Source organism: Ambystoma mexicanum, chromosome 8 (genome assembly GCF_040938575.1).
Source record: "Ambystoma mexicanum isolate Mex_15411 chromosome 8, UKY_AmexF1_1, whole genome shotgun sequence".
NCBI classification, from domain to species: domain Eukaryota; kingdom Metazoa; phylum Chordata; class Amphibia; order Caudata; family Ambystomatidae; genus Ambystoma; species Ambystoma mexicanum.
This window is the reverse complement of record NC_090929.1, coordinates 1256515257-1257492810: the sequence shown is the minus strand read 5'-3', so window position 1 is coordinate 1257492810 and position 977554 is coordinate 1256515257. Positions and strand designations below refer to the sequence as shown.

At 48.6% G+C, this 977554-nt stretch overlaps 1 protein-coding gene across 2 annotated transcripts; it reads left to right on the top strand.

Moving 5' to 3' along the window:
- Positions 1–154227: 154227 nt before the first annotated feature.
- Positions 154228–897830, top strand: MARCHF5 (membrane associated ring-CH-type finger 5). Of its 2 annotated transcripts, none has more exons than XM_069611372.1 (6): positions 154228–154610; positions 297549–297751; positions 557244–557374; positions 648719–648902; positions 718957–719123; positions 896582–897830. In XM_069611372.1, exons 1-6 carry the CDS (start codon positions 154564–154566, stop codon positions 896696–896698), a joined length of 849 nt encoding a protein of 282 aa, XP_069467473.1. In that variant the 5' UTR covers positions 154228–154563; the 3' UTR covers positions 896699–897830. The 2 variants fall into 2 exon arrangements, with proteins under 2 accessions (XP_069467473.1, XP_069467474.1); XM_069611373.1 differs by having other exon boundaries at positions 154298–154610; positions 718957–719128.
- The last annotated feature ends 79724 nt before the right edge of the window (positions 897831–977554 follow it).

Here is a 977554-nt window from a genome sequence, read left to right as displayed (position 1 = left end):
TCCTTTTTTATTAAACACATAAAAAAGGTATACATAATAAAAAAAAGTCAATCAGAGCATCATGAAAAATACATTGGATACAATACATAAAAACGCCCTCATATAATTCCGAGAGAGAACTTAAAATTCCAATTAATTAATCAATCAATAATGTCATAGCTAAATTCAGTGCAATACGCCAATGCTAAACCGTCCATTACAATGTATGAAATGAAAAGTTTGACAATAAGATCACAAATACTACAAATTAATTTTTGATATCAAAGTAAACCAATTTGCTCTAGCAGTCCATTTAAGGTGCTTCCTAATTTAACAATTTCGCAAACCCGGTTACTGCCAGGACCAAGGAAGTGATATAACACGCAAAACATCTTAAAGTGCTTTGACATTGGAAAGAGCATATTTACACAGTCAATTTAAGTGCTTCACAATTTAATGATTTGACAAACCCTGTTACTGCCAGGACCAGTGAAGTGGTACATCCAGCAAGACATGCTTGCCACACACCATCACTCTCATCCCAGTTTAAGGCCTCCCCAAATCGCTTGAAGTAGTGCAAACAGAGGCCATTGCGAGGCATGCTAAAATTACATGCAGAAAAAGGGGATAAGTAGGTGCACACCAAGTGTTTCAATTATAAAGTAAACTTTCTAAATGTATAACAATGTAGATATTCTTTCCAGGTGCGGGGGAGGAAAAGTGATCCTGGCACAGAATCACTATAACATGTAAGTGAGGAAAAAAACGAGGATCCAAAGGTAGGAGCCCTCCCGTCCCCTGCACTCTTTTCAAAATCCATCAATTGATGGTTCATCAATGTCAAATAAATTCAACTTAATCATTCCATTGTATTTAGAGTTACATAAATAATGAGAAAAATCACTTGTAAGTTGCCGTTGAATTGAATGTTAGCATTAATTCAGAGTTACCGCTAACTACAGAACACACTTGCTAGCTACTTATCTGACCCGGTATTTTTTATTCTGTTTTTTTACAGAAAACCTTATCTTTTTTCTAACTGTGCCGGACACTCCACGCGATTCGTTTAGGATATAGGATTTAGCACTTTCAGACCTCCAGATCTTCTGACCTGGGCGGTAAGCTATAATTTCTTGTAATTTTCGAGTCATCATTATTCTAAGTAAATTTTGACCTTGCGTCTGTACCTCTTGACGGTGTCATGGATACATTTTGACTAAAAACTCTATGCAGAATCTCATGATTAGCATTTAGATTTATAAAGTCACTTTTTATATGATGTCAATATGATGTCAATATATATCCTATTGCAGGTACTTTGATCATGCGGGTCATTGCCATACCTCTTATTTTGTATTATAGGTGCTCCACATTCAGGATAGGAGCCTCGATATAAATTGGTGTGTTAAGATTTGGAACACATCCTCCTCAACCATTGCCGGGGACGACATAGTTCTCACCTACTCCACACTTAAGGTATTTTTAGCAGGCAATATGGTTGTATTTTGGTTTGGAAGCACACTTTGAATTGTAATTTTCCACTTTTGGGACGTGTAATGAGCATGTTGATGCGCACTGGCCACTTTGGTGGCTCCTCTAATCAGGGTACACTGGACTAGCAGCTTTAAGTTCCTTTAGACTTGGCAATACAACTCTTGATTGACCTTTGCTTATTCTTCTATTTATGTTCTATTTATGTACGTGATTATAGTTGAAAGGACTGAAACGCTCTCTACTCATGTATTTTTTACAGTTTAAACCTGCTTGCCTCAAGAAGAAGGGATATTGTTCCCGAAACGCGTCAGCCACTACTCAATTGTATACATGGACTACCATTACTTATCACTTTGTTGACAGTTATCTTAGCTTTTTCGGTTCAGAATCTAAGTGTGAACTGATTGTTTATTGCAAATTAAAAACCTGTTTGGTTTCTTTTTACAAAAACTTACAAGTGATTTTTCTCATTATTTATGTAACTCTAAATACAATGGAATGATTAGGTTGAATTTATTTGACATTGATGAACCATCAATTTATGGATTTTGAAAAGAGTGCAGGGGACGGGAGGGCTCCTACCTTTGGATCCTCGTTTTTTTCCTCACTTACATGATAAATTACATGCCTTAAAGTCTCTGTCTGATGCCTTTCTTCATAAAACCTACAAAAGATTTGATCGGGTGATATCATACCATATTTACAGTGAATTTCTCTTGTAGGTATTAGGTGCATTTTAAATCTAGAGAGTGGTCTGCTGTGGTGCTGGTGTCATTTTGCAGTGTGTTTGCTGTTTCCACGACTGGAGGAGGAGTGTGCAACCTACTGTTTAAAAAAGGAATTACACGAGCGGAGAAGAGAATGGTCTGCTGTGGTCCGCAGTGGGATAAGGGCTACGGCCCGGATTGATGCCATCACAGGTTAATCTCCTCGGTGAGGTGGACATTTTGGTGAGTAGCAAAGAGTAAAAGGTGTAAACAATCCAATAGGATATCTGTGGGACCAACTGTCTTTTGCCATATTGAAATGCCACATTGAAATCCTTGAATCGTGTGTTGGGTGTCTTTGTAAATCTGCGTTGACGAGACAAAGCCAGAAGAATAATTTTTCTTGATAGCAGCCTCACGCAGGAACGTGGCACCTTAACGGTGTCCTCTTATTACGATCTCTAATTTCTCTGAGTTCAAATATGGCCCACATATATAACTTGCAAAGTGCGGTTTTAGGGGACGATTTAGTGAAGTAGATTGAAGAACCATCTGAAATCTAATTTCAAGTCTGCATTATGTCCGCAGTCGTGAGAATTAACATTGCAAGGAAAATGCATTTATGATAATCAGGCTCCCTCGTCTTCGGGCCTAAATGAACAGGGGGAATTTCAAACCATGGCTATTTCTACACCAAACCATCTCACCTTGACGGAAGCATAGGCAATACGTTCAGAATATACACTGACTGCGACAACTTAAAAAAAAACATATCCAACTTTTTTTCAATTCGGAAAAGTCAGCGCCTGAATGACATTGCCCAGATGGAAACAAGCAAATCAATAGATCTATTGGTGCAAAGTCGTGGATTCATTAAAGATCATCTATCTACCCCTAAGCTATGGAATACTTACGAAGGAGGGCAAGTTAACTCACAAACGTCTCAGAAAATGTCTTTTGAGCTGAATGCGATCTCAGTCTCAGAGACGGACTTGCCAGATATTGACCAACGTCCAAAAGAAGAGCGACAGAAGGTCTTTAAATCGATCCATGGCAGTCATGAGCCCGTGAAGGGGTGCTGTAACGTCGACAGTGCTCCCACTCTGTCCACACTCAATTTCGTACTAACCTCGCTAGTGAAAGTTTTTGAACTATTGAGAGGCAAAGTGTATCAGCACACCGGAATACTGATGCAACTGACGAGAGATATGGAAGAAAGTGAAAGCACCCTAGTGGGATTAAAAACTGTAATAAACTCACTAAGCGAAGATGCCTTGACAAATTTAAAATCGGACACAAAGAGACAATCAGAATTGCTGACTGCCATGCAAGTAAATTGGGCAGGTGCAAACATGGAATTGAGAATATTGAATCAGAATGTGAAAGATATGAGGCAAGTGATGCACTGTTATCATCAGGATAAATATGGATCCGGGGTGGATAACGCAGCCCAGAAGGGAATAGAGCCGGTTTTGGAAGACAATTCTCTCTCTCTGAGTCAATTATGGAGGAATTTGTGCGTTTGGCGCAGATATCAGAGGTTGCATACCTGCAAAATCAGAGAAAATAGCACTACACAGCTCGGAGAATAATCAGCTAATGCATGAATTTAAGGATACAAGCAGTAAATCTAGTGATAAAACAAAGAACAGACTGAAAAAAAGCAGGGAGTGCAAATAATAGAATCCATTGGGAAAAAAAAGCAGGTACAGAAAACAAAACATCAAAGAAGGAAAAAGACCCGTAAGTCTGAAACAACACAATTTGTTCGGAAGCTAAAGCTGCCACTCGTTAGTGGGAAATATTTTTCAACACAGACCAAGCACATGGAAGTAGAAAAGAATAGAGAAACTTTCAATGATGAGACCCGGGGGGGGCAAAAAGCAGGGACGTCATTTCACCAAAATGCCTGGGGTAGCAGAAGTAACATCACACGACCCATGACCTCTGATGACATCACAGGAAGTGATGTCATTTGACCCCACCCCAAAGTGACATCACGGGAAGCGATTGAACCCAACCTTTCACCCCTTCACATAACAGGATGTGGCATCACATAGCAATGTTCCTAAGTAAACCACAATAAATATGGTTACAATATCACTGTAATGTGATATATATTTCATACAAGAATGAATCTCCATATGTATCATTACTATCAGTGTGTATATGCCCATATTACCAAATTGCTGTGAATGCAAACAGGCGTCCAAGGCTAAATGATAATGATGTGTTATTTTTATTTTTATTGATTCTGCTGATTAATCAACTTTACAATTTTACATTTGAGATAATCTTTTAAGATTTTGCACAATTTCAAAGGATTACACAACACAATATATTACAATTATTAAAACCTTTCTAAAATTCACTTAATACGAAAGCTGAACTGTCCTTAGACCAAGAGTTAAAACAATGTTATTATCATACTTCTTTACATTTCAATTTCGTTAATCATTATTCACACTTTACATAAATATATTAGCTCAACTTCAATGCATGTACAAAATTCAGAGAAACAATTCGCAATATCAACTGTTGACCTGAAAATACATTTTCCCACAATTGATCTGTCGTCAATGTGCAATGTTTTTCAAACAACTTCTCAAAGTGCAAGGTGCGTAAATCATCTAACATTGGACAATTGATCAATAGATTCGTAACGTCTCTTTAGTTTGTGCATTCATACAAAACTGACACACGTTCGCACAATCCTGAATGATTCCACGTCTATTTGGGATGTCTCTTGTAGGCCATAGATTGAACCAAAGCCGCAAAAATTCACATCTGTGTGAGACAGAAGGTGATTTAAGCATGTATTGTTCAACAGTGCCCTGTTTTTTCTCATGAAATGGATTGTTCCTAAAATCTTTATATTTCATACATTTATCTCGAGTGAAAATCCAATCATGTTCAAATAGCTTAATTTTAGCTCTATAAGGATTTTCCAAAAGGGTTTGCACAGATATTTCTACTTCCGACAAGGTCTGAATGACAGTATCATTCCATTTCTGCACAAACCTATGGCTTGACGTAAACATATACTTAGATAAAATACTTAATAGCAGTTTGATTCTGGCGCTATCAGACAATTCCTAAATAGTGATATTAATTGCCATAAGTAACTGGTATACAAGGAAATCAACCCACATTCATATCGAACCCACACAACTGGTACACAGTTGGTAGGCTTAGAATGCGCCTCCAATATCGCCCGTCAAATTTCAGCAGCATCAGTTCACTAAAAATGGTCTTTGTTTCGGCCCCATACAGCAATATCGGAGTCATTTTTTGAGTGAAAAATGTGATAACAGGACTAAGAGAACATTTTCTTTATTTCGCCTGTATGATGACAGACTGGGCTATCGCTTTATCTAATTTTGCTTCTAAGTTCGCGTAATATTCTTTGTTAAATCTGGTATTACTAATCACCACGCCTAGATATGTATATTGCTGTACAATTTCCGGGGTCACGATCAGTAAAAAACAGTTCATTATGTGTTTTTTCCGTCCATTATTATTACATATCATCATTTTAGTTTTATTCAGATTAATTGTCAACAGATTTTGATTAGCATAATTTGAAAGTGCATCCAATAGGCGTTGTAGGCCTTCTGGGGTCTTTGACATCAAAACAAGGTCATCTGCATAAAAAAGGGCCGGAATTTGTTGACCATTTATCTTTGGTGCATCATTGTCAATATCTTCGAAGCCCTCTGTCATGTTTGAAATAAAAAAATGTAAAAGGGCTGAGGTGGATTAATAGGGGAGCCACCAGGGGGCATCGAGATGTTCAGAAGCATCTCAGCCTAGTTCCTCCGCAGGGCCCGTTTTATGGGGAATGAGCCCCCCCAGACCCCTAGAACTGAGCATCTGATCCCCCCTGGAGCATCTTAACACGGCGGAGCAGAGGAGGAGTGAAGTCCCGGAGTCTCTACGCCCCGTATTACTTGAACTCCGAGCCGGCAAACAGGAGGCGGAACTACCGCGCTTTGCTGCCCGGATCCCAGCTCCAGGACGAACGGCTGGGGGACGTCAGTTTGGCGAGAATACTGTGCTGCGGGGCCTCTAAGCGTCTCCTTCCCAGGCCTAGGAGTCTCTTCATCCTGCATTCCTGGCGGCCCGAAACGGCGGGAGGGAGGCGGACCTCCCGTGCTTTGCTGCTCGAGTCCTGTCCCTGGAGTGAGCGGCGGGGGGCCATGAACTTGATTGAGCCAGCCAGCTGAATACTGCGGGCCAGTTTGGGAGGACACCATAGGCGCCCCTGCTGCTTCACCTGGTGAGTCCCTGGAGGGGGGTGCTGCTTTGTTGCGATGTCGCCTTCCTAGACCTCCTCGGCGCGGGACCCGGGGAGGCGTGCTTGGCCCCGCGGAGCCCAGCTCTACAGCACCGAGGATCCTTCATGGTGTCTGGATCTTTGGGGTCGCTGCTGCTGCATCAGAGGAAGTCCTGCTGTTTCTCCCTGTGGGGCTGAGCTGCTACTGTTGACTCGAGTGCGCCTGCTCGAGGAGGAGGATCATTGCTGCGCTGTGGGGCGGCTGGCCCCCATTGCTTGGAGTCTTGGTGGTGTGACGGTCCCCATTTCCTCCTCCCCCCTCACCTGGAGAGTCTTACCCAGCCTTCCCCTCCCTTGTTGGCTGCAGGGTTGGGGGGGGTCTGGGATCAGGGAGCCTGGCGGTTGCGATGGTGGGGGAGCTCCCCCCACTTGCCTGAGTCGCAGTGGAGTTGGTTCTGGTGAACGTGTTGTGGCGAAATCAAGGTCTCCTTGCCCAGTATCCTGAAGGCAATCCCTGCATTCCTAGCCCATCTGCAGCAACTGGCCCTCTGATCACGGAGCCTGAGTCTTTGGCCTTCTTCCCCCTGCACTGCCTTTTTGCCCCCCTAACTGTGGCCGCAGGCTTAGTCCACCCTGTATCAGCCTTGTTTGCGGCGGAGCTGGGCACAATGTCCTTTTCCGGTCAGTGGGCTCGGAGGGAAGGCATCTATTGAGAACACAATTTGTTTGCAGTGGGGGCTCCTAGAGGTGTCTCTCCCCTCGCCTCTCTGGTTCTTTGTTTGCCACTGGCCTGGCCGTGCTCCTCGGCCCCTATCTCTCCCCACTACACTAGTCAGAGCCACCAACCTATTACTTCCCAGGCTCAGCCCTGCAGGTCCCTGCCTTTAGTCCCGGTGCTGTTGGAGCCCCCATGAACTGGGCAGACTCTCTCCAGAGGTTCTGTCGTGGTCCAGTTCCCCCTTCCATGTCCCTAGCCATGAAGCCACCTTCGCAGCCAGAGTCGACAGACGCCAATTCTATTGCTAAAAGCATGGCAGCCCTGCTTGAAGAAATCTGGGGCTTTAGAGCAGACATTGCGCTTAGATTAGAGACCCTGGATAAAAGAGTTGACACTATCGACGACTGGTTTCAAGCGCTGGAGGCCAATTCGTCATCCATCGATCTGCTGGAGACCCAGTTTGATGTGCGCTTGGCAGAACTGGAGAGGAGGGAGGAGAAATGCACATTAAAACTTGACAACTTACAAAATAGGGAACGCCGGTGTAACTTGCGATTCCTGGGCTTTCCGGAGTGGGAGGGCGAGACCCAGTCCGACATAATTAAATCTGTCAATGTGGTCATTAACTCCCTTTTTGATGGGGCCAATACCAATGAGCCAACTATTGACAGAGCCCACAGGGCTGGTGTCTCCACGAGGGGTCCCAGATCGGTCTTGGGGAGGTTCCACTACTTCTCTGAGAAAAGTAAAATCTCAGGGCCTCATTACACGGTACGCTGTAAAAAACGGCATTTACCGGCATGGCGCTATTAACGTGTCCGCCTTGGCAAGAGGCCGCTAATTGCATACCATTACGAGTACGCGGACACGAGCATAGCGCCACGCCGGTAATGACCCTACCGCCATGCCGTTAAAGACCCCAAAAAAACCCTTAGCGGCACCGACGAAAGCGCTGATAGCACTTCCGACTTCCTGCACCACGCAAATAGCGGTCACCGCTATTAGCGGTCACCGTTAAATAGCGGAACGGGAAATAGCGTCATCGCACAGGAATGGGAAAGAGCACGGCGGCCATCTTTAAAAACACAATCCATTGACATCCTCTGCACCCTGGACCTGTTTCGACAACTGTGCCATCCCAAAGCCACAAGGATCCCCTCACCATGCCAAAGGCCATAAAAAAAAACACTGACCGCCAGCATAAAGAGAAGTTTACGAACGAGGAACTCATAATGCTGACAGAGACCCTAGCAGAAAACTCTGATGTGGTATCTGCCAACGACATGTGGCGGGAGACCCTGATCCAGAAAAAGTGCAGGAAGCGGTGGGACGATCTCCGTCTCCGGGTCCGCAGCATACTGTCTGCGAACCGCCAACTGGCCATGGCCACAGGAGGTGGCGCTGATTCACCAATTAAATTGAAGGAGTGGGAGGAGACCTGCGCCACCACGATTGGCGTTGAATCAATTGAGGGAGTTGGGAGCATGGTGTGGCCACTACATCAGATGGAGGTGAGTGTACACATGAAACAATGCACTGTGAATGTTGAGGCACCCCCCAAATGTGAGCCCAGATTCACCTCATGGATGCGGCCACAATCATACATGCACACAGCCCTGCCCATGTGAGTGTCACACTCCAACACACACACATGCACGCATCACCACAGTCAAGTGCCACACAGACCCATGCATGGATGATCCACTCAACAGCCCCATCACCTGAATTCCCACCAATGAAGTCCCAATGCACAGAACAGCATGATGAACTGAATCTGCATGAAGCACGTTGAACCATCACCAATGCCATCCCCCTCTTTGTCCCCCATAGGCTCACATACAGACAGCGAAGAACCTGCCACTGCGACTCAGGCTCCCCCTGCCAAGAAAAAACCCAGGGCACAGGAGACAGGGGACACCCCCACCACATCAAGGGGCACAGGAAGGAGTGAGCCCCTGCAGAGGGTCAAACATCGCAAGAGCGCCACTGCACCAATACCGCAGTCTACGCCAGAAACAATTACCACACCCACTGATGTGAACCCCCCACCACAGGTTACACCCACGGAGGGCCCACCCACCGCTGCCACAAGTTCCACTGGTGAGGCAGCAGCCACAGCGCTGCTGTCAGATGTGGAGGACCCTATAGAGTTCACCATGCAAATGCGCACCCCCACGCCCCCAGGAAGCCCAGAAGAAACTCCACAGCCAACACCAGGATCCAGTGTCCATGGCCAGTCTGGCAAGGAGAACACGGGAGGGTGCTGGAGCCCACCGGTGGCCTCACCTGATGTCCGGGACGTAGAGGAAGGCGCAGCAGCCACACCACGAGCTGGCCACAGTGGCCATGACCTGGCCACCATCAGGCAGCACCAGGAGGACATTATAGTGCTGGTTTGGCAGCATGTGGAAGAGGCTGCCCGTCTCAGAGGGGAGATCACGGAGACTGCCAGGCACTCGAGGGAGGCGATGGAAGCCTGTACCAACAGGCTGTGCGTGGAGATTGGCCAACTGAGGCAGGTCCTCACGCGCATAGCGGACGCGATGGACCGCCAGTTCCCACCACCACCAAAGGGACAGACAGCCACCTCATCATCTGCGAGTTCAAGGTAGACAAGCCCCCTCCGCCGCTCCATGCGCACCACGAGGCGCACATCATCCCAACCTCCTAATGGTGATTGTGGCAATGGGAAATAGGGACAGCAGGGTCTAGCTGGCACGTGTGCAGCGGGACACCAACATTGTGCAAGCCACACATGGGGTTGTTGTCGGGGAGGGGGGAAAGGGTGTTTTGGGAGTGTTGTGGGGGGAGGGGGGAAAGGGTGTTTCGGGAGTTTTGTGGGGGAGGGGGAAAGGGTGTTTCGGGAGTGTTGTGGGGGAGGGGGGAAAGGGTGTTTCGGGAGTGTTGTGGGGGGAGGAGGGAAAGGGTGTTTCGGGAGTGTTGTGGGGGAGGGGGGAAAGGGTGTTTCAGGAGTGTTGTGGGGGGTGGGGTGGGTGAAAGGGTGGTGGGATAGTTGGGGACATGCACTTTTTCATCTCATTATACCTTAATACACTGGTGACTAGTTGAAACACAGGCTTGGACTTCGTCATTGTGTATGTGTTCTTTATTGGTGACAGGGTCCATTGTGCGCTTCACCACAGACACCAGTGCACTAATACCCATATCCATCCTACAGAGTTAAACCATGTGTCTCAGAATATTTGGTTGATCAGATGCTGTCGCACATGGCGTCCCTCCTGGGCATCGCCTCTTGCATGACCAGCATCCCCGTCGCCTCCGTCCTCATCACCATCATCATCCTCATCAGGTGGTTGCATTTCAACGTCAGTGGGCAGTGGCACATTCCGTCTGATACACATATTGTGCAGCATGACACATGCCATGGTGATCTTGGCCACCTTCTCATGGCCGTACAGGAGAGCCCCACCCGACCTGCTTATGCACCTGAACCGTGTCTTCAAAAGGCCAAATGTCTGCTCAATCATGACGCGGGTACGGGTATGTGCACGATTGTAGTCCTCTCCGTGCCTGTTCTGTGGGTTCCGTACAGGGGTAAGGAGCCACCTCTTCAGGGGATAGCCGGCATCACCTGTATGGGGGGAAGAATGGGGACCTGTTACTGTTCACCTCAAGAGCGGCCTGTACATATCACACAAATCGACTTTGCATTGTGATTGAAATCTACTATTACCAGCGTGCATGCAGATGTTCTGTGTGACTGCAATGTGCAAAGGTGAGCTCGACCCTGCAAGTGGACATGCCCCATTCATGCCTCCGACAGTAATTGACATGTCCTGGGTGAGGCCAGGTCTTAGGTGTCCCTGGGCCCAGGCAAATTTGGTACCACACTGCTAGTGTACTGCCATTCCGACATCGATGTTGCCATGCTGTGAAGCATCACTTCAGTGGTGGTATAGGTGTGTGGTTCAATGCTATGGCTAGGGGTGATCCCTTTGCATGCATTCAAGGGCACATTGCTGTATTGATGTTGTGCTGCGCTAATTCTGTATAACTATCTTGACGCCATGTTGCTGATTTGTGTATTATGTGGCGTGGCATGATGTGCAATGTGGATGTGGATGGATGTGTAATATTTGGAAACCTGGATTGTTCTCAATGTTGTGCAGCTTCAAATTGCATGTGGGTTCTTCTCAAGTACATTGTGGCCTTCCCTGATGGACATTGGCGTACATCTGTATGTCCATTTGTCCTACGGACGACAGTCAACACACAGTTGGAGTATGTATCTCTCCCCCCCAATCACACTGCCATGTGCTTGCCCTGCTACTCACCAAGTAGCCACGAACGTTGTCCGGCTTGTCGCTCCATGTAGCGTGGTATGGTTGAGTTCCGCAGGACCATAGAATCATGGGTTGATCCGGGAAATCGGGCACAACAATGTGTGATTATCTTGTTTGCGTCACATACCATTTGGACATTGATGGAGTGGAATTGCTTTCTGTTTCGGTAGACTACTTCATTGTGATGTGGGACCACCAATTCCACATGGGTACAGTCGATGGCCGCGGTGCAACTTTTGGATGCCTGCCAGTGAATAGAAGCCAACTTTGGTGTTTGCGATCTCCTGGGCAGTCCGTGGCAGGAATATGTGTTCACGTGCATGCTTCAGGAGGGCATCGAGTACCTGGTTCAGCGTGCGTGAGAATACTGGTTATGAGATGCCATGCATCTGCCCCACTGTATGCTGGTAGGTGCCTGTGGCCAGGAAGTGGAGCACAGTCACCACCTTCAGTAGAGGGGGGATGGCAGTTCTGATGTCTATGAGGCTCACAATGTCATCATGTATCATGTCCACAATGCTGGTGATGGTATCCCGGTCCAGACGGTACACGGTGTGCATCTGCTCAGGGGTTAGGTTAAATGGACTGGCTCGGATCCTGGGGATTGGTGGCTGCCTCTGTGGTATTACTAGGTGCCCTAGTGGTGCTTGCTGCGCCTGTTTTGCCCTCCTCCTCCTCCTGCGTCTCCTCTGTGCTGCCTGTTGTTGTTGCTGCTGCACTGCAATCATGTCCTCCAGCCCATGTAATGCTGCTAGTATTGGAACCATTTTGGTGTGGGAAGGGGTGTGTGAAGGGGTGTGGTGTGCTCCTTTTGTGCTGCCACAGTCTCCATTGCCTCCACCTGTGCTGATTGTGTCCACCTGTGGCAGGTTGGAACACTGCTCAGTTCTCTTAACGGGTGGTTCGCAATGCCGGTATTAGCGCCATGCCGGTAAGGGGTTTTTGGGGCTTTACCATGCCGCTATTAGCATGTCTGCATGGCTTGTGATGGTGTGCTATTAGCGCTATGCCGCTATTTATGGGATGAAGGGTCGCGCGCCCGCGAACTAGCCGCTATTAGTGGCACCGTACTTAGCGGTGCCGCTAATAGCGGTAATCCGGGTCGTAATTGGCATGGGTGTTTAATGATACCGGTATTCCCTTACCGGTAACGTTAATTCCTTACCGCACAACGTGTAATGAGGCCCTTAGACTTTGCCTGGAAAAGAGCCTCGATCATCTGGGAGAACACTCAGATCACGATCTACCAGGACTTGCCTGCCCTCACCCTGGCAAGGCGCCGGCTCTGCGCCCCCCTGACGAAGATGCTTCAATCCAAGGGGGTGTGGTACAGGTGGGGGTAGCCTTTTTCGCTTTCTTTTGAAATGGAAGGGTACAGGTATGCCTTGGTTACAGAGGACGATATACACAGAGTGTCTCGGGAACTCTTGGGTGATCTGGGATCGGGACGTACAGAGGCAGCATAGGAGATCGCAGTGTTAGCCCCTCGTAAATCTGATGTTTCCACAGAGAGACGCAAGGTGCGGGGTCATAGGAAATTCAGAAGGATCGCCCCGGCGTCTCCAAGATCTCCTAATGTCTGATGAGGTCCTGGCTGTGACTCGATCTACTTAGCCGGGTGGACTAATTCCAGCCTGTTCCTAAATTGCGGGATAATCCCTGTTTAACATAAGCTCTGGGGTTTCTAGATACTTCTGTTCGTGCAAAATCTTGTGGTAGCGGTGGCAATGCTTTTGGCCTATCACTGTTTGATCCTCCTGTTTTTTTCGTTTCTATTTTGGCCCTGCAGTATGCTGAGGCAGGACGCTGATCAGGGGATTCCCCCTGAGTGGCTGGGGGGCTCCCTGGTAGGCGGACCTCCATGGCGGAGGTATTGTTTATCCATGTTATGGATCTTACTGAGGTGGGGGATGGAGGAAGCAGCTGACGCTGGTTCATATATTGGGGGGGCTCAGAATGTTGTGGTTTCACATGTTGTTGAGTGCCCTGATGGAGGGGGCCTATGGTGGCCTGGTTGTGCGACTAGCTCTATGTCGCAGGTAATCCAGGCGCTTGGGAAAGAGGAGGGAGGGGGAAGGAAGGGGTGTCTTCTTTTGGGTAAAGGGTATGCTTGCGTGCACCAACCGTTTGGAGTCTCTGTTCTTTGGGGTGTGATACATGTTACGGGAGACTGTGGGGGAACCAGTCAGGAGGGCTATCTCAAGGGAGCATGGGCTCCCAGTGGATCAGAGCTTGGACTTTGTGCACCCGATAGCTGAATTTAGTTACTCGTTGACGTTGGGCTCTCTAAATATGCGTGGTCTCAACTCTCCTTATAAAAGTTCCCTAGTTGTGAAGGAGTTTAATAGGTTGAAGCTGGATTTTCTCTTTCTTCAAGAAACTCACTGGGTGAGGGGTGGTGAGCCATCTCTTAAGGCTAACTCAATACAAAAGATTTTTCATGCGTCATACCAAGCTAAGAAAAGAGGGGTGGTGGTAATTGTCTCCCCGAAAGCGCATTTTACCCCTAAAGCCCAGTGCAGGGATCCAGAGGGTCGTTATATAATGGTCAAATGGGAAATCAGAGGTTCCAAGGTAACCCTAGTCACTATATACGCTCCTAATGACGCCCAAGATAATTTTTCGTCGGAGGTGAAGCTTAAAATAAATGCCTTTACTGAGGGTGCACTCGTGGTGGGAGGGGATTTTAATATGGTCCTCGACCTGGCTCAAGATAGGAAGTCCGATCGGACCGGCGTGGATTCTCAGGTACAGAGGCACTTAGCAGCGTCGTTCCAGAGCACTTATGAAGAGCTGGGGCTCAGGGATTCTCACTCGGCCAGTGAGGGCCAGAACCCCCTATATACCTTTTTTTCTGGAGCCCATTCATCGTTCTCTAGAATTTATTATATTTTAGTCGACAGAGGGCTCTACGAGATGATATCCGAAGTGTAACTGGAGATGACCCGTTGGTCTGACCACGACCTGGTTAAGGTTCAATTGGGGATCCCCCTCAGAGCTATAGGGCCTGGGAGGTGGACTTGTAACAATCTCCTGCTAAAGGACAAGGAGCTGGCCCAATCCATCCTAGGGTCCATAAAAGAGTTCTTTGAAATCAATGACGATGGGCAGGTGGGAGTGGCAGTTGTCTGGGAGGCTTTTAAGGCCACAATCAGGGGTGTCCTCATAGGGCTGGGGGCAGCGAGAAAGCGGGAGAGGTGTAGGGAGGAGAGAATCCTAAGATATAAAATCGAGGCCATTCAACCAGGGGGCAATTAAAGTCTCAGATGTTTCCGGGCAAGTGGGCTGAGCTCCAACAACTTAAGGCGAAACTTGGTGCTCTCCTTGTTGGGCAAACTGAGAGGAAATTGTCCTTCCTTAAGCAAAAGTATATGGAGAAAGGGGTGAAAGCTGATAAAATTTTAGCCTAGATACTACGGGGCTCAGGAATAGTAGGAGGGTGGACTTGCTGATCCTTGCGGATGGGGCGAGCTGCAAAGACGACCCTGGGATAGCGGAGCAATTCCGATTATATTATGAGTGTCTGTACAGGACAGAATATTGAGAGGATGGAGCAGATATAGACAGTTTTCTAGAATCTTTGCCAATTCCCCCCCCGGCCCGAGAAATCTGATCCGCTGGAGAGGCTCATTACACCCCAGGAAGTCATTGATACTATTAGCTCGATGAAAGCAGGCACTACCCCGGGGGATGACGGGTTCACGTTTTTTTTTACAAATCTTTTCGCTCCGCCCTGGCCCTGTTTCTGTCTAAGCTCTTCAACGCTGTTCTGGACTCGGTTTGTCGCCCTCAGTCAATGCTTGCAGCCCGTATTATAGTCATCCCCAAGGGACGAAAAGACCTGAGAAAATGTCAGTCTTTCCGCCCTATCTCCCTGCTCAACACGGACATAAAGGTTCTGGCCAAACTGCTGGCGAATAGGCTGGCCCAACACCTCCCGTCGTTGGTGCATGGCGATTCGGTAGGCTTTATCTCAGGGATGCAGGGGGGAGACAACATCAAGAAGACGTTGGACCTTAAGCACGAAGTAGCCCTTACAGGAGAAGAGGCCTACCTCCTATAATTAGACTCGGAAAAGGCCTTTGACTGGGTTGAGTGGGTCTATTTGAGTAAGGTCTTGCAGAAGATGGTATTAGGGGTCAGATTTTGTAGGTGGATTGCAACTCTGTACAACGGCCCGACAGCCAGAGTGGGGGTAAATGGGTTAACATCGGCCCCGTTCTCCCTCTCCAGGGAGACTCGGCAGGGCTGTCCGATCTCACCCCTTCCCTATGCCCTTGCTACGGAGCCCATGGCCATAGCCATAAGACACCATCAGGGGATCACGGGGGTCCGCTGTGGAGACCTCGACTTTAGGCTTTCGCTTTTTGCAGATGACGTCCTGGCATATATAACCAATCTTCATCCCACGCTCCCAAACCTCCTAAGCCTGATCCATACTTTTGGAGCTTTTTCTGGGCTGAAAATGTATCTAGCAAAATCTTGTTTGATGCCTATGGGTAGGGTTGATACAGAGGTTGCAGGGAAGGAATTCTTGGGGAGTATTAGAATTGAGCGGAATGTTACACCTTACTTGGGAGTTCTTCTCCCAAGAGATCTGACCCTCCTCTTTGAAGCAAATTATCCCCCCATCCTTGCTTGGATAGATTCGGATCTGCGCCGATGGGCTCCCCTGACGCTCTCATGGTTTGGTCGCATGGTGTCAATCAAAATCAACGTTTTGCCTCGACTTCTCTACCTCTTCTCCTCTCTCCCGATCGCTATCCCAGACACATTTTTCAAATCCCTTCATTCAAGGATCCTGCAGTTCATTTGGAATGGGAAGAAACCAAGGATCAAATATGAAACCCTGACACTTCCGAGGTCTTATAGGGGTTTTGGCCTACCCGATTTCCGGCAGTACCACAAAGCAGCTCAGTTAAGAGTGATGTTGGAGCATTCGAGGGATAACTTGAGAACATACTGGTCATATATCGAAGACATCCATGCCCACCCCAGAAAAGTGAGGGATTTCTTATGGCCCCTAGTAAGTACCTCCCTAATGGGCTGAAAAAGTCATCCCACTTTGTCAGTGTTAATGACTTTATGGAGAGATGATAGGGGAAACTCATTGCTTTCTTCCTGGCTCTCCCCTTTGTCTTCGCTGTGGGGTCCCCCGATCGAGTTGGGCAAAAGAAATCTACATGGGACGCAGAGGTGGTCGGATGTGGGACTGGAACAGGCGGCTCAACTCTTTCGGCAGGGTGCGTTTATTGATGATGACAGCTTAGTGGAAGCCATGGGGGATTCACCAATGTCGATTTTCGATTATATCCAAGCGAAGGGGATCCTGACAGACGGCCATTGGGTTGAAGATCTGGCCCGCCCCCTTAAGCCTCTTGAAAAAGTGATAGTGGAATCCAAGTCCAAGAGTGGAGCCCTCTCTAAATTCTATAACACCTTAATCACGGCGGATGTTGAGAGTAGACAGGGCTTCAAGAAGCAGTGGGAGGGAAGGGTAGGGGGAGAGGTGGAGGAATCCACGTGGTCTGCTATTTTTAAATCCCTTTTCTCTGGTTCATTGTATACTTCAGCAATAGAACACAACTTTAAGATACTTCACGCATGGCACCTCACGCCAGAGAGACTTTCTAAAATGTACCCGGGGGTGTCCCCTCTTTGCCCAAGAAACTGTGGCCAGCGCGGTTCTTGGTTCCATCTTTGGTGGGATTGCCCGGCTATACAGGTATGGTCCGATCTTCGGACTTGGATTAAAGAGATTTCGGGTGCCAACGTGCCGCTGCGGCCCCTCGAACTTCTTTTTGGTATTCCGGCCCCAGAAGCGGTTGAACCTGCTTTGCCGAGGGTGGTCCAAGCCATGCTACGTGCCGGGAGACTTGTCCTGGCTCAAAGGTGGAAAAGCGGCTTGGTTCCCTTCAAATCGGACTGGCTTGCCAAGCTTTGGGCGATAGTTACGTATGAAAAGCTATATGCTCTAACCCATGACTATATGAAGACATACCTTCAAGATTGGATGGTAGTTCTACTTCATGAGGACTGTGAATTGATGAGGCTCTAAGATCTTTGAGTATTGAGTAACCTGCACTACGTATAAGTCCTCTAACAGCGGTTTATGGGTTGAGCCCACATTGTCAGCCGTGCTTTTTTGTTCGGTCCTTATTTCACTGGTAACTGAGGCTCCATCACTCTTTTGGGTCTGGTTGTGTATGAGCGGGGGGTGGGAGAGGGTGGGGGGAGTGGTTCCATCTGCTGTTCTTTGTTGAATTATTCAATGATTTATTGTTATGTTTCATTTTTGGAAAATGTTTAATACAAATTTAAGTGGGGAAAAAAAGGGCTGAGGCAAGGATGCATCCTTGCCTCAGTCCACGAAATGTTGGAATTTCTGTAGTCAAATCACCTTGCAAAGAGATTCTTGTTCTAATCTCAGTTTTTGTGTGTAAAGCTTCAATCAACTCACTGAGATTAGATGGGCAATTTGCTCTTTTCAATTTTTGAAATAGAATCTCTCTCGAGACAGAATCGAAAGCGGACTGGAAGCCCACAAAGGCCATAAAAAGAGGAAACCCAGAATTAAAGTGTTGGTGCTGTATGGCAGCAATGGTAAACAAATTAATAGACGTACCTAGTCCTGGGACAAATCCCATTTGAAAACAATTGCGTTGATGATGGTGGGCTGTCCATTGATTAAACTCTCTCAGAATAAATCTGGAGAAGATCTTCCCTGGAGCATCAAGAAGGGCGATCGGTCGATACTTGGTAGGACACGAACTATCGCCCTTCTTGAATATCGGTACAATTATTGATCGACGCAATAGTTTGAGAGGCAAGTATAGACAGAAATATGTTATAAAGAATTCTTGCCCAGGCCTGAGGGTTGTCTTTGAACATTCTACTATTGAGGCTGTCTGGACCGGGGCCCGAGAATTACTTGATTTGTTTATAAATCTTCTCACAGGATGCCATAGCTTGGATCCAATCCTTCTTGAGCAATCGGACCATGAGGGTCTTCTCGCCATTAGCGGCGGCAGACCCTGCCCCCATCACATGTGGTGTGCCACAGGGCTCCTGTGTCTCACCCACATTGTACAATATATTCACTAAGTCCCTATTTGATGATCTGGACCTTCTTGGTGTCACCTACACAAACTATGCAGATGACACTCAGATTCTCATATCGCTTACCAGAGATTATGATAAGGATATGGCCTTAGTGAATAAAATGCACCTCATCATCCAGGCATGGATGGATGCCCACAGTCTATGCCTGAATGATGACAAAACTGAGCTCCTCATTCTGGGAACTATGCCCATCCTCAATAAACTCAGTCAGAAATGTTCCTCCTTTAACATTGATGGTAACCTCATCAAAGTGGCTAAAGAGGTGAAAACACTAGGTTTCTACTTAGATTCTACCCTCACATTTGTCAAACAGGTTAACACCATGGCCTCAGCCTCTGCATACACATGCAAGCTGATCAGAGCCGGCAAGCCTTTCTTATCTAAGGATAGCTGTACTACATTGGCCCGCGCCTTACTTTTGTCCAAACTGGACTACTGTAACTCCCTGTACCTGGGTGCCAGTAAGCATGCTATTAATAGGATTAAAATCCTCCAGAACAATGCTCTGAGAACAGCACAAGGCATTAGCGGAAGAGAGCACATTTCAGTGGTCAGAAGACAGAACAAATGGCTGTCCACCAGTGACAAAATCCTGCTCAAAACCTGTTCACTAACCTATAAATGCCTGAACAATGTTGCACCTCGCTACCTTGTGGAGAGAATCAACAGAAAAACCTCTCACCGCCCCACTAGGACTGCAAATGCAAACTGTCTAATCGTACCTAGGTTTAAATTGACCAAAGCTGGTGGAAGTAGTTTTCCAGTCAAAGCAGCACCCCCCACCCCTCTCGAGGGTGGATCAAACCTTTCTAAACTTCATACACAATACCATTAAATGGCTCAGAGATAAAGATCACTAATTTATCCACTGGCCGACCCTCCTCTTATATGTTTCATGATTCCACCTACCTGACTTAACCGTACATAGATATTATGTAACTTAGTATATGCTTAATCTTCACTTGTAAACTACGTAATTATACACCTTACTCTATTCTGTATTCATCAGTATATATTTATCCTGCACAATATCTTTATTGTATTTTTATTTGTAAAATCTTGTACATTTCCTCTGTAACATGTGTAACGTCAAGCTGAAAGTATTAATGTTCATCCTGTTCTCTGGCGCCCTGATACCCTTGGGTCTGGTGCGCATTACAAATAAATAAACAAACAAACAAACAATAAAATCAAGAACATATTCTTCATCAATCTTCAGGTGATAGCAAGAGCCAAGATCCAGAGCTTAACCATTCGTACTACCGGATGGGCACACATAAAGGTTAGTGAAATGTTGAATCCACTTTCCATTACTGACTCCATTTATTTGAACAGGGAGCTGGGTGTTATGTGTCGCAAAATTTAGCAGTCCCTAAATCTGTGCCGAATTTTCCCCATGAATAGCTCTTAGCATTGCTTCACCATCTGATTGGTAAAGTTGTGTTTTTTTAGATCGGCGCCAATTATTATATTGTTACTTCAGCGCTCTTAAGAGACCAGGTCTTTCATGGATAGGTTTTAACAGAACTAGCTTTCTCTGTTTTCTCAATTGTCTTTTTCGATCTCGGATATCCGGGTCAAAGATGTGTTTGTTTTTATAGTTATGCCCCATCTTAGACATAGGGCCTCATCACGAGATGGGCAGTAACTCCGGCGCTATTAGCACCGGCGCTAATAGCCCTACCGTCAAACCCTCCGGCGCTATTAGCGCCGGATCACGGGTTTGGCGGAAGGGTTATTTCCCATTCCCCATTGGGCCCATTCGGGAATTCCTCATTCCCCATTGGGCCCAATGGGGAAAATCGGCAATTTTTCCGTGGATTTCCCCACAGCTCAGAGCTGGGGGGAAATCCGCCAAAGCCATGATCTGGCGGACCCTTAAATGCGGCGGTAATAGCGCTACTGCCGCATTTAAGGGTTACCGCCAGACTCTTGATGAGGCCCATAGAATGGATTTTAAATATCTGAAGGGCATTTATGTACTTATCACCCAATATCATAGAATGTCTAGAACATTGATGTTGGCCTTCGATGATATTCTCATTAAGATGATGCAATTTTTCCATATTCCATTTGAATCAAGTTCTTGTATTATTTACTTGTAAACTGCCATCATAATGCTTGCACTTACTGTGTGCATAATTCAAATTTTTATTTTTTTAAAATAAGTTTTATTGGTTTTACCACAAACAATCAACATACAACAAAACTTGCAGTACATGTCATTGTATTTCAGCATTTTTCATTTATCAGTCAATGTCTACTTGCCCACCCCCCAACTCGAGCCTACTCCATTTCACAGTCTGCAGCTGTTTCTTGTCTTGGATTTTCCTTTACTGTATCTTCCACTGAGTCCTGGTCTGTCGACCAGTCCTGGGTGGGCCCATGCAGTGTAGCTACTAAATGTTTCCAAGCCATTTGGGTTTCTGCTTCTTCTTCCCCTCCCATATCACCCGCTTCCTGCCATACTACTGTTTCCACTTCAGTCCATTTCTGACGGTCTCTCCACCAGACTTCTACCCTTGGTCTGTTACATGCTTTCCATCCCATGGCAATTCTGCGCTTGGCAAGTATATATGTCAAGTCCTTTAACTTGCTTACATGTCTCATTTGGCGAGGTCTAGGGAACCCTCCAATCATGCATGTCCACACTGATTCCACATTTATTTTGACCCCTTTCTCGTCTAGCCGGTGAGCTATTTCTGTCCAGAACTTCCCAATTTCTGGGCATGCCCAAAACATATGTATCATTCCAGCGTTTTCCTCTCCGCATTTGGGGCATGTTTGTCGTTCTGTATTCTTAAATTTAGCTATTCTCTGGGGGTCATAAATGCCCTATGGGTCACGTATAGTTGTATTTTCTGCAACCTTGCATTTCTAGACACTTTCATATTGTAGCCCTTCGCCCGATCCCACATCCCATCACTCATAGTTGCTCCAACTTCTTCTTCCCAGTCTTGTCTCAATTGGGCCACTTCCTTCCCCACTCTGGCCATCAGTAGCTCATATAGTCTGGAAATCTCGTGGCCTCCTTCTGCTATATCATATATTGTTTCGATGGCCATGTCGGGTTGCTCTTCTAATATTATTTCAGACCATGTCTCTTTGATCCGTCGTACCATTCTATTGTATGTGATATATTGCCCGGCGTGTAACCCTGTTTCCTCCACCAACATCCCAAATTCCTTTATTATCCCCTCTTGCCATATGTCTCCCACTGTTACTATCCCTACTGGTTCCCAATACCTTCGAATCGTTTTCATTACTTACCCATCTCCTCTTGTCAGTGCCACTAACGGCACCAGCGGGGAACACAGGGTTGGGTTTTCCATGACCTGACAAGCCTCCTGCCATAATTTCGATCTCAGCATCATCATCTCTGAGCACTCTTTAAACTGTGATTTGGGCAGCCATATTATTTATTTCACAAAAAACCGGAACAAACTCCTGCCTCAGCAATCTCGATTCTGAGGTCGGGTCTTCTGATAGCCACTTGGCCATATATTGTTGTTGGCTGGCTAAGTAATAGATTTAATAATTAGGCAACCTTATAACCCCTTTATCGTGCGTATTCTGCAGCTTCCAAAGGGTGATCCTGTTCCTAGTCCCGTGCCATAGAAATCCCCTGCATAAGCTCTGTAGTTTAGTAAAGATACATTTCGGTATCAAGTATGGTATGTTCCCGAAGAAGTGTAATAGTCTCGGCAATACTACCATTTTCGACAGCGCCCCTCTTCCCATCATTGCCAAGGGAAGCTTCGTCCAGAACCTCATGCTGTTGTCAATATTCTTTACCACCTTCCCTGTATTGTGCTAGTGTTTTGCCTTCACCGTGTGATAAATGTCTATCCCTAGTTATCTGAACGTTTGCATCTCCCATGGTATTGGCAAGACTGGCAGTTGCTCACTTGGGATTCCTACGTACCTACTCAAAGGAAATACACATGAAAAAAAAAAAAAGGACGCTGGAGGGAACAGGAGGACTTGAGGGAGATGCTGAATGATGAAAAATGATGTATGTTATATGCTGTTGGTTGATGTGTTTGTAGAAGATGTTAAAGGTTTGTATAAACCAAATAAAAAAATAAAAAATAAAAAAATACACATGATTTTTTAGGATTCACTGCAATGCCTGATAGCTCCACAAAGCATTCCATCACTTCCAGGATATATTGGAGGTTTTCCTCAGGGTATCTTAAGTACGGCAGCATATCATCTGCGTATAGCGAAACTAAGTACGGTTCTCCTTTTATACTGATCCCTATTTCCTCATACTGCTGTCTCAGGTATATCGCTAGAGGTTCAAGTGCTAAAAGGTACAACATTGGAGACCATGGGCATCCTTGTCTGGTGCCCCTGCTCAGTGCCATCTTTCCGAGATAATCGCTCCCGTCTTAACTCTAGCTAGCGGTGCACTATACAATAGTTTGACTCATTTGAGGTACCCAGGTCCCATCCCATAGTTTTTTAAGGCTGCGCTCAGCCAAGGCCATTTGACAGAGTCAAAGGCTTTTATTGCATCAAGCGATACAATTGCATTCTCGCTCAAGTCTCCTTTTGTGTGTTCTATAACCCGGTGAAGTCGCCTAAGGTTATCAGAGATGTTCCTGCACGGGACATATCCAGTCTGGGTGTATTAGTTTGCCTATGACCCGTTTCATTCTATCTGCCAACACTGCCGTAAGCATTTTGCTGTCTTGGTTCAACATCGATAGCGGTCTGTACGATCCACAATCTTTTCCCGGCTTAGTAGGTCTGGGGAGTGGGATAATGATCGCTTCTCTCAGGGATTCTGGTAGCCTCCCTGTTTCAAATGCCTCATTTAACATTGCTAGCAGCGGGGGGAGCACCTCCTTTCTATACATCTTATAGAACTCACTAGGGAGTCCATCAGCCCCGGGGATCTTACTGGTGGGTAGTTGGACTACCACCCCTTCCAGCTCTTCCAGCGTTATTTGGGCATCTAAGTCTTCTCGCTCCTCCGCGCTTATTTGTGGCATTCCTATGTCCTCCAGTGTATCCATGATCTCCCTGTTGTCACACCCTCCTTTATCTCCATATAATTGCTTATAATATTCTAGGAACTCTCGATTTACTCCCTCTTGGGTTTCTATTATTTGCCCATTCTCCCCCTTGATTGTTCTGATCGGTGGTCTGGGGGTCTCGCTTTTGTACAGCCATGCCAGCATCTTCCCTGGTTTATCACCACCCGCATGCTGCCTCTCTACATATTTTTTCTAGTTTAGATTGCATAATCTTTCCCAGTGTGTTACGCATTCCTGTTGCAGTTGGCTTATGGTTTCTGCTTCCTCCTTAGTTCTAACCCCCTTACTCATTGCTATCTCTAGCTCGGTCTCTGCCTTTTGCAGTTCCCTGATTATTCCTCCCTGCAGCCCTTTGGATTTGGCTATAGCTATTCCTCTCACCACCACTTTGAATGCTTCCCATAGTGTTCCGGCCGAATCAACACTCCCAGTATTATCTTGAAAGTAGCGTATAATCTCTTCTCTCAGGTCCTCCCTGAACATTATATCTTTTAGTGTATCAGCTCTAAACCGCCACATTGGAATCCTAGCCCTTGGGGGCGTGTATTGCCATGTTAGAACCAGTGGCAAGTATTCCAATAGGACCCTTGCTTTATATTCTGTTTGTGCAAATTCCGCCATAATATTCTGTGTAGCAAATATGTAGTCTATCCTCGTGTACAAATTCTGAGGGGCAGAGTAATGCGAATACTGTCTATCTTGTGGGTGTTGTACCCTCCATGTGTCCACTAGCCGGAAGTCTGTCAACAAAGTCTTCAAAGCCCTGGCTGCAGGCGCAGGCCTGTCTACCTTTTTGTCTGATCTATCTATACTCGGGTCTAATGCACAGTTAAAGTCGCCTCCCCAGATCACCGCCCCACCCCCCAAGGTGCAGGCTCATTTTGTTATATAGGGTCTTGAAATATGTTACTGTGTCCTGATTCGGGGCGTATGTATTTATAACACATATTTCTTTATTTTCCACCAACCCCCGTATTGCCACCATCCTCCCATCCGCTTCCACCAGGGATTTTAGTAATTGGAATGGGACATGCAGCGCTACCCAAGTGATCATCACCCCTTTGGCGTAAGCTGAGTATGCTGCGCCATAGACGGTCCCTTTCCATTTCTTTTGGATTACCTCCAGTTTTTCTTTTGTAAGGTGAGTTTTCTGTATTAGGGCTATGTCTGTTTTCTGGCGTCTTAGGTAGATCATGACCTTGTTTCTTTTTAGGTAGCTTTTGAACCCTCTGACATTCCAAGAAATTACCTTAAGGTCTCCCATCTTCCAGCCATTTCCCCCCCCCCTTTATGTCTCTTGTTATGCTGCCTGAGGCGCCAGCACTCATGTACGTAAGCTCGTTCCCAAACCCAAACTACTCCTAACCCCCAACACTGCAACTCCCCCAACTTTCCTCCCTCCCCCCTTCCTTCCAAGCCCCAACTTCCCATCCCCAACAATTGCCCAGCTCCATCCCTGGATCTCAGGCTAACCCGCATTTAGTCCTACCCCGGCTAGCCTGGTGCAAGGACACAGCAGGGGGTTGCCACTCTAATGGCAATCTACCTAATCTATCTACTGGAGTACGAGTTGGATCCCCTGCATCTCCTGCATTAATGCTTGTGTATGCTTGCCCGCCTTCTACATTGCCCTCGTGCTGGCCGCCATAAACAGGTCTATATTCCAGTCCCAGTGTCATTGCGAATACAGCACCTCAATCTTGTTGCTCGCCACCTCGCTTGTCCTTTCCGCCTTCATGGTGGTCGTTCGTCTCTGGCGGGCCGTTCTGTGCATCCAACCATTCCATAGCTTCTTCCGGGGTTTCAGAAAATAGGTCCTTGTTTTTGTGAAATATTCTCAGTCTCGCCGGATACATCAACATATATTTGTAGTTTGCCTCACACAGTCTTCTCTTAACCACTCCAAAGTTCAGCCGCCGTCTTTGTACCTGAAGTGTGTAGTCTGGGTATGCCGTTATTGTTGCTGATGCTGTATTGCTCTGCCAGAGTGCACGGACAGTCATAAATCACCAGTGCAATTACGGAGCCAATACTTTGAACGCAGGAAGACGCAATAACTTGCAACCACACACTCTTAGAAAATAATGAGCACTTATACGGCTATTTATTCAAAGCTTAGAAGCAACCAGTGATAACATAGAAATAAATCACAGAAGAAACAGAGAACTCAGAAGAAAATACATCACTGTGAGCGTAACTGGATTCCTCATCTCGCCAGAAGCGGCTGGAAGACCCTGATAACAGCCAGGCCGAGAGCACAACAGCCCACAGGTATGCCGGACGGAAGCGTCCCCCCTCCGGCTAAAGTCTCACCTGACCGCTCAGGTGTTCCGCATATATGCACCCTTCAAAAAGGGGTGGCGATTTCTCGAACCTTCTGGCAACGCACTTGCGCATTGATGAGCAGCCGTTGGTTGCCAGCTGGGTCAACCGACAGTAACCTCAAGGAGCAAAGTGCCTCCCTCCTCTAAAAACAAGTACCACGGAAAACAGTCCCATAGCTCAAACAAGACCTAACAAAGTTAGCTTTCCCAGCAGAAATGTCCTTGACTGCATACCAGGTTTGGAAAGCATGTTTTCTTCAGCATCATGAATCTAGCTCTCAGCAAAATGAGTGCAGCTTTTCACTGCGGCATGAAGTAAATATCCATCATGGCTCCGAGCGCTCCCAGAATGTACTGCGCATCAGCGCCATGTTTTAGCTCAAGCATAACAATTCCACCCTTGGATATTTATCTTCCATAGCCCAGTGGCAGAGGAGCCGGTCTCTGAAACCGATGAAATATTAAAACTAAATTAGGAATGGGGGGGCGCTGTTGCGCCGAAACAAGATGGCCACCTGCTAGTGGAGTTCCGGACGGGGAGAGCACTATAAACTTGTTAAATTCCAGCTAACGGCATCTACTCTGCTCCATACCAGTGGTGCCCATCCATAAGCCTCTCCGCTGCAACCCTGAGAAGTTCTACCTCCTACCGCCCTCCGTGGACTGCGCGGCGGCCCTGCGGCCGAGACGGGGCTGCTGAGGCTAGCCTCAGCCCGTGTCGCGGCTCCGGCACCTGCGGCCATCCCTCCACCTGAGTGTGCGGCGCTGTGGCCTGCTGTGGGGGAGGGGCGCTGCAGCCCTCCTCGGCGACCCAGCTCTCCCGGCCTGGGGGCCGCCCTACGTCACTTCGGCAGGCGTCTGTGCATGCGGATCCTGCTGCACCCTGCGTGTGCCCCTTTCCACAAGCTTCGGCGGCGTTGAGCCCAGATCCCTCCCGCTGCCTGTCCCGCACCACGGAGGGCGGAGACGCTCTCGGGGACCTGGCCGACGCCACACCACATCCTGCCGCCCTCCGCTGCCCCCCTCCTATGGACCACTGATCATAGCCCCCAACAAGGTAGGGGGACACATGGGGGTGGAGGGCCGCCTGACTTGCCTGGCTCCTGGGGCTCCACGCACTCACCGGCAGCTGCCCTTCGCATCCCCGCACCCTGATCTGGCATCCGACCTGGACTGTCGGTCCCGCGCCGCCGGCGCCACTCGCTGAATTGGGGCCTCCCCACGGCAGGCCTGGGAGCGGCCCGTGGCCCTTCTCCGCGCTACCGAATCCCTGCGCATTGGGTCTGCCTCCCCGCGTCCTCTGTCACCTACCACTGATTGGACCCTCGGCCGCAAGCGCCTGCCTCGCATTTGGCAGTGCACCACGGATGGTGGACTAAATGCTGCCTCCCATCCTTCATATCTACAGTCAACAGGCCTGCTCGCCTACTCTGAGTTCCATCAACCCCCCCCCCGACGGCACCATCTGTGAACTAAGGTACTGCATACCAACCTCTCTCCCGCCACTGCCGCGGTCATTCTACTGCTTGGAGGTGCATGGGCCGGCGTGGCTGTGGAGCTTGCGCCGGTGCTGCTCCCCCACCAGAGGCCCTTGGCGCGTCTCTCTGGATCCTCTTACCCACACAGTGCCATTGTTCCCTCCTGCAGGCGCCCGTTTCTCCTGGATCCCTGGCTGCGGGTCCCTAACTTCAACAACTGCTGAACCCTAATCCCTGCTGGGCAACCCACCGCAGGACACCCTGTCCCCGGCTCCACTCCTTTGCCGTGGACAATTGGCTCTCCCCACCCCTCTTGTCTATGCTGCGACGCGCCTGGACTGGTGTGGGGGGCCTCACCGAACACAGTGACATCCGCCGCCTCGGTGCGCCTCCCGGTGCACTCGGACCCGCACCTGCTGCCTACCAGTAATCACTGCTGAACACCTTCCCGCCTGCCACAGGAACATTGGCTTCTCGCCTTCACGCAGCGAAACAGCTACACTAAGCCTCCTACGGCTGTGCCCCTATTGTTGCCAAATATAGGACACCTTGACTTTCAGCTCTGCTCCCATGGGCCTCCTGCCACCTCAACTATACTGGCCTATACCCGTGAGCCCACTCGCCACCCCACTCCTGCGCTAACCGCACATACACTCCACGCCCCATGACCTAGGGGTGGGTACCCACGTTGGCACCTGGTTTACCTTCCTCAGCCTCCCCGCAGAGACTGGAGTGCCTCATCTTGGGCCCCGCTGTACCTTTGTACGGCCCACCCCTGTGCCAGCAACCTGGGCCAGGTCCTCTTCCCTCACATCACCGATCCACGATCCAGTGGCAACATCACGTCTGGTCTACCCCTCCGGTCCCTGTGGCCTCGCCATCTGGCTCTGTGTGCTCTGGTGGGGACCCCTGGTGTTCCCCCCAGCCTCATCAACTGCTCTCCACACCTTGCTTCGTCCCCCCTGGGCACTCGGTGGGGGCGGCGATCGGAGGGCCCCCCGCTATATCTATACTGGGCCCTGGGCGCCAGACGCGGCCTATCACCATGACTAAGGGAGCCGGGTCTAGCAAGAAGCAAAGTTCGCTAAATATGTTTGCTAAGACCCCCTCCAAGCCGCTAATTGACCCTCCGGAGGAGTCACCGACCACCGCAGCACCCTCAACCTCTGATGACTCGCAGAAAATGCTGGAGTATATGCGAGAGGGCTTCATCACGCTCCACACTAAGTTAGACGATATGAATGGGACCATCTCGTCCATAAAGGCCCATATCGAAAGAACAGACGGTAGGGTTGGCGAGATCGAGACAAGAGTTGGCACCACGGAGGACGACCTGGTTTCCTCACGCGCCGCTGTGACCACCTTGACCAGCCGGGTCTCTATGGTCGAAAAGAAAAATGACGACCTCGAATCCCGCTCCAGGCGGAATAACCTCCGCATTGTTAGCATACCGGAGGACAACATCAGGGAGCCCATGGAGGATTACGTGGAATGTACCCTTTTAACACTCCTGGATAACCCCAAGCTTTCGGCACAATTTGCAGTAGAGAGAGCTCACCGCTCCTTGAACGCGAGGCCCAGGCCGGGTGCCCCACCCCGCCCCATCATAGCCAGAATCCTCAATTTCCGTGACCGTGATGCCCTGCTCCGGGCGGCCAGGGCCAAAGGGGAGCTGCATCTTGGGGCGGCGAGGATACACTTGTACCCGGATTACTCCGTGGCTGTGCAACAGGAGCGTAAAACCTTCCTTGCGGTGAAAAAGAGACTTCGAGACTTAGGAGTCAAGTACTCCATGCTCTTCCCCGCCAAACTGAGGATCGAACACTCCAACCAAACATACTTCTTCACCATCCCGGAAGAGGCTTCGGAATTTATAGACGAACACATTCCTGGTTGATCTAAACAGTGTTAATATAAGTTTCATGTTTTTCAATATTTGTTATCATACCTGGGCCACGGGTCGGGACCGCCACGGCGTTTCCTCCCCCACGATGGCCACTATTCATCGTAGTTTATTGCTGTCCATGTTGCCAGTGTTGCTCCATTACCTCTCTGTGTAGGTATGCTTTGCGCCATGCTGTTGCATTGTAGACTGTAATGACCGTTTCTTGCTGGGTCCCTGTCTCTGAGCTACCCGGCACTTCAACCCAGCCACTTCTGTGATTATGCCCCGGGACCCTGGCCCCCCTGGACTAGGACCACGCCCAACTCTTTTGATGCCGTGTCAGGGCACATGGCCGCACCCCATTCTCCCATGGGTCCTTTGCTTATAGATCTGGTCCCGATGTAACCCGCACCCACTCTAAACGCCCTGCTTTATCCTACTATGTAGCATAACTCTCCTTACGCTCTTCCCAGTCCGGCGCACCATCGCCCGGCTGCTCACAGACCCCCAGGCGTTGATGCCTAAAAGTTTATGGTTGTTTTGGTTTTGTTCGGGTTTCGTCCCTCTGATTGGGGGAGGGATGTGGGTGGGAGGTTGGAAGGGAACATTATGGTTTAAAAAAGTCTTGACAGCCTCCAGAGGTGCAGCAGGCACCGCGCCCAATCAATTCATATATGTAGTCAGGCGACCGCATACACCTAAGGTACACGCCTTTCATTTCACTGGAATCCACTTTTACTTATTCCACCATCACCCCTTCAAATATGGCTGACACTACTCTGCCCTTTATGAGCTGGAACATCAGGGGATTAGGCAACCATAAAAAGATGCGACAGATTCAGCTCCACGCTGAACCCCACGGAGTAAAGATCCTATGTTTACAGGAAACCCACGCTCGCTCGGAGCAATGTGAACGATTCGCCAAGCAATGGGGCCCCCAGAGGTATTACACTAATTATTCCACTCAGAGCCGAGGCACCCTCACCCTAATACATAAAAACATGAAGTTTACATGTCAGCACTTCCACATAGATCCGCTTGGAAGGTTTGTGATCATCACTGGTATATTACAGCATCAGGAGATAGTCATCCTGAACATATATGGTCCCAACGTCGACGACCCTGACTTCTACCTTCACCTGGCCACTCTACTTGAGAGCTACCCCCTGATTCCTATTTTATGGGGTGGGGACTTCAATACGATACTAGATGTCACCCTGGATAGATCGGGTTCTCGTCCTCGCCAACTGTCTAGGGCAGCATATTCTATCATGACCTTGCTCCCCCGCCTGGCACTGGTGGACGCTTGGCGCCTGATGTATCCTGAGGACCGTGCATACTTCTTTTACTCCTCAGTGCATGATTCCCACTCTAGAATAGATAGATGGCTTGTCACAGACATACTGATTAGATGCGTAACTCACTTAGCCATTCTCCCCAGGACACTATCAGACCACTCACCGGTACTTATCTCTTTAAACTGGGGATTAGATGCCAACAAAACAAGACAGTGGAGGATGAGTCCTCACACGCCTCTTGACCAGGTTTTTGCCTCCGAGCTCGAATCCTCCATCGAGGAATATTTTGAGATTAATATAAATTCTGTCTCAACACAAGCTGTGCTCTGGGAAGCCTTCAAAGCACACATGAGAGGGGTCGCCATTTCCAAGAGCAGTGGCATCCTGAAGGGCATCCGTGCCGACATTGCTACCAGCGAATCAGCCCTAGCCATCTATGAATCCCAATACGCTGTGGATCACTCCCCGGATACTCTAGCGATGCTGGGTTCTGAGCTGGACAGGTTCCGTGGCCTTGCAGAGCGCGAGGTTAAGCTCCTGGACTCCCCTCGATCGGCAAGGAAATACGGCGAGGGTGAGCGGCCCGGCAGAATGCTAGCTAGACTGCTACGCCGCAAATTCAGTGCCCCCAACATACCGGCCATTTCTAGACCGGATGGCACACTCGCCACCTCCCCCCAAGACATCAATTCTGAGTTCCTTGCGTTCTACACCTCCCTATACTCAGAGGTTGACAGATCCCAGATTTCTGAAATCGATTCCTATTTAGAGAACCTCCCTTTATCAGTCCTGTCAACCGACGCTAGCGCCTCCCTCAAGAGGCCCTTCACCCTAGAGGAAATTGTGGAGGCCATCGAGTCACTGGCATCCGGGAAGGCTCCCGGCCCAGATGGGCTCCCGATGGACTTCTACAAACTATACAAGGTCCAACTAGCGCCGCACCTACTGACCCTGTGGGAGGAGTCGTGCGACAGGGGCATACTTCCACCGTCCCTCCGGGAGGCGTTGATTACAGTGCTCCTTAAACCAGGTAAAACCCCTACGCAGTGCAGCTCATACCGTCCCCTCTCACTGATTAATAGTGATATTAAAATATTTGCCAAACTACTTGCCAACCGCTTAGCTCCGTACATGTTGCACATTATTCACCCAGACCAGGCCGGCTTTGTCCCCGGTAGGTCCACTTCCCTAAATTTAAGGAGACTCTTCAATGTAATCAGCAGAATCGACCCGGCCACACAGGCAGTGGCAGCTACATTGGACATGCAAAAGGCATTTGATTCAGTCTCATGGAAATACCTGTGGTGTGTTCTTGAGAAATGCTAATTCGGCCCTAACTTCCGCACCTGGATAAAGCTCCTTTACACCGCCCCGTCAGCCAAGGTCCGCACGGAAGACAGGTGCTCTTCCCCCTTCCAGATATTTAGAAGGACACGCCAAGGGCGCCCCTTCTCCCCACTCATTTTTGCTTTAGCCATGGAGCCCTTCGCTGACATGATTCGGCAATCACACTCACACAGGGGGTTGCGCTCATCTGGCCAGACCGACATAGTCTCCCTCTACGCTGACGATACCCTGCTGTATGTTCGATCCCCTGAAATCAATCTTTTGCCTATACTGACAGATGTGGCTCGATTTGGGGACATATCCGATTTGAAGGTTAACTGCTCCAAATCTACATAATTTCCACTCACAGACTCAACACAGCCCCCTGATCTACATGGGTTCAAATGGTCTCCTACCAGTTTCACCTACTTGGGGGTGGTGGTCTCCCTGCACACGTCACAGTTGCGTGACGACAACTACCAAACTTACCTAACTAACCTGGAGGCTAAAACCTCCGGCTGGACTAAACTTCCCCTCTCGCTAGCAGGCAGAATTGGAATACTCAAAATGATTGTATTACCTCAATTACTGTACCGATTTACCAATCTGCCTCTGTGGCCCGGGGATACTTTTTTCCAAACACTCCGCAGCATATGTAACACCTTCCTCTGGCACTCTGGGGCCGTCCGCCTCAAATTATCCCTACTAACCGCCCCTAAGGCGTTGGGCGGTTTCAGCGCACCCGATTTCATCAGATACTGGGTGGTGGCCCAATCACAGTTTGCTGCATACTGGTTCAATACCATTGATCCCCCCCACATGTTCGCCGCGAGAAGCTAACTGTCTGTGACCGAGTGATCGGTTCCCTGGTCCTCCAACCAATCCCCCCTGACTCAAACTCTGCGAATCCTGTAGCCAGCACATCCTTGGCTCTGACCAAATTCTGGTCCATGGTCGACACACCCCACCCGTTCCACGGGGATTTGCCACTGTGGAACGTCCTACCCGATGTTCCACACATTCCCCTTTCAGTGGTCACTCGATGGGCCGCTGCTGGCTTCCTGACGCTGCGTGATGCCTTTGAACAGGGAAACTTTATAGAATGGTCTGACCTTCCTCCTTCACTCAGGCGCCGACCCTCGGTGTGGCTACAGTACTCTTCCCTTCCGCGGACATCTCAAGTCCAGATATTCAGACTTCCCCGCCTTGCCCCCTGATGAACCTATAGATAGTGGAGGAGCTCTGCTCCTATCTCTCCTTCAGAGGCAAGGTGTCGAGGCTCTACTCCTTTTTACAGTCTAGAGCGGCCCCCCACTTCACGGAGCTGAGACACAGATGGGACGAGGACCTTGGCTCTGAGATCACTGACGAGAGGTGGTCTTGGATGTGTGCTTGTTACCATGAGGTCTCCTACAACACTAAATTTAAACTCATCCAGTTCAAAATCTTACACAGGTATCATCATACACCTATGAGACTCCATCGTATGTTTAACACCAACCCCCCCTCCTGTCCCAGGTGTGGCGCAGATCAAGCCTCCTATATACACATGTTGTGGCTCTGTCCCCGACTGTCCCAATTTTGGCTGGACATTTGCTCTACCCTGTCTGACATTCTGGAACACCTGATCACCCCTACCCCACTGCACTGCTTATTCCATGACTTCCCTCAGTTACCCCGTGACTCTAAGAAACTGGCAGGTCTCTGCATGCTACTGGCAGTTCGCTGTATATTACTTTGTTGGCTCCGCCCTAGAGCGCCTACCTATACACAATGGCTCAGTTCGGTCACATGGGCTCACGGCACTGAGCAGTCCTGGAATGCGATGCAGTATCCACACTCCAGGCCGAGGGATATCTGGCCGGGATTCCGAGACTATATCTCTGCCATGGCCTCACCATCTACTTCTCCCTCTACTTCCCCAGGTGGTTCCCCTTAGATGGTGACCTGTTATGGTGTATGTATCAATACTTGTATATTGCCTTTTATCAATATGCCACATTTTACTCAATATGTATTGTTCATCATTCTCATTGCTTGCTCTTAGCGCTGGTGCCATGTGGCTCCCTCTGTTTCTTTGTTGTGCTGTCAAGTCAATAAAAAAGAATTAAAAAAAAAACTAAATTAGAAATGCATTGAATACAACAACAACAAGCTATTATGATAGCTAATATAATGCAAATACAAGCAAAAGCGTAACGTAGTGTACCCCCAACATCAGGAATCCATGAAAATAACCAATCCCACCAATTCCCAGTATGATCTTGGGACACTTGAGAAATGAGATCCCTCAAACCTCGAAAATGACTTTCAATGGATCGTGAATGGTCACTTAGATTGAAACAACACATACCTTCAACTGCGTTACAACCTAAATTATGCTTTAGCAATAGATAATCAACAGCAGCTCTGTTTTGCAAAATTGCTTTTCTAATAACTTGACTATCAAGGAGTAATTCTTCTAATGCCTGAGAAGTATGATTGAGTCCTTTGCCTACTAAACATGCTAATTTGATCAAAGATTTGTAACCCCCAGCAGCTAAACCCCAAACTCCCACTAATGAAAGGGTTAATGCTAGAACCTCAGCTTTTGATAACAAATGCACATGTGAATCACAATCGGGGGATAGACCCACAGACTCAAAGGTTGACCTTTTGCCTCGAGTTATCGCTGGGTGTAAAGGAAACATAATTCGTCCTAATCGAGTTAAGGTACATGGACCTCTGGAAATGTTAGCTGGAATATAAGTGTATGTGATGTTGCCACATGAAAAGAGCCATCCTGTTGGAAGTTTCACATGATTCAAATGACTGGTAGCTATCACTGTATGATTACAAGACATGGTGTTATTCATGCTGGTACATGTGCGTGGCACTCGCGAACATAATCGTTGCTCAAACACCGTGTGATTTTGCTGTTTGGTTAAATCGAGCTGTTGGCATTTGCCAATTTCTTGTGCATTGCATGTCATAAGGTAGCACACATCGCCTTGGGTTATATTATAGGTTATAACACATGTCAAATTTCTCCATTTGCGATCTGTTTCCTGGCAAAATCTGCAGTACTCATAGACGGAAAAAGATTGCCTATTATCGGAATCTTGAACCAAAGATTCATTGTGTGTGATGCCGAAAATATGCTTTAAAACCAGAACTGGCGTCGGCACTGCTACTAAGCACGTAGTCAATAAGGCTTCAGCATTAGGCACATCAGTAAGGCAAAAGTGCTTAATGTTGAGCACCTGTTGTGCCAGATATATCCACATATTCTCCGTTTGGGTAATCATGGGAGAATGTTTTCGCCATCCTGAAGATGCCTCTCGCATGACTGGCATCAATGTTGTTTTCACTTGCTCCTGACGTGTTTGCCGCATTTCACGAATCCATGTCTTCGGTCTGGCTGGCTTTTCGGCATCGGCATAAGGCTGCTTTTGGACAGCATTACTCATCATTATCAGTATCCCCCTGATCACTGGCACAGATGTGAAATTTTTCATTGGTAGCAGCATTTCGTTTAACTCTCCCAAATGGAGTCCATTTAGTACCACAATTACACCAGCCAGACACAGGACCTACAAGGCAAACCCAGAAAAGAGATATCAGTGTTGTACATCACTCTCTCAGGTAACATTTGTCTGCGGGCACATATTGCCATTTCTTTCTACCGGGCTCCATTACTAAAACTACTTGGTCTTTGCCTGATGCAATGACATCTGCGGGCACTGGTGGGCCACTAGGCTTTTCCACCCACACCTTCGCACCCGGTACCATACTGTCTGAAGAGCCAAAACCACGATCCCCAAGGGTAGTTAACACTTTAGGAGGCTCCCCCTTCTTAATCATGGACAACTTAACGGGAATGATAATCAATTGAGCCACCCGATCACCCTTGTGGATCGATAACAATTGGTCCCCACTATTCATCAGGATGACTTTGATCTCGCCTTGGTAATCGGCATCAATTACCCCTCCCAACACTTGAACTCCCTTCAATGCTAGGCCAGATCTAGGGGCAATCCATCCCATATGCTCTGGGGGAATTTGTACTCCAATCCCTGTTTCAATTACAACAATCCCTCTTGGGTCTAATCTGATTTGTTCATGGGAATGCAAGTCTACCCCTGCTGACTCTGGAGTCGCCCGATAGGGAGCTAAAGAACCCGGGGTTATTTCCCAGTACAATAGGGTTTCTCTGACTGAATTGGGTTGAATCTCTAAAGTAGGAGTCATTAGCCGCATCAAAGGAGTGTCATGCTCATTCACAGGCCTATTGTTTAGTACTTGCACAGCATCAAACACACGATCACGCCAGCCTGCTAAATTGCCATCTCCAGATTTGGGCAGCTGTTCTTTCAACAACCCATTCATTCGTTCAATCAGCCCTGAAGCGGCAGGCTAATAAGGTACATGGTACAGCCACTCAACGCTCTCTGCCTGACAATACTCCTGTATTAGTGTTAGGGAGAATTCTCTGTTTAGGCTGAATTTCCTAACCTAGTGAGTCCCCCAGCAGCTTTGCTGGATTTTTTGGGGTTTATTTTTTTCTCCTGCTAAGAGCGAGACTCTTTTACACTCACTCTTGGGCATGATTTGAGTGTGTTTCTTTGAATCTAGATGTGCTTAATGGGCTATGGGGTCTTTTACCCCATAGGGCTTCATGTGTTTTTGTGATGTGTGTTACACAGCACCCTCAGTGCAGTAACACAGGGGTGGCATAGTGACCCCACAGTATGGACTCCATACCCTGGGACTGACTACTGTCTCCCAGGGCATGTAAAGTCACCATTGACTTTACTAGTCTTAAATTCTGAACAGAACCAGTACAAACCATCATATTGTGGACGTACTGGCTGGGGCAATTCAATTGCCCCAGGGTCTGTTAGCTGAAGGGGCACGTCTCCGTCCCCCCTGATCGAGTTTTGGCTGGTGGCAGTGGATACTACTTTTTATATTCAACCGCGAATATTTTCCTATGGGATTTCCCATTGTTTTAGGCTACCATCTTTATTTAATTATTTACGGTAGCCTCGAACATACCGCCGGTTTATTTAATCAATATTAATTCTCCGGTTGGTATTTTTTGCCAAAACTTGATTCTAAAATGGCGTTTGTGTTCTCTTCTGTGACTCCAGCCCAAGTCGAGCCCTTTGTTCCACTTTTTGGCGGGCTTCTCCACAGAAGCCCTCCAAAGTGGTGCCACTCTGTCTGGGGTACTTAGGAGGGGTGCAGGGGGATTTAGGCACCCTGGACTGAGTTGCCTAGGCAACTCAAGTCGCACTCCGTCCTGATTGGCCCAAGTGGTGAGCCGGCCGGCTCACCACTTAGCATGTTTGAGTGACAGCTAGGCTGAGTGAATGGGAGTTTTCTGCATAAAAGCAGGGCTTTGGGGACTGGAACTTCAGAAGTCGCCACAGGACCTAAGAATCCAACCAGGGAGAAGTTGAGCCGATCTGCCGCGACAACACCACCGGTGGAGCCCTGCTGGACTGTCTCACCACTTTTCCCAACGACAGAGGAGATCTCCCGCCGGAGAGTCTTCTTCCTTTGACTGGTCGGGATAACCAGTTTCACCGTCTTTTCGCCTTCCGGACGTATCTCGTGGCCGCCTTGCCTGTGCCAAGCACCCCGGCAACCGGGATACCACGTTTTACCATTTAACCGGAAAACTCTGCGGCTGGTTTCTTCCCTGGCAATGCAACGACCTCCATCTTTCCTCCAAGTCGAGATCTTCTCTTCCCCTGGACGACGACGTGACTTGCACCCACTGCCAGGAACAACTGCCACCGCTGGAGGATCCTTCCCACTTAAGGTACCGTGTCCCGCCTGGTTTCCCTTGCCACCGACTGTACGGGGTAGATTTAGTCCCCGGCTTTCGAACCTGGGTTAGCCTGGGACACCCTGGCTAAACTTTTCTGAGCCTCTCTAAACTCCTTTTTGAACTCTCTGCAAGACTTTCTAAGCCTAGTGTAACTGTGTGATCTTGGGCGCATTTGTGCTCTGCTCTCTCTAAGAGTGGGCCCAGCCTTTGGACTTTGGCTCACCAGTGACTTTTGCTCTTCTGCCTTGCTAACAGTGTTCCTGAATCTTAGAGTGGTGTACCTTTCCATATTCTGTCTTTTTCCCTCCCTTTTTCACAAACTTATTGGAGTGCTATCTAGTCAAGCGCTCACCTCTGTATGAAAATAAGTGGTGTTTTACTAAGACTCATCTGATAAGGAATAAGGGGTGTATATAATATAATAGTAACTAGTAAACTGTGTTTAGAGTGTTTTACAATAAGAGTGCTGGAGTGTTTCAAACAGTGTGTTTTTAAATAAATAATTATATACTTTGATACCAAAGCTCTGTTCAGTGTTTGCTTGTATTATTGTGTCTGAGTGCCTATTGTGTATACTTTGCATACTGCCTAACTCTTCTTGAGAGAAGTCTGACTGCTCAGCCACAGCTACCAGGTAAATCTGGGTGGTACAGACTGCTACCAAGTGGGTTTACTGCTAACACCTGTAGTCCTAAATATTTTGCAGTGTTCCCTAGGGGAACTGCACAGGTTTCTGCCTAACAATTAGTTTGCCTTTGAAATGTGACCCATTGTCACTTTGAATCTGCAAAGGCACTCCGTAATGTAATATGATCTGATCTAACAACCTGATGGTGTTCAGTTGTGTTGCACGCTTGCACGGCAAAACCATCAGATATCCTGAGTATGTATCCACAATAGTGCATGCATACTGGCAGCCTTTACTGATTGGCAGGGGACCGATATAATCAATCTGCCAAATTTGACCTGGTAGTTTTCCTCTTCGCAATGTACCCCGAACAATCTGAGGGATAGGTCTATGCTGTTGGTGTTGGCACACTGGACATTGCAAAATGATCGTTTTCCCTACCTCTAAAGGAATACTGATTCCTCAAGCTTGTGCCCACCTGATAGTAGCCTTTTCTCCAAGGTGCCCACATTTCTGGTGAGCCCACTTGGCCAAACCCTCCAAATCGTCTTCCTGAGCCTCCGCATCCACAGATGAAATCTTGATGTGTTCGTCTGCAACAGAATTAAACCAACGTTCTAATGAGTCTGTGGCACAATGCGCGTCCACATGGTACACAGTGACTTCACTTTGTGATAACATTTCTGCAATATCTTGCCACAGTTCTTTTCCCCACAACTCTTTTGAATGAATCTTCCACCAATTCTTTTGCCAGGTTGGCAACCACACCGCCAATCCATTCGCCACTGACCATGAATCTGTGTACACATTACATCGACCAGGGGTCTCTTGTTTCAATGCCTGGTAAACTGCGTAAAGCTCTGCAAACTGACTGCTCTTTCCTTTCCCTGACGTTGTCAAAATCTTTTTTGTCTTGGGATTGTGCGACACTGCTTTCCAGTATCGCTCAGTTCCCACATATCGGGCTGAGCCATCCGTGATCCAGTCATGCTCTGTTTGCTCCACGGTCAAATCGCTGTAAGGTACTCCCCATTTCACGGGAGACTCGCGTTTTTCAGGCACTTCCGGTGGTATGTAATCGGAGGGCGGTATGTTGGCTACTTGCTCATGTAATTTCGCAACTCCACCCTTCCCTGATTTGGCTCTGTCTTGAATGTACCATTTCCATTTAATTATGCTGGCTTCTTGAGCATGTCCTATTCTATGGGCCTCATTATAACACAGGCGCTAAGTGTTTAACGGCACCGTAAAAGGCTGCGGTGCTGTTAAACACCTAGCGCCTAATTACGAGGTCCCTTTTCCCTTTGCGGGACCCGACCTTAACGGCTGATTTTACCAGCCGTTAAAGTAGGGACCCGCAAAGGGACCTTGGTGCTAATTACTGTACCGCAATTTGCGGTACCGTAATTAGCACCTTCCCTATTCCCATTGAGTCCTAAAGGGGCAAAAATGGGAATGGGGAAGGGCCATGGCATGGGGAATTACAGCCCCACCAACCTCCTAATGAGGCCCTATGTGTTTTAGGAGAGCTCAGTACCCATTGCATGATTGGTATTTCTGGCCTCATCAATACATCATGGCCCACCGTCATTTGCTCGGTATCAACAAGGGCCCAATAACATGCCAGCAACTGCTTCTCAAACGGAGTGTATGAGTTACCAGCATCGGGCAACTTACGACTCCAAAACCCCAATGGCACACGTTTCCTGTCCTGTTTCTGCCACACACTCCAGTTAGCACAATTGTCTTGTACAGACACATTCAATTCCACTTCGCCTTCCTTCAATGGCCATAAATCAAGCACCTGCTGCACGGTGTCATATACGCCAAATCAAATGCTTTCTGCTGCTCTTGCCCCCACTGAAACTCATATTTCTTGCGTGTCACTTTGTAGAGGGGGGCCAATATCTGCCCTAAATGGCGAATGTGCTGTCTCAAAACCCAAACAGCCCTATAAACTGCTGAGCTTGCTTTTTGTTCATTGGAGTGGTGAATTCAAGTATTTTCTGTCGGGCTTTTGGCACCATTCCTCGATGCCCATGATGCCACTGAATCCCTAGGAATATCACTGTTTCAGCTGGGCCTTGAATTTTATTCGGGTTAATCTCCCACCCTTCCTTCTTCAATCCTTCCATTATGACATTTAACTGGCTTTGCACACTGTGCTCATCCTTGCCCTGAATCAAAATATCATCAATGTAGTGAGAGATTTGTATGTCAGGTTTACACAGTATCTTGTCTAAGTGCTCTGCCACCAGCCGGTGACAGATAGTCGGGCTATGTATGTACCCCATAGGTAACCTTGTAAAGGTGTACTGACGCCCGCTCCAAGAAAATGCAAACTGCTCTTGACACTCTTCAGCAATTGGCACAGAGAAAAATGCATTGGCTAAATCTACCACTGCATACCAAGTCCCCTCAAACTTTTGGACATTCACAGTCAAGGTAATGCCACCTGGGACCGCAGGCACTAAGGGAGGAGTGTGTTTATTCAACTCACGGTAATCCACCGTCATCCTCCACGACCCATCCCCCTTTTTAATAGGCCAGAGAGGATTGTTCCATGCGGTGGTGATAGGGCGTAACACACCCGCCTCCACATACTCTTTAATGGTGTCTGAAATTTCCTTGTGCCCCCCAGGAATGCGGTATTGCTTCATTGCTACCCGCTTGGTTGCCACAGGCACTTGCACTGGGGGCATCTTCAATTTGCCTACGGTAATGGGTGTACAGGTCAATGCACTCACCCCAAACTGGTACGTTTTACCTCCAAGTCCCAAAGTCAACCCTTCCAGAATGTCAAAGCCAATTATATATTCAGGTATCGGGACAATCAACACTTGGTATTTCTGCCTATTCAAATTGCCTATTTTCATCTCCACTTTCGTTTGTACTGCGGGGGTCTCCTTTCCCCCCAGACCTGTAATAGTAAATTGTCTGCCTTTGAATCGTGCTGGATTGCCATGAATCAGAGAAGCCTCCGCCCCGGTGTCTATCAATGCTCGCAACCCTTGCGTATTTCCTGGCCCCCAAAAAATCTTAACATCAACATGGAGCCGCCTATCAACTTTTATGCGAGCAGACGCTGCCGGAGCTTGGCCGTAGCCCTAGTCAAATTTCGAATGAGTGTGACTTGACTCCGCCTCTAGCATTGCACTCACCACCTTCCTCAAATCAGCATATGTTGGCTGGTACGGGGAAGGTGTCCCCATAGACCCTCCTTCTTGTTCTTCCTCTGGAGGAGCGGAAGGTGAGGTGTCCCCCTGTGGCTTGGTTACTACCTGTTTCTTAACCTGTTTATAGCGCTCTTTGGCTGCAAGTCCTCTTTTTTGTATAATTCATACATTACCCTAGTTTCAATGCCATCAATTGCTTCTTGTGGCACACCATCTTTTAACAAAGCCAGAAACATGTCCTTTCGGGACATTCGGGAGTCTCTACTATCTTGCCTCCTGCATTCGGTTCTTCTCTCACTACGCCCCTCTCTCTCCCGTGGCTTGTCATCACTCTTGTCCCACTCCCCTAAATCTGCTAGTTGCCGAATGGCATCCACTACCTCATCAGTGGGTTTGCCCATCATACCTACGAGCAAAGTCATAATGACACTTTTGTATGCGGGTGGCGCAGTTCTAATCACCATGTTTCGAGTTGAAACTGAGAGCGGCGCGGCCCCCATGTGTCCTGGAGCATCTACGTGAATTGCCTCTTTCATAGCATGCTCTCTGACTTTTTGAATTGCCTCTTTCAAAGTATACCACTTTGTTTCCTCATTAGGCCAATCTGTGGTATTGGGGTATTTACGGTTACATGATTGGGCTGCTAGGTGCAACAAAGACACCTGTGCATCATGACCATTGTCATCAGGGGGCGGCCCTCCCCTTAAGACCTCCTGTACATTGATGTCAGTTGACAAGGGTAGAAAACGCGGTGAGTCTGTGGAATCTACCAACAACCCTGCAGCGCCCCCATCTAGCAACGTCACCATCCATGTCAATAAAGGTTCCCCTGATTTTTGCCTCAAACGGGTAATAATTTCCCCAACCTCCTGCTGGGTGTAATCCTCCAGCGTGGTTAAATCCACCACTCCGCCTGCAGGATTCTGCGGGTGGGGTCCGGCTCGTTGTCTTCTAACGGGCTTAGCCGCCACTGTTTTCTGCTTAATTTCCATCTTGGGGTCGGACTCATTTGCGGAACTACTCTTTGGACTGGTGGAGTAAAAAAAATCACCATCCCACTTATCCGGGTCCCAGTCCACACCGGCGGTAGTGATTACAGCTGCCACCTTTCTTTTGTTGACCCCTCCCCGTCTTTTCCTATACTTATACCGGGCTACTCTGACTGCTGCCCTCTCGGCCACAGCCTGATATGTGTCAGCCTTATCTTTAAAAAGTTTCATTTGAATCTGCTGCATTAACGCAGTCTGCCTTTCTGCAGCCAGCTCTCTTTCTAATCGCAAAACCTAATTTTTCATTTCCAAATTCTTTTGATGTATTTTCCTAAAAGCATGCAAAAGAACCCAACCTCGCCTACCTAATGCAGCGCATTCTCTGCCACGTTCCACTGGAACTTGTTGCAAGCACACCATTACATCAGACGGATCAGCATCTCCCAATCCCTGATCCCATGTTTCACTTAGCCCTGCACCGCATGCCCACGTCTGGGCCAATTTATCATATGGACTCTTGGTCCAGCCTGGAATGATAACATCAGAACATTCACCACCAGCGGTAACACTCTTTTTCCAGAACAAACTACTCATTATTGCAAACAAAACAAAACCTCTTTATATCTCTATTTTTTTTTCTTTCCACACTGCAATCACTCCCACAAACACGCACACACCGCACCGGCAAAAGGAGAGAAGAAAAAAAAAACAGCTTAAACAGTTCAACACTCACTGCCAAATTACTTATGCTTGCAAGGTAACCGAAGCCTATCTACGTTCAAACAGATTCTTGAATATTTGGCACAATTCATCACAAACATCATGTTTGTTTCGGGAAAATGCATTGCTTTCCCAGAGTGCACGGACAGTCATAAATCACCAGTGCAATTACGGAGCCAATACTTTGAACGCAGGAAGATGCAATAACTTGCAACCACACACTCTTAGAAAATAATGAGCACTTATACGGCTATTTATTCAAAGCTTAGAAGAAACCAGTGATAACATAGAAATAAATCACAGAAGAAACAGAGAATTCAGAAGAAAATACATCACCGTGAGCGTAACTGGATTCCTCATCTCGCCAGAAGCGGCTGGAAGACCCCGATAACAGCCAGGCCGAGAGCACAACAGCCCACAGGTATGCCGGACGGAAGCGTCCCCCCTCCGGCTGAAGTCTCACCTGACCGCTCAGGGGTTCCGCATATATGCACCCTTCAAAAAGGGGTGGCGATTTCTCAAACCTTCTGGCAACGCACTTGCGGATTGATGAGCAGCCGTTGGTTGCCAGCTGGGTCGACCGACAGTAACCTCAAGGAGCAAAGTGCCTCCCTCCTCTAAAAACAAGTACCACGGAAAACAGTCCCATAGCTCATAACAAGACATAACAAAGTTAGCTTTCCCAGCAGAAATGTCCTTGACTGCATACCAGGTTTGGAAAGCATGTTTTCTTCAGCATCGTGAATCTAGCTCTCAGCAAAATGAGTGCAGCTTTTCACTGCGGCATGAAGTAAATATCCATCATGGCTCCGAGCGCTCCCAGAATGCACTGCGCATCAGCGCCATGTTTTAGCTCAAGCCTAACAGATGCCCTCCGGATCGTGCCTCCTTTCTGAAAGTGTTCTAGGATCTTCTCTCGGTCCCGATAATTTAGTATTTTGCCGATGATCGGCCTGGAGGGGGGGGGCTCCCAGTGCAGGTTTCCGCTTCAGTGCCCGATGGGCTCTTTCAACCGTGAACCCTTTGGTCAGGGCCCCTCCATCTATTTCTTGCAACAGCATGGTTTCGATGTAGTCTGTGGGGTTAGAGCCTTCCTCGCCTTCCGGGAACCCTATCATGCGTATATTATTTCTTCGGGCTCGTCCTTCGGCTTCCTCTGCTATGTTCTCCAGGTTACCCACTTGCTGGCGCAGTATCTGGATCTCGGAAGCATTAGTCTTGCTGGCACTAGTATTTGCTTGTACCTCTTTCTCCAGGGCGCCTGTGCGTTCTGCTATCGCTCTCACATCTTGTCGCAGGAGGGTCATATCTACTTGCACTGCGTTGATCTTGTGTTCCAGCAAAGGTTGTAGGCTTGCCATCTGCTTCCAGCTTAGTTTCCCAAGTGGCCTTCAAGTCTGCTACTGCCTTCAAGATCTGTTGTTCGCTGTTCAGTGGTGTCGATTCTGCTTGTGAGCAGCTCTCTTTGCTCTTGGCTTTATCCGTCTGTGGCGGTGTTTTGGTATATTCTTCTATGGTAGGTTGTTTTCCTTTCTGTTTGGGTGCTTTGGCTGCCATCTCCTCGTTACTTGGTGTGCCTGCCCGCTACCTCAGGGATTCTGGCGTCTGTGTCTTGGGCTTGTGGCGACTCGGTGGCTCTTGGATTTTGCCTGGAGCACTGGACTGCTTCACTGCGGGCTAAGGTGCCACACCAAGCGCCGGCGGTTTAGCAGAGTGTGTCAGCACAGTGTACTCCAGTGTCTTATTCGCCTTTCCTCCCTCTCGTTCTTCAGTTATGGCGGTGGGCTATGTATCACAGCTGTATCTGACTTGGCCTTGTCTCATCTCCCCTTCTCGGAGTGTCAGTTGCCTGTTTTATGCCCCTGGGTGCAAGGGCTCCTCCGGCGCTTCTGCTCCTCACATATAGGCACTGTAATATGTATCTTGAGGGGGGAACCTCGTATTGTATGCCAGCCTCTTCCTCCCTTCTTTGAGTGCCTGGTGAGTCACTGCACTCTGCCGTCTTCCGCTCTCCTTTCAGGCAGCCCAATGCGGCATGCAGCAGGCTGATTTGTGAATATTTGCTGAATAAACGTTCCAGGGGGGGCTCTTATATGAGCCGACGCTCTTTATTGCAGTGTAAGGGCCCTGGTATGATTACATGCGCCTCCACTGGTGTGCATATTCAGGGCGGATGCCTTTACAGGCAGGTGCGCGTTCCATGTCACACGGGTCCGGATCTTCCGCTGTTCACAGTGCGGGTTCTGTGTGCGATGTGCGTATCTCCGTTCTCTGTTCACTCTGCCCAGCGGGCAGACATTCTGTGGAGTCTGCGCTGTCCGCCAATATTTTCGTTATGCGTCTTGCTTCCCTGCCTCGCTTTACCTCAGGCTTGCTTGTCCGGCCAGACACAGGATCTACAAGGCAAACCCAGAAAAGAGATATCAGTGTTGTACATCATTCTCTCAGGTAACATTTGTCTGCGGGCACATATTGCCATTTCTTTCTACCGGGCTCCATTACTAAAACTACTTGGTCTTTGCCTGATGCAATGACATCTGCGGGCACTGGTGGGCCACTTGGCCTTTCCACCCACACCTTCGCACCCGGTACCATACTGTCTGAAGAGCCAAAACCACGATCCCCAAGGGTAGTTAACACTTTAGGAGGCTCCCCCTTCTTAATCATGGACAACTTAACGGGAATGATAATCAATCGAGCCACCCGATCACCCTTGTGGATCGATAACAATTGGTCCCCACTATTCATCAGGATGACTTTGATCTCGCCTTGGTAATCGGCATCAATTACCCCTCCCAACACTTGAACTCATTTCAATGCTAGGCCAGATCTAGGGGCAATCCATCCCATATGCTCTGGGGGAATTTGTACTCCAATCCCTGTTTCAATTACAACAATCCCTCTTGGGTCTAATCTGATTTGTTCATGGGAATGCAAGTCTACCCCTGCTGACTCTGGAGTCGCCCGATAGGGAGCTAAAGAACCCGGGGTTATTTCCCAGTACAATAGGGTTTCTCTGACTGAATTGGGTTGAATCTCTAAAGTAGGAGTCATTAGCCGCATCAAAGGAGTTTCATGCTCATTCACAGGCCTATTGTTTAGTACTTGCACAGCATCAAACACACGATCACGCCAGCCTGCTAAATTGCCATCTCCAGATTTGCGCAGCTGTTCTTTCAACAACCCATTCATTCGTTCAATCAGCCCTGAAGCGGCAGGCTAATAAGGCACATGGTACAGCCACTCAATGCTCTCTGCCTGACAATACTCCTGTATTCGTGTTAGGGAGAATTCTCTGTTTAGGCTGAATTTCCTAACCTAGTGAGTCCCCCAGCAGCTTTGCTGGATTTTTTGGGGTTTATTTTTTTCTCCTGCTAAGAGTGAGACTCTTTTACCCTCACTCTTGGGCATGATTTGAGTGTGTTTCTTTGAATCTAGATGTGTTTAATGGGCTATGGGGTCTTTTACCCCATAGGGCTTCATGTGTTTTTGTGATGTGTGTTACACAGCACCCTCAGTGCAGTAACACAGGGGTGGCATAGTGACCCCCCAGTATGGACTCCATACCCTGGGACTGACTACTGTCTCCCAGGGCATGTAAAGTCACCATTGACTTTACTAGTCTTAAATTCTGAACAGAAGCAGTACAAACCATCATATTGTGGACGTACTGGCTGGGGCAATTCAATTGCCCCAGGGTCTGTTAGCCGAGGGGGCACGTCTCCGTCCCCCCTGATCGAGTTTTGGCTGGTGGCAGTGGATACTACTTTTTATATTCAACCGCGAATATTTTCCTATGGGATTTCCCATTGTTTTAGGCTACTATCTTTATTTAATTATTTACGGTAGCCTCGAACATACCGCCGGTTTATTTAATTAATATTAATTCTCTGGTTGGTATTTTTTGCCAAAACTTGATTCTAAAATGGCGTTTGTGTTCTCTTCTGTGACTCCAGCCCAAGTCGAGCCCTTTGTTCCGCTTTTTGGCGGGCTTCTCCACAGAAGCCCTCCAAAGTGGTGCCACTCTGTCTGGGGTACTTAGGAGGGGTGGAGGGGGATTTAGGCACCCTGGACTGAGTTGCCTAGGCAACTCAAGTCGCACTCCGTCCTGATTGGCCCAAGTGGTGAGCCGGCCGGCTCACCACTTAGCATGTTTGAGTAACAGCTAGGCTGAGTGAATGGGAGTTTTCTGCATAAAAGCAGGGCTTTGGGGACTGGAACTTCAGAAGTCGCCACAGGACCTAAGAATCCGACGAGGGAGAAGTTGAGCCGACCTGCCGCGACGACACCACCGGTGGAACCCTGCTGGACTGTCTCACCACTTTTCCCAACGACAGAGGAGATCACCGTCTTTTCGCCTTCCCGACGTATCTCGTGGCCGCCTTGCCTGTGCCAAGCACCCCGGCAACCGGGATACCACGTTTTACCATGACCGCGAATTAAAGGGTACTACCTTTAACCGGAAAACTCTGCAGCTGGTTTCTTCCCTGGCAGTGCAACGACCTCCATCTTTCCTCCAAGTCGAGATCTTCTCTTCCCCTGGACGACGACGTGACTTGCACCCACTGCCAGGAACAACTGCCACCGCTGGAGGATCCTTCCCACTTAAGGTACCGTGTCCCGCCTGGCTTCCCTTGCCACCGACTGTACGGGGTAGATTTAGTCCCCGGCTTTCGAACCTGGGTTAGCCTGGGACACCCTGGCTAAACTTTTCTGAGCCTCTCTAAACTCCTTTTTGAACTCTCTGCAAGACTTTCTAAGCCTAGTGTAACTGTGTGATCTTGGGCGCATTTGTGCTCTGCTCTCTCTAAGAGTGGGCCCAGCCTTTGGACTTTGGCTCACCAGTGACTTTTGCTCTTCTGCCTTGCTAACAGTGTTCCTGAATCTTAGAGTGGTGTACCTTTCCATATTCTGTCTTTTTCCCTCCCTTTTTCACAAACTTATTGGAGTGCTATCTAGTCAAGCGCTCACCTCTGTATGAAAATAAGTGGTGTTTTACTAAGACTCATCTGATAAGGAATAAGGGGTGTATATAATATAATAGTAACTGTGTTTAGAGTGTTTTACAATAAGAGTGCTGGAGTGTTTCAAACAGTGTGTTTTTAAATAAATAATTATATACTTTGATACCAAAACTCTGTTCAGTGTTTGCTTGTATTATTGTGTCTGAGTGCCTATTGTGTATACTTTGCATACTGCCTAACTCTTCTTGAGAGAAGTCTGACTGCTCAGCCACAGCTACCAGGTAAATCTGGGTGGTACAGACTGCTACCAAGTGGGTTTACTGCTAACACCTGTAGTCCTAAATATTTTGCAGTGTTCCCTAGGGGAACTGCACAGGTTTCTGCCTAACAATTAGTTTGCCTTTGAAATGTGATCCATTGTCACTTTGAATCTGCAAAGGCACTCCGTAATGTAATATGATCTGATCTAACAACCTGATGGTGTTCAGTTGTGTTGCACGCTTGCACGGCAAAACCATCAGATATCCTGAGTATGTATCCACAATAGTGCATGCATACTGGCAGCCTTTACTGATTGGCAGGGGACCGATATAATCAATCTGCCAAATTTGACCTGGTAGTTTTCCTCTTCGCAATGTACCCCGAACAATCTGAGGGATAGGTCTATGCTGTTGGTGTTGGCACACTGGACATTGCAAAATGATCGTTTTCCCTACCTCTAAAGGAATACTGATTCCTCAAGCTTGTGCCCACCTGATAGTAGCCTTTTCTCCAAGGTGCCCACATTTCTGGTGAGCCCACTTGGCCAAACCCTCCAAATCGTCTTCCTGAGCCTCCGCATCCACAGATGAAATCTTGATGTGTTCGTCTGCAACAGAATTAAACCAACGTTCTAATGAGTCTGTGGCACAATGCGCGTCCACATGGTACACAGTGACTTCACTTTGTGATAACATTTCTGCAATATCTTGCCACAGTTCTTTTCCCCACAACTCTTTTGAATGAATCTTCCACCAATTCTTTTGCCAGGTTGGCAACCACACCGCCAATCCATTTGCCACTGACCATGAATCTGTGTACACATTACATCGACAAGGGGTCTCTTGTTTCAATGCCTGGTAAACTGCGTAAAGCTCTGCAAACTGACTGCTCTTCCCTTTCCCTGATGTTGTCAAAATCTTTTTTGTCTTGGGATTGTGCAACACTGCTTTCCAGTATCGCTCAGTTCCCACATATCGGGCTGAGCCATCCGTGATCCAGGCATGCTCTGTTTGCTCCACGGTCAAATCGCTGTAAGGTACTCCCCATTTCACGGGAGACTCGCGTTTTTCAGGCACTTCCGGTGGTATGTAATCAGAGGGCGGTATGTTGGCTACTTGCTGATGTAATTTCGCAACTCCACCCTTCCCTGATTTGGCTCTGTCTTGAATGTACCATTTCCATTTAATTATGCTGGCTTCTTGAGCATGTCCTATTCTATGGGCCTCATTATAACACAGGCGCTAAGTGTTTAACGGCGCCGTAAAAGGCTGCGGTGCTGTTAAACACCTAGCGCCTAATTACGAGGTGCCTTTTCCCTTTGCGGGACCCGACCTTAACAGCTGGTTTTACCAGCCGTTAAAGTAGGGACCCGCAAAGGGACCTTGGTGCTAATTACGGTACCGCAATTTGCGGTACCGTAATTAGCGCCTTCCCCATTCCCATTGAGTCCTAAAGGGGCAAAAATGGGAATGGGGAAGGGCCATGGCATGGGGAATTACAGCCCCACCAACCTCCTAATGAGGCCCTATGTGTTTTAGGAGAGCTCAGTACCCATTGCATGATTGGTATTTCTGGCCTCATCAATACATCATGGCCCACCGTCATTTGCTCGGTATCAACAAGGGACCAATAACATGCCAGCAACTGCTTCTCAAACGGAGTGTATGAGTTACCAGCATCGGGCAACTTACAACTCCAAAACCCCAATGGCACACGTTTCCTGTCCTGTTTCTGCCACACACTCCAGTTAGCACAATTGTCTTGTACAGACACATTCAATTCCACTTCGCCTTCCTTCAATGGCCATAAATCAAGCACCTGCTGCACGGTGTCATATACGCCAAATCAAATGCTTTCTGCTGCTCTTGCCCCCACTGAAACTCATATTTCTTGCGTGTCACTTTGTAGAGGGGGGCCAATATCTGCCCTAAATGGGGAATGTGCTGTCTCAAAACCCAAACAGCCCTATAAACTGCTGAGCTTGCTTTTTGTTCATTGGAGTGGTGAATTCAAGTATTTTCTGTCGGGCTTTTGGCACCATTCCTCGATGCCCATGATGCCACTGAATCCCTAGGAATATCACTGTTTCAGCTGGGCCTTGAATTTTATTCGGGTTAATCTCCCACCCTTCCTTCTTCAATCCTTCCATTATGACATTTAACTGGCTTTGCACACTGTGCTCATCCTTGCCCTGAATCAAAATATCATCAATGTAGTGAGAAATTTGTATGTCAGGTTTACACAGTATCTTGTCTAAGTGCTCTGCCACCAGCCGGTGACAGATAGTCGGGCTATGTATGTACCCCATAGGTAACCTTGTAAAGGTGTACTGACGCCCGCTCCAAGAAAATGCAAACTGCTCTTGACACTCTTCAGCAATTGGCACAGAGAAAAATGCATTGGCTAAATCTACCACTGCATAGCAAGTCCCCTCAAACTTTTGGACATTCTCAGTCAAGGTAATGGCACCTGGGACCGCAGGCACTAAGGGAGGAGTGTGTTTATTCAACTCACGGTAATCCACCGCATCCTCCACGACCCATCCCCCTTTTTAATAGGCCAGAGAGGATTGTTCCATGCGGTGGTGATAGGGCGTAACACACCCGCCTCCACATACTCTTTGATGGTGTCTGAAATTTCCTTGTGCCCCCCAGGAATGCGGTATTGCTTCATTGCTACCCGCTTGGTTGCCACAGGCACTTGCACTGGGGGCATCTTCAATTTGCCTACGGTAATGGGTGTACAGGTCAGTGCACTCACCCCAAACTGGTACGTTTTACCTCCAAGTCCCAAAGTCAACCCTTCCAGAATGTCAAAGCCAATTATATATTCAGGTATCGGGACAATCAACACTTGGTATTTCTGCCTATTCAAATTGCCTATTTTCATCTCCACTTTCGTTTGTACTGCGGGGGTCTCCTTTCCCCCCAGACCTGTAATAGTAAATTGTCTGCCTTTGAATCATGCTGGATTGCCATGAATCAGAGAGGCCTCCGCCCCGGTGTCTATCAATGCTCGCAACCCTTGCGTATTTCCTGGCCCCCAAAAAATCTTAACATCAACATGGAGCCGCCTATCAACTTTTATGCGAGCAGGCGCTGCCGGAGCTTGGCCGTAGCCATAGTCAAATTTCGAATGAGTGTGACTTGACTCCGCCTCTAGCATTGCACTCACCACCTTCCTCAAATCAGCATATGTTGGCTGGTACGGGGAAGGTGTCCCCATAGACCCTCCTTCTTGTTCTTCCTCTGGAGGAGCGGAAGGTGAGGTGTCCCCCTGTGGCTTGGTTACTACCTGTTTCTTAACCTGTTTATAGCGCTCTTTGGCTGCAAGTCCTCTTTTTTTGTATAATTCATACATTACCCTAGTTTCAATGCCATCAATTTCTTCTTGTGGCACACCATCTTTTAACAAAGCCAGAAACATGTCCTTTCGGGACACTCGGGAGTCTCTACTATCTTGCCTCCTGCATTCGGTTCTTCTCTCACTACGCCCCTCTCTCTCCCGTGGCTTGTCATCACTCTTGTCCCACTCCCCTAAATCTGCTAGTTGCCGAATGGCATCCACTACCTCATCAGTGGGTTTGCCCGTCATACCTACAAGCAAAGTCATAATGACACTTTTGTATGCGGGTGGCGCAGTTCTAATCACCATGTTTCGAGTTGAAACTGAGAGCGACGCGGCCCCCATGTGTCCTGGAGCATCTACATGAATTGCCTCTTTCATAGCATGCTCTCTGACTTTTTGAATTGCCTCTTTCAAAGTATACCACTTTGTTTCCTCACTAGGCCAATCTGTGGTATTGGGGTATTTACGGTTACATGATTGGGCTGCTAGGTGCAACAAAGACACCTGTGCATCATGACCATTGTCATCAGGGGGCGGCCCTGCCCTTAAGACCTCCTGTACATTGATGTCAGTTGACAAGGGTAGAAAACGCGGTGAGTCTGTGGAATCTACCAACAACCCTGCAGCGCCCCCATCTAGCAACCTCACCATCCATGTCAATAAAGGTTCCCCTGATTTTTGCCTCAAACGGGTAATAATTTCCCCAACCTCCTGCTGGGTGTAATCCTCCAGCGTGGTTAAATCCACCACTCCGCCTGCAGGATTCTGCGGGTGGGGTCCGGCTTGTCGTCTTCTAACGGGCTTAGCCGCCACTGTTTTCTGCTTAATTTCCATCTTGGGGTCGGACTCATTTGCGGAACTACTCTCTGGACTGGTGGAGTCAAAAAAATCACCATCCTACTTATCCGGGTCCCAGTCCACACCGGCGGTAGTGATTACAGCTGCCACCTTTCTTTTGTTGACCCCTCCCCGTCTTTTCCTATACTTATACAGGGCTACTCTGACTGCTGCCCTCTTGGCCACAGCCTGATATGTGTCAGCCTTATCTTTAAAAAGTTTCATTTGAATCTGCTGCATTAACGCAGTCTGCCTTTCTGCAGCCAGCTCTCTTTCTAATCGCAAAACCTAATTTTTCATTTCCAAATTCTTTTGATGTATTTTCCTATAAGCATGCAAAAGAACCCAACCTCGCCTACCTAATGCAGCGCATTCTCTGCCACGTTCCACTGGAACTTGTTGCAAGCACACCATTACATCAGACGGATCAGCATCTCCCAATCCCTGATCCCATGTTTCACTTAGCCCTGCGCCGCATGCCCACGTCTGGGCCAATTTATCATATGGACTCTTGGTCCAGCCTGGAATGATAACATCAGAACATTCACCGCCAGCGGTAACACTCTTTTTCCAGAACAAACTACTCATTATTGCAAACAAAACAAAACCTCTTTATATCTCTATTTTTTTTTCTTTCCACACTGCAATCACTCCCACAAACACGCACACACCGGCAAAAGGAGAGAAGAAAAAAAAAACAGCTTAAAACAGTTCAACACTCACTGCCAAATTACTTATGCTTGCAAGGTAACCAAAGCCTATCTACGTTCAAACAGATTCTTGAATATTTGGCACAAATCATCACAAACATCCTGTTTGTTTCGGCAAAATGTATTGCTTTCCCAGAGTGCACAGACAGTCATAAATCACCAGTGCAATTACGGAGCCAATACTTTGAACGCAGGAAGATGCAATAACTTGCAACCACACACTCTTAGAAAATAATGAGCACTTATACAGCTATTTATTCAAAGCTTAGAAGAAACCAGTGATAACATAGAAATAAATCACAGAAGAAACAGAGAATTCAGAAGAAAATACGTCACCGTGCGCGTAACTGGATTCCTCATCTCGCCAGAAGCGGCTGGAAGACCCCGATAACAGCCAGGCCGAGAGCACAACAGCCCACAGGTATGCCGGACGGAAGCGTCCCCCCTCCGGCTGAAGTCTCACCTGACCGCTCAGGGGTTCCGCATATATGCACCCTTCAAAAAGGGGTGGCGATTTCTCGAGTCTTCTGGCAACGCACTTGCGGATTGATGAGCAGCCGTTGGTTGCCAGCTGGGTCGACCGACAGTAACCTCAACGAGCAAAGTGCCTCCCTCCTATAAAAACAAGTACCACGGAAAACAGTCCCATAGCTCATAACAAGATATAACAAAGTTAGCTTTCCCAGCAGAAATGTCCTTGACTGCATACCAGGTTTGGAAAGCATGTTTTCTTCAGCATCGTGAATCTAGCTCTCAGCAAAATGAGTGCAGCTTTTCACTGCGGCATGAAGTAAATATCCATCATGGCTCCGAGCGCTCCCAGAATGCACTGCGCATCAGCGCCATGTTTTAGCTCAAGCATAACAGATGCCCTCCGGATCGTGCCTCCTTTCTGAAAGTGTTCTAGGATCTTCTCTCGGTCCCGATAATTTAGTATTTTGCCGATGATCGGCCTGGAGGGGGGGGGGCTCCCAGTGCAGGTTTCCGCATCAGTGCCCGATGGGCTCTTTCAACCGTGAACCCTTTGGTCAGGGCCCCTCCATCTATTTCTTGCAACAGCATGGTTTCGATGTAGTCTGTGGGGTTAGAGCCTTCCTCGCCTTCCGGGAACCCTATCATGCGTATATTATTTCTTCGGGCTCGTCCTTCGGCTTCCTCTGCTATGTTCTCCAGGTTACCCACTTGCTGGCGCAGTATCTGGATCTCGGAAGCATTAGTCTTGCTGGCACTAGTATTTGCTTGTACCTCTTTCTCCAGGGCGCCTGTGCGTTCTGCTATCGCTCTCACATCTTGTCGCAGGAGGGTCATATCTACTTGCACTGCGTTGATCTTGTGTTCCAGCAAAGGTTTTAGGCTTGCCATCTGCTTCCAGCTTAGTTTCCCAAGTGGCCTTCAAGTCTGCTACTGCCTTCAAGATCTGTTGTTCGCTGTTCAGTGGTGTCGATTCTGCTTGTGAGCAGCTCTCTTTGCTCTTGGCTTTATCCGTCTGTGGCGGTGTTTTGGTATATTCTTCTATGGTAGGTTGTTTTCCTTTCTGTTTGGGTGCTTTGGCTGCCATCTCCTCGTTACTTGGTGTGCCTGCCCGCTACCTCAGGGATTCTGGGGTCTGTGTCTTGGGCTTGTGGCGACTCGGTGGCTCTTGGATTTTGCCTGGAGCACTGGACTGCTTCACTGCGGGCTAAGGTGCCACACCAAGCGCCGGCGGTTTAGCAGAGTGTGTCAGCACAGTGTACTCCAGTGTCTTATTCGCCTTTCCTCCCTCTCGTCCTTCAGTTATGGCGGTGGGCTATGTATCACAGCTGTATCTGACTTGGCCTTGTCTCATCTCCCCTTCTCGGAGTGTGGCGTTTTGTCAGTTGCCTGTTTTATGCCCCTGGGTGCAAGGGCTCCTCCGGCGCTTCTGCTCCTCACATATAGGCACTGTAATATGTATCTTGAGGGGGGGACCTCGTATTGTATGCCAGCCTCTTCCTCCCTTCTTTGAGTGCCTGGTGAGTCACTGCACTCTGCCGTCTTCCGCTCTCCTTTCAGGCAGCCCAATGCGGCATGCAGCAGGCTGATTTGTGAATATTTGCTGAATAAACGTTCCAGGGGGGGCTCTTATATGAGCCGACGCTCTTAATTGCAGTGTAAGGCCCCTGGTATAATTACATGCGCCTCCACTGGTGTGCATATTCAGGGCGGATGCCTTCACAGGCAGGTGCGCGTTCCAATGTCACACGGGTCCAGGTCTTCCGCTGTTCACAGTGCGGGTTCTGTGTGCGATGTGCGTATCTCCGTTCTCTGTTCACTCCGCCCAGCGGGCAGACATTCTGTGGAGTCTGCGCTGTCCGCCAATATTTTCGTTATGCGTCTTGCTTCCCTGCCTCGCTTTACCTCAGGCTTGCTTGTCCGGCAGCGCTCTGTTGTTTAGTTTATCTTAGGGGGCCTTATGGGTGTAGCTTATTCTGCCCCATGTTACGTTGCCATCTGTGTCAGCCTCTGTCATGAAGGCGCAGCGACCGCTGCGCTTCGTGGCATAGTCCCATCCAAAGCAGGGAGAGGGGGTACAGTTGCGGGTCCGTTCGATCCTCTTTTCTTCTGTGGTGCCGACTGCCGGTTCACGGACATGCGAGGCGCGCTTCCTCCAAGTAACCCAGCTGCATCTACATGGGCGCCCCTATTCGTTAGATGTAAGAAGCCTGCTCGAGTTCCTAAGCTTTATTTTTCCCTTGGCTGGGGGCGCTGTTCTTTCAATCCATCTCTTCTGATGCAGCGTACTGCACTGTACAGGCTACATTGTATCTTGGTCCTTTGTTCTCATGAGCAGCCATTTTGATTAGGAAGCCGCGAGCATTTCGGCGATCTTGAAATGCAAATATGTTGTTCCCAGGTGATCAGTTGCAAATCTGGCCCGGCGCGTTGTGTGCCCCACGATCTTATGCAGCTGTGCCTTCTTTCTGGGGATAATTTCATGCAATCTGCCGGCGGGCAGTCTCAGGATTCTATCGGATCTGCAGGAGCTCCAGGTCTTTCCAGCCTCCTACATGGCTCCTTGGCCAGGCCCCCGTGCATAATTCAATTCTAATGAACATTGAAACGAGAGTAGATCATGGTCACTGTTAGACTGTTTATATACCTCGAATTTCTAAAACCTGGTGAATGTACCTGAATCAATATATACATAATCTATGATGGAACTACTTATCCCTTGACACCATGTGGAGGCTGCAGGCACGTCACGTCTAATTGAACCATTGAGCATATGTAATTGGTGAACGTCCTATCCAGTGCTGCACAACTCTTATTTTGAGTACTATTCAAACATTGTAGGTTCAAGTCACCTGCTATGATGATAATTCTTTTTGAAAACACTTATATGGAGTGCGCTTCTGGCACGAACAGTATTATCACACCAACAAAATAACTTTTTCAGTAGTATTTATTTTTTGCATTGAGATCATGCGGTTTCCTTCTTTATACATTGATACACATCCTTATAATTATTCCTCTCAGTACACATTCTTATAATTCTTTCCTCTCATTTCCTCTCAGTACACATCCTTATAATTCTTTCCTCTCAACACGTGTTTCCCCACGTGAAATACACGTGGTTCATCAGGAGAGATTCTAATTAAGAGAAGAAAATTATACAAAAAGTAAGACAAGATTAACTCTTTTCTAAAACAAACAATAGTGGTGGTAAATGTTATAAGCAACTATAATAGTATTGCCTTTCAGTTATACTCACCAAAATTCTGTGTTTTGTGAAATTATTTCTGATATATTATTCCTTTGTTCATAATTATCTCTCTCATTTATGAAAATCTTTCTTTATTAAAGTAAGATATAGGCAGGTTTCTGTAAAATAGTAAGAAAGGGTATCATGAGTTAAACCCAAGCTTTCCTGTTCCTCCATGGCCTAAAGCTGTATAGTCCCTAAGATGTTCCATTAAAGTCCAGATTATATTCCTCTCATAAGAAAGTAACCTTTTGTTGCCCTTGGTACGATTGCCTCCGGTCTTCCTCGATCCGCACTGCTTAACTACACGGTTTTCACTTTCTTTTATACAAACCGCGATCTCACGATGTGTGACGTCATCGCATTACACTGCGCGATGACGTCACATGTCACGCCGCGCGGTGACATCATACGCCACACAGAGACGTCTGGCGGCCATTTTAATTCCATATTTTTACCGTGAGACCTTGATAATTTTTAAGCTTTCCTAATTTTAATTAGTCTTACTTATGAGACCTATATTTTAATGGTACCCAGCCTGCGAGGATATATAAAGAGTAAGAATAAACGAAAGACTACAGAAAACGAACGAAATCGTTAAAGAATAGAGAATCACCTCTAAACAAACAGCTTGACTTTTCTTTGCTACTCCTTGATACATTCCATATTTTAACCCTGAAACAATACTTAACTTTAGCAAACAACTTGTACAGTCTATGATACTTCTTCATACATTCCATAATTTAACCATAAAACAATACATGTCTAGACCTAACAAAAAAACAAAAACAACAAGAATTGAGTGAATATGCTTTAAACTTGGTGCTTTTCCAAAGTCTTATACTTTTCTTTCCAGAATTTGAGTGTAATAATGCATTATAACCAATAAGCCATCTCATTTTCTGAGTTCAAACCAGAAAAGCAGGTGTCCAAAGTACATATCCATTTAGCTTCTCTTTTCCTTAATTGTAATTCTCTATTACCTCCTCTTTCCATTGTGTCAACTCTTTCAATACCTAGAAACTTAATTTCCTTAATGTCAGTTATTTTATGTTCTTGATTGAAGTGTACTGCCATTGGGTATCTCATGTCCTTATTTTTGATTGCTCTTGTATGTTCTTGTAATCTAACCTTTAGTGTTCTGATTGTGCTTCCCACATATCTTTTTTGCATATGCATGTTATTACGTAAATCACATATTTTGTATTGCAATTAATAAATTGTTTACCTTTTGGCATCTTCCATTTGGTAGTCTTATTTCTTTGATTCCATTCTCCATTTGATCACAAATACCACAATTCCCACAGCTGTGGGTTACTATTGGTGTCGGCACTTTTAGGAATTGACTGAGAACCTCAGGTTTATCTTCTTTGAGATGACTTGGACTAATTTTTTGCTTTAATGTTGGAGCTCTTCGGTAGATTATCCTTGGTTTGAGTTCTATATTCTGTTTGATCGTATCATCACTTTGTAGAATATTCCAATGTTTAGTCAAAAATGTCTTTAGAATATATGCTTCGCTGTTGTAAGTGGTGATAAAATCTACCTTTGTTTCTTTATTCTTCAACTTTGGTTTATCTTTCAGTAGTTCAGTTCTGGGCATTTTTTCAGCTCTTTTTATCGCTTTTTCTACTTCTTGAGGTTTATAGCCTCTCTGTATACATGTTTCTTTGAGAAGTAGGACATGATTTTCATATTTTTCTTGTGAGCTACAATTCCGTTTTGTTCTTAGAATTTCACCATACGGTACATTTTTGATTATATGCTTCACATGGTTACTTTCTGCATGTAACACTTTGTTTACTGATGTTGGTTTTATGTATAGATCAGTCAGGATTTTCTCTCCATCTGTATACATTTGCAGATCCAAGAATTCTATACTTTCTGGGCTTGTTTTGTCTGTGAATTTGATATTATAATCATTTGTCTTTAAATAACCAATGTATTCATGTAGTTGCCTCGTATCTCCATTCCGTATCATTAGAATATCATCGATATACCTTCCCCAGTATACGATACGTCCTTCTGTAAATACTGGATGTTGCCATGCATGATTGATCTCAAATTGACCCATGAACAGGTTTGCGTATGAGGGTGCAAACTTAGCCCCCATCGCTGTACCCTGCTCTTGTCTATAGATCATTTTATTGAATATGAAAATGTTGTTGGTTAAAGCAAAATGCAACATTTCTAAAATCATTTTGTTTTGTTGAAAAAATGAGATTGATCTTGATTTCAGAAAGAATTCAGTTGTTTCTAAGCCTTTAAGATGTTCAATACTGGTATATAAAGACACCACGTCCAAAGTTACAAAAAGAAAACTTTTCTCCCAGGGTATTCCTTCCATCTGTTGGATAACATGTTTGCTGTCTCTTAAGTATGATGCTAAATTAGTTGTTAGTGGCTGAAGATGTAGATCAATATATTGTGATGCTCTCTCTGTTAATGAACCTATACCGTCTATTATCGGTCTGCAGACTGGAAATTGATCGAATGTTTTGTGAATTTTTGGCAGGAAGTATATTATGGGCATAATTGGGTGGATGTTATTCAAATAGTTGTATTCTTCTTCTGAGAGTAGACCCATTTCTTCCCGGTTTTTAATCATGCAATGCCATTCAATCTGCAATTCCTTAATTGGGTTTTTTTGATGTTTGTAATATCAGGGGATATATATATTACAATTAGTAGTTCCTCAAGATCTTTAAAAAATGTATTGTCAACCAAAGCTATTGGATTTCTGTATACATTAATTAAGGCAAATACTCCACCAGACAAAGCAGTCTTTACCAGTTGTAAATGATCATTTGATGAAGCCCAGGCTCGTAGGTCCAACTCTATGTCATTTTTTATGGCTATCATTGGGCCTGATGTTCGTCTGCCTTTTTCTTTATTTAAAGCTGGAATTAAGTTGATTTCATGATTATTCCATGTGGGCTGATCAACTAACCAGGTTTCCTGAAATATCAATCTGGCAAATGAATCAATCAGGTCAGCACTTTCATTAGTCAAATAGACATGCTCAGGTGTATTCCAGCATGCAACACGTATCAACGTATCCGTATTGTTTCCCACTCTCAGGATTAGACTGACTTGTGTTTACCACAATACCCGTTTCACTCTCCCACTCCTCACCTGATGTTTCTGCGCTGGTTTCTGATGACATCTCAACTGGCTTCTCTCTCCAGGTGTTCAAGTTCCTCTTCTTCTTTACTGTCTTGCCCTTTTGTTTGAAGAGAAAAGGCCAGGCTCCTACGTAGGCCACTTTGCCTGTTAGGCGATATACCCGGCAGCTACGACTCCGGAGAGCCCGCCCCAAACCAGGGAAAAGCCGCAGCAGAAAAACCCTGGGTAGTTGATGAGGCTTGGAGTAGTTCGTTCGTAGGTATTCACAATACTTCTTGGAATACAATAGATGTTTTGAATAGTTTTCACAGATAGTTCTTTGGAAAAAACAAATAATCCACTTGAGGGAACTACGTTACCCAGAATGCACCTGGGTCTGCCTTAGAATCCTTAGACCAGATGTCCGTGAGTATATCCCCAGACTGGAATGTGGCACAGGACCGCAAGTCTATAACTCAGTCAGGCTGCCTGAGTTTAGACAGCTGGGAGCAGGCATGAGTGTGCCAGGCTGCTTCGTGCCTTGAGAGACACGAGAAGTGGATACCGTGCACTTGGAGAGCAGTGTGGCAGCCAACAAGAAAAACAAACAAAAAAAACAAAACACTGCAAGGGCGCGTGTTTAAAACAGAAGCACAAGAAGGAAAATTCTGCAGGGGAGCACGGGAGAAAGGTCAGGGGAGAGCAGATTAGGAGTAACACAGGGCAGGAGCTACAACTAGCAGGATACAAGAGTAAACAGTTGCAACGCGTCAGTTGCAACACCTGACGGCTAATTATAGCCTCTGTTTCCAACAAGGGCTATACCGTCAATTCTGGGTGGAAGGACTGAAGTGCACATCAGTCCTTCTTCCATTTCTTCCACTTTTCCCACAGGCTCCAAAGGCGTTTCACGACACCCACTAGCTATCAGTTTGCAATTGAACTCCATTGTTCCATTGGAGCTCTGGATTTATTTGTATGTTCGTGGTTGCAGCACAGGTCATAAGTAATGAAGGGATAAGGGATGAAAGGATAAAGGTGACACTTCATAATGATGACATTAGTTCATGTTATTTAATTTGGATGGACTGACCACATACAGTTCTTTGTCGGTTATAATTAGAGGGCCCTCAACCTGGCAGCAACCCCCCACACTCCTAACAAAATTAGAAGAGTGTATATAGGCTTTTTGATCTTCATATGTTATACCCATATCACTTAAATTAGATTGCATATTTCTAGAGGCTAATGCAGGCAGTGGTTGATGTGTTTTTGCGTGTAGATAGTCTTCAATTGATTTATGTATTTCCGCTCCTATTTGGGGTAGACATGTTTCTTTCACCATTAGGTCGATATTTTGTTTATTATGAGGACCTTGCTTCGAACTAGTATCCTGCGAGGACTTCTCATTAACCTGACAGATGACCTTGTTGTAGGACTGATCATCTTCAATCATGTTAACTAAGTCATCTAGCGGGTGATGAGGAGCTGGTAGTTTTGTTTGAAGACAGTTCTTTTCCTTGGTACTACTTACCATGCTCTTATATTTAGTAAGAACCGTCACACTCGCAATCTTATTTCATGTTTTTGGAATATGAATTTTTTGGACGAATTGCTTAACTTGTGATGTTGTTGGCGCTTTCGTAGATTTCTCATTTTTAGACTTTTTCTTTTTTTGAGTTGTTTCAATTTGATCCTGTTTACCACCACTTTTGTTATTTTTGTTTGGTCTATTAAAAATCGCATGTGGGGTAAGAACTTGTGCTGGCGCATTTCTAATTTGAAATATATTTAATTGAATGTCACTAGGTTGGGAGGATTCATCTACCATAATTGGTTGAGTATCAGAGTAGGCTACCTCGGCAGATATAATGTGGGGGATGGTAGGGAGGGCAGCTGGTAATATGTCTCTCGACGCCACCACAAAGGGGACAGCAGTGATTTTCTGTAGCTTCACGAATGTTATTAGATCACTATTTTTTTAAACGGACAAGACCGTTCATTCACAGCACTTTTTTGCATTCCCTCTATCTAGATCACAATCTGTTCAATTTGAAGCGCTTGTTTTGTAATTTTACAGTCCATTGTGTTGAATAATTTGACTAGAGATTGTATTATAGTATGCATTGCCATTAATGTAATCTCAATCAGTGAGGATTGTGAGTTAGTGACATTGTAATTGATATGTGAAGGTTGTGTTGGAATATGATTAATCCCACTTTTACGCGGTGTAGGCTGAATAAAAGATGAGACTAACGAATCTCGTTTGGATACCTTAAATATATCTGGGGATTGAGATAGCGAAATCGAATGGTTAATGTCAATATTATGAGAAGGAGGTGATGAGTGTGAGGGTTTTTGCATTATGAGAAGGAGGTGATGAGTGTGAGGGTTTTTGCAAAATAGTTGTGTTGTTCTCTAATACCGATTGGGCACCATCTGAAGTGGCTACACAATTAGCCGTGTAGTCAGGTATATCAATAATGTCTACCTCATTTGCTAAAAAGATATCCTGTGTCAGGGTATCGCCAATGACTGATTCAGAACAAGATTATCTAGATACACATGAAGGCTTGTCAATAACCGAAGTAATTGTACCAATTGCAATCGCTAAAAGCACTGAGTCAGTAATGGGTTCGGAGCCCGCTGTGGAACTCTGTGACTCATTTAATTGTGTTGAGAAAAAGGCTGGGTGGTCTAAGCCAGTAGGAATACAAAAGCAGTCCACTTCAGACAAAGTTGAAGTAATTTCAGTTGGTACTGTGCAAAATTCATGAATATCCACATTCTCTGGCTTAAGTTTTATGATTTCCACAGCTTTTTTAGTTTTCTTTGCTGATTGAGTCATGGGCAGGGGCTTCGGAGAGCAGCCCTTTGGGGCAGATGACACCCTAGTAACAACCGTACGTAATGACATGTTCAAATGTACGGAATACAAATGTAATTGCATTAACAGCCATAATTAAGAGTACATGACCAATAAGTGCTTGGTAGAACCCACAATCAATTAAATACAATTTCAATGATATTGTCACTCGCTGCTCGCGTCACAGCGAAGCAGCAAAGCAGCCTACCTCAGACTTCCGAATGGACTTCATGAATGCGCATGAATAGGAAGTGAGGCTAACGAAGGAGGGACAAAGGCAGAGTTCTGCACTAGATTGATTCCAGTTCACAAAACCATGTAAACACATAGCCAAGTAGCCAAGTAGGTTGCAGTTAGCCAAGTTAGTCAATCCACGCTCTGCAACAAACAGAAAACAATATGCCTCATTACACGGTAGGCGGTAAGGGTTAACGGTCACCGGTAATGCTACCGGTGACCGTTAACCCTTACCACCTTGCTACGTTTTACCAGCCGTTAAAGTAGGGTGCCGCAAACGGACCTTGGTGCTAATTACGGTACCGCAATTTGCAGTACCGTAATTAGCGCCTTCCCCATTCCCATTATGCCCTAAGGGGGCAAAAATGGGAATGGGGAAGGGCCTTGGTGAATGGGGAATTACCGCCCCCGCTCACCTTGGAGTAGGGCAGTAATTCCGCCATCCACCAAGGCGGACACAGTAAAATACCGTCGGCAACCATGGCGCTAATAGCGCCATGGTTACTGCCTACCGTGTAATGAGGACCCAATATCAGTTTCCAAATACTGTTTCTCACTCGAAGTACAGGATCACTTCGCTGGAATAATATTTAATAAAATGAAGCTTTCTGCGCATATGAAGAGAAGCAGCAAAGCAGCCTACCTCAGACTTCCGAATGGACTTCACGAATGCGCGTGCGCAAATGCGCATGCGCCATGAGGTTATAGGAAGTGAGGCTAACGATGGTGGGACAAAGGCGGATTTCGCACTAGATTGTTTCCAGTTCACAAAAACCATGTAAACACGTAGCCAAGTAACCAAGTCGGTTGCAGTTAGCCAAGTTAGTCAATCCACGCTCTCAGACTTCTGAATGGACTTCATGAATGCGCACTGATGTGTTATTATGAAGCACTTACACTTAAGCACTTTATATAGAACAAATATACATACAATATCACCCAAACTGTGTTGGTACTCATTTATAGACTTCAGAAGGATGTAAGGCTGAGTTGGCATTGCCGGGATTCGAACCTGCAGATCACACACACACACACATCACAGCAGCGTGCGCTCAACCCACTGAGCTATCTTACCAGCTATAGCTATTTTACCGGCTATAGTAAAATGTGCAATTACATGTGCGATTGTTCTCAAAGTCAGAAAGCAAATTACACTCTGTAGTGGACAACCAGTAAACTGGTAACTGAGATTCAACAGCAGGTCAGTTCATCTGCAGATTGGGTGCAAAGATGTCCACATATCAAACCTGCATGGATATAATTTTTCAGGCTTCAGAGGTTGGCAAAATACATACCACTGGGAGGGTTCATATCTGTATTAAAGAATTTAGAGTAGCGCAGGGAAAGCAGCACACTCGCACAGCATCCCGTACTCTGGGCACTCGTTAGTTCATACATGCAAACAAACATCCTGAACAGCATGCCATGGAGACAGGAAAGACAGACACATTATACCAAAGCATTAATTTTGAACCATGAAATCAAGGACCACTTGATGGTTTCTATGTGATATTACCGCATTATAAAGACCGAACACAAAAAAAGTGCCCTTTTTTGTGTCGGCTTTAAAATGCGGCAATATGACATGCTTCCCCCCCCAAGGTGATCCCTTCCCCACCCCAACCCTCTCCCGCCGGTTGTTATGTAAAACGGGGGGTGGGGGGTTCACCCCCATTCCCCCTTCCCACAGCCACAACCCCCTTCACAGCACAATACACTTCAAATCCACACACATCCGAAAACACAAACACTCACGCAGACACACACACACTCACCTGTCAGCCTGTCATCCCCAGCGCACACTCGTGTGCGGCAGGGGTGACAGTTCGATTTAGAATGACCACTCTACAGAGCGGTCATTCTAAATCGATTTTAGTTTTCGGTCAAGTGAAAACCCACTTGATGTGCTATGGTCAAACATTTCTACACTACACAAGCTTTGAGGCACAAGTATTTTGTCAAGTGACCGAGGACACCGAGGACACCGAGATGAAATGTCTTGTGATGATCGTAACAGAGTCAACGGCAGAAAAAAAGATGCTATAACTGCAACTTGTGAAAAGCAAAATACATATAGTTTTAGTCTGCATTGTGAATTTTAGGTGTTTAAGAACAGACTAAATCAGACTAAATCAGTGACTCACTCCCTGAATTGTGCGTAAAATAAGCCTTTAATGAGTCTAGCAATTATTGGATAGATTCCAGAAAGACTATTTGTTATTCCTATTCTTTCTTATTTAGGGTCACTGCTCAAAGTGTTACACTTGTGGAACCCCCTGTTCTTTTTAAGAGGCCTGAACAAGAAAGCCAGCCATTCCAGAAACTAAGAGCCACATGGTGCTAACCACAGCCCAGGATGTCCATTGCTAGGGGTAGCACGGGAGATCTCAGGGGTCGCAGTTGCGACCCCTGCCACCCCCTAATGACGTCCCTGGCAAAATGACTGGGTCTAAAGATGGCAGTGGAAAGTGGTATGGATAAATGTATACAACTAAAGGCAATCACAGTGGAGGTTCAAACCGAAGAACAAGAGGAACCGAAAAGGCTGGCGCCCATTTTCTTGCTTGGGAAAGTTAATTCCAAGACCTTGAGAGATGTTAACTTGGTCCTTGGAAAGCCCTGTGATACAAAATGTGCTCGAGAAAATAGGAAAACAGGCCATAACTGTGTTGTTGACACAGAAAATGATCGATTAAGTCAGGAAGGCATGAAGAAAAAGGGTAGAGTTATCCATACTCAAACAGAGGATGATATGATTAAGGAATCATACTTTGAACCGTGCCCAGGGACATCTGGGAGGCAAGGTACAAAGACCTGTAAATGCCTTGGTGAACAGAAGGGACAGGAAAATAACCATCAACAGAAGAGATCACAGGGTACCTTGTCATTTGCTGTACCAAAGGTTTGGATGAAATGTGTGTATGTGACTAGGAAGAGGTCAAGGCCGCTCAATCGTACGATACAATCGATCTTCAAAGGAGTACCAGACCTGTTCTATTTGTCAACTGTAGACATTGAGTATATCCGGTTTCCACATGCTAAATGAACTGATAAAGTGGAAACGGGAATAAAGTCAAGGTTGGGATTAAGTGCTATTCTAGCGGTAAGTGATGAATTGTTAAGGAAGGGCTTTGTGGTTTCCTCTGAATTGTTGCATGATACCAGCTCAATGGGAAGGAGAAAAAGTACCTTTGCAACGAAAGATTGCAATGGGGAGGAATGTAACAATGATGTTCAGCTAGACAGAAATCTAAATGAGGCTAAGCAAACTGATGCCAAAGCCATTGTCTGGGCCTTGATACCTGACATCTTGGGGGAGATGTTTCAGAAGATGGGGATGCAGGACTTAGTAAAACAATAAGTGAGACTGATAGGCTGGAATACGAGGGGATCCAGTTCCTTTAAAAACATGGTGACTAAGGAATATGTATTCAATCAGTTTGACATAATTGTCTTCCAAGAGACATGGTTAAAGATAAGTTTCAAGGTGGAGGAGTTCTCAGTATTTGAGCAGTTTGCTACGGGCAAGGGAGAGGGGAGACCATCGGGAGGACTCTTGATTGCATGTAGAAATACAGTTTGAGAATTCCGTACTTTTTTGTAATACAACAGCAGGAATTCTAGCTGTAAAAAACTGTCATTAGGAGTGAGAAATCTTTCCAAGTATGGTTAGTGATCAATTTCTATCGGAACCCCTCCTGTTCCTCCCTCTTGGATTTTCAGCAGTCAGTCTCAGATCTGCTCCTTAAAGTCGAGGTACAATATCCCTCTGCTAGTATTATCTTAAAGGGAGATTTGAATTCCCAATGTGTACGAACCAGTGTTCTGGGGGGTAAGTAGTTTAGAGAACCATCGGCAAATGGAAAGAGACGGTATTGTTCTCTCATGTAATGGAATTTATTGATGGCTAACGGAAACAACGAGGGGGACATTCCCCCTTCATCATCATGGAGGAAGGATGAGTGGTGTTTGACTATTGATTACCTCTTCTTGTCCAAGGACTTGTTTGACAAACGTAGCCATTTCCGCGTTAAACAAGGGGGCTCAAGTGATCATGAAATGCTGGAAGGGACGTTTTCCCACCAAATTGTAAAGTGTGAAGAATACTTTAGCGAGGAATTAGAAATAAGTAATGGGAGAAATAGAGCTGTGAAATTTAGGCGGGGCAGATCCATATTAATCCATATTAATAAGTTGCATAATATCATAAGTATAAGGTGCGATAATGAATTAGCAGCAATCCGTAGTCCAAATAATTTTGTAAACTTTTTATCGGATCTAAATCCTCTTAAAATAGTGGGAAAACAACCAACATGGCAGTACAAACATATATTTGATGACAGAACCTGGGAAAGAAAAAGAAAACTGAGAAGAGCAGTGCGTGCTTTAAAATTTAACCATCTGGCAGAAGATGTGTTTTTGAGAGAACTGAAAACCCTGAGAAATGAGTATAGAAACTGGTCTAGATCTAATAAATATTTGTGCCTGCAACGGGGTGGTGAAATGATGCTAAGGGTGGTGGGTCAGACCAATTCGAGAAACTTTTGGTTATTGATTAATTCAACCAAGTTATGCCAGAGTAATCTCCAAGGTGGTATCATACAAGAAGATGTGTGGCGTGAGTACCTGATAAGGCTATATGGGAATACCCCGGATCATATGTATGAATCCCCGAAGGGAGTTAATTGGGAGTTGAACTTCATACTTGAGGGAATTGAAGATCTGATAAAAAAATCCTCATCTTCTCGGGCCGTAGAGCCTAATGGGTGGTCTAATCCTATATTAAAAGCTGCTACTAACCTGTGGTCCCGTTTGTTATCAGTACTATTTAAGGAGGTATTGAGGACCAGACATCTTCGAGACTCATGGACGAGATTCATTATTATCCCAGTCTATAAAAAGGAAGATGGGGCGGATCCAACGAATTACTGCCCCATCTCGCTCTTGGACACGGATAGTAAAACATTTGCGGGTGTTATATTGAAAGAACTTGAAACATGGGCAGTGGCATCGGGAATCTTATCAAAACATCAAATTGGCTTTCATAGGGGTCTTTCAACATTCTTGAATGGTCTTTTAATGAGTACTGTGTGCAGTGGATCTTTCCAAAAGGGCCCATGCTATACGGGACATGGATTGATTTATCACAGGCCTTTGACACTATAAACAGAGAGCGTTTGTGGGGAAAGTTGAAGAGTCGGGGGCTGCCAGAGTCTTTATTAGCGATCATAGTGGAGCTGCTTAAGGACACTTATAGGTTAGGCTTGATAGAAAGGGCAGGTTATCCGGTGCTATCAAGACGGAAAGGGGGCTAAGGCAGGGTTGCTTAATTGCACCCTTCCTTTTCTACCTTTACTTGTCCGATCTAGCAAAAAGTCTGGAAGGTTCCGCGTTGGCAAGTCCTAGAGTGGGGAAGGAGAGGGTTAATTGGATTGCCTAGATGCACGATATTGTACTTCTAGCCTATACCCCAATAGGTCTCCAACTTCTGCTAGGTGCTCTAGAAGACTATACAAGGCTGAATGAACTAAAGATAAATCTGCAAAAGTCTAAAATCGTGACATTTAAGCATCTGCTAAAGATAGTGCATTCATTTGTATGGTGCTTAGAAGACCAGGTTATTCCAGTTGCTAACAAAGACATATACCTGGGCTTCAAATTGCGGTCTTACCCCACCAAGGCATATTTAACAACAATCCTGGAGGGGAAAATATTACAACTAGGCTTGCAAATGAACACAAATCTTGAATTCATACTGTAAATTCGTGTTGAACAGTCATAAAGTTCGATATTGGTAAGGTCACTCCCTCTTTGCTATATGGACTAGACACAAATCCAGTGTCTAGGTTAATCGATTGGGAATGGCTGGAAGGCAAACTGTGGAAACATATATTGGATCTGCCTAAATGTGTACCAATTGGCAGTGTCAGGTATGAATTGGGTCTTCAGTCAATGAGATCTCTGATGGAGTGGAGGTTAGCGTTGGCTCTTACCTAGAAGCCCATTGTACAAAGATGTTGGATATGTGCTGGGGGAAAACACTAATAGTTACCTGTAAACTGTTTGGCCTTTGCCAATGACATCATTCTTTTTGATAAGACCCCAATTGGCCTCCACAGGAAACTGCCCTATTCCATCACTATGCTGTTCAAAATTATCAGAAAATTAATGGGCAAAAATCCAAGGTCATCATTTTTTCCACCAAAAATATCCTAAAAACTATAGCTGGAAGGTGGGAGGCCAGCCTTTGGAAAGGCTGTCATCAACGAGTTACCCGAGATTCAACCTCGCTAATAGTCTTTCTACGGGGGCTTAGAAACCCTTTTCAGAGGAGCATTCACTACCTTATTGGCCAAAATGAAGCGAATATACTCACAATTATGTCGCTATTCCCTGAATAAGTTCTACCTCCAGAACATTGAGCCCGTAGTCCTATATGGCCTCGATATAGTCCTCTTCGACCTGGGGGCATCATTCAACGTACTCCAGGGGCTTCTCTGGACGAGAACTATAGGCCTGAACAACTCTGTGCCCAATGCTGTCGTTAAATATGAGCTGTGACTAATTTCTTTGGTGGCCCGAGCCCTATGGAGGAAGTTGACCGAATATGCCAATTTGCTAAATCCCCTGATCAACTCCTTGTACCAACCGTTGGGTGAGCCGTCTTCAATACAATTGGCTTCTACCCTAACTCAGTTCAAGACTACTATGTGTGTGATACTTAGGCAGTTTGGGTCCTCTCCTGAGGAGTTAAGGGCAGTGCCTGGGGTCGTTAAGCGAAAACTATTTACCGCTGATTGGGCCAAAACCTCTGACCTATTGGGAAATATTTCCCTTCATGGTGAAATACGCAAAGTTTAGAAGGAAGCGATTGGAGTGCCTAATGTATATGTCCCTATTCCCCTGCCCAAAGATTCGGGGCGTATACTTGCGATTTCCCTTGAATCAATTTGCGAACTTGTAAAGGAGTTCAAAGTGGGACAAGCTAGTAACGAACACCAATTGTAGATTTTGTAAGACCACCTTAAACATATTGGCCCTCATTACGACCCTGGCGGAAATCGAAAAACGATGGCGGAAATGCAATACCGCCATCGAATAGCGCTCGGTGCGATTATGACCCGTCACCGTAAAGTACGATGCCATTAGCGACACCGTAGAGAACGCCAACGCTAACTGCACCAAGTACGCGCACGCGCGCCATGCCAAACCGTTATTACCACCATGGCGCAACGGTATGCGAATTCTGACCCTAGCGGACATGTACCTAACGCCATCAAGCATGGCGGAAAGTACCATTCCGCCATGGTGAGAAGTACGGCATCGCGAATCAACCGTAAACGGCCCTACTGAGTGCCTGTACACCACTCCCTGGCCACATTGCACAACTCCTCGTAGGTGCAATGAAGTCACACAATGCAACCAGTGAAATGTACAAGTCACCCATGCATGCCAACGAACAAATGAATCTAGGGGCTCCAAGTGCCTTGTGAGTGGCCATCCATATTTGCCATGGCACCATTGCCGTACTGATGCAGCACAGGCATGTGAAGGTTCAAGTCCAGCAACATGAGCAGAAAAATGAGACAAACAAAAACAGGCCCCCCCATCGACTGACACCAGTGTAAGGCAACATTCAAAGCAGTATCCTGAGGGAGACTGCACCAGCCCTGTACTCCTGCCAGTAAACAAACCAACCATCAGCATAAGCATGTACCACACAAGTTGGCAGAGTGACTGAGCAGCCAGGCTCATCTCAAGAGGGGCCAATGGGAGCTGCAGGGCACAGATGGCACGAATACAGAAGCTATTCCAATGGACATGACCTCAGTCTCCCTCCAAGAAACGCACGCAAACACAGGCACCTGTGACCAGCCATATTCTGATAATCACATCATTCCACCAATCCACCTGGCTGACCGGCATCTGTTACACAAAAGCTAATCCCCCGTCCCTGAGCATGACATCATTAAAACAGTCATAATGGTAGCCCCTATCCCTGACCACACTGGGCTTCGTAGGCAAACGCGCCCAGTACAGTACCACGCAACTATACTCAGAAGCCGGAACCCAATGCAGATCTTCTCACAATACATCGCTCCACAAATAGGAATATGCTACATTACTTGCAAAGAAGAACGCTACACGGTCAATATCAGAATAGAAATTTAATGCACCACAAAATCACCAAGCCCATACAGCCATTAGGTCATGAACTCCAAAATATATTTCATTATTGTGGGCTGCATCCGCAATAAATGACCAGCTTCTTCTTGTGTGACGCCCTGTTCCTTCATGGTACACAGGGGCTACATTCACGTTCAAAAAGCCAACATGGAAGCGCCTAGAACCGCAGGGCCGTCCCATTAGGTAGGCACTAGTCCAGCTGAAAGGTCGAAATGTTGCTCCTAGCCACTAGTACTGCGTAAGGGCATGTGGCCCATTGGCGATCGTCCCATAAGATCGTAATGGTGCTCCACTGATTAACTCGAAGCAGCAGGTGTCGGGAGTAAAAGCCATCTGCAGGAGTGGCATACAGATGGCAGCGGCAAAAGGGGAGGAGATACCTGTCACCCAAATGAAATGAAAAAGAAACTTCAATGATCACACTAAATCTACAGTCATATGCATGCTAGCCCACTCCAAAGGATTATTCCCACCCAAAAATCACTTGCGAATCATAACTATAAAAATCGAGGTGAAAACGCTATTACAAACGAGTGTTTGTGTGCATGCGTCTGTCAAAACATAATCCATTCGATGGGATTAGTAACGTGCATAGACACAAGTGTTTGAAGGCGCGTCGAGACAGGGAGGGTTCAACAAGGGCAGATAGACGATGGTCCCACTATGGCAGCTCTGCATCACATAGCGCAGGGGAGGTGGATAGATTCCAAAAAGCCCTGTACATGGCAAACTCTCCATCAAATCATCTGTCCATGCATCCATACATCATTCCCTCATCCCGGTATGAAAACGCCTGATTAATTACTCACATAACATGTGAAATTTCCATTGAGTCTGTGCGTAATGCAGTCTGCAAAATCCACTGTGCTCCAGGCCGGAATTCCAGTGTTGTGAAGTAACATGTATTTGGGAACGTCCTGCCTTATCGTCCACAACGCTATTGCGCATCCCATACTATTCATATCAATCATTGCATTCTCGCCATGGCCCCTGTCCCAAGGACATTAAACAATAGAACGTTATATTTGCAGTCAGACCTGTGGGCGTCTCCTCGCCGCTAGCTGAAAACCGAAAGCGCCGTCCTTCGAATTCCTCATTTGCAACATCACGTCGAAAAGGCATCTGTGACCGCTTGAAATCACAAATTCATCCATGTAGTGCGGCAATGTGTGAAAATGCAAACTGGCTTCACTCACAAATGGGACGCCCCGCCCGTCGGTGAACCGAGGTACAGTGCTGCATGAGGGTCCACCGTCAATCGAGTACTACATTCCACTGACCCTTTACAAGTTTGTTCGCGACTGCAAAGATAGTATGTGAAACAATGGGACCATAGCAGAATGAACATATGAACCAATATTTCACTGCCATCGGGATCAAATACATGATTGTAATAGCAAGATGGCATGCGTCAAATTGCAGCGTTGTGTGCGGGACGTGCTCGCCCAAAGGGGATTGCAGCTTGCACAGGTGGAATGAATCACCACAGGTGGAGGCAATACAGCTTGAAAACACATAAATTGCACACCCAACCCCCTCCCACAACCACACCCACTCCAAAATGCTACCGGCAGGACTAGCGATGTTGGCCCTGGGGGACCTGATAGCACTGCAAGTACTCCAACTTCAAGAAGAAGACGAACACCAACTACTACAACAACCGGCCGCACAGAGGAGACGCAGGAGGAGGAGGAGGGCAAGGCAGGGCCAGCAAGGCTTGTCCCGCGTTTGGGGAACCGCGGCTGCGTTATTTTGGTGCAGCGCTATTGACTACATGTTCTGGGTCAGGCTTATGTGGGGCAATGCAGTGAAACTGAAACGGATCCTGGTGTTGTACGCTTTTTCATGTGTTTTCTTGCGGAAAATATAGACATTTAAAAAATTTGGACACAGGTGAATTTAATGAACAGTTTGCTGTATTGTTGTTAATTTATTTTGTACCAATGTTTTTTCCTTTACTTGCTTGTCTGTTCTTTTCTGTATATTATGTTTCTCTTTTTTGAAAAGCTTACCCTTGTAGGCTAAACACAATAAAAAAAAAATTAAAAAAAATAATTGTTACCTTATTGATTTGAAAGTAATTAGTAATTCTAAGGGGTGTGACTGCTCAGAACCCGACCTCATTCAAAACCCCATGAACATGAAAGAGTGCTTGAAAAGGGTGGATTTGATTAACACGATCACATTGATGCATAGATCGTATTTCTTGCAGTCATTGGCCCTCATTACGACCCTGGCGGGAATCGAAAAACGATGGCGGAAATGCAATACCGCCATCGAATAGCGCTCGGTGCGATTATGACCCGTCACCGTAAAGTACGATGCCATTAGCGACACCGTAGTGAACGCCAACGCTAACTGCACCAAGTACGCGCGCGCGCGCCATGCCAAACCGTAATTAGCACCATGGCGCAAGGGTACGCGAATTCCGACCCTAGCGGACATGTACTTAACGCCATCAAGCACGGCGGAAAGTACCATTCCGCCATGGTGAGAAGTACGGCATCGCGAATCAACCGTAAACGGCCCCACTGAGTGCCTGTACACCGCTCCCTGGCCACATAGTACAACTCCCCGTAGGTGCAACGAAGTCACAATGCAACCAGTGAAATGTACAAGTCACCCATGCATGCCAACGAACAAAAGAATCACAAGAGGGGCCAATGGGAGCTGCAGGGCACAGATGGCACGAATACAGAAGCTATACCAATGGACATGACCTCAGTCTCCCACCAAGAAACGCACGCAAACACAGGCACCTGTGACCAGCAATATTCCGATAATCACATCATTCCACCAATCCACCTGGCTGACCGGCATCTGTTACACAAACCCTAATCCCCCGCCCCTGAGCATGACATCATTCAAACAGTCATATTGGCAGCCCTCACCCCTGACCTCACTGGGCTTCGTAGGCAAACGCGCCCAGCACAGTACCACGCAACTATACTCCGAAGCTGGAACCCAATGCAGATCTCCTCACAATACATCGCTCCCCAAATAGGAATATGCCACATCACTTGCAAAGAAGAACGCTACACGGCCCATATCAGAATAGAAATTTAATGCACAACAAATTCACCAAGCCCATACAGCCACTAGGCCATGAACTCCAAAACACATTTCACCATTGTGGGCTGCATCCGCAATAAATGACCAGCTACTTCTTGTGTGACGCCCTGTTCCTTCATGGTACACAGGGCCACATTCTCGTACAAAAAGTCAACATGGAAGCGCCCAGAACCGCAGGGCCGACCCAATGGGGAGGCACTAGTCCAGCTGAAAGGCCGAAATGTTGCTCCGAGCCACTAGTACTGCGTAAGGGCATGTGGCCCATTGGCGATCGTCCCATAAGATCGTAATGCTGCTCCACTGATTAACACGAAGCAGCAGGTGTCGGGAGTAAAACCCATCTGCAGGAGTGGCATACAGATGGCAGTGGCAAAAGGGGAGGAGATACCTGTCAACCAAAAGAAAAGAAAAAGAATAGAATGGCCATCAGAACTACATTCGAACAACTCACTTCAATGATCACACTAAATCCACAGCCATATGCATGCTAGCCCACTCCAAAGGATCATCACCACCCCAAAACCACTTGCGACTCATAACTATCCATATCGAGGTGAAAACACCATCACAAACGAGTGTACCTGTGCATGCGTCTGTGAAAACAGAATCCATCAGATGGGATTGGTAACGTGCATGGACACAAGTGTCTGAAGGCGCGTCGAGACAGGGAGGGCTCAACAAGGCCAGATAGACGATGGTCCCACTATGGCAGCCCTGCATCACATAGCGCAGGGGAGGCGGACAGATTCCAAGAAGCCCTGTACATGGCAAACACCGTATCAAATCATCTGTCCATGCATCCATTCATCATTCCCTCATCCCGTAATGATAACGCCTGTTTCCATACTCACATAACATGTGAGAATTCCATTGAGTCTGTGCGTTATGCAGCCTGCAAAATCCACTGTGCCCCAGCCCGTAATTCCAGTGTTGTGAAGTAACATGTATTTGGGAACGTCCGGCCTCATCATCCACTTCGCTATTGCGCATCCCAAACTATTCATATCAATCATTGCATCCTCGCCATGGCCCCTGTCCCAAGGACACTGAACAATAGAACGTTATATTTGCAGTCAGACCTGTGGGCATCTCCTCGCCGCTAGCTGAAGACCGAAAGCGCCGCCCTTCGAATTCCTCATTTGCAACATCACGTCTAAAAGGCATCTGTGGCCGCTTGAAATCACAAATTAATCCATCTAGTGCGGCTGTGTGTGAAAATGGCAACTGCCTTCACTCACAAATGGGACGCCCCGCCCGTCGGTGAACCTCGGTACAGTGATGCATGAGGGTCCACCGTTACTCGAGTACTACGTTCCACTGACCCTTCACAAGTCTGTTCGCGACTGCAAAGAATGCATGTGAAACAATGGGACCATAGCCGAATGAACATATCAACCAATGTTACACGGCCATCGGGTACTAATACATGATTGTAATAGCAAGATGCCATTCCTCGAATTGCAGCGTTGTGTGCGGGACGTGCTCGCCCAAAGGGGAGAGCAGCTTGCACAGGTGGAATGAATCACCACAGGTGGAGGCCATACAGCCTGAAAACACATAAATTGCACACCCAGTCTCCTCCCACAACCACACCCACTCCGAAATGCTACCGGCAGGACTCGCGATGTTGGCCCTGGGGGACCTGATAGCACTGCAAGTACTCCAACTCCAAGAAGAAGACGAACACCAACTACAACCGGCCGCACGGAGGAGACGCAGGAGGAGGAGGAGGGCAAGGCAGGGCCAGCAAGGGCTGCCAGCACAGCCACTACCACCACGCAGGCAGCCCGCAATCCCACGCCTCCGAGCACATCCGTTCAACCTCACTGATGAGCAGATCCACACCCTCTACCGTTTGGACCGGGACACCATAGCCGCCATTGTGGACATGACACAGGCTGACCTTGTCAGCATGATAGATAGCCCAACCGCCATCCCACCCCTACTGAAGGTGGTGTCTGTACTCCACTTCCTGGCCACAGGCACCTACCAGCACACAGTCGGACAGTTGCATGGCATTTCTCAGCCACTGTTCTCACGGACACTATTGCAAGTGCTCGATGCCCTCCTGCAGCACGCAGACGACTACATCTCTCTACCACGCTCGGAGCAGGAAATTACCAACACAAAAGTGGGATTCCATGCACTTGGCGGCATACCGGGTTGCCTTGGTGCCATCGACTGCACCCATGTGGAATTGGTCGTCCCACATGCCATGGAGGCCCAGTACCGCAACCGAAAACAATTTCATTCTCTGAATGTACAAATGGTGTGTGACTCCAACAGGATCATTACACATTGTTGTGCCCGATTCCCTGGATCAACCCATGATTCTATGGTCTTGAGGAACTCAACAATACCACGCTACATGGAGCGACACGCAGGGAACAGATCCTGGCTACTCGGTGAGTCTCATTTCATGCATGATGATGTGGGGTATGTGATGCGGCAATGACCTGGCAGGAAGGGGGGGGGGTGCGTACGTAGCAATGGCATTCCACATAATTCGTTTATCGTCCACATACAGGTGATGCCGGATATCCACTGAAGAGATGGCTCCTCACACCAGTCCGGAACCCACGGGACCAGCATGAGGAGGACTACAACCATGCCCACTCACGTACCCGTGTAGTCATTGAACAGGCATTCGGCCTACTGATGACCCGTTTCCGGTGCCTCAGCAGGTCTGGCGGGGCACTCCTGTACCGCCATGAGAAGGTTGCAAAGATGGTGATGACATGTGTCATGCTACACAACATGTGCGTACGTAGAAATGTGCCCATGCCCCCTGACGCAGAACTGCAAGCACCTGAAGATGGTCATGATGAGGGTGGGGATGTGGCAGCACCTCAAGGAGTCTGCGAGGCACAGGAGGGCCGTGAAATTCGTCAGCATCTCATAGATGCATGCTTCTAGCACTCACGCCTGGTGGCTGATACATGGACACGGGACTCGTGGCACTGTGTGTGTCTGGTACATGCACAATATGGACTGTACGCCTATGATGGCCTAGTACACAAAGATCATTGTCCACACATCTCATTGGTTGATCGTGCATTGTTTATGGCATATGTGATATCATGTTGAACACCCTATCGACCCGCCACCCAAGTGAGCCCAACACACCCCCTCCACCCTCCTACCTCCCCCCCGAACACCAGTGTCCAAAGATGCTCATTGTCAGTGGGCAGTCGCTATTGCAAGCCCCCTCTGCGGGTATCAGGGGCACCCCTGCCTGTGGAGCGCAGGTTCCTCCCAGATCTACGTTGGGGGCTGCCCTGGACGGAACTTGCAACGGATGATGTCTCTGCCTGCTCACGTCCATGCATGTCCCTAAGGGTTTGTGAGAGCTCAGTGAGCACACGGCGCACTGCGGCAAGTTCGGCACATACGTCTTTGGACGTCGCATGCAGTTCCCCCCTGAGGCTCTCGGTGCTTCTCTCCATTTGGACTCTCAGGCTCTCGGTGCTACTCTCCATTTGGACTCTCAGGCTCTCGGTGCTACTCTCCATTTGGACTCTCAGGCTCTCGGTGCTACTCTCCATTTGTGCCCTAAGTGTCTCAGTTGATGTTTCTATGTCTGCCTTAGTGCCCCCACATCCATCGGCATGGTCCTTGAGGAGCGTGGCCAGTTGCTGCTGTTGCACGATTAACTGGTCGAGGGACTGTTGCCTGTGCTGGGCCATGGCCATTTGCGGTGGTGTCACAGAGGGGCTGTTCGCCTCATGTTGCCCTGCCACAGGGCTTGTGGGGGATGGCCAGTCGTCGTCTTGTGGGTGCCCCTGCGTGGTATCCTCATGGTGTACGGGATGGAACAGACAGGGGGATTGGGACAGGTCATGGATGGATCTGACTTCGACATCCCCGTCTTCTGTGTCGGAGCATGCTGCCATTAATGGGGTGTCACCTATGGTGCTGCTGCCACCAGAGGCAGTACCTTCTGTGGCATCCATTGGGGGGACCTGTGGTGGTGCTGTTGTGGGCATGCTGGCTGCTGGGGTGCCTGTTGATGTTCCCTCCTGTGTGCTGCCACTTGATATGTGCTGCTGCCGTGTCTTGATGCGTGCAGCTGAGGTGGAGGGTCTTTGGCCGTCGGTCTTGGCCCTCTTTGCAGGTGTGCTGGTAGGGGTGTCCTGGAGCTCGTCGTTTGGATCGGACCCTGTGGTGGAGTAAAGGAGGGGGAGCGTTATTAATGGGTCTGTGGGAATTGGAATGGCAATGTATCACATGCATTGGGGTGGTACCTGAGGGTGATTTGGGTCGGGGCCTTGGAGGTGCTTTCATTTGTGTGTGGAGTGAGGGTGCAGTTGTTTGGCAGCCTGCAGTTAGGGTGTGCCTGCTGCACGTGTAGTGGGTGTTTTTGGGGTTTTTACTTATTTATGTATTTGTTGTGAGTTTTAAAGTGCGCTATCAGGCCAATGTGTGTGGACGTTCTCCTGGCCATGTGTTGCTGTTGCGCTATGTGGACACATGTGAATCACATGATTGGACATTGTGGATTTGGCATGGTTTTATTTGGGCCACCTACCTGATTCTCCGGATGTCTGCACTCCTTTCTCCATCTCTCCGACTCCCTCTATGCTCTCCATTCCAATGGTGGAGGCACAGATTTCTTCCCAGGGGGTCAACTTGATGGGTGATTCCGATCCTCCCCCGGTGGCTGTGGCAATGTTGCGGTTGGCAGAAAGTATGCTACGGACGCGTATCCGCAGGTCGTCCCACCGCTTCCTGCATTGCTGTGGGTTGCGGGGTGCGGTCCCCACCGCACTTACCCGCTGTGCCACCAGGGCCCATATGGCCTTCTTGTTCGCAAGTGCCGTCCTGGTCATTTGCGTGGAGAAGACGGCGGCGGCATTCTCCTGGAGGGTCTCTGTAAGCACGGTGAGTTCCTCACGGGAGAAGTGGACCTGCCGCTTGCGGTCGCACGCTTTCTTCGCTACTTTTCCCATTTTTCTTGGTTTCACTAGGGTGGATGACGGGTTGGGATGTGTCTCAGGGTGGTGTTTTTAGTGGTTGTGTGTATTTTGTGGTTTTATAGGTGTACGGCGTGTTGTTTCCCGTTCCGGGCCCATGTTTTTACTTCCGTTTCCGTATATTTACGGTCACCGTACTTTCCGGTTGGCGCTCACTGCGGTGTCCGCTATGATGGGTGGCGGTATTGCACCTAGGGCGCCGTACGGCGGCGGTGTGGGCCGTTTAGGGTCATTTCCGCCATCGCGGACTTTGCACTTCCGCCATGCCGTGGTGCTCGTGCCCGATGGGTCGGAATGGGCCGCACTTTGCTCCATCGTGCAATGGCGGAAACGCTATTTACGCTGTGGCGGTCCGGTCAGTCACTTTCCGCCAGGGTCGTAATGAGGGCCATTGTCATGTTTGGGCAAACCGAGGGCCTGGTGGGCCCATGTATCCAAGGCGATTTCCGGATCCTGAAGGGAGTTAGAGGTGCTATAGAAAAATTCAGATAGATAGAACAGACCTCTTGCGATTTCGTCTCAATCTGTTACCGACGAGAGAAATCCTACATATTAGGTATAAGGAAGAGTATAGGGACAATGTATGCGCCCTTTGGGGTGGATCTGATTCACAGACTCTGAGATATATTCTAATAGACTGTGTCGGCACTTGGGATCTGCAAGATTTGTTGTTCATGTCTGGTGGCTAATAACGCCTTCCTTGAAGTATTGCTGACAATGGAAATCATTAAATTGTTTAGGATTTGAATTTTATTACTGTATTGTTTGAATTGTATATTCCTATGAAAAGTTGCAATTTCTGACTAAAACATGAATAAAAAAAAATCTAAAAATTCTCTCCTAAGACATTTATCAGGGTAAATCGCCAAGTAAGGAGCCAGAATCCCTGCATTCTTTTTATCCAGCCTTAAATACTACAGTGAGACATAACCATGCATGGCGTCCATTGTGCAGGCCCAGTCAAAGCGATCTAACATTTTCTTCACTCGCCCTGGATTTTGGACCAGATCCTCCACACATACATGCCAACATTCAGACACACCTGGGAGGGAGATTTCCATAGGGAAACGGGGAGATGTACATTTCCCCATAGGAATGCTTGGTTATTTTAGGCGAGAGACCTTGAAAAATATTTTTCACTGAACAATTGGCAGTCTTCTGCCTAAATCGGGAGGGTTGGCATGTAATGTCCACACCAAAGCTTAGAGAATTAAGCAATACAGAGCAGTACAAAGTATTTTCTTTAACATATTTGTTACCACCCCGTTCCATCAAACTTTTCAAGTCAATGAAGAGGGAATCTGTAGTGGCTTATGTAAGGAACTCATGGTGGCAACAGTAAAGACAGACACAAGTGATCACAGTTCATGGGTCTTTATTAAACTGCAAAATTGGGTGAGATAAACGCCTAATCTAAACCTAAATCTAAAATGGGACCAAGCTTCAACTATCAAATGAAAATAAGGCAGTCCTTGTAGTGTCGTGTCAAATAAAAGGGCCTATACTAAGAAAAACCTATTGCCAGTACTTACGCAAATTACAAAAAGAGTGTGGGATAGGATTCATAAGAAAGAAAGAAGCGTTCACAAATAATGTGTCAGGATGCAGTAGTTGGGGTTTCCCTTCCCCACGTTTTAAGCATGGGATAAGGTGAAACCGCTGATCACAGCACACTTCTTGGGGTTCCCCAGCACAAGACGACAGTTCTGCTCTCAACCTTCCAGAATCTCGATGGCCAAGTAAGTCTCTTACCTTCGAGGGGCGGAAAATAACAAACCAAAAAGTTCCTTCTACAAAGTAGTTAGGGTGATAATGGCTCACCTCTGGATCCCCCTCTTTCGGGCGCAGACCCTTCTCAATCTTTAGCCTTCCACTTTCAGGTTTACTATGGCTTTTCCTTGATTCAAAAATCTTAATGTCTTTTTAAACAATTCTTCAGGCTTTGTCCCTTTCTGCCGGCGTCCCTCTGCCGGGTTCACTCTTGCCAAGTTTTACTGAACAGTTCACTGTGGACATTCCTCGATCGGGTTCACTTCTGTCGACACACTGTTCATAGGTATTTCAGGCTTTGCCCCTTTTTGTCAGCATCCCTCTGCTGGGTGCACTGTTGCCAACTTTATCAATCATGCCCTTCACTGTCGGTCAAAGTCTTTCGAATGTACAGAGGATTTTGCAAGACCCCTGTATGACCACTTTGACTGTTCCTTTGCGATCTCCCCACAGCCTTCTGCTATTCACAGTTTCAACAAACACAGGATTGACCAGAGTCTCTCGAGTAAGCACCCATGTGGTTCCCGGATCCCTCTGCAGCTGGTCACCCCTTAATTCTATTAGTTCTTTGAACTTCCCTTAAGTTGCTATTTTGCAGTTGTCGGTCAACACAGTTCGGTATTTATTGCTTCTCCCCTCAACTCACCGGTTGTGATGAACCGCTTGACTTTTCAGCATATCTGGAGTCAAGGCTGGAACCACGGTAGCAGATGCCTCCTTCGGTCCTACTTATTAGCGTAGGCACGCTCCGTGTACCGTTGACATCTGCTACAACACATTTGAGCTATTGTTGGTGCTCTTACAATTCCTTCTGAAGAGGTTTGCGGGCCTGGGTGGAAAAGGGCAAGGTTGTGTCTCTCCTTGTCAGCCACTCGCTATTCAGTGCTTTTCTCCGCCTCTTGAACTGCCGTGCCTGGATAACTGTCTCGTTGTGCGGTCTGCAATGCACTTAGTGTGCTTTCGTGCTCCACCTTTTGTCCCTGTGGGGAAGGGAAAGGGCCGTCAGGTATGCGTGATTCTGGTCAACTGGCTGACCATGCCTGACACTTAAATTGGGACATGTTAAGTAAACGGCTCAGTGTTAGTCCGTTGTTTGTGGTGTGTGAAAGTGTCCGTGTTGGAAAAGGGGGGCAGTGTTTCGGAATATCCTACGTGGTAGGAGGGGGAAAAGGTGTTGAAAGAAGGGGGATACCGCGTCTCACCCGTCGTGTCCCACGTCCACTCCCCAAGAGCCCCCATCCAGGTGATCCTCCCTCACTGGTCCACCCCCAGGAACTGGATGCAATAGCGATGGCCGTGTCCTGGCCACCTGGATGACAGATCTGCAGGGACTAACTAGGGAGACACCTTCAGGTTTCTCTCACAAGCCAGCAAAGTTGGTCATATACGTTGTGAAAGGTGAAGTACCAGGAGGAAGCATTCTCAGTTTCAAGTCAGTCATGCAATTGGGACTGGTCCACATAATGTATCAAATCATGTCAGCATACACTACAGAGCACAAAGACATGATTGTCAAAATGTTTCCATCACTATTCACAGGGATTGGAAAATTAAAGGCGAAGAAAATCCGTGTCTCACCCATCTGTGTCCCACTTCCACTCCCCAAGGACCACCCGTCCAGGTGATCCTCCCTCACTGGTCCACCCCCAGGAACTGGATCCAATAGCGATGGCCATGTCCTGGCCACCTGGATGACAGATCTCCGGGGACTAGCTAGGAACTAGCTAGGGAGACACCTTCAGGGTTCTCTCACAAGCCAGCAAAGTTGGTTATAACAAGCCAGCAAAGTTGGTTATATATACGTTGTCAAAGGTGAAGTACTAGGAGGAAGCATTCTCAGTTTCAAGTCAGCCATGCAGTTGGGACTGGTCCACATGATGTATCAAATCATGTCAGCATACACCACAGAGCACAAAGATATGATTGTCAAAATGTTTCCATCACTATTCACAGGGCTTGGAAAATTAAAGCCAAAGCAAATCAAGCTACATATTGATCCCTACACCAAACCTGTTGCAATTAATTATCGGTGAATGCCGCTAAATATCAAAAACAAGTGGAGGACGAAATACAGGCCTTGCTAAATCAAGAGATCATTGAACATGCAACAGAGCCCACGCCATGGGTTTCTCCCATTGTACCTGTACCAAAAAAATATAATGGTGGAAAAATGTGAATAAGCGTGGGTATGAGAGTACCCAACTTAGACATCGAGATAGAAAGACACCTGGCTCCAAGAATGATGGATATGTTGCATCTACTGCACGGGTCGAAGGTATTCTCTAAACTGGATTTGAATAAAGGATACCACTAGTTAGAATTACACCCTGAAGCTCGGTATATCACCACCTTCACAACTCATTTGGGATCATCCAGGTTTAAAAGGCGTAGCTTCGGAGTCTCATCAGTGGCTGACATTTTTCAGAATGTAATTCACCAGGTAATAAAGCACATACCTCAGTGCCTCAATTACAGTGAAGAAGTTTTAGTGTTTGGGGCTACTCAGAAATCACATGATGACACGCTGCAACTAGTGTGCATGGCACTGGAGGGTGCAAACTTATCATTAAATGCAGCTAAATGTGAATTTAGCAAATCGACTCTGAAATTCTTTGGGCATATATTTTCAAGCGAAGGTCTACAGCCAGATCTTTCTAAAGTGCACGCTCTAATTTCCACATCAACATCAGCAGTGCAGTCCTTCCTGGGCATGGGCAGTTATTGCACCAGATACATTCAGGACTTCGTGTCTGTAAGCACACTGTTACGAATTCTCACCGGCAAGGGACAAGAATTTCGGTGGTCAGCCGTATGTGAGGAGGCCTTCAAAGAAATAGTCACAAATTTCATCAGCCTCGTGCATGGCCTACTATGATCCTGACCTGGAGACTGAATTAACCATAGCCCAATTCAAGCCGTGTTCTTCCTAACTTCACTGTATTGTTGCTTATGCCAGTCGGAGTTGGTCTGCCACTGAATGTGCGTAATCATAGCTGGAAAAAGAAAGCCTGGCTGTGGTCTGGGCATGTGAATACTATCACCTGTTCTTGTATGGGAGAGATAAGGTTTTGACATAATTCACAAGCCAGGGAAGGACAACAACACGGAAGATGTTCTGGTCGGGGGAGCTCAGGAGACTCAAAGCGAAAGCCCGCGTAGTCAGAAATATAACGTTGTTGTATTTGTAAATGCTGCAGTTTTCTTTCTACGTTTCTCGGCTCCTACGGCTCGTAGGAGCCGGGGAAACGTAAAAAGAAAACCGCAGCATTTATAAATACAACAATGTTGTATTTATGTTTGCAGTGGCTTCAGCTTTCAGTCTCCTGGGCTCCCCCAGTTTGGGGGAGCCCAGGAGACTCAAAGCTGAAGTTTGGGGGAGCCCAGGAGACTCAAAGCTGAAGCCACGGCAAACATAAATACAGTGTTATAAATGCTGCGGTTTTCTTTCTTTTTTTTTTTATTGGCATTTGTATAAATACTGGCACACATTTCCAAATTGTACTGTAGTTTATATACGAACAAACAAAACAGGACCGAACGTCAGTCCTAAACTCTTTCCCCTCCCTTCCCCCCCTCCCCTCCCGTCGGAATGCAGATAAGTCTCTGTTGCGGCTTCAAGTTCTCTAGAGTTCTAGTTTAGGTAAACAGGTCCAAGATACAGATTTTGTGGGGGCACCACTGTAACATGTAGTCACTCTGTAGATGTTCTAGTGCGGTACCCCAGACTGCGCTAAACTTTTGGGCTTCTCCCTGGATATTGTAAGTGATTCTTTCCATGGCGATATGGGACCATATTTGTCTGAGCCAGTCCAGGTTGGACGGTGGAGATTGTTGTTTCCATTTTTGGGCTATTTCTAGCCATGCCGCTGTTAAGAGTCCCATGACGTTCTTTTTTGGGAAATCGTCATTGTCCTGTCTTTAGGGTTCTATAGACCACACATCCATACCTCTTCCTGCAGGTTTCCGGCCCCGTCAAACATGGCTTGCATGTGGGTTTTTATATCTGTCCAGAATTGCGATAGCTTTGGGCAATTCCACCAGATGTGTCTCTAATTCCCTGCGGAGGGACAGCCCCTCCAGCATTTGTTTTGCGTGGATGGATACATTTTGTGTAATTTTTCAGGGGTGTAATGCCATTGGATCATAATTTTAATCCACGCTTCCCTCACCTGGATGTCTTTAGACCATTTAGGGATGATGTTCCATAGGTAGTCCCATTGTTCTTTTGGAATCTCTTTCCCCAACGTGGTCTCCCATCTTTTCATATATAGCCATTTGACGTTTTCTGTCGGTGTATTGAGAAATCTGTATGTGGTTGATATGAATTTATTGGTTTCGGGGTTTGTCAGGATGTATTTTTCAAATGGAGTCAAGTTTCTGCTCACTGCCAATTTTATCCGTGGGGAGGAAAGCCAGTGGCAAAGTTGATCGTATTTGAATTTGTCCTCAGTTGACAGCCCCAATAGGTCTCTGCAGTCCGAGAATGATCTCATTTGTTGCCCTATGAACATGTCCCCGACTTTTATGCAGTTTGCCTCCTCCCATTTATGATAGGCCCCCTTCTCCATGCCTGGTTGGAATTCCGGGTTGTCTAGCATCGGCATAAAAGGAGCTGGGTCGATTGTTAGAATTTCATTTCCGGTCGATTTATTCCATATATCTAGTGGAGTTCTCAGCACCTCGCTAATGCGTGCATTCTGGTGTCTATTCTCCAGCTTTGTCCACAGTACTTTGCGGAGTCGGTTTCTGGCCACCGCTCTGTCTTGTGCCTCCCAAATCTTTTGTGAGGTGTCGGAGATCCATTCTTTGAGGACCCACAGTTGGGCCGCTTCGTAGTATCTTCTGAAGTGTGGCAGCGCCATTCCCCCCCATTCTCTTGGCACTGTTAGTGTCTGACTCGATAGTCTCGAAGTTTTAAACTGCCATATACATCTCGATGTTGCCTTTGTGTGGGCTTTAAAGAAAGAGGGGGGAACTCGGATCGGGAGCGCCTGGAAAGTGTACATTAGCCTTGGAAGGACTGTCATTTTTATTACCGTCATTCTTCCCCACCAAGTTGTTGAGAGTGGATTCTACTTTGCAAGATCTCCTTTGATCTTTTCTAGGAGGCGCGGGAGGCTTTCTGCATAGAGATTGGCGATTTTGTTTGTGAGGGTTACTCCCAGGTATTTGATCCCTTTCTCTGCTGTTTTGAGTTGGAGCTCCGCTGCAAGATTTTGCATATCTTTGTTGTTCCCTGCTATGGTTAAGATTTCTGATTTATGTCTGTTGATTTTCAGTCCGGATATGGAGCCGTAGATCTCTATTTCCCTCATCAGAGTCGGAAGGGATTCCTTAGGGTTCGACAGAGCCAGGAGCATGTCATCTGCATATGCCATTGATTTGTGTGTTATTCCTCCCATATCAATACCCTGTATTTCTGGGGTTTCTCTGATCCTCTGCAAGAGTGGTTCCAGAAAAATGGCATAGAGCAGCGGGGAAAGCGGGCACCCCTGTTTGGTGCCTCTCCGAATTTTGAATGAGTCTGTGAGTTCCCCATTCACCGCTATCCGAGCCGATGGATTGTTGTAGTTTGCTCCTATCATTTTTATGTATTCCTTTCCCAGTCCCATTTTCTCTAGGATGTGGAATAACATTGACCATTCCACCCGGTCGAACGCCTTTTCTGCGTCGAGCGTTAGGAGAATGGCCGCGGTTTTTGTGTGTCCAATCTTTTCTATTAGATGTATGATCTGTCTGGTGTTGTCGTGGGTCATTCTGTTGGGGATAAAGCCTGCCTGGTCCTGGTGAATGAGCTTGGGAAGTACCTCCGTTAGACGTTTGGCCAGGATTTTGATATATAACTTTGCGTCCAGATTAATTAATGCTATGGGCCGGCAAGAGCTTGGGGTTTCCGGGTCTTTCCCTTGCTTGTGGAAGACTAGGATCTTTGCCTCATTCATGGAAGGGGTGATGTCCGTGCGATCCTTGAAGGTGTTAAATAGTTCTGTTAAATACGGGGTCAGTTCTCTTATGTATGTTCTGTAGAATTGTGCTGTGAAGCCGTCCAGACCTGGTGCTTTGTTTTTGGGTAATTCCCTAATCGCCTTCTCCACTTCTTCTTCTGAGATAGGCTCGTCCAGTCTCTGCTTCTCCTCTTGCGTCACTGTCTGGAGTGTCACGTTTCTCAAGTATGTTATCTGTTCTGCCTCTCTCGGGTTTTCTGTGGCATATAGCTTTGATAACATTGTTGAAAGATCTTCCCCATCTCTGTAGTTAAAGTGCATCTTTGGCCATGCTCGTCTGACAGAGCTTTTATTGATTGGGCTTGTCGTTTGCCCCGCAATTGTCTGGCTAGTAATTTGTCTGCCTTATTCGACTTCGTGTAATACCAGTGCCTCAGGTGTAGGAGGTGTCTTTCGGCTCGCTTGGTGCGTAGAGTCTCCAATTGGCCCTGGACGTGTCTATATGCTCTTTTCACTTTTGAGGAGTTATTGTGCGCCATTTCTGTTCTCAGCTCCGTGCTCTTAGCCTCTATTTCTGCTTCCCACTTGTTTAGTTGTTTGGTTCTTTGTGCTGTGAGTGCTATAATATGACCTCGTATCAGCGCTTTATATGCCTCCCACAGGGTGGACCTAGAAATGTCCTGTAAATTGTTCTTGTTGAAGTACTCTTTGGTTCGCTCCCTGATGACCTCTCTCATGACTGGATCTTGTGTGATTTCCCTCGGCAATGTCCATTTTCCATAGGCATGTTTGTTTACGCATAGTGGGGAGGCTGATCCATAGGGGGGCATGATCTGATAGGGAGATGTCACTCACCTCTGTCTCCTGGATTTTCCCAAGTAGGCTTGACGACGTCCATATGTAATCAATCCTGGCACTAGTACTGTGTACATGCGAGAAATGGGTATACCCTGGTGCCGTGCCTCTATGTCTCCTCCACGTGTCTTCTAGGGCCAGTTTTGACATTGCTTTTTGGAGGGCTTTGGAAGGTGTGCCCTGCCCCATATGTCTTGGAGTCGAACTATCTGTGTTTGAGTCCCATGCTAAGTTGAAATCTCCTGTTAGGACATATATGTCTTCGCAAAGGTTTCTAATTTGTCTATGCAATCCCTTATGAAACCATCTTGACCCACGTTAGGGGCGTATATTGTTGCTATTGTCAAAGGGAGGTCTTCAATTCGTATGTTCACAAATAGGTATCTGCCGTTTGTGTCCGATAGCGTTCCCTGAATTTGTACGTTCAGAGTGTTGGCGAATGCTATTAGTACTCCCCTCTTTTTTTCTGAGGCATTAGCTTGGAGTATATGTGTGTATCCTTTGATTCGGGTTTTTCCTTTGTCGTGTTTCCGGATGTGTGTCTCCTGCATTGTCAGGATGTCAAATCTCTCTTTGTGTAGGTAATGTTTCACCTTTTTCCGTTTGACCGGGGAGTTCAGCCCCCGTATATTATACGTAAGGATTTTCAGGCCCATTTTTGTGTGAGTTCTCTAGTCTTGCATATCCCGCCGGGGTTTGTAGGTGTATGTCTTCTGCATTCCGAAATGTCTCCCCGCTTCCCATCCCAACTTCCCCTTTAACAATTCCCTTAACTTCCCCCCTCCCCCCATAACTTCCCTGAGGAGGGCTCTGGGCCCTAATATCGCAGGGGCGAATTGCTTCTCGCACCATACCCTCTATACTCAGGTTCACTAATCGTGGGGGATCCTAAACCCCACTTGTGGTATTCGTTGTGATACTGTACTTCCCGGATCTGGCCAACCTTATAGGTTGCCGAGGTCCCGGCCCGCTCTATCTTGTTCACGTTGGTTGTCTTGGTGGCATTATATGGTTGCTCCTTGATTCGGCGGGGATGATGGCTCCTTGTGTTCCTGGTTTTTGTTGGGTCTCTGCCCTTTGGGTGCAATAGTTTGCCAGCCTTTCAAGATTTTGCGTTCTCTCATGGAGTCTCTAGATCGAGTTCTCCTTTCCATGTCATCTTGCAGGTTCATTATTCTTCGGCCTTCTTCGCACATTGTTATTCGCTGTTGTGCGCCTTCCCAAGTGAACAGAAGGCCGAATGGGAAGGTCCATTTGGAACGGATCTGTCTTATGGTGAGTTCTTTCGTGATTGGGGCCATTTCTCTACGTCGTTGGAGAGTTGACTGGGCCAAATCTTGATATAGTTGCACATTGACTCCATTCATTTTAATCTGATCCAGTGTCCTTGCCTTCCTTAGGATTTGTTCCTTCTGTGTGTATGAGGCCATTGCTACTAGTACATCTCTTGGATGGTTCCCTGGCTCCCCATCCCTTTGCGGGCCTACTCTGTGAACTCTGTCTATGAGGATGGCTGACTCCTCTTCTTCGCCGATCATGTCTCTGAACACTTGCTGCACTGCAGATTTTAGATCTTTATCCCCAACCGTTTCTACCATGTTCTTAATTCGGATGTTAGCTCTCCGCGACCTGTTTTCTAGGTCTTCGCATTGAATCTCCAGATTGTGTGCGAGTCTGGCCAGGTGTTCTTGTGTTTCGGCGTATTGCAGCGTTTCTTAATCCAGGTTCTGGAGTGTTCTCTCTATAGTATCTGTTCTCTCTTCGAGTTTGCTCAGATCTACTTTCAGGTCCTGTACTGTTTGTTTCAGCTCGCTCTTCATGGATTCAAACTGTGTGTGCATTGAGGTCATAAATTGGCCCTGAAATTCTTTAAACCAGTCTCTCATGTCTTCCTTAGTTGCCATATCCGATCCTGCTTTTTCTGCGCTTGGGGACCTTATGTTATCTTTATGGGCAGGCGCCTTTCCTTTGCTTTGTGTGTCAGACCCCCAAAGTAGAGCCAGATTTTGGTCCTGTTTCCCTTTAGGTGTTATCGCATGGGATTGTTTGTTCCTGGACCTTGACATGTGTGCATACTTCACTCCTCGCTTGTGTCTGGGCGCGTCCTGCGTATTCCCATTTGCTGGGGGTGATATCAGTAGGCCTGGCTTGGGCTATTGTTGTCCCGAGGCCTTTGCTTCTTCTGCTTGCCCACTTGGTGCCTGGCTTGATTGTGGTTCCGATGGGGCCTGCCAGCTATGTATGTGCTGAATGTGGGGGGTGGGGCACGGACTCCCGTTCCCCTCTCGCGCCGTTTTCGACCCTGTGAGCTACGTTACAGTGAGTTGGCCCTTCCCTGGCTTCCTGTTACTGTCCCCAGACTAGTGGGGGAAGGGGTGTTTCGTTGATTGCGGCTTATGGCTGATATCCCTTCCTACCTGGGATCTCCCACCGAGTGCCTCCTCACCGTCTTTCCTGTGCGGGGGCCGTGTGCCGAGTGTCTGCCGCCGTCTCTGCACCTTTGTCGCCCGGAGGTGGAAGGCTGCGTTCTCTGGGTGCCTTCTTTCCTCACGGGACTCCGGGGGCCGCTGGATTGGCTCCTCTATGGGCTCCACCATTTCCCCAAGCGCGTTGGTCCGTGCGCCGCCTGTGTGCGGAGGGGGCGGGGGGCCCGTGCTGCCTCAAGCCTCGCCCCGCCACACCCGCTTCCCCTTGCCTGCTTCTTCTCTCCTCGGGTCTCGGCGTCGCCCACTTCCAGCGGGGGCCAACCCGCGCCACCTCCGCTGCTCCAGTGTCTCTCTCGAGTTGTCCGACGTCTCTCCGATCCGTGTCGGACGCGGAGGGTGCCGGCCGCTCAAGGTGCAGGGGGGAGTCTCCTCCTTGTTTCTGCCAGTTGATCTAGTTCAGTTCTGTCAGTGAGCGCTCCGAGCCGCATTCGGCCCCGGTCTTGCCTGCATACGGTGGCCTGGAGCGACGGGCCCGTGTCCCTGTTACATAGGAACTTTCTTAATAAATATTTTTATATATATTTTTATCATGGCCCATCTTTTGAGCAGATGCAATTTTTGAGTTAACTATTCCTTTAAGGCTGTGGGAAGGGCATTCCAGTGGTTAGCTGCTACCGAGCGGAAGCAAGCACCATCTCCTTTAGCTCTTTTGAATTTGGGTAGGTTGAGTCTGTGAGTGTAGATAGCCCTAATTGGTCTGTTGGGTGTTGCTCTTTCATTTTTTGGGGCCAGATAATGCGGGGCGGTGTTGCTCAGACATTTATGAGTGATGGTTAACGATGATCCTTTCCCTGATTGGGAACCGGTGTGCTTTTCCTCTTGCAGCTGAAATGTGGTCTCTCCGCGGGATGTTTAATGCGGCTCCGAGGGAGATATTTTGAATTAACTTGAGATTATTAATGTCTTTTTGGGAGGTTCCAGCGCACAACACATTGCAATAATCCAATGTTGCTTATGTGGTGGCTCTTGCTATGGCCAGGCAACTCTCTGGTGTCAAAAAGTGTCTTGCTGCAGAGAAGAGTTTTGCTGTGTAAGCTGCTGAAGAGGCCACAGCGTTGACTTGTTTGGTGAGGTATAATGCAGAGCCCAAGTGTATGCCGAGGGTTTTTACCATAGCAGAAACGGGGATCTGGAAGACATCTATCCTGAAGGCTGAGTATTGTGGGCTGAGTTTCTGAATCAGAGAGGGTGAGCCTGCCAAGAGGATCTCTGTCTTCTTGTCATTAAGACAAAGGAAGTTTGTGGCCATTCATGTTTGAATAGTGGAGTAGATGTGGTTGAGGGTGAGGGAGTCTTTTTTTTATAGGAGCCTGACAAGGGGAGAAGGATTTGGGTGTCATCGGTATAGTTTTTTAATTTTTTTAATTCTTTATTAATTTCCAACACTTAACAACAAACAACCACAACAACAACAACAAACATTACACTACAACTGGCACTTCGTGTTGGGATCCACACTCTATCCTCCGTCTACCTGGAGCATCGGCTTGGCTCTCTCCTTGTCTGTCCATCATGTACAGTGTTGATCATCCTTGGATCCTGCGTTAGTATCTTTCGGCATGTCCATAGCATCCTCTGAGTTCTCTCGCTCACCCTGTCGCCAGGAGTTCAATTCTCCTCCGGCCCAGTAGGGTCTGTCGTCTCTTGCCCTTCCGTGCTGTTAAACAGGTCCTGTATGAGAGAGTTCCATGCAATTAGTTTGGCCCCACTCTCCCCCTCACCCCTCTGCGCCGCTCTGGTCCACACTGATGTTTCCGCTATTGTCCGTATTTTCCAGTCTGTCCACCACATTTCTGCTGATGGCCCTATGCTTGAATTTCATGTCATCGCTATGCAGCGTTTCGCCAGAATACACATTAGGTCTTTCATTTTCGCTGTATGTGTCTGTTGTTTGCCGCCCCTCGGGAACAGCCCAGTAGGTACGATTCTGGTGACCATGCTTGCATTTCGATCCCTCCTGCCTCCGCCTTCGTTCTCACTGTGTCCCAGAAGTGAAGTATCACTGGGCACAACCAGAACATATGTATCATATCCACCTGTTCTGCCACACAACGTGGGCAGCTTCAGGTTTGTTTGTGTCCCATGTGCGACATTCTCTTGGGTGTTATGTATGGCCTGTGCATGAGGTACAACTGCATTTGCTTGACTCTCGCATTTCTGGAGACTTCTTTGGCATACTGAAGTGTCCTGCCCCACTCCCTATCAGTGAAGGTCCTGTGGAGTTCCTCTTCCCACCTAGCTCTTGCTTGCAACACCCTTTCGTTATTGCTACGGAGGAGCTGTTCACAGAGTCTGGATATTGTGTGTCCTCCCTCTGACACATTGTATCACGCGTCAAATACTACCTCACTGTCTCCTTCTCCCGGCAGTGTCCTCCACCTCTTCTTGATCCTATGTATCATACTATTGTACAATAGGAATTGTCTGCTATGTACGCAATGTTCCTCCATCAAGGTCTGGAAATCCACCCACTGTCCTTCTTTCCATAGGTCTCCGGTCTGTGCCACTCCCTTGTCTTCCCACTGTGTGCAGTAGATAGTCAGGGACGCTGTGTGAATGTCCACTAGTCCCTCGAGGGGGATTTGTCTAGAGTAGGGATCTCGCGCCCCTTGCATCTTCCACTCTCTCCTCCACAGAGTCAGGCCCAGTTGAACTATAGTGGGGAGTGGTTTGGCTAGAGCCCTGTCCATCCATGGGAGTTCCCTCAGGTAATAGTGTTGTATTGCTGGCTGAAAGAGCAATGTGTCTATAGATGTGCCATCCCCCAACCAGTTCACAACGAGTTGGAGTTGTCCCTCAATGTAGTAGCGTTCAAAGTCTGGTAGCTTGATCGCCCCCACTCATAATCTCTCTGTAATGCGTTCAGCGCTATCCTGTTCCTCCCCCCACCCAGCAGGAACTCTCTCGCCAGTGTGTGTAGCCGTCTAAAGAAGGGCCTGGGAATGTTATATGGGACATTAGTAAAGTAATACAGTAGGCGTGGCAGGACCGTCATCTTCAATAGGGCTGCTCTTCCTATCATCCCCACTGGGAGTGTCTTCCAGAACATCATAGCTTTTTCTATTTTGGCTAGGGCCGCCTGTGTATTAGCCATGTCCGTTGCTGTGGTGCTGTGGTGTATGTCCTCTCCCAAGTAGCAGAAAGTGGTTGGTGTCCATGTGAGTCCTAGGCTCGGTAACTGGTCGGGGGCAGCCTCCCTGAAGCCTGCCAGGTGGAAGAGCGAGGATTTCTCCTTGTTGATCGTGATGCCCAACAGTCTGGCAAATGCCCCCAGTGCTTCTAGCAAGTCTGGCATATTTTCCCTTGGGTTCCCAACATAGAGGAGTATGTTGTCTGCATATATCGAAATTAGGCGTATCACCCCGTCTATTTCTATTCCCGCGTTCCTGTACTCTGCCCTGAGGAAAATGGTGAATGGCTCCAGAGCCAGTATATATAGCATCGGGTATAGTAGACATCCCTGCTTTGTACCCCTGCCAATCCTCCACCCCTCTGAGATGTGCCTACCCATTTTCACCCTTGCTCTGGGATCACTGTAAAGAAGCCAAATCCAGCGGAGGAACCCCTCCCCTAACCCAAAATGGGTGAGAGCCCCCAGGAGCCAGTCCCGGTTCACTGAATTAAATGCCTTAATGGCATCTAGCGACACCACAGTGCGTTCCCCCTGTTCTTGGTTCGTGCTCTCAATAATGTGGTGGAGTCTGTGCAGATTCCATGACATGTTCCTCCCTGGTACATATCCTGTTTGGTCTGGGTGCACCAGTGAGGATATGACCCGCTTAAGTCGGTTCTCTAGGGCTGCGGTCAGGATTTTGGAGTCCAGATTGATTAGGGAAATCGGTCTATAGAAGCCACACTCGAGTGGCAGCTTCCCCAGTTTCAATATGGGAATAATGACCGATTACGATAGGCTCTGTGGCAACCTTCCCTCCTCATATGCCTCCTGAAACATCTCTAGCAGCCGTGGGGCCAAGGTGTCTTTGTATTTCTTATAGAATTCCCCAGGTAACCTGTCCGGTCTCGGGGATTTGCCTGTTGGGAGGTCGGCTATCACTGCGGTAAGCTCATCAAGCGTAAGGGGCGCATCCAATGTCTGCACCTGCTCCCTCGATAGCCTGGGGAGGGGAATCCCCCCTAGGGCATCAGTTATATCTTCGGCCTCTGCTTCCTGTTTCCTGGAGTACAGTTCTTCATAGAACCGCGAGAACACCCCATTAAACCTGTCCTGGGTCCTCACTTCCCCGCCTCGCTCATCCCTAATCACGGTTATTAGTTTGTGCCTGTTCTCTTGTTTAGTGAGCCAGGCTAGGAGCCTGCCAGGCTTGTCCCCTTCAGCGTGTAGTCTCTGTACATACTTCCCATAATCTAGTCCGCCCAGTCTTTCCCAGATTGTGCAACACTGCAATCGCAATGCTGTAAGCTCCCCCGGCTCTTCCCCCTCCTCCTCTGCCAGTGCCTCTGCCTGTTCTATCTCCTTTTCTATTTCCCACAGATCAGCCCTAATGTATCCCCTGAGTCCACCCGCCTTCCCTATCGCTGCTCCTCTGACCACCACCTTGAAAGCTTCCCAGACCATGCCACTGCTGTCCACACTCCCCACATTATGGTCGAAATAGTCCTCTATCGTCTCTCTAATTGTCATGAATCGGCGATATCGACCCTTCTGGTCTGCCTGGTCCCTCAGTCAATAGACATTACTCTGTTCACCTTCAACATGGCCAACGCTATGTTTCAGTGCAGTCTAGTCATCTGCGCGACCTCATGCTCCCTTGAAAACAGACACGCACCCGCGCCTCCGTGCGTCTCAACGCTCTGCTTGCCTGCGTCTCGCCCGGCAAGTTGTGTTCTCATACCTAGCCCCCTTCCTTCGCAATTCCTGGTATCCATCTTCCATCCTTCCTGGTTCCCCCCTTTCCTGTTCCATTCAAGTGCTCAATTCGGAACCTAGTTCCCCTTTCTCCTTATCCTGGTTCCGTCCTGGACTCTTCCTGGAACGATTGAACGTACCCGAGCCCCGGCGCCACCGCAACCGGGAGTCGCGGACCTGTGCACTCTCCGAAGCACAGCAGACTGGATTCAGAAGACTCTAGAGCTCACCTTTATAAGGCACGCTCATCCAGGAAAAAGAAACACGCAAACTCAAAGAAGAAATCCACAAGAAGCACACAGGTGAGTCACGAATCCGAGGACTCGGATTTTGATACTAATATATTCTTGGAAACCCTCATCTGTCAGTGCCTACGTCCTCAGTCTCCAGGTGGGTATGGAGGCTCCTCTGTATGTGTATGTCCATGTTGCTACTATGGTGGCGTGGTCGGATAGCATTCTTGCCTTAATATGTATCGCCGTGAATTCCCAGAGGGACTCCCTGCCCGTAAATAAGTAATCTATGCGGGTGTGTGTGGGGCGCTATAGTGCGTGTATCCCCAGGTGTCTGCATGTACCTTCCTCCAGACATCTTCCAATTCCAGCTGGTCTAGAGTCCTCTGTAGGGCCTTGGCTGGAGTAGCTGGTTACTTCTGCTTGCTGTCTGATCTATCCACCTGCGGGTTCAGCATGCAGTTGAAGTCTCCTGCTCATATGAATGGCGCTCCTCTGTAGGGGGCTAATCGTCTTGAAGAACTCTATCGCGTCGTGCTTGAAGGCGTACGTGTTTATCAGGCACACCTCTTTGCTCTCCAACATTCCGTGTACGATCACCATTTTGCCTCCCGTGTCCCTCTCTTGTCTTATTAGTTTGAAGGGAACTCCTGGGGCTATCCACGTCAGAACTCCCCTGGCATAGTTCAAGAATGTTGAGCTATAATTTGTCTTCCCCATCTCCTAGCTATCTTAATTTGCTTTTCTGCCTCTAAATGTGTTTCTTGCAGCATAGCAATTTGTACCTTTGCTCTATTCAGCCAGGCGTAGACCCTTAGTCTCTTGACATAAGTTTTTAATCCCCTGACGTTCCAGGTGGCTATGACTGCTTTTTCTTGGCCCATATGGTTGCATTGCCCGTGGCCCATCTGTTCCCAAAGGCCTGCCTGTCGGCTTGTATCTGCTGGTGGGCATTCCTGTTCCATCGTCTGCTGATTCCTCCCTCATGGGGTGGGTCTGACCCTCCCTGTTCATGTTGTGTCTTACACGTCTGGATTTGTTGCTAGTGTGCCACCTAGTTGTGCTTCCCCGGTACCCGTCCTCGGGATATGTGTATGTTTGCCTGCCATTTGCGCTTTGTTCCTGTTGCTTGGTGCTTTCCCCCCACTCGTGTCTTCACTCCTCCTAACTAATCACTCACTAACCATAACTTTTAAACAAACGCCCAGCCCCCCTCCCCCTGCTCGGGCTCCGCTGCTTCTCTTGCTTTGCCCACCAATTTGGGGCTGGTCCATGGCAGCGTGATGCCTTAAAAATGGCATCCTAACTAACAAAAGTGTTGGGGTTGCGTGTCATTTCGCCATCTGCGGCAATACCATCACTCTTCACTCCTTTAATTATATTCCATCTGGCTTACGTAGTATTTGTGGTGTCAGAACCTTCTTTTCTATGGCAGTCTCACTCCCGTTGCCCCCTGGGTGGATTTGCATCGTTTTTGGCATTCCTGGGCCTCCCTTGCGGGATACCCAGTTGGTCCATCCATGCTTGGGCCTCTTCTGTTGTCTCAAAGAACTATGATCCGCCCTCTCGTATCACCTTCAGTTTTGCTGGGTACAGCAGCATGTAACGTATACCCGCTGCCTTGAGGCGTTCTTTGGTGGGGCCATAGTGTGCTCGTTGTATCTGCACCAGGATTGTATAGTCTGGGTAGATGCGCTCTATTCCTGATCCTTCTGTGCTCCCCACGCGTTCTATGTACTGACAATCTTATTTGTCCAGGCAGCACGGGCGGTGCCCGGGATGCTATGCCGGTGCATATCCACAGCCGACCTCTCCCTTCCTCACCTCCCGGCTGGGCTCGCATAGCTTATGTGGAAGGTGAAAGATGACCAGGCGAAAGGGTAGATTCTTCCTTTAGGAACTGGACGGACCACTGATCCCCATAGCTGCTATGTTGTACCCCTAGGTCGGGCAATCTAGGTGTGCAGTTTACTGCTTGCCGTGAGTTCTCTTGTTCTGCTGTGCGATCCGGCCTGGCGAGGCACAGTCCTCAGGTTCCTCCTTGCCCTGCCCCTTGGGGTCTTAGCCTTGGGCGGGTTATTTACCCCTTATCCAGCAATCTCCTCTGCCCATATCGCTACTCTGTGCAGCTTCATGCAGCACAGTCTCCTTCTTTGCCCTTTATAGCGTATGTCTGTTCCCAACTTGGCCTTACCCTTCCACCTCCAAATGTAGTTCTCTATTCCTGAGCTGTCTGTTTCGCTATGTTGACCAGCGAGTGGGTTGTTCTGTCCCACGTCTGCTAGCCACTGTCAGTCTTGCTGTCCCCAATCGTCCTCCCGAGCTGGAGCTCGCTTTGTGCACAGCATGTGTGGTGGCTGTGGCTCTTCCACCCCCCCCCCCCCGCCTGCAACGGGTATGCGCTTGCTCTTGTGGATACAACCTAGCTGGTGCATGTTGTGCTCTGGCTTAACGCAGTCTTGTGTGAGCAGTTAGTGGTGCAGGGCCCCGCTCGCACCAGCTGGGCCCAGCGGACGTCACTGGAAGCTGTTATGCAAGTGTTATGATGCTCCAAAGTCCAAACTCAGCTTTGCCTGTTATTTGTTGGGCCGCTTAGGTCGGGCCGCACTTGGCCCTTCAGTACGTTGATTTGCCCACATGTATCTTCCGAAGTGGGAGCCGCATATTAATATTGTAATGTAATCCGCCTCTCGTGTGGGACCACAGTGGAAGCTGCTTAACAATCTTTATGATGCTTCCCTTCTTGTCTCACAGGGCCTCCCATTGTCACTGCGGCTGAACAAAGCTTCTGTCTCTTGCCGGCCGTCTTAGGCTCACAGGTCCACCTCAGCCTTTGTGAAAGTCTTTTATTTTATCTGTGCAGTATTGCGTGGCTCTCTGTTCCTGCACCTCTTCTTACATTTCGGCGGACCACATTGGAAACGTTCTGCCGTCGCTGCGTTCCGCACTGCTGCTGGTGTGCCGAGCGTGGACTCTGGGGGGAACTGACTTTACAGTGAACTTTTTATCCTCCGGCTCGAGGGTTGCAACATTGTTATCTCATAGCTGTTTTTGCTTCCAAAGGCGGACCGTACTGGGGACTGTCTGTCAGCTTGCTGTTAAGAATAATGCTGCATTTTTCTTTTATCAACGTTGTCGGTCCACTGAGGGCGGACCTCAGAGGGAATCGACTCCGGGTCTGTTTGTTTCATTCAGGCCAGGAGCTTGTAACACTGCGGAGGCCTTCCTTGCCGATGGGGCTCCTCATTGCGGGCTGACCCACGATGAACCTGATCGGCTCTCCTTTGTTGTCGCGCTGCTCCAGCCCGGCACTCCCACTGCAGAAATTCGCTTCTACACCCCACGTCCTTTGTGTTCGGGCTGGGCAACCGCTAGAGCCAGGCTCAGTGCTCTCTGCAATCTGTTTAAATGAACGTTCTTTGTTTACCAGTGCTCTGCTGCCGTTTGCTATCCTTTGTATTCTGCATCCGTTGCCATTTTGCCTCCTCGCTTCCAGCGGGGTCTCAAAGCTTCGCGCCCTCATTCTTGGATTTGTTGTAACCAATCTGCAATAAGTTTGCATTCAGTTGTGCCAGCTTAGTTCAGACATCCAATTTTATGTTATTCATGGGTCTGTGTCAGCTAGGTCCATATTTCCAGGCTAGGATCTTTGAGGATCGTCGGGAGCTCCTCGGGAAGACGTCCTCACAGCATGGCTACCAAACCACCCCCCCGTCGTCGGCATAGTTGGTGTAAGATATCCCAATTTTATCCAGGATGTGAAAAAGAGGTTTAGTGAATATATTGTAGAGGGAGGGGGAGAGGCAGGAGCCTTGAGGGACGCAACAGGGGATTGGGGTAGGGGCGGCGTTAGCAGTGTCAGAGAAGACTCTCATGGTTCTACCTTCTAGGAAGGAGGCTAACTAGTAGGTGGCGTTGTGGTATGGTCAACTAAATCGAAGGTGGCCGATAAGTCTAATAGGAGCAAATCAGCAGGTTTGCCATTGTCCCTGAGGGTATCAAGTTGAATTTTTAAGTCCAGCAGGGCCGATTCCATGCCTTGACCTAGCCAGTAGCCAGATAGATGCATACCTAGGATGTGGTTGGATTCGAGATGGGATTGGATCTGGTTGTACACTGCCAGAATCTTGAGAAGGAAGGGAACTGTAGTGATAGGGCGGTAGTTATTGGGATCTGCAGGGTCGAGTGAGGGATTTTTCAGCAAGGGGCAGACCCAGGATTGCTTAAGGAAGGCTGGGACAAGGTTAGTGGAGAAGGAGGCATTTATGAATTTTGTGATGAAGGGGATGAGTGAATCCGAGCAATCTTTCATTACCGATGCTGGACAGGAGTCTCCCTTACAGTTCGAGGGTTTGAGATTGTTAACAATGTTGGTGGTTTCTAGCTCAGATATTTGTCTGAAGTGGAAGGCCGCTGCCTGACGCTTCTTGGTGCACAGATCTTGGAGCTCTGATTAGAACCATCGGTTGAGGGGGCAGGTTGACTTAGCCTTTCTAGGTAGGAGGGGGGCCACTAAGTTGACTGCGTTGGTAAGTTTATTGGCATAGAGATCTGCTAGGGCTTTTGGGTCAGTTACATCGAGTGCTTCCGATCTGATGGATAGAAGGGAGGGGGAGGTGGATTCTTTTGTAATCTTGCAGCCACTGCTGGCTAGGGTACGTGGGAGAGTGGGTAGGGGTGCTGAGGGTTGTTTGTGAGAGGGGCATGAGAAGGCAATGATGTAGTGGCCAGACCATGGGCAGTGGGTGTTAGTGGAGATGTTCACCCGGCTATTCAGGTCAGATATCCAGTTGAGAATTCTACCTTTCTTGTGTGTCAGAGAAGAGATGCAGTGTGTAAAGCCAAGGTCAGTGAACAGTGAGAGTGTTAGCTGTCATGGAGGCTGCTGAGTCTGCTGGGTCGTGGAGGCTAAGATTGAGGTCACCCAGTAGTATGGCTCTTGAGGTGGGTTTATATTTCCTAGCATGTGGGTGAGGTTTTCCTCAAAAAGAGTGGGCGATCCTGGTTGCCTGTAGAGTATGTTTAAGGTGATGGAGTCTGTTTATGATGCTTCCCTTCTTGTCTCACAGGGCCTCCCGTCGTCACTGCGGCTGAACAAAGCTTCTGTTTCTTGCCGGCCGTCTTAGGCTCACAGGTCCGCCTCAGCCTTTGTGAAAGTCTTTTATTTTATCCGTGCAGTATTGCGTGGCTCTCTGTTCCTGCAGGTCTTACATTTCGGCGGACCACATTGGAAACCAAGTAACTACGTTCAGTTGCTAGATAATGTGCATTGCGTTCTGCCGTCGCTGCGTTCCGCACTGCTGCTGGTGTGCCGAGCGCGGACTCTGGGGGGAACTGACTTTACAGTGAACTTTTTATCCTCCGGCTCGAGGGTTGCAACATTGTTATCTCATAGCTGTTTTTGCTTCCAAAGGCGTACCATGCTGGGGACTGTCTGTCAGCTTGCTGTTAAGAATAATGCTGCATTTTTCTTTTATCAACGTTGTCGGTCCACTGAGGGCGATCCTCAGAGGGAATCGACTCGGGTCTGTTCGTTGCATTCAGGCCAGGAGCTTGTAGCACTGCGGAGGCCTTCCTTGCCGATGGGGCTCCTCATTGCGGGCTGACCCATGATGAACCTGATCGGCTCTCCTTTGTTGTCGCGCTGCTCCAGCCCGGCACTTCCACTGCAGAAATTCGCTTCTACACCCCACGTCCTTTCTGTTCGGGCTAGGCAACCGCTAGAGCCAGGCTCAGTGCTCTCTGCAATCTGTTTAAATGAACGTTCTTTGTTTACCAGTGCTCTGCTGCCGTTTGCTATCCTTTGTATTCTGCATCCGTTGCCATTTTGCCTCCTCGCTTCCAGCGGGGTCTCAAAGCTTTGCGCCCTCATTCTTAGATTTTCTGTAACCAATCTGCAATAAGTTTGCATTCAGTTGTGCCAGCTTAGTTCAGACATCCGATTTTATGTTATTCATGGGTCTGTGTCAGCTAGGTCCATATTTCCAGCCTAGGATCTTTGCGGATCGCCGGGAGCTCCTCGAGAAGACGTCCTCACAGCATGGCTACCAAGCCACCCCCGCCGTCGTCGGCATTGTTAGTGTAAGATATCCCGATGTTATCCAGGATGTCAAAAAGAGGTTTAGTGAATATATTGTAGAGGGGGGGGGGAGACAGGAGCCTTAAGGGACGCAACAGGGGATTGGGGTAGGGGCGGCGTTAGCAGTGTCAGAGAAGACTCTCATGGTTCTACCTTTTAGGAAGGAGGCTAACTAGTAGGTGGCATTGTGGTATGGTCAACTAAATCGAAGGTGGCCGATAAGTCTAATAGGAGCAAATTAGCAGGTTTGCCATTGTCCCTGAGGGTATCAAGTTGAATTTTTAAGTCCAGCAGGGCTGATTCCATGCCTTGACCTAGCCAGTAGCCAGATTGACGCATACCAAGGATGTGGTTGGATTCGAGATGGGATTGGATCTGGTTGTACGCTGCCAGAATCTTGGGAAGGAAGGGAACTGTAGTGATAGGGCGGTAGTTATTGGGATCTGCAGGGTCGAGTGAGGGTTTTTTCAGCAAGGGGCAGACCCAGGATTGCTTAAGGAAGGCTGGGACAAGGTTAGTGGAGAAGGAGGCATTTATGAATTTTGTGATGAAGGGGATGAGTGAATCCAAGCAATCTTTCATTACCGATGCTGGACAGGAGTCTCCCTTACAGTTCGAGGGTTTGAGATTGTTAACAATGTTGGTGGTTTCTAGCTCAGATATTTGTCTGAAGTGGAAGGCCGCTGCCTGACGCTTCTTGGTGCACAGGTCTTGGAGCTCTGATTAGAACCATGGGTTAAGGGGGCAGGTTGACTTAGCCTTTCTTGGTAGGAGGGGGGCCACTAAGTTGACTGCGTTGTTAAGTTTATTGGCATAGAGATCTGCTAGGGCTTTTGGGTCAGTTACATCGAGTGCTTCCGATCTGATGGATAGAAGGGAGGGGGAGGTGGATTCTTTTGTAATCTTGCAGCCACTGCTGGCTAGGGTAGGTGGGAGAGTGGGTAGGGGTTCTGAGTGTTGTTTGTGAGAGGGGCATGAGAAGGCAATGATGTGGTGGCCAGACCATGGGCAGTGGGTGTTAGTGGAGATGTTCACCCGGCTATTCAGGTCAGATATCCAGTTGAAAATTCTACCTTTCTTGTGTGTCAGAGATGAGATGCAGTGTGTAAAGCCAAGGTCAGTGAGAGTGTTAGCTGTCATGGAGGCTGCTGAGTCTGCTGGGTCGTGTAGGCTAAGATTGAGGTCACTCAGTAGTATGGCTCTTGAGGTGGGTTTATATTTCCTAGCATGTGGGTGAGGTTTTCCTCAAAAAGAGTGGGAGATCCTGGTTGCCTGTAAAGTATGTTTAAGGTGATGGAGTCTGTGGGGCCTGTAGTGAGTTTGATAGTAAGGTGCTCACAGTGGTCCTCTGTGGATTGATGGGTGGGTCTGATTGGCAGGTTCTATCTGTAGATAAGGGCCACGCCAACAACTCAGGAGTCGAGTCTGTTGCACTTGAGGATTGTGAAACCCTCGGGCAGAGCTATGGATAGTGCGGCCCGAAGGTCTGGTTGAGCCATGTTTCTATGATGGCTAATAGGTCTAGTTTATAGTGAATGATCAGGTAATTGGTGTCCAAGGCGTGGGCAGGGAGTGACTTAGATCCCCATTGATGAGAAGAGGGATACGGGGGTTGGGTGTAGGTTGGGTTGACTGTTGTCTGGTTGAGAGGGTGTTTCAAGGTCGCTATCAGGGATGGCTATGGAGTAGTTGGTAGCTGGGGCTGGGTTGGGCAACCATGTTTGGAAGTGGATGGGGGTGGCAAGTTGTGGCGAGATGACTCGTGATAAAAATGTAATCTGTTACTGAGGCTACATCCCCATTCGACCAAGTGGTCTTTGCCGGAATGTTGCGTTCAATGGCCTCATTCAACATTGGCAATCCCAAGCCACACAATGTTTTTGCCCATTTTGCCCCATATATTTGCTTAGTCGCATTGGGTCTCTGGAGTCGCACTGCCCCTTCATATAAGGCACACGCCTCATTTAGATCTCCCGAAAACAAGACCCCTCCTAGCGGGTAGGAATTATACCAATTGATGATAAATTCAGACAATGTTGTTGGGATAGGTGACAAGTCGCCCCTTTTAGTAAGCCAATAGGTATTCACAATTAATACATCGCATATTAGGGGGCGAGTAAGACGAACATGCTTGGCTAGGATTCCAAAGCAAATATCACTTGAATACACAATGGAGAAGTCCTGGGTAGATTTGATCAAAGTCAAGAGGCCGCCATAGGGGCGTCCCATCTCTCCTCATCTGGCATTCTATGCACGTATCACAAAACAATCCAATATCAGGGGAGAAAGCAACCAAGTCTATTGTAGGGAGATGATTTCATATGTTATAAACAATTTCCCTACTATGGGATTCAAGACTAGATGGTTATGTCCTCTAGTATTCCAAGACATACATTTTATCTGCTTTCTCAATAGATATTCGCTAGGGAGAGTGACTTGGCACATTGTTGTGTTCACCCGACAAAGAGAACCTGCTAAACCAGGACCAATCATATGCCGGCTCCCCAGTAGTTGCTTCATTCCTGGCGGCATTAACCTCTCTCTTTCATACCCGTTGCCCACACCCAGTGTTACCTTGATGTCTGAAGGGAGAGGAAAGGTACCAATTTCCCCTTTAGGCCTGCCCGCTCTTCATAAACCGAGAGATCAAAGCCAAATGCCTGGAACACTTTATTTTCTCTTATAATACAGTCGCTAATCATTTTGGAAGAAATATAGATCACTGCCCTATCTGTTCTAAATAAATCAATAAAGTCGACCTGATCCAGGTCTTTTGAGTAAAGGGCAAACAAGGCAAGAATTGCACTGAAAAGACATAAAATATTTGCTTGATTTAAAATTAGGTGATTACTCTCTGGCAGCAAATTTGAAATTGGTACTGTACCCATTGAATCAAACCTCCTATCAGACTCTGCTTTGGGAAGGTGACGGGAAGGTCCACCTCTCTTTTTAAAGGCCTTTGGGCCTAAAAGGCCACAATATTTGCCAGAGTTATCAGCAGTCTCAGAGGCCTCAGAACTCTTTGAACCCCTCAGAATGCAATATGTCGCTTTCAAGCTATCGTTCCCTCGTGCCCCATCTTCCCGATATATTTTGTGGGGGCCTTGCTCCATTTCGCAAGAGGGGAAACAACACCACAGGCTGCACCTGATCACGACAACCTGAACTTGTACCAGGCAGGGTCCCATTCACTCCTCTAACAAAAACACACATTTCCCCCCTAGATGATGCAGGGACAAATGTCAACTTATCCACTCCTGCACACTCAGATACACCAGTCTTAATTATCCCTCCTTCAAGAAGTTTCTCCAATTCTGTTTCAACCTCTCCGCTGATCGATATTGGAATGGTCCTGAGTTTGCGACACACAGGCTTTGCTTCCGACTTCAACACAATTCTGTGAGTAAATCCTTGCAAGCACCCCACCTTATTTTATAAAACCTCTGGGAACTGTTCTTTCTCCGTGGCGTTGTGTACGAACTACACTGCTTCACTGCTCCTGGAATCAAGTCTAATCCCCAAAACCGCTTGATCTCTCCACCCTAAAATGTCCACTCCTTTCTTTGCCATGTACATGTTAATCACTGCCAGCTTTCCTTTACATTCCACCACAGCCTGAAACATTCCCAACAAGGTAATCCTAGACCCTTCGTATCCTCCAGGGTCTTTGATGTTGGAAGGTTTGAGTGAACTCTTCAAACCTGACTCGTATAGTTTATTCCACCTGTCCTCAGTCAAAATTGAGTAAGGCAAGCAACTGTCCACCATTACTTTCACCTGGAATCCATCAACCTTGATCCTGCAGCTTTGACACTTGATGTGAGAAAAATCTTCCCTGGCCTCCTGCATAACTACTACACGATCCTAGTCATCTGAGCTCTCATCCTATTCACCTTCCTGAGTGCACAACACCTTCTTCCTACGGCATGTGACAGCAAAATGACCCTTAAGGCCACAATTAGAACACTTTTGATTAATGTCAGGACACAGCTTGGAGCTGGCAAAAAGACCCACTCCATCACACCTGTAGCACCTCCATTTTTCACCAGAAAATCCCATTATTTTTTTCACTCTTAACTTCAGCATCCTTCTTTGGATTCTCCTTTTTCACACTGCTTTTCTTGCCTCTTTTAGTGACCAAATTCACCTGACCCTGTTCCTTGAGTGATTTTTGCATGCCTCTGCCATGTCACCTTTCTTCTTCTCCTTTATAGTCTGAGAGTACAACTGTGTGTGCTCCACTTCTTTAGCAATCGCTATTGCTTTCTCGGGTGTTGAATTTCCAGACATCTACAACCTCTCTTGAATAATTGGATTATTTGTGTGTATAATGATTTGATCTTTAATAAGCTTGTCTGTCCCCATCCTTATCGTAAATTCACATGTGCTCGCCAGAACCCTTAGCACACTGACATCTCTCCTCCACCGACCAATTTTCCCCTTGCGTTCGAGTGTAAAAATTGTAACGTTTTATAGCTATTTTGGTCTTGGGTGCATGGTAAGCATCCAACTGGAGGAGTGTCTTCTGGTAGTCATCTAAATCACCTACTCCTTGAGCATCCGTTATTGGCAGTAATTCTCAGTTTTTTTTACCTTCTTGCCCAAGGGAATGCAAAAGCAACATTTTCATTTTTGCAGGGGTCATCCCTTCATACTCCACAGCACCCAAATAATGATTCCAGTATTGCTTCCAATCACCCCAGGGTGTAGTTGGCACCCCTGGGTTAGGCAGGAAGGTTTCTGGAGGATGCAAAGTCACTGACATCTTCCTCTCACCACGTCTACAGTTCAGACTTGATTGCTGTGCGCACCCTATAGAGCCAATTTAGGAAATACAGCAACCAACAATGCCCTATAGACAAAAGTCCACAGCTGGTGCTGGCTCAGCAAAAAAAACAAAATAATCCAGATCAGGATCAGTATCCACAGCACTGAGACAAGGAAGATGGGGTCTGGAGTAATGATAACCTCCACCTGCAGTTCACAATGACATCAATAGGTGGCTGTAGCAACCGCCACTGAGATGAAGAAGATGCCGCCAAGATCAATGAACATTACCATAAGCATGCACAATATGCCAATGCATAGCAGGCCCCAACGGTCATGTTTATATGTCATTGTGGTAACCAAAATGGCCACCCGCTTGCGTGTTCTTTCCTCTAACCAGCAGGTGCTTCGTCTCCCCATGGTGCAGTCAACTCCTGGAGCTTGCACTGGGGCTTACTGAAAAGCACAACACATCAATGGGCTCCTGTAGGCATGCCGCAGGGTCTGTTATCGCTGTTTCTGTGCCGCTTGCACTGCCTCCTTTATACGCTGTGAGCAGTTCACCCCTTCTCGGCAAACAGCTTGGTCAGTTCCGCCACCAGATCCACTTTCCTCGTTGCCAAAATGAAGGATCGGCGGCCAGGCGAGCAAAGAGTCAGCTAAGAGCTTTATTTTGTTCAGATCCTGCAGCAACCACAGTAACCTGTAGCCTGTTTCCCAACCGTCTCCCACTCCATTCCAGAACCCTCCTATAGCCTCTAGAATGGCCTCGGACCAGAGCCCCAGCCAATCTTCACACACAGACACTATAATGTATACACACAATATTATTCCAAGTGGGCTGCCATATTTATATTTATTTATTTGCATATTTATGTTAAAGAAAAACAATTTAGCAAAACCGTCCTTACATCTTTTATCAATGATAGTCAAATCTTTCTTCGATAGTTAGTTCAATAAAACATTTAAACCAGACAGTCCTAATACATAGCTCTCAACTCACCCGCTTTTGGCGGGTGTCACTCGCCTTGCAAAGGGCTGCCTCACCCGCCAAGCCTCCTGCACGCCCATTCATTTCAATGGGCGTCTCACCCGCCGAAAACAAAATCGGGTGATTTCACCCGCCTTTGCAAGACAAATGGTTGAGAGCTATGTCTAATAGCTCTTATCGTCCATCGGCAAATACTTTAATAATTTTGCTCTTTTGCCTAGGTCTTCCGCTTAAATTAAACCATTAGATCTCAGCCAAGAGAGGCTATAGTACCTTCCAATAGTATTGAACCATCGCTATAAGCAAAGGCATTTGAGTTCCTCCTATTAGCAATTGTCACCAGTCATCTGCCGATAGAGTTCTAAACTTCTCTATAAACTGGCCAAAGTATTCCGTTCGTTTCATTGTAAAACACGGACATCCAGTAAATAGATGAGAAAGAGTTTCTTTCATTTCAAATGTTTTGCAGAATCTGCATCCGAAATTACTGTTATCGCTTTGTGAGCGAGCCACGATAATTGCGCGAGTTCTGCATGAATTAAATCGGATCCTCATAAAGGCTGTCCACATTTTCGGATTTGGACATTTCGCAGGTACGATTGTGTCACACCTTGTTTCCTTGATCCCATGGCTAGTTGCGTGTGTAATTTTAGCTTTCTTACTTTATCCATGGTTTTGATCTAATCTGCTTCAAACAGGTTTTTTTTTCACCATACTCGGTTTAGTCAGAAGGTCTTCCATCGAGCAAGTTGTTTCTTTAAGGAGTTTAGAGCATTGTTTCTCCCAGGTAATCAGAAATGTATTGGAGTTGGACCGAAGCTCCTTACTAATCCCATCTATCATATAGGGTGGATTAGGACAACTGCATTTTCCAAACAGGCTTAAAAGCTTCCAGTCAACTGACGATTTAAGCGAACGCAGTCCCAATTCTTTCCTCACCACCTGAACAGGGATTGATAACGGGAGCCCAAGGACTTTCTTCCAAAAGGCACCTTCCATACGCACCCAAGTATTAGCTGGTAAATCCGCAAAAGACTCAGCGCCATGGACTAATACCGGCACAACTTTTGCAATGTGAAGTCGATAAGTGGCTTCAGGGAAAATGTGCAATATGTTTTCTCCAGTATGCTTGCCTTGCTTAACTACACTATACGTAGAGATTTCCGCAGTCAGAACGCCTTTCATTGACAGGCGAATACGTATAGATGTGTCTGTATATAGACCTTGTATCTGTTCCAGCAGGTCCGGCAGGCACGGTTTCACGGCCAATTTGTCCCATAGGCGCTCTCTATTCAGACTGTCAAAAGCTTTGGTAAAATCTACAAATGCCAGATAGATTTTTGTACTAGTATCAATGGCTTTGTTCTTCAGTAGATTGATCAAAAAAGCAGGCGCTGCTGTACCAATGCATTTTACAAAGCCCGCTCGGAAACGATCATTCAAACCCTTTTTCTCAGTCCAACTGGACAGCCTTTTGAGTAGTAGAGTGGCATAAAATTTCCCCTTGCACATCTAGCAGCGCTATAGGTCTATAGTTAGCTGGCTTCGAGTGGCTACCATTTTTGAAAATTGGTATAATATTCACTGTTTTCCAAGAATGGGGAATGGATTTGGATATGAGTATATTTTTGAGCACTAGATTCAAGATCAAAGCCCATTGATTAGGATTTTCTCGGACTATGGTGTTAGATAGGCCGTCCGGTCCAGGCGCCCTCGAAGTGCTCAAACCTTTGATTAAGATCACCTGATCATCATGGTCATAAGGCAGGGTCCAAGCGAGTGATGTTTTTACCAATTGTGGATATGTTCCCCCAGGAGATGCATATAGCGCTCCGAAAAACGCTGACCACACTGCTTACGATACACAATTTGTCTGAAATGATGTTTGGTTCTGCTTCAATGACCTTATAAGGGACCAGGTTTCAGCCGAAGATTTCTTATTCAAGGAACGCAGGATAAGTTCAGCATCATTCTGGTATAGAATACATCTATGACTGATATACCAGGATGCATAGTTCGCTTTCAACCGTCTGATTTCCACCTCCTTGAAACTGGATGGATGTATCTTTTTTTGTTTTCGAAGAAGTGATCTTAAATCTTTTTTTTTCTTCACCAGTGCAGCATCATAACTATGAGGATGCAATTTTGCCTTGTCTAGGCCTTTATTTTTTTATCCGATACATCAGAAGAATAGAAGTGTAGTCAACTTGACTCATGGTCTCAAATACAGTCTTCTCATTCACCTTATTCGAAAGGGATTTTAAAGTTTGCATTACAGCTTGCGTGTTCATTTTCAAGCAGTAGCCATTGTTGATCATTTCGACCTGAGTTATGTATTACTGATTTAGAACTCTGTGTCTCATTGTGCCAAAATAATTTGAGCCAATTATGATCACGTTTTTCCAAAATCATAACTTCCAGAGATTCCACGTTCCCGAGTAGATTTTGGGAAACAAAGATGTAGACAATTGTTGACTTTGAAGCCACTCTCTTCCATTTATGATGCCTCTTTATATTTTTGTTATAGCACCCATTTAGTACACGTAGGCTATGGCTTAACATCAGTTCTAGCCATAGGTTGATCTTATCATTATAACCAACGGAGGGTTCCTCATTATCAAGTTCTTGTAATTGTTTCATGGAATAGGTAGCATTGAAGTCTCCACAAAGGATAATATTCGAATTCGGCCAACTATAGGCCTCAACAATGGCATTTTCCAATTTATCCATCATATCTATTGGGCTAATATCTTTCACACTCCAATAGATGTTAATTAGGATGAGATAAACCGTCATATTCGTCACTTTGTTAACCTCATGGTTCCTTCTCAAGATTAAATACTGGAGAAAAGGGCCCATCTTCACATGCTTAACCAACTCAAAATGTGAGTTATTACTGACCAGAAATAACAGGCCTGAATGCGGTCTACCTGCGTGCCCTCGAATGGTCGGGTTTAAAAATACAGACAAACCGTTCAAAAATGGTTCCAATAATAGCCATGTTTCTTGGAAACAGATGAAATACCAATCATCCCAAATGACCATCCCTCCTCCAGTAGGTGTATAAATCCTCTTATATTCCATGATAGGAGGGATACCAAATTAGTCGGGCAGCTTCCTTTTAGTCATGGTTATTGTTTTTGGTTCAGAGCCAATAAGGCTGCCAACCAGTGCTTTAAATGGGCCGGGGGCCCCCTCCGAAAAGTGAGGCTGAGCCGGGCCCCCCCGGTCCCACCGCAACATTGGCAGGGCACATTATCCTGCTGTGGCCGTGACGGGAGATGCGCCCACCATGAAGTCATTCAAGCTGACAGAAGTGGCAGCCAGCCACAGAAACGCTGTGACCGGCTGCCAGTTCCGTCAGTCATAGTAACTGCCTCTGAGGCAGTTACTGTCCCTTTGTTTCTCCAGGTCGTCGAGGCTTCTTTAACCCTCTGCGAACCTGGGGATTCCTGGACATATTTCGAAGTTTATAAAAGATGGCTTGAATTGTGTACTTTTCAAGCCATTTTTTATAAACCCCGAAATGTTTAAAAAGATGGCCTGAGAACTCCGCAAACTGTAAGGTATGCACACAAATATATATAAATGTTATATATTTGTGTGCCTACCTTGCTATGGTTTGTGTACTGTTTAGGCCACGCCCCTCACACAAGCCACGCCCCTCAAATGAGGGCCCCCCTCGATTTCTTACCCCACTTAAAGCCCTGCTGCAAACCTAGTCCAAGATGATTCATCTATATGTCTCTTTGAGGAATGAATAGGCTGCAATCAGGCTTTATCTTTAGCTCGCCTATGCTGTGGAAAAAGATCGTACTGCCGTGGTTGTCGTTAAAAATGTATAAGCAACACAAATTAGCCGAGTAATTGTTGCAATTACTCTGAACAGCAGTGGAAAAGGTTAAAGATACCCCAAATCGAAATGGAAACAAACACACATTTACCCGTCATTCTAGTCTACTTGTGGGATAGTTATGTGGTTACTGACATCATTGCAAACAGGTAGAATGTACGTGCGTAGTGGGATTCGGATGATGTATGAGTGGGAAGAGTGAGGAGTGTTTCCCGGTGGTGCTGTGCTCCGGGGGCCCTTGAATAAAGCTTGTCTTTAAAGCTTTATCGTATGCAGCGATTTATTACAATTGGCGACGAGGATACCTTCATATTGATTGAGGCCCACAGAGCTCCCTCGGCGGCTGCATCCAGTAAAGAAGTACACCGCTGCAGATCACAACACAGTGCCGTGACTGCAAAAGCGGTGTAGCGCGGCCAGCTGACACCTCTACAAGACGTAGGGAGGAGGTTTGTCGAGTATCCTGTCAGTGAGTTTGAGGTAGGACAAGCCTAGAAAAGGCAGAGACGCTCCAACATAGTGAGCGCATTTTATGAAACGCTGGCCAACGGTGATAGCAAAACATTCGAGGAAGGGACCTTAGAGCGTGGCATGACGTGCGGCCATTGTCAAGGAGTTCTCCCCTTCTCACCTGAGTTCGATCCTTGCTGGATTTCTTGATCGATGCCTTCTTGCGTACTGCTCGAGTCTTGAATAAGGCTGCAAGAGTCTCTTCCGACTCCAGCGTGCGTTCAAGTACCGGGATGCAGAGGTCCAGGAATCCAGGAAATAACAGGGTGAGCAACTAGCACACGAGTCCAGAATCAAGAAAGGAAGGAAAGGGACTAGAATTGGGTTAGAGTGGAAGAAGCAAGGGAAAAAATACCGCGAGCAATGGAGCACACGCCTGGTCGCTACTTTGCAATAGCATTGAGATGCGCGGCGCCGCGGGGCGTGGCATATTTATGGAACGCACTACGTCCGCCGTGAAGGCTGGTGCGAGGCGTGTCACGTGATACGGCCATGTTGGGAGAAACAATGAATGCAAGCCCCGCCGTGACAAGGACCAGGAAGTCCAGAAGGGGCGCGTTCTGTGGCTCATGACAGCCAGCATGCCTCCTCCGAAAACCTGTTCCACCAGGTTTGCCCGGGTGTATAAGGTGAAATCTTCTGAGTAGTCGAGGGGTCTTGAGATTAGAAAGTGGTTCCCAGGTTCTTTCACTAGGAGGATACCCTTTCCATTCAACCAGGTATTGAAGCTGACCCCGTTTATACCTGGAGTCACATATTCGAGATACTTCATATTCCAATTGGTTATTGACCAGTAGAGGAGGAGGTCGGTAGAATTTCCGGGAGGATTGGTGGTAGGGTTTTAATAAGGATGTGTGGAATACTGGGTGAATTTTCTTCCAAGAGTCTGGTAGACTAATCCGGTATGAAACCGGATTGACCATTTCCTTGATGGGAAATGGACCATAGTACCGAGGGACCAACGTGTTTGGCCATAGATGCCGGGGTAGTAATTTCGAGGACAACCAGACTTGATCACCGATTGCATAAGAAGGACCTGGTCTCCTCTTTAAATCCGCATACCTCTTAGTTTGTGTTCTGGCCTTCTCTAAATTTTCTTTGGCCTCTTGGTGTACGTTGATGAGGGTTTCAATCCAGGAGTCGACAGTAGGTACTGTTTTAGGATGAGGGAGAACAGAGGGTAGAACTGATAAATGGAAACCTTGGCTACAATAAAAGGGGCTGGTCTTAATTGCTGAATGGTCAGAATTGTTGTAGGTGAATTCAGCCATGGGTATCAGAAGCGAACAGTCATCCTGAACCTTGGTGGCGAAACATCGAAGATACTGTTCCAGGGTCTAATTAGCACGCTCTGTGGCCCCGTTGGTCTGGGGATGATAACCAGATGAGAGGTCGCGTTGGATTCCCAAAATGCGACAGAGATTTTTCCAGAATTGAGAGACGTACTGAGGTCCTCGATCAGATATGATCTTGGAAGGGAGTCCATGTAAACGAAATATGTGTTCCAGGAAGATTCCAGCAAGTTCGGATGAGGATGGTAACTTACACAGAGGTGTAAAATGAGCCATATGAGTGAACTAATCTATGGTAACCATGATGGTCGTGTACCCTCGGGAAGGTGGTAATTCCACAATGAAGTCTGTAGCAATGAATTCCCATGGCCTTGTTGGCAGCGATGGTTGCATTTGAAGACCCGCCTTCTCTTGTTATCATGTTTGTTTTGACTGCAGACAGCACAAGCTGTCATGCCTGTGCCATGGGCGCATACATTGGCGATCAATATGGACTCATTGTTATTCATTTATCTGCGGAGAACTCTTGGATCAACCGTTGTTCTCTTTTTGGACCTTGTTTCCCATTTGTGAAACTTTGGTGCTTTTTTATTTTTCCCAACAAGCTACACTTACCACAATGCACTTGGCTATAACTATCTATTCCTGGCTATTCCTATTTGTCATCATCGGAACTACAATCCCCAGAAGCCCTAGGGATCAGCTCTGCTTCCACCAGCTCAGGAACAGAGAGGGAGGAGGCGGATTGTATGCAGGTGTGCCGATCCAGGTGCGACCAATTAGCCTGCCTCTGTGCTGGGCAGGGCGGTATAAAAGCTGCTGCCTGCAGGGGCTCAGTCTCTTGCATTAAGAGTCTTTCCAGCACCTTTTTGCTTCGAGCTACGGATCTTTGTATGCGGTTCCTCCTTACTCCTACTTTGGATCCAGTGCCCTGCCGGGCTCTCTGGTATGCAGCCGATCAGGCTCTGCTGCTTTCCAGCCTCCGCCTTTGCCCTTCTGGGCTCCTGCCTTGCAGCCGATCACGCTCTGCTTCTTCCCAGCCTCCGCTTTGCCCTTCTGGGCTCCTGCCTTGCAGCTGATCACGCTCTGCTGCTTTCCAGTCTCCGCCTTTGCCCTTCTGGGCTCCTGCCTTGCAGCCGATCACGCTCTGCTGCTTCCCAGACTCTGTTTTTGCCCTTCCGGGCTTCTGCCTTGCAGCCGATCACGCTCCGCTGCTACCTTCCGCCCTTGTCTTCCAGACTCCTGCCTTGCAACCGATCACGCTCCGCTGCCTTCAATCTACAGCCTTCGTCGGCTGGGCTTCCAGCCTAGCAGCCCTCTACAGTCCTTTGCAGTCTTCTACAGTCAGCGGCCCTGCTCCTCTGGGCTTACTCCTTGCTGCCCGGTCCTTCTGGCTCCTTGCCGCGCAGCCTGCTTCTGTCCGCTGCCAACAGCCCTTGTCCTCGCGGCTTCCTACCTTGCAGCCGATCACGCTCCGCTGCTTGCTACCTACAGCCTTAGTCCGCTGGGTTCTCAGCCTAGCAGCCCTCTACAGTCCTCTGCTGCCTTCTACAGTCAGCGGCCCTGCTCCTCTGGGCTTACTCCTTGCTGCCCGGTCCTTCTGGCTCCTTGCCGCGCAGCCTGCTACTCTCCGCTGCCAACAGCCCTTGTCCTCGGGGCTTCCTACCTTGCAGCCCTGCTCCTTTGGGCTTGCTCATTGCTTGCCTGCTCCTCTGAGCTCTCTACCTTGTACCCTACAGTCCCCTGCTATCCACAACAGTTTACCTACATTATTTACTTTCAGTTATTGCAGTCTCCCTGTTTCCTGACTGCTGCTCCCTTGCTTTCTTACTTGTTTTCAACCCTCTGTTCTTTATCCCTATCCAATCCTGTTATACGGCTTTCCCTTCATTTCCTTCTGATAGTTTGCTTATCGACTTCCTTTTTCCTGGATTTGTCTGTTAGTGTCTTCTCTTGTACTGTGTGTAGACCCCTTTGTACAGAGCTTGTCTGTTGGTTTCCGTCAGGCAACCTCTGCCCCTTCCCTTGTCCCGTTTCTGCATTACAGACATCCATAGTTGTTGTTCCAAGCCATGAGCAAACAGCGTGGGCCTCTGTTATAGCAAACTGTGCAGAAGGCTAGAGATTTTCCTAAGGTCCGTGGAATACTCTTTTCCTATATCTGCATACACCCCTAAAGGGAATCCATTCTGTTGTACCTTATTTCCTTGCTACACTTGCCTACTCTTCGTTCTCATTACTTTCAGCTGTGTGTGTACTTATCTGTCCACCTTACTTTGGCACAACCACCCAAAACCCTTCCTGGGTGTCCTGTGCCACTCTTTACAGAGTGCCATCCGTGACAGAATGCAAGAGCCAAAAATGTCTTGTTCCATAGACAGGAAAGGCACACACAGGCCAAGGATGCTTTCCTTTCGGGTTAAGAAACCTTTGCAAAAATCTAAAGTTTCCCTAAAGACAGCAAACAAGAACATTAGTCTAAAGAACAGTCTCGCCTTAGTAAACAAAGATTTACAAGCACGGTACTACACTCACTGGCTTGCTGACCCTTCTTCCATGTATAATTATTATGACATTTGCGACTATGATCCGCAGTCCTTATCTGTTGAAAAGCTACAGCAAGATAATGAATTCTTACAGATCTTGTTAGCCCAAACAGTGAAAAACACTCCTGTGTCTTCTGACAATTCTTCTAACACTGCTACAGCCAAGGATATAGCACTCATTGTGGGGGACTCTAAACCAGAGTACGCTGTTGCTAGAGTGATATGTTCAAGATCAGCTTGGCAAGCTCCCCAGAATGCTGGAAACCCTCATTTGACAGGACAAGGCATTAAGTATCCTGAGGTTAGTCCACCTAGTCCTAGGTACAAAAGACCAATACTGACCATCGGTTGTCTTAATACTTCCTCAGTATCTACCAACCATAATAACCTTAAGGTCAGTCTTCCCATTGCTACAACCGAATTTTCTGCTACACCAGATTCTGAAGCTTTAGATCAGGATAATGGTACATACCTGCTTCAAGAACAACTCCTACGCCTTAGAAGGCAGACCGAAGATCTCTATGATGACTTTGTTTATTTACATAGTAAAAATGTAATGAAGGCACACAATATTCCAGACCTTCTGACACTATGTCCTACACCAGATATTCTGTCTTTAAAGATCGACATGATAAGGCCTGGAATTGCCACGCAGAAAAGAATACAGACTTATACCAAGCAGATGGAAGACCTAAATTTAGCATATGCATCCCTTCTAAAGTCTGACACAGCTCTTTCACTTTCCAGCCACAGTAACTCAGGTTGTTGTACAGACAGTAAAGAATTAACTCCTTCGGTGGGCCAAATCACTCACACTGGCATTGCACCACAAGACAAGTGTAATCTTCTGATTAGATATCCTTCTGAGTCAAAGGATTGTTCCGCTCTTACCCCTGACTACTATCCTTTACTCACACTTACAGCCTCTTCTGAAATGATCAAATCAGAAATGTACTCTGCTTCTAAGGGTTTTTATACCCCAGACCCACCTAGCAATCTGAGCACACCAGACTTTGAAGATCAGCCTTCAGAACGCCTACCCTATCCTGACCCCACATCTATCATACTGCCTGTTACTGTATCTGCTAGCCCAATCTCTGCTGCTCCTCCTGCTAATACTTCTAAATCTGCTACTGTTGCAGCATCTCACATCACTCTTTCTGCAGTAGAAGCACCCCCCTCCTCTCTGCCTGCAAGGACAGAACCTGTTGTTAAGTCAGATAACAACTTTTCTTTTAGGACTACAGCTCCGGTTGTTCCTGCTGGTGCCTCTGCAGCACTAAAACTACCAGACTCTACTCTATCAGTCTCAGGTGCGTCACTGCCCGCTGGTTCTTCTATGGCACCCACACTCCCAGTTGCTACAGCATCGGAACTATCTACAGCCATTCACCATCTCGATGCTGCGGTGGCTTCGGAACTTCCTACAAATCATGGAGAACCCGCCACTGTGACTCCTGAATTTCCTGCGGTTAATCTTGACTTTGCCATTGCTGCTTCTGATGCCTTGGAAAACCTTCCTAGAGCAACCAACTCTGCTGTACCTCTGGCTCCACCTTTCAACACCTTACTGTTGCCTTTCAAAGCAAGATTTCCCATGGATCCTGCAGCAGTCTTTCACAGTTCCTCTATCCATGAACACACTGTTGGGTTTTGTGCTCCAAAGACTTTGTCTTTTCTGAATTCTACCTCAATGGTTCAGAACATTGGTACTGTCTCCGTCCTTCAAGACTCTCACCTTGCAACCTTAAACAGTTTTTGGTGCCTCATGATGTGCCTTTTTGGTATGAGACTCTTTCACGGTGTAACAGACATTCTTCTTGTTGGTCGGTCTTCAGGGAGCCTGGAGAGGGGCCTGGAGAGGGGCATACTGTCATGCCTGTGCCATGGGCGCATACATTGGCAATCAATATGGACTAATTGTTATTCATTTATCTGCGGAGAACTCTTGGATCAACCATTGTTCTCTTTTTGGACCTTGTTTCCCATTTGTGAGACTTTGGTGCTTTTTCATTTTTCCCAACAAACTGCACTTACCACAATGCACTTGGCTATAACTATTTATTCCTGGCTATTCCTATTTGTCATCATCGGAACTACAATCCCCAGAAGCCCTAGGGATCAGCTCTGCTCCACCAGCTCAGGAACAGAGAGGGAGGAGGCGGATTGTATGCAGGTGTGCTGATCCAGGTGCGACCAATTAGCTTGCCTCTGTGCTGGGCAGGGCGGTATAAAAGCTGCTGCCTGCAGGCGTTCAGTTTCTTGCATTAAGAGTCTTTCCAGCACCTTTTTGCTTCGAGCTACGGATCTTTGTATGCGGTTCCTCCTTACTCCTGCTTTGGATCCAGTGCCCTGCCGGGCTCTCTGCAATGCAGCCGATCACGCTCTGCTGCTTTCCAGCCTCCGCCTTTGCCCTTCTGGGCTCCTGCCTTGCAGCCGATCACGCTCTGCTGCTTCCCAGCCTCCGCTTTGCCCTTCTGGGCTCCTGCCTTGCAGCCGATCACGCTCTGCTTTCCAGCCTCCGCCTTTGCCCTTCTGGGCTCCTGCCTTGCAGCCGATCACACTCTGCTGCTTCCCAGCCTCCGTTTTTGCCCTTCTGGGCTTCTGCCTTGCAGCCGATCACGCTCTGCTGCTACCTTCCGCCCTTGTCTTCCAGGCTCCTGCCTTGCAGCCGATCACGCTCCACTGCCTTCAATCTAAAGCCTTCGTCCGCTGGGCTTCCAGCCTAGCAGCCCTCTACAGTCCTTTGCAGCCTTCTACAGTCAGCGGCCCTGCTCCTCTGGGCTTACTCCTTGCTGCCCGGTCCTTCTGGCTCCTTGCCGCGCAGCTTGCTTCTCTCCGCTGCCAACAGCCCTTGTCCTCGGGGCTTCCTACCTTGCAGCCCAGCTCCTTTGGGCTTGCTCATTGCTTGCCTGCTCCTCTGAGCTCTCTACCTTGTACCCTACAGTCCCCTGCTATCCACAACAGTTTACCTACATTATTTACTTTCAGTTATTGCAGTCTCCCTGTTTCCTGACTGCTGCTCCCTTGCTTTCTTACTTGTTTTCAACCCTCTGTTCTTTATCCCTATCCAATCCTGTTATACGGCTTTCCCTTCATTTCCTTCTGCTAGTTTGCTTATCAACTTCCTTTTTCCTGGATTTGTCTGTTAGTATCTTCTCTTGTACTGTTTGTAGACCCCTTTGTACAGAGCTTGTCTGTTGGTTTCCGTCAGGCAACCTCTGCCCCTTCCCTTGTCCCTTACAGACACCCATAGCTGTTGTTCCAAGCCATGAGCAAACAGCGTGGGCCTCTTTTATAGCAAACTGTGCAGAAGGCTAGAGTTTTTCCTAAGGTCCGTGGAATACTCTTTTCCTATATCTGCATACACCTCTAGAGGGAATCCATTCTGTTGTACCTTATTTCCTTGCTACACTTGCCTACTCTTCATTCTCATTACTTTCAGCTGTGTGTGTACTTATCTGTCCACCTTACTTCGGCACAACCACCCAAAACCCTTCCTGGGTGTCCTGTGCCACTCTTTACAGAGTGCCATCCGTGACACAAGCTTTGATGTACTGCTGTACGTCGGTCTTCATTCCAGGCCACCAAAACTGTCTTTGTATAAGACAGAGGGTTTTTGTTATGCCACGATGTCCGGAGTGAAGGGTATCATGACAGAGGTTTATCATTCTTTGTTGCAATTTCTGTGTAGGAATGACCAGTGCATTGTCCTTGAATAAGTATCCTTCCTTAAGTCTTAGGTTCCATGGATTCTTCCTTGAAATATCCTTCCAGAGGTCAGAGGATTGGGTTTGTACTCGAATTTCTTCCAGGAGGTTGACTGCTTGAGCTACAAAGATCGTGTGGGGAAACATCTTAGGATAGGCCTTGTCTTCAGTAGTTACATAGTCAGGACGTCGAGATAAGGCGTCAGCAATCATGTTTTGTGATCCGGGAACATGAGTGATTTGGAAATTGGTATTGGGGAAAGAAGTAGGCCAAACGCGCCTGACGACTGTTCCTGCACTCCAATGATTGTAGAATTTGAAGATTCCGATGGTCCGTGCGGACCTGAACTGGATATCTAGCACCCAGAAGTAGATGTCGCCATTCAGTGAAGGCCTGGCGGATGGCTAACAGTTCCTTTTCCAGGACGGAATAGTGTGTCTCACTGGGAGTCAGGGTTCGTGAGAGGTAAGCAATGGGGTGTTCCAGTTTATCCTCAAGTTCCTGTTTCAAGACCGCTCCTATGGCGTAGTAAGAGGCATCCGTTTCCACTAGGAATGGGCGATTTATGTCTGGTTGGGCCAGGATGGGGGCTTGCGTGAACTCTTTCTTCAATCGTTAATATGCTTTGTCTTGCGGTGTAGACCAGATAAAGGGAGTGTCTTTTTTTTTAAAAAACGGTTTTTATTATTTTTTTAAAACAAACAAACAATACAAACCAAACTGGCAGCGCTATTTGCAACAATCACATGAACATCAATTAGTCAAGACCACTCCTCCCCAATCCCTCTCCCCTCAAGAGCTTGTTTGTCCTTCTCATTCCGTATCTGCTGCGTGTGGCAGGGTATCGCCTCCTTCTGAGACTGCAGAGTCTGTTATTGTTCCAAACAGTCCTGCTATTAATACTCTCCATGCCATCAGGGTACCCACTTCTTCTTCCCCACATATGCCACATGCCTCCTGCCATACCACCGTTTCAGCCTCCGCCCATTTCTGTAATTCCCGCCACCATACCTCCACCCGTGGCTTATGGCACTGGTTCCATCCCATGGCAATCCTTCGTTTTGCGAGCACATATGCCAAGTTCTTCAATTTCCCAACATGTTTAAGTTTCCATGGTCTGGGAAACCCTCCTAACAGGCAGGCCCAGGCCGTATCTATAGTGAGCGAGACCCCTTTGTCCGCTAGTTTTTGCGCCACTTCTCCCCAGAAACTCTCAATCACTGGGCAAGACCAAAACATGTGTGTCATATCAGCATTTTCCTTATAGCATTTTGGGCATGCTTGTCGTCCCGCATTTACAAATTTCGATATTCTCATCGGGGTCATGTAAGCTCTGTGCGTTATATACAACTGTATTTGTTGTAATCTGGCATTTCTTGACACCTTCTTGTGGTACCCCATAGCACGCTCCCACCTCTGTTTCCCAATCCAACCTCAAATGAGTCAATTCCTTCCCAACCCGGGTCATCACCATCTCATACAATCTGGAGATCTCATGCCCTCCTTCCGATATGTCATATATTGTCCCCATAGTGGCATCTGGTTCCTCTGCCAATACAGTCTCAGGCCAGATTTTATGAATATTCTGCACCAGCTTTAGGTACGTGACATACTGGCCCCTTTGCAAGCCCGCCTCTTCCCCATGTCCTTCAAAATCCCTAATGGCTCCCCCTTGCCAGACCTCCCCCAATGTAACCAGCCCGACCGACTCCCAGTAGGTCCTGATTATCATCCTTAGTTGTTTGTCCTCCCCTGCCAAAGCAACCAACGGCACCTGCGGGGAACACGGGTACGGGTCTTCCATCATTCGACATACTCTACGCCACATCTTCCACCCCATCAACATCATTCCCGGGCGCTCCTTCATTTCTGACCTAGGCAACCAAATAATTTCCTTCAGGTAGAACGGAGTGCAGTCCTGTCCAAACAGCCTAAATTCGGGAGTTACCTCGTCAGAAAGCCATTTGACCACATATTGCAACTGACCAGCCACATAATAGGCCTCAAAATTAGGCAGCTTAATACCCCCCTTTTCATGGAAATTCTGCAACTTCCATAGCGCCACTCTATTCCGAGTGCCATGCCATAGGAAGTCTCTGCACATACTATTCAGCTTGGCAAAAAACTTCTTAGGTATCATGTACGGGATATTGCTGAAAAAATTTAAGAGCCTGGGCAGGACCACCATTTTGAGCATCGCTCCCCATCCCATCATCGCCAACGGCAACTTCTCCCAAAACTTCATGCTTGTACGGATTTTTCCCACAGCCACCTCGGTGTTATGCAAATGTTCCTCCTCTACCGTGTGATACACATCTATGCCGAGGTAGCGGAAGGAACCAACCGCCCATGGTATCGGCAACACTGGCAACCGCTCCGGAAGGGTTCCTCTGTAGCTACCCAATGGGAATATGGGGATCACCGCTATGCCAGACAATTCTGCATACCTTTCCATTACCTCCAGAATATGCTGAAGATTTTCCTCCGGATATTTCATATATAATAGCAAATCGTCAGCATACAGAGATATTAGGTGTTTCTCTCCCCCTATCTCAATGCCTATCATGTCATATTGTTGCCTAAGGTACACTGCCAGGTGCTCCAGGGCCAGAATATATAACATTGGGGACCAGGGGCACCCTTGTCTGGTGCCTCTGCTAAAATGCCACCTCTCATATATCACCGCTCCTGTACGTACCCTAGCCAGCGGCTCACTGTACAGCAACTTCGCCCACCTAACATAACCCGGCCCCATCCCGTATTCCCTCAGGGCCTCCAGCAACCACGACCACCTGACTGAGTCGAAAGCTTTGACTGCATCTAGGGACACAACCGCCATTTCACCCTCGCTCTTGCTCCCCCATTCAATCACCCGGTGGAGTCGCCTATGGTTGTGGGTTATATTTCTGTTGGGGACATAACCTGTTTGGTCCGGATGTATCAATTTACTAATAACTCTCCGCAATCTATTAGCCAGGACCGCCGTCAATATCTTGCGGTCCTGGTTCACCATTGACAAGGGCCTATAGGAGCCGCAGCTATGCCCTGGTTTGTTGGGTTTAGGGAGCGGTATTATTAACGCTTCTCTAAGCGATTCCGGCAACCGGCCCACCTCAAACGATTCATTAAGCATTTCTAGCATGGGGGGGGGGGAGTACCTCTTCTTTATATGCTTTATAAAATTTGCTAGGGAGTCCGTCCGCACTCGGGGTCTTACTGGTGGGCAGCTGCCTCACCACCTCCTCCAGTTCCTCCAAAGTAATCGGTGCATCCAGCTCCTCTCTTTCTTCGGCACTAATCTTAGGTAATCCCATATCTCTTCAAGTTTCCTTTATCTCCTCTCGGCTGCCCCCCCCCCCCTTTGTCCTCATATAGTGCCCTGTAATAATCTAAGAATGCCTCATTGACTCCTTCTTGGGTGTTCGCTACCTCTCCATCCTCTCTGGTTATCGTCCTAATCGGGGGCCTAGGGGTTTCCCTCTTGTATAGCCACGCCAAGAGACTGCCCGTTTTATCCCCACCTGCATGCTGTCTCTCAACATACTTCTTATAGTTGAGGTTGCAGAGCCTTTCCCAAAGTTCCGCACACCGCTGCTGTAGTTTAAGTACTGGCTCTGCATCCCCCCTCCCCTATTAAGTTCCCGTTCCAGTTCATCCTCAGCTTCCCCTAACTCCGTTAGGACCCCACCCTGCAGGCCTTTTGATTTAGCAATGGCAGCACCCCGCAATACCACCTTAAAGGCTTCCCAGAGCGTGCCCGCTGAATCCACACTGCCAGCGTTCTCTTCGAAATAATGTGTGATCTCGTCCCTGATATCCTCTCCGAAGACCGGATCCTTGAGCGCCTCAGCCCGGAGGCGCCATGTCGGTATCCGCGCTCTGGGGCGGCAGTACTGCCATCCCAGGACCAGAGGTGAGTGGTCCGACAGGACCCTCGCTTTGTATTCTATTTGGGTGGTCTCTACCACCACATCTGGCGTGGCAAAGAAATAATCAAGTCTTGTATGCAGTTGTTGCGGGGCTGAGTAATGTGAATACTGTTCCTCATTAGGATGTTTCAGCCTCCAAACATCTGCCAGCCCGAAGTCGTCGAGCAGTGTCTGCAATGCCCTGGCCGCTGGGGTGGGCCTATCAATCTTATCATCAGATCTGTCTACCCTGGGGTCCAGCACACAATTAAAATCCCCTCCCCAAATAACCGCCCCACCCACGCACGCACCCAGGTTGGTACACAGAGTCCTAAAATATGCTGCCGTGTTTTGATTGGGGGCATCCGTGTTTACAAGGCACACCTCCTTATTCTCCACCAGTGCCTTCAATATGACCATCCTCCCCTCTGTATCCACCACCTCTTGTGTAAGTTGGAGCGGAACGTGCGGTGCCACCCAGACCAACACTCCCCTAGCGTAGGCAGAATAGGAGAGCCCACTACAATACCTCTCCACTTCTTCCCCACCAGTTCCAACTTTTCCCGAGTCAGATGCGTCTCCTGCAACAGTGCAATATCAATCTTCTGTCTTTTCAAAAACATCATGACCTTGTTCCTCTTTAAGTAACTATTGAGTCCCCTGACATTCCATGTTAAGATCTTAAGATCCCCCATAGCTCATAAGTATCCTCCCCCCTTCCGTGCAGAAAACCCCACCTGCCCACGCGATACAGATACAGCCCTCTGGCTTTTTCTTGTAGCCTCATGTACAAACTCAAACTCCCCATAACTATACACACCCCAAGCTCCCCACTTCCCTCCCCACCCTCTACCCATCCCTTCCCCAACACCACACTCCCCAACTGCTGCCCAGCTCCATCCATGGAACTCAGGCACCCCCACATCTAGCCCTGCAAGCACCAAACAATGCCCAGAGCTCAGTAGGGTGAAGTCGCCCTAATGGCCACTTAACTAAAGTTACTAAGTGGGGTAAAGAGATCCCCTCTGCAAGGCTCCCCTAAATACAGCAATAGTCACAGTGCTCATAATATATCGTGCAACAGTCTGACCTTCTCTGCCTAAGGCCGCTCAAATGACTATAATCAAGTCCCAGAGACCTATTCCACGCCATCTTGTAGCACCCTCCTCGTGCACTACTTATCTCCTCCATCTCCTCTTCCTGTCCGAACGTCAGGCTCCTGGGGACATCCCTGCGCATCAAGCCATCCCATGGCGTCCTCCGGAGTCTAGAAAAACAAAGTCTTGTGTTTGAGAAAAACCTTCAATTTCGCCGGGTACAGCAACATGTATTTGTGGCCCGCCTCTCTCAATCTCCGCTTTACCGTCCCAAAGTTCATGCGGCTACGCTGCACAGTCAGGGTATAGTCCGGGTAGGCCGTTATGTTTGCCGCTCCTCGTGTAATCGTTCCTCCCTTGCAGAAGTGTTCCAGTATCCTCTCCCGGTCCGGGTAATTAAGGATTTTGGCAATTACTGGCCTAGGTGGGTTTCCTGGCAGCGGTCTCCTTGTTAAAGCTCTATGCGCTCGTTCCTCTGCGAATCCTTGAGATAAGGCTCCTCCGGGTATCTCCTGCAACAGCCTAGATTCGATGAACTCCGTGGGATCGTGGACCTCCGATCCTTCTGGCAGGCCCACGATGCGAATGTTATTCCGTCTGGCGCGTCCTTCCGTCTCCTCCAACCTGTTCTCCAAGTTGCCCACTCTCTGCACCAGGGCATGCAATTCGGCCTTATGGGAGGCACAATCCGCGGTGTTCGGGCTCACCTCTTTCTCGAGGGTCTCAGTGCGCTCCGCCAGGGACCTGACGTCCTGCCGGAGTAAATTCACCTCCTTCTGCCCCTCACCGACCTTAAGGTCCAATGCCGTTTTCAACTCAGTTACGGCCAGTTCAAGCTTACCCTCCCAGGTCGCCTTCAAGTCCGCAATCGCAGCCAAGACCTCTTAGTTAGTACCCGTCGCAGGCATGCCGCCTGTGGGCGACTTATCCTTGCTCTTGGAACTTTCCGGACCAGGGGACGTCTTGGCGAAGTCGTCCAACGTGGGTTGGTTCGCCTTCGGTCTCACTGTTCTATTAGACATGGCCCAGGGACCCGCGTTCTGCACAAGTTACAAATGCGCACACAGTTCGCTCCTATCGCCCGATCATCGTGCGGCCTGCTCCTTCCTTTGTTCCTGTCATTGATCGGCCATTTTGTTTTGTCTTCCGTCTCCGGCGCTCCTTATCTTTTTCGCACAAAACTCCACCACCGTTCCTCCCACGCCTTCCAAAAGTTCACCAAGCGCAATCAGACCGTTCACACATCGACATGTGTGTTTTCAGCAGATCTCAGGAGCTCCTCCAGATCGCGTCCTCCTACATGGCCCTCGTAGCCACGCCCCCAGATAAAAGGAGTGTCTTTCTTCAAGAGAGCAACAATCGGCTGAACGATCTCGGAAAAGGAAGAAATTAACTTCCGGTAGAAGTTGGCAAGCCCCAGCAAGGATTGAACTTGTTTCACAGAGGTGGGAGCAGGCCATGCCAGTATGGCCTTTACCTTTGAAGGGTCCATACCAATTCCTTCTGGGCTAAGGATGAATCCCAGGTAGTGAACAGAAGTAACGTGAAACAAGCATTTTTCGGGTTTGGCTAAAAGTTTGTGTTCACGGAGTCATTGCAGTACTGCCTTTACATGCTCTTCAGGCTTTAGAAGATCCTTGGAAAAGATCAATATGTCATCCAGATAGACAATGACAAAAAGGAATAACATGTCAGAAAACACCCTGTCCATAAAACGTTGAAAAACTGCAGGGGCATTAGCTAGTCCAAAGGGAATGACTAGATATTCATAGACCAAAGGGTGTTCTAAAGGCTGTTTTCCATTCGTCTCCTTCCCAGACACGGATCAAATGATAGGCACCCCGGAGATCCAACTTCGTGAATACTACGGCGCCTCTCACAGCTTCCAGGATATCCGAGATCAGGGGTAGTGGGTACCGATCTTTGAGGGTGCATTGATTTAAGCCACAATAGTCGAGGCAAGGTTTGAGTTCCTTGGTGTCCTTCTTGGGAACAAGAAGAATGAAGCACCCGCTGGAGATTCTGAAGATCTTATGGTGCCGTTTTCAAGGTTGGTATCCAGGTATTCTCTGAGGGCCTTTTTCTCAGGTTCGGAAAGAATGAACATTCTGCCAAAAGGAATCACTGCTGAGGGATCTGTATCTATGGCACAGTCTTCAGGTCTGTGAGGGGGTAAGGCCTGGACTATGGCAGTTGAAAATACATCAGCATATCCCTGATAGGCCTCTGGGACTTGTATGATATTAGAAACCATGAGTGGTGTTTTCAGGTCTCTTGGTGGTTCTTTAAGGGGTGTTGAGGAGGGATCCAGGATTAGACAGTGGGACATACAAAACTCTGAGCCTAGGAATAGTGATCCTGCTGTCCAATTGTTATACGGATTGTGCTTCTGTAACCAGGGCATACCCAATACCATGGGGTAATGGGCTGACTTAATGATGTCGAATGTAATCCGCTCTTCGTGATGGTTTATGGAAAGTTGGGTCTCTTTTGTCTGCAGGCTTATGGGTCCTGAAGCGAGGGGTCTTCCGTCGATTGCTTCCACCGGCTGCATGGTGCTTCGTGTCTCGTACGGAATATGATGACTAACAACCAAGTCTTGATCAATAAAAATTCCCATAGCTCCGCAGTCCACCAAGGGCAGAATGGGATAGGTCTTATTCTTGGAGGGCGACAGGAAGGCTTGTAGTATCACCAAATTGTTTTATCCAGGAGAGTTCAAGGATGGAATTGATGTGGAGCAAACATCTCTCTCCCGAAGCTCTGCTCCATCTAGGATCGGGAGCTGGCGTTTCCCCAACGCTGAGGAGGGGCCAGAGGACACTCCCTAACCAGGTGTTTGTCTGAGGGACAATACATGCACAACCCAGTATGAATCCTTCTCATTCATTCTTGCAGGGATATAGGTCCACGGAAGGCTCCTATGGGTTCTGGTTCAGAGATTGAGCCTGGGTTTGTGTCCACCTTGGTGGTACTCTCAAAGGACGGCTTCGGAGGATAAGCTTTGAATTTCTTCTTCTTTGCCTTTCTTTCCTGGATACGAAAATCTATTTGCATGGCAAGGTCCATTAGTGCCTGGAATGAATTTGGGCGAGCCACTCTGGCCAACTCATCTTTAATCTACTCATTCAGTCCTCTCCTGAAAAGGGTAAAACTCTCCTCCGGGGACCAATCAGCTTCCTTGACTAACTGCTTGAATCGGGTAACATAGGTGAGCATATCCTGGCATCCTTGCTGAAAGTCTAACAGGCGTTCCTGGGTACTATAGACCTGTTCTGGATTGTCAAACATGGTCTTAAGGGCTTGTATGAAGCCATCATAGTCATCTAGAAGAGCATCGCCGGAATTAACGAGGGGCGTGGCCCAGGTTAAGGCGTTTCCTGAAAGGTGGGAAATTATGAAGCCCACTTTAGCCCTGGGAGTTGAAAAGTAGTAGGGCTTAAAAGTAAAGTGAACCAAACATGAATCCAGGAATCCTCGAAGGGTTTTTGGTGAGCCATCATATTTGTCCACTATACCGCCCAGCAATACACTTTCTTTTGTGGCAGAATCGCGGGATAGAACTAGTTGTTTGAGAGCGGCGTTTTCCGCCTCTAGATTCTGCACCTCGTTGATAGCTCTTGCATGCCACGCATCAGGTCCTGGACGCCCGCTTCCATGTCCATATCGAGTTCGGTCGGTTGGCGTCTCAAACTGTCAAGGAGTTCCCCCCTTCTCACCTGAGTTCGATCTTTGCTGGATTTCTTGATCGATGCGTTCTTGCGTACTGCTCGAGTCTTGAATAAGGCTGCACGAGTCTCTTCCGACTCCAGCGTGCGTTCAAGTACCGGGATGCAGAGGTCCAGGAATCCAGGAAATAACAGGGTGAGCAACTAGCACACGAGTCCAGGAATCAAGAAAGGAAGGAAAGGGACTAGAATTGGGTTAGAGTGGAAGAAGCAAGGGAAACAATACCGCGAGCAACGGAGCACACGTCTGGTCGCTACTTTGCAATAGCATTGAGACGCGTGGGGCCGCGGGGGCGTGGCATATTTATGGAACGTACTATGTCCGCCGTGAAGGCTGGTGCGAGGCGTGTCACATGATACGGCCATGTTGGGAGAAACAATTAATGCAAGCCCCGCCGTGACAAGGACCAGGAAGTCCAGAAGGGGCGCGTTCTGTGGCTCATGACAGCCATTTTAGAAACTGCATCTGAGCTGCTATGGTAACCATCATACAGTAATCCGTACCGAATACAATATATGCACTGTGGCGCTGCGATACAAGCTGTAAACACAGATTCAATGTCAAGAAGCATACAGACTGTGATTTAATGGATATGTGGTCACTATCTATGAAAGTAAAGCATCAATATCACGTATAGTGTGGCCATTCTGTGAAACTGCATTCAAGCTATCATAGCAACCATACTACGGAGATTGTATGTGTTGAAATGTATTAACTGTGACACTGCAACAGTATCAGACACAAAACCTGTGACAAACTGCAAAGTAACGGCCAGTGAAGTGAGTACCTATCAAAATTTAAAAGCCAATGCCACATACAGTGTAAATTCAAAGTGAACTGATAAACAGCAGGCAGAACAGAGCAGAAAAGGGAATGAAACCCGCGAACCACCATACCCAGACACTTCACAAATAAAGCCACATAATGCAACTCAAGTAAGATAGCTGTCAACATAGACCTCAAAGTTTGCAAGTGAAATCACCACCTACACTACAAATTGAAGGAAGAGAAACCTAGAAAGAAGAAACGTTTTTTAAACAGAAAAAAAGAAACTGAACTTGCACCATGCAGCATGTCACACCTCCAATACAATTTCGTCCATGTCCTGGGAACCCCACATGCCCTTGGGAACAATGGATTGATGGCTTCCAGGTGTATTTGAGGGCTATTGGTGGAAACAAATTTAATGATGATCTTAAAGAGGCTGCATTACTAAACTGTGTTGGAGCAGAAGCTTTAAGAATTTTCAGGGCGCTCCCTGAATTGGATGATGCAGAAGGTTGTTCTGGTGATGGTAACCGCAAGTTTGAGAGTGCGTTCGGAAAACTTGCCATACATTTTGGCAACAAGACTAATGTTGTACTGGAAAGGTACACATTTTTCTCTAGGAAACAACTAAAAGGTGAATCGATCGACACCTATGTGGCGTCTCTTAGAGGACTCATGTCAACATGTAATTTCACTGGCATTGGGGATGAATATTTAAGAGATCAACTTGTATTGAATGTAGCTGATCCGCGCATACAGCAGAGACTATGGCAAATGAAAAACCCGTCATTGGAGCAAGCTATGGAGATAGCAAGAAGCATGGAACTAGGTGATCGCTGCATGAAAGAAAGGTTTGACCAGGTTGAAAGTAAGGAGGTCAAAAGTATTCAAGATAAACCTAAAGAGGAATTAGAAGAGTCTTTGGTGGCAATGGTGAGGAGAATGTCGGCTAACACTACTAGAACCAGTTCTAGAAGAGGTAGAGTTGTAGGATATGGAAATCAAAATCAAGGACGTTGCTAAAAATGTGGCTGGTACAAGCATAATGACAGTGACAAAGAATGTCCTGCAGCAGCTGTTGAGTGTTACAGATGTGGTCATGTAGGACATTTTGCAAAGGTCTGTAGAAATGTGCGTGGCAGAATGAGCAGATTTAGCAGACAACCTTCCAAAAAGATGCCTGGAGGCACCGTAAGACTCATCGAAGAAAATCAAGGACGAGATGATATGCTGACTGTCAATCAAAAGAATGCACAGATACAAATACTTACAGTCTCAACATTGAAGCAATCTGAGGGACCATGGGTTGACATGCAAATAAATGGCATATCCTTGCCCATCATGGTGGACACTGGGTCCCCGTACACCATGGTGGATGTCAAGACTTTCATTGTAGAATTGTCAGGCAAAATACAAAACATGCAGAGTACTGGAGTGAGGGCAACAGGATACGGGAAGACTCGGAGACGGATGCACATGGGTCAAGCTTAAGTTCCGTGATAGAGAGACATACTGTAAACTTTACATAGCAAGAAATGGCTCATCTGTAGTAGGTTGGGAGGAACAAGCTGTTCTCTGGGTCAGAATTCACCCAGGAGAAGAAATTCCTATACTGAGTGTATTCAAGGACAACAGTGATATTAAAGCTGTGCTAGCCAAACAATTCCCCAGAGTGTTTAGCGGAAAGATTGGAGGGTTTTCAGCACAAGATTGTTCTAAAAAAAGGTGCCATACCCATATCACACAGAGTTCGAGGAGTTCCAATTGGTACGAAAGAAGCATTAAGAAAAGAACTGATGCGTCTGTGCAGACAAGACATCATAGAGCCATAGAAAGCTCAGAGTGGCTTGCCCCAAGAGTGCTGGTGAAAAAACCTGATAACTCGATAAGGATGTGTGTAGATTTAAGGGACCTGAATAAGACCATTTGGGTTGACAGGCATCCCCTTCCGAACATAAGTGAATTATTAACAACTATGAAGCCGGCACAGTTTTTCAGTACCCTAGATCTATCCTCGGCTTATCATCAAATTGCCTTGGAAGAGAGTTCGAAAAGCCTTACATCCCTTGTCACTCCTTTGGGTGCATTTATGTTCAAAAGAATGCCGTTTGGACTTGCATCAGCTGCCGCGTTGTTTCAAAGGTTGATGTCACATCTGTTTGGGGGCCTAGAAGGCGCACACTGCTTCCAAGACGACATTCTGATTTCTGTCGTCACAGAAGAAGAGCATGATGCAAAACTGGTGAGAGTTTTGCAGGTGTTTCAAAAAAGTGGCCTTACTCTAAAATTGGACAAATGTAAGATCAAATGTGACAGGGTGTCATATCTTGGTCACTCAATAGATGCTAAGGGCATTAGTCCTAAGAAAGAGTTGATGGACACCCTATTGAGTATTGCTGAGCCAGAGAATAAGGATCAATTGAGAGGTTTCCTTGGTATGACGGAATATTATTCCATGTTTATAGATGACTATGCCAACAGAACCAAGAATATGAGAGGCCTTATGAAAGAAGCAGTTAAATACGTATGGTCTGATGAGTGTAGAGATGAATTTGAAAAAATAAAATCTGCCATCAACGAGCGCCAGCACTGGGAATGTTTGACTGCAAAGCTAGAACAATCATTTTAGTGGATCCCAGTAAAGCTGGTTTGGGTGGTGTGCTGGCACAGCTACAAAATAAACAATTGGTGACAATTGCCTTTGCATCAAGAGTGTTGAAAGGAGCGGATATAAATTACTCCACAATAGAAAGAGAAGCTTTAGGAGGGAAGTGGATCCTAGAACACTTTAGAAACCTGATTTGGGGTTTACCTGTTCTGCTTAAAACAGACCACAAACCGCTGATGCTTATTCTTCAGTCTAAAACACCTCATCTCATATCGCCATGGATAAGACAGTGGATACTTGACGTTATGCAGTATAATCTTCATGTGTGTTATACGCCAGGTGCGCAAAATCAGGTGGCTGATTGTTTTTCCAGATTGTCAACCAACCAGGGTAACGAGATTGAATCCATGGATGGAGACATCATTGCCACCATAAGTCCAGCCATTGCTAAGGATGAATGGAAAAGTATGACTGATACTGATCCAGAACAGCATGAAATTAGAAAAGCTATAGCTAGTGACAGGAAGTAATGTGGACAAGACCTTGCAGACTTTGTACAAATCAAGGATGAGATATCCATGGATCTGGAGAACATTTATAGAGGTGATCGTATAATTCCACCTGTGCAAGTTAGAAGGAAATTACTCAACTTGGCACATGAGGGACACTTAGGAAGGAGTTTAACGAAGAATAGAATAAGAAGTAACTATTGGAGGCCAAACATGTGGAGGGAGGCAGAGGAAATTGTCAAGAATTGCACTACCTATGCTGCAATTGACAAATCCAAGGTTTTAAGAAAGACACCATTGCAACCTGTAGAGCCTCCAAAGAATGTGTGGTCCAAGTTGGCAATAGATGTCATGGGACCATTTGAAAATCTTGAAACGGTTAGAATATACCCTATAGTACTTGTGGACTACACCTCTAAATGGGCAGAATGGGGAGTATCGGCAGCAAACATCACCACTGAGAAAATCACAAATTTCTTAACAGAAGTTTTCAATAGAGAAGGAGACCACAAGGAGTTGGTGTCAGATACCGGGTCTCAATTCACATCGTTAGAATTCCAAAGATTTCTTAGAATTAGAGCAATTCAACATATAACAACCTCGCTGTACCATCTGATTTCAAATGGGCTCGTAGAGAGAATGAATATATTTGTGAAGAGTGTGATCCAATTGGCCATGGCCAATGGCCTTCCATGGAGAGAGACACTTCAAGAAGCCCGCTGTGCATATAGGTCAACTTCACACTCCTCCACCAATGTTGAACCTTTCACCATGATGCGTGGCAGAGTTGCATCCAATCGACTGAGACCTGCATGGATTTTCATGGATACAGGGGAAGCAAAATTGAATGTGGATCAGATATTAAGAAACGTAAAGGAAAAACAGGTGAAATACAAGGAGTATTACGACTCCAAGAATGGAGTGAAAGAAATGATGATCAAGGAAGGTGAGTGGGTGTGCATTAGAGAACCCAAGAAAACACTTAAAGGTGAATCCAGGTTTAGATTGCCGCAAAAAATGAGGAGTTGTCATGGCAAATCCGTGGTATTGGAGGATGGGAAAAGATGGTCTTGTGATGATCTTGTGAGAATTGAGAAAGATTTCAATAGACCAAGCACGAGTAAGGACGAAGACATTAATCCAGGAACACCAAGTGAAGTGTACAAAGACAATCTCATGAATACGGGTACTAGAGTAGACGATGATCCAGGAGTAGCAGGAGTACCTGACCATGCGAACAAAGAGTCTGACAACAGTCTCTGTAATGAAAGTGGTGGAGCTCTAAATGGGGGACTTTCCAAGAGGAACCAGAGAATTATTCGGAACTTTAATAATGAGTATCTTTATTACTAGCCACATGTATCCTTTTCTGTTACTCAGTACTTTATAGAAATGGTTGTTTATCTATCTGTCAAGGTTTTCAAGCATACTCATTTCACTTTCCTTTCTTCTTCCTTTCTCTTTTGTTCCCCCTTCCCGCTTTCTGTTTTATCATCTTTCTATTATCTATTTTATATAAAGAAGGGAGATGTTATGTGGTTACTGACATCATTGCAAACAGGTAGAATGAAGATTCCCCCTGCTAATAGTGCAGGGAGCTCTTGATTCTATTAAAGGCAAGGAGGCGAGCATTAAGCTTCATCTTTTCTTTAATCTACTCTCCAGCGGTTTCAACAAAATAAAGACTTTTTTTTTTTCAAAATAACATTTCTTTTATTTTTTCAAAAGAACTTCAAGTCCCATCATTCCTTGTAGTCTCAGCTCTTGTCCCTGTGACCTAGTCCTTCCTGTTCCCATGATCCTCCTCTTCTTTGACTGCTTCGAACTGCAATCTTCTGAAACTTCAACTGCCAACGGGCCAACTAAACTTTGCGCCTCCTCGTTACGGGATGGGGCGTTTGTGGCGGAGCTCAGAGAGGGGATCAGGTCGTACTTTGAGCTAAATGAGGGTACGGTGGAGAATAAGGGAGTGCTGTGGGAGGCTTTCAAGGCGACTATAAGAGGGAAGTGTTTGGCCATGACTGTGGGGATGCGAAAACGACTTCTAGAGACGTTGCAGAGGGCGAAGGCCCGGGTCGCGGAAATGGACAGGGAGGCGGCGGGTGGAGTGGAGGTGGGAGAGGCCTTGGCGCAGGCGCTGGAGCTTCACGAGAGAACCCTGTCGGAGCTTTCACACTTTGATAATAATAGACGAGATGTTCGACTTCATGGAGAGGGGGATAAGGCGGATAGACTCCTGTCTTGGCTAATCAGCAGGGAAACCCCGACTGGAGTTATCACACAGCTTCGATCTAGTACGGGGGAGCTAGTTGGGACCCAGAAGGAGATTAATGAAGCCTTTGTAATAGTATAAGGGGCTATACGCAACTGAGGGGGGGGTATGTGGACGAGGAGGTGGAGGATCTCATGGAGGTGCTGCGGCTGCCGAGACAGGGGGAAGACCGCCGGGAAGAACTAGAGGCCCCGATAGGAGAGGAGGACATCCGTTGGGCGATTCGCGCTATGAGGAGGGGCACGGCGCTGGGCAGCAGTGGACTCCCGGTGGAGTTTTACGCAGAGTTTGCTGACCTCCTAGTCCCGCAGCTTCAGAGGGTTTATGAGGAGTCATTTCAGGGGGGGTGCCTCCCAGAATCACTGAGGGAGGCGGTTATAACGGTCATCTTAAAAGAAGGGAAAGATCCGAGGGATTGCGCGGCATATCGGCCCATCTCGCTATTGAACGTAGATGGGAAAATCCTGGGGAAGATTTTGGCCGCTAGGTTGGCGACGGTCGCGCCAAGTTTGATACACCCTGACCAATGTGGGTTTATAGGGGGTAGGAGCACGCTGGGTAACATCTCTCGGTTGCATCATGTGATGGATCAGGTAAAGTTGCAGAGTCGGGACATGGCGATAGCGTCTTTTGACGCTATAAAGGCATTTGATTCCCTGGAATGGAAGTGGTTGTTTCGAGTGCTGCGGGAATTTGGCTTTGGAGAGAATATTTGTAGGTGGTTGGCGTTGTTGTACACTAAACCGCTAGCGATGGTGAGAACTAACCATTGGGTGTCGGGGTCGTGGGAACTGGGAAGGGGGACAAGGCAGGGGTGTGCGGCCTCTCCACTTTTGTTTCCATTAGCCTTGGAACCTCTGGTGGCGTACTTACGGCAGGAAATGGCAGAGGCAGGAATCGAGGCGGGAGGACAGAAACACATAGTGTCCCTTTATGCGGATGACTTGTTGTTATATGTAGGGGACCCTGAAACATATCTCCCAGACCTCTTGGAAATACTACGGAACTTCAGATATATGCCAGGGTTCCGTATAAATGTGGAGAAGTCGGTATGGTTTCCGCTGGGGGGGCTACGGGAATGTCCGCTAGAGGAACTGCCGGATTTGGGGATACGATGGGAGAAGGAGTCATTTTGGTACTTGGGGGTACAGGTGTTTCATGAGGTGGTGGACACGTTCGTGCATAATACGGGGAGAGCTCTGTCTAAGATAGGTGACTCCATCCAGTTTTGGAAGGTTCTGCCCCTGTCATTGATGGGAAGAGTGGCGCTATGTAAAATGGTGATCCTCCCACGGTTGCTCTATTTTTTCACGAATATACCATATGTGGCAAAGAAAGTGTTCTTTAAAATGCTGGATGTCAAGATTAGGGAACTGTTGTGGGGCACAGGAAGGAGAAGGGTCTCCTTACAAATGCTGCAACGAACTAGAGAGGGAGGAGGGTTGGGTCTCCCGAATTATGAAAAGTATTTTGTGGCGGCACAGTTACAGTCAGTGTTGATGTGGGACCAAATGGGGGCAGAGTTTCTTGAGGTGTTGGTAGGACCCTTGCAGCCGGACCGTAGGGCGGTAGAACTCCTGTGGCATCCGTTGGGAAATATTGGGACATCAGTGGTTTTCGAGGTGGTAAGGGAGACATGGAGGAAATATGTGGGCGGCAAGGGGGTGAGAGGCCGATACGAAGGCAGCCTCACGTGGGGGGCTGACCAACAGCTCCGTCAGGCGATTGGGAGGGTGGGGATACAGAGGTTAAGGGAGAAGGGGTGTGAGAAGGTGGGAGACCTTTTTGAGGGTGGGTGTCATGCCCGCGCTGCTGGCACACGCATTGGCAACCATCATGGACTACTTGGTACTGATTTATCCTCCTAATACTCCTTGAACAACTCCTTTTCACGCCTTGGTCTTTTATTTCCATTTGCTCAACTTTGGTTCTTCCTTATTTTATTAAATTACCTACATTTACCATAATGCACCTGGCTACAGTCCTCAATTCCTGGCTATTCTCATTCATCGTTATTGGGACCACAATCCCCAGAAGCCCTAGCGGCCAGTGCTGCTTCCACCTGCTCAGGACCAGAGAGGGAGGAGGCAGATTGTCATCAGGTGTGCTGCCCCAGGTGCTGTCAATTAGCCTGCCTCAGAACAGGGCAGGGCTGTATATAGGCAGCTGCCTGCAGGAGCACAGTGTCTTGCATCTTGAGATCTCCCCGCTCCTGTTTGCCTTGACCTGCTACTTTGTATGCTGTTCCTGTTGCTGCATTATCCTGTTTTGATCCAGTGCCCTTTCTGGGCTCCCTGCCTTGCAGCCGATCACGCTCCGCTGCCTTCTACCTACCGTCCTTGTCCTCTGGGCTCCTTGCCCTGCAGCCTGCCTCACTCCGGCTGCCTACAGTCCTTGTCCTCTGGGCTCCCTGCCCTGCAGCCTACCTCACTCCGGCTGCCTACAATCCTAGTCCTCTGCAGCCCGCCTTGCAGCCTGCCTCACTCCGGCTGCCTACAATCCTTGTCCTCTGGGCTCCCTGCCCTGCAGCCTGCCTCACTCCGGCTGCCTACCGTCCTTGTCCTCTGGGCTCCCTGCTCTGCAGCCTGCTTCACTCTGGCTGCCTACAGTCCTAGTCCTCTGATGCCCGCCTTGCAGCCTGCATCACTCCGGCTGCCTACAATCCTTGTCCTCTGGGCTCCCTGCCCTGCAGCCTGCTTCACTCCGGCTGCCTACCTTCCTTGTCCTCTGGGCTCCCTGCCCTGCAGCCTGCCTCACTCCGGCTGCCTACAGCCCTTGTCCTCTGGGCTCCCTACCGTACAGCTTTCAAACTTCTGCTGTCTCCAAGCCCTTGTTCCCTGGGCTCCCTACCTTGCAGCCTGCACCTCTTCGCTGCCTACAGCCCTGCTCCTCTGGGCTCCCTACCTAGCGGCCCTATTCTTTTGGGCTCTCTGTCTGTCGCCTACTACTAATCTCTCTCTGTCCTGTTCTTCTGGACTCCCTGCCTTTCAGCCTACTACAGTCCTCCGCAGTCCAATACAGTTTGCCTGCACCTAGTGCCACTCTTGACTGTAGACCTGCTTCCTACTTTGCAGCCTTCTGTTTTCCTGACTGCTGCTCCTTGTTCTCTTCCTTGAGTCCTCTGTACTCCACCTTAGGTTATCTATTTTAGTCTAACTGCCTTTCCTTCATTTCCTTCTGCTAGATTGCTCATTGACTTCCTTTTCGCTGGATATTTCTGTTCTTGTTTTCTCATGTGTCTTATGTAATCCCTTTGTACAGAGCTTGGTTTCCGGCAGGCAACCTCTGCCCCTTCCTTTGTCGCGTTTTCAGTGTTACAGACACCCACTGCTGTTGTTCCCAGCCATGAGCATACAGCGTGGGCCTCTGTTATAGCTATCTGTGGAGAAGGCTGGAGTTTCCTAAGGTTCGTGGAACACTCTTTCCCATTTCAGCATACACCCCAAGAGGGAATCCAGTTTTTTTTTTGCCCCTTTTGGCTCACAGCTACTGTTTCCTACTCTTCTTTCTTGTTGAACTTCCTGCTGTGAGTGCTTATCTGCTACCTTACCTCAGCACAGCCACCCAAACCCTACTTGGGTACCCTGTGCCACTCTTGACAGAGTGCCATTCCTGACAGAATGCAAGACCAAAAAGATTCTTGTTCCATAGGCAGGAAGGGCATACACAGACCAAAGATGCTTTCTTTTCGGTTCAAGAAACCTCTGCAAAAATCTAAAGTTTTCTTAAGGACTGCAAACAAAAACCATAGTTTAAAAGACAGACTCGCCCTAGTAAACAAAGGTTTACAAGCACAGTACTACACTCACTGGCTCGCTGACCCTTCCATGTGTAACTACTATGACATTTGCAACTATGATCCGCAGTCTCTATCTATAGAAGAGCTACAGCAAGAAAATGAATTCCTGCAGATTTTGTTAGCCCAACCAGTGGAAAACACTCATGCGGTTTCTGGCATTTCTTCTGACACTACATTCGACATTCAGCCGGTACACGAACCTTGTATTCCTTTATCCCAGGCTACCCTGTCTCAGGACCAATGTCGTAACACTGCTACAGCCAAGGATATTGCACTCATTGTGGCAGACTCTCAACCAGAGTACGCTGTTGCCAAAGTGATATGCTCAAGATCAGCTTGGCAAGCTACACAACCTCCCCTGACTGCTGTAAACACTTATTTAACCGGACAAGGCATTCAGTATCCTGAGGTTAGTGCAGCAGGTTCTGGGTACAAAAGACCAATACTGACCATCGGTTGTCTTAATGCTTCCCCAGTAACTACTAACCATGATAACTCTAAGGTCAGTCTGCCTATTGCAACACCCGAATTTTCTGCTACACCAGATTTTGAAGCTGTAGAACAGGCTAATGGAACATACCTGGTACAAGAACAACTCTTAAGCCTTAAAAGACAAACCGAAGACCTCTATGATGAATTTGTCTATCTGTATTATAAGAATCTAGCTAAAGGACACAATCTACCAGACCATCTGACACTATGTCCAACACCCGACATTCTGTCTTTAGAGTTTAACAGATTAAGGCCTGTACTGGTAACACAGAAGAGGATACAGACTTATACAGAGCAGTTGGAAGACCTGAACTTGGCATATACATACCAGTTAAAGCTTGACACCGCTCATTCACTTACTAGCCACAGTAACACAGGCTGTCGTTCAGATACTGAAGAATGGACTCCTCCAGTGGGCCAGATCGCTCACATGGCCATTACACCAAAGATCAAGTGTAATCATCTGACTGCACATTCCGCTGAGTCAAAGGATTGTTCCATTCTTGCCCTTGATGTCAGTCCTTTACTCCCACTTACAGCCTCTACTGAAGTGACCAGATCTGAGATGTACTCTGCTTCTATGAACATTGGCACTCCTGACCATGAGTCAGATTCTGAAACATACCCAGTACCTGTCTGGAATCCAACTTTGCCTACTGTCAATACCCCAGATCCATGTATCAACTTGGGCACACAAGACTTTGCAGGCCAGCCTTCGGAAGGCTTACCCTTTCCTGGTCCTACATCCACCATGCTACTTGTTACAAGATCTGCTAGCCCAATCTCTGCTGCTCCCCCTTCTAGTACTCCTGAATCTGCTACTGATGCCTCATCTCAGATCACGCCTACTGCAGTCGAAGCACCCCCTTCCTCTCTGCCTGGAAGGACAGTACCTGTTGCAAAGCCAGTTAAAAGTTCTCCTATTAAGGCTACAGCTCCGGTAGATCCTGTTGGTGCCTCTGCAGCACCTAAACTACCAGTCACGACGCCATCAGTCTCAGTTGCGTCCCTGTCGGCTGGTGCTCCTGTGACACCTATACTTCCAGCTGTTACAGCATCTGAACTTCCTACTGCCATTCCTGATCTTCCTGCAACTCATGGTGTTCCTGCAACTTTTGTTACTCCTGAAGTCTCTGTCGCAAATCTTCATGTTGCCATTGCTGCTTCTGACAATTTGGACGACCGTCCTAGAGCAACCAATTCAGCTGAATCTCTGGTCCCACCTTTCAGCACTATACCATTGCCAGTCCTAAGGAAGACCACTTCTTTCAAAGCAATATATGCCATGGAGCCTGCAGCACATCTCCACAGTTCCTCAGTTCATGAACGCACTGTTGGATTTTGGGTCCCTAAGAAGTTGTCTTTTCTGAATTCTACCTCAAAGGTTCAAAACATTGGTAATGTCTCCTCCCTTCAAGACTCTCACCTTGCAGCATTAAACAGTTTTTGGTGCTTCATGATGGGCCTTTTCGGTATAAGACTCTCTCGCGGTGTGACAGGCCTTGGACATGCTCTTCTTGTTGGTCAGTCTTCAGGGGGCCTGGAGAGGGGCATGGAGAGGGGCATACTGTCATGCCCGCGCTGCTGGCACATGCATTGGCAACCATCATGGACTACTTGGTACTCATTTATCCTCCTAATACTCCTTGAACAACTCCTTTTCACGCCTTGGTCTTTTATTTCCATTTGCTCAACTTTGGTTCTTTCTTATTTTATTAAATTAACTACATTTACCATAATGCACCTGGCTACAGTCCTCAATTCCTGGCTATTCTCATTCATCGTTATTGGGACCACAATCCCCAGAAGCCCTAGCGGCCAGTGCTGCTTCCACCTGCTCAGGACCAGAGAGGGAGGAGGCAGATTGTCATCAGGTGTGCTGCCCCAGGTGCTGTCAATTAGCCTGCCTCAGAACAGGGCAGGGCTGTATATAAGTAGCTGCCTGCAGGAGCACAGTGTCTTGCATCTTGAGATCTCCCCGCTCCTGTTTGCCTTGACCTGCTACTTTGTATGCTGTTCCTGTTGCTGCATTATCCTGTTTTGATCCAGTGCCCTTTCTGGGCTCCCTGCCTTGCAGCCGATCATGCTCCGCTGCCTTCTACCTACCGTCCTTGTCCTCTGGGCTCCTTGCCCTGCAGCCTGCCTCACTCCGGCTGCCTACAGTCCTTGTCCTCTGGGCTCCCTGCCCTGCAGCCTACCTCACTCCGGCTGCCTACAATCCTAGTCCTCTGCAGCCCGCCTTGCAGCCTGCCTCACTCCGGCTGCCTACAATCCTTGTCCTCTGGGCTCCCTGCCCTGCAGCCTGCCTCACTCCGGCTGCCTACCGTCCTTGTCCTCTGGGCTCCCTGCTCTGCAGCCTGCTTCACTCTGGCTGCCTACAGTCCTAGTCCTCTGATGCCCGCCTTGCAGCCTGCCTCACTCCGGCTGCCTACAATCCTTGTCCTCTGGGCTCCCTGCCCTGCAGCCTGCTTCACTCCGGCTGCCTACAGTCCTTGTCCTCTGGGCTCCCTGCCCTGCAGCCTGCCTCATTCCGGCTGCCTTTACTTCCTTTTTGCTGGATATTTCTGTTCTTGTCTTCTCATATGTCTTATGTAATCCCTTTGTACAGAGCTTGCCTGTTGGTTTCCGGCAGGCAACCTCTGCCCCTTCCTTTGTCGTGTTTTCAGTGTTACAGATACCCACTGCTGTTGTTCCCAGCCATGAGCATACAACGTGGGCCTCTGTTATAGCAATCTGTGCAGAAGGCTGGAGTTTCCTAAGGTTCGTGGAACACTCTTTCCCATTTCAGCATACACCCCAAGAGGGAATCCAGTTTTTTTTTTTGCCCCTTTTGGCTCACAGCTACTGTTTCCTACTCTTCTTTCTTGTTGAACTTCCTGCTGTGTGTGCTTATCTGCTACCTTACCTCAGCACAGCCACCCAAACCCTACTTGGGTACCCTGTGCCACTCTTGACAGAGTGCCATTCCTGACAGTGGGAAGCTTCTTACTTGTAAGGAGTGGTGTGACAAGTATGATCTGCCACAGGGTGTTTTTCTGGCATATGGAGTGGTGGTTCGGAGGATGGCAGAGCTATGGGATGGAATCCCTGAGGAGCCGGAGCCATGCCCAGTTCTTCGAGTGCTACTTGACCAGATGGGGGCAGGGCACGTACATTGTGGATATATAAGGCTCTGGGGGAGGGATCGGTCGGGGTAGAGCTGAAGGTTAAAGGGAAGTGGGAAGCAGATATGGGGAGGCCTATATCAGATGAAGAATGAGGGCAGGTTTAGGATTTGGTTCGGAAGTCTTCGAGGAATGCCCGCTTCCAGCTGGTCCAATTTAATATACTGCATAGGGTGTATGTCACCTCTCTGGCACTCAGGGCGATGATGGGGGACCGGTGGATGAATGTCCTAGATGTGGTTCAGAGTGAACGGGGTTCTGGCACATGGTGTGAGAATGTGAGGTTATAGTGGAATACTGGGACGAGATCCTCAGGGGGGTGAATGAGTGTGAGAAGGGGCCCGGAGTGGAGGGGGTGCCGGGAGGGGTAGCGGGATTCCGCGGGATCGCGGCAATGGGCCGCGAGACAGAAAACGCAGCCCCGTCCCACCCGTTCTCCCCGGGACTCTACAGGATCGCGGCAACGGGCCGCGACATGAAAAGAGCGGCCCCCTCTCGCCCAGCCTTACCTGAACCCACCAAGGGTAACGCCGTGGCTTGCAGCCCGGGAGCCGGGTTGGTGAGGGCGAACCCGCAGGAAACACGGGCAGTCACGGAGAGCCGGCCCACACGGCCCGCCGAGCGTCTCTCCCCACCAGGAAGGGAGAGAAGGGAGAGACGGCTTGCTCGGCGGGGCGAGCCGCTCTGGAACGGCCACAGAAACAAACACACATGGCGAGAGGGAGAGACTTCAAAAGGGGGGAGGGACTCACGGGATGGAGTTGCCTGGGAGCGGGACTCTTCTGGCAGGCAGCAGAATCAGCCACTCTGGGAAACCACGGCAGCCTTTAAAGGAGGCGGGACATGGCAATACCAGCCAATGAGAAGTCTGATTGACAGGGAAGCTTTCCATTGGGGGGGAAGCAAGTCACTCACATCATATAAAAGCCCGGGAACTAATCCAGTGTTTGTTGTTGATTTTCCTAGTCATACGAAGAGGACGAGGAGAGAAGGAACAACTGGTGGGCCTATCCGGACAACAAGGAGACTTAGGAGGGTTTAAATCCTGTACCTGGAAGACTGCCTAAGAGTGGAGTAACTCTCAAGGAGCTCATGGACTATATTTTCATTAGTTTAAAATCACATGAATAAAGTATAATTTCAGCAACCCAAACCTGGTCCGGGTCTTGATTCCTACATTGGTGACGAAGGTGGGATTAGCGACAACGCGATGGAGACCCTAATTAAAACCCTGACGGATGGCCAACAGCAGTTGCAGCAATTAATACAGCTGCAAACACAACAGGCAGTGGCTGATCGCCAGGCGTTCCAGCAAGCCATCCAGTTACAGGGCACCCTACAGACCACGGCCCAGGACAAACAACATGAGAACATTATCAGGCTCACAGATGCAGTAACCAGCACGAGGAACCAACCCATGGTGCCGTCCACCCTGCTCCAGAAGTATAAGGAGGGAGAGGATCCAGCCTTTTTCTTCACAAGTTTTGAGAGGATTGCAAGAAATGCACAATGGCCGCCTGAACGCTGGGGACAGTATGTGGCTCCCTTGTTATCTGGGGTAATGCAGGGTGCATATCAGGCTGTGAACCCCAATGGTAACACTCCATATGGGGAAATTAAAGCAGCTGTACTGGACCGTCTAGGCCTGGATGAGGAGGCCTATCGCCTTCAGCTAAGGGACACCAAGTTAAGAAACGGAGAGAGTCCCAGCCAGTTATATTACCGCATTAAAGATCTGACGGAGAAGTGGATGCAATCCCCTACACCAGCCAACCAACCCCTCCTAGATAAAATAATCCTGGAACAGTTCATAGAAGCCTTGCCGAGCCCAATGCAAAGATGGGTTAGGCAACACCACAGGCCTACATTGGCGGAAGCCGTGGACATTGCATCGGCTTATCAAAAGGCCGGGTACAGTCGCTTCCCCTCAACAAGTATACCAGGAAGGATGACGTCGCCGAACTTTGAACATCAGATACTAAAAGGCCCAAAAGTGGCACACACCAGATGGAGGCAACCGGAGGAGGTCTCCAGGAAACTAGAAGAAAGGAAGACTGGATACGAGGAGAGACAGCCACCCATAATCCCGGGAGTTCGACAACCCCAGTGCTTTGAGTGTGGTGAATGGGGTCACATTGCCCGGTTTTGCCCCAGAAGGAAGACCACAGAACCTATGGAAATTGGCTACATGAAGCCACACCCGGAAATACGTAACCCTGGCCCATACATCGTGGATATAAGAGTGGATGGACGACCGACCCGGGCGCTGCTGGATAGCGGAAGTCGACAAACAGCCATATCTCCCACCGTGAGTAATAACCCTAATTTACCTAACATTTCTATACCGATAAAGTGTATACATGGGGACATTAAAACATACCCGATGAGAGAGGTACAGATAGAGGTGAACCATGAAACCACTCAATTAAAGGCTGCCGTCCTTCCTACACTACCCACCCCAGTGGTCCTGGGAACTGACCTACCCCACTTTAGTAAAGCACTGGATAAAGAAAGAGCGAAGAGCAACAGAACCTCGAACATAGGTGACTCTAGAAACCCCCCCGGACATAAAAGACGGAATAGACTAGAGTGGTGCCAAGCCAGTTACATGACCCGACCCATTAACTGGCAACCCAAGGATCATGAGGACTCCCTGAGGGGGGAAACCCTAACTGATCCCACCCTTCGGGTAGCCCGTGAGAGAGTGGCCAATGAGAAAGATCCAGACGTAACAAAAGGACCTGGCTTCCTGTTCCGTCATGGACTATTGTACAGAAAATATAAGGCGGACGATGGGACTGTAAAGGAACAATTGATATTACCAAAACCCCATAGAATGGTCATAATGCAACTGGCACACAACCACCCCTGCGGTGGACATATGGCCTCACTGAAAATGCAGCAGAACATACTGAGACGGTTCTACTGGCCAGGCATATACGGTGAAGTATCCCAGTTCTGTAAGGTGTGTCCCACTTGCCAGCTAACAAGTGGCGTCTTACCAGCAAAAGCCCCTTTGCAGAAAATGCCCCTTATTAACGTTCCTTTCCAGCGGATAGGCATGGGCATCGTTGGACCAATAGAACCCGCATCCCGTGGATACAAGTATCTACTAGTCATTGTTGACTATGCTACGTGGTATCCAGAGGCTTTTCCCTTGAAGGGAACATCAGCCCGACAACTATGCGACCAGCTCATTCCCTTCTTCGCAAGAGTGGGCTTACCCTCGGAAGTTATCACAGACCAAGGGACCAATTTTATGTCCACCTTACTTCGGCAGGTATGCGAAAGACTGCAGATACATCAGTTACGCACCTCGGTATACCATCCCCAGACCGATGGCCTTGTCGAAAGGTACAACAAAACGATCAAGAAAATGATACGGAGAGTGACCGGGTCCGATGGGAAGAACTGGGACCGCATATTGCCCTTGGTCTTGATGGTATTACTCGACACCCCACAGTCGTCTACCGGTTTTTCTCCATTCGAGCTCATTTTCGGAAGACAACCCCGAACCATCTTGGACCTTGTAAAAGAAGAATGGGAGACTTCGGATGAGATCTCTTTAACAGAGTACACCGAAGAGTTGAAGGAACATTTGACAGCACTCCGCTCGATGGCTGAGACGAATCTGGGACACGCACAGACAAACCAGGAGAAAAACTATAACAAAGGAAGTCGGATGAGAACTTTCCGAATGGGAGACCAAGTACTAATCCTACTACCCACCAGCCCTAACAAGCTATTGGCCAGATGGAGAGGTCCTTATGAGGTCAAGGAGGTACTCAGCCCTGTGACGTATCGGATCCACCAACCCGATTGTGCCACACCAGACAAAGTATACCATGTGAACCTGCTAAAAGCATGGAACGCGCCTGTATTGGTAGCCACAATGGATGCCGGTGAGGATACCTCAGAACAAAACGTGAATTATGAACCGGGCAAGCTAGAAGACGTGCAATGGGGAACCATCTTGACTCCTTCCATGAAGTCAGAACTTTTGACCAGACTGTCTCCCTTTGGAAAAGCGTTCTCGGCCTTACCAGGGAGGACCAATTTAATCGAACACGAGATCAAAACCGATCCCGGACAGATTGTTAGACTAAGACCCTATCGTATTCCAGAAGCACGAAGGATGGTTATCCGAAACGAAGTAGAAAAGATGCTCCGTATGGATATAATTGAACCCTCAACCAGCCCATGGTCATCCCCGATAGTGTTGGTACCAAAGCCCGATGATACTATTAGATTTTGTATGGACTACCGACAATTAAATACGATCTCCAATTATGAAGCATATCCTATGCCACGAATGGACGAGCTGTTGGAAAGGTTAGGATCCGCCAACTTCCTAAGCACGCTTGACCTAACTAAGGGTTATTGGCAGATTCCCTTGAAATCTACGGACCGGGAGAAGACTGCCTTTACCACTCCCCAAGGTCTATACCAATTCAAGGTTTTGCCATTTGGGCTACACGGTGCACCAGCCACCTTCCAGAGACTGATGGATGTCATACTACGTCCCCATGAGAATTATGCTGCGGCTTACTTAGACGACATCGTCGTGTATAGCACGACCTGGACAGAACATGTACGCCACTTGGAACAGGTGGTGTCTGAGTTGTTTAAGGCAGGCCTACACATTAATCCGAAGAAAACAGTGATAGGGGCACACGAGACGAAATATCTGGGACACTTGGTAGGCGGAGGCACGATACGACCGCAATTCTCGAAAATCCAGGCCATCCACGAGATTCCTACTCCATCCACGAAGAAACAGATCCGTGCCTTTTTGGGTTTCATAGGCTACTACCGTAGATTTATCCCAGATTTCTCCTCGGTGGCAGCTCCACTAACTGACGCTTTAAGGAACAAAGGGTCTCCCGATTTGACCAAGAACACCGCTGCTTTGGAAGCTATCAATGTCCTAAAGCAGAGGATCACCTCAAATCCAATACTTCGGTGCCGCGACTTCCATAGACAATTTTTTCTTCAGACGGACGCGTCGAATCAGGGGCTGGGAGCAGTTCTTTCACAGGAACAAGGGGGCGAACTTCAACCCGTCTGTTTCGGGAGCAGGAAGCTCGTACCTCACGAGGAGGCCTATTCCACTATTGAGAAGGAGTGTTTGGCCATCAAATGGGTGGTGGAGACCCTCAGGTATTATCTCTTGGGTCGCTGCTTTACGTTGTATACTGACCATGCCCCCTTACAGTGGCTCGCAAGACATAAAGATACCAACCAGCGGTTACTCAGATGGTTCCTGTCTCTTCAACCGTTCGATTTCCTTACCTTACACAGACCTGCGGGTTTCCAGTTGGTGGCTGACTATCTGTCCCGGAATGCTCCCTTGCCCGATCGGCCAGGGTTTGTGATGGGGAGATGTGAGAAGGGGCCCGGAGTGGAGGGGGTGCCGGGAGGGGTAGCGGGACTCCGCGTGATCGCGGCAATGGGCCGCGAGACAGAAAACGCAGCCCCGTCCCACCCGTTCTCCCCGGGACTCTACAGGATCGCGGCAACGGGCCGCGACATGAAAAGAGCGGCCCCCTCTCGCCCAGCCTTACCTGAACCCACCAAGGGTAACGCCGTGGCTTGCAGCCCGGGAGCCGGGTTGGTGACGGCGAACCCGCAGGAAACACGGGCAGTCACGGAGAGCCGGCCCACACGGCCCGCCGAGCGTCTCTCCCCACCAGGAAGGGAGAGAAGGCTTGCTCGGCGGGGCGAGCCGCTCTGGAACGGCCACAGAAACAAACAGACATGGCGAGAGGGAGAGACTTCAAAAGGGGGGAGGGACTCACGAGATGGAGTTGCCTGGGAGCGGGACTCTTCTGGCAGGCAGCAGAATCAGCCACTCTGGGAAACCACGGCAGCCTTTAAAGGAGGCGGGACATGGCAATACCAGCCAATGAGAAGTCTGATTGACAGGGAAGCTTTCCATTGGGGGGGAAGCAAGTCACTCACATCATATAAAAGCCCGGGAACTAATCCAGCGTTTGTTGTTGATTTTCCTAGTCATACGAAGAGGACGAGGAGAGAAGGAACAACTGGTGGGCCTATCCGGACAACAAGGAGAGGTTTAAATCCTGTACCTGGAAGACTGCCTAAGAGTGGAGTAACTCTCAAGGAGCTCATGGACTATATTTTCATTAGTTTAAAATCACATGAATAAAGTATAATTTCAGCAACCCAAACCTGGTCCGGGTCTTGATTCCTACAATGAGGTACTGGGAACCACCCTGGAGCGACGCCCGGAAACCTGCTTGTGGGGGAAACTTCCAGGGGGAAAACAGAATAAGTTACGGAACAGAATGGGACGTTTTTTGCTTATATTGGCTAAGCGCCAAATGGCAATAGCGTGGAAATCGCCCCAGGGCCCGATGGTCAATTTATGGCGGAAGGATGTACGGAGGTGGGGGCTAGTGGAACTAACGGTGCTGCAGAACTGGGAGACGGATGAAGATCAAGAGGTGGTGATGGTCCACTGGTCCCAATTGTTAAATGATTTGGCGAAGGACAATGACCTGCGTCCGCCGTGAAGAGGCGGGGGCAGGAGAGGGAAGATGAGAGAGATATGGGGGAGAAGGGCATCCGGAAGGGTGAGCGGAAGGCGGACTGGCCTGCTTCTGAACAAACAATTGACTCTGGAGCCTGCTCTGTCGTGACCACTGGAACAAGAGGAAGTAGATGGGATACTAGGAAGCGGGGTTGGGGGGGCGAGGAAGTGGTTGGGGAGTTGTTTAATAAGGTTCATGTATGTGGAGGGCTCGATATTAGAGGATTAGGGAGGGTGGGGGGAAGTTGTGGAACTGTTATGTTCAAATGCCAATAAAGAGTGTTTAAGAAAAAAAAACGTTGTGCCTTCTGCTTTAAGCGGAATCGATCCCTTGCTTCCGAGCTTGCAAACTCGTTCCGATCAACTCTTTCTTTCTCAGATGTTTTTAGCCGTTCTTTTGCTCATCTCCTAGTGTTAGAAATAACAATAGACATATGTTAGGGCGGGGAATACACACCCTATTCTGGGAGGAAATGATCATCATGGTTACTTGCAATACATTACATTATTGACTTCATTATCAATTTTCATTTCCTGTGTATCTGGGTCGGGAATTTAATGCTCGCCTCCTTGTATTTAATAGAATCAAGAGCTCCCTGCGCTATTAGCAGGGGGAATCTTAATTCTATGTCAAGACGGAGGCGAGCATTAAGCTTGTTCAAAGCTTCTTACTACTGCTTCCGCTATTATGTTGAATGGTCTAAAGTAAAATATCCGAAAAGTTGTATCATTAGCCCAATCTGCTGCTTTCATGATGTCCTGCAAAGCTGCACCTTGCCTTAACGCTTTTGAGGCCATCGCTCCTCTGACTGAGTGCGCTCCGAACTTAGCCATGTCAATGCCTGCTAGGCTCATGATGTCTCTGACCCATCGTGCTATAGCGGCTGTTGCTACTCCTTTGTGCGGTTTCCTGCGCGCTATAAGCAATTGGGTTGTACCTACTGGTCTCAATTCTGCTGTTCTACACTCGTACTGTTTTATGCATGTGGCTACGCACCACTTCGGATACCATGCACAGTAGCATAGATAATTTTCCCGACAACTGTCCTAACGACAGTTATCTGTTACTGGGCCAATCTGCTAGTAGTTTCAATACTACATACATCCCATAGCACATCGTACTTCGGCTGTGGTGGTTTCCTAAATCTTATTCCTTTTAAGAGTCTTATCACAGCTACGTTCTCTTCTACTGGTATTCCTTCTAAAGGCAGGTGTCCTGCTGAAATTGCAGACCGATAGACTCCTATTGTTCTATATGCTTTGCCATCTTGTAGGAGTTCCGCTAGGAAATTCAGTATTCCGACTAGAGGGGCAGAAACGGGATGAATACTTCTCCTTCTGCACCATGTCGACCACTTATTCCAAGCTGCGTCGTAGCTCCTTCTAGTTGAAGGTGCCCATGATTCGGCGATGAGGCTTGTAGCTTGTGCCGAAATTCCTGGGAGATTCCAGCGTCTCCTGCTATCTTGCACGCCATCAATGGCAGCATCCCCTTCACTCTCAGAGGGTGAAATGACCCAACTGGGTCCGTGAGCAGGCTCACTCCTTGGCGTAGCAGTCTCGGGTAGTCTGTTATCAGTTCCATGAGCGCTGGAAAACATACTTGTGATTTCCATATCGGAACTACTACTATCAGGCTCGCTGCTTCTCTGCGCACTTTTGCCAGTACCCTGCTCAACATTATGAATGGCGGGAAAGCGTAGAGTGTCTGCTCTCTCCAGTCTTGCAGGAAAGCATCCACACCGGCTGCTGCTGGGTCCAATCTCCAGCTGAAGAACCTTTCTTTCTGTGCGTTCAGTCTGGACGCAAACAGATCTGTGTGAATCGGTCCCCAACGTTCTTCCAGCTGCCGGAATATCTCCCGATCCAGCATCCAATCGCTGGAGTCTGAAAGGTACCTGGAGTTCCAGTCCGCTATTACATTGAGCGACCCTGGCAGGTATTTGGCTACCACTGAGATCCCTGATTCCAGGCAGGAGTGCCAAAATTCCTTGGCTATTTCCACCAATAACTTGGATCTCGTCCCTCCTAAGTGATTGATGTACTTGACTGATGAAATGTTGTCCATTTTCAACAGAATACAAGAACTCACTTTTCCTTTCGTAAAAGCCTTGATCGCAAATGATCCGGCTAACAATTCCAGACAGTTGATATGTAGTTGGAGTTCTTCCGAGCTCCACCTCCCTCCTGTCTGGAGATCTCCGCATTGGGCTCCCCAGCCTGCTCTGCTGGCGTCCGGTTCTATTAGTAGGCCCGGACCGTCACCGAAAATGCCTCTCCCGTTCCATGCTTCCATGTTTGCTAGCCACCACTCCAGCTCCGTTCTGGATTCTTGGTCGATCTGTACTAGCTGATGATACTGAAGACCCTGTTGTAGGTGTCTTATTTTTAGCCTTTGCAGAGCTCGATAGTGTAGCAGCCCTGGAAATATCGCTTGTATCGAAGCTGCTAGCAAGCCTACTACTCGTGCTATTGTGCGGAGTGATGACTGTTTTGCTGAGACATGTTCTGATCTCTCTTTGTATGTCTCTTATCTTTCTGTTTCGGAGTTCCAGCGTTGCTGTTCTGGTATCTATTCTGAACCCTAGGAATTCTAACCTCCTGGTTGGTTTCCTCTCTGACTTCTCCTGATTCACTAGGAATCCCAGGGATGTCAGGAGCTTCACTGCCCAGTCGGTCTGGTAGAGAAGTGTCTCTCTGCAGCTGGCATTCAGTAGGATGTTGTCTAGATATATAATCATACAAATCCCTTTCTCTCTGATCGCTGCTGCTACTGGTTTCATGATCTTCGTGAACGCCCATGGCGCTGATGCTAGGCCAAACGGCATTGTGGCAAATTGCCATAATTGCCCGTCCCAGTCCAACGCTAGGAAGGGGCGAAAATCTCTTTGTACCGGTATCGTCGGGTAGGCATCTTTCAGATATATCCTCACTAGCCAGTCTTCTTGTCTTAGTGTGTCTCTGAGTTGATGGCTCCCTTCCATCTTGAAGTGGTTGTAGACTACCCATCTGTTCATATCTTTTAGGTTTATTACTGGCCTTACTTTGTCCTTTCGGTGGACCAAAAACATGTTGTTCACAAATTTTGGGTGTGTCTCGCATGGGGTGTTTGACATTGAGCGGGAGTCTCTATGAACTCTATGCGCATGCCTTTCGCTGTCTGCAGAACCCAGGCGTTGCTTGAAAGCGCACACCAATTCTCCAGAATACCGCTGTCCTCCCCCCAACTGGTGGGTATGTAAAAACTCTCACCTGTGGGGAAGCTGTGTCCTCTCCCCTGGCCTTCCTCTAGGGAAGCAACCTCTTGGCAGGAAGAATAAGTCTGGTTGTCTGTTCTCCCAGTAGGTATTTCTATTTCCTTGAGGCCTTCTGAACGCTTGATAGCGACCGGTCGCTCCGCCTCTTGACCGACCGGTCCCGCCAAAAACTCTTCCGGGGAAGATTTTCTTCATGGACGCTTCGGCCTTCTCTAGGGAGGTATATGTTCCCACAAATCTCCCCATTTCTTTGCCAAAAGTTTCTCCGAATAGGAGTCCTTGCGCTGCCTCGCCTGCTTCGTATGACGATAAATCTCCCAATTTATGGTCGATCTTGAGCAGGAGCCCTCTCCTGCGTTCAGACGAAATTGCGCAATTAGCATTGCCTAAAAGGCATACGGCCCTTTGAGCCCAGTTTGCTAGGACTCCTGGGTCCACTTCTTCTCCTGTGTCCTTTGCTCTTTCGGCTAGGCGATAATTTTTGCTAATGGTCCAGCGATGTTGAGAACTTTCTCCTGACAGCTTTTCCAAGAGCGGTCTATACCTTTCCTTGGATCTCTGTTAGATTTAGAGACGAGTAAACGTTTTTCGCAATCTTTGCGTCATGTATTTCGCTACTCTTGGTGAGGGGACCCTTTCGGACGATCTAGGATTTCTGATGTCTTCAGGGTTGAACATTTCAGATGTTTCTTCCTCTTCTAGGTTATTAAGCTTTCTCAGTCTTTTCTTCGGTGGATGTTGGCTTCCATCGTCCCCTTCATTATCTGCCTCCTCTTGTGAGGAGGTCGGGGATTCTGGTGGTTCCTCTTCAGGAAAACCTTCTTCTATGTTGCCCATATTATCGTCCCCTGGGTAGGGGGTCTCGAGGCTCGGCACCTGTGACTTTTTCACGAACGCTTCTCTTAGTTTGCTGAAAGCGTCTAATTGTACCTACCCCTTCAATTTGGCCCGGGGGGTCAGAAGAGTCTTTGCTCTTTCGGGCCTTGCTACACCCCATGGAGTCCTTTGTTGCGACCCTAGTGGACGTGCTTTCTTCAGTGCTTTTTTATTTCTGGCTCAAATACAGTTCTATGGTATGGAGTCTTTCTTGTAGGGGTCTGACTCCCTGAGCCACTGCCTCTGTGAGTGAATATCCCAGCACTTCTTTAAAGCTATAGGCTAAGTCTTCCTGATAGACTGTCTCCTGTTCTTCCTGTCTCCTGTTCTTCCTCACTCCACTCAAAATTAGACATGTTAGTGCTGTAAAGTGCCTTGATGATACCTTTCTAGGTGTAGTGGCACATCCACTGATCCACTTTTGTGAGGCTGCACCCTGTCTGCACTCAATAGTAAGTTGTGCAGTGTCTTCTAGGGACTCTTCTTATATCCCTTGTGTACAATACACTCTTTAATGATTGTGAATACCAAAAATAGAATGTTTCCTGAGCTTATATGGAACTCCTGAGAGCTTATCCCTGCTCCGTAACGTCGCGTCTGTGTAAATTGCAATTTTCACTACGGAGCTTCCCTACTTGGCTCCGCACCCCCCAAGGGTGTGGGTTTCTCGAGGCGAGCACTTCGCTCTTAACGCCGCTGTCATTCGTGAGGTTTCTCTGACGCGAGCTGCATTGCTCGCTCGCCTCCTCCCTCACAAAGGTGGGGGCTTTTACTTTACATGCGTACGCGGCTGGTAAGAGAAAACTCCCGCTCGCGTCGCGCTCCTCCTCCCCAAAGGTGGGGGCTGTCACCTCCTGGATTACACGCTCGGGAAAAAGATTTCCCACTCGTGAGTGACTCTGCCTCCCCGAGGGTGGGGGCCGAACCGCTCACAGGCACGAGTGAAGTGCCGCGGGTACTGCGAACGCTGTGAGGAAATCAGCGAGCCCCTGATGTGCCGAGTAGTATGGCACTGGGCCGCCGACTCCTCACACTAGAATGGATTCAAAATCTACGCTGCGCTCCTCTGGGGCCCATTACTGTCCCCCAAGATCAGTCAACCTTGCTATTAATCATTCAAAACATACAATATTACAGAGCTCATATCAAAATGCACTTATCTCTGGAGAGCAGGAAAAGAAGAGGATCATGGGAACAGGACGGACTAGGTCACAGGACAACAGCTGAGACTACAAGGAATGATGGGACTTGAAGTTTTAAAAAAATGTTATTTAAACATTTTTTCATTTATTTTGTTGAAACTGCTGGAGAGTAGATTAAAGAAAAGATGAAGCTTAATGCTCGCCTCCGTCTTGACATAGAATGCATATGCATAGTGGGATTCGGGGAAGAGTGAGGAGTGTCTCCCGGCGGTGCTGTGCTCCGGGGGCACTTGAATAAAGCTCGTCTTTAAAGCTTTATCGTATGCAGCGATTTATTACAGGGATTAGCCATTTCGAACTGTATTATGTTTTTAGTCCTCGACTTTCGTATCCTTTTTCAGTGTGGGTTATATCGACTTTATAAAATTCTCCAGAGTATAGGTTTGGAGAAGCTGACACTTTTTTTTGTTCCGTATCTTTTCACTGACGGATAACCCGGTGTTTGGCCGGTGTAGAAACGTCTATAACAGCGGAAGAGCAGGGGGAATACACATACCCATGATAACCCCAAATACCAACCACCGAGATGCGCCACACCAGTCTTCACCTGAAGCGATCAAGCAAGGAGCATGCGCAATGGACCGATGTTTGACGTCAGCACGTGACACTGACGCTTTCTCCTGTCAATAGCAAGTCCAACCGATTCTACTCCTTTACCTCACAGTAGAAGGGAAAACATCTAGAAGCGCGGAGGCAACAGCCGTTGTAACGGTGCCCCGTGGGTGGGAGCCAGCCCACGAGCGGAGCGCCAGGCCCTGCCGGGGGACCTGTTGCTTCTGAGTGAGCTGCGGCTGCAGAAGCAGTGAAAAGGCCTCTCTCTGAACAGTAACGTTGGCAAGACCAAGGATCGTTTGTCATGTCGGACCAGGGCAATAGCGTGTCGTTGCAGCAAACGCTGGACAGGTAAGCCCACGGGAGAATGGGCGGAGTCTGTTGGTTTGGAAGTTGTTGATCTGCCACTATAGCTATTTGTAACTCTATAATGATAAGGGATCATGAAGCCTGTGAGGGGCAAAGACGTTTGAAGCATCTCCTTCAGAATATTGTAACCCGGTTTTCTACGGTACAAAATATAATTAATAACGTTTACAGTGTCCTGTTTTGTAGTTTAAAGAATAAACACTTTTTGCCACCTAAAACGAGCTCTGGTTTGTGCCGTTTACGGAGTTGTATTTGTTTAAAACATATTACAAAGTTTGCAAGGCTAGGGAATCGTCTGGTGTTCGGTATCATACTGTCACTATTGAGTAGGGTACGATTTACTTTGCTTTTCTAGACAACATCATGAAAGTGCTTTTTACGTCTTGCCCTGTGGGCACCCAGGCCAGGCTGACCAAGGCTGGGGGCACCCTGACAGCCCATGAGCATACGTCCTCTTCCATGGCCTTGGTGCACCCAGGCCAGTACCAACAGATGGCGCTGGTGTTGCCCTGCCGGGGTGCTGGCGTCCACACAGTTTCCCAGCAGGGGCTCTGAGGGACACAAGTAGAGTTGCCTGGCAGGGGCTCTACCAACCTAGGTGGCAGCCATGGCGGACAGTGTTGCCCAGCAGGGCACGCACTGTCCAGTTGGAGGGTCCTGCAGGGCAGGCCCTTAGCCAGCTGCGCAGTGCCAGCATGGCGATGATAACAAATGACACACCACACAGTAATCTGTTACTTCCAAGACTAATGAGCGGGAGGCCGCTCATTCTTTTTATTGAATCCAGGCACGTGGTCACTGACACGAGACATGAGCACGAGCCCTGGGAGATACCATGCTCCTAGGCTGGGTGACACACTACAGTGCTGACATTTATTGTTGCTGTACTGTAACACGTATGCCAATATGCTACATATGGGAAGGAGATTTTGTAACCGACATCTGGAGCAGTGAATTTTCCCATTGGTTCGAATTGGGGATTCAAATATTTTAGGAGGAACAAAGTGATAAAAAATCTACATTTTGTTGAAAAAACCGTTAGTCTCCCGCACAAGTCGGGAGGGTTGGCATGTTTGCCGTACAGACACTCGTGTGCCACCCTGCTCTACCAAATTTAAGGAATATACAAGATGTGTGTTAATGAGTAAATATAACATGCCGCAGTGAGTTGATCCTGCATGTAACTGTCCGCTGCTCAAGTTAAGATCCTGAGTCAAGTGAGGTGGACGTGTGTGGCAGTGTTGTTTCCTGCAGGGTCGGCACACAGAGGTGTGATATATCGTCATTATGTGGCCACTGGTCCAATTAGTGACTGGCTAACAAGTCTGCATTGCTGGTCCCCAGAGGTAAACGTACGGACACAGACAACACCAGGGTGCAGGAATATTTTATTCAGTGGTTGTGTTACTTTACTGTGGATTAAACAATCCAACGCCAACCTGGGATTGGATGAAATGTTCGGATAGGTCTCTGTAGTGGGTAGTCATCAGCAGTATACATGTCACTGAAGCATTGGAATAGATAATGCTTGGTTGAGGTTCCATTACACGGGAAGATGCTGGGAAGAGCATTCTGAAGGGCACAGTTGGAGCTGAGTGGTGGTGAGTGGAATGGTGTCCGCTGTGGGAGCTGATGGAGTGGTGTCTGCATGGTTGTAAAAAAAAAAAAAGGGACAAACCTGTGGCACCGACACAATTGCAGCGGAAATCTGTAGGATCCATAGGACGAGTGATTGTTGGAAAATGGGAGCCGTAGTGTTGCCGAAACCGATGGGGAGAATGAGGTAATGCCATTGTAACCGTGTCCTTAACTGCCCACTAAGAAGCTGTGTGGATTTCCAGAGCGCAAGAATAAAGATCCTTACGACAACCCTGCTGTCATTTTGAATAATTTGCTGAATGTTAGAAAAAAGGACCATCTAGCTTGAAGAAGCGTGCTGCCATTTTAGATTGTCTGAGACCCTGAAGCACGGTGCTATATGGTGAGTGGAACAAGATAACAACAAACTCTGCGACAAGACAAACATGAAGATGTTGTGAATAAAGGTAAAAATGAATCCAGAGCACTCAAACACTTTGCCGAACACTGTAAGGTCCCATACAGTAAGTTTGGTATACATTTTTTTACATGCAAGGCATAATGGTACACCCACTGCAGCCCTTCTGGTAGTACCGGGAGAACCCCCGATCCCATGGTGTGAGTGGAAGGAGTAGTAGACAAATTACGACCGTACCATAGAAAAAGAGAACCTTGCGCTGGCAAAAAAACTGTTATTATTAGGTCCTGAGGGATACTGAAAATACAGAGAAATGCTGGTCTGGAGAAGGAGAAGGTAGGAATGAGTATGAGGCTGCACTGAGACAACTGACTAACATTGTTGTAAATGGATTATATTTTTCACACAAGAACGAAGAGCCAGCAACATGCAATTTCGGAAGAGGGGTAAATAGGAATGTAATGCAAGAAAGGCTGTGGATGTGTGCGGATCCTTGTCTAGAATAGCGATAGCAAAGAAAGTGGAACATACATTTGTTTTTATAAAGGAAAGTAACGTGTCACAAATAGGCACAATATAACAAAAGAAAGTGAGGGGTCCCCCAAATAAAAACCAAGAAGAATGGAAGAGTTAACCAACGTCAAGCTAATGTGTAATCAAAGACCGACTCTCAAAAGGGGAAGGGGTTTCCATTGTGGCAGGAAAGGTAATTAATTGTTCGGCCTGGAATCAAAAATTTTCAAATAGTAATATGTAGACACATTTTGCCATAGTATGTAGGAACATAAAGCATGGGAGTTCAGGGTAAAATGGGTGAACAGCGAGGCGGACGAAGGGGAAGAAGAAATGGAAGTAATGATCATAGTTCAAGGGGATGGATGAAAAGCTTTTAAGTTTTATGTTCAAAATAGATAATTATATAGTGTTTATGGTGGACTCTGGGTCTCTCTATACCATAATCCAGAGAGAGAAATGGGCGGAGATGTGTACAAAGGACTACAAACCAGAATTAAGAAAACCTGATCTCAAGAATCCTGCAGAATAGGAGGGTTCGACTATCGAAATGTTAGGCTATAGAGTGGCATTAGCTGAGTTCAAGGCGGGATTGCCAGATGTGTAGCAAGATGGCAGTAAATGTGTTAGGATGGGGCAATTGGGACAAAATCAAGATTAAACTCAATCCACGGAGAGAAGATCCTGTTTTCGGTAGTGTTGGCCGACAAAACGAGACGTTAATTAAAGTTTGCAAGGATAGGAGAAGGGATTGGGCTGTGGAAACGGAGAAATTGATATGAGGCCGGGAAGCCCAAAAGGAAACGCACCAACACAGGTTACAAAGGACATACAAAGCGCTTTATTTCAAAGTTACAAAGTTACCAAAGTCAATTGACATACGGATAGCTATTCGGCCCTCTGACTAACACGCGAACCTTCAACGTAAGGTTTGCACTGAAAGTGGGAGAGACCGATCATCGGGATGCTTGGGTTTTTATACGTTTTGTCCTGCATTGGCCAGCCCTCTCGCAAGTTAACCATTCTTGGAACCGTGGCTAGGGTTCGTAGCCAGGTCGAACACACAATTTACATAATTTGATCAGTTCCGCTGATACAGTTACATATTTACACACAGGTTAAAGAGAGGACAAGGTCTTAGTTCGTGACCCTAACAAGTGGCCTGCGGACATATTATTTATTCACGTGTGCGGAGGTCACCATGGCCGGAGTCTTACACAAAATGTCGTTCGGCCTCCATTTTGTGATTCAGGGTGACTTCCACACTGCAAGAGTACCTAAAATGGCGGCTAGATCCAAGATGGCGGCTTACACAATACATTAAGGTCAAGACCTTGCCGCGGAACCTATGTACATGGTATTCTTTAGACAGCTTGGCGTAGGCCAACATACATTTAAACAATGCGATTGGGGTCACAATATTATATCGATTTCCACAGGGCTAGAGAAGATCAATGGGTATTGTCATAAGATTAAACTGAAGCCAGTAGTTGAGCCAGGCTGTCACTCTATAAGACATATTCCTGTGTCACTAAGGAATGAAGTAAAGGAGCTAGAATAATTAGTTGGAGAAGAGGTAATCGAAGAAGTGGAGTATCCGAATGGGTTTTCCCCATAGTGGTAGCTCTGAAACCTAATGGTAATATAAGAATATGTGTAGATTTGAGACTTGAACAAAGGCATCTTAGTGGAGAAATATCCCTTTTCTGCAATTTTGGAAATGTTTAATTTGATCGGGAAGGTGGATGTGTTCTCCACGATTTTGCAGCTTACTATTGGGTACAGCTACACCAGGAATTGAAATGATATATACTACTTTCATCACACCATTTGGATTGGCATCCGTAGCAGCACTTTCCAAAAGATAATGGCTCATACATTCGGAGATATGCAAGGGTTTAAAGATTATGTTTTAGTTAATGGGCGAGGAAGAAGACAGCATTAGAGATTGCATGAGGTGTTGAGAGGATTGGAACTGAGGGGGTTTATTGTACAACATAGTAAGGGAAAGTTCCAGAGAGAGGAAACCGACTAGGCCACACCTTGTGGAGAGGAAGGGTATAGACCAAGAAAATGCAGAAGAAGAAGGATGCTCCGTCACCAAGTAACAAGGATGAGTTACACTCATTTTTTTGGTTTAGCAGAGCATTATAAACAATTAATTAAAGGTTTATTACACAACCTGTAGGGGACTCGTGAAGAACAATGCGAAGTTTGAATGGAAAGTACACGAACAAGTGACGGGGGTTAAAAGCGGCATAAGTGAAGCACCTTATTTAGAGGGTTTGTGCCAGGAAGGATATCCATCACGGTCAATGCATGTTGTAAGCGTCTAGGGGCAGTATTATTCCAGATGGAAGGAAACCGTGAGAAGATAACGTTTGCATCTTGGGTGGGCACACATGCTGAGACATGTTGTTCTGTTATAGAAGAGGATTGTTAGCATGTTCGGGAGCAGAGCATTTCATACATGTATGGGGAGAAAAGTTCATCATTAGAATGGACCATAAGCCCTTAGTAGAAGTAGTCACAGTTCAAAAGATGTCGAAAGCTACTCCTAGGAAAGCGAGGTTAGGGCTCAGGTTATTGGAGTACAATTGTAGGATTAAATATCTATCGGGCGGGGGGGAATGCATAGCTGATTTTTCTGTTGGATACCTTTTAATGACAACAGAACAATTATCAGAGGAGTGGACAAAGAGCAACTGAGCGGGGAAACAAGTGTTTGGGGTAAACGCTGCCATAAGTAACAAAGAGTGAGAGGAACAAAGTAAGGCTGAACTCATGGGTTATGATCAGGGTTTGAGAAGGAGGGCCAGTTAAAAATTATTTGGAATAGGTTTATAGGGGATATTTTGCAGTTGCGGAAGAATTGACTATAGAGAACAATTGGCTTATGTGAGAGTATTCAAGGCGATACCAGCAAGAAGTCTTGCGCAACACATTTTTCAATTGTCCCATTAGGGACATACTGTCTTCAGCATAACGAAAAGGAAGCTCAGGGAGAGATATGGGTGGCCACGGATGGACACTCCAGTAGATAGTATAGTGAGGTTTTGTACACCATGTGCGAATTGTTATAAGTTACCATTGAATCCTTTTCCAGTTCTGGAACGACCCTGATTGAATCTTGTGATTGACATATTGGGGCCATATCAGCAAAAAGCTCTTTGCGGTGTCATGACGCTGTGCATAACTTTGTGGAAATGTATCCACGTTACTGTGCCGGCACGCACAAGCTTCAAATGCAGGCAACAGGCTAGTCGTTGGCAAAAGAGCAGACGTTAGTATTCTGCTACCCAAAGAGCAGCGCTCTCCGTGTTGCAACCCAGTAAGATTTCCTTTTGCTTCGGGCATCGAAGCTAGTGTGCTTTCCTGTTCCTTTCCTTCTTGTTTCTTCTCCCCCCCCCTCCTTGCCTTTCGCAGACCTCTCGGCTCTTGCCTGCTGCTCTTTCTTTCTGCCTTGCTGTTTCTCTCTCGCCTGGGGCTCTGACTGATTTCCACACCGACCCTCTGTGTCCCCCTCTGAGCTCTTTCACCTCTGGAATCACTTCTACTGTTGTCGAAACCAGACAAAATACAGATCTACAATACACCACCTTTTGGGGGGTTTTGAGCAAAAGCTTTCTCCACCAATTTTTTGACAGTTCTTTCAGTAGCTGCTCGTGTCAGCCAGTTCAGGTCGGCTGAAACGGTGGCTACGGAACGGAATTGCCCACCTCTCCTTAAGGAGAGCACCTCCACAAGAGAGTCCAGGGAAAGAAGTCTGGATCCACCAGACTCCTCTGTTGATTCCGATCAAGATCCAGGTGAGACCCGCTCTCGTCCGAGGCGTGCCAAGTGGTAGTGGACCATTATTCCAGATTGCTGGAAGTTGCTGTCCCGGAAAGAGTGGCTTCGAACAACATGTTATTAGGCAAACAAGAGGGAAGGAAGCCCAATGTCGATTTTAAGCGACAATGGGCACCGAAAGAAGTGAGGCAATTCTGTGAAGAAACAGGTTTTGTATTGAAATGTACTTCTGTTTATATTCCCGAGACCAATGGGATGGTGAAGAGGATAAATCGAGTGATGGGGGGATTGTGTTCAACAGGCGTTGGCGAATGGATTGGAGTGGAAGAAATCATTGAATGATTTAGTATGGAGCATAAGAGAAACAATGCATAGTATAACAGGAGTTTCACCTTTTCGTTGGATGAGGGGCCGCAAACCTAATAGTACATTTTTGCCAGCTTGGTTAAATAGATAAGGGTTCTGAGGTTGGATGAAGGTTTTGTGGCAGATAAGACATTGAAAGCCTAAGAGAAATGTAAAGAATAGCTTGATAGAAAAATTCCCATGAATAAAAAGGGAAGCAATTACAAAGTAGGGGAGTACCTAAAGATGAAGACCAGGAATGAGGTGTGTCAAAATATTTGGAACTAGTGTGAGTAGCCACATTTTTTTTTTGAGGAATGCTCTGATAGAAGATGGGACGGCATGGAAGTTGAATCATGTAGTGTAAAATCAAGGGAGAGGTAAGGAAATGGAAGGAGAGCACAGTACGTCAAGAACAAGGGAGTGGGATCGCTTAGGAGGTTGTATTAGAGAAGTGAATGCAGGAACAGAGGTCCTTTGGAGAAGAAAACTCTGGTGATGGAAGTGTGGGTGAAAAGGAAACTGCCAAGCAAGTTGAGAGATTATGAAAGCGTACCCAGTACATTTGCTGTGTTAGTATGTATGCATTCGAGAAGATGCAGGAAAGAGAATTCTGAAGGTGACAGTTGGAGCGGAGTGGTGGCGAGTGGAATGGTGTCCACTGGCGGAATGATGCCCACAGGGTTGTAATGCTTACATACTTACCCAATAAAAGCATTAACCTTACTAGTGTGTCTGCCCCTACATCCGTCTCCTCTGCCCAGGAATGGACTGCAGAGGGGAGAGAACTTGGAACTGAGAAGAAAAATAAACATTGGGCAAATAACGATTATTTTCTGGAGAGAGTAGGAGGTTGGAGAGTGAGCTTCCTGGGGTACTGTGGCCTCAAGCAGCCCCTCTCCCTCCAGCTGAAAAGAGTTTACAAACTGATCTGTGTGAGCATCAACTGTGAGCCCCTGGCTGCCTGCCTGGTGCAGCCCGGTCCCCCATTGTCATGGATAATGGATAATGAACCTGGTTAGACAGTTGGTCACAGATCAGGCGACTTTACTGATGAACAGTTAATAGCGACAGCAAGAAACTACAAGTCTTCATTGAATACAAAGCACACGCTTCCACATAATTCAAGGGCTGGCGACAAAGGACAAAAGCAGACACTTACCTCAGGTAATTTAAGTTCCTTGAATAAATAATGCACCTGTTCCTAGCAAAGAGCACACACATAACTTGCTGCTTGGCTTTAGCGAAAGGCGATGAGCAGGAAATTGTAGCTTCCCCCTCCAGCAGAGAAACCAAACCTGGTGACTTGTGTCGTAAACGGCACGTACCAAGGTCAAAAGATGCTTTTTTTACACCATTTAGATCTGATAAGCAGCCAAATGACAGGAAGCGCAACACCAAAATACACGCGCACAGTTAAGAGTGGGTGGAAGCAAGTGATATGTGTTAACCAGCCCTCCAGATAAGGTGCGTATTGTGCCTTTTTACGCATGCATTTATAGCCAGTACGGATGAATTCATTTTCTAATGCGTACCATGTACGCTGTATTTATTCATTAAAAAAACATACTTTCCACCATTAGATGGCACTGTAGCTTTTTTTTTTGTCATCAGCAGCATAGCCTTTCTCATGCATGATGGAGAATTTCCAACTGAAAGACCACGAGGCCCCTTGCAAATCTGTGACAGTTAAAGCAAGCAACACAATAAAGCATGCACCCTTTTAAAATGTGTTCATACCCATAACGTATAATAGCTTGATATGCTAAAAAGTAAGTTTGCTTTGATGTCCTTTCGTTGAATGTTCTTTAACCATAAATAAAACACTGGAGGTTTGTGTCGAATCTCCAAACCTAAGTGAGTTTATGACGCAAGTAATTTCTTTGTGTTTTTATTTTTTTTTTTTTAAAGCGCTGAAAATAAAGTGGATCAATCGTGATATTTTGCCTTTTGCATCTTAGTTTTCCATTCAGGATATGGAAAATAAAGGTACAGTGATAATATTTTGGCCCAACATGCTGTTAAAAGTATTTACATGTTGTCATGATGCTTTACTATGCAATTTGTTTATTTTGCAAGTAAACTCTATAGGACAGTATAATTGTAGGTCTTGAACCCAAACTTTTTGTTCCAAGTAAAGCGCGGAAGAAGATGACAGTGTGTTATCCTGGGCAAATAATGTAATCTCACCCTGACTTCAATTGCAAAAATTGGAGTGCTTATAAATGATGAACTTACAACAGGATGAGTTTAATAAGTGTAGGGACACACTGGTGTACCCTGGTGCTCTGCTGCTTGTGGCTCCAATACTGGTGCGTAGAATTGCATTATTGCTGCACTGCCCCCCCCCAGTCTTGTAATACTTGATTTTAAAGGTAGACATAGTCTCGCCAGCCAGTCAGTGCACCAGAGATTCTAGTATAGCGGACTGTGGTAGAACCAACGTTGTATTTTCTCCCCTGTTGCTCCCAGCCACTGAAGTTGTTTGGGCCGTCCAGAGTACTGCCCCACACTCTGCAATGTTCTGTTATGCTATGATATTGAATCTTTCATTGCACACCATCTGCCATTTTCACACTTTCTAGGACCTTTAGGATCTGCAAGAAATGGGTGTTTCAGACTCAAAGGGTAGAGCAGTTAACTGATTGTAACATTGAAGCTGCGCTAGAATAGTCTTATTACAATGAGTAATGAAGTTCGATGCCCCTACACAAGTAAGTTTGCCACTCCTCCACAGAATCTGAAGTTAGTGCCTTTCCCAACATTTGAAGGGTTGGCCTCCTCCTAAATTTTAGCCCGGAGGTGCACCCCTGGATGTGCGCACTTGCGTTTTGTTGGGCAGAGAGGTGAGAGAAGCCTTTCCCCAGCGGTTTTGAAGTTTTATTGTTTGTTCAGAAAAATGTACTTGAACAAACGCAGTAAAACTTTAAAGTTGTTACTTTCAAGAAAGTCTTCATCACCTCTATGCATATTGCGCTTTAGAATATACTATTCGGTAGTTGGTCCCCACACCAGACCATTGGGGAAGGTGGGTAGAACAGTGGGGGCAGAGCATCCAAGTTTTTCCAGCCTATTTTGTGAAGTGCCCCCTCCCATCACAAATTCATTTCTCTCCCCCCCCCCCCAACCCCCTTGAAATGTAGGTTTTGTTGCACCCCTGCATGGGAGGACGGTCAGGTAGGTCGGCTCACTCTCACAAGCCACCAGCCACCCCCACCCCCACCTCTACCCTCACAGTGCTGAAATAAAGGAGCGGGAGCCAACACATCAGCAATTATTCTTTTACTTGCTGCACAATGGCCCGTTAAAAACCTGCTCTGTAATGTATAATTTATAAAGTTATGCTGGTTATAGTAAGACGTGCGCTTGCTGTTGGGCTATACCATGAGGGATGGGCCGTTACCCCATGTAGGGATGAACGGTTCCATTAGGCTGCAAGAGAGGTGCGGGGCAGCCCGGGAACTGAATATATTTGCCATTAGCACATGCAGGGAGGCCATGTGCCACCGGCACATGCAGAATAGTTATGCTCAGTTAGCATGTGCAGAGAGGAGATGTGCTGCTACATGTGTACGGAGGCTATAACATATGGAAAGGGATTGTGTTCTTACATAGCGCTTTTAGCCAAATTCCTTAAGCTTTTAAGCACTGTGGTAACAGTTATTATCTCATTTCGAATGGTACTCTATTTATTACAGCACAACCGAGCAGAATGCTAAGGGAGCACTGTTGGGCACTGTGGTGGGGGCTGGCGAGGACGTGTTTGAGTCAGGCTAAATAAGGAAAGGGGAGGGGGAAAATCAGGTACACTTGTCCCCAGTACATTTTGTCCATTTCCAGCACTGATAGTAAGTTCTGTGAATGGTCATTCTTCATTATTGCATTTCTTACCCATCAAGGCTGCGGCAGCCCTCCACGTAATTGGAACTTGGGAAGTGCAGGACGCCCTCCTGTCCTGTAGCTTTCCACCCTTTCTTTGGATGCAACGTTAGCATGTGCTTTGCCAACATTAGCTTGTGCAGAAGGGAGCCCTGCTGTTAATAGAGAGATGTGCCATTATGTCAGGGCCCGCTCCCTTCGCTCCCGTTCTCGCTCCCTTCGTTCCCGTTCCCGCCACTTGGGGGCATGTTTTGGGGTTTATTCCCTACTGGACATTTCCTTCGAACCTTATGCTACAGTGTTCTGATGAATTGGGACCGTTACAAACTTATTTTCCAAGTTTCTTCCCTTCCGGATCCATTCCAGGGTTTTGGCAGCCAGCATGCTACTTAAATCAAATGACTATGTTTCCCAGAATGCCTTGGCTCACTGCTTCACCTCCTGCTTCCCAGAATGCCTGGCTCACTGCTTCGTCTCCTCCCTTGCAGCACAAGGCTGGGTGGAGAATAGGCAACACCTGTGGCTGCAGGTGCAGCAGGCGGCACGCCTGAGGGGTGTGCTCGTTTAGCAGCTTTAAAAGCCTGTTTGCTTCAGTCCGGCGCTGGTCATTGTAGCAGTGTTCCTGTTGGGACTAGTCTCCTGTTCCTTGTTCCTGGTTTCCGTGTCTTGTACCTAGTTCCAGTTCCTAGCTTTTGTGCCCAGTTCTTAGTTCCTGTATCTTATTCCTCTGTCCTGGATTTCGGATTAATGTGCTTAATTGATTTATGCTTTCTGCATTTCCCTTTCTTTCTTCCTCTGTCTGCAGGCAGACTTTCTCTGTGCTTTACTATTTGATGCAGACCAGGTTGCCGGAGCGTTCTGTCTCTTTATGCTGTTCTGGTTACTGAAGACTTGATGCATTAACCTTACTTTTGTAGTTTTAGTTTACTGCCTTTTCCCTTGGTTGGGTGGGAAAGGTTTTCTTTGTAATAGCGTTTCCCCAGCTCCTGATCCATTCAGATTCCATTCCATATTTTCCATTGCACTTCAGCATTTACTTTCCATCGCATATTAGGTGTGGGTGTTGTTGCAACATATTCCAGTGTGTATCCCCTTTTGTTTGCCTCACAAGTTAATATCACAAATCTCACTTGCCCCTGACTAGGGTTAACGTATTTTTGTTATCTTTAACACTTTGCTTTTACAGCCTTCTGGGTTCCTGTTTGATCTACAGGGTTCGTGACATTACTGACATTCTAGTGGTCTTTCTGGTCCTCGTGAGTACTGTTTGATTGTTACTTATTCAGTATTTTACAGAGTGTCAGTTCACAGAATCTGTACCTGCTTGCCCGCTACGTGGGTTTAGCGCCGTCAGTATCTGTAAGAGCATAGTGGGTAAAGAGTTTGCTGACTTTCCTTTCAGTTATAAGGAGGTCTTAAGTGCTTACCCTACATTCCTTTTTCGTATATTGGTAAATACTTTATTTGCACTCCTGGGTTTATACATACACAAGCCTTGGGTATTTTATGCACGTTGTTAGATTCAAAGTTGTTCCCTGTGCAATTCTGTGCACTTTACCCCTTGCCGTAGTCAAGGCCTTCTGCCTTTCCTGACACATTATAGCATGGGCAGAGAAGATGCTACGTTAGCACTTGCAGAGAAGAAATATCCCCATAGTACATACTTAGTAAAGATGTGTCATTTGCACGTATCAAGAAGAGATGTGCCATTACTATGGAACAGAAGTGCAATTCTCATGCAGAGGTGTGATGTGGCATTAGCATATGCAGCGACAGGATGTGGCGTTTGCACATGTTAACTGCACATCCCGTTGCTGCACAGGATGTGCAGTTAGTACATGCAGGGATGGGATGTGCAGTTAGCATGGGCAGAGAGGGTATGTCCCATTAGCATGTGCGTTGAGAAGGTGTCGTTGGCATGCACATCTGTGTGCACATGCACGCAGTTAGCAGGGATGTGCATAGAGCTGTCCCACCGCCATTAGCAGATGAGAAGAGATGTGCCAATAGCATGCGCAGAGAAGAGATTTGAGGTCACTATGGGTAGAGATGTCCTGTCGACGTGTGCAAATATCACGCTTGCTAAACAGAACGTGTTATATCAATATGTGAAACAAATGTCTGCCATTAGCATATGAAGAGAGATGTGCTGTTAGCATGCGCACGGTGTAAAGGTGCAATTTACACATGCAAATGACACAAATATGCTCTTCAAATGCTAACCGCACATCTCTGAAAATGCTTAAAGGAGATGTGCCTTTACCATGTGCACAGAGTACATGTGGTACTCGTTAGTATGTGTCAAGAGGAGATGTGCAGCTAGCATGTTTAGAGAGGATATATGCCATTATCAAGTGGAGTGATGTGCTGTTACTATGTGCTCAGCCGGGATGTGCCGTTTGCATGTGGAGTTAAGGGCTCTGCGCAAGCCAGACAACTTTGATCTACAACGCTGTTGGTCTACGATTCTGATTTTACGTATGCATTGTGTGTATGTGTTGGGTTAGTTTTACTCTCTTGCAGAGGAGAACTCAGTTTTACTCTCTTGAAATTGCATTTACTCTCATTTGAAAAATCATGCGTAAAATACTCCCCCCTCAAAATCTTATCTGGAGCACTGGCGTTAACCCTTCAGAAGCCCATTTAATATAATGGAGTTTGAAGTTGTGTGGAAGCAATTGACACTTTTTACCCGTTCACTGACTTGAAGCCCAGTTACTAAAGTGGAGACGAACAGCACACACAGACAACACCTACTTCATAAGTTTGCACATAGGCATATTGTATGTTCAAGCAAAGGAACACTCTTAAGCATTAGGTCTTAACCTGCACTGGATTACTCTCTGCTATGTCTCCCATGCCAGACTGCGATTGGGTTCCTATCCCCTCTTGACAAGATCCAGATACTGACCTTGTTGCATCACACATTGGTATGTGTGGCAGGATGTGTCCCTTCAGTACTACTGGGTCGAGGCCCCTTCGATGATCAAGGACTTTGATAAACTAGATGGACAGCAGGACCCATTCATTGATGTTGCTCTTTTTCCTCCCGCCTCTACAAGAAGGGTGTGCAGTCTTAACCCATTTGGCTCTTGGTTGTAGTTTAGAAGAGGTCCTGGTCACCCAGTAAGAATAAATAAATGAATGGATGGCTGTGAAAGGTTAGCCTGATACTAAATGGAACGATTGACCAGCTGGTTGAGCGAGTCATGCTGGGACATTGAAGCAGAGTGGTTGCAATTTTGCTTGAGACTTCACTCAAAGTTCCACATCCCAGCCGCTTTCCTGGCAAGAGGGCATAGACTGATCTTTTATTTTTATTTATTTTTTTATTTTAAAAAAACTTGGGGGGGGGGGGGGCTTCTTATAAACCATGTGTGCTAGGTTCTATGACCTTTTTTCTGCTTTTTGACCCTCAAAAATTAAAATTCTGTTTGCCTTGTTTTTAATGGTTTTACTGAGGCTTGATGATTGTGTTTACTGGCGGCATGCAAGGAGTGTTCTTGGTGTTCGGATCTATCGCCAAGAATGTGGATTGGACTGCTACCAGTTCTTTCTCTTTGCTGCTGAAGGAGGAGCTTCCAAGTCAAAACCTTGCCTCCGGACGCAGAGCGCCGCAGAGTGCGATGAGTGTTCTTGGTGTTCCTGGTGGGACACAGGACCTACCCACAGATTGCGAGCATCCAGTTCAATGGAGTTAACATTGCGCACCATCGATAACTAACAAACGGCCATGAGCTGGACGACCTCGCTTCTGCCTCCACAGACCCGATTTCAGCTCCGGTGGTGCAATTCCGCGGTGTACCACTTGTCTAGAAAGGAGAGTGGACGTTCTAGTGAACAAGTAAGTGACGGCACTCGAGGGGCTATCAATGGTGGAGGGACAAAATAAATACTGGTGCCACTGGAAGGGGAGTGGGGGAGGTTTAAACATGCGTGCAGAAGCAATACCAGAGACCATGCTGTTGCCGTTGCACGACCCTCTAGCCTGCTCCGTGCTCCTATCACGGACCTCGCATCAGCCGTCGAGCACTAATGCGAGTGGATTGTTAGCGTGTGATGAGAGCGAGGAGAGACTAGGGGGGGGGTGGGTTTAGTTTGCAATCAAACAAAAAAACGACCAGTCCCATGCTGCTCTCAGCATGACTCAAACATTCTTGCCCGACTTGTCCTTACGAAGTCGTCAACTTGCCATTGCTAAGAATCATGAAACACGCCCAGTGTTAGATACTGCAGGGGTTCCACTGCTGCGCGTCCTGGCGTGGTGAATAGTGGAGTGAAGCAACAGGCAATACGAGAGAGGAGAAGGCAGTTATTCCGCACTATCTGACTCATAAAGAACAGCCCACGGTGGAAAGCTATGATGATCTAGCAAAGGATAGGATGTCAAATGGCACTACTTCCCCGTCCGAGTAGGAGAGATGGGCTATGGCTGGTCGAACCCGCTCTACAGATGTCCATAAAATCGAGTGGTTTTTGAGGAAGTTTTTGAAATCCCGCAATCCGCTGCCACCTGGTCACTAATCTTAGAGGAGAAAGAAACATATGATGAAGCAACGACCCCCAAAAATACAGCGCAACTCGCTGGCAGTTGCCGACCAACTCCTTAAAGACCTGACCACACTCGGCGCAAAAATAAACCCTAACAACACGAGTGTAATACTGAACGGTGGAACTTTGTGCTCGATGATCAACATAAAGACATTGACATAGTTGTTTCTAAAGCTCAACATGAACAAAGCAACCTTCGAAATGGAGACGTGTCGACTCCAGTCCCTCACCGTCCATTCTCTGCTCTCAAAATAGAACTGTAACTGGACTCGAGCTTTGTGGGAACGCAATCTCGATTTTAATGACCCGAGATCTAAAGGTACTGTGAAATCCCAACTAAAAGAATTGGCCCCCACATCCAATGAGACATCCTCTGACTCTCCGTTTGTGGAAAGGGACTATATCCAAAAGGGAGAAGATCCATACCTGTGTGAACCCGAAAGCAGACCGCCACAAACGAGGAAATAGGCGAAATGGCCGAAAAGGTGTTCTACGAGCTAAGGCCCAACATAATGTCATCAATGACCATTGCGGTTGCCCCTTTCACCAAAATGTAATGAGCAGTTCAATGATAACTACAAAGATCAGAACCCCCTAATTGCACTCATGAACCCCAAAATGGTTAACATCGAAATGGAGTTGCGAGAAATGAAATTGCAAGCCATTAAGGACATTCAAAAAATAGAAACATCTTCTAAAAGAACAGCTAAAAACAACACGGAAGACAAGTCTCCTTGCGGAAGTCGCAAGAGAAGCCTTGACGATCCTAAAGAGGGCCCAGTCTCATCGGGGAGATCGAGGACTCGCAAGCGCAGAAATCTCTTGTGCAGTCAAAGTGCGTTCATGCAGAGTTTCAAGGGGATGGCATCCAGAGTTTGTTGCTACTCTGGACACATGCAAAACTGGTGCGATGAATTCTCCAAACATGACAAGTGAAGAAGCAAACTTGCGCGACACATCTAAGAAGACAGAATGGAACTTGCCAACAAATGTGCACAAAGTAAAACCATAGTGATGGCACAGACCTTGGATGTGCTTGCTGCCAAACAGTCAACCTCTGCTAACGCAGAGGGAACAAGTGGCAACCCTGAGGCCACTGAATATAACAAGACCGAGATTAACAAAAAGAGCAATGAAAGCTATGCTATTTTTGAGGAATAAAAAGGAGAATCTGCAAAGAACAAGGTGAAGTAACCACATAGTCAAAAACAAAAAGAAACCCAAAAATCTGCCAAAAGGGAAAAGTATACACGCTAACATCTTGCGTAAATTCTCGCAAAATATCACATCTTTGAACGTCACAATTCAAACCCCCGCCTTTCAAAAAGCCCCAGTCCCTGGACTAGTCCGGAGCTCACCCGATAAGGAGGTCGAAAAGAGCACAAAAAGGGCAGAAACGGGATGTGTCCGGAGGGGGAAGAGATAGAAGAAGCGGACAACATGGCCGAGATGCTAAATCTTTCTCCAAATGAAACTGACATAGACGAAGATGCGCAAGTTGAAGCCAATCGCAGCGCTGGGAGAATAATCTTATGCTGTGATTCAGACGAGGATTTGGCGACTTCTTCAAATGATGAATCTCTGGAGATGCAAGAAAAAGTCACAAAAAGAGTATGTATTATTCCCATTACACCGGAGACCAACTCAGACCGAAAGACAAATATGACCTGCATCGACCCGCCACGGATCGCTTTCAAACAATCGCAGACCAAAGAGCAATAATCGAAGCACAGAAATCAACTATAATGGAAAATCGGATGTTGAAACGAAGACCTAGTCTGCCTGCCCCAGGGCTTCATAAAGTCTCGGAACCACCCATATATACCTCCCCACGTGGCCAAAATAAGCAAAAAGCTGACCCTAAGAATGAGAAGGAAGATGATTGGGAGCTGACAAACGGCCTCCAGCCTCTTCCATTCAAAGAACCCAAAGTAAAAGACAAAAGGTCGACTCAAACTACTGCATACTGTTGGAAAGAATTTTACCAACGAATGACGGGCTTATCCTAAATATGAACAATGTACTGCGTCTCTTTCTGAATATACCATATCTAAGATCTATATTGTCAAACAGCATTAAAACAGTCAAATTCATCAGAGAAACGACGTTTGATCATGTTTATTACACATCTACTCTACAATAATACATGACACCATCTTGAATGGAACATTGGACATAAATTCTCTGGGTTTTGACCTACTGGAAGTCTGTTTAGAACACAAAGCAAGTAAATCCTCAAGAAGATCAAACTAGACAGATCAGTGATCGGAATATTGAGTTCGGCAGACCCAGAAGAGATTTTGTTCAAGCACACAAAAGAGACCCCCGAACAAACAGCAATGGTGGAGGAAGAAGAGGTGCTAAACTGCAGACACCAAGAGGAAGCTCAAAGGCCCAAAAAACAAATAAAGATCACGTTTTCATATAACAAGGACTCTGAATGTAGCCAGAAACTCCAAAGACGCCGCCAACAAAAAACAAGAGTGTGATAGTTGGAGCGGGATCGCGGGAACCCTGAATAAAAGGGTCAGCTAACGCCCTGCAAATCTGGCGAGCGTCATGATACAAATGGGATCCTCGAACACGCAGGGGTTTGCTCACCTGTTTCACAACACTTAAGTCGTTAAAATCCTTGGATATACTAGGTCTACAGGACACATGGCTCTACATTCCACTGTGTGTCGAAGGATATGAAAATTCAACAAATCCCGCTATAATACAATCTAAGAGCCGACCAATGTCAGGCTTAATCACTCTGGTCAAAATGGAGAGGGGTTGTCGCATACTGAATTCACACAATCATTCCCCGTACATACAATCAACTATAATAGAACCAACACAAGACTCAGAGGGCAAGATGCAGAAACTTCACATTATAAACGTGTACTGGCAGCACCAGGAAGCGGGAGCCTGGTCCTTCCTTGATGAGGCATATGAGATAATAGACAACCTCATGTCCACTGACGAGCCCTAATATTCATTCTCTGTGGTGACTTACACATGGAGTGTGTCACTTTGCAGTTTGGTAAAAAGAACAGAGTACTAAAACTGAAGCCCTCAAACTCAATTAAAACAGCATGGCTGGATGAAATGAAAGCCAGAAATATGTCGCCACTGAATGGGAATCCCGTAGGGCCCCCCCCCCCGCACCCCTCTCCCACAGGCTACCTGGAGAAGAGAACACTACCATATCAGTCTAGGACTATTCGTTTCAGAACGGTTCGCCAGTAAGGTTAGTAATCTTAAAGTCATCAAAATGTCGCAAAGCGATCCCAGCTTGGTAAAAATTACCTTCACAGAAGCAAAATCTACTACCCATGCAACATGGAATCAACCGGTGTACATAGAACCAGGTCGAGAAGAACTGAGAATGGATAGCATCAAGGTTACTAACTTCACAAAGGCTCTACAAAACAAAATAAACAAGGAAGGTGGCAATAAGGTGTAGTATGGGACCTTATTGCATCAATACCTAGAAAGAATCGTGGCACTGGAAAACAGAGATTCAAAACGCAGCACGCCTTTGACACCCATATCGCATTCAAGAAGCGAGAACTCAGAAAAAACATCAGAGCACTTAAGCAAACTGACAACGAAAACTGCTTTCAAGAGAAAAAGAAAGCCAAAATGAGATCTAAAAACTGGGTGACCTCCCACAAAATCATAGTGGAACAACGGGACACAGAATTGATGCTGGAAAACATGGCTTGAAAGAATTCAAGACAGTTCTGGTCGATTTATAAATAAAACCAGAGGCCACGCAACAATCTATGCAATGCAACATGGTAACGGAGTCACAGTGGATTGATCATTATACCAACCTGTTTGAGAAGCAAGAATCAACCAAAGAACCTCTGCTATTGCTTGAAGGCCTGGAACATAGGCATACCCAAACGACATTTTCGAGAACATCAGGCGAAATCGGTTCATCCCGGGCTTCCGGTCCAGATGGTTTGTTTAAACAAAATCCCCATGAGTGGGCTGATTTCTGCGACAGTTATTCAAGTCCATACTGAAATAGTGCACGATACCTAGGTCGTGGAAATGCGCTAAAATAGTACCAATATTTTAAAAGGGCATAAGAACAGAGCCCAAAAAGTATTGGCTGATAGCGCTCTTGGATGTGGTAGGAAAGATCTTTGCCACCCAACTGCAGTGTCATCTAACAGCCTGGATTAAATCATCTGGAAACTTAGATCCCTGACAAACAGGCTTTGTTAAAGGTGTAGGATGTGGACTAAATCTACTCCTGATTAACTAACTTGCTTAAAATGGAAGCAATTAAGAAAGAATCAATCTACTTTGCTTTCGTAAATTTGGCTCATGCCTGTGACGGTGTAGATGGAGAACTCCTATGGACAAAGCTTATTCAAATGCAGACAGTAATTAGCCTTGACCAAAATGGGACCCCATCTGCCCCAATGAAAACATTTAGAGGCGTGAAGCAGGGATGTCAATAGGCTCAATACTATTCAACTTGTTCATATACGATATTGGAGTTTCACTGGGAGAGGTGCTGTCATTTGCTCCTAAAATCAATGGAAGTCATCTGAGATGGATGCTCTATGCAGATTACCTACTTCTCCCGGATGTAACTCCAATGGGACTCCTGTAAACTGATAGCCATTGCAAAATATATCGATAACCACCTAAAGATAAATGTCGCCAAAACAGAAATCTTGGCGTTGAAGAACCTCAAAGGATCGAAAGAGAACTGTAAAAAAACTGGGGCAAGAAATTGTAAAATGTGTAAATCGCTCCCAATATCTTTGAGTGATCATCAACGATGAACCGGTGGTACAAAAGATCGAAATGAAATTAAAACAGCTAGCCGCGCAAGGCGTCATGCTAAACAGAAAGTTTGGCAAGTTCACACTGAAACCAGTAATTAACGTCTATAAAGTCAAAGTGTGCCGGCTTTGATTCGCAGCGCGGAAGCTGCATTGGGATGCTCCCACATGCGCGTGAACACGTGTTCTGGAGAAAATCCTACAATTACCAAAAGGAACCCCAACAGCTTGCATTAGGTATGAGCTAGGGCTTACTTCGATCAACGCAAGAATTACTTGGAACATGCTCTCTGTACAGAAAAGTGATTGGTGCTGACAGTCTTCCACAGTTCAAGATCCTGAATACATCTACTCTCGGCAAAAGTGAAACCACACTGGGTTAACTAAACACCAACAAGGACATCCTGCAACATAATCCAAACTCAGTCAAAAAGAAATTGTGCTCTCTGCTCGATAATTTTGCTGCCACAACACAGATGTATGCGGCTGGCTGCCATAGAATCCAAGGCTTACAACCAGCTGCCAAACTACTTGGAAAAGTTTCCCAGTAAGCAACTGAGATCCATTTTTATTCATTCATTCATTCATTCATTCATTCATTCATTCATTCATTCATTCATTTATTCATTTATTTATTTATTTATTTATTTATTTTTCTCAAGTTTCGGTTAAACCTCTTCCGAACCAAGAAATACAAAGACTGAGAAACATTTCTTGTTTGGATTGCAGTTGCAGATTTTGTGCAAACGCTGATGAAACTTTGAAACGTCTAGTTCTTTTCTGTGTAGCACTTAAACCACTGAGAACGAAACATCTTGGGCCCGAAATTGCAGAAAGACCTTCCCTAACCGGGGAAGATTAACATTTGCTCTGACATTTTACCTAAACCAATTGAACAGGAGGCTGATGAATTAAGGACAAACACTGTGACACGTGATGAAACTTTTGAGATATGCTCTCTTGTCTGTCTTCATTAGTGTTTTAAAAAAAAGTAATAATTTTAAGTTTGTAATAAACGGAATAAGAATTTACTGGGTAACTTCCATCTATACTTTAGAGGGGAGGGCAAAGGAAGGGAGCGTGATGCAAGGGTTACACAAAAAAAGATTCATTGGGTACATTAGCTGGCGCAAGTTGCTGCATTAATAAAGCTACAATTTCCTTTGTGGTGTTCAGGGTTGTGTTAAATAGCTGGGTTTACAAAAACTGATAGTTCGAATAACTTTTTTAGTTATTGTGAATTTAGTTGTAGTTTGTAGAACCATTTTATATTTAATGAGAGATTCTAAACGTGAGAAGAAAACAAGATGGAATGAATAGGCCCTGATCTATTTGTTCATATAGCGTTTAAGCCCATAGGCATCAACATACTTCAACAATGAAAGACCAAGACAGACAAACATAGGGCACTAGTCCAAAAAAAATCAGCATATCGGAGTGGATTCGCTAGAACGTAGCGTGGCTAGGTGAAAGATTTGGAGAAAAGGCGAGTTTCTTTTTTCTAACTTTCCCTGAAAGACGTAAGGTTGCCATGAAGCCTGAGGTAGTGTGTTCCACAACAAGGGAGCAAGGAACGGAAATGATCTACGAAAACCGCTCGGGGAATGCTTGATGCGTTTGTTAGATAGTAGCTGGAGCGCAGGGAGCGCAGAGGCTTATAGCATTGCAGCCGATCTTTAAGGTAAGCTGGTGCTTCACAATGCAAGCATTTATGGATGATGGTCAAGGCTTTAAACTCGATCATTGTGCAACGGGCATCTAGTGGAGCTTTTCCAGTGTAGGTGAGATGCGAGATCGCCTAGCGAAGTTAGCCACAATCCTAGCAGTCGAGTTCTGCACCACTTAGTCTAGCAACTTCATATGCAGGTGCACCCAACAGCAGGACATTACCATGATATAACTTACTCCCGATGATGGCCCTAGCGATAGTGGCCGCATTGAGTCTGATATGAAGGGCTTCATTTGCCGTAACAGACTAAGATAGTAGTGGCAAGCACTGACTGTAGTAGAGACGTGGACATTTATTTTCATACCCGAGTTTAGGTAGGTTCCTATTGACTTTGCCTTCCTCATTATTGGGATAGGATAGTTGCCATAGTCGTAGGCATTTCCCTTGAACACTTGGTTTCATTTTGATAACTTGTGAACGTACGACTGTTGCACCCTGCTGTTGTGACTATTTTGATGGTGTGACAAACATAGAATTGAGATAAATCTTGCTATTAGCCGTAGCAAACTTTGTTGTCAATATTTTGCTGTGCTAAAATTCATTCGGAATCATTGCACTTTGAAAACGCTGTGCGGTTAAACTACATGTCCCAGATGTCACGTGCTGCTTTTTGCACCTAATAAGGTGCGTGAGCACTCATGTTTGAAGCCGGTTCGCGTGTGGGCATTTCTGCTCTCTTGCGTTCTTCCAGGATTTTTCTTCGCAATTCTGCTCTCCCGGTCTGTTTGAAGGTATTGCTTACTGCTTATCTATCTGATTTTGTGCCACCTTATACTGACATTTCGACGGAGTGCTGCTGGGCTTTTGCAGCAAATAGCATCTATCACATTGCTGTCATTTATACAGACCTTCCAGGATTTTGCGGCATGAAATGGCCAATTTTGCAGCAGGAAATGGCAAATATTGTGGCATTTTTGCGGGACATTTTGTATTAACTGGAGGGTGTAAGATTGCCACATTGCAGAGAAAGAGGCAGAGTGCAAGGCTACAAGAGTGCCAGGGTGTCATTATGTATATTTTGTATAATTGAATAGGAAGAGTCCCAGATGTCTCTGGCTTGGCAGAACAGTGTTTGTTTTGGCTACATGTGTTTTTTTTTTTTAAAATTATATTTCAACCAACAAAACAATACAGACCAAATATACAGTGCAAAATACGGTAATACAGTTTCTCTTTTGTACATTATACAATTTGATCTCTGTTCCCCAAAGCCCACCCCCCTTACGAGCCTATCAAGTCCATTTACTCCGTATTCGCGCCGCGTGGTGGGGTCTGTGTTCCATTGGAATCCGCCAAATCTGGCATCCTTCCAAACAGTTCCGCTATCAGTGATTTCCAAGCTAACAGGGTTCCTATCTCTTCTCCCCCCCCTATAATACTGGACTCCTGCCATACCATGGTCTCTGCTTCCGCCCACTTTTGCAATTCCCTCCACCATATCTCAACCGCGGTTTATGACAAGCCTTCCACCCCATGGCGATCCTCCTCTTAGCCAACACATATGCCAAGTCCTTCAATTTGTTAACATGCTTTAGTTTCTGCGACCTAGGGAACCCCCCCAGTAGGCAGGCCCAGGCTGATTCTACAACCAATGTGACTCCTTTATCCGCGTGTTTCGCCGTTCTCTCGCTCCAGAAGTGCCCAACCACACGGCAGGACCAAAACATGTGTGCCATGTCAACCTGTTCTTCATCGCACTTGGGACATGCATGTCTACCTGCATTTTTAAACCTTGATATTTTCAGGGGTGTCATGTACGCCCTATGTGTAATATATAATTGTATTTGTTTCAACCTAGCGTTTCTCGACACCTTTTGATGATACCACAAAGCACGCTCCCACATCCATCTTCCATCGGGACTCCCACCTCAGTTTCCCAGTCTAATCTTAGTTGCGTTTGTTCTCTACCAATCCTAAGCATCAGCATGTCATACAATCTTGAAATCTCGTGCCCTCCCTCTGTTATGTCATATATCATGTCCACAGTACCATCCGGCTCTTCTTCAAGAATAGTTTTGGGCCAAGTTTTCTTAATTTCCCGTACCAGTCTATGATACGTAATATATTGATCTACGTGTAGACCTGTTTCCTTGGCCAACTCTTCAAAATTGCATACTTTTCTCCATTTTTTTAACAGCTACCTCCGTGTTTATGTTCTTGTTCAACCTTGTGATACACATCTATCCCAAGGTACCGAAAGGTATCAACGGCCCACGGGGCTTGCAGCACCGGCAGCTGTTCTATGGAGAGTACCTTATAGTTACCTAATGGGAAAATTACAGCCTTCTGAGGATTCACAGCTATTCCAGACAGCCCCGCATACCGATCCGTAACCTCCAAGATATACTGGAGACTCTCCTCCGGGTGCTTCAGATACAATAGCAAATCATCTGCATATAAGGAGATCAAGTGTCGCTCCCCTCCCCTCCCACTTCGATGCCTATAGTGTCATACTGCTGTCTGAGATATATAGCAAAAGCCATTATGTATAACATAGGGGACCATGGGCATCCCTGTCTAGTACCTCTGCCTAGCCGCCATCTCTCCGAAATAACAGCTCCCGTCTTAACTCTGGCGAGCGGCTCGCTGTATAACATCTTTGCCCATCTTATGGATCCAGGCCCCATCCCATATTCCGCCAGAGCCGACGGCAGCCATGGCCACTTGACAGAGTCAAGCCTTTACCGCGTCCAAAGACACTACTGCCATGTCACCCTCATTCCCACCCGCCCATTCAATGACTCGGTGGAGTCGCCTGTGATTATGAGTTATGTTCCTATTTGGAACATAACCCGTCTGATCAGGGTGTATGAGTTTGTCTATGACTCTTCGCAGTCTGCTTGCCAAAACAGCAGTATCTTGCTGTCTTGATTCAGCATTGATAGTGGTCTGTAGGAGCCACAGCTGTGTCCAGGCTTATTTGGTTTAGGAAGCGGAATTATAACTGCTTCCCTGAGCGACTCTGGCAGCTGTCCCGTCTCAAACGCCTCATTTAGCATATTCAGCATCGGAGGGAGCACCTCTGCCATGTATGCTTTATAAAACTCACTCTGAAGCCCGTCCGCCCCTGGGGTCTTACTAGTAGGCAATTGTCTCACCACCGCTTCTAGCTCCTCCAAAGTGATTGGTGCATCTAACTCTTCCCTCTCTTCAGCACTTATCTTGGGAAAACCTATATCTTCGAGTGTTTCTTTTATCCTCTCTTGACTATCCTCCTCAACGTCCCCATACAGCTCCCTGTAATAGGTGGCAAATTCCTGATTAACTCCCTCCTGGGTGTCGGCTACGCTGCCATCGTCCCTTGTTATTGCCCTAATGGTGGATCTGGGGGTTTCCTCTCTTATATAACCACGCCAGAAGCTGTCCTGTTTTATCACCACCCGCGTGCTGCGCATCTATGTATTTCTTATAATTCAGTTTACACAACCTATCCCAATGTTCTCCACACGTCTGTTGTAGTTGAAGTATCTGCTCCGCATTCGAACCAGTATCTCCATACTCCCTTTGCGCTTGTTCCAACTCCCTTTCAGCTGCATGCAAGTCAGTCAGGATACCGCCTCGCAGACTTTTGGACTTTGCTATGGCCACGCCTCTCAACACCACTTTAAAGGCCTCCCATAACGTGCACACCGAATCTACGCTACCCGTGTAATTTATGATCTCCTCCTTTTATATCTTCTTTGAACACAGGGTCTTTAAGCGCTTCCGCTCGGAGCCGCTACGTTGGGATCCTTGCTCTTGGAGGGCAGTATTGCCAGCTGACAACCAAGGGCGAGTGGTCCGACAGGACTCTCGCTTTATATTCCAAACGCACCATTTACATTATTATGTCTGACATAGCAAAGACATAGTCCAGTCTAGTAGACAGCTGTTATGTAATGTAATAGTGAGAGTACTGTTTTTCTTGGGGGTGCTTCATTCTCCATACATCTGCCAGGTCAAAGTCATCGAGCAGCGTTTGTAACACACGTGCCGCCTGGGCAGGTTAATCCAACTTTTGATCTGATCTGTCAACCCTGGGGTCTAGTACACAGTTAAAATCACCACCCCAGATTATCGCACTTCCCATGCACATGCCAAGGTTAACACTCGGGGTTCTGAAATACGTCGCTGTATTCTGATTGGGTGCGAATGTGTTGACTATACTTATCTCTCTGTTCTCTACCAATCCCCTGAGTATGACCATTCTCCCTTCTGCTTCAGCAGTTTCCTGTAACACATGAAAGGAGACATGCGGTGCCACCCAGATAAGGACCCCTCTAGCATAAGCGGAGTATGTTGAGCCCACCACCACTCCTTTCCATTTCCTCATAATCATACCCAGTCTTTCTTTCGTCAAATGAGTCTCTTGCAATAGCGCAATGTCTATTTTTTGTCTTCGCAGGTCGAGCATAACCTTATTTCTCTTCAAATAACTGTTTAGACCCCTGACATTCCACGTAATTATCTTAAGGTCCCCCATGGCTTGTTATGGCTCCCGCTCCCACCCCGGCCGTGCAATCCACTTCTCGTTCCTGTTCTCGTCTATTTAGGCTCGTACCCCAGTGCAAACCTCCCCTAACAACACACACACCAAACACCCCTCCTTCCCCTTCCCCCCCCCCCCCCTTTCCCACGCTCGTCTCTTCCCAACCACGCCCAACACCCCGCGTCTCCCGCCCCCCATTCTCCCTCCCAGCCCCAACAACCCCCTCCCCAACTGTTGCCCAGCTCCATCCCTGGATCTCAGGCACCCCCGCATCTAGCACTTTCTGGCTTCCGCCTGTACTCAATGCTCCGCAGGATAAGGCCGCCCTAATGGCTAGCCTACTAAGACTAATACAGGGGGGGGGGGGTAGGGTGCTCACGTCCTGCTGCTCCTATTCGCTATAAGCTCAACACACCTAACTGTACAATTGACACATGTATGCACATTAGTATATTCAAGCCTTAAGTTCGCCCAGGTCCATGGTATCTGCTCTAAATGCCACCCGTACCCAGTGATACCTCTCAACCATAACCATCACCCTCATTTATTTGGCTACATGTTTGGCTTTAATGTGCATGCCTACTAAATAGTATTAACTAAATATTCCCCTTCTGTGTTCTCCAATCCCACATACACCTCTCCCACCAACGCACATCTCACCAACTCCCTATCACAACTTGCATTCCTTAACCTCTCCCTCTGTAATACACATACTTATGTGCTATGTCACACTGTCAAGTCACAATTTGCACTCCACAGCCTGTGCCACACTCCAAATCATACTCCCAATTCGCACCTTATGCTCTCCAATTCCTCCCGCAATATACAGCCCTTCATTCTTTTGTGCTGCTTCGGCATCTTGCATCCTATTTCCCATTCTATTGCACTCTTCCCTCATCCTTTTCCCCCAAATCTGCAGCTCACTGCCTCTTTCTGGTCAACTGCTTCCTCTCTGCATTCTGTCCCACTGCTCCCCCTGACCACACGTTCACTCTATTTTCTGTACCTCTGCTCGCTCTCAGACTTCTGGGTCACCGCATCACTGATTCCTCTGCTCTCTTGTTCACCGCTTCCTCCTCTGACCCACTGCTCTCTCTGCTTTCTTGCCTATCACTTCACATCTCACCCATCACTCTCCCTCCCTCTCTCTCTCTCCTTTCCTGTCAGTGTGACCATTTAAAAAAAAATGTAGATTTTGACCCAGATCCTCAAAAAATGGGGCATTTAAAAAATAGAGCAGAGGATATGCTATTTTTTTAGATAACCCATACCCATTCGGTGAGAGTTCTGCACAGGAGTTTGTGGAGGTGGCTTTGTGGCGGCTTGTACTTTGCTTGTCTTAGCTTACCGTGAGACACTGTGAACAGCACCCGGCTGGTGCAGACCGCTGTTACTTTAAGGACCCAAGACACACCTACAGAATCCACATAACCACTCCTTGGCGTGAAGCACCGGCATGAGAGTTTGTGGAGTTTGGTGAAGCTTGCCAGAGGTGTGGCAAATGGTGACCTCAACAGGGCCACGAACGTGGCACCAAACTAAGAAGACCTCAGGAAATGAAGGTCTATTCAATGCATCAACAGCAAACTGTACCATCCTGCACTCGCTACACTGTGGATCAAACGGACCTGCGACGAATAATGAAATTAATCAAGAAGCACAAAATCGGGTGAGGGCCTAACCAAACCTTTGAACGTGGAACCAATTGATGTAGAGGGGAGCCCGGTGAGAACAGTGCAATGGAGAACTTGTCAGACAAGACCCTAACGACCTGCTTTCATAATCTCGGGGCCAGAAAAAAGCTCCGGCAGAAACGCTGACTATTCTTGACACCATGCCAGAGCCTCCAATCCTGAATGACATTCCCGTGGCTGTAAGCACGCATGTTAGTGCAGGACCATTTCCCCGATACGCTCCACCCCCGGACAGGACAAGCAATTTAACTTCATGGCAGCTAGCATCGCCATAGATCGAATACAGGCATGAACCAAGACAGTGAGACCTTCTGGGGAGCATTAGCAACGGAAGATGATTGTTTTACAAAATCTAAAACAATCGCAACAGAAATGAAGCGGACAGAGGGTGCAAATATCCTGCTAATCTCATTAAGGAACAGAGCTGCAAGAGCAAAATTGATAAGGCAACAGAGGTTCAACTCGATGAATAGTGGGACAAAGAATCTGTCCTCTGCTCCGCTTCCCTAGATCCGACACACAGGACTGTTGTCCCTCGATATAACTGAAATTGAATCCCTCATGTTTAATCATGAGAAGAGGAATGCAGTGTTCGGACTCTCCGTCCCAATGCTGCCAAGACCCAATAATGTGGAAAAGACGTTGACCCCGTTCCAGCGTGGGTCTTATACTTCAGTTGAATCTCTGACACAATCATTAAAAGGAACGCTTTCCAGGCAAAAATCTGTCGAACCGTTTGTCTCGACGACACCACTAATCAACAGTGGCATCAAAGATAATGGACCAAATTGTAAGAAACTCCCAAAGAGCGAGAAGGGAGATGAACACGACCTCAACAGTACTAACAGACGGAGATTAACAGTTGGAAGTGCCTACCACGCATTGCCAATGCCAACACAAGTCACACAAACCTCATCCACCAATCCCCACTACAATGCTGGACCGCCAAAACTCTTTGAAGGCAGCTTCTGCTATTGTGCTCGCTCCCTTCCTTAAACTGTACGAGTCTTCAAGCGATGCAATGAGAGATCAAAGCAACTCCCCTTAGCGCTCATCCATAAGCCTTCATAAACAAAATACAACTATTGGATACAGAAGCTGACACATCACCACAATGGCAATCACGTTTATTCGACATTGCAAGATGTGTCCGTAACGACAAAGCCAACATGTCATCAGAAATGATGGACATGATTAAAGCACTCCGTCGCTAACGAGAGATGACCAAGGAGTATATAGATATGACCTCAAAAGAAACCATGGAAAAGTCACCTAGGAAAACAAATAAGATAATCAGGAAGTGTCAAATGCCAAGCCAGAACACTAAAGCGAAAGCCATTACAACATCTGGAGTAGGGACCGAGACACTCTGCCCAATGCAAGAGAGCGTCGCTGAATGAGAATCAAAGAATGACGCACTTGAACAAATATATTTGGCATTTATATAGCGCCTTATGTACCATTGGTATGATCTCAAAGCGCTGGTAGGTTGAACGCCCTCGGGAACCGCAGTTCAGTCAGTAGAGAGAGATAGTGTGGTATGGTGCGTGGGTGAACCGGATATTTTGTGCAGCTGGTGTGGTTGTTGCATGATAGCTGCTTCGTAGTGGTAGGTGTGGTGCTGAGGAAATCGGTTGGATGTGTTCAGTCTGGAGGCTGGGCACCCAGACTAAGTTCTGGCTGCGTTGGGCCTGAGGAGACGCTTAAGCTAGCCGTAAAGTGCTTAGCTAGCTGTGTTTTATTAGGATGATGTGGGGTCATGTCATAAGAACAGCTAGACCGAATGTGTCATAGTACAGCTGTGTTCTAGTTGAATGATAGTAAGCATAGTAGTGTGATACGGTGGTTCAGTGCCTGCGATCAAGCACGAGAGCAGGACAGGGGGCGTACATTAGGCACAATTTCTAAGTTCAATAAGTGTGAGACATGATATCATTCACAATTCCAACTAAGTGAGGGATATGCTACAATCCTAACTAGGTCATTTATAATTCAATCTAAGTGTGGGTCATACTATCAATCATGATTCCATCTAAGTGTGGCTCTTGGTAACATTGTTGCACCTGTCTTAGTGTGAGGCTGGCTAATCTTCATCATTGTCTCTGGGAGTGGCACAAGTTAACATTGGTAAGCATGTTATGCAGGACAACATTTACAGTCCAGCCTTGAATGGATTTAGCTTGGTGGTCAAATCTCTAGGTGTGCATGGTGTGAGTCTATGGCAGTTTACGTTATGGAAAGGTAAGCTAGAGTGGCAGGGGCTTTCTGGAGTAGAGTAATTGCTCTACATCCCATCCATGCCGCCCTTAGTTTTGTTGGTGTCTGTTTACTGCTGGCGTCACTGGCTTCCCCTGCGGACACCTGCAGACACTTTCTGGAGCCGCCATTGCAGGAGCTGCCATTTGTCTTGGGGTCCTTAGCCGCGGGGGCTGCCGGGCAGAGGACTGCCCTGGGAAGGTCAGTTATGACCAGGTGAATGTACCAATTGGGGAGGGTTGGAGGGGGAAGGGTGGGACTGGGAAAAGGCCAGACGCAAACAACGGACTACACCCTTTGGATGCAGCCCAGCATAGAAAAACAGGCTCAGAAGCCAAAACAAACACTAGACCGACACCAGATTAGCATACATTGCTGACCAAAAAATATAAATACATAAATGGTTAAGTAAATAAAGAATAAAATGTAAAAAAAGTTTTTATTATAATTTGAAACAAACACTCACATCCAAACAAGTGCATAAAGCAGGCCAAAAACGGATTACAATAATTGCACAACTACCTACTCAAAATCAACCAGCCCCTAAGGTTGATTCCAGACTGGTGTCTCTGCCACATCCTTCCACGTGGCTGTCCACAAAGCAAATGGAACAAACTCTATTCAACAACACCATACAACAATCTAAAGAAAACAAAAATCCAATTAGTAGATCTGGGAAACAAAAAAACAAAACTGACTACCCATCAACAAGAAGAGAGTGGAACGAATGAGAACCAAGCAACGTTCTCCATATCGAAGCACCTCAAAAAAAGACTAAATCAATCCCCATATATTTTTTTTTTTACTTGTATATAATCAAAGGACAAATGATTTTTGCAAGAGAGAAAGTCAAATCAAATTCAGCTTTCATGTTAAAGCATATGCTCATCTGAGCAGTTTCAGTGTTTTCAAAATTGTTTGGGTGGGTCGTTCGAACCCAAATACTCTGAATAAGACACAGTCGGGAGACGCCAGTCGGCGCCGAATATGTCTGGTTCTGCATGAGACAGTAAAAAGACACGTAAAAGTCCCCTCCAAAAGCTGGGCTCAGGATACGGTTGCAATATCCCAGAGGGTTGATAGTACACTAATTGGTAGGTGTCATCTTTGGCGTTTATTTTTGTGAAGGCTGCTTCCAATAGTTTGCATGCAGCTACTGCCCAACGTGCTTTTTCCGCAGAAATAAGACGGCACAACCATGTGTCTTCCACCAGGACTGAGTTTTCCCATAAAGGGGCCAAAAAGGCTGAAAGTTCTGGGTTGAGAATGGGACAGTTTAACAGGAGATGACTAACTGTTTCTTTCGAGTCCTCGATTAGGCACAGTCTGCATGTAGTGACACTGGCCTGGCTTCTTATCCCCAGTATCTCTCTGGTGTGGAGCAGATTCAGTCGTGCTCTCAAGAAGATGCATCGGAGCTTTCTGTCTGGAAATTTTATACAATAGGCCACAGGAAATTTAGGCTTATTGTATGTTGGCGGCAGGTGTTTCAGAAATTTGATCGCTGTTTGCTCGCCTGTGGTGATCCAGTCTTGGTTTTTCAGTTTTTGGATCACTCTTTGTGGGTTACATATCAGATCCTCTGTGGTACATGCCACCTCTTCCAATTTATTTTCTTGGGGGGGTGATCCACTTCTGAATCTCCTCACATTTTGTTGACGCCAGCTCTTTGCCAATGATGTTAAAAATTGGCAGACCATCTAGCTGCAGAGTCTTTCTAAAGATAGCCAGAGAGGACAGACTGACCGTAGCACCCAGCGACAGTAGGCCCAGCTCTCGTCTGACAGCCGCAATCGGGATAGAGTTCGGTAAACCCAGAATCGTCTTCCAAATATCCCTCCAATTTCAGCCAGAGTGAACTGGGCATGTTAATCGTAGCGTCCATGCCATAAGTTAGTGCAGGGACTACTTTGCCTTTATAGAAGTTGATAGCTGGGATCCATGAGTATTTGCCGAACTTACGATCATCTTCATTTGTGCGGTTAGATTTTTAGCTTTATTCCAGAGATGTAGTTGCATTTTTGTCTCCTGAGGTGTCTCATCGATGATAACTCCCAGGTATTTGAAGTGAGGGACAACTTCGATAAGGCAATTATTCACTGACCAGGTATGAGCTGAATTCTTAGGTTGCCGATTTTTGGCAAAGATCATGATTTTTGTCGTGGTGTTATTTATGGTGAGGTTGTTGGTGGCCATGTATTCTGACAGATTGTCTAGCTGACGTTGAAGACCTATTTGGGTCTGATCTAAGAGGATCATGTCGTCTGCATAGAGAATACGGGACACCACGGTATTACCAAGCTTCGGTGGAAAGCTCCGAACAGTGGCTTCAGAGTCTCCCAGGAAGACTACAAACCGGTCCGGAGCCAGCTGGCAGCCTTGTTTCACTCCTTTCTGCATGAATTTCTTTGGTGAGAGCCTTGCTTATTCAAGCGGACACATAAGGTGGTGTTCGAGTGAAGAGCTAGGATCGGCTGTAGGATTTCTTCTGGGCAGCTCCACCCTTTTAGCTTTTTCCATAGGAGCATTCTATCGACTCTGTCAAAAGCCTGCGACAGGTCTATAAAAGCAGCATAGACTGTTGGAGCTCCCTGCTTGATTTTGCCTTTAGAATACTGAGTATGATAATATTCACTGTTGTACCGCCGTTCTTCTTGAAGCCCCGCTGGAACGGGTCTTCGCACGGAGCAGATTTAGCCCAGCGGCGGAAGTATTGGAGAAGGAGGGTGGCGAACAATTTGCCCATGATGTTCAATAGGGCAATTGGCCGAAGTTTGCTGGGTCTTCTCTGCTTCCCTTTTTTAAAGATTGGAATGATAGTTGCTTTTGTCCATGACGCTGGGATCTGTCTGCTGGCTCTGCAGTGACTGAACAGGAGGCTAATGAAGTCAGTCCATTCAGTGATATATTTTTTTAGGTCAGTGTTCGTAAGGCCGTCAGGTCCCGGTGCTCTAGATGTTTTTAGCTTTTGAATGGCCTCAGTAATGTCTGTTTTTGCGGAGAGATCAACCCAGGGAGTCCTATCAAATTCCAGACTGAGGGTCACATTTGTTGTCGGAGTAGCAAAAAGATCTGTAAAGAAATCTACCCAGGCAGATTCTGGCACTGAGTCGACCATGTGTGTCCTTAAGTGTCCTTGCGAGATATTAATCAAGGCCCAGGAATCAGCGGATTATTTGGTCGATAGCGTTCTCATCATGGTTTCGGCGTCATTTTGGTAGAGAGCTGCCCTTCGTAGTCTGATCCAAGATTTGTAGCTTTTGTATTCTTTTGCCCAAAGTTCCCATCCCCGATTGGAATTTTCAGCTTTTGCATTGCGTTTCATTTCATTTTTCTCACCACTTTTATTTTCTTTTTTTCTTTTTTTTTCGCTATTTTGTCGTATGTGTGGTTGAAGATTATGGGAATTGTCTTTTCCTCTTTCTGGCTGGACTTGTACTTGATCAAGAGTGGGATATAGTTGGGTCTCAGAAGTCTTTATAGCCTCCCCAGCTGTAGCGTATTGTTGGATCATAGCTCTGACACTGGTGGCTGTCAAGCATAGTCGAGTTTGTTGGGGATTGGACTCGACCGAAGCTGTATAACTACTGGATTCTTGGGAAACAGAAGACCATCCAAGGGTGAGCATGTTGTGATCGCTCGGGTAAGTTTTGATCACCTTGAAGCTTTCAATTTCCGAGCACATGGCGTTTGAAATGAAGATGTAGTCCAGAGTGGCCATCGAAGAACATCTTTCCCAAGTTGGAATTTGCGGTTGCCTGTCTTTGATCCATGCAGCGTTGTGTATGTTTCTTGATGCCTTCAAGTTCATCCAAGCTTGGCCTCTTGATTCCATTAATGACACAGCAGCTAATTGCGAAGGTGCTTCTTTGGGGTGGAGACAATTGGCATTCAAATCTCTGCATATTATAACATGCGTGGGTTCCAGTAGGTAGTAATGGCTGCGAGAGAGGTCACTGACCATCGCCTTGTTTCCTAAAAATGAGTCCATTCAATGAGTATTGCCAGGATCCCGTAGGATCTCGCAATAGTTTTGACAATTTTCAGATTTTGGCCTGTCCTCACGGCGATAAGTAGGCCCGCGGAGGGCTGGCCTAACAGGCCTCTGACCGCCGAGGAGATCTCGATTTCAAATCCATCCATGGATGGCTTCTCTAGAAACCAAGTCTCTTGAAGGCAGAGGATGTCAAAGCGGCCCAGATCCTCACTGTTAGGATTAGTTAAGTGAGCGTGACCTCTGGTGTTCCATGAGGCTAATGTCATCATCTTTGGGTGAGTAGATTCTTTCACTTCATTGGGTAGTTGCAATCTGCTTCGGTTTGAGGTGAGCGCTCCTTTTAGCCAATTCCACGGTCCACCTCAAGTCGAATCTTTCTTTGTCTTGGCCGATATATCAGGAAGTCTGTTGTTCGGCGACTGATGCCTGTAGTTTCTGTAGCTGTTAAATCTTCTTCGTTGAGGAGAGTAGTCTCTTAGCCTTTCTCTTCTTTGGTGTCCGTGTTGTCTTACAAATGAGGGTTGAGGCGGGCTGTGCCTAGTTCTGTCTCGTGGGTTTCGAGTTGAGAAGACCTCCGATGCGTCGGTCGAATATTTGCGGTAATGTTTCTCTGTGGGTCTCCCCGTAACGGCCTTCGGGTCTGTTCTTCGAGAAGTATTGCGTTCCTTTCCACGAGACTCCTTTTCCCTGTCCGCAGTAACCCCAAAATGGGCCCTCAGTTCAACTCTTCAGGCACTATGATGATCTGGTGAATTAGGTTCGTCTTTTCTCTTGTTAGCTGCCGGATCTTCCTGGTTTCCTTTTTTGGATGGTGTAACTTGGCTTTTTATTTCAGGTAGGAGGAATCCGGCTAGTTTTAATTCATTTCCAGCGTCCTGACTCGGGTGTTGAATTGCAGCTGATTTAATATGGAGATAGGCTTTAGCCTTATTGTCTCTGTGATATGGCTCATATATGGCTCAATTAGTTTGAAGTCGTCCGTTTTCAGAGTCTTTAGATCAGATATGGACGCTTTAATTTTTAGCACTGTTCTACGGTTAAAGACCATGTATTTGTCTGTTTGAGATCTGCTCGATTTTAAATAGGCGAATAGATTTGGCAATATTTGCAGTCGCCTGTGTTTTTTCTGGAGATCTGTGTGACATCAGCGGCTGCGTCAGCAGGCTTCCGTGTAGAGATTCGTTTGTAGTGTCTGCAGACAGAGCGTGCAGTACTGTTCTTGTAGGTGAGGGCAGGCGTTCGTCCAGCCTTGGTTGTGTAGCAGAGGACCGTCCCTTCTTGGGCCTTTGACGGGAGACGGGCCTGAGGTCTTCTTAGCGGGGTTGATACTTTTTTGTGTTTCCTTATGGCCACTATCAGCCTTATGCTGGTGCCTGGAGTTAATAGGAAGGTCTCGTTCCATATGCTGAGACAGGTTGGTTAAGATGCTGGAATCTAAGAATTCGCTGGTAGATTTAGGTGAGCGAGTTAGATCGATCGAAGAGACAGCCGTCGTTTGCACTGAGTCCGGGATGGAAGTATCTTTTGTTCTCACGGTTTCCAGTGTAGACACGGCGGGTTCCGCGAATGTTCGAAGCCGGGCTGGAGGAGCTGTTTGCTCCTTCTCCGCCAGTTTGAGGGCTTTTTTGTCATGCCCCTGCCTTTGTGGTTGACCAGCATTCTGAGTAAGCACGGGATTATTCTTCTGATGTGATCTACTCACAGTTGTTACTGCTTTGGATTTGTTATGAAATATAGATGCAGTTTCGTCATTTCCTTTCGTCAGAGGCATCTGTGTTGATTTTGGTTCTAGCCGCCCCAACTGAGCGTCTTTTTGACTTGTGGCCACCGTGACATTTGTGGACTCGGGCTCAATTATATCGCTTTTCCTTTGTGAGATATCATATTTCAAGTCAATGGCCGTTATAAAGCCTTCCAAAAAGGTCAGCTTCGATTGTATAATTGCTAAAGTAGCTGTATTATCTATCGAGGCGCTGCCTAGGGTTTCGTAAAGTTTGCAAAATGGGGCCATAGCGATTGTTATTGCTGACATGATCGTGGTCATATCTCTCTCTCTCTCTCTCTCTCTCTCTCTCTCTCTCTCTCTCTCTCTCTCTCTCTCTCTCATTTGGTGAGTCTTTTTGCACGGATGTTTGAGGGTCAGTTAGCCTTCCATTTTTTTGGGGAGGTTTCTCTGCAGTCTTTTGTTAGAGTGCTCGTGACTGAGTGCCGGCGTCTAGCTGAAGTACCGCCGGCCTCTGGTAGATTAGCTAACCTTGGCGAAGAACTCCATCGACCACTCCCCGTGCACCGTTGGAACAGTGGGTCTGTTAAGTGATCTTGTAAGGTCATCCGAGCGTTTGGTGTTGATTAAATGAGCTTTTGTCCACGGTTATGGGCTCGTTCCTCTATGGGATGGATATGCTTTTGCCTGAAGTAGGTCCAGTATATCTAGCATTCCATGCTGGAGCGTTCGGGCTTTTGTTGGAGGTGTTTTTCTTATTTTGCCCGTTATGGTCAGCTCGGGGTGGATAGGTTTCCGTGCCTGTGCCTCTGTGAGTTGCCTTTGTTTCGAATGGTAAGGCTGCCCTGCCTGGACCTCTGTAGTTTGTGTTTGTTTCGCTTGAGCCGGTGTCAGCAGTTCCAATTGGGCGAGGGCCGGTGTTTCTGTGGTTGTTGCCTGCATTGATGGGCCTGTTCCGTCTCCCCTCGTATCCAGCGATTCAGGTTGGATGCAGGGCACTATGGTTTTAGTATTTTAATCAATAAGTGGAACATGAGAGGTTAGTCAACATGTCGTGGTTTTCGTCTTGGGGCGATAATGTTTTTCTGCATTTAGCTAGCGGCGGAGTCTCATCCAGTGCTTCTAGAATTTCCGCATGCGAGAGTTCAGACTCATTAGATAATTTTTCGCTTTCCTTGTGTTTTGAAAAAATTCAAGAGGGCATTAGAGAGCAGCGGGGTTGGTAAAAACAGTTTCCCAGACCCCCGTTCTTTAGGAGGGGGTTGGGCAGCCGAGCTTTTAGTTGATTTTATTTTTTTTGCATTGGCTTCTTCCTTTCTTTTTTGTAAAACTGTTTTGTCAGTGGTTCCTTGCTACAGAGGAAGTTTAGTTTTAGACTTCCTTCTCTATTAGTATTGTATTCTTTTCTTGTTTGTTGGAGAGTTCAGTTTAGGATTGGAAATGACAGAGGCCTTGGGCTGATAATCGGCGTCTGACACTGCGTCTGGGGTATAGAAATGGCACTGTTTTTGTGGATGCCCACAGCTGAGTCGGGGCCCGAGGTCTCCTCTGGTACTGGATCAAGAGACTGCTTCAATAATTCATCAGTTAGGTGAGGTATTGACTTATGGGTTGCCTCACTGAGTGTGGGGGGTCCAATAAGTGGAGGTGATGCTATTGCTATGACAGTTTGTTCAGGCAATTCCTTCTGCGGCAGTTGGTGGACCATGGCCAAGATGGTCAATTGCGGGCAAATTTCCTTGTGTCCTTGGTGAGGATCCCGGGAGGTGGCTTGTGTGTTGCTCTTTCCCGGGCTCATGGCCACCGCTTCTGATTCGGCCTCTGGGCTTGTTTGCATAGAGAGCCTTGTGGCAGTAGCTGTCTGTATGTGGGGAGTCTCTCCAATGATAGGCATTGGTGGCTCCTGCAGCTCTTGTAGTGGCGCTTGGTCATTTCCTCCCGTCTTTGCCACCACCCTCAGACCTGCCGCGAGAGATCCTCCGATCCACTCGCTGGTTAGGCCACTCGCCAAAGGGGTATTGGGGCGGAAGACACTGGCGGGTGGAGCCGACCGCGCTATCTCTGTTGTTGTGGGGCCTCCTCCCACCCCATATCCGCCATGCTGGGCGGTGAAGCCAGCATTGAGGCTGCATGCAGCGAGGGAGCTCGCAAGCCACCTGAAGCCGGTAAGTGGTCTATGTTGTTTTTTTGCATGCTCTGACCAAGAGGGGGTAAGGCCAGCATTTGTCCCGAGTTGCCAATTATAGGCGAGGGGAGACGAGAGCTCGTGGTTGCAGCGGGATCATAGGAGTCACGTGCGGATTCAATTGTACTTCCCGTCCTGAGCGCGTTGGGTGGAATTATTTAAAGTTGGGGATTGAAACATGATCAGGGAGTTTTTTTTTCACGTGGCACCTAAGAATTTGTGAATCCGGTTCTTCCTCCATGTTCTGCGTATAGTAAAGATGCATAAATACAGGGGAACTAGTCTCGTGCGTGACAAAAGTGAACAATCCAATGGTCACCAGAACAGAGAATCAAGGTTCAAATTTCAGTCGGTGAGGTCACCGCCTACCTCACCTCAGGATCGGTGTCAGCGCCGGGATAGCGATGGGCGGTACGCAAAGCCTAGCGGGCCGCCCCCGCTTCCCGCTGTGGACTGGTGCAGACTGGTACTCTGCGCTGTTGAGGTTTTTTTTAAAGTCAGTAGGGCTTGTATTCCTTAAAGCAGCACTCCACGCAGAAAAAGCAGCAGCCGAGCAGGAAAACACAAAAGCACGCTCTCCCTCTGGTGCAGACTGGTACTCTGCATGGTACTCCGCCATATTTAACAAGAGAATTCCAATCCAAAAGGTAAAAAACAAACCACCAAGACAGAAATCTGGTATGAAAGGATCCTGTACTTTCCTAAGAAATTTAAATGTGCCGGACGGCACTATGAAACATGCATCAAAAAAGCAGAACAAACGATGCTGGCTAATGCCAACTGAACTCTGGAATCAAAATCCAGCTTGTCCAAGGAAGAACAGAGAGACATCATGATGAACCTATCCATCTATATTTCGGAAGACTAACAGGAGGGACAGTCCACCCTAAAAGGTGAGACCATTGTCACAGATGAAGATCTCTCACTTTACGAATCAGATGAAGAACAGAGAAAACCATCCCTCAGGGGCGACACTGACCTAACATGCGGAGATATTTTGGACACAGATTCTGTTGAAGATTTTATGGCAACCAAGGATACAAATGAACAACATGATATACTTGCAGCCTCTCCCGGCCCGTTATTTCAGACCATAGCACAAAAATGCCTTTCAACTTTCAAGGCCCAAGAACAGCCGCAAAACTCCAAACTGCAACGAGAGCGAGGCAAAGTACTACAAATACTACCCATTTTTGAAGACCCACAACCAACATCTTCTGCCACTGTCCTCGTCATTACGAGTCTGACACATAGGGAGAAGAGCATGATTCTGAACAGAACCAATTTATTGCGACTCCTACATGTGCTACCCAATCTACAGTGCATCAAGACCGACGATATCAATGCACTGTATATCTAAATCGACAATATCTAATTTCTGCACAAAGCAAGAATAGATTGGGTGGCAGTACATTTAGTCACGAAAGAACCGCAATGACCATATTGGATCATGAGACCGCTTTCCTACCTCTGGGTTTTGACCTCACCTCTACTATGTTAGTCTCGATGTGAAAAGATGAAAGGTGAAGTGATGATGGTGAAGAAACCGGAGAAAACGAGAATATCGGAGGAGAGGGACATTGCTAGCATACATATGAAAATAAAGTTTGACTTTCTGGATGGCACACAGCCGAGAGAAATGGAGACCGCAAAGAAGCCAGTAGAATAGAAAAACTTCTTTTGTGCCATAAAATCCCAGATCGGCAGAAAATCTGACAGACGTAACTGACTGGTTTAACTGTGAATTGCAGCCCACGGACACAGCGACCTAAACACAATCACACCTATAACAAACACTTTTATTAGGAAGAAACAACTGTGAGCACAAATAAAATCGGCCCAACATTACAATACTGAGAACTGAAGAAGGTGCGTGAAAATCGTGCCGGAAGCAACATGGGTGGCCTATTTCACCCAGCTCTTCACTAAAACCAAGGCGCTCCCTAATTACCTCGAACATCAAAGCACGGAAAAATGGGAGATAGGATTTCTTCATTTGACCATTCATTCTAACACACATACATCTTAATTCATTGCGTGCGCCAGGCACAGATGGAGTCAACAAAGTAAACCTAAAAACAAACCTGAAGCCTGGACAGAATCATCATGGAATTCAAACAAAACTCGACTCTTCCCCCCCCCCCCCCCCCCCAAGCAGCGATTCTGATCCCGATTTTCAAAAACAGGGACATAAAGATGGCATACAACTATCGGCCAATAGCCTTGCTGGATCCAATAGGACAAATATTTGCCTCTATCCTACTACTACGACGACTGACAGAATGGTCTACTCTGAATAACAGACGAGACCTAAGAGAAATGGGATTTATAAAAGGCGTTGGCACTAATATCAACTTGATCCTAAACACCCTTAAACTCGAAGCAATAAGAACAAAAACACAGACATTCGCAGTGTTCATAGACTTCCAACTTGCATTCGACAGTGTGAACCGTCAGAAATGATGGCAGAAATTAAGTTCTTGGAACTGCCCAACGGACTTAATGGAAGCAATTTTAAATCATTATACTAGACTACCACCATAAGACTAAGGCTATCGCAGAAGGGGGCAGTTTCAAAAGAAATACCTACATGGAATGGACTGAAGCAAGGGTGTCCGCTCGTAGCCACCCTATTCAACCTTTATACCTCAAATCCACCAATTTTAAACGGAATCCCTGTACCTTGGATAATGTACACGGATGACCTCGTACTGCTGGACAGAACGCAAGCGGGTCTGCAAAGACGACTTAATGCTTTAATGAAATACGCAGAGGCAAACAATCTACCCATCAACACGACAACATCTCATTCTATGCCCCTTGCAGCCCAACCAGGGAAAAGAAGCAAGAGCCTACAATATACATAAAAGCGTGCAAAATATAACATGTCAAAACTAAATACTTGGGAATCTGGTTAAATCAGAGCATCTGCGATTTTAAAAAGAATGGGTTGCCCATCTGCAAGCTAAAATTGAGTCGATGGCCTGATAAGGAATGTAGATTCACAAAAAATATGGGACGTTTTCACTAAAACCAATTACTGCTTTTCACCGGCAAAAGGTCGTTCCGATACTCACTTATGGAAGTGAAACATTACAAAATCTGCTGTGGCATATCTGGGATAACCTGGAAGGTAGCCTTTGGAGATAAACCTTATCCCTACCCAAGTCTTCCAGTCCAACGCTTATGCTTTGAATTAGCTCTGTAATCCATGCATTCAATCATAACATGGAAATCATTGGATCTGTTTAGGAAAACTGTATTGGGAGACAATCCTCCACTGATTAACCTATTACGATCACAATGAAATTCATCACACGACGCAATACTTAACATGTGGAAAGAAGCCTGCACAGATGGAGATATTAGAAGCCACAGAGGAAATGCTGCTACAGCAACCCCTCGAAGTGAAAAAACAAATGCAGCGCAACGACTGGATTGAGACAATGGCCAAGAAATCTCAATATTAACTGTCAATAAACTGCATGTTTGACTGCAGAGCAACTCCCATCCTATCTGAATCTCTTTCCGTGTCAACGGACCTGGTATTTATTCTTTCGTATGTGCTTCAATTTACTACCCACAAGAGAGGTACTATCACAAACCAAACAAATCTCGGCTGACTCAAATACCTGTTGCTTCTGTAAAAGGGACTCCCAACCTGAAACTCTTTACTATATCATCATGGAGTGCCTAGCTCTTGATACCGAAAGAATGTATTCCGCCGTGTTCCCCCTTGAAGCTACCGTGCTATGTAGCGAAGACCGCTGGGCAATTCTGATGTTGGGCAGACATAAGCGCCTGGTATTCAGAGTAGCACAATATCGCAACAAGAGGATATGCTTCCTAGTATGAATTGACTGCAGTAACTTCGTTTGACCAACTTAACAAATCTGTACAAGCACTTACTGTAACCGTTTTCTTAAGACAACAGCGTCTAGATACCTCCTGGGTTTTGCACGCTATATAAATGTCTAAATAAAATAAGTGCTAGGAAAGACCTGAACTGAGTGACGCAATAATTGATATATACTACCTTATTTATTTTTTAATGTAATTTTAAAAAAGATGTTTTTTTTTTTCCTTCTGTTTACATGTGACTTATGTGATTTTTTTTGTTTTGTTTTTTTTTTTTGTCTTAACCTGATGAAACTGGAGTTGTTAATGAAAAAGTGTGTATACAAACTAATTTAAATAAAAAAAAGACCCATTTTTGGAAATGAGCAGGTTACCTTATTCTCAAAGGTGACCTGCACATTTCCACGTGCTGAGCTGTAGCACAAATTGTGTGCTGGCCAGCTGCCTTGAATATGGTTCTCGGTTGTTTGACCGAAATGTAATTATTTGCGGCGGAATTGGCCGTAGTCAATTTTGCCGCAAATCGGTTTGTACTTCAGCCAAAACAAGTCAAAATGTACCTTTCTCCACCACCCTCTCCCCCTACTTACCTACTTGTTCGCTGCCACTTCCCCTGCAACCCTGAAGCGTCAGATGCAACCCTCTAACGCAGGTTGGATCCAACGCTGCAGGGTCCCTTTTTTATTTTTTCGGTCCTCCGCCTCTACTTTTGAGGAAGCGGGGGACACCCCTGCAACCGCTGCTCCGCATGTTCGGTATTTATAAAAATCAGTCGAATGGTACTGACCGAAATTTGGTCACATTTGACCATATCGATGTTTGTCTGTCAAAATTGGGAAGTACCTTGGTATCTTGAATAGAAGCGCTCTCTCAACAATGTTCTCCAAGCTCCCAGCGCATTTCTGTCATGATCTCTGCTTCCAAGAGATAAGGACTTGCCCGACTCCCTTGGAAGCAGACCCATAACCCCGGTTCCGAGTGCCAGCCAGTCCCAATTGGGACCTTTTGGACCCTGTCCTGGCGCCAGTGGCACCAGGCTCATAAAGATGCCCAGTCCCAGCGCTGGAAGCGCCGGGCTCATAATGCTTGGGTGGACTTACCTGCAGCAGACCATGCTGCTTACTTACCTGCCAGTTGAGCCCCTGATCCTCTTCTGTTTGGGACTACTTTTCCTGTTGGGTGGGGCAGGAGCCACTCCCTAGGTTCAGAACACTGGAACTCTTCTGGAAAGCAGGAACTCTTTTCTTACCTAGGCGAGGCTGTGGAAGGAGACACCTAAGCACTACAGGAGGCTATTTAAACCACACCCTATGGATGAATCTTGCTTTGCGTTATTCTGCATTCTCTGCGGCAGAACGCTCATCGTGTCTTCTGCTTCTGATCCTGGGCCTAAGGGAACAAAGGCTTACCATCCTGGAATCCAGTCTTCAGCAGCACCTGTAAAGACAAAGAAAGAACAGGTTAGCACTACGGTCTTCAGTGGCAGCGCATCTCTTACCTGGTCCATCGGCTGTCACCAACGCCTCGCGCTGCATTCCGGCATCTGAAAGACAAAGGTTTACCTACTCTTCGCATGCTCCGGAGGTCTTCGCACTGCATTCCCGCATCTGAAAGACAAAAGAAGGTGCGTTTAAAGACATTGGGCAACTTTATTACTCACGTGCCATTACTCCTTCCCACGCCGAATCCAGTGGGTATTCCAGCACCCTTCAGCTTCTCTAAAGCTCCGAACTTGTACCTGCAAGATAAAAGGGACAGTTAGTGCGCATCGTGAAGCAGGCTACAAGCGCTTACTTACGTGCTTCCAGGCGCTTCTATTCCTCACGTGGGTTCGATCCTCAACTCTCATCAGCCCGCCATCGCCGGAACCCTGCAAAACAAGAGATATCATTACAAAAGACTTTTAAGACATTTGAAGTGCCCAGAACTTACCGTTCGTGCAGTTAACGACGGACAGCAGTCCTCTGAGGTCAAGAGGCCTGCACCCTTATCCAGTGAAGAAACTGGTTACGGCACCCTGCCCCGAGGCAGATGGAGAGCTCGGCGTTCACTTACCTAAGGTGAGGGCGTTAACCTTTGGGGTTCTACAGGAGAAGAGAAAGGGAAGAGGAGAGAGGAACCCAATAACCCCAGTTCATTAATCCCATATTTTCTATCTGCAGACATCTTACTCTTCGAGTCAGACATACAGTGCACAGAGGTCCAGCCCAAAGAGCCAACCGTGTGTTACACATCACCTTTGAAGATACGGCATTCACCCAGTCAAGACCTGCGCCTCTGCGGGAATCAGGTGAGCGTTACAATTTCACAGTGACGGACCCTTCAGGGGCCTGCCACTGTAAAATGCGACCCATAAAACACATTTCTATCCTGTTTGAGGAACAGAAATGCAAGGGACACAGCAGCGGTTAATACCTTTTTAAAAAAAAAAATACAGTGGCAGTCGCACCCCACCCTGCGCGTAGGGTTGCCTACAATTTCTGTACATTTAAAACTGCATCTTGCATGGAAATTTGGGATGCCTTTTTAGGTTCAAACCCATGCATTTCCGGAAGACTTAGGACTCCCTGAGGAGTTCTATGGTGCAGAGGATGGTCTGGCAGATCAGATGTCTAACCTTGAAGGGGGCTAGCTACTTGGCTAACTCCCAGAGCTTGGCATCCTTCCACCACCAGGACCAGTTAGGCCCCCAGTTTTCTTCCTGAATGTGATGATGAAAGTGGTGGAGATGTTTGATTTGTTTGCCGCCCCACTAGGCCAAAGGTCCAGTTCGACCTTAGACGATGGTTCTCCGAGGAAGAACATGTTGCCATTTAACCTGGCAGTTGTTGCCCCTGTGTTTTCAGGCTGGGAGAAACCGCCCTCCACCCCAGCAGTGTATTGGTACCTTGCAAAGAAGCATTTCCAGTTCCTTCAGATTCAGGTTTCCTCACGACACATCCCTCACCAGAGTGCTTGGTGGGGACAGGCCGTCACAGTGGGCTTGAAGTCCACATCCTTCCCTTCTTTGCAACAAGGAACTCGTGTCGGGTAACCGTGACCTTGGGAGATGATTACTACTCTGACAAAGTATACTTTTGGTCTGTGGAGGGTCTTCTCTGGTGTGGCTGAGAACCTGCCAAACAATGAGCTGAGGTAGTCCTTGGGTCCAGCAGGCTGTCAACCATCCACATCTACTCCTGGAGGTCGTATCTTTCTCAAACTACCCCTCCTTGGCCCACTGTGGCAAGACGGGGGACCTCTGTTAAGCATCATCAGTGTGGACCTGTTTGCCAAAATACAGGCCATGGAGCACAAAGATTTGCTGACTCTGCTGTCCCAGGCACAAAGCTGCTGTGAATTGCTCTTTTTCCATCTGAAGCCAATAGGTTGGAAGCTGTTCTGTTCGTCCGAGGGTAGCACCACCACGGATGCTCGCTCCCTACAGGTCGTAACTAGATTTTACTGCCTCCCTTTTATCTAAGGTGCCCACCTGGCCACCCTCCTTACTCTCCTCCGGGACCATTCGCTCTGGGAGGAGACCCGTTCACATACATGAAAGGGCGCCAACAAGCTTGTACCTCATTCAGAATGATGCCGGGCTGATACTCTTTACTTTGTGTTTCTGAAGAAAGAGTAAGGTCTGCGTCGCATCATGATCTTATGCTCTTGAACTTGTATTTGCACAAGGACAAGATTAAAATGGTTACTCGGGCACAGGTACTCCAGGACCTCAAGCTGTAGGACTGGTTGGTGGTGTTGCTGGACCTCCAAGATGCTTTTTCTGTGAGCCAATCCATCCCCAGTACAACAGTACAGGAACTATCTGCAGTGATTAGTACTGCCCATTACCAGTCCTGCCATTCCATCTTCCTGCAATACCCACTGTCTTCACCAAAACATTGTAGTGTTTGCAGCTCGTTCTGGAGGGCCAGCATCCATTACTTTGGCTGTTTGGAAGATTGGCTTATTCGAGCCTGCAGCCCTGACTTGATGTCTACTGCAGAGACTGGACCCGGTCTACGCCATTCCGCGTCATCATGGCCTCCTGTCGATTGGTGAGGCCAGAGGCCCAGTGTCATGATCTCTGCTTCCAAAAGGTCAGGGTTTTCCCAACTCCCTTGGAAGCAGATCCATAACCCAGGTTCCGAGTGCCAACCAGTCCCAATTGGGACCTTTTGGACCCAGTCCTGGCGCCAGTGGCACCAGGCTCATAAATATGCCCAGTCCCAGCGCTGGAAGCGCCGGGCTCATAATGCTTGGGTGGACTTACCTTCAGCAGACCATGCTGCTTACTTGCCTGCCAGTTGAGCCTCTGATCCTCTTCTGTTTGGAACTACGTTTCCTGTTGGGTGGGGCTGGAGCCACTCCCTAGATTCAGAACACTGGAACTCTTCTGGAAGGCAGGAACTCTTTTTTCTTACCAGGAACTCTTTTCTTACTTAGGCGTGGCTGTGGAAGGAGACACCTAAGCACTACAGGAGGCTATTTAAACCACACCCGGTGGATGAATCTTGCTTTGCGTTATTCTGCAACCTCTGCAGCAGAACGCTCATCGTGTCTTCTGCATCCGGTCCTGGGCCTAAGGAAAAAGGCTTACCATCCTGAATCCAGTCTTCAGCAACACCTATAAAGACAAGAAAGAACAGGTTAGCATTCCGGCATCTGAAAGGCAAGTTTACCAACTCTTCGCACGTTCCGGAGGCCTTCGGCGCTGCATCCCGCATCTGAAAGACAAAACAAGGTGCGTTTAAAGACATTGGGGAACTTTAATACTCACGTGCCATTACTCCTTTCCACATCTAATCCAGTGGGTATTCCGGCACCCTGCAGCCGCTCCGAACTCGTACCTGCAAAATAAAAAGTCAGTTAGAGGGCATAGTGAAGCAGGCAACAAGCGCTTACTTACGTGCTTCCAGGCGCTTCTATTCATCACACGGGCTCCATCTTCAACTCACTTCAGCCCGTCATCCGCCATCGCCGGAACCCTGCAAAACAAGAGACATCATTACTAAAGACTTTAAAGACATTTGAATGACTCGAAACTTACCGTTCGTGCAGTAAACGACGGACAGCAGTCCTCTGAAGTCAAGAGGCCTGCGCTACCTATCCAGTGAAGAAACTGGTTACAGCACCCTGCCCCGAGGCAGATGGAGAGCTCGGCATTCACTTACCTAAGGTGAGAGCGTTAACCTTTGGGGGTCTACAGGAGAGGAGAAGAGGAAAGAGATAGGGACACCCCAATAACCCCAGTTCATTAACCCCATATTTTCTATCTGCAGACATCTTACTCTACACGTCAGGCATACAGTGCACAGAGGTCCAGCCCAAAGAGCCAACCGGGTGCTACACATCACCTTTGAAGATACAGTAGTCGCCCAGTCAAGACCGGCGCCTCTGCGAGAATCAGGTGAGCGTTACACCCAGTTTCACATAAGATACTCTGATGGCTACTTTGAAGTCTATGGTCTTAGATCTAGGACAACATGACTTTTGTGTAATGGACCATGATCTTGCGTGGTGGACCATGTGAAGCAACTTGCTGAGTGGTGTTGCTCTGGCAACATTGGGCCCAATGGTCTGTAGTCACTGGCTTGTCCATGAAGGATTGGGACATTCACCCCCTAGAACTTATTCTGAATGGACTCTGGTCTCCTGAGACACAGGATCACATCAATTTGCTGGATCTGCGGGTGATCAAGCTGGCCCCGATATCCTTTATCCTCTCTGTGTGGGTCAAGACTGTGCTGATCTTGACCGACAACACAGTGGTCATGCCCTACCCCAACTCTCAGGTAGGTATGGGGTGGGGGTGAAGGGTCAGTCCCTTTGTACAGAGAAGTAATGAGGCGGTGGTTGTGGATGCAAATCTGTTTGACGGTGGCCCATCTTGTCGGGCGGAGAATGTTGCAGCGGAGGACCACCGCCTCCCTCTTGTGGGAGCTCTGCCAGGAGGTTCTGGAGAAGTTGCACATTTTGGGAGATTCCATGCTTGGAGCGCCCTCATGAGCCTAAAGATCCAGGGGTGCCTCATGCTCCGCGTTCTTTTTTTTTTTTTTTGTTTTTTTTTTTTTTCCACCCCCCCCCCCTTCCCACAGGCCGAAATTCCCACCAAAAAGTATGTGGCGGATGTGCATGAGGATGGTGATGATCCACCTTCGTCAGTCAGGGCGTTTAATGATGAATTGGTTGATGCTTTGTCACATCTAGACATTCCGACTCCTGAATATTCTACTATGCAGGTGGTTGTCGGGAGCTTTACTTTGAAGACACAGGAATGGTCAGGCCTTTTCCTTCAAAAGAATATTTTGGCGGAGGCCCGTTAAGTATAGGAGAAGCCACACACGGGCCAACACATACACAAAAAGATAAATGCCTGATACAGGCTACAAGCATCTGAGGAAATTCCCCCTAACCACATGTCCCCTCTCGTCTTCTACAGTCGTGGGAGCAGCAACCCTCCATTACAAGTTATTGGCATCGTCCTCTGCATCACAAGTCATGTCGAGGGGGTTGGAAAGAAAGGCTTTGCAAATGCAGAAGCTGTGCTGGCTGCGGCAAACCTATAACTTTGGAAGGCGCTTTCGGAATTCAAACAGTTCATTACCCAATATTAACTTCAACATTTCAAAACCGGTTTATCGGATGCAGAGTTCTGGCTCAAAACCTCCTATAAGCTTCTGCACATCATATTGATACTTTGGCACGCAGCCTTCTGATCAGTGCAGATGTCACATGCAGGCATGGCTACACGCAGCCAAGTTAATATTGGAGTTCCAAGACAAGGTTCTGGATTTTCCCTACGAGTGTGAAGATCTTTTACACAGCTCTACTGATGAGTTTGCAAAAACCAAGGCGAGTACTTTGACAGCAAAATCGCTGCCTGTCCTCACAAATCCTCCAGCTGCAGTCCTACCCCCACAAAACCGAATTTGGTTTGAGAACCTTTTTGGGGTTTCAATGTTTCTTTGATCGGAAATTGCACCAGCCAGACTGCTCTTCAACTGACCATAGGCATCAGTCGCAGAGAGTGAGTGCTCAGGGTTTTTTCCTCACTCGGTAGCCTCCACCTCTGGGCCCAGTACCCCCCCCCCCTCTTCTGACAAAAATACCAAATGATGGTTTGGAATGGTCCCAGCCGACTCGGGTAGGGGGACTTGCCTCTTTACACCTGGGGGCATAGCAGACCATCACAAATAATCTGTGGGTTTTTCTGTGACCTCTTTGGGGGATTCCGTCTTCCGGCAATTCCTCCATCCCGTCCTTAGCAGATAGGATCCCTCTCTCTTTGTTCGGAGGTTCAGAAACATCTGGATTTGAGGGAGATTGTGTCCTTCCAGCAGAAGAGGGCGGGAAGTGGGGGCTTTTACACTCACATTTTTACAGTGCCAAATTCCAACTAGGCTGGCCTGCGCACTATTTTAGACTGGTCTGATTTCAATCTTCACATTCCCCAGGAAGGATTCAAGATGATCACGCCCACACAAATCTGTTGTGTGAAGGACGATTGCCTCTTTTTAGTAGATCTTGACGATGCATACCTACAATATGGCCCCAACACTGCAAATAACTGTTTTTCGGTAGCGGGTGTATACTTTCAGTACTGCATCCTTCCTTTTGGGCAGAGTGCGCCACATAGAATCTTCCCAAAGATGAAGGCTGTGATGGCAGCGTTTCTCAGGCTTTGTGGAGTCCATGTCTATCCATATTTGGATGATTGACTCTTCAGGAGTCACTGTCCTCAGAAAACAGCTTCACAAATGCATTTGTTACTTCAGCTTCTCGTTGAAGATGTGATTGTTGGTGAACTGGATGAAGTCTTCAATGACTGTCTCGCAGGACCTGATTTTCTTGGGTTTTCAATGAAACACACTCTGCCAAGTCTTTCTAAGAAACCGGATTAGGGACATGGTGCATACATTTTCCATATTTCTGAACTCCACCCACAGGTCAGGATGGGGGTTCCAGAGGCTTCTGGGCTTTTACAAACTTTATTTAGGTAACGGGCAGACAGGTAATACATGACATTCAGTCTTACTCATTAATAGAATTTAGTTTTCCCAAAGGTACACAATTCTTTTGCAGATCCAGTTATTCGGTTAGATTTTACTGCTGTGTGGCTTTCACATATTCTCGTAATGCTCCCCAAATATCCTTAGGTTTACTCATTGTCGCTACTGTTCCGACATATTCCTACTCCCTTTCGTGTACATAGGTAAATTCTCTGAGCCATTCACGTAGTGTTGGGGCTGATTTAGATTTCCATTGCAATAATATACAATTCGAATGGATTGTGTCCTCCCACGTATTCCTCATTTTATGATAATCGTATCCCAGCTTCAGCTGCTTCGGAATTTTTTTTTACCAGGGGGCGCTGTGTTGGAGACCGCGGAGTCGAAGTCCCTTGAGGGCCGCCGTCGGGCATCAACGTCATCCACTGTATAAAGGGCTCGAGCAGCGCACGTTACCTCAGTTCCATTTTCCGACGCAACTGCTTTGTGTTACGAACGGTGCATCAATAATTTCTTCGACTATGTTCTCGTCTTCAACTCCCTCCACACCCAAGACCGGGTTAAAAAAATGTCTGAAGTGTGGCAGAAAGATGTCTATAACCGACCCCCATCAGAATTGCCTCTGGTGCCTCAACGCAGACCATCGGGTTGATGAGTGCGGGTCCTGTAAGGCCATGTCAAATAAGGCTCTTAGGGAACGCAGAGGTAAGCTGGCGGTGGGGGAGTAGAAATGTAAGTTTTTGAAAAGACAAAAGGATTTGGACGAATCCGGTAGAAAATGTTGTCACGAGTCGAGGAGGTTGTGATCAGAGAGTCGCTCGAGGAAATCTTCCTCGTCCTCGGCTTAAAAAGTCAAAAAAGCAACATCCTAGGTCTTCTTCATAGGTAGTCTTCCTCCTCGTCCTCTTCTGAGAGGAGAGTAACTTACTCATCTAAACACGATTAGCCAGAAAAATGGGAGGCCTTCAGGGCTTCAATGCTTGAAATATTCGAGAAAGCGGCCCAGACCCCCTCAAAGTTGCCGCTTGGTGATCATGCCTCTACTTGCTCTAATCGTGACCGAGGAAAATCAAGATCTAAACAAGCAAGGGTTGAAAAAGAGTCGAGAGTCTTGAAGGGAAAGTTCCTTGACGCCTCACGCTAAGTCTAAGACCCCGGTGCATAAATCAGGGCTAGCGGAATCGATATCGGCATCGAAACCAAAACTTGACTCGACGACCATAGTGTCGAGACCACTGACGAAAATGACATCGACGCCCTTAGCTGTATCGAAGCTGCCTTCGACAGCAACAAAGCCTCCTTCGACACCGTCGAAGCCAGCGTCTACCCTATCGACACCTTTATCGAGGCCTTCTTTGATACCAAGACCCAAGTTGACGCCATTGTCCATGCCTAGGCCAATTCCACCTTCTTTGCCTGAAAAGACATTCCACCCTCAACCTAGACAGGAATTTTTTAGATCCACGTCATTCCTCTGAAGAGGATGTCACTCCATTTGGTGCCAGAGAGGTTCCTGAGGAACTAGTAGACCCACAGTCTAAAATAACAGACCTTTGACTGTCTCCAAAATACCAGTGGCTTAGACACTTCACCTGAAGTGGATTTTGAAAGGCCAGATCATGCTGATCCCAATTATAGGAATGTTATGGGAAGGGTCATTGATTTTATGGGTTGGAAAGCAGCTTCCCGGATTTTGACCAGGATGACATGACTGACATTCTGAGTGAGGGACCCTTTAAAATATCCTGTTCTTCCATTTCACAAAGCACTGCAACAAAGGGTAATGGTAAATTGAAATACTCCTGATTCAATTGCAGCAGTAAATAAGAAGCTGGTACCAAAATAGAGGCCAGCTTTATCAGATCCAGAATATTTATCCAAACATCCATCTCCTGAAAGTCTAGTGGTTCAAGCTGCAACCTCCACTAGGCAATCAGCTTACCCATCAATACCACCAGACGGGGACGATAAAGTTGATTCTTGGGCCCGGAAAGCTTTTGCTTCGGGCAGCATGGCCCTGAAATCGACTAATGTCACTTGCACATTAGCAAGATATACTTATACCCTGTGGGACTGCATGTCATCAGCGGCTGAACGCATCCTGGAAGGTGAGGAACGGGATGGTTTCCCGTCTATAGTGAAGGATGGTAAAGAGGCTATGGAGGAATGCCTTTAGTCAGGACTGGACACTGCGGATAGTATATGCGGGTCCATGGCATCTAGCACGGTCTTGCGCAGATTCGCATGGCTAAGAAAATCTGGTTTTGCACCTGTGCAGTCTAGATTACTTAGTATGCCCTTTGACGGCTTGAGGTTGTTTGGCAGCAAGGCGGACGAGAGGTTGGAGAAGCTGCAGACCTCGAAAGCGCAAGCAAAATCACTCAGCGTCGCTATAAGGCAACCTCAACAACACTCTTACGCAGGCTCATCTTCCTGGAAGAGTCGCCCTTTTTGCTTCTGTTCCTCTTTTGGAAAAGGGAGGGGGCAGGCCCGTCGGAGGCCAAAAGAGAAAACCTTTTCGTGGTGGAAAAGGGAGAGGTGCTAGATCAGCCTCAGCAGCGGCTACTACCTCCTCAGCCACTGCTGCAAAGCCACTTCAAGGTCTTAACCCACAAAACCCTGGTTGGAGGCAGAATCACTCGGTATCTGGACGAATGGCATGGTATTACGTCAGATGCCTGGGCACTAGAGGTAGTGACCCATGGTTACTGTCTTCCTTTTCATCGAAGACCTCAAGATCATCCACCGGGAGCCAACTCTGTAAAAATTCCAGATCCGCTCCTTATGCAGGAGATTTTAACCCTGCTAGAGAAAAGTGCAATAGAACATGTACCTGTAGCGGAGAGGAACAAGTGCTGGTACTCCCCCTGTTTTCTCATCCCCAAAAAGGACAGAGGATTGAGACCCATCTTGGACATGAGAAGCTTGAAAATGTTCCTCAGGAAGGACAGTTCAAGATAGTGACCATTTCTCAGATCCTTCAGGCTCTTCAGCTTCAGGACTGGCTGGTTTCATTAGACCTTCAGGATGCTTACTTTTATGTGCCAATCCATCTCGAGCACAGAAAGTACCTGAGGTTCGCAATTGGTGGTTCTCATTATCCGTTTCGGGTTCTACCATTTGGGCTGACCTCTGCCCTGAGGGTTTTCACCAAACTGATGGCGGTGGTGGCAACGAGTATCAGAAGGAGGGTTTCATGTCTACCCTTAGTCAGGAGTCTGGACGATTGGCTAATCGGGGCAAATTCATCCGAACAAGCCCAGGAACATCTGGCCTTGACCCGCCAATTCTTACACAGTCTGTGCTTCTCCCTCAATTACAAGAAGTCGCAAATGATTCCAAGCCAAAAACTCCAATTCATCGGCGCGATCCTGGACACTTCCTCGGGGGAAGCCTTGCCTCCCGAGGAGAGAGCTCACCACATTCTGCAGATGGTAATGAAGTTTCAAAATGCCCAACGTCTAACGGCATTCGACTTTCTAAGGTTGCTAGGACTCATGACATCCTGCATTTTTCTGGTGCTAGAGGCCAGATTGAGGATGAGATCTCTTCACTGGGCCCTCAGGACTCGATTGTCCCAGTTTTCAGGGGAGATGTCAGATCTTCTACAAGTCCCGGCCAAAGTGGCTCAAGATCTCCTATGGTGGGCTTGCAAGAAGAATATCCTCAAGGGGGGAACCTTTTTTGCAACCATGGCCGGATATAACGGTAGTGATGGACGCCTCACTCACGGGGTGGGGAGCCCACACCAACGATTTGACAATCGGCGGTCGTTGGTCTCCATCGGAGTCCTAACTACACATCAACCTTTTGGAGCTGGGAGCAATCAGGCTAGCGCTGAAGGCTTTTCTGCCCTCTGTACAAGGAAAGAATGTCCTGATAATGACAGACAACACAGTGGCCATGTACTACCTCAACAAAAGAGGAGACGTAGGATCACTTCCACTGTGCAGAGAGGCAACTCAGCTCTGGTTCTGGGCAATGCAAGAAGGAATCTCTCTATCGGCTGTTCACCTTGCCGGAGAGCTAAACATGGCGGCGGACGCTCTGAGCAGGCAGAGCACAGTCTCCCACGAATTGGAACTAGCTCAGGAAGTCCTTCAAGAGATCTTCGCCCTTTGGGGAACCCCTCAAGTGCATCTGTTCGCGACCGGGGCCAACCGGTAGTGCGAATTGTATTGCTCAAGGGAATTTCCCCCAAGAGGAGCTCTAGGGGACGCGTTTGTAGTGCACTGGGTATTTCCACTCCTTTACGTGTTTCCTCCAGTCCCTGTGATTCCTCACGTAATCGGGAGGTTGAGAAAGTTCAGGAAAACTATGATCCTAATTGCCCCGGATTGGGCCAGGAGGACGTGGTACCCGGACCTTCTGGACATGTCCATCTGCCCTCCAATACGTCTTCCACAAAGAGGATCTTCTCTCGCAAGAGGAAGGTCGGGTTCTCCATCCAGAGGTCAAGACACTCAGCCTTCATGCATGGTTTCTGAGAGGCTACGATATAAGGATTGGGACCTCACGGATGACGTAATGGAAATTTTGCTTTCGGCCAGAAGGCCAGCAACAAAATCCCTGTATGGGTGTCGTTGGAACAAGTTCAGTAACTGGTGCAGGGATAAGAATGTGGATCCATTTCTTTGTAATACTCCAACAGTACTTTCTTTTCTCTTACACTTAGCCAATTTGGGGCTCCAAGTTGGAACGATAAAAGGTTACTTGGCAGCGCAATTTATCTTTAAACGCTCCTCGGAAGAGGTGTCCTATTAATTCAATTCATGAAAGGGTTGACAAATGTATACCCTCCGACACCTTTTCAGGTGCCCATCTGGGATTTAAATTTAGTCTTAAAATGTTTCATGTGTGCTCCTTTCGAACCTTTACATTCTTGTCCATTAAGACTGCTCACTCTTAAAACGATTCTGTTAGTGGCTATAACATCAGCCCGCAGGGTAAGTGAGTTGCAGGGACTGTCTTGTAAGCCCTCTCACACTATTTTCCATAGGGACAAGGTTATTTTAAAAGTCAAACCATCTTTCTTGCCTAAAATAGTGTCTGATTTTCATCTGTCACAAAAGATTGTCTTACCTTCCTTTTATCCTCCACCTCACGCTAGTTAGGAAGAGGAAAGATTGCATAGACCGGACCCAAAAAAGGGCTCTGTTTCTATATTTCCAGATTGGCAAATCTCTGACAATGTGACCAACTATTTGTTGGATATACGGGGCACAAATTGGGCCTTGCAGTATCTAAACAAACTCTATCCAGATGGATAATTCTAGCAATCTCTGAATGCAATAAACTAGCTGGGAAAGAGCCTCCAGATGGATTAAGGGCTCATTCAACCAGAGGGATGGCAACTTCCACGGCTCTTCAGGGGGTGTCCCGGTGCAGGATATTTGTGCTGTGGCCACCTGGTCGTCAATGCACTCCTTTTGTAAAGCATTACTGCTTGGACTATACTTCATATCAAGGTGGACTATTTGCAAAAGCTGTCCATCACTCAGTCCATAACTAACATTTCTAGTACTCCCATCTCCAAAATAACCACTGCTATGGGAGTCTCATAAAATGAGGACGCAATCCATTCGAAGAACAAGTTACTTACCAACTGTAACGTTCTTTCGATTGGATGTTCCTCCCACGTATTCCTCATCAACCCTCCCATCCTACCCCTCCGTACAGTTTACGCCAGTTGCACTCTAACTTCCTTAAGAGCCTGAAGACTTCTGATCAGCTGATGCGACCATGAACACTGTAAAGACAGAACTGAGGTAACGGGCACTGCTCGAGCCCTTTATACAGTGCATGACGTCGACGCCCGACGGCGGCCCTCGAGGGACTTTGACTCCAAAGTCTCGAACACAGCGCCCGCTGGTGATCATTTTTCCCGAAGCAGTTGAAGCTGGGATACGATTATCATAAAATGAGGAATACGTGGGAGGAACAACCAATCGAAAGAAAGTTACAGTTGGTAAGTAACTTGTTCTTCTTTGCTATATCACATCCCATGTTTAACAGTCTGTGTTTTAACGTTAACCTTTCCAATATCTCCCAACAAGTATTTAAGGGGAAGGAGGCACCTTCGTCATGCAGTGCCTCAGCAACTTCCTGCCAGAATAGTTTCACTTTTGGACAGCTGCAAGAGTTGTCTATTCCCTCTGTCTCACATTTCATACATTTATCTGACGCATTGGAAAATCGTGTATCTCTTTGTTTGGGTGTAATCTAGTCTATTTAGTACGTTTATATTGTATGAGCCGTAAGTGGGCATTCAGTGAAACGTCCTTAGTTAGCAGTATCTCTGCCACTTAGTCTCATCTATACTAGCTGCAATGTGCCTCTCCCATTTTTCTTTCGCTCTGTTGCGCTGGACCATGCTGTTCTGTACGTCCCTTATAGCCTTGATATCAGCCCCGTCCATTCATCTCCCTGAACCATTCCCTCGAAGCAGTCACTGTGGAAACAACGGCCACCTCGTCCGCACTGCTGCTCGCATTCATACTGCAATACCTTTACAGGGTTATCTCCCAATTTTAACTTGTATTCCTCCTCACTTACAAATCCGCCCTCTGGGTATAGATCTCCCAGCTTCATTACCCTCCCTGGGTCCCATGAGATTTTAACATCTATATCGAATGTATTGGGGAGTCCTGGACAGTTCCACAGTGGAATTTTGCTACTATAGGGGGCGGTTAGACCTAAGCGTTTAAATATTTGCTGCCATGCATTTACTGTTGTGCGCACCAGATCAAACGTTCCGCGTAATGGTCGTCTAAGATGATGGTAGATGGGGAGCAGGTGCAAGTGGATCTTGGTCACCTGGCCTAAGCCTCGCCCACCTGGTGCCTTCCTGATTGCCCCTCTTGTTCCCTACTGAAGGAGCCCTCCAGCCTTGTTTCCTTTGCGGATGGGGAGCAGGTGCAAGTGGATCTTGGTCACCTGGCCTAAGCCCCGCCAACCTTCTTAGCCCTGCCTCTTCCTTCCTGCTCTTAACTCTTAGACCAAGGGCGTCCGAAGCGAAAGGCAGGCAAAGAAAAGGGAAATTCCTGTTTGGGCCTGTTCGGACCAGGAGGATCCAGGAAGCATGCGTTTATTCAATCTGTCCTCACAGGCCATCCCCACCCCTCTGGTTCCCCCCCCCCCCGTGATATTCCCTTGTGCCCCCCAACCCCTTCTTGCACACAGGTGTTGCATGTTTTGCTTGATTCTTCTACACTGCTCAGTGTAGCGCTTTGAAACACATTGTCTATAGGCACTATATAAATAAACTATCATATCATATTGGGGCTGCTCCATAGTATTCCAGGGCGTGGTGTCAAGGGGTGGTTTCGGAACAAAAATCCTGCATAGTGAGCCTGCGCCACTAAATAATGTATTTCGAAATATGGGGCCACCTAGTCTTTTCCCCCCCAGATCGTAGGGCTCGGTCAATGTCTCTTCCCAGACGAATTGTGTTGTCAGTGATTGGAGCTTAACGAAGAATTTACGCCCTGGCCATATTGGGATAGTATTAAAATAATATAGTAGCTTGGGCACCACTACCATCTTGAGCAGCATTCCGTATAGAGACATTGGTAACTTAGTCCATATGTTTTAATTTCACTTCCAATGCATTGAGATACGCTTCCTGATTCCTTTCATATAACAATTTCTGTATTCGTGATACCATGACCCCCAGATATTTGAAGATATTTTGAGCCCACTGGAATCCGCATAGATCTTCTGGTTCGACGGTGCCTTCAGTTAATGGGAATCTCTCTGATTTTGTAGCATTAATCTTGTATCCTGAGTAATCTGTGAACCTTGCTACTTCCATAACTGGTTTGATGTTTGACCCAGGGTTCTGCAAGTATATTAAGGTGTCGTCGGCATACAAGGAAATGATCTGTGGGGGCCCGCTATATGTATTCCTCTGTGCCTTTGCTGGCCTTTCATTTGTCGTGCAAGTGGTTCGATTGTTAGGTCGAAGAGGAGAGAAAGGGCAGCTGTCATGTTTCTCTGGCCAGTGGAATCGGTCCTGATTTAAGCCCCATTAGTACGGACTTTAGCCGTTGGATTATTATATAGTAGTTTCACATACCCACTGAATTGATTCCCCAGCCCAAATCGCTGAAGTACACCAAATGAGTTTCAGGACAGTCAAAGCTTTTTCAGCATCTAATGAGGCTGGCGCTGCTGATGCATGGGGACATATCTGCGACATACTTCCAAATAAGCGTCCTGCAGATTAAGGGCTGTGAAACTAGCAGGAATGAAGCCCGATTTGGTCTGGATGTACCAGAAGGGGCATATGTGGGAGAAGCCTGTTTGCCAGTATTTATTGCATCAGAATTAATCGTAAATAGTGGGCGATACGAGGCTACATCCTTCGGTGGTCTACCCGGTTTCAACAACACTGTTATAACCGCCTCGGTCATTGAGGACGGGACATTGCCGTTTGTGCAAGATTCTTACCACACCTTAAGAAGCTGTGGAGCCAGGATATCCTTATACATTTTATATAGTTCCATTCCCAGCCCATCTGGGCCCACTGCTTTGCCAGAGGTCAGAGAGGTTATAGCCTCTTCTATCTCTTCCAATGTCACCAGCCCATCAAGCGTCTCACGGGTCTCTTTGCCAAGTTTAGTTGGTGCTATTCCATCTAAATACCTGTCTATCTCTCCCTTAGTACAGGTATCTGCCTTTAGCATATAGCTCTTCGTAGTATTTCACAGACACTGCGTTAATCTCTTGTGTCTTTGTCAAAAACCGTCCTCCTTCCCCTTCAATGCCTGTGATAAGTTGCAAGCCCCTCTCACCACTCCAGCCAGGAAGTGTCCAGGCCAATCCTCCTTCCCATACCTACGGGCCTGGTCTGTTTTTTTTCCATGAGGTGTACCTCTTGACCTCAAATTCGCTGAACTTCAGCATGTTCCCCTTAATGATTCCTAGCAGAGACCTGTCGCTAGTTCCATATTCAATTTCAAGCCTATGAAGTTCCTGCCCCAATTCTCGCATCGCCCTTCTCGTATTCTTCTTTTTTAATGTCAGATGTGACAGAGATCGCCGTGCCCTTCTGCCATACTGTGAATGTTTCCCATACATTTGTGTATTGTGGGACAGGTCCCTTGTTGATTCAAAAAACATCTCCATGTCTTCCTGTAGGGCTGACACCAGGGTGGCGTTTTGTAGTGTCAATGGTGACATCCTTCACAGTGGTCGGGATCTTGGCATCGTATTTAATAACATGTATATCACCACTGGTGAATGGTCTGACAGGGCCCGCGCCAAGATCTTGCTGCTGGGCAGTCTGTGCATCCATACCGTTGACACCAACCAAAAGTCTATACGACACATTGCGTCATGGACCGTTGAGTTGTATTGGGTTTCTCTCGGGTGTGTTCCCTCCACACATCCCTGCTGCCATGTGCTAGATCTATCTTTAGCGAGGATTGTGTTGAAGTCTCCGCCCCATATCACAGGGATAGCCATTGTCTTTCCCACTATTTTTGAGATCTGTGCATAAAAATTGGAGTCATCAGTGTTTGGACCTTATGTGTTTATCAACATAATCTTTTCCCCTGCTATTTCACTTCTAATGACAACATATCTCCCTTCGGAATCTATTTGTACTTCCTTGGCACTAAAAGCGAGTGATTTATGTATCATTGTGAGTACTCCTCTCGCCTGCCACAAATAGGAGGCATAGTATCTTTGTCGCCCCCACTTAGACGCAATCCCGTCATGTGTGGGACCCAAAGCTTGTTTCCGTAACATCACAATTCTAGGGGAGTGCCTTTCAATAGATTACCTTTCTGGCTTTAACAGAGTTGTTAAGGCCACGTATATTCCATGCGATCGGTACTGTTGGCTCATCCATTTGTCTCTTGTTTTCGTTCACTTTTTCTATGCGCGTGTAACCGCATTCTAATCTCCATGCGACCCCATTCCTTCCTGTCGACCTGTCTGCCAACGTTTATAAACGCCCCCGGTGGGCCATTCCCCTCCGTCCATCCAGGGTCCTGCCCCCTCGCACATTCCCAACCTTATAAACTCCCCTCCCTCCACCCTCACCATCTACCCCAGCATGATGATGTACCCTTTGCATAACATTGAGCTTCCATGGTGCACGTTGCTAGTAGCTACCACTACTTGGTCTGCCAGGCGAGCGCCCTGTCCAAGCTTAAATTAAACCATCTTTTATGCCTGCTTATTTGTTATAAGCCAAAACCATAATAATGATAGTAAAACCTCTGTTCAGTCTCCCATGTCCTCCAGTCTGTCTTCCACTCTTTGGGCCTGGTTCTGGTCACCTTGACGGCCCACCGGTAGCGGAGGCATAGACGCCTCCATGTAAGTCATAGCATCCGTTGGATTGCCAAAAAGTGTGCTCTGCCTCCATGTTGAATTCGCAGTTTCGCTGGAAACATTAAAGCATATGGAACCCATTGTGCTCTCAGCAGTCGTTTAACTGGGTCGTATGTTCTTCTTTGAGCTTTTACCCGGCAGCAAAGTCAGGATAAATATGTATGTTATTTGCTTCATAACGGAGTGTTCCTTGTTCCTTGGATAACTTCAGGATATGGTCTCTAATTAAGCAATTTTGCAATGATTGTGTGTGGAGGAGCTCCCGGTCTTGGCGCAGGGGCCAGGTTGCGGTGTGCGTGCTCGACCAGAAAGTGTGCAGAGAAAGTAGGGTTCTCGGGAGTGTTTCGATAAATGGTTCCATTGGGCCCTTGCATGCTGCTTCCAGTACCCCCGACTATGCGCACATTATTTCTTCTTGAGCGGGGACTTTGTCTTCACACTTGCCTCTTACTTTAAGTTCCTTTTTTTCAAACTGGCAATATCGCAGTGATGTTTGCCCACCTCGTCTTCCACCTCACCAAATTCTTTTCTTAAAAACGTTTTATTTTATTTTTATTGGCAAAAGTAAGTAGCAGTTCCAAACAGTTTATCTTACACGTCATTGCACAGTGATATAGGATACACAGTGAATCATCCAACAGGTACAGGGTATGGTAGTCACAACATGGCCCAGTACTATTATTCATACCGGGGGGAGTGGTAGGGTCCAGGGCCTCATAGCTACAGAATGCAGACCACACGTTTTTGGGCGTGAGGTCGCCGGAAGTAATGCAATGTACTCTTCCTCACATGTTTGCGTCCAAGTGAGTGCATTCAACCGCATTGTAAAGGTGGGTGGAGAGGAACATTTCCTAAACTGCAATACACATTTCTTGGTCACCATAGTACTGATGTTAAAAAACGTGCATTGTCCCACACCCCGAACAGCACACCCAGCGGGACCGGGTTTACTAAAGTATCCACCATTTCAGAAAGAGCCCTCAAGATCTCAGTCCAATATGTATGCATCCTAGGACATGACCAGAACATGTGTATATGATCAGCGTTTTCTAAATGGCATCTGGGGCAGGTGTGTGACTGGTGCCTAGCAAACGTGTTTAATTTGTGCAGGGTGTAATACACCCTATTCAATAGTTTATACTGCATACAACGGAATCTGAAGTTTAGGGAGACCCTGCGTGTGTGTGCACACACATCCTCTTCCATAGGCCATCCGTGATCACAAGGTCAAGCTCCCTTGCCCACTTGTCTCGGACTGGTTGGATCGGCGACTTTGTCAGTAACATTTTATATATGGAGGCGACCAGCCCACGACTATTGCTAGAGTTGGCTATATATTGCAATTCAGGCATTCAAGGGGCTCATCCGGGTAAGAAGACCACATGGTGCGGACAGCCGCCCGCAGTCTGTAGTACTGCAGCATTTCCAGGGCGGATCCGGAGTGACCAGGTCGCCACGTTTGTGGAGTTATAAATGCACCCTCAGGGAATAGGTTAGACAAAGCCAGGTATCCCAATTCCTGCCATTGGCGTGATAATAGTTTATCATGTGTGGGTTCAAGTCCCGGGAACTCCCAAATGGGAAGCCATCTGTAATATGGGTTTGGGTCTGATGACCTATCCATAAGACGTGACATGCCTGTAATGTGTCTGCAATGGGATCGGCAGCCGCCTCAGTTTCTTAAGTATAATGAAGGGCCAAGGTCATGGTATGTATCCCAGCTGTTGCCAGATTTTCAAGTTTACCATGAGGAGGGGGCGTTGAGTGTTTGTACCAGTAGGTAGCATACTGGGCCGGGGCCACACACTGTTACGCCCACCTGGTATCCACAGGGACGCCACCCAGCCGTGTTACTCGCTGGTATGCTTCTCAGCTTTGCCCTGATGTGGTCTGTGGGGAAGGTTCTGCCTGAAAATACAGGAGGAATATGTTCAAGACTGACCGACTGGGGTAAGTATCCTCCCTCCACCCCCGTATGATTTCAGTCCCTCTGGCGCCCTCTCCTCACCTTGTGGTAGAATTTAGGCGTGCTCTCCGTCCTGCCTTATTTGCAGGGGCGAGTGCGGTCCAGTTACTTTACTGACGCTGGCCGTTTGATATTGTTGAGGTAGGTCTTATTGCTGTTCTTTAGTTTTGTTGCTATCCTGCATGCCTTTCTTTGTTTAAAATGTCTTTTTTCTCCCTTGGGTATGCGGAGCTTCAGCGTGGCGAACTGGCTATGGTTGAGCCCCGCTGGTAAATGATGGCGCATTAAGAGCGCTATGATGCGGTAAGTAAGCGCTATGCGCAGCGCTGCAAAGTCTTGCCTTTGCTAACCTGTGTTTTTCTTTCTTGTAGCTCGCGGTGTTCTTCAGCGTGAGTGGAATGTCCGGAGTGGTGCCAGCCAAGAGGCGACCAGCCAGGTAAGCCTTTTGAGCAGTTCGTAATTTGTAAATGTCTCTACTGCTTTCTTTAATGTTGCCTCTATCTTCCTCTTTGAGGTCGTTCTGTCCGGGAGGCGTGCAGATTCGAGGAAGCTGTTCTCAGTAGCTGCAAGTGTTTAAGGATGAAGACTGCAGGTAAGATGATGCTGCTGCTAATGATGTTCCTTTTGTCTCCTTGCAGGTTCTGCTTCTCAGAGTTTCGAGGGAATAGCTGGACACGGTGAGCGTCACGTTGCAAACTGCAAAGTGACGCGAAGCGTGTTGTCTTGCTCGGGTGTGGTTTAAATAGCCCCAACAAAATAGTCCAGGTAAAGTAGTCCCTGGGCTACTGCACCAAAACACTAGACCGCAGAGCTTGGTTCTTAAGAACCAAGCTATGTGGATGCCTCCATGTTGGCTGAACATACAATAAAGTAGTTCCCAAGCACAAAGCAGCTTATCTGCAAGTTCAGAAATTCATTGAGGACAACCACCTTCTTGGCCTGCGCCAATCCGGATTTCATCTTCGTCATGGCACTGAAACTGCACTACTTGATCTAAAAAATCAAATAGATGACATAAGAGATACAGGCAAACCGGCGCTCCTTCTGCTATTAGACCTCTCTGCGGCATTTGACTTGGTAGAGCACAAAACCCTATGCCATCACCTCGCAACCACTGCAAACTTCTCCCCAAAGGCCTCTGCTTGGATCAACTCGTTCATGCAGGAGAGAGTAATGAAAGTTTTCTCATCCTCTAATGCCACACCGAGTCTGATCAAATGTGGAGTCCCCCAGGGCTCCTGCATTGCCCCTACTCTATACAACCTGTACACCAGACCGCTGTTCCGTATTCTGGACTCACTGGGCATCTCATATACCAACTATGCAGATGACACCCAGGTGCTCATACCCCTAACGGGGGACTATCGCACTGATATGGATACCCTCAACCACTCCACCACTCAATCCTGGATTGCAGACAATTGGCTCTGTCTAAACAGTGAAAAACGGAACTCCTGCTGATCGGGTCCCCCCCATCTCTCCCCCACACTGAGCAAACTCGACCAGGAGTATCAGGCCTTCAATATAGACAACACTTCCATCGCAGTATCACCAACCATTAAGACCTTGGGCGTATACTGAGAACCTAACATGACCATGGATAGGCAGGTCAATGCTATAGCTTCCTCAGCAGCGTACCACTCCAAATTGATCAATGAGATCAGGCCATTCCTCAGCCAACAGAACTGCATCACCATAGCCAGAGCTATCATTAGCTCCAGACTTGACTATTGCAACGCCCTCTTCATCGGTACCTCTCACAGAAACCTTGCTAAACTCCAGATTGACCAGAACAATGCCTTAAGGGCTGCAACAGGCATCTCACGCAGGGAACACATCTCATTGGTTAAGAGAGAAGCACACTGGCTACCCATCAAAGAAAGGGTGGTCTTCAAAACACTTGCCTTAACACATAAATGTCTTCACGGACTTGCACCTCATATCTCGAACAAAGGATCTCCAAACAAACAGCGACTATCCAGGGCCGCCTATGCCAACCGCATCCTGATTCCTCACACGCGTAGAGTGCGTGCTGGGGGCTCGAGCTTCCCAACAATGGCAGCCTCTCTCTGGAACAACCTCCCGAACGAGATCAGATCAATTGTATCCCATTCTGCCTTCCACAAGTTCTTAAAAACTAGGTTCCTTGTCTAGAGGGCTTCCTCCTGTACGATTCCTGACATATGCTCCATCACTGAATGTTTCACACCTAATCATGTATAATAATGTTTCTCTGTAACTGTACCAACCAAAGCATACGTTATATACTTCTTGGGCCGCTTATTGTAACCCTCAAGCAAGCCTTCTTAAGTATCCTTGACGGCGCCTCTATGCCCGTGGGCTTCAGTGCGCTTTACAAATGCAAAAATAAAATAAATAAAAAATGGTGTATGAGCCAGGCGCCAGGACTGGCCCCTTGAGGGCTTTTGAAGAGGATGCCAGGCTCTAGAGGCCAGAGTCATGACTCCACCTGGCCAATGGGTTTGCCAGAGGGTGTTTCGGGCGAGGGTTGTGACACGCACCAATACAAGTTTGGATCAGGGGCAGCAAGGCCCCCCATTTCAAAGGGTAATGTCATGTGTTCCCATTTTTTCCGGACTGCACCCGAGTGCCACAAGAATTGTGCACTCTTCTTGTATAAATCATAGAAGTTTTTTTTTCCCCCCTGGCCAAATCGAACATTGGCAAAGATATATAGGAGCTTAGGGAACCACATCATTTTGATCAGAGACAACTTCCCAGCCAACGTCAGAGGTAGAGATCGCCATCTCAGCAATTGAGACTCAAAATGTAGTGCAGTTGCAGCGTAATTATCGGTAAGTAGGGATGACCTGGATAGCGACATCTGTACCCCCAGATATTTGATGCCTTCAGGGGACCAGCGGAGGGGGTATTGACAAGGTGGTTGTTGCGTCGAGGCAGTGAGCGGGAATATTTCAGATTTCGAGTAGTTGATAGTGAAGCCTGAGAACGTACCAACTTTTGTTATGTCACGAAGTATAGAGTTCAGGTGTGGGAGGCAGGGTCCCTAATGTATAACAGTACGTCATCTGCATACAAGGAGATTATGTCTGGGGTGTCTGTTAGCCGCACACCTTTCCGAGACTGCCTTGCCCTGACCTAGTCCGCCATAGGTTCGATAGCCATTGCAAATAGGATGGGGGAGAAAGGGCATCCCTGTCGGGTGCCTCTAAGTAGGGTGATGGATGCCGAAGTAGTGGAGTTGACCAGTACTCTGGCAGTAGGACTCGTATACAGCAATTTAATGTATCGTATCATGGCAGGACCCCCCCCCCCCATCCCCCATCCTCTCTAGGACCTGCCGCATATATTGCCAAGAAACCATGTCAAATGCCTTTTGGGCATCCAGCGCGAACGCCATGGCAGAGGTCCCTTGGTCGATACTAGACATGACATTGAAAAGCCGTCTGATGTTGAGAGGTTGAACGCCCGGGGACAAATCCGCTCTAGTCTTCATGTACGAGATACAACATGATAGGGAGAAACCTATTTGCAATGGCATTAGCAGATATTTCGAAGGGATTGTTTCCTCCGACGTATTCCTTATCTTGGATATCTCCTTTCAGCTCTGCTGGCCTCGGAAAATTTTTCTCGAGAGGGCGCTGCGCGTCGACATCGCCGAGTCGATGTCCCTCGACAGCCGCCGTATCGACGTCGACGTCATCCTGCCTATAAAGGCCGCGCGCAGCGTCGGTTGCTCAGTTCCGTTTTTCCGAGCTTACTCAGTGCCTCGGAATACCGTTGCTCAGTTTTGTCAATTTAATCCTATTTACCTCGAGATATTCGGTCCGTACTCGATGGCTTCCTCGTCGGAACCGAGTACTCCTCGGTCTGGCTTCAAAAAATGCCGAGATTGTGGAAAAAAGATGTCGCTGACTGACCCTCACAGAGTTTGTCTGTGGTGTTTGGGAGCTGAACACCATTGTTCGGAGTGCGAGGACTGTATGTCCATGACAGCTAAGGCCCTGAAGGAGCGTAGGGGGAAGCTGGAGAAAGGTAAGACTTTAAAAGCTTCTTCTTCCTCGACGAAGTCGAGACATTCGTCTCCTCGTCACCATTCGCGCTCCAGGTCTCGGAGTGGGTCCCATCACTCCTTGAGATCGAAGCACTCGAAGAGGAGACGTCGAAGATCCCCTTCTCCGTCCTCCTCCTCCTCCTCCTCTTCCTCTGTTTCTCCAAAGAGAATCCCTTGCCCCACGAAACATAGTTCCCGGGCTGCATGGGAGTAATTCCGCAAAAATATGAGCGTTTTCGAGAAAGCGGCCTCAACCCCCTCGAAGACTGCCGAGAGCGATGCTCTGGTCGAAAGACCCGAAGGTCAAAAACGCTGCGAGTCGCAGTACCCGGCGAATGAAGCTTCTCGAGCGCGTCTCGAACCCTCGAGTAAAGCTATGACCTCAACCTTATTTGAAGGTTCCGTCGACGCCGAGGTCAGTGTCTTCGACGCCGTTGTCGAAGGGACCTTCGACACACGGGTCTGTTGACTCGACGCCATCTTCGACACCGGCGTCGACGCCAAGGAAAGTCAGTTACGACGCACCCAGTGGCTATCCCCAGGTCCTCTATGACGATGGCGTCGAGATTGTCGACTTCCTCGAGCAGAATCCCAATTCTGTCGGGGTCCTCGAGGCCTCCGCCTTTGTTTTCGACGCCACGCCCGAAGCCTTCGTCGACGACATCAACGTTTTCGAGGCCGATTATGACAAATTTGGCACCCTCTGCCTTGGAGATGGGGTTTACACCCTATGTGAGTTCAGAACAATTGAGAACTATGTCCTCAATTATGGAAGAGGGTGAACTATCTGAACAGGAAGACACATTTGAGTTGCAGGGACCTGCAACCCCAGTTAGAGAGGAGTTACCCTCAGAAGAACGCAGGTTAAAGGATCTTCATGATTCCTTACATGAGGCAGGTGGGTTAGACACTTCCCCTGAGGTGGAGTTTGCTAGGCCAGACCCCGGGGGGCATGCTGAAACCCCCTATAGAGCCTTAATGGCCAGGATCACAATTTATGGGGTGGTCTACACCTTCACAGGCTTTCCAACAAGATGACCTCACAGATATTCTTGACAAAGGTCCACAGGAGGATCCTGTAGTGCCCTTTCATAAAGCTCTTCAGAGGAAGATTATGACGAACTGGGAAACCCCAGATGTCGTCCCGCAGTAAATAAAAAACTGTCTACAAAATACAGGGTATCTTCTGCAGACCCGGAGTTTTTGTCAAAACACCCATCCCCAGAAAGTCTGGTGGTACAGGCAGCATCTTCTACTGACGTCAAGACTGCTTACCCTACCATCCCACAGGACAGGGACGATAAGAAATATGATGCTATGGCAAAGAAAGTTTTTTCGGCATGTAGCATGGCGTTAAAATCTGTTAATGCTACTTGCACCCTTGCTAGATTCAGCCATACACTTTGGGAGTGTGCTTCTACAGCGGCTGACTGCATCCCAGAGGGAGAAGAAAGGGAGGCGTCCCTAAATATCATACAGGACGGTAAAGACGCTATGTGCGAATCCCTCCAGACGGGCATTGATTCTGCTGACAGTATCAGCAGAGCAATGGCGGCAAGTACAACAACCAGGAGATTCGCTTGGTTGAGAAAGTCTGGTTTTGCCCCAGATGTGCAAGCCAGGCTCTTGAACATGCCATTCGATGGCTCTTCTTTGTTCAGGAAAAAGGCGGATGACAGTTTAGAAAAACTGCAAACATCAAAAGCAGCAGCAAAATCCCTAGGCGCTGCAATCCGTCAGACACCTTTTTGTCCCACAGGAACCTCTGCGAGGGGCAAGTCCTTTCGCTTCTACTCTGCATTCGGAAGAGGTAGAGGACGACCGGCTCAAAGGGGACAAAGAAGAACTACCCGAGGTGGACGGGGTAGATATTCAAAAGCCGCAGCAACAGCAGGTGCCTCTTTACCATCAGCATCTGCATCAGCCGCCCCAAAACCACTCTGAGGACTTCCCTCACAGGACACCTGTAGGAGGCAGGTTGACTCAACATCTGGCGGAATGGCAGGCTATCACGTCAGATGCTTGGGCATTGGAAACAGTTGCCCAAGGTTACTGCCTGCCTCTCCTACGCATACCTCAGAGTCATCCACCGGGGATCAGCTCTCAGAAAGCTCCAGATCCGCTCCTCTTGCAGGAAATTTTGGACCTGCTAGAGAAAGGTGCCATAGAACCGGTACCTGTAGTGGAGAGGAACAAGGGCTGGTACTCTCCTTACTTTCTCATTCCAAAGAAAGACGGAGGACTGAGACCCATCTTGGACTTGCGAGAATTGAACAAATTCCTCAGGAAAGACAAATTCAAGATGGTAACTCTTTCTCAGATCCTTCAGTTCCAGGACTAGTTGGTATCTCTGGACCTTCAGGACGCTTATTCCCATGTGCCTATCCATCTCAAACACAGGAAATACCTGAGGTTCGCAATTGGCAACTCTCATTATCAATTTCGAGTGCTGCCATTTGGGCTGACCTCCGCCCCGAGGGTCTTCACCAAGTTAATGTTGGTAGTGGCGGCAAGTCTAAGGAGGGAAGGGATTCACGTCTACCCCTACCTGGACGATTAGTTGATCAGGGCTGTATCTTCGGAACAAGCTCAGATCCAGCTAAATCACGTTTGCCACTCCCTTCAGACTGGGCTTCTCCCTCAATTTAAAGAAGTCACAAATGATACCATCCCAGAGACTCCAGTTCATCGGAGCGATCCTGGACACTTCCCTGGGAAAAGCCTCGCCACCAGAGGTGAGGGCTCAAGATATTCTACAGATGGTTACCAAGTTCCAAGATGCCCAACGTCTCCCAGCCTTCGACTTTTTGAGGTTGCTAGGCCTCATGGCATCCTGCATTTTCCTAGTGCCAGAGGCTCGCCTGAGAATGAGATCCCCCCAGTGGGCACTGAGGACTCAGTGGTCACAATTCTCAGGAAGAACGACAGATCTTCTTCAGGTTCCCGACAGGGTGGCTCGAGACCTTCAGCGGTGGGCCTGTCAGGAGAACATTCTGAAAGGAGAACAGTTTTGGCAACCCTGGCCGGAGATGACCGTAGTCACGGATGCCTCACTCACTGGGTGGGGAGCCCACGCCAACGACTTGACCATCAGCGGTCGTTGGTCTCCATCGGAGTCCAGACTACATATCAACCTGTTAGAGCTGAGGGCCATCAGACTTGCGGTGAAGGCGTTCCTGCCAGCTGTACAAGGGAAAAATGTCCTGATAATGACGCACAACACAGTGGCCATGCATTACCTCAACAAAAGAGGAGGCGTAGGATCACTACCCCTGTGCAGAGAAGCGATGCAGCTCTGGTTTTGGGCAATCCAAGAAGGAATCTCTCTATCGGCAGTTCACCTAGCCGGAGAGAAGAACTTGACAGCAGACGCTCTGAGCAGGCAGAGCACAGTCTCCCACGAGTGGGAAGTAGCTTAGGAAGTCCTTCAAGAGATCTTCGCCCTTTGGGAAACCCCTCAGGTAGATCTGTTCGCCACCAGTCTAAACAGGAAATGCGACCTGTTCTGCTCAAGGGAATTTCCCCCGAGAGGAGCTCTGGGAGACGCGTTCATAGTGGACTGGGAGTTTCCGCTTCTGTACGCGTTCCCACCGGTCCCTGTCATTCCTCAAATGGATCAGGAGGTTGAGAAGATTCCGGAAAACCATGATCCTAATTGCCCCGGATTGGGCCAGGAGAACGTGGTACCCGGACCTTCTAGACTTGTCCATCTGCCCTCCAATTCGACTTCCACTCAGAGAGAACCTACTCTCACAGAAGGGAGGTCAGGTTCTCCATCCAGACATCAAAACCCTCAACCTTCACGCTTGGCTTCTGAAAGGCTGAGGTACAAGGATTGGGACCTCCCTGATGATGTGATGGAGGCGTTGCTTTCGGCAAGGAGGCCAGCAACAAAGTCTTTATACCGCTGCCGTTGGAACAGATTTTGCAGCTGGTGTAGAGAAAAGAATATTGACCCCTTTTCATGTGGTACACCAATGGTTTTGTCCTTCCTACTCTATTTGGCGAATTCAGGCCTTCAAGTTGGCACCATTAAGGGCTATCTGCAGTGCTATCCATCTTTAAGCGCACTGCGGAAGAACCATCCTATTTCAAGTTACCCTTGGTAATACAGTTTATAAAGGGGTTAACCAACGTTTATCCCCCAAGACCATTCCAGGTTCCCCTATGGGATTTAAACTTAGTCCTAACTTTCCTGATGGGCACACCTTTCGAACCACTCCATTCTTGTTCGTTAAGATTTCTTACCCTTAGAACTGTTTTTATTAATAGCACTTACATCTGCTAGAAGGGTGAGCGAGTTACAAGCTCTTTCTTGTAAACCCCCTCATACAATCTTTCACAAACACAAAGTTGTCCTGCAAGTGAAGCCTAATTTCCTCCCAAAGGTGGTTTCTGAATTCCATATCACTCAGAAGATTACCCTGCCATCTTTCTATCCTCCTCCTCATCCGGGGAAAGAGGAAGAGGGGTTACACAGGCTGGACCCTAGAAGGGCTTTAAGTTTTTACATCCGTAGACTGGCCAGGATAAGACAAGCAGACCAGCTGTTTGTAGGCTACACAGGTCACAAGCTGGGGTTACCAATAACTAAGCAGACCATTTCCAGATGGATCATTCTAGCCATTCTGGAATGTTATAAACTGGCAGGAAAAGAGCCCCCTCAAAACCTTAGGGCTCATTCGACCAGAGGTATTGCAGCTTCATCGGCCCTCAATAGAGGAGTGCCGGTTAAAGACATTTGTGCGGCCGCCACATGGTCGTCCGTCCATACCTTACACGATTTTACAACTTGGATTCCTCCTCCAGTCAAGAGACTAGGTTTGGAAGGGCTGTATTGCACTCTATTCATCAATAGAAGGCAGCGTGAAGTTGGTACTCCCACCTCCAATAATAGAATACTGCTATGGGAGTCTATCTAAGATGAGGAATACGTCGGAGGAAACAATCCCTTCGAAGAACAAGTTACTTCTTACCTTGTAACGTTCTTTCGATGGGATGTTCCTCCGACGTATTCCTTATCGACCCTCCCATCCATCCCCACAGTTCTACTTCCCTTGTTGTTGCAGCTTACGCTCCTTCAGGGTGATTAGTCTAGTCCAGACAGAAATACTGTGGGCTACAAAACGGAACTGAGCAACGGACGCTGCGCGCGGCCTTTATAGGCAGGATGACGTCGACGTCGATACGGCGGCTGTCGAGCGACATCGACTCGGCGGACGTCGACGCGAGGGCCCTCTAGAGAAAAATTTTCCGAGGCCAGCAGAGCTGGAAGGAGATATCTAAGATAAGGAATACGTCGGAGGAACATCCCATCGAAAGAACGTTACAAGGTAAGAAGTAACTTGTTCTTTGTTGTCGATATTCATAAGTGACAGTGGCCTGTAGGACCCGCAGTCATCGCCGGGCTTTCCAGACTTGAGTAAACAGTTCTAATTGTCTCATGCAACGAAGGAGGAACACAACCGTACCAACTATGGACGTACAAGACTGTGCAAACAGTATGGGCTTGACGTCTGCCCACTATGTGTAGTGTCACCGCACTTCTGCCATTTCTTGCATAACAAACCCCAACTTAACTACCCTCTTCCCCAACTAGCAGTGCGTTTCACCTCCCTCCCTGTCCATATACTGGCGAGCCTCGCCCAACTTGGCCTGCTCGCGTCTAAGGCCCAACGAGGGCCAGCGCACAGTACAACTTCCAAACAAACCATTGCAGCCGCAGTGGGGTGCGCCGCTGCCGTGTAACCGACTACTAAATGGACGTAGTGTCGCCACTACCAGTTAAACACTATGGGGATTTTGAGCTTCCCTGCTGTCTAATGGGACCATACAAGCTAGGTGCCAGACCACAAGAGTATACATGCCAATGCAAACTCCCCAATAATCCCCCCCACCCCCCTCGCAGGTGGTGCAGTGGAACAGATACAGGGTGCAGTGTGCAAGTCATCCGGAGCCAGCCCCATATATCCAGTACCATATGATTGTTCTGAGGTGACAACAATGGGGCATTGCCACAAGGCCACTCAATACCACTAACGTTCAACCCTCAGCCTAGGGGGCAGGCTCCATCTGCCCTGAGTATTTAGAACACATAAAACATGGGAGAGCAACGCCCCGTCCACGGGACCACCCGCCGCCGGAGTCCTCGTTACCCAACCCTTTGGTATATACCACTAACTGTTGCTCGCCGAAGCAGTTCCTCCTCCAACGTTACCCAACAAACCACGGAGTACAAGAAATATATGGCATTCAGACTATAGACATAGAGGCTGATGCCCGCTCCCATCAACCAACGCTGTCGCCTCCGCCCATAATTGGACGGTGGAGGAGACGGTAACGTCCAACCGCCCGTAATGAGGCAGAGGAGTGCAATAGCAGGGCCCAACGTAACTGTTGAATATTATCAACTTAATCGTTATCCATCAAATCATCAGCTGGGTTGTTCAGCGGGATGTGTGCCTCTATGAACTTCACTGCTTCGTCAGGGACAGTAAAGAAATGGAGCTTATTACGATGGGTGAATTTCAGGTGGCCGGGAAACAACATAGAATATTCAACCTTCTTCTCCCGAAGCAATTTCTTCACTCCGTTAAATTGTCCTTGTGCCTGCTGCACCCCCGTGGAAAAGTTTGGGAAGAGCCTGATGACCGGAGTCCAGCCTGAGTTCTCCCTTTTCCCGTGCCAACCAGAGTATGTGCTCTGTCTCTGTAACTGAGGACCTTCGCAATTATGGGCTTTGGGAAATCCCCGGGCTTCGGGCGGGGGGCCAGCGCACGATGCGCGTGTTCAACAGCAAAGAATGGGGGGAGCTCTGGGTTATCGAGTAGATCTTTCAGGAGGTTTTCAACTGTGAGCTCCATGCGCCCCTTGAGCGCGGTTTCGGGGACCCCCACAATGCAAATGTTGTTCCTGCCTGATCTAGATTCCAAGTCGTCACACTTCACGAATGAGCAAGCCCACAGTGTCCTGAAGTGAATGTACACCGTCCTCATTTGCACCGATCCTCGTCTCTGCTTCAGCAATTCCTTGTTCCATGCTGGTCAAGTTTGGTTCTGAGCGATGCCACATTAGCATTGATGTCGTCAAGATTTTCATTAAACTACGCAAAGTTCTTGGCCATAGATTCCATCATGGCAGTAGATCAGGCAGGGGGGGGATTCGTCAACAGGCCTGTACCCTCCTGGTCCGCAGGAGGAGAGCACTCCTGCTCAGGCCTGGGCATCGCCTTAGCGTACTTATCCATGGCTCCAGTCTCGCTGGCCCCCCGAGATCTGTTGGAAATGGTAGGGGCAGGTAGGTAAGTGCACTCAGTCGCCCGGTCGGTTGTTTCCAAGGTTCTACACTAGTAATGAACAGACTTCGTTCGAGGAGGTGGTACACCTGAGGTGCCTACTAATGTATGGCCATCAGCCTGGTGCAGGCCCAGGAGTCCAGCATATGCATGGTAATGGTGTGAAACCCTCCGCAGCTTGCCAGCAGTGAGAAGGAGCGGCTCAGGAACAGCAAATTGGTAGCCCAGTATTGGTTGTCGCAAGAAAGAAAGTCAGTTTGGGCCGTTGGCAGAGAAGGCAGAAACCAGAGGTGCTACAGTAACAGGGACGTCAGTCTCAGTCACCTCTAGAAGATCCGAGCCGGGCAGGCCAGTGGTGTCCAGTACCGTGCCTAGGGCCTGGAGTGTTAGAAGGATGCAGCAGGGTTAATCTCCACTGTACAGGTATGTGGGTCACTGTGGAAGCACACCATCTGTTGTTCAGCATTAGGAGGGCTGCCTAAGATGACAATGATTTCGGGACCCTGTGGTGGATGAGGAAATGTCCTGCATTATGGCCAGGGTCTCTGAGGAGTGGGCCACAACAGTCAGCTGGAGTGCGCCAGTGTGGTTAGGGGTGCAGCTCTGACAGGTGAGAAGCCACAGGCTCAATATAGTGTGAGGCACAGCTCTCGACCAGGCTCTGTACCTAATGTGGGCACATGATGCATACAGCGTTATGAGGCAGTCTGAAGGAGCTTCCCTCCACTGGGGAGCAGGTAGTAGCCGCCCCAGCCCAGATGGGTTATATCAGGCCCTCTGTAACGAGGCCTTCTCAGGCCCAGGGGAGCCACAGAGTCTTGGGGTCACCCGACAGATTCCAGCCCTTTGCACTTACTTGTGTTGATTTATGGGCCCCTCACGTTTTGTTTGTTACTGACAGTCTTGAGTTCCGGTGCGTCAGTTCATGTCTCCCCGCTCCTCCCAGAGATCTTCATGTACTCATGTCCTCTGCCTCGGCGGCAGCAGGGGGGCCAGGCACCAACAATGGAGGCCCCCAGAGGGGGTCCGGCGCCCTGACTGGTGCCAACCCAGCGCTGAGGCGTGAACGCCCGGGTGGAGGGGCCGCCTCAAGGTTTGCCACCAGCAGCGGCGTTAAGTTGATGCTGGCGGCAGCCAGGCTCTTCAAAGCCCTCTGTTGGGGGCGCACCGCCAAAGTGTCTTCCAGGCGGCGCAGGGGCCGCAGCTGCAATCGCGGCACCCCTGCACTGCCGCAGCAAAGGCGAAGGGCCGCGAGGCGGCACAGCAGGGCAAATGCTACACCACTGCAGTCAGTCGGGAGGCTCCACTCGGCCTCAACGCGGATGCAGGCAGGTTCGGCCTCCAGCCGCGACACGGTCCCCACCACAGGAGGCCCCAGCAACAGGCTCCACCCCCACGCCACTCAGACAGCAGCAGGAATACTTGCGGCCTCAGATGGGGCTAATTGTATTGTCCCGGCGGGGCACTCGCCTCAGCGCCACCGGTCTTCAAAGTTGAGGCTGCAGCGTGCGCAGCAGGGCCAGCTCTCCCCGTGGCGCACACTTCAGGGCAGCCGTTCCTCACCGCGCAGTAGTTCGATCTCCGCGATGGAGCAATCGATCTGCACCAGGTTCGAACTGCAGTGGCCCAGCACCTTCACCAGCCCGTGGTTCGCTTCTCAGGGCTAGTAGTCACAGCAAATCGCCATTATTCGTGATAATCTGTCGGTTCAGCACGGAGCACAAAGGCTAGGCAGCCATCTTTGGGCTGATCAACAGCGGCAATCCAAATTCTTGCGTCTGCCTCATCGATGCGGCCACTCTACTTTTTTTTTTTTTAATTTAAATTTTAGCGATCCTATGGTCGCGACAATGCCATGTAACTTTACATTTACTGCCATGATGCCACTTTGCATGGCTGTTAGTAATTGGTCTTTGTGGGCATTCTAGGTTGCTATCTCCGACATACCACTTCGGACCAGAGCCATCATTCCCAGTGCAAGGGTCTGAGAGCTGGAAAGGAGTCCATTGTGCCTTTTTTACTTTCCTGCGGCTTTCGTCATGTTGCACTGCTCCTTTTTAAAATATATATTTCTGGCCGGGTGCCTGTGATGTTAATCTCCCCTCGTCGTATCTTGTTTGCTTGCGAGCCACGTCTGCGCCAGGCCCTTTCTGCATGGATGTTGCCTTTAATGCTCTTTTGATAAGTAGATACTGTTTGTCTGTATATAGATGTCTATGGTAGGGTGGTGAACATCTCATTGAACACAACCCCTGCACCACACTGACATCCAGATATCCAATAGAACGAAGGTGCTAAAAATAGAAACCTCTGCATTAGGTAAGACCACAGTACCTTTCTGACCGTCTAGACGTACAAGCGCTCCCAGGCCGTGTTTTGGAACTGGAAGCTATATTAATACAAGTGGGGATGCACTATCAGTTTACCCTTGTTGTCTTTTGTTTAGATTGCGGGACCAGATCTGTGTCCTTCGTCTTCCATCTTGCCCTCGAGATTCACACAATATAAGCTACGTACTCAATATCAAGTTAGAATTGGGTAAGCCGTCATGTTGACGCTATGAATGCACCCTATGTACTTCAGACAAGTGCTCAAGACCAGTGCATTTTGATTAAACAGTGAAATATATATTTTTTTAAATAACATTATACCACATATGTACACAATGATATACATAATGACAAGTATGTTAACAGTTGCAACTTAAAATTCCAACTGAGCCATTTACATTGTGAAAACTAATTGAGATAGCTTTCCTGATGGAGGAAGCCTGTAAAAGATATGGAGACAGTTACTCGCATAAGAATTTTTATTGAGTTTCTTTTATCTTTAAAACGTTGCAAATTGTATGTAACAATATGAAATTGAGTCACATTATTGTGCTCTAGGTATTGACCACCACATGAACATATGGTAAATTGAAACCAATGTTCTTGTCGTTTCAGGAGAGTAAATTGGGTCACACAGAAGCAAGGAAAGCTTTATGCATTACGGTGAAGAAAATTGGGCAGTTTCATCATTAAAAGAAGTGAAAAATGTATCCCAGCAAGTGCTGCTAATTGGAAAAAGGAGACAGTTGGCCCCTTATGAAATTCCCATAATGTAAATGTATAACTAGACATGAAGGAATGAAACGTGTTGGTTTGTTTGTGTAGTATGAATGGGTGACATTGATGAGTGAATTAGTGTGTGCAGTTTTTTTGTAATATACTGTATAGCACAAAGCACTTTATCAATTATAGACGTGCTAAATTATTGTGGCTGTCCCCTCTGTTTACTGTTTTTATCAACAATCAAAAAACAATAAAATGTTATTTAACCCTTTAAGTGTCATGGTTCCACCCCACCCCCCAGTGCCAAGGCCTTTTTGGTGATTTCGGTATGTCACCATTCAATGCCTTGTAACTTTTTTGTTACATGAGATCTCTCGGCCAAATTTGGCCCCTTTCTTTCCCACATGTAGGCGTCACAAATTGTACCCAAGTCGACCCACGGTGTGGTGTATTCTTTAAAGTAATTTCTCAGGGCTCATTCTATATCTGACCTAAGGGCCTGGTCTTTTAGGATTTTCGTTTAGGCGCCATGGCTTTCGGATCTGTGGAAGTGGGACCACCAGCTTCACCTTTAAGTAGTTGGGTGCATGATCCGACGGGCACCGTACCCCTATATCCAACCCTGTGATCTGTGGGACAAGGGTATCTGAGATCAAAATCATATCGATCCGAGAGAAGCCCTTGTGTGCAGCTGAGTAGTAGGTGTAGGCCTTCTCCTGTGGGCAGAAGAACCGCCAGGTTTCTATTAAGTGTAGTTCCCTGAGAAAGGGGGCCAGGGCTTGTCTGCATATGTTATCGTTAGGAGTAGCTGGGAGGGTTTTGTCCATTGATGCATCTATTACACAATTGAAATCTCCCCCTATTAGGACCTGACCCACACCCCATTCTGCAATTTTGGTCAGCAACCCCAGCAAGAGCCAGTCCTGTTTCATTAGGAGTGTAAATTACTACCAGGGTGACCTGTTGGCCCATCAGTATCCCTCCCAACACCAGGTATCGGCCCTCTGGTTCCCTTTTTATGAACTGCTTCTCAAAGTGTATTCATTTAGCCAATAGTATACTCACTCCTCTTTTCTTTGTCCCACTAGAGGCTAGGTATTGTGTGGGGAAGCCTCTATGATTTAGTCTGTATTCGTCCTCAGAGAGCAAGTGTTTCTTGCACCCACACCACCGATGCCTGAAGCTCAGGAAGTTTTCTCATGATTGACTTCATTTTTACTGGGGAGTTCAGCCCCTGCACATTTAATGTTACAAAAGTCAGGTCAGCCATAATTAGATTTTTGTTGCCTGCCCTCTATCCAGCCATTAATCACATTCAGCTCTTTATATGTATCGCCTGCATTGTATTTTCCCCTCAACCGTAGCACCTCTTTTCTGTATTCCCGGCCCAACTTTCAACTTCCCCCATAAACTTCAACAACAGTTTTCACCATGATTATACCACAGTGAATCACTGGGTTTGTGTTACACCTGGGAAATTAGGGATCCAAGTGCCCCCCCCCCCCACCAACCCACCCCCTGTTCTCTCCTTGAGGTTTGTTTCAGTCCCACCACCCCCGGTCAGTTATTTTTCCTATTAGGAGGCCTAACCAATACGTAATCTGGCCCCTCTTTGAGAAGATCGCCCTCTTACTCTTAGGTCATGGCATTAACAGCGGACAAATTATGGTCACCAGTTTGCTTCTCACATGTAGGCCATTCAAGACAACAGAACCCCATATGATCTCCTTACTGCGAGGCCGTATCAGCTTCCATTTCTCCTTTGCTAGTCCATCCTCTTCCCCTGTGTTTCCAGGTGGGGTTTTTTCACTGTTTTATTCGGCGCCCTCATCTTCCCTCATGAGGTCAACCATGTCCTCTTCCCTCGAAATTGTGTATCGTTGCCCCTTCCACTCATCGGAGCCGATTCGGGAATGTCAATCGGTAACAAACTCCCCTGGATCTCAGCCAATCCGTGACAACCCTCAGACGTTTCCTCTTCATTAGAGTGGCTTGGGTGAAGGCCTGATAAAGCTGGATGGATGCTGATTGAAAACGTATGGGTTCCATTTTACGGGCTGCCCGCATGATGTCTTCCTTCAGCTGAAATGGGTGTATCTGAGTCAAAACAAGGTTTTTGTTGAGCTTTTAGGCAGAGTATACCCTTTGCGTCCGATCTAGAACAATGTCTCATTCGTCTGCCGGGCCCGGGTTCTGTCGTAATAGTTCCACCACGTGTTGTTGTAGGTCAGAGTCAGTCACAGATTTTGTGATTTCCCCCAGATCTGTATGTTTCGCCTTGATCTATTTTCAGCAGCATCTTGCTTGCTTTGGATCCTGTCCATCTGTTGTTCCAGCGCCTGTACCCTTCTGGCCAATTTGTCATGCTCCTGCCCTTGTTCTGCCATTGTCACTTCATCGACTCTCTTCTCTACGGCCATGACACCTTTGTTGAGATCTGCGATAGACCTGGCCAGATCGGAGGTGCTCTCTATATCCTTTTTTTAGTTCCTGCAGCATAGCCATCAGATCCGATTTCTGTATTGTTGGATCGTCCTTCGGAAGGTGGCAAATGTACCTGGGCGGCAGTTTGCTGTGGATTGCTTTTGTGTGCTTCTGCGACCTGCATCAGGTCTTTAATGTCTCTGGATGCTGTACCTTTCTTTTTCGCTGCCTGTTTGGCCATTCCCTTTTCTTTTTGGGAAGTGTGGGATGTCCCCGGCTCTTGCTTTGACTCAGGGTGATGTGCCTTTTGTTGTGTCCCGCAATTTTGGTTGTTGCTCTGCCCTGGACTTGCTGTGCACAGGGATTTTTGCGGGTTTCTTTGTCCGTCTCGGGCGGTATGGTCAACTGTGCTCCCTCGTCAGACCCGTCCCTTTGTGCTTGTTGCTGAGCCCCCTTTGCTTTAGGTGATCCATTCACTTCATCGGCCAGAGCCCCCCAGCGGTCTCCCTTTCCATTCTGTTGCGAGTGTGGGGCCTGCAGTGCTGGCTATGGTGGATCTCTAGGGCAACTACCATTTATGATTGCCCTCCAAGGTGTTCCCAGGTTTCAGACTGTGTCCAGTGCGTGCCCCTTTACTACTTTGTGTTCTTGAGACTATGCAGAGTCATGCAGGCATTAAGTGTTGCTGCTGTAAAAGGCTGTCTTTATGCTTTATACGTTATGTCCTTAAAGCAGTTATCTTCACGGGCCGCTTACATGACGACTTGCGTTTTTGGCTATTCTGTGAGCTTGTTACTTTCTAGGAGTGTTCTAGATATTCCTTTCTTATTGGTTTGCACGCGGCGTCCCGACTGGGGGCTTGCGTGTCGCACACGGCCCGCTTCTCCCACTGCTCAGTGCCTCGTTGGTGCTATTTCCCATGACTGCCACCAGCGTCTCCTTACTGTGGGTTTGGGCCTCTGTTTATGCTGTCAGTCACCACTCCGGCCCCAGACTAGGCTCTCTCTCTCCTTCCAGTCCTCCGGCTTGATATGTGGGGGAAGGGCCCCTCCGCACAGCCTTCACCACCGAAGCCGGCACAAATCTGCACACACCGCTGCAGCCATTGTCGGGTTGCTCTCCAAAAGGGGTATTCTCTTTGTTATGAGGCAGGATCAGACTGCCAGCCTCCCAGCTCCACTGTTCTCTGATACAGAGCCTTGATACTGACCTGCATCCCGGCCGCCATTTTGTCAGGGTCCGCTCCGCACAGGGACTTTCACTTTTATCTCTGGGGGAACACCTTACAGCTGCAGTTTCGCCCTGTGGGTTTCCCAAGCATGCAGACGTCCTCAGAGCTTTTCTCGGGGTGCTGTGTTCTGGAGGGGGATTCGGAGCCCAGGGAAGGGACTCAGAGTTTACCGAGGATGCATCCGTCTGCCACCTTGGCTGGCCAACCCCCAGCCCCCTCCCCCCCCCGAACCTCTTATTAAGTTTTTGTGACATTTGGAAATACAAAGGAAATGCAAGCCTCGAAGGTCTCAATTTTCTTCTGAATAGTCTCCTGTATTACAGAGACCTACACGGTAGGAGTCCTAGAGGCCCACCAGTGCATCCATGCACATCTAGTGTTTGGTAAAGCAGCCTTGGCCGCTTTCCGAAAGTATGTTCCTTGGGAAACCATTGTTAAGGTGACCACTTGGGCCTTCCTCTTGGCATTCTGTAAACACTATTGTCTTGACCTTCACTCAAGAGCTGATGCTTGGTTTGGTCAAGCGGCCCTCAGAAACCTCTTAAATTAGGGCAGTTTTTCCATCCATCCAGTTCCATACGTCAGTGCTTGTGAATCTCCCACAAGTATGGAGGAAATGGGACAGGATGTTGTGTGAGAAACCTGAAGGTGTCTCGCCCGCTAGTCCCCGGGGGATCCGTCATCCTAGTGGCCAGGACACAGCCATCTCTTTTGGATGCAGTTCCTGGGGGTGGACCCGTGCAGGAGGATCACCTGGATGAGGGTTCTTCGGGGAGTGGAAGTGGGACACCAGATGGTGAGATGCAGTATTCCCCTTCCCTGGAACATCATTTCCTCATCCTACCAGGTAGCATACCTAGGACTCAACCCTCCCCCCCACCCCCACTGCCCCTCCCACCCCCTCCCCACTGCCCCTCCTCCCCACTTTCCCAACACAAACACTTTCTCATGGACAGCTCACCTTGAGCGACAATGGACTAACACCAGAACCGTACACCTGACCTGTCCCTATACAATGGTCTGGCAATTACTGATCATTACACACACCTGACTTCACACTTCCCCACATGGATAAAAGGCAGAGCACGAAAGCACACTCGGAGCGAGGCAATCACACGAGGAAAATGTAGTTGCAAGTTGGCAGTTTAATACGAGGAGACAGATGGCGAGACCAGAGAGGGTTGCAAGGAGGGAAGTGCTCTTGACCTTTAAAGACTTACTTTTGTGAACCTTGGAAAGTAGGAAACCGAAGACCAGTAACTAAAGCTGATCAAACCGGCACAGTGTGTCAGAAGTACCCGGGGCTCTCCTGCGTCGATAACCACGGCGGGGAGGAGCGATTTCTGCCGTGGTACTGTCCTTGTCTCCTACAACAAAGCAGCGGCAGAAAAGACTGCACGGGTGGTGAGTCGGAGAGACTGATACCAAACCAGCCTGTGTTTTGAACCAAGGTTGCAAGCGGCAACATAGTATGAAGATATCTAAGAGAACAGTGTGTGAGATGTATGTGATGAGCGACGCACATAATTGGAAACCAAGGAGTGACTGAACTTTGGGAGGCCAGGAAAAGATACTGTAGACAGAGTGGTCCGGCGCCACGAGGGTGTTCATTCGAAAGCCTCTGTTAGGTATCCAACTGATGTGAAGTGTGAGAAAAGGGAATCTTGATCGAAGTGGTCCTGCAACGGGTCAAGCTAAACCTGTGCCCTTTCAATGGTTTAATGTATACTACAATTGGTCCGAGCCCGGCTAATTCGGTAAAAGAAAGGGACCTTAGCCCGGCTGAGGGGGATCCAGGATGAACCGTGAGTCACCTGAGAGCATATTCTCTGAACATTGCAATAAGGGGATCAGAGCCCAGAAGAGCGGGATCCAATGTGAACAGCCAAATTGAATACATGTTAAAAGAAAGTAACTTTTGAATCTTTGTTTTTGTACATCGGGCCCTCTGAAATGAGAGACCTTTTAAGTAGTAAAGAGACTTGGACACGAAAGGACCGGATGCTGGTAATGGAACCATATCCTCGTGCCGCAGAAGCCAGATTGTGTGATTTGCTCGTGTGAACAGCCTTGCCCCCAGGGTTGGATTGACCCCTTGGCCCGGAATCCTCCCTGGGGAGTGGGGGACGTTTTCTGGCCATGCCTGGGCCGGATTGGACAAAAATAAAAATATTGTTAAAAAAAACAAAAAAACTAGCAAAAAAATATATTGATTTTTTTTGGAGGAAAAATACCTGCAACAGCATAATTCATCAAAGCAAGGTAACACATTACTTTGCTTTGATTTATTTGCATGCATGATGTGTTTATCATAAATTATGATGCATGCATCTTTCACCTGCTGCAGCATGCAAAGTTGAGGGCCGGTGGCTGTCACTGTGCCGCCACTCCAGGGGGCACCTGTGCTGTTTTATTACTGATAAATATGTATTAGTGATATTAATGATAAACAACCAATTTTAGAGTAGAATAAGCATCATTTCAGACTATGTATTTTGCAAGTTGCAGTAATAGCATGTCTTTTATTTCTGCCATTGTCTGTTACGATCATCACAAGACATTCCATCTCCGTGTCCTCGGTCACTTGACAAAATCCTTCCGCCTAAAAGCTTCTGTACAGTGTACAAACATTTGACCATAGCACATCAAGTGGCCATTGACTTAATTGTGCCACAATGAATGCTTTGTTGTGATGTGTATCTTTCCCATCTCACTGGCATGCTGTTCAGGATGTTTGTTTGCATGTATGAGGTAACGAGTGCTCAGAGTATGGGATGTCCTGTGAGTGCGCTGATTTCCCTATTTTGCCAACCACTAAAGCCTGAAAGTAGATGCATGCACGCTTGACATGCGACCAACTTTGCACCAGACCAGACCAGACCTGCAGAGGACTGGTCTGCTGTTAAATCTCAGTTACCTGTTTAATGGTATCCACTACAGAATAATTGCTAATTTTATTCTAGCCGTAATGATCGCTCAGTGCGATGTGTGTGTGATATCTGCAGGTTCGAATCCCAGCAAGGCCATCTCAGCCTTTCATCATTCCTAGGTCGATAAATGAGTACCAACACAGGTTGGGTGATATTGTATGCATATTTGCACTATAAAAAAGAGCTTAAACGCAAGTGCTATAAAATAACATATCATTTGGCCTTGGACGTCTGCTTGCATTCTCAGTAATTTGACAATATGGATCTATACACACACATATTAATGATACATATGGTGATCCATTCTTGTATGAAATGAATATCGCATTCATAACCATATTTTTCGCAGTGTACTTGGGAACAATGCTATTTGATGTCCGTTCCTGTTTTGACAATGAGTGAAAGGTCGTGTTTCATCGCTTCCCGGGATGTCACTTTGTGGTGGGGTCAAATTACTTCATTTCTGGTGATGTCATCAGAGATCAAGGGTCGCGAGGGGTGGGACACTTTTTTTTGGGTGTCTGGGCCTATTTCTTGTCCCAGTCCGACCCTGCTTGCCCCGTGCTGAAAATATGGTGAAGGGAGGCCAACATCCTGACATCATTTTGTGAACACTTCTTTTTCATGAATACCACCCCCCACACTAATTGTAAATTAGCGATAAGGATTGGCAATAGTATTGGCCCTTTTTATTTTGACAAGATTCCACTAGGACTGCATTATTATTTGATGGTTGTAGCTTGCTACCATCAGTAGATTTAGGTTTAGTTAGGCGTTGATTACACCCTTGCGAAAGTTCAATAAACCCCCTTGAACTGTGGTTACTTTTGTTTGTCTTACTGTTGATACCATGCCATCCTTACAGTGGGAGTAAAAGACAGTTACTCACGGTAATCCCAGTCCATAGTCCCCTTTCCTCCATATGTCCGCCCACCTACCCCTCTAAAAAGTTCCCTTATGTTGCTAAATAGGTCCACCGACCTTGGAGATAGAAAAGGACTGAAGGATGATGTGCTGGGTGTGGCTCAGGAAGGCGGGGCTAAAGTCACACACACGCTGGCCCCACGTAGAAATAGAAAAAAGGACAAAATGTTGTGCTGCTGTCGAAGTGCTCCAGTCCTGTCCTGAAATAACGAATATCCCACAAATATGGAGAGAAGGGGACTACGGTGAGTAACTGTGTCCATATCTTAGAGAATGGACATATGAGCCAGCACTTCCTCTTTTAGCTAAGTGTACATTAGACCCTTGTAGAACATTTTTAGGAATATAATCTTTTGACAAATCACTCACGTTCTGCCTCTCTCACTTCGTGTAATACTGTATATACTTTTTTTATCAACTAAAATCGAGGCTCCCTTCAGTTAGCCAGGGCGGGATTGAAGCTACCTAAACCGATTCTTAGGAAGTGTGTGTGTGTGTGTGTGTTTGAAATTCAGGGGAAAAACTATAGCTGTAGGGACGTTAAGGTGAAAATGTAATGCAACAAATCCCTGAAATAAGTTGCTACCCCCGTTGCGCAGCATATGACCACAATGATGACATTGGAGATTACATCACTGATCTTGTCACTGGTGACCTCACTAATTACATCATGTATGACATAAATTGTATGTTACAATATTTATACGACCCCTCTGAGAAGATTGTATTAAAAATAAGTAATGTCTACACATGCATGGCATCGGTATTTGTGAAGCTTTCATTTGTAGTGTTTGGTGAAAGATGAAAATAAAGTATGTATATGTATTATTCTGTAAATATATTTACTTTAAAATAGCAAGCAAATACAATTGTCCATTGTGTAGAATTGATCTGATTTTGGCAAATAGAAATGTGTAAGATAATATGTATATACAGTAGTAAAACGAATATGAATAGAACTACATAAAAATAGAAGCCTACATCTTAAATGTACATACTTAAATGTTTGGTTGTGCTTATTATAAAAATAGTATTGTTGTGTAAATGAGAAGCGAAGTGTTATAAAACCAAAGAACTTGTATGGATTGTGATATATCAAAGAAATTCTAAGCATGGGTATTGAAGTATTACTGCAGAATTACACACATGTACATACGCAAAAGAAAGTTTACAAATTCATTTTTTACTTGTAAACAGGCATTTGTTTTTTTTTTTTTTGTTCTTTAACTTGGATACTGCAAAAGGAGAAGCATCTTTAAATAAGTTTTCTTTTTTAGATTCAGTTTTGTACATACTTCAAGCTGTAGAGCATACACTAAATTTAAAGAAATTACAGCTGAATAAAATGTGCCTTATTACAGTAGAAAACAATGTACTTTGATAATATGTATATATTTTATGTGCATAAAATAGTCCTACAATTTTTATCTACTCCAGCTTACAATTTTTATTCATCTAATCAAGCTTTTTAGCTGTCATTTATGATGTTATGTCTGATGTCATCAGTGATATCATTGTGGTCATATGCTGTGCAATCTTGGGTGTTAAGTTAGAGTGGATTTGTCTGACTTTTCTTTGGAATTTCATGGGTTTAAATGTTCACCTTAACATCCCTGCAACTAAATCTTTTTTTTTTAAAAAAAATCATTTTTCTGTGCCATAAAGGCATACATTAGTTTTGCAAAATGGATTAGTGCTAAATAAAAATATTTTGATTAGCAATTCAACGTATGATTAGCAAATTTGTATAGCCTTACTTTCAATCAGTGCCAATGCAAGACACGTGCCCCGTGTTCGGCAGCAGAGGGCCTAGAGACCTTGCAGGCTCGTTTCGCCACTGGTGCTATGAGGATGCCATTTGTTGGACATGTGACCAGCCACCGTTACCCTTGCAAATTCAACAGGGCTTCCCAATAGTTAACGCACAATTATCTATCGTCAGACCATTTAAATGGCAAGCTCCTTATTAGTGGTGGTTCATTGATGAACCGTTGTTTCCGACGCAGGTTCACTTTCCCTTCACATGATGTGCAGTAGCAAGCATGATTCTGTTTTTCAACGATGACTGCAAGAAGGTGACTTTTAAAACAATAGCGTTAAATGTATATTTCCCAAACTTATGGGATGCTGTTTAGCTACACATTACTTTGTCTTCTTGTAGTTTTCCGTTCAAGAATGGGTAAATAAAGCTACAACCATATTATTTGTTTTCAACATATTTCTATATGGATTTATATATTTTACAGCCTGGATGTAGCCTTTGTAGTTTCAAAACATCTCTACGAAACAGTATTCTTTAAAAACAAAGAACTAGTTCTACCAACTAAAGCTGGGAAGATATTTGGGTATTGACCTTAAGTTGCAGACTAGTTCATTGTGAATCTGTGATTTGAGACTAAATTGTGGGATCCTTGGCAAATCATTGTATCTCAATGTGTGTTATCTGCCAGAATTAGAATTGCCAACAAGCCAGTCAGTTGACATGTGCATGCTACACAAAAAAAGCTCACGCAAGGTATTGCTTCATATATAATACCACCACTTGTTAATCTGCACATAAATGTCATTTGTCTCCTGGCTTATAAAACGTTTTGCATTGTAACTTCCCATCATCACATTGAGCATCTATGGCTACATACGAGCTAATTTTCTGTGGTATCACTTACAGCGAGGTCAATAGATATGCATATTGAGGGAGGCTTCATGTATTTTCTTGCACAGCCTCGCAAGTTATAAACCTGGCAACATTCAATGGAAATCCAAGTTCACGTTTGTCATGAAAGTTAAATGTCCCATCACATGGCATGCGCATTAATTAAAAAAAACTAGCCTACACGTCGCATGCTTGATCCGGCCTATAGAACCTGGTAATAGATGGGTTAACCATAATCTTGACTTTTGGTGCTGTCATTGAATGAAGGTGGTGTCCAAATGGTTGCATGTACAATAGCCACATCAACACATGGCATGGCACTGCAGCTTTGCATGAACAATGTAGACTTTCACATGAACACAGACCTCAGCCTAACCTTTCGTATGCAGCATAGCTTTTCGGGCACACAAACTATACACTTGCACAGACATGCACACCAAAAACACACATGTGCACACTCAGCCTTTCACATCCTTTCAGATGCATGCATGCAATAGACTTTTGCATGTGCACATGAAAGCATATCATATTTAAGGCCTTTGCAGTCTAAATTGAATATGGAGCTCAGCAAAGGTGGGCAGTGAAGAGAGGGGAATTGGAATGCTATTGATTTAGGAAGCAAGATGTGAGAAAGAAACTGAAGAAAGAAGAGCCTCTCGGAGATGAGGGGAGATGGGCAAGAGAGAAAGTTATAGGGTCTGGTGGATACACAAGAGGAAAGTGAACCAAAGGAGGGGTAGACCATCAATAAAGAGTGCAAAAGTGTGCAAACAAATTATGAAATAGAAAAATGCTGGGGAACAGAGGTGGAAGAAATTACAGATCAGAGAGGAGGGCTAACTCATTTAGTTCCATCCTGGCTCCCTCCCAATATTTACAGTGGAAGACAGACACGCTCCCACACAGTCACTCTTATCTGCAGTTTCCATCAGCCAAAGTGCTCATTAAACGTAAACACTGGGGTCAGCCTACAGCCTGGATCTCTGCTTTGATATAGGCCTTGTACTGTCCTGCAGCTTGGTGCAAAGAATAATGAGCCTGCTCATCTTCACTGAAATTACATTGCAGTTAGTGCGACATGATTTATAAAATGAAAAGCAATTGATCATTGTCTAGTGAATTGCGATGTGATACTGGTTATTGTATGCCTTGCCATAGTTTCCTCAGGGCCGACTAGCCATGGCCTTCGACTGTGGCCACTGGGCATGTTAATGTTCTACGAATAGTTTTCTTTTGGGCCCACTAGTCATGGCATGGCTAGTGGCCACAGCCGAACATGCTTCTTGAGATCTCACTAGCTATGGCCTTCGGCAGTGGCCTCTGCATGTTTCACGGATACCTTCTTCTGGGACCATTAGCCATTGCCACTGGAAATGACAAACCATTAATTACTTTGTTACCAAACGCCCATCGTCCCCTGGCCAGTAGTAGGCACTGCATATGTTAATCCTTTTTTTTTTTTTTTTTTGTCTCCTTATTCCTGCTATATGTTCAAGTAATCCTTTCCAATAGCAGACATTCCTGGGGTAGAGTAGCGGTTAGCCGATTCTTGTGATCACAGGAAAAATTGCTGCGTTTTAAAAAGCCTTCCACGTTCTCACAGGCACTCAACCTGTGTCCCCCTTCATATTTTCAGGCCCCCTCACTCCACTCTATTGCTTTTCCCCTCACTAACCCACTCCCATTACCCACTATCACTCAGTGCTTTGTATGACGTAAATACTTTTCTAAGCGCGTCTTGCAGTGTTGCTGCAGTAATCTCGTGAGATTCCTGCGGTGTTCCTGTGTAAACCAGAAATGTTCTATGCTTAACTGCCTCCCCAACCCACCCTCAAATCCCCAATTTCACATGGTGTCTTCTTTCCCACTCCCAAACTCTAACCTGGTGTGATTGCTTTTGCTATTTTTATATGGCTCCTACGGCCAGGCCATAGAAGTGCTGTGGTTCACAACAATCAGTGTTCCCAATGGAGTGACTACATAAACAAAAGGGTCTCTTTCTGAAGTCCAGAACGTTGTTAGACTTTGTAAGGTCATTTGGGAGTTGATTCCAAAGATCGATGGCATCCTTTTCCTTCTCCAAATAGCGTTTTGAGTTCTTTCGTTTCCAGCTTCTCCCTGTAATATAGCTGGGAATCGCACCCATTGAGCAAAGAAAAGGTGACTTTTCATTCCTGAAAGCCTCTCTGCTGCACAGCACCAAGACTGATTTTATATAAAGTATTTAAAGGAACACGGGGTCACGTGTCTGTCGAATATTTAAAAACTGGATGGATTTTCCCCAAACCAGTCAAGGAAATTAAGTCCATGCTTTTTCCCCAAGTAGTTTTATTTGGCCTATATCTGCACAGTGGTTTTCATGCTACGGCTGCTCAAAAACTGCACTTTTTCTCCATGGGAAAATTGATGCGAATGTGCTGAAAACGGCGTTTTCATGTTTTCTTTAACTTTTTCATTTTGTAACAAATTGTTCCCACAATTTCCAGTTTGTTGGGGCTCTTGACAGACTTTTTTTGCATGTACAAAATTGTCTGAAAAATTGCAACCAAATCCAGTTACTAGCGATTCATTTTTTTGATTTCCTATGGTACTCTGTATTCACCTTAACTATTTTATTTTTTGGATTTGTAAAGCGCACTAGCAGCCCGTGAGCATCGAGGCGCTGTTGCAAGAGAGTGTTTTAGTTACATGACGAATACTTTGCTCATGGCTATAGTGTGGCAACCGCATATATCTATTTATTTTATGAGCGTTACCGGTAATGGGATTGCATCTTATTATTTTTCATAGCTTTTGAGGGAGGAAAGCCATATTTTCCTGTTGGGTAAAGTCCGATATTTTCAATTGGTTTACAACTAGATCATTAAAGGTCAACCATCTCTTATCCCAGCAGAGCTGGGCCGTTGGAGAGTATTGTGTCCATTATAGGCCTCCATCATTTGTCCCCCATGTGTAGTACATTAAAATGAGGAAGTGTCTTATGTCTCCAATGGAACCGACCAAATTGTTTTTTCAATTCCTGCACCACTTGTTTTATATAAAAACGACAACAGTGCCGGGTATAATTTCAGGTAATAAGTTTATCTTTATTGCATTAATTGTTTTGGATGATGGGGTCAGGGGTGGCACTTTGCATTTTTTATGGTCTGCCTTAATTTTAGAAACTATTTGAGGCTAGTTAATGGAGTATAATCTGGTGGAGTCAGATTAGATATTTAAGAGTAACATTTTAGTTATAAGGGAGCGACTCTGCCGGGGTGCGATTGGATAACAGATTGGATCAGCATCACTTCTGATTCATCCAAAAAACATCTTTTCAGACTGGGATAGGGCCTTAAGCTAATAGAATCTAAATGACTTTTGGAAGTGTGTTAGAATGCCTACTGATAAACATAAGCATGCCATCCATGTAGAGTAAAATCCTAAGTTCCTCTCCTCCCAAAAGGATCTTACTTATTTGTCTGTCGGATAGTATTTTCAGTACAGAAGGTTCTACACCTTGCTCCATAAAGAAATGGGAATAAAGGGAATCCTTGCCTCATACGCATAAGGAACATGGAGAGGCGGTAAGCCAATTTGTGGCCAATGAGACCATGGGTCATCAATAGTCCTCTGATTAGGCCAAGAAAATATCCATCAAAGCCGAATTGAGCCAAGGCTGCAAATATATAGCCCCATCTATCAGTCGAAGGCCTTATCGGCATCCAAAGATAAAATCACATCCTCTGAATCAGTGTGTCCAGCTAAAATATTTCAGATCCTTCTCATTTTATTGGTGGAATATTTTCGCATCACGCATCCCATCTGGCTATGATGCACTAGTCTTTGTAACAATTGTTCTTGATGTTCGGCCAAACGTATTTTGCTTCCCCGTTAATGAGTAAAATCTGCATTTAAGATCTGCAACAAGTAGTGTATCTACTAGGTTTATGTAAAACCACATATTGGTTTAATGTGTACATTCGGGAGAACTCAATTAGCATAGGCATTAAGGATTCTTCATTTCGAGGGGATTGTCTTCCGACGTATTCCACATCTGACAGGTAATGACCACAGCTGTGCTGCTTCGGAAAATTTTCGGCAGAGGGTGTCCTACGTCGATACATTGTTCCTCGAGGTCCTCCGTTGAGGGTCGACATCACTGGATGTTAAATATAGGGCGCCCGTAGCCTCAGTTCTGTTTTTTTCCACCAACATGTTTGCTTCGGAATCTCGGTGCGCTCGATTCTTCTGTGTGAATGTCTTCGTCTTCTTCTGCTACCCTGAAGTCAGGTTTTAAAAAGTGTCGGGACTGCGGGTCGAAGATGTCCATCACGGACCCGCACGACATCTGCCTTTGGTGTCTCGGCTAAAGCCACGCCACTGACGACTGCGAGGAGTGTCAGTCCCTGACGTCTAAGGCCTTGCGGGAATGGAAGAATAAATTGAAGGTAGGTAGGGTGTCTAAGCCCCATAAATCGAAGGCCGCTGGGCTTTCGACCGATGACTTGAGGGGTGACGTTCCGGCTCAGTCTAGGAGTGGTTCCCGCCATTCCTCTGCCTCGTCGAGGCATTCTAGGAAGCGCCATCAACAGTCGTTTTTCCCGTCTTCGTCGGAGGGGGACTCCGCTAGACGGTTGACTTGTTCCACCAAGTCTTCGTCGCCGGCCGAATGGGAGTCATTCCGCCGGCAGATGTTGGCGATTTTCGAATCGCAAAGGACAGTTCCGTCCGCGCCTTCGAAAGAAGCCGGAAAGGAACGGGCTCGGTCCACCACTCGCACGCCTTTGGGCTCGGGCGATTGGCGCTATCATCGGGAACCGTCTATGTTCCGCTCGGACAAGGGAGGTCCGCCATAGCCGGTCCAGGTCCTCAACGCCATCGAGACCGTCGGAACCTGTGAAGCTTTTTGAGGAAGGCAATATCGGCGCCGTGTCCATCGAGGGGCTCTCTCGAGGCTCTGACCTCGAAGAGGTTGTCCACGTCGTCGGCGCCTCGGTTGATGTCGACGCCGAATCCATCAGCGCCCTCAACGCCGTTTGTGGAGGATTTGCCGGAGGTGCCCCGGAGGGCTGTGGAAACTCCGAGGAAGGCTCTCAGTAAATCTGAGAGGCCTGTTTTGAGCCCTGTTCTGTTCCTCCTCCCAGATTGTATTTGTTCCAACCTTTTGGACTATATTTCGGAGGTGGAGGAAGAGTCTGAGCAGGAGATGGTTGTGCCTCCTGATGTCCCTGATGACCTTTTGTCTGGGCACAGTCAGATGGAGGAACTCTTGTCAGTCCTTGCATGACGCCAGTGGTCTTGCCACCTCTCCAGAGGTGGAATTTGGCAGGCCTGAGCCTGGGACACATGCCAAATCCTCCTATAGGCGTCTCATGTCAAGGGTGACTGAATACTTGGGGTGGTTTGCTCCACCTGTTGATTTTGATCAGGATGATCTGACAGACATCCTGGACCAAGGTCCACCCACTGACCCAGTGTTGCCATTTCACATGGCTTTGCAAAGAAGGGTGGCGGCGGCTTGGACTGCTCCGGGGAGTCGTCAGGCAGTGAATAAGTTGCTTCCGAAAAAATACCGTCCAGCCAGTAGTGACCCCTGCTACTTGTCGACGCACCCTACTCCAGAGAGTTTGGTGGTACAGGTGGCTACGGCCCCCGCAAAGCAGGCTGCGTACCCTACCATCCCTCCTGATAGGGACGATAAGCGCTTTGATGGTTGGGCGAAGAAGGTATTTTCATCTGGGGGTATGGCTTTGAAGGTGGTCAACTCAGTTTGTGCCTTGGCAAGATTCACTCACACTCTGTGGAATTGTGCATCTTTGGTGGCTGAGCATATTCCCGAAGGGGAGGAACAGGATGGTTTTCTAGACCTCGTGCAGGACGTCAAGGATGCCATGTGTGAAGCCGTTCAGTCGGGTTTGGACACGGCAGATTGTGTCAGTCGGTCCATGGCTGTGAGCACCGTGATGCGCAGGTTTGCGTGGTTGCGGAAGTCGGGGTTTTCTCCTGATGTGCAATCTCGGCTTCTCAACATGCCCTTTGATGGTGTCAATCTGTTTGGCAGCAAGGCTGACGAGAGCCTTGAGAGGTTGCAGACCTCCAAAGCTGCTGCAAAGCCTCGAGCGCTGCAGTTCGTCAACCTCTGCCATTTTGTCCGAGGGGACAGCAATGGAGGGGAGGTTCCTTTTGGTACGACTCTTCCTTTGGTAGATCGAGAGGAGCTGCCAGTCAAACGGGCCACCGTAGGAGTACCAGAGGTGGAAAGCAAGGCACTCGAGGTGCCAAAGCCTCTCGGGCAGTTGCCTCTTTGCCCTCAGGCACTGCCGCAGCCGTGTCAGCTCAGTCATGAGGCCATGTCCCATGGTTCGCCGGTTGGGGCAGACTTGCGCAGCATCTTGGAGAATGGCGTGCCATTACTTCAGATGTGTGGGTTCTGGAGATTATAACCCACGGCTACTGTCTTCCCTTCCGGTAGAGGCCTCCCGACAATCCACCGGATGAGCTCTTTGAAGCGTCGGGATCCGCTCCTTGCGCAGGAAATACTATCCCTGTTGGAGAAAAGCGCCATAGAACTGGTGTCTGTAGCGGAGAGGAACAAGGGATGGTATTCCCCTTATTTTTTTATTCCGAAAAAAGACGGAGGTTTGAGACCCATCATGGACTTGCGTTGGCTGAACAAGCTCCTCAGGAAGGACCAGTTCAAGATGGTGAGTCTTTCTCAAGTCCTCCAGGCCCTTCAACTTCAGGATTGGTTGGTGTCTCTGGACCTCAACTTCAATTAAACCTTTACAATTTCATACAAACAGGATAAGTATCAATGCATAGAAAAAGGAATTATAAAACATTACAAATTCATGTAAACTTTCAGATCTAAAGAACTGTTTAAGATTCATTAGATATCGTACTTAAATGTATTATACCTTAAACCAGTTACTGAGCAGTAATTGATAAAGACAATTCAAGAGAGACCACGCATTATTAACAATTATACAATTGCTAACATGGGCACAGATCTACCCTCCAATATGTATGACCAGAGATGTCCTCCATCCACAGCAGCCTGATAATGGACACATTTGCTAAATAAATAAGTTGCACAATCGGACCCGCGCAAGAGATTAAAATATGTTTTAGATCCTCTGTAATGGTAGTGTTTTTGCAGAATGTTCCAAATGCCATGCTTTTAGGTAGATTGCTTCGTACACAAGCAATTTTGTTGGTGTTAATCACGTTCATGCGTAATCACATGTTCGTATTACAGGCATTATGATCAGGACATTTCCGCACATACACCCCTTCCTCCCCATACCTTTTATGTGCCAATCATGATCTCGAGCATAATGGGCGTTCTCCAATTAAATTCCAAGTCAGTATCCAGTTGTTCTGCATAATTCTAAGTTTTACACGTACTGAATTTTGCATTAGCAAATTCACTTTTACATAGAGTTCCTGTATTTTTCCCATGCAGTATTCTGCAAAATCTTTTTTCCTGGTAATCCCCCTAACGATCTCAATTTGTTTCATAGCAGAATATATAAAGTTTCAGAGGAGGAGCATAGGATTTTCCAATACAATGAAAGGCGGCGCCACTGTATCTTGCTTTGTAGTGCTAACATACCAAGGTCATAAAGTATGCCCTCCATCGGAATACATTGGGGTAGGAAGTGTAACACTTTACTCCAATCCAATAAGATACTACCTCCTCTGATAGCCAAGTTGGAAGGACTTCAAAACCATAGACCAGTTTAGGAATCGCTTTTCACCTATAACATTTTAACACTGGTAGAAGTGAGAATTGACCAAATGTTTGTTCAATCGCCTTCATCTGCCCGACCAAAGTGAGTGCTTTCTTCTTGAGCCACTATAAGGAATGATTTGCTTGGGCAGGCAGATAGAGGGATACTTAAGTATAATATTGATGTAGTATCTCCAGTCGTTCTCCGTCAATGTGCCAATGCAGATGTACATTTTTTTTATCCTTGTTACAGAATGTAAATATTTTGGAATTTGAGGGGTTAATTTTCAATTAGCATATTTTCATCTAACTTTCAACATATTTAAGCGCTCGTCTGAGGAATGTTCTTATTTTAAGATCCCTTTTGATTTCTCAGTTTCTAAAAGGGCTAACTAATGTGTTTCCACCGTCGCCTTTCCAGGTGTTAGGATCGGATTTGAATTTTGTTTTAAAGTTCCTAATGGGAGTTCCGATTGAGCCCTTACATTCTTGTCCGTTGCGACTGTTGTCCTTTAAAACTGTATTTTTAGTTGCGGTGAGTTGCAGGCACTTTCTGCGAAGCCACCCTTTACTCTGTTCCATAAGGACAGGGTTGTCCTGCGGGTGCTGCCTTCTTTTCTTCCGAAGGTTGTGTCGGAATTTCATTTGAGCCAGAAGGTCATTCTTCCGGCGTTTTATCCTCCTCCACATCCTGGTAAGGAAGAGGAGAGGCTCCATAGGTTGGATCCTAGAAGAGCTTTTGAGTTTCTATCTCTCACGGATGTCCCGGGTCAGAATGGATGATCAGCTCTTTGTTGGTTATGCTGGAAGGCGCTTGGGTCAGGCTGTTTTTAAACAGACCTTGTCTAGATGGATCATTTTGACGCTCTGGGTGTTACCGTTTGGCTGGAAAGGACCCTCCAGTAGGCTTACGGGCTCACTCTACTAGGGGTGTGGCTGCCTCCAATGCCCTACAGAGGGATGTTCCGATCTGCAATATTTGCGAAGCAGCCACATGAGCCTCTGGCCATATTTTTGTGAGACACTATTCCTTGGACTCCATCCATGGGCAGGATTTGGCCTTTGGTAAGGCAGTCCTTTTATTCAGCAATTTGATTGGGCATTCTAAAATTATAAATTGTAAATTCTGTTCCCACCTCCATACGTTGGTACTGCTTTGGGAGTCTGTCATATATGTGGAATATGTCAGAGGACACAATCCCCTCGAAGAACAAGTTACTTACCTTGTCTGGTAATGTTCTTTCGATGGGATGTTCCTCCCACGTATTCCACATCGAACCAGCCTGCCCCGCTACTAAGAATTTCTTATGCGATTGCAGCTTCCGTTTCCGCAAGGCTTTCTGCAGTCATACTGGCAGGAGATTGGTGCCACGCGTTCTGGGAAAAAACTACAACCGAGGCTACGGCTGCCGTGCGTCCTATATATAACATCCGGTGACGTCGACCTTCGACGGAGGCCCTCAAGGAACAACCTATCGGCTTCGACGCAGGACGCCCTCTGCCGAAAAGGTTCCGAAGCAGCACAGCAGTGGTCATTACCTGTCATAGATGTGGAATACATCGGAGGAACATCCCATCGAAAGAACGTTACCAGATAAGGTAAGTAACTTGTTCTTAGATCCTAAAAATCAATGGGGAACTCACCTGGGCCTTGCAGCCTTCTTCCTTTTGTCCAGAGAATGAATAGTGTTTAAAATGTTTGCATGTGGAAGCAACATAGCATGTTACTGTATTTAGGTTGTCATTGGTGATAAGAGATAATGCCAGCTTGTCATGAGAAGGATCCAAGATTTGCGGCAGATATATTGTGAATGCGCAACATAAAGATTGGCACAGAATTCAAGGAAACATTTATTTGATCTCTTGAGCTCATGACCTTTAAATTGTGTTAATTTCTGATCACTACAACAATTCTGGCCCACTGATGCACTTCAAATGTCAGGCCGATAGTTCAGGCTGTCATCTTGTTGAGAAAACGTTTTAGCTTGGTTTAGAAAATATCTGTTTGTTGTGGCATTAGTAATTTTCTTTGATGTATGCAATAGGGCAGGTTCACATGTGAATGTGAATTTTTGGGCGTATGTTACTCTGATTAATTTCATCTTGTCTCAAAATAAATCAGGCATGACTAGATGAGCATTGCGAAATCTTATGTGCCATGGTGGGGATTTCCTAAGATCTTGTGACAAAACCAACTTCACAATATCTGGAGCGTGATCAGCAATGGGCATAGATAACATCTTGCGTTCAGATACCATATGCTACATGTGTGAACATGCAACTATATCCAGCCAAGCATAGCTGTCGTTAGGAAGCATGTTGCAAGTCTTGAATAGGAGGCTAAGCCCTGCCGACTCTCCGTGTGGGCTCGCAGCGTAACAGATAGCATCCCGGGAGGAGTTCAGGTTTGGGATTTGGTTTCTCCCGGTTCCCGGTAAACTTTTTGTGGAAGGCTCGGCATGGCTCCCCTTTGGGTCCTGTTGGGGGCCTAAGTCAAGTTGAGCGGGCTCGCCCTCCCCACAAGGTCTTTGGAGCTACTGTGTATGGTAGAGGTTTCCATGTGCAGTTTTCTAGTTCCCGGCCGTGGTGCATCACAGCTTCCGGCGCGGGTTTCCCTTTGTCATTCCCTCTTCATGTTCTTTGTATGCCACAGTCTCTAGTGTTGATCTGGTGGTGTGCTTCTCCCTCTTTCGTTTGGGCAGAACTCTGTGGCAGTCTGGTGATGTTTTAGTTCTGTTTCTTGTTCAGTTTTTGCTGTTTTGAAAGCAACAGAAACCCAGGCAAGTTTGTTTTTGTAGGCATGCCTGGAGATATCCGTGGTCTGCACAGACGCATACCGGCACACCATTGGGGGGCAATTTGAATTGGGACCCTCCACAGATCTCTTCTCTTCTTAAAGGGAAAACTGGTTTTCTGAAATTTCTCCCTGCACCTCATCCATAGAGAGGGTTTCCCAACCCTCTTTGATAAGATCAAAGATTTGACCTTGTCACAAAGGTCAAACCTACTTTTTTGATATTCAGCATGGAGTGAAGATGATGATGATAGCAAATTTATATAGCGCTTGTTCGCCGAAAGGCGGCATAACGCTAATGCAAGAACCACCACCAACAGTGTACACACCCAAATCAACAGATTTATTGGAAGAGACATGTTTTCAAATATCTACGAAAAGAAAGGTGATCAGAGGTACCCCGAAGACTTCAACAATTCAGCAGCGGCCACTGAAAAAGCACACCCTCCAATCCGAGAGAAGGGCACCTGTGATGGGATCCGACATGACGTCATAGACCTTAAAGACCGATTGGGAACATAGGGGTGGAACTTATCCCTTCCGGTGAACCATGCACAGGGATTTGAACTGAAACCTTTTGATCACTGGTAGCCAGTGAAGTTGGCGCAGGACAGGGGATAAAGGTGTACGATATGGAGTACAATCCACCAGCCTTGCTGCAGAATTTTGCAGGACTTGCAAACTGTAAATCAGATGCAGAGGTTGCGCTAAATAGAGGGAGTTGCAATAACCCATTGCACTAAAAACCAGTGCCGCCACAACCGGCGCATGGAACTGGGAGGAAATGAGGCTAGCACTTTCCATAGGATCCTTCAATTTAAAATTACTAGTTTGACAAACTGATGCCACCTGTGCATCCAGTGACAGAGGAGATTTTCACCCCATGATTCTTAACCAAAGCTGGACTAGGACCAGCCACAAAGGAGCTTGGCCAAAAAGAAGTCAATGGAGGGAGCAGAAGAAGAACCCACCACCGAGATCTCCATCTTCTCCTCATTCAGTTTAAGCTAGTTTCGGCCCATCCACCTCCCCACGTCCTCCAGGCAACTCCTAAGCTGAGTAGCGGGATCGGGATATAGCTGATCGAGTTGCACAATGTGTGTATCGTCCGCATCGGAGTAGAACTGGAGGCCGTGGGAGTGAAGGAGCTTGACCTGGGGTTGGATGTAAACATTAAACAGAATTGGGGAGAGAGCCGAGCCCTGAGGCACCCCACAAGTGAGAGACACAGAAGCCGAGCGAAAAGGTGGAAGAGAGTCTGAACGTCCATCAAAAAAAGAAGAGGACCAAATAACACCTGACCAGTGATCCCTGCTACAGCAAGCCGGGCCAACAGGGTGGGATGATCGACTGTAACGAAAGCTGCTGAGATCTAAAAGCACCAGAGCTCACAACCCACCCTGATCCGAGAGTCGAGCCAGGTCATCGACCAGAGACCAGTATGCTCACGGTGCCACGGCTGGAGCGGAAACCAGATTGGAAAGGGTCAAACAATTTCCAAAAAAGAACCTAGCCGTGGTGATGGATACCAGGGAGTGCAGAAGTTTCATAAAGAAAGGAAGAAGTGAGAGGCTGCAAGTTGGATGGACAAGATGGGTCCAAAGAAGGCTTTTTTTTAACAGTGAGTCACCAGAGCGTGCTTTAGACGAGAAGGAATAATACCAGACTGGCACGAGCAATTAATGGCCTGAGTCAAGCAAGGGGCAATCGCAGGTAGAATCTCCTCCAAGATAGTTTGAGGAATAGGATCCAACGCTGAGGCAGACTTCAGCCTAAGAGTAGCTTTACTAATGTCCTCAATAGAAAAGAGGGGTGGGGGGAGACCACTGTTCCTAGAAGGAGAAACTGTTAAAGTGGGAGACACCCCACCATTACCCAAAGCTGAAAGTGAAATAGAATTGTGAATAGTTGCAATCTTCTCCACAAAGTAGTGAGGGACTCTCACAACTCTGAGATGATGTAACATCAGCATGTGCAGCTGCAGGAGAAGACCGTGACCTCACCAGCCCGAACAACGCTTAATGTTGGTTCAAGGCAGCCTCCGCTTTCTCCTAATAGTATTTACTTTTAGCAGCAACCACTGCTTTGTGGGGAAAAAGCGTTGCTTGTCGTAACAATAAACGATCAGACTCACTATAAGAATTCCTCCATTTACGTTCCATCTGTCTGTTTTTAAGACGTAGCTGTTTCAGAGTATCATCAAAACAGGGTTCAGATGGCTGGGTAGGCTGCCTTGCCCATTTCGCTTATTCAAAGAGGTCAGCTGTATATGTAAAAATCCCTGTGAGGGTTAGCCTATTTAGCTCGCAGGAGCTTAGACATAAATCCAGAATCTCCTGACTAACTAAAGCGGTGTCAACCGATCTCCAACAATGTTTCGGTACTGAAGGCTTGATACCAGAACGAGGGGGAGCTCCAACCTTCAAACTAAAAGGGAGCAGAAAATGATCTGTCCAATCCAACTGAAGAGTAGGGCAGACCGTCACAAAAGAAGGGGGTGTGGCAAAGATCAGAATGAGAGTGTTACCATGGCAGTGAGTCAAAACAATGACAAGCTGAGGGGTAGAGTGATCAGCACAATTCGCTTTTAAATTTAAAATCCCCTACAATAACCATATTGTTATGTGAGCCTTAAATCGGACCCAAATTTGTGAAACCATCACAAAAAGAGGAATTGTATAGGACTACGATACCCTACTAGTGCGATAGTAAAAATTGTGAGTAATTAATAAACGTACCAGCATAGCTTCCATTTTAGCCTCAGTCGCACTGAACTATACTTGCTGACAAGATTCATAGACCAAGGAGTTTAAAAAATAGTTATTTTTTTTGTTCCCCACCCCCCCTCCCCCTAGGCCAGCATTCAGTGAGGGACGATCAATGCATAGTATATGGCGGCAGCGCCTGTACTAATGCAGGTCCAGAATATTCACAAAGCCACGTTACAGTAAAACGGGCATATCAGGGTCATGATCCATCAGCAAAAATGCTGATGTGCTAAAGGATGAGCAACCAGTGACCTATTCAGCAGTAAGCACAGGAGACTGTCATGGTGTGGCAGAGTGCTCTCGTATGGCTTGGCCTCTAAGAACCCTGCTGGCCAAACCATATTTACTGGAGCAAGACCAATTAATTGGTCGCGTGACAAAGATTTTTTGGACAGCATGTGCCACAATGTTGCCATCCCTCCTGCAGCCCGGACTAGCACAGACAGGATTGACTTTGGTGCTCAATGCCTCACCTGCTGTGCGTCCGCGTGGATGTGGGTGTATATATCTATGTGTACATGGTGTCGAACTAGCCTGACCCCGCCCACTGCTCATTAAGAGCAAAGACATACTGCAGAAGCTTGTCTCATCCCAGAGGAAGTTGGACCAGGCAGCCAGGCAACTTCCAGACCGAGTAGCGGTCTACAAGGAAAGACTTGCTAAACTTAAATAAAATGCAGCATAGTGTCCAGTCAACCGCCTGCTTTGCAAGCGAGCTAAAAGGAAATAAGTAAACTGAATGTAAATGCAAACTAAAATAAAAGTACTAAGCCAGTAGCCGTACCTGCACCAGTTTGTACTGCATAGTTTGTGTTTTAGTATGTCTTGTTCACCCTTCATCAAATGTGTTACTTGTAGTGCATGCTTTTTGTGTTCTTTATACAGTTGTGCTTTTTTATTAGGAGTTTTAAGACCTCTGTTTTATGAACCTGTAGTTTCAAATGAGTATCAGATGGAAACCAATTTTTTGACTTGTGTTCTCTCTTTTTCCAGACGTCCCCCCCCCTTCATTAACCCAGCCTCCTTCCACCAATGCAGTCTTTCCCACACATCACACATACTTCACTGTTCTGTTTCCTGTTACTGGTGTCTTAGATAAATTAACCAATACTCGAAAGTCGTTTCCTCCATCCCCTCCCCATATCGACACCTGGCTAGAATTCCATATGGCATAGCTAGAACAGGAACCAAAGGGAGCAATAATGGCTTAGTTCAAATATTGTTCCTATTATCTAATAACTTTCTTTTCCAGCAAATCAGATGTCCTTACCCTTACATTTGTCTTAAATAACCCTGACATGTCTCAACAAAATATAGGAAGTTGTAGTTAGTTTAATCCCAGCAAGTATTCTGAGTTACTATTCTTAAAGTGAGAGCAGGGACATCCTGAAGGTCTAGTTAAACTCAAAAAGGTACATTTCTCATTTATCGTCCAGTATAAAGAGCCCAGTCCTGCATCTTACATTTTGTTCTTCGCGTCTTTCCTAGATCTTTACATTTGCTGTCTCTCAGTAAGTCCTCCATTCTGTTTATTCACTTGCTGGGAGCCATGTCCCTTCAGTCTGAGCTGTGCTCACATTAATTAGTTGTAGCCCCAACTCTTGGGGGGGGCATATGTGCGCACTCTAATTGAATTGAAATTTCTATCCGATTGGTATGTCCGTTTATATTGAATTACTGTTTTTAGTAGCTTGTCTAAACGGTTTCATTATTGGTCTCATCCCGAGAGCCGCTTGTGCTACGTCTGGATAAATTTGCACTCTGCTGCCCAGGAATTCTACATCGCTATTCTTGCAAGCCTCTGGTAGAATTGCTTCCTTAGTTTTAAAGTCATACAGCTTTTCAATGATATCATGTGGAGGAGGATCCTGATGAGGATGCTTTTGTGCATGGACCTTCACTTTCCTGGGCGCTTAAGACATTGTTCATTTGTATTCTGTCTTTTAGAGGGGCCTGAAGCTTTTTTTTGTCAAAGCCCTGTCTCTGGGCCTTCTACCCTTTTAGGCTGCTCCCCTTTTATCCGGTTAGTCGTCCCTGAGTCATTCATAGGTAAATTTCCCAAAACCCCCGAGTTGAGCACCAATGTTAATCTTATTGGTGTCTTCAAAGCCTGTTGGAATCCCAAAAGGGGGGTGTCTATTTCTTCCTCTGTTCCTGACCCAGGGTCCTTCCTCTGTTACCCCGTTCACTCAAGTTCTACATTTGTAACAACCGGCACCTCTGTAATTCATATATCTGTGGTTTAATTGCCCCTTCACCAGACCTCTTAATACTCCAAGCTGCTCACTGCCGGTGATTACTTGGTGTAGTCGGCAATGGCAATTAGGGGGGGGGGGGGGAACGGGGCCCCGGCGGTGCCACTGGTCTGCAGCAAGCCCACCCTAATTTGGGGCACCAAGTAAGCTAGCTGCTAGGGCACCGCCCACCAAGGACCCTCACTCTGGGACACAGCAGCTGTCAGACAGCTGCTGTTTTCTAGCACCATTTCCGGTGCTGAGCTAATGATGGTTCTAGGCCTCCAGGAGTGCCACCATTTTCCTCCACCTAGGCAAAACACCACCGCCTCCTGGTGATGCGCTACTTCAATTTAGCGTGACCTGGGTCTCCTGTAGATTATTCAAAATGTTGCAAGAGGGGTTTCCAATTCTAGGCAAGCCGATGCCTTCATGAAAGCCACTTGTAGTCACCAGGCACAGGGTGGCTGAGGGGAGCGATAGACCAGTCTGCTCACTCTCCCATCGTGACCATGCCATCCCCTCCCACTGATGTGTACTTATTAATTCGGAAAAGTTGTAGGAAAGTATAAATGCTGATACTTTGCACCCCATTCCTTCTTTTTTTTTTTTCTACTTTCTTTAAGCATTTAGATTTGCATATTACACAACCTGTGGACAGGTGACATAAAGGCAATTGGAGATTACAAAGGTGCATTTGTGTACAAACAATGCAACTGAGGAGACATCAAAACCTATCCGATGCAGTGACACTTGCAGCTGAAAGCAAACCCATAGATGGAGGAATTTAGGAGACATAGCTAGGGACCAAAGTGGAGTCATTCATTAGTCTGCGAGTTGTCTTGCGTGCGTGCCAAGTAAGCCTTGAAGGGCTGCCATTCTCTCCTTCAGATGGGCACCCCCCACAGCCCTCCAGCTGTACAGAAGCCCATTGATCTTCGGTATCACCGGCCCAGCTAATAGCTCACAGCCATTGATCAGTCGATGGTATGGTGTGTTGTTAGTGTATCTTAACAAGTCTAACAGTGTACCACTAGCAACAAGCATAGACACACTAATTTACGTGTACGTCCCGCTAAGTCATCAAATATATGAAAAGGGCATTGGATGGGAATAGCATCCAGTTCACCATCAGTCATCTCAAAAAGAGCGGCACAGACATCCTTCCAGTGCCTATCAAGCTTAGAGCCAGCCCCACACCATGTGGAAATACCCAGCATTAGCCTCCCCACATAGAGGGCAGCAGCCTCCACTTGCTTGGAGTTTGTCTAGCTGGAGTGTAGTGATGGCTGTGTAGGACTTTAAGTTGTATTAGACGGAACTTATATTTTATTAACACGAAAGGCTCCCTATCGCCTCCAGCAACTGCCTTTCTGCCTGTCTGTTTGTTAACTGCCGTATCTTATTGGCCTATGCTGGACCGGCAGGCTTTAGCCGGCCCACCCCTTCCAAGGCCCACAAGGGCCTGTCTGCTCCCTGTCTGCTACTAGGATGCTATTCAGGACTTATTTCATTTGGGGTCCTGCATGCACCCTTGCACCTTAACTACAATGATGCTGCCACCTCATTCCTTTAAGAAATCCAGACTGCCTTGACATTGTAACCGCCTGAACTATCAGTTAGTTCCCTTATTCTGGACTCACTCCTATCACCTTTGATTGTCACTGTTCTTTCTGCTTCTTTCCCCCCGTTGTCATTCTGACTTGCAGTGCTTATGTTACCCTGTCTAACTCCTGAATCCCAAATTGGAATTTCAAACTTTGCTGTTTTTGCTTTTTGCTTGAAAGTCAAACTTTGCTGCCCATTGCTAATTTCTCTGTACTTGCTTGTAAACTGTTGCTTCTCTGTAACTTGCTGGCCCAGTGACCTCACCACTCTTTTGTTCCACTCCTACCTGGCTTAGCCCCCCTGCTTCTCCCTCCTTTCCTCGCTTCCACTCCATAGCCATGTCGCTTTCTGTTCTCCTATCTTTTCCAACTGCTTCTCCATTGACTATCCTTCCCTAAATCTGGCAGGAGGCAGTTCAAAAAGGATATCCTGGCCTCAAAACCTGGTCTTCCTATCGCTGACACCTACTCCAATGCTTCCTCCAGTCACACCCTCACTGACATCCTCTGTCGTTCCTTCGCCAGATCTATGGACTCTTTAAATTATCTGTGTGCTCTGCCCGATCTCCTCTTCTCCCATTAATGGTGGCACTTGCTGGGAAATTCTCATGGCTTCCTTTTGACTCATTTAAAGTCATCATTAATGGCACTGTCATGGCCCAAGGTCCTTGGGCCAATCTCCTCCTCTTTGATAGGCGCTTCTCTCGCCTCATCAATTTCCTCTCATCTCCTGTTGTCCCCTCCTCTCACCCCTTTTGGCTACCTTGCCCTCTCTCCCCTCCTCCACCTCTGCCCCTCCTAGGGCTCCTTCCCCTCCGCAGGGCGTACCTCTGATCTGTACCCCTCCCTGGAAGGTCTTTAAAGCTGGCAACCTTCTCCATCTTGCCACTCTCAACTCTCGATCTGCTGTCAAACACTTCTGACATCTGCCACCACCTTGAACTACACCTTGATGTCCTTGGTCTTACTGAGACCTGGTTCACGGTCAGCTTTGGCACGAGCTTTGACACTCTCTTCCCAGAGGGCTACAAGATCCTCTCTGCACCCTGATCCTCCCTGTCTGGGGGAGGGGGGCAGCCCTTATGAGTGGATTGCTGCCTCTATCATTCCCACCCAGACCTACTCCTCTTTTGAATGCCCTGTCTGTAGGCTCTCTCTCCTAGCCATTCCCTTACCGTGGCTACTATCTACTGGCCTCCTGGTCAAATCAGCTAATTTCTCTGAGTGGGCGGACCTCTCCTCCTTCCTCCTGGCCTCGACCACTCAACTTCTCCTCCTCAGTGACCTCAATATCTAGGCTCACCTTGTTCCTCCCTCTTTACTCTTCTGTGACCTCTGCAACTCCCTCTGTCCATCCTTCCCTCTGGCCCGACTCACTCTGCAGGGCTCACACTAGATGTCTTTATCTCCTCTGACCTTCCCCTCTCCATCCCTCTGACCACTCCCCTCTCCTGCAGTGATCATTCCCTCCTCTCCTCTCCCTCCACCCCCCCCCCCCAGGCCAAGCCTACCCAACATTGCCATCTACCTTCTCGGACATCCGGCCCATGAAGTGTGTGTGTCGTTTGAGGCTTTCGCCGCCACCTTCTGCCCTTCCACCCCCCCACCTCTGGCTGACTCTCATCCTGAAACAGCCCTGTCTCTGCTCTGCTCTACTCTACTCTTCTATTTCTGATATTTTTGACTCTCTTCCCCCTGTCATGAGGAACCGCTTTAAGTGTAAAGTCAAGTGCAATTCCTGTTGTGACTCAGACCTGGCTACACTTAAACATAACTGTAGGGTCGACTGAGAGGACATGGAGGGCTTCTTGTTCATCCTCTGACAAACTGGCCTGTTGCCTACTCCAAAGGCTAAATACCGACTCCCTGTCCTCAACAAGAAGAGGGTCCACATTTAAGCCTGTGTCTCTGCGGCATCAAACAACTCGGCCAAACACTTTAAAATCTGCGAGGAGCAGGCCAACCCTGCTGTAGCCTATACCCCTCCTGTTACCTTCCAGGCTCTTTGCAATGCCCTTGCCTCTCATTTTATCTCAACCCTATCCTCTATCCCCTGCTTTACCTGTGATGTTCCCCAGGGGGGTCTAACCTCTCGCCCTGGCTTTTCAACCAATGCCTGGCAACTCTTGCCTACTGCATTGCCCCTTTTCTGCTCCAATTTCCAGTGCTGTGCTGATAACACTCAACTCTTTTTCAGGCTACCCTCGGCCACCTTCTCTCCTTCTCTCATCTCTGATTGCCTGCCATTCAAGATTGGTGTGCCGCCAACGATCTTTGTCTGAATGCCAGCAAGACGGAGATCCTCCTCATTGGCACACTTTCACCTTCACCCCCCCTTCCCCTCCCTCTCTGGCCAGCCTCCCTTGGCCCTTCTCCTACCCCCACCTGTGAGGCTATGAACATCAGGGTTATCTATGACTCCATATTTTCCTTCGCCGCCCACATCTGTCTCTTAAAAAGTCAAATTTTCCTACTGCACCTCCTCAGAGGTACTCTGTCTTTCCTCTCCTTCCTCCAGAAGCTCTGTCTCCCAAGCTCCGGTTCTCTCTAGGTTGGACTATTGTAACAGCCTCTTTTTAAATCTACCCGCCTCTACTCTCTGCCCTCTGTAACTAATCCTGAACAGGACTGCAAGACTTGTCCTTGGCCCCAAGCCCTGGGATTGTGTCTTTCCAGCTCTGAAATCTCTCCCTTGGCTCCCAGCGGATGGGATGCAAGGATTAAATTCAAAACCCTCTGCATCGTCCACAAGACTTCCTGGGGCCTGGGTCCAAAATATCTTCAGCTATCCCTCCGCAAATACCTCCCTTCTCAAGCTCTTAGCTCCTCTACCTCCCTCAGTGTCGGTCGTTTTTCAAAGAAACGAGCTGGGGGTAGATCTGTCTTTGGCTGGGGCCTCCCTCTGGAACAGCCTCCCTGCCACTCTGAAACTTGAAGAGAACCATCTCCGGTTCTGGAAGCGCCTAAAGACCTTCTTCCTTGCTTCTGCTTTCACACCCCCCCCCCCTCCCCCAGACCCTCCCATCCCCTGCTGATCTGTTCTCTCAGCACCGTGCACCTGGCCTACCCTCTGTCTTCGGGGCCCAGGTACCTGCTTGCCCTGCCACCCTCCTGCACTGGCTCCGGGCCACCCCCTGCACTGGGGTCTGTATCTGTACCCATACAGTCCCCCTCAGCCGCCTGTTTTCTTCCTGCACTTATCAGACATACCCGGTCTGCTGCCTCAAACCATCACTTGCCCACATTGGCTGCACTACCAGGCACTACCATGATTTGTTGTCTTTATTATTTATGTATTATTATGTTTTTTTTTGCTCCGCACTTTCCACCCCCCTGCTCTATACATTTTTCCCTCTCCCATCCACTTGCACGTTCTTAATGTCACTGGGCCTAGTAAGAATTTTCTCCCATGTTCCCCTCCCTTGCTTGGTCACGCCCTGAAACACTTGTGTACGAGCGTAATATAAATAAAATATCAAGATCAACTAGGAATTGTAGGAGACCTCACAAGTTTGTGCACAAAACGCCCCAGACCTCATCTGTAAAGTCTAGATTCATGCCCCTCACCCATTTGGAGCAGACCTTGGTTAAGGGTATGGGAACACAACCTTGGCTTAACTATATAAAGTGGAAACCATGCCCCGGTAACCCTGTGCACCCATAATATACCCAAGTATGGAGTAATTTACAGGTGTAACTGGGAAGCCCGCCCACCGCCCTTTAAACAATCTGCGGATGCCGATATGTTGAAGCCACTGCAAGGATTTATACTGTGTGAGCGCAGGGACGTCATCGGGAGAAATAAAGTTCCCATCTAGGTACATGTTTCTGAGTGAGCTAAGCCATTTTGAATCCATTGCTGCTCGGTAACCGCATCTACCCTGAGAGAGGTTGGAATACAGTTCCATAAAGGGAAGTTGCTATGATAAGGCTGAGTTACCCCGGATTTCGCATAGGGCCAGGGTAGTGATGCTCGCATGGTCAAATGGGCAAGAGTCTCCGCAAATAGACGGGCAGGACTAAAGATCTAATGTCCCGCTCACCCACAGTGTACTTTTCGATCTTTACATGTGGGTTACGCGCATCATGCACAAACCAAAAAGCTGCGTACTGCGCCACCAGCCAGTATATCTTAAGTCAGGCGCGTCAATCACCCTTGCATATAGGGTATGGTCAAGGTATCCCACTTGAGGCTCACCACCCCAGAGTGCCACACATAAGCATTGAGGTTATCTTCCAGCTCTTTAAATAAAATTGCAATTCAGGCCTTAATGGTGTATATAAAGAGGTTTTGGGAGGACCATCATCTTGAGCAACGCTATTTTACCTGCATCGGTCCATGGCAATTGCATCCAAGCTGTGAGCTTAAGCCTAAGGTGGGACAAATATTTAGCATAATTACTGTCGAATAAGGTAGTGTGATTGATGTCAAGTCACTGTGATCCCCAAGTATTTTATTCCAGATGGAGCCTATGAGAAGCCAAGCACTTTGCACAGTTTGGTCACAGCGTCTGTGGGAACATTTGTGACTTGTTGTAGCTTGCACAGAGGCCATATAGTTCACCAAAAGCAAAAACGTCCTGCATAATTGGTTCCAGGTGAATCTGTGGATCCCTTACATAAACTATAGTGTCATCCGCATAAGAGATCATTTCGGGCTCGCCAGCCATTCGGATGCCTCTAGGCTTGTTCTTCCACCTGATGGATCTGCCAACGCTTCTATAGCTATGGCGAATAGTAAGGGAAATAAAAGAAAACCTTGACGTGTGCCCCTGCCTATATTGAATGGGGCCAATAGCATCCCTTTAGAGCGAACCCTTGCAGTCGGCTAGGTGTAAAGTAGCCGCACTTATGACGCGTAATTGGGACCAAATTTACACTTTTCCAACACTGCATACATGAATCGCCACAAGACCGAATAAAAGGCCTTCTGTATGTCAAGCGTGGCTGCCGCAGCCAGAAACTTGAGGTCTATTTCAGCAAGAATATTGAAAAGGTGGTGCAAATTGAGCACTGTGTAGCGCCCATGTATGAAGCCAGACTGGTCAGGGTGACTGATGGGAGGCATGTATAGTGTTAAGCGAGTAGCTAAAATCTTTGCAAATTATCAAGGAGAGGTGGCAGTAGTAACCACATTGTTTAGCGCATTTATCGGGCTTTAATAGCACCATAATAACTCAATCTCTCATGGTTTTGGGAAGCCTTTGTAATTCGAGGGCCTCTACCTAGACCTTATGAAGATGGGGTACAAGGGAAGACTTGAAATGGCTATAGAATTCAGCGTAAAGGCCGTCTGGGCGAAGGGCCTTCCCTTCAGGCAGAGCATCAGTTGCATGAGCAATGGCTATCCAGCACCCACTCCACAGGGTGCTTATATATAGACCCATGTGTCTGGAATAGGCGAACCGCTCGCCCGCACCCAAGCAGTTCACTTCAAAGGAAGTGCACGTTCAACTGTCCAGCCGGAAGTAACATGGTGAAATTTGCTTTAACAGCCAAGGAAATTAGTGTCCAACACCTAGTCTCAGTTCACACCCTGCAAGGTTGAGCCTGTGCTCTGGTCTGGAGCCTCTGCGGGTGGGCAGTTTGTGGGATATTTGCGGCGTTTCTTGTGCAGGCTTAGATTTGTGCACAGCACACCCAATAATAGCAGCTCCAGCGTTAGAAATGTAGGTGCCAAGGGGGATATAATGTAACAGCAGGCTCCCACCTCGGGGGTGGTAATGTTGGCCGTAGCCCAGTAGATACAGCAGGGTGAAGGCAGCCCGGCCCCGCCACGTATCTGTTCCTTAAGCCGAATGCTCTGTTGGCCCTGCAATTGTGCTCTGGCGGGAGACGTGCCAGAGCTGTGGGCCACCTTGGCCGAGCATATGTGGACCGGGGGTAGTCGCCACCCCCGCTGTCACTGCTGATTGCCGTTCGTCTCCTCTTAGCACCAGAGCAACGATGTTGGTGCACGCTGAAGCTGCTTATCTGGCGTTGGTTACACTGCAGCCGGCATTTTCGGCTGCAGTGTCGTGTCTCGGGGCTTTGGGTGTCCAGATCAATCTGTGGAAGTAGCTCCCACAAGAAAGAACTAGTGTAGGCTGCTGCCCACACCTTCGGGTCACAGAATCTTCATGTGCCCACAAGCTGGACAGTGATCAGGAGGTGATGGAGCTGTCGAGAGCCCCGGTTCGCAGGAGCTCTATAGCAGAGTGGCCATGTTGATTCGCGAGTAACAGAACTAAACTGATTGCCTCCCTCCCCCCCTCCCCCCTCGCCCACACCCCTACAGTTAATTCAGTGACATCCCGGTCATCTCTGGAAGACATCTTTTATCCTGACCAGGGGACATAGCTTGCTCCCTTAGAATTATTATTATATACTTCTCCTTCTGTGCAGCTTCACACAACTTTTGATGACGATCTCTGGTCTCTTTTGAAGTGTTTTTTTCTGTTTCTTTCTAGTTTTTATGCAATACTTTGCCTCCCCAGTTCCTTGTAATTCTTTGTGTTGGTATGGTAAGTCTTCATAGTATTTCTTTCTCTTGTGTGCTTCCAGCTTCCTTTCATAATCCGGTAGTGTCATTGAGGAGCTGAGCAGTTCAACACCTGATGGATGCTGAACAGGGTTGCAATGCTAGACAAACTTCCCAGAGTTCCAGGAGGTAGATGTGGAAGGACTTCTTCAGGCCACCCATTAACAGATCTTGCGGATGAGATTCCCAGCCCCTCAAAGATGCATTTGTGACTATGGTGAAGGTTGGGCACGGCTGTTGGAATGTGGGCACCCCCTCAAAGAAGGTTGGTTGTTCGTGCACACCAAAGCGGGCCTTGGAGACCTGTAGGGTGACCCTGATCTCCCCCGCTTGTCCCTGTTATAACGGGGCCATTGGCTTCTCGGGGACCACTGTAGAGAATACATCTGCAGTCTGTCTTCCAGGACAATGAAGATGTAGGATGCATTGCCTTAATCTATTCAAGAAGCCCCCTGCCAGGAGAACCCCTGTCAGTTGGAAGAGCGCTTCTGTGGTCTGAATGCTTCCCTTCACTCTCTGATGGTGGGAAGGCCTTGGCTGACCTATAAACTGTAAGCTTCTGTAGAGGGGCAGACATGTCTTCTTTGGGATGATGGCAAAAACTCAAATTTGAAGACAATTGCACTTCCTTACTAGTTAGTCCCCTTTGAAGCCCACTTAGGCTTGTGGGTGACTGTCATTAAGGAAACACGTACTTTCTTGCTGTGCATGTGGGCCCCCATCACCACCATGACCTTTGTGAATACTCTTGGGCGGAAGGAGGTTGTGGCAAATGTTTTTAGCCAGATTTTTCAAGATAGGGCTGGCAGTAAGTTTGGGCTACTAACTGTAAAACCTGCCTGTTTGTTGTAATTTGATACCGTGCTTTCTTGAAGAGCCAAATTCTGCCCCCTGCCCCACAGAAGTTTTGTGTATTACAGTGACAAAGTGGTTTTGCAGTTTTGGTCCTGACGGGAATCCAATGCCTTGTACTTCGGCACATCACCCCTACCTCTGGAGTGTTTGTAGAAACGCCCCCATTGCTGTGATCATTGGTTTTGAGACCTCCCTTTTTCATTTGGCTGGAATGATAGGGTCTAACTCTCCGCTTCCAATCAGCAGTAGACTGAGTTGAAGCTAGAAATCTAATAATTTAGCCTGATGCAAGTCCTTACAGTTTTGGAGACTTCTGCTTTTGTTCCAATAAATTCAAAAATGTCTAAATTGTCAAATGGCATATCCAACAGTTTCTTTTGCATGTCCTGGGTAAGATTGGCTGTGTCCAGGATTGTCTGTGGACAGCAAATACCAAGTCCACTTCAAAGAAAATCCAGGTAGTGTCCTTTGCATCTTGGACTAGCTGCATTTATGGCCCTTGAAATTCTGGAGGTGCAAGTGCCCCAGAAGACTCTTCCCATAGAGCATGGGTGTGTGATCTTTGGCTCTCCAGCTGCTTTGGACTAAAACTCCCATAACCCCTAGCCACCATAGTCCATGGTGAAGGATCATGGGAGTTGTAGGCTGGAACATTTGGTGAGCTACGGGGTGCAGACCCCTGTCATTGAGAAAGTGTAGATCTTACTTGAGTACATGATTCCATTACATTTCTAAATGCCAGCTTTAAAGAGGCAAATGCTGTGCAGTCCCATGCATGTGGCTTTTTTTATTCTGTGCGTGGTAACTGAGGGGAAAGCCATCGCATTGGTACCTGCTGTTGCTGCTTGAATTTTGAGGCTTTCTGCTGCGGAATAAAGCCTTTAAACACAGAGGGTCACCTGATCCAGCCCTATGACTTTTATGCAATATCGGGTAGATGCAGGTCTCACCCAGACCGGTTTCCATTTTCAGCTGAAGCTGTGCTAAAGTGAAAGTGAAAGGATTTCTTAAATTGCATACACCGGTACCTCTTTCAATGTTGATACCAGATTTAAAGTACCAGTCACCCTGGACACCACTGCTTTAAAAGAGCCTACGTTTGTAACGAAAGCAGAAATGGGTATTGGCTGACCTAAGCAGGAGCAGTGTCGAGACCACTAGTTCGTGAAGATGGTCAGTTTTTATTATCTTATTTTTTAACTGTAACAACCAGTCTATGGATGATCGTTAAGTAGCTCTTCTTGTCAAGATTTTCTGTGTGTGTCATGACATTTTCAAATCAGAAGGCACCACTTCTTTTTCCTCTTCAAAATGTCAGAAGATCATTGCTACTCTATGTAGAGGCCTGTATGCGAGTCAGACTATTCCAACGGATCCAGAAATTTAATCGACGCATCAGACACCAGTTCCACTGCAATCAAGGGTCCCTGCAGAGTCCATCTCTCTGATGGACCCGGCTCCCGGAGGTCTGTTAGAGAGATGCTGGTGCCAAGGGCATTGGCTTTTAAGAGACCAACACCTTTGACAGTGGCTGAAGGATTGGATCAGCTCAGGCCTGAGTTGTAGGGTCCAAAGACATTTGTGTCTATAATACTGCGCTGGCCTCGTTTTTCTTCGCTTTTACCCAGGCCAGAGCTCAATATGCATTTAGGAGTGGTGTGGGCTTTTTCCTTCATGAGCAAAGGACTTTTTCTCACTCCTTCTGCAGCTTGCTTGAAAGTCTTTCACATTGACTGATGAAACTCCTCCCATTCTTACTGAGAGATGAAAGTCTGTGGGAAAAGCAGCTTTCTTACTGTTCCCCTCTGATCCTTCCAACCTCAATCAGAGCCCCTTAACATTTTGGAAGAAACCGAAGAATGTGCTTGGGATGTACTTCTGGAGTGGTGACGTCTGTTCATTTTCTTCTGATCTGTAAGGGTGGTCCAAAGGCGCAGAGCTGGGAGCTGAGCCTTTTTCTGGGTTCTGTTACGCCCACCTGGTATCCACAGGGATGCCACCCAGGTCTGGTTGGATGATTTACACTCTCGAACCCTCTCCTGGTCCCTTGGTAAGGCCTCTGGTTAAAGATGGGTCTTAATATTGTAAAAGGTGGATTCTCCGTCCTGCTGCTCGTGGCAGGGGCTCGTAGATGTGGGGGGCGTGCATCGACCAAGTTACTTCACTGTTGCAAGCCCCCCCTGTAGGCCAGGCCTGCTGCTACTCGGTAGGTTTGCTGCTTTATAGTCTTTATATGCAGTTCTTATGTTCCTTAGTTCGAATAATAATGTCTTGCTTCTTTCCTTTTAGATATGGAAAGGTATTTTGGTGGTGTCATGCAGTTTGAAGATGAGCATCGGCCGGTAGGCGAAAGCGCGGTGTGCTCGATGCTGTCCGGTGAGTAATGAGCGATGTGCGGCGCTGTTTCGCCTTTTTATATTGCTAACCTGTGTCTTTTCTCTCCTTGCAGGTTGCGATGTTCCTCGCCGAGCGCCGTAATGTTCCAGCAATGATACTGACCAGGAGATGACTACCCAGGTAAGAATTGTGTGGCTTTCTTCATTCGGGAGGAAATGTGAGTAAACGCTTACTAATGCTGTCTTTCTTTCTCTTCTTTCCAGGTTATGGTATTCCAGGATGCATGTGGTGCCGGATGATGGAGTTCGTACCTTCAGGTGAGTGGAACTGAAGTCGGCGATGGATTGAAGACAGGATACTGTTCAGGTAAGTTTCGTAGTGTTCTTTCTCCCTCTGCAGGTCCTTGGTTTCAGGTAAGCTGGCATCAAAGAACTGGACACGGTGAGCGTCACGCTGCCACAGCAGAATAAGGCAAAGCATGTTCTGCTGTTCGGGTGCGGTTTAAATAGTCTCGGGTAAAGAAGTCCAGGTAAAGTAGTCCCAGGCCTGCCACACCCAAAACACTAGACCGCATAGCTCAGTTCCTTGTAACTGAGTTATGTGTGTGCCTCCATGTTGGCTGACCCCCCCCCCCCCAAGTTAAATAGTCACAAGTAAATAGTCCCATTCTAATGTTGGTCCTCATGATGGATATAGTCTTGGATGAGGTTTTAAGGCCTTTGACCTGGCCCTAACTGGAGGGCTGATTTACCAGTGAGGGCAAGGGTCATGACAGTATCTTAGACAATTTATCTGGGGTAGTCTTAGTGGAGGCCATAATTAATCTGGCCACATGCTCCCTAACCACCTTTAGGGGTCCTATTTTCTTTTTTCTTTTTTTTTTTTACTTGTCTTTAAGAGTTTTATTATACAACCAAAGTCTTCTCCACCTCCCCATCCCCAGAGCCAACGCCTCATCTCTAACGGTTGTATCCTTCGTGTGAGGGTTTACGTTATACCCAGGATATGCAGTCTTTGTGGGCACAAGGACTCTGCAGTCATTATGTAAGAAGGCCAATACAGTCCCCCATTCTTTACTGATGCAGACTTGTTCCCCTTGGAGGGAGTATGTCAGCCACTCCAGCAATACAAAGTTCCATACCTTTGGGATCCAGTCTTGTTCTACTGGTGGTCCTGGTTGCTTCCATCTTTGTGCTAGCACCAGTACTGCCACAAGGGACAGTATCACATACACCTTCCTTTGGCAACAGGTCATACCTTTCTGATCTTGACCCTTAATGCTCAGAATCCCTTGTTCCATGTCTCTCACCCTCTTCGTATCAAACACTTCCCCCAGTTTGTCATTCACTTCCTCCCAGAATTGTTTCAGTTTAGGGCCGAAAAACCAGTCTCCCACTTCTCTGCATCCCCCTCCAACATAGAGCAGAGGAATTGGGGCAAATTCTAGGCCGGGGTAGAGTGCTGCATAACCATCACCTTCATCCACATCTCCTGGATCTGGAGTGGTCTAGTTTCTTTTAGGGATGTCCGTCTACAGCTTATCCCATTGCTCTGACTCTATTGGGTGCCCTAGGGTCATTTTTCATCGCTTCATGTATGGCCAGGTTGGGATTATGGGGTCCCCTACCTGAAACCAGCCTGTATCCGTGGTGATATATATTTCGAACAGTGTGAATTGTCTCATGGGCGCTGAATTCACCATAGTGTTAACCAGCCAATGCCGAAGTTGTTAACAGTACCCCAAATTCTGATTTGCACTCCCTTTCCTCTTCCGGTACGTCCCCCATTCCAGACCTGGGGGTTCTGGAATAGTGGGGTGAATGGGGTTCGGAACGTGGAGATCCCTTTCCGTTTCACCTGATCATCCCAAAGCCACCTCCACCAGGGCCGTCGGCGCGCTTTTCTGCATGTTCTTTGGACGATCTGCATGATCCAGCTGTTTCCCCACTATCGCCCTGTCCATTCTGCACCAGATCTGATCAGAGTTTACCCCTAGCCACTCTCTTAAACTGAAATGCCTCGTATGTGTGGAAATATGGGAGGGCCAGAGCCCCTTTGTCGCGTGTGTCCATCAGTACCTTTGTTGGCATTCTGGGTTTCTTTTTCCGCAATATAAATGAAGATTTTAGTTTATGGAGGGATTTGAAGAATGCTTGCAGGGGCTTGACCGGCAGTGCCTGAAACACATACAGTATTTTTGGGGGGGATCACCATTTTAATCGTATTAACTCTCCATGATACTTTCAGTGGGCCCGATTTGCCCAACAGTTGCCTCACGTTCGCCAGGAGGGGAACTTGGTTTGCAGTGTACAATGTTGCTATGGAGGTGGAGATCGGGATACTTGGATATGCAAGTCAGTCCTCTACCATGGTGAGTGGGCTACTTCTTCGAAGTGTGGTCTCCTGGGTCCTGGTCCGCACTCAGGAATAGGTTTAACATCTCCGATTTATTAAGTTTTAGGCACGCTGAAGACCCGAACAGTTCTTGTTCTTGGGAGATTCCTGGTATGGACTTGTTGGGGGTCCGTAATTGTAAGGATCAGGTTATCCGCAAACGCTAAAGGCTATGATTCTCCCCCCTCGAATGGGTTATCCTTGATATGATCTGTAATTCGAATTTTAGTCAACATGTGCTCCAAATATATTGCATATAGAAGCGGAGATAGTGGCCAGACCTGCTTTGTACTACTTCTGACGTTTATCGGGTGGGACAAAGATCTATTTATTGATAACCTTATTTTTGGGTCCACATAGTTGGCCTGGTTCAAGCGGATAAAGCCTGGACCAACACCCAGGAGTTCTGTTGTTTGAAACCAGGACCATTCCACACGGTCTTGCGCTTCCTCAGCGTCGAGAGCTAGCAGAATGGCTGAGGAATTTAGTCTTGGATACCTTTTCTATCTGATGTTTTTGAAGGACTGTCTGTTCTTTATGAATCCCGACTGATCAGGGGCAATCAGATCCCAGATCCGGGAGTATGGTGGTAATTCTGTTCGCTAATATTGGAGTATATATTTTTGCGTCCAGGTTAATCAAAGTGATTGGATGGTATGACCCGCAGTGTGTGTGTTCTTTGCTCGGTTTCGGAAATAGAACCATTTCAGCCTCCAATTTTGCGTTGTGTCTCCGACTGGTTGTGTAGTACAGTCAATTTAGGTGCTAGTCGCCCGGAACGTTTTGTAAAGGCTGCAGTATAGCCATACGGCCCTAGTACTTGGTTAAGCGGTAGTGCCTTGATGGCCTGGGTCACCTCTTCCTCAGAGATCTCTGCCTGCGGAGTCAGACGCTGACTCTTTGGGCTCTGAGGGCGACCTAGACTCTGCAGACCGTGTTTGACCTACTCATCAAAATTACTGACTTGGAATAGCTTTCACCAGTCTCTTCATCATTCTGAACACTAGCGAGAGATACTCAAACCGGAATTCGAGAACTCTGGAGAGATTCTGCTCAGGCGTTCGACACGCCTTCCTAGAACTTCACTGCCGAACGCAGTGGGTCCCTGGATCCAGCAGCAAGGAAAAACAGACTTGGGATGCGAACATGGTGTCTCTAGCCCCTAAGAACGGGCGACAATCCTCCATCACGCAAGCACTATCCAAATCAATGAAGAAGTTGCCACATTCAAATGAGGCAAACAAGGCAACTATTTAATCCTCAGAGGTAACTCTTCAATCCAGAGATAAGCTTAAAAGTGATATCGACTACAGCTTTTGCGAAAACCGCATGTGATATCTTTGAATTAATGCCCCGCCATAGTAGCCAGAAAGATCATAAAAGCAATTCAAACCCTGCAACTAACAATACGAATACGGCGCAGCACACAGTTCTTAAATATGCCATCAGAGGTACATAGTATATCCCCACCTGTGCTGCCTCGGCCACTGACATCGGAACTATCACAAACACACTTATCAGAACTGGAAGTGGAGCATCTTGCCGATGCTAAGATGAACAAGGTACAGCAGTCGTTCCTCTGGGACCCTGCAGTGGCGACCGGACCGCAGGAGGAGTCCCAGTGATGGCATTGTGCAGCGGACAACGACTTGGATCTGGAACGAGAGGACGATCAAAAGGAAAGGGAAAGCTCTGCGAGCAAGGTCTCTTTGGCTCCAGCTGCAATCCAAAAAAGAGAGCTGCAAACTCATGATACTGAACAACATACGCACCATCGAACTCCCCGGTTGTCCCTTGACAGCATGGAGCTAGATTCAATTATGAGCCTGCACCAAAATCGAAGTGAAGCGTTTATCGAACAAAGGGAGTTAATGAAGAAAATACCTCGTTTCACATCAACGCCGTCTTATAGGCAGATGGAAGAGAAATCTTTTTACTCCCCAAAAGAATGGCCGGCAGAGATCCAAGACAAAGGAGATGAATCAGACATAAGAAATGAGTGCGATTCCCCAGGCTAATCCTGAGAGGTCACACCAGAGCTCAAATTATTTGTCTGAAATTAAAACGCAGGTTGACCATTTGCGAAAAATCGACTCTTGCTCGAATACCTATAACAATGTTTGACCTCCAAAATCTTCTGATAACTCCCTCACAATCACTAATACCTTTTCTCAAATTGCACGAGGCAAATGTGGATGCAATCAAAGATCAGACCACATTAATTGCTCTCGTGCACACGAAACGGATCCATATAGAAAATGTTATTGTACAAATGCAACAACGCTTGGATCAAGAGGCGGAGATAAGTCGCCAATAGCAAACCAGATTGGCAGACATAGCTAGCGCAGACCGCGCGGAGAGAATCCAGTCAACTGCAGCCTTGATGACATGGATGAAGGAGATGTCGAAGAAAACGAAAATCACTGAAACACAAAGTCCATTGATGGTTTAATCGCAGATAGACGTAAATCAGCAACAGGAGCATACAGATAAGATGAAGAATTTGCAGCTGGAACCTAAATAGATGGCACAACCTCAATCTCATGTGCAAGTAGCAAATGAGCTCCAGAACTTTGAGATATTTACGCAACGTAACGCCCTGGGGAACCTATAAGGTCCCAAATGGGAAAGAAAAAAAAAAACAACGAAACGCCAGATCGGATCACGTGCCTTTTTTTTAAAATGTATACTTTTTTAAAATTTTATTTTATTTATTTTTTAGGGAATTTTACCCTGCCACAAGGCATGCTCCGTGCGATACCAGTCCAATCTATGAATCAAAGAACTGAAGCCCTCAAGAGGTCAGAACCGATGCTACTGACAAAAGTGCCTGACCTACAGACAGCATCTCAACAACCGCAGCAAGTTACCCTCTAGTGAAAACAGTCAAAATCTACCAAAGATGAGTCAATCTCAATTTTTACAAGAACAAAGATCAAGTAGCAGGAGTTCGTGCTCATCAAATCATGAAGATAGACAATTGACCTATGCACATTTGATAACACCAATCTTCATAGACCCCCCCCCCCCCCCCAGAGTCCGGTGATTCTAAATCAAGCCAACACCTTAAGATTACTAAATGCAATTGCGGACTTAAAACACATTCGGTCACACGGTTTTAAAACTGGTCAAATTTGTGGATGAAGAATATCTCGAACACAGTAGAAGCTGAACTGCTTAACCAAACGACAATGCACGAAATCCTAAAAACAGCTAAACAACTTGAATACATAGGATTTAAATGCACAAAAGGACAAGTGCACTGTCCAAGACAACGAAGCTCTCCACATATTGTGAGTAGAAGAAAACAAAAGACCTTTTCGAGGGGATTGGGTCCTCAGATGTATTCCATATCTATGACCGTAATCACCACAGCTATGCTGCTTTGGAAAATCTTTCGGTGTCTGCTTCCTGCGTCGATACGCAGCCCTCGAGGACCTCCTCCGACGGCCGATCTCGCTGGATGTTAAGTAGGATGCACGACACACGAAGCCTCAGTTCTATTTTTTTCCGCGAACGTGTTCGCTTCGGAGATCTCGGCGTGCATCGACTCTTTGGAGTTTCTGTTCTTTCTCAGTTCTTCGAACCTGTTCATTTGTGAAGTTCTCCTTCGTGAGGTCTACCTCGTCTTCCACCCCGCGTCCGGGTTTTAAGAAGTGCAGGGACTGTGGGTCCAAGATGTCGGTGAGGGACTCGCACGATGCCTGCCTCTGGTGCCTCGGGGAGGCCCATGACACGGATGTCGACTGCCAGTCGCTTACGTCCAAAGCCTTGCGGGAGCGCAAGAAGAAACTGTCAGTAGGTAAGGTGTCCAAGCCACGGAAGTCCAGGTCTGCGGGGCTTTCGACAGACGATTCGAGGGGTGACTCTTTGCATCGTCGTCGGAAGTCCAGTGGGTCTCGGTCCCGGAGTAGGTCCTGCCACTCCTCTGCCTCTTCGAGGCACTCCCGGAAGCGCCGTCATCGGTCGCCTTCCCTGTCCTCATCCGAGGACTCCGCCCCTTGGTGGGTCCCTTATCCCACCAAGCATGCGACACCGGAGGAATGGGCTTCCTTCGGTAAGAAAATGCTAGCGATTCTCGAATCGCAGGGCACAGATCCATCTGCGTCTCCGAGTGGGGTCGGTCGTGATCGGTCGAGAGACACCGCTCGCACGCCTTCGGGCTCTGGTGGTCGGCACGATTCGCGGGAAAGGTCCGGCTCGGACAAGGGGAATCGTTCTCGTCATGCCCGTTCCAGGTCCTGGTCCTCGACGTGCTCGAGACCGTGTGCACCTGTGGTGTCTTCGAGGAAGACGTCGACGCCTGTGGCGCAGAGGTCGTTGAGGGACACGTTCGGGGCTCCGCCCTCGAGGCCTGTGTCAATGCTGTCGGCGCCGCGTTCGGCGTCACCGCCAATTCACTCGACGCCTTTCGAGGCTGTTTCGACAGGGGTAGCCCGGGGCATGGTGGAACCCCCTAGAAAGGCTCTGGCCAAGGTCAAGCATGGCTTTGTTCCCCATTCTGTGCCCTCTTACTGCCATCTTGAGTACATTTCAGAGGTGGATGAGGGCTCTGATGATGGCATGGTTCCGGATACGGTGCCAGATTAGATTCTCTCGGGCCATAGCCAAATTGAGGACCTGCGTCCGTCCCTGCACGACGCCAGTGGTCTGGACACCTCTCCGGAGTTGGAGTTTTGTAGGCCTGAGCCTGGCACTCATGCTGACTCCTCGTACCGGCGCCTTATGCGTAGGGTCACCGAGTACTTGGGGTGGTCTGCTCCCCCGGGTGATTTTCTTGAGGATGACCTTTCGGATATCCTCGACCAAGGTCCACCAACTGACCCGGTACTGCTGTTCCATATGGCTCTACAGAGGAGGGTGGCGGCGGCTTGGACTGCTCCAGAGAGTCTCCCGGCAGTGGGCAAGTCTTTGCCGTGAAAATACCGCCCAGCTAGTAGTGACCCCTGCTACTTGACCAAGCACCCCACTCCGGAGAGTTTGGTGGTGCAGGCGGCTACGGCCCCAGCAAAGCAGGCGTCGTATCCTACCATCCCTCCTGATAGGGACGACAAGCGTTTTGATGGTTGGGCGAAGAAAGTGTTTTCTTCAGGGGGTATGGCGCTTCAGGCGGCCAACTCCGTATGTGCCTTGTCAGGTTTCATGCACATTCTGTGGAACTGTTTCCTTAGCGGCTGAACATATTCCCGAACAGGATGGTTTACTTGCCATGGTTCAGGATGGCAAGGATGCCATGTGTGAGGCCGTTCAGTCGGTCCATGGCGGCGAGCACTGTAATACACAGGCTTGCGTGGTTGCGGAAGTCGGGTTTGCTCCTGATGTGCAGGCCCGGCTCCTCAACATGCCCTTTGACGGTGAACATCTTTTTGGCAGCAAGGCCGACGAGAGCCTTGAGAGGTTGCAGACTCCCAAAGCTGCAGCGAAGTCGTTGGGCGCGGCAGTTCGACAACCTCAGCCTTTTCGTCCTAGGGGACAGCAATGGAGGGGAGGGGCGGTTCCTTTCGTTATTACTCATCCTTTGGTAAAGCGAGAGGAGCTGCCAGTCAAAGGGGCCACCGTAGGAGTGCCAGAGGTGGAAAACAAGGTACTCGAGGTACCAAGGCCGCTCGGGCAGTTGACTCTTTGACCTCAGGCATCGCCGCAGCCGCTTCAGCTTAGTCATGAGGCCATGTCCCATGGTTTTCCGGTTGGGGGGGGGGGGAAGGCTGGTGCAGCATCTTGTAGAGTGGCGTGCCATTACTTCAGATGTGTGGGTTCTGGAGATCATAGCCCACGGCTACTGTCTTCCTTTCCGGCAGAGGCCTCACGACAATCCACCGGGGAATCTTCTCTTTGAAGAGTCCGGATCCGCTCCTTGCGCAGGAAATTCAATCCCTGCTGGAGAAAGGCGCCATAGAACTGGTGCCTGTAGCGGAGAGGAAAAAGGGATGGTATCCCCTTATTTTTTTATTTCCAAGAAAGACGGGGGATTGAGACCCATCATGGACTTGCGCGGTTTGAACAAACTCCTCAGGAAGGACAAGTTCAAGATGCTTACTCTCTCTCAAGTCCTCCAGGCCCTTCAACTTCAGGACTGGTTGGTGTCTCTCGACCTCAAGGACTCTTATTTTCATGTGCCGATCCATCCAAAGCACAAGCACAAGAAGTACCTGAGATTCGCGGTTGGAGACTCGTACTTTCAGTTTTGGGTCCTGCCGTTCGGATTGACCTCCGCCCTGAGAGTCTTCACCAAGCTCATGGTAGTGGTGGCAGCGCATCTCAGGAAAGTGGGATTCACGTCTACCCCTACCTGGACGATTGGTTGATCAGGGCGCGCTCTCCCGAGCAAGTCCTGGATCATCTGTCCGTCACCTGCCACTCCCTTCACAAGCTGGACTTCTCCCTCAACTTAAAGAAGTCCCATTTGACGCCAACTCAGAGGCTCCAGTACATCGGAGCAGTGCTCGACGCATCCCTGGGGCAGTGTTTTCCTCCCCAGGTGAGGGCTCATCACATTCAGCAGATGGTGCACAAGTTTCAAATTGCCCAGAGTCTCCCTGCGTTGGAGTTCTTGAGATTGCTCAGCCTCATGGCATCCTGCATTCTTCTGGTGCCAGAGGCCAGGTTGCGGATGAGATCTTTGCAATGGGCACTCAACCTCCAGTGGTCTCAGTCCTCCGGCAGGATGTCGGACCCTGTTCAGGGGCCGTCCTCGGTCGCCCAGGATCTTCTCTGGTGGGCCGTCGAAGGCAATCTGATGAAGGGGGCTCCCTTTTGGCTACCCTGGCCGGAGGTGATGATCGTGACGGACGCATCCCTCACGGGATGGGGAGCGCATGCCAACGAGCTGACAGTCAGCGGTCGTTGGTCTCTGTCGGAGTCCAGACTCCATATCAATCTGTTGGAGCTGAGGGCCGTCAGGCTTGCCCTGAAGGCTTTTCTGCCGACTGTGCGAGGAAAGAATGTTCTGATCCTGACGCACAACACAGTGGCCATGCACTACCTCAACAAAAGGGGGGGGCAGGGTAACTTCCTCTGTAGACGGAGGCGATGCAGCTCTGGTTCTGGGCAACCCAGCAGGAAGTTTCGATCTTGGCAGTTCATCTGGCCGGAGACGAAAACGAGACGGCGGACGCTCTGAGCAGGCAGAGCGATATTTCTCACGAGTGGGAGTTGGCTCAGGAGATTCTCCTGGAGATCTTCGCCCTTTGGGGGACCCCTCAAGTGGATCTCTTCGCCTCCAGTGTCAATCGGAAGTGCGAAAGGTTCTGCTCGCGGAAATTTCCTCCAAGAGGAGCTTTAGGAGACGCGTTTGTGGTGGTTTGGTCTTTCCCACTGCTGTACGCGTTTCCTCCAGTCCCTGTCATCCCGCAAGTGCTGCGGAGGTTACGAATGTTCGGTTCCCGGATGATCCTCATTGCTCCGCCGTAAGCCCGGAGGATGTGGTACCCAGACCTTCTCGACTTGTCCATCTGCCCTCCACGTTGTCTTCCCTTCCGAGACGATCTGCTCTCATGGGAGGGGGGGGGTCAGGTTCTCCATCCAGAGGTCAGATCCCTCAACCTTCTCGCTCGGTTTCTGAAAGGTTGAGGTATAAGGATTGGGACCTCCCTGAAGACGTGATGGAGGTGTTGCTTTCGGCCCGAAGGCCCACAACTAAGTCCCTGTACCATTGCTGTTGGAGAAAGTTCTGCGACTGGTGCAGGGTTAAAGGATAGTTCCGGGACTTTTTTTTTATTGTCCCTACGGTTCGGCCATGTGTTTTTAAGCATAAATCGGTAGATCGTAGAAAACTTTCCTATGGACCTTACCCGACTTTTCGTCCATTAACGCACTCGAAATCAGCTGCCATTTTGTCATAATCCTATCATTTCCCCCCATCGACCTGGCTCACCTGCGTTTGCGGCACTAAATCGTATCCCCCGCCCCTGAAACAGACTTTATCTAAACATTCATATTCCCCGCCTCTATCCGTGACGTGACTGTGCTGCGTAGGCAAACGCGCCCAGGCGTCTTCTACGCGACTCCACACAGAACCCGGAAACCAACACAGATCAGCTCACAACACAGCGCGCCACAATTCGGAATATGAATCTGTACTTTTAAATCAAACTGCAAGATTGTAAATTTGGTAAAGTACATTTATTTGACATCAAATGTTTAGAGAATATTCAGCGATTTGCATTTTTCTTTGCTCTCGATCCAAAATAGTTCGTCTTGAGGCAAGCGATGTTCGTGTGCAGTACACAGGGTGTTGGTTTACGATAAAATAAGCTCTTCGGTCGCACTGATAATCGCATGGCTGTTCCAACAACGAGGCACTAGGCCACCACAACGGTATGTATGTTGCATCTAGCCATTAGTACCGCGTAAGGGCATACTTGTACTTGGCGATCGTCCCATAAAATGGTCTGGGTGGTAACGTTGTTCACGCGGAGAAGCAACTGGCGGTTGTAAAAGCCATCCGCCGGTGTCTGGTACTTGTGACACATACAATAATGAAAGATGTACCGGTTTTAAAAACATAAAAAATGAAATTAGTCTCACCATCAGATCTTTATTAAAATTATTCATTTTATATATTAGGTCGGGAAATTATTTCATAGCTAGGACAGTGCAACTGGGTATTATACGTCATTTCCAGTAACCCACCCCCTCTCCTCCGCCTTTTTCGGACCCGCCTGAGCGCCAGTGGACCACTTCGTCACTGATATGATATAATATGGCATTTGCAACGCGCTTATACACAAGTGTTTCAAGGCGTGGCGAGGCAGGGAGGGGGGGGGGAACAAGGAGAAGACAGACAACGATCCTACTAGGCCAGGTGTCATTCAGATCGCGCAAGTGCAAGTGCAGGGGTAGGGGGAAGGTAAAAGTGCAAGGGGAAGGGGAGGGGGGAAGTGGAGTACAAGGTAAGTAGCATAAAATAATAAATACATAGGGCCAGCTGGTGGCGAGTGCAAGGTAAGTGCAGAACAAGTGCTGGGAAGGGGGGGCTGTAGGATACTGAGACAGTCCCCCAGTGCAGGGGTTGACAGGGAGGCAGTGCAGGTGGAGAGTGGAAGGGCCCAGGACCGTGGTCGCAGACAGTGGACCAGTTGTAGCAGGGGAGAGGGAGAGAGAAACCAGAAGCAAAGAGGAAGGTTTTGAGGTGCTTCCGTAAAAGGAGATGGTTCTCCTCAAGATAGTGCGCGGTACAAAACAATATGCCACATAGAACGAACAAGTACAACTTAACCCGTCTTTAAAGCTACTGTATAGTAATTAAATTGCGGTATAAACTCATCTAAAGAGTTACTTACATTATATTTGCATTTTCCATTGTGTCTGTGCGTAGGGCAGCCCCGAAATACCACTCCTTCTATGCCGACGTTATTTCTTCTAATGAACGAACATTAAATGGCTTTCGTTTCTGAAATTATATTCATTATCGTTTCTTACGTTATTGCCCCACACCCCCAAAAAGAAGTCTTTCGGGATGGTCCCGGCCTGTCAAGGTCAAATAACAATAGAACCTTATACTGAGTCGTGGGCCATTCCGGCACCCGAGCAAAAAATCAAAGCAGCTGACCTTCACTTTGAACGAGCACACATTCCTAGTTAGCTACATTCAGTGTAAGGCCATCTCACAGGACTTGAAATTTACACTCCATCTTTGCATTTTGTCTGCGTGCATTTGCAGCCCCAGTGAACCATAAATACGGAGACATTCTATATTTTTTGAAAAATGATTTATATTACTGTTTGGTTTAATTTAATGCGCAAATGAACAAGGTTGGATAGACACATTGCATGTACACTGAGCAATCACTTTTATTTACACAATACATAGCTACACATATTCAATGGGCCTGCAACATGAGGAGACTCCAGAGCAAAGTCACAGGTGACACCCGGGTGGTTCGCACTACTGCACGGTGAAGGGAGGGACAAGGGTGGAGAGACACATTGCATGTACACTGAGCAATCACTTTTATTTACACATTACATAGATACACATATTCAATGGGCCTGCAACATGAGGAGACTCGAGAACAGACAATCAAATTACAATCATTTAAACCGTGATGTGTATTTCTCAATGAGCTCTGCTTTAGGTGGACATGGAACAGAGGCAATGTTGGGTGGCAATGCAGTTGTCCCCTGCACAGGTTCGTTCACAACTCCATGTATGTGCCTATCTAGGACATCAACAATAAGTCTCTCAATAAACTCATATTGCATATCCTCAAACACTGGTTTGATCACCCATTGTTTACTTCTTTTAGTGAAGGCCTTATTGTAGCGAAGCGTCCCTAAAGTTCCGGTCGTCCTACTTTGTTGACGGCCAACATTATGGTTATGTGCCAAGACCGCTAGAAGAGTCTGATTTATCATGCCCTCCATGCCAAAATGCAATCGTTTTGGCCTGTACTTTAGGCACATATTGTGGAACACCTCCAAATCTCCTGTGTGGCAGAATTCCGTGAGTCCCCTCAAATCTCTTGTTATAGTTTTATCAAATACAATCTTTTCAATGGCTTTGTGAGTGGGTGATGAAGGAATCAACCACTTCTTCTTCCGTGCCTCCTCTGTGGACAAATGGCCATGTTCACAATTGTGGAAATGTTGGTTTGTGGTCCAGCGGTGAACGTTGCTACAGTGTAGCATTACTGACCGCCATTTTTCCAGTAGAATTTCCAACGACCCTCCACATGTTTTTGAGCTCCACCAAAGATGGTTGCTGATTGACTTGGACCACTGTGAAATACCTTGCATATCTTTTTTTTTACCTGCAGCCGACATTTTTTTATTGATTGTTTTTGCAAGATGCCATACGTCAAATTGGTGATTTATATTTTTGTACTCTTCTCTCATTGTCTTGGCAATTGAAACGTGTCTGTCCGTGGCTATCAGGTCGATCACCATTCCCCGCGATTGTAGTTCTTGCAATGATGCTACAAAGCCAACTTTCTCCAGGGCCACTGAGGATGTACTTTGTGACACCTGCACGACCACCGAACTCAAAATTTTCTTACTTTCCATGTCCTGAAAGTGGTAGGTGCAGTACTTGGCTGAAAATCCTGGGCTGTCGCACTGTCCATCACCGGCTAGCCTGAACCGTTTGCCCGCGAATGTACTATCAATAGACATTTTTTCCATTCTCCAAGCTTCGCTAATGGCTGGAAATAGATAATCGGTTTGGTATTTGTAGAACTGAGTTTTCGCAATGAAATGGATCCCCACAAACTGAAAGAAATACTCTAACTTTTTAAAACTTGAACCACTAAAAAGTGTGGCCGCTGCACAAAGTAGATTGCCTGCTGGCAGTTGCCCCAGCATGGGTTGTGCAGACCATGAGAAAGGATGATATTTTGTACAGGTGGCATGTATTTTAAGGTTAGTGCCTCGAATTGCACGAGTCACATTAATCAATGGCTCCCCACATACTTCCCCACCAACCGAATGCCCACATTTCATCCTAATAATAATATCAATCAAACAACTATCGAATACAATGAATTTGGCCTCTTTCCTTATACTGTCACTCTGCATCCCAGCTGGTTCGGCCTGTAACGTTGAGGACATGTCACTCACATGAAAGGTAGAATCTCTGATATCGTCTTCCGCTATGTTCAGTGATATTGATGGTGTTTCATTGTTGTCCACTTCATTCTCTTCCATTGCAACATCTGTTCCTTCTCCGGCGATGGGTGAATAAAACAATTTCTTCAACTTTCTCGCAGTCTTAGTTTTTGCGGGTGTGGATTCTGTGAATTGATCTCCGACTGCATCCGAACTACCAGGAGGACATTCACTATCAATGGCTGGTGGTGGTATAGCTCCGTTGTCAATCACTTCATATTCTTCCCATTGGCACGATGCATCTCCAGTCTCAAGTCCCTGCCAAAAGGTTTGACAAGCAACATCTCTCGTTCGCTTCACTGTCTGTGTAGATCTAGTTCGTACACCCACTCGCAACTAGAGGACAGATTGGAAAAGGGATGTTCAGTTTAAACACAACTTACAGTATTGAACTATTAACAGTGAAAAACAACATAATATAGTGACCAGGACACTAACCTTCTTTTGCTTTCTTTTCTTTGAAACTTTCTTGCCTCGAACTTCAACATCAGGACGCTGTTGCTCCGACTCGACCGCAAGGACTATATTTTCATGATAAGCACATCCATCACGCACTGACGCTCCATCGACTCCCTGAAACATAGAACTTTCATTAGTATGTATAATAATATTGAAAACACAAAATGTACTTGGGGACCAATACCCACGTACATCTCAACAGCAAAACACGAATGAACGCATTGTGTAGAACATTCAAACGACAATTATTCACGCATTGTTGATCTAGTTAGATGGAACTGTCAAGATCCATACCTCGGGCTCCGCATAGACTTCCATTGATATTATTGAAGATGACGCTTCATCAACTCCCTGAAACAGTAATTGCATTAGTATGGTTTTCTATTTTGTTAAAAAGAACATAAACTTTGTGCAGACGTCAACGGCTCATCTAAATAGACCTGCACAAATGATCAGTTGTCTAAAATAAATAATGGATATCTAAATATGATTCGATTTGCTCGATCGTTGGAAGTGTCACCACCCAGAGATCTGCATCAACTACTAGGGGTGATGTTCTTGTAGAAGAAGCTCCGTCATCTCCCTGAAACATAGTACTTGCGTTAATAAAGAAGGAAGTATAGCGGATGTAATCACGTCATATGATCTCTCTTGATCGAACTGTCAGTATCCATACCTCGAAATGCATAAGAACATCAAGGGACGCTGTAACTGCGGTGCACACTTCTGCAAGCTGTTGCGCCGACCCGTAACTGCATGCTCCCCCTTCTTCTTGGACTAATGCTCCATCGACTCCCTGAAACATAGGACTTTCATTAGTAATGAACACAATATTGAAAAAAGAAGACACATAGGAGGGCGACGACAGAAGGACATATCAATGGCTAAAAACGAAAGAAACATTGTGTGTAACAATCACGCTACAAGAATGCAAGATCTGATGATCTCCATCGATGGAACTGTCCGTAAACGTACCTCGAGCATCTGAGTGACATCAACGGTAGTCGTCAATACGTTGGACTCCTCAGCATCTCCCTGAAAGACAGTACTTGCATTATTTTGGATAACAATAATTATAACTGAAAACAAAGACTAAAGGACGAGTACTAGGGTGTACCATTAGGTAAAATAATTACACGATAAATTAAAACTATTGATTTACATGCCTAAAACAAGTCAGTGGCAGAATAGCTAAGTAAGATTACCCGATAGGCGCTTGAAGTGGCTGATGACTGCAATAACGACACGGATGGAGAATCTTCCGCCTTCATATTGAGTGGATACATAAATGGGGAAATTATTGTTAGCTAATGCTACACACTACCGCAAGGCCGAGAGATGAATACGTAAACTTGACTCACCAGTGGAGGGATGTGGACGAATAGAGTGGGAATAGCGGTTGAGAGCAATTTTCGCTTCGCTCGCGGTGTGTTCTTCTTTATTAGCAATGATGTGGAGTACATGTCTGAGCTAAAGTGCCTGCTGCAGATGCGGTATCGATCACCCCTCTTGTCCGCAAAGACTTCTAGGACTCTACTTTCAAGATCAGACGGTGGATATCCGCAATATCGGACCCATTCTCTTATCTGATCTATTGTTTTAGGGAAAACATGCATTATAGTACCTTCAGATTTTTTATGGGTCTTCGAAGGGCAACCGCCAATGGAACAGGCAGGCATTGTGGAAAGTTCTGAAAAGTAAAGATCAACAATTCTCTATGAATACCAATGTGTTAAAAAATTAAATGACACATAAAAGGTTCAATGCAAGGTTCGTTTTGGTTCTTGGAACTATACACGTTATTCACATGCGGATAAGTATTTGAATAAGTTTTAAAAAATAGAAAAATAATTTGACTAAACTCAGAACATGTGACTAGTTCCTTGCATGTACTGTCTTGAACGAAAAGAAAACATGGATGCAATTTGATGACTACTAGCAAATAGATATAAATTAAAATATTGGACGCAAAATGATTATGGTACATGGCCTTACCTTGACGAACAAACAGTTAGATGCAGGGATCAGAGTAGTTTCTTGTCGTAGAACAGGGAGCAGTTCACAGGTTGCAAACTGACGAGTTTGCTCGAAGTGGTCACGGAAGTTCACAGAGACGAAGAGCAGATAACCAGCACCTTCACGGGTTGACTAGCAAAGCGCAAAGAAGTTCTCATTAGAAATATGAAGTGGGTTATAAAGAATTCGAAACAGGGGTGTGTTTGTGAATGAATGACGTGTATATGTCGTGGCATTATGCGGTTTGCAGGGGGGCGTCCAGCGTGATGGGGGATGCTTGGCAGGAGACACGGGGTCTGGAGGTAGACATGGGAACAACAACCCATGCTCTATAGACCACTTTGAAGTGTACATGGTCTTTGGCACCTCTTGGCCTTTATCGCTCCCTGACAGCTCCACTTGCCAGCGCAAGTACCCCGGTGCGAACTGCCTTTGATAGGGCGGGGGGTGGATTGGGGCGGTGGTCGTGCAGACAAGACTCGTTTGCCGCAGGGCCTCACCAAGGAGAGGCCATCTAACTGCATGTAAGAGGCAGGCTGCAGGATCTAATACTTGGAAGGCAGGGGGGTGAGTTTATAAATACCTCACCCTCCCAGGAGAATATATGGGTGCAGTTCACCCTGGAGACCCTGGATGCCTAGGCAGTTAGTCAGCAGCAGGCTGGCCTGTGGTGGCAAGGCGGCACGGGCCAGAGGGGGTCATCTCTGTACCCGGTGCCCAAAAGGATGATTTATTATGATCAACCATATTGATTATTTACCTATAACCATGTTTTGTATCAATAAAATCCAACGGCCTTTTATTGCCAACGCTTGAACAAAGTGGTGTGGTAAGTATTTTTGGGGAAGGAGGCAAGGCTGGGAGGCTTGATGCCAACCCGCAAAATAACATATGTATGTCTGCTGCATATGGGTTCAACGGTTATGTGGATTGAAGGTGGGCGGCCAGCGTGAGGGAGGATGCTGGCCGGAGACATGTGGTGTGACAAGACAAGGCACAGGAAGACTATTCATTGGAGACACACTAGATTCATTTAAAAAATCAAAACAACCATTGTTAAAATATATGTTGGGTTTTATTTTGGATCTTAATTTCAATTGAACATAAATAATAAACATTACACATTGTAAAGTTCCGGTTGCAGCACATCCAGGGAAAATCTGCGGTATTGTCCACTGTCGCTGGGGAAATGTCTAATGGCAAGTACCGCACAGGCAGGTATTACTCTCCGAACGCGGTGTCCGAGCCTCCCGTGAAGCCACCAAGTGAAGCAACGATAGGACACCAGCCTGTACCACCTGTGAAAAAGAAAGATACAAACTGTATTAAAATGACAAAACTTTCTTATCAATGTCGATTCAGGTAAAAAATGTCATTCTGCTTTGAAAAAAATTCTATCTAGAAAATGCACAATATGGAACCAATTTACATGCGTTCGAATGATATGTAGATGTAATTTTATATGTGGGAGACGACCATGAAATAGTAGTGGCATCACTGACATCACAACCAGAGTATACTTACTCGTTACTCGGATTACGCGGACGAACAGTGCCGCGAAGTTCGTGCATAAGCACCATCATCATCATCCTCAACACGGTCCGTGAGAGGCAGGCTTCCCTGAACTCTAGCAGCTCGGTGATGCATTGCGGACTTGGCTCGCCTTCCGAAATGTAGGCCAAGCACCCGGAATTTTCACGGCAGCAGCAGTTCTCCTCCTCAGTTGGCATTAGCTCGCACCGATTGCACGTGCACCAGGTGGAGACGCCGTCCATGCGACATGGTCCAGGCTCTTCATCCGTTGACTGGTCCTCCCAACTGCCGTCCGAATCCCCATCGTTTTCGCGTGCTTGCCTTTCCAGTAGTTCCTCCTCGGTGTACTCGGGCTCGTACATATACGCCATTATTGTAGCCATTGTGGTAAAGAAAGTAAAATAATTTACAGAGATGGTACAGGTGTTCACAAGGCCTAGAAGCGGCGAAGGTAGCTGACCAGAGCACAGAAACGAGTCACAGAATACTCAAAGTAACACAGAGAGAGTAATGGAATCGAAAATCTGCTGCTGTGTGTTGTGAAACGGTGTGTTTATACTTATTGAGGAAAGAGGCGTCCTGCCATTTCCATGGCGACACTTCATTAGCTGAGGCGCAGCGATTGTTGACACGAAACGTGCTTTGGCGTTGGGAAATGGGCGGTACGCGTCTGCTGATGTCAGGCTCAGGGGCGGGGGATTTGATTTAGTGCCGCAAACGCAGGTGAGCCAGGTCGATGGGGGGAAATGATAGGATTATGACAAAATGGCGGCTGATTTCGAGTGCGTTAATGGACGAAAAGTCAGGTAAGGTCCATAGGAAAGTTTTCTACGATCTACCGATTTATGCTTAAAAACACATGGCCGAACCGTAGGGACAATTAAAAAAAAAAAAAAAAAAAGTCCCGGAACTATCCTTTAAGAATGTGGATCTTTTTGCTTGTGGCATTCCTGTGGTTCTGTCTTTTTTGCTTCGTTTAGCACACAGGGGCTTGCAAGTGGGTACGGTTAAAGGTTACCTGGCGGCGCTGTCCATATTTAAGCGCTCATCTGAAGAGTGTTCTTATTTTAAAATTCCTTTAATTTCTCAGTTTCTAAAAGGGCTCACTAATGTGTTCCCTCCGTCACCTTTCCAGGTGCCAGGTTGGGATTTGAACCCAACCTGGCACTCATGTTTCTGTCCTCATGTTTCTGATGGGTGCTCCTTTTGAGCCTTTGCATTCTTGGTCACTTCCGCTCGCAGAGTGAGTGAGTTGCAGGCACTTTCAGTTAAGCCACCCTTCACTGTGTTTCATAAGGACAGGTTTGTCCTTAGAGTTTGTCCTTCCTTTCTTCCGAAGGTGGTGTCGGAATTTCATTTAGGCTAGAAGGTTGTTGTTCCGGCATTTCATCCTCCGCCACATCCTGGTAAGGAAGAGGAGAGGCTCCATAGGCTCGATCCTAGGATAGCTTTAAGCTTTTATATTTCATGCATGTCCCGGGTCAGAGTGAGCGATCAACTCTTCATTGGTTACGCTGGTAAGTGTTTGGGACAAGCTGTGACTAAGCAGACTTTTTCTCGCTGGATTATTCTGGCTATTTCTGAGTGTTACCGCTTGGTCGGCTTGCGGGCCCATTCTACCAGGTGTATGGCTTCCTCTACTGCCCTACAGAGGGGTGTTCCTATTCATAACATCTGTGAAGCTGCCACCTGGGCTTCGGTCCATACTTTTGTACGTCACTACTCCCTCGATTCCATCGGTGGGCAGGATCTGCCCTTTGGCAAGGCGGTCCTTTGTTCTGCAATTTCAATTGGGAATTCTAAATTTCTTTTGCTAAATACTTTTCCCACCTCCTGGCATTGGTTCTGCTTTGGGAGTCTGTCATAGATATGGAATACGTCGGAGGACCCAATCCCCTTGAAGAACAAGTTACTCTCTTACCTGGTAACGTTCTTTCGATGGGATGGTCCGACGACGTATTCCATATCGCTCCCTCCCTGCCTTCCCCACTACAGAATTTCTTAGGCGATTGCAGCTTACGTTTCCGCAAGGCTTTGGTGGTCAGACTGGCAGAAGACTGGTGCCACACGTTCTGGGAAGAAACTACAGCTGAGGCTACGGGCGTCGTGCGTCCTACTTATAACATCAGCTGTCGGAGGAGGTCCTTGAGGGCGGCATATCGACGGCATCGACGCAGACGCCGAAAGATTTTCCAAAGCAGCACAGCTGGTGTGATTACTGTCATAGATATGGAATATGTCGTCGGACCATCCCATCGAAAGAACGTTACCAGGTAAGAGAGTAACTTGTTCTTTCCGTGAATCACATGATATAAGTTCACATACAGAATCTCTGGTCAGTGATGACTCAAGGTTTTATACAGAACACCAAACTACCGAAAATCTGCAATATGCTAAAACCATGAGAATGATGTTACTCGGTATATAAGAAAGGAACCACATGACCAAATGGATGAAGGAATAAGATCTGCTCCGCAAAAATAACAATCGGAGGTCCTGAGAAACTTTGATTTAACTCTGGCCTCATGGAACACAAGGGGCCACAGGCATCTGTTCCTTCAGACGCTCGTGAAAATTGCGAAGTGTCTTATAATATGCATCCAAGAGACGTGGTTGCTACAGCCTCCAACATGTGAAGGTTTTAAGGTCTTCACAAATCAAACTTTGCACCAGACTAAAGGAAGACCCTCTTCAGGCCAGTTAACATTGGTAAAAATAGATTCTCCATGGATGCCTACTAAATCAATAAACCTGAACCCATGGGTTCAATATACAGTAATGCAGAAGGCGGTTACACAAGATCAAGCATGTTGGCAATCCAAAGATCTTCCAAGCTTAGCTGTATTCAATCTATACAGGAATCCGTTAGCTATCAATGAGACAAAATTTATCAACGCTGTTATCACTGAAATAGGTTCCACTATTGCGACGTATAGCCACATTGATGATATCATTTGTGGAGATTTGAATATTCACATCTTCGGCACTATGGGCAACTTGAAGAAAGAATCTGATCTTACCATAAGAGAAAAAATCTGCCTTAAAGAAATGGAGATAAGAAATCTGACACGTGTCGGAAATTCTCAAAATAAAGACAAACCAATGATTCCAACTTGGACACATGGCTCTTCGAAGGCCAGACTATATCTGTGTCCCCAGCCATTTTGAATACAACCCAAAACACAGACATTATTCAAACTACGAAGAGTGATCATCACATATTGACCCTGACGTGGGTAGGAAATGGAGGCCACCTTGAAAAGCAACGACTGACATTAATGGAACTCGACGCTCCATTAACCAGATTACTAATTAAACCAGAACAGATAGTTGAGCTTTCAGCGAAATATCATCAAACTGAGAAAGAAGGTCTCTCCAAGTTAAATTTATGGATACCAGTGACCTATGGAGTCTCCTAAATCCAACGTACACGAGACGGCACCGGCTGATGGAACAAAAATGGAGAGATTATTTTTCCCATCTGTATAGCAAAAGACCGGGCTCATGGGCCGAAAATCGACCAACTGAAAAGAAATGGAAAGTAACCAGGACAAGACATTCTTTATTAACAATCTCAATAGCTCACGCGCTCCTGGTCCTGATGGACTGTCAAATGAAATCATAAAGAATGCACCTGAGCTATGGGCTGACATTACGATCCAAATCCTCAGCCTAATTAATTTAATCAAATTCCATCTACATGGAAGTCGACGACTTTGATTCCCATATTTAAGCAAGGCGATAAAGAAAATCCAGTGAACTATAGGCCTGTAGCCCTCTTAGACCTTCTAGGGAAAATGTTTGCGACAATGTTGCTGAGGGACTTTTCTGCCTGGCCGATAGCGGAAAACCAGTTTGCTAGAAGACCAACAGGATTTGTTCACAAAGTGGGGACAAACATAAATCTCCTCCTCCTCAATCTCAGCAAACAGGAAGCTATCTCAAAGTTTCAGTTTGGACTGCATTTGTCGACCTTCATTTAGCTTTTGATACAGTAAATTGCCAACTACTTTGTAAAAAAAAAAACTAGAAAAATGGAATTGCCCGTCACAAATACTTGAACCAATTAAACTACTCTATTCATGCACTAAGATACGGGTAAGGCTAACTAAAGAAGGCGTGCAAACTGCCTTTGAGACATGGAACGGTCTCGAGCAAGGCTGTCCACTTGCTGCAACGCTTTTTAATTTGTTCACTGCAGGCTTAGAACAAGAAATGATATCGTCCATAACAAATTTGCCAAGAATCAATTCTACGCCATTGATGTATGTGGAAGACATCATCCTACCCGACAAAACACCACAAGGACTACAACATAGTCTGGACGCAATGGGAACCTCAATGGATCGAAATGAGCTAAAAATTGATATCGCCAAAACAAAAATCGTGTCTAACAAAAATGACCCCAAAAGTTTGTTTGTTGGTTTTGTTTCATTCGTATTTATATAGCGCACAACAGCCCGAGGACATCGTGGCACTTGTTACAGTACAAAGCTTAGTTACTTAGTTACATGGTCATTAGCAATATATATATATATACAGGTTGCAATATAGTTATAGTCATTAGCAGTATATACACAGGTTCAATATTGTTATATTACATTTGTGTTATATTACAATATACATGGCAGAATTGGAGGTGGCAGTCCTCCACTTGCTAGTTGAGGAGAGTGGCCTTGAGGTTGTTGCGGAAGACAGAGATGGAAGTTTCAGCTCTAAGGGTGGCAGGGAGTGAGTTCCAGAGTTTTGGTGCAATATAGGAGAAGCCTAGACCTCCCGCTGTGGCTCTTTTTATGCGTGGTATGTGTAGCTGGTTGGTGTACTGAACTCTGGTGGGGCGAGTGGATGTGGTCCTTGATATTGCTTCAGATAGGTATGCTGGAGCGGTTTTGTTGATGCACCTGTGAGTGATGGTGAGGATTTTCATACTAATACAGTCTTTGACCTGGAGCCACTGGGCTTCACGTCTGATGTGGGATATATGGTCTCTTCTAGGGATGCTCATGGCGGCTCTGAGGGCATTGTTTTGTGTGGTTTGCAGTCTGTGAATGTTTTCGGCGGAGGTGCCAGCTAGAAGGGCATTGCAATAATAGAGTTTGGCTCCTATAGTTGCTCTAGCTATGGCCAAGCGGTTGGGGGTGGATAAGTAGGGTTTGATGGCATTGATGAGTTTGGTGCTGAACGCTGATGCAGAGGCTATGCTATGGCGCTGACTTGTTTGGTCATCGCTAGATTTGCATCAATGTGAACACCTAGAGTCTTGACGGAGGATGATACGGAGATGGTTGAGTTGTCTATGTTGAAGTTGTTGTATTGGGGGCTTAGTTTAGATAATGTGTTTGACTGGCCCAGGATGAGAATTTCAGTCGTCTCCCGGTTAAAACAGAGGCCATTGATTGCCAGCCAAGCTTGGATAGTGGCATAGATGTTGTGAAGGGCTGTGGTGTCTTGGTGATAAAGTCCAGATAGGGGTAAAAGTACTTGAGTGTCGTCTGCATAGTTTGTATATGCAACACCCATGGAGTCAAGTAGGTCGAAGAGGGGTTTTGTGAAGAGGTTATAGAGGGTGGGGGCTGTACAAGATCCTTGGGGGACACCGCAGTTTATAGTGGTAGGATCTGTGTTGGCTGTGTCGGAGTAGACCTTCATGGCTCCTTCCTTCAAGGAAGGAAGTGATCCAGGATGGTGCTTGATTAGAGAAATGGGCTGCATGGGTGAGGTGGGTGGTGAGTGTTTGGTGATCTACCAGGTAAAAATCAGCTGATGGATCGAGGAGGAGGAGCAAGGCAGGTTTGCCTTTGTCCATGATCTGTGAGATTTGATTTTTTAGGTCTAATAAGGCGGATTCTGTCCATGCCCGACACGGAAGCCAGATTGTCTTTTGCCTAGTATGGATTTAGCTTCTATGTATGATTGGATCTGGATGTGAGCTGCTTTATCCAGGATTTTTAGGAGGAACGGGACTGTCGTTATCGGTCTGTAGTTGTTGGGTTGCGCTGGGTCAAGTGTGGCCTTTATTTAAAAGTAGCCGCACCCAGGCTTCCTTGTTTGGGACAGTTCCTGTTTGGAAAGATGCGTTAATGAAGGCAGTAATCAGGGGTGCTAGGTCATTGGCGCATTCCTTGATGATTTTGGGAGGGCAAATGTCTGCTTTGCAGAGGGATGGTTTGAGGTTTTTGAGATTAAGGACCTTGGGTTCAGTGACGTTTCTGAAGGAGAATTGAGCGTGATTTGAGATTACTACGCTTGTCTTGTGTAGGGCGGTTGGTTTTTTGGTTTGTGCGGGCTTTGCAGTGGTTTTGGATTTTGTTCTGGAGGAATTTTATTTTGTTGAGCATGGCGGACTGAATGTTGGCACACCAGGCTTTGGCTTTAGTTATCTCGTCAGCGGTAGCCAGAGGAGTGACTAATTCATTAAAGATTGTGAATAGTTCTTTAGCTTGGGAGTTGGCCTTTGAGATCCTATCATTGAAGGAGTTGGATTTTTCTGCTAAAATGGCTTTTTTATATTGGAGGGCTATTTGTTTGAAGAGGCTCTTATTTAGATCACTCGGATCCGTTTGCCAGTTTTTTAGCGACTGGTGCTTTTGAGCTCGGAGGGAAGTAAAGATTCCAGTGTTATACATCAACTGACTTCCCCTAAATGTATGATCGACTTTCAAATACTTGGGTATTATGATAAATCAAACGACTGAGGAAAAAGAATGGGTACTCCAACTTAAAAAAAAAAAAAAAAACTCCCTGGCTCGCCAAGGATATGTCTTGCACGGAAAATATGTAACATTTTCCTTCGGACCTATTGTAACATTCTATAGGAGCAAAGTGATTCCATGTATAGCGTACGGAAGTGAAATCTTCCCGGCGACTGTCTTGCCCAAATTAGAGGACATTTTTTTATTTTTTAGGAAAATTATGATGCTACCATCGTCCTTTTCTGTTGCAAGAATTTGTTTCACACTATAGCACCCGCCACTACCAACTCCATAGAATGGGTTGACCCTGTCTTTGAATGGAAATTATTAGTGGGGCGTGGTCCGAAAGGAGAATGGGCCCAATATCTATCTGCCTTATCTTGCCTATTCGAGTGGAAGAGGCTCATATGTAGTCAATTCTTGAAAGTGCGATGTAAATGTGAATAGTATGTCTACCCGTCAGTGTCTCTTTTGAGAGTTCTCCAAACATCCTTTAGTCTAAGTGGTCAATTCTACGTTTGGAGGCTTTCGTTGGGGACACCTAGCCATAGTATACTTTTGCACTGTGATCCTTGATTTGGTCCCATGCAATACTTGAATCGCCCATTATAAGTATTTCTCCAGCCTGGCCAGTGCTGATCTAAGGAAACTGTCCTGGCTCGTGTTCAGAGCGTATATTGAGGTCATCGTCCTAATCTGTGTCCCCAACTTGAATTTAACAAATGATCTGCCTCCCTTATCCCCCTTAGTATCCTGAAAAGTTGCATCCTGTATACAGGTTTTCCTCCCTTTTTTCCCTCTACACGTTGGATTGATACAGAATGGGGTATCCTCTTAATTTTAGCCTTAGCCTGTCCTGCTTGCAGATGTAGATTTCCTGGAGGACTATTGCCTTTGGACGTTCTTTCACCAGATAGTATTCTAGTTTCTTCTCTTCACCCCTTAACCCATGTGTTTAGCCCCCTCCCATTATATGTTAGAAGCTTAAGGTGTAGTCCCATTTTCGTCCCTTCCACCGAGATCTGATTTCACCTGCCCCTGCATGTTTTGATACGCCACGCCACCCTTGTGTGTTGGGGTCTGTGAACCCCCCAACCCCTCATGCTGCCCACCTATACTGTACCATTTCGCACCTGTGGATCCAGAACCCCCATTCGCCTACCCCTATCCGCGCCCCTCTGGTGCAATCAGTTCCTAAAGAGCTCATGGGTTGCATTCACCCAGAATCGACTTGTCCACTAAACCCAGTGATACTTGTAGGGAGAAACTAATCCCTACTGAAAACCGGTGTCATGCAACATCCCCTCTCGCCCCCCTTGTGGCCTGCTTGGTTGTTGTCTGGGCCGAGTCGTTGCACACACATGCCATCTGTTCATTCTCTGCGGCTCCCTGTATTTGCAATGCATGTTTCTCTTCCGTGCATCCGTTACTTCACGGAGAGGAACCCAGTGTTTCCATCCCTTGTTTCTGTTACACCCTTCTGAAACGTACTAAGGAATTGTCATTGGGGCTGACCTCTTTTCTTGAGTTATTTTATCCATTCCCCTGGTTTCCCCTTTAGTGGGGCTTGACTCTGCCCCTTGGTAGCCCTCCTCCTCGATTTGTAGAATGGCAATCACCTTCTCACAGGTCGTGACTCAGTGCTGTTGCCCCTCCCAAGTGAACAGGAGGCCGAATGGGAATGTCACTTTGAACTTCATTTTCTTTGGTATTCGAGACCTCGTCGCTGGGCCCATTGACCTGCGTTTTATCAGTGTAGATTGCACTATATCCTGGAAGAGAAGGATCTCTGCACCATTCATTGTGATTGTGGCAGCCTTTCTCGCAGCTTTAAAGGATTTGTTATTTCTGGTTGTAATTCGTCAGCGCTACAAACATGTCTTGTGCTCCGGCGCCTGGTTTGTTCCTCTTAGGGCCGACCCTGTGTATTTAGGTCAATTGGGATCAGCACTTCTGCTCCCCTCTCCCAGGATTTCCCTAAAGACGCCTTTCACCGACTCTCGTCCTTATCCTGAATGTTTTCTGGTATGCTCTTGACCTCCGGGAGCGACCCAGATCCTCTCATTGTATTTCTAAATGTTGTCCCACTCTTGAAAGATTCTCCAGCAGTTCGTAATTTTTCCTTGATTCATTCACCAGTTCCTGTATGGCGTTTTCGTTGCCGTCTGTATGAGCTCCCAAGTTGGCTATGTCCCGTCATCTCCTGCAGGGTCTTTCATATCGGCCTTCATGTCGGCGAATTGCTCTTGCAGTGACACTGAATGTCCTGGAAGCATTCCAATATCTCCTCCCTGCTCATCGCCATGTCTGGGGGGCTGTCTGGCCCTGCACGTGTTTCCTGTGTCTCCCCTACAGTGGTTTGACAGTTCTTTCTGCGCTCCTGTCCCCAGCACCGTCTTAGGCTTCCTTTCTGTTGTCTCTTCAGTGGTTTTGTGCAGGCCAACCTTTGGGCTTATTTCTGGGCATTTAGAGCTTATGATGGCACCTTGCTATTTTAGACCACTGGGGTCTGTCTCTCCTATCTTTGGTGAAGCTTCTTGGACCATGCATTACTTATTCACAGTGTTGGTGTGCCAATGGTATTCGCCTCCTCATCTCTCCTCCCCAGGAATACTTTCAAGCTCGAGCTGAGGGGAGCCTGGATTGCCCCTATATTGCAGCTGCCACTTTTGTGTTGTATGGGCTGCCCCCTATCACTGCTGTTGCACTTGTGTCACTGTGCTGCCCTGTGTGGATGCCAGCTCCCTCCTGTTGACCTCATAACATACCTCCTCCATAAATAGCCAGTCAGTTACCCACCTATACTATCCCCTTACACCAGCACTCACAGAGTTAAGGCTGGTGCTCGCCGCACTGCGCTCTGTCTCTGCAGCCGACATCAGGGATCACTGCTGTGTGTGCCTCTCCTCTAGGCCTGATCGTTGTGTATGCTCCGCTACCTTGTCTTGGCCCCAGCCCATTCAGGGACCGCTGTCTGAGGTGCCGGTGTTTCCAGATGCGGCCGCCTCCTCACGTTGTGAGCCCCACTCTACTTTATAACGTCTAACCCCACTGCTCCCTCCGTTGCTTCCTTGCGAGTGTTTGCTCCGCTCATGCCACCACCCGCGCCGGGGATCACGCTCCTCGCCGTGCAGCACGGCTTTCCTAGGCCGATATGTTCTCGTCGCCAGGACTCTACTGCTGCCCTTCACTTTTCCATGGCTTTGCAGTGTACTGCAAGTCTAATTACTGCATTCTGACCCGGATCGGACCCTCTTTGTTGAGGTGCACCACAGGAGAGCGGTGCTCAGACTTTACATTGTTTTCTCTCCGACAACCATCTTCAGGGTTGGGTCCTCTTTTACTTCATCTGATATATTTCATACAGCAGATGTAATTTTATATATTTCATTCAGTTTCAGTGTGTTTCTAAATCATTGATAATATTTTGATTATGATAACCTAAGAGTCCAACTCGTAATGGCATGATAAGTTACTGCATGGCAAGTGGCGTCTTCAATTTGTTTGAATTGAATTTCACCAAGCTTGATAAAGTTTTGGAATTTGGTAGTTATAGAAGACCTTGAAAAATCTCATAAGCGTGGTGGGGCTAGTTGAATATTCCAGTGTAAAATCTGCGCATGCCAATTATGCCCATTTTGAATTTTCAGTTGAAATAAACAACTAATTCTATAAAGTTGTATGTTCAATTGTACTTGGTCAATCATCTAGGGTTGCATTCTGATTGACTGTAATACATATTTAGAAGTATGCAGTAGGTAGTACATATTTGATGTTTACCTTCATTTAACTATGAAACCATGCGCGTGTATGTTAATTTGCAATGCCTATCTACACATATTCAGGAGATTGTCGATGAAAAATATAAATGATCTTTATTCTTTAATAAATAGTGGATTATTAATTCGAACAGTGCATGGAAGAATGATGGAATAAGTAGAACCAATTTTAGTTTACAAACCTATTTTAAAATGTTCATACCAACGAGCAAGTCTTATTTTGATGTCACATGTAGGTTTACCTATGTGAGAAACTAATCCTGTTTAAAATGCATCTTGTGTCTTGGTTACACCATTGAAAAGATTATCGTTGACGGGGCAGTCCGATTGCAGGTACTTGTGCAGCTGCACTGATGATCCGCTGAAGGATGTCTGACATAAGTAGGGTTAAGACTTTCATGTCTCTGGTGCTCTGTGATGGAACTTTTGCAGATTGAGTTGGTATGTTTTTTGAATTTTATTTTTTACCATGTTCAAGCAGTATTATTATCACATTTTACAGAGCACTTTCAGATTATTCATGCTTTTAAGCATGTCTAATAATTGGTGCGATTAGTATTACCCAATTTAATGTTACTAAATTTAGCATACTCGTAAGAATGAATGTCTTATTTTCCCTGCCCATTCATTAGACGTGTAGGCCTTGTTTCTGAGGTGAGCGCTTGGATAACCAGTTATTTATCTATATCATTCTATTGCTTTTTTGTACTTTGCATATGCCTGTGTAATTGAACTTTAGTTGGATATCCTTGAGCAGGGAAGTATCTATAGGCTTATGCGTTTGACAATTTTTACATACACACCCATGGGGAAATGCTTTGCCGTGCTCTAGGAGTTCATGTAAATGCTTTTTCCCCCCTTCTTTGTCATTGTAGATGCAATCGTCACAGCACACATTAAGTTTCACTGGTTATGCACATAAAGAATACTACTTTTGTTTTAACCCCCCCAGTCAATGTTTTTTTTTTCTTTTTTTTCTCCCCAACATTCAGAAGTTGCTGGGTATGTTTTGCCACTGATGAAGATGATCGAACAGCAGAGTGGGTGAGACCTTGCAGATGCAGAGGCTCTACCAAGTGGGTTCACCAGGCATGCCTACAGCGTTGGGTGGATGAAAAACAAAGGGGAAACAGTACTGCCAGAGTTGCATGTCCCCAGTGCAATGCAGAGTACTTAATTGTGTTTCCTAAATTGGGTAAGATGAAACCCCATACCTTTTTTGAATTCAATTGCTAACTGTTTTCTTTTTAAATGTTTGGAAGGGAGTACCAGTATTTTATGTTTTGCTCTCCATCAGATGCCAGTCCTTTCAGTGAAGTCATGTTTTCTCTAAACCCAAATGGGTCTACTTAAGTCAATGATTGATTTTTCCAGTTTCAGGATCTTTACATATATCACTTTATTTATTTTAAACTGTTGTTTATTGGTTCAATCATAATAAAATTTCTGATGTTTGTTAATCTGCTTAGAATCACATGCTGTGCATAGGTCCGACATCCAGTGGTCACTGCGGAGTATTGCATTTTGTTTTTCGTAGTCGAAAAGGGGACGTCGACAAGGCGTGTCTGTAACACTATCCCTATAGTGACGTGCGTTGTACCCACAATCCCTCACGCGTCGAGGTCCCTCAGATTGTTTTTTTCCGCCCAGTTTCTGGTCGCCTTTCGCGGAGCTCCTAGAGAGACATTGCTTACTTACCACGGACCTCGGTCCTTTTGTCATAACTTAATATACTGATAACGATCCCTCCCCCTCGACGTTAGCTGTAAAGCTGTTTCTCCGCCGAACTGATTTTCGACGGAGAGGAAGAGCGGAGGAGATCCTTCGGCGCTGCCGAACACGTGGCCTGGCCTCGACGGCCAACTTACAGTAGGGAGAGTGGGGGTTAGAACTTTGTCTCTTCTCTTTGAGAATGTCTTTCTTTCTCCCTTTTCTTTCCCTTGGGGTTGTTATCGCCAGCTATTATTGCCTCAGCTATGGAGAGGACACCATTTAAGTTTTGCCCACGCTGCAGGGGCAAATATACTTGGAAAGATAAGCACAAGCTCTGTAATCGTTGCTTACCCCTCGATCACATAGAGAACAGCTGCACAGCCTGCAAGCTCTTAAAACCCAGGACTCTTAAAGAACGTAGGGTTAAGAGGTGGGCGGACTATGCGATGTCGAAGTCAGTTTCCTCACCCGCTGCCGCTGTTACTGAAAGTGACGAGGAGTGCGATAACTCGACGTCCGTTACGGAAGTCATGAACCCCCAGAAGGAGCGCTCCCGCTCCTCGTCGTCCGTCCCCGGCCCCGACGGGCTCGGCTCACGCCCTGCTTATAGGGATGAACACCCCGGCGACAAGGACGCACACAAACCCCATAAGGCTAAACACACTACCCACGGCTCTTCTTCGTCAAGAACGAAGGATCCATCAGCGCCGAAGGGGACGCAGGGTACTCCGGCGTCTACCGCAGACCGTAAAGGTCACAAGCCCCACCCGCAAACGCAGCCGCGACCAGCGATTGGGCTTCCATCTAACACAGGCGCTACCCCAAAAACATCCGACGCAACGCTCCATAGAGCGACCGTCGAGGTACAACGCGCAACGCACACAACGTCGACACCAGAGCCCTCGACGGACAAAATCGTGGCCGAGAGCCTAGCGAGAATTGTCGCCGAAGACAAACGTACGCGGACGACGAAACAAACGTCGAATACCGCGTCGAAAAAACACAAAAGTAGCCAGGAACTGCCCCTTTCTCCAAAGGACGCTTCCGAACTACCTGAAGGCTTTTCAGAAGGAGACGGGGGACCTCTCGTCGACGTTGTGGGAGCGTTCGAAACGATTCGAAGGCGAAAACACTAACTTCCCCCCTCTAGACTATTCAGGGGTACCCCATGAGACCCTTGAAAGACTCCATTCTTGCATGGAGAAAATGGGAAAGGTTTCTAGGAAACCAAGACCCACCCACTCACAAAAGACAAAGAGAATGGCCACAGGATGACCCTAGAGTCAAGATTCCTAGGCTGGTTGACCTCACTGAGGAGGAGCAATACCTCCAAGAAGATGAGGAGGGTTTGGGTGGAGAAGAAGAGGTAGAACTTGAGGAAGAGGGGTTCGAAGAAGATCCTTACACCACTGCTACAGGGTTTGAAGAGGATACAGCTACCTCGCAGCCCTGGCATTCACCGTCAGTGCAGCCTTGGCAATCCCCATCAGTACATTCAGACACTGAGGCCTTTCTCCCTTCTCCTCTCAAGGATTCACATGGGAACTCCTCTCCCATAGATGACCAACCTTCGCTCAATGCACTATTGCGCAAGGCAGCAGCGCATTTTGAAATTGATACAGGGGAAACTCTTCCAGACATTGACTTTGTAGAAAAAGTCATCAAAGAAAAAGCCCCTGTTAGCCAATCTATTCCACTCCTGGCTTCTATTAAAAGAAGAATTTCTCCTTCCCTTACTAACCCAGCTTTAGTAAGAGGGGTCAACCCTAGAATAGAAAAGCTCTTCAGCCCTTCATCCTCTGACCCTTTATACATCAGAGGACACTCTATTCCGGACTCCCTTGTGGTTACCAACACAAGAAAAAGAGCAGGGGTGCCACTATCCACTAGTGAAGCACCTCCAGACAAAGAAGGCAAAAAACTCTACGCACTGGGGAAGAGAATCACGACCTCCGCCGCCTTCTCTACTAGAATTGCTAATAACAACTCACTTTTAGCTAGCTACGCAGATGCACAGTGGAACAAGCTGCGCAGCGAAGCAGAGGAAGCACCTGAACCTCTGCGTTCTCGCCTGCTAGCTATAATATCAGAGGGCACACTGGTAAACCAGGGCATCGTTAAGAACTCCCTAGATGCCGCTGAGACGGCTGGCCGCTCCCTAGTGCAGGGAATACTTCTCAAGCGCCACGTTTGGCTACGCAATTCAGGTTTTAAGCCCGAAACCCAAGCCTCCCTCATAAATAAACCCATTGAACAGACGCATCTGTTTGGGAAAGCAGTAGATGAGGCCCTAGAACATGCTAAAAAAGAGTTTGATACCATCAAGACTCTTGATCAAATTTCTAGGCCCCCTAACAGGCGAGGCTATGGTAATAAACGCTCCTTTCGTGGCCAAAGACAGCAGCAGAACCAACAACAACAATATTACTCTGGCTCCATCTGGCCTACCAACCAGGGTAACACCCAGTTCAGTCAAAGAGGCCAACGCCGTGGCAAAGGAAGAGGTCGTGGCTCCAGCCCCAGAGGTTCCACGCCCAATACCAGCAAATGACCCGAAAATTCGGGTCCCCTCCCATGCATCACCGGTCGGGGGCCGGCTAACATCGTTCCTTTCAGCATGGGAGGGAATCACGTCAGACCGTTGGGTATTATCCACCATAGCCCACGGATACTGCATCGAGTTCAACGGTTCCCCGAAGTACAAACCCCCACGGAACCGGCGCATGACACCGCAACACCTCTCCATTCTTCTTCAAGAGGTAGAAGAACTACTGAAGAAAGAAGCTATAGAGCCCGTCCCCCTATTACAGGTAACAGAAGGTATTTATTCAGTGTACTTCCTTGTACCCAAAAAGGACTTAACCATGCGCCCTGTATTAGATCTGCGCCCAGCGAACATATTTGTCAAACCCCAAAAGTTTCGTATGGTGACCTTACAGGAGGTAATCCCACTGTTATCACAAGGGGATTACATGACAACACTGGACATGAAAGATGCATACTTTCATATTTTAATGTTGACATCGCACAGAAAATACCTCAGGTTCAAAATAGAGGACAAACACTACCAGTTCAGAGTACTACCCTTCGGGATAGCATCTGCACCAAGGGTATTCACGAAAGTACTGGCAGTGGCAGCGGCCCACCTGCGCAGATTATCCATCCCGGTATACCCTTACCTCGACGACTGGCTCATAACAGGGGATTCTTACGAAACATGCTTCTCCAATACCCAAAAGACCGTAGACCTTTTGTCCCAACTGGGCTTCTCCATCAACGAAAAGAAGTCCAGCTTAGACCCCAGCCAAACCAAACAATTCCTAGGGGCTCTAATTCGAACAAAGGACGGCCTCGTATTCCCCTCCAACGAGAGGGTCCAAAACATGCTGTTTCAAATTCCACATTATGTAGCAGGCCGAGAGGTGACGGTACGCAAAGCAATGCGCTTGCTAGGGATGATGGCGTCATGTATTTATTTGGTACCTCACGCGCGCCTGCGCATGCGCCCAATGCAAGAGTGGCTCTATAGCCAGTGGTGTCAGGCCAGCGGACAATGGGACGATCTAGTGGTGGTCTCGCAGGCCTTGGTTCTCTCGCTACGGTGGTGGACAAAAGAAAACCTGTTATTAGGGAAAACTTTTGCCACACCCGCAGTGGAAGCCACTCTAACCACAGACGCATCCCTTACAGGATGGGGGGCTCACCTATCCCATCAGACGGCACACGGAGTGTGGACTCCGAGTTTAGCATCCAAGCATATAAACCTGCTGGAACTACTAGCGGTGTTCAAAGCACTGAAAGCCTTTCAGGAACACTTACAAGGAAAGACAGTGATGGTCTTCACAGACAGCACCACAGCCATGTACTACCTCAACAAGCAAGGGGGCACTCACTCTCCAGGACTGTCCAAGCTGTCCCAGAATATATGGAAGTGGGCTCTCAAACACAACATGTTCCTACTATCACAACATGTACCAGGGGAACTCAATCTGCTAGCGGACAAACTCAGCAGAGACTTCCCCCTGCCCGAAGAGTACGAATGGCAATTGCACGAAGACATCGTCTTAGACATCTTCACGCAATGGGGATTCCCGGAAATAGACCTGTTCGCAACCCTAGAGAACTCACAATGCCAAAGTTACGCCTCCAGGTACCCCCAGAACCAGTCCAAGGGGAACGGTCTGTCGATTCAATGGTCAGGGAAATTTGTTTACGCCTTTCCCCCGACTCCCCTTCTCAACAAAGTGGTGCACAAGATGCACCAGGAGCAGGTTACCATGATACTAGTGGCCCCAATGTGGGCAAGGCAACCTTGGTTCGCTCACTTGATGGAGATGTCCCTATCTCCCCCAGTGAAACTTCCCTGCCCGTACAACATGCTGTCACAAGACAAGGGCAGGACACTTCATCCATGCCCTCAGACCATGAACTTAGCAGCCTGGCTCCTGAGATCATAGAATTTGGACATTTACAACTCCCACAGAGATGTATGGACATCCTCAGGGAAGCCAGAAAACCTAATACTCGACACTGCTATTCTAGCAAATGGAAAAGATTCGTTATCTGGTGTAGAGGTACTAGCATCAACCCAGTTGACTGCTCTCCTACTGACATTATTCTATACTTGACCCATTTACTGGATTCAGGTTTAGTGTTCAATTCCATTAAAGTCCACCTAGCGGCACTTTCTGCATACACCACTTCCCAACTTAAAGTGTCGTGGTGGAAGATACCAGTTATCAAAGCCTTCATGGAGGGGGTAAAGAGGATACACCCTCCGATAGCTAACCCAGCTCCCGGATGGGACTTAAATGTGGTACTTTCCAGACTCATGGGCCCTCCCTTCGAACCCATGCACAAGGCACCTCTTAAAGATATCACCCTTAAGACTGCTTTCCTAATAGCTATCACCTCCATTAGGAGAGTAAGTGAACTACAGGCTCTTTCTGTACTAGACCCCTTCGTAACAGTTCACAAAGATAAAGTGGTTCTACGCACACACCCAAGGTTTGCACCTAAATTCATCTCGAAATTTCATGTAAACCAAACTATAGAACTACCAACGTTCTTTCAAAACCCTTCCAGCTCGGGAGAAAAAAGTCTGCATACACTAGATGTACGCAGAGCTGTCATGTTCTACATGGAAAGAACCAGACCACTGAGAAAGACTAATCAGTTCTTTGTCTCGGTGGCAGCAGGAAGAGAAGGAGATGCGGTCTCAAAATCCACTATATCTAGATGGATTGTTCAATGCATCACTCTCTGTTTCTCTCTTGCTAAGAGAGAACTACCCTTCAAGCCAAGAGCACATTCCACTCGAGGCACTGGGGCTTCCATAGCATTCATTGCAAATGTTCCCCTTGAGTCCATCTGCAAAGCGGCTACCTGGAGTTCTGTGCACACCTTTACAAAACACTACTGTCTAGATGCACACTCTAGATCTGACTCCCAGGTGGGACAGGCAGTATTAAGACATCTTTTCTCTACTGTTCCTTCTCATAACCCACCGCCAACTCCGGGTACTGCTCGCTAGTCTATGCACAGCATGTGATTCTAAGCAGATTAACAAACATCAGAAGACAATGCATTACTTACCGTAAAAGCATTTCTGATGGTTGTATCTGCTTAGATTCACATGCGCCCACCCTTCCTCCCCGCTCGGATGGAAGGAACATAGACTTCCTTTATATCTCTCTTTTCTGTACTCACTCACGTCTATAAGGCTCCCTCAGGGCAGAAAAATACAAACAGAGGGACCTCGACGCGTGAGGGATTGTGGGTACAACGCACGTCACTATAGGGATAGTGTTACAGACACGCCTTGTCGACGTCCCCTTTTCGACTACGAAAAACAAAATGCAATACTCCGCAGTGACCACTGGATGTCGGACCTATGCACAGCATGTGAATCTAAGCAGATACAACCATCAGAAATGCTTTTACGGTAAGTAATGCATTGTCATCCAGTCAATATTGAACAAGCAACAAAGACCGACATGCTATAAATGACCTAGCATGTAAAACATACATTGTTTTAAATTGTAACAATAAACAGTGTTCCAGCAAAACAAAAACAGGGCATCCTAGATTCTTAGGGTTAGTAGCTGGGGAGGGACCAGTTCATATCTGTGGTGCGTACATATCTTGCGGCCCTCTAAATAAAGGAAACTGTTCAAGCAAGTAGTGGTGGGGGGACGTCATCCAGGGCGTCACAATTGGATAGGAGTCCAGCTACGTACTGTGTGTACCATGTAGTCAAACCTGTGGAGCCTCTCCCATGCTTCCACACACTGGGTGCGCAGCAGGTAGAGCTCGCATTCAGTGGAGGATTAGTAGCAACCCTCGACTCAACCTCTTGGATCCAGCCTTCCAAGGCCCCCAGGTTATCCTGCAATGATTTCCTGATTTCCCCAAGCCCTGGTTATTACTTCTCCTCTGGTCACCACCCTAAGTGCCTCCCATACTATCCCCCAACTATCTACTCTGCCCACGTTTGTTGCAAGGAAAGCAACAAGGACATTCTCCAGTTGGCCTTTGAGAGCGTCATCTTGTAGCGACTCTGGTGACATACGCCAGGTCGGTACAGGTGGCCTTGTTCCCTGAATATGCCAGTGTACGAGTAGAGGAGAGTGGTCTAAGATAGTATGCCCCATGTATTCTGCACTAAAAAAAAATCAGCAAAATGCTCGGCCCAGGCAAATAAATAATTCTGGTAAAAAGTTTGAGGGGCCGAAATAGTATGAGTATTCCCAGTCATTAGCATTCTGTTCCCTCCAAATGTCCACCAGCTATTACCTCCACCATTATATCGTTAAGGGCTGCAGAATCCAGTAATGACTTGGCTCGCCTGGAATCCGATCTATTCAGGGTCCTGTTCCTGAAAGTTTGTTAACACAGCCCCACTAAGAAACAAGGTGTCCCTCATACGGGCCAACTTGCTGCTCAGGGAGCAGAGAAAAGTGGGCATGAAATGATTGGGGCAGTAAGAGTTCAATATACATATCTCTTGATGCTCCACATCCCTGTACAATCACATTGCTTCCCTCTTTGTCTATCTCAACATCAAGAAGCCAAAAGGGATCCCCAGGCTCTATCCACACCATGATCTATATGAAAAACTTAGGCACTCATATATCCCCTCTCCCCCATCTAGAAACCACCAGTTTCTGTTTGGCGGTGAGCAAGAGTGTTTCCTGCAGTAAAGCAATAAATATTCTCCTCTTGCGCAAAAAGGATCTCACCCGATTTTCTGCTAAGTAGGAACCCATCCCCCTGACGTTCAGGTCAGGATTCTAAGCCGAGCCATCCCGGTAATACTGGAGCCCCTCCGTCCGTCTCCTAGGCAACCATTGTGGAGTGCAACGCTCTCCCACATAGCAATTCTCTTCTGTTTCCAGACATCCACTGCCTGTTATTGGGCTTTGCAATTTGCACCCCTCCATCCGCCATCTCCCACCTGTCTGTTTCCTCCAATTACCCAGAATGCCAACATTCACGCCAGAACACAAGCATATGTAACGTAATATGTAAGTATATGTACCGTACCAAGATGTCCGCCGCACTTTCTTCCTTTGTTGCAGCTGACCACGCTGCCTGGAGGCACCTCCCTACTCCCTTCAGCCCGATTGGCTGTAGCCACAACAAATGCAGAGGCCCGGCTGAGCCGTGAGGCGAAGCTGGGGTCTGTGAATTTAAGGGCCGTGCTTAAGGGCTTACCCTTTCTTTGCCCTGGACTTGCACTTGCTACTCTTGCCTGCTCGACGCTTGCCAAATCGCAATGCCTACGAGTCCGGCTATTATACAAGGTAAGATGTGCGTGCACATGATAAACTTCTCTTTGCCACCGTTGCCTACGCCCCCCTGTCTACTTTGAGATCTTCCCCTCTCAGTTCTATCTTTCTTCCTACTTGGCCTCTGTTCTTTGACATTCTTACATTTTATCATGGCTTTCCCGCCTCTTGATCCCATTTGGAACCTTATCGAAATACTCTGGTCTATTGGAACTTGGTTGACCAGCGTCTCGTGTGCTCCCCGCAGCATATTTATTTTGTACCAACCACTACGTATCCTGTACTGATGATGGCGCTTACAGCAAGGAGTAAGCTGTCTGCAGCACACTTTACACTAAACAATTTTATGACTTGCAATGCTCTGAATGTAGCTCCCCGCAACATAAGGTGAACTCTTCTTAGCATACTTTTATTTAACTCAACTAAGACGCTTTTTCCCATGGCCAAAGCTCCGCTGCAGCTCGAAGTGAGCTGGCCTAAGTTCTCATTTGACCTTTTGAGGCAGCTCCCGCCACATGAGGTGAACCCTCTTTGGCATACATTATATGAACCCATTTTGACTTACTGTGTATTGATTGTAGCTCCTCACAATGTGTGGTGAGCCCTCCTAAGTACATGCTTGCATCTAGTACGACCCATTATGTACGGGCGGTAGCTCCCTGCAACCAGAGGTGAGCCTGCCCTGTAAGTATGCTGCATTCTGTCTGTTCTCGATATGACCTAAATACATATGCTCTAACTAGTTAGTTACTATGTAAGGTTTTTCATGTATGTACTTGCTTGCACTACCCAGGCTGTTTGCACACCTGATCTGTAACTATTGTAATGCACTTACTGTAACCATTTGCCTTAAGCGCTGAGATGCCCGAGGGCGATGTGCGCTATACAAATTTAAAAACAAACACACAGTAGGCACTCTTAGCGCCAGAGCTAAAACAGCGCTCAACAGCATCCAGCCGCTCTGGCGTACCCATTCCCTTTGGGAGAGAAAGTTGCCAATTGGGGATCAAGTGGGAGGTACCAGCGATCCTCCAGTATCCACCCTCTGCCAATTCTCTGTGAGTGACAGTGATGCCATTCCCTGGGCAGTGGCGCTGTGCTCCTGCAACCGGGCGCCTCCTCAAGTGACGGTCATATTCCAGTGTCGATTGTAGCTTGTAAGGTACTGCACGACCCATTATAACTAGTTAAGGGATTCTTTTCTTCCTTCTATCTGAGCAAACTTCAGAGGCGGCGTCAGCCATTCTGTTGTGGTCCATCCATAAATTGCCAGCTTCCTCGAGTTTCAAAAAAGAACGATTTCCCTTTGTAGAGCACCTTCAGTTTGACAGGGTAAACCCACATATATTTAAGGCCCTGTCTGCGGAGCTGCTCTTTTGTAGGGATGAACAGGTTCTTTTGCTATCGACCTGTGGTGTGTAATCTGGGTAAATGGCGACCATTGAGTTACCCCGTTGGATAGTGCCACCTTTCCTGGAGAGTTGTCAAATTGCTTCTCTGTCTTTAAAATTTAGGACCCTGGCAATTCTAGGTCATGGGCTGGAACCCGGAGGTGGTAGTTTCTGTAGCGAGCAGTGCTCTCTCTCTCGATCGCAAACCCCTGAGATAGCCGCCCGGGGCCTGTTAGGCATGAATTGATGTAGTAACCCTGTGGGAGACTACACAACCCTTGTCCTCTTGGTATTAGGTAACCCACCTATTGGTATAGGCATGTACTACAGAAGTTAGTAGTGTGACTGAGCAGCCAGGCATATCTCAAGGTGTAGAGCTGTAGCAATGAAATCCACAAATGCAAGTAACACTTAAACTCAAGGTTTTTGTTATAAATAATTATCTAACCGTTTTTAAATGAGCATTCTTTAAAAAGGGCAATATATGTAGCAATCAAATACACTTTAAAATACCTTTCCAGAATCAACACAAAGCTAGTAGATACTCTTTAGAGCTGCTTCTTACACACTTCCTACACCCTGAGGTGACTTCACTAACTAGGACAGTAATTGCATTTTTATACCACTAGTACACTTTGTAGATTCAGAGGCTGGTAGAAAGGAAAGGTTTAAAGGAAGGAAAAATGTTAAGGTTCTCGGAGCATGTGAGCACTTTAAAACTTCTAATGAAGTCTAGATAAAAATCTTTCCCAGCAATAATAGTTAAAAACCAAATTATCACCTATGAGGGTCAATAAGTATCAAAGTGAAATGGATTAGAAGAGTCTGCAGGGAGCCAGAACAGCCAAAGTCAATTGGAGCACAGTATATAGAGCTGAGGCACTTCTTGGATAGTAAAAATCTCTGTAGGGGTCACAAGCTGTACACTTGTGAAGGTTAGAGCTGAAATAAACTCTAGCAAAGCAGCTACTGCAAGTCTCAACTGAGAAGAGCAAATTACAGACACTGAGGTAAGTACCCCAAGTCAGAACAGTACCTTTGGTTAGAAGAAGAGTGGTCCAGCTGACTTATGTCTGGTTGCAGTGATGCAGATCCTGGGTTCCTGTGCCTCAGTCGTGGGGACAAGAGGGAGGACGTCGGGGGACTCCTGCGGCAGCAATTCGGAGGTCGGTGGCAGCTACGTGCCCTTTTCGAATCATTTGGCACTTTGCGGTTTCAGCGTTCGGTAAACCGCACCATCGCAGATCTTGGAGACCGGTTGGGCTTCCTTCACTCCCTGAGTCCTGCACTCTGGTGAGGGCATTCGAGCTCTGGTTGTCCCGTCATGCTTCTGCAAGGCCTGGGGAGGCTCCTGGAGCTTCTGGCCGGATCAGACGTTGCACTCGATTATGGATTTCTCGACCCCTGGCACTCGGTTCCTGCAGCAGCAAAGAAGTGCAGCCAGTCGGGGAAGGTGGCCCAGTGGAGTTCATCTTGTGGTTAGTTGGTCCCACTAGCGCAAGGGAATAAGTCGTCCCTTCCGGAGCTTCTCTTGTCAATCAGAAAAAGCTGTTTTAGCACAGCAGCAGGGCTTCACCGGGCAGTTAAATGGTCTAGCAGGATGCAGCAAGTTTTGTTCACGGTTTCTTCGTCAGGTTGTTCTTCCCAGTGGTCGACTCTGTCTTCAGTCCAATAACCCTTGCCTTTTAAGCACATTTCTCCCATTCAGGCACAGCCTAGATGTCACTCAAAAACAGCGGGGTGGCTGCCCTGAAAGGACGAAGGGGAGAATACTGTTTCTTCTGATAGTCACCACCTCCCCCGGCAGTCATCTCCTCCCATGTGATCCTCCCTCTAATTTGTTCTCATGCAGCAGCTACTTTCTCCTTCGTCGGTGAGCCACCTGGCTCCACCACCCCGGTCTCAGAGTTTCTGTCTCTTGATCCTTGCGGAGAGACGCAGCTCTCTCCCACAAGCAGCAGACTTCGACTTTCTGCTTCTGCTCGTTAAATTTCCTGGGCATAGGTGAATGCAAGCAACAACTAGAGCACTTGCTGGGCTTGTGTCCTCCTTTGCTCTGCTCGATCCCTCTGCCTCCCAGTATTTTGTGAACTCTGGGGAAATGTGTGGAACCGGAGGGCATCCTCCCATCTACTCCCCTTGGGTCTTCCTCACAGGTGGCCGGGGAAGGGCCATCGCTTTTAGATTCCAACCCTCGGGGTGGATATGCAAGGGAGCATCATTTGGGTGGAGGGTCCTTGGCGAGAGGAAGGAGAATGTAATTAGGTGAGACACTGTATGCCCCTTTTCCATTTCATAATGAACCCTCCGTCTGTGAGGCTTTTATAGGGTATTTTCAAAGCCCCTCCAGTTCTTCTTCTTTTCAAACCAGCCCCTGGATAAAACACCAGTATTGAGGCACTAGGAAGAAAACCACAACAAGAACAACTTAATATAGGGACCGAATATTCCCACATTCAATCCCTCTGCTAAAATCATCAGAATACCCACTGGCCTCCTATCTTTGTAGGATATTAACAAGCTGCCCCATAGGTATATCCCTTTAAGACTGGGACGAAAGAGGCAACTAGGAGTAATGCACACTACACACCACTTTGGAACTGGGACAAGGAAGAGGATTTAGGAGCCCTACTATGATGGTCAGGCATGTCGCATTGACAGAAGTAATCAGGGTCAGGCAAAGGACTTGCACCTGCAAGCACTTCATGGTTCACAGGTGCATTTAAAGAGAGGCCATGGAGAAGCACAGAGGTCCAGCTCGGCCAGAGAGCGTGGCAATCCGAGGATGAGTAGGCAGAGGAAGGGCTATTGAAAATGACACCAACAAATTCAGAGAAGCTAGAACGATGCTGTGGTCGGAGTCGGCCACGAGAGGGTGAAGAGCTCTGCAGAGCCCTATGCAGTTTGGGGGCGGGGGAGGGAGAAGAGCGAACACACGCATAGTGGAGTTGCTGCACCCCGGTGAGTGAAAGGGAAACCTGCCGCTCCAGGGGCTTGGTATGGGCAACAAAAGATGCTGGTCTGGCGATTAAATGAGAAATAGTTAAAGCGGCAAAGTGTTTTCTGCTTTTATTGAATTCCAAACTAATTAAAGAAATGGGCTGTACATGTGAAATATCAGCAGAGTTCAAGAAAAATTATCAAAATCTACAAATGCATTGAGTGAAAGCAAGGTGGTGATTAAGAGAAATACCACGAAGTGAAATGCATGAAAGTCACGTGGTGCCAGAGGCAAAAGGCTGGTAAAGTGGATGTGGACGTAAGACACAGTTGCAAAGGGTAAACCGGTGTTGGCAAACAAGTCCAAGGAGAATCCAAGAACTTTATGGAATGCTATGGGTTATCGGTTTTGTGACCTGTGATGGGTGGACCATGTGGTCAGACAACTCCGCCTAGAGTGAATAGCCCCTTTGAGTGTACTAAGGAAAAATCAAGAGGCTGAAGCTGTGATACCTAATAAAGGGTCAAGTGTTTAAAAGAAATTAGGAAACGGGTGAAAAAACGGACAAAGTAAATTTGCTAAGAAAATTGAATTGATGGGACGGGACCCCGAAAACATTGTGTGAAACTGTGTTGAACTTGGGTAAGGGAACCCTGTGGAACTGGTTTAAACCTATGGAAAAAGGGGAGCCGAGCTTAAGCCAAGAGCTGGAAGAAGCTCAGAACAATATTTTGTACACTGTTTCTTTGTTTGTTGGCCTCCCTACACATTGTATATCTTTAGTCTTTAGTTGTGGGGGCAGGTATAGGTTTTGGACACAGACAGAATTTTGAGTTGAACTGAAATCCCACCTTCGTGTAGGGAACGTTGGGCCTTACTCCATGACATTTTGGAAAATAAATCCTTGTTTTCAGAAAACGTGAATCTGTTGTCTAAAACCTTCTTCATGATGCCTTCACAGAAAGGAAGTCCTTTGCTAATTGTCTCGAAGAACTTCGATAAAGATTTTCAATGGAAAGTCTGTCCTAGATGGTTTGATTTATTTAATGGATATTTATAATTCTCCTGTGTTTTAAGGCGCAACACAAGGGGGGGGGGTGGTGAGAAAAACAAAAATGGTCCTACTAGGCCTTATGACATTCAGATCGTGCAAGTGCAGCTTGATAGGTGACTGGAGAAGGTGGTTTCATAAGGCAGACCAAAGGTGGAAGGTTGGCCTATAGGTTTGGGGGGAAAGGATTTCTCTTATCCATCATAGGAGGATGAGTAGATGTATGACAATGGGCCATGAGGTTATTTGATATGGGAGGGTTATTTTCAAGGCAGAATGGGGATACCATGTCTCACCCGATGCAGCCATGACATCTCCCCGGAGGTTGTCTCCTCCCATGTGATCCTCCCTTATATAGCCGCTCCCAGGGCCAGGATCAGGTAGCAACTGTGGTCCGCTGGCCACATGGGAGGAGGTCACCACCGGGAAATCTGTGAGGACACCACTGGATTCATCACATACCCTTCCCCTAATGCTGCTGGTACTCTCGGCACCTATTGGAAAATGGAAATGGAAGTCTATGTTGCCCTGTTCTCTTCCTTTTCAGTGTTCTACCCTAAAACAATAGGGTTGCAGGTCTAAGACTCAGCCCATGATTCATGCATTGGTGTCCTTGCAGAGGCTCATCCATGTCAATGGAGCATAATCTGTGGCAATCTAAACTTTCTGCCCATGAGGTAGTATTTAAGGTAGGTTATCGGCCACTTTAGCAATAAAGCCTCCTATTCAATAGTGGTGTAGTTAGTTTCCTGGGGAAACAGTTTTAGACTAATGTAAAGGGTGTTGAATAACATTGTGATCTTGTGAAAGAACTGCCCCTAATTCAATGTGTGAAGCATTAGTCTGTAAAATAAACTCCCTGTTGACATCTGCCACCTTCAACATGAGTTCACTACACAGAATGTGGTTGAGTTTATCAAAACAGTTGGTCTTCCCCTTTCATTTGACCTTTTTGGGGTTCAGCATTTTTGAGTTTCAGTGAGGCAAGACGTGATGGATGAATCGCCTATAATACGCCACTAAACCCCAAAAGGCTCTCTGGTCTCTTTTGGGTACCTGGGTTTTCTTGACTGCTTTTAGTTTTTCAGTCTGGAGTTTGTGAGGTAGGCATGGTATCAAGAGGTGACATAGACAACAGATTTCAAGTCTTAATATTTTATTATTTTTTTTTTTTTTTTTTTTATTATTTGATTTAATTGTACAAACAATTTTTTCAAAAGTAAAATAATAAAAAAAGGCCAAAGGTTCCATAGATTCCAGAGTGGTCCCTTTCAGCCTTAAGTGATCCAAAAGAAGGCGCGAAAAGAAAGTCTCTTCCTTATCCTCCATTTTGACCCGTAATGTTTATTTCGCTGCCTGACCTGTTGGGTTATTTGCGTAGTTCTAGTTGTTCTCAAGGTCTCTAGCCAATTTCTGTTATCAAGCTTCCTTGCATTATTTATTTATTTATATAATCCTTTAAGTCTCTTCGTGTACTCATACATTTTCACACTTGAAGTCTTTCACTTCGATGGAATTCTTTTTCTTCCCCTGGAAATTCTTCCTATTACTTTTACTTAGTTGGTAGCCTAAGGTTTTCAAAGAAGGAGGCCACTGCAATCACGTTTTTGTTATTTTCTCCTTCGTTAAAGGCCTGCCACCAGTCATCCTCTGTCAGTGTGGAAAACGATTGCATTATTTTTCCTATATAGGCTGCTCTCGATGTGTTGGTACCTTCGCATTTGAGTAGAAGATGTCGGCTAGTTTCTACTATCTCCTCTGATTTGCAGTATCTACATTTATTATCTGGTGACAATTTCCTTATAGATAGGATTTCGTTAGTATGTAGTTGGTTTAATCGAAATCTTAAATATGTTCTAGCCAGCCTTTTATCCGGGAACTTTTTCAGATAACCTCTTGTATCATATAGTTTTTTCGGGGTCGTTGGGAAATCTTTTGTCAGCTTATATGATCGCGCTATGTCCTCTGTCCTAATCCAATCTGCTTCAAATAGTTTTTTTGATATCTTGACTGGGTTTGTTTCAAGTGTCTCATCTGCGACATCTAGATCTTTCAGTAGCTTCATATTTCTCAACTTCCAATCTTTTAGTGCCCGGATCTTGTTCGTTGTCATCTCCTTATTCACCAACTCCAAAGGTTTTGATTTATTCTTCAGTTGGAGTTTTCGATATAGCATTAGCATGTTTCTCTCCTGAATCGCTTTTAGTGACACGAGACATAGCTCTCTCCTTAACAATGGCATAGGAGTAGATTGTGCCAGATTAAGCACTTTCTTCCAGAAATAGCTCTCTACTTTAATCCACAGTGTGTCAGGTATTAGGAACATTGCATCCGCTCCATAGAGGATTGCATTTTATTTTAAATATCGGCATGGTGTAAGGCATAACTTGTTCTATAACTACGGTAGGGAGTTCTCCTGCCTAAATAAAACTAAGGGAAGTCTGTCGCGAAGTCCAAATCAAAGGGTCTGTCAAAAACCTATGCTTACCCACTCATAGAGAAAACGTGGTAGGTTATTTCAGTTATTTCAGTTAACCAAATAGTGTTCCAAAGTAAAGTCTCAGCTGTTCTTAGCTCAGAGTTCTTCCTTGGGTTCCCTATCCGAAGTTCAACACAGCTCTGATGGATGTTTGTCTCCACAATGTTCTGTCAAATCTTGAGGTTCCCTTCCCCAAGAACGGGGTTCTCAGTTCTTTTAACTCTCTGGGTTCCCTTCACCAAGATTTCACTGCAGCACTTGCACTGCTTTCATCCGCTTAATGTTCACTACAAGATTGTCATCATTTAGGGCTCTCTGATCTAGGCACAGTTGTCAGAGCACACGGTCACGCAACACGGGTCGCGCAACCATGAGTTCCCTTACCCTTGTTTGGCCCCTTCTCTGGCTCTTCTTTCTCAGGTTTTCCGATATCTCACACTTGTATGCACTTAGTTAATGGTAACACTCTTCTGTTAATGCAACATTCTTCTGTTAATGTCTTTTGTTTTGCCATCGACTGCCCACAGTGCTGCTTGCATACAGTATGTCATTCAATAAGTCTGTGTGAATACAAATGTTCGGTCTGCCGTGATCTTATTCAGATAGCACTTGTTAACCTCCGTTCTGTGTTCAATGTACTCATTTAGTAACTTCAACTCCAGTTCAGTGTTTAATATACTCCATTAGTAGTTTCAATTCAGTTCGGTATTCAATATGGTTCACATTCACTTGGACTGTCATTTGCCTGCGATCCCAGGAGCGCTCCGATCTCCCAGTGTCCTCTGACGCTCACCAGCGGTTCATATGTATCAAGCGGCTGCTCCTGTTGCTCTCGCTCACCTTCTCTGTGGCGGTAAAGCAGACTGCCACATTAGTCATGCATGTCCCAACTGCACTTCTTGACCTGCGACTTTGCAATAGACGCGGACCGCGTCTTCCCCTGCTCCCGATTGCTTTTGTAGCTCTAGCTGCCTCTGGGTCTCGGCACTGGCGGCATCTCTCTCTCTTCAGTTTGGCAGCCCCAGCGGCCCGCTTTCCAGTTCGAAGATTCTCGGTCCTGCACCCACCAGCGGCAGGTCCTCCAGGATAGTTGCCGGCGTCCAGACTTCTGAGTTTCTTCCCAACACAGCGTCTCAGTTCCTGGTTCTCGCTCTCCTTCTTTTACTCTTTTGTTTTCAAGAGCTCTAATCGACCTTTTGTTGATAGATAGCTCTTGAGTATGCTAGGGGCTGGACGCTTCAGTTCTGGCATGACCAACATTTTCTAGAGTGAAGTATTTGACCACTCTACTGAGGTTTGGCTAAAGGTTTCGAACACTGAGATTTGTGCAGACGCAAGGAAGCTGGAGAAAATGTTGATCTAGTGCTGCCACTGAAAAGTATTTGAAGAAGCAATGTGTTTATCGCTGCCTTTGTGGACTGTCTGTGTGATGAGAAGAATGGAATGGCTGCATGGTTTGTCCAGTGAAACACAAAGTGCTGCCCCCAAGTTATGAGTTGGCTTTTGCCAAAGTAGTCATCCCAATCCCAAATCACTGTGTTCAGGATTCGCCTTATGGTAGTCCTGTGTCTGCTGCATAACATTGCCATCATTGTCATTCCCTTCGACGGCTGATTATTCCTGTGCCACCGCCAGAGACTGCTGTCGATGGAATTTTCGACTGCTGTGGATCCTGTCGGCACTGCCGACCACGTGGCCGATACATCCCGGCGACGGGGACGCACCCGTTTCCCACACTAAACACACAACCCACAGTTCTGCTTCAGTGGTTAAGTCGAAGCGCTCCAAAGCGCCAACGGACAAGTCTGTTATTTTGGCGCTGCCCACTGATCCTCATGATCGGCAGCCCTCCCTGCAACCGCATCAGCAGCATGGGTCCGGGCAATCCAAAAGTAAGGGCGCTAGCACCAAATCGCACTCGGCTGTTGAGACGCTTCAGAAGAAGGCTCTGACACCGCTTAAGGACCCAGTGGTGCCGAAATCCACCACGCAGCCACTGGCGCTACTGCCACACTTCCCTGAAGCCCAGAGCATCAGTGATGGTATCGCGAGGATCGCTTTGTCTGTTAAACAAAAGGAACGGCCTAGAGACGCGTCTGAAGACATGCCACTACGCCCAGAGCCTCGAAAGGAGTACTCCGAGAGCACTGTGTCTTTATCCAAGACTTCAGAAGGAAAATCTCAACGTCCTACAGAGGAAATTCGTCAAAAAGACCCCTTTCATCCCCTGGACGACTCTGGTTCATCATCACGGAGCAGAGAGAAGTTTGAGGGGTGTATGGACAAACTTGTTGAATTCTCCGAGAAATTTGCTCCCAAGAGGCCTTGTGAGGAACTTCCTTTTACGCCTATGGCTAAGTTTCGGAGGACCTTTGACCTTAAAGATAACAAATTGCTTATCAATACCTATATACAGGATGAGACCTTTGGGGACCATATGGATGATCCTGCTGATCCCATGGACAATTGGGAGGACAGCTGTCCAGTTGATGATCAACCTTGGGCATCCCCTACTCCTACGCCGGACCCTGACACTCTGTGTATGGATTTATTTCCTACCACCCCAGGCCGTCAGGCCTCATCTGTGGACGATCAAATGGCGTTTAACGCCATCTTAAAGAAGGCGGCTGAACATTTTGAAATCACCACACAAGAGGTGTAACGGGGATTACATGTCGACACTGGATATGAAAGATGCATACTTTCATATTTCAATGGTGCCAGCACACAGAAAATACCTGTGATGGAGGACAAGCACTATCAGTTCGTTTACAAAGGTACTGGCAGTGGAAGCGGCACACCTTTGCAGAGAATCCATCCCAGGTATACCCATACCTCAACGACTGGCTCATAACCGGGGATTCGTACGGAACATGCCTGTTGAATACCCAAAAGACAATGGACCCCTTATTAAGGCTGGGATTATCCGGCAACGAGAAGAAGTCAAGCCTAGACCGCAGTCAAGTCAAACAGTTCGTAGGGGCTATAATTTGGACAGAAGACATCCTCATCTTCCCCTCCAATAAGAGCGTTCAAAACATGCTGTTTCAGATCCCTCACCTCGAGAGGTGATGGTACGCAAAGCCATGTGACTGTTAGGATTGATGGCGTCCTGCATTTATTTAGTTCCTCGCGCACATCTGCGCATGCGTCCTATGCAAGTGTCAACAGCCAGTGGTGTCAGGCCAGCGGACAATGGGACGATCTGGTGGTTGTCTCGCCAGCCCTCGTTCTCTCTCTGCAGTGGTGGTCGAGGGAAAACCTCTTGAAGGGGGAAGACCTTCACCACCCCCGCAGTAGAAGCCACTCTCTCGACAGACTCCTCTCTCAGCAGACGGCGCACGGTGTGTGGTCCCCAGAGGTAGCATCCAAACACATAAATCTGTTGGAGCTGTTGGCCATATTCAAACCACTGAAAGCCTTTCAAACCGTTACAAGGGAAGACAGTCCTGGTTCTCACAAACAGCACCACGGCTATGTATTACTTGAACAAGCATGCGGGCACACACTCTCCAGGGCTATCCAAACTGTCCCAGAACATTTGGATATGGGTTCTCAAACACAGGATGTTCCTGTTGTCTCAACACGTTCCAGGGGAACTCCATCTTCTAGCGGATGTGCTCAGCAGAGACTTCCCACTGGCCGTAGAATACGAATGGTGACTACACGAAGACATCGTCTCCAATGTTTTCGCACAATGGGTTTTCCCAGAGATCGACCTGTCTGCAACTCTGGAGAATGCTCAATGCCAAGATTACGCCTCCAGGTACCGCCGGAACCGATCCAAGGGGAACGGTCTCTGGATAACATGGTCAGGGAAATTTGTCAACCCTTTTCCCCTGACTCCCCTACTCAACAAGATGGTACACAAAATGCACTAGGAACCAGTCACCATGTTACTAGTGGCCTCCATGTGGGCCCGCCAACCCTGGTGTTCCCATCGGATAGAAATGTCACTATCTCCGCCAATGAAACTGCCTTGCCCGCACAACATATTATCTCAAGACGAGGAGGAGACTCTTCACCCATTCCCGCAAACCCTGAACTTAGCAGCTTGGCTCCTGAGGTCATAGATTATGGGTACCTACAGCTCCCTCAGATGCATGGACATACTTAAGGAGGTGAGAAAACCGAACACCAGAAACTGCTACTCCAGTAAATATGTTGCTTTCACTGAAGCGGCTTTGTTCTTGGAGCCAAGGAGGGTACCACAGCGGCTGGTGATGCTCCTTGCCTTGATAAATGACGCGGGAGGGCCCCGGGTATCTCCGAAACACAGTGCAGGATTCTTCAGCCTGGTTTCCTGGTCTCATGCTTTCTCTCAAGCTTTCGGGAAAGTCGCAGTTCCTTGTCGAAAAGGTCAAGTGAATATCCCTCCTTTTTTTTTTTTTTTAAATATATTTTTATTGTTTTTTCCAAGAAACATACAACCAGTATCATCAACACGACAATCAATTAAATATCCGCAATAATTCCCATTCCCTCCCTTCCCAAGTGAACCCGGACCGGGGTTACGCAGTCTGCTGCTGGCATTAGGGTGAGCCCGGGCTGTCCGGGTCCTCACCTGAGGTGCTGGCTTCCTTAGGACTGAACAGGGTCGTCGTGAGGGCAATCCACTGTAGGAGGTCCTCCGAGTCATTTATTTTTTGCTGTCTTTGCGCCAGCTCCCAGGCCCCGGTTTCAGCCACAGTCCATCTGCGAAGGTCCTCCCACCATGTTACAAGTTTAGGGGCCCTGGGACACTTCCAGGCCATTGCGATGCGCCTTTTTGCGAGGATGTACATCAAATCTTTGAGCCTGTTGAGAGATTTGTTTTTTTTCCCTCGTGGGTACGAGCCCAATAGACATGCCTTGGGGGATTGCACGTCTAGCGTTATGTCCTCCTCTGCTACCTTGGTCTGAATTTGCGACCAGAAGGTTCGTATGTTCGGGCAGGCCCAAAACATGTGGGTCAGGGAGGCCGCAGGTTCTTGGCACTTGGGGCACCGCACCACACCAGCGCCATTGAATCTCGAGATGACAGCTGGGGTAAGGTAGGCCCTATGGATGATGTAAAATTGGATAAGTTGGAATCGGGCATTCCTAGAAACCTTTTTGTGATGATGTGTTATTGTTTCCCACTCCGTGTCGCCGAATAGTGTGTTCAGCTCGGCCTCCCATTTGCTCTTGCATGTGAGTTCGCTATGTGTGGTGTTGTCAATTAGGATCTCATAAAGCCTAGAGGTTTCGTGTCCCCCCTCTGCCACACCTATCAGGTTCTCTATGGCCTCGTGTCCGGCGCATTGGGATTCTGCATCCGGCCATCGCCTCCTAAGTCTGTCCAGCACCGCCCCGTATAGAAGGAACTGACCCAGTGGGACCCCCGTCAATTCGTGCAGCTCGGGAAATGTGTGGATGCCCTGGTCGTCCACCAGATCGCCCAGAGTGGCGACGCCGGAGGGTTCCCATATATTCCGGATCGCCTTCCGGTCTTCCGGCCTAGTGAACATGATGGCGGCTATAGGGATCTGTGGGGAGTAGGGGTCGGACAGCTTGACCAACTTGCAGGCCCGACTCCAAATTTGAATGCCTAGGCGGATGAGGTGCGCGTCCAGCGTTTTGGGCCTCGGTCCGATCCAGAGGAGGTCCCTGAGCAGCCATGGTGTGTCTGGGGGCTGCAATAGGCGTGTATCCGTCATGGTATCATCAGCCATCCACTGGATCACGTGCTTAAGCTGGGCCGCTATGTAGTAGAGCTCAAAGTTAGGGGCGTTCAGGCCTCCCCTCTCGTACGGTCTTTGAGTAATGTCTAGGGCAACTCTGTGCCTCCCCTCCCGCCATAAGAGTTTCCTACATAGCATGGCCAGGTCTTTGAAAAAACGCTGGGGGATGTTGTAGGGGACGTTGGTGAAGAAGTGTAGGAAGTGAATATCCCTCCTTATGATCTCCTTCGGTTTTGCTGCGTTTCCTCTTGCTCAGCTGCCGCCTCGAAGCTGCTGTTTCCTCATGTGCTTTGCCTCTCTGAGTGTGTTCTCGTGCTCCACCTTTTATCCGTGTGTGGAAGTGTAATGGAAGTCGGTGTGAGTGATTGTTGATAATTGCCTGACCATAGTATTGGGACATATCAGGTACTCCGGTGTTAGTCTGTTTTCACTTGACCGGGCTGTCGGTGCGAAAGTGTTTGTGCTGTAAGGGGGGGCATAGAGTTCTTAAATAACCTGGTAGGATGGGGGTAAAAGTGTTACAAGGAAAGGGATGCTGCGTCTCATCATCCGGTGTCCCACCCCCAGAAGACCCCTCACCCAGGTGATCCTCCCGCACTGGTCCACCCCCAGGAACTGGATCCAAAAGTGATGGCCATGTCCTGGCCACCTGGATGACAGATCCCCCGGGTACTAGTGGGTGAGCCACCTTCTGGTTTCTCACAGGTGAGTGAGACTATGTTAAGGATTTCAATCAGGCGACGCACACCTTAGTCTCGGCCTAGTACACGATTGAAATGCGTTTTTTTAGATTAGATTCAATTTTGAGATGGTACACCGCTCATATCACCCCCCCTTTTCAAATACCCCGGGTCACAATGGACCATGAACCAGGTTGGTTGATTTTATTTATTTTAAAATTCAAAAGAAATCCATAAACGTTTTAATATGGGGCAGCAATCACCAATGGGGTGATAAGAATAGGAATGTAAGCAATGCACTCAGTTTAACCTTCTATTGACACCTCTACAAAACACCAGGGAATAGGAGCACTTTTAGTTTTTAGGCAAGATAGAACTCAAGTTAGAATTTCCCCCTGCAATGTTCCCTCAACCCACAAATAATCCATTCTAAATGGATATTAAACGGCAGGTAATCAGGAATGACAAATGGAAAACAGAATTGAAATCTGACCTTTCCTCCCCAAATAAGAGAGAAACGGATTTTAAACCCTGGCAATGCTGAAAGACACTCACAAATGGATGAATGTGTAAAAACCTTGAAACAAATATTTTTCACTATAGCAACCATGTAGAAGTACAAACAATCACAAGCAATGTATAACTAAGAGCATACAGTTCGAAAATGAGTGGCAGGTTTTTAAAACATGTTGCAGCAAATGACACGTTGGAAATTTTGTAAACTTTGCAATTCCCACCTGAAATTAACAAAACGGTTTTTAATAAAAACGGGTGAAATATTGTAAGGTTATTTGTGTTGGGGTGTAGCTATAGATCCTAGGTACAATATGGAAGTGAAATTAGGTCTCTAGCTGGTAAATTGAGTGAGTTATGCAAGATAGTGAGGTGTGTTTTGAGTAAAATGGAGCAGTGAGAAAGGAAATGATTGTGACAAGAACTGTTTTACTCTACACTAGAGCATTCAGGCTAGTCCACCAAAGAGGGTAAGCTCCAGGGTTGATTGGCGAATTCAACCCTAGCCCCCCAGCGCTCTCCCTGGTGGAACCAGTCCGATCACTCGAAATAGGATTGATTGATTGGTTGGGATTTAAACAAGGCAGAATTACTAGAGATGGTCCTAGCACTAGAAATCAAAGGCAGGGTTTCAAGAATTATTCGGACAATATTGCAAGTTACCAGGATAAGGATAGGATGACTTGGAGATGGGAACTACGGACAATGCAAGGTATACTATGGTTTTCTACGGTTCCTATTGATACAGTCCACTTTTTAGTTTTTGGATTTTGGACAGTCAGCGTTCTGGTCACCAAATGGTCTAACAAAGGACAGCTGGACAGAATCAACGGGACAGGATCAGCTGGGCAGGGACTGGTTACTGGGTAGCACTTCTGGACTGGCAATTCTGGTCACTGGATAATATAGGTCATCAGGGTAGCAGGATGGCAGCAGCATGCAGTGAGTGACGGCAAGCCAATCTGGATCAGGATGCCAAAAGTACCAGTTTTCTCCTTGTTAATGGGAGATGAGTGTTTTTTTTTTTATAGTGGAGGCCTTGCTGGGAATGGGTCAGCACTGCTAGGGTGCTGCAGTGGGCCCTGGAGTATGATCAGCAATGCTTGGCCTTGTAGTTGGAGTGTGGAGTCTGGATAGATGGAACAGGAACAGGTCGCCAGCGCAGGAAAATCAGGAAGCGGGTGTCTGTGTAGGATCTTGTCAGGGACCCTTATTTGTAGTGCAAAATGACATCAAAGTACAGGCCGGGCAGGGTTAACTACGCATGCCCCTAAACTACTTGTATTGGGGAGGGTTGCTAGTCTCCGCCTTGCTCTCAACTGGTTGGATTGCCAAGGGAATGATGTCAGGTTTATGAGGTGAGTTTTATAATGTCCAAGAACTCCCACATTTACTTTACTTAAATCCGATTTTACCAAAAACATACATTTACACCATTGCAATGTCATGGCAAATTATACACACAGGTTATTTATGTGCAGCACAGATCAGTCCAATCCTACCTTGTTTCGCCTTTCTGATACATTTTGGTAATTTTACACTTGAAAGATTTGGCCTAAAATTCCAGAACTTTGTACACCAATGCACATTATCCCCAGGGATGTATGTACAAAATGTTATGTTTGCAACATAAATACTTTCCTTGGAATCTGTCATATTTTGTAACTTCTGTTCCCCATGCGGCAATGAGTTCTGCCAAGTTTTAAAAGAAAGCCCATAACATTATATTTGAAACTGCAAACTTTTAACATTTTTACTAATTTTTGCTGCGGAGATAAAGTATTTAAAGTTTCTTTATAAAATAGTCTTTAGAACCAAAAGGCAGTCCATTGTCACTAGATAATTTTTTTTTCCTTCCTCCCACTGCAACCAACAATCAATTCCTTCAAGGCAAAGTTGGGGTTTCTCATCTTAATTGAAGGTTTTATATGCCCCTTCACAGGTTAGTGTCCCAGGACTTTTCTTGTCCCTGCGTGGAGCACAGACGAATGTCTGACGAGCGTGTGAACTTTCTTTGTCCTGGCCCATTCAAAAGTTTTTCAAGATGGCAATTGAAGTGTCCTGGATTTATGGTGTATTTCCCTTCCTTGGGGAAGTTTCATGGCTGGCAACTGGAATCACTGTTTTTTCTCAGAGCTTGCAAATCCAGCCTATGTATTTAATTTCTTATTTTGGGTCCTGAATTAAAACAAACCTGTGAAAGAAGATAGCCTATGTGTGTATTATCATCACTAACACAATCCCTTTACATTGTTAAGTAAGCAGGCTTTCATTCAACTATTTATTCTAAATAGGCCATTTTTTTTCAGTCAGCAAAGCCCACTTTTCCACATGTGTTAAAACTGCTAGCATTTCTTTCTTTAAATTCGTTTTGGCAGCTAGCTCAGATGCCCACACTGTCTTTGCAACTGTAGTCATTTCCTTGAATGCAAGACTTTTATCTAAAGTATAGATGCATTTACACTTGACCTGGCGCAGAGAGTTAAAGTCTCTTTGAACTGCTGAGCCTGGATACATTTGGAAAGAAATAAACGTGTGTTCCCGTGTGAGTGCAGGTGAAGTTGCTTATTGATTTCTCCGAGTTGGTTTGACTGGGCCTGTCACCCAGGAATTATGCCTGGTTTTGGTGAAGCACAATGCAATATCCTGGGCATGACGGGGCCTTTTTACTCGGTGGTTTCAGAATGAACAGATGGAATTAGCGTCAAAGCAGCATTTTGAAAGGGTGAACATTTTTCATTTTGAAGGGGAATTTTGGCTTTTGCAGCAATGCAGTGCTGCCTTTCCACTTGATTGCATATATATGTTTCAGAACACACTGGCATACTTTTTCAGTGTGTCCCCTTGTTCCATTTTGCCTGAAGTGTGCTAGGCAGGATGGTGCAGCCATCTTTTTGTTGCTGCCAAAACGCAGTTTTGAGGTCCTGGTGCGCACAGAAGCCAGCACAGTCAGGCTGCTGTTTCTTACGCAAATGCAGCTTGGTGATGTGGAGCAGTGCTGTTGAGTGGGGTCAATCTACCCTACAACTAGCAGTTGTTATGCAGTAGCCGAGATGGATCGATGATGTTGGAGATCTTCACAGCATGGCAGTGTCTTATTTGAGGGGTGTTGTTGAAGTGGGAAGGAGGAATATGGGGAAGCCAGAGACTTGGGCAGAAGCTACACCAAGTGGGGGCTGAAGTCTGAGGAAAGGGAAGGAGAAGATTGAGTAGGAGGAGGTATGGAGCAAAATCAGTAGAGGGTAAGCAGGAAGGGAAGGGGTGGATGGCTGGCTGAGAAGAATCTGGTTTTAAGTTCTGGGTTAGGCTAGAATGTGGCTAAAGCTAACCAAAGTGAACAGACCCAAAACGGCGATGAGAAATGAAGAGAGGGATCTGATTACTTGCGCCAAACTTGATTTTAATTCAGTAAGATTATACATAAAGGCCCTTAAACGTATGTGGGCACTGGTATCAAGTCCAAGTAAAGAATAAGTCCCTCGACACGCGTTTCTCCGCCTATTAATATTGCCGGTTCTTCAGGAGGGTTTCCGTCATAGTTCTGACATTATACCTAAAATAACACATTGAAATTATATTTGTAATATGCAAACTAGTTAAATTTCATTGCTATAACTGAAGATTTGTTTGCAGTAATTCAGGATCAAGGTTCAGCATTTCCACACTTAGTACTTGGCCAATACTTATATAATTTTAAGCAGCGGCTGCAGCTGCTTTCTCCCTACTCCACCTGATGCACTGGGTGCACCTCCATTTTGCATGGCATGGCCTCCTTGGGCTGTAGCGAGCGGCGCACGTTTGCGCAAAACGACGGAATTAAAGTACATTTTCGAATGGACTCGGTCGTCCTCCTTCTTTGACTATTTGTACTTTATTGAGCCTTAGAACGCTCTGTTTCGCTGTCCTTTGCGAGTGCAGTAATTTCGATCCTTGCGAATATGCCATTCCAAGATGGCTGTGCCCTTTGCTGTGCACGGAATGCTGGGGCTGGTGTGCATGAGGCCCAGGATTGGCCGTGGCCATCTACATTTTGGCCAATCTGGAGGCCGGCAGGCTTGGCCGGCCCTCCTCCTAAGGCCCCTGTCAGCTACCTGTCCGCTACAGGTACACCTTGATCGCCTGTGCTGTGAGTGCCCCCACAGCCCCCGCCTGTGATGTTGTTAGTGCCCCCCCCATAATCGCCTGTGTTGCTGTGAGTGCCCCCTCCACCCCCCCCATGATCGCCTGTGTTGCTGTGAGTGCCCCCTCCACCCCCCCCATGATCGCCTGTGTTGCTGTGAGTGCCCCCCCCCCCCACAGCCCCCATGGTTGCCTGTGTTGCTGTGAGTGCCCCCACCACAGCCCCCATGGTCGCCTGTGCTGCTGTGAGTGCCCCTCACCCCCAATGTTCGCCTGTGCTGCTGTGAGTGAACTACCCCCATACTCACCTGTGTTGCTGTGAATGCGCCCCCCCATGGGTGCCTGTGTTGCTGTGAATGCCCCCCCCCCCATGGACGCCTGTATTGCTGTGAATGCCCCCCCCCCCGCCCATGGACGCCTGTGCTGCTGAGAGTGCCCCCCACAATCCCCGCCGCGGTCCTCCCCCTCCCCTTTCCCTCTCCTCCAAGCCACGCCCACCTAAACTGACTTTCTGCATTTGTATGCTGCTGCCGCCCTGCAACATGGGGTTAGGCAACCTGTATGTTTCTGCAAGCACTTATGTAACAGAGTAAGCCTTTTGTAACAGCGCTGCGATGCCCATGGGCTGTTATGCGCTTTATAAATGCAAATAAATAAAATAAATTGTGCTTCTTACAAATCCAAAAATAGTTAGGTTTTTAGGTTCATGGATTCTGATTGTTTCCTTAGTTTGTTGCTCTTTTGTCTCTGATTTTTGTAATTCTAAAAAGTAAATGTAAATTGTATCCTTTATAGTTCCCCCAAATGTGTTCCATTGCCCTAAATGGGGTATGTATTCTTAAGTTAAACTGACCACATTGAATTTTTTGCTTGTTTTTGGCTTACCTTAAAGGTTAGGTATGATTATTCCCTATGGGTTTCCTTTTAGGGTGGTTGTGCTCGCGGCATAACCGTTTGTTCCTCTGCATATTTATAGTGACGTGATGACGCGATTGCTCTAGTTGTGCCTGATCGTGTCATCATGTAGCCGCCATCTTGTATTGGGATTGTTTGCTCTTTAGAGCTATAACAATTGTTTATAGTTGCGTGATTTATGTAATTCTGTGTTGCTCGTATAACGGTTTGGTTCCTTATGTATCTTGATGTATTGTTTATGCTTTCATCATGCAAACCATTGCTTTTGGTGGTCTGACCAGATTCTGAATATACTGCTGCATGTAAATATAAACTTTAACAAATAGGCCTTGTGCAAAATTATTCCCAATTCGTTACTTATGTAGGATGTGTAGGTTAATGTACATTGTGGTGTACTTGTATAACTTAGATCTAGGGCTGAACTAGTTATTCCTTTTCACATATGTGCAAAATATTTAGAGATGTATTGTACTTCATTACTTTGTCATAATCAATATTGTAACCGTTAAATAGGCATGTTTCTTTTGTTCTTGGGCACAGTAAATTCTAGAGTAGATTTTGCATCATTTAAACCAGTGTGGCAAGTGTCCAGTAGGCATATCCATTGGGCCTCCTTTGCTCTTAGAATTTTCTCTATGTTCCCATCTCGTGGTGGCATACAAGTTCTTTCGATTTCAAAGAATTTGATATTGTCCTTTGATTATACTTGTTGTTGATGATGGTTACCTAGTGGGAATCTTTTATATCTTCATTTTTGTTCTCAGATGTTCCTGAATTCTGATTTTTAGCGGTCTAATGGTGCTGCCCACATAAAGTGTTAAGCAGATGCATTCAATAGCTGATATGACCTATTTTGTGTTACAGTTGATAAACTGTTTTATTTTTCTGCTTGTTCCATTTGGCAGTGTGAGATCTTGCTTTATATTCACTGACTTCGGGCATGCAATACATTTGCCACATTTGAAGTTGCCCATCAGCGGTTTCTTGTTCAACATTTGTGGAAGACCTGGTTCTTTCCTTTTGTTCATAAAATATGAGTGATTTAGTTGGTCTTTGAGATTTTTTGCTTTTCGAAATGTTAGACATGCTGTATCTTCCAGATATCCTGAGATGATTTCATCTAATTTTAGGATGTGCCAGCAATGATCCTTGGTCCTGAGGTAAGTCTGGTAAAGGGTGAGCTTGGTGAAGTCTTGGCTTGAGCAGGGGCTTTGGACCTAGGTTTTCAGCGTTTGAAATTAAAATTTGATGAGCTAAAACCATCTCTGTAGGTAGGAGCTACCGCAGGGGTATCGGGAGATGCTACAAGTTTTTACCCATTATATATGGTTCATTGTGTTTAAATGTGTTATCTGTCTCCTAATTCATCTTTATTAACATTCTCAAATACTCAAAGTTAATGTCACATATGTTTGTAAGACACATGTTGGCCTGAGGAGCCAAAGGTAGCTCCTGGTAGCTGTTGGTTTCAAGCTAACCAGGTTCTCCTAGGCTAGAAGCAGGAGCTAAATACCACCCAGCAATTTCAAACCCCAACCTTTCCAGCACCAACAGGATCGAACAGGGAGCTGGCCTTTGCTGCTTTTGGCCCTTGACTGGATGCCCATGGAAGACTAACTAGAGAGGCAGTGTGTCATGTCCCCCCTGGGAGTCAGTCGGTGTGTTCCAGATGGCGTCCATACTTGCAGGCTGTGTCCTGGGTTTTGTAGGCAGGGCCCTCATATGGTGCACAGGGTCCTATGGTAAAGCAGGATGTGGCTTTCGCTGGACCTCTTGCCATTCTCCATTTCTTTGTTTTTTTTTTTTTTAAATCACTTTATTGCTTCTAAATTATACACTAACAGTCAAAGCTACAACAGTGGCAGCATGCACCCAATGCCCCAGATAAAATTTTGAGGTGGGAGTATTTTACTCTGTATGTTTAAACTTTGAGTAATTGTGATTTCAAGCGCGAAAAACTTTTTTTTCCTTTGCAAGAGTAAAATATATGTGACATCTAGTAGATGTATGAAAAAACTGTAAGGAAATCATTACTATGCGGCAGCTTTATGAATTGTGACAGAATACACCTTTAATTATTTCTCAAAGGACTGGCCATTTGATCTCTCCTGGATACATTTTAAATGTTGATGACACAAAAACATAGCCAATTACATAGTAAAGCGAACATGCCTTGTATTATGTGTTTGAAGTTTGATGGCAGAATTGTCTTTTGATGTTTAATGAAGGTCCTCATTTCCTGGAGCTATCGCTACCTAATGGTATGCCAATGTTATGATACAACAGTGCATAGAGGCAAGGACTCCATGCTAAATTTAATTTTCAATGGATTGTGTCCTCCCATGTATTCCTCATATTCCTACGTCCCATCCCCTTTCCTCCATACTTATGGGACATCTCTCCGTCCTGTGGGACGGGACCGGAGCACTTTGTAAAAAGCATCCAAAATGTGTCCTTCCTCTCTTTCTTGCGCGGGGCCCGGCACGCGGCCGTAACCCAGCCCACCTTGGCTCCGCCCCGCTCATCGCCCATCAGTCCTTTTCTCCGCTCGATCGGGGCCGGACTCACTTGCATCTTCTGAAGATTTTCTTCCCTTTTTTCCCCTCTGGCTCTCGCTAGCGTTCGTTTACTAGTCTGTCTTTCAAATTAGACTTTCCAGATTGTTCATCGTGTCACCGTCGCTTCGCGAGGGCGGATCCCCATCCTCTTTGTTTAGAGTGTTTGGGTCCGGAACACCTTTGGGACTCCTGTTTTTACTGTGACCCCCTTTTGGTCCGGGCACTTCAACGTCGGTTGGAGCAGTGGGAGGAGGTGTTCGGACAAATTCCTCCTTCGCATTTTCAGGCGTTCATTGACGAGAAGAAAAAATGCCCGGTAAGTTCTTTACTTTTCAGAGCACCCCGACCGGGGGATACCTTCCCGGGTTCCTCTCGGTCCGGGAGGGGCGTTGATCGCTCTCTTACCGGGGTTCGCCCTGAGGTGCCCGTTGGGCCTAATAATTCTACCGGAGTTTTTCTCTGAGGGTCTCCCTAAGGGGCCTGTGAACACCGGAGTACACTCCGAGGCCCCTCCTGTGGGGGCTGTTTGTAGTCCCAGTTCTACTGAGTCGTGGGGTACCGGAGTTCGCTCTGAGGCCTCTCTGTCGTCTTCCCTCAAAAACAAAACCAGGGTGCGCCCCGAGGCCTTGGCTGGGCTTGTAGTTACCGAACGGATGTTCAAGGCCCGCGCAGAAAAGGCTTTTACCGGGCCTGGGTCCGAGGTCCCTCGTACAGAGGCTAAAGCTACCAACAGTTCTGAGAGGCCGGCCAAGGCTTTGTCGGTGAAAGCGCACCGTTCCCGCTCTTGTGGTGACACCGGATCTGTTGAGGGGGCAAAGAAGCAAAGTTCTTCTTTTACTGGCAGTGCCGAGGTCCTTCCTTCGAAGGCTCAGTTGGGGGTTGGTATGTCGCAAAAACATTCCAGGCCTCAAAGTACCGGCTCGGCCGAGGTTCCTTATGTTAAGGCTAAGATTAAGACCCCTGATCCATCGACTGGGACCCCTGCCTGACTTCCTCACGTGCCGCAGTTCCCCTCAGATGAGGACAAAATGGCGCCCCTTCCCGCCACGACCACGGCGGCCATTTTAGGTGCTACCCCTACAACTACGCCATCGGCTTCTGGTGTAGGGCTCGGTCTCTTGGGAGAACCTAAGGTCCCTAGTGCGCATCCCTACCGGCCGGTTTATGATTGGAACGTCCGGATGCCTCTTCCGCACAATGTTTCGTTGCCCGCGGGGGCGGCTCTTTTTTAATTTGTGGATACGTCAGTGGAGGGGCCGGTGTGGCACCCTTCCCCGTTACGTCCCTGGATGTGTCCACCTCATGAGAGGCCTCCTCAGGTCCCGAAACAATCTCCTGAGGATGCCTTTTTCAGTAAATTTCAAGCGCTTATGCGCACCGACCCCATGAGGGAATATTTCAAAGGGCTTTTCAAGGAGATATGTCCACCGGTGCCTCCGGCTCCACCTGTTTCTCCGGTGGTTCCGCCGGCGCCTCCCTTGCCCGTGGTGCCCCCCCCCTGCTCTCCCGCCTTTGCCTCCATTGTCCCCAGGGGACAAGGCAGTGCCTGACACGGCTCAGCAGGATCCTGATCTGTCAGATGAGACCCTCAAGGTGATAAGGACAACGAGGACCTTCCCCGCTCTATCAGAGCCTTTCATGACCGGGTACTGGACATGATGAGTTTCTTAGATGTTCCGGTGCCCGAGGCACGCGCTCCGCAGGAGGGCGTGCTTTCTGGGGCGTTCACCCTTTCTCCTTTGGAGCGTACCGGCCTGTTCCTACAGAAGAATGTTCTGGCCGAGGTCCGAAGAGTCTGGGAAAAGCCACACTTCCGGACTTTTTTGTCAATAAAAGATTGATGCGAGGTACAGGCTGCATTCTTCGGAAGAGGTGGCCCTGTCGTCTTGTCAGCCTCCCTCCTCCACAGTGGTGGCTGCGGCCACCTTGCAGTCCAGGCCTGCAGCATCCTCTTCCACGACGGCTACTCAGGTTCTGGGAAAGGAGGACAAGCTCCTCGACTCCCTCGGGAGGAAAATCTTCGCCAACTCGGCCTTGCAGCTCAGGCAGGCCAATGCCCAATTGATATTGGCGGGAGCTAACATGCGGATGTGGAAAGGTCTGTCGGAGTTTGAGGAGCACATCCTGGTCGAGTAGCTGGAAGATTTCAAAGGAGGCCTTTCCGATGCCAGGGTCTTGGCCCAGGATCTCCTGGAGGCTGCGGCTCATCAAGTAGACACCTCGGCTCGGGGCCTGATGCTTGGGGTTGATACCTCACGGCAGGCGAGGCTGCATGCCACAAAATTTTCTAAGGAAGTGCAAGACAAGGTGTTTGGACCTTCCATTCGATGGTAAGGAGCTTTTTCATTCTTCTACTGATGTAGAGCTCACCAAAACCAAGGATAGCACTCAGACGGCTAAATCATTGTCTGTTCTGGTTAAAGCTCCTTTCAAATCCTAGAGACAGTTGTCGCAAAGTCGACCTTCCTCTGGTTTTAGGGGCTTCCTCGACCGCAAATCTCGCAGAGTGGATACTCCTGCGGGGAATAACTGCCGTAGACAACAGTGTGCGTGTTTTTTCTCCCGCTCCTCAGCCTCATCAGGTTCAGGTGGCACCGCCACCGATAAGCCTGCCAAATGAGGGTTTTTCGCGCTCACACGAGACCCCGGTGGGAGGACGCATTGCGTCTCATTGGGAGGCGTGGCAGACCATCACAGAAGACTGATGGGTCTTGTCAGTCGCTCTAGCGGGCTTCCGCTTACCTTGCTACAGACCAATGCTCTTATTCTGAGTTACCCAGTGGTTAAGAGGCATTTTGCAGGCTTGACACGCCTCTACCCTCCGGTTCGTAGTCTGCACCCGCCGTGGGACCTAAATGTAGTCCTGACGGCGCTGTATCATAAACCTTTTGAACCCATGGCCACGGTGGACCTCAAGTACCTATCCTGGAAAGTGTCCTTTCTGGTCGCCGTTAAGTCTGTGAGGAGAGTGAGCGAGCTCCAGGCCTCGTCGGTGGAGCATCCTTTCTTAGTCTTTCACAAGGACAAGGTAGTCCTACGGACAAACCCGGCCTTTCTACCGAAGGTGGTAACTGAATTCCATCTGAATCAGTCGATCTCCCTAACGGTCTTTTTTCTGAACCCTGCCTCAAGAGGCTGAAAGGGTTCTGCACTGTCTTGATGTCAGAAGAGCTCTTTAGTTCTACCTCGACAGGTCCTCTGAGTTTAGGGGTTCTTGTCAACTTTTTGTGACCTTCGGTAACCCTCAGGGTAAGCAGGCGTCTAAGGTGACTATTTCTCGGTGGATTGCCGCCTGCATCATGGAGTCTTTCACCGTCCAAGGGCTGAAACCTCCTAAGGGTATTCATGCACACCTGGTGCGGGGCAAGGCAGCCGCGGTTGATTTTCAGAAATATGCCCCTGGAAGTCCATCGTGAGGGCAGCTACTTGGGCCTCCCTATCTGCTTTTGTAAGCATTATTGTCTTGACATGAGCTCAAGAGCTGATGCTCAGTTTGTTCAGGCTGTGCTGAAGAACCTGTTTCAGTAAGGGGGTATTTCCATCCACCCGTAGTTCCTGTAAGGAGTGCTTGGGAATCTCCTAGAAGTATGGCGGAAAGGGGACGGGACGTAGGAGTATAACCAGGTTACTCACCGTAGGTAGTAACCACCTTACTCCTAGTCCATAGTCCCCTTTCCTCCATACGCCCGCCCGCCGTCCCCTCTAATAAGGTTCCTCTGTTATTGCTAATAGGTCTCTGACCTGGCGATAGAAAAGGACTGATGGGCGATGCGCGGAGCCAAGGTGGGCAGGGTTACGGCCGCGTGCCAGACCCCGCGCAAGAAAGAGAGGAAGGACACATTTTTGGAAAAATTTTGGATACTTTTTACAAAGTGCTCCAGTCCTGTCCCACAGGACGGAGAGATGTCCCATAAGCATGGAGGAAAGGGGAGTATGGACTAGGAGTAAGGTGGTCACTACGGTGAGTAACCTGGTTATTTTATGATATTTGTATCCTGCCAGCTTCGCTGCTTTGGAAAAATTGTTCTCGGCAGAGGGCGCTGTGCATGAGGTCGTGGCGTCTGTCCCTCGACGGGCTCCGTACCGTGTCGACATCACCATCAGTAGAAGTAGCTTGTGCCACTACCGTTGGCTTCAGTTCCGTTTTTCCGATTGCTTCGCTCTCTAACGGCGTGCTTTGAAATTTTCTTCTCAAAATGTCTTCTTCCAACCCTTCTACTCCCAAGACGGGCTCAAAAAAAATGTATCGACTGCGGATCGAAGATGTCAATTACAGATCCTCACCACGTTTGTCTTTGGTGCCTAGGTTCAGACCATCGAACCGGCGACTGTGGCTCCTGTCAGTCGATGACGGAGAATGCCCTTCGTGAGAGGAAAGGTAAACTGGTGGTGGGGCACAATGCTTCTAAGGCCTGCTCGAAAGCCTCGTCAAAAAGACATAAGAAGTCGAGCGATTCGAAAGAATCGGATTGAGATCTCGAGTAGTAGATCGAGACGCTCTTCATCTTCCTCTTCAAAAAAAAGGTTAAGAGGAGACATAGATCTCCCTCTTCATCCTCTGATACATCTACCGAATTGGTACGATGCCCGACTAAGTCGGATTCCCCAACAAAATGGGAAGAATTCAGAAGGAAGATGATGGAGGTCTTTGAGAATGTGTTCTCGACCCCCCTCAAAGAAGCCTCAAGAGCCAGACCCCGGTCACTCCGTCGGACGACACAGGCAAGTCAGGAACTACTGTGGTAAAACCTAGTAGTATGGGTGAAACTCGTAAGACTCAAGTCGACGTCAGATTCCTTGAGAATAGAGTTTCCCCAACACTGTATAAGAAATCCTTGACGACTTGGTCGACTCCATCGGCACCGACAGCTATGATATCGAAGCCAAAAGCGTCTTCGACACCTTTGTCAAAGACCTCATCGGTGTCCTCGAAGATTCCTTCGATACCATCGAAGGTTCCTTCGACCCAAACTCATGAACAGGAAAGGAGATGTACTTCTTTACCTAAGTCAGACTTCTTTAAGTCTGTCTTCTATTTTTGAAGAAAGTGGCTCTGAAGAAGGTTTCTCCTTTTGGTGTACAATATGGTACTAGAGAGGTCCCTGGCAAATTAATTGATTCAGAATTGAAAATAAGACCTGTGTGACACCCTTCACTCTGCTAGTGGCATTGATACGTCACCTGAGCTGGAGTTTGCAAAACCTGACCCTGCAGAACATGCAGATTCAGGGTTCAGGAGTTTAATGAATAGAGTGGTGGAATACATGGGCTGGGGTAGAGCCTCACCCACTTTTGATCAGGATGATATGACTGGCATACTTGATCAAGGCCCCCTGAAGGATCCAGTTCTCCGCTTCCATAGGGCACTTCAAAGAACGGTAGAAAAAAACTGGGAAATTCCTGATACTATTGCTGCAGTCAACAGTCATTTTCCTAAGTATAGAACTCCTAGATCTGATCCTGATTATTTAAGCAGACATCCCACTCCAGAAAGTCTGGTTATTCAGTCTGCAACTTCCTCAAGACATACAGCATACCCATCTATCCCCCCTGGATAGAGAGGATAAGAAGGTGGATGCTTGGGCCCGTAAGGTTTTTACTTCGGGTAGCATGGCTCTCAAGTCAACTGTCACCTGTACCCTGGCCAGGTTCACCCATACCATGTGGGACTGCCGTTCGGAGTCGGCTGAACCTATTCTGGAAGGCGAGGAAAGGGAAGGCTTCCTGAATATTGTTATAGACGGAAATGAGGCAATGGGGGAAATGCCTCCAGTCTGGACTGGATACTGCTGATGGTATCAGCAGATACATGGCTGCAAGCACAGTGCTACGCAGATTTGCGTAGTTGAGGAAGTCTGGGTTTGCACCAGATGTGCAGGCCAGACTTCTCAACATGCCTTTTGATGGCTTGAGGCTGTTGGGTAGTAAACCTGATGAAAGCTTAGAAAAACTACAGACCTCAAAAGTGGCAGCTAAATCTTAGCGCCTCCATGTGACAGCCTCAGAAACCTTATTCGGGCTCATCTTCCTGGAGAGGTCGTTCTTTTCGGTACAACTCCTCTTTTGGTAGAGGAAGAGGACAGGCCATTCAAAGAGGCAAGAGAAATGTCGCTCGTGGTGGATGCGGAAAAAGCCAGCCTCAGGAATGGCATCTTTGCCCTCAGCCGCTCCTGCAGCCACCTCTAAATTACTCTGAGGCCTTGTCACACAAAAGCCCGGTGGGAGGCAGAATCTCTCAGGATCTGAAAGAATGGCGGGGCATTACTTCAGATGCTTGGGCACTGGAGACAGTAGCTCAAGGTTGCTGCCTTCCCTTCCTAAAAAGGCCTCGGGACCATCCACCGGGAACCAACTCTGTCAAAATTCCAGATCTGCTCCTGTTGCAGGAAATTTTAACCCTGCTAGAGAAAGGTGCAATAGAACAGGTACCTGTAGCAGAGAGGAACAAGGCTCCCCAACTCCAAGACTGGTTGGTATCATTGGACCTTCAGGATGCTTACTTTCATGTGCCAATCCACCCTAAGCACAGAAAGTACCTGAGGTTCGTGGTTTGCGGTTCTCACTTTCAGTTTCGAGTTCTGCCATTCGGGCTGACCTCCGCCCGAGGTTTTTCACCAAACTATGGCGGTTGTGGCAGCGAGTCTCAGGAGAGGGGGGATTCACGTCTACCCCTACCTGGACGATTGGTTGATCAGTGCGTTCTCCCAAACAAGCTCAGGGACATCTGTCGCTCACCTGTCACTTCCTTCACAAACTGGGCTTCTCCCTCAATTTCAAGGAGACTCGCATGATACCATCCCAAAAGCTCCAGTTTATCGGAGCAGTTTTGGATACTTCCTCGGGCAAAGCCTTGCTTCCCGAGGTGAGGGCTCTCCACATTCTGCAGATGGTAACACAATTCCAGAAAGCCCAGCATCTGCCAGCCTTTGGTTTTGAGGTTGCTCGGCCTCATGGCATCCTGCATTTTTCTGGTGCCAGAGACCAGGTTGAGAATGAGATCCCTTCAATGGGCCCTCAGAACTCAGTGGTCCCAGTTCTCGGGGAGTATGTCGGATCTTCTGCAAGTCCTGAGCGCAGTTGCTCAGGATCTCCTATGGTGGGTTTGCAACGACAACATCCTCAAGGGAGAATCTTTTTGGCAACCATGGCCGGAGATAACAGTAGTAACAGGCGCCTCACTCACAGGGTACCAACGGTCTGCCAATCAGCGATCGTTGGTCTCCATCGGAGTTAAACTACACATCAACCTGTTGGAGCTGAGGGCAATCAGACTAGGGCTGAAGGCCTTCTTGCCGTCTGTGCGGAGAATGTACTACTTCAACAAGAGAGGAGGCGTAGGGTCACTACCACTGTGCAGAGGCAATGCAGCTCTGGTTCTGGGCAATACAAGAAGGAAGCTCTCTATTGGCAGTTCACCTAGCCAGAGAGCAGAACACGACGGCAGACGCTCTGAGCAGGCAGAGCATCCTCTCCCACGAGTGAGAGCTAGCTCAGGAAGTCCTTCTGGAGATCTTCGCCCTTTGGGGAACCCCTCAAGTGGATCTGTTCGCAACCACGGTAAACTGGAAGTGCAAACGTTACTGCTCAAGGAAATTTCCTCAGAGGAGCCCTGAGTGGTGTTCGTGGTGGACTGGAAGTTTTCTACGTCTGTACGCGTTTCCTCCAGTCCCCGGTGGTTGAGAAAGTGCAGGAAAACCCTGATCTTAATTGCCCCGGATTGGGCAAGAAGGATGTGGTACCCGGACCTTCTGTACATGTCCATCTGCCTTCCAAAACGTCTTCTGCATAGAGAGGATCTTCTCTCGCAAGAGGAGGGTTGGGGTCTCCATCCAGAGGTCAAGACATTCAACCTTCACACATGGTTTCTGAGTGGTTGAGATACGTAATAGAGATTTTGCTTTCGGCCAGAAGGCCAGCAACAAAATCCTTGTACCAGTGTCGTTGGAACAAATTCAATAAGTGGTGCAAAGATGAGGATGTGGACCCTTTTCAATGTGGCACCCCATTGGTGCTCTTTCCTATTGCATCTAGCCAATATGGGGCTCCAGATCGGAACAATTAAAGGAGATCTAGCTGCGCTGTCCGTTTTTCAAGCGCTCCTCGAAGAGGTTTCTTACTTCAAAATTCCATTATTGATTTAATTACTGAAAGGGCTTACTAATGTATACCTTCCAGTCCCCTTTCATGTCCCAACTAACTTGTATACTTTTTGAGCCTCTACACTCCTGTCCCCTGAGGCTTCTAACATTGAAGACTGTCCTTCTTGTGGCCTTAACATCAGCCCGCAGGGTTAGTGAATTACAGGCTCTCTCATGTAAACCTCCATATACTACTTTTTACAAGGACAAAGTGGTTCTTAAGGTTAAACCATCTTTCTTACCAGAAGTAGTTTCTGACTTCCACTTGTCACAAAAAATTATATTACCAACATTCTACCCTCCTCCTCATTTGGGCAAAGAAGAGGAGAGACTGCATAGACTGGACCCCAAAAGGAATCTGTTTTTACATTTTAAGAATGTCAAAATTACATCAAGATGACCAACATTTTGTGGGTTATACAGGTCATCAATTAGGATTAGCGGTGACAAAACAAACACTATCCCGCTGGATCATTCTGGCTATAATTGAATGCTGCAGATTTGGTGGGAAAAGACCCACTGGATGGGCTGTGAGCCCATTCCACTAGGGGGATGGCTCATTCTGCGGCTCTGCAGAGGGGAGTCCCTGCAGCAGATTTGTTCAGCTGCAACATGGGCATCAATGCATACTTTCATCAAGCATTATTGCTTAGATCTTAGATGCCTCTTCCTCCAATGAGGGGTTATTTGCCAAGGCGGTATTTCATTCCGTCCATGAGAACAATAACTAGTATTCCCACCTCCAAAATTACCAATGCTATGTGAGTCTATCATAAGATGAGGAGTACGTGGGAGGACACAATCCAGGGCGCTTTAATGTCGGTTAGAGCGGTGGGAGGAGGTGTTTCATCGACGAGAAGAAGAAAAGCCTGGTAAGTTCTTTACTTTTTAGGGCACCCTGGCCGGGGACTCCTTTCCGGGGTCTTCCCGGTCTGGGAGGAGCGTCAAGGGCTCCGTTAACGGGGCTTGCCCTGAGGTGCCGTCTGGGCCTAAAGTGTACCAGAGTCTTCTCCGAGGGTCTCCGTAAGGGGCCTGTTGACACTGGATCACAATCCGAGGCCCCTCCTGTGGGGGTTGTTTGTATTGTTTGTAGACCTAGTCCTACTGAGTTGTGGGGTACCAGAGCTCGCTCTGAGGCTTCCTTGATTGGAGCGTCCCTCATTTGTACCGGGATGCGCCCCGAGGCCTCGGCTGGGCTTGTCGGTACCGAACAGAAGTTCGTGGCCCGGCGTGAAGAGGCTTCTACCGAACTCTGGCCCGAGGCCCCTCGTTTAGAGGCTAAGGCGACAAACAGTTCTGAAAGGTGTTCCTCATTGTTCCCGCTCTTGCGGTGACCCCAGAACTGAGGGGGCAAGGAGTGAGGTTTCAAACCATAATTCCTTCTTTACCGGTGGTGCCGAGGTCCTTCCTGCGAAGGCTAGTTTGGCTATTGGCATGTCACAAAAACATCCTAGGCCACACAGTACCGGCTCGGCCGAGGTTCCTTGTGTTAAGGCTAAAATGAAGACCCCTGACCCACTTGTGGGGACCCATGCCTCACTTCCACACGTGTTGTAGTTCTCGTCAGGTGCTGACAAAATGGCGGCCGTTCCCGCCAAGACCACAGCGGCCATTTTAGATACAGCCCTTACAACTACGCTATCGGCCTTGCGTGTAGGGTGTGCTCTTTCAGGTGAACATCGGTTTCCTTGTGCACATCAGTATCGTCCAATTTATGACTGGAACGCTCGGATGCCTCTACCGCACAATGTCTCGCTGCCGGCGGCATCGGCGCCCTTGATTTATGTAGACAACAGTGGGGAAGGGCCCTCTTGCCAACCCTCTCCCCTGCGCCCTTGGAATTGCCCTCCTCATGAGAGGCTGCCTCCTGTCACGCCGAAGTCATCGGCCGAGGACGCCTTTTTCGGGCACGTTTCAGAAACGTATGCATTCCGACCCCATGAAGGAGTACTTTAGGGGACTTTTTAGGGAAATATGCCCGCCTGTGCCAACGGTCCCGGCTACGGTGCCTGTGCCTCTGCTGGCGCCGCCTTTACCGGTTGGGCTTCCCCCAACTCTTCCACCCCCGCCTCCATTGTGCCCAGTGGACGAGGCGATTGTGGTGCCGAATGTGACTCTGCCTGATCCGGATCTATCGGATGATGTACAGGGCGAACAGGACAGCGAAGACCAGCCCCGCTCTATCGGAGCCTTTCACGACCGGGTGCTGGACATGTCTGTTGGATGTTCCAGTACCCGAGGCCCCTGCTCCGCAGGAGGGCGTGCTTTCGGGGGTGTTTACCTTGTCTCCTTCGGAGCGTACCGGCTTGTTCTTGTAGAAGGACGTTTTGGCCGATGTCTGTAGAGACTGGGAGAGACCACACTCTGGGCTGTTCGTCAAGAAAATTGATGTGCGCTATTGGCTTCATTCTTTGGAAGAGGTGGCCTTGATGTCATGTCCACCCACCTCCTCCACGGTGGTGGCTGTGCCCACTTTGCAGTCCAGACCTGTGGCATCCTCCTCTACGATGGCTACACAGGTCCTGGACAAGGAGGATAAGCTTATTGACTCCCTTAGGAGGAATAATTTTGCTAACTCGGCCCTGCAATTGCGTAAGGCCAATGCAGAACTCGTGTTAGCGGGGCCGAATATGAAAATGTGGAAAGGTCTGCCGGAACATCCCTGCTGAAAAGCCTGAGGACTTCATGGTGGGTTTGTCAGATGCCAGGGTCCTGGCTCAGGATCTGCTGGAGGCGGCGGCTCATCATGTCGACACTTCGGCCCGAGGCCTTATGCTTGGAGTGTATACTTCTCGTCAGGCTTGGCTGCATGTCAACAAGTTCTCTAAGGAGGTGCAGGATAAGGTTTTGGATCTGCCGTTTGATGGCAAGGAGCTTTTTCATTCCACAACGAATGTGGAGCTGACCAAAACGAAGGATAGCACCCAGACCGCCAAGTCCTTGTCTGTCCTGGTGAAACAACCCTTTAGGACACAGACTGTTGTCACAGCCCCGGCCCTTCTCTGGCTTTAGGGGTTTTCTGGACAGAAAATCCTGCAGAGTCGATACCCCTTTGGGAATTCCTGCCGGAGGCAGCAAAGGAGTCGATATTTCTCCCGCTCCTCAGGTTCAGGTGGTGCCGCCACCGAAAAACCAGCCAAATTAGGGTTCTCTGCGCTCGCACGAGACCCCGGTGGGAGGACGCATTGTGTTTCATTGGGAGGCGTGGCAGACTATTACCAAGGACCGGTGGGTCTTGTCAGTCGCAGGGGTGGGCTTCCAATCCCCCCCACCCCACCCATCAATCCTCCTTTCCAGCAGTCATGGTCCCCCTCTGTCAGGGCCGAGATCCAGAAGTTACTGGATCTCAGAGCGGTGGAAACCGTTCCCCTAGGGTAACGAGGGAAGGCTTCTACTCCCGACTGTTTACAGTGCCCAAATCCAACCAGGCTGGCCTGCACACCATTCTATACCTTTCCCAGTTCAATCTTTTCCTACCCCAAGAGAAATTCAAGATGATCACGCCTGGTCAGATAAAGTCCTCTGTACAGATGGGCGATTGGCTCAGCGTGGTGGACCTTCAGGATGCGTACATGCATATTCTGATCTGGAATCCACACCGGAGATGCCTGTGTTTCTCTGTGGGAGAGGAGCATTTCCAGTTCCGAGTGCTTCCCTTTGGCCTCAGATCGGCACAGCGTGTCTTTACGAAGATGATGTCGGTGATTGCACCTTATCTTCGTCTGCAGGGGATCCATGTGTATCCTTATTTGGATGATTGGTTGTTGCGCATCCCTTGCCCGCTGAAAGTCGCGTGCAATCTTCAGTCTCTCCTCCAGCTCCTGTTCCACCTTGTGCTGTCGGTGAACTGGCGGAAATCTTCCATGATGGTCTCTCATGACTTGATCTTCCTGGGGTTTCGCTGGAACATGACAGACTGCAGAGATTACCTGACCGGGGACAGAATGGCGGATCTGTTGGCCACGTGTCAGATGTTTGCGCAGTTGGAGAACATGTCGGCCTGGTGGTTCCAGAGGCTTTTGGGCCTCATGGCCTTGTGCGTATTAGCTCTTCCTCTTACTCGACTCAGGATCCGGACTCCAAGATGATTTTGATTCTGGCTTCCATGAGGGCGGACCTGGTGTGGTGGTAGTCTCTCAGCAACCTGTTAGTGGGTGCAGGGTTTCAAGACCCCGCCCCGATGGTGACGGACTCCTCCCTCCTAGGCTGGGGTGCAGCGTTGGATCTTCTTCAGGTCTCTGACCTTTGGTCGCTCCAGGACAAGCTCCTTCACACATCTGGAGCTTCTGGCGATTTTCCTAGCGCTCAAGACATTCAGGCCGGTCATTGCCAACAAGGTGGTCCGTATCCGCACGGACAATGTTGTGTCAATGTATTACATCAACAAGCAGGGGGCACCAAGTCTCCTCTTGTGGATCAGACCGTCCAGATTTGGGAGTGGGCGGTTCGTCATGGTGTCCGGCTGGTAGCAGTACACATCCTGGGCCAGCTGAACGTCACGGCAGATGCCCTCAGTCGGCGGACAATGGTCAGCTACGAGTGGGAATTGAAAGCAGAGATCCTCTCATGGATTTTCCTGTGTTGGGGCACTCCGGAAGTGGACCTCTTCGTAACATCGGCAAACAAACTTCCTCTGTATGCCTCCAGAAATGGTCTGGGAGCCTCCTCTCTGGGGGATGCTCTCGAGATCCCTTGGCACAACATGAAGGCCTATGCTTTCCTGTCTCTGCCTCTGATTCATCGGACAATTTGCAAGCTGAAGAACACAGTGAACTGTTCTCTTCTGCTCATAGCCCTGTGGTGGCTGGCCAGGTTCTGGTTCTCAGAACTTCAGCATCTGTTGGTGTGTGCACCAATCAGGCTACCGGTGAGTCCCGATGTGCTTCACCAGAGGGATCAACAGCTGTGGCACCCCTCCCCACAATCATTCAGCTTGGCGGCATGGTGCCTGAGTTCAGGTCTTTAGAGCATCTCAACCTGTCTGCTGATAACATGCGAATAATTCAGGCAGCCCGGAAGCCCTCGACGAGGTCTCAGTATAAGAGCAAGTGGCTTCGGTTCTGTCACTAGTGCTTAGCCAAACAGCTGGTTCCCAGGGTGGCTACGATTGACACGGTCCTGGCCTTCGTGTCTCACCTAGCAGAATCGGGCATTCATGTTCTGTCATGCAGAACTTATCTTTCGGCGGTAGGCGCTTACCTATCCACGGACCAGTGCTCTTATTCACTGTCGAATCCAGTGATTAGGAGGCACTTTGCGGGTTTGACGCGTCTTTATCCTCCGGTTCACAAGCCGCACCCGACATGGGATCTGAATGTGGTCCTTATGGCGTTGTGCCATAAACCGTTCGAACCTATGGCCACAGTGGACTTTAAACACCTTTCGTGGAAGGTGTCTTTTTTGGTTGCCGTTACTTCAGCAAGGCGTGTGAGTGATCTCCAAGCTCTGTCGGTGGAGCATCCCTTCTTGGTTTTCCACAAGGATAAGGTGGTCCTACGGACAAATCCCTCTTTCCTGCCAAAGGTGGTCTCTGATTTCCATCTGAATCGGTCAATCTCCCTGCTGGTCTTCTTTCCAAACCCAGCTTCAGAAACGGAAAAGGTTCTACATTGCTTTGATGTTAGAAGGGCTCTTAAGTTCTATCTGGACAGAACATCTGAATTTAGGAGCTCTTCTCAACTATTGGTGACCTTTGGTAATCCACAAGGTAGGCAGGCCTCTAAGGCGACTATCTCCAGATGGATCGCCACCTGTATTACGGAGTCTTACGCTGTCCAAGGTCTGCAGCCTCCTAAAGAAATTAATGCGCACCTGGTGCGGGGCAAGGCAGCTGCAGTTGCCTTTCAGAAATATGTCCCCTGGGAGACCATCCCAAAGGCGGCTACATGAGCCTCCCCATCGGCTTTTTGTAAACCTTGTCTAGACCTGAGCTCCAGATCTGATGCTCAGTTTGGCCAGGCTGTGCTGAAGAAACTTTTTCAATAAGGGATTTTCCATCCACCTGTAGTTCCTGTAAGGAGTGCTTGGGAATCTCCCATAAGTATGGTGGAAAGGGGACGGGACGTAGGAGTATAACCAGGTTACTCACCGTAGTGACCACCTTACTCCTAGTCCATAGTCCCATTTCATCCATACGCCCGCCGTCCTCTCTAATAAGGTTCCTCTATTATTGCTTAAAGGTCTCTGGCCTGGCGATAGAAAAGGACTGATGGGCGATGCACAGGGCGGAGCTAAGATGGGCGGGGTTATGGCCGCGTGCAGTATCCCACGTAAAAGAGGACTGACAAAAATGTGTGCAAAATTTGGATGCTTTTACAAAGTGCTCCGGTCCCGTCCCACAGGACGGAGGAATGTCCCATAAGTATGGAGGAAAGGGGACTATGGACTAGGAGTAAGGTGGTCACTACGGTGAGTAACCTGGTTATTCTTTCTCTCTTTCGCTCTCGCTCTTTCTTTCTCTTGGTTGCTCTCGCTTGCTTGCGCTCTCGCTCGCGCGCTCGCTTGCTTGCGCGCTCGCTTGCGCTCTCGCTCGCTTGCGCGCTCGCTCGCTTGCGCTCTCGCTTTTTCGCTCGCTCTCGCTCTCTCGCTCTCGCTTTCTCTCTCGCTCTCGCTTTCTCTCTCGCTTTCGCTTTCTCTCTCGCTTTCGCTTTCTCTCTCGCTTTCGCTTTCTCTCTCGCTTTCGCTTTCTCTCTCGCTTTCGCTTTCTCTCTCGCTTTCGCTTTCTCTCTCGCTTTCGCTTTCTCTCTCGCTTTCGCTTTCTCTCTCGCTTTCGCTTTCTCTCTCGCTTTCGCTTTCTCTCTCGCTTTCGCTCTCGCTTTCGCTCTTGCTCTCGCTTTCTCTTGCTCTTTTTTTCTTATGTTTGTATACAAATGTTTAACTGTGTGATGATGTTATGACCTACCACTACGAATCCCAAGAAGGGGCGTGCTCTGAAGATGGTAGTTAAGATGACCAATGGGATTTTTTTTCTGTCTAGGTTTTGCCCAACCATGTACGGGGTAGTATTGTAATAAAATATATTGGAGTGTTTTAACTGTTGCATAAATGTAAATGTGTCCACAGCTAGCTCCTCCCCAGACCATTGTACAATAAACTTGCTTTACGTACAAACGTGCACTCGTTCCTTCCCATCCATACACCCCCCAACCCGTGTACCCTCTATAGTAGGGCCTATTCATCATAGCATCCTTGCACACCTATTCAGACTTCCAAACCGCTAATTAGCTTCATGTGCTTGTCCTTTGTCCTGTGACTCTTCTCTTTTTCATTTCGACACCCTTTTCATTTTTATTTTTAAACTTTATTATTGACAATTATTCAAAACCATACAAATAAATCCCCTATAGCCAGAATGGGAATCAGTTATGCAAGCTTAAAGCCCCCCCACAACACCCACCCCCTAAAACAAAAACCAGCCTAAGAGCTAAGGTCCCCCAAATATGTGTCGAACATTAAAAAATCCACAAAGTTCCTTCCAAACCTGGAATGACAACTTCTAACTAAATGCGCACTAACTCCTCTAAGCTCCACCTCTGACAAGATTTAATTTGCAAGTTAAAGCAAGTTCATGTGTGTTGCAGGACCCGGCTATTGGAAGTCTCTGGTGCAGTATTTTTGGAAAAGGTACATTCGCTATGTCGCCCCCCTCACCCCCACTCACCACCCAAATCTTCTTCTAAACAACCCATGTGTCTGTGCTCCAGCTTACAAAGCATCTGCAATGGATCCAGCTCTAGCTGAATCCCAGTAATTTGTTTCGTCCAACTCAACAGTTACTTCCCAAACACCTTAACATTGGGGCTAAGCCACCACATGTGTGCAAGAGAACCCACCTCCCTGCATCTCCTGGGACCGAGAGAAGCTCCCAGGAACATTCTAGATAATTTCAAGGGGTCCTGGTGCCATCCCATCAACCTCTTGTAGTTATGCTTCATTGTGGAGGTAAACAGATTGCCATGGAACATGACAGTGTAGATGTTTGCCCATTCCTCATCTGATATCCTCCCCCCACCAGGTTTATCCAGTATCTCTGAAATGTGTGTCTCACTGTCAGCAACGAGTTCATAGCCTTATATAGTTTGGAAATGATGCCCTTGTTAGTGTAACATGAGTCTAGAGCTTTTTCAAAATCACAAAGGTCCCTTGCCAGAGAGCTTTCCTGTTTCGGGTCGGTAAGTATACCTTTTACCCAAGTGTATTCAAAGACAGATATTGTCTTTCCCCAATACCCCCTAATCGAATCCAGGTCCAGGAATATCCAATTTTTAAACCATTGGCCGACCCTCTCAAGACCCATATCCGACCATCTGAGTGTTGCAGACTCAAATGGGGGACCCCATACCGAGGACAACGGTGAGGGCTGTGATGAAAACATTTGGTTGAACCCCCCCCATGTCATGCCAGACCGACCACAGAACTCCCAACGTAGGGTGAGAATGTAATCGCCCCGGAACTGCATTCAGTGGGCACCAAAGAAAATCCCTAACTTAACGGGTGGGCAACTCGATCCTCTAGGTATGTCCAGTAGGTTTTTGTGTCATCCCTCATGTGGTCCCATATTACACGTAATTGGACTGCTTTGTAATATAGTGTAATATCTGGGAAACTAACCCCCATGCCCTTTTGTCCCTTGGAAGAGTGAGAGTAGACTTGTTCACCCTCCGGGTCTTATTGCTCCAGATAAATTTGCGGATATCTCCCAGTAAGTCCAGGAAGAACCTCTCTGGAAGTTGACCGGGGATGGAGGCAAACAAAGAACCCGAGGGAGTATATTCATTTTAACAGAGGTCTTGCAACCATACCAGTTCAGCACCAGAGGGGTCCACCTCTTCAGGTCTTCTTTAAGATCTTCTTCAAGGTCTTCTTCGGGTCTTCTTTAAGCTGTACTAGAAGAGGATCGTAATTCAGTCACACTCTCGCTCTCAAATCTCCCAAGGTATGGAATTTCGGCGTCTTCAATTCTCATTCCCGAGTTTTCCTCCTCGGGCCCAATAAAAAACTGTGATTTCTGTACATTGATTTTGAGGCCCGGCAGGAGGCCATGCCTCTATGTTCCATAAAAGCTGGGAGTGATCGCGGTATGCATCGATGTCAATACGCCGCCCTCGAGGACCTCCTCCGACGGCCGACGTCACTGGATGTTATAAGTAGGACGCACGATGCCTGTAGCCTCAGTTCCGTTTTTTCCACAAACTTGTTCGCTTCGGAGATCTCGGCGCGCCTCGACTCTTTGGAGTTTCTGTTCTTTCGGTTCTTCGAACCTGTTCGGTTGTAAGAAGTTTTCGAGATGTCTTCCTCTTCTTCCACCCCGCGTCCGGGCTTCAAGAAATGCGGGGACTGCGGGTCCAAGATGTCGGTGACGGACTCGCACAACGCCTGCCGCTGGTGCCTCGGGGAGGCCCACGACATGGATGATTGTGTCGACTGCCAGTCGCTTACGTCCAAAGCCTTGAGGTATTATCCCAATGCTTACTGGCGGGCAGGAACGTGATAGCCTGCACCTGGAAGATGGCAGAAGGTCCCCCTCATGCCGTTCTGGTGGGCGAAGGTCTGGGATATCTTGCTATCTGAGGGTGACGGCCGCCGGGGCAGGCCTTCTACATCGCTTTCATAACATCTGGGGTCCGGTCCTCGACTATGACCAAAATTTCCCAGCTTTGACATTTAAGCCCCAATTGGCCAGGCGAACAGTACAAGCTGGGGATCCCCAGCGGGAGCGGGGGGGGAAGAAACTTGAGACTGGGAGAGGGAATGGGAAAGGGATTGTATTGTACTGTACTATGCATCATGTTGCAAAAGTTTGTTATGAATTGTGATAAACGCGTTCAAAAAAAAAAGAAGAAACTGTTGGTCGGTAAGGTGTCCAAGCCCCGGAAGTTGAGGTGCACTGGGCTTTCGACGGACGATTCGAGAGACGACTCTCTGCATCATTGTCGTAAGTCTAGGGGGTCTCGGTCCCGGAGTGGGTCCCGCCACTCCTCTGCCTCTTTGAGGCACTCCCGGAAGCGCCGTATCGGTCACCTTCCCCGTCTTCGTCGGCGGGTGGTTTATCCCACCAAGCATGCGACTCTGGAGGAATGGGCTTCCTTCAGTAAGAAAATGCTGGCGATTCTTGAATCGCAGGGCACCGGTCCGTCCGTGCCTCCGAGTGGGGTCTGGCATGACCGTACTAGAGACACCGCTCGTACGCCTTCGGGCTCGGGTGGTCGGCACAATTCGCGGGAGAGGTCCCGCTCGGACAAGGGGAATCGTTCTAGTCATACCCGTTCCAGGTCCCGGTCCTCGACTTGCTCGAGACCGTGTGCACCTGTGATGTTTTCGAAGAAGACGTCGACGCCTGTGGCGCCGAGGCCGTCGAGGGACTCTCTCTCGAGGCTCCGCCTCCGAGGAAGTCGTCGGTGCCCAGGCTGTCGTAGGACACACTCGGGGCTCCGCCCTCGAGGCCTGTGTCGACACCGTCGATGCTGTCGCGCCGCATTTGGCGTCCAAGCCGATTCACTCGACGCCTTTCGAGGCAGTTTCGACGGGGGTACCCCGGGGTACGGTGGAACACCCTAGAAAGGCTCTGGCCAAGGCCAAGCATGGCTTTGTTCCCCATTCTGTGCCCACTTTCCACCATCTTGATTACGGCTTGGACTGCTCCGGAGAGTGTCCCGGCAGTGGGCAAGTCTTTGCCACGAAAATACCGCCCAGCTAGTAGCGACCCCTGCTACTTGACCAAGCACCCCACTCCGGAGAGTTTGGTGGTGCAGTTGGCTATGGCCCCAGCAAAGCTACCATCCCTCCTGATAGGGACGACAAGCATTTTGATGGTTGGGCGAAGAAAGTGTTTTCTTCAGGGGGTATGGCTCTTCAGGCGGCCAACTCAGTTTGTGCCTTGTCACGTTTCACGCACACTCTGTGGAACTGTTTCCTTAGCGGCTGAACATATTCCCGAAGGGGACGAACGGGATGGTTTCTTTCTATGGTCCAGGATTGCAAGGATGCCATGTGTCAGGCCGTTCAGTCGGGTTTGGACATGGCAGATTGCGTTAGCCGGTCCATGGCGGCGAGCACCGTAATACGCATTATGGCGTGGTTGCGGAAGTCGGGGTTTGCTCCTGATGTGCAGGCCCGGCTCCTCAACATGCCCTTTGACGGTGAACATCTTTTTGGCAGTAAGGCTGACTAGAGCCTTGAGAGGTTGCAGACCTCAAAAGCTGCAGCGAAGTCAGTGGGCTCTGCAGTTCGCCAACCTCCGCCTTTTCGTCCTAGGGGACAGCAATGGAGGGGAGGTTCCTTTCGTTATTACTCATCCTTTGGTAAAGCGAAAGGAGCTGCTAGTGAAAGGGGCCACCGTAGGAGTGCCTGAGGTGGAAAACCAGGTACTCGAGGTGCCAAGGCCGCTCGGTTGTTGCCTCTTTGCCCTCAGGCAACGCCGCTTCAGCTCAGTCATGAGGCCATGTCCCATTGTTCGCCGGTTGGGGGAAGGCTGGCACAGCATCTTGTCGAATGGCGTGCCATTACTTCAGATGTGTGGGTTCTGGAGATCATAGCCCACGGCTACTGCCTTCCTTTCCGGCAGAGGCCTTACGACAATCCACTAGGGAACCTCTCTTTGAAGGTCCGGATCCACTCCTTGCGCAGAAATTCACTCCCTGCTGGAGAAAGGCGCCATAGAACTGGTGCCTGTAGCGGAGAGGCACAAGGAATGGTATTCCCCTTATTTTTTTATTTCAAAGAAAGACTGGGGATTGAGACCCATCATGGACTTGCGCGGTTTGAACAAACTCCTCAGGAAGGGCAAGTTCAAGATGGTTACTCTTTCTCAAGTCCTCCAGGCCCTTCAACTTCAGGATTGGTTGGTGTCTCTCGACCTCAAGGACGCTTATTTTCATGTGCCGATCCATTCAAAGCACAAGTAGTACCTGAGGTTCGCGGTTGGCGACTCGCACTTTCAGTTTCAGGTCCTGCCGTTCGGATTGACCTCCGCCCCGAGGGTCTTCACCAAGCTCATGGTAGTGGTGGCAGCGCATCTCAAGAAAGGGGGATTCACGTCTACCCCTACCTGGACGATTGGTTTATCAGGGCGCGCTCTCCTGAGCAAGTCCTGGATCATCTGTCCGCCACCTGCCACTCCCTCCACAAGCTGGGCTTCTCCCTCAACTTAAAGAAGTCCCACTTGACGCCAACTCAGAGGCTCCAGTACATCGGAGCAGTGCTCGGCATGTCCCTGGGGCAGTGTTTTCCTCCCCAGGTGAGGGCTCATCACATTCAGCAGATGGTGCAAAAGTTCCAACATGCCCAGAGTCTCCCTGCGTTAGAGTTCTTGAGATTGCTCGGCTTCATGGCATCCTGCATTCTTATGGTGCCAGAGGCCAGGTTGTGGATGAGATCTTTGCAATGGGCACTCAAGCTCCAGTGGTCTCAGTCCTCCGGCAGGATGTCGGACCCCGTTCAGGTGCCACCCTCGGTTGCCCAGGACCTTCTGTGGTGGGCCGTCCAAGGCAATCTGATGAAGGGGGCTCCATTTTGGCTACCCTGGCCGGAGGTGACGATCGTGACGGACGCATCCCTCACGGGATGGGGAGCTCATGCCAACGAGTTGACAGTCAGCGGTCGTTGGTCTCCGTCGGAGTCCAAACTCCATATCAATCTGTTGGAGCTGAGGTCCGTCAGGCTTGCCCTGAAGGTTTTTCTGCTGACTGTGCGAGGAAAGAATGTCCTGATTCTGACGGACAACACAGTGGCCATGCACTACCTCAACAAAGGTGGGGGGGGGGGGGGGCAGGGTCACTTCCTCTATGCAGGGAGGCGATGCAGCTCTGGTTCTGGGCAATCCAGCAGGAAATTTCAGTCTCAGCAGTTCATCTGGCCGGAGAAGAAAACGAGACGGCGGATGCTCTGAGCAGCCAGAGCGCGATCTCTCACGAGTGAGAGTTGGCTCAGGAGATTCTCCTAGAGATCTTCGCCCTTTGGGGGATCCCTCTAGTGGATCTCTTCGCCTCCAGTGTCAACCGGAAGTGTGAAAGGTTCTGCTTGCGGGAATTTCCTCCAAGAGGAGCCTTAGGAGACGCGTTCGTGGTGGAGTGGTCATTCCCACTGCTGTACGCGTTTCCTCCAGTCCCCGTCATTCCGCAAGTGCTGCGGAGGTTACGGAGGTTCGGTTCCCGGATGATCCTCATTGCTCCGGCATGGGCCAGGAGGACGTGGTACCCGGACCTTCTTGACTTGTCCATCTGCCCTCCACGTCATCTTCCCTACCGAGGCGATGTGCTCTCACGGGAGGGGGCGGGGGGGTCAGGTTCTCCATCCAGAGGTCAGATCCCTCAACCGTCACGCTTGGCTTCTGAAAGGTTGAGATATAAGGATTGGGACCTCCCTGAAGACGTGATGGAGGTGTTGCTTTCGGCCAGACGGCCGGCAACCAAGTCCCTGTACCGTTGCCGTTGGATAAAGTTCTGCGACTGGTGCAGGGTTAAGAATGTGGATCCTTTTTCATGTGAGATTCCTGTGGTTCTCTTTTTTTTGCTTTTTGTCCCACAAGGGCCTGCAAGTGGGTACCGTTAAAGGGCAGCGCTGTCCATATTCAAGCGTTCATCTGAAAAGTGTTCTTATTTTAAAATTCCTTTAATTTCTCAGTTTCTAAAAGGGCTCACTAATGTGTTCCCTCCGTCTCCCTTCCAGGTGCCCGGTTGGGATTTGAACCTTGTTCTGAAGTTTCTAATGGGTGCTCCATTTGAGCCTTTACATTCTTGTCCTTTGAGACTGTTGACCCTTAAAACTGTATTTTTAGTTGCGGTCACTTCCGCTCGCAGAGTGAGTTACTGGCACTTTCAGTTAAGCCACCCTTCACTGTGTTTCACAAGGAGAGGGTTGTCCTTAGAGTTCGTCCTTCTTTTCTTCCGAAGGTGGTGTCGGAATTTCATTTAAGCCAGGTTATTCTTCCGGCATTTTACCCTCCTCTGCATCCTGGTAAGGAAGAGGAGAGGCTCCATAGGCTGGATCCTAGGAGAGCTTTAAGCTTTTATATTTCACGCATGTCCTGTGTCAGAGTGGACGATCAACTCTTTATTGGTTACGCTGGAAGGCGTTTGGGACAAGCTGTTACTAAGCAGACTTTGTCTCGATGGATTATCCTGGCAATTTCTGAATGTTACCGCTTGGCGGATAAGGACCCTCCGATAGGCTTGCGGGCCCATTCTACCAGGGGTATGGCTGCCTCTACTGCCCTGCAGAAGGGTGTTCCTATTCGTAACATCTGTGATGCAGCTACCTGGGCTTCGGTCCATACTTTTGTACGTCACTACTCCCTCGATTGTATCCGTGGGCAGGAACTGGCCTATGGCAAGGCGGTCCTTTACTCTGCAATTTGATTGGGCATTCTAAATTTCTATCTTCTAAATTCTTTTTCCAACCTCCTTACATTGGTACTGCTTTGGGAGTTTGTCATACATATGGAATACGTCGGAGGACCCAATCCCCTCGAAGAACAAGTTACTCTCTTACCTGGTAACGTTCTTTCGATTGGATGGTCCGACGTATTCCATATTGCTCCCTCCCTACCTTCCCCGCTACAGAATTTCTTATGCGATTGCAGCTTACGTTTCCGCAAGGCTTTGTGTGGTCAGACTGGCAGAAGACTGGTGCCACACGTTCTGGGGAAAAAACTACAACTGAGGCTACGGGCGTTGTGCGTCCTACTTATAACATCCAGTGACGTCGGCCGTCGGAGGAGGTCCTCGAGGGCGGCGTATCAACGCAGGACGCAGACGCCAAAAGATTTTCCGAAGCAGCTCAGCTGTGGTGATTACTGTCATATATATGGAATACATCGTCGGACCATCCCATCGAAAGAACATTACCAGGTAAGAGAGTAACTTGTTCTTTGCATTCAATCTCCCCTCTGATATCCCTTGTACACATTGATTCTCTCGTATCGCCACAGTCAGTGGTTCCATGTCAGGGTATATAACCTGGGGGAGAGCATACAACCTTGTCTCGTACCCCATGTCAATTTAATCTCCTCAAAAAGCCACACATTTATTTGAACCTGCGCTCTGCGGCCTCCATATCGCGCTAATACCCATTTCCGAATGTTTGTCCCTGACCCCAACGTCTCAAAACCTTCATCCTAAAGGGCCAATTGACCCTATCGAAGTTTCATTTTCTGAATCGAGAGAAATGAAGCAGGCCTCTTGATCCCCTGTTTGAACGCAGTGGATAAGGTTCATCGTCTTCCGTATGTTGTCCGATCCTAGTTTCCGCTGAATAAAGCTGTAAAGACTGGTAGGGGGTGTCTGTACTTCCGCTCTCTATATGGTAGAGGAGAGGCACAGAGGACCGCAGCCAAGATTCTCTATTATTGGTTATGTAGTCGAGCAATCAAGGCCTAGCTTCTCAGGAGGTGATGCGCGCTGGTTCTTAAGTACAGTGTAGTCCCGAACCCCCACAAAGGAATGTCCACACACTGTATTAATGAAAACAGTCTTTATATAATATTCAAATGTATGTACATGATCACAATAACGCACTTTGTACTCGGAAGTCAATAATGATAAATATATACAATTCTAATGTGGTACCACTAATGTTATCAAATCTCGTTAAAGTGCATCAACTGTATGGTTGACGATGCAAACGAGAGCGTCCGATGATCAATGGAGGTTCTTAGGCAAACGGGAGTACGGCGGCTCCGGTCGGCGACAGCGGTCGTCGACAGTGGCGGACAACAGTCCGAGTGCTTCTCCTTGGAGTTCCGCAGCAGTCCCTGTATCTGGTCGGCAGCCTGTCGAAGGTCTGTCTACCAGGGAGCGTTGGCAAAGATCAGCTGTGCACGATGGTCCCTCGTAGCTCGGGAAGAGGACGCCTTACCAGGTCCTCTCTGTGCCAGTCCTTGGAAACACAGCAGCTTTCAGATTTGTGAAGGAGAGCAACAGCAATTCTTCTCGTCCAGCAGGGCTTCAAGGTCAAGCGTCAGTTAATCCAGTTACTCGTCGTAGTGGACTTCAGCTTCTGAACACGATTCCTAGCAGTGAGAGGTCCCCAGATATACTGTTGATCTCCCATTCATTCCGCTGGGTCACACTCAAGCATCCAATCACGACTACGGGCATTCAGGCAGGCAGGCAGCCAATCTGGCACACCGGGTATTCAGGCCATTCACTTGTCCCAGTACACATAACCTGTTACGAGTGTCTGGAGAGAAGTACCGAGCCATTCAACACTCCAAACTGCATTCATACCGTTTTCGGGCAGGGTTGTCTCAGTCATTGTGTCAACCACCAGATACTATACACCCACAACACAGAATGCATATTCGTCACACACTCTATTCACCCAGGTCCCACCCACAGGAGGTACCCACAACATACATCACCGGGAAGGCTCCAGCTAGTCTGGGCGGGCGTTCACAACAAGACCATGTATGGCATTTCCACCCAACAGTCAGTCGGGGGGAAGGGACAGAGTCAGGGCTTCCCAGGACTTTGGGAAAACAAGGTAATGGGTAATAGAAAGCAAGAGGCCACAGGGGCCATCTTGTTTTCCATCAGGAATCAACTGATCCCAATGGCAGGGCCGGGGTATCCCAAAATGGAGGGTACTCCGCGCACCTGTCAAATTCAGCATGGAGCTGCCACCAGCCCATACCCTGCTCTGCGGGCCACCCACAGGTGCCCAAAAACATACACTAGGGGCACAGGGTTGTAACCCCACCCATGGGTGCCATAAGGGTATCCCACGGGTCCGTTCACCAAACCAAAAGAAAGAGAGCTGCACCGCCAGGAGTCCCACACGAACTCCTGCGCGGAAAACACGACAGAACACACGATAAAAAGCAGTAAAGGACAAGGATACGGAGGCCCTGTCCCTCCGATGCATTTCCAGCATCACAAAAGCCCACTTGGTTGCTATGAACTAATGCTGGTAGTACCATCTCCAGTCTACCCCTAAGACTTTTGCAAGAATTTTCACATTATTTAAGAGCAAGATGGGTCTGTATTTTTTAATATTTTTTTAAAAATATTTATATTTTATCTTTATCGCGCTCGTACACAAGTGTTTCAGAGCGTGACAAGGCAAGGGAGGGGAACAGGGGAGAACAAAACCGCGATCTTACTAGGCCCAGTGACATTGAGAACGTGCAAGTGCATGGTAGGGGGGAGAAGTGAAAAGTGCAAAGCAGAGGAGAAACAGATAAATAACAAATAAATAAAGGCAACAAACAGTTTTAGTGCAGCCAGCAATTTGCAAGTGCTAGGTTTAAGGCAGCAGACAGGGTAGGTCTGATAAGTGCAGGAAGAAAAAGGGGGTGGCTGTATGGGTACAGATACAGATACAGACGGCAGTGCGGGAGAGTGGCAGGGTAAGCAGGTACCTGGGCCCGGAGGACAGAGGGTGGCTAGGTGCACAGTGCCAAGAGAACTGATCAGCAGGGGACAGGGGGAGCGAAGGCAGAAGAAAAGAGGAAGGTCTTGAGGTGCTTCCGGAACCGGAGATGGTTATCAAGTTTTAGAGTGGCAGGGAGGCTATTCCAGAGGGAGGCCCCAGCTGAAGACCGAGATCTACCCACAGCTCGTTTCTTTGAAAAGCGACTGACCCTGACAGAGTTGGAGGTAGAGGAGTGAAGAGCTCGCTAGGGGAGGTATTTGCAGAGGGATAGCTGAAGGTATTTTGGACCCAGGCCCCAGAAAGCCTTGTGGACAATGCCGAGGGTTTTGAATTTAATCCCTGCATCCACTGAGAGCCAATGGAGAGATTTCAGAGCTGGAGAGATGCGATCCCAGGGCTTGAGGCCAAGGACAAGTCTCGCAGTCCTGTTCTGGAATAGTTGCAGAGGGCGGAGGGTAGAGGCAGGTAGATTTAGAAAGAGGCTGTTACAATAGTCCAAGCTAGAGAGAACCAGAGCTTGGGATACCATGAGCTTCTGGGGGAAGGAGAGGAAAGGCAGAGTACCTCTGAGGAGGTGCAGTAGGAAGTTTGACTTTTTAGAGACATCAGAGATGTGGGCGGTGAAGGAAAGTGTGGAGTCAAAGATGACCCCAACCCACTTCGAGGGGTCTTTACCTTCTTTGTGAATCGCAATTATTTTGCCATCCACCTCGTGTCTGGAAGGGCCTCACCCTCCAGGTAGGCATGGAAAAGTCTTAAGTAGGGGGCGAGAAGAGATCTGAAGGGTTTGTAAAACTTCATTGTATAGCCTTCTTCCCCTGGAGCCATGCCCCCCCTCCCAATAGCTAATACCACCTCCTCCACTGTGATGGGGTGTCTAGGTTCTCTATCCTAGTATATGTTGGACCTGGGAGGCGCAACCCTCCCAAAAATGTATCTATTTGTTCCTCCTAACCCTCCCATTCCGGCACATACAGCTCACCATAGTTCTTAGCAAATTCCTCAGCTATACTCCTCTGGTCTTGTCTGATGGTACCCTCTTCCGATACGGTACCCTCTTCCGATTCAGTACGTCCTACCATCCTCCTCCTCTTTCTTTTCCTCCCTCGATCACCACGCGAGAACCTTACCTGCATTTTCACCTTTTTCATGGCACTTTTGCCTCAAACATGAACTTCTTCTCAGTATTGCGGTGGTACTCGATCACAGGGGATATATAGTTACCCTGATTACCTCCCGGTTGTGATTGTTCTATCTTCCGACGAAGTGTAGGCTCCTGGTTTACCCTCTTTCTTCTTCCGCGATCCTATCCTCATCAGAAACCCCCCCCCCCCCTTATTGTGGCATTGAACCCATCCCACAGGGATTGGAGCCTCGATTCTCCCGTGTCATTAAAATTGAAATACTCTTTGATCACGTTCAATAGCGCGTGTCACTTCCTTATCCTTTAACAGGAAGTCATTACTGTCATTGCACCTCCAAGTTACCATGGTGCGGGCTGGGGCTGGGGCTGGGGGTGGAAGCGTGGTCCATCTCAATACCACCTTTACCATGTCTTCCAGCTACGGGATTGGGGCAACCTGTAATTGCATTTTTTATCAAATGCATTAAATAAAATAAAATAACCTGCGACTCAGACCTGAGCTTTTAAGATGCAAGTCAACTAAATTTAGATCAGTCCTTGAATAGCAACTGTGGACTACCGAAAAATAATCTCCTTCTATTGGGGGAGAGAGAGAGAGAGAGTGAATCCACCAAGCCGAGGGCGTTGGTAATATTTCTTAAACTTAGAGAATTCCTCTCATTACATGGTGCTTCAACAAAGTTCCCAAACCTCTTGTGATCTTTCTTAGGATCCAGCACCATTAAAGTCGCCTCCTACAATTAGACGGCCCTCCACAAATATGATCAACTTATCTCTACCCGACTATGAATCCGATCCCGCTCATATACCTGACCTGAGACTGAATCAAATAACGCAGGATCCAGCTCTCTCAAAGCTCTCTTCCTGAGCCCCCACGAACTAAACATTTCAAATACCTCCATCTTCCTCCCTGTCAATTTGTATATTGTTCCGTCAAGCCCCCACCATCAGAGCAATGCCCCAAAGCGACCTTGCGGTCCCCCCCCCCCCAACACTGTACACAACCAGGTCTAAGGTTTGTGGGGGTCTGATCATCTGCCCCGCTTTCCCCCTAGAGGAGTGTTGAGTTTCTTGAATTTGTGGGATCCTGTGTCTCTTTGGCCGTGGGCTCTGACATGCGGACCCTTCTGCAAGCTCTGGGTTCCGGTGATGGGGTCCGGATTCGTCCATTAGCTCTACTGAAACCCAATGGATATCGTCTTCTGTCACTAGTCTGTAGGCGTAACCCTCATGTTCAAAAGAAATTGAGAAGGGGAAGCCCCAGCGATATCTTACCCCCTTTTAGATTAGCCATTTTTTTGAGGGGGCCACATTGTCTTCTCCTAGTCAACGTGAAGGCAGACCAGTCCTGGTAAATAGTTATTTTGGCAGAGCCATAGTCAAGAGGGCCCACCTTCCTGGCCCTTTCCAGAATCTTCAATTTTTCGCAATAGTAATTAAATCTCGCCAGGACTGTTCTTGGGCCTCTAGTGCCTCCAAAAAAACACTATAGGGTGCCTCTAAATAAAGTTTTTGCGCAGGGTTCGTCCAAGCAATAGTATTATCACACAAGCAAGGAAAAATGCCCCAAATTTGTATTAACAATTGCAACAGAAATCATGATGTTCCAATGGAAGCCCTTAGGAGGGAACCAATGTGGAACACATCACGGGGTGCCTCAACTTGCAGCTTGCATAGACAGAGGGGACAGAACGATAGAGTGAAGTTCTAACTTACTGCTGCCTGATTACCCTCTAAAGCTAGGTTGTGCTGGTGTGCCGCTTATCTAAAAGCAGACAGAATAAGGAATAGAAACTAACCACAATCCTAATATGCAGCTGGTGATGGGTTTAAGGAGCTGGGGCAACCTCCTGCTGGAAAAGAGTCAAAACCACTGCACGAGAAGTTCAATGTGTGACGTCGCAGGCAATGTCAAAACACACGCACTAGGTTAGTCTACGTGTAGACTTTAACTAATGTGTACTGACGTATCTCAAAGATAATCTAAGTAATCAGTTAATTCATACAAAAATCAATTTGTGAAAACTAATGTATGCCTTTTTGCTGTGTTATACATAGAAAACAATTGAGCTCCATTTCCAGGAGCCCAAGGCCTGTAACCTTGACTGGCATTTTAATTGTGTACAATCAGTGGCAGCAAAATGTAGAAACGGGCCCAACAATGCACAGGATCTGGTAGTGGATTGAGCTTACGTTTTAGATTTTCCATTGCCAGCGTTTGCCACACCCTCATCAGAAGTCTGTTTGGGGGGTGTAGGAGGGGGCCCTCTTGCCGCATAGGCTGGGCCCTCTTGCCGCATAGGCTACTTATGCACTATCTGGCTGCCAGCAACAGCATATAAAGCGGCTGTTATATTTAAGCCTCCTTGTTTTTACTTTTTACTGATTTTTACATACAGACGAAAATCGACCTGTGTTCTGTCTATATTCATAAAAGTGGAATAAAATGGAAAAGCAGGTCTTTCTGTTGGTTCCCTATGCTGTCATTCATGCTTTGCAAGCCAATTACTTTGCAGGCTGGCAGCAAAGCGAGTGTAAATATTGTATGGAAAAATAGTATTAAAGTTCTTCAAATTGCTGACAACATATCTTTGGTCAGGAGCAACCGTTTGTTATGGTGAAAATGGAACTGGCCTTGGTGTGGAACAACCCAGTTATTGTATTTGAGCGCGCACCTGGCTTTGAAAAGCATTGGCGCGCTTTACAGAAGTATACAACAGTAGAGATGCATAACGGAGCGCTTTACAGAGGTAACAGAACCGATATACAGCAGGTGGGATTCAGAGGGAGGGTTACAGCTGTGGTGGCGGGGAGGTGAGGGGTGGGCAGCGTCTAGTGAGACGAGGGGCGATGTGATGGCGTGTTGCGGTGAGTTGTGGAGAGATTCCTTGAAGAGGTGGGTCTCAAGTACTTTTCTGAATTGTAGGAGCGTGGGGATGAGTCAGTCTGATGCTGATGGGGAGGAGGTTCCATAGTCTTAGTGCGTAGGAAGAGAAGTCTTGTTTTCTGGTTCGTTCCTTTTTGCATCGTTGCATTAAAGTCTGCACATGTCCTGGCATCTGCTGGTGTGCTGTCCGCCGGAGATGCTGAGTTTCTCTGCAAGGTAGCTGGGTAACTTGGGGGGTGACTGCCTTATAGATGATGCCGCAAGACTTGAATGTGATTTGTGCGTGTAGTGGGAGCCAGTGAAGGTCGATGAGGGCCGGGGTGATGTCATATCTGCGTAGACTGAGGCATGCAGCCGCGTGTAGGACACTTCTCAGGGGCACAAGGGTGGACGGGAAGCCTTTGAAGAGTGCATTGCCCCCATCCAGTTGGTATAGGACCAGTGCTTGAACGTTGGATCTAAAGCTGTCAGAGGGAGGAAGGGATTGACTTTTCGCAGGAGGGAAACCAGATGCCAAGCTTCTGAGATTTGTTAGCCATGTGTGTCTTGAAGGAGAGGTGTTTGTCGATGTGTATCTCGAGGGACTCAACGCAGAAAGTGAGCTCGGATGTGAAGCCCTCAGAGTTCATGGTCGATAGTGTGGTCTGTATGTCTGGGTGTTCGGTGGTGTTGGTCGCGAGTCGAAAATCGGTCTTCGAGGGGTTGAGCTTCAAATATGCACTGGACATCCAAGACTGGTTCAGTGAGAGTTAGGTTTTGAGCCTATGGATGTCCTTGATAGTCGATCTTGCGGTATAGCTGTGTGTCATCGGCGTATTGTTGGATGCAGATGTTGTGTGTGGCTAGGAGGGCTACCAGTGGCCATCCATAGATTGAAGATCACTGGGGAGAGGATGGAATCCTGCGGGACTCCACAGGTGATGGGGTAAAATTGGTGATCTAGAGGAATCTATCTGAACAAACTGCTGGCGGTTGCCATGGTAGGACTTGAACCAGCGTAGGACAAGGTTGCTGATCCCCAATGCGCCGATGTATGATGTCGAAAGCGGCTGAGAGGTCGAGTAGAACCAGGAAGCAGAGATGGCTATCAAAGATGCTAAGGGTGTTGTCGACTGCCCGTATTGTTACTCCCTGCTGCATTTGGGTCTGAACCCAAATTGGTAGGTTTTGAGGAGATGGTTGGTGTCGATGTGTTGCTACTGCTTTCTGGATGATCTTACCTAGGAAGGGAAGATCGGTGATGGGGCTGTCGGGATCCAGAGTGTTTCTTTAGTAGGGAGGATTTATCCTGTTTTTAGCGTCGATGGGAAGGTGCTGTGAGTTAGGGAGCTGTTGATGATCTCCAGGTAGGGAAGGAGAGCTTCTGCAGGGAGGGTCTTGAGAATGGATGCTGGGAGTATGTCTTCTGTATACAATGTGTCTTTGAGGGCGTCGAAGGTTTCTACCTGGTCCTCTGTCGAGAGTGTCTTGAATTTTGTCCAGGGTGTGGAGAATTTGCAAGGAGTTGTGAGGTGGTTCTGTGGATGCAGAGTTTGTGTTTATGTGCTGGCAAATTTTGCTGATTTTGACAATTAAGGTGTTGATGGCGATGGATTTTTCAATGGAGTGTGGTATGGCAGGGGCGAGTAGCTGGTTGATTCGGTGCTTGATCGGTTTGAAGAGGGCTCCGCTTTTGTTGTCTGCTTCTGTTGTAGTGTTCCGATAGTAGGAGGGTGCTGTGTTGAAGAGTTGTCAGTGGGTTTCTCAGAGTTACCAGAGGAGCACCAGGTCGGAAGCGGTCCTGGAGCGGCGCCTTGTTTTCTCTGGTTTCCTGATTTTATTATTTTTTTGCTCAGGTCGAGTTCTTGCGTGTGCTAGGGTGCTGATGGTTTTGGTTTGCAGGTGCGTTGTTTCAGACTGCCCGTATTGGTCGATGGAGGCTGAAAGTGTGGTGCTGAGTGCATCCAGGAGAGAGAACCCAGTTGGTTGGGGGTGTCGGTTCATGTAAGGTGGAGGTTGGCGAGGTCTTCCGTGAGGGCTTCGACCGGGAAGTGCTTGAAGGACCTAAAGCTTTGTCTGATGGGTTTATTTTGGGGGTGGTGTGCAGGATGTTGAAAGGCACGGCTTGGTGGTCAGACCAGTCCAGGCTGAGAGGAGAGCTGTAGTGGAGGGAAGATAGTGCAGTGATTAGGTAGAGGATGCTACCTTTCTTGTGTGCTGGGTCTTTCGTGTGCTGTGTGAGGCTTAGGGTGTCGAAGATTGAGGAGAGCTTCCCTCATCGATTTGGTGGCCTTGTTGTCTTGGAGGTTGAAGATACCTATGAAGATGTTGTTGGAGTGAGTGAGGGACATGGTGGTGACCAGGTCAGTGAAGTTTCAGAATAAGGCGGTGTTGGGTTTGGGTGGTCTGTAGATGAGATGGAAGGTGACTGTATCCGTCGGGAGGAGCGAGGGAAGTGGCTGGAGAGGAATTCAAAGGAGCCAATGCTCTCGACGTCCAGTCTGGTGCAGGGCCACAAGGTCTTGTGGACGACTTGTAGGCCTCTGCCTTCCTTGTTCAGTCAGTGTCTGCTTGATGCTGTAGCCATCGGGGACAAGTTCAACTAGGATGTGGGTGGAGGTGGGTGTCGGAGCCAGGTCTTGGCGATGAAGATGGCATCAAGATCGTGTGTGTGGTAATGAGGTTGGCGATGTCTGTTGCATGGGTGATAGCTGAGCGGTTGTTGGCGAGCATCAATTTCTGTGTCGTGGACGCTGAGAGGATGCTGATGGGCTTGTGTCCTGTGACTGCAAGTGTTTTTAATAGAAATGTACTGTTTGCAAATGAAATTTCCATACGACAAAAAAGAAACGTGGATAAATGCAGAAATAATGGGCAAAAAAGATTACGTAAAAATAAAATCCATGAAACCATTTTTATTTTATTTTTTATGGAACAACTTTGTAACTTACAGACATTACAATATGAATCACAATATATCACCATACACAACTTATCTATATTCTCCCCTCCTCCCCTTATCCCTGCCTATGTGCACCTCACAGTTCTACCATCTCTTGCTTACTCTCTCCTACCAATTCAGGGGTCTGCCCTCTCTTGTGCGGGACTGAGTTCCGATTCCTTTTTGTCCAAGGTAGACCTGGCCAGTTTACACAATCAATTGTCTCCAGGCCTCAACCCCCTCCCCCTCTTGGTCTGAATCTCTATGTATTGCTTCTTGCCACACCACCGTTTCAGCGTTTGCCCATTTCAGCAGGTCATTCCACCAAACATGTACCGCAGGCCTTGCCTGCGCTCTCCACCCTATCGCTATCCTTCGTTTCGCTAATATATATGCCAAATCCTTCAGTTTACTCACATGTTTAGATCCTCTTAGGCCTCGTGACGCCCCCCAGTAAACAAGCTAGGGGGGGATCCAATTTCCAAGGTGATATCTGCCTTTGCTAGTGTTTGAACCACCTTATCCCAGAATCTACCAATCTCTATGCAAGCCCAGAACATATGTACTAGGTCAGTTTCAACCTCCCCGCACTTCTGGCACGATTGTATCACTGTTCGGCCACATTTTGCTATTCTATTTGGGGTCAGATATGCTCTATGGGTTATGTACAATTGGATCTGTTGGAGCCTTGCGTTCCTGGACACTTTTTTTATGATATAACATAGCTCTATTCCACACAGCATCTGACATTGGTTCATTCAGGTCCGCCTTGCATTGTAGTCTCGTCTGTCCTAACTCCTTCCCCACTTTGGACAGCTCGTATATCCACAAGACTACGTGCCCACCTTCTGACACATCATAAAATGTCTCAATCGTCTCATCTGGCTGCAATGGCACCTCGGTCTCTGGCCTTCTGTTCTTTACATTCCTCAGTAAGCAGGAATGTGTGAGGTGTTGTCCCGAATGCACCCCTGTTTCCCTCACCAATACCTCAAAACCTTTCAGTGAACCCTCCTCCATCAGATCTCCCATCATGGCCACCCCTTTAGGTTCCCAGTACTTCCGCACGTTCAGCCGTAGTTGGTCACTCATCCCCTCTAATGTCACTAACTGGATCTGTGGGGAATATGGTGTAGCGTTCCCCATTATCTAGCAGGCTCTGCGCCACATTACATGCCCCAAATTCAGCAGCCTAAGCGTTCTGGTGCAACGAGAGTCGGTTATCCATATAACTTCCTTCAGAAAGAACTGGATTCTTGTTCCTTGTAGCAGTCCCGTCCCATTTGTTTGTTTGTCCGATAGCCATTTAGCTACAAATTGCAACTGGCTAGCCACAAAATACATCTCAAAGTTGGGTACTTTTATCACCCCTGGTTCATAGAAGTTTTGAAGCTTCCAAAGCGCCATCCTGCACCTTCAGTTATGCCATAGCAAGCTTCTACATATGCTAGCTTATTGAAAAACGACCTCTGTATTGCAAATGGGAGCATCACCATCTTCAGCAGTGCTGCCTGTCCTATCATGGACCTCGGTAATCTAGCCCAGAAGGACTTTGAGTTTTAAATTTTGTTCATAGCCCTCACTCTGTTCTGTGTGTGTTCTGTCTGAGGGTTGTGATACATGTCCACCCCCAAATAGAGAAAAGTATTCAATTCCTATTTTATTGGTAGCACCGGTAGCCTGCGCTCTGTCTTCCCAATATATCCCCCCCAGTGGAAACAGGCTCGACTTCTGTGGATTAATAGTTCTGCCTGACAAGGCAGCATATTGCTCCATCACGTCTAGCACATATTGCAGATTCGTCTCATGTTGCAGGTAAAGGAGCATATCATCTGCGTACAATGGGATATCGTCCCCCTGGGGTGTCTATTCCTGCCTCACCGTACTCGTCCCTCAGGTAAGCCACCAGTGGCTCTAATGCTAAGATGAAAAGCATCAGAGATCACGGACACCCCTGTCTCGTACCCTTGCTTAGCTGCCATTGATCTGATATATAATGTGCCCGTCTTGACCCTAGCTACTGGTTTGCTATACAACAGTTTCACCCACTTAATGTATGTCAGTCCCATACCCAATCTCTCTAACACTGCCAGTAGCCATGGCCATCTGACCGAATCAAACGCCTTAACTGCATCTAATTATCCTAACACGCATTGTCGCGTGTCTCATTGGGTACAGTCTATCATGTGATGTAATGTAATCTGCGCAGATTCATAGTAATATTTCTTTGCAGGACATATCCTGTCTGGTCCAGGTGTATAGGTTTGGCTATAATCGGTCTGAGCCTTAATGCCATTGCAGCTGTGAGTATCTTTCCATCTTGATTCAATAATGACAGTGGTCTATACAAACCACAATCTGTGTGTGGCTTATATGGCTTCAGTAGGGGGACAATCAACAACTCGTGCAAGGATCTGGGCAATCTGCCCATTTTCAAGGATTCGTTAAGCATCTCTAGCAGTGGAGCAAGGATTTCTGCCCTGTATTCTTTACAGAACTCACTGGGGAGCCCATCCGCCCCTGCGGCCTTTGCAGGCGGTTATTCGTTGATCACATGTTCTAGTTCTTCTATTGTAATGGGAACTTCTAGCTTATCTCGTTGTTCTATACTCCGTTTAGGTAAGTTAATCTCAGACAATGCTTCTTGTATATCACACTCCAGGGTTTCTTCATACAATCGTTTATAATATTCCTAAAAACATTTATTTACTCCTTCCTGTGTTTCGCACAACTCCATTTTCCCATAGCACTGCTTTGACTGTCTCCCGTTCATTTTCGCTTTTATAAAGCCAGGCCAGCAATCACCCTGGTTTGTCCCCTTCTGCGTGTTCTCTCGATGTACCTTCTATAACTTAATTTGCCTAATCTACCCCAATGCTTCTGACAGTCTTGTTGCAGGAGGGCCACCTCTTGTGCCTCCTCTATGGATCTTCTCCCTGACTGCGCTATTGCCTCTATCCTGCGTTCCGCTTCCTACAACTTGCGTAAAATCACTTCCTGTATTCCTTTTGACATTGATATGTCTGCTCCCCTCACCACTACTTTAAAGGCCTCCCACATTGTTCCTGCTGAGCTTACACTACCCCTATTGAGTTGATAATATTCCTTCATCTCCCCTCTTAAATGTTCTCGGAACCCAGTATCTGAGTGCCTCCACTCGAGTTCTCCATGTTGGAATCCTGGCTCTGTAGGGGAAGAGCCTTCCACGTGACCACCAGAGGCGCATGGTCTGAGAGGACTCTTGCTTTATATTCGGCTGTGATCAATTCCCCAGCAGTTCTCCCCCCGCAAACACATCCAACCTTGTGTAGAGATTTGTGGGAGCATTATAGTGGGAATATACCCGGTCTTGTATATTTATCCTGCTCCACACGTCTTCCATCTTAAATGCCTGCAGCAGTGTGTTTAAGGCTTTCACTGCAGGGGATGGGTGTGCACATTTACCATTCAACCTATCCGTTACGGGGTCTAGCGTGCAATTGAAATCTCCTCCCCATATTAGTACTCCATCTCTGTGCGGGCTTATCTTGGTGTACAAGGATCGGAAATTGCAACCGTATCATGATTTGGGGCATAAGTGTTGATCACGCTTATTTCTGTTTTCCACCTTCCCCTGCAGAAGGAACATCCTACCATCCGTATCCGAGTGGGTCTGGAGAATCTTAAAACGGAACTGTCGGTGATCAGCACCCCTCTGGCGTAAGCAGAGTACGTGGAACCTAGTGTCGCCCTCCTCCATTTCCTTGCTAAGGGGTCTTGTCTCGCCCTGGTTAAATGTGTTTCTTGCAGGAGGTCTATATCAATTTTTTGGCATCTCAAATATGTCATAACTCTATTCCTCTTGACATAACTATTCAAGCACCTAACATTCCAAGTTACTATTTTCAATTCACCCATCTCCTATCGGCCACTCCACCATCTCACTCCATTCATCTCCTCCCTCCTTTTCCAACTGTGCCTGTTTGTAGGCCAGCTTCCCGTTAACTGTCCCAACTCCCCTTCCCCAACTGTCCCAACATTTGTCCAGCTTCGAATCTGAAGCTCGGGCATCCCTGCATCTCGCTCCTATTCCGGGTTGGTTGCCAGTGTTAGGAGTGCAGCGGGAGGATACCGAACTACTAGTATCTTATTTAATCTCCTCTACTGAGGATGATGGTACGTTTCGTGGTGCCGTCTAGGGCCTGGCGGCTCCGGTGCTCCTTCACTTATCTGTTAATAAATTGTTATTAAAATTTCTATCACGATTGTCATTGCCTAATCATTACACTATTGCTACTTCACGGTTCAAATGTACTTTATGATAGCAATGCTGGTTCACTTATCACTTCCGTGTCCCGTCTGGTCCTTCTTTTCCGAAGGGAAATTCAGCGCGTACATCCAGTGTTCATATCATCTGGGATCTCAAAAAATATAGCATGGTCTTTGTGTAGGACCTTCATCTTTGCCAGATATAGCAAAATGTATTTAAGGTTAGCCTCGCGCAACCTCCTCTTGACCGGAACGAAGTTCATCCTCTGTTTTTGCACCAAGAATGTGTACTCCGGGTACGCTCTGATGGTCGCCGCTGCTCTGCTTATCGTTCCTACTTTATGAAAGTGTTCCAGGATCCATTACCTATCATTAGAGTTTAAAATCTTGGCAATAATCGGTCGAGGTGGGGCCCCTCAGCAGTGGTTTCCTTGTCAGGGCCCTATGTGCTCTTTCGACCACGAACCCCTGAGTGAGTGACTCCGCTCCTATCTGCTGCAACAACATTGTTTTGATAAAGTCTGTCGGGTTTGTGCCTTCTTCGCCCTCCGGAAGCCCCACAATGCGTACAGTATTTCTACGGGCCTGTCCTCCTGCTTAGATTCTGTACCTGTTTTAGTATGGAGACCTGCTTGGAGTTTTCTGTGCCACTACTTGTATTAACTTTTTTTTTTAAACTTTCTTTGTTGGCATAGCGAAAGAACAGACAATCAGCAAAGTGTACAAGGTGAATATGGTAGCAGGTACATGAGCGACTACATATTGCATGGTAGATACAAGCGGGGGCAGATGCCCAATCGAGCAGACACACGAGGCTCGGGGAAGGACTAGTTCACCTCACCAGGAGGGGGGGGGGGGGAGACAACAGTTCTAGATCATCCTTGTTGTTCAGGTAGGTACAAAATTCTGACCACACATTCTTGGGACGGGAGGTCCGCGAGAGGGTGTTAATGTAGTCCTCTTTGCACGTTTGAGTCCAGGTGAGGGCCCTCAGCCACATTTCAAATGAGGGGGGGGGGGGAGCGGCGTTTCCAACATTGTACTAGGGTGGCGACATTCAGAAACCTGGACATTTTCCCAATTCTGGACTATCCCAGAGGCCAAATAATACAGCTAATGGTTCCGGAGAGATGGGGAACGCTGTGATTTCAGTGAGGGCGTCTATTATGGCCTTCCAGTATGGACCCAATGCATCACAGGACCAAAACATGTACATATGATCCGCATCTAAAGATTGACATCTAGGGCAGGGGTGAGCCTGAGTGCGTGTAAACCTGTCCTGTCTGTGCGGGGTGTAGTACAGGCGATTTAGGAGTTTATATTGTATGCATCTATATCTGGCATTAAAGGAGGTGGCGCGGGTGTGTACGCACATCTTCTTCCATATTGCGTCAGTGATAGGGTGTCCCAGTTCGTCGCTCCATAGATCGCGCGCCGCACGTGGCAACTCTCTAGGGTTGGTCACCTGCATTTTATATAGGGAGGACACGATCCCTCTAGCCCCGGCTGAGTTAGCTATATAGTGTATCTCAGGCGTGTCTGGGGGCTCATCAGGGTATGAGGGCCAGCAGGCCCGAAACGCCGCTCTCAGCCTGAAATATTGCAGTAGCTCTAGCGCAGTGCCATGTGGCCCCAACGCCATGTTTGCGGAGTGATGAACTTTCCTTCGGGATAGAAATCGGTCAAGGCCCGAAATCCCAAGTCCTCCCAGTGTTTCATTTGAAGTTTATCATGTGTGGGGGTGACGCCTGGGAATTGCCAAATGGGCAACCATTTATAGTATGGGTGAAGGCCGGGTTGTGAGTGTAGTATTTGTTTCCACGCCATGATTGTGGCCGCCACGGGGTCGGCCTGGGCATCAGTATGAAATGTGTGGTGGAGTATAAGAGAGAGGGCGTTAACCCCATCACCAGCTAGCTTCTCAAGCTTCACATGTGGGGGTGGGGGGGTCGGTGAACGTGTACCAGTATGTGGCGTGTTGGGCCTGTGCGGCAGTCCAGTAGTTTGCGAGGTCAGGAGCGGTGAAGCCCCCTTCCTCGTATGGACGGGTCATATGCTGCCACTTCTTCCAGACCGCACCGGAATGCCACAAACATTGAGCGCAGAGAGAGTGCAGATTTCTGAAGAATCGCCTTCCAGGCCAGATCGGCACATTGACAAAGACGTAGAGCAATTTGGGGAGAGTTAACATTTTAATTAGAGGCAGCCTGCCCGACAAGGAGAGCGGGAGGTTACGCCATCTCGACAGTTGGGCTTCAGCAAGCTGCGCTACAGCCCCCTAATTGTCGGCCAGTAGTGAAGACTTGGTGAGGGATACCTGCACCCCGAGGTATCTAATGCCCTTTGGTGACCAGCAAAGGGGAATTCACATGACGGCTGTGTTGTGGACGGTGTGAGCGGGAAAATGTCAGATTTGGCATAATTAATAGAAAAGCCTGAAAAAGTGCCAATTTTGGTAATGTCCCATATGACCGGGTCCAAGTGGGTGGAGGGGTCCCTGATATAAAGTAGCACATCGTCTGCGTACAGCAAAATGATCTCCGGGGCGTTGCGCAGACGTGTACCTCTACGCATGTGTTTGTCCCTGACACTGTCAGCCATGGGTTTGATGGCAAGTGCAAAAAGTATCGGGGAGAACGGGTAGCCCTGGCGGGTACCTCTGTGGAGGCCGAGGTCCTGGTGTTGACCAGGACTCTGGCTATGGGGTCTGTGTAGAGCAGCTTGATATACGACCTCATGCGAGGGCCAATTCCCATTTTATCGAGTACCGCCCACATGTATTGCCGCAACACCATATCGAATGCCTTCTGGGCATCAAGGGTGACTGCTACTGCGTTTGCATTGGGGTCAATTCTGGCCAAGACGTTAAACAAGCGGCGGATATTGAGCGCTGTGGACCTGCAGGGCAAAAAAACACTTTGATCGGGATGGACCAAGTGTGTCATAACAGGGAGGAATCTATTGGCGATAATCTTGGCGAATATTTTCATGTCGGTGTTGATCAAATAGAGGGGTCTGTAAGAGCCACATTCGTCCAGTGGTTTGCCAGGTTTGGGAAGCATAGTTATGAGCGCCTCGTGCATGGATTGGGACAGGGTGTGTAGGCTTAGTGCCTCATTCCAAACCTCCAGAGTCTGGGTGCCAGGATTGCTACATGCTCTCGATAGAACTCGGCGGTGAGACTGTCCGGGCCAGGAGCCTTACCCATCGGGCAGTTCGAGATGACTGTGGTTATCTTGTCAAGGGTGAATGGAGCTTCAAGCTGGTCGCTAGTGGTGCGGGAGAGGAGGGTCATGGGTATTTGGTCCAGCAAGGCATCCGTGTCTTGTAAATTATATTCCTGCTGGGGGCCGTATAGCGTTGTGTAAAACGCAGTGAACGTCGCGAGAATGTCCTTGTCAGACCAGCACAGGGTGCCGTCTGCGTTTTTGATAGTCAATGCGAGTCCTGCCCCCCTCCATGCGGACCAACCTGGACAGCGTCCTCCCCAGTCTGTCGCCCTCTCCATATTTTCTGGCTGCTACGGGACGGGCATAATACTGGACCTCCCTTTTGGGCGTGGGACTCAAATGCTTACAATTCCGCTCTGATCTGTGCCAGTATGGTCGGGGAAGGGGCAGCAGCATATTCTTTCTCAAGTTCCTTTAGTTTTGCCTCACACCGTTGCAGGCTACTTTTGATAGCTTTGAGAACCCCGCCTTCTCTAGAAATGCACATACCCCTAATGAAGACCTTGAATGCCTCCCATCGCACCCAGTCAGGGGTATTCTGCCTGTTGTTGCAGTCAAAGAAGGTGTTAATATCAGCCAGGATATCCGCTTTGAAGACTGTCCCGTAGGGCCTCAGTCTTGAATCTCCAAGAGGAGCGGGGGATGGGGGGGCGGTCCTGTCCCAATGCTATGCGTAGTGTTACCGGTGAGTGATCCGATAGTGTGCGCGGTAGTATGTTGGACTCCGTGACCCTGCCCACCATGCAGCCTGATATGAGAAAGAGATCTATCCTGGAATGGCTATCGTGCACCGATGAGTGAAAAGTGTACTCTCTAGACTGTTGATTGAGGGCTCTCCATACATCTGTAAGACCAAGTGTGTTCATGTGCGCCAGGAGCCTGAGCGCCGCGTGTGATGGGGCTCTGCGGGAGGTACCGGATCTGTCTAGGATTAAATTCATAACACCCGCCCCCATAGAATCGGGATACCAATGTACTTTAGAAGTATACTTTCGACGGCGTTGAATAATTCTGGAGCGTCAAAATTAGGGGCGTATGTATTCACAAGGAGGCATTCCATGTTGGCGAGCAAGCAATGAAGTATTACAAATCTACCCTCAGGGTCAATATGGCTGGTACACAATGAGAACTGGACTGATTTGTGGATTAACGTCAGTACCCCCCTGGACTGGGTTGAGTATTTCGTGTAGTACCTGTTGTTGCCCCACGTCGGGGCGAGGTATGTCGCTAGGCGCCCCAGGGCGTGAGTTTCTTGGAGAAGGAGAATCTTAACGCCATGCCTCTGGGCATAGGCAGTTATTTTGCGGGCTTTTGTGAAGTTGCTCAGTCCGCGAATATTCCATGTCATTATATTAAGAGCCATGGTGTCAAATTATGGGACATCCCTGCAGTAGTGTACATTCCCATGTCGTAGTCTGCGTTCACCACCCGCATAGGTGTAGTGCGCTGACGTCTTGCACCTCTCTGCCATGCCTTTTACTTTAAACACAACCCCAACAATGCCCCCCCCCACTCTCACCGACCACAACATGCAGTGCAGTCCCCCCACCCAAGAACACAAGAGCCTCCAACCGGGCAGAATCCCACCAAGAGGTGAGGGCCGAAGGGCCAGATCCATCGTGGATCAGTCCACATCCACGCTTAACAGGGGCAAAACATAAGGAGTAACCAAATGAAAACAAACATTGCAATTGCAGGGGAGAGCGCTAGTGCCGTGCGGCCGGCAACTTAAGCATGATGTAGGGCAGCATTGCCGTCCCAGTGATGTTACTGCGGTAGACGGATCTTGTGATCGGCCTCTGAAACCAGAGGGCGCCCTCAGGCCAGGCAGCGGAGTAGGAGAAGGAGGGTCGCAAGGCTGGCCCCAGGGGGGGGCGGGGGGAGGAGGGGGAGGAGGGGGAGGAGGAGGGGGAGGAGGGGGAGGAGTACTACTACTGGTTGCCATTAACACATCGAAAGATAAGGATCAGTGGACATGTGACATTCCGGCCGTACTGTTCATGTTCAGTCACCGCTGGGGGGGTCGTTCCTTGGCCCCTGTAGCGGTATCTGCAATTCGATGAATTTCACCGCCTCGACCGGGACTGTGAAGAAATATAGCTTGCCATTGTAGGTAATTTTCAGTCTCACCGGGAACAGAATGGCGTAGGGGATGTTGCGCTCCCTGAGCAGCTTCTTCACGCTGAGGAATTGGCGCCTCTCCTGCTGCACCGCAATTGAAGAGTCAGGGAAGATTCTGATAGTGTGGGCCTCAAATCGTAGGCCTCCCTTCTCCCGGAACAGGCGGAGGATGAGGTCCCTGTCGCGATAATTTAGTATCTTAGCGATAATGGGCCTGGGAATGTCGCCCGGTCTAGGACGAGGCGATGGGGCCCGATGGGTTCGCTCCACTGTGAAATACGGTGAAAGATCAGGATTGTCTAGCAGGTCTTTAAGTAGTTTTTCAACTGCATCCTCCATCCGCCCCTTAAGGGCGTTCTCGGGAACCCCGAGAATGCGCAGGTTGTTTCTGCGGGAGCAAGACTCCAAATCGTCATATTTCGCATTGACCTTTTTCATTTCCTGCGACAGGGAAGCTACAGTGTCTTGGAGCGCGTGGATTCCATCTTCGTTGAGCGAAATTCTATTCTCGACCTCAGTGATCCTGGATCCCGCCTGGTCCACTTGAGTCTTAAGTGAGGCAACATTCGCATTGATGTCATCTAGCTTTTCGTGAAAAGCGGCAACATTTTTGGCCATGGATTCCATTAAAGTGGTTAGATCAGGCGGTGTGACACCACTGTGAGGGCCCGGGTCAGGTGCGTCTTGTAAGGATGACGCTTGGTCTGACTCAGCTCGACGGACCGTTTTGGTGAACTTGTCCATGGTGCCCCTGTGGGTTGCGCTCTTAGAGCTGGCTGGTATTTGGTCGGCGTAGGTCTGGAAGTTGGAGAGGGACGCTGGTGGGGGCAGGGCGATGACGCAAGTAGGTGTAGGTCTTAGCTGGGCCAAAAGCCCTCACCCGATGCCCCTGCCCCAGCCACGCGGCCAAGCTCAGCAGCAAGGTGATTTCGGGTGGGTGTCGCCCCTGGGCGGTTGCAGATTGTAAGGTGGCCTGGCCTCAGTCAGTTTGTATGGGCGAGCCCCACACTTGGCAGGCTGGTATGTAGTGGGGCCCCTGTATAGCAGAAGAAGCGCTGCCGGGTCCACAATGAAGACAGCGCACGTGGAATGGGCAGCCGCAGGGGGGAGGGGGGGGGAGGAGGAGGAGGAGGAGGAGGAGGAGGACACTCACCACCCCCCCACTCGCCTGAATCCCCGCTCCGGGTTAAAAACTACTGTCGCAGTAAATATGGGGCCGCGGGTAGCCCGATGAGGGATTCTCCGGAGGGGGTGAGGGTGGAGGGCGCGCTCCAGCACAGGCCCAGAACGCGGCTATGTCCACTGCGGCTCACCTCCAGGGAGCACCCTCGGCCAGCAGTGTTGGGCTACCGCAGTGCGCCCTAGGTTCCTCGGCGATGTACGAAGGGAGGGGGGCCGGGGCCGCTCCTCCGGCCAGCTCGGTGCGGGCCCAGGAAGGTGATCACAGCGGAGGGGGCCGGGTGCCAAGGTGTGCAGCGGCCCCTCTTTGATATGCGGTGGGAGGGAACGGGACGCCTCCACAGCCATCACAGCGCGCCCCCAGGAAGGGGATCCGGGCGAGGGAGGCCGGCTGACGACGAGCGCCGGCGAGGCCCGCACCCGGCCAGCAGCTCTCAGGGGTTGCAGCTGGGTCCCCGAAGGTCGAAACGGTCCCAAATTCTCACAGAGCACGGCCACGGGTGTGCACAGTGCCTCAGCGAAGTATCTGTGTCATATAGCGAGTAGGACCGCAGATGTTCAAGGATTAAAGCCTACGCCGCACAGAGCTGAGAGGCTAGGCAGCCATCTTGGGCTGCTCCACAGTGCCACCTCTCTACTTGTATTAACTTTCACTTCTTTCTCCAATACATCTGTGCATTCTGACAACGTCCTGTCGCAAGAGAGTCACATCCCTGCTGATGGCGTCAATTTTAAATTCCAGTGATGTCTTCAGCTCTGCTATAGCCTCCAGGATCTGCTGATCGCTTCGCCTGGGGGCTTCTTACCCTTGTTTCTTGCCCTTTCATTCTTGCTTCGTCCATCAATTGAGCTGACTTGGCAAATGTGTCTATTGATGATTGTTTCGCTTTAGTCTTGTTGGGCTTTGATTCCATTGTTGCGTCAGCTGGACTTCTGCTCACTTTGTCAGTCCAAGTGGTGTGATCCACTATTTGCCCTTCTATGATACCACGTTGGGCAGTGTCCTGATCAGTGCATTAGTTTAGCACCCCATGTTCACCATGCTCGTGTCACTTGCCAGATTTCTTCTGTGCACTATTGTCACTTCAAGGCGCCACTCCGTAATCTTTCGTTCTTTTCTTTTGTCCGTGGGGTTTCCAGTGGGTGCTGCTATGTTTATTGGTATGTCCTCTGTCTGAACCACCTTTTTTGGTACACCGGTCTGAATACCTCCACTGGGCACCACTCTGTTGTATGGTGTAATTCCTGTGCACTCTGAGCTACTTGCCCAAGAACACTACTTCCATGAGTTACCTTGTGTGCAATTGGCACTCTTTTTAAAAAAAAAAAAAAAAAAAAAAAAAAAAATTCCAACGTTATTTCTATTATTTTTGGCACAACAAGCAATGCAAATCATCAAATGTTACATACTTTTCACACTTGTTGTAGCATTTAAGAGAAGAAAACAGCGCTGAGCCTAACTGAATCATAGCGAATCCTGAATTTTATTCAAGAACAAAATCAACAATAACAATTGGAGGGGGTGGAAGGGGGCAGGGAAAAGGAGCTATGTACAGAGTAGGAACAGAAGACTGCTTCGTTCACTGTTGGCGTAACATAACACTCTCGGCGTATCTTTGTCTAGGCTTAGGATGGGTTCCTTCGGCGGAGGCCTTTCCAGGTTGGTGTCTCTAGCCTGTTCAGCTTTTAACGACTCGGATGTATGCAGGAGCCTTTCCGCACATCAACCCTAGATTGTCTTTCTTTTCAGTCCTGGGTTTCCATCCAGCGCAGCGCCGGGGGCTGTCTTGCCATGCCAGGAAATTGCTGCACGTAGTCCAGGAAGGGGGCCCAGGTACGCTCAAATTTGGGCCTATTGCCGAGTCTGATGGCCGTATTTTCTCGGCTGCTACAATTTCCCAGCATTTGGACCACCACATTTGCGCAGACCCTGATTTTTCCATAGTCGGGCAGTGGAGATTTTGGCGGCTGGGAGGAGGTGGGAGCAGAGGTCCACCAGGCAGCCTGTTAAGGGGAATTGGCCATCTCTTGTCACCCCCAACAGCACGGTTCCTGGGTCCCAGGGGATAATGAGCCCAATGATTGCTTTCATTTGTTCCAAGGTATTCTTCCAGAATTGGGTGGCTTTCGGGGCAGGTCCAGAAAAGGTGGAACTGGGTTCCTCGGTCTGGACATCCCCTCCAGCACTGAACAGTGATAGCTGAGTTGCACTTGTTGAGGATTGCAGGGGTACGGTACCATCTATAGCAAACTTTGAATGCACTTTCTTTGTTTGTCACACATTTTGAGCTTTTTTGCCCACGGTCCAGACGTGATACCATTCCTCTGGTTCAATCGGTCTTCCGATATCGTCTTCCCATTTTAGCATGTATGGCTCTTTTTTAGTGGGGTCTGTTCTGTCCAGCATTTTGTACAGCGTGGAGATTTTCCCCCTCGGGGGATTTGCTGTAAGGGTGTGTTCTAATGCCGTTAGCTCTCTGCTGCCAAGTTTCTTGACCTGCTCGTTCGACAGCCAATGACTCCGTTGCGCGTAGCGAAACCTTTCAGTCTCCAGAATCTTAAATTTTGTTTTGCACTCCTCAAAGTTTAGTGGGCGGCCATTCTCAAAGAAGTTTGCCATGGTCTCTAAGCCCCCGGCTCTCCACTCTGCAAAATGATTTGGTGCGATTCCTGGTGAGAAGTCTGGGTTGTCCCAGATTGGCGTGAGGGATCCCGTTGTACTTCTGAATTTCCATAGGTGGGCTGCCTTTTTCCAGCTAGGCACTGTGTTCCTCGTTGATGGTAGAGGGCCCAAGTCTTTGGTCCCCTTGGGTTCTTTGCAGTGGGGCAGCGATTTGATCGGGGTCTTGCTCCAATCTTCCATTTGTAGCCACCGGGGGCAGTTTATAAGCTGCTCCCAGGCGAAGGCTGGGGCTAGCTGGGCTGCGAGACAGTACCTAGCTACATCTGGGACCCCTAGGCCACCCATTGCGGCACTCTGGAGCATGATGCGTTTCGGGATACGTGACTTCTTTCCTTCCTAGATGAGGTTCAATATCCCCCTGCAGCTTTCGTAGGGCCTTTTCACGGATCGCCACTAGAAGGGCCTGCGCGAAGTACAGCAGCCGTGGGGTTAAATTCATTTACTCTTACGTCCCGTCCCCTTCCATACTTGTGGACATCTCTCCGTCCTGTGGGACGGGACCGGAGCACTTGGTAAAAAGCATCCAAATGTTTCCAAAAATGTGTCCTTCCTCTCTTTCCTACGCGGGGCCCAGCATGCGGCCGTAACCCCGCCCACCTTGGCTCCGCCCTGCGCATCGCCCCTCAGTCCTTTTCTCCGCTCGATCGTGGCCGGACGCACTTGCATCCTCAGAAGATTTTCTTCCCTGTTTTCCTCTCTGGCTCTCGCTAGCGTTCGTCTTCTAGTCTGTCTGTCTTTTAAATTAGACTTTCCAGACTGTTCTTCCTGTCATCGTCGCTTCGCGAGGGCGGATCCCCATCCTTTTTGTCTAGAGTGTTTGGGTCCGGAACACCGTTGGGACTCCTGTTTTTACTGTGACTCCCTTTCGGTCCGGGCTCTTCAACGTCGGTTGGAACGGTGGGAGGAGGTGTTCCGACGCACTCCCCCATCTCATTTTCAGGCGTTCATCGACGAGAAGAAGAAACGCCCGGTAAGTTCTTTACTTTTCAGAGCACTTCAGCTGGGCGATAACTTTCCGGGTTCCTCTCGAGCCGGGAGGGGCGTTGATCGCTCTATCACCGGGGTTTGCCCTGAGGTGCCTGTCGGGCCTAATAATTCTACCAGAGTTTTCTCCGAGGGTCTCCGTAAGGGGCCTGTGTACACCGGAGTAACTTCCGAGGCCCCTCCTGTGGGGGCTGTGTGTAGACCCAGTTCTGCTGAGTCACAGGGTACCGGAGCTTGCTCTGAGGCCTCTCTTTCGGCTTCCCTCAAAAACAAGACCGGGGTGCGCCCCGAGGCCTGGCTGGACTTGTGTTTACCGAACGGATGTTCGAGGCCTGTGCCGATAAGGCTATTACCGGGCCTAGGCCCGAGGTCCCTCGTACAGAGAGGCTAAGGCTACCAACAGTTCTAAGGGGCCGAGCAGGCGAAGGCGGTTTCTCACCGTTCCCGCTCTTGTGGTGATAGCAGATCTGTTGAGGGGGAAAAGAAGCAAGGTTCTTCTTTTACCGGCAGTGCCGAGGTCCTTCCTTCGAAGGCTCAGTTGGCGGTTGGTATGTCGCAGAAACATTCCAGGCCTCATAGTACCGGCTCTGCTGAGGTTCCTTATGTTAAGGCTAAAATTAAGACCCCTGATCCATCGACGGGGACCCCTGCCTCACTTCCTCACGTGCCGCAGTTCCCCCTCAGATGAAGACAAAATGGCAGCCGTTCCCGCCACGACCACGGCGGCCATTTTAGGTACTACCCCTACAACTACGCCATCGGACCCTGGTGTAGGGTTCGGTCCTTTGGGTGAACCTAAGGTCACTTTTGCGGATCATTACCGGCCCGTTTATGATTGGAACGCCCGGATGCCTCTTCGGCACAATGTTTCGTTACCTGCAGGGGCGGCCCCTTTGATTTATGTGGATACGTCGGCGGAGGGCCCGGCGCGGCATCCTTCTCTGTTACGTTCCTGGGTTTGTCCACCTCATGAGAGGCCTCCTCAGGTTCCAAAGCAATCTCCTGAGGACGCTTTTTTTGGTAAATTTGAAGCGCTTATGCGCACCGACCCCATGAGGGAGTATTTTATTTTTTTAAGAAAATTTGTCCACCAGCGCACCCGGCTCCACCCGTTCCTCTGGTGGTTCCGCCGGCACCTCATTTGCCAGTGGTGCCTGCCCATGCTCTTCCGCCTTTGCCACCGTTGTCCCCAGTAGACAAGGCAGTGCCTGACACGGTTCAGCAGGATCCTGACCTGTCAGATGACCCTCAAGGCGAGCAGGACAACGAAGACCTTCCCCGCTCTGTTAGAGCTTTTCATGACTGGGTACTGGACATGATGAATTTCTTAGATGTTCCAGTTCCCGAGGCACCTGCTCCACAGGAGGGCGTGCTTTCTGGGGCGTTCAACCTGTCTCCTTTGGAGCGTACCGGCCTTTTCCTGCAGAAGGATGTTTTGGCCGAGGTCTGAAGAGTCTGGGAGAAGCCACACTCAGGACTTTTTGTCAATAAAAAGATTGACGCAAGGTAAAGGCTGCACTCTTCGGAGGAAGTGGCCTCGTCTTGTCCACCTCCCTCCTCCACAGTGGTGGCTGCGGCCACGTTGCAGTCCAAACCTGCAGCATCCTCTTCCGCGATGGCTACTCGGGTCTTGGAAAAGGAGGACAAGCTCCTGGTCTCCTTAGGGAGGAAGATCTTTGCCAATTCGGCCTTGCAGCGCAGGCAGGCCAATGCCGAATTGATTTTGGCGTGAGCTAACATGCGGATGTGGAAAGGTCTGTCGGAGTTTGAGGAGCACATTCCGGTCGAGAAGTTGGAAGACTTCAGAGGTGGCCTTTCCGATGCCAGGGTCTTGGCCCAGGATCTCCTGGAGGCTGCGGCTCATCACGTAGACACCTCGGCTCGGGGCATGATGCTCGGGGTTGATAACTCGAGGCAAGCATGGTTGCATGCCACTAAGTTTTCGAAGGAAGTGCAAGACAAAGTATTGGACCTTCCATTCGTTGGTGTTAGGCAGAAACCTGTGCAGTTCCCTTGGGGAACACTGCAAAAGATTTAAGACTACAGGTAGAGCAGTAAACCCCTTTGGTAGCAGTCTGTACCACCCAGATTTACCTGGTAGCTGTGGCTGAGCAGTCAGACTTCTCTCAAGAAGAGTTAGGCAGTATGTAAAGTATACACAATATGTACCAAAACACAATAGCACAAGCAAACACTGACCAGAGCTTGGTTTCAAAAGTATATAGTTATTTATTTAAAATACACATAAGTTAAAAACACTCTAGCAAAAATATAGTAAAAGTACTTCAACACAGTTATAATGAAAGTAGATTCAATCCTTTCTCCTATCTAGACAACTCTAGGTAAAACACCACTTAATTAAAACAGAGGTGAGTGCTTAACGTTAGATGACACTCTAGTAGTTTCCAAGAAAGGGAGAGAAAAAGTAGAAATAGGTTAGACACACCACTCTAAGGTCCAGAACACTTGCAATAGGCTTAACGAAGAATAAAGTCACAGGTGAGCAAAAGTCACTAGGCAGGGCCCACTCTTAGAGTAGCCGGAGCGAAAATGTGCCCAAGATCACACTGTTAGTTAGAGATTCAAAGTCTTGCAAAGAGTCAAAAAGAGTTTAGAGTGGCTCAGAAAGTTTAGCCAAAGTGTCCCAGGCACTCCCAGGTTCGAAAGCCGGGGACTAAATCTACCCCGTACAGTCGGTAGCAAGGGAAGCCAGGCAGAACACGGTACCTTAAGCGGAAAGGATCCTCCAGCGGTGGCAGTTGTTCCAGGCAGTGGCAGCAGGGCTCGACGTCGGTCAGGGGAGAAGAATATCTCGCTGAAGAGCAGAAGAGAAAGGTCGTAGCACTGCCCGGGAAGAAACCAGCCGCGGAGTCCTCCGGTTCAAGGGTTGGTACCGACTTTCGCGGTATGGGGGTAAAGTGTGGTATTCCGGATGCCGGGGTGCTTGGCACAGGCAAGGCGGCCACGAGATACCTCAAAAGGACGGAAAGAAGGCGAAAACTGGTTGTCCCCACCAGTCAAGGGAAGGAGCCACTCCGTTAAGAGTTCTCCTCGGTCGTCGGGAAAAAGTGGTGAGACGGTTCAGCAGGGCTCCACCGGGTGGTGTCGTCGAAGCAGGTCGGCTCAGCTCTTCCCTCGTCGGATTCTTGGTCCTGTGGCGACTTCTGAAGTCCCAGTCCCCAAAGCCCTGCTTTTATGCAGCAAACCCCCATTCACCCAGCCTAGCTGTCACTCAAACATGCTAAGTGGTGAGCCGGGCGGCTCACCACTTGGGCCAATCAGGACGGAGTGCGACTTGAGTTACCAAGGTAACTCAGTCCAGGGTGCCTAAATCCCCCTCCACCCCTCCTAAGTACCCCAGACAGAGTGGCACCACTTTGGAGGGCTTCTGTGGAGAAGCCCGCCAAAAGTGGAACAAAGGGCTCCACTTTGGGTCAGAGTTACAGAGGCGAACACCAACGCCATTTTAGAATCAAGTTTTGGCAAAAAGTCCCAACCGGAGTTATAAAAATAAATATATAAACCGGCGGTATGTTTAAGGCTACCGTAAATAAATAATTAAATGTGTTAGCCTAAAACAATGGGAAATCCCATAGGGAAATATTCGCGGTCGAATATAAAAAGTAGTTTCCACTGCCACCAGCCAAAACTCGATCAGGGGGGACGGAGACGTGCCCCCTCGACTAACAGACCCTGGGGCAATCGAATTGCCCCAGCCAGTACGTCCACAATATGATGGTTTGTACTGGTTCTGTTCAGGATTCAAGACTAGCAAAGTCTTTGGTGACTTTACATGCCCTGGGAGACAGTAGTCAGTCCCAGGGTATGGAGTCTATGTTGGGGAGTCCCTAGGACACCCCTGGGTCACGGCACAGAGGGTGCTGTGTGACCCATATCACAAAAATACATGAGGCCCTATGGAGTAAAAGACCCCATAGCCCATTCAACACAAGGTTTAACCAAGAAAACACACTTCAACATGTCCAAGAGTGAGGGTAAAAGAGTCTCACTCTTGGCAGGAGAAAAAAATTAAACCCCAGAAATCCAGCAAAGCTGCTGGGGGACTCACTAGGTAGGGAAATTCAGCCTAAACAGAGAATTCTCCCTAACACTCGCCCCCCCCAGACTAAGGGACAGGAGGATTTAATCCACTCCTGGATGAACCTCATACCTCTAGTCGATGATATACATCCTAGAGAGTCCATCAGCATTTTGATGGTGACACCTTGACCTATGTTCAATGGAGAACTCAAAGGTTTTCTTTTGCAAGCTAACGGACCTACAGACCCTTTGAGGAACATCAGTCTTTTTGTTATAGGGGATCTGGTTGACCAGTCCCTCAGAAGTTGGTACAACTTCTGAACCTATGTTAGGCTTTTTCAAGGGGTCCTTATAAAGGATTCCCTTAGATCTAGAGGGGCCTCCAAGGTTCCTCACCACCTCTCTTGTGGGAGCAGGTTGGGTCTTAGGCCTCTTGGTTGGAGGGGTTGGGGTTAGGCAATGTACCTGCTTCCCCTTCCTCTTAGATCTACCCTTACCTATTTTAGGAGTTTTCCCCCTAATATTAGGATTTGAGTTGGGGTCTTCAGTAGAAGGTCCAACAGTCTGAAGGTTTTTGGCCTTAGACTTTTCTTTTCTGGTTTTCCACCAGCACTGAGAATTACCAGTTCTCTCAGGTCCAGATAGGGGCCTAGTTGGTCTATCCACCTCTTCCTCAGAAGCAGGGGGAGTCAGAGACTCTGAGACTAGGGGAACAATGATGGAGCTTGGTTGGGGCTCCCATGTTCCTAGCATACTATCCTGAAAGGTGCCTGGGTCAGAGGTCAACTTACTAAACCCAGGGCTTGTAGTGGGGTTCTCAGTAGAGGGTCCCACAGGCTTAGAAGGGTCCTTCAAGGTAGCCTGTCTAGCCAATTTGGTTAAGTTCTGCTTCTCCATACTGGGAGGCCTGGGGGTATGTGACACTACTCCTAGAGTTCTTAGGTCATTCCCTAACAGGACCTTCCCAGGTACCTCAGTCTGAACACTGACAGGGATCCTTACTGTCATGTTGTTACATTGAATGAGGGCTGGTAGAATAGGAACCATTTGGACAGGGCCTCCAGACATCTTAGTGGGACCTTTGGGTGCTTTGGCCACATCCTCAGGTTGAAAGAAGCTTTCATCCACTACTGTTCTGCTGGCCCCAGTGTCTCTCCTGGCAGGAGTATCCTGGCCATTGACAAGAACACTGTCCACATAATACACCTTAGAGTTAACAGGTAGGGAGTTATACACAACCCTATTCTGGGGACTAACCAGACCCATAGGCTCTAAGTTTACAGTTGCTTGAAGACCCAAGGGTTCTTCAGCAAAGAGTTCAAAGTGGGCACTAGCCATCTGTACTTCATCCTCAGGAGTGAAGGCTAAGGAGACTGTGCTGATCCCTGCAGGTTTACCCTTGCACTTGGGATCTCCTTTGATATGGTCAGTACCCTGACAGACATAGCATTGTCCAAATGCTCTCTGGAAGGGTGGCTTGTTCTGACCTCCTTCTGGCTTGTGGCCAGAAGGTACACTAGCCTGATTCGGTTTACCCTGGGGCTTACCCTGGTTATTTGGTTGTTTGTGGCCCTCTTGGGTATGGGAGGTATTAGAATTCTCTTTGGAGTCCTTTTTAGGCTGTTTCTCCCCATCCTTCCTCTGAGTTACCCCAGAATCCTTGGGAGTGGCCCTGTTGGCAACCCACAAGTCAGCAGCCCTAGCTAGCTTCCTAGGATCCAATTCCTGTGAATCAGCCAAGTGCTGTCTGAGCTCAGGAGAGCAGGCATCATAAATTGACTCCAACATAAAGAGATTTCTCATCCCCTCATAAGTGTTCACCTTGTAACCCTTAATCCATCCCTCTAAGTTTTTCAAACATTCACTCACCCAGGTAGCCCAAGGGGTACCATCATGCTTTTTGAGGCTCCTAAACCTCTTAAGATACTGGGAAGGGGTCTTCCCAAACCTAGCTATCAAAGCTAGTTTCACACATTCATAGTCCTTCCTATCCTCCTCCCCCATCTCCATTACCACATCAGTTGCAACAGGGGGAAGCCTAGAGAACAACCAGGTGAGTAAGTCATTTCCTGTGATGTTCTGGAGCCCATGATTATATTCAAACAGAGACAACCAATCCAACACATCCAACTTAGGCTCATACATACCAACCAATTCTTTAGGCATCCGGGGTCTTTTAGGACTGGAACTTCTAGAGGAGCCAGAGAGAGAAACATTCTCAACAGATAATTTCTTCATTTCTAAGTCATACTTGAGCTCCATTTCCCTTAGCCTTAGTTCTTTGTCAGTTTGAGCATTAAGTTTCTTATACTCCAATTCTAGCTTCATTTTCTCCAGTTCAAAGTACTGAGGACTAAATGTGGGACCTGGTAAAGGTCCAGTAGGTACAGCAGGTAGAGCAGGCAGAGGCCTAGGGGGGACAGTTACAACAGCCTCACCCTCCTCTTCTGACTCTTCCTCAGAAACATCAACATTTTGCTCCATGTTAACTTCAATACTGTCATCTACAGTTGCTGGAGTGGTAGGCTCCTCTGAACCATCACCCAGACTTTGGTTAGCTAACAATCTTTCAATCAGCTCCATTTTCTTGCCCTTAGTCAGGAGATCCTTATGTTTACAGAGCACTCTTAAACAATCAGCAGTTTTGGCTGCAAGGGACTCTTGACTATAGCTTTCTATAACTGACATGTTAGAGGTTTTACTTTTTCAGTGCTAAGCTTTGTGGTTAGTTGCACTAAGGTATCTAAAGCACAATAAAATGTATACTCAATACAAATCCCACCGCTGTACACCAGTGTTAGGCAGAAACCTGTGCAGTTCCCTTGGGGAACACTGCAAAAGATTTAAGACTACAGGTAGAGCAGTAAACCCCTTTGGTAGCAGTCTGTACCACCCAGATTTACCTGGTAGCTGTGGCTGAGCAGTCAGACTTCTCTCAAGAAGAGTTAGGCAGTATGTAAAGTATACACAATATGTACCAAAACACAATAGCACAAGCAAACACTGACCAGAGCTTGGTTTCAAAAGTATATAGTTATTTATTTAAAATACACATAAGTTAAAAACACTCTAGCAAAAATATAGTAAAAGTACTTCAACACAGTTATAATGAAAGTAGATTCAATCCTTTCTCCTATCTAGACAACTCTAGGTAAAACACCACTTAATTAAAACAGAGGTGAGTGCTTAACGTTAGATGACACTCTAGTAGTTTCCAAGAAAGGGAGAGAAAAAGTAGAAATAGGTTAGACACACCACTCTAAGGTCCAGAACACTTGCAATAGGCTTAACGAAGAATAAAGTCACAGGTGAGCAAAAGTCACTAGGCAGGGCCCACTCTTAGAGTAGCCGGAGCGAAAATGTGCCCAAGATCACACTGTTAGTTAGAGATTCAAAGTCTTGCAAAGAGTCAAAAAGAGTTTAGAGTGGCTCAGAAAGTTTAGCCAAAGTGTCCCAGGCACTCCCAGGTTCGAAAGCCGGGGACTAAATCTACCCCGTACAGTCGGTAGCAAGGGAAGCCAGGCAGAACACGGTACCTTAAGCGGAAAGGATCCTCCAGCGGTGGCAGTTGTTCCAGGCAGTGGCAGCAGGGCTCGACGTCGGTCAGGGGAGAAGAATATCTCGCTGAAGAGCAGAAGAGAAAGGTCGTAGCACTGCCCGGGAAGAAACCAGCCGCGGAGTCCTCCGGTTCAAGGGTTGGTACCGACTTTCGCGGTATGGGGGTAAAGTGTGGTATTCCGGATGCCGGGGTGCTTGGCACAGGCAAGGCGGCCACGAGATACCTCAAAAGGACGGAAAGAAGGCGAAAACTGGTTGTCCCCACCAGTCAAGGGAAGGAGCCACTCCGTTAAGAGTTCTCCTCGGTCGTCGGGAAAAAGTGGTGAGACGGTTCAGCAGGGCTCCACCGGGTGGTGTCGTCGAAGCAGGTCGGCTCAGCTCTTCCCTCGTCGGATTCTTGGTCCTGTGGCGACTTCTGAAGTCCCAGTCCCCAAAGCCCTGCTTTTATGCAGCAAACCCCCATTCACCCAGCCTAGCTGTCACTCAAACATGCTAAGTGGTGAGCCGGGCGGCTCACCACTTGGGCCAATCAGGACGGAGTGCGACTTGAGTTACCAAGGTAACTCAGTCCAGGGTGCCTAAATCCCCCTCCACCCCTCCTAAGTACCCCAGACAGAGTGGCACCACTTTGGAGGGCTTCTGTGGAGAAGCCCGCCAAAAGTGGAACAAAGGGCTCCACTTTGGGTCAGAGTTACAGAGGCGAACACCAACGCCATTTTAGAATCAAGTTTTGGCAAAAAGTCCCAACCGGAGTTATAAAAATAAATATATAAACCGGCGGTATGTTTAAGGCTACCGTAAATAAATAATTAAATGTGTTAGCCTAAAACAATGGGAAATCCCATAGGGAAATATTCGCGGTCGAATATAAAAAGTAGTTTCCACTGCCACCAGCCAAAACTCGATCAGGGGGGACGGAGACGTGCCCCCTCGACTAACAGACCCTGGGGCAATCGAATTGCCCCAGCCAGTACGTCCACAATATGATGGTTTGTACTGGTTCTGTTCAGGATTCAAGACTAGCAAAGTCTTTGGTGACTTTACATGCCCTGGGAGACAGTAGTCAGTCCCAGGGTATGGAGTCTATGTTGGGGAGTCCCTAGGACACCCCTGGGTCACGGCACAGAGGGTGCTGTGTGACCCATATCACAAAAATACATGAGGCCCTATGGAGTAAAAGACCCCATAGCCCATTCAACACAAGGTTTAACCAAGAAAACACACTTCAACATGTCCAAGAGTGAGGGTAAAAGAGTCTCACTCTTGGCAGGAGAAAAAAATTAAACCCCAGAAATCCAGCAAAGCTGCTGGGGGACTCACTAGGTAGGGAAATTCAGCCTAAACAGAGAATTCTCCCTAACACTTGGTAAGGAGCTTTTTCATTCTTCTACTGATCTAGAGCTCACCAAAACCAAGGATAGCACTTAGACGGCTAAATCATTGTCTGTTCTGGTTAAACCTCCCTTCAAGGCTCAAAGGCTGTTGTCGCAAGGGTGACCTTCCTCTGGTTTTAAGGGATTCCTCGACCGCAAGAATCGCAGAGTGGATACTCCTGCGGGAAATAACAGCCGTAGACAACAGCGTACGCGGTATTTCTCCCGCTCCTCTGCCTCCTCATCAGGTTCAGGTGGCACCGCCACCGATAAACCTGCCAAATGAGGGTTTTCCGCTCAGTGGGAGGGCGCATTGCGTCTCATTGGGAGGCGTGGCAGACCATCACAGAAGACAGATGGGTCTTGTCAGTCGCTTCCGCTTACCTTTACCCCCTACCCGACCCCTCAACCCTCCTTTTCAGCCGTTGGGCTCGCCCTCCCTCAACGCCGAGGTTCAGAAACTCCTGGACCTCAGGGCTGTGGAACCCGTTCCCTTTGGGGAGCGAGGGGAGGGCTTCTACTCCCGGCTGTTTACGGTGCCCAAACCCAACTAGGCTGGCCTGCGCACCATCCTAGACCTTTCCCAGTTTAACCTCTTTCTACCCCAAGAGAAATTCAAGATGATCACGCCCAGCCAGATACGCTCCTCTTTGCAGATGGGCGACTGGCTCAGCGTGGTGGACCTTCAGGATGCGTACATGCATATCCTGGTTTGGGCTCCACACGAGGTACCTCCGTTTCTCTTTGGGAGAGGAGCACTTCCAGTTTCGGGTGTTTCCTTTTGGCCTCAGCTCGGCGCCGCGTGTCTTCACGAAGATGTTGGTGATTGCGGCCTATCTTCGTCTTCAGGCTATCCATGTGTATCCTTATTTGGACGATTGGCTCTTACGCAGCCCTTGTCCTCTGGCAGCAGCGGGCAACCTCCAGTCTCTCCTTCAGCTCCTGTTCCATCTTGGGCTGTCGGTGAACTGGCGGAAATCCTCCATGACGGTCTCTCAGGACCTGATTTTTCTGGGTTTTCGTTGGAACACGATCGACTGCAGAGTATACCTGACTGGGGACAGAATGGCCGATCTGTTGGCCACGTGTCAGATGTTTGCGAAGTCGGAGAGTATGTCGGCCTGGTGGTTCCAGAGGCTTTTGGGCCTCATGGCCTCGTGGGTATTGGCTCTTCCTCTTGCTCGTCTCAAAATGAGACGGACCCATATGGCCCTTCGGAATTCATGGCGTCAGGCAGTGGACCCAGACCCCATGCGGATAATGATTCCGGATTCCATGAGAGTGGAACTGGACTGGTGGTCATCTCTAAGCAATCTGTCTGGGGGCGTGGGGTTTCAGGACCCGGTCCCTATGGTGACGATCACGATGGACTCCTCCCTCCTCGGGTGGGGTGCGACGTTAGATCTCCTTCAGGTCTCGAACCTCTGGTCGCCTCAGGACAAGCTCCTGCACATAAATGATTTGGAGCTTCTGGCGATTTTTTTTTTTCTGGCGCTCAAGGCCTTCAAACCTCTCATTGTCAACAAGGTGGTCCGCGTAAGAACGGACAATGTGGTGTCAATGTTCTACATAAACAAGCAGGGGGGAACGAAGTCTCCCCCTCTCGTGGATCTGGCCATTCAGATTTGGGAGTGGGCCGTGCTTCATGGGGTCTGGTTGCTTGCATTGCACATCCCGGGCCGGCTGAATGTCACTGCGGATGCCCTCAGCCGGCGGACAGTGGTCAGCTACGAGTGGGAGTTGAAGGCGGAGATCCTATCATGGATTTTCTCGCGTTGGGGCACACCGGAGGTGGACCTCTTCGCCACAGTGATGAACAAGAAGCTTCCTCAGTACGCCTCCAGAGGGGGGCTGGGAGCCTCCTCTCTGGGGGACGCACTCGAGATCCCATGGCACAACATGAGAGCTTACGCCTTCCCGCCTCTTCCTCTGGTTCATCGAGCAATTTGGAAGTTGAAGAGTTCTGTCAACTGTTCTCTTCTACTGATAGCTCTGTGGTGGCCGGCCAGGTTTTGGTTCTCAGAACTTCAACATCTGTCGGTGTGTCCGCCGATCAGGTTACCAGTAACTCCCTATCTTCTTCACCAAGGGGAACAGCAGATGTGGCACCCCTCCCCACAATCGCTCAGCTTGGCGGCATGGTGCCTGAGCAAGTCTTTAGAGCATCTGAATTTGTCTGCGGATAACATGCGTATTATCCAGGCAGCCAGAAAACCCTCGCCCAGATCTCAGTACAAGAGTAAATGGCTCAGGTTCTGTCATTGGTGTCTAGAGAAGGAATTGGATCCAAGGGGGGCCACGGTTGACACGGTGTTGTCCTTCGTGTCCTCCCTAGCAGAGTCAGGGGTTCATGTTCTGTCATGCAGTACTTACCTTTCAGCGGTCTCCGCTTATCTTTCTACGGATCAGTGTTCGTTTTCTCTGACTAACCCAGTGGTAAAGAGGCATTTCGCTGGTTTAACACGCCTTTACCCTCCAGTTCGTAATCCGCACCCGCCATGGGACCTGAATGTTGTCCTGACGGCGCTGTGCCATAAACCCTTTGAGCCAATGGCTACGGTGGACCTCGAGTACTCGTCTTGGAAAGTGTCCTTTTTGGTCACCTTCACATCGGCAAGGAGAGTGAGTGAGCTCCAGGCATTGTCGGTGGAGCATCCTTTCTTGGTCTTTCACAAGGACAAGGTAGTCCTTCAAACTAATCCGGCTTTTCTGCCGAAGGTAGTGACTGAATTCCATCTGAATCAATCGATCTCCCTACCGGTCTTTTTTCCGAACCCCGCCTCTGAGGCGGAGAGGGTTCTACACTGTCTTGATGTCCGAAGAGCTCTTAAGTTCTACCTGGATAGGACTTCCGAGCTTAGAAGTTCTTAACTTTTTGTGACTCTCGGCAACCCTCAAGGCAAGCAGGCGTCTAAGGCAACTATTTCTAGGTGGATTGCCGCCTGCATCAGTCTTTCACTATCCAAAAGCTGAAACCTCCTAAAGGTATTCATGCACACCTGGTGCGGGGGCAAGGCAGCTGCGGTTGCTTTTCAGAAGTATGTTCCCTGGGAGTCCATCGCTAGGGCAGCTACTTGGGCCCTAGCCCCTTTCTGTAAGCATTACTGCCTCGATATGAGTTCTAGAGCTGATGCTCAGTTTGGTCAGGCTGTGCTGAAGAACCTTTTTCAGTAAGGGGTATTTCCATCCACCCGTAGCTCCTCTAAGGAGTGCTTGGGAATCTCCCACAAGTATGGAGAAAAGGGGACGGGACGTAGGAGTATTACCAGGTTACTCACCGTAGTGACCACCTTACTCCTAGTCCATAGTCCCCTTTCCTCCATACGCCCGCCTGCCGTCCCCTCTAATAAGGTTCCTCTGTTATTGGTAATGGGTCTCTGACCTGGCAAAGAAAAGGACTGAGGGGCGATGCGCGGGGCGGAGCCAAGGTGGGCGGGGTTACGGCTGTGTGCCGGGCCCCGCGCAGGAAAGAGAGGAAGGACACATTTTTGGGAAAATTTGGATGCTTATTACAAAGTGTTCCGGTCCTGTTCCACAGCACGGAGAGATGGCCACAAGTATGGAGTAAAGTGGTTTAAGGACTAGGAGTAAGGTGGTCACTACGGTGAGTAACCTGGTAATTTATCGCCGTGATCCGGCCAAACCATGAGATTTCTTGTTTTCTCCAGCGTCCGATGTCTTTTTTCAATTCTCTGAAAAGTGCCGGGAAGTTTGTCTTGTACAGCTTCTCCGTTTTGTTGGTTAGTTGCACTCCTAGGTAGCTGATGCTGCTTTTTGCCCATGGGATCTGAAGCTCAGCTTCAAGTGCAGTCTTGAGCTTTGTTGGGACGTTGATGCCCATTGCCACAGATTTGGAGACATTTATTGTGAACCCTGAGGCTGCTCGGAATTCTTCGAGGGTTTGCCATAGGGCTCCTATGGATTCTGTCGTGTGGGTGAGTGTGAGCAGCACATTGTCCGCGTAAAGGGCTATTTTGTAGGATTCCCTTTTGATCGTGAGCCCGTGTATCGATGGTTTCAGGTGGACCCTGTCCGCGAATGGCTCAATAGATAGGGCAAAGATGAGTGGGGAGAGAGGGCATCCCTGTCTCGTGCCTCTGGTTATGTTGATTTTGCCGGATTTGGCCCTGTTTAAGCGCAATCTCGTGGAGGGGTTTTGGTAGATGGCTAGGACCCAATTTACGAAGTTTTGGCCGAAGCCAAAATGCAGTAGTGTTTCCTTCACGTAACCCCAGTCAAGCATATCAAATGCCTAATGCGCATCCAAGGAGAGGACTGTCAGCTTGGAGCCCATCCTGTTTTCTGAGTCTATAATGTTGATGGTTCTGCGGATATTGTCCCGAGTACCCCGCCCCGGGATGAAGCCTGCTTGATCCGGATGGATGAGCTCTGGGAGGAGCAGAGCAAGCCTGTTTGCCAATATTTTGGCTAATATTTTCATATCGTTATTTAGAAGAGTTATAGGCCTATATGATGCGCATTGTGTTCGGTCTTTCCCAGGTTTTGGGATCAGCACAGTTATAGATTCGTTCATGGACGCCGTAGTGGAGCCAGCGGAGAGGAATGAGTTGTATAGGTTTGCCGGGGGGGGAGGGGAGCTAGCAGGTGAGCAAACGTCTTGTAAAATTTTGAGGTCGGCCCGTCTGGCCCGGGCGTAGTATTTTTCAGATGGCAGATCGTCTCGCTTACTTCGTCCGCTGAGATTGGGCCCTCCAGGTCAAGCATTAGTGGAAGTGTCTGTATCTTTGAGATTGGGGCCAAGACTTGGGAAATGGCCAGGCCTGGTGTCGGCGGTCCTGCCATGATTTCCTTGTGATGCTGAACCATTATCTCGAGCTTTTCTGGATCCAGGTGGTGTAGGGAGCCATTTTTGTCGACCAGGGCTTGATTGTAGTTCCTGGTTTGGAGCTTTTTCCATTTGTGTGCTAGGAGCTGGTTCGCTTTACTATTGAGGTAGTAAAATTGCATAGTATAGGTTCATGCTCTGGCGGCCCGATCTGCTAGGTGCATTTCCAGCTCTCTTTTTGCTCTTTCTAGTTCTCGGTTCGTTGTTTTCGTGTAGCGTTGTTTAAGCTTGTTTTCCAGTTCTACTAGTCTTTCCTCCAGCTTTCGTTGCTTCAGCAGATTTTGACGCTTGAGTCTAGCTATTGTGTCCATTGCCACCTCTCGGATCACCGGCTTCATGGCGTCCCACACTGTTGCCCTTGACGAGTCTGGGGTTGTGTTCTCAGTGAAGTAATTCTGAATCGTCTCAGCGAGGTCAGAGCTGGCCGCTACGTCGGCAAGGATATGATCTTGCATTTTCCATTGCCGTTGGGTAGGCTCTGTAGCTCCGTGCAGAAGTAGCGTCATCGTGACCGGTGCGTGATCTGAGATTGATATATGCCCAATTTGGATTTCCTCCACATAGGGGGCCATTGTGTTTGCAGCCAGCAAGAGGTCGATCCGCGAATACCCACTGTGGACATGCGAGAAGAAGGTATAGTCCCTTTCTACCTGGTTGCGCAGTCTCCATATGTGAATTGTTTAAGTTTCCCATAGGAATTCGGCCAAGGCAAGGGCTTTGCTGAAGTCTTCCCTTGAGGCTGGTAGGGTCTTGTCCACACTCGGGTCTGGGGAGGTTAAAGTCTCCTCCGATTAGTAAGTGGCCAGCGGAGAAGGCGGTGATGGTAGGGAGGAGGTTGCGGAGAAACTGGTCTTGCTCCTTGTTTGGACCGTAGATTGCCACCAGGGTGATCGGTAGTTCAACTAGGAGGCCTTTTAGGAGCAGGAATCTCCCCTCCGGGTCTCTTTTGATGGTAATCTGAGTTAATGGTAGATCTTGACTCAGCAGGATTGCGACTCTTCTTTTTTTCTGTGTGGCAGAGGCGAAGTAGCATTTAGGGTAGCGTCGGAAACGTATCCGCTTTTCGTCTTCTGCTATCGGATGAGTTTCCTGGAGGTAGACAATATCAGCTGCTAGCTGGTCTAGTCTGTGTTCCACCGACTTCGGCTTTCTTGGTGCCTTGAGACCTTGTACGTTCCAAGTCGTGATGGTGAGTGTTTTGATTAACAAACCCATCCTTTGAGCCCAAGGTAGTTCAGTTTGTAGTCTTCCCTGAAGGTTGCTTGTTCCAAATTTTTCTGCGCCTTATTCCACCAGCCCCCCCCAAACCCTCACCCCTCCCCTCAACCCCCCCCCCAATAATAACAAGGTTTCCGGACCAGCCTTTGACCAATGGGGCAGTCGGCCGGACCGGTGTAATAACTCTGATGGAGGCAACTGTGCCTCTTCTGTTGACCAGTAAAGTACAGGTTGAGAATATTCGGCGTTTGTTAGTTGGCGGGGTTGAGACCAGTTTCTGGCAGTGTTCAAGTCTCCCAACCCGGACTAGGCAGACTGATGGGTCGCCTGGCCGACTTGGCTGGAGGGTACTGGGGGGATAACTAGTCCGTGTTATGGGATCAGCCAGAGCCATTTCGGTTTCCCTTCCTGTCAGGTAGGTGATAAGTTCGGGCGCCCCACCCGCCTGAAGCTGCAGCTGGTGGGAGCTTCTTACTTGGAGGTTATCCCTTTTTAGTTTTGCTCAGTGGACCTCAGGGTCTGCGGTGCCCCGCGACCTTGGTCCAGGACCTGGAGGGTCCCTGTGGGGTCTCTCCGAGGCTTCTGCGCCCTTCCGGGAGCCCCCGCCTCAACATCTGGGTTCATGAAGCGCTCTGCTTCTCTGGAGGAAAGGATTAGTCGTGACGTGCCCTCCCATTTGAAGATTAGAGCTGTATGGAACCCCCATCGATAGGTCGTTTTTCTCTCCCGCAGCCATTCGGTGAGTGGTTTAAGGACTTTTCTTTTTGCAAGTGTGACCGCTGCCAGATCTTGGTACAGGGATATTTCGGCATCTCTGAAGCCAATTCGGGCCGAGCTTCTAGCTTCGTGCATGATTTCTTCCTTGACTTGGTAGAAGTGGACTCTCGCTAGGACATCTGGCAGGGAGATTGCATTTTGTTTGGCTCTAACCCTATGAACCCTGTCCAATCCAGAGGGGGCTCCGTCTGGGAGCGTAGGGATGAAGCGGAATAAGTCATTGACATAGGTGTTGAGTTCATCCTCGGGGACGGAACTTGGGATTCCTCTGTCGGATATTATTGCGCCTAGACCTATTTTCTGCTTCTTCTTGCCTGTTTTCAAGGGCTTCACATCTGGCCTCTAGCGCAGTGAGTCTGTCAGCCCCCTTCCCAATCTCGAAGTTTTGCTCAAACAGGGTTGTTTCTATTTCTTCTGTCCTGGTTTCGACTTCACCCACTCTCCTATCTAGGGATGAGATTCTGACTTTTAATTCTTCTGTACCTTTTTGGTACTCCTTAGTTATGGTAGATGGGAGCTCCTGGAAGTCTGCTTTAGTAACTGCTTGGGTTGGCATCTCGATATTGGGGTCAGGGGGGTGCGCCTGGGGTGTCATTACGCTCCCCTTTCTTAGCCTTCTCCCCCATGGTGGTGGACAGCAGGGTAGCTATGTCAGATTGTTTGGAGGGTTTCGGATTCCTGGACATTGTTCCCTGTGGTTTTAGCAGGAAGCAAGGCAGCCCCTCGCCCAGAGTGGGCAGCTTAGTTCACAGGGGCCCCCCTTTGGCTTAGACCCCCGGGGCTGATCTGTTCTGCCCTATTGGCTCTTCCGTGGGGCGCTGAGCATGATCGGCTGCTGTGCTCTGTTAATGTCCTAGAACTCTGGTGGGGAGCAGCAGGGCTGCCAACAGCACCCGGCCGGATCCGCTTTTCCGGGGGCTGGGCAGAGCCGTTGGGGGGAGATGTGCTGGGCTCCCCGGAACTGCAGGGTGAAATAAAGGGGGGAGGGACGTGGCCTCCTTTTTAAAGTTCAAGTTCGGGCCCCACTCGCGTAGTGATCCGCGGCAGTTCAGGTGCCTCCCGTCCTCCCCTGAGAGCTGGAGCAGGGGAGCCGGCGTGTGAGCCCGCGGTAGCTCCCGTATGATGTGGCAGGTGCCGCCCTACCTTCCTCCAAGAGCGGACGCCATGCCTCGTACCGCTGGAAGTTTCCTCCTCCACTCGCTCCTGGTTCAGCAGAGGACAAGCTGCGTCGGAGTGGCTCGCCCGCCCCGAAGCGCAGGCGGTGGAGAGCTAGTGGGCTCGAGGGGGCGGCGGGGCTCTGCACTGCGTTCTTCTGTGGCAGGGCTCTCCCTGCTGTTGCTGGCTGACTCCGGACCCGATGCTCCGGCGCTCTGCTGCCGGAGCAGATCAGTCCACTCGGTCTCGTCCGGTCACTGCGGCTGCCACCTGCTGGTGAGAACTTCACGCGGGGGTTGCTGAATGGCTCCACTTCTTGTTTGCCTGGGGGAATCTGCCGTTGCCAGCCCCCGGGTAGGCTCCCGTCACTCCGGCCAAGACTGATCAGTGAAGGGAGGCCGGGCTGAGCGTCTCAACGGTCCGCCATCTTGGGATCCCGCCACCGCCGAGTCATCTCGCCGGGAGACTCGGACCGAACTCGATCCCCCTCCAGGCTAGGGATGTCGAGTTGAGGCATAAGCTGCAGCAGCCTCCCGGCTCTTCAGAACGCTGAATTTACTCGCAGGAACTTAGATTTTACTGGGGCATTTTAGGTAGACACACGGTCAAGGCCGGGAGCTCTCACCGGCCAAACCATTCGCCATGGCGCCAAGCCACGTACCCAATTGTCACTCTTTTATGTTCTGCTGTGGCTGCTGTGTGCTCCCACCTGACTTACTATGGCCTCCTTATGGGAGGGGGGGGGCTCTGTTTCCAGCGACCACGTCCCGGTTCACTCAACCCTTGTTGTGGGCCAGCTCCGCCTCTCCAAAATGTGTTTCGGGCCGCCAGGGCGGTCCTCAACCCCCGGAATGGCTACTCTTCCATCGAATTGGTTGATGTGGTTCACCAATTTAGCAAGGGTATCTGCTAGATCTGCACTTCTTTCCCCTTGTCGGCTTCCCTTCTACTGGGCCCTTATTGTGGTAACTATCTTAACGGCCTGGTTACAGCATTTGGGTCCTCTGTGCTCCTGGCTCTGCTCTGTTTTGGCCTGGCACATACTTCAGCACCAACTATATATCTGTCCCATTTGCTCTCCCTGTGCCATTTGTTGTATTTTCCGACGTCTTATTTGTCTGCACTCCCCACCTCAAGGTCTGGATTGTTCCGTGTGGCTCTTATTTTCGCTGGGGCTGGGCTGCCGCCTTTTCGCCTAATCTTCTTTCTCCCCACTTCTTCTACTTTGTTCACGTTGCAGCCGTAGACTGCTTCTCGGTAGATGCTTTTATCTGAGCTTGTTCGTTGTTGTTGTAATCCTTCGCTCGCTTAGTTGGCAATGTTTTTTCAGGGTCATCCGCGTGATTTTTGCAATGTCTTTTCCGCTCCGGATGGGTCTGCAGAGTTGCGTGCCCTCGGTAGAGCGCTCCACTACACTCCCGTGCGTTTGCATCAATCTCCAGGACCTCAGTAGTGGGTCTTCACTGCCCTTCAGTCGTGAGTTTGTTTTCCTCTCAGCTTCTGTGGCAACCTTTGTGCCTGACAGGCTCGCACATGGCTCTCGCTGATTTACTCTGTCTAAGCCTCCTACATTAGACAGTTAAGGTCTGTCTTTGGTAGTTGCAGCGCGGCCCTTCTCTTACGTTACAGCTATCTTCCGGCTAATTCTTTTGTTCCCTAGCCGCCATCTTGTTTATGTTCCCGTTCGTATTTCGCCAACTTCTGCAGATTTAAGTTCCCTTTTGAAGCTGTGATTTTCGTCAGAATTACATCCTTTTTGTGCAGGTAACCTTCATGCTACTGTTCCAGTTTTCTCTGCCACAGCTGCCTCCAGGCAAGTTGAAACTTAAGGATTACGGCCGGGTCTGCAGGAGTACTAGCTAGGACAACAACCTATTCTGTGGCCATGCCCCACGAGCCTTCATTATAGTTCCCATTTTCCTCTTCAGTCCCTCCCATTAACAGAAGTATAGGGTCAATGGGAATGCGTGTGCCTATGGTTCTGGTCAATGTGAGTCTGACCTCTAGCCAAAAGTTGTACAAATGTAGGCATCCCCAGAATATATAGGTAAATCCTACTCTGCCTCTTGTGAGGGGTCAGAAATGAGAGATTGACAGTTATTTTTTCAACATTTGTCTGGTTTATTCAGATTGAAAGGGTTTGGGTTTAAGGCTCCCTATCCTAACAAGAATGTACCTACTGAGCAAATTAAAATTAATGAAACTCGACCTTGTGTCCAAAATATATCTGACCCTTACACTAACGTATTCAACCAAAGGGAAATGCATCTGTTAACAGTTCCACACTGTTAGGCAGAAACCTGTGCAGTTCCCTTTGGGAACATTGCAAAAGATTTAGGACTACAGGTGTTAGCAGTAAACCCACTTGGTAGCAGACTGTACCACCCAGATTTACCTGGTAGCTGTGGCTGAGCAGTCAGACTTCCCTCAAGAAGAGTTAGGCAGTATGCAAAGTATACACAATAGGCACTCGGATACAATAGCACAAGCAAACACTGACCAGAGCTTTGGTATCAAAGTATATCATTATTTATTTAAAAACACACTGTTTGAAACACTCCAGCACTCTTATTGTAAATCACTCTAAACACAGTTACTATTATGATATATACAACCCTTATTCCTTATCAGACAAGTCTTAGTTAACACCACTTATTTCCAGACAGACTATAGATGGCACTCCAATAAGTTCATGAAAAAGGGAAGGAAAAAGGCAGAATATGTGAAGATACACCACTCTAAGATTTAGGAACACTTTTAGCAAGGCAGAAGAACAAAAGTCACTTGTGAGCCAAAGTCCATAGGCTGGGCCCACTCTTAGAGCATAGCACAAATGCGCCCAAGATCACACAGTTACACTAGGCTTTGAAAGTCTTGCAGAGAGTTCGAAAAGAGTTTAGAGAGGCTCAGAAAACTTTAGCCAGGGTGTCCCAGGCTAACCCAGGTTCGAAAGCCGGGGGCTAAATCTACCCCGTACAGTCGGTGGCAAGGGAAGCCAGGCGGAACACGGTACCTTAAGTGGGAAGGATCCTCCAGCGGTGGCAGTTGTTCCTGGCAGCGGGTGCAAGTCTCGGCGTCGTCCAGAAGAAGAGAAGATCTCGACTTGGTGGAAAGATGAAGGTCGTTGCACTGCCAGGGAAGAAACCAGCCGCAGAGTTTTCCGGTTAAAGGTATTACCCTTTATTTCGCGGTCGTGGTAAAACGTGGTATTCCGGTTGCCGGGGTGCTTGGCACAGGCAAGGCGGCCACGAGATGCGTCGGGAAGGCGAAAAGACAGTGAAACTGGTTATCCCCACCAGTCAAAGGAAGAAGACTCTCCGGCGGGAGATCTCCTCTGTCGTTGGGAAAAGTGGTGAGACGGTTCAGCAGGGCTCCACCGGTGGTGTCGTCGTAGCAGGTTGGCTCAGCTTCTCCCTCGTCGGATTCTTAGGTCCTGTGGCGACTTCTGAAGTTCCAGTCCCCAAAGCCCTGCTTTTGTGCAGAAAACCCCCATTCACTCAGCCTAGCTGTCACTCAAACATGCGAAGTGGTGAGCCGGCCGGCTCACCACTTGGGCCAATCAGGACGGAGTGCGATTTGAGTTGCCTAGGCAACTCAGTCCAGGGTGCCTAAATCCCCCTCCACCCCTCATAAGTACCCCAGACAGAGTGGCACCACTTTGGAGGGCTTCTGTGGAGAAGCCCGGCAAAAAGTGGAACAAAGGGCTCGACTTGGGTTGGAGTCACAGCTGAGAACACAAACGCCATTTTAGAACTGAGTTTTGGCAAAAAATACCAACCGGAGAATTAATAATAAATAAATAAACCGGCGGTATGTTCGAGGCTATCGTAATTAAATAAATAAAGATAGTAGCCTCAAACAATGGGAAAATCCCATAGAGAAATATTTGCGGTTGAATATAAATAGTATCCACTGCCAACAGCCAAAACTCGATCAGGGGGGACGGAGACGTGCCCCCTCGACTAACAGACCCCGGGGCAATCGAATTGCCCCGGCCAGTACGTCCACAATATGATGGTTTGTACTGGTTCTGTTCAGAATTCAAGACTAGTAAAGTCAATGGTGACTTTACATGCCCTGAGAGACAGTAGTCAGTCCCAGGGTATGGAGTCTATACTGGGGGGTCACTATGACACCCCTGTGTTACTGCACTGAGGGTGCTGTGTAACACACATCACAAAAACACATGAAGCCCTTTGGAGTAAAAGACCCCATAGCCCATTAAACACATCTAGAGTCAAAGAAACACACTCAAATCATGTCCAAGAGTGAGGGTAAAAGAGTCTCACTCTTGGCAGGAGAAAAAATTAAACCCCAAAAATCCAGCAAAGCTGCTGGGGGACTCACTAGGTTAGGAAATTCAGCCTAAACAGAGAATTCTCCCTAACACACACCACTCCTGGATGGCGGACAGACGGAGATGAGAGAGGAAGAAGAGGTGGCTGAGGGTAGCCTGAAGATGAGCTGAGTGTCATCTGCATAGCACTGGAAGTTGGGGCACAGTGCGGCAATGCAGTGGGCAAGAAGTGCCAGATATTGGTTGAACAGCCAGGGAGAGAGGTTAGACCCCTGGGGAACACCCCAGGTAGAAATTGAGGAGAGGAAGGACCCAAGTCGCACCTGGGAGGGTCGATCAAAGAGGAAAGAAGTCAGCCATGCCAGGGCCTGATCAGTGATACCCAGGTTATCACGGAGACGGTTGAGCAGGATGGCATGGTTCACCGTGTCAAAGGCAGATGAGAGATCAAGTAAGATGAGGACACAGGGGGTGTTGGAATCAAGGTTGGAGAGCAGGTCTTAATGGATGTTCAGGAGAGCAGTTTCCGTGCTTCTGCCAGCTATGAAACCAGACTGATGATCATGGGGACAACCAACAGATTCAGTCTGAAGGTTGAGCTGGGAGATGGCCAGCTTTTCCAAAAGGTTGCCCAGGAAAGGAGTGATGGAGTAATGGAGATTGAGCGATAGTTAGCCAGGCAGGACGGGTCGGCAGAGGGTTTCTTGAGAAGAGGGTGCACAAGGGAGTGCTTCAGGGGTGAAGGGAAGACTCCAGTGGCGAAGGAGTGGTTGCAGATGTTTGCCAGAGCAGGAGCCAGGGAGTCAATGTGGTCCTTGGTGGTTTTGGAGGAACAGGGAAGAACTGTTTTGACAAGAATTTCATAGATCAGACTTGTCTAGAAACCTTGTCTGGGGAGAACAGGGGAAAGGCAGAGAAGGTGGGAGGAGAGGTGGCCGTGGAATGGCCAGAGGAAGAGCAGGGAGTAGAGGGAGGCAGGGGAGAGGAGGAGAGAGGACAGGATTTCCTGAGATTTAGAGATGAAATGAAAAGCCAGTGCCGTGCAGAGGGCATGGGAAGAGACAGGGGAGGTAGATACTGCGCACGGATTGGCCAGTTCCTTGCAGATTTTAAAGAGTTCAGCCGAGTTGATGGATGCCGCAGACACGCAGGCTTGGAAGTGAGCCCTCTTCTTGGTGAGGACTGAGAACCGGTATTGCCTTTGGAGCAGGCGGCAGGCCAGTTTGTCAGAGGATGTACAGGAAGCACAGCATTTCCGCTCAGCCACCCTGCACTTGCGTTTTAAGGGTGACGAGGTCTGAGTCGTACCAGGAGTTGCACTTGGCTTTGGGCTTCAGGCGGATCCTCATGACGGGGCAAGAACATCGGGAGTATCGGATATAGCGCAGTGGAGCATGGAAAGGGCTGTGTCAGGGTGGGAGTCAGCCAAACGGGGATGGGGGGGGCCGAGGGGGTGAGAAAGCGTCGGCGATTGCCTCAACTGACACGCGTTTCATGGGTCAGATGACTGAGAAGGTGGGTGGCAGTGATGGAGTTAGCCTGGCCTGAGGGTTAGAGAGGGTGAGCTGGGAGGAAAGAAGAAAGTGATCACTTCAGGAGAGAGGAGTAGTGAGAGGAATAGAAAGGGCAATGTCTGAGGAGATCACAACATCCAGAGTGTGGCCTGCAGAGTGAGTCGGGCCAGAGGGGACAATAGAGAATGAGAGCCGCAAAGGTCGCGAAAGAGTCCAGACGAAGGACAAGAAGCATCCAGGTGGATGGGGGAGGACTAGTGAATGGGATGCCCCTTTCAGTCAGCCACTGCGTAAAGGGGGGGGGCGCAACAGTCTGTGGCGTGACAGGGTGAGACCGACAGATCCTGCAACACCCTGATTGTGTCTCCCTCATATTGGAAGCTCCCCAAGCGCTTTGCCTTTTCCGAGACCTCCATTTTCTTTCTGTACCTTAGGAAGCGGACTACTATTGTTGGGCCTTTGCCTTCCACACCTCCACCTCTGTGAGCCCTGTCCAATTGTACATCTTTTCCTCCCTCCAATGCAAAGAGCTGATTAATCAGTCCTTGTACTTTCCTTCTCACCTCTGCTGCCGATTCTCCCGTCTGCTGTCTGACTCCAGGGATGTGTAGATTGTTACAGCGCTCTCTATTTTCCAAATCGTCTAATTTCAGTAGGGTTACTTCCTCCCTCACTTCCAGGTCTGTCAGGCGTGCCTCGGATTTCATGTCTAGGAGGTCCATCTGGAAGTGATTGTTCTCTACCCTTCCATTTTGTCCTCAAGTTTGTCTATGCTGCCCTTAAAATCACAAATTGATGCCTGGATGTCTGTCCGGATTGCCTTGATCTCTTGAAATATGTCCCTTAAGTCTTCTCTGGTCAGGGCCGGTGCAGGCATACCATCTCCTGCAGCCATCCTGTTTTGGCTATGGTAAATTCCCCTCTGGCTGCTCCCTGATCTTCTCTGAATGCGTTGAAGTTACAGAACCCCTGTCTGAGCACCACTTCTATGTCCAGTGGGCCCCTTAGGGCTCCTATAGCGTGACCGTGGAAGCTAATCAGCAGAATGTGGCACACCAAAAGTCTCCACGGGGTACTGGAAGACCACCCCTCAAGCATGCGAAGGCACATGTCTCTCTTTGAGACCCTTCACCTCCTTCTAAACACCAAGACCACTACTAACACTGCCCTGTCTTGGACTTTGCTGGAGGTGGGGGGGGTCTGCATCCTGCTTTTTCCTATTCCCAACTCCAGACTCGTTTCTTTGTCGGGGGTCACACACCCCACCGTCGCCGACCCTCTGCCCTGCACTCCGGTATGTTGACATCACCTCAGGCCCCCAACTCAGTAGTCTGGCTGGGCTCGACTGTCTCTGGACTCCCCTCACACTCCCAGCAGAGATGTATCTGTCCTGCTCCAAAAGGCTGGTGTGCCTCTCCAGTTGCTCCCAATATGCTTTTATGGGGGGGGATTTCACTGCTCAGGCCCGGGTCGTATTAGTTCCAGCACCTGTATTCCTCAATCCATGCCTGGGACCCTTCCCTGCTGCATTTCTTATCCCGCGGGGCCTCCAGCAATCAAACACTCCGTTGGGTGGAGTGCGGGTCGCCACGCCTCAGGCTTCCTGCCTTGCTGCTCGGAACCTTGGTGATACTCAGCCCTCCAGATAAGGTGCGTATCTTTGCTTTTTACGCAGTAAAAGAATGTAAATACACCACATTTTATTTTTATTTTCGTACCATTTACGCAGGCTGGCCACAGTACTTTTTGTGAATTCCCCTATTCTTTCTGTCCAGTAGATGGCGCTGGAACACATATTTAGCAAATGCTAGCTTTGTGTTAACTACTGTGTCCTATTACTGTAATAGGAGTAGGACGTACACATTTGGGCATGGTGGAAAGGGCGTGTGCTTAGCACAGGAATCACTGCAAGCGGTTGCTTTTTTAATAAATTCTTTAAAACGCACAGGTTCTGTCTGGTGAGTTTGATCGGGGACTGGCCTGAAACAGAAGTACCAACAATGTCATGCATGGCCCTTTATTTATTTGGCTGAATCTGAACGGGGTTATTTGCTACCAGTCATGTTCGATCCGTAGAGAAGGGACATAACCTGTTTTTATTTTGGATGTGGTATGTTAATTTTGCCTCGACAAAAGCCCAATCCTTCGGGGACTCTTTAATGGGATCATCCCCCTAGCAGATATAACTCCCTAAAAAGTGTTCTTCGTGGAATTCTGCCCGATCTTCCATTTAAGGAAAACAAGCATGTTTAGAGCTATAAAATCAATGACAGGGCTCCGCAGCGGCTAATGTAGCCTGCACGATTGTCCATGTCCCTCACATATTCGTGCTGTCTCTAGCAGTCTGTGGAAATGCAGCTTCTGGGTGGTGGGACCTGTGTGATGGCTACAGCACAATGTGTTAAATGACTAAAATCGTGTTCAATGCAGCCTCGTGTCAAATGCAGCCATTCGCATGTGACTGGCAAAGGAGTTGATTAGCAATAGACATTGTGTAGTGCGTACGTTTATTTATAGTTTGTCATTGTTTTTTATTATGAAGTCATATATTCTTTTGTAAACGGCATTTGGACCATTCTACCAGTAAAAGCAGCATAAGTATCTCTGCTGAAGGGCCCATTGAGCTGGAAAAGCATCCATCACCCACGGGAATACTGCAATTAGATAATCCTGCTAGCCTATGAGGATTAAACTGTCAGAAATTAAAAATGTGTATGACATTATAATTGATACCAAAAACATTAATGCTATGTACCATCCTCCCTTAATGTAAGACAAGATTAATGTGGATTAATACCAAAGTACTGGGACGATGAAGAGGTGCTAATTTAGGGAGATTACAAGCAACAAAACATTGCATGTATAAATATAACGCTGTTAATAACTTGCCTTCATACATAGTTTACTCCCAGAATGTATGCAGTTTCGTAGCTGTAAATAAATTCTTACTGTCATCCAAGCATGCATCACATATAGATAGAATTGTGAATATTAGCTTCTAGTATAGCGGACTGTGGTAGAACCAACATTTTCTCCCCTGTTGCTCCCAGCCACTGAAGTTACTTGGGCCGTCCAGAGTACTGCCCCACACTTTGCAATGTTTTGTTATGCTCTGATATTGAGTCTTTCATTGCACACCATCTGCCATTTAAACACTTTTCACACTTTCTAGGACCTTCAGGATCTGCAAGAAGTGGGTGTTTCAGACTTAAAGGAGAGAGTTAACTGATTGTAACATTGAATCTGCACTGGAATAGTCTCATTACAATGAGTAATGAAGTTAGATGCCCCCTACACAAGTAAGTTTGCCACTCCTCCACCATCTCTGAAGTTGGTGCCCCTCCGAACATTTGAAGGGTTAGCCCCTGCCCAGATTTTTGCCTAGGTGCACCCCTGGATGTGCACACTTGCCTTTTGTTAGGCAGAGAGGCGAGGGAAGCCTTTCACCGAAACTGGCGGTGTTAAAGTTTTACTGTGTTTGTTCAGAAAAATGTACTTTGAACAAACGTAGTAAAACATTAAAGCTGTTACTTTCAAGAAAGCCTTCCATCACCTCTTTGCATATTGCGCTTTAAAATATACAATTCGATAGTATGTATTAGATACGTTTTACTCTCTTGATATTGCATTTACTCTCTAATTTGAAAAAGCATGAGTAAAATACTCCAAGCTCAAAATCTTATCTGGAGCACTGGTGATACTTCAGCACCGCCCACGGGAGCGATCTCTCCTGCGCCGTCTCCTCCCCCCCCCCCCCTCTCACCAGAGGTTGCTCTGGGTTAACTTCTTCCAGGTCGCTTCCCTCCATGCCTCTGGGTTTACACGGACTGTTTCGGGATCCGGTCGCAGTCTTTAGTTCCGGTGTCCGTCTCCGCTCCAAGGAGCCTGCGCCCATGGCAGTGGCACAGCGGGACAGCACAGAGCCACGGGGAGGGATGAGCCCATTCCGGCTAACGTCTCTGGCCCTCTGCCACAAGTGTGCACCCAATCACCAGGGGGCTCTGGAATCCTCCTCCGCTCCCCTGTGGGGCCCTGTCTCGCACTCCCCGTCCTTTGTGGGTCCGCCTCAGCGCTTCACTCCACGTCCCACCAGGGGCGAAAAAACAGCAACAATAGCCCCTTCCTGGGGGCTTTTGGATGTTGTGCAATGGCTCTGCCTTCACTGTGGGGAGAGCCACAATCAATAGTATGACAGTGTGTGACAGAGTAGCTTCTTTAAGTTGCCCTCTTGTTCCACGCCCCCTAGTGGTTTTTACGTGGACCCGAAGACTAGACCTACTCTTCCATCTGGGGTTCTCTATCAACAAAAAAAGCCAAGCCTTGTCCCCAGCCAAGTAAAACAATCCCTGGCTGCACTCATTCGGATAAAAGACTGCCTTGCCTTCCCCTCCAACGAGAGGGTCCAAAACATGTTGATCAGATCCCTCGGTATGTAGCCGATCGTCAGATAACTGTATGGAGAACCATCCAGCCATTAGGAATGATGGCTTTCTGCATTTTTCTGGTACCACAAGCCTGTCTGTGCATGCGTCCTATGCAAGAGTGGCTCTCGAGCCAATGGTGTCAAGCAAGTGGTCATTGGGACGATCTAGTGGTTGTCTCTAAAGCCCTCGTTCTATCACTGCAGTTGTGGACAAAGAAACTTTCTCAAAGGGAAATCATTCCCCACCACTGCAGTATACTCCGCTCTCACCACAGAGTGTCCCTGTCGGGGTGAGGGGCTCACCGTGTCCACCAGAAAGCACACAAGCTCTGTCAGTAGTGAACAAACACATCAACCTGGTAGCGCTACTAGCAGTGTTAAATGCCCTGAAGTTTTCTACAACAACTACAGTGGAAGACCGTTCTGGTCCTAACAGACAGCACCACATCCATGTGCTACATAAACAAGCAGTGGGAAACTGGCTCTCCAGTGCTGTCCAAGCTGGCACAGAGTATATTTGGAAGTGGGCACTCCACATGTTCCTTTCAAAATGCATTCCAGTGGCACACATTTTTCTTGCGGATGTGCTCAGCTGAGACTTTCAGCTACCCATAGAACATGAGTGACGTTTACGCAGACACATTTTGCACAATGCCTTTGCAAAATGGGGGCATCCAGATATCGACCTCTTTGCAACACTGGAGAACGCACAATGCCCAGACCTACACCTCCAGGTATCCCCATAAGATGTCCAAGGGGCACGGTCTTTAGATCAAATGGTCAGGGATGTGCTTACTCCCGCTACCCCCCCCCCCACCCCAACCCCCAGCTCCTAACAGGATCATTCACAAAATGCAGGACAAACAAGTTTCACTAATCCTGATAGCACCAATGTGGGCTCGTCAACCCTGGTTCTCGCATCTCATAAGAATGTCATTTTGCCCTCCAGTGAAACTGCCTTGCCCCTGCAACATGCGGCCTCTGGATCAGGGGACAGCACTGCACCCATGCTCTCAAACTGTACTTGGCAGCTTGGCTCCTGAAGTCCGAGAGTTCGGGCATCTTCCACTGCCTCAGAGATGGATGGACATTCTGAAGTAGGCACGCAAACCAAATACCAGACACTGTTATTCCAGTAATTGGAGACGTTTTGTGATTTGGTGTGGTACCCGGAACATAAATCCTATTTGTTCACCCACACACAGTCCTTTATCTAACTCGCCTCTTAGACTCGACTAGTTTTTAACTCAATAAAGGTCCACCATGCTGTCCTCTTTGCTTACACCTCCTCTCCAAGCAAAGTTTCCTGGTGGAAAGTCCCTGTAATCCAGGCTTCCATGGAAGGTGTAAAAGACTTCACCCACCTATTTCTAATCCAACTCCTGGATAGGACTTCAATGTTGTCCTTACTAAACGTATGGGCCCTCCTTTTGAACCGATGCACAAAGCTAGTTTTAAGGTTCTCGCCTAGAAGACTACGTTTCTGGTGGCTATTACTTCCATTTAGGAGGTTAAGTGAACTGCAGGCACTCGGTTCAAGACGCATTTGTTACTAGCTTTTGCGCACACATCCATGCTTTGCACTTAAATTCATCACCAAGTGCCATGTAAACTAGTCGATTGTACTGCCATCTTTCTTTCAAAAGAAAGCCTAATTCAGCTGCAGTTAGCCTCCATACACTAGATGTTAGTAGAGAAGTGATGTATTACCTCAATAAGACAAAACCACTTTCAATGACCGATAAATTCATGGTCTTCATTGCGACTGGTAGAGACAGGATCCCCTTCTCTACCAAAGTCGGCAGTCTGGAAAATGGATTGTTAAATGTATCCAAATGTGTTACTCTGTCAAAAGATCCTTACTTTTTACGCCACGCCTAGAGCACATTTTACTCGAGACACAGGGGCTACTATGGCTTTCGTCGCAAATATTCCTCTAGATGCTATTTGCAAAGCGGCTACCTGGAGTTTTACACAACATTGTTTATATGCACATTCTAACACTGATTCTCAGGTTTGTCAGGCGGTCTTGAGACCTCTTTGCTGCAAACTTCCCACCTCCTTCTTGTTGTACTGCTCGCTAGGCTATTCACAGCATGTGATTCTAAGCCGATTCACAAGCATCAGAAGACATGACTTGGCTTAATCATATTTCTGTTGCTTGTACTTGCTTAGATTCACATATTGCCCACACTTCCTCCTATCTTGGAGTTGAAGAAACATAGACATCTTACACCTTTTCTTCTGTACTCGCACATTCTCTTCAGGCCCCCTCATGGCAGAAAAGAAACCTGGGGGACCTCGACGCGTTATGGATCATGGGTACACTACACGTCACAGTAGGGATAGTGATGGAGACACGCCCATGTACCTTTTCGATCTTAGAAAAAAAGATGCACTACTCCGAGATTACCACTAAATGTCAGACTATATGCAAAGCATGTGAATTTAAGCAGATACAAGTCCCAGAAATATGATTACAGCAAGTAATGCATGTCATCTCTTGAGTTCTTTGTGTCACACTATCTTTATAAGGCCTATTTGAGGAGACGGCCTGGGCTCCAGCCATGTTTTCCTCTGCTTCTTTTCCTCGCTCAGAACAGGAGGATGGGTGTGTTTGCCCCCATGACTCTTAACAGCATGGTCCGTATGGGAGCACTATCCTGCTGTGAGAAATGCTAGTATATAAAGGTTCCCCATTTTCTTTTTTAGTTGGGTGTTTTCTAAAGTGTCAGGGTCAGTTATTGGGTTAGGAGTCTGATTAAAAAGAACTTTATTTTACAATTTAACATACATCCTTGGCTTTTGTTTTGCTAGGTTTGCAACTTGGCTGTAGAAATAGGGCAAGTTTGGCGTTTTATTTATTTTTTCTTTAATAAAACCCTTGAGTCCTTCTTGATCACCACAGTATGCTGAAAGTTAGTGGGAACAGCATTTTCCAGTAACTTGTCTTGAACAACTCCTTTTTTGTAAAAGGAGAAATTTCCTACATCTCTGAGGAAAAATTATGGCTGCAGATGCAGTAACAATTACCTGTCATACCCCGAAGATTTTGGCACAGCTGTAAACTTCGGAATGTGGAAATCCACAGTTGAGCAACCATGTCTTTTGGAGAATTGTGGTGCACCGTACCAAGTGTCGGGACATGCCTTCTTGTATTGTGAAGGGATCTTATTTGAGAAATGTATTCGGCTACCGCTATTACACAATTGTCGTACAAAAAATTCAATAAACGTGAAAAACAGCTAATGAAAAAAAGATATCGAAGTGAGATCCACCGAATATCCAAAACATAAATCACTTTATAAATATCGATTAAAAACTTAATGCAGATTTAAAAAAAATATATATTTTTTTATGGTTTTATTATAAACCAACAGCAAACAAGCATAAAGCCAGGTTCAACTATGTCATTACAGTCCTGTAGGCATACATCAATTCAAGACTTTTGTGTGGGCATTGTAGTTCTTCATAACCCCTTTTCCTTCCTCCTGTCCAGCTTGGCTCCACCTTTTTAACCTTGCAGCTCTCTCATATACTATCATGTGCCCTGTGTTTAGTTTCCAGGGGGTTTACCTCATTAATTACTCCCCTTGTTGCTGTGTTCAGTCAACTCGACTCTCCTTCATCAGGGGCAAACATGCTTTCTATCAATGCACTCCAAGCCTCAACCCTGGCACTTGTTTCATACATTCCTCTTTTGAGTGCTCTATGCAATACTGAGGTTTCCGCTAGTGACCATCGCTTCAGGTCTGCCCACCAGGCCTCAAGTCTCCGGCCCACTGCTGTTTTCCAGGGCTATTCTGTGTTTTGGAATTATGGCAACCAAATCATTCATTTGAGAGAAGTTAGCATCTTGTCTCCTGCCTCTTGGAAACAACCCCAGCAAGCAATATTCAGGGAGCCACAAATGCATCTGGAGGCCCCCCTTCGCTACCCGCTCCATCACTTCCCCCAAAAAATGTCTGAATCTGCGGGCACGTCCAGAACATATGCATCATCTCAACCTCTTCTCGTGCGCATCTCGGGCAAACCTGACCACCTTCCCCAGTTTTATATATGATAACCTGTGCGGTTTCATATACGCCCTGTGCATTACAGTTGAGTGAGTTTGAATCTAGCATTTCTTGAGACTTGCTTGGTATACAACACCCTGTTCCATTCTGCGTCTGAACACTCTCCCCATATCCATTTCCCATTGTCCTTGCACTTTCAACTCTGTCATGCCTCAATTGCCCAGGAACTAGTCATACAATCTAGAGACCATGTGCCCTCCTTCTGACACCTTGTACATAGTGTCTGTTTCATTTGTTAATATCTGTGCCTGTGGGTTTTCCCATTTCCTCCCGATTCTCGGGGCCATTCCCAAGTACAATAGAAACTGGCCTTCATGTATGCCGTGTTCACTGACCATGGTGTGGAAATTAATGATTTTGTCATCGCGTAAAAAATCACCCACTGTAGCTATCCCTTCGCTTTCCCACTGCTTCCTATTTATTTAATTTGTGTAAAGCGTTGAAACAAGAGACATGAGAGTGATGAGACTAAGACTAACAAACAACATATGGCAGGCCGGGATAGTCCTTGAGGGTGAAACACACTAGTGTGTACTGTTATTCAAAAAGAACGGTTTTCAGATTGCGTTTGAAACTGGTGAGACTAGGACACAGTCTCAAGTCAGGTGGCAGGGTATTTCAGAGGCGTGGGGTTGAGAATGGGAAACATCCCCTTTCTGGAAACATCCCCTCTCTACAAGTGACGGTTTTGCTTTCGGTAGTTCCAGTAGACCAGTGTTATTAGACCTAAGATTGCATCTGTCTGGTAGCCATTTAAGTTAAGCTGTCAGATAGGTCAGACCTTTTCCATAGAGATAAGAGTGCGCAATGCACAGGGTACGAAACATAATCCTCTTGGCTATAAGAAGCTAGTGAAGTGGAGATCCTGCTGCCGACACATAGACTGTTTTTCGCAGTACTGCTAGTAACCTCACTGTGTTGTTCTGAACAACTTGTAAGCGGTTGATCTCCCCCTTACCCACACCCAGTAGAATGCTTGCACAGTAGTCCAGGTGGCTGCCTATGATGGCTTTAGCCAGGGTAGAGCAGCTGGACATTTCAAGATATGGTTTAAAATGGAGCATTGATGTAATATGAGGTGTTGGACACTAGACAGCTAATGTGAGCCCTCATTTGTAGTTCTTGAGCGATAGTGACTCCCAAGATCTTAACTTTCTTGAGTGAGCAGCAGACAATCTGCGATTTGAATGGAGGAGTAGGCTTGGTCTAAGTGACCCAGTTCAGGGGTGCCTAGGATTATAAACTCTGTTTTGGAATTGTTTAAGGCAAGGCCATTGCACAACATCTAACCATGAATTCTATTGTATGTGGCGTTTATGGCCTTGGTATCTTTGTAATTCCTAGTAAAGGGGAAGAAACAATGAGTGTCATCTGCATAGTTGGTGTAACGAGTACCTTCTGCGTCCAGTTGATCAAACCATGTCAGCGTGAATATGTTAAAGAGAGTAGGTGACAAGAGCCCTGCAGCACTCCACAATCCAGAGGATAACCCCCTTACATTGCCTGCACATGGAAGACCTCAGCTGTACGGTCTAACGGGAAGGAAAGAACCCAACTACTAGCTGCTTCCTTTCAAAAATAAGCCCCCTTACATGGTCTGCTGGCTAAAATGGAATGATCAACTAAATCGAAAGCAGCTGTTAGGTCCAGGAGCATCCATAAAGAAGCTTTGCCTTTTATCCATTTGTTGTAAAACATTGGTCTTAAGATCTGATAATGTGGATTCGGTACTATAAAAGCTCAGAAAGCTGATTGCTTGGGGCCTAATAGGCAATATGTGCTCAGGAATGCCTGTTTCTGTTTGTCTGCCATCTTGTCCAGAACCTTCAAAAGAAAAGGGGAGTTTGTGATTGGGCGATAATTATTCACTACGCCCGGATCCAAAGAAGGCTACTTTAGAAGAGGGGGTTTATCCAGGCTTGCTTTATCTGCTTTGGGGCTAACATTCCTCCAATAGATGCATTAACAAACTTACCAATGAAGGGAGCAGGGGGTAGGGCACATGCTTTAACTATTTTTGTGGGATTATTCTGTCCCACCACACTCTGTTGTTCTCCAATAACTCCTGCCAAAGGGACATGCACAAAGCAAGGTTCTGATATTACCAAATGTTTCCATGCCCTGCGCTATGTCGCCCTGCCTAATTTCAGTAGTCCAGAGGGTCTGGTTAAGTGAGTGTCTTCTACCCATAGGATTTCTTTCAAGAAATATCACTTTCGCATTGGTTGCAGCAGCGCAGTGTCCTGTGAACCCTCATCTCCCAGCCAGGCCACTACAAATTGCAGTTGCCCTGCCACCTAATAGCCTTTGAAGTGGGGCACTCTTATCCCACCCTCCATGTAGTCCCTCTGCAAGGTGCGCAGGGCGATATGTTCCTCCCCTATTTCCACAGGAATGCTCTAGTCATCGTGTCTACCTGTTGGAAAAAAGCTCTGGCTATATTGTTGGGAATGTTGGTGAAGTAATAGAAGAGGTGGGGGAGTACCACTATCTTCAAGAGTGCATCCTTATCCGGCACCCCCAGGGGCAGTCTTTCCCAGAACCCCATAGAGTTCCTCACCCCTTCCATAGCCTTCATGTTCTTGTGTCCTTGGGGTTGTGCCACACATTGATGCCTAAATAGCAGAAGGTGTCAATCGCCTACTGTAGGTCGAAGTGTGGTCATTGTTTCTCATGGAGATCCTGAAGTCCTGCAAGCGGGAACAGACAGGATTTCCCTCAATCTACCTTGATCCCCGAGAGCCTGGCAAATTGGTCAATGATGTTTAGTAGGTGCGGCAGGTTATCCTCGGGCTGGGTCACATACAGCAACATGTCATCTGCGCATAGAGAGATCAGATGTGCCGCCCAATCTATCACTATTCCAGCTTCTTTATACTCTTCCCTGAGGAACATGGCCAATGGTTCCAATGCTAAGATGAACCGCATCGGCGACAATGGGCAGTCTGGCTTGGTGCCCTTATGTACCTCCCAACTCATCGAAACTTGTCTGCCAGTCCTCACTCATCATGGGTGCAGTATAAATCAGTTTTACCCATCGCAGGAAAGCCTTCCGATCCCAAAATGTTCTAGAGTTGCCGTTACTGCGTCCAGCGAGGCAATCACACAATCTTTCTTTATCTGGTTTGTACTATATATGACATGGTGTAGCCTCCGCAAGTTGCAAGAGGCATTAAGCACTGGGATGTACCTGGTCTGGTTGTTCTGGACCAAACCCATCACCTTCTTGAGCCTCTTCACCAGTACTGCCCGTTAAAATTTTGCAATCCTGATTTACCATTGAGTGGTCTGTATGATCCACAACTCAATGGGCATAATCTTGGTTTTAGGATTGGCACTATAATGGATTCTTTCAAACTATTGGGCAGCACCCCCCAGTTGTGCACTTCTGTGTAAACCTCCAGCAGTCAGTCTAGGAGCCAGTATTTCCATATACGCCTTGCAAAACTCTCCTGGGAGTCAATCTGGTCCCGGTGTCTTAACCATCAGGAGCTCTCCGATTACCCCTCCCCCCCACCCATTTATTTTAACGTCATTGGGGCATCTAGTTCATCTGCCGGCTCTGCTGTTATCTAGGTAAATGCAGTTGATCTAGTGCGTCAACTAAATTTCTGTCTGCTCCCCTTGTGTCCTTTAGAGTATAGGGATTTATAAAATCTCTTGAACACCTCATTGATCCCACATTGTGTCCTAACGTTTCCGCTTTCATCTGCTGTGGCACTGATCAGGTCTCTTGCATCTTGCTAACACAGCCATGCTAATAATCTCCCGGGTTTGTCTCCCTCTGCCTGCAGCCTTTGTGTATATTTTGAAAACTCCAGTCTACCCAACCTTTCCCATTCCCCAATACATTTTTGCCATAGTCTCAATAACTCAACTGGTTATCCCCCTGTCTCTGCTCCAATGCTTTCCATCAGTGCTATGGCACTCTGGTGCTTCTAGACCCCTTAATATTTATTTCCTGAGACCTCCCATTTTCCTCTCGGAGCCCCCCATATGACTACTTGAAATGCATCCCATGGGGTGCAAGCTTGTGCCACACTGCCCGTGTTGGAGGCAAAATACTCCTCTTTGCCCAGATAGTCATTAAAGGTGTCTTTTAGCAAGGCCTCTGCACTCAGCCGCCAGGTGGGTATTCTGGGTCTTTGCATTGTGCCCTGCTATGTTATTAGGGGTGCATAGTCGGAGCACTTTGGCCATATATTCTAGTTGTACGAATTCGCCCAATGTTCTTTCCCGGTTAAGATGTAATCAATTCGCGCATTTACAGCATGGGGAGCCGAAAAGTGTGACTACCCTTGTTTCACCATGTGTCTCCCTCCAAATATCTACCAGTCTGAGGTTCCCCAGGAGGGCTCCCAGGGTTTTAGCTGGCAGTGCAGGGTTTGTGTGCTTCCTTTCTGACCTATCCAGGGTAGGGTCAAGAGTGCAATTAAAGTCTCCACCCCAGACCATTTAGATTCATCCCTTTTACAATCCAATGGCTGAAAGAGGGCAGTTGGTGTGAGCCAAATAAGGACTCCGCTGGCGTACGCTGAAAAAAGGCGGGCAGTACATTTTGCCTCCCCATTTCCTGGCCATTGTAGTTTGTCTATCAGTCGTGAGGTGTTTCTCCTGTAGCATTGCCACTTGTATACCCTTTCTGATGAATTAAGCATGAACTCTGTCGTTTGACAGTTGAGTCCTCTTACATTCCATGTAATTATGCACAGACCGCTAGTTGGCATAACAGACGTTAAAACCAGGGCCTCCTGTTTCCCACCGTCCTTCCCTGTTTTGGAGGGAGCCAGACAATCGAACATTGCCCACATCTGCATATTGTTTGCCCAATCTATGACCACCATAATGCAAGCTGTCAGATAAACAAACATTCCCCTCCAGCCATGCCCATAGCATGCCCTCCCTTCCTGCCATCGAACCCCTGCAGGTCATGCTTACTTCCCGAAACTTCCCGCAACTCTAGCCGCTAGCCCTGTTCCTCCCTTCCCCCGGCGTCTAACAACCGTAATAACATCCCAATAACAACTCTTGAATTCAAACAATAGCCCAGCTGCGATTCACACGCTCAGGCTCAGCCACTTCTCCCGTACCCTCCTCTCCCATCTCGGGTAACGTGCAGTAGCTCAATGCCTTAAACGTTTCTGTCATGACTCTTGCCCTTGGCCCTCACTGGCAAGTCAGCCTTCCAGTTGGGGCCAGGTCAAAGGCCTTAAAACCTCATCCAAGACTCTCTTGGAGTCAGTCCTGGCCCCTTTGGCACCCGGCTCATCACCATCATGAAGACCAACATTAGAATGGGACTATTTACTTGGGACTATTTAACTTGGGGGGGTTCAGCCAACATGGAGGCACACACAGCTGAGTTACAAGGAACTGAGCTATGCTGTCTAGTCTTTTGGGTGTGGCAGGCCCGGGACTATTTTACATGGACTATTTTACATGGACTACTTTACCTGAGACTATTTAAACCACACCCAAACAGCAGAACATGCTTTGCGTTATTCTGCTGTGGGCAGCGTAACGTTCACCGTGTCCAGTTCTTTGAATCCAGTTTACCTGAAACCAAGGACCTGCAGAGAGAGAAGGAGCACTACAAAATTTACCTGGAACAGTATCCTGTCTTCAATCCATCGCCGACTTCAGTTCCACTCACCTGAAGGTACAAACTCCATCATCCGGCACCGAATGCATCCTGGAATACCATAACCTGGAAAGAGGAGCAAGAAAGACACCATTAGTAAGTGTTTACTCACGTTTCCTTCCAAATGAAGAAAGCCGCACAATTTACCTGGGTAGTGCTCTCCTGGTCAGTATCATTGCTGGAACATCACTGCACTCGGCGAGGCACATTGCAACCTGCAAGGAGAGAAAAGAGACAGGTTAGCAATATAAAAGGTGAAACAGCGCCGCGCATCGCGCATTACTTACCAGACAGCATTGCGCACACCGCGCTTTCGCCTACCGGCCCATGCTTATATTCAAACTGCATGACAAATCCAAAATACCTTTCCATACCTAAAAGGAAAGAAGCAAGACATTATTATTCGAACTAAGAGGAACATAAGAACTGCATATAAAGACTGTAAAGCAGCAAACCTACGGAGTCGCAGCAGGCCTGGATTCCCACAGGGGGGGGGGCTTGCACCAGTGAAGTAACTTGGTCGCTGCTCACCCCCCCATATCTATGCGCCCCTGCCATGAAGAGCAGGACGGAGAATCCACCTTCTACAATATTGAGACCCATCTTTAACCAGAGACCTTACCAAGGGACCGGGAGAGGGTTCGAGAGTGCAAATCATCCAACCAGGGCTGGGTGGGGTCCCCGTGGATACCAGGTGAGCGTAACAGTGGCATCTTAAATTCCATCCATGGTGTGTGGAAATCTGTGCCAGCAGTGGCCGCCTGGGCACCTTTGCCTGCCCCAGTGTCCCAGTTCCGCTTGCCCCCGCATTTCGCTACCAAGATCTCCTGCCCCCCCTTTGTCGAACTGCGAGGGGAGAGAAGGACCCAGAGACAATCTTCTTCCATGCTATCTCTGTACCGGTCAGCGTTGCCGTTGGCCAGGAGCTGCGGTATTCCCTGCATGTCTATCCTGGATTGCGCTTCCACAATATTGTCAAAAAAGAGCGAACGTCCATTATGCAGTACTTTCAATTTGGCTGGATAAAGCAGCATGTATTGCATGTTTGCGCGGCATAATTGTTCCTTGGTTGGCCCAAACATTGCTCTACGCCGTTGATCCAATGCAGTGTAATTAGGATATATCGCCAGCTCCGAAGATCCCCTGGTGATGGTGCCCCACTCTATAAAGAAGGCAAGATTTATTTTACAGTCTTTATAAAACATGATTCTTGTTATTATTCGCGGGGATCTTGGGGTCTTTTCGTCAATGACCTAAGTGCTCTTTCGACAGTGAGTCCCTGTTAGGGTACCCCGGCCGACCTCCTGCAGGAGCATATTCTTGACATAGGCCGTGGGGTCTCTGCCCTCTTTACCCTTACGGGAGTCCAAGTATCCTGACATTGTTTCTGCGTAATCTTCCCTCTGCGTCTTTTGCTCGGTGTTCCAGGATCTTCACTTGTGTGAGCACATCAGCCACCTGGGTTTGGGTGCTAACAATGTTGGCAGTGTTGTCCTGCGCTCTTATTTCCGCTGTGCCTAGGCGATCCACCAGGGCGTGCCCATCCTGGCGCAGTAGGCAACATCTACCATGGCGTGTTCATTTTCTGCTCGAACACCATCTGCCCACGCCGCTATTGCTGCCAAGATGGGGCCTTCTGCCTGCTGCGTCACCTGCAGTGACGTGGCCATGTCCTCCGGATTTCCAGGCTGTCTTGTGTAGTCTCCTTCCTTGCACTCATAGGCTTCCATTACAGTTTGCCTGGCCTTCCCTTTGCGACCCTTATTAGGCATCTGGGGGTCAATGTTCGTGCCGGGTTGGCGTTATTACCACAATCGGTTGGTGTGGTTTGCCTCTGATCAGAAGTGTCCCATATAGCGCCTCCTAATCCGCCTGTCAGCTTAGGTGCCTTCTGTTCCGATTAGTGTCTCCCCTAGCCTTCCCAAGGTGGCACGTGCAGGCTGCTTTCCTCAGCTAACAATATGGGACCTTTTCTACCGTCAGAATTCAGTGTTCCGTTGTGCTGTCTTGCTGCTCCAGATTTCTGCACGGGCCTTATCCCAATTCGCTGCTTCGCCACGACCTAAGTTACAGTACCAGCCCCAGCTGCTCTGTGTGCGCTGGACACTCACGCTGCAGCCCGTCCAGTCAAGCCAGTGCACCCAGTGTCTTCATTTTTACCTCCGACATGCCGCGCTCACATAATATAATTGCCTCACTGTTACATTTGTTCACAGTCGTGTGCTGCTCCTCCTCAGGTGCCTTAAGGGTTGCACCATTTTCCTCTTCAGCAGTGCTGTTGCTCTGCCTCTATGTAGTCTTATGGCTGTGTGATTGCCAGAGTGGTGTGGGCCCATCAAGGGTTATGCGGGACACATGTGCTGTGTATCTGCCAACACCCGCTCCCCTCTTTCTCCAGCCGACGTTGAGTTAAAGTGCCAACTCGTGAGCACAGGTCCATATGCACCCAGGTCTACTCCTCATGTCCGGGGGGCTTCCAGAGCCTGCAGACTGCGCTTCTCAGTCTCAGAGGGGATGCTCCGAAGGGCAGATTGCTCTCGGCAGGGGCTCTCGTTTTGCTGCACCTGCCAGCCTCAGCGGGCAGCAGCGCCCCTAGACACACTGCACACGGCACCCAGTCCAGCTCCAGTGTGGAGCAGTGTGGCGAATCGGTACCTCTCACCAGGCATTCGGCCCGCCTCAGCCGGCACCCAGGCAGCAGCGACTCGCCACACAGAGTGCCTCTGAAGCGCGAACCATCTATCCGTCTACGCCCCAATCACTTGCAGGCGGACTATCCGGCTGTACACCGCTCACGAGGGCTTTGCGGCCGCCATGTTCGATCTTTCCCCCTTTCAGCTTCGTTCTCCCTCAACTACCAGCATCGAGCCTCGGCGTGTGTCCGTCGCTGATCTGCACTGCTCCAGACACCTGATTCCTGGAAATAGACAAAAAACGGCGCACTTTTAAATATCGTATTTTAGGATCCTGCGGGAGCTACAGTCGACCTCACTGTATAGATCGTGCATATGTGAAATGTGGGCGGATAGAGGATGGGCTGTCCTTTTTGAATTGTTTTTATAGGGTCTGTGAGGGCATGAAGTAAAATGACCTAGAATTGCAGTATGCTATGGCTACAATTAAAGTGGGAGGTTGTATCAAATGATGTCAATGAACCATTTGCTAGTGGCAAAACATATTGTTGACATTTCATAGTCGATTCAGGCCATCTTCAATCAACTAGATTGAGAAATCATGCCTGTGGTGTAGAAGCAGATATTGCTTTAACTCGATGTATTGTCAAAAGAGGGCAGCAGTAGCTTCTTCTGGCACTAGTGGTACACCCACCTTGTCAAACTTCTAAACTGGTGTCAAAATGGTGTGAGGACATAGGTTGCTTGCTGCCAGCAGGACTGATGACTGTTTAATTGAAGAGTCTTCAAAGGTCTTGCTAGAGGCACTGTCTGGTGGCCATTACGGCAATGGCATATAAACCTTTTAATCCTTTGTGTTCTCAGCTGACTGTAAAATTAGGACTGTTGTCGCTTCCTCTAGAAACAGTGGCACACCTACCTTGTTAGATATTTTGTAATACAAATAGCACACTCTATAGTATAAAAGAGTTTGGGGTCTCAAAAGGATGTCAAGAGTACATTTGCCCGTATTTGATAGACCTGTTGAACTATGGTTTAAAGCTTATTGATTGTATGTATATCATTTGATGACCTAAAGCTTTGCAGTCCACCAGATGTTGGTGTCTTCAATTTGGATCACCTACTGGCCAGTTTCTACACCAAAGTCATAGAACGCAGATCGGCACTCGGGAACAGGGTGCTTCCAACCCTGCATCCATTCACACCACAGGTTTAGCAACGGCATCTACAACAGTCCCACTAATGAACCCTACCCTCCTTTTTTTTTTTCTTTCAGAGCCACGTGCAGCGAAGCAATTTATCGTGGCAGAAGGGCACTATACAATATCATTTCCATTACATTTCAAAGGTGATGTGAGACTAGTTAGAGCCTGGAGGTACAGTGAGATCTTCACAAATATATTTGGATATACAATGACTGGAAAAGAATAATATAGATACAACATGTGAGTGGTGGCATTTATTAAGATGCACCTTGTATCACGTTACTTATTTTTTTAAAAGTATGTTTTCAAATTACAGTATGTTCTCATGACATGGAGGAAATACACTTTCTGTCCTGGCATTTATGTGAACGCTGGGTCTATGTAGCATCTTTGTGAAATAATATATCATCAGAACAACTGCATCTACTATTGACTTTTTGTGTGGTGTCCCTTGGCTGCATGCAACAATATGTTTCTCATCTTGTTGACTAACGTATATTTAGATGAAAAAATATTTATGTGGAGAAGCATGAGACAATATGTCTATGGTGGCTCCTCTTTGTCAGATAAGTTTTGTGATGAAGTGTGGACCGTTAGCATGTACACTTAAAAAGTGCTTCACAGCAGAATAGAACAAACTGACGGAAGCATAAGCAATTGGGCCTCAACTAATGTAGTTATGCTCATGATTTTTAATGTGACATGTCCATGTATACAATATTGTAGCATTAGAAATGTAATTGTTACCGTGCACCAAGCATCATGAGTTATCATCACAAAAGGATTTTCTTGTATGTATATACATATGTATTATTATTATTATTTTTTTTTTTTAAAGCAAAGTGCCAGTGCGCACATCACGTGTGTGATGCGATGGAATATAGGCAATTTGTTGGGACCGGAAATAATGGGGAAAACAAAATTGTTTAGTAATCGAAGAAAAATCCAATTAATTAAAAAAAAAAATTGTATTTCACATGTGTAAAGCGACAAACACAAAATAAATTCTGATGTTTATTTTTTTATAAGTTAAAAAAACTGTTAAATGCTGCTTGGTTGGGCTGTATCTAAACAAAGCTTCGGTATTGACCAGCAACACTTGGAAACTCTTCCTTGATTGGGTACAACATATGTTGGTTAAACTCAATGGACTCTGACTCCCTGTCTTCTGTGAATCCACCAAGTTACGACTCTGTACGGCACAAGCCTGTATCATTTGATCAAAAAATTGAAATTGATCATTTAACGGCAGAGAACTATAAAGTCTATTTTCTTAGAATTTCTTAAAAATTGTAAAAACTCATTTGAAGCTTGCAAGGCTAAATACTGAACATCAGGTGTCTGCAACAAATAAAAAGCAATATACAATTTAAATAAGAAGCCATATAAATCATCAGTGCAAAGAATAACAATATATTCAAAAAATATCTTTATAGTTGGATTTTTATTGTAATCAAAATTAGCTTATTTAAGCAAAAAATAGCATGCAAACTGATTTGTTATCAATGATAAAACATAAATATTAGGTACATAAGATAAAAAATATGAGGTTGTTGGACATGCGGATTGTGCTGTAAAAAGGACACCAATTCTCGCTTAGCAGTGGAAAAAGGTGGCCGATCAGGGCCATGAAGTACATGCACAAGAGCCACCAGCATTCAAAGAATGTGTAAGGCACACACCCTGAAGTCACCTTGCTGTGTTATGCATATTGGCAGAGTTTCATTTTCAGATAGGCACTCCAGATGAAGGCCTAGGGCTGTTTAAATTGGTGGCAGTACCTGACTGATTTGGATATGGCTGGACCCCTTTTGCAATGGTGCAGATAGGATAACATATGGTGGTGTAGAAGCTTGCCTAGAGCAGAGCCAGTGGTTCAGATTTAATTCAAAACCTTACACCTATCACTTTTTTGGTTAACGTATGCTCTACAACGTGAGTTTTGAATGATGGCACCAATATCAAGTGGGAATGTCTTGCCTGAATACCTGCCATGCTTCTTGTAGACGGACACATGAAAAACAGAACTGTTGAATTTTAAACTACACGTTTTTTCTTTCTATTTTCATCAAGAAATTAATAATCTGCTAAAAATATAATGAAGCAAATCTTGCATTTAATAAAGGCTTGACTTAGAAATGGACAGAGGAAAATTGTTAATATTTAGACAAACTGAATTTGTCAATTAGTTCATTTTGCCAACAAGACCTAAAGAGAGACGTATTTGATTTGGATACATTGCACATTCACAAAGGTTAATTGCTTCATTATATGCTCATGTAGGTGAGCATTTTTAAGTGGATGAAACAAACTTGTAAGAGTCGGTGTGAACACTAGAAACACAGGACTGCCATGCTTGATTAAGAGTTTGTTGGGTGCCCTGCTGCATATGGTTGGGTCCACTTAGGACAGTGCCCCACTGTCCTTGGCTGAAAATTGGAATGGGGGGGGGGGGTTCAGACCCTCACATTCACGCCAGGTACTGTGATAAGATTGAGTTTATTCTCTCAATGCGTACAAAATCTTGGTTGAGCGCAGTGCAGCCACCCCGCATGTTGCAGAGATTCTGATCTGGTTCTAGAACAATTCAGGACTGTTGATTAACCACATGGTTAATTATCTTCGGCAAATGGCAAGACTGACTTACTTGTCTGAATAAAACTTTTTGTTGCATTGAAAATGACAGCTGAAGGTTGAAAAGGGTGTCTGCTTGTTACACTCCTAAAACCAATACTCTCAATCTCATCACTGTAGCTGTCGCGAACGTGAAGGGTCTCAACTCCCCATTCAAATAAATAAACTTGTTCAAGTTTTCACGATATTGCAGGTAGTTGGAGTTTACCACAAATTAGGATTCCAATATGTCAGAAATACATACAATGAACATTGAGCCATGCATGACAATAATGCTTGCATTGAAGAAGGACTTTGTTTAAATGTATTGAATGCAGACACGTCTAATGCATTTCCATGGGACACATGAATGCATTGCGTAGACAGTACGTTTAGTTGTGTTGTCTGCTCACGACATGACCAAAGGCGTGATTGTGCAGTTGTGGTAGCTGCCGTCCCAAGCAAGGGCATGTGCGATGATTTTTTGCTGCCAGGGAACTTTACCTTAGATTGATTTGTGCAAGAGATTACGTTCTCACAAGATGGCGGATGGGAACCGTTGAGGTTAATGGATATATATTGTTCGAAAAGTTAAGTCCTGCTCTGTGGAAAAGTGTAATACATCTATCTATGTTGCGAGGCAGATCTCCATTAAGATTTGATTGAATAAGACACGTGGCTGAACCCTTCCTTTTAACTTCCATGGGTTTCCCACCCCAGTGCCAAGGACATTTTTGGTGATTTCGGTATTTCACCATTCAATGCCCTCTAACATTTTCTCCTTCATTAACCCCTTAAGTGCCAAGGACGAGCTATCTCGTCCTTGGAAACAGGGAGGTAATCCCAAGGACGAGATACCTCGTCCTTGGCACTTAAGGGGTTAAGTGAGAAACTGTAAATGAATCCCTGTAGATTTAGGATCTGTACATACTAAATTATAGCATGCAAGCGATAACTACGTTAACGCTAACTCATTCATCAACAAAAAAGAAAGCATCTAACAGTTTCACGCTGATGTCTAGTACAGGGACCTATAACTCGCTTTTTCAAGGTTTGTGTTGTATTGAGTGCACATGAAAGGACATATAACATAAATCGTACTTGGGAAAGAAGAGACAGGAAAAAAGTTTTAATATACATAAAATTCTCATACATCCCGTCCCCTTTCCTTCATACTGTATGGGCGTCCCTTCCAAGGGATGGGACGCCCATACAGTATGGAGGAAAGGGACTATGGACTAAGAGTAAGTTAGTCACTTCGGTGAGTAACTTATAATTTATACAGTATTGGTTATTCTTGTTTTGGTAAGAATACATATAAACTTCAGTCTTTTCAAGCAAACCTTTTTAATAATGAGTATTCCAATGTGCTTAGGTGCATCTGAATAGTGTAAGGTCCCAAAAAAAGCAAAAGGAGTGCGATTGCAAAAGTGTCGAACAGGGAGGTCATGTCCATTTTGTTTTGCACAGCTAATTTGAGCTTCACTGTAAGAATAACTTATGTGCACCAGGATCTTGACATATTGGTTGGAATTTCTACTGGGCTCAGGCATCCTATCCTTCCCAGTTAGTTGAAAAGGAAAGCCACAAGGGGAGCTTGAAACCCCTACCCGACGGTGCTGTGGCTGTAATTGCAGGTGCAAATAAATACTCCTGATATTGGTTATTTTACTTGCCCAGTAGTCCATTTCTGTAAATAAAATACCATTGGAAACGGTATGAAACCTGCTCTTTTGCTACACAAGAAATTGCTTGCCCCGGACGCCGAAATCTTGTGTAAGAGTTTCGGGAATTACATAAACGGTGACAGCAACATCTGGAGGAATAACTCCATGCTAGTGTTTTAGTACTAAAAGACCTGGAAATGGGACTACTATAACTATGGGTGTGACTCTTATTGGAGTGGTTTCTGTTAAGCCTAGTGGTATGTTTACTTGGAGATGGTATAGGGAGCGAGTCTCTATTTTGTTGGTCAAAATTTTTGTTTTTTAGCACATAAAACATGGCAGTTAATACTTACTGAATACACAGCACAAAAATGTTTTTGCAACAGGAAACTTATTGCCCCTCCCGGCGTCCACCCATTCCCACCCCAAAGTTCCCTTCAGTGCTTTACATTTATGCAGGTGTTACAACAATGGCTCAATAAAGCAAATTCTGGTGTCATACATCAAAGAGTCAATTACTAGATAAACATTAACAAGTGTAAACATTTCTAAAGACAAAAGGATAGTAATTCAACATTTTCTGTGGAATCCTTCTCCCAAACGAAAATTAGCTACTTGTAGTTCACCCACCACACTCGATTACTGTACAAACCAAAGAATTTGAGTACTCTTAGCTACTGTGGGCATCTGAATTTCCTAAATTCAGAGACCAGACCAACTTGTAAAGGTCGTCATTTATTTGCAAGAGAAGATTGGACTTCAGTTAAATCCATAGATATCCTTTGTTAGCCATGGAGATGGATATCCTTTTTCCCACTATACATTAATATCTATAGTGGAAAAAAAATCACTATATTCCCCCAATGTCTCTTTTTCAATGCCAGTAGTACCATTATTAAAATGTTCCCTCTGATAGCATGTAGACGGGTGACCTAAAGAACCGCCCATGGATCCCTTGGTAAGGCATCTCTCTTGACCCTAGATATGGAGTTAAATTAATGTATGCCGAACAGTATTTTCGAATGTATTGTGTCCTCCAACTTATTCCACATCTTTGACATGTAATGTTCACAGCTGTGCACTTCGGAAACCTTTTCAGCAGAGGGCGTCTTGCGACGATGACGTCTGGTCGATGGCCCTCGAAGGCCTCTGTCGAGGGCGACGTCACCGGATGTTAGAAATAGCGCCCGTAGCCTCAGTTCTGTTTTTTTCTGCGAACTTGTTAACTTCGTGAGACTCGGCACGCCTCGTGTGCTCATTACGACGACTTTCTCTTCGACCCCTCCAACTCCGCGGTCTGGCTTTAAGAACCTCCGGGACTGCAAGTCGAAAATGTCGCTCACCGACCCGCACCGCATTCGTTTGTGGTGCCTGGGCGAGTAGCACGACACAGATGACTGCTTGAAATGCCAGTCGCTGACTGACAAGGCCTTGCGGGAGGGGAAGGGGAAGCTCCAGGTAGGTAGGGGCTCTAAGCCTGCTAAGTCTTGATCTTCCAAGTCCAAGGGGGTTTCCACCGGCACCTTCTTGGGATTTTTTTCTTGAGATTTGCCTTTGGAGTACCGGATATCGGGGATCCTCCAAGGAAGGCTACATTGAAGTCTGTGAGGCCAGTTTTGGACTCCAGGCCCTCTTCTGTCACCAGACCTGGTTTTCAACTCCCTCTGGCTGACATTTATGAAGAGGAGGAAAGGTCTCCACTTTTTTCTGGAGACAGTCGCTTGGAGGAGTTGAGGCAGACCCTCCATGATGCCAGTGGGTTGGACACTTCTCCGGAAGTGGAATTCGGTAGGCCTGAGCCTGGGGCTCATGCAGAGTCTTCGTACAGGAGGCTCACGTCGAGGGTCTCGGAGTATCTGGACTGGTCCAGTCCTCCTGAATACTTTGTGCAGGATGATCTAACAGACATTTTAGATCATGGTCCGTCCTCTGACCTGTTTTGCCATTTCATTTTACCTTGCAGAAAAGGGTGGCAGCTGCTTGGCAGCCTCCGGAATCTCTTCCGGCTGTTAATAAATCTTTGACTAAGAAATACCACCCATCCGTTAGCAACCCCAGCTATTAATCTACTCACCCCTCTCCCGAGAGTTTGGTGGTTCAGTTGGCTATGGCCACCTCGAGGCAGGCGGCGTACACTACCATCCCTCCGGATAGGGACGACAAACGCTTCGACGGTTGGGCCCGGAAGGTATTTTCTGCTGGGAGCATGGCCTTGAAATCGGCCAACTCCACATGTGCCTTGGCAAGGTTTTCACACACTGTGGAATTGTTTCTTTGGCGGCTGAACATATTCCCGAGGGGGAAGAAAGGGATGGGTTCCTTGCTCTCGTGCAGGACGGCAAGGATGCCATGTGCGAATCCCTTCAGTCGGGTTCGGATACGGCCGACAGTGTTAGCCAATCCATGGTTGCAAGCACCGTTATACACAGATTTGCGTGGTTGCGGAAGTCGGGGTTTGCTCCGGATGTGTAGGCCGTCTTCTGAACATGCCCTTTGATGGCGCATATTGTTTGGCAGCAAGGCTGAGGAGAGACTTGTGAGGTTGCAGACCTCAAAAGCTGCGGAAAAATCTTTAAGCACCGCGATGCGTCAACCTCTGCCTTTTCGACATAAGGGACAGCAGTGGAGGGGAGGTTATTTTCGTTACTACTCCTCCTTTGGTAGAACGAGAGGGGCTGCCAGTCAAAGGGGCCAGCTGTTTGATTTCAATTGCGCGACACACACCTTGGTCTCGGCCTAGTATGCAGCGCACGACTGAAAAGATTAGATTCAATATTGAGATGGTAGACCACTCATATCACACCCCCTTTTTAAATACCCCGGGTCACAATGGACCATGAACCAGTCGGGTTGGTAAAATACAATATTTATTTTAAAATTCAAAAGAAATCATACCATTTTTAATATGGGGCAGCAATCACCAATGGGGTGGTGATAACCATAGGAATGTAAGCAATGCACTTAGTTTAACCTTCTATTGACACAAAACACCCGGGAATAAAAGCACTTTTTGATTTTAGGAAAGATAGCGCTCCAGTTAGGATTTCCCTCTGCAATGTTCCCTCAACCCACAAATAATCAATTCTGAATGGATATGAAGAAACAGCAGGTAATCGGGAATAAGAAGATGAAAACAGAATCAAATCTGACCTTCCCTCAAATAAGAGTGAACAACGGATTTGAAACCCTTGCAATGTTAAAAATGACACTGAAATGGATGAATAAAATAATGAATGTGTGTAAAAACCTTGAAGCAGATACAATTCTTCACTAAAGCAACAATGTAAAGGTACAAACCATCACAAGCAATGGATTAGCAAGAGCTCACATTTCGATAAATGAGTGGAAGAACAGTTTGCAATCAAAATGACACGTTGAAAACTTGCAAATATTTCTGTTTTCTGTGGAAAATTACTAAAACGGTTTCTTTGAAAAACGGGTGCAATATTGCATTTTAGGTAGGGGGATAGATCTATATCACAGGTATATTATAGACGTTAAATTAAGTCTCTAGGTAGTAAATTGAGTGAGTTATGCAAGATCTAGAAAGGTGCATTTTGAGTCAAATGAAGGCGTGAAAATAGGAAAGGAAATCAGTTGTGGCAAGAACAGTTTTACTCTACATTAGAGTATTCAGGTTAGGCCACCAAAGAGGGACACAGTAGTGTCAGGGTTGATTCACGATTTCAACCCCGCCACCCCAGCGCCCAACCCTGCTGGAACCAATCCGATCACTCGAAATAGGACTAATGGCTTAGGACTACACAAGGCAAAATTACTAAAGAGATAGCGCTAACACTAGAAATCAAAGGCAGGGTTGCAAGAATGATTCTGACAGTTTGAACAAGTTATCAGGATAAGGATAGGATGACTTAGTGAGTGAGATGAGGACAAATACAAGATAGGCTATGGGCTAAGATGGGTTTCTATTGATACTCGCAGTCCACTTTAGTTTAGGACTTTTCTACCGTCAGCGTTCTGGTCACCCACAGATCTGGTCTAACAAAGGACAGCTGGAAAAAATCAGTGGGATAGGATCAGCTGGGCAGGGACTGGATACCAAATGATAGCTCTGGTCATAGGATGGCACAGGTATCTCTGGATGCAGTTATTGGGCAGCAATTGGTGGACTGCAAGCCAGGCTGGTCTCGGGAGGCTTCCCACAAAAATACCACCGCTTCTCCCTTTTGGGTATTGGGATTTTAGAATTGAGGCCTTGCTGGAAGGCTCAGCAATGCTTGGCCTGATAGTTGGATCTGGAATCTGGATCAGTGCAAGATGAAGGAAACGGGAACAGGACGCTGCGCAGGAAATCAGGAAGTGTGTGTCTGGAGTCCTGTCAGGGACCCTTGATATAGAGCATAGGGACATAATTGACTATATTGCTTGGCCGATTTAGCTAAGCACACCTTTAAACAAATGGATTGGGCAATCGATGTGGTTGCCTCCCCTGGGTTGTACCCAGTTTATGAGGTTGTATTTTATGATAGAAAGACTTCCCACAGACCTTTTTGCCAAAAATCTGTCATATCAGTATTTACACTTTTGTACAATTGTGACACCGTAATAAATTGCATAATCTGGTCACATATTTTATGTAAAAGGACAGCCATTCAATCCTGCAATCTGTGAGACTTTATTTTGGACGGTTACTACTTTTTGATCATTTTAAGCGTGAAAAGTTCGGCCTAAAATTCCATAACTTTATACATATTTGGGGTTGATTATAAGGTATGAAAGTATAAAAATGTACATTTGGGACATGTATACTTTTCTGGTAATCAGCAAAATTCTGTTACTTCTGTTCTCTATGCAGCAATGAAACCTATGACGTCTTAAAGAAAGGCCATAAAATTACTTCTAAACAGTGAAATATTTACATTTTTTACAAAGTCCTCCTGCAGAGATAAAAGTCTTTAAAGTTTATTTTGAATGGAATGTGTCCTCCCGCGTATTCCTTATCTTTGATAAATACATTTCTAGCTTGCTGGCCTCGGAACATTTTTTCACAGTAGAGGGCGCTGCGCGTTGACGCCCCTCGAGTCTGTGTCCCTCGAAGGCCTCCGTATCGGCACTGACGTTACCATAAGTATAAATAGTCTCGTGCAGTATCCATTGCTCAGTTCAGTTTTTCCGCGCTTCGTAAGCCTTGGAGACGCAACGCTTGGTTCTACTCATCGAAAATCTTTGAAATCTTAGAGAAAAATTATATACTACGATGGCATTTTCGTCTGAAACATCGACGCCACGGTCCGGCTTCAAAAAATGTCGAGACGGTGGAGAGAAAATGTCATTAACTGATCCTCACAGGATCTGTTTGTGCTGCCTGGGATCAGAGCACCAATGTTCGGAATGTGAGGACTGCTTGTCTATGACGGCGAAAGCCTTGAAGGAGCGTAAGGGGAAGCTAGTAAGAGGTAAGACAGTTAAACCTTCTACCCCTTCAAAATTGTCCTCTGCTGAGTCGAGACATTCGTCTCCTCACCAGAGAAAGAAACATTCCCGATCGAGATCTCAAAGCGGTTTCCACCACTCTTCGAGATCGAGACACTCTAAGAAGAGGCTTCTAGATCTCCTTCTTCATCCTCTAATTCCTCAGAATGAGTCACCTGCCCCACTAAACACAGCTCTACAGCTAAGTGGGAGGAATTTCGCATGAAAATGCTTAGGGTCTTCGAGAACGTGCCCTTGACCCCATCGGAGATGCCTAGAGGTGAGAAACAAAAACGCTGTGAGTCGTCAAACCTGGCGAACAAAAACCCTCAAGAGCGTCATGAACCCTCGAGTAAAGACGAAAAAATCATCGGGTAAAGCTGCGTCATCGACGCCATCGTCTAAGGTACCTTCGACGCACAAATCTGTCATCGACCACGTCATTGACCCCGATGAAGGGCACGTCTTCGAGGCCTCAAACCTCAACTACGACATCGGCACCAGAGATGTCGAAGGTCCCGCCCAAGGCGTCGAGAGTGGCGTCGACAATATCGACGACACCCAGTAGGATTCCGGTCCCCTTGAGTACATCAAGGCCCTTTTTTGAGTTTTTCGACGCCATTTGCGAGTTTGTCGAGACCTGTAACGTCTAAATCGATGACGACAACCTTTTCCCAAGTCGCATCCACAAATTTGGTTCCTTCTCTGGAAATGGGGTTTACCCCTTATCCAAGATCTGATTTATTTCAGAGCTTTATCCTTTATATATGAGGAAGGGGAGGACTCTGACAATGAGACCTTTTGGGTTACGAAGAACAGTAGCATCCATTCCAGGGGAACTAATTTCTGAGGAAAATAGATTGAAAGATCTACTAGATTCTTTACAAGATGCCAGTGGCATATAAAATTCCCCAGAGGCAGAATTTGCTAGACCAGAACCTGGAGAACATGCAGACAGGCTTTACAAAGCCCTTATGACTAAACTCATGCAATTTATGGGGTGGACAACACCTGCACCCTCTTTCCAGCAAGATGATCTTACTGACATCTTACATAAAGGGCCTCAAGAAGACCCTATAGCGCCTTTTCATGCTGCATTGCAGAGAAAATTAGATGCAAATCGGGAGGTTCCTGAAGTTATCCCTGCAGTAAATAAAAAGCTCTCTGCAAAGTACAGTGTATCTGCTTCAGACCCTGAATATTTAAGTAAGCACCGAACTCCAGAGAGTTTGGTAGTGCAGGCAGCAACGTCGTCAAATAGTAAGTCGGCATACCCCACTATACCACAAGACAGACTACAAAAGATTTGATGCCATGTCTAAAAAAAAGTCTTTTCAGCATGCAATATGGCACTTAAGTAACGCTACTTGCACGCTAGTTAGATTCAGCCGCACCCTTTGAGAGTGAGCTTCATCAGCGGCCGACTGTCTCCCAGAAGGGGAGGAATGAGACGCATTCTTGAACATCATCAAGGATGGGAAGGATGCGATGTGCGAATCCCTCCAAACAGGTATCGACTCTGCTGACGGCATCAGCAGAGCTGTCATGATCACTGCTTCCAAGGAGCCAGGACCAGCCCAACGTCCTTGGAAGCAGGCCCCTAACCCTAATCCTAGGCACCAGCCGGTCCCCACTGGGACCTTTTGGACCTTGTCCTGGCGCCGGTGGCACCAGGCTCATCAAAACCATAGGTCCCGGCACTGGAAGCGCCGGGCTCATAATAGGTGTAAGAATGCTTGGGTGGACTTACCTGCAGCAGACCATGCTGCTTACTTACCAGTCACTTAGAAGCTATCTAAGAACGGGGATTACTTTCTTACTTGGGTGGGGCAGCTCCACTCCCTGGATACAGCACTGGAACTCTTCTGGAAACTGGAACTCTTTTCTTGCCTAGGCGGGGCCGTGGAAGAAGACGCCTCATCACACCAAGGCTATTTAAACCACACCCGATGGATGAAGCGTGCTTCGCGTTATTCTGCATCTGCAGCAGAACGCTCACCGAGTCTGCTCCGGCTTTTCTTCTTCTGATCCTGGACCTGCAAGAATCTACTTACCATTTCAGTATCCAGACATCATCTGCACCTGCAAAGAACAGAAACAACAGGTTAGCAAGGCGAACTTTACACGCAGCACTTACTCACCTGTTCCATCGGCTACGGCCGCTTCGTCACACCGCATCTCCACCTGCAAAGGCAGAAGTATTGCCATACTTACCGGCACGCTGTGGATTCCGGATTTCTTCGTTCTGCATCGCCGCCTGCAAAGACAAAGCATCGTTAACAACTTACTGGCATTCCGCGGACTCCGGCGCTGCAAACCAACATCTGAAAGGCAAAAGAAAAGACATTAAGCAGGTATTTACTTACGTCCATCCCGCTCGTCGCAATAAGACGCCTGCAAATACTCCGGCGTCTCTCTAACACGAACTAAGCTGCAAGGAAAGAGACAATTAGAGCGCTTGCCATACTTACAAACTTCCAGGCGCTTTACTTCATCTTCCATCTCAAGAGCCCTGCAATACATAAAGGAAAAGCATTATACAGAGTCTGCATATAAACGTGCCACGCATTTAAAGACTATACAGACAAAAGGTGTCCAGAAACTCACCGCTCGTGCAGACAACGACGGTACCCATCCTCTGAATTCAAGAGGCCTATGTTTCACCAGTGAAGGAACTGGCAACGGCACCCTGCACCAGACGCAGATGGAGAGCCCAGCATTCACCTATATAAGGTGAGCACGTTGACCTGGGGGGGCTCTACGAACAAGCTGGGAAGAGAGAGGGACATTCAACTACCCAGACCATTAACCCCCATATTCTTTCACCTGCAGAAACCTCACTCTTAGAGTCCGACACACAGTGGGAAGAGGTTCGACCCCAGAAGCCCATCGAGTCCTGCACATCACTTTTCGAGTCAGACAGCTTCCTGCCCAGACCCGCGCCTCCGTGGGAATCAGGTGAGCGTTACAAGAGCCATGGCGGCAAGTACCACAATCCGCAGATTTGTGTGGTTGCGGAAGTCTGGTTTTGCTCCTGATGTACATGCCAGGCTTCTGACCATGCCCTTTGACGTCACCTCCCTATTTGGCAAAAAAGCTGATGACAGCCTGCAGAAATTGCAAACAGTCAAACTCCAAATCGCCCCACAGGTACGTCCAGGAGGGGGAAGCCCTTTCGTTTTTACTTCGCATTCGGAAAAGGCAGAGGGCAGCTAGCTCAAAGGGGCCAGAGGAGATTCACCCGTGGTGGACGGGTCAAAGGTACTAAACCCAAATCAGCAGGTGCCACTTTACCCTCCGCATCTCCGTCGGTCGCTTCTAAACCCCTCTGAGGTCTCGAGTCGGACTGCTGCGGCCTCCACCAACGTGATGCGTAGTGCAGAGATGACAGACTGGACTGGCCCTCCTAATCTCGTCAGCTTGACCCGTAGAAGGATTCTCCTGCAAGTGGAGAGAGGAATTTAGCCACCCGTGGATTCTAGTGATGGCACCTCCCTGCTCTCCCCACTAATCACCTCCGAAATCCCCTTCCAGTACTCTCACCTTATATTCTTTAAAGATGAGCTCTTCATCCTGCGTGGATTGTAGGGGTGCGTAGACACCAGTTGCTTCACTGGTTAAAAGGCGTTGGGGAGTTCCGGACGAGAGTTGACTCTGAGGTTCCTGGCAAAGACCAGTAAGTATATAGTTCATAGAGTTCAATATGTCCGATGTTCACTCTTGTCCCATTCCTTTCTTATCTGGCAGTGGAGTTCGAGAAAAGATGGTCTCGTGGCGGTAGATGGCGTTCAGGTAAGAGTCTGTATTACCCGATGCTGTCCAGTAAATGATGCATGTATTTAACGTGTTTTCTCTCCGTTTTCAGATGCGGGGTTTGAAGATGTGAAGAGTTAAAGAATAATGCCTCCGGTGGTAAATCAGGTAAGTCTATGGTGGTAAGAGAGATTGTATTTGTTGGCTCTTTCGGCTCACCTGGTTATTTCTTTTGTCCCCAGATGCCGGAGCCCAGCGAAGAAATGATGGAGGCAGCGCCGGATGGAAAGATGCTGTGAGGACTGGTGAGTATAGCGCGGCGCTGCAGCTGGCTATGCGACACGTGTAGAAAGAATGTTCTTTCCAGGTGCTGAGACGTGATGGTTCCGGAATCAGGTGAGAAACTGGAATAAAGTTGGTTTTCTAACCTTGCCTCTACTTTCCTTCCTCTCTAGAAGCTCCGGATTCAGGACGGGCGTGGCAGAGGTCTAGAAGCTGACTTGCAGGCACGGTGAGCGTTACGCTGCTGGATGCAGAATAACGTGAAGCGTGTGTTTCTGGTCGGGCATGGTTTAAATAGCCTCAGAAGTAGTCCCAGGTAAGAAGTCCCTAGAACCACACCCGAGTAAAAAATAGTCCCTGTAGTAAAATAGTCCCTTTTAGGCTTCATGTTGTATTGGAGTCATTTGCAGCATGGTCTGCCTGAGGTAAGTTATGACTATGAGCCTGGCGCCTTAGGCGCCAGGACGGATTTCTACTATGAGCCTGGCGCCTAAAGCGCCAGGACTGAACCCAGATAGCCCCTAGCCGGGGCTGCTGAGGTTTTACTAAATGTTAGATGCCTGCTCCCGGGGCTGACGGGCTTGGTCCGGGTGGCTGGGGGTAGGCATCATGACAGGTACGAGGCAGGTTAACTCAACATCTGACAGAATGGCAGGCTATTACGGCTGATGCTTGGGCATTGGAAACAGTTGGCCAAGGTTACTGCCTGCCTTTCCTACACACTCCTTGGAGTCATCCACCAGGGAACTCTTTGAAGCTTCCAAACCAGCTCCTTATGCAGGAGATTTCAGACCTGCTAGAGAAAGTTTGTCAAGACCGGTGGGGGGGTCTGTACTTCCGCTCTCTATATGGTAGAGGAGAGGCACAGAAGACCCCAGCCAAGATTCTCGATTACGGTAGCGATGGACGAGCAATCAAGGCCTAGCTTCTCAGGAGGTGATGCAGGCTGGTTCTTAAGTACAGGGTATCCCCAAGCCCCCACAAAGGAATGTCCACACACTGTATTACTGAAAACACAGTCTTTATATAATTAATATTCAAGGGTTATGTACACTTATCACAATAACGCACTTTGTGCTCAGGAAAATCAGCAATGGTAAATATCTACAATTCTAAAGTGGTACCACTAATATTAGACCTCATTAAAGTGCATTCACAATACTGTTAAAATGGCACACAGATCAATAAGAAGGAAACCAGCAATAGAGAGAGGAGAGATAACAGAGGGTTGAAACAATAGGCAGAATACTGGCCCCTACCACTGGACACAGTTCTGTGTGGAGATCCCCCCACCTGGGCAACCTGTAAAATAAAGGGATATGACACAAGCCCAGTCCATATATTGTTCAACAGTCTTATTCTCTCCTACAATGTTTTTACCCCCCCAATGTACCTGGTGGAGTCGAGTTCTTCGAAGAGGCGTCGACAGATCCTTCTTGAATGACCCCCTTTTAAGCAGGAGTCACGGATCGTCGAGAGGCGTAGAGAAACGTCGAAGACCTCGGGGTTCGGCGACGGGGAATCGACGGCCCTTCTTGAATGCCTTCCCTTTCAAGCGGGAGGCACGGGGCGTCGAACGTCCGTCGACAAACGAGGTAGAATGATGTCGAAGAGGCGGCAGCTTCGTCCGAGCGGTGCTCGTCGGCGTCGGGGCGTCGGCGTCCTGCAAGGCGGAGGTGTGCGGGGCACCTCGATGACAATAGTTCTGGACCGCAAAGATTGTAGAGACGGGAGCCCAGCAAGGGCGTCGAGTCGCTCGAGTCTTTGGGATCGTGAGGTGGCGGGAAACCCACCGGCGGATTCTCCTCGGCGCGTTGGTCGTCCTCGACTTTCTCCGGCAGGGCAAAAGCGGTCGACGGTGCGGACGAGGGAGTCCTTCGAGTCAAATGTTCTTAGGCAAGGAGCGGACGGCTCCGGTCGTCGGCGGCACGGCGTCAAGTGGTTCCCACGGCTGGGCAACACAACTTCGACGGGCCTCCAGCGGTTACACAGACCTGCGAACCCTGGTCGACGGCAATGGACTTCGACAGCGTCGAGGTCCGGGTGCTTCACTTCGATCTCCTCGGCGGTCCCGTCTCGGGTCGGCAGCCTTTCGAGGGTCTGACTTCCAGGGCGCTTCGGCGAAGATTCAGCGGTGCTCGATGGTCCCTCGGAGCACGGGAAGAGGGCGCCTAGCCAGGTCCTCTCTCGGGTCAGTCCTCGACGATTTCGACAACCTTCAGTTCCGTCGAAGCAAATGCCACAGCAAGTCTTCTTCTTCCAGCTGGACGTCGAGGATCAGCAAATCCAGTTACTCTTGAGTGGAGACTCAGCTTCTGAATGCTTCTGAACAATTTCCAGTGGTGAGAGGTCCCCAGATATACTATTCTGTCTCTCATCCACACTGCTGGCACACACACAGCAGCCAATCACACAGAAGGGCATTCATGCAGTCAGTCAGCCAATCAGGCACACAGTGCATTCAGGCCACACTCCTCCCTTTCAGACACTCACAACAAGGAATGTGGATTGGGACAAGTACCCAGCCATTCAACACTACACACTGCATTCAGGCCAGTTTCGGGCAGGGCTGTCTCAGTCTTTGTCTCTCATGCCAGAAACCAGACAACCACAACAAGGAGTGTATATTGGTCACACACTCCATTCACCCAGGTCCCACCCACAGGAGGTACCCATAACATACAGTCACTGGGAAGGCTCCAGTCAGTCTAGCTGGGCCTTTACAACAACACCATATATGGAACTTCCACCCAACAGCCAGTCAGGGGGAAGGGACAGAGTCAGGGCTTCCCAGGACTTTGGGAAAAACAAGATAACAGGCAATAGAAAGCAAGAGGCCACAGGGGCCATCTTGTTTCCTATCAGGAATCAACTGATTCCAATGGCAGGGCCTGGGTATCCCAAAATGGAGGACACCCAGAGCACCTGTCAAATTCAGCATGGAGCTGCCACCAGCCCATACCCTGCTCTGTGGGCCACCCACAGGTGCCCAAAAACATACACTAGGGGCACAGGGTTGTACCCCTACCCATGGGTGCCATAAGGGTATCCCATGGGTCTGTTCACCAAACCAAAAGAGAGCTGCACTGCCAGGAGTCCCTCATGGACTCCTGGGCAGAAAACATGACAGAACACACGGTAAAAACAGAAAAAGGACAAGGATTCAGAGGCCCTGTCCCTCAGATGCATTTCCGGCATCACAGTCGCCCCCCCCAGACTGAGGTGGAGGGTGCCTAATCTCCCACGGGATAGACACCCTCATCCAGACGGTCAACATACCTTCTGGAAAGGCCATCTGCATTATCGTGACTCTTCCCTGGTCTGTGCTCTATGGTGAAGTCTAGCCCTTGTAGGCTAATCGACCACCTGAGCAATTTCGGATTCTCACCCTTCATCTGCATAAGCCACTTCAGGGGCTTATGATCTGTTTGGACCTTGAAGGTGGACCCCGTAAGGTAGGGCCTAAAACGCCTAAGGCTCCAAACTATACTAAAACATTCCTTTTCAACAGTAGCCCACCTAAGTTCTCTACCCTTGAGTTGTCTACTGATGAATATGATAGGATGTTCTCTCCCTTTGTCATCTAACTGGGACAAGACAGCTCCAATTCCGGTGTCGCAGGCATCCGTCTGGACGATAAAGGGTCGGCTGTAGTCAGGCGCACTCAACACAGGTGCCCTACACAGACTTTCTTTCAAGCCATCAAAGGCCCTCTGACAGTCTTCAGTCCAATTAACCTTCCTAGGCTGTTTGGGTGAAGTTAGAGCTGTCAGGGGTGCAGCTATGGTTCCATAGTCTGCCATGAAATTGCGATAGTACCCAGTGAGGCCCAAAAAGGCTCTCACCTGGGTTTGAGTAGTGGGAGTCTCCCAGTTCTGTACGTCCTGTACTTTACTGGAGAGAGGTTGGATTTGACCCCCTCCTACCTCATGACCAAGATAGGTAACTTTCCCCTGAGCTATCTGGCACTTGGTGGCCTTGATAGTGAGGTTAGCCCTTTTCAAGGCCTGCAACACCTTATCCAGATGTGTCAAATGCTCTTCCCAGGTGGAACTGTAGACGGCAATGTCGTCTAAGTAAGCCACACAAAAGGCTTCCAGCCCACTGAGCGCATGGTTGACCAATCTCTGGAAGGTGGCAGGGGCATTCTTCAACCCAAAGGGCATGACCCTAAACTGGTAGAGTCCCTCAGGTGTGGAGAATGCCGTCTTTTCCTTGGCATGGTCCGTCAGAGCTATTTGCCAATAGCCTGAGGTAAGGTCAAAGGTGCTCACAAATTTGGCAGCACCTATAGTGTCCACGAGCTCATCAGCCCTGGGCAATGGGTGCGCGTCAGTTTTGGTGACGGCATTGACTCCTCGGTAGTCCACACAGAACCTCCAATCCTTGGTACCCGCCGGGGAACTTGCCTTGGGGACAAGGACCACTGGACTGGACCAGGGACTGGTGGAGGGTTCAATAACACCCAGATCCAACATCTTGGCGACCTCAGCCTGGATGTGGTTTTTGACGGTATCTGACATACGATAGCTCCTGCTTTTGACAGGCACACTGTCACCAGTGTCAATTTCGTGCTTACACCACGGTGTAAGGCCCGGTGTCAGTGAAAACAGAGGGGCATACTGCTGGAGCAAAGCCCGGCAGGCCCTCTGCTGCTCTGTTGTCAAATCGGGAGAGAGTTGTACTCCCTCCACTGAGCCATCCTGAGGGTTGCTATGCAGCAAATCAGGAAGGGGCTCACTCTCATCCTCTTCTTGCCCTGAAGCTAGCAAGAGACATGAGACCTCTGCTCGCCTGTGGAAAGGCTTGAGCCTGTTGACATGGAATACCTGGGGGGCTACCCCAGAGGCTCCCATGTCCACCAGATAATTGACTTCGCCCATCTTGGAGATGATCCTGAAGGGTCCAGTCCACTTGTCTGCCAAAGCTCTAGGCTTGGTAGGCTCCATCACAAGGATTTCCTGTCCCGGAGTCCAATCCACTTGCGAAGCTTTCAGGTCATGCCAGTACTTATTCAATTCCTGGCTGGCCTTGAGATTTGCTGTTGCCTGACCCATCATTTGTGTCATCCTCCGCCTGAGGCCTAACACATAGTCCCCCACTTGCTTGGCGGGACCTGGAGGGGTGGCTTCCAAGCCTTCTCGGATCAAGGCGAGGGGCCCCCTCACGGGATGTCCAAAGAGTAACTCAAAGGGGCTGAAACCAACACCCTCTTGAGGTACCTCTCTGTAAGCAAACAGCAGGCATGGCAGGAGGAGATCCCATTTCCTCCTTAGGGGCTCTTCCAAAGCACCTAGCATGCCCTTGAGAGTTTTGTTAAATCTCTCAACCAGACCATTGGTCTGGGGGTGGTAAGAGGTGGAGAACTTGTAGGTTACCCCGCACTCTTTCCACATGGTTTTCATGTAACTAGACATGAAGTTGGATCCTCGGTCAGAGACAACCTCCTTGGGGAATCCAACACGGGTGAAAATGCCCAGGAGAGCCCTGGCAACCACCTTGGCAGTAACAGTCCGAAGGGGTATTGCCTCAGGGTACCTGGTGGCATGATCTACCAAGACCAGGATGAACCGATGTCCACCTGAAGTGGGAGGGTCAAGGGGACCGACGATGTCGATGCCCACCCTCTCAAATGGTGTGCCAACCACTGGTAATGGCTGCAGTGGGGCAATGACCCTGCCTCCAGTCTTGCCAGACAACTGACAAGTTGGGCAGGTCCTGCAGTGGGACTCCACCTCTACTCCCATCCGTGGCCAGTAGAAATGGGCAGAGAGCCTCTGCTTAGTCTTCTTGGTCCCAAGATGACCAGCCAAGGGCACCTCATGCGCCAACTGCAGTAGGAAGGGCCTGTAAACCTGGGGTACCACCAACCTCTTGCGGGCACCAGGTTCGGGCTTAGTGGGCTCACTAACAAGGAGCTCACCCTCCCAATAAATCTTGAATGTCCTAGGCACTTCACCTTGTGCCTGGGACAGGGCCTGTTTCCTCAGGCCCTCGAGAGAGTGGCACTCTCTCTGTCCCTTACAGAAGTCTGCCCGGGAGGGTCCCCCTTCAGCTAACAAGCATTGAAGGTCGGGATGATCCTCCGGGTTGAGAACCTCTCCCACAGGAGAGTCTTCTGTCTCTTCTCCCACAGGAGTTGAGTTTGGGTTTTCCGCTGGACCCAGCCCGTCCGGAGCATGGATCCCATTGGGTGCTGTCGGAACAGCAGGAAGAGAAGGTGTTCCCTCCACAGAGGTGGCCTTCTTGGTCTTCCTTCTTCTTGCCTTAGGCCTCGCCTTTGGCTCGGATACCTGACTCACAGCCAGACCCGGTGTCACCTGTGACCTAGTGACTGCAGCAGCAGTCATGGGAAGACCATCCGAGATCAACCCCAACTCTACTAGATCATTTCCTAACAGAATGTTAGCAGGGACATTGTCCTGAACCAGGACAGGAAGCCTTGCTGTCTTGTCTCCAATCATGAGTGTGACTAGGGCTACAGGCGATAATTTGGGAGGCCCACCAGCTAACCTGGTGGTTTGCAGAGGAGCACCTTCATAGTCCTCTGGCTTGAGCAGGGTCCTGTCCACCACTGTCATGCTTGCCCCAGTGTCTCTCAAACCAGTAGAAGGCTGGCCATTCAAGAGGACACTTCTCAAAAATCTACGGGTGTTCTGTGGGATAGTCGCCAGTACTTCTGCGTACTGGTCCCAGGCCCCAAGGGACACTAAGGAAATCTCTACTGGAGCACCAAATGTGATTCCTGTAGAGGAGGGGAGGACAGTGGCCTCCACCTCAGACACGGGGTAAGGGTAGGTCAGGCTGACAGCCTGTACTCCAAGTGCCTTACCTTTACACTTGGGGTCACCCCTTTTGTGATCCAGAGCCCCACAATCCCAACAAGTGCCAGGAGTGCGGGGTACGGTACTGGAACCACTGGGAGCCTGCTTTGCAGCAGGTGGACCACTACTCTTATTCCCACCCACAGAGGACTTATCCCCACTAGATTTTTGGGTCTTAGGAGAGGAAGGTTTTGGTTTACCCGACTGTGACTGCTTTTGGGACTCCTCAGCTTTCTGAGAGGCCCCCTTTTCTTTGTCCTTGTCCTTCCCACTGGAGTCCTTAGGGGACACCCGGTGGGAGACCCACTTGTCAGCCAACCTAGCCAGCTTAAAGGGGTCCAAAATGTTCTGGTCAGCCACATACTGACGCAGCTCTGGTGAACAGGCTTCAGAAAAATGCTCAAAAAACAAGAGGTGGGACAACTCAACAAAAGTTTTCACCTTGTATCCATCAATCCACCCCATCATGTTCATGTGCGCAGTACTCACCCAGTCAACCCAAGACACATTCTCTCTTTTCTTAAATTCCCTGAACCTTTTAAGGTATTGGGCAGGTGTCTTGCCAAACTTGGCAATCAAAGCAGACTTCATACACTCATACTGACCCCTTTCTTCCACACTCAGCTTCAGAATACAGTCATATCCAGTTTGAGGCACTCTGCTTAACAAACACTTAGCCCAATCTCTTTTATCTACATCATGAATTGCACAAGCCATTTCAAACGCTTCAATCCATTGGAGGATATCTGAACCCTCCACAAACACACCAACCAAATCTTTCATAAACTTGGTGGCTGGGGACCTGCCACTCTCAATTGGTCTAGCTGAAGTCTCCACTCTAGCTCTCTCTAGCTGGATTCTCTGACATTCAGTGTCCTTGTCTTTGAGCGCAAGATCCCTATTCTTGAGTTCCACTTGCTGTGCCAGCTCCTCTTTCTTAAGCTCAGCTTCTATTTCCAACTTGCGATATTCAAAGGCCAATTTCATCCTTAATAACTCAAGTTCCATGGAATTGCTGGGGTTTGGAACAGAGGCAGCAGGAATGGTGGCATTCCCAGAAACAGATTCAGCGACAACCCCAGGGGCAGAGTCCTCACTGGTTGCATCCCCCCCTTCATCAAGGGTTTCACCATCAGTCTGGTAGTCCACCAGGGCAGCTATCAGCTCAGCCCTAGACTTATCCACAAAGTCCAACTCCCTGGCTTCACAAGCACTCTGGAGAGCCTCTAAGCTCATCCGAGTCAATTTACCATTTGCAATGGGCTCCATTGCCTGTAATGCAGTTATTTGGTACACACCCAAACCTTAATCTAATAAAGTGCGGATATTTTGTAAGTGGCACGGTTATACACTGAGTCTTAAAACCATAAGCATCCCACCGCTGCCACCAGCTTGTCAAGACCGGTGGGGGGGTCTGTACTTCCGCTCTCTATATGGTAGAGGAGAGGCACAGAAGACCCCAGCCAAGATTCTCGATTACGGTAGCGATGGACGAGCAATCAAGGCCTAGCTTCTCAGGAGGTGATGCAGGCTGGTTCTTAAGTACAGGGTATCCCCAAGCCCCCACAAAGGAATGTCCACACACTGTATTACTGAAAACACAGTCTTTATATAATTAATATTCAAGGGTTATGTACACTTATCACAATAACGCACTTTGTGCTCAGGAAAATCAGCAATGGTAAATATCTACAATTCTAAAGTGGTACCACTAATATTAGACCTCATTAAAGTGCATTCACAATACTGTTAAAATGGCACACAGATCAATAAGAAGGAAACCAGCAATAGAGAGAGGAGAGATAACAGAGGGTTGAAACAATAGGCAGAATACTGGCCCCTACCACTGGACACAGTTCTGTGTGGAGATCCCCCCACCTGGGCAACCTGTAAAATAAAGGGATATGACACAAGCCCAGTCCATATATTGTTCAACAGTCTTATTCTCTCCTACAATGTTTTTACCCCCCCAATGTACCTGGTGGAGTCGAGTTCTTCGAAGAGGCGTCGACAGATCCTTCTTGAATGACCCCCTTTTAAGCAGGAGTCACGGATCGTCGAGAGGCGTAGAGAAACGTCGAAGACCTCGGGGTTCGGCGACGGGGAATCGACGGCCCTTCTTGAATGCCTTCCCTTTCAAGCGGGAGGCACGGGGCGTCGAACGTCCGTCGACAAACGAGGTAGAATGATGTCGAAGAGGCGGCAGCTTCGTCCGAGCGGTGCTCGTCGGCGTCGGGGCGTCGGCGTCCTGCAAGGCGGAGGTGTGCGGGGCACCTCGATGACAATAGTTCTGGACCGCAAAGATTGTAGAGACGGGAGCCCAGCAAGGGCGTCGAGTCGCTCGAGTCTTTGGGATCGTGAGGTGGCGGGAAACCCACCGGCGGATTCTCCTCGGCGCGTTGGTCGTCCTCGACTTTCTCCGGCAGGGCAAAAGCGGTCGACGGTGCGGACGAGGGAGTCCTTCGAGTCAAATGTTCTTAGGCAAGGAGCGGACGGCTCCGGTCGTCGGCGGCACGGCGTCAAGTGGTTCCCACGGCTGGGCAACACAACTTCGACGGGCCTCCAGCGGTTACACAGACCTGCGAACCCTGGTCGACGGCAATGGACTTCGACAGCGTCGAGGTCCGGGTGCTTCACTTCGATCTCCTCGGCGGTCCCGTCTCGGGTCGGCAGCCTTTCGAGGGTCTGACTTCCAGGGCGCTTCGGCGAAGATTCAGCGGTGCTCGATGGTCCCTCGGAGCACGGGAAGAGGGCGCCTAGCCAGGTCCTCTCTCGGGTCAGTCCTCGACGATTTCGACAACCTTCAGTTCCGTCGAAGCAAATGCCACAGCAAGTCTTCTTCTTCCAGCTGGACGTCGAGGATCAGCAAATCCAGTTACTCTTGAGTGGAGACTCAGCTTCTGAATGCTTCTGAACAATTTCCAGTGGTGAGAGGTCCCCAGATATACTATTCTGTCTCTCATCCACACTGCTGGCACACACACAGCAGCCAATCACACAGAAGGGCATTCATGCAGTCAGTCAGCCAATCAGGCACACAGTGCATTCAGGCCACACTCCTCCCTTTCAGACACTCACAACAAGGAATGTGGATTGGGACAAGTACCCAGCCATTCAACACTACACACTGCATTCAGGCCAGTTTCGGGCAGGGCTGTCTCAGTCTTTGTCTCTCATGCCAGAAACCAGACAACCACAACAAGGAGTGTATATTGGTCACACACTCCATTCACCCAGGTCCCACCCACAGGAGGTACCCATAACATACAGTCACTGGGAAGGCTCCAGTCAGTCTAGCTGGGCCTTTACAACAACACCATATATGGAACTTCCACCCAACAGCCAGTCAGGGGGAAGGGACAGAGTCAGGGCTTCCCAGGACTTTGGGAAAAACAAGATAACAGGCAATAGAAAGCAAGAGGCCACAGGGGCCATCTTGTTTCCTATCAGGAATCAACTGATTCCAATGGCAGGGCCTGGGTATCCCAAAATGGAGGACACCCAGAGCACCTGTCAAATTCAGCATGGAGCTGCCACCAGCCCATACCCTGCTCTGTGGGCCACCCACAGGTGCCCAAAAACATACACTAGGGGCACAGGGTTGTACCCCTACCCATGGGTGCCATAAGGGTATCCCATGGGTCTGTTCACCAAACCAAAAGAGAGCTGCACTGCCAGGAGTCCCTCATGGACTCCTGGGCAGAAAACATGACAGAACACACGGTAAAAACAGAAAAAGGACAAGGATTCAGAGGCCCTGTCCCTCAGATGCATTTCCGGCATCACAAAGTTGCCATAGAACCGGTACCTTTAGTGGAGCGGAACAAGGGTTGGTATTCTCCCGATTTTCTAATACCGAAGAAGGACAGAGGATTGAGACCCATCTTGGACTTGAGAGAATTAAATTCCTCAGGAAGGACAAGTTCAAGATGGCAACCCTTTCTCAGATACTTCAGGCCCTCCAGCTTCAGGACTGATTGGTATCTCTAGACCTCCAGCATGCTTACTTTCATGTGCCAATCTATCACAAGCACAGGAAATACCTGTGGTTCGCCATTGGCAACTCTCATTATCAATTTCGAGTTCTGCCATTTGGGCTGACCTCCGCCCCGCGGGTCTTCACCAAGCTAATGGCGATTGTGCCTGCAAGTCTAAGGAGGGAAGGGATTCAAGTCTACCCCTACCTGAACGACTGGTTGATCAGAGCAGTGTCCCCGGAACAAGCTCAGATTCATCTAGATTAAGATTGCCACTTTCTCCGCAAGCTCGGCTTCTCCCTCAACTTAAAGAAGTCACAGAGGATACCATCAGAGACTCCAGTTCATTGGAGCAGTCCTGGACACATCCCTGGGAAAAGCCTTGCTACCAGATGTGGGGGCTCAAGATATTCTACAGTTGGTCACCAGGTTTCAAAATGCCCAACGTCTACCAGCCTTCGACTTTTTGAGGTTGCTCGGCCTCATGGCATCCTGCATTTTCCTAGTGCCAGAGGCTCGCCTGAGGATGAGATCTCTCCAGTGGGCGCTAAGGACCCAGTGGTCACAATACTCAGGGAGGATGTCATATATCTCCTACTAATTCTGGATAGAGTGGCTCGACACCTTCAGTGGTGGGCCTGTCGGGAGAAAATCTTGAAAGGAGAACAGTTTTGGCAACCATGGCCGGAGAGAACAGTAGTCAGGGACGCTTCACTTACAGGGTGGGTAGCTCATGCCAACGACTTGACCATCAGCGGTCGTTGGTCTCCATCAGAGTACAGACTACACATCAACCTATTAGAGCTGAGAGCGATCAGACTAGCGCTGAAGGCTTTCCTGCCATCAGTACAGGGTAAGAATGTCCTGATAATGACGGCAACACAGTGGCCATGCACTACCTCAACAAAAGAGGCGGCGTAGGGTCACTGCCACTATGCAGAGAGGCAATGCAGCTCTGGTTTTGGGCAATTCAACAAGGCAAGAAGGAATCTCATCGGCAGTTCACCTCGCCGGAGAGAAGAACTTGACGGTGGACGCTCTGAGCAGGCAGAACATTCTCCCACAATTGGAAACTAGCTCAGGAAGTCCTTCAAGAGATCTTCGCCCTTTGGGGAACCCCTCAAGTGGATCTGTTCCCCACCAGTATCAACCGGAAGTGCGAGCAGTATTGCTCAAGGGAATTTCCCCTGAGAGGAGCTCTAGGAGACGCGTTCGTAGTGGACTGGGAGTGGAGTCTATCAAAGATGAGGAATACGTGGAAGGACACAATCCATTCGAATAACAATTAGCTTACCAACTGTAATGTTCTTTCGACTGGATGTTCCGCCCACGTATATCCTTATCACCCCTCCCATCCTTCCCCGCAGTAAAACTTCCCTTGTAGTTGCAGCCTACGCTCCTTCAAGGGTATTAGCCATCTCATACAAGGCAAAACAGCACCTCAAAATGGAACTGAGCAACGGACCCTGTGCAAGACTATACCTATGGTGACATCAGCGGCGATAGAGAGGCGTTCGGGGGACACCGACTCGATTGACGTCGACACGCAGCGCCCTCTGTGAACATTTTTTCCAAGGCCAGCAAGCTGGAAATGGATTTATCAAAGATCAGGAATACGTGGGAGGAACATCCAGTCGAAAGAATGTTACAGTTGGTAAGTAACTTGTTCGTCTGAAATAGTCTTTAGAAGCAAATGGCAGTCTTGTGTCTTGTGCTGGACCATTTCAGCTGCCCCCAACTGTAATTTCCATCAAAGCAATGTGGGGGTTTCTCAGCTTAACTAAAGGTTCTATTGTCCCTTCACTTGCCAGGTTAGTGTCCCAAGACTTCTATTGTCCCAGGCTGGAGCACAGACGAATGTCTGACGAGCGTGTGAACCTTTTGCCCTTGCCCATTCAAAGTTTTTCAAGCTGCCAATTATCACTTTCGTGTCCTGGAAGTTTATGGTGTGTCTCCCTTCCTAGGGTGAAGTTTCAGGGCTGGCATTTGAAAAAGTGTTTTATTTCTTTTTTTTTTTTCTTCTTTTTTTTTGGGAGCTTGCAAACTCAGCCCATGTGTTTTTAATATTTTCTTATTTTGAGTCTTGAATTAAAACAAACCTGTGGAATAAAAAAAAATAGCCCGTGTGTGTATTATAACCAGCCACAAACCCCTTCACCATTCTAGGTAATGGCAGTCTTTCCCTTAACAGTTTACTTTTTAAATAGGCCATTTTTTTTCTTCAGTCAGCAAAGCCCATTTTTACACATGTTGAAAGCTGCTAGCATTTCTTCCTTTAAATTCGGTTTGACAGCTCCCTCAGCTGCCCACACTGTCTTTGCAGCTATAGTCATGTGCCTGAATGCAGGAATTTTATCTGAAGCAAAAGTCTCTTTGAACTGCTGAGCCTGGATACTTTTGGAAAGAAATAAACGTGTTTTAAAAAAAGAGTTGGTTTGCCTGGGCTTGTCAATTCAGAATCCTGCATCATGCCTGGTTTTTCTGAGGCACAGTGAAACGCACACAGGGCTTGGTAGGGTTTATTAATCACAGTGGCTTTAACGAACAAGGGGGATTAGCGGCAAAAACACTATTCTTTTTTTTTTTTAGGTGAAAAATGGTTTATCAATGGAGATTTTGGCTTTTGCAGCAAAGCAACACTGCTTTTTCCACTTTCTTCCTTTTTGTTTGTGGGAACCCACTGACAATCTCCTTTAATGTGCCCCCTGGTTCCATCCTGCCTGATGTGTGCTTGGCAAGACAGTGCAGCCATTTTTGTTGCAAAACGCAGTTTTGAGCCATGGCGCTCGCAGGCGCCAGCGCAAACCATTTGTGGTTGTTTCTGCGCAAATGCAGCTTATTGATGTGGGGCAATGCTGTTGAATGGGTCAATATATCCCACACAGCGAAAAAGTACCCGTGGTGGTTGGGAAAATCGTTTTGCCAAAGCCGCTCAGGCAGCTGCCTCTTTGGAAGCGCCAGTGCCTGAAGGCAAACAGTGATGAGGCCATGTCCCATGGTTCGCAAGTTGGGGGCAGACTGTCTCAGCATTTGAAAGAGTGGCGGGCCATTACTTCAGATGCGTGGGTTCTGGATACCATAGCCCCTGGCTGCTGCCTTCCCTTCCTTCAGCGGCCTACCGACAATCCACCGGGGAAACTCTTTGAAGCTTCCGGAGCTATTCCTTGCACAGGAGATATTGTCCCTGCTGGAGAAAGGCGCTATAGAACTGGTGCCTGTAGCGGAGAGAAACAAGGGATGATATTCCCCTTTACTCCTACGTCCCGTCCACTTTCCTCCATACTTATGGGACATTTCTCCGTCCTGAGGGACGGGACCGGAGCACTTTGTAAAAAGCATCTAATTCTTTTTCAAAAATGTGTCCCTCTTTCCTGCACGGGGCCCGGCACGTGGCCGTAACCCCGCCCACTTTGGCTCCGCCTCGCGCATCGCCCATCATTCCTTTTCTCCGCACGATCGGGGCCGGACGCACTTGCATCCTCAGTTTTTCTTCCGTTTTCCCCTCTCTGGCTCTCGCCAGCGTTCGTTTACTATTCTTTCTATGTCTTTTAAACTAGATTTTCCAGACTGTTCATCGTGTCACCGTCGCTTCACGAGGGCGGATCCCCATCCTCTTTGTCTAGAGTGTTTGGGTCCGGAACACCGTTGGGACTACTGTTCTTACTGTGACTCCCTTTCGGTCCGGGCTCTTCAACGTCGGTTGGAGTGGTGGGACGAGGTGTTCGGTCGGACTCCTCCTTCGCATTTTCAGGCGTTCATCGACGAGAAGAAAAAACGCCCGGTAAATTCTTTGATTTTCAGAGCACCCCGGCCGGGGGATACCTTCCGGGTTCCTCTCGAGCCGGGAGGGGCGTCGATCGCTCTGTTACCGGGGTTCGCCCTGAGGTGCCTGTCGGGCCTAATAATTCTACCAGAGTTTTCTCCCAGGGTCTCCGTAAGGGGCCTGTGTTCACCAGAGTACACTCCGAGGCCCCTCCTGTGGGGGCTGTGTGTAGACCCAGTTCTGAGTCGTGGGGTACCAGAGCTTGCTGTGAGGCCATTCTTTCGGCTTCCCTCAAAAACAAAACCGGGATACGCCCCGGGGTCTTGGCTGGGCTTGAGGTTACCGAACGCATGTTCGAGGCCCGTGCCGATAAGGCTTCTATCGGGCCTAGGTCAGAGGTCCCTCGTACAGAGGTTAAGGCTACCAACAGTTCTGAGGGGCCGGGCAAGGCCCTGTCGGTGACAGCGCACCGTTCCCGCTCTTGTGGTGACACCAGATCTTTTGAGGGGGCAAAGAAGGTTTCTTCTTTTACCGGCAGTGCCGAGGCTCTTCCTTCGAAGGCTCAGTTGGCGATTGGTATGTCGCAGAAACATTCCAGGCCTCATAGTACCGGCTCTGCCGAGGTTCCTTACGTTAAGGCTAAAATCAAGACCCCTGATCCATCGACGGGGACCCCTGCCTCACTTCCTCACATGCCGCAGTTCCCCTCAGATGAGGACAAAATGGCGCCCGTTCCCGCCACGACCACGGCGGCCATTTTAGGTACTACCCCTACAACTATGCCATCGGCCCCTGGTGTAGGGTTCGGTCCTTCGGGTGAACCTAAGGTCCCTTGTGCGGACCCTTACCGGCCAGTTTTTGATTGGAACGCCCGGATGCCTCTTCCGCACAATGTTTCGTTGCCCACGGGGGCGGCTCCCTTGATTTATGTGGATACGTCGGCGGAGGGGCCGGTGTGGCATCCGTCCCCGTTGTGTCCCTGGGTTTGTCCACCTCATGAGAGGCCTCCTCAGGTTCCGAAACAATCTCCTGAGGACGTCTTTTTCAGTAAGTTTCAAGCGCTTATGCGCACCGACCTCATGAGGGAATATTTCAAGGGGCTTTTCAAGGAGATATGTCCACCCGCGCCTCCGGCTCCAACCGTCCTGTCGTTGGTTCCGCCGGCACCTCCCTTGCCCGAGGTGCTTCCCCCTGTGCTTCACCCTGCGCTTCCGCCTGTGCCGCCATTGTCCCCAGTGGACAAGGCAGTGCCTGACTCGGCTCAGCAGGAGCTGGACCTGTCAGATGACCCTCAAGGCGATCAGGGCAACAAGGACCTGCCCCGCTCTACCAGAGCTTTCCATGACCGGGTACTGGACATGATGAGCTTCTTGGATGTTCCGGTGCCCGAGGCACCTGCTCTGCAGGAGTGCGTGCTTTCTGGGGCGTTCACCTTGTCTCCTTTGGATCGTACCGGCCTGTTCTTGCAGAAAGACGTTCTGGCCGAGGTCCGAAGAGTTTGGGAAAAGCCACACTCGGGACTTTTTGTCAATAAAAAGATTGACGCGAGGTACAGGCTACATTCCACGGAAGAAGTGGCCTTGTCGTCTTGTCCACCTTCCTCCTCCACAGTGGTGGCTGCGGCCACGTTGCAATCCAGACCTACAGCTTCCTCCTCCGCGACGGCAACTCAGGTCTTGGGAAAGGAGGACAAGCTCCTGGACTCCCTAGGGAGGAAAATCTTTGCCAATTCGGCCTTGCAGCTCAGGCAGGCCAATGCAGAATTTATTTTGGCGGGAGCTAACATGCGGATGTGGAGAGGTCTGTCGGAGTTTGAGGAGCATATCCCGGTCGAGAAGCTGGAGGATTTCAGAGGAGGCCTTTCCGATGCCAGGGTCTTGGCCCAGGATCTCCTGGAGGCTGCGGCTCATCACGTAGACCCCTTGGCTCGGGGTCTGATGTTAGGGGTTGATACCTCGCGGCAAGCATGGCTGCATGCCACTAAGTTCTCGAAGGAGGTGCAAGACAAGGTCCTGGACCTTCCATTTCATGGTAAGGAGCTTTTTCACTCTTCTATTGATGCAGAGCTCACCAAAACCAAAGACAGCACTCAGACGGCTAAATCTCTGTCTGTTCTGGTTAAACCTCCCTTCAAGACTCAAAGGCCGTTGTCGCAAGGTTGACCTTCCTCTGGTTTTAGGGGCTTCCTCGACCGCAAAAATCGCAGAGTGGATACTCCTGCGGGGAATAACCGCCGTCGACCACAGCGTAAGCAGTATTTCTCCCGCTCCTCAGCCTCCTCCTCAGGTGGCACCGCCACCGATAAACCTGCCAAATGAGGGTTTTCCGTGCTCGCATGAGACCCCGGTGGGAGGACGCATTGCGTCTCATTGGGAGGCGTGGCAGACCATCACAGAAGACAGATGGGTCTTGTCAGTCACTCGAGTGGGCTTCCGCTTAACTTTACCCCCTACCCCACCCCTCAACCCTCCTTTTCAGCCGTTGGGCTCGCCCTCCCTCAACGCCGAGGTTCAGAAACTTCTGCTCCTCAGAGCTGTTGAACCCGTTCCCCTAGGGGAGCGAGGGGAGGGCTTCTACTCCCGGCTGTTTACGGTGCCCAAACCCAACCAGGCTGGCCTGCGCACCATCCTAGACCTTTCCCAATTCAATCTTTTCCTACCCCAAGAGAAATTCAAGATGAGCACGCCCGGCCAAATTCGCTCTTCTTTGCAGGCGGGCGATTGGCTCAGCGTGGTGGATCTTCAGGATGCGTACATGCATATCCTGATTTGGAACCCACACTGGAGATATCTCCATTTCTCTCTGGGTGAGGAGCACTTCCAGTTTCGGGTGCTTCCTTTTGGCCTCAGTTCGGCGCCGCGTGTCTTCATGAAGATGTCGGTGATCGCGGCCCATCTTCGTCTCCAGGGTATCCATGTGTATTCCTATTTGGACGACTGGCTCCTACGCAGCCCTTGCCCGTTGGCAGCAGCAGGCAACCTCCAGTCTCTCCTTCAGCTCCTGTTCCATCTTGGGCTGTCGGTGAACTGGCAGAAATCCTCCATGACTGTCTCACAGGACCTGACTTTCCTGGGTTTAGCGTTGGAACACGATAGACTGCCGTGTGTATCTGACCGGGGACAGAATGGCGGATTTGTTGGCCACGTGTCAGATGTTTACGCAGTCGGAGAGCATGTCGGCCTGGTGGTTCCAGAGGCTTCTGGGCCTCATGGCCTCGTGTGTGCTGGCTCTTCCTCTTGCTCGTCTCAAAATGAGGTGGACCCAGATGGCTTTTCGGAGTTCCTGGCGTCAGGCTGTGGACCCGGATTCCAAACGGATAATGATTCCGGATTCCATGAGAGTGGACCTGGACTGGTGGTCTTCTCTCAGCAACCTGTCAGTGGGTGTCGGGTTCCAGGACCCAAGCCCCATGGTGACGATCACGACAGACTCCTCCCTTTTCGGGTGGGGTGCGACGTTAGATCTTCTTCAGGTCTCGGACCTCTGGTCACCTCAGGACAGGCTCCTGCCCATAAATCAATTGGAGCTTCTGGCGATTTTTCTGGCACTCAAGGCGTTCAGCCCTCTCATTGTCAACAAGGTTGTCCGCATAAGAACGGACAATGTGGTGTCAATGTACTACATAAACAAGCAGGGGGGAACGAAGTCTCCCCCCCCCTCGTGGATCTGGCCATTCAGATTTGCGAGTGGGCCGTGCTTCATGGTGTCTGGCTGCTTGCAGTGCACATCCCGGGCCGGCTGAATGTCACCGCGGATGCCCTCAGCCGGCAGACAGTGGTCAGCTACGAGTGGGAGTTGAAGGCGGAGATCCTTTCATGGATTTTCTCGCGTTGGGGCACACCGGAGGTGGACCTCTTCGCCACGGCGATGAACAAGAAGCATCCTCAGTACGCCTCCAGAGGGGGGCTGGGAGCCTCCTCTCTGGGGACGCACTCGAGATCCCATGGCACAACATGAGAGCTTACGCCTTCCCGCCTCTTCCTCTGGTTCATCGAGCAATTTGGAAGTTGAAACGTTCTGTCAACTGTTCTCTTCTACTGATAGCTCTGTGGTGGCCAGGTTTTGGTTCTCAGAACTTTAACACCTGTCGGTGTGTCTGCCGATCAGGTTACCAGTAACTCCCAATCTTCTTCACCAAGGGGAACAGCAGATGTGGCACCCCTCCCCACAATCGCTCAACTTGGCGGCATGGTGCCTGAGTTCACGGCGCTCGAGCCTTTGTGTTTGTCTGCGGATAACATGCGCATTATCCAGGCAGCCAGGAAACCCTCGACCAGATCCCAATACAAGAGTAAATGGCTCAGGTTCTGTCATTGGTGTTTGAAGAAAGAATTGGACCCGAGGGTGGCGACGATTGACACAGTGCTGTCCTTTGTCTCCTCCCTAGCAGAGTCGGGGGTTCATGTCTTGTCCTGCAGGACTTCTCTCTCGGCGATTTCCGCCTACCTCTCTACAGACCGGGTTTCTTATTCATTAACTAACCCGGTGGTGAAGAGACATTTTGCTGGTTTAACACGCATCTACCCTCCGGTTCGTACTCTGCACCCACCCTGGGACTTATACGTAGTCCTGACGGCGCTGTGCCATAAACCTTTCGAGCTAATGGCTACGGTTGACCTCAAGTACGTGTCCTGGAAAGTGTCCTTTCTGGTCACCGTTACGTCAGCGAGGAGAGTGAGTGAGCTCCAGGCATTGTCGGTGGAGCATCCTTTCTTGGTTTTTCACAAGGACAAGGTAGTCCTTCGGACGAACCCAGCTTTCCTACCAAAGGTAGTGACCGAATTCCATCTGAATCAGTCGATTTCCCTTCTGGTCTTTTTTCCGAACCCTGCCTCGGAGGCGGAAAGGGTTCTACACTGCCTGGATGTTCGAAGAGCTCTTAAGGTCTACCTGGACAGGACTGCTGAGCTTCGGAGCTCTTCCCAACTGTTTGTGACCTTCGGTAAACCCCAGGGCAGGCCGGTGTCTAAGGCATCCATTTCCAGATGGATTGCTGCCTGTATCACGGAATCTTTCACCGTCCAAAAGCTGAAACCCCCTAAGGGTATTCATGCGCATCAGGTGCGAGGCAAGGCAGCTGCGGTTGCTTTTCAGAAGTATGTTCCCTGGGAGTCCATCGCTAGAGCGGCTACCTGGGCCTCCCCATCTGCTTTCTGTAAGCATTACTGCCTCGATATGAGCTCTAGGGCCGACGCTCAGTTCGGCCAGGCTGTGCTGAAGAACCTTTTTCAGTAAGGGGTATTTCCATCCACCCATAGTTCTTGTAAGGAGTGCTTGGGAATCTCCCATAAGTATGGAGGAAAGGGGACGGGACGTAGGAGTATTACCAGGTTACTCACCCTAGTGACCACCTTACTCCTAGTCCATAGTCCCATTTCCTTCATACGCCTGCCCGCCGTCCCCTCTAATAAGGGTTCTCTGTTATTGCTAATGGGACTTGGACTCTACGATAGAAAAGGACTGGTGGGGGTTGCGCAGGGCGGAGCCAAGGTGGGTGGGGTTACGGCCGCGTGCCGGGCCCCGCGCAGGAAAGGGAGGAGGGACACATTTTTGAAAAAAATGTAGATGCTTTTTACAAAGTGCTCCGGTCCCGTCCCACAGGACGGAGAGATGTCACATAAGTATGGATGAAAGGGGACTATGGACTAGGAGTAAGGTGGTCACTACGGTGAGTAACCTGGTACATTTTTTGATCCCAAAGAAAGACTGTGGATTGAGACCCATCATGGTTGGTTGAACAAACTTCTCAATAAGTTCAAGATGGTCACTCTTGCTCAAGTCCTCCAGGCCCTTCAACTTCAGTATTGGTTGGTGTCTCTGGACCTCAAGGATGCTTATTTTCATGTGCCGATTCATCCCGCGCACAGGAAGTACCTGAGGTTTGCGGCTGGCGACTCGCATTTTCAGTTTCGTGTCCTGCTGTTCGAATTGACCTCCGCCCAAGGGTCTTCACCAAGCTAATGGTGGTGGTGGCAGCGTACCTCAGGCGAGGGGGTCGGGGGGAATTTACGTCTACCCCTACCTGGACCACTGGCTGATCTGGGCGTGCTCTCTCGAGCTAGTGCTGGATCATCTGTCACCAGCCGCTCCCTCCACAGGCTGGGCTTCTCCTTGAATTTCAAGAAATCGCATCTGACACCTTTCCAACAGCTCCAGTACATCGGAGCTGTGTTAGACACGTCCTTGGAAGTGTTCGCTTCCCATGGGAACGGCTCATCGCGTTGTGCAGATGCTGGACAGGTTTCAACATGCCCAGAGTCTTCCGGCTTTCGAATTCTTAAGGCTGCTCGGCCTCATTTTCCTGGTGCCGGAGGCCCAGCTGCGGATGAGATCCCTGCAGTGGGCTCTCAAGATGCAGTGGTCACAGTTCTCCGGCAAGATGTCGGATCCTGTCCAGATTCCACTCTCGGTCTTCCAGGATCTTCTGTGGTGGGCCAACGAAGGGAGCCTGATGAGGGGGGGGAACAGTTTTGGCAACCGTGGCCAGAGGTGACGGTAGTGATGGATGCTTTCCTCACAGGATGGGGTGCTCATGCCAACGACTTAACCGCCTGCGGTCCTTGGTCTCCGTCGGAGTCTAGACTCCACATCAATTTGTTAGAGCGCAGGGCCAACAGGCTAGCTCTGAAGGCGTTTCTACCCTCTGTACGGGGGAAGAGTGTCCTGATCATGACGGACAACACAGTGGCCATGCATTACCTCAACAAAAAGGGGGTGGGGGGCAGGGTCCCTTCTGTTGTGCAGAGAGGCAATGCAGCTCTGGTTCTAGGCCATCCAGTTGGAAATTTCGATCTCGGCAGTTCATCTGGCCGGAGACGAAAATGCGGCAGCAGACGCTCTGAGCAGGCAGAGCACGGTCTCCCAATCTGAACAGGATCCGAAAATGTAGTCTATTTGTCAAATCCTTTTTATTAAATTTTATAACCGATAAAATGAAGCAAAAACAATACGCAAGTAAGTGGAAATACAGTATAAATATGCAAACAGTAAATCAGTAACCATGTATGGATGACCTGCGGTGGGAGGGGCGTTGAAGTATGGGGGAAATGGAAGTCAGACATATAGTTCCTGAAAAGCATCCCAAATATCAGAATATTTGCCTTACATTTTCTTGATCTGAAAAGACACTTTCGAGGGGATTGGGTCCTCCGACGTATTCCAAATCTATGACATGTAATCACCACAGCTGTGCTGCTTCGGAAACTTTTTCCTGCGTCGATGCGCCGTCGTCGAGGACCTCCTCCGACGTCATCCGATATGATAAGTAGGACGCACGACGCCCGTAGCCTCAGTTCCGTTTTTTCCGCAAGTGTTGCTTCGTGATTCTCGGTTTTTCGAACCTGTTCTTTTTGTGACCATCCTTCGTGTGAAGATGTCTTCTACTTCGTCTTCGACCCCGCGTCCGGGTTTCAAGAAGTGTGGGGAGTGTGGGTCCAAGATGTCGGTGACGGATTCGCACGACGCCTGCCTCTGGTGCCTCGGGGAGGCCCACGACACGGATGACTATCGACTGCCAGTCGCTCACGTCCAAAGCCTTACGCGAACGTAAGAAGTTGTCGGTAGGTCGGGTGTCCAAGCCCAGGAAGTCGAAGTCTGCAGGGCTTTCGACAGATGATTCGAGGGGTGACTCTCCGCGTCATCGTCGGAAGTCTCGTGGGTCTCCTTCTAGGAGTCGGTCTCGCCACTCCTCAGCCTCTTCGAGGCATTCTCGGAAGCGCCGACACCGGTCGTCTTCCAGGTCCTCTTCGGAGGACTCTGCCCGCACGTCGCTTACCCCACCAGCCGTGTGACGCCGGAGGAATGGGCTTCCTTTGGGAAGAAAATGCTGGCGATTCTTGAGTCGCAGGGTACTAAGCCGTCCGCGCCCCCGAGTGGGGTCGGTCGTGTGAGGTCGAGAGACACCGCTCGCAAGAGTGGTCGGCACGAGTCACGGGAGAGGTCCCGTTCGGACAAGGAGACTCGTTCTCGATGTACCCGTTCCAGGTCCCGGTCCTCGACGCGTTCGAGACCGTGTGCACCTGTGAGGTCTTCGAGGAAGACATCGACGTTTGAGGCGTCGAGGGCGTCGACAGGTTTTCTCGAGGCTCCGAGGAAGTCGTCGACGCTCAGGTCGTCGAGGGACACGCTCGGGGCTCCGGCCTCGAGGGCTGTGTCGACGCCGCCGATGCTGGAGGCGCTGCATCTGACGTCGACGCCGATTTCCTCGACGCCGATCCTCTCTGCGCCGATTCCGGTTCTCTCGACGCCGGCACCGATTTGCTCGACGCCATCGACGCCTTTCGTGTCGGAGGTGCCCCGTGGCACGGGAGAACCCCCTAGGAAGGCTCTGGTTAAGAGCAAGCACTCTCGGGTGCCTTCTTTTCGCCACCTGGACTATATTTCAGAGGCGGATGAGGATTCTGATGGCCTGGTTCCTAGTCAGGTTCCAGATGAAATTGTCTCGGGCCATAGTCAGTTTGACGATTTGAGACAGTCACTGCATGATGCCAGTGGACTGGACACCTCTCCGGAGGTGGTTTTGTAGGCCTGAGCCTGGCTCTCATGCCGATTCCTCGTACCGGCGCCTTATGGCTAGGGTTTCTGAGTACTTGGGATGGTCTGCTCCCCCAGGGGAGTTTGTGCGGGATGATCTGACGGACATCCTTGATGTTGGTCCCCCAACTGATCCGGTACTGCCGTTCCATATGGCTTTACAGAGAAGGGTGGCGGCGGCTTGGACTGCTCCGGCGAGTCTCCCGGCGGTGGGCAGATCCTTGTCGCGAAAATACCGTCCAGCCAGTAGCGACCCCTGCTACTTGACCAGGCACCCCACTCCGGAGAGTTTGGTGGTGCAGGCGGCCACGGCCCCGGCAAAGCAGGCGTCGTACCCTACCATCCCTCCTGATAGGGACGACAAACGTTTTGATGGCTGGGCGAAGAAAGTGTTTTCTTCTGGTGGTATGGCGCTTCAGGCGGCCAACTCCATTTGTGCCTTGTCTCGTTTCACACACACTCTGTGGAACTGTGTTGCGTTAGCGGCTGAACATATTCCCGAAGAGGACGAACGGGATGGTTTCCTTGCTATGGTCCAGGATGTTAAGAATGCCATGTGTGAGTCCGTTCAGTCGGGTTTGGACTTAGCTGAATGCGTCAGTAGGTCCATGGCGGCGAGCACCGTGATACGCAGGTTTGCGTGGTTGCGGAAGTCGGGGTTTGCTCCTGATGTGCAGTCTCGGCTCCTCAACATGCCCTTTGACGGTGAGCACCTTTTTGGCAGCAAGGCTGACGAGAGCCTTGAGAGGTTGCACACCTCGAAAGCTGCAGCGAAGTCGTTGGGTGCTGCAGTTCGCCAACCTCCGCCTTTTCGTCCTAGGGGACAGCAGTGGAAGGGTGGTTCCTTTCGCTGTTACTCGTCCTTCAGTAAAGCGAGAGGAGCTGGCAGTCAAAGAGGCCAACGCAGGGGTACCAGAGGTGGACGACAGGGTACCCGTGGTGCCAAGGCCGCTCGGGCAGTTGCCTCTTTGCCCTCAGGTAACGCCGCGGCCGCTCCCACTCAGTCATGAGGCCATGTCCCATGGTTCGCCGGTTGGGGGAAGGCTGGCGCAGCATCTTGTAGAGTGGCAAGCCATTACTTCAGATATGTGGGTTCTGGAGGTCATAACCCACGGCTACTGTCTTCCCTTTCGGCACAGGCCTCGCGACAATCCACCGGGGAACCTCTTTGCAGGGTCCGGATCCGCTCCTTGCGCAGGAAATTCAAGCCCTGCTGGAGAAAGGCGCCATAGAACTGGTGCCTGTAGCGGAGAGGAACAAGGGATGGTATTCCCCTTATTTTTTGATTTCGAAGAAAGACGGGGGATTGAGACCCATCATGGACTTGCGCGGTTTGAACAAACTCCTCAGGAAGGACAAGTTCAAGATGGTTACTCTCTCTCAAGTCCTCCAGGCCCTTCAGCTTCAGAACTGGTTGGTGTCACTCGACCTCAAGGATGCTTACTTCCATGTGCCGATCCATCCCAAGCACAAGAAGTACCTGAGGTTTGCGGTTGGCGACTCGCACTTTCAGTTTCGGGTCCTGCCGTTCGGATTGACCTCCGCCCCAAGGGTTTTCACCAAGCTCATGGTGGTGGTGGTGGTGGCAGCGCATCTCAGGCAAGGGGGGATTCACGTCTACCCCTACCTGGACGATTGGTTGATCAGGGGGAGCTCTCCCGACCAAGTCCTGGATCATCTGTCCGTCACCTGCCACTCCCTTCACAGGCTGGGCTTCTCCCTCAATTTAAAGAAGCCCCATTTGACGCCAACACAGCGGCTCCAGTACATCGGAGCTGTGCTCGACACTTCCCTGGGGCAGTGTTTACCTCCCCAGGTGAGGGCTCTTCACATTCAGCAGATGGTGCACAAGTTTCAGCATGCCCAGACGCTCCCAGCGTTCGAGTTCTTGAGGTTGCTCGGCCTCATGGCATCCTGCATTCTTCTGGTGCCAGAGGCTCGCCTGCGGATGAGATCTTTGCAGTGGGCGCTCAAGACGCAATGGTCGCAGTCCTCCGGCAGGATGTCGGACCCGGTTCAGGTGCCGCCCTCGGTCGCCCGGGACCTTCTGTGGTGGGCCGTCGAAGGCAACTTGATGAAGGGGGCTCCATTTTGGCTTCCCTGGCCGGAGGTGACAATCGTGACTGATGCATCCCTCACGGGTTGGGGAGCTCATGCCAACGGGCTGACAGTCAGCGGTCGTTGGTCTCCGTCGGAGTCCAGACTCCATATCAATCTGTTGGAGCTGAGGGCCGTCAGGCTAGCCCTGAAGGCTTTTCTGCCGACTGTGCGAGGAAAGAGTGTCCTGATCCTGACTGACAATACAGTGGCCATGCACTACCTCAACAAAAAGGGGGGGGCAGGGTCACTTCCTCTGTGCAGGGAGGCAATGCAGCTCGAGTTCTGGGCCATCCAGCAGGAAGTTTCGATCTCGGCAGTTCATCTGGCCGGAGACGAAAACGTGACGGCGGACGCTCTGAGCAGGCAGAGCACGATCTCTCACGAGTGGGAGTTGGCTCAGGAGAATCTCCTGGAGATCTTCGCCCTTTGGGGGACCCCTCAAGTGGATCTCTTCGCCTCCAGTGTCAACCGGAAGTGCGAGAGGTTTTGCTCGCGGGAATTTCCTCCAAAAGGAGCCTTAGGAGACGCGTTCGTGGTGGAGTGGTCGTTCCCGCTGCTGTACGCGTTTCCTCCAGTCCCCGTCATCCCGCAAGTGCTGCGGAGGTTACGGAAGTTCGGTTCCCGGATGATCCTCATTGCTCCGGCGTGGGCTTGGAGGACGTGGTACCCGGACCTTCTCGACTTGTCCATCTGCCCTCCGCGTCATCTTCCCTACCGAGACGATCTGCTCTCACTGGAGGGGGGTCAGGTTCTCCATCCAGAGGTCAGATCCCTCAACCTTCACGCTTGGCTTCTGAAAGGTTGAGGTATAAGGATTGGGACCTCCCTAAAGACGTGATGGAGGTGTTGCTTTCGGCCCGTAGGCCAGCAATAAAGTCTCTGTACCGTTGCCGTTGGCCTAAGTTCTGCGACTGGTGCCGAGTTCAGAATGTGGATCCTTTTGCATGTGACATCCCCATGGTTCTGTCCTTTTTACTTTCTTTGGCCCACAGGGGCTTGCAAGTGGGTACCATTAAAGGTTACCTGGCGGCGCTGTCCATCTTTAAGCGCTCGTCTGAAGAGTGTTCTTACTTTAAAATCCCTTTAATTTCACAGTTTCTGAAAGGGCTCACTAATGTGTTCCCTCAGTCACCTTTCCTGGTGCCCGGTTGGGATTTAAACCTTGTTCTTAAGTTTCTTATGGGTGCTCCGTTTGAGCCTTTACATTCTTGCCCTTTGAGGCTGTTAACTCTGAAAACTGTGTTTTTAGTTGCGGTTCCTTCCGCTCGCAGAGTGAGTGAGTTACAGGCACTTTCAGTTAAGCCGCCCTTCACTGTATTTCACATGGACAGGGTTGTCCTTAGAGTTCGTCCTTCTTTTCTTCCGAAGGTAGTGACGGAATTTCATTTGGCCCAGAAGGTTGTTCTTCCGGCATTCTATCCTCCTCCGCATCCTGGTAAGGAAGAGGAGAGGCTCCATAGGCTTGATCCTAGGAGAGCTTTAAGCTTTTATGTTTCACGCATGTCCCGGGTCAGAGTGGACGATCAACTCTTTATTGGTTACGCTGGAAAGCGTTTAGGGCAAGCTGTGACGAAACAGACTTTGTCTCGCTGGATTATTTTGGCCATCTCGGAGTGCTACCGCTTGGCGGGTAAGGACCCACCGGCTGGCTTGCGGGCCCATTCTACCAGGGGTATGGCTGCATCTACAGCCCTGCAGAGGGGTGTTCCTATTCGCAACATCTGTGATGCAGCCACCTGGGCTTCAGTACATACATTTGTACGTCACTATTCCCTCGATTCCATCCGAGCACAGGATCTGGCCTTTGGCAAGGTGGTCCTTTGCTCTGCTATTTGATTGGCTATTCTAAATTTTGATTCTAAATTCTTTCCCTCCTCCTTGCTCTGGTACTGCTTTGGGAGTCTGTCATAGATATGGAATACGTCGTCGGACCATCCCATCGAAAGAACGTTACCAGGTAAGAAAGTAACTTGTTCTTCTCCCTGCCAGAGAGAATTGACAAATCATGCAACCAGCCATCAACAGAAGGCTTGAGATCACTCTTCCAAAATTTCCCAATTTCTTTGTTGCCTATAAGCCCAAAAAAGCAAGCCAACATGCCACTTAATGCCTGCGGGAAACAGGAGTATGAGGAAGAGAAAGGCCCAACACAAGATCAGTACACTGAAGGACTTCACTACAAAAGAACTGAACTTTATGACACAGGAAAACATATGTAGAATGGTGCCCACCTCCCTCCTGCAGTTCCAACAAGTGTCATCTTGACTAATCTTGCAATGCTTCAATTTCCAAGGGGACCAGTAAATAAAATCAGAGATCCTCTACTGGGTATATCTCAAGTCCAAATCAATCTTAAACCTGCAGGGGTCTGCGCATATACGACACTATTCACTACCAGAAATCATACATCCTAAATCTGAGCTCCAGGTATTTCTACCATGCGCTGAGGTTGTTCCAAGCTTGGCCAGCGTGAGAACTTTATAAAGTAAGAACGCGGAAAGTGGTCTGCTCTTAGCTAAATGCAGAACCGCAGAGATGCCATGCAATTCGGGGGCAAGAATAGTATCTTAAGAAAATTAATTAAAACCTGATAATGGAGAGCCTCTGAAGACCGCAGCTTATATTTGATTTCCAAAAACTTGGTCAAGCTAATCTTGCCTCAATCTCCACACGCATGCCTTCTACCCGGAAATCCTTCAGAGGGTGCGATTATCTATCTGCAGTGCTGGATTTTTCCATAAAGAGATATGTAAACTAAGCAGGTAGTTCACACCCCAGACTTTGCAGCTCTTCTTCCATTTTCTCATGACATGCTTAATGAAGGGTGGGGTAAAACTAGCTGGAAGTTTTTTTCTCCATATAAAGTAAACAATCTAGCGCAGTAGAACGGACAGATTCCTTCTCAATGGCAATCCAGTTTGGACAGTCTGCACAATCCGACATAAACCAGTAATGCAAATTACACCTAGAGAAAAGTGTGATACAGACTAATATTGGGAAAGCCAAAACCACTAAGGCGTACTGGTTTCATAAGGATGTATTTCGGGATCTTGGACTTCCCACCTTCTCCCCAAAGGAATGTATGAAAAACTTTGTTCACATCCCAAAGCAGTTTACCTGAGCGTGAAAGAGGAAGCATACTAAAAACATACAACTTGGGAAGCAAGGTCATCTTGATCATTCATTTTACCCCAAAGCGAGTTTAATCTTTCCCGCTTAAGACACAACACTGTAATCTCAGCAATTTTAAGCCAAACATATAAATGAAGTAGCGAGTCAACATCTCTAGTGATATGACTACCCAAATCTCTAAACCCACCACCTGCCCAAACACCCTGCCCAACACCAAGAAGTCCCTTTATGTCATGAAGCAGAGATCGAAAAGATCAGTGTTTTGGAAACATTCACCTTGTAATCAGAAACCTGGCCAAACCACTGCAAATTGGTGAGCAATCCCGTAAAGGAACATTCAGGGTCTGAAAGCAAAACCAGAAGGTAATCCGCATACAAAAGCATTTTGGAAATACACTCGCCAAATAAAATGAATGCCTGCATGTTTCCTGATAACAATAGCTAGTGGTTATATAAAAAGGTCCAACAGCAAGGGCGACAATGGGCACCCCTTAAGTGTACCCCTCTGATTAGTAAAGTGATCAGACGTGGGGCCGTTAACTGTCACTGTAGCCTCAGCACCATTATACAAAGCACTAAAAAGCTGCAAGAAACGCAGGCCGCAATTCACTTTAATCAAAACTTGACGGAGGAACGTCCAGTTCCGGCTGTCAATGCATTCTCTGCATCAATACTAATTGCTGTATAAGCCTCAGCCAAATTCCTTTTAAGATGAATAAAATTCAGCAATTCCCTCAACTTATTGTAGCTATTTCTGCCATAAACAAAGCCTTTCCGATTTTTGTTTTTTGCATCAGTTTCGACAACAAACCATTGAGTCTCAAGGCAAAATTGTAGCCAAGAGCTTAGCATCTACATTGAAAAATTATATAGGGTGCAAATTCCCACAAACGCAAAGGTTCCTGCCAGGTTTAGGAATCACAGTAACCACTGCAGTCTGCATAGAGTCAGCGACCGCATCATTGCTAACTATCTCTGCATACAGCCTTGCTAAAAATGGGTCAAGAGTGCCTAAAAGATTTGTAGAATACAATAGGGAATCCATCTGGTCCAGGACATTTCCCAGCAGACATTATTTCCATTGAGTGGACAACTTCCTTATCAAGATCATCCAAATTAGGAATATCAACCCGGTCCAAATATTGGGACACTTCCGACACCATAATGCGTTCATCATCGCTATACAAGGATGTGTAAAACTGCTGAAAAAAGTCAGGTATCTTCATACTCTTACGTCCTGTCCCCTTTCCTCCATACTTGTGGGACATTCTGTCCTTCAGGATGGGACCAGAGCCCTTTTTTATTAAAAAGCATCAATAATTGAAAATGTTTGTCCTTCTCCTTTTACACGGGGTGCCCCATGCAGCCGTAACCCTGCCCTCCTGAGCTCTGCTCTGCGCATTGCCCTTCAATCTTTTTCTCTGCGCGGTCGGGGCTGGATGCACTTGCATCACTGGGAAAAATTGTTTTTCTTGTTCCCGTTCTCCTTCTCTCCTGCTCCCGTTTCTGCGGTTGCATAGCCCTCAGTCTATGCCGGAGTGTCTGGGATTTGTCCTGGTCTTCATGCGAATGTTCTCGCTAGGGTGGATCCCCATTCTCTCTGCTTGGAGTGTCTCGGGCCGGACCATCGCTGGGATTCGTGCTTCTACTGCGATTCCCTTCCGTCCGGGCACTCCAACACTGTCTTTCGGTGGGAGGACGCCTTTCAGCGTGTTCCTCCACCTCATCTTCAGGTTTTCATCGACAGAAAGAGACGCCCGGTAAATTCCTTACTTTTTAGGGCACCCCGGCCAGGGGACTCCTTCCCAGGGTCTTCTCGTACCGGGAGGGGGTTGAGCTGCTGTACCGCCAGGGTTTCTCCTGAGGTGCCTCGCAGGCCTAATAATTGTACCAGTGTTTTCTCCGAGGGTTCCCACAACGGGCCTGCCAATACCGGATCACCATCTGAGGTTCACCGGTCAGGTGTTAAATGTCAGCCCAGTACATCTGTGGCTTGGACACCGGAGTACGCACCGAGGTCTCCGTTTCTGGAGCTTTCCACACAGACACTGGGGTATGCCCTGAGACCTCCTTTTCTGGAGCTTTCTGTACCAAGCCACGGCTTGAGGGCCCTCACGAGGGAGCTACACATCGGGTTAAAGCCTGATGTTCCTCTTCATGAGGCTAAGGTTTGTACCGACAAAACCTAGAGACTTGTTCCTAAGGTCTTGTTTGTAAGGGTGATACCTCAGCCTTCCCGCGCTCATGGTCGCAGTGATACCGGTTCTGTTGAGGGGGCAAATAGGGTGGTCATGCACCGTAACTTCTGTCACCGGCTCTGCTGAGGTTCCTCCTCTGGAGGTTATTTTGGGGGCCACGTTGAAGATGTCAAGTGAACATCCAAGACCCCCCCCCCAGTACCGGCTCGGCCGAGGATCCTTGTGTCAAGGCTAAGGTTTTACTTAAGTCCCCTGACCAGCCTGAGGAGACGGTTGCCTCATCTGCACATGTGACGCAGTTCTCTTCAGGCATCGACAAAATGGCTGCCCACCCCTCCTAGTCCACGGCGGCCATTTTGGATTCTTCCCTTACACCTACGTGCTCGATGGCGGGTGCTGGGAATCTGTTTGGGGGCTGAGCAGCCTTTTTCACCTCAGGTGGAAGGTAAAAATCCATTCCGCCCTTCTTACGACTGGCGTGCTCGTATGCCGCTGCCACATACTGTCTCGCTTTCGCCTACTTCTGCTCTGCTGATCAATGCGGACCCGATTGGTGGTGGGCCTTCCTGGCAACCATTCTCATTGCGTTTGTGGGGGTATGCCCCTTATGAGTGGCCTCTGCCTACCCAAGCGCCTAAACCTTCATCAGAGGATGTATTTTTTTGGGAAATTTCAGAGGCTCATGCATTCTGACCCTATGAAAGAGTACTTTAAGGATCTTTTCAAGGAAATCTACCCTGAACGTCTGGCGCCACCTTCCACTCCAGTGGCTCCAGCAGTTGTATCACCTCTTCCTATCAGTCCTCCTCCAGCTCTTCCGCCCCTACCCCCGGTGTCTCCCATAGAGAAGATACCGGTAGAGCAGGATAGCACTTTCTCCAGCATGGGGTCTGGCATGGATTCACATGCTCATGAATATTCCCTGTCGTCAGGCTGGAAATCCTCGGTAAAGAAATAATCAGTATCAGTTTCGTTTCTGATCTGTCTTTCTTAGTGTTAGGGAGAATTCTCTCTTCAGGCTGAATTTCCTAACCTAGTGAGTACCCCAGCAGCTTTGCTGGATTTCTGGAGTTTGTTTTTTTTCTCCTGCTAAGAGTGAGACTCTTTTTCTCCCACTCTTGGACATGATTTATGGTGTTCCTTTGACTGCTTATGTGTTTTATGGGCTATGGGGTCCTTTACTCCATAGGGTCTCATGTGTTTTTACTATGTGTGTTACAAAGCACCCTCCGTGCAGTAACACAGGGGTGTCATAGTGACACCCCACCATAGACTCCATACCCTGGGACGGACTACTGTCTCCCAGGGCATGTAAAGTCACCATTGGCTTTACTAGTCCCAAATTATTAACAGAAACCAGTACAAACCATCATATTGTGGACGTACTGGTCGGGGCAATTCGATTGCCCCGGGGTCTGTTAGTCGAGGGGGCACGTCTCCGTCCCCCCTGATCGAGTTTTGGCTGGTGGCAGTGGAAACTACTTTTTATATTCGACCGCAAATATATCTCTATGGGATTTTCCCATTGTTCGAGGCTACCAACTTTAATTATTTAATTCTCATAGCCTCGAACATACCGCTGGTTTATTTATTTAATATTAATTCGCCGGTTGGTATTTTTTGCCAGGACTCGATTCTAAAATGGCATTTGTTCTCTTCTGTGACTCCAACCCAAGTCAAGCCCTTTGTTCCACTTTTTGGCTGGCTTCTCCACAGAAGCCTCCAAAAGTGGTGCCACTCTGTCTGGGTACCACAGGGGGAGTGGGAGGGGGTTTAGGCACCCTGGACTGAGTTACCTTGGTAACTCAAGTCGCACTCTTGTGTAATCGGCCCACCACTTAGCATGTTTGATTGACAGCTAGGCTGAGTGAATGGGGTGTGCTGCATAAAAGCAGGGCTTTGGGGACTGGAACTTCAGAAGTCGCCACAGGACCTGAGAATCCGACGAGGGAGAAGCTGAGCCGACCTACCACGACACCACCGGTGGAACACTGCGGAACCGACTCACCACTTCCCGACGACAGAGAAGATCTCCCGGCTGGAGAGGCTTCTTCCCCTGACTGGTGGGCACAACCAGTTTACCTTTCTTTCTTCGCACCCCAGCCCGGTTTGTGGTCGAACTGTCCGTGCCAAGCACCCCGGCAGCCGGATAGCCACTCACCACTGAACCGCGAATAAAAGGACCGCTCCTTTTACTTGAGAACTCCGCGGCTGGTTTCTTCCCTGGCAGTGCAACGGACTCCTGTCTTCCTCCCCGACGAGATCCCCTCTTGCCCCGGACGAAACACTGACTTGCATCCGCTGCCAGGAACAACTGCCCCCCGCTGGAGTATTCTCACCACTTTAAGGTACCGTGTCCGCCAGGCCTCCTTTTCTAAAGGTTGCTACAAGGTAATAATAACCCCTTAACCTTCTGGACTGGGCTGGCCGCCTTGAGCCTCTAACTGGTCCCTTTCTTTTGGTCCAACTCTTTTTGAACCTTTGCAAGACTCTTGTGCACTGCAACCGTGTGACCTTGGAACATTTTGTTTTGATCCTCTTAAAGTGGATCCGGCCTACTGAACTCTAAACTCACGGTTTTACTTTGCCTTCCTCTCTTGTTGCGTTCTTAAAAAAAGTGTTGGGATCTGTTTCAATTTATACTCTGCTTTTCTCTCCCTTTTAAAACGAATTATTAGAGTGCCATCTGCGTTAAGCGCTCACCCCTGTTTGAAAATAAGTGGGGCTTTACTAAAGAATTGTCTAATATTCTTTTAAGGGAGTGTATATCTTTTAGTGACCGTGTTTTTGAATTGCTTACTATTGGTGCCTGTTTGTTTTTCTAGATGTGGTTTTAAATAAATAATTATCACTTTTACACCAAGCTCTGGTCAGTGTTTACTTGTTCTACTGTGTTCTTTTGACCTATTGTGAATACTCTGTATACTGCTTAACTCTTCTTGAGGGAAGTCGGACTGCTCAGCCACAGCTACCAAGTGAATGTGTGGTACAGACTGCTACCAAGCGGGTTTACTGCCAAACACCTGTAGTCTTAAATCTTTTGCAGTGGTCCCAGAGGGAACTGCACAGGTTTCTGCTTAACACTTAGTAGTAACCAATCACTGATCTCTGGGTCATACTGCCCTCTACCTAAGCCTTTCCGCTGGCAGCCATCCTCAGATTTTTACTGCAGGTTCAAGTGTTGGGAGTCCTCGTGTTTTAGCTCTCAAGCTTTTACTGTGTTTTCGTGTTTTTCAGGAGATTTTTCTTATGTCTTCTGTTAATCGAGCCTCAAGCTCCACCGTTTCTACTTCCGATAACGGGGACCCGTTTCGGAATTCTTCTACGCCCCTCAAGGGTGAAGTTTTCATCGAGTTACGCTTCTTGGAGGATTCCAGAAGATCTGTGGCCTACCTCAACGGACATGGCCCAGGACAAGGGAAGCTGGACGCCCGGATCCAAGCTGTTCAGGAGCTGCCCAGGATGCGGATTGCAAAAGGTTTTCAAGGAGGACAAGCATTCGAGATGTCTCTACTGCCTTCATGAGGACAAGACACACGTGGAGAAGGACTACGTTCTGCAAGAACCTGTCGGAACGGACCAAGCAAGATCGTCGTTCCCGCCTCGCCGCCTGGCTGGAGAAGGGCACAGCAGGTGAGAAGGCGAAGAAAAAGTCAGAGCGGTCTTCTAAGTCCTGTGAGGGCGCCCCGGCGACGGGAGCCCAACAGAAGGCCAAGCACTGCGAGTCTGCCTGGCAGCCGAGGTCGGGCTCCTCGGCTGCCAGGCAGGGCGCGACTTCCCCGGCACGATCAACCACGAGCCAACGCTCTGGTTCGGGGAAGAGGAAGTCCGAGAACCGGGGTAAGCTTCTGGAGAGGCCCCGGTCGATCTCGAAGGGAGCCGAGGTGGAGCGAGGCGATGACCCTCCCCCCAAAGCCAAGGCCCAGGACGCACCTAAGGTGGTGAGGGCCTTGATCCACCCAGCAAAGGCCTCTATCAAGGTTGTCATAGCGGCCCTGGCGAAGCCAGCAGAGGCTACGCCTGTCGAGGTGGCCTTGGGGCCCAGAGTTTCCCTGCCGCCGCTGAGGGAATCCTCTTTCCAGACCATCGTTAAGACCCCCGTGAAGACCCCGGCAGAAAAAGAGGGGGGGGGGGCGGTGGCCATTATGGACTCGGATTCAGCCTCCGAGGAGGATCTGGTGGAAACTGTGAAAGGCCTCAACGAGAGGTTCGAGAAGGTTCGATCCCAGGGGAAGGTTCCCGCTGATGTGATCGAAGATGGCGACGACGAGGGCCCAGTGGAGCAGCCATCCCGTCCGTCGCAGCCATTACCCGAGCCCCAGGATAGCTCGGCGGCCATTTTATTGGCGATCCAATCCTTATGTACTGAGATAAGGACGAGGTTACCACGGACCCCGACGGAGGATCCAGAACCAGGCCCGTCGGGAAGCCCTCCGAACAAGCGGAGGAGAGTTCACCCCGCACCGCCCTTCGTGCCCGCGAGGCCTGTGGACCCCCCCATCCCCCTCGCTGGACCCTCGGGAGGATACGGCGACGGATACAGCGACGGGAACGGACGACGACGGCGGTGACAGAATGGACATCCCGTCATCACCCTCCCTCCCCCCCGCCCCCTCGGGCCTCTCCGCCCGACGGGATTGGCTCCTTTCACGCCATGATAACCAGGGCATCTGAGCTCTTCCAGCTCTGCCCTGAGGAACAGAAAAAGGAAGGTTTTCTTAACCAACGACGAGAGGCCAAGAGAAAGATGGTCCTCGCGGTTTTGTTGCTCGACGACATCTGGGACGAGGGGCTGGCTATCCTCAAGAACCCTTCTACGACACCCGCCAAGAGGGACAGGTACGAGAAGAAGTACCGGGTCCCGGATGCCGCCCCTTGTGCCTCAGGGCCCAGCTCACGCCAGACTCTGATGTCTCGGCAGCGGCCAAGAAGAAAGCAGCGGGTGCGGCGGCTTCAGCTTCCACTTCCCCGCCGGACAGCAAGGGCAAGAAGTTGGACTCCATGGGACGACGAGTCATCTCGTCGGCGGCGACGACGATTAAGGCGGCTAATGACTTAGTGATTGTGGCCCGTTACGACAGGGAGCTTTGGTTCAAGATAGCCCCTCTGCTAGACTTCCTACCGGACGACAAGAGGGCAGAGGCCCTACAGATTCTGCAGGAAGGAGAGGTGGCGTCGGATCACGCCATAACGGTGGCAATGGACATTGCCGATACCGGATTTTGCCAACTGAGTTTGCCTCCGACGACGAGGATGGCTCAAGGCGACAGACTTTCGCCAGGACGTCCAGACCAGAGGGTTGGACATGCCGTTCGACGGCAACAACCTGTTTGGAAAGACGGTGGATGAGTCCCCTCAGGCCATCAAGACAGACACGAAACAGCCCGAGCCCTAGGGGTCCTTCAGCAATGGCGGCCCTTTCGGAGCTCTGGAGGCACAGGGAGCCTTTCAAGGGATCCAGCGGTGGCTCTTCTACTTACCGCCAGGCGGCCCGCTCCTCGTCCCAGGAGGCCTACTGAGGCCGTGGCAAGCAAGGAGGGTCTCGCCGCCGTCGGCAAGGAGGCCAAGGCGGCAAGGCCTCTTCCAAGCAGGACTGAACCGGCCGTAGCGTCGGGCCCCCACCGAAGCACCCCGGTGGGAGGCCGGCTGACGAAGTTCGTCAGCGTGTGGGAGTTCATCTCCACCGACCATTGGGTGCTGGACACCCTGACCCGCGGACACACGCTGGAATTTCAAAAGATGTCCTTGCATTCCTCCCGTGGCCAGGAAGGAGAATCGCGTCCCCCAACTGCTGTTGGAGGTAAGGGCGATGCTCAAGAAGGGTGCCATCAAGCTCGTCCCCAAGAGGCTGCGGGGCTCCGGAGTATACTCAAGATACTTCCTCGTCAGAAAGAAGACAGGCGGTTGGCGCCCCATCCTGGACCTGCTTCGGTTGAACAAGTACATCAAGGCACAGAAATTCAAGATGGTCACCCTCCAGCACGTGCTGGGACAGCTGGAGGAGGGCGACTTCCTATCGTCACTGGACCTGGAGGATGCTTACTTCCACATGGACACAAAGTTCCTCAGATTCGTAGTACAGGGGCATCACTACCAATTCAGAGCCCTGCCGTTCGGATTAAAGTCGGTACCCAGGGTGTTCACCAAGTGCCTCGCACCTGTGGAGGCGCGCCTGCAATGGATCCACGTCTACCCCTACCTGGACGACTGGCTAATCCGTGCAAGGTCAAGAGAACTCGCTGTCGAACACACAGCGAGGACTGTCCGTCTGCTCACGGAGCTGGGATTCGCCATCAACTACCCCAAATCCCATCTGGTCCCGTCGCAGGTGGCACTGTTTCTGGGCGCGAAGCATGATACAGTGAGGCGATTGGCATCTCCGTCGGAAGAAAGGACGAAGGCCATTTTGGGCAAGGTGCAGCGCCTGTTGGCCACGGATGTGGCCAGAGTGAGGTCCATCAAGTCCCTCCTCGGGATGATGTCCTCATGCATCTACCTTGTGCCCCTGTGCAGACTTCGGATGCGTCCGCTACAAGAGTTCCTCGATGCCCGCTGGATTCAAGCGGCAGGCAGCTTCGAAGACAGGATCCCGCTCGACGAGGAGTTCCGTCGGGCGATTCTGTGGTGGGGTGCCCGTGCGCACCTCTCGGCAGGCATGGACTTTCAGGCCCCAGCGTATCAGGAGACGGTAACAACGGACGCCTCCCTGGAGGGATGGGGGGGCCCACACCAGAGATCTCCTCGCAAGAGGCCTCTGGCTCCCGGAGGAGAGTTCTCTTCACATCAACATCGTGGAGCTACGAGCCGTGTTCTGGGCGCTTAAATCGTTCCTTCCATCCCTCAAGGACAAAGTGGTGAGGATCTTCACCGACAACACCACCACGATGTTCTACATCCGGAAGCAGGGAGGCACCAGATCCCCAGCCCTATCCAAGGAGGCCCAGGATCTGTGGCACTGGGCCGTCGCCCAGGGGATGTTTCTGGTTCCCTTCCACCTGTCAGCAATAAAAAACACCATTGCCGACTCACTCAGCAGGGAGCTGCGCTCGTGCCATGAGTGGGAACTACGCCAGGACCAGGTGGATCGGCTCTTTCAACGGTGGGGCAAACCCCAGATCGACCTGTTTGCGATGGCGACGAACTCCAAGTGCCAGAGATTCGCCAGCAGGTTCGCCCAGCCGAGGAGCATGGGCGATGCTTTCTCGTTCCCTTGGGACGGCCTGTTCCTGTACGCGTTCCCTCCGTTGCTGTTCCGGCTCCGTCTCATCAACCAGCTCAAGAGGTCCAGGTGCAGTATGATCCTCGTCGCACTGGCGTGGCCGAGACAGATCTGGTTCCCGGACCTTCTGGACTTGTCAGCGTCCCCACCTATCAAGCTGGCGACAAACGCGGATCTTCTCTCCAGAGAAGGAGGCGCCATTCTCCATCATGACCCAGAGTCGCTGAACTTGCAGGCTTGGCCCCTGCAGCACTAGAGTTTGGAGGATACGATATCCCGGCTGACTGCAGAGAGGTTCTTGCAAAAGCCAGGGCGTCCTCAACTCTCAAATGCTATGGACATAAGTGGAAGAGGTTCTCTGTCTGGTGCCGTGCACAGAAGATTAACCCTCTGCGGATTACGGCCCCTCAAGTATTGCCGTACGTACTGTTGCTGGCTCACGCCTCCATCAAGATACATCTGGCTGCCATTTCCCGATACACCAGAACTACAGGACGGGCGTCCTTGTGGTCTCATCGCTTGGTGAAGGAATTTATGAAGGGACTATTCCGATCGTTCCCGCTGGTGAAGGCCCCTGCCCCGGCCGAGAGGACTTTGCACTCACTGGATGTGGCTAGAGCGCTGACGTTCTACGTGGACCGCACGAAGAGTTTTCGGAAGACATCATAGCTGTTAGTGAACTTTGGACCTGTGAATCAAGGGAAGGCTCTCTCGAAGGCTTCCATTTCCAGATGGCTCTCCGGCTGCATCATGCACTGTCACCGGTTGGCAAACTGACCGCTGCCCGGCCGTCCGAGAGCCCATTCGACCAGAGTCATCACTGCTACCATGGCGTTCCTGTCTGGTGTGCCCCTGCTGGACATCTGCAGGGCTGCTACGTGGAGGTCGACGCACACCTTCACAAGATTCTACTGCGTCGATCGGGACTCCAGGGAGGAGTCCAGGGTCGGCCAAGCAGTGCTGCGCAACCTGTTCGCTTAAGGTGAGCCTGGTGAGGAGGTAAGAGATGCTTAATGTTGAGTTGTTGTATTGCTTAATGTTGAGCCTGTTGCCACCTCCCGTGGTTGTGCATGTGTATACTGCTATGTATTCTTATATTCATGAGCATGTGAATCCATGCCAGACCCCATGCCGGAGAAGGAACAAGTTACTTACCTGTAACTGTTGTTCTCCAGCATGGGTCTGGCATGGATTCACATGCGAACCCTCCCTCCTTCCCCTCTGCGGCTCTTCACTTGGTCATACTGCCACTTTACGTGCTACTAAATTTGAGGATGGCTGCCAGGGGAGGGGCTTAGGTAGAGGGCAGTCATTGGCTGGGGGCAGTATGACCCAGAGATGATTGATTGGTTACTACTAAGAAAGACAGATCAGAAACGAAACTGATACTGATTTTTTTTTCTTTACCGAGGATTCCCGGCCTGACAACGGGGAATATTCATGAGCATGTGAATCCATGCCAGACCTGCTGGAGAACTACAGTTACAGGTAAGTAACTTGTTCCTTTAAAACCTGTGGCGGCCCAGCCGTCTGCCACTCATCCAATGGATGACCCTCAAGCAGATCAGGATAGTGATGAGCAGCTCCGCTCTGGCAGAGCATTCCATGACCGAGTGCTGGATATGATGGCCCTCCTTGACATTCCAGTACCTGAGGCCCCCGCTCTACAGGAAGAGGTGCTTTTGGGAACATTCACCTTGTCACCACAAGAACAAACTGGCCTGCTCCTCCAGAAGGACGTTTTGGCTGAGGCCCGTAAGGCCTGGGACAAACCCCACACCAGGCTGCATATTAATGAAACAATCGACGCATGTTACAGGCGGTGTGCAGTCATAATGTCGACATCAATAATGTCGACAGTCAAAATGTCGACAAATTAATGTCGAAAAACAATAATGTCGACAAACAAAAATGTCGACATTTTTCGATATTTTTTCGAAATTTAATTTAGTGTATCAATAAATAAATATATATATATGATGTGTTGAGTATGAGGGGTGGTTGGGGGGGTGTGGGGGGGTGGCAGGGGGGTGTTGGGTGAGGGGGGGTTGGGGGGGGGGGCCCCCATAGTAAATACAATTTTTATTTATTTAATTATTGAATAAATAAATAATTGGTATGTGTTGAGTATGAGGGGTGAAAGGGTGGTTGGGGGGGTGTGGGGGGGTTGGGGGGGGACCCCCCCATAGTAAATGATCCTTTTTTAGGTTATTTATTTATTGAATAAATAAATAAATAATTGGTATGTGTTGAGTATGAGGGGTGAAAGGGTGGTTGGGGGGTGTGTGGGGGGTGGCAGGGGGGTGTTGGGTGAGGTGTTGATAGTTTTAAGGGTTTATAGTCATAATGTCAAAAAAAAAAATGTCGACATTTTTTTTTCGAAAAATGACTTTTTACATTATAAGTATAGGATGTCGACATTATTATTTTCGACATTTTTTTTCGACATTTTTGTCTGTCGACATTTTTTTTTCGACATTATGACTATAAACCGTTACAGGCTTCACTCCTCAGATGAGATGGCCTTAGCGTCTTGTCTGCTCCCTTCCTCGACAGTGCTAGCTGCGGCCACGCTTCAATCCAAGCCGGCCTCTACGGCAGCGGCTCAGATTCTCTCCAAGGAGGACATTTTAGACTCCTTGGGCAAGAAAGTCTTTGCCAACTCAGCACTGCAACTTCATCAAGCAAATGCAGAGCTGATCCTAGTGGTAGCTAATATGAAACTGTGGAAGGAATTGGCTGATTTCCAGGAGTGGATTCCTGGGAATAAGCTAGACGACTTTGAGAATGGTTTGTTGTACGCCAGGGTGTTGGCACAAGATCTCCTGGAAGCCGCGGCACATCATGTGGATACCTCAGCTCAAGGCCTGATGGTGGGAATTGACACTTGCCTCCAAGCGTGGCTTCAATGCGACAGAAGTTTTCGAAGGAGGTGCAAGAAAAAGTTCTATTTGTTCCATTCATCTACGGATGACGAGCTTAAAAAGACCAAGGTGAGTAACCCAAATCGCCAAATCTTTCAGTCCTGGCAAAGATCCCAGCTAAGGCCCCTTATACGCAGTGGTCGGGGTCTCAGTATCGATCCGTCTCTGGCTTCAAGGGGTTCCAGGACCGCCAGGTGCGCAGGACTGAACCCCCAGTTGGCTGCACACATCAAACAGCAACATGGTCGGTTTTTCTCTCGGCCGTCAGCCTCCTCTCCAGGAGCAGGTAGTCTCCCTGCTGACAAGTCTGCAAAATTATATTTTTTGTAGGTCGCACAAGACTTCGGTGGGAGGATGAGTCTCATCTCATCTGGAGGCGTTGCAGACCATCACTGATGATGGTGGGTTTTGTCTATCGCTCGGGCGGGTCCCTCCCCTATACCCCTCTATACCCCCCTATACCCCTCCCTTCAATCCTCTCTTCCAACAGACCGGGACACCCTCCCTCAGAGCCGAGGTTCAGAAGCTTCTAGACTTCAGGGCGGTGGAACCTGTACCCCCCTCCCACCCCCGGGAGCAAGGGGAGGGCTTCTACTCTAGACTGTTCACGGTGCCCAAAACCAACCAGGATGGCCTGTGCACCATCCTCAACCTTTCCCAGTTCAACCTTTCTCTTCCCCAAGAGAAATTTAAGATCACACCCTGTCAGAGTCCTCTTTTCGGAATGGCGACTGGCTCAGTGTAGTGGACCTTCAGGACGCGTACATATGCACATGATATGGAGGCAGCATCGAAAATATCTGCGGTTCTCCCTGGGAGGGGAGCACTTCCAGTTCCGCATGCTCCTGTTTGGTCTCAGCTCGGCACTGCGCGTCTTTACGAAGATGTCGGTCATTGCAGCTTTCCTTCGGCTACAGAGTGTTCATGTATATCCATACTTGGACGATTGGCTCCTACATAGCCCTTGTCCTCGGACGGCTATGAGCAATCTGTCTCTCCTCCAGCTCCTGTTCCATCTTGGGCTGTCGGTGTATTGGCGGAAATCTTCCATGATGGTCTCCCAACACCTGATCTTCCTGGATTTCAACACGATCGACTCCAAGGTGTATGATGGCGGACAGGATTGCGGATCTATTCGCCACGTGTCAACTCATCCAGTCAGAGTACATGACTGCTTGGTGGTTCCAGAGACTTCTTTGTGTGTACTTGCTCTTCCTCTTGCGCATCTCAAAATGAGGCGTACTCAGCTAGCTCTTCGGAGCTCTTGGTGTCGGGCTTCGGACTCGGATACCAAGATGATCCCAGTTCCATTCTGCATGATGGCGAACCTCGACCAACAATCTTAATGTGGACCCCCTTTCAGGAGCCCTGCCCACAAGTGACGATTACCACGGACTCCTCCCTTCTGGGTTGGGGCGCGACGCTGGGTCATCTCCAGGTCTCCCATCTATGAATACCGCAGGACAGGCGGTTTCATATAAATTATTTGGTACTCCTGGCTGTTTTTCTGGCGCTGAAAGCTTTCCAACCATCCATCTTGAACCTGGTGGTCTGCGTCCGCACGGACAACTGTGTCGATGGTTTATATCAACAAGCAGGGTGGCACCAAGTCACCACCTCTTGTGGACCTTGCCATTCAGATTTGGGATTGGGCCATCCAGCACTGCATTTGGCTGCTGGCGGTTCACATTCCGGGGCAATTCAATGTGACTGCAGACTTGCTCACCTGACAGCGGTCAGCTACTAGTGGGAACTGAACATGGACGTCCTCTCAAACACCTTTCGCCAATTGGGCATTCCAGATGTAGACCTTTTTGCGACTGCTACAAACAGGAAACTTCCTCTTTATGCATCCAGGAACGGTCTCAGGGCCTCCTCTCTAGGGGATGCTCTCGAGATTCTGTGACACAACTTGAGGGCATATGCCTTCTCGCCTCTTCCTCTGATTCATCGGTCACTCTGCAAGCTCAGGAATGCATCAAATTGTACTCTCCTGTTCATAGTTCCTTTGTGCCCAGCAAGATTCTGGTTTTCGGAACTTCAGCATCTGTCGATTCGTCCTCCGATTAGAATGCTGTTGATTCCCAACCTGCTTCACCAGTGCGATCAGCAGATTTGCACCCCTCCCCACAATCATTCAGCTTGGCGGCCTGGTGCCTGAAGTCCAGTCCCTAGTGCAGTTTACCTGTCAGAAGACAATCTGCGCATTATCCAAGCGGCGAGGAAGACTTCTACGAGGTCTCAGTATAGGAGCAAATGTCTCAGTTATTGTCATCGGTGTTTAGCAAAGCAAATAGACCTCAGACATGCTACGATTGACACTGTCCTTTCGTTCATTTCTCATCTGGCTGCTTCGGGCATTCATGTCTTGTCCTGTCGGACTTAATTGCCAGCTATTGCTGCCTAGCTGTCCACTGACGCCTGTTCCTTTTCTTTGATGAACCCAGTCATTAAAGGGCATTTCACAGGTCTGTTACATCTTTTCCAACTGTGCGCAATCCTCATCCAAAGTGGGATTTAAATGTGGTCTTGACCGCCTTATGCCATAAACCATTTGAACCCATGGCTACAACAGATCTGAAGTACCTTTCTTGGAAGGTTGCCTTTTTGATCGCAGTGACTTCAGCAAGGCGTGTAAGTGAGCTTCAAGCTCGGTCCGTGGAACATCCGTTCCTTACCTTCCGTAAAGATAAGGTTGTGCTCCGCACTCCTTCTTTCCTTCCTAAAGTAGTGACTTATATTCATTTGAATCAATCTATATCATTACCTGTCTACCAAACCCGGCCTCATATGCCGAGAGAGGATTACACAATTTAGATGTCAGATGAGCTCTGAGGTTCTATTTGGACAGAACATCTGGACTCTCAACTCTTTTACGTTTGGAGACTCGAAAGGGAAACCTGCTTCAAAGGATACCATCTCACGATGGATTGCCTCCTGTATTTCAGAAGTGTATACCATTCAGGGCATTCGACCTCCGAAGGGCATTCATGCCCATCTTGTACGTGGCAAAGCGGCTGTTGTTAACTTTCAAAAATATGTACCTTGGGAAACCATTGCCAAGGCAGCTACGTGGGCTTCCCCATCAGCTTTTTGCTCAATTCGGCCAGGCTGTCTGTTTAAAAAAAATAAAAATAAGAATTCAGTAGTGAAGTGCCATCCACCCGTGTTACCTGTGAGGAGTGCTTTGGAATCTCCCACAAGTCTGGAGCAAAGGGGACGGGACGTAGGAGAATAAGTTACTTCCGGCCGCCATCCCCTCTAACAAGTATCCTCTATTATTGCTTAAATGGTTGCAGACCTGGCGATAGAAAAGGACTGAAGGGCGATGCGCGGGGCCGAGTTCAGGAGGGCGTGGTTACTGCTGCGTGCGGTACCCCACGTAAAAAGAGAAGGACAAACCTTTTCAATTTTAGATGCTTTTTAACCAAAAAGTGCTCCGGTCCTGTCCCGAAGGACGGAATGTCCCCGAAGTATGGAGGAAAGGGGACTATGGACTAGGAGTAAGGTAGTCACTAAAGTGAGTAACTTTATTTCTTCGCAAAAGAGAATCTTCTTCACTTGCAATAAAAAGCACCTGCCTCCCCATCTCCTTCTCTTTCGCTTTCAACTGACCAGACAACAGCGCACCAGATTTCTTGCCTCGCTCCCAGGACGCTTGCAGAGTGTAAAACGAGTCACTCTGCTCTGAACACCCAGCATATCGGACGTGTAAGGCATGGAAGGAGAACGATTATATTGTTCCTCCACCAGCTTGTAAGCGCATTCCAACTGCACAATTTCAGCCTCAACCTTATTCCTTTTGTAAGACGCAAAACTAATAATTTTACCCCCCTCAAATCGTTCTAAGCATCCCAGATAATGGATAATCTGTCAATGGAGCCCAAGTTCTCCTAGAGAAACAGCGAGATCTCGCAATCAATATTCTTCACAAATTCATTGTCCGTCAACAAATCTGTATTAAACCTCCACTGTTCCTCTGACGTATCCACTGCCAACTCACGTAAGCATGATCCGAAACCACAACACTGCCTACACTAGCCTCACACACTTCACTGCAAAGGCCCCTACTAAACATGAGAAAATCAATATGAGAAGTCGTCCCATGAGGAACTGGGTGAAATGCACACTGCCTCTTCTTTGAATTCGGGTCATGCCAGACATCATGTAGTTCCCACATACACCTAGGTCTCGTAAGACCTTTCGTAGCCTTGGCTTCTGCACAAGAACTAGACGGCTCTGACTTACTGAAATTCTTATCCAGTATAGAATTAAAATCACCCACAATAAGCTCTGCCTCATCCATGCTTTTCAAGGTACCCTCTAGCTGTTTAAAAAATCTGCCTCATTTGGGGCCTAAACATTTCAAAGTATTAAAAGTATTAAACGCCTGTTCTCAACCTGCAATTTTACCGCAACCTATCTGCCATCTGGATCAAGTTCTACCATGTCCAAAGTGAACGACAGATCTTTTCTGAGCAGAATGGACACCTTCCTTGAACTGCTGTCAAATGTGCTGGTGAATTCCTTGCACATATACCTTATTCAAAATATATTCCACTCGCTCAAATTGTAAATGCGTCTCTTGAAGCAAAATATCCAGCTCTTTCTTGTTCAGAAAGCTAAGTATGTTCCTCCTCTTTACATTCCAGCTTCAAGACTGCAGGGGGGGACACACACACAAAAATAACCTTTCTACTAGGTCTTGAAACAATCGCAACGTGCAAGTACCGTAACCAGAATGAGGTGGAGGGGAAGGAGGAGGAGAGGTGTAGGTTGGGGGAGGGGGGGATATGTGAGTTCCTACTAGGTCATGAGAATTCGGAGCGTACAATTGCAGTAACAGAAAAAGGGAGAGGGCGGGGTAGTGAAGGAAGGGATACAGGGAAGGGATACAGGGAAGAGACGGACAACCTTCCTACTAGCTTGTGGGACAATTCGGAGCGTGCAAGTGCAGTGACAGAAAAAGTGACAGAAAAAAAGGGGAGAGGGTGGGAGGAGAAGTGCAGGAAGGAGAGTAAGGGTAATGCTAAGGCCTGAGAGAGAAGGGAACGTAAGTGAACAGGTTTGCTTGCACCATTGAGGAGAGGGAGCACAATGGAATGCTAGAGGAGAAGAGGGAAGGAGCACAGTGGCAAGGAGTGATTGTAGAGACTGCAAAGGCTGGAGCAATGGGGGCAATGTTGGCCTTGAAGTTTAGGCGGTGCAGGGGGGGGGGGAACACCTGTTAGATGACTCAGAGCGGGGCCATCCAGAGACCTCGTCGGGGGTTGTGGGAGAGAAGAAGGAAGTATGAGGGCAGGGGAGGGGGGTGCAAGGAGACCCAAGAGCGGGTGATTGATTCTAAAGTGCATTGCTATTGTGTTGTAGCTGCTCTGTGCTTCTCAGTGTCCAGGAAAAAGGGAAAAGCCAAGCTTTCAACATGCAGCAGAAACATGCATAACGCCTAGATACGAATCTCCTGGAAAGGCCTATGTGCCTGTGAAAGGCAAACATACAGAAGTGGGCAACGTAAGGCAGACTAAAACATTTAGTAATAGGAGTAATAATAGAGATATGACAGTTTAATGGGGAGCTGTCATGGCTGCTACCCTGCCAGCACCTTCCTTGCCTAGTCTGTCGCTGCTGGTTGACGGCTGTGCTGCAAGCTCCAACCGCGAACACAGGCAAACAGTCTGCATCTGCTACTGTAGGAGCTGCCCTTTTCCTTTGGCAGCGGGTTGGGGTGGGAGAAGGGAGAGGACACAGAGCACGGAGAGTGCTTAAATAATAAAATAAAGAGATTAAAGGGGCTTTAGGCCCCAGAAAAGACATCCTCACTTCAGGACAATGTATGAAAGCCAGACATCACTTTAAACATAAATCCACTTCACCTCTTTCAAGTACACACACAATAGCTAACATGCGAACAAGGACACACACACACACACACACACCCACACCACACCCCCCACGCCCCCACACCCACCACACCCACACCCACCACACACACGCTGAATACTCAGTCCAATCAGACAAAAGACAAATGGGTCAACTCCCAAATAAATGAGACTGGAAAAAATAAACAAGTAATGGCAAACAAACATTTTTAAAAAGGAAAGAAGGCGGGAAACATGGTAAAAAAACAGAACATGACGGAAGAAATGCCAAAGAGCAACCAGTAGCCGCCCTACAACTAACTAAGTTGAGTTAGACGGGGCAAAACCTCATCCCACAAATGAGTGCGCAACAAACTCAGTCTAATAAACCTTCAAGCTCCCCAAACAACATCCACATCAACGCCATAAAACAAAAAACACATATCAGCATTAAGCCTGCACACATGCATAGCGCCCTGGACTAAGAACTGAGGGAGTGGCCCAGGACGAGGCATCATGACATGCACCATCAATTCAAAACATGTGCGGTAAGTAACTTGTGCATCAAAGAAATGACTTGAGCAGCGCAATTCAAAAAACAAATAATAAGAACAGAGGCACTCTTACAGCATGGTGCAGCAGTTTTGATGCAAAGAAAGAGAAAGTCCTAGCTGTCCCCCAGTCCATCACACATCAATGGGAGGCAAGCAAAAAAAAACACAAAGCCATCTGGTAAGTGACGTTACCGCTTCATGTAGGTGCCCCTCCTCGAGCTGCGAAGTTCCATCCGTGCCGCACCCGAGGAACAGATCACTGCGTCCATAGAACCTTGTGGGAGACGCAGAGGGCCCGAGACCTCAGCGTCAACATGACCCAAGGCACAGGGCCACCTCGAAACTCTGTGGGCCCTGTGCTGTCGACATCCGGTTGCATCGACACAGCAGTCTAACGGAGGAAAGGACCTCCAGGAAAGTAGAGTACATGGTGCAGGCAGCACGCGAGCCTGCTTGGCCAACAAACCGTAATAGAAACAAGTAAATAAACACCCTGTTTTAAACGGAACAAAAAATAACAAATTTAACCAAATAATCAAAACAAAATGTCAGTGTCTGGATTTACCAGGGCGAGATTTCTCTGCCTCCTCTGAACGCACATTGGCCAGAAAGTCAAAGGCTTTAAGATTATCAGTGAAAGAGTGAGTGGATCCGTCCACAGCAACTTTAAAAATAGCAGGGTAAACTGTGTAATAGGAGAGGTGTTTTTCCCTTGCCATCCGCTTTGAATCCAAGAACAGCTCCCTTTTTTTTAGCAACAATCTCCTCACTATAGTTATTATAGGGTCTCCTGCAGACAGCTATTCTACTGAGAATTTTTTTCCATTGCTGTGGATGGAGGCGTATCCCTGCCGAGCTCTGCTCTGCTCCAACCTTCTTTGCCTCAGCTAACTGCGATACGCTGAGCAGTAGAAGTGGTGCAATGAAAGTGGTCTACTGTGGTCTGCCTGAGGACGGCGAGGGGCGCATACCTGCTCTACCCGCACAGCAGCTCTTATTCCAGCTTGTGGAACAGGATTGCTGGCAAATGATACTGTTTAATCACGTATTACGAATGTTGATCTTCCTGCTGCCTTCCTGTCAATTGTTGACTTCTGTATACCATGCCGGGTCTACACAGCGGGGTGCAAGTCAGACTCCAGAGGTGCATGTGAGAGGTGGCGGCTCTAGGTTGGAACAGCAAATCTCCCCCCAATCCCCCCCTCCCCCCCAGGACTCACTCAAAATGTATAAGGGGAGGGGGGGGGCTAAAAACCCTCCCATGGGTCAGTTTCTACCTGTTGCGAATTCCTCTATTGTGATGGGTCTCTGCTGATGTGGGAAATATTACCAGGCAGAAGAGTACTGATGACTGTTTCATTAACCCATGCAGATCGGAGGATCTAACAGATCGCATAATGTCAAACTGTCTCTGATGTGTCTTCTGGCCCTGGTGGTCTCTTTGGAGCTAGAAAAGAGTGCACTTGTCCTTGGGAGGTCGTACAGCGCAGACTAACCCGGGAAACCCCATTTTGACCCAGGTACATGGATGAGGTTCAACTCTTCAAGGCTCCCCAGTTTCAGCCTGTGCCTCACGTGTCTGGGGGCAATGTGTTTCCCACGATCTGCCATGGCTCGCCAATCCTGCCCCAATTTATTTTTAATCAGCCTGGCCCCACTTTAACACGCTGCTCATCACTGTCCTTCGATGAGAGGCCGGCACAGGATTTTAAAGTAAATAGAACTATGAGACAAGATTGCCAGGTTCAGGTAGAGCCAATGGTCGATACTTTCTCTTTTTCTGTCTTGTCAAGTATTTTAGATACTATGGACCGAGGTCCCGATGTAAATATGTATGAAATGAGACGTACAATCAGCATTGAAGGACTTGCTTGCAAAAGTGAATTTCATTAAATGCTTTATTTTGGCTTTGAGTGCCGCAGGTGCTATTTGTAAAAACTCCTTGTTTGGGGGGGCGCTACTACTGCCTCTAATTCAGATTCTGTTGCCGCCCAATCCTCGGTCGCCAATTTTAGCTTAATCTCTGTAAAGGTGATTGAGCCTGTGAGGTGGCGGCTGTCAGCACGTAGAGCCCATCACAAAAGGTTGTTGAACCTCAGGTTCCGCTGGCTTTAAGTAATATCCTATTGCAGCCATGAATGTTGCTGTTGGGAGGGACGCGCCTTCTCTCAAGGTGGCTACTGTTGGTGAGTCAGTAGCTCCTGTTGGACCTGGCTGTAGAAGGAAAAAGAAAGTCAAGAACAGCAAAAAGAATCTCGTTGGGTACCCCCAGGAAATAATAAAGGTTTGCTTACATTTCTGCGATCAATCAAGACACAGGCTGAAGTAGTTTCTGGCAATCTGGATTCTCCCAATGGGTTCTCAACCTTGCTGGTACATGTATCTGCCCCTAAGGTGGTGGGTAACCGCAAGAAAGACCAGACTCGCTCCCTGATTCAGGAGGCGGCCTGCGTTCAGCCTTGTACTGTTGAACGTGAGGCAAACAAAAATCGCTGATCACAGCACATCTTAAACCTAAATGGTAGAAGCGGCCGCTGAAGAACTGAATGTTTCCTCTCTTGCCACATATTCAATTGAATCTGATGAGGAGGCCCTTTAGGCCTTCTTGCCGGAGGAGGATGGGCCCTTGTTACAACCTACGGTAGCAGGCGGGGATAGGCTAAGGGTGTCTGGCACCCACGTGCCCAGGAACCCTGTTTTGATAAAATTGCAGCCTACTGCTGCACCCTTTTAGCCAGCAAGGCTGACCGCCCAGCCATTGTCCATGGGACCTCCTAAATTGCAGCTGTCTGCGATCAGAGGTTTGCCTACAGGTCCTGTTAGATTCCCTTTGGGTCCATCTGGGGGCTCCACCTTCAGACTACTGGTAATGGGGGGGAGGTACTTGATGACAATCTATGGGCCTTGCTATCAGGTGCAGCCCCAAAAACCGGGGACCAGCTGAGCTACTTACGCCTGAGTCACATTTTTAAGGTTAAAGAGCTTTAGCTGTTAAATCGCCATTATATTTTAGCATTGTTTGGCCAAAAAGCCTAAAATCATTTTCCTCAAAGGATATCTTACATCTTATATTTTACTCTAAGCTAATTTATAACCTAGTTGTTGCTGAAGCAGAAAGTTTGCTAAATATGGACTACTTGTCTGAGGACTGGACGCAAGATATTTCAAAGGAACTTATTCAGGGTGGAGATGGCGGTCCTGAGCTCAAGCCACGGGAACCCTTTACAACAAATGTAAAACTGGCCGCAACAAACATGTCCAATGATGATCCTTCCCGGACGTTCAGTCATGCTGTGACGTACGATTGGTCTTGCATCATAAATTCCCTACATGAACATAACCCATTGTAAAGGGGCACCAATTGCCCAAGTTAGGATTGTCTCCTGCAACACATGTGGGTTCTGCTATCTTCGCTGTAATAAGGAATTATGGAAGGAGGCCAATCTGATTTGAATTCAAGCATCTTTCATGCTTGATACTCCTCTCATGGACGGCTATACTGTTTTGCATGAGCCTGCTAGGAATGGATTAAAGGGTAGGCCTTGTGGCACCTTAAGTGCCTGGTGTGTGTCTGCTGGCTCTAATATTGAACATTTGTGCACGGGCCATCCTGACATCCTAGGCTGCAAAATAACATGGTTTGACTCACCTGAAGAGGTTTTAAGAAGTTTTAAGAAGTTGTAAGATTGCTAATTGTCTTAAATATCTATGTTAATCCTGTATCGACTTCCTTGACAGACTTTTTATCATCGATCACCAATGCATTTATTACCTAATGTGTGTTTTATGGTTATGGGCAATTTTAACTCTGAATGTTTAGATGCCCAGTGGTATCGACCTGCAGCGACTAGCCCCTTCTCTCAATCTGCAAGAGCCCAAGGGATACTATTCCGTGTTTGGCTGAACAGTTTGGACCTTGTACCCTTAAACATGAATATCGTGGATGATGTCCCTCCCAACTATACTTGGTCAGATGGCGCTTACAAATCTACCTTGGATTTTATATTTGTTTCTGCTCATATTTTCCTATGAACGGCTCCAGAGTTGATTTCAACACCTGTAGTGACCTCTCGATCCTTGGGGCATTCTTTGGAGGCATTGGTATACTGGATCTCCCTGATCAGATTTTGGTTTCCATTGATATTAATCCTTGAAATCGGGCTGTAATCTGGCGACCCAAGTATGCTTCTCAGTTTAATGCTAAGATTGATCATGACCTATTGGGGTGGGGGACTCTTTGTTGTGTGTCCCCTCTCCTTTTACCCTCATTTGCAGGACACTCTCGTAGCTTTGATTCCGTCCTTGAGTTTCAGCATGGTTTGCAATCGCATGGACCTATTTCATAAATTCATTGTAGAGGTATGTGCCAGGAAGAAGTTGAGGGGACATTAGAAAAGCTTGCAAAAATGAACCGTAATGCGCATATGATCATTGCTAAGCTGAAACAAATTTATAGAAATTGGGCAAAGGGTCCGCGTTTATTGCTACTACAAAAAGATACCGAAAACATGTTCACAGTCCTGGCCTCTTGCAATACGGCTAATTTCTGGAGATTGATAAGAGGAGGGGGATGTGCAACTCTTCATCCTTGCCAGGTGAGTGGAGCTTTATGCAGCGACCCCAATTCCACCCAGAAAATCTCTAACATCCCCCTACAGCGTCCGCTCGCACCTCTCCACTCCCTGGTTCCTGAATCCAGTTAAGCCCGCTCCTGAGCCCGCCTCGCGACCCGATTGACCCTTCAACAAGGACGTCACTGACCACTGCAGGGCAGCCCTCTGCCCGTGCAGCCCCATCGGCTAAGTACCCCGAGGCAAATGGGGACTCCAGACTGTGTCTGCAGGTGTCCGCTGGGGAAGCCAGCATCGAACAGACACAAACTAAACTGTAAGGGTGGCATGGGTGGGGTGTAGAGCAAATACTCTACTCCAGAAAGCCCCTGCCACTCTACCTTACCTTCACATAACGTAAACTGCCAAAAACCAACAGAATTGTGAAAGATGGCATACGCCACACTTAGCTTGAACTACAATTGGTAGCATATCCCTCTCTTGGATAGAATTGTAAATAATAGCATGTATCCCCTATATATTCTATGTACCCGTATCCCCTTATATATTTGTATCCCTTTTATACCCTATCCACCCTGTCGCTTATATATATATATATATTTCTGAGGCTTGTGGAATCTGCTTAGATCACATGCTGTGCATAGGCCGACATCTAGTGGAAGCTGCGGAGTATTACAGTTTGTTTTTCGAAACTCGAAAATGGGCGTCGACACAGGGCGTGCCAGTAATACTATCCCTAGTGTGACGTCCACTGTACCCAAGATCCCTCACGCGTCTAGGATCCTCAGATTGTTTTTTTCCGCCATACTGGTCGGAAGCATCTTGCGGACCTCGACGCCGGCTGGAGAAGAAATCGACCGTCGGCTGCTGCACGACGGATTTGTGCCTCGGAAGGCCGCTGGCCTCGGCCCGGGCCTGGTAGGCCGCTGGCCTCGGCCCTGCAAGTAGGGAGAGTGGGGGGTGGTACATACTCTACACTCTTGGTATATAGGTACACCTTATATATTTCCTACACTTAACAGCCCGCTGCCTCAAGGTGCGTATGGAGGGTACCCCTTTTCAATTCTGCCTCAAGTGCAACCGCAAATACCCTTGGGTCGACAGGCACGCCACGTGCAATCTCTGCTTGCCGAGGGACCACCCCGAAGCGAACTGCAGAGCGTGTAGTAGGTTTAATCCTAAGACACTTAAGGACCGTTCGACGAAGCGTTGGGCCCACCACGCCAGGCAGGCGGCCATGGCAGCGGAGGGCGCCTTCAGCGATGGCAGCGACGCCGTACTTTCGGACGGCGAGGACATTACGGCGTCGAAAGACAGCCGAGCGCAGGTCCCCGACCTCGGAAGGTCGTCCGGCAGGGCGGCTATGGGGAAGACCCCCGGCGACGCAAGGGCTTCACATACCACACACACACTAAACATACTAAGTCCTACCGAGACTCGACGACGTCGAGTTCTCTGAAAGAGGCACAGACAGAACGGTCCGACTCGGTGTCCTCTGGGCGCTCTCGATCAAGATCGCCGCATGACGCCAGGCAATCATCCACTCTTGCCAAGAGTGCCTCGCTCCCTAGGCTAACAGAAGTTCGATCGTCGGAAGATGAAGACGACTTCCACCCCCAGGCCGTGCTCCAGGAGGCGGAGCCCGCAATTAAAACCAGCGAGGCCCCACGCTCGAAGGACAGGGACACCTCTCCCGATCCTCGACGCCAGGCGTCGAAGAACTCCGGAGCCACTAAGGGACAGGGAAAACATTTTTCTACGCACGGGGAGGGGGGAAAACAGCAGAAGAAACTACCTGTACATTCTTCCACACCTGTGAGACAATCCAACCCCCCTAAACAGACAGACAGGTCCAGGTCTGCTGATAGGTCCACAACCAGCAAGGCTACTCAGGATAAATCCCATAGACTTGCTGAGGAAGTCATTCCCAGTTCCAAAAAATGGTCCAGTGAAGAAATAGATAGGGTCATGTCAAGAATGTCTTCCTTGGCTGATTTCTATGATAAAAATCCTGAACATTTCCTCTCGTATGATCCACAAGGGGCAACACCCTCAGGCTCTACTGATCCTATCCCCCCCGAGTAAAAAGGCCCGGTTTGAAACCCCGATGAGGTCTGATCCCTTCGAGGTACAACCTTACGCAACACCATACTCTCGATATCAAGGAGAGGCTTCCTTTGGTGGAGACCAAGAGTTTGATATGATAGAAGAGCAAACCGGGACGGGATACTATGGGGATGATGAGGACCAGGAAGAAGAAGAGGATGACCCGGAAACATACAGAGTAGATTCCCCGGTAGAGAACGAAGCCCCGGTTACCGACTCCCCGGTCGATAACCAGCCCCTCCTAAATGAGGTTCTCACTCGCGCAGCAGAACATTTTCACATTGACACCCACGGTGTACAGGAGGAAAGGGACTTTGCAGAAGAGTTAGTGGGAGAAAGGAGGCCGGTTGCCCAGACCATCCCTATCCTTAAATCCATTCAGCGGAGAATAGATCTGTCCCTGGTGAACCCAAACCTCACCAGAGCAGTCAATCCCAGGGTTGAAAAACTTTTCAGGGCAGCTCAGTCTGACCCTCTCTATATAAGAGGGCATCTAAAGCCAGACTCCCTAGTTGTTACCAACACTCAGAAGAGGGCTGGAACACCCTTGTCTTCATCAGAAGCTCCTCCCGACAAGGAGAGCAAAAAACTATACGGTTTCGGCAGGAAGGTAGCCTCAACGTCCGCCTATCAAGCAAGGATTGCTAACTCCACCACCCTGTTGGCCAGCTACAACTGCCATCAGTGGGAAGAAGTCGCGGCTCTCATAGCCTCTGCTCCTGAACCGTTAAAGGGCCAATTAGCTCGGATTTCCGCAGAGGGTAGAGCCGTGTCTGGTTGCATTTTGAAAGCAACCTTCGACGCCGCGGACAACGCAGGCAGATTGATAGCAGAAGGTACGGTTATCAAGAGACATGCGTGGTTACGGCAGTCTGGTTTTAAGACAGAAACTCAGGCATCATTATTAGACAAACCGGTGGAAGCCGATCTGTTTGGGAAGGCGGTCGAGGACGCACTGAAAAATGCCAAGGACGAATACGAGACACTCAAATCCCTTGGCCAGTTAACCAATAAACCCCCCAACCAGAGAGGGAATAGTAATTTTCGTCGCCCACGCGGCCAAAATTCCCAAAGAAGATCCAACTATTCCCAGGGGCAGGGTACACAGTGGAACAACAACCAACAGTCTACCCAGGGTTACGGCAGAGGTAATAGGAGAGGTCGTGGTAAAGGCAGAGGCAGCCCCAGCAAGGGAGGCGGCACGCCTCCACCAAAGCAGTGACGCTCAGTTCAGGGTCCCTTCTCACGCAACCCCAGTAGGGGGACGCATTTCAAACTTCACCCAGGCTTGGGAAGGGATCACATCAGACAGATGGGTGCTGTCAACAGTATCCACAGGGTACTATATAGAACTACTGCAGCGTCCCCGGAACCATCCTCCACGACAAAAAGTACATTCCCTAGAACATCAGAAGATTCTCCTCGAGGAGATCGCCATTCTTCTACAAAAGGACGCGATAGAACTCGTCCCGGGAGCCCAGGTAAACAAGGGTATTTATTCAACTTACTTCCTTGTGCCAAAGAAAGACTTGACAATGCGCCCAGTATTGGACTTACGGCCTGCCAACAAGTATGTCAAGCCCCAAAAGTTTCGTATGACCACGCTACAAGAGGTAATCCCCCTCCTAAAAAAGGGGATTACATGGCAACCTTGGATATGAAAGATGCTTATTTTCATATTTCCATGTTCCCAGCGCACAGAAAGTACTTGCGCTTCAAGGTGGACAGTCGCCACTACCAATTCAAGGTACTGCCCTTCGGGATAGCTTCAGCACCAAGGGTATTCACCAAGGTACTGGCGGTGGCGGCTGCACACCTACGCAGGGAGGCAATCCCAGTGTACCCTTATCTGGACGACTGGCTCATAACGGGGGAAACCCCAGGAATTTGCAGGACAAACATTCAGAGAACTATCGACCTCCTCCACGAATTAGGCTTCTCAATCAACGAGAAGAAGTCAAGCCTGGTGCCAAGCACCTCAAAACAATTCCTAGGAGCAATCCTGGATACCCTGGAGGGGTTGACCTTTCCTTCAGAAGAAAGAATTCGGAATATACTACTGCAAATTCCGCATTATCAGTCCGGTCAACAAATAACGGTACGCAAAGCAATGCGATTACTGGGCATGATGGCGTCATGCATTTACCTGGTCCCCCACGCGCGCCTGCGCATGCGTCCCATGCAGGAATGGTTGGCAAAACAGTGGTCTCAGGCAAGTGGTCAGTGGGACGATCTAGTGGGTGTTTCGCCAACACTGGTACAAAGCCTCCACTGGTGGACAAGAGAGAATATTGCAAAGGGGAAACCCTTTTACGATCCCGAAGTACAGGCAGTAGTCACTACAGATGCATGTCTGACGGGGTGGGGAGCTCACCATCTCCACCACACAGCGCAGGGTCTCTGGTCTCACTCAGTGGCCAAGAACCACATCAACCTGCTAGAGCTTCTGGCAGTATTCAGAGCGCTTCAGGCGTTCGAGCCCCATCTACTAAACCTGTCAGTGCAAATCCAGACGGACAGCACTACAGCCATGTTCTACCTGAACAAGCAAGGAGGGACTCGCTCGCCAAATCTGTCCAAGCTTGCCCAGAAAATCGGGATATGGGCACTCAGACGGAACATCTTCCTGTCATCGCAACATGTTCCAGGGGAGCTCAATTCCCTAGCGGATGCTCTGAGCAGAGACTCCCTCCCAGAGGAACACGAATGGGTTCTTCACAGAGAGATCGTAGAAGATCTCTTCTCTCAGTGGGGTTTCCCCACTATAGACTTATTCGCCACAAGCGAAAACAAACAATGCCCAGGATTTGCATCCAGGTTCCCCCAACCAGACTCCCAGGGGAACGCCCTGTGGATGAACTGGTCAGGGATGTTTGCGTACGCTTTTCCACCAACTCCTCATCAGGAAAGTGGTGAACAAGATGAACAAGGAATCGATGACGCTCGTCCTAGTTGCTCCCATGTGGGCAAGACAACCGTGGTTCCCACACCTACGCAGGATGGCGGTGTGCGAGCCCATCAAACTTCCAGCCTGGTACAACCTACTGTCCCAGCACCAAGGTCAAACAGTGCACCAGCAACCCAACTCAATGAACCTGGCAGCATGGCTCCTGAGGTCAGAGAGTTCGGACATCTCAATTTGCCACAGAGGTGTATGGACATCCTAAAGGAATCTAGGAAACCAAACACAAGGCACTGTTACTTTGACAAGTGGAAAAGGTTTGTTATCTGGTGCCAGAGTAGACAAATCAACCCGGTTGATTGCTCTCCTTCCAACATTGTTACATACATGCTCCACCTGCTAGATGCAGCATTGGTTTTTAACTCACTAAAAGTACACCCGGCAGCCCTCTCGGCTTACACCACTTCCCATAGCAAGGTGTCGTGGTGGAAAGTACCAGTAGTTAAACCCTTCATGGAAGGAGTAAAGAGACTTCACCCTCCTATTTCAAACCCACCACCAGGGTGGGACCTTAATGTGGTGCTAGCCAAGCTCATGGGCCCACCTTTCGAACCCATGCATAAAAGCAGTCTCAAACACCTGACTTATAAAACGGCCTTCTTAGTAGCTATTACTTCTATAGAAGGGTCAGTGAAATTCAGGCTCTGTCAGTGCAGGATCCCTTCTTTACTATCCATAAAGACAAACTGGTTTTACGTACACACCCTAGGTTCTCACCTAAATTTATATCAAAATTCCATGTAAACCAGTCCCTAGAGCTTCCGGCTTTCTTCCAGAACCCGCAAAGCTCTGCTGAAGTGAAACTACACACCCTAGATGTGCGTAGGGCGGTCCTCTACTATGTAAATAAAACAAGACCGCTAAGAAAAACAGATCAACTGTTTGTCTCCGTAGCTACAGGCAGAGAGGGGGATCGCGTCTCTAAAGGTGCTATCTCGAAGTGGATTATTAACTGTATCCAGCTGTGTTACTCACTCTCTGAAAAGACTCTGCCTTTTACACCAAGAGCCCACTCTACTAGAGGCATTGGGGCCACTCTGGCTTTCATTGCAAATGTTCCCCTTCACACCATTTGCAAAGCAGCTACTTGGAGCTCTATTCACACTTTTACTCAGCATTACTGCATTGACACTCATTCCAAGGCAGATACACAAGTGGGACAAGCGGTTCTAAGACACTTACTTGCTCATGACCCTTCTCACATCCCACCTCCTTCTTCTGGTACTGCTCGCTAATCTATGCACAGCATGTGATCTAAGCAGATTCCACAAGCCTCAGAAGGGATACATTACTCACCGTAATCGTATTTCTGATGCTTGTATCTGCTTAGATTCACACGCGACCCACCCTTCCTCCCCTCCGAGAGAAGGCGCATGATTGCTTGTAGTCTTACCTTTCTGTCTATCTGCTTGGATTATCTGTACTCGCGCTACTCCTCATGCTACCTCATGTCAGAAAAAATGCAATCTGAGGATCCTAGACGCGTGAGGGATCTTAAGTACAGTGGACGTCACACTAGGGATAGTATTACTGGCACGCCCTGTGTCGACACCCATTTTCGAGTTTCGAAAAACAAACTGTAATACTCCGCAGCTTCCACTAGATGTCGGCCTATGCACAGCATGTGAATCTAAGCAGATACAAGCATCAGAAATACGATTACGGTGAGTAATGTATCATATATATATATATATACATATATATATATATATATATATATATATATCTATATCTATATATATATCGTTATGTACGTCCCCACTGTCCTGCTCACGTGCCTGGTCTCAGGCGCTTATACTGATAGTCACCACATCACACCACTGTGCTTACTCCCTTCTATGCACCATAATTCAACGAGAACACAGCTATACGCCTGATAATTCCGCTTAGCTGTTCACATATGAACACGACCACACAAACACCTCATCACCCTAATTGTCACAAGTCTCTCACCTTCTCACCTGTTTCTCCTTGCTTGCGACCTTCTTGGATGTGACTTCCTTCTTTCGCACGGTCTGGGATTTATACAGGCCTGTGTGCAGGTCTTCAGATTCCAGCGTGAGGATTACAAGTCCTACGCCAAGTAGCGTTCAATATCCGGGAACCAGGAAGGAAACAGTGTCCTATCTCGGAGGCACGGAACGCCGTGACCCGAGCACAGGGGAAATACAGGAAGATGAGCACGGAAGAAGGTAGTACAAGGAAAGGACGGAAAAGGGAGAATGATCAGGAAAATGGAAAACGGGACTTGGAAGGAGGCCCCGACCGAACTCCGGCAACACACGTCTGACTACTCGAAGTGGTAGCGTTGAGACGCGCAGAGCCGCAGGGGCGTTACTGTTTTGTAGGAAGTTGAACGTAGCGCGTAAAGGCTGGTAAGCTGCGTTTCGTATCCAGCGGCCATGTTGGAAGGATCACTGAATTCAGTCTTCTATGGGTCAGGGACCACGATGTCCAGAACGGACGGAATCAGCGGTTCATGATAGTATGCCTCCTCTGAAGTCCTGTACCTCTGGGTTTGCCTGGGTGGATAAGATGATATCTTCGTATCAGCCGGGGGCATTCATGTTAGAGACTGGTTCCCAGGTGCGCTTACTGGGAGGATATCCCTTCCATTCGACCAAATACTGTAGTTGACCTCGTCGGTACCTGGAGTCACAAATCCTAGCGACCTCGTATTCAAGTTGATTATCGACAATCACTGGAGTAGATCTTGCAGCAGTTAGAGTGGACTGTACATATGGTTTTAACAGAGAAGTGTGGAAGACTGGATGAATCTTTTTCCACGACTCTGGTAGTTGGAGTCGAAAGGCCACTGGATTAACAAATTCCTTTATGGAAAAAGGTCCGTAATACCTGGGAGCCAATTTATTTGGTTGTGGGTGACGAGGAAGGAGTTTCGAAGATAGCCAGACCTTACCCCCTATTGAATAAGAAGGACCAGGTCTTCTTTTGGTGTCTGCATATTGTTTAACACCTTTTCGGGCCTTTTCCAGGTGTTCCTTTGCTTCTTTGTGTACATTGATCAGTGTTTCAATCCAGGAATCGACCGCAGGAACTGGGGTAAGATGTAGGAGAACGGATAGTAGAACTGAAGGGTGAAATCCTTGGCTACAGAAGAAAGGGCTGGTCTTGATGGCTGAATGATCCGAATTGTTGTAAGCGAATTCAGCCACAGGTATCAAAAGTGACCAATCATCCTGGACTTTGGTAGCGAACATACTGTTCCAGGGTTTGGTTTACTTGTTCTGTAGCTCCATTGGTCTGTGGATTATAGCCCGAGGACAAGACACGTTGGATCCCCAATATCCGACATACTTGTTTCAAAACTGGGATATGTATTGGGGCCCTCTGTCGGAAATGATTTTGGAGGGTAGTCCATGAAGCCTGAATATGTGTTCTAGAAAAATCCCAGCTAGTTCAGATGAGGATGGTAATTTGTATAGAGGTGTGAAATGAGCCATATGCGTGAACAAATCAATGGTAACCATTATGGTCGTGTATCCTCTAGAAGAAGGTAATTCCACGATAAAATCTGTGGCAATGATTTCCCAGGGTTTTGTTGGTATTGCTGGTTGGTGTAGGAGACCTGCTGGTTTTCTATTATCATGCTTATTCGGATTACAAACTGCACAGGTCTGAACATAGGTTCTTATGTCATCTTTCCTCCTTGGCCACAAGAATTGTCTCTGTACAAGACGGAGGGTGTTGGAGATTCCACGGTGTCCTGAATGGAGCGTATCATGGCATAGGTTTGTGATTTTATGTCTCAGCCCTGGAGTAGGAATGACTAGCCTTGTATCCTTAAATAGGTATCCGTCTTTTATCTTGAGATTCCATTGATTGTTTCTTTTAAACTCCTTCCAAAGTTCAGAGGACTGGGTCTTGGCTCGAATATCCTCCAGGAGAGTAATGGCTTGGGCTACAAATATTGTGTTGGGAAACATCTTGGGAAAGGTCCGGTCCTCAAGGGGTACATAATCGGGTCGTCTGGACAAGGCATTGGCTATGATATGTGCTCTAGGAAGGTGATGGATTTGAAATTGATATTGGGCAAAAAAGAAGGCCCCGCGGGCCTGACGGCTGTTTCTGCACTCCAAGGATTGTAGGACTTGTAGATTCTGATGGTCCGTACGGACGTGTACCGGGTGTTTGGCTCCCAGAAGGAGATGGCGCCAGTCCGTGAAGGCTTGTTGAATGGCTAGCAACTCCTTCTCCAGGGCGGAATGAGTTTCACTGGGAGTCAAGGTGCGGGAGAGATAGGCAATGGGGTGTTCTATCTTGTCATCAAGTTCTTGTTTCAGAACTGCTCCGGTGGCGTAGTTGGATGCATCAGTCTCAACAAGGAAGGGACGGTCTGTCGGGTTGAGCCAGGATGGGGGCTTGTGTGAACTCCGCCTTCAAACATTGAAACGCTGAGTCTTGAGCTGAGGGCCACTGAAAGGGGGTGTCTTTCTTTAATAGTGTGACAATGGGATGTACAATATCAGAAAATGCAGTTATGAGTTTCCTGTAAAAGTTAGCAAGTCCCAGGAAGGATTGAATTTGTTTCACAGTGGTAGGAACAGACCAAGATCAGATGGAATCAACCTTGGAAGAATCCATTCTAATACCCCTGGGGCTAAGAACAAATCCAAGATAGTGAACAGTTGATACATGGAAAAGGCATTTTTCAGGTTTGGCCAGGAGTTCATGTTCTCGTAAACAATGTAAAACTGCCTTAACGTGTTCTTCATGTTTCCGAGGTTCCTTGGAGTAAATCAGTATGTCGTCTGGGTATATAATGACGAAAAGGAACAACAGGTCAGAAAAGACCCGATCCATGAAACGTTGGGAAATTGCGGGGGCATTAGCAAGTCCAAAGGGCATAACCAGATACTCAAAATGGCCAAAGGGTGTTCTAAAGGCTGTTTTCCATTCATCACTTTTTATACGAATGAGATGGTAGGCACCCCTGAGATCAAGTTTTGTGAAGATGACTGCACCCCTCATAGCTTCCAGGATGTCTGAAATAAGAGGTAATGGGTAACGTTCCTTGAGGGTGCATTGGTTAAGGCCACGGTAATCCAAACATGGTCTAAGCTCCTTGGAATCTTTCTTAGGAACGAAGAAGAGGGAAGCTCCCGCTGGGGACTTGGTTGGTCGAATCGTTCCATTTGTCAAGTTGGTGTCTAGATACTCTCGGAGTGCCATTTTTTCGGGTTCGGATAGGATGAACATTCTTCCGAAGGGAATCATTGCTGAAGGCTCGGTGTCAATGGCACAATCCTCAGGTCTGTGGGGTGAAAAAGATTGAACAATGGGTGTTGAGAACACATCGGAGTATGTCTGGTAAGCCTGGGGGATCAGGATAATGTTGCAGACAGTTACTGGAATTTGTTGAGTTTTTTTAAGTCTTCTAAGGGACTTGGTAAGTTGGTAGGAGAGAAACGATGGGACATGCAATGTTCTGAACCAAGAAACGAGGAGCCTGCTGACCAATTGATGTAGGGATTGTTTCTGCAGCCCGGACATGCCTAGAACCATGGGATAGTGGGCAGATTTTATGATGTCAAATCTAATCCTCTCTCGATGGTTGTTTATCGAAAGAAGAATCTCTTTGGTTTGATGGGTTATGGGTCCTGAAGACCAGGGTCTCCCATCAATGGCTTCAACAGGTTGCATTGTTTCTTTTGTTTCTCGGGGAATGTGATGACTGATGACCCAATCATGATCTATGAATATGCCCATGGCTCCGCAATCCACTAAAGCCAGGATGGGGTAGGATTCTTTCATGGAAGGTGACGGGAATGCCTGTAAAATCACAAGATTGTTCTGTCCTGGGGAGTTCAAGGAAGGAATTTGTGAGGAGCAGACATCTTTCTCCCGAAACGGTGCCCCACTTAGGATCGGGAGCTAGCGTTTCCCGAACGCCGAGGTGGTGCAATAGGCCACTTTCTTACAAGGTGTTTATCAGTGGCACAATACATGCACAGTCTGATATTAATCTGACGCATCCTTTCTTGTGGGGTAATGGGTCCTCGGAAGGCTCCTAGTTGCATTGGTTCTGGGTCCGGGGCTGAAGATGCAGCGGTTTCTTGTTTATATGGATGGTCACTAGCTGCCTTTCTTTCCTGGATCCGGAAATCGATTTGTATGGAGAGGTCCATGAGAGCTTGGAAAGAGCTTGGGCGGGCTAACCTGGCTAACTCGTCCTTTATCTTGTCATTTAGGCCTCTTCGAAAGAGGGTGAAGCTGGCTTCCTGGGACCAATTGGCCTCTTACCAATTGTTAAAGCGGGTCAGCATATCCTGGGACCCTTGTTGAAACTCAATCAGTCTTTCTTGAGCACTGTAAACAAGCTCTGGGCGATCAAACATGGCTTTTAGGGCTTCCACAAACCTGTCGTAATCATCCAGGATTGTGTCGCCCGTATTGACGAGGGGGGTTGCCCAGGTCAGGACACTGCCCGTGAGGTGTGATATCATAAATCCCACCTTTGCTCTTGGGGTGGAAAAGTAATATGGCTTGAAGGTAAAATGTACCAAACAGGAATCAAGGAAGGCACGGAGGGATTTTGAGGAGCCATCGTATTTGTCAACTACTCCTCCAAACAAGACACTTTCTTTGGCTGCAGAGTCACGCGATAAGACTAACTGCTTTAATGCAGCGTTCTCTGCCTTAAGATTCTGGACTTCAGTAGTTAATTCCTGCATACCTTGCATGCGGTCTTGATCTGCGGCTTCCATCTATGTATTTGTATTAGGTTTAAGGCGTCTCAATCTGTCACAAGTCTCTCCCCTTCTCACCTGTTTCTCCTTGCTTGCAACATTCTTGGATGTGACTTCCTTCTTTAGCACGGTCCGGGATTTATACAGGCCCGTGTGCAGGTCTTCATATTCCAGCGTGAGGATTACAAGTCCTACGCCAAGTAGCGTTCAATATCCAGGACCGGGAACCAGGAAGGAAACCGTGTCTTAACTCAAAGGCACGGAATGCCGTGACCCGAGCACAGGAGAAATCCACGAAGATGAGCACGGAAGAAGGTAGTACAAGGAAAGGGGACGGAAAAGGGAGAATGATCAGGAAAATGGAAAATGGGACTCGGAAGGATGCCCCGAGCGAACTCCGGCAACACACGCCTGACTACTCTAAGCGGTAGCATTGAGATGCGCAGAGCCGCAGGGATGTGACTGTTTTGTAGGAAGTTGAACGTAGCGCGTAAAGTCTAGTAAGCTGCGTTTCGTATCCAGCGGCCATGTTGGAAGGATCACTGAATTTAGTCTTCTATGGGTCAGGGACCACGATGTCCAGAACAGACGTAATCAGTGGTTCATGACACTAATAAAACACTGCTAGCTGGAGCACATTCCGGCTAGCATAGGCGTTCCTCAGGCCTAACGCAGCCAGAAACCCAGTCTGGGTGTCCACCCACCAGACTGAACACATCCAACTGATTTCCTCAGCACCACACCTATTGCTAAGAAGCAGCTATCATCCAACCACTGCACCAGCTGCACACATATCCGGTGCACCCACGCACCATACGATAAGGTGCTTTATAAATGCCAAGTAACATAACATCAGCCGATCCCGGGCCAGTTGTGGGAGAATTATTTTAGTAACTTGTATGCTGCTGTGAGTAGTGGGTTTTTCAGGGTATGGAGGGTTGGGACCTATTAGACATTGATCCTGTTGGGATTCCTTTGGCTATTGGGTGGGCCAAGTCCTCGAATGCCCCAGTTCCTGATGGCCTCTCCAATTTAACATTAAAATCAGCACAGGTCTTATGGGCTGAGTTGCTGTTTCAATTCTGTTGCAATGTGGTTGGGTGGGCCTTGGTGCCCTGTGACTTGGAGGGAGGCCATTGTGATAGTTATCTTCAAAAAGGGCAATGGGGCGAATACAGGGAATTATCGCCCTATCTCCCTTTTGGAGGCTTCCTGTTGCACGCACTTGAGAGATGGGGCACCCATGCCAACAAGTTGGATACTAACCAATCAGTTTTTCACAAGGGAACTAGCACAGCTCTGAATTGCCTTGTCTTACAACTTTTAAAGAGTCGGGTGTTTCAATCCAAGTGTACCATGTATCTTTCTTTTCTTGATGTTTCTAAGGCATTGACTGTATGGCTCGAGCTAGGCTATGGGGCATGCTCAGGGTCATGGGTCTGTCCTGAGACCTTGGTTCAGATGCTGGAACTCCTGCATAAAGATCTCCAAATCAAGGTAAGGCTGCATAAAAAGGGCATGTATTCGGGGTAGATTTCTATGGACCGCGGCTTGCGCCAGGGGTGTTGTACTAGTTCACATTTTGTTCAATCCACATATCATCGGAATTAGGGCAGCATTGGAAGGCACTGGGGTTAATCCCCCAATGCTGGGACACGTAAAATTTAGTATCTTCTGTACGCTGCTGATCTTGTACTACTCTAATATACTGCAATAGGTCTACAGAAATCCCTAGTGCGGGCACTGTATTTCTTTGGGGACCTTGGGTTGGATATTGGTGTGACCAAATCTAAAATCTTGGTTTTTAACCGCAGAAAGATCTTGTTAGGGTAGGTCGAACTTTGGCTGCTACATTGATAAGAAGCTGGAGGTGGTTACTCACTTTAGGTACCTTGGTGTTCTGATGAAAACAAATCGATCAGTGTCCCTGGCTAACCAGGCCTTGAAGCTATTTCAGCAGTATGGCAACTTCGAAGGGATTGTGTCCTCCGACGTATTCCTCATCTTAGATATCTCCTTCCAGCTCTGCTGGCCTCGGAAAAAATGTTCTCTCTCTAGAGGGCGCTGCGCGTCGACGTCCTCCGAGTCGATGTCCCTCGACAGCCTCCGTATCGACGTCGACGTCATCCTGCCTATAAAGGCCGCGCGCAGCGTCCGTTGCTCAGTTCCGTTTTTCCGCGCTTACTCAGTGCCTCGGAATACCGTTGCTCAGTTCTTAGTCAGATTTATCCTATTTACCTCGAGTCATTCGATCCGTACTCGATGGCTTCCTCGTCGGAACCGACAACTCCTCGATCCGGCTTCAAAAAATGCCGAGATTGTGGGAAAAAGATGTCGTTGACTGACCCTCACAGAGTTTGTCTGTGGTGTTTGGGAGCTGAACACCATTGTTCGGAATGCGAGGACTGTATGTCCATGACAGCTAAGGCCCTGAAGGAGCGTAGGGGGAAGCTGGAGAAAGGTAAGACTTTTAAAGCTTCTTCTTCGTCGACGAAGTCGAGACACTCGTCTCCTCGTCACCATTCGTGCTCCAGGTCTCGGAGTGGGTCTCATCACTCCTCGAGATCGAAGCACTCGAAGAGGAGACGTCGAAGATCCCCTTCTCCGTCTTCCTCTTCCTCTGTTTCGCCAAAAAGAATCCCTTGCCCCACGAAACATAGAACCCGGGCTGAATGGGAGGAATTCCGCAAAAATATGATGAGCGTCTTCGAGAAAGCGGCCTCGACCCCCTCGAAGACTGCCGAGAGCGATGCTCTGGTCGAAAGACCCGAAGGTCAAAAACGCCGCGAGTCGCAGTACCCGGCGAAGGAAACCTCTCGAGTGCGTCTCTCGATGATGTTATGGAGGTGTTGCTTTCGGCAAGGAGGCCAGCAACAAAGTCTTTATACCGCTGCCGTTGGAACAGATTTTGCAGCTGGTGTAGAGAACAGAATATCGACCCTTTTTCATGTGGTACACCAATGGTTTTGTCCTTCCTACTATATTTGGCAAATTCAGGCCTTCAAGTTGGCACCATTAAGGGCTATCTCGCAGCGCTATCCATCTTTAAGCGTACTGCGGAAGAACCATCCTATTTCAAATTACCCTTGGTAATACAGTTTCTAAAGGGGTTAACCAATGTTTATCCCCCAAGACAATTCCAAGTTCCCCTATGGGATTTAAACTTAGTACTAACTTTCCTGATGGGTACACCTTTCGAACCTCTCCATTCTTGTTCGTTAAGATTCCTTACCCTTAAAACTGTTTTATTAACAGCACTTACATCTGCTAGAAGGGTGAGCGAATTACAAGCTCTTTCTTGTAAACCCCCTCACACAATATTTCACAAAGACAAAGTTGTCCTGCAAGTGAAGCCTAATTTCCTCCCAAAGGTGGTTTCTGAATTCCATATCACTCAGAAGATTACCCTACCATCTTTCTATCCTCCTCCTCACCCGGGGAAAGAGGAAGAGAGGTTACACAGGCTAGACCCTAGGAGGGCTTTAAGTTTTTACATCAGTAGACTAGCCAGGATAAGACAGGCAGACCAGCTGTTTGTAGGTTACGCAGGTCACAAGCTGGGGTTACCAATAACTAAGCAGACCATTTCCAGATGGATCATTCTAGCCATTCTGGAATGTTATAAACTGGCAGGGAAAGAGCCCCCTCAAAACCTTAGGGCTCATTCGACCAGAGGTATTGCAGCTTCATCGGCCCTCAAAAGAGGCGTGCCGGTTAAAGACATATGTGCGGCCGCTACATGGTCGTCTGTCCATACCTTTACACGTTTTTACAATTTGGATTCCTCCTCCAGTCAAGAGACTAGGTTTGGAAGGGCTGTACTGCATTCTATTCATCAATAGAAGACAGCGTGAAGTCAGTACTCCCTCCTCCGATAATAGAATACTGCTATGGGAGCCTATCTAAGATGAGGAATACGTCGGAGGACACAATCCCTTCGAAGAACAAGTTACTTCTTACCTTGTAACTTTCTTTTGACGGGATGTTCCTCCGACGTATTCCTCATCGACCCTCCCATCCATCCCCGCAGTTCTACTTCCCTTGTTGCAGCTTACGCTCCTTCAGGGTGATTAGTTTAGTCCAGAAAGTATTATTGTGGGCTACAAAACGGACGCTGCGCGCGGCCTTTATAGGCTGGATGACGTTGACGTCGATACGGCGGCTGTCGAGGGACATCGTCTCGGAGGACGTCGACGCGCAGCGCCCTCCTAGAGAGAGAAAATTTTTTCCGAGGCCAGCAGAGCTGGAAGGAGATATCTAAGATGAGGAATACGTCGGAGGAACATCCCGTCGAAAGAATGTTACAAGGTAGGAAGTAACTTGTTCTTCTAGTACAGAAACTCCAGAATCTGGTCCTGCTGTAAACAGGAACTTTGCCAGAAAATATATGCTTTCTAGCATTGATCCGGAGTATTTGACCAAGCACCCTACACCTGAAAGCTTGGTGGTTCAGGCAGCCACATCGACAAGGCAGACTGCTTACCCCTCTATTCCCCCAGTTAGGGACGGCAAGCGGGTTGATGCCTGGGCTCGTAAAATAGCTTCCCATCTGGCAGTATGGCCTTGATGTCGGCTAATGCTACTTGTACCCTTTCAAGATTTACTTACACCCTGTGGGACTGTTAGCATGGCGGCTCAGCACATTCCAGAAGGCGAGGAAAGAGACAACTTCCTGGCTATAGTGAAAGATGGAAAGGAGGCAATGGGACAGTGTCTCCAGTCAGGACTGGACTAATGCTGCAGGATCAGCAGGTCCATGTCTTCTAGCACCGTACTACGCAGGTGTGCATGGTTTAGAAAGTCTGGCTTTGCACTGGATGTGCAGGCCAGACTACTCAATATGCCCTTTGATGGCTTGAGGTTGTTCGGCAGCAACGCGGCTGAGAGTCTGGAGAAGCTGTAGACCTCCAAGGCGGCGGCTAAATCACTTGGCGTCTCCATAAGTCAACCTCAACAACAACCCTATTCAGACAGGCTCATCTTCCCGGAGGGGTTGTCCTTTTCGTTTCTATTCCTCATTTGGAAGAGGAGGAGGACAGGCTGGACAAAGGGGACAGAAAAGATTCCCCCTTGGTGGACGAGGAATGGGTGCTAGATCAGCCCCAGCAGCGGCAACTGTACCCTCACCTGCTGCTGCAGCCACCTCTAAGCCATTATGAGGCCTTGACCCACAAGACCCCAGTGGGAGGCCGAATCTCTCAGCATCTGAACGAATGGCAGGCATTACTTCAGATGCTTGGGCACTGGAAACAGTAGCCCAAGGTTACTGCCGTCCCTTGCAGAAAAGGCCTCGGGATCATCAACCGGGATACAACTCTCCAAAATTCCAGATCCGCTCCTTGTGCAGGAAATCTTGACCCTGCTTGAGAAAGGTGCAATAGAACATGCACCTGTAGCAGAGAGGAACCAGGGTTGGTATTCCCCCTACTTCCTCATTCCCAAGAAGGACAGAGGAGTGAGACCCATCTTGGATTTAAGAAATGTGAACAAATTCCTCAGGAATGACAAGTTCAAGATGGTAACCCTTTCTCCGACCCTTCAGGCTTTCCAACTCCAAGACTGGTTGGTATCATTGGAACTTCAGGATGCTTACTTTCATGTGCCAATCCATCTCAAGCGCAGGAAGTACCTGAGGTTCGTGGTTGGCGGTTCTCACTATCAGTTTCAAGTTCGCCATTCGGGCTGACCTTCGCCTGAGGGTTTTCACCAAGCAGATGGCGGTAGTGGCAGCAAGTCTCAGGAGAGGGGGGGGGGGGCGAGAGATTCACGTCTACCCTTACCTGACTGCTTGATCAGGGCTTGTTCACCCGAGCAAGCCAGGAACATCTCGGTATCACCTGCCACTCCCTACACAGACTGGGCTTCTCCCTCAATTACAACAAGTCCCATTGATACCATTCCAAAGACTCCAGTTAATCGGAGCGGTCTTGGATACCTCCTCTGGGAAAGCCTCGCCTCCCGAGGTGAGAGCTCAACACATTCAGCAGATGGTAGCAAAATTCCAGAATGCCCAACATCTTCCGGCCTTCGATTTTGAGGTTGCTCAGTCTAATGGCATCCTGCATTTTCCTGGTCCCAGAGGCCGATTGAGAATGAGATCCCTTCAATGGGCTCTCAGTACTCAGTGGTCCCAATTTTCAGGGAATATGTTGGATCAACTGCAAGTTCCGAGCAGAGTTTCTCAAGATCTGATTTGGTGGGCTTGCAAGGACAACATGCTCAAGGGAGAATCTTTTTGGCAACCATGGCCGGAGATAATGGTAGTGACGGATGCCTCACTTACAGGGTGGGGAGCCCACACCAACAAATTGACAATCAGCGGTCGTTGGTCTCCATCAGAGTCGAAACTACACACAAACTACACATCAACCTTTTGCAGCTGAGGGCAATCAAACCAGCACTGAAGGCCTTTCTGCCATCTGTACGGGGAAAGAATGTCCTGATAATGACGGACAACACAGTGGCCATGTACTACCTCAACAAAAGAGGTGGTGTAGGGGTCACTATCACTGTGCAGAGAGGCAAGGCAGTTCTGGCCGATACAAGAAGGAATCTCTGTCGGCAGTTCACCTAGCTAGAGAGCATAACACGACAGCGGACGCTCTGAGCCGGCAGAGCAGTCTCCCACGAGTGGGAACTAGCTCAGGAAGTCCTTCAAGAGATCTTCACCCTTTTGGGGAACCTCTCAAGTGGATCTGTTCACGACTAGTGTCAACCGGAAGTACGATCAGTACTGCTTAAGGACAATTCCTCCAAGAGGAGCTCTAGGGACGTGTTCGTAGTGGAACGGGAATTTCCACTCCAGTATGCGTTTCCTCCAGTCCCTGCGATTCCTCACGTAATCGGGAGGTTGAGAAAGTTCAGGAACACCATGATCCTAATTGCTCCGAATTTGGCCAGGACGACGTGGTACCCGGACCTTCTGGACATGTCCATCTGCCCTCCAAGAAGTCTTCCACAAAGAGGATCTTCTCTCGAAAGAGGATGGTCTGGTTCTCCATCCAGAGGTCAAGACACACAACCTTCACGGATGGTTTCTGAGAGGCTGAGAAAGAAGGATGGGACCTCCCAGAAGACTTGATGGAGATATTGCTTTCGGCCAGAAGGCCAGCAACCAAAGCCTTGTACCAGTGTCGTTGGAATAAGTTCAGTAATTGGTCCAAGGATAAACATGTGGATCCATTCCTATGTGGCACACCTATGGTGCTTTCTTTCCTGTTGCATTTAGCCAATCTGGGGCTGCACTTTCCATTTTTAAGCGCTCCTCTGAAGAGGTCTCTTATTTCAAGATACCATTGTTTGTGCCATTTCTAAAGGGTCTCGCTAACGTGTACCCTCCAGTCCCATTTTTATGTGCCTGTTTGGGACTTAAATTTGGTATTAATATTTCTCACATGCATTCCATTCGAGCCATTACATTCATGTCCTCTAAGACTCCTTACATTAAAATCAGTCCTACTAGTGGCTCTAACATCAGCCCGCAGGGTGAGTGAGTTACAGGCTCTTTCTTGTAAGCCTCCGTACACTGTTTTCCACAATGATAAAGTCATCCTCCAAGTCAAACCATCATTCCTGCCTTAGGTAGTCTGACTTCCGTTTGTCTCAAAAGATAACACTGCCAACTTTTTATCCTCCTCATGCAGGTAAGGAGGAAGAAAGGCTTCGCAGGCTAGACCCAAAAAGGGCTCTAAGCTTTTATGTCAAGACTTGCTACATTTCGACAAGATGATCAACTTCATTGGGTATACCAGCCACAAATTTGGCCTGGCAGTAACCAAACAGACTATATCCAGATGGATAATTTTAGCAATTGGAGAATGTTATAGACGGGCAGGTAAAGAACCACCAGATGGGCTAAGGGCTCATTCGACTAGGGGCATGGCAACTTCTGCGGATCTGCAAAGGGGTGCACGGTACACAATATCTGTGCAGCGGCCACCTGGTCATCTATGCATACATTCGTAAAGCATTACTGTTTGGACTCGACTTTGTCTCAAGGAGGTCTTTTTGCAAAGGCTGTTCTTCAAATGGTCCATGATTACCTTAATTGGTACTCCCTCCTCCAAATTGTGACTGCTTTGGGAGTCTATCCAAGATGAGGAATACGTTGGAGGCACAATCCATTTGAAGAACAAGTTACTTACCCCTGGTAACGTTCTTTCGACTGGATGTTCCTGCCACGTATTCCTCATCGCCCTACCCTGCCGTACAATTTACATGCTTTACACACTACGCTTTCTGAGAGCCTGCGGGCTTGGGGTGTACACCGGGTCAATCACTCAATTTGATGAGAATGAAAAAACAGAACTGAAGCCAACTGGGGCGGCTCAAGCTATTTGTACTGCTGATGTCGACACTCTACGGCAACCCTCGAGGGACATAGACGCCAGGATATCGAGCACAGCGCCCTCTGGTGTGGATTCTTTTTTTCCGTAAACAGCAAAGCTGATGTGGGAGGAAAATACAGTCGAAAGAACGTTACCAGGGGTAAGTAACTTGTTCTTTGTCTTTATATGAAATGTTGATTTTATGGTTTTCATCATTGTATTTATGATGAATGATTTAGTATTTTTTTTTTATTGTGTTAACTAAATTAACAGTTTTTACAAAAAGGGAAAAAAAAGGATTTTCTTCTTCAAGTTAGTTTTCCAGTTGCTTATCAGAGGGCTAAGTCCTTTCTGGGTCTTTCTGATCATTGACAAATAACGTCCAAGTTCAAACAGTGCAAAAAGTTTACCACAGCGATTACTGGTCTTCGACTTAGCCCATTCATCAAGTATGACCACCAATAGTCCTCATCCAGTCTTGGGAATTTTGAATAGAGGTGACCTAGATGGGTTTCTCTGTTGCCAGTGGTTCCTGGGCAATGGAGAATCAGATGTTTTAGGCTCTCCTTTGATTCTTGATTCAGGCAGAAACGACAGGAGTCGGACGCGGATTTGCCTCGGGTTTTCAAGACCATTAGTTTTTACGATGTTTAGTCTTGCGCTCAAGAAAGGTCGAGCGAAAGGTCTTACATTGAAATTTCGATAGGTAGCTGATGGGCTAGTTTATCTTTTGGGCAAAAGGTGGGAGATGGGCCGCAGATTTGTAATTCAGTGCTTTCTGTTGGGTCTCGCACCAGTCCGATTCTTTCAATTTTATTGCCCTTTTTACCGGATTGACCAGCAGCTCCTTCTCTGAACCATCTATTGATTTTAGGAGAGTTTGGTTTTTATCTATACAGGTTTTGAGCGTTTTGTTTGAACCTTTCTCGATTTCTTCTTGGATCAGTGTGTAGATTTTCTCCACAGATGATCTCACTTCTCTGTAGAATATCAAGCTGTTAAGGGATACTGTGCCTTCAAGTGAGGTAAGACCGAGTTCTCGTCTTATCAGAGTTATTGGGGTAGAGGTTGGTAGTCGGAGGACTTTTTTCCAAAGGGAACCCTCCAAATAGAATCTGAAATGCCAAACATGGCTGCCATGCCATAAGTAAGCACTGGAACCGCTTTCATCCTGTAAAAGTTGGTTGCCGCCTTAACTGAAAAGCCACCACATTTTTTGTCCATAATGATCAGTTGATTTGTCAAGGTTTTGTTTTTGTTGATCAGGAGGTCTAGCATTGGTTGCTCATTCATTTTGTTGCTAAACATGGTGCCCAGGTATCTAAAAGATTCCACCTCTTCGAGGCGGATGTTATTGAAGAACCATGCCTCTGAAGCTTTTCGTTTGGCCGCTTTTTGTCAGTCGCATTACTTTAGTTTTCAAGGCATTGCTTTCCAGGTCGTTGGTTTGCAGGTATTCCATCAAATTGTCCAGTTTTCGCTCGAGCCCTATCTTCGTTTGGTCGTTTAAGATGCCGTCTGCATAAAGCAGCCTGCTGACCTTTTCAAACTCTAAAGAAGGGGGGAAAGCTTTTACATTCCTTTCGGCGTGTTGGTAGTCCCCAGTGTAGGCATTGTAAAGTGCCGGTACCAGAGGACATCCCTGCTTTACTCCACAGGTTGTACCAATTGAAGAGGAGTGTAGCCCTGTACCATTAAGTCGCACTCTCATAGATGTTTGAGTAAAGTTCTTGAATAGGATCCAGCAAGGAGGGGGGACAGTTCCAGTTAGTAAGTTTTGTCCATAGCTTCTCTCTGTTTACTTTATCGAATGCTTTGGACAAGTCGATAAAAGCCAGGCACAGGGGAGGAGCCCCTTCCTGGACTCTGGCCTTGAGGATGTTGATGGTGAATATGTTTGCCATGGTACTGAGGTTTTTTCTGAAGCCAGTTTGGAAACTGTCCCACCCTTCTGAAGAGGACACCCAGGTTTTAAAGCTGTCGAGTAGGATGGATCCAAAAGGTTTTCCGATGCAGTCAAGCAGTGCTATCGGGCGATAGTTGTTCGGATCGCGTCTGTCACCTGACTTCTAAATTGGCACGACGTTTGCTGTCGTCCACGACATCTGAATGGATCTAGTTGCCGTGCACGATTCAAAGATTTCAGCTATCGGGATAGACCAGCTTGCCGGATTGGATTTTAAGTCCATGTTTGTCAGGCCATCAGGGCCTGGTGCTTGTGATGATTTTAATTTCTTGATTTTGGATTCGATGCAAGCTGGGTCAGGATCGATGTCCCAATGGGTACTTCGGTTTTTCCCAGGTTCCGTCCCCTTATCGGGTGGGCCGAAAAGGGCGGAAAAGTGAGCGATCCAGGCTTCTTCAAAATTTACATTTTACATTTTGCATTGTGTAAATTTTGTCTGTGTTGAACTTTTCTATGTGAATGGCCCTCATTACGACCCTGGCGGAGGTCCATGGTGCAATTTGCACCATGGACCATGGCGCAGAGCTGCCAACTCCGCCATGGGGGTTGGCGGACTTACCGCCCCATTCCGACCTTGGCGGGGCGGTTAGTCCCCAATCCCCATTCACCCTTCCCCATTCCCATTTTTGCCCCATAGGGTATAATGGGAGTGGGGAAGGCGTTAATTACGCCACCGTAGATTACGGTGGCGTAATTAACAAGAGGTCCCGTAGCGCCATGGATTTTTCCGCCCGGAAAATCCGGGCGGAAAAATCACCATGGCGCTACGGAAAGTCTTAATCTGGCGGAGAGGTACGCCATGCATTACGCTGGCGTATACCCCTCTCCGCCAGGGTCGTAATGAGGGCCAATGTGTGTAAAGTTTCTGTAAACTAAATCCCACAAATACATTATTAAAGATCATAATTTTACATTTTTCACCCCATATCGGCTCACCCAATTCCCTGGCCTCTTTAATCAGTTATTCCTTCACAGGGTATCTCGGGAGCTTCAGCAAAAAGGCGCACAAGCATGCCACGAGCAGGTTTTGGGGCCAATGTACGATGAGCCCCTTCAATCTCGAGTAGTTCACCTGGAAGAAGATTGAGCAATTTTGGCAAAATATTCTGTAGGAAATCAATGGGACGTCCGTTCCCAACCCCCTTCGGAAAGCAGGTGATCCTAATATTGGAGCTCCTGGAGTAATTTTCTTGCTCAGATTTTCTTGTGACCAGCATCCAACATTATTGGCAAATGTGAGACTTTGGGCCTCATTACGAATTTGCCGATCCAGAAACAAGGGTGCCGGTAAGTTTACTGGCACCCTTGTTTCCGGACTAGCAAATTACAAGTTTGCTTGCTGGCACTGCTGCACCCGACGGGTCTCACCCTGCCAGGCGCAACTGTCACGGTAGGCAGAATTATCACGGTGCTTCCATGAACCTATTCCCATGGAGTCCTATGCGACTGCACAGGAATGGGGAATAAAATTTACAGGGACCTTGCTTGCTGACCGGTGGCACTGGCAAGCTAGGTGCCAATAAAATGTCATGAGTCTGGCGGTAACCTGCAGGAAGCACCAACAGGGTTACCGCCAGACTCATAATGAGGCCCATTGTCTTCTATGGCACGGAGCTTATCTTCTGAATCGGAGACCCCTAGTCTCCAGTTTCTCAGTTCTGCTTCTTTACCATCGCCTGGTTATTTTTCCTTTCCAAGAACGTCTGCTTTATTTTGCCAATAGATAGTGAAACAACATGCTTGCTCCCAGTCAGATAGTCTTCAGCAGACTGGCCTTAAGCTCAACAGGCAACAAATCCATCTTCCTTAACTCTTTGAAGGCGTTGAGGTACCCTCCCGAAACCTCAGCAGCTTCACTCCACCCCCCCCCCCCACCTGGACCTTCTTGAGGAAGTGGGGAGTGTGATCTCAATTGAAGTCAAATTCACCATTATTTAATAACAATATCTTCAGGGCAGGAGTTGGGTCCTTAAGCAGCCATCCGCTTCAGCTACCAGTTCTAGAATCCCTTCTGAGTCTATTTGGAAAAATAAAATGTTAGCTTCCCCTATCCTCTTCTGCATACCTCAATGTCTCACCTGAAAATATTGAAGATGCCCGTTTTCTGTAAAGTAGTAGTACTGTTTGTGTTTTCTATGCTAACATTTCTCTAAATCTGAAATACACTAACCCCTATTTTTGCAACTCAGCTGGAAATCTGTAGTGTATATGGCTGGGCAGAAATTACAACTATCAGATTGTTTATGTATTGTTCACTTGTTCAGCACTTGTACAGGAAGCAATGTTTCAAAGCGCCCACAGGGCAACAGGGAAGATAGACAATGTCATTACAACAATTTTAAATAATTAAGTATAACAAAATAAGAAGAGACAATGGGGAGGGGGAAGACAATCCTAATATACCTTGTGAGTGTTCAGAACGTGCAAGTGCAGAGGGGAGTGGGGGTATGGGATAGGTGCTGTGGTGCTCATGGAGAGCAGCATTTGAAGTGCTATAAGAAGAGTAAGTGCAATCTCCAGTGATGAAGGGTCAGCAGAGGCAAGTGCAGAGGATAGCAGCTGGGAGGATCAGATGTGGGAGGGCAGGGCCCCGAGGATGCATAAGGGCCCTGCACACCAGTCAATCTACTGTGCGATTAGCAAGGGAGGGAGGGAAGGAAGAAGAAAAGAGGATGGTCTTGAGGCTTTTCCAGAACTTAGGTCCTGCTCAAGTTGAATTGGGAGGGGGAAGCTGTTCCAGAGAAGGGAGAGGGAGCCAGCTGAGGAAAGTGATTGACCACCTGCTCTCTGTTTAGCAAACTGCTTCATGCGCAAGGAGTTGGTGCCAGAGGAGCGCAGGTGTCTAGAGAGGGGGTATTTAGTCAGAAAGAGTTGCAGACAGCCTTGTGGATAATGCAGAGGGATTCAAATATAATCCATACTACGATCGGGAGCCACTGAAGACTTTGTAGGGCAGAAGAGGTGCGGTCCCTGGGTTTGAGGCCAGGAAGAAGTCTTGCTGCCCTATTCTGGATTAGCTGGAGGGGGGGTCACAGAGGGGACAAAGGTAGATTATGGAGAATGCTATTGCAATAGTCAAGTCTAGAGAGAACCAGAGCCCAGGTAACATTGAGTCTCTGGGGGAAGGTGAGGAAAGGTAAAATTACTTTCAGAAGGAAAACTGAAAGTGGGACTTATTGTTAATGTCCTGAGTAGGTGGGAGGATGGAGAGTGAGTGGACGAAGATGACTCCGAGGTTTCTGCCGTCCAAAGTGCGAGCAGGGGGAGAGCCCATGGAAGGAGGCCAGAGTGAAGCGAAGAAGTGGGGTCCCAATAGGGAGGATCTCTGTTTTGCTGGCATTGAGAAAATGATCATTAGAAGAACACCAGTTAAGTGTGAGGGGAATGAGGTTAACCCTTGAGAGATCACCAGAGCGTCCCATAATTCCAAAAGTGATTAAATCATGGGATTTAAGTATAGTGGGTAGGAATGTTTGGGTAGCTAGCAAGCGTGTGCCACAGATGGCTTAAACACTCTCTCAGGGTCAGTTCAAGGGTTTGTATTGAAGATTTTGTGGGGTATATTGCCACCCCTCTCTCGTATAGTGTAGATCACCACACTCTTGGGTGTCCCTGACCACCGTTTAGTATCACAGAAGGTTGAACCCTAATGTCTGGTTCTGTCTTCCCAGTGAGGTTATAACCTAAAGGCTGAATGTCTAATCGCTCTAGTTCTTTCCAGGACTTCCTAACTCTCCGTACAAATCCAATAGTTTTCTAATGGAGGGGGGAGGGTGTGATAGTGCCTTACAAATAGCCTGGTATATTCAGGCCCCTTTCTACCACGCTCACGCTTACCTGTCCCTTTTCTCCTCTTTATGGTTCCTCCATTCCCTCCTCCACATTACTGAATCGCCCTCCTATCACCCAGTAACATCCGCTTCATAATAGGAATACTGTCTTCAGTCGATCAAATACAAGTGTGTCATGCGAGCATACATCACCCCCTTGGTGGTTGCAAGAATGTTTCAAGTAGTGGATGCTTGCTGTCTGTGTTGGCAGAGAGAGACCGGCACCTACTTGCATATTTATTTTTTACATTTGTAAGGCACACCTAACCCTCAGGCAACTGGGCGCATCAATCTTAAGAATATGGTTACAGGTTCAACAGGCTTACGGGATTGGTTGCAGTTGTGACAATTTAAGAATATGGTTACAGGTAATGCAAATCATATTTGAGGCATCCTTAAGTATATGATTACAGAATAACGCGGCAACCCTCGGGCAGCTGGGCGCATCAATCTTAAAACAATAGGTTACCAAATAAAGACAGATTAGAGAATGAGGTTACAGGTGTAATGCAAGTCCAGGTGAAGCATACTAAGTGTATGGTTACAAGGCAACACAACGTAGATGACTACAGCTGGTGAGACCCTCTGCTCCCGTGCCAGCAGCCTGCTTTGCCGCCCTGAAGTGTTTTTTCATTGTTCTCCATTGAATCTACAGTGCCTCTATTCCGAGAGTGCACCACCGCCTGGCCACAAAATGGCTGGTGCGATGCAGCACCAGATCAAGGCTGTGACCTGTTGCTTGGCAACAGTGAGCCTCATCAGTCTTCTCCCAACCCCATCAGGCAGAAGCCGACCTTGCGGAAGAAGGTCTGAGGATAAAAGGCTTCTGTTTGCTGCTGTTGAGAAGCCACGACGAGTCATTATGCCCGGGTAAGCCCCACAAACCTTAAGATATGCTACCTCGAGAAGTAATGCGCCCCATTAGCTTGTGATCATGACACCACCTACTGCCCATTCCGTGGATAGTACTACCTATTTGTAAATAGCCTTCCAACTGTACATTGGACTCGTACAGATGACCCATGGAGATAAACATTGTCACAACCTTGACTCTTCCACCATTCAGCCAGAAGTTTACAAATCGGACCGATCTTGATAGACCTTCTGGCAACCCGTTCCCCCTTTTATTGTAAGCGCAGTAAACTATCAGAACTCTTGCCATATATTCTGGGTACTATTTGCCGTATTAGCCAGCATCGCCATCTCGCTTGTGAATACTTACGAATGATTATTATCCAGATCAGATCGTAATCACTAATATGTACGGCATCTGTACACGGCACCCCTTCCAATTGAGCTCAGTGCATTACTGACCTAAGGATCAACGCCTAGTTCTATGGCTTCTTCCACCTATAGCCTCCTAGAGGTACAAGCCTAATATATGATGCTGTCTAGTGTATTCAGTTCGAACTAGCCTACTTCCTCATTGTTTGCAATAGCCTAAGGCGGCATTGTCGATTTACCTATTGCCTCCTAGCTAATTAGATCAATGCAACATGTTGCCCATGTATACAATTCAAACTAGCCTACTGCATTACTGTTTGCAATAGCCTATGGTATTTTGTTGAGCTTTCTTAGGCTTTCCAGTTGATCCACCCGATTGTACTCTGCTACCCACTGAATTGATTTCAAACCAGCCTACAGTAGTGCTGCACAGTTAGCAGTTCTAACCTCTCTACTTAACCTACCCTTAAACCGTTAGTGGAACCAGCCTACCAGAGTACTGCCATTATAGGCAATTTGTATTCATTTACTATAATATTATGACGCCAACCCATGGCATCATTGTCGTACCTGCCCCTGGCCCTCTAGTTTAAACAGTTCAACCCACGAATGTCACCTACTATTGCCAGTCTATTGCACCCAACCAAGCATCTAATCAACTGCCACGCATACGGACCAGAGAGTACTCTCGCACAGATCCAGGCAGCTAATACAAAAGCTTAGATTAAAGTACTCTACCGTTGCCCCCTCAGAAAGCACCCAGACATGTTTGGACTACTATTTACTATCATGTTCCCATTCTGTAGCATGCCAGACTGCGTACCTTGCTTAGGCAGCTTTTACATAACACATGGAAATGGCCTCTCTAAACCATTATGCCCCCGGCACCATCTTATCCCCTGCCCCACGCCATTCCTACCCACACCCCCCCTTCTGGACCATTCAGAATAATACCAACACCCCCAGCACTACTGCAGAAATCAAAGATATTTCCACCCTCTAAAGTCACACCCTCGACAGACCAAAACCTCTCCTAAAATAATATGCCAGAGGTAACTACCTGTCTGATTCAGGGTACTACCAGACTACACAGACTAAGAGTACGAACCAATGTTGCCCCTACAAACTACAACTCAGCTTGCGTCCTTCCCAAAAAATCCAAAACCACCAATAAACACCACAAAAACCCCTATGTAGTCACTGCTAAACACCCATCGATTGCTTTAGATGTACAAACCTCTCATATAGCTCGAAAGCGACCTACCGACCTTCCGTGTAACATTAAAGGTGCCCTTATTAATGCTCGTTCACTAGTAGCCCACGCCATCGAAATCCATGACTTCATCATTGAACAGCTGGATTTACTAGTAGTCCGAGACGTGGCTACACCAAGCATCTGTACCATTACTAGCCTTAGCCATCCCTCCAGATTATAATATCAGGACTGATAGAACCACTGCACTAGGAGGCGGTGTAGCCATAATTGCCAAATACGAACTGCAAATCAGATCCTGCCCCATTGAAGAAATAGGTTATGAACTACTACTAGCCAAATTCGATACTGACCAGAAAACTACCTTCAACTTAGTGGTAATTTATAGATCACCTAACGGTAACCCCCCACCAAGACTTAGACATACCATTCCTGCTAGCTCCTTTCATTAAACCCAACACTAAATGTATTATCCTCAGTGATATGAATCTAAGTTTCAACGACAAGAAGGACACTAAGTGAGCCCCAGTCTGCATCTACAACAGCTACCTGAGGAGAGGGCAGGAGCCCCTCCTCCCCCACGCATCAGAAGCCGGAGCGTGGATCGAGCCATGCGGACGCCAGGCTCTCAGCTGCACTATATCCCTCATCAGAGTCCTCCGCCTTGGTAAGTCACCTTTTGCCCCCATCCACCTCGGCCCACAGAAAGGCATCTGTTTGCCCCCTGTTCGCACCATGGAGCAGATTAGGAGCTCCCCTCGTCTGTTACGGGCGCGTCTCCCTTCCTACCTATGTGCCTGTTAGTGCCATGCTCCACTACCAATAAGGTAACTTTGATCACTAATGCTACTCCCACACCCCTGGCGACCATTATTGTCTATGAACACTAAGACCCTGCCTAAGCACGGTTTGAACCTTTGTATATTATTTACTCAGCCTATCTCGCGTGTTTCACATGCTCTCTAGACTAAGGCTTGCCTGCTGGGTTGTATCTAATCCTAACTACTTCTCTGCATTAGAGGCGCACTATGCTCCCTAGCCGTCTTGTCTTGCCACTTTTAAACTAATTGTCGCACTATGCATTTAGCCTTGCTGCCTTGTTTCAAATTTAGTTGCATTTAGCCTTGCTGCCTTGTTTCAAATTTAGTTGCATTTAGCCTTGCTGCCTTGTTTCAAATTTAGTTGCATTTAGCCTTGCTGCCTTGTTTCAAATTTAGTTGCATTTAGCCTTGCTGCCTTGTTTCAAATTTAGATAGCAACCCAGTGCTTCTGTTCACATTGTGGAACCTCCTTCCCAGGCCCAGAGTATAAGTACACATCGGCCCAACTGGCGCCAGCTTAGCTGAGACTTGTACCTACCTATACTCTCACCTCCACCTAGAATGTGTCTACCTACTACCAGTGTATTTGCCTTTGTCCTCATCTTCCTGAACACTGCTATTCAGTTTAAGATGGCACCACATTTACCCAACATGCCTCCTCCTACCATACTTAACAACCAGACACAGTCAACCTACAGTTATTACCCAGTCTTCCTCGTACCACCTCAGATAGGAACCTAGGACTCAGAGCTAGACTAGCTAAAATCTACGAGCCTCTCGCCCGCTCATTGCCCACTCCACAGAAGTCCATAGAGTTGTCGTCTCAACTAAGCCCTAACACTAAAACCTCTAATCTACCCTACAACATCACCTCTAGACCCTTGCACAACCGCCCTAGTCAGAGCATTCTTGATCTAACTCAAGATAAACATCACACAACCTCCACTAAAAACACAACTGCCATCAAAAACAAAGCTAGCCCTAAAATCAAGGGAGCCCGGATCAACGCCAGATCCTTAGTAGCGCATACCATAGAAATTGCAGACTTGATCCTCAAAGACGATCTTGACTTCCTCGCCATTATCGAGACTTGGCTACACCCTGCGGCAGGCCCCATGCTCATGCTAGCAGTCTCGGACAACTACTCTATACTGAGGCAAGATCGCCCCAACTCCAGAGGAGGGGGTGTCGCCATTATACACCAATGTAGTCTATCCATGAGATTTCTAACTCCCGCCAACATCCGATCCTGCGAAATTCTGTCAGCCAAAGTCCCACTCACCAATACCCAAACACTTACTATCCACCTGATCTTACGCCCGCCAGGCCCCATCGGCACCTTCGATGAAGACCTTAACGCCATTCTAGCCAGCAATCTCAAAAGCTTGTCTCACATCCTCACCTTGGGGGACTTTAACATAGGATATAACGACCCTGCAGACCCAACAGCTAGTACCATTTGTCACCACTCTTGCCGAACTAGGCTTTGCGCAAAGAAGCATGGTACCCACCCACTCAAAGGGCAGAATACTTGATTGGGTGGCCGACCACAATTGCCTAGTGAACATCACCAATATCTCGCCTCTAATCTGGACTGACCATCACCTAGTTTTGTTCTGGTTATCCATCGACAGACCCACACCTCAGCCCATCTGAATGCCCCCCCCCCCCCCTACTCCAGAAACAAGAAGAACATTACACTAGAAAGACTCATCCCGAATTTACTCCCCAAACTCGACACACTCTCAGACAACCTGGATCCAGAGATCCTAGTTGAAGAATATAACAAGGCTATGGCCACAGCATTGGACCTCATCGCCCCACTCAAACTCAGACCGAGTAAACCGAAAACGCACCTCAACAAATGGTACACACCATTCCTCAAAAACTTAAGGCAACAAAAGAGAAACTGCGAAGCTAACTGGAAAAAAATCTCCCTCAGCTGAAAATAAACTCAAACTATCCAAAATAGCCGCACTCTATAAAAAAGAAATCTACATGACCAAACAAACCTCCTTTGACTCCTGCATATCCTTAGCTAAATCCAACATGAAAGAACTCTTCTCTATTCTTAAAGAAGTCAAAACACTGATACTACCCCATGATACCTGCACTAAAGATAAAAATTGGTGTTCAGAAATTCAAAACGCCCTGGCCAATAAGATCAAGACCCTTCAAAATAAAATTTCCAGTAAAAAAGTGGCCCTAAAAGACATGCTCCCATCGAAAAGTCCAGATAAGAACACAACCATAGATCCCTCCCGCTTCAAGTTCTCTAAAGTCAACACTCTTGAAGCGGAAAAAATCATCCTGTCTCTGAAACGTTCCAACTGCCAGGGAGATTTGTGCCCAGCTCAACTTATCAATGATGCCGCCCGTGATCTGTCACCTTTCATCACTAAACTAATCAATGCTTCCTTTACCACCGGCTCCATCCCCACAAATCTAAAACAATCCTGGTTACTGCCTTTATTAAAAAAAAAACTACCCTTGATCCAGCCACACCTACAAATTACCGACCTATAACGACTGTTCCTTTCTTACTAAAAATCCTAGACAAGGTTGCTTATGTACAAATGCAGAAGCACTTGGAAGAACACCACCTTTTAGGATCCAGACAATCAGGATTCCGCCCGCAACACGGGACTGAAACTGCACTTATTGATTTGAAAGCTCAAATAGACACACTCGGGGACAAAAGGCAAGTTGCCCTACTCCTCCTCCTCGACCTATCTGCAGCTTTCGACCTGGTTGACCACTCTGTCCTATGCTCACACCTCCATACAACAGCACACTTCTCCTCCGAGGCCATCACATGGATTACCTCTTTTCTTAACGGAAGAACTATGAGGGTCTTCTCTCCCACTGCAGCAGCAGACCCAATACCAATTACCTGTGGTGTCCCACAGGGCTCTTGTGTCTCCCCGACACTTTACAACATATTTACCAAGCCCCTTTTCGATGATTTGGATCATCTTGGTATCACCTACACAAACTACGCAGATGATACCCAGATCCTCCTTCCGCTTTCAGGAGATTATGAAAAGGATTTGGCCTTGCTAAATAGGGTGTACACCATCATCCAGGCATGGATGGCCACTCATGGACTATGCCTGAATGATGAGAAAACGGAGCTCATCATCTTGGGTACCACGTCTAGCTTAAACCCGGCCTACATCTCCTTCATGATAGATGGGAACAATATCAAAGTTGGACAGGAGGTCAAAACTCTGGGATTATACTTGGATTCCAACCTTTCCTACAAAAGACAACGGAGTTCCCTGGCATCATCATCGGCATACACATGCAAATTGATCCGTTCAGCTAAACCATTCCTTTCAGACACTAGCTGCGTCACACTCGCCAGAGCCCTTCTACTCTCCCGCCTTGACTACTGTAACGCCCTTTACCTTGGGAACCTCCAAGGCTACTACAAACAAGTTGCAAACCCTTCAAAACAATGCCCTGAGAGCAGCCCTAGGCATCCCTAGAAGAGAAGAAATTTCAGGACTCGGCCAACAGAACAACTGGCTATTCACTAGAAACAAAATACTCCTAAAAACAGCATCACTTACCTATAAATCTCTCAACAATACTGCCCCGATCTACCTGTTCAACAGATTCCACAGACAAGCCTCCTTGAGACCCCTCAGAACCACGTACAAAGACTGCCTTTCCATCCCACATTTCAAACTTGCTACTATAGGAGGCAACAGCTTCATGGTAAAAGCAGCGAAACTATGGAACTCCCTGCCTCCTACCCTGAGAATAGACATGCCTTATTTGCACTTCCGCGCTAAGGTAACATCATGGTTGAAACTGAATGACCACTCGGATATCTAATGCTGTGGCTTCTTTCATGCCTTCCGCACACCGTGTAACATGTGTGCCCACCTTTGTAATTATGTTGTTACTGCTTACATTGTTTGCCCTCCCTACCACTTTGTATATACTCCTTACTGTCAATGTTTACCTCTATACCTGTAACTAAGCTTTGCATATTCTTGTAACTGCTGCGCCCTGATACCCGTGGGTATAATTGCGCATTATAAATAATAAAACAAACAAAGCAATAGCCTTACACACGGCACTTACATGAATTTCACCCAGTTGGTGAATGCCCCTATGCACATTAAAGGTCAAACACTGGATTGAATATTAACGCTCAACTCCGTCATATCTTTCGATTACACCCCTTGACTGGTATGACCACCATAGTAATCCATTTCTCCCTCACCAGTACATAGGGAAGATAGCACAGGCATTTCCATATATGCCAGTCAGTGTGAGTCTCTGATCTCTATTGTGGATGATATTAAGTCGCTCAAAGAGTCAGCTGAGATGCTGATTTCTACACCTTCTCGATCCACTCTGCCGTCCTTTGTTCATCCTACACCCCGGGTGCTTAAAAAAACATCACAGGCACTTGCACCACAGGTACAGGCACAAGTTTCACCTAATCCACAAATTATGGAACTGGCCCCAACAGACATCAATATGTCAGTCCTAAGTCTCTTTCGATTATTTGAAGCTCTAAATGACAGGATATCAAAACGAGCTGATCTCCTTAAAGAGATAGCATTTGGAATCAGTGTTAACCGTCAACTTATCTCTGAACACGATTTGAGGTGTCCTGGATTGAGTAAAGAACCCATCACATCAGTGCATCTCGAAAATGATAATGTTACTTTGCTTCCTAGTCCTTGCATACCGCCTGCTAAGTCTCCTCAGGCGGCGCAGGTGCCCTTTCTGCCTGCCTTTGTGGACATTATTCGTCCAGTAGGTGCTTTACCGTTGAATGAGGTCAAACATTTAGAAGAAGACACCTCATATATTAATCTTTCTTCAGAACCAGGCCCTATTGCTGAAGAGGGTGTTATATTGGAGTTACCTCCATTAACTCAACACGCTGGTCACTTGTTAAACCAGAAAAAATCTACACAAAGCCAGTTAAAAGGTCCCTGTGCCATTGCTAGAAAATCTAAAAACATGCCAGGCTGCAGAGGCCCTGAGAACACCCTCAATGCATTTTTTCAAGCGATTGGTGGCACAGCTCTGCTGCCAATTAAACGAAATCTAGCAGCTTGCAGCCAATCTTGTGACGCGAATCCCAATATGAATCAATCTAATGCTGTATCTGTTTGTGGCATCAGTGACAAGGGTGCTGATGATTCAGCAGGCACTCCTTCCTCGCCACTCGCCTATTCTCAGTTGAATCAACTTGTGCATTCAATTGAACAAGCAGAGGCCTTGAAACCGAGTACAACGCTTGTGTCCAATAAAAAAAAAAACTGTCCCCTTTCAGCCCCCTCGTGAGTTGCCCTTGGTTTTAAGTGGAGGGCAGTCTCAGGAGACGGTTGAAACAATAAAACAAATGATAGATGCTTATCTGTCAGAACGTGTACCAGTGCCTTTAGCTCACACACCCAACCCTCATTTAGTGGTACAATAAATCGGGGGGCGAGTGGCACATTTCATCACTTACACACTCAAAACTATGCTGATGCTACTAGACCAGGTACTCCGAGCCACCACTATAATCCACCTATGCAGACACCACAATGCCACAGTTCCACCACTGCTCAGTCTTCTATCTTGTCAGCTAAACCAGCTCATCAAAGATCTGGAAGTGCCCACTCTTTCATTTTGAAATGTAGGGAAGGTAACTTCCCCTCTTATTTTTTGAACAGAAGGAGTGTTCTCAACATCTTCAGTAATGTGAGTGCCCTTCAAGAGGTGACCTCTTAAGATATTGAACAAATTGAATTCATCGCAGATATTTCACAATCCATAATTAAATTGTGGATTCAGTCTGGTCGGGAGTGGTGGCAAACCTTATGTGGCAGGCAAAAATGAGTTTGTTTTGATATGGGCTTTTTGCTAGCAGAAGATCCTGACTGAGTAACTTTTAAATCCCAAAGCATAGTCCCTAAATCAAACATTTATCAAAGCTCACAATTCTGCGAGGTAAGGGACTCCAGGTTTCCCTCTTCGGTGGGAAAGTAACCATCCCCGTTGGTGTCGTCTACGGCCTTGAAAATTGCGAGTTGGAATTCAAGAGGTCTCTCCCACTTGCAAGGCTCGATTCAAAATTGTCCACCAGTGTTTCACATAATTGCCCTGCAAGAAACTTGGTTAAACACCACGCCAGCATGGGATGGATATGATATCATATTGTTACCAGCCTTACCGACAGGAGGGAGGCCGTCATCCGGCCTATTGGTTGCAGTGAATTTAAAAATGGGAATGTCTATTTCAGAGTGGGCAGCTGAAAGTGCTTACATCCTATTGGTAAAAATCACCTGTGGCTCCCAAAGAATAGCCTTAGTAAATCTCTATCGCAACCCGGCTGGGTTGCCAGATGAGGCCTTTTATACGGGCTTGAGTCGCTTCTTATATTTAATTAACTTCACAAGGAATATCACATATACCATCATTTTGGGTGATTTAAATTTAGATTGTTGGAATACAAATCGTGATGCAAAGATGTACCTACATGGACTGCGTTCATGGCTGAAAGACAGGTTCATATGGTGAATGGGGCAGTACGAGGAGACATCCCTGCACAGTCAACGTGGTTTCGTAATTCAGCCACAAGCATCATCGACTACATATATGTAGACCAAATCCTGTTCCAACAGGTACAGATCTTGGAGATCCTTAACGTAGCACACAGTGATCATAAGTTACTATCACTGTCGATTGCAGTAGATTACCAGCAGTGTAGAAAGCGCACCACAAATCAATTCCTGGTGATTTCTGTCACGAAGAACAGATTAAAGTGGACTGATGCGACGGTCTCAGCATATAGGCATACTCTGGAGAGAAATGCTAGGACCTCTGCTCCGGTACATTAAACATTTACTGTTGCCTTACATTAATACGGTCTCCATTTTGTCGAAAGACCGTTTAAAGTATAAGCATGATTTTGATTCCGACATCAAAATACAAAGAGCAGCATATCGGAAAAAATGGAGGTCCATTTTATCTGCAGGATCTATGTCCTGTCGACAGGAGTTGAACAATGCCAAATGGCAATATAAAAATTGGGTAAAGTCCAAAAAAACATATGTTTCAACATGACAGCGAACATATGGGACGAGCGATGGCAAATTAACTCAGCCCAGATGTGGCACCTTCTCAATAATCAATAATGTCATTTGCAGGCAGTTGCACAGTTAATTGCTGTTAATGAAGACAAGTGGATTCACTATTATTCTAATTTATACTCTGACCCATGTTTCGACAAATTACATAGTGTGCATCCATCAACAGTGGTATGGTCCTTGAGTTTTTCCCCAACAATCATTGAAGATTTAATACGGCATGCTAGTTCATCAAGGGCCGCCGGTCCCAATGGCCTTACTAATTGCATGCTCAAAGCCAACATTGCTGAATGGGCATTGATTCTGGATCCAATCTTTCAACTAGCAAAGATGCGAGTAGTGCCGATGTCTTGGAAGACATCTGTGATCATCCTATTTTTAAAAAGGGGATTGCACGTTACCCCAAAACTATCGACCTATTGCATTGCTGGATGCCCCAGGCAAGATTATCATGAAGCTAGTTCTTCATGATTTCAACGCATGGACACTGGCAAATGATCTGCGAGACCCGAATCAGATAGGTTTTGTGCCTGTTATGGGCACAAATATCAATTTGATATGCCTGAATGCAATCAAAGCAGTGTTGGTCCATGAGGCAAGCAGTATATTTTGCTTTCGTAGACTTGCACTCTGCGTTTGACTCCATCTCGCGTGTAATGTTGGAGAAACTAACAAGATCACTGTCCAGTGACCCTTTATGAAATTATTCACGCATTACATTCTGAGACTTCCATTTGTGTTCGCCTCTAGCTTGATGGTGTACTTTCTGCACCCATCTGGACAGCATAGGGGCTCAAACAAGGGTGCCTATTGGCATCTGTTTTAAATTATTTCCTACATGACATCAGATATGCAAAAGTAACCTCAGAGTCCCCCAAATTGGACAGTCACCCAATTAAGGCGTTGATGTATAAGGGGTTGATGTATGCAGACAACCTTATTTTAATCCCTAAAACCCAGTTGGGCCTCCAAAACCTACTGACAGCCTTCCAAGTTTATATCCAACAAAATGAATTGAGAGTTAAGACGGAGAAAACTCAGATTGTTCTATATGCACCCACAAGGGTCGGCACTAGGCGATTTGTGTGGTCAATTAGGTAGGGCTACAAATTGTGACTCAATATACCTACCTGGGCGTGTGTTTTGAGGGCATACCAATGCAAAGAGCCAGCTCGAACACAGCGATATCTCAAACAAAAATAATCATGTACAGCTATGGTACATTTTCCATCAAACCGGCATGGTTTTATTGGACCCGGAAGGCGATCCCAGCCCTATTGTATGGCCTGGAGACTCATTAATACTCGCTTCCAATAGGACAAATGTGAAGCAACATTTTGTAGACAAATCTTGCATTTACCTGTATGTCTGCCTCATACTGCTACGTCCTGTCCCCTTTCCTCCATACTTGTGGGACATCTCTCCGTCCTGTGTGACGGGACCGGAGCACTTTGTAAAAAGCATCCACATTTTTACAAAAATGTGTCCCTCTTTCCTGCGCGGGGCCCGGCACGCGGCCGTAAACCCGCCCACCTTGGCTCTGCCCTGCGCATCGCCCATCAGTCCTTTTCTCCGCTCGATCGGGGCCGGAAGCCCTTGCATCCTCTGAAGATTTTCTTCCCTTTTTTCCTCTCTGGCTCTCGCTAGCGTTCGTTTACTAGTGTTTCAAATTAGACTTTCCAGATTGTTCGTGTCACCGTCGCTTTGCGAGGCCGATCCCCATTCTCTCTGTTTAGAGTGTTTGGGTCCGGAACACCGTTGGGACTCCTGTTTTTAATGTGACACACTTTCGTCCCGGGCACTTGAACGTCGGTTGGAGCGGTGGGAGAAGGTGTTCCGACGAACTCCTCCTTCGCATTTTCAGGCGTTGATCGACGAGAAGAAGAAACGCCCGGTAAGTTCATTACTTTTCAGAGCACCCCGGCCGGGGGATACCTTTCCGGGTTCCTCTCGGTCCGGGAGGGGCGTTGATCGCTCTGTCACCGGGGTTCGCCTGAGGTGTCCGTTGGGCCTAATAATTCTACCGGAGGGTGTTTTCTCCGAGGATCTCCATAAAAGGCCTGTGAACACCGGAGTACGCTCCGAGGCCCCTCTTGTGGGGGCTGTTTGTAGACCCAGTTCTATTGAATCGTGGGGCACCGGAGCTTGCTCTGAGGCCTCTGTCGGCTTCCCTCAAAAACAAGACCGGGGTGTGCCCCGATGCCTTGGCTGGTTGTTACCGAACGGATGTTCGAGGCCCGTTTAGATAAGGCTGTTACCGGGCCTGGGTCCGAGGTCCCTCGTTCAGAGGCTAAAGCTACCAACAGTTCTGAGAGGCCGGACAAGGCTTTGTCTGTGAAAGCGGTTGCTCACCGTTCCCAATCTTGCGGTGATACCAGATCTGTTGAGGGGGCAAAGAAGCAAAGTTCTTCTTTGACCGGCAGTGCCGAGGTCCTTCCTTCGAAGGCTAATTTGGCGGTTGGTATGTCACAAAAACATTCCAGGCCTCATAGTACTGGCTCGGCCGAGGTTCCTTATGTTAAGGCTAAGATTAAGACCCCTGATCCATCGATGGGGACCCCTGCCTCACTTCCTCACGTGCCGCAGTTATGCTCAGATGAGGACAAAATGGCACCCGTTCCCACCACGATCACGGCGACCATTTTAGGTGCTACCCCTACAACTACGCCATCAGCCTCTGGTGTAGGGCGCAGTCCGTTGGGTGAACCTAAGGTCCCTTGTGCGCATCCTTACCGGCCGGTTTATGATTGGAACGCCTGGATGCCTCTTCCGCACAATGTTTTGTTGCCCGCTGGGGCGGCTCCTTTGATTTATGTGGATACGTCGGTGGAGGGGCCGGTATGGCACCCTTCCCCGTTACGTCCCTGGATTTGTCCACCTCATGAGAGGCCTCCTCAAGTTCCGAAGCAATCTCCTGAGAATGCTTTTTTTCGATACTTTTCAAGCGCTTATGCGCACCGACCCCATGAGGGAATATTTCAAAGGGCTTTTCAGGGAGATATGTCCACCTGCGCCTCCGGCTCCACCTGTTCCTCCGTTGGTTCCTTCGGCGCCTCCCTTGCCTGTGGGCACTCTTCCGTCTGTGCCTCCATTGTCCCCAGTGGACAAGGCAGTGCCTGACACGGCTCAGCAGGATCCTGACCTGTCATATGACCCTCGAGGCGATCAGGACAACGAGGACCTTCCCCGCTCTATCAGAGCCTTTCATGACCGGGTACTGGACATGATGAGTTTCTTAGATGTTCCGGTGCCCGAGGCACCAGCTCCGCAGGAGGGCGTGCTTTTCTGGGGCATTCACCCTGTCTCCCTTGGAGCGTACCGGCCTGTTCCTGCAAAAGGACGTTCTGGCCGAGGTCCGAAGATTCTGGGAAAAGCCACACTCAGGACTTTTAGTCAATAAGATTGACGCGAGGTACAGGCTGCATTCTTCGGAAGAGGTGGCCCTGTTGTCTTGTTCGCCTCCCTCCTCCACAGTGGTGGCTGCGGCTACATTGCAATCCAGACCTCCAGCATCTTCTTACACGACGGATACTCAGGTCTTGGGAAAGAAGGATAAGCTCCTGGACTCCCTAGGGAGAACATTTTTTGCCAACTCAGCCTTGCAGCTCAGACAGGCCAACGCTGAGTTGATATTGGCGGGAGGTAACCTGCGGATGTGGAAAGGTCTGTGAGTTTGAGGAGCACATCCCTGTCGAGAAGTTGGAAGACTTCAAAGGAGGCCTTTCCGATGCCAGGGTCTTGGCCCAGGATCTCTTGGAGGCTGCGGCTCACCAAGTAGACACCTCGGCTCGGGGCCTGATGCTTGGGGTTGATACCTCATGGCAGGCGTGGCTGCATGCCACTAAATTTTCTAAGGAAGTGCAAGACAAGGTGTTGGACCTTCCATTCGATGGTAAGGAGCTTTTTCATTCTACTACTGATGTAGAGCTCACCAAGACCAAAGATAGCACTCAGACGGCTAAATCATTGTCTGTTCTGGTCAAAGCTCCTTTCAAATCCCAGAGACCGTTGTCACAAAGTCGACCCTCCTCTGGTTTTAGGGGCTTCCTCAACCGCAAATCTTGCAGAGTGGATACTCCTGCGGGGAATAACCGCCGTAGACAACAACGCATGCGTTTTTTCTCCCACTCCTCAGCCTCCTCAACAGGTTCAGGTGGCACCGCCACCGATAAACCTGCCAAATGAGGGTTTTCAGGGCTCGCACGAGATCCCGGTGGGAGGACGCATTGCGTCTCATTGGGAGGCGTGGCAGACCATCACAGAAGACAGATGGGTCTCGTCAGTCGCTCGAGCGGGCTTACGCTTACCTTTACCCCCTACCCGACCCCTCAACCCTCCCTTTCAGCTGTCGGGCTCACCCTCTCTCAAGGCCGAAGTTCAGAAACTTCTGGACCTCAGAGCTGTGGAACCCGTCCCCTTGGGGAGCGAGGGGAGGGCTTCTGCCGGCTGTTTACGGTGCCTAAACCCAACCAGGCTGGCCTGCGCACCATCCTAGACCTTTTCCTACCCCAAGAGATATTCAAGATGATCACGCCCAGCCAGATACGCTCCTCCCTACAGATGGGCGATTGGCTCAGCGTTGTGGATCTTCAGGACGCGTACATGCATATCCTTATTTGGAACCCACACAGGAGATATCTCTGCTTCTCTTTGGGAGAGGAACCCTTCTAGTTTCGAATGCTTCCTTTTGGCCTCAGCTCGGCGCTGCGTGTCTTTACGAAGATGATGTCCGTGATTGCGGCCTATCTTCGTCTCCAGGGTATCCATGTATATCCGTATTTGGACAACTGGCTGTTACGCAGCCCTTGTCCGCTAGCAGCAGCGGGCAATCTCCAGTCTCTCCTTCAGCTCCTGTTCCATCTTGGGCTGTCGGCAAACTTGCGGAAATCTTCCATGACGGTCTCGCAGGACCTGATTTTCCTGGGTTTTCGTTGGAACACGATCGACTGCAGAGTGTACCTGACCGGGGACAGAATGGCGGATCTGTTAGCCACGTGTCAGATGTTTGCGCAGTCGGAGAGCATGTTGGCCTGGTGGTTCCAGAGGCTTCTGGGCCCCATGGCCTTGTGCGTGCTGGCTATTCCTCTTGCTCGTCTCAAGGTGAGACGGACCCAGATGGCTCTTCGGAGTTCATGGCGTCAGGCTGTGGATCCGGATTCCATGCGGATAATGATTCCAGGAGAGTGGACCTGGATTGGTGGTCATCGCTCAGCAATCTGTCTGGGGGTGCGGGGTTTCAGGACCCGGTCCCCATGGTGACGATCACGACGGACTCCTCCCTTCTAGGGTGGGGTGCGACGTTAGATCTTCAGGTTTCGGACCTCTGGTCACTTCAGGACACGCTCCTGCACATAAATCATTTGGAGCTTCTGGCGATCTTCCTAGCGCTCGGGGCGTTCAGACCGCTCATCGTCAACAAGGTGGTCCGCATAAGAACGGACAATGTGGTGTCAATTTATTACATAAAAAAACAAGGGGGAACAAAGTCCCCCCCCCCCACACTCCCCTCGTGGACCTGTCCATCCAGATTTGGGTGTGGGCCGTGCTTCATGGTGTCTGGCTGCTTGCAGTACACATCCCGGGCCAGCTGAATGTCAGTGGATGCCCTCAGCCGGCGGACAGTGGTCAGCTACGAGTGGGAATTGCAGGTGTAGGTCCTCTAATGGATTTTCTCACGCTGGGGCACACCGGAGGTGGACCTCTTCGCTACGGCGGCGAACAAGAAGCTTCCTCAGTATGCCTCCAGAGGGCGGCTGGGAGCCTCCTCTCTGGGGGGATGCTCTAGAGATTCCATGGCACAACATGAGAGCTTACGCCTTCCCGCCTCTAGTTCACCGTGCAATTTGGAATTTGAAGAACTCGGCGAACTGTTCCCTTCTACTTATAGCCCCGTGGTGGCCGGCCAGGTTTTAGTTCTCAGAACTTCAACACCTGTCGGTGTATCCGCCGATCAGGTTACCAGTAAATCCCGATCTTCTTCACCAAGGGGAACAGATGTGGCACCCCTCCCCACAATCGCTCAGCTTGGCGGCATGGTGCCTGAGTTCAAGTCTTTAGAGCATCTGAGTTTGTCTGCGGATAACATGCGCATTATCCAGGCAGCCAGGAAACCCTCAACCAGATCTCAATACAAGAGTAAATGGCTCAGGTTCTGTCATTGGTGTTTGGAGAAGAAGTTGGATCTGAGGGTGGTCACGATTGACACAGTGTTGTCCTTCGTGTCCTCCCTAGCAGTCAGGGGTTCATGTCCTGTCATGCAGGACTTATCTCTCAGCGGTTTCCGCTTACCTTTCTACAGACCTGTGCTCTTATTCTCTAACTACCCCAGTGGTGAAGAGGCATTTTGCTGGCTTGACAGGCCTCTACCCTCCGGTTCGTAATCTGCACCCACCATGGGACCTAAATGTAGTCCTGACGGCGCTGTGCCATAAACCCTTTGAACAAATGGCTACAGTGGACCTCAAGTACTTGTCTTGGAAAGTGTCCTTTCTGGTCGCCGTTACATCAGCAAGGTGAGTGAGCTCCAGGCATTGTCGGTGGAGAATCCTTTCTTGGTCTTTCACAAGGACAAGGTAGTCCTTCGGACAAATCCGGCTTTTCTACCGAAGGTAGTGACCGAATTCCATCTGAATCGGTCGATCTCCCTTCCGGTTTTTTTCCGAACCCTGCCTCAGAGGCGGAAAGGGTTTTACACTGTCTTGATGTCCTAAGAGCTCCCCCGTTTCAAAAGCTCCAGAGCAGGAGGTAGCAGTTTCCCAGTCATGGGCCCTAAACATTGGAACAAGCTCCCATTTAACATAAAAAACAAAACATTCTTCCTCGGTTTCCAAAAATTGCTAAACACTTGGCTATTAACCAATACTAGACATCCACTCCTGTAGGGTAGACCTATACCAACTATTGTAAATAATATACATTTCTGATGCTTGTTAATCTGCTTAGAATCACATGCTGTGCATATGGTCTGACATCCAGTGGTAACCGCGAAGTATTGCATCTTGTCTTTCGGGATCGAAAGGGGACGTCGGCTTAGGCATGTCTGTAACACTATCCCTATCGTGACGTGTGTAGTACCCAAAATCCCTCACGCGCTGAGGTCCTTCAGATAATTTTTTTCTGCCCAGGTAACTGGTTGCCCTATAGCGGAGCTCTTACTAGAGACATTGTTTATCTTTACCGAATTGTCGGTTTATTCCCCGTTAAGTCACTTCGCCAATAAGAACATCTTCGACGAAGACTACGGGCGAATAGTCTACGGCTGTGGATTTCGGCACCTAAGATCCAGCGGCCAGATTTTCCACGTGGTCGGGCCCTCTGGCCGAACTATACAGTAGGGAGAGTGGGGTCGGGGTGGCCATATTGTTTAGTATGTCTTTCCTCCTTTCCCCTCTTTTCCCCGTCAGTCTGGTTATCCTTCCCTTTTGCTATGGAAAGGACTCCTTTTAGATTCTACCTTAAGTGTAGGGTCCGATATCCCCGGAAGGACGAACACAGGACTCGAAACGCCTGTCTCCCCCTAGAGCACGACGAGATGCCGTGTGCAGTGTGCAAACTCCTTCGGCCCAAGACCCTTTAAGGAGCGCCGTGTAAAGCGGTGGGCCGCATACAGTATTTCACGCGTGGAGCCGCCCCTTCCCCACCACCACGCCAGCTGAAAGTGACGGGGGTAGTTCGGATGACCAAACGTCCAATGCGGATGTTGTAGACCTTGAGGCGGACGCTGCTAGATCTGCCACGCCCGTCCCCGACCGGCTCGACTCTGGTCTTGCTACAGAGACTACACCCAGCGACAGGGGCGTACAAGGGCATCGCACTAAGCACACAACCCTTATGCCAATTTCGACGCCTTCGTCGAAAAAGGCGAAAGCGACAACGGGGCCGCTGAAAACTTCACCGGTTCCCTTGGATCGTTCGGATCCAAAGCCTTCCCTACATCCGCAGCAGCGTATTGCGACTGGGCAGTCGAAACAAACCAAGGGCGCTACTCCAAAATCCTACACGCGTCAAAAGTTGGGAGCCCGACGCTTCGACGATTTCCAAGGCCTCAGTAGGCCCGAAAACTACGGCTAGGCCTTTACCCGGAAAACTGACCGCTAGGCCTCCTAGTGGCGCGGACGGTATTTCTACTGCTGACAAATCATCGGAGCCTTTGTCTCACGGCAATTTGGCGACTATCCAAAGTAGCATCGGAAGAATCGCAGCGGCGGTGGGCCTTACTCCGGTTCCACCTAAGGTTATGGGCCAAGCCGCGGAAAAGATTTCGGCGGATTGGGTCCCTGATTCCGATGAGACTCACGTAGATAGTCGAGAGCCTCTCTCCGACACCCTGAGAGGTTCCTTTCGACACCACAGTGCGGAGAATGTCGTTTCTCCTCACTTAGGCCCGTTTGGGTCCTCTAAATGGACTACAGAAAAATTCGAGGGTTTGTTTGAATCGGCTGGAGCAGATTATCAGTTCTTCTGATCATCCTCCTCCGAAAAGGTCTCGGGTAGACCCTAACTCCCAAATTCAAGAAGTTCAGTCTCATGTTTTCCAACAAGAATACGTGGTCCATATGAACACATATAGAGACCTCTATAATGAAGAAGCTTCTTTTCTCAAACTATGAGGAAGATCAACAGGATACGACTGACAACTGGGAGGAAACCCAGCAGGAAGGTCAAGACCCTTGGACACAGCAAGATCAGGACACTGATATTTTGTGCATAGACTCTCCTACGTCCACCCCGGCTTGCCAGGCCTCCCCTGTGGATGACCAAATGGCTTTCAACTTCATGTTGAAGAAAGCAGCTGAATACTTCAAAATTGCCACTCAAGAGGTGGTACCTAAGCAGGATTTCGTTGAGGATATTAAGGAAAAACCTCTGGCGAGTCAATCCATCCCCCCTCCTTAACTCTGTTAAGAGACTGGTAGCTCCCTCATTGGTCTCACCTGCTCAGACACGGGCAGTGAACCAGAGAGTCAAAATTATTTCGGCCTTCTCCTTCCGACCCACTGAATATCAAAGGGCACACCATCCCAGACTCACTGGTAGTGACTACCACTCGAAAGAGGGCAGGGGTACCCCTTGCCACGGGAGAATCACCACCGGACAAGGAGTCAAAAGGTTGTATGCCCTGGGCAAACGTGTCACATCAGCAGCTGCATACACCATTCGGGTTGCTAATAATACTACGCTATTAGCAAGCTATGCTGATGCCCAATGGAGCTTGCTTCAGGAAGGCCTCCAGGAGGTTCCTGAACCCGCCAGGACAAAGCTTCTCGCCATTGTTTCGGAGGGAAGACTGGTTAACCAGAATGTGGTGAAGAACACCCTGGACACTGCAGAAACAGCAGGCTGGTCTCTTGCACAAGGGACTCTTCTGAAAAGACAAGCATGGCTGCGTACATCAGGATTAAGACCAGAGACTCAGGCCTCCCTCATTAATAAACCCATTGAGGAGACTAACCTCTTCGGGAAAGCAGTGGATGAAGCGTTGGAGACAGCCAAGAAGGAGCATGAGAATCTAAGGTCCTTGCACCAAATTACACAGAAACCCTCCTCCCAGAGGGGTAATCATTCTCGGCTGTCCTTTTGAGGGCAAGCCCGTGCTGGTCAAAAGAACTACGGCACGGGTAACTTCAAATCAAACATCTGGAAGCCCCACTTACTACCCCTCAAGGGGTCAGACACGCAGCAAAGGTAGAGGCAGAGGCCCCAATCCCAGAGAAGTCACAGCCTCTGTTCAGAAATGACCACCAAGTCCAGGTCCCCTCCCATGTCTCCCCGGTCGGGGGGCGATTAACATCTTTCCTCAAGGCATGGAAGGGGATAACTTCCAACCAGTGGGTCTTAAAGACAGTCGCCCACGGTTATTGTGTGGAATTGCCCCGCCCTCCACAGTTCAGACCGCCGCACTCACAGCGCCTTTCACCAGACCATCTGGAGATCCTGATCCAAGAGGTGGAAGCACTGCTTGGAAAGGACGCCATATAAGCCGTCCCTATTCTTCAGGTAAACAAGGGTATTTATTCAGTGTACTTCCTTGTACCCAAAAAGGATCTCACCATGCATCCTGTTCTAGATCTGCGCCCAGCGAACAAGTTTATAAAACCCCAGAAGTTTTGCATGGTTACACTGCAGGAGGTGATCCCATTGCTGAAACAGGGGGACTTCATGGCAACATTGGACATGAAAGATGCATACTTTCATATTTCAATGTTGTCGGCTCACAGAAAATACCTAAGTTTCATGATCCAGGACAAACACTACCAATTCAAGGTACTCCCCTTCGGCATCGCCTCAGCGCCAAGGGTGTTAACCAAAGTCCTGGCAGTGGCAGCAGCACACCTGCGCAGACTATCAGTCCCAGTTTACCCTTACCTTGACGACTGGCTCATTACAGGGGACTTGTTCAACGCTTGTTTTTCGAACACCCAAAAAACAGTTAGATCTCTTCAGCCTGGGTTTTTCAATCAACGAAAAGAGATCTAGCTTAGTCCCCAGCCAAGTAAAACAATTTCTGGGAGCGCTAATTTCGGATGGAAGACTGTCTTGTCTTCCCCTCCAGCGAGAGGGTTCAGAACATGCCCTCTGATTCCTCAATATGTAGCCAGTCGGGAGGTGATGGTATGCAAGGCCATGCGTTTGCTAGGGATGATGGTGTCCTGTATATACTTGGTTCCCCACTCGAGGCTGCGCATGCGTGCCATGCAAGAGTGGCTCAACAGCCAGCGGTGTCAGGCCAGCGGACAATGAGAAGATCTGTTAGTTGTCTCGCCAGCCCTCGTTCTCTCTGCAGTGGTGGTCAAGAGAAAACCTCTTGAAGGGGAAGACATTCACCACCCCTGCAGTGGAAGCCACTCTCATGACAGACTCATCTCTCACAGGGTGGGGGGCTCATCTGCTTCAGCAGATAGCACACGAAGTGTGGTCCCCTCAAGTAGCGTCCAACCATATAAACTTACTGGAGCTATTAGCGGTGTTCAAAGCATTGAAAGCCTTTCAGGTGCAACTTCAAGGGAAGACAGTGCTGATCCTAACCGACTGCACTACAGCAATGTATTGCCTGAACAAACAGGGGGGCACTCACTCTCCAGGGCTATCCAAGCTGTCCCAAAACATTTGGATATGGGCTCTCAAACACAAGATGTTTTTGTTGTCCCAACATGTTCCAGGGGAACTCAATCTTCTGGCAGACGTACTCAGCAGAGATTTTCCTCTGCCCGAAGAATTTGAATGTCGACTGCACGAAGACATTGTGTCCAACGTCTTCGCAGAATGGGGTTTCCCAGAGATTGACCTGTTCGCTAATCAGGAGAACGCCCAATGCCAAGACTACGCCTCCAGGTACCCCCAGAGCAGATCCAAGGGGAACGGTCTCTGGATAACTTGGTTGGGGAAATTTTTCTATGACCCCCCCCCCCCCCCACCCCGACTCCCCTTCTCAACAAGATAGTGTACAAGATGCACCAAGAACCAGTTACAATGATACTGGTGGCCCCCATGTGGGCCTGCCAACCCTGGTTCGCTCACCTGATGGAAATATCCCTCTCCCCATCAGTCAAGCTGCCCTGCCTGTACAACATGTCTCAGTACAGGGGGGAGACCCTACACCCATGCCCACAAACTCTTGAATTTAGCAGCCTGGCTCCTGAGATCAGAGTTTGGACACCTGCAACTCCCTCAGCGGTGCATGGACATACTCAGGGAAGCGAGGAAACCTAATACACGGTATTGCTATGCCAGCAAATAGAAACTTTGTCATCTGGTGCAATTCCAAGGGCATCAATCCCATCGATTGCTCACCCTCACACATTGTGTTGTATCTAACCCACCTGTTGGACTCTGGGTTAGTCTTCAATTCCCTAAAGGTTCATCTGGCTGCTCTGTCTGCCTACACCACATCACAACAAAAGGTATCGTGGTGGAAAAAAAACTGTGATTAAAGCCTTTATGGAAGGGATTAAGAGGATTTATCCTCCCATCTCTCACCCAGCCCCTGGATGGGATCTGAATGTGGTTTTGACCAGGCTCATGGGAGCTCCCTTCAAGCCTATGCATAAAGCAAGTCTGAAAGACCCGATTTATAAGACAGCCTTCCTAGTGGCTATCACTTCTATCAGAAGGGTTAGCGAACTACAGGCTCTTTCTGTTTTAGACCTCTTTGTTACAGTTCACAACGATAAAGTAGTTCTGCGTACACATCCCAGGTTTGCACCTAAATTCGTCCGAAGTTCCATGTGAACCGGTCAATCACACTACCCACTTTCTTCCAGAACCCTACTAACATGGCCGAAAGAAGCCTTCACACACTAGACGTTGTGATGCTGAAAATGGATCGGAGGGACAGGGCCTCCGTATCCTTGTCCTTTACTCCTTTTTATCATGTGTTCTGTCGTGTTTTCCGCGCAGGAGTTCAGGTGGGACTCCTGGCGGTGCAGCGCTCTCTCCTTTTGGTTTGGTGAACAGACCAGTGGGATACCCTTATGGCACCCATGGGTAGGGGTACAACCCTGTGCCCCTAGTGTGTTTTTGGGCACCTGTGTGTGACCCACAGAGCAGGGTATGGGCTGGTGGCAGCTCCATGCTGAAATGACTGGTGCCCTGAGCATACGCCATTTTGTGATGCCCAGGCCCTGTCATTGGAATCGGTAGATGCCTGATGGAGACAAAATGGTCCCCATGGCCTCTTGCCTTCCATCACCTGTTACCCTGATCTTCCCGAAGTCCCGGAAGCCCTGCCTCTGTCCCTTCCCCCTGACTGGCTGTTGGGTGGAAGTTCTGTATATGGTAGTGTGTGGAAGTGCCGACCAGACTGGCTGGACCCTTCTCAACGACCGTATGTTGTGGGTACGCCTGTGGGTGGGACCTGGGTGAATGGAATGTGTAACGAATATAAATTCTATGTTGCGACTGTCTAGTATCTGATGTTTGACACAATGGTTGAGACAGTCCTGCCCGAAACCGGTATGAGTGCAGCTTGGAGTGTTGAATGGCTCGGTACTTGTCCCAATACACATCTTGTTGTGTGTGTCTGGAGAGAAGTGAATGGCCTGAATACCTCGTGTGCCTGATTGGCTGCCTGCCTGCATGAATGCCTGTAGTCGTGATTGGATGTTTGAGTGCGACCCAGCGGAATGAATGGGAGATCAACAGTATATCTGGGGACCTCTCACTGCTAGGAATCGTGTTCGGAAGCTGAAGTCGACTACGACGAGTAACTGGAGTAACTGAAGCTTAACCTTGAAGCCCTGCAGGACGAGAAGAATTGCTGTTGCTCTCCTTCGCAATCTGAAAGCTGCTGTGCTTTAAGAACTGACCCAGAGAGGACCTGGTAAGGCACCCTCTTCCAGAGCCACGAGGGACCATCGTGAACAGCAGATCTTTGCCTAAGCTCCCTGGTAGACAGACCTTCGACAGGCTGCCAACCCGAACCGGGGACTGCTGCGGAACTCCAAGGAGAAGCACCCAGACTGTTGTCCACCACTGTCGCCGACCGCCGTCCCCGACCGGAGCCGCCGTGCTCCCGTTGCCTAAGAACTTCATTGATCCAAGGACTCTCTCATCCACATCGTCGCCGCTGTATCCTGCTGGAGAGGCCTGACCGTCGACGCACCGACGAGCATCCACCGGTGGGTTTTCCCCCACCCAAAGACCACAGAGACGCAGACAACTCTACGCCCTTGCTGGGCCACAGTTCTTCAACACTTTGCGGTCCAGAACTATCGACACAGAGGTGCCCCGCACGCCTCTTCCTGGCAGGACGTTTATGCTTCCCCGTCAACGAGCACCTCTAGGAACGACGAAGCCACTTCACTGTCGTAGCTCGACCTGTTCTCCGTCGGACGTTCAACGACCCGTGACTCCTGCCTGAAAGGGAGGACACTTAAGAAGGGTTGTCGATTTCCCCGACGCAGAACGCTACAACACCAAGGTACTTTGGGTTTGCAGAATTATTGGGAAGTCTAGAGTGAACAATATATTGACTGGGCTTGTATCTTTCTTTTACAGGTTGCCCAGGTGGGGGGGGAGATCTCCACACAGTGCTGTTTAACAGTAGTTATCAGTATTCTGCCTATTGCTCAACCATCTTGCTTTCCTTCCTCTCTTCTGCTGGTTGCCTCTTTATTTTGATCTGTGTCATTCTGACCATATGCACTTTAGTAAGATCTAATAACGTTAGTGGTACCACTTTAGAATTGTACATATTTACCATTGTTGATTTTCGGAGTACAAAGTGAGTTATCGTGATCGTGTATATGACTTTGAATATTAATTATATAAAGACTGTGTTTTAACAGATAGTGTGTGGACATTCCTTCGTGGGTGCTCGGGGACTACACAGTATTTAAGAACCAGCTCGCATCACCTCCCGAGAAGCTAGGCCTTGATTGCTCATCCATTGCTACCGTAATAGAGAATCTTGGCAGGGGTCTCTGTGCCTCCCCTCTACCATATAGAGATCAGAAGTGCAGCCCGCCGCCCACCCTCTGATCTTTACAGACGTGCGCAGGGCAGTCATGTTTTACCTGGAAAGAACTAAACCACTAAGGAAGACTAAACAATTCTTCGTTTCAGTGGCAGTTGGTAGAGAAGGGGATCCTGTCTCTAAATCAGCTATCTCAAGGTGGATTGTCAAATGCATCACACTGTTACACTCTTGCTAAGAGAGAAATGCCCTTCAAGCTTAGAGCACACTCTATTCGAGGCACTGGGGCATCCATAGCATTCATTGCAAATGTTCCTCTTGAGTCCATTTGCAAAGGGGCAACCTGGAGTTCTGTACACACCTTTACAAAACACTATTGCCTAGACACTCATTCTAGGTCTGATTCTTAGGTGGGACAAGCAGTACTAAGACATCTTTTCTCTACTGTTTCTTTTCACAACCCACCTCCAACTCCGGGTACTGCTCGCTAGTCTATGCACAGCATGTGATTCTAAGCAGATTAATAAGCATCAGAAGACATGCATTACTTACCGTAATAGCATTTCTGATGATTGTATCTGCTTAGATTCACATGAGCCCTCCCTACCTCCCCGCTCGGGGTGGATGGAACATAGACGTCTTACTACTTTCTCTCTTTACGTACTCACTCACTATAACCTTGGGCTCCCTCATGGCAGAAAAAATACAATCGGAGGGACCTCGGTGCTTGGTGGATTTTGGGTAGTACACACGTCACGATAGGGATAGTGTTAGACATGCCTATGCCGACGTCCCCTTTCGGTCCCCGAAAGACGAGATGCAATACTCCGCGGTTACCACTGGATGTCGGACCATATGCACAGCATGTGAATCTAAGCAGATACAATCATCAGAAATGCTATTACGGTAAGTAATGCATGTCGTATTAACCTTTGCAATTGTGTATTTTTTTCAAATGTCTTTTTGTTTAGCAATTTTTATTAGGCTTTGTAATGGATAAATACAGGATATACTCATCAACAATTAACCATTATAATCCTTGCTAACCAATTGTCCAAGATACAGTTGTGTATTTTTTTGTATCTGAAACTGTATTATAAGCTGTCTGCAACAACGCTGTGATACCTGAGGGTCTGTGCGTTTAACAAATGTAATAAATAAAATAAAAGATGTAGACATAGGCGGGGCTGTGGCACGGTCCAACTGTTTTGGTTCCAAGTGATGAATAAACTTGCTAGGCTACAGGTTTAGGCATCACCAAAGGTTTGCTTACTGGGTTTGTTTCGTAGGGGTAACGGGAATCTGAATAGGATGCTCTGAGGGGGTTCTCTGGCTGGGTATGATTCTGGCCAAAGGTAGAATGGCAATGGCGTGGAAGGCACCCGGGGTTTGATACTGAGCAGCTGGATGAGGGATTTTCGGAGATTTGCCAGTGCTAAAATGACTATTATGGGCAGAATGAACACACCTGGCTCTAAGGCATGCAATTATGGTGTCTGGCATGAGGTGTGGCACTTTATGCGGACACCTACCGATCTGCGACTGCCCCGAAGATGAGGAGTGATGTAGAACTAAAAGATTGGACCTTTGTATGTGACTTTCCAAATGGAATGGAATTGGCTGGTCGTATTGGGAAAGATGTTATCCTCTGGGAATGTTACCCAGTGTAGGGGTGGAGTAAACCCAGTGGGATGCATGGACGACTGGGTGCTGGATGGTACAGGGGGACTCGGCTGTACTCTGTTTCTGGACTGCATATTCCAGTTTTGAAACGTGCTCCTTGCTTGGCAAAGATATTATGTTACTTGATATACCGATGTAAGTCAAATCTTCTAATAATACCTTCTTATAAAACCAGTAAAAAAATGTTACCACCAGCTTCATAAACAATCCTTACACTACATTAACCTTTCTACACATTGGTCACACAAACATGCACACTTGAAACGCAGTGCCACTTCCGGACTCTAGCCAATGCCTCACCTGATCCACAATGCACCACTCCTTCCTTTCTCCTGCTGGTCTCATGGTAGTCTCCCACTTCTGACCTCACCTGAAAAATTCACACTGCCTGTTCCTGGTTTATATTGCCCTCTGTTGTCCAGATTTGGATTTCTTTCCCTGGCCAGTCTGGCCTGTTCTCTCCCACCCCCTCCCCACTGTGTGTGTGCGTATCGCGATGAGCCTATCTACTTTCCACATAGTCCATTGCGGACGGTATCAAAGTTTGTTCTGGGACCCTTTTTCTTGGGGTCTCCTGCTAAATCTATCTGGGGAGAGTGGGTCCTTCACCAGCATTAGATCTTTCATAGATTCACATGTTAATATTGCCGCTGTCGGGCTGGGAATCCTTGGTTTCCTCTATTTTTTCCCCTTGTTTAATGCATACAATGTTGCATTTTGTAGACTGTCACCCTCCTTATGGGTGCTTTTGGCCCAACCAATGGGCCATTGAGTAATTAGACCCTTAGACCCTCTGCCTCTCCTCAGATTCTAAACATGTGTCATGCTGATGAGAGTCCTTCTTCTGTTTTTCCTCAAAATATCTTCTTTGAATAGGAACACATTTTAGAAAAGATCTTCTTTGGAAAGGAAGATATTTGGAAATGAAGAGTATATTTGTGTTGCGTCAACACGAAATCTCGTCTACAAGAAATTTCGTGGTCTTCTGTACAGTTAAGTGGGGATGAAGCAAAAAGAATGAGGCCTTTGCCACCAGTGGCGTTAAAGATTTCTTTGAGATAGGCACACAGACTGTATCTACTGCTTGTACTCCAACCACACAGTAGAGCAGTGTGAAATTTGTAAGGGGTTTAGTTCTAAAACCCTAAAAGATGGGATTCGTCGCCTTGTCTAGACTCGACAAGGGAAACTACCCTGAGTCTAACTACCCCTCCGGCGTAGAGTCCACAAGGAGTATGGCTATCCCCAAGGACCAATGACCACGCTCTAAATAGAGCAAGATCCAAAGAAAAAGTACTTAAAAAAAAAAAAAAAACTCAGCGCCCACGGCAGCGAGCAGTCGTCGGAACATCTTGTGGAAGGAAGCGAGGCCTTTGTCTCTAAAACCCCCTTGGTCATCAGGGAAACTGTCCATGAGCCCGTCATCAAAGAAATAGACTGACAAATGGGTAAGAAATCCCTCCATGGAGTAGCCAACGACAAGCCAGGCGAAGACCGGTCCGTCGTCTAGCAACAACATAAATCTAAGGTCTTGTTAACTGCCACCACATCGTCGACAATATCCACTTCATTGTTGACAGCATAGTCAAGTAAGCATAAGCCGACGAAGGCTTCCACGACGGATTTAACCACCACCACCACCACAAAGATACTCCTGAGACTAGGGCTACTATCTTGAGTAAATCTACTCCTAAGGCCCCGCCAGAAAGGGGAGAACATTTCACAGTGAGCGCTCTACAGCAAGAGTATACGTCTTAGCATGAGGCAGTACATCTACAAGCGATTCCTTCACCGGTCTCTCACCCATTGCTTATTCTAAGGTTATGCCGAAAGACATCCTACAGCATGAAATAGACACTGACTTTGAAGCGGAGCAGGCACCGTTTTCAGATTCTGAAGAGTCTGTGATCATGCAGGAACTGCAGCAAAATCTGATGTCTCCTCTAGTTCCTTCAACCCCAGGGAGAAACATTCCTGACTTTAGCTCTTCAGGAGACCAACGGGGGCAACAGTGTCTGGACGAGGCACTCCACCCAAAACCGGCACCCAGTCACCTGGGTACACACCAATCCCAGGTGGAAATGCAAGCCCCGTTGACAAATCCACAGGCACTATTGTCCTGGCAAGTTCTGTCCTCATTACAGAGGTGTATTACACAGCTGGATTCCGCTTTAGCTAAGCCGCACCAGCACCCACAGGTTCCATCACTACAAGCACCCATTCAAGTTGCTCAGCAGCATAGATTTCCCCCTCCAGGGTAATGTCAAGATCTACAGCACTGTCTAGGACACATTCTTCCAACGGACCCGCAATATCCAGGTCACGCTCAAGACCCAGGTTGCAATTGGGGTCACGGGACAGAAGTGGATCACCCAGGCCGCACGGGTCTCCAACACTCCTTCAACAAAGGTACGCTACACCCTGAGTGCAAAAACTGGAGGAAGGAGAACTCTACACCGATGGGGATGCCGCCTAAGACACAACATCAAGCTCATTGCAGTCTCCCCAAAGGGATGATGGCTGGAATACAGACTCGCCGGTCAATGACCCTCCAGAAGAGGCACAAAAACCCTTTTCCACCAGATGACATCTCAGCTTTTCATAATTTTTGAGGCAGGCATGGTATCAAGAGACACTCAAATGTAACAGTTTGGAGGATTCCAAGATGGCCGCCGGGTGGTGAGCACCGTGAACGATGCTCTCCTGATCCTCTGGACCAGCAGAGCCTACATGGCAGCTTTTAACGCCCTCGCCAGGCGCTGCAGAGAGTGAAGGAGTTTGCTGGTGTGGCTGGATCCATGCTCCTCTCATAAAAGGGGAAGATCGAGGAGGATAAGGAGCGGCCTTCCGAGACTCTGCCACGGCCTGGAAGCTCACGGCCGGGGGAAGTCCGCAAAGTGATCGGCTGCGGGTACGCAGAGGCAACAGCAGCTGTGGTCCTGGCAAAGCTGCCTCTCTGATTCGGCACCTGGCGGGGAAGAGAATCATCAGGAGCAGAGGCGATCACCACCCCAGAGCACGTCCAGGGTCCTACCGGCACCTTTTGAGAACTGGAACCGAAGGCAACAGCAGGAGAGCGGCCTGTTTGGGAAGGGCTGAAGAGGAGCCTTGAAGATTGCAAAGGTGGCCATGACAACCGCGTTCAAGGAGAGGGCGGCCTGAGCCCTGGAGGGAATGCCGACCACGCCAAGCAAATGGTCAGAGTGGTCCGAGAAAGGAGTACCGGTGTAGGGTCAGAGAGGTGCCCAGCGAGGCCCAACACAGGATACCTCGCCCCATCTAACGGCCACAACGTGCGGGAGAGAATCTCCCCCCCCCCCCCCTCCGGCGGATTAGACTGGCAAAATGAGACCGCAGTCACTTTCCCCCAGCTGCATAATTATTGTGATCACCGCGAGGGGGGGGGGTGCACTAAGTTGATACGTGGCCGGCAAGTTGAGGGAGCACACAGCACCTGCCGAGGGGTGGGGGCGGGGGGGTTGGGGAGAGGGCTGAGAAGAGATTACTGAGGCCATGTGGGGTATCCCGAAAATAGAATTGAAAAACAGAAAGGGAGCTACATTCCTAATAATCACCTTTCAGGATCCGGGGGGCTAGATTACGGTGGCGCAAGCACCCCAGTTGAAGCCACTAATGGAAGCAGACATAATAAGGAAGCAACATTAGGAGAGGCAATCCCCTACCATAGAGGGGCAAACCCTTGGGCCTCATCACCATCTTCCTGACTGGAGTCACCAGCTAGGAGAATACCTCTGGCATGCCTTAAAGGGCATACGACGTGCATACCCAGGGGAATGGTGGAGCAAAGGATCTAGCTCCGACATGGAGAGGGGGAACCGCACAGGACCTAAGTAAGGAATAACCAGAGGCAGAATTCGCGAACTCTACGTGAAACCTACCTGACAGGGTTATAGGAAGGGAACAGAGAAGCAGGCCCGCACGCCCCTCCAGGCATGTCGAAGTTCAGGGGGAAGGAACCATTCCCCCCGCACCACCCCCTCCCTTTATTAAAGGGAGTCGAGAAAAACCAGGAAGGTGTACTGCCAAAGATCTGGGCTAGGGATGCGACCTCCCCTGGGGAGCTACAAGCTACAGGGGCTCAACCAGGATTAGGAGGAAGGCGTTTGCAAGAGGAACAAGACCAACCAGTGACATAAACGCTGCAAAGGCAAAGACTTCAGCGACGAGATGGCCAGTATAGTGCAAAAACAGATGGACATCTTGCGAGAGGACCTAGCCGAGGGGTTGCAAGAAATAAAACGGAACATAAATAAAATGAAAGGAGTCAACATTAATGAAGGGGCTATCCAAGATCTGATTGAAGATGCAAGGAGATCGGACACCCTGCTGGAGAGCCTGGCAACAGTGACTCACAACCTTGAACTCCAGGCCGAGGACCTGGAAAATGGATCCAGGAGGCCTAATGTCAGACTCAGATGTCTTCCCTAAGACATCCAGGACAAGGAGGTCTTCTGAAGCATTTTCACAGACCACCTGGAAGTGGAAGACTCCCAGGCGATGACATTTGATAGAATCCGTAGGGTTGGACCTCTCCGGCAAGAACGAGGGGCGAGGCCAAGAGATGTCCTGGCAGCCCTTCATGAATACACATACTTCTCAAGGCAAGAAAGACTAAGCAGATAACCTACAATGGGACAGATATGTATATTTTCCAGGACCTAGCCCAGTCAGTCAACCCATAATAATTGGAGGAGACAGCAGCCAAATTTAAAAGGCCCCATCACAGGAAAACCGCAGGAGAAGGAAAACCAGTCCTGCAAAGCAATGATCAGCAGCATAGGGGACACGGAGGATACGACCAAAGAAGCCTGAGGGTGCACAACTATAGGATCTATAGGGATGGTCTCGGGGGGGGGGGGGGGGGGGGGGTGAGGGGAGATAGGCGGTCTTGGATGGGTTCGGGCGAACCTGCATGGGCTTGGTCTGGGAGAAGTGAAGGGTTCAATCCTCGAGACTAAGTCGAGGGGGGCTAGAGGCTGGTTGACTGCACCTAGGCAAGGGGTGGGGAGGGGGGCAGGGAGGTGTTGGGAGGAGGGGGCCCCTTGGTTTTGAGGGTTGTCCGGACATGGGTCCATTGGGAAACATCGACCACAAGAACACCCAGCGGACAATAGCTAGATGCAACAAAATCACACTTCTATCCCTTAACGTCAACAGGTTAAACTCCCCAATTAGAAGGAAACAAAATTGAAAGATTTCTGAAAATGGAACGTCCTGACATACTAGCCTTCCAGGAAACCCTTGTTCACTCTTGGGACAGAGGCTGGATAAGGTTTTGGGGCTTCAACAAAATCTACCAATCAACACACGCTAGCAAGAAAGGAGGGGTACTACTTGCCCTGAGGAACGACCTTGACCTTACACCCACGGAAACTCATAGAGATGACCAAGGAAGATACCTAGTGATAGCCTTGAAGGGGAAGGGGGAGGTCTACACGGTAGCCATGATATATGCTCCCAATTCAGGACAAGATACATTCATTCAAAAAGCTTTGAACAGATTAGAAAAATATGCGAAGACCCCCATCATAACTGGAGACTTCAGTATTGCGTAGGACCATGCAAGGGACAGAAGCAAAAGGGCCTAACCACGCAGGGGAATCCTTCGGGGGAGCTCACAGACAAAAATTCGGAATCTAGTCCTAGTGGACGTTTGGAGGAAGTTGGAGGGGGACAAGGAAGGGTACACTTTCTATTCTCGCGTCCACCGCACACATTCCGGGATCATGCATGGGCCTTCTGTGTCGTATTAGGGGAATAAGTGTGGCACACTCAGACACACCCCCCATAACATTAACACTGAAAAGAAATGGCGATATCAGCCTTCTTTTTTAAGGATGAGAAGCTGACGCAAGAGGTCACAGAGGGGTTAGGGAGGTTACAAGCGCACAAACAAGGTGGGACGCTTTTAAGGCAGAAAATGGTAGCCATTAAGGTGAGAACTTGGAGAAGGTACTATGGAAGCCCAAGGAAGAGAGACCGCCCAAGATGTATAGCAGCACAATACTGTAGTCGGAGACTCCTGGGATGAGTCTCTGAAATGCGCTCACGTCACCTCCTTCCCATCCCTGCTGACTCTGATCTTTGGCAATCCACACTTTACCCCGGGGTGGAGGGACACAGCTTCGGGGTGGAGGGACACAGCTTTTAATAAATGCGCAGGAGGGAGGGTGCTAAAAGATCCGAAATATGTTTGAAGGGGCATATGTGAAATCCTTCAACAATTGAAGGAGCGCGAGGAGCAACATCAACCCTCTACTAACATCATCTTATCACACCCGGAGGCTGTGCTGATTTCCATACACCCCTTCTGGCGGTAGGAAAGCCTTGTAAGGCTTTTTGCTGTGCACTACTAGCCAACTTATGCAAATCCTGAATGCTGAAAAGAAAAAAAGAAAAACCACGGAAAATGACCTTTTATATTCCCTCCAATGTTATGCGTATTGCCATCATGCTGCTGGCATCCCTTTCTCCTGCCTTATGTGCTGTGGTTAAGAAGCATATGCTCGAGTTGCCTTGTTGCCTTACAACCTGCTGCTGAATTTGCTGTCTTTCGAAGAGAGCCACCCACTTTTCTCAGTTCCAGCATGTTTTCACAGCACGCTTGTGTGTTGTGATTGGTCACTGTGCTGCTTATCCTGAACAACTGGGGACCGGCAGGCTTTAGCTGTTCCCCTCACCAAGGCCCTCTGCTTACTGTCTGCTACAGGTACGCCCCCCCCCCCCCCGGTCGTCTGTGATGCTGTGTGCCCCCCACCCCAACCCACTGGCCGCCTGTGAGCTGTGTTCCCCCCACTCTCCCTGCTCACCTGTGATGCTGAGCCCCCCCCCCATGGTCGCCTGTCATGAATTGATGTGCCCCCCCCCCCCCCCCCACCATGGTCGCCTGTGTTGCTGTGCGCCCCCATGGTTGCCTGTGATGCTGTGTCCCCACCCCCATGGTCGCCTGTGATGGTGTGCCCCCACCCTCATGGTCGCCTGTGATGCTGTGTGCCCCCCACCCTCCCTCTTGTTGTCCTCCCCCTCCCCTTTTCACTCTCCTCCAAGCCATGCCCACCTAAACTGACTTTCTGCATTTGTATGCTACTGCCGGCCTGCAACATGGGGTTGGGCAAAATGTTTGTGCCACCTAAAGTGACTTTCTGCATTTGTATGCTGCTGCCGCCCTGCAACATTGGGTTAGGCAACATGTATGTTTTGCTAGCACTTATGCAACTAAGTAACCCTTCTGTAACAGCGCCACAATGCCCTTCTCCCCCCTTTCAACTCACCAAGTAGTGCAGCGCTGCAAGGCAGTTTTTTTGAGCTGTGTCTCGAGGTTTGTGTCTCTCCACTGGCCCCTCAGTCACCCTGGGACCTGCACATGACCCAGGGGAACGAGCACTGCCCTGAGTACGGCCAATGGGTCGCAGCTTTCCCTAATACGGCTCCATGGAGACACAGTTCCCTCGCCACGTTGCAACCCCTCTGGCACACCAGGTCAGCGTCCTGGCATCCCGTTCTCCTCCGGATCCTCTGGGCGCCTCCAGCTGCAGCCTTTTTCCGTGGCCTCTCCGATTCATCCAGCAACCCCAAGTTGCTCATTTACTCTTGCAGAATTCCACCTTTTATTCCTTAACTGAGGGTCAATTGGAGTCTGGTGTGTATGATTAGTGTCAAGTGCTGGACCCTGCCTGACTCTATTAAGGGGACATGTTGGTGGTAGAATGTAGGTCTCTTCATTCATCTTTGTCTTCACAGTACTTTTCACGCAGGTAATCGCTCTACCACTTGGTTGCCTCTTCCTTGTCCCAGTACAGGTTGGAAATGGAGAGTAGAGGGGAAAAGGACAAGAGGGAAACTGATATTTATAGGCTCAATAATCATAGGGTGATTGAAAGAGGGGAGGGGGAAATCCCCAGCCCTGTTTATATACAACTGGGGTGATTCCCCTTCTCCAGCATGTTGTCTGGCATGGATTCACATGCTCATGAATATTCCCCGTCAGGCTGGGAATCCTCGGTAAAGAAAAAAATCTGTATCAGTTTCGTTTCTGATCTGTCTTTCTTAGTAGTAACCAATCACTGGTCTCTGGGTCATACTGCCCCCAGCCAATGATTGCCCTCTCCCTAAGCCCCGCCCTCGGTAGCCATCCTCAGATTTTTACCGCACGCTCAAGTGTTGGGAGTCCTCGTGCTACAGCTCTCAAGCTTTTACTGCGTTTTGCACTTTTTCAAAGAGATTTATCTCATTTTTCGGTTTAATCGAGCCTCAAGCTCCACCGTTTCTACTTCCGATCAACTGGGGCCCGTTTCGGATTTATCTACGCCCATCAAGGGTGAAGTTTTCGTCCAGCGCTTCTTGGAGGATTCCAGAAGTTTGAGGCCAACCTCGTGGACAAGAAGAACATGGCCCAGGATAAGGGAAGCTCGACTCCCGGCAAACTGTTCAGGATCTGCCCTGGATGCAACCTACGAAATGTGTTCGAGGACGAGCATTGGAAATGCCTTTATTGCCTCCACGAGGACAAAACGCACGTGGAGAAGGACTGTGTGTTTTGCATGGACATGTCGGATCGGACTATGAGGGATCGCCGGACCCACCTCTCCAACTGCTTGGAAGGCAAGAGCCCAGCAGGTGATTAGAAGTCTGAGCGGTCTTCTAAGTCCTGTGAGGGCGCCCCGGCGACGGGGGCCCAACAGAAGGCAAAGCACCGCGAGTCCGCGGGCACCGGGAGCACCAAACGGTCGGGCTCCTTGGCTGCCAGGCAGGGCACACCTTCACTGATGCCAACAACTGCGAGCCAACGCTCTGGCTCGGGGAAGAGAAAATCCGAGAACCCGGCTAAGCTTCTGGAGAAGCCCCGGTTGATCTCAAAGGAACCGGCGGAGGGGGAGCGAGGCGGTGACCCTCCCTCTAAGGTGAAGGCCTCAAGTGCGCCTAAGGCGGCGAAGGCCCTGATCCACCCGGCTGAGGCCTCTATCGAGGGAGTCGCTGTAGCCCTGGCAAAGCCTGTGGAGGCTATCCCAGTGGAGGCGACCTCGGGGCCCAGAGTTTCCCTGCCTGCGCGGAGGGAATCCTCTTTTAAGCCCATCGAGAAGACCCCCGTGAAGACCCCGGTGGAAAAAGAGGGGGGGCGGTGTCCGTTACGGGCACAGACACAACCTCCGAGGAGGAGATGGACGAGAATCTGGAAGAGGCCCAGCCCCACGGGACAAATCCAAGCCTTAAGCACGGAGATAAGGACGAGACTGCCCCGACCTCCGGCGGATGACCCAGCTGGAAGCCCTCCGAACAAGAGGAGGAGAATTCATCCAGTGCCCCTTCATCCCTCACAGCCTTCTCAGCCTTTGTCGCTTTCCCCGATCCTGAGGGACGACACTGGAACAGACACGGCCACGACGGGGACGGATGACGATGGCGGTGACGATGGGACTGGCCTCCCGTCTCCGAATCCTCGGGCGTCCCCGCCCGACGAGATTGGCTCCTTCCACACCATGATTGCCAGGGCATCCAAGCTTTTTCAGCTCTGCCCTGAGGAGAAGGAAGGCTTTCTATACCAGCGGCGCTAGGCCAAGAGGAAGACGGTCCTTGCGGTGCCGTTGCTGGATGATATCTGGGACGAGGGACTTGCCCTCCTCAAGAACCCGTCCATGACTCCTGCCAACAGGGACCGGTATGAGAAGTACCGGGTGCCCGACGCTGCCCCGTTGTGCCTTAAGGCGCAGCCGACCCCGGATTCGGTCGTCTCAGCAGCGGCCAAGAAGAAAGCGGGGGGGGGGGGGGATCGGCTTCAACCTCAACTTCCCCAGCGGACGGTGAGGGAAAGAAGTTGGATGCCGTGGGACGAGTCTTCTCGGCAGCGACGACGATTAAGGCGGCAAATGCCCTAGCGATTGTGGCCCGCTACCGGGAACTGTGGTACAAGATCGCCCCCCTGTTGTACTTCCTCCTGGACGATAAGAGGGCAGAGGCCCTGGCGATCCTACAGGAGGGTGAGGTGGCGTCGGGCCACGCCATAACTGTGGCCACGGACATTGCTGACACCGGTTTCCGCCAGTTGGGCAACAGCGTTTGCCTTTGACGGCGGGGGTGGCTCAAGGCGACGGATTTCCGCCAAGACTTGCAAGCCAATGTTTTGAACATGCCCTTCGACAGCAACAATCTGTTTGGAAAGACTGTGGATGAGTCGCTACAGGCCATCTGACCGACACAGAGAAGGCTCGGACCTTGGGAGTTCTGCAGCAGCGGTGGCCGCCCTTTCGGAACTCCGGAGGCAAGCAAGGTGCCTCCAAAGGATTCAGTGGCGGCTCCTCGACCTACCGTCAGGCAGGCCGCTCCTCGTCGCAAGAAGACTACAGGGGACGAGGCAAGTCAGGTGGATCTCTGTCGGCGCCAGGGAGGCCAAGGCAGCAAGGCTGCTTCCAAGCAAGACTGAACCGGCCGCCGCATCGGGCCCCCACCGAAGCACCCCGGTGGGAGGCCGGCTGACAAAGTTTGTCAGCGTGTGGGAGTCTATCTCCACCGACCGTGGGTGCTGGATGCCCTGGCCCACAGGCACACACTGGAATTTCTAAAGAAGTGCCCCAGAATTCCGCCCGTGGCCAGGAAGGAAAACCACATCCCTCAACTGCTGTTAGTCAAGGGCGATGCTCAAAGGAGTCATCAAGCTCATCCCAAAGAGGCTCCGGGTCTCCGGAGTGTACTCAAGATACTTCCTCGTCAGAAAGAAGACAGGAGGTTGGCGTCCCATCCTGGACTTGCGTCGGCTAAACAAATACATCAAGGCACAGAAGTTCCAGATGGTCACCCTGCAGCATGTTCTGGGACAGCTGGAGGAAGGCGACTTCCTAGCGTCGTTGGATCTGGAGGATGTATACTTTCACATCCCCATCTTAAAAGGACACCGAAATGTTCTGAGGTTCGTAGTCCAAGGGCGGCACTACATGTTCAAGGCCCTCCCATTCGGATTGAAGTCGGTGCCCAGGGTGTTCACCAAGTGCCTAGCACCAGTGGCGGCGCAGCTGCGCCTGCAGGGGATCCACGTCTACCACTACCTGGAAGACTGGCTCATCCGAGCAGGGACAAGGGAACTCGCCGTCGAACACACGGCAAAGACCGTCCGGCTGCTCACAGACCTAGGATTCTCCATCAACTTCCCCAAATCCCACCTGGTTCCGTCGCACTGTTTCTGGGAGCCAAGCATGATACAGTAGCGCAGTCGGCCTCGCCGTCGGAGGAAAGAACGCAGGCCATCCTGGGAAAGGTACAGCGTCTGCTGGCCACGGACGTTGCCAGAGTGAGGTCCATCAAGTCCCTTCTCGGGACGATGTCCTCTTGCATCTATCTGGTGCGCCTGTGCAGACTTCGGATGCGTCCTCTGCAGGAGTTCCTCAGTGCCCGTTGGACACAAGCGACGGACAGCTTCGAGGACAAGATCTCGCTCAACGAAGTATTCCGCCAGGCAATTCGATGGTGGGGCACCCGCGTGCATTTCGCCGCGGGCACGGAGTTTCAGATCCCAGCATACCAGGTGACGGTGATGACGGATTCATCCCTGGAGGGTTGGGGAGCGCACACCGGAGATCTTTACGCGAGAGGCCTGTGGCTCCCGGAGGAGAGGCCGCTCCACATCAACATACTGGAGCTCCGAGCAGTGTTCTGGGGCCTCAAGTCATTCCTCCCATCCCTCAAGGGCAAAGTGGTGAGGATCTTCACCGACAACATCACCACGATGTTCTACATCCGGAAGCAAGGAGGAACCAGATCCCCAGCCCCATCCTAGGAGGCCGAGGATCTGTGGCACTGGGCCGTTGCCCAGGGGAAGTTTCTGGTGCCTTTTAATCAAAACACCATCGCCGACTTGCTCAGCAGGGAGCTGCGCTCTTGCCACGAGTGGGAACTACGCCAGGATCAAGTGGATCAACTCTTCCAGCGATGGGGCAAACCCCAAATCGACCTGTTTGTGACGGTGACGAACTCCAAGTGCCATAGGTTCGCCAGCAGGTTCCCCCAGCCGAGGAGCATGGGCGATGCTTTCTCTTTCCCCTGGGACGGCCTGTTCCTGTATGCGTTCCCGCCGTTGCCGTTGCTGCTCACTCAGGCTCGTCAACCAACTCAAGAGGTCCCGGTGCAGGATGATCCTCTTCGCACCGAGGTGGCCGAGACAGATATGGTTCCATGACCTTCTGGACTTGTCAACGTCCCCACCAGTCAAACTGTCGACGGACGTAGATCTTCTCTCCAGAGAAGGAGGTGCCATTCTTCATCACGACCCGGAGTCGCTGAACTTGCAGGCCTGGCTCCTGCAGCACTAGAGTTTGGAGGGTACGATATCCCGGCTGACTGCAGAGAGGTTCTTGCAAAGGGCAGGGCGTCCTCAACTCTCAAGTGCTACCGACACAAGTGGAAGAGGTTCTCTGCCTGGTGGCGTGCACAGATTAACCCTCTACGGATTACATCCCCTCAAGTGCTACCGTACTTACTGTCGCTGGCCAAAGCTGGACTAGCTCACGCTTCGATCAAGATACATCTGGAAGCGATTTCCCGATACACCAGAATTGCAGGACGATCGTCCCTGTGGTCTCATCGCCTGGTGAAGGAATTTATGAAAGGACTGTTCCGATCGTTCCCGCCAGTGAAGACTCCAGCCCCGGCGTGGGAACTCAACGTGGTGCTGACAAGGCCCATGGGCCCGCCATTCGAGCCCTTGCATTCAGCTCCGTTGAAGTGTCTGTCGTGGAAGACGGCGTTCCTTGTGGCCATCACCTCTGCACGACGCGTGGGAGAGATTCAGGCCCTTTCCTGAAAGCCTCCATACTTTCCACGAGACGAGGGTGGTGCTGAGGACGCACCCCTCCTTCATGCCCAAGGTGCCGTCGGACTTCCATCTCAACGAGCCCTTGGTGTTACCAGTCTTTTTCTCGTCGCTTTCGTTGCCGGCCGAGAGGACTTTGCACTCGCTGGATGTAGCTAGAGCACTGAAGTTCTACGTGGAACGAACAAAGAGTTTTTGGAGGACATCACAGCTGTTTGTAAACTTTGGACCTGTGAATCAAGGGAAGGCTCTCTCGAAGGCTTCCATTTCCAGATGGCTCTCCGGCTGCATCACGCACTGTCACCGGTTGGCAAACCAACTGGTGCCCGGCCGTCCGAGAGCCCACTCGACCAGAGCGATCGCTGCTACCACGGCGTTCCTATCTGGTGTGCCCCTGCTCGACATCTGCAGGGCTGAGACGTGGAGGTCGACGCACACCTTCACGAGATTCTGCTGCGTCGATCGGGACTCCAGGGAGGAGTCCAGGGTCGGCCAAGCAGTGCTGTGCAACCTGTTCGCTTAAGGTGAGCCTGGTGAGGAGATAAGAGATGCTTAATGTTGAGCCTGTTGCCACCTCCCGTAGTTGTGCATGTGTATCCTGCTATGTATACTTATTTTCATGAGCATGTGAATCCATGCCAGACCTCATGCTGGAGAATGAACAAGTTACTTACCTGTAACTGTGTTTCTCCAGCATGGGTCTGGCATGGATTCACATGCGAACCCTTCCGCCTACCCCTCTGCGGCTCTTCACTTGGTCATACTGCCACTTTACGTGCTACCAAATCTGAGGATGGCTGCCAGAGGCGGGGCTTAGGGAGAGGGCAGTCATTGGCTGGGGGCAGTATGACCCAGAGACCAGTGATTGGTTACTACTAAGAAAGACAGATCAGAAACAAAACTGATAGTGATTTTTTTCTATACCGAGGATTCCCGGCCTGACGGGGAATATTCATGAGCATGTGAATCCGTGCCAGACCGATGCTGGAGAACAGTTACAGGTAAGTAACTTGTTCCTTCTCTCAAGATCTTGTAGAATTCTGGGGTGAATCCGTCCGGTCCCGGGGACTTCGGTAGTTATCTCCTATTCCAGTGCTAGTCTCTCCTGTTCAGGGAGTTGGGTTAGCTTCTTTCTGGCCAGATACCTTTTCTGCTCCCCCTCAGGTGGCCCTTCTGAACTATACAACTGGCAGTAGAGCTTACTGAACTCCCGGGAAATGTCTTCCGTGTCTATACAAATCCCCCCCACACCCCTCAGTTTTGATTCTCAAGATAGTTTTGGATTTTTTGTCCCTTTTCAGCATCCTCGCCAGCAGCTTCTCTGCCTTATTCTCTAACATATTTATGTTTAAGGAGTGAGAGGGAGCGTTCCGCGGCCCGCGCTATATCCAGTTGTCCCCCCCTCTCTGCCCTGTATTCCCTCATAGTTTCCCCACTTGCACTGATTCCCATGCGGGTCATAACCTTCCTTCGTTTCCCCTCTAGTTCTTGATCAACTAGCCTTACTTCCCTGCCTCTACGTGCTTTGAGTGCTATGATCCTCCCCCTTATTGCAACTTTAAAGGCATCCCACCTTTTCTGTTGTGAGGTAGCACCTTCTCTATTGTCACCCAAGTATTCCCCAATACCCTCGCTTATTTCTTCCTGCAGCAAGTTGTCCTTCAGTAAGTGAGAAGGGTAGCGCCATTTACACTCTGTGGCCCCACTTTCCTTCTAAGCTGCAATGTGATGGGCGTGTTGTACATGATTTGAGTCGCTTTCTTTGCCGCTTGTAGGATCCTTTCCTTTGTCGAGTAATCGTGTAGTGCCGCGAAAACACCCTTGGCCTGGTTCCTGGTTCCGTTCTCCTCGGCCCGACTGTGTACTCTTGTCTAGTGGAATGTCTCCCTGGTGTTCCGGGTCCAGGATGTCTGAGAAGATGCTAGTAATTGCTCCCCGTAGATCCTTGTCAGGCACTTCCTCGAGCAGGGCTTTATATTCGGATATTCAATCTTCTAGATCGTTTTCCAGGTCCTCGGCCTGAAGTTCCAGGTTGTGGGTGGCTGTTGCTAATTGCTTCATCAGTATGTCCGCTTTCCTTGAATCCTCTGCCAGGTCTTGGAACGCCCTCTCATTGGTATCCACCCTTTCTTCTATCTTGTTCACATCCCTCTTTGTCTTGTAGAGCCTCCGCAAGGTCCTCCCTCATCTTGTCCATCTGCCTCTGGACCGTGCCCACTATTTTATCACCAAAATGACTGAAATATTTCTTATGGACCAGGGTGGTAACCACCTGGTCCTGGGTATCCTGCAGGTAGCGGTCGTCTGTCCACCTGCTCTTGAGCTGCCCCCCCCCCCCCCACAACTCCTGACAGGGGGAGGGGGGAGAAGCTGGCATCCCTCCCCGCAGATTCTGCAAGTTGCTGTCCTGGTTTATTTTTCCCCCCTTTATGGGCAAGGAGGGGTCTTTTCCTCTTGTTTGACATAGTTGGGTGTGTCCCCTGCTCGTTGAGCAGTGTCGCCCATGAGCTTCTTTCCTGGTTGTCTCACCTTCCCCAGCGGGGGCCTTTTCAGCTTTGTCCAGGATGTGTGTGCCTCCCCATTCGCTTGGTTGAGGGGGGAGCGTAGGGGATTAATTAACTCTTGCAGCTCTTTCGCCAGGCCTAGTCCGCTGTGCTCCTGTGCCGCTATAATAAGGAGGGTTTACGCCTTCCAGATTTCCCCTACTTGGGCCCCTCCAACCTTCACTTCTTGAAGTAGTCTGTTCTCTCCAAGACTCTTGGGCCCAATCCCTTTGCTAAGTCTTGTCCCTCTGGGTCCAGAGGGTTTACTGGCTCCAGGAGGGTCACTCCTCTTTGTGGCGTCCCCCTAGGTGCCCTTTCCTTGCCTGCTGGGCCCGGGCTCCCCACCTTCCCGTTCTGGCGCAGTGGCCTTCCTGGATCTGCCTTCTCGAGGTCTGCCCTGGCTGCCTCTCTTCCGGTGTCACTGCCCGGGGGGTGCAACACGATGCCACGCTCCACTTCGATCCGCCGGCCTTCTCTCCGCCCGACCGCCTCACCTCTGGAGTCTCCACCCAAGGGTGTGCCACCCAGCTGTGGTCCTCTACGGTCTGGTTTCCTGGACTCTGCTCCTGCAGCCGCCTTCACGCTCTGGGGGTAAAGGGGAGGGGTTAAGCAGCGCCACTCTTTCACCTTCATCTCTCCGGACCTCTAAGATCGGCTTCCTCGCTGGCGGCCTGGGGTGCCTTTCTTGGGGCTGGGTCGCCTCCACTCTTTCCGCTCAATGCGTACTCTGGGACAACGCTCCTGGGTCCTAGCTTCCCCGGCTGTAGAAAAGTCCCCTGTTATCTTCTGTTCCCCGGGGGTTTGCGCTGCAGTCTCCGAGCCCCAGCTGTCACTGGCACTTGTTCACTGTATTTCACGACTGGGGAGGGCAAAATGCTTTATTTCAACTCCACTGAGGTCCATAGGTACTGGGGAGCATCAGTCACGATGCTCCATGCTTGGCGGCCATCTTTAAATCACCTTGGTCTATTTTTTTTATTTTTATTGCCATTTAATTGCCAGTAGGGATGTACACTTTGAACTCTCCTGAGGTTTCAGGCTTCATCACTTGCTTGCACTCTTGCTCCAATCTCTTGCAATAACCGCTTTAAAAATCCACCTGCCACAACTCTGTAGTATGCTGTTAAGTAGTGCGGCCCACAGTAGTCGAGTGCGACATCCCTGCTCTAAACTGATTTAATTTAGGCTTTATCATGAAAGGACAATAAATCGATGTGGCCAGCCTATTCATGCTGTAGATTTGTAAGAAGGTTCCCTTGTGTCATTGTAGATGCCTTGTGTTTTGACGTGCTGACGTTTTCTCAAAAGAACATGGTTCACTTATCTTTTTTCCCTTTCAATGGTCACCTGCCCGAACTACAAGTATCCAAAAGGATTAGGGTCTGAAATGGGAAGTGTGTGTGATGTACCAGATGTGCAGGTTCTCTGCTAATAGGAGATACTCGGCTGGTGAGCCTGTGTTTGAGGTGTCAGAGTGGAATAACTATTAAGAGACCAAGGCTTCAAAGGTTAGCCAACTGGGAACCAGCGAGGGTTCCATGATATGTTGCGGAGTGTGAAGGCATCTTGGAGTAAGACAACAGATCTAACGTTCAAAGTAGACACCTTTATTAACTTAAATGTCAAGATGTAAAAACACCAATCTTGACCTATGCTATGGTGCGATTTCCCCTACCAAGCTGAAACTAAGGAAAATCAGTCTGTAAGTTCAACTTAGGAATCTGTGTCCAAAACCTATACTTGCCCTCACAACTGACAATTTAACTAGTGTTCAGCATAAAGTTCAGAGCTTTGTTCAGGTCATACATTTTGTTTCAGCTCCCTTCCCAAAGTTTAAAGCAGTTCTAACAAAAGTATCAGGATTGCCTTAAGTTCCAAAATAATATATAATTTTCCAGGCCTTGGGGTTTCCTTTAATATAGGTTGGTTTCTCTGATTTAATACTTGAATATTTATTGGTAGATTCAATGTAGAAGAACATTGCTTGCGATTTTGGACTTGGCGTACAGTGTATTTATTTAAATGATAGTTTCATTTCTTTCTAATCTTCATAAGTAATTTTCAGTGCGGTATTCAGAATGAACAAATTTGTTAAGCTTTACTTTCAGTTTGGTATTCAATAATGTTTAAAGGTTTTCATGCAATTCATTCTGTTAAATTCAATTCACTTTGTTGTAATATGCCTTTTGCAGTTTGCCTTTAAATATGCCAGCACTCATACCTTCGACAACATGCTTTCATATCCATGCGACCACTCCGTAACAAAGTATTGTCTCTCGTTCAAGGATTAACAAGTCTGATCAGTTGCTGGAATGCAAGGATTTGAATCGGAGAACTTCGACAACGTGTCTTACTCCACGTGACCACTTCGATGCCAACTAACCTTGTGCCTAAGATCAAACACTCCCATACTAGATTTCTGTTTGCTTAGAATCTCACTGGTTGCTTTGATGCAAGTTCCTGTAGAGCAGATCTCTCGGCCATCTGATCGTTGCCTCCGGGCTCCACGTCCTGCCCCTTAGGCACTCCTGGGACAGTTTCTGGTCCCAGGAGAATGTGCACTTCGAGCAATAGAAAAAGGGGCAGCCTTCTGTGAGGGAGGCATGGTATCACAAGTAGACACTGACACACGAGCTGCAAGTTTCAAAACCTTTATTGATGGTTTAAAGGGGGTTGGAAAACTCCCACCTTGCCCTATAACTAAGATGGGAGTATTCTTGACCATCAAACAAAAAGAAAATACAGAACTAGCCAGTCCTTAGTCAAAATAAAATGGCTTATACTAAAAAACCTAATGCCCTCCCCACTTTCTAACGCAATAAATGTGTAAAGGGAATGTGTAATGCAAAAAAGAAAAATCAGTGTTCAAAAGAAATGTCAGTATGGCTGAATAAACTCCCTTCCTCACGTTTTGTAGCACGGGGTAAGGTAGCACACTTGGACCTTACGACACACTCTGGCTTTGGATGCAAGAATGCAGTTTGTTTCGTGGACCAGGGCCCACTTGACCTTTTTCGCTCCAGTCCAGGTCACCATTTAGCTTGTAATACAGTTCAACAAAAGTTTTTCCTTCTGGTTACCACTATTCAGTACATGTTTCCCTCTGCCGGGCTCAAACCTTTCAATCACAATGTGTGGGGGTTCCCTTCCCCAAGCTTCAATCACACCTTCATAGGCTTCCCTCCGTCTGGCTCAAGCCTCCTTTCACTTTGCTTCCACTGTCAGACTTTCAAAACTGTGAGGCTTTTGCTCTTACCTCAGCATGACCACTTCGACCTTCTTTCCTCAAACGTCACTTTTTCTCTCCTACACCAAAGCCTCTTGTTAAATGTAGTTTCGAGCACAGTACTTATTTCAACGTTCAAAGATGTATCGCACATCCAGGTTTCCCTCTGCTGGGATCAAACCTAACAGTTCAAATCTTGCATCTGTTTCTTTCTCTTCCTGCTGCTTCTACGGCATCCAGCATTTCATAGAGACTTTCTATTTGGCAATCTTCTTTTTGCCGGACCACTCTGTTACTTTGTATCTTTAATTTACAGTTCTTTACAATGCTTTGCTTTCTCTCGTGTCTTATCAGCACACACGAAACCTTCATTCTGTTGCCATCAAGTTTTGTTTTAACACAGACCGGACTTTCATTGCTTTCAACTCACCAGCTCTGTTAATTCATTTTCTTCTTTTGCGGCTTTGAGCCTGAAGTTTAGGCCGATATGACTGCTCCTCCACAACTCTGCCATTCACCCGGGAGGGTGGCTGGTATCCTTGAGACACAAGAGGTTTGTATCTTCTCTCTAGCTGGGCTTCCTTGCGCAACCTTCAAGGCCCTTCAGAGATCACGCTCCCTTGCCGGGGTGTCCAAGGTTTCTCCGTACCTCAGTTGCTTCGCTCGGCCTGTCCCTCTGCGCCACCTGGTTTGCCGTCGCCCTGGAAAAGCTGCTCCTTCTCGTGCACCACCTTCCTCCAAAAATTCAACCATAAAAAATGTCTCTGGACTAAAGTCCCATAATGCAATGTTCTGATTTCACGTTTTGGGAGCTGCAGGTTTTAAATGGGATGTTTCCTGAGGTCAGGCTCTCCCCACCTACCCCTCAAAGGCCTGGGATTTAGTATCTGACCGCGAGGAGGAGCTCTGGCTTGGGCACTGCCAGGTAACCCCAGCTGCCCCTGGTTTGGCTGCCTGGAGACAGAGCTCCCTCGCCATACTGCAGCCTTCCCTGCACTCACAGGCTCTGTATTTTGGCAGTCCTCCTTCCTCCAGGCCTTCCAGGGTTCTTCCAGCTGCAGTTACTTTGTGGAGGAGGCCTTTGTGCTTCCTCCAGCATCCCCACCTCACTCAGTGTGCCTGTGTGCTCCACCTTTTATACTGGCTGGGAGAATTAACAGAAGTTGGGTGTGAGTGGTTGTCCTGCCCTACCTGACTTTGCCTGAACTGGTTAATGGGACAAGAGGGAGACTGCCCATAGGAATACATGGTACATTGGTTCCAATGCATAATCCTCATAGCTCCAGTTTGCCTCTTCTTCGTCCCAGTGGTTTTGGGGGAAACCGTGGAAGGCATTATGGGTGTTGTAGTGTTTGAGTGGTAGGAAAATTATTTAAAATGCTGTTAGGAGAAGGGGAACAATCTTGGTGCTGTAAAACATGGGATGATGTGTGTTCTCCTTTTACTGGTTCTCCTACTCCTCCCTTGTGTTGGTACCTATTGGAATTGGGGAGGGGCAACGGTGTAGCATTCAAAAATTGTGTTTGATAGAAGAGGGAATGTCCGGTAGGGAGGTGTTAAGGAAAGGGGGACACCATGTCTCTCCTGGGACTCCTCCACTCCCCAGGTCCGGACCCAGCAGCAATAACCCCACCCTAGCCATCCCTGAAGAGGATACAAAGGTGTTTGATCAGGGTGGGGGTGTGGCAAGGGGGAGCCCTTCGATTTTTCACACGTCCCACACAGCTCCCCTTTCTAGGCTCATTTGGTTCCACAAAGCCCAGCTCCCTGGCTGTTCTTCACCGAACTATAGGTGAGCTCCACACGGCAGCTCCCCGCTGTGTCTCTTGGCTTCTCTGCTGCTGCAGCAAATTCACTGCCATCGATCCGGTTACTGCTTTCTCCCTCACTCTAATTTGATGGCACTTTTTATACACCTGCAGCCCCTTATCAGGCTGCAGGTGTGAGTTTACAATTAACCCTGCCTGATCATAATTAAGGGGACACACCTGACCTCTACTGCTCTCAGCAGGCCTCTTCCTTGTCCCAGTACCAGAGCGGTAAAAGCAGCTAGTCTTCATTACTCCCAGTTGCCTCTTCGTCTCTGTACCTTTGATACTTTTTCATGAGAAAGTCATGGGAGTTTATTTATAATACCCCATGAAGACGAGGGAAGGGTTAGGTGGGGTCATTAATAGGAAAAGGAGGATCCCATGTCTCTCCCAAGGCCATCCCACGGACCCTCCACCCAGATGATCCTCCCTCGCTTGTCCACCCCAAAGGTCGGGGTCCAAGAGTGATGGCCTTTCCCTAGCCTCCTGCAAAGAGGACCCATGGGGAATAGGAGTGGGAATACCCTCAGGGTTTCTCACAGGAGGCAGACCAGTGTCTGAGAACCAAACCAGAATTCTGTGAGTAGTCCAGAAGGAGTGATTGGAAGCAATTAAGGGAATGCTAACTTCCCAAAGAGGAAACTACTGCCTGATAGGTAGTTGGTACACCAGAGATGCCTCCAGCATTGTGACTGAATTCAGAGAAGGGTGTGAGGGGCCTAGCTCAATTCAATCAAAAGCCACTGCAACGAAGGAGACGGCAGGAGGTCAAGGTCCCTAGAGAATATAACCAGGAAAATTGAACTGACGAGAAGGGGATGGACCACAGGTGGAAGGTAGGTGTGAAGGGTCCAGAGGTTTTCTTGCAGGTTCGCGCTCTCTTCCTGGAGCCATTTCCCCTTTCTTGAGGCACTTGTTGCCTTGTCTATTTTTCCTCCTTTCCTTGTTTCCCTTATTTCTGGATTGTCTGCCTTTCTTGGCCCTGGGGTTCTCCTTACAAGAATCCTTGCATCTTCTACATCCATTATCCAGAACTCTCTCTTCAGACTAATATCGGCACACTGTCCTCCAGCATTACTTCTTTGGATGTCGTGTATCCTGAGTGGCCTTCCTTGTCAGTGACCTGCACTGTTTCTTTGTCATGCAAATCAGGGGAGAGCTGTCCTGTGGCTTGGGGAGCTGATTCAGGGATTTATGTTCCTTAGGTATGGGTTGGGTTGGTTTCCCGCACTACATGTACAACTGAAGCAACTACACAGCAGTCTGGCTTGGTCATCTTCGCAACAGCTACGAAGAGCAGGTACGCAGCACCTGCGAGATGCTGTGTGACAGCATGGCTTTGGGCGCTGGCATTCGCATAGTGGCGTGGATGCATGCAACCAAGTTTACTCATGAGGCATAAGACAGAATATTAAACTTGCCCTTTGACAGTCTGGATCTGTTTCATCCATCCATGGATGAAGAACTAAATTTAAAGGAAGCACCAGACTGCAAATTCTCTAGCAGTCTTCTTTAAGCATGCACATAAACCCTTTCAGCAGTCATTCTTATCCAGGGATGTTAGACCTTGAGAGACAGAGAGGTCCTTTGGGGTTCATGGCTACCTGGGCAGGAAAGCCAGGAATCCTTGACTGGTCGCCCACTGGCCATAGAAGGAAACAGTCTTGCTCCTCTTCAAAAGGCTTCAACGTCCAGATCATGCGCTAAAACTCCAGCAGATTCTAAGAAGCAATGGCTGATTGAGCCAGGTCCCCACAACATGAGGCTGCTGCAGAATCCGCCATCGCTTTTCCCATTGGCAGACCATCTCTCAGGACCCTTAGACACGCTCTATAGTCTCTGGACAAGCAAGCCAATCCCTTGACCTGCCCTCTGAACAAGATACTTTCCTTTCTCTCACCTTGAAGGCTCTGGTATTTCGGTTGATTCCCGTCAATCTTCTGTTATCGGGGCCTAGCACACCACCTAGGATATCTTTTCATTTACAACTCAGTTGCGCGCAGACACCTTCCGGGTGTCACCAGGCTCTACCCTCCTGTCAAGAGACCTCCCCCGGTTTGGGTTAGCCCCACTGAGCCGAAGTAAGTTTCTGACATGGAAGTTTGCACAAGCATAAGAACCACCAGAAGTGCAAATAGTCTGTGAGGTTATTGGCTTTCAAACCTTACACTATTTTCAATATAAAAAGTGGTTTTACCCACTCACCCAGCCTTTTTGCCCAAAGTAATGTGCTCATTCTATATCAATGATAATGTGGTCTTAACCACCATTTATTTGAACCACCCAGTCTGGCTGATGTCGCTCTTCATTCTCAATGTCAGGAAAGTGCTCAGATTTTACCTACATCCTACTAAACAGTTCAGGAAATCAGACAACCCTTTTCATTACTTTCGGTGGTCAGCACACCTGCTCACAGGCCTCTACGGCCATTATCACCAGGCAGTTAGTTTCAGGCATTAGACACTGCTACTCCATGCAAAAGCGCAAGCCACCCAAAGGCATTCATACTTGCACCATCAAAGCCAATGCCACAGCCTTGGCTTTTCAGCACAACATACCTGGCTGTGTTATTAGAAGGGCCGCCATATAGACTTCAGCAACTGCTTACAAATGCCCTGAGAAGCCACTAGGTGATGCACCCAAGATATTTGATATTTGCTCTGTTGTTTGAATCATTTCAGTTTCTTTATCCGAATAGAATTCAAATACCTTTTTAAAACTAATAAAGGAAAATCATTTAGGATTTTTATCCAGGACATCGTCCCACTTCTCTGCAGTGTTTTGTTTTCTTTAAGAAATACACATTTTCCTAAACATTGTTACTGCCTGTTTGCACCTTAAACTGTTGACCAAGAAATGTGATGGCAAATTGTACATTAGGAATGGACTCCTTTGTTTTTCTTTATTAGGTTTTAGAAGAGTGTTGCTTTGTATCTTTATTCAGATTTGTCAGTAACTGTTTAATACTGTGTTTGAAACAATTTCTATTTGATAATACTTTATTTCGTATTTGTAGGCCCAGTGGTTTATGTCCTGGATCTTGCTGACAGGCTGATTTCCAAAGCATGCCCATTTGCTGCAGCTGGAATAATGGTTGGCTCTATATATTGGACAGCTGTTACATACGGAGCAGTGACTGTGATGCAGGTACACTTGCTTTTTTTTTTTTATTTGTCTTTAAATGTCCAGTCATTCGCAACCACTGCTTGACTGTAGAAACGTTTCTATGTGCTATTTTCCAATTCCTGAAGTAGGTTTGTAAATTAACTCTCCTTTTTGAAAAGTGAAATATTAATCCATGGTTCGTATCTGGATTATCTGTCCTTGGCACCATAACCTACAAAATGCAAGTGCAACGCCTGGAGATTATATTCTGAAATTTGTACAGGAGGTGGAAACATAGGAAATTGTATTATGAAGATAATCCCAACTTTTGTTGTGGGTATTAGTGCTTATTCATCATGTGATCTTTCTAATCAATAATGTTGAATATTCTCCCTAGAGCTAGTAGATTCCAAAAGACTTGAAACTACAGTTAAACTACACCTGTTTAACGAGGGGGTGGGGAAGATGCTGGAGTGTGGCTGCAAAATGGCAGCAGCCTGAGACTGCTCCGACAGACAGCTTGAAAATCCTGCTCATTTATCCTGCTTTCCGACATGCTGTGGTGCAACCAGGCATAATCCATGAAAACGGGAACCCTGCTGCACTCGACAATCCGAGGCCAGTGGTGTGGCACCCAAGAAGATCTGGTTAGATACACGGCCAATTCTGCCTCGCGACTGGCCATTTGAGCTGAAGCGTGGGAGTGTAGAAACAGAAGACAAACGCTCTGTGCCTCGTCTCCTGAGACGATCAAACGAGGCACCGTGGAGCGGCGCTGGGGAGCTGCTGGGAGCGGAGGATCATTAACACGGCAGCGGTGGGCTGTGCTGCCTGGTGTCATTGATGGAGGTGACCTCTGCGGCCCAGGTTTTGGACAGCGGCCCGACCGCGCAACAGAGAACCTCGTTAGCCGCACAGACATGCATTGTCTGATCCCATCTGCGAGTTGGATACAACCTGCAGTTGGGAAAAGTGCGCCGGGCGAGAAGCAAGATCTGCACTGTGCTGCAAGGTCCTGACTACATCTCTGCGGACTGCGGCTGCAGAACCCCCCCCCCCAACCTCCTCCGCAGAGGACTGCCAGCTGGGTGGCTGGCTGGCCGTGACCTGTCCCCTACCCTTCCAGAGGTGGATTGATGGCCCGGTGCAGTGAGGTTTGCTGAAATCACTGCTGATCGTGTGCTGGAGCGGGGCCCTGCCTCCAGGCCTGCCTGGAGGAGTCCTCTGGGTGACCCGGCTCCCGTATCCTGTGATTTGTAATTGCCAGGTGCACGAAGAATGGGGATGATATCCGGGTGTGTGTGAGACAGATTCCCTGTAGTGCCTCATACCTGCAGTGGCGGCCCAGCTTGGTCATGCAGGAGGAGTCCTTGAAAGCTAGTGGACTGCTGACACTGTTGGCCATAACACAGTGGTTGTGCCACAGCCTGCATGGCTGGAGCCCAACCGTCAGTCCCATTTTGGAGGTGAGGGGTTGTGCTGGACCTGGTTAACGGGTGAACCAGGGAAGGACCTATCTAGCCGATGCGTAGCACATCCCCATATTGAGATTGCTCCCAGCTGGCCTTCCGCCGCTCTCCCTGGTGGGGCCATACTCCTGGAGAGCTGCCCACCGGACAACCTGGTGTGTGCTTTTCAACCATTTACGAAGCTGGTCAGTGGGCTCTGGTGCAGTATACAGGAATATTCTGGTGGGTCAACTGTAGGTATCCGAACACCAAGGGGTGGAAAACTGTGCCTCAACGGTAATCCTGCGTTGATGAAAAACATGGTTAACCCCAAGAAGCAATTGAAAATGGAACAATTCATGCACAGGCAGCTGCTGGCTACCCCTGGCCTCCCACCCCCTATCAATGTTACTGCCCTAAACTATACCTTCCTAGCTTTGAAGGACAGCACGGACAATCTGGGCACAGAGATAGATGCCCTCACCTGTCTCTGCGATTGTGTTGCTTTCCAAAAAGTGCATGGACAAACATCTTATCACCAGTACACTGAATGAAAAACATTGAACGTAGGTAAGCATTGATTCACACATACACACTCTGTTGATAAGTTAGCCCTTTAGGGCTATTTATTCACAAAAGGCGTACATAAATGAATAAACTGCAACAGAAATAAATCACATAAAAGACAGTAATCTAAAGAAAATACATCACCGTTGGTGCAACTTTAGAGCGAACATACTCCTCTTACCAGAAGTGGCCGGAAAACCCCGGAAACAGCAAGGCACAGAGATCACAGCGGCCAACATGCCCAGAGCAAAGCGTCCCCCCTCCGACTAAGGCTTTGTGTCTGACTTTCTCAGAGGCTTGCATTTTAAGCCCTCCGCAAAGGTGGGATGGTATTTTCACAACTTCTGGCCTGAGTCTCTGTGCATTGGTGGTTCTCTGCATGTGCCCTGGCTGGAGTGACCTACGGTAACCTCAAGGAGCAGAGCTCTTCCCTTTCTCAAAACAGCAAAGAAAACAACTCTAACTCCTCAACTTTGACAGTGTCTATAGCAATCTTATCCGGTACCAGCCTGCACCTGCAGATCTGTCTTTTCGTGCCCTGTGTCCTTGGATAAGCCATGCAAACCAAAATAAGCAACGAATAACGTTGAAAACATGTTTTCCAGTAAAATAATGCTAACCATGCTAAAAATCGATGTACAGTTCATGGCAAGTGCATCTGCCATATTTTTGCTCAAAGCATTACAGCGGTACACATTGAAAAGTTATGTGGTCGCAGGACAGCTGCCGAACAAAGAATCAACGATGGGGAAGACAAAGTGGTTGTGCTGCAATAAAAGATGGTGCTCCTCCAGCAGACAGTGAAAAGGGTTGTGGCGAAGACCGACTAACTTGAGGAAACATTGAGGAAGAACTACTTGTGCATTCTTGGTGTGCTGGAGTACACCGCGATGGAGAATATGGAACAATTTGTTGAAAAACGACTTCTGGACATTCTAGAGGGTCTCCAATATGGTCCTGGTGGAAAGGACACATTGCTTACTGGCCGATAGACCTCCGCCAGGCACACCGTAACGTGCCATCATCACCAGAATATTCAATTACAGAGACATGGATGTGCTCCTTGAAGCCTCCAGAGAGAGAAAAAATTTGAGGTTTGGCTCTGCAACGATCCAAATCTTCCCTGACTTTAGCCAGGAGCAAAGAAAGACCTTCCAGGTGGTTAAGAATTGCGAAAGGTTTTGCTCGCGGGAATTTCCTCCAAAAGGAGCCTTAGGAGACGTGTTCGTGGTGGAGTGGTCATTCCCACTGCTGTACGCGTTTCCTCCAGTCCCCGTCATCCCGCAAGTACTGCGGAGGTTCGGTTCCCGGATGATCCTCATTGCTCTGGCATGGGCTCGGAGGACGTGGTACCCGGACCTTCTCGACTTGTCCATCTGCCCTCCACGTCGTCTTCCCTACCAAGACGATCTGCTCTCACGGGAGGGGGGCCAGGTTCTCCATCCAGAGGTCAGATCCCTCAACCTTCACGCTTGACTTCTGAAAGGTTGAGGTATAAGGATTGGGACCTCCCTGAAGACGTGATGGAGGTGTTGCTCTCGGCCAGGCGGCCAGCAACAAAGTCTCTGTACCGTTGCCGTTGGCGCAAGTTCTGCGACTGGTGCAGAGTTCAGAATGTGGATCCTTTTGCATGTGACATCCCCATCGTTCTGTCCTTTTTACTTTCTCTGGCCCACAGGGGCTTGCAAGTGGGTACCATTAAAGGTTACCTGGCAGCGCTGTCCATCTTTAAGCGCTCGTCTGAAGAGTGTTCTTACTTTAAAATCCCTTTAATTTCACAGTTTCTGAAAGGGCTCACTAATGTGTTCCCTCCGTCACCTTTCCTGGTGCCCGGTTGGGATTTAAACCTTGTTCTTAAGTTTCTTATGGGTGCTCCGTTTGAGCCTTTACATTCTTGCCCTTTGAGGCTGTTAACTCTGAAAACTGTGTTTTTAGTTGCGGTTACTTCCGCTCGCAGAGTGAGTGAGTTACAGACACTTTCAGTTAAGCCACCCTTCACTGTATTTCACAAGGACAGGGTTGTCCTTAGAGTTCGTCCTTCTTTTCTTCCGAAGGTAGTGACGGAATTTCATTTGGCCAAGAAGGTTGTTCTTCCGGCATTCTATCCTCCTCCGCATCCTGGTAAGGAAGAGGAGAGGCTCCATAGGCTTGATCCTAGGAGAGCTTTAAGCTTTTGTTTCACGCATGTCCCGGGTCAGAGTGGACGATCAACTCTTTATTGGTTACGCTGGAAAGCGTTTGGGACAAGCTGTGACGAAACAGACTTTGTCTCGCTGGATTATTTTGGCCATCTCGGAGTGTTACCGCTTGGCGGGTAAGGACCCACCGGCTGGCTTGCGGGCCCATTCTACCAGAGGTATGGCTGCATCTACTGCCCTGCAGAGGGGTGTTCCTATTCGCAACATCTGTGATGCAGCCACCTGGGCTTCAGTACATACATTTGTACGTCACTATTCCCTCGATTCCATCCGAGGACAGGATCTGGCCTTTGGCAAGGCGGTCCTTTGCTCTGCTATTTGATTGGCAATTCTACATTTTGATTCTAAATTCTTTCCCTCCTCCTTGCTCTGGTACTGCTTTGGGAGTCTGTCATAGATATGGAATGCGTCGGAGGACCCAATCCCCTCGAAGAAAAAGTTACTTTCTTACCTGGTAACGTTCTTTCGATGGGATGGTCCAACGACGTATTGCATATCGCTCCCTCCCTGCCTTCCCCGCTGCAGAATTTCTTTTGCGATTGCAGCTTACGTTCCGCAAGGCTTGGTGTCTGACTGGCAGTTGACTAATGTCACACGTTCTGGGGGGAAAAACTACAACTGAGGCTACGGGCGTCGTGCGTCCTACTTATCACGTCGGAGGAGGTCCTCGACGACGGCGCATCGACGTCATCGACGCAGGACCAGACGCTGAAAAAAGTTTCCGAAGCAGCACAGCTGTGGTGATTACATGTCATAGATATGGAATACGTCGTCGGACCATCCCATCGAAAGAACGTTACCAGGTAAGAAAGTAACTTGTTCTTCTAAAGCAACCTCAAAGCAATCCACCAGGGAGACACCCGCTGAAACTTTCATACCCGCTCCTACAGCAGGAAGTTCTATCCCTGCTGGAGAAAGGTGCTATCGAACCAGTACCTGCAGCGGAGAGGAACAAGGGTTGGTAGTCCCCAAATTGTTTTATCCCCAAAAAAGTACGGAGGACTGAGACCCATCTTGGACTTAAGGAACCTGAACAAGTTCCTCGGGAAGGACAAGTTCAAGATGGTTACCCTTTCTCAGATCCTTCAGGCCCTTCAACTCCAGGACTGGTTGGTGTCATTGGACCTCCAGGATGCTTATTTTCATGTGCGGATTCATCTCAAACACAGAAAATACCTGAGGTTCGTAGTTGGCGACTCACACTATCAGTTTCGAGTCCTGCCATTCGGGTTGACCTCCGCCCCGAGGGTCTTCACCAAGTTAATGCTAGAGGTGGCAGCGCACCTCAGGAGAGCGGGGATTCATATCTACCCCTACCTGGACGATTGGTTGATCAGAGCGCGCTCTGCCGAGCAAGCACTGGATCATTAGTCACCTGCCACTTCCTCCACAAACTGGGCTTCTCACTCAATTTAAAGAAGTCTCAAATGACACCTTCCCAACAGCTTCAGTACATAGGAGCTGTATTAGACACATCCTTGGGAAAGAGCTCGCCTCCCAAGACGAGGGCTCAAGACATTCTTCAGATGGTTTCCAAATTCCAAAATGCCCAAAATCTCCAGGCTTACGACTTCTAAGGTTGCTCGGCCTCATGGCATCCTGCATCTTTCTGGTGCCAGAGGCACGCTGGAGTATGAGATCCTTTCAATGGGCCCTAAAGACTCAGTGGTCCCAGTTCTCGGGTCAAATGACGGATCTTCTTCAGATTCCGAACAAGGTCAGACAAGACCTTCTATGGTGGATCTGTGCAGAGAACATCCTAAAGGGAGAACCTTTTTGGCAACCATGGCCGGAGATCACAGTAGTGAGGGACGCCTCACTCCTGGGGTGGCGAGAACATGCCAACGATTTGACAATAAACGGTCGTTGGTCTCCATCGGAGTCAAAACTACATATCAACCTTTTGGAGCTGAGGGCAATCAGACTAGCGCTGAAGGCCTTCCTGCCATCTGTCAGGGGAAAGAATGTCCTGATAATGACAAACAACACGGTGGGCAGTCAAAATATCGAAAAAAAAATCTCGACTAACAATAAGGTCGAAAAAAAAAAAAGAGAAAAAAAGTCGAATTTCTCTTTTTTTAATTATATATTTATTTTGGGGTCCGGGATTAAAAAAAAAGGGGGGGGGGGTTGGTGGGGGGACCCCCCCATTTCGAATAAAAACGTCATAAAAAAATGCGACACTTTATTTCGGCCTTTTTTTCGAGATTTTTTTTTTTCGAGATTATCACAGTGGCCATGCACCACTACCCCTGTGCAGAGAGGCAATGCAGCTCTGGTATTGGGCGATTCAGGAAGGAATCTCTTTAACAGCAATTCATCTGGCCGGGGAAGAGAATATGACGGCAGATGCTCTGAGCAGGCAGAGCACGGTGTCCCACGAATGGGAATTGGCTCAGGAAGTCATTCAAGAGATCTTCGCCCTTTGGGGAACCCCTCTGGTAGACCTATTCGCAACCAGTACCAACCGAAAATGCGAAAGGTATTGCTCAAGGGAATTTCCCCTGAGAGGAGCCCTGGGGGACGCGTTTGTGGTGGATTGGAATTCCCCACTATTGTACGCGTTCCCTCCGATTCCCGTCATTCCTCAGGTCATCAGGAGGCTGAGACGCTTCGGGAACCGCATGATCCTAATAACTCCGGATTGGGCCAGGAGAACGTGGTATCCGGACCTTATAGATATGTCCATCTGTCCTCCAGTACGTCTTCCTCAGAGAGAGAAACTTCTCTCTCAAATGGAAGGTCAAGTTCTCCACCCAGATGTCAGAACACTCAACCTTCATGCTTGGTATCTGAAAGGCTGAGATACAGGGATTGGAACCTTCCAGATGATGATATGGAAGTGTTGCTTTCGGCAAGAAGGCCAGCAACAAAGTCTCTGTACCGTTGGCAAAAGTTTTGCAACTGGTGCAGGGAAAAGAATGTCGATCCTTTTCTATGTTCTATTCCCGAAGTACTATCTTTCCTTCTGACCCTAGCACATAGAGGTCTGAATATCGGAACAATACAAGGTTACCTTGCAGCGCTTTCCATCTTCAAGCGCTTATCGGAAGAATGCTCCTACTTCAAAATTCCTTTGATAACGCAATTCTTAAAAGGTCTCACTAATGTGTTTCCTCCTCACCCCTTTCAAGTACCGATTTGGGATCTAAATTTAGTCTTAAAATTCTTAATGTGTGCCCCTTTTGAGCCTATGCACACGTGTCCATTAAGATTATTAACTTCGAAAACAGCCTTTTTAGTTGCTCTAACATCAGCAAGAAGAGTGAGCGAATTGCAGGCACTGTCTTCTGGGCCACCCTATACTGTGTTCCATAAGGACAGAGTTGTATTGAGGGTTAAACCATCATTTTTACCGAAGGTAACATCTGATTTTCATTTAAGTCAGAACATTGTTTTGCCCTCATTCTATCCTCCATCTCATCCTTCTAAGGAGGAAGAAAGATTACACAGACTGGACCCAAAAAGAGCTTTAAGCTTTTACATCTCTAGACTTTCTAGGCTTAAAGTGGACAACCAGTTGTTTATAGGCTACACAGGAAGAAAACTGGGTCAATCAGTGACAATTTCACACTGGATTGTGCTTTGCATTTCAGAATGCTACAGACTAGCACAAAAAGACCCACCAGAAGGGTTAAGGGCTCATTCCACCAGAGGCATCGCCTCTTCTACAGCCCTTCAAAGAGGTGTCCCAATAAGGTCCATTTGCGAAGCAGCAACTTGGTCTTCACTTTACACCTTCTCAAAATTCTATAGCCTGGATGCTTCCCAATCTAGGGAGCTGACTTTTGGAAAAGCAGTGCTTTATTACGCCATCTAAAGGCATTGGTGGGAAAAAATCTGACCCCTCCTCCAGAGGAACTATGCAAAATACTGCTTTGGGAGTCTATCTAAGATGAGGAATACGTTGGAGGACACAATCCACTCGAAGAACAAGTTACTTACCAACTGGTAACGTTCTTTCGATTGGATGTTCCTCCAACGTATTCCTCATCGCCCTCCCAACCTACCCCTCTGTAGATTTTTTCCGGGTTATTGCCATCTCTAATCTCGCAAGGCTGATACCTGTCTGCCGGCACAATCTACAAGATCACAGATACAAAAGAGGGGAAAAACAGAACTGAGGCCAACGGGCGCCGCGCGTGCTACTTGTACACCCGATGACGTCACCCTCGACGGAGTCCTTCGAGGGACCATCGACGCACGGCGCCCTCTGCCGAAAAAATTTCCGAAGAGCAGCAAAGCTGGATGGAATACATCTAAGATGAGGAATACATTGGAGGAACATCCAATCGAAAGAACGTTACCAGTTGGTAAGAAACTTGTTCATCTGGCTACCTCCAGCTCTGCATCTATCCTATTGTTGCAGCACCCCTGCGCTGCCGCAACCCACTCAGCACCATTGCCCATCTCTTGGAGACTGATCGGGATAAACCTACTATCCCAAATAACTGCTGAACTCTGTGATCTTCTGGCGAACAATACCTTATGGTAAGCGTGCCACATTGTTCACTCTAACATTGCCTTTAAGACTTACGCCACTCGCGCCAAAAATATTATGTCTTTTCTCCTGCTACCGCAATCCATTTAAATGTGCTGCATCAGGCTTTCGTACATTCCACAGGTATGCGTATATACTACTGCGTATAGCTACCATCATTTATTCTTTAAATGATTGAATCATTGTTAAGAAATGCATTGTCCTGTACCATTTGCCTGACTGATTACCTACCTACCTCATGCAATGTACTACACTGTTTAACTATATATATTTCTGCCTGGCCTTGAACCACTCAGCTATCGCAGCTTGCTTTATACAGCTTTCCTCTTACGGGTGAGGTTAAACACATGCCTAGATGCGCCTCTGCCTTTTAAACCTGATTGTTCATTGTTGTCATGCTATAATGGCCTTTTATTATCTGTGCATGTGCTGTCTATACCTTAGCAATATCCTGATCCCATCCTGCGCCTAGACCCTCGCTGCCTAAAAGACTTTGACTCCAGTACGCTGCAGCCACCAGACGTGACCCGTGCCCTGCTCTCTACCACATGAGGCCGGCACCTAGTACTCTACACTAGCCTCTACTTACCACCCGCCATCCTAACATGATAGACTATTATGACAACATTCAGCTAAAGCAGCACATCGTTAATAGCTCCCATTGCTTACCTCATTTATCGGCTGCATCACAAATACTGGCACCCAAAATTGAGAACACGGTAGCTCCTTCTCTACGGCCTATCATCCCTCTACTTCTATTGCTAGTCACTTATCGTCTAGATTTAGCACCTTACTCGACTCCTACAATGAACTTACTGTGTTCTGCAGGCACATTTACATTTATCCAACTTGGTTAGGGATTAGCCCGCCTTCACTGCACCAGACATCATCCCATCCCCTGTCCTTGAAACACTTGTGTATAGGCGCGTTAAAAATGCCATATGATATCTACACCATTCCTCAGCAAAACTGTGCCGTTCCTCCCGTCCCTACCGCATACCAACCACATATCCTCCATGAAGGATACTGCCAATCTTGACACACAACTATACAATCTCCCTCCCCTTCATTGTCTCCAGATGGACCCACAAGACTCTACCGACTATCTACAAGGACCGTCTGCAATCACTTCAAGAGTGCTATAGCCTTCACTCCTGACACTCAAATCTTACCGGTTCCCCAGACATCTTATCCTATCTCTGGCCATCTAAGAAGGTCCTGAATCTCATCACGCATTCGCAGACCTCAATCTAATAAATACCAGGCCATAACCAACACAAATTTCAGACCAGCACTACTACTACTCCTCTGAAAACACCACACACACTTGCCTTTGCAAGCAACCTCGAAAGCCTTGTGAATACTGCCACTGCCTCACATCTAAACGATGTTCAAATCCCGTGGGCTCCTTGGCCCACACAACCTTTCGTGGGTCACCTAGGAAGATTTCGACTATCATCCCATTCACTTAAACCGAATAAATGGCCAACGCCTTGCCATAACCAAATAAAACCCCAGACAAATTCTACCAGCACTCAACATAACATTACACACTTAGATTCACATAGCACACCCCAGCCGTACCAAGTACAGCTAAAAACTCCAATTGCAGGGGTTCCGTCACTCATAAACCTACTATCCCTAAGACTATCTCTATAAAAGGTGCCCTCACTAATGCCAGATCCATTACAGCCCATGCCATGGATATTGCAGATACCATAATAACTAATGACCTTGATTTTCCTAGCAGTAACTGAAACATGGTTACACCCAGCCTCAGGCCCCCTTCTTTCCCTAGCCATGCCGGAAGGCTGTAACTAACTATAGGAAAGACAGACCCACCTCAAGATAGTATGACGTTCTTTCATCGTCAGGCATTTCAAAGCCTGCAGTTTAAACGTGTTTGACAGTTCATCGCATTTTTTGGGGGGTGGGTGGGAAAGGGCAGATAGTGCTTGGGAGGGTTGGGTATAGGTAAAAATTGGTCCAGGAAGGGGTGGATTGCCCCCCAGACCCCAATTCGATGAACTGTCAAACACGTTTAAATTGCAGACTTTGAAATGCCTAACGATGAAATGACAGAACCCTCAAGAGGAGGTGGAATAGCCCTACTAGCTAAAGAGACCCTTAATATAAGAGTAGCCCCTGAACTACCATTCACGTCAGGAGAAGTCATCTCACTAAAAATCACCCTTGCACCTACCTGCACACTTTCACTTCATATCATCTGCAGACCTCCAGTTCCTATCTCTACCTTCGATGATGATATCGCAACACTCCTAGCACACAATATGAAACCTCAGTCCAAAGTGATCATTATGGGCGACTTCAATCTAGGTCTGCACGACCCTCTAGACATACATGCAAATCTCAAGGCTAACTCAATTGAAGGCCAAGGATTTACTCAAAAGAATCACTGCATCCACTCATGACAAAGGACACATTCTAGATTGGCTAGCTGATACCAACTGCTCCACCAACATCCATTCCAATTCCCCCTCACCTTGGTCGGATCACTACCTTATCATATTCTCCACCACCAATAAGAACTCAAAACAGTATCAATCCACACTTCTAGCTCCATCTAGAAACCTTAAAAATATTAATCGAGATAGTATGCTACCACTACTCACTCCCATCCTTGACCTAGCTCACCTGGACAGTGACCCTTCAACTCTGGTCATCCACAACAAAGAAGTAATGCTCGCAGCCATAGAAAAAACTGCTACACTAAAAAGCTAAAAGGTTAAACCTTTAGCTCATGCCAATGCTTGGTTCTCCCCTGAATTCAAAGCCCTTAGGACCTTAAAAAGATCAGCTGAAAACAAATGGATCAAATCACCATCGCCAGAAAATAAAATACTATTCCAAACACTAGCAACTAACTACAAGAATGCAATCATTAAATTTAAATGTGAAGTATATAATCAAAGAATATTTAAGGCCCAATCCAACACCAGAGAACTATTCACCATCCTCCGCGAACTGGAATCGCCAGCATCCACTCCAGATTTCACAATCGAAGATGAACAATGCTGTTCCAATATTCAGAATGCTCTCACCGATAAAATCTCACTACTGCAAAAGAAAATGGAACAAAAAATATCTATACTTAAACTTACTCCCACAACCACATACCCCTCATCCAACACCAAGGCAACCATAGTTACATTCTCTCCACTTACAACAATTGATACCATCAACATCATAAAAAGCCTAAAACCATCCAGATGCAGATGCAAAGGCGATGTCTGCCCGGCTACCTTAATTTTAAAGATTGTGCAGTTTAACTGGCGCCCTTTGTAACCAGTCTCATCAATAATTTGTTACCCTCCAACACAGTCCCTATTGACTTAAAAACGCCATGGGTATTACCTCTTCTAAAAAAAAGTCCACCTTCGACCCTAACATACCCACCAATTTCCGCCCTATAACGACAGTCCCCTTCCTACTTCAAATATTAGATTGTGCAGCCTACCTGCAAATCCAAAAACATCTGGAAGACCATCAGCTCTTAGGCTTAAGACAATGAGGTCTCGGGCCAAGTCAAGGCACCGAAACTGCGCTACTCGTTCTGAAAACACAAATGGATCAGTACATAGACAAAGGAGAACTCTGCATCCTCCTGTTTGACTAGGTCGAATGCTGCAGAGAAGTCTATCATGATATACTATGCCAACACCCTGAGATTGCAGACCAATTCTCCCTAGAATCCATCAATTGGATCAAATAGTTTCTAACAGAACCATGAGGGTTTTTTCGGACACCTCAGCAGCCCACCCTGCACCAGTAACCTGTGGTGTACCATAAGGTTTGTGTGTTTCTTCCACACTCTATAATGCTTTCACCAAGCTCCTATTCGACAAATTTGATTAAATGGGTATCGCGTATACCAATTATGTGGATGATACGCAAATTCTAATACCATTATCTGGATGCTATGATACAGACCAAAAATCTCGACAAAATTTACCTTGCAATCCAAGCCTGGATGGCACTCAATGAACTTTGCCTCAATGATAAGACTGAGCTTATCATTGGAAATAAAACAAAACTTAGTAACCTCCCACAGCACTACAAAATATTCATTATTGATGGCAACACCATCCCAGTGGCCAACGAAAAATAACCCTTGGAGTCTACATTGATTCCACACTCATTTTAAATAGACAAGTCAATGCTGTTGCCCCCTCAGCCGTTTACACAGCTAAACTGATAAGAGCCAGCCGCCCTTTTCTTTCTACGGAAAATTCTATCACCTTGGCGAGGGCCTTGATATTCTCCATGATTGATTACTTTAACTCTTTGCTGGGACCAGCACTAGAAACAACAAAAAACTACAAACAATACAAATCAATGCTGTAAGAGCAGCATTAAACATCCCTAGTCACAATCGTAACTGTTCCACTAGAAGGAACATCCACTGGCTTCCTGTCCATGACAGAATTAAATTAAAAATCTTGACGCTAACGCACAAATACATTGCTAATAAGGCTCCTAAATACCTTAGCAGCCTCAATTGCAAAGTCAACACTAACAGACCAACCCGCTCTGCCTATACTAACCTGCTCTCTACCCCCCGTTACAGAAGACAGAAAGCAGGAGGCTCAAGCTTCCCGGTCATGGCTCCAAAACTGTGGAATGCCCTTCCCTACAACCTGAGAAATGTGTCCTTCTGGTCATTCAGAAAAAACCTTAAAGCCATGCTCTTCAGATCCGACCTCCTGCAATAGTCCTTCAGCCCCTCATTCTAGCACGAATTAGGATAAGGATCAGTAACAATATATAAATATGTAAATTGTGTAATTTTTGCCTTGAAACCTAATGTAAATTTACTGTTTAACATTTTAATGCTTTGAGTGTCTATTGCTTTATCTGTAATGTATTGTGTAACTTGTAATGCAATTACCTGAGTGTTATGCTCTCTATGTAACGTTTTGTGCAATTGGTAATGTAATGCCTCTAATATATCAAAGTTGTAACCATATCCTGAAGTAGTAATCAGCGCCTAGTTGCCTCTGGGCTATATGCACTTTACAAATGAATGAATAAATAAATTACGGTTACTGCAGATATTGCCAGGGCACAAACATAACCTTAAGATGCTACCTCGGACGCTGTCTGACCAGTCTCCGGTGGCAATATCCTTGTCTAGGCCAGCACGAACGCCCTGATTACTTAGGTGGCGTGCTCTAGAAGACGCTGCATTTAGGGTGAAATTGAGAAGGGTATACAGACCTTTTTGCACGCGAATGCGGGCACAGTACCAGATCCAAGGATAATCTGGGAAGCATTCAAGGTTTGTATTAGGGTGTGCTGCATCTCCAGGGATGTTAGGATTCTGAAATCTCTCGGAAGATCCCTGACATCCATTGAGGATAAGATTAAACATCTAGAGCAACAGCAGTTGTTACAGGACGATCCAGATGTCAAGGCTTTACTACGGGAGAAGAGGCAAGAGCACGCCTCATCGGCCGGCAGGGAGGAAAGATTTTGGGGGATGCGGTCGCTGCTGCGGCTTATGGCGAAGAGGGGGTAGGTCTGGTCGTACATTGGCATTTGCGATTAAGCGCAAGAGGCAATATGGATCGGTCCCTTAGGCTGTAGACTCTGCTGGGACGCTAGTTGGAGACCTTAAAGGCATCAACTGTCTTCTGTGACTACTATGATCGCCTACACTCCTCCCAAACTCGTGCGTATCGGAGCTAGAATGGACACTTTCTCAACAAGGTGGCCCTGGAATGGCTGGACCCTGAGCAAGTTGACATTTTGAATGAGCCTCCATCTGAGGAAGAAATAAGTCTGGTTATAATGTGCACCCCACCCCGCCCCATGGTACAGCCCCTGGGTTAGATAGCATCACAGGGGAAATGAAGAAGGAATACGTAGAACTTCTGGTACCACACTTGCGCAATATGTTTGAGCCGTCGTTGGCAACTGGTATGTTACTTGATCTACAAAGACTGCGCTGGCGACGGTTCTGTTGAAGGCTAGCAAAGATCCCCAGCAATGTGCCTCATATAGGCCCCTATACTTTATAAACACTGATAATAAAATACTTGCTATATTACTAGCAGATGCAGTGCTACCATACATACATGTCTGCCTTGGTCCTAACGGACAAGGCTGGATTTATACCTGGGAGGTCCACTCGGAACAATTTACGTCGCCCGTTTGCCTTAATGTATAACATTGAAGCAGATGTTTCTGTTGCTGTCGCCATACTGGAGGCTGAGAAGGCTTTTGACTTTGTAGAAGTGCCCTTTCTGGTTGAGGTCCTGCAGAGATCGGGGCTGGGACCATTGTTTCTCTGATGGGTTAGGCTCGTTTATAAGGCACGAAGAGCTGAGTACTAACCAGTCGGGTGGTTTCAGACTATATTATGCCCACTAGGGGTAATGGGTCATAATGCCCCCTCTCTCCCATCCTTTTTGCTCTAGCAATCGAGCCGTCAGCCTGCTTCATGGGAGTATCATGCTCATAGGTGTTCAAATCTACTCGCATATTTCGACTATCTCTCTATGCCGATGACATGTTCTTATGGTAAAAACCCCAAACACAATTTACAGCCATTGGTACAGGAGATATGTTGATTTTGTAAACTCTGCGGACTAAGGACCAATTGGTCCAAATCGGCAGTGTTGCCTTTGATGCCAGTGGTGCAATTAACAGGTATTGGGCAGGCCTTCAGGTGGTGTCCTCGAGGTATTGGGTACCTCAGGTGGTGTCCTCAAGGTATTGGGTACCTGGGTATAATGGTGACCCCGGGCTCTCTATACGTTGAAAACTATGCAAAGGTGCTCGAAGAACTTGTGCATAAAGTAGAGGCCTGGATCCTCCTACCGCTGTTGCAAGCAGCTCGGATCTCACTTGATGATTGTGGCTCCTAAACTGCGTTATATCTTTAATAATGTACCAATAATGCCTCCGACCGACTTCTGGACACGATTACGAAGTATGATATTAATTTGAGGGGGGTTGCAGGCCAGGATTTCGTATGACACAGTGAGACAACCGTTGGAGAGGGGTGGTCTGGACTATCCCGTCCTCTATGCTTTTTATTTGGCCGCACAACTGCAATATACGGTGTGGTGGTGGTACCCCTCCCGGACTTTACACATGCTAAACTAGAAAGCAGTAACTCACTGAGACAAGATTAAGCAGTTGTTGTGGGGAAGGAGGAGAGGGGTTAGGAGAGGGGCAATATAACCGGTCGATACCATGGGAGCTGGTGATGCAGGTGGTGGAAATGGAAGAGTTGTTCGCTCCTGACTTCGCCATCTATGACATACATGGGGTGGAAGTTGCGCATGAAAAGGTATTCAGGCACCACTTTCAGAAGCTAGGGGTTCACCCATTGTGGGGTATTATACACAACGGGAAGTACATTACACAGAACCTTTTTAAAAAATGTAAAAAAAGGTGAATAGAGTGCACTGACAATGCTGTTGTACTTTAGACTGAGGGATATGTGGCCAGGTTACCTGGTTGTACCACAAGTGTCCCTCCCCCCGACCCCCCTCTAATTCAGTTCGTTATTGGCCCCTGCCCTCCACCAGATATACAAAACAAGATTAAGTGGACAAGAAGGTTACCTGTAATGAAAAGTGGGAGAAATCGCTAGGGAGGGAACTGCCCAAGTCACAATGGAAACTGTACACACGCAGAGTGTCATTGAATCACAGGTTTCAGTTGACCCAGTTTACATTTATGCACCAGATCTATTATACCCCAGCCTAGCTGTAGAAGTATTATCCTGATAGATCTGCGAAGTACAATAAATGACCCATGGACCCAGCTAATTTTCTACATGTGGTGTGGGAATGCATATATATATATATATATATATATATATATATATATATATATATATATATCTTGTGGAATCTGCTTTGATTACATGCTGTGCATACGCTGACATCTAGTGGAAGCTGCTGAGTATTACAGTTGTTTTCGAAATGCGAAAAAAGGGACGTCGACACGGCCTGCCACAGTGTAACTGCCACTGTACCCATGGTCCTTCACGCGTCGAGGTCCCTCAGATTGTATTTTTCCGCCATCGTAGACGGACACTATTTCGCGGAGTTCTTCCTTTCGGCTTAGCGCCATTGATTTATAAACCAATTAGAGAGTTTTTCTTACTATCCTTTTATATTCTATATCACCCACTATCGAAATCTTCCAACTTCGGCCCACACAGTAGGGAGGACATTCGAAAATGTATTTGCCCCTTTTCTCGCCTAGCTGCCGTGTCATTCCATTATGGATAGGACCCCTTTCAAATTGTGCCCTAAGTGGAACAAAAACATTCCTGTGCATCGACAAGCACCTGGTGTGCAACCTTTGTCTCCCTCTGGATCACATTGAAGGGACCTGTCGAGCATGTAAGCTCTTAAAAGACGTTAAGGGACCGTTTAACCAAACGCTGAGCCCACCACGCCATGCAGGTCGAGGCTACCATGGACGTGAAGGGGACTTTCAGCGACGGCAGCAATGCAGCATTATCCTAAGGCGACGGGGATACTCTGAATTCCCAAGCGCAGGCCACGACCCCACCAGACAGGCCGGCGGCTTTGTTACGCGGACGACACCTGGCGGCAGTGGTGCTCTCACAACCCTTCTACTAAGCACACAACCCACGGCCGATACTCGACACGTGTGTCGAACAAAGGCCAATGCACGACGTCTAGGGAAAGGTCAGTAGAATCACTGTCCTCTGGACCTCGAGTTCCCAGATCGCCACATGACCGGGCCGACTGTCGAAAGACAGAACAGTCGTCGTGAGTAAATCAATTCCCGAACGTCTCACGTCAGTAGACGAGACTTCAGATCATTCCATAGCTTAAGTTCGACGTTCTTCGTCAAACGGTTAAAAACCCTATACAGACGGGACTAGCCCATTTGGTTAAAAAGCACATCCCAGAAGGCCTAGTAAAAGTTAGGGAGTCCAAGAAGAAGTCTGCTAAGAACCCTCACAGGGAAGGGTCCCAAAAGGATAGGTCCCCTCACAAGTGTAAGGACCCACAGGAACAAGATTCCCTGTCTTCAGCCCTAAAGAAAGAGGCCCAGCCCTTACCTCAAGTCCAATCCACTCCTCAAGGTCAAGGAGTTCCATTGGACCCTATGTCCATTCCTAGCTCTGTGCCGTATGGTCATGTGAGGATATTGATAGGGTCATGAGAAGGATGACCTTCATGGCACATTTTTTAAAAAAAATACCCTGATTATTTCAAGTCTTCAGTCCACCCCACACACAACTGCCGACTCTGGGTCTCAGATCCCTGTATTGGCCACTGTTTCTCAGCCCCCTTCAAAAAGGTCTTGCCCCGATACCCTAGTTAATATATCACAGCAAGATCACTCCCCCCCCCCCCTGTCATTGACCTGTATGACCTGGACGCTGAGGACCTCTGTGTGTCAAGAGGCCGCAGGCCCTTATTATGGAGGTGATGACCCAGATCAGACATGTATAACATGGACTCTCCCGTCAATCGGGATCCTCCTGTGACTGATTCACCTATAGATAACCAGTCACTACTAAATGACATGCTCGCCAAGGCAGCTGAGCATTTCCAGATAGCAATGCAGGAAACTCAACAAGACAAGGACTTTGTTGATATTTTGGGGGATAAAAAGGCTGTCACTCAGTTCATTCCCCTCCTGCGGTCTGCTCAGCGAAAAGATGCAACCCTCGCTGGAAACGCCTAAAAAGACACTGACAGTTAACCACTGCATAGAGAAGCTCTTCAGACCTGCTCTATCAGATCCTCTCTATATCCAGGGACAGCTCAAGCCTGACTCTCTTGTAGTTGGAACAGGGAAGAGAGCAGGAACACCCCTAGCCACCTCTGAGGCATCTCTGGACAAGGAGAGTAAGAAGCTGTATGCAATGGGGAGGAAAATGGCCTCTTTGGCTGCCTTTCAGGCGAGGATAGCTAATAACTCCACTCTTTTGGCAAGTTAAAACTGCCATAAATGGATGAGGTTTCAGCTTTGTCATCAGCCCCTGAACCACTTACGACGCAATTGGCACTTCTGGCAGCAGAAGGAAGGGTCATTTCAAGCTGCATGTTAGAGTTATCTTGACGCTGCAGACAATGTGGGCAGAATTATTTCAGAAGGGACTTTTATTAAGCATCATGCTTGGTTACGCCAATCCGACTTCAAGCAAGAGACGCAAACAAAACTTCTCAATATGCCCGTTGAGTCCAACATACTCTTTGGAAAGGCCATTGAAGATGCCTTGAAAATGTCTGAGGAGGAATCCAATGCACTGAAGTCATTGGGCCAGTTAACCAATAAACCCACTGGCCAGAGGAGTAATAGTAATTACTCCTACGTCCCGTCCTCTTTCCTCCATACTTATGGACATCTCTGCGTCCTGTGGGACGGGACCGGAGCACTTTGTAAAAAGCATGCAAACATTTTTTTCAAAAATGTGCCCTTCCTCTCTCTCTTGAGCGGGGCCCGGCACGCGGCCGTAACCCCACCCACCTTGGCTCCGCCCCACACATCGCCCATCAGTCCTTTTCTCCGCTCATTCGGGACTGTACGCACTTGCATCCTCAGAAGATTTTCTTCCCTTTTTTCATCTCTGGCTCTCGCTAGCGATCGTGTACTAGTCTGTCTGTCGTTCAAACTAGACTTTCTAGATTGTTCATCGTGCCGCTGTCGTTTCGCGGGGGCGGATCCCGATCGTCTTTGCTTAGTGTTTGGGTCCGGATCACCGTTGGGAATCCTGTTTTTACTGCGACTCCCTTTCGGTCCGGGCACTTCAACGTCGGTTGGAGGTGGTGTTCCGACGAACTCCTCCTTCACATTTACAGGCGTTCATCGACGAGAAGAAACAACGCCCGGTAAGTTCTTTACTTTTCAGATACCTTTCCAGGTTCCTCTCGGGCCGGGAGGAGCATTGATCGCTCTGTCACTGGGGTTCGCCCTGAGGTGCCTCTTGGGCCTAATAATTATACCGGAGTTTTCTCCGAGGGTCTCCGTAAGGGGTCTGTGGATACCAGAGCACGCTCTGAGGCCCCTCCTGTGGGGGCTGTTTGTAGATCCAGTTCTACTGAATCGTGGGAGACCGGAGCTCGTTCGGGGGCCTCTGTCATCTTCCCTCAAAAATAAGACCGGGATGCGCCCTGATGGGGCTTGCTGTCACCGAACGGATGTTTGAGGCCCGCGCAGATAAGGCTGTCACCGGACGTGGGTCTGAGGTCCCTCTTTCAGAGGCTAAAGCTACCAACATTTCTGAGAGGCCTGACAAGGCCTTGCCGGTGAAGGCTCTTTCTCACCGTTCCCGCTCTTGCGACGACACCAGATCTGTTGAGGGGGCAAAGAAGGAAACTTCTTCTTTTGCCGGTAGTGCCGAGGTCCTTCCTGGGAAGGCTAATTTGGCAGTTGGTATGTTGCAGAAACATTCCAGGCCTCATAGTACCGGCTCTGCTGAGGTTCCTTATGTTGAGGCTAAAGTTAAGACCCATGATCCATCAACTAGGACCTCTGCCTCACTTCCTCACGTGCCGCAGTTCCCCTCAGACAATGACAAAATGGTGCCCATTCCCGCAACAACCGCGGAGGCCGTTTTGGGTGCTATCCTTACAACTACGCCATCAGCCTCAGGTGTAGGGCTTGGTTCCTTGGGTGAACATAGTCCCTTGTGCGCATCCTTATCGGCCAGTTTGATTGGAATGCCCGGATTCCTCTTCCGCACAATGTTTCGTTGCCTGCGGGGTCGGCGCCTTTGATTTACGTGGACACGTCGGTGGAGGGGCCACTTTGGCACCCGTCCCCGTTGCGTCCCTGGACTTGTCCACCTCATGAGAGGCCTCCTCGGGTTCGAAAGCAGTCCCCGGAGGATGCCTTTTTCGGTAAATTTCAAACGCTCATGCGTACCGACCCCATGAGGGAATATTTTAAAGGTCTTTTTAAGGAGATATGTCTGCCCGCGCCTCCGGCCCCACCCATTCCTCCGGTGGTTCTGCCGGTGCCTCCCTTGCCTACGGTGCCTTCCCCGACTCTTCCGCCTTTGCTCCCATTGTCCCCCGTGGACAAGGCAGCGCCCAACACGGCTCAGCAGGATCCTGAACTGTCGGATGACGCGCTAGGCGATCAGGACAATTGGAGCTTTTCATGACCGGGTACTGGACATGATGTGCTTCTTAGATGTTCCGGTGCCCGGGCAACCCGCTCCGCAGGAGGGCGTGCTTTCTGGGGCGTTCACCCTATCTCCTTTGGAGCGTGCTGGCCAGTTCTTGCAGAAGGACGTGCTGGCCGAGGTCCGCAGGGTATGGGAAAAGCCACACTCTGGACTTTTCGTCAATAAGAAAATTGACGTGAGATACAGGCTGCATTCTTCGGAAGAGGTGGCCCTGTCATCTTGTCTGCCCCCCTCCTCCACAGTGGTGGCTGCAGCCACTTTGCAGTCCAGGCCTGCAGCATCCTCTTCTATGACGGCTACGCAGGTTCTGGGAAAGGAGGACAAGTTTCTTGACTCCCTTGGGAGAAAAATCTTTTCCAAACTCGGTCTTGCAGCTCAGGCAAGCCAATGCCGACCTGGTGTTAGCGGGGACTAATATGCGGATGTAGAAAGGTCTGTCGGAGTTTGAGGAATTCGTCCCGGTCGAGAAGTTGGAGGACTTTAAGGGTGGTTTATCTGACGCCAGGGTCTTGGCCCAGGATCCCCTGGAGGCTGCGGGTCATCACGTAGACCTCTCTGCTCGGGGCCTTATGCTGGGGGTTGATACCTCATGCAGCCACGACTGCCCTGACACTACATTCTCAAAGGAAGTACAGGATACAACTGTGCTATTCCCTGTCAGTCAAGACACTGCCTTTCACGCCAAGAGCTCACTCCACAAGGATCACAGGAGCTACGCTGGCATTTATTGCAAATGTCTCCTTAGACAGCATTTGCAAAGCAGCTACATGGAGCTCAGTACACACTTTATCTCAGCACTACTGCATTGACGCACATTCCAAGACACACACATTTGGGACAAGCTGTTCGAAGACATCCGTTTGCCCATGAACCTTCTCACAACCCACCACCTTCTCCTAACACTGCTTGCTAATCTATGCACAGAATGTGATCTGAGCAGATTCCACAAGCCTCAGAAGGGATACATTACTCACCGTAATCGTATTTCTGATGCTTGTATCTGCTTAGATTCACATGCGCCCAATCTTCCTCCCCTCGGAGAGAAGGCACATGGATGCTTATGAGCTTGTCTAATACATATCTGTTTGGATACATCTATACTCACGCTACACTTCATGCTACCTCATGTCAGAAAAATAACAATATGAGGGAACTCGACGTGTGAAGGACCATGGGTAGTATTACTAGCATGCCCTGTCGCCGTCCCTTTTCGAAATTTTGAAAACAACTGTAATACTCTGCAGGTATTTGTACTTTTTTTGAATGGTTTTCGACAGAAAAAAAGTTCTATTTTTGTATCTAGGGAGCCCATGTGCTCTCCATCTGCCGACAGCAGGGATCAGTTGTAGGTGAATTTCAGCGCCTCTCATGGGCGTAGATCGTCCAAGATTCTAGAAGGCCATCTGGCGTACTGTGCACCCTCCGACCATGACGGAAGAGGAGGAGGGAAGGTCCCTCTTCAAGCCCTGCACCAGATGTGGGCTACGCAACTTGCTTGTGGAGGCCAAGCACATGCAATACCTCTACTGCCTGCACCCGGACCACAAGGAGATGGAGTGTGAAATTTGCCTCGGGTTCTCCAAGAAGACTATGAAGGACAGGCACAGTAGACTGGTGGCGTGGCTCACACATGTTAAGTTGGGAGCCAGCCGGCTCACCACTTGGGCCAATCACACAAGAGTGCGACTTGAGTTGCCAAGGCAACTCAGTCCAGGGTGCCTAAACCCCCTCCCACACCCCCTGTGGTAGCCAGACAGAGTGGCACCACTTTTGGAGGCTTCTGTGGAGAAGCCCGCTAAAAAGTGGACCAAAGGGCTCGAATTGGGTTGGAGTCACAGAAGAGAACACAAACGCCATTTTAGAATCAAGTTCTAGCAAAAAATACCAACCGGTGAATTAATATTAAATAAATAAACTGGCGGTATGTTCGAGGCTATAAGAATTAAATAATTAAAGTTGGTAGCCTCGAACAATGGGAAAATCACATAGAGATATATTCGTGGACGAATATAAAAGTAGTATCCACTGCCACCAGCCAAAACTCGATCAGGGGGGGGACGGAGACGTGCCCCCTCGAACAACAGACCCCGGGGCAATGGAATTGCCCCGACCAGTACGTCCACAATATGATGGTTTGTACTGGTTTCTGTTCATAATTTGGGACTAGTAAAGCCAATGATGACTTTACATGCCCTGGGAGACGGTAGTCAGTCCCAGGGTATGGAGTCTATGTTGGGGGGGTCGCTACGACACCCCTGGGTTACGGCACGGAGGGTGCTGTGTAACCCACATCAAAAACACGAGACCCTATGGAGTAAAAGACCCCATAGCCCATAAAACACATGGAAAGAACACCTCAAATCATGTCTAGGAGTGGGAGTAAAAGAGTCTCACTCTTAGCAGGAGAGAAAAAAAATAAACCCCAAAAATCCAGCAGAGCTGCTGGGGGGACTCGCTGGGTTTGGGAAATTAGCCTTTACAGAGAATTCTCCCTAACAAAATTTGCCTCGGGTTCTCCAAGAAGACTATGAAGTACAGGCACAGTAGACTGGTCGCACGGCTCAATGCCAAGGCCTCTGGCCCCTGCAGCAAGCAAGGTCATGCCTCATCCTGAACCGGCTGGTCCGAGGTGCGGTCTTCTAAGTCCTGTGAGGGCGCCTCATCCATGGAGGCCCAAAATAAGGCCAAGAACCACAAGTTAAAGTCCACCAGGTTTGCCGCGGAAGCAGGTCCCAAGGTGGATATGGCGCGATCGACATCACCATCCGCCTCAATTGCCAGCCGGCAATCGAGCTCCTCCTCGAAAAGGAAGTCATCCACCCTGGCTAAACTTTGTGATAAATCGAAGCTGCAGACTGAGGAGAAGGCCGAAAATCCCAAGCAGTCTAAGACCTTGTCGGCAAAGGAGTTGGAGACTGCTGCAGCTAAGGGCGCTGATTTTGGCAAAGTCTGCATGGCATGTCTTGAACCGGGGCCTGAACCGGTTTGCAGAAGGGGGGGGTAAACCGGTTCAGACCCCAGTTCAAGACAGTCAGGGGGGGGGAAAAAGAAGAGGCCCTGAAACAGCCCTCCCAGTCTGTGGCCCAAGCCATGGAGACCTCGTCCACGGACGACGAAGACCACGAGTCCTTGCACAGAGTCCACAAGGACCTGGAAGAGGATGGCGGCGGTGCAGGGCCTAGTTTTCCTGTTCTGCCATCTCAGCCAAGGGACATCTCCTTGTATATTCTGTAGACTCTACAGACCTTGGTGTCAGAAATCCAGTAGAGGATGCCTCCGGCTGCGGTACCTGTGGTTCCCCAGGTACCTGATCAGCCTCCAATGAAGAAGAGGAAGCATCATCTGACGCCTCCATTCTAACCTGTCCCCCCTCCCCCCTCCTTCCCAGGCCAACGGTAACGGAGGACAGTATTGCCGTTGCCTGCAGGACGACGACACCGAAGCAAGCCTAAACTGGCCGGGCCATCTGGCCCCCACTTGTGCACCCCAGTGGGAGGCCGTTCGTCAGCAAGTGGTGAAATATCACCACTGACAGATGGGTGCTGGACTCTCTCGCCCAAGGACATACCCTGGAGTTCCAACAGAGGTGTCCTCAGATCCCTCCGTTTGCCTGTCGGGAGCAGCACATCCCTCGGCTTCTGGAAGAGGTATGGGCCAGGCTGCGAAAAAGGGGGCAATAGAGCTAGCTCCCCAGCAACTCTGGGGCTCGGGTCTATTCCACATACTCTCTGATCAGAAACAGGGGGCAGGAGGCCCCTTTTGGACCTATGACGTTTGAACAAATACCTCAAGTCCCAAACATTCAGGATGGTCACGTTACAACACATACTTGGCCAACTGGAAAGAGGAGACTCCTTGACGTTGCTGGACCTGGCGGACGCCTACTTCCATGTCCCCATTCACAAGAAACATCGAATGTTTCTACATTTCATGGTGCAGGGCCAGCACTAACCGCTCAAGGCTCTACCTTTTCAGCTTGAAGTCGGCCACAGAGTGTTCACGAAATTACTGGCGCCAGTGGCGGCCCATCTATGCCTATAGGTCATACACTTATACCCGTACATGGACGACTGGCTGATTCGTGCCTGCTCGCGTGAGCTGGCCGAAGAACACACAGACAACCATCCGGCTACTAACGGATCTGGGATTATCTGTCAACTATCCAAAGTCCTGCTTAACGGCATCACAGAACGTGCTGTTCCTGCAGGTCAGACTCCATACAGTGTCTTGCCAGAGGAGAGGATAGCAGCCATTTTGGGGAAGGTGCAGCGGCTTACGAAGATGGCCACGGTGCGGGCCATCAAGTCATTGGCTGGGCATGATGTTGTCCTGCACCTACCTCGCCTGGTACTGCAGGCTGCAGATGCGACCCCCTCCCAGGAGTTCCTGGATGCCCACTGGATACAGGTGTCTGGAAGTTTCACAGGCAAGATATCTCTCAACAAGAAGTTCCTTTGGGCGATGGTATGGTGGGGTGTTCACTCCAACATTGCCCAAGGCACGGGATTCCAGAGCCTGCCATACCAGCAGACGGTTACCACAGACGCCTCCCTAGAGGGATGGGGAGCACACACCAGACGTCTGCCCACCAGAGGCCTGTGGTTGCTAGAGAAGGATCTCCATATGAACATCCTAGAGCTACGGGCAATGTTCTGGGCACTCAAGTCGTTCCTCCCGTGTCTGAAAGGCAAGGTGATGATGATCTTCACGGACAACATCACCACCATGTTTTACATCAGGAACAAGGTGTGGGCACTCGATCCCTGGCGCTCTCCAAGGAAGAGCAGGACTTGTGGCGATGGGCCGGCAGACAGGGGATGTTCATGGTCTGGCAGGAGTCAAGAACACCATCGGAGACTCCCTCAGCAGGAACTGCGCTCCTGCTACGAGTGGGGGCTTCGTCGGGATCAGTTGGACTGCCTGTTCGCTGAGTAGGGCAGACCCCAGATAGATCTGTTTGCGACGGCGGCCAACTCCAAGTGCCAGATTTGCCAGCAGGTTCCACCAGCAGAGGAGTTTGGGGACGTGTTCTACTTTCTGTGGGAAGGGCTTTCCTGTACGTGTTCACCGCCCCACTCCCCCGTTCCCTCTCCTGCTACAAGTCATCAACGCACTCAGACGGTGTCCGTGCAAGATGATACTCATCGGCTCAGCATGGCTGATGAAGATTTGGGCTCAGGACCTTCTCAGCCTGTCAATGGCACCTCCGGTCAAGCTGCAAGTGGTTTCGGATCTTCTCGCCAGAGAAAGAGGCATAATCCTTCACAGCCCAGGGTCGCTGAACCAGAGGGCTTGGCTCCGGCAGGCCTAGAGTGAGGCAGATATGAGTTGCTTGCGGTCTGCAAGGAGTTCCTCACCAAGGCCAGGGCGTCGTCGCCTCTGAAGTGCCATGGTCTCAAGTAGAAGCGTTTCGCTACGTGGTGCCGGTCGCAGAAGATTACCCCTCTGAGGGTCATGTCTCGCAAGTTCTTCCATGCTTGCTATTCTTGGCAAAGGCCGGTCTGGCGCATGCCTCTATCAAGGTTCATCTGGCGGCTGTCTCCCGCTACACCAGGTCTCCAGGAAGATCTTCACTTTGATGAACTCCTTGACGAGCCTGTGAGACCAAACTTTTTCGATCTTTCCTGCCGGTGAAGGCTCCTGCACCGGCATGGGAACTCCACGTGGTTCTGACGAGTATCATGGGGGTCCCCTTCGAGCCTATGCATCAGGCCTCTTTAAAGGTCCTCTCGTAGAAGACTGCTTTCCTGGTGGCCATCACTTCTGCCATGATGGTAGTTGAGATCCAGGCCCTATCCTGCAAGCAACCATACCTGACTTTCTGCGATTCGATGGTGGTGCTGCGTATGCACCCCTCTTTTATGCCGAACATTGTCGGAATTCCACCTCAACTAGCCTTTGTCGTTCCCTGTTTTTTTTCCCCAAAGACTCACCGGCTGAAAAGGCCTTGCATTTGCTGGACGTTGCTCTGCCCTGAAGTTCTACGTGGCACGCACAAAGTTTTCAGAAACATGGGAAGGCATTGTCCAAGGCTTCCATCTCAAGGTGGCTCTCTGGCTGCATCATGCACTGTCATCGGTTGGGGAACCGACCGCTAACCGGCCGTCCGAGAGCGCCCTCCACCTGAGCGATTGCTGCGTCAATGGCGTTCCTTTCTGTTGTGTCCCTTCTGGACATGTGGAGGTCCACACACACCTTCATGAAGTTCTACTGCATCAAACGGGATTCCAGGGAGGAGTCCAGAGTCGGCCATCAATGCTACGCAACCTGTTCACTTGAGGTGAGTCTGTTCCAGAGGTTAGAGTGCATTACTTCTGTTGAGCCTTGCTACCTCCTGTGGTTTTGTAATGTTGAACTGCTATGTATTCGATATTCATGAACATGTAAATCCATGCCAGACCCCATGCTAGAGTGTGTGCAAAGCTCAAACCTGCCACCTTGCCCTGGGCTGAAAATGTGGGGGAAGGGAAGCCAATTGCTCAACTATCCTGACCTATTATTACTTGAACACTTTTCTTTTTACATACATCATAGTCTCACACCATTTTGTATTTAGAAGTAAGGATTGGAAATAGGTTTAGCAGTATAGGCCCTTTTATTTTGACAGACTTGACTAGCACTGCGCTATCTTAATTTGATGGTCGTAGCTTGCTCCCATCTTTAGATTTAGATAGATGTTCAACCAACCGATTGAAGTTTAATAAACACCCTTGAACTGTGATCACTTGTCTGTCTTGACTGTTTGATACCATGCCTTCCTTACATGTGGTGTGGGATGTGACTCGACAAAACTAGGACCCTAGAATTCCAGAAACCTAGTCACAGCCTTAAATCCTTATATTTAAGGCTTTGACATTTGTAGCAGTAGAGGCACTATCCCTCCAGGGAAGAGAGGGATGGTTCCCACGGACTTAGTCCAAATACCACCAGAGGTTTGTCCGGTACCATGCCTGCCTTACACTATACCGCACACCCAAGCCATCCACTGTGCAGTGGCAGTGCTGCCAGTTATTGCAGTAGCAGAGTGGCACCAATGCCATGTAGGCTGACTAGAAGCAGGATTGCTCCGAAAGGTCAACTCCAGGCTCATTGTTCTTGTTGTGTTACTAAGACTGAATTGTCGTAAAAAAAAAAAAAAAATTGCCAAACAAATATACCATAATGAAACAAGTCAGAGACAATAAGTGCTGGTGCTCAGAAATACGCACTGGGTCCTGGTGCCAAGCCCTTCCAAACACCCCCACAAATGAAGCACTGGGAGTGTATTTGTTGTATAAATGAATGTTTAAACTTAATATTAAGTCATTATGTACAGTCATAAAATTGCTCAAAGTTTTTATAAAAACATTTCTTCCACACTTTTTTCTTTGTCTGCTTTGTTTGCAGTTTTATTCTTCCGAGACATGAATTTCTTCTTTCAAAACCTCTACCCCTACTTACTTCTCCAAACACTTTCCCCCTCACTATGCCTATCTGGCACATGGGTGGTACAGCTATTCTGTCGCTCCTCATGAACACTTTTCTTCTCATCCTTCTATTCCTGTTTTTAATACCAACCTTATTTCTTTTTCCAAACCTCTACGTCTGTCTTTGTTTTGTTTCCATGTTACTTGTACATTGAAGTCCCCTTTGTTTCTCCTTGGCAAATTTTATTCTCATCTATTTACTACTCATTTAGCCTGTGCTTTTCTTTTCATCATAGATGTCTTTTTAACCCAGTTTCCCACCACACCATAAAATATTTCTAGTTCTTCTCTTGATTTAATTTTCAAATGGATTGTGTCCTCCCGCATATTCCTCATCTTTGATATCACCAAAATCCTGCTCGCAGCTCTGCAACTTTTCTCAGCAGAGGGTGCAGTGCGTCATCGACCATGTGTGCTTAGAGTGCCTCCGTCCTCGAGTACGACCTCAACGCTGGTATACAAGGCATGCACTGTGCCCGTTGCTTCAGCTGCTCGAAACGGTTCTTTGCCTCGGCGTGTTTGATAAGCGTAGTTTGTGAGTTTTATCCAAAAATGTCGACCCATACCCTGAAAACGGGCTTCAAGAGAGGCGCTGAGTGTTCAGCTAAAATATCTATAACCAATCATAGAGTATATCTCTGGTGACTAGAAAAGCTTTAAAACAGGAAGGAGACTTGCTTTGGGCAAACCTGCCCCAAAATCGGCTTTAAACCCAACAAGAAATCGTCCGAAGATGAGAGCACAAGAGATATCTCCACACTGTGCCTAGAGGCACGGCGTTCTAAATCTCGTCATTCCTCTACATGTCGAGATCTAAGAAAAGGCCTCATCGCTCCAGATCTTCTATGGATTCCTTGCCCCAAGGGAAACTGAGTAAGCTTTAACTGGAGAAATTCCATCTGCAGATGTTGGAGGTGTTTGAGAAGGTGGCGACATTAGTCCCTTCGACAAAGTCGTTACACTCCAGATCCCATTGCACCGAAGGCTGACGGGAGTATTTGAAAACCACTGACCGTGCACCCAGTAGCGAAGACTTTGAAGGATCTGAAGTCCTCAAAGGCATCTTGTGCGCCACTAATGGCCTTGACGCCTCAAAGGCATACTCCTCCTCCCACCCACTCGACACAGTTGAAGACATCAAAAAGTTCATCGACGTCAAAGTTGTTGGAGTTGAGGCCCTCAATATCCTTTTCGGAACCATCAAAGGTTTACAAACCGCAAGACAGTAGAAACTTTGTCTATGGCCTCTATTTATGAGGAGGACGAGGAGGAAAGCCCTAATTATGGTTTTGGCCTGGTGTACGGCACTGCTGGTGTTTACAAAGGAACTAATATCCCAGGATTCAATAATTAAGGACCTTGTGGACACCCTAAAGGATGCCAGTGGTTTGGATACTTCTCCATGAAGTTGATTTTTGGCACTCCTGAAGGCCCAGGACACATTGATGCTTCTTATAAATCAGTGATGGCAATGGTAATAGAATTCCTAACAGGAACAGGATGACTTGACTGATATTTTGGATAAGGGGCCACCTAAGGACCCAATCCTTGTTCATACCGCAGTCAAAAATTGGGTCTTGGAGAATTGGAAAAGACCCGATACCACTCCCTTCAGTCCACAAGGACCTCACAAAGAAATATAGACCTTCATCAATGGATCCGGAGTTGCTTTAGAAACATCCAAGTCCACAAAGCCTTGTTGTTCAGGCATCCACTTCTGCTTCTAAGGGAGCAGCCTATTCCAAGGTTCCTCCGGACAGGGAGGATAAAAGGCTCGATGCTATGGGAAAAAAAAGTCTGCTGGGAGTATGGCGCTGAAGACAGCCAATGCAACCTGTGCACTAGTAAAGTACACCTACACTTTGTGGGAGGTGATTGTCATGGCATCTGAGCACATCCCAGAGGGTGAAGAAATTGATGGCTTTGAGCATCATTCAGGACGGAAAAGCTGCCATGTGTCAATCCTTAGTCAGGCCTGCGGACTGTATTAGCTGCTCTATGGCTGCTTGTGCAGTGCTTAGACTATTCGCCTGGCTACGAAAATCGGGCTTTGCTTCTGATGTGCAATCCAGGCTGTTGAATGTGCTGTTTGAAAGTTCTTATTTGTTTGGAACAAAAGCAGACCAAAGCCTTTGCAGTCGTCTAATGCAGCAGCAAAATCGCTTAGTCTGGCCATTAGGCAGCCCCAACAGAGTCGACCGACTCAGTCTTCTAATCAGGGATTTAGAAACCATTCATTTCGGCACTATTGCTCTGTCGGGAGAGCAAGAGGTCAGTTTACGCAAAAGGGACAGAGAAGGCAACCATGAAGAGGCCGTGGTCGTACAGGCAGGGGAGCTGCTACACCATTCGCTTCCTTGACTTTTGCACTGACCGGTGCCCCAAAACCGCTTTGCCTACTTGAAGCATTTGTCTGTGGTGGGAGGCAGATTAACTCAGCATCTAAAGAAATGGTGAAGCATTACAACAGATGCTTGGGCTCTGCAAACTGAGGCCCATCGTAGTAGCGGAAAAAGACACCAAACTGTCCCTCACAAGACCAGTCATCGAGTACCAGATCCACTTCTCCTACAGGAAGTTCAGACACTGTTTGGAGAAGGGTGCAATCGAACAGGTACCTGTAGCGGAATGAAATCAAGGCTGGTACACTCCTTATTTTCTGATCCCGAAAAAAGGACAGAGGGTTGGGACCCATCTTGGACTTGATGCTTGAACAAGTTACTCAGGAATGACAAGTTCAATTTGGTCACTCTTTCGCAGATCCTCCAGGCCCATGAGCTCCAGGATTGGATGGTTTCATTGGATCTTCAGGATGCTTATTTTCATGTGCCAATTCATCTCGAGCACAGAAAATGCGTGAGATTTGCAGTTGGCAATTCGCACTATCCGTTTCGGGTACTGTTTTTCAGGCTAACCTCCACCCCAAGGGTCTTCAAGCTTATAGCGGTGGTGGCAGCAAATCTATGGGGGTCAGAGGAGTGATTCATATCTACCCCTACATGGATGATCATAGCCTGATCACCCGAGCAGGCCCTGGCTTCTCCCTCAACTTTAAGAAGTCCCACATGATACCTTAGAACAAGCTGCAATTCAGTCCTGGACTGTTCCTCAGGGAAAACTTTGCCACCCAAAGTAAGGGCTATCCCCATATCACAGATGGTAAACAAATTTTAGAGTGCCCCAAATCATCCGGCCTTCGATTTTTCTTTTTTGAGGTTGCTTGGTCTCATGGCCTCCTGCATTGTTCTGGTGTCAGAGGCCTGCCAGAGAATGAGGTCCCTTCAGTGGGCTCTCAGGACTCGGTGGTCACACTTCTTCGGTAAGATGACTGATCTGGTACGGATCCAGAGCAGGGTCACGTAGGATCTCCTGTAGTGGGCCATCAAGGAGAAGGTGTTAAAGGGGAAAGCCTTTTGGCAGCCATGTCCAGAGATAACAATGGTTACAGATGGCTCACTCTCAGGTTGAGGGTCACACCAATGGTTTGACGATCAGCAGATGCTGGTCTCTGTCGTAGTCCAAACTGCATATCAACCTTTTAGAGCTGAGGGCAATCGGACTAGCGCTGATGGCCTTTCTACCCTCTCTTTGGGGAAAGCGTGTCCTGATGACTGACAACACAGTGGCCATGCATTACCTCAGCAAGAGCGGGGCTGTAGGGTCACTACCACTATGCAGAGAGGCGATGCTGCTCTGGTTTTGGGCACTGCAAGGAGGAGTCTCTGTTGGCTGTTCATCTGGCCGGAGAGGAAAACATGGTGGCGGACGCTCTGAGCAGGCAGAGCACTATCTCCCACGAGAGGGAGGTTGCTCAGGTAGTCCTTCAAGAGATCTTTGCGTTTTGGGGAAACCCCTCAAGTGGATCTGTTTGCGTCAAGCGTCAGCAGGAAGTGAAACCTGTTCTGCTCCAGGGTATTTCCTCAGAGAGGAGCTCTAGGGTACGCGTTCGTAGTGGACTGGGAATGTCTTCTTTTGTACGTGTTTCCACCGATCCGCGTCATTACTCCTGTTCTCAGGAGGCTGAGGATGTTTCGGAAATCGATGATCCTGATTGCCCCGGTCTGGGCAAGGAGGACGTGGTACCCGGAACTTCTGGAAATGTCCATCTGCCCTCCGATTCGTCTTCCCCAAACGAAGGATCGCCTCTTGCAAGAGAGAGGTTGCATTCTTCATCCAGAGATCAGGAAGCTCAACGTCCATGCATGGTTTCTGAAAGGTTGAGGTACAAAAATTGGGACCTTTAGAAGATGACATGGAGGTGTTGCTTTCAGCCAAAAGGCCAGCAACTAAATCTCCATGCCACTGCAATACATTTTGCAGCTGGATGTAGAGATAAAAGAATTTACCCATTTTCTTGTGACACACCATCGGTTTCGTCTTTTCTACTACACCTAATCCATTAGGGGCTACAGATTGCTCAGGCCAATGGCTATCTGGCTGCGCTGTCCATTTTCAAGCGCTCTCCAGAACAAAGTTCCTACTCAAGATTCCAATTGTCATCCAGTTTTTCGAAGGGTTGACCAATATCTTCCTGCTGGTTCACTTCATTGTTTCGGTCTGGGATCTCAACCTGGTTTTAAGCTTCCTGGTAGGTTCCTTTTGAACCATTACCTTCTTGTCCACTTAGTTTTGTCTTTGAAAACAGTATTCTTGATGGCCATTACCTCTGCTCGCAGAGTGAGCGAGCTTCAGGCCTGATCTTCTAAACCACCTGTCACGGTCTTCCATAAAGACAAGGTAGTTTTGAGGGCTTTACTTCATCTAAGGAGGACAAGAGGTTACACAGACTTGAGCCTTGTGCGTTTATATTAACAGGGTTTCTAAGATCTGACTGGACGGCCAATTTTCTGTTGGTTACACGGGCGGCAGAATGGGAGAAGCGGTTACTAAGCAAACGCTGTCTCAGATTATACTGTGTGTATATTTGAATGTTACAACTTGGTGGGGAAAGAGGTTCCCGAAGGTCTAAAGGCCCACTCAACTAGAGGTGTAGCCATTTCAGCCTTCCAGAGAGAGGTACCACTGCAGGACATCTGCAATGCTGCCATCTGGTCTTCTGTGCATATATTTGCAAAGCATTTCTTAGATTCCCTTTCGGGTCAGGAATCAAGATTTGGAAAGGCTATTTTACACAGCGTAAATCAAAATTGAACTCTTCTTTCCTACCTACTGAAAAGCATGGCTATGGGAGAATATCAAAGAAGAGGAATACATGGGAGGTCACAATCCATTTGAAGAACAAATTACTTTCCCCTGGTAATGTTCTTTCGACTGGATGTTCCTCCCACGTATGCCTCATCGTCCCTCCCAGCCATCCCTCCTGTCAAGGAGTTTCCGTGATTTACACCTTCCTCTCTGTTAACGCTCCAGTATTTCTGATCTTCAAGACTTCTGTGCTGGTGAGAGGAAAAACACAAACTACCAGCGTCAACGTCGTACTCTGGTAGTACGGAGGCCCTCAAAGGACACAAGGTTGACGCACAGCACCCTCTGCTGAGAAACATTTGAGCTACAAGCAGGATATCGGAGATTAATACCTGAGAGGAACATCCAGTTGAAAGAACATTACCAGTGGTAAGTAATTTGTTCTTCTATAATCCTCCCCTAATGTTCCTTTTTTAGTTTTTCCTTTTTTAACTCCTGACCACATCTTTTTGTCTCCTAGTCTTCCTTCCTTGACACCTCCTACCTCTCCTCTTCTTCCTTTTTTGTATTGTTAATTTTGTCGTTTTGACAGTCCATTTGTCTCGTATATTAACCATTCTTTTCCTTTGCTTGCAGGATTTTCTATTCATCTCAACTCTTCACTTTTGTCTTCCACTATGACATCCTCACTCTCCGTACTCTCCTCGTCTAGATTTTTGTTCCCTCATGCAAGCCTCCCCAAGCATGGTTAACTTCTTCCTTGGAATTTACTTGCAACTTCCTTTGTAGACTGGGAAGACATTAAAAGAAATCTCATTCTTCAATGGATTTCACACCTTTCTCCTCTTCCACCTTATGATCAGTATCATGTTGCGCACAATATCGATTGATGTTTAATCCGTTCATGACCAAATGAAACCCCTTTGGCCACAAATCTGATCATTGTAATAAATCCTTTTGGCCTGATGCACGCTTCCCTCCCCCCCCCCCGGCTGTTCTCCTGTGTCTCAGGTTTGTGATCGTGGAGTGGTTCGTTATTCAGAATTACTGCTTGAACCCCAGATAAGTTTAGTAAAAAAAAATGGTTTCTTCCAGCTATCTTCCCCTTGCCAGTTTTGATTCTTTCCTAGTGGCTCAACTAATTGTTCTATTAAATTCCTTTTCAATGGATTGCCTTTCTCCTGCAGATTCCTCATTTTGATAGATATCCATAATCCAGCTCTGCTGCTCGGAAACCTTTCGCCAGGGGACATAGTGGACCTCGGCTCTCGATCGTCAGCTCTGAAAGTGACATCAGGCGTTGTATATATATTTCTGAGGCTTGTGGAATCTGCTTAGATCACATGCTGTGCATAGGCCGACATCTAGTGGAAGCTGCGGAGTATTACAGTTTGTTTTTCGAAACTCGAAAATGGGCGTCGACACAGGCGTGCCAGTAATACTATCCCTAGTGTGACGTCCACTGTACCCAAGATCCCTCACGCGTCTGGGATCCTCAGATTGTTTTTTTCCGCCATACTGGTCGGAAGCATCTTGCGGAGTCCCCTGGCCTTAGCCATACTTTTGCTATTATATTGCAATTTAAAATTATTTATTGACATCCTTCCCCACCCCAACGTCGACCATCGATCTCGACGACGGCTGGAGAAGACATCGACCGTCGGCTGCTGCACGACGGATCTGGGCCTAGGAAGGCCACTGGCCTCGGCCCGGGCCTAGTAGGCCGCTGGCCTCGGCCCTGCAAGTAGGGAGAGTGGGGGGTGGTACATACTCTTCACTCTTGGTATATAGGTACACCTTATATATTTCCTACACTTATCAGCCCGCTGCCTCAAGGTGCGTATGGAGGGTACCCCTTTCCAATTCTGCCCCAAGTGCAATCGCAAATACCCTTGGGTCGACAGGCACGCCACGTGCAATCTCTGCTTGCCGAGGGACCACCCCGAAGCGAACTGCAGAGCGTGTAGTAGGTTTAAACCTAAGACACTTAAGGACCGTTCGACAAAGCGTTGGGCCCACCACGCCAGGCAGGCAGCCATGGCAGCGGAGGGCGCCTTCAGCGATGGCAGCGACGCCGTACTTTCGGACGGCGAGGGCATTACGGCGTCGAAAGACTGCCGAGCGCAGGTCCCCGACCTCGGAAGGTTGCCCGGCAGGGTGGCTATGGGGAAGACCCCCGGCGACGCAAGCGCTACACCTACACACACTAAGCACACTAAGTCCAACCGAACCTCGACGACGTCGACTTCTCGGAAAGAGGCACGGATAGAACGGTCCGACTCGGTGTCCTCTGGCCGCTCTCGATCGAGATCGCCTCATGACGCAAGGCAATCATCCACTCTTGCCAAGAGTGCCTCGCTCCCTAGATTAACAGAAGTTCCATCGTCAGAAGACGAAGACGACTTCCACCCCCAGGCCGCGCTCCAAGAGACCGAGAGCGCAGTTAACACCAGCGAGGCCCCTCGCTCGAAACAAAATACCTCTCCAGACCCTCGGCGCCAGGCGTCGAAGGTCTCTGGGGCCTCTAAGGGGCAGGGAAAACATTTTTCCACGCACGGGGAGGGAGGGAAACAGCAGAAAGCTCAGCCTTCCACTCCTGTAAGACCATCCTTCCACCCCAAGCAGACAGATAAACATAAATCTACTGGGACAGCAACATCCAGCAAGGGTACCCTTGATAAGTCCTCTAAGTTGCCTACTAAACTCATACCCTGTTCCAAAGAATGGTCCAGTGAGGACATAGACAGGGTCATGTCAAGAATGTCTTCCTTAGCGGATTTTTATGACAAAAACCCAGAGCATTTCCTTTCGTATGACCCTCAAGGGGCCACACCCTCAGGCTCCTCTGATCCTATCCCCCTAAGTAAAAAGGCCTGGGTCGAAAGACCTGACCCCTTCGAGGTGCAGCCTTACTCTACTCCATACTCTACTCCTCACCCCAGATACCAAGGACAACCTTTCCCTGAAGGGGACCAGGAGTTTTCAATTATGGAGGAACGAACCGGGTCGGAATACTATGCGGAGGATAAGGACCTGGAGGAGGTAGAAGATGAGGAAATTTACAGAGTAGATTCCCCGGTAGAGAGCGAATCCCCAGTTACCGACTCGCCAGTTGATAACCAACCCCTCCTTAATGAAGTTCTCGCTCGCGCAGCAGAACATTTTCACATCGACACCCACGGTGTACAGGAGGAAAGGGACTTCGCAGAAGAGTTGGTGGGAGAGAGGAGGCCGGTCGCTCAGACCATCCCTATCCTTAAATCCATCCAACGTAGAATAGATCCATCCCTGGTGAATCCTAACCTCACCAGAGCCGTCAACCCCAGAGTCGAAAAACTTTTTCGGGCAGCCCAGTCTGACCCTCTTTATATAAGAGGTCATCTTAAACCAGACTCCCTAGTGGTCACCAACACTCGGAAGAGGGCTGGGACACCCTTATCGTCGTCAGAAGCTCCTCCCGACAAGGAGAGCAAAAGACTGTACGGGTTCGGCAGGAAGGTAGCCTCAACGTCCGCCTACCAAGCAAGGATTGCTAACTCCACCACCCTGTTGGCAAGTTACAACTGCCATCAATGGGAAGAGGTTGCGGCGCTCATAGCCTCTGCTCCTGAACCGTTAAAGGGCCAGTTGGCTCGGATCTCGGCAGAAGGGAGAGCCGTGTCTGGTTGCATTTTAAAAGCAACTTTCGACGCTGCAGACAACACAGGAAGATTGATAGCAGAAGGTACTGTTATCAAGAGACATGCGTGGTTGCGGCAGTCGGGGTTCAAGACAGAAACACAGGCGTCATTAATAGACAAGCCGGTGGAACCCGATCTATTGTTTGGGAAAGCGGTCGAAGACGCACTTAAAAATGCCAAGGACGAGTACGAGACTCTCAAATCCTTTGGCCAGCTTACCAACAAACCCCCGAACCAGAGGGGGAACAGTAATTTTCGTCGCCCACGCGGCCAAAATTCACAAAGAGGCAACTATGCCCAAGGACAGGGTACACAATGGAACAACAACCAGCAGTCTACCCAAAGTTACAGTAAAGGTAACAAGAGAGGTCGTGGAAGACGCAGAGGCAGCCCCAACAAGGGAGGTGGCACGCCTCCGCCAAATCAGTGACGCTCAGTTCAGGGTCCCTTCTCACGCAACCCCAGTAGGGGGACGCATTTCCAACTTCACCCAGGCTTGGGAAGGGATCACCTCAGACAGATGGGTGCTGTCAACAGTGTCCGCAGGATATTGTATAGAATTACTGCAGCGTCCCCGGAACCACCCTCCACGACAAAGAATACACTCCTTCGAACATCAGAAGATCCTTCTCGAGGAGATCGCCATTCTGCTAGAAAAGGACGCGATAGAACTCGTCCCAGGACACCAGGTAAACAAGGGTATCTATTCAACTTACTTCCTTGTGCCAAAGAAAGATTTGACAATGCGCCCAGTATTGGACTTACGGCCTGCCAACAAGTATGTCAAGCCCCAAAAATTCCGTATGACCACGCTACAAGAGGTAATCCCCCTCCTAAAAAAGGGGGATTACATGGCAACCTTGGATATGAAAGATGCTTATTTTCATATTTCCATGCTCCATGCGCACAGAAAGTACTTGCGCTTCAAGGTGGACAGTCGCCACTACCAATTCAAGGTACTGCCCTTCGGGATAGCTTCAGCACCAAGGGTATTCACCAAGGTACTGGCGGTGGCAGCTGCACACCTACGCAGGGAGGCAATCCCAGTGTACCCTTATCTGGACGACTGGCTCATAACGGGGGAAACCCCAGGAATTTGCAGGTCAAACATTCAGAGGACTATCGACCTCCTCCACGAATTAGGCTTCTCTATCAACATTATCAGTCAGGTCAACAAATAACGGTACGCAAAGCAATGCGGTTACTGGGCATGATGGCGTCATGCATTTACCTGGTCCCCCACGCGCGTCTGCGCATGCGTCCCATGCAGGAATGGTTGGCGAAACAGTGGTCTCAGGCAAGTGGTCAGTGGGACGATCTAGTGGTCGTTTCGCCAACACTCGTACAGAGCTTACACTGGTGGACAAGAGAGAATCTCGCAAGGGGAAAACCCTTTTACGATCTTAGCCCCATCTGCTAAACTTGTCGGTGCAGATCCAGACGGACAGCACGACAGCCATGTTCTATCTGAACAAACAAGGAGGGACTCGTTCGCCAAATCTGTCCAAGCTTGCCCAGAAAATCTGGATATGGGCACTCAGACGGAACATCTTCCTGTCATCACAACATGTTCCAGGGGAGCTCAATTCCCTAGCGGATGCCCTAAGCAGAGACTCCCTCCCAAAAGAACACGAATGGGTCCTTCACAGAGATATCGTAGAAGATCTCTTCTCTCAGTGGGGTTTCCCCACTATAGACCTATTCGCCACAAGCGAAAACAAACAATGCCCAGGATTTGCATCCAGGTTCCCCCAGCCAGACTCCCAGGGGAACGCCCTGTGGATGAACTGGTCAGGGAGTCGAGGGTGTTGGACATGCCCATCGGGGACAACTTAATCGGCAAGACAATGGATGAGTCGCTTCAGGCCATCAATGCCGATAACTTTTGGGCCTCCGGAGGAAAGTCCCGGGGATACTCCAAAGGTTTCGGTGGTGGCTCGTCAGCCTATCGTCAACCGTCCCGCTCTTCAGCTCAGGAAGCCTACAGGGACCGCAGCAAGTACGGGGGAGCTTGCTGTCATCGCAAAGGTGGCGCCCCCATGGCAAAGCAGGATTGAACCGGCTGCGACTTCGGGCCCCCACCCGCGCACCCCGGTGGGAGGCCGGCTATATCGAACTTGATCAGCGTGTGGAAGTCCATCTCCACCCACCGTTGCCCTGGCCCACAGGCACACCCTGGAATTTCAACGGCAGTGCCAGCGCATTCCACCAGTGGCCAGGAAGGAAAACCATGTCCCTCAATTTCTGCTGGAGGTACGGGCTATGCTGAAGAAGGGCGCGATATAATTCGTCCCAAAAAGGCTCTGGGGCTCCGGAGTGTACTCCAGGTACTTCCTCATCAGACGGGCAGTTGGAGACCCATACTAGACCTCTGCCGCCTCAACAAGTACATCAGGTCCCAGAAGTTTCGGACGGTCACCCTTCAGCACGTGCTGTGACAACTGGAAGAATGGGATTTCCTATTGTTGCTGGACTTGGAGGATGCCGATTTCCACATCCCCATTCACAAGAGACACTGCAAGTTTCTGCGCTTCTTGGTCCAAGGGCAGCATTACCAATTCAAGGCCCTTCCCTTCGGATTGAAGTCGTTACCAAGGGTTTTCACGAAGTGTCCGGTGCCAGTGGCGGCGCGGTTGCGCCTGCAGGGGATTCACGTCTACTCCCCACCTGGACTATTGGTTCATCAGAGCGAAGTCGAGGGAGACCGCCGTCGAGCACACAGCGGGGAACGTCCGGCTACTCGGGGAACTGGGTTTCTCTTTGCGAAGTCCTGCCTGGTGCCATCACAGGACGCGCCGTTTCTGGGGTCCCGGCTCAACACTGTCGTGTCTGGCGTCCCCGTCGGAGGAGATAATAGCAGCCATCCTGGGCAAGGTACAACGGCTGACCCTGAAGATCGCAAGGGTGAGGTCCGTCAAGTCCGTCTGCATGATGTCTTCATACATGTACCTCGTACGTCTGTGCAGACTGCGGATATGACAGCTGCAGGAGTTCAACGCCTAGTAGAAGATCACCCTCAACTAGAGTTTCCGTTGACCGATTCGGTGATGGGGTGTCCACGCATCTGTCGGCGGGCTCTGATTTCCAGACCCCCGTGCCCCCTCTTTCACCAAGAGACTGTCACGACGGGTGCATCCCTGGAGGTATGGGGTGAACACACCGTTCGTCTCCACGCAAGAGCCCTGTGGCTGCTGGAGGAGTAGTCGTTGCACATCAACGTTCTGTAGCTGCGGGCCATATTTTGGGCCCTCAAGTCTTTCCTTCTGTCCCTCAAGGGCAAGGTGGTGCGGATTTTCAGACACCACCACCACAATGTTTTACATCCGGAAGCAGGGGGTACCAGGTCCCTGGTGCTCTCCAGAGGCGCAGGACCTATGGCGATGGGCCGTCGCACAGGAGATGTACCTCGTCCCATTTCATCTGGCAGGAGTGAAGAACACTGTGGCCGACTTCGGCGGGACCAAGTTGTTCTTCTATTGCGACGATGGGGCAATCCCCAGGCCGATCTGTTTGCGACGGCGGCGAACACCAAGTGCCGGAGGTTCCCCAGCCGGGGAGCATGGGGGATGCATTCTCCTTCCGCTGGGACGGCCTGTTCCACTATGCATCCCCCCCCCCCGTTGCCTTTGCTTCTGCGACTCATCAGTCAACTCAGATGGTCCCGGTGCAGGATGATCCTCGTTGCACCGGCGTGGCCGAGGCAGATATGGTAACCGGACCTTCTGGACATGTCAGCGTCCCCTCAAGTCAAGCTTCCGGCTGACACAGATCTTCTCGTTGGGGAAGGAGGCGTGATTCTGCACCACGACCCAGGGTCGCTGAACTTGCAGACTGCAGGGAAGTGCTTGCCAAGGCCAGGGCTTCGTCTACGCTGAAATGCTATGGGCATAAATGGAAGAGGTTCACCGTCTGGTGCCGTGCACAGAAACTAGACCCTCTACAGATAACTGATCCACAGGTTCTGCTGTATTTACTGTTGCTGGCCTAGGCTGGGTTGGCTCATGCGTCCATCAAGGTTCACCTGGCGGCTATTTCCCGCTACACCAGAACTCCGGGGCGATCGTCGGTGTGGTCACACCGCCTGGTCAAGGAATTCATAAAAGGACTTTTCTGTTTGTTCCCTCCGGTGAAGGCTCCAGCCCCGGTGTGGGAGCTCAATGTGGTGCTGACTAGGCTCATTGGTCCCCAGGTCGAGCCAATGCATTCGGCACCGCTGAAGCTTTTATCGTGGAAGACTGTATTTCTTGTGGCCGTCACCTTGACATTCCATGAGACGAGTTTGCTGCTACGGACGCACCCCTCTTTCATGCCCATGGTGCTGTCAGACTTCCATCTCAACGAGCCCTTGGTGTTACCTGTTTTCCTCCCGTCGCCTTTGTCGCCGGCTGAGAGGACTTTGCACTCGCTGGATGTGGCTAGAGCGCTGAAGTTCTACGTGGACCGCACAAAGTGGTTTTGGGAGACACCACAGCTGTTTGTGAACTTCGACCCTGTGAACCAAGGGAAGACCCTCTCCAAAGCTTCCATTTCCAGGTGGCTCTCCGGCTGCATCACCCATTGCTCACCGGTTGGCAAACCGACCATTGCCTGGCCGTCCGAGAGCCCATTCGACCAGAGCGATCGCTGCAACTACGGTGTTCCTGTCTGGTGTGTCCCTGCTGGACAGCTGCAGGACTGCTATGTGGAGATTGACGCACACCTTCACAAGATTCTACTGCGTCGATCGGGATTCCAGGGAGGAGTCTAGGGTCGGCCAAGCAGTGCTGCGCAACCTGTTCGCTTGAAGGTGAGCCTGGAGAGGAGGTAAGGGATGCTTTCTGTTGAGATGCTTAATGTTGAGCCTTGCCACCTCCCGTGCTTGTGCATGTGTGTACTGCTACGTATACTTTATTCATGAGCATGTGAATCCATGCCAGACCCCATGCTGGAGAACAATTATAGTTAAGTAACTTGTTCCTTACTGGATCTGACCACCTGTCTGCCTCACCGATTGCCTCTGTGTCTAGGTCTCTTTTATTTATTTAAATTTATAAATAACTCCTGACCCAGTCAGAGGGTTGAGTGCTCCACCCGACCCCAGATTCCCTCCACCTACATGCGTGGCTCTTGAGAGGATTAGGTCTGATGAGTGGGATTTCTCAGAGGAGGTACTTGAGGTGTTGCTGGCTTTACACAGACCACCTACAAGATCTCTTTACTCGTGCAGGTGGAGAAGATTTAAGGGTTGGTTTAAGGAATGCAAGATTGACCCAGTCTCTTGCCCCACCACCACAGTGATGGAGTTCCTTCTGTCACTGGCCTCCTCAGGCCTTCAGGTTTGCAACAGTCAAAGGGTGTTTGGTGGCCCTGTCTGTGTTAGAGGTCTCTAGACCAAGGTTCCTTCTTTACTATTCCGGCAATGGTCCAATTTTTGAAGGGCCTTCTCAATAGGTTCCCGCCAACCCCTTTTTGTCCCAGATTGGGATCTTAATCTGGTTTTAACCTACTTGATTGCGGCTCCGTTTGAGCCTATGCACTCATGTTCTTTATGGCTGTTATCCTTAAAACAGCCTACTTGGTTGCAATCTCATCTGCCAGGAAGGTTAGCGTGCTGCAAGCTTTGTGCTGCTACCTCGATTTCTAAGTTTCTTTCGTTGGAAAATCTCTGTCAGGCCTGGGTACCTTCCTAGGGTAGTTTCAGTTTCACCTGTCCCAGTCTATCGATTTGCCTGTCTTTTACCCTCCTCCACATCCCTTTAAAGAGGAAGAGCTGTTCCACCGCCTTGACCCCAAGAGAGCGTTAAGCTTCTATGTTCCTCGCACAGCTGAGTTTCGGAAGTCAGACCAGTTGTTTGTGACCCATTCTTCTCAAAAAGTTCTTGCCATAACCAAACAAACCCTGTCATGTTGGATTATTTTGTGCATATCCAAGTGATACCAATCGGCAGGCAGTGAACTTCCAGCGGGCATCAGGGCTCACTCCACCAGAGGGGTTGCAACCTCTATAGCTCTCCAAAGAGGGGTTTCCTGTTGGGGACAAATGTCGGGCAGCTACTTGGTCATCCTTGCATACATTCACCAAGCACTATGCCTTGGATGTTGCACAGGGAGCTAATGCACGGTTTGGTAGGGCTGTTCTACAGAATCTACTTGTTTAAAACGTTCACCCCTCCTCCGTTATTCTAACTGTTTGGGGAGTCTATCAAGATGAGGAATATGCGGGAGAAAGGCAATCCATTGAAGGAGAAATTACTCACCGTAATGATCTTTTTGTGGATACTTCTCCTGCAGAATCCTCATCGACCCACCCACCCATCCATCCCTGCTTTGAAAATTTCGTGGCTTGTCCTTCGGTCCAAATGAGATGACATCTGGTGATGGCTCTTACCTGACCACATCTGCCTCATTCAATACAAAATAAAATGTTTTCAATCCTTGTTGTTTGGGATCACCCTGTTGGGATGTATCCTTAAGGGAGGATCCGAAGAATGGTGGAAGCTGCAGAGTATTAGTTGTTTTTTATGAAAAATTCGGAAAGGGACGTCGACAGGGCGTGCCAGTAATACTATCCCTAGTGTGACGTTCACTGTATCCATGATCCCTCACACGTCGAGGTGCCTCAGATTGTTTTTTTCCGCCATGCTAGAGGAACGCGTATAGCGTAGTTCCTTTCGGCAAATTAGCCATTGACTTTGTTAATTAAGATAGTTTCCATTTCTATCCTTTCTTTTACTTTGTAATACCACGCCGAAGAATCAGAAAGAAGACTACAGTCGAAATCATCGCAACGGACCGAACGGCCTTGGAAGGCCACCCCGGGCCTCGGTGCACAGACAGTAGGGAGAGAGGGGGGGAGGCCATTGTTAGGCCATTTGTAGAATGCATATTCTCCCCTTCCTACACTTTGTTCACCCTGCTGCCATCACCTTTACCCAGTAATATGCAGAACACCCCATTTATGTTTTGCCCTAAGTGCAACCGTAAGTTCCCCCGGGTAGACAAACATCTCGTTTGTAACTTGTCTCCCGAGAGATCATGTCGAGACGTCTTGTCGAGCCTGTAGGCTCCTCAAGCCTAAGATGTTGAAAGACCGTTCCACTAAGCGCTGGGCAACCCGAGGCCATGGAGGTGGAGGGAGCTTTCAGCAATGGCAGCGACGGTGCACTTTCGGACGGCGAGGGCACCGGAGTAGCGGTCGCTACCCAAGCGCAAGCCCCCGACCCCGTAGGACATGTTGTGGGGACTACACCCGGCGGCGGTAGCATTCCAACTACACACACCACAAAACACACAACGCCCAGTCGACACTCGTCAGATTTATCGAGTACTCTACAACGCTCGGCACCCTGTGAACAGTTGACTGAATCCCTATCCTCTGGGCAATTTCGATCCAGATCGCCCCATGACAAGACGAAGGCGTTCGAAAGATGGTCAAACGTCAAAAGACGGTAAGACGTCGAAAGACAAGGGTGCCTCGCGGAAAACAACATCGAGGGTCATTCGTCAGCAGACGAAACCTCGGCCCCCACACAAGAAATTCGATGTTCTTCAGCTAGTAAGACGTCGGGCCCCAAAAAGTCAGTTTCACTCTCCTCTGGGACCCAGGGTGGGGACAAACACCATAAAGCACATAAACCTCCCATACAGAAGGCATATCCAAGGGGAAACCTAAAGACCCTGGGCCTAAGGCTATCCCACCCACTAATGAAGACATGGGCCTTCCCGACTCCGAGCCCCAAATTGTCTTTCCTAGCTCGAAAGAGTGGTCCGCAGAGGACATCGACAGGGTTATGCATAGGATGTCCTTCATTGGGAACTTCTTCGAAAAGCACCCTGAACAGCTTTTAAGCCTTCAGGCCACCCCACCCACCTCAGCCCCTTCCAGCTCCCAATCTCCTGTGGCTCAACTCCCTTCTAAGAGGGTTCGTACTGATGTCCCAACTCAGGGCAGAGTTTTAGATCTGTAGGACCCTTAAGTCCATCCACAAGAACAGGAGGATGTTTTGTTTGATACGTCTAATCCTCAATTTATGGATGAGGACTCAGATGAATTCTATGATGGGGACGATGAAGACCCAGACCAGGAGGCCAACATTTACTCCTTGGATTCACCCATTAATCAGGATCCTCCAGTAGTAGACTCCCGTATAGACAACCAACCACTACTCAACGAAGTTTTAACTAAGGCGGCAGACAGTTCCACATAGATACCCAGGAGGTGGTAGAAAACAGAGACTTTGCTGTGCAATTGTTGGGGGATAAGAAAACAGTAGGCCAATTCATTCCAATATTAAAGTCTGTACAACGCAGAATCCAACCTTCTTTGGAGGCACCCAACCTCACACGGGCCGTTAACCCGCGTGTTGAAAAAATGTTCAGACCAGCACCTTCCGACCCTCTTTACATAAGAGACCAGTTAAAACCGGACTCCCTGGTGGTTACCACCACAAGGAAAAGAGCAACAACTCCCCTTGCTTCCTCAGAGGCCCCTCCGGACAAGGAGAGCAAAAAAATTTACGCAATGGGCAGGAAAGTAGCCTCTTCTGCAGCCTACCAGACTCGCATCGCAAATAATGCTATACTACTGGCAAGTTTCAACCGCCACAAGTGGGATGAGGTTTCAGCATTACTTTCTTCTGCACATGCACCACTTAAGTCCCAATTAGCCCAGGTGGCAGCAGATGGTAGAGCGGTGTCTACTTGTCTCCTAAAGTCAAACTTTGACGCAGCAGACAATGCGGGTAGAATCATCGCAGAGGGCACTATCATTAAAAGACATGCATGGCTTTGCCAATCAGGCCAGAAACCCAGGCCACCTTAATTAGTATGCCGGTGGAAAAAGATGTGCTATTTGGCAAGGCGGGAGAATACGCACTAAAAACTGCTAAAGACGAATCCGAAACCCTTAAGTCTTTAGGCCAGCTCACGAACAAACCCACTGGGCCAAGGGGCAACAGCAATTTTCGCCGCTTTCGGGGACAAAGTTCCTATGGTACCAATCAAGGACCATCCTTTCAGGGATACCTTTGAGGACAACAAAGAGGTTGTGGTGCTCAGGGCAGAGGCCGAGCTCGAGGTGGTATGCCACCTCAGAGCAAGTGACGTTCTGCTCCAAGTGCCCTCCCATGCATCTCCAGTAGGAGGACGAATTTCCAACTTAGCCCACGCATGGGAGGGTATTACCTCAGACAGATCGGTGCTGTCAACGGTAGCAGGGGGCTACTGTGTACACCTTCTTCCAAAACCTCGCGATCATCCCCCGAGACAAGAGCGTGGAGCGGATGTAGGGTGTGATGCGGATGTAGGGTGTTGGGATTTTGAGTGGATGTAGGGTGTGGAGCGGAGCGAATGGGTGAAGTATGTGGATGGATGGAATGGGTCAAGTATGTCGATGGATGTTGCATGGAGACCGACGGATAACGTGGAAATGAGCAGACCGGATGATGAAGGGATAACATGTATAGATCGGACGAAGTGCATTGATCATAAGGAATACATAGAAATGATCGAACTGATAGTGTGCATAGAACTGAGCGAATACATGCAACGGGTGGAATGCACGGAACAGCTGGAGGGCACGGAATGTCTCTTACAAAAATGATTCGAGTGCATGGAACGATCGAAATGCATAAAACAATCGAAGTGCATAGAATGGTTGGAATGCATAAAATGGCTGGATTGCATGGAACTATTGGAGTGTGCTCGATCTCAAGCACCTAAGGTAAACCACTGTATCACATCTCCACGCTTACTCTCTTCCTTATACCACCACTCAACTAGAACACAGCAATACTATGACACCATTCGGTATGGCTGTTCTCATACCATCACTTGCCTCATATCCCCCATCATCCTAACTAAACACAGCTGGTTACACACCCTCCAGCCTAGGTGTTCTCCTCAGGCCCAACGCAGCCAGAATCGGTCTGGATAACAACCAGCTAGAACTAACACCTACTCTTCTATCGCGCGAATGCCACGCCAGCTGCACACATCCGGTGCTCACACGCACCTTATGACTCTCTCTCTCTCTCTCTCTCTCTACTGACTTGAACTTCGGTTCCCGAGGGCGTTCAACCTACCAGCGCCTTGAGATCATGCCAGTGGTACATAAGGCGCTATATAAATGCAAAATAACATAACCTAAATACGTGGCCTACAGCCTATTCTTCATTTGCGCATGGCAGGTTTTCGCTGCGTCCGTATGGTCCGGGCATGCAGCGGCCTTGGCAGCCTCCCGCTACCCCATCAATATCACCTACCACGCTGTGAAGACAGGTTCTTTGAAAGATTCCTCAGACTCATGAAATCTCCTCGGATGGGGGTCATCCTCAGGGATACCATTAGGGGCGTGGTCCCGCCAATGACTCCGGTGCCACAGGCCCCAGTGCAGCACACTCTGGCCGCCCAGCCGATAGTACAGGCGTTTCCATACCAGCCTCAGCCACAGCCCCCGGTCTCCACACCCCATCCGTCGGCTCCCAGCAACCCTCCACCGGTGCCAGACCAACCAGACCCTCAGGTGAACACGGATGAGAAGGAGGATCTACACACACCTTTGTCAGCCAAGGCCTTCCACGAACGTCTTGCAGGGCTGGCAAAGTACTAGCGCCTTCCTCAACCCCGAAGTTGAGCAACCTGCAGAGGGGGTGCTTGCCGAGCTCCTCACACTACGTCCCGCGGCTTGAACAGGGATCCCATTGCAGAAGGACATTGTCGCATTTGTCAATAAGGGGTGGACCAAGCCCCACTCGGTCCAGCCGGTCAATCGACGCCTGGACACCAAGTACAGGCAGATGGAGGGGGATACACACTTGCTGTCGGCCCATTCTCAGCCACACTCTTCGGCGATTGCTGCAGCATCACTACTCCAAGCCTCAAGTCGTCCTAGGCCTCCTCGTCAGCGGCACTGCTAAGCAAGGAGAAGATCTTGCAGGTGTACGGGAAGACACTTTATTCGAACGCCTCACTGCATCTTCGTCAAGCTAACGCTGATGCCATACTGGCAGCCGTTAACCAGAGGCTCTGGCGGGAAATTGAGGATTTCCTCCCAGAGCTTCTGGCGCAGAGCCAATCATGATTCAAGGCGGGATTGGCAGAGGCCAAGATGGTGGCACAAGACATTATGGAGTCCACAGTGGCCCACATTGATGCCTCTTGCTGGGCCATCTGCATTGCCACGGACATGAGAAGAACGGCCTGGCTCTGTGCTACTAAGTTCAACCCGGATGTCCAGGATTGCATTTTGGACCGGCCATTCGAAGGGGTTGACCTCTTTCACTCTTCCACGGACGAAGAGCTAGATAAAGAGAAACAGCTCATAAACGGCAAAGTCTTTATCCATCCTCACAAAGGCAACGCCCAAAACCTACACCCGGTCACAGCAGCGCTCTGACAAGTGGTGTACATACAGAGGGTTCTGCAGCTTCCAAGAGAGGAGGTCCAGGCAGCCGGACCGTTCGCCGACCCAACATCGGCGCAAGCAACAAAAAGGGGGTGCGGGGTGGAGTTGAGGGCTTTTTACAGCAACTGCCTCGTAGGGAAAGAAGGCATGACACGCCCCCATGGGTACACGTGTCTCCGGTGGGGGGCAGGCTTGCTCTCCATGTTAATTTCCGGCGCCAGAATTTTGCATATCCCTGGAACTTCTCTGCAGTAGCCACAGGGTACTGCCTACCTAACCCTGCCTCTCCTCCCGCTTCCCCTCCAACAAGTTGGGACAGCAACTCTTTTTGGCGGAGATCCAGCCTCCCAGAGAGGCTTGGGCTTTTACTCCAGGGTTTTTGCCATTCAGAAAAAGAACCAAGTGGGCCTGAGAATTGTGCTGGACCTATCCAACCTCAACCTCTCCCTACCTCTACAAAAATTCAAGATGGTTACGCCAGCGCTCATAGCGGAGACATTGGGCAAGGGAGACTGGATGTGCTCCCTGGATCTGAAGGACGCGTACTTACACGTGCCGATTTGGCAGCCTCACCCTTCTTTTCTACGATTCAGAATCGTGGGCACCTTTTTTTTTTCTTCCTGCATGGGAGGGGTCCGCGTACCACTGCTTTCGATCCACCGGCACCACTAGAAATGCCAGCTATCGCTTCACTACACTCAAGTATTAAGGAAACCCTGTAAAAGGCACTAAGACACTCCAAGACACGAAAGCGGCTCACAAGCGCTTTGCTGACAAGCAAAGAACAGAGCCACCTTCTTACCACATAGGGAATAAGGTGTGGTTGGCAACAAAACACATCCATTTAAAAGGCCCAAAGAGATTCCATCCAAAATACTTTGGCCCATACCCAGTGGCTTCCATTATCAATCTCGTAGCTGTGAAAATGAAATTTCCCTCTTCCTTATGCGTACACCCGGTTTTCCATGTATTATTACTGAAACCTATGCACCCCGGCTCTCCGCTCCAAAGCTAGACCCCCTCCCGTGGAAATCCAGGGAAAAGAGGTAGTTGAATGAGGTCTGAAACATCCTAGATTCCAAGATCGTTGGAGAAAGTTATATTGACTCATGGATTGGAAGGGTTCTAGTGTAACTAGATATGACTTGGGAGCCAGCAGAAAACATACATGCACCATGTCTGTTAGCTCGCTGTCACCGAAAATACCTGGGTCGGCCAGGGCCAGGAATAGCTCTCCTTAGTGGTGCCTTGGAAGTGAGTGCTGTCATGAACCCCAGCAGGATACAGGGTGCACGCTCACATGGAGACCTTTTTTAAAAAAAAACGTTTGTGTCATAGCCATATACTAAAACCATATAATACATATGACTTTTAAAGCATAGAAAAATTGCAAAAAATGAAGACTTTTTTTTTAACAAACGCACTAATCAAAAGTAGAAACTTTAAAAATAAAGCAAATTGAAATATCACAGAGACTAACTCACAAAACAACAAAAAACAAGCACCTCAACAAAGTGTGCCACCTCCCCCCAACAAGTCTGTCAAGAGGGCAACTACTTCAAACGTCAGGAATGTTTAATTGACCGACGACAGTCTGACCCAGAAGATATCGGAATTCAACCAACCAGGATCATGAACAAATATCTTAAATCTTGCCAGTCTCAATGACCATGTTCCTGGACAGTGCGTCAGTAGATGTTTCAATGTCTGTCTTTCATTAGTATCACACTTGCCACAGATGGGAGAGGGGAAATCCTCAGAGTAACGGATTGAGCAAACCTCCAAGGTTAAACACAGATTCAATCTAAATCTCAGAAACTCCGCTCTCACCCCTGGATGAGGAAACTTATTCAGATATAGAGGGAGCCGGGATCTGGGTTTGTCAAAATGCATGTGTGAAGCTGATAGCTTTGCACTCCTCATTCGAATAATCGTCCGAATCCAGTCCCATTGTTTTATACGCATTTTGACTTTCGCCGGATCCGGGATAAGAAGATCAGTAGAACACTCTGACTTCACCAGGATTTCACCACACTTTAGGCCAAGCTCATTTAGAAAGTTATTGTCCGCTTTTTCCAGCAGTAATGCTACATCCTCATATAACGAGCCCTTTGTGGGGACGAGGATTAACCGAAATATCGATATCCATCTCCACTCCATCATGGCCAATAAAGAGGACAAGCCCAACTCATATCTTAGACACCCGATGGGGACACAATTGGGCAGATTTAAATTCCTCTTCCAAATCTTGGCCTCCAATTGATCCCATCAATTTTCATAGATAAGGGATTCGACTCCAAGCCATAAAGAATTACAGGGGCCACTTTTCCTATGTAAAACCTCACTAAGGGTTGTTTGGAAAACGTACACAGCTTGGAGCAAATTCTTTTCATCTGGGCTCCCAGACTAATTACCTTTTTATGATCCAAGATCAGAGAAGATGACTCATTATTGGAAATGCTAATGTTAACAAAAGAGAAGTACTAGTACGTCAAAGATTGGCCCTATTGGGTATGAATAATTTGGAACAATTTACCTAGTCCAACTCTATATAACCACAAAGGTTATAACTTTACATACAGTTGTATATAGCAAAAAGATGCACCAAAAGAATCAAAGAAAAACATTTAAACTTGTTGTAATCTTAAAAAACACTTTATATATTTTAGAGAAAAACAAAGAATTTACATACAGTGAAGCCCAACACATGGGAGCGTATACAATTAAACAATTTACACATTCATACAAGTAAATATAAAATACCTCAAAAGCGAATAGAAGAGTTAAAGAGAAACAGAAGGGAGGCAAAATAGAACTAAACATAAACGAGAAGATTTGTCACTTGCGTACTCAGTTTTTCCATTAGGTCAAAAATGTGGCTTCTCTAAAAAACAATCTAATGTTTCTGACTGGGTTGTTGCCTCACAACAAAGTAGAAAACAAAGAATGGAGAAAAACATTTTGAGTGGGTGGAGAGTCCATCCTCATGTTAAGTTAAGATGGAGTCCCAAAATGAAAATTGTTTTAAACTGGGGTTGGGTCTGCCAACGCAAAAGGGGGAAACCGAGAGGAGCTTCAAAAGAAGTGTTCCTTTCGACTGGTAGACTGTCAAATGTCCGAAGTCCAAATTAGATGTAATGCTCAGTACAGGACCTCCAATCCCCTTTAACAGCAATGCTTTTCGGCGGTTGTAGATGAACAAAGTTTGTTCTTCACAACAGAAGAAAATACTACGCCTTCATCAGGGCAATACATAGCAGGACCCTATGGCAGTGAGCAAGGACCGCGTGTGAATACAATATTCCTGGTGCACGTAGTGGATACACTGTCCCCGGGCAAAAAGAAGAGACTGCATTGGTCGGACGCCATAGAAAGCAACATCTACATTATTTGTGCCAGTATTTCGCCTTCTGCGAGTGAAATCGCAATGGGAGCAGTCTGGACCGAGGTTGATGTCCTGTGTCCCGTTCCAGGTGAAAGCTGGGGTGGACCAATTAGACTGGTCGTACCCATATGTCTGTTTTCACAAGATCTCTGGTTGTCCGGAGAGCAAAGCTCTATGTCAAGTGCAGGGAGGTAATTAACCAGCTTGGTGCAGTGTTCGGGACGTGACTCGAAAATCCGAGAAAATGACTCATTATTGGAAAGGCTCTGATCACTACCGCTGAATAGGTTAACTCAGTAACCAGTTCGACTTGGCAATCATCCATTGACCAGCTATACAACTTAAGTCTCTTATTTGGATGTTTACACACCAACACTTTCAATTTTTCAGGATACATTTTTAGATGATTAATCCGGTTGTAATCTGCCAATGCTGATAATAGTCGTTGCAGCCCGACTTGAGAATGGTCTAGAACCACTACATCGTCGGCATAGTCCAACCAGTTTAGTTTAGTTTCACAATTTTTCAGAGCAATGAGTCCTACCCCTTGAAGCCATTCGCATAGATCCGACATAAAAAGAACGAAGGGGAAAGGTGCGATCAAGCAGCCCTGCTGTACGCCTTTCTCTACCCAATCGTAGTTGATAGTGAGCCCGTGCTAGAAAGCCTTACAAGCATCAAAGAATTCTGATGAAGCTCAAGTAGGATAGACAAAAGGTTGGAGGGGGCTCCCCAGCTATTCAACTTTCTCCACAAGAGATTTCTGTTGACAGTGTCAAAAGCCAGTGACGGGTCAATCCGTGCCCCAAACAAAAGGGGATGGGGGGGACAAACCCTTCAGTCGATGATAGGCTAATAAAGTTTAGGACAAGTCCGTTCAAGGCTGTGGACAATCCTCTTCTGAACCCCGTTTGCTGCTTGAGAACAATACCTTTAGATTTGGCCCATGCCTCCATTTCACTCAAGATCAGACCCACAACGAATTTGCAGTCTGCATCAAGGAGTGAAATGGGGTGATAATTCGAGGCTGCAAGGCGGCCCCCCCTTCTTATAGATTGGTATTACAATGGATGATCTCCATGACTCTGGTATTTTGCCTGAGTGTACAATATTATTGAAAAGTGCTGCTGTACTTGCTGTCGCTGGCCAAGGCGGGGCTGGCACACGCCTCTATCTGGCGGCCATCTCCCGCTACACCCAAACTCCGGGGCGATCGTCGCTGTGGTCTCATCGCCTGGTTAAGGAGTTCATGGAAGGACTTTTCTGCTCATTCCCGCCGGTGATGGCCCCGGTGTGGGAGCTCAATGTGGTGCTGACTAGGCTCATGGGTCCCCCGTTCGAGCCTCTGCATTCGGCACCTCTGAAATTCCTGTTGTGAAATACAGCGTTCCTGGTGGCCATCACCTCCGCACGACGAGTGGGAGGGATCCAGGCCCTCTCCTGTAAGCCTCCGTACTTGACTTTCCATGCAATGAGTGTTGTGCTGAGGACGCACCCCTCCTTCATGCCCATGGTGCCGTCGGACTTCCATCTCTACGAGCCGTTAGTGTTAAATGTTTTCTTCCCTTCGTCGCTGGCTGAGAGGACTTTGCACTTGCTGGATGTGGCTAGAGCGCTGAAGTTCTATGTGGACCGCACGAAGACCCTTCGGAAGACGTTGGAGCTGTTTGTGAACTTTGGCTCTGTGAATCTGGGGCTTGCCCTCTCCAAGGCCTCCGTTTCCAGGTGGCTCTCCGGCTGCATCACAAACTGTCACTGTTTGGCAAACCGTTGCCTGGCTGTCCGAGAGCCCATTCGACCAGAGGGATTGCTGAAACTACGGCATTCCTGTCTGGTGTGCCCCTGCTGGACATCTGCAGGGCTGCTACGTGGAAGTCGACGCACACCTTCACGAGATTCTACTGCATCGACCGGGATTCCAGGGAGGAGTCCAGAGTCAGCCAGGCAGTTCTGTGCAACCTGTTCCCTTGAAGGTGAGCCTGGTGAGGAGGTAAGAGATGCTTAATGTTGAGTTGTTGAAATGCTTAATGTTGAGCCTTGCCACCTCCCGTGGTTGTGCATGTGTGTACTGCTATGTATTCTTGTATTCATGAGCATGTGAATCTATGCCAGACCCCATGCTGGAGAAGGAACAAGTTACTTAACTGTAACTGTTGTTCTCCAGCATGGTTCTGGCATGGATTCACATGCGATCCCTCCCGCTTACCCCTCTGCGGCTCTTCTCTTGGTCCTACTGCCACTTTACGTGCTACCAAATCTGAAGATGGCTGCCTGAGGAGGGGGCTGCCTGAGGAGGGGCTTAGGTAGAGGGCAGTCATTGGGTGGGGGTAGTATGACCCAGAGACCAGTGATTGGCTATTAGGAGAAAGACAGTTCAGAAACGAAACTGAAACTGATTTTTCTTTTTACCGAGGATTCCCAGCCTGAACGGGAATATTCATGAGCATGTGAATCCACGCCAGACCCATGCTAGAGAACAATTGTTACAGGTAAGTAACTTGTTTCTTAATGCTCCGGCATCGCAGCTTCATTCCGCTCCTGCAATGAAAGACACAGTAAGCAGGCCTCCAGGAACTTTCACCATGCCCCCACGCGCGCCCCCACCCCTGCAAACCCGCTCACCTCTGGCTGGGGATGGCGAACAGTTGCGTTGCACTCGCTAGTGCTCCTACTCATAGACACATCCCTCGCTCTTCAGCTGGGACACAGCATTCCCACACCTACAAAGAAAGACAAAACAAAGACATGAAACTTTGAACTGTGACCGCGCTTTGCATTGCAGCGGCCTCAATTCAAGAAGGACTTCAAAACAGCACTACAGAGACACTTACCTGTGCATCTAATGCAGTAGAACACTTACGTGTGCAGCTCGTGAGTCGCAGCTGGCCGGGACCACCTAACCTGGTGAAGGAACTGGACCAGATGCATAACCAGGCACTTAGGTGCCCAACCACAGACTCTAAGGTGAGCCAGATTGCTTGCGGGGCCTGCCACCCAGCAAACCTTGGGGGATATAGGAGAGAGTTGGGGAGAGCAGAAGGGCAGTCACTGATATTCTTCCCTTGTTGCCCAGTCTTAGGGAGAATTCTCCAGAGTGGCTAATTTACCTTACCTACTGAGTCCCTCAGCAGCTTTGCTGGATTTCTCTGATTTATTTTTTTCTCCTGGTAAGGGTGTGAGCCTTTTATCCCACTATTACATGTGTTTTGCTGTGTGTATTTAACTTTTTCTTATGCTCATATACTGTGGAGCCTCACCTATTGCATAGGCATATTTTTACTGTGTGTTACACAGCACCTTCAGTGCAGTGACACAAGGTTGTCTTTTCGACTACCCAACTCGGACTCCATTTTCTGGGACTGACTACTAGCTCCTAGAACATGTAAAGTTGCCATTGACTTTATTAGTCTTTTTAAAACCACAGACCCAGTACAAACTATCTTACATAGAGTACTGGAAAGGGTTACTAGTTATCCCTTTTTGTCTGTTTCTCATGGAACATTGTTTTGTCTCCTTTTCATTAAGACTTGGCTGGTGGCAGTGGTAACTACCCTATCTTTCCTATCACGGTTATTTTAAATAGCCTTGGTATTGTTTAGGCTATATTGGTAGCCTCGAACTTAAACCCTCTGGACCATATACGTTTTTATACAGTTCCAGCTGGGTTTATTCACCATTTCTTTTTGTAAAAGTATTTCTCGTGTTTTACTCTGCGCGCCAAACCAGGTTTGGTTCCTTTGTTCACCGTCCTTTCGTGGGCTTCTGCACAGAAGCCCTCCTTAGGTGCCTGTATGTCTGAGGGGGACAGAATGTGAGGGAGGGATTTAGGACTCCCTGCACAGGGTCTCATTGGAGACCCATGTCGCACTCTGATATGATTGGCTGTGGTGACTGTCCCGGCGGGACAGCCACCCTACTGTGTGATTGACAGCCAGGCTGTGTGAGTGGGGGAAAACTGCATAAAAAGCAGGTCTCTGGGGCTGGATAGGCAGAGTCGTGACTGGATCGAGAGAACCGAAGAGAAGCTGACAGAAAAGGACCTCTACCACGACTGAACCTCCCGGTAAAGCCCTGCTGTGGGTCCGAATCTCCAAACTTCGACGACAAGGAAGATCTGCAAGGAATCTTCTCCCTTTGAGCTGGTGGGAACAACCAGTTTGCCAAACTGCTCGCCAGGCATCCCTTCTCTGGTCGAATTTGCTGTACAGAGCTACAGTGAACCGGATAGCCAGGAGAAACTGACCCTGCTTGCGATTTAGGAAGCGTACCTTTTTATTTGTTGCTTTGCTGTGCTGCTGGTTTCTTCCCTGGGCAGTGCAGGACCCTCCAGTCTCCTCCTCCTTGTCAGTCCCACAGCCGCTTCAGGAACCGCGAGCCTGCAGGACCTGCCAGGAACGTCTGCCTCAGCTACAGCATTCTTCTGCTCTAAAGGTACTGTGCTAACCCGGTGTTCGTTTCGTCCAGCTGCGGTGAAAGTGTGTGAAATCTTTCGCAAATCCGAGGGCTTGCCCTTCATTCTTTAAAGTAACTTTTGTCTGACCAACTTCGTTCGGAACTCTTGGCAAAGTCTTAACCGCGAACTACCCTAAACTGTGTGATCCTCTGCAAATACTTTGGTCCATTGACTTTGGCTCTGGCCTCTTCATTTGATTTCCTCACTGTAGTTCCTTTTTCTAGATTGCCCTGCTCACTCGTTGGTGCTGCTCAACTTCTGTCTAACTTTGTCCTTTACTCCCTTTTGAATTACTGGAGTGCCATTTTGCTCAGACTTAATTTTGAGCCTAACTTGTCAAGAATCTATTGGGTGCGGTCTAGTGTATTAGAAACATGATTTTTCAACTGCTTTATAGTTGTGAAATGTTTAATAACTGATCTGTAAATAAATGTATGTGCTTTTACTCAGAAACCTTAAGTCAGTGTTTGTTTGAATCATAGTAATTGCTGTCCTTTGTGTAACTATTGATACTGTTCACTTTACTCTTGATCTGCTCAGCCATCGCTACCACTTTACTGTGTAGTACAGGCTTGTACCAAAGGTGAATTTGTACTGTCACTTGTAGTCCTAATTGTGTGTGGTGTTCCCAAAGGGTGCTGCATATAATTCTGCCTAACACCCATAAGTTGTAACCAGCCTGAGTTACCAGTGGTTCCACCATTCCAGCAGTATTGGGAACCCACCAAACCACTCCCAACTACACTGCGGCCTGGGCAATTGCTATTGAGCAACGCAGTGGGAAGGGAGTGGCTTGGACAGCACACCCATCATAGAGGGCCACGATTCAGACAGTCGTGACCAGGCGCTCCTGCAGGGCACCAGAGGTAAGCATTACAGGAAGTAAGAAATCTGCATTACCGCTGTTCCGTGTTGGACTCATGAGCGGCATACAGCTCCTGATGATCTGCGAAGCAGGAATTAATGCAGTCCTCTCCCGTCAGAAGGAACCCATTGGCATCCCGAATTGAGGTGATTATCTGTTTCAGGCCGAGCGCCAACATATGCAGTGTCCGGTCTCCCTCCAAATAGCATGTCTGGGTCCAGCATGTGAGGACTTCTGAACCCGAGTGGATAACACTTGCTTGATTTTTGCCTGCAGCTTGTGTAAGTGGGTCTGGGGATCGCGTGTATGTTTGTATTTTTTGGCTGCGAGAATAGCCTCGCTAAAATGTTAGACGTGTAAATGCGTTAAAGGCGTCCCAGCAGGCGTGTGCAGTGTATTCTGCAGTAAGATTGAAAGTGTAGTTAGACTTTTTCATTCATGCGCCAACTTTGACAAAAGAAAAAAACTCCACTCAGTTGGAATATAGTTAGTTAAGACTTTGTATTAGAGCGGGTGCCCTTTGTGATGACACGCATCACAAAGGGCACCCGCTGTAACTAATACAAGTGCCCCCGCCCCCCCAGACCCCCAACACACCCACCCATCGACCGGCTCTGCATGTGCCACGCACAGGTCATAAATGTGTGTGTAAACAATGACGGTGTGTCTGCCGTGGGTGCGTATACATTCAGCAAGGTGATGGGGCGTTGGTGAATCTGTCCCTGCAGAAGGACGTATATGCCCTCTTTATCCGTGACAGTATTCTGAATATGTATGGGGACCCGTTTATGAATTAAGATGGAAATCCCCTGCTTGCGATGACACCCATCCGCGTCCTAACTTGGCTGATTCAGACACATTCAGATCGGTTTCTTGCAGAAATATGTCTCCCTGTAAGTGCCTCATACGGTTTAGCATCCGTCTTCTCTTAATAAGCGTTATCAGTGTAAGTGTGGCAATGCCATCCTATCCACGGAGCCCCCCACCTCAGAGTTCTTTACGTTGGCGCCAATAGTATCATTTCCGCAAGGTCCACAGCTTTTGAGCACCAACCAAAAACCAAACATGGAAACATTGGGATTGAACAGCTATCTCCCAATACATGGCTAACAAATCTGATATGTGGAGCTGGTTGTGAGAGGTCCACGGACCAACTCCCTTCCCTACGTTTTCCACTGTCCCCCTGCAGGTGTTTGTAGATAGTTGGCCATAATGGTACATTGCTGAAATTGTGAGGGGGCCGCAGTAGGCCACGGAGGGCGAGCTTTGCGTCAGTTTTCCTCCCCTCGGATGCTTACAGATAAGGTCCGGCCTTTGTGCACAGCGTCGAAGCTTAGAATGGGGCGAGGGCCTCTCTCTAGGTCATCAATGTCTGAAGACTCTAGGCTGTGCGCCGCCTGCGCTGTGAGGTATAAGTAGGGCTGTCCCTGCTGCGTGGGTGACTAGAGTGTTGTGGCTGAGTAAGTCATGGTCCCGGCTCCGTGGCGTGATCACTTGCGTGCCCTGTTACGTCCATGGTTCGGGCCTCTGGGCACTTTTCCTGCCTTTTGCCATCTTCCCCTCATCCTGGTACGACGCTGAGGGGGCGGCGATAGTCAGTCCGCCTGTGTACCAACTAGACTGCGTTGTTGTAGGAAGCGCCAGGCCTCTTCGAGCTCCTCAGAGTGCTGATGTATCTGCAGACACCACACTGCTGGGAACTTAAGGTAGTACTTGTCCTTTGTACCCTTGAGTGCATCAAAGATGGGGTTAAACCCTTTTTGGTGCCTGGACACCTCAAATCCTGATGTCTACATTGTCAGCCTTCGCTGTTACGCCCCTCTATACCCTCTTTATGCCTTCAGAATGTGCAGCTTGTGTTGGAAATTTAGCAGCCTTATGGTGATTTTACATGGGCACTCTCCAGCTGCCGGCTTGGGAATGAGAGCATGGTGCACTCTCTAGATGATATAGTTGCGTGGGTTGTCAATGTACAGTCTGTCTTGCAAGAAGTTGGTACCCTCTGCGTTTTCGGGGAGGCCCACCAGACAGAGGTTTTTCTGCAGAGACCTGTTCTCTTGATCTTTGATTTTAGCCCCCAGGTGTTGCACCTCTGACACCGTCCAGGTCTACCGCCACCGTGGCATGGTTGTGATCTAATGTGTTGATGCTCTGTTCATTGCCTGCGCGTTTAGCCTGGTTTGGACCTCATGTAGATCTTGCTTAATGTCCTGGATGGTGTTATTCGTTTCCTGGGTCTGTTGCCAGATGACATTCATCTCAGCCAAGATGGCTTGGAGCTGCTCCTGTATTACCATCTTGGGTCGTTGTCTGGCAGACCGGCGCGATGAGGTGTTGATAGGTCCTGCGCCTATAGTGTGGTACAAATCAGGGTCTTTTCATTCCACAGAAGCCCCATTGTCCAGATGGGAGAGATGAAATGTGGCACAGGACAGACTTAATACAGCGGCTCCCACTCAAAGTGTATGTGATCCGTGGGCCCCGATGATTTTTGCGCTGCATGTATGGTGCGCTGTATCAGTTGGGGGCGAGCTAAAAGTCCCTGTGATCTGACCGCCTGCTCTCCTTCCGGCATCTCATCAGCGCGAGGGCGCGACTATGCAGGCCCCTTATCAACACCCCTTCCTCGTTTTAAGCAGGCCCTCCATGCTTTTTTCGGCAGGCATCTGGTCCTTTTAGGGCACTTCACATCAGCTCGGCAAGACATTCCCTGGGTCACTCCATGTGCCATGTTTTGAAGTATGGAGCCTGCAATATCGGGGATCTGGTAGAACGCTGAGTTAGGCATCGTATTAGGGCTCCCTGGTAGTAGTAGGTTGTGATTGCCTTGTCCCAGCAGCAGGAGACCTAGGCCATGCCATGGCGAGCACCAGCGTATTTGCTGGGACTGCCTCTCCCAGTCTTATTGCAGGCTTTCATAGGCAAATATTGTTTGGGTAGACCCACTTTCCATATTGCCTGGTCTCTTCCCTTAAGGCCCCTCTGGCCTGCCACGTCCCTTGCGGGGCAGTTGCTGGGAGCTGTCGGCCTCTGATGCCCGGTTACTGGTCTTGGGGCCAGGGGTGCCGCAGGGCATTGCAATTGGGATCCTGTGTGCGCCTCGTCCGCGCTGCTCAGTCCCACTGCTGCAGTCTTGGCAGGACGTTGGCGCCCTCCGCGTGTCTGGGGCTAAGAAAGGGGCGACTCGGACCGCTGCGCTCCATTTACCCACCTCCGATTCCCCACCACGGGGGAGAGCGCCCGCATCAGGCAAGCAGCTGCGTCTGCAGGTGGGTTCGTATGGCGTCCACCAGGGGTTCCCAACTGAGTAGTATTGGCTGTTGATCACACATGCAGCAAGGTGGCTAGGCCAGGCAAGTGACGTGCGGCTGCACCAGGCCCACGGTGCCTCAGGGCATTTATCTCCGGAACCAGCACAATTCGGCTGGCCACCTTCGAACTGGTTGTTCTCTGCAGCGATAGCTGTGTGCCCCATTTAATAGCCCCTTGCGGCATCCAGAGAGGAGCAATTTTGGCACCATAGCTTGTAATCCTCAGAGCCTCATTAGTCAGCTGCCATCTTGCTCGGCCTCTCGAGTGCTCCCCCAAGCCCCTGTTGTTTTACTATTAAACCTCAGTTAGTTCCTTCTAAAATTCTTAAAAGGGACATCTGAAGAGTTAGTCATTAGCTTTGATTGTATAGGGGAAGGCAATTATTTTACGCTGTTATTCCCAAATTTCCTTTCACTGGCTCGTTTGGTGTTCAGGAGGTTTTCAGTTTTCTCAATCTCCCGAGCATTAGAAGGGTTTTGATTTCTCCTTAGTCCCGGGAGTGTATAATGAAGTTTACCTCTATTTGTATTTATATCTTGTGGAACAGCAAGATGGTTAGTACAACACACAATTATATACTAGGGTAGTGCGGAGTCATCCTCCCCAGAGGAAAACTAATACGGTCTCATCTCACAGATTCCTCTCACTCCCCTGTGCCTTTTCTCCTGTCAGGTGACCCTCCCGCAGAACACCACCCCCAAGGTCATGATCCGAAAGCGTCTGCCTTTCCCTGGCCACCTGGGAGGAGACTATAGGCAGGGGTTTAGTGAGGGATCCGTATGGTTCATCACAATATGCATAACCTGGTGCTGTTAACCCATGCTCATCAAGGTCGCAGGATGTTTTATTTGGAAGGTTGTTAATGTAACTAACTAAATGTATTCTACTGACTTTCTGTATGGATTGAATTATGTAAAACCATATAAAAATCTGACATTTTATGCTCTGTGGGCCACAATTTGCGTGTTTCTATGACAGTGTCTCTATAGCTCTATAGATATAAACCAGATTATTCTGCCACTGCCTTGCTTGCCTCATTGTATTTGATGTATGTGTACATGTGGTGCATTGGATTGATCATGACCAGCAGAAATGGTAATGGGGAGTAGCAGGGACAGCTCCCGCCTACGTCCCTGTGTGCACAAAAGCCTAGTTAAGACACCTAATGAGTTCCAAGTGAGGGCCGTTCATGAAGGTTGCTATCTCTTGCTGCATAAAAGGTGCTTTATTTCATTAGTAGGCCAGTGGGGCAGACCCAGTGAGGGATAACTTGGGCAACATTAAGTGGGGACAGAATTATGCAACTCAGTAATAACGATGGAAAGGGAGAATTAATAATGGGTTGATAAAGATCGGAAATGGCTGAGGGCAGAGCCAAACGTAAAAAGTAGGCCAGGCAGAGAACAAGGAAAAACGGTTAATAAGAAAATATTGGCTATTAATAAGAAAATATTGGCGATGTCTTTTTGCCTAATGTATCATAAGAGAAACTGCTAAGCAAATCCATTCCGTAAAATGTCTTTTCAGAATCTTTAAAAGTAAAAGCATTTTATGACCTGGTGAAGGGGGGCTTCAAAAGAATGCAGCTTTCTGGACAAGGGCTCTCTGGGGCATTAGATGTACATCTGCCATCAGCTGAATGCATGCAAATAGTTTTTAAAAAGCGGGCTTTATAGCACAGCAGGATAAGAGTAAACAGGATAAGGATTGGGTTCTCGGGTTCACTTGCCCCGATGGTTCCTTTGACTTGGCTTTGTCCACAACAGACATTGGAGGGTAAAACTGGAAGAGGACAAAAGGGAAGGGTATTCTAGAAGTACTAGGTGCATCTACTGCAGACTACAGTGCCGCTCAAGTTTCTGCAGCATTGGAGCACACACAAGGCACAACCACACAACACGCAGTCCCAAGACCTTGCAGCACATAGTGCGTGGACACAGCAACAGAATGAAGCTGGGAATGCCTGGCCTGACCTGACCTGGCAAGCAAGCACTGCTTTCACCACATACTTGAGCGAGCCAAAGGTGCAGCTGATGGCTTGCAATTGCAGACTTGATTGCGACAGCTATTGGCACAGATGACACTAGTAATTTGGCAACAGTGCATGCCCCACTGATTTTAGTGACTTGTTATCTCAGGCACATTTTAAAGGGTGGTCTCAACATACGATTGAGGTAAGGCGCTTAGGAAATGTTGAACCAGTCCAAATTTAATTTAACCAAATAAAACCTTACTGTGCAAGCCCCAGTTACCCACTGAAACCAGAAGCAGCAAAGGACGTATCGATAATCATTGTATCATTAATGTAGCGGGGGATATTGGGCCAATTTATGGCCCATGCAACACTCCAATTTTGCCAATAAAGAAATCGGGTAAATATAGTTTTGCACAAGATCTGCGGGTGTGAATATTTACATTTTCAGAGGTCCCAAATCCAGCAACTATACTATTTTCACCCTTCAGCTACATGTTTCTCTGTTGACCGGTTTTGTTTTCTTCACAGTCCCACTACATCCTGACAGACTATTTGTTTCCTGTTGCTCATTGTGATTTGCAGTGTATGTAAATAGGCTTCCACTGGGTATGGTGAGGGGTGAGAAATGAGAGGCAGACATAAATAAATGAACAACTACAAGTGTAAGGAAAATGTCTGATTAACGTTTGGCCAAAAGTGTTCGGAATTAAAACATGTAAATAAATCCAACAAAAACAATCCTTGGATCTTTGAGGGTGGTTACCTTCCCCTGGATGTCTCGAGTAAGATGGCAGAATGTATTTTTCAGACCATAGTTTAAGGATAGCACAAGTGTCTCTTTAAGGCAACAGCTTCTTTGGTTCCTTATACCTGATTTAGGAAGATTCTGTACAAACAATATATCCCACCCCATTTAGCTCCTTTGAGGTTTCTTTGCACTGAGTTCACAAACCAAAGGGGTCTTATTCACAATGAGAGGTTCCATCTAGTGGTCTCTTACATATTTTAGCAGGACACGTGATGCATTTGACCATCAGAAATCCTCATGTGAGCTCTTGAAGTCTGATTCTCCAGCATGGTTTCTGGCATGGATTCACCTGCTCATGAATATTCACCATTGTCGGGCTGGGAATCATTGGTAAAAGAAAAGCAGTTTCACTTACAAAACTATACAAAACTATATTTCTCCCTTAAACGAATCATTGTCCTCTGGGTCATACTGCCCCCAGCCAAAGACAGTCCTCTCCCTAAGCCCCTCCTCTCGCAACCATCTACAGAATTTTAGCACACGCTTCAGTGTTGGGAGTACTTGAGTTTTGCTCTGCGAGCTACTTCGAGGTTTTTCATGTCTTTTTGCAGACACATTTTCTATTTTTGTTTCTCCATCTGCCCACAGCAGGGATCTGTTGTCTGTGAAGTTCAGCACCCCTCAAGGGCAAAGATCGTTAAAGGTTCCAGATGGCCATCAGTCCTACTTTGCGCCCTTGGACCATGACGGAGAAGAAAGAAGGAAGATCCGTCTTCAAGCCGTGCACCAAGTGCAGGCTCCAGAATGTTTCTGGAGGACCACCACCTCCAATGCCTCTACTGCCTGCATCCGGACCACAAGGAAGGAGATCGCGAGATATGCAGCGGATTCTCCAAGCGGACGTCAAAGGACATGCACAGTAGACTGGTGGCGTGACTGAATGCCAAGGCCTCTGCCCCATGCCCCAAGCAGGGACTTGCCTCACCTAAGACCGGTCGGTCCGAGGTGCAGGCCTCTAAGTCCTGTGAGGGCGCCTCATCCGTGGGGGCCCAAGTTTAAGGCTAAGCACTGCAAGTCCGGGGGTCGCCGCGGAAGGGTGTCCCACGTTAGACTGGGTGCTATCGACATCACCCTCCGCCTCCATTGCCAGCTGGCAATCTAGCTCTTCCTCGAAGAGAAAGTCATCGAACCCAGCTAAGCTGCTGGAGAAGCCGCGGACAGAGAAGACTGAGTGGCCCAAGAAGTCCCAGGCGGCGCAGGAATATTTTTAGTCAGCAATGGAGCTGGTGGTGGCTTTATCTTTTGAAAGTTAAAGGGGCTGACCCTCAGAGGGTAGCCCCCACAGCACCAACGGTATCCCTCCCTTTGAGGCGAGAAGCCGCTGTGGTGACTGACAAGGTCTGCAGGCGCTCCGGAGAAGGGGACACTGCCTCAGAACCCAGTTCCAGACCCTCGGGGTTGAAAAAGGTGGATGGGGGAGGCGGGGCTTTGGGGTAAGGATGCCCCGGATCAGTCCCAGTCCCAGGCCATGGCCCAAGCAATAGAAATTTCGTCCACGGAGGACAAGGATATGGAGTCCCTACACATGGTCCACGAGGACGTGGAAGAGGGCCTAGTGTTACGATCAAGCCAGTCCCGCCGAGGAATGTGTCCCTGGACAGCCTATCAACCCTCCACACCTTGTTGTCGGAGATCCAGAAGAGAATGCCACAAGGGTCTGTTCCAACGGTTCCCCAGGCCACCGACCAACCGCTGACTAAGAAAACAAGCACCATCTGACTCCCCCTTTTCAGCCTCTGCACCCGCGTCGGGTCCCATCTCCCCCAGCATATCCGGACACAGTTATGGGGACGGATGCAGCCACGACGGACATCGTTGGAGCGGGCAGCGGGTCCTCGCCGAACGAGGTGGGTTCGTTCCACTCCGCCAAAGCCTCCGAGCTGTTCCAGCTCGTGCCCGATGAGATCACGAAGGAGGGAAGGCATGAGGCCAAGAGGAAGACAATCATGGCGATACCCCTCCTGGACGATGTGTGGGAGGAGGGCCTAGCCCTCTGGAAGAACCCTTGCACGGCTCCAGCCAAGCGAGATAGGCTTGAGAAGAAGTACCGAGTACCAGAATCCACTCCAAAGCGCTTGAGGTCGAAACTAGATTTGGTGGGTTTCGGCGGCCGCAAGTAAGCGTCATTTAACCCCTCCTTTTCGTCGTCAGTCCCTCCGGACAGGGAGGGTAAGAAGTTGGACGCCATGGGGAGGAAGGTAATCTACACTGCGGCGTCCACCATCAAGGCGGCCAACGCACTGGTGATCCTAGCCAGATACAACAGGGAGCTGTGGTACAAGCTGGGGCATATTCTGGAATTCCTCCCCAACTACAAGAGGATGGAGGCGAGCTCCCTCTTCAAAGAGGGGCAGTTGGCGTCGGATCACGCCATCACAGTGGTGCTGGATGTTGCCGACACAGGGTTCCGCCAGATGGAGAACAGTGTCTGCCTTCGTCTCCAAGGCTGGATGAAGGCCGCAAATTTCCATCAGGAGGTCCAAACGAGGTACTGGTCATGCCTTTCGACAGAGATAACCTTTTCGGGAAGACCATTGATGAGTCCCTGCAGGCCATCGAGGTGGATATGGAGATGGCCCGTGCCCTGGGCACCCTCCAACAGCACCGTTCTTCCCGAGAAAAGTCGGGCAGGTCATCGAAAGGTATCTCCACCTTGTACCGTCAGCCTTCCAGATCCACGACCCAGGAAGCCCACAGAGGCTGTTCCCAGATCTACAGAGTAGATTCTCCGTGTCTTCATCGCCAGCAAGGCAGGATGCCAAAGCAAGTCTGAAGCGACCAAGATGTCGGGCCCCCACCCATGCACCCCGGTGGGAGGCCAGCTGATGAGCTTTGTCAACGATTGGGAAAAGATCACCATGGACAGATGGGTGCTGGACGCTCTCGCCCAAGGCCATACCCTGGAATTTCAGCACATGTCAGCGGATCCTGCCGGTGGCATGTCCCTCACTTCTTGGAGAAGTACAGGCCATGCTGCGAAAAGGGGTGTTGGAGCTGGTTGCCGAGCGAATCTGGTGCTCTGCAGTCTACTCCAGATACTTCATGGTAAGAAAGAAGATGGGAGGGGGGGGAGGAGGGGAAAGTGGAGGTCCATTCTAGACCTGCGACGGCTGACCAAGTACCTCAAGTCTCAGAAATTTAGGATTGTCCCATTGCAGTACGTGCTCGGCTAACTGGAAAGAGGGGATTTATTGACGTCGCTGGACCTGGAGGGAGCCTACTTCCACGTCCCCATGCACAAGAACCACCAAACATTTCTACATTTCGTGATGCAGGGACAGCACTACCAGTTCAGGGCCCTACCCTTCGACTTGAATTCGGCCCTTGGAGTGTTCACGATTGTGCCTGGCACCGGTGGCGACCCATCTACATCTATGAGTGATGCACGTATACCCGTACCTCGACAACTGGCTCATCCGAGCCTGCTGTCGAGAGTTGGCCATTGGACACAGAAGCAGCCGTCAAGCTACTGGCGGATATGGGATTCTCCAACTATCTAAAGTCTTGCTTGACACCATCGCAGAACATGCTGTTCCTGGGAGCCAGACTCAATACAGTGTCCTGCCTGTCATCACCCTCGGAGGAGAGGGTAGCGGCCATTCAAGGAAAGGTGCAGCGGCTTTTGCCGATGAAGACAGGACAGTGTGAACCATCAAGCCGTTGCTCGGCATGTTGTCCTGCAGCTACCTCATCCGGCACTGCAGGTTACATATGCGAGCACTTCAGGAGTTCCTGGATGGTCGCGGGGTACACGTGTCTGGAAACTTCGCAGACAAGATCACTCTGGATGAGTTCCGTCAGGCGATAAGGTGGTGGGGCGACCACTCCAACATCGCCTGTGGCACGAGATTTCAGAACCATCCATTCCAGGAAACTCACGACGGATGCCTCCCTGGAAGGCTGGGGAGCCCACACTGGATGTCTGCACGGCAAAGCCCTGTGGCTGCCGGAGGAAAAGGATCTCCATATCCACATCCTAGAGCTGCAGGCAGTTTTCTGGGCCCTCAAGTCGTTCCTTCCATCTCTGAAGCGCAGGGTGGTGAGGATCTTCACGGACAATTACCACCACAACGTTCTTAATCAGGAAACCGGGGGGCACTCGATCCCTGGCCCTCTCCAGGGAAGCGCAGGAACTGTGGCGCTGGGCCGTCGGACAAGAAATGATCCCCTTCAACTAGCGGGAGTCAAGAACACCCTCGCGGATTCCCTCAGCAGGGAGTTGCGCTCCTGCCACGAGTGGGAACTTCGGCAGGACTAGGTGGACCGGCTATTTGCCAAGTGGGGCAGGCCCAAGATCGAGCTGTTTGCAATGGTGGCAAACTCCAAATGCCAGAAGATTCCGTCAGCCGAGGAGCCTGGGGGACGTGTTCTCCTTCCCGTAGGAAGGTATGTTTCTGTATGCGTTTCCTCCGTTGCATCTCCTGCTACGAGTCATCAACACACTCCGTGTCTGTGCAGGATGATACTCATCGACCGGTTGTGGCCGAGGAGGATTTGGTACCTGGACCTTCTCAGCCTGTCGGCGTCACCGCCGGTCAAGGTATCAGTGGTGCCGGATCTTCTTCTGACAAGAGAAGGAGGCGCAATCCTACATCACGATCCAGGATGGCCCAGCCTCAGGGCTTGGCTCCTGCAGCCCTGGAGTTTGGAGGATGCGAGTTGCCGGCGCACTGCAGGAAGGTCCTTGTCAAGACCAGGGCATCGTCGACTCTGAAGTGCTACGTCACAAGTGTAATCGTTTCGCAATGTGGTCCCGGAAGTTTGACCCTCTGAGGGTCACTGCCCCGCAGATTCTTCCGTACTTGCTTTCCTTGGCCAAGGCTGGACTGGCGCACACCTCAAAGTACATCTGGCGGCGATATCCTGCTACACCAGGTCTCCAGGAAGGTCTTCACTGTGGCCTCATCGGCTTGGCAAGAAGTTCCTCAAAGGACTTTTTCGATCTTTCCTGCTGGTGAAGGCGCCTGCACTGGCGTGGGAACTCAATGTTGTTCTGACGAGGCTCATGGGTACTGTTAGGGAGAATTCTCTGTAAAGGCTAATTTCCCAAACCTAGTGAGTCCCCCAGCACCTTTCCTGGATTTTTTGGGGTTTATTTTTTCTCCTGCTAAGAGTGAGCTTCTTTTTACTCCCACTCTTAGACATGATTTGAGGTGTTCCTTTATCTTTCAATGTGTTTTATGGGCTATATGGTCTTTTACTCCATAGGGTCTCATGTGTTTTTGATGTGGGTTACACAGCACCCTCTGTGCCGAAACCCAGAGGTGTCGTAGCGTCCCCCCAACATAGACTCCATACCCTGGGACTGACTACTGTCTCCCAGGGCATGTAAAGTCACCATTGGCTTTACTAGTCCGACATTATGAACAGAAACCAGTACAAACCATCATATTGTGGACGTACTGGTCGGGGCAATTCGATTGCCCCGGGGTCTGTTGTTCGAGGGGGCACGTCTCTGTCCCCCCCCGATCGAGTTTTGGCTGGTGGCAGTGGATACTACTTTTTATATCCGACCGCAAATATATCTCTGTGGGATTTTCCCATTGTTCGAGGCTACCAACTTTAATTATTTAATTTTTATAGCCTCGAACATACCGCCGGTATATTTATTTAATATTAATTCACCGGTTGGTATTTTCTGCCAGAACTCGATTCTAAAATGGCATTTGTGTTCTCTTGTGACTCCAACCCAAGTCGAGCCCTTTGTTCCACATTTTGGCGGGCTTCTCCACAGAAGCCTCCAAAAGTGGTGCCACTCTGTCTGAGTACCACAGGGGGTGTGGGAGGGGGTTTAGGCACCCTGGACTGAGTTACCTTGGTAACTTAAGTCGCACTCTTGTGTGATTGGCCCAAGTGGTGAGCCGGCCGGCTCACCACTTAGCATGTTTGATTGACAGCTAGGCTGAGTGAATGGGGTTGTGCTGCATAAAAGCAGGGCTTTGGGGACTAGAACTTCAGAAGTCGCCACAGGACCTAAGAATCCGAGGAGGGAGAACCTGAGCCGACTTGCAACAACGACACCACCGGTGAAGCCCTGCTGAACCGTCTCACCACTTTTCCCCGACGACAGAGGAGATCTCATCTCCGGAGAGTCTTCTTCCTTTGACTGGTGGGGATAACCAGTTTTGCCTTCTTTTCACCTTCCTGGAGCATCTCGTGTCCGCCTTGCCCGTGCCAAGCACCCCGGCAACCGGAATACCACGGTTTACCACTACCGCGAAGAGAAGGGTAGTACCTTTTAACCGAAGAACTCCGCGGCTGGTTTCTTCCCTGGCAGTGCAACGACCATCTTTCCTCCACGGCGAGACCGCCTCTTCCTCTGGACGAAACACCGACTTGCACCCGCTGCCAGGAACAACTGCCCCCGCTGGAGCTTCCTTCACACTTAAGGTACTGTGTCCCGCCTGGCTTCCCTTGCGACAGATCGTTTGGGGTGACAGTAAAGCCTCGACTTTCTAACCTGGGCTAGCCTGGGACAACCTAGCTAACTTTTCCTGACTTGAATTTCATCCTTTGGGCGAACTATCTACAAGACTCTTTGGGCATAACCCCACTGTGTGAACCTGGACCCCTTCTGCTTGCTCTTTCCAAGAGTGGTCCTTGCAATTGTCTTCCTTGCTCTCCAGTAGAACTCTGCCTATCCTGCCTGACTGTGGTTCTTTTAAAACTATTGAAACTTGTGTGCTTTCATAACTCTGCCTTTTTCCCTCCTTTTTTTTTTTAACTTATTAGAGTCATCTTATGTGAAGCGCTCACCTCTGTCTGAAAATAAGTGGTCTTTCTCACTAAGACTTGTCGAATTGAATAGGGTTGTGTATATATATATGATAGTGACTGTGTGCTGAATTTACTTACCTCTTTTTGCTAGTGTAAATCACAAGTATGTCTTTAAATAATTACATACTTTTACACCAAAGCTCTGGTCAGTGTTTGCTTGTGCTACTGTATCTCTGTACCTATTGTGTATACTCTACATACGGCCTAACTCTTCTTGAGGGAAGTGTGACTGCTCAGCCACAGCTACCAAGTGAATCTGTGTGGTATAGACTGCTACCAAGTGGGTTTACTGCCAAACACCTGTAGTCTTAAATCTTTTGCAGTGGTCCCTAAGGGAACTGCACAGGTTTCTGCCTAACCGGTACCCCCTTCGAGCGTATGCATCAGGCCACTCTTGTTCCTCTCGCGGAAAACGGCTTTCCGCTTTCAGGATGAGATACAGGCCCTGTCCTGCAAACAGCCATACCTAACTTTCCATGAATCGAGGGTGGTGCTGCAGACGCACCCCTCTTTCATGCCTGTTTGGGAATCTCCCACAAGTATGGAGGAAAGGGGACGGGACGTAGGAGTATAACAAAGTTACTCACCGTAGTGACTACCTTACTCCTAGTCCATAGTCCCCTTTCCTCCATACACCCGCCCGCCATCCCCTCTGTTAGGCAGAATTATATGCAGTACCCTTTGGGAACACTACACACAATTTAAGACTACAAGTGACAGTACAATTTCACCTTTGGTACAAGCCTGTACTACAGTTATAGTGGTAACAGTAGCGGAGCAGCCAGACGTATCTCAAGAGTAAGTGAGCAGTACAAATAGTTGCGCAAAGGACAGCAATTACTATGATTCAGGCAAACACTGACTCAAGGTTTCTGAGTAAAAGAATATATATTTATTTACTCAACAGTTGTATAACATTTCACTATTCTAAGCAAGTTAAAAATCACAATCATAAATACACCACACCACGTCCCTTAAATTCCAGACAAGTTAAGTTCACAAAATGAAGTGGGAGCAAAATGGCACTCCAGCAATTTAAAAGGGAGGGAAAGACAATATTATTAGCAATTCGACAAAACCAACAGGTAAGTAATCGGGGCAATTGAACAAGAGAGACTACAGTGAGGAGATCGGATAAAAAAGGCTTACAGCCAAAGTCAATGGGTCAAAAGTAATTTGCTCAAGATCAAACAGTTCAGGGTAGTTCTTGGTAAAGTATGTGGCATAGATTCCGGACGAGGTTGGTTGGTAGAAAAGTTAGTTCGAAGCGAAGGACAAGCCCTCGGATTGGAGAAAGATTTCAAACACTTTCACCGCTGCTGACCGAAACGGACAACCGGATTTGCACAGTACCTTAAAACGGAGAGGGAGCTGTAGCTGAGGCGGTCATTCCTGCAGGCTCACGGTTCCTGAAGCGACTGTCGGACTCACATGAAGTAGGAAGACTGGAGGGTCCTGCGCCACCCAGGGACGAAACCAGCAGCAGAGCAAGGCAACGAATAAAAGGTGCGCTCCTTTAACCCCAAGCAGGGTCTGACCTGCCTGGCTTTCCGGCCCACTGTAGCTCTGTTGTCATGATTCCTGCCCCTCATGTCCCCAGCCCTCCAAGATGTCAGGTTGGAGCCAGGCCACAATCACCTACATGGCCCTCAAGAGCCTCTCCATCCCTCCAAAGACCCACTTGGAGTCAGACTTGGCGCTTGTGGCACCAGACTCACTCACTCCCACAGGATAACATTGTGGATTGGACTTGTAGTGCATTGATGGGGACAAGATGGATGCCCCCACATATTTCGGTTCCCAGAACTATATGTACAGTCTAGTCTTTTGTGTGTGTTTCAGCCCAGGGACACCTGGGATACCCAGAGACTATTTAAGCCACACCCAGGCTGAGAAACATCCTTTGTGTTTTCTGCAGCGTGACACTCACCGTGTTTGGATCGGTCTCCAGTAGGCCTGCATCTTCTGCGCTCTGCTCCTGCAAGAACAAGAACACCGTTAGGAACAGCCTTACCTTGCGGTGCTTCTGCCCATCATTTATCGCCTCTTCTGTTCTGCGGACATCTTCGGCGGTGTCATTCCCATCCCGGCACGCCGCTTCCTAAGGAAAAGGGAAAAGAACAGAAAAAAGGCATTAGTAAGCATTCAGCAAATCTTCGCTTATTTTTAAAGACTGTACGAGCTTCAAACGCTTACCTGAATCCCAGCCGCTCTGGGGGAACTCTGTCTCCGGAACTTCTCGTCCATCTGCAAGAGGGAAAAGACACTCCAGGTTAGCGTGGAAACATCTAGAGGCGCCGCATACTGCGCTTACTCACCGCATTTCTTCTTCATAACCGGCATCCACGCTGAAAATGTTGCAGCACCTAAAAGACACAGAAAAAGAATCCGTTCAATACAAATACGAAAGGGTTGCATCGCGCATCGCGCTTCCACTCATCTTCAGCGCTACTCATCTCAGCAGCACGTCGCCATCCCCGGACGCCGGCCATCATCTAAGGAAGGAAAGGAACGAAGTTGGAGAACTGTTCAAAAGACGCATTATACTTACCTGTCAGACTCTTGCCATTGAAGTAACTAGGCAGCAACCAGCCTGCAGCAATCAACGCGCCCCTGAGCTGAAAGCAGGACGGAGAGCACACTTTCCAAGAAAATAAGGTCAAGTCTCCAGTCGAGTAGACTCCAGGGAAGGGTTCGAGGTCGTAAGAGGTCAGAACAGGCTGAGTGACGTCCCCGTGGATACCAGGTGAGCGTTACATCTGTACAGCGAATTCGACCAGAGGAGGGGTCCTGGCTTGCAGTTTGGGTGAACTGGTTGGTCCCACCAGCTCACAGGAAGAAGTTTCCTGGAGGATCTTCTGTCGTCGGATTCTGGCAATTCGGACCTGCAGCAGGGCTTCACTGTGCGGTTCAGTCGTGGTAGGGGTCCTCTTCTTCCAGTTCCTCGTTGGTTCTTTCGTTCTAGTGGGGACTCTTTCCAGTCCCAGAGACCTGCTTTTTATGCAGTTTCCCCCATTCATACAGCCTGGCTGTCAATCACACAGCAGGGTGGCTGGCCTGGCAAGGCCAGTCCCCTTAGCCAATCAGACAAGAGTGCGACTTGAGTTACCAAGGCTCCAAAGATCCCTCCCTCACATACTGCCTACCTAGACTATCGGGCGCCTTAAGGTGGGCTTCTGTGCAGAAGCCTGCGAAAAGACCGCAAAGGAGTCATCCCCGGTTTGGCGCGTGTTAGGCAGAATCCTGTGCCGTGCCCTTAGGGACCACTACACACAATTAAGACTAAAGGTGGCAATACAAGTTTTACATTTGGTACAAGCCTGTACTACTATGTCAGAGTGTTAGCAGTGGCGGAGCAGCCAGGCTTATCTCAAGAGTATATGAGCAGTAGCAGAGATTACACAAAGGGACCACAATTACTGTGACTCAAGCAAAAACTGACTCAAGGTTTCAGGTAGAAAAATAGAAGTACATTTATTTTTAAACCATTCGTTATAAACACAACACTTCTATTAAACTTAAATAAAAACCACACAACTAACCAATTCACTTTGTACAGTAAGTCTCAAGGTAAGTACCCTGTGTTTGAATGAACCGGTGTTACGAACAAAACACGTTACCGCAAATACGATTGCGATCACTTTTTGACAGTTCGGTCTACTAAATAAACTCGTATCCGTGACATGAAATGCTACCGGGGCAAAAACACACTTAGCACCTGAGATTCCCAGAGGTAGTTGGAGGCAAAAATCACAGGCAATATTTCAGTTAGGCAGGCAGAATCAAGAAACACTCAGAGACAGGAGTTCAAAAGTCAAAGCGCTGGAGCCAGGGTCGAAAGACACCGGGGCCTGTTGCCCAAGATCACACAGTCCGACAGTTCACGATTCAACGTAGCCATAAAGTACTTCGATATTGTCAATGTTCGGAAGGAAAAGTTATAAGAAGGAGGGAAGACAAGGGCAAGCCTTGGAAATGAAGAAAAGGGATTCACCCAGTTTCCTCAAGTAGAACACAGTACCTTGTTCCAATGGTGCAGCTGATGCCCTGGCAGTTGTTCCTGCTGGTTTCCCGCAGACCCACGATTCCTGGAGCTTCGTTGTGAAGGACGACGTCTGAAGGGGGTCTGCACCACACAGGGATGAAGCCGGCAGCAGTGAAGAAGAATAAAATGTGTGCTCCTTTTAAAACAGGAGAGGCTCTTCAGATGGCTATCTGGACCACTACAGCAGCGTGCAGCGATTTCGACCAAAGAAGAGGTTCCTCTAGCTGTAGATGATTAGCTGGTTGTCCCCACCAAGCTCAAGGGAAGAAGACTCAGGACTGGATCTTCTCTAAGTCATTGAAGGGAAGATGACTCAGGACTGCAACAGGGCTTCACCGGGACGGGGTAGTTGCAGCAGCCATCGTTCTCTCAGCTTCTCTTCGGTTCCTTGTAGTTCCAGTGGCGACTCTCTGACTTCTAGCCCAAGAGACCTGCCCTTTATGCGAATAAAAACCCATTCACACAGCCTGGCTGTCAATCACGCAGCAGGGGGGTTGTCCAGCCCGGACAACTACCCTGGCCAATCATGACAAAGCGCGACTTGGGTTTCCTAGGACACCCTGTGCAGTTGGTGACAACACCCCTCCCTCACATTCAGCCCACCTAGACACCCAGGCGCCTTGAGGAGGGCTTCTGAGCAGACGCCTGCCAAAAGACAGTGGACAAAGAAGGGGAACCTAGTTTGCCACGCAAAGTAAAACACAAGAAGGACATGAACGAAAAGAAATGGCGAATAAACCCAACCGGAGCCAAAAGAAAGACTATTTGGTCAAGCGGGTTTATGTTCGAGGCTAATATAATAACCAAAAACAGTACCACGTTTATCCAATATAATCGCGGTAGACAAGTTAGGGTAGATACCACTGCCACCAGCCAAGTCCAAATGTTAAGAGCGAAACAATGCTCTAGGAGGTACAGATACAAAGGGATACGAATTAACCCTTTCCAGTACTCCATGGAAGATGGGGTGTACTGGACCTGTGGTAGATTGACTTAGTAAAGTTAATGGTAACTTTACCCCTTTCCTGGGGGACGGTAGTCGCCTCAGAAATGGAGTCGAGGGAAGTCTCGGAGACAAACCTGTGCCACGACACTGAAGGTGCTGTGTGACACACAAAAAGAAGGTGGCTACTGAAGTGGTGTATTTCAGAGTCCACAATCACAAAAACAGGTAGAACCACATAGCAAAACATAGGTAAGAGTGGGGGAAAAGCTCTCCCTCTTACCAAGTGGAAAAAAATAAACTCCAGAAGTCCAGCAAAGCTGCTTGGGGACTCACTAGGTGAGGGAAATTAGCCATAAATGAGAATTATCGCTAGCAGCGCGCAGAGAAAAACACGAGAAAGACTTTAACAAAAAGAAATGGCGAATAAACCCAGCCGGAGCCAAAATAAAATGTATTTGGTCAAGCAGGTTTATGTTCAAGGCTAATATAATAGCCTGAAACAATACCATAGTTATATAAGATAACCGCGGTAGAAAAGTTACCACTGCCACCAGCCAAGTCTTAATGTAAAGGGAGCGAAACAATGCTCCAAGAGACAGACAAAAATGGATAAGAGTTAACCCTTTCCAATACTCCATGTAAAATGGGGTGTACTGGGTCTGTGGTTTAAAGTGACTAAAATAAAGTTAATGGCAACTTTACCTTTTCTGGGGGGGACAGTAGTCGGCCCCAGAAAATGGAATCGGCGGGAAGTCTCTAAAGACAGCCCTGTGTCACTGCAGTGAAGGTGCTGTGTAACACACATAAAACACACATAAAAAATTAGGCCATGGAGTAGGTGAGGCTCCAGTGCTCAAGATCCCACAAAAAGTGAAAGTGAAAAAGTGAAAACGCACACGGCAAAACACATGCAAGAGTGGGAAAAAAGGCTCACACTCTTATTAGGTGAAAAAAGAAATCCAGCAAAGCTGATGAGGGACTCATTAGGTAAGGGAAATCGACCATTTATGAGAATTCTCCCTAACAGTGCCGCTGCCTTATACCGTCTCGCTTCCGTCTACTTCTGCTCTGCTGATCGATGCAGACCCAATTGGTGGTGGGCCTTTCTGGCAACCATCCTCATTGCGTTCGTGGGGGTTTGCCCCGTATCAGAGGCCTCTGCCTGCCCCAGCGCCTAAACCTTCAGCAGAGAATGTATTTTTCAGGAAATTTCAGAGGCTCATGCACTCTGAACCTATGAAGGAGTATTTTAAGGGTCTTTACAAGGAAATCTTTCCTGAACCTCTGGCTCCACCTTCCACCCGGTGGTTCCAGCAGCTCCTGCGGTGGTACCACCTCTTCCTCTTGGTCTGCCTCCAGCTCTTCCTACCCTAACCCTGCTGTCTCCCATAGAGAAGACACCAGTAGAACAGGATTGCACTTTAAAACCTGTGACGGCCCAGCCGTCTGCTCCCGATTCGCTGGATGACCCTCAAGTAGATCAGGATAGCGATGAGCATCCCCTCTCTGTCAGAGCATTCCATGACGGGTCCTGGATATGATGGCCCTCCTTGACATTCCAGTACCTGAGGCCCCCGCTCAGCAGGAGGGGGTGCTTTTGGGAGAGTTCACCTTGTCACCACAAGAGCGCACTGGCCTGTTCCTCCAGAAGGACATTTTGGCTGAGGCCCGTAATGTCTGGGATAAGGCCAAAACCGGGCTACATATCAATTAAAGAATTGACGTCCGTTACAGGCTCCACACCTCTGAGGAGATAGCCTTGGCGTCTTGTCCGCTCCCTTCCTCGACTGTGGTACCTGCGGCCACTCTTCAATCCAAGCTGGCCTCTGCGACGTCAACGGCTGCGGACCAGATTCTGCCCAAGGAAGACAAGATTCTGGACTCCTTGGGCAAGAAAGTCTTTGCCAACTCAGCACTTCAACTTCGCCAAGCAAATACTGAGCTCATCCTGGCTGCAGCTAATATGAAGCTGTGGAAGGAGTTGGGTGATTTCCAGGAGTGTATTCCTGCGGATAGGCTAGACAACTTCAAAGCCGGTTTGTCGGACGCCAGGGTGTTGGCACAAGATCTACTGGAAGCTGCGGCATACCATGTAGATACCTCAGCTCAAGGCCTCATGGTGGGAATTGACACCTCCCACCAGGCATGGCTCCATGCGACGAAGTTTTCAAAGGAGATACAAGATAAAGTTCTGGACCTTCCCTTCGACAGCAAGGAATTGTTTCTTCTACGGTTAAGGAACTTACAAAGACCAAGGCGAGCACCCAAACCGCCAAATCTTTGTCGGTCCTGGCGAAAGTCCCAGGTAAGGCCCCTTATACACAGAGGTCGGGGTCCCAGTCTCGATCCGTCTCTGGCTTCAAGGGGTTTCAGGACTGCCGGGTGTGCAGGACTGATGCTTCAGTTGGCATCACCCATCGAACAACAACGTGGTTGGTTTTTCTCTCGGCTATCAGCCTCCTCTCCAGGGGCAGGTAGTCTCCCTGCCGACAAATATGCAAAATATTTTTTGTCGATCGCACGAGACTCCAGCGGGAGGACGAATCTCGTCTCATCTGCAGGCGTGCCAGACCATCACGGAAGACCGGTGGGTTTTGTCCATTGCTCGGGCGGGCTTTCGCTTGCCCCTACCCCACCCTTCAACCCTGCCGTCCAACAGATCGGGGCACCCTCCCTCAGAGCTGAGGTTCAGAAGCTTCTAGACCTCAGGGTGGTGGAACCTGTTCCCCTTGGGGCACAAGGGGAGGGCTTCTACTCTTGTCTGTTCATGGTGCCCAAACCCAATCAGGCTCGACTGCACACTATCCCCGACCTTTCCCAGTTCAAGATGATCACACCCTGCCAAATAAAGTCCTCTCTTCGGAAGGGCGACTAGCTCATTGTAGTGGACCTTCAGGATGCGTATATGCACATCCTGGTATGGAGGCCGCATCGAAAATATCTGTGGTTCTCCCATGGAGGGGAGCATTTCCAGTTCTGTGTGCTTCCGTTGGGTCTCAGCTCGGCGCCACGTGTCTTTACGAAGATGTCGGTCATCCCAGCTTTCCTTCGGCTACAGGGTGTTCATGTATATCCGTATTTGGACGACTGGCTCCTACGCAGCCCTTGTCCACTCACGGCTTCAAGCAATATCCAGTCTCTTGTCCAGCTCCTGTTCCATCTTGGGCTGTCGGTGAACTGGCGGGAATCTTCCATGACGGTCTCCCAAGACCGGATTTTCCTGGGTTTCTGTTGGAACACGATTGACTCCAGGGTGTATTTGACAGCGGACAGGATTGCGCATCTATTCGCAACATGTCATCTCTTCATCCAGTCAGAGCACATGCCGGCTTGGTGGTTCCAGAGACTTCATTGCTTCGTGCGTACTTGCTCTTCCTCTTGTGCGTCTCACAGTGAGGCGTACGCAGCTGGCCCTTCGGAGCTCTTGGTGTCGGGCTTTGTACTCTGATCCCAAGATCATCCCAGTTCCATCCTGCATGATGGCGGACCTACTATAGTGGTCTTCGACCAGCAATCTTACAGTCGGGGCGTCCTTTCAGGGGCCCTGCCCACAAGTGACGATTACCACAGACTCCTCCCTTCTGAGCTGGGGTGCGATGCTGGATCATCTCTAGGTTTTCGATCTATGGATGCTGCAGGACAGGTAGTTTCATATAGATTATTTGGAACTCCTGGCTGTTTTTCTGTCGCTGAAAGCTTTCCAACCGTCCATCACAAACAGGGTGGTCCGCATCCGCACGGACAACTCTGTGTCGATCTGTTACATCAACAAGCAGGGTGTCACCAAATCACCACCTCTTGTGGACCTTGCCATTCAGATTTGGTAATGGGGCATCCAACACAGCATATTGCTACTGGCAGTACACATTCCGGGTCAATTCATTGTGACTGGGGACTCACTCAGCCGACAGACGGTGGCCAGCTACGAGTGGGAACTGAACATGGAAGTACACTCCACCATCTTTCGACAGTGGGGCACTCCCGAAGTGGACCTTTTTTGCGAATTCTTCAAACAGGTAACTTCCTCTTTATGCATCCAGGAACGGTCTAGGGACCTCCTCCCTACGGAACGCTCTCGAAATTCTGTGGCACAACCTGAAGGCCTATGCCTTCCCGCTTCTTCCTCTGATTCATCAGTCACTTTGCAAGCTCAGGAATACATCGAATTGCACTCTCCTTTTCATATCTCCTTGATAGCCAGCCAGATTCTGGTTCTCGGAACTTCAGCATCTGTTGATTTGTCCTACGATCAGAGTGCCGTTGATTCCCAACCTGCTTCACCAGTGCGATCAGCAGATATGGCACCCCTCCCTACAATCATCCAGCTTGGCGGCCTGGTGCCTGAATTCAAAAATCTAGCGCGGTTTAACTTGCCCGAAGACAAAATGCACATTATCCAAGTGGCCAGGAAACCCTCTACGAGGTCTCGGTATAGGAGCAAGTGGCTCAGATTTTGCCACGGTTGTTTAGCTAAGCAGCTGGATCCCATACATGCTACGACTGAAACTGTCCTTTCGTTCATATCTCATCTGCAGCTTCGGGCATTCATATCTTGTCTTGTAGGGCATACTTGTCGGCTATTGCTACCCACCTGTCCACTGACAACTGTTCCTTTTCTTTGACGAACCCAGTCATTAAAAGGCATTTCGCAGGTCCATTACATCTTTTCCACCTGTACGCAATCCTCATCCAAAATGTGATTTTAAATGTTGTCCTCAACGCCTTATGCCATAAACGATTTGAACCCATGGCTACGGCGGATCTAAAGTACCTTTCATGGGAGGTTGCATTTCTGATTGCAGTGACTTCGGCAAGGCGAGTAAGCGAACTTCAAGCCTTGTTGGTGGAACATCCGTTCCTCACCTTCCATAAGGACATGGTTGTGCTCCGCACTCTCCTTCTTTCCTTCCTAAAGTAGTGACTGATTTTCATTTGAATCAATCTATCTCATTACCTTTCTTTTTTTCCGAACCCGGCTTCAGATGCTGAGAGAGTATTACGCAATTTAGATGTTCGACGAGCTCTGAAGTACTACCTGGACAGAAAAACTGACTTAATTGTATGTGACAAAGCAGCTGCTGTTGCCTTCCAAAAATGTTTCCTGGGAAACCATTACCAAGGCGGATACGTGTGGGCTTTCCCATCAGCTTTCTGCAAGCATTACTGCTTGGACCTGAGCTCCAGGGCCGATGCTCAATTTGGCCAGGCTGTTCTCAAAAACCTTTTTCAGTAAGGCGTTTCCATCCACCCGTATTACCTGTGAGGAGTGCTTGGGAATCTCCCACAAGTATGGAGCAAAGGGGGCGGGACGTAGGAGTATAACAGTTACTCACCGTAGTGACTACCTTACTCCTAGTCCATAGTCCCCTTTCCTCCATACGCCGCCCGCCATCCCCTCTGTTAGCCAGAATTATATGCAGTACCCTTTGGGAACACCACACACAATTAAGACTACAAGTGACAGTACAAATTCACCTTTTGGTACAAGCCTGTACTACACAGTTAAAGTGGTAGCAGTGGCTGAGCAGCCAGACTTATCTCAAGAGTAAGTGAGCAGTATCAAATAGTTACACAAAGGACAGCAATTTCTATGATTCAGGCAAACACTGACTCAAGGTTTTCAAGTAAAAGAATATGCATTTATTTCACTCTTCAGTTGTATAACATTACACTATTATAAGCAGTTTAAAAATGACACTCATAATACACCACACCACTCCCAATAAGTTCCAGACAAGTTAAGCTCTCAAAATGAAGTGGGAGCAAAATGGCACTCCAGCAATTTTAAATTGGAAGGAAAAACAAAGTTAATAGAAATTGGACCACACCAACAGGTAAGTACTCAGGGCAATTGAGCAAGAGGAACTACAGTGATACAATCAAGTAGAAAAGGCTTAGGGCCAAAGTCAATGGGTCAAAAGTCTTTTGCTCAAGGTCACACGGTTCAGGGTAGTTTGCGGTAAAGTTTGTGCCACAGATTCCGGACGAGGTTGGTTGGCAGAAAAGTTAGTTCAAAGAGAAGGACAAGCCCTCGGTTTCAAACACTTTCACTGTGGTTGAACGAAACGAGCAAACGGATTTGCACAGTACCTTAAAACAGAGGAAGCTGTAGCTGAGGCGGACGTTCCTGGTAGTTCCTGCAGGCTCACGGTTCCTGAAGCGACTGTCGGATTGACACGAAGTAGGAAGACTGGAGGGTCCTGCACTACCCAGGGAAGAATATACATGGGACAAATGGTTTCATAATTAAGGAAACCTGCGTCCCCTGCACACTATCGACAAAGGCCGAGGCCTATATGTAATTTTAAGGTACTAAGAGTAACCTTTTAATTTTCACACAAGATAATTATAAGTTTTAGTAATTCTGTATTCCTTGCAATGGCAGGACATTTGTCTTGAGATACCCAAATTAATGTTTGACAATTCATCTGTTTATCAAAAAGTTATTTATTCCAATTTTAACAAAAAAACATTCAATATATAATCTGGCCCAATGCGTTTTGAGTATTTCACTCTTCATCAGGGGCAAAGTGTTCTCTTTTTTTTTATACAAAATTAATCTCTAGAGAGAAAATAGATTAATAATCCATTATTACAAATTCATTCCACTACAAATTATTTTTCATTTGTGCATATAAGGCAAAACAAAACTCTTAAATAACTAAGGATCACATATAGTATTGGTATTATGTACATCTTTGCTGCATTCTTTAAACTCAAGAACAATATTCATTGTTTGATAGAAAAGGCATTGTAGATAGTGACTGCTAGGTGCCTACATTGGTGAATGACACATCTTTTCATCAATAGAACATGTTAAAGTAGATAACCTGACAAGCTCAGTGGTTCCTATTGTTAGCAGATCTTCTGTTATGGTTTGTAAGGGTACTCTTATAAAGATATAACGAAACAGTGATTTCCAAGGGTGTGAAGCTTTACTTCAAACTGGATAGCAGTATTGTGGAAGGTCCTAGTTCTTCCTAGACCTGTGATGGATAATAGAGGTTAAAGTAGTGCATTGTCGTGGCCGGAATAAGGAGGACCATCATAGGTCTAGGAAGAACTAGGATCTTCCACAATACTGCTATCCAGTTTGAAGTGAAGCTTCACACCCTTGGAAATCACTTTTTCGTTATATCTTCATAAGTAAGTACTTATGCTACTGCAAGAGATACCCGGAGGAGCCCTATCTCAAGGATTTGCGGTGGAAAGGGCACATAGAGCTCTAACAAGGAGGCTGCCGCCGGGAAACCCGCCTAGGCCGGTGATAGCCAAAATTCTTAATTACCGAGATCGGGAGAGGATATTGGAACACTTTCGCAAGGGAGGAACGATTACACGAGGAGCGGCAAACATCACGGCCTACCCGGACTATACCCTGTCTGTGCAGCGTAGCCGCATGAACTTTGGGACGGTAAAGCGGAGATTGAGAGAGGCGGGCCACAAATATATGTTACTGTATCCGGCAAAATTGAAAGTCATACATAAACACAAAACTTTGTTTTTTGAGACCCCGGAGGATGCCATGGGATGGCTCGATGCGCAGGGATGTCCCCAGGAGTCAGAAGTTTGGACGGAGAGAGAGCACGGAAGAGATAAGTAATGCACGAGGAAGGTGCCACAAGATGGCGCAGCACGTGGGACTTGAATATAGTCATTTGCGCAGCCTTCAGTAGAGAAGGTCAGACTATTGCACTAGATGTTATGAGCACACTAGTTATTATTGAAATGATGGGAGCCTTACAGAGCGGATCTCTTTATCCCACAACAATTTTAGTTAAGTGGCCATTAGGGCGACTTCACCCTACTGAGCTCTGTGCATTGTTTGGTGCTTGCAGGGCTAGATGTGGGGGTGCCTGAGTTCCGAGAACGGAGCTGGGCAGCAGTTGGGGTGTGTGGTGTTGGGGAAGGGACGGGTGGAGGGAGGGGAGGGAAGTTGGGAATTTGCTGTGTACATAGTTATGGATGGTTTGAGCTGGTACAAGAAGCTACAAGTAAAGATGGAGAGCTGTATCTGTATCACGTGGGCAAGGGGGATTCGCTACACGGAAGGCAAGAAGACACTCATGAGCCATGGGGGACCTTAAGATTGTAACATGGAATGTCAGGGGACTTAACAGTTACTTAAAGAGAAACAAAGTCATGATGTACTTGAAAAGACAGAAGATTGATATTGCGTTCTTGCAGGAAACATATTTGACCCGGCAAATATTGGAACTGGTGGGGAAGAAGTGGAGAGGTACTGTAGTAGGCTCTCCGTATTCTGCCTATGCTAGGGGAGTGCTGGTCTGGGTGGCACCGCACGTTCCGCTCCAACTTACACAAGAAGTGGTGGACACGGAAGGGAGGTTGGTCATATTGAAGGCTTTGGTAGAGAATAGAGGTGTGCATTATAAATACGTATGGCCCCAACCAAAACACTACGGCATATTTTAGAACCCTGTGTACTCATCTGGGCGCATGTATGGGAGGAGCGGTTATCTGGGGAGAGGGTTTCAACTGCGTGCTCAACCCAAAGGCAGACAGATCTGATGGGAAGATTGATAGGCCCACCCCAGCGGCCAGGGTATTGCAGACATTACTAGACGACTTTGGGCTGGCAGATGTTTGAAGGCTGAAACACCCTAATGAAACACAGTACTCATTACTCGGCTCTGCAGCAACTGCACACAAGACTTGATTACTTTTTTGCCACGCCAGATGTGGTGATAGAGACCACCCGAATAGACTATAGAGCGAGGGTCCTGTCGGACCACTCGCCTCTGGTGCTGAGTTGGCAGTATTGCCGCCCCAGGGCGCGGAGACCGACATGGCGCCTCCGGGCGGAGGCGCTCCGGGACCCGGTCTTCAGGGAAGATATCAGGGATGCGGTCACACAGTACTTTGAGGTAAACACAGGCAGCGTAGACTCAGCGTGCACGCTCTGGGAAGCCTTTAAGGTAGTATTGCGGGGTGCTGCTATTGCTAAATCAAAAGGCCTACAGGGTGGGGTCCTAACAGAACTAGAGGAAGCGGAAGAGAAACTGGAGCGGGAAAGCAACAGGGCGGGAGGGGATGCGGAACTTGTACTCGAGTTACAGCAGAGGTGTGCAGAGCTTTGGGAAAGGCTCTGCAACCTTAACTATAAGAAGTATGTCGAGAGGCAACATGCAGGAGGGGATAAAACTGGCCGCTTGTTGGCGTGGTTATATAAGAGCGAAACCCCCAGCCCCCCGATTAGGACAATAACTAGAGAAGACGGGGAGGTGGTTGACACCCAAGAGGGTGTCAACGAGGCATTCTTGGACTATTATAGGACATTATATGAGGACAGAGGAGGGGACAATCGAGAGGAGATTAGAGAAACTCTAAAAGACATGGAATTACCTAAGATTAGTGCTGAAGAAAGGGAGGAGCTGGACGCACCGATTACCTTAGAGGAATTGGAGGAGGTGGTGAAGCAGCTGCCCACCTGTAAGACCCCGGGCGCGGACGGATTCCCTGGCGAGTTTTATAAAACATATAGAGAGGAAGTACTCCACCCTCCCCCCCCCATGCTAGAGATGCTCAATGAGTCTTTTGAGATGGGTCGGCTGCCGGAATCGCTTAGAGAAGCGTTAATTGTGCCGCTCCCTAAGCCCAACAAGCCAGGGCATAGCTGCGGCTCCTATAGGCCGTTGTCAATGTTGAACCAGGATAGCAAGATATTGACGGCGGTCCTGGCCAATAGGCTGTGTAGAGTTATTAGCAAACTGATACACCCGGACCAGACAGGTTATGTCCCCAACAGAAATATAACCCACAACCATAGGCGACTCCACCGGGTGATTGAAGAGGGAAACAGGAGCGAGGGGGAAATGGCGGTGGTGTCCCTAGATGCAGTCCAAGCTTTTGATTCAGTGAGGTGGCCATGGTTGCTGGAGGCCCTGGAAGAACACGGGATGGGGCCGGGTTATGTTAGGTGGGCAAAATTACTATACAGTGAACCACTGGCCAGGGTGCGCACAGGATCAGTGATATCTGAGAGATGGCAACTCAGTAGAGGCATCAGACAAGGGTGCCCCTGGTCCCCGATGTTATACATTCTAGCCCTCGAGCCCCTGGCAGTGTACCTCAGATAACAATATGACATGGTTGGTATTGAGGTAGGGGGAGAGAAACATCTAATATCCTTGTATGCTGACGATTTACTACTATACTTGAAATATCCGGAGGAAAATCTTCAGTATATTCTAGAGGTTATGGAAAGGTATGCAGAACTGTCCGGCAAAGCGGTGAACCCCCAAAAATCAAGCATGTTCCCATTGGGGAGCTACATAGGAGCCCCTCTGGAGCTGTTGCCAGTGCTGTCCGTACCTTGGGCGGCTGATTCCTTCCGCTACCTCGGAATAGATGTGTATCATACGGTGGAGGGGGAACACTTGCATAATACCGAGGTGGCTGTGAAAAAAATCCGAACAAGTATGAAGTTTTGGGAGAAGTTGCCGCTGGCGATGATGGGACGGGGGGCGATGCTCAAAATGGGGGTCCTGCCCAGGTTGTTACATTTCTTCAGTAATATACCATACTTGATACCCAAAAAGTTTTTTGTCAAACTGAATAGCATGTGCAGGGACTTCCTATGGCATGGCACTCGCAATAGAGTGGCGCTATGGAAGCTGCAGAACTTCCATGATAGAGAGGGGGCATTAAGCTGCCAAATTTTGAGGCCTATTATGTAGCTAGTCAGTTGCAATATGTAACCAAATGGCTTTCTGATGAGGGAACTCCTGAATTTAGGCTGTTTGGGCAGGACTGCACCCCGTTTTACCTAAAGGAGATTATCTGGGTGCCTAGACTTGAAATGAAAGAACGCTTGGGTGGAAGATGTGGCGCAGAGTATGCCGACTGATGGAGAACCCGTACCCGTGTTCCCCACAGGTACCACTAGTCGCCTTAGCTGGGGGAGACAACCAACTCCGAATGATAATTAGGACCTATTGGGAATCGGTCGGGCTGGTCACATTGGGAGATGTATGGCAAGAGGGGATCATTAAAGATTTCGAAGAACTGGGAGAAGAGGCAGGTTTGCACAGAGGCCAATATGTCACGTATCTTAGGCTAGTGCAGATTATTCGTAAAACCTGGCCAGAGACTATACTGGCGGAGGAGCCAGACGTCCTAATGGGAACAATATATGACATATCAGAAGGAGGGCACGAGATCTCTAGACTGTACGCGATGGTGATGACCCGGGTGGGGAAGGATTTCACTCCTTTGAGGCTGGACTGGGAAGCGGAGGTGGGGGCACAGATGACCGATGGGATGTGGGAACGTGCTATGGGATACCACAAGAAGGTGTCCAGAAACGCCAGATTGCAGCAGATACAGTTATACATAACGCATAGAGCCTATATGACCCCGAAGAGAATATCTAAGTTTGTAAACGCAGGAAGACAAGCATGCTCAAAATGCGATGAAGAAGATGCTGATATGACAAACATGTTCTGGTCTTGTCCAGTGATTGAAGCTTTTTTGGGGCAGGGGGGTGTTAGACAGAAACCTGTGCAGTTCCCTTAGGAACCACTGCAAAAGATTTAAGACTACAGGTGTTGGCAGTAAACCCACTTGGTAGCAGTCTGCACCACCCAGATTTACCTGGTAGCTGTGGCTGAGCAGTCACTCTTCCCTCAAGAAGAGTTAGGCAGTATGCAAAGTATACTCAATAGGCACTCAGATACAACAATACAAGCAAACACTGACCAGAGCTTTGGTATCAAAGTATATAATTATTTATTTAAAAACGCACAGTTTGAAACACTCCAGCACTCTTATTGTAAAATATTCTAAACACAGTTACTATTGTAATATTTACACCCCTATTTCCCTATCAGATAAATCACAGTAAAACACTACTTATTTTCATACAGAGGTGAGCGCTTAATTAGATTGCACTCTGATAAGTTTGTGAGAAAGGGAGGGAAAAAGACAGAATATGGAAAGGTACACCACTCTAAGATTCAGGAACACTGTTAGCAAGGCAAAAGCGCAAAAGTCACTGGTGAGCCAAAGTCCAAAGGCTGGGCCCACTCTTAGAGAGAGCAGAGCACAAATGCGCCCAAGATCACACAGTTAAACTAGGCTTAGAAAGTCTTGCAGAGGGTTCAAAAAGAGTTTAGAGAGGCTTAGGAAAGTTTAGCCAGGGTGTCCCAGGCTAACCCAGGTTCGAAAGCCGGGGGCTAAATCTACCCCGTACAGTCGGTAGCAATGGAAGCCAGGCGGGACACGGTACCTTAAGTGGGAAGGATCCTCCAGCGGTGGCAGTTGTTCCTGGTAGTGGGTGCAAGTTGCGTTGTCGTCCAGGGGAAGAGAAGATGAAGGTTGTTGCACTACCAGGGAAGAAACCAGCCGTGGAGTTTTCCAGTTAAAGGTGGTACCTTTGTTTCGCGGCCGTGGTAAAACGTGGTATCCCGGTTGCCGGGGTGCTTGGCACAGGCAAGGCGGCCACGAGGTATGTCGGGAAGGCGAAAAGACGGTGAAACTGGTTATCCCCACCAGTCAAAGGAAGAAGACTCTCCGGCGGGAGATCTCCTCTGTCGTTGGGAAAAGTGGTGAGGCAGTCCAGCAGGACTCCACCGGTGGTGGTGTCGTGGCAGGTCAGCTCAGCTTCTCCCTCGTCGGATTCTTAGGTCCTGTGGCGACTTCTGAAGTTCCAGTCCCCAAAGCCCTGCTTTTATGCAGCAAGCCCCCATTCACTCAGCCTAGCTGTCACTCAAACATGCTAAGTGGTGAGTCGGTCGGCTCACCACTTGGGCCAATCAGGATGGAGTGCGACTTGAGTTGCCTAGGCAACTCAGTCCAGGGTGCCTAAATTTCCCTCCTCCCCTCCTAAGTACCCCAGACAGAGTGGCACCACTTTGGAGGGCATCTGTGGAGAAGCCCGCCAAAAAGTGGAACAAAGGGCTTGGGTTGGAGTCACAGAAGAGAACACAAACGCCATTTTAGAATCAAGTTTTGGCAAAAAATACCAACCGGAGAATTAATATTAATTAAATAAACCAGCGGTATGTTCGAGGCTACCGTAAATAATTAAATAAAGACAGTAGCCTAAAACAATGGGAAATCCCATGGGAAAATATTCACGGTTGAATATAAAAAGTAGTATCCACTGCCACCAGGCAAAACTCGATCAGGGGGGACGGAAACGTGCCCCCTCGACTAACAGACCCCGGGGCAATTGAATTGCCCCAGCCAGTACGTCCACAATATGATGGTTTGTACTGGTTCTGTTTAGAATTTCAGACTAGTAAAGTCAATGGTGACTTTACATGCCCTGGGAGACAGTATTCAGTCCCAGGGTATGGAGTCTATACTGGGGGGTCACTATGACACCCCTGTGTCACTGCACTGAGGGTGCTGTGTAACACACATCACAAAAACACATGAAGCCCTATGGAGTAAAAGACCCCATAGCCCATTAAACACATCTAGATTCAAAGAAACGCACTCAAATCATGCCCAAGAGTGAGGGTAAAAGAGTCTCACTCTTGGCAGGAGAAAAAAAGAAACCCCAAAAATCCAGCAAAGCTGCTGGGGGACTAACTAGGTTAGGAAATTCAGCCTAAACAGAGAATTCTCCCTAACAAGTGGCACGAAAACTAGCGGATAAAGGGTCACGCTCAACATAGATACGGCCTGGGCCTGCCTGTTGGGAGGGTTTCCCAGACCACGGAATACTAAACCTGTTTGGAAACTGAGGGACCTGGCATATGTGCTTGCTAAAAGGATTGCCATGGGCCGAAAGCAGTGCCACAAGCCATGGGTTGAGGTATGGTGGCAGGATTTGCAAAAATGGGCGGAGGCTGAAACGGTAGTGTGGCAGGAGGCATGTAGCAAGTGCGGGGAAGAAGTGGGTAACCTGATGGCTTGGAGAGTGTTAATAACAGGACTGTTTGGCACAATAATGGATTCTGCAGCTTCGGAAGGAAGTGATACCCGGCCACACGCAGCAGATACAGAACGAGAAACGCAAACAAGCTCTTGAGGGGGGAGAGATTTGGGGAGCAGTAATATGCGTTAATTGATGTTCACGAGTCTGTTGTAAATAATGCTGCAAGTTTGGTTTGTATTCTTTATTTGTTTTCAAAATAATAAACCTTTAAAAAAAAAAAAACCCTTTCCAATACTCCATGTAAGATGGGGTGTACTGGGTCTGTGGTTTAAAGTGACTAAAATAATTATAATTTATATTTTCTGGGGGACAGTAGTCGGCCCCAGAAAATGGAGTCAGGGGGAAGTCTCAAAGACAGCCCCGTGTCACTGCAGTGAAGGTGCTGTGTAACACACATGAAAAATAAGATGGAGTAGGTGAGGCTCCATTGCCCAAGATCACACACAAAGTAAAAACACACACAGCAAAACACATGTAAGAGTTGAGGGAAAAAGGCTCACACTCTTACCAGGTGAAAAAAATAAACCCTAGAAATCCAGCAAAGCTGCAGAACGTCTGGTGCCCAAATGGTCACGCCTAAACGTCCTGCTCCGTGAATGGCAGCCGTCGAGAGGCACGAGTTGACACACACCGCCCTCTACCGGGGGGGGGGGGGCACATTTTTCTGAAGCAGCTAGCGCTGGAAGGAGATATCAAATATGCGGAATACCTGGGAGGAACAGCCAATTGAAAGAAGATTGAGGGGGGGAGTAACTTGTTCTTCTACCCCTAGAAAAAGCCTAATAAAAGGATAGGTTGAGTTGGAGAAGTTAGTTTGGTTGAGTGTGTCGAAAGACGAGAGTACTGAGAAGAGAGGAGGATGACTGGAGATCTGGAGTTTGGAAGTGGGAGGAAGAGAAAAGTATAATCAGTTGCAGAATATGTGTAGGGGAGCAATGGAGCCTGAAGTAGGAGGCAGTGCCCATTGCAAATGGAGGAAGGGAAGAGTTGGTGGAGGAGGGGAAATATTGGCAAGCAATGGAGACTGGTGATCAGGTTGGGTAAGAGGTTCCATAATAAAGAACAAACCCCAGAAGGAGAGAGCAAGAGTGAGCCATGAACACCAGTAACGGAATGATCAGAGCTAGATGAGGTGGCCAGAGAGAACAGAGGTTCTGGCGGACCAGGCTGATCAGGAAAGAACTCTGGAGGGAGGAGGTAAGACATGGTACAAACTGACCAGGAACCCATTGAGCTTACGTTAGGGTCAGGTAAGGCATGTTTCGGGGACAGGGACTGAGAATCCAGTGCAGAGGCAAATAGCCCATGCTCTAACCCCAAGAACGGTCCAGGAATGGGTCAGTCCTAACTAAGCGTACCCACAGTTTCGGCCTCCTGGAGGATGCCAGTTGCCTGATCGAGGCCTAGAGTTCACTGGTCGCAGGAGCCCCTTCTGCCTTGTCAATAAACAAGGGTTTGGGAACACCAAGAACCTGCAGCATGGTTGATGTTTGACATTTGTCAGGACCGATTGACTTCACTATTGTAATTTATGGGAGGCCTTTCTTTACACCTTTTTACAAAAGGCATTCACTATCCATTCTTTTCGGTTACCTGTTTGAATTAATCATTGTATCACCCAAAACTACTGGCATGTTAGCCTCTGTGCATCCTCACCCACTACCGGATCCATGAGTGCATACAAAGCAATGCATTAATGTATTGAGGCTGCACACACTCCTCCTAAACATTTGTTTAAATGTTTCCTGTCTAAAATTAGAAACAAAAAGTCTGCGCCACACAGAGGAAGACCAGTGTCTGAGGAGATAAGGTAACACATTAGAAAGGAAGAGAAAATAATTATTGAATTTGTTGAATGACCTTCATATATACCCACATTTCTGAAAGTGTTCTGCTTCAGGAAACATCGATGAGAAGTGTTTCATATATCCTGTAACCAGTTCTTGAGATAAAATTCAGACTGACATCAAGTAGCATTTTCACAACTATTTGTGTGCAGTAACCTTGCCTCCCACAGAAACCTGAAACGGGGGGATGCTTTGGGGAGGATACTCTGCCTGTAAGTTGAGCATCTACAGGTGGTTGCCACCTTAACACTAGTTCAATTCTATGAAGAGCAGTCATCTATAAATTCTAATACATTTTTCTCAGCTTCAGCGAACAAGTTTACTTTGCCAGTGTGCACGAGAAATGCATCCTTTCAAGTAGATAAACATTTTGCATTGTATGCAACTGCAAAGTATTAGTAGGGTTCTGTTTTAAACATTACCTATCTGAAGTAACTTGCAGCATTTTAAAGACCTTGCTATACAGTCACAGAATTTGCTTGCTCTTCAAGTAATCACTTTTTTTGTTATTTTGCATAGGTCGTAGGCCACAAAGAGGGTCTTGATGTTATGGAGAGAGCTGATCCTTTGTTCCTTCTAATTGGTCTTCCTACTATACCAGTAATGCTGATCTTGGGCAAGATGATTCGCTGGGAGGATTATGTACTAAAATTGTGGCGGAAATATTCAAATAAATTACAGATTTTGAATAGTATATTTCCAGGTAAGTGTTTGGCACCATTATGTTTAAATACTGCTTTACAATTGAATTGCAATTTCATGCTTTAATTTGAAATGTATGTATGTAACTTGGCCCAGTCATTGTATGAAACTGGTTATTCACTCACTTATAGTCCACAGTACGTGTGCAAGCTTTTCCTTCTGGCTCTACTATTGCAAGCAAATTTATTCTTTCACAGAGCTTTATCATGCTGCAGTATTTATTTTAAAGTTTTTGAAATAAACAGTATTTCTGCTCTCTCTACAGTGTGTTGGAGGACCCAGATATAAGCCCTGCTAGACCGCAGCGTGGAGGTAGAGTGGCAGTCCTGTCAGGCAGGTCTGACAGGACGGGACTCCGTCCGAGCCCTCTCCAAGAGGAAGACTGTCGCCGTCTGAGGGGCTTGCGCCTCTGCTCCACTGCTGAGTGCATTTCACCAGATGACCCGAAGACTTTAACATTAAAGAAAGGAGAGCGGCCGACTACCATTGCCACCACTGCCAGAAGTAAACTTTTAGATCCTCCACTGGCATGTAACGTCAACCTTTCTACACTGCAGTCAGCTGAGAGCCCAAATGCTTGATCAAATCTCACCAAGAAACCTACAAAGTTCTCTTCCCCTCCTGCTCACAGGCTGCTCCGCTGACCATTCCAACCCTCCGAGCCCGCCCGCTCCAGGCTTCCCGGACCCGCTTACCTCTCTGGGACCTCCTGAAGGGGAGACTGTGTTATTTCCCCGGGCGGGGCCTGGACGAGCGGTGACTCCGCGATGACCACTTGTCAGAGCTGCGGCGTCGGCTCGCACCCGGGTGAGGAGCCGCGTTCAGACTGGAGGCGGTCCCCCTCCAGAGAAGCCTCAAGGCAGGGAGAGGACTCCTGCCCGGCCCCGACAGCTTGTGAGGCAGTCGTGGACAATGGAGATCAACGGGCTCAGCAGTTGCAGAAACAGCCACCAGTGGCTCCGTCCACTGTTTGTGCTGAGCCTCCAGCGGGAGCTACATTAATTGGGAAGGTTCTGGTGCACCGCAATGAATCGGACCTTGTTTGTGTTTCAACGCTGGGCAGCCCCAAGGCGAGTGACATAACTGCTTTGCCGTTGAGTCCCACTGTAAAACGCATCCCAAATGGGAATAAATGGTCAAGAAATCAGGACACCTCCCAGACGGATGGGACTATAACAAGACCTTGCTGTCCTACTAAGGGCTATGGAAAGAAATATTTCCTAGAAAATCGATCATCAAAACCCCCACTCCCATCCAGAGGGAGGTCTACTTCAACTTCAACGCTGACAACTACAAAAAAGGGCATTAAGCCCCCAGAGCGGGGCAACAGCCTTAAGGACGACTTCCAGATGAGACCAAATTCTAAGAACTCATGCCGGTAGGACCTTACTGACTCAGAAATCCTGGAGGCTCTTAAAGAATGCTTCCCCCCTCACAAACTCTCGTAGGATGGAAGGCGGCTCAACTCTACGTTCGTTAACACCTCCTCCTACAACCAGGCCCATTACTCCGATATCCATCACACCTGCAAATGCGACTGAACGGAAGCAGTTAGCCCTTCTTCTAGCCGCCTACTCAATGAAGAAGCTCCATCTGTTCTATTGACACGTGACCTACCTTTAAGCGTGCAGGTCATTGATGCAAATGAGCCATCCCCCTATGAGGCACCGAGAGTGGCTCCATTTAACGAAGAGGCTCTGCTTGCCAGACTGACGCCTGATCTACCTTCAAATGTGCAGGTCATAGACTCAAACGACCTATCTTCTTCTGAGGCACCTGGAGTGGTTCCACCTACCTCTGGCAATCCGGCTCAAGCAAGGGCAACCCAAAGCGGCTTTGAAGCTTCAGCCTGCCCGTTAAGTTAGCTCAAGTTTACGAGCTGACCCCTTGTTCTGCCCACAGACGCGCTTCTTGGACTATCGACAAGCACCAAAGACACGCCCCTTAAAGAAATGGGGGACAGGAGAAAGCTCTTCTCCAGGCACAGCCCCCTGTTCGACCTCCTCGATGCCCCTTGAACGTGGATCCTAATCGTAGAAACTCTTGGGACTCTCACAGAGCCAACAACTCACAGCGTGTGCCGCTGCAGCCACTTTGGACAGACACGCCACAGAAAGAAGGTCTCCCCCTCTGCATGGACTGAACACCGATGGAAACACTGACAAAGTAGACATTTTCTCTGTCGGCAGTCACAATAGCACTTGCTCCCTTCACAAAGCTGTATGACGTGGTTGGTGACACCTTTTTAAAAGACCATTTGTCAATCCAAGCCATGATGTATAGCAAAATTATTTTTCTTGAGGCTCGCATCATGGCTATGGAGCAGAAAGGGGCAAAACCATCCTCAACTGATAACCTTGCATCTACGTAGCCTTCAGCCCCATTGGACATGACAAATCCAGTGTCGATAACCAAGTCCATTGGCACACAAACACCCACTACGATTGACCGAACAGTCGACAACTTAAATGAACCGAACACTTTGAAACTTAAAAACATAGACCAGTTGCCTAATCCAACGGCAACCCTCACAACAACGCCACTGATAAACACTAGAGGTGACAACCGCCTATTGCAAACAGTTGTATACACCTCAAAAGAGAACCCAGGCCTTAAGACCAGCAAAGAAAAGGAAAACAAAAAATATGTAACAACCTTGGGGCATAACAAAAAAAAGCCCCTGGAGCCGGTCTTCCTCCACACTCAACCCTTGTTCGTTTCAATGAACATAAACATCAAAGACTCCTCTCGATCCGTCCTGATGGCTGTAAATCCTCCAGCTCAAAGGTCCTCGCAGAGCCAGCCTGGGAAAACAACAAAACCATGTCCGTGTCCACCTCACCAAAGACAATTGATGACTTCCTTGAGAATGAAGACATGATGAACATCAGCCAGCACTGGAATGACCACTTGACATCTGAAGAAAGATCAGCAAAGGATTCTACAGACCTTGTGGCCCTCCCCACCTGTCACCATAACTAAAGTCCAGATAAGGGAGGGAGTTGAACCCGGCTTCCACACTCTGGAGGACCGTTGCAAAAGGATATCTCGAAGGGTAAAGTGGAACACTTCGCCCACAACCATAGAGTACCAAGACATAAATATACAGCCCACGAAAAGTAGCAAACGAGCCCAAGTCCTCTCTCCCGACAGGAGTGAAGATCACCAACTCCTCTAGGAAAGACGGTTCCGGCCGAAACTACAAGAGCCCTAACTCCTCTAGAGCCCTTCCAAAATATGCAACCGCTAGTAACGGAAATGACAGAGTGCACTATACCTCTAGAACAAACATCTATAACAAGGTGACCAAGAAGCAGGATGAAACCAAATGGATCCTCAAGTTGACCTAATCCTAGGTAACGATGATGAAGTCATCCTCAAACGAAGATCAGTGCTAAAGTTATTTAGCTTTATTCCAAACTTGCAACGGATCAAATCGGAAGACTTCCTCATTGTCGACCCCAGCCAGAAACATCTCAAATCCGTAGCTCACCTATACATCGCTTCAAAAACAATAAAAACCTTGCTTAAAGCAGAATCTAAGGCAATCCTAAAAATGGGCTATGACCTCATTGAATCATCTAGAACCAAGGCGACTGACCACAAGAGCCAACCATAACAAGTAAACTCTGGCTTCGGTGAGACAGCCTTGATCGCCCCAAACATCGGCGAGAGACCAGGAGGCCATCACAAACTCTAAACAAAGACACCAGAGACCACCATGTCACCAACTCTGATCCAAAACTACAGGCTAGCCGCGAGTAGAGTAATACACAGCTGCTACCCAAGGAACAAAGAGATAATACACCTAGACAACTGACGCCAGAAAGGTCAAATACTTCTGAATGCAACAAAATCAAGCACCCAAATGCCACTGTCCCTATTACAAGAACTACAACACAAAAGGTGTCTGGAAAACCGACTTCTTTGGAGACATAGAGTAAGGCCTCTTCCACACACAGCCTATGGTCCTGGCTACCTAAAGCGCTAACAATACAGAAAAAAAGATAGCAATGCTCAGGCCATGAGCCCAGCCTACAACCCATCCAACAGGATAAAGTTTACATGACCACCTTAAGGCTGTGCTCATGGAATACGAGTCACTCCCATTTGACTGGGTCAGGCGACAAAGTTGGGCGAATTTGACATGCTGTGCCTACAGGAAACCTGGCTGACGCACGCCCCAACACTAGTAGGGTATGAAATCACCCTATCTCCAGCAAAAAAGGGGCCCTTGAGCCGTCCATCTTCGGGTATCTTGACGGCTTGTCGCCATGGAAGTGGGATTTCTACGCAAATGACACTCATCATTAACCAATCATTACTTATGATTAAGGCAAAATGGGCAAACCTGGACACCAACAGATCACCAGACTCGACATCATCAATCATCATTGCAAACGCATATTGAAACCCAGCCGTGATCGACGCCAGTCATTATCTAGAAATGATAGAAGAAGCAATCGACGAGGCAATCGCAGTCCACTTGACTCCATATTTTTTGATATGTGGAGACATTAATGCGACTAGTTCCGGGCAATCCAATCAATTTCCTTTTCCATCAACAGACTCGGCATCGGCGCAGAGAGCAATTTAATGGATGAAGTTGATGAACTCTCGTGATCTTCACAATCTAGACAAGGCGTTTCCTGACGCCAACCGTCTGCCCACATGGGAACGCAAAGCCTCAAGAGCAACAATCGACTATATTTTTGTCTCGGCGCCGCTACTTCAAGTCGTGACGTCATTTGAAGTAATACGGACTGATGCAAGCGATCATAACCTCCTCACAACTTCTTGGCCTGTCAAACCGACCCCATTTAAGTGATAGGGAGAATTCTCTGTATAGGTTCATTTCCCAAACCTAGTGAGTCCCCCAGCAGCTTTGCTGGATTTTTGGGATTTTTTTTTCTCCTGCTAAGAGTGAGACTCTTTCTCCCACTCTTAGGCATGATTTGAGAATGTCCTTGGACTTTGTAATGTGTTTTATGGGCTATGGGGTCTTTTACTCCATAGGGCTTCATGAGTTTTTGTGATGTGTGTTACACAGCACCCTCAGTGCAGTGACACAGGGGTGTCATAGTGACCCCCCCAGTATAGACTCCATACCCTGGGACTGACTACTGTCTCCCAGGGCATGTAAAGTCACCATTGACTTTACTAGTCTTAAATTGTGAACAGAACCAGTACAAACCATCATATTGTGGAAGTACTGGTAGGGGTTATTAAATTGGCCCTGGGTCTGTTTTCCAAGGGGGCACTGTCCAGTCCCCCCTTGTCGAGTTTCTGGCTGGTGGCAGTGGTAACCACGCAAAATATTCCACCGGAATATTTCCTATGTGATTTTCCCATTAATTTTAAACGCACCACTTTTTTGGTGCAATGTTAAAGATGCCGCTGGGTTATTTATTTAATATTTATTCCCCGGTTGGGTCTTTTTAAAATGGCGTTTGTGTTCGCCTCTGTAACTCCAACCCAAGTCGAGCCCTTTGTTCCACTTTTGGCAGCTTTCTGCACAGAAGCCTCCAAAAGTAGGGCCACTCTGTCTGGGACTACAGGATGTGTGGGAGGGGGGGGGGGGAATAGGCACCCTGGATTGAATTGCCTCGGCAACTCAAGTCGCACTCTTGTGTGATTGGCCCAGCGGTGAGTCGCCCTGCTCACCACTTAGCATGTTTGTGTGACAGCTAGGACTGGTGAATGGGGGTTTTCTGCATAAAAGCAGGGCTTTGGGGACTGGAGCTTCAGAAGTCGCCACAGGACCTAAGAATCCAAAGAGGGAGAAGCTGAGCCGACCTGCAACGACTACACCACTGGTGGAGCCCTGCTGAACCGACTCACCACTTCCCAACGACAGAGAAGATCTTCTTCCAGGAGAGTCTTCTTCCTTTGAGCTAGTGGGGTTAACCAGTTCGCCCTCTATTTGCCTTCCTGGATCGTCTCGTGGTCGAATCGCCCGTGCCAAGCACCCCGTCGGCCAGATAGCCACGCTTCACCACTACCGCAAATAAAAAGTTAGTACCTTTTAACCGGGAAACTCCGCGGCTGGTTTCTTCCCTGGCAGTGCAACGACCTACAGCTTTCCTCCACGTCGAGATCTTCTCTTCCCCTGGCCGAAGCACCGACTTGCACCCGCTGCCAGAAACTACTGCCCTGCTGGAGCTTTCTCACCATTTCAGGTACTGTGTCCCGCCTGGTCTCCCTTGCAACAGACTGTTCAAGGTGTCCTGTAAATCCTTAACTCTCTATCCTGGGGTGACCTGGGACCTGTTAACTAACTTTTCTGAACTGATCCAACTCTTTTTGAACTATCTGCAAAGACTTTTAAAGTGTACTTCAACTGTGTGATCTTGGGCACATTCCGCCTTGCTCTCCAAGAGTGGGCCTGGCCTAGAAACTTTTTGCTCTACAGTATACCCTGCCTTTCTTGACTTGCTGTGGTTCTGTTAAGTGTTGGTATTGTGTGCTTTACTATTTCTGCCTTTTCTCTCCCTTTTTAAATAATTATTGGAGTGCCATCTTGGTTAAGCGCTCACCTCTGTGTTGATAATAAGTGGTGTTCTTTTCCTAAGACTTGTCGAATAATTAATCAGGGAGGTGTATATATTTCTAGTGACTGTGTTTGAACTTGCTTGACATATTAGTGCCAGTGTATTTTTACAAGTGTGTTTTTAAATAAATAATTATATACTTTTATACCAAAGCTCTGGTCAGTGTTTGCTTGTGCTACTGTATTTTTGTACCTAATGTGTATACCCTATATACGGCCTAGCTCTTCTTGAGAGAAGTCTGACTGCTCAGCCACAGCTACCAGGTAAATCTGGGTGGTACGGACTGCTACCATTTGGGTTTACTGCTAACACCTGTAGTCTTACACTTTTTGCAGTGGTCCCTAAGGGACAGGTTTCTGCCTAACATTAAGGCTTGCCACCAACTGGTAGTTAACCAATGCACAAGATCAAAACTGTCGGCTACATCAATAACAAACTTGACATCTAAATACCTGGTGCAGGCCAACACAAACAGACAAGCAGATCGATGATCTAGCCCTGCTGGCATTCTATAAACAGTCATCGCGCAAAAACTGCCCCGCTGCACCAAAATCATGTGTATGACAAAATACTGGTTGCCAAAAGAAAAGACCTGCGAAAGTTAAAACGTAAAGCTAAAGTGTTGGCGACTCCCTCGGCATTATTAGCAGCCGCAGATGCCACTCGAGCATATAAAGCGTGGCTTAAAAACCACTACTTTGCTTTATACCTACAAGACGCCGAAAACATTCTAAAGGCTTTAAGTGGACACAACAGCCGAGAATTTTGGACATTACTGAAAACAACTTCTCCAGCTTTGGAGCCCTCCTTTGTCTCCAACATCGGAGAAGCGACATGGGTCCAATTCAAGTCCCTATTCCAAAATCTTCCTAATTCGCATACGACGAACACTTGCTTGAAGTCATCATATTGGGTATGTTTTGACGATATAAATGACATGGCCATTCTAATTGGTAAACGAAAGAACTCCAGAGCGCCGGGCCCGGACGGCCTCACAAATGTGGACCTCAAAGCTTTCCCGTCTGAATGGGTGAACCTCCTGGGTAAAATCTTTCAGGGATGTACGGAATTGAAGTCGAACACCGCCCCCCCCACCCCCTCACCACCCCCTCACCACCCCCTCAAGAGTATATGAGCAGTAGCAGAGATTACACAAAGGGACCACAATTACTTTGTCTGAAGCAAACACTGACTCAAGGTTTCAGGTAAAAAAAATAGAAGTACATTTATTTTTAAACCATTTGTTATATACGCGACACTTCTATTCAAAACCACATGTAAAATATACTACAACTAACCAATTCACTTTGTATGGTATAACTTCAAGGTAAGTACCCTGTGTTTGAGCGGACCGGTGTTATGAAACAAATGACGTTACCGAGAGTACACTTGCGATCACTTTTTGACAGTAATGATAGTTCGGTCTTACTAAAGAAACGCCTACCCGCGGCATGAAATGTTACCGGGGCAAAACAACACTTAGCACCTGAGATACCCAGAGAGAGTTGGGGGCAAAAATCATAGGCAATACTTTAGTCAAGGCAGACCGAATTAGAGAACACTATTAGACAGAAATGCAAAAGTGAATAGGCCGGAGCCAGTGTCAAGTGGAACCGGGTTCCTGTTGTCGAGGATCACAGTCGGATAGTTCACGATTCAACGTAGCCAGGATTACTTGGATATTGTCAACAAAGGAAGCAAAAGTTATAAGAAGGAGGGAAGACCAGGGCAAGCCTTGGAGGCGAAGAAAAGGGATTCACCCAACTTCCTTGAGCAGAACACAGTACCTTATTTAGGGAAGAAGCTGGTGCCACGGCTGCTGTTCCTGGTAGTTTCCTGCAGACCTTCGGTTCCTGGAGCTTCGATCCGAAGGAGGACGTCTGGAGGGGTCTGCACCACACAGGGCTGAAGCCGGCAGCAGCGACGGTAAATAAAAGGTGCGCTCCTTAAAAACAGGAGAGGCTCTTCAGGTGGCTATCCGGACCACTGCAGCAGTGTGCAGCGATTTCGACCACGAAGGGGATCCTCTGGTTGTAGTAGACAAACTGGTTATCCCCACCAAGCTCAAGGGAAGAAGACTCCGGACTGGATCTTCTCTGGTCATCGAAGGGTTTAAGTTCGAGGCTAATATAATAGGCTAAATCAATAGCACGTTTATATAATATAATCGCCGTAGAAAAGTTAGGATGGATTACCACTGCCATCAGCCAAGTCTAAAGGTTAAAGAGCGAAACAATGCTGTAGGAGGTACAGATAAAAGGGGCTAAGGATTAACCCTTTCCAGTACTCCATGTAAGATGGGGTGTAGTGGATCTGTGGTAAGATGACTAAGGAAAGTTAATGGCAACTTTACCCTTTTCTGGGGGACAGTAATCTGACTCAGAAATGGAGTCGGTGGGACGTTGAAAAGACAACCCTGTGTTACTGCACTGGAGGTGCTGTGTAACACACACACGGGGGTACTGAAGTGGTGTACTCCAGAGTCCACAATCCCAAAAACAGATGAAATACACATGGCAAAACACAAGTAAGAGTGGGAACAAGGGGTACACTCTTACCAGGTGGAAAAAATAAACTCCAGAGATCCAGAAAAGCTGCTGGGGGACTCACTAGGTAAGCGAAATTAGCCATTGAATGAGAATTCTCTATAACAGGCAGTGTCCCTGGCGAAGACTGCAGAGGTGGCCCCAGTGGGGACGGTCCCCAAGACAAGTTTCCCTGCCCGGCTGGAGGAAATGGTCTTTCACGCACATCGATAAGACCCCCGTGAAAGCCCCTGTGAAGCCCCTGGGCGAGAAGAAGGGGGGGGGGGGGGCATGATAGTCCTACCAGACTCGGATATCTCCTCCGAGGACGAGCTTTCGGGCCTCAAGTCGGTTCTTGACAAGCAGTTCATCAAGGTCCGATCCTACTGGAAGGACCCTGATGAGGCGGACGTGGAGAGCGACGACGAGTAACAGCAGGTAGACTAGGAACCGGAGGAGGCTACGCTGCTGCCGATGCTCCCATGGCAACCGCTGCCTCCACCGACGGACTGGTCGGAGGACATCTTGCTAGCCTTGCACACGCTGTGCACAGAAATAAGGACAAGGATGCCTTTGCCTCCGGGGGTCGATCCACTGGCGCCTGGACCGTCGGGGAGCCCCTCCATCCATGTTAAGGCAGGTCCATCCACCCCCGCCCTTCCATCCTTCACCTCCATCCCCTCCGCCGAGACGGAGACAGCGGCGACGATGGAACTGATCTCCTGTCACCCCTACCCCGGGCTTCCCACCCCGACGAAATCGGCTCCTTTCACACCTTGATCGCTTGGGCCTCAGAGCTTTTTCAGCTATGCCCCGAGGAGCAGAAGGAGGGGTTCCTTTATCAGCGACCAGAGGCCAAAAGGAAGACTGTGCTCTCGGTCCGGCTGTTGGACAACATCTGGGACGAAGGGCTGGCCCTTCTGAAGAACCTAGCCTTGGCCCCAGCGAAGAGAGCCTGGTATGAGAAGAAGTACCGGGTTCCAGACTCTGCACCTATGTGCCTCAGGGCGCAGCCGTCCCCGGACTCGGTGGTGTCCGCAGCGGCCAAGAAGAAATCTACTGGGACGGCGGCGTCGGGCCTCCACTTCCCCGCTACGATAGGTGGCTGTGGTTTAAAATCGCCCCTCTCCTGGACTTCCTCCCGGACGACAAGAGGGCGGAAGCCCTTGAGATCTTGCGAAGTGGCATTGGACCACGCCATCACGGCCACAGACCTTGCCGACACCGGCTTCCGCCAGATGGGCAACAGCGTTTGCCTTCGCCAGCGTGGCTGGCTCAGGGCCACTGATTTCCATCAGGACGTACAGTCGAGTGTACTGGACATGCCCTTCGACGGGAACAACTTGTTCAGCAAGGCAGTGGACGAGTCACTGCAGGCCATCAAGGCAGACACTGAGACGGCCCGTGCCTTGGGCACCCTCCATCGACAGCCGTCCTTTCGGCCCTCCGGGGGCAAGTCACAAGGTGCCTCCAAAGGATTCGGCGGCAGCTCTTCTTACCGTCAGGCGGCCTGCTCGTCGTCCCAGGAATCCTACAGAGGCCGAAACAAGGCCGGAGGACGTCGTCGTCGCCAAGGGGCCCAAGGCGGTAAGGCCTCGGCAAGCAGGACTGAACCGGCCGTGACGAAAGGCCCCCACCCGAGAACCCTGGTGGGAGGCCGGCTGGCGAACTGGCCAGCTGGCTAACTACGTCGGCACACTCTGGAGTTCCTGGGGAAGTGTCCCTGTTTTCCACCTGTGGCCAGGAAAGAAAACCACATTCCGCAGCTTCTGCTGGAGGTGTGAGCAATGCTAAAAAAGGGCGCAATAAAACTAGTCCCAAAGAGGCTCTGGGGCTCCGGAGTTTACTCACAGTACTTCCTCGTCCGAAACAAGACTTATGGTTAGCGGCCCATTCTAGATCTTCGCCGCCTCAACAAGTACATCAAATCCCAGAAGTTCCGGATGGTCACTCTCCAGCACATGCTGGAACAGCTGGAGCAAGGGGACTTCCTGTCGTTGCTGGACTTGGAGGTTGCCTATTTCCACATCCCCATTCACAGAGGACATCGAAAGTTTCTGCGCTTCGGGGGTCCAAGGGCGGCGCTACCAGTTCAAGGCCCCCCCTTCGGTCTGAAGTCGGCCCCAAGGGTCTTCACCAAGTGCCTGGCACCAGTGGCGGCACGGCTGCGCCTGCAGGGGATCCACATATACCCCTATCTGGACGATTGGTTCATCCGAACGAAGTCAAAGGAACTCCATCGGGCACACAGCGAGACTGTCCGCCTGCTCACTGAACTGGGGTTCTCGATAAACTATGCAAAGTCCTGCTTGGGGCCATCTCAGGACGCCCAGTTCCTGGGATCCAGACTCAACACTGTGGCGCGCCTAGTCGCTACAGGAGTTCATCAACGCCCGTGTGATGCAGGCGACTGGAAGCTTAGAGGACAAGATCGCCCTCAACGAGACATTCCATCAGGGCAAGGTGGTGCGGGTCTTCACCGACAACACCATGATGATGTTCTACATTCGGAAGCGGGGGGGCACCAGAACCCCAGCTGTCTCCAAGGAAGCGCAGGACCTAGGGCACTGGGCTGTGGCCCAAAGGATGTTTTTGATACCTTAATCTGGCAGGAGTGAAAAAAATGTCGCCGACTCAATCAGAAGGGAGCTGCGCTCTTGCCGTGAGTGGGAACTTTGGCAGGATCAGGTGGAGCTACTATTTCGATGTTGGGGCAATCCCCAGATCGATCTGTTTGCGACGGCAACGAACACCCGGAGGTTTGCCTGCAGGATTCCCCAGCCGGGGAGCATGGGGGATGCATTCTCATTCCCCTGGTACGGCCTGTTTCTCCATGCGTTCCCACCGTTGCCGATTCTCCTAAGACTCATCAGTCCACTCAGATGGTCCCGGTGCAGGATGATCCTCATTGCGCCGGCGTGGCCGAGGCAGGTATGGTACCCGGACCTTCTGGAAATGTCAGCGTCCCCTCCAGTCAAGCTTCCGGCAGAGGCAGATCTTCTCGCCAGGGAAGGAGGCGCGATTCTGCATCACGACCCGTCGCTGAAGCTGCAGGCCTGGCTCCTACAGTGCTGGAGTTTGGAGAATACGAGATCCCGGCAGACTGCAAGGAGGTACTTGCCAAGGCCAGGGCTTCTTCGACTCTTAAGTGCTACGGACATAAATGGAAGAGGTTCACCATCTGATGCCGTGCACAGAAGATAAACCCTCTACGGATTACGGCCCCTCAAGTGCTGCTGTACTTGCTGTCGCTGGCCAAGGCAGGGCTGGCGCACACCTCTATCAAGATCCATCTGCCGGCTATCTCCCGCTACACCAGAACTCCGGGGCAATCGTCGCTGTGGTCGCATCGCCTAGTTAAGGGGTTCATGAAGGACTTTTCTGCTCGATCCCGCCGGTGAAGGCTCTGGCCCCGTCGTGTGAGCTCAATGTGGTGCTGACTAGGCCCATGGGTCCCCCCCTTCGAGCCTCTGCATTCGGCACCTCTGAAATTCCTGTTGTGGAAGACGGCGTTCCTGGTGGCCATTTGTTAGGCAGAATCCTGTGCAGTGCCCTTAGGGACCACTACACACAATTAAGACCACAGGTGGCAATACAAGTTTACCTTTGGTACAAGCCTGTACTACTAAGTTATAGTGGTAGCAGTAGCAGAGCAGCCAGGCTTATCTCAAGAGTATATGGGCAGTAGCAGAGATTACACAAAGGGACCACAATTACTTTGACTCAAGCAAACACTGACTCAAGGTTTCAGGTAAAAAATATAAGTACATTTATTTTTACACCATCAGTTATAAACACAACACCTCTATTAAACTTTAAACAAAACCACACATTAAATATACTACAACTAACCAATTCACTTTGTACAGTATGTCTCAAGGTAAGTACCCTGTGTTTGAATGAACCGTTGTTATGAACAAAACACAATACTGTGGATACGGTTGCAATCACTTTTTGACAGTTCGGTCTACTTAATAGACGCGTATCTGTGATATGAAATCCTACCGGGCAAAAGCACACTTAGCAACTCAGATACCCAGAGGGAGTTGGAGGCAAAAATCACAGGCAATATTTAGGTTAGGCAGGCAGTATCGAGAAACGCTCAGAAACAGGAGTTCAAAGGGTCGGAGCCAGGTTCAGGTGATACCGGAGACCTGTGCCGAAGATCACACCGTTAGACAGTTCACGATTCAGCGTAGCCCAAAAGTACTTAGATATTGTCCAATGTTCTGAAGCAAAAGTTATAAGAAGGAGGGAAGACGAGGACGAGCCTTGAAGATGAAGAAAAGGGGTTCACCCAGTTTCCTCGAGTAGGACACAGTACCTTATTCCAACGATGCAGCTGGTGCCCTGGCAGTTGTTCCTGTTGGTTTCCCGCAGACCCACGATTCTTGGAGCTTCGTTGTGAAGGAGGACGTCTGAAGGGGGTCTGCACCACGCAGGGATGAAGCCGGCAGCAGCGACAACAAAAAGGTGTGCTCCTTAATAACAGGAGAGGCTCAGCAGGTGGCTATCCGGACCACTACAGCAGTGTGCAGCGATTTTGGCCATGGCGGAGATCTCTGGCTGAAGACGACAAGCTGGTTATCCCCACGAGGCTCAAGGGAAGAAGACTCCGGACTGGATCCTCTTAGTCGTTGAAGGAATGATAGCTCAGGACTGCAGCAGGGTTTCACCGGGACGGGGTAATTGCAGCAGCCGTCGTTCTCTCCGCTTCTCTTGGGTTCTTTGTAGTTCCAGAGGCGACTCTGACTTCTAGCCCAAGAGACCTGCCTTTTATGCGCAAAACCCCCATTCGCACAGCCTGGCTGTCAATCAGGCAGCAGGAGGGTTGTCCAGCCGGGACAACCACCTCAGCCTATCATGGCAAAGTGCGACTTGGGTTTCCTAGGATACCCTGTCCAGGGGGTGACTACACCCCTTCCCCACATTCAGTCTACCTAGACACCCAGGCGCCAAGAGGAGGGCTTCTCTGCAGAAGCCCGCCAAAAGACAGTGAACAAAGAAGGCGAACCTAGTTTGCCACGCAAAGTAAAACACAAGAAGGACTTTAACAAAAAGAAATGGAGAATAAACACAACCGGAGCCAAAAGAAAGACGATTTGGTCAAGCGGGTTTATGTTCGAGGCTAATATAATAGCCAAGAACAGTACCACGTTTATCTAATATAATCGCGGTAGAAAAGTTAGGGTAGATACCACTGCCACCAGCCAAGTCTAAATGTTAAAAGAGCAAAATAATGCTCAGGGAGGTACAGACAGAAAAGGGGTACAGATTAGCCCTTTCCAGTACTCCATGTAAGATGAGGTGTACTGGGTCTGTGGAAAAAATGACTATGTAAAGTAAATGCCAACTTTACCTTTCTCTGGGGGACAGTAGTCGGCTCCAGCGAAATGGAGTCAGAGGGAAGCCTTAAAGACAAGTTACTACACTAAAGGTGCTGTGTAACCCGTACAAGAACAGGGGCACCTGGAGTGGTGTGTGTGCTCCAGTGCCCAAGATCACACAATGAGTAAAAACACATAGGCCAAAACACATGTAAGAGTGGGAAAAGGATGTACACTCTTACAAGGTGGAAAAAATAAACTCCAGAAATCCAGCAAAGCTGCTGGGGGACTCACTAGGTGAGGGAAATTAGCCCTAGAAGGAGAATTCTCCCTAACACCATCACCTCCGCATGACGGGTGGGAGAGATCCAGGCCCGCTCCTGTAAGCCTCCGTACTTGACTTTCCACGCAACAAAGGTCGTGCTGAGGGCGCACCCCTCCTTCATGCCCAAGGTGCCGTCGGACTTCCATCTCAACGGGCCCTTGGTGTTACCTGTTTTCTTCCTTCGTCGCCGGCTGAGAGGACTTTGCACTCGCTGGATGTGGGTAGAGCGCTGAAGTTCTAAGTGGACTACACAAAGAGTTTTTGGAAGACATCACAGCTGTTTGTGAATTTTGGCCCTGTGAACCAGGGGAAGGCCCTCTCCAAGGCATCCATTTCTAGGTGGCTCTCCGGCTGCATCACGCACTGTAACCGACCGTTGCCTGGCCACCCGAGATCCCATTCGACCAGAGGGATCGCGGCAACTACGGCGTTCCTGTCTGGCGTGCCCCTGCTGGACATCTACAAGGCTGCTACGTGGAAGTCGACGCACACCTTCACGAAATTCTACTGCGACGACCGGGATTCCAGGGAGGAGTCTGCCAAGTGGTGCTGCGCAGCCTGTTCGCTTGAAGGTGAGCCTGGTGAGGAGGTAAGAGATGCTTAATGTTGAGCCTTGCCACCTCCCGTGGTTGTGAATGTGTGTACTGCTATGTATTCTTTTATTCATGAGCATGTGAATCCATGCCAGACCCCATGCTGGAGAAGGAACAAGTTGCTTACCTGTAATTGTTATTCTCCAGCGTGGGTCTGGCATGGATTCACATGCGAACCCTTCCGCCTTCTCCTCTGCGGCTCTTCTTGGTCCTACTGCCACTTTACGTGCTACCAAATCTGAAGATGGCTGCCTGAGGAGGGGCTTAGATAGAGGGCAGTCATTGGCTGGGGGCAGTATGACCCAGAGACCAGTGATTGGTTATTAGGAGAAAGACAGTTCAGAAACAAAACAAACTGATTTTTTTTTCTTTTACCGAGGATTCCCAGCTTGACGGGGAATATTCATGAGCATGTGAATTCATGCCAGACCCATGCTGGAGAACAACAGTTACAGTAAGTAACTTGTTCCTTCATAATGCTTTTCTAGCATGGAATTTTCTTCGGATTCATAAACCTGGTGTATGTGCCATCAGGGATAATCCTGGAACAGAGATGAGTCTTCACTGGAAATTGTACCTCAGCATGCCATTGATGTCCTGCTCTCTAGATCTTCGCCCATACATTGCATAATCAGGGATTCGCTGTGCATTTAGTCAATTTGTGTTGTATAATTGTACCTCCAGGAGAATCTGGAACTATGTAGCCCCAACCAACATGTTTTGGATATTTTACATTGACAGTTTTAATTGGGCGTTTAGGTGTTGAGGTTCTAATGAACAGTGCATGATCCATGTCGGCATGCATCTAGTTTCCATTTTGGGTGTATATGTGTTAGGCAGAAACCTGTGCAGTTCCCTCTGGGACCACTGCAAAAGAATTAAGACTACAGGTGTTTGGCAGTAAACCCACTTGGTAGCAGTCTGTACCACACAGATTCACTTGGTAGCTGTGGCTGAGCAATCAGACTTCCCTCAAGAAGAATTAGGCAGTATACAGAGTATTCACAATAGGTCAAAAGAACATAGTAGAACAAGCAAACACTGACCAGAGCTGGGTGTAAAGGAGATATAATTATTTATTTAAAACCACATCTAATAAAACATACAGGCACTAATATTAAGAAGTTCAAAAACACAGTCACTAAAAGATATACACTCCCTTAAACAAATTTTAGACAGTCTTAAGTAAAGCCCCACTTATTTTCAGACAGCGGTGAGCGCTTAACGCAGATGGCACTCCAATAATTCAGTTTACAAGGGAGAGAAAGGCAGAGTGTAAATTGAAACAGATCCCAACACTTTCACAAGAACACAGCAAGAGAGGAAGGCAGAATCAAACTGTGAAGATAGTTCAGAAAGCCGGATACACTTTAAGAGGATCAGAACGAAATGTGTCCAAGGTCACACGGCTGAAAAGTGCACAAAAGTCTCGAAGGTTCAGAAAGAGTTGGACCAAAAGAAAGAGACCAGTTAGATGGTCAAGGCGGCCAGCCCAGTCCAGAAGGTTATGGGATTATTACCTTGTAGCAATCTTTAGAAAAGGAGGCCTGGCGGACATGGTACCTTAAAGTGGTGAGAATACTCCAGTGGGGGCAGTTGTTCCTGGCAACGGATGCAAGTCGGTGCTTCGTCCGGGGGAAGAGAGGATCTCGTCGGGGAGGAAGACAGGAGTCCGTTGCACTGCCAGGGAAGAAACCAGCCGCAGAGTTCTCCGTTAAAAGGAGCGGTCCTTTTATTCGCGGTCCAGTGATAAGTGGCTATCCAGTTGCCGGGGTGCATGGCACGGGTAATTCGACCACAAGACGTCCTGGGATGCGAGGAAAAGAAGGTAAACTGGTTGTGCCCACCAGTCAGGGGAAAAAGACTCTCCAGCCGGGAGATCTTCTCTGTCGTCGGGAAGTGGTGAGTCGGTTCCGCAGGGCTCCACCGGTGGTGTTGTCGTAGCAGGTCGGCTCAGCTTCTCCCTCGTCGGATTCTCAGGTCCTGTGGCAACTTCTGAAGTTCCAGTCCCCAAAGCCCTGCTTTTATGCAGCACACCCCCATTCACTCAGCCTAGCTGTCAATCAAACATGCTAAGTGGTGAGCCGGCCGGCTCACCACTTGGGCCAATCACACAAGAGTGCGACTTGAGTTACCAAGGTAACTCAGTCCAGGGTGCCTAAACCCCCTCCCACGCCCTCTGTCGTACCCAGACAGAGTGGCACCACTTTTGGAGGCTTCTGTGGAGAAGCCCGCCAAAAGTGGAACAAAGGGCTCGACTTGGGTTGGAGTCACAGAAGAGAACACAAACGCCATTTTAGAATCGAGTCCTGGCAAAAAATATCAACCGGCAAATGAATATTACATAAATAAACCGGCGGTATGTTCAAGGCTATGAGAATTAAATAATTAAAGTTGGTAGCCTCGAACATTGGGAAAATCCCATAGGGATATATTCGCGTTTGAATATAGAAAGTAGTATCCACTGCCACCAACCAAAACTCGATCAGGGGGGACGGAGACGTGCCCCCTCGACTAACAGACCCCGGGGCAATCGAATTGCCCCGACCAGTACGTCCACAATATGATGGTTTGTACTGTTTTCTGTTCATAATTTGGGACTAGTAAAGCCAATGGTGACTTTACATGCCCTGGGAGACAGTAGTCAGTCCCAGGGTATGGAGTCTATGGTGGGGTGTCACTATGACACCCCTGTGTCACTGCACGGAGGGTGCTGTGTAACACACATAGTAAAAACAGGAGACCCTATGGAGTAAAGGACCCCATAGCCCATAAAACACATTAACAGTCAAAGGAACACCATAAATCATGTCCAAGAGTGGGAGAAAAAGAGTCTCACTCTTGGCAGGAGAAAAAAACAAACTCCAGAAATCCAGCAAAGCTGCTGGGGGACTCACTAGGTTAGGAAATTCAGCCTAAACAGAGAATTCTCCCTAACAATATGTAACTGACATTGAGGGTGGGAGCGAATTCCTTTTCCACTTCCGCAGATGTTTTCTATGTGAATGTTGTTCTGCCGTCCACAGGGGCACCGCCTGCTTTTGAATTATTTTCACTGAAAAGTACTTTTGCAAGACATTGCCTTTTTTTACCCATGCAAGGCTCCCATACTGCATTCATCCAATCCCTGCACAGGAACTTTGATTACGTGAGTAGCACAGTTTTCATCCCACCACCCTTGTCTCCTGTGATGCGTCCATCCAATCCATTCTTGCAGGAGCTGCAGTGATTTGAGCAGCGTGGTTGCTTTCACCCTCGTTCCTAGTTTCCTGCAATGCGTTTGTCGAAATCACGGCTCATCAAAGGCGCTGGGATTCATGTGAATGTTTTCCCCTACAGGAATGACCTCCAGCCACCAGTTAGTCAGCAGCATCCCCAACAGTGGCAAGCTGTAGGACCCCTTCCCAGGACGAACAGTGCCAAGTGCATCCAGAGCCACCAGCAGACGGAGCCATGGCAACACCAATGACCTGTTGCCAGGATGGCATGGACAACGTGTGAATCCGCAGCCGACTTCCACATGGACTTTTCCACGACGCAGATTGGCTTCAGCAAAAATGATTGAAACACCTCTCTTCCGCTGCCACTGTCCAACTCTTAGAAGGAAACCATAATTGAGGAGTCATAGGAAGGGGATGTTTCTGCTGCCATGCCATTGACTTCGCTCTTAATCACATCGCTGGTCAAGAGGATGGGGGAGAGCCGCCACCTTGTCACAACTCCAAATACGGCCACAGGTTTGAAGTGGAGATTATCTAGCATGCCCACTGGTTATACATAAAAGATCAGGTTAGAAGCAAGCACCACCAACGGAGGTAGCTCCAGCAGCACCACTAGGGAAGCCAGGACAAGAGGGAGCAACCGCGCTGACACCCATCAGCTGAGCCTGGACCAGAGAGAGCACCAATGCCGTAACACGCCCAGCCTGGACCAGAGAGCACAAGATCTGATGCCACCACAGCCCTGAGGATTGAAGCCATTGCCTCCTTCATTGTCGTCATGGACACGGGAATACTTTGTTGTATCCTAGGGTGTTCCACCAAGGGAGGTGGCCGTCATCACCTGTGATCTATGTGCAAAGGCAATCTGGAGAGGGATCCCCAGTGCCAAGTTTTTTCATCGTCAGTGATGTCGGATTATCTTTCCTGGCGCTATTGCACCAAGTGGTCGGTGGAGACCTCCAGCATGCAAACAATGACAGCGGCGGCAGCAACAGGGATGACTACGACAACAGCCACTTCAAGTAGTGCGGACAGTGGCTTGACAGGTGGCCTCGGTCACAGATGGTGACCAGTACACAACTGCGTCAGATGCCTGCCTTTCTGGGTTTTAGTGTCCCAGTACCAACCCTTGCAGTGAGAGACTGGCCCTGTGTTTCTTGGTAAACTAATGCCAGTACAGTGGGCTTCTGTTGAGCTGTGGCAAGACGCTGCTCTCACGGAAGAAGTAATGGCAACTTTGGATCTTCCATCTCAATGCAACAAAAGCCATGATTCTCCACAAACAAAAAGGGCAGGAGAGCCAGCATTTGGGCTCACAGCTTTGATCTGTTGGGTGACTGGATGTCTGCGGTCATAAAATGTGTGCTTCTTCAAGGCTTCCATCAAAGTGGGCTGGTGCATGGCACTTTGCACTTGCTCATGCTGGAGTTGCCCTGGTATCGTCTTGTTGACAGTGGGAGAATCCCACTCTGATTTGTAATGGCTCTGCAAATGGGAGATCTGCACTGATGTACCCAAATGGGAATCCACCTTCCCTCTGCTGACGACCTTCTTGCAAATGGCATAAACCACAATGTTGTTCTTGGTCGCATGGAAGCAAAAGTAGGCACAGGCAGCTAGTAGTCCTTTTTCATAGTGTGTTTTGGCCATCAATAAATAACTGTATTTTTATTAATCCTTTAAGTGTAATCTGCGATTTCCATTGTGTGACCTCATGGTGAACCCCTTACAAGCTCACCACTTCTGAAGAACTTAGCCTAGACCGCGTGTCACTGCTACCAAAACTGGGTTGGCTACAGCTTCCCAGAGTTGTTACTGTCACAATATAGCCTGGCCTTCTATACATCTGTCCAACAGGCGGGAGTATAGCTAAACAGTCCTAACAGTGTATGCAGAACATTCCTGGCGTAGAAGCCATAAACCTCACTAGGTCTCTGCCGGGGCGGACAGAAGGGTGGTCAGTGAATCTGGGATGGGTGACAGTGGATACTATCCTCCTGCTCGGGGCCTTCCATAGGTTTCTGACTCCAATAATTGTCCGAAGCACTGAGGCCATTGCTGAAAGTGTGCCTTGCATCCTCCGACTGACATGGACTATCTAATCCTGGTGAGCCCCTCTGCTTTGCTGGTGGGCTTGGACTGCAGGACTGTGGCTCCAACTCGTGCATTCTCATTTTGCTTTTGTTGGTTTAAATAGCTGGGGCATCTGTGATGAGGATGTTGTGGCAAATCCATTTTGGAACTAGTGAGGTGAGCCCGCTATGCTTCACACCCTAGAGGACAGGGCAAGCACAAGTCCACTTGGGGTAAACCCCTCTCCCATACTAATTCTGGGGACAAGAAATCCTCACAGGCTTTTTATTCATCCTACCTTATCTGATAAGTCTTAATTTAGTTGTTGGTTATATGGGAATCGAAGAGGACAATTGTATGCAAGTTACTTTTAGATAGGTTTCTGACCCTTTATGATCACGAAGGTGTCTGACTTGCATCAATGGGAGATTGTCCGATCTCGTGACAGCCGGGAGGTTAAAGGGTTTATGAGAGCAACCAGACGCCAGGAGTTCCTGCGGAGGGCGCGTCAGTGGGAGATGCCCCCTCCCGCCCCTGGAGGGCAGGTCCAGAGACTGTCTCATGCAGACAGAGTTCAGACCGGAGAAGCTCCAGTGCCCAAGGAACGCTGCCTTCCTCTATGTATTTCCCATATAGGCTGACTGTCCCACGCCAGATGATGGAGCAAATTACGCCAACAGTGGTCAACCGGCATCCACAATCAAAGACGAGAGGACATGTTGAGCGCAGATGAAAAAAAGCCAAGGTGAAGGATGCAGAGAGCCAAGGCGGAACCTGAGCCATGGTTACTCGTCCCGACCGGAGAGCGCTTCCCCAGAGGAACACCGCTGTAGCAACAAAGGTATGTGGGTTATTCAAGGGAACCGGCTGGAGGGTGGAAAGGGAGAATCCCCGAGCTGGTGTGAGGAGCCCCAGAGCCGGTGTGAGGAGGAAGGAACCACCGCGCCGGGGTGAGAGAAAGTACCCCAAGCAGGGGACGAAGAGAAAGTACCCCAAGAAAAGGGTAGATTCCCAAACAACCAAACAGAGCGCAATACATATTGCACAGAAGGAGATGAGAAATACTATAGCCCGAGTGGGATTGAGTCACAATAGTCTAAGGTGATGTCCCGCAGAGCAAACCCTGGGAAGGTGAAGAGAATATACTTCTGAATTGGAAACTTTACTTCATCAGCATGGGGTCTGGCATGGATTCACATTCTCATGAATATGCCCCGTCGTCAGGCTGGGAATACTCGGTAAACACGCGTTTTGTGCTTTTTCAAAGAGATTTCTAATTTTTCGGTTTAATCGAGCCTCAAGCTCCATCGTTTCTGCTTCCGATCAACGGGGACCCGTTTCGGATTTATCTACGCCCATCAAGGGTGAAGTTTTCGTCGAGCGCTTCTTGGAGGATTCCAGAAGTTTCTGAGGCCTACCTCGTGGACGAGAAGAACATGGCCCAGGATAAGGGAAGCTCGACTCCCGGCAAACTGTTCAGGATCTGCCCTGGATGCAACCTACAAAATATGTTCAAGGAGGACGAGCATTCGAAATGCCTTTATTGCCTCCACGAGGACAAAACGCACGTGGAGAAGGACTGTGCGTTTTGTATGAACATGTCGGATCAGACTACAAGGGATCGCCGGACCCACCTCTCCAACTGGCTGCAAGGCAAGAGCCCAGCAGGTGAGAAGTCCGAGCGGTCTTCTAAGTCCTGTGAGGGCGCCTCAGCGACGGGGGACCAACAGAAGGCAAAGCACCGCGAGTCCGCGGGCACCGGGAGCGCCGAACGGTCGGCGTCCTTGGCTGCCAGGCAGGGCGCACCTTCACCAATGCCATCAACCGTGAGCCAACGCTCTGCCTCGGGGAAGAGAAAATCCGAGAACCCGGCTAAGCTTCTGGAGAAGCCCCGGTTGATCTCAAAGGAACCGGCTGAGGGGGAGCAAGGCGGTGACCCTCCCCCTAAGGTGAAGGCCTCAAGCGCGCCTAAGGCGGCGAAGGCCCTGATCCACCCGGCTAAGGCCTCTATCGAGGGAGTCGCTGCGGCCCTGGCAAATCCCAGTGGAGGCGACCTCAGGGCCCAGAGTTTCCCTGCCTCCGCGGAGTGAATCCTCTTTTAAGCCCATCGAGAAGACCCCGGTGGAAAAAAAGGGGGGGGGCGGTGTCCGTTACGGACACGGACACAACCTCCGAGGCAATGGCAGAGAATCTGGAAGAGGCCCAGCTCCACGGGAGGAATCCTGAGGAGGGGGACGACGAGAACCAGGGTTGTAACGACAACGAGGTTCCTGTGGAGGAACAACCGTCGCAACCCGTGCCTCAGGACAACTCGGCGGCCATTTTGATGGCAATCCAAGCCTTATGCACAGAGATGAGGACGAGACTGCCCCTACCCCCGGCGGACAACCCAGCTGTGCCGGGTCCGTCGGGGGGCCCTCCGAACAAGAGAAGGAGAATTCATCCAGTGCCCCTTTAGCCCTCATGGCCTTCTCAGCCTTTGTCGCCTTCCCCGATCCCGAGGGATGACACGGGAACGGACACAGCCACGACGGGGACGGATGACGACGACGGCGGTGATGACGGGACTGGTCTCCCGTCTCCAATTCCTTGGGCGTCCCTGCCCGACGAGATTGACTCCTTCCACGCCATGATTGCCAGGGCATCCAAGCTTTTTTAGCTCTGCCCTGAGCAGAATGAAGGCTTCCTATACCAACGGCGCGAGGCCAAGAGGAAGACAGTCCTCGCGGTGCGTTGCTGGATGACATCTGGGTCAAGGGACTTGCCCTCCTCAAGAACCCGTCCACGACACCTGCCAAGAGGGACCTGTATGAGAAGTACCGTGTCCCTGACGCCGCCCCGTTGTGCCTTAGGGCGCAGCCGACCCCGGATTCGGTCGTCTCAGCAGCGGCCAAGAAGAAAGTGGGGGGGGGGGGCTTATCGGCTTCATCCTCAACTTCCCCACCGGACGATGAGGGAAAGAAGCTGGACGCCGTGGGACGAGTCATCTCGGCAGCGACGACGATTAAGGCGGCCAATGCCCTAGCGATTGTGGCCAGCTACGACAGTGAATTGTGGTACAAGATCGCACCCCTGTTGGACTTCCTCCTGGACGATAAGAGGGCAGAGGCCCTGGCGATCCTACAGGAGGGTGTGGTGGCATCGGACCACGCCATAACTGTGGCCACAGACATTGCCGACACCGGTTTCCGCCAGTTGGGCAACGTTGTTTGCCTTTGACGACGGGGGTGGCTCAAGGCGACGGATTTCCGCCAGGACGTGCAAGCCAAGGTTTTGGACATGCCCTTCGACGGGAACAATCTGTTTGTAAAGACTGTGGATGAGTCGCTACAGGCCTTCACGGAGACGGCTCTGGCCTTGGGAGTTCTGCAGCAGCGGCGGAAGCCCTTTCGGAACATTAGAGGCAAGCAAGGTGCCTCCAAAGGATTCAGCGGCGGCTTCTTAACCTACCGTCAGGCGGTCCGCTCCTCGTTGCAAGACTACAGGGGACGAGGCAAGTCAGGTGGATCTCGCTGTCGGCGCCAGGGAGGGCAAGGCTGCTTCCAAGCAAGACCGAACCAGCAGCCGTGTCGGCCCCCACCGAAGCACCCCGGTGGGAGGCCAGCTGACAAAGTTCGTCAGCGTGTGGGAGTCTTTCTCCACCGACCGTGGGTGCTGGATGCCCTGGCTCACGGGCATACACTGGAATTTCTAAAGAAGTGCCCCCGAATTCCACCCGTGGCCAGGAAGGAAAACCACATACCTCAACTGCTGTTAGAGGTAAGGGCGATGCTCAAGAAAGGAGCCATCAAGCTTGTCCCAAAGAGGCTCCCGGGCTCCGGAGTATACTCAAGATACTTCCTCGTCAGAAAGAAGACAGGAGGTTGGCGTCCCATCCTGGACTTGCGTCGGCTAAACAAATACATCAAGCACAGAAGTTCCGGATGGTCACCCTCCAGCACGTGTTGAGCCAGCTGGAGGAAGGCGACTTCCTAGCGTCGTTGGATCTGGAGGATGCATACTTTCACATCCCCATCTTAAAAGGACACCGAAAGTTTCTCAGGTTCGTAGTCCAAGGGCGGCACTACCAGTTCAAGGCCCTCCCATTCGGATTGCAGTCTGCGCCCAGGGTGTTCACCTAGTGCCTAGCACCAGTGGCGGCGCGGCTGTGCCTGCAGGGGATCCACGTCTACCCCTACCTGGACGACTGGCTCATCCGAGCAGGGACAAGGGAATTCGCCGTCGAACACATCTCAAAGACTGTCTGGCTGCTCACAGACCTGGGATTCTCCATCAACTTCCCCAAATACCACCTGGTTCCATCGCAGGTCGCACTGTTTCTGGGAGCCAAGCTCGATACAGTAGTGCAGTTGGCCTCGCCGTCGGAGGAAAGAACGCAGGCCATCTGGGCAAGGTACAGTGTCTGCTGGCCACGGACGTGGCCAGAGTGAGGTCCATCAAGTCCCTTCTCGGGATGATGTCCTCTTGCATCTATCTGGTGCGCCTGTGCAGGCTTCGGATGCGTCCTCTGCAGGAGTTCCTCAACGCCCGTTGGACACAAGCGACGGACAGCTTCGAGGACAAGAACTCGCTCAACAAAGTTTTCCGCCAGGCAATTCGATGGTGGGGCACCCGCGCGCATCTCGCTGCGGGCACAGACTTTTGAGACCCCAGCATACCAGGTGACTGACGACAGATGCATCCCTGGAGGGGTGGGGAGCGCACACCAGAGATCTTCACGCGAGAGGCCTGTGGCTCCCGGAGGAGAGGCCGCTCCACGTCAACATACTGGAGCTCCGAGCAGTGTTCTGGGCCCACAAGTCATTCCTCCCGTCCCTCAAGGGCAAGGTGGTGAGGATCTTCACCGACAACACCACCACGATGTTCTACATCCGGAAGCAGGGAGGAACCAGATCCCCAGCCCTATCCAAGGAGGCCCAGGATCTGTGGCACTGGGCCGTTGCCCAGGGAAGTTTCTGGTGCCTTTTCATCTAGCAGGGATAAAAAAAACACCATTGCCGACTCGCTCAGCAGGGAGCTGCACTCTTGCCATGAGTGGGAACTACGCCAGGATCAAGTGGATCAACTCTTCCAGCGATGGGGCAAACCCCAAATCGACCTGTTCGCGATGGCGACGAACTCCAAGTGACAGAGGTTCGCCTGCAGGTTCCCCCAGCCGAGAAGCCATGGGCAATGCTTTCTCTTTCCCCTGGGACGGCCTGTTCCTGTATGCGTTCCCGCCGTTGCCGTTGCTGGTCAGGCTCGTCAACCAACTCAAGAGGTCCCGGTGCAGGATGATCCTCGTCGCACCGAGGTGGCCGAGACAGATATGGTTCCCGGACCTTCTGGACTGGTCAGTGTCCCCACCAGTCAAACTGTCGACGGACGCAGCTCTTCTCTCCAGAGAAGGAGGCGCCATTCTTAATCACGACCCGGAGTCGCTGAACTTGCAGGCCTGGCTCCTGCAGCACTAGAGTTTGGAGGGTACAATATCCCGGCTGACTGCAGAGAGGTTCTTGCAAAGGCCAGGCGTCCTCAACTCTCAAGTGCTACGGACACAAGTGGAAGAGGTTCTCTGTCTGGTGCTGTGCACAGAAGATTAACCCTCTACGGATTACAGCCCCTCAAGTGCTACCGTACTTACTGTCGCTGGCCAAAGCTGGACTAGCTCACACTTCCATCAAGATACATCTGTTAACGATACACCAGATCTGTAGGACGGTCGTCCCTGTGGTCTCATCGTCTGGTGAAGAAGTTTATGAAAGGACTGTTCCGATCGTTCCCGCCGGTGAAGGCTCCAGCCCGGCGTGGGAACTCAACGTGGTGCTGACAAGGCTCATGGGCCCGCCATTCGAGCCCTTGCATTCGGCTCCGTTGAAGTTTCTGTCTTGGAAGACGGCGTTTCTCCAGCATGGGGTCTGGCATGGATTCACATGCTCATCAATATTCCCCGTCGTCAGGCTGGGAATCCTCGGTAAAGAAAAAACCAGTATCAGTTTCGTTTCTGATCTGTCTTTCGTAGTAATAACCAATCACTGGTCTCTGCGTCATACTGACCACAGCCAATGACTGCCCTCTACCTAAGCACCGCCTCTGGCAGCCATCTTCAGATTTTTACCGCACGTTCATGTGTTGGGATCCTCGTGCTATTGCTCTCGAGCGTTAGTGCTATTTTTCGCGCTTTTTTCACAAAAAACTTCGATTCTTTCGGTCAAAGAGCCTCAAGCTCCACCGATCCTACATCCGATCAACGGGGACCCGTGTCGGATTCATCTGTGCCCCTCAAGGGTGAAGATTTCGTCGAGCTACACTTCGGAGGAATCCAGAAGCTTCTCAGGCCCGGTCTCGGAGATGGCCCAGGAGAAGGGAAGCTCGACGCCCGGAAAGCTGTTCAGGGTCTGCCCTGGATGCCAGCTGCAGAAAGTCTTCAAGGAGGACGAACACTCTTTCTGCCTTTACTGCCTTCATGAGGACAAGACGCACGTGGAGAAGGACTGTGCGTTTTGCGGCAACATGTCGGAACGGACCATGAAGGACCGCCATCAACGTCTCGCCAACTGGCTGGAGGGTAAGAGCCCGTCTGGCGAGAAGAAGAATTCCGAGCGGTCTTCTAAGACCTTTGAGGGCGCCCCGGCGACGGGGGCCCAACATAAGGCCAAGCACCGCGAGTCCGCTGGCACCGGGAGCGCCGAACGGTCGGGCTCTACGGGCGCCAGGCAGGGCGCACCCTCCCCGGCACCATCAACCACGAGCCAACGCTCTGGGTCGGGTAAGAGGAAGGCCGAGCACCCGGCGAAGCTCCTGGAGAGGCCCCGGTCGAACTCTAAGGCAGAGGAGGAGCGTGGCAGTGCCCCCTCCCTCAAGGATAAGGCGGTGAGCGCACCTAAGGTGGTGAAGGCCTTGATCCATCCGACCAAGCCCTCTATCGAAACGGTCGCGGCGGCCCTGGCTCAGCCTGTGGTGGCTGCACCAGTGGTGGCGACCTCAGGGCCCAGAATCTCCCTGCCTCCTCGGAGGGAGTCTTCCTTTGTGCCCATCGATAGGACCCCCGTGAAACCCTCCGTGGGGAAGAAGGGGGGGGGCAGGGCGTCGTCGGAGATTCGGCCTCAACCTCAGAAGAGGAGCTGATCGAGGTCTTAAGCCACGGCCTAGGCGTGGAAGAAGGCCAGCCCGTCGGAATGGACCCCGACGCAGGTGACGACGACGACATCGTCGAGGATACCGACGGGGCCCCTGCTCGCCCGTCGGATTCCCCTCTGCCAGCGCCGCAAGACAACTCGGCGGCCATTTTGTTGGCCATACAGTCCTTATGCTCCGAGATAAGGACGAGGCTACCGTTACCGACGGAGGAACCTCTCCCGTCGGGGGATCCAGAACCGGGACCTTCTGGTGTTCCCCCTACCAAGAAAAGAAGGATCCATCCACCACCTCCTTTTCAACCGTCGCGCCCCTTCCAGCCCTCCTCCCCGTCCACCCGAGGGGATGATACGGGGACTGACACGGCAGCGACGGGTACGGACGACGAGGCATACGACGAGGATTTTCCGTCGTCGCCTCCCACCAGGGCTTCTCCGCCCGACGAGATCGGATCTTTCCACTCCATGATCTCCAGGGCTTCCGAGCTTTTCCAACTCTGCCCTGAGGAGAAGAAAAAGGAAGGCTTCCTTTATCAGCGGCGCGAGGCCAAGAGGAAGACGGTCCTCTCAGTGCCTCTGTTGGACGACATTTGGGATGAGGGCCTTTCCCTCCTCAAGAACCCTTCCACGACGCCAGCTAGAAGAGACCGGTACGAGAAAAAGTACCGGGTCCCGGACACGGCCCCCCTGTGCCTCCGGGCGCAGCCTACCCCGGACTCCGTCGTCTCTGCGGCAGCCAGGAAGAAAGCGGGGGGGGGGGTGCGGCCTCCACATCGACTTCCCCGCCGGACGGCGAGGGAAAGAAATTGGATGCTATGGGACGTAGAGTCATCTCGTCGGCAGCGACGACGATTAAAGCGGCCAACGCCTTGGCTATCGTGGCCCGCTATGACAGGGAGGACATCGCCGACACCGGGTTCCGCCAGCTGGGCAACGGCGTTTGCCTTCGACGTCGTGGATGGCTCAAAGCTACGGATTTCCGGCAGGACGTCCAGACCAGAGTCCTGGACATGCCCTTCGACGGGAACAACCTGTTTGGGAAGACAGTGGACGATTCCCTTCAGGCCATCAAGGCGGATACTGAGACGGCCCGGGCCCTTGGAGTCCTGCAACGACGGACGCCCTTTCGGAGCGGCGGAGGCAAGGGCGCCTCCAAAGGTTCCGGCGGCGGTTTCGCTTCCTACCGTCAAGCGGCCCGCTCGTCGTCGCAAGAGGCCTACAGAGGACGAGGCAAGTCTAGCGGACCCCGCCGTCGTCGCCAAGGAGGTCAAGGCGGCAAGGCCGCGCCCAAGCAGGATTGAACCGGCCGTGGGGTCGGGCCCCCACCGAAGCACCCCGGTGGGAGGCCGGCTGGCGGGCTTCGTCAGCGTGTGGGAGTCCATCTCCACCGACAGTTGGGTGCTGGACGCCCTGGCCCGGGGCCACGCGCTCGAGTTTCAAAGAAGGTGCCCGCGCGTCCCCCCCGTGGCCAGGAAAGAACTTCACGTCCCTCAACTTCTCCTGGAGGTAAAGGCGATGCTCAGAAAGGGCGCCATCGAACTCGTCCCAAAGAGGCTTCGGGGCTCCGGAGTCTACTCGAGATACTTCCTCGTGAAGAAGAAGACGGGAGGATGGCGCCCCATCCTGGACCTGCGACGTCTGAACAAGTTCATCAAGGCGCAGAAGTTCCGGATGGTCACCCTCCAGCACGTCCTGGGTCAGCTGGAGGAAGGAGACTTCCTATCGTCGTTGGATTTGGAGGATGCCTACTTCCACATTCCCATCCTAAAGGGGCACCGCAAATTCCTCAGATTCGTGGTCCAAGGGCGTCATTACCAGTTCAAAGCCCTTCCCTTCGGACTACGGTCGGCACCCAGGGTATTCACCAAGTGCCTCGCACCGGTGGCGGCGCAGCTGCGCCGCGAGGGGATTCACGTCTACCCCTACCTGGACGACTGGCTCATCCGCGCCAAGACGAGGGAGCTCGCCGTGGTCCACACGGCAAGGACCGTCCAACTCCTCACGGACCTGGGATTCTCCGTGAACTACGCCAAATCCCACCTGGTGCCCGCGCAAGTCGCACTGTTTCTGGGAGCCAGGCGCGACAGTGTCCCTTCTGGCCTCCCCGTCGGAGGAGAGGACCAGGACCATCTTGGGCAAGGTGCAACGGATGTTGGTGGCCGACGCGGCCAAAGTGAGGTCCATCAAGTCCCTCCTCGGGATGATGTCTTCCTGCATCTACCTCATTCCCATGTGCAGGCTCCGGATGCGCCCGTTGCAAGAATTCCTGGATGCGCGCTGGATCCAGACGACGGGCAGCTTCGAGGAAAGGATCAAGCTCGACGAGAGTTTCCGACGAGCGATACGGTGGTGGGGCACCCGCGCGCATTTGACGGCGGGCATGGACTTCCAGACCCCAGCCCACCAGGAGACCGTGACCACGGATGCCTCCCTCGAAGGGTGGGGAGCGCACACCGAAAATCTGCACGCAAGGGGACTCTGGCTCCCGACGGAGAAGTCCCTGCATATCAACGTCCTGGAGCTCCGTGCAGTGTTTTGGGCCCTCAGGTCCTTCCTTCCGTCCCTCAAGGGCAAGGTGGTGAGGATCTTCACCGACAACACCACCACCATGCTTTACATCAGGAAACAGGGCGGAACCAGGTCCCCAGCGCTGTCCAAGGAGGCGCAGGACCTGTGGCATTGGGCCGTTGCCCAAGGGATTTTTCTGTTGCCGTTTCATCTGGCAGGGATAAAAAACACCATCGCCGACTCACTCAGCAGGGAGCTGCGCTCGTGCCACGAGTGGGAACTACGGCAGGATCTGGTGGATCGCCTCTTCCGACGGTGGGGCACACCCCAGATCGACCTGTTCGCGACGGCGACGAACACCAAGTGCCGGAGGTTCGCCAGCAGGTTTCCCCAGACGAGGAGCATGGGCGATGCTTTCTCGTTCCCCTGGGAGGGCCTGTTCCTCTACGCGTTCCCTCCCTTGCCTCTGCTAATCCGGCTCGTCAACCAGCTCAAGAGGTCACGGTGCAGGATGATCCTCGTCGCACCTGCGTGGCCGAGGCAGATATGGTTCCCGGACCTTCTGGACTTGTCAGCGTCCCCGCCGATCAAGCTGCCGGCGGACGCGGATCTACTCTCCAGGGAAGGAGGCGCCATCCTCCACCACGACCCGAAGTCGCTGAACTTGCAGGCCTGGCTCCTGCAGCGCTAGAGTTTGGAGGATACGACATACCGGCTGATTGCAGAGAGGTTCTTGCAAAGGCCAGGGCGTCCTCGACTCTTAAATGCTACGGACACAAATGGAAGAGGTTCTCTGTCTGGTGCCACGCACAGAAGATTAACCCTCTACGGATTACGGCCCCCCAAGTACTGCCGTACCTGCTGACGCTGGCCAAAGCTGGTCTGGCACACGCGTCCATCAAGATTTATCTTGCTGCGATCTCCCGATACACCAGAACCACGGGGCGGACGTCCTTGTGGTCTCATCGTCTGGTGAAAGAGTTCATGAAGGGACTGTTCAGATCGTTCCCGCCGGTGAAGGCTCCGGCCCCGGCGTGGGAGCTCAACATGGTGCTGACCAAGCTCATGGGACCTCCGTTCGAGCCTCTGCACTCGGCCCCGTTGAAGTTTCTATCGTGGAAAACAGCTTTTCTTGTGGCCATCACCTCCGCACGACGAGTGGGAGAGATCCAGGCCCTTTCCTGCAAGGCCCCGTACTTGACTTTCCACGACACGAGGGTAGTGCTCAGGACGCACCCCTCCTTCATGCCCAAGGTACCGTCGGACTTCCATCTCAACGAACCCTTGGTGTTACCGGTGTTCTTCCCGTCGCCTTCGTCGCCGGCTGAGAGGACTTTGCACTCGCTGGATGTAGCTAGAGCGCTGAAGTTCTACGTGGACCGCACGAAGGGTTTTCGGAAGACGTCACAACTCTTTGTGAACTTTGGACCTGTCAATCAGGGGAAGGCTCTCTCGAAGGCTTCCATTTCCAGATGGCTCTCCGGCTGTATCATGTACTATCATCGGTTGGCAAACCGACCGCTGCCTGGCCGTCCGAGAGCCCATTCCACCAGAGCGATCGCAGCTACCACAGCGTTCCTTTCTGGTGTGCCCCTGCTGGACATATGCAGGGCTGCTACGTGGAGGTCGACGCACACCTTCACAAAGTTCTACTGCGTCGATCGGGATTCCAGGGAGGAGTCCAGGGTCGGCCAAGCAGTGCTGCGCAACCTGTTCGCCTGAGGTGAGCCTGGTGAGGAGGTAAGATGCTTAATGTTGAGTTTGATGTAATGCTTAATGTTGAGCCTTTGCCACCTCCCGTGGTTGTGCATGTGTGTACTGCTATGTATTCTTTATTCATGAGCATGTGAATCCATGCCAGACCCCATGCTGGAGAAGGAACAAGTTACTTACCTGTAACTGTTGTTCTCCAGCATGGGTCTGGCATGGATTCACATGCGAACCCTCCCGCCTACCCCTCTGCGGCTCTTCACTTGGTCATACTGCCACTTCACGTGCTTCCAAATCTGAAGATGGCTGCCAGAGGCGGTGCTTAGGTAGAGGGCAGTCATTGGCTGTGGTCAGTATGACGCAGAGACCAGTGATTGGTTATTACTACGAAAGACAGATCAGAAACGAAACTGATACTGGTTTTTTCTTTACCGAGGATTCCCAGCCTGACGACGGGGAATATTCATGAGCATGTGAATCCATGCCATACCCATGCTGGAGAACAACAGTTACAGGTAAGTAACTTGTTCCTTCTTGTGGCCATCACCTCTGCACGACACGTGGGAGAGATTCAGGCCCTTTCCTGCAAGCCTCCATACTTGACTTTCCACGGGACTAGGGTGATGCTGAGGACGCACCCCTCCTTCATGCCCAAGGTGCCGTCGGACCTCCATCTCAACGAGCCCTTGGTGTTACCAGTCTTTTTCCCGTCGCCTTTGTCGCCGGCCGAGAGGACTTTGCACTCGCTGGATGTAGCTAGAGCGGTGATGTTCTACGTGGACCGAACAGGGAGTTTTCGGAAGACATCACAGCTGTTTGTGAACTTTGGACCTGTGAACCAAGGGAAGGCTCTCTCGAAGGCTTCTATTTCCAGATGGCTCTCCGGCTGCATCATGCACTGTCATCGGTTGGCAAACCGACTGTTGCCCGGCCGTCTGAGAGCCCATTCGACCAGAGTGATCGCTGCTACCACGGTGTTCTTGTCTGGTGTGCCCCTGCTGGACATCTGCAGGGCTGCTACTTGGAGGTCGATTCACACCTTCACGAGATTCTACTGCATCGACCGGGATTCCATGGAGTCGTCCAGAGTCGGCCAGGCAGTGCTGCGCAACCTGTTCGCTTAAGGTGAGCCTGGTGAGGAGGTAAGAGATGCTTAATGCTGAGTTTTATCTAATGCTTAATGTTGAGCCTTGCCACCTCCCGTGGTTGTGCATGCGTGTACTGCTATGTATTCTTATATTCAGGAGCATGTGAATCCATGCCAGACCTCATGCTGGAGAAGGAGCAAGTTACTTACCTGTAACTGTTGTTCTCCAGCATGGGTTGTTAGGCAGAAACCTGTGCAGTTCCCTTAGGGACCACTGCAAAAGATTTAAGACTACAGGTGTTGGCAGTAAACCCACTTGGTAGCACTCTGTACCACCCAGATTTACCTGGTAGCTGTGGCTGAGCAGTCAGACTTCCCTCAAGAAGAGTTAGGCAGTATGCAAAGTATACACAATAGGCACTCTGACACAATAATACAAGCAAACACTGACCAGAACTTTGGTATCAAAGTATATAATTATTTATTTAAAAACACACAGTTGAAACACTCCAGCACTCTTATTGTAAAATATTCTAAAGACAGTCACTATTGTAATATATACAGCCCTTTTTCCTTATCAGATAAGTCACAGTAAACAACAACATTTTCATACAGAGGTGAGCGCTTAACTAGATTGCACTCCAATAAGTTTGTGAGAAAGGGAGGGAAAAAGACAGAATATGGAAAGGTACACCACTCTAAGATTCAGGAACACTGTTAGCAAGGCAGAAGAACAAAAGTCACTGGTGAGCCAAAGTCCAAAGGCTGGGCCCACTCTTAGAGAGAGCAGAGCAGAAATGTGCCCAAGATCACACAGTTACACTATGCTTAGAAAGTCTTGCAGAGGGTTCAAAAAGGGTTTAGAGACGCTTTAAGAAAGTTTAGCCAGGGTGTCCCAGACTAACCCAGGTTCGAAAGCCGGGGGCTAAATCTACCCCGTACAGTCGGTAGCAAGGGAAGCCAGGCGGGACACGATACCTTAAGTGGGAAGGATCCTCCAGCGGTGGCAGTTGTTCCTGGTAGTGGGTGCAAGTTGCGTCGTCGTCCAGGGGAAGAGAAGATCTTGGCTTGGAGGAAAGATGAAGGTCGTTGCACTACCAGGGAAGAAACCAGCTACGGAGTACTCCGGTTAAAGGTGGTACCTTTGTTTAGCGGTCGTGGTAAAACGTGGTATCCCGGTTGCCGGGGTGCTTCGGGAAAGCGAAAAGACGGTGAAACTGGTTATCCCCACCAGTCAAAGGAAGAAGACTCTCCGTCGGGAGATCTCCTCTGTCGTTAGGAAAAGTGGTGAGGCAGTCCAGCAGGGCTCCACCGGTGGTGGTGTCGTGGCAGATCGGCTCAGCTTCTCCCTCGTCGGATTCTTGGGTCCTGTGGCGACTTCTGAAGTTCCAGTCCCCAAAGCCCTGCTTTTATGCAGAAAACCCCCATTCACTCAGCCTAGCTGTCACTCAAACATGCTAAGTGGTGAGCCGGCCGGCTCACTACTTGGGCCAGTCAGGATGGAGTGCGACTTGAGTTGCCTAGGCAACTCAGTCCAGGGTGCCTAAATTCCCCTCCACCCCTCCTAAGTACCCCAGACAGAGTGGCACCACTTTGGAGGGCTTCTGTGGAGAAGCCCGCCAAAAAGTGGAACAAAGGACTCGACTTGGGTTGGAGTCACAGAAGAGAACACAAACGCCATTTTAGAATCAAGTTTTGACAAAAAATACCAACCAGAGAATTAATATTAATTAAATAAACCGGCGGTATGTTCGAGGCTACCGTAAATAATTAAATAAAGATAGTAGCCTAAAACAATGGGAAATCCCATAGGAAAATATTTGCGGTTGAATATAAAAAGTAGTATCCACTGCCACCAGCCAAAACTCGATCGGGGGGATGGAGACATGCCCCCTCGACTAACAGACCCCGGGCCAATTGAATTGCCCCAGCCAGTACGTCCACAATATGATGGTTTGTACTGGTTCTGTTCAGAATTTAAGACTAGTAAAGTCAATGGTGACTTTACATGCCCTGGGAGACAGTAGTCAGTCCCAGGGTATGGAGTCTATACTGGGGGGTCACTATGACACCCCTGTGTCACTGCACTGAGGGTGCTGTGTAACACACATCACAAAAACTCATGAAGCCCTATGGAGTAAAAGACCCCATAGCCCATTAAACACATCTAGATTCAAAGAAACACACTCAAATCATGCCCAAGAAGGAGGGTAAAAGTCTCACTCTTGGCAGGAGAAAAAAAAAATAAACCCCAAAAATCCAGCAAAGCTGCTGGGGGACTCACTAGGTTAGGAAATTCAGCCTAAACAGAGAATTCTCCCTAACCTGGGTCTGGCATGGATTCACATGCAAACCCTCCCTCCGTTCCCTCTGCGGCTCTTCACTTGGTCATACTGCCACTTTACGTGCTACCAAATCTGAGGATGGCTGCCGAGGGCGGGGCTTAAAGAGAGGACAGTCATTGGCTGGGGGCAGTATGACCCAGAGACCAGTGATTGGTTACTACTAAGAAAGGCAGATCAGAAACGAAACTGAAATGGACTTTTTCTTTACCGAGGATTCCCAGCCTGACGACTGGGAATATTCATGAGCATGTGAATCCATGCCAGACCCATGCTGGAGAACAACAGTTACAGGTAAGTAAGTTGTTCCAACCAAGCACGTTGTTTGGGAGAAACGCAAGTAAAGAGACCTTTTATTTATTTATTTTTTTTATTTATATGCAACCACAGGCATTTCTTCGGCAGTCAGAATTCAGCCAAGAGTTTATAGGACTGAGATGAAGTCGCTTTCAAGATGTGTTCTGTGAAAGTTTATTCCTTTTTGTTAGTGGTAGGGACAGACTTGAGTAGACTAGAGTTGTGACAGAGGACTGTTTTCCTTGTAAAAATATCCCGACAAGCCCCTTTTATCACACTTTCGTCCTTTTTTTATTTTGTAGGTTAGGGCAAGACGGCGTGTAATCTTAGGAAATGTAGACTTTCTGTCCTTTGGTAATAAAAAAGCTTTACAAAACATAACCTCTTGTGTGCCTCCTGAGTCTGACCTAAATGGGGTTCGATTTCCTATGTCTAGTCTTCAAGTCTCTTTAAAACCTGGCTCATTCCTATATTTTGTATTTCTTTTCTTTTCGAATGGATTGTGTCCTCCAATGTGTTATTCATCTTTGACGTGTAATGTCCACAGCTGTACTGCTTTGGAAATATTTTTGCCAAAGGGCGCCCTGCATTCATGGCGTCCGGTCGATGTCCCTTGAAGGCCTCCGTTGAGGGTGACGTCATCGGATGTTATAAGTAGCACGCAAGGTGTCCGTAGCCTCAAGTCCATTTTTTCTGCAAACGTGTTTTCTTCGTAAAACTTGGCGTGCCTTGTTGTTTACTGTGAATTATGTCTTCGTCTTGTACCCCAACGACCCCGTGGTCTGGCTTAGAAGTGTCGGGACTGCAGCTCCAAGATGTTGATCACGGATCTGCCCCGTATTTGTCTGTGGTGCCTCGGCGAGGGCCACAATACGGATGACTGCTCGAAGTGCCAGTCGTTAACTGCCAAGGACTTGCGGGAGCGAAAGGGGAAACTGAAGGTAGGAAGGGTGTCCAAACCCCGTAATTCCAAGTCTGCTGGTCTTTCGACCGATGGGTCGGAAGAAGTGTAAGAGATCCAGGTCCCGTAGTGGTTCGCGCCAAGGAAGTGGCGCCATCGGTCGCCTTTCCCCGTCGTTCTGGGACGAGGAGGCGGCCTGCAGAGGGTTGTAAAGGTCAAGGCATGTCTTGAGTGTTCCACTTATTGCGGCCATGCAATTACAGTTTGGAACTTGCACCTGCAACCTGTCATGTGGTTGCAGGTGTGCCAAAAGGAGGAGACCAGCAGCAAAGAGACCAGTATGGAATCCTGTATACGAGGAGGCAGCTGAGGTGGGTCCTGCAGGAGAGCCAGGATGCCAGCAGACGACCCTAGGAAGCTGTGGATCCAAGCACCAGGCGGGCTGCGAGAAGGCAACAGGTGGGGGAGCCTCATTGGTCAGAGGTTTGCAGTCAGAGCTGCGGATGCAGCAGAAGGAAGCAAAGTGACCGTTGGCATCCATGGAGAGAGAGTGGCGTTACCGGCGGGAGACAGAGACAGAAGAGTGAACAGGGCTCGCGATCAAAGGAACGCGTGCCGGTATAGCCGAAACAGAAAGCACAGCTACCCGGAGGATATGCCATGGACCTGGGAGTGGAGAGGGAAAATAACTGGAACCGGGGCGCTACTGGGGGCTGTGGGGAAACAGAAATGAACTGCTGAATGAATGAAAGCATGAGCAAGTTGAAATACGCCCAAAGCAATGGGTTGAGAGCTAAATAAGGACAATATAACGTGAAAGTGGCAGATTAACAGATCAGATATTGAATACTAAACTGAATGAAAGCTTTTGGCAAAACGACCTGATGACTAGTGTGTGCGAAATTCATATACTGCCGATTTGAAAAGTAAGCACGAGTTGTATGAAACCCAGGAGGAAGCAAATATGGAAGATTGCAAGACAGCCTGAAAGCAAGGTGGTGAAGGAACAAATCCACCGCGAAGTGAACTATATGTGAAAATACATTGTGGCAAGTCCAAAGACTGGCAAGGGAAGAACACATTGTGGCAAAGCCAAGAGGCTGATGGGGAGAAGGCAGAACCTATTTCCACGAATCCAAAATACAGAATAAACACTTCATTTTTAAAAACATATATGGGGTGGGGTAAGGGAGTAAAACCGGTAGGAATGGGGTGGGATTATAGACATAGGGAAATAGAGGTTTGGGGGGACCCCCCCCCCCATATAAAAAGAATCTGTATTTTTTTACTATTTAAGATTGGTTAACATTTATTTAGATAAAACATTTTTCAAAGAAATCTTAAAGATCCAGAGAAGCCCAGGTACAGATACAGAAGGACTTATGTGGGCTAGAGAGCCTAGGCTTCCTGGTTGCTTGACCTTTAATGTGTGGACCGTGTGGTCGGACAACTGCAACTACAACAGGGAAACCCCAGTTGTGAAAGCCAAAGAGGTTTCTGAAGTGAAACGAGTAAGTAATCTGATTGCAACCCAGACGGCGTGTAAAGTTCATTTGGAGCTTTTTTGATCATTGAAAGATTGAGAACAGCATGGGGTCTGGCATGGATTCACATGCTCATTAATATTCCCAGTCGTCAGGCTGGGAATCCTCAGTAAAAAGAAAGTTTCACTTTTAAAACTGAATTTCTTCTCCTAAACCAATCACTGTCCTCTGGTTCATACTGCCCCCTTCCACTGACAGTCCTCTCCCTAAGCCCCGCCTCTGCCAGCCATCTTCAGATTTTTACTTCACGCAAGAGTCCTCGAGTTGCTCTCTGAGCTATTTTGTACTTTTCCCCATGCTTTTTTGCTGAAAAGCTCTATTTTTGTTCCATCTGAGCCCTTTTGCTCCTATCTACATCAGCCGGCAACAGGGATCCATTGTCGTTGAAATTGCGCGCCCCTCAAGGGCCGTTGTTCGTCGAAGTTTCTGAAAGGCCGACTTGGGCCTACTTTGCGCCCTCTGACCATAACGACGGGGAAAAAAGGAGAGAAGGATCCTCTTCAGACCTTGCACCAAATGCTGGCTGAGGAACGTCTTTGTGGAGGACAAGCATAAAAAATGTCTGTACTGCCTGCGCACGGACCGCAACGAGGATGGGTGTGAGATATGCCTGAGAAGAAAGACCGGGATTGCAGGCTGGCGGCATGGCTGAGCAGTCTCCCTCCAAGAGGAGGTCAAAGTCCTTTGAGGACGCCCCATCCGTGGGGGTCCAAGACAAGGCCAAGAATCGTAACGCAGATTCCGCCAGGTTCACCGCTGATGCAGGTCCCAGGTCGGATAGATCTCCGTCCACCACCTCAGCCAGCCTGCCAACGGGGTCCTCCTCAAAGAGGCAGTCCTCCACCCCGGCCAAGTTGCCCAACAAATTAGAACAAAGGCCAGAGAAGGAGAAGAATGACTTGCAGCCCATGTAGACTCACCCGGCGCAGCCGAAGACCCCGTCGACATCCTCTGCGACGACCGCTACGGCAGGAGGTACTGACCCTGCAAGGGTGGTCCCTACAGTAGTGTCCCTGTCTCCGAGGTGCGACACCGCTGCAACGGGCACTCCGGCAAATGGGGGGGGGGGGTGAATGGCACCATATTTTGACCCGGTACACAGCCCTCAGGAGGAAAGGGGTGGGTGGGGGGTGAGGAGTCCCCAAAGCAGCCCTCTAAGGTTCCATTTGATCAGCCAATGAAAATCTACTCCACGGATGACGACTCAAGCGTCAGTCCATACAGTCTACGAGGAGGAAGGCAGTGCAGGGCTTAGCACTCCATCATTCACTCCCCAGCCGAGGGACCTATCCATAGACATCCTGTCAACTCTCCACACCCTAGTGACAGAGATTCAGCAAAGGTTGCCTCCAACACTGGCACCTGTTGTACAGCAGGCCCCTGACCTTCCTCCAGGTAAGAAGAGGAAGCGTCACCTGACGCGACCGTATCGGCCTCATCTACCTCGTGAGGACCTGACCCCCAGTGGATCCGGATACACACACGGACAAAGGAACCGACGAAGATGAGGACTTCGTCCCAGTGAACAATGAATCACCGCACCTGGATGCTCTTCAGAGGCTCTCCACCAGATGAGGTTGGATTATTCCACTTCAATGCCAGGACCTCTGAGCTGTTCCAACTAGTGCCCGAGGAAACCAAAAAGGAGGGCTTCCTATACCAGCGACGAGAGTCCAAGAGGTAGACTATCATGTCAGTACCCTTTTTGGACGACATTTGGAAGAAGGCCTGGCCCTCCTGAAAAACCCATGCACAGCCCTGCCCAAACGAGAGAGGTTGGAGAAGAAGTGCAGGGTGCCGGACTCCACACCCGAGTGCTTAAGGTCCTACAACTGTCGCCTGACTCAGTATGGTCGACTGCCGCAAGACAAAATTCAGCCAACTTGGCCTCCGCATCATCGGTCCCCCTGGACAACGAGGGGAAGATTGACGCCATGGGGAAGAGAATCATCTACACGCGGCATCCACGAGAGGGCGGCTAGCTTGTCCCGATATGACCAGGAGCTCTGGTACAAGCTGGGCCCTATCCTGGCATTCCTTCCCGACAAGAAAACCGAGGCTCTCGCCCTCTTCCAGGGAGGGTAGGTGGCGTCGGACCATCCCATTACGGTGGCAGTGGACATTGCTGACACGGGTTTCCGACAGATGGGGAAACAGTGTTTGCCTTTATCTGCAGGGATGGTTGAAAGCCACTAACATTTGCCAGGGCGTTCATGCAAAGGTACTGGACATGCCTTTCGATGTCAAAAACCTGTCCGGGAAGGCGGTCGACGAATCCCTTCAAGCCATAAAGACTGACACACAGACGGCGTGTTCTCTTGGCACACTGCAGCACCATTGCTTGTCGTCTTTTCGCTCCTCCACAAGAAAGTAGAGCACATCATCCAAGATTTACTCCACATCGTGGTCTAAGTTGGATTATACAAATTGCACAAACTTGTTGTATGAAAAGAAAACACTTACAAATTGTCAAATGGTGAAGAAATAAAGGTTTATTCTTCAATTCTTTTCTTCGTAATAACCTTGAAGTGACCCACAACCTTGTTGTCTTGCTCTTTGTTATTAAGTACTGAATGTCTTCTTATTTGGAAAGCTCAACACGTGTTTCCCCACTTATTTCTCAGTGGTTTATCAGGAGGGTTTATCGTTAACTTTCATTAATTCTATGTCTGAATTAAGGTAAAATATGAGGACAAAAGTAAATAAAATGAAAAATGTAACGAAAAGACAATGTTTACATGTTTAGTTTTCAGATGTACTTTAAATTTGCAAAATGAGCCTCTAAATTGTTGGTTACTATAGTTCAAACTGCTGACAACGTTTAAGCCTGACTCGCCCTGCTAGCTTGTGCAGGCTTGTGAAACTTCATTTGGTATCCAATAGTTTCTCTTGTTTTCAGGGATTTTCCCTGTGGATGAGGGGATATCTGTCTATTAACCCTTTAACTGCCATGGGTATTTCCCCCCCGTGCCAGGGCCTTTTTTTGGTGATTTCGGTATGTGGCCATTCAAAGCCTTGTAACTTTTTTGTTACATTAGATATCTCGGCCAAATTTGGCTCCTTTTTTTCCCACATATAGGTGGTCGTAACGCCACCCAGGAATCCTAGGTTGCTGTAGGGGGTTGAGAGAAAATAAGCAAAAAGGTCGAAAATTTGGGGTTTTTTCAAAAAATGCCATTAAAATGATGTACAAAGAAGCCTGTGTTTTTTTCCTTGTAAGAGCTAGGAACAAATGGTTTGCTGTGCTGAATTCCCCAATTTCCTGGCTTTCAAGAACAGGTTGAGTGGAAACGAAAAAAAAATATTTTGATGTGGTTATCAACTGTTTTGTGTGAGGTAGGCGATTTTAGCCATTTTTGCCAATTGGACATGCATGGGACGGAATGGAAGAAAAGGTAGGAAAGCCGAATTGGAGGACAGAAAGGCATATATTTCTGAAAAGTAGGCAAATTTCCAAGTGTAGGAAGGGGTGATTTGCGTAGGTCGGGCAACAACTAGGTAGGGGAAAATGCCATAGATTGGGGGAAAAGCGGGAAAATGACCGAAAAAAAGGTATGTGTTGGACATGGTTGGCTTGGTACGGCAATGGCTTCTATGAATTTTGAGAAAAGCAATGCTCCGCTACATTCCCCCGACTCTTGCAGTTAGGAAAGCACACATTTTTTGTAGTGTTTTACAAAACTAGCAATACCACAAGCCAAACACTGAGCCATGGTACACAGGGGTTTTACGCTCACGGCCGGAACAGACACACTTAGCATGTGTAAATCGGGAAAACCAATGTGGTGAGGAATGGCAAGCATACATTTTTCTGAAAGAGCACAGGCAGACCTTTTCAAGGGTAGGTGACTTGTGCAGGTTACAAAAGTGTATGGTGCCTAAAGCAGCGACTAAATGTAGGTCACATTTGGGAAATGAAAGGGTTGTGTGACAAAGGGCACCAGCAAATGGGTCAAAACGTTATGAAAACCACACAAACACAACAAATGTTATACCTTCCCGCGTTCCCACAGGTGTGCCGATAAACTTTACCTCACGTGTGGGTGCACCTACCTGAGCGCCAAGGGGAAAGCCTAAAACACAAGTAACCCCAGTCTGTTTTGACACCTGAATTTCAGAGACTCTGCCGACCGGCACACCATACAGATATAGGCCTCGGGTGTCCAAGCCACCAAGGAAAACAGGGGACCCCATGCATTTCCGAAAAGAGGACACCCGTGGGAATCCGCAGAGGTATGATTTGCGCAAATCGGCCCAGAATTCATTACCCAGACACCCACGCAAAGTCCGAAATGGGGGGGTGGGTGGGGAGCATTTTCCGCACTTTTCGCTCGGCTCACCCATCGAAACACGCCGCCAACAACACTTGGCCTACTGTCCCGCGTTCCCACAGATGTCCCGGTGAAAACGGTACCTCACATGTGTGGGTGCACCTACCGGGTGGCGCAAAAGGAAAAAGGGTAACCCACTGGTAACTTTGTTTCACGCCGACGTGAAACTGAAGGTAATCCAGCCCCCTGGCAGTGAGGGTGGACCTCCCCCTCAATTAGCCCGGGGGTTGGATTACAGTTTAGGGATCGCTCAAAACAAGGTGCCAAAAAGGACGAGCTATCTAGTCCTTGGCACTGCACATGCACTTCCAAGGACGAGATATCTCGTCCTTGGCACTAAAGAGGTTAATACTCGATTTTGAGTAGTCCCATGTGCATAATATTTAAGGAAGAACATTGGCATAGCTTTCCAAAATGACTTACCAGTTTGTCTTGAATGAGACTGATATACTATTGTCCCGAAAAATCAGCTTTATTCTTTGGATGCAAATCCAAAATGTCCGCCCTTATATGCGTGGACGTGATGACATCATTGCGTGTATTTACGTGCCTGCATCTTCACGTTTAGACGTTATAGCGCCCATCTTTGCATTGATGTATGATACCAACTGAAGTATGAATTGTAAATCACAACCATAAAGTTTCCAAATGCTGGCTCCTAAATCTGCCATAAAATAAAAGCTTAGTAATTGAACACCATATTTTTTTCGTGTATGCTTACCAGGATTGTTTGATAAACAAATTATTTATCTAAATATCGTTTGGTCTAGATGGTAATTATAATTACCATTTGCTCTATTATCTGTTATGTTTTTTTACAAGAATTACCCAATGTGACAGACATTGTAAGTTAATTTGCATTTCATAATTGAATGGAAAGTCATTAAAATGGAGCTTCAAAATAGTATTGTATGTACATTGCTGATAGTTCTGGTGCTTACGAGTTGGTCAATGTTATAGATAATGACTCATTTCTGTATCACGATTCATGCCAGAGGTGCAGGTCCATAATATGTATCATACGGCTGCTTTTTGTCTTGGGATAAGTTCCTTGTTGCCTCCCCTGGGTGGCAAGTAGATTTGTTTTTTTTTTATTGATTTGTTTTTTATTGCAATTGGTTTAATCAAACTTTTACAATTTAGAAAAAATATAAAACCAGACTCTATTACAAAAAACAGAATAGAAAAGAAAAGCCCCCAAGCAAAAAGAAAACCATTCTTGATGCATTCTCAAAATGTTAAATCAGCAGCAGAAAGTATTTCAAAATATATGTGAGAAATAAGAATAGTAACAGTCCGATAATCAAATCCACAATTAATTTAAATCCGTAAAAAGAAGCGGCCATACATTCAGTTGATTAACGAACACTTCATTGCACTTCATACATAAATCAAACAATTCTTCACAGCTAACCTACTCTTCAGAAATTATAAAAGATCGGGTAGAAAGCTCAAGGTGTGACGATTAGTCAAAATAGACCACTTATATAGACCAAGGCCATTTTCATACCCTACCACATCTTAATACTCTTTAGAAAGCCTGAGAGTGCCAGCCCTTCACCTACATTTTGAATGCTGAGGCAATGTTTCCATATTGAGTCGATGACGTAGCAATCCCAGTAGACCTTGAATCTGTCTGAGAATACATTCCTTACATCATTCAAGGACTCGCATTCTAGGATGAGATGTTTTGCAGTTTCTTCTTTCACCTCACTAAACCTACATTTGGTATCTTTCAGCATTATTTGTTTCCTTCTGACTAGAACATCTTTTGTCAACATTAATAATTGGGGAACAAGAGTAGAATTTTAGCGAGCAATCCTCGTTTCTTGTGTTTCTGTGCCAAATGGCTCATTGAGCTATATGCGTGAAAATGTTCTGTAGTTCGGATCCAATCGTGGTCCAACAACCATTTTCTGGTTAACATAGAGTTGTCAAATAGGGTTACCAGATCACAATCGATATTTAGAAGTATATTTTCAGTTTTGTTTGAATTGTAAGAGGAATGTATTGCATTCTGTTATACCCTAGTATCTCATGTAAGGTATTCGGCATAGCAGCCACAATTTTTGCTTTGTGTTAACATCCTCCATTGGGTTTGGGCCCAAAGTGATATATAGCCTTACTCAAACCTAATGGCTGCTAATGGGACAGCCCTAGGAATACCGAGGATCCTTCTCCAAATGCCACCCTTTATTTTATTCAACTTCTTTTCCACTGCACAGGATCCCAGTTCAAAGCCGTATGTAAATTTGGGAACACTCTTACCTTCAAAGAACATCAGTGCCTGTTTTAGCGAGAACCTACTGAGTTTTCGGTTGATTTTCACAATCTGAGATTCCAAGAGCTTTGCTTTATGCGATAAGATATCCCAAAGGGTTTTAATTCCCTTATGTGACCCGGAATGGAAACCCAGATACATCAGACTGGTAGAGGTGCACACCGAAGTTCCTTGAATGTGCCACGAGGGGGGCAAGGTCTTGCTTGCCCCTTTAGTGAATGAAAGAATTTTTGTTTTATTTGGATTAATACGATCCTTCTCTTTGGCAAAAGTGGCCCACTCTCGTGCAGTCAAACAATAAAAAATCAGCATATGCCAACCAAATGATCCTATTACCAACCTGCAGAGCTATTAATCCTTCATTCCTCAAGCACTCTGTCACGTCTGACAGGTTTTGGTTAAAGATCCAAGCAGCAAGGACGCATCCCTGTCTAACCCCTCGTTTACATTGCACTCTTTCAGACAAGTCCCCTTTCTGACTAAGCCGCACCTGGATTCCACAGTTCTTATAGACACCTTTGATAAGTTTCAAGAGTCCCAGAGGTAAACCCCAGCCAGCCAATTTGCACCATAATTTATTACGATTAACGCAATCAAATGCGGCTGAAAAGTCCACTGAGGCCATTAATGTCTGGCCCTTCTTCTTCCATGCATCCTCCTGTAAACATTTAAGGGTGAGACCATTGATGTTAGTTGAATGGGCCCCTTGGAACCCGTCTGGAATATGCTCAGCGGATGGTATTGATTTTCCCAATCTAGTAAGTGCGTTAATAGAAGGGCCGAGAAGATTTTACAATCTGCATCTACCAAAGAGATAGGTCGATAGTTTTTTGGGTCCGACCTACTCCTGCACTTAAAGATTGCTATTACATGCGCATTGCTCCATGATAGTGGGGTGCTTCCTGTCTTGACAATGTCTTTAAACTCGTAGAGCAAAAGATTTGCCCAAAGATTTGGGTCGGACTTAAAGGTGTTATTTGTTAGGCAATTTGGTCCAGCCACACATGATCTTTTAGATTTTTTTTTTTTTTTTATCAATCCCAGTACTATATTAATATCCAGTGGGTGTTTCCATATCTCAGGTTCTACATTTTCCCAGAGGGCTTGCTCCTCCTCCACTTCTATACTTATCTGGGTCCCAAACCTGTTAGCAAAATATTCCAACCTTTCTAGCTCCGAGATCGAGTTAAGAAGAGAGACAACATAGTTGGGATCCTGGCCGTTCACCAGGGACCAGAAAGAGCTGACCTGGGCTTTGATTAAGACCCCCCCAACATTACTTCAGAATCGCGTTGCAATAACTGGTTGTTTATTGCTTTACAAAGGTTTCTTAACTTTTGATTAATAAGCCTAATAGAGTTTTTCTGAGCGATCTCGTCCAGATTAGCTTGCTTAATTCGCCGCAAATCTCTTCTCATATTAGATTTTGCCAGAGCAACTTCTTCGTTGAAGCAAAGTGTATGTCTATTATTAGACCCAGATTTCTTTGTTAATCAACCAATATCCTGCATCGCAGATCCATATAGTATCTGAATTTCTTGTGCATTAAAATGATTCATCTTCCTCGCCAAGGTAGAATTATTTAGAGCGCTCCAGATGTTTTGATATAGTATATTAATGTTACTGGTTGTCCATCTCGCCATATTCCCCAACACAGACGTGACCATCTGTTTGGACTCTATATTCTCTAGTAATTATAGCCACACCAAAAGTAGCAGACAAAATTGATTGATCACTCCAAACGTTTGAGTGTTATCCAGGAAGATGTAATCAATCCTAGAGGAACTCTTTCCTCTGTGCCATGAGTGCCAATCAGCAGCCCCTCAGAGTCTTTAGTCCAGGACCCCACCAGCGGCAGGAGACCCATATTTCCCAGACTCACATACCAGGCTTTAGCAAACTTTCTTTTTGCGCCTTTGGGCGTTGTCCACCTCGCAGGTTTCCCCTGGTGGCTTTTCAAAGTCAGTCTGCGTTTAGGTCACCCGCTACCAAGATCGACCCTTTTTCGTAGTCCAACATCCATTCATTTATTACATTGCACACCTTTACAACAAAAGCCTCGACCGGAGATATTCCGCTATGCCAATATATATTTACTATCCACAGCCTAAAGGCACCGTCCCTGGTACTAAGGTCTAACCCAAGAGCCCCAAAGCGAAGACCCACTTGGGTAGTTCCTTCTAAACCCAATTTGTTTTCAATCGCTACAATAAGGCCCCCTGAAGGTCTCCCCCGCTATTGGCTTTGGCATGTTGATCATATATCTTATTGCCATCTAGTGTAGGGGGAGAAGACAGCCATGTCTCCTGTAAACAGGTAACGGGACCCTCTCTTAAATTAGACAATCTGGATTAGGGAATACATGCTGATGACCTCTAGTATTCCAAGACTTCAAGCACAATTTGATATCTTTATTTCCCCTAAAAAGGGGTAGACTCTCGCTATGGGACCAATTTCTGCCATAGGGTAGAGATTACTGCTGCCTAGTCGATCTCTTGATCCCTTTATCCCTTTATCCAGTCCCTTTTCTGGCTTGGCGCTGTGAACACTAGGCCCCTTGGCCATTGTAGTACCCAAAGGATACTCCAGGTTAGAGTGTTTTCTTTGTAAGTCAAGGAGATCTCCCTCCATCGTTGTCCTAGACTCAATTTCGAACCCCATATTCCACAATATCTCTTGTTGGGTGAGAATAAGTTCTTTAAGGGGGAGTCAAAGGTCATAAAGCTTAGATCTGACCGCTTTCTATCCAGGAAGGCCACTCTCGCTATGTCTCTAGATGACACTAGCGCCAGCGCCGGAATTTCGACGAATATTGACAGCATATTAGACCTGTTTAGACGGATCATATCCTCAGGGCCCAAGACACTGCTTATCCTTATAAGGTGGGCTACTTCTCCTACCCCATTTGAACTCTTCAAGTGGATTGTGTCCTCCAGCGTATTGCTCATCTTAGATGTATTCCATCCAGCTTTGCTGCTCTTCAGAAATTTTTTAAGCAGAGGGCACCGTGCGTCGATGTCGAGTCGATGGTCCCTCGAAGACCTCCGTCGAGGGCGACGTCATCGGGTGTATAAGTAGCACGCGCGGCGCCTGTTGGCTTCAGTTCCGTTTTTCCGCAGTTACGTTGCTTCAGACATTCGGCGCGCCTCGAGTTCTGTCGAGAAATATAATATAACGAGAAGTAATTATGTCCTCGTCATCGATGCCGACCCCGAGATCGTGTTTTAAGAAATTCAAGTTGTGCAGCTCAAAAGTCCCCGGCGTAAAAAAGGGGGGGCGGTGGCCATTACAGACTCAGAATCAGCCTCTGAGGAGGAGCTGGTGGAAACCGAAAAGGGCCTCAGCGAGAGGTCCATAGGCCTCAACGAGAGGTTCGCGAAAGTTCGATCCCAGGGTACGGGCCCCACTGACGTGATCGAAGATAGCGACGATGGCGATGGAGAGGGCCCAGTGGGGCAGCCATCCCGTCCGTCGCAGCCATTACCCGAGCCCCAGGATAGCTCTGCGGCCATTTTGTTGGCGATCCAATCCTTATGTACTGAGATGGACGAGATTACCACGGACCCCGACGGAGGATCCAGAACCGGGCCCGTCGGGGAAACCCTCCGAACAAGCGGAGGAGAGTCCAGCCCTCTCCGCCCTTCGTTCCTGCGAGGCCTGTGGACCCCTCATCCCCCTCGCCGGACCCTAGAGAGGATACAGCAACGGATACAGCGACGGGGACGGACGACGGCGGCGATGTCACAGCGGACATCCCGTCATCACCCCCCCCACCTCGGGCGTCTCCAGCCGACGAGATTGGCTCCTTTCACGCCATGATAACCAGGGCATCCGAGTTCTTCCAGCTCTGCCCTGAAGAACAAAAAAAGGAAGGGTTTCTCTACCAACGACGAGAGGCCAAGAGGAAGAGGGTCCTCGCGGTGCCTTTGCTCGACGACATCTGGGACGAGGAGCTTGCTGTCCTCAAGAACCCTTCCACGACACCCGCCAAGAGGGACAGGTACGAGACGAAGTACAGAGTCCCTGATGCCGCCCCCTTGTGCCTTAGGGCCCAGCCCACACCGGACTCTGTCGTCTCGGCAGCGGCTAAGAAGAAAGCAGCCAGTGTGGCTGCTTCAACTTCCACTTCCCCACCGGACAGCGAGGGCAAGAAGTTGGACTCCATGGGACGACGATTAAGGCGGCCAATGCCTTAGCGATCGTGACCCGCTACGACGGGGAGCTCTGGTTCAAGATAGCTCACCTGCTAGACTTCCTACCTGATGACAAGAGGGCGGAGGCCCTACAAATTCTGCAGGAAGGCAAGGTGGCGTCGGATCACGCCATAACGGTGGCAACTGACATTGCCGATACCGGGTTTTGCCAACTGGGCAACGGAGTTTGCCTCCGACGACGAGGCTGATCACGACAGACTTTCGCCAGGACGTCCAGACCAGAGTGTTGGATATGCCGTTCGACGGCAACAACCTTTTTGGTAAGGCTGTGGACGAGTCTCTCCAGGCCATCAAGACCGACTCGGAGACGGCCCGGGCCCTAGGGGTACTTCAACAACGACGGCCCTTTCGGACCTCCGGAGGCAGACAGGGTGCCTCCAAAGGATCCAGCGGTGGCTTCTCCACATACCGCCAGGCGGCCCGCTCCTCTTCACAGGAGGCCTACAGAGGTCGCGGCAAGCAAGGGGGATCCTGCAGTCGCCGCCAAGGAGGCCAGGGCGACAAGGCCGCCTCCAAGCAAGACTGACTGTGTCGTCGGGCCCCCACCGAAGCACCCCGGCGGGAGGCCGGCTGAGGAATTTCATCAGCGTGTGGGAGTCCATCTCCACCGACCGTTGGGTGCTGGACACCCTGGCCAACGGGCACTCGCTGGAATTCCAAAAGAGGTGCCCTAGCATTCCTCCTGTGGCCAGGAAGGAGAATCACGTCCCTCAACTGCTGTTGGAGGTAAGGGCGATGCTCAAGAAAGGTGCCATCAAGCTCATCCCCAGGAGGCTCCGGGGCTCCGGAGTGTACTCAAGGTTCTTCCTCATCAGAAAGAAGACAGGTGGTTGGCGCCCCATCCTGGACCTGCATCGGTTAAACAAATACATCAAGGCGCAGAAATTCAGGATGGTCACCCTCCAGCACGTGCTGGGACAGCTGGAGGAGGGCGACTTCCTATCGTCTTTGGACCTGGAGGATGCTTACTTCCACATCCCCATTCTAAAAGGGCACAGGAAGTTTCTCAGGTTCGTGGTTCAGGGATGCCACTACCAATTCAGAGCCCTACCGTTCAGACTAAAGTCGGCACCCAGGGTATTCACCAAGTGCCTGGCACCAGTGGCGGCGCGGCTGCGCCTGCAGGGGATTCACGTCTACCCCTACCTGGACGACTGGCTAATCCGGGCAAGGACAAGGGAACTCGCCGTCGAACACACAGCGAGGACCGTCCGGCTGCTCACGGAACTGGGGTTCGCCATCAACTACCCCAAATCCCACCTGGTTCCGTCGCAAGTAGCACTGTTTCTAGGAGCGAAGCTCGATACAGTGGGGAAATTGGCCTCCCCGTCAGAGGAAAGGACCAAGACCATCCTGGGCAAGGTGCGGCAACTGCTAGCCACGGACGTGGCCAGAGTGAGGTCCATCAAGTCCCTCCTCGGGATGATGTCCTCATGCATCGATCTTGTACCCCTTTGCAGACTTCGGATGCGTCCGCTACAGGAGTTCCTTGACGCCTGCTGGTTTCAGGCGACGGGCTGCTTCGAGGACAGGATCCCTCTCGACGAGGAGTTCTGTCGGGCGATCCTATGGTGGGGTACCTGTGCTCACCTCACTTCAGGCACAGACTTTCAAACCCTGGTGTTTCAGGAGACAGTGACGACGGACGCCTCTCTGGAGGGTTGGGGGCCCACACCGGAGATCTCCACGCAAGAGGCCTTTGGCTCCCGGATGAGAGGTCTCTCCACATCAACATTCTGGAGCTCCGAGCAGTGTTCTGGGCTCTCAAGTCGTTCCTTCCGTCCCTCAAGGAGAAAGTGGTGAGGATCTTCACCGACAACACCACCACAATGTTCTACATATGGAAGCAGGGGGCACCAGATCCCCAGCCCTATCCAAGGAGGCCCAGGATCTGTGGCACTGGGCCGTCGCCCAGGGGATGTTTCTGGTTCCCTTCCACTTGGCAGGAATAAAAAACACCATCGCCGACTCACTCAGCAGGGAGCTGCGCTCGTGCCACGAGTGGGAACTACGGCAGGACCAGGTGGATCGGCTCTTTCGACGATGGGGCAAACCCCGGATCGACCTTTTCGCGACGGCGATGAATTCCAAGTGCCAGAGGTTCGCCAGCAGGTTCCCGCAGCCGAGGAGCATGAGCGATGCTTTCTCGTTCCCCTGGGACGGCCTGTTTCTATACGCGTTCCCTCCGTTGCCGCTCCACCTCACCAACCAGCTCAAGAAGTCCAGGTGCAGAATGATCCTCGTCGCACCGGCGTGGCCGAGGCAGATCTGGTTCCTGGACCTTCTGGACTTGTCAACGTCCCCACCAGTCAAGCGTATGCGGACCTTCTCTCCAGAGAAGGGGGTGCCATTCTCCATCACGACCCACAGTCGCTGAACTTGCAGGCCTGGCTCCTGCAGCACTAGAGTTTGGGGGGGTACGATATCCCGGGTGACTGCAGAGAGGTTCTTGCAAAAGCCAGGGTGTCCTCAACTCTTGAGTGTTATGGTCACAAGTGGAAGAGGTTCTCTGTCTGGTGCTGTGCACAGAAGATTAACCCTCTGTGGATTACGGCCCCTCAAGTACTGCCGTACCTACTGTCGCTGGCCAAAGCTGGACTGGCTCACGCCTCCATCAAAATACATCTGGCTGCCATCTCCCGATATACCAGGACTACGGGACGGGCGTCCTTGTGGTCTCATCGCCTGGTGAAGGAAGTTATGAAGGGACTATTCCGATCGATCCCGCCGGTGAAGTCTCCTGCCCCGGCGTGGGAGCTTAATGTGGTGCTGACCAGGCTCATGGGGGCCCCATTCGAGCCTATGCATTCGGTGCCTTTGAAGTTCCTGTCATGGAAGACAGCGTTCCTCGTGGCCATCACCTCCGCACGAGTGGGAGAGATCCAGGCCCTATCTTGCAAGCCTCCATACTTGACTTTTCATGACACGAGGGTGGTGCTGAGGACGCACCCCTCCTTCATGCCCAAGGTGCCATCGGACTTCCACCTCAACGAGCCCTTGGTGTTAGCAGTTTTCTTCCCGTCGCCTTCGACGCCGGCCGACTTTGCACTCGCTGGATGTAGCTAGAGCGCTGAAGTTCTACGTGGACCGCACGAAGAGTTTTCGGAAGACGTCACAACTGTTTGTGTACTTTGGGTCTGTGAATCAAGGGAAGGCTCTCTCGAAGACTTCCATTTCCAGATGGCTCTCCGGCTGCATCATGCACTGTCACCGGTTGGCAAACAGACCGTTGCCCGGCCGTCCGAGAGCCCATTCGACCAGAGCAATCGCTGCTACTACGGCGTTCCTGTCTGGTGTGCCCCTGCTGGACATCTGCAGGGCTGCTACCTGGAAGTCGACGCACACCTTCACGAGATTCTACTGCGTCGATCTGGACTCCAGGGTCGGCCAAGCAGTGCTGCGCAACCTGTTCGCCTAAAGGTGAGCCTGGTGAGGAGGTAAGAATTGCTTAATGTTGAGTTTTGGATGTAATGCTTATTGTTGAGCCTTTGCCACCTCCGTGGTTGTGCATGTGTATACTGCTATGTATTCTTTTATTCATGAGCATGTGAATACATGCCAGACCCCCATGCTGGAGAAGGAACAAGTTACTTACCTGTAACTGTTGTTCTCCAGCATGGGTCTGGCATGGATTCACATGCGAACCCTCCCACCTACCCCTCTGCGGCTCTTCACTTGGTCATACTGCCACTTTGCGTGCTACCAAATCTGAGGATGGCTGCCAGAGGCGGGGCTTATGGAGAGGGCAGTCATTGGCTGGGGGCAGTATGACCCAGAGATCAAGGATTGGTTACTACGAAGAAAGACAGATCAGAAACAAAACTGATACTGATTTTTTCTTTACCGAGGATTCCCAGCCTGACGACGGGGAATATTCATGAGCATGTGAATCCATGCCAGACCCATGCTGGAGAACAACAGTTACAGGTAAGTAACTTGTTCCTTCGCAACCAGTACCAACCAAAATGCGAAAGGTATTGCTCAAGGGAATTTCCCCCGAGCGGAGCCCTGGGGGTCGCGTTCGTGGTGGATTGGAATTCCCCACTATTGTACGCGTTCCCTCCGATTCCCCTCATTCCTCAGGTCATCAGGAGGCTGAGACGCTTCGGGAACCGCATGATCCTAATTGCTCCGGATTGGCCCAGGAGAACGTGGTATCCGGACCTTCTAGATATGTCCATCTGTCCTCCAGAACCTTCTCTCTCAAATGGAAGGTCAGGTTCTCCACCCAGAGGTCAGAAACTCAACCTTCATGCTTGGTATCTGAAAGGCTGAGATACAGGGATTGGAACCTTCCAGATGATATGGAGGTGTTGCTTCCGGCAAGAAGGCCAGCAACAAAGTCTCTGTACCGTTGCCGTTGGAAAAAGTTTTGCAACTGGTGCAGGGAAAAGAATGTCGACCCTTTTCTATGTTCTATTCCGGAAGTACTATCTTTCCTTCTGACCCTAGCACATAGAGGTCTGAATATCGGAACAATAAAAGGTTACCTTGCAGCGCTTTCCATTTTCAAGCGCTCATCGGAAGAATGCTCCTACTTCAAAATTCCTTTGATAACACAATTCTTAAAAGGTCTCGCTAATGTTTCCTCCTCACCCATTTCAAGTACCGATTTGGGATCTAAATTTAGTCTTAAAATTCTTAATGTGTGCCCCTTTTGAGCCTATGCACACATGTCCATTAAGATTATTAACATGGAAAACAGCCTTTTTAGTTGCTCTAACATTCGCAAGAAGAGTGAGCAAATTGCAGGCACTGTCTTCTGGGCCACCCTATACTGTGTTCCATGAGGACAAAGTTGTATTGAGGGTTAAACCATCATTTTTACCGAAGGTAATATCTGATTTTCATTTAAGTCAGAAAATTGTTTTGCCCTCATTCTATCCTCCACCTCATCCTTCTAAGGAGGAAGAAAGATTACACAGACTGGACCCAAAAAGAGCTTTAAGCTTTTACATCTCTAGACTTCCTAGGCTTAGAGTGGACAACCAGTTGTTTATAGGCTACACAGGAAGAAAACTGGGTCAATCAGTAACAAAACAGACAATTTCACGCTGGATTGTGCTTTGCATTTCAGAATGCTACTGACTAGCACAAAAAGACCCACCAGAAGGGTTAAGGGCTCATTCCACCAGAGGCATCGCCTCTTCCACAGCCCTTCGAAGAGGTGTCCCAATAAGGTCCATTTGCGAAGCAGCAACTTGGTCTTCACATCACACCTTCTCAAAATTCTATAGCCTGGATGCTTCCCAGTCTAAGGAGCTGACTTTTGGAAAAGTAGTGCTTTATTCCGCCATCTAAAGGCATTGGTGGGAAAAAATCTGACCCCTCCTCCAGAGGAAATAAGCAAAATACTGCTTTGGGAGCCTATCTAAGATGAGGAATACGTTGGAGGACACAATCCACTCGAAGAACAAGTTACTTACCAACTGGTAACGTTCTTTCGATTGGATGTTCCTCCAACGTATTCCTCATCGCCCTCCCAACCTACCCCTCTGTAGATTTTTTCCGGGTTATTGCCATCTCAAATCTCGCAAGGCTGATACCGGTCTGCCGGCACAATCTACACAGTACAAGATCACAGATACAAAAGAGGGGAAAAACAGAACTGAGGCCAACGGGCGCCGCGTGTGCTACTTATACACCCAATGACGTTGCCCTCGACGGAGGCCTTCGAGGGACCATCAACTCGACGACATCGACGCACAGCGCCCTCTGCCGAAAAAATTTCCAAAGAGCAGCAAAGCTGGATGGAATACATCTAAGATGAGGAATACATTGGACGAACATCCAATCGAAAGAACGTTACCAGTTGGTAAGTAACTTGTTCTTCTTAAGGATAAGTCGTTCATTCACTTTGTTTCGTCCCAACAAGGTTACTCTGCCTTCTCGTGAAGTGCTTGCACCGGGGCCCCCATAGTTATTAGGTCTATGTAACCTATTTGGGGGATCCTTTATGCCTGAGGCGATTCCAGGATGGGCAAGCACTGAAGGCATATTATGCACCTGGGATTTACCTTGCCCAACGCTCTTTTCAGACATTTCTTTTACCACCTCAGTGTAAATTGGTTGGGTAGCGGAGCTAGTTGCTCCCTCAAAAGGACCCCAAATGGATTCAGGCGCAGCTGTTTTCCCATAACCCCAGAGAGACAGCAGGGCCACTATTTTGCCTATGCTCCCAGTGTTTTCTGAGATGGCAGCTTTGTCAAGGCCACCTATCCTAACCGGTAAGGTTTGCCTCAACATGGGACAGTGGCTCAGTTTGGTTAGCCCCTCACTTTCTGGCTCAGCAAGGCTCGTGGATTTCCCTGACCCACATCCCCATCCCAAAGACAATAGCGTGTTTCCATTTATTCCCTCTAGCGGATGGGCGGGTTCGGTCCCCTTAACAGGTTCTCCCAGGTGTAGCGAAGCTCTCGCTGGCCAGCTACAACTTTTCCCCATATTAGGTTGGGTGCCAATAAAAGGACTTTCCAGATTTAGCATGTGAAGGCCTTACCTACCCACCCGGGGTATGCTTGTACCCCCCCTGGGTGTCTGCAATAGGTGTTTCAGTTTGTACTGATGTATCCAAAGGCAGAGATTTTAAGAGTGCCACCCCCTGCCCGTTGGATGTTTCCCCAACTGGTGTGTGTTTAGACCTAAACAGTGTAGTGTGGGCAGTTTTAGCAGCTTGTGCCCTCTGCCGTTTTACCACCATCTTCCACCTAATCGGGCTCCCTCCTTTTTTAGGCAGGATAGGCTTTACACACCTTGGAACTTCTCTGTTAACCCCATCCACCCTTATACTCTCATCGAGTCCTGGGGGTGGTCATCATTCACACGCATTTGAACATCAGTATCACATTCCATTTGATTACGAATCGCATTATCATGAAATGAGGTTTTCCTCCCCCTTTGGACCATCGTATTGGGTAAATCATGGGTCTTTCTACATGACAGCATTTTTTCAGGGTCTACTACGTCTGAGATCTCAATTATCTCCTGAAGAGCTCGCAACCAGAATAGGATTTATTTGCGGACATTCCACCACCTTCATCTCCATAATCAGGTCTGAATATAGTAATCTAGAGCTTAGCCCTTGGCCAATCTAGTTTACTATAGACCTCAGCCATTGGGTCTCAAGACAGAATGTAATGCCACTACTGTAGGGTGGGACAATTGTATCCTTAGATCCACTTTCTTTAAGAGTATGGTGCATTTTCAGAGGCTTTTGATTCGCCCTCTAGTCACCCAAAGTATAATCTCTAGGTTTTTTCTCAACCTCCAAATTAAGACCCTTTTCAGATTCCATTTCTTCCAATATGTTTGTTAGAGCAGTATGAGTATCATGCGCAGAGGCGTCACAAGTTTTCTGCATCACCCCTTCTGTGTACCCATCAGTCTTGTCGTTAACCATTGCTTTATTGGCACATTCTATGATGCTGATATCCGTAATATCCTTCTGCCCCCCAAAAAAGAGTAGTCATGGCAGAATGGTCCAGCATCCCATTGCCTCTAATAACTTGTGGCCATTTAAGCACAGTACTGGTTGATGCTGATTTGACTATGTAATGATCCATGATTCTTTGGCCTGATATTGGTTTTAGGGCTTTAGGACCCTTCAGTGTTTATAGGAAAATGTTTAGCAGGTAATATCAGGGACTCATTAGTTAAAACTGAATCATGGTTAGCATGTACCAAAGCTTTACACAGTGGTGCTCGGTTGAATTGATCATCCAGTTTGAGCATTAATTGGGGGACTTGATTAGTTTTGTCAGTTAGAGCCCCCTTCCCGACGCACACTAATTTTTAAAACACACTATTTACAGGGCAAAGTCTACATAGTGATGTTGAAACTGCCAGATTAGTATGATGACCACTTTCTACATTACTTTCTCCTCCTCTCATATATACGAGAAGTAGTGGTATCTCCTAATTGCGTGTCCGTAGCCATTTGGCTTCGTAATCCTGCACGCATGCTATGGGTTGCACCCCAAGTATTAAAGCAGGATGCAGCTATTTCCCAGATGAAAGGGAGAGGCACCCCACCTCACCCCGTAGTCTCTGGACAAAACGCCAATGAAACCTAATAGTTGATTGCCCGGACCCCGCCGCCAGATCAAAGGGTTCACCACCAAGGGCTACCCTACTGTCTCTGGGGCGTTTGGAGTAGGAATAGAGATGGGTAAGAGGAGTGGTATTTATGTTGTCCCCACCAATGTAGGTACCCTCCAGTTGGAGACCTCAATACGGGCTGTCGGTGCCAAAGTAGCACGCAAGGGTAGCACCTAGGCGCAGCAAGAAAATCAAAACCCAAAATATGGGTACCTTAGACGGGCCTTGTTGGTCAAATGGCACCGCGGGAACACGCCAACACAGTAACACACTTGCTCTGATTACTCTGTCACAAGGATCAAAAGGGGCAGTGCACCCTAGGGCTCACAGAGGTAGCTTCTAAAGAGTGCAGCTGAAGTAAACGGCAATGAGGCTCGTTTTAGAACTTTTCGTGTTAATAGATAACAATTAGGTTTCACCTCCACGGCTGAAGAAAATGTGCCAGCTCTTGCTGCAACCACGTGGGTCCAATCAGCTGGAGCACTACTCACTGAGCCCACGAGCGTGATCAGCCTTTGTTCAGGGACACAAATCCAGCCCACTCTGCTAAGCTAGCCATAAGTCCACAAAGGACAATAAGGACTTGCGCTGGGCTCCGCTTGGAGCAAATGTTTTTGAAGGTGTAGCTCCTCCTTTGAGCTCCTCCTGTCAGCCAGCAACACAGAAAGCAGACAGCAGCCAAAAAGCAGTCCCAGGACAGCAAGGACAAGCGCATGATTTTTCTATGCCACATTATTTGATTCAATCAATGTTTTCTTCATAGTGATCCGTGTGGCCCCTCTGCAGCTCTTCTTGGTCATGCTGCTACTTTACATGCTTACCAGATCTGAAGATGGCTGCCAGAGACGGGGCTTAAGGAGAGGACTGTCATTGGATGGGGGCAGTATAACCTAGAGGACAATGATTGGTTTAGAGGTGAAATACAGTTGTGAACGTGAAACTGTTTTTCTTTTTACCGAGCATTCCCAGCCTGATGACGGGGAATATTCATGAGCATGTGAATCCATGCCAGACCCATGCTGGAGAACAATAGTTACAGGTAAGTAACTTAAACCTTATTCACTGATCCTTTTATTGAAGTCTAAACATTCCAGTAGTGAAGTGGACACCCCAGGTTGAAAGGAAAAGTCTGTTAGGGCCTCAAATGTATACATCCATCTATAATATGGTGATGGTTCAGAAAGGTACCCAACGCAGGGGATTGATCAGACAATGAGACATGTTGCATTTTATCAAGAACTACCCCCCCCCCCCCCCCAATCAACATCATAGAGGGTAACAAGCCATTGATTCTTGCGAATGAATTGTGAACTGAGTAAAACATGTATTCATTCACAGAGCCTTGGAGATGGCGCCAACACATCATCCAAGTCCTATGACTCACAAACCCTACACAAGGCTCTAGCCACAGGCCCAAGAGTTCTGGGTTTGTTTGCTGATCTGTGTATCCCAAATCCGTAATCGCCCCCAGGATTGGAACAGTTTCTATAAATGGCTGATGTTTTTCCGATACTGTGTCCAAGCAGAAGAGTCAATATTGGGGTAATGCACATTAACAAAAACCACATGTCTACTAAACAGTACACCAACCACTATCGGAAACCATTCATCCAGGTTGGATACAGTCGGGTCACATTTAAATTGTAGGCTGTGGTGGAGCATTATGGCCACCTGCCTAGATTGTGAGGAGAACTATGTGATTGCCTCACTGACACGTGTGCAACTCAGGAGGGAAGTGAGTCTTAAAGCATTAAAGCAGCCCTACAGACAAGGGGTGTATCGCCCACTTTTATTCCCTAAAAATTGGCAAATACTCCCAAAAAATAAAAGTAGTGAGTACAAATACTCCCAACAAAAAATAGGAAAAAAGACATGTAGAATATTGCGCCCCTGTTTTCACCCTCACAGCTCCATAGATATTTTTGTACCAGTAGTGCACGTACCACCACAGGAAGAAACTATTTGAACTGCCTGATTGGAAAAAGTAAATATGCATCTTTTATTGTGCATGATTGGGTGCAAAGAAATAATTATAAAAACATTTGTTTTTCGGTTAAAACATATTTTTATTCTTATAAAATATTCTCAGTACGAATGGGGCTTACATTTTTATACCCTAAAAATAATTTTACTCCCAACTTTAAAAACAGGGAGTAACCGACTCCTTCTTATCTGGAGCACTGATTACAAGTTTAACCTTGTCCCTTTTCAGATGCACCATTACTTTCTAGCCTTAATGATCTTGTTCAAGCCCCTTACATTCCTGCTCGTAGCTGTTCTCCGCATGTGATTGACTTGTAATACCAGAATCCTTTGTCATATCCCTATCCTGAAAATCACTTGATGTAGATATCTCATTAATAAAAGCTTCCATTTCTTCTGAAAAACCTGTAGTCCATCCACCAGCATATGTGTATGATCTCTGACAAACATAAATACATATCGTAAACCCAATCCCTCTTCCTCCACCCTCACTGGCAAAACCCACAACTACTAGTGTAATGACCCATCACGATACAAATGGAGCACGGTATACATTAATATGGCAGTCTTGATTGAAAGAAATAAAAACGCAGCCTTGCAACTAGGGGGATAGCAACATCAAGCGATAGCCCGGTGTAGAGCGATTTAATATAACTCGAAGTTGAGCACGCTCCAACTCTGCCTCAAGCTTAGGTTCTAGGCTAAATTTGCCAAAATTATAGGGTTAAGTGAAGCAAACAATAGAAAGAGAAATCTCATTCAGGTTGGTGCTCTGGGGCTGTTGACGCAGCCAGACATGGAAAATTAACATCCAAATTATTTAATGCTGCTTCAGGATTGCCAAAAAAAAACCATACTTTTGTCCTTATATATAATTTTCCATTTGGAGGGGGAAAACCACTGGTATTTATCTCCATTATCTTAGTCGCTTCTTGACATCATGGAATGTTCTCTTCCCACTTACACAGTAGAACTAAAATCTGAGTAGATCTTGAAATAGTCTAACGCGCCGCCCACAGAATTAAGTCATGGGCCCCATAATTGAAAATTCGGGTGCATATACTGAAGTTATCCGGACCCCAAGAGAACGGAGCTCTCATTAAAAACTGGGAACATAGCACTCCGTGTCCCGATATACTCCTACGTCTCGCCCCCTTGCCTCCATACTTATGGGACATTCCATCCTATGGGACGGGACTGGAGCACTTTTGTAAAAAAGCATCAAATTTTTCAAAAATGTCCTTCCTCTCTTTACGCAGGGTACCGCACATTGCAGTAACCCCGCCCTCCTTAGCTCCGCCCAGCACATCGCCCATCAGTCCTTTTCTCCGTGCGGTCGGGACAGGATGCTCTTGCATCTTTGGGAGATTTTTTCCTTCCAGTGTCGTCCTCTCCTGCTCCGGTTTGGCGGTCACGTAGTAGTCTGTCTATGCCGGTTCATTTAGAATTTCCTTCTTGTTCTTCCTGCGAGCGACTCTTCGCTAGGGAGGATCCCCATCCTCTTTGTTTAGAGTGTTTGGGTCCGGATCATCGGTGGGACTCATGTTTTTATTGCGATTCCCTCTCGGTCCGGGTACTTCAACGTCGTCTGGAGCGGTGGGAGGTGTTTCAGAACGCTCCTCCTCCACATTTTCAGAGTTTCATCGACGATGAGAAGAAACGCCAGTAAGTTCTTTTGTTTTGAGGGCAACCCGACCGGGGGACTTCTTCCTGGTCCGGGAGTGGCTTCATAAGCTCGATTACCGGGGTTCCCCCTGAGGTGCCTTCCAGGCCTAAAAAAGGTACCAGAGTTTTCTCCGAGGGCTTCCGTAAGGGGCCTGCCAACACCAGATTACAATCCGAGGCACCTCCTGTGGGTGCTAATCGACGGCCCAGTTCTACTGAGGCGGTGGGTATCTGAGCTTACCTTTGAGGTCTCCTTGACTGGAGCTTCCCATACAGACACCGGTGCTTGCTCTGAGGCCTCTGTAGAGGCTTTCTGTACCGAACCAAGGTTTGAGACCCCTCGTGATGGAGCTGTTACCGGACTCTGTTCCTCGGTTCCTCTTTCTGAGACTAAGCTGACCGACAGAACTGAGAGACCTGGCAAGGTCTTGTCTGTGAAGTGGATTCCTCAATGTTCCCGTCTTTGCGGTGATACTGGTTCTGTTGAGGGGGCTCAGTGAGGTCGCTGACTGTAATTCCTCTGTCACCGGCTCTGCCGAGGGTCCTCTTCTAGAGGCTAATTCGGCTAATGGTATGTCTCAAACATCCTCGGCCGCACAGTACCGGCTCTGCTGAGGTTCCTTGTGTCAAGACTAAAGTCAAGACCCCTGACCTGTCTGTGGAGACCCCTGCCTCACTCACACATGTGACACAGTTCTCTTCAGGCGCTGACAAAATGGTGCCTGTTGCCGTGCGAACTACAGCGGCCATTTTGGGTTCCTCCCTTACGCCTACACCATTGGCGTCGGGTGCTGGGAGCGTTTTTTCAGGTGAACATTAATTTCCTTGTGCAAATCCTTTTCGTCCAGTTTATGACTGAACTGCTCGGATGCCATTACGGCACACGGTCTCGCTTCCTGCTAAATCTGCACCCTTGGTCTAGGTCAATCCGGCTGGAGAAGGCCCTTCTTGGCAGGCCTCTCCCTTAAAGCCTTGGAGCTACTCCTCTCATGAGGCCTCTGCCCGCCCCAATGCCTAAGCCTTCAGCGGAGGAAGCCTTTATCGGAACATTTCAGAGGTTCATGCACTCTGACCCCATGAAGGAGTATTTCAGAGGTCTTTTTACGGAAATCTGCCCTCCAGCGTTGTTCCGGCAGCTGTTTCACCTCTGCCGATTTGCCCACCTCCAGCCCTTGCCCCCTGCCACCCTTGTCTCCAATAGACAAGTCTTTGGCAGAGCCAGATGTGATGCAGGTCGATCCGGACACGTTGGATGACACGCCAGGGGATCAGGATAGTTATGACCAGCCCCGCTCTGTTAGAGCGTTCCATGACCGGGTGCTGGACATGTCTTCTGGATGTACCCGAGGCACCCGCTTCGCAAGAAGGGGTGCTTTCTGGAGCGTTCACCTTGTCTCCTCAGGAGCGTACCGGCTTGTTCCTCCACAGGGACATTATGCCGAGTTCCGCAAGGTCTGAGATAAACCACACTCTGGACTGCACATTAACAAAAAGATTGACGCTTGTTAAAGGCTTCACACTTCGGAAGAGGTAGCCTTAGCGTCTTGCCTGCTCCCTTCCTCCACAGTGGTGGCGGCGGCCACGCTACAATCCAGACCGGCTTCAGCGTCTTCTACAGCAGCGGCTCGCGTTCTGGCCAAGGAGGACAAGCTACTTGACTCCTTGGGGAGGAGGATCTTCGCTAATTCGACCCTGCAGTTGCGCCAGGCGAACGCAGTGCTCATTTTAGCAGCATCAATATGAAAATGTGGAAAGGTCTGTCAGAATTTGGGGAGTTCATTTCCGTGGACAAGCTGGATGATTTTAAAGTCAGATGCCAGGGTCCTGGCGCAGGATATGCTTGAGGCCGCAGTGCATCATGTTGGCGTGGATAACTCTGGTCAGGCTTGGCTTCATGCCACAAAGTTTTCCAAGGAGGTTCAGGATAAAGTTCTGGACCTGCCTTTTGACCGCAAAGAACTGCTCCATTCAACAACGGACGTAGAGCTAACTAAGATTAAGGACAGCACTCAGACAGCCAAGTCCATGTCTCTGCTGGTGAAGCCACCGTTCAAGACTGTGTCATCTCGACCTCGGTCCTCTGGTTTTGGAGGGTTTCTGGACCGAAAGACATGCCGAGTCGATCCTCCATCTGGTAACTTCCGTTGGAGACAGCAGCAGGCCGGTTTTTCTCTCGGTCCTCTGTCTCATCCTCAGGATCTGGCGGTCTCGCCGCCGAGAAACCCGCTAAATGATATTTTTCGGCGCTCGCACGAGACTCCGGTTGGAGGGCGCATTGTCTCACTGGGAGGCGTGGCAGACCATCACTGAGGATCGGTGGGTCTTGTCCATTGCCCGGGTGGGCTTCTTCTTGCCCCTTCTCTCTACCCCACCCATCAATCCTCCCTTCCAGCAGTCGGTGACGCCCTCCCTCAGAGCCGAAGTCCAGAAGCTTCTGGATCTCAAGGCGGTGGAACCCGTTCCGCTAGGGGAGCGAGGGGAGGGCTTCTACTCCCGTCTGTTTACGGTGCCCAAACTCAACCAGGCTGGCCTGCGCACGATCCTAGACCTTTCCCAGTTCAACCTTTCTCTTCCCCAAGAGAAATTCAAGATGATCACGCCCTGTCAGATAAAGTCCTCTTTACAGAAGGGTGATTGGCTCAGTATGGTGGACCTTCAGGATGCATATCCTCATTTGGAGTCAGCATCGGAAATACCTCCGGTTTTCCATGGGGGAGGAGCAGCTCCAGTTTCGTGTGCTGCCGTTTGATCTCCGCTCGGCACTGCGTGTCTTTACAAAGATGTTGGTCATCGCAGCTTTTCTTCGGCTACAGGGTATCCATGTGTATCCGTATTTGGACGCCTGGCAGCTGTGCAGTCCTTGTCCACTGAAAGCCTTGAGCAACCTTCAGCCTCTACTCCAGCTACTGTTCCACCTTTGGCTGTCAGGTGAACTGGCGGAAATCATCCATGAATTTATTTTCCTGGGTTTTCGTTGGAACACGATCAATTGCAGAGTGTACCTGACTGGAGACAGAATGGCAGATCTGTTGGCCACGTGTTAAGTGTTTCTGCAATCAGAGAGCATGTCGGCCTGGTGGTTCCAGAGGCTTCTGGGCCTCATGGCTTTGTCCGTACTGGCTCTCCCTCTTGCTCATCTCGAGATGAGGCGGCTGCAGATGGCTCTTCGGAGCTACTGGCTTCAAGCAGTGGATCCAAATTCCAAAATGATACTGGTTCCACCTTTCATGAGGACGGAACTCTTGTGGTGGTCGTCTCTCAGCAATCTGTCGGTGGGTGCTCCTTTCCAGGACCCTTGCCCACTTTTGACTGTTACAACGGATTGCTACCTTCTGGGTTGGGTGCGATGTTGGATCATCTCCAGGTTTTAGATCTTTGGTCGCCACAGGACAGACAGCTTCATATAAATTATCTGGAGCTCCTGGCGATATTCCTGGCGCTGAAAGCGTTCAAACCAGGCATTGTCAACAAGGTGGTCCGTGTCTGCACGGACAATGCAGTGTCCATGTTCTACATCAACAAGCAGGCGGGTACCAAGTCTCCTCTTGTGGATCTTGCCATTCAGATTTGGGAATGTGCCATTCAGCATGATATCTGGCTGGTAGCATTTCACATCCCGGGCCAGCTGAATGACACTGCAGATGCTCTCAGCCGACAAACGGTGGTCAGCTGCGAATGGGAACTGAACATGTAGATCCTCCTGGGTATTTTTCACTCTTGGGGCACTCCAGAAGTGGACCTCTTTGCAACGTCGACAAACGGGAAGCTTCCCCTGTATGCCTCCAGGAACGGGCCCGGAGCCTCCTCTCTGGGAGATGCTCTCGAAATTCCATGGCACAACATGAGGGCCTATGCTTTTCCACCCCTTCCTCTGATCCATCGGGTGCTTTGCAAGCTAAGGAACACTGTGAATTGCTGCCTCTTGTTCATAGCCCCTGGGTGGCCGACCAGGTTTCGTTTTTCCGAGCTTCAGCATCTATCGGTGTGTCCGCCGCTCAAGCTTCTGCTGGTTCCAGATCTGCTTCACAGAGCAATCGGCAGTTGTGGCACCCTTCCCCACAATCGTTCTGCTTGGCGGCCTGATGCCTGAGGTCAGATCTCTAGAGCGTTTCAATTTGTCCGCAGATAACATGCGCATTATTCAGGCGGTCAGGAAACCTTCGACAGGATCTCAGTACAAGAGTAAATAGTTATGGTTCCGCTACTGGTATTTAGCTAGGCAGCTGGACCCCAGGGAGGCTACTATTGACATAGTCCTGTCTTTTGTCTCACATCTGGCAGAATCGGGCATTCATGTATTGGCTTACAGGACTTATTTGTCGGCTGTCGCCGCTTACTTGTCCACTGACCAGTGCTCCTTTTCACTGACAAATCCGGTCATTAAAAGACACTTTGCGGGCATATTACATCTTTACCCTCCTGTTCGCAACTTGCATCCAAGTTGGGATCTGAATGTGGTCCTTGTCATAAGCCTTTTGAGCCCATGCCGACTGTCGATTTTAAGTACCTTTCGTGGAAAGTGTCCTTTTTGATTGCTGTGACTTCGGCAAGGCGTGTAGGTGAGCTTCAGGCCTCATCAGTAGAACATCCATTTCTTACTGTTCAGAAGTATAAGGTGGTCCTGCGGAGGAATCCCTCCTTTCTTCCGAAGGTGGTCTCAGATTTTCATCTGAATCAGTCAATTTCATTGCCTGTCTTTCCAGACCCGGCCTCAGAGGCTGAAAGGGTTCTGCACTGCCTGGACGTTAGAAGAGCCCTTCAGCTCTATCTGGACAGAACATCGGAGCTTAGGAACTCTTTGCAGCTTTTTGTGACCTTCGGTAATCCGCAGGGAAAGGAGGCCTCGAAAGCAACCATCTCCCGATGGATTGCTGCCTGTATTTCTGAGGCATATACCATTCAGGGACTTCGGGCCCCAAAGGGAATTCATGCTCATCTTGTGCGGGGCAAGGCGGCTGCCATTGCCTTCCAAAAATATGTTCCCTGGGAGACCATAGCAAAAGCGGCTACGTAGGCCTCACCATCAGCTTTTTGTAAACATTACCGTCTGGACCTGAGCTCCAGGGCTGATGCTCAGTTCGGTCAAGCGGTCCTTAGGAACCTGTTTCAATAAGTTTTCCATCCACCCGTAATTCCTGTGAGGAGTGCTTGGGAATCTCCCATAAGTATGGAGGAAAAGGGACGGGACATAGGAGTATAATAAAGTTACTCACCGTAGTGACTACCTTACGCCTAGTCCATAGTCCCCTTTCCTCCATGCGCCCGCCGTCCCCTCTAATAAGTTTCCTCTGTTATTGCTTAAAGGTCTCAGACCTGGCGATAGAAAAGGACTGATGGGTGATGCGCTGGGCGGAACTAAGGAAGGCGGGGTTACGGCCACGTGCAGTACCCTGCGTAAAAAGAGAGGAAGGACACATTTTTGAAAAATGTGATGCTTTTTTATAAAAGTGCTCCGGTCCCGTCCCACAGGACGGAATGTCCCCTAAGTATGGAGGAAAGGGGACTATGGACTAGGAGTAAGGTAGTCACTACAGTGATTAACTTTATTATTACTGGCCGGTGTTTCTCCAGAAATGGCTGCATAGAGCCCTCTATGGCACATTCAGGATGCCAACATTTGTAATGTTTCGGCGAGATGTCTTTTCCAAGTCTTTATTTTCCACCGTCACATGAGCCGGATCATTTTTAATTTTGACTTTTGACCAGCTCAACTTCTACCTTGTCAATATTGATAATTTGTTTTTCTGCATACGATAATCTGCAACAGATCTGAGCAACTTTGTGTTTTGTCTTTCACCTCATTAGTTGGAGAATCCAACTTCAGCTCTAGTGAGTGGAGTGTACTTTTCATTTCTAGTATAAGGGCGCCCAGATCCACAAATATTGTTTTGATCAACTTGTACCGCAATGTTGGCAGAAACATGTCTTGCTTGGGCCCACTGTCCTTTGAGTTGTTCTGTACGGTTTGGCCTGTCTTGATGTTTGCTTTCGGCTCTGAGGCTTGCTCTGGGACCCTGGGGAGGATCAAATGAAAATATGTACTGCCCGGGGCTGAGGTAGACAACAAGTGGGAGATCTGCTCAAACAAATATGGACAACTCTGGTGAACTTCTACTTTGAGCCACATGCACCGGAAATCAAAGATCAGCATGTATTGCCACCTGTGATGAATCCTGCGGATCACTCCCTAAAGCCCTGCCTAAAGTCTCCTCCCAGATGCGCAGGGAAAGGCAGACACTTACTGATCCTGACCTAACAGGTGGTGTTCTGCAGGAGGATCATTTGGTAGGAGACACAGCCCAGGGCGGTGAGGGGATTCTTTGGGATGAGACACAGTATTTGTCTTTAAAATGGAAGAACTGTTTACAGGTGCCAAGGCATGTAATGGCTTATTGTCGTTATGATGTAGCAGAATCACTTATTAATCCTTTTGATGTGGGTAAAGCTGGTGTGTGAACAAAGGCAGGCAACTGTAGCCAAGCAGAATCACTCGCGTATGAGTGAAAGTATAAAACCGACAGTGAACTTCTTCAATCACACTTGCGTAAGAGTAAAACACTCTAAATCACTTTAATTGAATACTAAAATTGCAGAAAACAGATGAGACTGATTGGTTAACCTTTACTTTTAAGCACACACAAACCGTCAATTGTGAAGCAGTTGGAAATAATGTAGCACTGAAGTTAAGTGCCTGAACGTTGGTAATTGTGAGTCATAGGGAACACGCATTGTTTAAACCAAGAAGTGTACAAGTATTGCCAAATCCTAGAGTGTTGTAAAAAAAAACATTGTTTAAAGCCAAAGAGACTAACCGGGCATACTATTAAACTGCTCTGGTGAAGCAAAGGGACGAATGCAAGGTTGTGAAAAGGGGAAGGTTGCTGATTGTGACTGTTTCCTAAAAGTTGGTGTAACTCACATTGCCAAAGCCAAAAGGAGAAAAGGTAGAATTACATCCTTAGCGGCATTATGGTTGTTTGGGTTACAGAAAGACAAGAAGGTTAAAGAGGGCTGCCCTTCTGGAATGAAAATGTTCAGAAGAAGAGTGCCTTGCTTACCTGGAAGTGTTCAGAGGCATTAAAGTGAATCTTGCCGTTTCTAAAATGTTGTTCAAAGTCACAAAGGTGCAGGCTGCTGAATCTGTTGTAAATATTGATTTTGCAGAAAGACTAGGGACAAAGAGGCTGCCCTTCTGAACGGTGAGTGTTAGAGGAAGAGTGCCTTGCCTATATGAAGGTGGTGAGCACTAATATGAATATTGCCTTCTCATGAAAATTGCTAAAAGTCAGAGTTGCAAACTATTGAAGCTGTAGTAAAACCTTTGGTTTTCAGTAGATTTAAAACTTCACATGCACAGTTTGAGTGTGGAACACTATGGGGCAAGCAAGTAAACCCGCATGGTGAATCCTTGCAGAAAGGAACCTGATATGCGAGTTATCCAGGTGGAAGCAGAGATGCTGTGAAGTCATCCTGACAAAGATATAAACTGTGATGTATGATGCTAGAAAGAGAGAATTGAGAAGAGCGAACAAGAAGCCGTGTTTCTTTAACCTTGTGAGAAGTTGTATATCTTTTAACCTAACATCGGGCTGTATTTCTTCTGGCAAAGCATCTTGACAAAGAACATCTTTGATGCCATTTGATGAAGTCGAAAACATTATTCAAGGAAGAAGAGAAACGTTTCTGTTGGTTGAACATTGTTTAACAGAACTTTATTTTGACAAAGTGAAGGAACCAAGAACGGAGTTGGAAATTTGTTGCATACCTGGATTTCCATTTCTTTTTGTTGAACGTTTGAACTTAATCTAACTTGAAACCTGGGGAAGGGGAGTTAACGCAGGTTACAAAAAGAGACTGTAAATATATTAGAAATACAATTGTTGATGCTGTTGTGAATTGCCATATATTTGCTTGTGTATTTTATGTTTGTGTGAGGGCCAATATCCTTTGTGAGTGTTTCCTTTAGTTTTGATAGGCATGTAAATCCTTGTGCTGGTAGGGATAGTGAGGCATGTATTGAAACGTATAATTTAATAAAATGGCATATTTTGAGAAATCGCCCAAAAGTTGTCTGCCTCAAATTTCTGACCCCTCACATACCCCAGTTGAAATGTATGTCCTGAGCACAAACATGTGCACAGTTGAAAGCTTTCAGTACAGAGGACTTCATATTAGAACACAGCTGAGCATAAGCCCATGTAGGATGAAAGATTAAACTTCTAACATTTCGCCAACTGCGATACTCGCAATGTGATTTACGGCCTCTGTTGCACACGTGGCCACTACTACATCGGCCAGTAAACGTAAAGTCAAAGAACGTTGGACGAATAGAAGTTCAATATCTGCACAGGCAATGTCGAATCTCCAGTGTTGCAGACATTTCACTGAATACAGACTCAATATAGACAGACCCAATATAGCACAACTTAGTTGTGGTGTTTTGGAAGTTACGCCAACATCACTTAGGGTAGGTGATATGACTAAGAAATGGTTACAGCGGGAGAAGTTCTGGATAGATCAGTTAGATTCCCTTTATCCGCTGTGCATGAATGAAGATTTCCACTTTGGTGCCTTTCTATGATTAAAACTGACCAACAATGTAGCTCCAAGAGATCTCATACAGGATGGAATGAGTGTACTACATGTAAGAAGCGCTCTTATGTTTAATGCACCGCTGCTATCCTGGAGTTAACTGATCTCACAGCGCCTTCTCCCACATGGTCTGTGGAGCAACAGGTGGCCCCACAGTTGGAGGCTTCCACCGGCACACTGAGTTCACCAACCTTGCCCTGGCACTGTGTAAGCCGGGTTACACTGTTGCAGAAAAGTTTCAGGCTCGATTGAAGGATGGTAGTAATGGATATCAGTGCTCCACACGTGGAGAAACTGTGCTATGCTTCAATCTTACTAGCTAGATCACCCATAACCAAAAGTATTCGAAATAAAGAATGCTTACTGAGCCCGAAGGTTAAAAATACCTTTTATTAGCATTGATGTTTTGAGGTTTGTGTACCTAGCTAATTGTTTTTTGTGTTTTTTTGAATATGCATTTTGTTTAAATATTTTTTTTTCATACCAGGATTAGAGGACAGGCCCGTGTTGGGGCAAAAAGGAGGATCACAATGCCGAAAGATGGTAGATTATATAGGAGGGTCTAGAACATAAAATGCCAATTCACTTTCTTTCTGAAAATCAATAAAGCTTTCATGTAGACTGCATTGCTCTTCGTTGGCTTGGATCCAGTGGGAACATGTGGTGTTTGCTGTGGAATTGAGACCGATGTTTTTCTAAGACATTCATTTTTTCAAAGTTACCATTTTTGTCTGTTACCTGTTCAATAGTAATGTTTTTGGCTATTTATGTAGGCATTGGTGTTCCTGTACCCCGCATACCAGCTGAAGCCAATCCTCTAGCAGATCATGTCTCTGCCACTCGCATTTTGTGTGGTGCGTTAGTCTTTCCCACCATTGCCACAATAGTTGGTAAATTGATGTTCAGCAGTGTTAACTCGAATCTTCAAAGGACAATCCTGGTAAGGTAACTTTAATTATTTTTTAACCTTTCATTTTCAGTTTTAAATATGTTGATTAAATGCTTGTCATTAATTGATCCCTATTGTGTTTTGCACGTCAATTTTCTCTTTTCCACCTAAAACGTCAAATTTTTCAGGAACTGAATATCTATTTCAGATCCTTTGGACATACATGTGAATGAGAAAGCTGTTCTAACTATATGAATGTGGCATTACATTTAAACATAGCAACTTTGGCATTCAAAATATCAATTTTAGCGGAAAGTTCCAACTTTGATTTCTCTTTTCACATACTGATAAAACAGCACAGCATAGAGTTGTGAAAACATTATGAATCAGAGCTTTCACTGCTGGTAACATGCACAGATTTTGACTGAACGTGGTATCCCACTTTGTGGGAAATGATTCATGCTGGTTATTCCTTCCATTACAGGCTTCCAATGAATGGAGGACTGGTATGATGTCAGTCTCCTTATCAGTTTTATTGGCTGGGTTTACAGCATATGTCTTCAGCTGCATCATAACTGTGACCGATGAGGCAGACTTTCACCTCCCAACTTTGAAATATGAAGGCGTGTATTGCAATACTGCCCTCAGTAAGTTGATTGCTGCCAGCTGTAATGAAAGGTCAAAACTCCGTCCAGCAGCAAACCCCATTTTTCCTGGTTAACACTGGCAGTAGGTACTGCCGTGGGGTATTCCATCCGGCAGAATTCTGTTACTGCTGGCACTTTGTCACATCCAGGCTTTGTCTATATTAGCTGGCAACGTAAGTGCAGCTTTCTGCTGGTCTTAAAGTTTAATATCCATAAAAAGCAGTGGTTGTATGAAGAATGTGTTGTGCTTGAACAGTACACACCTCTGATAATGTAGGAGTGATTTGGGTGTTTGGGATCACATGCCAGCCCCATAAATGTAATTTATCTGATGTCTGCATTTTTACCACAGTGGCAATTACACCTGGAATACTTCCAGTTTTGGCATTTAAGTGAATTGAAGGCCAGGTTGATGGCCATTTCTCAAAATCACAATGCTTCGCTCAGCATAGTGGTTTTAGATCCCATGTCTTGTGTGCTCTGTTATGAATAGCGGCCCCCTCGGCGGCCCGGCTATTCGTCACCCTTAATCCCTTTTTTCATCCGTGAAAGGATGTTCATTTCCCTGGCGCCTGGATACCAGGACTACTGCCCCAAGATGCATTTTACAGAGAAGCATTGTTGCTACTCCCGGTCAGGGTTCCCAGAATTGAGTGTACAAGTGTTATTAAAGGAGCTCCCATGGAGGTCCCACTTGCTTGACAATAGTTCTGAGTCCCACATTGTTAGTTTAGTGTTTGTCCATCATACCTGTACCATCTGTGTACCATCTTTTTTTGCATCTTGATGCTGCCTGGAATTCCCTTTGTTCTGGTTACTTGAATCTTCTGGCTTTACAACCTTGTCTTATCGACCATGTCTTGTTTTGCTTGACCATGATGACCTGGATATCCGTGATTTTGCTGCCTGGTATTACCTCCTTGTTAACAGCCTTTTGGATGCCTCAGACCTTGTATGCTGTTATTCCCAGACTCCTTCCTCTAACCCTGCTAGGACCCTCTCTTTGACACTATGGATTTCTGTGGGAACTTTAGATGAGCCAAATAACGTTAGAAGCCAAAGAAGGGTTGTTTTGCAAACACACTGTGCACACAAACAATGTGAAAATCAATTGATTTTTAATTTAATCAAAGGAGGATGCAGCCTGACACGTGTTTCGAGCGACTGGCTCTTCTAATGAGGCTGCATATTGATTGTACAATCGGGTGGAAAAGAACAAATAAAATAGAAATGGTACATGTACCAGAGCCAAACACAAAACAAAGCAGTTGAGTGGTCAGACCCGACCATAACAAAAGATTATAATAAATAAATGATGAAAGTCATACGTTGACAACAAAAGTGCAATTAAATACATTTTGTCAAAAGAAGCAAGTATTAGGAACAGGCGTTATGCAACCCATATGGTGTAAATTGATCCAATTCGGACAATTGCAAAGATTGGGAGCAGAGATAATGGAAAGAACAGAAAAATAAAAGCCCGAATTAGCATTTGGGGCAATGTTGGTCATGCAGTTAGTCAAAATGAGTAGAGCGTCATTTAAAAAGTACCTGGGAGCAGGAATTTCCTTATTGATCACTAGAGGAAAAACTTTGTATATGAAAAACGTCTATTAGTCAAGTAACATTTTGGTTTGGAATAAAAATACAAATACAAGGGAAAACTAAATTATTGAAGAAATCTTGGCTAGCGGTAAGGTGTAAGTGGCAAAAAATAGTCACACTTACCCTTAGATTGTTATGGATTTACATTGGGTATAGCGTGGGCTCCACTGCAAAGAGATGGAGTACATTAGCGGTTTGGCCAATTATATAGTTCCACTCCATGAAGCAATTTGTTACTGTGATTGCATATATAATTAATGTGGGTTCATAAGCAACATACCTTACATATGCAGTTGCAAGGCATTCATTGAATTGGTCATGTGGACGAGCTCGCTAGTGTAAAGAGTTGGTTGTACGTAGCAATCGGCGGTCAGCCAAACCAAGCAGAGGGGAAGAAGACACAGGCATATCAATTAGCATAGATAAGGGCCGTCTAGACGGTCGTATTAGTGCGTGTAGACACACAGACTCTAGGGGTCTGCGCGAAGTTATTCAATTTACCAGCGTCTCTGCTGTTTCTGGGGAACAGGAGCCAGCCGTGCGCTGCTCCTGCTATGCAATATAACATGAGCGCGTTAGCACGTTAACGTGTGCGACCGAGCAGGCTAACAGGGCCGCCATCTTGTGTGTGGGTTGTGTGCAATGGTGTTGGACAGAGCCACCGAAGTAAAACAACAAGGGTGCCCGGTTGCAGAGTACTCAAAGTCGGGCGCCAGAGTATATAAAAGGAAGAGAAAAAAAAGGAAAATTGATAAAAATGAAAGCCCAACAGGGGGCGGAGACGGAAGCAAAATAGAATTAATTTGTGGTAATTTTGTTTAAATATTTATGACTGTGAGTGTACAAAGGGTTGGTAGCAACCAGACATTACCTCATATGGAGAAATAATGCCAGAATTGTACTGGTATGGAAAAAGTAACATACCACCATAAAGCTCAGACGAGTGTTTATACTCCTGTCGCTCAAGATGAGCCTGAATGGCCTGAAAAATATAAGTTAGGCTCAGGAAATTTACAGTAGCTTAAGTAAGGGTGGTGATGTGTACCACCGGGGGCCAATTGAGTGTACCAGTGCAAATTCTGTTCTGCAAGGTAAGTGAATTAATTGAGGATCAAATTGAACTAAGCGGATGACCAACATTGGGTGAAGGGTTCAAACAATAAATCCCAACATTATAAGGTGCATGTTTGGAGAAAAACATGGTATGCATGGTCCTAAAAATACAGATAGTTCATGGTCCGTATTGAGGCTATGTGCGACAGTTCGATATTGACAGATGAGGTGGGCTTCTAATTGCCTCAGTTTGAGGACAAGGTTTCCCCTCGTTGAGGCAAGGTGACTTTAGCCATCCCCGCAAATTTTATCAATGCTTTATCGTCCATCTGGTGGACTTGTTGCCAATGTACAGACAAGGGATATTTGGAATCAACCTGAGCTATGGATGACAAGTACTCCCTTATCCTGATTTTCAAAGGGCGGATGGTACTGCCAATATAGAGCTGTCCACATATGCATAGGATACAATATATGCAGAATGTAGTGTTACAATTTATGAAACCATGGATTTTATGTGTGCCCAGTCGGCCAAAGTCAATAGTGGAGGTTTCATATGCAAAAGTGCACATCTAACATCCTCCATATTTATGCAACCCATTGGTAAGTGGTTGATGTAGCCAAGTGCGTTTGTGTTTTTTGCTGGACCTAAAGGAAGGTGGAAGGATGTTTTTAAGATTGTTGGCTTTAGCGTAAATAAAGTTGGGTGAATCATCTATCCATGGATCTCTGTCCAACTGGAGAATATGCCAATGTCTTTTGACTGTATTATACAGGCAGGAACTATCTGCATTGTATCTGGTGATACATTTAAGTTTATTGCTGTGTGTACTTGGTGGGCAAACTTTGGGGTAAGCAAGTCCTCTCTCATCATGGATTTAACCTCCCGTTCTGCTTTATCAAGAAGGCTTTGCTCGTATCCTCTTGCCAGGAATCTCTGACGGAGTAGGGCACATTACATGGTTAAATTATCATTTGATGAACAATCCACCCGATTGTACAATCAATATGCAGCCTCAGTAGAAGAGCCAGTCGCTCGAAACACATGTCGGGCTGCATCCGCCTTTGATTAAATTACAAATCAATTGATTTTCACATTGTGTGCGCAGTGTGTTTACAAAACAACCCTTCTTTGTATCAATTACCTGGTGGATAACTTGGCAGGTTTCCACTACCGTACTCACCTGCAGCCCGCTCAAACCACTCAAATTGTGTGGTCATTGCGCGGAACCTTTCTGTCCTTTTACTGCCAACCTTCTGTTTTTTTAACTTTAGAAGCCCTGCTCTTGGAATGGACGATCTTCTTGTTTGTTGCTCCAGCGGGGAGAGCCTTAGGGTGTTTATTTTCTTTCCTTGTCCCTTTTTGTGCCCTCATTTGGTTCGATACGTCATCTATGGACTACAGTTACACCCTGTGCAACCTCCCTACTCTGGAAAACATTCACATGTAGGGAAATATCCCTTAGGGATGAAAGATTGCAGAGAGCCTACTGTGGCATTATTCATGCAGAGATGCGGAGGGTGTCCAGCAGTCCGGTCCTACCCTATGGAACAGTCCTATTCTTCACCCCTGGAGGTTTCTGCCTGCCCCCTAGGGTAAAGTTTCCCACTTCTGATCATTAGAGGGTGGAGGTCTGCTTTGAGGGGTGGGTGAAAGTTTGCCTTGTAGACCCAATTACCGAGCCTTAAAGTTTCAATGTCTGCAACATAGTCACTAGACCCATTTCCTAATCGCTTTTAAGTCTTTTTGATTTGATGCAGCACTCCATGTTCTAAGTCCCTAATCTCTACCAAATGTGGCCGATAGTGTAATTGGTGCATAGGGAGATGTTGATTTCCTCAAGGTCAAGTCATGTTGGTCTGAGGAACACAATGTTATTATCAAGATTGTATGTTCACAGGGGGCATGGGCAACAGCTGGATCCTGTAATCACTTCCCCTGGGTAGTCTACCCAAAGACCTTATGAGCCTGGTAATTGTATTGATCCTGGGACAAGTTACTGAGGTATGCAGGTGCAAGAGTCCGCGCTAATCGATTCGGCATTGATTGGATTCAGCATCAATTGTGTTGGTTCCACAGGCTGAGCGTCATGGAGGGTTTGACAAAGATATGCAACCCCAGGGGTGCTGAGAAGGTAGCACTCTGAGTAGGCGGCACACGGTAGCCCTGAACTGTAATAGGAGAGGAGGTACTAGGGGGGAGGTGCAGTTGCTGGCAGGGGTGGTTTCTTCTTCCATGCTCTCCCACTGCTCTCCTGATGGTGGTGATCATCACACACCAGCACCCTGTGCTGTCCAGAAGGTGCATGCGACAGGTTGAGGCTGCGTGCTAGCAGGCAGATTCCTACACACATGGATTGAAAGAAGGTGCCCCTCTGAGAAAGAAGCTAAGGCTTTGGCCACAGTTTTGTGCAAAGGTGCAGGAGTGCTAGTTGACCCCTGGGTCAGCAATCTTGCTGTGATCTACCAAACCAGCATAGGAGAACCACTCTGCTTCAGAGGTTTGAAAAGGAACTTGAGTTGAACTACCTTAGACACCATGAGATGAGAGATTGGCCATGAGCAGCATGGTCACTGCTCTGATGATATGCTTTGACTGTTTCTGTTCCTAGTGGAAAACTACAACCGTTATATGCACTGTTTCACATAAACCCTAACCACCAGGCTTGGGATGTTGGGCTGGTGTTGTCCAATGCCTGCCAGAAGTTGCTAAGAAAGCTGCTCGACTAACATGGCATGATGGTGAGTCTTCAGTTGATGAGGGGGGAGCTTGCTAGCATCAGGGATTTGAAAAGCAGCATTCTACAATAATGGAGATGACCGCAAGGAGTTGATTTAGGACTAATGTCCGAGATGTTAGCATGGGACACATCCTGTGTGAGCCTCGTGATTGTAAACACGGGAGCAAAGTATGCCTTTGTGATGATTTTTGGGCATCATTCCTATGGTCACAAGCAGGTCAAGATGGATGCTTGCCCACAATCCTGCGCAGCGAAAAATGCCACTTTCAGTGGCCCACCCTCCCTGATCAGCATGAAACCACAGCTTTCGATAAAGGACATGTAATCATGACTTGAGCAGAACATGTGGCAAGGGGAATTGGAGTGATCGCTGAAATGGCAGGATCTCCAGAAAGAAAGAGTTGTGTTTGAGAACAGAAAACTGAGTGACCACAATGGATAACCCATTACAATTAAATCGGAACTGTCCAAACAAATCGGATCAGGCCTAGGGGCAAGAAAACAGGATGCAGAGGGTCAATCTTCCTGCAACAACCAATCAAGGACCTTGGGTCTTGTACAGGGCTTGCACCCAAGTGTGAAAGTGGTGGGTTCCTAATTGTTCGCTTTGCTTTTTGCAGTAGAACAGACACATAGGGTACTGACTCTACTCAGTCCCATGAGGCCACACAACGCTCCATTATAGCCAAGATACGGTATTAACATGATGAGGAGGCCATAATGAGGTTTGCTAGAGAGGAGAGGCTTGTTAGGGAATCATTGCAGCTCTGTGCTCAGCTAGACCCAGGCGTCTCAAAAAGCTAGACATTTATACTGCATGATTATCACATGATTAAACTTACATTACACCAACTTTGTTCGTTTCACGTTGGTGTAACCTAGTTGGTAGTCATTTGAGACTTGTGTGTTCGGGGTGCTGCAGAGTCCCTACTGGAGGACTGATGGTGACCGAACGTGAATTCAAGAGTGGTGAAATGTCAATGGCAGCCATCTTTCTCGTAGCATATGATGAAGGGGTGGGTATAATTGTTTTTGTTCCTATTTGAGAGGTGGGTGACAATACAGTTCAGCGAACCTTAGGTGTGTGTGGTGTGAGATGGCTGCCGTTTCCATAGCTGTGAGCTGGTTCTGGTTGAACATGACCTTCCAGGATGGGTGGTAAGTTGGGTAACATTTGGAATGTTTTGTAAGGTATGTTGTCAGTGTGCAACTGCTTCTTCCATATTCTGGTATTTGCGGTTGTGGGGCAGGTGGTCATAGGACTACATTGGAACAATTAATTTAAGTCCATGTTTTTTTTTCTAATGAGACAGCTGGGATTATGGGCATTATTTTTTTTATTTATTTTATTTTAATTGCGTTGCAATTTTTACAAAAAAGACAAGCATACATATAAATCCCATGTACCCACTGTTGGGTTTCCTTTTCTCTGCAATTCAAATGTTCGAAGGTACCGGTTTTAAGATTTACAAGTTGTTGGATAGGGTTGCGGTAGTTGATGGAAAGACTTTCCGAATAAATCTAACTACCGCAATCGCCCATAAGGAAGAAGTTCCGCTCATCAAAGCGGACCATCGTTGATCGTCATCCAATGTTTGCAGAGAATGGAAAAGTGGTGTTTATAAACTGCTCTCGCGCGGGGATCAGGCCTGGACAATAAATCGCCACATGTTTAATATTCTGTCACTGCCTCGTTTTTACATAATCTACAGCCATGCTACTGGCTTAGTCCTCTTATGATCAGGAGTTCGTTAGTTTGGATTAAGTTGAGACGTGCTCTCATGAAGGTTTCCCTGTAACAATGGTCTGGAAATTTCAGGAGGTAAGGCTGCACTTGAGTTTCAGTGCACTCTGGGGAGTCTCTTTGACCAATTTAGAGGCATTAGCCTTCTCCAAAGTTCGAATCCAGTCAGCACAGAAGTGTTTATCCAAAGTGATGGATATCCGAGGTGAAAAAGTTGTGTATAGCTAGGGCCAGAGGGCATCCCTGCTTTACTCCTCTGTGTGTTGGAATTTGAGATGACAAGAGCCCTGCTTGATTTAATCGAACTTGAATTTTGGTGTCTGTATGGAGTGCTTTCAGAGGGCCCATTACGTCATCAAGGCATTCTAAGGCTCCCAGCTTGATCCATAAAAGTTGGCGATCGACTCTGTCGAAGGCTTGGACAAGGTCCACGAATACTATGAAGATCTGATCTTTGCTGGAATGTGTCTTATCTTTCAATATGCTTAATAGCATAATGTTTGCTGAGGTGCTCACTGTTGGGACAAATCCAGTCTGGAATGGGTCGATCGCGTTGATGTGTAGGGCCCAAGCTGAGAATTTTTTCCAAGAGGAAGGATACTAAGATTTTCCCTATTACGTCCAGCAGCGCTATGGGTCTAAAGTTTTTCGGGTCCGACTTCTCTCCTTTCTTATAGATTGGAACTATTGTTGCTAGTTTCCATGAGTCTGGGACTAGCCTTCCTTAAGAGATGTCGCTGAAGATGGCTTGGATGAAGAGCGACCATTCATGCAGATATTCTCTTAGCATGGTGTTTCTGATGCTTGTGAATCTGCTTAGAATCACATGCTGTGCATATAGTCCGACATCCAGTGGTAACCGCGGAGTATTGCATCTTGTCTTTCGGGGGACCGAAAGGGGACATCGGCATAGGCGTGTCTGAAACACTATCCCCATCGTGACGTGTGTAGTACCCAAAATCCCTCACGCGCCGAGGTCCCTCAGATTGTTTTTTTCCGCCCAGATAACTGGTCGCCCTATAGCAGAGCTCTTCATGAGACATTGTTTATCTTACCGAATTGTCGGATTAATCCCCGTTAAGTCACTTCGCCCATCAAGAACATCTTCGACGAAGACTACGGGGGAATCGTCTACGGTTGTGGGTTCTGGCGTCTAAGATCCGGCGTTCGGACTTCCACATGGTCGGCCTTCTGGCCGGCCTACACAGTAGGGAGAGTGGGCTCGGGGTTTGCCATACTGCTATGATGTCTTTCCTCTTTTCCACTTCTTTCCTTTTTGGTCTGGTCACCCTTCCCTTCCCTTCTGCTATGGAAAGGACTCCATTTAGATTCTGCCCTGTGTGTAGAGTCAGATATCCGTGGAAAGACGAGCACATGTCGTGTAACGCTGGTCTCCCCCTATAGCACGACGAGAAGCGGTATTTGGCGTGTAAACTCCTTAAACCCTTAAGGAGCCCCGGTTGAAGCGGTGGGCCGCGTACGGAATGTCACGCGTGGAGCCTCCCTCGCGTGCCGTGACACCAGCCGAAAGTGACAGGGGTACATCGGATGACCAAACGTCCAATACGGACGTTATAGACCTTGAGGCGGACTATTGTAGAGCCGCCACGCCCGTCTCCGACCCTTCCAGGCTCGACTCCGGTCTTGCTACAGGGACCACACCCGGTGACAGGGGTGTACAATCGCACCACACAAAGCACACAACCCAGGCGCCCTCCTCAACGACTTCGTCGAAGAAGGCGAAAGCACCATCGGATCGATCTGATCCGAAGCCTTCCCCGCATCCGCAGCAGCGCATGACTGGCATAACAAACCTAACAAGGGTGCTACTCCCCAAACTACACATGCCGAAGTTTCTGAACAAGAAACTTCGACGGGTTCCAAGGTTTCCAAGGCCCGTACAGGCCCGAAAACTGCGAGTAGGCCTCTACCCGAGAAGCCATCCGCTGGCCCTTCTGGAGCCGCGGAAGACATTTTCACTGCCAACACATCGGAGGCGTTGTCTCCCGAAGATTCAGTGACTATCCGTAAGAGCATCAATAGGATTGCTACAGCGGTGGGCCTAGTACCGGTTCCGCCCACCGTTATGGGCCAATCCGCCGAAAGGTTTTCCACGGATTTGGAAGACTATCCCGAAGACTCTTACGAAGAAAGCCAGGTACCCCTCTCAAGCACCCTGAGGAGATCCTCTCAACGCCTTAGGGCGGAGAACCTGGTTCCTACTCAGCTAGGTCCATTTGGGTCATCCAAGTGGACCACAGAGCAATTCGAGGGGTGTATGGATCGGCTGGAGCAGTTTTTCAGGGCTTCTGATCAACCTCTGCCAAAAAAAGCTCGGGTAGACCCTAACCCTCAAACACAAGATGCCCAACATCTAGATGTCCAACACCATGTTGACTATCAAGATGATGTCCAGAGGGACACGTATAGAGACATCTATACAGAAGTAGAGGAGGCTTCTTTTCTGGACAACTATGGGGACGATCAAGGGGCAACAGACAACTGGGAGGACACCCAGCAGGATGATCACAATTCTGATATCATTTGCCTCGACTCTCCCCCATCCACCCAGATTCGACAAGCTTCCCTGGTTGATGATCAAATGGCTTTCAGCAACATGTTGAAAAAAGCAGCGGAATTCTTTAAAATTGCCACACTTGAAGCCTTGCCCGAACAAGATTTTGCGGAGGACATTAGTAATGAAAAGCCTCCGGCAAGCCAGTCTATCCCTCTCTTGAGCTCTGTAAAGAGACGTCTGGCTCCTTCCTTACTCACACCCGCTCAGACTAGGCCTGTGAACCCAAGGGTCAAAACTTTTCCGGCCCTCCCCCACTGACCTGCTTTATATCAAAGGACACGCAATCCCAGACTCGCTGGTGGTGATCAACACTCGCAAGAGAGCAGGGGTTCCCCTTGCCACGGGAGAGTCACCCCCGGACAAGGAGTCCAAAAGGTTGTATGCCTTAGGCAAACTGGTTACGTCGGCGGCGGCCTATACCGTCCGGATTGCCAATAACACAACGTTAGTGGCAAGCTACGTCAACACCCAATGGAACCTACTCCAGGAAGGCCTTCAGGAGGTTCCGGAACCAACCAGAGCCAAGCTTCTCGCCATTGTCTCCGTGGGCAAACTTGCCAATCAGAATGTTGTAAAGAATACCCTGGACACTGCAGAGACAGCAGGCAGGTCTCTCGCACAGGGTACTGTCCTAAAGAGACACGCGTGGCTGCGCATGTCGGGCTTCAGGTCTGAGACTCAGGCATCCATTATCAACAAACCTATCGAAGAGGCCAACCTCTTCGGGAAGGCGGTAGACGACGCGTTGGAGACAGCCAAGAAGGAGCACGAGACTATTAAGTCGCTGCACCAGATTTCCCAAAAACCCTCTTCAGAGGGGCAGTAATTCTCGGCGGTCCTTTCGAGGACAAGCCCCCGCTGCTCAAAATAATTTCGGCACAGGCAACTTCAACTCAAGTAAACCTGCTGCATGCCCCACTTACTACCTCCAGAGGGGTCAGAAGCACAGAAAGAATAGAAGCAGAGGGTCCAATTCCAGAGGAGCGTCAACTTCGGGTCAGAAATGACCACCAAGTTCAGGTCCCCTCTCATGTCTCCCCAGTCGGGGGGCGATTAACATCTTTCCTCAAGGCATGGGAGGGGATAACTTCAGACCAGTGGGTCTTGAAGACGGTCACCCACGGTTATTCGCGCAACCTCCACAGTTCAGACCAACGAAACATCGACACCTTTCACCAGAACATCTGCAGGTCCTGATCCACGAGGTGGTGTAAGTGCTGCTGGGAAAGGACGCCATAGAAGCTGTCCTGATTCTTCAGGTAAACGAGGGTATCTATTCAGTGTACTTCCTTGTACCCAAAAAGGATCTCACCATGCATCCTGTTCTAGACCTGCGCCCAGCGAACAAGTTCATAAAGCCCCAGAAGTTTTGCATGGTAACACTGCAAGAGGTGATCCCATTGCTAAAACAAGGGGACTTCATGACAACATTGGATATGAAAGATGCATACTTTCATATTTCAATGCTGCCAGCGCACAAAATTCCTAAGGTTCGTGATTCAGGACAAACACTACCAGTTCAAGGTACTCCCCTTCGGCATAGCCTCGGCGCCAAGGGTGTTTACCAAGGTCCTGGCAGTGGCAGCGGCACACCTGCGCAGACCTTGTTCCAGTTTACCCTTACCTCGACGATTGGCTCATCACGGGGGACTCGTTCGACGTTTGTTTTTCGAACACCCAAAAGACAGTAGACCTACTGTTCAGCCTGGGATTTTCCATCAACGAAAAGAAATCCAGCTTAGTCCACAGCCAAGTAAAACAGTTCCTGGGGGCTCTAATTCGTACGGAAGTCGGTCTAGTCTTCCCTTCCAGCGAGAGGGTTCAGAACATGCTCTCTCAGGTTCCTCAGTATGTAGCCAGTCGAGAGGTGACGGTACGCAAAGCTATGCATTTGCTAGGGATGATGGCGTCATGCATATACTTGGTTCCCCGCGCGCGAATGCGCATGCGTCCCATGCAAGAGTGGCTCAACAGCCAGTGGTGTCAGGCCAGCGGACAATGGAAAGATCTGTTAGTTGTCTCGCCAGCCCTCATTCTCTCTCTGCAGTGGTGGTCGAGGGAGAACCTCTTGAAAGGGAAAACCTTCACCACCCCTGCAGTGGAAGCAACTCTCATGACAGACGCATCTCTCACTACCTGAGGGGAGTGTGGTCCCCTCAGGTAGCGTCCAACCATATAAACCTACTGGAGCTACTAGCAGTGTTCAAAGCATTGAAAGCCTTTCAGGAGCAACTGCAAGGGCCGACCGTGCTGGTCCTAACCGACAGCACAACAGCAATGTATTACCTGAACAAACAGGGTGGCACTCACTCTCCAGGGCTATCCAAGCTGTCCCAAAACATCTGGATATGGGCTCTCAAACACAAGATGTTCCTGATATCCCAACATGTTCCAGGGGAACTCAATCTTCTGGCAGACATACTCAGCAGAGATTTTCCTCTGCCAGAAGAGTACGAATGGCGACTGCACCAAGACATTGTATCCAACGTCTTTGCAGAATGGGGGTTTCCAGAGATCGACCTGTTCGCTACTCAGGAGAACGCCCAATGGCAAGATTACGCCTCCAGGTACCCCAAGGGGAACGGTCTCTGGATAACTTGGTCGGGGAAATTTGTCTACGCTGCCACCCCCCCCCCCCCCCCCCCCCCCCCCCCCCCTCGACTCCCCTTCTGAACAAGATAGTACACAAGATGCACCAGGAACCAGTCACCATGATTCTGGTGGCTCCCATGTGGGCCCGCCAACCTTGGTTCGCGCACCTGATGGAAATGTCCCTCTCCCCACCAGTCAAGCTGCCCTGCCCGTACAACATGTTGTCTCGGGACAGGGGGGAGACTCTGCACCCATGCCCACAAACTCTGAACTTAGCAGCCTGGCTCCTGAGGTCATAGAGTTTGGACATCTGCAACTCCCTCAAAGATGCATGGACATACTGAGGGAGGCAAGAAAGCCTAACACACGTTATTGCTATGCCAGCAAATGGAAACGTTTTGTCATCTGGTGCAGTTCCAAAGGCGTCAATCCCACCCATTGCTCGCCTTCACACATTGTGTTATATCTAACCCATCTGTTGGACTCTGGGTTAGTCTTCAATTCCTTAAAGGTTCACCTAGCGGCGTTGTCAGCCTACACCACGTCACAGCAGAAGGTGTCGTGGTGGAAAATACCTGTGATTTAAAGCCTTTATGTAAGGGGTTAAAAGAATGTATCCCCACCCAGCCCCTGGGTGGGATCTAAATGTGGTTTTAACTAGGGTCATGGGACCCCCTTTTGAGCCTATGCATAAAGCTAGTCTGAAAGACCTGACTTACAAGACAGCCTTTCTAGTAGCTATCACTTCTATCAGAAGAGTTAGCGAACTACAGGCCCTCTCGGTTTCGGACCCCTTTGTTACAGTCCACAAAGATAAGGTAGTTCTGCGCACTCATCCCAGATTTGCGCCGAAATTTATTTCGAAGTTCCTTGTGAACCAGTTAATCGAACTACCCACGTTCTTCCAGAGACCTACTAACATGGCCGAAAGAAGCCTTCACATACTAGATGTGCGCAGTGCAGTCATGTTTATTTATTTATTTATTTATATTTATATAGCGCGCAAGTAACCCACAGGCATTGAGGCGCTGTTACTTGCAAAAATCTTAGTTACAGGCATATAGTCATTCATAGGTACAGTATGAGTTCGACAAAGCATAGAGCTGACATTTTGGTTGGTACAGTATGTCATTACAGTACAGTTTATGCATTAGGAATATATGAGATGTATTCGACTAGTGCAACGCATCTTATGTGAATAAGATTGTTTTCAAGGTTTTGCGGAAGGTGCTGAGGGAGGACTCGCCTCCGATTGTGGGAGGTAAGGGCGTTCCAGTGCGTGGGTGCGAGATATGGGAAGCTGGATCCGCCCGCTCTGACTTTTTTTTACTAATGGCACAGAGAGCATGTTAGTATATGGTGATCTGGTTGGCCTCGTAGAAGAGACGGGGTGGATCCTCTGGGAGAGGTAGTCAGGGGCAGTGAGGTGAATGCACTTGTGGGTCAGTGTCAGTGTCTTGAAGATGATTCGTTTTACATGGATAGAACTAAACCACTGAGGAAAACTAAACAATTCTTTGTTTCAGTGGCAGCTGGTAGAGAAGGGGATCCTGTCTCTAAATCGGCAATATCAAGGTGGATTGTCAAATGCATCACACTATGTTACACTCTTGCAAAGAGAGAACTGCCCTTCAAGCCTAGAGCACATTCTACTCGAGGCACTGGGGCATCCATAGCATTCATTGCAAATGTTCCCCTACAGTCCATTTGCAAAGCGGCAACCTGGAGTTCTGTACACACCTTTACAAAACACTATTGCCTAGACACTCATTCTAGATCTGATTCTTAGGTGGGACAAGCAGTACTAAGACATCTTTTCTCTACTGTTTCTTTTCACAACCCACCTCCAATTCTGGGTACTGCTCGCTAGTCTATGCACAGCATGTGATTCTAAGCAGATTAACAAGCATTAGAAGACATGCATTACTTACCGTAAAAGCATTTCTGATGATTGTAGCTGCTTAGATTCACATGCGCCCTCCCTGCCTCCCCGCTCGGGGTGGAAGGAACATAGACTTCTTACTACTTTCTCTCTTCATGTACTCACTCACTATAGCCTTGGGCTCCCTCATGGCAGAAAAAATACAATCGGAGGGACCTCGGCGCGTGAGGGATTTTGGATACTACACACGTCACGATAGGGATAGTGTTTCAGACGCGCCTATGCCGACGTCCCCTTTCGGTCCCCTGAAAGACAAGATGCAATACTCTGCGGTTACCACTGGATGTCGGACCATATGCACAGCATGTGAATCCAAGCAGATACAATCATCAGAATGCTTTTACGGTAAGTAATGCATGTCTTGTCAGGCCGTCCGGGCCAGGAGCCCTCGATCTGTTAAGTTTTTTTATTTTCTCCATTATTTCTGGTGCTTCATGCTCGCAAGCCCATGATGCACCGACTTTGTTTACTTTCCCGGGGCCAAGGGATTGATTTGAATCCGTGAAGAGGGTGGAAACATGGGATATCCAAGTCCTCTCGTTCACACTGTTCGATGTGGCCTCCTGGTTTCTGTTCAAGGCACCTTTAATCAGTGACCAGAATGCATGGATTTTTTTCGCACTGAGAGTTCTTAACATTTGCTAAGCATCTTGCTGTAGCAACATGTGTCTGTGGTTTATTATCTAAGATTTATAATCTTTCATAGTGCTTGCAGCTTTGGCTTTGAAGCCAAGGTTGTTTGATTTTGCAGCCTGCCTTTTGATACGCCTCATTCTTTTTTTTTTTTCTCAAGTAAAATGGCGTCAAATGAGTGACAATGCTGGATGTTTTAGCTTTTTGTTGAAGAGATGCTGTTGAATGGAATTAGCAGCGGTCTGTAGTCTATCATGATTTGCAGTTCATTGCCAAGGTTTCTTGAGGCAGAATATGCTTTTGTGACCGAAGTTATGTCTTGAGGTTTCAGGCGCAGTCTATTGCCAGCGTTGTTTGTCTCCACACCAGTCGTCATTATAGAATGGCAACCGGTGTTTACCTGGTGTAGCGCTAGTTCTAGGAGGTTGTGGTCGCTGTTTGCAGTTCTTTTGACAGTAATGGGTTTGAGGAGTTGAAGGAGGTCAGAAGTGACGAAAATGTGATCCAAATCGGCCATGTAGGGATGTTTATACAATCAATACCCTCCCTCTTTTTTTAGTTGGTGAAAGTCTCTGACCTTCATGAATCTTGACAATTTTTTCCCTTGAGAAGCCGTGCTGTTTACTTTTTGAAGTTTCGTGTGCTGCTTTACACGGTCAAAGGTGGCGTTTAAATCTCCACAGATTAGAGTATGGTCAATTACATTTTCTGCCAATGTGCTGTTGAGTATTCAAGGGACCAGATCGATGAATTTAACGTCTGAGATTGCTAACTGGTTCCAGTAGCATGCCACTACTAACAAGCTGCCACAGTTTGTTTCCTTGCTGGCTTCGGAGTTCGTTGACCATTCAACGATGATTGCCAAGCAGAAGAGGTCAGAGTGAATGGTGGTTTTGATGACGGAGAAGCCCACTCGGTACTAACTGCTATTAGGCGGCCAGAGTAGGGGCAACCTTTTTCTCCCTTTGCAGCCAAGGCTGAAATTACTTTGTAACTATCTTTCTGTGGCTTGTGGAATCTGCTTAGATCACATGCTGTGCATAGGCCGACATCTAGTGGAAGCTGCTGAGTATTACAGTTTGTTTTTCGAAAATCGAAAAAGGGCGTCGACACAGGGCGTGCCAGTAATACTATCCCTAGTGTGACGTCCACTGTACCCATGATCCCTCACGCGTCTAGGATCCCCAGATTGTTTTTTTCCGCCATTCTGGTCAGAAGCACTTCATCGGAGTTCCCTGGCTTTGCCATATTTACACTTAAAAATAATTCTAATTTGCCCCATTTTCTCACCCCTACGTCGACCAGCATCTCGACGCCGAACCGGGGAGGAGATCAACGTCGAAACCCGACGGATTGGGCCTTGAGGCTTCCGCCTCGGCTCGGGCCTGGGCCGCTGGCCTCGGCCCTACAGTAGGGAGAGTGGGGGGTGGTACACTTCCACACTCGGTTAGAAACACCTTCTTACCTACACACACTTGCCCGCTGCCCACAGGCGCGTATGGAGGGTACGCCCTTTCAGTTTTACCCCAAGTGTAATAAAAAATACCCTTGGGTAGATAAGCACGCTACGTGCAACCTTTGCCTGCCCAGAGACCACCCCGAGGCGGGTTGCAGGGCCTGTAGCAGGTTTAAGACAAAAACTCTTAAGGACCGCTCCACCAAGCGTTGGGCCCACCACGCCAAGCTAGCAGCTATGGAGGCGGAGGGTACCTTCAGCGACGGCAGCGACGCCGGACTTTCGGACGGCGAGGGCACCAAGGCGTCGAAAGACAGCCTAACGCACGTCCCCGGCCTCGGAAGGTCGTCCGTCCCGGCGACTATGGGGAAGTCCCCCGGCGACAAGAGCGTTACACATACACACGCTAAACACAAAAAACCCACCCGAGATTCGACGTCGTCGAAACCTCGGAAAGAGGCACAAAAGGAGCGGTCCGAAAGGACGTCCTCTGGGCGGTCCCGGTCGAGGTCGCCGCACGACGTCAGGCAAGCCTCCACACTTGCACATAGTGCCTCGCCCATTAACATCATGGAAGATCACTCGTCCGGAGACGAACACGGCTTCCATCCCCAGCCTGCACCCCAGGGAAAGGGTACATCACTTGGGAGTGAGGAGGGCCCAGTTTCGAAGCCTAGTTCGAAACACAGGGGTTCCACCTCCGATCCTCGACGCCAGGCGTCGAAAGATAAGGGAAAGGGTAAACACACTTCCACCCACGGGGAAGGGGGTAAGCAACAAAGGAAACAACCCTTGCAATCCCCCACAACAATAGAACTGACTTCCCCGTCCAAGTCTTCTCAGGGACAGTCCATAGAGAGTTCCAGCAGGGTCACCCCAAGCTCAAAACTCTGGTCATGCGAGGACATTGACAGAGTAATGTCAAGGATGTCCTCCTTAGCAAATTTCTTCGAAAGACACCCTGACCAACTACTAGCTTTAAACCCTCAGGAATCTTCTCCCTCAGGTTCAAGGGACCCTATCCCTTCAAATAAAAGGCCCCGGGTCGAGACACCAGTAAAGGCTTCAGAACCCTTCGAGGTCCAACCCTATTCTTGCCTTTTCCCTACAGGCCAAGGAGACTCTTCCCTTATAGAGGGCCAGGATTTTGAGACACCAGAAGATCTCGCAGTGTCAGATTATTACGGGGAGGACGAAGACGAGGATGAGCCAGAAAATAGCCCAGATATTTTCAGAATGGACTCACCAGTCGAAAGGGAAGCCCCAGTGTCTGATTCCCCAATAGATAATCAGCCCCTCCTGAATGAACTGCTCTCTCGGGCAGCTAACCACTTCCACATAGACACACAAGGTGTCCAAGAAGAGAGGGACTTCGCGGAGGAACTAATAGGGGAAAGGAAGACAGTAGCCCAGACCATTCCCATCCTGAAATCTATTCAACGCAGAATAGCACCATCCCTTGACAAGACCTGTAAACCCGAGAGTAGAGAAGCTGTTTAAAGCAGCCCAGTCGGACCCTCTATATATTAGAGGCCAACTTAAGCCAGACTCTCTAGTCGTAACTAACACCCGCAAGAGAGGTGGAACCCCATTATCTTCCTCGGAGGCTCCCCCCGACAAAGAAAGTAAGAAACTCTATGGTTTTGGTAGAAAAGTAGCTTCCACGGCAGCCTACCAAACCAGAATCGCGAATTCCACCATACTGTTGGCCAGCTACAACTGCCATCAGTGGGAAGAAGTGGCAGCACTAATAGATTCCGCTCCCGAACCCCTTAAGAGCCAGCTATCTCGCATTTGTGCAGAGGGAAGAAACGTCTCAGGCTGCATTTTAAAAGCAACTTTAGACGCCGCAGACAATGCGGGTAGAATTATAGCAGAGGGGACTGTCATCAAAAGACATGCTTGGTTGAGGCAGTCGGGATTCGGAGCAGAAACACAAGCTGCACTCTTAGACAAACCAGTGGAAAGTGATCTCCTGTTTGGAAAGGCAGTCGAGGACGCACTAAAAAACGCTAAGGAGGAATTCGACACCCTCAAATCCCTTGGCCAGTTAACTACAAAACCACCTAACCAAAGAGGGAACGGCAATTTTCGTCGCCCCCGCGGCCAAAATTCCAATAGAGGAAATAGCTATTCCCACACCCAGGGTACACAGTGGAACACCAACTCACAACAGTCTACCCAGGGGTATGGTAGGGCTAGTAGAAGAGGACGTGGTAGAGGCAGAGGCAGCCCCAGTAAAGGAGGCGGCACGCCTCCACCAAAGCAGTGACGCTCATTTCAGGGTCCCTTCCCATGCAACCCCAGTAGGGGGACGAATATCCAGCTTCACCCAGGCATGGGAAGGGATAACATCCGACAGATGGGTGCTGTCGACAGTATCCAAGGGGTACTGTATAGAACTACTGCAACGTCCCCGAAACCACCCTCCAAGACAAAAAGTCCACTCTTTAGAACATCAAAAGATCCTCCTCGAGGAAGTCTACAATCTGCTCCTAAAGGACGCGATAGAACTCGTCCCAGGACACCAGGTAAACAAGGGTATCTATTCAACTTACTTCCTTGTGCCAAAGAAAGATTTAACAATGCGCCCAGTATTGGACTTACGGCCTGCCAACAAGTATGTCAAGCCCCAAAAATTCCGTATGACCACGCTACAAGAGGTAATCCCACTCCTAAAAAAGGGGGATTACATGGCAACCTTGGATATGAAAGATGCCTATTTTCATATTTCTATGCTCCCGGCGCACAGAAAATACTTGCGCTTCAAGGTGGACAGTCGCCACTACCAATTCAAGGTACTGCCCTTCGGGATAGCTTCAGCACCAAGGGTATTCACCAAGGTACTGGCGGTGGCAGCTGCACACCTACGCAGGGAGGCAATCCCAGTGTACCCTTATCTAGACGACTGGCTCATAACGGGGGAAACCCCAGGAATCTGCAGATCAAACATTCAGAGGACTATCAACCTCCTCCACGAATTAGGCTTCTCTATCAACGAGAAGAAGTCAAGTCTGGTGCCAAGCACCTCAAAACAGTTTCTAGGAGCTATCCTAGATACTCAGAGAGAATTGACCTTCCCTTCGGAAGAAAGAATTCGGAATATACTTCTGCAAATTCCGCATTATCAGTCAGGTCAACAGATAACAGTACGCAAAGCTATGCGGTTACTGGGCATGATGGCGTCATGCATTTACCTGGTCCCCCACGCGCGTCTGCGCATGCGTCCCATGCAGGAATGGTTGGCGAAACAGTGGTCTCAGGCAAGTGGTCAGTGGGACGATCTAGTGGTCGTTTCGCCAACACTCGTACAGAGCCTACACTGGTGGACAAGAGAGAATATCGCAAAGGGGAAACCCTTTTACGATCCCGAAGTACAGGCAGTGGTTACTACAGATGCATGCCTGACTGGGTGGGGAGCTCACCATCTCCACCACACAGCTCAGGGTCTCTGGTCTCACTCAGTAGCCAAGAACCACATCAATCTGCTAGAGCTTCTGGCAGTATTCCGTGCGCTGCAGGCGTTCGAGCCCCATCTACTGAACTTGTCGGTGCAGATCAGGACGGACAGCACGACAGCCATGTTCTATCTGAACAAGCAAGGAGGGACTCGTTCGCCAAATCTGTCCAAGCTTGCCCAGAAAATATGGATATGGGCACTCAGACGGAACATCTTCCTGTCATCGCAACATGTTCCAGGGGAGCTCAATTCCCTAGCAGATGCTCTAAGCAGAGACCCCCTCCCAGAAGAACACGAATGGGTCCTTCACAGAGACGTAGTAGAAGATCTCTTCTCTCAGTGGGGTTTCCCCACTATAGACCTATTCGCCACAAGCGAAAACAAACAATGCCCAGGATTTGCATCCAGGTTCCCCCAAACGGACTCCCAGGGGAATGCCCTGTGGATGAACTGGTCAGGGATGTTTGCGTACGCTTTTCCACCAACTCCTCTCATCAGGAAGGTGGTGTACAAGATGAACAAGGAATCAATGACGCTCATCCTAGTTGCTCCCATGTGGGCGAGACAACCATGGTTTCCACACCTACGCAGGATGGCGGTGTGCGAGCCCATCAGACTCCCAGCCTGGTACAACCTTCTGTCCCAGCAACAAGGTCAAACACTGCATCAGGAACCCAACTCTATGAACCTAGCAGCATGGCTCCTGAAGTCATAGAGTTTGGACATCTCAAATTACCACAGAGGTGTATGGACATTCTAAAAGAGTCCAGGAAACCAAATACAAGACACTGTTACTTTGACAAGTGGAAAAGATTCGTTATCTGGTGCCAGAATAAACAAATCAACCCGGTTGATTGCACTCCTTCCAACGTTGTAACATACATGCTCCACCTGCTGGATGCAGGGTTGGTTTTTAACTCTCTGAAAGTACACCTGGCAGCCCTCTCGGCTTACACCACATCCCATAACAGGGTCTCGTGGTGGAAAGTACCAGTGGTTAAAGCCTTCATGGAAGGAGTAAAGAGACTTCACCCTCCTATTTCGAACCCACCGCCAGGATGGGACCTCAACGTGGTGCTAGCTAAGCTCATGGGGCCCCCCTTCGAACCCATGCATAAAAGTAGTCTCAAACACCTGACTTATAAAACGGCCTTCTTAGTAGCCATTACCTCCATAAGAAGGGTCAGTGAAATTCAGGCTCTGTCAGTGCAAGATCCTTTCTTTACTATCCACAAGGACAAACTGGTTTTACGCACACACCCTAGGTTCTCACCAAAATTCATATCCAAGTTCCATGTAAACCAGTCCATCGAGCTTCCGGCTTTCTTCCAAAACCCACAAAGCTCGGCTGAGGTGAAACTACACACCCTAGATGTGCGTAGGGCGGTCTTATACTATGTAAATAAAACCAGACCGCTAAGGAAAACAGATCAACTGTTTGTCTCCGTAGCTACAGGCAGAGAGGGGGATCGCGTCTCTAAGGGCGCTATCTCTAAGTGGATTATCAACTGTATACAGCTGTGTTACTCTCTTTCTAAAAAGACTCTGCCGTTTACACCAAGGGCCCACTCTACTAGAGGCATTGGGGCCACTCTGGCTTTCATTGCAAATGTTCCCCTCGACACCATTTGCAAAGCAGCTACTTGGAGCTCTATTCACACTTTTACTCAGCATTACTGCATTGACACTCATTCCAAGACAGATACACAAGTGGGACAAGCGGTTCTAAGACACCTGTTTGCTCATGACCCTTCTCACATCCCACCTCCTGCTTCTGGTACTGCTCGCTAATCTATGCACAGCATGTGATCTAAGCAGATTCCACAAGCCTCAGAAGGGATACATTACTCACCGTAATCGTATTTCTGATGCTTGTATCTGCTTAGATTCACATGCGACCCACCCTTCCTCCCCTCCGAGAGAAGGCGCATGGTTGCTTGTAGTTCTTACCTTTCTGTCTATCTGCTTGGACTATCTGTACTCGCGCTACTCCTCATGCTACCTCATGTCAGGAAAAACACAATCTGGGGATCCTAGACGCGTGAGGGATCATGGGTACAGTGGACGTCACACTAGGGATAGTATTACTGGCACGCCCTGTGTCGACGCCCTTTTTCGATTTTCGAAAAACAAACTGTAATACTCCGCAGCTTCCACTAGATGTCGGCCTATGCACAGCATGTGAATCTAAGCAGATACAAGCATCAGAAATACGATTACGGTGAGTAATGTATCCCATATGTGGGCAGTTGATGAGCCAAGTCTCTTGTAAGCACAAAATATCGTAATCTCCCAGATTTACGTCGCTTGGAGTCATTAGGTGGTAAAATCCTCTGGTGTTCTAGCATGCCAACCTCAATGGTTTTACTTTGTCTGGTTGAGCAATGCGAGAGGGCTTCAGGCTCCGATATGTGCTCGCCTGGGTGTCATGGGAGGCCGTTTGGTGCAAACTGAGTGGCTATGCTTTCCTTTTGCAGAGTGCATCTTGTAGCCATGACTAATCCTCTACTGGGGACATGTTTGGTTCTTTCTCCGCGGGCCGCCCAGATGTTTGTGGCTCTAGAGTCCTGTTCTCTTGGATGACCGTGATCATGATGGCCGATCTTGGTCCGGTCGGCTTTCTTCCTATATTCAATGGGTCCAGGTAAGTCGGAGATTCCAGCTGTGTCTGAAGCTCGTTTTTGCTCGGAGTGTGGGTTGGAGGCTCCTTAGATACTTGCTGAGGCTGGTCGTGTTTTACGCTTGTTGAACATTCCCTTGTTGGGACTGTAGGACGAACTTCTTCCACTGGTGTTAGGTCGAATCCCAAAATTCAGAGGTTTTCTATCTCTTTGAACAGCATTCTTCTTAACACTTGAGATGGTATGGGAAGGAAGACAGTCGGTCCGATGTTTTATGCCAAATTCCACAATTTTGATGTCATCAGACACTAGTTGGCGCAAGTTTCGAATGCTGTGTAAGATCTGTACGATTGTTCCACGGTTCAGGATCAGGTTTTTACTTTAGTCTAATATGGACTTGAACTTAAACAACCTGTTTTCTCTCCGATCTTTCCTCTTGTACACAACGTTTTGGTCCGGTCTGAGAGTGTCGTACTGACGTCGGGGTGAGATGCAACTTCTAAGCCCAGCTTTTGAAGTATGTTGTCTGTGGTTACTTGCACAGCCTCCCTTGTTGTTAGGAGGGTCTTTGTTACACTGGGACAAGATGAACTTGTCGGACTTGATTGACTCCTTTTGGCGTCCGTCCAGGTCCAAGGGTTTAGACTTTTGGTCTTGCGTGCCTGTGGGGCGCGACTGTCCTTGTATAGGGCGGGGGGACAGAGGGCCGCTCCTTTTCTGTAGTGCCCTTTCTTTTTTCTGATAATGTTAGAAAGCGGGGTGAACTGGACACATCTGGCCTACCCACCTCGTATCCTGGCTTTTGACTTTTCCTCGTGAGCCCGGTTGTCCGATTTTAATTGTAGGAAGGCCAGTGCGTCTTCGTCCAGGTCCTTGTTTAGCTGTTGCGAAAGGTTGATCGGGTCTGTAAGAGTGTCAGAGGATTTGCTAATATGTCTGGAGGGGTTGTTGCTCACTCCTTGGACGTCGCAGAAGGCCCAGAGGGGAAGACAGCGTTCAATTATCAAGCCGGTTTCGTGCACCCGTTTAGATGAGCAGTCGTCGTGGAGGGTTTGAGGTCCCACCCCTTTAGGCCTGTTACCTGAGAAGGTAGATTCCCTTTTGAACAGTTAGCTGTTCTGTTCTTTTGCTCAGCTGGCTTTAAGTTTCTTTTCTCAAAGATCCAATAATCTTTGTTGGTAAGTTCTTCAGTGCAGTTTTCAAGTGTTACCTTCCGGGTTTGTTGGCGGGGAGGGGAACACTGCAACTGGTCTAGTTTCAGGACTACACATGCGTTGCTGGGTCCTCTTGCTTGGTTGCCAGCCAGTTTAGCACTTTTAACGCCTGGAATCGTTGTTTGAGGCTCCTTAGGTTGTAATGGGTTTGAAGGGCTGGATGTTTGCGTTGAGCATTCAGATGTTTCTTTCGTAAGGTCTATTTGGCAGGACAAAGTTGTTTTAGTGGGGAAAGAGTTTGTTAGCGTCCTGGTCCATTAAGTTGTCTCTTGCGGTTTGACAGCCTATATCCAGATAGGCTGTCTTGGTTTTGTGTGCCAGGTTTGTGTGCCAGGTGGGGACGTTTCTCCAAGGCTGTGATGAATCCTTCCAAAAAGATTAGTTTGCTGTGCATCATAGCTATGAGGGTTGTATGATCTTGGTGTTGTTTATTCCTTCATATAGCTTGGAGAAGGGAGCAAGGGCGATGGTGACTGTTGACATGATGGACATCAAATCCGGCTTCTTTGGGGTGCTGTTTGGTCTTTGGTCCTGGTGGCCCTCTGATCTTCTGTCTCCTCTTCGCAGGGTGTTCGATTCCAGGTCGTGACTCTCCAAATTGGAGGGGGGGGCGAGGCGATAGGTTCAAGGTTCTGCTACTCCTTTTTGGTGTGACTGGTAGATATACTGGGTTAATGATCTTAGAGTTGGGTGCTGGGCCTTTCACGAGTTCCAAGTCAAAGGAGCCCACGTCTTGTAAAGATCTGGGGAAGTGGGGAGTGGCAGTACCGGGGCTCTGACCGTTTAGGCTGGGCAACACTTTCTCAACCAAGTCTTGGTTTTGGTTTGTTGGAGTTATGATGCTTTGATCCAGTGTTTTTTGTGGAGTCGTTTTTCCTGGTACGGTGTTTCGTATGTCAATTGTCTTTGTCCTGGGTTCAACTGGGCTGGTAGTTTCCTGGCTGGGGTCTGGTGCAGCGGGCGCTTTTACTGATGGTGTTTCTGGGCAGATGATTTCATGGTTCTCTGTAAGTTGAGCCTGTGCGGATGGCAGTGCAACAGCCTCCAGGGCGCCTGCAGCTCCCTCCAAGAGTTCTGCATCTGAAAGGTCATGGACTGATGTTGCAGGTGGGTCATCACCAGTCAGTTTCTGCTTTAGGAAGAAGTTTTTCAAGCTTGCAGACAGTAAAGGGCAATTTCCTTTGATCTTCCCGTAGACCCGCTTTGCAGGTTTTAAAAGATTTGTTTTACTGTTAGTTATAGACAGCGAAGGTCGTTCTTTCTTTGTTTTTTGCCTCACAAAGGGCACTTGGTAAATTGTACATTCGTTTTGTGGGGTTTTCAATGGTTTTACACCCCTGCTGAGCCTTTTGTTGAAGTTTCCTTACTAGCGGCTTTGCACGTTTACGTGCTGATAAGTTGGTCCCTCGTTTTGTATGTGCTGGTATGTTATGAAGCGTTTGCTTTTTACCTTGCATTTGCTTTTTCTGTAAGGTGTTCTTTGAGGACTCTGCTACCGGAGGGCAAAGGGGCGTGGCTGTAAACAGAGGGGCGACTCCTACTCGCCCCGCCTTTGGAGAACAAGCCAGCCACGACGGTGGATCTTGATAGGGTGGGAGTATCCCGCTAAGGTGCTCCACGTCTCCCTCCGTGACTGCGCCACTCGCGCGTGAGTTGGACAAGAATGGGTGCGAAGGATCATCCAAACAGTGCTTCAACATCTCAGGCTCAATAAGGACACTCGCTAGATCACCACCCACTGGTAAGAGGGCAATTTCCCTTGTATTGGGTGTAACGTGAATTTGGGCGAGTGTTGTGGTATGGATTACACACAGCGTTGGAGTGGTCAGGTCTCCCGTGTTTAGCTGAGACGGGCATAGTTCTTTCAGTGCTTTAGGTTCCGGTTTATCTAGGGCCAAGGAAACAGGGGTTGAAGACCAAGATAGAGCAGGATTGTTGGTGAAGTCTTCAGGTAGAATTTCAGCCATGTGTTCAATGGAGTCCGTGAGGTCCGAGATGGACTCCGAAGTGTCAGGAGTTTTAAGATGTGTCGTCTGGTCGGTACAGCCTGACACTGTGGGTCCCAGCAACCGGGTGGACAAGGGTTGAAGTAGCCAGATCTTATCTGGGGCCTCCGGGCATGTCTCAGCACTGTTGCCACCATAGTCTGCAGGAGCAGCCAGCGCCAAGACTTGAGTCCCACTTGGCTGTGATGGGTGGGTTGTCTCAAGTGGCGGCGGCGGCAGGGGCCGTTCTCCAGGGGGGTAGGCAGCTCTGAAGCTACATTCAACGTGGGGGCTCGTGATGCTCTTTCCTCTTCCTCCCGTCGGCGGGCGCTTCTCAGCAGGCGGCCTTCCTCCAACATCGCTGACACCGCTGATTAGAGGCTTGAAGTGGGTACGAAAAGCGGGAGTAGAGTTGTCCACAGCAGCCCAGCAGGACTGTTACTCTGTTACTCTACCACCGCTCCATGGCACAGAGAAGCTTTTAAGCTGTGGGTCCACCCACAAATGGAGGCAGTAGATGGACTTCCAACACACAGTCCACTGCAGGACTGTTGCTCTACGTTACTCCGCATATGGGCATTATGTGGGAATGTGAGAGGCATAAGTTGAATGATTTAAGTGACAAAGAATGTCCTCTTTGCTACAACACAAACCTCTGCCTTCTACTCCTAGTGAAAGAATCAAACTATTCAATTGATCGATCTGGGGTGTGTGAGGAACCTCAGGGCCTTCTTTTCCCCCTGTATCCTGCTCTCGAGTGGCCAGGGAAAGGCCATCGCTCTTGGATCCTGACCCTGGGGGTGGTTATGTGAGGGAGGATCACCTGGGTGGAGGAAACTTGGGGAGTGGGGAGAGGACGCCCTTAGAAGAGACAAGTATCCCCCATTTCCTTTTCACAATGAACCCTCTATCCCTCATGCCTTTATAGGCTATTGTCAGCCCTTTCCCTGTTAAAACATTCCCCAATAAACACATGTGCACTACTGGGACGAGGAAGGGAACAACTAGAGCAACACATCGTTTTACTAATGCACCAAAATGCACCCACATACCAACCTCAGCTGGGTACTGTGAGGAACCAGAAGGTGTCTCACCCAATAGTCCCCAGGGTTCTGTCACCCAGGTGGCCAGGACACGGCCATCGCTTTTGGATCCAGTTCCTAGTGGTGGACCAGTGCAGGAGGATCACCTTGGTGAGTGGTCTTCAGGAGTAGGAGTGGGACACTGGATGGTGAGACGCGGTGTCCCCTTCCTTGTAACACCTTTACCCCATCCTACCAGGTAGGATATTTAGAAACTCTAGCCCTCCAACACACCCATTTACAACATGAACACTTTCTCACGCACAGCCTGCTATGAGAAAAAACACACTAACAACTGAGCAGTATACCTGACGTGTCTCAATATAATGGTCAGGTGAGGTCAGGCAATTACTGACATCACACACACCTGACTTACATTACACTTCCCCACACATGAAAGGCAGAGCACAAGAGCACACTCTGAGCGAGGCAAATCACACAAGGAAACAGCAGTTTCGAGACAACAGCTGAGCGGCAGAGGAAAGACCGCAAAACTGAAGGGAATCTCAAGTATGGAAATTCCCTTGACCTTTTCGACAAAGAACCGTTACTTGCCACAGACCTCGAGAATAGAAAGCATAAGACCAGGAAACTAGGCTGAAGAATCCTGCATTGTGTCTGGGATATACCCGGGCCCTCCTGCATCAATCAAGGCGGGGAGAATCACCAGCCGCTGTGGTACCGTCCTTGGCTCCAAGAACAAAGCTGCTTCAGTGGCATCAACACAGCCGGTGAGTTGGGGAGATCGATACAAGACTGGTCTGTGTTGAAGCCAAGGTTGCAAGCAGCAACATTGTATGGCGAGCACTGGAATGAACATTGTTAAAACGCGTGTGATAAGAGACGCAAGTGAAGTTGAACTGCTGAGTGATTGAACTTTTAAAGCAAACTACAATACTTATGACAGAGTGGTCTGAAACCGCGTGGGTGCTCAATTGAAAGTTTCTGTAAAGGTATTCAGCTCAAAAGTGACATAAGTAGATACATTTGGTCCGAGCCTGGAAGAGGGAGACCAATTGAAAGAGAACAAATAAATGTGAATCGAACTGGTCCTGTGACGGGTCAAGCAAAATCCTGCACACAATCAAAAGTCTTCTATTTTGATGAAGTAGAGAAAGTTTTGGAAAACTACATGGATTTGGTCCGAGCCGGGCAGGCGGAGACCAATTGAAGGTTTTGTGTTAGTGGGTCTGAGCCCGGCAGTGGGGGTCCCGGCACGAAGAGCAAATCACCCGAGAAGTTGTGTAAGTGAAAATCCAGAGAGGAAAAGAACTTGAATGTTTTGTCGTATTGCATCAGGCCCTCTGAAATAAGGGACTTGGATGGCAAAGAGACTTTGGCACAGAAGGCCCTAATGTTGAAATCTTGAACGGTATCCTTGTGCTAGAGAAGCCGGAGTGTGCCATAAATACCTCCATATATAAATGACTATATAGAAGGGTTTTACAGTACTCTTTTCATATTATACAATTCTAGTTCTAACAATTGGTGCCTCTCCACATCCTAGGTATGCTCAACAGATGGTAGAGGTAGAGCATTTCTTATAAAATATTCACTTAAAGGCTCCTAATTCTGGTATTAAATCCTATATCAAATAGTCCAAATGTGTCAGAAAAGAGAACTGGCACATAAAAGCATAAACCAGGATCACACACTGTCGTGAAGGTGGGAAGCAGTGATTTGAGTTCAGGTTTCATTGTTTCACGATCACCATCTTGACCAATGATCTGTATGATTGGTATGATGATACAGATTTCACTCAATACTTTGGGACTGTATGTGATGATTGTGAAGTAAATTTCCCGATAGTGATGCTGCGTGATTGTGATAAAGGGAATGACCCCACAAAGATTGTGTGTGATAATATTGTTATTGAAGTCCCCACATAGATGGTGTGTGATTAATATTCTCAGCATGGGGTCTGGCATGGATTCACATGCTCATGAATATTCCCCGTCGTCAGGCTGGGAATCCTCGGTAAAGGAAAAAAATCAGTTTCGTTTCTGATCTGACTTTCGTAGTAGTAACCAATCACTGATTTCTGCGTCATACTGACCACAGCCAATGACTGCCCTCTCCCTAAGCCCCGCCTCTGGCAGCCATCCTCAGATTTTTACCGCACGTTCAAGTGTTGGGATCCTCGTGCTATTGCTCTCGAGCTTTAGTGCGTTTTCGCGCTTTTTTCATAGGAACATTTTCTCTTTTTTCGGTCAAAGAACCTCAAGCTCCACCGTTTCTATATCCGATCAACGGGGACCCGTGTCGGATTCTTCTACGCCCCTCAAGGGTGAAGATTTCGTCGAGCCAAGCTTTTGGAGGACTCCAGAACTTTCTCAGGCCCATCTCGGACATGGCCCAGGAGAAGGGAAGCTCGACGCCCGGGAAGCTGTTCAGGGTCTGCCCTGCATGCCAGCTTCAGAATGTCTTCAAGGAGGACGAACACTCCCTTTGCCTCTACTGCCTGCATGAGGACAAGACGCACGTGGAGAAGGACTGTGTGTTTTGCGGGAACATGTCGGAGCGGACCATAAAGGACCGCCATCTGCGTCTCGCCAACTGGATGTAAGGGAAGTGCCCGTCAGGCGAGAAAAAGTCGTCTGAGCGGTCTTCTAAGACCTTTGAGGGCGCCCAGCGACGGGGGCCCAACAGAAGGCCAAGCACCGCGAGTCCGCGGGCACCGGGAGCGCCGAACAGTCGGGCTCTTCGGTTGCTAGGCAGGGCGCAGCCTCCCAGGCGCCATCAACCACGAGCCAACGCTCTGGCTCGGGTAAGAGGAAGTCCGAGCACCCGGCGAAGCTTCTGGAGAGGCCCCGGTCGAGCTCGAAGGCCAATTCGGAGGGGGAGCGAGGCGGTGACCCCCCCCCCCCCCAAGGAGAAGGCGGTGACCGCACGTAAGGTGACGAAAGTCTTGATCCACCCGGCCAAGGCCTCTATCGAGACAGTCGCGGCGGCCCTGACTCAGCCTGAGGAGGCTAGACCAGTGGAGGCGACCTCGGGGCCCAGAGTTTCCCTGCCACCGCTGAGGGAGTCCTCTTTCAAGCCCATCGACAGGACCCCTGTGAAACCTCCTCCGGAGAAGAAGGGGGGGCAGGAGGCCATCGTGGATTCGGCCTCAACCTCCTGAAGAGGAGCTGATCGAAGTCTTAAGCCACGGCATTGGCGTGGAGGAAGACCAGCCCGTCGGGAGGGACCCCGACAAGGGGGACGACGAGAACGTAGAGGGTACCGACGAGGTTCCTGTCCGCCCGTCGGAACCCCCTCAACCAGTGCCGCAAGACAACTTGGCGGCCATTTTGTTGGCTATACAGTCCTTATGCTCGGAGATGAGGACGAGATTGCCATTACCACCGACGGAGGAACCGCTCCCGACGGGGGACCCGGAGCCGGGCCCTTCTGGGAGCCCTCCTCCTAAGAGAAGGATTCATCCTCCACCTCCTTTTCAACCATCGCGCCCGTCTCAGCCCTCCTCCCCGTCCACAACCCGGGGGGATGACACGGGGACGGACACGGCCGCGACGGGTACAGCCGACAAAGTTTACGGCGAGGATCCTCCGTCGTCACCTCCTCCCCGGGCTTCCCCGCCGACGAGATTGGATCGTTTCATGCCATGATCGCCAGGACATCCGAGCTTTTCCAGCTCTGCCCAGAAGAGAAGAAGAAGGAAGGCTTCCTTTATCAACGGCGCGAGACCAAGAGGAAGACTGTCCTCGCTGTACCCCTACTGGACGATATCTGGGATGAGGGTCTCTCCCTCCTCAAGAACCCATCAACAACGCCTGCAAGAAGGGATCGGTACGAGAAGTACCGGGTCCCGGACGCGGCCCCCTTGTGCCTTCGGGCACAGCCGACCCTGTACTCGGTCGTCTCTGCGGCGGCCAGAAAGAAAGCGGGGGGGCATCGGCCTCCACGTCAACTTCCCCCCGGACGGCGAGGGAAAGAAATTGGACACAATGGGACGCAGAGTCATCTCATCGGCAGCGACGACGATTAAGACTGCCAACGCCTTGGCTATTGTAGCACGCTACGACAGGGAGTTGTGGTACAAGATCGCCCCCCTGCTGGACTTCCTACCGGACGACAAGAGGGCTGAGGCCCTGAAGATCTTGCAGGAAGGGGAAGTGGCGTTGGACCACACCATTACGGTAGCGACGGACATCGCTGATACTGGTTTTCGCCAGTTGGGCAACGGCGTGTGCCTTAGACGGCGTGGATGGCTCAAGGCAACGGACTTCCGGCAGGACGTGCAGACCAGAGTTTTGGACATGCCGTTCGACAGGAACAACCTGTTTGGGAAAACAGTGGATGATTCCCTGCAAGCCATCAAGGCGGACACGGAGACGGCCCGGGCTCTTGGTGTTCTCCAGCAACGACGGCCTCCCTTTCGGAGCACTGGAGGCAAGCAGGGTGCCTCCAAAGGTTCCGGCGGCGGATATTCCACCTACCGTCAAGCGGGCCCGTTCGTCGTCACATGAAGCCTACAGGGGACGAGGCAAGTCGGGCGGACCCCGCAGTCGTCGCCAGGGAGGACAAGGCGGCAAAGCCTTGTCGAAGCAGGACTGAACCGGCCGTGAGGTCGGGCCCCCACCGAAGCACCCCGGTGGGAGGCCGGCTGGCGAACTTCGTCGGCGTGTGGGAGTCCATCTCCACCGACCGTTGGGTGCTGGACGCCCTGGCCCAGGGTCAGGCGCTCGAGTTTCTAAAGAAGTGCCCGCGCGTCCCCCCCCCTTGGCCAGGAAGGAACATCACGTCCCTCAACTTCTCTTGGAGGTAAAGGTGATGCTCAAGAAAGGCGCCATCAAGCTCGTCCCAAAGAGGCTTCGGGGCTCCGGAGTTTACTCAAAATACTTCCTCGTGAAGAAGACAGGAGGATGGCGTCCCATCCTGGACCTAAGACGACTGAACAAATTCATCAAGGCACAGAAGTTCCGGATGGTCACCCTCCAGCACGTCCTGGGTCAGCTGGAGGAGGGCGATTTCCTGTCAACGTTGGATTTGGAGGATGCCTACTTCCATATCCCCATCCTAAAGGGACACCGAAAGTTCTCAGATTCGTGGTCCAAGGGCAGCACTACCAGTTCGGAGGCCTTCCCTTCGGATTGAGGTCGGCACCCAGGGTGTTCACCAAGTGCCTCGCACCGGTGGCGGCGCGGCTGCGCCTGGAGGGGGATCCACGTCTACCCCTACCTGGACGACTGGCTCATCCGAGCAAAGACAAGGGAGCTTGCCGTGGAACACACGGCGAGGACCGTCCAACTACTCACGGACCTGGGATTCTCCATAAACTACGCCAAATCCCACCTGGTGCCCGCGCAAGACGCACTGTTTCTGGGAGCGAAACTCGACACAGTGGCGCTTCTGGCCTCGCCGTCGGAGGAAAGAACGAGGGCCATCTTGGGCAAGGTGCAGCGGATGCTGGTTGCGGACGCTCCCAGGGTGAGGTCCATCAAATCCCTCCTCGGAATTATGTCTTCTTGCATTTATCTCATCCGCCTGTGCAGGCTTCGGATGCGCCCGTTGCTGGAGTTCCTGGACACTCGCTGGGTCCAGACGACGGGCAGCTTCGAGGACAGGATCACACTCGACGAGAGTTTCCGACGAGCGATCCGGTGGTGGGGCACCCGCGCGCATCTGACGGCGGGCATGGACTTCCAGACCCCGGGCCACCAGAAGACCGTGACCACGGATGCCTCCCTGGAAGGGTGGGGAGCGCACACCGAAAATCTGCACGCAAGAGGCCTTTGGCTTCCGACGGAGAAATCCCTCCATATCAATGTCCTGGAGCTCCGTGCAGTGTTTTGGGCCCTCAGGTCCTTCCTTCCATCCCTCAAGGGCAAGGTGGTGAGGATCTTCACCGACCACACCACCACCATGTTCTACATCAGGAAGCAGGGTGGTACCAGATCCCCAGCCCTGTCCAAGGAGACGCAGGATCTGTGGCATTGGGCCGTCGCCCAAGGGATGTTTCTGGTGCCGTTTCATCTGGCAGGAATAAAAAACACCATCGCCGACTCGCTCAGCAGAGAGCTGCGCTTGTGCCACAAGTGGGAACTACGACAGGATCTAGTGGACCGCCTCTTCCGACGCTGGGGCACACCCCAGATCGATCTGTTCGCGACAGCGATGAACTCCAAGTGCCAGAGGTTCGCCAGCAGATTTCCCCAGCCGAGGAGCGTGGGCGATGCTTTCTCGTTCCCCTGGGAGGGCCTATTTCTGTACGCGTTCCCTCCTTTGCTGTTGCTGATCCGGCTCATCAACCAGCTCAAGAGGTCACGGTGCAGGATGATCCTCGTCGCACCCGCGTGGCCGAGGCAGATATGGTTCCCGGACCTTCTGGACTTGTCAGCGTCCCCGTCAATCAAGCTGCCAGTAGACGCGGATCTTCTCTCCAGGGAAGGAGGCGCCGTCCTCCATCACGACCCAAAGTCGCTGAACTTGCAGGCCTGGCTCCTGCAGGCGCTAGAGTTTGGAGGTTACGACATACCGGCCGACTGCAGAGAGGTTCTTGCAAAGGCCAGGGCGTCCTCAACTCTTAAATGCTACGGACACAAATGGAAGAGGTTCTCTGTCTGGTGCCACGCACAGAAGATTAACCCTCTACGGATTATGGCTCCGCAACTACTGCCGTACCTACTGACGCTGGCCAAGGCTGGACTAGCGCATGCTTCCATCAAGATTCATCTTCCTGCGATCTTCCGATACACCAGAACCACGGGACGGACGTCCTTGTGGTCTCATCTTCTGGTGAAGGAATTCATGAAGGGACTGTTCAGATCGTTCCCGCCGGTGAAGGCGCCGGCCCCGGCGTGGGAGCTCAACGTGGTGCTGACCAAGCTCATGGGACCTCCGTTCGAGCCTCTGCACTCAGCTTCTTTGAAGTTCTTGTCGTGGAAAATAGCGTTCCTTGTGGCCATCACCTCCGCACGACGAGTGAGGGAGATCCAGGCCCTTTCCTGCAAGCCCCCGTACTTGACTTTTCACGACACGAGGGTAGTGCTCAGGACGCACCCCTCCTTCATGCCCAAGGTGCTGTCGGACTTCCACCTCAATGAACCCTTGGTGTTTTCTGTTTTCTTCCCGTCGCCTTCGTCGCCGGCTGAAAGGACTTTGCACTCGCTGGATGTGGCTAGAGCGCTGAAGTTCTACGTGGACCGCACGAAGAGCTTTCGGAAGACGTCACAACTTTTTGTGAACTTTGGACCTGTCAATCAGGGGAAGGCTCTCTCAAAGGCTTCCATTTCCAGATGGCTCTCCGGCTGTATCATGTACTGTCATCGGTTGGCAAACCGACCGCTGCCCGGCCGTCCGAGAGCCCATTCCACCAGAGCGATCGCAGCTACTACGGTGTTCCTATCTGGTGTGCCCCTGCTGGACATCTGCAGGGCTGCTACGTGGAGGTCGACGCACACCTTCACGAAATTCTACTGCGTCGACTGGGATTCCAGGGAGGAGTCCAGGGTCGGCCAAGCAGTGCTGCGCAACCTGTTCGCCTAAGGTGAGCCTGGTGAGGAGGTAAGAGACGCTTAATGTTGAGTTGTTGTATTGCTTAATGTTGAGCCTGTTGCCACCTCCCGTGGTTGTGCATGTGTACTGCTATGTATTCTCTTATTCATGAGCATGTGAATCCATGCCAGACCCCATGCTGGAGAAGGAACAAGTTACTTACCTGTAACTGTTGTTCTCCAGCATGGGTCTTGCATGGATTCACATGCGAACCCTCCCACCTACCCCTCTGCGGCTCTTCACTTGGTCATACTGCCGCTTGGCGTGCTACCAAATCTGAGGATGGCTGCCAGAGGCGGGGCTTGGGGAGAGGGCAGTCATTGGCTGTGGTCAGTATGACGCAGAAATCAGTGGTTGGTTACTACTACGAAAGTCAGATCAGAAACGAAACTGATACTGGTTTTTTTTCTTTACTGAGGATTCCCAGCCTGATGACGGAGAATATTCGTGAGCATGTGAATCCATGCCAGACCCATGCTGGAGAACAACAGTTACAGGTAAGTAACTTGTTCCTTATGCTAAAGTTCTTACAGAGATGGTGCATCTTAACAGTGGTGTTACCGGCCCCCGCAGAGATGGTGTGTGACAATAATGATGGTAAAGACCCCACAGTAATACTCTGTAGTAATACCAGTGTTGGAAGTGCCCACAAAGATGTGTGATTATTGTGATGTTAATGTCCCAATAGACAGTATGTGACATTAGCAATGTAGAAGGGCCAGTATAGTTTGTGTCATGATAATGATGTTTCAGTCCCCACATAGATGCTTTGTGATGATAATGATGTTGAGGTCCTCACAGAAATGCTTTATGATAATGTTGTTCAGGTCCTCACAGCGATGCTGTGTGATCATAGTGATGTTCAGGTCCCCACAGAGATGCTGTGTGATGATGATGATGTTAATGTGCTCCCAAAGATATAGGGGGTCATTACAAGTTAGGAGGTAGCCAAGGCAATTGATTATTGCCTTGACAACGACCCAGGGGATCGAACCACGTGTTGGCTGACTTCTTTACCAGTGAAATAAACTTCAAGAAGTGTTATTGATAACCGCATCATTGTGGACTTATATTGGAATAACTCAGCATATCCTAATACACAGGATTTGCGCGTTGAATGTTCCTTTATTTAGTTATACACTCCCAACAGAAATGCACACACACACACTCACTCTCTCTCTCGCGCCCTCTCTTCCTGTTTTTAGTCATAAAATCAGGCCCCCCCAAAAACACACAAACTTACACCCCACTCATACACAAAGGCACACATTCACAAATGTACCTAATCCCCCTTGTGGCTGCTTCTAGGTCCTGCCGTACCTGTCAGACCCTGCATGCCCTTGTGTGTCTCACAGGGGCTGATTGTTCGATTTTAGAAAGACTGCTCTGTGCGGTCACAGAGCGGTTTTGTAAATAGTTTATTTTTTTAGCTTAAAAAAAAAGTTTGAGGGGATTGGGTCCTCCGACATATTCCATATCTATGACAGGCAATCACCACAGCTGTGCTGCTTCGGAAACTTTTTCCTACGTCGATGCGCCGTCATCGAGGACCTCGTCCGACGTGATAAGTAGGACGCACGACGCCCGTAGCCTCAGTTCCGTTTTTTCCGCGACCGTGTTGCTTCGTGAATCTCGGTTACGCCTCGACTCTTTGGAGTTCTGTTCTTCGAACCTGTTCGTTTTTGTGAGAAAATCCTTCGTAAGAAGATGTCTTCGACCCCGCGTCCGGGCTTCAAGAACTACGGGGAGTGTGGGTCCAAGATGTCGGTGACTGACTCGCACGACGCCTGCCTCTGGTGCCTCGGGGAGGCCCACGACACGGATGACTGTATCGACTGCCAGTCGCTCATGTCCAAAGCCTTACGGGAACGTAAGAAGTTGTTGTCGGTACGTCAGGTGTCCAAGCCCCGGAAGTCGAAGTCTGTGGTGCTTTCGACGGATGATTCGAGAGGTGACTCTCCGCGTCGTCGGAGGTCTTGTGGGTCTCCTTCTAGGAGTCGGTCTCGCCACTCCTCGGCCTCTTCGAGGCATTCTCGGAAGCGCCGACAGCGGTAGTCTTCCAGGTCCTCTTCCGAGGACTCTGCCCGGCACGTCGCTTACCCCACCAGCCGTGCGACGCCGGAGGAATGGGCTTCCTTCGGGAAGAAAATGCTGGCGATTCTCCAGTCGCAGGGTACTACGCCGTCCGCGCCCCCAAGTGGGGTCGGCCATGAGAGGTCGAGAGACACCACTCGCAAGAGTGGTTGGCATGAGTCACAGGAGAGGTCCCGTTCGGCCAAGGGGACTCGTTCTCGACGTACCCGTAACAGGTCCCGGTCCTCGACACGTTCGAGACCGTGTGCACCTGTGATGTCTTCAAGGAAGACATCAACGCCTGAGGCGTCGACAGGCTTTCTCGAGGCTCCGAGGAAGTCGTCGACGCTCAGGTTGTCGAAGGACACGCTCGGAGCTCCGGCTTCGAGGACTGTGTCGACGCCGTCGATACTGGCGGTGCTGCATCTGACGTCGATGCCGATTTATTCAACGCCAATCCTCTCGGCGCTGATGCCTGTTCTCTCGACGCCGGCGCCGATTCACTCGACGCCTTTCGAGGCCGGGGTGTCGGAGGTACCCCATGGCACGGGGGAACCCCCTAGAAAGGCTCTGGTTAAGAGCAAGCACTCTCGGGTGCCTTCTTTTCACCAACTGGAATATATTTCAGAGGTGGATGAGGATTCTGATGGCCTGGTTCCTAGTCAGGTTCCAGATGAGATGGTTTCGGGCCATAGCCAATTTGACGATTTGAGGCAGTCACTCCATGATGCCAGTGGACTGGACACCTCTCCGGAGGTGGAGTTTTGTAGGCCTGAGCCTGGCTCTCATGCCGATTCCTCGTACCGGCGCCTTATGGCAGGGGTCTCCGAGTACTTGAGATGGTCTGCTCCCCCAGGGGAGTTTGTGCAGGATGATCTCACGGACATCCTTGATGTTGGTCCCCCAACTGACCCGGTACTGCCGTTTCATATGGCTCTACAGAGAAGGGTGGCGGCGGCGGCTTGGACTGCTCCGGAGAGTCTCTCGGCGGTGGGCAGGTCCTTGTCGCGAAAATACCATCCAGCCAGTAGCGACCCCTGCTACTTGACCAGGCACCCCACTCCGGAGAGTTTGGTGGTGCAGGCGTCCACGGCCCCGGCAAAGCAGGCGTCGTACCCTACCATCCCTCCTGATAGGGACGACAAACGTTTTGATGGCTGGGCGAAGAAAGTGTTTTCTTCGGGTGGTATGGCGCTTCAGGCAGCCAACTCCATATGTGCCTTGTCTCGTTTCAAACACACTCTGTGGAACTGTGTTGCGTTAGCGGCTGAACATATTCCCGAAGGGGACGGTTTCCTTGCTATGGTCCAGGATGGTAAGGATGCCATGTGTGAGTCTGTTCAGTCTGGTTTGGACAGTGGCTGAATGCGTAGGCAGGTCCATGGCGGCGAGCACAGTGATACGCAGGTTTGCATGGTTGTGGAAGTCGGGGTTTGCTCCTGATGTGCAGTCCCGGCTCCTCAACATGCCCTTTGACGGTGAACACCTTTTTGGCAGCAAGGCTGACGAGAGCCTTGAGAGGTTGCAGACCTCCAAAGCTGCAGCGAAGTCGTTGGGCGCTGCAGTTCGCCAACCTCCGCCTTTTCGTCCTAGGGGACAGCAATGGAGGGGTGGTTCCTTTCGCTATTACTCATCCTTAAGTAAAGCGAGAGGAGCTAGCAGTCAAAGAGGCCAACGCAGGAGTACCAGAGGTGGACGACAGGGTACCCGTGGTGCCAAGGCCGCTCGGGCAGTTGCCTCTTTGCCCTCAGGTAACGCCGCAGCCGCTACCACTCAGTCATGAGGCCATGTCCCATGGTTCGCCGGTTGGGGGAAGGCTGGCGCAGCATCTTGTAGAGTGGCGTGCCATTACTTCAGATGTGTGGGTTCTGGAGATCATAACCCACGGCTACTGTCTTCCCTTTCGGCAGAGGCCTCACGACAATCCACCAGGGAACCTCTTTGAAGAGTCCGGATCCGCTCCTTGCGCAGGAAATTCAAGCCCTGCTGGAGAAAGGCGCCATAGAACTGGTGCCTGTAGCGGAGAGGAACAAGGGATGGTATTCCCCTTATTTTTTTATTTCGAAGAAAGACGGGGGATTGAGACCCATCATGGACTTGCGCGGTTTGAACAAACTCCTCAGGAAGGACAAGTTCAAGATGGTTACTGTCTCTCTCTCAAGTCCTCCAGGCCCTTCAGCTTCAGGACTGGTTGGTGTATCTCGACCTCAAGGATGCTTACTTCCATGTGCCGATCCATCCCAAGCACAAGAAGTACCTGAGGTTCGCGGTTGACGACTCGCACTTTCAGTTTCGGGTCCTGCCATTCGGATTGACCTCCGCCCTGAGGGTTTTCACTAAGCTCATGGTGGTGGCAGCGCATCTCAGGAAAGGGGGATTCACGTCTACCCCTACCTGGACGATTGGTTGATCAGGGGGAGCTCTCCCGAGCAAGACCTGGATCATCTGTCCGTCACCTGTCATGCCCTACACAGGCTGGGCTTCTCCCTCAATTTAAAGAAGTCCCATTTGACGCCAATACAGCGGCTCCAGTACATCGGAGCAGTGCTCGACACTTCCCTGGGGCAGTGTTTTCCTCCCCAGGTGAGGGCTCTTCACTTTCAGCAGATGGTGCACAAGTTTCAGCATGCCCAGATGCTCCCAGCGTTCGAGTTCTTGAGGTTGCTCGGCCTCATGGCATCCTGCATTCTTCTGGTGCCAGAGGCTCGCCTGCGGATGAGATCTTTGCAGTGGGCACTCAAGATGCAATGGTCGCAGTCCGCCGGCAGGATGTCGGACCCGGTTCAGGTGCCGCCCTCGGTCGCCCAGGACCTTCTGTGGTGGGCCGTCGACGGCAACTTGATGAAGGGGGCTCCGTTTTGGCTTTCTTGGCCCTGAGGTGACGATCGTGACGGATGCATCCCTCACGGGATGGGGAGCTCATGCCAACGAGCTGACAGTCAGCGGTCGTTGGTCTCCGTCGGAGTCCAGACTCCATATCAATCTGTTGGAGCTGAGGGCCGTCAGGCTAGCCCTGAAGGCTTTTCTGCCGACTGCGAGGAAAGAATGTCCTGATCCTGACGGACAACACAGTGGCCATGCACTACCTCAACAAAAAGGGGGGGGGCAGGGTCACTTCCCCTGTAGGGGTGTCATGGTATTAGTTTTATGACGGTACGATAACCTTCTTGCCAAATGACGGTATATCATGGTTATCGCGGAATAGCAGGTGGAGTTAACTCATCTTAAATATTTTCTAAAGGGTCATAAATTTTCATTTATCATCACAAACAAAACCAGGCACCCAGGGCCAGAATAGGGCTGTTCAACATACTTTCCACTGAAATGCCACCCCTTGCTTCCACCAAACAACACAAACACACGTGTGGAGAGGAGTAGGGGTGGGGGAGGGCCCTGCTGCGACTGGCAAAGCAAACTTAATAGCTTTTCTTAAGTGGTCATTTAGGCTTTTAGCTTCCCCACTGGCTACTGGTGAAGATGAACATGTTGCCACCTTGATAACCTGCATGCCACAGATCAATGGAGGCTGATCGTAGTATAAGCTTGTGCGCATACACACACACACACACACACACACACGCTCTCTTTACGTTACAGCCATTAGTTTACTTGCGGGCCAAAAGGTGTTCAGTAATCACGGACATGTTACCCTTAGGTATGGCAGCAGGGAATACCCACAGATGAGTGAATTTCGCAGTGTGACTTATATTTAAATTCAATGATAGAACCAGGGAACTCCCACCATTGTCATGTTTAGCAAACATTATCCATTCTAAATATATAAACCCCAAAGCCGCCAACCGAAAGTAAACCCTTTTCCTTCTTGGCACTGTTTTTATTCTTCCTATTGCTAACATATTGATTTTGTCAGGCACGTGTGGTTTATGGAATGGCATTAAAAACTGCTCCAACTGAAACTACTTCGCAGATGGCACATCCAACAGTCCAAGACCAAGACTGCGCAGCACTTGCTTACTGCAGCCTTTCCAAATCAGATTAAAAAGCACACTTAACGGTATACCGGTATAAACGATGTGACGTTATTATTGTTCAATTGAGTGGTTCACGGTATCTTTAACGGTATACCGTTATACCGTTACATCCCTATTCCTCTGTGCAGGGAGGCGATGCAGCTCGAGTTCTGGGCCATCCAGCAGGAAGTTTCGATCTCGGCAGTTCTTCTGGCCGGAGACGAAAACGTGACGGCGGACGCTCTGAGCAGGCAGAGCACGATCTCTCATGAGTGGGAGTTGGCTCAGGAGATTCTTCTGGAAATCTTCGCCCTTTGGGGGACCCCTCAAGTGGATCTCTTCGCCTCCAGTGTCAACCGGAAGTGCGAGAGGTTTTGCTCGCGGGAATTTCCTCCAATAGGAGCCACGTTTGTGGTGGAGTGGTCATTCCCACTGCTGTATGCGTTTCCTCCAGTCCCAGTCATCCCGCAAGTGCTGCGGAGGTTACGGAAGTTCGGTTCCCGGATGATCCTCATTGCTTCGGCGTGGGCTCGGAGGACATGGTACCCGGACCTTCTTGACTTGTCCATCTGTCCTCCACGTCGTCGTCCCTACCGAGACGATCTGCTCTCACGGGAAGTGGGTCAGGTTCTCCATCCAGAGGTCAGATCCCTCAACCTTAACGCTTGGCTTCTGAAAGGTTGAGGTATAAGGATTGGGACCTCCCTGAAGACGTGTTGGAGGTGTTGCTCTCGGCCCGACGGCCAGCAACAAAGTCTCTGTACTGTTGCCGTAAGTTCTGCGACTGGTGCAGAGTTCAGAATGTGGATCCTTTTGCATGTGACATCCCCATGGTTCTATCCTTTTTACTTTCTTTGGCCCACAGGGGCTTGCAAGTGGGTACCATTAAAGGTTACCTGGCGGCGCTGTCCATCTTTAAGCGCTCGCCTGAAGAGTGTTCCTACTTTAAAATCCCTTTAATTTCACAGTTTCTGAAAGGGCTCACTAATGTGTTCCCTCCGTCACCTTTCCTGGTGCCCGGTTGGGATTTAAACCTTGTTCTTAAGTTTCTTATGGGTGCTCCGTTTGAGCCTTTACATTCTTGCCCTTTGAGGCTGTTAACTCTGAAAACTGTGTTTTTAGTTGCGGTTACTTCCGCTCGCAGAGTGAGTGAGTTACAGGCACTTTCAGTTAAGCCACCCTTCACTGTTTTCCATAAGGACAGGGTTGTCCTTAGAGTCCGTCCTTCTTTTCTTCCGAAGGTAGTGACAGAATTTCATTTGGCCCAGAAGGTTGTTCTTCCGGCATTCTATCCTCCTCTGCATCCTGGTAAGGAAGAGGAGAGGCTCCATAGGCTTGATCCTAGGAGAGTTTTAAGCTTTTATGTTTCACGCATGTCCCGGGTCAGAGTGGACGATCAACTCTTTATTGGTTACGCTGGGAAGCGCTTGGGACAAGCTGTGACGAAACAGACTTTGTCTCGATGGATTATTTTGGCCATCTCGGAGTGTTACCGCTTGGCGGTTAAGGACCCACCGGCTGACTTGCGGGCCCATTCTACCAGGGGTATGGCTGCATCTACCTCCCTGCAGAGGGGTGTTCCTATTCACAACATCTGTGATGCAGCCACCTGGGCTTCAGTACATACATTTGTACGTCACTATTCCCTCGATTCCATCCGAGGACAGGATCTGGCCTTTGGCAAGGCGGTCCTTTGCTCTGCTATTTGATTGGCAATTCTAAATTTTGATTCTAAATTCTTTTCCTCCTCCTTGCTCTGGTACTGCTTTGGGAGTCTGTCATAGATATGGAATACGTCGGAGGACCCAATCCCCTCGAAGAACAAGTTACTTTCTTACCTGGTAACGTTCTTTTGATGGGATGGTCCGACGACTTATTCCATATCGCTCCCTCCCTACCTTCCCTGCTGCAGAATTTCTTTTGTAGCTTACGTTCCGCAAGGCTTTGTGTCTGACTGGCAGTAGACTGTCACACGTTCTGGGGGAAAAAACTACAACTGAGGCGTCGTGCGTCCTACTTATCACATCGGATGACGTCGGAGGAGGTCCTCGACAACGGCGCATCGACGAAAAAAGTTTCCGAAGCAGCACAGCTGTGGTGATTGCCTGTCATAGATATGGAATACGTCGTCGGACCATCCCATCGAACGAACGTTACCAGGTAAGAAAGTAACTTGTTCATCTATTGACCTAATACCAACAAAGTGTAAGAAGTGTATGGTGGCCAACCAAGCTACAGTACAGTGTGAGGAATCTGAGGGCGTCCTCACTTCTTTTCCCTCTGGATCCTCCTCTCAGGTGGCCAGGGAAAGGCCATTGCTTTTGGATCCTGAGGCTGGGGGTGGATATGCGAAGCAGGATCACCTGCAGAGTGGGTAGAGTACGTCCTTCGTTGAGACATGGTATCCCCCCTTTCACAATGAACCCTCTATCCCGCAAGCCTTTGTAGGCTATTGTCAGCCCTTTTTTTCCCTTCAAACTGTGCCCCAGAAACACCCCATGAACACTGAGATGAGGAAGAGACCAACTAGAACAGGATATCGTCAATTTGTTAATACTGACAGATGTCAGCCTCTTTTTGTCAATGCAGACATTTTACAGTCTCGGGGGTGTACTGAGACAAGGAGGAGGACGACGCAAGTAAAGCAGAACTACTGCTTCAGTGGTGAGCGGTCTAGTCCTTTTTGGAACTTTAAAAAAGAGTCCGCTATGGAGGCCAAGGCAGTAGCTAGGAAAGCAACTCCAGGTCAGCGGTATGGCAAGCGGAGCGCTCGCGACCTGTGTGCAGATGCAGAGTATGCAGCAGGCAGTGAAGCTAGGGACTGCTGGAAGCGGGTAGCGGCCCGCGAGATGGAGACAGGTGTGACCAAGCGAAGCAGTGACTAGAATCCTGATCGGCAAGTGGAGCATCACCGGGTAGCCACACCACACAGAGCTGCTGGAAGACAAAGGGGGAAGTAACGGACTGGAAGGGTGGAGACCCGTAGTGGCAAACATCTTGCAATACCGTAAACTCCGACCGGTGAGTCTGGGAAACACTGGGTTGGCAGGCGTATGTGCAATGAGCATTATTTTGAACATCAAACGAAATGAAAACCTGTGCAAATGCTTCTGAATATCGTGCAGAGCAATTACAAGCGCTTTTGAAGCACAAACCAACAAAGTCATCGAGTATCGCACAAACCAATTGCAAGCAATTTTTTATAACAAATGAACCATGACATTTAAATTGCTATTGAATGCTGAGCAGAGCAGAAGCAATGTTTGAACACTTGTGAGTGAAGTGAAAGAAAGCTGATGAAATTAACTGATACCACAAATGTTATTTTTCTGAAATACAAGTGTTGGCAAGGTAAAGATAACACCCTGTAGTGTAGGGTGTGTGAGAAACCAGTTATTGGCCAAAGCCAAGAGAGTTCACGGAACTGAATATTTGAAAGCATTGGCAAGAGCCAGGTGAAGCCAAAAAAGACTGTTGCGTTGTGGTCCAACAACTGCACCTAGGCAGAGGGCCTTGTATGGAGAAGTCATTGAAAGTATTCAAGTTTGTTTTGGCAACATCCTTTTTATGGGATCCAGATATTCAACTGCATGTGTGAACTGGTGAAAAGACCCAATAACAAAAGAGTTGGGAAGAGTCGAAAGGAACTGCATTGTTTTGAGAAAACTGGAAGCTGTGAACTCTTGGGGAAGGTTACCCCAATCTTTTAACTATTTTGAACTTGGGAAAGAGGAGGCTGATTTCAAGCCAAGAGCTGGAAGAAAATCTGAACTTTATCTTGAACATTATTCATTTTGATGCTGACATTCCCTACACATTGGATACAGGTAGTTGTGAGGGCAAGTATAGGTTTTGGACACAGACATTTGCTTTGGACTTCCTGAAACAAACTATCCTTAGTTTCTTTTTGTAGGGAACACCCACCTTGGCATATGGCAAGTTAGGCCTTAATCCATCTTGCCTTTTGAGTTAATAACATTTTGTGAACCAAACTTTAACCTGTTGTGTCTGTGTCCGCTTCGTGATGCCTTCACAGGTTCCACAGGAAACCCTTCCCAACTCTTCCTGCAACTTGCAGCTATTCCTGCATAAATCAAAAATGTTGACTTTTCTAATCTGAACCTTTTCCAGAAGTGCTTTGAATCCTATAAAGCTTCCATCTTATTACAGGTTCCCCCCCCCCCCAAATTGCTTAGCAGTCGAACCTTTTGCCTCCACCCTGCCAATTATTTTTGGCTGATGTAATGCATTCAAACAATGTCATTTCTTTGATTCCAATATGGAGTCTGGGTGAAATGCATTCTGGGAACACGTGAACATTTGACTCCAAGCTGAAATAAAATCCCATTTCTGAACTTAGTGTGCATTTGCTGAAGCTGTGGAAATACTGCTTGCTATTGTGTTCAGACCTAGTTGGTTGTGCATTCCACAAGGGGCCAAAAGCAAGACTTTCGGCTCTCATGCGAAACCCGGAGTCCTTTACAAATCAGTGAGGCTCAGTAGCTGTATCGGCTGAGGAGCTGTTGAAACCTACTGACAGTGAACTTCTCTGGAAAAATACTAGGTTAACATTAGAGTGAAAGACATCAGACAGACTGGGCAAAATCAAGCCACTACTTTTTTGGACTTCGGCTGGACTGACGGAAGTAGATGTATTTCTCCATTCCGTTCCCATTGGCAAGTGACTCTTTGCTAACCTGAGGTTTCCAGTAAAGCGCTTGCAAGAGATTATGGGTTTCAAAACAGCGCTTAAGGTGATGTATTACATTTCTGCTTTCTGTCCATTTGTATTTTGCTTCTGTGTATTAGAAGTCTGTAATTTTTAAGAGATAATAAAGCAACCTGTTAAGTGTCTATTTTAAAATACACATGGATAGTTGATGAATTCTTGTGTTCCAAAAAGCACATTGCCTGCAGTGGGGAACCCCATAAGTAAAACATATATCTACATTACTGAGATTTGGGAAGGCAAAACAGCCTACTAGGGGCTATTGGCAGATCTGATTACCCCCCAGATAGGGAGTTGTGGCATGTATATATATCAGTCTGTCCCACTTGGTGCTCTTGTTCCCGACTTTATGTATTGCCTTCACATGCATGGGTAATCCCTCCAGTTGTAACTCGTATAGTAACAGTATATTCAGTAATTGCGTAGGTGCTACCAGCGCCTCGATCATTTGTTACGTTGTCCCCGCTTTCTCCTGTGAACCAAGGTTTCACATATTGTAATAACACAGCATTTTAGGCTCTAAAATCTGGGACCCCTCCCTTTTTGGTATGGCAGTGTGAATGTGCACAGCACATTTTTGTTTCTTATTCCTCCAATGTAGTCAAACTACTAATCTGTCTAGTCTCTTAAGAACTGCATTAGACATAATCATAGGGATACTTGGAATGTATATATTAATCATTGTTCATTTGTTACAGCGGTAATAGGAATTCGGATTTGAAACTGCCCCGGCTGGGCCGTTGTAGCACCCAGCTGCAGTTCCACGTGAGCTGCAACCTACTTGTTCGTTATTTTGTGCACTCCACTAAAACACTGCGCTGTTGATTATAACCACAGTATAGGGCCTTTGGTGTGAAGCAGAAGGGCGTGTATTTGTACATTTCTTGGAGACTAATTAGTCATGCTAATCGAATATGACTTTACCTCCTGTCCTCTGGCTAAGTAGCTACCCAGGAGGTGCTGGTTGGTGAACCGTGGGACATGTTAAGTGCTGTGTGGCTGTGGTTGGGAGAGAGAAGTAACGGCGGTTGGTGCTAGCTTGTAATTGTTATCTTTTCTTGTATTTTGGGCGAGATTGTGTGATGGCGTACTGAAGTGCTGGGAATCCGCGAAGTACGGCTGAGCACAGTCTGGCAGTGGTTGGGGGAGAGAAGAAGCAACTACGAATGGTACTGTTTTTTTAACTGCTACTTTCTCCAGCATGGGGTCTTGCATGAATTCACATGCTATGAATATTCCCAGTCGTCAGGCTGGGAATCCTCGATAAAATAAAGCGGTTTAGCTGTAAGCTGAAACGGCATTGTCGCTTGTATAGCTTATTGCTGTCACTTTGTGTCATACTGCCCCAACCAGTGACATGCCTCCTCCTTAGCTCCACCCTTGGTGGCCATCTTCAGATTTTTACCACATGTTTTTGTGTTGGGAGTCCTCCAGTTTTAATCATTGATTTTCTCAAGTATTTTGCCTATTTTCGTTCAAATTCAATCTGTCAGTATTGTGACTTGTCGGCAGCAGGGATCCATTGCTGATCTCGATCACACACGTCTGTCAGATTGTTACATCATTTGAGGCTGCAGACTGAGTTTTGGGTTTAGTTCATGCACCACGTTGGAAGCTGAGAAGAAGAACCTAGTCAACGCCTTTTCCAGATGCGTTCAGATGAACATCTTCATCGAGGCTGGCACCAGAAGTGCATTTACTGCCTGCACCCTGACAACCAGAGATGGTTCTCAAGTTTAAGGGAGGCTGTTCCAGAGGGAGGCACCAGCCGAAGAAAGAGATCTACCACCAACTTGTTCGTTGGCGAAGCAACTGACACTGAGGGAGTTGGAGGCGCATGAGGGAAGAGCTCGAGAAGGAAGATATTTAGGAAGAGAGTGTTGAAGGTATTGAGGCCCCAGGCCCCAGAAGGCCTTGTGAATGATGCAGAGGGTTTTAAACTTAATCCTCGCAGCCACTGGGAGCCAGTGCAGAGATTTCAGTCCTGGAGAGATAGATCACTGTCTCGCAGTCCTGTTCTGGATGAGTTGCGGAGAGTAGAAGCAGGCAGATTTAGAAAAAGGCTGTTGCAATAGTCCAGCCTAGAGAGAACTAGAGCTCTGGAGATGGCAAGCTTCTGGGGGAAGGAGAGGAAAGGACGAATACCTCTGAGGAGATTGTCTAAATCGTCGTCATTGTCGATAAAGACTGTCGATTACGTCTGCCAGACCGCCAGTACCGGTTTTTGTAATGTCGACAGGCTTGTCGACGACTGCAGGAACCATCTCAACAGTCACGACAGCTATCTCAAGGGTAGCATTGTCACCAAGGCCTCAGTCAGTCCCGGCTGGGTCTGTTCCACCCTGTCCGAGAAGTTCTAGCAGAGAGGAAGGCACCTCCCAGATCTCTTTTCTACCAAACTCTCAACTACCTGTCACCGCTGTGTGTTCTGCCAGGGTTGTCTCTCCAGCCCCTGAGTCCGCTCCTGGCATCCTGTCGGAGGAGGCAGCCTGCGAAACCGCTTTAGCCTGCACGCCCTTTGAGCCCCTGGCCTCCTGCACCAATTAATGCCTCGGGCTCTTGGAGATCCTTTGCCAAGAGATGTTTCTTAGGACATTTTGTCAACTCTCCACACTCTGGTCTCGGAAATTCAGCAGTGACTACCCCCGTGGCTCCTGGTCCTCCTGTGGTTCCGGGCCTGGCTCCTGTGGCCAACCTGAGATGACGGTCTCGGCATCACCTGGCGCCACCTCGTCCAGTGCCTGTGACCCTGCTGCCACCTCCTGTTTCATGGCCTTCTATTGTAGCGGAGTTGGTCCTCACAGGAACGGCACTGGTACGGACCATAATCCGGATACAGATGGTACCCAGGGTATGGATGAGTTTGAGGACTATGTCCTTGCAGACGGTATGCCGCCTGTTGCAGATCTGGCATACAGGATCTTCTCCCACCCTCCCCCTGTCCCATCTCCCCCATCCACACAGATGAAGTGCAATTTTTCCACCACTGTGAGTCCTCCAGAAAGACGTGGTTTCAGTCCAGCTTCTTGATGACGCCTGGTAGGACGGACTGCTGGGGATGCAAAAGCCCTTTTCCACACCTACAAAAAAGGAAGCTGGAGAAAAAATATAGGGTGCAGGACATTGCTTCTTAAGAGGCCATCCAACTCCGGGCTCAGTAGCTGCTGTGAGTAGGAGTTCTCTAATCATTCATGCTCTTGCTCAGTTCCGCCTGACCTGGAGGGTAGGAAGCTGGATGCGACAGGCAAGCACATAACCACCACTGGAGCGTCTACAGTTAAGACAGCCAACGCCCAGTCATCCTTGCACGATACACGCTATGGGGCAAGTTCAGGCCCATCCTCTATTTCCTGCCAGATGACAAAGCGGAAGCCATTTTTTTTATTTTTTATTTGGTTTGCAGTCTACATACAATAGATAAAAAAAAAAACCTTTGCAATTTGATGTTCAACCTTCCGAAGTAGAAAAAATGCATAAATCTTTTTCTGTTAGTCTTGCTCGTATCTGATAATAGATTAAGAAAGAAGATAAAAAGCGAAAAAAGTAAAATAGATTAAAAAACCAAGGAGGAAGATGAGGAGAGGGAAAGGAAAGAAAGAAAAAGCAAATGGAAGAGATGAAACTTTTCTGGAGTCTGTTTTTAAAAAAAAAAAAAAAATTAAATGTATTTCTTTTTTTTTTTACCTCCTTTCTCTTTCACAGTTCATTAGGGGCCATGTTTGTTATAAGGTTTATGAAGAACTCCATACTGAGACAGCTGTTTCACTCCCTTCTATTAGAATGTCCCTCTCCCGCCCCATTAAATTTCCGATCGTGCTGATCTGTTTGTTTCTTCAGTCTTTCTTTTTGGTTGAGATGTTGCAGTCCATCAAGTTTGATTGGAGTAATCTTACCACTGCTGCTGTGAGCTGTTTTTCATACCCTGCTATTATTCTATGCCAAGTGTTTTCTGATAACAGCCAATCAGTTCTTTCTACGAATCTTCCTAATATTTTTACTCTTCCATCCCATGTTACTTTACAATCAAGCAGTAGATGTCTCCGGGACTGGTTCCTTGGGATCGCGCATCTCTCACAATATTGTATTGCCCATTCAGATTGATTTCGCATTTCCAGTATTTCCCCTGTGGGTAATGGATTTAGTCTTGCTCTGAGAAAGTTGTTCCTGATCTTTTCGTCCAGGAATTTTTCTAGGTACCTAGGGAGGGTTCCCATTTTCTTATCGACGACCAGGAAGGTATTCTCTGGGACTGATGATCTTATTTTCCCAATTGTTTCTATCCATTCTAATGTTTCCAGCTCTTTTTTTACCTTCAGAGAGTTTTTCTCCAATGTTTCCAGGCTTTGGCATGCTCTGGATAGTGTTTTTTTTGTTTTCTGTTCTAGTCCCTGCAGGATCCCAGATTTCAGTTGGTTATGATGTTCTTTGATCTCCTCGTAAGCAGAAGCCATTGACCTCTTTCAAGAGGAAGAAGTGGCATCTGACCATGCCATCATGGTTGCCCTTGATATTGCTGGCTTCGTATTCCGGCAGATGGGCAACAGGGTCGCCCTACTCCATTAAGGTTGGCTGAGGGCCACACATTTCTGGCACTATCCAGGATGCGTATAAAGGCCATTCCCAGGCTCATAGTGGAGGTATCAAGCGTCATCGTAGGATGCAGGTGCAGAAGGACGCCCAACCAGGCCCAGTCCCGATCCCCCACTTCAGCACCCCAGTGGGCGGCCGACCGTCTTCAATTTGTCAACATTTGGCACAACATCTTCACGGACAAATGGGTGCTAGATGTCATCGAGCAAGGACACCAGGTAAGCCCCCCCACCCCTCTTATTCCATCTGTGACAAGGCAAGAACAGCACGGAGCCCAACTCATCGAGGAAGTTCAGGCTATGCTGCTGAAAGGGGCAATAGAACCGGTCCTGCTGTGCTTCTGGGACTCCGGAGTATACTCCAGATACTTTCTAGTTTGCAAGAAGTCAGACAGGTGGCAGACCATCATGGACTTGTCGTCAAATTCCTGAAGTCTCAGAATTTCAGGATGGGCACGTTGCAGCACATGCTCAGCCAACTGGAGGGGGGAGATTTCCTGGCGACGCTAGATCTGGAGGTTGCAGATTTCCACATCCCCATTCACCTGAAGTTCCTGGGGTTCGTCGTCCAATGAAGACATTTCCATTTCAAGGTGATGCCCTTCGGCTTCAAATCAGCCCAGGGGGGTGTTCACTAAATGCCTAGTCCCAGTGGTGGTGTTCCTTCATCGGAAGGGAGTCTACCACTGGAGGATTGGCTGGTCTGGTCTCGTTCTCATGCACAGGCGGCACAACATACAGCAAAGATTGTCTAGACTCTAACCTCTCTGGGACTCTCCATAAACTATCCCAAATACTGCATTGTGCTATTCCGAGACGCACTCTTCCTGGTGGCCCGACTCAACAGTCGCGTGCCTGGCTGCCCCATCGGAGGAAAGCATACATGCCATCCTGGGGAAAGTCCAAAGGCTATCCTACGTCAGTTTTGTGACAGTCCGGTCCATCAAGTTCCTTTTGATGTCCTCACGCATCCATCTAGTCCCTCATTGCAGACTACAAATGAGACCGCTTCACGAGTTCCTGGACGCCTGGTGGAAGCGGATCTCCGGCTCATGGAACGACAGGATAGCCCTCAATCAAGCGATCTGCCAAGCTCTATCCTCGTTGTCAATTCGCCCTCGCAGGGACCTCCCTTCCGGACCCCAGTGCATCAGGAGACGGTCCCGACTGATGCCTCACTGGAAGGCTGGTGTGCCCACACAGGTCAACTATATGCCAGAATCCTATGGCTCCCAGAGGAGAAGGTGTTGCATATCAATGTTCTAGAACTACGGGCAGTTTTCTGGGCTCAAGTCTTTCAAGCCTCAGCTCTTGCGACTGGTCGTTAGGGTCTTCAAGGATAACACGACCACCATGTATTATATCAAGAAGTAGGACGGGATGAGGTCACACGTCCTCTCTGGAGGCACAGAACCTGTGTCGCTGGGCCGTTGCTCATTGGATGTTTCTAGTCCTGTTCCACCTTGCAGGTGTTCAAAACACCATTGCAGACTCTCTCAGCAGGAAGTTGCGTTCCTGTCACGAGTGAGGGCTCCAGCAAGCTCAAGCCTCTCGGATCTTCAGCGAGTGGGGCCAGCCTCGGATCCTCCGGTTTGCGACAACAGCCAATGCCAAGTGGTAGCGGTTTGCCAGCAGATATACTCACTCAAGGAGTCTGGAGGACGCCTTCTCGCTCCCATGGGATGGCCTATTCCTTTACACATTTCCGCCAATTCCGCTTTGATCAACACACTCCCGCTGCAAGGTGATCCTCATTGCACCTGCATGGCCAGATCTGGTACCCGGTCCTTCTTCACCAATCAGTGGCTCTGGCCATCAAGCTGCCCCCACTTATGGACCGGCTATCCAGAGAAGGCGGGGCAAATCCTGCACCACGATCCAACGTCCCTGAACCTGTCACCCTGGCTCCTGCAGCCTTTGAATTTGGGCATTTCCTCGCTGCTGTTGGAATGCAAAAAGATTCTTGCAAAGGCCAGGGCTCTGTCTACACTTGCATCCTACAAACACAAGTGGAAGCGCTTTACAGTGTGGTGCCGGTCACAAAAGATCTCTTGACAGCTTGTCACAGCGTTGCAACTTCTACCTTTTCCTGCTCTCGCTGGCTAAGGCTGGCCTTGCCCATGCATCCATCAAAGTGCACTTAGCTGCAATATCCAGGTATACCCGGGCTCCTGACAAGCTCTCACAGGCTCATGAAGGAGTTCCTAAAGGGCTTCTTCAGAACATTCCCTCCGGTGAAGGCAGCTGCCCCGGCGTGAGAGTTGAATATGGTCCTGTCCAAACTGATGGGTACTCTGTTTTAGCCTATGCATCAGACATCCTTGAAGTTCCTCTCGTGGAAGACCACCTTCCTAGTGGCGATCACCTCAGCCAGGTGTTTTGGAGAATTCCAGGCTCTATCCTGTAGGCCTCCATATTTGTCTTTCCATCAATCCAAGGTGATTCTAAGGACACATCCGTCCTTTATGCCAAAGGTCCCGTCTGACTTTCTTTTAAACAAACATTTGTTCTTAGCAGTTTTCATTGCAAACCCTTCTACGCCTGCTGAAAGGTCCTTACATTCACTGGATGTGTTGCAGGTTTTGAAATTCTATGTGGCACGCACTGAAGATTTTCGAAAGACTTCTCAGCTTTTCGTCAACTTTGGACCTGTGGGGCATGGGAAGACCCTATTGAAGGTTTCCATCTCCAGGTGGTTCTCCAGCTGTATCATGCATTGTCATCACTTGGCCAACAGACCATTACCAGACCAACCGAGAGCCCATTCCACCAGAGCAATCACTTTGACTACTGTGTTCGTCTCTGGTGTTCCTCTGCAGGGCAGCTACGTGGAGGTCAACTCGCACCTTCACGAGATTTTACTTTGACAGATTCCAATGAGAACTCACGTGTCGGACAAACAGTGCTTCGCAACCTGTTTTCTTGAGGTGTGTTTTTTCGAGGGGTACGTTTTATTGCTTCTGTTAAGCCTTGCCACCTCCCGTGGTTGTGTACATCTACTGCTGTATAATCATATTCTAAGAAATGTGAATCCATGCTGTTCTCCAGCATGGGTCTTGCATGAATGCACCTCTCCCTCCACGACTCTTATTGGGTGCTTACTGCCACTTTACATGCGCAACCAAATCTGACGATGGCCACGAGGGGTGAAGCTACGGGAGGACGACTGGAATTGGTTGGGGCAGTATGACCCAAAGGGACAGCTACAGGCTATAAAAGCGGCAACGCAGTTTTTAGCTCAAAGCCAAACTGCTTTATTTTAACGAGGGTTCCCAGCCTGACAGGGAATATTCGTAGCATGTAAATCCATGCAAGACCCATGCTGGAGAACAATAGGGTAAGTAATTTCCTTTCTTTGCAAGAGGTTACGTATTGTTGTTTGTTGTTTATTGATTTTGTATGGCGCGCCAAACCCAAAGGTAACGGGGCGCTACAGAGAACAGGAAAACAAGTTTGCTTAAAAACTTAGTTGCAGGCACAGTATAAACATACGAATTACATCACATGATAAATCGGTTGAATAATATACATATGTACAGTGAGGTTAGTGGATATGAATTGGTACATTAATAATCTTGGGGGTCATTGGAGTCTAGCCATGCAAGAATATTTCGTCTAAAGCTATAGTAGGACTGCTCTGTTCTGATGTCAAGTGGGAGAGCATTCCAGTATTGGGCCACCTTAACTGGGAAGCTGCTGCCACCTGTTTTTTTTAGTTTGAATTTGGGTATCTGAAGGCAGAAGGAATTGGCTGTTCTGGTAGGGCGAGTGGAAGTTTTTCTCACAATTCTTGCTGCCAGATAGGGGGGGGGGGCTGCATTATTGAGGCATTTGAAGGTAAGTGATGCTGTCTTAAGTGAGATTCTGTTGCAAATTTTGAGCCATTTGTATTGTCTTCTAGTGTTAGAAATGTGATCTTTAGAGGGTAAGTTAAGGGCAGTCCTAAGGGCATTGTTTTGCAATGTTTGAATTTTGTCAATGATGTATTTGTTAGCTCCCAAATACAGAGCATTGCAATAGTCCAGTTTGGAGAGTATTAGGGCATTGGCAATGATGATGCAGCTGGCTTGGGCGAGGAAAGCTCTACTTGCCCTAATGAGCTTGCATGCGTAGGCTGTAGAGGATGCAAGGGGGTTAACTTGTTTCTTTAGTGTTAGGGCTGAATCAAGGTGAAAGCCTAATGTTTTTCTGTTTTGGAAACTGTGATTATGTTGCCATCTATGTTAAACGCTGAATAGTTGAGGCTGAGTTTTTCAAAGTTGGCAGTGGATCCGAGGAGTAGGATTTCGGTTTTATCATTCAGGCATAGTCCATGTGTGGCCATCCATGCCTGAATGGTGAGATATATTTTGTTTACCAAAGCCGTATCCGTATCAAAATTGCCCGAAAGGGGAATGAGGATTTGAGTGTCATCAGCGTAATTAGTGTAGGTGACACCCAGTCTGTCCAATTTGTCGAATAGGGGCTTGGTAAAGATATTGTATAGAGTTAGCGAGACGCAAGAACCTTGGGCTACACCACAGGTTATTTTGATAGGGTCCGCTGATGCCAATGTAGAGAAGACTCTCATTGTGCGGTTGTCCAAAAATGAATGGATCCAGGCTATAGCCTAATTTGATAAGTGGGCAGCCGATGTCAGGTGTTTGCGCAGGACTGCGTGATCCACCAGGTCAAAGGCTGCCGACGGATCAAGGAGGAGTAGCATGGCCGTGTTTCCCCTGTCATTGAGTTAGTCAATCTGTACTTCAAGATCAATTAAGGCTGTTTCTGTGCCGTGCTGTGGACTGATTTCTGATTGGCGGGTACCTAAGAGTTGGTTAGTTTCGTGATAGTGCTGGATTTGTAGGTATGCTACTCTATTATCTTGTGGAGGAATGGTACCGTGGTGGTGGGTCTATAGTTAGTGGGAATGGCAGGATCTAGAGTTTGCTTCTTGAGGAGGGGTAGGACCCAGGACTCCTTTAGGTTACTTGGGATGGTATTGGAAGAGAAGGAGGCATTGATCAGTTTGGTTATGAATGGGGCTAAGTCTCTTGCGGCATCCTTAATTAGCTGGGCTGGGCAGCTGTCACCCTTACATTTGGAGGGTTTGAGGGATGCAATAATCTTTTCGGTTTCCAAGATGGATATTTTTTTGGAATTTGAAAGGGCCGAGGTCGGGTGAGTTGGTCGTCATGGGGATGGAGGTAAGTGATGTTTCAATGGGAGTTAAGGAGTCTTTTTTTCAAAGTAGTTTTAGTTTGGCGTGTTTTAATTTTATTTGCTAGGGCATTTTGGATGCTGGTGCACCATTGTTTGTCTTTGGCAATGTTGTCGGGTGGTGGTACTGGGGATTCCAGCTCCCTTAGGATGGTAAATAATTCTCTAGTGTTGGAAGTTGTTGCAGATTCTTTCATTAAAGAGATTTTTTTTTTTGTGAGTAGGATTTTTTTTATTTTTATTTATTGGCGAAAAGTCTAAGTTTCCGTTTATTTTCTTCAGGTGAGGTGTGGCGCCCTATAGTCTCTAATTTCCTTTTTTGCATTCTTAGTTCTTTTATGTGCGGGGTGAGCTGCTTGTTTACTTTTTCAAAGGGGCAATGGTGTCTAGTGCTATTTTCATAGCATTATTGTAACTTTCTACCAGGAGCTCAGGATGCTGGTTGTTTGGAAGAGCATTGCTGGTAGGTAGTAGCAATGGCAGGAGATTCTGGGGTTATATATTTTTTGTCTCTTGTGGGTAGGGGGTGCCATAATTTTCTCTTTGGTGATTTGTTTAAGCGTTAGTGTAAAGTTGATGAGGTAGTGGTCTGACTAGTGTTGAGGGGTAATTTTGGTGATAGTGGTATGACAGTTCATGGTGGCGACCCAGTCCAGGGTCCTACCTTTGTTGTGGGTTGGGTTGAGAACTTTTTGGTTTAGACCGTGCTCAGCTAACATAGTGGCTATAGAGTGGGCTTGTTTGTCATCTGGGTCATTAAAGCCTAGGTTCAGGTCGCCTAGTAATAGGATTTGTGAGGAGTCTTTAGTGTTATTAGCTAAGAGACTGGATAGATCCACTTCTAAGGTCCCAATGGGGCCAGGCGGCCTGTATATTAGGAAGATTGTTAATGTGTGGCAGTTGGAGATGTACAGTTTGGCTATGAGGAGTTTGCATGATTTGAGAGGAGATGAAGTTTGTAGTCTAATAGCGAGGTCAGTTTTAGCTATAATAGCTAAACCCCCTCCTTTGCTGTTAGGTCTGTCCATTCTAATTAGTTGGTAATTTTCAGGGATAGCTAGGGAAAGTGCAGGGCCTGCAGCTTCGTGTAACCATGATTCGGTGACTGCCAGGAGGTCAAGGTTTTCGGATAGTAGAGTGTCTGCTATTTCGGTAGCGTGAGCCACTAAGGGCCTGGCATTGATCAAGGCGCTAGATAGAATGGTTACCTTCGGTATGTTTTGGATTTTTATTGAAATGAATTTAGGCTGAGTAGTATTGTTGCAAGGTATAGTTGGGTTGGGGTATGTCTTGGAGTATCGTGAGTTTAGTTTATATTGGGGGTTGAATGCTTTGTTGCTGTGACATATGGTCTCATAGAGGCAGGGTAGTCTGGCTCGTAGTCTATTATTTCTGTCCATAGTGAGGCATGGTGCATGTTTATAGGAGGACATAATGATTGCAGTGCTGGATATGGTGAGGCACAGTAGAGATGCTATCCGGGTCTTATTAAGGCACATTGTAATGGGTAGTAGCGGAGAGCAAGGTAGTAGGAGTAGTTTAGCTCAGGTTAGGCCAGGGGCATGGGCTTGGTACCAAGTTTACTAATTTATGAGAGCAGCTCAGCGACTGGCAGTAAGCTGTTTCTAGCGGGCGCACAAATCTAGTAATTGGTTATTACAGATAGGCATGCTCGCAATAGCTAACATTGGCATTAGACAATCTTGTAGGTCTGCGATAGCTAACAATGGGCTCTGTCAGAGGGGTATATAGTGGGCTAGATGGGCTGGTGCACACGCAGCTCAGGGCAGGCAAAATGGGCTAGTACACAGTAGGCAGCTCAGAGCAGCACAATAGGTAGGCAAAATGGGCTAGTACACAGTAGGCAGCTCAGGGCAGGCGGAGTAGGCTAGTACACAGTATGCAGCTCAGGGCAGGCAGAGTAGGCTAGTACACAATAGGCAGCTCAGGTGTAATGGGCTAGTACACAGTAGGCAGCTCAGGGCAGCACAATAGGCTAGTACACAATGGGTTAAAAAATCTTCATTGCACTGCTGTAGTGCATGGTGTCAGGCAGAGAGTACAGTGTGGGCAGAACAAGGGAGTTCATAATACAGGAGAATGCTAGTATGAGCGTTAAGCTATAGTTAAGTCAAATGTAGCAAAAAAGTAATTTCACTGTAGTGAGTCTTGGGGGCATCTTACCAGGTTACACATCAGCACGTAAGGGCTGGAGGAGAATGGGTATGAGGGCAGTGATGCTCCGATGTCTAGACGAGTACTTGTGGCGCACAGAGCTTCCTTGTAATAGTGGCTGTAAGGCAGTGTGTGGTGGCAAGCATGAACCGGAGCTATGGGCTAGCAGTAATTAGCACAGTGGACACAGTGGGTGGCTGTGTGTTCAAATGATCACGGAATCAAAAAGATCACAAGAGTGGGGGGGGGGGCAGTCTAACGTGGATAATCCTAGTGATCCATATTCATTGGGCAACAGATTTATAATAAGTTGGGCGACTATTCAAAGTAGTGCAAGGGCAGTGCATTACAAGGAAGCAACAGAGGCCAAATCAGTACAAAGTGGTACAGGGCTATCGGGTACGAGTAATCGTACTAGTTAAAAAAAAAAAAAATGCATAGAATTGATAATACGTAGCGTACATAGCAGTGAAGTTCCTAAGCACAGTGGTGCGAAAACATGATGCAATGCAGCAGGCGGCTAGGACTGTTAGTGTTATCACATAGGCCTCGAAGGAGGGTGCGCCATATATGCGTATTTGTGGTTTCACCCGTAATTATGGAGAAGCACACAAACAGCGGGTATACAACGTCATAAGGTTGCTAAGCGTAACGGACTAGGCGCAGAGATGTAACTGTTATACAGGTTGGTGGATACATTGGTTGTTGGGAACAGTGTTATAACGACCATGAGTAACCAAAGGCAGCAGATAATGCAACAGGTCTCAGGGTAGAACAGTAATGTAAGTAAAGTAGTACAATGTATAGGCTAGACTTGTACTAAATATAGGTTAGGACAGAGACCCAAGTGGGGCAAATATTAATGGACATGGTAACGTGGGTATGCACAGAGATACAATACCGGCGAATAGCCAGAAGCAAGAGTTCAACATTTCGGGGGCCGCCCAAGGGAGGGAGTACCATAAGTCAAGTGCATTAGATATCCTTGTGTTCGGGAGCTGGCGTGATGTTTACCGGTAATGTTGTACTTAAGCACCAGAAATTAATGAAGGGTGGTGAAGTGTAATCTGGTAGTCTGCCAAAAAGGCTGTATCTAGAGAGGCACAGAGGTAGGCAGAGTTCTCCCAAACTGCAATGAACTGTTATATAATTTAAGAATTCAGAAACATTCCCCAAATCAACTTGTGTGTACCTTAGGCACGAATATAAATATAAAAGCAGCAGTACCTGTTCCAAGTGTGGAAATGAGGATGGTCAATACAGAACCAAAAAAGTGTCCAGAAAATAAGATTTTTCTTCTAACTCATAAATAATGAAAATGTTGTGGAAGACACAAACCAGTTAATGGCCACCTTCCCCCAAAATTGGAAGATGGCATTTTACTTTTGCTTGATGAGTCGGGAAGGACCAGACATTTGACTGATAAATTCATGCTTTATTCGTCAATGAGAACATAACACACAGGTCTGATCTCCAATTCCAATGGGAAATCTCTCAAACCTTATTATGGACCCATTACAATTAGATCCATTGCTGGAACAACACGAGTGACCTCTTTCTGCAAGAGTTGGAAACCAGACCTCGCCTATTGAAAACTCCTGCACCGCCACCCTTAGGAGCTGTACATATGGTACTACAGTCCTTAGCTTCCAATTTTCTCTTTTAATTTTTGTGTGGCCATCACACATGCTAGAAACGATTTTAGAAATGTGTTGTAGGTTGGTAATTCATCTCCAATTAGGAGAGCTACCTATAAATACTAAAACAGATGACAATGAACAGCGACCACTACAAAATGGTTATTCTTCCCCGAGACCAGAGGTCTTCAACTTGTGGCGCGCCACACCCCCACACCCCCAGGCGAGAACCCAGCCTAAAATGTTTATTTTATTTATTCTTTTAAATGGAGGAGATGGGCAGGGGCGGTTTGCAGGGTCAGAATGGAGCATAAAACAAAGTGGCCCACAGGTTGCAATTGGCAATTCATTCCTTTATTGACAGACTGTTTGAATAGTATCCTACGGGGTGATTTGTTAAAATGTAAGCAATTGTGATATTTAAAGAATATTTATTCAGCAACAGTGGTAAAAACCACTAGCTGCATAGTGAAGTAACTCATCAAACTCGCACACATTGGCCAGAAAAGTGGCCTGTTTTGACCCAAAAAACTTGCCCACACTAGCATTTTGCATTTTTGGTTCGGGCATTGCCCTATAGGCCAGTCCGAGCCTGGCAGCTCATCCATAATGGGCGAGCAGGCTTTGACCCAGTAGCCCCCTCGCCCATTATGGAGGAGACGGCGCAGTGTAACACTGAGCACTCCCTCAGCTGCTTTTTCCAGCTCAGGGAGTGCTCCTGGCCTGTCTGAACTGTCAAAGGGAAACACTGTTTCCCTTTGACAGTTCAGTTCCCCAGCCGCACATGCTCACTGAGCCATGTAAGGCTGGGAGCATTTTGCTTCGCCAGTCTTGCATAGCTCTTCGGAAATGCTGCCTGGGGAACTGCATGTCTATATGTGAGGGGGAGCTCCTACGCCTCCTCGCACATAGGAACAGAGCAGCCTGGATCGGGGCGTTTCAGCACCCAATGCGCAGGCCCCTGCACGCATGTGCAGGAAGCTCTTGCTTCCCGATTCCTGTTTATCATGCAGGCGCTGGAGCGCTGAGGAAGAAACTTCAGGACAGGGCCAAAAGGTATGTTTGTTAATTTCTTTTTTATTTGAATGTGTATGGATGAGTGTATGCTTGTAAATGTATGCTGATGGGTGCTTGTGTGAATGATAGTGATTGGTGTGTGTGTGTGTGTGTTTGTTTTGGTCTGTTGAACTGATTTTGGCAAGTGGGGGGCGGGGGAGCATTGTATAACAAAGGCATTTTAAAAATGCCTTTGTTGCACAATACCCCTACCCACCTGCCAAAAATCGGCTCTCCTTCTGAGGCGCTGTGGAACCCAGGGGACAGGGATGGTATTTTTGTACTGGACGTCCATCGTAGATGTCCAGTAAAACATATCGTGCCTGCCCCCTGAGCCCCCCAGCGCCAATTGCAAACAGTTTTTTTACCCCATTTTTTTTATTTTTAAAGTATGCTCTAAAATGCAACATTTTAACGCATTATTTACAAACAAATCATGGTGGGAGAACCCCCTGAATCTCCCTTGATTGGTTCGGGCTCCCTCACTACACTCGGTCGCTATGGCATCTCTGGGTTAAATATTTTTGCCCCTCCACTTAAAAAATTAACCAGTTGCCACTGGCCCTGGGACTGTGCTGGGAGCAGGGTGGGGGGAGCCCAGGGACTCTGGTGAGAGCAGGATGAGCAGGAGCCATCGGATAGTGGTGGAGCAGGGTGGGAAGAGCCCAGGGTCTATGGTGGGGTGGGGAGAGCACCGGTACTGGGTAGGAGTGGTGTGAAGGAGCCCAGAGACTGTGATGGGAGCAGGTGGGGGAGCACAAGGACTATACTAAGAGTAGGGTGCGGTGACTGCACACAATAGTTCATAGCCATTTGGACTTACTGTCCAATTGGTCTTTTTTTGGGTGGCCTGGCCTGCCCAAATTTTGCTTGGGGTGGGGGTGTGGGGGCAGGCCTACAAAGTTTGAAGGCCACTGCCATAGACTAAAATTACTGATTTTAATAAATAAACTAAATTATCAGAACAGTTGGAAGGACAAGTACTAGATTCTGAGTAGTTACTTGCTAGCTCACATCATGCTACAACAAGTATAATCAATTAAAGAAGGAATACAAATCCCAAATGAAAAGATCACTGGCTCAGGAGGCAGAAGAAACAGCATTGAGGAGCTTGGAAACTCACATTTCCAGTCTCTCAAGATGACCATCTGTGACAAGATTCAGCATCACCTTTACAGGAATCTTTAGCCAGTGAAGTAACTATTCTCAATTCGAACCAAACGGGTCGATCCACTGATAACTTGGAGGAAGAACAGAATATCAGGAATTTTACGACAAGGCTTACTCCAGAACAATAAAAGGATAGAAGATATTAGGACATACTTGTTCAGCCTAAAGAAATTAAAAGCAGAAACCTCTGTCTCCCCACTGGAGATTTCAAATAATGGGGAGATGAATGCACAGTCAATAATAGAGCAGAACAGGGTGGATCAAACTGGTTGTTTAGAGGAGAAGCCTCTTGTTCCAAAGGTAACTGTGGAGGAATGAAAAGAACGCAAAGTATGTAGTTGGTTACCCTATCGATGAGATGGTTGGTATAGACTACCCAAGTTTGCGACTAGACTCTGAGGGAAATGTGATTATTTTACATAGATCGAAGATGCTGTCGCTTTTTAAAGAAATACATTGTATCTGGATTGGATAGGATAGTTTTAATGATAAGGTTGACAAATTCAGTTATTGCTCATTTGACATCAAGAGTGATCTCCCCACCTGACCCCTCAAGCTATTCAAGTATGGGGATCAAGGTGCAACAAGCCCTGGCCGCCACAACGGAGCCTGCCGACCTCCATGAAACACTGTCAAAGTATGGGGGCCGCCATGCATGCTCGACCCGGGTGAGCCTCTTTTATTAAACGCCTGAAGATAGGCCAGCCAGCTGCCCTTGCTCAATGCCATGAATTGCAGAAGACACTTGATGAGAGCTGACAACTGGCATACAGTGAACCTCATTTTTTATACAATTAATACAATGTTTATAATGTTAGAAACTGTTGGCTTCAAGCTTCATGTTTTTATAGTTCCCACAAACACTACTGGTTAAGATGAGTCATTCCCTTATAGCTAAGCATACCTTGGTCAAATATGATTGTAGCAAACTGATCTGCCCTCATCTGGCGCCACATTGCTTTCCCACTCCTCCTGCAAACAGTTTGCAATTAGTAAAAACATTTGTGCGGACTGACTGTTCTTTCTCCAGCATGGGGTCTGGCATGGATTCACATGCTCATGAATATTCCCTGTCGTCAGGCCGGAAATCCTCGGTAAAGAAAAAATCATTTTCAGTTTCGTTTCTGATCTGTCTTTCTCAGTAGTAACCAATCACTGGTCTCTGGGTCATACTGTCCCCAGTCAATGACTGGCCTCTTCCTACGCCCCGCCTCTGGCAGCCATCTTCAGATTTTTACCGCACGCTCAAGTGTTGGGAGTCCTCGTGTTTAGCTCTCGAGCTTTTGCTGCGTTTTCGTGCTTTTTCAAAGAGAATTTCTCATTTTTCGGTCAAATAGAGCCTCAAGCTCCACCATCTCTACATCCGATTAACGGGGATCCGTGTCGGATTTTTCTACGCCCATCAAGGGTGAAGATTTCGTCGAGTTACACTTCTTGGAGGATTCCAGAAGTTTCTGCGGCCTACCCGAACATGGCCCAGGAGAAAGGAAGCTCGACGCCCGGAAAGCTGTTCAGGGTTTGCCCTGGATGCCAGCTGCAGAATGTGTTCAAGGAGGACGAGCACTCGAAATGTCTCTACTGCCTTCATGAGGACAAAACGCACGTGGAGAAGGACTGCGTTTTGCAGGAACATGTCGGAACGGACCATCAGGGACCGACACCTTCGTCTCTCCAACTGGCTGGAAAGAAAGAGCCCGTCAGGTGAGAAGAAGTCGTCCGAGCGGTCTTCTAAGTCCTGTGAGGGCGCCCCGGCGACGGGGGCCCAACAGAAGGCAAAGCACTGCGAGTCCGCGGGCACCGGGAGCGCCGAACGGTCGGGCTCTTCGGCTGCCAGGCAGGGCGCGCCTTCCCCGGCACCATCAACCACGAGCCAACGCTCTGGTTCGGGGAAGAGGAAATCCGAGAATCCGGGTAAGCTTCTGGAGAGGCCCCGGTCGATCTCGAAGGATTCAGCCGAGAGGGGGAGCGAGGCGGTGACCCTCCCCCCAAGGTGAAGGCCTCAAGCAAGCACAAGGTGGTGAAGGCCTTGATTCACCCAGCCCAAGGCCTCTATCGAGGAAGTTGCGGCGGCCCTGGCGCAGCCTGTAGAGGCTACACCAGTGGAGGCGACCTCGGGGCCTAGAGTCTCCCTGCCTCCGCGGAGGGAAGCCTCTTTCAGACCCATCGAAAAGACCCCTGTGAAGACCCCGGCAGAAAGAGGGGGGGCGTTGGCCATTGTGGACAAGGACACAGCATCCGAGGAGGAGCTAGTAGAAGTCTGAGGGCCTCGACGAGGGCGTCGAAGAGGCCCGTCCCCACGGGAGGGATCCCGACGAAGGTGACGACGAGAGTGACACCGGCACCGGCGAGGGTCCTAGTCACCCGTCGCTTCCGGAGCCGCAGGATAACTCAGCTGCCATTTTGTTGGCGATACAATCCTTATGTTCGGAGATAAGGACGAGATTGCCCTTAACACTGACCCAGAGGATCCGGGACCAGGCTCGACGGAGGAGCCAGAGCCGGAGCCAGGCCCGGCGGGAAGCCCCCCGAACAAGAGAAGACGGATCCATCCAGCCCCACCTTTTCAGCCCTCGCGGCCTGCTCAGCCTTTACCCACGTCCCCCTGTCCCTGGGGATGACACGGGAACGGACACGCCCACGACGGGTACCGACGACGACGGCGGTGACGACGGGATGGAGCTCCCATCGCCCCCAGCCCGGGCCTCCCCGCCCGACGAGATCGGATCTTTCCATGCAGTGATCCCCAGGGCATCCAAGCTTTTTCAGCTCTACCCCGAAGAGAAGGAAGGTTTCCTTTTCCAACGGCGCGAGGCCAAGAGGAATACAGTCCTCGCCGTGCCTCTACTGAATGACATCTGGGACAAGGGTCTCACCCTTCTCAAGAACCCGTCTACGACGCCTGCCAAGAGGGATCGGTACGAGAAGTAGTACCGGGTCCCTGACGCAGCCCCTTTGTGGCTTAGAGCACAACCGACCCCTGACTGGGTCGTCTCAGTGGCAGCTAAGAAGAAAGCAGGGTGGGCATCGGCCTCAACGTCAACTTCCCCGCCGGACGGCGAAGGGAAGAAGCTGGACGCAATGGGACGACGAGTTATCTCGTCAGCGGCAACAACGATTAAGGCGGCCAACGCCCTCGCGATCGTGGCCCGCTACGACAGGGAGTTATGGTACGAGATCGCCCCCTTTTTGGACTTCCTACCGGATGACAAGAGGGCCAAGGCCCTGGAGATCTTGCAAGAAGGCGAAATGGCATCGGACCACGCCATTACGGTGGCAACGGACCTTGCCGACACCGGTTTCCAAGCGTTTGCCTTGGGCGACGAGGGTGGCTCAAGGCGACGGATTTCCGCCAGGACGTGCAAGCCAAGGTTTTGGACATGCCGTTCGACGGGAACAATCTGTTTGGGAAAACAGTGGATGAGTCCCTCCAAGCCATCAATGCAGACACGGAGACAGCTAAGGCCCTAGGCGTTCTCCGGCAATGAAGGTGGTCCTTTCGGAGCACCGGAGGCCAGCAGGGTCCCTCCAAAGGATTCGGCGGTGGCTCCTCTACGTACCGCCAAGCGCCCCGCTCCTCGTCGCAGGAAGCCTATAGAGGACGAGGCAAGTCGGGTGGACCCCGCCGTTGTCGCCAGGGAGGCCAAGGCGGCAAGGGGTCCTCCAAGCAAGATTGAACCGACAGCGGTGTCGGGCCCCCACCGAAGCACCTCGTGGGAGGCCGGCTGGCGAAGTTAGTCAGCGTGTGGGAGTCCATCTCCACTGACCATTGGTTGATGGATGCCCTGGCCCAGGGGCACGCCCTTGAATTTCTAAAAAAAGTGCCACCGCGTTCCACCCGTGGCCCGGAAGGAAAATCCCGTCCCTCAGCTGCTATTGGAGGTAAGGGCGATGCTCAAAAAAGGTGCCATCAAGCTCGTCCCGAAGAGGCTCCGGGGCTCCGGAGTATACTCAAGGTACTTCCTCGTAAAAAAGAAGACAGGAGGATGGGGCCCCATCCTGGACCTGCGACGACTGAACAAGTACATCGAGGCACAGAGGTTCCGGATGGTCACCCACCAGCACGTGCTGGGACAGCTGGAGGAGGGCAATTTCCTGTCATTGTTGGATTTGGAGGATGCGTACTTCCACATCCCCATTCTAAAAGGACACCGAAAGTTCCTCAGGTTCGTGGTCCAAGAACGGCACTAACAGTTCAAGGCCCTCCCGTTTGGATTGAAGTCAGCACCCGGGTGTTCATCAAGTGCCTCGCACCGGTGGCGGCGCGGCTGCACCTGCAGGGGATCCACGTCTACCCCTACCTGGACGACTGGCTCATCCGAGCAAGGACAAGGGAGCTTGCCGTAGATCACACAGCGAAGACCGTCCAGCTGCTCACGGACCTGGGATTCTCCATCAACTTTCCCAAATCCCACCTGGTCCCGTCGCAAGTCGCACTGTTTCTGGGAGCCAAGCTCGACAGTGGCGCGTCTGGCATCGCCGTCGGAAGAAAGAACGAAGGCCATCCTGGGCAAGGTGCAGCGTCTGCTGGCCACGGACGTGGCCAGGGTGAGGTCCATCAAGTCCCTCCTCGGGATGATGTTCTCCTGCATATATCTTGTGCGCCTGTGCAGGCTTCGGATGCGCCCTCTGCAAGAGTTCCTCGACGCCCGCTGGGTCCAAGTGGCAGGCAGCTTCGAGGACAGGATCCCGCTCAACGAGACTTTCCGACGAGCGATCCGGTGGTGGGGCACCCGTGCTCATCTGACAGCGGGCACAGACTTTCAGACCCTATCCCGCCAGATAACGGTGACGACAGATGCCTCCCTGGAAGGGTGGGGAGTGCACACTGGAGAACTTCACGCGAGAGGCCTTTGGAGGAGAAGACGCTCCACATCAACATCCTGGAGCTCCGTGCAGTGTTCTGGGCCCTCAGCTCCTTTCTCCCGTCCCACAAGGGCAAGGTGGTGAGAATCTTCACCGACAACACCACCACGATGTTCTACATCCGGAAGCAGGGAGGAACCAGATCCCCAGCCCTCTCCAAGGAAGCCCAGGATCTGACACGTTGGGCTGTCGCCCAAGGGATGTTTCTGGTGCCCTTTCATCTGGCAGGGATAAAGAACACCATCGCCGACTCACTCAGCAGGGAGCTGCGCTCGTGCCACGAGTGGGAACTACGTCAGGATCAAGTGGATCAACTCTTCTGACGATGGGGAAAACCGCAGATCGACCTGTTCGCGACGGCAACAAACTCCAAGTGCCAGAGGTTCGCCAGCAGGTTTCCCCAGCCGAGGAGCATGAGCGATGCTTTCTCGTTCCCCTGGGACGGCCTGTTCCTATATGCGTTCCCTCAGTTGCCGTTGCGGCTCCGACTCGTCAACCAGCTCAAGAGGTCCCGTTGCAGGATGATCCTCGCCGCACCGGCATGGCCGAGGCAGATCTGGTTCCTGGACCTTCTGGACTTGTCAGCGTCCCCACCAGTCAAGCTGCCGACTGACGCGGATCTTCTCTCCAGAGAAGGGGGTGCCATACTTCATCACGACCCGGAGTCGCTGAACTTGAAGGCCTGGCTCCTGCAGCACTAGAGTTTGGAGGGTACGATATCCCGGCTGACTGCAGAGAGGTCCTTGCAAAGGCCAGGGCGTCCTCAACTCTCAAGTGCTACGGACATAAGTGGAAGAGGTTCTCTGTCTGGTGCCGTGCACAGAACATTAACCCTCTACGGATTACGGCCCCTCAAGTGCTGCCGTACCTACTGTCGCTTGCCAAGGCTGGACTGGCTCACGCCTCCATCAAGATACATCTGGCTGCGATCTCCCGATACACCAGAACCACGGGACGGGCGTCCTTGTGGTCCCATCGCCTGGTGAAGTAATTTATGAAGGGACTTATGAAGGGACTGTTCCGATCGTTCCCGCCGGTGAAGGCCCCTGCCCCGGCGTGGGAGCTCGACGTGGTGCTGACCAGGCTCATGGGGGCGCCATTCAAGCCCCTACATTCGGCACCGTTGAAGTTCCTGTCGTGGAAGACTGTGTTTCTTGTGGCCATCACCTCCGCACGACGAGTGGGAGAGATCCAGGCCCTATCCTGCAAGCCTCCATACTTGACCTTTCACGACATGAGGGTGGTGCTGAGGACACACCCCTCTTTTATGCCCAAGGTGCCGTCGGACTTCTACCTCAACAAGCCCTTGGTGCTACCTGTTTTCTTCCCGTCGCCTTCGTCACCGGCCGAGAGGACTTTGCACTCGCTGGATGTGGCTAGAGCGCTGAAGTTCTACATGGACCGCACAAAGAGTTTTCGGAAGACTTCACAGCTATTTGTGAACTTTGGACCTGTGAATCAAGGGAAGGCTTTCTCGAAGGCTTCCATTTCCAGATGGCTCTCCGGCTGTATCATGCACTGTCATCGGTTGGGAAACCGACCGTTGCCTGGCCGTCCGAGAGCCCATTCGACCAGAGCTATCGCTGCTACCACAGCGTTCTTGTCTGGTGTGCCCCTGCTGGACATCTGCATGGCTGATACGTGGAGGTCGACGCACACCTTCACGAAATTCCAGGCAAACCGACCGTTGCCTGGCCGTCAGAGAGCCCATTCGACCAGAGCTATCGCTGCTACCACAGCGTTCTTGTCTGGTGTGCCCCTGCTGGACAGCTGCAGGGCTGCTACGTGGAGGTCGACGCACACCTTCACGAAATTCTACTGCGTCGACTGGGATTCCAGGGAGGAGTCGAGGGTCGGCCAAGCGGTGCTGCGCAACCTGTTCGCCTAAGGTGAGCCTGGTGAGGAGGTAAGAATTGCTTAATGTTGGGTTTTTGATGTAATGCTTAATGTTGAGCCTTTGCCACCTCCCGTTCGTTGTGCATGTGTGTACTGCTATGTATTCTTATATTCATGAGCATGTGAATCTATGCCAGACCCCATGCTGGAGAAGGAACCAGTTACTTACCTGTAACTGTTGTTCTCCAGCATGGGTCTGGCATGGATTCACATGCGAACCCTCCCTCCTACCCCTCTGCGGCTCTTCACTTGGTCATACTGCCACTTTGCGTGCTACCAAATCTGAAGATGGCTGCCAGAGGCGGGGCTTAGGGAGAGGTCAGTCATTGTCTGGGGGCAGTATGACCCAGAGACCAGTGATTGGTTACTGTTAAGACAGATCAGAAACGAAACTGATACAGATTTTTTCTTTACCGAGGATTCCCGGCCTGACGACAGGGAATATTCATGAGCATGTGAATCCATGCCAGACCCATGCTGGAGAACAACAGTTACAGGTAAGTAACTTGTTCCTTATTAGCCTGCCATTGGTCAGCACCACAGTGGATGGATCACGAGACACCCTGAATTAGTGGGAAGGGAGATGTTCACACGGCACCTGCAGGATAGCGACCTTCATAAACATTGTAGTGTACTCAGTGAGGGGCTGGTTACTTTCGAGGGACGTCAGAACTTATCTGATGTGTTCTTCAAGGCATGCGACTCCAATCCACCTCCCCGTTCCCATGCCCGCTGGCTAAAGGGCAAATAAGACAGTCGTGATGTTGTGTGTTAGTGAATCGGGCCAACTTCCCCAGCTCCCGTTAGCAGCTGTGAGACTGGTTTGCCGGTCTTGATCACGTCACCCAGTGCTGTCTCAGCGACTCTGGTCTGCTTTAGACGAACAGCTTGGGTTCAGCTCCCCCACCCCCTCTCCTGGTTGCAGGACATGTCCCATGCCCCGGACCCTGACACCATATGTATGGACTCGCACTCCTCCCCACCATTGCGTCAGGCATCACCTGTAGATGACCAGATGGCATTTAACGCTATCCTTAAAAAGGCAGAACACTTCCAAATTACCACGCAAGAGGCAGTGCCAGATTCAGATTTTGTGGAGGACATTTCAAAAGAGAAGCCTCCTGCCATCTAGGCTATCCCATTACTTAATTCTATTGAGAGTCGCATTGCCCCGTCATTAACGCCTTCACAGACCAGGGCTGTTAACCCACGGGTGGAAAAGATTTTTCGCCCTTCTCCTTCTGATGCCATTTATATCGTGGGGGCATGCCACCCTGGATTCTATGGTGGTCACTACGACAAGGAAGAGAGCAGGTGACTCCTTGACCACAGGTGAGGCACTGCCAGACAAAGAATGTAAGAAATTGTGAGCGCTGGGAAAGAGAATCACTACTGCGGTAGCATACTCCACCCGCGTAGCCAACAACACCACGCTGTTGGCCAGCTATTTGGATGTCCAATGGAACCTGCTGCAGGAGGACCTACAGGAGGTCCCTGAACCGGTACGTACTCGCCTGCTTACTATTGTATCTGAGGGTAAGCTGGTGAACCACAACATTCTCAAGAATACCCTAGAGACAGCGGGAAGGACTTTAGCCCAGGGTACCCTGCTAAAACGTCACGCCTAGTTGAAGAACTCTGGGTTCAAACTAGAAACTCTGGCGTCATTAATCAACAAGCCGGTGGAAGACTCCAACCTGTTCGGCAAGGCCATTGATGAGGCGCTGGAAACGGCAAAAAAGGAGCACGTGACTTTGAAGACTTAGAAACAAATTACTCAAAGACCCTTTCAACAGAGAGGGGGACGTTCTTGCTGCTCCTTTCATGGGCAGTTCCACTCTCGCTCCCCTCACAACCAATATGGTTCTGGGAACAATTGGTCCTCAGGACAGGTGTCTTCCTCAGGACATGTGTCTTCCTCGTCTACCCCGTATCCACCTAGGGGACAACACTGTGGGATGGGAAAGGAAGGGGGTGTAATGCCACCCCTATAGGCTCCCCGGCCTCCAGTCAGAAATGTCTTTCAGATCCGGGTTCCCCTTCCATTCCTCCCCGGTCGGCGGACGTATAACCTCATTCCTGCATGCATGGGAAGGGATTACAACAGACCAGTGGGTGCTCAAGACCATCGCCCATGGTTACTGCATAATGATTAGCTCGATTCAGACCTCCGAGATCAAGACGCCCAACACCAGAACACCTGAGGATCCTGCTGCAGGAGGTCGAGATCCTGCAGGAAAAGGGCGCTATCGGGGTCGTACCTCTTCTACAGGTAAACAAGGGTATTTTAGTGTACTTCCTTGTACCCAAAAAGGATCTTACTATGCGCCCTGTGCTAGACTTGCGCCCAGCAAACAAATTTGTCAAACCTCAGAAGTTTCGTATTGTAGCGCTGCAAGAGGTAATTCCTCTACGACACAGGGGGATTACATGGCAACATTGGACATGAAAGATGCATACTTTCATATTTCAATGTTGCCGGCACACAGGAAATGGCCAAGGTTCATGATTGAGGACCAGCACTGCCAATTCAAGGTCCTTCCCTTCGGCATTGTCTCAGCCCCAAGGGTGTTTACAAAGATACTAGCAGTGGCAGCAGCACACCTGCGCAGGCAATCCATCCCAGTTTATCCTTACCTCGACGACTGGCTCATAACAGGGGATTCCTACGGAACATGCATCTGGAACAAGGGTCTCACCAAGTCGAGTAGTTTCTGGGGACCCTAATTCGGACAGAAGACACCCTCGTCTTCCCCTCCGACGAGAGGTTCCAAAACATGCTGTTTCAGATCCCTCCGTATGTAGCGAGTCGAGAGGTGACGGTACGCAAGGCCATGCGACTGTTAGGGATGATGACATCCTGCGTTTACTTGGTTCCACACGCACGTTTGCGCATGTGCCACATGCAAGAGTGGCTCAGCAGCCAGTGGGGTCAGGCCAGCGAACAATGGAATTATCTAGTGGTTGTCTCGGCAACCCTTGTTCTCTCTTTGCAGTGGTGGTCGAGGGAAAACCTGCTGAAGTGGAAAAGCTTCACCAACCCCGCAGTAGAAGTCACTCTCATGACAGACGCATCTATCACAGGGTGGGGGCACACCTCCTTCAACAGACTGCACACAGCATTTGGTCCCCAGCAGTAGCATCCAACCGCATAAAACTTTTGGAGCTGTTAGCAGTGTTCAAAACATTGAAGGCCTTTCAGACACAGTTGCAGGGAAAGACAGTACTGATCCTCATGGATAGCACCATGGCCATGTACTACCTGAACAAGCAAGGGGGCACTCGCTCTCCAGGGCTGTCCAAACTGTCACAGAACATTTGGAAATGGGCTCTCAAACACAAGATGTTCCTACTGTTTCAAACCGTTCCAGGGGAACTCCATCTTCTGGTAGACGTGCTCAGCAGAGACTTCCCATTGCCCTTAGAGTACGAACGGCGACTACACAAAGGCATCTCCAACGTTTTCGCAGAATGGGGCTTCCCAGAGATCGACTTGTTCGCAACTCCGGAGAACTCGCAATGCCCAGATTACGCCTCTATGTACCCTCAGAACCGATTCAAGGGGAACCGTCTCTGGATAGCATGGTCGGGGACATTTGTTTATGCTTTAGACGCCCCCCACGCCCCTGACTACCCTACTCAACAAGATTGTGCACAAGATGCACCAGGAACCAGACACCGTGATATTGGTGGCCCCGATGTGGGCCCGCCAACCCTGGTTCTCCCATCTGATGGCGATGTCTCTCTCTCTCTCTCCTCCGATGAAACTGCCTTGCCCATACAACATGCGATCTCAGGACAAGGGGGAAACACTTAATCCATGCCCTTAAACTCTGAACTTAGCAGCATGGCTACTGAAGTCCGAGTTCGGGCACCTCCAACGTCCTCTGAGATGCATGGACATACTTAGGCTTTCTTGCTTATCTAACAGACATTGCTACTCCAATAAATGGAAACGCTTTGCCATCTGGTGCAATTCCAAGAGCATCAATCCCGTTGACTGCTCCCCTACTTATATTGTGCTATACCTAACTCACCTACTAGACTCGTGTCTAGTTTTTAATTCCCTAAAAGTCCACTTCGCATCACTTTCAGCCTATACCATGTCCCAACAGAAGGTGTTGTGATGGAAGATCCCAGTTATTAAAGCTTTCATGCAAGGGGTTAAAATAATTCATCCCGCTTTTTCTAACCCGGCTCCCGGTTGGGATCTTAATAATCTCCATTTGAACCTATGCACAAGGCAAGTCTCAAGGCACTCATTTACAAGACAGCCTTTCTAGTGGCACTCACTTCGATAAGGAGAGTCGTTGAACTACAGGCCCTTTTGATTCTAGACCCATTTTGTCACAATTCAGAGGTAAGGTGGTTCTGCGCACTCACCCACGGTTTGCACCTAAATTAATTTCTAAGTTCCATGTGAACCAATCTATAGAACTATCCACGTTCTTCCAGAACCCCACTAACGTGGCGGAAAGAAGCCTACACACACTGGATGTGTGTAGGGCAGTCATGTACTATATGGAAAAGACTAAACCATTAAGCAGGAAGAACCAGCTTTTCGCTTCATTGGTGACTGGTAGAGAACGGGACCCTGTCTCTAGATCAGCCATCTCAAGGTGGATTGTCAGTTGCATCACACTCTGTTACATTCTTGCTAAGAGAGATCTGCCCTTCAAGCATAGAGCAAACTCTACTCGAGGCAGTGGGGCTTCCATAGCATTCATTGTAAATGTTCCCCTCGAATCCATTTGCAAAGCAGCAACCTGGAGTTCTGTACACACCTTTACAAAACATTATTGCCTAGACACTCATTCTAGGTCTGATTCACAGGTGGGACAAGCATTACTGAGACATTTTTTCACTACTGTTCCTTCTCACATTCCACCTCCAACCCGGGTACTGCTCGCTAGTCTATGCACAGCATGTGATTCCAAGCAGATTAACAAGCATAAGAAGACATGCATTACTTACCGTAATAGCATTTCTGATGATTGTATCTGCTTAGATTCACATGCGCCTACCCTTCCTCCCCGCTCGGATGGAGGGAACATAGACATCTTACTACTCTTCTCTCTTTCTGTACTCACTCACGATAGTCATAAGGCTCCCTCATGGCAGAAAAAATACAATCGGAGGGACCTCGACGAGTGAGGGATTTTGGGTACACTACACTACACGTCACTCTGGGGATGGTGTTACAGGCACGCCCATGTCTACTTCCACTTTCCATCCTCGAAAGACGAGATGCAGTACTCTGCGGTTACCACTAGATGTCATACTATATGTACGGCATGTGAGTCTAAGCAGATACAATCATTAGAAATGCTATTACGGTAAGTAATGCATGTCCTGCAACCATAAGGTGGTTTTAAGAACACATCAACGTTATGCAACAAAATACATTGCCAATTTTCATGTCAATCAAATTGGCAGCCTTCTTCCAAACCCAAAAGATAGGGGAGAAAGGGAAATTGATGTACTTGACGTTCTAAGGGCAGCCATGTATGACCTACATAAAAACAAAGGACTAAAGAAGACGAGTCAGTTCTTCATTTCAGTGGCGACTGGAAGAGCGTGGTATCCAGTTACCAAAGCAACCATGGAAAGATGATTATTGGGTGTATACAGCTCTGTCATGTCCTAGCAGGATTGTAGGGTGTATACCGCCTTGTCATACCCTAGCAAACAAACCCCTTACTTACATCCCAACGGCACATTCTGCGCACAACACTGGGGCAACATTGGCCTTTTTTAGATGTGCCCTTGGAGGCAATTTGCATGGCAGCCACAGCGAGCTATATGTACACTTTTACACAACATAGGCAAGGGCAGATTCCTAGGTGGGATGAGCAGCTTTTAAAGTATTTATTTGCAGCTGGTCCTTTAGCTCACACACCAACTTCGAATTTTGCTGCCTGCTAATCTATGCAAGGCATGTGAATGTAAACATTTCCTAGCCTCCCATTCCCTGCTCACATGTGAAATAAAGGACCAGTAATTTTTTTTATAAGAGAAACGTGTTTTTCATTGCGCATGCGTCATATATAGATGCATCTTAAAACGTTCAAATCTCTCATTTGACCAAGTCGATTTTTAAACATTTTTTTCAGTGCACCAATTCTTAATTAAATCTGGGCGCATTCAAAAATGTGTAAAATCGAAGGGAACAATAAACACCTAAGCGTGTGAGGGCACTTGGAAGCAATCGTAGTGTAATGCTTTGCAGCATTGAGGCAAGATCATTGAAGACTTCTGCTTCTAATCACATCATAATGTATGTGCTTGAATTAACAGATGACCACACAGCTGGCATTGTATATGCATTCAGTGAAAACATTTTAGAGAGTTAAGGTGGTCAGATTTAATGCAACAAAACAATTGAAATTCAGCAGATGTGGGAAGTGATGACCATCTTAACTATGTTCCCCATGCAGTAATTTTGTGTGCAATTGTAAATCTCATCCGTTATATATGCACATGGGCTTTGCAGAGTTAAGCTGGTAATCACTTTCCACATCTGCTGAATTTCAAAGGTTTTGTTGTTAAATCTGAAATCCTTGCTTGACCACTAGGGGGCGCAGAACAGTTTGGCTGCTTGAGCTCGGAGCTCTGCATCCAGCTGCAGAATTTGAAACCGGGAATCGCCAAACGAGAGGGGACACAGAGTACCCGTGGTGTTCTGGAGTTGCAGGAGCACCGGGACCCGTGTTCAGTGTCCAGCCTGCAGAGTTTCAAGGGGCCAAATGCCCAACCCGACTGCCTGATCCGCGCCACGGCGCAGCAGGCCCTGCAGGCTGGGCAGGTTGGCGAGCTGCCCACGGACAACACAGGGCCTTATCCCTGCAAGAGTGGAGGGATGCGACGTACAGGGAGGCCACCAGCCCACCGAGGAATCCCAGCGACGGATGCCTCCGTGAGACATGACAGCTGCAGTGAAGCCCCACTCACCCACCCCACGCAAGCTACTGAGGTGAGGAGGATGCTGAGAAACGAGGTGGAAATTGACCGTTTTTGACCGCGGACTGGTAATAAAAGGTGCACTTTGTACGATGTGAGGAGGAAGTGGACCCTCAGTGATGAGTAGCAGTTGATCCCCAGTGAATAAGGCCCAGATAGGCTGGTTGCCTAAGTGGGGACAGCAAGTTTCTCCCCCAATCAGAGAGGGTGGGTGGTGCGAGTGCATGCTTGGGAGATGTGGGCCTGCCACTGACCCTGTAAGGATGGTGTGAGCATAGAGTAAGCCTGAATGCTGTGCCAGAAGCTACGTCAGGTGTCTGAAGTGCTGTGATTACCAGGCCGTGCATTGGGCATCAGTGGAAACACTGACCCCCCCCCCTCCCCCCCCCAATGGAGGCATGGAGGGAGCAGTACAAGACTTGCTTGCACAGCCATGGTGGTACAAAGGCCCCGGGCCGCTCCGCTGGGCCGATGTGGACACAGCGCCATAGGAAAGGTAAGTGCTGAACATAATTCAAGGGGTCTCTAGGTGTATCAAAGCAAGGAAAGCACAAAGGACTTGGGATCCCTGGGAGGTATACAGCAAGATATGCACGCAGTACTGGCGGAACTGAAAGCGTTTCGTGCTGAGGTACGGGGTTCTATGGGGGTGCTCAAGGGCCGAGTCACGAAAGTTGAAGATTGGGTGGAGGTGCTAGAACACAACAAAACGGTTGGCTGATATTGTGGAGACTGGCATAAAGGTGAGGCTTAAGGAGCTTTAGCGCAGGGAATGTGAGGTCCGGTGCAAAATCAACATAGAAAATAGGGAGAGAAGAAATAGCCTGAGAATATGGCGTCTCCCTGGTAAGGAATCCTAAACGCCTCAGGACTTGGAGCGGACACCGGGATGGCTGTTGTATAGGTTACTTGGACCAGCGCCCGATAGATAAATCCGCTTTGATCAGGGCCAAAGTGTTGGGAGGAAGTCCCTGTTCGGTGGTGGGAAAGTGCCATGACTACAGAGATAAAGAGGACATTCTCAAAAGGTCCCGGGAAGTGGGCACAATTGACTGGGAGGGAGCGCAAATGAAAATGTTCCAGATGCCGGCCTCTCACAAGGTGGCTCCAAAAACAGGGGGTGCTCTACCACTGGAGGTTCCCCTTCACACTGGCTTTTGGATACAAAGGGGATAGTTACACATTACCACAAGGCGGAAAGGCTCCTTCAGGAACTGCAGAAAGAATACACGCTGCCGGACCGAGAGTCCGCACCGGCTGGGAGCGTCTTAAAACTGCGTTTGCTCAACCGAAAGGCTGCAGTAGGGATGGCGGCTCTAGAAGATCAAGGAAGTTGCGGTCCCCTCAACCATTGGCCCCCAGTTGGAGGGCAGGGCTGGGACTTGGTATAGCTCCTGGACTAAATTGAGGTAGCAGTATCGATGTTCCCCTGCTTGTCTGCAATTGCAAGGTTTGGCTGGACGCTGGACTTCATTCCACCTGGTGACCCGGAGAGTACAGGTTGTCTCATCTTGGAAGGGCTTTACGCCCTAGTTATCTGCATTTGGTTGCATGGTTTATTGATAGTTTTGTTAATCGGTAAGGGAGGGAGGTGTAGATGGGGATTGGCACGCATCTAAGGGGTGATCTTCGGATCCTACATTGGTCTTGGGTGGAAAGAAGGGTAAGATTCACAAGACGCAGGTAAGGCTGAATTGTGGGTAGCAACTCTGATCGTTAAAGGTCTTAATTCCCCCAACAAGAGATCCCACACATTTTAAACAGGGGAAAGAATGTCCATTGTGGAAGAAAATGGTTGGTCAAAAGGTTTGGGCCTTGCACAAAACGGCCGTCGACTGGGCGCGTTTGTAATAATTCCCTGTGTGACATTGATTGTACCCATGGGCCTTCACGCGTCGAGCACCTTCAGATTGTTTTCTTTTTCACCATCATAGTCTGCTGCGTGTTGCAGTGATTCCTAGCTAACGCCATTATTACTATAAAGTTCTCCAGCATGGGGTCTGGCATGGATTCACATGCTCATGAATATTCCCCGTCGTCAGGCTGGGAATCCTCGGTAAAGAAAAAATCGGTATCGGTTTCGTTTCTGATCTGACTTTCGTAGTAGTAACCAATCACTGATTTCTGCGTCATACTGACCACAGCCAGTGACTGCCCTCTCCCTAAGCCCCACCTCTGGGAGCCATTCTCAGATTTTTACCGCACGTTCAAGTGTTGGGATCCTCGTGCTATTGCTCTCGAGCTTTAGTGCGTTTTCACGCTTTTTTCATAGGAAAATTACTCTTTTTTTCGGTCAAGAGAGCCTCAAGCGCCACCGTTTCTATATCCGATCAACGGGGACCCGTGTCGGATTCTTCTACGCCCCTCAAGGGTGAAGATTTCGTCGAGCCACGCTTTTGGAGGACTCCAGAACTTTCTCAGGCCCATCTCAGACATAGCCCAGGAGAAGGGAAGCTCGACGCCCGGGAAGCTGTTCAGGGTCTGCCCTGCATGCCAGCTTCAGAATGTCTTCAAGGAGGACGAACACTCCCTTTGCCTCTACTGCCTGCATGAGGACAAGACGCACGTGGAGAAGGACTGTGCAGTTTGCGGGAACATATCAGAGCGGACCATGAAGGACCGCCATCTGCGTCTCGTCAACTGGCTGGAAGGGAAGAGCCCGTCAGGCGAGAAAAAGAAGTCGTCGTCTGAGCGGTCTTCTAAGACCTTTGAGGGCGCCCCGGCGACAGGGGCCCAACAGAAGGCCAAGCACCGCGAGTTGGGCAGGGGCCATCGTGGATGCGGCCTCAACCTCTGAAGAGGAGCTGATCGAAGTCTTAAACCACGGCATTGGCGTGGAGGAAGACCAGCCCGTCGGGAGGGACCCCGACGAGGGGGACGACGAGAACGTCGAGGGTACCGACGAGGTTCCTGTCCTCCCGTCGGAACCCCCTCAACCAGTGCCGCAAGACAACTCGGCGGCCATTTTGTTGGCTATACATTCCTTATGCTCAGAGATAAGGACGAGATTGCCGTTACCACCGACGGAGGAACCGCTCCCGACGGGGGCCCTTCTGGGAGCCCTCCTCCTAAGAGAAGAAGGATTCATCCTCCACCTCCTTTTCAACCATCGCGCCCGTCTCAGCCCTCCTCCCCGTCCACGACCCGGGGGGATGACACGGGGACGGACACGGCCGCGACGGGTACAGACGACGAAGTTTACGGCGAGGATGCTCCGTCGTCACCTCCTCCCCGGGCTTCCCCGCCCGACGAGATTGGATCGTTTCATGCCATGATCGCCAGGGCATCCAAGCTTTTCCAGCTCTGCCCGGAAGAGAAGAAGGAAGGCTTCCTTTATCAACGGCGCGAGACCAAGAGGAAGACGGTCCTCGCTGTACCTCTACTAGACGATATCTGGGATGAGGGTCTCTCCCTCCTCAAAAACCCATCCACAACGCCTGCGAGAAGGGATCGGTACGAGAAGAAGTACCGGGTCCCGGACGCAGCCCCCTTGTGCCTTCGGGCACAGCAGACCCCGGACTCAGTCGTCTCCGCGGTGGCCAGGAAGAAAGCGGGGGGGGGGGGCGCATCAGCCTCCACGTCAACTTCCCCCTTCGGACGGCGAGGGAAAGAAATTGGACACGATGGGACGCAGAGTCATCTCATTGGCAGCGACGACGATTAAGGCTGCCAATGCCTTGGCTATCGTAGCACGCTACGACACGGAGTTGTGGTACAAGATCGCCCCCCTGCTGGACTTCCTACCGGACGACAAGAGGGTTGAGGCCCTAGAGATCTTGCAGGAAGGGGAAGTGGCGTCGGACCACGCCATTACGGTAGCGACGGACATCGCTGATACTGGCTTTCGCCAGTTGGGCAACGGCGTGTGCCTTAGACGGCGTGGATGGCTCAAGGCAACGGATTTCCGGCAGGACGTGCAGACCAGAGTTTTGGACATGCCGTTCGACGGGAACAACCTGTTTGGGAAAACGGTGGACGATTCCCTGCAAGCCATCAAGGCGGACACGGAGACGGCCCGGGCTCTTGGTGTTCTCCAGCAACGACGGCCGCCCTTTCGGAGCACCGGAGGCAAGCAGGGTGCCTCCAAAGGTTCCGGCGGCCGATATTCCACCTACCGTCAAGCGGCCCGTTCGTCGTCACAGCCTACAGGGGACGAGGCAAGTCGGGCGGACCCCGCCGTCATCGCCAGGGAGGACAAGGCGGCAAAGCCTCCACGAAGCGGGACTGAACCAGCCGGGGGGTTCAGGCCTCCACCGAAGCACCCCGGTGGGAGGCCGGCTGGCGAACTTCGTCGGCGTGTGGGAGTCCATCTCCACCGACCGTTGGGTGCTGGACGCCCTGGCCCAGGGTCAAGCGCTCGCGTGCCCGCGCGTTTCCCCCCCCCCCCCCCCCCCCGTGGCCAGGAAGGAACATCACGTCCCTCAACTTCTCTTGGAGGTAAAGGCGATTCTCAAGAAAGGCGCCATCAAACTCGTCCCAAAGAGGCTTCGGGGCTCCGGAGTTTACTCAAGATACTTCCTCGTGAAGAAGACAGGAGGATGGCGTCCCATCCTGGACCTACGACGACTGAACAAATTCATCAAGGCGCAGAAGTTCCGGATGGTCACCCTCCAGCACGTCCTGGGTCAGCAGGAGGAGGGCGATTTCCTGTCGTCGTTGGATTTGGAGGATGCTTACTTCCATATCCCCATCCTAAAGGGACACCGAAAGTTTCTCAGATTTGTGGTCCAAGGGCGGCACTACCAGTTCAGAGCCCTTCCCTTTGGATTGAGGTCGGCACCCAGAGTGTTCACCAAGTGCCTCGCACCAGTGGCGGCGCGGCTGCGCCTGGAGGGGATCCACGTCTACCCCTACCTGGACGACTGGCTCATCCGAGCAAAGACAAGGGAGCTCGCCGCGGAACACACGGCGAGGACCGTCCAACTACTCACGGACCTGGGATTCTCCATGAACTATGCCAAGTCCCACCTGGTGCCCGCGCAAGACGCACTGTTTCTGGGAGCGAAACTCGACACAGTGGCGCTTCTGGCCTCGCCGTCAGAGGAAAGAACGAGGGCCATCTTGGGCAAGGTGCAGCGGATGCTGGTTACGGACGCGGCCAAGGTGAGGTCCATCAAATCCCTCCTCGGAATGATGTCTTCTTGCATTTATCTCATCCGCCTGTGCAGGCTTTGGATGCGCCCGTTGCAGGAGTTCCTGGACGCTCGCTGGGTCCAGACGACGGGCAGCTTCGAGGACAGGATCACACTCGACAAGAGTTTCCGGCGAGAGATCTGGTGGTGGGTCACCCGCGCGCATCTGACGGCGGGCATGGACTTCCAGACCCCGGGCCACCAGAAGACAGTGACCACGGATGCCTCCCTGGAAGGGTGGGGAACGCACACCGAAAATCTGCACGCGAGAGGCCTTTGGCTTCTGACGGAGAAATCCCTCCATATCAACGTCCTGGAGCTCCGTGCAGTGTTTTGGGCCCTCAGGTCCTTCCTTCCGTCCCTCAAGGGCAAGGTGGTGAGGATCTTCACCGACCACACCACCACCATGTTCTACATCAGTACCAGATCCCCAGCCCTGTCCAAGGAGGCGCAGGATCTGTGGCATTGGGCCGTCGCCCAAGGGATGTTTCTGGTGCCGTTTCATCTGGCAGGAATAAAAAAACACCATCGCCGACTCGCTCCGCAGAGAGCTGCGCTCGTGCCACGAGTGGGGAACTACGACGGGATCTAGTGGACCGCCTCTTCCGACGCTGGGGCACACCCCAGATCGATCTGTTTGCGACGGCGACAAACTCCAAGTGCCGGAGGTTCGCCAGCAGGTTTCCCCAGCCGAGGAGCATGGGCGATGCTTTCTCGTTCCCCTGGGAGGGCCTATTTCTGTACGCGTTCCCTCCTTTGCCGTTGCTGATCCGGCTCATCAACCAGCTCAAGAGGTCACGTTGCAGGATGATACTCGTCGCACCCGCGTGGCCGAGGCAGATATGGTTCCCGGACCTTCTGGACTTGTCGGCGTCCCCGTCAATCAAGCTGCCAGTGGACGCGGATCTTCTCTCCAGGGAAGGAGGCACCATCCTCCATCACGACACGAAGTCGCTGAACTTGCAGAACTGGCTCCTGCAGCGCTAGAGTTTGGAGGTTACGACATACCGGCCGACTGCAGAGAGGTTCTTGCAAAGGCCAGGGCATCCTCAACTCTTAAATGCTACGGACACAAATGGAAGAGGTTCTCTGTCTGGTGCCACGCACAGAAGATTAACCCTCTACGGATTACGGCTCCGCAAGTACTGCCGTACCTACTGACGCTGGCCAAGGCTGGACTAGCGCACGCTTCCATCAAGATTCATCTTGCTGCGATCTCCCGATACACCAGAACCACGGGACGGACGTCCTTGTGGTCTCATCGTCTGGTGAAGGAATTCATGAAGGGACTGTTCAGATCGTTCCCGCCGGCCCCGGCGTGGGAGCTCAACGTGGTGCTGACCAAGCTCATGGGACCTCCGTTCGAGCCTCTGCACTCAGCTTCGTTGAAGTTCTTGTCGTGGAAAACAGCGTTCCTTGTGGCCATCACCTCCGCACGACGAGTGGGAGAGATCCAGGCCCTTTCCTGCAAGCCCCCCGTACTTGACTTTTCACGACACAAGGGTAGTGCTCAGGACGCACCCCTCCTTCATGCCCAAGGTGCCGTCGGACTTCCACCTCAACGAACCCTTGGTGTTGCCTGTTTTCTTCCCATCGCCTTCGTCTCCGGCCGAGAGGACTTTGCACTCGCTGGATGTGGCTAGAGCGCTGAAGTTCTACGTGGACCGAACAAAGTTTTTTCAGAAGATATCACATTTGTTTGTGAACTTTGGACCTGTGAACCAAGGGAAGGCTCTCTCAAAGGCTTCCATTTCCAGATGGCTCTCCGGCTGTATCATGTACTGTCATCGGTTGGCAAACCGACCGCTGCCCGGCCGTCCGAGAGCCCATTCCACCAGAGCGATCGCAGCTACCACGGCGTTCCTATCTGGTGTGCCCCTGCTGGACATCTGCAGGGCTGCTACGTGGAGGTTGACGCACACCTTCAGGAAATTCTACTGCGTCGACCGGGATTCCAGGGAGGAGTCCAGGGTCGGCCAAGCAGTGCTGCGCAACCTGTTCGCCTAAGGTGAGCCTGGTGAGGAGGTAAGAGATGCTTAATGTTGAGTTGTTGTATTGCTTAATGTTGAGCCTGTTGCCACCTCCCGTGGTTGTGCATGTGTGTACTGCTATGTATTCTCTCATTCATGAGCATGTGAATCCATGCCAGACCCCATGCTGGAGAAGGAACAAGTTACTTACCTGTAACTGCTGTTCTCCAGCATGGGTCTGGCATGGATTCACATGCGAACCCTCCCTCCTACCCCTCTGCGGCTCTTCACTTGGTCATACTGCCACTTCATGTGCTACCAAATCTGAGGATGGCTGCCAGAGGCGGGGCTTAGGGAGAGGGCAGTCATTGGCTGTCGTCAGTATGACGCAGAAATCTGTGATTGGTTACTACTACGAAAGTCAGATCAGAAACTAAACTGATACTGATTTTTTCTTTACCGAGGATTCCCAGCCCGACGACGGGGAATATTCATGAGCATGTGAATCCATGCCAGACCCATGCTGGAGAACAACAGTTACAGGTAAGTAACTTGTTCCTTATTCTTTTATAATAGCTGTTTCAATATGTGTTCGCCCATCTCTTCTTTAACCGACCTTCAACGACATTGGACAGATGGCTCCAGTTGCCATCTTCTACGAGAGATCTCGACGAACGCGGACTTCCTATCACAGTAGGGAGAGTTGGGGGGCGGGGGGCATTTACTCTTCTACTCCGAGAATGCCTATTACCTTTACACCACTTCCCATTATTCTTCGTGCTGCCTTTAATATTAAACATGGAAAATACTCCATTTAAAATGTTCCTGTCCAGCAGCCTCAAATGAACCTGGAAAGACGCGCACTGGGTGTGCAATCACGGTCTTCCTTGGGACCACACAGAAAAACACTGCAAGTCTTGCGAACTCGTCAAATCTAAAACGTTATAAAGTCACTGAACTAATCGTTGGCCTGGCCATGCAAAGTGTCCATCAACGTAGCAGGTGCTAAAGAGTCTGACGAAGGCAGCTACGGCGCACATAGCGACGCCGAAGACGAGAGTCATACTTCCCCATTTCCAACAATCACCAAAGACTCTGCTTGTGTCAGACCATATTAAATGAATTTTTGAAAAAAACTACTGGCCGTCAATTAACTATTGCTAACCACAGGCTCGCCTAACACCCAGCAAAAGCTTGGGTAGCATTAATGCTACCACTCTGGATAGCTTTCATCCAACATTCCCACAATTTGAGTTTCATAGCTGTAAAGAAACTGAAATCCTTGACGTAGTCACACACCTTGCGTCCACCTCATGCCTAGGGCACTCATGCCCCACCAACATCCTGAAAGGTTCCTTGGATCACCAAGATGATCAACATGTCCTTCAGGGATGGCACTGTGCCCGCCTCTGAGTGATGCCTGGCCAACTCCCCCACCCCATCATTAAAGAACGCTCTCGATCCAGCATCAGCCAAGAACTATCAGCCAATCACTAATGTTCCTTACCTCTAAAAAAAAAAAAATCATTGCTAGTGGCATATCTACAGCTGCAGACGTTCATAGAAGAGAATCCAATTCTAAGTCCCCACCAATCTGGTTTTAGAGCCCAACACGGAATGGAGACAGCACTTCCAGATCTTAAATCCAACATCATAAGTATCATAGAACCGGGTCACCCAGCATTACTTATGTTGTTGGATCTCTCTACGGCATTTGATTTCATTGTTCACAACCTCCTCCAAGAAAGGTTGAAAAACATCACTAACTACTCAGAGAAGGCCTCCCAATGAACCACGTCTTTCCTGGGCCCTAGAACATTCAATATCTATATTAGGCTACGACTTGATCGTCTCGATGGACTCAGTGTCCAATATGCTAACTACGCAGATAGTACCCAGGTTCTATTCAAATTGACTGGGACACATTATGTAGATGCCATTGCCTTGTATGGGGTCTTCACGGAAATCCAAACTTGAATGGCGCTCCATTCACTGGCATTAAATTATGAGAAGACACAGCTTCTCATTATCGCTTCTGGTCCCTGTCTAAAGAAACTAGACACTCTGTATTCTACTTATCTATCTCCGATAACCTGATTCCAGTCAGCAAATCTGTAAAAAAAAAAAAAACACCATCACCTTTACGCCGAACTATTCATGAAACAAGTCTCACAATTTCGCTCCTCATGCGGTTATGTGATTAAATTATTTGATCAAATCAGACCCTACCTTAACATAAAAAATAGATCTCTGCTGGCCACTGCATTAGTCAACTCACGGTTGGATTACTGTAACAACTTGCTTACTGGTACATCACAGGCAAATCTTCATAGTTTACAGACCACCCAGAACAGAACTGTTAGAGCTATTTTTGGACTTTCTATGTGTTGGGCAGAATCCTATTCAGTGCCTTTGGGGACCACTACACACTTCAGACTACAAGTGGTAATACAAGTTCACCTTTGGTACAAGCCTGTACTACACTGTTAAAGTGGTAGCAGTAGCGGAGCAGCCAGACTAATCTCAAGCGCAGATGAGCAGTAGTAGAGATTACACAAAGGACCACAATTACTGTGACTCAAGCAAACACTGACTCAAGGTTTTTGGTTGAAAAGTAAAAGTACATTTATTTCTAGACCATCTGTTTGCAAAACACTTCACTTCTATTAAACTAAAACCACATGTAAAATACACTACATGCAACCAATTCACTATGTGCAGCACAATTCGAGGTAAGTACCTTTTGTTTTGACAGACCAGTGTTGTGAAACAAAGACGTTACCGGGGGGACAGATGCGATCACTTTTTGACAGTAATAGCAGTTCGGTCTTACTAAAGATACGCGTACCCACGGGAAGAAATATTAGCGGAGTTAAAACACACTTAGCACATGAATCAGCACAAGGGAATTGGGGTGATAAAAATCATAGGCAATACTTTTGTCAAGACAGATAGAATCAGAGGACACTTTCCTACAAGTGAATAAAAGTCAATAGGCCTGCGCCAGTGTCAAGTGGGACAGGGGTCCTGTTGTCGAGGATCACGCGGTTAGTACAGTTCACGATTCGAGATTGCCAGGAGTACTTGGATATTGTCACAAGAGTAAGCAAAAGTTATAAGAGGGAAGGAAGATGAGGACAAGCCTTTAGTGAGGAGACAAGGGATTCACCCTAGTTCCTCGAGGTCGGAAACCGTACCTTATTCAATTGAATAAGAGCTGGTGCCACGGCAGTTGTTCCTGGTAGTTCTTGCAGACTCACGGTTCAGGTGACTTCAGTCGTGGGGACAAGGACGATTTCTGGAGCGATCTGCTCTACCCAGGGATGAGACCAGCAGCAGCAAAAGCAACAGTGAATAAAAGGTGCACTCCTTTAAACCAGGAGAGGCTCTTCAGATGGCTATCCGGACCACTACAGTTGTGTGCAGCGATTTCGAACAAGAGGATCTTCTGCCTGTGGAAGATGAGCTGGTTAATCCCACCAGGTTCAAGGGAAGAAGACTCCAGACTGGATCTTCTTGTTGTCGAAGGGTAGATAGCTCAGGACTGCAGCAGGGCTCCACCGGGACTCGGTAGTTGAAGCAGCCGTCGTCTTCTTCGCTTCTCTTCGGTTCCTTGCAGTTCCAGTTACGACTCTGCCTTCTAGCCCGAGAGTCCCTTTTATGCGAAAATCCCCCATTCACACAGCCTGGCTGTCAATCACACAGCAGGGGGTTGTCCGGCCCGGACAACCACCCCAGCCAATCACGACAAAGTGCGACTTGGGTTTCCAAGGATACCCTGTGCAGGGGGTGACTACACCCCTCCCTCACATTCAGCCCACCTAGACACCCAGGCGCCAAGAGGAGGGCTTCTTGAGAGAAGCCTGCCAAAAGACGGTGAACAAAGAAGGCAAACCTGGTTTTCTGCGGTTTTCCGTGCAAAGTAAAACACAAGGACTTTAACAAAAAGAAATGGCGAATAAACCCGACCGCAGCCAAAAGAAAGAGTATTTGGTCAAGCGGGTTTATGTTCGATGCTACTATGATAGCCTGGAACAGTAACACGTTTATATAATATAATCGCAGTAGTAAAGTTAGGGTATATACCACTGCCACCAGCCAAGTCTAAATGTTAAAAGAGCAAAACCAAGCACAGAGAGGCACAGACAAAAAGGGATAGGAGTTGACCCTTTCCAGTACTCCATGTAAGATGGGGTGTACTGGGTCTGTAGTTTTAAATGACTATGTAAAGTAAATGACAACTTGACCCGTTTTCTGGGGGACAGTAGTCAGCCCCAGAAAATGGAGTCAGGGGGAAGTCTCAAAGACAACCCTGTGTTACTGCACGGAAGGTGCTGTGTAACACATGAAAAGTGGGTTTCATGGAGTGGTGTCCGCCAGAGCCCACTATCACACAAATAGTAAAAATACACATGGCAAAACACATGTAAGAGTGGGAAAAAGGCTCACACTCTTAACAAGTGGAAAAAATAAACTCCAGAAATCCAGCAAAGCTGCTGGGGGACTCGCTAGGTGAGGGAGATTAGCCATAGAATGAGAATTCTCCCTAACACTATGCACAATCACATCATCTCTTTCATAAAGACATTACACTGGCTGTCAGTGAAACAAAGAATCGGGCATAAGCTCTTATTCCGTACTTGCAAATGCCAGAGCTCGGCTGCCCCTCAATACCTAAACAAAAGGCTTACCTTAAGGCAACTCGCACGGGTGTTGCGTTCCAATGAGAACCACGTTTTGAACCAACCCACGTTACCATCTGAAAGAATTTTCCGGGACAAGCTTTGAAACCCATGCGCCGCAGGAATGGAATGCTCTTCTACCCACCATAAGATCCTCACCTTTGCTGGCGGTTTTCAAGATGACTTTTAAAACCCTCTTTAATTCTACATACTAATCTCCCTTCCCCCTCTTTCTGACTCCCCTGTATGACCCCCCTTGTCTCAGTTTTTTGTGCGATCTGAGGCCCATGGGCATGTAGCACTTAAGAAGAATTAAAATAAATGTGCTAGTCCCCAGCTCTGTTAAGCAGGCCGGCAGCCCTGTGGTGGAGACTACTCCCGGTGACAAAAGCACCCATGGCCATCACCACACTAAGCACAAAACCCTGAGCCATACGCCAACCACGTCTTTGGAGGAACACGGTGACGAGAGAAAAAAAAAACAAGCATCCATTCTCCTCTAGGTCCTCGTATTCAAAAATCCCAAACGGGCGCTGAGTAAACCTGTTACCGACGCCTCTCCTAAAAAGTTATTTCTTTTGCACGCCGCAAAACAAACCCCTAAACGCTTGACACAAAGTTCCAGCATGTCGAAAATGCAGCAATTGAGATTAAAACAAGTCCTAAAAACACTTCTTAAATGCTTTGTGGGTTTCATGGATAAGCACACAGAGGAATTCTTACACCCAAGGGGTATTTGAGAACCACAAGGTAGTGGGAATCACCTATTAAAGTGCAATGCAAGACACCTCTCAACCAAGTACTTCCTCAAGTCAACCTATAATTGGTCATAATCAAGACACTTCAGATGACCTATACATTATCAACCCCACACAACAGGGTGATCAGCAATCGCAGGACAACCAATACCCCAAGACCAATTCTATGACAACGATGACCCAGATATCTATATACTACCAACGCCAGAGGACCAAGAGCAGCCAATTGCTGATTCACCAGTATATAATCAAATGCTGTACACTTTAAAATGTATACAAAAGAAGCCCTGTAAGATACAGCCTTCGTAGATGCCATTTTGAGAGATAAAAAAAAAGTGGTAACAGTTTATTCCTTTACTCCAGTCTGTGTAGAGACCAATCCACCGTCTCTAATTCCACCCACATTCAGCAGGGCAGTTAATCCTCAAATTGACGTTTTTTCCCCACCTACTGATGCCCTCTACATCAGTGGTCCGTTAAAACCAGACGCCTTGGTGGTCACAACCACAAGAAAAGGGCATGTTCCCCATTAGCATCCACGGAGGCGACCCCGGACAAGGAAAGTAAAAGGTTATATAGAATGGGCAGAAAAGTGGCAACATCAGCAGCGTACCAAATGTGCATCGCCAACAGCACGACTCTACTAGCCGGTTACAACGGTCATATCTGGGACTTTGTGCAGCAACAACTTGACACTGTTCCCGAATCGCTGAAATCACAAATATTAAAGGCAAAATAACACGCATGGCTATGTCAGTCAAGCTTCAAATTAGAAAGCCAGGCAACCCTGTTAAACATGCCAATCGAACCCAATGTTCCATTTGGTAAAGCGGTCAATGGTGTACTAAAGAGTGCAAAAGCTGAACTTGAGACATTGAAATCCTTGGGTTCGATCACCAACAAACAGTTTATGTAATGGGGACTGTTTAATAGATACCACTCTTTTCACGTAGAAGCCTACGGTCAATGGGATAGACGGGGACAATTCTCTTCCTGGGCTAATCCACAGGGTCAATCCACCCTTTACCAATCCAATTTTCAGAGAGGATATAAAAGGGCTATAGGTAGAGCCTCCACTACTAGAGGTTCCTCTGTCTCCAAACAATGACATCCCAGTACAGGTTCCCATGCAACTTCAGTCGGAGGCCGCATTTTCCAATGCACCCACGCATGGGAGGGGGATCACATCGGATCAGTGGTTATCTACAGTGGCAGGGGATACTCCCATCGAATTTTTAGAACAACCCCACCATCATCCTCCAACACTGGAAGCTGTCGCCACAACACAAGAAGATTCTACTACAAGAAATCAAGGCTGTGCTCCAAAAAGGCACAATCGAGCTGGTCCTGGCACACCAGGTAAATGAAGGTATCTATTCAATGTACTTCCTTGGGCCAAAGAAAGACTTTATGCCCTGTACTAAACCTACATCCAGCAAACACGTTTGTGGGCCCACAAAGGTTTTGCATGACAACGCTTCAGGAGGTAATCTCACTCTTACACAGGGATTTCATGGCAACATTGGACATGAAACATACGTACTTCCTTATTTCATGTTGCCAGCACACAGAAAATGCTGTTGCTTACAAATATCAAACAAACACCTCCAATTCAAAGTACTCCACTTCAGCATTTCATCAGTGTTAAGCGTGTTCATAAAAATATTAGCAGTGGGAGTGGCACACCTGCACAGATAAATCCATCCCAGTGTACCCTTATCTTGACGACTTGCTCATAACAGGGTAAATGCCACAAATTTACAAAGACAACAATATGTTGTTCAATTTGGCTTTCTCCATCAACAAGAAAAAGTCAAGTCTTGTCCCCAATCAAGTAAAACAATTCCTGGTAGCAATTATAAAAACATAGGAAGGATTGGTTTTCCCTTCAAACGTGAGAGTACACAACATGCTATTACAGGTACCGCACTACATTGTCGGTCGTCAGATAACCGTGCGCAAGGCAAGGCGCCTGCTTGGGATTCCAGCATTCATCTTTTTCCACACGCGTGGCTGCGCAGGCGTCCAATGCAAGAGTGGCTAGTGAAACAATGGTCTCAGCCAAGTGGTCAGTGGGATGATCTAGTGGTTGTTTCGCAAACCTTACTACACGCTCTGCACTGGTGGACAAAAGTGAACATGTTAAAAGGGGAACCTTTTCTCAACCTACCAGTGCATGCCACTCTCACAACAGACACCTCTAAGGATGGGAGCTCATTACCTACAGCACACTGCACACAGCGTGTGGACACAGACAACAGCAAAAAAGCACATCAACCTACTAGAACTACTAGCAATACTCAAAGCCCTGCAAGCAGTCCAGCAACACTTGATAGGGCAAACAGTGCTAGTACTCACAGGCAGTACCAGTACAATGTTCTATCTCAACAGACTTGTCAGGACGCTCTCTAAGTCTATCCAGGTTAGTTCAAAAGATTTGGAAGTGGTCTCTCAAATGCAACATTTACATTGTGTCGCAACACGTTCCTGCGGAACACAATTCACTAGCAGACACTCTAATCAGAACCTGAATGACAAATTCATGCAGATATTTTTAACAATATCCTCGCCCAATGGGGGCATCCACCTCTACACCTATTTGCAACAAAGCAAATCGCACAATGCCCAGACTTTGCATCCAGGTGTTCCCAACCAAGTTCCAAGGGGAATGCCCTGTGGATGAGTTGGTCAGAAATATTTGCTTACGCTTTTCCACCGGCACCACTCCTCATCAAAACAATGCACAAGAGGCACCCAAGAAAAAGTCACTCTAATACGGATAGCTCCATTGTGGGCTCAACAACCATGGTTTCCACACCTACCCAAACTAGCAATGTGCAAACCAATCAAGATTCCGTGCCCATTCAGCATGCTATTCCCAACACAAGGGGACGACATTCCATTTATACCCTCAAACTCATGGGGCCAACTTGAATCCTTCCTTTCCTCTCGCTCTCTCGCCACCTGTGGTGTTCCCTAGGGGTCTAACCTTTCTCTGTGGTTGTTCAACCAATACCTGGCACCTCTCGCCCACCGCATTGCTGCTCTCTGCCCCAACTTTCAGTGCTATGCGGATGACACTCAGCTTGCTTTCAGGCTCCCCTCTGTCGCCTCTTCTCCTTCTCTCATTCCAGATTCTGTCTGCAATCCAGGAGTGGTGTGCCGCCAATGATCTCTGCCTGAATGCCAGTAAAACAGAGAGCCTACTCATCGGCACACCTGCACCTTTCTTTCCTGACCCTCTGGGTGGCTTGCCTTGGCCCTCTTCCCTCTCCCACCTGTGAGGCTAAGAACCTCAGGGTCATCTTCAACGCCACACTCTCCTTCTCTCCTCACATGTCTGTCTCTAAGAAGTCAAACTACCAACTGCACCTCCTCGGAGGTATTCTTCCTGTCCTCTACTTCCCCCAGAAACTGTCTCCAGAGCGCTGGTTCTCTCTAGGCTTCACTACTGCAACAGCCTCTTTTTAAATCTGCCTACTTCTTCACTCCATCCTCTACAACTCATCCAGAACAGGACTGCAAGACTTGTCCTTGGTCTGAAGCCCCAGGATTGTGTATCTCCAACCCTGAAATCTCTCCATTGACTCCCAGTGGCTGCAAGGATCAAGTTCAAGGCCTTCAGAAATAGCTTCCTACTCCTCCAACTCCCTGATGGTCAGGCGCTTCTCCAAGCAACGAGTTGGGGGGCAGATATCTCTCTGCGGCTGCTGCCTCCCTCTGGAGCAGCCTTCCTGCCTCTCTGAAACTTGAGCAGAACCATCTCTGGTTCCGGAAGCATCCCAAGACTTTCCTCTTTGCTTCTGCCTTCTCTCTTCCTCTTCCCTGCTGATCTCCTGTCTGATACTGCAATGGTCACCTGGCTACCATCTGAACTTTGGGCCCATATCCCTGCCCGTCCAGTTGCACTCCTGCACTGCCTCCTTGCAACCCTTGCACTTGGGTCTGTATCTGCAACCCTACAGTCCCTTGCCAGCACTTATCAGACACCTGTTGCCTGCACTTAACACTTGCACTGCCACCTGCCACCTGCTGGCTGCACTACTTGTTTTCGATCCTGTGTCCTGCACTTGCTCCCCCTCCCCTTCCTCTGGCACCTCTCCCCTGCACTTGGGCAATCTCAATGTCACTTGGCCTAGTAAGATCGTTGTCTTGTCCTCCCTTTGTCTCCCCTCCCTTGCCTCATCGCGCCTTAAAACACTTGTGTATAGGTGCGTTATAAATGTCATGTCATATCATAAACTCTGTACTTGACAGCTTGGCTCCTGAAGTCATAGTTTGGACATTTAAACCTTCCACAAAGGTGTATGGACATTCTAAAAAGCACGGAAGCCTAACAGAAGACACTATTATTTTACCAAGTGAAAGAGATTTGTCTTTTGGTGCAAATCACGCAACATCAATCCAATTGACTTTTCTCCCTGGCACAAAGTTTACTATATGTTTTATCTTTTTATTTAATTTATTTTTTATTTTTTATTTAAAGAAACTACAGTTTAAACACAAGGCAAAAACATTTGTTTCAAAAAGACAGAAAAGGAATCCTTACACCAGTTAATAATAATGATAAAGTCCAAAATATACAAGATACAGATGAAAAGAAAAGACAAAAATGAGACGAGAAGAAAAAAACAGAGTTCTTAACATTTGCTTTCAAGTATTATAACATGATGTTGCACATCCCGCTCTGTTCATATATATCGCAGTCTTTCAATCCAGTGCAAAATAGAATTTGATTAGACATCTACTTTTAAAATCATGTCCATGAAGTTTACAGTTGCATAGACAAGTTTTATATTATTCCCTGAGATGCACCTGGCCCACCACCCGTTCATGTCATCATCTAATGGAGCAAACTTTCCAAGATGTAGTGATCGTTGGTTTACAGTCTGTTCGCACTCAATTAAGCAAGTGTTTTGATGTTTCAATAGCCATTCCACAAAAAAAGATTATCTTTTATTGACTTGTCCTTTCTTTTCCAGAGCATTTCCTTTGTTTTTAAGTTATTTGTCCTTAGCCTCAGAAATTGTTGTCGATGGTGACGAGAAGGACATTGGTGTAAATATCGTGGGTGTATATTTAGTTTTTTATAATCATGTTCCAAGGATTGGATTGAATCCATCTTGTGTCAAGCTTCTTGATTTATAATCCATGCCCACTTTTCAAATCTCTTCTTGGCGTGTTGCGGGCGGTTTAATAGCTCTTGGTTATTGATATCAGCTGCCTTCAAGAATGACTTTAGTCGGCAGAACCAGAGACTAAATGGGTTTTTGCTGTTTGGATCGTACTCATTTCCAAATATTTGATATGCTGGCGACGGAAACTCTAGAGACATCTTTCGCATTGCCGCAATAGAGTTCCATATTACTCTTGTATGTAGCGTATTTATTGACAATTCATGTCTTGATGCCGTCCTAGAAGTCGATTGTGGCAGTCTTGACACATACCGCCAGAACCGCCCTTCCAACAAATGCCAGATTTCCTCATTGACATTCCACCCCGCCTCGGCACCAATGATTATGATTGGCATTACTTTTTGCAGATAAAATCTGAGGACAGGTTCCAATGATAACTTACCGTAGCTTCTATTGATTTTTGCTCCTTGCATTTTTGATTTCAGCTCTTGCACCCAATGGTATTCGCAGACCGAGTTGTTAAATTGGATTCCCAGATATCTGATGGAATCTACAGAGGCGATGCGTTCTCCAGGAACCGTCCACTTAAACGATTTGTCTTATTTTTTACATTCCCAATTGACACAATTTTTGTTTTTGATGTATTGATCGTTAGCTCATTGCTAGCCATATACTTGTGTAGGGATGCAAGTAGTCGCTTGAGTCCTATTTGAGTTCTATCCAACAATACCAGATCATCTGCATATATAATGCATCTGATCGGGATCCGAGTGACCATTGGTGGAAAACAATGAACTTGTGCAAGATGGTTCGGCAGGTCGTCCAAGAAGAGCTTGAGAAGCTTTGCAGCAAGAAGGCACCCTTGTTTGACTCCCTTTTGCATTGCAATCGTATCTGATGGGGCCCCACAATTAATCTTACTTTCATAGAAGTTTGAGTGTGAAGTGCCATAATTGGTTCAAGAAGGTTTGCCGGACATTGCCATTTTGCCAATTTTGCCCAGAGTAGACCACGATTTACACTGTCAAACGCCTGTTTCATATCTTCAAATGCAAGATGAATTTTGCCATTTGCGTTTCCAATTTCAAGGTGGTGAGGATTAACAAGTTGACATCAACCCTGACACCTTTCGTGAATCCAGTTTGGCGGATGTCTATAATCTGAGATTCCTCAGCCCATTTCGCAAGATGTTTGCGTAGGTTCGATCCGAAAAATGTTCCCAATCGTATCGAGAAGGGCAATTGGGCGATAGTTGTTAGGATCGTCTTGGTTGCCCTTCTTGTGGATTGGAACCACTATTGCAGTGGTCCATGATTCGGGTAGTTTTCTTGACGCTGCAATATTTGAGTACAGCTTTCCGATAAAGCAAGCCCAATCATAAGGATGTTTGAGCGCCACATTTAAGATCAAATCGGGTCTGGCGGCACGTGACTTTTTTAGTGCTGTTATTACTCTCACAATCTCATCCTGTGACATTTCGACGGCCCATTGGGTTTCCTCCACATTCCTCATTTCCGTTGTCTCAATTGATGGTTTCTTAAAGACCGTGGAAAAATGCAAAACCCAAGCATCTCCTGAGATTGTATTTGTTGGCGTAGGTGTATATTTTGAACAATCCTTATTCAGGATCTGCCAAATTTCTCGTGTGTTCTTTGTTACAAGTAGGTTTAGCATTAATTCCACCTGGTCTTGATCAACGATAATGGAGTGAGATTTTGCCCAATTTCGGTATAACGCACGTCTGGCTTTAACCGCTTCTTGGACATCTTTCCTCGGCATACCTTTTTTTATTGCTCTCAGATCTCCGCATTTTCTTTTTTTCTCCATGCAGAACTTTGCTGTATAGATGTTTGTGATCGTCCGTAGCGCATAGAGGACTTTGCATCGATGATGTAATCAGTCAACAGCGGAATATAATAGATTCCCTGTCCAGCTGGGATATTCATGAGCTTAGTGCCAAGGCTTTGTATCTGGTTTCCGTTTACTGTATGTTTTATCTCCTAGACTCTGGACTAGACTTCAATTCTCTCACACTTAGCAACACTATCTGTTTACACTACATCTCAAAACAAAATATTGTGGTGGAAAGTACAAGTTATCAAAGCGTTTATGGAAGGAGATATGACTATATCCTCCCATTTCAAATCCACCTCCTGGTTGGGACCTCAATGTTTTACTCACAAAACTCATTGGGCCACCTTTCTGAACCAAATGCACAAAGCCAGTCTGAAACATTTAACTTGCAAGTCTGTGTTTCTAGTGGCTATAACTTCTACAAGACGAGTCGAAGAACTTCAAGCACTCAGTTCAATATCGCTTCATACTCTTACGTCCCATCTCCTTTCCTCCATAATGCATGGGCGTCCCTTCCTAGGGACGGGAGACAGAACCTTTGTCACCTTTATATGGGAGCATGCGCTGCACTGACTCCGCCCTCCGGTGCCACACATCAGCCCCCTTTTCCGCGTCAACGGGAACAAGCCGAATTCACCAGTGCTCCTGGGTTTGGCTTTGGCCATGTAATTCCAGGCGCAGATACTTCTTCTCTTCTCTTCTGTCTTTGTCTTTTTATCATTCAGGTACTCCGTCCTCAGGCGTCACGCTCCTCCCCGGCGCATGTCGACTTCTACAGGGTTCACCAGGTGTCCATCCTGCGACAGCCTCTGCCTGCGTTGCATCGGCCCAGAGCACGGCTGGCAAGCTTATACCGCGTGCAACGCACTTTCTTCAAGGTCTCTGAATAACAGACTAGCAAGGTAGAGGGAGCTCTTCCAGGGATCGCCTCCAGAGGACCTGAAGGACTTCGTCAAACATCGATCCAGGCCCAAGGTACGGCCGCTCTTTTCCAACGCACCCTGCAAGGGAGACTCCTTTCCAAGAACTCGCCTGCACAGGAGGAATCGCTCAGGTTCTCATACCAGCACGAGTACTGAGGCTTATTCAGCTACCGGCCTGCAGGCCGAGGGGTCAATGGACCCTCCCGGTGACAGTGCTGAGGGACCAGAAGGTTCTGTTACCGGGTCTTTACCGGGGGAGCCATGCCCTAGTACCGGCAGTATGTCCGAGAGGGCGCCTATACGCAGCTCTACCTGCAGATCTGCTGAGGGCGAAACGCCTACCAGGTCTCGACCCGAATAGCGTAGGCCTTATGATCCACACTCAAGAGTCCTGGACGAGGCTGGGCCCAGTGAGCCAAGCAACACGACGCAGGCACGTGGAAGGCAGCTCAACAAGATTGCTGCCGTGCCAGACACTAGACATCCGCCCGATACCGCACCAAGGAAGGGAGCAAGTGGAGGAACAAGTGTCAAGGTGGGACTGGTGTCAACCAGGTATCTGGCCTACAGCCTATCTTTATTTGCGCAGGGTAGGTTCATGCTACGTCCGTATGGGCAGGGCATGTAACTGCTCCAGCAGCCTGCTACCCCGCCAATATCACCTCGCACCCCTCTGGCCTGTGAGGACAGGTTCTTTGAAAAGTTTCTCGGGCTCATAAAATCTCCTTGGATGGGGGTCATCCTCAGGGATGCCATCAGGGACGTGCTCCCGCCAATGACTCTCGTGCCGCAAGCCCCAGTACCGGTGCAGCAGGCCCCTGTGCAGCCTCTGCTACCCGCTCCGGCCCCCCATCCGATAGTCCAGGTGGTTCCGTACCAGTCTCTGCTGCAGCCTCCGGCTCCGGTCTCCACACCTCAGCCTTCGGCTTGCAGCACCTTTCCACTGGTGCCGGACCCCCAGGTGGACACAGACTAGGAAGAGGAACCCGACACATCGTCGTCAGCCAAGGCCTTCCATGAACGTCTTGCTGGGCTGGCAGAGTACCTGGGCCTTCCTCAACCTGAGGTCGAGCAACCAGCAGAGGGGGTCCTCGCTGAAGTCCTCACGCTATGTTCCACAGCTAGAACCGGGATCCCGATGCAGAAGGACATTGTCACTCTGGCCAAACTAACCATAGGCTTTGGTAGGAAATTGCGCATTTCCTCCCAGAGCTTCCGCGTAGAGCCAATCCTGATTCAAGGCGGGACTGGCAGAGGGCAAGTTGGTGGCACAAGACATCATGGAGTCCACCATGGCCCACATTGATACCTCTGGCCAGGCCATCTGAATTGCCACGGACATGAGAAGAACGGCCTGGCTCTGTGCTTCTAAATTCAACGCGGATGTCCAGGAACACATCTTGGACCTGCCATTCGAGGGGGGTGACCTCTTTCACTCCACCACGGACGAGGAACTGGCTAAAAAGAAAAACGGCTCTCAGATGGCAAAGTCTTTATCCTTACAAAGACCACGCACAAAACTTGCATCCAGTCACAGCAGCGCTCTAACAAGGGGCGTACATACGGAGGGTTTCGCAGCTTCCAAGAGCGGAGGTCCAGGCAGCCGGACCGTTCGCGGACTCGTCATCCGCACAAGCAACAAAAGAGGGGGAGGGGGGTAAGGGTTTTTTCCAGTCCCCCTCCTCCGCAACAGCCTCAGCGGGAAAGAAGGCAGAACATGCCCCTCCGGTTCCACGTGTCTCCAGTGGGGGGGCAGACTTGCTCTCCTTGCACACTTCTGGAACCAGGATTTCATGGACCCCTGGATCCTCTCTGTAGTATCCACGGGGTGCCTCCTACCTATCCCAGCCTCTCCTCCCCTCCACTCCCTCAAGTTGGGACAGCAACTCTTCTGGCAGAGATCCAATCGCTCGTCGAGAGCCAGGCAGTGGAGGAAGTCCCAGCCTCCCAGCCAGGCTTGGGCTTCTACTCCAGGATTTTTGCCATTCAGAAAAAGAACCAGTCTGGCCTGAGAGTTGTGCTGGACCTTTCCACCCTCAAACTCTCCCTACCTCTACAAAAATTCAAGATGGTTACGCCAGCTTTGATAGCAGAGACATTGTGCAAGGGAGACTGGAAGTGCTCAGTGGATCTAAAGGACGTCCCGATCTGGCAGCCTCATCGTTCTTTTCTACGATTCAGGATCATGGGCTACCATTTCCAATACAAGGTGCTTCCCTTTGCACTCATCTCGGCCCCCAGGGTCTTTACCAGACTGATGAATAGAGTGGCGGCCCTCCTCAGGGCCACCACACCTACCCGTACCTCAACGACTGGCTCGTCAGGGCTTTATCTCCAGAAGCGGTGCACCGCATTTCCCACGCTCTTATGAACACACTGCATGATCTGAGCTTTTCGCTCAATCTCAAGAAGTCGCAGCTGCAACCTACACAGAGTCTGACATTCTTGGGCCTCATCGGGGACACGTGCTCCGAGAGAGTTTTTCCTTCGGAGGACAAGATCACAGCCATCAAGAAGGCCACTTCCAAGTTCCTCAGCAGAGAAGGGACATCGGCCTGGTGGTACACCTACTGGGTCTCATGGAAGCTGTCCTATTGGCTGTCCCCCACACAACAATTAGGATGAGGAGGATACAGCTGCACTTCGCAGCATCTTGGAACCAGGAGTGGGGCTCTCGGGTGGAGATGATCAACGTTCTTCCTTCTCTTCTCCCGGACCTCACATGGTGGTCCAGAGACTGCAACCTGCGGACAGGCAAGGCTTTCGGGCAACCTACCCCACAGGTAACCATCACTACGACTCCTCTCTCTGGGAATGGAGGGGGCACCCAGGACAACCACTGCGTCCATGGCACCTGGACCCGGCAGGAGTACCACATCAATTGGCTGGAACTGAAGGCCATCTGGCTGACGCTCAGAGCCTTCTTTCCGGTTATCGAGGGCAAGGTCGTCCTCAGACAGACAACTCGACCAGCATGTTCTATGTTGACAAGCAGGGAGGTACCAGGTCCCCTCCACTGTGCAGATTGGCAGTCGGCATGTGGGAATGGGCCCTGGAGAACAACATATACCTCAAGACCTTCCGGGGGAATCCAACCTGGAGGCTGACAGGCTCAGCATACTGGGGGCGGACAATTACAAGTGGCAACTGAACAACCTCGTACTGCAGAAGATCTTTAGTAGATGGGGATACCCTCAGGTGGACCCCTTTGCCTCCTGGGACAACAGGAAGTGCCAATAGTTCGCCTCCTTGCAGGGACAGGGCCCCAGCTCCCTGGGCGACGCTGATACACAGGGTGATATGCAAAATCATGGAGTCGCGCTACTTCAGCGTCATTCTAATAGCTCCATGTTGGCCAGCCAGGCATTGGTTCTCGGAGCTGCTCAGCCTCTCGGAGAGACCACCCATTTACATTCCGACGGGTCCAGCACATCATCTGGCGCAGCAGGGGGGCAGGGTCATACACCCTGCGCCACAGAAACTAGCCCTCATAGCGTGGTTCCTGAGCAGATCACGCTATGGCACCTCAGCCTATCCCAGGCTAATCTAGAAATCATACAGGGTGCTAGGAGCAAAGGTACCGGGACCCAGTATAAGAGCAAGTGGACCAGGTTCTGCCACTGGGCAGCCTCTGAGGATATCAACCCCCTGGCATGTTCATTGGACAACGTGCTCTCCTTCTCAGCGTACCTCACCCACTCGGGCGGGCAGGTAGACACTTGCCGCACTTACTTAGCAGCCATTGTGGCATACAGAAACTCAAAGCAAGAGGTATTATCTTCTTCCAACCCGATTGTCAATAAGCACTTGACTGGACTCTACCCGCCCATCAAGAGGCCACACTCTGTGTGGGACCTGAACATATTTTGGGTGCCCTGGCGCACAAAACATTTGAGCCAATGGCGTCCGCGGTCATTCGGCTGGTCACCATTAAGACAGCCTTGCTAGTCGGCCTCACCTCAGCCAGCAGAGGCAGCGAAATCCGGGCGCTGGTCGCCTCAGAGCCCTATGCTACTTTTCACCAGGATAAAGTAGTCCTGCGGACACACCCAGGATTCCTACCTAAGGTGCCTTCCACATTCCATTTGAAGGAAGAAATGGTGCTGCCTATGTTTTTTGCTGAGCCTAAAGACGAAGCACAGAGAGTTCTTAACTGCCTCGATGTCAGGCGTGCCCTAAAATTCTACTTGGACAGGACCAAGGGCTTCTGCAAATCGGACGCACTGTTTGTCACCTTAGGCAGATCAAGACCAAGGTATCTGGCCTCCAAGGCCTCCATAGCCCGTTGGATGGTCTTGGCCATCGAAGAAGCTTACGAGGGACAGCATAAGCCACTGCCGGCCAACGTGCATGCCCACACGGTCAGAGCCGAGGCAACGGCCGTCGCATTCCAGCGGCATGTCCCCTGGCAAGTCATAAGCAGGGCGCCCCCCCCCCCTTCGGCTTTCTGCAAGCACTACCGTTTGGACACCGGCTCTAGATGAGATGGTGCTTTCGGTCAGGCGGTTCTTAGAAACCTGTTTGCTTAAGGAGGGTCTCCTCTCCACCCTGCGGCTACACTCAGTTGTAATTGCCCATGCAGTATGGAGGAAAGGGGACAGGACTTAACAGTAATTATAAGTTAATCACTGTAGTGACTACCCTTTCCTCCATACGTCCCACCATCCCCCCCCCCTAATAAAACTGGTGTCATTCGGCAATGGTAATATTGTTGACGTGTCAAAGGGGACTGAGGAGTGGCGCCGGTGGCGGTGGGCGAAGTCAGGGGAGCACATACTCTCAGCGCCACGCCCCTGTGTGCCTCTAAATTTAAAGGAGAATGTTTTTTCTGGTGAAAAAGGTTCCGTCTCCCTTCCCTAGGAATCGACGTATGTTTGTCACTACAGTGAGTAACTAGATCATTCACAAAGACATGGTTTGTCTTAAAGCTCATCCTGGGTTTTCACCTAAGTTCAGAACGATGGTCCATGTTAATCTATACAGCTTTTTTTCAGCATCCTACAAATTCAGCATAGAAGAGCCTCCATACTCTAAATGCAAGGAGAGCGGTCATATACTACCTGAACAAAACTAAACTGCTAAGGAAAACGAACACTTTTTTTTTTCCATAGAAATTGGCAGAGGAGGAGATTGTGTTTTCGAGGACACTAAAAAGAGGTTACCTTTTACACCAAATGCCCATTCTACTCGAAGCACAGGGGCTACCTTAGCATTGCAAATGTTCCTTTAGATGCAAAGCGGCTACCTTGAGTTCCATTCATACCTTTACTCAGCATTACTGCCTAGACACTCTAAAGCATATTCACAGTTGGGATAAACAGTATTAAAACCTCCTATTTGCTGCTGTACCTTCACACAACCCACCTCCTTCTCCAAGTACTGTGATTCTAAGCAGATCTGCAAGCCTCAAAAGGCATACATTACTCATCGTAATCGGATTTCTGATGTTTGTATCTGCTTAAATTCTCATGTGCCCACCCTTCCTCCCCCTCCTGGAGTTGAAGGTGCATAGATGTTTCTTTACCGTTCTACTTTCTTGTACTTGCGCAAACACTTCATGCACTCTCATGTCAGAAACAAAACCATCTGATGGACCTCGATGCTTGAAGGACTATGGGTACAATAGACTTCACACAAGGGATAGTATTACAAACAGGCCCAGCAGGGATGTCGTTTCACCAAAATGCCAGGGGTAGCGGAACTGACATCACACGACCCTTTACCTCTGATAACATCACTGGACGTGATGTCATTTGGCCCTGCCCCCATGTGACATCAAAGGAAGTGATGGCACACAGCCTTTCACCCCTTGACAAAACAGGATGTGGCATCACATAGCATTGTTCTAGTTTACTGAGAAAAATATGGTTCCGATATCACTGTAATATGATATACATTTCATAAAAGAATGGATCACCATATGGAGCTTTAATATTAGTGTGTAAAACAGAACCATTTTATGCACATTTGATGCACAGAACGTGCATATGTAAGACATTTAGAAATCTGTCCGCTGACATCCTGCACTCCATGATGTTCAAGCATGGCATCCCATCCACCAGCTTCCTTTGGGAGCACCCTGGCAGTGCAATAGCAGTGCACCTCAAGTGCACACTGTCACAGAGACACAGTTCTACTCCTGTGTGCACATGTCCATGTAGCCTTTGGGCTTCCCTCTGTGGACACGTTTAGCCCCTCTTCCTGTGTGCAAAGGATCGTGTTGCCACAAAAGTGCTTTCTGAGCTCACACTTTGCAGTGACTCGCTTCCGAGCCCTATGAGCACATTCTTCAAGAGGCACGGCACGGCTGCGTTCCTAGAGCATGCGTGTGTATTGTCGGGGAATAATTTTCCCACATAGTTGCAGCACCGGGCAAATGGTTGCAAAGCTTCATCACTACTCTGATAACCTAATTACTCCTACGTCCCGTCCCCTTTCCTCCATAGATATGGGACATTCCTCCATCCTGTGGGACGGGACCGGAGCACTTTGTAAAAGCATCAAAACATTTTGCATACATTTTAGTCCTTCCTCTTTCTACACGGGGTACGGCACGTGGCTGTAACCCCGCCCCCCCATTGCTCCACCCCACGCATCGCTGATCAGTCCTTTTCTCCGCTCGTTCGGGACTGGACGCACTTACATCTGCGGAAGAATTTCTTCCTTTTTGCCTCCTCTGGCTCTCGCAAGCGATCGCGTAGTAATCTGTCTGTCGTTTAAACTAGACTTTCCAAATTCTAACTCGTGTCGGTAGCGCTTCGCAAGGGCGGACCCCCATCCTCTTTGTTTAGAGTGCTTGCGTCCCGATCACTGTTGGGACTCCTGTTTCTGTTGTGATTACCTTTCAGTCCGGCCCCTTCAACGTCGGTTAGAGCGGTGGGAGGTGGTGTTTCAGCGCACTCCTCCTACGCATTTTCAATCCTTCATCAACGAAAAGCAGAAACGCCCGGTGAGTAATTTACTTTTCAGAGCACCCTGGCCGGCGGACTCCTTCCCGGACCGGGAGGAGCGTCGACCGCTCTGTCACCAGGGCTTGCCCTGAGGTGCCGTCTGGGCCTAAAAAATGTACTGGAGTTTTCACAGAGGGTCTCCGTAAGGGGCCTGTGGACACCGGATTACAATCCGAGGCCCCTCCTGTGGGGGCTGCGTGTAGCCCTAGTTCTACTGAGTCGTGGGGTATTGGAGCTCGCTCCGAGGCCTCCCTATCGGCTTCCCTCAAAAGTACTGTGGTGCGCCCCGAGGCCTCGGCTGGGCTTGGTAAGACCGAACGTATGTTCGGGGCCCGTTTTTAAGAGGCTTCTACCAGACTCTGGTCCGAGGTCCCTCGTACAGAGGCTAAAGTGACCAACAGTTCTGAGAAGCCTGATAAGGCTTTATCGGTGAAAGGTTTTTCTCACCGGTCCCGCTCTTGCAGCGACACCAGAACCGTTGAGGGGGCAAGGGCTGAGCTTTTGAATTGAAGTTTATCCTTTACTGGCAGTGCCAAGGTCCTTCCTGTGAAGGCTAGTTTGGCTATTGGTATGTCGCAGAAATATTCCAGGCCGCATAGTACTGGCTCGGCCGAGGTTCCTTGTGTAAAGGCTAAAATGAAGACCCCTGATCAATCGGGGGGGGACCCCTGCTTAACTTCCACTCGTGCCGCGGTTCCCCTCAGGTGAAGGCAAAATGTCGGCCGTTCCTGCCACAACCATGGCAGCCATTTTGGCCGCTTCCCCTACAACTACGCCATCGACCACAGGTGTAGGGTTCGGTTCTGTGGGTGAACATAAGGTTCCTTGTGCGCATCCTTTTCATCCAGTTTACGGCTAGAACGCTCGGATGCCTCTTCCGCACAACATCTTGGTGCTGAACCCACAGGGAGCCTTGATTTATGTGGACTCCTCTGGGGATGGGCCTGTTTGGCAACCCTCCCCTCTGCGTCCCTGGAATTATCGGCAGCTCCAAAGCCTTCTCCGGAGGACGCATTTTTCAGCAAGTTTCAGACGCTCATGTGTACCGACCCCACGAGGGAGTATTTTAAGGGTCTTTTTAGGGAAATATGCATGCCTGCGCCTCCGGCTCCACCCGCGCCTCCGGTGGTTCTGCCGGCGCTGCCTTTGCCTGCGGTGCCTCGCCCAACCCTTCCACCCTTGTCCCCGGTGGACAAGGTGGTGCTCGACGCAGTTCAGCAAGACCCTGACATGTCGGATGATGCGCAGGGCGATCAGGACAGTGAAGACCAGCCCTGCTCTATTCGAGCTTTCCACGACCGGGTGCTGGACATGTCTATTGGATGTCCCAGTGCCCGAGGCACCCGCTCCGCAGGAGGGTGTGCTTTTGGGGGCGTTCACCTTATCTCCTTCGGCGCGTACTGGCCTGTTCTTGCAGAAGGACGTTCTGGCCGAGGTCCGTAGAGTCTGGGAGAAGCCACACCTGGGACTTGTCGTCAATAAGAAAATTGACGCACGATACAGGCTGCATTCTTCGGAAGAGGTGGCCCTAGCATCTTGTCCGCCCACCTCCTCCACGGTGGTGGCTGCGGCCACTTTACAGTCCAGGCCTGCAGCATCCTCTTCTACGACGGCGTCTCAGGTTCTGGGGAAAGAGGACAAGCTCCTCGACTCCCTTGGGAGGAAGGTTTTTGCTAACTCGGCCCTGCAGCTTCTGCAGGCCAATGCAGAATTGGTGTTAGCGGGGGCGAACATGAAAATGTGGAAAGGTCTGTCGGAGTTCGAGGAATTCATTCCGGTCGAGAAGCTGGATGACTTTAAGGCGGGATTGTCCGATGCCAGGGTCTTGGCCCAGGATCTGCTGGAGTTGATACCTCTCGAAAAGCGTGGTTGCATGCCACCAAGTTCTCAAAGGAGGTGCAGGACAAGGTGTTGGACCTGCCGTTTGATGGTAAGGAGCTTTTCCATTCCACAACGGATGTGTAAATGACCAAAACAAAGGACAGCACCTAGACAGCGAAGTCCTTGTCCCTCCTGGTTAAAACTCCCTTTAGAACCCAGAGACTGTTGTCGCAACGCCGGCCCTCCTCTGGCTTCAGAGGGTTTCTAGATCAGTAATCCTGTAGAACGGATACCCCTTTGGGTAATAACTGCTGGAGGCAGCAACGGACTTGGTTTTTCTCCCGCTCCTCAGCCTCCTCCTCAGGTTCAGGTGGTAACACCACTGAAAAGCCTACCAAATGAGGGTTCTCCATGCTCGCACGAGACCCCGGTGAGAGGAGGCATTGCGTCTCGTTGGGAGGCGTGGCTGACCATCACTGAGGACCGTTGGGTCTTGTCAGTCGCTCGGGTGGGCTTACCCTTACCCCCTGCCCCGCCCTTCAACCCTCCTTATCAACAGTCGGGGTCGTCCTCCCTAAAAGCCGAGGTTCAGAAACTGCTGGACCTCAGAGCTGTGGAACCCGTTCCCCTCGGGGAACGAGGGGAGGGCTTCTACTCCCGGCTGTTTACGGTGCCCAAACCCAACCAGGCTGGCCTGCGCACCATCCTAGACCTTTCCCAGTTCAATCTTTTCCTACCCCAAGAGAAATTCAAGATGATCACGCCCGGCCAGATACGGTCCTCTTTGCAGACGGGCGATTGACTCAACGTGGTGGACCTTCAGGATGCGTACATGCATATTCTGATCTGGAATCCACACAGGAGATATCTCTGTTTCTCTGTGGGAGAGGAGCACTTCCAGTTTCGAGTGATTCCTTTTGGCCTCAGCTCGGCGCCGTGTGTCTTCACGAAGATGTCGGTGATTGCGGCCTATCTTCGTCTGCAGGGTATCCATGTGTATCTGTATTTGGACGACTGGCTCTTACGCAGCCCTTTCCCGTTAAAAGCTGCATGCAATCGTCAGTCTCTCCTTCAGCTCCTGTTCCATCTTGGGCTGTCGGTGAACTGGCGGAAATTTTCCATGACGGTCTCGCAGGACTTGATTTTCCTGGGTTTCCACTGGAACACGATCGACTGCAGAGTGACCGGGGACAGAATGGCGGATCTGGTGGCCACGTGTCAGATGTTTGCGCAGTCGGAGAGCATGTCGGCCTGGTGGTTCCAGAGGCTTCTGGGCCTCGTGCGTAATGGCTCTTCCTCTTGCTCGTCTTAAGAAGAGGCGCACTCAGATGGCTCTTCAGAGTTCTTGCCGTCAGGCTGTGGATCCGGACTCCAAGTTGATATTGATTCCGGCTTCCATGAGAGCGGACCTGGAGTGGTGGTGGTCGTCTCTCGGCAACCTGTCGGTGGGTGCAGGTTTTCAGGACCCAGCTCCTATGGCGACGGTCACGACGGACTCCTTCCTTCTGGTGTGGGGTGCAAAGTTGGATCTTCTTCAGGCCTCAGATCTTTGGTCGCATCAGGACAAGCTCCTCCACATAACTCATCTGGAGCGTCTGGCGATCTTCCTAGCGCTCAAGGCATTTAGACCGATCATTGCCAACAAAGTGGTCCGTATCCACACGGGCAATGCGGTGTCAATGTATTACATCAACAAGAAAGGTGGCACCAAGTCTCCCCCTCTCGTGGACCTGTCCATCCAGATATGGGAGTGGGCGGTTCGTCATGGTGTACGGCTAGTTGCAGTACACATTCCGGGCCAGCTGAATGTCATGGCAGATGCCCTGAGTCGGCGGACGATGGTCAGCTATGATTGGGAATTGAAGGCGGAGATCCTCTCATGGATTTTGCTGTGTTGGGGCACTCCGGAAGTGTACCTCTTCGGGACAACGGCAAACAAAAAACTTCCTCTGTATGCCTCCAGAAACGGGCTGGGGGGGATGCTCTTGGGATTCCATGGCACAACATGATGGCCTATGCTTTCCCGTCTCTGCCTCTGATTCATTGGACGATTTGCAAGCTGAAGAACACGGTGAACTGTTCTCTTCTGCTCATAGCCCCGTGGTGGCCGGCCAGGTTTTGGTTCTCAGAACTTCAACACCTCGCGGTGTATCCACCGATCAGGCTACCGGTGGGTCCCGATCTGCTTCACCAGGATCAACAGCTGTGGCATCCCTCCCCACAATCGTTCAGCTTGGCGGCATGGTGCCTGAGTTCAAGTCATTAGAACATCTCAACCTGTCTGCGGATAACATGCGCATTAAGGCAGCCAGGAAACCCTCAACAAGGTCTCAGTATAGAAGCAAATGGCTTAGGTTCTGTCATTGGTGCTTAGACAAACAGCTGGATCCAAGGGCGGCTACGATTGGCACTGTTGTCTTTCGTCTCCCACCTAGCAGAGTCGGGCATTCACGTTCTGTCTTGCAGAACTTATCTTTCGGCGGTATCCGCCTACCTATCCACGGACCAATGCTCTTACTCTGTCTAATCCATTGATTAGGAGACATTTCGCGGGTTTGACGCGCCTTTATCCCCCGGTTCGCAAACTCAAACGTGAAACTGAAGGTAATCCAACCCCCAGGCCGTGAGGAGGGACCCCGCCCCCCCCCCCCACAGCCCGGGGGTTGGATTACTGTTTTGTGCGACCTGGCGGATGGTGACTGGCTGTCTGCTGGGATGTCGGGCCACGTTGCTTAGCAACCATGAGATTTAACACTCCAGCACCGCCCACACACCCCTAATGCTGAGGCAGGCATAATGGAGTTTGCGTCTTGTTTTAAATATTTTTTTTGTTTTCAACAGGGGTCTGGGTCCCCTGTTAAAAAAAAAATATATATATATATATATATTAAAAATAATAATGCAAGCTCCATTACAGGGGTGGCAGGATAGACGCCAGTGGTAGCAGCTGCAACCACAGGGGTTGTACTGGCAACCACCAAATGATGTCCATGACAAGTCATGCAATACTCCACAACTACCACTAGATGTCGGCCTATGCATAGCATGTGAATCTAAGCAGAAACAAGCATCAGAAATATTTATTTCTGAGGCTTGTGGATCTGTTTAGATCACATGCTATGCATAGGCCAACATCTAGTGGAAGTCACTGAGTATTACTTGATTTGTTTTTGATACTCAAAAAGGGCCATCGACCGGGCGTGTTAGCAATACTATCCCTATTGTGATGTCTGCTGTACCCATGGCCCTTCATGCGACGAGGTCCCTCAGATTGTTTTTTTCCGCCATTGTGGTCGGTCGCTAGTTTACAGAACTCTTCTGGCCAACGCCTTTGATTAGACAAAGTTTAATTTTAGACTATTTTGCTATTCTTTCAACAACCGCCCGCAGCACTACCAACTGCTTCAGCGATCCTAGACGGATAGCTGCATCCCCGGGCCTCTGCCCTTCACAGTAGGGAGAGTGGGGGAGGTCATACACGTCGTAACCTTCTAGAGAATGCCTCTTCTGACCCCTTTTCTTCCATTTTCATTGCTGTGCTGCCATTTCCATTTGCCATGGAAAACACTCCATTTAAAAGACACGCCCAAAGTATGCAATCAATGTCTGCCGAGGGATCACCCTGAGAAAAACTAAAAGTCCTGCAGACTTTTCCATCCAAAAACCTTAAAGGACTGTCAAACTCTGGGCTGCCCACGCAATGCAGGCTCAGGCCTCCAAACATGTGGCAGGAGAATCTTGTGAGGGCAGCATCAACGTCCTTAGTGACCCCAAAGGCGATCAGGGTTTGATGGAATCCCATGTGCGAGCCACTGTCTCTAACCAGCAGGCCAGCGGCCCTGTAACAGAGACATCACCAGGCGGCTCAGGCACACATACATCATGCCGCACTAAACCCACACCCCACGTCCGACCGTCGCCCGCGTCGACTGTTGAGCCACGCGGTGTCAAAGCAGGGGTCCACTAAGTCATCCCTGTCCTCTGGGCCAATCGCGCGCGCATTCGTCGCATGACAGGCTTCCGAAAAACAGGTGCCGAAAGCCGTTTCAGACACTGCACCTAAAAAATCCCTCCTTCATGCGCCAAACGGCATGCGTGGAAAGGCGCCTCTACGTCAAAATGAGGGAACTCATTAAAAAGCATGTCCCAGTCACACTTTTAAAATAAAAAATGTCAAACTGCAAAATCTTCGCCCCTACCATCCCAGCCTCACCTCGTAAAATAGCGGCCTTTCTCCCTATGGAAATACCCTTTCAGGGGCCTTGCATCACAAGGGACCTACACCCTTTCAACACACCACTACCCCCTCAGTATTTCCCAAATCAACGGAGTTGACCCCAGAGAGTTTCGATAGGGTTATAAGAATGTCCTGCTTTGTGGACTTCATGGACAGGCACCCTGGGAACTCAAAAACCTTCAGGGCCCCACTGAAAGTAAAGAGTAACCAGGGATGACCCATCTGCCTAAAAGGCCACATCTGGACACTTCACAGCACAACACTTCCACCCAGGCACTTCACAGTGCCTTGGCCCCTCTCGGGATCTTTACATTGTAGACCTTTGCCGGTTCTCAGGATCCTGGATCTCAGGGAGATCAAGGAGACAAGTATGGCCATGACCTATACTATGATGGCGATAAAGACCTCTACGTCATCGAGTCACCAGACCATCAAGATCAGCCAGTGGCTGACTCACCAGTCGATAATCAGCTCCAGGATAATGAGCTACTTCTCAGGGCCGCCCACCATTTCAGAATAGACACCCAGGAGGCTTGGGTTGGCAAGGATTTTGTGGAGGACATTCATGGAGACATTAAATCTGCTACACAATGTATTCCCCTCCTGCAATCTATCCAAAGCCGTATCCAGCCTTCTCGTCTCACATCAAACCTTTCTAGATTGCTCAACCCCTGTATCGACAAGGTATTCATGCCAGCCCCTACTAACCCTCTGTATATCAGTGGTCAGCTGAAATCGGATTCCTTGGTTGTCATTGCAGCAAGGAAAAGGGCAGGCACACCTCTGACCACTGCGGAGGCCCAGCTGATAAAGAAAGCAAGAAGATCTGTACCTTTGGCAGAAAGGTGGCTTCCTCTGCTGCCTACCAAACTAGAATAGCCAACAATGCCACCCTTCTGACTATCTATGGTTGCCATTAGTGGGGAGAGCTAGAACAACAGATGGAGGCAGTTCGAGAGCCCCCTAAAGTCAGAACTTGTAACTGTGTCCGAAGGCAAGCAGTTGACTAACTACATTTTAATAAACAACCTAGAGGCTGCTGACAATGCAGGCTGCATCATAGCGGAGGGCACATTAATAAAGCAGCATGCCTGCCTGAGGCAGTCGGGGTTCAAACTAGAGATACAGGCCACGTTGCTCAACATGCCCATTGAACCTAATGTCCTGTTCGTTAAGGCAGTTGAACATGCCCTAAAAAGCACCAAAGAGGAATATGACACCCTGAAATCTCCTGGACAACTATCCAACAAACCTTCTGTTCTAATTGGGATTCTCGATTTAATGTGAAGAAATCAAGTTTCAAACCCAGTCAAACAAAATAATTCCTGGGAGCAAACCTGAAAACAAGAGGAAATAGTCTTCCCCTCAAACGATAGAGTACAAAACATGCTGTTGCAAGTACCTCACTACCTATTTGGTCGCCAGATAACCATATTCAAGGCAATACACCTTCTTGGGATGATGGCCTCATGCATTTACTTAGTTGCACACGCGTGACTGCGCATGCGCCCAATGCAGGAGTGGTTGCCAAAACAATGGTCTCGGGCAAGCGGTCAGTGGGACGGTTTAGGGATTTCGCAAACCCTAGAACAGGCTCTTTGCTGGTGGTCCAAGGGCAACCTGCTAAAAGGAAAACCCTTTCGCAATCCACCAGTTCAAGCGATACTAACTACAGGCGCCTCACTCTCTGGATGGGGAGCCCATTACCTTCACCACACAGCTCACGGCCAGTGGACACCCACCACAGCCCAAAACCACATCAACCTTCTAGAACTTCTGGCAGTTCTGAAGGCTCTGTAGGCTTTTCAGCAGCATCTCCTAGGTCAGACTGTGCAAGTCCTCACAGACAGCACCACTGCCATGTTTTAACTAAACAAACAGGGAGGCACACACTTTCCAAGTCTGTCCCAGAAAATGTGGACATGGGCTCTCAAGCGGAACATGTTCCTAGTCTCTCAACACGTTCCAGGTGAACTCGGTGCTCTAGCAGACACTCTGAGCTGAAATGTTCTAGCCGAGGAGGACAGTTGGCAAATCAACAGAGATATTCTAGACAAAATCTTCTCCCGGTGGAGTTATCTTTCTTTAGAATTGTTTGCCGCAAGCCAAAACGCACAATGCCCAGACTTCGCGTCCAGGTTTTCCCCAACCAGAGTCCAAGCGGAACGCCCTGTGGATGAGCTGGTTAGGGAAATGTGCTTACTCTTTTCCCTCAAAACCATTCCTCAGCAGGATAGTGCACAGGATGTACCAGGAACAAGCCACGCTAATCCTGGTGGCTCCAATGAGGGCAAGACCACCATGGTTTCCACACCTGCTAAAACTGGCGATGTGCAAACCAATCAAACTTCGGTACCCCTGTGACATGCTGTCCCAGCACAAGGAGACAACACTCCATCTACATCCACTGCGAGACTTGTCCTTGGCCTCAAGCCCAGGGATCGTATCCCTCCAGGACTGAAATCTCTGCCCTGGCTCCATGGGGCGGCGAGGATTAAGTTCAAAACCCTCTGCATTGTCCACAAGGCCCTCTGGGGGCTGGGGTCTCAATACCTTCAACTCTCTCTTTCTAAATATCTTCTTTCTCAAGCTCTTCGGTCATCCGCCTCCAACTCCCTCGGGGTCAGTCGCTTCTCCAAGCAACACGTTTGTGATAGATCTTTCTTCTGCTGAGGCCTCCGGAACAGCCTCCCTGCCTCTCTGGAACTTGAGGAGAACCATCTCCGGTTCCGGAAGCACCTCAAGACCTTCCTCTTTGCTTCTGCTTTCTCTCCTCCTCTCCCCAACTGATCTCCTGGCTGAAACTGCACTGGTTACCTGGCTAGCCTCTGTTCTCGGTCCCAGGTCCCCTCCCTGCTAGCTGCAAGCCTGCACGGCCCCCCTGTCAAACCTTGCACTCGGGGACTGTTTCTGTATTCCTACAGCCCCCCACCAGCACTTGCCACCTGCTGGCTGCACTTTTATTTATTGTGTTATTATTTTACTGTTTATCTTATGCATTGCACTGCCCCCTCTCCCATTTCCCCCCGCACTTCTCCCCTTTCTCTCTCCCCTGCACTTGCGCATTCTCAATGTCACCTGGCCTAGTAAGATAGTTGTCTGTCTTCCCTCTGTTCCCTTTCCCTTGCCTCGTTGCGCCTTGAAACACTTGTGTATAGGTGCGTTATAAATGCCATATCATATCATACATCTTCAGTCTTTGAACTTGGCAGCATGGCTCCCGAAGTCATAGTTTTGGCATTTAAACCTTCCTCTAAGGTGTATGGATATCCTAAAGGAGGCACATAAACCCAATACCAGACACTGTTATTTCAACAAGTCAAAGGTTTGTGGTATGGTGCAGATCACAATCCTTAAATCCAATCGAATGTTCACTATCCATTATTCTACACAACATAATTTATCTACTAGATTCTGGCCTAGTATTTAACTCAAGGTACACCTAGCGACCCTGTGCGTGTACACCACTTCACACAACAAGGTGTCTTAGTGGAACATTCCTGTTATCAAAACTTTCATGGAGGCAGTAACAAGACCATACCCTCCCATTTCTAACTCTCCACAATATTGGGACCTTAATGTTGTACTTTTGAAGCTCATGGGTTCTGCCCTTTGAGCCTATGCACAAGTCCAGCCTCACACATTGGACCTACTAAAAAGCCTTTCTGGTAGCCATCACCTCAACAAGACGAGTCGGTTAGCTACAGGTATCATCTGTACAATAACCTTTCATTGTGTTCCACAAGGACAAGGTGGTCCTTGGAACACATCCCAGGTTTTCACCAAAATTGATATCCAGGTTCCATATCAACCAATCCATTGAACGACCTACTTTTTTATCAAAATCCATCTAACTCAGCTGAAAGAAGTCTCCATACATTGGATTAAGGAGGGTGGTATTGTACTATGTAAACAACCCAAAACAAACCAAAACCTGTAGGGAAAACGCTCCAGCTTTGTTTCTATAGCACCTGGTAGGGAAGGTGATCACATTTTAAAAAAACACCATCTCCAGATGGATTGTCAAATGTATACAGCTGTGCTATTCTCACTATCAAATAAGACCCTACCTTTCACACCAAGAGCTCACTCTACCAGAGGTACAGGAGCTATTTGCAAAGCTGCTGCTTAGAGTTTCTTACATACCTTTACTTCACATTACAGGATTGACACAACTTCTAAAGCAGATTCGCAGGTGGCACGCGCAGTACTAAAATGTCTATTTGCTGCTGTACCGTCTCACAACTCTGCTGCGTGAATGGGAAGGGAAAATGCAGCAGCTGTACAAAGTCTGTACTTTCGCAACAAAGAGCGCAAAGGCATAGGGTATGTAGAATAATGGAAAGAACCAAAAACAGAAGTGACGTTTGCCTTCATCAATGTTACTACACACCTGATTCACAATCGAACAAAGGACAAGGAGGCAGAGGTTGAGACGTCCACTACCAAGAGCAGAACGTCAATGCAACGTGGTGAGTACGTGAAAGTTTGTTGTAATTGCACAGGCCTGGTAGTGTACCATAGCAGGAAAGCATGATGTTTTATGTTTGTGCGCAGCAATAGTTGCCATCCTAGAAAAGGCTGTAGGTGAATTTACCGGATGACGAAATGAGTGAGCAATAGTAACCCCATAGGTAAGAGTAAGACAATTACAATGTAGTGCTTCATGTAAATTAACCACATTTGTTGTCCTTTAACAGAACATACAGGAATACAAAGGAGTACACCAGAAGCAGAACCTTTTGCACAGAAACATGCGGCCACCGAAACTGAAGTAAACGCTGGACATATAAAAGTACACCGCCTGGAAGCCAAAATGGATGAATTGCTCCTCCGATTTCCTGCCTTGAAAAAGTTTGTAGAACAACATATTATGGGGAAAAATATCACTGCCCGACTTGCACATGCCCACCTTCCCCATTTCCGAGCCCACTATCCCCGCAAATTGCGTGTCATGAGAGACGCTTCGATGAGACCTCAATGGCAAAATCCCCAGTATATGGATCTGTTTCTGCTCCCCCTTCCCATTCCGATTAGTGGCTATGAATGTCTGCTAATAAACATTGAAATGTTAATGTGTACTGGTTGTATGTGCCTTTTCCTTTGTTTTAAGAAGGCCATTGTAAGTGTGACGGGCACAGCACTAGTGGGGATGATTGCAAGTGAGGAACATGGAGGAGTCTTACGACTGCCGCACCTGGCTGCCCTATGCGCCATCACAATGAAAGCATCTGTAGGACGCCAGTACGGGCTGCATGTTTGCATGCACAGGACTGTACATTTCTCGTTCGCAAAACTTCGCACATGCCTATCTAGTCCTGTGATGCCTGGTTACACCGTCCCTGGTCATGATATGCGATGAAACGTGGGATGTAGTCATAGTACGTCGAAGTGCGCATCCGCGTCCTGCGAGTACCTTTGCACGTAAACATTCCACCTACTGTATCATGCTTACACCAAGCTTATGTAGAAATGTTCAATGCACGTGTGCCGTACATTTAAGTAGTCCAGGGATGGCAAGAGTATCCTTAGGAGAGCTATGCACGTGGCCACAAAGTATTACGGCCAATATAAATCCCGCAGACGGGCGTCCAAGTGGAGAACAATGGCAACGTCACCATGGTAACGGAACAAAGCTGCACGTGGTCCCTTATTTGGCGGACACGAGCCAAATTTGTGCACATCGAAAGAGGACCATTTTCTGCAATGTATGGAGTGTTACACTGAGAGTGCACCCTTACAGAGATCCTACACTCTTCCTTCTGCATGTAGCTATTGTAGAGAAACACTTAGGCCCACTTTGCAGTGGTACAACACTCCTTTAAAAGGGCACACCCCACAAGTACGCTGCAATCCCTGTTTGGCTTTCCAGAGAAGAGCAGTGGTCCACATTGGTTCGTGCAGAAATTGCTTTCTCACCAACTGTGTGCCTGCAAAGTACCTCTCCAATTAATGGCCACCAGAGCTGCTGCTACTACCTCTGACTCAAGAGCACCCACACCACCAACACCTCCTTCTGATGGTGCTGAGCAAGGGAACAGGCGTCATAATGTGGAGGGCCATCGAAAAGGAAACGAGAATAATGTAGAAGGAATCCCCATTGCCTGCAGGCAGTGTGAGTTGTGGGTGTGAAACCTATTTAGGACCGTTAGAGATGTGCCAAAATCTCATGTAAACCAGGTACAATACACTGATGGTACTCAGTTGCGGAAAACCTGGCTTGTCGGCTATGGCACCACCTCCATGCTTTGGCTCCTGAAAGCGAACCACAAGGCAGCTGTTGAGAGGGTTGTCACCTTCCAAGCAGGCATCTGCTCCTGCTCCCACTAGGGACACTCCAGTGGCCCACCGCGTCCCGCAAGGAGCCTTGGAGAACATATGCACTGCAACAGACCCCGTACCTTTCAAAGGTCACTGTATTGTGCATATACTGCGACGTGGTACTGTGTAGGGGGAACATTTTCGAAGTGCTCTTGAGGCTTTGATCTGCAAGCATGATTGAGTGCCCCCTACCCAAGTGAGGTGCACCTCACATCTACTCACCACGCACAATTTCTTACCCCTGGCCAAATCTCCCTTCCATTGCTGGCTTTTGTGGCGTGTCTTATAACAGGAAAAATGCTACAGAACCAGGGTGCAGGGGGGATGGGCTTGGGGACAAAAAGGCTCTCATCAGAGCCACCTTGCATCGTTGGGAAAATAGAAGTTGAAAGAAAGCATGCAGGCGGTGGCGCAGCCTATGAGCGCCGCGTACAGAGATGGCAACAATGGGCGGCGAGACTCCAGCAAAAACATTGTACGCATTTGCAAAACAAAGTGCTGGCTCTGAAAAGAGCCTTTTGTGCTGTTTGTGTTTGCAATGTTGTAAGTGGTGAACAACCACAGAGAAAATGCTTGCTAGACTTGCAGGAAGCGCTGCACTGCATTTGGGATATTACGCAGAAACTGCTCATTGCCAGAATCAGTCAGATGAACTCCATCGGAACAAAAAATTGTACTACGAAACGTAATGTTTTCATTGTGGAAGGAGAACATGCCAACGTCGCGCAAAAAAGCGCAAACAGCCTTGTTCACATTGCGCTACGCTTTCTCCTTTTGTAGCCCACACAAGGAAGAATGCAGCCACATCTGCCTCTGGGCAATGCGAGAAAAAAAGTGTGAATTTGTAGAGATTTCCATGAGTTGCCAAAATGTCTCCTTCATTGCAAACTGCAGTGAAATGCCGCTAGCATGCCCTAAACTATTCCCTCCACAATGAACAATAATAATGTCTGGATGAGAGAGCGCCACCAAACGGGCACAAAGAGGACCCACATGGACCCACTTCATTGCACGGATTCCGTTCCAGTTCACGTTGACATTTTTTAAACCAAGGTGTGCTGCCAGTGTACAGTGTTCTGCATAAACTTGTATCCAGGAGTCGCCCAAAAGCCATTTAGTCCGCCTACTGAACGGCACAATCATACCTGTAGCCATCTTCATTCCTATTTGCAGACACACGTTCTGGCACAATCTGTTGCTACACACCACACCCAGGAAATCATATTGACCAATCCAACTCCTGCACAGTTCCATTTCCATTGCAGCCAACCTGGAAAGACCTGTGTGTAGCACGTGCGCACCTCCAAATTGCGTGGCTTTCGTGAACATATTGCCCTGTGTGGGGGGCTGCACAAACACATTTTAAGCGTCATAGAAAATGGGCATCTTGGTGGAAGTTGTGAAAAGTGTTTTGTTCTAATTTTGCTAAAGCGATGTGTAAAGGAACACCTTTTTGTGTGCTCCTTGTTAAGGATTGCTCTCTGCTTTTCCTCCTTACATTACTACACAAGTGTCTGCAGCGTACATTGCAGCAGATGACTAATTTCATTGGGGGAGAAAAAAAAAATCCACGCCACTGACAAACGTCAAACTAGAAGCACTACGGTTCTCATGGGCACAGAAGAACATCCTAGCATGGAACAGAAAAGCATACATACACCGGAATCTGTAGTCCCATTTCCATGACAAGGACAGCATGCAGCATGTGCACTTTGTCCAACTACAACGAGGGCTGCGCCCCACGAAAGCAGGTCCAGTCCTTCTTCCCTTTCCAGTACTCGGCCCTCCCTGATTGGCTACTGTTAAACGATTATTTACGCATCCAATAATTGTGCAGGTAACGCGAACACATCTATTGAACAGTCCATACCAACCGTTAAAGACACAGAGGTCAAATGTCCTGTAAATCAAAAGCACCTGCTCGGGAAAGTACTGTAAAACGATCTGCAAGTTCTGCACCCACATACATCGGCATCGCTACCCATCACCACGCCTAGTAGGTATTACTATTTTCTGTACAGTGCAGTTGCAACTGTATTATAAGTTCGTAGCAACAGGGTACCTAGCAGTGAATCTCCATAACGTACTCAAAATTCGTACTGTTATTTCACCATCACCTACCATTAAAGGGCTCCTACAGTGCTAGGTGGTGGCAAAGTTGCCATTTGCCTATAACAGCCATTGCTAAATGGAAACGGTTGCTCTGTTCTTTTGTTCCTTCAATTTCACAGTGCTTTCCCCGATTAACGCACCTATCAAATTTGTAAAAAGCGTACACAAAATGATCAGGCAGCTTTTCCCACCAAACCAAGCCATTGCAAGCATAACGACAGTTTCCTGCCGCACGTCATAGATCACAACAGTAGTTAAGCAATAAAAAAATGTATGTGTGCATTCACAATAGAAACATTCATAAATATGCATAAGGAAATGAAAGCCCAAAAGCAATGCCTGCACTTGTGTAGCAAGCATACATATGCCGAGAAGTACATGCAAATGCACACACAAAAACATTCTGCTTTGCACTCTGTACATCTTTCCGCACCTTTTTGTCATCCTTCCACAATGCGAAGCACTGCATTGTGAAAGTAAATGGGCCTACACTAATACACACGTGTTGCATAACAGTCATAAAATACACTCCCAATTAACCCACCTACCCCCTTAACAATCATGCTTAAGCTCCCAAGTGCCCATTCATATCATAACCCTTCCATTTATACACACACACTTCCTGCCAAGACTTCCCCCTATAGTTTTGAAGAATGTATTGCACAAATGTAAGCACTATGCCATTAGCCAACATATTTTGTTACCATCTTCTTATACAGATGTAGTACCCACCTCTCTACAGAAATCTACTGGAGTGTGCACTACAAAATACAGCCTGCAATACACCTACTCTCAGCAAGCAACAAAGTACAATACCATAATACTGTTGTATGTCTTACTAGAAGAGTACACTATCGTATTGTAGCACATAGATGTGCGGCCATCCACCAGTATGTACTTCATTGTTACTGATGACACCTCTACAGGTGCTCAGTGTTTGCCACCACCATTAGACTAATCCCCACATAGTAAGATACTGTCCCCAACCGAATGTTAGACACCACTGCACAGTGACACTTCCAGTTAAATACCTACCCTCCTATTGACCCACGCATGCACATTGCACACATATACATTTCAATTTTTGCACACCCACACTTCCCTTTCTTCCCCAACAGCTACTACACAATGCCTACCAAACTGCAACTCCGTAGAAAGCAACACAGAAGGAGAGCCACGCAACCTAAAAACACAAAGTAGCCATGCACTGCAAGCTGAACGTGAACAGAACGTTGAAGGAGAAGAGGTAATTCAGTCATTAAGGAACATGGATGCATCTACCAGTAAAGACAGTGTAGTTTATCTGTCAAAATGTGACAATGAAAAGAAAACCACAATGCACACTACTGCTAAGAGAGCACGTACAAATGGTAATGTAACCACAAGCAAGCATTTCAGAACCTTATAAATAGAGGGCAGAAATCACGCTCAACCCTCAAAACCTACCACAGAAAAGTCATCCTAGAAGCTCTCATAGACAGTGCAATGAGCGTGAAACAGAAATTGTTTATAGCCATTTTGAACAGAATGAAACCACTAACAAGATTCATTGGTGAATTGCAAGCACTTCTTCGAAACAAACGCAGTGTCAGCATAGATACCTTTGGCCACATCTGTACAGGTGAGTGGAGTCACACCACCAACACAGAGCCATACTTCAATGAAGAATCATACAAACAAAATTGCCTTACATTGGAGTGGACAAGGGTATGAAAAGATACACAATACTGTAATGGAAGATGAAACACTACTTTCAGAAATATCCCCATCAAACTTAGATGTCACTCTCCATTCCACCAAAGCAACACGCCTCACCTACAAATCGCCTTGCACATCAATGTGTAACGTTCACCAATACTTAATCAAATCTTTGCAGCAATTCCTCAATCAGTATGTCAAAGGCAACGACTAAATAGAAATACTACAAACTATAGACTCCTGTCCAGTGCGCAACTACACTGGAATACAAGGACATTCCTTAGCCTGTATTTCTGGACCTGCTTGCAAAAGCAAGCACCTTCCACCGTATCAAAATGTTCGCAACCCACCATTCAACAATCAGAAATCTAGTTTACAAACTGTACTATTCAAAAAGTCCAGCTTTAGCACTCCAACATTTAAATGGTATTCTCCTACACGGTACAGCCAAACAAGTGCTTGATGAAATGGAGCACATCCAAAGGAAATATTGTGGAACTGAAGAGAACTTAAAAACACAAGCATTTTCAGACATTTCTGACAACAGTGCCGCTATCAACTTCTTATATCACACATACAGAAAAGAAATACAAAAGCACATCTGCTGAAATGCCAAACCAAGTATATGTGTGTTGTCGTATACCTTTCTGTAGAAAGAGCACCAAAACTATAGATATAATGCAGAAAATAGAAGGCAATGAGTAATCCCATTGGTTTCAATTAGCTCTGTACCTTATAGCTGAAAACAAATAAGAAATTACAAACACCTCCATACTGTGCACGTACTGCACTGCAAAACTTGACAATAACCAAAGGCCTTCAGAGGTTATTAGTAATAATTTGGAACTATTTCCACTACTAAACGCACTGCAGCAGCTTAATTTGTATGAGACCATTATAATCCAAACAGTACACCCATTTCAAGCAATAATACGACTTCAACCGAAAACTGCAAAATTGCCTCCGACTGAATTACTGAGAGGCATTGGTGGTAAAGTAGTGTATTTACCATGAGATCTCAAAATGTAGACACTCTACGAGTGCAAAGGCCAATACAATAATCTTTGATTATCCTGGTAAATGGTGTACCTACAAAAGACCAAAATAATTGGTAGCAATTAGTTGAATTAACCAAAGTTAGGGAAGTGTTGCAATACCTTAAAGAAAACAATGAATACTACAAGGAAAAAAAAGTTCAAGAAAACCCGAGAGAATCAACCGAAATAATTCAGTACTCCTGAACAACTAGCCAATTTGAATGTCTAGATTGTAGTGCAGCCTCCAGTATTTTATACCACTGTACAATTCACCCACTACACTCCAAAGACACCATAGACGATGCACTAGAAACATATCAAATGCCGCAAGCCAACGAAACGCCAATCAGTATATGGAAAAGTGTGGAAGCACAAGCCTTTCTTCTACTCTTCCCGACTGGAAAAGGTAGAAGAGGCACACAAATAACTGCTTTAGAATACTGCTGTTTACGAATGTATTCTGAAGACCCTAGATTTAGACAGAACGTGGAGTACATATTCCATCTGCTCTTTGAAAATGAACTGGCAACGCTATGTCAAGGAGTTGCCCACACATTATAAACAGGTTCCCATTTTCAAAACATGTCTGCTACACAACTACTTCAAAAGATGGAAGAGAAGGATGAAGTTTTACAGTCCAGTATTACAAATCTCTTGGCAAACATGCGTGGTACGAAAGAGTACTGGTTCCGACAGCACGCAGATGTACGGTGTATGCTACTCAACCTTGGGACACCCACATGGTTTGTCACTTTAAGTTGTGCAGAGTATGCATGGGAAGACTTGCACACTTTCCTACGCATAGCAAACAAAAACAAAACCGGTATAGACATGAAAACACCAGGAGAGCTTTGTTCTCTCGATCCAGTAAATGTTTCATGCGACTTTCATCATCACTTGCTTGCCATGCTGCACTTCATTTTCAATAAAGTGCTTCCTCCCCTCTGAGAAGTGGAACACTTCTTTTGGAGAAAAGAATATCAAGCCAGAGGAGCATCACACAGCCACATGATTTTGTGGATTAAAAATGCTCCTAAATTTGGTGAGGAGAGAGATTAAACTGTTTTGCAGTTCATTCAAATATGTCACTTGCAAAATCCCTTCGGAAAGTACACAAAGTGACCTACGAGCACACATTTTGCAATTCCAAAGACACAAGTGTGGCAAGTATTGTCGACGCAAATATAAGAACGGAGGCAAATACTAAACCAAATTTTTTTATTTTTAAATTTATGAAATATTTACAGTTTACATAAACCAAATGCCGCTTTGGTTTCCCTAGACCAGTTTCAACAGGCCAAGTAAACGGCTTCATGTCTTCGGTTCGACACAGTGTGAAAGGAGAATATCCTAAGAACACATACTGCATAAAAAGGAGCAAAGCATCAAGGTACATCAATGATTACATTGCCCTCCTATGGAATGCCAATGTTGATGTACAGTACATTGCAGACAATTCCACTGCAGTTGCACGATATGTCACCGCCTACTTAACCAAAACAGAGCTCAAAGACCTCTGGGATGACATATCCTCTGACAAAACACTGGCACAGAATTTGTACAGCTTTGGCATTAAAATGCTGTCCCATAGCGAATGTGGCAGCTACGAAGCCGCTGACCGTTTAACCGGCACCACCTTATATGGGAAATCTGACAACATAGTGTGACTAAGCTTTGACCCTGCTGCATTCAGAAAGAGTAGAAGACATACAAACAATAGCCAAAAGCGATCCCAACAGCCAGGACATTTTAAAGAGCAACTTATTGGACACGTACTACCCGAACAGGAGTATTACTTTAGAAGCCTTGTGCCTGTACCAGATAGCGCAAAACTTTGCATACTAAAACATTAAACCAAATGAGGAAAAAGGTAGATACTGAGTGGAAAGTTGTGAAGGCAGTGTGGTGAAACTTACCAAACGCAGCCTAATTAATCATATGAAGTTGTCATCAAAAGCTCCTCAACACAAAACTGTAATACATGGCTCTACTGCAACTTTTCAAACCATGGAGAAAAGATGATTTATTAGCCACCTACACCCCCTATGAAGATGCATTCAATGCCAGTGAAAGTACAATTACAGATGAAAACTTTACACGGTACAAAACCATATTGGACAGTGAACGCCAACAAGAAGAACTCCAAGCAGAAAAACTAAATGTAGACACTTCTGAGAGCAGTAAACCTTCTCAAACAGGCAGCCAAGAACCACTTGGACAGCCACTCATAGCAAATGAGGCAAAATTAGCCATGACGGAACTAACCGCCACTATGCTTCAGTATGAGCACTGTGCAGAATAGTTGACAGTTCTGAAATCCCAACTAAACCATGAACAGCGTACCATTTTTGTCGAAGTAAGTGACACCATTGAACATGGTATACAGCACGAAAGTAAAACTTGCACTTGTGACAACTACAAACCTGTACGGCTGTATTTAAGTGGAGAAGCTGGGTCGGGTAAAACATTCTTAATAAAAATGATCAGTAAATACCTCCAAAAATTGACAAACAACCTTTCTGCTGTTGTAACCGCCCCTACAGGTTTGGCTGCCGACAACATAGGTGTATACTCTACACCGATTGCTAGTCCTTCCAGTAGAACACCAAAACAAATTAGAGTACTATAAACTTTCAGCAGAATCTGCTATGGAGCTACGCAGAGTTCGGAAACAAACAAAAATGTTCCTAATAGTTGAGCTCAGCATGGTCTCCAACCTAATGTTGGCTTACATTCACCTCACATTGCAAGAGGTCCTCAAAACAGATTGTGAAGAACTTTTTGGAGGAAACCATGTAATTGTTTTCGGAGATCTCCTTCAATTAACACAGAGTGTCGTAAACGTCTTGGAAGCATCGGGAATGTAAATCTCTGGCAACATTTCCAATACAGAGAACTAACTCAAATCCTGCGTTAGTCTGCAGACCTCACCTACGCCAACATTTAAAAAAACATACAGATTGGTGTACTATCAAAGGAGGCGCAGTCTACCCTCAATACTAGACGCATGATGAGGTGTACGGGCGTAACACATGTGCTACTGATGTCATGGAACAATCAGCTGTATGTCCTTAATATCAACTCTAGCAAGCTGTGCACAATTTAATGCAACAATGCTGCAAAAAAGACCACTAGTAGAAATTCATGCCACAGACAAACTGGATGGACATGGTATGACAATACCTATGTGTCAATAAGGCATAGCAAAACTACAAACCTTAGAGAACTCTATCTCCAACACAGCTGGTTAGGAGAACATTTTAACATTGTGTGAACTGTAGAGTTATGTTAAAACCTTTTATTACTTTATTTACATTTTTCAAACAACAATAACAGATCAACACAGAGAGCATCAGTAAACGCAAATATCAAAATAGCAATAAAGTAATATAGTCAAAAATAGAAACAATATAAAAATTATCAACATGCAAACAATATCTTAACCAGTTTACTTTGAAACGACAAAAAAAACAGAAGCAACACATTATATACACATACACAAGACAAGACAATTAATCCCACCTTTAAATTAAAGTGTGTGTTGGACATTTCTATCCCCAATGAACCCAATGAATACACTAGCACAAACAATACATGTACACAAATCACAGTAGCAGTATTTTCCACAGGATACGTGTAAAGCAAAGTGCTAAGTATGAGGGTTCAAAACTATCCTCACTAACCTCTGAAACCACCACTTACGTGAATCAGTCACCAGCTCGCCAAAAATAGTCATACAACTCCACGACATATGGTCCTATCATCATGTAACCCCATAATGGTACACTACCCCTTCAGAATGTACATAGATGTCCAAGTAGCAACAGGAATGCACAACCTTTTAAACCTACCCTTTACGAATGGGACTCTGTAAACCGTTAGAATACGCCACCTGGTATCTAACTGCAACCAGTATACGACAATGTTTTTTGCAGCATTCAATCAACCAAATTCAACCTTCAATAACTACTGTGCGACAAACATATTGTAAAACACTTCCAAAGTATGAGCAGTTACAGTACGCTAACAGGTACGTAACTACCGTCAAAATTCTGCACTAGCACAGTACAATGTCACAATACTTGCAAACCACCCACAGCAACCAAACGCATAAAGAAACAGTGGTACATAAAAGAAGCAGGTAAACATTTACAAAATACCACCTGCTATACAATGCCACCCATCCTACCAACATGGATAGGCCACAAATCGTAAACCCTCACATTTCCTCCTACTTCAAGAGTACACTTTAAAAAGTGCTGTAACCACTCCAAACGTCACCATCGTTCATTGTGCACCATAGCAGCAACAATATTTCAAAGTTGTTTTTTTTTTAATCCAGCATGGATTTTCTTTTCCCCCCAGACCCAATGATTATGCAAAGAAACACAGGAACTGCGCTCATTGCACAGTACACTGGTTCAAAGCATAGTACTTAGGAAGTACTAGTTATGAGGGACCACAAAGTAAAAAATGTATGCTATGTAGTGGACTGCAAACTAATGAAATACATGCTCTAACATGTTCTGTTGTCTTTTCCCACCGATAATGCAGCAACCAGGACCACAACATTTCACACTCGATACACAAAACACAGTACAGGCCCTCCTCAACACAAACAGTAAGTCTGCAACGATTGCTATTTTTCGTCTGTACAGTGCTATTTGTGCACTTGTTTGTTATACACATACCAATGCCACCATTTGCAATACTCGCCTCTATTACACTACGCAGCTTGCGCCTACGCCGTACACGTTTCACTACACCCTGTACAGTGTAAGGCCTCCAGCCATGCACTCAACATTCTACACCCTGCCCACAATTGCTGCTGCACTGTACAACTATGCATACAAACATCTATCCACGTACCACTAACCCCTCTGATAACATACCCACCTACCCCTTAGCCACTGCAGTTGACACTGCCTGCCATTTCTTCCACACAATACATAACCTGTTTCCTACATACACTGGTCACCTAAGCCTATAAGTGGACACACTGAATGCAAGACACTACAGTAACCTACCCAACAATCTGCACAATCACAACCATACAACTTGATGAATGCATCCATACATCTTGCGTAACTGTCGTGACTGCTGCAACATTTGTCTCCTTGCTTTCCACTGGAACCGTGTAGGCCATTAGGTCATTTTCATTGTTATGTACACCATTTCAAAAAAAGGTATCCAACACATGTCAGTGCAGCGCATGGGTCATAGCTCGGCAGCCATATTGCAACCACTGCATTACTGCTTAAGTTTTCAAACTTCTGTTTCCCTTTCTTATTGTGTAAAGGAAACACCATTTGAGCACCATAACCCCCTTACACTGTTTGACGACCTTACACACTAACTCCTTTTCGAAGGGATTGGTTCTTCCGACGTATTACACATCTATGACAAGTAATCACCACAGCTGTGCGGCTTCGGAAAATGTCCTATGTCGTTACGTTGTCCTCGAGGGCCTCCGTCGAGCCGACGTCACCGAATGTTATAAGTAGGGCGCCCGTAGCCCCAGTCCCGTTTTTTCTGCAAACGTGTTCGCTTCGGAGATCTCGGCGTGCCTCGGTTCTTCTGATATTTACTATCGGTTCTTCGAACTTGGTTTTTGTGAAAGATATCATGTCTTCTTCCCCACGGTCGGGATTCAAGAAGTGTCGGGACTGCGGTTCCAAGATGTCGCTTACGGACCCGTACGGCTCCTGCCTCTGGTGCCTCGGTGAGGACCACGCCACAGATGACTGTGACGATTGCCAGTCGTTAACGTCGAAGGCCTTGCGGGAGCAGAAGAAGAAGCTATCTGTAGGTAGGGTTTCCAAACGCCGAAAGTCGAAATCCGTGGGGCTTTCGACTGACGATTCGAGTGGCGACTCTCCGCGTCGTCAGCGTAATTCCAGGGGGGTCTTGGTCCCGGAGTGGTTCCCGCCATTTCTCCACCTCTTTGAGGCACTCGCGGAAGAGCCGTCACCGGTCGCCTTCCCCGTCCTCGTCTGAGGACTCCGCCTGTCGGCGGGTTGCTTGTCCCAACAAGCATTCTTCTACTGCAGAATGAGATGCATTTTGTAAGGAGATGATGGTGATTTTTGAATCACAGGCCTCCGTTCCGTCCGCGCCTTCGAAAGAAGCCGGCAGAGAACGTGCTAGGGCCACCGCTCGCACGCCTTTGGGCTCGGGTGGTCGGGCGATTATCGGGAGCCTTTGAGGTCCCGATCGGGCAAGGTGGATCGCTCTAGCCATGCCCGCTCCAGGTCCCGGTCCTCGACGCCCTTGAGACCGTCGGAGCCTGTGAGGTCTTCGAAGAAGATGTTGACGCCGTCAGCGCCATGTCCGTCGAGGGAATCTCTCAAGGCTCCGCCTCCGAGGAAGCCATCGGCGCTGAGGCCGTCGAAGGACACACTCTGGGCACCACCCTCGAGGCCTGTGTCGAAGCCATCGGCGCCACGCTCGATGCTGATTCTGTCGACGCCTTTTGAGGAGGCTTTATCGGAGGTACCCCGGAGACCGGTGGAAACCCCGAGGAAGGCCCTGGCCAAATCTAAGAATGTGTTTGTGCCTTTTTCTGTGCCCTCATCCAGGGATTTGTTCCAGCCTCTGGATTATATTTCTGAGGTGGATGAAGTGTCTGATGGTTTGGTTCCTGATGAGGGTCCTGACGACCTGTTATCTGGTCATAGCCAGATGGAAGACCTGCGTCAGTCTTTTCACGACACCAGTGGTCTGGACACCTCTCCAGAGGTGGTTTGGTAGGCCTGAGTCTGGCACGCATGCAGAGTCTTCATACGGCAGCTCATGTCGAGGGTAACTGAGTACTTGGGGTGGTCTGCGCCACCAGTGGATTTTCTGCAGGATGACCTGACCGATAACTTGGACGAAGGTCCACCAACTGACCCGGTGCTGCCATTCCATATGGCCTTGCACAGAAGGGTGGCGGTGGCTTGGACTGCTCCGGAGAGTCTCCGGCAGTGGATAAGTCGTTGCCGAAAAAGTACCTCCCAGCCAGTGGCGACCCCAGCTACTTGTCCATGCACCCTACTCTGGAGAGTTTGGTGGTGCAAGCGGCTACGGCCCCAGCAAAGCAGGCGTCGTACCCTATCATCCCTCCTGATGGGGACGACAAGCGTTTTGACGGTTGGGCGAAGAAAGTCTTTTCTTCAGGGGGTATGGCTTGGAAGGCAGCCAACTCCGTGTGTGCCTTAGCACGTTTCACTCACACTCTGTGGAATTGTGTGTCTTTGCGGCTGAATATATTCCCGAAGGGGAGGAACGGGATGGCTTTCTTGCCCTTGTACAGGATGGAATCCTGTGTGTGAATCCTTTCAGTCGGGTCTGGACGTGGCAGACTGTGTCAGCCGGTCCATGGCGGGGAGCACCGTGATGCGCAGATTTGCGTAGTTGCGGAGGTCTGGGTTTGCTCAGGATGTACAAGCCCGGCTTCTCAACATGCCCTTTGATGGTGACCATCTTTTTGGCAGCAAGGCTGACGAGAGCCTTGAGAGGTTGCAGACCTCAAAGGTTGCAGTGAAGTCGTTGAGCGCTGCAGTCCGCCAACCTCTGCCTTTTCGTCCTAGGGGACAGCAATGGAGGGGAGGTTCCTTTCAATACTACTCTACCTTTGGTAGATCGAGGGGAGCTGCAAGTCAAAGGCGGCCAACGTAGGAGTACCAGAGGTGGAAAACAAGGTACTCGAGGTGCCAATGCCGCTCGGGCAGTTGCCTCTTTGTCCTCAGGCACTGCTGCAGCCGCTTCAGCTCAGTCATGAGGCCATGTCCCATGGTTCGCCGGTTGGGGGAAGGCTGGCGCAGCATCTTGTAGAATGGCGTGCCATTACTTCAGAAGTGTGGGTTCTGGAGATCATAGCCCACGGTTACTGTCTTACTTTCCGGCAGAGGCCTCACGATAATCCACCAGGCAATCTCTTTGAAGAGTCCAAATCCGCTCCTTGCACAGGAAGTCAAATCCCTGCTGGAGAAAGGCGCCATAGAACTGGTGCCTGTAGCGGAGAGGAACAAGGCATGGTATTCCCCATATCTTTTGATTCCGAAAAAAGATGGGGGGGGATTGAAACCCATCATGGACTTGCGTGGTTTGAACAAGCTCCTCAGGAAGGACAAGTTCAAGATGGTTACACTCTCTCGTCCTCCAGGCCCTTCAACTTCAGGACTGGTTGGTGTCTCTCGACCTCAAGGACTCTTACTTTCATGTGCCGATTCATCCCAAGCACAAGAAGTACCTGAGGTTCGTGGTTGGCGAATCGCACTTTCAGTTTTAGGTCCTGCCGTTCGGATTGACCTCCGCCTCGAGGGTCTTCACCAAGCTCATGGTGGTGGTGGTGGCGCCAGCCTATCTCAGGAAAGGAGGGATTCACGTCTACCCCTACCTGGACGATTGGTTGATCAGGGTGCTCTCTCCCGAGCAAGTCCTGGATCATCTGTCAGTCACTTCCCACTACCTTCACAGGCTGGGCTTCTCCCTCAACTTAAAGAAGTCCCACTTGACACCAAGCCAGCGGCTCCAGTACATCGGAGCAGTGCTCGACACATCTCTGGGGCAGTGTTCGCCTCCCCAGGTGAGGGCTCATCACATTCTGCAGATGGTGCACAAGTTTCAACATGCCCAGAGTCTCCCGGCGTTCGAGTTCTTGAGGTTGCTAGGCCTCATGGCATCCTGCATTCTACTGGTGCCAGAGGCCAGGCTGCGGATGAGATCTCTGCAGTGGGCTCTCAAGATGCAGTAGTCGCAGTCCTCTGGCAGGATAGCGGATCCAGTTCAGGTGCTGCCATCGGTCGCACAGGATCTTCTGTGGTGGGCCGTCGAAGGAGATCTGATGAAGGGGGCTCCATTTTGGCTACCCTGGCCGGAGGCGATCGTGATGGACGCATCCCTCACAGGATGGAGAGCTCATGGCAACGAGTTGACAGTCAGCGGTTGTTGGTCTCCGTCGGAGTTCAGGCTCCATATCAAACTGTTGGAGCTGAGGGCCATCAGGCTAGCTCTGAATGCTTTTCTGCCGTCTGTGCAGGTTAAGAATGTCCTGATTCTGACAGACAATAGTGGCCATGCACTACCTCAGCAAAAAGGGGGGTGGAGGGGACAGGGTCTCCCTCTGTGCAGAGAGGCGATGCAGCTCTGGTTCTGGGCCATCGGCAGGAAATTTCGATCTCGGCAGTTCATCTGGCCGGAAACGAAAACTAGGCGGTGGACGCTCTGAGCAGGCAGAGCACGGTCTTTCACGAGTGGGAGCTGGCTCAGGAGATTCTCCTGGATCTCGCCCTTTGGGGGACCCCACAAGTGGATCTCTTCGCCACCAGTGTCAACCGGAAGTGCGAAAGATTCTGCTCCCGGGAATTTCCTCCAAGAGGTGCCTTAGGGGACGCGTTCGTAGTTGAGTGGTCCTTCCCACTGCTGTACGCGTTTCCTCCAGTCCCCGTCATTCCACAAGTACTGAGGAGGTTACGGAGGTTCGGTTCCCGAATGATCCTCATTGCTCCCGCATAGGCCTGGAGAACGTGGTACCCGGACCTTCTCGACATGTCCGTCTGCCCTCCACACTGTCTTCCCTACCGAGACAATCTGCTCTGACGGGAGGGGGGGGGTCAGGTTCTCCATCCAGAGGTCAAGGCTCTCAACCTTCATGCTTGGCTTCTGAAAGGTTGAGGTATAAGGATTGAGACCTCCCTGAAGACGTGATGGAGGTGTTGCTTTCGGCCAGAAGGCCTGCAACAAAGTCCCTGTACCGTTGCCGTTGGAGAAAGTTCTGCGACTGGTGCAGGGTTCAGAATGTGGATCCCTTTTCATTTTCCATTCCTGCAGTTCTGTCTTTTTTGCTTGCATTAGCTCACAAGGGCCTTCAAGTGGGTAGGTTACCTGGCGGCGGTGTCCATATTTAAGCGCTCGTCTGAGGAGTGTTCTTATTTTAAGATTCCTTTAATTTCTCAGTTTCTGAAAGGGCTCACTAATGTGTTCCCACCATCACCTTTCCAGGTTTCCGGTTGGGATTTGAACCTGGTTCTAAAATTCCTAATGGGTGCTCCATTTGAGCCTTATCATTCTTGTCCTTTGAGACTGTTGACCTTTAAAACTGTATTTTTAGTTGTGGTTACTTCCGCTCGCAAACACTATCTGCTAAGCCACTCTTCATGGTGTTTCATAAGGACAGGGTTGTCCTTAGGGTTCATCCTCCTTTTCTTCCGAAAGTTGTGTCGGAATTTCATTTAAGCCAGGTCATACTTCCGGCGTTCTATCCTCCTCCGCATCCTGGTAAGGAAGAGGAGAGGCTCCATAGGTTGGATCCTAGGAGAGCTTTAAGTTTCTACATCTCACGCATTTCCCGGGTCAGAGTGGACGATCAGCTCTTTGTAGGATACGCTGGAAGGCGTTTGGGACAAGCTGTTACTAAGCAGACTTTTTCTAGATGGATTGTCTTGACAATTTCTGAATGTTACTGCTTGGCGGGTAAGGACCCTCCGGTAGGCTTACGGGCCCATTCTACTAGGGGTGTGGCTGCCTCTACTGCTCTATGTTAGGGAGAATTCTCTTATAAGGCTAATTTCCCAAACCTATTAAGTCCCCCAGCAGCTTTGCTGGATTTTAGGGGTTTGTTTTTTTCTCCTAAGAGTGAGAATCTTTTACTCCCACTCTTAGGCATGATTTGAGGTACGTCTTTGACTTATGTGCTTATGGGGTTTCTTTTTACTCCATAGGGTATCATCTGTTTTTCTGTATGTGTGGTACACAGCACCCTCAGTGCAGTACCACATGGGTGTCACAGTGACCCCCAAACATAGACTCCACACCCTGGGACTGACTGTCTCCCAGGGCATGTAAAGTCACCATTGGCTTTACTAGTCCAAAATTGTGAACAGAACCAGTACAAACCATCATATTGTGGAAGTACTGGTAAGGGGTAATTAGATTGTCCCTGGGTATGTTTTCGAGGGGGCACTGTCCCGTCCCCCCTCGTCGAGTTTCTGGCTGGTGGCAGTGGTTACCACGCGAAATATTCCACCGGAATATTCTCTATGGGATTTTCCCATTAATTTTAAACGCACCACTTTTTGGTGCAATGTTAAAGATACCGCCGGTTTATTTATTTAATATTAAATTAACGGTTGGGTCTTTTTGCCAGAACTCGATTCTAAAATGGCGTTTGTGTCCGTCTCTGTAACTCTGACCAAGGTCGAGCCCTTTGTTCCACCATTTTGGCGGGCTTCTCCACAGAAGCCCTCCAAGTGGTGCCACTCTGTCTGGGTTCCACAGGAAGGGTGGAGGGCTGCGTTGCCTTAGCAACCCAAGTCGCACTCTACTCTGATTGGCCCAGTGGTGAGCCGCCCGGCTCACCACTTAGCATGTGTGATTGACAGCTAGGCTGATGAATGGGGATTTTCTGCATAAAAGCAGGGCCTTTGGGACTGGAACTTCAGAAGTCGCCACAGAACCTAAGAATCCGAAGAGGGACGAAGCTGAGCCATCTGCAATGACGACACCACCGGTGAAGCCCTGCTGCAGCTACCTCACCACTTTCCCGACGACAAGAGAAGATCTTCTGCTGGACGAGTCTTCTTCCTCTGAGCTGGTGGGACCAACCAGTTCACCCTTTTTCACTCTCCAAAGATGGCCCTTGGTCGAATCGCTCGTGCCAAGAACCCTGGCGGCCGGAAAGCCAAGCTCACCACTTTTGACCACGAATTAAAGGACTGCACCTTTTAATCGGGAACTCAGCGGCTGGTTTCATCCCTATGCAGTGCAACGACTCCAAGTTTCCTCCTCCACGAGATCCTCTCTTCCCCTGGTCGGAACAACGAACTGCAATCACTGCCAGGAACAACTGCCCCCGCTGGAGCTTCCTTTTCTCTTTAAGGTACTGTGTCCTGCCTGGCCTCCCTTTCTACAGATTGCTAAAGATGACCCTTAAATCCTTGGCTTCTATACTGGGTTGGCTCCAGACCTCTAACTATATCTTTTGAATCACCCCAGCCTCTTTTGAACACTCTGCAAAGACTTTCAGTGCATTTTAAACAGTGTTCTCCTGGGCACATTTCGCTTTGCTCCATTTAAAGTGTGCCTGGCCTATGAACTTTGGCTCTACAGTATAACTTGCCTTTCTCCCCTTGCTCTGAACTGTTTTATTTTATGCTCTGCCTTTTCTCTCCCTTTTTAACCTAAACTATTGGAGTGCCATCTAGGTTAAGCGCTCACTTCTGTCTTAACAAATAGTTGTGCTCTAACCCTGACTTGTCTGATAGTTATCAAGGGAGGTGTAGATACTTACCTGACTGTGTTTTAGATTACTTTTCATTGAGAGTGCTAGTGTATTACCTAAAGTGTGTTTTAAATAAATAACTATATACTTTTTATACAAAACTCTGTTCAGGGTTTGTTTACTCTACTGTGTTTTGACCCTATTGTGTATACTCTGCATACTGCCCTACTCTTCTTGAGAGAAGTCTGACTGCTCAGCCACAGCTACCAGGTAAATCTGGGTGGTGCAGGCTGCTACCAATTGGGTTTACTGCTTACTCCTGTAGTCTTAATCTTTTTGCAGTGTTCCCTAAGGGAACTGCACAGGATTCTGCCTAACACTCTGCAGAGGGGTGTTCCCATTCGTAACATATGTAAAGCAGCCACATGGGCCTCTGTCCATACTTTTGTAAAACATTACTCCCTGGATTCTATCCATAAGCAGGATTTGGCCTTTGGCAAGGCGGTCCTTGTTAGGGAGAATTCTCATTTTATGGATAATTTCCCTTACCTAAAGAGTCCCCCAGCAGCTTTGCTGGATTTGAAGGGTTTGTTTCTTTTTACCTGCTAAGAGTGAGACTCTTTTTCCCACTCTTAGGCATTTTTGCCATGTGTTTTCTAGACTATTTTTGTGTTTAATGCCTATGGGATCTTTCTCAACCACATATGAACCATCTTTAATTCACATGTGTTACACAGCACCCTCAGTGCAGTGACACGGGGGTGTCGTAGCGACCCCCAAACATAGACTCCATACCCTGGGACTGACTACTGTCTCCCAGGGCATGTAAAGTCCCCATTGACTTTACTAGTCAAATCCTATGAACTAAACCAGTACAACCCATCTTACTTTGGAGGTACTGGAAGGGGTTAATAGTTTTTCCCCTATGTTCATTTCGAGAGGGTACCCTACAGTCCCCCTCTCAAAAGTTTCTGGCTGGTGGGCAGTGGTTACTACCATAAATATTCAACCGCTGATATTTCCCTATGGGATTTTCCCATTGTTCGAGGCTACCACTTTCTCTGACAGCCTCTGACATACCGCCGATGCATTTTAATATTAACTTTGCTCTGGTAGGTTTTATTTGCCAGAACTTTAATATAACTTATTTCTCGTGTCTTTCTCTAAACTAACCACGTCGGGGATCCTTTGTTCGTCCTTTTGGCGGGCTTCTACCGAGAAGCCCTCCTTTCGGCGCCACTGATTCTGGGGTGGGTCCATTGTGTGTGAGGGGGAGTAGGACCCCTGGATAGGGTTGCCTCAGCAACTCTATCCTGATAGGCTGGAGGGTCTCCCGCCAAGGTGACCACTCCACTGTGTGAGTGACAGCTAGGCTGTATGAATGGGGATCTTTTTGCATAAAAGCAGGGTCCTGAGGACTGGAGGAGCAAGACGTCGCCACTGGAACTAAGAAGCCGAAGAGGAGAGAAGCCAAAGACATCTGCAACTACTGAACCACTGGTGAAGCCCTGCTGCAGCGTCTCACCACTTTTCTCCACACGACGAGAGAAGATCTTCACCTGCAAGAGCCTTCTTCCCTTGAGCTGGTGGGGCCAACCAGTTTGCCAATCGCCTTCCCGCACCTGCTTGGGCGAATCTCCCGTACCCTGTACTCGGAGGCCGGATAGCCAGACACCAGTCCACCCGGAACGCGATTTAAAGGAGCGTACCTTTCATTCGTCGGGCAGCACCGTGGCTGGTTTCATCCCTGGGTTGTGCAGTAACTCGAACCTTCCTCCATGACGAGAGCCTCTCTTCCTCTGCTGGATCACCCGAAGTGCAGGAACTACCAGGAACAACCGCCACTGCAGGAGCCACTTCTTCATTTAAAGGTACATTGTTCCGCCAGGCCGCCCTTTCTTCGCGGTAGCACTAAAGGTGTTTTAAATCCTTTACCTACCTGTTGGGTTGGCGGCCCCCTTTCTTAACATTGTCTTCAACTTCTGCAACCACCTTTTCAAATTCGTTAACCGAAGACTTGACTGCAGCTACAAGAACATTTTGCTCCTGGGCCCTTGCCCTGTACCACTGACTCTGGCACAGGCCTACTGACTCTGGTCACATTTGTTAGATCTGCTTTCTTTAGATTGATTCTCACTGAGAACTGTGTTGGTGCACCCATTTCTTTTAACTACCTTGCCCTTCCAATTCTTAAACATTGTGAAATGCCATTTTGCTCAGTTTTCATTTTAAGTATTGCCTATACTGATGCACTGTCTTGCTAAACTGGTCCACAAACTGATGGGACGTGTTGCTAGGGTGTATAATAAACTAGTTCTTTGTGACTTGTGTTTTCCCTCCCTTGTGAGGAGTTGTTAGAGAATCCCTTGTGTGTAGTTGTCACTGTACCGTTTTGCTCAGTTTTCTGGGAGTGTGTATATTTTTCCTTTGACTTAATTTAACTTGCTTGATGACTGTGATACATGTGTTTTATTAGAAGTGTATAAAATAAATATATATATATATATACATATATATACTTTTTTTTTAAATACAAAGCTTTGGTCAGTGTTTCCTTGTTCCATAGTGTAGTGGGCCTATTGTGTAAACCCTGAATACTGCTCATCTCCCTCTTGAGATAAGTCTGACTGCTCAGCCACAGCTACCAACTAAATCTTTGTGGTACAGACGGATATGAAGGGGAATTTATTGCTCTCACCTGTAGTCCTAATATGGTGTAGTGCTCCCTAAGGGAACTGCACTGGATTCTGCTCAATATTCCTCTATTCTGCAATTTAATTGGGCATTCTAAAATTCAAAATTCTTTTCCCACCTCCATACGTTGGTACTGCTTTGGGAGTCTGTCATAGATATGGAATACGTCGGAGGAACCAATCCCTTCGAAGAACAAGTTACTTTCTTACCTGGTAACATTCGTTTGATGGGATGTTCCAACGACGTATTCCACATTGTACCCTGCCAGCCAGCCCCACTACAGAATTTCTTATGCGATTGCAGCTTACGTTTCCGCAAGGCTTTCTGTTGTCATACTGGCAGAAGATTGGTGCCACACGTTCTGGGGAAAAAACTACAGTTGAGGCTATGGGCGTTGTGCGTCCTACTTATAACATCTGGCGACGTCGGCTTGACGGAGGCCCTCGAGGACAGTGTATCGACGTCATCGACGCAGATGCCGAAAATTTGCCGAAGCAGCACAGCTGTGGTCATTACCTGTCATAGATGTGGAATACATCATCGTAACATCCCATCGAAACGACGTTACCAGGTAAAAAAGTAACTTGTTCTTCTTTGCTGAGCGGCAGCCCCCAACAGGTTCATGCTGCACGACACCAAACTGCATACAATGGGCCACCCACCCACGTATTCTGAGACGGCGAACAGTCTGCCATCATCCACCATTGCCTTGTAACACACTGCACATATAACTGGTCCTTGGGCATTGTAAAAGCACATTTAATGTATGTTGCCATCTGTTCATTCACAGCACCATGTGTATTCCACCATCAGCTCTACTTGTACGTGGTACTACCTTCACCATAATGACACTGCCAACATTCGTAAATACATGCTACAATCGAAACACATTGCCGGCTGATTCCTTTTTTTTTCTTCTCCAGCATCCTCTCCAGAAAGCGAAACCTAACATACCTCTCCTTGAACAGGACACACGCTCATTGTAAAACAGCCTTAAGGGGAAAGCATGTTTAGCTCCAAGATCAGACATTGTATGGAAGTATAGCAAAAAAGGATACATAACTCACACTGCAGTTCCTCTGCCCATGTGCCCCAAAGGTAGTCTGCAACGATCCCATACGCCGTACACTGCCATTTCTCGCCCACCCAATACAAGCATGCAATTTGCCTAAGTTATGTATGTACAACTTTACATCACATATGTATTACAAATAACAAGTACTAAGCTGCTCTTCTGTATGCATATTTATAAATTTACTCTACCGCACACTTTCTCTCTGTACATTGTACAGAGCTTTGTGATGGCAGTAAGGACGCGCCGTTACAGTGCCATGTGTCCACCAATCCCCGTAAATTGTTACTGTCGTTGTACTTCCTTTTGCTACCATTCTTCCCCACCCCCTGCAAATGCAGACCTAAAGGGCAAGACGAAAAGGGAATGCAAGTCGTGCACTAAAACGCACCTTCTGCTCACTCGTGCAGTGCTACATTCCCTATTTTGGCACAATTACTAGGTCTACGCACCCTCAGTGTACTGAACGTTATAACTGCCACCGCTGCATGCAGCGGTCAACCAGCACACAAACATCAACCGCTCACATTTCACTGACGCGCTTCTTAGCAAAGCAGCTCCTCCATTCTCCAGCAATCCGAGGTGACCTCCCATGAGAGTTCTTGTTTTCTTACTTTCTTTGCAGATAGACACATTGTGCCGTGGGTCGAACAACACTCGCTACCACTTTCAGGTTTTGTAAAAAGGAAACGGCAAAAGAGCGTCTGGTAGCAACGTTTCCAAGACATTTTGCTTGTGTGGAGCTGTACAATCACAGTATTACCTACAAAACCGAGCAAGACAGTGGGGTAACATATGACGCTACTCACTAACACACAGTACATGGTGCATAAGGCAGCTAGCTATCACAACATCCTTCCTGCAAAGTTTTATCCTGTACGCTGCCACTAATACCGGCTACTTAAATCTACTCTTATTCCTCTTTTTTCTCAGCTATCTTGCACCTTACTGCGCGTGCCACTCCTTCCACATCCCACTAGATGGGTGATGGACCAAGCACTGGAAGATTACCATAAGCAATTTCTTTTGTGTCGTTTTTATCTGGGCCGAACGGTATGGGTTCTTATGTCCATTTGCGGTTCCGGCAATACGAACCAACCTGCAAACATTTATGCTATAATGCATCTCAGAGGCACTAGCTGCTACCTTGTCTAGCTTTCAAAGAAAATGTGGTGTTCCACACGACCCACCAAGCACCACTAAGTACTCCTTTTCCCGCTAGGCAAGAACAGAAGTGCACAGATGGCATTGGTCACTGAATTTTGTTTGCGAAATAAGAGGGGTGAATGCAGCCAACGACATGTCGTTAACATTCTGTAGCAAAATAAAGCACTTCCAACAATTTACTGTTGTGTTACTAAACTATGGGAATGTTCTGGAACCGGATGCTCTGTGTGCCCATGTCTGCTTTTGTTTGTTGTTTCTTTCCGGAGCTAGGTGCTCACATGACAGAGTGTGCTGCACTTGGCACGCACATAAAGACAATGCTTGGAGTGCATGCCGTGAGGAACGACTGCCCACAAGTAAAGTCAGTGATGCCAGTGACTGCTGCAATGGTGTATGCCGCACACACGTATAGGTAATGGAAGCGATGCACACATTACAATTTCACACAGTAGAAGCGCCAACCGCATTCGTTGGCCTTCTCAACAAGTATGCAAAACAAAGCTAACAGTCTGATGGCCTGCCGTCCTGTATTTGGCTGTAATTAACAGCGTTGATAATGTTGTTGGCTGCAAATGTATCTGGGTTGGTATGTATATTATCCATACTTTACATGTGCATGTGTAATGCTTATTAACTCGTGTCATATCGCACTATCTTCCTTCACTCTCAAAACACAGCGTATTATGAGAGGCACACCATACGAAAGATAAATGGTGGCATCTCAGTCCCTGAATGGCAATAAGGCCAATGACGCAGACCATATGTAAGTGCAGGCACTTCACGCTACCTCTACTGGTATACCAACTGCAAACTGTCCTCCACAACCATTCTGTAATAGTGAGCACCCACAGGAGACATGCATATTTCCAAGAGTGTACGCTGGAGTTGCATATCAGTATAAGAACGGAACCAAAGAAGGCAACATTCTGAAACCTACTTCCAACCACTATCCAGCCGGTTATGTCCAAGGGCCCCAGCCATGCACAGAAGCCACTAAGGTTTTTGGAGGCACAACACAACATAGCGCACCGACTGGAAATATCGTCATATTGTCTGCAATGCACTCCCCATCCCCAATGGAGTCTGCTGGCACTCACCAAAAAAAGATAATCGCCTCTACAGTTGCCCGCCAATGAAGTACATGTGAGTACCTGCATAAAAAGTCCCTATTGCAAAAATGTGATGGTAAAACATTCCTTCCAAAAATTCCTTCCATGTGCCAATGGCTGCCTGCCTTCCCTGAAGTAAGACTGGGGCAAGCCGTAGGCTCCTGGGTACATGCAGAGGCCTACGGCCTCCACCCATGCACGCAAGAGCCTACTCCTTCAACACACCCAGTAGAAGGCAATAGAGGCGTGCATGCTACCATGTGGCCACGTAGCTATGCTTATTAACTTGTCATTTTGCAGTATCTTCCTTCACTCTAAAATCACAGGGTATATTAAAAGAGAGGCACACCATACGAAACATAAATGGTGACATCTCAGTCGCTGAATGGCAACAAGGCCAATGACGCACACGATATGCAATTGCAGGCACTTCACGCCACCTCTACTGGTGTACCAACTGCAATAATGTCCTGCACAACCATTCTTTAATAGTGAGCACCCATAGGACACATTCATATCTCCAAGAGTGTACGCTGGAGTTGCATATCGGTATAAGAACGGACTCAAAAAGGCAAAATTCTGAAACCTACTTCCAAACAGTGGCCAGCCTGTTAGGTCCAAGGGCCCCAGCCATGCAACAAGTCAGTAGAGGTTTTGCAGACACAACACAACATAGCGCACCGACTGGAAATATCCTCATATTGTCTGCAATGCACTCCCCATCCCCAATGGAGTCTGCCTGCACTCACCAAAAAAGGATAGTCGCCTCTACAGCTGCCCGCCAATGAAGTACATGTGGATACCTGGGTAAAAATTCCACATTGCAAAACTGTGATGGTATAAAATTCCTTCCATGTGCCAATGTCTACCTGGGCTCCCTGAAGCAATGCTGTGGCCAAGTTCTAGGCTCCTGGGTACATGTGGACGCCTACGGCCTCCGCCCATGCACCCAAGAGCCTACTCCTTCAACACACCCACTAGAAGGCAATAGAGGCATGCATGCTACCATGTGGCCACTGTTAAGCTCACCTGGTATCCACGGGGACGCCACCCAGCCCTGGTTGGATGATTTGCACTCTCGAACCCACTCCTGGTCCCTTGGTAAGGCCTCTGGTTAAAGATGGGTCTGCAATATAGGAGAGCTGGATTCAATACCAGATTGTCTTTGTTTTCCCACCTCCCTTGGCCTCAACTCCTTCCTCCCCCTTGGGCCTTCTCCTTACCTTAATATTGTAAAAGGTGGATTCTCCGTCCTGCTCCTCGTGGCAGGGGTGTGTAGATGTGGGGGGCGAGCAGCGACCAAGTTACTTCACTGGTGCAAGCCCCCCTGTGGGAATCCAGGCCTGCTGCGACTCCGTAGGTTTGCTGCTTTAAAGTCTTTATATGAAGTGTGCGCGATGCTGTCCGGCGAGTAATGCATGATGTGCGGCGCTGTTTCACCTTTTATATTGCTAACCTGTGTCTTTTCTCTCCTTGCAGGTTGCAATGTTCCTCACCGAGCGCCGTGATGTTCCAGCAATGATATTGACCAGGAGATGACTACCCAGGTAAGAATTGTGTGGCTTTCTTCATTCAGGAGGAAACATGAGTAAACGCTTACTAATGCTGGCTTTCTTTCTCCTCTTTTCAGGTTATGGTATTCCAGGATGCATGCGTGCCGGATGATGGAGATTGTACCAGGTGAGTGGAACTGAAGTCAACGATGGATTGAAGACAGGATACTGTTCCAGGTAAGTTTCGTAGTGTTCTTTCTCCCTTTGCAGGTCCTTGGTTTCAGGTAAACTGGCATCACAGGACTGGACACGGTGAGCGTTACGCTGCCCACAGCAGAATAACGCAAAGCATGTTCTGCTGTTTGGGTGCGGTTTAAATAGTCTCAGGTAAAGTAGTCCAGGTAAAATAGTTCCAGTCCTGCCACACCCAAAAGACTAGACCGCATAGCTCAGTTCCTTGTAAGTGAGCTATGTATGTGCCTCCATGTTGGCTGAAACCCCCCCAAGTTAAATAGTCCCATTCTAATGTTGGTCTTCATGATGGTTATGAGCCTGGCGCCAAGGGCGCCAGGACTGACTCCAAGAGAGTCTTGGATGAGGTTTTAAGGCCTTTGACCTGGCCCTAACTGGAAGGTTGACTTGCCAGTGAGGGCCAGGGGCAAGGGTCATGACAGCCACGTAACTTTCCTGACTACCTGTACGTATGGATACACTAATAGACTCAAACAAGGCTGCATTCTCCAACCATCTTCCAAACGGTGGCCACACTGTTAGGTGCAAGGGCCCTAGCCATGCACACAAGCCAGTACGCCTTTGCAGGCACAACACAGCATAATACATGGACTGCTAATACCCTCATATTGCCCCAAATGCACTCCCCATCCCCAATCGATTCTACCTGCACTCACCAAAAAATGATAGCCGCTTGTGCAGCTACCCCCAATGAAGTATAAGTGAGTAGCTGCGTAAAAGGTCCATATCGCAAAACTGTGATGGTAAAAAATCCTTCCATGTGCCAATGTCTTACTGACCTCCCTGAAGCAAGGCTGTGGTCAAGCCCTAGCCTCTTGGGTACATGTGGCGGCCTACGGCCTCCGCCCATGCCTCCAAGAGTCTAGTCCTAGTACCCACTGCAAGGCATTGGAGGCATGCATGGAACATGTGGCCACAGAGCTTTCCTGACTACAGGTATGCAAGGGTACACTAACGGACCTAAACACATCTCACACCTACTTCCAACCAGTGGCCACACTGTTGGGGCCTAGGGCCAAGGACCGTAGCCATGCACACAAAGCAGTAGGGGCTTTGCCGTCACAACATAGTACACCGACGGCATATATCCTCATATTATCTCCAATGCACTCCATCCCCAATGCAGTCTCCCTCCACTGACCAAAATATGATCGTCACCTGTGCACCTAACCACCAATGCAGTATACGTCAGTAGCTGCGTAAATGGTCCATAAGCCAAAAGTGTGCTGCCAAAAAATCCTTCCATGTCTCAATGTCGTAATGGCCTTCCTTGAAGCAAGGGTGTGAGCAAGCCCTAGCCTCTTGGGTACATGCAGAGGCTTACGGCCTCCGCCGATGTACCCAAAAGCCTAGTCCTTGCACATCCACTAGAAGGCAATAGTGCGTACGCTAATGGACCCACACATGCCCACTTCCTCACACCACCTTCCAACCACTGCCCGCGGTGCAAGGCCCCCAACTATGCACACAAGCCAGTAGGGACTTTGCAGGCACAACACAACATAGTACACCGACTGGAAATATCCTCATAGTATATCCAATGCACTCCACATCCCCACTGCAGCCTGCCTGCACTGACCAAAATGTGATAGTAGCCTATGCAGCTACCCACCAATGAAGTATATGCGAGTAGCTGCGTGCATGGAAGCATTGCATTGCGGGGTTGGTGCACAAGCACTAGGTTCTTGGGTACAAGGGGAGGCCTGCCGCCTCTGCCCATGCACTGAAAAGCCTATGCCTTACCCACAACCACTACGAGGCAAGGCAGCCAAGCATGGGAACATTTCGCCACTAGCCCACTGCCATAAAACAATGCACACGCACAAAGTCAACATAACCACCTGCAGCCCTAGGTTACAGCACAACACATGGGACAATTTCTTTGCTTCGCCCTCTTTCACCCGCCCAAGCCTGCAAACCATGTTTTGCAACCCCTTCCGGCGCGGCACTATCCTCCAATACACCATGGCGGTGTTTCCCAAAACCTTTGACACATAGCATGCTTCGCTCCAGCCAACCACCGGCTGCATCCAATGTTTGCCGACAGCATGCCATACCGCAGGCCAATGAGACTTCGGTCTGCGGAGCGGACAGTGGAATGGGTCCGCAGAGCGGACGCAGATATCGCATATTTTTTGGGATGTACATTTCAGTTCTTTGCAACAAAAGTAATGGTCTATTTCCACCAAACATACAAAAGCATGCTTTCTGACCGACGCCCCCCCTCCTGCCGCAAATTTGGTGCAAATCCATCCAGCCGTTCGGGCTGTAGCCGTGCGCAAAGTTTTTGCCCATTCAGTCTATGGAGAAAATTGTTTTTTGGGACCCCTCCTATAACTTCGCCCCCCCTGCACAAAACCTCACCCAACTTGGTGAAAGAATTCAGGGCCGGCCATATACCTTTTTTCAAAGTTTGGTGAGGATTCCATCATGGGGAGCCAAGTTATAAGCTGCCAAAAAAGTGCTCTTCCTATGAGTTTAGCAACTTAACCATAACTACACGGCTGCTACTGCGGGCCGTGTAATATTAATATATATATATTATTTATTTCTGAGGCTTGTGGAATCTGCTTAGATCACATGCTGTCTGTGCATAGCCCGACATCTAGTAGAAGCTGCATGTTTTCTAAATTCGAAAAGGGACGTCGACAGGGCGTGCCAGTAATACTATCCCTAGTGTGACGTCCACCGTACCCATGGTCTGTCATGTGTCGAGGTCCCTCGGATAGTTTTTTTCTGCCATTCTAGACAGACGCTATTTCGTGGAGTTCTCCTTTCGGCTTAACACCATTGATTTATACAAATTAGTGATAGTTTCTCTTCCTATCCTTTATATCTTCCATCACCGACTATCGATAACAGCCTTGGGGGGCCACTTCGGGCTTTGGCCCATACAGTAGGGAGAGAGAGGGCAGGAGGGCATTTGAGAATGTATTTAACCTTTTTCGTACATTCTTGCCTATCTGCTGTTTCATTTCATTATGGATAGAACCCCTTTCAAGTTATGCCCTAAGTGCAACAAAAAATTCACTTGTGTCGACAAGCACCTGGTGTGCAACCTTTTGTCTCCCTCGGGATCACGTCGAACGGACCTGTCGAGCCTGTAAGCTCTTTAAACCCAAGATGTTAAAGGACTGTTTAACCAAGCGCTGGGCCCATCACGCCATGCAGGCAGAGGCCACCATGGATGTGGAGGGGACTTACAGTGACGGCAGCAACGCCGCGTTTTCTGACCGCGAAGGTGATACTTCGGTTTCCCAAGCTCAAGCCCCCGACAGACAGTCCAGCGGCCTTGTTACCGGGACGACACCCGGCGGCATCAGCGCTCACAGGGCCCCGTACACTAAGCACACACCCAAGGGCCGAGATGCGACACGTTTGTCGAACAAAGGCCCACGCACAACGTCTAGGGAGAGGTCCACAGAATCCCAGTACTCTGGGCACTCGAGGGCCCGATTGCCACATGACACACCCCGACTGTCGAAAGACAGCACAGACGTCGTGACTAAATCCATTCATGAACATCGCACGTCATTAGACAAAGATCATTCAATAACCGAAGTTTAACGTTCTTCATCAAACGGGCAAAAAGGCCTATACAGACGGGATTAGCCCATTTGGTTGAGAAACACGTCCCAGAGAGCCTAATAAAGGGGAAGTAGTCCAAGAAAATGTCTTCTAGGACCTCCCATAGGGAAAGGTCCCCACACAAAGAAAAGGATTCACATGCACAGGATTCCTCATCAGTTCTAAAGAAAAAGGCCAGCCTTCACCTCAAGTCCCAGTCACTCCTCAGGATCAGGGGTTTCCATTGGACCCTATGTCCATTCCTAGCTCCACCCAATGGACATTCAAGGATATTGGTAGGGTCATGAGAAGGAGAAACTTTATGGCAATCTTTTTTTTTAAAAGACCCAGAGTCTTTCAAAAGTCTTCAGGCCACTCCTCCCACAACAGCTGCCTCTAGTTATCAGGCCCCTGTATCGGCCACTGATTCTCAGCCCCCTTTAAAGAGGTCTCGTCCCGATACCCTAACTATTCCATCACAGCATGAAGTCATTGACCTGTATGACCCGGATACTGACACTGAGGACCTTTATGTAACTCAAGAGGCCACAGATCCTTACTGTGGTGATGTTGATGATGATGAGGAGCCAGACATGAAGAACATGGACTCTCCAGTCAACCAAGATCCTCCTGTGGCTGATTTGCCTATAGATAACCAGCCACTACAGAACGACATGCTCATCAAGGTAGCTGAGCACTTCCAGATAAAAATGCAGGCGACTCAAAAAGACAAAGACTTTGTTGACATCTTGGGGCATGAGAAGGTTGTTACTCGGTACATTCCCATCCTTCACTCTATTCAACAGAATATGCCACCCACACTGGAAACTCCTAACCAGGCGCGGGCAGTTAATCCCTGCATTGAGAAGCTCTTCCGCCCTGCTCCCTCAGACCATCTCTATATCAGGGAACAGATCAACTCCAACTCTGTTGTAGTTACAACAACAAGGAAGTGAGCAGGAACACCACTAGGCTCTTCTGAGGCACCTCCGGATAAGGAGAGTAAGAAGCTGTACACAATGGGGAGGAAAGTGACCTCTTCGGCTGCCTTTCAAGCAAGGATAGCTAATAATACCACTCTTCTGGCAAGTTATAACTGCAATAAATGGGATGAAGTATCAGCTTTGTTATCATTAGCTTCTGAACCCCTTAAGACACAATTGGCCGTTGTGGCTGCAGGGCAGTTTCAAGCTACATTTTAAAGGGTAATCTGGACGCTGCTGACTATGCGGGCAGGATTATTGCAGAGGGAACAATTAAGCGTCATACTTGGCTATGCCAGTCTGGCTTCAAGCAGGAGACGCAAACCACGCTTCTTAATATGCCCATTGAACGTACTCTTTGGAAAGGCCGTTGAATACGCCTTAAACTGCTAAAGAGGAATACTATACACTAAAGTCGTTGGGACAGCTGACTAACAAACCCACTGGCCAGAGAGGCAATAGTCCTTTTCGTTGCTCACGTGGACAAAATTCAGAGAGGGGTTCAGGCTACAATCCAAATCGGGGAGCATCCTGGGGTAACAATCAAGGCCAAGCCTCACAAGGTTACCAAAGGGGGCAGCCCCGATACCGCGGCTGGGGGAGGTCCTCCTCGTCTAGAGGTGGAGCTGCACCTCCAAAACAGTGACTACCCGCTTCAGGTGCCCTACCATGCCTCTCCACTAGGAGGGCGTATTTCAAACTTTTACCCAAGAATGGGAGGGAATCACCTCAGACAAATGGGTGCTATTCATCGTAGCGGGCAGTTATTGTGTGGAGCTAATCGCGCAACCCCAGAACCATCTCCCACACCAAAAGACTCACTCGAAGGAAGAACGCATCCATCTCGAGGAAATCTCAAAGCTGCTCCAAAATGACCCCATAGTAATCATCCCTGCGAACCAGGTAAACGCCATATTTATTCAACCTACTTCCTTGTGCCAAAGAAAGATCTAACAATGCCCCTAGTATTAGACCTACGCCCTGCAACCTATATCGAGCCACAAAATTTCTGCATGACTATGCTACAAGAAGTAATCCCTCTGTTAACGCGGGGGATTACATGACAACATTGGATATGAAAGATGCTTATTTTCATATTTCAATGTTCGCAGCGCATAGAAGATTCTTGCGGTTCAAGATAGCAAACCAGCACTACCAATTCAAGGTGCTGCCCTTCGGAATAGCATCCGCACCAAGGGTATTCACAAAGGTACTAGGGGTGGTGGTTCACATGCGCAGAGAGGTAATCCCGGTGTACCCTTACCTGGATGACTGGCTGATTACAGGGGAGACTACCCAGATTTGCAGGCAAAACATTCAAAGAACTATCAACCCTCTCTTTCAATTGGGCTTCTCCATAAACGAGAAAAAATCAAGTCTAGTGCCGAGCACATCCAAACAGTTGCTAGGAGCTGTAATAGACTCGTAGGAAGGGGTTAGTCTTTCCATCAGAGGAAAGAGTCCAAAATCTTACTGCAAATACCTCATCAGGCCGGCCGCCAGATAAGCGCACACAAAGCTATGAGTTTGCTAGGCATGATTGCATCTTGCATTTACCTGGTACCACACGCGCGCCTGCGAACCATGCAGGAGTGGTTGGCGAAACAATGGTCTCAGGTAAGCGGTCAGTGGGACGATCTAGTGGTCGTTTCGCCAACACTAGTACAAAACCTTTGTTGGTGGACAAGAGAGAATCTGTTGAAGGGCAAACCCTTCCACGATGCAGAAGTGCAGGTGATTGTCACGACAAACACTTCACTCGCCAGGTGGGGGGCTCATCACCTTCATCACACAGCACAAGGTCTCTGGACTCAGGCTACGGCGCAGAACCACATCCATCTGCTGGAACTACTGGCGGTGTTCAAGGCCCTTCAGGCATTCGAGAACACCTAACAAACCAGTCCGTGCAAGTACTCACCGACAGCACTACGGCAATGTTTTACATCAACAAACAGGGGTGCACACATTCTCCAAATCTGTCCAAGCTAGCACAATAAATTTGGAAATGGGCACTTAAACGGAAAATACTCATATCGCAGCATGTTCCAGGGGAACTCCACTCTCTAGGAGACTCATTGAGCAGAGATCCCCTACCAGAGGAACATGAGTGGCAACTAGACACAATGGTCGTAGACCACCTCTTCTCTCAATGGGGTTTCCCCACAATAGATTTGTTCGCTACAAGCGAAAACACAGTCCCCAGACTTTGCGTCCATGTTCCCCTATGGATGAACTGATCAGGGAAATTTTCTTACGCTTTCCCCCGCCTGACACCTCATGAACAAGATCCAGAGTTTGCAATCTGGGAGTCATACCACAGTGCTAAAAAGTATTTAGAGATCCAGAAGGATCAGAAACCTGACTCAATAGGATTTATCACTAAGGTTTAATCATCTATTGACATATCTTTCACGTTTCTATCATTTCATTTTTAGAATATTTTATACGTATGGTCAATATATTTGTGTATATTCTTAGTGTTTTTGATGATATATTTAATATGTATAATGTTACTCAATTTTATGAGATTTTAATCTTGGAACTCTTTAATAAAATGTATACTTTCTTGAAAATGTAATAAGCTCTATTGAGGGGGAATACCTGTTGACTCATTCCCATTTTCCTACCTTTTCTAGTACCTGTTAGTCTAATATTCGCCAAAACCAAGGTAGGAATCCACCCTGATTTAGGAGTGGACATTTGGGCTCTCCCCCTAACGTTATTTATTAGGTGAACAAGATCCACAAGGAACAGATGACGCTCATCCTAGTTGCACGTATGTGGGCAAGAAAACCATGGTATCCACATCTGCGCAAACTGGCGATGTGCGTTCCCATCAAACTCACGTGCCAGACCAACTTACTCACTCAACACGGGGGATTAACAGTGCACCCGCAACCTTTCTCAATGAGCTTGGCAGCGTGGCGCCTGAAGTCGTAGAGTTCGGACATTTTACCGTACCACAAAAGTGCATGGATATTCTTAAGGAGGCACGAAAGCCAAATACTAGACACTGTTGTTTTGACAAGTGGAGGAGATTTGTAATTTGGTGCCAGGCTAAACCAACCCCATAGAATTTATCCTATCCCACCTTCTTAACTATATGCTCCACTTGCTAGACGCTGGGTTAGTATTCAACTCCTTAAAGGGCCACCTGGAGGCTTTGTCGGCATATAGAACAACAGATGTCCACAATCTTGTGGAACCCTCCCGTTCCCTGCACTCCCTATTTGTATTGTATGGACAATCAATTCTTAGTTATTAGTAAGGTAAATTGAATTCCAATAATCCCATTCATACTACTGTTTTTCATAAAAATAGATCAAATGTTTAATTTCATCAAATATTGGTCGATCTATTGCATTTTGTTATTTAAATAGTCATTTGTGATCAATTCATAAACAAAATATTTTTTTGAAACCTATCAAAACATACATTTCAATCCTAATTGAGTACTATTGAATATGATCCGTTCTTGTATTCAAACAAGTCATACACATCAATATCCTGTAATATATTCAATCTTTGTTTTCTTTCTCTACGCGTTTTGGGGTATTCTCATCCCCTTCTTCAGGAGCTGTCTACTGACTTGGTTATTTTAGTATTCCAATCTATATTAAATAACCCTAATTTTAGTTGCTCTGGTCTTGATAACCATCATTTAACAATACTTGTTATTCTCTGCCATGATCCAAAATCTTATAATCACCTGCATTCCATCCTCTCTCAGGGATTCCTTTTTCACAGTTTCTTCTAACAAATGATCCATTCAGTGGACTTAAAAAATGCTTCGTACAAAATCAAAACAATGTAGATGTAAAAACCACTCCTCCACCTTATATACAAATAACACCTACTAATATCCATGTTAACTTCGTGATAACTAAAACTGGATGTCTAAAATAAAGGAGTTGGTCTAATAGTTACCTGTTTGGTATATGGAGAAACCCAACCGTTTCAGAAAAGAAATATCATTTCTTGTAAAGGCTTCTTTGTTAAAAGCTTGCAGTACTCATCCATGGTTGATCATATTGTCTATTCCAGAGACTTGGGCATGGTTATGTTTTTCCGGAGTATCCTATGATTTAAATAAAAGGACTATGTTTAATACTGCGTTTCAATTTGATGCCAACTTAAATATTGTTTAAGTTTTTGTCCATATGGTTCACTTGGTTCTTAACTTATTAGATATTTAAATATGCAACATCTAGAAGAATGTTCTCGGGATTAGATCATTGATAATGGCAGTCCCGCACAGGCCTGTAGAGTAATGTAAAAAGCTATATTTTACCACCCATTGCATATCGGAATAATTCTTACTCTGGTTCTTGGCTCAAACTCCAATAATGGAGTACATCCCTCTATAACACTGTCGTGTATCTCATTCTTACCTAAGTTCATGTATTTTAGGCTCCTTGTGTAGTTCTGTGCCCAGTAACGCCACGCAGCGATCAAAACACGAAGTGGCAAGATGGCCGCCATTTGTTTATTTACATCATGACGTCCTCACGTAATTATGTGATGTCATAGCTGTGTCCTTATTGTCACGTCATGACGAACTGCGCATCATGCTGATAGTATGATTATTTAAATTAATATTCTTCCTTTTGATATAGATCATCCTCTGGATATATATCAATCTATGGTAAATGCCAGTGCTTATGTCATACAGATCATGTTCACAATCTGGTGTAACGCTCTGATGTCGTATTTACAGTGAATAGTACATTTATAATCCTCCATGAATTTCCAAACAAAGATATACTCTTGAAATAAGACTCCTTAAGACAATCATGCTAAACCTCCAATCATAGCATACAAGAGGGGCCGTAATTTTAAAGACTAACTCGTTAAGGCGGAAAGACCTCCAAAAGACAGATAAACAAACATTAAGATTGAAAAATACAGGAACCTTTGCTTGCCTTAATTGCAACCATTGTAATAATATAATCAAAGGCAGCTATGTAAGACACCCATACAATGGAACTAAAATCAAATTGAAGAGTTAGTGAATTGCAAGCATTGTCAGTGCAGGATCCTTTCTTTGTCATAAACAAAGACAAGCTGGTTTTACATACTCATCCTAGGTTCTCTCCTAAGTTGATCTCTAAATTTCACGTGAACCAGTCCATCAAGCTTCCGGCTTTCTTCCAGAACCCCAAAAGCTCAGCTGAGGTAAAACTCTACACACTAGTTGTAAGGAGGTCGGTCCTTTAGAAGGAAAACAGACCAACTGTTTGTCTCCATATCTCCAGGCAGAGAAGGAGACCGCATTTCCAAGAATGCCATCTCCAGATGGATAGTCGGATGCATACAACTGTGCTATTCCCTGTGAGACTAAACACTGCCTTTCACGCCAGGAGCACACTCCACAAAGAGTACAGGAGCTAGTCTGGCATTCATTGCAAATGTCCCCTTAGACAGCGTTTGCAAAGCAGCTACAACTAGATGTCGGCCTATGCACAGCATGTAAATCTAAGCAGATACAAACTTCAGAAATACGATTACGTGCAGTAATGTATTTTGTTAAAAGGGTGTTATGGTTAAGTTGCGCTACTAAACACCTATGAAATTCAGTAAAAACGTTGTTAAAAGGATGTTATGGTTACAAGTAAAATTGAAGAAACACAGCAATCATTTTTGTGCGTGAATACAATCATGTAGATTATACACAGTTGCTAATTATACTGCATCTTGTTTGCTTACTTTACTCTCCATATATAAGCCCCATATTTGTATGCATTCTAGTCCATTTATGTTGTGTGTATTAGAAATATGTAGTAAGTGATGCATTATTAGCTACTTAGTACATGTTTCACAGTACGGAAAAGTCTGATACAGAAACATTCACCGTTTTATTATATAGCTTTGGAAAATTACAAATATTGCACCTCTATGGTGTATGCTGCAGCCAATACCTACATTTCTGTATGCATAGGTTCCTGTACTAGAAAGAACACTGCAATGGAATGTTCTTTAGAACACTACATTGCGTAAAGAAGTATGTAGTTTATTGCACATCTCTCGATAATCCCTGATACTTTTTTGCCAACATTACATTCACAAACCCTTGTATGAAAATTAAATGCACATGCAATGTCATCAGTGATGTCATCAATGATATTTGTGATGTCATCTTTGATGTCTTGGGTGTTAGCCTTAGCAGTGCACATTGGTGGCGTGAGCTATGGTTGCGTAGCTTACCATAACTTGCGAATTTCAGGGGGTTTTCGATTTTACTTTTAAGGTTTTTTTATTGAATTTCACAGGTTTTTAGTAGCGCAACTTCTCCAGCATGGGGTCTGGCATGGATTCACATGCTCATGAATATTCCTCGTCAGGCTGGGAATCCTCGGTAAAGAAAAAATCAGTATCAGTTTCGTTTCTGATCTGTCTTTCTCAGTAGTAACCAATCACTGGTCTCCGGGTCATACTGCCCCCAGCCTATGACTGCCCCCTCCCTAAGCCCTGCCTCTTGCAGCCATCTTCAGATTTTTAACGCACGCTCAAGTGTTGGGAGTCCTCGTGTTTAGCTCTCGAACTTTTGCTGCGTTTTAGCGCTTTTTCAAAGAGAATTTCTCATTTTTCGGTCAAATGGAGCCTCAAGCTCCACTGTCTCTACATCCGATTAACGGTGATCCGCGTCGGATTTTTCTATGCCCCTCAAGGGTGAAGATTTTGTTGAGTTGCGCTTCTTGGAGGATTCCAGAAGTTTCTGCGGCCTGCCCGAACATGGCCCAGGAGAAAGGAAGCTCGACGCCCGGAAAGCTGTTCAGGTTCTGCCCTGGATGCCAGCTACAGGATGTGGTCAAGGAGGACGAGCATTCGAAATGTCTCTACTGCCTTCATGAGGACAAAACACACGTGGAGAAGGACTGTGCGTTTTGCAGGAACATGTCGGAACGGACCATCAGGGACCGACACCTTCGTCTCTCCAACTGGCTGGAAGGAAGGAGTCTGTCAGGTGAGAAGAAGAAGAAGTCAGAGCGGTCTTCTAAGTCCTGTGAGGGCGCCCTGGCGACGGGGGCCCAACAGAAGGCAAAGCACTGCAAGTCCGCGGGCACCGGGAGCGCCGAACGGTCGGTCTCTTCGACTGCCAGGCAGGGCGCGCCTTCCTTGGCACCATCAACTACGAGCCAACGCTCTGGTTCGGGGAAGAGGAAAACGGAGAATCTGAGAAATCTGGAGAGGCCCTGGTCGAAGGATTCGGCCGAGGGGGAGCGAGGCAGTGACCCTCCCCCCAAGGTGAAGGCCTCAAACGTGCCTAAGGCGGTAAAGGCCTTGATTCACCCGGCCAAGGCCTCTATCGAGGGAGTCGCGGCGGCCCTGGCGCAGCCTGTGGAGGTTACACCAGTGGAGGCGACCTCGGGGCGCAGAGTCTCCCTGCCTCCGCAGAGGGAATCCTCTTTCAAACCAATCGAAAAGACCCCCATGAAGACCCCGGCGGAAAAAGAGGTGGCCATTGTGGACACGGACACAACATCCGAGGAGGAGTTGGCAGAAGTCCTAGAGGGCCTCGATGAGGGCGTCGAGGAGGCCCGTCCCCACGGGTGGGATCCCGATGAGGGTAACTATGAGAGTGACGGCGGCACTGGCGAGGGTCCTAGTCAGCCGTCGCTTCCGGAGCTGCAGGATAACTCGGCCATTTTGTTGGCGATACAATCCTTATGTTCAGAGATAAGGACGAGATTGCCCTTACCACCGACAGAGGACCCGGTACCAGGTCCGGCGGAGGAACCAGAGCCAGTCCCGGCGGGAAGCCCCCCGAACAAGAGAAGATGGATCCACCCAGCCCCGCCTTCTCAGCCCTCGCGGCCTGCTCGGCCTTTACCCACGTCGCCCTTCCCTGGGGATGACACGGGAACAGACACGGCCACAACGGGTACCAACAACGACGGCAGTGACGACGGGACGGAGCTCCCATCACCAGCCCGGGCCTCCACGTCCGATGAGATCGGATATTTCCACGCAATGAAGAAGAAAGCGGCGGGGGGGTGTCGGTCTCAACGTCAACTTCCCCGCCGGACGGCGAAGGGAAGAAGCTGGACGCAATGGGACGACTAGTTATCTCGTCTGCGGCAACAACGATTAAGGCGGCCAACGCCCTCGCGATCGTGGCCCGGTACGACAGGGAGGTATGGTTCAAGATCGCCCCCCTGTTGGACTTCCTACTAGATGACAAGAGGGCCGAGGCCCTGGAGATCTTGCAAGAAGGCGAAGTGGCGTCGGACCACGCCATTACGGTGGCAACGGACATTGCCGACACAGGTTTCCGCCAGCTGGGCAACAGCGTTTGCCTTAGACGACGAGGTTTGCTCAAGGCGACGGATTTCCGCCAGGATGTGCAAGCCAAGGTGCTGGACATGCCGTTCGACAGGAACAACCTGTTTGGGAAAACGGTGGATGAGTCCCTCCAAGCCATCAAGGCGGACACAGAGACTGCCAGCGCCCTAAGCGTTCTCTGGCAACAGAGGCCGCCCTTTCAGAGCGCCGGAGACAAGCAGAGTGCCTCCAAGGGATTCGGCGGTGGCTCCTCTACGTACCGCCAAGCTGCCCGCTCCTTGTCGCAGGAAGCCTATAGAGGACGAGGCAAGTCGGGGGGGACCCGCCGTCGTCGCCAGGGAGGCCAAGTCGGCAAGGCATCCGCCAAGCAAGATTGAACCAATAGCGGGGTCGGGCCCCCACTGAAGCGCCCCGGTGGGAGTCCGGCTGGCGAAGTTAGCAGCGTGTGGGAGTCCATCTCCACCGACCGTTGGGTGCTGGACGCCCAGGGACACGCCCTCGAATTTCTAAAAAAGTGCCCCCGCATTCCACCCGTGGTCAGGAAGGAAAATCACGTCCCTCAACTACTCTTGGAGGTGAGGGCGTTGCTCAGAAAAGGTGCCATCGAGCTCGTCCCGAAGAGGCTCCGGGGCTCCAGAGTGTACTCAAGGTAATTCCTAGTAAAAAAGAAGACAGGAGGGTGGCGCCCCATCCTGGACCTGCGACGGCTGAACAAATACATCAAGGCACAGAAATTCCGGATGGTCACCCTCCAGCACGTGCTGGGACAGCTGGAGGAGGGCGATTTCCTGTCGTCGTTAGATTTAGAGGATGCATACTTCCACATCCCCATTCTGAAAGGTCACCGAAAGTTCCTCAGGTTCGTGGTCCAAGGACCGCACTACCAGTTCAAGGCCCTCCCGTTCGGATTGAAGTCGGCACCCAGGGTGTTCACCAAGTGCCTCGCACTGGTGGCGGCGCGGCTGCGCCTGCAGAGGATCTACGTCTACCCCTACCTGGACGATTGCCTCATCCGAGCAGGGACAAGGGAGCTTGCTGTGGATCACACAGCAAAGACAGTCCATCTGCTCTCGGACCTGGGATTCTCTTTCCCAAATCCCACCTGGTCCCGTCGCAAGTCGCACTGTTTCTGGGAGTAAAGCTCGACAAAGTGGCGCGCCTGGCCTCACCGTCGGAAGAAAGGACGAAGGCCATCCTGGGCAAGATGCAGTGCCTGCTGGCCACGGACGTGGCCCGCGTGAAGTCCAAGTCCCTCCTTGGGATGATGTCCTCCTGCATATATCTTGTGCGCCTGTGCAGGCTTCGGATGCGCCCTCTGCAAGAGTTCCTCGACTCCCGCTGGATCCAAGCGACGGGCAGCTTCAAGGACGGGATTCCGCTCAACGAGACCTTCCGACGAGCGATCCGGCGGTGGGGCGCCCGCGCTCATCTGACGGCGGCACAGACTTTCAGACCCCATCCCACCAGATAACTGTGACGACGGATGCCTCCCTGGAAGGGTGGGGAGCACACACCGGCGATCTTCACGCAAGAGTGCTTTGGCTCCCAGAGGAGAAGAAGCTCCACATCAACATCCTGGAGCTCCGAGCAGTGTTCTGGGCCCTCAGGTCCTTTCTCCCGTCCCTCAAGGGCAAGGTGGTGAGTTTTCACCGACAACACCACCACGATGTTCTACATCCGGAAGCAGGGAGGAACCAGATCCCCAGCCCTCTCAAAAGAAGCCCAGGTTCTGTGGCATTGGGCCGTCGCCCAAGGGATGTTTCTGGTGCCCTTTCATCTGGCAAGGATAAAAAACACCATCGCCGACTCACTCAGCAGGGAGCTGCGCTCGTGCCACAAGTGGGAACTACGTCAGGATCAAGTAGATCGACTCTTCCGACGATGGGGGGGGAAACCCCAGATCTACCTGTTTGCAACGGCGACAAACTCCAAGTGCCAGAGGTTCGCCAGCAGGTTTCCCCAGCCGAGGAGCATGGGCGATGCTTTCTCGTTCCCCTCGGAAGGCCTGTTCCTTTATGCGTTCCCGCCGCTGCTGCTCCGACTCGTCAACCAGCTCAAGAGTTCCCGGTGCAGGATGATCCTGGTCGCACCGGTGTGGCCGGGGCAGATCTGGTTCCCGGACCTTCTGGACTTGTCAGCGTCCCCACCAGTCAAGCTGCCGACGGACGCGGATCTTCTCTCCTGAGAAGGAGGCGCCATACTTCATCACGACCCGGAGTCGCTGAACTTGCAGGCCTGGCTCCTGCAGCACTAGAGTTTGGAGGGTACGATATCCCGGCTGACTGCAGAGAGGTCCTTGCAAAAGCCAGGGCGCCCTCAACTCTGAAGTGCTACGGACATAAGTGGAAGAGGTTCTCTGTCTGGTGCCGTGCACAGAAGATTAACCCTCTACGGATTACGGCTCCCCAAGTGCTGCCGTACCTACTGTCACTGGCCAAGGCTGGACTGGCTCACGCCTCCATCAAGATACATCTGGCTGCATTCTCCCGATACACCAGAAGCGCAGGACGGGCGTCCTTGTGGTCCCATCGCCTGGTGAAGGAATTTATGAAGGGACTGTTCCGATCGTTCCCGCCGGTGAAGGCCCCGTTCCCGGCGTGGCAACTCAACGTGGTGCTGATCAGGCTCATGGGGGCACCATTCGAGCCCCTTCATTCGGCGCCGCTGAAATTCCTGTCGTGGAAGACTGCGTTTCTTGTGGCTATCACCTCCGCACGGCGAGTGGGAGAGATCCAGGCCCTATCCTGCAAGCCTCCATACTTGACTTTTCACGACACAAGGGTGGTGCTGATGACGCACCCCTCGTTTATGCCCAAGGTGCCGCCGGACTTCGACCTCAACAAGCCCTTGGTGCTACCTGTTTTCTTCCCGTCGCCTTCGTCTCCGTCCGAGAGGACTTTGCACTCGCTGAATGTGGCTAGAGCGCTGAAGTTCTACGTGGACCGCACAAAGTTTTTTCGGAAGATATCACATTGATTTGTGAACTTTGGACCTGTGAACCAAGGAAAGGCTCTCTTGAAGGCTTCCATTTCCAGATGGCTCTCCGGCTGCATCATGCATTGTCATCAGTTGGCAAACCGACCGTTGCCTGGCCGTCCGAGAGCCCATTCGACCAGAGCGATCGCGGCTACCACGTCGTTCTTGTCTGGTGTGCCCCTGCTGGACATCTGCAGGGCTGCTACGTGGAGGTCAACGTACACCTTCACGAGATTCTACTGCGTGACCGGGATTCCAGGGAGGAGTCCAGAGTCGGCCAGGCAGTGCTGCGCAACCTGTTCGCTTAAGGTGAGCCTGGTGGGGAGGTAAGAGATGCTTAATGTTGAGTTTTATGTAATGCTTAATGTTGAGCCTTGCCACCTCCCGTGGTTGTGCATGTGTACTGCTATGTATTCTTATTTCTGATGCTTGTTAATCTGCTTAGAATCACATGCTCTGCATATGGTCCGACATCCAGTGGTAACCGCGGAGTATTGCATCTTGTCTTTCGGGGGACCGAAAGGGGACGTCGGCATAGGCGTGTCTGAAACACTATCCCTATCGTGACGTGTGTAGTACCCAAAATCCCTCACGTGCCGAGGTTCCTCAGATTGTTTTTTTCCGCCCAGATAACTGGTCGCCCTATAGCGGAGCTCTTCATTGAGACATTGTTTATCTTACCGAATTGTCGGTTTAATCCCCGTTAAGTCACTTCGCCTATCAAGAACATCTTCGACGAAGACTACGGGGGTACCGTCTACGGCTGTGGATTCCGGCACCTAAGATCCAGCGTTTGGACCTCCACGTGGTCGGCCCTTCTGGCCAGCCTACACAGTAGGGAGAGTGGGCTCGGGGTTTGCCATACTGCTATGTCTTTGCTCTTTTCCACTTCTTTCCTTTTTGGTCTGGTCACCCTTCCCTTCTGCTATGGATAGGACTCCATTTTGATTCTGCCCTCTGTGAAGGGTCAGATATCCGTGGAAAGACGAGCACACTTTGTGTACACTTGTCTCCCCCTAGAGCACTAAAGCGCTGTTGTACGTTAAACTCCTAAACCTAATCCCTTAAGGAGCGCCGGTTGAAGCGGTGGGCCGCGTACGGTATGTCACACGTGGAGCCTCCCTCCCCTGCCGCGACACCAGCCGAGAGCGACGGGGGTACATTGGATGACCAAACGTCCAACGCGGACGTTGTAGACTTTGAGGTGGACGATTCTAGAGTCGCCATGCCCGTCACCGACCCTTCCAGGCTCGACTCTGGTCTTGCTACAGGGACCACACCCGGTGACAGGGGCGTACAATCGCACCGCACAAAACACACAACCCAAGCGCCCTCCTCGACGACCTCGTCGAAGAAGGCGCAAGTGCCATCGGATCGATTTGATCCGAAGCCTTCCCCGCATCCGCAGCAGCGCATGACGACTGGGCTTAATAAACATAACAAAGGCGCTACTCCCCAAACTACACACGCCGAAGTTTCTGAACAAGAAACTTCAACGAGTTTCAAGGTTTCCAAGGCACGTGTAGGCCCGAAAACTACGAGTAGGCCTCTACCCGAGAAACCATTATCGGAGGCTTTGTCCCCTGAAGATTCAGTAACCATCAGTAAGAGTATCAAGAGGATTGCTACGGCGGTGGGCCTAGTACCGGTCTCACCCACAGTTATAGGCCAATCCGCCGAAAGGTTTTCCACGGTTTTGGAAGACGATCCCGAGGACTCTTATAAAGAGAGCCAGGTGCTGCTCAGCTGGGTCATTTGGGTCATCCAAGTGGACTACGGAACAATTTGAGGGGTATATGGATCGGCTGGAGCAGGTTTTCGGGGCTTCTGATCAACCTCCGCCGAAAAAAGCTTGGGTAGACCCTAACCCTCACACACGAGTCGCCCAACACCTAGATGCTCAACACTATGTTGATTATCAAGAAGATGTCCAGAAGGACACGTATAGAGACATCTATACAGAAGAAGAGGACACTTCTTTTCTGGACAATTATGGGGAAGATCAAGGCGCAACGGACAACTGGGAGGACCCCCAGCAGGACGATCACAATTCTGATATCGTTTGCCTCGACTCTTCCCCCATCCACACCGGTTCGGCAAGCTTCCCCGGTGGACGATCAAATGGCTTTCAACAACACATTGAAAAAAGCAGCGGAATTCTTTAAAATTGCCACGCTTGAGGCATTGCCTGAACAGGATTTTGTGGAAAACATTATTAATGACAAGCCTCCAGCAAGCCAGTCTGTTCCTCTCTTGAGCTCTGTGAAGAGACGGCTGGCCCCTTCTTTACTCACACCGCTCAGACTAGGGCTGTGAATCCAAGGGTCGAAAAACTCTTTCGGCCCTCCCACACCGACCTGCTTTATATCAAAGGACATGCAATCCCGGACTCGCTGGTGGTGACCAACACTCGCAAGAGAGCAGGGGTGCCCCTTGTCACCCCTGGACAAGGAGTCCTAAAGGTTGTATGCCTTAGGCAAACGGGTCACGTCGGCGGCTCCTTATACCGTCCGGATTGCCAATAACACAACGTTACTGGCAAGCTACGTCGACGCCCAATTGAACCTACTCCAGGAAGGCCTCCAGGAGGTTCCAGAACCAACCAGAGCCAAGCTTCTCGCCATTGTTTCCGAGGGCAAACTTGCCAATCAAAATGTTGTAAAGAATAACCTGGACTCCGCAGAGACAGCAGGCAGGTCTCTCGCACAGGGTACTCTCCTAAAGACACGCGTGGCTGCGCACGTCGGGTTTCAGGCCTGAGACCCAATCATCCATACACCCATTGAAGAGGCCAACCTCTTCGGGAAGGCGGTAGACGATGCGTTGGAGACAGCCAAGAAGGAGCATGAGACTACTAAGTCGCTGCACCAGATTTCCCAAAAACCCTCTTCATAGAGGGGCAGCAATTCTCGGCGGTCCTTTCGAGGACAAGCCTGCGCCGCTCCAAATAATTTCGGCACGGGCAACTTCAATGCAAGTCAACCGGCTGCAAGCCCCACTTACTAGCTCCAGAGGGGCCAGAAGAGCGGAAAGAATAGATGCAGAGGCTCCAATTCCAGAGGTGCGTCAACCTCAGGTCAGAAATGACCACCAAGTTCAGGTCCCCTCCCATGTCTCCCCGGTCGGGGGGGCGATTAACATCTTTCCTCAAGGCATGGGAGGGGATAACTTCAGACCAGTGGGTATTAAAGACGGTCGCCCACGGTTATTGCGTGGAATTCGCACGACCCCCACAGTTCAGACCGCCGAAACATCGACGCCTTTCACCGGAACATCTGCAGATCCTGGTCCAAGAGGTGGAGGCGCTGCTGGGAAAGGACGCCATAGAAGCCGTCCCGATTCTTCAGGTAAACTAGGGTATTTATTCAATATACTTCCTTGTACCCAAAAAAGATCTCGCCATGCGTCCTGTTCTAGACCTGCGCCCGGCTAACAAGTTCATAAAGCCCCAGAAGTTTCGCATGGTAACACTTCAAGAGGTGATCCCATTGCTAAAACAAGGGGCCTTCATGACAACATTGGATATGAAAGATGCTTACTTTCATATTTCAATGCTGTCAGCGCACAGAGAATTCCTAAGGTTCGTGATTCAGGACAAACACTACCAGTTCAAGGTACTCCCCTTCAGCATAGCCTCGGCGCCAAGGGTGTTTACCAAGGTCCTGGCAGTAGCAGCAGCACACCTGCGCAGACTTTCAGTTCCAGTTTACCCTTACCTCGACGATTGGCTCATCACGGGGGACTCGTTCGACGTTTGTTTTTCGAACACCCAAAAGACAGTAGACCTACTGTTCAGCCTGGGATTTTCTATCAACGAAAAGAAATCCAGTTTAGTCCCCAGCCAAGTAAAACAGTTCCTGGGGGCTCTAATTCGCACATAAGACGGTCTAGTCTTCCCTTCCAGCGAGAGGGTTCAGAACATGCTCTCTCAAGTTCCTCAGTATGTAGCCAGTCGAGAGATGACGGTACGCAAAGCTATGCGTTTGCTAGGGATGATGGCGTCATGCATATACTTGGTCCCCCACGCACGGCTGCGCATGCGTCCCATGCAAGAGTGGCTCAACAGCCAGTGGTGTCAGGCCAGCGGACAATGGAAAGATCCGTTAGTTGTCTCGCCAGCCCTCGTTCTCTCTCTGTAGTGGTGGTCGAGGGAGAACCTCTTGAAGGGAAAAACCTTCACCACCCCTGCAGTGGAAGCCACTCTCATGACAGACGCATCTCTCACAGGGTGGGGGTCCTCACCTGCTTCGACAGCGCACGGAGCGTGGTCCCCTCAGATAGCGGCCAACCATGTAAACCTACTGGAGCTACTAGCAGTGTTGAAAGCATTGAAAGCCTTTCAGGAGCAACTGCAAGGGAAGACGGGGATGGTCCTAACCGACAGCACAACAGCAATGTATTATCTGAACAAGCATGGGGGCACTCACTCTCCAGGGCTATCCAAGCTGTCCCAAAACATCTGGATATGAGCTCTCAAACACAAGGTGTTCCTGATATCCCAACATGTTCCAGGGGAACTCAATCTTCTGGCAGACGTACTCAGCAGAGATTTTCCTCTGCCAGAAGAATACGAATGGCGTCTGCACGAAGACATTGTATCCAACGGTTTCGCAGAATGGGGGTTTCCAGAGATCGACCTATTCGCTACTCGGGAGAACGGGCAATGCCCAGATTATGCCTCCAGGTACCCCCAGAACCGATCCAAGGGGAACGGTCTCTGGATAACTTGGTCAGGGACATTTTTTACGCTCCCCCCCCCCCCCCGACTCCCCTTCTGAACAAGATAGTGCACAAGATGCACCAGGAACCAGTCACCATGTTTCTGGTGGCTCCCATGTGGGCCCGCCAACCCTGGTTTGCGCACCTGATGGAATTGTCACTCTCCCCACCAGTCAAGCTGCCCTGCCCGTACAACATGTCTCAGGACAGGGGGGAGACTCTGCACCCATGCCCACAAATCCTGAATTTAGCAGCCTGGCTCCTGAAGTTATAGAGTTTGGACATCTGCAACTCCCTCAAAGATGCATGGACATACTGAGGGAGGCAAGAAAACCTAACACACGTTATTGCTATGCCAGCAAATGGAAACGTTTTGTCATTTGGTGCAGTTCCAAAGGCGTCAATCCCAACGATTGCTCGCCTTCACACATTGTGTTATATCTAACCCATCTGTTGGACTCTGGGTTAGTCTTCAATTCCTTAAAGGTTCACCTAGCGGCGTTGTCAGCCTACACCACGTCACAGCAAAAGGTGTCGTGGTGGAAAATACCTGTGATTAAAAGCCTTTATGGAAGGGGTTAAAAGAATGTATCCCCCCATCACTCACCCAGCCCCTGGGTGGGATCTAAACGTGGTTTTAACTAGGCTCATGGGACCCCCTTTTTGAGCTTATGCATAAAGCTAGTCTGAAAGACCTGACTTACAAGACAGCCTTTCTAGTAGCTATCACTTCTATCAGAATAGTTAGCGAACTACAGGCCCTCTCGGTTTTGGACCCCTTTGTTACAGTCCACAAAGATAAGGTAGTTCTGTGCACTCATCCAAGATTTGCGCCGAAATTTATTTCAAAGTTCCATGTGAACCAGTCAATCGAACTACTCACGTTCTTCCAGGGACCTACTAACATGGCCGAAAGAAGACTTCACACACTAGATGTGCGCAGGGCAGTCATGTTCTATATGGATAGAACTAAACCACTAAGGAAAACTAAACAATTCATTGTTTCAGTGGCAGCTGGTAGAGAAGGGGACCCTGTCTCTAAATCAGCAATATCAAGGTGGATTGTCAAATGCATCACACTATGTTACACTCTTGCAAAGAGAGAACTGCCCTTCAAGCCTAGAGCACATTCTACTCGAGGCACTGGGGCATCCATAGCATTAATTGCAAATGTTCCTAGAGTCCATTTGCAAAGCGGCAACCTGGAGTTCTGTACACACCTTTACAAAACACTATTGCCTAGACACTCATTCTAGGTCTGATTCTCCGGTGGGACAAGCAGTACTAAGACATCTTTTTTCTACTGTTCCTTCTCACAACCCACCTCCAACTCCGGGTACTGCTCGTTAGTCTATGCACAGCATGTGATTCTAAGCAGATTAACAAGAATCAGAAGACATGCATTACTTACCGTAAAAGCTTTTCTGATGATTGTATCTGCTTAGATTCACATGCGCCCTCCCTGCCTCCCCGCTCGGGGTGGAAGGAACATAGACTTCTTACTACTTTCTCTCTTCATGTACTCACTCACTATAGCCTTGGGCTCCCTCATGGCAGAAAAAATACAATCGGAGGGACCTCGGTGCGTGAGGGATTTTGGGTACTACACATGTCACGATAGGGATATGCCGACGTCCCCTTTCGGTCCCCCGAAAGATATGATGCAATACTCCGCGGTTACCACTGGTTGTCGGACCATATGCACAGCATGTGAATCTAAGCAGATACAATCATCAGAAATGCTTTTACGGTAAGTAATGCATGTCATTCATGAGCATGTGAATCCATGCCAGACCCCATGCTGGAGAAGGAACAAGTTACTTACCTGTAACTGTTGTTCTCCAGCATGGGTCTGGCATGGATTCACATGCAAACCCTCCCTCCTGCCCCTCTAATGCTCTTCATTTGGTCATACTGCCACTTTGCGTGCTACCAAATCTGAAAATGGCTGCCAGAGGCGGGGCTTAGGGAGAGGGCAGTCATTGGCTTGGGGCAGTATGACCCAGAGACCAGTGATTGGTTACTACTGAGAAAGACAGATCAGAAACGAAACTGATAGTGATTTTTTCTTTACCGAGGATTCCCAGCCTGACGACGGAGAATATTAATGAGTATGTGAATCCATGCCAGACCCATGCTGGAGAACAACAGTTACAGGTAAGTAACTTGTTCCTTGACCATAACGTCCCTTTAACAAAGTTTTTTCATTGAATTTCATGTGTTTTTACCAGTGCGTGCCATTTTCCTACAACTTACTAATATGATACTTACCCAATATAGCAATATTTGTGTCCAATTTACAAAGTGTCACCTTAAAACTCTGCCATTTCCCACCAAAATCATTTTTAACACTTGTATTCACTTTTTGCAACTATTTCAACTAGTTTTGCATCCGTGGACGTCTACGAACATCTGACTTCATTGCGAACTTTCCGGACAGTGCCACATGACCATACGCTGGCGCGTGGCATGACGACGTGTCTGAGAACCAGTCCACACTTCACGATAAGATCTGTGCTTCGCGGACAGTTCGGAACTGCATTTTCTACTGATCTAGGAACTTTCAACTTCAAAATTTCCCTTGCACAGCTCCAACACCTATTCCTACTCATTATCCATTAGCAATCTAGTACACAGTACATACTTTTAGCAAAACTGCTATTTATCTTAACATGGCATCAGCTGTTGCCATCCCTCCTCCCCAAGAGTCACCACCACTGCTTTAATCAAGGAGCATGAGAAGCACTGCCCCCTACCTTAGAAATAAAACATGCTCAACATTTTCCCCTGTCCACCTACCCCTCCATATTAGTGTTTGGTGCCTCTTCCCTCATTTCCTCCCCACATTTCGTTCTTGGCTGTCCTGCCAAAAAAAAAAATACATCCAAAAACAACAAAGAAATGTTCCTTTCGGAACCACCTTTCACAGATAGAACTACAAAAAAAAAATGTATAGACTCCATGTACTTTATATTTCTCAGTAAAGTACTAAGATTTTCCAACATTTCCATTTGCATTTTGTGTTATGGTAATGGGAATTTTGTGGCGTTCATCCTCCGTTCCAGGGCTGGAACGGTGGATACCGGCCCGGCAGCCCAAGTTATCAGCCCAAGCAAAGCAAGGGTGGATAATGAGGTCTCTGGACCATTATCCCCCAATTCCAGCCCCTCTAATGAGGGATGAAGGCCATTAGCACCCTAGGTTCCCAAAGCGGGAACCCGGGGTGCTGAAAAAAAGGATTTTGAGTCTAGGAAGGAAAATTCTTTTCCAAGATGGCCACCAGCGAAAGGGAAGGCAGGGTTCCATATAGGGCCCCTCTTAGCTTTCCATGGAAACCTGTAGAAGGCGAAAAGAGAACCCTATGACCTTATTACCACGAGCACATTTTTCTTCCCTTTCAAATCTATCCCAATTTTGTCCCTCGTGGTCATGGCCAGTGGCCAGATTGTCCGGATCATGACCTTATTCCATGACGTGGACAATCTGGCCACTGCCCATGGCCACAGGCTACACCTCAGTCACCAAAGATACCACTATTTTTTTGTACCTACATTATGACACTTGTCAAAAAATAAAACGCGGGCACATTTGCAAAACCATGCTTTCAGGTCCTTGCCAATGCTCCTTACACAAGTTTGCTGGAAATCCACCCATGTTTTATTTTTTCAAAAGTGTCAAATGTATGCACATACAGTAGTAATATAACCTAGCCCCCACTTAACAAAATCCATTCAGACTTTACGAAAACATGTATTTCGAGGGGATTGGGTCCTCCGACGTATTCCATATCTATGACATGTAATCACCACAGCTGTGCTGCTTCGGAAACTTTTTTCGGCGTCCTGCGTCAATGACGTCGATGCGCCGTCGTCGAGGACCTCCTCCGACGTCATCCGATGTGATAAGTAGGACGCACGACGCCCGTAGCCTCAGTTCCATTTTTTCCGCGAACGTGTTGCTTTGTGAATCTCGGTTAACGCCTCGACTCTTTGGAGTTCTGTTCTTCTCGGTTCTTCGAACCTGTTCGTTTTGTGAAAATCCTTCGTGTGAAGATGTCTTCTACTTTGTCTTCGACCCCGCGTCCGGGTTTCAAGAAGTGCGGGGAGTGTGGGTCCAAGATGTCGGTGACGGACTCGCACGACGCCTGCCTCTGGTGCCTCGGGGAGGCCCACGACACGGATGACTGTATCGACTGCCAGTCGCTCACGTCCAAAGCCTTACGCGAACGTAAGAAGTTGTCGGTAGGTCGGGTGTCCAAGCCCCGGAAGTCGAAGTCTGCGGGGCTTTCGACGGATGATTCGAGGGGTCATCGTCGGAAGTCTCGTGGGTCTCCTTCTAGGAGTCGGTCTCGCCACTCCTCAGCCTCTTCGAGGCATTCTCGGAAGCGCCGACACCGGTCGTCTTCCAGGTCCTCTTCGGAGGACTCTGCCCGGCACGTCGCTTACCCCACCAGCCGTGCGACGCCGGAGGAATGGGCTTCCTTCGGGAACAAAATGCTGGCGATTCTTGAGTCGCAGGGTACTAAGCCGTCCGCGCCCCCGAGTGGGGTCGGTCGTGAGAGGTCGAGAGACACCGCTCGCAAGAGTGGTCGGCACGAGTCACGAGAGAGGTCCCGTTCGGACAAGGAGACTCGTTCTCGACGTACCCGTTCCAGGTCCCGGTCCTCTACGCGTTCGAGACCGTGTGCACCTGTGAGGTCTTCGAGGAAGACATCGACGTCTGAGGCGTCGAGGGCGTCGACAGGCTTTCTCGAGGCTCCGGCTCCGAGGAAGTCGGCAAAGCCGTCGACGCTCAGGTCGTCGAGGGACACGCTCGGGGCTCCGGCTTCGAGGGCTGTGTCGACGCCGCCGATGCTGGCGGCGCTGCAACTGACGTCCACGCCGATTTCGTCGACGCCGATCCTCTCGACGCCGATGCCTGTTCTCTCGGCGCCGATTCGCTCGACGCCATCGACGCCTTTCGTGTCGGAGGTACCCCGTGGCACGGGGGAACCCCCTAGGAAGGCTCTGGTTAAGAGCAAGCACTCTCGGGTGCCTTCTTTTCGCCACCTGGATTCTGATGGCCTGGTTCCTAGTCAGGTTCCAGATGAAATTGTCTCGGGCCATAGTCAGTTTGACGATTTGAGGCAGTCACTGCATGATGCCAGTGGACTGGACACCTCTCCGGAGGCGGAGTTTTGTAGGTCTGAGCCTGGCTCTCATGCCGATTCCTCGTACCGGCGCCTTATGGCTAGGGTTTCAGAGTACTTGGGATGGTCTGCTCCCTCAGGGGAGTTTTTGCAGGATGATCTGACGGACATCCTTGATGTTGGTCCCCCAACTGACCCGGTACTGCAGTTCCATATGGCTTTACAGAGAAGGGTAGCGGCAGCTTGGACTGCTCCGGAGAGTCTCCCGGTGGTGGGCAGATCCTTGTCGCGAAAATACCGTCCAGCCAGTAGCGACCCCTGCTACTTGACCAGGCACCCCACTCCGGAGAGTTTGGTGGTGCAGGCGGCCACGGCCCCGGCAAAGCAGGCATCGTACCCTACCATCCCTCCTGATAGGGACGACAAACGTTTTGATGGCTGGGCGAAGAAAGTGTTTTCTTCTGGTGGTATGGCGCTTCAGGCGGCCAACTCCATTTGTGCCTTGTCTCGTTTCACACACACTCTGTGGAACTGTGTTGCGTTAGCGGCTGAACATATTCCTGAAGGGGACGAACGGGATGGTTTCCTTGCTATGGTCCAGGATGGTAAGGATGCCATGTGTGAGTCCGTTCAGTCGGGTTTGGACTTAGCTGAATGCATCAGTAGGTCCATATCGGCGAGCACCGTGATACGCAGGTTTGCGTGGTTGCGGAAGTCGGGGTTTGCTCCTGATGTGCAGTCCCGGTTCCTCAACATGCCCTTTGACGGTGAACACCTTTTTGGCAGCAAGGCTGACGAGAGCCTTGAGAGGTTGCAGACCTCAAAAGCTGCAGCGAAGTCGTTGGGCGCTGCAGTTCGCCAACCTCCGCCTTTTCGTCCTAGGGGACAGCAGTGGAGGGGTGGTTCCTTTCGCTATTACTCGTCCTTCAGTAAAGCGAGAGGAGCTGGCAGTCAAAGAGGCCAACGCAGGGGTACCAGAGGTGGACGACAGGGTACCCGTGGTGCCAAGGCCGCTCGGGCAGTTGCCTCTTTGCCCTCAGGTAACGCCGCAGCCGCTCCCACTCAATCATGAGGCCATGTCCCATGGTTCGCCGGTTGGGGGAAGGCTGGCGCAGCATCTTGTAGAGTGGCAAGCCATTACTTCAGATGTGTGGGTTCTGGAGATCATAACCCACGGCTACTGTCTTCCCTTTCGGCACAGGCCTCGCGACAATCCACTGGGGAACCTCTCTTTGCAGAGTCCGGATCCGCTCCTTGCGCAGGAAATTCAAGCCCTGCTGGAGAAAGGCGCCATAGAACTGGTGCCTGTAGCGGAGAGGAACAAGGGATGGTATTCCCCTTATTTTTTGATTTCGAAGAAAGACTGGGGATTGAGACCCATCATGGACTTGCGCGGTTTGAACAAACTCCTCAGGAAGGACAAGTTCAAGATGGTTACTCTCACTCAAGTCCTCCAGGCCCTTCAGCTTCAGGACTGGTTGGTGTCACTCGACCTCAAGGATGCTTACTTCCATGTGCCGATCCATCCCAAGCACAAGAAGTACCTGAGGTTCGCGGTTGGCGACTCGCACTCTCAGTTTCGGGTCCTGCCGTTCGGATTGACCTCCGCCCCGAGGGTTTTCACCAAGCTCATGGTGGTGGTGGCAGCGCATCTCAGGCAAGGGGGGATTCACGTCTACCCCTACCTGGACGATTGGTTGATCAGGGGGAGCTCTCCCGAGCAAGTCCTGGATCATCTGTCCGTCACCTGCCACTCCCTTCACAGGCTGGGCTTCTCCCTCAATTTAAAGAAGTCCCATTTGACGCCAACACAGCGGCTCCAGTACATCGGAGCAGTGCTCGACACTTCCCTGGGGCAGTGTTTTCCTCCCCAGGTGAGGGCTCTTCACATTCAGCAGATGGTGCACAAGTTTCAGCATGCCCAGACGCTCCCAGCGTTCGAGTTCTTGAGGTTGCTCGGCCTCATGGCATCCTGCATTCTTCTGGTGCCAGAGGCTCGCCTGCGGATGAGATCTTTGCAGTGGGCACTCAAGAAGCAATGGTCGCAGTCCTCCGGCAGGATGTCGGACCCGGTTCGGGTGCCGCCCTCGGTCGCCCGGGACCTTCTGTGGTGGGCCGTCGAAGGCAACTTGATGAAGGGGGCTCCATTTTGGCTTCCCTGGCTGGAGGTGACGATCGTGGCGGATGCATCCCTCACGGGATGGGGAGCTCATGCCAACGGGCCGACAGTCAGCGGTCGTTGGTCTCTGTCGGAGTCAGACTCCATATCAATCTGTTGGAGCTGAGGGCCGTCAGGCTAGCCCTGAAGGCTTTTCTGCCGACTGTGCTAGGAAAGAGTGTCCTGATCCTGACGGACAACACAGTGGCCATGTACTACCTCAACAAAAAGGGGGGGGCAGGGTCACTTCCTCTGTGCAGGGAGGCGATGCAGCTCGAGTTCTGGGCCATCCAGCAGGAAGTTTCGATCTCGGCAGTTCATCTGGCTGGAGACGAAAACGTGACGGCGGACGCTCTGAGCAGGCAGAGCGCGATCTCTCACGAGTGGGAGTTGGCTCAAGAGATTCTCCTGGAGATCTTGGCCCTTTGGGGGACCCCTCAAGTGGATCTCTTCGCCTCCAGTGTCAACCGGAAGTGCGAAAGGTTTTGCTAGTGGGAATTTCCTCCAAAAGGAGCCTTAGGAGACGCGTTTGTGGTGGAGTGGTCATTCCCGCTGCTGTACGCGTTTCCTCCAGTCCCCGTCATCCCGCAAGTGCTGCGGAGGTTACGGAAGTTCGGTTCCCGGATGATCCTCATTGCTCCGGCGTGGGCTCGGAGGACGTGGTACCCGGACCTTCTCGACTTGTCCATCTGCCCTCCACGTCGTCTTCCCTACCGAGACGATCTGCTCTCACGGGAGGGGGGTCAGGTTCTTCATCCAGAGGTCAGATCCCTCAACCTTCACGCTTGGCTTCTGAAAGGTTGAGGTATAAGGATTGGGACCTCCCTGAAGACGTGATGGAGGTGTTGCTTTCGGCCCGAAGGCCAGCAACAAAGTCTCTGTACCGTTGGCGTAAGTTCTGCGACTGGTGCAGAGTTCAGAATGTGGATCCTTTTGCATGTGACATCCCCATGGTTCTGTCCTTTTTACTTTCTTTGGCCCACAGGGGCTTGCAAGTGGGTACCACTAAAGGTTACCTGGCGGCGCTGTCCATCTTTAAGCGCTCGTCTGAAGAGTGTTCTTACTTTAAAATCCCTTTTAATTTCACAGTTTCTGAAAGGGCTCACTAATGTGTTCCCTCCGTCACCTTTCCTGGTGCCCGGTTGGGATTTAAACCTTGTTCTTAAAGTTTCTTATGGGTGCTCCGTTTGAGCCTTTACATTCTTGCCCTTTGAGGCTGTTAACTCTGAAAACTGTGTTTTTAGTTGCGGTTACTTCCGCTCGCAGAGTGAGTGAGTTACAGGCACTTTCAGTTAAGCCACCCTTCACTGTATTTCACAAGGACAGGGTTGTCCTTAGAGTTCGTCCTTCTTTTCTTCCGAAGGTAGTGACGGAATTTCTTTTGGCCCAGAAGGTTGTTCTTCCGGCATTCTATCCTCTTCCGCATCCTGGTAAGGAAGAGGAAAGGCTCCATAGGCTTGATCCTAGGAGAGCTTTAAGCTTTTATGTTTCACGCATGTCCCGGGTCAGAGTGGACGATCAACTCTTTATTGGTTACGCTGGAAAGCGTTTGGGGCAAGCTGTGACGAAACAGACTTTGTCTCGCTGGATTATTTTAGCCATCTCGGAGTGTTACCGCTTGGCGGGTAAGGACCCACCGGCTGGCTTGCGGGCCCATTCTACCAAGGGTATGGCTGCATCTACTGCCCTGCAGAGGGGTGTTCCTATTCGCAACATCTGTGATGCAGCCACCTGGGCTTCAGTACATACATTTGTACGTCACTATTCCCTCGATTCCATCCGAGGACAGGATCTGGCCTTTGGCAAGGCGGTCCTTTGCTCTGCTATTTGATTAGCTATTCTAAATTTTGATTCTAATTTCTTTCCCTCCTCCTTGCTCTGGTACTGCTTTGAGAGTCTGTCATAGATATGGAATACGTGCGTCCTACTTATCACATCGGATGACGTCGGAGGAGGTCCTCGACGACAGCGCATCGACGTCATCGACGCAGACGCCGAAAAAAGTTTCCGAAGCAGCACAGCTGTGGTGATTACATGTCATAGATATGGAATACATCGTCGGACCATCCCATCGAAAGAACGTTACCAGGTAAGAAAGTAACTTGTTCATCTAGATCTGTAATCTTTTTGCAAACCTTTGTATAGATTGGTCAAATGTCACCACATTTATAATCCCTTACAATATTTTGGGATCCCCCCCTCTAATTTTGCCCCCTTTTGACAAAATCCCACCAAACTTCAAAAATATTTATATCCATATGTATTATCAGTTTGCCAAATTAAGTCTACATTCGTCAAATGGCACCTCATTTATAAGCCTTTACATAATTTTGGGACCCCCCCCTCTAGTTATGCCCCCTCTTGACAGAATCCAATCCCACCAAACTTTGCAAACTCATTCCGGATCAGGTCAGGAATAGAATTGCAATATTTCATGCATTTTCATTAAGTAGCGCCAAAGTTATAAGCCATCTAAAAACTGGCCCAAAACATCTGAAGTGTCCCCGAACTTCTCAGCACTGTTCGCGAACATCCGAACTGTGCGCAGACTTTCGCTGCGAAAACCACCCGTTATTTTGCTTCTTGCAGCCATATTCCATCCCATCCTCCTCACCCCTCACCAGAGATTATTTGATAAATTTGACAAGTGCAATGTTGTGTTTTTTAATCTGTTTTTACCGCAATGTCTGCGGACACCGACCAATGTCCGTGAATCCAAGATGGCAGGCGTTTCCAAAAATCTGACACATCTCACGCTTCACCCCAGCCTATCACCGAACACGTCACATGTCCGCGGACATGATGCAAGCCAATTAGCCAATTGGTGTCCTGTCCGCGGAGTGAGCAGGGAATTGTGTCTGCAGAGCGGACGTAGATATCACTAATTTTAGGACACCTACTTTTTGTTCGTTTTAAAAAAGACTGGATGGGTTTCCACCAAATTTACAAAAGCACGCTTTCGGGACCAAGCCACAGATCCTGCCGCGAATTTGGTGCAAATCCGTACAGCGGTTTGAGCTGTAGGCGTGAGCAAAGTTTTTTTCCCCATTCACTCTATGGGAAAAAATACATTTTGGGACCCCCCAATAACTTTGCCCCCCCCCCCCGGACCAAACCTCATCAAACTTTGCAAAAAAGATTCATAGTGGGCCATATACTTTGTTTGCAAGGTTTGGTGAGGATTCGTCCAGGGGGAGCGAAGTTATAAGCCGCCCAAAAAGTGCTCTTCCTGTGGGATTAGCAACTTAACCATTACTACATGGCTGCTACTGCAGGCCATGTTATATGCTACGTCAAAGACGAGCATGGCACCAAGGCGAAACTTTGCCTGCCCTAGAGCCCACGTCATAAGCCTAAGACTACTCAAGAGTCTTCCAGTACTCGACGAGACGAGAAATCGTTAAAGAAAACATTGAGTTGAGGCCCAAGTCCCTTGAAGCACAAGACAAAAGTCAAGCCGTCGACGCCATTGATGTCGACACCATCGCTTTCTAAGTTGATACAAAAACATTTACGCTGATTGTATGTTCAATGCCTTTACCTCAGAAAAGCCAGGAAAAGGTTTTTAAACAATTACCTAAAAAGGATTTTTTTCAGACCTTGACTTCAATATATGAGGGAAATGAAACCTCTGATGCCCCTCCATGTGATCTCTAATTGAAAGCACTCAGTATTCAAAAGAATACTAATATACCTGAATGCTTTATTTCGGCAGAGACCAGGGTTCGAGAACTACATGACACCCTAGAGACAGCTAGTGGGGTAGACCCCTCCCCAGAACTAGATTTTGGGAAACGGGACTCTGCTGATCATGCAGATGAATTCTACGGAAGCCTAATGCCCAGAGTGGTGGAATTCTTGGGCTGTAGTAGTCTGGCTCCTGATTGGAACGATCAAGGGTTATCGATCATTGCTTTCCATATTCAAGTGCACCTCAGAAGAGGCTTCCTACTTAATACCCCCTTAATTCAATTTCTTAAAGGACGCTCAAACATGTTTCCTCTTACACCATTCCAAATACCAACTTGGGAGCTTAACTTGGTTTTAAAGTTTATAGCGTGCACTTCTTTTCGAGCCACTCCATTCCTGCCCTTTAAGGCTGCTAACTTACAAAACCATTTTGTTAGTAGTGATGACATCAGCCCGGAGGGTGAGTTAGTTGCATGCATTATCCTGTAAATCTCGGTTAACCACTTTATAGAAGGATAAGGTTGTCCTTAAAGTCCAACCCTCTTTTCTACTGAAGACTGTCGGATTAGCATTTAGCACAGAAAATTGTGCTTCCGGCCTTCTATCCTCCACCTCATCCTGGCAAGTAAGAGGAAAGATTCTTTAGATTCGATCTGAGGAGAGCTCCAAGCTTTTATATTTCAAGGATGGCAAAGATGTGACAGCACAACCAACTTTTAATTGGATATAATGGACATAAACTATCTATCAGTCACCAAACAGACCCTAGCCAGATGGATCTTACTGGCTATTTCGGAGTGCTACAGGCTAGCTGGGAAAGACCCCCCATCCCCTCCCTCAGAAGGTTTAAGGTTTCATTCCACTAGGGGCATGGAAACTTCCTCTGCCCTTCAGAGGGGAGTTTCGATAAAGGACATCTGCAAAGCAGCTACCTGGTCCACCTTCCACACGTTCACTAAACATTACTTTTTAGACACTTCTAGCAATGAAGGAAGATTTGGGAAGGCAGTTCTATGCTCCATTCAGGATAAAACAATAACTCTCAGTTCTTACTCCCTCCTCCAAAAGAACCTAATACTGCTTTGGGAGTCTATCATAAAATGAGGAATACGTGGGAGGACACAATCCATTTGAAGAACATCACTTACCCCTGGTAACATTCTTTCGACTGGCTGTTCCTCCCACATATTCCTCATCGCCCTCCCAACCTACACCACTGTAGAATTTCCGGGCTTTGGACTTTGTACTCTTTTAATGTCTGATAATTTAAAGAGGCACTTATCAAGGTGGGCAATTCTGCATGTGGTGCCGAATAAACAGAACTGAAGCCAACGGGCGCTGCGTGTGGTATATGACAGCCGAGATGGAAGCCCTCGAGGGACATCGAGTCGACCGTCTCGACGCACATCGCCCTCTGCGAGAGAAAACATTTCCAAAGCAGCTGAAGCTGGAAATGAAGATATCATAAGATGAGGAATTCGTGGGCGGAACATCCAGTCGAAAGAATGTTACCAGAGTTAAGTTACTTGTCCACCTTCCCTTCCCATTTATCGCAGTGCTGCCTTTTTTCTTCACTGTGGAAAATGCACCTTTTAAATGTTGCCCTTCTTGAGGTTGAAAATATCCCTTGAAAGACATGCATTGCAAGCTTTTCAGACCCAAGATCCTAAAAGATCAACTTACAAAACGTTGGCCACTTACGCCATGCAGGCCGAGGCCTCCATAGATGTGGTGGGTGAATCTGATGACTGCAGACCATCTAGCAGGTGCGAGCCCCTACCTCCAATAAGCAGGCCAGTGGTTCTGCCACAGAGAAGACACCCGGCGGAAAGAGCAAACACATTTAAAAAAAACACTAAACACAACCCCAAGCTGAACACAGATGGCCGTTCACGGCCATGCAGTTTTCAAGGAGAAAGTTCAGTGTGAAACCCCTCTGAGCTCTTGCGCTCACCTCATGACAAATCTCTTAAACAGGCACCGAGTATGCCCATTTCGGACACTGTGCCCAAAAAGGCCATCCTTTCACGCTGAGGGACACGCGTCAAACTAAAAATCTTTGCTCCCTTCAAACGTGTCGAAAATGCAGCAACTAATTAAAAAAACACGTTGCAAAAAAATGCTGCTTAAAGTTAAAGCGTAGAAATCCTCTAGTCTTTCGACTGACAAAACATTAAAGTCAAGTTCAACACAACAGACTGTCCCTGAGGATACACTTTCAGGGGCTTTACACCATAAGAGGCAGACTCCCTTTCAGGAACCCTCTCACCCTACACTATTTCCTTTCCCAAAGTCCACAGAAGGGATACCAGAAGGTTTATACAGTGTAATGAGAAGAATCGGCATCTAGAGGAGTTCAGGCACCCTCAAGGTACTGTTCAGGGTGGAGGGGGAACTAGTGGGGAACCACCTTCAAAGGTGTTCAGATTGGACAGCTCCCAACCCAGCACTTCCACTCAAACACGTTTCACTACACACAGTGACAACCTCTCTCAGGACCTGTATATTGTTCCTTCCGACTCGCAGGATCACAATATGACCAATACAATCAAGATCAATTTCATGACGATGACCCTGACGTTTACATCATGCCATCCCACGGACAACCAAGATCAACCAGTGGCTGACTTCCCCCCATAGACCACCAGCTCCAATACAATGAGCTGCTACTGAAAGCTGCACAACGTTTTAAGATGGAGACACAAGAGGTCCAACATGACAGACTTTCTGTTCAAACACAGACATTATATGTATTTGATTGAGAGTAGGATTAATGGTATTAGCAGTTTGAATTTCCACATACCTCTTGATAAAATGGGGACTGCACTACATATTTATGTGTCATTATTAAGTTTCCATTCATACGAATATTGTGCGTTATTGACACTGGGGGTTCCTACCGCATTGATACACCACCAGCCATGCATACATTCGTATGAGTTGAATAAACTATGCATTGGTAGGTCTCATCAACATGGCAACACTTTAGCTACTCTCCTTGGTTCGCCAGCATTTTTCTGCGTGCATCGTTTTGCATAAGACACGGGCATCATGATGTCATTGTGCACATCTGCGTGTGATGTCATGCCGCCGGCGTTAGAAGGAAGTTGAGATGGAGAGTTAAGAGTGTAGCACGTTGAAGGATACTTGGCCTTATTATAACGAGTGACTGGCAACTCGGTGCAGATTTTGACAGATGGCAAACCGGCTATGGGGAGACACAGGTAGACCCTAATAAATATGTTTTCTTTGTGTGTTTTTTTACTGTCGGATTTAATTGGTTCTTGGATACTGATACTTCCATTTTGAAATTCAACTCAATCTGTAACCAGGGTTGGGTTAGTTCAAAAACTCGGATATTGTCTAACATATATTCCATTATACTAGAAATTCTGGGATATTACACACACATGTGCCACTATTCTCTTTCAATTTATTTCAGCTATTGGAACAAGTATGTGATTGCTAAGGTAAACCGAGGATGTATTTAGAAGAGATTGTATCAACACTGACTGCATGAATTACATTATGTGCTTATTTGTAATGTTTCTATTTGTTTATATGTTTTAATAAGCTCTCGTACCCCTATGGGGGTTAGAATATTGTGTGATCTTTTTGAAATGTATTTGGTGTAGATGCGCTTGTGGTTGTTTTAAAGATAGTGTTTAGCCTTGAAGACGGATTTGCATGTGAAATGCGTTGGCTAGAAAACACAAGGCCTATTTGTTAATTGCCTTTTATGGAGCAATAAAAGACCGTCATGAAGGATTAAGGACTTCAAAAATCATTTAATACATCTGCTATTTACTGACCGAACAATATTTGTAACCCGTTGCTAGGGGACATAATGGAGAGCACTTTGGTTGGCTCAAAGGGAACGCTGGACCTTTTTTGTTGTATATGATTGATACCCTTGTGCCATATGGCTTTTGACCAAAGTGTTCCTTAAATTTGATCACCAGAAGAATTACTGTTGTACGATATTTGTAATACGTGGTGCCCACCCTAAGCCCACTTTAAAGACTTTTTGGATGACATTCTGGGGGCCAAAAGATCAGTAATCCAATGTATCCCTATTCTACAATCAGTGCAGAGATGCATCCAGCCATCCCTACTGAAGCTTAACCTTACAAGAGTGGTTACCCCATGCATCGAGAAAATATTCAAGCCGGTACCAACAGACCCCCTTTACATTAGAGGTGAACTAAAACCTGACTCTATAGTTACAACAACAAGAAAGAGGGCAGGCCCACCCCTAGCTTCCACTGAGGAGCGTCCAGACAAGGAGAGTAAACAAATCTACACACTCAGCTGGAAATTTGCATCCACCACTGCATATCAAACAAGAATTGCAAATAACACCACACTACGGGGCAGTTATAGCTGCCATGTGTGGGATTCTCGCCAACAGCAAATCGATGCCCTCCCTGATCCCCTTAAGTCTTAGCTTTCTAAAACCCTCACCAGAGGCAAACAGGTTGCAAACTGCATCATAAAGAAAAATCTGGATGCAGCAGATGATGCTAGACGCAATATAGTGGAGGGCACTGTAGGGGAGGCATGGTATCGCAAGTATGACGGACACAATAGGTACAGTTTGTAAAAACCTTTATTGAGGTTTCTGGGGTAGGTAAACTTCTATTCTGCCCTAGAATTAAGATGGGAGTAGTCTCAGCCATCAAACGATAAACAAAACAGACCTAGTAGCGTCCGTCAAATCAAAATGGTCTATGCTAACAAAACCTAATGCATGCCCAATCTCTTGTACAACCAAGTGTATAAAGGGGAAATGTATGCAAAGGAAACACCAGTGTTCGAAATGATAAAGCTAGCTGAATCAACTCTCCTCCCCACGTTGGACCACACGGAATAAGGCGGTCCTTTTAGACAGGACGACACACTCTGGCTTGGGTTCTCAGTACCATAAACAGTTCAAAACGTGGATTGAGGCCCGCCTTGCCTTCCACGTTTTAATTCTTTCTACTTCCAAATAATGTTTCAACAAAAGGTTCACGTTGTTCCCCCTCTGTCGGGCTCAGACCTTGCGCCGGTCCCCCTCTGTCGGAATTAGACCTTTAATAACAAAGTTCAAAAATACTAGCAAGGGGGCTCCCTTCCCCACACTTTTTACCCTTCAGGTCTCCCTCAGTCAGACTCAGACCGCTTTTGGATGTCAGACCTTGGATTGTGCAAACTTGGGGCTCCGCAGAATGGATCGAACTTAAGGGGGAGCTCTCAGACTCATGGTCATGCGTGTCCTGATGACACCTGGTTGAAAATGTGATACCGTCCTTTGCTGGAACTTGGAGGAGGCAGTTACACTTTGCTGCACAGAAGGGTAAAAGAAAAAAAAAAGCTAACCAGAAAATAAACCAATTGGCAATTCCTGTATGTCTGTGTAGCGGGCAACAGTGTGGGAAATGTGGAAACTAGAAAAGATCACAGCATCAAATATGAATAAATACCCCCTGCTTTCTGAAGAACTGAGGGACCTTCCAAGAGTATATGGAAAGGTAAAGTTTACTCTTAAAATATTGCACTGGAGGTAATAACATTGCAGGCGACCCTTGAGGAGGATCATTCTGCCTGAGAACATCCATATTCTTCATCCATTTACAGGGTTTCGAAATGGAGGGGAGCTGGGAACTATTTGGTGTCTGCTTGTAGCCTAGAAGAGCCTGGTTTGCTTGACACCAAAAGCGACAGGAGCTACTTTTGGCTCCCTTGGCTAACTAATTCAGAACACACCTCTATGTGAATGTAACTCTGCGCGTTTGGGACAATCTGTAAATAAACATTAGGACACATCTATATAGCATTTAAAGCATTGGGGGTCATAAATAATGGACACATTGATATTTGTGCAACTTTTGTTCAGGTTAGATTTGCTGAATGATATGCTGAATGAAACTGGCTCCGTGTTCCTGGCCACTGGTAACTCATGCTTATCCAGTCTTAAATTCGATCCCTGCATGAATGTTCCTTGGTAGATGCTGGTCCGATTTTAGTTCACTACTGTTGCATGCATATATTTTGTAGGTACTTTGATGTTTTAATTTCTTTTTTAATGTGTAATTTAGCTGATTAAGCAAGCAACAGTTCAGTATTTAGGAATGTATTCTAGTTTTCCCCTATACAATACGTCCGTGTGAAGTACAAAGTTACATTTTGTGTATTTTGTTCACTTTTCGATACATTTGTGATTTTCCTTCCAGGGTGGAATAGCTTTTGTCGCCATCAAAGGAGCTTTTAAGGTGTACTTCAAACAGCAGCAATATTTGCGCCAAGCTCATCGTAAAATTTTAAATTACCCCGAACAAGAAGAAGCATAAGGATAGTAATTCCATTTGTTGTACAGTCTCCTCGAACAGGTTCCGTTGTGTTGAACTGAATCCATCATTCGTGCACAATCCGGCATTGGGGAATGCATGTGAAACTGCTGCTTCCAGGATTTTTTAAAAACCTAATAAAGCACTTTCTTCTGGCTGGATGAATCCTCTCCGTGATCACTGAACCCCAAGGATATGATTTGTTTGTGTTTGTTTATGTATCTCCCTTTTAGCAGTTAAATGGACAATGTAAATAGCATGATATGTGCCGAGTTTTTTTTCTCACCAGGATACACGATTGTAAAAAGGAAAACAAGTTTTCTCAATTGTTTGCCGTATACGGACTGTTCTATTCAACTGCCTTTTGTACATTAAATATATGCACAATATTTTCATATGGAGACCATCAGTTCCAGTCTGTAAACAATGAGGGCTTTTTAAAGATATTTTAATCATTTTTTTGTAAGAAAAAAAGGTTTGCCAAGTTTAAAATCTATGTTCAACAAGTATGGATTGTTGTGACTGTCGTAGCCAATCGAAAGGTGACCTCCACCTCCTCCCTATGTACCATTAAATAGTTTTGTAATGGGTACCAAGACTGTTGCACACTGTGTGGTATAGAGAGAAAGCACAATTTATCTAGTTGCTTTCAGGTATTTATTACACGTGTCAGTGCAAAGAAATTACTTTACAAGGACAACAACAAAAAACATACTGCTCTAGCTAAAACATAGCTAATTATAAACTTGCCTAGAGAGTAATTAGTTTAAAGGCAAACTTTGATGTGGCTTCATGCCACAAGTGAATAGGGTGTGGAGTATATAATTGTGTGCAATAATGTTAATTTTAAGGATTTGTTAAATAATAAGGTACACTACCTTTTTGAAAGTATTTCTGTTTAAATGATCGAGAGAAGTTTTGCGAATACAAATGGGAAAATGCAGTGTAGTTACGCCAACAAAGTACTCTGATGCTGACTTTATTATGAAATAATACATGTAACTGACTTTTTATATTGTGGCAACAATTATTGACATTTGAATTATAATTGCCTTATACAATACTATCTGTTGATTGGATACTGTATTTATTCATTTGATGGTTGATTTGTAATAAAATAACTGTGTAGAACTTACTTTTGTCAAGTACTTTTACTGCAGGTATTTGTTCTTTAAAAGCAATGAGTGTTTGTGTTTCTCTTTGTGTTGGGTAAGTGGGTTTAGAAAATTAATCTTGCATGCACTTACTGATTGTAGAAGTTTGTGTTTTGTTAAAACAAATTGTGTGCTTCACATTGGAAATCATAAGAACTTAAGCTTTGTTAAAATGGACTTGGGATAAGAGTTAGCACGTCAAAGTTCCTTCAAAACATTTTGACAAAGTTACACAATATCGGACAGTTTATTTGTGAAATAATGATGCAGCAAATATCCAAGAAACCAAACTTTTTATTGAATCCTACTTTGATTAACTTTGCACCAATTGTGAGCTTTGATAGTGCTAATAAATTACTTGCCAAGTAGCGAGCAAACTGTACCAGGTACATGCTAGATCTATGTGCTGGTTTAGTATATAGCACAGGTCAGTGAAGCAGCAAAATTCTAAACAAGCGGATAAATATGGTATTCGAGGGGTTTGGGTCCTCCGACGTATTCTATATCTATGACAGTAATCACCACAGCTGTGCTGCTTCGGAAAATCTTTCTGCATCCTGCATCAATGACGTCGATATGCTGTCCTCGAGGGCCCCCGTTGAGCCGACGTCACCGGATGTTATAAGTAGGACGCAAGACGCCCCTAGCCTCAGTTCCGTTTTATTCCGCGAATGTGTTCGCTTCGGAGATATCGGCGCGCCTCGATTCTACTGAATCCTGTTCTTTCGGTTCTTCGAACCTGTTTTCTTCCTAACGATATTGTATGATGTATTTGGCTTCTTCCACCCCGCGGTCTGGGTTTAAGAAGTGTCGGGTGTGCGGGTCCAAGATGTCGCTGACGGACACGCACAACGCTTGCCTCTGTTGCCTCGGGGAGGACCACGATACGGGTGACTGTCGACTGCCAATAGCTCACATCGAAGGCCTTGCGGGAGCGTAAGAAGAAGCTGTCGGTCAGTAATGTGGCCAAGCCCCGGAAGTCGCGTTCCACTGGTCTTTCGACGAATGATTCGAGGGTCGACTCTCCGCATCGTCGTCGTGAGACCGGGGGTTCTCGGTCTGGGAGTCGGTCCCGCCATTCCTCTGCCTTGTCGAGGCACTCCAGGAAGCGCCGTCACAGGTCGCCTTCCCCGTCCTCGTCCGAGGACTCCATCCGTCGACGGGTTGCTTGTCCCAACAAGCATTCCACTCCTGAGGAATGGGATTCCTTCCGAAAGGAGATGTTGGCTATTTCCCAATCGCAGGGCTCTGGTCCGTCCGTGCCATCGAAAGACGCCGGACATGAACGTTCTAGAGACGCTGCTCGTATGCCTTTGGGCTCGAGCGGTCGTCGCAACCACCGGGCGCCTTCGAGGTCCCGGTCGGACAAGGATGGTCGCTCTAGACATGCCACACATGTTCCAGGTCCCGGTCCGCGACGCCCTCAAGACCAAATGAACCTGTGAAATCTTCGAAGAAGACATCGACGCCTGCGGCGCCGAGGTCGTCGACGCCTTCGGTGCCTAGGCTGTCGAGAGACACGCTCGGGGCTCTGCCCTCGAGGCCTGTGTCGAAGCTGTTGATGCTGTTGGCGCCGCGCTCGACGCCGATTCCGTCGACGCCTTTTGAGGTGGCGTTGTCGGGGGTACCCCGTGGCACGGTGGAACCCCCCAGAAAGACTCTGGCCAAGGCTAAACATGTCTTTTGTTCCTTTTTCTGTACTCTCCTTTCAGCCTCTGGATTATATTTCTGAGGTGACTGAGGGGTCTGAGGAAGGAGAGGTTCCTGCAGAGGTTCCTGATGACCTCCTTTCTGGTCATAGCCAACTTGAGGACCTGCGTCAGTCGTTGCACGACGCCAGTGGTCTAGACACCTCTCCGGAGGTGGAGTTTGGTAGGCCTGAGCCTGGCACGCATGCCACGTCCTCATACCGGCGCCTGATGTCGAGGGTCACGGATTACCTGGGGTGGTCTGCCCCCATGGGGATTTTCAGCAGGATGACCTGACTGATATCCTCGACCAAGGTCCACCAACTGACCCGGTGCTGCCATTCCATATGGCCTTGCAGAGAAGGGTGGCTGCGGCTTGGAATTCTCCGGAAAGGCAAGTCCTTGCCGAAGAAATATCGCCCAGCCAGTGGTGACCCCTGCTACTTGACCACGCTCCCCACTCCGGAGAGTTTGGTGGTGCAGGCGGCTACGGCCCCCGCAAAGCAGGCGTCGTACCCTACCATCCCTCCTGATAGGGATGACAAACGTTTTGACGGCTGGGCAAAGGTGTTTTCTTCTCGGGGTATGGCGCTTCAGGCCACCAACTCAGTTTGTGCCTTGTCTCGTTTCGCGCACACTCTGTGGAACTGCATTTCCTTAGCGGCTGATCATATTCCCGAAGGGGAGGAACGGGATGGTTTTCTTGCTATCGTGCAGGATGGTCGGGTCTGGACATGGTTGATTGCGTCAGCCGGTCCATGGCGGCGAGCACTGTAATATGCAGGTTTGTGTGGTCGGGGTTTGGTCCTGATGTGCAAGCATGCTCCTCAACATGCCCTTTGATGGTGAACATCTTTTTGGCAGCAAGGCTGACGAGCACTCCAAAGAAGTCATTGGGCTCTGCCGTTCGCCAACCTCTGCCTTTTTGTCCTAGGGGACAGCAATGGAGGGGAGGTACCTTTGGGTATTACTCATCCTTTAGTAAATCGAGAGGAGCTGCAATTCAAAGGGGCCACCGTAGGAGTGCCAGAGGTGGAAAACAAGGTTCTCGAGGTGCCAAGGCCGCTCGAGCAGTTGCCTCTTTGCCCTCAGGCACTGCCGCTTCAGCTCAGTCATGAGGCCCATGCTTTGCCGGTTGGGAGAAGGCTGGCGCAGCATCTTGTAGAATGCCGTGCCATTACTTCAGATGTGTGGGTTCTGGAGATCATAGCCCACGGCTACTGTCTTCCTTTCCAGCAGAGGCCTCGCGCAAATCCACGAGGGAATCTCTCTTTGAAGAGTCCGGATCCGCTCCTTGCGCAGGGAATCGAATCCCTGCTGGAGAAAAGCGCCATAGAACTGGTTCCTGTAGCAGAGAGGAACAAGGGTTGGTATTCCCCTTATTTTTTGATTTTGAAGAAAGACGGGGGATTGAGACCCATCATGGATTTACGCGGTTTGACCAAGCTCCTCAGGAAGGACAAGTTCAAGATGGTTACTCTCAAGTCCTCCATGCCCTTCAACTTCAGTCTCTCGACCTCAAGGACGCTTACTTTCATGTGCCGATCCATTCCAAGCACAAGAAGTACCTGAGCATCGCGGTTGGTGACTTGCACTTACTCCTACGTCCCGTCCCCTTTCCTCCATACTTATGGGACATCTCTCCGTCCTGTGGGACGGGACCGGAGCGCTTTGTAAAAAGCATCCAAATTTTTTTCAAACATTTGTCCCTCCTCTCTTTCCTGCGTGGGGCCCGGCACGCGGCCGTAACCCTGTCCACCTTGGCTCCGCCCCGCGCATCGCCTATCAGTCCTTTTCTCCGCACGATCGGGGCCGGACGCACTTGAATCCTCGGAAGACTTTCTTCCCTTTTTTTCCCCTCTCTGGCCTGTCAGATCCCCATCCTCTTTGTCTAGAGTGTTTGGGTCCGGAACACCGTTGGGACTCCTGTTTTTACTGTGACTCCCTTTCGGTCCGGGCACTTCAACGTCGGTTGGAGCGCTGGGAGGAGGTGTTCGGACGGACTACTCCTTAGCATTTTCAGGCGTTCGACGAGAAGAAAAAACGCCCGGTAATTTCTTTACTTTTCAGAGCACCCCGGCCGGGGGGGATACCTTTCCGGGTTCCTCTCGAGCCGGGAGGCACGTTGATCGCTCTGATACCGGGATTCGCCCTGAGGTGCCTGTCGGGCCTAATAATTCTACCAGAGTTTTCTCCGAGGGGCTCTGTAAGGGGACTGTGTCCACCGGAGTATGCTCCGAGGCCCCTCCTGTGGGGGCTGTTTGTAGACCCAGTTCTACTGAGTCGTGGGGTAGCGGAGCTTGCTCTCAGGCCACTCTTTTGGCTTCCCTCAAAAACAAAACCGGGGTGCGCCCCGAGGTCTTGGCTGGGCTTGAGGTTACCGAACGGATGTTCGAGGCCCGTGCCGATAAGGCTTCTACCGGGCCTAGGTGCGAGGTCCCTCGTACAGAGGCTAAGGATACCAACAGTTCTGAGGGGCCGGGCAAGGCCCTTTCGGTGACAGCGCTCCGTTCGCGCTCCATTCGCGCTCTTGTGGTGACACCAGATCTGTTGAGGGGGCAAAGAAGAACGTTTCTTCTTTTACCGGCAGTGCTGAGGCCCTTCCTTCGAAGGCTCAGTTGGCGGTTGGTATGTCGCAGAAACATTCCAGGCCTCATAGTACCGGCTCTGCCGAGGTTCCTTGTGTTAAGGCTAAAATTAAGACCCCTGACCCATCGACGGGGACCCCTGCCTCACTTCCTCACGTGCCGCAGTTCCCCTCAGATGAGGACAAAATGGCGGCTGTTCCCGCCACGACCACAGCGGCCATTTTAGGTACTACCCCCTACAACTACGCCATTGGCCCCTGGTGTAGGGTTCAGGTCTTCGGGTGAACCTAAGGTCCCTTGTGCGCATCCTTACCGGCCGGTTTATGATTGGAACACCCGGATGCCTCTTCCGCACAATGTTTTGTTGCCCGCGGGGGTGGCTCCCTTGATTTATGTGGATTCGTCAGTGGAGGGGCCGGTGTGGCACCCTTCTCCGTTACATCCCTGGATTTGTCCACCTCATGAGAGGCCTCCTCAGGTTCTGAAACAATCTCCTGAGGACGCTTTTTTCGATAAATTTCAAGCGCTTATGCGCACCGACCCAATGAGGGAATATTTCAAAGGGCTTTTCAAGGAGATATGTCCAACCGCGCCTCCGGATCCACCTGTTCCGACGGTGGTCCCGCCGGCGCCTCCCTTGCCTGTGGTGCCTCCGCCTGTGCCACCATTGTCCCCAATGGACAAGGCACTGCCTGACACGGCTCAGCAGGATCCTGACCTGTCAGATCACCCTCAAGGCGATCAGGACAACAAGGACCTTCCCCGCTCTATCAAAGCTTTCCATGATGGGGTGCTGGACATGATGAGTTTCTTAGATGTTCCGGTGCCCGAGGCACCTGCTCCGCAGGACCGGCCTGTTATTGCAGAAGGACGTTCTGGCCGAGGTCCGTAGAGTTTGGGAAAAGCCACACTCGGGACTTTTTGTCAATAAAAAGATTGACGCGAGGTACAAGCTGCATTCTTCGGAAGAAGTGGCCTTGTCGTCTTGTCCGCCTCCCTCCTGCACAGTGGTGGCTGCGGCTACGTTGCAATCCAGGCCTGCAGCATCCTCCTCCGCGACGGCTACTCAGGTCTTGGGAAAGGAGGACAAGCTCCTGGACTCCGTAGGGAGGAAAATCTTTGCCAATTCGGCCTTACAGCTCAGGCAGGCCAATGCAGAATTGATTTTGGCGGGAGCTAACATGCGGATGTGGAGTGGTCTGTCGGAGTTTGAGGAGCACATTCCGGTCGATAAGTTGGAGGATTTCAGAGGAGGCCTTTCCGATGCCAGGGTCTTGGCCCAGGATCTCCTGTAGGCTGCGGCTCATCACGTAGACACCTCGGCTCGGGGTCTGATGCTCGGGGTTGATACCTCGCGGCAAGCGCGGCTGCATGCCACTAAGTTCTCGAAGGAGGTGCAAGACAAGGTTCTGGACCTTCCATTTGACGGTAAGGAGCTTTTTCACTCTTCTGCTGATGTAGAGCTCACCAAAACCAAAGCTAGCACTCAGACGGCTAAATCATTGTCTGTTCTGGTTAAAGCTCCCTTCAAGTCTCAAAGGCCGTTGTCGCAAGGGCGACCTTCCTCTGGTTTTAGGGGCTTCCTCGACCGCAAATCTCGCAGGGTGGATACTCCTGCGGGGAATAACCGCCATAGACAACAGCATACGCGGTTTTTCTCCCGCTCCTCATCAGGTTCAGGTGGCACCGCCACCGATAACCCTGCCAAATGAGGATTTACCGTGCTCGCACCAGACCCCGGTGGGAGGACGCATTGCGTCTCATTGGGAGGCGTGGCAGGCCATCACAGAAGACAGATGGGTCTTGTCAGTCGCTCGAGCGGGCTTCCGCTTACCTTTACCCCCTACCCCACCCCTCAACCCTCCTTTTCAGCTGTCGGGCTCACCCTCCCTCAAGGCAGAGGTTCAGAAACATCTGCACCTCAGAGCTGTGGAACCCGTTCCCCTTGGGGAGCGAGGGGAGGGCTTCTACTCCCAGCTGTTTACGGTGCCCAAACCCAACCAGGCTGGCCTGCGCACCATCCTAGACCATTCCCAGTTCAATCTTTTCCTACCCCAAGAGGAATTCAAGATGATCACGCCCAGCCAGATACGCTCCTCCTTGCAGATGGGCGATTGGCTCAGCGTTGTGGATCTTCAGGACGCGTACATGCATATCCTGATTTGGAACCCACAAAGGAGATATCTCCGCTTCTCTTTGGGAGAGGAGCACTTCCAGTTTCGAGTGCTTCTTTTTGACCTCAGCGCGGCGCCACGTGTCTTCACGAAGATGTCGGTGATTGCGGCCTAACTTCGTCTCCAGGGTATCCATGAGTATCCGTATTTGGACGACTGGCTCTTATGCCGGGGTGCGCCCCAAGGCCTTGGTGCTACCGAACGGATGCTCGAGGCCCGCGCGAGTAAGGCTGTTACCGGACCTGGGTCCGAGGTCCCTCGTACAGAGGCTAAAGCTACCAACATTTCTGAGGGTCTGGCAAGGCCTTATCGGTGAAGATTGTTTCTCACCGTTCCTGCTCTTGCGGCGACACCAGATCTGTTGAGGGGGCAAAGAAGGGAAATTCTTCTTTTACCGGCAGCGCCGAGGTCCTTCCTGAGAAGGCTAATTTGGCGGTTGGTATGTCGCAGAAACATTCCAGGCCTCATAGTACCGGCTCTGCTGAGGTTCCTTATGTTAAGGCTAAAGGTAAGACCCCTGATCCATCGACTGGGACCCCTGCCTCACTTCATCACGTGCTGCAGTTCCCCTCAGGTGATGGCAAAATGGCGCCCGTTCCTGCCACGACTGCGGCGGCCATTTTGAACACTACCCCTACAGCTGCGTCATCGGCCTCAGGTGTAGGGCTGGTTTCTCGGCCTTGTGCGCATCCTTATCGGTCAGTTTATGACCGGAATGCTCGGATACCCCTTCCACACAATGTTTTGTTGCCTGCGAGGTAGTCACCTTTGGTTGATCTGTCCATCCAGATATAGGAGTGGACCATGCTTCATGGCGTCTGGCTGCTTGCGGTGCACATCCCGGGCCAGCTGAATGTCACAGCGGATGCCCTCAGCCGGGGGACAGTGGTCAGCTACGAGAGAGTTGAAGGCGCAGGTCCTCTCATGGACTTTCTTGCGTTGGGGCACACCGGAGGTGGACATCTTCGCTACGGTGGTAAACAAGAAGATTCCTCTGTATGCCTCCAGAGGGGGGCTGAGAGCCTCCTCTCTGGGGGATGCTCTCGAGATTCCATGGCACAACATGAGAGCTTACGCCTTCCCGCCTCTGCCTCTAGTTCGAGCAATTGGGAAGCGGAAGAACTCTGTGAACTGTTCCCTTCTGCTCATGGCCCCGTGGTGGCCGGCCAGTTTTTGGTTCTCAGAACTTCAACACCTGTCAGTGTTTCCGCTGATCAGGTTACCAGTAACCCCAGATCATCGTCAAGGGGAACAGCAGATGTGGCACCCCTCCCCACAATCGCTCAGCTTGGCGGCATGGTGCCTGAGTTCAAGTCTTAGAGCATTTTAACTTGTCTACGGATAACATGCGTATTATCCAGGCAGCCAGGGAACCCTCGACCAGACCCCAATACAGGAGTAAATGGCTCAGGTTCTGTCGTTGGTGTTTGGAAAAGCAGTTGGATCCAAGGGTGGCTACGATTGACACGGTGCTGTCCTTCGTGTCCTCCCTAGCAGAGTCGGGTGTTTACGTTCTGTCATGCAGAACTTACCTTTCAGCGGTTTCCGCTTATCTTGCTATAGACCAATGCTCTTATTCTCTGAGTAACCCAGTGGTTAAGAGGCATTTTGCAGGCTTGACACGCCTCTACCCTCCGGTTCGTAGTCCGCACCCGCCTGGGGACCTAAATGTAGTCCTGACGGCGCTGTGCCATAAACCCTTTGAGTCAATGGCTACGGTTGACCTCAAGTACATGTCCTGGAAAGTGTCCTTTCTGGTAGCCGTTACGTCAGCGAGGAGAGTGAGCTAGCTCCAGGCATTGTCTGTAGAGCACCCTTTCTTGGTCTTTCGCAAGGACAAGGTAGTCCTTCTGACGAACCCAGCTTTCCTACCAAAGGTAGTGACCGAATTCCATCTGAATCAGTTGATTTCCCTTCCAGTCTTTTTTCCGAACCCTGCCTCAGAGGCGGAAAGGGTTCTACACTGCCTGTATGTCCGAAGAGCTCTTAGGTTCTACCTGGACAGTACTTCCGAGCTTCGGAGCTCTTCCCAACTGTTTGTGACCTTCGGTAAGCCTCAGGGCAAGCCGGCGTCTAAGGCATCTATTTCCAGATGGATTACCGCCTGTATCACGGAATCTTTCACCGTCCAAAGCTGAAACCTCCTAAAGGTATCCATGCACACCAGGTGCGAGGCAAGGACGCCGCGGTTGCTTTTCAGAAGTATGTTCCCTGGGAGTCCATCGCTAAAGCGGCTACTTGGGCCTCCCCATCTGCTTTCTGTAAGCATTACTGCTTCGATATGAGCTCTAGAGCTGACGCTCAGTTCGGCCAGGCTGTGCTGAAGAACCTGTTTCAGTAAGGGGTATTTCCATCCACCGATAGCTCCTGTAAGGAGTGCTTGGGAATCTCCCATAAGTATGGAGGAAAGGTAACGGGACATAGGAGTATTACCAGGTTACTCACCGTAGTGACCACCTTACTCCTAGTCCATAGTCCCCATTCATCCATACGCCCGCCCGCTGTTACCTCTAATTGCTAATGGGTCTTTGACCCTGCAATAGAAACGTACTGATGGGCGATGCGCAGGGCGGAGCCAAGGTGGGCGGGGTTACGGCCACGTGCCTGGCCCCACGCAGGAAAGAGAGGAGATGCATATTTTTGAAAAAAATGTGGATGCTTTTTACAAAGTGCTCCAGTCCCGTCCCACAGGACGGAGAGATGTCCCATAAGTATGGAGGAAAGGGGACTATGGACTAGGAGTAAGGTGGTCACTACGGTGAGTAACCTGGTAATTCAGTTTCGGGTCCTACCATTCGGATTGACCTCCGCCCTGAGGGTTTTCACCAAGCTCATGGTGGTGGTGGTAGCGTATCTCAGGAAAGGGGGGATTTACGTCTACCCCTACCTGGTCGATTGGTTGATTTGGCCGCGCTCTCCCGAGCAAGTCCTGGATCATCTGTCCGTCACCTGCCACTTCCTTCACAAGCTGGGCTTCTCCCTCAACTTAAAGAAGTCCCACTTGACGCCAACTCAGCGGCTTCAGTACATCGGAGCAGTGCTCAACACTTCCCTGGGGCAGCATTTTCCTCCCCAGGTGAGGGCTGTTCACATTCAGCAGATGGTACACAAGTTTCGACATGCCCAGAGTCTCCCGGCATTCGAGTTCTTGAGGTTGCTCGGCCTCATGGCATCCTGCATTCTTCTGGTGCCAGAGGCTCGACTGCGGGTGAGTTCTTTGCAGTGGGCTCTCAAGATGCAGCAGTCACAGTCCTCCGGCAGGATGTCGGACCCCGTCCAGGTGCTGCCCTCGGTCGACCGGGACCTTCTGTGGTGGGCCGACGAAGGCAATCTGATAAGGGGGGCTCCATTTTGGCTACCCTGGCCGGAGGTGACGATCGTGACGGACGCATCCCTCACGCGATGGGGAGCTCATGCCAATGAGTTGAGTCAGCGGTCGTTGGTCTCCGTCGGAGTCCAAACTCCATATCAATCTGTTGGAGCTGAGGGCCGTCAGGCTTGCCCTGAAGGCTTTTCTGCCGACTGTGCAAGGAAAGAATGTCCTGATTCTGACGGACAACACAGTGGCCATGCACTATCTCAACAAAAGGGGGGGGTCACTTCCTCTGTGCAGGGAGGCGATGCAGCTCTGGTTCTGGGCCATCCAGCAGGAAATTACGATCTCTGCAGTTAATCTGGCCAGAGACTAGAACGAGACGGCGGACGCTCTGAGCAGGCAGAGCGGGATCTCTCACGAGTGGGAGTTGGCTCAGGAGATTCTCCTGGAGATCTTCGCCCTTTAGGGGACCCCTCAAGTGGATCTCTTCACCTCCAGTGTCAACCGGAAGTGTTAAAGGTTCTGCTTGCGGGAATTTCCTCCAAAAGGAGCCTTAGGAGACGCATTTGTGGTGGAGCGGTCCTTCCCACTGCTGTACGCGTTTCCTCCAGTCCCCGTCATCCCGCAAGTGCTGCAGAGGTTACGGAGGTTCGGTTCTTGGATGATCCTCATTGCTCTGGCATGGGCCCGAAGGACGTGGTACCCGGACCTTCTCGACTTGTCCATCTGCCCTCCACGTAGTCTTCCCTACCGAGACGATCTGCTCTCAGGGGAGGGGGGTCAGGTTCTCCATCCAGAGGTCAGATCCCACAAACTTCACGCTCGGCTTCGGAAAGGTCGAGGTATAAGGATTGGGACCTCCCTGAAGACGTGATGGAAGTGTTGCTTTCGGCCAGATGGCCGGCAACACAGTCCCTGTACCGTTGCCGTTGGAGAAAGTTCTGCGACTGGTGCATGGTTAAGAATGTGGATCCTTTTTCATGTGACATTCCTGTAGTTTTGTTTTTTTTTTTTGGCCCACAGGGGCCTGCAAGTGGGTACCATTAAAGGTTACCTGGCGGAGCTTTCTATATTTAAGCGCTCGTCTGAGGAGTGTTCTTATTTTAAAATCCCTTTAATTTCTTAGTTTCTGAAAGGGCTCACTAGTGTGCCCTCCGTCACCTTTCCAGGTGCCCGGTTGGGATCTGAACCTTGTTCTCAAGTTTCTAATGGGTGCTCCATTTGAGCCTTTACATTCTTGTCCTCTGAGACTGTTGACCCTTAAAACTGTATTTTTAGTTGCGGTCACTTCTGCTCGCAGAGTGAGTGAGTTACAGGCCCTTTCAGTTAAGCCACCCTTCCCTGTGTTTCATAAGGACAGGGTTGTCCTCAGAGTTCGTCCTTCCTTTCTTCCGAAAGTGGTGTCGGAATTTCATTGAAGCCAGAATGTTATTCTTCCGGCATTTTATCCTCCTCCGCATCCTGGTAAGGACGAGGAGAGGCTCCAAAGGTTGGATCCTAGGAGAGCTTTAAGTTTCTGCATTTTACGCATGTCCCGGGTCAGAGTGGACGATCAGCTCTTTATAGGTTACGCTGGAAGGCGTTTGGGACAAGCTGTTACTAAGCAGACTTTGTCTAGATGGATTATCGTGGCAATTTCTGAATGTGACCGCTTGGCGGGTAAGGGCCCTCCGGTAGGCTTAGGGGCCCATTCTACTAGGGGTATGGCTGCCTCTACTGCCCTGCAGAGGGGTGTTCCTATTCATAACATCTGTGAAGCAGCCACTTGGGCTTCGGTCCATACTTTTGTACGTCACTACTCCCTAGATTCCATCCATGGACAGGATCTGACCTTTGGCAAGGTGGTCCTTTACTCTGCAATTGGATTGGGCATTCTAAATTTCTATATTCTTTTCCTACCTCCTTAAGTTGGTACTACTTTGGGAGTCTGTCATAGATATGGAAGGACCCAATCCCCTCGAAGAACAATTTACTCTCTTACCTGGTAACGTTCTTTCGATGGGATGGTCCGACAACGTATTCCATATCGCTCCCTCCCTGCCTACCCCACTACAGAATTTCTTATGCGATTGCAGCTTATGTTTCCGCGAGGCTTTCTGTGGTAATACTGGCAGAATATTGGTGCCACATGTTCTGGGAAGAAAATACAACTGAGGCTACGGGTGTCGTGCGTCCTACTTACAACATCCGGTGACATCGGCTCGACGGGGGCCCTCGAGGACAGCATATCAACGTCATTGATGCAAGATGCGGACGCCGAAAGATTTTCCGAAGCAGCACAGCTGTGGTGATTACTGTCATAGATATGGAATATGTCGTGGGACCATCCCATCGAAAGAATGTTACCAGGTAAGAGAGTAACTTGTTCAACTGTTTTACATTTCATTTCTTAGCTGCCTTTTTTTTAAAAGTGTTCTTTCAGTACAGTTTTTGGTTGTCATGAATTCAAACAGTTTATTATATTTTCTAAATAGGGGGGCTCCCCGCCCTATCCCACACCCTCATCTCCTTACCTCCAAATAGACATATACGTGTATATATAACTAAATTTGTCTAAAAGATGCAATTGAAAGGCTAGACTTCCAATCCCCTGGCTCTACATGTACCTACCTCTCTTTCAACTTGCACTGTATGCCGTTAAACTGTGGTAATACACATTGAGTTACCCTCCCTTTGAAAAGTGTCTTCCAAAAAATGTATTGCATTGTGTCAACATATGTCTTGTATGTGAATGTATATTAATAGTATACTTTCAGCTCGTACAAATATTTTGTGACAGACCTAAACACAACAGTTAAACACAATCCATTGCAACAATCCATAATCGATATGTGAATGTATATTAATAGTATACTTTCAGCTCGTACAAATATTTTGTGACAGACCTAAACACAACAGTTAAACACAATCCATTGCAACAATCCAAAATCGATAAAACTATGCATCCATAAAAAGATAAACTACCAAGAATCCTAAGTCTAAAACCTGTGTGAAACAGGCATACGATTGGGTGGTCACTTCATTGGAATCAACTCAATATGGCTAGGGAAGAGGTAAACAAGATGTAAAACATCCCTGGCCTGGCAGCCCCTGGGAATAGAGAACCAAGAGCCCTAAATGTTAACTCCAAACAGTGGTGTTTTTTCTAAATTTCCAAGCCCCAAAAAAAAGGGCAGTTTTCTTGATGTTATTCCTGTCAGTCCCCTCACACGATATGACAAGGATGCGTTGAAATGATCTAAAAGGCCTTTCTTTCCTTAGTACAGGAGTAGTACATAGTACAGGTAGACCTTAGATGTTTGTATTCCGGGCAGACAAATAATTATGAACAGTATCATCTTCTGCTTTGCATAGTCCACAGACTGACTTCGAACAGCAGTTCCCAGCTCTTCATGGTGCTTGCCAATGCAAGATTATCTGCTCCTGCCATGGCAAAAAGATGTCTGTTAGCGATTGGCTAGAGCTGCTAATTATGGTTCTTGCCGTGGCCTACATACATAAACGTCAGCCCAGCCCAAATGTGATAGACGTGCCAAATCCCCCTCCTTTATCTCCCTCGATCGCTCCCTTTGACTGTTCTTGACTTTAGCTAATAGGCTCTTTAGGAATCGGTGCTCAAGAGTTGGGATGCAATATGCCCACATGCCCAAAGTGTTAAGATCATGCATCATCTGTATCCTGTAAAATGACATCACTGAAAAAATGCTCTTGCCATGCCAACTAACTTTAGTGAACTTGACTTCGATCAACTTTGAGAAATGGAGTAATATAACCACGCAACAATCCTCCCCCTGAATGAGTGTGGGTTCCACCAAATCTAACCCATTTATCTCGCATGGTATGGCTGAGACACTTACCGTAGTCTTGTGTGTTATGAACTATACAGTGTTCATCTCCAATCTTGCTGCATTCCCTCACCACTGTCCGTGCAGGAGACTATGTGCTGTCTGTTTTCTTTTGCCCTGGAAGTGTCTTCTATTTTGTTGCTGAGGAGGAGGAGCGAAGACTCTTATGCACCTGACTCCCGCGGAGCGGAGTCAGTGCAGAGTCTCAAACTATGTGAGACCCCTCCTTCTAACTACTGATCACCCTTTGAGCCTTCCTCGGACCCTCCTGGATTGCAACGATAAGCTGCTCCCCTTTCAAAAAACCTTTGCACTGGACTTTTACCTTCTGCCTCCTTTTCCTGTGCACCCTTCCCTTGATCTCAGTTACTCCCATTGCTTCACGATTCCACTGAGGGGTTGTTCTACTGTTCTCCTTATTTACATAAACTGCCTTGCGCAATGACTTCCTCTGCTCCGCGCACTGGACCAAACACCAGACAATGAGAGAAGCTTTCACTGCTATTGGAAATCTCTAAAAATGCAACTGCAACGACTCCCCATGTGACATCCACTCGCTGCAACGACAACAGAGCACGATGATTGAGCAATTCAACGCAGTAAAAGACAGTCTAAGACTGTTTGCCGGATAGCAACCTTGATAGGGATCATGCCACCAAAAACAACCAACATGATACCAAACTTGTACATGAATCTGTGCTTTCTAAAGAGAAGGCACAGTAACCCAAAAACAGCTCAGCGAGTGGTGCTTGCTGCTCGACTCCCAACCTTGATTTTTTTACAAGAGGTTTCTAACGCTTCTAACCTTCCTGTGGAGCCGTGCAAGCTAACGCCCCTTAATTCTCTAATCCACACTCCTGCGTTTTCGCAGAGTACCCATACAAGAGCTGAAAAAAGGAAAATGCTTGCAACGCAACAACGGGGAGACCACTTCAGAGGCAACCCTTTATTGAGAGATCGGCTGACAGATCATCTCGTCATGTTTCTGCGGACGTTGATCATGAAATCAAGACCCATCAAGAAGGACCAACTGATAATGCACATAAAGAAGAGAAGACGGAACCTTTATAATAAAACGATATCAAATACAAATGATACTACGGTCAAACCAACAACGGCACCAAAAAAAGAGTTCTTCAAGCCAAAACATACTGGCAAAACAATTACCACAAACCCCAACTAGAAAGCAACAACTATGACATTAAGTGGACAAACCATGAGAAACATCGTGCAGCTATGCTCTCTTTAGACATTAGAGAGATTGAGCAGATTATGAACGACCAGGAAAAGAGAAATGCAGTATTTGGTAGCCATCGCCTCACAAAATCCAACTCGAGAATTAGAAAAAAACCTCCACCCTGAGACATGGGAACCCTTTGGCTAACTCTACCGCTAATATCAACCATGATATGCAAATTGAATGCTTTACCTCGCAAAAACAGAAATCAAACAAGAATCTCAAATGACTCCAGAATTTAGTTGCAAAAAAAAAAGGCGAACTCCAAATGTCAATGCCACACTTATGAAGATTAATGTAATAATAGTTTGCCAACAACGATGGCTGAACTGCAGAGCATTATGATCACAGCCTCGAATCTGGCCCTTTTTCCATTTATCAAGTTATACGAATCCATTCACAAAACCGTGCACGGCAAAATTGCTTTGATCCATACAAAACAAATCGGTATTACCCAAATTGTTCGTTTACAATTGTTCGAATGAACAATTGACCGAATTTAAAGGGTCACAATTGACCTTTTCACAATTGACCATATATATATATATAATATAGGTTTTAGGTGGGGGGTTGCGGGGGGTTTCCCCCGCATATGTTACAATTGACCTTCACAATTCGGTCAATTGTCATTCGAACAGTTGTAATACAAACAATTCGTATACAACCAACAAATCTACATGGAAACCCTGCCAAATAAGATCCAAAGCAAACTCGATATCGAGGCTGAAACCGGTAATATGTGGCAGAAGCGCCTCTTTGAGATTGTACGACATGACCGAATAGACAAAGAACAAATAACCACTACGTTGATCAAACTACTTGCAAATAAAAAACAAGATAATTCTAATAATTCAGAACAAACCCAAGAGAAATCTGTTGTCACTGCCTTGGCTGCACAGAACAATCTGGATGCAAGTTCAATGAATGGCAAACCTTCTATACCTACAACTGAAAAAATCACACCCTCGTTATCATGCCTGCTCCATTGAAACCTACTACTGCACCCCCGATTAGTGATATGAAGAACCCTACATCTTCATGTGAGGGAGACATAGAACATGAAAGACCACTGGCCACTGAAACTTCAGTGGAAACCTTGTCGATATTCAATCAAACCAAAACTCCATGAATACGAATGAAAAGAAAAGTAATACAACACAGGCGAAAATCCAATGTCAAATCTAGAAAAGGCTCTCAAGCTTTCTTAAGAAATTTGACACCGTCAAACTACGAACAAAGTGGTGGTATCCAAGGAGAGCAAACTGCCCACTCAAAGAACCAAAAAGCCCCTTGCAAACCAACATAATCGCACAGAAAAACAGCCGAAATCAAACGACCAAAACTGATAAGCCCTATGAAATCTCCTATGTTCGTTGATCCAAGAATGCAAAAAAAAGAACTTGATTGAGATACACCGACCAAACCTGCCGCAAGACAGGCTAATGCTGAACAGGACTAACCTGTTGATATTGATTGATGCAATTTCTGATCTGCAAAGAATAAAATCTCACGATATATTGGTTGTAGAATTTTTGGACAACGACAAAACCGACTCAATTCGAGTCAAACTTGATTCGATCAACATACTTGAAATAATTGTGAAGCAAGCCAAACAGATGGAAATATTTGGATTCAAATGCTCAACCATCTCAGCTCTCGCTAATGGCCCTCACTGCAGAAATAGCAAAGGGGAATCTGTCTATATCAGAGAAAAAAATCAGAATTGCGGAACTTCCTCCATAACGCAATCAGCAAGTAGAGACGACAGAAGATCAGAGTGCTTTGAGATACTCTCCGAATATACTCCCCGACCGCATACAAAAAACAAGTTACAGAAGGACAAACAAGTAAAGAAAAGACCACCTATCTATAATGTTAACCGATATGACATGAGCAAATTTTTCATCTCTGCTCATGGAACACGCGAGGCTATACTCATTTATTTCAACAAGGAAACAGCAACCTAGCTAGCTATGAAATAATTTGCCTCCAGGACACCTGGCTCATTTAACTGCTTTCATGTGAGGGCTACATGATGTACATGACTCCAGCCATTACTGCTACCAAAGGCTGCCCCAGTTCTGGTCTCTTGTCACTCTGGAAAATTGAGACCAATTTCGATCTCGTCGAAGCCCTGTCTCCTAATAATTGGTTCAAAATAACCATTCTTCAACAGAACCAAATGGAAAAATCTGACAACTCCAAAATAAATGAACAATATTTAATCGCGCCATTTAATATGGATTGGAGTCCGTCCATCGCATCAAATTCGGAATTCTTAGATGAAATACTGACTTCAATCGATTTTGTATATACGAAATACAAACAGCTGCACTTAAACATCTGCAGCAACCTACATTTTCATTTATTTCAAGTCGATGGGACCAAAATTCCAGATTCAAAATTAATTCCCCAAGCTAAGATCTGGACTGATGCGATACAGTTATGCAATCTTGCCCTCCTCAATGGGAACACCCTAGGCGACAAGCCAGCTAGGTCGCCATGGCTTAGAGGAATCTCTAACGGTCACCTCGACTACCTAACACATCTTCCAGCTTCCTTACCAATGTCACAAAACTTGAAGTCATGATCGACCCTTGGTGACCACGCCAAACTCCTTACTTCCTGGAATCCTCCGTATTGTCGTATGGATAAAATAGGAAACTTTCAAATAAAAATGAATGCTGGGCTAAACAGATTACGCATTCCTGACGGAAAAATTGAATGCCCTGAAGACACCTTCAAAACACCTAAAAAGGAAGATGGACACGATTAACTATGAATGGATGCTTGCTCCTTTTCCGCAAAAAACAGCGACAAAGCTCCACTGGCAGAAAGGACCACCCCACACCTATTTCAAGAAAATTGCATTCGCTAAGAAAGAGCTTATGAAATCCTTAAGAACAGCTAAGAAAATTAATCGATTCAAGAAAATTAAAAGCATCAAACAAAGACATAGAAATTGGCTCAAAAACATCAGAGCCTCCATTGCTCAAAATGATGCAGACGCAATACTTCTGGCACTAAATAAGAGAAACACCAAATCACGTACTACAAAATAGATTATGGACGTGGCTGAAAACAATTGGATTGAGCACTTTCGTTCACTATATAATTTCACCCAAGAACAAGTTTGTGATTTTAATACCACTAACATTGACATCCAACTGTGGTATAATCAATGGGATTACGACGAAATCCTTGCCCACACCTGAAGGCTAAACCCCTTGCGTGCACCTGGGCCAGACAGACTCAGCAATAGCATTAAGACAGCCCGAGGCCTGGGCTAAACTCTGCATCCAAATATTTGATCTAATCTCCAAAAATAAATGCCTACCTGACACTTGGAAAACAGCACCCATAGTTCCTGTTTACAAGAAAGGTGAGAGGGCTACCCACAAATTACTGACCGCTGGCGATGCTTGACCCAATAGGCAAAATATTCGCTTCCATCATGGCCAAAAGATTTAATGACTGGGCAAAAACTAACAACAAGCAAGATCCTCGCCAGACTGGCTTCACTAGCAACTTGGGAACCAACATAAACTTTTTGAATCTGAATATCCTTAAACAAGAATCAATCAGAACATGGACCAATGTCCATGCCATCTTTGTCGGCCTCCAAATGGCATTCGACAGCATTAACCGAAATAAACTATGGAATAAACTTCAACATGAGGATTGTCCTTGCGAGCTGACGGCACCCATAAAAGCACTCTATAGCGATACATCCATTCGAATTCGCTTGACCAACGATGGAGTTCTGTCCTCAGTAATAAACAACTACTAACGGCTTCAAACAAGGGTGCTCTCTAGCCGCCATCCTCTTTAACTTCTATTTAGTCGACATCTGCAGAAGCCACTCTATCTCCACTAACCCTCTGAGATTGAATATGACACCTGTCCCGTATATTCTGAATGCGGACGATATCGTGATTATGGATAAAACCAAAGTTGGCCTTCAAAAAAGACTGAATAACCTTGACAGCTACATAAAAAGAAACGACATGAAGATCAACTCAAGTAAAACCGAAGTAATGTCATTGGGCTACTGCACTAAGAAACAATCTGCCACTCTGAAGGTGTACCTAGATGGGGGGGGAAACTTGAGGAAGTGAAGGAGATCAAATACCTTTGTATACAACTCAGTCACATGTAGAACAGAACTGGTGCACCCATATGAAAAGCAGAACACTCATCCTAGCAAGGCAAGGCCTGATCATACACAGAAAATACGGTGCCTACACAATGAAACCTGTGATGGCCTTTTATAGGCAAAAGGTGACTGCTATTATATTATACGGAAGCAAAAGTTTAATTAACATCTTGCGCACCATATGGCCATTGGTGGAAGGAATATTTTGGCATACAGTTCTTTCACTATCTCCCTCTTTTCCTCTTCCGGGAATACGATATGAACTGGCTCTTCAGTCACTGAAATCTATCAGAAATTGGCACCAACTAGACCTCTATCGCAAGATCATCAGCGATGATGGTACGCCTGCAATAAAGATCCTGATGGAAAATAAAGGAAATTCGATTTCTCTCACTTAGAATATATGGAAAGAAGCCTGCCAATTCTTGCTGACCCAAAATGACATCTCATCCGAGATGCGGGTCCCACGGCAAACAGGGCACGATCGACCTCACCCTCCGCCTCCATTGCCAGCCGGCAATCGAGCTCCTCCTCAAAGAGAAAGTCGTCCAACCCGACTAAGCTGTGGGAGAAGGCCGAGAAGCCTCAGACAGAGAAGAAGGCTGAGCTGCCCAAGAAGGACCAGGCGGCACAGGAAAAGTATTAGACGATGGAACTGGTGGTGGCTGCTCTCAAAGCTAAAGGGGCTGACCCTGAGAAGGTAGACCCCACAGCGCTGAAGGTATCCCTCCCTCCGAGGCGTGAGACTTTGACAAGGTCTGCCAGCATGCCGGAGAAGGGGACACCGCCTCAGGACCCGGTACCAGCCCCTCAGGGTGGATAAAAGGGGGGTCAAGGGCGCCCCGTATCAGTCCCAGGCAGTAGCCCAAGTCATGGAAATTTAGTCCACGGATGACAAGGGCCGGAGTCCCTACACACTGTCCATGAGGACATGCAAGAGGACAGGGTGGGGCCTAGTGTTCCGATCACGCCAGTTCCACTGACGGATGTGTCTCTGGACATCCTATCAACCCTTCACACCTTGGTGTCGGTGATCCAGAAGAGGATGCCACAGGGGCCTGTTCCAACGGGCCCCCCGACCAACCGCTGACGGAGAAAAGAAAGCACCATCCGACACCCCATTTCAGCCTCCATGTCGTGTCCCATCACTCCCAGCATGCTGTCATGATGCCTACCCCCGGGCATCCGGATCGTGTCCATCAGCCCCAGGAGCAGGCAACCAGATACTTGTTAAAACCCCAGCAGCCCTGGCTGGGGGCTGTTTGGGTTCAGTCCTGGCGCCATAGGTGCCAGGCTCATAGACGTTACTTACATCATGCAGACCATGCTGCAAATGAATCCAAGCCAACGTGAGGACATTATTCCAGCACGCGTCGCATCGCCAGCAGCAGTGCCGCATCATACTCACCAGTCCACAGCATCTTTCGACTCGGCGCTGCCTCCATCATTTTCTTCGTCGAACTCCAGCACCTGGGGGGAAAACAAAAGAAACAACAAGGTGAGCCAAGAGAGCCGACAAATACAATCTCTTACCACTATATGCTTACCTGATTTACCACCGGAGGCATTACCCTTTAATACGCCTCATCTTCATATGCCGCACCTATAAAGGGAGAGAAAACAACAAGTTAAACTCATGCAGCTTTTACCGAACAGTGTTTGGTAATACAGACTCTTACCTGAGCGCCATCAGCTGCCTCCAGGCAATATTCTTTTGAACCAGCTGCAATTCAACAAAGGAATGGAACAAGAGTGAACATCGGACATATTGAACTCTTTGAACTTTATAAACCCCGGAGTCAATATTCCTCTGGAACTCCTCCAGTACCTAAAACCAGTGAAGTAACTGGTATCTACGCGCCCCTGCATGCCATGCAGGATGGAGAGATCATCATTTAAAAACATAAGGTGAGGTTACTAAAAGGGGATATCGGAGGTGACAAGTGGGGAGAACGAGAACAGTGGGAGGGGGCCATCACTAAGATCCACGGGTGGCTAAATCCCTTTCTCCACTTGCAGGAGAATACTTCGCAGACGAGATTAGGCGGGCCAGTCCAGACAGTCATCTCGGCACTACGCATCACGTTGGTGGAGACCGCCGCTGTCTGGGTCCGATCGCCCCTGTGGGAACCAGGTGAGCGTAACAGAACGCAGAGCCTATCTACAAATCCCCACCCGGGCGTAATGGAAACCTCAGAAACTGACCAATTAGCCCTATCGTTAGTGGAACTTAGGGCAGAAGTGCACTCCGTGCGCCAAGAAACTATTGCCCTCAGGAGAGAACTGATTGTGTCAAAGGAGCGCACTGATGATCTTGCTAGACAATTGCTGCAAAACCAAGCTGTGCAAGTGTTTCTACCAGGGAGCATTCATTTAGCTCCACCCGAACGTTTTGCTGGGGACCCGAAAAAGTTTGCCGTGTTTATGAACCAATGCCGCTTGCACTTTTTATGCAGACCTGGAGCTTTTCCAAACGACCAAGCCAAAGTAGCCTTTGTACTATCATACCTTAGTGGCAGCGCAGCGGATTGGTCAATTCCACTAGTCAACCAGGATGACCCTCTTCTTTGGGATTTTCAGGGTTTTCAATTGAGCATGGAAAGACTATTCGCCAGACATTCACAGGGACAGGCCCTGGATAACGAACTTTTATCCTTACGACAAGGTAACAAGGATCTGCTAACCTATATCGCAACCTTCAATAGGTTGGTGGTGGAAACCGGATGGCCAGAGGTAAAACAAATTACATTATTTCATCGTGGACTTTGGGGTAAACTCAAAGATGTTTTGGCCCAAGTTCTGAACCCACCTCAGGATTGCGCCGAATATATAGACTTAATGGTCCAGTTAGACCACCGACATCAGAATAGAAAGGCTGATCGAGCGAAGTTCGAGAATCGGGTATTGGTTAAACCCAATGTTACCCCCAAAGGAACAGATGCATCAGAACCGATGCAGATCGGGGGGGGTTAAGGGACCCTTAACTCAAAAAGAAAGAGAAAGGAGACAGCAGATGCAATGGTGTCTGTACTGTGGGGCCTCAGGACATTTTCTAAGGGATTGCCCTATAAAACCATCCAAGAAAGTAGTCGGAGTTGCTGATAGAAATCAAACGGAGCCTGATTCGGGAAACGACCACGCCCGACCAGCGTATAGGTCCGCTTGCCGAGCTTGAAGAAGGATACTCAGACCTCGCACCTAATCATACCAATGGTCCTTATTGATCCAAGGCAGCCATCACGTATGCACGCAGTACGGGCATACATTGATAGCGGGGCCGTAGGAAACTATATGGACCACGAATTGGCTTCTAGGATGAATCTACCTCTCTGCAAAAAGACCACTTCTGATGTCATCACCACAGTCGATGGAACTGAAATTGCCTCTGGGCCTGTAACTCATTCCACCGCAGAGATGACACTGTTGGGTCAGGATGGGCATCGAGAGACTGTTGTGTTTGATTTAATCAAAGCCCCGCAGTTCCAAATAATACTGGGGATACCTTGGTTGGAAACACATAATCCATGTATTGATTGGCGTGAGAAGAGAATAACCTTCCCGGATTGTGCACACACCTGTTACCTGAAAAAAACCTTGAACAAAGGCCTGGCCACAGTCGCTAATCCAGTCGTGCAGTTACCTCAGGAATATCAAGAATTCCAGGCTGTTTACCAAAAAGAACAGGCAAACACCTTACCACCTCACAGATCATACGATTGTCAAATCGACCTCATACCCGGTGCACAACCTCCATGTAGTAGGATCTACGCCCTTACGGAACCCGAAAACCTTCACCTACGACAATACTTGGACCAATACCTTGCTAATGGCTTCATTCGTCCATCCAAGTCCCCTGCATCCTCAGCTTTGTTCTTCGGTGACCTCAGAACGTGCATAGACTACCGCGCATTAAATCAGATCACGGTGAAGAACTGATACCCATTGCCTCTGATCCCCGAATTACTAGACCAATTAAAGGACACTTGCGTCTACACTAAATTAGATCTCCAAGGGGCATATCATCTGGTACGTGTAAAGAAAGGCGACAAATGGAAGACTGCCTTTCGCACCAAGTACGGATTATTCGAATATCGGGTGATGCCCTTCGGGTTGTGCAATGCACCAGCAGCCTTCCAGTATTTTATGAATGATGTCCTTCGTGAACTCATTGACGTCTGTGTTGTCGTATACATAGACGATATTCTAGTGTACTCCTCCTCAGAATCAGACCATGTTAAGCACGTTCGTGCAGTCCTCAAGAAACTATGCCAGCACAAGTTATATTCAAAATTGGAAAAATGTGTTTTTCATGCTACAGAAGTTGAATTCCTTGGATTTATCCTGACTCCAAAAGGAGTCCGAATGGACTTTCGAAAGGTGGACGCAATTCTCAAGTGGCCATCACCCAGTTCAGTTAAAGGGGTACAAAGCATGCTTGGATTTGCTAATTTCTACCGCAGATTTATTCCTGACTTCTCACATGTTGTACACCCCATCACAGCACTTTTGTGAAAAAACAAACGCTTCTTGTGGACCGAAGAGGCTGAAAAGGCCTTCCAAGAGCTGAAATTGAAATTCACGTCGGCACCTGTCTTAAAGCATCCACGCCCCGAGCTCCCATACATAGTTGAAACCGATGCACCCAGTTTAGCCATGGGGGCTGTCCTGTCCCAAAAGGATCCTGAAACCAGTCAACTTCATCCAGTAGCCTTTTGGTCCAGAAAGTTCTCGGCCCCCGAGTTAAACTATGCGGTTACCGATAAAGGGTTGTTAGCCATCAAATCCGCCTTCAAGGTTTGGCGGCATTATCTTCTCGGTGCCAGGCACACCATTACTGTAATCACCGATCACAGGAACTTGCAGTATTTAAAAACAGCCAAGGCCTAATCATCGCGTCAACTTCGATAGGCATTATTCCTTGCCGAATTCGATTTCGTGATCACTTATCGACCAGGTTGTAAGAATGGTAAGGCAGATGCCTTATCCCGAATAGGGATGAGAGAAGCATATTTGAACCCAGAACCGGTGCCTATAATTCCAGAACAAAGAATTCTTGGCATAATCTCTCTACAGACTTTAAAAGATATTCATTTAAAAATCCACCAACTTTTCGCTTCAGCAGCCCTGCAGGACCGGGTGAAAAAGGGCCAAGATTATTCAGTCATCAATGACTTACCTTACTATCAAGGGCGTCTATTTCTACCACACAAGGAACTACAGGAACTAGTCATCTCCAATTTCCATGTTGCTCTGATGGAAGGGCACCCAGGTATTGCAAAGACTGAAGCTAAAATTAAAAGACCATTCTGGTGGCCCACCTGGCGAAAAGACGTAAAGTCATTTGTACTGTCTTGTGGCATCTGCGCCCAAAACAAAAGTCAGAAGAAAAAACCAGCTGTCTTTTACAACCTTTAGATATTCCACCCACACCATGGCACACTTTGTCTTTAGACTTTATTACAGATCTACCGCCATGTAATGGTTTCAACTCCATTCTAGTTATTGTGGATCTTTTTTCCAAGATGGCCCACTTTATTCCTTTGAAAGGATTACCTTCCGCTTCAATTTTGGCCAAGGAATTGCTCAAACATTGTTCGAATACATGGATTTCCTTCCGTATTGATTTCTGACCGAGGTAGTCAGTTCATTTCGCAATTTTGGAAGAAATGTTGTCAATTGGCGCAAATTTACGTAAGGTTATCAACCACTCACCATCCCCAAACCGATGGTCAAACAGAGAGGGCCAACCAGACTCTTGAACAATACCTACGTTGTATGCTTCATCAAACCAAAGGTAATTGGAAGGATATTTTATGGATTTCAGAATACGCATACAATAACTCTGTACATTCAGGAACCGGAAAAAGCCCCTTTTATACCATGTATGGACATCTTCCTCGAACCTCAGAACTCGATTCACCCCAGCACTTAGAAATGCCGACAGGGACCCATCTGCACTCTACTAGTACACAACCCTTTAAGGAGGCAACATAACATTTGAAACAGGCAAAAGAAAAATACAAGAAAAATGCTGATCAACATAGAAGTGAGACAGCACCATATCAGATAAGAGATCAAGTTTGGCTGGCTACAAGACACATACCTCTGAAAGGAACTCAGACTTTTAATCCTAGATATTTGGGACCTTACACCATTAAGGCCATTATCAACCCGGTGGCCGTCAATTTAGAATTACCCTCTAATATGCAAATTCATCCTGTCTTTCATGTCTCACTTCTAAAACCAGTTCAACCTGGGACAAGATTAACCAAACCACCTGACCCCATCCTGATGGATGGAGAACCAGAATTCGAGGTAAAAAAACATCCTGGACTCTAAAATGGTTAAATCAAGACTTTTTTATTTAATCGACTGGAAAGGTTATGGACCACAAGAAAGGTCATGGGAACCTAGTGACCACCACGTTCATGCTCCTCGGTTGGTGAAAAAATTCCATCGGAACTTCCCAGACAAGCCAGGACCAAGGAGAAGAACATCTTTAGGAGGGGCCTTGGGGGGGGGGGGGGGTGGGAGGTGTATGGGCGGGTGGGGGAGTGCTGTCATGATGCCTACCCCCGGGCATCCGGATCGAGTCCATCAGCCCCGGGAGCAGGCATCCAGATACTTGTTAAAACCCCAGCAACCTCGGCTGGGGGCTGTTTGGGGTCAGTCCTGGCGCCTTAGGCACCAGGCTCATCTTAGAAACCAGTCCTGGCGCCATAGGTGCCAGGCTCATAGACGTTACTTACCTCATGCAGACAATGCTGCAAATGAATCCAAGCCAACGTGAGGCCTGGATGGGACTATTTTGTTACATGGACTATTTTTTTACTCGGGTGTGGTTCTGGGGAACTTCTTACCTGGAACTACTTTGGAGGCTATTTAAACCACGCCCGAACAGCAGCACACGCTGCGCGTTATTCTGCATCCTGCAGCGTAACGCTCACCGTGCCTGCAAGTCAGCATCCAGTCTTCTGCCACGCCCGCCTCTAATCCGGAGCTCCTAGAAAAAGGGGAAAAAGGGAGAAAAGGTTAGATCACGGACATTATTTAAATTCCTTACCTGATTCCGGATCCAGCACGTCTCTGAGCCTGGAAAGGACATTATTGCAGCACGCGTCGCATCGCCAGCAGCAGCGCCGCCTCATACTCACCAGTCCACAGCATCTTTCGACTCAGCGCTGCCTCCATCCTTTTCTTCATCGAACTCCAGCACCTGGGGGAAAACAAAAGAAACAACGAGGTGAGCCAAGAGAGCCGACAAATACAATCTCTTACCACCATATGCTTTCCTGATTTACCCCCAGAGGCATTACCCTTTAATACGCCACATCTTCATATGCCGCACCTATAAAGGGAGAGAAAACAACAAGTTAAACTCATGCAACTTTTACCGGACAGTGTTGGGTAATAGACTCTTACCTGAACGCCATCAGCTGCCTCCAGGCAATATTCTTTTGAACTAGCGGCAATTCAACAAGGGAATTGAACAAGAGTGAACATCGGACATATTGAACTCTTTGAACTTTATAAACCCGAGTCAATATTCCTCCGGAACTCCTCCAATACCTTCAAACCAGTGAAGTAACTGCTATCTACGCGCCCCTGCACGCCATGCAGGATGGAGAGATCATCATTTAAAAACATAAGGTGAGGTTACTAAAAGGGGATATCGGAGGTGACAAGTGGGGAGAACGAGAACAGTGGGAGGGGGCCATCACTAAGATCCACGGGTGGCTAAATCCCTTTCTCCACTTGCAGGAGAATACTTCTACGGAACAAGCAGACGAGATTAGGCGGGCCAGTCCAGACAGTCCTCTCGGCACTATGCATCGCGTTGGTGGAGACCGCAGCTGTCCGGGTCCGATCGACGCCCCTGTGGGAACCAGGTGAGCGTAACACATACCCAGACAAAGGGTATGGGGGTGGATACGGCCACGATGACGGTATCGTCGGAGCGTGCAGCGGGTCCCTGCAGCCTAGGGTGTCCCCACAGGACGAGGTGGGATTGTTCCACTGTATGATCGCCAGAGCCTCCAAGCTGTTCCTGCTCATGCCCGAAGAAACCAGGAAGGAGGGTTTCCTGTACAAGAGGCGTGAGGCCAAGATGAAGACTATCATGGTGGTGTCCCTCCTGGATGTGTGGGAGGAGGGCCTAGCCACTGGAAGAACCCTTGCATGGCTCCAGCCAAGCGGGATAGGCTGGAAAAGAAGTACTGGGTACCGGAATCCGCACCCAAGTGTCTGAGGTCGCAAGCATTGCTGGATTTGGTGGCTTCGGTGACCGAGAGGAAGCAGTCATCTAACCCGTCCTCATCTTCAGTCCCTCCAGACAGCGAGGGTAAGAAGTTGAACGCCATGGTCGAGGAACATGATTTACACTGCAGCGTCCACCAAGGCGGTTAACGCACTGACGATCCTAGCCAAGTACCACAAGGAGCTGTGGTACAAGCTGGGTCAGATCCTGGAGTTCTTTCCTGACAAGAGGATGGAGGCGAGAGCCCTCTTCCAGGAGGTTGAGGTAGCGTTGGATCACGCCATCACAATGGCGCTGGAAATTGCAGACACAGGGTTCTGGCAGATGGGGAACAGCATTTGCAATTGTCGCCAAGGCTGGATGACGGTCCCGAATTTCCACTAGGTCCAAACGAACATACTGGACATGCCTTTCGACAGAGATAACCTTTCCGGTAAGGTCGTCAACGAGTACCTACAGGCCTTCAAGGCGGAGACTGCCTGTGCCCTGGGCACCCTCCAACAGCACCGCTCTTCATTTAGTTCCTCCAGAGGAAAGTCGGGCAGGTCTTCAAAAAGGTTTCTCCTCCTTGTACCGTCGGCCTTCCAGATCCACAGAGGCTGTTCCCTGGCTTACAGGGGAGGAGGACAGCGTTGTCGCCAGTTGGGCAGGGCGCCTGTGCCGAAGAAAGCCTGAACTAGCCAAGATGTCGGGAGGGGGGGGGGCCCACCCATGCACCTAGTGGGATGCCGGCTGGCGAGGTTCACCAGTGAGTGGGAAAAGATCACTACTGACAGATGGGTGCTCTACACTCTTGCCCACTCGGAGATCACTCTGGAAGATGCAGCCCACGGTGAGTTTAGTCCCCAGATGGCCCCACAACCATTTCAAACACTGTAAAAGTGTTTGAAAATGGCTTTTAGCGCGCTCAGCGCTCCAGCTCCCTTCCTCCCTCGCGCCCTCCTTCCCCAGCCCAATCCTGCCTCCCAACCCTCCCCGGCACCCTGATTGGTCTCCTGACCCAGGAAAAATGAAGGAAAAAAAAACCGGAAACAAAACGAGCGTGGCGTCCTCGCCCCCTCCATCACTCTGGAAGATGCAGCCCACAGTGAGTTTAGTCCCCAGATGGCCCCACAACCATTTCAAACACTGTAAAAGTGTTTGAAAATGGCTTTTAGCGCGCTCGGCGCTCCAGTCCCCTTCCTCCCCCCCCACCTTCCTTCCCCAGCCCAATCCCGCCTCCCAACCCTCCCCCGGCACCCTGATTGGTCTCTTGGCCACATATTATAAACCCTCCCAGGGCAGCCCTCTGCCCGGCAGCACCTGTGGCTAAGGACCCCAAGGCCAAGGACGGCTCCTACATTGGCGGCTCCAAGATGTGTCTGCAGGTGTCCGCAGGGGAAGCCATCGAAGCCAGCAGCTAACAGACACCAACGAAACTGTGAGTGTGGTATGGATGGGAAGTAGAGCAGTCACTCTACTCCAGAAAGCCCTGCCACTCTATCTTACCTCCCAATAACATAGACTGCCATAATATTAGCATGAGATAGAATTGTGAATATTAGCATGTCCCACACTTGGATAGAATTGTAATATTGGCATGTCCGCACTTGGATAGAACTGTAATATTGGCATGTCCACACTTAGATAGATTTGTGAATATTAACATGTCCACACTTAGATAGAACTGTGAATATTAGCATGTCCACACTTAGCTAGATTTGTGAACATTAGCCTGCGTCGCAGCGAGATGGAATTGTAAATATTAGCATGTCCACACTTAGATGGAGTTGTGAACATTAGCCTGCGTCGCAGCGAGATGGAATTGTAAATATTAGCATGTCCACACTTAGATAGAACTGTGAATATTAGCATGTCCACACTTAGCTAGATTTGTGAACATTAGCCTGCGTCGCAGCGAGATGGAATTGTAAATATTAGCATGTCCACACTTAGATGGAGTTGTGAACATTAGCATGTCCACACTTAGATAGAACTGTGAATATTAGCATGTCCACACTTAGATTTGTGAATATTAGCACGTCCACACTTAGATTTGTGAATATTAGCCTGCGTCACATCTAGATGGGACTTTGAATGTTAACATGCCCACACTCAGATGGAATTGTGAATATTGGCATGTCCACAGAGATAGAATTGTGAACATTAGCCTGCGTCGCAGCAAGATGGAATTGTAAATATTTGCATGTCCACACTTAGATGGAGTTGTGAACATTAGCATGTCCACACTTAGATGGAGTTGTGAACATTAGCATGTCCACACTTAGATGGAGTTGTGAACATTAGCCTGCGTCGCATCTAGGTGGAATTGTGAACATTGGCCTGCGTTGCATCTAGGTGGAATTGTGAACATTAGCCTGCATCGCATCTAGATGGAATTGTGAGTATTGGCATGTCCACACTTAGATAGAATTGTGAACACAAGCCTGCGTCGCATCTAGATAGGACTTTGATTGAAAGAAAGCATGCCCGCGCTTAGATGAAACTTGAATGTTAACATGTGCCACACTTAGAACTGTGAACACCAGCCGGCACCGCATCTAGATAGGATTGTGAAGACCAACAAGTGCCACACTTAGACAAAACTGTGAATGTTAGCAGGCTAAAGGTCAGGTAACCCACTAACCAATATAACCTCAAACTCTGCATACCTATCTCACCCAAAAACTCACACAACCATCTCTCGCACCACAAGCCGCACGCACTTCACAACACTGCAACAACACATAACCCGGAGCAACAGCACACGCGGACCGACACCGATCCAATACCTGCACCAAAGCTCAGCACCCGGTGTATACCGAGTTGAAGCTGCCAACAGAACACCACTCTTCTCACTATCCTACTCCCTCTTCACCTACTAACCCATCCCACCTTATCGTTTACAGATCCGCCAGAGCGCCTGGGGACCAATTCCGTTGGTGACGGTGCGCGGTACAAATACCTTTAACATTTAAAGACATATCCTGGAATTTCAGCACAGGTGTCTGTGGATCCCGCTGGTGGCCTGTCGGGAGCAGAACGTCCTTCAGCTCTTGGAGGAAGTACGGGCCATGCTATGAAAAGGGGCGATAGAGCTGGTTCCCCATTGACTGCAGGGCTCCGGAGTCTACTCCAGATACTTCCTGGTAAGGCCCATTCTAGACCTGCGACATCTGAACAAGTACCTCAAGTCTCTGAAATTCAGGATGGTCATGTTGCAACACGTGATCGGCCAACTGGAAAGGGGGATTTCCTGACATTGCTGGACCTGGAGGACGCCTACTTTCACATCCCCATTCACAGGAAACACCCTGAAGTTTCTATGCTTCGTAGTGCACGGACAACACTACCAGTTCAAGGCCCTACCCTTGGGCTTGAAGTCGGCCCCCAGAGTGTTCACGAAGTGCCTGACACCGGTGGCGGCCCATTTGAGTCTACGGGGGATTCACGTTTACCCGTACCTAGACGACTGGCTCATCTGGGCCTGCTCGCGTTAGTCGTCCGTCAGACACACGGAGACTGGCATTAAGCTGCTGGCGGATCTGAGATTCTCCATCAACTATCCAAAGTCCTGCTTGACACCATCACAGAACACGCTGTTCCTGGGGGCCAGACTTGATAGTGTCCTGAAAACAAAAGTGATGGGTATCCCCTAAACAGTGGACCGGGGGAACAATACATATAAGAGAACAGGACAAAGGTCACACGGGTAGATACAGCAACTATTCAAATATTAATTGATTCAAATAAATGTGGAGAGGGAACGGCTCAGTCAGATAACCAATTATAACATCATATTTTAATATTTATCAAAAACATCATAGCATAAAAATGTTTATTACATTCACACATTAACATCCTTAAAATACATTTAAATTTATATCAACATAGAAAAAATATCCAAAAATATCATGCCTGGCACTTAGCACATTTTTGATAGCACCTTCATATTGATTTACATATACTGCTTATGAAATATAGATGGATATGAACTACATCCAGCAGTTATTGACAGGTTGCTTTTAGATAGATTTTTGGATATTTTTTCTGTCGATATACATTTAAATGTATTTTAAGGATGTTACTGTCTGAATGTAATAAACATTTTTATGCTACTATGATGTTTTTGATAAATATTAAAATGTTATAATTGGTCATCTGACTGAGCCTCTTCCCGCTCCACATTTATTTGAATCAATTAATATTTGAATAGTTGCTGTATCTACCCATGTGACCTTTATCCGGTTCTCTTATTGATAGTGTCCTGCCTCGCATCACCCTCGGAGGAGAGGGTATAGCGACCATTCAGGGGAAGGTGCATCAGCTGTTGTAGAAGACTGCCACGGTGCAGACCATAAAGTCGTTGCTCAGCATGATGTCCTGCATCTACCTAATCCGAGTCTGCAGGTTACAAATGCAAACTCTTCAGGAGTTCCTGGATGCAGGCTGGGTGCAAGTGTCCGGAAACTTTGCAGACAAGATCACTCTGAAAGAGTTCCGTCGGGTGATAAGGTGGTGGGGCGACCGCTCCAACATCGCCCATGGCACAGGGGTTCAGAACCCTCCAGTCCAGGAAACTGTCACGACGTATGCTTCCCTGGGGGGCTGGGGAGCCCACACCGGACGTCTGCACGCCAGAGGCTTGTGGGTGCCGGCGGAGAAGGATCTCCATATCAGCATCCTGGAGGGTACAGGCAGTGTTCTGGGCCCTTAAAAGGCATGGTCTAGTAAAACATTTTATTTAAAAGATAGGCAACATAAAAAAAAATACTAGCATTCTCTTTTTTAAAACTTCCTATGTAAAATGTTGAGCTATTCAAGCTCAAAATTCGCAAAAGCAAGCACATGGGCGCATCCATTTTGTGAAATGGATGCCCTCCTGTGCTGGCTTTTGCTTTTGCGGCACTAATGAAGGAAAAGCCAGCCAGCTGTAGTAAACAAAAGCTACCGCTGGGTGGCTTTCCCTTCATTAGTGCTGTACGCGGAGGACGGGGACCGGAGACCAGAGCAGGAACGCTGCAGCTGAATCTCGGTAAGTGCTATTTTTTTTTTTTTTAAAAATAAGCACTAGCTGCGTTTTTTTTCCCTAGGTTTTCCGGGCTGGAGGAGCCCGGAAAACTTAGAAATAAAACCGCAGCTTTAAAAACGTTGCATTTATGTTTGCGGTCGCTTTTGAAGCGACCACAAACATAAATACAACGTTATTGTGTTGGAAAACGCTGCGGTTTTTCTTTCCAAGTTTCTCCTGAGAAACTCGTAAAGAAAAACCGCAGCGTTTTCCAACACAACCGCGTTGTGTTTCTGCCTGCTGTGGCTATCACTTTGGGTCTCCGGTGCTCCCAGGGGAGCACCAGAGACCCATTGTGTTTACATGCCGCGTAGTGTTTCTGCCTACAGCTGATTTCAAATGCTAAATGCTGTGTTGTTTCTGCCTGAATCTGCTTTCCCATTTGGGGCTCTCGGGCTCCCCATGGGGGAGCTTGGAGAGAAAATGTAACCATGGATATGTATACGTCATTGAATAGTATTATCAGAGATGAGGAGATTGGAGTTTTTAGATGGAGATGGAGATGATTTGGAGAGAGACATTTTGGTTGGCATGAGATCAAGAGGCGAATGAAAGGAAGTTGCCATTGCGGGAGAAGTGTTTTTGGTGCATCAGAAACCAATGGCTTTGGGAGTTTGGAAGCTTGGGGAAGCATTCTGATGAGAGCAGAGTTCGAGAGCTTGGGTGAGGCAGGCCTGACACTGACTGACTGGATGCAGAGGTAGCGGGAGAGGAGAGACAGAGCAAATAACAGAGAAAAGGGGAGTATTGCTGAATAAGACACGTGCATGGGGAATTAGAACAGATTCTCACACAGAGCTTAGGGTGACATGATAGATGGGGTAATCAGACAGGGTTTGTCTTAGAGAGTTTGAAGTATGGTGTGGAATGGAGAGGAATGGTGTGCCTATTAGATCGCTTGCATTAGAAGCCTGTAAGGCTTATAGTCATTGCATTACTGGTAGATTTGCACCAAAAGCATAAAAGGTGCAAATTCGAGATTTGCATTATAGTAGTGTTTGCATCATGCATTGCTATGTATGAATAAAGGTGTTATTGTTGAATCGATTCATGTGTTTTCTTTGTGTCTTATGTTAATGTGTCCATTGGAGTAAGATAGGAGTAATCTAGGAGTAACGCTTTTGAGGAAGTGCTGTTTGAGTAAGGGCTGTCTACAGCTGGAGACGCTGTCTGTCCGGATCTGTACCTGTCGCCTGCTGTGAATGCGGATTCAACATTACTGGAAAGACAAAAGCCTTCGAACTGCCTGTTTTTTTTTCTTCAAAGTCCTGTGGTCTCTGCCCCCTCTACCCACAATCCATATAGCCTGACAAACTCGCGCTTTTGAGGAAGTGCTGTTTGAGTAAGGGCTGTCCACGGGTGGTGAGGGTGGAGGGCCCATAACGTGCGCAGGCCGTGCTTTGGTGCGGTGCTTTGGTGCGCAGGAGTACATTACTTGTTTTTGTTATTTACTGTCGCATGTGGAATACATTTTGTAGAAACACACATTTACTTACTTTAAGTGAGTCTCCAAACACATTATTACCAGTGGTTGATTAGTGTTTCTTACGAAAATAATTTGGTGTGCCCCTTCTTGTGTGGTTCTTTATTTTCTACCGCCACTCTAATTACCTACTCTCATTTCGGGAGTTATCACTGATGGCTAATATACCTTACACACTTAAAATGAATATGCCAGCAGGGGCCACGCTTCTGCCTATGGCAAGTAGACTGAGCCCTCACACACTGTTAGACAGAAACCTGTGCAGTTCCCTCTGGGACCACTGCAAAAGATTTAAGACTACAGGTGTTTGGCAGTAAACCCACTTGGTAGCAGTCCGTACCACCCAGATTTACCTGGTAGCTGTGGCTGAGCAGTCCGACTTCCCTCAAGAAGAGTTAGGCAGTATACAGAGCATGCATAATAGGTACAGAGGCACAGTAGTACAAGCAAACACTGACCAGAGCTAGGTGTAAAAGTATATAATTATTTATTTAAAAGACACACTCATAAATTACACTAGCACAGAAAAGGTAAGTAAGTCAAAACACAGTCACTATTACTTATATGTACATACCTAGTGATTTGTTGGACAAGTCTAAGTTAACACCACTTATTTCCAAACAGAGGTGAGCGCTTAACGTTAGATGGCACTCCAACAAGTTAGTTAAAGAGGGAGGGAAAAGGCAGAAGTAATAAACAGCAAGGCAAAACACTTTTCAGAGATCCGCAGTGAGTTTAGAAAGGCAGTCTATTGAGGAGCAAGGAAGTTCGGTTGCCAGGCCCACTCTAGGGAAAGCCAGGCGAAAAGATGCCCAAGATCACACAATGTCACAAGTCTTTACAGGTGAGTAGAAAAGGTTTTACCAAGTTTAGAAAAGTTTAGTTAGGGTGTCCCAGGCTTACCCAGGGTCGAGAGCCGAGGGCTAAATCTACCCCGTACAATCGGTGGCAAGGGAAGCCGGGCGGAACACGGTACCTTTTAAAATGGAAAGGATCCTCCAGCGGTGGCAGTTGTTCCTAGTAGTGGGTGCAAGTCGCGGTGTCGTCCAGAGGAGGAGAAGATCTCGTCGTGGAGGAAAGCTGAAGGTCGTTGCACTACCAGGGAAGAAACCAGCCGTGGAGTTTTTCCGGTTAAAAGGATGTTGCCCCTCTTTCGCGGTTGAGGTAAAAAGTGGTATCCCGGTTGCCGGGGTGCTTGGCACAGGCAAGGCGGCCACGAGATGCTTCAGGGCGGCGAAAAGAAGGCAGAAACTGGTTGTCCCCACCAGTCAAGGGAAGAAGACTCTCCAGGCGGGAGATCTCCTCTGTCGTTGGGAAAAGTGGTGAGACGGTTCCGCAGGGCTCCACCGGTGGTGTCGTCTTGGCAGGTCGGCTCGGCTTCTCCCTCTCCGGCTTCTTAGGTCCTGTGGCGACTTCTGAAGAACCAGTCGCAAAAACCCTGCTTTTATGCAGCAAACCCCCATTCATACAGCCTAGCTGTCACTCAAACATGCTAAGTGGTGAGCGGGGTGGCTCACCACTTGGGCCAATCACGCCAGAGTGCGACATGAGTTGGCAAGGCAACTCAGTCCAGGGTGCCTAAACCCCCTCCCACACCCCCTGTGGTACCCAGACAGAATGGCACCACTTTGGAGGGCTTCTGTGCAGAAGCCCGCCAAAAGTGGAACAAAGGCTCGACTCGGGTTCAGGGTTACTGAAGTGAACCTAGACGCCATTTTGGCGGCGAGTTCTGGCAAAAAATCCCAACCGGTGAATTTATATTAAATAAATAAACCGGCGGTATCTTTAACATTGCACCAAAAAGTGGTGCATTAAAATCAATGGGAAATCCCATTGGGAAATATTCCGGTGGAATATTTCCGTGGTATCCACTGCCACCAGCCAGAAACTTGGCGAGGGGGGACGGGACAGTACCCCCTCGACAACAGACCCAGGGGCAATCTAATTGCCCCTACCAGTACTTCCACAGTATGATGGTTTGTACTCGTTAAGTTCCTAAGTTAAGACTAGTAAAGTCAATGGTGACTTTACAGACCCAGGGAGACAGTAGTCAGTCCCAGGGTGTGGAGTCTATGTTTGGGGGTCTCTATTACACCCCTGTGTTACTGCACTGAGGTTGCTGTGTAACACACATTCAAAAACCAATGATAGCCTATGGGGAAAAAATAGCCCATAAGCACATAGCAAGTCACAGAAACACTCAAGTCATGCCCAAGAGTGAGGGTAAAAGAGTCTCACTCTTGGCAGGAGAAAAAAATAAACCCAAAAAATCCAGCAAAGCTGCTGGGGGACTGACTAGGTTAGGAAATTCAGCCTAAACGGAGAATTCTCCCTAACACTCGCCCCCCCAGACTAAGGGACAGGAGGATTTAATCCACTCCTGGATGAACCTCATACCTCTAGTCGATGACATACATCCTAGAGAGTCCTTCAGCATTTTGATGGTGACACCCTGACCTGTGCTCAATGGTGAAATCAAACCCCTGGAGGCAGATTGACCATCTCAATAGTTTTGGATTTTCCCCTTTCATTTGCATTAACCATCTCAAGGGTTGGTGGTCAGTCTGAATGACAAAAGTAGAACCATACAAGTATGGCCTAAACTTCTTCAGTGCCCACACAATAGCAAAGCATTCTCTTTCTATTGTTGCCCACCTTGTTTCAGGATCCTTCAGTTTTCTACTGATGAAGCAAATGGGGTGTTCCCTACCCTTCTCATCCAGTTGGCTAAGAACTGCACCTATACCTACATTGGAAGCATCAGTTTGTACAATGAAAGTTTGGTGGTAGTCAGGAGCTCGGAGTACTGGAGCTTGGCAAAGAGCTTTCTTCAGGTTTTCAAAGGCCTGATTGCATTCCTCATTCCATTTGACCTTGTTAGGGAATTTTGGAGAGGATATCGCATTCAGAGGACAAGCTATGGTCCCATAGTTCTCAATGAAATTCCTGTAGTACCCAGTGAGGCCTAAGAAGGCTCTCACCTGGGTCTGAGTAGTAGGTGTTGTCCAATTTTGCACAGCTTCAATCTTGCTGAGCAAAGGCCTTCTCTCACCACCTCCTACCTCATGTCCAAGGTAGACCACTTTACTCTGTCCAATTTGGCATTTGCTTGCCTTTATGGTCAGATTGGCCTGCTCAAGAGCCTGCAAAACATGTCCCAAGTGGTTCACATGTTCCTCCGAGGAGTGGCTGAAGACTGCAATGTCATCCAAGTATGCTATGCAGAAGTCCTCCATCCCAGCTAGAACTTGGTTCACCATCCTTTGGAATGTTGCAGGTGCATTTTTTAGTCCAAACAGCATAACCTTGAATTGGTATAGGCCATCTGGGGTGGAAAATGCAGTTTTCTCCTTGGCATGGTCTGTCGGGGCTATTTGCCAATAGCCTGACGTAAGGTCCAGTGTGCTGAGGTACTTGGCTGCACCACGTTTATCCACCAACTCATCTGTCCTTGGCAAAGGGTGGGCATCAGTCTTGGTGACTGCATTAAGAGCTCTATAGTCCACACAGAATCTCAACTCTTTGGATCTTGCCTTTGGTACTAACACCACTTGGCTAGACCATGGACTAGTAGAGGGCTCTATTACCCCGAGATCAAGCATCTTCTTGACCTCACCTTTGATGTGGGTTCTGACATGTTCTGACATTCTGTATCCTCTGCTTTTGACTGGCAGACAGTCACCAGTGAGTATATCATGCTGTCCCCAAGGGGTCAACCCTGGTGAAAGTGAGAACAGGGGGGCAAACTGATTTAACATAGCTTTGCACTCTTCCTGTTGCTCAGGGGTCAGATCTGAAGAGAGATTAACTCCTTCAACCTTTTCGTCCAAAGGTAAGCCTCTCAGGAGGCCAGGTAGAGCTTCACTCTCCTCCTCCTCTTCTGATGAAGCTAGAAGCAAGGCCCCTACTTCTGGTCTAGAGACATAGGCTTTGAGGCGGTTGGTGTGGAAGACTCTGGGAGCTTCCCTGGGTTTGCCCAGATCCACCAGATAGTTGACCTCTCCATGTTTTCCCACAACCTTGAAGGGTCCCATCCATTTGTCTTGCAAGGCCCTCTGCCTTGTTGGAAGCATAACTAGAACTAGCTGGTCTTGAGTAAACTCAACCATGTTAGCCTTCTGATCATGCCAATGTTTGATCAGAGCTTGCCCAGCTTTCAAGTTGTCACTTGCTTCTGCCATCATGTGTGACATTCTCCTTCGGAGACCTATCACATAGTCAGTCACTCTGACTGGCTTGGGGGAAGGAGCACTCTCCAACCCCTCCTTAATCAGGGCCAAGGGGCCTCTGACTGGATGGCCATAGAGAAGTTCAAAGGGAGAGTAACCTACTCCCTCCTGAGGGATTTCTCTATAAGCAAAGAGAAGGCATGGCAGTAAAAGGTCCCACTTCTTTTTAAGGGGTTCTTCTAAAGCACCTATCATGCTCTTCATGGTTCTGTTAAACCTTTCTACCAACCCGTTTGTCTGAGGGTGGTATGCGGTTGAGAACTTGTAGGTAACTCTGCAGGTTTTCCACATGGCTTTCATGTAGTGGGACATAAAATTTGACCCCCTGCCAGAGATCACCTCCTTAGGAAACCCAACCCTGGTAAAAATACCAAGGAGGGCCTTAGCTACAGCCGGAGCTGTAACAGTCCTCATAGGAATTGCCTCAGGGTACCTAGTAGCATGGTCTACTACAACAAGTATAAACCTGTTGCCTGAGGAGGTTGGGGGATCAAGGGGACCAACAATGTCAATCCCTACCCTCTCAAATGGGACTCCCACAACTGGGAGAGGCACTAAAGGTGCCACATTCTTGGAACCAACCTTACCAGAAGTCTGGCAGGTATGGCAGCTCCTGCAATATCTATCTACTTCAGCCCCCATCTTTGGCCAATAAAAGTAGAGAGAGAGCCTTTCCTTGGTCTTCTTGAAACTCAAGTGACCAGCCAAAGGAATCTCGTGGGCTAGTTGCAAGAACTGTTGTCTGTTCTCTTGGGGCACTACCAGGCGTTGGTAGGCTCCAGGTTCCGATGCAGTTGGTTCACTGTAGAAGAGGCCATCTTCCCAGTGTAACCTATACTTCCCAGGCCCTTGCCCATCAGCCTGAGAAGCTGCCTGTTGGCGAAGGCCCTCCAGAGTTGGACATTCTCTTTGTCCCTTACGAAAAGCTGACCTGCTGGGTCCACCTTCTGCCAGTAAAGACTGCAGCTCAGGATGGTCAGCCGGGTCCAGGTCTCCAATAAGTTCTGGGCCTCCTACTAGCTCTTCTTCAGAGTCTAGTTCAACCAGACAGGGTTGTACCTCCCTCTCAGCCTCAGCTGGAGGTGGAGTTACAGGTGTAACTTTGGACAACCTCGGGGAAGTCCTTGTTGGAAGCACTGGAGTGCTTGCTGTAGGTTTTTTTCTAGGAGTCTTGGGTTGCCCCTTTGCTCCTGATCTGGTTGTTACTGCAGTAAGTTGCTCCAGTGGAAGAGGAGTGATTTCTATCATCTCCTGAGATAAACCTCGCAGGGTTTTCTCTCTTGCAGGTTTGGTGAGCTCCTGTAACCTTTTACTAGGAGGTCTGGGGGTATGTGACACAACTCCAAGAGCTTTCAGGTCATTAACCAACAGAACCCTTCCTGGTACTTCACATTGTATACTCACAGGTATTTTCACAGCCATATCATTACACTGGATGAGAACTGGTAACTGGGGACACATCTGCACAGGCCCTCCAGCTAACTTGGTGAGGCATTTGGGTGCCTTAGCAACATCCTCTGCCTTGAAAAATGATTCATCACCACAGTTATGCTGGCCCCAGTGTCCCTGATGGCAGGAGTCTCCTGACCATTCACGTGGACACTGTCCTTATAATACTCTTTAGTATTATCTGGGATAGAATTATAGACATCTAAATTCTGTTGTTCCCACAACCCCAGAGAGACTAAAGAAACACTGGCTGAGACTCCAGTGGGTTCATCAGCCAGTAGTAGAAAGTTTCCACTTGCCATAGGGACTTCCTCCTCTGGAGCGAAGGCTAAGGAGACGAGCTGGACCCCTGAAGGTTTACCCTTCCATCTGGGATCTCCTTTCACATGGTCAGTAGCCTTACAAACATAACAGGATCCAAAGGCCCTTTGGAATGGAGGCTTGTCTGACCTCCTTCTGGTTTGGCACCAGAAGGTATACTACTCTGCTGTGGTTTCCCAGGTGGCTTACCCTTATGGTGTGGTTTGGGGCCCTCTTTGGAATTGGAATTATTAGAATTCTCTTTGGAGTCTTTCTTAGGCTGCCTCCCCTCATCCTTCTTCTGAGTTACCCCAGAATCCTTGTGAGTAGCCCTGTTGGCAACCCACAAGTCAGCAGCCTTAGCTAGCTTTCTAGGATCTAATTCCCGTGAATCAGCCAAGTGCTGTCTGAGCTCAGGAGAGCAGGCATCATAAATTGACTCCATCATTACAAGATTTCTCATTCCTTCATAAGTGTTCACTTTGTAACCCTTAATCCACCCTCTACGTTTTTCAACCCTTCACACACCCAGGTAGCCCAAGGGGTACCATCATGCTTTTTGAGGCTTCTAAACCTCTTAAGATACTGGGAAGGGGTCTTCCCAAACCTAGCTATCAAAGCTAGTTTCACACATTCATACTCTTTCCTATCCTCCTCCCCAACTCCATTACTGCATCAGTCGCAACAGGGGGGAGCCTAGAGAACAACCAGGTGAGTAACTCATTACCTGTGATGTTCTGGAGCCCATGATTATACTCAAACATAGACAGCCAATCCAACACATCCAACTTAGGCTATTACATACCAATCAATTCTTTAGGCATCCGGGGTCTTTTAGGACTGGAACTTCTAGAGGAGCCAGAGAGAGAAGCATTCTCAACAGACAATTTCTTCATTTCTAGCTCAGACTTGAGCTCCATTTCTCTTAGCCTTAGTTCTTTGTCAGTTTGAGCATTAAGTTTCTTGTACTCTAATTCAAGTTTCATTTTCTCCAGTTCATAGTACTGAGGACCAAATGTGGGACCTGGCAAGGGCCCAGTAGGTACAGCTGGTAGAGCAGACAGAGGCCTAGAGGGAACATCTACAATAGTTTCATCCTCCTCTTCTGGTTCTGACCCAAGATCATCAATACTTTGTTCAATATCAATATCATTCCTGTTCTCTACATTTGCTGGAGTGGTAGGTTCCTCTGAACCATCATCCAGACTTTGGTTTTCTAACTTCTCCAGCATGGGGTCTGGCATGGATTCACATGCTCATGAATATTCCCCGTCGTCAGGCTGGGAATCCTCGGTAAAGAAAAAACCAGTATCAGTTTCGTTTCTGATCTGTCTTTCGTAGTAATAACCCATCACTGGTCTCTGCGTCATACTGACCACAGCCAATGACTGCCCTCTACCTAAGCACCGCCTCTGGCAGCCATCTTCAGATTTTTACTGCACGTTCATGTGTTGGGATCCTCGTGCTATTGCTCTTGAGCGTTAGTGCTATTTTTTTCACGTTTTTTCTCAAAAACTTCGTTTTTTCGGTCAAAAGAGCCTCAAGCTCCACCGATTCTCCATCCGATCAACGGGGACCCGTGTCGGATTCGTCTGCGCCCCTCAAGGGTGAAGATTTCGTCGAGCTACGCTTTTGGAGGACTCCAGAAGTTTCTCAGGCCCGGTCATGGCCCAGGAGAAGGGGAGGTCGACGCCCGGAAAGCTGTTCAGGGTCTGCCCTGGATGCCAGCTGCAGAACGTCTTCAAGGAGGACGAACACTCTTTTTGTCTTTACTGCCTACATGAGGACAAGACGCACGTGGAGAAGGACTGTGCGTTTTGCGGCAACATGTCGGAGCGGACCATGAAGGACCGCCATCAACGTCTCGCCAACTGGCTGGAAGGGAAGAGCCCGTCCGGCGAGAAGAAGAGGAAGAAAGCCGAGCGGTCTTCTAAGACCTTTGAGGACGCCCCGGCGACGGGGGTCCAACATAAGGCCAAGCACCGCGAGTCCGCTGGCACCGGGAGCGCCGAACGGTCGGGCTCTACGGGCGCCAGGCAGGGCGCACCCTCCCCGGCACCATCAACCACGAGCCAACGCTCTGGGTCGGGTAAGAGGAAGGCCGAGCACCCGGCGAAGCTCCTGGAGAGGCCCCGGTCGAGCTCGAAGGCGGAGGGGGAGCGAGGCAGTGTCCCCCCCCCTCAAGGATAAGGCGGTGAGCGCACCTAAGGTGGTGAAGGCCTTAATCCATCCGGCCAAGCCCTCTATCGAAACTGTCGCGGCGGCCCTGGCTCAGCCTGTGGAGGCTACACCAGTGGTGGCGACCTCGGGGCTCAGAGTCTCCCTGCCACCTCGGAGGGAGTCCTCTTTTGTGCCCATCGATAGGACCCCCGTGAAACCCCCCGTGGGGAAGAAAAAGGGGGGGCAGGGCGTCGTCGTAGATTCGGCCTCAACCTCGGAGGAGGAGCTGGTCGAAGTCTTAAGCCACGGCCTCGGCGTGGAAGAAGACCGGCCCGTCGGGATGGATCCCGACGCAGGTGACGACATCGTCGAGGGTACCGACAGGGCCCCTGATCGCCCGTCGGATTCCCCTCTGCCGGCGCCGCGAGACAACTCGGCGGCCATTTTGTTGGCTATACAGTCCTTATGCTCAGAGATAAGGACGAGACTACCGTTGCCGACGGAACCTCTCCCGTCGGGGGACCCAGAACCGGGACCTTCTGGTGTTCCCCCTACCAAGAAAAGAAGGATCCACCCTCCGCCTCCTTTTCAGCTGTCGCGCCCCTTCCAGCCCTCCTCCCCGTCCACCCGAGGGGATGATACGGGGACTGACACGGCAGCGACGGGTACGGACGACGAGGTATACGACGAGGATGTACCGTCGTCGCCTCCCACCAGGGCTTCTCCGCCCGACGAGATTGGATCGTTCCACTCCATGATCACCAGGGCATCCGAGCTTTTCCAACTCTGCCCTGAGGAGAAGAAGAAGGAAGGTTTCCTTTATCAGCGGCGCGAGGCCAAGAGGAAGACGGTCCTCTCAGTGCCTCTATTGGACGACATTTGGGATGAGGGCCTCACCCTCCTCAAGAACCCTTCCACGACGCCAGCTAGAAGAGACCGGTACGAGAAGAAGTACCGGGTCCCGGACACGGCCCCCCTGTGCCTCCGGGCGCAGCCTACCCCGGACTCCGTCGTCTCCGCGGCGGCCAGGAAAAAAGCGGGGGGGGTGCGGCCTCCACATCGACTTCCCCACCGGACGGCGAGGGAAAGAAATTGGACGCTATGGGACGCAGAGTCATCTCGTCTGCGGCGACGACGATTAAAGCGGCCAACGCCTTGGCTATCGTGGCCCGCTACGACAGGGAGCTCTGGTACAAACTGGCTCCCCTGCTGGACTTCTTGCCGGACGACAAGAGAGCAGAGGCCCTGGAGATCCTGCAGGAAGGTGAGGTGGCTTCGGACCACGCCATTACCGTTGCGACGGACATCGCCGACACTGGGTTCCGCCAGTTGGGCAACGGCGTTTGCCTTAGGCGGCGTGGATGGCTCAAGGCTACGGACTTCCGTCAAGACGTTCAGACCAGAGTCCTGGACATGCCCTTCGATGGGAACAACCTGTTTGGGGAAACAGTGGACGATTCCCTTCAGGCCATTAAAGCGGACACCGAGACGGCCCGGGCCCTTGGAGTTCTGCAACAACGACGGACGCCCTTTCGGAGCAGCGGAGGCAAGGGCGCCTCCAAAAGTTCCAGCGGCGGTTTCTCCACCTACCGTCAAGCGGCCCGCTCGTCGGCTCAGGAGGCCTACAGAGGACGAGGCAAGTCTGGCGGACCCCGCCGTCGTCGCCAAGGAGGTCAAGGCGGCAAAGCCTCGTCGAAGCAGGATTGAACCGGCCGTGGGGTCGGGCCCCCACCGAAGCACCCCGGTGGGAGGCCGGCTGGCGAGCTTCGTCAGCGTGTGGAAGTCCATCTCCACCGACCGTTGGGTGCTGGACGCCTTGGCCCGGGGCCACGCGCTCGAGTTTCAAAGAAGGTGTCCGCGCGTCCCCCCCGTGGCCAGGAAAGAACTTCACGTCCCTCAACTTCTCCTGGAGGTAAAGGCGATGCTCAGGAAGGGCGCCATCAAACTCGTCCCAAAGAGGCTTCGGGGCTCCGGAGTTTACTCGAGATACTTCCTCGTGAAGAAGACGGGGGGGGGGGGGATGGCGCCCCATCCTGGACCTGCGACGTCTGAACAAGTTCATCAAGGCGCAAAAGTTCCGGATGGTCACCCTCCAGCACGTCCTGGGTCAGCTGGAGGAAGGAGACTTCCTGTCGTCGTTGGATTTGGAGGATGCCTACTTCCATATTCCCATCCTAAAGGGGCACCGAAAATTCCTCAGGTTTGTGGTCCAAGGGCGGCACTACCAGTTCAAAGCCCTCCCCTTCGGACTACGGTCGGCACCCAGGGTATTCACCAAGTGCCTTGAACCGGTGGCGGCGCAGCTGCGTCGCGAGGGGATCCACGTCTACCCCTACCTGGACGACTGGCTCATCCGAGCCAAGACGAGGGAGCTCGCCGTGGATCACACGGCAAGGACCGTCCAACTTCTCACGGACCTGGGATTCTCCGTGAACTACGCCAAGTCCCACCTGGTACCCGCGCAAAACGCACTGTTTCTGGGAGCGAAGCTCGACACAGTGTCCCTTCTGGCCTCCCCGTCGGAGGAAAGGACCAGGTCCATCCTGGGCAAGGTACAGCGGATGTTGGTTTCCGACGCGGCCAAGGTGAGGTCCATCAAGTCCCTCCTCGGAATGATGTCTTCTTGCATCTACCTCATTCCCATGTGCAGGCTCCGGATGCGCCCGTTGCAGGAGTTCCTGGACGCACGCTGGATCCAAACGACGGGCGGCTTCGAGGAGAGGATCACACTCGACGAGAGTTTCCGCCGAGCGGTCGGGTGGTGGGGCATCCGCGCGCATCTGACGGCGGGCATGGTCTTCCAGACCCCAGACCACCAGGAGACAGTGACCACGGATGCCTCCCTGGAAGGGTGGGGAGCGCACACCGAAAATCTGCACGCGAGAGGCCTTTGGCTCCCGACGGAGAAGTCCCTCCATATCAACGTCCTGGAGCTCCGTGCAGTGTTCTGGGCCCTCAGGTCCTTCCTTCCGTCCCTCAAGGGCAAGGTGGTGAGGATCTTCACCGACAACACCACCACCATGTTTTACGTCAGGAAACGGGGTGGAACCAGGTCCCCAGCACTGTCCAAGGAGGCGCAGGACCTGTGGCATTGGGCCGTCGCCCAAAGGATGTTTCTGGTGCCGTTTCATCTGGCAGGGATAAAAAACACCATCGCCGACTCACTCAGCAGGGAGCTGCGCTCGTGCCACGAGTGGGAACTACAGCAGGATCTAGTGGATCGCCTCTTCCGACGGTGGGGCACACCCCAGATCGACCTGTTCGCGACGGCGACGAACTCCAAGTGCCAGAGGTTCGCCAGCAGGTTTCCCCAGGCGAGGAGCATGGGCGATGCTTTCTCGTTCCCCTGGGAGGGCCTGTTCCTCTACGCGTTCCCTCCTTTGCCACTGCTAATCCGGCTCGTCAACCAGCTCAAGAGGTCACGGTGCAGGATGATCCTCGTCGCACCTGCGTGGCCGAGGCAGATATGGTTCCCGGACCTTCTGGACTTGTCAGCGTCCCCGCCAATCAAGCTGCCGGTGGACGCGGATCTACTCTCCAGGGAAGGAGGCGCCATCCTCCACCACGACCCGAAATCGCTGAACTTGCAGGCCTGGCTCCTGCAGCGCTAGAGTTTGGAGGATACGACATACCGGCCGACTGCAGAGAGGTTCTTGCAAAGGCCAGGGCGTCCTCGACTCTTAAATGCTACGGACACAAATGGAAGAGGTTCTCTGTCTGGTGCCACGCACAGAAGATTAACCCTCTACGGATTACGGCTCCCCAGGTACTGCCGTACCTGCTGACGCTGGCCAAAGCTGGACTGGCACACGCGTCCATCAAGATTCATCTTGCTGCGATCTCCCGATACACCAGAACCACGGGCCGGACGTCCTTGTGGTCTCATCGTCTGGTGAAAGAGTTCATGAAGGGGCTGTTCAGATCGTTCCCGCCGGTGAAGGCTCCGGCCCCGGCGTGGGAGCTCAATGTGGTGCTGACCAAGCTCATGGGACCTCCGTTCGAGCCTCTGCACTCGGCCCCGTTGAAGTTTCTGTCGTGGAAAACAGCGTTTCTTGTGGCCATCACCTCCGCACGACGGGTGGGAGAGATCCAGGCCCTTTCCTGCAAGGCCCCGTACTTGACTTTTCACGACACGAGGGTAGTGCTCAGGACGCACCCCTCCTTCATGCCCAAGGTACCGTCGGACTTCCATCTCGACGAACCCTTGGTGTTGCCTGTGTTCTTCCCGTCGCCTTCGTCGCCGGCTGAGAGGACTTTGCACTCGCTGGATGTGGCTAGAGCGCTGAAGTTCTATGTGGACCGCACGAAGTGTTTTCGGAAGACGTCACAACTCTTTGTGAACTTTGGACCTGTCAATCAGGGGAAGGCTCTCTCGAAGGCTTCCATTTCCAGATGGCTCTCCGGCTGTATCATGTACTGTCATCGGTTGGCAAACCGACCGCTGCCTGGCCGTCCGAGAGCCCATTCCACCAGAGCGATCGCAGCTACCACGGCGTTCCTTTCTGGTGTGCCCCTGCTGGACATATGCAGGGCTGCTACGTGGAGGTCGACGCACACCTTCACGAAATTCTACTGCGTCGATCGGGATTCCAGGGAGGAGTCCAGGGTCGGCCAAGCAGTGCTGCGCAACCTGTTCGCCTGAGGTGAGCCTGGTGAGGAGGTAAGGTGCTTAATGTTGAGTTTGATATAATGCTTAATGTTGAGCCTTTGCCACCTCCCGTGGTTGTGCATGTGTGTACTGCTATGTATTCTTTATTCATGAGCATGTGAATCCATGCCAGACCCCATGCTGGAGAAGGAACAAGTTACTTACCTGTAACTGTTGTTCTCCAGCATGGGTCTGGCATGGATTCACATGCGAACCCTCCCGCCTACCCCTCTGCGGCTCTTCACTTGGTCATACTGCCACTTCACGTGCTTCCAAATCTGAAGATGGCTGCCAGAGGCGGTGCTTAGGTAGAGGGCAGTCATTGGCTGTGGTCAGTATGACGCAGAGACCAGTGATTGGTTATTACTACGAAAGACAGATCAGAAACGAAACTGATACTGTTTTTTTCTTTACCGAGGATTCCCAGCCTGACGACGGGGAATATTCATGAGCATGTGAATCCATGCCAGACCCATGCTGGAGAACAACAGTTACAGGTAAGTAACTTGTTCCAACCTTTCTATTAGCTCCATTTTCTTTCCTTTAGTCATGGGATTCTTATGCTTACAGAGAAGTCTTAAACCATCAGCACTTTTTGTAGCAAGGGACTCTTGACTATAACTTTCCATAGCAGACAGGTTAGAAAATGACTTTTTCTTTTTGTGCTTAAGCTTTGTGGTTAGTTGCACTAAGGTATCTCAAAAGTACACTAAAGTGTATGCTCAATACAAATCCCACCGCTGTACACCAGTGTTAGACAGAAACCTGTGCAGTTCCCTCTGGGACCACTGCAAAAGATTTAAGACTACAGGTGTTTGGCAGTAAACCCACTTGGTAGCAGTCCGTACCACCCAGATTTACCTGGAAGCTGTGGCTGAGCAGTCAGACTTCCCTCAAGAAGAGTTAGGCAGTATACAGAGCATACCTAATAGGTACAGAGGCACAGTAGTACAAGCAAACACTGACCAGAGCTAGGTGTAAAAGTATATAATTATTTATTTAAAAGACACACTCATAAATTACACTAGCACAGAAAAGGTAAGTAAGTCAAAACACAGTCACTATTACTTATATGTACATCCCTAGTTATTTGTTGGACAAGTCTAAGTTAACACCACTTATTTCCAAACAGAGGTGAGCGCTTAACGTTAGATGGCACTCCAACAAGTTAGTTAAAGAGGGAGGGAAAAGGCAAAAGTAATGAAAACAGCAAGGCAAAACACTTTTCAGAGATCCACAGTGAGTTTAGAAAGGCAGTCTATTGAGGAGCAAGGAAGTTCGGTTGCCAGGCCCACTCTAGGGAAAGACAGGCGAAAAGATGCCCAAGATCGCACAATGTCACAAGTCTTTACAGGTGAGTAGAAAAGGTTTTACCAAGTTTAGAAAAGTTTAGTTAGGGTGTCCCAGGCTTACCCAGGGTCGAGAGCCGAGGGCTAAATCTACCCCGTACAATCGGTGGCAAGGGAAGCCGGGCGGAACACGGTACCTTTAAAATGGAAAGGATCCTCCAGCGGTGGCAGTTGTTCCTGGTAGTGGGTGCAAGTCGCGGCGTCGTCCAGAGGAGGAGAAGATCTCGTCGTGGAGGAAAGCTGAAGGTCGTTGCACTACCAGGGAAGAAACCAGCCGTGGAGTTTTTCCGGTTAAAAGGATGTTACCCCTCTTTCGCGGTTGAGGTAAAAAGTGGTATCCCGGTTGCTGGGGTGCTTGGCACAGGCACGGCGGCCACGAGATGCTTCAGGGTGGCGAAAAGAAGGCAGAAACTGGTTGTCCCCACCAGTCAAGGGAAGAAGACTCTCCAGGCGGGAGATCTCCTCTGTCGTTGGGAAAAGTGGTGAGACGGTTCTGCAGGGCTCCACCGGTGGTGTTGTCTTGGCAGGTCGGCAAAGCTTCTCCCTCTTCGGCTTCTTAGGTCCTGTGGCGACTTCTGAAGAACCAGTCCCAAAAACCCTGCTTTTATGCAGCAAACCCCCATTCATACAGCCTAGCTGTCACTCAAACATGCTAAGTGGTGAGCGGGGTGGCTCACCACTTGGGCCAATCACATCAGAGTGCGACATGAGTTGGCAAGGCAACTCAGTCCAGGGTGCCTAAACCCCCTCCCACACCCGCTGTGGTACCCAGACAGAATGGCACCACTTTGGAGGGCTTCTGTGCAGAAGCCCGCCAAAAGTGGAACAAAGGCTCGACTCGGGTTCAGGGTTACTGAAGTGAACCTAGACGCCATTTTGGCGGCGTGTTCTGGCAAAAAATCCCAACCGGTGAATTTATATTAAATAAATAAACCGGCGGTATCTTTAACATTGCACCAAAAAGTGGTGCATTAAAATCAATGGGAAATATTCCGGTGGAATATTTCCGTGGTATCCACTGCCACCAGCCAGAAACTCGGCGAGGGGGGACGGGACAGTACCCCCTCGACAACAGACCCAGGGGCAATCTAATTGCCCCTACCAGTACTTCCACAGTATGATGGTTTGTACTGGTTAAGTTCCTAGTTAAGACTAGTAAAGTCAATGGTGACTTTACAGACCCAGGGAGACAGTAGTCAGTCCCAGGGTGTGGAGTATATGTTTGGGGGTCTCTATGACACCCCTCTGTTACTGCACTGAGGGTGCTGTGTAACACACATTCAAAAACCAATGATAGCCTATGGGGAAAAAATACCCCATAGCCCATAAGCACATAGCAAGTCACAGAAACACTCTCGTCATGCGCAAGAGTGAGGGTAAAAGAGTCTCACTCTTGGCAGGAGAAAAAAATAAACCCAAAAAATCCAGCAAAGCTGCTGGGGGACTGACTAGGTTAGGAAATTCAGCCTAAACAGAGAATTCTTCCTAACACACACCAAGGAAAGTACCCAAAAAAGCTATTACGCTATCGCCAGTAATTCCCAAATCACTCGTCATGAGGGACATTCGGGATTACTGCATTCATTTGAACTTAAGCTGGAATACAGTAAAATCGAATCAGCAAACAGTGAGTGGAACTAGTGAATATGACACTCATGCACCGATTACAACTGACCTGGAACAGACGCCAGGCGGGAGTCAAATTGAGAAAGAGAAGAACTGTGCTCCTAAATCACTAAGCTCCCAGACGAGACATGTCAGAACAAAAGATAATAAATATAAAAGAACTTAACTGGACAAATCGGAATCATCAGTAAGCGAAGACGATTCATTAAACAAAACAGTAGATGTTAGTTCATCGCCGGATATCCAGGTACCTCCCACGATTGACCTAGCCCAAACAACATTATCGGACTTGTCACTGCACGCAAGCTTCTCGGAACCACTGCAGGAGCAACTTCCACTAAGTTCATCACGGATTTCACAAACAAGAGACTTCCAGTCACCCTCAGTCTCGTTTTCATTTGTCGCCCCTACCCCGAGGCACCCTACAACAGTGCCCCCATTAAGGGAGCTAAACTCCCAACAGCCTATGCTAGAAATCACGCTTGCAGCAATTAACAATGTCTTGGCAAGTTTGGGGCGGCTATTCGAAACTATGGATGCCAAAATTAGGCACCAAACAATGCAAATAGACCTAATTAAAGAGTGGATGTTGGAAGAAAGACTCGCCAAGGAAACCAAAGCCCGGCCTGCCACAGCTGATAAAAGCTGTGGAGAAGAAAAGATGGGGGGCACTCACCTACAGGAGGTGTACAGTGACATCATTCTGGTCCCAGTTTTACCAATCTTTCACACAATAATTGGACCAGTCACAGAAGTGATCCTTTGAAATGTCATGAAAGGAAACAATCTACCAGTTGCGAGTCCTAAGGCATCTGTTAAACGTATGTCTGTTACGCTCACCTGGCTCCCACAGAGGCGTCAATCTGAACTGGACAGCTGCGGTCTCCACCAATGTGACGCGTAGGGCCGAGATGACAGACTGGACTGGCCCACCTAACTTTTTGCTTGGCCCGTAGGAATATTCTTCTGCAAATGGAGAAAGGGAATTAACCACCCGTGGAGTTGAGCGTAAATCCCCCACACCCCTGCTGTTCTCCCCACTGATCACCTTTGATGTCCCCTCTTATAGTCTCACCTGATGGTTTGAAAAGATGAGCTCTCCATCCTGCATTGAGCGCAGGGGCGCGTAGATAACCAGTTGCTTCACTGGCTCGAAGGAATAGGTGAGTTCCAGAACAATATTGACTCCGAGATTCCCGGCAAGACGCCGTAAGTATGTAGTTCGTAAGAGTTCAAATGCCTGACTTTCACTCTTGTCCGATTCCTTGCAGGTTGCAGCTTGACCCTAGTGAAGAGTTCATTGTGGCAACCGGTAATATTCTGGTAAGGATTTGTCTTATCCAACACAGTTTGATAAAATAATGTCAGTATGTAACCTGTTGCTTTCTCCCTTATTCAGGCGCTGAGAGAAAGTATGAAGTCTCAGGGAATAATACCTCTGGCGGTAAAATCAGGTAAGTCTATTGTGGTGAGGAGGGTTCCCCTTGTTAGTCCCTTTGTTTCACCTTGCTGTCCTTTTGTTTCCCCTTAGGGGCCGGGGTTCGTCAAAGATGCAGTGGAAGCTGCGCCAACCCGTGAAGAGGAATAGTACCCCCGGTGGTAAAATCAGGTAAGTCTATGGGGGGTAACTAATATTCCTCTGTGTATTCCCTTGGCTCACCTTGCTGTTCTTGTCTTCTCCTTAGGTGCCGGAGTGCGGCGGGAACATGCAGGAGAATGCGGTGGAATGTGAAGATGCTGCGAAGGCCAGTGAGTTCAGCGCGGCGCTGCAGCAGGCGAGGCGACGCGCATAAAATAACTTCTTTCTTCCAGCTCGAAGGCGCGATGGATCGGGAATTCAGGTTAAGGATCAAAGGTATTGCTCTTGTTCTAACCTTTTCTCCTTCTTTCTCCCTTTTTCTAGGAGCTCCAAACTCGAGGCGGGCGTGGCAGAAGGCTGGATGCAGACTTGCAGGCACGGTGAGTGTTACGCTGCTGGATGCAGAATAACACGAAGCGTGTGCTGCTCTTCGGGCGTGGTTTAAATAGCCTCCAAAGTAGTCCCAGGTAAGTATTCCTCCCCAGCCCCACCCGAGTAAAAAATAGTCCCTAGGTAAAGTAGTCCCTTCCAAGCCTCTTTTGGCTTGGAGCTCTTGCAGCATGGTCTGCATCAGGTAAGTTTGCAGCATGGTCTGCATCAGGTAAGTTTTAATCTATGAACCTGGCGCCTATGGCGCCAGGACTGACTCTCCATATGAGCCTGGTGCCATAGGTGCCAGGACTGCACCCAAATAGCCCCTAGCAGGGGTTGTTGGGCTTGCTTGGGATAACTTGATGCCCGTTTCCGGGTTTTCTGGACTTCGGCCCTCATTACAACCCTGGCGGTAAGTATTCTACATTACCGGCATGGCGTAATTAACTTGTCCGTGCTGGGTCAAAGCCGTAAAAAGCGGGACATTATGACCCATCGGGCACGAGCATTGCGCCATGCCGGTAACGTAAACTGCGCCATGGCGTTAATGCCCCCAAAACGGCACCTACCGGCATCGTATGCTGCGCAAGATGCACTACCGCCACCCCGGCCACCGATCTTAGCGGTCACCGCAATTAGCGGTGACCGTAAATAAGCGGAACCGGAAGTAGCGTCATCGCGGCGGAACGGGAAAGAGCTCAGCGGCCATCTTTAAAAACACAATCCATTGGCATCCTCCGCAACCAGTGGACATCCGACCCTGAGACCCGGCAGAAACCATTAGCTACCTATTTCCTGCCAGAAAATGCCAAAAGTTGTGAAGAAATCCTGTGACCGCCAGCGGCAAGACCGTTTCACCAGGGAGGAGCTGAATATGTTGGCGGAGACCCTCCAGGAGAATGCCGCTGTGGTCTTTTCAACACAAATGACCAGACCAGCAATTGCAAAGAAGAAGGCCATATAGGCCCTAGTTGCACAACGGGTTAGTGCTGTGGGAACCGTACCCCGCAACGCGAGACAGTGCCGTAAGCGGTGGGATGATCTCCGCCTCCGCGTCAGGAGCATCCTATCAGCAAACCGGAACATGGGCATGGCAACCGGGGGAGGATCGGAGTCCCCAATAAAACTGCAGCCCTGGGAGGAAATCTGTGCCTCTACAATCGGCATGGAGAGCATTGAAGGGGTAGGAGGAATGGAGAGAGGAGCACCAACCTCAGGCGATGCAGGTAGGTGCCTCAAATCAAGCCATGCAAAAGTCACAGAAGTCCATTCATGTGAATCACAATGTTGCCCCATAGTGTAAATGCAACACATCAGCAGGAGACTGCCTACAGCCACATCCGACCTCCACCCTGTACACATGCAGTATGCACACCCTAACTGCAGGCACCCACATACCTCCATGATACTTCCACACAAAAGGGAGACAACCTGTATGCCCCTGCCTCAAATGTGCCGCATCTAGTAACCAAAATGATGTCAGTCATCACGATGCCCGCTCAATGTCCGCAGACCCATCAATAACACTCTCCCTCCTTTGCTCCACCACAGGCTCAAATTCCGACCTCGACGATGAAGACACCCCTACCACCACACCTGCCAAGAGGGCCAGGACCACAGTGCCAGCACAACAACCCACCACCTCTGCTGACAAACCCGTTGCAAAAACACAGGATAGGCCACTGACGGGCACCCCCCAGCAGGCAGCATGGTAGCAGCAGCAGACATCCCCCAAATGGTGCCCACAGAAGGGACAGGTTCTGCAGGAAGCAGCACTATGGGTGAAACTGCTGCCATTGCAGCTTGCTCCGACAGCGATGCAGGGAATGAAGAGGAGATAGACGTGGGACCCCCCACAGCCCACCCTCATTCCCCCTACCTGTCCCAAAGCAGCCCGCATGAGGATGCCACACAGGGGCTATTAGATGATGAGGATTGGCCATCCCCCCCATCCCCAGTTGAAAATCTGCAGGAGGGGAGCAGCCCCATGGAAACAGCACTGGTAATATCCATGGCCCAGAAGAACCAACAGTCGTTGGAGGAGATAATTACACGCCAGCACCAACTCTCCACACTCCTGACTGAGCATGTTGCAGAATGTGGGGGTACAAGGGCAGCAATGGAGCAATGCACAGAGACCCTGAGGGCAGCAATGGAGCAAAGCACCAAGACCCTGAGGGCTGAAATGCAGTCCTCCACAAAGGACATCTGTGGCGAACTTCCCGCCGTGCGGCATGTGCTCTCTGAGCTAGCTCACTCTATTCGGGACATGCGTCCCAATGATCAGCCAGGCACCTCCTCCGCTGCCAGTTTGACCCCAAGCAGCCCCGTCCGCCGATCGGGCAGGAACCTGCGTAGGACAGGCAGGGGTGCCCCGGGGGCCGGGAGAGGGGGCTGCCAATAGTGGCTGCTCAGTGTAAAAATACATTAGCCACTTAATCACAGGGTGTGTTGGGGAGTTGAGGGGGGGGGGGTAGGGGGGAGTGGGTGTGTTGGGGAGTTCAGGGAGGAGGGGGGAGTGGGTGTGTTGGGGAGTTCAGGGGGAGGGGAGAGTGGGTGTGTTACACAAATTCACATTTACAATACACTTTTCCCTTTTGCACAAATCAAATGTGTGGACATTGTTCATTGCGTATGTGTGCTTTATTGGTGTACAGTCCACAGTGTGCATGTCCCAGACACACACAGTGCCCCAAGTGCCGTCTCCATGTGACACACACCAGCCGTGTGTGCTAGAAGCATTGGTTGATGATATTTTGACGCACGTCACGTCCCTCCTGTGCATCGCCTCCTCCATGAGGTGCGGCCCCATCTGCACCCTCCTCATTCTCATCGTCAGGTGGTTGCAGTTCAGCGTCAGGGGGCATGGGCACATTTCGTCTGATGCACATATTGTGTAGCATTACACATGCCATGACCACCTTTGCCACCTTTTCATGGCGGTATAGGAGTGACCCACCAGACCTGCTGAGGCAGCGAAACCGTGCCTTCAATAGGCCAAATGTCTGCTCAATCACCACACGGGTTCGTGCACGATTAAAGTCCTGCTCGTGCTGGTTCTGTGGGTTCCGGACTGGGGTAAGGAGCCACCTCTTCAAGGGATAGCCTGCATCACCTGTATGTGGGCAACAATGTATGTGTCAGTCATGACATCAGATTCCATTAATGACTTGGCTACATGGCATGCATTCATCTCTCACTGTGTACTACATTTACATGCACTATTGGAGTCACACTATGAGACCGGTATATGTGTATTCCTCTCATGGACAGTTTTGCATGCCGTCAACCAGTGTATGCAGGGGGGTCCAGTGACTTGTGTGTGCCCATCCACTCTGTCAGTCCATTGCGTTTCTTATGGTGGCCTGGCAGGTGTACAGTGATATCAATGCTCTCATCATGGCAACATTGCTGTCAGCCTCATTTTGACCTCACTGGGGACTTCAAATGTCGTTATGCTATTTTGATGATCCTCGGTGTCTGTGTAGTGGTGTATTGAGGTTGATGACCGTCATTTGCCTCCTTTGTGCGCAGTTATTGGGGACTGCCCTTTCAGTTGGCGGTGTTGAGTGCCATATTTTGGCTGGAGTCATTGCATGTAGGTGCATTTCGTTGAGGTGGATGGGGTCCGATTCAATGCAGTGCACTTGCGGATGGATGTGTCATGGTTGGGAGACACCTTCAATCACATGGTAGGGCTGCTTACATGGGGCATTATGTGTTCAGGTGTCTGCTGAAGTTTGGCCTGCTTTAGGGTATGTGCTGGCTACATTGTCTCTGGTAGTTGCTGCCAGGTGAAGTATGCATCTCTTCCCCCCCCTTTCAGCCAGGTAAAGTATGCATCTCCCCCCCCCTTTCAGCCAGGTAAAGTATGCATTTCTCCCCCCCCCCTTTCAGCCAGGTAAAGTATGCATCTCCCCCCCCTTTCAGCCAGGTAAAGTATGCATTTCTCCCCCCCCCCCTTTCAGCCAGGTAAAGAAGTATGCATCTCTCCCCCCCCCTTTCAGCCAGGTAAAGTATGCATATCTCCCCCCCCCCCTTTCAGCCAGGTAAAGTATGCATCTCTCCCACCCCCCCTTTCAGCCAGGTAAAGTATGCATTGGTACGTCAATCACCTATCCACTTCACATTTCAATGGCCATGACATGAGACTCACCGAGTACCCAGGATCTTGGCCCTGCATGTCGCTCCATGTAGCGTGGTATTGTGGAGTTACGCAGGACCATTGAATCATGGGTTGATCCGGGGTATCGGGCACAACAATGTGTGATGATCTTGTTTGAGTCACATACCATTTGCACGTTGATTGAGTGGAATAGTTTACGGTTGCGGTACGCTACCTCAATGGCATGTGGGACCACCAATTCCACATGGGTGCAGTCGATGGCACCAATGCACCCAGGTATGCCGGCTAGTGCATGGAAACCCACTTTAGTGTTAGCAATCTCCTGGGCAGACCGTGGTAAGGAAATGTGGTCGTCTGTGTGCTTGAGGAGGGCATCGAGCACTTGGATCAGCATACGTGAGAATAATGGTTGTGAAATGCCATGCAAGTGCCCCACTGTTTGCTGGTAGGTGCCTGTGGCCAGGAAGTGGAGCATGGACACTACCTTCAGCAGGGGGGGGGATGGCGGTGGGTGTTTCAATCATGCTGACAATGTCGTCGTGTATCATGTCCACAATGGTGGTGATGGTGTCCCGGTCCAAACGGTACAAGGTGTGGATCTGCTCAGCGGTGAGGTTGAATGGACTGGCTCTGATGCGTGGGATTGGGGGCTGCCTGCGTGGTGGCACTGGCTGTGCTGGTGGGGCTTGCTGGCCCTGCCTTGCCCTCCTTCTCCTCCTGCGTCTCCTCTGTGCTGCCTGTAGTTGTTGTAGCACTTGCATTGCTATCAGGTCCTCCAGCCCCAACATTGCTAGTCGTATTGGAATCATTGTGGAATGTGCCTGGGTGTGGGAAGGGGTGGGGTGTGCTCTTTTTGTACTTGGCCAGTCTGTATTGCCTCCACCTGTGCGGATTGTGTGCACCTGTGGCAGCTGGGAGCACTGCACATGGCCATTTACGGTTGGTCCGCAATGGCGGTATTAGCACCATGGCGCTAAGGTACTTTACGGCCTTCGCGAGGGCGTTAAGAGCATGTCCGCTTGACTCGTGATATTCCCCACTTTGCGCCATGCCGCTAATTGCACTTTCGCGGGTCATGATCTGACCTAGCGGTAAGCGATGCCGGTAATACTTTACCGGCATCGTTTTTCACTTACCGCCAGGGTCGTAATGAGGCCCTTGGTCTGGGTCCCCGGGGGTAGGCATCATGACAATATCTTTCAACCAGATCAACAAGTGATACATGTGTTAGGGAGAATTCTCTGTTAAGGCTAATTTCCCAAACCTAGTGAGTCCCCCAGCAGCTTTGCTGGATTTTTTGGGGTTTATTTTTGTCTCCTGCTAAGAGTGAGACTCTTTTTCTCCCACTCTTAGACATGATTTGAGGTGTTCCTTTGACTTGGTATGTGTTCTATGGGCTATGGTGTTTTTGATATGCGAGTTACACAGCACCCTCCGTGCAGTAACCCAGGGGTGTCGCAGCGACCCTCAACCATAGACTCCATACCCTGGGACTGACTACTGTCTCCCAGGGCATGTAAAGTCACCATTGGCTTTACTAGTCTTAAATTGTGAACAGAACCAGTACAAACCATCATATTGTGGACGTACTGGTCGGGGCAATTCGATTGCCCCGGGGTCTGTTGTTCAAGGGGGCACTGTCCAGTCCCCCCCGACTGAGTTTTGGCTGGTGGCAGTGGATACTATTTTTTATATTTGACCGCAAATATATTCCTATGGGATTTTCCCATTGTTCGAGGCTACCGCTTTTCAATATAGCCTCGAACATACCGCCGGTTTATTAAATTAATATAAATTCACTGGTTGGTATTTTTTGCCGAAACTTGGTTCCAAAATGGCATTTGTGTTTGCTTCTGTGACTCCAAACCAAGTCGAGCCCTTTGTTCCACTTTTTGGCGGGCTTCTCCACAGAAGCCTCCAAAAGTGGTGCCACACTGTCTGGGTACCACAGGGGGTGTGGGAGGGGGTTTAGGCACCCTGGACTGAGTTGCCTCGGCAACTCAAGTCGCACTCTTGTGTGATTGGCCCAAGTGGTGAGCGGCCCGGCTCACCACTTAGCATGTTTGAGTGACAGCTAGGCTGAATGAATGGGGGTTTTCTGCATAAAAGCAGGGCTTTGGGGACTGGAACTTCAGAAGTTGCCACAGGACCTAAAGAATCCGATGAGGGAGAAGCCGAGCCGAACTGCAACGACGACACCACCGGTGGAGCCCTGCTGAACCGTATCACCACTTTTCCCGACGACAGAGGAGATCTCCATCCGGAGAGTCTTCTTCCTTTGACTGGTGGGGATAACCAGTTTGCCCGTCTTTTCGCCTTCCTGGACCATCTCGTGGCCGCCTTGTCTGTGCCAAGCACCCCGGCAACCGGAACACCACGGTTTGCCACTACCGCAAAGAAAAGGGGAGTACCTCGTAACCGGAGAACTCCGCGGCTGGTTTCTTCCCTGGCAGTGCAACGACCTTCATCTTTCCTCCACGTCGAGACCTCCTCTTCCTCTGGACGAAAACACCGACTTGCAACCGCTGCCAGGAACAACTGCCCCCGCTGGAGCGCTCTTCCCATTTCAGGTACTGTGTCCCGCCTGGCTTCCCTTGCGACAGATCGTTCGGGGTGACAGTAAATCTTTGACTTTCTATCCTGGGTTAGCCTGGGGCCTGTTAACTAACTTTTTCTGACTTGATCTCAATCTTTATGAACTATCTACAAAGACTCTTTGGGCATACCCCACTGTTTGATCCTGGACACATTTCTCTTGCTCTCTCTAAGAGTGGGCCTGGCATTTGAACTTCCTTGCTCTCCAGTAGACTCTGCCTAACCTGCCTCACTGTGGTTCTTTGAAAAGTATTGAAATTGTGTGCTTTCATAACTTTGCCTTTTCCCTCCCTTTTTCTATAACCTATTAGAGTGCTATCTTATGTTAAGCGCTCACCTCTGTCTGAAAATAAGTGGTGTTTCTCATTAAGACTTGTCTAATAAGTAATCAGGGTTGTGTATATATATATATAAAATAGTGACTGTGTGTTGAATTTACTTACCTCTTTTTGTGCTAGTGTAATTTACAAGTGTGTCTTTAAATAAATAATTATATACTTTTACACCAAAGCTCTGGTCAGTGTTTGCTTGTGCTACTGTATCTCTGTACATATTGTGTATACTCTGTATACTGCCTAACTCATCTTGAGAGAAGTCTGACTGCTCAGCCACAGCTACCAGGTAAATCTGTGTGGTACAGACTGCTACCAATTGGGTTTACTGCCAACCACCTGTGGACCTAAATCTTTTGCAGTGGTCCCTAAGGGAACTGCACAGGTTTCTGCCGAACAACATGCCTCTAAACAATCTATCAATACAAATCTAAAACGCAAACATTTAATTGGAAACGAAAAAAAATCTAAGAATATAAAAAACAAAACTAAACCAACCAGCTGCAAAGCAATTTGTAAAGAAACTCATCCTAGCTCAAAAACAGAACACTAGCATGGCAGTTGTAAACAAATATAAAAATATGCGGAAAAATAGATAGACAGAACTAGAAAATGCAGTGTTGGCTCAAGCTTCCAACCATGAGCCGCTAAACGATTTGGTTGATGAAATAGACAACAGAACGTACCTCCACAGGAAGTCATAGCAGAGCCTGCAAGAGCACAAAAGGGAAAACGGATGAATCAAAGTGACAGCATAGCTCTGGACAAAACATCAATTGAAGCTCGAAGGAGAGAAATTAGAGAGGCGGTTGATGCTTATTTAAGCTCCCAAAAGAATGAACATATAGAACAGAGGATGCAGCAAGTAAATGGCACATCTGCATGTCAAAATGACCTTCAACATTTAGATTGTGGCTGGAACGACAAAAAGCAAGGAGAGCAACAACTTAATCAATGTGTATCAGTGGATAAAAATAAGACGTTACCTAAACTACCGATACTCAAACCTAACAACGAAACTCAAGTTAGAATTGCAAGTAACACTCCCGGTCGTGTTACGTTTGATCAAGCTACGAAATGCAGCTGCCAACATGCAAAACAGCATAGTCAAGCACATGGTCAACTGCAGCATAAAAACATCTACAGACTCGTGTAAACAAAAACTCGCTAGTGGCCTTATGGGAAACCAGAAAAGTGTCAACAATACGGTCATCAAAACCAAACCAGCTCAACACACTTTGATCATGAAGTGCCGCCCTGCTCCTGCCAGACAATTTACGTTATGCCTGTGATGCTGGAAAGGCATCGGAGGGACAGGGCCTCCGTATCCTTGTCCTTTACTGCTTTTTATTGTGTGTTCTGTCGTGTTTTCCGTGCAGGAGTTCATGTGGGACTCCTGGCAGTGCAGCTCTCTCTTTTGGTTTGGTGAACAGACCTGTGGGATACCCTTACGGCACCCATGGGTAGGGGTACAACCCTATGCCCCTAGTGTATGTTTTTGGGCACCTGTGTGTGACCCACAGAGCAGGGTACGGGCTGGTGGCAGCTCCGTGCTGAAATGACTGGTGCCCTGAGCGTCCTCCATTTTGGGATGCCCAGGCCCTGTTGTTGGAATCGGTAGATTCCTAATGGAGACAAAATGGCCCCCATGGCCTCTTGCCTTCCATCACCTGTTACCTTGATCTTCCCGAAGTCCCGGGACGCCCTGCCTCTGTCCCTTCCCCCTGACTGGCTGTTGGGTGGAAGTTCTGTATATGTTAGTGTGGGGGAAGTGCCGACCAGACTAGCTGGAGCCTTCTCAACGACCGTATGTTGTAGGTACGCCTATGGGTGGTACCTGGAAAAATGAAGTGTGTGACGAATATGCATTCTATGTTGTGGCTGTCTATTATCTGGTGGTTGACACAATGGTTGAGACAGCCCTGCCCGAAACCGGTATGAATGCAGCTTAGAGTGTTGAATGGCTCGGTACTTATCCCAATACACATAACTTGTTGTGATTGTTTGGAGAGAAGTGAATGGCCTGAATGCACCGTGTGCCTGAGTGGCTGCCTCCCTACATGAATGCCCGTAGTCATAATTGGATGATTGATTGTGACCCAGCAGAATGAATGGGAGATCAACAGTATATCTGGGGACCTCTCACTGCTAGGAATCGTGTTCGGAAGCTGAAGTCCACTACGACGAGTAACTGAAGCTTAAACTTGAAGCCCTGCAGGACGAGAAGAATTGCTGTTGCTCTCCTTCGCAATCTGAAAGCTGCTGTGCCTCAAGGATTGACCCAGAGAAGACCTGGTAAGGCGCCCTCTTCCCGAGCTACGAGGGACCATCGTGCACAGCTGATCTTTGCCTAAGCTCCCTAATAGACAGATCTTCGACAAGCTGCCGACCCGATACGGGGATTGCTGCGGAACTCCAAGGAGAAGCGCCCGGACTGTTGTCCACCACTGTCAACGACCGCTGTCGCCGACTGGTGCTGCCGTGCTCCCGTTGCCTAAGAACTTCATTGATCCAAGGACGCTCTTGACCACATCGTCGCCGCAGTAGCCTGCTGGAGAAGGCCTGACTGGCGACGCGCCGAGGAGCATCCACCGGTGGGTTTCCCGCCACCCTAAGACCACAAAGACGCCGACGACTCGATGCCCTTGCTGGGCCACAGTTCTTCAACTCTTTGCGGTCCAGAACTATGGACACCGAAGTGCCCCGCACGCCTCTTCCTTGCAGGATGTTTACGCTTGCCCGTAAACGAGCACCGCTAGGAACGACGCGGCCACTTCACCGTCGTAGCTCGACCTGTTCTGCATCGGACGTTCGACCTGTGACTCCTGCCTGAAAAGGAGGACACTCTAGAAGGGCCATCTATTCCCCAACCAGGAACGCTACAATGCCAAGGTACTTTGGGGTTGCAGAACTATTGGAAAGTCTAGTGGGAACAATATATGGACTGGGCTTGTATCTTTCTTCTATAGGTTGCCCAGGTGGGGGGGGGGATCTCCACACAGAACTGTGTTTAACAGTAGTTACCAGTATTCTGCCTATTGCTCAACCATCTTGCTTTCCTTCCTCTCTCTACTGCTAGTTTCCTCTTTATTTTGATCTGCGTGTCATTCTGTCCGTATGCACTTTAATGAGATCTAATAACGTTAGTGGTACCACTTTAGACCTGTACATATTTGCCATTGTTGATTTCTGCGTACAAAGTGAGTTATTGTGATTGAGTACACCACTTCAAATCTTAATTATATAAAGACTGTGTTTTGATCGATACAGTGTGTGGACATTCCTTTGTGGGTGCTCGGGACTACACTGTACTTAAGAACCAGCTCTAATCACCTCCTGAGAAGCTATGCCTTGATTGCTCGACTAAGTTACCAATATTAGAGAATATTAGCAGGGGTCTCTGTGTCTCTCCTCTACCAAATAGAGAGCGGAAGTACAGACCCCCCCCTCCAGTCTTTACAATGCCGTACTAACATCTTAAACATCTTCAAGGGCACGTCTACACTGAGTAACATCTCTTCTATTGATATTGCGCAAGTGGAATTTCTAAACTTATATAAAACAGAGACTGTTAGGTTGTGGATTCCATCAGGTGTGGTGGCACAGGCAATTTTGGAATGCGAACCCCGACTTATTTTAACTGGGCTTCACCATCCTGCAAGACAACCACGGCTACGAGCCTTCAAACATGGTGAGAACACCAACGGAAAAATATGTGAGTGTGCGACAACATACAGACACAGAGTGGGGAACCAACCAATCATAACTCGGATCCAATGAAGTAAGCGGCCATGACAAAGATATTAGATTGAAGCAGATGAGTTTGGTCAGCTAGAACACTCGTGGATACTCCCACTTTCCTAAATCCCTGGACAAGGATCTGGAAAGTTTCGATATAATCGCATTTCAAGAAACGTGGCTAATAAATAACCCAATCTGGAATAATCATAACATCTCGTTACTGCCAGCGATTCCTGCAACCAAAGGTCGACCGACATCAGGACTGATGGTGGCCACTAAAATCAGCTCAGGATGCGTTTTACAACCATGGTTGACACCTAATAACTACATCCAACTGGTTAAGATCCTACAGTACGAACAAGTAATAGCATTGCTGAATATTTACAGAAACCCGGCTGGTATATCAGATTCAAAGTTTTATCAAGATCTGACAAATACGCTAGATGAGATTGCTCTTGATACACAAGTGACCAGTATAATTCTAGTGGGAGATCTGAACTTGCGATGTCTTGATAAAATGGCTCAAAAAAGAACAGATGTTTGCAGGTGGTCGGCAATAATGGAGGAACGAGGTCTGGTCATGATCAATGGATCACTTCCTGGAGATTTACCACTGAGACCCACGTGGTCTAGGGGGCAATCAAACTGCATAATTGATTTTGTAAATGCGGATAGAGCTCTCTACTCAAAGACTTTGAGATTCGAAGTCAGGGAGCAATCATTCAGTGATCATAATATGCTGACATTGTTCTGGAACTCAAAATTGATAACCGCGTCTGACACAAGGAAGTACTATACTCCAGAACTAGTGACAAACAGTGCAAAAATCAGATTTAGTTGGAATCAATACAAGCTGCAACAACTCAACGAGACATTAATAAAAAACTCACTTAAATATGAAAAGGCTCCGTACACCATGGCACTTTTCTTATTCAGAGTGAATGGACCAGATAATGGGCCCAAGATTCAGAAAGCCCATGCTTTCGATATTCATCAAAAAAATTTAAAAAAGCCCAGATGAGAAAACATAAGAAAGCTGCCAGTTTGTTAGCAGAACCTGATGGGACCGCCACTTTGCGCTCAATAAAATGTCATTATAGAAATTGGACACGTAGCAGGAGCGCCATGAAATACCAGCGAGATGGTGAACTAGTGCTACAAATGTGGGCATCGAAAAGCACAGCCCTTATGTGGTCAATTCTTAATAAATCTGGGGAGCTTAAGAAATTGGTCCAAATTAACGGTGTGACGTAGGAGTGTTGGTTACAACACTTTCAGCAACTGTACAGCTCAAAGGAATGGAGCATGTCACAAAGCCTGATCACGACATGTACAACATAGCAGCTGGACATTGAGATGGAAGACAGGGTGTACTTCATCAAAAATTCATCTAGCGAGGATTCCAAGATGACCGCCGGCTGGTAAACACAGCAACGCCCGAGCTTCCTGAACCGCTCAGGCCCCGATGGTGCCGCCTGAAGATTAATTTACTTCAAAGAACTCGCCGGCTGAATTTGGTTCTTCTACTTCCCGGGCGGCGAAGCGGAGCGCAGGGGTGCCCGGAATTGCTGGCTGGCAGGGGTGAAAACTGCCTGGGTGATTTCGTTGAGGGCCGCGTCCGCTTGCGGTGGTGGGGCAACGCAGCGGTGCAGTGAAGTTTCCCCTACTGGCTCCTGTTGCTGACCGAGGGAGCCTCTGCGGCCGTAGTCCCCTGGGCGGAGCGGATCACCAGCGGGACACCTGTGAGTCAGCCCGCCCGCTGAGGGATCGCAGTTGGTGGTGGGGTGTCCCCAGCACAAGGGAAGAAAAGATCAGCGGGCCGCCCTGAGACGGCTGACCTGAGCAGTTGGAGTGGCGCGGCCCCGGCAGCTTGCGGAGAGCAACGAGTCGAGGCAAAGTGCGGCCCCCGGCAGAGTGGGGAGGCCTGTGTGCTCGGGGTCCGCAGGAGGTGCTCAGAGGGGGGGCCTCTGCATCGCCGGACAGGCCGGCTTCAAGTAAGGAGCTAGGGAGGAAGGGGTGTTCCGGAGAGCGGCCCGAGGCGGAGAGAGGCACCAGGCAGTGTGGGAGAGCATTGGTCTCTCTGGGCCCCCCCAAAGCGGTGAACGGGGAAACATCTGCTCCGGGGCACACAGGTTGGGACGTCCTTCAGATCGAGGTGTTCCCGAATTAAAAAGAAAGAAAAAAAAAACTTTTTAAAAAACATATTTTTTTTTTCTTTTCTTCACTCGGCCTAGCCGTGGGCGCCAACGCCACACATGTGGAGAGCTAGCCTCACTTGCAGGGCCCAACCTGGAGGCTTGATCGAGCTTGGGCTCTGAGGAAAGGTGGCACCATTGCGCTATCCAGAAGAGGGAGCAGGCTTTTGTATCCGGAGGTAGAGACCCCCCCACAACTTACTGGACTGCATTGGACGAGGCGGTGCACTCCCCACCCAACCCACAGGCGCCGGCGGACCCGTGGAAAGGCCCCGGGCAGATAGCGGACGGTAGCTGGGGTGGAATGAAGTGTTCCCTATAATGTCCAGGAATAAAGCTAAAGACCACTCATCTGGGGTGAAGAGCCTGAAAAAGTCCCAGGAGGGGACACTTGCTGGACTTTGGTCCCGGGAGCCTGAAAAGGAGGGGGACCTGCCGGGAGGGGGCTACAGGGGGGTGTTGCAAGTTTCCATTCAGACCTCCCAAGATGCTTTGGTTACACACGCAATGCTTAAACAATTTTTGGGTGAAATGGTAGCCAAAATTACTGTGGCAGGCCAAAGGCAGATGGATACCCTGAGAGAGGATTTAACGGAAGGACTCGGGGAAATCAAACGGGACATAAATAAAGTGGAGAGGGTCGACATTAATGAAAAGGCCATCCAAGAGATGACAGAAAATGCTCGGAAGGCGGGTAATTTGCTGGAGACCCTAGCTGTGGCAACTCAGAATTTAGAGCTGCAGGCTGAGGAGCTGGAGAATCGCTCCAGGCGGATCAATATCCGGGTTAAAGCCCTTCCGGAAACTATCCAGGCCCATGACCTCACACAAACCCTTACAAGTATTTTCACGGTCCTGCTGGAGGAAGAGTCGGGCCTGGACCTTCAGTTTGATAGAATCCACAGAGTGGGGGCTCCCTGGGCCGAACCTGGCACTAGACCAAGGGACGTCTTGGTGGCCTTTCCTAGCTATGCTACTAAGGAGACGATAATGCGGAAGGCCAGAAAGGCGAGCAGCATCACTTACAATGGTTCTGAGATCTTTCTTTATCAAGACCTGGCACAGGTGACTTTAGCTAAACGAAGGCGAATGAGCCCAGTCTTGAAACATCTGAGGGCACAGCAAGTTAGATAGATGTTCTCATCCGCTTGGTCTGGCATATACTTGGCAGGTCAAGCAGCACAACATAACGACCTGTGAACAAGGTCTGGAGCTTTTGGGTATAGAGGACCAACAATCACCGGGGCCGGTCGAGGCAGAGGCCCGCCGTAAAACACTCAACCCCTGGGAATGGACCAAAGTACGGTCTAGGCGCCTGGCGAAGCAGTTCTCCCCACAGGCTCGACGCAATCCAGGGGATGCCACTACATCTGGGGGAAGGTCTGCACAGCTGGGGGCCCCTGGTGATGGTGATCCTGTATTTCCAGCTGCGATCAATGCATAACAGGGCAAGTCCGGGAAGGGCACTTGCGAGAGGAGAAACAGGCACAGTCTTGGTGGTAATTAGCTGTATCAGGGGGTGGAGGCGGAGAGGGGAGGGTTGATCTTCTTGGAATGGGATGGGGTAGTCCCACGTTGTTTAAGACTGGGAGAATGTTTGTGCTCAGCTCTCGTAGGTTTGATGCGAGGGGGGCAGATTGCCAGTTGAGCTCGCCCAGTGGGGTTTAGAGGGGTGTTCGGGGGGTGCTACCGATCCAGGAGGTCGGAAGTGCAGAGCAATGTTCCAAATCCTATAATGGGGTCCCGACTCCAGCAATCATCTGAGGCCCAGTTTGAGCGGAAACGAGGACGCTTGTCCAATTTAGTGTTGCCATCTGAAATGGGGCAGCTGAAACTACTGTCTATGAATGTTAATGGGTTAAACTCCCGGCATAAAAGCTTGAAAGTGGAGAGGTTTGTGCGGAGGGAGAAGCCCCAGGTAGTTACGCTGCAGGAAACCCATATTCGGACCCAAGACTCCCATGGAATTAGAATATGGGGATATTCTCGGCTTCTCCAGGCCACTAAAATGGGGGGGGCGGGTGGTCCTTGCTATGCGGGACGGGGTAGACTTGACGGTCAAGGCCACTCAGCGGGACTCTCAGGGTAGGTATTTGGCGATAATACTGGAGGGCAGGTGTGAGATCTACACTGTTGCAACAATATATGCACCCAACACGGGCCAGGACCCATTCATAATGAAAACCCTCACTAAATTGAGCAAGTTCGCAAAGGGCCAGATCATATTAACAGGGGATTTCAATATGGCCTGGGAGCCCCACAGGGATAGGAGTAAGCTGCTTTGGGGTTCGCAGGGGGCATCCTCGGGTAATTTAAAAGCGAAAATGAGAGACCTGGGGCTGGTCGACGCGTGGAGGGAATCTCGGGGAGATGTCCCAGGATACACGTTTTACTCGCATGCACACAGAACACATTCACGTATAGATTACGCCTGGGTGTCCAGTTCCCTCCTTGGAAATATAAAAGACATCACATTGGGTCCTATCGCGGTCTCTGACCACGCTCCTATCATACTGGCGATCGCTAGACCAAATGGGCCCCTGGGTTTGTGGAAGTGGAGGTATCTTGCGACTCTCTTGAAGGACCCTATTCTGGTTAAGGAGGTGGAACAAGAGCTTGAAGAGTTTGTCACTCATAATAGCTGGGAGGATACCACGCCGCAGATATGGTGGGACACCCTCAAAGCTATGATAAGGGGGAAGATAATGGCGATTAAAGCAAGGAGAGAACGGGAATTGCCACTGGAGGAAGAGCGGCTGGGAAATAGGCTTAAGGAGGCGCAATGGCCAGGATGGGCGAGAAACAAACGAGGGCCATCGAAACAGAAGTCCGTACACTTAGGGCCCAGCTGAATCTCATCCACTCTAGGGAAGCGGAAAGGTCTCTCCTCCACTTGCGACATAAATATTATGTTAAGGTGAATAAATCAGATTGCCTGTTAGCCAGGATGCTCTGGAGGGAAGACAGCGAGAAAACGATCTTGAAAATTAAAGGAGAGGGGGATCAGTCATACACCTCCAACAGTGACATCGAGAGGGAGTTCTGTACGTTCTACACAGACCTCTACTCCTCCCGGATGCTAGCGCACATAAGAGATACTTGGAGACGGTCAAGCTCAGCTCTATAACGAATGAACAGAGGGAATAGTTGGAGGGGGAAATAATCACAGACAAAGTTAGAAAAGCGGTATCTTCACTGGCTATCTTCCCCAATAAAGACCCGGGCCCGGATGGTTTCCTAGCCGAATTCTATAAGCTACACAAGGAAACTTTGATCCCCCATCTTACTAGACTATTCAATCACATAGGGTTAAAAGGGGTTTTGCCACGGTCTATGGAGGAAGCAAAGGTGATCTTATACACAAGAAGGGTAAGGACCCGGAGAGGTGTGGGGCATATCGACCAATCGCCTTAATAAATGTTGATGCTAAATTGCACACAAAGGTCTTGGCAGCTAGATTAGACAACATCATGCCCTCTGTAGTCCAGGCCGACCAGGCGGGTTTTATTAGGGGACGCCAGACGGCGGATAATATAGCTCACCTGATGGAAAAAACTCTCAGGTAAGGGGTTCCGGCCCTCCTCCTGGCTATCGACGCCGAAAAGGTGTTTGATCGCGTAGAGTGGGGCTTCCTCCGGGCCACAATGATCAGGATGGGGTTTGGCCCAGTTTTTGTGGGCCGGGTGATGGCCAGTTATCAAAACCTGATCCTTAGATTGGCGATCAATGGTCGAATTTCAGGTTCTGTGGCAGTTCACCGAGGTACTAAACAGGGATACCCACTCTCCCCACTGCTATACGGCCTCCATCTGGAGCCTTTCTTGACAGCAGTTAGGGCCGCAGTACATATACATCATTGTTGTTGTATGAAATGCCAATAAAAATCAAGTTGAACAAAAAAAAATAATCATCTAGCTCACGGGCACCGGGCCCGGATGGCCTTAGCATTGCCATGCTTAGAGCCTTTCCAGATCATTGGGCAAAGATTCTGTGGAACATATTTGCCAAAGGGCTAAAAACAAAAACTATCCCGGACTTGTGGCGTAAAGCGGTTGTAGTTCCTACCTATAAAAGCGGTGATAGACTTCTTCCGCGTAACTGCAGACCAATCTCATTGCTTGACGTTACTGGGAAGGTATTTGCACGATTTGTACTACGAGACCTCAACCGATGGGCAATACAACATCATAAACGAGATCCCCACCAAACTGGCTTCAACCGTGGAATGGGCACGGGCATTAACGTGATGTCCTTATATGCCATTAAACAGCAAGCCTATACCTCGAACCAACCACTGTATCTTCCATACATAGACTTTCAAGCAGCATTTGACTCTGTGTCACGAGAGCTGCTGATCTGCAAACTACAGAGAGCGCAATGCCCAAACACCATTGTGGACATCATACAGGAGCTGCATACGAATACTTCATTGCAAGTGAGATTGAATCTGGAGGACCTCCTGTGAACTCCTTTGTGGACCAAAAGAGGGTTGAGGCAAGGATGTATCCTGGCCTCAGCCCTGTTTAACTTTTTTTTCCCCAAGACTTGCCTGATGCTTTTCAAGATCTAATCACAGATGCACCGAGTTTGGGCCTGAAAAAACTTCCTGCATTATTGTATGCTGATGATCTTATTCTTCTTTCAAAAACGCCCACTCGTTTACAAAATCTATTACATGCTGTGACCACGTATATCAATATAAATCAACTCACAGTGAACGTTGCTAAAACTAAAATCATGATTTGTAATGCTCATGAGAAGACTTCCAACAAATACAAATGGGTCTTACAGGGTGCTGAAATAGAGGTAGTGACCTGATACACATAACTGGGAATGAGAATTGATGATCACCAAACCGACAAAGCTCACTCAGAAACAATGGAACAGAGACTGACAGCAATTTCGCAATCAAAACTAATATTACGTACATATGGCAAATTCTCCATAAAAACGGTTATCACTTATTTTAACCAAAAGACTGTGCCAATACTCTTGTATGGTCTAGAAACATGGTCCAAGGTGAACCAAATCTACCTCCAAAAATTGGAAGGAAGATACTGGAGGGAAATTCTTAATTTGCCTCAATGTACACCCCTTGTATTTATATAACATGAAATTGGGTTGCGGTCCTTGCACGTCAGACTCCTGTGGCGGCAGTGTGCTTTGCTAAGGAAATGTGTTCTTGCTGACAACCCGAATACCTTGCTCTTATCTTTAGCATTATATAGTCTGAAGTCAGCTCACAGTTTTCCAGTTAAGTGGCGAAAAAATGTGTATGACGCAATGGCTGCTGCAGATTTTTCATTAGAGACACTACTTGAAAATACGGACAGAGCCAAAAAGAAGTTGTACATCCATGACTGGTTTTGAACCAGAGAGCTATGTGGTACATATAGAGACTTCAGAGACAACCCACTTCCTAGTAAAAAGTTTGGTATTTGTGAATCTTATCTAATTCGTTCCCCTTCTGTGTTCCTTCGCTCAGCCATTCTACGATTTAGACTAAATCTATGGCCGACTCGATCGTTACTGGCTAAACGAAAGCAAATTCCTACATCTCTAAACTTTTGTAGATTCTGTGCAAATACTAAGGTGGAAGAAACCCTACAACACGTGTTTGTGCAGTGTCCAGGAGTCCTGCGAGAGAGAGAACTATTTCTGTATAAATATTATCAACATAATGAAACCATCGCTCAAGAAGAGAAAGGGAATATATTTTTTCAACAAATCGAACTTCTGTATATACAACCATAAAAAGATTTTTAGAATCCCTGTTCAAGGCATAAAAAGGTTGTGGGGAACCCTATCGTTTTTCTCTTAAGCATTGGATCTTAATATACTTCTATATTAATCATTAATGATTTTAATTGTACTTGTTAAATTTATGGAAATGTTGTAGTTTGTTTTTCTGTTTGTAAAGACATTTTTTATATGAATTTATCAATTTTTGTAATGACAATTTTCTTTGTTATAAAGTTGTTAATCAACTAAAACAACTATTAATTTTAAAAAAAATAGGAGTAACAGATGTTTGTTTGCAAACTTACTGATGAATTTACCAACTTAATGTCTGACCCCGCATCACAAAAAGGATTGGCGAGATCGAGCTACATTCCTCTTCTTGCTTTCAAAAAACCCAGGAAGAACCATAACAACCAAAGTAATCTACATACTCATGAATACAGTACGGCCCTAGTCGCCAAACGCAGAGTTTTAAGGAAGCTAAAAAAGAGGCAGTTTCACTGAATTTACCAATACTTTGGGAAAATCTCAGGAGTGAAACAAGAATCTACAAGCAGTGGCTGAGAAATTCGAGATGTCTCCTATATCAGTCTGACGCGGAAGAAATGCTGAAGGTTCTGTCCAATAGAAAAACCAGAGACTTTTGGGTGCTCATTAACAGATCAAATAAGCTCCCAAACTCGCACATGATCAACCCAGTGGCGGAAGAAAAATGGACCGCCCACTTTTCGACGTTGTTTGAATCACCAAAAGCTAACGACAACGACCTCAGTCGACCAGTGGACACAGCATGGATTGATCAGACAGACTGCGTCGAAATCAAAACTACAATCCTGAAATTAAAGGCGTCAAGAGCACCGGGGCCAGATGGACTTGCCAATTGTGATCTAAAACAACACCCAGACGATTGGTCAAATTGTATCAGTTCTATCTTCAAAGTCTGTAAAGAAAGTAGAAACATTCCCGATTCCTGCACAAAAGCAGTGATCGTCCCGATTTTTATAAAGGGAACCAGAGAAGACCCCCTGAATTATCAGCCAATAGCCCTTTTGGACGTTATCGGAAAGGTTTTCGCAACAATTCTCCTGTCACACTTCCACAAATGGGCCTTCACTTCATTGAGTATTGACCCCCTGCAAACAGGATTCCAGAAAAATGCCAGCACCAGCGCCAATATAATGTGCCTGAATCTACTTAGGGAAAGAGTACTATCAGGAGCACCCCGGATATTCCTAGCGTTTGTCGACCTGTCCCAGGCTTTAGACAGAGTGGACAGACAAACTTTGGGCCAAACTCAAGACCTGGCACTGTCCTGAAAGCATTTTGGAACCCATAATCCACCTTCATACAAACACCAGTATAAACGTACGCCTCAACAATCAAGGTTTAATTTCGAACTCTATACCAACTTTTCGTGGAGTGAAGCAAGGCTGCCCCTTGGCCCCAGCCTTATTCATATCTTTTCTTGGAGACTTTAAAGACAGTCAACTCAAGATCAGGTCTTTTCCACCAAAAATAGGAACCACAAGGGTCCCGAGACTTCTGTATGCCGACGATCTGATACTATTGGACCTCACTCAGATCGGTCTCCAACGGCAACTCGATAACCTCTTAACATACATCACAGAAAACAACCTTGAGATTAACAAATCAAAAACGAAAATAATTTTGCAAAAGCCAGGAACCAAAAAAAAGAGACTCCCCATTGGCACCTCAAGGAGACAAAAATCGAAGTGGTTGACTCATTTAAGTACCTTGGAGTTCACCTGGACAGTACTAAGAAAGCCCAGCATATGCAAGAAGTATTGTGGTCTAAAGCAAAGAACTTAGCAGCACAGCTGAGAGCAGTTGATCGTAAATATGGCAAATTCTCACTCCAACCGGTGATCGGTTTCTATAAGGCCAAGATCATTCCTTCATTAACATACGGCATGGACACAACACCTGCAATCCCCCCTCTAATTTGGCAAAAACTAGAGCGCTATATTTGGAGAGCGGTGCTGGGCCTTCCGAATTCCACAGCTGTAGCCCTAATAAGACGGGAACTTGGCCTCGTCTCCCTGAAAGCAGTGGTGGACCACAGCACTCTACAGCTATACAGGAAAGTCATTCACCCAGAGAGCCTGGAAATCTACCGCATGATAGCAGAAGAAATTGAAAACGGCAAGAACTAGTCGATGAAGATGTGGGCCATGGACCAAAATCTAAAACTCCAGACAATCGCATGTTCCGAAGAAGAACTGAAGAGGAACCCGGTTAGGATAAAAACTAAATTGGAATGTTTGGACTGGATCAATACCGTGGAAAAAGCAACCTCCAATAAACTTTTAGGTCATCTTCCTACGACTGTCATTAAACTGAAAGAACCTATGGCTTATTGTAAAAGATACCCAAGCAAGTCACTGATGAGAACCTTTCTGAAAGCTCGCCTCAACGTCCTTCCTACGCAGGAAATCTTAGCGATCAGATCTGGATCTAATGAAAATGCCTGCAGACTTTGCAAAAATCCTGAGGAGACTGAATCCATTAGACACCTGCTGATGCACTGCCCCGCCCTGCACCAAGCCAGGATTGCCTTTTTTAGCCCCCTGAAGGCAAACTCCTTCGTCAGCAATGAACTAACTTGGTGGAATCACCTTATTACAGGTACAAAGACCCAATGGCATACCGCAGTGGCTAAACTTCTGAATTTGGCAATAGACAGAACATCACAATCGGGGCTTCGCCTGTTTAATATCAACAGACTGTTGTCCAAACTTGATCGGAGTCTCCTTCGGGATTTCGTCGAGAGTCCTTCTGGTTGGAAATCACTTTTGTAAAAATCTTTTTTTTGATTATATACAAATAAAATAAAAAAATAAAAAGAAAAAAGAAAATAGGAGTAACACAGTGCACAAAGACCCTGAGATACAAGAGCAGGGGGGCATAGTGATCCACCCCCCCTAGGAGATTGTCTAAAACTGATACCTGGTCGCCCACTAAGGGATGGGCCAAAGGCAGATTTGTATTACGGTCTCACACGTTCTCCTTCCCGTCATCAACACACTCCGACAGTGTCGGTGCAGGATGATACTCATCGCCACGCCATGGCCGAGGCAGATTTGGTACCGGGACCTTGGTCCAGGTGAGTGCATTCAGCCACATGGTAAACTTTGCAGGGGAGGGCCGTTTCCAGAGCACTAGTATACATTTCTTAGCAACCATACTGCTTACATTTAGACATTTTGACATTTTCTTTACCTCGTCCCCATCCCATATCCCAAATAATACACCAAATGGATCTGGTTCAATTGCAGTTCCAACAATCTCAGATAAAGTCTTAAGGATCTCACCTCAGAATGTGCTAAGTGCTCTGCATGACCAAAACATATGTATGTGATCAGCGCTTTCAGAGTGGCAAAAAAAAAACACACATTTTCTTCCAAACCCTATCAGTGATCTCGAGACCTAGCTCCTACACCCATTCATTACGTGCCCTGGGGGGGTTGATCAGGAGACTTGACCATCAGTAATTTGTATAGGGAGGAGACTACACACCAACTAGTACCAGAGTTGGCTATGTACTGTATTTCGGGTGTTTCTGGGGCCGCGTCCGGGTACCACGACCACATAGTACGCACTGCAGCCCGCAGTCTGTAATACTGCAGCATCTCCGATGCCGATCCAGAGTGGCCAGGGCGCCAGGTCTGTGGAGTGATGAACTTGCCCTCAGGGAATAGATCTGACAGTGCTTGGTATCCCAATCCTAGCCAGTGTTGAGAAAGGAGTCTATCGTGTGTGGGCTCAAGCCCTGTAAATCCCCAGATGGGGAGCCATTTATAGTAGGGCCACGGGTGGGAGTCCGGTTGGAGAATACGACACCACGCCAGCAGTGTGGTTGAAACCGGGTCAGGTGAGGCATCAGCCTCGTACTTATGGTGAAGGACCAACAACATTAAATTGACTCCCTCCACTGCCAGTTTTTCCAATTTAACATGGGGGGGGCACCTGGGTTCTTGTACCAATATGTGGCATGCTGGGCTTGTGCTGCAGTCCAGTAGAGGGTCAAGTCAGGGGCGGTGAAGCCCCTTTTCTCGTAAGGCAGAGTCATATGTTGCCATTTCTTGCAAACAGCCCCAGCATGTATTTTGTCGAAGTAATGTTTCCATGGCCATACTGGAACATTCACAAATACGTAGAGAAGCTTAGGAACCAATATCATCTTAATTGATGAAAGCTTCCCCGTCAGTGATAGTGGGAGAGAACACCATCTAGTGATCTTTGCATCGATGTAATGCATCATGAAGGTGTAATTGTTGGATAGGAGAGTCGATTTGGAGAGCGATATTTGAACCCCCAGATACCGAATACCTCCCGGGACCAACAGAGGGGGTATTAACATGTTGGTTGCTTGGTGGCGGCCTTGAGCAGGAGTATCCCCGATTTGGAATAATTGATGGTGAAGCTGGAGAAGGTGCCAATTTTGGGTATGTCACCAGAGGGAGCTGTGTTCGAGGCCGCAGAGTCGTCGTCCCTCGAGAGCCGCCATCGAGCGTTGACGTCATCCGCTGTATAAAGAGCTCGAGCAGCGCCCGTTACCTCAGTTCCGTTTTTCTGACACAACTGCTTCGTGTTACGTATGGCGCATCAGATTTTTCCTCGACGATGTCCTCATCATCTACTCCCACCACATCCAAGACCGGTTTAAAAACAAATGTCAGAAGTGTGGTAGGAAAATGTCGATAACCGACCCCCATTGGAATTGCCTCTTGTGCCTCAGCCCAGACCATCGGGTTGACTAGTGCGGTTCCTGTCAGGCCATGTTCAATAAGGCTCTTAGGGAATGTAGAGGTAAGCTGGTGGTGGGGGAGGAAACGTATGTCTTCTAAAAGACAAAAGGATTCGGATGAATCCAGTCGAAAATCTCGTCATGAGTCGAGGAGGTCGAGATCGAAGAGTCGCTTGGGGAAATCTTCCTCATCTTCGACAAAAAAGTCAAAAAGCGAAGTCACAGGTGGTCTTCCTCCTCGTCCTCCTCTGAGAGGCGAGTAACTTATCCATCAAAGCACGATTCCCCAAAAAATTGGGAGGCCTTCAGGGCTTCGATGCTTAAAATATTCAAGAAAGCGGCCCAGACCCCCTCGAAGTTGCTGCGTGGTGATCATGCATCTACTCCCTCTAAAAGTGACAGGAAAATTAAGATCTAAACACGCGAGAGTTGAAAAGGAGTAGTGTTGTCTTCAAGGGAAAGTTCCCTGATGCCTCATACCAAGTCAAAGCCTCTGGTGCATAAATCAGGGTTAGCGGAATCGACGTCGAAGCCAAAGTCTAAACTTGACTCGACACAGTCGACGACCATAGTGTTGAAACCGCTGAAGAAAATGACGTCGACCCCTTTGGCTGTATCGAAGCCTTCTTCGACAGCATCGTAGCCTACTTTGACACCGTCGAGCCAGCATCTTCTCCATCGACGCATTCAACGCCTTTATCGAACCCTTATTTGATTCCAAGACCCAAGTCGAAGCCATTGTCCATACCTAGGTCAATTCCACATTCTTTACCTGAAAAGACCTTCCACCCTCAACCTAGACAGGAATTCTTCAGGTCCATGTCCTCCATATATGAAGAACACTCCTCTGAAGAGGATGTCACTTCAGCTGGAGTGAAGTTTGGAACCAGAGAGGTCCCTGAAGAACTAGTGGACCCAAATTCTAAATTAACAGATCGTTATGACTGCCTCCAAAATGCCAGTGGCTTTAGACACTTCACCTGAAGTGGATTTTGAAAGACCAGACCCTACAAATCATGCTGATCCTAGTTATAGGAACCTTATGGGAAGGGTCATTGATTTTATGGGTTGGAAGGCAGCTTCCCCATATTTCGACCAGGATGACATGACTGACATCCTGAGTGAAGGTCCTTTAAAAGATCCTGTTCTGCCATTCCATAAAGCACTGCAAAAAAGGGTGATGGTAAATTGGAATACTCCTGATTCAGTTTCGGAAGTGAATAAGAAACTTGTACCAAAATATAGGTCATCTTTATCAGATCCAGAGTATTTATCTAAACATCCCTCCCCTGAAAGTCTAGTGGTTCAAGCTGCAACCTCCACTTGGCAATCAGCTTACCCATCAATACCACCAGACAGGGATGATAAAACAAGTTGATGCTTGGGCCCGGAAAGTTTTTTCTTTGGGCAGCATGGCCCTTAAATCGACTAATGTCACTTGCACATTAGCAAGATTTACATATACCCTGTTGGACTGCATGTCATCAGCGGGTGAACGCATCCCGGAAGGTGAGGAACGGGATGGTTTCCTGGCTATAGTAAACGATGGTAAAAAGGCTATGGAAGAATGCCTTCAGTCAGGACTGTACACTGCGGATAGTGTAAGCAGGTCCATGGCATCTAGCACGGTCCTGCACAGATTTGCATGGCTAAGGAAATCTGGCTTTGCACCTGATATGCAATCTAGATTACTTAATATGCCCTTTGACGGCTTGAGGTTGTTTGGCAGCAAGGCGGGCCAAAGCTTGGAGAAGCTACAGACCTCAAAATCGGCAGCAAAATCACTTAGTGCCGCAATAAGGCAACCTCAACAACACTCTTACACAGGGTCATCTTCCTGGAAGAGTCACCCTTTTCGCTTCTATTCCTCTTTTGGAAAAGGAGGGTGGTGTGGCAGGCCAGTCAGAGAGGCCAACAGAGAAAACCCTTTTGTGGTGGAAAAGGGAGAGGTGGCTAGATCAGCCACAGCAGCGGCTATACCTCCTCAGCCACTGCTGCAGCTGCTGCAAAGCCACTTTGAGGTCTTCACCCACAAAACACTGGTGGGAGGCAGAATAACTCAGTATCTGGACGAATGGCGGGGCATTACGTCAGATGCCTGGGCACTAGAGATAGTGACCCATGGTTACTGTCTTCCTTTTCATCAAATACCTCGAGATCATCCACTGGGAGCCAACTCTGTCAAAATTCCAGACCCGCTCCTTGTGCAGGAAATTTTAACCATGCTAGAGAAAGGTGCAATAGAACATGTACCTGTAGCGGAGAGGAACAAGGGTTGGTACTCCCCCTATTTTTTCATCCTCAAGAAGGACGGAGGATTGAGACCCATCTTGGACTTGAGAAGCTTGAACAAGTTCTTCAGGAAGGACAAGTTCAAGATGGTGACCCTTTCTCAGATCCTTCAGGTTCTTCAGCTTCAGGACTGGCTGGTTTCATTGGATCTTCAGGATGCTTACTTTCATGTGCCAATCCATCTCAAGAACAGAAAGTACCCGAGGTTCGCAATTGGTGGTTCTCATTATCTGTTCCGGGTTCTACCATTTGGGCTGACCAATTCCCTGAGGGTTTTCACCAAACTGATGGTGGTGGTGGCAGCGAGTATTAGAAGAAGGGGGATTCACGTCTATCCTTATCTGGACGATTGGCTAATCAGGACGAGTTCACCCGAACAAGCCCAGGAACATCTGGCCTTGACTGCCACTTCTTACACAGTCTGGGCTTCTCCCTCAATTACAAGAAGTCACAAATGATTCCAAGCCAAAAACTCCAATTCATCGGAGCAATCCTGGACACTTCCTCAGGGAAAGCCTCGCCTCCCGAGGAGAGAGCTCACCACATTCTGCAGATGGTAATGAAGTTTCAAAATGCCCAACATCTACCGGCATTCGACTTTCTAAGGTTGCTAGGCCTCATGGCATCCTGCATTTTCTGGTGCCAGATGCCAGATTGAGGATGAAATCCCTTCAATGGGCCCTCAGGACTCAATGGTCCCAGTTTTCGGGGGAGATGTCGGATCTTCTGCAAGTCTCGACCAAAGTGACTCAAGATCTCCTATGGTGGGCTGGCAAGGAGAATATCCTCAAGGGGGAACTTTTTTGGCAACCATGGCCGGAGATAACGGTAGTGACGGACGCCTCACTCACGTGGTGGGGAACCCACACCAACGATCTGACAATCGGGGGTCGTTGGTCTCCATCGGAGTCCAAACTCCACATCAATCTTTTGGAGCTGAGGGCAATCAGACTAGCACTGAAGGCTTTTCTGCATTCTGTACAGGGAAATAATGTCCCGATAATGACAGCCAACACAGTGGCCATGTACTACCTCAACAAAAGAGGAGGCGTAGGATCACGTCCACTATGCAGAGAGGCAATGCAGCTCTAGTTCTGGGCAATGCAAGAAGGAATATCTCTATCGGCAGTTCACCTAGCTGGAGAGCTGAACACGATGGCAGAGCACAGTCTCCCACGAATGGGAACTAGCTCAGGAAGTCCTTCAAGAGATCTTCACTCTTTGGGGAACACCTCAAGTGGATCTGTTTGCGACCGGTGCCAACCGGAAGTGCGAACTGTTCTGCTCAAGGGAATTCCCCCCCAAGAGGAGCTCTGGGGGACGTGTTCGTAGTGGACTGGGTATTTCCACTCCTTTACGCGTTTCCTCCTGTCCCCGTGATTCTTCATATAATCAGGAGGTTAAGAAAGTTCAGGAAAACCATGATCCCAATTGCCCTGGATTGGGCCAGGGGGACGTGGTACCCAGACCTTCTGGTTCCATGTAATAATGTCGCCACAAAAATCTCGCCATGCAAAAATATCGCTGAAAAATGGCCGTTTTTTGTGGCGACATTATTGCATGGAACATGCGGGGGACACCCCCGCAACCCCCAATTTTGTTTTTTTTAAAAATTCAAAAAAAAATGTCCACCCATATAATATCGCCACAACCTTTTCCCGGCGATATTATTTACGGCGACCATATATATGGGGATAATATTACCTGATACTGACCTTCTGGACATGTCTATCTGCCCTCCAATATGTCTTCCACAAAGAGAGGATCTTCTCTCGCAGGAGGAAGGTTGGGTTCTCCATCCAGAGGTTAAAACACTCAGCCTTCACGCATGGTTTCTGAGAGGCTACGATATAAGGATTGGGACCTCCCGGATGACGTAATGGAGATTTTGCTTTCTGCCAGAAGGCCAGCAACAAAATCCCTCTATCGGTGTCATTGGAACAAGTTCAGTAACTGGTGCAAGAATAAGAATGTGGATCCATTTCTTTGTAATACTCCAACAGTACTTTCTTTTCTCTTAAATTTAGCCAATTTGGGTCTCCAAGTTGGTACTATAAAAGGATATTTAGCAGCGCTACTATCTATTTTTAAGTGCCCCTTTGGCAGATGCGTCCTATTTTAAAATGCCTTTAGTCATTCAATTCTTGAAAGGGCTGACAAATGTATACCCTCCAACACCTTTTCAGGTGCCCATCTGGGATTTAAACCTAGTCTTAAAATTTCTCATGTGTGCCCCTTTCCAACCTTTACATTCTTGCCCATTAATACTTTTCACTCTTAAAAAATTCTGTTGGTGGCTATAACATCAGCCTGCAGGGTAAGCGAGTTGCAGGCACTGTCTTGTAAACCTCCTCACACCATTTTCCCAAGGGACATGGTTATTCTAAAAGTCAAACCATCTTTATTGC

Excerpts from the sequence above, each read along its gene's own strand:
- MARCHF5 (XM_069611372.1), top strand. The coding sequence starts at position 154,564 with ATGTCGGACCAGGGCAATAGCGTGTCGTTGCAGCAAACGCTGGACAG. Across the intron at positions 154,611-297,548 it reads TTGCAGCAAACGCTGGACAG|AAGTTGCTGGGTATGTTTTG; the intron begins GTAAGCCCACGG and ends CCCAACATTCAG. Across the intron at positions 297,752-557,243 it reads AATTGTGTTTCCTAAATTGG|GCCCAGTGGTTTATGTCCTG; the intron begins GTAAGATGAAAC and ends TCGTATTTGTAG.